The sequence below is a fragment of the Neoarius graeffei genome, chromosome 7, assembly GCF_027579695.1.
Source record: "Neoarius graeffei isolate fNeoGra1 chromosome 7, fNeoGra1.pri, whole genome shotgun sequence".
NCBI classification, from domain to species: domain Eukaryota; kingdom Metazoa; phylum Chordata; class Actinopteri; order Siluriformes; family Ariidae; genus Neoarius; species Neoarius graeffei.
Genome location: NC_083575.1, coordinates 63,509,434 through 64,662,866, shown reverse-complemented (window position 1 = coordinate 64,662,866; position 1,153,433 = coordinate 63,509,434). Strand labels below are relative to the sequence as shown.

At 41.5% G+C, this 1,153,433-nt stretch overlaps 7 protein-coding genes and 1 pseudogene across 7 annotated transcripts in view; 2 read left to right on the top strand and 6 right to left on the bottom strand.

Annotated features, from left to right (window-relative positions):
• Positions 1–17,843: 17,843 nt before the first annotated feature.
• On the top strand, positions 17,844–19,177 carry hs3st1l1 (heparan sulfate (glucosamine) 3-O-sulfotransferase 1-like1). The gene has a single exon (XM_060924814.1). It carries the CDS (start codon positions 17,933–17,935, stop codon positions 18,860–18,862), a length of 930 nt encoding a protein of 309 aa, XP_060780797.1. The 5' UTR covers positions 17,844–17,932; the 3' UTR covers positions 18,863–19,177.
• Positions 19,178–119,353: 100,176 nt separating this feature from the next.
• Positions 119,354–120,368, bottom strand: LOC132888726 (homeobox protein vent1-like). Its single transcript, XM_060924813.1, has 3 exons — positions 120,098–120,368; positions 119,783–120,009; positions 119,354–119,611 (listed from the first exon to the last, which is right to left on the bottom strand). The coding sequence occupies exons 1-3, from the start codon at positions 120,366–120,368 to the stop codon at positions 119,354–119,356; spliced, it is 756 nt and encodes a 251-aa protein (XP_060780796.1).
• Positions 120,369–127,891: 7,523 nt separating this feature from the next.
• Positions 127,892–253,715, bottom strand: LOC132888895 (kinase non-catalytic C-lobe domain-containing protein 1). The gene is made up of 30 exons (XM_060924989.1): positions 253,611–253,715; positions 242,369–242,567; positions 231,834–231,892; positions 224,921–225,067; positions 213,051–213,168; positions 212,251–212,966; positions 212,009–212,123; positions 206,628–206,699; positions 203,361–203,422; positions 203,095–203,253; positions 202,800–202,877; positions 198,957–199,038; positions 198,370–198,562; positions 197,496–198,124; positions 196,932–197,070; positions 189,639–189,958; positions 184,382–184,719; positions 181,765–181,858; positions 181,568–181,665; positions 175,851–176,047; positions 163,316–163,426; positions 163,064–163,211; positions 162,725–162,907; positions 160,541–160,756; positions 158,560–158,642; positions 151,911–152,064; positions 151,502–151,624; positions 149,413–149,472; positions 149,119–149,276; positions 127,892–128,819 (listed from the first exon to the last, which is right to left on the bottom strand). The coding sequence occupies exons 1-30, from the start codon at positions 253,713–253,715 to the stop codon at positions 128,588–128,590; spliced, it is 5,388 nt and encodes a 1,795-aa protein (XP_060780972.1). The 3' UTR covers positions 127,892–128,587.
• A 39,980-nt stretch (positions 253,716–293,695) lies between these two features.
• On the bottom strand, positions 293,696–787,307 carry LOC132889578 (adhesion G protein-coupled receptor A3). The gene is made up of 19 exons (XM_060926228.1): positions 787,078–787,307; positions 730,234–730,305; positions 681,135–681,206; positions 651,890–651,961; positions 651,628–651,699; positions 651,333–651,496; positions 637,693–637,906; positions 610,133–610,297; positions 608,108–608,285; positions 603,336–603,485; positions 571,221–571,382; positions 568,432–568,632; positions 437,070–437,277; positions 436,362–436,570; positions 332,012–332,139; positions 322,555–322,678; positions 309,102–309,250; positions 295,345–295,440; positions 293,696–295,084 (listed from the first exon to the last, which is right to left on the bottom strand). The coding sequence occupies exons 1-19, from the start codon at positions 787,299–787,301 to the stop codon at positions 293,752–293,754; spliced, it is 3,993 nt and encodes a 1,330-aa protein (XP_060782211.1). The 5' UTR covers positions 787,302–787,307; the 3' UTR covers positions 293,696–293,751.
• On the bottom strand, positions 738,477–738,947 carry LOC132888513 (NADH dehydrogenase [ubiquinone] 1 alpha subcomplex subunit 11-like). Its single transcript, XM_060924536.1, has one exon. The coding sequence runs from the start codon at positions 738,945–738,947 to the stop codon at positions 738,477–738,479; it is 471 nt and encodes a 156-aa protein (XP_060780519.1).
• An 11,394-nt stretch (positions 787,308–798,701) lies between the features above and the next one.
• Positions 798,702–800,523, bottom strand: LOC132888894 (general transcription factor II-I repeat domain-containing protein 2B-like; annotated as a pseudogene).
• A 56,174-nt stretch (positions 800,524–856,697) lies between these two features.
• On the bottom strand, positions 856,698–906,779 carry LOC132888893 (gamma-aminobutyric acid receptor subunit pi). Its single transcript, XM_060924988.1, has 9 exons — positions 906,710–906,779; positions 889,904–890,035; positions 889,180–889,247; positions 886,399–886,616; positions 883,403–883,485; positions 865,206–865,343; positions 860,108–860,260; positions 858,627–858,820; positions 856,698–857,054 (listed from the first exon to the last, which is right to left on the bottom strand). The coding sequence occupies exons 1-9, from the start codon at positions 906,777–906,779 to the stop codon at positions 856,698–856,700; spliced, it is 1,413 nt and encodes a 470-aa protein (XP_060780971.1).
• Positions 906,780–1,128,211: 221,432 nt separating this feature from the next.
• The window catches only part of LOC132888892 (cilia- and flagella-associated protein 46), a 251,873-nt gene continuing 226,651 nt past the window's right edge, over positions 1,128,212–1,153,433 (top strand). The window contains exons 1-2 of the mRNA XM_060924987.1: positions 1,128,212–1,128,221; positions 1,128,665–1,128,786. Coding sequence (XP_060780970.1) covers positions 1,128,212–1,128,221; positions 1,128,665–1,128,786 — 132 coding nt within the window. The remainder of the gene's footprint in view (positions 1,128,222–1,128,664; positions 1,128,787–1,153,433) is intronic.

Below are 1,153,433 nucleotides of genomic sequence, written 5' to 3'. Positions count from 1 at the left end.
GAAGAAGAAACCGCTGCACTGAAGCTCTGTGCACTTGGCCAGTGTTGCCAGATACTGCTAACGTTTTCCAGCCCAAAATATGTTCAAAACCTGCCAAAAAGCACTTAAAAGCGCACAATCTGGCAACGCTTGGCTTGCTTGCTTATTTAGGCGGAGTAATGAAACCTTACATGCGTTGGTTCGCCCCCTAATGGTTTGGCGGAGTACTGGTCAAAAAGTGCTTAGATATGCAGTAGAGCCCGCATTTTAAATGGAAATAAATCGCGATTTTCATTTAATTTAATCGTGGCAGCCAAAATCGTGATTTTAGATTAAATTCAATTAATTGTGCAGCCCTATTTAACAGGCAAACTTTTTTGTGACCTTGTACAGGAAGCTGGGCTTCCCTTGTAGTCTTGGAGCTGTCGCCTCTGCCTGACAGATAAGTGGTATTGATAATGGATGGATGGAATGTGAGATTTACAGATCCATCCATCCATTATACGTAACCGCTTATCCTGTGCAGGGCAAGCTGGAGCCTATCCCAGCTGACTACAGGCGAAAGGCAGGGTACGCCCTGGACAAGTTGCCAGATCATTGCAGGGCTGACACATATACCCTGTCCACACTAGGGATTTTGTACCGATACGAAACTACTTTCGTACCGCAACACCTGTCCACACTAGCAACTATACCGGTACTGTAGCAGTATAACTGTATCGGTACGAAACCCACAAATGTATGGGTTTCGTACCGGTACAGTATCGGTACTGTAGCGCTTCGCGTAGTGTGGACAGATGAAGCGGTTCTGTATCGATACAAATATAATGCGCATGCGCAAAGTCACACACCTCAATCGATGTCTTCGCTGAATAAAATAGTGAAGAACGGAGATTCGTTTGTGTCTTTCTCAACTGCCTCGCGCGTTTTATACGATTCGACTGAATAAATGACCACCAGAAATACAGACTGTACATTGACAACAAAAAGCACACACACGTTGCTTCATCCGCCATATATTCTCGGAAGGAAGTTACTCGGTAACCACGGAAACATTTCGCTCACGCGCATTTCAACTACCGTGAAAGAAAACCACAAACATTTCTCGCTAGTGTGGACAGATGCACTAAACTGTACCGGTATACTTTGTATCGATACAGTTGTACCACTTTCGTACCGGTATAAGTGTGAACACAGCAAACGACACAGACAACCATTCACACCTACGGTCAATTTAGAGCCAACAATTAGCCTAACCTGCATGTCTTTGGATTGTGAGAGAAACCAGAGCACCTGGAGGAAACCCACGCAGACACTGGGAGAACATGCAAACTCCACACAGAAAGGCCTCCGCCGGCCACTGGGCTCGACCCCAGAACCTTCTTGCTGTGAGGAGACAGTGCTAACCACTACACCACCGTGCCGCCCAATTTACAGTTCATTTAAATTTACTTAAAAAGTAACCTCACAAAAGGTTCCATTATTTCACTGTTAAAAATAAACCCAACCCATGCATCCTCCAGCATGAAAGTCAAATAGTGTGTCCAACATGACATTACTTGTTCTGGGTAATGGAAACACTGCTCTGAAGAAGTAATGAGTGCGATTAGTCTGTGTTCAGATGCAAATTTTGTCCCTTCCCACATTATGGGCTTTGTTTTGGAAATCAAGCAAGGAGGTAAATAATTTAATGCGGTTTGTTTGCTGTTTAGCATTTATATTTAATGCTGTCTGAAATATTGCATTAATAATACAGAATAAACTGTAGACATGTCAGAGTCTGTTAATCATAATGTACCTCGGTTTTCCACTTGGCTCAACAGCTGATTCAGGCTGCGTTCATGTGCTATGGGAAGATGATATTTTCCAGTTGGGAAGTGGTATTTACCAGTGTGTTGTGTTCACATGCTTTTGTTGTTGTTGACAAATTAAAGATGGTGGACCAGATTCAAGTTAGCAGTAGTTAGTTAGCTATCGTTAGCAATAGCGTCTGCTCTGGATAGGTAAAAACAAACCATAACAACACATTTTTAAAGGAAACGGATTTCTAACGTATTATATTACACTTGTTAATGACGCAACATTGCATAGACACAAAAAACTACCCACTAGTACTAGTAAAAAAAAACTTTAGTAGCGTACAATGCTTAACATTCAAGTGTCTTGTACCGCTCGCCGCCATGTTGAAAAGGTTAAAGTTCATCTCATCTCGGCAACTCGTGTATCAAAATTTTCTACGAGTTGCCCAGTGGAAAATACCACAAGATGGGGCGTTCATGTGTGCTTTCCATGTCGGCGTTTGGTATTTACCATAATTCCCATAGCACATGAACGCAGCATCAGTCTCCTTAGCCATATTAGGAAGTACGCTAAGCATTTTTATTATGATAATGACCCCTGCCCTTCCAAGAATTAAGAAATTAATACAGTCAATTAATGCCAGTGGTCATTGTTGTTTAATGTGTATAAGCAATTAAGTCTTTTCAATCACCATGCAGATGTATTCTGTCAGATGATGCAGTGGAAAGATTTATTTGCATAAAGTTGAGCTCTGCAGGATCTCTTGTATTATATATGGACACATTCCTCATTGGAAGTCTTCGTTCTCCGTGATGCACTTCCCTGATAGTAATAGCACCTCAGTACGCTTGCTGGTGCTGTTAGCCAAGTTAGCATTGGCACTGACAGTGATGAATTACAAGCAGCCAGTCATCCACAAGGTGTGTTTGCTGATGTGCAAGTTTTTACATCGAGGCCAAATGTCTTATGTATATAATGACAATATAAAATTTGTGTGCCGCCTTGTGCATGCGTCTGGAATTGAGCATCATTATTCTGAAAGACCAGAAAAGAAAAAAAACAACAACCCTGCTTTGAATCTCTCTCCCCCCACTCACACAAGCGTTTTTTATTTATCACGTTCTCTAAATAACTAATAGAAGTGGCCAGTCGTGCCTGTTTGCTGATATCTGGGTCACTGGATTCTGAACATATTCTGAGAACAATGGGATGCATGAACACGTCGTGCAGAGTGGGTGTGAATCAGGGCAGATACAATCACAGGTGTCCAAACACCTTTTCCATTGCTTTCTTACTCCCACACACGTCGTGCAACATTTAGCGTCAAAATCCTCTCCCAGAACCTCTTTGTTTTTGCGATGGGCCAAATCGCTGAAAGGAATAAGCCAGTTCAGATGGTGTCCATGGTAACCACAGCCCAGACTGGTGACTTTTATATTGGGTTTTGTTTCGTGCCAGTTACTTTAATGTTATTTTGAATGTTAAAAGGATAAACGTTGCAATGTTCTCTATCTTTCATTAAATATTTCTCCTTTGGGCACACTGGAGCACCGACTACTCTTGATTTTCTAATTGGCTTGCTTGCTTCCTAGGATGTGATTTATAATGATTTATATATAATGCAGACACAGGACTTTATCATGTACTGATTTGCACGTTTTACTACGCTTTTCAGCCTTGTACACAATCTACGGTAAATTTTCGCATTATCCCATCATTAAGGGACAACTAATTATGAGTTTAGATTATGCTTTTGCACTTTTTTTTTTTTTCATGGCATGCCCTTAATTATAACATGACCTGTGTCCACAGTAAGTGTCATCATAATGACGGTTTCAATAATCTGTAGCAGCAGTCAGATACGAGCGTAACAGTACTGTGCCGGTATTATAATTTTGTGTCCGTCTCTCTATATAAGGCCATTTAAAACACCATCGTGGTATCATGTAGGATCTCTCCTTCCTCACGCACTCCAGAAATGGCTTAATTTCAATTTTCTTCTCATTGCCACCAACTGTTTCATGCTTTTTGTCGCCAAAACAAAGAACTGGCTTTCTGCCTGGCTCAACATTTATTCCTAGTCATTTCTACTGTTTTCTTTTTGCCAGAAGCCATTAAACAGCATCAAGTTTTGTCAAGGCTAATGATTAGTGTGCAAACACACAGGAATAGAACTACAGTAATTCTCATTATAATCCAGTCTCTGCTCCACATACCTACAGTGTTGCACAGTTTTCCAGGAACCCATCATTGCCTCCATTAGGATTATTCAGTAGTGACATGAACGTTAAGGACCTGAGGTATTGCTTGAAGAGGATTATATGAGCATGGATGAGCAGCAGATTTTGCCTAGTGGAGCGATCAGAGGTGTCGAACTGGTTAGGATGGAAAAGGTTAAGCCAACACCCACCAGGTGGTGCTGCAGCTATAAACTTCCTCCCAAGGGAAAAAGCTGTGATTTTAAAACTAGTGTTTAAGCGCAGAATGTTTTCATACCTGCCTCAAAGGCCTTTTATACAATGTGCGCACCTTTTTGTCTGGCAGTGTTGAGTGTAATTCACATGGGGGTTTTATAGCCTTACTTGCACTTTCGGAAAAAGTTGGAAAAAGTAATTACCTGAGGTAAAGATGATGCATGCAAAGCGTAATCAGAAATGCAGATTCATTTGGGAGCAGTGGTATTTTTATGGTCTCCCTGTATGACTTCTTCGGGTGCTTCCAGAAGTATTCCCCTCCGTTCTAACCATGCCATTTCTCATCAAACATAAAGCAGCTTGAGTTTTGATCTCGGTATTGTTTCAGCCTGCTACATTTGGAGAATTGTTCTTTCTGTAGTTCTGCAACTTTGTAACGTGTGCGTGTGAGATTCGTGAGAATGTGTTTTACAAATGCCGTGAAGAAAAACATTTCATTTAGTTTTATTTAATTTAATTTGGGAACATACAAAGTGACTCCTAATACAAACTAAGCATAGAGTTGGTTAAGCTTGTGTGATCCATGGATTTAAATGTCAACGTGATCCTACATCGTTGTGATATCCAGAGGAATTGACTCTGATTACATTACCAGAACTGCCGACCTTTACTCATTTTGCACAGGAGCTCTGGAATTTAGCATTGGAGTATGCTCGGATGATTTATCACCAAAAAAATAAACCACACTAAAACAGGAAATAAGCCAATCAACATATGAATCTGGATTTACATTTATGGCACTTGGCAGACACCCTTGGCTAGAGAGACTTGTATTGAATTCATTTTATACAACCGAGCAGTTGGGAGTTAAGGGCTTTTGCTTAAGGGCCCAGCAGCGGGGCAGCTTGGCAAATTTTGAACTAATGACCTTCCGTCAGAAGTCTAAAGTCTTTACCACTGAGCTACCACACCCCAATAATCATATAAATGTTTTGAACTTGTAGATATTAATGCTCTGATGCACTCGACTAGACTCCCTTTTTCTGTCAAGGTACGTATATGGAGAATTATTCTATCCACATTCACTGGATATGAGTAATCGCGTGCTCTGATTGGCGACTCTACTACTAGGCTATCAGCTCATATACTGTGAGTAGAGAAAAACAAAATTGCAGAACGTTTTGCTGAATCAACCAAGGACGAAAAAAAAACCTCTACTTGCAAACAACGCCCCCCCCCCCCCCCCCAAAAAAAAAGCAACAAAATATGAAATTGAAAGTATTTGATGGTAAGAACGTATCTTTTTTTATTTTTCAAGAATTATTATTATGGCACTTCTCACAAATTGCTACTGTCATTTCACAGGTTTGTTTACATTCTTCATCTTTAAGCATTAAAACTACGCATGTATGAATTTATGACTTGTCTGCGAAGCGGAAATAATTGTCTGACGTTTTGTATAAAGTTTATATTTATCGAATTTGATAAAAATGCTCTGTTTCTCAAAATCCAGTGAATGTGGATAGAATAAAACAGTTATTCCACTCAATCTCGGTGTACATGGCTTATAGCCAACTTGGCGCTCCGCGCCTCATCAGCTATCAGCTCATGTGCCACTCGATTTTGTGGAATAACTGTTGTGGAATAACTGAATAACCTATCCTTGTAGGTCTGACATGGCTAACATGAGACATGTAAAGTTAACATAGGTTTACTATGTTTATTCGTGATAGCACCCAAAAATTCATATACCCTAATTGAACCCAATATTTTGATCTAAAATATAAAATGCACTGCCTGCCCAAAAAAAAAATAATCATCGAAAGTTGGATTTAAATAAGCAAACACTTCAGAGCCTTTGATTGGATAATTACTGTAGTGATTAATATGTTTCGGCTGGCAACAATACTAACCTTAACTGATGCAGTGAGTAGCTTCTCATTTCTTAAACAACCATGCCGGAAGATGTATCCTATGATCGTGGAAAAGACGTTACTTTCAGTAGTGTCACATTACTGGCCTGTATCAAGCAAAGAAAACAACTAAGGAGATTGCTGAGATTACTGGAACTGGGTTAAAAACTGTCCAACGCATTATTAAAACCTGGAAGGATAGTGGTGAACTGACAAATACACGGAAAAAAACGTGGTCGGGGGGAATCTTGACTGACCGTGATTAGGGGTGTGCAAAAATATCGATACGGCGATATATCGCGATACTTTGTTTTCCGATTCAATATCGATACTCAATTTGAATATCAATATTTTTTCAAATAATAAAATCATGTTTCAGACGGGTTGTAAATCCAGTACGACTTCCGCACCTCCGCTCCGCAAGGTGTCGCTGTGCCGCTACCTCACTGCAAGGCACTCTTCGTCTTCTCTTTTTTCCCCGGCGGTTGCAGTGAGGAAAAAAAAAACAGGCAAGCATGGCTGTTAACATAAACCTAGAGACGCCGCCGAACTTTAAGGCAGATGTTTGGAGGCACTTTGGATTCCAAAGGAAAGGAGAAAAAAAAAACAGTGAGCCGGACAAAGAGAATGCACTTTGCAAAACCTGTTTCGCTCCAATTAAATTAAGATGCCCACTGCACTTTTCAATGTGTTTCAGACAGTGTGTTGTTCCTGCAAAATAAGCACAAGTTAAATGTTCTCCGGTATATGTTCTCAAGTTTACAAAGAACAAATTGATATTAGTGTTAGCACTGAAATGTATGTGCAGTCTGCAGTGCAAGTTTTAAGTTTTCATAAAACAATTTGATTCTGCTTGTTAAGCAGCACTGATGTGTCCATGCTTACAGAAAAGTTGAGAATACTAGCACAGAAATGGGAATTTTCTGTATGTTGTAGTGAAGCAACTCTTGGTTTTGCCAGCAGTAGAATAGAGACAAATATATGTCTGGCAAGAGTGTGTAGTTATGTATGTGAAATGTAATTTTACAGTGGTCAATAAATTCTGATTTTCTTCAGTGACACAGACATTGTGATGTGGTTGAAATTTCTTGCAATATATCGATTATCGCAGAATCGCTGTACCGTAATATCGTTATCGTGGGCAAAATATCGCCATAGTATCGTATCGTGAGGTATCTGGTGATACCCAGCCCTAACCGTGATTGCCAATCACTTAAACACTTGAAGTCAAATCTTAAAAAATCTTCAGGAGAACTCACTACTATGTATAATAGTGAAAGTAAGAGCATTTGCACACTCACAATGTGATGAGAACTCACAGGATTGGGACTAAACAGCTGTTTGGCCAGAAGAAAACCACTTGTTAGTGAGACTAATCAGAAGAAATGGCTTCCAAATGCTAGGGGGCACAAAGATTTGACTCTGGAGCAATGGAAAAAGGTCATGTGGTCTGATAAGTCCAGATTTTCCCTATTCCTGGGTGATGTGTGTCGGAGTAAGAAGGGAAGCGCATAAATCGATGCATCCATCATGCACAGTGGCCACTGTACAAGCCTCTGGAGGCAGTGTTATGATCGGGGGGTGCTTCAGTTGGTCAGGTCGAGGCTCAGCCATGTTATGTGGCAATAAAATGAAGTCAGCTGACCACCTGAATGTACAGAATGACCAGGTTATTACATCAATGGATTTTATTCCTTCCCTGATGGCCCGGGCATAAAATTAGGGTTCAAATTGTGAAAGAGCGGTTCACGGAGCATGTGGAATCATTTTCACACATGAATTGGCCACCACGGAGTCCTGACTTTAACCCCTCTGAAAGTCTTTGGGATGTGCTGGAGAATACTTTACACAGTCATTGGACTCTCCCGTCATCAATGCAAGACCATGGCAAAAAGTTAATGCAGCTGTGGACAGAAGTAAATGTTGCAACATTGCATAAGTTTGTTGAAACAATGCCATAGTGAATGTGCTGTAATCAAAGGTAAAAGTGGTTCGATGAAATATTAGCGTGCGACTTTTTTTGCCCAGGGAGTGTACGTTTATATAGGCTTACAACAATATCTTAAATCAAACATTTTATCAACAGTAATGTTAATGGTGATGATGATAATTAGAAAGTGATTGGATGTGCTGTTTTAGTGGTTTGACTCGGTTAGCAGTAAGGATATTTTGAGGAGCAGATCAAGAGTAGAAAATGGTGGACATTAGACAACTGATTTCTAAATGGATTATATAAAAATGTACTATTATGGGTTTTGTTTTTTAATATAAACAGTTTACTGCACATCACTGCAGAATCACAAAAAAAAAAAAAACCTGTCGTCCATTTCAGTTTTTCATGAGTGGTGCTGCCAGCAAGCAGTTCCTGACTATACAGCTGGTGCTGCTATTATTATTATTATTATTATTATTATTAACCATCCATCCATTATCCATAACTGCTTATCCTGTGCAGGGTCACGGGGCAAGCTGGAGCCTATCCCAGCTGACTATGGGTGAGAGGCGGGGTTCACCTTGGACAAGTTGCCAGATCATCACAGGGCTGACACACAGACACAACCATTCACACCTACGGTCAATTTAGAGTCACCAGTTAACCTAACTTGCATGTCTTTGGATTGTGGGGGAAACCGGAGCACCCGGAGGAAACCCACGGGGAGAACATGCAAACTCCACACAGAAAGGCCCTTGCCAGCCACGGGGCTCGATCCCAGAACCTTCTTGCTGTGAGGCAACAGCGCTAACCACTATACTACCGTGCTTCCCATTTGTTTATTTATTATACTACATACATTTATACATGAGATAATTATACATTGTTTTTATTATCATCTTATGGCATTTTCAGTTCACTGTGACGGTTTACTGCAGGCGCTGCAGGCGAACAAAGAAATGCTTCTGTGCATGCACAGCAGGAAACTGTCTCATTGGATATTCACATCAGCTCCGATGTGTGATGTCATATTGTCTTGACCACCATGCAATATCCTAAACCATATTCAATGCTCATTCTCCATTGGGTAGAGTGACGTAATGCATGTAGGATAAGCGATATGCTAACAATATTGCGTGCTATCAAACCAGATGAATGAAACCCGCTAGAAGGGAACAGAATACTTGTTTTTATTCCATTGAAAAAGTGTCCTGTATGTGTGTTATCATTAGTAGTAGTAATCTCCTGTACTCTGTATAAACCCTAACTGGCTTAATGTTGCACGATTAAACCGTTTATTGTGATTGATATATAAAATGCAGTGGGTTTTTTTATAGTAAATCGTGAGCAGAGAAAAATGAGGATCGCACAAGACTAGAGCTGTTACAGTGGATATAAAAAGTGTGCACACCCCCATTAAATTGATGGCTTTTTCTGATGTAAAAAAAATTAGATCACAATAAATAATTTCAAAAATGTTCTCACCTTTTAATGTGACCTATAACCTCATCTCATCTCATTATCTCTAGCCGCTTTATCCTGTTCTACAGGGTCGCAGGCAAGCTGGAGCCTATCCCAGCTGACTACAGGCGAAAGGCGGGGTACACCCTGGACAAGTCGCCAGGTCATCACAGGGCTGACACATAGACACAGACAACCATTCACACTCACATTCACACCTACGCTCAATTTAGAGTCACCAGTTAACCTAACCTGCATGTCTTTGGACTGTGGGGGAAACCGGAGCACCCGGAGGAAACCCACGCGGACACGGGGAGAACATGCAAACTCCACACAGAAAGGCCCTCGCCGGCCACGGGGCTCGAACCCAGACCTTCTTGCTGTGAGGCAACAGCGCTAACCACTACACCACTGTGCCGCCCGACCTATAACCTGTAAAATTCAATTGAAAAACAAACAAATCTATTAGGGGTAAGTAGGCACATTTATGCAACCAGCTTATTGTACTTCCCCCCCAAACAGATGTTTCTTTTTCAATTGAATTGTACAGGTTATAGGTCACTTTAACCCCTTCAATGCCCTTGGATGAGTCACGTACATCATGAAATCTTTTACCGCTGTGCCTTATGACGGAAGAATGTTTTAGGCATTGACTGTAATTCATATGTGCCACTGTGAAGTAAAAGTAACGTGCCATGTAAGGTACATAAAAGGAGGTGTTTATGACAAGTAGCGTACGTCATAAGGCACAGCGGTAAAAGATTTTGTGACGTACATGACTCGTCCAAGGGCATTGAAGGGGTTAAAGGTGGGAAAAGGTTTGAAATTATTTATCGTGGTCTCATTTTTTTTATATCAGAAAAACCTATCATTTTAACGGGGTGTGTACACTTTTTATATCCACTGTAAGTACGCTGACTGTGATACAGAAACAAGTGCAAGGTGGGAAGAACAGGGATAAGCACAGAGAGAAGAGGCCACACACTTTATTCGCAAAACTACAAAAATGCAATTGATGCATAATAAGAGTGCAATGGTAATATGGAAGTAAAATGAGGAACTGTAACGAAAACGAGTAATTTGGAAAAAAGAGAATGCATTCACCTAGACACACACACCGATGACGAGCGCTAACTGTGTCTCTACATTGATATTCAAGTGCTTTAGGAAGAGCTTTATTTTGAGGTGTATACTGGAGGTTATGGGAAAGCTGCAAAAAGAAACGGGGAGTGAAAAGCGTGTTATCACTGAGTGGGTGGTGAAGCTTCATTGCTTGCATTGTAAGCTTTTGTCAAGGGCTTGAACTTGATGTGACCAGCTAGAGGGAGCAGTGAAGCGATATGGAGTGAGGCTTACATGTTCTGTTTAAGTGTGCACTGTATCATTACAGTGTGTGTGTGCGTGCGTGCGCGTGTGCATACACACACAGAAATGAAGGGCATGACATGGATGCATGTGACAGTCAGTGAGTATGTTTGCATATAGAATAAAAATGAATAATTTGATCAATATATTTAAATATGCTCCAAGTGGTAACAGGAAAATTCTTTTCATGCATGAGTCTGTCACGTAAAACACATAAAGGAGGATGTGACAAAATTTGAACATTCTGCTGTATTCTCAAAATACAGCCGTTTGGATGGGATTAGATTTTAATGGGGAGCAGTTGTACTTTATTTTTATTTCCATCCACATTAGCCATGTATTCGAGGGTTTTGTTTGTTTTGTTTGTTTGTTTTTCTCTGTCCCTTCTCTGAATAAATCAGACCAAACTTCCTACCTTCATCATCTAACATTTTAGATGCTGACCGGTAAATAATCTAGTATTATTCTATTCACTGGATATGAGCAATCACATGCTCTGATTGGCTACTCTACTACTAGGATATCAGCTGATATGCCATGAGTAGAGAAAAACAAAATAGCAGAGTGCATCAAGTCAGATATATCACTTTATCAAGTAATTTTATATAAATATATATAAGAAACGTGTATGTAATATATAAGAATATAGGTGCACACCCCCCCCCCCCCCCCAAATATCTCCTGTTCGTTGCAGTAATGCACCTTTTAAGTTGGTTTGCCAACCGCCAAAAAACCCTAAAGAAGAAGAAAATGGTGGAGTATTTTGCTGAAGGGCAATTCCATGTAAATGTCAACCTCACCATGCAAAAATAAAGCAACATGTAATACATCAAAACCACTCCCAGAGATATCACCTAGGCCTGTATTTTACAGATGTGAATAAGTTGAACCAATTTGTCACAAGAATTGTTCCCTTCGCCTTCACTACTTTAGCTAATGACACGAATAACTTTGATCATGTACAATTCTATATTATTGCCACAAGCCACAGAAATGTATGCTAAAATCCACAAAACAGCAAAACAATAGCCATCCTAAATATCATTTAAGAACTTTTGATAGTTTTAGCTGATATTTAGAGAGTTTTTCAAAGGGTTATGGTGGTTAAATTGCTGATTTTCTAAACATATGCCATGTCTATTTCAGACGCGTCACATCCATAACAGAATTTCGTCACATCCATAACGCTGACTTTTCCTTCCGAAACTCTGCATGAAATACAAAATATTTTAAACAAAGATTTTTTAATATTCACCTTGGACCCCTTTATCAAATGGATCTCTCCATTTCGACATTAGGTTTACAATTTCACAGAGTTTGATAAAAATGTACAGTCACCCAAGAAAAGTGATACTTTTTCTGTCACATCCATAACGCATCTTTTATTGGCATTTTCTGGCATGCCCTAGATGTACTATGGGAATTGTTCTTGTTCTATCACTTCTCCAGTATGGTACAGCCTTAAAATATGCAACACCTGTTTAAATACTGGGAGACAATAAAACATGCACTGGGTCATTTGTTGCCATTTTGAGTTCAAGTGTCACGTCCATAATGCTGGAATTGCTCTGAACCAGCTAAGGACGAAATAAAAACTCTACTCAAAAACAAAACCCCAAAAATACAACAAAAAAAAAAAAGGCAACAAAATATGGAATGAACGTATTTAATGGTAAGAACATCTCTTTTTTTTTCCAATAATTATAGCATTTTTCACAAATTGCTACTACCATTTCGACGGTTTGTTTACATTTTAAGTAGAAATGATTTTGTCGGACATTTTGTATAAAGTTTTTATTTATTGAATTTGCAAAAAACAAAAATGCTCCATTTCTTAAAATCCAGTAAATGTGGGTAGAATAAAACGTTATTCCACCCAATCTTGTCATGCATGGCTTATAGCCGACTCGGCGCTATGCACCTCATCGGCTATCAGCTCGTGTACGACTCGATTTTGTGGAATAACTGTTAACTATTCTCTGTATTCAAACTAATAATGCATATAAATCAACATGCAGTATGTGAACCAACATTGTAGAGATACTGTTTAAATGCCTAGCTCTTCTTTCAGTGTAGGACAACGAAAGCCGTCAGAGTAATCCTATATCGGTATCTTTATTCTGATAGAAGCTTGTAGTGTGCTGTTTCCTGGACAAATAAAGGGGAAAAAAAAACATTTGATTTATTCCATGAGGTGTATGAATGCTGAAAGCATTAAAAGAAAAGATGTTTGTGTAGCTGCCAAAATCTGAAGGAATGATGATTTGAGGAGTGGAGTTATTTTTGAAAATGATGGTAATAAGCATGTGAGTGCACTCTGAGTGCCCGGGTAAAATGAAGTGAAAAAGTAAATGTGCATGAGATTTCTCTAGAGTGAAGGGCACACGTCGAGCAGAGATGGAAAGGAAAACGGAGGTGAAGTGAGTCGAGACTCCATGAGAAAATATCAAAGGACGGCAAAGGACCAGCTGTTATGATGGAAGAAGAAAGGATTAAAGATGTGTTTGCTGTCTAGCTTAAATACACAATGTACTTTTTGTGTACCGAGTGCATTTCTGAGTTGAGTTCAGGAGATTTCAAGCCATCTGTGGTCCTGGCTCCATGAGCATACTGTTGACAGTGGCCTCAGTAGGTGGGAAGGATGGTTTAGTTCCTCTCTCCCTGTTCATACAGTGTGAGATAAACTACAGCCATCATTTAGAGAAAACAGGAGAGGGGGGGAAGAGAAGGGGGCCAAGAGAGTGTATTGTTATGAGCATAAGTGATGAGAGGCAGGGAAGGATCAGGGAGGCGCGAGCTCCCGAAGGTCTGTTTTAGTTGGCCTCGTTACTGGAGTTCTCGGCAGAAACAAAAGGACCTGGCGGTCACTGGGATATTTCTATATTGTATTTTATAGCGTGTGATATTTATGGTCACATGTTTACTTTTCTGTACATTGTTCAGCAGTGCATTATTACATTTCCTCTATGTTCTTTCGAACAGTGTTCCCGAAGTCGTAGTGCAGACATTAATTCAGTGAGTATGGCAGTGAACTTGCCCTAACAGCTAACTATAGAACAGAAGGCTTTATTGGAATATTAATGTTTTATGCTAGCAGCCTCTAAACGAGGCCTAATACGGCACTTCTCTACTAGAGGTGGAAATCTCTAAGGGTCTCACTATTAATTCCATCACAGTTTGATAATCAGCTTCTCCTTGCATGTTGTGTCTTGGGTTTCTTTTTTTTTTTTTTAATTATAGTCCACCTTATGACTTGTAGTATGACTGCTTGAAATTAATGAATTACTATTATATTTTCATTTTTAATTAAAAAAAAAAAACACTAGGCATGACACACTGTTTCCCCTAAGTTTACTGGTGGGGGGTGTTGCTGGATGAGGATGGTCACCTGCAGGATCCCTCCCCACGGCTCTTATGACTGCATTTAGACCTGAACAAACAGTTAAAGGAGTCATATTTAAGTCACACACATCACATCACATTATCTCTAGCCGCTTTATCCTTCTACAGGGTCGCAGGCAAGCTGGAGCCTATCCCAGCTGACTACGGGCGAAAGGTGGGGTACACCCTGGACAAGTCGCCAGGTCATCACAGGGCTGACACATAGACACAGACAACCATTCACACTCACATTCACACCTACGCTCAATTTAGAGTCACCAGTTAACCTAACCTGCATGTCTTTGGACTGTGGGGGAAACCGGAGCACCCGGAGGAAACCCACGCGGACACGGGGAGAACATGCAAACTCCGCACAGAAAGGCCCTCGCCGGCCCCGGGGCTCGAACCCGGACCTTCTTGCTGTGAGGCGACAGTGCTAACCACTACACCACCGTGCCGCCGTCATATTTAAGTCTTCATGTTTATTTTAGAACAATAATTAGAACAATTTTTACAATAGAACTGCACTCCTGTGTTGTGGGTCCCCACCTGGACCTTAAAGGGCACATCTTGGGTAAATTCAGGAGCGAGATCAATGTAATTCTCCTATTTTATATTAAACTTTGGTCAAATGTCTGTCACATTTTGCATTTTGTGCAGTTTTTTTACCTTGTGCAATACCAGAAAAATTCAGTTGAAATCAAGCCATTTGAGGCAAATTGGTCCGCTTCTGAAAAAACTTGCCATTTGAATTTCCCGGGAAACATTGATTTTCGTGACGTCATCTGCGGGACGCCTCCCTCTGAATCCTACGTCAGCGCTGGTTTGTTTATGAGAAAACGATCTGGTGGTTTTCTGCAAATTTCTTCAACATTATCGCGTAATTATTAAAATGGTTAACAGATGTATCGTAGGAGGGTGTAGCAACACCAATCTTGATGGGATTAGTACTCATCGTTTCCCAAAAGACCGGACAATGAGAGAGAAATGGGAGCGCTTGGTCTACACAGGCTGTGCACTGAAACCGCGCAAAGCTCGCGCAGCCTGCTGGCGCTTCTGCAGGTGACGTCACGAATCTGGCTCCAGACTCCCTTGGGACTTTTCCAGATGCGTTTTGTTATTTTATTTTTTTCTGCTGTAGACAGATGGCCTTGTGCAAAATTACCCTTCTGGATGAGTGTGTAAAGGGACATACTTTCATATAAAAAAAAACAAAATTGGTCCAGAATATGCACTTTAACCCATCTGAAGCAGTGAACACACACGTGAGCAATGAGTGCACACACACCCAGCTATGCTACAGCACCCGGGGAGCAGTTGGGGGTTAGTTGCCTTGCTCAAGGGCATTTCAGCTCAAGGCTGCTCCCATGTTAATCTAACCGCATGTCTTTGAACTGTGGGGGAAACCAGAGGAAAGCCACGCAGACACAGAGAGAACATGCAAACTCCACACAGAAAGGCCTCCATCAATCACTGGACTCAAACCCAGAACCTTCTTTCCGTGAGGCGACTGTACCAACCACGACACCGGCCCATATACGAGTTAAATACTAAAAGTTTAAATAATTGACATTTCTGAAACACATTTTTCCCACCTGGTCCTGTAAAATTAATTTTTAATCACAAATGTTTTACTGTTTACATCTTATTTTAAATTCAAATTCATGTATGAGTCAAAGTAAAGTCATAAGTAGAAGCCTAATTATGAACCTTTTGTGCATTGAAGAAGGATTAAAAGAAAATCACTACACTCTATCTCAAGCTAGGAGCCACTGCATGCAAATATTTTTTTATTTATTTATATTTTTAATTCACTGGTACCACTGAATATTAAAATCTGTTATTTCTCCGCTTTTCTCAATTTAGGGACTTTCACCTAACACACACACACACACACCTTTGCAAATTCATTACTCACTATTACACACCAGTTAGACCATCTGTAGTAGCAGATACCAGGATTTATTAAGCCTAATATCTTTAATTTGCTGGCCTGGTCCCTTTATGGAGAGAATGATTATCTAATTATGTTCTTTGGGAGCAGATGTGACATAAATATAGATTTAAGAGAGAATATTAACTGGTGGTTTGGCTCTAGTTCACATTGATATCTGCAAGACTAACCCTGCAATTAATCACCTGATTCACAACTCACTCCTGTGCCTCTGCAGGCACACTTATATTTCTAAAGTGACAAATAGTACAGCCTGAAATAAGTGCATGGACACAGATAAGTGTAAGAGCCATGGTGAACTGTTTTTTAAACCACTTCTGACGGTTCGTATTGGCACTGACAGCTCCTTTGCGGTTGTATCACCGACAGGCAGGCAGCCATGTCACTGTGCATCGTTCGAGCATCACAGTCGTCTTCTCACACATCTCTCCCAATCCTTCTCCTCAGACACCGCCGAGTACAACCCAGGCAGAGGCAGGTGTCAATAGCGGAGCACTGAAAGACACGCCGAAGGCGGGTGAAGAGTCTAACCTCTTCAAAAGAGCCGTGCGTGCCACTGAACAAATAATTCCCTTAATTGTTGGTTTATTTGAGTCAGGGTGTAATGATGCATTGTGCAGTAACTGATGAAAGTGAGAACGGAACATCTGGTACGTCTATGACGGAGGCAGCCTGCTGCTCTTACTCGGTTGAAATCAAGGCATTTCTCTGGGAAAAACAAAGATGCTCGGTGTTGGTGTGCACTGAAGCTGTGAGGTTTAATCGGCTTTGAGTGTGGAGTAAAAATACCCTGAAAGTGACCTTTAACTACAGGAATATTTTGACTTGGAGGTGCTGACTGTTTAGACTAAACACAATAACTGTTGCATTTTTCCACAGTCCGGGATTTGATGAAGCATAAAAAGCAGATGTGGTAAATCCATATATTTCATGCAAATGATGGATTGTTAAACCAGTGAGTAGGCATTTTCTTTGTGCTTGCTTTCTCTCCCACGCTTCTGTATTTTTCCCCCCTTCATTTGGCCACAGTTCAGGCTTTGATCCTGCCCTGTTTTGAACTGTAGTGAATAAAAAATAAAAATAAATAAAATCTCTTTAAGTCAGGGGAAAAATGGTTTTGCTCTGGTTGGAGCCCAGGATTGCATGGGTTGGTTTTTTTTCTTTCTTTTCATTTAAGTGTTTTTATAGATGTATTTCAGGACAAACAACGTGTATTGATTCGGGAGAAAATCACAACATGGTAATGTCATCTGGGGTGTTTTGGCCTTGATGCTCTGGAAGTACGCCATGTTTTGTCACTGGTATTTTCTATCAGGAACTGATTGTAACTGCTCCAGTAAATTTGAGCCAAATATTTTCTTTCAGTAAAAGCATGAAGGAAGGTTTTTGTATGCTTCCCATGGAATCTGTGCTTCTGTTATCTGCTGATAACTCTTAAAAACACTGGTCTGATGACCTTGTATACTAGATCAAAATGTATCTCTAATGTCTCTTTTCACTTCTTTTTTTCCCCTTATTTTGGCAGATTTCTTGCAGACCAGAGGTTACCCGTCCTCCTCTTTCTCCTGCCCACCCAAGATGGCTTGCCATGAGTGCCACTCCATGCTGCCAGCCTGACTGTGCCCTGGCTCTGTGATCTCCCTGAGACTTTTTTCACCAGTGCACTGCTACAACGCCGCCAATTACCATTCCCATCTGTTGGCTGCCCTTCTCCCTGCTGCTCTCCCTGTCCATGGCTGCCTTGCTGGGATCTGTGTTCCTCCTGGTCCTACAGACATATGCTGCCCCTCCAGAGTTTATCCAGATGTGGCCCAGTGTGCCAACCTCAGGCCCTGGATATCTGGCTAATGAGACGGTCACCCCCTCGCTGGTGCCCCCACCTGGCACCAGCAAGCACCTCCCTCACAGCATCATTATTGGTGTGCGTAAAGGTGGCACGCGTGCGCTTCTGGAGATGCTGGATATTCACCCTGAAGTAGCAGCAGCAGCTACTGAAGTTCACTTCTTTGACTGGGATGAAAACTACGCTAAGGGCCTAGAGTGGTACCGTGACCTTATGCCGTATTCATATCCTCACCAGATCACCATCGAAAAGACTCCAGGCTATTTCACCTCACCTTCAGCTCCAGCTCGTATCCGTGCCATGAACTCCTCAATCAAGCTCCTGCTCATCTTGAGAGACCCGGTGGAGAGAGTCATCTCGGATTACACGCAAGTGTACTTCAACCGGCTGGAGAACCACAAGCCTGTGCATGCCATAGAGGACATGCTGGTCAGGAACGGGGCTCTTAACACACGGTACAAGGCCATTCAGCGTAGTCTCTACGATGTGTATATGAGGAACTGGCTCCTGCACTTTCCGCTGGAACAGATCCACATTGTGGATGGGGACATGCTGATTCATAACCCCTTGTCAGAGCTGCAAAAGGTGGAGAATTTCCTGGAGCTGCAGCCACGGATAGTGGCCTCCAACTTCTACTTCAATCAGACCAAGGGCTTCTACTGCATCCGCAGCGATGGCAGAGAAAGGTGCCTGCACGAGTCCAAAGGGCGACCTCACCCTCCTGTGAACAGCACTGTTCTGGAGCAGCTCCGCTCCTACTTCCGCCAGCACAACCACAATTTCTACCAGCTGGTCAGACGCACGTTTAACTGGGGCTAGTGCAGGGGAATAGCTGAGCCTGTCCTAGCTTCCTTGCCAGTAGTAAAGGTTCTGTGCCATCTAATAAGGTTATTGGTTGATTATCAGTAATGTTGAACAAGGATGCAGATGGATGCCTTTGAACTCCTATTGTGACTGCGAAATAACTTTGCAATGAGAAAATTGTAATCATTTAAGAAAATAATTTAACAAATAATTTATAAATGAATATGTACAGTGGGAGCATCCCAGAGCTTTGATCCTCTATACTATCAGCAAGTTCCTGAAGGGAGACTGAAGCAAACATTTTTGTGAACTCATGGGCCTTTTTTTTTTTCCCCCCTCCCTGCTTTCCTTCATTTGATATTCTTGTACTTGATAATAAATGGTTCTGTTTCCAAAATTGGAAGTCCGATATCCAGTGTTCTCTCATTTTGCTTCTTTAGTTACTTTACACATGTGTGTGTGTTTAATATACTACTGAGGACCAAATGTCCCCACAAGGATAGTAAAATCTGACAATTTCGACCTTGTGGGGACATTTGGATGGTCCCCACAAGGAAATTGCTGTTATGGGTTTGTTTTTTTTTAACTAAGTAATTAATTAAATTAATTAACTGCAATAATAGTCAGTGGAAGGTCCTCACAAGGATAGTGAGACAAACACGTGTGTGTGTGTGTGTGTGTACTTGTATTTGCTACATGTTGAGGACCGGAATTTTTTTTTTTTTTTTTTTTATACCAACAGGGTTAGGACATTTTTGGAAAGTGAGGACATTTTGGTTGGTCCTCACTTTTTCAAAGGGCTGTTTGAGGGTTAAGACTTAGTTTTATGGTTCAGGTTAGAATAAGGTTTGGGTTAAGGTTAGGGTAAGAGGCTAGAGAATGCATTATCAATGAGTGTCCCTGAAAAGATAGGCGTGTGTGCGTGCGTTGGGTTGGTGGGTGTAAGACGGAGACACACAGTATGGTATGCTTTGAGAAGTACCAGGGGTAGGAGATGAAAATTATTCTGCAAAGCAGGTAGCCTGGAGCAATGCTTTAGAGAAACAGGAACCCTTAATAGGCTGAGACGTGAAAGTCAGCGCCTGCAGCCTCAAAATATGAATCATAAGCGTCAGCACAGCTGTGCTTGCTGCACACATGATAAGCAACAAAGCTAGCTGCTATATAATATTAAACAGCTCTTTCTGAACACCAGTAAGTAAAAGCATTATATGAAAAAGACCAGATTCATCCTTGCATGTGAAGGACTGTTTCATTGAATTGGCCATTTTTCTCTCAAAATCAGAGAAATTTTGATGTCAGGATTTGTGATTACTGTGAGTTTCAGTTCTTCAAGCATGCTCAATGGGTTAAAAAAAAAACAACTTGCTGTCATAAAAGGCTTCATGAAATGCAACAATCATGATTAAAGTGTGTGAATAGTACAAATTGCACAAGCTATTTCTAGCTCCGTGTGCTTGTGAACTTGTGAGTAGGCTGTCACGTGAAAGACATTTACTGCAGCGCCTTATGTCCCATGTCTTGGATCCTAGGAATATTTTATCACTATGCTATATGCCACTAAATTGTTATATTCTAATATACAGCATTTAATTGAGTGCAAAGTTCTACCCCACTGTGTACTTCACCATGTGCGTTACCTTTTATAGAGGCCTTTATCCACTGGTGGCAGAGTACACTGTAATAGTGATCACTTGACCTCTGTGATGGTCAGCACTCACCTAGAAAAGAACACACATTTATAGCAGTGATGCAGAGGGTCTGTGTTTCCCCAATGACCATATATATGAGTGGACAACGAACTGCTGGAGGGCTTTGGTGGAGGCCTCGTGCTCTATCATGGACGATGAGGATTAATGACGAGTGGACAACCGACAGTGCAGTATAGACCCCTTGCACTGACGTCACATTTATGTTTGCAACCATCGCTACCCTAGACCTGGGGGACAAGTGAACTTTGTTTACGTACTGAAGCCAAGTGAAGATGTCTGACGTGTTGCTGTTGTCTGAAGAAAACTACAGCTAAAAAACTCAACTACCGGATTACTTGGATAATCTTAGAAAGAAGCGAAGAATAGATGTACGCAGAAATTAGTTTATTAGCGGTTATGATCCATACAAAATTCCTCGAAATGACTGGAGTGACGATGCAGATTTGTGGCCTAGCATTAGCTACATGTTGGAATATACCTTCTTTTTCCCGAAGAGTCCCAACATCAAAGAATAGTTAAACTACAAAAGCAAGAAAACCACCTTTTGTGTAGAGACTTTTTCCTGACATCAGCTTTTGGGAACAGAATGCTGCAGAAGCCAAAGCATTTACTCTCAAAGGATTCCTACCTGAACTGTGGGCTGGATGGTATTCCCAGCCCTCCATGTCTCATCAACCCCAAGGACATCTAGTTACAGAACTATTTGCTTCTCGTTTATACAGTGATGTTTATTATTGTTAAAAAGTGTTATTTGTAAAATAACAAAATATCTTGCTCTGGACTTTCAAATTATATTGTAAGATTTTAATTTTACCTAATAGTGGATGGTACAATAATTACAAACGCTAACAGAATTGGCACATTCCAGATGTAGCTGTAGTCATATAGCAACTATAATCACCCTTGTAATAATTTCAATAAATGGTTAATGTTCAGTTCCCTCTTCATTTATTCTCCATTCAAAAGGCACAGCTGAGTCACACAGGCTGATCAGGGTGTAACGGGCAGTAACAATTTTATCCAAAATAGTTTTTCCTGTCTTAGTCGATTTATTTCCATTTCACATGCATGCAGCTGTTGTAAAGTTCAGTCTGTATGTGTTTTCAGGCTGAGCTCCTCCCATCGTATTCTCTTTAACCACTCATTTCTTCATTGTTCTTGAAGAGTTTTCTTCTCTTTGTTCCATTTTCCTTGATAGCGGGGAGATGGTAATACCTTTCATTGATTTGAACAACCAAAAACAGCGCACAAATGAACCATATTGGAAGACAGATTAAGTCTTGCTTACATGAAAGATGGTGTCTGTCTGACCCCCAGGTGAAATTGTCACATGATGTGTGATGTCATGCACAAGGGGCCTAGACCTTGGAACCAAAGCATGTGTAGTAGATTACTTTTAATCGAAGTAATGCAAGTAAAAGTAGCTAATGTAACTCGTATATAACTCAAAAAATAACTTGTATACCAACATAAACCACAGTCAACAATCAAAGTAATTTGCTTAAAAAAGGTAATGCCTGGCTAACCATACCAAAGTATTTCAAGTGTTTGTTTGCTAAGGTCATACAGTCAGTAAATTGAGATTTAGCTAGTGATGGCATGTGACTTTAGGGTGACTTCCACACTCAGTCTTGGTTCATGCCATCACTTTGTTCACTCCAAGGTTTGTGAGTTATATCAGCAGCATAACCAGCAAGCCAAGACATCACAGTGAACAACATACCTGGAAAAACTGTAAAGAACTCCCTGATGAGCGTCTGTTAGAACAGTTTACCACAGAACAAGACATGGCTTTGCTGCAGGACTGTCAAGAGCTTCAGCTGTATGTCTGGAGTGCGTGCACATTCATGAGGATCAACTGTCATGTCCAAAACGGTCACCTCGTCAACCATGGCCTCTTATTTATCGTCAAATAACTCGTATAAAATGCCTTCATTGTAAGGAAAAATATTGCAGTGATCAGGGTCAACTGAACTTGTAAAAATGTCAGAATACTATTGCTAAAAATTGTGAAACTTTAATTTAAAATGAAAGATTGCCCTCTGTCACAAACATGGGAATGGGTGGGGTTAAAAAATTATACTGCAGCCAGCCACTAGAGGGCCTTAGAGACACTTTGCCTTCACTTTTGAATCGCTGTGACCATGGTTGGCCATCGCACTGCCATCTTGGTTTTCTTCTCTCTACTGTTGGGTATATACACACACTTTTATTAATGTGCCTTTAGTGGTATCTTTTGCTGAGTGTGAGGTATAGTAGAGATTTGGGATTTGATTATTCAGTTGTAACAGGTTGAAATAACCACCCTGGACATAGATAAATAAATAAATCTCACCTGACATGGTGAACCGCTTTATTCAAAGTAGAGTTGGACTAGAATCAAGAAGGACCCAAGAAAATATCCCAGACTAGGCCACATATCAAGCTTCTGGGATAAAGAAAGACCACATCGATTAACACCGGAGCATATTGGAGACAGTGTGACTCATTTACTGCACTCGGTCATTAATCTTGAGTAAATGGTTTATTTTGGTCTGTGTTGCTGTGGGATACATTTATGTGGGATAAATTAATGTGTTTTGGGGAAAAACTAAGTTTATTAGAAAATCTCTCATGAATCGCCTCTTTGCATCACAGTTCCCATAGTGATGATTTACCATGTGCTTGTTTGTTTGCTTGGCATTCTCTCTCTCTGTTCCTCTTTGTTCCCAGAATTCATTCACGAGCAGATGAGATTAGCCAAAATTCCTTCAGTAGTGGGAGGGATTGATCAGAATTCTTTCAAGAGAAGATGGGGTTGGACAGAATTGCAGAATTGACAAGTGGGCTGGATTGGTCAGAATTCCTTCAGCAGTTGTTGGGATTGGTCAGAATTCCTTCAGGTACAGGTGGGATTGGTCAGAATTCCTTCAGCAGCTGTTGGGATTGGTCAGAATTCCAACAGTCACACACATACACCTCTAACTTTAAGCAAAAATCTATACACATCAAACTGTAGTATGACAGAAAATGGAATACAACCCTGATTCCAAAAAAGTTGGGACAAAGTACAAATTGTAAATAAAAACGGAATGCAATAATTTACAAATCTCAAAAACTAATATTGTATTCACAATAGAACATAGACAACATATCAAATGTCGAAAGTGAGACATTTTGTAATTTCATGCCAAATATTGGCTCATTTGAAATTTCATGACAGCAACACATCTCAAAAAAGTTGGGACAGGGGCAATAAGAGGCTGGAAAAGTTAAAGGTACAAAAAAAGGAACAGCTGGAGGACCAAATTGCAACTCATTAGGTCAATTGGCAATAGGTCATTAACATGACTGGGTATAAAAAGAGCATCTTGGAGTGGCAGTGGCTCTCAGAAGTAAAGATGGGAAGAGGATCACCAATCCCCCTAATTCTGTGCCGACAAATAGTGGAGCAATATCAGAAAGGAGTTCAACAGTGTAAAATTGCAAAGAGTTTGAACATATCATCATCTACAGTGCATAATATCATCAAAAGATTCAGAGAATCTGGAAGAATCTCTGTGCGTAAGGGTCAAGGCCTGAAAACCATACTGGGTGCCCGTGATCTTCGGGCCCTTAGATGGCACTGCATCACATACAGGCATGCTTCTGTATTGGAAATCACAAAATGGGCTCAGGAATATTTCCAGAGAACATTATCTGTGAACACAATTCACCGTGCCATCCGACATTGCCAGCTAAAACTCTATAGTTCAAAGAAGAAGCCGTATCTAAACATGATCCAGAAGCGCAGACGTCTTCTCTGGGCCAAGGCTCATTTAAAATGGACTGTGGCAAAGTGGAAAACTGTTCTGTGGTCAGACGAATCAAAATTTGAAGTTCTTTATGGAAATCAGGGACGCAGTGTCATTCGGACTAAAGAGGAGAAGGATGACCCGAGTTGTTATCAGCGCTCAGTTCAGAAGCCTGCATCTCTGATGGTATGGGGTTGCATTAGTGCGTGTGGCATGGGCAGCTTACACATCTGGAAAGACACCATCAATGTTGAAAGGTATATCCAGGTTCTAGAGCAACATATGCTCCCATCCAGACGACGTCTCTTTCAGGGAAGACCTTGCATTTTCCAACATGACAATGCCAAACCACATACTGCATCAATTACAGCATCATGGCTGCGTAGAAGAAGGGTCCGGGTACTGAACTGGCCAGCCTGCAGTCCAGATCTTTCACCCATAGAAAACATTTGGCGCATCATAAAACGGAAGATACGACAAAAAAGACCTAAGACAGTTGAGCAACTAGAATCCTACATTAGACAAGAATGAGTTAACATTCCTATCCCTAAACTTGAGCAACTTGTCTCCTCAGTCCCCAGACGTTTACAGACTGTTGTAAAGAGAAAAGGGGATGTCTCACAGTGGTAAATATGGCCTTGTCCCAACTTTTTTGAGATGTGTTGTTGTCATGAAATTTAAAATCACCTAATTTTTCTCTTTAAACGATACATTTTCTCAGTTTAAACATTTGATATGTCATCTATGTTCTATTCTGAATAAAATATGGAATTTTGAAACTTCCACATCATTGCATTCTGTTTTTATTTACAATTTGTACTTTGTCCCAACTTTTTTGGAATCGGGGTTGTACATGAACCAGTTTCATGATTAATTCATAAATGCAATTAATAATAGTGTTTTCATTCATTTTTGGATAGGCTGTTTTACATGCATAGTGTTCTTGTTCCAAAACTATATTTACAAAAATAAATAAATATTCAGGCAAAACGGTGTTATTACCAGGAAGCTACATGGTAAGGAGGTCTGTGAAACTGGTATCGATAAATTATTCATTTGTTGATTTATTTTTAATCGTGTAGCTCAGATGGCAGGCTTTGATCTGGGAGATGTGAGAGTTGGAGTGGGGCACACTCATTTAGGCCAGTTAAAGGAAAAATCATATGCACTGAAATACACCCAAATGCACATCTTTTTATATAACACCACTGTTTTATCAGCTAATGTATATCATGTTGCTGACAGGAAAAGAGGCAAAGAATGATCAGCTATTACAATACTATACCTGTGTACTCAAAGATAATGATGGAGCCATTATTGTATCAAAGATGACCATACTACATGTGTGTTTAAAATTTAGCTTTTCTGTTATTGGATTTCTGTAAGCCACTTGCAGCCTGCCACTGTCACTGACAGATAATACATCAGGTGGTATAGACCAAGTATAGCAAAACCATTAGAGCGAGGGATAAAAAAGTTCTACTCTCAGATACAAGTCTATGAGTTTAATCATTATGTTAAAAAGAAAACCAAACTAGGGGAAACAAATCATAACAGAATGATGGATGGAGTGCTACTTGCCACCCACAGCAGAATCTAAAATGCTTCGCTTCAGTGGCGATTTTCATCATCAATCCAAGTCTGTTTTAATAAATATCCCCCTCCATACCGGAGACAGAGACTGGCTTTATGTTCAGCTTCAGGTCTGTTTTCTGAAGTGTTACAACAACAGCTTCTCACATATTAAATATTATTACGTTCATTGTAGCTAATTTTTGCCTCTGGTTATTATTGAGAACTATAAATCAAAGTATATAAAGCTTGCTTTTATATACAACTCGTACAGGCTGATTTTTGATATTCTGAAAGAATGTAAGACTTGTCAGTTTATTTCAGGACTATTACTTGAACCTAACGTGGACTGGCATAACCATGCTTTAAACCCATCAAGTCATATGAGTTTCCCTAACCATTTGTGTTGAATAATTTACCGTTCTTGGTAATTGCCGTGACAGCTTGTCACATGCTAATTTTTTGCTAGGTGTCTAGTTAGCATATGTTTTGTGACAGATGTCATGATGCGTACTTTAGGGAAGCTGTCGTATTTTACATCATGGCCACAGAAGCTATTTCTTTCTAGTGGGCTTACAAATATCTGTTATATTCTTATATCTGGAAAACAAAAGCGTCATTATGAGAAATTACTAGAATGCCTTTTGCCTCTTATTAGCCCAATATATTCCATTTTCTGTCATTTTTAGGAAGTTTCTTTTCAGAAAGCATGGGAATAATATTTCATAATGTAGCACTTATTTTGTCAAACATCTCATCTCATCTCATCTCATTATCTGTAGCCGCTTTATCCTGTTCTACAGGGTTGCAGGCAAGCTGGAGTCTATCCCAGCTGACTACGGGCGAAAGGCGGGGTACACCCTGGACAAGTCGCCAGGTCATCACAGGGCTGACACATAGACACAGACAACCATTCACACTCACATTCACACCTACGGTCAATTTAGAGTCACCAGTTAACCTAACCTGCATGTCTTTGGACTGTGGGGGAAACCGGAGCACCCGGAGGAAACCCACGCGGACACAGGGAGAACATGCAAACTCCGCACAGAAAGGCCCTCGCCGGCCACGGGGCTCGAACCCGGACCTTCTTGCTGTGAGGCGACAGCGCTAACCACTACACCACCGTGCCGCCCTTTGTCAAACATTATTATAGTTATTATGAAGTATGTCATAATGCTATAATAAGACTTGTAATAGAACTTACTAACTACAATATATCTAGCAAAAAATTAGCTATGACATGTTATGTGAGCTGTGACAAGTAAATGGCCCAATTCTAAGAGGTGTTACTGTCACCACCATCCCAAAATGGATTAGTTTCAGTCTTATGATGCAGGGTTGGACAATATTTCATCCGTTTTGTTTTTGTCATTGGTTCTGTGCTTCAGTGTGGTGTTTGTTGAAGATGCAAAAGCCAACTCGATATGAAATTAGTACTCAGTACGTTTACATGATTACTAACATTCTACGAATACTCTAAACATTACAAAATTTTGAATTTGATACAGATTGTGGAAACGGCATGTTCTGTTGGATTATTCCGATTTTAGCATTTTCCTATTGAGACATGCCGATTTGCATTTTAGGAGCATTCTTTGGACATTTATAGGGGAAAGCAGGGAGACTTGGGACGGTTTGTAGTCCCATAAATTAATTTCAACCAATCAGGTTTTAGATTGCATCAGAAGTTAGATGTTGCCCCTTAGAGTAACCTACTTCCTTTGGAGCCATGAAGCTGGACACTGTAGAAAGGTTTGTGCAGTTAAATATTTTTGTCAACCAAAACTTGTATTTTCTACTTTATAATCCGCCTCCATTCTATGGTGTAATGTACTCTGGTGAATTTGGGATTTGTTAGGAATTAAAGTATGTAGTCTAGAGTTACCATATATAGTATTATTTATGTAGTGGTTAGCGCTGTCGCCTCACAGCAAGAAGGTCCGGGTTCGAGCCCCGTGGCCGGCGAGGGCCTTTCTGTGTGGAGTTTGCATGTTCTCCCCGTGTCCGTGTGGGTTTCCTCTGGGTGCTCCGGTTTCCCCCACAGTCCAAAGACATGCAGGTTAGGCTAACTGGTGACTCTAAATTGACCGTAGGTGTGAATGTGAGTGTGAATGGTTGTCTGTGTCTATGTGTCAGCCCTGTGATGACCTGGCGACTTGTCCAGGGTGTACCCCGCCTTTCGCCCGTAGTCAGCTGGGATAGGGTCCAGCTTGCCTGCGACCCTGTAGAACAGGATAAAGCGGCTAGAGATAATGAGATGAGATGAGATGAGATGAGATGAGTATTATTTATTAAACTTAAATTCGGCGGGGGGGGGATAAGGATTTTTTTTTCTTCAAAATGGCCAGATGGGAAGAGTTGGGACAGTTCATGTTACAGGCGTTTTCTTGTGGTTTATAAATATAAAATTGTATAAATAATTATTGTTAAAAATATAGCGGTGTACCTGCATGAAAATTAAGCTTATTTCATTCCTTCTTGAGAATGGATCTGTTTTGTCTACTCAGGCTTTGGGTAAACTGACATTTTTCTATCGCTGCACTGTATCATGTGTTCATACAGTTCATATGTTACAAGTTTTGATAATAAAAATTAAACACGTAGGCCTAGGTATTTTATTTTTGTCCCATGTCGCCCCACTATGCCCCATATCTCCCAGCATAATGTCTCATGTTTCCCCACAAAAAATAATGACAGAAAAAGTGAAGCCTGAAGGCCAGTATATGTGAGAAGCTGAGAAACTAATCTTGTGGTAAGTGGGTATAGTAAATACTCTCTAATGCAATATGAATGTGACACTACCTGCAAAGAATTTCACACAATCTACAAAAGCTGAAAACTCATCTCAAGTCTCTGTGCTCTCCTCTACCAGTGCATTCAGAATATGTGTCTCAACTGGGGTTTTAAGGCAGTTTGCAACACACGGTCTCTTGCCTGTTTAGTCAGCTCTGTGCGGTGTACAAAAACCAACTCGACAACAATTTGCAAGGTTGGGAGTCTGCACAGCTGCATGTAAACAGGAATCCTAACGGAGTACTCATTTTCATTAGCCATGTCAACGGCTTAGTAGGAATTGGGCCTGGGTGATAAAACGGTAGCGATATGTACTGTCGATTGACACTTTATCAGAAGCAATAAGAATATTGTTCAAAAGAATGTTCAGTAGTTTTATTTAAATCCTTTAAATGCAAACCACCAGAAACAACATGGAGTGAGAAAATAAGCAGCGTTTCTTGCAAACATACTTATGGTTTTAGCCAGTAGAAAGGGCCGACATTACCTGCCCCCACAAATGTGTTCTACTGTATGTGATTTTGGATCACATTACAGAGCATTTTTTAAGGATTGTCCACTAGGAGACTAACTGGTCTGTAGCCTAGTAAACTAGACCCACCCACCTAGCGGCCAAAAATATTTTTGCCTAGCGAATGGGTCTAGCCTCGTACCATATAAACAAAAACACCCCGGGCATCAAATCGTGCCCGCCAATCACAACGCAAGGTTTTTGTTTGGATTCTTTGGGCGGGCTTTTGCAGGAGTGACGACAAAGCTGCGCGACGCTGGAGAAAGCACAGCAGGAAAGATGGCTACCGCTAGTGAACAGCGTGCGTTTGACTCCGCTTTGGAATCAGTTTTAGAAGAATTAGACTTGGAGTTTTCGTTGAAACATGAGCAGGAAGAGGCTCTCCGCTCATTCCTTTTCAAGAAGAACGTTTTTGCTGTTTTGCTGACCGGCTATGGCAAAAGTCTGATCTACCAGCTGGCTCCGCTCGTAGCCAAAAGGATGGGGCTAGTTTGTGCAGTACGAAGAATTAATAAACAGCTTTGAAACATTACTTTTTGATTGTTTCTTATTTTCCCGTTATTTTAAATTTAAGGGAAATTATTTCACCAAACACCACTAAATAAAAACTCTCAAAAACAGTTTAACCTCCTAGGGCCTAGTGGTCACATACGTGGACAGCACTTTTTAGAAATTCAGAACAAGAATCCACATATGTGGACATACTTTTTCTCAAAAAGTACATCTTATCAAAGATGATGCTTAGTTTTTATTCTAATCAGGTTCTAATAAGCCCAAATAGCAAAAAGAAATAAAAAAATGCATGTAAAAAAACAGCTTGGGTCTTAGGAGGTTAAGCAAACCCTTGAAAAACACTTGAAAAAAATAAGAGTTTATGTTAAGTATGTGGTACAGACTCCAAACTTGTGGTCATTATCTCCAAACTTCTTATTATCTAGAACCTGTTTATTAATTAATACGCATTTTGAAAAATTATTTATTTCAAGGCCTCCCCCACTGCGCGCTCTGACTACGTCACAGTCACTGTTGCGCTGATTGGTCAGAGCGTTGGCCTATACGCACAGAGACAGTTTGAAAGACAGCGGTTTGTTCCACCCCCACCCTTCAGAAATGTCTACGGATCGAGGCCAGACTAAATATTCACATTTAGTCTGGCTTGCCAGGCTAACTGGTCTGGGCAATACAATCACAGGCCCCAGAGTCCATGCGGCTGCACCGCTGCGGCATATTCTGTGATGCAAATTGCCACATTACGAATCCTCGTTTCAGCCAGCATAATATCAACATAGTTAATGCAGTGCCAAGTTTTCCTTGTTAAATGTATACTTACATGGTACTTGGTTAATTAATTGCAACTGATTGAACCAAATGATAAGACATAACTTGGTTTAAAATTTGGTCTCCCAGTGAAGCTGGTTTGGCATTGACTAGGAGACCAAATCTGGCCACTGGGAGACCATTTGGTCTCCCAGTAACTATGTTAAAAAATGCTCTGCAATGGTATCTGCTTCTCTTGTGTGGTTTGGAATTTGCTCTGCTTGCACAGATTGTAATCTTCTCTGCTTGAGCTGTTCAGTAAATCACTCATACTGTCTATCAGCAACAGCCACAGGCCTCAGAAAAATACTCTCCTTTTCTTTTTATTTCATTTACAGTTATTTTCTAACTTACAAAGAAGGAAAAGAAACAAAACAAAAATGGCCTTTTAATTGGCCTATTACTGACAAGAAACTAGAATGATCAAATGTACATGACTGTTAATGTCCTTTTAATGATCGGTTTAAGAGGCTAGGAATAAAAAGTGCTATTACAAAACTGAATGCACTGACTGGACTCAAGTGCTCCATGTTGTCATGGTAACATATGTCTACATTGTGAAAGCTCACCGTTCATGTGGTCGGCTCTTTGGCCAATCATTCCAGCACAACACGGTTCCTTTTGGCAATGCAGTATGTTTATGTTCATTATTATTTATCTACCGCTTACAGAACATTCTTATGCTTCGTGCTTATTTGCTAAAACGGGTCACCAAATATACTTAAGGTGGCCATTAATATACCTGAGCAGCCTGCCCAAGTGAAGTCTATGCTATGTGTGGGGAAACACTGCAGACGATGAAGGAATTGCTTAAAAGTAAGGTGCTGAATTTCAAAAGAAAGTGGTTAAATTCAAGCCTTTTTTTTTCTCCTAGTAATGATTAAAAATAGGTGTTTAATTATTAATAATTAGTATAAATATGCAGGTAATTGGGCGGCACGGTGGTGTAGTGGTTAGCGCTGTTGCCTCACAGCAAGAAGGTCCGGGTTCGAGCCCCGTGGCCGGCGAGGGCCTTTCTGTGCAGAGTTTGCATGTTCTCCCCGTGTCCGCGTGGGTTTCCTCCGGGTGCTCCGGTTTCCCCCACAGTCCAAAGACATGCAGGTTAGGTTAACTGGTGACTCTAAATTGACCGTAGGTGTGAACGTGAGTGTGAATGGTTGTCTGTGTCTATGTGTCAGCCCTGTGATGACCTGGCGACTTGTCCAGGGTGTACCCCGCCTTTCGCCTGTAGTCAGCTGGGATAGGCTCCAGCTTGCCGGCGACCCTGTAGAACAGGATAAAGCGGCTAGAGATAATGAGATGAGATGAGATTTCAAAACAAAGTATTTTATGTGAGTTGGCATAGATAAGTGATACAAGTCTGCTTGGACCTTTATTACATTTGCATGCCGCTTTTGAAGTTTGAAATAAAATATTTTTAAATGCAATCAATCAATAGTGTATTTATACTAAAACAATTATCCGCCTCAGGCAAAGTGACTATCGGTGTATACCCTGACAGCAAATTTTGTTCGGCCTGCATCTGGCACGCACCATCCTTAAAATCCGGCCCGGATGCACATGCTGGATCTGGGCCAGCATAGGTATGCACAACAGCCCAAACCCGGGCCTCATGATTTGGCCCAGATGCGGCAGCCGGGTATGAAGCAGATGCAAAACGCATCCATGCCAGATCTGGGCCTATGCCAAATGCAAACCAGATTCTGGACCAAATGTTCCAGTTAAAGAAGGGGGAAAGTCAAGTCAAAGTCCCTCCCACGCCAGGGTCTGGTCTTCTGGTCTTCTCTTGTTCCAGTCCTACCCTGCTCTTTGAGGTGTATGGTTGCGGCGCCGCTCTCTGTTTCTCTAGCCCTCAGCCTTTCACCTATTCTATAGCTAGGGTTACATTGGGGGGCCAGTCCTCTGGTAACCGTGAGAGTTTGACTTGCTACTTGCATCTGTACTGCAGCGTGACTCATTAGATGGTACCATTTTTATGGTCTTTGGTATGACCTGACCGCGAGTTCTAGTCACGATCTCTCGGTCGAGACGTGGACACGCTAACCACTAGGCCAACTTGCAGTCTAAAGAAGGGGGCAACCTATGTTTGTTTATTTCCAGAATAAACACTGTCTACATTGCCGATAAATTTTGATGTATTATCGTATAGGCCGATAGTATAGCCATGCCATTACCATGATTACACTATAAAATATGTGTGCACTCAATCAGGCTTAACCTTTCAAAAAATAAACAATACATATTAATAATATGTATTGTTCAGCAGATCTGGGCCTTGCTGAAGATATATATAATATGATATTATATATCCCTTCAGTAAGGCCCAGATCTGGGCCGCATTTGGGCCGTTGTGTATACCTAAGCTGGCCCAGATCTGGCATGTGCATCCAGGCTGGATTTTAAGGATAGTCCATGCCAGATGCAGGCCAAACAAAATTTGCTGTCAGGATTAAGTGCAGTACTACAGATCGTTTTGAAAGTGCGGACCTCAGCCAGCGTGAGTGCGGAAAACGTAGTGCGGATTTGCCTTACTGAAAATGACGCTGGGCCAAATCCCCTTCCTATGGGGGTAATAACCTTAACTTCGTTTCAGTTATTATTCACCGATATTCACTTTACTTTTAGCGAATAATTGCTAATTGTCAATATCATCTGAAATAAAACATTTTATTCATATTATCATTTGAAATTTTCAGCTATGTCACCCAGCCTTTTATTTATTTATTTATTTGATGGTTTATTTGTCAGGGACAATGCAGTGCGCATTATTACAAATAAAGTCATGGCAAACCATGTCACAACCTGTATATGTGGTACATAAAAGGTTTCTAGTCAGAAGGCTAATTTGCAACCCCAGTCCCTGGTCAGGCTACTTATTATAAACAGGTGACATAAAACACTACATAAAACATAAAAATATACAATTGCATGTGACCTTGAGATATGCTTCACATAGCATTAAAATGTACAATGTGCAATGTTGTCTTTTTCGGAATAAGGGCAAAACCCGGAATATTTCATGCAAGTAAACATCATGATGATGTTGATTTGAGTATTATATTTATGCGAATATAGAACAAATAGCAGTCTGTGGTACATGCCTTGTCCCTGGCATGGGTTAAACTTCGATTCATCCTGAAACCCATCATCCCCACCACCACCACCACACGCACACCCCTCTTTCTGTTTGTGCACTGGTAGCCTAGAATGTTTGTCTACACTTGGGGCAGAAATGTGTGTGATTCCTCTTGCAGAGGATCGATGAGCCCTCTGTAAAGCCTGTTCTAGGGCTCTGATTATATTTATCCTTCCCAAGCTTCCTGTACATCCTGTACTCCCTTTGTTTCAGTGTGCATTTAAGTCTCTCCCTGCCTTTTCTTTTCTCCCCCTCCCACATAAACATACTCTCTCTCTCTTTCTCTCTCTCTCTCTCGGCTCATCCCCACATACACTGAACACATAGCAGGTTTAATGAACTGCTCTCTGTCGTCTGTTGCTTTCCCCCCACAAACACGGTGATAAAACACTGAAAACCTCCCTGGCTTTCCTTCTGTGATCTGGGCTGTGGCTACAATACTTTTGTTAAAAAGTCAGTTAAAAGGAAACAAAGACTGCATGCATATTGTTCCTTTCACCGCTTGCTTATTGGAGTGGAGCGAGACTAAATGAGCAGGTCCTAAGTCACAAATTGCACGTTGATTGTGAAAAATAAGTTTCAGGAAAGTCTCGCACAGTCACTGAGCTTCAAAGTAATTTTTAATGAAAGACGAAACAAAAGGGTTTGAAATGGGAGGTTTTTGTTCCACACGAAGATTTGCTGAAACTTCAGATAAGGAAAAAGTGCTATAGTGGTGCACAATGGGAGAAAATTTCAATTGAAATCAAAAGTGATGGGATGTTATAGCTGAGCTCTTTCTTGTCCTGTTCATATTTACAGTATTTAGAGCTTTTTGTTTAAATGTATTACTATTATTGAATACCACAGTAATGCCAGTACATCCATTACCAGCTTTTATGTCAGCATACACTACCGTTCAAAAGTTTGGGGTCACCCAGACACTTTTGTGTTTTCCATGAAAAGTCACACTTTTATTTCCCACCATAAGTTGTAAAATGAATAGAAAATATAGTCAAGACATTTTTCTGGCCATTTTGAGCATTTAATCGACCCCACAAATGTGATGCTCCAGAAACTCAATCTCAGGGCCGGCTCTAGGTCTTTGGCTGCCCTAGGCGAGATTGAGTTTTGTCCCCCCCCAAGAAAAAAAACCCTCTTATAACATCTAAATAACACTTTAATCTAATCACTCTATTCTATTACTATTAAACAATGTACGGTGCATGGACAATAAACAAGAAGTCATTTTTATCTTTTTCATTATTGTTATTATTGTTATCATTATTAACATAAAGTGTCACAAAGTAAAATGACCACACAAATTCAATACATATCTCCATATAATGGGCAAAAACTCTTCCGCACCCTGTTCAAAGTGTAGTGCATGGACAATAAACAAGAAATTATTTTTAGTTTCTTTTTTTCTATTAAAAGTTAAGTCATCTCTGAAGAATTAACAAATTAAATGAATAAAAAAATTCTACAATTCTAAATTGTGCAAACTTAAGCACCCTGTTAGGACATCAATGGGCTGTATTTTCAAACAAAAGTGCTATTATGGGTACTTTGTTATTGAAGTCTATTGCTGTTTGCATCTAGTTAGCTAGGCAGACATTGATTCAGGCGTCTAAAATATTAATTTGCCACTATAATGGTTGATATGAGAGATTAGATCAGACTTACGACTTCGCTCTATTTGTTTCTTCCTGTAGCCTTCATTTGCGCCCTTGCGCACCCGAGAGTTTGGATTTCTTCATTTAAGCACTTGTAGTCTGGGCTACTTTTTGCAGTGGATAGCCATTCTCATTCCCCGATGAACACCGCTCCCCCCGCCCCCCTTATAACCTATCATTGTGCATTTTTAGTAGGCATAAGGAAATCACCGACCACTACTGCGTAGGCTTCACTTGTTTTTCAACCTTTCATGAGCCAGGGCGTACTTTTTTCAATGAAAAAATCTCAAGGCACATCACCAATAGAAAATGTTGACTGAAACTAAAACGCTGTTGCCAATATTTACAATATACAGTCATTCTATAATTTTCCACGGTACGCTTGATGATCTCTCACGGCACACTAGTGTTCCGCGGTACTAGAGTTCGGCAGCACAGTGGTTGAAAACACTGTACACCACTGATGCACTTGGTAACATCTCCATTCAATAACTCTATCCCTCCTTTTTGGTGGGGTTTTGGTCGCCCTTGGCGCCCCTGGGCACACTTTGCACTTAGGCTATTACATGGCCAAAACAGAGAATAGCCGCGGATGCGCACTTGCGCGCCCGAAGACACACTATAGACAGGGCGAACCACTGTTGAGCGCTTATTGTTTCATGATTAACAACCACCACCACACTCCACCCCACTTTTTTTGACAAATCACACCCTGACTACATGCTTTGCTGTACAATTAAATTAGGCTAAGACATTATAATGCTGACTCGTTTTCAGAATAGTGGAAGTCATAATTTTTCTCCCCCCGTTTCTGCGCCCCTGGATGGGCGCAGCGCCCTTAGCATTTTCCTATATTGCCTATGCCACGGGCCGGCTCTGCTCAATCTGCTCAAAGGAAGGTCAGTTTTATAGCTTCTCTAAAGAGCTAAACTGTTTTCAGCTGTGCTAACATGATTGTACAAGGGTTTTCTAATCATCCATTAGCCTTCTGAGGCAATGAGCAAACACATTGTACCATTAGAACACTGGAGTGATAGTTGCTGGAAATGGGCTTCTATACACCTATGGAGATATTGCACCAAAAACCAGACATTTGCAGCTAGAATAGTCATTTACCACATTAGCAATGTATAGAGTGGATTTCTGATTAGTTTAAAGTGATCTTCATTGAAAAGAACAGTGCTTTTCTTTCAAAAATAAGGACATTTCAAAGTGACCCCAAACTTTTGAACGGTAGTGTACATCATCCCAGCTGTCTTCAGGCTTCTCTTATCTGTCATCCATGTTCAGTGTTTTTAAAGCAGAATAACCACCGGGCCCTTGGTGAGCATGACCCATCAGCGCAAAGACATTTGAGTGACAGTTCATTATCTTCACGTTAATATGGATAATGACCTTGAAAGTTCTCACAAATTTTGACTAGAGTTAGAACAAGGTTATGATACCTTAATACCTTGGATGTTTGTGTGTGCGTGTGTCACACTGGACACAATTAAGATTTGTACTATGAATTAAGCATCCAAATTTAGCATCGAAGCAGTAACATTGCTCCCTTCCCCATCATCACACACAAGCACACACTGTAAGACCTTGTGTAGGGCAGGGTCACTGTGCTCCATGTTTAGAGCACATGTTGATTGCAGAATAGTTTACACGAATATCCTGAGATGGCACTGTTGTCTTTGAGCAGATGTTGGAGCTCATTTGAATGTTTATTTATTCGCAGATGTCAGATGCTTGAATGATTTGCATGCCATTTTTTTGTAGAAATGAAATGTGCAAGGATGGACCTGGATAGCAGTCATTTGCTTTGATAGAAATGTGTGACTTTATTCAAATGCACTTATTTTCTTTGTTTATTTAAGCAGTGATCTGGACCATGATGCACTGCTTCTGTTACTTTACAGCTGTGTTAATAAAACACACCAACTTATTCTTAAACTACTGAGTCCAAAACATGAGTAGTCCGAGACCTTTCCTCATACATCTTTTCATTCCCTTTTGCATGGCACCAACCTCTCTGACCTTCATTCTCTCTTCACTCGAATATCTCAGGTCTCTCTGTTCTCTGTAGAAGGCCAAGGCAAATCTCTCTCTCTCTCTCTCTCTCTCTCTCTCTCTCTCTCTAAAACTCCCCCAGGCTTTTCCCAGTACTTTGATTAAAGCTGTTATCAGGAGGGAGGTAGGGAGCAGGGTGCAATGGGTGGGAGAGGAGGATGGGACTCTGTCCTACTATGCTGAGAGAAAGAGCGAGAAAAATGGAGATTGAATGGAAGATGTAAAAAAAATGTTCCCTAGATCATGTACAGTACTGTGCAAAAGAAATGCTGAAGAGCAAATGTGCTTTCAAAAATAATGCACTTCAAATGTTTTTGTTTAAAAAATGTGTGTGTATTACCCAACAAGGCGTGTAGTGCCGAGTTGGCTATACGCCATGTACGATATTGGGTGGAATAACTGTTTTATTCTATACACATTCACTGGATATGAGCAATCGTGCACTCGGATTGGCTACTCTACTACTAGGCTATCAGCTCATATACCATGAGTAGAGAAAACCAAAATGGCAGAGTGTTTTGCTGAACCAACAAAATAAAAACTCTACCCAAAAACAAAACCCCCCAAAAATTATCAAGTATTTAAACAAAACAGAAATAGCTGAAAGAATATAGTCCCCCCCCCCCATATCTCCTGTTCCACACTCCAGCCCAGTCGGTGGTGGTAACGCACCTTTAAGTTGGTTTGCCAACCACCAAAAAACCCTAAAGAAGAAGAAGAACCCCCAAAATACAAAAAAAGCAACAAAATATGAAATAAAAGTATTTGATGGTAAGAACAATCTTTTTATTTTTCAAGAATTATTATTATAGCATTTTTCACAAATTGCTACAGTCATTTCTCCAATTTGTTTACATTCTAAATGGAAATAATTTTGTCGGACATTTTGTATAAGGTTTTTATTTATCGGATTTGCAAAAAATGAAAATGCTCTGTTTCTCAAAATCCAGTGAATGTGGATAGAATAAAATAGTTATTCCACTCAATCTCATCATACATGGCTTATAGCCAACTCAGTGCTACGTGCCTCGTCGACTATGAGCTCATGTATGACTCGATTTTGTGGAATAGCTTATATATTCACTTTACCTGTCAGTCGTCATAATGTTATGGCTGTTTGGTCTATATTTGGACATCCCTACTCATTCATAGGTTTTTCTGTCCTGTGACTATTTTCTACACTGTAGAACAATACTGAATACATCAAAACTATGAAATAACAGATGGAACATGTGTGGAATTATGTGGTGAACAAAAAATTGTTAATGTTTCATAGTTTAGATTCTTCAAAGTAGCCACCATTTACCTTGATGACGCTTTGCACATTACTGGTATTATCTTAACCAGCTTCATGAGGTAGTCACCTGGAATGCTTTTCAATTAACAGATATGCCTCGTCAAAAGTTAATTAGTGCAATTTCTTGCATTCTTAATGTGTTTGAGACCAAACAGTAAATAGTAAATAATAAAAATACAGTAAATAGCCCTATTCCACAACTGTAGTAAATATGCTATTTACCAGCTGAGAGGTGGCGGCACGGTGGTGTAGTGGTTAGCGCTGTCGCCTCACAGCAAGAAGGTCCTGGGTTCGAGCCCCGGGGCCGGCGAGGGCCTTTCTGTGTGGAGTTTACATGTTCTCCCCGTGTCCGCATGGGTTTCCTCCGGGTGCTCCGGTTTCCCCCACAGTCCAAAGACATGCAGGTTAGGTTAACTGGTGGCTCTAAATTGACCGTAGGTGTGAATGTGAGTGTGAATGGTTGTCTGTGTCTATGTGTCGGCCCTGTGATGACCTGGCGACTTGTCCAGGGTGTGCCCCGCCTTTCGCCCATAGTCAGCTGGGATGGGCTCCAGCTTGCCTGCGACCCTGTAGAAGGATAAAGCGGCTAGAGATAATGAGATGAGATGAGACCAGCTGAGAGGTCAGTATCGTGAAATACCGTGACCGAGGTCTTGAAAGTACTGAGCGGGGCCCTCTGAGCCGAGGTCAGTATTTAAGGCTGAGGTCACGGTATTTCACCATACGGACCGACCTTAAACTGGTAAATAATATATTTATTTTTTTCTTTACCAAATTCTAACAGAAAACGAGAGCACCTGAAAGGGAAAACTGGGCCAAGCCGCCATTTTGAATCCTCATTCACAGCTGTAATGCAAATGGCTTCCTCCTCGGTATACAAGTGCACTTCCATGGCAGGAAAAAAACTACATTTTGCCGCCTATGTAGTCCCCTATTTATACAAAATTGAGTCATTCAGGATTCAGCCATGTTTTTGCTCGGCGTTAGCAACAGTTACAGGTTTTTAGCTTTCTCCTGAAATGTTTTCTTTTATTTCTTCTTCCTCAGGGTAGTAAAACTCGCTTTCGCTGTGAAGACTGTCGTTCTCACTATCCATGATGTAAAATTAATGCTATTTTACTGAGAAATGTGAAAATAAATGTTGACAAAAATTGCTACTATGTTTTTTGTTGTTGTGAACAAGCAAGTCACCAGAGGTCTGTAACTGGGGTCCGTATCGTAGGATACGGACCCATTCGCCAGCCAATCACAGCGCAGGATTTGATGGAAACCGGACCGCGAAAAAAATAATCCATATTATGTCACAAGCCACTCAACTAAGTAAAGAGAAACAACATCCATCATTACTTTCAGACATGAAGTGTCTTTTAATTGATAAAAAAAAATAAAATAAAGAAAACCAAATGAATTAGAAGGTGTGTTCAAACTTTTGACTGGTGCTGTAATTAAAATAAAACATATGGAGGTAATAACAGAACTTCGAGAGATAAATAATTTAAAGAAGTGTGAAGTGTAAGCAGAAAGTGATTAAGTGTTAAAAGAGAAGTGTTTTTAAGCCTAGACATAAAGATGGCTATGTTTGGGTAAATCAAAGAGCTTCCATAAGTAGTTTTGAAGCATGAAAGGGCTTGAGAATGAAAAGAGAATGTGATCTATTGCATCTAAAATAGGAATGCCTTCATTCCTCAAATCCACAGGATAACGCAAAGTGTGTTGATTGGTTTACTGAAGCAATATCTGATATTCCAGTCAAACGAATTCTGCCAGGTGCTAATATTGAATGTTCATAACTGTTACTTTAAGAAGAAGAAACCTTTATTTGTCACATGCACACTTCAAGCACAGTGAAATTCATCCTCTGCATTTAACCCATCTGAAGCAGTGAACATATGTGCACAGAGCAGTGGGCAGCCACACTAGAGCGCCTGGGGACCAGTCAGGGATTAGGTACCTTGCTCAAGGGCACTTCAGCCCAAGGCCACGCCACATTAACCTAACTGCATGTCTCTGGACTGTGGGGGAAACCGGAGCACCTGGAGGAAACCCACGCAGACACGGGGAGAACATACAAACTCCACACAGAAAGGCCCTCGCTGGCCGCTGGGTTTGAACCCAAAACCTTCTTGCTGTGAGGCAACCGTGCTAACCACTACACCACCGTGCTGCCCTTTACAATTAACCAGGAAATTTTGAAATTACAGGGTTATGAAATGTCATCATTATACATTAATACAAGATGTTCGAGAAGAAAAAATAAAGTGGACTTTAGCTTAAAAAAAAGTTACAAATTTAACATCACTCCATTGGGCCATTTCCCCCAGGTGCGGCCATACTGGATTAGCCAGATACATGGATGTATTAGGAGACGAAATTGAGGGTGGCGCTGTGTGATGTAGAATTCCACTCGTCTTCATTCTGTCCTGGATCCAAGACGTTTGGCTGAGTGGCTTCATGAAGTAAAGCAAGAGAACTTTACTCCTGGAAAAAGAAGTAAATTGTGCAGTAAGCATTTTACAGAAGATCGTTTTGTGGAGGAGTTGTATGAAAAAAATCACTAGGAAGAAGCAGTGTTGTAGTCGAGTCCCAGTCCTCGAGTCCCAGTCCAGTCTCGAGTCCCCAGTGTTCAAGTCGGAGTCAAGTCCAAATCATTAAACAAAATTTCAAGTCGAGTCCACTATTGATCTGACCTGAGTCCAAGAACAAGACTCCAACCACACCATTTGACGGTGGCTGTTTTAGCACCATTAACATTAGTTTGTTCCTGAACATGACATATGAACGGGTGAATGTGCATTCTCTTTGTCAGGGAGTGCGAAGTATTCTGTCAGAGATGGTTGGGAGACAAATGTAAGTGCAGAAGGTGTGTTTATTAATACAAGTGAAGACAAGTAAACAATCCAGAACAGCAGGCAAAATCGTAAAACGGTGAAATCGGCAATAGGCCAAGCAAGGCACAAACAGGCCATCATAGACTCAAAGACGAGAAACATGAAATCAGGGCTCAGGAAACCAAACAAGGAAATAAGGCTCGGTAATGTGTCAGCAACACAACTCAATACTTCGCAAAGTAAGTGTGCTTTCACAGTATTTATATAGGTGCACTGATTGTGCCTTAATCCTGTGCAGGTGTGAGTAATTTACGGTGCGCATGCGAGAGTCCGCTTGGCACACGTGCTGTCTGGAGCGTGCCCGAGAGCCTATCTGATGCATGTGCCAAGGCACGCAGATGTGACACTCTTGCACGAAATTAGTACAAAAATTAACATAGATATAAATATCTTATGCCAAATTATTATACCGTGTTACAAAAAGTAAGGAAAAAATCCAAGTCCTCGTGTCCATTTTACAAGTCTGAATGCAGTTAATGCATGAGTCCGAGTCATCACTGCTCAAGTCCAAGTCAAGTCACAAGTCCTTAAAATTAGGGCATGAGTTGGACTCAAGTCAGAGTCCTGGATTCGAGTACTACAAGCCTGGGAAGATGCAAGACACAAGGCAGAAATGACAACTAAAGCCAGACGAGAACCTAACTATTTCACGACAAAACACCAACACTGGCAGCACAACAGCATCCCATGTCACGCATCAAACGGATGACAGATAAGCAGGTAATTTTTTTAAATAAACAGGCAATAAACTAGGCAGTACTTTATTTTGATTCCTTTCCTAATACTGCATTACCATACTTTTTGTGGAGAAATGCAAACAAATTGACCAAGAAGTCACCCTAGACCATAATATTATACTATTGAGGTATTTCACCTGACGTCACAGGGTCACGTGACGCCCCGGTGTCCGCCATTTTGAAGGTCAAGCTAGCTAATGTCAACAACATAGTAGCTAGTATGTTACTGTAGCAATGTTTACGTTCAGTCATTTGGATGACTGTTAAAACCTTTCAGTCTCAAGTTTTTCCTTTACTGTATTTACTAGTTTACTGTAATCAGGGCCGTCGACAGGGGGGGACAACCGGGTATTTTGTCCCGGGCCCAGGCATGAGGGGGGGCCCAGAACTGGTCCCTCATGAAGATGCCATTAATCATTCTGTTTCATTTCAAAATGTGTTGATTTGGGGGAGAAAAATGTGCTATATTTGCATTCAATGAATGATTTCTGGTTCTTTTGCCTTTATTGTCTTCAAAAATAGATTCAAGAACCCACCTACCACCCCAATGCAGAAATGGTTTGGTCTTTGATTAAGGCGCCAAATAACACGGCACTATTCCATCATAACGCTTCGACAATAAGCGTGCGAGCCCGTTTGCCAACATGCACAAGTCAGGAGCAAAGAAAAGAAAAGAGAAAAAGAGATGAAGAAGCCAAGAGCCTCAGGGGCTCACTGCATAGATATTTTAGAAAAGATTCAGATGATGCAGCAGGTGGTGAAGGCAGTGGGGCAGCTGAGCCAGGTAAGACACAGATAACTTTTTTCCAGCCCCGTAATGTAACCCCAGCACGCGCAACGCGCCATTCATCATTATAAAGTAGGGGATAGCAGGGTACACTGAGTGAACACTGAAATGCACAGGGCATTGAATTATTTCATAAACATATCGGTTTAATAACACTGTGTTGCATATATCTCAATGAAGCAAAGAATAGCACATTGGCCCGCAATCATATCCAAATGTTTTAGGCACACTTGCTGAGCTGCGCTGAGCTGGACTCCGGTTAGCTGAAAGCCCGTGGAATGCTGCCTCTTGTTAATTAAACCTTATTTTGTTGGAAATCATCCCGTGTAGATACGACGGCATGTGAAATTGCCAGCTAGATAGAGTTTAATGTAACTAATGGGCTATAAATGGGGTGTTTTGAGGTTAGTCTGTTGCAAAACATTAAACTTTCGCTTAGACTGGATACTCTTCAAACAATTCCCTTGCTCAAGTGAAAAATGATAGGCCTGTATGAAAAGCGCAATTAATGAAAGTAGCCTAATAAGCCCTAAATGAATAAAACGACCTCTGTTTTATTGTTGTTGCTTACACGTTAAGATTTTGAAATCTTCTCGGTCCAGTTCTATATCCAGGGAACGTTGTAATCCTTTTGGTTTATCCGTAATAAACGTGTCAGCCCCCAGGTCAGATAGGCTAATGTTACGTGGTTGGGAGGGTGTCAATTTTTTTTGTAACATTCTAAATCGAGTACGGAAAGGACGTTTATGAAAAACAAGACAAAAAAATACACTGAAAAACTCATTGTACACATCACTAGTGGTGATGCTTCTATGTTCAGATTTTGGGAAAGCCATAACTCCGTTCTCACTGAGGCCCAGTTCCATCCCGTAAACAATCATTTTGGTTTATCAACTACCTGCGCTCAAACATGTCACAGGAGAGGCTCAATGGGCTGGCTATGCTCTCTATAGAGCGCAAACTTGCAAAGAAGCTGGACTTCAATGACCTTATTGACGACTTTGCCACAGCAAAAGTCCGGCGCATTGCATTTCACACCTGAATAGTTGCAGACTAAGGAAATGTTCAAACTGTAAATATGTTGAAATGTTGAAATAAAATGGTTGACTGTTATAATGGGCTTGGAATACCTGTTATTTAAGGGTTGGAGTGAATGGAGACTGTGAAAAGAGGGGTTGGGTGTGGGTGGTTGCTGTGTGGCGATGTGCGTGCGCGCGTATGTGTGTGTGTGTGTGTGTGGGGGGGGGGGGGGGGGCACTCAGATTATTTGGGGGGGGGGCCCACTCAGATTATTTTGTCCCAGGCCCAGCCAAAGCTGTCAACGGCCCTGACTGTAATTATGATCCGGCAGCTATTTACACCGGATCCAGTGTAAATAGCTGCCGGAGAGCGCTCCGGCTTGCTCCCCCTCAAATTAAGCAGCACGCTCCGGCTTGCTCCCGGAGTGCTCCAGCAGAGGTTCCGGAGCGCGCTCCGGCTTGCTCCCCCTCAAATTAAGCAGCGCGCTCCGGCAGCTATTTACACTGGATCCGGTGTAAATAGCTGCCGGATCATAATTACAGTAAACTAGTAAATCCAGTAAAGGAAAAACTTGAGACTGAAAGGTTTTAACAGTCATCCAAATGACTGAACGTAAACATTGCTACAGTAACATACTAGCTACTATGTTGTTGACATTAGCTAGTGCTAACAGCTAGCTGCTAGTACACTGCTACAACACAGCCACTGACCCTAATAATACAGTTCTTGGTCATTGCCTGGTAACAGCAAATTTATAACGGGCCATGTCTCAACAGACTAAGAAGTTATTTCAATGACATTTAATAACATTTTGTTTATCCTGAGGACCGAAAGTAAATGAAAATGTGAACAAACCTTAGCTGTAATAAGATGGCGACCACCGGCTCCAGGGACGACCCGCTGATGTAGGCATGTTACCCAGCCTGACACAAAATATTTGTAGGCATCCAAACTCTTATACGCTTTCAGATCAATACCTGTGTATGGCGATGGGTTTTTAACGACATAGGTATACAGATCATGTGGGCCGAAGTCAGGTAAAGACGAGGGCTTCGTGTACTTCCGTACATCAGTGAACAATCCTGGTGGAAGCAGGTAAACGTCATTCTATAAGCCTGCTAACCTCAATTTTTGCAAATACCTCTCCCTCTGCTCGCCCTGTAAATGCCCTACGTCGCTGGATAGTGAAGGTGTTTTCTGCATCTCGCTCCTTTTTCTTTTATGTTTTTCGTTTGTCGCCTTCCTCGCATTCAAACTGATTCGAGCAGTGACGTCCAAAATGGCAGCCTAACGATGCATCACATGACTTGGTCACGTGGGTGAAAAACCTCAATAGTCTATAACATGCACTTGTACACCTCCGCTGTGCTCACGGAAAATGACAACATCACGCACGATGGAGTTATGGTGGCCTCCCTGACAAAAAATAGTCCCGTCTATTTTCACCACTTTAGTGGTTATATCGTTAAGAACAAATTCAAGATGCAGCTTTTTTTTTATAAAGAACAATGACCGACTTTCAGCTCAATTTGTTTATTTGCGAGATATTTCCTTTAAAAAGAACATTTCAGGGTTTTATATATCAAATAATTTTCTTGTACAGGTTAATAAATTTTTCATTTTGTATCAAAGTTGTAAAGATACAGTGGTGCTTGAAAGTTTGTGAACCCTTTAGAATTTTCTATATCTCTGCATAAATATGACCTAAAACATCATCAGATTTTCACACAAGTCCTAAAAGTAGATAAAGAGAACCCAGTTAAACAAATGAGACAAAAATATTATACTTGGTCATTTATTTACTGAGGAAAATGATCCAATATTACATATCTGTGAGTGGCAAAAGTATGTGAACCTCTAGGATTAGCAGTTAATTTGAAGGTGAAATTAGAGTCAGATGTTTTCAATCAATGGGATGACAATCAGGTGTGAGTGGGCACCCTGTTTTATTTAAAGAACAGGGATCTATCAAAGTCTGATCTTCACAACACATTTGTGGAAGTGTATCATGGCACGAACAGAGGAAATTTCTGAGGACCTCAGAAAAAGCGTTGTTGATGCTCATCAGGCTGGAAAAGGTGACAAAACCATCTCTAAAGAGTTTGGACTCCACCAATCCACAGTCAGACAGATTGTGTACAAATGGAGGAAATTCAAGACCATTGTTACCCTCCCCAGGAGTGGTCGACCAGCAAAGACCACTCCTAGAGCAAGGCGTGTAACAGTCGGCGAGGTCACAAAGGACCCCAGGGTAACTTCTAAGCAACTGAAGGCCTATCTCACATTGGCTAATGTTAATGTTCATGAGTCCACCATCAGGAGAACACTGAACAACAATGGTGTGCATCGCAGGGCTACAAGGAGAAAGCCACTGCTCTCCAAAAAGAACATTGCTACTCGTCTACAGTTTGCTAAAGATCACGTGGACAAGCCAGAAGGCTATTGGAAAAATGTTTTGTGGACGGATGAGACCAAAATAAAACTTTTTGGTTTAAATGAGAAGCGTTATGTTTGGAGAAAGGAAAACATTGCATTCCAACATAAGAACCTTATCCCATCTGTGAAACATGGTGGTGGTAGTATCATGGTTTGGGCTTGTTTTGCTGCATCTGGGCCAGGACAGCTTGCTATCATTGATGGAACAATGAATTCTGAATTACACCAGAGAATTCTAAAGGAAAATGTCAGGACATCTGTCCATGAACTGAATCTCAAGAGAAGGTGGGTCATGCAGTAAGACGACGACCCGAAGCACACAAGTCGTTCTACCAAAGAATGGTTAAAGAAGAATAAAGTTAATGTTTTGGAATGGCCAAGTCAAAGTCCTGACCTTAATCCAATTGAAATGTTGTGGAAGGACCTGAAGCGAGCAGTTCATGTGAGGAAACCCACCAACATCCCAGAGTTGAAGCTGTTCTGTACGGAGGAATGGGCTAAAATTCCTCCAAGCTGGTGTGCAGGACTGATCAACAGTTACCGGAAATGTTTAGTTGCAGTTATTGCTGCACAAGGGGGTCACACCACATATTGAAAGCAAAGGTTCACACACTTTTGCCACTCACAGATATGTAATATTGGATCATTTTCCTCAATAAATAAATGACCAAGTATAATATTTTTGTCTCATTTGTTTAACTGGGTTCTCTTTATCTACTTTTAGGACTTGTGTGAAAATCTGATGATGTTTTAGGTCATATTTAGCCCACTCACACCTGATTATCATCCCATTGATTGAAAACACCTGACTCTAATTTCACTTTCAAATTAACTGCTAATCCTAGAGGTTCACATACTTTTACCGATCACAGATATGTAATATTGGATAATTTTCCTCAATAAATAAATGACCAAGTATAATAATTTTTGTCTCGTATGTTTAACTGGATTCTCTTTATCTACTTTAGGACTTGTGTGAAAATCTGATGAGGTTTTAGGTCATATTTATGCAGAAATATAGAAAATTCTAAAGGGTTCACAAACTTTCAAGCACCACTGTAATTCTCAGACACTTTATTCAGGTATTACTGCAGCCCTTATACCAACATACTGGTCACAAATAAGATCTTCAAATACATGGAAAGCAAAAAACAAACCAATGAAGGGACATGTGTGTTTGCTATGTAAAGGGGAAAAGCTCGTTTCAACCCAGAAGTGAGCTGAAAAATGGTCAACCAGCTTCAAATCTGTGCTTAAATTGCAGGTCAAACAAACAAAAGAAGCAGGTTGTACTGTGTCGATGGGGAAACAAACCTATCTGGAGGCTCCTTAAATATTTCATTCATTAGCCTTTGATCTCTAATTGCTGAATTATGTGCCATTAGCTGAGATCAAGGCTGCATGTTGTTGTATTAAATACAAGATGAGCTATGCGTTGTGTGGGATTTGAGGTGCAGATGCACACAGAGGTGCAGTAGAGGGTTTACAGTTCTCTCTGCACTTTCATTAACAGTACACTTCACCTAAAAATGTAAGCAGGCGACAGGCCTAATGCTCATACGTGGATCAAGACTATGCAAATTAGATCATGCTGAACAGAAGCTTTCTGATGAGATTTGTGATGATTTGATACATTATCGCTCTATTTTGTTGTACCTCTTAAATGTTTCAAACAACTCTAATTCTCCTATTTCACCTACTGCATGGTACGTTTGAGCAGACCATTCAAATTATGTTCACCGAAATTTAGAGATGTTAACACAGCATAACATCTGGGTTGCCATTAGAACCCAGCATTTGGGTCAGTTTTTTGCTGCCAAATCATAAAACCGCTGAGATGTTGCAACTGACCAGCAAGGAGCAAAGCGCCAGCTTGAGGGAAAATCTGCTAAGTAGGCTAGGTTATTTCTCACTTGATCTTTTGTGTATTTAGATTTAACATGCGGCATTAGTTGACCCAGAAATGTATACAGGATTGTGCAAAAGTCTTCGGTGCCCTATTTTTTTTTTCATACAAACTTTGTTATAAATTTCTATTTTATGACTTCTACATTATTGAGTCGGTACAAAAACATTTTAAAGTTCCAAACGTTCATTTTCCGGCACAAAATTAAATGCTACAGAGAAAAAAAAGCTTGTATCTGAGCAGCATATTACCGTACATAAGAGACCACTTTTCAGATTAAAAAAGAAAACATAATGAAAGCTACTGGGTTTTGGTGCAAAATTAAGAAGTAAATGTGACAAAGTGTCCAGAAGAACTGTGGCTGGTTCTGTAAGACACTCAGTAAAACCTACAGCTCATTTCCTGATAAAACTGCACTCACTGTACCTGAGACTACTATTTTATTTTATTTTTTAAGCAAAGGGTCGCCTCACACTAAATATTGACTTTGTTTCATTTATTACGGCTTACTGCTGTTTATAGTATTTTTTTTATGTTGAAACATTCAATTTCATTATTTTAAGCCATTTTGGTCGACAGCATTTACATGTGCCTGAGATTAATGTTAGCTTGCTAATGGTGTTCGCTCACATTTACCCTCCATCTTATTTTCCTTTCACATAATGCTAGCTATCCACATACAAGTACTTAGAAGAAGAAACCTTTATTTGTCACATGCACACTTCGAGCATTTAACCCATCTGAAACAGTGAAAACACACACACAGCAGTGGGCAGCCACACTAGAGCACCTGGGGAGCAGTCAGGGGTTAAGTACCTTGTTCAAGGGCACTTCAGCCCAAGGCCGCCCCACATTAACCTAACTGCATGTCTCTGGACTGTGCGGGAAACCGGAGTACCTGGAGGAAACCCACGCAGACACGGAGAACATGCAAACTCCACACAGAAAGGCCCTCACCGGCTGCTGGGTTCGAACCCAGAACCTTCTTGGTGTGAGGCGACCGTGCTAACCACTACACCACTGTGCCACCCCTTTGCACAGTACTGTATGTGGATAGCTAGCATTATGTGAAAGGAAAATAATATGTAGGGTAAATGTGAGCTAACACTATTAGCAAGCTAACATCAGTCTGATTAGCTAGTCAGGTTTGCTTGTTTTCTGACTCCTTATATAAAAGTGTTGATTGATGTAAATTTATTGTTAGCTAGCAACATCACCTGAATTTACTTGTTTGGTATTCATCCTTAGCTATAACTTGCATCAGATTTTAGATAGCCTTCGATAGTCTTTCACTACCAAAGCTATCTATAGCAGGTTATTTTAGGAATTAAAATGGAAGCTTGCTCATCAGGCATCCCAAAGCCTACTGCTAAGAGTTTGAGAAGACAATGTTAGCTGTCAAATGTGTTCTCGGGTCAGGACCTAGGTGTTGATCTACAACTAAAGAACAAGGGAGGACAGCAGGGTGGCCGCGGGTCCAAAGTCTTAAATTTAATTTCCTAAAATAAGGCCATTAAAAAGTCTTAAATTCTCTTAAATTTCAAACCCCGTGGTCTTAAATTTTCAATCTTAAATTTATGGAGATTTTACTCAGTCATATCGTTAAAATGTGGTACACTTTGGATGGGGAAAAAGTTTAATCGTTTTTGATGCTCACAATTATACCACGCAGGCTCCGAATCCACCGGTTGCTAGACACACGCGTGCTTGACAACCACTCAGTGCCTGATCTGTTGATGGAGGGTAGTCCGAGCCACAATGGGTAAATGTAAATTTAATGATAACTGGCTGCAAGATGCAAAATACTCATGGTGGCTGTAAGACTTTTAAGTTGGGCACAATGGGGATAAGAGCAGTGGACTCTCATATGAAGAGTGCCAAGCACGGTGCTTTTGCTAAAGGCCGCGAGCATCTAGGCTGGCTAACGCAACTTCAAAGCTCTGCGAGCATTTGGTCTGGCAAAGATATTAAGCCCAACCGTTTCCCAAAGCGTGTGGTTGACCCGCCTCCCTGAAATGCCTCAGTTTGCTACTGGTCGAAGCCAGAAAAGGCTGTGACGAAGCTTAAACCAATCACATCACTCTTTCCTCTGACGTATGTGACGCGACGGAAACTACTTGAGTAACAGGAAGAAGATAAATACCTCCAGGGCTGCTCTTTGCTCTGTTTTCAATGAGAACTTCCCGTTGAATGCTTTCAATACAGCATCTACCGCTGTGTCAAAGGCTTGCCGCTGCTCCATGTTCGTAATGTTTCTAGTGAATGAAGCGCTTCCGGCATAGATTCTGTAAACAATCTATGGCTTCCGGTCGCAGTTCTACTATGTCACTGCCTTGAACACGCCTCTACCCAGGGCCGTTGGAGAAGCTCAAAGTTGATTGGCTCCCGATTTTTTGGGAGCTTGGAAGAGCTGGAGATAGCTTGCCTTGCCAGACTAAGTTCGCAACAGCCCCCCGTGTTGCATCACACTTAGGATGGGCGGGCCCAGGCTAGCAAGCATCAGCCTCAAATATCCGACTTCAGCGCTGCCACCACTAACGGTCGTGGAGAAGAGGATAGATCTGCGAGATGTAAGAGAATATTGTGTGTGTGTGAGAGAGAGAATATATTCTATTGCGTGCATGTGAGAGAATAGTATTGTTTGTGTGTGGGTATCGTTCCAAGTGTTTTAAGAAGTGCAAGTGAGCAGACCTTTCAAGTGAGTGAGCTGAGGTTTCAGGTGTATGTGCATTCAGGCCATTATTAAAAAATGTTCTGTTTCCGGTCCACCGGCCGGGTGAGTGCCGTTTGTGCGGTTGAAATTTTTTTTTTAACGCTGGATTTTCAACATTTTTTTTTCGGGTTCGTAAATCTAAAATCGAATTTGACATTTACGCATTCCCAGGGCTTTCCACTAAGGCTCATACTAGCCAGCCATGACAAATAAGGAGCCGCCGGGGGGAGTGTGTGTGTGTGTGTGTGTGTTTGAGAGAGTGAGCAGCCCCTCCCCTCTCTGCTCCCTGAGTGGAGCTCGTCGCCTTGGTAACGGTGCTCAGGTGCAGGGAAGAGACACAATATGACAAGCAAAGAGCACTTTTTCTCAGAGTTCCCTCTCCTCGAACAACGGGGATTTACACGGAAACAAAAGGAGCTATTCACAAAATTCTTGCACATTGAGTGCTACAAGGCTCTCATGAACACATTGATGTAATTTTTTTGTCCCTAGTGTAAGAAATGAGGACACTAGAGTGAGTTAAAAACGAGTGACTTTTCTGATTTTGCAGTCACAGCGCAGCCAGGTTTATAATAGGAGTCTATGGGGCAGCGCCTGTCCTCTCCTTACTTTCAGGCTTCTCATTCAAGTAGACACATTCAGGTAGACACATTGTGTGAATCAGGACAAGTGTGACTACAACTTTTGAGAAAATTATGTGTGTAGAGTGAAAATTGTGGCTGAAAACACAGTTTAAATGAGAAAGTTAGAGCCTTTTTTTCAAGCTGCCTAAATTCCTGAGCCCCACTGGTGTGTAACGCAATAGACACCCATTATAAAGTCTGAATTTCTCCAGGTTTGCTCATGGTGTTTGATCTGTGACTGAACCAAAAGTATAGAACCTAGCAAAAAAGTTGAATGCCAGATCCACACAGGAGAAGTTTGTCTCCGTTTTAAAGTTTGAATCATGTCTCTAGGTGAAAGCATGCCAGAGCAGCAGATGTTTGAAAAACATTGAAAATGTGCGATTTTTTTCAATTAATTCCATAGAAAATGAATGGGAAATTGTGTGTGATAGAATGCTGAACAAAGTAATAGCATAGCGAGTCCGATCGAGCTGCACGTTTTGATGTATTGTTTGTCTGTGTGCGATGTACGATTATTGGGTTATTCAAAATTGAAATTTGTACGGAAGATGAAAAACGGAAGAACAAGAGTTTGCTGTGCTTTGCACTGCACTCCCTATATGGGAGTCAATAGTTTGCAATGCATAGCACTGCATCACTAATAATAAACTCCTGTGCACGCAGTTCCCAGGATTAAATGTATTTTCCACAGACCATTTATTTATTCACTTTACTCAAATACAAAGTAAAATGGCAGTAAATCATCTTTCTTTTCTTGCGTATTGCATCATGAGGCGTTCCTGGCTTGTAAATCTCTTATTTTCGGTGCATGACACATTCACGCAGCTGAGCATGCTATGAATTAATGACAACGGTCTGCAGTGGTGGCTACACAATTAAACACTCAGTGAACATTTCTCCATTTGTGTATGAAAATACACTCCAACGACTCAGTTTGGTTTCATTTACAACCAACGGTGTCTTTTGATGCCAGCACGTAATTGAACAAGAGAAGACTGGTTTACCGGAGACAAAATAAGCGTTATCTCTGCTTCTGTTCCCTCCGATGTTGCCTCCGACGGCCCCGACACACTACTGCCTCCGCCGAGTGCGCGCGCACACACCGCATGTCGGGGCCGCGGATGAGTTACTCTCAACGATCAACGAAGTCGGCGGGGAATTTGTGGTTATTATCGGTACAAACAACGCGAATCACAACTTAAATGAGTGCGGTTCAGTTTGACATTATTGTCAGTCCGTTAGATAAACATATTTAATTTTATTAAAATCGAAAATTAATATTTAGAGCCTGTGGGCTACAAAAATAATAGTCATTAAAGTAGCCAGCTGGACTTAATTGTGTAGTCGGCTGTATGGCCGGCAGCCAGCGCTTGTGGAAAGCCCTGTCGAATCAGCTCTGCGCATGCGCCATGCGGCACAAAAAAATGGCAGTCACCATGAAGGAAGGAGATCCAAAGTTTTCAAACATTTGCTTAAGTGTGAAATCGCAAAATGGTATTCTAGCGAACAACAAAATAGTAAAGATTCAGAAAAACAAATCATTCAGTGATCATTTTAATAGTGTAATTTCATCCGAACTAGGCCTAACGGTCGATTTAGAACTACAAAAAGTCCGTGTGTCGGACATTTTAAGTACCTTTGTAAAAGTTTTGCAAATGTTGCAGTCAGCATTTAAAATGCTAACTTAAAGTTTTTGTACAAGTTTCAGTTGATTAAACTGTCATTTTATTAAATGTGTCTGCTTTTGTAATAAAGTACTGAAAGAAAAAGCAAACACAGCATTGCGATTTCTTATCCATGCACATTAAAAAAAAAAATCCTCCCTCCCTACTGAAAATTTTTTTGCTCACCCGGTAGACAGGAAACGGATTTTTTTTTTTTTAAGGATGGCCTCACATTGTTTAACTGTTGTTTTCTGCATTGTTGTTTGACCAAAGATGGAATTGAACAATTCTGCTTACAATGTGACTCCCCAAGCAGAGAAAATAATAATTTAAAAAAACTGTTGCATTGGATTCTGTGTGTGTGACTTCATTCACATTTTCACATTGTTACACTGGATTCAAACATTGTGACTGCATTCTGATTGTCACATTACAAGTTTATCCGATCCTTATGTTGTGTTCTGAGTGTGTGAATGCCTGTCAAGGAAAAGAAATGAAGTACTTCTACTAGAATAGTGTTTTCTGGTGAATGTTTACAAGAACAATAAGTTACATTAAATTATATAGTTTTGTTTTTTTTTTCAAAAGAGTACGTTTTTGCGTGACTTTAGATTTGGTCTTAATTTTTTTTGGAACATGGTATGAAAAAGTCTTAAAGTCTTAAATTTAACTTGGACAAACCTGTAGACACCCTGGGACAGTGAAGCATGTACACTATATTGCCAAAAGTATGTGGACATCTGACCAATCATATCCATATGTCTCTGTTGCTCACCTACTTCAGAATTAACGGACCCAACCCCATCATGCATTAGCCACTTTAACCATCAACCACCCCGTCTCCTTGTTTCCTCTCATTACTGCATAGCAATGAGTATATCAGTTACAGCACTGTCACTTTATTTCTATAACTCAGGGACTCCTATGCTGGTAGTGGTAATTATGCTCTACTCAAAACACACCACCCACCTCCACCATATTGTGTGCTGTATTTAATGTCCTGTGTTGTGTTTATTGTAATTGTCCCATTGTATGCATTTATTGCTGTCCTCTTTGTCCTCTTTATGTATTGCATTGTCAACTGTGCAGTGCCAAATTAGATCCCTCAGTCTTTTGCATGACATGATGTTGATTGCATACACTGGGCCTTTTGTAATGTCACACCAAGGTCTTGGAGAAAGCCATATCATTCTACTATATACTTGTATAGCTAGAATGACAATAAAAACTCTCTCTAAACTTTTTAATCTCTAATGTGCTTGTTAAATGACATATTCCAAATTTCGTCCCACTGTGCCAGGGAGGCTTTCCACTAGATTTTGGAACATGGTTGTGCGGATTTGTGCTCATTCAGCTACAAGTACATTAGGGAGGTCGGCTGAGGAGACCTGGGGTGCAGTGAGTGTTCCAGTTCATCTCAAAGCCATTCAGGGTTGAAGTCAGTGTTCAACTTGAGTTCTTAAACACCAACCTTGGTAAAGCACATCTTCATGGATATCACTTTGTGCATGTGAGCATTGTGGTACTGGAACAGGTTTGCGCCCTTTAGTTCTAGTGAAGGGGAATGCGAAATGCTCCAGCATCCAAAGACATTCTAAACAGCTGTGTGGTTCAAACTTTGTGGCAACAGTTTTGGGAAGAATCATAGAGTACAGTGCCTTGCAAAAGTATTCATACCCCTTGAACTTTTTCACATTTTTCCACCTTACAACCACGAAGTTTTTTTATTGAGATTTTATGTGATAGACCAACACAGAGTAGCACATAATTGTGAAGTGAAATGAAAATGATAAATGGTCTTCAAAATTTTAAAGAAATAAAAATCTAAAAAATGTGGTGTGCATTAGTATTCAGCCCCCTGTACTCTGATACCTCTAAATACAATCCAGTGCAATCAATTGCCTTCAGAAGTCATCTAATTAGTTAATAGAGTCCTACTGTCGTTCAAGACAGTCGTTCAAATTCTGTAAAGCTGCTTTGCGACAATGTTTATTGTTAAAAGCGCTGTACAAATAAACTTGATTTGATTTGATTACTGTGTGTAATTTACTCTCAGCATAAATACACTTGTTCTGTGAAGGCCTCAGTGGTTTGTTAGAGAACACTGAAGAACAAACAGCATCATGAAGACCAAAGAACTCACCAGACAGGTCAGGGATAAAGTTCTGGAGAAGTTTAAAGCAGGATTAGGTTATAAAAAAATATCCCAAGCTCTGAACATCTCAAGAAGCACTGTTCAATCCATCATTCAAAAATGGAAAAAGTATGGCACAACTGCAAACCTACCAAGACATGGCCGTCCACCTAAACTGACAGAGCGAGCAAGGAGAGCACTGGTCAGAGAAGCAGCCAAGAGGCCCATGATCACTCTGGAGGAGCTGCAGAAATCCACAGCTCAGGTGGGAGAATCTGTGCACAGGACAACTATAAGTCGTACACTCCACAAATCTGGCCTTTTTGGAAGAGTGGCAAGAAGAAAGCCATTGTTGAAAGACAGGCATAAGAAGTCCCGTTTGCAGTTTGCCAGAAGCCATGTAGGGGACACAGCAAACATGTGGAAGAAGGTGCTTTGGTCAGATGAGACCAAAGTTGAACTTTTTGGCCTAAATGCAAAGCGCTATGTGTGGCGGAAAACTAACATTGCTCATCACCCTGCACACACCATCCCCACTGTGAAACATGGTGGTGGCAGCATCATGCTATGGGGATGCTTTTCTTCAGCAGGGACAGGGAAGCTGGTCAGAGTTGATGGGAAGATGGATGGAGCTAAATACAGGGCAATCCTGGAAGAAAACCTGTTGGAGGCTGTAAAAGACTTGAGACTGGGAAGGAGATTCACCTTCCAGCAAGACAATGACCCTAAACATACAGCCAGAGCTACAATGGAATGGTTTAGATCAAAGAATATTCATGTGTTAGAATGGCCCAGTCAAAGTCCAGACCTAAATCCCATTGAGCATCTGTGGCAAGACTTGAAAATTGCTGTTCACAGACGCTCTCCATCCAATCTGGCTGAGCTTGAGCTATTGAGCAAAGAAGAATGGGCAAAAATTTCAGTCAGTGCGTTTACTACTGTCGGTAATCGAGCAAAGGGTCCCAGCAGGGGTGCCAGAGAAATCCAATCCTACATGCACACAAGGAAATCGAGCTATTGTGTAAGGTACACTGTGCACCCAAGCCACAGGTGGCGCTACACGCCCCATCATGTTGGTACACTTCCGGTTGTCATCATGAAGAAGAGCTATTCAAGAGTATAAACAAAGTTATCAGTTCCGTGTTCACAAAGTTATCAGTTCCGTGTTCTCTTCTGCTGCTCGCTACTACTACTGTTGTCATGCTGACCGAGGCTGTTGTGTTTCCTGCTTGTGGTCTCATCACTCGTCACTTCCAGAAGGGGCAGTGCTGAAGTAAGTAGCTCGACTACATAGCTCGATAGGGTTTACATGCACTAAGTAGCTCGGCTACAATCGCATAATCTAGGTCGCGTAGCTCGATTACGAGAAATCCAGTTCGGTTCGATTTCAGCTGACCTAAGGTGTTTCCATGGCATTTAGAACTTCGATTTCAGTCAAGCTACGGCAGAAATTCGATTTTCTCTATGTGCAAGTAAACGCACTGAGTGTCTAGATGTGCAAAGCTGGTTGAGACATACCACAAAAGACTTGCAGCTGTAATTGCAGCAAAAGGTGGCTCTACAAAGTATTGATGCAGGGGGGCTGAATACTAATGCACACCACATTTTTCAGATTTTTATTTGTTTAAAATTTTGAAGACCATTTATCATTTTCATTTCACTTCACAATTATGTGCTACTCTGTGTTGGTCTATCACATAAAATCTCAATAAAAAACTTTTAAGTTCGTGGTTGTAAGGTGGAAAAATGTGAAAAAGTTCAAGGGGTATGAATACTTTTGCAAGGCACTGTATATGGGTATAATGGTCAGATGTCCATATACTTCCATCCATCTATCCAGTATCCGTAACTGCTTATCCTGTGCAGGGTCACGGGCAAGCTGGAGCCTATCCCAGCTGATTGTGGGTGAAAGGCGGGGTACACCCTGGACAAGTCACCAAATCATCACAGGGCTGACACATAGAGACAAACAACAATTCACATTCACACCTACAGTCAATTTAGAGCTACCAATTAGCCTAACCTGCATGTCTTTAGACTGTGGGGGATACCGGAGCACCCGGAGGAAACCCATGCAGACACAGGGAGAACATGCAAACTCCACACAGAAAGGCCCCTGTCAGCCACTGGGCTCGAACCCAGAACCTTCTTGCTGTGAGGTGACAGTGCTGACCTCTACACCACCATGCTGCCCTGTCCATATACTTTTAGCAATATAATGTATTCTGGAAAGTAAAATAATCTCTGAAGAGAGGGGAAGGTTTGCAGTAGCCAATATCACCTACCTACAATGTTGTCCTGACATTTTCACTCTACAGATGCGAGCCTCACACAGTGATCGAATGGTGGGAATTTTTTCATCAGGTAGAACTGAGTTATGTAGTCATCAGTGTCAGAACATCTTTATGACTGAATAAGTCTAGTCAGCACTCTCTACAAAGAAAAAAAATTGCTTAGATGTTTGTCATTATCACTACTTTAATTTTGCAGTGTATAGATGCTAATTAAATATGTATTTGTAACGCGTTGCAATGTAAAAAAAATGCGTTTAATTATCTAAGCATGCATATTTTAACATGGCGGCATGGTGGTGTAGTGGTTAGCGCTGTTGCCTCACAGCAAGAAGGTCTGGGTTTGAGCCCCGTGGCCGGCGAGGGCCTTTCTGTGCGGAGTTTGCATGTTCTCCCCGTGTCCGCGTGGGTTTCCTCCGGGTGCTCCAGTTTCCCCCACAGTCCAAAGACATGCAGGTTAGGTTAACTGGTGACTCTAAATTGACCGTAGGTGTGAATGTGAGTGTGAATGGTTGTCTGTGTCTATGTGTCAGCCCTGTGATGACCTGGCGACTTGTCCAGGGTGTACCCCGCCTTTCGCCCGTAGTCAGCTGGGATAGGCTCCAGCTTGCCTGCGACCCTGTAGAACAGGATAAAGCGGCTAGAGATAATGAGATGAGATGAGATATTTTAACATGCTTGGTACACAATTACATAGTATATAAGTATACCCTGGTTTATATAATGCAACATAAATTCTATTAATTTTAAAGAAAGTCATTTGTAAGGGAGGGCGGCACAGTGGTGTAGTGGTTAGCGCTGTCGCCTCACAGCAAGAAGGTCCGGGTTTGAGCCCCGTGGCCGGCGAGGGCCTTTCTGTGTGGAGTTTGCATGTTCTCCCGTGTCCGCGTGGGTTTCCTCCGGGTGCTCCGGTTTCCCCCACAGTCCAAAGACATGCAGGTTAGGTTAACTGGTGACTCTAAATTGACCGTAGGTGTGAACGTGAGTGTGAATGGTTGTCTGTGTCTATGTGTCAGCCCTGTGATGACCTGGCAACTTGTCCAGGGTGTACCCCGCCTTTCGCCCATAGTCAGCTGGGATAGGCTCCAGCTTGCCTGCGACCCTGTAGAACAGGATAAAGTGGCTAGAGATAATGAGACGAGATGAGATTTGTAAGGGAAATGTAGTGGATTGGTTTTAAAATTAAATTCATTATTTAACACAGGCCTTGGAGCAAGCTAAAGTGTAAACTTTGCAAAAGTACTTACTAAATAAGATTCCAGATTTTTTTTTTAAATGAAAAGTCTGAACAGCCCGTAAACATGAGAACGGATGACCTTATGACCTTTTGGCTGCAGTTTTTGGGTAGTTAAACCAAATCTTAATTTTGGAGTTGACACATAACCTAACACTGTGTGGGCAAATGAACCCAATGTGTTCTCTATTCACCCAGCACTGTGTTACAGAACTGATGCAAATTAAGTTAGTATTTTTAGAGTGCATGGTCTTTGTACTGACCCCATTAGCTCAAACACAATCTCCTTTTTTTCCCCCCACAAAGCTCCGTCAAAGGCATTTTTCATGCTTCACACATGTATTATCCAGCAGTCACTGTAATACCACTAGCAGTAGGTGTCCATTCAACACTAATTGTCCAAAATTATGTAAGATTTAGTGGATACAAGGATAAGCAGTACTTCACTGTGCCTTCAGTCATTCTCACAGTGGCATATCGTCTTTTCTACATTCACGCCGCCGTCTTTCAACCCACACAAAAAATCCCACTCTGCATTCCCACATCATACCTGTACACTCTAAAAAGTGTTTTCAGCAGTAGTTGAAGTAACGTAAAGTTCTGAGTGAGTTTCATTCAGATTTCTGCTTTAGTGAAGGCAGTTTACATTTGTGGAGTATATCAACTTGGAATTACACGTTGTTCCCTCAGTACACATGTAACCTGCTATTCTCATTTGAGTGAACCTGCATCAGTTAGGTTTCTCGTGATGCTGTGCTTCTGACGTCATGACGTCTCTGCCTTCTCCATGTTTGTTTACCCCTGTGCGCCACTGTATTTCTTTATTCAACACATTTAAATAATCGATTTTTGGACGTTTGTGAATCGATTCAGAATCGTTCACGTCCGAATCGCGATTAACCTAAAAATCGGAAATTTCCCCCACCCCTAGTTGAGATTGTTAGGCATATTTGTATAATACATTGTTGCACTATTTTGCACTTTGCTGGCAAAGTAAGTTTGTGGTCTTACCAACAGTTACTTATGCATTTTGTGCATATGTGTTTTAAAAAGGACAAATGTGTAATGTGATGGCACAAAAGCTGTGTTGGTGGCCATAAAGTTAATGGTTCTTTACATTTATACAATAAAGTATGAAAAAACATCAGTGTTCAGAATTGCGGTGCCAGGTCTTAATTATTTTGACCTTTAAAAGTAGTAAACAGGCACCCTTGTCAGACATAGTGGCTCCCAACTCGTTAGTTGTCAGGGCATGTTACAACATGCCAACTTCAGACACCCTGGCGCCACTGTCCATCACACGCCAACTTCAGACACCCTGGCGCCACTGTCCATCACACTGTGCTGCGTGGACTATATAAGATGCGCACAAACATCGAGGAAAACACAGCACACATCAGACGGGGACTCCATGCAACACCTGCTTCTCATCAGTGAATATTTGGATCCGTTTCTCTCTTTCTTTCTCGGTTTCATTTCTTTCTTGCTTTCTGTCTTTCTATCGCGGACGTGTCAGGATCCAACGTCCATCATTTGTGCCGTGTGAGCATTCCGTGCGTCCTTGAATGTAAGTTGTTTATTGTTGCGTAGCTACTGTGTTATGTGTGTACTCGTTATCTGTAACTGTTACATGTAGCGGTAAGGCTAGCGAGTATTTCTTCTCCTTTTCTCTCATCCTGTGTCTGTCTATTTTCTTACGTGTTTGTTCTGTTCTGTTCAGTAGCCATGTAATGATAGCGCTTGTTTTCTCGACCACGGTTTGTTAAGGGAGCACATTTCATTATTAGCCATTGCCGTGTTGGGAGTGTAGTGGTGGTATGTACAGTTCATAATCGCGCCACATATTCTAACCTTCTATGCGCAATACAGCGCGGGGCAGCGCTTAAAGGAGCCACGCTCCCCTTCATTCAGCCGACACACTCTGTGTCTTCATGCGGGTGTGACTCGCTGTAAGCAGTTGCACCACGCACCTTGGTAATGATAGCTGCTGTAGGCAGCTATCCTCATCCTCCGTGTACGTTGTACACATTGTACATATTGTGTACCTATCGTGTAGATAGTCAGTATCTAGTGTGTTGTGTTATTTATTATGGGGTGTAAATAGCATTCATTGGGCTTTACATTGTTTTACTTATATAGTATTCATTTGTGTGTTTTATATTTGTATTACATTGTATATAATTATTATTCATTTGCGTTAATATATATTTAATGCGATGTGTATTTGTATTTATATCATTGTTATTATTTACATTATTGCTTGTGTGTATATTATTGCTCATGTCTTGTTGTATTTGTATTTTATTCTGTTTTCTAGTAAAACCACGGTTTACACGGTTTCTCGTGAGTGGACATCCATTAATTCCTGTTCTAACCGGACAGCCTGTGTAGCTTGCTGTATACCCGATCCAGTGTCCCCCTTATACAGTCCTTTACCCTGTCCATCACCGGACACCCATTTTTATATGGTCCTTCGAGCCGGATACAGCATTCTACACAGTCAGGATGTCCACTCATGATGGCAGTGCCCATCCTCGCCGTGAGCACCACCACCCCAGGCACCTGGATGACTACGTGGTGACCCAGGCTCAGCGACGGCTGCCACAGGACGGCGTACACACCCAGGATGATTCTTCCCATGTGGGAGACAGCAGGCCCCGGGAGCCATCACACACTCCCCCTGCTGGGCAGACTCCCCTGGACACGTCAGCAGCTATCCTCCTCGCCCTTCAGCAGATACGGGAGGACAATCGGCAGCTGCAGCGGGATGTGCAGTACCTTTTGCAACAACAACACTATGCATCACCTCCACGCACTCCAGCGAGGGACATCCAGGTTCCAGCCGTCACGCCTGGAACCCACCCAGCAGTCCTATCATCACCACTGCAGCATGACAGAACATACAGCCCTGCTGACTCAACCAGTGGACATCGCCGCGCCCCGGTGGCGGAGCAGTCGTCACCTCTACCTCGGCCACACATCGCAGGAGCTGAGGCAGCGACGTCCACACCGCCACACGGAGGAGCTCCCCATCTGCCAACACTACTGACGGCAGAGCTGACAGAGCACCTGAGGAGCATGAATCTGCCACGGGGTCATTCATTCACGTCATCCTCACCCTTTCCTGCCACCCCACAGTACTCAGCGCCATTCAGCCCACGGCGCCCTTCGTCTGCTCAGAGACAGCGGACGTCATCACCGGTGTCGGCCGGTCAGAGGGCAGTGGCACCAGATCATCACAGGCTGTCACCTGTCCCACAGCGACTGACATCTCTTCCCCCTCAGGAGCTGACCTACCGCGGGCCCAAGATGCGAATCCCAGCGTTCACCGAGGACGACCCACGGCAGTTCAACAGGATGCAGCTGGCGCTCGACAACGTCCTACCACCCGACGCGACAGAGCGCTTCAAATATCAGATCCTGCTGGACCACCTGAAGCTAGAGGATGCTGTCCTGGTAGCGGATGCTTACTGCCACAGTAGCTACCCCTACAGTGATACGATGGCAGCCCTCACGAAGCTCTTTGGGCAGCCCCGCAAACTGGCACTCAGGCAGATCAACCAGGTCTTGGCTGAGCCCCCTGTCAGGAGCGGTGACCAGAGAGGCTTCAGGAACTTCGCCCTGAAGGTGCAGTCCTTGGTGGGGATGCTGGATAAGATGGGGACCCAGGAACAGCTTGAGCTACGGTGTGGTTCGCATGTGTCTCGGTTGCTGCCCAAGCTGCCTCACGAGCTGCGTACTGCCTTCAGGCGGTACATCGACCCAGACCGTGTGCCTGTCCCCACACTCCTGGACTTCGCCACATGGTTACAGCACGAGGTTGGTGTGCAGCTGGACGAGACCAACGACCCGCCAAAGGCAACAGCGAGCCAGGCAGAGCGGCAGCGGAGCACCAGAGGCAAGCAGCCGTCAGCCACACGCTCCACCACGGTCCTGCTGGTAGACCCCCCAGCCAAGTCAGCTCAGCAGCCATCAAAGTCAGCTCCACGTACACCCGCCAAGGTGGAGCCTCCAAAGAAGTACTGCCCCTTCTGCAACAGCACGGAGCACTACTTCAACCAGTGCACTGCGTTCAAGAGTATGTCACTGGAACCAAGGCTCCAGTGGATCAAGACCGGGAAGAAGTGCTGGAGGTGTGGACGCGACCATCAAGCAGCTCAGTGCTACCTCAAGGCACGGTGCCCGAAGTGCAATCGCCTGCACCTCGAGGTACTGCATGAGGTGAATGCACAAAGCAGGCCGGAGACTGCGACACTGTCTTCACCCAGCCAGCCATCCACCTACTACCTCGACCCAGCACGGAGAGGTAGTTGTGTGCTGCTGAAGATGGTGAAGGTGCTCCTTCATTACGGGGGCAAGAAGATGGAGACCTACGCCATCCTCGATGACGGGTCAGAGCGCACCATGCTCCTCCCCCAAGCAGCGCAGCAGCTTGGCCTCAAAGGACAGAGTGAGAACCTGGCCCTCCGCACCATCCGTCATGACATCAGAACGGTGCCGGGGAGGTCAGTGTCCTTCTCTGTGTCATCCCTCAGTCAACCGCAGCAGCGGTACAAGATACAGCGGGCTTTCACATCACCCGAACTGGGACTGTCCCCTCATTCACACCCAGTTGAGGCTCTCCAAAAGACCTACCGCCACCTCAGAGGGCTGCCTCTTCACTCCGTTACTCAGGCCCGTCCGCTGCTCCTCATTGGGTCTGACTACCCAGACCTCCTCATCCCCATCGAGCCTGTGCACATAGGCCCACCAGGTGGACCCATTGCCCTGAAGACACGCCTTGGGTGGACACTTCAAGGCCCCGCCAAGGCTGTCAAGCATCGGTCTTCCACCTCAGCGTGCCTGTTCATCAGTGCACCGTCACCATCAGTGGAGTTGCTGCAGAACGTCACCAGGCTGTGGCAGATGGATGTGGTGCCGTACCGAAACGAGAAGATCATCACCCGGTCCAAGCAGGATGCTGCAGCTGTCAAGTTGCTGGAGGAGAAGACCGTCAGAGTGACAGTCGACGGCGTTCAGCGATATGCCACTCCTCTGCTGTGGAAAGCAGGGAGCCCACAGCTCAACGCACCGCTTGAGGCTGTACTGGGCCATCTACGCGGCACAGAGAAGCGGCTGTCACAAGACCCCCTCAAGGCCAAGTCGTACAGCCGTGAGGTGAAGAAGCTGGTGGACGCCGGCTATGTGAGCAGAATCACTCCTGAGGTGGTCCAGGCGGGAGACAGTGCGTGGTACATCCCTCACCACATGGTCACGCACAACGAGAAGGACCGCATCGTGTTCAACTGCTCTTACACATACCAGGGTGGCAACCTGAATGAGCAGCTCCATCCTGGGCCCACACTCGGATCCTCTCTGCTGGGTGTGCTACTCCGCTTCAGGCAACACCCGGTAGCAGTGTCAAGTGACATAAAGGGGATGTTCCACCAAGTCCGTCTCCTACCTGAGGACAAGCCCTTCCTCCGCTTCATCTGGAGAGACCTGGACCGTAGCAGTGCCCCGACTGTCTACGAATGGCAAGTGCTGCCGTTCGGCACAACGTGCAGTCCCTGCTGCGCCACGTTCGCCCTCCAGAAACACGTCCTGGATCACAGCAGCACAGAAGACACCCGATACTCCATCGAGCACTGCTTCTATGTGGACAATCTGCTGCAAAGTTTCCCCTCCACATTAGAAGCCAGGCAGCTGATCAGTAACTTGCAGCATCTTCTCCCCTCTGGCGGGTTCGAGCTACGCCAGTGGGCCACCAACGTGCCACCACTCATTCGGCACATGCCACCTGACATGCGGTCCGAGAGCTGTGAACTCTGGCTCTCCCATGACACAGCTGACCCCCAGGAACGGGCTCTTGGCCTGTTGTGGCACTGCATGTCAGACAGTCTCAGCTACCGTCTTCGCTCCACAGACCATGCTGAGCCCACCATGCGGAGCATCTACCGGGTCCTTGCACGTCAGTATGACCCTCTAGGATTGCTCATCCCATACACCACTCGGGCCAAGATTCTTGTCCAGCGCCTGTGGGACAAGAAGAGGGACTGGGATGATCCACAGCTTCCAGAGGACGTTCTACGGTCCTGGCGTGCCTGGGAGAGTGAACTCCAGCACCTCCCCTTCATCACCCTGCCACGATGCTACACCAGACCAGGGACACGGCCCACAACACAGACCATTCACGTGTTCTCAGACGCATCAGAGAGCGCGTATGGATCTGTAGCCTACCTGCGAACAGTGGACGAGTCTGGCGACATCCAAGTGGCCTTCTTGGCAGCCAGATCCCGGGTGGCCCCTGTCAGACAGCAGTCCATCCCCCGACTGGAACTCTGCGCCGCTCATACAGGTGCCCAGTTGGGCTCTGTCCTGCAAAGGGAACTGTCCCTGCCCATCACCAGCATCATCTACTGGACTGATTCATCCACAGTCCTAGATTGGCTTCAGTCCCAGTCCTGCTGCTACAAGGTGTTCGTCGGGACCAGGATCGCGGACATCCAGGAGCTGACGGAGGACAGCACTTGGCGATACGTCCACTCATCAGACAACCCAGCTGATGATATCACCAGGGGGCTGACTCTGTCACAGCTCATCCAGGAGCATCGCTGGAGTCGCGGACCTCCCTTCCTGTGGCAGGACGAGACAGCATGGCCGACTGGTCCAGGCCCCTCACCCACTATCGCTGCTGACGCCACCGAGCTGCGGAAGTCCCAGTTCTGTGGCCACATCACCGTGACCTCTGACCCTGCGTTGCCTGATGCAGGGAACTTCAGTCAATATCCAGAGCTGCTGGAGGCCACAGTCAGAAAGCGTCACGGGGCGGCCACATCCGCCATCACAGCTGAGGACTACAGGCAAGCGGAACTGGCACTCCTCAGGAAGGCACAGAGTGACTCCTTCCCCGAAGACCTCACCCTGCTCTCAGCGGGGAAGCCAGTCTCCACTGACAGCAGGATCCTCACATTGTCCCCGGAGTATGACGCTGAGACACAGCTGATCCGGGTCGGAGGTCGTCTGCGCAGGTGTGACACGGTTGAGGAGGAGACTCTGCACCCCATCCTGCTTGACCCTCAGCACCCCATCACACAGCTCATCATCCGAGACTTCGACAGCCACCTGGCGCACCCAGGACCAGAGCGAGTGTTTGCTGAGCTGCGCCGGCGGTACTGGATCGTGCGTGGGAGAGCGGCTGTCAAGAAACATCAGCACAGCTGTCCAGAGTGTCAGAAGTGGCGAGGCACACCAGTGATCCCCAGAATGGCTGACTTGCCACCATCAAGTCTGCGCTTGCACAAGCCAGCCTTCTATTCCACTGGAATGGATTGTTTCGGGCCGTACCTCATCAAGATCGGCCGACGCACTGAGAAACGGTGGGGCATCGTTTTCAAGTGCCTGACAACCCATGCAGTGCATCTAGACCTCCTCACCAGCATGGACACTGATGCTTTCTTGATGGCCCTGCGGCGCTTCATCGCACGCCGAGGGAAGCCACATGAGCTGCTCTCCGACCAAGGCACCAATTTCAGAGGGGGTCAGTCTGAACTGCAGGAGACGTTCAAAGCCCTCAGCCCAGAGCTACAGTCCCACTTAGCCAGTCAACAGATTGACTTCAAGTTCAATCCTCCACATGCTCCGCACTTCAGTGGTTTCTGGGAACGGGAGATCCGTTCCATCAAAGCTGCCCTACACACTACACTCGATGCACAGACAGTCACTGAGGAGGTGTTGAGGACAGTGCTGATCGAGGTGGAAAGCATCATCAACTCCAAGCCCTTGGGTTACACCTCGTCAGACATCGCAGATCCAGATCCCATCACTCCAAACATGCTGCTGATGGGGCGGCACGACCCCTCCATACCACAAGTGGTCTACACCGACTCCGACATCCTGAGCAGGCGCAGGTGGAGACAGTGCCAGGCCCTTGCGGACCAATTCTGGGCTAAGTTCATCAGGAACTACCTGCCCTCTCTTCAAACCCGCTCCAAGTGGCAACGAGACCGGGAGGACCTCATCATTGACAGCATCGTGATGATTGTCGACCCTCAACTCCCACGTGCCCTGTGGCCTGTGGGCAAGGTCACTGCTGTCATCCCTGGAGCAGATGGCAGGGTACGTACTGCACAGGTGCAGGTCAAGGACCGGACCTACACACGCCCAGTCTCACGCCTGGTGAGACTCCCTTCACTCCCTCAGGACACCTCTGCCTGACATCATGGACACAACTTTGTTCCACAAAGTTGGGGGCGGCTGTTCAGAATTGCGGTGCCAGGTCTTAATTATTTTGACCTTTAAAAGTAGTAAACAGGCACCCTTGTCAGACATAGTGGCTCCCAACTCGTTAGTTGTCAGGGCATGTTACAACATGCCAACTTCAGACACCCTGGCGCCACTGTCCATCACACGCCAACTTCAGACACCCTGGCGCCACTGTCCATCACACTGTGCTGCGTGGACTATATAAGATGCGCACAAACATCGAAGAAAACACAGCACACATCAGACGGGGACTCCATGCAACACCTGCTTCTCATCAGTGAATATTTGGATCCGTTTCTCTCTTTCTTTCTCGGTTTCATTTCTTTCTTGCTTTCTGTCTTTCTATCGCGGACGTGTCAGGATCTAACGTCCATCATTTGTGCCGTGTGAGCATTCCGTGCGTCCTTGAATGTAAGTTGTTTATTGTTGCGTAGCTACTGTGTTATGTGTGTACTCGTTATCTGTAACTGTTACATGTAGCGGTAAGGCTAGCGAGTATTTCTTCTCCTTTTCTCTCATCCTGTGTCTGTCTATTTTCTTACGTGTTTGTTCTGTTCTGTTCAGTAGCCATGTAATGATAGCGCTTGTTTTCTCGACCACGGTTTGTTAAGGGAGCACATTTCATTATTAGCCATTGCCGTGTTGGGAGTGTAGTGGTGGTATGTACAGTTCATAATCGCGCCACATATTCTAACCTTCTATGCGCAATACAGCGCGGGGCAGCGCTTAAAGGAGCCACGCTCCCCTTCATTCAGCCGACACACTCTGTGTCTTCATGCGGGTGTGACTCGCTGTAAGCAGTTGCACCACGCACCTTGGTAATGATAGCTGCTGTAGGCAGCTATCCTCATCCTCCGTGTACGTTGTACACATTGTACATATTGTGTACATATCGTGTATATAGTCAGTATCTAGTGTGTTGTGTTATTTATTATGGGGTGTAAATAGCATTCATTGGGCTTTACATTGTTTTACTTATATAGTATTCATTTGTGTGTTTTATATTTGTATTACATTGTATATAATTATTATTCATTTGCGTTAATATATATTTAATGCGATGTGTATTTGTATTTATATCATTGTTATTATTTACATTATTGCTTGTGTGTATATTATTGCTCATGTCTTGTTGTATTTGTATTTTATTCTGTTTTCTAGTAAAACCACGGTTTACACGGTTTCTCGTGAGTGGACATCCATTAATTCCTGTTCTAACCGGACAGCCTGTGTAGCTTGCTGTATACCCGATCCAGTGTCCCCCTTATACAGTCCTTTACCCTGTCCATCACCGGACACCCATTTTTATAATCAGATAATGAGGGTTTTTTAAAATATTTTCAGCCAACTTAAAAATGTAATTTTAGTTATATTTAACAAACTAAAATTTCATTTTAAGGTTACTACAAAAAGTAATTTTAATGAAACCATGGTATTAGGTTAGGAAGGAGCACTATTTTACTTTTGGGTTATGCAAATTATGGAGTTGGAAAAATGGAAAACTTTAAGTTGCCTTTTAACTTTAAGCCTTAATTTTAAGTTGGATTAATGCAAAACGTTGATTTGAGAACAACTGAATTATTAAGTACATGTGACTTAAATCAATTGTGTTAATCTAACTCATTAACTTAATTTCAAAGGACTTAATTCATTTAGGTGTTACCAATTGAAACAATTCAATTAAGTTGGTCCAACTATTTTCTTTTTTCAGTGTAATACAACAATAACAACATAATTGTTATGCTAAATATGCAACTCATTGGCAGGTTTATTGTGTGGCGTTGAAGAGAGTGGGACAGAAATTGAGAGTGAGGATATGTGAGAGAGAGAGAGAGAGAGAGAGAGAGAACTGGAAGTGTGTATTATGATAGTGCGTGCAGAGGGAGTCCTAAGGCTTGGGCTCTGGGGGAACGCCTGAATTGAATCCTTCTGCTGCTGAAGTGTTAATTCAGCTGAGCCCTAGAGGGAAGAGGCCCAAATTGAAACATCTTTGACAGGACATGATGAGTCTAGTCATTGTGTTGTATGAGTAAGCGAGAGTTACATCTATAGAGCTAATCTTATCTCGCAAGTTCAAGTGAATTATACGAAAGAAGAAAAAGGAAAACTAGTTTTAAATCACATTATTGACAGCTCCCAAATTAGCACATAAAACTGGAAAGCCAGTGCTTTATTATAACCAATAACACTGGTTAATGCTATAACAGCAGGATAGCAAAGGCGAGAATTTCCAACAGGAATGGTGCTCGAAAAGCAACAGCAGTGTTATTTCAGACACAATGAGAATGCAAAGATAGAAATGTGTCTTTAGGTAAGAAGATTGGACAAGGTCGTAATGATGTTATTTCCAGAAGGGACGAGGCAATTTCATACGGGTAAGGCAGAAAATGTTGAATAAATGAAAAAGGATTGAAAAGCACCTAACCACAAAACAGACTTCAATAAAACACCTCAGTTATTGAGTGCTTAAAGCGCTGTGTCTGTACATAAGATAAATAAATATGAGTTTTTTCTGAAATGTTACTGCCTGATAGGACAGATAGGAGGACTGATGTTTCAATTGTCCCTTTATAGCCATACCCTCAGCACTCTGCGTTATCACAGTTTGTCCTAAAACATTTTGTAGATTGGGGATATAAAACACTTGAGAAGAAAGTCATTACACCGGCTCATGAAGCTTGACTTCTACTTTTAGATCTCTTTTTTTTTTTGCTAGAGCCATTGCTCATCGTTTCTGAAGATAAATGGGATGCCTTTATTATATTTATATTATATTATATTTAAATAATATTGGCTGACATTGAGTGGTATATCAGATATATTCCATTCAGCTAGCATGATATTGAACTCATCTTCGACTCGTTCAATATCATGCTAACTGAATGGAATATATCTGATAGACCATAAAAAAGCCATTATTATTATTATTATTATTATTATTATTATAATACATACCAGTGTTGTAGTCGAGTCACTAAACCTCAAGTCCGAGTCTAGTCTTGAGTCCCCAGTGTTCAAGTCTGAGTCAAGTCCAAGTCATTAAAAAAAAAATTGAGTCGAGTCTGAGTTGAGTTCAAAGCTCCAACCACACCATTTGATGGTGGCTGTTTTAGTGCCATTAACCATTGGTTTGTTCCTGAACATGACGTCTGAACAGGTGAATGTGCATTCTCTTTGTCAGGGAGTGCAAAGTATTCTGTCAGAGATGGTTGGGAGACGGATGTAAGTGCAGAAGATGTGTTTATTAATGCAAGTGACGACAGGTCAACAATCCAGAATGGTAAGCAAAATCATAAAACGGTGAAACAGGCAATAGGATAAGTGATATGCTAACAGTATTGCATGCTAATCAAACCAAATGAATGAAACCTGCTAGAAGGGAATAGAATACATGTTTTTATTCCATGGAAAAAGTGTCCTGTATGTATATTGATTAGTGCTGTCAAAAATGTCGCGTTATTAATGCGTTAACTTGACTCAATTTTAACGGCGATAATTTTTTTATCGCGAGATTAACGCTCTGTGGCATGATGTAGGTTTTTCATAAGCTTTTGAAACTGCCAGGAACTTGGAACAGAGACTTTGGTTAGAAAACCGATAGCAGCGAGACTGTAATGCCGCGCCCCACACAACCAGAGTCCCCCCCCCCCCCCCCCCCCCCCCCCCCCCCCCAAGAACCAGCATGGGCAGGGCACGCTAGTAGAGAGGGGATTTATGGCTCTTTGATGGGATCCGCATCTTTGTGATCCGTTCTTTGAAAAGAGCCGTTCAAAAGACTGGCTAATTTGGCTCTTTTTAAATATTTATTCAGTTTTAAGAAGACAGCGTCTAAAGAAGCCAGATCCCTCTGTAAACTGTAAACTCAATGCTATCCCAGAAATCCTTCCTATAATATGCAAATTTGGCCGCCTCTGATTGGACAGCGCGACGCATCAACAGGCAGAAAGTGTAAAAGTACAAAATGTGTTAAGTGAGCTGAAACAGTAAAGATCAGATTCAATGCAATATTTATCAACGAACAACTTAAACTTAATATAATAGTGTACTTTATATTATAATCAAGCATGTCAAGCCTACCGTCACTGTGTAACCTATCTCTCTTTAGTTGTAGACTAACTCGAACAGTAGATCATTTCACTCATGGTTCTCTTGCTAGCCCCGCGCCGGTGCTTGGCTTAGGTTTCACTTTGCAGTGGCTGTGTCAAGACGTGTTATGCTTTGCAATAAAAAAAAAACATTGGTACAAAGCAAGCCCATTCACTTTTTTATGCTGATAAGAGAATTACAATGTTTTTTTATGTGACAAAAATGTGCGATTAAATTGCGATTAATCGCGAGTTAACTATGACTGTCGCGACATTAATCGTGATTAAATATTTTAATCGCTTGACAGCACTAATATTGATATAATATATTACAGAATTATTGGCAAAATAATTGTATAATATAAACACTACACACAGTGATTCCTTCAAACAATTAGATAAACAACTTGGTTCATGTAATACATACAGAAAAATACATAACTATTTTAAAATACTCTTAGGCACAATTAGGGAAAAAAATTGAGAAGCTGGATGCATGTACACATTGCCTCCATCACTGCCAAGTGACACAAAAACAACGTTTTCAGGTTCTGTTTCATATTTTCCCCTATTTTCCTCTCAGTTGCCACCCTGTAATCAGCTCTCCCTTATTATACAAAAGCTACCAACTAGGGAAGGTGAAGGTTAACCCAATTTTTCCTCCAAGACAAGTGCAGCTAGCCAACCATTTTTTTCTAGAAATACTGTTCCTGCTGCATCAGAGGGCAGCGTGACGTACTCAGAGGAACGTGCTATCTACCCTCTTCTGCATATATGAAGTCACAGATGCCTATGACTGGTTAATGTCGCTGTGATTGACAGGGGAGAGAAAGTATGCCATCCCTCCCACCTGAGCTACTTTTCAACCAACAAGGAAAGGGTTCTTGAATCGGTTCCATTCAGCATTCTTTGAAACTTGGTGCCAGTTAGTGAACCAGCCTGCGTTTTCACCAGTTTTGAACAGAACCATTGTAATCAAGAATGCGTTATGAGTGGAGGGCGTTGCACAATGCACAGTGGAAGTAAACAGTAGTAGCAAGATGATGGAGCACATTGATTGATTGATTACCTGTGAGCTTTTGTTCTGTCATTGCAGATGTTTCTTTTCATTCTATTTTTTTTGGAAGATGTATCCTTTTCCGTTGCATTCTCCATTGCTGCGCTCTGATTCCTCTCCAAAACTAGTGACACACCCACTGATGATGTCATGGCTCACCTTAAAAAACCCAGCTGTATTTTGGCTCCAGCTAGGAACCAAATTTTCAGGTTCCGAACCATTTTTTTTTTTTAAATGCTCTGAAGGGTACAAAATTTGCTCCAGGTAATGGATATCTGTGGCATCGTCAGGATTCAGAGTTGAGAATTTTTAAAAATCCACTATTCGATGTCGTATCCTTAATCACCAAGCTGTTTGCATGAAAGAAGCCTAACAGCAATCCACAAAATGCAGCGCCTGCATTTTGCTAAACCTAATTAGAACTACAACTGGACTCGTCTTGTGAACAGATGATACTAAAACCAAACATTTTGTCTAGCAGCATGTTTAATGAAAAAGGGGACTGCAAACAAAGCAAAGCCACCATACATACTGTGAAATATGTTGGTGGATTGTTGAATATTGGGGTTGTTTTGTGCCTACTGGTCCAAGGAGTCTTGTGCAGACTGTCAGTTTCTAAGTCACAAATACAAGAATAAATGCACAAAAAAAATACCTACAAACTCAGTCACAACAAATTCCACAAATATATGCACAGTAAAATATACAAATATACATACAGTCACGACTCAATAAATGCAAAGTAATTCAGTTTAGTAAAAACATTGGAAAATGCATTGAATAAACCAAATATAAACACATTTTCCAAATATAATGCAATGCTCAAAATACATTATACTGTGTTATTTTATGCAGTACAATTGAGGCACATAGCCTGAAGAAGTTTTGTATTTATTTGTGGGATGTGTTGTGATCATTTGCGACTCAATGTACAGCATGTTCAGACATTTTGTGAATTCATTTCTGGAATTTGCTGTCACTGTTCGAGTCTGTATGTATGTTTCTATGCGTTACCTTCGTAAATTGCATGAATTCATACATACCAGGAGGTGACTTATCTTTACCAGAAGGTTCAGATTTAGCCATTGATAGATCATTCAAAAAGGTAATGATGCCAACTCAGATTTGCATAATTATTTTATCTGAGCACAAAATAAATGTTTTGCAATTGGTCAGTCTCATGATTTGAAATATATTAAAACCTGTGGGCTGAATGAAAGACAGCAACCATATGGGCATACATAGAAATGTAAAGGACCTTGAAAAGTGCATAAAGGAGTGATTCAGGATTCGATACAAAGGTCTCCAACCAGCCATGCGTGGGAGTGTTTTTTTTTAATCCCACTCCTGCAAACTTGAACAACCACTCCTGATCAGTTCTACAGAACTTCTGACCAATCCTTTGGTATGGTATAAACAATCTAAAAGGTATAAAGCACAGAGTCTCACAGGGATAAAACAGTTACTGAATATGAGTTAGTTAGTTAGTTAGTTAGTTAGTTAGTTAGTTAGTTAGTTAGTTAGTTAGTTAGTTAGTTAGTTAGTTAGTTAGTATAGCTTTTCGCAAGCTGCTGGATTGATGTTAACAATGTACTCTGTTTTTACTGGAAAAGACACAAGATAGCGATGGGCTATTTAACATGTCAACCAAAACAAGATTAAATTCATTCAATCATCTTCAGTAGCAGCTTTATCATGATCAGGGTTGATGTGGATCTGGAGCCTATCCTGGGAACTCTAGACACAAAGCATACACACGTTCACACACTCATTCACACCTTGGGCAAATTTTGCTTAACTAATCTGCTTACTTGCATGGTTATTAACTCATCTGGCCGACAGGTGATGAGTTTATGCCCTCGTGTGTTGTCGATGCCAACTGGCATCATCCACATTTCACGAAAATCGCTTCTTCTCTCTCAATTCTTCACTGTTTTTTATTATTTTTGGCAGGAAGGTAGGTCTACCTGGGGTGCATATAGCTTCTACCCAAATTTGCATAATTACAATTAATAATGAAGATATGGAGTAATTGAGCCCTAACGAGCAGTTTCCACACAAATCGCTTCTTCTCCCTCAATTCTTCACCGATTTTGATTCTTTATGGCATGAAGGTAGGGGTATCTAGGGTGCATATAACTTCTACTCAGATTTGCTTAATTACAATTATTCATGAAGTTCTGGACTAATTAAGCCTTAATGAGCAGTTCAACAAAAATAGCTTCTTTTCGGTCAATTCCTCACCGTTTTGGATTCTTTCTGGCAAATAAGTAGGTATTCCTAGGGTGTATATAGCTTCTATATATAGCTTGTATATAGCTTGCCACATTTATTGCGTAAGGTGGCCCATTGTAGATCGTTCCTTCTCGACTAGACGGGGTCGGAGTAAGCTATGCCTTCACTGACACTCTTGTATGTATTCTTGAGGTCTTTAAATTGTCCTTTGAATTAAATGGATTTAATCCGAACCTTACTTACTTAATGGATTTAAACCAAACTCTGTAAATAATGGCTTACAAATAAGGTCAATTTGGACTTAATGGGTTTTGTGAGTAGAAATTTCAAGAATCGAAAGGTCTATGGTTCTAATAACATACAGAGTGTTAGAATGAAGTACTAGCATAACTTGGATCAGACATTTACTCCTGCTGGGTCCACCAGGCAAGGCAGAGATTGTGCCTGACAATCACTACTGGCATCTCTCTCACATACAATGTGCTTTTCTTTTCAATCCATATATCTTTGAAGACAGAGTGAGGGTGAATATAGCTTCTGTATATAGCTTACAACATTTATTGTGCAAAGTGGTCCTCTTTAGATCGTTCCTTCTGGACTAGACAAGGCCAGAGTGAGCTACGCCATCATTAACGGTCTCATTCATATCATATATTCATTTTAATACTTTTTTCATGCTCCAGTAATTCTGCAGGCCACTGTGGACTAAGGCCCTGTCCACACGGCAATGGATTCAGGTGAATCCGATAAAATTTTTTATCGTTTCGGCCTGGCGTCCACACGGCACCGGCGTTTTGGGTGCCCCAAAACGATATTTTTTGAGAACGGTTTCCAGAGTGGAAAAATCTGGCAACGGCGCCGTTGCGAAGTCATCTGGATGAGTAGAACAGATTTGTTTACGATGACGTCACAACCACATGACTAGAACAAGCAGCACTCGCTCATTCACGCCGGGTAGAAGAAGGGGTTTATGCGCATGCGTCCTACTTCTTCTATTGTTCTGGTGTCTCCGATGGGACCGTCTTACAGCGCACGTAGAGGTGTGGCATGTGTATTGCATCATTTTCAGCAAGCGTTGCGTTGCCATATGTACCTGATATTTTACTGATCCGTTGCCCATGTGGACGCGATATTTTTTTTACCCGCTAAAAAAAAATCTCGTTGCCGTTGTCATGTGGATGTAGCCTAAAAACAACAGCAGTGCACAGGTTTCCCAAAACTACATTGTCTGTCTTGTTTTGGGATTGGACACACCATAAATCCTGACAATGAGTGACACTTGCAAAATTCTAATTGAGCTGAGGATTTACTGCAATATGCCAAAATCTAGTTCTTGAAAATGTATTCTTAGTGCTATAATATTTCTTGCCCTTGTTGTCAATTTTTTTCAGACCTGTGTCACTCCAACTACTTGCCCTGTATATGACACGCACACACAGCGCGCACACACACCCCAGCCATCCCTTTGGCCCCATTCTGTCAGACCTCCCATGGCTAATACCATTTTGCTGTCATGAGTAGAGAAAAGAGATCCCTCACCTCCATCTGTGTGACTTCTGCACACACCACAGATATATGATGTCACCACCACACACAATCTGGGTCAAAAAGAAAAGTGTATGAGGCAGCTAGACCTGTGCTGAAGCAACATGAGTATAACACATCAACGACCGGGTGGTGTGATGTGACCCAATTCAAATTGAAGCTACATTTACCATTCAAAATGTACAACCCCGATTCCAAAAAAGTTGGGACAAAGTACAAATTGTAAATAAAAACGGAATGCAATGATGTGGAAGTTTCCAAATTCCATATTTTATTCAGAATAGAACATAGATGACATATCAAATGTTTAAACTGAGAAAATGTATCATTTAAAGAGAAAAATTAGGTGATTTTAAATTTCATGACAACAACACATCTCAAAAAAGTTGGGACAAGGCCATGTTTCCCACTGTGAGACATCCCCTTTTCTCTTTACAACAGTCTGTAAACGTCTGGGGACTGAGGAGACAAGTTGCTCAAGTTTAGGGATAGGAATGTTAACCCATTCTTGTCTAATGTAGGATTCTAGTTGCTCAACTGTCTTGGGTCTTTTTTGTCGTATCTTCCGTTTTATGATGCGCCAAATGTTTTCTATGGGTGAAAGATCTGGACTGCAGGCTGGCCAGTTCAGGACCTGGACCCTTCTTCTACGAAGCCATGATGCTGTAATTGATGCAGTATGTGGTTTGGCATTGTCATGTTGGAAAATGCAAGGTCTTCCCTGAAAGAGACGTCGTCTGGATGGGAGCATATGTTGCTCTAGAACCTGGATATACCTTTCAGCATTGATGGTGTCTTTCCAGATGTGTAAGCTGCCCATGCCACATGCACTAATGCAACCCCATACCATCAGAGATGCAGGCTTCTGAACTGAGCGCTGATAACAACTTGGGTCGTCCTTCTCCTCTTTAGTCCGAATGACGGCGTCCCTGATTTCCATAAAGAACTTCAAATTTTGATTCGTCTGACCACAGAACAGTTTTCCACTTTGCCACAGTCCATTTTAAATGAGCCTTGGCCCAGAGAAGACGTCTGCGCTTCTGGATCATGTTTAGATACGGCTTCTTCTTTGAACTATAGAGTTTTAGCTGGCAACGGCGGATGGCACGGTGAATTGTGTTCACAGATAATGTTCTCTGGAAATATTCCTGAGCCCATTTTGTGATTTCCAATACAGAAGCATGCCTGTATGTGATGCAGTGCCGTCTAAGGGGCCAAAGATCACGCGCACCCTGTATGGTTTTCCAGCCTTGACCCTTACGTACAGAGATTCTTCCAGATTCTCTGAATCTTTTGATGGTATTATGCACTGTAGATGATGATATGTTCAAACTCTTTGCAATTTTACACTGTCGAACTCCTTTCTGATATTGCTCCACTATTTGTCAGCGCAGAATTAGGGGGATTGGTGATCCTCTTCCCATCTTTACTTCTGAGAGCCGCTGCCACTCCAAGATGCTCTTTTTATACCCTGTCATGTTAATGACCTATTGCCAATTGACCTAATGAGTTGCAATTTGGTCCTCCAGCTGCTCCTTTTTTGTACCTTTACCTTTTTCAGCCTCTTATTGCCCCTGTCCCAACTTTTTTGAGATGTGTTGCTGTCATGAAATTTCAAATGAGCCAATATTTGGCATGAAATTTCAAAATGTCTCACTTTCGACATTTGATATGTTGTCTATGGTCTATTGTGAATACAATATCAGTTTTTGAGAATTGTAAATTATTGCATTCCGTTTTTATTTACAATTTGTACTTTGTCCCAACTTTTTTGGAATCAGGGTTGTATTATTTTCCAATAACAGCATGTCCTAAGTGTTTTATTCCTCTTATACTACATCAGTTTGGCAACACTTACAATTTTTACTTATTAAAGAACATGTAGTACTTATTGATTTGCTTAATGTTGTGGAACATCCATAAAACAAGTTCCTATTACATTATTAATGTTTCTTCACCAACCTTTTATTATTTTCTATTTTGACAAAAAAATTGTCATGTTACAGAGAAACTACAAAGCCCTCTCCTCACAGAAAACCTCACCCTATCATGAATTGCACATATTTTTAATCAGATTATGTGGAGTTTCTGACATGTGTGTGTGTATATATATATATATATATATATATATATATATATATATATGTATATATATATAAGTCCTTGTGTAAGTTGTTATTTTAGAAATGATAATCTCTTCTAAACATACACATTAAAGGTGCACTGTGAAGTATTTAGGGCGATCTATTCGCAGAAATGTAATATAGTATTCATAAAATTTTTTCATTAGTGTGTAGTCACCTGTAACTACGAATCATTCAGCCCTTCGTATCTACATAGCATTGCATGTGCTGCTGCTGAGATAAAACTGAGGAAAAACTGCTGAGATCTGCAGATAAAAATATTGTACACGACGGACACTGTACAATCCAATATGTGCTTGGAAATAGTGGATTATGCACTTGTAATCTGCAACGTCACCACTACAGTGTCTTGCAAAAGTATTCATCCCCCTTGGTGTTTGTCTTGTTTTGTCGCATTACAAGCTGGAATTAAAATGGATTTTTGGGCTGTTAGCACCATTTGATTTGCACAACATGCCTACAACTTTAAAGGTGCAAATTGGAGTGGGGTGTTTTGGTTTTGTTTTTTGTTGTGAGACAAATAATAATTAAGATGAAAAAACAGAAATTTGGAGTGTGCATAGATATTCACCCTCCAAAGTCAATATTTTGTAGACCCACCTTTTGCTGCAAATACAGCTGCAAGTCTCTCTCTATTAGCTTAGTACATCCAGCCACTGGGATTTTTGCCCATTCCTCAAGGCAAAACTGCTCCAACTCCTTCAAGTTAGATGGATTGCGTTGGTGTACAGCAATCTTCTAGTTATGCCACAGATTCTCAATTGGATTGAGGTCTGGGCTTTCATTAGGCCATTCTAAGACCTTTAAATGTTACCACTCTAGTGTAGCTTTAGCAGTATGTTTAGGTCATTGTGGTCATGTTTAGGTCATTGGAACATGAACCTTCATCCCAGTCTCAAACCTATGGCTGACTCAAACAGGTTTTCCTCCAGAATTACCCTCTATTTAGTGCCATCCATCTTTCCTTCAGTCCTGACCAGTTTTCCTGTCCCTGCAGATGAAAAATATCCCCACAGCATGATGCTTCCACCACCATACTTCACTGTAGGAATGGTGTTCTCAGGGTACTGGGTTTGCGCCACAGATGGCATTTCCCACGATGGTCAAAAACTTCAATTTTTGTCTCATTTGACCAGAGAATCTTCTTCCATGTGTTTGCGGAGTCTGCCACATGCTGTTGGGCAAACTCCTAATGTGTTTTCTTATTTTTACTTAACCAATGGCTTTTTTCCTGGCCACTCTTCCATAAAGCCCCACTCTGTGGAATGTACAGCTTAAAGTGGTCATATGGACAGATACTCCCATCTCCGCTGTGGATCTTTGCAGCTCCTTCAGTGTTATCTTTTGTGTTTTTGTTGCATCTCCGATTAATGCCTTCCTTGCCCGGTCTGTGAGTTTTGGTGGGTGGCATTCTCTTGTCAGGTTTGTAATGGTGATGTATTCTTTCCATTTTGCTATAATGGATTTAATGATACTCTGTGGGATATTCAAAATTTGGGATTTTTTTTATAACCCAACCCTGATCTATACTTCTCCACAACTTTGTCTCTGACCTGTTCGGAGGCTCCTTGGTTTTCGTGTTGTTTGCTTAGTAATGTTGCAGAATCAGGGTCCTTCCAGAACAGGTTGCTTTATACAGACATCATGTGACAGATCATGTGACACTTTGATTGCACACAGGTAGATCTTAATCAACTAATGATGTGACTTATGAAGTGAATTGGTTGGACCAGCTCTTATTTAAAGGTTTCATACGAAAGGGGGTGAATACCTATGCACACTCCAGATTTCTGGGTTTTTTTTTATCCTAATTATTGTTCGTGCCACAATAAAAAAAATATATTTTGCACCTTTAAAGTTGTAGGCATGCTGTGTAAATCAAATGGTGCTAACCCTCTAAAAATACATTTTAATTCCAGCTTGTAATGCAACAAAACAGGACAAACACCAAGGGGGATGAATACTTTTGCAAGACACTGTATATGCCACTAAATCCTACATAGTGCACCTTTAATATAAACCTGTGCTTTGTTTTGCAGTCAGAACTACTGTCAGAGCTGCTGTTGGGGTGGGGGGAGACAACTAATCACTTTCTGACCAATCAGATTTGAGTATTCAATAGTTCTGGTATAACTATAATGAATCCCATACTAGAACATTTCACATATCTGTATGAGTCTACCATGCTAGAATATGTCTCTTACTGAAATAATAATAATAATTTATTATTATTATTATTATTATTATTATTATTATTATTATTATTATTATTATTATTATTGTTGTTGTTGTTGTGAAAGATTCATCTTATTTCTACCTAAAATGTTGCTCATGACATGTCACTGTGTACACTGGGGTAAAATCATTCATTTCTCACTCATTTCAGTCCAAACAGATGTATAGTAGTGACAGCTATAAAACTGATGACTAATATCCAGGCCTGTGCACAGACATCTGGGGATCAGGATCTCAAAGTAATGCTATCATGGTGATTATAGATCATATCTTGTCAAGTATATTCACTACTTTAATGTTCACACTCTACAGATTGTATCGATTTTACTTCACACAGATATCACCTCGATCTTAATGCTTATCTTTATTCCAGGAAGAGGAATAAAATAGCATAACACACTGTCACAATCTGTTGGTGACAACGTGTTATGTTCTTTATTCCATTTTCTGTGACAAAAATGCTAAATTTGTTACATCTATGCACATGGCTGCCAAACTAATCTAGTGAGATGAGGCGTAGCCTACCTTCCCAGCTATTTTGCCTTTCACTGTGGTGGATTTGCATATTATAATAGTGTTTATATTGTCTTGTTATTTCCCAATGCCCAAAACAATACATGTAAAAAAAAAAAGTTGCTTTCTGCTTTTAAACTTCAGCTGCAGATTAAAAAAAAAATGAGAAAGTGCCACAGTTATTTGAGAAAACATCTTATTACCAATGAACTAAAGCAAGCAGATCTGAAATCTGACTTAGTCTGATTAATTGAAACTAATTCTTTTATTAATAACTTGATAGTAACATAAATGCTAGTTTAAGTAATTTTTGTAATTGAATTATCACAAAAAGACATGTAATCCTTAATGTTGACGTGGTGTGTGGATTTGTGAATTGACTGAGGAAGTAGCCATACATTGCGTTAATAACCCTGAAGGAATGACCACACAATGATCAATCCAAGTCGAGCTAATCCATTACCTATACTCCTGAGATGAAGCTAAGCAAAGTTTGCCTTACCTAAGTGGAGCATATACTATGTCATTGTCAGTGAGCAAGAGCAGTTTCAGGAATATACTCATGTTCACGCCCATCAATAAGGCACTTGTGTAATCTCAGTGGACTTCCTCTGAAGGCAAATTGTGTGTGCCTTTGAGTATGGAATCGTTTGATAGCTCTAAAATGGGCATTTCAAGCAAAATGTTCTGTTTAATCATTGATTGGTCAGCATTTTTGCCAGCAGCCAGGATGCTTATTATATTCCTATAAATAGGCCTACATCAGCATTAAAAGTACACAACTCTATACTGTAGAACTATTCATATTATTGACTTCCATGCCCATTATCTCAGATACACTCCTTGTTATGGTTTAAAGATCCGATTTTGTCAGAAAGTGTGTGGTGTTAAGGCCATGGTAGATAAGCTTTGGGATGTTGTTTTTCCTTCTCCAAAATCACAGAAATAGCTTGATAGACACAAGCTCATGCACAGGAACACGCAGCAATTTCCTCTCTCAAAAGCTGCAGTAAGATGCACTAGACACAATACAGTAATGGCCCTCAGGGTCAATAATGCCTCAAGACTGAATCATGTTTCAAATCTACTACACCAATAACGCTGATAAATAACTGCAGTGGAAAGAAATACAGCTTTCCATTAGTGCCAGTGGTGTTGAGGGTTGTTAAAGAGGGTTATGTTTACTTACATCATTTATGTGTCTATTGAAAGTCTTAATGCTTTGTTCTAATTTCATTTTGGCAAATAAAAATGTCTTGTCTGATATTTTAAATTGTTTTAATATTTTAGCACATTCATATATTTGTTTCTACCATATTAACCTCGGTACTTTTTCAGGATATGTGTGAGTGTGTGTTTTGTCTGTTGTCCTCGACAAGTAGACAGGCTTTGTCGTGTTTTCTGCTTTACTCTGCAAATTTCTTGGCCTGAAACTCTATGCCAGAAATGCTGCACGTTAAAATTTTGCCCCAATTAAAGTCCCCACTGAGCCCCTAGACTCTGATTAGACTGGGAATTTCATTACAGAGCTCTCGCAGAGGCAGTCAGCTGAGAGACAGAGAGTTTGGAGAGTAATGAGAAAACTTGCTCTATTCTCAGTCACGTTATATGCTCGACATTAAAAAAATACATTATAGGTCAAAGACGCACTGCTTAACAAAAGCTTGTGGACAGCTAGACATTCAAAATGGGAACATTTTCTTTGTCAGTTTATGAAAACATGTTGATCTAGATTAAGTAGATATAGTTGAAAGAAAATGAGATTCCACATGTAAACTTGGTACCATAACTAAAAAACAATTACACTACTCCAAAAAAAAAAATTCTTATAAGCTCTAAATGTTCTGCACCCTTCTCCATCTTTCTCTTCAGAGTTTGTGAAGCTGGGTGGACACCTTTCTCAAATCTTTCAGTCCAGCTCCTCCCAGAGCAACAAGATTACGTTAAGGTTGGGTGACTGGGCAGGCCATTTCATTACAGCAATTCCTCCTTCCTCTCCAGATATCTCTTTCCCAGCTTTGAGGTGCATTTGGGGTCATTGAAAATCGAACATTACTCTGAACATTAAAAAAAAGAAGAAGAAGATGATTAATGAAGGCTTGACTGCAACAGATCTCTTATGAATTGTTAAATATTAAGGCTAATAAGAGCTAGTACTTTGAGTGTAAAATAGAGTTATATGTGTTCTCAGTTAGTAAGGTCAGCATTTTCTACTTAAGATGAGATGGTACACATAAAAATGATGATTCTGGTCAATTTTCCGCCCAACAGAACTCAACAGAAACGTGTTTCTTACAGCAATCAAAATAGCCTATTTTTGCATAGAAATGAGTGCAGCTTTGCATGCATAAAATAATGTATGATTCAAGAAGCTACCTTACAATATCAAAATGAACACTGATTTGAGCACAATTAATTCATCAGCTTTTATGGGTATAAACTCCCACCCACTCGTCCCTGATGTACATGTCATATGCATACTGCACACTCTAATTTGAAACACATAGGTGATTATATAGAAGCCAATAAAAGGAAATCATTCAGCAGGCTATCAGGATATGAGGAAAGAAATTAACAGAAGCAGAGAGGGAATAAAAAATTCAGTGAAAATGAGTTTGAGGTATTTTTGTCCAAGGTTGTTGCAAATAAAAAGAGCTATGGAAGTGTTTTTCTTTCTTTGTTTAAAATTATGCTGTCTAAGGTCATAATCAGATAGAAAAGTGAAACATTTTCCAAAATCAGATTTTATTCATTTTAAAACTATAACATTTCAGATTTTGACTAATTATAGATACAATTGAAGCCAGAGGTTGATGTACACATCATGGACGTACACACACACACACACCATGACATGGAAGTCATGGCAGTATTGGGCTTTCAATGATTTCTTTGAACTGTTCCTTTTCTGTGGCAAAATGATTGTACAACATATAGCTGTAATAGAAAAAAAAAGAATTTGGTGCTTAAGTTTTTATTTTATACTGGGTTTTTTGAAATCAGCACAGGCTCAAAATTATACATACAGGGTCAAAGATATACATATACCCACTTAGATTATTAATTCAGTGCTGCTGAATATTGCAAAGTGTCTTAACTTGCCAAGACCTCTTAACTTCCTGTTAGTGATCATAGTTGAGTACAGCTGGTAGCTTCCCTGTGGCAACATAAAAAGGGTTTGCTTGACAGCACTCTTTGGATTGGCCAATACACAGTACAGTAGGAAAGTCCAAGGAGCTCAGTGCAGATCTGAGAAAAGAATCATAGATTTACACAAGTCAGGAATGTCTCTTGGAGCCATTTCTAAACAACTGCAGATTCCAAGATCATAAGTTCAAATAATTTTTCATAAGTACAATTTATTGGAAGGTCTATCCACTTTGCCAAACTGCTCTGCTTGAAGAACACCCAAACAAAACAAATTTCAGCTGAGAGGAAATTGGTTCAGATGGTCAGGAACAACCCAGAAACCACCAAGACACAGACCTGCCATGAACTGCAAGCTACTGGAACACCAATGTCTACAGTCAAGTGAGTGCTACATCACCATAGACTGAGAAGCTGCCTCAGCACCTTCAAGCTTGATTAAAGATTATAGCTGACCACATTGACAAAAAAAGTTTTCTGGAAGAAAGATCAGCCATAATGACCAGAGGAATGTTTGGAGGAGTAAAGGTGAGGCATTCAACCCCAAGAACACTGTGCCACCTGTTATGCATGGGGGTGGTAACATCATATTCTGGGGCTGTTTTTCTGGAACTGGTGCACTACAGAAAGTGGATGGAATCATGAAGAAGGAGCACTACCTCAGAATCCTTCAGCATAACCTCAAATTATCAGAATCTTGGACACAACTGGGTGTTCCAACAGGACAGTGACCCCCAAACACACATCAAAGCTGGTTGTGGAATGGATAAAGCAAGCTAACATTTGGAATAGCCTGACCTCAATCTTATCAAAAAGTCAGGTCCATACCATGAAGCACACAAATTGAATTGAATTCTGCCAAGAAGAGTGATCAAATATCCAACCAGTGTTCTGCCAGAAGCTTGTTGATTGATACCAAAAGCATCTGGTCAAGGTGAAACTTGCTAGAGGACATTTAATCTAATATTAGGTGTGTTATATGTATAGTTTTGACCTTGTATGTGTAATTTTGGCTGTGTTGATTTCAGAAAACCCAAAATAAATTAAAACTTGTGCATCAAATTCTTGTTTTTGTCCATTAAAGATGTATATGGTACAATAATTTTGCCATAAAAAAAGAACAGTTAAAAGAAATAATTGAAAACCCAATATTACCATTAATCTGTAAGTGCTGTATCCTGGTCAGGGTTGCAGTGGATTTGGAGGTTATCCTAGTTTGGAATCTCCCCTTTTAGGAACATCTCTGATGCTGGTGTTGTAAGCAATATCAGGAAGTAACCTGTCTCTCTGACTTGCACTACAATAAATCTAATTATTCCAAGACTGTTGAATACCTGATACTGATACAATTATGGCATTCTACACTACAGTCTGTTATTTTGCTATAGCAGACCGTTGCTATGGATTACATCATTAGCATAAGAAATAAAATAATTTTTAAATCAATATTTTGTGTTAAATTATTGATTGATATAGTAAATAGATGTGTAATAAATGGGAGCATGTACAGCGAGCCGGTCATTGTTGTGAAATAAACCTCTTCAGACTGATTCAAGACCTGTGTCACCCTGTTGGGGTTTATTTCACAATAATGAACAACTACATTACAATACATTATCCCTTACCTACCAGTATAACACATTAAAATGTGCAATGTGTCATCCCTTAATATATTGTTAAAAAAATTGGCTAATCGTTGTGTTATAAGTAGAATAACACACTTCAGACCATGCTGTTCTATGAAAATAATCTAATTGGCTTTGTTTTGTATATCCACGCAATATTATTTAACAATTATTACACGAAATCAAGTCATACATGAGCTGATGGCTGACGAGGCACATAGCACCGAGTTGGCTATAAGCCATGTACAATGAGATTGAGTAGAATAACTGTTTTATTCTATCCACATTCACTGGATTTTGAATAACAGAGTATTTTTATTTTTTGCAAATTTGATAAATAAAAATTGTATACAAAACATCCGACAAAATAATTTCTGCTTAGAATGTAAACAAACCGGCGAAATGACAGTAGCAATTTGTGAAAAATGCGATAATAATAATTCTTGAAAAATAAAAAAGATACATTCTTACCATCAAATACTTTTCATTCCATATTTTGTTGCTTTTTTTTTGTATTTTTTGGCATTTTGTTTTCAAGTAGTTTTGATTTCGTCCTTTTTATTTGGTTCAGCAAAATGCTCCACTGTTTTGTTTTTCTCTACTCATGGTATTGACCCTTCCCACTCACGTGACCTTCGTAAACGCGACCGCCATTTTGGACATGAAGAAATAACGGTTTATGGCACAGACCCTTTCGGTTCTCGCTCATCTAGCTGCTACAATGACTGCTTAGACTGCAACAATAATACCTAACAGACATTTAAGTATCCGTCGTAAAGATGTGAAACTCGTCGAGTGACGAGTGTGTTCATTGATAAGCTAACACAATCTAAAAGTAGACATACCATCACACTGCCCTGGCGCTGTGTACAGTTTACCTTCTATGGTTTGTGCACTCACTATTTGCCATTACTTTCTCCAACCCAGTGTTCGAACTATGCCGATATTTTCGGGGGGTCCCTTTTTTTCCCTTGGGGGGGGGGGGGGGGGTGTGTGTGCTTGCGCTTGTCTCAGAGCGCGGATCTCCAAACACATGAGAAGCCTATCTTACGCACATATCACGTGGACTCCACACCTCCACACACGCATCGCGTCTGAAGTCATAACTCATCAGGGGAAATCGTGTCCGCATTGGCATGTTCAAAAAACAACCTCGCGCCAACAATGATACCACACGCAAGAAAAAAAAAACAGTCAGGCTACTCAACACATCTGATCCACAGCAGCACCAAAGCATCACTGGAAATCATGTCAACAACCAATCTTCCATTTCAACACGCATCAACAAACAAATGGCACCACAAACATGAACGAATCGGTCAGGCTTCCAATTCCAAACCCACAGCAGACGAATAATTAAATGCATCTTACCTTAAAGCAGAATCGACCACAAAGGAAGTCTGTTGGCACACTTCCTTTCTACTAGTTTGTGTCCCCAACCTGGCAGCAGCAGTCGTTGTCATATCGGTTTATTTTATCTTTGATGTAAACACAACACTTCGGATATGCAAATGCTTCCCATTACACACGATTGCTATGTCAATAAACATCATTTTGCCAATATTTTAGAGACCATCCATCTTTTCCGTCGGTCAGCATCTGTCGGGATCCGATAAAATGATAAATCTTGCCTTGTGTGTTGATGGTTACTACATCCAGGTGCACAACAATATAATGGCATGATGGAAGTCTTGCTGAAAGTAAAAACTTTCTTTGATGGCTATATTCCTTTCGATGCTTCGCCGTCGTTCCTCGTTGTTGGCTGTGGGAGACTACTGGTAGTTCATGTCCAAAATGGCAGCCGCATTTGTCGTGACGTCACGTGGGATGGGTCAATATGAGCTGATAGCCTAGTAGTAGTAGAGTAGCCAATCAGAGCATGTGATTGCTCATGTCCAGTGACTGTGGATAGAATAATGTGTGTTATTCCTTTCATATTAAAGGATAATAAATGGTTGAATACAGTATTTGAGCAGTGAATGTTTTACACTCTGTATTTCTGTAGGTTTTGCAGGTTCTGTTTTTAAAATCCAAGTTGATTGGAAAGGGGACCAGTAAGATGGAAAATAAAAACATAACACAGAAAATGAGCTTTATGTTGACTTCTCAGATTGGCACCTTAGCTTTCACTGAAGAGACATGTAAGTGGAAACTAGGGTGCCACAATACTACACTCAAAAATATGTTGGCAATGAAATTATTTCAATTTGGATGTCATCCAAGGCTCACAGTCGTAAATGTGGAAAAAAACAGCAAAAAAAAAATCCTTGGTGGCAAATGCTTAATACTGTATGATGACTGAACTCAATTCAAAGCAAACCATGCAAGTGAAAAGCAACATTTTTTAAGCACTCAGTTGAAGGTGAGCTCATAAAAACCAAAACTACAGTAATAGTGTACTTACTTCCCTGAGTAATTTATGGCTTTCCATTTTCTCTCATTCCTGTGGATTTAAATAGGTTTCCCCTCCACAAATTCTTTTCAAATCAGGTGTACATGTTCCATGAATGAAGTAAGAAGCTAGATGTTATTCAGTGGTGTGTGTGTGTGTGTGTGTGTGTGTGTGTGTGTGTGTGTGTGTGTGTGTGTGTAAAATCAAGTGGCTTCACAGAAAAGTCATTTTAATGTAGCTATTTAAATGCACATGGTATCTTTTACTATATGTGTAGTGGAAAATATGAGATGAAGTATCTTTCCTGATGGTTTGAAAGAATAAAAATTAGGCACCGCCTTTCACACCACCTTTCATGTGGACACCTGTCGTCGGCTGTCCATCGCTAGAGATGGTGACTGCTTTATTAGGATACGCAGAAACGGAGATGGGCCATGAGGCCCGCACCAGAGCTCCTTTCCTAATGAAGTGCCTTGCACAGTAAGGTAAGACAAACAATGTCGTGCCCCCATCATTTTGTCTCTCTGGACCTCCAGACTTGATGCCAAGTGGTACACAAAAGTGCCACAGACCTGACAGGTATGGAAGTTGCCCCACAGTGACAACTGACTTGCCAAGTGATGCCGTCCATTGGCCATTTGAGTGGTTCTTCTACATGTCATCAGGTGGTGTGCCATTGACCCTGTTGGGTTCATCTGCCACATTGCACTGAAAAGCACCCTGATGCCAGCACCTTATTGGTGATGTATTATTTAGCCCATAGCTGGAACCCAGGCAGGTGCTACCGCTCCGGGTCAGAGCAGACCTGGGAGCAATGGTGATTAAGGGGTAACTCCACTTTCCCCAATACTCAAGTCCTCCTGGACCTGAGACTCATCACCGGTTGCAGTTTAAAGTCATACCCAGGACTAGGTACCAGGATGGTCAGGTGGACACCTGACCATCACCTATATAAGCTTGTTGGACATTCTATCCAAAACCATGTGCATTAATATGGAGTTGCCCCACCAACCCTCGGTTTTTCAGCTTTAACAGCCTCCAGTCTTTTAGGAAGGATTTCCACTAACTTTCGGAGTGTGCCTGTGGGACTTTGTACCCATTCAACCTAAAGAGCATTTTTGAGGTTGGGCATTGTTTCTAGATGAGAAGGCATTGGATTTGATGTTCCAATTAATCCCGAAGGTGTGGGATTGAGGTCCAGGTTTTGTGGAAGCCTCTCTCTAGTTCCATTACATCAAACTTGTCAAAAACCATGTCTTTATGGATCTCGCTTTATGCACAGGGGCACAGTCATGGTGGTGTAGTGGTTAGCACTGTTGCCTCACAGCAAGAAGGTCCTGGGTTCGAGCCCAGCAGCCGACAGAGGCCTTTCTGTGTGGAGTTTGCATGTTCTCTCCCTGTCTGTGTGAGTTACCTCTGGGTGCTCCGGTTTCCCTCACAGTCCAAAGACATGTGTTGAGGTTAACATTGGGTTAAAGTTAGCAAGGCACCTAACCCCCAACTGCTCCCCGGGTGCTGTAGTATTGAGGTATTTCACTCACGTGACCAAGTCACGTGATGCCGCCATTTTGGACGGCACGCTTAAGTCCTTCAGTGCAAGGCGGTATGAGATGGTGGAGACCTTTGCGCGTTTTAACAAGAAAGTAAGCTGTGATTCGTGTTAAATTGGATCTGTCTTTTATCATAAACACTGTACCCAGCCTTGGTATGGAGCCAAGGTTGTCGACAGAAGTCAACAATTTGATGAAGGATGACCCCAGCAGTTTGAAACGGTACAAGGTAGGCTATGTTCACAACACTGTCTTGTTACTCGGGGGATCCGAGATCCCCTGAAACAGACATGAGATCCTTTGAAAACATGATTTGGGAAATGTTGGGGGGTCTCTAAAATATTGGCAAAATGATGTTTATTGACATAGCAATCGTGTGTAACGGGAAGCATTTGCATATCCGAAGTGTTGTGTTTACTTGACAACGACTGCTGCTGCCAGGTTGGTTGTTGAGTAGCCTGACTTTTTTTTCTTGCGTGTGGTATCATTGTTGACGCGAGGTTGTTTTTTTAACATGCCAATGCGGACACGATTTCCCCTGATGAATTATGACTTCAGACGCGATGCGTGTGTGGAGTCCGCGTGATATGTGCGTAAGATAGGCTTCTCATGTGTTTGGAGATCCGTGTTCTTTTTATTTTCTTTTTTTTCTCTTTCTTTCTTTCTTTCTTTCTTTCTTTCTTTCTTTCTTTCTTTCTTTTTACGTAATTTCCCTGTTTATTTCTGTCCCGTTTCTTTCTAGCCTCTGTTATTGCGTTTTATGTCTGTCACTTTATCTACTTGTTTTGTAATGACTTGATACTTTCAATATAAAAAAAAAAAGATCCGCGCTCTGAGACAAGCGCAAGTTGGCTCCCAATCCTGTCTCTTCATAGCTGCAATCCATTTGGCCCTCTTGTCTGGGTCAGTAGGAAACCGGTAAAAGGAGCGTCCTGCACGCTGTCCCTGTCTGTTGTGGCAGCCCACAGCACAACAAGCAAACACCATAGTTATTTATAGACCGCTTACTGACAAATTAATCTATTCTAGGTGTCTGTAACACGTTTTTTTTCAAGCTGGTTCTCCCTCTCTGTCTGCAGCGTTAGTATGTAGCTTGCCATCCAAAATAGCGGACACCGGGGCGTCACGTGACCCTGTGACGTCAGGTGAAATACCTCAATAGCTGCCCACTGCTCTGGGTATGTGTATGTGCTCATTGCTCACAAGAGTGTGCATATGTATGTTCACTGCTTCAGATGGGTTAAATGCAGAGGAGGAATTTCACTGTGCTTAAGTTTACTTGTGATAAATAAAGTGTGTTCTGTGTTCCTGTGAACATGAAAGGGCCTTCCCTAAATTGTTATCACACAGTTGTAAGCCTACAATTGACTAAATAGTCTTTGTATGCTGTAGCATTAACAATACCCTTCACTGGAAATAAGGGGCCCAAATCCTGAAAATCAGCCCCAGACCATTATCCTTCCTCCACCAAACTTTACTATTGTCACCAAACCCAGATTCATAAACTATCATACTGCCAGATAGTGAAGCGTGATTCATCACTCTACAAAACATTTCCACTGCTCTGGAGTCCAGTGGTGCTGTGCTTTACATCACTCCAGATGCCACTTGGCATTATGCACAGTGATCGTAGGCTTGTGTTGAGCTGCTCAGGGATGGAAACCCATTTCATGAAGCTCCCAATGCACAGTTCTTGTGCTGATGTTGCTACCAGAGACAGAACATAGGAAACTTTTATGTGCGGTACACTTCAGTACTCAACGGCCCCTCACTATGAGTTTGTCTGGCCTACTGCTTCATAGCTGAGCTGTTGTTAGTCCTGGATGCTTCTGTTTCACAATAACAATCACGTGTAGGTGATTGGGGCAGAGGTTTCACAAACTGACTTGTGGTACAGGTGGCAGCTTGGCATAACAGTGCCATGTTTAAAGTCACTGAGCTCATCAGTATGACCCATTCTTCTGCCAGTACTTTTCTACAGTGAATACCTGACTATGTGCTTGATTTTGTGCTCCTGTTACAATGGGTGTGACCGAAGCACCTGAACTTAACAATTCATAGGGGTGTCCACGTACTTTTGGCCATGTAGTGCAGTAGATAACATTCATTCGAGCACATTTTAATTAAACCAGCTATGCTTTACGACTTGATCTGTCCTTGACCTACACTCCTTAAGACCTATAGCACTTCAAGAGCGGCTTAAGTCTTAATTCTTTGAAAACTATTTATTAGCATACCTATAAACATATAGAACCTGTGACTTAAAAAAAAAAAAACAGATGAAAGGGCTAAGTTGAGTTATTTCTCTCTAGGTCTCACTGATAACCTTGACATGCCTGAACATTTGGTGTGTGTGTGTGTGTGTGTGTGTGTGTGTGTGTGTGTGTGTGTGTGTGTGTTCATCCTGATCTAAGAGGCCTTGCCTGAGACCTTGAGCTTGCTGAAGCATGGGGGCATGGATTGTCTCTTGTCTGGGAGAGTGCGAGACCCTGAGAGATAACATACTTTACAAGGAACAGAGAACACGGCGTCCCAAACCCTCAGTCTCCTATCTCCCATTCTCTGTCCCTCTGACGTCCACACCTTAGATAGCACATCATCTGTTCAGGGAATGAGCCTTCAGCATGCCCAGGAGTTGGCACCAGCACCAGCCAATGCACTATGGCATCGGTGTGCCTGCAACAGACGTTGTTTACAGCGAGTTGTTTTCAGTGGAGTGTGTATCCTGCTCTAGTGAGTGCAGGTGCTTGAGGAGGCCCAGAAGGAGGAGGAGGAGGAGGAGGAGGAGGAGGAGGAGAGCCAGTGAATAAAAGTTACTCTGTCTTCCTTAAACATCTTCAAGGTCTCTGGGAAGGAATAAATTCCCAAGGGAGAGAGTTTTCTGGGAGGAGACCGCCCTGGCGCTGGACTGGGTAAGCTCTGCTTGTCTTTCTGACTTTTTAATGTTTTTTACTAATAACTTGTGTGAGATTAAAAAGGTGCTCCTGTACTGTGTAGAATTAATGATACTAGGTTTACAAAAAAAAAAAAGTAATGAATAAGAAGGATTTAATATTAATCTCTGTGTAACTGCCATCTCAAATAAGTGATTGAATTTTTGTTTGTTAAATTAGCAATGTGGAACTTAGGCATGTCTCTGCGAATAAATCATTTTCTGAGTTAATCACAAAGATTAAAGTCCTCTCCATGGTGTTAATTCTATATGGATTTGATCTTGTGCTTATGAATAACTTGAAGTTTATCTTTTCCTTTGTATCTCTGACTCTTCAGGGTGACGTCTGCTGAGTTGATGCCTTGTTTCCATGCTCGTTGTTCCTTTTTCCTATGCATATACCTCTTTGAGACGTAGCATTAAAGAGGCATAGGGCATGGGAAAATGGGGCTGCAGAGGTGTTCCACTGGAACTTTCAACAAAACCTCATCTACAGAGAAAGGGTTAGGTAAACATTCTTGCTTAAATGTTTTCATGATCCGCCATTCTACCCAAAAGAAATATATATAGTCCTTAGCTGCATTATTGTTTTTATTTGCTCCATGGCATGCTGTGAAGAAACGGTGATGGTGTGATCTTGTGAAGTGCACAGTGAGAATTGAAACCCAGTGCTACCTGCCTGTAATTTAATAAACAGATTTGATGAGCATTCCTAAATGTGTCCGTGTTAAAGATTTCATGCCTTGGCTCACCCTTGCGAGAAAGAAAGATCTCCCTTTTTCCCCCCTGTTTCATTAAATAAAACAGAATCCTTTTGGGGTTTTTTTTCCTTCTGTTAACAGTTCCATTATTTATATACACTACAATTTCAGTACCGGGTTTAACAGGTTATTTGATGAGATATTCTGAAAAGCTTAAATAGTTTTATTAATCACAATTCATCACAAAATTAAATGTATAAAAAATACAATAAATGTACTTTTTTATAATGTACTTTTTTTAAGACAAGAGCATTACACAATAGATATTTCACACTAAGATGTGTTCTAATATGGTTAACACATTATAAATAAAACGTCATATACACAACTAGTCTTTTATATATAAATATCATTTTCTCTCTCTCTCTCTCTCTCTCTCTCTCTCTCTCTCTCTGTGTAATAAAGACTTAAAATAGAGCTGTAAATACAAACAATAAATGCATAATATGGTGCATGTACTGAGGGATACAGGCCTGGAGTATCATTAGATTGAATCAAACCCAACGAATGCCCACTCACTGCTCTACTGTCCCTGAAGTGCTCATTACTGAGAAAAGAGAAATATTTACACCACGGCTGTGCTCATCAAACATGGAGCAGGTTGCCATGATCGATGACGTGTGTAGAGTGGCATGAGTAGAGCAGTGGAAAAGCAAGAGTGTGAACAAGGTTTCTTTTCCAATTGTTTCAAAAGACTAAGCAGGAAAAAAAAAAGCTCGAGTGATTCATCTGTAGATGAGATGAAAGTGCAAACTTAATAAAATTTGTGAAAACATAATGAACTCAATACCTGTAAATAGATATAATATATTGGTATATTGTAATATCACAGTCAAATCTACACAACGTGATTAAATAAAGACTTTTTGTGTGCATAAGATGAAGTAAAATGATTCAGTAAGACTTTACTCATTAAAGCAAACACCTTATTAGCAAACAAGAGTACTGTATATAACAATGTACACTTATAGTGTAGAACAGTGTGTCTGTCTTCAGCGCTCAACACATCATTAGCACGTCCTCCTGTAAACTTCTAGCTTCTCGGATCAACAGTAATCATCCAGAGGTTTGGTGGATGTTATTTTCTCCATTATGTAAAACTGATGCCTTGAGTGGCCATGCTTCACACCCCATATACTGTGGACACCAGCCTTGTGAACGTGACGGTTATAAATCCATTAATGTGTGTTTTAAAAGCACACAGTGCCTCCCTGTGGTGGCACACACATGCAAGGCAAAGATTTGTATCCGCTGAGTAGTAGTACTGTATACAAAAAAAGGAAAAGCAAATGGCTTGATTAGTAATTCAGCATGCACTAAAGCTCAGAGGTAGAGCAAATGTGACACTGTGTTTTCTCATGCCTTTCAATTGGTGCTAGACCTTTTTGTAAATCTATATGGTTGGTTAAGCAGAATGAATGCCCGGACAGTCATTAAATGATGCACAAGCCAAGATGAAAGCTTCATTATTGCCTATTAGCTTAGCCTTCCTTACTTAATTATACACTGACACATTTGGTTAAGTGTTTGCATGTTTGTAGTTCGTTCTCTCTGTTTTATATATAGACTAAGAGAAGAAGACGTGCATTGACTGCTAGGTGAACTGGTCAGGAATAATATAAAGGTGGGTTTCCAACCATCTCCATGATAAACATTACAATTAAATGGTTTTTTAAGCACAATTTCTGGCTTTGGTATTGATTGCACTTTCAGACATATAATATTTATGCTTACAGATTTTCCCAATTGTTTTGACACATTTCTCACTCTAGAGAGGCCATTATTAGGACTGTGAAAGTCTTAAAACAGAACCACAGCTGTGCAGAAGGCTCAAAAACACCCCAAATACTTACCACCAGTGGCGGCTGGTAGTCTTTCAAACAGGGGAGGCTGGTCGGTTACGATATTTCCAGATTTTAAAAGAAAAAAACATCAATTTTGCCCATACTCTTGCCTCTGATCTGGCTGATTGTTGGCAGCGTCACAAACTGTGAAATAACAGGTTCTTTTGGCCCATTAGCCTACTGTCCAATATACATGATGGTGGTGTTGGGGGGGGGGGGTATATTTTAACATTTTATATTTTAAAATTGTGGCATGTTGTTTAAAAATTGATCATTATTAAAAGCAGCTCTTTGTCAGGAACCTCAGCAGTAACGGTGCCACACATTTCATTCAATGACACTTTCCCTATATTTTACTTATTTTGACTGAGAAATGTTTTATTGACAATTTTGATAACCCTTCACTTTTAATCCAGGCCTGTAGTGTGAAATGTTCTCAGCTGTGTTTTTGTTTAAAAATGTTTTCCAAATTGTAGCGGTGTTTAATTCATATCCAGAAAAATATATATTCCAATATAATATATTCAGCATAAACATTTTAAATAGATTCTATATTTTTGGTCCATCCATGACATATTACTAAAGTAGCCTATTTACTGTTGTTGATGTGGGTCACTTGCTGTTAGCCAATTTACTTTCTCGTACCAGGAGAGCTGAAAGGAACGAGTATTATTCCCTACCTTTTTCACCAAGTCAATTTGAGGCGTTGGTCTACCCTGCTCTTTAATTTTAATTTTTTCCTCGAAAGGAAGACTGGCAAATGGCTTCGCCAAAATTAAATCAACAATGCTTGGCCTCCGTGTGCAGCTTTCTTGCTAGCTGACTAGCCCCCTCAAGTTCAGTCACTCAAATAAACGAAATTTCTGGAACTAAGATAGCAAACTGGACAATATTTACACTTTATCTCATCTCATCTCATCTCAACTCATCTCATCTCATTATCTCTAGCCGTTTTATCCTGTTCTACAGGGTCGCAGGCAAGCTGGAGCCTATCCCAGCTGACTACGGGCGAAAGGCGGGGTACACCCTGGACAAACCACCAGGTCATCACAGGGCTGACACATAGACGCAGACAACCATTCACACTCACATTCACACCTACGGTCAATTTAGAGTCACCAGTTAACCTAACCTGCATGTCTTTGGACTGTGGGGGAAACCGGAGCACCCGGAGGAAACCCACGCGGACACGGGGAGAACATGCAAACTCCACACAGAAAGGCCCTTGCCGGCCACGGGGCTCGAACCCGGACCTTCTTGCTGTGAGGCGACAGTGCTAACCACTACACCACCGTGCCACCCCCATTTACACTTTATTTACAATGAAAATATATACAAACTAAAAAAGCTGGTAGAAACCGTATGTAATGAATGAAATCAAAATGTAAGCTGATCTCTTACAGTACACCACAGCACTTGCGAATCCGCATGGGACTGAACTGAAATTCACCGCTGCCTGTCTATATTTGAAACAAGCTGTCAATCAAAGAAAATATCTGGCCGCTTTCACCAGTCACCAGTCTCCTCACGGAAACCGCCATGCCCCTCCCACTGTGAGGCTGGGAGTCCGTAGGCGGGCATTTTCGCAGTATTTGTCCAATAACCGTCTTGCATTTTGATATTGAAAAGCGCATAGCTCCCAAATGCCATTGAAGTCCATTGAGGCTGGGAGTCCGGTGGGCGGGCGTTTTCACAGTATTTGTCCAATAATCGTCTTGCATTTTGATATTGAAAACGCATAGCTCCCAAATGCCATTGAAGTGCACTGAGGCTGGGCTGCGTTGCGCTGTCACGAGGGGGAAATCTCACGCGCACATTAGGCGAACTGGGGAAAGTTATAACAGAATGATTTCACACTGTAGTTGGGTTGAGCACATATATTTCTATGATTCTGGATCTGAAATAGCAATGTTATAAGGTCGGCTATAACATAAGCCTAGCGCAATTCATCCTACACGATGTTCATCATTTTTAGAGGAGGCTGAGCCTCCCTCGTTGTCTTAGAGCAATCGCCCGTGCTTACCATATGCACCAAAATGCACAAAGTCAATCAGCCAACACAACACTGTGACCAAATATAATGACACATCACTGTATGAGAACACATTTACTAATAGGTAAGCTATTCATAATTAGTTGTAGTATCATCCATCCATCCATCCATCCATTCATTATCTGTAGCCGCTTATCCTGTACAGGGTTGTGGGCAAGCTGGAGCTTATCCCAGCTGACTATGGGCGAGAGGCGGGGTACACCCTGGACAAGTCGCCAGGTCATCGCAAGGCTGACACACAGAGACAAACAGCCATTCACATTCATACCTACGGTCAATTTAGAGCCACCTAACCTGCGTGTCTTTGGACTGTGGGGGAAACCGGAGCACCCGGAGGAAACCCACGCAGACATGGGGAGAACATGCAAACTCCACACAAAAAGGCCCCTGTCAGCCACTGGGCTCAAACCCAGAACCTTCTTGCTGTGAAGTGACAGTGCTAACCACTACACCACCGTGCCCTTGTAGTATCATTTGGCATGTAATTAAAATGTAACTTAATCTATCCACCATGGATTCCATAGTATTTAGGGTTGCAGCCCCCAAACTGTGGAATTCTCTCCCTCAGTGTCTTTGGGATTGCGCATCTCTTCCCAAGTTCAAAAGTAATTTCAAATTGTACCTCTTCTCTCTCTGCTATTTCTCCTCCTGATATTTTCACTTCTAATCACTGACTGTTCTATCTTTTTCAATGCTTTGAGCTTTTCTGTTTTCATTATGCTCATGTATATTGTTGTTTTGTTTTCTGTGTCTCCTATTCTTTTGGTTGATTTGCTTCTCTTTCTGTGTTGTACCATTGTTCTGTAAAGTGTCCTTGGGTTGGCGAAAGGCACTATATAAATTAAACTTGTTGTTGTTGATCAAAAATATGATTGCCCAGCATAAGACTCGAGTTAGTTGGATGGTTGATGGATACATTTTACAATGCTCTTATACACTCACTGGCCACTTTAATAGGAACTTGTTCTAAAATTCCTGCTTGGCTTTCAGGAGTGGAACCCAATGTGGTTTTCTGTTGTTGCATGCTGAGATGCTTTTCTGCTCACCATGGCTGTAAAGAGTTACTATGAGTTGCTATATCCTTCCTGGCAGCTCAAACCAATCTGGCCATTTTCCACTAACCTCTCTTATCAACAAGGTGTTTCCACCCACAGAACTGTCACTCACTCAATGTTTTTTTGTTTTTCACACCATTCTGTGTCAACTCCAGAGAATTGTGTGTGAAAACCCCAGGAGATCAGCAGTTTGTGAAATACGTACAGGGTGTTTCAAAAAATTTGATATTATTTGAGATGTAAATATCCCAGAAACTACATAGTCTAGGCAAATGAAACTGAACAGGCTTAATATTAAGCAATATAATATTCATTCATCAAAATTTGAATGAGAAATTCAAAGGTATGTGGATTCCATGAACGATTTCACAAATTTTCAATGTTTACGAACCCGCTTTACCGTCTCTTCCAATGCTGGTGGTCGTCCAGATCCTTTTGCCCTGCACAGACAGTCTTCCTCTTTGAACTTTTTTGTGCCGTGTCCAAATCTGCATTGCAGTCGGTGCATTTTTAGAGAATTCTCTCATAAATGCATGCTGCAGTGTTGTTCGACTGTGTTCGAGTGTACGCTAACACACAAAACGCCTTTTCTTTTCCAGTGAATGGCATTTCTATACCTCATCTCATCTCATTGTCTCTAGCCGCTTTATCCTGTTCTACAGGGTTGCAGGCAAGCTGGAGCCTATCCCAGCTGACTACGGGCGAAAGGCGGGGTACACCCTGGACAAGTCGCCAGGTCATCACAGGGCTGAGACACAGACAACCATTCACACTCACATTCACACCTACGGTCAATTTAGAGTCACCAGTTAACCTAACCTGCATGTCTTTGGACTGTGGGGGAAAACGGAACACCCGGAGGAAACCCACGCGGACACGGGGAGAACATGCAAACTCCGCACAGAAAGGCCCTTGCCGGCCACGGGGCTCAAACCTGGACCTTCTTGCTGTGAGGCGACAGCACTAACCACTACACCGCCGTGCCGCCCCATTTCTATACCTAAAAAGATTTTTTTTAAAAACACATTAAACATAAAATTTTGACCTGTTTCCACACACGCTGTTAAAATTTGAGGTCAATTGAACGAGAATTGGCAAAGTTATTAGATTGTGAAATGATGTCAAATTTTTTGAAACACCCTGTACTCAAACCAGTCCATCTGGCACCAACACCCATACCACAGTGAAAGTCACACTTTGAGATCGCAATTTTTCCCATTCTGATGTTTGAAGTGAACATTAACTGAAGCTCTTGATTTGTATCTGCAGGATTTTATGCATTGTGCTGCTGTCAAGGGATTGGCTGATTAGAGAACTGCATAAAACAGCAGGTGGATGGGTGTGCCTAATAAAGTGGTCAGTGTGTGTGTGTGGATATATATATATATATATATATATATATATATATATATATATATATATATATATACGAGGGTAAGTCAAAAAGTTCTAAGACAGATGTTATAATTTCAGAAGGTGTGAAAGACATCTCCCAGAATTCTACAAAGAAGGAATTCTCCAATGGAAACATCGCTTGCAGAAGTGTTTAGACTTAAATGGAGGATATGTAGAGAAATAGCTTTGTTATTTTCATCAATGAAAGATTTTTTTCAATTTGTCTTAGAACTTTTTGACTTACCCTTGTGTGTATATATAGTATATATAATCAGCCATGGCTTTTTGTGCTCTGTAAATGCCAGGCTGCTATTTTTAGTGCATGCGTCATGCACTGTGTAACAAACTGTATTTTGGGAAAGTGATCTCCGTCACTGACACATGCTGTGTCCCAGACCTGAGACGTTTGACTTCCTTCCATGCTACTAGTCATTGGTGCAGCGGGAGCGTGTGCTCTGGTTGGCACTCAGTGTCACGAATGCAGGTGAGCGCTAATACGCGGCCGGCAGACTTTATGGCACCACAGTTTAGCGCCTGTCCAGCAGGTGTGAATCTCAGCAACTGATACATAGTGGAGCTCAATGAATCGCAGTGTTGCTGTTACAGCTGCTTTGTGTTTTCCAGCATGCAACCGGCGCACGGTCGGTGTCATGCTGCTGGATGTCCGGCTGGGTTTATTTACCCACAGGAGCACAGAAACAGAGGTGCACGGACAGGCAGGCAGGCCAGCTCCTACACTGTTCAACACCAAAAAGGAACCGAGACTAGGGGAACTGATCACAGCTGGAGGATCGAAACTCTAAATCACGCCCATTTTTTGACCTTGAGGGCAAAAAAAACTGTAGCAAAGTATGTCAGGCCTATCCACTGAAAAGCATCCTGTCACAAAAGTACACACTGTGCAAAAGTCTTAGACACCCTATTGTTAGTTGAAGGTTTGTTATAATTTCTTATTTCATGACATTTTCGAGTCAGTACAAAACATTTTAGATTTCCAAATGTTAGTTTTCCAGCATAAAATTAAATGTGACAGAAAAATGTTTGTATGTCAGTAAAGAAAGCAGTATATTACAAAACAGATACGTTTCAGACAAAGAACATAATGAAGGCTGCTGGGTTTTGATGCAAAACTAAGAAGCAAGTGTGACAGATCTGTTCTGCAAGATGCTCAGTAAAACTTGCCAGATAAAATTACTTTCCTTATAAAATTGCACAAATGATTGCACAGTTGTACCTGAGACTACTTTTTTCAAGCGAAGGGTTGCCACACCAAATATTGACTGTTTCATTTATTACTGTTTATTGCTCTTTATAGATGTTTTAATGTACAATCATTTCATTTCATTATTTTTGAAGGCATCTTTGCTCTACAGAATTCCTTTGTAAATTGTAAATGCTCACGCAAGACAGAAATTTGATGATGCGCACCTCTGAGTCTGTAATATGAAAGACAGTAAAGAGAGTTGGAGCAGGATACTATCTACTGTCTCCATCCATTTCTGCCGACGCCTCAAACAGAGTAATCGCCAGTAATCAATGACAGTGTGTGATGTTTTGACAAAATATTTTATTTAGTATAGTGTAGTAAATCCAAGATGAGTAAAGCCTTTGTAGCGGCCATGGATCATGATGTTCCTGTTGACATATTCATATGTTATTCAGCACTTATTCCAGAGTCTTTTATGTAAATTGTATGATTTATATCTCACAATCTTGATGCCCACAACTGTTAAATTGCCTTGACTTGGTCTTTGTCAAATATTGTAAGTTCAGGATTAACTCACAAACAACAAACAAAACTTGTTTAAAAAAAAAAAAAAAACTTGTAAAACAATTTGTGAAAAATTTTGTAAATTTGTAAAAAAAAAAAAAAGTAAAAAAAAGGAAATAAATTTGTGGCGGCAAGGCGGTGTAGTGGTTAGCACTGTCGCCTCACAGCAAGAAGGTCCGGGTTCGAGCCCTGTGGCCGGCAAGGGCTTTCTGTGCGGAGTTTGCATGTTCTCCCCGTGTCCGCGTGGGTTTCCTCCGGGTGCTCCGGTTTCCCCCACAGTCCAAAGACATGCAGGTTAGGTTAACTGGTGACTCTAAATTGACCGTAGGTGTGAATGTGAGTGTGAATGGTTGTCTGTGTCTATGTGTCAGCCCTGTGGTGACCTAGCGACTTGTCCAGGGTATACCCCGCCTTTCGCCCGTAGTCAGCTGGGATAGGCTCCAGCTTGCCTGCCACCCTGTAGAACAGGACAAAGCGGCTACAGATAATGAGATGAGATGAGATAAATTTGTAAAAAAAAAAGTTTTACAAAAATTTGTCAAAAGTGGCTCTTCTCAAATATAAGTTTAGGATTAACTCAGAGACAAACAAAACTTGTAAAAAAAAAAAAAAACTTGTACAAAATTAATCATGACTTTTTCATTTTTCATAACCTTTTCTTTTTCATTGAAAGAAAGAAAAGAAAAAGAAAGCACAACTTTATTCATCACACACTTGTGAAATTTCCTCTCTGCATTTAACCCATCTGAAGCAGTGAACACACACATGAGCAATGAGCACACACACATACCCAGAGCAGTGAGCAGCCATGCTAACAGCGCCCAGGGAGCAGTTGGGAGTTAGGTGCACCTCAGCCCAAGGCCGTCCCATATTAACCTAACCGCATGTCTTTGGACTGTGGGGGAAACCAGAGCACCCAGAGGAAACCCACGCAGACACGGGGAGAACATGCAAACTCCACACAGAAAGGCCCTCGCTGGCCACTGGGTTCAAACCCAGAACCTTCTCGCTGTGAGGCGACCGTGCTATCCACTACACCACCATGCCGCCCAGAGAATAAGATGCTTCTTTCACAGAAAGAAGCGTCTTATTCACTTACATATGCAGTGGTCAGCCCATTTATGTACATAATTATCTTTAAGGACCCAAACATTGAGACAATTCAAAATATTCGTATCTACACTCTAATGATCATAGAAAGTTGAAAGGCAAGTTAATGTATGTAATATAAAGCAGACTGTACTTCAGTAGGTTCCAGGTTCGAGGCTGACGGGGGCCTTTCTGTGTGGAGTTTGCATGTTTTCCCCATGTCTGCCTGGGTTTCCTCTGGGTGCTCTGGTTTCCCCCACAGTCCAAAGACATGCAGGTTAGGTAAAATACCCAGCCACTAGGTTTGTACAAGATAGTGCATCCTTAGTGCTGGTCCCAAGCCAGGACAGATGGAACGCCCAGTGTAAGACAGTTTGTCACACTGGGTATACATAAGTCCTCCATGTCCCCTATTACTTATGGTGTCCCCCAGGGGTCTGTTCTTGGGCCCCTCCTTTTCCTTATATACATCCTGCCCCTTGGCCAAATTATTCGTAACCATGGTCTTAACTTCCATTGCTACGCTGATGACATCCAATTATATCTCACTACATCCTCCCCCACTGACTCCCCCCCCCCCCCCATTCCCTCAGTGACTGTCTATCAGACTTAAAGTTGTGGATGCAGAATAATTTTCTAAAACTTAACACAGATAAAACAGAAATCATGCTTATCGGCTCCAAATCTTCATTGTCCAAATCCTCCAGTTTCAGTCTTAACATTGACCGTGCACTTGTTAAATCTTCACCTGTTGTTAAAAACCTTGGAATATTGCTTGACCCCTCACTCAACTTTGATCCCCACATTAAATCCCTCACCAAGACTGCTTTCTTCCACCTCCAGAACATTGCCCACCTTCGCCCCTTTCTTTCCACTACTGATGTTCAAATGTTGGTCCACTCCTTCATTATGTCCCACCTAGATTATTGTAACTTCCTTCTCATTGGCCTCCCTACTAAATCCCTTCAAAGATTACAATACATTTAGAAGTCTGCAGCGAGACTCATCACCCATACCAAACCATCTGCTCATATCACCCCCATTCTTTCTCAGCTTCACTGGCTACCTGTTCTGTCCAGAATTAAATATAAAATCATACTACTCACCTTCAAAGCTCTCCATAACCTTGCTCCTTCTTACATCTGTGATCTCCTGACCCCTTATACTCCATCCCGCTCTCTCAGATCCTCTAGCTATAATCTCCTTGCTGTTCCTCACACGAGACTCTCAGTGGCAGGTCTTTCAGTGCCATGGCCCCCAAGCTCTGGAATTCCCTTCCTCAACCCTTCCGTGACTACTCTTCTCTTCCTTTCTTCAAATCTCATCTCAAAACCTTTCTGTTTCATGAACATTTTTCCAGCAGTGCATAAATTCACCACTCTTTAGCAATTCTTTGTTTTTTGGTGTTTTCTCTGACCTATGTAAAGCGACCTTGAGTTTGAGAAAGGCGCTATATAAATGTAACTTATTATTATTATTATTATTATTATTATTATTATTATTATTATTATTTGTGTGAGTTAAACTGGTTATTAACCTTCTGAAAATAAAGTCTCATATCAAAGCTACACTGTATCTACTATAAGGAAAACATCGACCTCATGTTAACAGTGTCAGAGCTCTGAAGTCCCTTCAGTGAGTGTGTGGTGAGTAGTAACAGGAGAGGAGTGTTGGGTGAATTGTGACTTGGTGTGCTGTGTGCTGGTGCAGAGACAGTGTTTGGGTGAGTTGCGGTGTGTTCTGCAGGGTGGCAGGCGGGCACGCAAGTTGCTGTCCAGACAGCACGTCATGCTGAAATGGCAGCGGCGGCAAAGCCAGAGGAGGAAGCAGTAGTGTCAGGGCGTAATATTCCACCCGGGTGTCCTGTCCCTCACACTTCAGCTTCATCATTCTGTTCTGAAACCACGTTTTCACCTTACGTTTGAGACGGCGACAGAGAATTAATGTTAAAATGAATTAATGTCTGAACAGAGAATCAATGTCAAAACACTGCCTGGCTATTATATCAAGAGCACCTACAATATGACAAATACAATTTGTCAGTGACCCGCTTTCTCCTAGATTAATAGAAAGTGAAAAAAATTACCATAGGATAACAGCTGCCCAGATGTTATTTGGATAGTGTACCATTCTCGGCACAGCACTGACCTTGGCTGAAATTCATTAAACACCTCAATATAACTGCTCGGTTGAGAACAGTCCTCCAACCAAGGATATCCAGCCTAGAAACTAACCACTGATTAAGAAAGTATAAAAAGACCAATGAGTGTATCTACGAAGTACATGCACTACACAATAAACTGCCATCTGGATGTAACTAGGCCTTACCTGGGTTTAGAAAGATGCAGTTTTTCTGCTATTTTCCTCCTTTGGCTTACCCCGAGGTATTTGTGCTTGTGGAAGGTTTTCTCCAGTCATGCAATCTGATAGAGCGTGAATTTTGTTCTAACCCAACGGTTTGGTCCCAATTCTGCCTCGCTGTCATGACCTCAGTCTCTGAACCAGAAGTGTAACCACAGCTATCTGAAACAGGAAAAAACCCAACAACTTAATGACAAAACAAAAACACGCATACCCTTATCAAAAAGAAGTATACTTCAGGTTCATTTTATGAAGTATACTTAAGTAAAGTATATTTCCTTAAGTATACTTTTGTGTACCAAGTATACTGATCTCAATGTACTTACAGTATACTTGTAAGTAAACTAATCTAATACTTCTTGGGACTAAATTGGCCCACTTTTAGTGTATAAAAAGTATACTTTAAGTCTAAGAGAAGTAAACTCTGAGTATACAACTAGTATTTTTATTTTGTACTGCAAGTAGACCACAAGTAAACTTATATACTAATAGTTTACTAGTTCTATACTTGTAGTCCACTCTTTAGTTTACAAAAGCATACGTCATAGTATACTGGAAATATACTATGAGTTTACTTGTTTTATACTTCTAGTCCACTTTTTAGTTTATAAAAGTATACTTTATAGCATATTGGAAATATACTATTAGTTACTGGTTATATACATCTAGTCCACTTTTTAGTTTTGAAGTGTACTGCAATTACCCTTCTAGATATACTATTAGTTTTCTAGCACAAACCCTTACCTCATACACACTACCAGTAGACAACTTAAGTGTTTTGTACCTTAAAGGAGATACGCAGAACCTTTATTTTTAAATACATTTCTGAGTGGATAGCATCTCCATCCTTGACTCTTGTATGCTGCATAAATGGGAATAATTTTTTTTTTGAGAGTTCAAATTGATCGCAAAGTTGGCATTCGAGCTGCCCCACTGAGCCAGCCAGCCCTAAATGCGTGATGTCACAACCAGTTTCAAGGCTGAGACCTTTTACAGCTATAGACCAAAGTCATATACAACCCCAATTCCAAAAAAGTTGGGACCAAGTACAAATTGTAAATAAAAACGGAATGCAATAATTTACAAATCTCAAAAACTGATATTGTATTCACAATAGAACATAGCCAACATATCAAATGTCGAAAGTGAGACATTTTGAAATTTCATGCCAAATATTGATTCATTTGAAATTTCATGACAGCAACACATCTCAAAAAAGTTGGGACAGGGGCAACTGGAAAAGTTAAAGGTACAAAGAAGGAACAGCTGGATGACCAAATTGCAACTCATTAGGTCAACTGGCAGTAGGTCATTAACATGACTGGGTATAAAAAGAGCATCTTGGAGTGGCAGCGGCTCTCAGAAGTAAAAATGGGAAGAGGATCACCAATCCCCCTAATTCTGTGCCGACAAATAGTGGACCAATATCAGAAAGGAGTTCGACAGTGTAAAATTGCAAAGAGTTTGAACATATCATCATCTACAGTGCATAATATCATCAAAAGATTCAGAGAATCTGGAAGAATCTCTGTGCGTAAGGGTCAAGGCCGGAAAACCATACTGGATGCCTGTGATCTTCGGGCCCTTAGACGGCACTGCATCACATACAGGCATGCTTCTGTATTGGAAATCTCAAAATGGGCTCAGGAATATTTCCAGAGAACATTATCTGTGAACACAATTCACTGTGCCATCCGCCGTTGCCAGCTAAAACTCTATAGTTCAAAGAAGCCGTATCTAAACATGATCCAGAAGCACAGACGTCTTCTCTGGGCCAAGGCTCATTTAAAATGGACTGTGGCAAAGTCAAAAACTGTTCTGTGGTCAGACAAATCAAAATTTGAAGTTCTTTATGGAAATCAGGGACACCGTGTCATTCGAACGAAAGAGGAGAAGGATGACCCAAGTTGTTATCGGCGCTCAGTTCAGAAGCCTGCATCTCTGATGGTATGGGGTTGCATTAGTGGGTGTGGCATGGGCAGCTTACACATCTGGAAAGACACCATCAATGCTGAAAGGTATTTCCAGGTTCTAGAGCAACATATGCTCCCATCCAAGACGACGTCTCTTTCAGGGAAGACCTTGCATTTTCCAACATACTGCATCAATTACAGCATCATGGCTGCATAGAAGAAGGGTCCGGGTACTGAACTGGCCAGCCTGCAGTCCAGATCTTTCACCCATAGAAAACATTTGGCGCATCATAAAACGGAAGATACAACAAAAAAGACCTAAGACAGTTGAGCAACTAGAATCCTACATTAGACAAGAATGGGTTAACATTCCTATCCCTAAACTTGAGCAACTTGTCTCCTCAGTCCCCAGATGTTTACAGACTGTTGTAAAGAGAAAAGGGGATGTCTCAACTTTGTCCTAACTTTTTTGAGATGTGTTGTTGTCATAAAATTTAAAATCACCTAATTTTTCTCTTTAAATGATACATTTTCTCAAGTTTAAACATTTGATATGTCATCTATGTTCTATTCTGAATAAAATATGGAATTTTGAAACTTCCACATCATTGCATTCCGTTTTTATTTACAATTTGTACTTTGTCCCAACTTTTTTGGAATCGGGGTTGTAAATAAAAATTCATAGTGAAAGTAAGAAATACTGTTACCGACTTGCTCAACTAAGACTGATTTGACTTCATTGATTGTGGGTTGACTCTCATTAAAACAGGATAGGTGTTATAACTTGTGCAATGTACATGCATGCATTTTCACTGATAAACCGTAAAAGGCTAATTAAATAATCAGATGAACTGAGATGATCACATTCTGAAGCAAATTAAATAATCTTATACCGGTAACTTAAACACACAATACAAGTTACATGTATTAATCTAAATGCAGGTAAACAACGAGTGTTGTTGTTTTTGTTGTTTTGTATCCAAATGAGAGTCGCGTCTTACCCATCTGTGTTCTTGCTTCTTGAAAGCCGATCTTGTGGCTGATTGTTTTAAAACAATCTGACTTTCAGTTGTTTGTTCAGTTTTCCATTTATTCGCTTCTTCCACATAAGGACGAGATATTGCTGCTGAGGCAAGAGAAATCAGACGGCTGGTCCACTCATTCTCCATTTTCTCCATACTGAGTACTCCGTCATTACTGCTCGGCTCAGGCAATTACTAAAACCCAGGATGGGACGGGACGTCACTGGTTTTAGCAACAACCACAGGGAGGTCACAGCCCGAGCGATAATATGTCCCGTTCCGTCCTGGGTTTTAACAACAACCCTCGGCTCACACTCCGGGAGAACTGGTGCAACTGAACTTACTTTCCTTTTCTTATAGTATTCTTTTCCTTTAATTGTTGGTACTGCACCCTCTTTCAATACAAGCTTATAGCCAATGCTCCTCAACAGATCAGAGGTCTCGTATGAGTCTTCAGTAAAATGTGCAGAGCAGAGGAGAAACCACTTTGTAGGTGCCCAATGTGCCCATGAACTTCTCGCAAAACGCATCCAAATCTTTGCAGTTTGAACATTCTTGGGCCATGAATGCAACTTAAATCCACCTTCTGTCATGTTGCTGCACCGGCCAGCAACACATCTACGTGTCATGGCGATAAATTAGCTCAAAATGGAGGATCGAAGTTGCAGTCAGCTCTGTGTTTTAGTATAGCGCAAATGGCAATGAGACCGATAGCCTTCCTACTGTGATGTTACGGATGTCAAGGTCATTCACTCAGACTGCTACCTCCTATGAATCACTTTGATTGTAAAAATTACTATATTAGATTTATTGTTAACGCTTAAAACTATTCCTGTGCCATTCTTGAGGTCTCAAGGCATTTATAAACGAAAGTGAAGCCATGGTTCTGCGTATCTCCTTTAAGTTACAATGAAGTTATAAAGGTAAGAATTCACAAAATAACAACAGATACTCAGGATTAAGAACATATTCATTTTCTTTAAAAATCTAAATTTAAAGCAAGATTGTATTAAATGCCAAAGTATAAAAACATGGCAATGACAACTGACATTGACATCCAAGCTCTAAAGAAAAATAAATAAATTTAAAAAAATTAATTATCCCACCCAGGAGAAATTAAAAAACAAACAAAAAAAACCTTATATGGAACCACAGACGTACCTAAGAGTCAACAATGCTGAAGCACAACTACAGGGTAAGTACACTTAAACATAAGGCACAAATATTTAATACTTTATTACACTTTTGTTATGTATATCTTGATCAAAAAAATTAAGCATAAGCGTAATATACTTAGACTTTTCTGTATACTTTTCAGTATAAGCCAAGTATACTTATGTATAACTTTATTAAGTATATCTCATAAAAAGTAAACTGAAAGCATACTCTCTTATTTTTAGTTTAAAAGAAGTATACTAGAAGCACACTTGAATAAACTTCTTTTTTAGAAGGGGAGGCATATTGATGGCCAGTGACTTTCGTATTATTATTACTATTCTTACTGGTTGGTGAGAATGGGATCTTGGTGACATCCTCGACATTGTCATGAGAAAGTAGCCCCCTGTGTGAGAAGTGTGTTTGGTTTGGAGCACGGGTGCTGCCAGTTTGTGCAGCAGAGCAGGCTCTAGACCGCAGCCCCAGTTGGGCTGAGAGCTCTGCAGTAGCCATGCCACCGAAAAGTTCTTGGTTATATTGTAGTTCCTCTTTACAGACAGTGGGTAAATAATTGATTATCTTTGGTCAGCAGCAGTGGCCAGGACTAGGACTATATGTCTGAGGTGCTACACCTGTATTTGCATAAGCAAAGGGATCTTGGCGAAATGATGTGTTTAATGGGCGTTGTAATGGAAGTTAATAGATGTCGAAGTTGCTGTTTTTCACACGCTGGGTATTGTGGTTGTTATATCCAGGTGCCACTGAGTCTGAGTACTGACGCACTTATCGACAATTGGTTCCTGTGTTCCCAGAAAACTGGAGTGAATAATCAGCACAGTTGAGAGCAAATTGATATAATCATTAGCCCAATTGAAGAAATAAGCCAGTTCTTCAGAAAGCTTGCTGATTTGGCTGTTTAAAGGCACTAAAGTGAAGTAACGATTTTTTTTAACTTTATCTTGTTTATTTGTAAACATTAGTACAGGATAGAGAAGGCGTAAAATTCAGAATGGAATGTAAATGAAAGTTGAGTCTCCGATGAGTATCACACTGCACTTACACAGCCTGCTTAGCTGATTATGGCAGGACCTTTGTTTAATAATAACAACATCTGAAACCAAGTGGGTGGCATGGTGGTGTAGCGGTTAGCACTGTCGCCTCACAGCAAGAAGGTTCTGGGTTCAAGCCCAGCAGCCGGCGAGGGCCTTTCTGTGTGGATGTGCATATTCTCCCTGTATCTGCATAGATTTCCTCCAGGTGCTCCGGTTTCCCCCAAAGACATGGAGGTTAGGCTAATTGATGGCTCTAATGAATGTAAATGTGAGTTTGTGTCTATGTGTCAGCCCTGCGATAACCTGGCAACTTGTCCAGGGTGTACCACGCCTCTCACCCACAGTCAGCTGGGATGGGCTCCAGCTTGCCTGCGACCCTGTAGAACAGGATAAGTGGCTACAGATAATGGACGGACGGATGGATGGAATGTAAATAAAAGTTGAGTCTCCATTGAGTATCTGCATTTACACAGCCTGCTTAGCTGATTATGACAGGACCTTTGTTTAATAATAACATCTGACGCCAAGTGGGTGGCATGGTGGTGTAGTGGTTAGCACTGTCGCCTCACAGCAAGAAGGTTCCAGGTTCAAACTTTGCGGCCAACAGGGGCCTTTCTCTGTGGAGTTTGCATGTTCTCCGGGTGCTCCGGTTTCCTCCACAGTTCAAAGATATGCAGGTTCGGTACAATGGAGCCACTGTAATTGGTTTCCCATTTCCCAGCCATAATATATGTACATATATAGATCTTGCTATGGCAAAGCTAAGAAATCAAATCACACAAAGAGCAGTGTATTAATCAATGAATGTCCACTGATGTATGTATTTTTAATATCCCCACAACATGTAATAAGAAACACAAGTGGGGAAGTGTTTCAGAAGTATTGACTGTATATCATGACAGTGTCACAACATCAGTGTCAAACTGCCATAACCACCATATATCAACAACAAAAAAACAAGCAAACAAACTCGCCTGGACATACACAATCATAAATGAAGCTAAAAACAGTAGTTTGCTTTATCTTTTGTACTTTTTTTTTGTACTATTATACCCGGAAAAGTGCATGTGGTGTACTTAACTTGCAGAGCAAAACTTTAAATCAGTAGTCCTTAATGTCCAATTATGTAGCTTAAATTATTTTGAAAGGTGAAAGATGCATACAAAAAAGTTACCCTTTGTGGTACCAGCAGTTTATGAAAATTTTGAGTGTGTAAGCTATATGGCTGTATGTATATGTATTTACAGTATATTTGCATACATATGTATGGTTAGCGCTGTCGCTTCACAGCAAGAAGGTCCGGGTTTGAGCCCCATGGCCGGCGAGGGCCTTTCTATGTGGAGTTTGCACATTCTCCCCGTGTCCACGTGGGTTTCCTCCGGGTGCTCCGGTTTCCCCCACAGTCCAAAGACATGCAAGTTAGGTTAACTGGTGACTCTAAATTGACTGTAGGTGTGAATGTGAGTGTGAATGGTTGTCTGTGTCTATGGCCCTGTCCACACGGCAACGGAGTCAGGTGAATCCGATACAATTGTTTATCATTTCGGCCTGGCGTCCACACGGCACCGGCGTTTTGGGTGCCCCAAAACGCAATCTTTTGAGAACGGGTTCCAGAGTGGAAAGATCTGGCAACGTTGCCATTGCAAAGTCGTCTGGATGAGTAAAACGGATTTGTTTATGATGACGTCACAACCACATGACTGTGAGTGCTTCACGCCGGGTAGAAGTCTAACGAACTCGATGCGAGTTGTCAACAAATCCTATAACTTGGTTCATGAAACGCGCTTACAAAATATTTTCACTGTGAATATTTATTGTGTAATGGTGCAAAGTGAGAGAGAGAGAGAGAGAGAGAGAGAGAGAGAGAGAGAGAATAGCCCTTAGGGCAGAGTCAATCCCGCCAGCAAAAATAGGGAAAAAAAGGAGCAACCTCTTCAGATGTTGGTTTAAGTCCTACAATACATTCCTCAAAAAGGGCGTAGAAGAACAAATTAATCCATCAACGTGTAGCATTCAATTTATTCTGGACCATTAAAGACGCCGCCTTCCGCGTAGAATCATACGTCATCCTCGCCGCCATATTGGATGGGTCAAAGCGGAGAATAAAGATGCCTCATTCATGTGCTGCTTTTAACTGTACCAACAGGTTTGCCGTCCAAACGAGATCACATGGGATTACCTTTCACAGGTGAGACTGGAAAAATACTTTTCATTGTATTTGGTCATTATAATGTAATTTTACGAACAGATTTTTCTGACTTTGTGGCTAATATAAAGTCTCGCGCATAATAGTTTATGCGCATGCGTCCTTACTTCTTCTATTGTTCTGGTGTCTCCGAAGGGACCGTCTTACAGTGCCCCTAGAGGTGTGGCATGTGTATTGCATCATTTTCAGCAAGCGTTGCGTTGCCATATGGACCTGATATTTTACTGATCGTTGCCCATTTGGACGTGATATTTTTTTAAATAACATCTCGTTGCCGTTGTCGTGTGGATGTAGCCTATGTGTCAGCCCTGTGATGACCTGGCGACTTGTCCAGGGTGTACCCCGCCTTTCGCCCGTAGTCAGCTGGGATAGGCTCCAGCTTGCCTGCGACCCTGTAGAACAGGATAAAGCGGCTAGAGATAATGAGATGAGATGTATGCATGCATATATTTGTTTAAGTATGTTATTATTGTATTTATGCATGCTTTTACACTCAAAAAGGTATCTCGGTGATGACAAAAGCATGTCTAATGTTATCGCTTGTATACAGACTATTGTATTGCTGAAGAGCCCAGTTGTCTCTCTCAGGTTTATTGTCCTTCTCCTAATGCGGACATGATAGTGAAACACCAAAGTAAAGGTGAGAAAGCGAGAGAGAGAGAGAGAGAGAGAGAGAGAGAGAGAGAGGTTTAATTTCTGCTGACAGGAAAATCCGAATTAGTCTCTGGTGCTTAATAAGTCCACACTGTTCCCCCAGTTCCCCAAGGCCTACTCTGAAATGTGGAAACCTCGGAACATATATCTTGATTTCCTTCACTTAAAACACATTAGGAGATTTATTTTTTTTTTACTGGTGAGACTAGGCTATATCATTAGTGTATCTTGTTCCAGTTTCAGTGAGATTAATATAGATCAGGCCTACATTTGGTGTATTCTGAAAGCACTATTGATTCAAATCAATGGAGTTTACTGTTGATATAAACCTGGCTTCTCTCTCTGCAGTTCTCGAATAAATGAACATCCAGTGATTTTGGTAATCACTTTAGGCAGGTCAGTGTGTTAACCTGTTTTTTTCCCCAACCAGCTATATCCACCACTTTTTATTCATTTACAGGTAATTACATTAGGGAGTGATCAAATGCTGAATAGTAATCAAATATCTTCTAGGAATTGGGCCTTGAATAGCACACACACACTCCAGACTGCATGGAGCCAGTCCCTAAGGCTTTTGTCAAGAATGTAAACTCATCAATGGTTGGTTTAATTAGGACTACTTGTAGGCCATGATCTACTCGTTAGGTCACTTTTGAAGTGCAACTGCAGAGACAAACAGAATTAGTTGAGCTGCATATGAAAGAAGCGCAACAGCATGGGTTTGCTCTCTCTCTCTCTCTCTCTCTCTCACACACACACACACACACACACACACACACACACACACACACACAGAGTGCACTCATTTAAATAAAACCTAATAACTGTATACGACACAAACGTGTGAGAGTTTAAAGCCTGCCATGCCAATTGCTAGCCAAACTGAAAGAAACTTTGCGATATAAGAGTTAAAAGATGCACCTAGTTTATTATTTATCACTAGTTTATTATTCATCACGTCTGACACTGTGATTAGCAGCACCGGAGCACCCCAGAGCACGGTGCTGGCCCCTCTTCTCTTCACCCTGTACACCGCGGACTTCTGCTCCAACTCGGAGCTGTGTCACATTAAAGTTTGCCGATGACACAGCCATCGTTGGGTGTATCAGTGATGACAGAGAGGAGTAGTATAGGAGCCTGGTGAGGGACCTTGCTGTGTGGTGCAACAGGAACCATCTGCAGCTCAAGACCTCGAAGACCAAGGAGCTGGTCATTGACTTTGGGAGTTCCAGACCAAGGTCATGACCAGTTCTGATCGAGGGAGTCGAGGTAGAGGCTGTGGATTCCTACAAGTACCTCGGGCTGTGGCTGGACAGCAAGCTGGACTGGACTTGCAACACCAAACACTTATACAGGAAGGGACAGAGCAGGCTATACTTCCTTAGGAGGCTGCGGTCCTTTAACATCTGCAGGAAACTCCTGTGGATGTTCTATCAGTCCGTGGTCGCCAGTGTCCTGTTTTACACCGTGGTGTGCTGGGGGGGCAGTACATCCAAGAAGGACACATCCAGGCTGGACAAACTGATCAGGCGGGCCGGCTCTGTGGTCGGCATGAAGCTGGGCTCTCTGGTGACGGTGGCAGAGAAGAGGTCTATGGACAAACTATTGAACATCATGGATGATGCCAGTCAGCCTCTGCACACCGTCATCAGCAACCAGAGGAGCCTGTTCAGTGACAGAATGCTCCTTCCCAAGTGCAAGACTAACAGACTTAAAAACTCCTTTGTCCGTCACGCCATCAGACTGTACAACTCCTCTCTGGGGGGGGGGGGGGGGGGGGGGGGGGGGGATAACAGGAGGACAGAGGACGGGAAGGAGCAGTAGCCTAGCCTAACAATAAGCAATACTGGACAATGTGCAATATAATGTGCAATATCTCTCCTGCCCCCCCTTCTCCCCACCTCTTTTTTCCCCCTCCCCCCTTCCTCTCTTCCCCATATCTTTTTCTTTTTATATTTGTATATGTAAATAATTTATTTTAATTTATCTAGAAGTTTTCCTCTATTTCTTTTCTCTGTTTATCTGTAATGCTGCTGCTGGAATCTTAATTTCCCTGAGGGAACCCTCCCAAAGGGATCAATAAAGTTTTATCTAATCTAATCTAATCTAATCTAATCTAATCTAATCTAATCTATACAATGTTTATAGTCGTGTTGTTTTTTTTCCACACCACATCTCACCATTTCTACCTCATTAATTAGTGTTCGTTGCATTTTATTTATTATACTTTTATCCATGCTCTTGTGTTATTTTGTGTTTCGTATTGCATATATATATAGCCATTTCAATCTCTTGACAAATTGTAAGTAAACACTGATTTTTTTCTTCGGACATAGACAATGTAATATGAAAATGTATATCACAATCACTCAAGCATATATTACTGGCTTTAGTTTAGTTAAAAAATTAGACAATCAGCGTGTGAGTTTCTAATCAAGTGTTGTGCTCTTTGAAGTGCTTGTGATAGGTGAGATTATCACATCACAAAGATCCTCTTTCGAGGCCCCAAAGCCCAGAAGCAATATAATTAACCCAAAGGAGAAGGATTGCTGCTGATAAGGGCCTGAGAATGATATGACTGACATCATCATTTATAGTAATGTACAAAGCTGAACACTGCTTAAATCATTACACTGTTATGTATTATATTGCCTCTGGTGGGATACTTTTAACCTTTAACCTTTTAGCCACAGTCTGCTTTTTAAAACTTTTTGGTGTTCAACCGACATGTCATTTTATTCCAGGTGGATATATTCAACCTGATGATTTACATAATACATCGTACATTATTGGACCAAAATAGCTTAGAATAAAGTTAAAGCCTTTTTAGGGTAACACACCACCTTTTCAGCTAAACCATACATACATACAGGTACCCCTTCCTGAGTATCTTCTACATTGTATCAGTTTATCAATAAATAACCTTTTTTTTTCGTGGTCCAAATCCTGCGCTCTGATTGGCTGGCGAACGGGTCTGTATCCTACGGTACGGACCCCGGTTACTGACCTCTGGTGACTCGCTCGTTCACAACAACAACAAACATAGTAGCATTTTTTTTGTCAACGTTTATCTATCTTATAAGATTTATTTATAAGATTATCAAAAATCTTATAAATTTTTGCCAGCATTTCTCAGAATAGCATTAATTTTACAGCATGGATAGCGATAATGACAGTGTTCACAGCGAAAGCGAGTTTTACTACCCTGAGGAAGAAGAAATAAAAGAAGACATTTCAGGAGAAAGCTAAAAACCTCTAACTTGCTAACACCGAGCAAAAACATGGCTGAATCCTGAATGACTCCTATTTGTATAAATGGGGGACTACATAGGCGGCAAAATGTAGTTTTTTTTCCTGCCATGGAAGTGCACTTGTATACCGAGGAGGAAGCAATTTGCATTACAGCCGTGAATGAGGATTCAAAATGGCGGCTCGGCTCAGTTTTCCCTTTCGGGCGCTCTCGTTTTCTGTTAGAATTTGGTAAAGAAAAAAATAAATATATTATTTCTCAGGAGAATAGCAGTAATTTTACAGCGCGATAATGACAGCGTTCACGGCGAAAGCGAGTTTTACTACCCTGAGGAAGAAGAAATAAAAGAACACATTTCAGGAGAAAGCTAAAAACCTCTAACTTGCTAACAGCTTGTTCTCATTAGTTAATGAGGCCCATTTTGGACCATGTTATCCTAATACATAATATTACATTTGGTAAAAACTTTAAACCAGTACAATCTCTTCTTCAAAGTTTCACCAAATGGCTTTATTTATGCAATATAAAGGTCATAATACTGTATAACTTTGGTCGAGCAAAAACATGGCTGAATCCTGAATGACTCCTATCTATATAAATAGGGGACTACATAGGCAGCAAAATGTAGTTTGTTTTTTTTCCTGCATGGAAGTGCACTTGTATACCGAGGAGGAAGCAATTTGCATTACAGCCGTGAATGAGGATTCAAAATGGTGGCTCAGCTCGGTTTTCCCTTTCGGGGGCTCTCGTTTTCTGTTAGAATTTGGTAAAGAAAAAAATAAATATATTATTTACCAGCTTAAGGTCGGTCCGTATGGTGAAATACTGTGACCTTGGTTGGTACTTTCAAGACCTCGGTCACGGTATTTCACGATACGGACCTCCCAGCTGGTCAGGGGCATCAGAAGTATTTTTAATGTGGGGGGGAACACACTGGTGGGGGGTCTGGGGGTCCTCCCCCAGAAAATTTGTAATTAATTAGATGCCATTTCCTGCATTCTGGTGTACTTTTAACAGGTTGTTAAACACCTAATTTTATCTACAAAAGTCACTTAATTCAATGACTATTTTAGAGACTCAACAATATGTCCTCATTCAACTAGTCCATATATTCATCAGCCTGTTTTTAAACCCACCGCTATGCCTAAGATAATGAGATGAATGTGACACAATTTATCACCAACAATGACTTTTTATGGGTGCATTTTACTTTTTATTTTGTGTTTCCTTTTTTATTTAGTTTTAGATGTAACACAACATGCCACTGAGCCAAGCGATAGTGACACTCAACTGGATGTTTAAAAATAAGAATATTCATAATTTCACACAATGAACAGGCATGACATGGCATCATGCAAACTTCAGAACACAAAATCACACTGTCAAGCAACAGTGACACATAAAAAATAACTTCACACAATGAACAGGTGCAATTTTGTCAACCTACATGCAATGGTGGTACTACAGTAACATTTACAGATTAGTATAACAAATAGATTTATAGATATAACTCCTTCTTACATTGGTGCCACCACAATTTCTACCACTTCATAACTTTTATCCCCCTTTCCTTCACAATCCACCTGGAATAACATCCAGTGAGGTAGTAGAAAGCTTTCCTTTCTACTATTCCTTCCCCATACACTGATTTCCCATGTTACTTTCCAGAAAACTGGCAAAGACCAGACAAAATGAGTTCTTCAGATCACAACAAGGAATCAGTATATCATCAGAGCAGACTTGACCTCATTCTTGGCATTACAGTAAGGTCGGCCTACTGGGTTTGAATTAAATGATGGCTAACATTAAGCTAGCTGATACATCTCCTAACATTGACTAGCCAGCTAACTGCACTGACATTTCCATTGGGACAAAAAAAACCCTGTCCTGTGGGGAAATTCTGACTGACTTTCTGCTTCTTTGTCCTTATGTCCATTGTGTCTGGGGAGGGAGCAAATACTGCAAACAATTCATCATCAACCAAGAATACCCCATTAGGCTAAGCTTATTTCATTGTTTAGTTGAACATTAATTTAACGTGTCCTAGGGTTAATTTTGAGGGCAGATAACAAAAGAATAAGGTTTTAGCAAAAGCTAGACATTGTGAGGTGGCAATGGGGCTGACGTCACTTCCTCCACTTTCGAGCAGCTGCACCAAAATGTCTGTGCTCGCGCTGAGATTCACTTCACTCGCGCGCGGTGAGTTGTTGTAGGGAGCGCCCGGAAAACCCGGAGTGGATTTTCAGTGCTCTGTGTTTTCTCTTATCGATCAAGTGGAATGGATTCTTTCACGAAGCAATAGAAACGGCGCTGGGTGAACTCATATTTTATGTTAAATGTGGGCGGGTCCAAACGAAGAATTATGAAATGTGAGGGGGACACGCCCTTCACATTATATATATATATATATATATATATAATTTATGTATATAATATATATATATATATGTGTGTGTATATATATATATATATATATATATATATATATATATATATATATATATACAGAGTCTACCTGTAATGTGCAATTTTTCCGAGCCTCTCAATAAGGCAATTTTTCTATACTTTTTTCACGGTAGATAATGCAAATAGCCCTCTGTATTTAATCCTTCGTTTGTCTAATTTTTCAGTTTTATTTGTTATCTGTGACATTTTTCTTGTTACTGTAACACGTGAATTTCCCCGATGTGGGATGAATAAAGTGAATCTAATCTATCTAATATATATAATATATTTCACATTATTAGCTTTAATTAGTTATTGTACTTGATGCAACAAATGACAACAGCCATTTTGAAACAAATAAATTTAATTCTTCCCAATAAATAAATCTTTTTTATCCCATAAAACTCTAGACAAATGTGGTGATAAATCTCTATACAAAACTGTACATGTATATTGCACATACAAACAAGAAAGGAAAGAAAGAATACATATTTTGCATGGTATTTTTGAAGTCTAGTAGTAATGGTGCACGGGGATCATGTGGCAGGGCTGAGGAATGAGCGGCTGATGAACAGGCACGGCTGCGATCACATGCGGGGTTGACACGTGACAAGCTGCGGGGAAAGTCCCACGCTGTCCGCTGCAGTGGAAGGGGAGCGAAGGGAGTGCTGGGAAGAGGATGTGGGACAGGGCGGGGAGGGTGTACTCAGCTCTCAAGTCCTGAACCTCACGCTTCAGTTTCATCCTGCGATTCTGAAACCAGGTCCGAACCTCCATGACAGAAAGAAAGAAAGAAAGAAAGAAAGAAAGAAAGAAAGAAAGAAAGAAAGAAAGAATGTGATTAGAGACAGCCATGGCCTATAGTTTCAGCAATCATGGAGGATCAGTGAGGAAGAACATAAGTGATGATGACGATGAAGCAACTGAAGATTTGTGTCCTACCTGAGTTTCGGATAGATTGAGACTCTGTGCGGTTTGAACCCTCTCACTCGCATCCAGGTATTTGTGCTTGTTGAAGATTTTCTCCAACTTCTCGATTTGCTTTGGAGTGAATTTGGTCCTGATTCTGCGCTGAGCGCCTCCATCTCTCTCCCCCTCACTTCCGTCTTCGATGGAGGAAGCAGCTGCTTCGCTCTCATAGCCAGAAGAGTAACCACTGTTGTCAGAAGCTGAACAAACAAACAAACAAAACCATAACTGCTTATTGATTTGTACCTCAGAATCAGTTTTCAGTCGCTAACTTGTGCAGATACTTACAGCTCGGAGAGGTGCAGTTCCTTGGAGCTGAGTGCGTCAACACAAGACCTTCCTTCTCATTCTGATCCACTGCACATGTGTTCTCATCAATCTGGCTACATTTCAATTTGAGCTGAATGCAAACCTTGTCATAAAAGGTAGGAGGCCTCGGCTGGACCACACAAGGCACATGTCTTCTCACAGGAGCCTGAGAAGTCTCCATTGGTTCTGGATCCTGTTTGGAGTCATGACAGCTCTGGGCAAGCCAGTCCACGGAAAAGTTTGTCACCATGTTTCAGCTCGAAGTGGTCCAAGTGTATCCAGTCCCAAGAATGTTGTCAGAGCCAAGAAGGGAATCTCACTGTATATATATATGTATGTATATACCCCCCGGACACCAGTCAGCATTTGCATGTGTGTGTGTGTGTGTGTGTGTTAACGCCTACTTGACTCGCAATCATTAGGACTAATGGGTCGTTATTGATGTCTTTACGTATCCTGTGATTGTGTGAAAACCTGGCGCCTCTGAGTCTGTGGGAACATCTCTGGAGGCATCAGCTGTCTGCTTGTCTTTTATACTAATCCAACAGCTGGCTGAGAGCCTTTATAACTCATAGGAGTACATTTCTGTTTAACACTATTATCTATCAATAAAAGCCTGTAACTCGTTTATGAATACAAACTTCTCATTCTTTCAAGAATGCTGGACCACATATAAATCAGGCCCCTGAGTGTTTACAAAAGTCCCATTAATACCAACCATTTTGGATATAGTGGCCTATATTTGATTTTAAATTAAAGTTATAGGTCTTTGCTATAGATTTTGCAGCCTATTATTATTATTATTATTATTATTATTATTATTACATTTTATTTATTTTTATTAAATTAATTATATAAAACATGTGCATGTTGCTATGAAAGATTTTATGTTTAAGATTTTACATTACATACTGTAGATATCTGTAAATCTCCTGTATCATGTTGTTAGCTATAATATAGACTGCAAAGAGTGGGCTTACAGAGCTAATTATATAGAGCGCAAGTTCTATCCCAGGATTGTCAGAGAAGCAATGCTGGGTCTTTAATCCTGATGTGTTGCAGTTTATAGCTGGATGCTTCTGCCTCAGTTGTAAAGTCGGCTTGAATGAAAGTGTGACTGCAAAGAATAAATGTAAATGCAGGCTAAATGACAGTCGGGTATCTATCTAATCTTGCAGGCATTCTTGGCATTGAGTTTCTCTTTTTCCTGAGCACACCTTCCTTTTGTGAAGGAGACAATGGAAATGACAATAGAGCTCAAATGGCTTTGCTGTAACCCGTCTGCGCTTCCCTGCAGAGCCGCTGGCGCCGCTGCCGTTTGCACTGAGAACATCAAACAGATTGCAGCAGCAGAACAGAACAGAACAGTCCGAGCTGATCAAGCTGCTCTTCACATGCAAACTGCCCAAACACTTCACATACACTAGCAGGAACACACCAAACCTAAAGCTATCCAGAAACCTCGGGATAGTCACTTTGTACCATTAGATTATTTCTTCTATCTATCTATCTATCTATCTATCTATCTATCTATCTATCTATCTATCTATCTATCTATCTATCTATCTATCTATCTATCTATCCTCCATTCAATACTGCCACATTTGCAGTTTTTAATTAGCTTATTTCTATCTATCTATCTATCTATCTATCTATCTATCTATCTATCTATCTATCTATCTATCTATCTATCTATCTATCTATCTATCTATCTATCTATCTTCCATTCAATACTGCCAGATTTGGAGTTTTTAAATTAGCTTATTTCTATCTATCTATCTATCTATCTATCTATCTATCTATCTATCTATCTATCTATCTATCTATCTATCTATCTATACTGCCAGATTTGCAGTTTTTAATTAGCTTATTTCTATCTATCTATCTATCTATCTATCTATCTATCTATCTATCTATCTATCTATCTATCTATCTTCCTTTTTAATTAGCTTATTTCTATCTATCTATCTATCTATCTATCTATCTATCTATCTATCTATCTTCCATTCAATACTGCCAGATTTGCAGTTTTTAATTAGCTTATTTCTATCTATCTATCTATCTATCTATCTATCTATCTATCTATCTATCTATCTTCCTTTTTAATTAGCTTATTTCTATCTATCTATCTATCTATCTATCTATCTATCTATCTATCTATCTATCTTCCTTTTTAATTAGCTTATTTCTATCTATCTATCTATCTATCTATCTATCTATCTATCTATCTATCTATCTATCTATCTTCCATTCAATACTGCCAGATTTGCAGTTTTTAATTAGCTTATTTCTATCTATCTATCTATCTATCTATCTATCTATCTATCTATCTATCTATCTATCTATCTATCTATCTTCCTTTTTAATTAGCTTATTTCTATCTATCTATCTATCTATCTATCTATCTATCTATCTATCTATCTATCTATCTATCTATCTATCTTCCATTCAATACTGCCAGATTTGCAGTTTTTAATTAGCTTATTTCTATCTATCTATCTATCTATCTATCTATCTATCTATCTATCTATCTATCTATCTATCTATCTTCCTTTTTAATTAGCTTATTTCTATCTATCTATCTATCTATCTATCTATCTATCTATCTATCTATCTATCTATCTATCTATCTTCCTTTTTAATTAGCTTATTTCTATCTATCTATCTATCTATCTATCTATCTATCTATCTATCTATCTATCTATCTATCTATCTTCCATTCAATACTGCCAGATTTGCAGTTTTTAATTAGCTTATTTCTATCTATCTATCTATCTATCTATCTATCTATCTATCTATCTATCTATCTATCTATCTATCTATCTATCTATCTTCCTTTTTAATTAGCTTATTTCTATCTATCTATCTATCTATCTATCTATCTATCTATCTATCTATCTATCTATCTATCTATCTATCTATCTTCCATTCAATACTGCCAGATTTGCAGTTTTTAATTAGCTTATTTCTATCTATCTATCTATCTATCTATCTATCTATCTATCTATCTATCTATCTATCTATCTATCTATCTATCTATCCTGCCAGATTTGCAGTTTTTAATTAGCTTATTTCTATCTATCTATCTATCTATCTATCTATCTATCTATCTATCTATCTATCTATCTATCTATCCTCCATTCAATACTGCCACATTTGCAGTTTTTAATTAGCTTATTTCTATCTATCTATCTATCTATCTATCTATCTATACTGGCAGATTTGCAGTTTTTAATTAGCTTATTTCTATCTATCTATCTATCTATCTATCTATCTATCTATCTATCTATCTATCTATCTATCTATGAATACTGCCACATTTGCACAGTTTTTAATCTCCATTTATCACAATTTTTAGCACTATTAATGCACATTCACGTGTACAAAGCACATTTATATTTATACACAGGGTGTTTTTTGATATTATTTGAGATGTAAATATCCCAGAAACTATATAGTCTACACAGATGAAACTGAACAGACTTAATGTTGAGTAATATATGATTTATTCCTCAGTATTTGAATGAGAAATTCAAAAGGTATATGGTTGCAGTTGGTGCGTTTTTAAAGAATTCTCTTATAAATGCACACTGCAGTCTTGTTCGACTGCGTAACACACAAAACACCTTTTCTCTTCCAGTGAATGGCATTTCTTTACCTAAAAACAAACAAACAAAAAAAAACATTCACCATAAAATTTTGACCTGTTTCCAGACATGCTGTTAAAATTTGAGGTCATTTGAACGAGAATTGGCAAAGTTATTAGGATTTTTTGAAACACCCTGTATATTCTTATCGTTTTATCTGTATCTTGTAATAAGTAATAGTCTTTATTCACTAGATAAAAAATACTTATCAGTATAAATAACAGAAATGCATAAATGTCAACCTAATCTAAAAATCTACACCAACTTGTACTTAAAAATTAATCTATTTAAAAAAAAAAACACCTGTTCCTAAAACTCTCTGTGCTTATTCTAGGCACAACACTGGATCTGTTGCTTATTAAGTGCACAGGGAAAGTGTTGAACAACAAGCTAAGTTTGGATGATCTGTGACATGAAACTTACTGTATTAAACAGTCGATGGTCACATTTTTCAAGAAGACTGAAAGAGCTGTCGTTTAAAACATCTAGTTAAAAATTGTTGTATGACAGTGAGATCAGACTGACTAGCAGCAGTCACCGCTAAACTGTAAAGTAATTTAGAAAGAACAATGGAATTAAAAAGGTGATCTATTTCCAACTGCGAGTGTCCTTCCTTATGAAGGCTTCTAATCATTAATAGACACTTCTTGGCTTCATAGTGCAAACTAAATTTGCAGTTAGTCTGCAAAGTTACCCCTAATAAAGTTATATCATCATATTGGTTTATATTATATATCGCAGGATACACGTTATTATCGCCCCTCTTACGCATAATCAGCTCTTTACATTTCTGTTTACTACAGTTCATGCCATTTTCTATTGTCCAGTCCATTAATTGCTGAAGCGCATCCGAAGACTGATGGAGCAAATCTCTAGAAACAGTCATTAGAATCATCCGCATGTATAGTCGGCTTGTTCTTGGGATCCCTTTTTTTATTCTATTTTACCAGACCCTCCAGGATTTCGCGATGTTGCGATTTGCAACTTCAACGCAAATTTAACCAATCCCTGCGAATTCAGGGCGGTGCTGCAATTATATCCAATCACCGCAACTTTCCCGCAAATTTGACCAATCGTTGGCGTCGTCTTGAGGTGACGTCGACAAACTACCTTCCGCCTTACCAGTGTTGCCAGATTGGGCGGTTTACCGCCTAGTTGGGCGGTTTCAAGTGCATTTTGGCGGGTTTTGAACATATTTTGGACTTGAAAACGTCAGCAGTATCTGGCAACGCTGCTTACTTCCGTGTATACGTTCAAGAGAAGCAGCATGTGCGAGTCAGTGTTTATATAGGCTTAAATTCTGTTACTGAAAGTGTGTTATGTTTACAGTGAAGGACTGTGTGTACTTTACATTATTATTTTTTTACTTAATACAAGAAATTAATGGATGCCAACATTTTTGCCAAAATAGTATTTTATTTTGGATTGTTTAGGCAGCTTCAGCATCATACTGTGAGATTCTGCTCAAATTGTTTTTTTTTCTTCTATGAAGCCTGAGCCATTTATTTGATTAGTTTATAATTATTGTTTAATTTAGTCTTCAGGAGAGACTGCCTGCACACAGGACTAGTATTAATAGTTTTTTTTTCTTACATGAAAGCTGAGGCATTTATATTATATTTGAAGGTAACTTCATGTTGTGCTGTGAGGTTCTCCGCACTTTAACTTTTGAACCAACAGGTGCATTTGGATAAGTAAAGCCTATTTTTCTGCATTTTTGTAGTCCTGGTAATCTTTTATATTGGTAAAGTTGTTTATAGGACCATTTCTCAGTGTTTTTTTTTTAATCAATAGTTTTTCAGTAATAACGTAATATTTAACATATCACTCAATTTTAATCACAAAAAGAGAAAATCGCAACAATTTCTCGCAACTTTCACTTCCTCCCGCAATGTAATCGCAACAAAAACCTAAAAAACACCGCAACTTTCATCGCAATTTTTTGGAAAACCCCCCGCAACATCAGACATTTTAGCCCGCAACAATCACAAAAAAGGCCCGCGGAATCCTGGGGGACTGATTTATGTTGTACAGTGTGTCTTTTTATTTTCGCATGTCTGATAACTTCCTGCTGCAACAAAACAATTTCCCAGTTTATGACCAATCAATCAATCAGCTGTGCTGATCTCTTCATAATTATGAAAAGTGAAGCAAAGAAACACACGGATCTCTCCATACCCTTACTGCAAGTTGATTTATTTATACTTATATCTATATTTATAGCATTACATTTGATTAAACACCACTCCAACAGTAAGACCTATTAGTAAGAGTCGGAAGGTGAACTGCACTGGCACACACAATGTGACTGCCATGTTAATCCCACTCATCAGGTTATATCTTAGCTGGATGTGTTGGCTCGCAGTAGTTTAATCCCATTAAGCGCTCAATCCGCCACCGGCTAACAATCTGCCCCTAAAGGGATCGTTTAACTCCAGTGAGGATGATAACAACCTGCTGGTTGCTTCCTTTATCTCAGATCTGTGCTGAGAGGTCGAAGCTCTTCGCCTCTCAGTTAAGTGTGTTTATCTGAAACTCTTTGAAGTAGCGACAACAGAGAACCTTCGACCTCCAGGAGCGCCTGTTTCCCCACCCTGGGAAGAGGGGTGGACACACACACACACGGCCAGCCAGCCAGCCTAATAATAATAATAATAATAATAATAATAAATGGATAAATACATTTTGGAGGATAAACAAAAGAAAATATGGATGTGTGACAAGACATGCCTCCAGGAATAGAATACTGAAAAAGAAAGAAACAAACAAAAAAACTATCACAGAAAAGAACACAATATTGAGAGCTAGCATTTGAAATCTGAGAAAGAAGGCAGGGATACACGGTACATGTGGTTCCATTGGTGACTGGCTGTTTAGGTGGTGGTATCCCTGGTGTCGCCAAGGAATTAAGGAGAACCTTCGGTGTAGAGGAGAAAGCTCGCTCTGTGGTTGGAATAATGCGGAAAACGGTTCCAATGGATGGAGAAACAACAATCCGGAAGGTTCTATCAGGTCTCATCGAAAGTACGGTTGATGAGTAAGGTGTTGCGAGTTCTCAAGTGGGTTAACAAACTTTGGTGACCCTTTTTATTGGCTGCAGGCTTATGTTAATAGCTATCATTTTCATAATAATAATAATAATAATGGATAAATACATTTTGGAGGATAAACAAAAGAAAATAATATGGATGTGTGACAAGACATGCCTCCAGGAATAGAATACTGAAAAAGAAAGAAAGAAACAAACAAACTATCACAGAAAAGAACACAATATTGAGAGCTAGCATTTGAAATCTGAGAAAGAAGGCAGGGATACACAGTACATGTGGTTCCATTGGTGACTGGCTGTTTAGGTGGTCAGGGGTGCAGATCCGATGTCAGGATTGGGGGGGACACAAAAGAGATTTTTTTTTTTTTTGCCCGTATGCAACTCATACCATGCAACGATAAATCACAACTTCGTAGAGGCTCGCCACATCATTCAAAAAGTACTGCACAGGGAATCATTTGTCTGAAAATACATTTGTTTGGACAATTTTGAATAATTTGGGGGATTTTTATTGGGGGGGAGAATTCATGTTTTTCAGAAATTGGGGGGGGGGGGGGGGGGGGTGTCATGTCCCCCCTGGGATCTGCACCCATGTAGGTGTCATTGGTTCCATTGGTGACTGGCTGTTTAGGTGGTGGTATCCCTGGTGTCGCCAAGGAATTAAGGAGAACCTTCGGTGTAGAGGAGAAAGCTCGCTCTGTGGTTGGAATAATGCAGAAAACGGTTCCAATGGACGGAGAAACAACAATCCGGAAGGTTCTATCAGGTCTCATCGAAAGTACGGTTGATGAGTAAGGTGTTGCGAGTTCTCAAGTGGGTTAACAAACTTTGGTGACCCTTTTTATTGGCTGTAGGCTTATGTTAATAGCTATCATTTTCATAATAATAATAATAATAATAATAGCCACATACGCTGATTTATAAAGATTAATTGTGTGATTGCTCGACAGATATAGAAAATACACACGACAATCTGCAGAAAAATAGAACCAGTACAAATACTTTAGCTCTGTACCACTAAATGAGAATAATCCTACTTGAAATATACCTCATCATTTTTACAGTTTTACACCTGAGCACAGCTATCATGCTTTAACTGAGCTACTTTTGTATGTTTGCAGTCTTTATTAATATTTAATTTGATGGAATTACGCCATGGCTGTTCACTAGATATTTCAATTCATGGTACTGCAGTAGTATGAATGATTAGTACATGTTTCACTGGGATTTTTTTTTCCAGATATAAAAAATATGTAAGTGTTTTTCAAACCTTATCCATCCACTACATCTGTAGAATGAAGGCCCTGTTTCCACAAAATGCATTTATAATAAGTCATGTCGACCGCTCCAAAAACCTTTCGCTTCACAGTACAGGGACGCGTGTGAAAATTACTGGTTGTGCTGAGAGCAAAAATATACTTTAGAAGTGGTGGGTAATAATAAGTTTGGAAAAAACACTGATCTTTCTTTAAGAAAACATCGAATTGCTTGACTAGCATCTTGCACAGAATATACGTAAAAGATGGAATAATTTGACTGTATTAAAAAAAAAAAATCAAAAGATGGATGCTCCCTTGTGCTGTAGACAGTGCAGCACCTGAGTGAAGAGTCTCCGAGTTCCCATCCCGCTCACATCCACAGCCTTGCACTTGATTCCAGAGTTTTCCTCCAGTGTCTACAAACCATGTGTATTAACGTCTTCTGCACAGAGAATGTGAGAGATGGCTCATCTTCTCTGCCCTTTTGTGCATCTATGTCTGGTCTCCCTCTGAATCACTGGAAGGAGGCTTTGACCCTGCGCAGTGTGTCCTGAATGCGGCGTGTTTGCCGTTCTGCAGCAGGCTGGTTAAAGTTGGCGTCATTATCAGCGGCAAGTAGTGACACATCACAAGCACCCATGCGGCTGATCCGGGCCTGAAGATACGACTGTAGTTCTAGATCAGGAGTGTATGCATACGTGTGCTTCTGGAAAGCATGGACCTGACTTACCACACGTGCTATAGTCCTGCACAGACAGAGATGGAAAAGGGATAGAGAGAATGAGTTAAATCAATTCAATTTTAATTGTATAGCTTTTAAAGACATTAACAAAGCAGTTTTACAAAAAAATCTGAACGTTGATTTAAATCCCTAAGGAGCAAGCCAGAGGTGACAGTGAGACGACTGAGGAAGAAACCTCGAGACGAATCAGACTCGAAAGGGAAGCCGTCCTCTTCTGGATGAGAAGGATTCTGAGACTGGGATTCTAAATCATTATCGTATACAAGTGTAAACGTGTGTGCAAGTGTTAGGCATGTACAGAAATAAATGCTATTTTTTTAAACCGATGTAACACTTGCTCAATGAACATAATTACTGGGTTGCAATATAAACTGAGAAAAATGTGGGATTACTTATGTTACAGCCATATGCTGTTTTCAAATGGATAATGAGAGCATGACAACAATTTGAAGCTCCCACAGAAATGATATCTTGTGTGCTGAATATATTTTACAATATATTGCATCACTGGGGTGGCACGGTGGTGTAGTGGTTAGTGCTGTCGCCTCACAGCAAGAAGGTCCGGGTTCGAGCCCCGTGGCCAACAAGGGCCTTTCTGTGCGGAGTTTGCATGTTCTCCCCGTGTCCGCGTGGGTTTCCTCCGGGTGCTCCGGTTTCCCCCACAGTCCAAAGACATGCAGGTTAGGTTAACTGGTGACTCTAAATTGACCGTAGGCATGAATGTGAGTGTGAATGGGTGTCTGTGTCTATGTGTCAGCCCTGTGATGACCTGGCGACTTGTCCAGGGTGTACCCCGCCTTTCGCCCGTAGTCAGCTGGGATAGGCTCCAGCTTGCCTGCGACCCTGTAGAACAGGATAAAGTGGCTAGAGATAATGAGATGAGATATTATATGAAGTAAGACGATATGTCACAATCCTTGCCTTGCAAGTGATGTCAAAGCAAGATAGAAATCCAGATGTCGGCCATGTTGGTGGATATACAAATACGGGGTCAAGCGACATTCCATACAAAACAGTCACGTGTGCGCAACTCTCTTTGTTTTTCCACTGCTTTAAGCGTTCTTTTAGCTCTGCCATATCTTTGTGCTGTATATGGTTGTGGTTACAACAGTACTCATGACCGTGGCACGTTCTGATTTTTTAGAATTCCGTCCGTGATTCAGAAAGAGGGCGGGGAAACTCTGAGGCTTAGTACGGAAGGAGACGAGCACGGCTGAACAACACCGGCAGGGCTGATCTAACAGAGGCTAAAACCAAAACAGCTCGTGTTTGCAGTGATCAGTTTATCTCAGGTGAGATTCAAAATCTTTCTCGATAATATCATGGAAGAATATTTCGTGTTGCTAGAATTTTGCGATAAAATGAGCACTCTTGTCGTGGTTCACTCGGTCATTGTTATAATTTTAACACGTGTATTAGCATTTCGCTTCTAGGAGCGCCAGCAAAATTATACGACAGAAACAATCCAGACTGAGCACCCACTCAGAAAACGGGCTGGGTTTCATCCAAGGTCAGACTTGATTCTTCGGCAGCCGTACCAGATAGAACGCGATATCTGGGTGCTCGATGGTCGGTAGAAGCAGCTCATCTTCAGAAAAGTCAGACTTTTTAAAATAATATGGGTCAAAACCACACATATCTATCTTCTCTTTGTATCGAATCTTCGCTTGATCGTTCAAATCATGGCAATACTGAGAAAATTCAGCATTGTTTACAGACACGCTTTCAGCGGCTGCCATCCTAGTTGCTTTGTATATCCACCATCATGGCGAATGCTCATGATGTAGCACATTTTGATCATGTGGTTGCAAGTCATCTATTCAGACTTCTTCTGGGTTTACTGGTTTTCTCCCAGCTCCCACAAGGAAAGTGGATTGGCTACATTAGTGTGAATGATTATGTGAATGTGTGTGTACATGGCGTCCTTTGATAGACTGGTATCCCATCCAGGGTGTATTTTCTGCCTCATGCTTGGTGTTTCGAGTATAGGATCACCCATAACCCTGACCAAGATAGGGCTTATTAAAGATGAATGAATGAAAATAGGAAATAATTTTGTATGTATATTGTAAATTATTCTATCCACATTCACTGGATATGAGCAATCGCATGTTCTGATTGGCTACTCTACTACTAGGCTAGCAGCTCATATACCGTGAGTAGAGAAAAACAAAATGGCGGAGCGTGTTGCTGAACCAACCGAGGATGAAATAGAAACTCTAGTCAAAAACAAAATCCCCCCACAAAAAAAGCAACAAAATATGGAATGAGAGTATTTGATGGTGGAAGCGTATCTTTTTTATTTTCCAAGAATTACTATTATAGCGATTTTCACAAATTGCCCCTGTCATTTCACCGGTTTGTTTACATTCTAAGCGGAAATGATTTTGTCGGACATTTTGTATAAAGTTTTTATTTATCGAATTTGAAAAAAATAAAAATGCTCCATTTCTCAAAATCCACTAAATGTAAATAGAATCAAACAGTTATTCCACTCAATCTTGGTGTACATGGCTTATAGCCGACTCAGCACTACATGCCTCGTTGACTATCAGCTCATGTACGACTTGATTTTGTGGAATAACTTAAATATTTGTAATGTCGTCTATGTAATCTACAATCCAGTACACTGGATCGTAATATATTGTCAAAAATTCTTTCTGTAAGAGGAATTGCTTTGACATAGGATTCTATCCAGATATATTATAAGCCCGATTCAATAATTGTGTTTGACTTATTAAAGGTCTATATTATTTTTAACTCCAACTACAGGTAGTTGTCGACTTACAACTGTGTTTGGTTACGACTGACCGGTCGTAAACCGATCTGGTTGTAAGTCGGCCTATGTTAAATGAACGCAAGTATATTGTGATGTGTAATGATATTGTAATCATCTTAAAGTCTTATTTTATCAACATTTTCTTATTTCATTACCGTGGCTCATTATTTGGTTTAAGTCAAACACTGTGCCTCGCTACCTGTGTTGAATTTGCTTATGCTTCATGCCCAGGTACCATGCACGCCATGGACATACAGTATACAGGTAGTCGTCGACTTACGACCTATGCGACTTACGACCGATCGACTTTACGACCGTCTGGTTATGACTGGCAAGTGTTTCCCAGCTGAGTGTATGACAGTTTCCGCCCCAGCTCCCAGCAGCACCTCTTGCCACGTACAACAGTTTCCGCTCCAGGCACATGTGCAGTCTCTCTCGCGCTCCCTCGCGCACTCCGCCATACAGTTTCCGTACAGTACAATTCGTTTAATATGTGCAAAACAAAAAATACGGAATACAGGTATGAAAAATAGAAAACATTTTAGTTTGAAACATACCAAAATACAAATGTAAAGCATAGCAAAATACAAAATTTAGTGACCGCTGGCATCACTGGTGCTTGGCTGTGGGTTGTCTACATCATCATCAGCTGTTGCAGCGCTCGGGCTGGCGGGAGCATTTGCTCGTTTCATAAACCAGGAGCTTGGGCCGGAAACTGTATGACGGAGTGCGCGAGGGCGCGAGAGAGACTGCGCATGTGCCTGGAGCTGGGGCGGAAACTGTATGGCGGAGTGCGCGAGAGAGAGACTGCGCATGTGCCTGGAGAGGAAACTGTTGTACGTGGCGAGAGGTGCTGCTGGGAACTGGGGCGGAAACCGTCGTACACTCAGCTGGGAAACACTTGCCAGTCATAACCAGACGGTCGTAAAGTCGATCGGTCGTAAGTCGCATAGGTCGCAAGTCGACGACTACCTGTATACTGTATGTCCATGGCGTGCATGGTACCTGGGCATGAAGCATAAGCAAATTCAACACAGGTAGCGAGGCACAGCATTGTTAAAACTGGCAGTTATAGTTATACAAGTGAGCAAGCTGTGCCATGAAGGAATAAGTGCAAACCTTACACCATACACAAACAAGTAAGATTGCAACAACACACAGTCAGTTGAGGCCAGTTCAGCAGGCTTTTAGCCGAACTTCCCCTTGGCTTGGGAAAAGTGTGTGTCCTGATTCCATCAGACAGCTCTGGGTGTATAACAACTCTTAGTGCAGCCGCTCAGACCCTGGCATCTGCCAACAACACCCAACCCCTCAGGTACCTGGCACAATCCCATCACCTCAAGCAGGCCATCACCACTGATGCACCATCTGGCTGCACACACACTTCACGTGGTGTACACAATCTTGTGAACACTCAGGACGTGTGAACCCGACTGGACACAGCAACATGTGCAGTCACCAGCTGTGTCATTACCGCTCACTCAGAATCTCCGTGACCTCTGATCTCCACAGATGTCTACCAATGGATGTGTGTGTGTGTGTGTGTGTGTGTTATGGTTTAATTTGGGAATATTTTGGGATGTGTGTAGTGACAGTGACAAGTGCAGCTTCAGTTGCATTTCACTTGCACTGCTACAGGAACGTGTATCACTAAAGATTCTTTTTTTTTCAATTGTGCTGTAATTGTGCTATTTACAGTAACTTAAATATATTAAAATGTTCATAGTCATGAATATGCACACATCTAGCAAATGTCTAAGGCTTGGAAATTTGAGCTTGGCATGTTTGAGCTACAAAGCTGGAAGAAACATGGACACATTTTTTGTTAGCAACAATCTACCCAGCCAATATTAGGTGATCATGCGTTTATGACGTACACCACAACCTCACTATGACAACCTCCTTGAGGGACGTTCAAATAGTTTGTTATACTGAAATGAAACATTTCACACCAAACACTCATGTGATATAGGAAATTTTAGGCACATTCTCCTTATCACGAACTTCTCCTTCCATGTCACTATCACACTTCACTGACTGAGTTAAAGGATCACTAATGGAGGTGATGATTTCTTCGTCTGTTATGGAAATGATGGAGGTTATTGGTGTATTGTTGTCAGTGTCCACCCACTGACTCGCTCTGTTTTCTAAATCTTCACCATTCAGTTCATTCATGTGTTGCAAATCACCAATGATGTCACTTAAGTCGTGCCACGGGGCTGGGCGGGGGGGGTATAAAATACCGCTGGTGTGCTTTAACTAGGTATTAAGTTTAGCAGTATCAGCAGTCGTTTTGTCCTTTTATCAATCCTTTGTTCACCATTCTCAATAATTGCTAGTGATGAACACTTAAAGGTAGACTGCCTTTCAGATTTTTCATATTTAGGTCATAAAAATAATTTTCTCTGACACCCAATTATTTTTTTTAGTGGAACGAAAGCTACTGAATTCGAATCACAGACTTCTGATTTTATTAATTTTTTCCCCTAAAAGAACTAATTAATGAATTTAGAGCCACGTGGCCCTAAATTCTCTGCCATTTTTTCCTGCTTCACCATGACCTCATTCAAGATACTATGTCATGCATTACGTGGTGGGCTTTCCCTGTTCGTGCAAGACACTGTGGGATACAAATTTGAAACAGGAGAGAACAATAAAGGATGCAAATGAAACTTGGAAGACCGACTACAGTAACGGAAAGCGAGAAGAAAAGACGTTATGTTGTGAAGGAAAGGAAACGCAAGATCAAACTAATAAATATCGGCGATCAGTGAGCACCTCGGTGTGATCAGCTGTTCGTTTAGCGACAGAATGATGTCACTGTCAGTGCACGGTCAAGGTAAACCAGTAGATGGCAGTAATGCAACGCTGGATGCCAGCTGCCATAAAACCCAAAAGATGAAGACAACGATGACTCAGGTAAGCGTGCGCATGTGCACACGGACTTCCTCTGTCTGTTTGACTGCGCGAAGCGAGCGATTTCATGCACATTATTTGCTCGGGAATCCCCTCAAATTAAATAACTTCCCAGCCACAGAATGGCCTTTTTTTTTTAAGACATTACAGAAATAAATATATATCACAATGACCAAGTTTCAGAGGGAACTAAATTTCACCGATTTTATGAAATCGAAAGGCCGTCTACTTTTAAGTGAGGCTTGTTAAGCCTTTGTTTTATGGCACTGATATGTATTGTTAACTTGACTGTGGACTTGATTACTTATTGTTTGTCTCTGGTACGAAGAGGAACATATGGTTCAGTGCATCATGTAAGCGGATGCATACGTCACACTATTTTGTCACATGGTTGCACAGGAAGAATTCAAAAACATAAGATGAAGGCAGGGTCGTGAAATGGGCAATGAATACGTGAGACACAAACAGAATGGCGGAGGTAAAGACGAAAGGCAGAGTCCAAATATACAAAAAGTCAAAACCAGAAAGGCAATACACAGATACAAGTCTGTGTGTTTAGACAGTCCTTATAAGCGTGCGCTGTGATTGCACTCTAATCTGGAACAGGTGCATAGTACTGTAATTAGCCCTAATGGCGCCCGAAGCACGCAGCGAGCAGCGCCAAGGAGCATGGACGTACAGGGTTTCCCATACATAGACCATTGTGTGGCGCAGCGCCACACAATGAATTCCTATCACCACACAATCAGACTCGCGATTTTGGGAAAAAAAAAAAGTTCCGTTTATCCCGCTTCAGCATTCATGCAAGTTATTAATAATGGCTTGACATTCACAATAAATAAGGATTTCCCACTAGCCTAAATAAAATGTTATACTCGTGGGGATGCCTAGTTGATGCTATCTGAAGCATAAAATCTGAATCAGAGATGCATCGTTTGACCGGCTGCCGATCGGAATCGGCCGATTTTCACGTGATCGGCCATGACCGGTGACCGGCCGGTCAAAATTAAAATATGCCGATTTTCTGCCGATCAAAACTTGTGTATCACATAGAGATGAAAGTGGAAATATTCGTAATTCGCGACCAAAAAGACTGCAGCTACACTGGCAGCTTGAACATGCTTTCTAGTGCGATGGTGTTGCGCTTGCGCAGAACAGTGTCAGTCCTGCGCGCCTAACGAGCTCCGGCGCGCGCGCCGTTAACAAAAAAAAAAAAAAATCACTATATTTGGATATATTATATATCCAAATATAGTGATTTTTTTTGTGCCAGATATTGGATGTGAAAAGAAGAAAATGTTTGTGGTTGTGTGAATTTCCCATTATGGAATTAATACGTTAGCCTATTACCAAACATCTAGTTAGATTTGTACAAAGAGAGCCAGAAAAAAATGTCTTTTTGTTTGTTTTACAACCTTGGTTGCACTTGATTCCATTGGAAATTACTCTACAAATACACATTTGACAAAGATGATAGAATGGCTATGGTATAAGTATGATTGGAAATTATTTTTGTATTTTGATACTGAATGGAGAAATGGGTTGTTCCATAAGGCATAAGTTTTCAGATCTAAATAGGCTTATGAAAGTGTGTTCCATAGCAGTAGGCAAATAATATATGAGGGGGAAGTTGTTTTTGTGCCAGATATTGGATGGGAAAAGAAAAAAATGTTTGTGTGAATTTCCTATTTCAGGAATTAATATGTTAATACCAAACATGAAGAAAGATTTTACAAAGAACAATGTCTTTTTGTTTGTTTTCAACCTTTGAGGTGTTGAAAATGTATTCCTGAAAATCTGGCAGAATGTTCTATTAAAGAAAAGATAAAAAGAAAATAGTCTTTGTGTGTGCTGTGAAGTGGTTTGAAAAAATGAAATCGGAATCGGCCGAAATCGGTATCGGCAGGTCACACTCCATGAAAAATCGGAATCGGCCCAAAAAATTGCAATCGGTGCATCTCTAATCTGAATGTTTTAAGAAACATCTTTATTAGCTTTATTGGCGAAGTAGATAAACCATCGCTGCATCACTGATACGCACACACACTGGCAGCTGAATTAAATGTTCTGATAGGGCATGCAGGCTTTGCACCAATTAGGGTAATGCTTTTTCATGATTGTTAGTTGCCTTGGTGTTACCTTAAGTGGTTTCTTACATCTAAATTATGATATTTTATTTTATTATTATTTTGTTGTTACATTATACTATTTATTTCATTTTAGTATTGGTTGAGGTAAGTGTTGAGTTCAATATTTAAAATAAAAACCTCCAGCTTGTTTTTTGCAATTTATTCCTTGAATGTCAACTAAAGAATGACTGAAAGATTGCCACCAAAAAGGCAAAAAACTAAGGTAAAAACTAAACTTTAACTTCAATTTTGGTGAGTAATTTTCATAAATTTAAAAGACAGGTTTTCCACCAACATCAAGCCCAGCAAACTAATGGCCTGCCCTGTAATGTAAAGTTGGGTCGAGGAATGAAACCAGGCAGGGTTCTGGGAAAAATTGTTTTAGCTGTCTTCTCTTAAAGAACTTAAGACTTTATATTGAGCTGAATAATCTCAAATGTTTCTTGTAGCTTTAAAATAGTCCCAGCAGGTGACTCTGAAGAAAAATACTGTGTTTGAACACCACCCGCTGTAAACACTTTGCATACACCCCAATGACCGACTCCACTGACCGCCACAACACCACTGCGCACGATTCCCTCATCGGCACAGTGGAGCACCACAAATTGCTACCTGGTCTGTGGGAAACACTGACATAACAGTGATTTTTTTTTGAAGACTCTGGCTTATTGTCATTAAAGGCGGGGACACGAACTTGGCTTGTTATATGCGAAAGTTCGTAGTAAAAGTGTATTTATTTTCTTAAAATACCAAATTACAATATATGGTCATTTGTTAAGTGACATTTTATTTACTGTTACAGTTTGAGCAATGATGTTGGCATGATGTCATATGCTGAACTCAGTGTTTGAGGACACTTTTCCAAGTAGGAGGGGGCATTTTCTTTTGTTTCTCCTAGAGACCGGACATTCCATGTTGTGAATTTTCAGCATTATTAAGTCTGAAAGTCCAGTGTTGGTGACTGTGTGAAATTTAGTGCAATGCATCTGGAACTTCTGGAAATCTGTAATGAGAAACATCTCAACAGGTTAACAGAACACCGACAGGGTAACAAGAACAGGAAGGTTTTTGGGGGAAGCCATGGCCTAGACGTTCACTGCAAAAAATTGATATCTTAGCAAGTTAGAATATCTTGAATATACACTACCGTTCAAAAGTTTGGGGTCACTTTGAAATGTCCTTATTTTTGAAAGAAAAGCACTGTTCTTTTCAATGAAGATCACTTTAAACTAATCAGAAATCCACTTTATACATTGCTAATGTGGTAAATGACTATTCTAGCTGCAAATGTCTGGTTTTTGGTGCAATATCTCCATAGGTGTATAGAGGCCCATTTCCAGCAACTCTCACTCCAGTGTTCTAATGGTACAATGTGTTTGCTCATTGCCTCAGAAGGCTAATGGATGATTAGAAAACCCTTGTACAATCATGTTAGCACAGCTGAAAACAGTTGAGCTCTTTAGAGAAGCTATAAAACTGACCTTCCTTTGAGCAGATTGAGTTTCTGGAGCATCACATTTGTGGGGTCGATTAAATGCTCAAAATGGCCAGAAAAATGTCTTGACTATATTTTCTATTCATTTTACAACTTATGGTGGTAAATAAAAGTGTGACTTTTCATGGAAAACACAAAACTGTCTGGGTGACCCCAAACTTTTGAATGGTAGTGTACTTGAAATGATCTAGCATTTCCTCTTAGAAGAATACAAGGCACCAACTCTGAGATTATTAAAACTAGTTCCAGATTGTAACCAACTTATTCCAAGATGTCTTGTCAAGTAAAATTCTGTCCATGCAGCAAGATAATTTCACTAGTATTAAGTAATTTTCTCCTCAAATTCAGTTTTCAATTTTTTGCAGTGTTTGATAAGTAGCTTTGGGACCAAAAGGTTGCTGGCTCAATTCCCTAGACCAGCAGGAATGGATGAAGTACCCTTGAGCAAGGCAACCTAACCCTTAATTGCTCGCTGGGTGGGGTGTGTCAGGGTCCTGTTGTACGTTGCTGTGGATAAGAGCGCCTGTTAAATGCCTGTAATGTAACTAAAAAGCTTGTATTATGCATGCATACAATTTTTTAGCAATTTCAAGTGAAAAGAAAGTTTCTTTAAAATATGAAATATTACTGAGGAAAAGATGGATTCTGTGGCAGCGGGGGCGTGGTCAAGCGCCGGTCTGTGACAGGAGGGTGGAGTCAGGGAAGGTAAGTGGCAGAATCACGTCACCTGAGAGCAATTAACCTGTTTGTGTGTCTTCCCAGTGACTGCGCCCTATATCAGGAGGGAGAGCGAGAGCAGAGGGGGCAACCCTGAACCAGACGCCGGTTGTGTGTGTGTCTCTGTAAAAAGTATTGTTAGACTGAAAAGTGTGGCAATAAAGCCAGTTGATAAAACCTGATCTCTGTCCTGCCGTCCTCTGTGCTCCACCCACACGTAGGGTCGTTACAGTGGTGCCGAAACCCGGGAACAGTGGAGCACCAAACCCGCAGCCCCATGGAATCCTCCCCGTTCGCCGATCTGATCCACGCCCTCGCCACGGCTCAGCAAAGCCAGCACCAGGCACTCGTCACGCTCCGAAAGGAGCAGGAGCAGCGCTTCGAAGCCCTGGTGCTGGCCCAGCAGGAAGATCGCGAGGCGTTCCGGCATCTCCTCGCGTCGGCGGGGTCCACCAGCGCTCCGGCCGCGGGCCCGTCTCCCCTCATTGTCACCAAGATGGGCCCGCAGGACGACCCCGAGGCGTTCATCACGTTGTTTGAACAGGTCGCCGAAGCCTCGGGGTGGCCGATGGAGCAGCGCGCGGCGCGCCTCCTCCCCCTGCTCACGGGAGAGGCACAGCTGGCCGCGCTACAGCTCCCCGCCGACCGCCGGCTGGCCTACGCGGACCTTCGCCGGGCCGTCCTCCAGCGCGTGGGGCGCACACCGGAGCAACAGCGCCAGCGCTTCCGCGCGCTGCGACTGGGGGAAGTCGGCCGGCCGTTCGCGTTCGGCCAGCAGCTCCGGGACGCCTGCTGGCGGTGGCTGAGGGCCAACGATCGCGACGCCGAGGGAATCGTCGACCAGGTGGTACTGGAACAGTTCATCGCCCGCTTACCAGCCGGAACCGCGGAGTGGGTCCAGTGCCACCGCCCGGCATCGCTGGATCAGGCAGTCGAGCTGGCGGAGGATCATCTGGCGGCTGTCCCGGCGGCAGGACAGCAGATGGCATCTTCTCTTCTCTCCTCTTCTCTCTCTCTCTCTCCCCCTCCTCCTGTGTCCTGTCCTCGCCCCATTCCCCCTCCGCGGAGGCGGGGGCCGGCACCCCCCCAGCCGGCCCGCCGCACTCGCGGTGCCCTCCCGTTTCTCCCTTCTGTGTCTGTCTCTCCCCCACCTCAGGTGAGTGAGCCCCAGATCACCGGTGCAGAGGGAAAGCCCGGGCCGGTTTGCTGGCGCTGCGGGGAGCCGGGCCACCTTCAACAGCAGTGCACGGCAACGGAAGTGGGCGCGGTGGTTCGGATCCCCGACGCGCCAGAGGCCGCCCTCGATCGGGCCGGAGCGTATCGCATACCGGTGAGTATCCAAGGGGCTACATATCAGGCGTTGGTGGATTCTGGTTGTAATCAGACCTCAATTCGCCAAAGCCTGGTGCAAAACGAGGCATTGGGGGGAGCACAAGGGGTGAAGGTGTTATGTGTGCACGGGGATGTTCACAGCTACCCTTTGGTGTCGGTCCACATTATTTTCAGAGGGGAAAAATTTATAGTGAAGGCGGCGGTTAATCCTCGCCTTACCCACTCTCTAATTTTGGGGACTGATTGGCCGGGATTTCGGGGTTTAATGACACGCCTAGTCGAGAGTGGGTCCTGCCATTTGACAGGGGGAGGTCCTGGTGTCGCTTTTGCGGGAGCAGCTGTCACAGAGCCGTCTACGTCATCTCCGCGTCAGAGTGAGGAGCCGCCGGCTCCTCCTCTCTCTCTTGGGGAATCCCTCGCGGATTTCCCATTAGAGCAGTCGCGAGACGAGACTCTGCGGCATGCGTTTGACCAAGTGAGAGTAATCGATGGTCAAACGCTCCCGCCGAACGCCACCCCGTCCTTCCCCTACTTCGCGATTATGAAGGATAGATTATACCGAGTGACGCAGGACACTCAAACTAAAGAGCGTGTCACGCAGCTGTTAATTCCGAAGAGCCGCCGGGAATTGGTATTCCAGGCGGCTCACTTTAATCCCATGGCCGGACACTTGGGGCAGGATAAAACACTAGCCCGAATAATGGCCCGTTTCTATTGGCCGGGGATTCGCGGCGATGTCCGTAGGTGGTGTACGGCATGCCGCGAATGCCAGTTAGTAAACCCAGCGGCCATTCCAAAAGCGCCTTTGCGCCCTCTACCGTTAATCGAGACCCCGTTTGAGAGAATTGGGATGGATCTCGTCGGGCCATTAGATCGGTCAGCACGAGGGTACCGCTTTATATTAGTTCTGGTGGACTATGCAACGCGATACCCGGAAGCAGTGCCTCTGCGCAATATCTCAGCACGCAGTATTGCCGAGGCACTCTTCCGCGTCATCTCCCGAGTTGGAATCCCGAAAGAGATTCTGACTGATCAAGGCACTACGTTTATGTCACGAACACTGCGCGAACTGTATGGGTTATTGGGGATTAAGCCGATCCGCACCAGCGTGTATCACCCACAAACGGACGGTTTAGTGGAACGATTCAACCGCACCCTCAAAAATATTATTAAAAAATTCGTAAGTGAGGACGGACGTAACTGGGATAAGTGGCTCGAACCCTTGCTGTTCTCAGTGCGAGAGGTCCCCCAAGCCTCCACGGGGTTCTCCCCGTTTGAATTATTATATGGGCGTAAGCCGCGCGGCATCCTGGACGTGCTGCGGGAAAATTGGGAGGAGGGACCTTCACAAAGTAAGAACGAAATTCAGTACGTTATGGACCTGCGCGCAAAACTCCACACACTCACACACCTAACTCAGGAGAATTTGCGGCAGGCCCAGGAACGGCAAGCCCGCCTGTACAACAAGGGTACGCGCCTTAGAGAGTTCACTCCGGGAGATAAGGTACTCGTACTGTTGCCCACGTCGAGCTCCAAATTGATCGCCAAGTGGCAAGGACCCTTTGAGGTCACACGGCGAGTCGGGGACGTCGACTATGAGGTGAGGCGAACGGACAGGGGTGGGGCGCTACAGATTTACCACCTCAACCTGCTTAAACTCTGGAACGAGGAGGTCCCCGTGGCGTTGGTGTCGGTAGTTCCAGAGAAGGCGGAGCTGGGGCCGGAGGTTCAAAAAGGGACATTGGCATCGCGTACCTCTCCGGTCCCCTGTGGAGACCACCTCTCCCCGACCCAACTCACGGAGGTCGCCCAGTTGCAGACCGAGTTTTCGGATGTGTTCTCGCCCCTGCCCGGTCGCACTAACCTCATAGAGCACCACATAGAGACGCCCCCGGGGGTGGTAGTGCGTAGCCGCCCTTACAGGCTACCCGAACACAAAAAAAAGGTGGTTCGGGAAGAACTTCAGACCATGCTCGAAATGGGCATCGTCGAGGAGTCCTACAGTGACTGGAGCAGCCCGGTGGTCTTGGTACCCAAGGCCGACGGGTCGGTCCGGTTCTGTGTGGACTATAGGAAAGTCAACGCGGTGTCTAAATTCGACGCGTACCCAATGCCTCGTATTGATGAGTTGCTCGATCGACTCGGCACTGCTCGCTTTTATTCGACACTGGATTTGACGAAGGGATATTGGCAGATCCCCTTGACTCCACTATCCCGAGAAAAAACGGCCTTTTCCACACCGTTTGGTTTACACCAATTCGTCACCCTTCCGTTTGGGCTGTTTGGGGCGCCCGCGACGTTTCAGCGGCTGATGGACAGAGTCCTCCGCCCTCACGCCATGTATGCAGCAGCATATTTAGATGACATATCTATAGTAATGACTGGCAGCGGCACCTCGAACATCTGAGGGCTGTCCTTAGGTCACTGAGGCGAGCGGGGCTCACAGCCAACCCAAAGAAGTGTGCGATTGGGCGGGTGGAAGTACGGTATCTGGGCTTCCACTTGGGCAACGGGCAGGTGCGTCCCCAAATTAATAAGACGGCAGCAATTGCGGCCTGCCCGAGGCCCAAGACCAAAAAGGGGGTGAGACAGTTCCTGGGGCTGGCTGGCTATTATCGCAGGTTTATACCTAATTATTCGGACGTCACCAGCCCGCTGACTGATCTCACTAAAAAGGGGGCACCAGATCCGGTCCAGTGGACGGAGCAGTGCCAGCGGGCTTTCTCAGAGGTAAAGGCTGCACTGTGTGGGGGGCCACTTCTACACTCCCCTGACTTTTCTCTCCCTTTTATGTTGCAGACCGATGCGTCGGACAGAGGGCTGGGGGCGGTTTTGTCCCAGGAGGTGGAGGGGGAGGACCGCCCTGTCCTGTATATCAGCAGGAAGCTGTCGGTGCGTGAGGGGCGCTACAGCACCATAGAGAAAGAATGTCTGGCCATCAAGTGGGCGGTTCTCGCCCTCCGGTACTACCTGCTGGGGCGCCCTTTCACCCTCTGTTCGGACCACGCGCCCCTCCAGTGGCTCCACCGCATGAAGGATGCCAACGCGCGGATCACCCGTTGGTATCTGGCGCTCCAACCCTTTAATTTCAAGGTGGTCCACAGGCCGGGGGCGCAGATGGTCGTGGCGGACTTCCTCTCCCGTCAAGGGGGGGGGGGGGGGGAGTCGGCTGCAGGCCGGACGGCCGCCCGGCCTGAGTCGGGCGGTGGGGGTATGTGGCAGCGGGGGCGTGGTCAAGCGCCGGTCTGTGACATGAGGGTGGAGTCAGGGAAGGTAAGTGGCAGAATCACGTCACCTGAGAGCAATTAACCTGTTTGTGTGTCTTCCCAGTGACTGCGCCCTATATCAGGAGGGAGAGCGAGAGCAGAGGGGGCAACCCTGAACCAGACGCCAGTTGTGTGTGTGTCTCTGTAAAAAGTATTGTTAGACTGAAAAGTGTGGCAATAAAGCCAGTTGATAAAACCTGATCTCTGTCCTGCCGTCCTCTGTGCTCCACCCACACGTAGGGTCGTTACAGATTCATACTGAATTTCCACGGCACGTCCACACCTCAGGCACTGATAATATTTAAGTAGAGCATGTGAAAATTTCAAATAGATCCAATAAAAAGATAAATGTACTCTTTTAGCTTGCACATTTGAGGTCTCTCACCACCTTTAATCGCTGTTCAGTTTCAATCTTCCTGGGGCCTCTTATGCTGGGCATACACTGTGCGATTTTTGGCCCGATTTTGACACGATTTTCACTCGTGCGACTATTTTGGAGATCGGGCCGAGTTTTGGCTCAATCGTGCGTCTCGGATCGTGTAGTATACATGGGGTAACGACAAGCGATTAACACCTCACGACCTCCTCCCGATCGATCGGATGAAAATCAAACCTGTTTGAAATCCTGGTTGCCCATCGTGAGGCTATCGCACTGTTGAAGCAGCGTCACGAGCCGATTTACCTCAACCTGTCACACTACACATGCGCGAACACAGATACGGAAGAGAAAACAGAGACTTCCGGTCTCCTCTTCTTCATGTTACAGTTCCGGATACAAGAATCCGACGAGTCGTGTATGGAAGTACAGTGTGAGCAGTCAGATCGCATCTGAGCGTCGGATCGTATAGTGTGAGAACAGGAATCGTAAGCTGCGTGCTGTTTACCCCTGCAATTCACTCGTACAGTGTGAGCAGCAGCTGAATACTGCGATTGAAAAAAATCGCAACAGTGTATGCCCAGCTTTAGAGATCTGATCTCAGCACAGCTATCAAGAACAAACAGGAAATGTAAAAACCTAATTGTATATACTCTTTCCCCCCTTAATATGGAAAATAGGTGTGGAAATGTGTTCTCACAGAAGAAAGTAAGTATCATGATCAGGGGGTGGGTTTCCAAAAAGCCTCTTAGGTGGGGTTTACATTAGACCGTATCAGCGGATCATCAGATTAACGTTTTTAAAACGATTCGCGTGCACACAGCAACACCAATACACGATTCGCGTGCACACAGCAACGCCAATACACGGATACGCTCGGCTCCGCAGGCATCCTGCGCTCCAAATCACTCCGCCCTGAACAGCGAGTGCCCTCTGGAGGGTGCGCACTCCGGCCCTGTGCAGCTCACAGAGCGCGCGAGTGAAGCGCACGAGCAGTGATTCGGGACTGAGCCGCTGTGTGTGTGATCTCAGTGCATATCGGGCATGCGCAAGTCACTCACCACTTGCAAGTGGAAGGATGGCAAGCCTAAAGACAATCATAACTACACAATGGGCAGTATTTGCATCTTACCATGAACAACATTAAGAATGACAAAGCAAAGCATTATATTCATACTTTTATACTCTTTAATGAAGTGAAGTCCGCGCCGTTTTTCAGCAGTCGCGTCACATGACCAACGTGGCATGACCAACGCCAGCGAATCAGGAAGGTGGATGTCACAGTGACGTTGTCCAATGACGACGTCAGCTAGAGCTCAGCACAGCGTATCCTCGTATCTCAATGTTTACACAGCACCGGCTCAGATATGAACTGGGTTGAATACGTGGGCCCTGGCGGATTCAAGTTGTTCTGCCTGTGGAGTCGTTTCCCGGCGTTTTAATGTGAACGGACAGTGCATCCGCGACGAAAATGAGACAGATACGGTCTAATGTAAACACCACCTTAATGTTAAGAGCATCTTAACTAGGAGAGAGAGTGTTCATCGTGCTGCTCGCTCTACCATTTATAGGGGAACTGAAGTCATTTTTAAACTTGCTTTATTTCTTAAATTAACGTGTTATTCCGTTTTCGGTTTTATTAACCTTATACCGTGACTCGTATTGGCATATTATCTTACACTTATCAGTTTTTTAGCCATGTTGAATGTAGTTCGTATGGTCCACGGCAGGCGTCGCTTATCTGCACGATCTTCACGAGACTTGTGCGAGACTTCAAACGTGAAGTGTCAGCACCGCCATTTTGAAAACTGTTTACACAGCGGCCAGATCGTCATATCATTCCAATTTAGATTAACTTAGGTTGTATTCAGACCAGGATAGTTCGATAGTTCACTTGCTTTGGTCCGAACCAAATGTTTTTTTTATTTTTTCATTTTGGTGCAGTTCGCTTTCACACTGTACATTTTAGTAAGCGGACCAAAATCTGTCAACAAAGCCACGCGCCCTGAGGTCGTTCAGCTATTGGTCAGAGACGACACGCGCACAAAGCGTTAAGTTCAAAAGTAGTCATGGAGGCTTTCCGTGCTGTTATTCTTTTTAAATGTCATCAAAGCTATATGTTTTTTCCAGTTTTTACTGTTTTCACAATTGTGCGATTACTATGCTGTTGTACAAGTAATTTATCAGCGACGACGACAAAGGGCAAGGCGGCTACGGAGGATAGCGCTGATGAGCGCACATCATGTTGTGACAGTTCTGGCTCTTCACGCAATAGATGAATTTCTTTTTTGCGTCGCTAGTACCACCACTTTTTGAAAGAATGTCCCTGATTTTAATGTAGGTCTGACGGAGTTTCTTCACTTTTAGCCGACATTGTTCTGGGGAGCGCGTGAACCCCTTCTTCATTTTCTCACTGAATACAGCAAACACGTCGGCATTTTTGTGTGTTCTCTCCAAAAGCTCAGATATGTGGACATCTGCCCATATATCCACAAGGGTATGCGTTTCTTCCTCGGCCCATGTTTGCCCCCTACTCATTTTTTGTACTCTGTAGTCTAGCCTACCACTGGTCTGAATGACTGAACGACTGTTGTAAGGTTCCCTTGACAACCGAAACAGTGTTTGCACTTTGCGGTGGAGTGTCAAGACTCTGTTTCCCATAATGCTCGACAAACGACGGAAGCTCCCGAGGTACAAAAAAGCAAAACTGTCGGATTAGGTCTGGTCTGCTTTCACACCTCCAAAAGATCCGCACCAGGGTTCCTTTGGTCCGGACCGAGTCCGACCTTGCAGCTCGGTCTCGGTCCGCTTGTTTGGTCCGGACCAGAGTTCGGTGGTTTGTGTTCAGACCAACCCAAAAGGTCCGGACCAAGGGAAATTTGGTTCGTTTGGTCCGGACCAAACAACGTAGGTGTGAATACGCCATTAGAGATTTGTGAGCTTCATCAGTGATGGAGTGTCAGTCCTGCGCGCTGTGGCGCGTGCACCTGAAGGCGCGCCGAGTGGACTCCAGCACATGCGCTGTGAACAAGGCGTGCCTGAGCTCAATTAAGGAACTATGTGTTTGCCTATTTAAGGACTGTGCTGATGCATTTGCATCGCGAAGTATTACAATATGCATGTACGCATTACCGAGCCTTTCTACCCATTGTCTTGATTTCCTGTTTCACGATCCTTATGCCGGTTTCTCGTTCTTGTCCTCGCTTAGCCTTTGATATACTGTTTGCGCCTCGACCGATGCGTTTGCCTGCATTCTCGTTTTTGATCTAGCCTGTCGTTTTGGATTGCCTGTATATATATTGTCTCACTGTATATATATATATATATATATATATATATATATATATATATATATATATTCTGCACTTTATTAAACTGTATACTTCTGCACATACATCTGCCTCCCTCACGTACGTGACATGGAGATTATTCCATACGACTTCAAACCAACGTGGAGTACAGAAGAGTTGGAAAGACGACAGGATAAGGACTAGTCCGTCGCGCTGGTATTTACGTCATTACTGTTGCACAATTAAAACGTGTCAGATCAGGCAGCTGGTGGGTTTTCAAAATAATAAATACATGCATGTATTTTTGTGATAAATACATATTATACTGAGCATATTTCCCACATAATCCTCACTAAGGTTTCGGACAGCACTACAAAATGGCGTCCCCACTATATAGTGCCCTATATTGAGGTATTTCACCCACGTGACCAAGTCATGTGATGCTGCCATTTTGGACGGCACGGCTCGAATCAGTTTGAATGCGAGGAAGGCGACAAGCGAAAAACATAAAAGAAAAAGGAGCGAGATGCAGAAAACACCTTCACTATCCAGCGACGTAGGGCATTTACAGGGCGAGCAGAGGGAGAGGTATTTGCAAAAATTGAGGTTAGCAGGCTTAGAGAACGACGTTTACCTGCTTCCACCAGGATTGTTCACTGACGTACGGAAGTACACGAAGCCCTCGTCTTTACCTGACTTCGGCCCACATGATCTGTATACCTATGTCGTTAAAAACCCATCGCCATACACAGGTATTGATCTGAAAGCGTATAAGAGTTTGGATGCCTACAAATATTTTGTGTCAGGCTGGGTAACATGCCTACATCAGCGGGTCGTCCCTGGAGCCGGTGGTCGCCATCTTATTACAGCTAAGGTTTGTTCACATTTTCATTTACTTTCGGTCCTCAGGATAAACAAAATGTTATTAAATGTCATTGAAATAACTTCTTAGTCTGTTGAGACATGGCCCGTTATAAATTTGCTGTTACCAGGCAATGACCAAGAACTGTATTATTAGGGTCGGTGTAGTTGTAGCAGTGCACTAGCAGCTAGCTGTTAGCACTAGCTAATGTCAACAACAGTAGCTAGTATGTTACTGTAGCAATGTTTACGTTCAGTCATTTGGATGACTGTTAAAACCTTTCAGTCTCAAGTTTTTCCTTTACTGTATTTACTAGTTTACTGGGAGCTAGCGCGCGCTAGCTCCCCGGCGGCCGGTGCGCGCTAGCTCAGTAAACTAGTAAATACAGTAAAGGAAAAACTTGAGACTGAAAGGTTTTAACAGTCATCCAAATGACTGAACGTAAACATTGCTACAGTAACATACTAGCTACTGTTGTTGACATTAGCTAGCTTGACGTTCAAAATGGCGGACACCGGGACGTCACGTGACCCTGTGACGTCAGGTGAAATACCTCAATAGTGAGTAGGGAGCGATTTTGGACACGGGGAAAACTTCCGGCTTGATTACGTCAGCATTCGAAAGAGGGCGCGCGCGTCTTTTGACAACGTTGGCAGATGTTGGTCACTTTGATTTCCGCCGTACGTTTTACTTCTGTCCTACGATGTCTCGCACAGGTCTCAGCGAATCTCGTTTACGGCCATTGCTTTGACATAAGGACTGATATATTACAGAGCGTATTTCAAACACTCATAACTTGCTATAGCAGTGAGAAATGCATTCCTATATTTAATAAAATGAGAGAAATAGAATTTTGATAATAAAAAAAAAACTGCCTTCAGTTCTCCTTTAACGATGATCTTTGTGCTACGTTGCTTTTGGGAAACTCAGGCCGGTTTAGTATCATGTATCAGGAACACTTCAAAAACTAAAATGTGCCTACACTGCATATGATGTAATTGTAAAGCACCTACAATACGCCCACTTTTTGTACAGGGAGTTGATCCCATTGCGCACATACATTAGGACACGTTACTTGGGATCTAGATCAATGTGTCTCTATAAAACATCTGTACAACTGAATAATGCCACAGTTTCTGACCGTAACTTGGGCCACTTGTACGCTTTGTTAGTCAGAGTGAAGGCACCGATTTCCAGCTGTTGTATGTGCATAGCCAGGATGTGTGCATCTGGTAGTGTGGGCTGCCTCCTTCCCCTCTCTCCGTCCATCAGACACAGACTGTCACTCTTCAAAAACACCTGCAACAAAGACACAAAGCAGATCGGCCTTGATCATCACAGAAAGTTAGCCTGATCCAGTTAATCCCTATCTTGCTGTTTCAGCGTACGTGCTTAGTCTTACTACGCTATGGATCAAAGTTCAAAGCTCTCTTACCTGAACTGCCCTGATCTCCTCAAGAACATCCGACATCTTTGCTGACAGCTGCTTCCAAGCCTGCAAGTGCAAGCAGGATCCAAACAATAATACAGTTCAATAAAAAAATAACCAGGTTGAACCAAGCTGAGAAAAACCATTCGGTGATGCCACGGAGAATATAAATTCCCTTACTGTGCAGTCTTTGAGTGAGTGAGTGAGTGTGTTTACACGTGGACTAATAATCCAATCATTATCAGATTCCAGCAGTTACTAGATTTTTTTTTTTAAAGATATTTTTTTGGGCTTTTTGCACCTTTATTGGATAGGACAGTGTAGAGACAGGAAATGAGCGGGAGAGAGACGGGAAGGGATCGGGAAATGACCTCGGGCCGGAATCGAACCCGGGTCGCCCGCATTCATGGTATGGCGCCTTAACCACCTGAGCCACGACGCCCCCCAGTTACTAGATTTTTGATAAGTCAACAGTATGTTGCGGTATCTTAAATTAGATTACGGCCGTTACTGGATTTTAAGGAATCCAAAAAAAAAAAAAAAAAAAAAAAAAAAAAAGACATCAGAAGTTTAACCCAATAATAAGATTATTAATCATGTTGAAGATTTCATCTATACAGCGATCAATTCCATAGAAAGGTTTTAAAACTTTTTACTGCACAAAAATTTTTGGACATACCCAAGCTTTCAACGAGTTGAAAGCTTGGGTATGTCCAAAAATTTTTGTGCAGTAAAAAGTTTTAAAACCTTTCTATGGAAGATTATTAACGTTTTTCATCTTTATATAAAACCAGAGACAGCTTGAAGAAAGAATTATGTGCAACTGTGCTAACTCATTAGCAGCTCATAATCTTCAGTCAACCCTGCTTCTGGCTAACTGACAAGAAATAATATGACAGATTACAAATAAACAATGTGGTATAATTATACAAGCTGCTTTACGATTTGGTCAATAAACACTTTACCTCCAAGCCACAAACGAACCAATTTGCTACTTGTATTGACACACTTAAACAAAACAAATATAAAATACTGAGTCACTTATTTAGATCGAGAGTTTTTTCTTCCGGGGGCGGCACGGTGGTGTAGTGGTTAGCGCTGTCGCCTCACAGCAAGAAGGTCCGGGTTCAAGCCCCGTGGCCGGCGAGGGCCTTTCTGTGCGGAGTTTGCATGTTCTCCCCGTGTCCGCGTGGGTTTCCTCCGGGTGCTCCGGTTTCCCCCACAGTCCAAAGACATGCAGGTTAGGTTAACTGGTGACTCTAAATTGACCGTAGGTGTGAATGTGAGTGTGAATGGTTGTCTGTGTCTATGTGTCAGCCCTGTGATGACCTGGCGACTTGTCCAGGGTGTACCCCGCCTTTCGCCCGTAGTCAGCTGGGATAGGCTCCAGCTTGCCTGCAACCCTGTAGAAGGATAAAGCGGCTACAGATAATGAGATGAGTTTTTTCTTCCTGTTACAGAATTACTAAGTGCAGGTGAACAAATTGTTTCCGAAACCTGAAAGTATTTATTTTTTTGCTGTTATGAGATCATTTTGGGGCGGCACGGTGGTGTAGTGGTTAGCGCTGTTGCCTCACAGCAAGAAGGTCCGGGTTCGAGCCCCGGGGCCGGCGAGGGCCTTTCTGTGCGGAGTTTGCATGTTCTCCCCGTGTCCGCGTGGGTTTCCTCCGGGTGCTCCGGTTTCCCCCACAGTCCAAAAACATGCAGGTTAGGTTAACTGGTGACTCTAAATTGACCGTAGGTGTGAATGTGAGTGTGAATGGTTGTCTGTGTCTATGTGTCAGCCCTGTGATGACCTGGCGACTTGTCCAGGGTGTACCCCGCCTTTCGCCTGTAGTCAGCTGGGATAGGCTCCAGCTTGCCTGCGACCCTGTAGAAGGATAAAGCGGCTACAGATAATGAATGAGATGAGATGAGATCATTTTGTACATGTTAATAGCATGTTTAGAAAACGTAAAAATAATGAAATATATGGAATTTACAGTTAGACCTTTTGGAATATGAAGATGAACTAGTGTATTCATATTGCAAACAATGTTATAACCTGAAAATGAGAGAACGTGAAAACAAAATTGTTATTTTTGTCCAATTTTACCGGTAATTGTCGGACAATCACGTTCTCCAGTCCTCCAAGAATCTGCATGGCTGTAGCAAAGTTTCTTGCCTCGTAACAGTGCTTAGCAATAGACAGAAACTTGCCAAGCAAGGCTGTCTGAACCTAAAAGAAGACAGAGCACAGCAGGTGATGGCTAAAAAATTAATTCAGCTCTGTTCCAAAGGAAAGATAAACAACAGGGTTGAGATGGAGACTTCATGAGGAGGAAGAAAAACAACTTCCTTTTTGATCACAGCATCTGGGTCAAACCTTTCTAAAGAAGCACACGAGCACAACCTGGTGTGTTAGGAAACCGGAGTAATAAATGTGAATATCCGATTTAATTTTTAGATCTAAAACACAGACGCACAAACTAAGCATACTCATTAACAGATCATGAGAGCATTACCTTCACTGAGTCTGTGATGACAATCTCAGCTGAGACCCAGTTACTGATGCTTTCTGCATATTTCAAGAGGTGCTGTAGAGGCCCATCACGCCCGGGCTCATCACCCACAAACAAACTACTGCTCTCTAGTGGTGGGGTATCAGATGATAAACATCTAGACAATGCAGATGATCAAACAGTATTTTAGTTATACGTCTTTTACATTCAAATACGTGTTAGCAAATAACTTCATATTCTAACTGTTATTATTCTATCCACATTCACTGGATATGAGCAATCGTGCACTCCGACTGCCACCTCTATTAAGCCTAGGTCACAACCGGACGTACGATTTTTTGGCCGTGCGATTTTTGGCGTTTCCCAAATCGCTGCGATTTTTTTTGTTCATGGAGAAAGACATGCGTTGGCCGTAAGTTTGTCTTGCAACCTGAAAAAAACATAAGCGCCCGTAGAGTTTTTTTGACATGACAAAGAACCTCTGCGGCCAGTCTACGGCTTGAAAATCAGCACATTTCACGCGCGCCCTCTGTGCGTTTCTTGCGTTTTTTGCACGTAGACCGGCCGTAGGAGCACGTACGGCCGGTTGTGACCAAGGCTTTACTAGGATATCAGCTCATATACCGTGAGTAGACAAAAACAAAATGGTGCCGCGCGCATCAAGTCAGATATATCACTTTATCAAGTATTTAAAAGAAACAGAAATAGCTAAGTAAAAGAATATAGTTAGCCCCCCCCGCCCCCCATATTTGCTATTCCGCACTCCAGCCCAGTCGGTGGCAGAAATACACCTTAAAGTTGGTTTGCCAACTGCCAAAAAAGAAAAGAAAATGGCAGAGTGTGTTGCTGAACTAACCGAGGACAAAATAAAAACTCTACTTGAAAACACCCCCCCAAACACACAAAAAAGCCACAAAATATGGAATGAAAGTATCTTTATTTTTCAAGAATTATTATTATCGCATTTTTCACAAATTACTACTGTCATTTCATCAGTTTCTTTACATTCTAAGTGGAAATGATTTTGTCGGGGGGTTTGTATAAAGTTTTTATTTATTGAATTTGCAAAAAATAAAAATGTTCTGTTTCTCAAAGTCCAGTGAATGTGGATAGAATAACACAGTTATTCCACTCAATCTTGTCGTACATGGCGTAGAGCCAACTCGGCGCTACACGCCTCGTCAGCTATCAGCTCATGTATGACTTGATTTCGTGGAATAACTTAAATGTGCTCTAAAAAATTTTAACCATAAAGTAGAGGAGATAATTAGTTTACTTAAACTTTCTTTTCAGGAATGATACAATAAAATGTTATTCATAACAAATAGGGTTGTGAGTGTTATGTGCATGCATTATATTATTTTCAAACTTATTCTTTGATGACAAATTCCATTCTTTTTTTAATATAAGAATTTTTTAAGCATAAAAATGGTTTCCAGATTTTTCACAATTTAAAATGTTTAATCGAGTGCTGGAAACATCAACAAACCATGAACTTCAGTTTTAGTAGATCATAAGGAATAGTAATCAAGTTACAAAGTTAACACATGAACAGAGGTTACTGATCTTTGTTTAAAGCTTAGAGAAATACAAAATACGTACATTCACTAATATCAATTCAAACCATGACGAAAATCCAAATAAATTAGCAACTTTAGTCTCCAGGTTTAATATTGGAACTCCTGATTCAGCCTAATTTTGTCAACTATGAACTGACATGCATGTTCATGAAGGTGATCATATTCCTCAATTTGGACTTCATTTTCTATATGATAAAAACACTGATTAATACAGATGTTGCTTATTTGTCTTTTTAGTAAAAGTTAATTACAACCCCGATTCCAAAAAAGTTGGGACAAAGTACAAATTGTAAATAAAAACGGAATGCAATAATTTACAAATCTCAAAAACTGATATTGTATTCACAATAGAACATAGACAACATATCAAATGTTGAAAGTGAGACATTTTGAAATTTCATGCCAAATATTGGCTCATTTGAAATTTCATGACAGCAACACATCTCAAAAAAGTTGGGACAGGGGCAATAAGAGGCTGGAAAAGTTAAAGGTACAAAAAAAAAAAGGAACAGCTGGAGGACCAAATTGCAACTCATTAGGTCAATTGGCAATAGGTCATTAACATGACTGGGTATAAAAAGAGCATCTTGGAGTGGCAGCGGCTCTCAGAAGTAAAGATGGGAAGAGGATCACCTATCCCCCTAATTCTGCGCCGACAAATAGTGGAGCAATATCAGAAAGGAGTTCGACAGTGTAAAATTGCAAAGAGTTTGAACATATCATCATCTACAGTGCATAATATCATCAAAAGATTCAGAGAATCTGGAAGAATCTCTGTGCGTAAGGGTCAAGGCCGGAAAACCATACTGGGTGCCCGTGATCTTCAGGCCCTTAGACGGCACTGCATCACATACAGGCATGCTTCTGTATTGGAAATCACAAAATGGGCTCAGGAATATTTCCAGAGAACATTATCTGTGAACACAATTCATCGTGCCATCCGCCGTTGCCAGCTAAAACTCTATAGTTCAAAGAAGAAGCCGTATCTAAACATGATCCAGAAGCGCAGACGTCTTCTCTGGGCCAAGGCTCATTTAAAATGGACTGTGACAAAGTGGAAAACTGTTCTGTGGTCAGACGAATCAAAATTTGAAGTTCTTTATGGAAATCAGGGACGCCGTGTCATTCGGACTAAAGAGGAGAAGGACGACCCAAGTTGTTATCAGCGCTCAGTTCAGAAGCCTGCATCTCTGATGGTATGGGGTTGCATTAGTGCGTGTGGCATGGGCAGCTTACACATCTGGAAAGACACCATCAATGCTGAAAGGTATATCCAGGTTCTAGAGCAACATATGCTCCCATCCAGACGACGTCTCTTTCAGGGAAGACCTTGCATTTTCCAACATGACAATGCCAAACCACATACTGCACCAATTACAGCATCATGGCTGCGTAGAAGAAGGGTCCGGGTACTGAACTGGCCAGCCTGCAGTCCAGATCTTTCACCCATAGAAAACATTTGGCGCATCATAAAACGGAAGATACGACAAAAAAGACCTAAGACAGTTGAGCAACTAGAATCCTACATTAGACAAGAATGGGTTAACATTCCTATCCGTAAACTTGAGCAACTTGTCTCCTCAGTCCCCAGACGTTTACAGACTGTTGTAAAGAGAAAAGGGGATGTCTCACAGTGGGAAACATGGCCTTGTCCCAACTTTTTTGAGATGTGGTGTTGTCATGAAATTTAAAAAAAAAATCACCTAATTTTTCTCTTTAAATGATACATTTTTTCAGTTTAAACATTTGATATGTCATCTATGTTCTATTCTGAATAAAATATGGAATTTTGAAACTTCCACATCATTGCATTCCGTTTTTATTTACAATTTGTACTTTGTCCCAACTTTTTTGGAATCGGGATTGTATACAATTCATAAGTCAGTAAGTAAATCAAACAGTGTAATTTTAATTTCCATCTGGGATGAATAAAGAAAATTAAGAAATCTATCTATCATTTTGTTAATGTTATGGTGTATTAAGGCTCTTTGTTAACCAATATATTAAATAATGCCAGTTAAGAGAATCTTAAAGTAAAGCATTAACTAACTTCAAATGTAATATCGGAAATGAACAGCTGCGGCTCCAATACACAGCTATGCAGCCAAAATAGGAACAGACAGATCAGGATTTTTCCATCACACTTCACCGCATGTCCATATGTCACAACTGGCTCTTATCCAGATCTCACACGTTTCTCCACATACAGTACGACTGCCAGTAACAGTCCTTTTTTCTTTACCTTCTTGCCCTAACCATGAACAACTCGTTCAAACCCCAGAGCAAACCTTCCCCTCATTAATCTCATCAAGGCTCATGAAGCCAGATTGTCATGCTGTGATTTTTTTTATTCCTAGTTACAGTTGTAGAGCCGTAATTTGACACTGATTTTGAAAAGGTACAAATAAGGGTCACTGTACAACAGAGGTCTGAGATATACAAGTCTTGCAAAAAGTATTCATCCCCCTTGGTGTTTGTCCTGTTTTGTCTCATTACAAGCTGGAATTAAAATGGATTTTTGGGGGTTAGCACCATTTGATTTACACAACATGCCTACAACTTTAAAGGTGCAATTAAAAAAAATATTGTGACACAAACAATAAGATGAAAAAACAGAAATCTGGAGTGTGAATAGGTTTTCAACCCCCCCCCAAAGTCAATACTTTGTAGAGCCACCTTTTGCTGCAATTACAGCTGCAAGTCTCTTGGGGTATGTCCCTAATGTCCCTAGCCACTGGGATTTTTGCCCATTCCTCAAGGCAAAACTGCTCCAACTCCTTCAAGTTAGATGGGCTGCATTTGTGTTCAGCAAACTTCAAGTTATGCCACAGATTCTCAATTGGATTGAGGTCTGGGCTTTGATTAGGCCATTCCAAGACATTTAAATGTTTCCCTTTAAACCACTCCAGTGTAGCTTTAGCAGTATGTTTAGGGTCATTGTCCTGCTGGAACGTGAACCTTTGTCCCAGTCTCAAACCTCTGGCTGACTCAAACAGGTTTTCCTCCAGAATTGCCCTGTATTTAGTGCTATCCATCTTTCCTTCAGTCCTGACCAGCTTTCCTGTCCCTGCAGATGAAAAATATCCCCACAGCATGATGCTGCCACCACCATGCACAATGCCACATACTGTTGGGCAAACTCCAAACGTGTTTTCTTATTTTTCTTTAAGCAATGGCCTTTTTCTGGTCACTCTTCCATAAAGCCCTGCTCTGTGGAGTGTACAGCTTAAAGTGGTCCTATGGACAGATACTCCCATCTCCGCTGTGGATCTTTGCAGCTCCTTCAGTGTTATCTTTGTTGCATCTCTGATTAATGCCCTCCTTGCCAGGTCTGTGGGTTTCGGTGGGTGGCCTTCTCTTATGAGGCTTGTAGTGGTGACATATTCTTTCCATTTTGCCATAATGGATTTAATGGTGCTCCGTGGGATATTCAAAGTTTGATGAATACTTTTGTGCCCTTGCACGCACGCGCACGCACACACACACACACACACACACACACACAGGTGCTTGAAAGTTTATCGAGCTTTCTACATTTCTGCATAAATATGACCTAAAACATCATCAGATTTTCACACAAGTCCTAAAAGTAGATAAAGAGAATCCAGTTAAACAAATGAGACAAAAATATTATACTTGGTCATTCATTTATTGAGGAAAATGATCCAATATTACATATCTGTGAGTGGCAAAAGTATGTGAACCTCTAGGATTAGCAGTTAATTTGAAGGTGAAATTAGAGTTAGATGTTTTCAATCAATGGGATGACAATCAGGTGTGAGTGGGCACCCTGTTTTATTTAAAGAACAGGGATCTATCAAAGTCTGATCTTCACAACACATGTTTGTGGAAGTGTATCATGGCACGAACAAAGGAGAGTTCTGAAGACCTAAAAAAAAAGCGTTGTTGATGCTCATCAGGCTGGAAAAGGTTACAAAACCATCTCTAAAGAGTTTGGACTCCACCAATCCACAGTCAGACAGATTGTGTACAAATGGAGGAAATGGAGGAAAAATGTTTTGTGGATGGATGAGGCCAAAATAGAATTTTTTGGTTTAAATGAGAAGTGTTATGTTTGGAGAAAGGAAAACACTGCATTCCAGCATAAGAACCTTATCCCATCTGTGAAACTGTTGGGCCTGTTTTGCTGCATCTGGGTCAGGACGGCTTGTCATCATTGATGGAACAATGAATTCTGAATTATACCAGTGAATTCTAAAGGAAAATGTCAGGACATCTGTCCATGAACTGAATCTCAAGAGAAGGTGGGTCATGCAGCAAGACAACGACCCTAAGCACACAAGTCGTTCTACCAAAGAATGGTTAAAGAAGAATAAAGTTAATGTTTTGGAATGGCCAAGTCAAAGTCCTGACCTTAATCTAATCGAAATGTTGTGGAAGGATCTGAAGCGAGTAGTTCATGTGAGGAAACCCACCAACATCCCAGAGTTGAAGCTGTTCTGTACGGAGGAACGGGCTAAAATTCCTCCAAGCCGGTGTGCAGGACTGATCAACAGTTACCGGAAACGTTTACTTGCAGTTATTGCTGCACAAGGGGGTCACACCAGATACTGAAAGCAAAGGTTCACATACTTTTGCCACTCACAGATATGTAATATTGGATCATTTTCCTCAATAAATAAATGACCAAGTATAATAACTTTTTGTCTCATTTGTTTAACTGGGTTCTCTTTATCTACTTTAGGACTTGTGTGAAAATCTGATGATGTTTTGGGTCATATTTATGCAGAAATATAGAAAATTCTAAAGGGTTCACAAACTTTCAAGCACCACTGTACATATGTATCAGCTTTATTTTAATAAAGCTGAAGGACATGTTTGTTTTCATGTCGCCGCTATCGTATTTCTCTAAAAGCAACAGGCTTGGCCTGTAATTGTTTTTGTAGCAAACCTAAACGTGTTACAGGACAGGAATTTCCTCAGGGTTAAGCATTTACAGAACAGGTCAAATCAGTATTTTATGAAGTATTTTGCAAAGCACATTTGGCCCTTCACTTTGAAAAATTAAACTATAAAACCTTCTGTGTGAAACACAGGCTGTACAGACTCACTTGGAGATGCTGACTGCCTTTTCTTTCACTCCCTGTGCTCTGGAGTTGAGGAAATGCACAGGGTGACAGCCTTGGAAGATTTCCTAAATAGACAAAACAGATGGAGGAAATGAGTAGAGAGAACTCTTGTCTCCATCTAGTGGCTCAGATTGGCAAGTGCATCATCAATAGCCAGGGGAAAAGAAAGAAAGCAATGTCCTCCATGGAAAAGGCTGTATTCATTTTGTTTTTACGTCCATAACTACAGTGGAGAAAATCTAGTGCACTTATAAATTCCCAAAATGCTCTTCAATACCTAGTGTCCAAATTATGTACTTTGTCAGGTACAAATTACCCATACTGCCCTCCAAAGGCAAACCACAGCATCTGAACTTACACAGAAACTGAGAAATACGACTCCCAAATGTGTAGCCAAATGTTGTGGGAAGTAAAGTTTGTAAAAGGTTTAACAGAAGTTCAAAAGTATTTTCAGTCCTTAGTTACTGTGTCGGCGGCACGGTGGTGTAGTGGTTAGCGCTGTCGCCTCACAGCAAGAAGGTCCGGGTTCGATCCCTGTGGCCGGCGAGGGCCTTTCTGTGCGGAGTTTGTATGTTCTCCCCATGTCCACGTGGGTTTCCTCCGGGTGCTCCGGTTTCCCCCACAGTCCAAAGACATGCAGGTTAGGTTAACTGGTGACTCTAAATTGACCGTAGGTGTGAATGTGAGTGTGAATGGTTGTCTGTGTCTATGTGTCAGCCCTGTGATGACCTGGCGACTTGTCCAGGGTGTACCCCGCCTTTCGCCCGTAGTCAGCTGGGATAGGCTCCAGCTTGCCTGCGACCCTGTAGAGCAGGATAAAGCGGCTAGAGATAATGAGATGAGATGAGTTACTGTGTCTGAAGATGATGAATGGCCTATATACTGGGTCGGGTTTGGTTTCACTGATGCATGATTTTTATTCACGGCTACTTACGTTAGAAATTCAATTGCCTGCATTACTGTGCTACTTTATTTTATTGACCATTTGTAACATGGAGAGATGTGTGAGACAGACACCAGAGGAACTGAATTCATCCTGAATAATCCTTTTTGTTTCTCAAGGCAGATGATTTCTTAGTGGACTGACCATCATTGTCGAAGAGCAGAAAAATATAAATGCATAAACGCTTTACAGCATAAACAATGTGGCTACAATGCTACTTGTACAGTCACTTTTCACTGCACATTCAAAAACATGAATTGGCCACAAACTAACCCATAGTCCTTCGAGCTCTGGTTCTATTTCCAATCAACTTCAGAGAAAATGGGACAGGTTATTGTAACGAAAGATTCTGGGCTAGACATCCTGGGCCTTAAGGCAGCAATGCTGGATAGAAAGCTGTGGCAACAGATCTGTTATGATAACTGACGATGTTCGACCTGGTGACGTGAGGTGAGATTGTAACGAAAAAAAAAAAATCATGTTGGTGCACAATGATGCCATTATAAAGTTCAGTATGGTATGGAAGAATTTCTTGCATTGCTTTTTTTCTGTTTCTGTTCGGTTAACCAACCTATATCAGATGCAATGAAATTAATGATTAATGTTCATTTGTGAAGTTTTCACCCTGTATGATCAGAAAAAGGAGGGTATTTCTATTTGATCATACTGCATATTTGGATAAATGATGTACGGTATGTTGAGAAATAAAATAGCACAAATATACCTTTGATGACAGACTAAGTGACCATTCTGTGTTTTTATAGATACGTGTTTATCGATGTAAATACGGTTGCACTGCATAGAAAAAAAAAAAAAAAGTGTTGCCAGTTTTGCCCCAATGCACCATTATTCCCTGTTGGAGTCATTGGTACTGGTTCTATGAAAAAAAAAATTCAATTTCCAGTTTTCTGATACCAAAAGTTCTCTTTACTTGTGCAGAATTAAAAAGCCCCCTAAGGCTGCTCTAACTCAGAGAGCCAAGTGAGTGAAAAAGAAGAGAGCTCCCTGCTGTGTTGGTACCTGTTGAAGCAGTGTGAGCTGATGTGCTGTGTTTAGAGGACTGTGCTCTGTCTGACTGAATGCCACTTTTTCCTCATTCCTCAGAGACACGTTGGTCAGCTGGCTCAGCAGGGAACTGTAGCAGGGCCGGGGCAGTGCTGAAGCGATTGAGTACACTTTCTCCTTTGGTTGGCTCACCTGGGGCTCCACCACACGGGATACACGCCACTGAAAACTCTGTGTATAACACACAAACACAGCAGTGGTAATAATTAGCAACAGTCACAAGTAGAAATAATACAGATCTCGTGCTAGTAATACAAAGACAAATACTGGGAGTAAAGCCATTGCACATAATATACATTAAACATATGCATGAAGAGGAAATGGGGGAAAAAAAGCAAATGGGGAATCATAAGAAAAAAAAACTAATTATCACTGGAACTAATTAGATTAACATTTAACAGTTATTCCATGAAATCGAGTCGTACATGAGCTGACAGCTGACGAGGCACGTAGCACTGAACTGGCTATAAGCCATGTATGACGGGATTGAGTGGAATAACTTATTCTATTCACATTCACTGGATTTTGAGAAACAGAACATTTTTAGCAAATTTGATAAAGAAAAACTTTATACAGACTGTGTGTAACACACAAACACAGCAACAGTAATAACTAGCAATAGTCACAAGAAGAAATAACACAAATCTAGTGCTAGTAATACAAAGAAAAACCGGCTAGTGGCCTAGTGGTAGCGTGTCCGCCTCTCGATCGGGAGATCGTGAGTTCTATTCACAGTTGGGTCATACCAAAGACCATCATAAAAATGGTACCTACTACCATCTGGCAAGGCACGCTGCAATACAGATGCGAGTGGGGAGTCAAACTCTCGTGGTTACCAGAGGACTAGCCCCCCTCTGTAACCCTAGCTATGTAATAGGCGAGAGGCCGAGGGCTGTGAAACGGAGATCGGCACTGCCCCCGATGCACCACTTGGCGTGGAAAAGGGAAGGACAATACAAAGAAAAATATTGGGAGTAAAGCCTAAGGGTGGCATTGCGGGGTAGGGTCACAATACGATACATATCGCGATACGGTGATCACGATACGATACATATCGCGAGACACTGTACATTATCTGACATTTTGGTAAAATAAAAAAAAAAAGACAAAAACAAGAAAATTATGGTTGAAAATGCTAATTTCCTTTATTAGCTGGTTTGACAGAGACAAATTACATGTTCTTTTTTAAAAGCAGCAGGATGTTCACATTTTCTGGGCTGAGTGATGCCCTTTGAACCGTAACTATATGACCAGCAGTTGAGAAAACACGTTCGCTATGGGCATTTTATCCTCCTTCACTTTTCTAGCAAATATGATAGGATTTGTGAAATATGTCAAATAACTACTGATTAACTAGCCACAAACGAGTTATCACCACACTACCTTAAAACCGTAAAGCAGAAATGATAGATGGTGCCGGCTTAGAAATGAAATCTTGCATATTCACGTCCGCTTCCAACAGATCCTTGTTTAAGCGAGCGTGATTTTGCGAGATCCAAAATGGCGGCCCCCATTGCAAGACGCTTCGGAGCTGAACAGAAGTAAAAAATGTGAGTTTCTTCAACGAAAATCATTTTAAAACAAACATGAACGAAATGACCAGTTAGGGTAAGGTATCGCAATACTTGTGGACGATACAATACACGAATCATGCCGCAGAAATCGTGATATATCGATGCATCGGTGAATCGTGGCAGCCTTAGTAAAGCCATTGCATAGAATCTACAGATCTAGTGCTCTAGTAACACATCTGATAAAATCATTTCCTCTTAGAATGTAAACAAACTGGTGAAATGACAGTTGCAATTTCTGAAAAATGCTACAATAATAATTCTTGAAAAATAAAAAGAGATACATTCTTACCATCAAATACTTTTATTCCATATTTTGTTGCTTTTTTTGTATTTTTTGGGGTTTTGTTTTTGAGTAGAGTTTTTATTTCGTCCTCGGTTGGTTCGGCAACACGCTCCGCCATTTAGTTTTTCTCTACTCACGGGATATGAGCCGATAGCCTAATAGTAGAGTAGCCAATCAGAGCATGTGGTTGCTCATATCCAGTGAATGTGGATAGAATAGTTCGATTTACAGGACAGCACTATTCTGAGCTTTTCAAAATGAGGCCAGATCCATTATGCTGACCTTCCTTGCTGCATCATCAGCAGACGTTTTCCTGCAAAAGGACTGAACTGATTGGACATCAAGATCCTCCGAACCATCGATTGGACTCTCCCCACAAATCGACACCCCATAGCCCCGCCTCTTTTTCGGACTGTTTTGTAGCATTGTGAGTAGATGTTCTCCACGACTGTCCACTGGCGCCACCTGGAGCCACAACACAACAGCAGGTGCATTGGTACTGTAATCCTCACACAACTTTGTGTTTATTATAGGCTACAGACAGAAGACTAGCAAACATCATGAAATACATGAAAGGTTGTTGAGATTCAGCAACAGATGATTAATACAGTCTTGAATTACCTCAGACGTGAGGAAGGTGTCAAGGGTCAACTGAAGGCGGGAGTTGGAGGTAAAATCCACTGATCGGCTGTCTTCTAGCCAACACTCTAACAGGTCCAGAGTGCGATGATACACCTTAGCACTGTCAGTAGAGAAGTCCTTGTTTGCTCTGTATGGATATTTTATAACACAAAGCAGGACAGCGAATGTTAGTAATTAACTATTAGAAAACAGCTCTCAAAATAAATGGTACTGATAAGTCATCATGCTTACGCTACACAGCTGTTAAATTTGTCCATTAGAAACTGGAGGAATTCCTCAGGAGTACAGAAATAGCGGAAGGTATAAAGAAAGTGCTGGATGTATCCTTCCACAAGAGCATTTCTGTCAAAGGAGGAAAGAAAAGGTATCATTCATCACCTGGTACCACTTATGCTGCGCGTGACTAAAGGACGTAACTTGTAATTTCAAACCTCTGACTAGGAAAAACCAAAGAAAATGCCCCTTAACTCGGAATTCCTACTTAGGAACTCAGGCCTCCCAGTATGAACCGTAAACAAAGTAGCACCTCTTATCTTTAAACGAGTTATGCAGCACGTGCAAGTATTTACTTTAGATCAGGCAACATTCAGACATATTAACTTATTAAATCTATAGTAAGGACTACACGTTTTGCTGTTTTGAGGAGGTAAATATATATTTAACAGTTATTCCACGAAATCGAGTCGTACAAGAGCTGACAGCCAACGAGGCGTGTAGTGCCGAGTTGGCTATAAGCCATGTACGACTCGATTTCGTGGAATAACTGTTTTATTCTATCCACGTTCACTAGATTTTGAGAAACAGAGCATTTTTATTTTTTGCAAATTCGATAAATAAAAACTTTATACAAAATATCCGACAAAATCATTTGTGCTTAGAATGTAAACAAACTGGCAAAATGACAGTAGCAATTTGTGAAAAATTATATAATAATAATTCTTGAAAAAGATACATTCTTACCATCAAATACATTTATTCCATATTTTGTTGCTTTTTTTATTTTTTGGGGTTTTGTTTTCGAGTAGAGTTTTTATTCCATCCTCGGTTGGTTCACCAGCAATGTTCTTTTTGGAGAGCAGTGGCTTTCTCCTTGCAACCCTGCCATACACACCATTGTCGTTCAGTGTTCTCCTGATGGTGGACGCATGAACATTAACATTAGCCAATGTGAGAGAGGTCTTCAGTTGCTTAGAAGTTATCCTGGGGTCCTTTGTGACCTTGCCAACTATTACACGCCTTGCTCTTGGAGTGATCTTTGTTGGTCGACCACTCCTGGGGAGGGTAACAATGGTCTTGAATTTCCTCCATTTGTACACAATCTGTCTGACTGTGGATTGGTGAGTCCAAACTCTTTAGAGATGGTTTTGTAACCTTTTCCAGCCTGATGAGCATCAACAACACTTTTTCTGATGTCCTCAGAAATCTCCTTTGTTCGTGCCATGATACACTTCCACAAACATGTGTTGTGAAGATCAGACTTTGATAGATCCCTGTTCTTTAAATAAAACAGGGTGCCCACTCACACCTGATTGTCATCCCATTGACTGAAAACACCTGACTCTAATTTCACCTTCAAATTAACTGCTAATCCTAGAGGTTCACATACTTTTGCCACTCACAGATATGTAATATTGGATCATTTTCCTCAATAAATAAATGACCAAGTATAATATTTTTGTCTCATTTGTTTAACTGGGTTCTCTTTATCTACTTTTAGGACTTGTGTGAAAATCTGATGTTGTTTTAGGTCATATATTTTAAGTTCGTTTCTTAGACAAGTATATTTTTTAAGTTTGTTACCTTGTTAACAGTTTCGGCGAGAATCTCCCGCCTTCTTCAGAAACAGTCACCAGATGTCGAGTGGTGACGTGCCTTATCAGCTGATGTTGCGTGCAGGAGGCGTGAACGTCCCGCCCAATTTGACAGGTAGTCCACGCCTCCTGCTGTGAGGTCGCTCCTCCAGGACGGCGCTCCAGGTGTGCGACAGTGCATACGCTCCCTCGTCCCGGTTCATCGTCCTCTGCGCCCGCTTGCGTATCTCCACTGCCTCTAAAATCCAACGCTGGAATCTATTTTCTTCAGCGCGAATGACTCTGGCCTCTTCCCAATTCATTATGTGATTTTGCCGTTTGCAGTGGTCTGAAATGGCTGATTTTAGGTTTTCTTGGTGTGCTTTTTCTTTTTCGGATCTTGTGAGTCTTCTTGTTGTTTCTTTTTCACATTCTAATTGGTGTTCTTTCCTTCGAGTATGGAAGCATCTGCCCGTTTCACCAATATAGACTTTATTACATGAACGGCAAGGGATTTCATAGATGACGTTGCATTTATTGTCCAGTTGTATTTTGTCTTTGGGGTGAACTAGCAGCTGTCGGAGGTTCTTGTATGGTTTGACCGGGGTGTTGATGTGGTATTTCCTCATGGATCGTTGGATGCGTTCTGTGACTCCTTTTATGTATGGTAGTGTGACAAAGCCTCGGTTTGTTTTTTCGGTGTTTTTTCTTGTTTGTTTATTTTCTTTTATTTGTGTCTGTAATTTCCCTTTCCGAATTGCCCACGGTGGATATTGGCAGTTTTTTAATGCCTGTTGGATGTGTTGTTCCTCCTCCTGTCTGTCTTTCTCCTCCGTGATGTTCTGTGTTCGGTCGTATAGTGTTCTGATTACTGACATTTTGTGTGCGATGGGATGTTCAGATGTCCAGAGAAGATATTGGTCGGTGTGTGTAGGTTTTCTGTATGTTGTAATTCTAATGTTCCCTTCTTCTGTGTGGTGTATTTTTAAGTCCAAAAAAGCTATTGTCTTGTCCGTTTCCTCTTCGTGTGTGAATTTGATGTTGCCTGTCTTGTCTATGGAGTTTAAATGATCCGTGAGTTGTTGTGTGTGGCCTGTTTTGGTTATTTCAAGAATGTCATCAACGTATCTTTTCCAGAAGATAGGTTTGCAGTCATCCGGTGCTGTTTCTATGGCTCGGGTTTCCAGATCCTCCATAAAAAAGTTACATAGAGTGGCAGATAGCGGGTCCCCCATTGCAAATCCCTCTTTTTGTCTATAGATTATGCCTCTAAATTGGAAAAATGTGGAAGTGGAAATGAAATGTAATAGTTTTGTTATATCCTGTACTGTAAGTTTTGTGCGTTTTTTCAGGGTTCTGTCTGCTTTTAACCGGTTTTCTACTATGTTGAGAGTGTTTGTGACCAGTGTTTTTGTAAAGAGGGATATGACGTCATGCGATACAAACATTTCATCCTTTTTTATCTTGATTTCCTTTAATTCTTTCGCCAGTTGTTTTGAGTTTTTGCAGTGGTATTCCGTGAGTCCGAGGAGTGGTTTGATTATGTCTGCCAACGTCTTGGAAAGGTTGTAAGTAACTGATCCTATACTGTCTACTATGGGTCTTAGTGGTGCTCCGGGTTTATGAATTTTCGGTGTGCCGTATATCCGGGGGGTGATGTTTGCTGTGGGGATGAGGTGGTTGTATGTTTGTTTATCGATTTTGTTGTCATCCAGTAACGGTTTGAGTAATAGCTTTAGTCTTCTTTTCTTTTCCTCCGTCGGGTCTTTTTTTAATACTTCATATGTGTTTGGGTCCGTGAGCATTTCATTCATTTGTTTTTCATATTGATTAGTGTCCAGGATAACCGTGGTCCTCCCTTTATCAGCCGGTAATATTGTTATTTTCTTGTTCTTTGTGAGTGTTCTGATGGCTTCCATTTCCTGTTTGGTTATGTTTCTGGGTGGCGGTTTAGCTGAGGTGAGGATGCCTGCTATTTCATTCCTTAATGCGGCCTTCTGTCCTTGGTCCTGTATCATGTTGCACGCTAGTTCCGTGGCTAATACGAATTCTTCATGCGGGATTTTATTTGGTGTGATGGCATAGTTTAGTCCCCGTGAGAGTATAGTGCGTTCTGCTGTTGTTAGTGTGTGTTTAGACAGGTTGCAAATCCAGTTTTCGTTTGTTTGCTTGTCCTTGCATTTATTTTGTTTCTTATTGATAAGTCTGTTCAGTTTTTTAATATGGCGTGTTTTTGTTTTTGAAAACTCTTGTTCTTGTATTGCATTCAGATGTTCTTCCATATTTTTTTCCATGTCACTGCTGAATTTGAACCGGCGTTTGAATTCTTGTTTTCTTTGTGCTATTTCTGTGTTTAAATTGTTGATTTTGTTAGTCGTGCATCTGATTCTTTCTCTTACCAGAGTCATTCGCGCTCTTTCGATGGTCCTTTCCGCGTTTCTTGTTGGTATCGGATTTTTTATGTAGAGGCTTGCTGGAATGACGCCTTCGTCTCGGCAGCGGAGATTGAAGCGGAGATGGTTTCTTTGTCGCGCCAATTTTTTTCCTAGCTTTTCCAGGTAGCGTACCTCTTTGGCACAATCTTCTCCATAACTTATTTTTAATACGTAGTGGATGTTCATTATGTCTAACTATTACAAATATTTTAAGTTCGTTTCTTAGACAAGTATATTTTTTAAGTTTGTTACCTTGTTAACAGTTTCGGCGAGAATCTCCCGCCTTCTTCAGAAACAGTCACCAGATGTCGAGTGGTGACGTGCCTTATCAGCTGATGTTGCGTGCAGGAGGCGTGAACGTCCCGCCCAATTTGACAGGTAGTCCACGCCTCCTGCTGTCAGGTCGCTGACAGCAAGCGGGCGCAGAGGACGATGAACCGGGACGAGGGAGCGTATGCACTGTCGCACACCTGGAGCGCCGTCCTGGAGGAGCGACCTGACAGCAGGAGGCGTGGACTACCTGTCAAATTGGGCGGGACGTTCACGCCTCCTGCACGCAACATCAGCTGATAAGGCACGTCACCACTCGACATCTGGTGACTGTTTCTGAAGAAGGCGGGAGATTCTCGCCGAAACTGTTAACAAGGTAACAAACTTAAAAAAATATACTTGTCTAAGAAACGAACTTAAAATATTTGTAATAGTTAGACATAATGAACATCCACTACGTGTTTTAGGTCATATTTATGCAGAAATATAGAAAACTCTAAAGGGTTCACAAACTTTCAAGCAGCACTATACAGGCTATTTAGGAACCTGACAGCCTGCAGGTAGAAACTATCCATGACTGGATACTACTATACCATTATTCAGATGTCAATCTGGGGAAAAAAAAAGTTGATTTTGTGAGCTTTCTTCAGGCACTGTGTCTCGTTGATGTCCCGTATAACTAGGAGTCTGTTGCCTATGATGAGTTCTGCTGTTCTCACTGCTTTCTGGAGAGCCTTGTGGTTTCTGGGTGGAGCAACCGCCATACCATATAGTGATGCAACCAGTCAGGATGCTCTCTATGGTAAAGTGGCAGAAGTTGGTGAAGATGTTAAGGAAACAGTCCAAACTTGTTGAGCTTCCACAGGAAATCGAGTCTCTCTGACAGGCAGGCCTAATGATCGTCTCAGTGTGATGTGTACACTGAGGAACCTGAAGTTACTGACTCTTTCCATGACAGCTATGTTGATGTGTATGGGGGCGTGTACTCCACCCTGCAAATACCTGTAGTCCAGTATCAGTGTACAGCGCAACATTAGGAGACAGATGACTGAAGAAGTGCAATGCTATGAGTTTCCATATCAAGGAAATACCATTCATATAAACACATAAATACAACATATAAGAGAACATATAAAGCCTAGGTCACAACTGGCCGTACGTGCTCCTATGGCCGGTCTACGTGCAAAAAACGCAAGAAACGCATGGAGGGCGCGCGTGAAACGCACGGAGGGCGTGCGTGTGACGTGCTGATTTTCGAGCTGTAGACTGGCCGCAGACCCGCCGCAGAGGTTCTTTGTCATGTCAAACAAACTCTACGGGCGCTTACATTTTTTTCAGGTTGCAAGACAAACTTACGGCCAACGTGCGTCTTTCTCCACGAACAAAAAAAAAATGCAGCGATTTGGGAAACACCAAAAATCGCACGGCCAAAAAATCGTACGTCCGGTTGTGACCTAGGCTTTAGGTATATAAAGCAGGCAATATTTTGCCCTCCAATAATCAACAATGATTGATATCCTAGGATCAATCATTATAGCTCCCTGCAAAAATGTACATAATAGGGATTTCCTTGACTGGACTTGCTTTATTATAATCACAAAAGTGTCGCAGTGTCTGGACGTCCAGGACAGATTGACCTGTTCTGTTTCAAGAGCTGCAGATGAAGACAATGAAATTCTATTTGAGTTTTTTTTTAACAGTCATTTTCACATTGTCTCAATATCATGTCCACTTTTTCAAAATTCTTCACACAGTGTGCTTTACAAACATGCACCTGAGCATGTCAGTTAACAAAATGCACTGAAACCACCAAAACACTTCATACTTCACCCAAAAGTGACTCATGCTGCCATAACTATAGTACATGCTCTCTCCTATAAGACTACTTTTCCCTCAAAGTACAATGAATGAAAAACCACAAACAACCTGAAGCACTGCAAAATGCATATATACTGTGTGTTGCTGTATCCTACATTTTTACATAATTGTTGCACTGCAAAATAAAATAAAAAAAAAAGTATGACACCTCTTACAATAAGTATTGTAACACCAAATACAGTAAATCTGAAACTGAGCTACAGTGTCTTGCAAAAGTATTCATCCCCCTTGGTGTCTGTCCTGTTTTGTTGCATTACAAGCTGGAATTAAAATGGATTTTTGGAGGGTTAGCACCATTCGATTTACACAACATGCCTACAACTTTAAAGGTGTAAATTGTTGTTTTATTGTGACAGAAACAATAATTAAGATGAAAAAACAGAAATCTGGAGTGTGCATAGGTATTCACCCCCTTTCCTATGAAACCCCTAAATAAGAGCTGGTCCAACCAATTCACTTCATAACTCACATAATTACTTGATTAAGATCCATCTGTGTGCAATCAAAGTGTCACATGATCTGTCACATGATGTCTGTATAAATCAACCTGTTCTGGAAGGACCCGGACTCTGTTACACTGCTAATCAAGCAACATGAGAACCAAGGAGCCTCCAAACAGGTCAGAGGCAAAGATGTGAAGAAGTATGCATCAGAGTTGGGTCATAAAAAATATCCCAAACTTTGAATATCCCAGGGAGCACCGTTAAATCCATTACAGCAAAATGGAAAGAATATGGCACCACTACAAACCTGACAAGAGAAGGCCGCCCACCAAAACTCACAGACCAGGCAAGGAGGGCATTAATCAGAGATGCAACAAAGACACCAAAGATAACACTGAAGGAGCTGCAAAGATCCACAGTGGAGATGGGAGTATCCGTCCATAGGACCACTTTAAGCCGTACACTCCACAGAGTGGGGGTTTATGGAAGAGTGGCTAGAAAAAAAGGCATTGCTTAAGAAAACACATTTGGAGTTTGCCCAACAGCATGTGGCAGACTCCCCAAACACATGGAAGAAGATTCTCTGGTCAAGTGAGGCTAAAATTGATTTTTTTGGCCATCATGGGAAATGCCATGTGTGGCACAAACCCAACACCCTGAGAAACCCAATCCTACAGTGAAGTATGGTGGTGGCAGCATCATGTTGTGGGGATATTTTTCATCTGCAGGGACAGAAAAGCTGTTCAGGACTGAAGGAAAGATGGATGGCACTAAATGCAGGACAAGTCTGGAGGAAAACCTGTTTGAGTCAGCCAGAGGTTTGAGACTGGGACGGAGGTTCATGTTTCAGCAGGACAATGACCCTAAACACACTGCTAAAGCTACACTGGAGTGGTTTAAAGGGAAACATTTAAATGTCTTGGAATGGCCTAATCAAAGCCCAGACCTCAATCCAATTGAGAATCTGTGGCATAACTTGAAAATTGCTGTACAACGCAACCCATCTAACTTGAAGGAGTTGGAGCATTTTTACCTTGAGGAATGGGCAAAAAAAATCCCAGTGGCTAGATGTGCTAAGCTAATAGAGCCATACCCCAACAGACTTGTAGCTGTAATTGCAGCAAAAGGTGGCCCTTCAAAGTATTGACTTTGGGGGGTGAATACCTATGCACACTCCAGATTTCTGTTTTTTCATCTTAATTATTGTTTGTGTCACAATAAAACAACAATTTTAACCTTTAAACTTTAAACAATCATTTGTTGTGTAAATCAAATGGTGCTAACCCCCAAAAAATCCATTTTAATTCCATCTTATGTGACAAAACAGGACAAACAAAAAGGGGGATGAGTACATTTGCAAGACACTGTATATGTGCAATACTGTAAAAGAAAAATACATTACCATCAATTACTGAAAATACATTACATTCAATACCAAAAATGCCAAATAGCAAGCTTTCACTGTGCACGGTAATTTGCATGTATATTGTCCATCAGTGTCTCAGAAGTATACTGTTGGCCTGGTCTAAATCAATCCTGTCCTCTGCATTTGGCCATACATTTTAATCAACATCACATCGAATGCTCTCTCCTGCCATACACTGAGGAAAAAAAAAATCTCTTAAGAGTGCCTTATCCAGCCCTGGATGTTCTCCACGGTTACAGTTAGGTCCATATATATTTGGACAGTGACAGAAATTTAGTTTTTTTGCCTGTTTACTGAAACATATTCAAGTTATAGTTATATAATGGACATGGACATAAAGTCCAGACTTTCAGCTTTCATTTGAGGGTATCCACATTAAAATTGGATGAAGGGTTTAGGAGTTTCAGCTCCTTAACATGTGCCACCCTGTTTTTAAAGGGACCAAAAGTAATTGGACAATTGACTCAAAGGCTATTTCATGGGCAGGTGTGGGCAATTCCTTCGTTATGTCATTCTCAATTAAGCAGATAAAAGGCCTGGAGTTGATTTGAGGTGTGGTGCTTGCATTTGGAAGATTTTGCTGTGAAGAAAACATGCGGTCAAAGGAGCTCTCCATGCAGGTGAAACAAGCCATCCTTAAGCTGCGAAAACAGAAAAAACCCATCCGAGAAATTGCTACAATATTAGGAGTGGCAAAATCTACAGTTTAGTACATCCTGAGAAAGAAAGAAAGCACTGGTGAACTCATCAATGCAAAAAGACCTGGACGCCCACAGAAGACAACAGTGGTGGATGATCGCAGAATAATTTCTATGGTGAAGAGAAACCCCTTCACAACATCCAACCAAGTGAACAACACTCTCCAGGAGGTAGGCGTATCAATATCCAAATCTACCATAAAGAGAAGACTGCATGAAAGTAAATACAGAGGGTTCACTGCACGGTGCAAGCCACTCATAAGCCTCAAGAATAAAAAGGCTAGATTGGACTTTGCTAAAAAACATCTAAAAAAGCCAGCACAGTTCTGGAAGAACATTCTTTGGACAGATGAAACCAAGATCAACCTCTACCAGAATGATGGAAAGAAAAAAGTATGGCGAAGGCGTGGTACAGCTCATGATCCAAAGCATACCACATCATCTGTAAAACACGGCGGAGGCAGTGTGATGGCTTGGGCATGCATGGCTGCCAGTGGCACTGGGTCACTCGTGTTTATTGATGATGTGACACAGGACAGAAGCAGCCGGATGAATTCTGAGGTATTCAGAGACGTACTGTGTGCTCAAATCCAGCCAAACTGATTGGTCGGCATTTCATAATACAGATGGACAATGACCCAAAACATAAAGCCAAAGCAACCCAGGAGTTTATTAAAGCAAAGAAGTGGAATATTCTTGAATGGCCAAGTCAGTCACCTGATCTCAACCCAATTGAGTATGCATTTCACTTGTTAAAGACTAAACTTCAGACAGAAAGGCCGACAAACAAACAGCAACTGAAAACTGCTGCAGTAAAGGCCTGGCAGAGCATTAAAAAGGAAGAAAAACAGCGTCTGGTGATGTCCAGGAGTTCAAGACTTCAGGCAGTCATTGCCAACACAGGGTTTTCAACCAAGTATTAGAAATGAACATCTCATCTCATCATCTCTAAACGCTTTATCCTTTTCTACAGGGTCGCAGGCAAGCTGAAGCCTATCCCAGCTGACTACGGGTGAAAGGCGGGGTACACCCTGGACAAGTCGCCAGGTCATCACAGGGCTGACACATAGACACAGACAACCATTCACACCTACGGTCAATTTAGAGTCACCAGTTAACCTAACCTGCATGTCTTTGGACTGTGGGGGAAACCGGAGCACCCGGAGGAAACCCACGCGGACATGGGGAGAACATGCAAACTCCGCACAGAAAGGCCCTCGCCGGCCACGGGGCTCGAACCCGGACCTTCTTGCTGTGAGGCGACAGCGCTAACCACTACACCACCGTGCCGCCCCCAGAAATGAACATTTTATTTACAATTATTTAATTTGTCCAATTACTTTTGAGCCCCTAAAATGAAGGGATTGTGTTTAAAAAATGCTTTAGTTCCTCACATTTTTATGCAATCATTTTGTTCAACCCACTGAATTAAAGCTGAAAGTCTGAACTTCAACTGCATCTGAATTGTTTTGTTCAAAATTCATTGTGGTAATGTACAGAACCAAAATTAGAAAAATGTTGTCTCTGTCCAAATATTTATGGACCTAACTGTATGTCCATACAACCAGCAGCCACTGGACCTAAAAGGGACATCTGGTCATGTGGGCAGTGGTCATAAACCTTCCATCTGTATGCAGAAAAAAAATTCAGTGGCTTTGAGGAAAGGAGAGTATGGTGGCAGGAATAATGACATCATCCTGGGATGAGCTGTAAACCAGCCTGTGACTTGGCAGGAGTGATGAAAGGCCACATTGTCCCATACAATCATAAATACTGGTAAATTCTGCCTCTCTGCTGAAAGTCTTTCATATAGTTCATCAACTATTGCATCCTCCTATTGAGGCGTAAATATTCCTCCCCTTCCCCCTGTGGGAGGTAACCGCTGTGTCCTACAGTAGTGAGCCAAGACACTATGTCAAATTACAGTACTACTACTGGATATGCATATACATATCAATCAGATATCTTGAGTCAGAATACTCTATAGTACCTGTTGGTTTGCCTAAAAATCCTCACTATTGCTGGGTTTCACGTGACGTCACATCCGCCTCATTAGTTATTCAAAACTTTACTTGGTGGTCTACCAAAGCTCAGCTGACAAAGTGTTTGTACGGAGAAGGTGCATTGCTCGCATGAAAAATGCCTTACGCTTGCATTGTTTTAGGTCGTTCGAATCGATCAAACCGTGAAACTGATAAAAGTTTCTTCAGGGTTCCCTGTGAACTAATAAAAAAAAAAAAAAAAGGTGAACGAACATGGGATTTCACAAAAAGACGTTGAGAAAGGTGGCTTTTGAACCTCTCACTGAAATCGAAGGGAGCAGAGTCGAAGCATGCTCGAGTTTGCAGTGATCACTTCGTGAAAGGTTCGTATAGCTACGTCCTTAGTGTTTTCCAAGTACTTTTCTTGCTACGTGCCACTATTTTATGGTACTTTTTTTTGCGTCATGAAGGTTGTGACAGAATTCTTACCCAGCCATACAGTTACAATGCGCCGTGATCACTTCTCCAGTGATTGCAGTGATTTAAATTTTGTTAACTTTTGAACTGAAACCAGTTCAACAGGGTACTTTTGAACAGGGTATCTATCACTACGTTTACACTGCAAGGCTTAATGCTCAATTCCGATTTTTTTGTGAAATCCGATTTTTTTTGTGAGGTCGTTCACATTAACAAATATATGCGACTTGGATGTGATCCTCAGTATGAACGAAAAGCGACCTAAAAGTGTTCCGCATGCGCATTGCAGGATACGACGACGTCACACGCAGTGAGCATGGCCAGTGTTTACGGAAGTAACCTAAAGTTTCCTGTGTATGACAGTAGCCAGCATGGAGTACCTGGCGATGATGCAGTTGTTGTTGCGACGGAGCCAGAACATGCACAATAGCCTGATGTTAAGGAGGAGGTTGAGAAGGAAGAGGGCAAGGGTTTTGGCTCAGGCGTTCTGCGGGGTAGTGACTGCAACCTCCGTTCAAAGGAACATCAAAGCCATGTTGTTGTAACTTTTTTTGAGAGACCTGCCGCCTACTTCAGCGCAGAATAGTGACATTTGTGGCTGGTTGATGACGTGTAAGTCGGATGAATGCGACCTGGCGGTTCAGACTGAAGTCGCATATGAAAAGATCGGATAGGAATCGGAATTAGGACCACATATCCAAACGGCCTGGGTCGGATTTGATCTGTGTCGTTCATATTGTCAATAAAAGATCGGATACAGGTCACATACGGGCGAAAAAATCGGATTTGAGTCACTTCAGCCTGCAGTGTGAACGTAGTGTAAATGTCTGCAAAAACTGCCGTAATTGTACAGAATTTTACTGGTGGTGAATAATTACTGAGAGGGGGATTTATGAATTTTGGAAGAAGTTGCCACTGAATGCATTTTGTATGAAAGCAATGCAAAAGTATTCTCAGTTTTGCTCACAGTCTACGAATATGGTGAATATGCTAAGTGTTTTGAAACAGTGAACATGGTATTGAGACAAGTATGAAAATGATTGTAAAAAACTGTAACATGAAGCAAATTTGGTTGAGGAAACTACCATAATCCATATTTTTGCCTCGAGCTCTAATGTGATATTGTTTTAGGGTGATATATAATCTGTTAAGACAAGATACAATGACCATAACAGGTGATGCAGACAGTGTAATAAAAAATAAAGAAATGCATACAGGAAAAGGGAAATAATATAGTGAATGTTGATACAGTTATCCTTAATACATGAAACATTTGTGGGAAAAGGTTTTGAACTTGGGAATAAAGCAATAGAAAAACAGTATAACACTAGAATCTCATTGTCTATCTCAATTCATTTCTTCCCTACCTGGCATATAAATAAGCCATCAGGCCTTTGGGTGTTCCAGCCAGTAGGGGAGAGCAACCTCTTGTTCTGTGCTGCTCAGGCACCAGGCTCAATATGGCTGGATCTTCACTGGCTTTGAGGTCTACTGTAGAAGATCCGGAAGAAGCCAGAGAGGGCAGTAGAGAGAGGGGCAAACCCCACTGTTCTACATACAACACCTGACAACACAAGGACATCAGTCATCAGTGCAGAGTTTCCCAAAAGCATCGCAGCACAAAGATAATCGCTGAATGGTAGAGCGAGCAACACAATGAACGCTCTCTCTCCTAGTTAATACACTCTCAGCATTAAGATGCTTTTGGGAAACCCACCGCAGAATGGTAAAATGTCTGAGCTGGACTACACTGCGTTGTCTGGGGACATACATTCATAAATAAATCAGTTAAGTGGACTTAGGGCTTGGTTATTCCCCATTATACAAGTAATTCAACTCCTGAACTTGCAAAATAATTAATTCAAAATGTTCTGGTGGGAATAGACTTAAATGTCAGAGTGCCTCAGCACCACTTTTGTCAGTAATCTCATCTCATTATCTCTAGCCGCTTTATCCTTCTACAGGGTCGCAGGCAAGCTGGAGCCTATCCCAGCTGACTACGGGCGAAAGGCGGGGTACACCCTGGACAAGTCGCCAGGTCATCACAGGGCTGACACATAGACACAGACAACCATTCACACTCACATTCACACCTACGGTCAATTTAGAGTCACCAGTTAACCTAACCTGCATGTCTTTGGACTGTGGGGGAAACCGGAGCACCCGGAGGAAACCCACGCGGACACGGGGAGAACATGCAAACTCCGCACAGAAAGGCCCTCGCCGGCCACGGGGCTCGAACCCAGACCTTCTTGCTGTGAGGCAACAGCGCTAACCACTACACCACCGTGCCGCCCTACAGTATATTTATTCTTGAAAAAAAAAAAAAAGACAAGTTCCTTACCAGAATCTTACATTTTTGTAACAAAACTGGTAGCTATTAGTTGTGTCAAAATTGAATTTGACTCACACCAACAATTTCTCAGTGAGTACATTAAAGTTGTAAAACAGAGTAAATCAAGGTTGTTGATGCAATATAGTGATACTGATTAATGGAAATTAAGGCTACATAACTTGCCAGATGTTATACAAGGTCTCACTCTTTCAAAAACAAAAAGAATGTTTAGAAAATATTTACTAGTAGATGTTGAGATAATCTGGGTTTCATATTATTTTGCCCTATTTATTAAACTGTAAAGTGTTTATAATATGCCACATTGCTGCTGAATTCTCAAATCTGATTGGTCAGAAGATGTTGATTAATTTTGCTGTAACAGCATCGCTGTCAATCAAGTCACAGGTTTATATTAATGTGTTTGTTCTAATACTTTAATAGTTTCTATAGTAACAATTCATTGAAAGAGACTTAATCTAAGATTAATAAATAGATTAAAAACATGTTATTTAACATGTTAAATTACATAGAACATAATATGCATAGAACCACTGATATGGTAACGTTTTCTTTGAAGAGATTTTTATTTAACACTAACAGGTTACCCCAGGCATTGCCTGGGTTTTTCAAAATTCTGGGTTGCCCCCAGACTTCCATGTCAAATTTGGTGAAGATCCATCGAAAAATGATGTTAACTCAAGACAAACAAAAATCCAAACATCCACTGCCCAGAGGCCCACTGGGGACCAAATATGGAATTTGAGTTCTGCCAAATTGTGCCAAATCTCCTGTACCTATGTGCCAAGTTTAGTGAAGATCTGTCGAGAGTTTGTGTTGATAAATGTAATGTGAAAGGCATTGAAGGAGGTGGTAGGTGGATGTTGTGGCCCCCCCAGGACCTCCCTGGGGCCCGTACCTGAATTTTGTTTATATCCGCAAAATTCTGGGTCATCAGCGGACCTACTTACCAAATTTGGTGAAAATCCATCAAGAAATGGTGACGTTAGCTCAAGACAAACAAACAAACAAACAAACTTTACCGCTTATTATATAGATTCATGGAAGGAGTTTCCAAATCCAGCCACTGGGGGTGCATAAGTGTACTCTTGGTGCTGGTCCCAAGCCCGGATAAATTGGAGAGGGTTGCGTCAGGAAGGGCATCCGGTGTAAAACTGTGCCAAATCTAACATGCGGATTGAAAAGAGAAATACCATACCGGATCGGTCGGGGCCCGGGTTAACAACAGCTGCCTCCGGTACTGTTGGTCAACAGTGTGCCGGTGGAAAGTGTGCTACTGTTGCGCCAAAACGGAGAAGGAAAAAGAGAGGGGGGAGGCGTGTTAGGAGACAGCATGAAAGATGGAAGGGAAGGAGCTTAGAATTGAGGGTAGGAACACTGAATGTGGGAACACTGACTGGCAGAGCGAGAGAGTTAGCAGGTATGATGGAAAGAAGGAAGTTGGACATTTTGTGTGTGCAGGAGACGAGGTGGAAAGGAAGCACGGCCAAGAACATTGGAGGTGGATGCAAATTGTTTTATTATGGAGTTGATGGAAAGAGAAATGGTGTTGGTATTGTTTTGAGGGGAGAGTTGGTCAACAGTGTGATTAATGTGAAGAGGGTGTCAGATAGTGATAGGCATGAAGTTGGAGATTCAAGGAGTGGTAATCAATGTTGTGTGCGCCTACGCCCCACAGGTTGGATGTGAGAATGAAGAGAAAGAGTCTTTCTGGGAAAAGATGGATGAAGTGGTAGAAAGTATACCGAGGGAGGAGCGTGTGCTGATAGGAGCAGGTTTCAATGGACATGCTGGCAAGGGAAACAGAGGAGATGAGGTTGTGATGGGCAGATATGGTGTAAGAGAGATAAATGTGGAGAATGTGTTTGCCATAGTGATGGATAGCTTGACGGACGAAGTGAGGCAAGAGTCACCATGGAACATGATGTTTGCGGATGATATTGTGATATGTGGTGAAAGTAGAAAGGAGGTTGAGTTGGGTTTGGAGAGATGGAGGTATGCATTGGAACGAAGAGGAATGAAGGTGAGCAGTAGCAAAACAGAATACATGTGCATCGGTGAGAATAGGGATGAGAGTGTAGTAAAGATGCAAGGAGTAGACATAAAGAAAGTTGGTGAATTTAAGTACCTGGGGTCAACTGTGCAGGAAAATGGGGGCTGTGATAGTGAGGTGAGAAAGAGAGTGCAGGCAGGGTGGAGCAGTTGGAGAAGGATTTCGGGAGTCATTTGTGATAGGAAAGTTCCAGCAAAAGTGAAAGGTAAGATGTATAAGACAGTAGTGAGACCAGCTGTGATGTATGGATTGGAGACCGTACCCTTAACGAAGAGACAGGAGGCAAAGTTGGAGGTGGCGGAGTTGAGAACGTTACGGTTTGCAATGGGAGGTTGGACAGGATAAGGAACGAGCACATCAGAGGGACAGCACATGTGGAGAGCTTGGGAATTAAGGTAAGAGAGACGAGACTGAGATGGTGTGGCAGCGGGGGCGTGGTCAAGCACCGGTCTGTGACAGGAGGGCGGAGTCAGGGAAGGTAAGTGGCAGATTCATTTCACCTGAGAGCAATTAACCTGTGTTTGTGTGTCTTCCCAGGGACCGCGCCCTATTTAGGGAGGGAGAGCGAGAGCAGAGGAGATCTCTCCCGAACCAGACATCGGATGTGTGTGTGTGTGTGTGTCTGGTTTAGACCGATTGTGTTCCCTGAAAAGTGGAAGCAATAAAACGATTTGTTGAACCTGATCTCTGTCCTGCCGTCCTTAGGTCGCTGAGACGGGCGGGACTAACAGCCAACCCAAAGAAGTGTGCGATTGGGCGGGTGGAAGTACGGTATCTGGGCTTCCACTTGGGCAACGGGCAGGTGCGTCCCCAAATTAATAAGACAGCAGCGATTGCGGCCTGCCCGAGGCCCAAGACCAAAAAGGGGGTGAGACAGTTCCTGGGGCTGGCTGGCTACTATCGTAGGTTTATACCTAATTATTCGGACGTCACCAGCCCGCTGACTGACCTCACTAAAAAGGGGGCGCCAGATCCGGTCCAGTGGACGGAGCAGTGCCAGCGGGCTTTCTCTGAGGTAAAGGCTGCACTGTGTGGGGGGCCACTTTTACACTCCCCTGACTTCTCTCTCCCTTTTATGTTACAGACGGATGCGTCGGACAGAGGGCTGGGGGCCGTTTTGTCCCAGCAGGTGGAGGGGGAGGATCGCCCAGTCCTATACATCAGCCGCAAGCTGTCAGTGCGTGAGGGGCGCTACAGCACGATCGAAAAGGAGTGCCTGGCGATCAAATGGGCGGTCCTCGCCCTCCGGTACTACCTGCTGGGGCGCTCTTTCACCCTCTGTTCGGACCACGCGCCCCTCCAATGGCTCCACCGCATGAAAGATGCCAACGCGCGGATCACCCGTTGGTATCTGGCACTCCAACCCTTTAATTTCAAGGTGGTCCACAGGCCGGGGGCGCAGATGGTCGTGGCGGACTTCCTCTCCCGTCAAGGGGGGGGGGAGTCGGCTGCGGGCCGGACGGCTGCCCGGCCTGAGTCGGGCGGTGGGGGTATGTGGCAGCGGGGGCGTGGTCAAGCACCGGTCTGTGACAGGAGGGCGGAGTCAGGGAAGGTAAGTGGCAGATTCATTTCACCTGAGAGCAATTAACCTGTGTTTGTGTGTCTTCCCAGGGACCGCGCCCTATTTAGGGAGGGAGAGCGAGAGCAGAGGAGATCTCTCCCGAACCAGACATCGGATGTGTGTGTGTGTGTGTGTCTGGTTTAGACCGATTGTGTTCCCTGAAAAGTGGAAGCAATAAAACGATTTGTTGAACCTGATCTCTGTCCTGCCGTCCTCTGTGCTCCACCCACACCTAGGGAAAGCTACAGATGGTATGGGCACATCCTGAGAAGAGGTGCAGAGCATGTTGGAAGGAGAATGTTGAGGATGGAGCTGCCAGGCAAACGAAAACGACAAAGGCCAAAGAGGAGATACATGGATGTGGTGATAGAGGACATGAAAGTGGCAGGTGTGGTAAAGAAGGATGGCGGAAGACAGGGAGCAATGGAGACGAAAGATCCGCTGTGGCGACCCCTAATCAGGAGCAGCCAAAAGAAGAAGAAAATGGAAGGAGTTTCCAGTGTCAGTGTTTTGTAATGGGCAATAAGTTTTCCACCACAAGTGAGTCTTTAGGACAGAAGTCCTTTTTACACGTTCTGGTTTCTCAGTAACATGACGACAAGTAGAGATTTTTTTGTCTTATTCACTTCAACAGAGAGATAAGAGGGTGGTGAAGGAATAACTGATAGTAAGTGCTACAGTGCAATAACAGGAACTAATTAACGTTCCACAAACTTAAATATAACTGTGTAACATAAAAGTGTGGCTCTTTAACAAATTACAAATTGCAACTGGAGGCAAACTGATGTGGTACAAGAGGAATAAAACACTTCAGAACATGGAAAATAATCTTTTGGGTGGTAACGACCCTCCGTTATAGAAGAACTTTATAACTAAAGTTAACATTTTATGACTTCCAGAGTTATGAAATATCCTAAAGAAAAAAAAAAACCCACCACATCTTTTTCCACGTATATAAGAAATGTAAAGCAGCATCTGATCCCCCTCTAGTACTGGGGGTTTTGTCATAATTGTTCTTTCAAAACTATTCCAATACTCTATCTATTCTTGATTATTCACTGGATTGCTTTGTGTTTTATCAGTGGAAACATGTGAGAAGGAATCTGTCGAGACCTACCTGGAGATATTGCCTTACAGAGTTAAGGAACTCTACTTTAGTTCTTAGTTCATCAAACTGGGCCCTCAGTTTGGACAGCATCACCTTTGCTTCAGAAGCTGCAACAAAAAATTCACAAACGTCATGTTTAAAAAAAAAAAAAAAAAATAGATGAACAAAAGCATCATTGTGCTTTTCAATGATACAATTTGCCACACCTTTATTTTTCCTCTCTTGTTGAATTAGTTTGTGGTAGTAATTTCTGGTCTTCTTTAAATTTTTGCTCTCAATCATCAGCTGTTGCTGAAGTTCCTGAAGGAAAGAACACAAAGATTATAGGTAGGTCCATAAGGCTGAGCAGAAACCTGAGAATACAGAGTTAGGTAAGAAACAGTGCTGGCATTAAACAAGCCACAGTGATCCTAAAAGACAGGACATGGAGCATGATATTCATAGGTACTGGTATGTTACTGGTTCAGGAGTTCGAATTCAGTGTTTAATATTTTGGTGTGTCTGTGTGCTTCACTATGGTAACATCATTGATGGCTAGTGCTTTGATGCAGGAGGTGTGTGTGGAGCACAGCTGTAGCTTCTGTCCTCCCGTAGAGTTCTTACTGTCTGACTGTTGAGCCATTCAAAGCTCTCTTCATAATAATCAAAGCACTCAGCTCTCTTAGTAACAGTTGAAACACACACACACACACCATATTACGTATATTAAGAATATACTATATGTCCACAGCAATGGCTGCATGTAAATTTCTGGTAACCTTGATTTCAATTTGAGCGTTTGATATCATTTCGGCGGCACGGTGGTGTAGTGGTTACTGCTGTCGCCTCACAGCAAGAAGGTCTGGGTTCGAGCCCTGTGGCTGGCGAGGGCCTTTCTGTGTGGAGTTTGCATGTTCTCCCCAGGGCTTTGAACCAGAATTTTTTTCCTATTGGTTCGTTCCGAACAGAAACGGAATTTTAACGTTTCCGGTTTTGGGTTCCACCATTAAATTGACGTTCCCGAACCGGTTAGAACAAAAAAACTTCGTTCCCGGAACGGTTAATTACGTTCCCTGTCAGCTGTTTAACAAATGGCTATAAAATTATGTCTCTGTCTCATCCAGCTTAAGCCAAATGTAGGCTAATTCTATTACAACCTTCATTAAATAAGACAAGAAATCATTCAAAACAATTATTATTTCAAATGTTGGCGATTTGGATTCTCAGTATGTCTTCCCATCTACACAAACAGAAAAAGTGCCAAAAATGAAAGCTAATTCGTTTAGCGTGTTACCAAAGGCTAGTCAGGCCCTATGCATTGATAGGCTAACAGAGGTTAACGTCATTTAATGTTCGCGAGCCTCTCATTAACGTGGACAAACATATTGATATCGTGTTTGAAATTGACGTTTTTGAATAACGATAGACTGCAATATTTACCTCTTATTTAAGATGTGGAGACGTGATAGTAGTCCACCCTCCCGCTCTCTCCATTCAGTCAGCGAACGTCACACAGGAAGTGAACCCCAGCGGGTCATAGAAACTTGCGCAGGAGAAGAATGACTTTTTTTTTAATTTGTAGGCTACGGAAACTTTGAGGAACGAAATAAAAACCGGTATTAACCGGTTACCATTATTTTTAATAAGCGTTTCTGTTCCGGAACATAAAAAATAATAAAGTTTTTGGTTTCGTTTCTGTTTCATGTGAAATAGAAAAAGTTCCCTGTTTTCGTTTTCGTTCCTTGAACCGGTTCAAAGCCCTGGTTCTCCCCATGTCTGCGTGGGTTTCCTCCGGGTGCTCCGGTTTCCCCCACAGTCCAAAGACATGCAGGTTAGGTTAACTGGTGACTCTAAATTGACCGTAGGTGTGAATGTGAGTGTGAATGGTTGTCTGTGTCTATGTGTCAGCCCTGTGATGACCTGGCGACTTGTCCAGGGTGTACCCCGCCTTTCGCCCGTAGTCAGCTGGGATAGGCTCCAGCTTGCCTGCGACCCTGTAGAACAGGATAAAGCGGCTACAGATAATGAGATGAGATGATATAATTTCACAATCTAATAACTTTGCCAATTCTCGTTTGATTGACCTCAAAGTTTAAGAGCATGTGTGGAAACAGGTCAAAATTTTATGTTTCATGTTTTTTGTTTTTATCTTTTTAGGTATAGAAATGCCATTCACTGGAAAAGAAAATGTGTTTTGTGTGTTCGAGTATGCTCGAACACAGTCGAACAAGACTGCGCAGCGTGTATTTATGAGAGAATTCTCTAAAAATGCACCAACTGCAATGCAGATTTGGACACGGCACAAAAAGTTCAAAGAGGAAGGCTGGGTTAGGCGTGCATATTGAAAATTTGTGAACTCGTTCGTGGAATCCACATACCTTTTGAATTTCTCATTCAAATTTTGAGGAATAAATCTTTTACTGCTGTTCAGTTTCATTTGCCTAGACTATGTAGTTTCTGGGATATTTACATCTCAAATAATATCAAATGTTTTGAAACACCCTGTATATTGTGGCCTTAGTATTAAAAGAATGATATATGAATGGCAGAACCTTATAATACTAATGTCATGATATGTGTAAAGGAAGGGATACATTTTATTGGAGCAAACCATTTTTTCCATTTAAAAAAAAAAAAAAACATACCTGGTAAAATTCTTGGTATAAGAATGGTGGCTCCTTTTAGTATAGTTAGCATTAAGCAAACATTGAAAATAAAGATTAAGGCACATTCAGGACAGAAAACAAAGCCAGCAGGCTGAACTTTACATTCAACCGCAACATGGTATTCAGTTAGAGTTTCATATTCCCCTCAAACACATACATGTACAGCTGTGGCTCTTACCTGTGATTTATCTTCCAAGCTTGGTGAGTCAGTGTGGCTGCTCAGTTTGTAAGCATACGCCACCACTTCTTGGCTGAAAAAGACTTCTCCGTACAGAGCCAGGGCCCAGGTTGGGCGGGACAGAGGGCCCTGAAAGCCTGAGTAGGAGGACATTGCCCTGTCTGAGATCAATGAGTCAGAATCATCCATTTCTGCAGAGCAGTCCAGGGAAAGCTGGGTCTCGGTACTCTCCTCCAGTTCAGAATATTGGCACAGAGAATCATCACTACACACGCGCACTTCAGCTCCATCTACTGGAGAGCTGCTGCTCTTCATGTCCATACTGAGCCCACTCAACACTAGAACAAAGAGCCAAAATAACCTGGATAAGTGTGCTGATGTGTGTGTGACAGAATAGAAACAATAGAAATCATGCACATTTTAAAGTGAGAGATAAAACATCACAGGGTTGTGTGATGCCTTGAAAGTGATCATTTCCCAAACCTGGAACAAGTGTTTTGCTGCTCTAATTCCCCTGCAATTTCCAATGAATAACATTTTTATCTATTAACCCTTTGATGCAAAACATATGCGCACCCCTTCTAATGCACAACATGGGTCAAAAATGACCCGCATTCATTTTCAAGGTTATTTCATGCTGACTGAGTTTTTCTTTGCTCTATCGTTTGAAATCAATTTATTTTATGATTGAATATTCCAAGTATTCTTTAAATATCTTGTTTTTAATTACCACAAATCATTAATTTAATTTTTTCTTTCCTATTTTATGAACAAAAATACTTTTTATATTACTACACATGGGTCATCCAAGTGTGATTTAAAATTCATCTCATCTCATTATCTGTAGCCGCTTTATCCTGTTCTACAGGGTCGCAGGCAAGCTGGAGCCTATCCCAGCTGACTACGGGCGAAAGGCGGGGTACACCCTGGACAAGTCGCCAGGTCATCACAGGGCCGACACATAGACACAGACAACCATTCACACTCACATTCACACCTACGGTCAATTTAGAGTCACCAGTTAACCTAACCTGCATGTCTTTGGACTGTGGGGGAAACCGGAGCGCCCGGAGGAAACCCACGCGGACACGGGGAGAACATGCAAACTCTGCACAGAAAGGCCCTCGCCGGCCACAGGGCTCAAACCCGGACCTTCTTGCTGTGAGGCGACAGCGCTAACCACTACACCACCGTGCCACCCTGATTTAAAATTAAATGTCTTAATACTATAATAATAATTTGTTTCAAGTAATTACTTTAGCAGTGAATGGGGCCAGTTATTTATTCATTAACTATGTAGTTAGCTAAGCCAACTACAATAAAATTAGCTAACTAAAGTAGAATATGTCGACAGCTCGGTAGCTAATAGTAATTACTTGTAACTTTCTGACAAGTAATCTACTCACTCTCAAGGTAACCTAAACATCATCAATTTTTTTCTAAGGTAATGTTAGAACAATTGAAAAACATTACTTGCATGTATTAGATGGGCAAAGGGCGCTGTGCTGAGCTGTGAAATGTCTGACACAAGCACAATTCACAGTTCCCACCAAATGCTGTAGTAAATGCATGCAGGTCGGTTCTGACCCATGTGTGTAAACTTGATGTAGAATTACAAAAGCTGTGCTTGTTCATAACTTAAGAAAGGAAAAATAAAAATGATGATTTGTGCTAAACAAAAACAAGATATTTACTGCATATTTGGAAAAGTAAATGACAAAATGAATTTATTTCAAAAGTATATCATAGAAACACTCAGCCATACATGAAATAACCTGGAAAATGAATGCAGGTCGTTTTTGACCCATGTTGTGCATTAGAAGGGTAGTGATACAAAAAGGGTTTTTATTCAAAAAGTAAGAAAGGAAAAAATGAAATAAGGATGTATGATGATCAAAAACAAGTTAATTGAGGAATACCTTGAATACTGAATGATGGAATTAATTTATTGCAAAGATATAGAAGATAAAAACTCAGCCGGGTCACTTTTGACCCATGTTTTGCATCAAAGGTTTTGTATCATGACACTTTATTCTGTTTGTAGCTGGGTTGTTTTACAATCAGGGTACAAAGTTTGTGTCACAGGGGTCCAAAATTCAAATTGATTCAAACTGGTTCAAGGACAAGTTAAAGAACAGATTTCAGGTAATTTTTCGACATGTGCATGGTAGTTTTGTGTAATCTGCTATAAGATAAAGAAGATTAAGTGTAGCTTTAAGCAGGGCTGGGAGAAACAAATGAAGTGATTCTCGGAGAGGACTTTTTTTTTTTTGACAATTCAGAATCCACTACTTCCATAGTGCTTTTAAATATAAGGCTGTAAGCTTTGTGTTAGTTGTCTCTAATATTTATGTCCCAATATCTTGACCACATTTTAGGATGAAAATAATCATTTTAGATATGTTATTTTATATTGAAAAATTAGCTGTCTCGGAGAGGACATTTTTTTGACACAATTACATACTAATTTGATCAAAATAGTCTGAAAACTTACTGGCATTCAACATTAAAACTTAACTATGTTTCCAATTATATGGAACCAAATATTTGTTTTATGGTATAAAGAATGATTTAAGTGCATCCCTTTTGGAGCTACCTATGGTCAAAAAAGCACTTTTTCTAAATGACACGAGTAATTTTGCTAAATATGACATATATTGCCATACATTCACCAAAAATAATGTTATCACCAAAATTTTTTTTTGCACGGTAAATAGAGCGATCACAGGGCTACAATAAACAACCAAGTTTATTTAGTCAAGCCTTTTGATATTGAAGATAATAAGTGTTAAATGTGATTTTTAGCTTGCGAACCCTGATTGTAAAATAACCCAGCTGCATCTACTGTTGTGGAACACGCATGCGACAAGTTAGCTTCTGTTATCACTTACCTTATAAAATAACCTGAGTTTGTCATATTAGAGAGAAATGGCAAAATGCAACACTCTATCCTTAGACTTTCCCGTGGCTGAAGAGGAACGGTTTTACCTATTACTGTTACAAAGCGCTGACACTAGAGATTCCTTGAGACGTTAAATAAACATATCCTTGCAGAAAACTCTGCCAAGCATGTCAACAATGATATATTTTCCTTTGTTAAAAAGCAGCATGTTTTTAATTGTGTTTATTACCACACTTGGATTACGTGGCGCGTTATCTGCTGTACTAGTTCCCCTGAATGAGCTGTTAGAATAGAAATGATAACGTATTCAACAGAGTGCATTAATATAAACCTGTGAGTTGCATTGGAGATTCTACTGTCAGAAATGCTGTCAAATAAAATTAATCAACACCTTCTGATCAATCAGATTTGCGAATTCAACTGTACCCTGGTATGATGTACAGTAATACAGTATTTGGGTTGTTATCCAGTTATTTTGTTATCTAGCTCATACTACTAATGATAAGCAAACAGAAAAAGAATACCATTGTGTTTACTATTGCTAAATATTGCTAAGATAAGAAATATAAATGTCACTATATAATGCAGAAAAACTAGTTCATGCTTTTGTTACCTCTAGGTTGGATTATTGTAATGCCTTACTGTCTGGATGTTCCAATAAGTACGTAAACAAGCTCCAGTTAGTTCATAATGCAGCAGCAAGAGTCCTTACTCGAACTAGAAGATATGACCACATCACGCCTGTCTTATCCACACTGCTCTGGCTCCCAATCAAATTTCGTATTGATTATAAAATACTACTATTGACCTTTAACACACTGAATGGTCTCGCACCACAGTACCTAAGCGAACTTCTGCTCCTCTATGACCTGCCATGCCTACTTAGATCAAAAGGTGCAGGCTATCTGCTGGTACCTCGTATAGTGAAGGCTACATCAAAGGGCAGAGCTTTTTCTTACAAATCCCCACAGTTATGGAACAGCCTTCCAAGTAGTGTTTGGGAATCAGACACAGTCTCAGTGTTTAAGTCTAGGCTGAAAACATATCTATTTAGTCAAGCCTTTTGTTAATGGTGTTTATTAGGTAAAGGAGGAGATCTGGAGGGTCCTCAGGCATAGAGTATTTTGGTAAACTGGGATGTACCATATGGGTGCTGTCCCCGCCACTCGGGTTTGTTGACGGTGTAGTGGCTGGCTGCTTTATGTTCTAGGGCTTTGTATCATTTATGTCCCAGGGCTCCCTCATGACTATGTTACCTTCTGGTTCTCCCTTTTTAGTTATGCGGTCATAGTTAGTTTTGCCAGAGTCCTTGCTTGCACTCAGTGCAAAATGTACACTGTTCTTACTCTTTAGGTGACATTGGGCATACCTAACAACCTGCGTTCCCCCGTCTCTCCCTCTGTCTGTCCCTCTCTGTTGAGTTACATATCGATCCAGAGACACCAGTGGTGCTGACCTCTTCTGCTCCTTGGACCTGCCTGATCCATCCTGATGCCCTACATCTAGCTGGAGTCTCATCACATTGCTCCTGTGGAGGACGGCCCCATATGGACAGTCAAAAGTCGCACTTGGAAGATGGCTCTGGACACTTATGTCTGAGGACCACAGTTGACTTGCTAACTTTAGGACTGCAGTTGTCATGAACTGTTTTGCACTCAAGTTTCCATCAATGAACAGTTTATAACTTCAACACAACAGACTTCATGTTAAAACTATAGTGAATTTCGTGGTTACACAGTTATACTTTGTGACTGTATAGGACACTGTTATAGAAGCGAGTTATTTATAATCATGCTATCTGTTATCAACCAAATGAGGATGGGTTCCCTTTTGAGTCTGGTTCCTTTCAAGGTTTCTTCCTCATGTCGTCTGAGGGAGATTTTCCTTTCCACCATCGCCACAGACTTGCTCATCAGGGATAAATTAAGGATAAAATTAACTCATGTTTAAAAAGTCTATAATTTTCTGTAAAGCTGCTTTGCGACGTCTGTTGTTAAAAGCGCTATACAAATAAACTTGACTTGAAACTTGACTTGTTTACAAAAACATGAGAAAAAAAGAAAGGGAAGGAAGAGAAAGAGGAGGAAAGTTCACGTTCCAAGTGTTTCCAGAGCAAAGCTGAATAAGAGAGAAGCATTGAGGCTTCTCTGTGTGTGTGTGTCTGGCAGTGGTGAATACATTTCACCCATTATAAGTTCATCCAACAAGACATTGCTGCATTCATAGTTTCATGCAACAGCCAATCCAAATTACAATGATACAAATACATCCTCTCTTTTAAAAAAAAAAACCCAAAACTCAGTTGACATATGGAAGTTTTAAGTCCTGACAGATGTCACTGTTGGCCACACCTACCTGTGCTGTCATTAAGATGATGCTTCTTAAATGGGACTGGTTGAGTCTCTTTCTGCATGTTCCTGATCTCATCGGCCGTTTTTCCTTCTCCTCTTCCGTCTTCTGTTCTTATACGTCCTTGTTTGTCCTTAGTCTCTCCTTGGTTTTGTTGTCTAGTTGCTTTATGTTGTCTCTCTTCTGGAGCATGGTACTTGTTTGCATTGTGGTCAAGCTGACCGTGTTCTGTGTTCCCTCCCTCCTCTCCCTCACACCTCTTGGCACCCGTGAGTGATGTCAGTGCCCTTTCCTCGAGCTCCGATGAAGGATCTTCAGCCGACGCACTGAGAGAAAGAAAAACAAGCAGAGAGAAAGGAGAATGAAATACAACATAGTTTCCTTTCACATTTCCTGCAGGACACATGCCCCAGACCAGTCATGAAAGTCAAACTGCCCACTAAATTCAAGCAGGCTAATATAAATATTCACTCGAGAAACCACCAATCAACCTCTCACAGTAGAGAAGTAAAGCATTCCTTCTTCTTATTTCCTCAAACAGATTAGCCTGGTGATGTTTTGCAAAACTTCAAAGCTGCCTCTTTGGTCAAGGGGGGCAGGTGACACGTCTAGATACCCAACGATCTGCAAGAGCTTCTGTCAGGTCTTCAGTTCTTTTACCAGGACTATTTCTCAAGAAGGTCTTACAGAGAGCTCAATCAAGCAAAACTGGCAAACCCTAAATATCTGTTCTTGGCCATGCACACCTCATTAGAATCAGACATGCAGTCTTGCAACTGCTCAAACCAATGCCATATCTGTTTTTTTTTCCCCTGAAAAGAATACCTCTGTCTTACACACATGCTGTATATAGATTTAGATCCCTAATGAGCAACCCAGGCACAATAATGGGAAGGAAAAGATCCTGAGATCTCATCTCATCTCATTATCTCGAAGATCCTGAGATGACATAAGGAAAAATCCCTGAGAGGAACCACACTCTTCTGGGTGACACTGGATAATTAGGACTATACAGTACATCTACCTGTTAAAACATGTGGCACAGGATTATTGTAATGTGTGTACAGAGGCAGCACAATAAGTAGCCTATATATGCTCAGCATAAAGTTTATTCAGGATAATCCAAGAATAATCCCCAAAGTCCTTAGTAGGGTTTAGAGAACAGGTAGACTAGGGCAATTCTTCAGCAGAGAGGCCAAAATTATGAAATTTTTAAGAATGCGTTAACTTGTCAGCTCAGTGATATTGCTAGAGTATGGAATCCAAGGCAAAATGTACTGAAGACCATATGTAAAAATCATCAGCCCAATTATAGCAATGTCGCTTCAAAGAAATCGTGATTTGAATTTTAAGAAATGAAAGTTTAATTTTTTTCTGACATAATTCCGTTACTGACTTTTCTTTCCTCATAAAAGGTTTTGCATTCAGAGTTGAACACAGAATTTTTCTATGCTTTTTTTTTTTAGTGTTAAAAGATACCCCATGCAGTGTGAAATTTTTATTTAATCCCATTATCTTGAGTACTGCAATGAAAAAGTTACCACATTTTGCTGTGAAGGTCGTTCCATTACTGAAGAACTACCCACTAAAACAAACAGTGACCAGAAAAAAATGACAAGAGAGGGACAGAGACAAGAGCAGAATGACAACAAAAGCCCTTTTTAAAACAAAACCATATGACTTGATCTCAAAACAAGACGTGCAGTGATTTGAACAGCACTGTGTGCCACGAAGAATAACTTGTGACATTATCGCTATATACAGTGGTGCTTGAAAGTTTGTGAACCCTTTAGAATTTTCTATATTTCTGCATAAATATGACCTAAAACATCATCAGATTTTCACACAAGTCCTAAAAGCAGATAAAGAGAACCCAGTTAAACAAACGAGACCAAAATTATTATACTTGGTCATTCATTTACTGAGGAAAATGATCCAATATTACAAATCTGTGAGTGGCAAAAGTATGTGAACCTCGAGGATTAGCAGTTAATTTGAAGGTGAAATTAGAGTCAGGTGTTTTCAATCAATGGGATGACAATCAGGTGTGAGTGGGCACCCCGTTTTATTTAAAGAACAGGGATCTATCAAAGTCTGATCTTCACAACACGTTTGTGGAAGTATATTATGGCACGAACAAAGGAGATTTCTGAGGACCTCAGAAAAAGAGCTGTTGATGCTCATCAGACTGGAAAAGGTTACAAAACCATCTCTAAAGAATTTGGACTCCACCAATCCACAGTCAGACAGATTGTGTACAAATGGAGGAAATTCAAAACCATTGTTACCCTCCCCAGGAGTGGTCGACCAACAAAGATCACTCCAAGAGCAAGGTGTGTAATAGTCGGTGAGGTCACAAAGGACCCCAGGGTAACTTCTAAGCGACTGAAGGCCTCTCTCACATTGGCTAATGTTAATGTTCATGCGTCCACCATCAGGAGAACACTGAACAACAATGGTGTGCATGGCAGGGTTGCAAGGAGAAAGCCACTGCTCTCCAAAAAGAACACTGCTGCTCGTCTGCAGTTTGCTAAAGATCATGTGGACAAGCCAGAAGACTATTGGAAAATGTTTTGTGGATGGATGAGACAAGAATAGGACTTTTTGGTTTAAATGAGAAGCGTTATGTTTGGAGAAAGGAAAACACTGCATTCCAGCATAAGAACCTTATCCCATCTGTGAAACATGGTGGTGGTAGTATCATGGTTTGGGCCTGTTTTGCTGCATCTGGGTCAGGACGGCTTGCCATCATTGATGGAACAATGAATTCTGAATTATACCAGTGAATTCTAAAGGAAAGTGTCAGGACATCTGTCCATGAACTGAATCTCAAGAGAAGGTGGGTCATGCAGCAAGACAACGACCCTAAGCACACAAGTCGTTCTATCAAAGAATGGTTAAAGAAGAATAAAGTTAATGTTTTGGAATGGCCAAGTCAAAGTCCTGACCTTAATTCAATCGAAATGTTGTGGAAGGACCTGAAGCGAGCAGTTCATGTGAGGAAACTCATCAACATCCCAGAGTTGAAGCTGTTCTGTACGGAGGAATGGGCTAAAATTCCTCCAAGCCGGTGTGCAGGACTGATCAACAGTTACCGGAAATGTTTAGTTGCAGTTATTGCTGCACAAGGGGGTCACACCACATACTGAAAGCAAAGGTTCACATACTTTTGCCACTCACAGATATGTAATATTGGATCATTTTCCTCAATCAATAAATAAATGAGCAAGTATAATATGTTTGTCTCATTTGTTAAACTGTGTTCTCTTTATCTACTTTTAGGACTTGTGTGAAAATCTGATGTCTTAGGTCATATTTATGCAGAAATATAGAAAATTCTAAAGGGTTCACAAACTTTCAAGCACCACTGTAGACAAAAACATACAGTTTTCAGTGGGAAGAACAATGTCTAAGTGCTTTAAGTAAAGCTGAGTTTTAAGGTATTTACTGAATGTTGTCAATGCCCTTGTTCAATAGCAGACCTCCAAGACAGAGTAAGTTTATATAGGATGTTCAATTTCCTTTAATTACTCTTTAGGCTGGTTTTAACTTGTTGTTACTATTTTCTCTCAAGATCTGCTAAAAAGCTTAAGCTGATAGCCAATGATCATGTTAAAACATCAGTAAGATCAAAACATTGTACAGATCTAAAATGGCAAAACATTTCTGTAACCCTCATTAACCCTTCACAATTTTCACAGGTTCTATACAGGTTCTATCACATCAAGTTGGAGCTAAGCTAAAATTAATTAATGGAACTTTTATGGAGTCACTTAATTTAGATTGCTAAATTGTATTTAAATAATATTGGCTGGCTTTTTTTCATGGTATATCAGATATATTCCATTCAGCTAGTATGATACTGAACTTGTCTTCGACTCGTTCAATATCATGCTAGCTGAATGGAATATATCTGATAGACCATGAAAAAAAGCTAGCCAATATTCTTATTATTATTATTATTATCATACATACATACATACATACATACATACATACATACATTTCCTTTCAGGTGTTCAACATGTCTTTCTCTTTCAAAATTGTCTCAAAATCTTCCGTATTTAACAAAGTAAACCTGGCGGCCATGTTTGTTTACAAATTGTCACAGTTGCTTTCTAGCGCAGATGTCATGTTGTCTTGACAACTATGCAATATCGTAAACCATATTCAACGCTCATTCTCCATTGGGTAGAGTGATGTAATACACGTAGGGTAAGCGATATGCTAACAATATTGCATGCTATCAAACCAAATGAATGAAACCTGCTAGAAGGGAACAGAATGTGTTTTTATTCCATCAAAAAAAGTGTCCTGTATGTATAATAATATTGAATAGTGCATGGCTACAGATTTTCTGACAATGTTAAAGGTCCCATGGCATGGTGGTTTGTTGATGCTTTAAACGGGCTTGTGGAGGCTTCCGGATGTTATATCCGCAGCCTTTCTCGAAATGAACCCTCGGCACGTAAATATAGCCTCCTGGGAGAAAGCCCCATTTCAGCGCTTTTCCCAGTGCTTCGTTTTGCTAATGAGAAGCAGGAGGCAGGGAAGGGTAGAGGGTGGGGGCGGGCCATGGGGGGAGGGGGAGGGGCTTGACCAAGCTGAGCGCACACATACTCGCTGCTATCAGTGCCTGTAGCCACGCTGCTAAGACAAAATCCCGTTCTCCCTCGGACTCCTTTCGTAAACTCAACGTGACACAGAGAACAGAGAGTGAGAGTGTTCGGAGTGGTAGTTTACGAATGTATAATACCCTAGGCTTGAACACGCACTCCATAACCAAAGAGGATAGAAGCAGCAACTACAGCAACATATCGCTTATCCAACAGAAGACATGCATTGCGGCGCAACAGTCAAACATAAGCTCATAAGTTAAGTCAATTTCCAGACTAAACTCAGTTTAACAGAGCATGCTGCATGCCCTTTAGTTTTGTAGCGCAGATTACCTGGCTAACTGCAGGAAGCAGTTAGCTGCACAGCTAATGTAGCCATTGCTAGGCTAACGCACAGATTTTAAAACACGGCAAAACGACCAGTTATACACTTACTTGTTCGGTGTTTGTGGCTGATGCGGCAGGGATGCTTGGTACGGACCCAGGCTTCAGTGACAGTTGATGTGCAAAACCTGCCCTGTACTGTCCCAAGTTGTGGAAACATTCCTCAGGAAAATGCTTCCGACAAACATACACCGTCTTAGGTAGACTCGACGGCGTATTATTGAAGTAAATAAAATTAAGCCAGTGCGTCTTCAGGGGCTCTCCCGTCGGCAGTAAAAACAGACTCTTTTCTGTGTTGTCACATCCATGTACAGCGCAATTTCCATGTTTCGCTCGCTTAGGTGATGCCATGTTGTTGTGTCCTCTATGGTCTCCTCACTACAACTGGGCGGGGCAATCCATACAGTGGGTGGGAATCCAGAGGGGGGGCGTGGGGATCATCTCCCTTGCTGACGTAGTAAAGGGAAGAGCTTATAAACGCGCCGTTTTGACGCGCCATTCTCAAATGTTGGGCATAGTTTGGTTTACACATTATGAAATTTCTAGCCACTGGGGTGACTTAAGAAGGTCAGAGGAACTCATTTTAACATTAAAAAACCTCAGAAAGTGAAAATTTCATGCCATGGGACCTTTAAAGAAATACCTTAACTGTTCTTAGAGCACTTAAATACTGATGTTGCAATAATTTCAGCCCTCTCCATCTGAACGTGTAAGTGTACTGTATTTCTCAATAGCTACATTCTCCAATGCTATATCTTTTTAACTGTCTCCCTAACAATATTACTATTGTGTTACCAAATATCAAGATAGTATCAGTCAGATTTTGATGTGTGTACAGTATTCTTTACTTTCACCATTTTGTTCTTAATGTTCTGGATCATTAGAAACACTCAAGTCTTTCAATAATTAGATCATTCTTACTGCATACAGAAAAGCACAGTATGGCAAACTGGAGCTATTAAACCTGCAAATAATTTTACAGGACCTTGACCTTCTAGGTGCTTGGAATATACTTCTACCTTACTTGTATGTAGATTTGGATACATTTGTCTGCCAAATAAAAAAAAATATACAGTCCTAGTCAAAGGTTTGGACACACTCACTCATTGTGTGTCCAAACTTTTAACTGGTCCTGTAATTCTAAATGCTAAAAAAAAAAACCCTCAGAAAAATACACCTGGCACATATCAAAAGAACAGTTTAATAAGTTATGTAAAGCAGATTAAAAAAATCCTTCGTCATGAAACCAGCAAACTACTAAATGACAAACCTAAGCACTTTTATCACAAATAACAATGTAAATATATATATGGCTATGTGACTATTATTGCAATTGTGGTTACAAATTAGGATTCTTCATTTTAAATTAAGCAGAAAAGAACAATGATTGATTGAAGACAGCTGACCAGAAGTCACAACAGCAACACATACCAGTTGGATAGTAGTCAGTTGGAAAGCAAGTAACTTGCCATTCAAGAATTCTCCTGGCATCCTTCCTAAATCCATAGAAAACACTTTACAACAGTTTGCATTTTCAGCAAGAAATGGAACTATGGCATTCTCTCTCTCTCTCTCTCTCTCTCTCTCTCCATCATCTCCTCATCCCAGCCCTCCAAGCCTACACCGAGTAGGATCTGAGTGTCATGTGATTCATCCATAAAAAAGGACCTATTGTGTTTGACTGTGCTCCATCCTCCATGCTACACACCCTCCTTGAACTCTTCTTCCTCATGTGACCCATCCAGAAACAAATTCTACAAAGGAGTGGCATTAGCTGCATGGCTTTCTCTCCTCTGTTTACACATCTGGCTTCCTCTATGTATACATCTGGCTCCTGCAGACCCCTCCTAGACTTGAAAGAAGCTCAAGTGTCTTCTTGTCAGTCCCAAGCCCAGGCTTTTCTGTTACCATAGGGATCCATCAGCCTGGAGATGGACTGGGTGAAGGGCTTTTTGAAATGCTTCTAGTATGAATGCTAATGATGGATAGAATGGGGGTAGTGGAGAGTTTGGATCATAAGTGGATATTGTGAAAGTCTCATTGGAAGTAAATTAAAATTCAACGAGCATCACGAAGCTCACTGATTTAGGGTAGACTTCCAGAAAAAAAGGGTGTGCTGCTGGTTGCTGACCTAAATAGGTTGTTAATAATAAAATAATAGTTCTTTCATAGTTATCAGAGTCATATATGACATTCCAGTACTGTCCTTAAAGGCTCAGTGTGCACATGGATGAATTAATATTAAAAAAAAAGTGGTTTCCTGAAACCTGGCACAGGCAATAGGTTGCATGCTACTTACAGAAAAGAGCGGTCATGATTGACAAGACAGTGCAGCAATCCTAGTAGGTCTTTATCCCAGTGGAGATCACTGAACTTCTCCACTATTGCTCTACAGAAGGTCTCGAAGTGCAGGCTTGTTAAAGAAAGAATGTACTCTCCTACAAATAGATAACATAAAAATACTGATATATACAGCAGGAGTTACAAGGGAATAATTTAATGTATAAAGTCCCATTTTAAATAAATAAATAAATAAACCAACAAGAAAATATGCTATAACGCCAATGAACTGCACTCACCCCTTTTTGGTCATAGTGTGGTTATAGTGTAATTAATGATCTAATTCCAGCTTAATTAAATAGATGCTTAATCAGCATAATATGCTTGAGAAAGGTTAGCCAATTTTCCTTTAAAGCAATAAAAAGGTATTATGCTTCAGAATCTAATGCCCTAATCTAATTTCCACAGCAATGCACAAGGGAACACTATGTCCTGAAATATTAGGTCTATTAGCAAACGAGAAAGGTCTCAGCATTTGTATGCAGAAATGGCTGACTTAATCAAAATACCATAATTCAATTACCCATTACCAGCTCCTCTGCTCCATTTTCCAGATAAGAGTCAAAGGCAAACTCCTCTCTGATAAGACCTATGACCTGCTGCAGGATGTGGTGTCTCTGTCGTCTAGTGCGCAGTAACTTGGTATTTTGGGGAGGCTCAGTGATATTCAGGTGAGCTCTATTATTTGAAATGCTGTCTTTGCTGTTCTTGTGGTAAGAGGGCGTGAAACGGTGCTCAGATTCTCCATTCTTGGTAACATGACGCACATCATGCTCAGTGTTTTGGGTTCCTGAATCAGTCTCTGGATCTGCCCTCAATGGCAGGCTAAGATCTAGGCCTGTGATTGGCTGAGAAACAGCTATGTGAACAGGAACCAGTGTGAGCCGGCCATTCTGAGGGTCCTGCTGTAAGAGGAAGTTGTTGCAAACACCGGTAGAGCATGAGACATTGGGATAGGTTGGCAGAGACTGGCTATTTAACTCTGAACAGGCTGTTTGGAGGTTGGTGTGAGGGGAAGAGGTAAGAACAGTTGTGCTACTGGACAAGGATGAACAATAGTCTTCCTCTTGCTCTTCCTGCATCCAGTTTTGTTGAAGTAGTGGTGTTTCAGCACTCAGGTCTTCATTTCCGATTTCAATTTCACTGGGGATGCTTTAACACAATGAACAGAACAGAGATAATAGTCAGATCGCTTAGAAAACCACTGTTTATAAACATTAACAAGTTTTAAAAAGGCAAAAATTATACTATGGATGACAAACACTTTTCCTGTCAAGGTGTGATCGACAGGATTGGAAGTGGTTACTCTTTAAGCTTTTGAGAACTAATTAGTTTGAAGTCACTAAATCAAGTTTATTCATTTCCTTCACACAATAGAGTAATAAGCAATGGCTTACCTGCCTATCCTTGGCTGATGGTTAGGCTTTTCCTCTTCCTTGACATCCTCCTGAGTCACTACTATAGGAGTAAAGTGGGTCGCTAAAGAAGTGAAAGCTTCAGGCAGCCTTGATGTCACAGAGAGAGAGTTGCTCTGGGGAAGAGGACCAGATACAGGGGCCAACCTGACATCATGGCCCAGAGGGATGAAACCTGCAAACAGCATCGCAAAAAAATGGCACACATTAATAATAAATAAATAAATAAATAAATAAATAAAAGCCTAACACTTTATTTTAAACATTATGGTTAAAATGTTTTATTAAACATACAAATAATGTACAGTTAAAGATTTATACAACCAAGGATATAATGCATACAATCTCCATTCCTGCAGGGTTCCAAACTCAAAATAATAAAACTCGATCAAAGTAATTTGGGTCTTCAGAAGCATTCGAACCGTTTTTGAATTTAATCAATTAGAGGTAGGAACTATGCACAGCAGACGGATTTAAATCTCTTGGAGTAGGATTAGGCACTCTTGATGTACTAATCCAGAATGTAATGAGCTGTAATCAGTAAAGAAAGATTCAGATTATAAATATACCAGTTTTCCCCTCAGGTGTAGCTGTGTTTTTGAATGAGCCCACATCTGGGAAACTTTCTTCTTCATTAATCCTGTTGGATGCCTAAAATTACAGAGGAATGCAAGTTTAAATACTAGTTTACATACTGATTAAATCATGTGAAAATTAGGAACATTTCCTAAGATGAAAATATTTGTTATATTACTATATGTATGATACTTTATGGTTCTGTGATAATCTATGATTGTTCATACTATGTTAACATTAAATTATACACACCCAGAGGCCACTCATTGGAATGGAAAAACAACACATAGCATGAACAAGTGGCTTATGATAACACTTATTCCAAGTGTCAACATTTTTAACAAGCTGCCTGAAGGGGGTCCAACTTGCCATATATATGGAGTATTGCCATAAAAGCTGCAATCAATGCTCTTTAGGGATGTATTTTTACACCACTCTGGTTTCTGGATGGTAGTTTGTGTTCATTTAAGTCAAATCTCCAGGTACATATTTACCGGTATATACAATAGTTTACTTGTCATCCATTTGTACTTAATTTATTAATAAATGATTTCGGGAATAATGCAGGTTTAAAATGCACTGACTACGGCTTTAAAGAGGAATCTTATAAGAGTACGTGTTTCCCTTAATCTCATTTCTTAAAGTCAAACAAAACCCAAAAATAAACACCGTTTGTCAATCATGGAAAGTGCCCTGATGTTCTGTCTGCACATTTAAATTAAAAATAAAACTTTATAACAAAAATTTATCCATTTTAAAAGTTATGATATTGATTAAAAAATAGGCTTACCTGGATGCAACCATTTGCACTGAAACCGGATATCCGCCTGTGACATAACTGGCACACTAGTACGCTGTTTGCCGTAGTAATACAGAGCCATCAAATAAAGGCTTCTAATTCATTATCTCATTATCTCTAGCCGCTTTATCCTGTTCTACAGGGTCGCAGGCGAGCTGGAGAGTCACCAGTTAACCTAACCTGCATGTCTTTGGACTGTGGGGGAAACCGGAGCACCCGGAGGAAACCCACGCGGACACGGGGAGAACATGCAAACTCCACACAGAAAGGCCCTCGCCGGCCACGGGGCTCGAACCCGGACCTTCTTGCTGTGAGGCGACAGCGCTAACCACTACACCACCGTGCCGCCCGGCTTCTAATTCTATTAAACAAATAAATAAATTCCCGGGCAACACTGCGCTCGCTCTCTCTCTGTGTGCATGCGTGCGTGCTTTCACTGCTTCAGATAGATTGACTGCAGAGAAAGCACTTTACTGTGTTGTAATGTATATGTGACAAATAAAGGCTTCCAATTCTAAAAATCTAATCAGAAATTTTCTGTAACCATGTGACAAAATCCGTGAATCAACAGACTTCACTTTTATGATGTTTAAATCTCACTCGGCTAGATAATGCATACACAGTACTGACACAGATACTAGTAAACAATCCTGTTGTCATAGCAACGTGATTCATGCCATCTAAAAAGATCACTTTTCTCAGTGCATAAAAACAAACAAAAGCATGTCACATAATACAAGGAAAAATTAATTTTTTGAAACGAACAGACAAACACCGCCTAGCCAATGACGGAGTATTTATAAGCAGCAAAAGGCTCACAAAATCTGGGTACGAGTCTGCTCACTGTTTACTTGTGTGTGTGTGTGTGTGTGTGTGTGTGTGTGTGTGTGTGTGTGTGTGGTTTTATATACTACTGAGGACCAAATGTCCTCACAAGGATAGTAAAATCTGACAATTTTGACCTTGTGGGGACATTTGGATAGTCCCCACAAGGACACTGCTGCTGTTGTGTTTTCGGACAGACAGACAGACAGATAGATGAGCCAAAAAGTTTCCTTTTCATTACTGAGGTTAGGGTTAGGTTGAGGTGCAGGCACATCATTAATTCACTGCAATAATAATGTCAGTGGAAGGTCTTCACAAGGATACCAAGACAAAAGTGTGTGTGTGTGTGTGTGTGTGTGTGTGTGTGTGTGTGTGTGTGTGTGTGTGTGTTCACTGCTTCAATGATCAGGCTTATTTTTACGCCGAAACGCTTGACACATGGGCATCTTCAAAATTGTTTACAACAATTTAAACAATTGTTTACAACAATTTAGAAGTGATGTATCCACTAGATCCATTAGCCTTGGTAAGTCATGTGGTAAGTTACGTCACAATCTCGGATTCTCTTGTGTAATTTGTACTCCGTGCGTGATATCTGAGCCTTGGAGAGAGTGAGAATGCAGTGCCCAAGGACATTGTTTATCTTTTAAAATAAAATCTGTACACAGTATACAGGTACAAATATGAACAAGTGAACACTCAAACATGTTTTGTATGGATATTATTTGTCAGTTTAAAGGAATTTATTTTTGGGTTTTGTTAATATTAAAAGGGCTGATGACATGAACATGACTCTATGCAATTTCTTAAATAAACTATACAACATGGCAAACATGTTAGATTTCTGGTATAATTACATGAAAAGAAGCTGTTGTTATGCAAAAATCCAACTTTTAATTGCACAGCGCAAGAAAACTGGGTCCGTGGCTCGCGGCCATGTTGTGACGTCAGCGGGAGAACACGCTGCGGTTCACTGGCTGTTCTACTCATAGACATCCTATGGTTCTACTCTGGTTCTACTCAATGGAAATGGCGCATGAAAACGCCGGTGAACTCTCTAGTACTAGCTCTTCCTCTTCTGGGAGTCTAGAATTGTGTTGATCTCTTCCGAATAGAATCTATGATAGCCTACCCTCTTTACCCTTTGCCTCTCGTTGCTAGGCGGCAGTTACATGAAAGCCGCAAGCTTTCACAAGCAAATACATGACTGATATCACGCCGACTTTATGATTACATTTATGATTATCATGTAGAATCTATAGCTCTACGTACCTTTATCTTATGTCATTTCAGAACACATGTTCTGACAGGAGGACTGTCTTTGGATCCGGCATAGCTACTAGTAGACCCCCTCCGGAATACTGGCAGTGTTGCCAGATTGGGAGGAATCCCGCCCAGTTGGGCGGTTTCAAGTGCATTTTGGTGGGTTTTGAACATATTTTGGGCTGGAAAACGTCAGCAGTATCTGTTGCCAGATACTGCTGACGTTTTCCAGCCCAAAATATGTTCAAAACCCACCAAAATTCACTTGAAACCGCTCAACTGGGCGGGAAACCTCCCAATCTGGCAACACTGTGTAGGCACTGCTGATGGTAACACACGTTTGTGCTTAACTGCACACCCAAGAGATTCTTTTAAGCTGGGAAGGGTGTCAAAACAATCCAAATCGAAGTGTTCAGAGCACAGGACGGATGTTGGTGAGGGCTCCCACTTGTCACGAGTGCGCCTGACTTGCTTCACCCACTTCGCATGCAGCTCGGGATCTCTGGGAAACTTGAATAAACTTACCCCATCCTTGTAGGTTTTGGAGCAAAAGCCGGCAACACAACGCGAAGGCATAATAACTAATATTATATATATATATATATATATATATATATATATATATATATATATAAAATGTATAATAATAATACTAATAATGACAAACTGAACACCTGTCGCATCAACAACAAACTGGTAAGTTAGGAGGAAGGTTCTTTCGCTGACGTCATATAGCCCCTCCTCCTCCTTCGTCTCCTGGGTGCTGCAGCCCTGTCAAATTTGCCCAAATAGCCGCGTTTTTTATCATAACTTGTAAAATAGGCGCCTTCGTGAATTAATATATGGATCATCGGGAATTACTTTTTATGTTATAAAACATCGCCAAAGATGTCAAAAACGTGTTATCAGCACTTTAAGGAATCTTGTAACCCTACATGCTAATGCATACCTTATGAAGTCTGCTGATTAGCTGTGCCCACACAGTCTCAGCGTCAGTCCCCTGACGGGACAGATAATCATGGCAACTCTGATGCAGCAAGAGAGAAATTTGAATCTTTACACCATTGTACCTATTATTTTCTTACTGTAAAGTCAGGCTGCTTCAATTATCTATGAGGATACAATTATATAAAACTCTTTCAATGAATAGAATATAACACCGAGGTTTACATATAAACATATGAACAAATATATTCAACACATGCAAGTAATTTTGCTCTGAAATTTCTCTTTATGTTTATTACCTTTTTTGCCATAACAATCGATGGCCTTTCAATAGGAGTTTTTTTGGCCATCTCAAGCAGGAGCCTCTTGAGTTTTCTCGGCATAGCTAGCTTCTGATTAGGGGACAAATTAAATTTAGCTGTGGCCCACAAAATAGCTGCCACCCCATATATGCAGGCCTAGGAAGGAACAAAACACATTTTCCTTGCATGCTCAAGCATTTAAATGTTTAAAAAAAACACTAGCTGACAATTCACTATAAAAATAGAGTTACTACTCAGCTTACCTTTTCTGTTAAAATACCATGTTCCTGGAATTCAGGAGCTACATAAAAGACATCACTGGATCCTACAAATAATGACAAAATAGACAGTAGTCCTGGAGCACTGAACATATGCCTTGAAAAAAAAACACTGTCCTAGTACTCAAAGCTCTTTGTTCATTTTCAAGACGTTCTCAGACATTATACCTAGTAATAGAGCTAATTTAACAATAAAGCTGAACTATTATCAGCTAACTAATAAAGTGTCATCAGATTTTGCAAGTGTAACTTCTTTCTGTCATACACACTGGTTTTCCAAAACACTTCATGACAAGAAACATAAAAAATAAAAATAAAAGGAAAAATAATTAAATGGTAGAGCTTTTCCTGGATGGAGAAATGCATTACTGGTGAAGTAGATGAAGCTAGACATAGAATAAGCAATGTTCCTCTTGGAACTGTATGAAAGACCAGCTTTACATACTGAATCAAGCAGATACATGTTTAATAATTTACAAAGCCAAGTGACATAATGCTTTGGATGACCCACCTTCATAGAAATGCATGCAGTGCTAGAGAATTGAAAACTCAGTTGACAATTACAAAGAAACACAGGACAACAAGGATACTTGATCATTCTGCCTGCTGTAAATCAGTATAAGCCAAATTTTATACTGTTACATATAGTGTTGGCTACCAAGCAGTTGAGTAGCTTAGTGAACAAAAATACAGGTTAGGGTAAAAATGCTAATATCACCCAGCCTACACATGAGAAACAGCGATTAGTCACTCAGGATTAGTAAAATGCAGTGGTACGTATGGTAAAGTTAGGTAAGGCATGGTATGGTGTGGTGCGGCATGGTGTTGTGTGGTATGGTGTGGTATAGTATGGGAAGGTGTGGTATATTATGGTGTAGGAAGGTGCAATGTGGTACGGTGTGGGAAGGTGTGGTATGGTGTGGTAAGGTGTGGTGTGGTATGGTGTGGGAAGGTGTTGTGTGGTATAGTATGGGAAGGTGTGGTATATTATGGTGTGGGAAGGTGTGGTATGGTGTAGGAAGGTGTGGTGCGGTATGGTGTGGTATGGTATGGGAAGGTGTGGTATGGTACGGGAAGGTGTGGTATGGTATGGTGTGGGAAGGTGTAGTGAGGTATGGTGTGGTGCGGTATGGTGTGGTGCGGTTTGGTATGGTATGTGAAAGTGTGGTGTGGGAAGGTGTGGTGTGGGAAGGTGTGGTATGGTTGGTGTGGGAAAGTGTAGTATGGTATGGCGTGGGATGGTGTGGTGTGGGAAGCTGTGGTGTGGGAAGGTACAGTGTGGTGTAGTATGGTATGGTACAGTGTATTATGGTAAGGTGTAATATGCTATGGTACGGTGTGGTGTGGTATGGTTAGGTATGGTATGCTATAGTACGGTGTGGTGTGGTATGGTACAGTGTGGTGTGGTATAGTATAGTGTGGTATGGTATGCTATAGTACAGTATGGTGTGGTATGGTACAGTGTGGTGTAGTATGGTATGGTACAGTGTGTTATGGTAAGGTGTAATATGCTATGGTATGGTGTGGTATGGTATGGTTATGGTGTGGTATGGTATGCTATAGTACAGTGTGGTGTGGTATGGTACAGTGTGGTGTGGTATGGTATAGTATGGTGTGGTGTGGTATGGTACAGTGTGGTGTGGTATATGGTATGGTGTGGTATGGCATGGTATGGTATGATGTGGTATGGTATGCTATGGTGTGGTATGCTATGGTATGATATGGTATGGTATGGTATGATATGGTATGGTATGCTATGGTGTGGTATGGTATGCTATGGTATGGTGTGGTATAGTATGATATGGTTTGGTATGGTGTGGTATGGTATGCTATGGTATGCTATGATATGGTGTGCTATGGTATGGTATGGTGTGGTATGGTATGCTATGGTGTGGTATGCTATGGTATGATATGGTATGGTATGCTATGGTGTGGTATGGTATGCTATGGTATGCTATGATATGGTGTGCTATGGTATGGTATGGTGTGGTATAGTATGATATGGTTTGGTATGGTGTGGTATGGTATGCTATGGTATGCTATGATATGGTGTGCTATGGTATGGTATGGTGTGGTATGGTATGGTATGGTATGCTATGATATGGTGTGGTATGGTATGCTATGGTATGGTATGATATGGTATGGTATGGTGTGGTATGCTATGATATGGTGTGGTATGGTATGCTATGGTATGGTATGATATGGTATGGTGTGGTATGGTATGCTATGGTATACTATGGTATGGTGTGGTATGGTATGCTATGGTATGGTGTGGTATGATATGGTGTGGTATGCTATGATATGGTGTGGTATGGTATGCTATGGTATGGTACGATATGGTATGGTGTGGTATGGTACAGTGTGGTGTGGTATGGTATGATATGGTATGGTGTGGTATGGTATGGTACAGTGTGGTGTGGTATGGTATGGTGGGAGTCGGGGGGGGGGGGGTGGAGTTCAATGAGAATAATGGCTCCAATGTTGTAATTAACCAACCAACCACTAGAGCTCTAACTTTGAATAAGTTTAACTAATACACATTTCTGAGTATTCATAATGTATTAAAGGCACTGATTTCACCCTTGCAACTTATTGGAATGTGGTGACATCATGAGTGAAAGATTAGTTGGACCTGTTGAGCATCTGATCTTCACCACTCCTTTTTTACCTGGACATTGCATTATCAAGTAAAGCAATTATCATTAACATAAGTATCTACCCATATCAATAAGAAACCATTAGTATGTTTGGTAGTTGGCAGCAGTCACTTTGATTATTTCCCCAAATGCAAAACACCCTCTTTTTAGGTTGATATTGGAGAACCATGGTGCTGATTCAGTGATGTGTATGTTTTTTTGTTCCCATAGTTTTGTGTTTTGGAAACCCTCTTTTTTATGGATATAGCTATACATTTTGATGAACCTTGTACTTGACATAGATAATTACTTTCAAGATCCTTTTCAGCTTTTGTGAGCAATTCTCCAGAAATTTGTCATTGTCTTGCTTTGAAAACACACATGATATATCAAAGTGCTGATCACATGATCCTGTCTAAAGTGAACACATATTACTAATCATTCAATTTACAAAAGAAACAATGAATTTAATGACTGGAATAGCCTTTGTAATTGTACAGTAATTGTGATTCTCTTATCAAATTTAAATATAAATGTAATTATCTTTTCATTATTTCATCCCTGTCCAATGTATTTACATGTTTTATGTTTATCAGTGTGTTGTGAATAGCAGTACCTGCGTTTTTAGGCATGAGGAACAGCAACTCTCCATCACAGCCCACATACACAGAGTCCAGGCACAGGTAAGCTTTCAAAACAAATAAAAAAAAACGCATATGCATTTCATTGAAACTCAAAGTTGGCGACTTTCAGGTGTTCTTTTCAGTTCTGTCAGAAACCCTGCAAAAATCTGCCACAGTATAACGTGATGCTACAATAATTCATCCTAAACCTTAATGAACTCTTCCACATAAAGAAATGCTTAATAGCTTGTCACCTCTTGAACAGACTGACCTAGTTAGACAGTATTTGTCATAGCTTCAACAAATTAGCTCTGTTACTCTACTATAAATAGCATAAGCCCGCTATGGAATAATGCTGAATCAGAATTAAGGAATGTAATAATTCTTAATGTATTAATTAATACATATTTGTGGGTTGCACTGAAACAAGTTGATATTTGGTCTAACAGTGAGATGATTCGAGCAGTTATTCTGAGACACTTCACACCTTGGGCTTAGAGCACCCAGTCCACCCACTTGTATTTTTTGCAGAGTGTCCTGGAGAAAACAGAAGAACCCGGAGGAAACCCAGACAGACATGGGAAGAAGTGCATCACCATGTCATGCTTTATTAGAAATTGCTCAAAGTATTTCAATAATCAAGCTCCTAGCAATAATTGATACACATATGTATAAAAACATAATTTTTAAGCAAATTTTTAAAGGCCGAGAGAAATGTACCCCTTTCCCCCTTGGATAATAATAGCACAAGTCCCGACAATGAAAACTTATCATTGAAACCCAAGTCGTAAATGGCGGGAACATTCAGAATTTGTCAAGTTTAAATTTCCCGCCAAGGGAATCCCGGTACCAACGTCGCCATTATTAGCTGGCTTTTGCGTGGCATCAGGAGTGTGAGTAGTTTTACCTGCAGTGAGTGGTTTTACCTGCGGTGATGTCCACACAGTATAGTTTCTGTCCAACTCTCTGCTAGATTACATTCATTTTGACAGAAACTTGCAACAGAATACAACCCTGATTCCAAAAAAGTTGGGACAAAGTACAAATTGTAAATAAAAACGGAATGCAATAATTTACAAATCTCAAAAACTGATATTGTATTCACAATAGAACATAGACAACACATCAAATGTCGAAAGTGAGACATTTTGAAATTTCATGCCAAATATTGGCTCATTTGAAATTTCATGACAGCAACACATCTCAAAAAAGTTGGGACAGGGGCAATAAGAGGCTGGAAAGTTAAAGGTACAAAAAAGGAACAGCTAGAGGACCAAATTGCAACTCATTAGGTCAGTTGGCAATAGGTCATTAACATGACTGGGTATAAAAAGAGCATCTTGGAGTGGCAGCGGCTCTCAGAAGTAAAGATGGGAAGAGGATCACCTATCCCCCTAATTCTGCGCCGACAAATAGTGGAGCAATATCAGAAAGGAGTTCGACGGTGTAAAATTGCAAAGAGTTTGAACATATCATCATCTACAGTGCATAATATCATCAAAAGATTCAGAGAATCTGGAAGAATCTCTGTGCGTAAGGGTCAAGGCCGGAAAACCATACTGGGTGCCCGTGATCTTCGGGCCCTTAGATGGCACTACATCACATACAGGCATGCTTCTGTACTGGAAATCACAAAATGGGCTCAGGAATATTTCCAGAGAACATTATCTGTGAACACAATTCACCGTGCCATCCGCCGTTGCCAGCTAAAACTCTATAGTTCAAAGAAGAAGCCGTATCTAAACATGATCCAGAAGCGCAGATGTCTTCTCTGGGCCAAGGCTCATTTAAAATGGACTGTGGCAAAGTGGAAAACTGTTCTGTGGTCAGACGAATCAAAATTTGAAGTTCTTTATGGAAATCAGGGACGCCGTGTCATTCGGACTAAAGAGGAGAAGGACGACCCAAGTTGTTATCAGCGCTCAGTTCAGAAGCCTGCATCTCTGATGGTATGGGGTTGCATTAGTGCGTGTGGCATGGGCAGCTTACACATCTGGAAAGACACCATCAATGCTGAAAGGTATATCCAGGTTCTAGAGCAACATATGCTCCCATCCAGACGACGTCTCTTTCAGGAAAGACCTTGCATTTTCCAACATGACAATGCCAAACCACATACTGCATCAATTACAGCATCATGGCTGCGTAGAAGAAGGGTCCGGGTACTGAACTGGCCAGCCTGCAGTCCAGATCTTTCACCCATAGAAAACATTTGGCGCATCATAAAACGGAAGATACGACAAAAAAGACCTAAGACAGTTGAGCAACTAGAATCCTACATTAGACAAGAATGGGTTAACATTCCTATCCCTAAACTTGAGCAACTTGTCTCCTCAGTCCCCAGACGTTTACAGACTGTTGTAAAGAGAAAAGGGGATGTCTCACAGTGGGAAACATGGCCTTGTCCCAACTTTTTTGAGATGTGGTGTTGTCATGAAATTTAAAATCACCTAATTTTTCTCTTTAAATGATACATTTTCTCAGTTTAAACATTTGATATGTCATCTATGTTCTATTCTGAATAAAATATGGAATTTTTAAACTTCCACATCATTGCATTCCGTTTTTATTTACAATTTGTACTTTGTCCCAACTTTTTTGGAATCGGGGTTGTACGACGTAGAAAGAGAGACAAATCGTTAAACAATCTACAACTGTTATGGAGAAGAAGGGGGAGAGGAAAAAAAAGGGAAAGTGCCCGGAAAGTGATGTATCGCTGCCAGGTGCAGCAACACAAATGCCGTGGAGGGAGTGGCCTTGTTCCTTTTCCCGAAAGACAAAGGTAATCACTAATTAGTCAAGACTTTGCTACAATGAACTGCAAAGCATTTTGTTTACAATATACTGTAATACTACTAACTTGAAGACTGCATCTTCAACTCGGAAAGCTTACCATTCCATATTTGCAAGTCGGTTTTCATGATCGTCCTCGGGTTCATCATTGTCACTGTCACTGACCCCACTCTCATCGGACAATTCTAGCTCGAATCGGTACGGTTCGATACTTCTCTCTTCTTCCTTATCGTTGGCAATTTCTTCTTCTTCTGTCAGTATGTCGTCATCAACTTGAACTGACGAAAAACTACTAAAACTTGAGGTTTCTCCCTCACTAAATTCCTGCTCACTTTGGTCGCTCATGTTGTTCGTGGCCAACACACACCTGTGACGTCACACGGCTCCCATCTGCTACTTCCGGTTGCTTGGGGGTGGTTCTAAAAGGGCTAAATTTACTCGGCTTTTGTCTGTGAATATATCCGCTACTGTGCAGTTTAGAGAATAGTTGCCTCTGTCCAGGGACTCAATAAACCTCGCTGAATTTAACTGCTATTCTGTTTTAGCGCAAAAAAAAACAAACAAAACGTATTTCTCTCGACCTTTAAAGGTGTTAAACATAATAGTACACAATATACATGCCTATTGGGGGAAGCCATGGCCTAATGGTTAAAGAACAGTTTTGGAGCCAAAAGGTCACTGGTTTGATTCCCTAGACCAGCAAAAATGGCTGAAGTGCCTTTGAACAAGACACCTAACCCCAGACTGCTTTGGGTGTGCTGTATGTCACTCTGGATAAGAGCATCTGCTAAATTGTGTTAATGTAAGATATATTTTTTGATGCTGAGGACGCATTGTGGTGCAGTGGTTTGCGTTGCCACCTTAGAAGTCCAGGGCCCCAGGTTCTACCCTGAGCTTTGTTTACTAGAATTTCTGTGTATGTTCCAGGGCTTTGAACCAGAATTTTTTTCCTATTGGTTCGTTCTGAACAGAAACAGAATTTTAACGTTTCCAGTTTTGGGTTCCACCATTAAATAGACGTTCCCGAACCAGTTAGAACAAAAAAATTTCGTTCCCGGAACGGTTAATTACGTTCCCTGTCAGCTGTTTAACAAATGGCTATAAAATTATATCTCTGTCTCATCCAGCTTAAGCCAAATGTAGGCTAATTCTATTACAACCTTCATTAAATAAGACAAGAAATAATTCAAAACAATTATTATTTCAAATGTTGGCGATTTGGATTCTCAGTATGTCTTCCCATCTACACAAACAGAAAAAGTGCCAAAAATGAAAGATAATTCGTTTAGTGTGTTACCAAAGGCTAGTCAGAGGGCTACCGCATGACGTCACCGCGCCGCGAGATTTTGTTAGGCGCCATATTGGAAGACCAAGTACACATCTATGCAAGTACATACATACATAAAACAAACTACACCTGAAATGTAGCCAGAGCCGGTTCTGCCCTAATCTGGACCCGGGTGCAACATCGCGCAACACCCCCCCCCCCAAAAAAAAAAAACAGTCTAAAATCAGGACAACCATCACATAACTATAACTATAAACATTTTATATCAACTATTTTAACTAAATGGGCAATAATAAATGAGCCTGCAGGCAGCCACGGCGGGCTGCCTCAGAAAAGTAACCATTCAATGACAACTGAAAGCCTGCAGCCACGGCGGGCTGCCTCAGAAAAGTAACCATTTGTCCTACCTTAAAACTTGTTTTGCATTTTCTGCCTCCTTTTTTGTATTTTCGACCCTCCGTTTATTTTCTTTCCTTTTCTGAAAACCCGATTTGTGTCCAGACATTTTGTTCTGCTACCTAACTCGTCAGGTCTCGTCTCTCGAGCCCGCGATGATTCCCGTGGGAAGGGCAACAATTGATACATTATTACAAACAGCCAATAGGGAGGTTGCAACGTTCAGGCTCTTCTTTGCTCAGACACTCAGTAATGCACTTACTCACTTATCATCATGTGGAGACGTGATAGTAGTCCACCTTCCCGCTCTCTCCATTCGGTCAGCGAACGTCACACAGGAAGTGAACCCCAGCGGGTCATAGAAACTTGCGCAGGAGAAGAATGACTTTTTTATTTGTAGGCTACGGAAACTTTGAGGAACGAAATAAAAACCGGTATTAACCGGTTACCATTATTTTTAATAAGCGTTTCTGTTCCGGAACATAAAAAATAATAAAGTTTCTGGTTTCATTTCTGTTCTATGTGAAATAGAAAAAGTTCCCGGTTTTCGTTTTCGTTCCTTGAACCGGTTCAAAGCCCTGGTATGTTCTCATGTCCACATGGGTTTTGTCAGTTTCTCTGATTTTTTTCAACCTCCCAAAAGATAAATTCCCACTAGGATGCTATGATTACGTGTCAGTGTTGTCCTGCAATGAACTAGTGTCTCATCGAGGGTGTAGCTATGCTTCATTACGCATGTTCCTGGCGTAGGCTCTGGATCCACCAGGGCCTTGCCAAAGATTATTGTGCTTATTGAAAGCGAGTAAGTGTGAGTGAGATTTTTTTATGCTCAACGTTACCTGGGTGGGCTTTTAATTCCAGGAGGCACTGTACATCTTTTCCCTGTATAGAACTGACCTGGGAAATCAGTGTAGGTTTGCAGTGTGGACAGGCATTTGTAACACAGGGCCCACAACTCATTCACAGACAGTGGCTGTGTACAGTGCGATAGAAGCTCCCGCAGAGAGACCCACTGCAAATAAAAGCCAAAACAGCATTTATCAACATGTGCAATAACAAAATGCTCAGCACTAAATCAGAACAAGCACAAAGGACAGGAAATAATAAACTCGTTATAAAACACAGACTCTGAATCTTACCTCATCCTGAAATTCCTCACTGAGGCACAGCATGCTTTTGGTCATATGATTAGAACAGCACAGATTGCTATTCTTGATCTCCTCATCTACATGTGTGGAGAGCACAGGGGTTTCCTCCCTTACAACATCACTTTGATCTGCGTAATCTGGATCTGCATCGATGCTGACATGATTTATTCTATTTACAGATTCTATAGAGTGGCTGAGAACCTCCTCTGTTCCACCTGAACCTTCATCCTGTGCAGACTTCTTGTGTGTTTCCTTCAGCATATGGTCCTCCCATTGCAACATCATGCTCTCCTCTCCTCCAATCTCGGACAAGTCTGCTACCATCATGCTCAGGTTTGTGTGTGATGGAGATGAGAACACAGGGGGGTTATTGGAGTCAGGAATGGAGCAAGAGCGGTTGAGGGCACTCCGTGATCTCCTCCACCTCACCTCTTGGTTTATCTTAAGAACAGGGGAGCTATTCTGAGAAGGATAGAAGGAGTTCACATCTCGGAGTGACACTGGAACACCGTGATATCCATCCACACTCCCAGAGCGGAATGAACCATTGCAGACTCTTTGCCTTGGTTTAACCAGATGCTCCTCATCTTCATGAGAATCTGAAGAATAATGTCTGGCCATGCGCTGGTCATATGTATGATTCTCAACCGAGCTTGACCGTGAGCCTTTATGGTCCATAAAGTGATGATATGATTTGTCCCATTCATCTATGAAGGAGATTAAAATTCGATTTCACTGTTAAGACAATAACAACAGTAGAAGCTTTACAGTCTGACAGAAGACAGTAAAACCTTGGAAAGGTGCGACTGATTCTATGGACAACACTCTTCTTCCGATGGCTGAGAGCTTTCGACACACCGCTGTGGATGTAGTGTCTGTGAGTTTGGCTTCTGCTAGAGATAGAATGACCTGTGAAGAAATACAAGTTAACACTAAAATGAATGGCATTTTGGTGTGTACCATATTATCTCATCTCATTATCTCGAGCCGCTTTATCCTGTTCTTCAGGGTCGCAGGCAAGCTGGAGCCTATCCCAGCTGACTATGGGCGAAAGGCAGGGTACACCCTGGACAAGTCGCCAGGTCATCGCAGGGCTGACACATAGACACAGACAACCATTCACACTCACATTCACACCTACGGTCAATTTAGAGTCACCAGTTAACCTAACCTGCATGTCTTTGGACTGTGGGGGAAACCGGAGCACCCGGAGGAAACCCACGCGGACACGGGGAGAACATGCAAACTCCGCACAGAAAGGCCCTCGTCGGCCACGGGGCTCGAACCCGGACCTTCTTGCTGTGAGGCAACAGCGCTAACCACTACACCACCGTGCCGCCCATTATTATTAAATTAATTAATAAATTAAAGCCATTAGTGCTGAGAGAGAGAGAGAGAGAGAGAGAGAGAGAGAGAGAGAATTTTACACAATGCGAAAATTCATTTGAGATCCATTTGCACAAGAGATAATGACAATAGATTTTGAGGTACAGAATTGCCCAGGTTCTTATCAAACAGGGAGAAAAATTAGAAAAAGATTTTGAAAGGTTTGCTAGTCTTTACAAAAATTGGCTTTTTGTTGCTTTTCTATGTACAGTTTCTAACTGCATTTATATAATTTATAACTGCAGGTCTTTTCAGTAACCAGTTTTAACACACTGTCACATCCACCCGGATACTGTCCCAATTTATCCCTCATCCTCTGTACTCCCTTTTTCCACTCCACTTTCTTTATATGGCTAATGTTTCCTGTTCTTGTTAACCCTTTGTCATGGCCATTATTTCGTCTGATCTGTTGTTCTCTAGTTTATTTACTTACGCTTGTCTGGTTTGTCTGCATTTCCACCATCCCTTTCTGTTCTATTCCTCTAGTTCTCTTGTGTTCTGCTAGTTCCTTTCTGGTTTTGATCCTTGCCTAGAAAGAATCCTTATATACAACTTTAAAATATGCACTTGTGTCTTATAAATTTCTCCTCTAGAATTCTGCTCGACTTTGTCTTTCATTGCTTCATGGGAAATGGAATGTAAGATATAATTATATTCAAGAGGCTTTGTTCTTGTTTGAAAGAAATCTGAATAGACAATATCTGGCTATATGATATATACTCAGGGTAACAATTACACATCATTAAGACAGAAAGCGTCACAGTTAAGCTATAAAGTGTGTGATTTGGGCTGAAAAATGCTTGATTTGTGCTGAAAAACACAGCTGTCTTTCAGCACACCATTGACAAAATATTCCCTGTTCTCAGGAAAGCTCTCTCACTTAAGAGCACTGCAGCTGAAACATCAGCAAGTGCTTGAACAGGCAAATGTGCTTGGAAACAGTCTATTTTTTTAAGTGCATATAACACAAGAGACAGTGATTTCCTGTTTGTTTTGCATTCATCAAAGGATTATTCTCCTGTTTACACTCAATCTTCTGCTTAAACCAGCTTCACCATCTGAAACTTGAAGCATATACGCAGAACCATGGCCTCACTTTCGTTTATAAATGCCTTGAGACCTCAAGAATGGTACACGGCAAGGCAAGGCAAAGCAAGTTTATTTATATAGCACATTTCATACACAATGGCAGTTCAATGTGCTTTACAGAAGTAAAAACAAAAACAGTAAACAATAGAGAAATAAAATTACATAAAATAATTTTATTTTTATTCTAAAACAATTAATTAAAAGAATTAAAAGAATTAAAAGAAAATAATAAGAATTAAACAATAGTAGAAATAAAATAATAAAATGAAGTAGAAATAGGAGGAGAAAAAAAAAGAAACCAGCAGAATAGAATAAAGAATAAAATAGAATAAAGTTAAAATTAAAGTAAATTTAAAACATGCAGAGAAAGTAAAAATTATTTTTAAAAAAAGAAGACAATATTAATTATTTAACAGAAAGCATCTGAAAACAGCTTGGTCTTTAACCTAGATTTAAAACTGCCAACAGCAGGAGCATTTTTAATGTCCTCTGGCAGTTGGTTCCATAGCTGTACTGCATAGTAGCTAAAAGCTGCTTCACCATACTTTGTTTTAACAACTGGTTTTAATAGTAAACTTTTCTGTTTTGATCTGGTAGATCTGATTGGGTTAGGCCGCTGCAACATATCAGAGAGGTAATTGGGCCCTGTACCATTTAGAGATTTACAGGAATCTCTAACAGGTACAGGAATAGTTTTAAGCGTTAACAATAAATCTAATATAGTAATTTTTACGATCAAAGTGATTCATATAGGTAGCGGTCTGAGTGAATGGCCTTGATGTCCGTAACGTCACAGCAGGAAGTCTATCGTCTCATCACCATTTCCGCTATACTAAAACACAGAGCTGACTGCAACTCCGATCCTCCATTTTGAGCTAATTTATCGCCATGCCACATACTGTAGATGTGTTTTTGGCCGGTTCAGCAACACGACAGAAGGTGGATTTATGTTAAATTCATGGCCCAAGAATGTTCAAACTGCAAAGATTTGGACGCATTTTGCGAGAAGTTCATGGGCACATTGGGCGCCTACGAAGTGGTCTCTCCTCTGCTCTGCACATTTTACTAAAGACTCGTACGAAACCTCTGACCTGTTGAAGAGCATTGGCTATAAGCCTGTATTGAAAGAGGGTGCAGTATCAACAATTAAATAAAACTACAAGAAAAGGAAAGTATTTATTTTATTTATTTATTTTTTAAAGGAAAATTAGTTTAGTTACACCAGTTCTACCGGAGTGAGCCGAGGGTTGTTGGTAAAACCCGGGACGGAACATATCGCTTGGGCAGTGACCTCCCCGCGGTTGTTGCTAAAACTGGTGGCATTCCATTCCGTCCCGGGTTTTAGTAATTGCCTGAGCCGAGCAGTAATGGCAGAATACACAGTAATGGAGAGAATGGAGAATGAATGGACCAGCCGCCTGACCTAAACTGGATATTGCTGCCATCTTGCCCTTACGTGGAAGAAGCGAATGAACGGAGAACTTAACGAACAACTGAAAGTCAGATTGTTTCAAAATAATCGGCCACAAGATCGGCCTTCAAGAAGCGAGAACACAGACAGGTAAGCGCCGATTCTTATTTGGATTAAAAAAACAACAACAAAAACAACACGTTGTTTACCTGCATTTAGATTAATACATGTAACTTGCATTGTGTGTTTAAGTTACTGGTATAAGATTATTTAATTTGCTTCAGAATGTGATTGTCTCAGTTCATCTGATTATTTAATTAGCCTTTTACGTTTTATCAGTGAAAATGCATGCAAGTACATGTATGTTGCAAGTTATAACACCTATCCTGTTTTAATGAGAGTCAACCCACAATCAATGAAGTCAAATCAGTCTTAGTTGAGCAAGTCTGTTACGGTATTTCTTACTTTCACCAAAAATTTTTATTGATATGACTTTAGTCTATAGCTGTAAAAGGCCTCGGCCTTAAAACCGTTTACTGCAGTGACATCACACACTCAGGACTGGCTGGCTCAGTGGGGCAACTCGAATGCCAACATTGCGGTCGATTTTAACTCTCAAAAATATATATAATTTTTATTCCCCATTTATGCAGCATACAAGAGTCAAGGATGGAGATACTATCCACTCAGAAATTTATTTAAAAATAAAGGTTCTGCGTATCTCCTTTAAGGCACAGTGTGAAGCCTATACCAAACCATAGGGGCTCATTTCACTGAGTACGATCTGGAAAAATTGCACGCGACTATGATCGCACCTATGTTTTCCCATAGTCGCGGGCAAAATCCGTGTGACCTAAACCCATTATTTTCTGTGTACGCTCTATGTTCGATGTTATCTCGTTCGACCTTCGATGTGTACGCTCTACCTGCGTCCTATACGCTCTGTAGACGCTTTACATACGCTCTACTTGCGTCTATCCACTCGATCTGATGCGATCTTAACACGACCAAGGCTCGTTCTGTTCGACCAATCTGCGACATAGCGTCGATCTCTCGGCGATCTATCCTCACAAGTGCGCGACCTCGGCTGATCAAGGCTCAATCTTGGCCGATCTAGCTACGTACGAGTTGCAACGTATCCTCGATCAATACGATTTAGCCTGCGATATAAACATTCTAGCCTCGCTCTGTACGCTCAATTCTCGATCTTTTCTAGACAGATTCTCGCCTGAGCTACGCGCAAATTTGTCACGGTCGCCCGGATTTGCGTGCGACCCACTGCGACCGTATAAAAAGGCCCGGCGATCGGTGGCCGACCATCAGTTTTTGACCAGCCTCCGAAGGGACAACATGGACCCAATCGCTCTGCATCATTCTATGTTATTACAGCACCGTCAGGGGTGAAAGTAACTTTTATTTCTTGCTGTTACTATTATTTTGAGTCATAGTGCGCGCGCACAGTGCGCACTGGAAAATACACCTAATTATTTATTATTGTCTACTTATCAAGCATTCACTAGGACTTCTTATCACTCAGTAGTACTAGTATAATACTTTTTTATCACACTATCACTCTTTCATCCACCTGTATCAGTTTTTGATTATAAATAAATTGCAAACACATCATTTCAACAACACAATTTAATAACTTTTTTTTTAGCTGAACAGTTGAAAACTAACTTTTCATTTTGGACATTGGACACAGAACAGTGTGGCAGAACAGAAAAGTGAAAGTTTTTAGGTAAAACACTTAAAATAAATTCCAAAGAGGCTTGAACGTTTGAGAAAGTGCGTGCGTTCTACAGTAAGTGCGTGTGTTCTCAGTGCGCGTGCCATGCATTGGTAGCCTAGTTACTCTGCTCGCTCCAACCAGACAGTAATCTAGAATCTTTGCCCCAACTTCCACTAGATTTACGAATTCTGATCAAAGTAATTTTTAAATAGTCTATCATGAAACATTAACATGTTTCTTTATATGCATTTTTATTTGGGAGACTTTGCAACTAACATCTGTCTGCTAAAAACACTTTGATTACCAGCTATTACCACGTTATAGCACAAGATCTGCGTACGGCTTAATTTTTTTTTTAGTTTTTAAATTTTTTTTTATCAGAGACAGTATATTTTTCTTTCCGGTACAGCCAAATCTTTTAGTGGTACGCCGGACCGGCCAGGACTGGCTTACTTTCACTCCTGAGCACCGTGCCCTGCAACTGCAGCAAGACTCTCTGGTTATGCTTAATGCGCCCTATTTATGCGCCCTATTTATATGATATTCAGTACGCGTAGCTTTAATAGGATTAGGCGAAGGTAGGTCGCAACTTAAGCGATGGTCAATCTTTATTGGTTGAAGAAGGTCGCACCTTAATCCTCTTTAGAATCCAGTCGTGCCCATGGGAAGAATAGGGAGCGTACGGGTCTAGGGAAGGTCTGGGACAGGTTGTGCGGAGCGAGGCTTGATCGCAAAAGAGTGAAGCTAGATCGCACGGATCGAGTGAGTGTCGAGGACGGGCCGAGCAGCACAACCATGCGCGCAATCAGTTCTCGCTCGAGAAGACTGAGCACCGCTCATCCCCGTTCTAGCCTCGATTGTCTCTCGACCAATGCGTCCTTTCCTCGACCTTGTTCGCTCTTTCGACGCTCTCTGTGCGACTTTTAGGTTGAGGCTCCGTTTTTTGACATGTCAAAAAACCGAGCTACGATCTCTTTGTCAGGGAGACCATTCCTCGACCACGTACAACCACGGAAGACCAAGACGTGACCAACCCTCGGTCAACTGTCGACTGCGTACGACCTGCGGCGACCAAGCCACGCTCTGAGATCGCAGCTCGGTCTTCCGAGAAGATTTCTCGGTGAAATGACCCCCATACACTGAGATTAGCCAATTAAAAACTAGTGCTGCAAGACTACTACTTCCACTAGGTGGAAGAGGGCAGTTATTGCTTTACTCCCTGTGTTACACTGAATGAATAGCAGTTCAAAAAGATGTGGAGGTCAGCTTCACATGTCTGTGAAGCATATGTTTGTCCCACCCTCCCTGGTTAGTATCTATTGTATTTAAACATTGAGAGTAAGCCAGTAGATGGGACTTGGCAATATAGTGGGTGGAGGGGATAATACTGTAGATGTTATTAAACATTTTTATAATTAAATATGTGCCAGTGAAACACAATTCATAGCCATCCTGCTCCTACTCAATGAGTTATCTGTAATGTCAGGATGGGGGTAGTTGCAGAGGGCCACGGTGACATTTTTGATCCACAAAGAGAGCCTTAGTATAAAAAGGTTTGAAAACAAACAGAAAAGGGAAAATTAAATGAGTTAACAGATTTTTATGGTGGATGCTGCACTACTGGCCCCAAATAAGGAAGTTTAGAGTTACGGTTAGGATCATCCATGGTGAAACTATGTTGTCTGGTGCAATTATGTATGTTTTAGTCATTCATAGCCTCCAACATATTCATAATACACAGCTGTTATCAGAAGTTTACATACACTCATTATAGACATACAGTGGTGCTTGAAAGTTTGTGAACCCTTTAGAATTTTCTATATTTCTGTATAAATATGACCTAAAGCATCATCAGATTTTCACACAAGTCCTAAAAGTAGATAAAGAGAACCCAGTTAAACAAATGAGACAAAATTATTATACTTGGTCATTTATTTATGGAGGAAAATGATCCAAAATTACATGACTGTGAGTGGCAAAAGTATGTGAACCTCGAGGATTAGCAGTTAATTTGAAGGTGAAATTAGTCAGGTGTTTATCAATGGGATGACAATCAGGTGTGAGTGGGCACCCTGTTTTATTTAAAGAACAGGGATCTATCAAAGTCTGATCTTCACAACACATGTTTGTGGAAGTGTATCATGGCACGAACAAAGGAGATTTCTGAGGACCTCAGAAAAAGTGTTGTTGATGCTCATCAGGCTGGAAAAGGTTACAAAACCATCTCTAAAGAGTTTGGACTCCACCAATCCACAGTCAGACAGATTGTGTACAAATGGAGGAAATTCAAGACCATTGTTACCCTCCCCAGGAGTGGTCAACCAACAAAGATCACTCCAAGAGCAAGGCGTGTAATAGTCGACAAGGTCACAAAGGACCTCAGGGTAACTTCTAAGCAACTGAAGGTCTCTCTCACATTGGTTAATGTTAATGTTCATGAGTCCATCATCAGGAGAACACTGAACAACAATGGCAAGCATGGCAGGGTTGCAAGGAGAAAGCCACTGCTCTCCAAAAACACAATTGCTGCTCCTCTGCAGTTTGCTAAAGATCACGTGGACAAGCCAGAAGGCTATTGGAAAAATGTTTTGTGGATGGATGAGAGCAAAACAGAACTTTTTGGTTTAAATGAGAAGCGTTATGTTTGGAGAAAGGAAAACACTGCATTCCAGCATAAGAACCTTATCCCATCTGTGAAACATGGTGGTGATAGTATCATGGTTTGGGGCTGTTTTGCTGCATCTGGGCCAGGATGGCTTGCCATCATTGATGGAGCAATGAATTCTGAATTATACCAGTGAATTCTAAAGGAAAATATCAGGACATCTGTCCATGAACTGAATCTCAAGAGAAGGTGGGTCATGCAGCAAGACAACAACCCTAAGCACACAAGTTGTTCTACCAAAGAATGGTTAAAGAAGAATAAAGTTAATGTTTTGGAATGGCCAAGTCAAAGTCCTGACCTTAATCTAATCGAAATGTTGTGGAAGAACCTGCACTGTAAAAAATGTCCGTAGAATTAACAGTGAATTTATGTAAAATCATGACATAAAAAAAACCAGTAAATACAAAAACAATGAAGCAGTGTGTAATTTACATCAATATACTGTAAACTCCTAACCAAATACCACTGTTAATTTAACAGAATATGTTGAATTTACCATATTTTTTTTGTAGAATTTACAAATTGTTGTAGTTTAAACACAGACAAACTGTAATACTAAAACAGAATGTGATAGTTAAAATTACATCATTGCCCTGTTAAAAAAATTACAAAATGTCAGTAGAGGCTCTCCGGCACATTTCGTAAAACTCTAAATCAAATAAAATATCTGTCTAGTAGATTATTGCTTGTAACCATCATTTTGGAGCCACAAAAACCAATAATCGAGAACACTCGCAATTCATTCCTAGATGCTTTCAGCGAAACTTTAGGTCTTAACACGGGGTGGTTTGCTGGCCATTATGAGACTTGAATGGAAACGTCGCAGCTGAATCCAGTCAAACCTTGGCCATCTGGAAGAGAAATTACTACAGAGAAATTTTAAATGGGCTACTTATTAGCTGCTCTGCACATATTGGAATTTCTCATGGATTTGCAAACCAGGGGCGGCACAGTGGTGTAGTGGTTAGCGCTGTCGCCTCACAGCAAGAAGGTCTGGGTTCGAGCCCCGTGGCAGGCGAGGGCCTTTCTGTGCGGAGTTTGCATGTTCTCCCCGTGTCCGCGTGGGTTTCCTCCGGGTGCTCCGGTTTCCCCCACAGTCCAAAGACATGCAGGTTAGGTTAACTGGTGACTCTAAATTGACCGTAGGTGTGAATGTGAGTGTGAATGGTTGTCTGTGTCTATGTGTCAGCCCTGTGATGACCTAGCGACTTGTCCAGGGTGTACCCCGCCTTTCGCCCGTAGTCAGCTGGGATAGGCTCCAGCTTGCCTGCAACCCTGTAGAACAGGATAAAGCGGCTAGAGATAATGAGATGAGATTTGCAAACCAACGATAATCTCAAGGTAAGTAGGCCTAAACAATGCTATTTTTTGTTGATTCCTGCTATGTAGGGTAATTTATTTTACAAAGCCTAGTGTGTAGGCCTACTTGTTATTTGGATGCAGACGAATATACACTGTAAAAAAAAATCCGTTGTTTTTACGGAAAAATACTGGCAGCTGTGGTTGCCAGAATAATCCCGTTAAAAATACAGTACATATGTAAACAGTACGGAACAACTTGTAAATTTTACATGCCGAAACTGCGAATTTTACATTGAATCCCGGTGAAATGTTCATACAATCATTGTTTATTGTACAATGAATATCCGTAAAATTTACATTTATTCATCATTTAAATTTACATTTAGTTATCATTAATTGTACATGGAATCCCAGTGAAATGTACAAGCTACTCTGTAATGTTGTTTACATTTCACTGTATTTTTAACAGGATTATTCTGGCAACCACAGCTGCCAGTATTTTTCCGTAAAAACAACGTTGGTTTTTTTTTTACAGTGTGAAGGGAGCAGTTCATGTGAGGAAAACCACCAACATCCCAGAGTTGAAGCTGTTCTGTACGGAGGAATAGGCTAAAATTCCTCCAAGCCGGTGTGCAGGACTGATCAACAGTTACCGGAAATGTTTAGTTGCAGTTATTGCTGCACAAGGGGGTCACACCAGATACTGAAAGCAAAGGTTCACATACTTTTGCCATTCACAGATATGTAATATTGGATCATTTTCCTCAGTAAATAAATGACCAAGCATAATATTTTTGTCTCATTTGTTTAACTGGGTTCTCTTGATCTACTTTTAGGACTTGTGTGAAAATCTGATGATGTTTTCGGTCATATTTATGCAGAAATATAGAAAATTCTAAAGGATTCACAAACTTTCAAGCACCACTGTACATGTTATGGCAGTATTGGGCTTTCAGTGATTTCTTTTCACTGTTTTTTTTTCTTTGACAAATGATTGTTCAACATGTATCTTGAATAGAAACAAGAGTGGTCTGAGAGCTTAATAACACCCCCCCGCTGGCAACTATGCCATAACTCTGGTAAAATGCAACTGAATTTAACAAAATTACAATATGCGTATTAACGACATAAAAAAGAATCCTGTCAAGTGTGTGAAATTCCTCCAAAATTGTGAGAGGAGGTGATTTCAGAAGGTGAGTACCCTTCCCGGGATGGACAGACGGACATAGCCACAACATAATCACCCTTCGGGCCTTTCGGCCAGCAGGGGATAAAAATTGTGTGGGAAGTTGATTTCAGAAAGCAAGCACACCTTGATAAAGTACAAATTTGTTAATAATCAAGGGCAAAACTCTGGTAAAATTTGCCCAAATTAAATTACATTTCAATATGCGTATAACGGTCATATAACAAAGCCTTTTGCCAAGTTTGGTGAAATTCCTCCACAAGTTGTGAGAGGAGTTGATTTCAGAAGAACTTACACCCTCATGAAATTGTCAAAGTACAAGTTATTTCATGAAGGATCAAAACTCTGGTAAAATTTTCACAAACGAAATTCTGGTTGAATATTTGACCACTCTTCTTAGCAGAATTAGTAGAGATCAGTTCAATTTGTTGGTTTCCTGACATGGACCCAACTTTTAAGCCAAGTACACATATTTTCAATTGGGTTGAGTTCAGGACTTTGGGAAGGTGTGACAGAGTGCCCGCCACTAGAGTTGAGTAGGTGCTCTGACTGCCCTACCAACGAGCCTGGCTTTTTGGTGTTGTGGTCAGGGTGTATGTAGGTTTAGCACCCTGTAGATATGGATTCAAGGCAGGATAAGTTCTCTTGCTTTTATATGTCAGAAGTGGGATGACTTGCTGGGAGGCCATTGTAGGTGTGAGCTGTATGAGGGACCCCAGAGATAGGTGAAGCATGAGTCTGTGGGCACCCTGGTATGGGAGAAGAGAGAGAGAGTGTGTGTGTGTGTGTGTGTGTGTGTGTGTGTGTGTGAAGCACATGGTTGCACCTCCTGAAGGGGAGGGCAGTGTGATGGAATGCCTGTCACTACAGTTGAGTATGTGCTCTGACTGCCATACCAATGAGCCTGGCTCTTTGGTGTTGTGGTCAGGGTTCAGGTTTGGCACCCTGTAGACCTGGGTTCAACGCAGGATAAGGTGACTGTTCTCTCACTTTGCTACAGATTCATTCAACAGCTTTGCCATTCCAAAACCTTAATATGAGCCTGCTTTATACAGTTCACATCCAGCATTGATGTGTTTGGGGTCATTGTCCTGTTGGAACATCCAACTGTGTCCAAGTTTCAACTGTCAAGCTGATGATTTAAGGTTATGCTGAAGAATTCTGAGGTAGTCCTCCTTCTTGATTGTCCATCCACATTGTTTAACCATGCTTACAGTTACTTAACAGTTGGTACACTGTTCTTGGGGCTGAATGCCTCACCTTTACTCCTCCAAACATACCGCTGGTCACTGTGGCTAAACAACTCGATCTTTGTCTTATCGGAGCATCAAACTTTCCTGCAAAAGGCTTTGTCTTTTTCCATGTGGTCAGCTGCAAACTTTAATTGAGCTTGGTGTCGATTTTACTGTAGTTAATCATGATCTCTAACAGGAAGTTAAAAGACATTCTGGACCTTTCAGCACCGCTGTATTAATAATCTAAGTGGGTGCATGTATATTTTTGACCCTGCATATATAATTTTGACCCTGTGTTGATTTCAGAAAATGCAAAATAAATTCAAACTTATGCACTAAATTCTTTTTTTTAATTAAAGATTATGTTGTACAATCATCCTTCCCTAGAAAAAGAACAGTTCAAAGACATCAGTGAAAGCCCAATATTGCCATGACAATGATGTCCAATATGAGTGCATGTAAACTTCTGACCACAACTGTACACCTGTTTTAGAATATGCTCAAAAGGTTCAACTTATGGGTTCAGCATTATATCTGATGTATTTTATGATGACCTTAACAACAAACAATTTATTTCCAACACAATAACAACATACTTAAAAGAATGAATGGCAAAATACAATGTGAAATATGAACTGTTGTGAATTTTCCAAACCTTTGAGCAAGGCCTGTTTCCTGGCTTTTCATCTTGCATTTGTTCAAGCAACCTGCGTGTATCGACACCCAACTCCGCCTTTGTCTCAGGTTCTATATCGTAACCCAGAGCAGCTGAAAGTGTGGAGCCGAGCGAGAACATGTGACCCTAAAACAGAGGAAAAGTAAAAGAGGATAAAGAAAAAAATGTCCGCAACACAATCTTAGTAGAAAAAGGCACTGTACAGAGCACTTTGTCCAAGTGTTGTCATCAGTTACAGAAAAGCAGGTAGTGACAAGTAATAACGAGACCATTAATGACGGCGTAGCTCACCCCAGCCCCGTCTAGTCTAGAAGGAACGATCTAAAGTGGGCCACCTTGCGCAATAAATGTTGCAAGCTACAGTATATACAAGCTACAGTGGTGCTTGAAAGTTTGTGAACCCTTTAGAATTTTCTATATTTCTGCATAAATATTAGGGATCAACCGATATGTTTTTTTTCAGGGCCGATACCAATACCAATTATTATGGAATTGGGATGCCGATAACCCATATGTGCAACCGATAAATGTAAACATTATAATTCACATGAAATTAAACATAGCACACACTGACACAGACCTTCATATCCATGAAATGTATGTTTAATTGCAAAATTGAACATGAAATTTTGTGCAGGGAGATGCCAGCAGCATTTGTACAATAAAGTCAAACATTAGTTAGAATAAAATGAGAAATAAAATAATAAAATAAATATTCACCAATAAAAAAATAAATCACTCCCTACTATATTACAGCTCACCATTTTCAGTGGAAAATAAATGAAAATACACTCTGGATTCTTTTACACAAAGAACTAAGTAAGACTTACCAACTTCAAGTAGTTTTTAAATAACAAATCAATTGTAGGGAGCTGCCTGCAGCATTTTTTAAAAAGTAAAATCAAACAAAGTAGGCTATCATTCCCTATTATGTAACAACTTAACAAGTAACCATCTACATTCTAATGCTTTTAATGCCCAAGCCTAATATTCCCAATTTAGGAGGATTATACTGTAGTGAAGGAAGCACAGTTGCTCTGCATGTTAAAAGCTCTGGTTAAAAGGAGCGGCTGCTCCTGTAAGAGTATATCGCTTTCCGAATCAGAAGCGCTAGCGAGGAGAATCACTTGCGCAAGAATTATAAATACTAGTGGAGTACATAAGTCAAGAGTTTAATTGATGTATTTCGTTCATTACCGTTTATCCAAGCAAGTGTGCATCCACGACACAATTAATTACTGAGCCCACAACAAGCGTCCTGACAAACATAGCCTACTAGCACCATATCACACCTGGCTTGTTTAAATGTTCAAATAGCGCTTTATAAAGTTACCTAACATATACAAGTGCAATGCGCTTTTTGAGCACGAGTCACGTCATGAAGTTTACTCATCACCATAACAAATAGCCAGTAGGCTTGCGCTAGCCTACAGAACACAAACACTAAATTTTATTTCGTCTTCCCTTGACCACCTCTCTGTATGGCTGTCATTCTACTGTTCGAGTAGAACTACTGACACATTCACAACGTTTCCAGACGGGGATTTAAAAATGACTGCAGCCTACGTTATGCTGGGGACTGCTTACTATGGACAACATTACATGTAGTTTCAGCGAGACTAGTTGGTTGTAGGCTAATTCAAGTGCTTCCTTCTGTAAGTTAAGTTTGCCTGGCTACACAGATGCAAATGGACAATTTTAACGAGTAGTAGATGAAGAATGTAAACATATAATGATGTTGTGCTTTTGCAACTTGTGTGTTTGTGACTTATTGTGGCAAAAGCAGTGTGTCCTTACCTTGAAGTGGGATCTGCTTCTGCCCGAGTGCCCATACGGCCACCTTGAAACAGTTCACAGCGTTTAGCTATGCGTGTTGATTGGCTGTATCCCTTGTGCCGCTTCTGCCCGAGTGCCCGTACGGCCGCCTTGAAACAGTTCACAGCGTTTAGCTACACGTGTCGATTGGCTATATCTCTTGTGCCAAACAAATCAGATGTTATGGTGGGCGGGACCGTGTTCTTGAACTCAGAGAGGCGAATGCAGGAAAGGACGTGCAGTGACAGTCGCGTTAGGAACGAAATGGCTGCAAAAAGGCATGTTATCGGCATATCGGTGGAAATTATGGCCGATACCAATAACCCTAAAAATGCAGAATATCAGCCCGATATATCGGCCAGGCCGATTATCGGTCGACCCCTAATAAATATGACCTAAAACTTCATCAGATTTTCACACAAGTCCTAAAAGTAGATAAAGAGAACCCAGTTAAACAAATGAGACAAAAATATTTTTCTTGGTCATTTATTTATTGATTGAGGAAAATGATCCAATATTACATATCTGTGAGTGGCAAAAGTATGTGAACCTTTGCTTTCAGTATCTGGTGTGACCCCCTTGTGCAGCAAGAACTGCAACTAAACATTTCCGGTAACTGTTGATCAGTCCTGCACACCAGCTTGGAGAAATTTTAGCCCATTCCTCTATACAGAACAGCTCAACTCTGGGATGTTGGTGGGTTTCCTCACATGAACTACTCGCTTCAGGTCCTTCCATTACATTTCGATTAGATTAAGGTCAGGACTTTGACTTGGCCATTCCAAAACATTAACTTTATTCTTCTTTAACCATTCTTTGGTAGAACGACTTGTGTGCTTAGGGTCGTTGTCTTGCTGCATGACCCACCTTCTCTTGAGATTCAGTTCATGGACAGATGTCCTGACATTTTCCTTTAGAATTCACTGGTATAATTCAGAATTTATTGTTCCATCAATGATGGCAAGCCATCCTGGCCCAGATGCAGCAAAACAGGCCCAAACCACGATACTACCACCACCATGTTTCACAGATGGGATAAGGTTCTTATGCTGGAATGCAGTGTTTTCCTTTCTCCAAACATAATGCTTCTCATTTAAACCAAAAAGTTCTATTTTGGCCTCATCCATCCACAAAACATTTTTCCAATAGCCTTCTGGCTTGTCCACGTCATCTTTAGCAAACTGCAGATGAGCAGCAATGTTCTTTTTGGAGAGCAGTGGCTTTCTCCTTGCAACCCTGCCATGCACACCATTGTTGTTCAGTGTTCTCCTGATGGTGGACTCATGAACATTAACATTAGTCCATGTGAGAGAGAGGCCTTCAGTTGCTTAGAAGTTACCCTGGGGTCCTTTGTCAACTTGCCGACTATTACGCTCCTTGCTCTTGGAGTGATCTTTGTTGGTTGACCACTCCTGGGGAGGGGAACAATGGTCTTGAATTTCCTCCATTTGTACACAATCTGTCTGACTGTGGATTGGTGGAGTCCAAACTCTTTTGAGATGGTTTTGTAACCTTTTCCAGCCTGATGAGCATCAACAACACTTTTTCGGAGGTCCTCAGAAATCTCCTTTGTTCGTGCCATGATACACTTCCACAAACATGTGTTGTGAAGATCATACTTTGATAGATCCCTGTTCTTGAAATAAAACAGGGTGCCCACTCACACCTGATTGTCATCCCATTGATTGAAAACACCTGACTCTAATTTCACCTTCAAATTAACTGCTAATCCTAGAGGTTCACATACTTTTGCCACTCACAGATATGTAATATTGAATCATTTTCCTCAATAAATAAATGACCAAGTATAATATTTTTGTCTCATTTGTTTAACTGGGTTCTCTTTATCTACTTTTACGACTTGCGTGAAAATCTGATGACGTTTTAGGTCATATTTATGCAGAAATATAGAAAATTCTAAAGGGTTCACAAACTTTCAAGCACCACTGTGTGTGTATATATATATATATATATATATATATATATATATATATATATATATATATAAAAGCTATATACACCCTAGGAATACTTACCGATTTGCCAGAAAGAATCCAAAAAGGTGAGGAATCGACCGAGAAGAAGCTATTTTTGTTGAACTGCTCATTAGGGCTTAATAACTTCATTAATTATTGTAATTAAGCAAATCTGGGTAGAAGTTATATGCACCCTAAGTACCCCTACCTTCCTGCCAGAAAGAATCAAAATCAGTGAAGAATTGAGGGAGAAGAAGCGATTTGTGTGGAAACTGCTTGTTAGGGCTTAATTACTCCATATCTTCATTATTAATTGCAATTATGCAAATCTGGGTAGAAGCTACAGTATATGCTTCCCAGGCAGACCTACCTTCCTGCCAAAAAGAATAAAAATCAGTGAAGAACTGAGAGAGAAGAAGCAATTTTCATGAAATGTGGTCAACACTAGACGGACATGATGGCATAAGGTCATCACCTGTCGGCCAGATGAGCTAATAATAACAGTGCTACTGAGCTCTTACTGTTATCTGCAGAATCAGGTTTCTTCTGTAAAAAAGTTATCATGAAATAATTATTGTTTTTGTCTAATTAATTTCTCTCACTGTCCAGATCCTTATGTTAATGCCAAATTCAAAAGTGTGAAACTTAGTCATTCCTGCACGAAACTGGACCACCTACACATGATTCTGTTTTGGTTATGTCATTCTGCTATTTCTAAAGCCATTAAGTAGTGAGCACAGAAAAATACAGATGAAAGTGAACAGTGTCATCCATTTTTCTGCCTGCAGCCAGGCCAGGCAGTATCTATCATTTGTGGCAGGTCATGCACTCTCATGTAGGCCAACAAACGAGTCCTTATCTACACCCTCGACTCAACCAGAACATCATACACGATCGCCTGTATCCATGTCAAGAGGACCAGGAATAAAACAGGTATTTGCATTGTTGTATTAAGGAGGGCAGGCTACATTTACAGTCCATAACAAACATCATAAATTAGTTCCTAGAGTGGGGTCCAAAAGTCTGAGACCACTTGTGAAAATGCTTTCTTAAGTTAACACAAAGGTTTTCATTACAAATGATATCTCATTAACAACTCAAGTGAAAAGCAGAATCTTAAACATTTTTATATGGATTTCTTAGTATTTGATGCATCCCCTTTTTTGCTTTAATGACAGTGTGCACTGACGCTGACACAGACTCCACATGTTGGTGTAAAACCTGATGATCAATGTTAGGTCATCGGCATGTCCTATGAACACGTACTTCAATGGAAGGGATAAGGATCATGGAAAATCTGGCCTTCTGTACGAAGAAGGTCAATATCACAAATTTGCTTAAATTGAAAAAGTGATCTAGAAATTGTGCAAAATGCTGAATAGCACTGGTCAACAATTTTTCAGAAGTTGTCTGCTTCAGAGATGAAATTGGCTGTTTGTTATGAAATTTGGTGTGTTGAATTAAAATATGACAATTAAAACAGCTGATTGGCTATGGCTTCCAAGATATTTAAGATTTTACATTTTATACTTATGTACATTGTGTAGATAGTAACAGTTTAAGTATAAATTGTAAACCTAGGTCTCTTCATGTGTTTATGGTTTGGTTTACACAATATTTCACCTGTTCTCTTTATGTAACACTAGAAAATCTGAAAAAAGTTTATATAAATAAAATGTATTATGAGCCAAATGGCAAAAAATAATTAAGTATTGAATAGGTTTAGTCCTTATTCAGTGTGTACTCAGTGCTTTTTGGCTTGTCTCTTGTGTTCATGAAACGGAGCATCTCTTGTCAAGCTTGTCAAGCAAAGACTTAATCTCGAGTGCATAGCACTATATGACTTATTTTTGAGCTGATATACGGCAATTTGTTCAGCAGAGTGATGCAAGTTGACTTATGATTGCATCATCAGTGACTTCTAGGAATAACATGATATCAGGTATGATGCAATACCAGCTTCAGATTGCATCATTCATTGTTTTGCCAAAAAAGTAAGTAGTATCCAACCCCAATCATAGATTTATTCATAGAGGCAATCTTGAAAACGAGAGCCAATAAACAATTTTGAGTTTCATTTTCGTTCTCAGAAACCCAGAATTAGTAAAGTTTGACTATATGTATTTCGGAAGCATTTTGGCTGTAGACCAGTGTAGTCAATATGCTGCACATTTCCTTTTTGTTTTAGAATTGTTTTGTGTATTTCCAGTTTTATTTCTTGTTTTCTTCAAAGTGGTCTCAGATTTTTGGCTCCCACTGTATATAGTTTACCCAACAATATCCTGTGTGCGGTTCTTGTCTTTTTGTTACACCAATAAGTTGCTGTATACAGCATTGGTTTCATGGCAAACACCAAATGCCATGCATCCATAGTCAAACATCAAATGTAGTGCAATTTATAAAGTATGTATAAGGTAATGACAATGCAGAGATACCTAAACAGCTTGTGAGATAATCCTGGCCAATTCCCCTCGTCAACTCTTGTTAAACAAGAGTGCAAACCCACAACAGTGTAACTTAACAGTTTAGTGTCAATATCAGGATTTATTCTATCCACATTCACTGGATATGAACAATTGCACGCTCCGATTGGCTACTCTACTACTAGGCTATCAGCTCATATACCGTGAGTAGAAAAAAACAAAATGGCAGAGCGTGTTGCTGAACCAACCGAGGACGAAATAAAAAAAAAAAACTCTATTCAAAAACAAAACCCCCAAAAAAAGCAACAAAATATGGAATAAAAGTATTTGATGATAAAAACATCTTTTTTTTATTTTTCAAGGATTATTATAGCAGCATTTTTCACAAATTGCTACTGTCATTTCACCGGTTTGTTTACATTCTAAGTGGAAAATATTTTGTCGGATGTTTGTATAAAGTCTTTATTCATTGAATTTGCAAAAAATAAAAATAATAAATGCTCTGTTTCTCAAAATCCAGTGAATGTGTATAGAATAAAACAGTTATTCCACTCAATTTCGTCATACATGGCTTGTAGCCAACTCAGCACTATGTGCCTCGTCAATTATCAGCTCATGTACAACTCGATTTTGTGAAATAACTGTTAAATAGTTAGAACAATATATAGATTAGTTCACCTCGAATGTGTTCCCAGTGTTGTCAAACTCTGGCGGTACAAAGGAGCCTTCAGGGTCATCTGGGGGAAAAAAAAAATCAAATATCAACTAAAATAATGATTGCAATTTAAATAACCTAAAAGGCTCAGAATCAAAAGGTTTAACTTTAAAGTTCTGCTTGTTTCAAAATCCACCATTTTGAATTTTCGCTAAAACTAGCAACAACTCCAGAATTAAAATAGATTCTCCAGAATAAAACCTACCTTACTTTATCTAATAAACATGAATAGCCAGGTGCAAAAAAATGTATATGAAAATACTATAACAGAAATCATCAAGCAGTTTTCACATGAAAGGAATACAGTGAAATAATAATAAAAAAAAACGTTTTAAGTCCACGTCACATTTCAAACGACTTTCTTTTTTTGCTCTGCCATCTATAGACAATCCTTAGTATGTTCAAAAAAAGTCCATAAACACTGTATACAGGTGCTGGTCATATAATTAGAATATCATGAAAAAGTTGATTTATTTCAGTAATTCCATTCAAAAAGCGAAACTTGTATATTATATTCATTCATTACACACAGACTGATGTATTTCAGGTGTTTATTTCTTTTAATATTGATGATTATAACTGACAACTAATGAAAATCCCAAATTCAGTATCTCAGAGAATTAGAATATTGTGAAAAGGTTCAATATTGAAGACACCTGGTGCCGCGCTCTAATCAGCTAATTAACTCAAAACACCTGCAAAGGCCTTTAAATGGTCTCTCAGTCTAGTTCTGTAGGCGACACAATAATGGGGAAGACTGCTGACTTGACAGTTGTCCAAAAGACGACCATTGACACCTTGCACAAGGAGGGCAAGACACAAAAGGTCATTGCTAAAGAGGCTGGCTGTTCACAGAGCTCTGTGTCCAAGCACATTAATAGAGAGGCGAAGGGAAGGAAAAGATGTCGTAGAAAAAAGTGTACAAGCAATAGGGATAACCGCACCCTGGAGAGGATTGTGAAACAAAACCCATTCAAAAATGTGGGGGAGATTCACAAAGAGTGGACTGCAGCTGGAGTCAGTGCTTCAAGAACCACCACGCACAGACGTATGCAAGACATGGGTTTCAGCTGTCGCATTCCTTGTGTCAAGCCACTCTTGAACAAGAGACAGCGTCAGAAGCGTCTCGCCTGGGCTAAAGACAAAAAGGACTGGACTGCTGCTGAGTGGTCCAAAGTTATGTTCTCTGATGAAAGTAAATTTTGCATTTCCTTTGGAAATCAAGGTCCCAGAGTCTGGAGGAAGAGAGGAGAGGCACAGAATCCATGTTGCTTGAGGTCCAGTGTAAAGTTTCCACAGTCAGTGATGGTTTGGGGTGCCATGTCATCTGCTGGTGTTGGTCCACTGTGTTTTCTGAGGTCCAAGGTCAACGCAGCCGTCTACCAGGAAGTTTTAGAGCACTTCATGCTTCCTGCTGCTGACCAACTTTATGGAGATGCAGATTTCATTTTCCAACAGGACTTGGCACCTGCACCCAGTGCCAAAGCTACCAGTACCTGGTTTAAGGACCATGGTATCCCTGTTCTTAATTGGCCAGCGAACTCGCCTGACCTTAACCCCATAGAAAATCTATGGGGTATTGTGAAGAGGAAGATGCGATACGCCAGACCCAACAATGCAGAAGAGCTGAAGGCCACTATCAGAGCAACCTGGGCTCTCATAACACCTGAGCAGTGCCACAGACTGATCAACTCCATGCCACGCCGCATTGCTGCAGTAATTCAGGCAAAAGGAGCCCCAACTAAGTATTGAGTGCTGTACATGCTCATACTTTTCATGTTCATACTTTTCAGTTGGCCAGCATTTCTCATCTCTCATCTCATTATCTCTAGCCACTTTATCCTGTTCTACAGGGTCGCAGGCAAGCTGGAGCCTATCCCAGCTGACTACGGGCAAAAGGCGGGGTACACCCTGGACAAGTCGCCAGGTCATCACAGGGCTGACACATAGACACAGACAACCATTCACACTCACACCTACGGTCAATTTAGAGTCACCAGTTAACCTAACCTGTATGTCTTTGGACTGTGGGGGAAACCGGAGCACCCGGAGGAAACCCACGTGGACACGGGAAGAACATGCAAACTCCACACAGAAAGGCCCTCGCCAGCCACGGGGCTTGAACCCGGACCTTCTTGCTGTGAGGCGACAGCGCTAACCACTACACCACTGTGCCGCCCGCCAACATTTCTAAAAATCCTTTTTTTGTATTGGTCTTAAGTAATATTCTAATTTTCTGAGATACTGAATTTGAGATTTTCATTAGTTGTCAGTTATAATCATCAACATTAAAAGAAATAAACATTTGAAATATATCAGTCTGTGTGTAATGAATGAATATAATATACAAGTTTCACTTTTTGAATGGAATTACTGAAATAAATCAACTTTTTCATGATATTCTAATTATATGACCAGCACCTGTATAGTGAAAACATGTATACATGCAATTTCAAGTCAAGTGCTTTCAAAAGACATTTGATAATTCTACTGCTAGGGTTGATGTGACCTCTCGAACAGTACACCACTAAGTAGTTTAAAGTAGAACAGGAGGTTTAATTTCCTTCAAGTAGCAATCCAGGCACACAGTATTACTCTCTAAGACGCAAGCGGAGGCTGCTGTGGAGCTTGCCGCAGCATCTCCTCTTCTAAGTAGGCCAAAGATGCTGAGGATCCCCAGCCGTCTCCAGACTGTTCTGCAAAGTTGGAGGAGTTTTATAGGTCACATTCCTTTCTTCTCACGATCCTTGATGCAGCTATGAAAGATAAGGCAAACTGCAGGGAGTCTTCACTGGCCACAGAGTACAATTACATCAGAGGAGCCTTGAAAAAAATATATTACTAATCCAGCACTCTCAAAAAGTGCGTGAAGGAAAATGGAGGGTTGGAGTTATAGTCAAGGGAGGTTGCAGGAGTATATCCTGTGTCCAACACCAAACTGACTAATTGGAAGAACTGGTTATAATATAAATACAAATTACCTTCAGACACGTCACAGTTGATACTCTACTGCTTTAAATCATAAGGAGCATACAGGTAGACAGGCTACGATTTCTAGGTAACCAGGTAATCTTTCCTTCATCTTCAAACTACTTTCAGTTTAATGCTTAGTAATATTAGCATCGAGGGATATTTATGAAAGATAGCCTTGAACAAATCAGTCAAAGTATGAAATATATTTGATATTTCTGTCTCTGAGAAGCCCTGTTCATATTTCCATTACCAATGGCCTACTGTGTACATTTTATGCATAAACAAAGTAGGCCACTGGTAATGCAAATAATGAATGTCAAAACAGTTCAGTTGAAAGATAATTGGGTGGAAATAAAGTCAGAGTGCTTGCATAAGCATAACAATTAAACTCAGAATTGTCTTAATAAAAAATAATAATTTGGATAATGTGTCCATTTGAAATTAGTTAAAGCCTTTTACAGATATTTTTGGCCTGTTAAGTTTTTTGCATATATTTGTGTTGTAGTTGGGGCCTACTAGATAGATTAGATTAGATAGAACTTTATTGATCCCTTTGGGAGGGTTCCCTCAGGGAAATTAAAATTCCAGCAGCATCATTACAGATAAACAGAGAATAGAAAATAGAGAAAACTTCTAGATAAATTAAATTAAGTTTTTACATATACAAATATAAAAAAGAATAAGATATGGGAAAAGAAGAAAGAAAAGTCCAGCAGGAGAGGTATTGCACATTTATATTGCACATTGCCCAGTACTGCGTTTTGTCAGGCTAGACTAGGCTACTGCTCCTTCCCTTCCCGTCCTCTGTCCTCTGTCCAGAGAGGAGTTGTACAGTCTGATGGCGTGAGGGACAAAGGAGTTGAAGTCTGTTAGTCCTGCACTTGGGAAGGAGCATTCTGTCACTGAACAGGCTCCTCTGGTTGCTGATGACGGTGTGCAGAGGCTGACTGGCATCGTCCATGATGTTCAGTAGTTTGTCCATAGTCCTCTTCTCTGCCACAGTCACCAGAGAGTCCAGCTTCATGCCGACCACAGAGCCGGCCCGCCTGATCAGTTTGTCCAGCCTGGATGTGTCCTTCTTGGATGTGCTGCCCCCCAAGCACACCATGGTGTAAAACAGGACACTGGCGACCACGGACTGATAGAACACCCACAGGAGTTTCCTGCAGATGTTAAAGGACCGCAGCCTCCTCAGGAAGTATAGCCTGCTCTGTCCCTTCCTGTACAAGTGGTTGGTGTTGCAAGTCCAGTCCAGCTTGCTGTCCAGCCACAGCCCGAGGTACTTGTAGGAATCCACAGCCTCCACCTCGACTCCCTCGATCAGAACTGGTCGTGACCTTGGTCTGGACCTCCCAAAGTCAATGACCAGCTCCTTGGCCTTTGAGGTGTTGAGCTGTAGATGGTTCCTGTTGCACCAAATGGCAAAGTCCCTCACCAGGCTCCTATACTACTCCTCTCTGTCGTCTCTGATACACCCCATGATGGCTGTGTCATCAGCAAACTTCTGAATGTGACACAGCTCCGAGTTGTAGCAGAAGTCTGCGGTTTACAGGGTGAAGAGAAGAGGGGCCAGCACCATGCTCTGGGGTGCTCCGGTGCTGCTAATCACAGTGTCAGACGTGATGTCCTTCAGTCTGATGTACTGCAGCCTGTCGGTGAGGTAGCTGGAGATCCAGGTGACCAGGCAGGGGTCCACTTGCATCCTGTTCAGTTTGTCCTGAAGCAATAGGGGCTGGATAGTGTTGAAGGCAATCAAGAAGTCCAAGAAGAGGATCCTCACTGTGACATTTCCCTTATCCAGATGCGAGTGGGCTCGGTGTAGCAAGTAGAAAATGGCGTCTTCCACACCAACACCTGCCCGGTACGCAAACTGCAGACAGTCCTGGGCATGTTGCACCTGGACTATGTTGACCTGGCGACTTGTCCAAGGTGTACCCTGCCTTTCGCCCGTAGTCAGCTGGGATAGGCTTCAGCTTGCCTGCGACCCTGTAGAACAGGATAAAGCAGCTAGAGATAATGAGATGAGATGAGATGAATCCAAAACGGTGAGGAATTGACCGAGAAGTGATTTTTTTTTTTTTTGCTGAACTGCTCATTAAGGCTTAATTAGTCCATAACTTCATTAATAATTGTAATTAAGCAAATCTGAGTAGAAGTTATGTGCACCCTAGGTACCCCTACCTTCATGCCAGAAAGAATCAAAATCGGTGAAGAATTGAGGGAGAAGAAGCGATTTGCGTGGAAACTGCTCGTTAAGGCTTAATTACTCCATATCTTCATTATTAATTGCAATTATGCAACTTTGGGTAGAAGCCATATGCACCCCAGGTAGACCTACCTTCCTGCCAAAAAGAATAAAAAAGTCGGTGAAGAATTGAGGGAGAAGAAGCAATTTTCATGAAATGTGGATGATGGACGACGGACAGCACATGATGGCATAAGCTATCAGCCAGATGAGCTAATAATCATAATGTATTTGGGGACATACAGTGCAGTAGTGGCTGAATGGTTAAGGGTTACTGATCAGAAAGCTGGGGGTTCAAGCCCCAGCACTGCCAAGCTATTGGGCCCTTGAGCAAGGCCCTTAACCCTTTCCGCTCCAGGGGCACTGTATCATGGCAGACCCAGTGCTCTGACCCCAACATCGTAACAAGCTGGGATATGCAAAAAATGAATTTCACTGTGCTGTAATGTATGTGTGACAAATTCTTCTTTTAAAGTTGTAGTATTTTTTTATTTATTTAATGTAAACCATTACAGCCTCTAAAACCTTTTGAATTTAGGAAATAATTCTTCTCTTACATGGTTCTAGAAAATGAGTCATGTAAAACAAGGTTTTGCTTCTAATATAGTTCAGCCAATATAGAATAACATTCTGTACTGTAAAATTATTGTATGTGTTGCATTTAATATCCAGCATGATATAGTAATAAAACAACAGTATCACTGTCCGATGTGACTAATAATTAGGGGATATATTGGGATGTGAATTAGGAAGTCAGACATCTGTGTCTCTGCTCACTCTTTGAGTCCTTTGTCCTTTCACTGCATGATTTGTTCATTCATGAGCCATGTTTCCACTACAGGATCATTTTCAGCGAAAGAAACTGAACTGAATTTCTACTCATGGCCAATTTTAGTTCCTGGTCTTGTTTATCTGTAAAATAGAATAAGTGTCACAAAACGTGAGTTTAACTAACAAGGAATTAATACAAGAAGACAGAGTCATCTATATCCCCCGCCCTATATACCAACTATATACCAAGTTTCAAGATATAATTTGTCACATTTTTCAAGTTGTGCTGCAGAAAACCAACCCTACCTCTTTACACTGACCTCAGCAGCCCATGGCATAAACCCACCGGACCTTTGGTCCAGGTGAGCTAAAAATTAAAATTTCTCACATTTCTTAGGATCAAAAGGCACATACAGTTAGGTTCATATATATTTGGACACTGACACACATTTTGGTTTTTTACCTGTTTACTGAAACATATTCAAGTTATAATTATATAATGAACATGGACATAAAGTCCAGACTTTCAGCTTTCATTTGAGGGTATCCACATTAAATTTCGATGAAGGGTTTAGGAGTTTCAGCTCCTTAACATGTGCCACCCTGTTTTTAAAGGGACCAAAAGTAATTGGACAGTTGACTCAAAGGCTATTTCATGGGCAGGTGTGGGCAATTCCTTCATTATGTCATTCTCAATTAAGCAGATAAAAGGCCTGGAGTTGATTTGAGGTGTGGTGCTTGAATTTGGAAGATTTTGCTATGAAGAAAACATGCGGTCAAAGGAGCTCTCCATGCAGGTGAAACAAGCCATCCTTAAGCTGCGAAAACAGAAAAAAAAAAACATCCGAGAAATTGCTACAATATTAGGAGTGGCAAAATCTACAGTTTGGTACATCCTGAGAAAGAAAGAAAGCACTGGTGAACTCATCAATACAAAAAGACCTGGACACCCACAGAAGACAACAGTGGTGGATGATCGCAGAATAATCTCCATGGTGAAGAGAAACCCCTTCACAACAGCCAACCAAGTGAACAACACTCTCCAGGAGGTAGGTGTATCAGTATCCAAATCTACCATAAAGAGAAGACTGCATGAAAGTAAATACAGAGGGTTCACTGCACGGTGCAAGCCACTCATAAGCCTCAAGAATAAAAAGGCTGGATTGGACTTTGCTAAAAAACATCTAAAAAAGCCAGCACAGTTCTGGAAGAACATTCTTTGGACAGATGAAACCAAGATCAACCTCTACCAGAATGATGGAAAGAAAAAAAGGATGGTGAAGGCGTGGTACAGCTCATGATCCAAAGCATACCACATCATCTGTCAAACACAGCGGAGGCAGTGTGATGGCTTGGGCATGCATGGCTGCCAGTGGCACTGGGTCACTAGTGTTTATTGATGATGTGACACAGGACAGAAGCAGCCGGATGAATTCTGAGGTATTCAGAGACATACTGTGTGCTCAAATCCAGCCAAATGCAGCCAAACTGATTGGTCGGCATTTCATAATACAGATGGACAATGACCCAAAACATAAAGCCAAAGCAACCCAGGAGTTTATTAAAGCAAAGTAGTGGAATGTTCTTGAATGGCCAAGTCAGTCACCTGATCTCAACCCAATTGAGCATGCATTTCACTTGTTAAAGACTAAATTTCAGACAGAAAGGCCCACAAACAAACAGCAACTGAAAACCGCTGCAGTAAAAGGCCTGGCAGAGCATTAAAAAGGAGGAAAAACAGCGTCTGGTGATGTCCATGCAGGGGCGATTTCTCAGAGACAACAAGGGAAGCCGAGCTTCCCCTAAAATTCTCTCCCCAAACTCCGGCGTCTACGACGTTGAATTCTCATTAAAACAATAACTTGCATAACATAATATATGCCCAAGATTGTATTTATGTTCATAACTATCCTGTAACTTATTTGAGTGATGTCTGACGAACTTGCAGTTCGCTACGAGTCACCTTTGCTGCCAGGCTGTAACCTTTCTTATTTCAATGGGCTCTATGGACTGGCAGCAGTGTTGCCAGATTGGGTGGTTTTAAGCGCATTTTGGCGGGTTTTGAACATATTTTGGGATGGAAAACGTCAGCAGTATCTGGCAACACTGCCTGGCAGCCGGGTATCCGTTGCAGTCTATGAGACAGCTCTGAACAGCCAATTTCGGCTAGTTGTTATTGGTTAAAATCAACAAAATCGTCACTTCCAGGGAAGCCGGGCTTCTCTGGGACTAAACGAGACAGTGGGAGGGACAAGAAGCCGGGCTGATGAAGGATTATTGGAGGTAGTGTTTGAAAGACATGAGGAGGGCGGTACTTCGGCAAGGAACACGGAAGTATGATCAGTCAGTCCCTAGCGGATGTCGAGAAAGCGTAGTCGTGTGCCAAAGTGCTGTCCGAATTTCTTTTCATATAAACGGTTCTTCTCATTGATGTCTCTGTACATTACTCTGTAAATAAATGTAAATATTACTCATTGTGCTCCGTTAACTTTCATCCATTCTATCAGTTTGATCATTCGTGAATTCACTCGTTTATTTCATTTGTAGTTCAATCTGGTTGTAGGCTAGCTTGAGCCTTATTGGGATCTGCAGTGCTAGCTGCTAACAGAAATTGGTGAAGTCTCTGGAAAGCACAACCAGCTGGTATGACAGGGTCACAGACCATTTTCTGGAAAAGGAGCGGAGGGCAGAATTTGTGTATAAATAGTGTTCATATTCATGAATCTGAAGTGTGTATATTGTTCAGTAATGTTAAGAGAATGGTGGGCTCTGTGTTATAGGTTATACCTGGGTATAATATTCAAGGTTCTGTGTGTTGCATAGCCCACCTGGTTATGAATTTCCAGACTGTGTTGCAGAAGATGTTCAAGGATGTGTTGCACAGCTGGGTGTTGTGTTAAAGACTCTGTGTTGCATATCAGGGTATGATGTTCAAGGCTCTTCGTTGAATAGCCAGTGATTTTTGGATGTTTGATATTTTTGATTAAGGATATGAGGCACTAGCCTGGCAAGCCAGACTATAACATGAAATGTACAAGCAAAAATACTTTCTGCCACTAGGTAGGGTTGTCTAGTTCACTGTGCTAATGGGGCACACTTTTCTATGCTTTGATATCCGGCCTACAGGTTTTACGATGAATGCGTAAAATGGGCTTCCCCTGTTTTAAAAACCAGCAGCCGCCACTGTGTCCATGAGTTCAAGACTTCAGGCAGTCATTGCCAACAAAGGGTTTTCAACCAAGTATTAGAAATGAACATTTTATTTACAATTATTTAATTTGTCCAATTACTTTTGAGCCCCTGAAATGAAGGGATTGTGTTTAAAAAAATGCTTTAGTTCCTCACATTTTTATCCAATCATTTTTGTTCAACCCACTGAATTAAAGCTGAAAGTCTGAACTTCAACTGCATCTGAAATGTTTTGTTAAAAATTCATTGTGGTAATGTACAGAACCAAAATTAGAAAAATGTTGTCTCTGTCCAAATATTTATGGACCTAACTGTACATTACTTAATCAACATGTATATCAACTTTCAAGACCATACCACTCATAGTTTTCAACTTCTGCTCTGGAAACAAAACCTACCCCTAAGACTAGCCTGAGAGATTAAGTCTGAAATTGTTTCCATGGAAACATGAAAAATGAAACTCTCAAATTTCTTAGTATGAAAAGGCACATCTACATCACCCTGTTAACATGTATACCAAGTTTCAAACCTGTATCATGAATAGTTTTGGATATATGCTCCAGAAACGAACATTGCTCTTAGAAACCAAGTCAAAATCTATTTATGTAAAAATTTGAAAAATGTTTTTTTTCAAAAATACAAAATAGCAAAAGGCACCAGTTCACATGTTGCTTGATATGTATACAAAGTTTCATGAAGATATCTTCAGTAGTTTTAAAGATATGGCCCGGAAACGAAAACGTGACCGGACGGACGGAACCCGTTTCTGATATAAAATAAGTTTTATATCAGAGGTAGTGTATGCGATGGCTGTAAATGTAGAATATATTCCATGACCATTTTATTTTTATATAAGTGGCAACTTCAATACTCAATATTCCATGAATAATCCTGAGGCTACAGATCCAGATTTAGCTTTAAACCTAGCACCTGGGTTCTGATATGTATTCAGACCTTCCTGAAGTCCCTATTTATCTAGACTGAATGCACACTCTTGCAAATCTCATCACAAACACACAGTTAATGCCAGCTGAAGCTCAAGCAGCAGATTAAGACAGAATGATTTATATATAACCTTTAATAGTGTACACTTTAAAAGCGCAACTCATGTAAATTTTACTGTTCTTCCAAACATTATACACCAGCTTTTAGGCTGTGTAGAGAATAATTTGCAAAGACAACAGTTTAGAAGACACCTTTTAAGTCCAGATCATCAAATCTAGGCCTTTTGCAACCAATCGAAACTGCTGACAGTGAAAGTGATGACAGTGTTACATACATACACACACACACACGGAGGTGAAGGTGAAAATTACTGACCACTGAGCTGTTCCATGAAGCACACGTTGCCGTGAGCGTTGAAGGCCAGAGTGTCTGGTGTAATGCAGAGAGTGTAAAAAAGTGGAGAGCAGGAAATGCTCTGTAAAGAGCATACACATTCTGCACACACTGCCCACACCTCCTGTTCAGACAGACAGCTGTCTCTCAGACACAGGATATCTGCCAAAGACACGTTCTCCTGAGAAGAGAGAATTACATTATTATGAAAGATGTTAGATGATAAGAGTTTACATTTACATCCAGTACATGATTTATTGTTGGACAATTTAAGCTTCATGAGAGTTTCACATTGCCGCTCATATTTTATAAGCAGGATTCTTAAAGACCAGATATTTTTGAAAGTTGCACGAACGTTTCATAACTTATTACTGACGTGAGCCACCCTGTTTAACCACTTTCTTTGTTGACAATGGTTCTAAGACATTGTGCCTGCTCATCTCAAGCATTCACTTTACCGTCAGTGTGGTTGCTGATTCTAGGACCTAAATGGACTATTATTCAGATTCCCACCCTTAGTGATGAGAGTTCAGCTGGATTATTTCGAGATGAGAAAGACAGCATTCAAGACCATAAAACTCTTGATGTCATCTCTAAATTTAATCTCGTTGTGTAACTCATACAGTGCATTGAGTATTCATCCCTCTCAACCTTTTCATTTTGTTACCAGTACCTCCATTTTCAATTTTTTTTCTCAGAGATCAAAGCACTACATAATGAAAAAGCAACAGTTTTACCACTATTTTGTGTATTAATGAAAACAGAAACTAAGTTATATATATTTTTTTAAAGTATTCAAACCCTTTAGTCAAGTTTATTTTTTATAGCGCTTTTAACAGACATTGTCGCAAAGCAGCTTTACAGAATTTTAAGGACTTTAAACATGAGCTAATTTTATCCCTAATCTCTCCCCAATGAGCAAGCCTGTGGCGACAGTGGCAAGGAAAAACTCCCTCAGACGACATGAGGAAGAAACCTCGAGAGGAACCAGACTCAAAAGGGAACCCATCCTCATTTGGGTGATAACAGACATGATTATAACGGTTTTAACATGAAGTCTGATTCATGAAGTCTGGGTGATTTCATTGATGTTATAACTCTTCATTGATGGAAAATTGAGTGCAAAACTGTTCATGACAACTTTAATCAGTACAGTGGTGCAGTGTCATCTCACAGCAAGAAGGTTCTGGGTTCTAAATTCATGGTTCACGGGAACCTTTCTGTGTGGAGATTGCATGTTCTCCCTGTCCCCACGTGGGTTTCCTCCAGGTGCTCTGGTTTCCCCCACAGTCCAAAGACATGCAGATTAGGTAAAATACCCAGCCACTGGGGTTGCATAAGCCAGTGCATACTTAGTCCCAAGCCTGGATAGATTGGGGAGGGTTGTGTCTGGTGTAAAACCTATGTCAAATCAAATACAGTTCATGATGATCTGCTGTGGTGACTCCTAATGGGAGCAGGCAAAATTAGAAGATTCAAACCATTTAGTCAGCACTATTTTCGGGGCTGTCGATAGACCAGCTTCAAATCCGGTCTCGGGCTGTGTCATTCAACAGCATTAACTGACTTGTCCTGAAGCCATTCCTTTATTATCTGTGCTGTGTGTTCTTTGTCTCCTTGGCCCAATCTGAGATCCTTAACACCCTTGAGATGTCTGTATTTTGATTTGTTCATCTTCATATTGTTCCTGCTGCTAAAAACATCCCCACATCATGCTGCCACCACCAGGCTTCACCACAGGGATGGAATTCACAGGTCATCAGTGGTGCTTAGTTTCCTTCAGATGTAGCGCTTGGCTTTCAGGCCAGAATGTTCCATTTTGGTGTAATTAGACTAAACCATTTTGTTTCTCATGGCCTGAGAGTTATTTAGGCGCCTTTTGGCAAACTCCAAGTAAACTGTCATTTGCCTTTTACTCAGGATAGCTTCCATCTGGCCACTATGGGTTTGACTGGTGGAGTGCCGTAGAGCAGGTTTTTCCTTTGGGCAGGTTCTCCCATCTTAAAAGAAGACTTCTGGAGTGCCATTAGAGTGATCTTCAGATTCTTCAACATCTCCTTGACTAAAGCCCTTGTCTCCATTTGTTCAGTTTGATTGGGTGGCCAGCTCTTGGAAGACCCTTGGTAGTTATGAACGTCTTCCATTTTAGAATGGTAAAAATCAGCCTGTTTTTCCCCCAATCCTATCTCGAACGATTTCTTTGACTCCATGGTTTGTTTCTGCTCTGACATGCACTGTTAGTTGTGGGGCTTTCCATGGACAAGTTTATCTTTCCAAATTGTGTCTAATCAACTGAATGTATCATAGGTGAACTTAACCCCTTGGCTGCCACCCATAATTAATTGTAATGTGCCGGGCATACAGGACAAAAATAGGTCAAAATTGGGATATTTTGATAATCTTTCTCTAACTTGTTCAGAACTTTATATTTTTAATATTTGTATAAAAAAAAAAATCACAAAAAACACTGTTGTCGAGTAAAAATAACTTTAGTAATCAAAAACAACTTCAAAAACATAAAAAAACAAGATAACGGGTCTTGTCAATGAGAACCTGTCCATAAACATAAATTAATAGTACTTGAAAACACAATGTACGCCAAGTAACTGGGTACCATTTTTATGATGGCCTTTGGTATGACCTAACTGTGAACAGAACTCACGATCTCCTGATCAGGAGGCAGACACACTAATCACTAGGCCAACTCGCCATAATGTGCCACTGAAGTAAAAGTAACGTTCCATGTAAGGTACATGAAAGGAGGTGTTTATGACGAGTAGCGTACGTCAAAGCACAGCGGTAAAAGATTTCATGATGTACGTGACTCGTCCAAGGGCACTGAAGGGGTTAAATCAATTTGAATGACCAATCTCAAGGATTACCAATGGAAATTGGATGAAAATGTGACCTTTCATTTCTTAATATATTTACAAAACTTTGTGAAACCTGCGTATGCTTTGCAGGGGAAGGAACAGAAATATTTTATAGTAAGGCACTAGAAATATGCTGTTGGGTATTTATTGTTGAACACATGGTATTTGTTGCCTCTTGAAAATCTGTAATGGATCTATGGAATTCAACATAAAAGGGCATGAGGAGGCGGCACGGTGGTGTAGTGGTTAGCGCTGTCGCCTCACAGCAAGAAGGTCCTGGGTTCGAGCCCCGGGGCCGGCGAGGGCCTTTCTGTGTGGAGTTTGCATGTTCTCCCCGTGTCCGCGTGGGTTTCCTCCGGGTGCTCCGGTTTCCCCCACAGTCCAAAGACATGCAGGTTAGGTTAACTGGTGACTCTAAATTGACCGTAGGTGTGAATGTGAGTATGAATGGTTGTCTGTGTCTATGTGTCAGCCCTGTGATGACCTGGCGACTTGTCCAGGGTGTACCCCGCCTTTCGCCCGTAGTCAGCTGGGATAGGCTCCAGCTTGCCTACGACCCTGTAGAAGGATAAAGTGGCTAGAGATAATGAGATGAGATGATGAGGGCATGAGGAAACAGGTATTGTCTCTATAGTTAGTTTTTTTCTTTTTTATCAGACATCTAGTTTTTAGGTTTGTTTACCTGACATGTTTCGACGTACGACTGTCGTCTTCCTCAGAGTGTCCTCGCTCTGAGGACACCCTGAGGAAGATGACAGTCGTACGTCGAAACATGTCAGGTAAACAAACCTAAAAACTAGATGTCTGATAAAAAAGAAAAAACTAACTATATTTAATATATGACATAATGAACGTAACTGAAAGGTATTGTCTCTACATACAGCAAAAAGCAGAACTAAACTGAGAAACACTTACTTTGATTGAAAGCCTTGCTTCTGTTGAGTCTCACGTCACACGACTTAAAATGAGTAGAAACTTTTGTTCTACATCTTTAGCTCCCCAAATAGACTTTTTTCCAAATATACAAAATGTCTTGCTTTGATGATGTAATGTACTGTGAAAGAGCGGTTGTCGGGGTTTTTTTTTCCACAGACATTCATTGTTCCATCAAGTTTGACTGGAAACTACTGTTCATTACAAACTACAGAAGTCTCAAGACTTGTTTTGTGTGATTACATTCAAAAACAGCAACATTCTCCCAAATTAAAAAAAAAAAAAAAATCCAGAAAGCTCTTCCAAAGGACATGCATCCACTGGAGCATCTTCAAGGTGAAAAACACACTCACGCAGTCAGCACTGGGAGCGAACAGGCCAGACCCAGAAAGCTGCAGTATAAGACACAGAGCAGGAAAGTGCTACAGCAAAAGTGCGCCCCATAAATAGGCAAACTCCCACGAGAACAGTGCAGAGAAACACAGCCCCCCCTGCAGATCACAGACTTCGGCCTAGATAAGTTTCCCTTTCCTTCTAGCTTTGCGTACTTATGTTTTGTACACTGATCTCAGATCTGAGATAAGATCGCTCCATTCATAGCCATCACCCCACTACGAGTATACCTGCTTAAAAAAAAAAAAAACGGGCATTTTCCTCATAGCACCAGTCAAAAAACTAAAAAAGAGATAAAGTCATATATCTAACATGTTGTAGTGATTTATTTTTTCGATAAAGTAGATAATTGTCAATGTTTTATATATTTTTGGCTGTTCATTAATTATTCCTTTTAAAGAGATGCTCATCATATAAATTCTTCATGTACAATACCAGCTTTGTGTTTTCTGTAGGACTTATGAAGCAAACTGTCCTTAGGTGGACGGGTTATTATCATATGCTTACATTGAACAGTTATTCCACGAAACCGAGTTGTACATGAGCTGAGAGCCGACGAGGCGTGTAGCACTGAGTTGGCTATAAGCCATGTACGACAAGACTGAGTGGAATAACTGTTTTATTCTGTCCACATTCACTGGATTTTGAGAAAGAGAGCATTTTTATTTTTTGCAAATTCGATAGATAAAATCTTTATACAAAACTAGCCTGGGCCCGCCCATCCTAAGTGTGACGCAACACGAGGGCCTGTTGCGAGCTTAGTCTGGCCAGGCAAGCTATCTTCCAAGCTCCTGAAAAAATCAGGAACCAATCAACTTTGAGCATCTCCAACGGCCCTGGGTAGAGGCGTGTTCAAGGCACTGACGTAGTAGAACTGCGACCGGAAGCCATAGATTGTTTACAGAATCTATGCCGGAAGCGCTTCATTCACGCTTCCGCATCTATTACGCATAGATGCTGTATTGAAAGCATTCAACGGGAAGTTCTCATTGAAAACGGAGCAAAGAGCAGCCCTGGAGGTATTTATTGAAAGGAAGGACGTTTTCGCCTTGCTCCCGACCGGCTTCGGTAAGAGTTTAATCTACCAGTTAGCCCCATCGCGTCGCATACGTCAGAGGAAAGAGTGATGTGATTGGTTTAAGCTTCGTCACAGCCTTTTCTGGCTTCGACCAGTAGCAAACTGAGGCTTTTCAGGGAGGCGGGTCAACCACGGGCTCTAGGAAACGGTTGGGCTTAATATCTTGGCCAGACCAATAGCTCGTAGAGCTTTGAAGTCACGTTAGCCAGACTAATACAAAACATCCAGCAAAATCATGTCCGCTTAGAATGTAAACAAACCGGCGAAATGACAGTAATTTATGAAAAATGCTATAATAATAATTCTTGAAAAATTAAAAAAAAAGATATGTTCTTACCATCAAATACTTTCATTCCATATTTTGTTGCTTTTTTGCATTTTTTGGGGGGGTTGTTTTCGAGTGGAGTTTTTATTTCGTCCTCAGTTCGTTCAGCAAAACATTCTGCCATTTTGTTTTTCTCTACTCATGGTATATGAGCTGATATCCTAGTAGTAGAGTAGCCAATCAGAGCGTGCGATTGCTCATATCCAGTGAATATGGATAGAACAAAACTGGATACTTGTCTTGGATACTTGGCTTATTATCTTCTCCAGACAGTATTTATGTGCCTGACATTTCTGCTTGAATTGCCAGAACTTGAGAAGGAATGAGACTGAAAGCTTCATCTACATTTTACTGTATGATGGATTTTTACTCACTACCAGTCTTTATATTATTAAAAAAAAAAAAGTGCCGTAAGTAAATGATTAAAAAACAAACAAACATGTTAAAATGAGGTTTATGTATACTAGTTTAAATGACAATACTGTATTTGGGATATCTTCCACTCATCCCCTGTAAACTCATTTGCCGAACAAATAGTGAGTGAGAGCCTCACACCAAAAACGAAGATATCTGTGAGCTGACAGATTCTTGGTTCAACCCAGTCACTGGTATCAGAGATGTTGATCCATTCCTGGAGTGCTCGATAGAATAAGATCCGAGTCATTTTGCACATTGCTGATAATGAGTCATGCTTAGAGATATGGCAGCCTATATTAACACCACAAACACAGCGCAGACGCTTCTGCATTAGAAGATAAGCTCTTTCCGCTCATGCTTCTTGATATAAATAACAATCTAATGCAGATCCACAACCCAAAATGTCAGTTATTTGCATTTAATTTATTTAGATGTCTTTTCAATGTGTGTTTACAGTGTTAACAGTAGTTACGTCCTATATACAGTATAAACACGGCAAGAGGTCAGTCACAACATGTTAATTCAAGACTGCAGGTCTTAAGACCTACTTCTTCTTGCCTGTAGATTAGTCTATAATTTTCATCATGTTTCTGACATTTGCACATCATACTTTCTCAAGTTAACACACAGATCATTCAGGGCTACAAGGATAATGCCATGTAGGGTTTTTATAAACCAAATTTAGTGAGTATTAGGAATTATAGCCCACACCGTTTAAGGAAATGCCAATACAACAAGAAGAAATCATGCAGTATGTTCTACCACTGATCGAAGATGTAATTAAGTGGTGATGGCCTTTAGAGTGGCTCTCAAGATCTCAAGCCTCCACTTCTGACAGAAGAATAAATGGTTGAGGGTTCTTTGCACACATAAGTGGCTCTCTCCGCTAAAGAAATGGAGTGCTACCTTTAATACGATGTTATACGGTGGTGCTTGAAAGTTTGTGAACCCTTTAGAATTTTCCATATTTCTGCATAAATATGAGCTAAAACATCATCAGATTTTCACACAAGTCCTAAAAGTAGATAAAGAGAACCCAGTTAAACAAATGAAACAAAAACATTACACTTGGTCATTTATTTATTGAGGAAAATGATCCAATATTACATATCTGTGAGTGGCAAAAGTATGTGAATCTCTAGGATTAGCAGTTAATTTGAAGGTGAAATTAGAGTCAGGTGTTTTCAATCAATGGGATGACAATCAGGTGTGAGTGGGCACCCTGTTTTATTTAAAGAACAGGGATCTATCAAAGTCTGATCTTCACAACACGTTTGTGGAAGTGTATCAGGGCACAAACAAAGGAGATTTCCGAGGACCTCAGAAAAAGCGTAGTTGATGCTCATCAGGCTGGAATAGGTTACAAAACCATCTCTAAAGTGCTGGGACTCCACCAATCCACAGTCAGACAGATTGTGTACAAATGGAGGAAATTCAAGACCATGGTTACCCTCCCCAGGAGTGGTTGACCAACAAAGATCACTCCAAGAGCAAGGCGTGTAATAGTCAACAAGGTCACAAAGGACCTCAGTGTAACTTCTAAGCAACTGAAGGCCTCTCTCACATTGGCTAATGTTAAATGTTCATGAGTCCACCATCAGGAGAACACTGAACAACAATGGTGTGCATGGCAGGGTTGCAAGGAGAAAGCCACTGCTCTCCAAAAAGAATATTGCTGCTCCTCTGCAGTTTGCTAAAGATCACGTGGACAAGCCAGAAGGCTATTGGAAAAATGTTTTGTGGATGGATGAGACCAAAATAGAACTTTTTGGTTTCAATGAGAAGCATTATGTTTGGAGAAAGGAAAACACTGCATTCCAGCATAAGAACCTTATCCCATCTGTGAAACATGGTGGTGGTAGTATTGTGGTTTGGGCCTTTTTTGCTGCATCTGCGCCAGGACAGCTTGCCATCATTGATGGAACAATGAATTCTGAATTATACCAGCGAATTCTAAAGGAAAATGTCAGGACATCTGTCCATGAAGTGAATCTCAAGAGAAGGTGGGTCATGCAGCAAGACAACGACCCTAAGCACACAAGTCGTTCTACCAAAGAATGGTTAAAGAAGAATAAAGTTAGTTTTGGAATGGCCAAGTCAAAGTCCTGACCTTAATCCAATCAAAATGTTGTGGAAGGACCTGAAGCGAGCAGTTCATGTGAGGAAACCCACCAACATCCCAGAGTTGAAGCTGTTCTGTACGGAGGAATGGGCTAAAATTCCTCCAAGCCGGTGTGCAGGACTGATCAACAGTTACCGAAAACGTTTAGTTGCAGTTATTGCTGCACAAGGGGGTCACACCAGATACTGAAAGCAAAGGTTCACATACTTTTGCCACTCACAGATATGTAATATTGGATCATTTTCCTCAATAAATAAATGACCAAGTATAATATTTTTGTCTCATTTGTTTAACTGGGTTCTCTTTATCTACTTTTAGGACTTGTGTGAAAATCTGATGTTTTAGGTCATATTTATGCAGAAATATAGAAAATTCTAAAGGGTTCACAAACTTTCAAGCACCACTGTACATATATATGAATGTTTTACTGGGAAATATGCCACTTGTATTTTTCATACAAGCTACATCCCAAACATATTTCTCTTTATGTCACTCATGAGGAAACCAATAAATATTTTGATAAATTTGGGTACTTTGTTTGTGGATGTTTTGATACAATAAACAGTACATCACATGTTGAATTGAAGATATGAAGTTTATCTTCTCGTGTTGAAAAACTCGCATTTTTCATATGAAATACATCGGGGATCTGAGTGACATATTTAAATAATATTGGCTGGCTTTTTTTGTGGTCTGTCAGAATATCCAGTGAAGTTTTGGTAGTTTTTTGGGTGTTCAACTCGTCTTTCAAAATTCTCTTTCAAAATATAATCTTCCACTTTTAATCCTCCGCTTTTAATGAAGTAAACCTCGTGGCCATGTTTGTGTACAAATTGTCAGTCACTCCCTAGTGCAGAAATTTTACGTCTCCGACGTGTCTCTTTTCCAGCTTTTCCGTATATTTAATGCGGAAGATTAAATACATGAAGAATATCCAGGGAAGTTTTGGTAGCCTTTCAGGTGTTCAGCACATCTTTCTCTTTCAAAATTCTCTCTAAATCTTCTGCTTTTAATGAAGCAAACCTCACAGCCATGTTTGTGTACGAACTATCAGTCACTCGCTAGTGCAGAAATTTTACATCTCCGACGTGTCTCTTTTCCAGTTTTTCGATGTCCGTAGCTTTCCGGGTGTTCAGTACTTCTTTAGTTTCAGTTAATTGATTTAGTGCTTAAAACGAGCACTGGATCTTCTCTTTTTTCCAGCCAACAAAGAAATGACTGCACGCATGCACAGCAGAAAAGTTGTCATTGGATTTTCGCATCAGCTCCAATGTGTGATGTCTTGTTGTCCTGGCAATATGCAACATTATAAAAATATTGCACGTTCATTTTCCATTGGGGAGAGCGGCGTAATACATAGATAGGATAGGATAACCGATATGATAACAATACTGTATGCCATCAATAAACCCACTAGAAGGGAACAGAACACGTTTTTATTCCATGGAAAAAGTGGCCCGTACGTGTAATAATTCCCGATATTTCATGCCGATGACATCACTCCCAGTGTTTTCTTGCTGATTTGGCATGCGTTTTCAAAATGGTGAACCGGTTCAAATTTAAAATTCTTTTGATTAACTTGCGTGTTTTTTTTTTTTGTGGCTGTGTCCATATAATATAAAGAATGTTACACGGTGGCGCAAAGATATGAAGTTTATCTTCTTGTGTTGAAAAATCCATCCGTCCGTCCATTATCTGTAGCCGCTTTATCCTGTCCTACAGGGTCACAGGCGAGCTGGAGTCTATCCCAGCTGTCTACGGGCGAAAGGCGGGGTACACCCTGGACAAGTCGCCAGGTCATCACAGGGCTGACACATAGACACAGACAACCATTCACACTCACATTCACACCTACGGTCAATTTAGAGTCACCAGTTAACCTAACCTGGATGTCTTTGGACTGTGGGGGAAACCGGAGCACCCGGAGGAAACCCACGCGGACACGGGGAGAACATGTAAACTCCGCACAGAAGTCAAGTCAACTTTATTGTCAAATATGCTATACATGCTCGACATACAGCACAGATGAAATTTCAGTCCTCTCTGACCTACGGTGCAAACAGGCAATGCAGTAAATAAAAATAGAATAATTGAAATAAACAATATAAACAGTATAAACACTCTAGATAAGAACTAGACACATACACACACACACACATATAAATTGGAGGAAATAAACAGTCAAGGGCACTTGAGGTATGGCAGGTAAACATGAAATAAGCAGTATAAACAATAAACTAATAGCTGTTAAGGTGAGGTAGTGCGGAATAGTGCAAATGAGCGAGGTAAAGTGAAATGTGCAGTCCCTGAGTTCAGTGTGTGAATGAATGTTGAGAGTGTGTGCTGGGGGGGGAACTGTGAGGGTGACATGTCAAGAAAGGCCCTTGCCGGGCTTGAACCCAGGACTTTCTTGCTGTGAGGCGACAGCGCTAACCACTACACCGCCCCTCCTATATATATATATATATATATATATATATATATATATATAGGAGGGGCGGTGTAGTGGTTAGCGCTGTCGCCTCACAGCAAGAAGGTCCGGGTTCGAGCCCCGTGGCCGGCGAGGGCCTTTCTGTGTGGAGTTTACATGTTCTCCCCGTTTCCGCGTGGGTTTCCTCCGGGTGCTCCGGTTTTCCCCACAGTCCAAAGACATGCAGGTTAGGTTAACTGGTGACTCTAAATTGACCGTAGGTGTGAATGTGAGTGTGAATGGTTGTCTGTGTCTATGTGTCAGCCCTGTGATGACCTGGCGACTTGTCCAGGGTGTACCCCGCCTTTCGCCCGTAGTCAGCTGGGATAGGCTCCAGCTTGCCTGCGACCCTGTAGAACAGGATAAAGCGGCTACAGATAATGAGATGATATATAGGAAAATACTATATTAAAGGATTCACTATAAAACCCTGAGCTTGCCACAGAAAGACGAACCATGGTTCTAGATTGGACTGTTTTCTTTTTTCTAATAGTGCATCACATTTCCCAGTACAGATGAAACTGTTATTCTCTTCAGCCCATTAAATAAGACCATTAAGAAGGTATGGACTTCATGTGGGCTATTTTACTGAATGCTCCTGCAGATTTCTCACCTCATCCTCGAGCAGTGGGGGCAAAGCCTCAACTTTAGTCCTCTCTTCCTCCTCTGTGTCTCCTTCACCTCCCAGAGCAGCACCACCGCCTCCAAACGGCTCCATCTCCGCTTCGCTTTTATTACCACTTAAATCATGCTGGACATTAAAACGGTCCTCCCAGGAACACGAGCTTACTGCTGCTGCTACTGCTGCGTGACTCTCTCTCTCTCTCTCTCTCTCTCCAGCAACACTCCGCCGAACGGAACAGAAACAGGACGCAGCTACAGCACTGTGGAGTCTGAAAGAGTGCCTCTGGATGCGTTTTTATGCCAAAAACTGAGTAAATGACAGGAGTAACTCCAGCTCTCTGTCCCGACCCGCTGCGGCTCTTAATGAGCTCACGGCAACAGGGCAGTTTGCTAACTCTGCTGTCATGGCAACGAGCGGCGCCGCGCGCCTCCACACAGCCATGGCTGCGGAAAGCCGGATTGCCAGATTGATAATTATCACACATCCATGCAATGCCATTTATAGCAATATGATGGTGATGATAGTTTATTTCAAACATGTTTAAACAAACAAGGAATAAATAAGCAGATAACAAGAAAAGCAAAACAGCATTTGCAACAAGAACGCGTAAGAAGCCACTAAATTAGAAAATAAACCTTAAATAATATAGGTCATAATCTCATCTCATTATCTCTAGCCGCTTTATCCTGTTCTACAGGGTCGCAGGCAAGCTGGAGCCTATCCCAGCTGACTATGGGCGAAAGGCGGGGTACACCCTGGACAAGTCACCAGGTCATCACAGGGCTGACACATAGACACAGACAACCATTCACACTCACATTCACACCTACGCTCAATTTAGAGTCACCAGTTAACCTAACCTGCATGTCTTTGGACTGTGGGGGGAAACCGGAGCACCCGGAGGAAACCCACGCGGACACGGGGAGAACATGCAAACTCCGCACAGAAAGGCCCTCGCCGGCCACGGGGCTCGAACCCAGGACCTTCTTGCTGTGAGGCAACAGCGCTAACCACACCACCGTGCTGCCCCTCAAAACAAAATAAGACAAAATTACAAACAAGGACGCACTAAGCAGTTTTGAGCTTACATGTCCGAAAAGGAGTGGGCTGAAGTAAAAACTTATTAAATTATTATTAAATATTAAATAAATAAACACATAAATAAATAAGCCTATGAAGTAAATAATTCTGGCTATGAATAAATCCTGAAATAAAGACACGAGACAATAAATATATAAATGAATGTAAATATAAATAGACTGCACAAGTCAAGGCAATATAAGTGAGTAAGTTTTTAATTTCCTATAAAATAGACTCTCAGGTCCGAATATGCAAATACAGGGGGCGTGGTTATCTCACAGATCCAGACCAAAGCCACAGCAGAAGAACAGCAATGAATCACTGAAATGTTGCCAAAAATTTTTCCACCAGAAGTCAATACTGGCTCTCTGAAATGTCGCTAAAAGTCACTAAATTGGCAACACTGACTCAGTGCTGTTCTGCTGTTGTTGTTTTGGTCTCAATCTGGGAGATAACCACGCCCCATTCGTTTGAATATCCATCCATTATCTCTAGCCGCTTTATCCTTCTACAGGGTCGCAGGCAAGCTGGAGTCTATCCCAGCTGACCACGGGCGAAAGGCGGGGTACACCCTGGACAAGTCGCCAGGTCATCACAGGGCTGACACATAGACACAGACAACCATTCACACAGAGCACCCGGAGGAAACCCACGCAGACACGGGAAGAACATGCAAACTCCACACAGAAAGGCCCTCATCGGCTACTGGGCTTGAACCCAGAACCTTCTTGCTGTGAGGTGACAGTGCTAACCACTACACCACCATGCCGCCCCATTTGAATATAACAAAGGGAAATAAAAAGAACTGGGAAATAAATGTGGCATTAGGAAGCAAATAAAAGTAATCCTTTAAAAACATAATTTTGGGGGGAAAATATTTATTTATTTATTTATTTAACTATATTCTCATACGGGCGGCACGGTGGTGTAGTGGTTAGCGCTGTTGCCTCACAGCAAGAAGGTCCGGGTTCGAGCCCCGGGGCCGGCGAGGGCCTTTCTGTGTGGAGTTTGCATGTTCTCCCTGTGTCCGCGTGGGTTTCCTCCGGGTGCTCTGGTTTCCCCCACAGTCCAAAGACATGCAGGTTAGGTTAACTCACACATCACACATCACATTATCTCTAGCCGCTTTATCCTTCTACAGGGTCGCAGGCAAGCTGGAGCCTATCCCAGCTGACTACGGGCGAAAGGCGGGGTACACCCTGGACAAGTCGCCAGGTCATCACAGGGCTGACACATAGACACAGACAACCATTCACACTCACATTCACACCTACGGTCAATTTAGAGTCACCAGTTAACCTAACCTGCATGTCTTTGGACTGTGGGGGAAACCGGAGCACCCGGAGGAAACCCACGCGGACACGGGGAGAACATGCAAACTCCGCACAGAAAGGCCCTCGCCGGCCCCGGGGCTCGAACCCAGGACCTTCTTGCTGTGAGGCGACAGCGCTAACCACTACACCACCGTGCCGCCCCGGTTAGGTTAACTGGTGACTCTAAATTGACCGTAGGTGTGAATGTGAGTGTGAATGGTTGTCTGTGTCTACGTGTCAGCTCTGTGATGACCTGGCGACTTGTCCAGGGTGTACCCCGCCTTTCACCCGTAGTCAGCTGGGATAGGCTCCAGCTTGCCTGCAACCCTGTAGGACAGGATAAAGCGGCTAGAGATAATGAGATGAGATGAGACATTCTCACACACACGTTTGTTTCACTATCCCTGTGAGGACCTTCCACTGACATAATTATTATTGCAGTTAATTAATGCTGTGCCTGCACCTCAACATAACCTTAACATCAGTAAGAAAAGGAAACTTTTTGGCTCTCTTATTTTAATTACTTAATTAATTATTTTTTTGTTAAAAAAAAAAACACACACACAACAGCAATTTCCTCATGGGGACCATCCAAATGTCCCCACAAGGTTGAAATTGTCAGATTTTACTGTCCTTGTGAGGACATTTGGTCCTCAGTAGTACACACACACACACACACACACACACACACACACACACACACACACATTTGTTTCAGGATTTATTTCATAGCCATATTTATTTGTTTGTTTGTTTATTTATTTATTTAATATTGATTAGTAGCTCCATATTCCACATTATGCACCAAAGATCTGAAACACATTCCCATTAAACATTCACCAAGGTCCATCTATCTCTGATTAAAAAAAAAAAAAAAATCACATTAGCATTTAACTAGCTTTTATTACATGCTATTTTGCTACTTGACCTTTAAATTACTTTTAGCCTATATAAATTATTATACTTTTATTCCCTTTTCACACCTTTTTAAGTATTTATATTCTACAACCCCAAATTGACATTAAAACTGAAAACAATGATTTGTAAATAAACTTTGACCTGTATTGCACTCAAAATAGTACAACAGCACATTATTAGATGTTTTATCTCATGAATTTTATTGCTTTTTTCAACACATTTCAATTTTGATTCTTGCAAAAATAATTAACAAAAGGTACCACTTTGAAATGTTGCCATTCCTTCTCACAACACTTAAAAGAATTTTAGGTCTTAAGGTGTGCAACAGTATGGAGTCGTCATTGTCATATTTTTCATTTCAAAATTTGGCACACATTCTCTATTGGGGACAGAAGGGACAGGCACCCTCTTCTTCCACAGCCACACCTTTGTAATGTGTACAGAATGTGGTTTTTGCATTGTCTTGTTGAAATATCCCGGGAAAAGATGTCATCTTGAAGGCAGCATATGTTGCTCCAAAATCTCAGTGTACTTTTCTGCATTAATGCTGCCATCACAGAAGTGAAAGTTACCTTTGCTAAGGGCATTGACACAACCCCATATAGACCCCGACATTTGGACTTGTAGCTGGTAACAGTCTGACTGGTCATTCTTACCTTTGGTATGGAGGACACGGCGTCCATTTCTTACAAAAAAAAAACAGGAATACTGATGGGCGGCACGGTGGTGTAGTGGTTAGCGCTGTCGCCTCACAGCAAGAAGGTCCGGGTTCGAGCCCCGGGGCCGGCGAGGGCCTTTCTGTGTGGAGTTTGCATGTTCTCCCCGTGTCCGCGTGGGTTTCCTCCGGGTGCTCCGGTTTCCCCCACAGTCCAAAGACATGCAGGTTAGGTTAACTGGTGACTCTAAATTGTCCGTAGGTGTGAATGTGAGTGTGAATGGTTGTCTGTGTCTATGTGTCGGCCCTGTGATGACCTGGCGACTTGTCCAGGGTGTACCCCGCCTTTCGCCCGTAGTCAGCTGGGATAGGCTCCAGCTTGCCTGTGACCCTGTAGAAGGATAAAGCGGCTAGAGATAATGAGATGAGATGAGGAATACTGATTCGTCTGACCCCAATACACGTTTCCACTGTGTGATGGTCCATCCCAGATTTAACTGCCATTTGTGGCTGTAACTCTGTAGCTTGACAAAGGTTTGACAAAGTAATCCCAAGCCCATGTGGTTATATCAGCTTTAGATGAATGATGGTTCTTGATGCAGTGCCATCTCAGGAATTGGAGATTACAGGTGTTCGACTTAGGCTTGCACCCTTGCACGTTGTGCACTGAAATTCTTCCAGATTCCTTGAATTGTTTTGGGGTTTTTTTTACATTATGCATCATAGAAGGTGAAATATCCAAAACCCTTCCTATCTTGTTTTTTTGAGAAACATTGTTTTAAACATTTCAACAATTTTCTTATTTGTTGATAAACTGTAGATTTTCAGCCCATCTTTGCTCCTCAAACACTAGGCCTTTCTTGTTGACATCACCCGTTTCAAATCACACAATTATTTAACTATTTTATCTCATTACTAGCCTTAAATTGCCCCAGTCACAACTTTCTTTAGAATGTGTTGCAGACCTGAAACACAGGAATTGATGTATATGAACAAATGAAATGAAGTTGACCAGACAAAACATGAAATATCTTGGGTTCATACTGTCTGCAATGAAATACAAGTCAAAGTAAATTTAGAAATCACTGCTTTCTTTTGTATTTGTATTTTTCATACTATCCCAACTTTTTCTGACTTGGGGTTGTATACGCTGTTAGGTTCTTTCTGTCATTTTATTAGCATTCACTAACACTATTGATGAACGATACACCTACTGGAAGGTGACTTCACTGCCGTGCTAATGCCGCTGACTCATGGTTAAGCTAGCATTGGCCTTCAAGAAGGCCTAGGGTGATAAAGTTTTGGTCCCGCCCACTATAAATCAAACTCTGATTGGCTAATTCATCTGTCACTCCCTACATAAACATACAGTGCCATGGCCTTCTGTCCCGGCAATGAAGTCCTAACCAATGAGTGAGCAGTTCTGAACCCTTCTCTGTCTAGAGACAACAAACAAAAAAATCTCATTGGATAACTCTGTTTTAATGTTTTCATGACAGTATCCCTTCCATTTCTGAAGCAAATCTGATAGAAAATGAGGCCAAATTAGAATTAGAAGAGAATTATAATGAAATTATGAAAGAATGAAAGCAATTAAAGAATGAAAGAAATTAAATATAACATTTGAAATGCTGATATGTTTGAGCCTTCTCTGAAGGCCTAGAAGGCCCTGATGGTTCCCCTCTGCTGTTAAGTGAACATTGGAAAGAAACTTGCATACTATTTTAAATTGTAGCCAGTGATGTTACTTTTGGGTTATAATTTTATCAAAACGTTTCCATGAAAATCTATTTTCAACATCTGAATTGTCCATTAGCATGAAGAAGGAGATGTGCATATGAAGCAGTATGTCAGACAGGGTACACCTGTACTATTCCTTGTTGAAGGTATAGTGTGTGTAGTCACTGTGCATTAGGGCATTCAATCAGTTAAAAAACAAAACAAGGAAATGCTCAGCACTTCAGGGGCAGTACCTTCTACACGACTGACAAGAGGTTCAAATACCGCCTCATGGCATCGCTATTTCTTCACCCTCTCATGTTGAACTGAGGGCAGACTGGATGCTACAGTGACTCACTATCACCTCTTCAGGTACAAAGCGGTATTACAAGACAGGACAGACAAGGGCTAGCTGATTCGCAAGCTAACCTCAGATTATTTTTCTGCAACACAATACATAGATATTTTTGACATGACATCAAAACTGTTATTTGTCCACATTTGGTCAATAATTTTAGTTAAATTGTGACATATTACATTTAAATTGTATCTTCACTACTAGTTCTGATCATAACTCCATTCACTGCATAATTTTGAAAAATGCTATAGATAGATAGATAGATAGATAGATAGATAGATAGATAGATTACTGAATGAATGAATAAATAGGTCAAGGGCGGGGGGTAATTAACTCCTATGAATGATGAGTATTCATTTGCATATATTTGAAAATGGGTGGGGGTGGCATGGTGGTGTAGTGGTTAGCGCTGTCGCCTCACAGCAAGAAGGTCCGGGTTCGAGCCCCGTGGCCGGCGAGGGCCTTTCTGTGCGGAGTTTGCATGTTCTCCCCGTGTCCGCGTGGGTTTCCTCCGGGTGCTCCGGTTTCCCCCACAGTCCAAAGACATGCAGGTTAGGTTAACTGGTGACTCTAAATTGACCGTAGGTGTGAATGTGAGTGTGAATGGTTGTCTGTGTCTATGTGTCAGCCCTGTGATGACCTGGCGACTTGTCCAGGGTGTACCCCGCCTTTCGCCCGTAGTCAGCTGGGATAGGCTCCAGCTTGCCTGCAGAATAGGATAGAGTGGCTAGAGATAATGAGATGAGATGAAAATGGGTGTGGTTTCACAGACACACTCAAGGGTGGGGCTGAGGGGGGTGGGGTGCCCACCTCTGATTAGAGGGTGTTAACATTCTTTGTTTTAATAAAAATTTCATGATGTAGAGAAGTACCAAATAGTCGATTATGTCAACATTGGCCTTACAAAGTTCAACATGATTTAAATCAGTAGATCATCTCATTCTCTCATCTCATTATCTCTAGCCGCTTTATCCTGTTCTACAGGGTCGCAGGCAAGCTATCCCAGCTGAATACGGGCGAAAGCCGGGGTACACCCTGGACAAGTCGCCAGGTCATCACAGGGCTGACACATAGACACAGACAACCATTCACGCTCACATTCACACCTACGGTCAATTTAGAGTCACCAGTTAACCTAACCTGCATGTCTTTGGACTGCAGGGGAAACCAGAGCACCCGGAGGAAACCCACGCGGACACGTGGAGAACATGCAAACTCCGCACAGAAAGGCCCTCGCCGGCCACGGGGCTCGAACCCGGACCTTCTTGCTGTGAGGTGACAGTGCTAACCACTACACCACCGTGCCGCCCACCAGTAGATCATGTTTTGCATAATTCTCAACCAATAAAATGCTGATTTTTTAAAACGAATTTGGTAATTTTGTCAATATTAACACCAGCATTGATGTGTTTCATCACAGTAAAGTTTAGTTTGTCACTAAAAAAAAAAAAAATTAAGTGTGCAGTACTTCTTTAATGAAGCACAGACACAGCACGCAATAACAACACCAATGCAATATCTTTATCAGGGAACATTTTAGTTTCCCTGCTAAAAATCTTCTATAGGAATCCTATAGGGCGGCACGGTGGTGTATTGGTTAGCGCTGTCGCCTCACAGCAAGAAGGTCCTGGGTTCGAGCCCCGGGGCCGGCGAGGGCCTTTCTGTGTGGAGTTTGCATGTTCTCCCCGTGTCCGCGTGGGTTTCCTCCGGGTGCTCCGGTTTCCCCCACAATCCAAAGACATGCAGGTTAGGTTAACTGGTGACTCTAAATTGACCGTAGGTGTGAATGGTTGTCTGTGTCTATGTGTCAGCCCTGTGATGACCTGGTGACTTGTCCAGGGTGTACCCCGCCTTTCGCCCGTAGTCAGCTGGGATAGGCTCCAGCTTGCCTGCGACCCTGTAGAAGGATAAAGCGGCTAGAGATAATGAGATGAGATGAGGAATCCTATAGAAAACTTAATTGAAATCCTGTAGAACTCTAGTACTCAAGTTCTATAGGAAAAAAGTTCTATAGGCACATTCTATAGAAACAATTCCTATAGAGCAGATCCTATAGACCAGTTCCATAGACGCAGCAATTCTGCAGCTACTATTGCTACAGGTTCTTTTGGCATTCATCCATGCAAGCTGCACTGTTGATCAATCCCTAAAATTTATCACCTCGATATACACATACCAGTAAATACTGCAGTATATTTTGGAGTGAAAATTATTAAATATTTTAAGCTCAGTCATTGGGCATCCTGCTAATGGATTTATACTCAAGATAGATGCAGTGGTTTATTTTCACTGAAATGCAGTTACTGCAGGTGGTGTGAAGTTTCAACTAGTACAAAATGTATAAGTTTAATAAGCGGCCATATTTCCCCAACGAAAAATAAACCTACTTATTTTTTTTTCGCGGTGCGGTTTCCATCAAATCCTGCGCTCTGATTGGCTGGCGAGCGGGTCCATATCCTGTACGGACCCCTGGCGACTCGCTCGTTCACAACAACAACAAACACAGTAGCAATTTTTGTCAACATTTATCTTTTTTATAAGATTTATTTATAAGATTTTTATCAAAAATTTTATAAATTTTTGCCAGCATTTCTCAGCATAATAGCATTAATTTTACAGCATGGATAGCGATAACGACAGTCTTCACAGTGAAAGCGAGTTTTACTACCCTGAGGAAGAAGAAATAAAATACAACATTTCAGGAGAAAGCTAAAAACCTCTAACTGTTGCTAACGCTGAGCAAAAACATGGTTGAATCCTGAATGACTCAATTTTGTATAAATAGGGGACTACATAGGCGGCAAAATGTAGTTTTTTTCCTGCCATGGAAGTGTACTTGTATACAGAGGAGGAAGCCATTTGCATTACAGCCGTGAATGAGGATTCAAAATAGCATTAATTTTACAGCATGGATAGCGATAACGACAGTGTTCACAGCAAAAGCGAGTTTTACTACCCTGAGGAAGACAAAATAAAAGAAAACATTTCAGGAGAAAGCTAAAAACCTCTAACTTGCTAACGCTGAGCAAAAACATGGCTGAATCCTGAATGACTCAATTTTGTATAAATAGGGGACTAGCAAAATGTAGTTTTTTCCTGCCATGGAAGTGCACTTGTGTACCGAGGAGGAAGCAATTTGCATTAGGATTCAATGAGGATTCAAAATGGCGGCTCACCTCGGCTCCCTTACGGGCGCTCTCGTTTTCTGTTAGAATTTGGTAAAGAAAAAAATGTATATTATTTACCAGCTTAAGGTCGGTCTGTATGGTGAAATACCATGACCTCGGCCTTGAATACTGACCTCGGCCCAGAGGGCCTCGCTCAGTACTTTCAAGACCTCAGTCGCGGTATTTCACGATACGGACCTCCCAGCTGGTAAATAACATATATATCTGTAACTCATTTTAATTGTGTTTTTGTTGTTTTGTTTATTTTGATTTAATAACATATTTCATGATTTGTGCATCTCTTACATGTAAGCTCCTGTTTGTTAATAAATCCATATTGTATTTAAAAATAATTCCTACTTCCGCCTCCAAATAATTCTGGTGATTAGGTGAGTTAAGTTGAAACCAGTTGGCTGAGGCACTGAAATTTCATGACATGGTCATGATATTTTAGCCATACTTACAACCTAAAGTTCAAAAAGACAAATCATATTGCATGCCAGCAAGTTGTATATGGTCTGGGGTCCTCTGGGTTCTCTCCAGTTCCTTTAGTATGGTTTACCCAACAGTGGTGCCACCACCGTCATACAGTATAAAGGAAATATTCTTGAGTAGACACAAAAACACCAAGCCAGTAAATAATGTTCAAATATAGATTTTCTATAGAACTTGAGTTTTAATAGAAATTTTCTGTCCTAAAGAAAACACTTGCGGCATTCTATAGAACACTGAGAAAAGCCTATAGAAACTTCTTGGACACAATTCACAGTCTCCTAGAGAACCATGCTGAAATCCTATAAAACACCGGAGTTCTAGAGAAAGTCCTATAGAGTTCCACCCAGCCCTATAGAACTTCTATAGGACATTTTTTGCATTTAATGATTAATTATATAGTTTTTTAATACATTGCAAAGTAACGGTGTTTTGTTAATTACAGAGAATACAGTTTGAAACATTTTCAGACATAGAAAGATGAAGAACAACAATCAATGGTCATAAGATCACCTTTTTTTTGTGCTGTATAGAAAAAATAGCACTGAGTTGGCTCTAATCGGTGAGCTGAGCCATATTATATGACTCACTGAAGAGAGTTGGAGTCCCACCACTCACAGCTCCGACAAATACACTACCGTTCAAAAGTTTGGGGTCACTTTGAAATTTCCTTATTTTTGAAAGAAAAGCACTGTTCTTTTCAATGAAGATCACTTTAAACTAATCAGAAATCCACTCTATACATTGCTAATGTGGTAAATGACTATTCTAGCTAAATTCTACTAAATGTCTGGTTTTTGGTGCAATATTTTCCGCACTACCTCATCTTAACAGCTGCTAGTTTGTTTATACTGCTTATTTCATGTTTCATGTTTAACTGCTATACCTCAAGTGCCCTTGACTGTTTGGTTATTTGAACCAATTTATGTGTGTGTGTATGTATGTATATATATGAGTGTTTAGTCTACATCTAGTTCATATCTAGAGTGTTTATACTGTTTATATTGTCTGTTTGAGTTTTTAGTCTGTGTGTAGTTCTTATCTAGTGTTTACACTGTTTATATTGTCTGAGTGTTTAGTCTGTGTGTAGTTCTTATCTAGTGTTTACACTGTTTATATTGTCTGAGTGTTTAGTCTGTGTGTAGTTCTTATCTAGTGTTTACACTGTTTATATTGTCTGAGTTTTTAGTCTGTGTGTAGTTCTTATCTAGTGTTTATACTGTTTATATTGTCTGAGTTTTTAGTCTGTGTCTAGTTCTTATCTAGTGTTTACACTGTTTATATTGTCTGAGTGTTTAGTCTGTGTGTAGTTCTTATCTAGTGTTTACACTGTTTATATTGTCTGAGTTTTTAGTCTGTGTCTAGTTCTTATCTAGTGTTTACACTGTTTATATTGTCTGAGTTTTTAGTCTGTGTCTAGTTCTTATCTAGTGTTTACACTGTTTATATTGTCTGAGTGTTTAGTCTGTGTGTAGTTCTTATCTAGTGTTTACACTGTTTATATTGTCTGAGTTTTTAGTCTGTGTCTAGTTCTTATCTAGTGTTTACACTGTTTATATTGTCTGAGTGTTTAGTCTGTGTGTAGTTCTTATCTAGTGTTTACACTGTTTATATTGTCTGAGTTTTTAGTCTGTGTGTAGTTCTTATCTAGTGTTTATACTGTTTATATTGTCTGAGTTTTTAGTCTGTGTCTGGTTCTTATCTAGTGTTTACACTGTTTATATTGTCTGAGTTTTTAGTCTGTGTGTAGTTCTTATCTAGTGTTTACACTGTTTATATTGTCTGAGTTTTTAGTCTGTGTCTAGTTCTTATCTAGTGTTTATACTGTTTATATTGTCTGAGTGTTTAGTCTGTGTGTAGTTCTTATCTAGTGTTTACACTGTTTATATTGTCTGAGTTTTTAGTCTGTGTCTAGTTCTTATCTAGTGTTTACACTGTTTATATTGTCTGAGTTTTTAGTCTGTGTCTGGTTCTTATCTAGTGTTTACACTGTTTATATTGTCTGAGTTTTTAGTCTGTGTGTAGTTCTTATCTAGTGTTTACACTGTTTATATTGTCTGAGTGTTTAGTCTGTGTGTAGTTCTTATCTAGTGTTTACACTGTTTATATTGTCTGAGTGTTTAGTCTGTGTGTAGTTCTTATCTAGTGTTTATACTGTTTATATTGTCTGAGTGTTTAGTCTGTGTGTAGTTCTTATCTAGTGTTTACACTGTTTATATTGTCTGAGTGTTTAGTCTGTGTGTAGTTCTTATCTAGTGTTTATACTGTTTATATTGTCTGAGTGTTTAGTCTGTGTGTAGTTCTTATCTAGTGTTTACACTGTTTATATTGTCTGAGTTTTTAGTCTGTGTGTAGTTCTTATCTAGTGTTTACACTGTTTATATTGTCTGAGTGTTTAGTCTGTGTGTAGTTCTTATCTAGTGTTTACACTGTTTATATTGTCTGAGTTTTTAGTCTGTGTCTAGTTCTTATCTAGTGTTTATACTGTTTATATTGTCTGTTTGAGTTTTTAGTCTGTGTAGTTCTTATCTAGTGTTTACACTGTTTATATTGTCTGAGTTTTTAGTCTGTGTGTAGTTCTTATCTAGTGTTTACACTGTTTATATTGTCTGAGTTTTTAGTCTGTGTCTAGTTCTTATCTAGTGTTTATACTGTTTATATTGTCTGAGTGTTTAGTCTGTGTGTAGTTCTCATCTAGTGTTTACACTGTTTATATTGTCTGAGTGTTTAGTCTATGTCTAGTTCTTATCTAGTGTTTACACTGTTTATATTGTCTGAGTTTTTAGTCTGTGTGTAGTTCTTATCTAGTGTTTACACTGTTTATATTGTCTGAGTGTTTAGTCTGTGTGTAGTTCTTATCTAGTGTTTACACTGTTTATATTGTCTGAGTTTTTAGTCTGTGTCTAGTTCTTATCTAGTGTTTATACTGTTTATATTGTCTGTTTGAGTTTTTAGTCTGTGTAGTTCTTATCTAGTGTTTACACTGTTTATATTGTCTGAGTGTTTAGTCTGTGTGTAGTTCTTATCTAGTGTTTACACTGTTTATATTGTCTGAGTTTTTAGTCTGTGTGTAGTTCTTATCTAGTGTTTACACTGTTTATATTGTCTGAGTGTTTAGTCTGTGTGTAGTTCTTATCTAGTGTTTACACTGTTTATATTGTCTGAGTGTTTAGTCTATGTCTAGTTCTTATCTAGTGTTTATACTGTTTATATTGTCTGAGTGTTTAGTCTGTGTCTAGTTCTTATCTAGTGTTTACACTGTTTATATTGTCTGAGTGTTTAGTCTGTGTGTAGTTCTTATCTAGTGTTTACACTGTTTATATTGTCTGAGTTTTTAGTCTGTGTAGTTCTTATCTAGTGTTTACACTGTTTATATTGTCTGAGTGTTTAGTCTGTGTGTAGTTCTTATCTAGTGTTTACACTGTTTATATTGTCTGAGTTTTTAGTCTGTGTGTAGTTCTTATCTAGTGTTTACACTGTTTATATTGTCTGAGTGTTTAGTCTATGTCTAGTTCTTATCTAGTGTTTATACTGTTTATATTGTCTGAGTTTTTAGTCTGTGTGTAGTTCTTATCTAGTGTTTACACTGTTTATATTGTCTTAGTGTTTAGTCTACTGTATGTCTTGTTCTTATCTAGTGTTTATACTGTTTATTTATACTGTTTATATTGTTTGAGTGTTTAGTCTATGTCTAGTTCCTATCTAGAGTGTTTATACTGTTTATATTGTTTGTTTTTTTCAATTATTCTATTTTTATTTATTCCATTGCCTGTTTGCACCGTGGGTCAGAGAGGACTGAAATTTCATCTGTGCTGTATGTCGAGCATTTATAGCATATTTGACAATAAAGTTGACTTGACTTGACTTGATATCTCCATAGGTGTATAGAGGCCCATTTCCAGCAACTCTCACTCCAGTGTTCTAATGGTACAATGTGTTTGCTCATTGCCTTAGAAGGCTAATGGATGATTAGAAAACCCTTGTACAATCATGTTAGCACAGCTGAAAACAGTTGAGCTCTTTAGAGAAGCTATAAAACTGACCTTCCTTTGAGCAGATTGAGTTTCTGGAGCATCACATTTGTGGGGTCGATTAAATGCTCAAAATGGCCAGAAAAATGTCTCGACTATATTTTCTATTCATTTTACAACTTATGGTGGGAAATAAAAGTGTGACTTTTCATGGAAAACACAAAATTGTCTGGGTGACCCCAAACTTTTGAACGGTAGTGTAGTTTAACCCAAACTGGCAACCCCGTGTGAGAACGCGCAGGCGCAGTTCAGCTCATCGTGAGCAGCGCAGACTTTGGAAACGACCAATAAATTATTGATGTTCCACAGACGCGAAACACGCAGCTGACGTCATGGCCTGCAAGCCATTGTGTTTGCTACACATGTTTAAAAAAAACACACACACACTTATGTAAGTATGGCCTAGTTTATGGTTTGTGTGCTGTGAAATTTGTTTTGAAGCACATTAGTAGAAAGTGGCACAAAGGCACAGGAGAGCTGTAATTAAATGAGCTTAAGGACTGCGTCACCTCCAACTAAAGTGTCATTATTTCTACAGTAATAGTTTCTGTGTAAATAGTGTCCAAGGTTTGTCTGTAAACAGAAATGTCAGAGATTTGGTGCATGACACATTTCCCTTGAATTATAACTCCATTCTCAAATAGGATTTTTTTTGAAAACAGCAATTTAAGGTTTCTGTGTCCAAAGCCAGGATTGGAGTAATTGATGTCTTGCTCATGCAGTTAATGCTGCAGGTTGTAATTTTATATAATACCCATATAATTTTAAACATAGGCTAAGGAATGATGATGCATCATGTAGCGTTACTGCCTCACAGCTGCAGGGAACCTGAATTTTGTGTTACTGGAATTTCTGCACACTTTCTCCCTGTGTGCATGTTGGTTTCCTCAGGGTTCCCTGCTTTCCTCCTACCTCCCAAAACATGCTGGTGGATTGGATATGATGAATTGCCCCGAGGTGTGAGTGGGTGTGTGAATGTCTCATCTCATCTCATTATCTCTAGCCGCTTTATCCTGTTCTACAGGGTCGCAGGCAAGCTGGAGCCTATCCCAGCTGACTACGGGCGAAAGGCGGGGTACACCCTGGACAAGTCGCCAGGTCATCACAGGGCTGACACATAGACACAGACAACCATTCACACTCACATTCACACCTACGGTCAATTTAGAGTCACCAGTTAACCTAACCTGCATGTCTTTGGACTGTGGGGGAAACCAGAGCACCCGAAGGAAACCCACGCGGACACAGGGAGAACGTGCAAACTCCGCGCAGAAAGGCCCTCGCCGGCCACGGGGCTCGAACCCGGACCTTCTTGCTGTGAGGCAACAGCGCTAACCACTACACCACCGTGCCGCCCGGTGTGTGAATGTATGCATTAATAATTTTAAACATAGGCTATGGACTGATGATGCATCATGTACAGTAGCGTCACTGCCTCATAGCTGCAGGGAACCTGAATTTTGTGTTACCGGAATTTCTGCACGCTTTTTCCCTGTGTGCATGTTGGTTGTATTATGCATTAATGTATTAATGCAACCCATTTATTATGCTTTCAAAACAAATACAGTGATTAGCATCATCCTTTTGCTCATAACTGTGACATGTGTGTGATTGAGCCACTACAGAAAGAGGCCTTACCACATGGCATGTACTTTTTTGTTTAAAGGGCTGACATTTGCCTTCCATCAGAACACGGTTACCTGAGAGTAAAATTAATAATAATAATAATAATAAAAAAAAGGGGGAAATTGAACATCTCGGTAAAGAAGATACCCAGTGTTCCCTGGGTGGGCTCCGGATCTTCCGCAACCCTCACCAGAATAAAGCAGTTACTGAAAGTGAGTGAACAATATCTTAGAAATGCTGATTACAAATCTAAATTTCAGTCTGGAAATCAGCCCTTCCACCAGCTTGAACTGGCATTCCCAGCTCTTTTTGCTGTTAACAGCAACCCACAGGGTGTAAGTAGAAGTAATAATGGAAGTAGGGTCAGTTATATGGAGAGGAAAACTTGTCAGTATTTTTATTGCAATTTGCCTCACAGGCAACAGGGGACTATAAAAATGACAGGCTGCTCTTTAACAGAGCTCGAGTGTGGTATGGAAAACGATCCAGGTAATGAATATGTTCCTTGTTAGCATGGAAAAAAAGAACTGTATTAATACTCATGGTAGTTATCTCATGCTGATATCCATCCATCCATCCATCCATCTATTATCTGTAGCCGCTTATCCTGTTCTACAGGGTCGCAGGCAAGCTGGAGCCTATCCCAGCTGACTATGGGCGAGAGGCGGGGTACACCCTGGACAAGTCGCCAGGTTATCGCAGGGCTGACACAGAGACAAACAACCATTCACACTCACATTCACACCTACGGTCAATTTAGGCCCTGTTTACATTATTTCGAATCAGCGGATCATCAGATTAACGTTTTTAAAACGATTTGCGTGCACACAGCAACGCCAATACACGATTCGCGTGCACACAGCAACGCCAATACACGGATATGCTAATCACATGACTAATTAGACAGCACGTCACATGATCCCAGTGCATATCGGGCATGCGCAAGTCACTCACCACTTGCAAGTGGAAGGATGGCAAGCACACACCTGGCTGTGATGTTCATGTTCTCACTGAGTTTAAGCGCCTGAAGGAGGTAAATAAGTTGAAATGTGTAAATAAACCTCAGTGCGGCTCAGCGCTTCCTCCTGCGCTCCAAATCACTCCGCCCTGAACAGCGAGTGCCCTCTGGAGGGTGCGCACTCTGGCCCTGCGCAGCTCACAGAGCGCGCGAGTGAAGCGCACGAGCAGTGATTCGGGACTGAGCCGCTGTGTGTGTGATCCCAACGCCAGCGAATCAGGAAGGTGGATGTCACAGTGACGTTGTCCAATGACGACGTCAGCTAGAGCTCAGCACAGCGTATCCGCGTATCCTCAATCTTTACACAGCACCGGACCAGACACGAACTGGATTGAATACGTGGGCTCTGGCGGATTCCCGTTTCCCGGCGTTTCCCGGTGTTTTAATGTGAACGGACAGTCCATCCGCGAAGAAAACGAGACAGATACGGTCTAATGTAAACTTGGCCTTAGAGTCACCAATTAACCTAACCTGCATGTCTTTGGGGGAAACCGGAGCACCCGGAGGAAACCCACACAGACACGGGGAGAACATGCAAACTCCACATAGAAAGGCCCTCGCCGGCTGCTGGGCTTGAACTCGGGACCTTCTTGCTGTGAGGCGAGAGTGCTAACCACTACACTCATGCTGATATATTCTTTGGAATTAACATTTGCCTTTAGTCAATGATTTATTGGAATAAATCAGATGTAGCATTAGATGTAAACATGGTTGCAAGCAGGATATGACAGGTATAGGAATGGGATCTAATTAGCAGTCTGGTGAGGGCTGACCATGAGATGTCCTTTTATGACACCCACAAGTGACTAATTATGCAAATTATCCTTGTGCATTAAAATAAGAAAAAATATTATACTGAAACATATAAAATCACATAGCTGATCTTACAACTGGGGTCAAATATCCAGACAAAATGCTGTTTTTTTTTTTTCTTTTTACAACATTGGCAGACAATTCTAGACTGATCCAAAGACAAGATTTTTTTTTTGTATTAAGCTGTGTAATTCTCTCTACAGTATCACTTCTTCTGACATTGAGTCAATTTGACAGCATACTTTTTTTTTCTTAGTAAGCAGTGTCAAGTAGGTGGTATGCTACAGGACACAGTGGATGATGACAGGAAGCTGACGGGACGGTCTGAGGACATGACTGCTGTAGTGATGCTTAGTTAGCTTGTCTTTCTCCTACACTCCCTTTGGGACTGTACTGTAGTGGGGCTCAATGTAGAACATGCCAACTGAACAGTCTTGCAATATGATGAACATCTGTCTAGTAGCATTTTTTTAGACAGAGAGAGAGAAAGACAAGGGTCACTAAGACATATGAAAGAGAAACAATAATAATAATAATAATGGGCGGCACAGTGGTGTAGTGGTTAGCGCTGTCACCTCACAGCAAGAAGGTCCGTGTTCGAGCCCCGTGGCCGGCGAGGGCCTTTCTGTGTGGAGTTTGCATGTTCTCCCCGTGTCCGCGTGGGTTTCCTCCGGGTGCTCCGGTTTCCCCCACAGTCCAAAGACATGCAGGTTAGGTTAACTGGTGACTAAATTGACCGTAGGTGTGAATGTGAGTGTGAATGGTTGTCTGTGTCTATGTGTCAGCCCTATGATGACCTGGCGACTTGTCCAGGGTGTACCCTGCCTTTCGCCCGTAGTCAGCTGGGATAGGCTCCAGCTTGCCTGTGACCCTGCAGAACAGGATAAAGCGGCTAGAGATAATGAGATGAGATAATAATAATAATAACGAGACTGTCATTGACAGTGTAGCTCACTCTGGCCCCTTGAAAAATCAAACCTGGGTAGAAGTTATATGCACCCGAGGTACCCCTACCTTCATGCCAGAAAGACTCAAAATCAATGAACTGAGGGAGAAGAAGCAATTTGTGTGGAAACTGCTCATTAAGGCTTAATTACTCCATATCTTCATTATTAATTGCAATTATGCAAATTTGGGTAGAAGCTATATGCACCCCAAACAGACCTACCTTCCTGCCAAAAATAATAAAAATCAGTGAAGAATCAGGAGAGAAGAAGTGATTTTCATGAAATGTGGATGACGCCAGACGGATGACAGACAACATATGATGGCATAAACTCATCACCTGTTGGCTGGATGAGTGAATAATAATAAACACCAGGCCATGTTACCAGACCATTTACTGATAATCTTATTAAACATGAATACAAATACTTTCAGGCAGCACGGTGGTGTAGTGGTTAGCACTCTTGCCTCACAGCAAGAAGGTCTGGCTTCAATCCCCGTGGCCACCAAGGGCCTTTCTGTGCGGAGTTTGCATGTCCTCCCCGTGTCTGCGTGGGTTTCCTCCGGGTGCTCCGGTTTCCCCCACAGTCCAAAGACATGCAGGTTAGGTTAACTGGTGGCTCTAAATTGACCGTAGTTGTGAATGGTTGTTTGTCTCTATGTGTCAGCCCTGTGATGACCTGGCGACTTGTCCAGGGTGTACCCCACCTCTCGCCCATAGTCAGCTGGGATAGGCTCCAGCTTGCCCGCACCCTGCACAGGATATGTGGCTACGGATGGATGGACAAATACTTTCAATACAAAAAAGAATAAAAAACTGTATCTGAAAGACATTAATTTTTCTTAAAAGTCATATTTAGCTAAGTAATCCTGATCAAGCTTTATATCCAATTCTATTCTTTGCGAAACTGGTTGCTGTTCTTTGTAACACTGCATCTCATGACTTTCACACTGTCAGTTTTAAATCCATTCATTCCTGATTGTCCCTGCTGGGTTGAGTTCTCCCTAAGCATTATCTGCTCAAGGGTTTCTACATTCATTGCTGTCTAACTGGAGCTACTCTCTGTTATATGCCTGAGTGTGTGTCACTCTCTATACCATACACAATGTTAATTACTGAGCCTGTTAGATTACTCAGATTCTCTGGAACTGGACCTTCTTTCTCTCTGCTCACTCCTGATTCTCACTGCTGTGTTCGCTTTCAGTGTTTTTCCACATCCTTAATGTCTCACTGAATAGTGGGTCAGTGGCTACATACTGCTACCCTGTTTGGGTGACTTTCCCTTACTATAACACACACACATACACTGTTCTAAGTTTAGTCTGATAAGTGAGTTGGGTTTGCACTAATATGCAACTTTGAGGCTGGAGTTGTTTTTTTCCTCAATATAAAGAACCTCCTATAACACCCAATGATACACTTTCACTCCTGCAGCCAGTGTCTGAATCCCTTGGAAGCTGAATGTGGTCACCAACTATGTGCCTTTTGCCTCGCCATGGACTATCTGAAAGATGCAGTGTCTGGTTTGGACACCTGTGCTGACTGTGCAACGATGCCAGTGCCATCATGGCACAACCTGCCAAGTGGAATTGGACTGGACCCTGATTCAGAGTTGAATCCAGTGCAAATGCAACAACATAAACAGTTTGCTAGTCATAAATGCCCACGTACGTCAACAACTGATACATACATAAGCAGAGTGTCTGAGTCCATTTCCAGGCATATGGATGACCTGAAGGCACCTGTGGCTCATTTGAAATTCATGATACAGGAACTCATGTAGAAGCTCATGTCTTTCATGTCCTTCATCCACTCTTCCTCCCCTTCCCTAGGCTGACAATGACCCAGCAATTGAACTGTCATATTCAACTCTGGCCTCAGTAACATCTGAAAACAAGTCTGGCTTTGTCTCTGCCAGCTTACATGTGTAATTGGCAAGTTCTAAACTAACTGTAATAGCCACCCTCAAAAAGTGTGGTTGGACAGTGATGTATTGTCTCATACTGAATTCATACTGTTGTAAAGGTTTGGACTGGCACCTCAACCTTGTCCTGGCTCCTTGACGCACACTCTAGGTAGTACAATAGATCACAAGCAGGTTGACCTGGACCACATGCCTGTCATTGATACCTGTATTATGTGGCTAGTTGTCTCACCAGACACACAGATGACCTACTAGTTAGAACTTGCAGTTTAACAGTGCATGTGGCATTCACTTAAAATAGGTTCCCTTCAATCCTCAGATGTTGATTGCTCTGTTTGGGAGCTAATCAACACCTCATTTCTAACAGTGGAACCCCTAAGCCAGGATATAGGGCTGCTTTCCCCAACCTGGGTTATATATGGCACCAAGTGTAGTTAGCACAGTTGCCTTTGCCAAACATATGTAAGTCAACCTTGCAAAATCTGCCTTATTTGGCAAGGGTCACTCTTTGGCCCTGCCAAAAATGAGTCCCTGAAAACAAGAGTGCAGCTTTTAGAATCACAAACCATCCATCCATTATCTCTAGCCGCTTTTCCTGTTTAGGGTCGCAGGCAAGCTGGAGCCTATCCCAGCTGACTATGGGCGAGAGGCGGGGTACACCCTGGACAAGTCGCCAGGTCATCGCAGGGCTGACACATAGAGACAAACAACCATTCACATTCACACTTATGGTCAATTTAGAGCCACCAGTTAGGCTAATCTGCATGTCTTTGGACTGTGGGGGAAACCGGAGCACCTGGAGGAAACCCACGCAGACACGGGGAGAACATGCAAACTCCACACAGAAAGGCCCTCTTCAGCCGCTGGGCTTGAACCCAGGACCTTCTTGCTGTGAGGCGACAGTGCTAATCACTACACCACCATGCTGCCAGAGTCACAAACCATCATGCCCAAGCAGATGGGCCATGTGACACACGTAGGTCACTGTAACCTGGTTTCACATTCCAAAATCCATAAAGGTTCTCTCAGCCTTGTATGAGCCCTAGACAGTGAGACTCATGCATGCAGGCCTCTAGCAGGCACCTGTACATCCCCCACCCTAAACAGTTCCTCCACAATTAAAGGGTCCCATGGAGCTTGGTCATGAAGGGCAAGGGTTGATAGCTAGGCATTTTAAAACCTAAAACATTGCTCATTGGAGACTATATCAAATTCAGTGGGGATAACAATGGGACAGGGTTGTACAAACAGTAGTGTTGCAGTCAAGACCACCTAAACTAAGACCAAGTCATGACCAAGATCAAAATGTATCGAGACCAAGATAAGATCAAGACTTTGAGGTTTTGAGATCAAGTCAAGACCAGGACCAGACCAGTATGTGTGAAGGGAGGGGAGGGGTGACCGCTGTTAATAGGAACAAAATTTTCAAATTAGCAGTGAGTCGCGTTATTGGTCACATTTGAAGCAGGAAATTTTACATCCAGCCACAATAACGATGTTAACAAATACATGTACATCACACAATGCATATGCAATTTAGTGAAATCCCCACAGTTGTGGTCTTGAAATAAAATCCCGAGTCCTCTATGTCTGAGACTGAGATAAAACTGAGTAAAAATGTGGTCCATTCTGAGACGAGACCAAGACTTTCAAAAAGTGGTCTTGAGACTGGTCTCGAGGCCAAGACCGTTCTCACAATACTAACAAACAGTTCCAGTTTTACTCTTGGTCCCAATTTTTTTAGGGTCTCAGGGCCTCATTACTATCAGACCCCAGCAAGGCTGTTGTTCTGATCCAAGAAAATTGTTCCCGCTTTGTCAAAGGGATGATCAAAAAGGTAGACCCCATTGTTCCAAGCATAGTGCATCTCAGTGTGTGTCACTGTTTTAAGTGGATTAATATTTCTGGAACTTTTTTTTCATTCACAGATAGAGGATAGAGGATGAGGATGATGAAAACACAATGCTCCATGGGAATATACACTGACAAACTATAATGACAACTTTGACTGTGATGACAGAGTTATCAAAAGGAACACCAACAGATTCACACAAATCGCATCCAGTCAGAGGTGGTCCTAAGGCAGTGCCTTACCATAAATGGATAGTGTAGAGGGGGTGACACATTGTGCTTAGGTGATAGGGTTTTTAAGTTTTCATGTTCTTGTCAGGACAGTCAGTGAAAATTATTTTTTATCCCACTGTGAATATCATTTGCTTTTGAAAGTCTTCTTCTTCCTCCTTGTCCAGCACTATTGCCAGGTCAGGGTCCATGTGGACCCTACTGATCTACATGTCATATTAATTGGAGCATAGTTTTACACCAGATGCTCTTCCTGTGGCAACCCTCCCATTTCTGGGCTTTGGAAACAACCATTCACACCTATGAACAATTTAAAGTAGCCAATTAGCCTAATTGCATGTCTTTTGATTGTGGAGGAAACCAAAGCACCCGGAGGAAACCCAAGCAGACACGAGAAGAGCATACAAACATGGAAAAAGGCCCCTGTTGGCCCACTGGGCTTGAACTCAGAACCTTCTTGCTGTGAAGCAACACTGCTAACCACTACACCACCATGCCACCCGAGCATTTACTTTTGAAAATCTTCCATTATGACCTTTCTGTGTGGAGTTTGCATGTTCTCCCCGTGTCTGCGTGGGTTTCCTCCGGGTGCTCCGGTTTCCCCCACAGTCCAAAGACATGCATGTTAGGCTAATTGGTGGCTCTAAATTGACCGTAGGTGTGAATGAGAGTGTGAATTTTGTCTCTATATTTGTCTCCATGTGTCAGCCCTGTGATAAACTGGCGACTTGTCCAGGGTGTACCCCGCCTCTCGCCCACAGTCAGCTGGGATAGGCTCCAGCTTGCCCGCGATCCTGCACAGGATAAGTGGTTACAGGTAATGGATGGATGGATGGAAGTTTTCCATTATAATTGTCACTATGGCATAGCTGACCCAGAGTGACATATAATAGCAGGAATTGTATGTGGAAAATTAGACCTATATTCGGCATTAAATGTTCACTCCTACAGTAGACTAAAGACTAGGTAATTATATGAACTATTTCCACTATGATGATGACTATGTGCACTACAGAGATGCTGTAATCCATCCATCCATCCATTATCCGTAACCGCTTATCGTGTGCAGGGTCGTGGGCAAGCTGGAGCCTATCCCAGCTGACTATGGACGAGAGGCGGGATACACCCTGGACAAGTCGCCAGGTCATCGCAGGGCTGACATATAGAGACAAGCAACCATTCACACTCACATTCACACCTACGGTCAATTTAGAGCCACCAATTAGCCTAACCTGTATGTCTTTGGAGGAAACCAGAGCACCTGGAGGAAACCCACGCAGACATGGGGAGAACATGCAAACTCCACACAGAAAAGCCCCCGTCAGCCACTGAGCTCGAACCCAGAACCTTCTTGCTGTGAGATGACAGTGCTAACCACTACTGTACACCACCATGCTGCCCCCCGCTGTAATCTAACATGGGATTATTGATTTAATCTTCCTAACACTCCAGCCATCTAAAGCCTAATACCACTAAGAAATGACACGTAATCTTAGTCACTGTTGTCTACTGTTAACAATTAATCAAATATAATAATACGATTGTCTTACTTGACATATGCTTATTATTTAGAATGTAAATTACTTTAGTGCATTGTACAAGTTATTCTGATTAATTACATTTTCTTCAGTTTGTATTATGAGGGGGGAAAAGAGCAAATGTGCTGGTTGTTCAGATTCTGAAACGAATCAAGGCTTCAGGCAGTCAAGCTACAAACAACAGTACCAGTGAACTAAATTAAATTGCAGCTAAATACATGGGTTAGAAACCCATCTGGAAATTAAAAAACAAAACAAAACAATAACAAACTAATTGTAGCATCTGTAAGCCCTGAGAAGTCCTCCATGTGTGAGCACTGAAGTATGCCAGACAGCTAATCCTATAAAGAATTAAAGCAATAAAGTTAAGCCTGGTCATACAGAGGTGACAATATGACATGCTGGCCTTGGGTAAGCCAGGGTGCCATGTTCATGTTCTGCTCACTTTGTAGAGCATCAGCTATGGAGAACATCAGCAGAAACAAGCACTGAATCCATTATGTTATTCAAGCATTGCAAAATTTATTGGTTGACATTGCTCCAATTTGCTCATAGTTAATCGCAGTGCATTTAAACAATCCTTGCACTGACAAACAGTTTATGGATCATTTTACGACATTCTGGTGCCTGCCATAGTGCTGCTTGTGATTTATTTGCTTGAATAAATAAAACCAAATTGCTCCATCCTGAAAAAGGTCAAAGAGGTCAAAGAATTTGGCCGTGAGCCCTTAAAGTCATGGAGCCGATTCGAGCCCATAACATCCCTCTACAATCAGTGTGTCACCTGTTCTGTGATTGTGGAAGGCGTATTTTAAAAAAGTGTCTTTGAGTAACACATCAGCTACATCATATTCATGATATTCTACATAACAATCATAAGGAGAATGCCATTTGTCATTAATGCACGTACATGTCATTTTATTTTATATATCACCCAAATGCAAGCAAAGAGTGTGTAGAATATTACCACTTGGTGGCAGCACGACACCAAAACATAAAAAGGACATTGGAGTGTAGTGGGAAGAGTAAATAACCATAAAATACAAGAGTGAAATAAACAGCCAAGAAATTCACTGATCTGGAGCTCTATTTCCTTTTATAACAGTCACATAGTTAAAGGGAAACGTGAATTGATTCGGAGGACCTAATCATAGCCATGATCACTTTAGAGTATAAACGTGTTTCCACATCATCAAAGCATGAGAGAAACAGTAGCCCAATTAAAGGTGGCTTGTATGAGAAATATGTCGTGCTATGTCTGAGCTGTCTATTTAACAATTATTCCACGAAATCAAGTTGTACATGAGGTGATATAAGCCATGTATGACAAGATTGAGTTGAACAATTCTTTTATTATATCCACTTTCACGAGACTTTGAGAAGGGTGGCATGGTGGTGTAGTGGTTAGCACTGTCGCCTCACAGCAAGAAGGTCCTGGGTTCGAGTCTGGTGGCCAGCGAGGGCCTTTCTGTGTGGAGTTTGCATGTTTTCCCCGTGTCTGTGTGGGGGTGCTCCGGTTTCCCCCCACAGTCCAAAGACATGCAGGTTAGATTAATTGGTGACTCTAAATTGACCGTAGGTGTGAATGGTTGTATGTCTCTATGTGTCAGCCCTGTGATGGCCTGGTGACTTGTCCAGGGTGTACATCACCCATAGTCAGCTGGGATAGGCTCCAGCTTGCCCGTGACCCTGCACAGGATAAGCGGTTACGGATAATGGATGAATGGATTTTGAGAAACAGAACATCCATCCATTATCTGTAGCCGCTTATCCTGTCCTACAGGGTCGCAGGCGAGCTGGAGCCTATCCCAGCTGACTATGGGCGAGAGGCGGGGTACACCCTGGACAAGTCGCCAGATCATCGCAGGGCTGACACATAGAGACAGACAACCATTCACACCTACGGTCAATTTAGAGCCACCAATTAGCCTAACCTGCATGCCTTTGGACTGTGGGGGAAACCAGAGCACGCGGAGGAAATCCACGCAGACACAGGGAGAACATGCAAACTCCACACAGAAAAGCCCTCATCGGCCGTTGGGCTCAAACCCAGGACCTTCTTGCTGTGAGGCAACAGTGCTAACCACTACACCACCGTGCCACCCAGAAACAGAACATTTTTGTTTTTATTTTTTGCAAATTCGATAAATAAAAATTTTATACAAAATGTCCGACAAAATCATTTCCGCTGAGGCGGACTTCTTAAAAACCTTTCGATGGCTGCATGAATTGACTTTAGTGGTGTTGTTTGTTTTTTGTAGAAAGTCCATTTTGCTGTCGTGCCAAGGTATAGAATAGCTTTAGACATTTATTTAATTCTTCCTTGGACATTTCAGTTCTGTAATTTTCAAACTTATTTGAGCTTTTAAACCAGTCTAAAAAAATTTAAAAAATTTTAATGCTTAAAGATGAAGAATGTGAACAAACCAGCAAAATGACTAGCAATTTGTGAAAAATGCTATAATCATAATTCTTGCAGCAATAACTGCTACTAAACGTTTCCGGTAACTGTTGATCAGTCCTGCACACTGGCTTGGAGGAATTTTATCCCGTTCCTCCGTACAGAACAGCTTCAACTCTGGGATGTTGGTGGGTTTCCTCACATGAACTGCTCGCTTCAGGTCCTTCCACAACATTTCAATTGGATTAAGGTCAGGACTTTGACTTGGCCATTCCAAAACATTAACTTTATTTTTGGAGAGCAGTGACTTTCTCCTTGCAACCCTGCCATGCACACCATTGTTGTTCAGTGTTCTCCTGATGGTGGACGCATGAACATTAACATTAGCCAATGTGAGGGAGGCCTTCATTTGCTTAGAAGTTACCCTGGGGTCCTTTGTGACCTCGCCGACTATTACACGCCTTGCTCTTGGAGTGATCTTTGTTGGTCGACCACTGCTGGGGAGGGTAACAATGGTCTTGAATTTCCTCCTTTCGTACATGTGGCAGCGGGGGTGTGGTCAAGCATCAGTCTGTGAATGGAGGGCAGAGTCAGGGAAGGTAAGTGGTAGAATCACTGCACCTGATGGGAATTAACCTGTGTTTGTGTGTCTTCCCCAGTGACCGCGCCCTATAAGAGGAGAGGGAGAGCAGAGGAGGGGAGCTCTCCCCCAACTAGAACACTTGTGTGTGTGTGCGCGCGCGTGTGTGCATGCATGCCTGGGAGAGTAGATGTAAAGCTGAAAAGCTAAAATTAAAGGGTTTTTGAGAAATCAGTTCTGGCCTGCCGTGCTTCTGTGCTCCACCCACCTGGTCTGATTCCACAGTACACAATCTGTGTGACTGTGGATTGGTGGAGTCCAAACTCTTTAGAGATGGTTTTGTAACCTTTTCCAGCCTGATGAGCATCAACAACACTTTTTCTGAAGTCCTCAGAAATCTCCTTTGTTCGTGCCATGATACACTTCCACAAACATGTGTTGTGAAGATCAGACTTTGATAGATCCCTGTTCTTTAAATAAAACAGGGTGCCCACTCACACCTGATTGTCATCCCATTGACTGAAAACACCTGACTCTAATTTCACCTTCAAATTAACTGCTAATCCTCGAGGTTCACATACTTTTGCCACTCACAGATATGTAATATTGGATCATTTTCCTCAATAAATAAATGACCAAGTATAATATTTTTGTCTCATTTGTTTAACTGGGTTCTCTTTATCTACTTTTAGCACTTGTGTGAAAATCTGATGATGTTTTGGGTCCTATTTATGCAGAAATATAGAAAATTCTAAAGGGTTCACAAACTTTCAAGCACCACTGTATGTCATATATAGTATATCACATTGGATGGAACAGTGGTGTAGTGGTTAGCACTGTGGCCTCACAGCAAGAAGGTCCTGGGTTTGAGTCCAGTGGCCAGCGAGGGCCTTTCTGTGTGGAGTTTGCATGTTCTCCCCGTGTCCGCGTGGGTTTCCTCCTGGTGCTCCGGTTTCCCCCACAGTCCAAAGACATGCAGGTTAGGTTAACTGGTGACTCTAAATTGACCGTAGGTGTGAATGTGAGTGTGAATGGTTGTCTGTGTCCATGTGTCAGCCCTGTGATGACCTGGCGACTTGTCCAGGGTGTACCCCGCCTTTCGCCCGTAGTCAGCTGGGATAGGCTCCAGCTTGCCTGCGACCCTGCACAGGATAAGTGACTACGGATAATGGATGGATATATATCACATCACCATATATCTCATACATGATATCACAGACTATTCTACTATTGGGAAAAAAACCCAGACAAACAAACAAAAAAGAAATTCAGTTATTAGAGTTTGTAATCAACAGGTTTCTAATCACCTTTTCTCTGTCGAGAATCTTGTTTGTGGAAATTGCAGCTACACTACAGCTGTGGTAGATAGAGCCTAGGTTTGAAAAACGGAATATTGATTTAAAATCATTGCATCACTCATTGCATTTTTTAAAATTTTGTTTGTTCAATTTTGCCCCTTTTCATTAATGGTAGTCACTCTTTGATGCTGTTAGGTGCTGTTTTGCAGCTCGTAGTCCAGGGGCTCTGTGAAGATCGATACTATCAGGAATTCTGATGAGTAACAGCATATATTACCCCAAAACTATTTGCCTTTGCCAGAAGGTTAAGAATTAATACACATTTAGATGCAATCTGAAATGAATAAACTATGTACAACCCCGATTCCAAAAAAGTTGGGACAAAGTACAAATTGTAAATAAAAACGGGATGCAATAATTTACAAATCTCAAAAACTGATATTGTATTCACAATAGAACATAGACAACATATCAAATGTCGAAAGTGAGACATTTTGAAATTTCATGCCAAATATTGGCTCATTTGAAATTTCATGACAGCAACACATTTCAAAAAAGTTGGGACAGGGGCAATAAGAGGCTGGAAAAGTTAAAGGTACAAAAAAGGAACAGCTGGAGGACCAAATTGCAACTCATTAGGTCAGTTGGCAATAGGTCATTAACATGACTGGGCATAAAAAGAGCATCTTGGAGTGGCAGCGGCTCTCAGAAGTAAAGATGGGAAGAGGATCACCAATCCCCCTAATTCTGCGCCGACAAATAGTGGAGCAATATCAGAAAGGAGTTCGAAAATGTAAAATTGCAAAGAGTTTGAACATATCATCATCTACAGTGCATAATATCATCAAAAGATTCAGAGAATCTGGAAGAATCTCTGTGCGTAAGGGTCAAGGCTGGAAAACCATACTGGGTGCCCGTGATCTTTGGGCCCTTAGATGGCACTGCATCACATACAGGCATGCTTCTGTATTGGAAATCACAAAATGGGCTCAGGAATATTTCCAGAGAACATTATCTGTGAACACAATTCACCGTGCCATCCGCCGTCGCCAGCTAAAACTCTATAGTTCAAAGAAGAAGCCGTATCTAAACACGATCCAGAAGCGCAGACGTCTTCTCTGGGCCAAGGCTCATTTAAAATGGACTGTGGCAAAGTGGAAAACTGTTCTGTGGTCAGACGAATCAAAATTTGAAGTTCTTTATGGAAATCAGGGACGCCGTGTCATTCGGACTAAAGAGGAGAAGGACGACCCAAGTTGTTATCGGCGCTCAGTTCAGAAGCCTGCATCTCTGATGGTATGGGGTTGCATTAGTGCGTGTGGCATGGGCAGCTTACACATCTGGAAAGACACCATCAATGCTGAAAGGTATATCCAGGTTCTAGAGCAACATATGCTCCCATCCAGACGATGTCTCTTTCAGGGAAGACCTTGCATTTTCCAACATGACAATGCCAAACCACATACTGCATCAATTACAGCATCATGGCTGCGTAGAAGAAGGGTCCGGGTACTGAACTGGCCAGCCTGCAGTCCAGATCTTTCATCCATAGAAAACATTTGGCGCATCATAAAACGGAAGATACGACAAAATAGACCTAAGACAGTTGAGCAACTAGAATCCTACATTAGACAAGAATGGGTTAACATTCCTATCCCTAAACTTGACCAACTTGTCTCCTCAGTCCCCAGACGTTTACAGACTGTTGTAAAGAGAAAAGGGAATGTCTCACAGTGGTAAACATGCCCTTGTCCCAACTTTTTTGAGATGTGTTGTTGTCATGAAATTTAAAATCACCTAATTTTTCTCTTTAAATGATACATTTTCTCAGTTTAAACATTTGATGTGTCATCTATGTTCTATTCTGAATAAAATATGGAATTTTGAAACTTCCACATCACCGTTTTTATTTACAATTTGTACTTTGTCCCAACTTTTTTGGAATCGGGGTTGTAAATAGTTCATTAAAGAAACTTAGTGTTTTTAAAAACTATTTAAGAGGTTGCATTAAACACCACATGACACCAGTGATTATCTTTTAAAACCCTCAGCATTTAAACATTTCCTCTGTCACATCCTGCTTCTCTCTATTTCCATGGGGCAGCCATGGCCTGAAGGTTAGAGAAGCAGCCTTGGGCCCAAAGGGTTCCTGGTTTGATTCCTGGGACCAGCAGGAAAAATGTGAGGGGAGTTGAGTGAATGAACAGCACTTTCCCCTCCCTCTGTATCATGGCTGAAGTGCCCTTGAGCAAGGCACCTAACCCCTAACTGCTCCCTGGGCACTGTAGCATAGCTGCCCACTGCTGTGTGTGTGTGTGTGTGTGTGTATACGCTTGTTGCTCACTTGTGTATGCATGCATCTGAACACACACATGCATGTGTGTGTTCACTGCTTCAGATGGGTTAAATGCAGAGAGGAATTTCACTGTACATGTGACAAATAAAGGCTTCTTCTTCTTCTTCTTCTTCTTCCCCTTTGTGTTTAATGTCTGTCACCTGCTGAATAGTCATGAATGGCCTGATATCCTGCCTTTATCCTTCACATTTCTTTGCAGTGTAGTCAGATCACACTGTATAGTTTTAGCTTTCATATTCATCTTACTTCACGATGCTCACTGCACGTTTTCACCTGTGTGTGTAGGAGGAATGTGCTCATGTTAAGGGCATAATTACGATGTTAATCACAACTAAATCACCATTTGCGTAGTCCTGCTCGAACACCTGCTTAGATCAAGGCTGAATTAATGTCCTTTATCCACATGTTGCAATGTTAAAACATCAGCGTCTGTCAATTACATTCAGCCTTTATACATAATGCAACATCATCTGCTCTGAATGCAAAGCAGTTTTAAGTAACATGACTGCTTACATAAAAGACTGTGTAAACACTGAATACCAGATTCTGTTTGAATTATTTTCTATTTCAACAAATGGTATGTGAAAGTCAATAATCCACATTTGAACATAGAAGAGACCATGTTCCACATGGCCAAATCTTCCAAGTCTTTTGGAAAACTCATTCTTATCACACTTAAAGAGGCCAGAAATGATTCTTTAGAGTGATTAGAGTGATGGCCGTTTTTGTAGGCGAAAGAATATTTTTACCATCATAAATGTTATCATTCTGTGGAAGAAATTTTGTGGTAGAAAATGACTATTTACTTTAATGATGGGAAGGTGAGTGATTCTTTAGGGACACAGAATAGTTCTACTATGCCATTTTTCAAAATAACGAGTTTTCAGACTTTGAAGTGACCCCTTCTGACCCCCTCTGTACAGTTTGCTTTCTTTTCTTTCTTTTATTAATGTGACTCATTATGTGTGCAGTAATATTCTGGCTGTTTATTGGACCCATGGAGCTTTTTATTTCTGAACCAGTTCAACTTGATATTATTTACATTATTTATGAACTATTGAGGGCAGCACGAGGGTGTAGTGATTAGCACTGTGGCCTCACAGCAAGAAGGTCTTGGGTTTGAGCCCAGTGGCTGATGTAGGCCTTTCTGTGTGGAGTTTGCATGTTCTCCCCGTGTCCGCGTGGGTTTCCTCCGGGTGCTCCGGTTTCCCCCACAGTCCAAAGACATGCAGGTTAGGTTAACTGGTGACTCTAAATTGACCGTAGGTGTGAATGTGAGTGTGAATGGTTGTCTGTGTCTATGTGTCAGCCTTGTGATGACCTGGCGACTTGTCTAGGGTGTACCCCGCCTTTCGCCCGTAGTCAGCTGGGATAGGCTCCAGCTTGCCTGCGACCCTGCACAGGTTAAGCGGCTACAGATAATGGATGGATGAACTATTGAGGTTTACAGTGTCTTGCAAAAGTATTCATCCCCCTTGGTGTTTGTCCTGTTTTTTTTTTTTGCATTACAAGCTGGAATTAAAATGGATTTTTGGAGGGTTAGCGCCATTTGATTTACACAACATGCTTAACACTTTAAAGGTGCAAATTGTTGTTTTATTGTGACACAAACAATATTTAAGATGAAAAAACAGAAATCTGGAGTGTGCATAGGTATGAAACCCCTAAATAAGAGCTGGTCCAACCAATTCACTTCATAAGTCACATAATTAGTTGATTAAAATTCACCTGTGTGCAAAGTGTCACATGATCTGTCACATGATGTCTGTAGAAATCAACCTGTTCTGGAAGGACCCTGGCTCTGCAACACTACTAAGTAAGCAACATAATTAAATAATTGCATGAGGGCGGCTGGGTTCAAACCCAGTGGCTGACAGGGATCTTTCTGTGCGGAGTTTGCATGTCCTCCCCGTGTCCGCGTGGGTTTCCTCCGGGTGCTCCGATTTCCCCCACAGTCCAAAAACATGCAGGTTAGGCTAATTGGTGGCTCTAAATTGACCGTAGGTGTGAATGTGAGTGCAATTGGTTGTCTGTGTCTATGTGTCAGCCCTGCGATGACCTGGCGACTTGTCCAGGGTGTACCCCACCTTTCGCCCATAGCCAGCTGGGATAGGCTCCAGCTTGCCCGCGACCCTGTACAGGATAAGCGGTTATGGATAATGGATGGATAATTACATGAATGAATAGGTGTACAGGCGATCTTCATAAACTGTTCAGTGAGTAACCAGGTTTCCATTGCAGTTTTGCACACAATAGAAGCAATATTTTTAAAATTTTCAACAAAACACACCTGCAAATGGTCTGTGTTTCCATTAAGTGATGTTATGTGATTAAAGTTGGGTTTTCTCTTCTTGTAATAGTTTCTCCTTTCATGATAGCTCTTGCAGAGCACTCTTGTTTCAGAACGGATAGTATTTCTGTTTACTCCTTATGTCATGCATGTGACATATATATATATATATATATATATATATATATATATATATATATATATGAAAAGTAATAATGTTTTCTTTGATGAAAATGTGATGCAAATGTGAAGTTCAATTTATCAGGAGAGTCCTTTTAAAAAGTAAAACATTCATATTTATTTTTAATACTTTACATAGCAAAAAAATAATAGCAAGTAAAAACATTTTGAATATCAGGAAATTCAACTAATATTTCTCTTTTATTCGATTATGTAAGCTTTTAAGTCTATTTGTACATAATTGGACTTTTTTTTTAAAAAAAAGCAGCAAAAAGACCATATTCAGCTTTAAATGAATAAATATGTGTAGAAATAGGTGTAATGGTTTTGCATTTGTTATATAAACATCTCAAAAGAGAAACATCAGATCATTTTTCCATTATTCAAAATATCCTCACTTGCTAAGATATCATTTTTGCAATATATGCAGCATATGAGTGTAAACCTGCCAGAAACCTCCACAACACATTCATACTCTCTCTCTCTCTCTCTCTCTCTCTCTCTCTCTCACACACACACACACACGACACCCATAACTACATCTAAGCATGCACACAGGTGCACATATAACCTCACTACTGTGACCGTTCTCCATCAGCATGATATTTATGATATTTACAGGCGAATTTCCAGACCTAATTCTTATCAGTCTGAACAGCTTCTTTGCCACAATGCTATTTAAATACCATAGAGGTTAGTATACATTAGTAAATACTGATGCTAGATTTGAGGTAAACCTACTTTGTAGCCACAATGGTGGGCCACTTTACTAGGTACCCCTCCCTTATCGGTGTACAGTTACTGACAGTATCCTGTATGTTGTGATAAACAAATTGTGGCGCAGATTTTATTTGGGTGGTGGTCCACAGAAAATCAGCTCTTATATCTGTAAGGATCTGTCTGATCCTTTTCTTTGTGTTCCAGGATTTTTAAGACAGTTTCAACTTGCATATCCCGAGTAGTCAGGCTGTTTAGCTGGTTTAATTAAGTATGAGCTAATTACACAGCTCACTGCTTCAGAAACACAGTGTGATGATATCCAGTCTGGCTTTGAGAGTTGGCGTTATCATTGTGCTTTCTTTGGCAGAAATGGCTGTACTATCTGATTTGGTATGAGATGAACTTTGGTTCTTGGCATACGTCGGGATCTGGATGTACAGTTTTTAAATTCAATCTATTCGTTTGGCATTTCATGCTATATGCGATTTGTTAAACTTCATGAGTTTACGAAAGACATTTCCATCTTCTGTGCTGTCAGAGGACATAATATTCAGTGGAACACACTATGCAGTATGACCACACACAGAGCCACACGCTCACTCATATGCACATAACCTTGGTACACAAAGCAAATGGGCCACATGAATTCAGTGGTGAAAAAATACATTTATTGAAGTTCATGGCGAATGTAGAAAAAAAGGTGATGAAAGTTGTTGGCTTTGCTTACAGTATCACTGGCATATTCTGAAACACACACACACACACACAATCCCAAATACACACATGCTTGTGCACATATGTACATCTCCAGCAGTCTTAGCAATGCGCTCCAAAATGATACATATACCGTAGTTCAACACAGATGCACATAGACAGCAGGTCAGCTTGTCTCCGAGCAGCAAAGCTCTCCACAGTAATCAGGATTTGGGTAAAGACATCTTAGTGAGTCTTTTTTTTTAATGCCAGATTTCCTCTTTGACACACTGATGGGAAATTGACACACATTGTGTTCAGATGTCCAACTACCACTACTGTTCCACTACTAACATTAGAAGCGGTCTGAAATGAATAGGAGGGAGGTTACTAAAGATGGTCACGGCTGTAACGTATTGTTCACCCTGTTTTATTTAGGAGCTGAGAAAATACAAAGGTGCAGTAAGACAAACAGGAGACAACAGATTTAGCATCCAGATTTCCACAGGATGGGCAAAACTGTTTTCTCTTTTTCAGTTAGTGTGATGTGAACAAGTTGCATTGCACGTGACTGATCCATACACCACACCAAGTTGGCTACTTGTTGAACCATTTTTCTGTTGAAAGATGAAGGGAAGTCATAGTTTGTAAAGCATAGTCTGATCAAGAGGACATTTATTTTTATAAATGATATGCAAAGATGTGTAAAATCAAATGAAGTAGCTTACACTGAACATTTCCTTGAACACAGCTGATAATTTTCTGCGTCTCAAACCCATCTTCCTCCAGAGGAGCAGTTTAGACTCCTGCTGTGAGCAAGTTTTGTTTTTGAACCATCTGGATAAATTGAGAAATTTGTCTTGGATTGTCTCTTTGTTTCGGGTTTTCTATATAAAAGGCAAAATGAGTTGAACAAGTATTCCAACTTGCTTGACCATGAATTTAACATAGAAGAAAAGAGTGAAAAGTAGTTTCACAAACACACTGTCACTTATTCATACCACAACAACCTTCTCTCTCATATCACAGTGTATTTGTACATTCACAAACCTTCTGTGACAGAGATGCATTTAAACAACCCTAATCGATAACACACCGAAACTCAGATACTGAGCAATTGCCAAAATACAGATAATAAAATAAAAGGGATACCTCAGTTATTGAAAATGTCTTACTTATTTCATACATATTTGTTTGTTGAATAGGTCCAAATTTTGAACTACTGGTGATTAGCATACAGGAGTGACGGCCAGCAATAGGCGGAATGATTTTGCTAGTAATTACCACCCAGTCCAAATATTACACTTTTATGCATATGGTAAAGAAATAAGGTTCATATCAGAAATTAAGTGCTGATTTTGAAATTAAGATTTTAATTCCATGTGAAATGTTGAGCGAATTTAGTGTGGGAGCACACTAAGCACCACTGGAACACTGCCATGTACGACATGGCAGTCTAGAATGGGCAAAAAATAAATCAGTTTGAAAACTCACCAGTGTTCTTAATCAATACTGGAATGGTTTATCATATATTTGCTGATTACTGCATAAGAAACACCTGTAAATCTGCTCATTCATGCAATTATCCAATTAGCGAATCATGTGGCAGCAGCACAATACATAAAATCATGCAGATACAAGTCAAGAGAGAAAGTTACAGATCACAGCAAACATCAGGGTGCGGGAAAATGTGATCTCAGTGACTGTGACCATAGCATAGTTGTGTTTTTATGGCTGGTTTAAATGTTTCAAAACCTGTTGGGATTTTCATGCAGTCTCTAGAGTTTGCACAGAATGGCACAAAAAAACCCAAACCAATATCCAGTGAGTGGCAAATCTCCAGGTAACCACTCTGTACAACTGTGATGAGCAGGAAAGCATCTCGAAATGTACAACACACTGAACCTTGAGGCAGGCTTGTAGTACTCGAGTCCAGGACTCGGACTCCAGTCCGACTCGTGCCCTAATTTTAAGGACTCATGACTTGACTTGGACTTGAGCACTGATGACTCAGACTCAGATTTGGACTCGTGCATTAACTGCATTTGGACTCATAAACTGGAAACGAGGACTGATTTTTTTTCTTAATTTTTTTGTAACATGCCATAATAATTTGGCATAAGGTATTTATATCTACATGCATTTTTATACTAATTTCATGCAAGAGAATGACTGAACCACTGAATCATCAATGCACATTCACCTGTTCATACCGGTATGTCAGTTTGTTCCTGAACATAACGTTAATGGCGCTAAAATGTCTGGAGAGAAGCCCCTAGGGTTGTCCACTTGGCTTACACAGACTTCTCGTGAAGTGGGAAAAAATGCACTGCTATGTGTTCCATATGTAGAAGAACTATCGAGGAGACGATGGGGACAACCTCGAACTTCAATCGTCACTTGGCAAGACTCCACACATACCCCTTTTCCACCAAATCAGTTCCAGGGCTGGTTCGGGGCCAGTGCTGGTGCTGGTTCACAACTCGTTCAACTTGCGAGCCAGCTGAGAACCAGTTTGCTTTTCCATAGCTCGCGGTGCTAAGGGAAGCCACGTCATTACATCACTGTATACGTCAGTTACGTCGCTACGTTTGCATAAACCTTGGCGCGAATATCGAAGCAAAAACAACACGGAAGAAGCAGCAGCAACAACAACAACAATAATAATAATGGATGACTTCGCGTTTGTACAGCTGCTGCTTCTCGTCGCTTAAAAATGGCGATCTTTTGCGGTCTTGTTATTGTTGTTGGTCTTAACAACTCCGCCCCCCCACTGACGTAAGCGGTTCTTTCCTCTGGCCCAGCAGAGAGTTGGTGCTAGCCTGGAACCGGTTTTTCTGGCCCCAGAGCCAGTTCTTTGTCAGTGGAAACAGAAAACCCGGTTCCAAACTAAGCACTGGCCCCGAACCAGCCCTGGAACTGCTTTGGTGGAAAAGGGGCACCAGAGAAGTAAGTCAGTGCGTTTACATGCACATCCAAATCGAGCTGCTGTTGGTAATCGAGCAAAGGGTCCCAGCAGGGGTGCCAGAGAAATCCAATCCTACATGCACACAAGGAAATCGAGCTATTGTGTGAGGTACATTGTGCACCCGAGCCACAGGTGGCGCTACACGCCCCATCGTGTTGGTACACTTCCGGTTGTCATCATGAAGAAGAGCTATTCAAGAGTGTAAACAAAGTTATCAGTTCCGTGTTCTCCATTGCACGTTTTTCTCCCGTCCATGAATTTTAATATATTCAACTCCTTAAGCTGAATGAGCATGAACTCTGTCTCCTCATTGCTCCAGAAGTGCACGTTTCTGCTCACCATTTTCTCTTCTTCGTTTGTTCCTCCTGACCTCTTCTGCTGCTTGCTACTACTGTTGTCATGCCGACCGAGGCTGTCGTGTTTCCCGCTTGTGGTCTCGTCACTCGTCACTTCCGGAAGGGGCAGTGCTGAAGTAAGTAGCTCGACTACGTAGCTCGATAGGGTATACATGCACTAAGTAGCTCGGCAAAAATCGCATAATCTAGGTCGTGTAGCTCAATTACGAGAAATCAAGTTCGGTTCAATTTCAGCCTAGCTAAGGTGTTTCCATGGCATTTAGAACTTCGATTTCAGTCGAGCAACGGCAGAAATTCGATTTTCTCTATGTGCATGTAAACGCACTGAGTGACGTGCTATGTTCATTGCCCTGTTGATAGCGGGGCTTGCTGAGCAATGAACAAGCTTTTTATCTGTAGCCTGTTAACTAAAATGGGGCAATCAAGCAGCAACATTAGTCCAACACAGTAGTAGAGATGGTTTCACATAAAGGCAGCAACAGCCACCATCAAATGGTGCAGTTAGAGTCTTGTTCTCGGGCTCAATTCGGACTCGACTCGGATCAATAGTGGACTTGACTCAGCCTCGACTCTAAATTTTCTTTAATGACTTGGACTTGACCACTGGGCACTCGAGACTGGACTCGAACTTGAGGTTTAGTGACTCGACTACAACACTGCCTTGAGGTGGATCAACTACAGCAGCAGGAGACCCCATCAAGTTCCACTCCTTTCAGACAAAAACAAGAATCTGAGTTGACAGTGGCTACAGGTTCGCTGAAAATACACAGCTGAAGATTGGAAAAAGGTCAGCATTCTGAAACCAGTTTGAGACGTATTTTGCTTTGTGACATGGTGCATTATAATGCTATAATTAGTGGCAATGTAAATTGTGGCCATGAAGAGATGCACATAGTCAGCAACAATACTCAAATAGTCTGTGGCTTTCAAGTGATGATTGATTGGTATTAAAGGGCACAAAGTGTGCCAAGGGAACATTCCCTACACCATCACACCACCTCCACCAGCGTGGACTGCTGACACAAGGCAGGTTGGGTTCATGGATTCGTGCTGTTGGTACCAGATTCAAGATTCATCAGACCAGGCTACATTTTTCCAGTCTTCACCTGTCCAGTTTTGGTGAGTCTGTGCCCACTGCAGCCTCAGCTTTCTGTTTTTGGCTGACAGAAGTGAAACCTGATGTGGTCTTCACTGAGGTGCTGTAGCCCATACACCTCAAGGTTCAATGTGTTGTGTATTCTGAGATACTTTTCAGCTCACTACAGTTGTACGAAATGGTTATCTCAGGTACTGTAGCTTTTCTGTCAGTTCAAACCAGTCTGGCTATTCTCCATTGACCTGTCTCATCAAAAAGACATTTCTGTCCACAGCACTACTGCAAAACGGATGTTTTCATTTCGCTCTTCATTCTGTGTAAAGTCTATAGACTGTGCATGAAAAAAACCCAGGAAATCAACAAATTCCTTCAATACTCAAGTTCGTCTGTCTGGCATGGCCAAAGGCACAGAGGTCACATTCTGATTTTTGATGTGAAATTAAACTGCTCTTGATCTGTATCTGCATGATTATATCTATCACTTTTGCTGCAACATGATTGACTGAATTGGATAATTGAATAAATGTGCTAGTGTATAGATGTTCCAAGAAAGTGGATGGTGAGTGTACATAAGTGAACTTTTCTGCGTTTTATTTCTCAGCAGTGGTTAGTTTGGTTGTTCCAGCTGATTGATGGCCCACAGTTATGTGATTGTTTTAGTTGGTCTTCTAGCACCAGAGAGTAACACGACAGGATTGTTGTACATACACCTCAATGATTGGAAATTCACCATAGAAATGGTATAATCAATACAGATCTGCAGTAAAAGAGTTTTTTTTGTATGTTTTTTGTTTATAATTTGCACATTATAGAGGCCGAAAAGAACTCAGACAGAACTAGGTCTATTTTTGTCTGTTTTGTATAGTACTAAGTTTCTGCTGTTGTTCACAGTATACAGTAAGCATGACTGTTAAAGTGACATGAAAACACAGATGAGTTAAAATTGCTGGTGATGTATTCATGTTGTACTTGGACACTTGGAACTTATTCTAAGTGCTTTTCATTTCACTTGTGTTGCACAGTTTGGGCACTGTCAGTAACATTTTATTTAATAACTTAGCTCTCGTTCGACTATAATTCGGTATCTTATGAAAGAATTCTTTTCACCAAACACAAACTCGATTGCATTTGCAGAAGGACATACGTAAAGTACATTCAAGTGCACTCACACATACGCAAAACCCACTCACACAAAGTCACACTCAGACAGTGTTTCTTATCCTGTAGTGATAAAATTAACTTTGTGGTAAAAGGTAAAATCTGGATATAGAACATGACCCCAATCTGGCAGCAAGTGTCAAACAATGTTTTCTTTTTTCTGAACAAGTCAGGTCTGTGTATCCATTCTGGAGTGACGTTTTTGTCGAATAAACAATAAAAGTCAAAACAAACCTGAAAGGAAGGCTTGTGGTAATATTAAAACCAAAACAAATATGAATCTTTAGAACATCTGCTTCGTTTTTAAATCCTAGAGAAGGTGGTTAACTCAGAATCCTCATCGAGCCCTTGAACTACACAGTAGTTTCATTCTTCCAGGGTCCAGTGCGTATATTCCCCGTGCTGTCAGATGGGTACATGTGCCCCTCATGTCCACTTCCTTTGAGAAGCCCGTTCTGGTTGGGTACACACTGTGGGAAGGACTGTCTGCGAGGGTGCATCTCAACATGGCCGTGACACGGCACTGTGAGCTCATCCTCAGCCATCTTCCCACAGCCACAGAGGAGGGTTCCCGGATCCCTGCTCTCAGTGTGGCACAGGGGCGAAGGCAGGATCTCTGCCTTGGTACAGCATGTGTGCCGGTGGCAAAGTGCAGCGTGGCACATTGGAGTGTCATGGTGAGAGCATGCATGGTGCCACTCCTGGTGTTCATCTTGGGCCAGGTGGCAGATGTGACCCTGGCGTTGGCAGGTGCTGTGCGGGCTGTCGGTGGGTGAGCTGTGTCCGCTGCCTGCATCTGCACTGGCTGGAAGATGGAAAGCCAGCTCTCTCTCTCCAATTGGTGATGCCCGCTGCCTTCCTTTAGTCCTGCCTGGTTTCAGACAGCTGTGAAGGTGAACAGGCCGCTCTTCCAGCAGCTTCTCTGTGTGGATTGCTGAGCAGCAAGGGGTCACAGGGCTCACAGGGGTCAGGCAGGTTACATGGTTTTGTGCCTGCAGGTTACTGAGCTTACACAAGCCATGTGAGTGTGTATGACTGAGGACGGATTTTTCTGGGCAGGGTGAGTCCAAGTGGCAGTGATCGTGCCCGTGCCCATGCCCATGCCTGTGTACATCCCCATTAACATTGACCTTAGGGCGCCCATGGGCATACCCATGCCCTTCACAGGTATTAGCTTGGTGACCAGGGCAACAGGCACACCAGCAATGCCAGACATCGTCACGCTTAGCGCAGTGGTGAATCAGCACAAAAAGACCCAGTGTGACCGAGAACGCGCCATACAGACAGCTGAATATCATGTCCAGGAAATGAGCCTGAGACACAGCCAGAGCCCCAAATGTCCACGTGGCTAAGAACAAAAATAGTGTGAATGCAGCACTCCTTAGTTGGGCTTTGAATGAGTGCTCATTGGCAAGTAAAGATGGGTTGATCAAGCCTGGGCAGCCAGCATGACAGCGGGTCCCATCACCTCCTGGCATGCCAGGTTCACCTTGATGATGGCAGTGGGGCACATCAGCAACAGAGAGTCTCTGCTGCTCCTCAGACAGTACCTTTAGCTCATATTTCCTCTCTGGATGTTTACGCAGCTGGATGAAAGTGCACAGGAAGTAGACACATGTCACTAAAACGATGAATGCCACAGGTCCATAGAAAGCCCCGAGACTAGGCTCCCAAGCCATCCAGCAGCTGCAACACAAAAGTAATACAATTAGTCACTATATTACTTCACATTTCGCACAAAAAAACCCTCCAAAGAACATCAGTAATTGCATTTTTTCAGGCAAAATGAAGAGAAAAAGAGCAATTCCAGCTATTTATAGAGCAAAATATATGGTAAATAGCTTCAGTATTAGCTTCAGCATAGATATTTCTTCGGCAAAATTTCTAATGCACTCATATGCACTACACGGGTTTGAAACTCACTGCTAAAGAAATAATTTACTTACTATGGATTTTGCTCTCCACTGCCATAATTTTCTATGTTGATGGCAGCTGTGACGCCACAGATAATGAAGGGAATTCCTCCGCCAATTAAATAAAACCTGCAGAGACACAAATGCAAAGTCACAGGTCACAGGATGAGATGGTACTCTGCAGGTTGACATACCAGGAAGCAATAAAGCAACAGCTGAAACAAATAGCGGTGCAGTAATGAAAGGGGAAAAATTATACAACAGAATATGACTTCCATGACTTGCTATTACTGTGTGTTAGCACAGCTCTGGAACTCGCTTGCTACGCTTTTAGTGACGGTGAATATACAGCGTCTTGCTCCTTGTGGGTGGCAAATAAAACTTACAAAGAACCAGTTTTATTATCATAATTGACAAAGAATACAGTTCACTACAGCTGGGATTTGTATTCAACTTCCATTCAAATATTTTTATAAGGTGAATAAAGTGAATGGGTATTTTTTTATCACATTAGTCTGCATTAAATAACCAAAATATTTTCCTTGAGCATTTTTTTCTGTGAAGAAGCCTTTTCATGCTTTGCCAGCTCAGTCTTCTCTCTCTCTCTCTCTCTCTCTCTCTCTCTCTCTCTCTCATGTGAAATTCAATTAAGGTGAGTACTTGAGGGCTCTCATTAACAGTCCTGTCATACTTGACAGAGACTCTTTCTTCAGAAGCTTTTACCTCATCATAAACACTCATCACTCACATACTTTTACACATACATGAAAAAAAAATTTGTGAGGGTCTTCCCCAGTCCTCAAGTTTACAAGCATTCATTTTCAGTCATATTTTAATGCAAGAAAAAAAGAAAGAAAACACCACACAGACATGTTAATATCTCAAATATCCATTATGTCTGAAGAAATGAATGCGCGCACACACACACACACACACACACAATGTTTATTACAATAGACATAGATAGATATCAGTAATATATAGGAAACACACAAATACACGGTTAGCACTGCTGCCTCACAGCAAGAAGGTTCTGGGTTCGAGCCCAGTGGCCGACGGGGGTCTTTCTGTGTGGAGTTTGCATGTTCTCCTCGTGTCTCCCCGTGTTTTCTCTGGGTGCTCCAGTTTCCCCCACAGTCCAAAGACATGCAGGTTAGGCTAATTGGTGGCTCTAAATTGACCGTAGGTGTGAACATGAGTGTGAATGGTTGTTTGTCTCGGTGTGTCAGCCCTGCAATGATCTGGTGACTTGTCCAGGGTGTACCCCGCCTCTCGCCCACAGTCAGCTGGGATAGGCTCCAGCTTGCCTGCAACCCTGCACAGGACAAGCGGTTATGGATAATGGATGGATGGATGGATGGATGGATGAACAAATGCACGGCCATGTACAACAGACACAGTCCATTAAAAGACAGTATGCTTCAGGCTAATCTCTCATTAACATACAGCAGCAGTCAAAATTTGTCACACCTACTCACTTGAAGATACAATCAAAGTTCTTGCAATTTTCCAGATTGACTGACCTTCATGTCTTAATGATGGATGTTGTTTCTCTTTACTTAGTTGAGCGGTTCATGACATAATATGGATTACTACAGTTGTGGAATAGGTATTTTTATTATTTACTATTTACTGTTTGATCTCAAACATATTAAGAAGGCAAGAAATTGCACTAATTAACTTTTGACGAGGCAAACCTGTTAATTGAAAAGTATTCCAGGTGACTACCTCATGAAGCTGGTTAAGATAATGCCAATAGTGTGTAAAGCATCATCAAGGTAAACGTTGGCTACTTTGAATAATCTAAAATATGAAACATTTTGCTTTGTTTACACTTTTTATCTTACTACATAATTCTTTATGTGTTATTTCATAGTTTTGATGCCTTCAGCATTATTCTACAATATAGAAAATAATAAAAATAAAGAAAAAACATTGAATTAGAAGGTGTGTCCAAATGTTTAACTGGTACTGTGCATCTGCTGTAGGGGTGTAACATGATGACACTGTCTATATCTGTAACTGTTTAGTGTACCAAATATTAGTCTCTGTATCTGTATTTGGATTTAACCCCAAAATTGGCATGGTCTAAACCAGAATGATTTATTTATTTTTTATTAAATATGAACAATACTACACTATACTCCAGGTCACACAGGATAACCAGGGGTTGAATTTCTAGCACTTTCAGCATGGCTTGTGAATTCTGGTGCAAACTCAGCTATGTTCCTCGTTCATAACTGGTCTCTATTCATGTCAGGCTGGCCCCACACTAGAGGATAATTGGGCCAATTTTAGGTCCAATTTGCTGAGGCTCGAAAAGGTGAACACACAATATATAACAAGTAAATCATAATGAGTAAAAGCTAAAAATCAGGACGTCTGAATTCCAAAATGATGACTATCTTTCTGATGTGCCATGCTGATGCTATTTTTTTTTCTTTTTTACCACAGATAGTTACATAAAGAACAGTGTACTACCACAGGAACACTATGACATTGGAATAGTGTGCTCTGTTAAGGCTGATATTGTGGGCTGACCAATAAGCTACTCTGTGAAAAGGTTTCTATTTAAGAGTATGTGTGTGAGTGGTTTCTGAGTGGCGTGTGTGTGTGTGTGTGTGTGTGTGTGTGTGTGTGTGTGTGTGTGTGTGTGTGTTTGCACGTGCAAGTGCAATAGAGGTGAAGGAAATTGATTTGTCTCCAGCTGCTGGGCCTCAGTGGCTGGGTCTTGTGACAGCTTGTATTAAAGTCAATCACAGAGGATAAGCCCAGCGCCACAATCAGAACATTATCTGCTTTTAGATACGTCCCTGTACACATACACACATGTACATGCAGGCATGTATTACTATACTTGTGAGGTGTTACATAGACATTAATGAACACAGCAAAAGCAAAACAAGTGTGAGGCTCATATACATGACAATGTCTCCATATGTATATTCCGATACATGACTATATCTGTAAACTTAAATATAATCTTAAATGCAAAAATAACTGTTTTATTGTCTTCACTGAGTGTTAAATAGAATTGGAGGAGAGCATGTTAAACTCATTACTACAAGCAATAAGTTAAAAAATGGAACTATGACCAAATAGTGCAATGTTTCTGGAGCTTGGATCCCTTACAGTTATATTAGGTGATCTTCCACAAAGGTCAATTGGGTTCCAGACCTTTTTGGCTGACTGAAGTCTGAATCACATGCTTTTCTAAGAAGAAGCCAAGCCAACAAGCCTTTATTTGTCACATATATACTTTTACACGTACACTCAAGCACAGACTTAACCCATCTGAAGCAGTGAACACACACAAGCACACACAAGTGAGCAGTGAGCACACACATACCCAAAGCAATGGGCAGCTATGCTACAGCGCCCGGGAAGCAGTTGGGGGTTAGGTGCCTTGCTTAAGGGCACTTCAGCCTAAGGCCGCCCCATGTTAACTTAACCTGCATGTCTTTGGACTGTGGGGGAAACCGGAGCACCCCGAGGAAACCCATGCAGACACAGGGAGAACATGCAAACTCCACACAGAAAGGCCCCCGTCAGCCGCTGGGCTCGAACCCAGAACCTTCTTGCTGTGAGGTGGCAATGCTAACCACTACACCACTGGTGACTTTTCCTGCTTGAGCAGGAAAATATGAATTGTGAGATTCAGTCTGTATTAAAGAAGTAACAGGAGGCAACTATAAATAGAGAGAAATGTGGTTTAAATGTCTTGTGATTTTAGATGGGCAAATTAAACTATTTTTATTCAAGGTGTAAAATGAAAGTTACATCTAGATAAACAGACACCTCAACCTAGTGAGTATTTTGGCACAGGTCAACTTTCTTAAGCCACATTTTGTTCTAGCTGACAGACTTTGGCTGAAGATGTGCAGTTTGCAACAACATTTGTCTGTCATCAGTTACTGGTACAGTATATCCAAAGGCTCACTGGGCCATGGAAACAAGAAATATTTATACGCTATTGCACATGGTAAAGAGATTAGGTCTGATGATGTCTAATAATGAATTTAATAGTGACTATTGTACACAACAGGGGGAGGGTGTATGGTGGTGCAGTGGTTCTGGGTTCAAACCTTGCAACCAATTGAGGCCTTTCTGTGTGGAGTCTGCATGTTCTCCTCATGCCTGTGTGGGTTTCTCCTGGGTGCTCCAGTCTCTTCCCACAGTCCAAAGACATACGGATTAGGTCAACTGGCTACTCAAAATTTCCCATAAGTGTGAATGTGTGTGTGAATGGTCATTTGTCTCTGTGTTAGCCCTGTAATAGATTGGTGACCTGCCCAGGGCGTACCCTACCTCTTGCCCAAAGTCAGTTGGGATTGGCTCTAGCTTCCCCTGTGACCCTGATGGATGAGCAGTATAGATAATGGATGGATGGACAACCGAGCAGAATAATTTATACCAATCATGTTAATTTGCACTTAAAGAGAATGAAGTGCAGACCCATTTCCCCAATTCAAAAGTTTCTTTTGTCTATTAAATTGAGTGTTGTATCCAGAAGTGTCCCAAAGATAAGTTTAGATTCACATTATGCTGAAAAAGCTTGGCCAGACATGACAAATGGACCATTTTCCCATTTCCTCTGGGATACTGTTGTTATAAAACATATGGTGCAGTAAGAGATTCACAATCTCTTGAGCTATTTGGAGTCCTTTGAGAATCTACTGCCACATAGGGATTAAGAAGATCAGTAACAAAGTATATTGCAGTGTGAGACCAAAGCCTGAATGGTTTTGTCTCACAAGAGATGGATGGTGTAACTTAGACTGGGTACAGATAGAACCAGAATGAGATCAGTTACCATCAAAATTTGTGTTGTGGCATATGCCAGAATAGCCACAACTGGGGTCAAGATGTTTTCACTTAAGAAAGTGTGGGTAGACACAGTATGTCTTATTAGGCATACACTATGTTGGTATAGGATCTGTGTAGAGAGCTTGCTGAATTAGGTTAATGTCCAATGCACTGGGAGCCCAATGCACAGAAAGAGTGGAATAGCTACAGGATTCTGGATGAAGCATCTAGCGTTTAGTGTTCTGAGTATGTTGTAGTAAAAAATAAAGAACAAAGAACATATGGCCAACTGTCAACACTTAAAATTACTGTTTAGTCCTCTCGAAGGAGTCTCTATTCAAAGTCTAGCTTGATGAAAGATAGGTATCATACAATTGCCTTTATCCTATATCACACAAAGACAACTTTAATAAATAGACGCGCAAAGAAGGCAAGCCTCTTCAGGAATATTCAGACGAATTAATCAGTATATCATCAATATAAACTATCACAAGTGTGTCACCATAGACAACAAAGGCAAGCATGATAGACAAGTAAACACTCACTAAATCCTGGACGAGAGATGGGACATTATTTAACCCATACATCATCATCTAGTACTCATAATGTTCGTTGCTGGAATGAAAACTGTTTTTCCCCCTTCATTCTCCTCATAGCCCATGTCTGTATTAAATTATAGGTAATATACTAAGCCACCTTGGTAAAATAACATGCTTCTCTGGATTGCTCTAGGGTTGTGAACAAGTAGAGGTAGCAGTTATCATGGTAATGCTTTTTTACTAATGGCTTCTACAATAGTAGTTTTGAATAGAGCTATTGCAGCATGAAAAACTTACAGTAATATAACAGAGGCCCATATCATGGTTTTCAGTATATCATGATATAAGCACTCCTGATTACAATACAAATAAATCTAGTGTATTAGATGGGACAGTACTGCTGGGATTTTTAAATGCCTCAGTGGCACTGAGTTGAAAATAATTTGCCAGCCAAAAAATATTAAAAGAACTGTAGTCCTGTGGATGGTAATGTATATTTGATAAAGAGATCAAAAATGATTTGTCAATTGTGCATAGAACAAGAGAGTTAATCATTAACTGTACACCTAGACACTGATCAGCCACAAAATTAAAAACACTGACAGGTAAAGTGAATTGCATTGATTATGTTGTTACAATTGCACCTGTCAAAGGGTGGGATACATTAGGCAGCAAGAGAACAGTCAGTTCTCGAAGTTGATGTGTTGAAAGCAGGAAAAATGGGCAAGCGTAAAGATCTGAGTGACTCTGACAAGGACCAAATTGTGATGGCCAGATGACTGGGTCTGAGCATCTTCAAAATGGCACATCATGTGGGGTGTTCCCAGTATGCAGTGGTTAGTACCTACTGTACTAAAAGTGGTCCAAGGAAGGACAACCGGTGACAGGGTCATGGGTGTCGAAGGCTCATTGATTGGCATGGGGTACGAAGGCTAGCCCATATGGTCCAATCCCACAGAAGAGCTACTGTAGCACAAACTACTGAAAAAGTTAATGCTGACACCTTTCTGTTTTAGCCAGCATTACCTTTTTCAGCAGTTTGTGCTACAGTAGCTCTTCTGTGGGATTGGACCATATTGGCTAGCTTTTCTACTCCATGTGAATCAATGAGCCTTCAATACCCATGACCCTGTCGCCAGTTCACCGGTTGTCCTTTCTTGGATCACTTTTGGTAGGTACTCACCACTGCACACCCGGAACACCCCACAAGATGTGCCATTTTGGAGATGCTCAGACTCTGTCATCTAGCCATCACAATTTGGCCCTTGTCAAAGTCACTCAGATCCTTACGATTGGTTATTTTTCATGCTTCCAACACATCTACTTCAAGAACTGATTGTTGTTTTTCTGCTTTATATGTCCCACCCTTTGACAGATGCCACTGTAATTAGATAATCAATGTAATTCACTTCACCTGTCAGTGTTTTTAATTTTATGGCTGATAATTGTAAAGTGGACTAACAAGATATGTGTTAATAATAAAGAAATCCCAGCAAAGCTGTTGTGCCTGATGTACCAGTGAAAGGCTGTGTGTTTTAAAATCCTCTAGCATATGTGAAGGGAGACATACTGTACACCAGAATTCATTTCTGACATCATCCAAACCTTTATATTACATTATAATGACATAGGATTATTTCTAATCTCTTTATCATACTATACAATCTTAATGGTACACTGTCACACCCCTAATTATGTCATTATGGGGAAATCCTAGACATATAGGTCCTTTCAATACTGGTGGCTCTTACTGTTTTTCTCAAGAAAATGAGTTTAAATTACATCTGTCAAAGTAATCCTGAAACTATACCCAAACCGAATGATTCAGGTACCTTCAGTAATGGAACTGACCCAGGTGAGAGTGATGCTCCAAGATATCAGAGGAAGGCAGAAAGTTCAAATCCAGTTACCACAGATTATCAGTGATGAAGAGAATCTAATTCTCTTGATTTCTAAAGGTGAACTTGACTTTAATTTCTTCTTTGGTTGAGCCACAGAAGCAACAGCTGGGGTTGTTTCTCTCTTAGTCCACAGGAGAATTCCATTCATCCATTATCTGTAGCCACTTATCCTGTGCAGGGTCACGGGCAAGCTGGCGCCTATCCCAGCTGACTATGGCCGAGAGGCGGGGTACACCCTGGACAAGTTGCCAGATCATCGCAGCCACAGGAGAATGTCCATTCAAATGCCAAGCTGAATTATTTCCTTTAGACTGGTGTAAAACTATGATCCAGCATGAGCACAAGCAAACCTGATACCACTGTTTCAGTACCGACACCAAATGATTATGCAAGTAGAATCAGGTGCATTTCTGCTTAGTTTGAATGAAAAGCCTGCTGTCACTCTGGTCCTTTGTGGAAAACATTGCCTAGCCTTGCTCTAGACCCATTGAGTCTTCTTTGCATATCAGCCCAGATTGCAGAGTGGGGTTGTGTCCATGTCTGAAAGGACAGAAGTGTTTGATTGTTCAACCAGACTGCTGAAATCAGGGTATTCAATTCCAGTTTGAACACTGCTGACAGTCTGATCTCCTTTTTTAGGGTCAGTTGTTCCTCTTCAGTATTTGTATGGTTAAAAGCATCTGAAGTTAGCTTCCTATCATCAGTCTGTGAAGTCAGCACCTGCCATGTGCCAAATAGATATGAAGATACATCAACAAAGATACAAAGCAGGCTACCTTAGCAGACTGATTTGGGAAGGCTGTGGGTTGGCTGCCTGAAGAGAGATCAACTCTGCTGGATCCTGTTTATAGGATGCTACACACAAGGGTGGGAATCTGAAGGGTCTATTTAAAAAAGTTAAATCAAATTGAATAATCATCTCAGTCACAAAGTCAAATGAGGGCAATGTGGTAATCCAATATCAAACACCAGAGAAACAAAGCAGGAACAGAACAGAAGATACCAAGCAAAAACCAAACATATGGCCCAGTCTGTAAACAGGATTTTGCAAAGAACAAGACTGAAACAGGTGTTTAAGTACACAAAATCCAGAATCTAGGAACAGGTTTTGTGATAACTAATTTGCATAATCAGTAAACATAAAACTGGAACTTTACAGTTCTTTCCACCAATTGTGGAAGACGCCAGTAGATTTTTGGCAAAGTGAAGTGCTTTGACAATATGGGACAAAATGATCTCAGAAGTAATAGAGGTTCATGAAGTCATAGAATTAATATCCTATAATAACTCCATGCACGGACATGATTTTGAGTTAATTAGTTAGTTTGTTTGTTAGTTATGAGAATTCTAGGAATGTGGCTACACTGTAGAATAATACATTGAATAAACTATGCTATAATCAGATATTGAAATTAAGCATCCAATGGCTCCAGCAGATTCTCTAAATAAAAGCAGGGATAATTTAAAGGCCCGGAGTATATGAAGCCCAAGGGGACCCGAGGGAACAACAACTGCCCAGGAGAATGAAAATTGTCCAGGACATTAACCCAAAATTCATACATGCTTCCCTGGCTGAAGGAGCGTTAGCATAAATTTCTCATTTACTATACACACCATATTACTGTCCTTGCACTGCTTTCAAAATTTCTGTGTGTACACAAATCTTTTGTTTGCCAACATAAATCTGCATGTGTTTTTCCTCAGGCGATGAACATGCGCGTGCGTGCGTGCGTGTACACACACACACACACACACACACACACACACACACACACACACAGAGTCTCTTTCTCTTTCGTAAACATTAGCATAGACAAACGTCAATTTGCTGAGCCAGCTGCAGATACTGACATGAAGGAAGTCAGTCAATATAGGTTTTTGCTGAACATGTAGAAGCAGTGATTACTTTTTTAATAAATACCAATATAATTAAATAAGGTAGGAAGAAAAATGTACTTCCATTATGCCAAGCCTTAAACATAGATTGAAGTATGATTGGCATTCATCATTGTCATCATCATCTGACATCCAGCAGTCTGGTGACTTGCAGAGATATCTTTGCCCAGGTCTGCCTGTCAGCCATAGCTGCCTTAAGGTGGTCACTTGGTAGGCCTGTGTCCCTTTCAAATACCATCTTCAGAGTCATACGTGGCTGGCCAACCTTGCGCTTTGTGTCAGGCTCCCAGAGCAACGCTTGCGCCACAGGTTGGTTGTGCCACATAATGTGACTGCAAAGAGCAAAGCGTCATTTCCTGATGATACACAAGAGGTGGAGTAAGTTGCCATAGAGCTGATTGTTAGATCAGTGATCACGCCAGGATATGTTTAGGACTCTTCGCAGCATATGTGTATAGGTACCATCTTAGGACTTTTCCTGAAATTTGGCCAAGGACCAAAATTCTGAGCCATATAACAGTATGAAACAGGTGGCACAGTGGTGTAGTGGTTAGCACTGTCGCTTCACAGCAAGAAGGTCCTGGGTTTGAGCCCAGCGGCCAACGAGGGCCTTTCTGTGTGGAGTTTGCATGTTCTCCCTGTGTCTGCATGGGTTTCCTCCAGGTGCTCCGGTTTCCCCCACAGTCCAAAGACATGCAGGTTAGGCTAATTGGTGGCTCTAAATTGACTGTAGGTGTGAATGGTTGTTTGTGTCTATGTGTCAGCCCTGCAATGACCTGGCGACTTGTCCAGGGTGTACCCTGCCCATAGTCAGATGGGATAGGCTCCAGCTTGCCTGCGACCCTGCACAGGCTAAGCAGCTACAGATAATGGATGGATGGATGGATGGATGGATGGATGGATAATAGTATGAGCTCGACTGATGCTTTAAAAGCCCTGATCTTTGTTTCCCTCGTCAGAGGTGCGACCAAGATTTTGTTTAGGGCATTGAGGGAACCCCATGCTTTGGCTTTTCGATTTTCGATATTATGGGGTGTACTTGTTCAACTGCCTCGATACTTAAAGTCATCGACTTTCTCTATACTCGAGTTGTCAAGAGCATGAAGGGGGTCGTTAGTTGAGGGGTTCAGGTGCATCGCTTTGGTTTTCTTCACATTTATCTGGAGTCCAACAGCCTGAAAAACCAACTTGACGTGATGAAGAGCCTCAGTTGGTGTCTTTGAGTAGTACAATGTCATTGCACTCCTCGAAGGAGGAGGTATTAGTATTCATAAAAGACCGCAATTATCCACATATTCCTAATATCCTCAGCAGGAGCTTGAAAGGTCACCAGGTACCTCTCAGCAAAGTAAAATTTCATCTCTAACATCCAAGCCCTTTCATCTGCAGGCTTTTCTATTAACTGCCAGCTGCTTCCTTTTAAAAATGATCCTTGTACTTAGACAAATGCAGAAGGACAAGGACAAAGACTACAAAGTCTTTCAAACTGACAAAACTGGAGAAACAGAGCTGAATGTACAACACACATGTTAATGATGCTGCCACATTAACTAGAACAAAAAGACAACACACCAAGAAAATACAGCACAAGGCTTTGACTTGTGATGAATTCATGTGCAAAATAGCAGAAGTGAGAAATAGGTCTTAGGTCAACCCTACCTACATTTCAACACACACAGCTTTGGGGGCAACACCAAAGCACCTATTCTGAGCACCTATTCCCACACACACACAAAGATACAAACTAATTAACAACTAAATGCTGTTCAGTCCTCTACACCGCACTGACTATGGTACCACACTAGGCTGCTAATACTGCACTATTCCATTGTACTATACCATCCTGATGCCATGCCACAAAATACAGTGTCTTGAAAAAGTATTCAACCCTCTTGGTTTTGGCTCTGTTTTGTCGCATTACAAGCTGGAATTAAAATGGATTTTTGAGGGGTTAGCACCATTTGATTTACACAGCATGCCTACCACTTTAAAGGTGCAATTATTTTTAAAATTGTGACATGAACAGTAATTAATGAAAAAAAAACAGAAATTTGGAGTGTGCATAGGTATTTGCCCCCAAAGTCAACACTTTGTAGAGCCACGTTTTTGCTGCGATTACAACTGCAAGTCTCTTGGGGTATGTCTCTATTTGCTCAGCACATCTAGCCACTGGGATTTTTCCCCATTCCTCAAGACAAAACTGCTCCAACTCCTTCAACTTACGTAGATGAGTTGCATTGGTGTACCCAGCGCTCGAAACTAACGGTGTCCCGATGTCCCGGGGACCATAAAAAATGTCATCGGGACACAAAATTATCATATCTGGGACAATCCCGGGACAATGGAAAAAAATAGATCTAGAAAAAAAGTTCGACATTAATATTATTTACAAAGCCGTAACACATACGTAGACATTCACCTAATTTGTTAATTTTAAAACGTTAACAGCGAAAAATACACAGTAGCTACACTTCCGATGCACCTGCATCCGTAGGCTACAGAGCAGCGCATTCTGTTCTAGAATCTTCGGCCGGAGTCCGCATTATATGGACTTGGAATGGAATTGCTACCGCACACGCTGCGCCGACTCTTGCCAGAACAAAAATGCTGAAGTGGTTGAAGCGGACCGACCGCGGGGAAGAAACTGAAAGCCCAGACATAACGTCTCCGGGACCTTCAGGATCCAAAGTGTCCTCGCCTGGTCTGCAGGCAACGCTAGCAACTGAATGAACTTAATGAACACTGTTAGACACGTTATAAAATACAACAGGAATGATGTGGATGATATTGACGGAAGATACCGTTCAACAGAATAAGTGAGTTTTCTTGGTGTCTTTCTAGTTCAGAAAGTTTAGTCAGTCAGCAGCACAACTAGGCTCGGACCTGGCACTATGCTGATGTTGCTAACATTTGCACCCACGTTTCGGCAGCGAAAGTTCATAAAATGGATAACGGAAAGTTCATAAAAATGGATAACGGAAAGTTCATAAAATGGATAACGGAAAGTTCATAAAAATGGATAACGGAAAGTTCATAAAATGGATAACGGAAAGTTCATAAAAATGGATAACGATCTCATCTCATTATCTCTAGCCGCTTTATCCTGTTCTACAGGGTCACAGGCAAGCTGGAGCCTATCCCAGCTGACTACGGGCGAAAGGCGGGGTACACCCTGGACAAGTCGCCAGGTCATCACAGGGCTATGGATAACGGTAATGGTGAAAATTATAAGTTGGCCTTATAAGTGCCCACAGATATTCAAGGTATAAGTAGATGAAATTAACATAAAAGGGGTCTTATTTTCAACTAAAGTGTACTGCAGATGTAGGGAGTTGAAACATTTTCTGAATGAGCTAGTTGGCCCCTTTAAATAAACGGGTATCTATTATCAGTATCAGTGAGATCGCCAAAGTTTAATAAACTGAAAATGCAATAACTGTAATTTTGAAGTAGATGATGTATAGGACATGTGTCGCTTGTGTCTTGTGACTTATTGTAAAAATGATATAAAGGGTTCAAAATCGCATAGTTACAAATATAATAGTAACTTAATATGATAATATTAACCACTGGTTATTTCAGAGAGGAAAAAAATGGGGACACTATTGCTTCCATTCGGGACAATACAACACAGAATTCGGGACCACTGGGGGACACAAAGAAAAAAAGTTAATTTCGAGCCCTGGGTGTACCGCACTCTAAGTTATGCCACAAATTCTTAACTGGACTGAGGTCTGAGCTTTGACTAGGCCATTCCAAGACATTTAAATGTTTCCCTTTAAATCACTCCAGTGTAGCTTTAACAATATATTTAGGGTCATTGTCTTGCTGGAATGTGAACCTTTGTCCCAGTCTCAAACCTCTGGCCGACTCAAACAGGTTTTCCTCTAGAATTGCCCTGTATTTAGTGCCATCCAGCTTTCCTTCAGTACTGACCAGCCTTCCTGTCCCTGCAGATTGCAGATAAAAAACATCCCCACAGCATGATGCTGCCACCACCATGCTTCACTGTAGGAATGGTGTTCTCAGGGTGATGGGAAGTGTTGGGTTTGTGCCACACATGGCGTTTTCATTAAGGGGGGTGTATACTTTTGCAAGACACTGTATATTTGCATTACTACTGTTACATTTGTACTGTATACTGTATAAAGATCATAAAAAATATTTAATGCATTTAATATAGCCTGATGTGGAACTGCACACTGAATTTTGTTGGTATTCATATTTGTATTTGTAATGCTGACTGAAACCTCAGTTTTATCTCTAGTTCCACACATTTTCTTCATGACCAATATGCAAGCAAAAAAAAATCTCTCCCAATGTGAATGCAAAAGTATTTCCTTGTACCATATTAACATAACATCAATAGCAGGCCAGTGGTAAGGTTAAAAACAACATCCCTGGTACATAACATTAAAGAGACACACACTTCTATTGCTTTTCAATGCAGCTGAACCAGCCTGATTCGGAATGAATTTCAATCATAATCCAATCGTGCTTTTTAATCTTCAAAGCAGAGCTTCATTCATTGAACATGCATCAGCCTGAACATAATCACATAAACCTGCACAAAAGACTTGAACACAGAATAATGAAGAGAGACAGAGACTCAATGAATGTGCATGTGTGTGAGAGTGTGTGTCTTCACCTCAGCATGGGTGATCTGGGGGGTTGAGGAGGCACATCTCCGACCTGAGGCTTGGGTGGTTTCTTGATCACCTGTTTGTAGATGTTCCGAGCTGTGAAGCCCAGCCATAGCATAGTGGACAGAGACGAGTAATGAAGTATTAGTCCAACCTATGAAACAACACACAGAGAACCCAGTTACACATAGATCAGTCATATGGCTCCTTTTAGCATGCCATATATATATATATATATATATATATATATATATATATATCTGGGCGGCACGGTGGTGTAGTGGTTAGCGCTGTCGCCTCACAGCAAGAAGGTCCGGGTTCGAGCCCCGTGGCCAGCGAGGGCCTTTCTGTGTGGAGTTTGCATGTTCTCCCCGTGTCCGCATGGGTTTCCTCCGGGTGCTCCGGTTTCCCCCACAGTCCAAAGACATGCAGGTTAGGTTAACTGGTGGCTCTAAATTGACCGTAGGTGTGAATGGTTGTCTGTGTCTATGTGTCAGCCCTGTGATGACCTGGCGACTTGTCCAGGGTGCACCCCGCCTTTCACCCGTCGTCAGCTGGGATAGGCTCCAGCTTGCCTGCAACCCTGTAGAAGGATAAAGCGGCTAGAGATGAGATGAGATGCCAAAATCTTTCATCCTTAAAAAAGTAATCATCTAAAGTCAGGATAATCTGCAATATCTTACTCCTCCCAGTAAATAAATAAGAGGATATTTTTCATTCCACTCATACTGTTATTATCAGGACAATTTGTCACAGAATGGATACATAGTTAAATGAGTGCTTTTGTTCCATATTAACACTAATAAAGCTAATCACATTAGTTTATTCATGAATTGTGATGTGAATGAGAAAAAAGAGACTTTGGATTTAATATATTTAATGAGGGCGGCACGGTGGTGCAGTGGTTAGCACTGTCGCCTCACAGCAGGAAGGTTCTGGGTTCAGTGACTGACAGGGGCCTTTCTGTGCGGAGTTTGCATGTTCTCCCCGTGTCTATGTGGGTTTCCTCCGGGTGCTCCAGTTTCCCCCACAGTCCAAAGACATGCAGGTTAGGTTAACTGGGTACTCTAAATTGCCCGTAGGTATGAATGTGTGTGTGTGTGTGTGTGTGTGTGTGTGTGTGTGTGTGTGTGTGTGTGTGCAGAAAGGAACCGGCCACCCAGATACTGCAATTCTGGCCAAGTCAACCAAAACATGGTTCGCCTCAAGCCTGGATCAGGTTGGTCAGAGATGACGATGATATTTAATGAATCAATTAACCAAAGTCATGTTCAAACATTTATAAACAAATCGCTAAATATCTCACCCGGTAGCTCCCATGATCAGCTCTCTTAAACATCACATTTTTTAAATTGACAGATACATTTATTCAAAATGACATATGAGTATATAAGTGAAGCAGAATCCAATCTTACTTAAGGGCAAAGAACCTTGCTCCAGAAGCAATGTGGTAGTTGTAAGATTTGAACTCACAACTCACATTTTAGTGAATAGGCCAGAACTTTAACCACTGATGTACAAATGTCCTGAAAAATCTTGAAGCAACTGGTCAGGGTCATATGAAAATTCTATTACAACCAATAATACATACTGTCACAGCACGGCACTAAAAATACTATTCCTGAGAATGCGCCTTCCCAAAAGATTTGTTCAACCATCTGTAATTTGAAACAAATAACTCTGCCTCCTGTCACTCCTGAGTCAATGTGAGATCTGTTACTTACACCTACACTGCTAATTCTTTGATATTTCTGACACTGGTAATGCATTCAGTACTCCTGATAAAATCCCGGCTGGATTGTAAAGTTCTCACACACCTGCTGAAAGTGCTTGTTTGTGTAAAATTATTTTTTTAACCTTCTTCTTTACCTTAAAGAGGGGGAAAGTTGGAATGGTATCCCCACCCGTTCCCCACCACACCATATTTAATGCAAATAATAGAGTAAAAAGCATACCGTGATGCTCATGGTAACCAACCATGAAAGGTTATAACTAAAATGACGCATGAAGAACAACTGAACTGCCTTACAAATCATATCTGTGTGAGATCTAACACACAAACCCAATCAGTCATGAAGCCTCATCAATTTTTCTTTTTTGAATCATTTGAGTTTATCATCTTTATTATTGCTATGCAGTAGCTATTACTATCATAAGCTACACTATATGGCAAAAAGTACGTGGACATGTGACCATCACACCCTTACATGGTTCTTCCCCAATCTATAGTCAAAGTTGAAAGCATACAATTGTAGAGGAAGTCTTTATATTCTACAGCATTACAATTTCCCTTCACTTGGAACTAAAGGGCTTGAACCTATTCCAGCATGACAATGACCCTAAGCACAAATCCAGGTCCATGAAGACATGATTTGCCAACACTGGAGTGAAAGAACTTGAGTTGCCTACACAGAGACCTGACCTCAACTCCACTGAACACCTTTGGGATGAACTGGAACACTGAGTGCACCCGTCCCCAGTGCCGGACCTCACTAAAGCTCTTGTGGCTGAATGAGCAAATCCCCACAGCTACACTCTGAAATCTACTGGAAAGCCTTCCCAGATGTGTGGAGGTTACTATAAAAGCAAAGAGAGGACTAAATCTGAAACAGGATGTTCAAAAAAGGGTATCACACGTATGGGTGTGATGATCAGGTGTTCAAAAACTTTTGGTTATCTAGTGCATTACATATTATTCTACCCATATTCACTGATTATGAGCAATCGCACACTCTGATTGGCTACTCTACTACTAGGCTATCAGCTTATATACTGTGAGAAGAGAAAAACAAAATAGTGGAGTGTGCTGCTGAACCAACAGAGGATGAAATAAAAACTGTACTCGAAAACAAAGCCCCCCAAAAATACAAAAAAACCCAACAAAATCTAGAATAAAAGTGCTTGATGGTAAGAATCCATCCATCCATTATCTGTAGCCGCTTATCCTGTTCTACAGGGTCGCAGGCAAGCTGGAGCCTATCCCAGCTGACTATGGGTGAGAGGCGGGGTACACCCTGGACAAGTCACCAGGTTATTGCAGGGATGGTAAGAATGTAAATTTTTTATTTTTCAAGAATTATTATTATAGCATTTTTCAGAAATTGCTCCTGTCAATTCGTCGGTTTGTTTACATTCTAAGCAGAAATTTTTTTGTCAGACGTTTTGTACAAACGTTTTATTTATCAAATTTGCAAAAAAATTAAAATAAAAATTATCTGTTTCTCAAAATCCATTGAATGTGGATAGAATAAAACAGTTATTCAACTCAATCTCGTCATACATGGTTTATAGCCAATTCAGTGCTACGTGCTTATCCCCTCATGTACGACTTGATTTTGTGGATTAATGGTTAAATAGTTAACTGGTTTAAACCCACCTCCTTTAACTTTTTCATCAATGTATTTACTTTAATAACTTTTTAGCAACTTAATAAGAAGACAGTAAAGCAGAAGGCTGGCCCTTCAGAGAGCTCCACAGCACGAAGACAACACACAGACGAGCCACAAAAAAGTAATCAAAGAAAGCTAAAATTGGTGGGGAAATTCAGGCTCCAATTGAAATCCAGACACTTCATCTCATCATCTCTAGCCGCTTTATCCTGTTCTACAGGGTCGCAGGCAAGCTGGAGCCTATCCCAGCTGACTACAGGCGAAAGGCGGGGTACACCCTGGACAAGTCGCCATGTCATCACAGGGCCGACACATAGACACAGACAACCATTCACACCTACGGTCAATTTAGAGTCACCAGTTAACCTAACCTGCATGTCTTTGGGGGAAACCGGAGGAAACCCACGCGGACACGGGGAGAACATGCAAACTCCACACAGAAAGGCCCTCGCCGGCCACAGGGCTCGAACCTGGACCTTCTTGCTGTGAGGCGACAGCGCTAACCACTACACCACCATGCCGCCCATCCAGACACTTATTAACTATTATAACTATGCAATTTGAAGTGTGGGAGAGAGAGAGAGAGAGAGAGAGAGAGAGAGAGAGAGAGATTGATTTGTGAAAAGCATCTTAGGCCTCCACAGAAATAGCGTTAACATGCCTGCGGGGCAAAACTGGAACTCTGCCCTTACATATTCAAATACAAAGCAGATCAATAAAACTCTGGCTGCATCTCAATCAGGCCAACTGCAATTCTGTAAAATATGCACAGAGGTGCAGATTTAAAGTTCAGTCCCTTGATTCTTGACTATTATTTTGCATGAGTTCAAATGTTTAACAAAAGTCTATGTAGGTCATAAACTTGAATCAGTAACAAAAAATATTCTGCAAGTTCACTCACATTCAAAGGGGATTCAAATGGAGTGTGTCTGCTGGTTTGGAGAAGTTCTTATGCTGTCAGTACAGCAGAGTTGCCATGTGCGTGCAAAGTTCATCTGTATCTCTGTGTGTGTGTGTGTGTGTGTGTGTGTGTGTGTGTGTGTGTGTGTGTGTGTAAAGACAAAGCATCGGTGAGGACGTCGAGCAAGTCAAATTGTTGCATATTAGCACACTAAACCAGGGGTTTGATGTTATTTGTACTTTCTTTTGTGATTCAAATGTATAATTCAATCATTAAGATCCATTCTGGTTCGTATGAGTTCAATAAGAGTGTTAAGTTCATTCAGATAAGCCTATGCGACATACTTTTGCATTTGCATTTCCATTTATGTATCTAATGCAGACGTCTGAACTTTGTTCATCTCTAAATTGCCATAGCTTCAGATTTTGTAATACCTTTCATGCTGACTGTTCTGCTGTTTCTGCGTTTCCTTCTTATCTTGACCTTGGGTTTTATTATGGGTAGGCAAGGATGTCTCAGGATTAGACCCACACACTGAGCTGTTGTGAATTCAGTTTCTCCTTCATGCAATAAAATTATCTTTAACCTTAACTATCTATAAATGAGTCATCTTTAAATTATAATATTAAATTATTAATTTTTCAGCAACTTTATATTCAACAGATGTCCTGAGTGCATATTTATTTTAGAAAAACAATACAAACGTTTTACAAACATAATTAAAGGAGAACTGAAGGCAAATTTTTTATTATCAATGCATTTTTGAGCGCTATTTTGTCACTGCTATAGCAAGTTATGAGTGTTTGAAATGTTTGAAATCTCCTCCTAGAACTGCCACCTTATTGTGGTGGAGGGGTTTGTGTGCTTGAATGATCCTAGGAGCTATGTTGTCGGGGGCATTACGCCCCTGTTAGGGTCTCCCAAGGCAGACAGGTCCTAGGTGACAGGCCAGACCAAGAGCAGTTCACCAAAACCCTTATGGAGAATAATCAATCAAGGACCGTGACGTCGCCCGGTATGGCACAGCCGGGGCCCCACCCTGGAGCCAGGCCTGGGGTTGGGGCTCGTATGCGAGCGCTTGGTGGCCGGGCCTTTGCCCATGGGGCCCGGCCGGGCTCAGCCCGAAGCGGTGACATGGGCCTGACCTCCTGTGGGTTCACCACCCACAGAGGTAGCCGCAGGGGGCCGGTGCAGTGTGGATTGGGTGGCAGTCGAAGGCAGGGGCCTTGACGACCTGATCCCCGAACACAGCGGCTGGCTGTTGGGACATGGAATGTCACTTTGCTGGGGGGGAAGAGCCTGAGCTTGTGCGGGAGGTTGAGAGGTACCGGCTAGAGATAGTCGGGCTCACCTCCACGCACAGCTTGGGCTCCGGAACCCAGCTCCTCGAGAGGGGCTGGACTCTCCACTTCTCTGGAGTTACCCATGGTGAATGGCAGCGGGCTGGTGTGGGCTTGCTTATAGCTCCCCAGCTCAGCCGCCATGTGTTGGAATTTACCCCAGTGAACGAGAGGGTCGCCTCTCTGCGCCTTCAGACTGGGGAGAGGGCTCTTGCTGTTGTTTGTGCCTACGGGCCGAATAGCAGTATAGCGTATCTGGCCTTCTTGGTGTCCCTGGGAGAGGTACTGAGAGGTGCTCAGACTGGGGACTCCATTGTTCTACTGGGGGACTTCAATGCTCATGTGGGCGATGACAGTGACACCTGGAGGGGTGTGGTTGGGAGGAACGGCCTCCCCAATCTGAACCCGAGTGGTGTTTTGTTATTGGACTTCTGTGCTAGTCACGGTTTGTCCATAACGAACACCATGTTCGAGCATAGGGGTGTCCATAAGTGCACGTGGCACCAGGACACCTTAGGTCGGAGGTCGATGATCGACTTTGTTGTCGTTTCATGTGATCTCCGGCCCTATGTCTTGGACACTCGGGTGAAGAGAGGGGCTGAGCTGTCAACTGATCACCACCTGGTGGTGAGTTGGATCCGCTGGCGGAGGAGGAAGTCGGACAGACCTGGCAGGCCCAAACGTATGGAGAGGGTCTACTGGGAACATCTGGCCGAGCACTCTGTCGGGGAGGTCTTTAACTCCCACCTCTGGGAGAGCTTCTCCCAGCTTCCGAGGGAGGCGGGGGACATTGAGTCTGAGTGGACCATGTTCTCTACCTCCATTGTAGACGCAGCTGTTTGGAGCTGTGGCCGCAAGGTCTCCGGTGCCTGTCGTGGCGGCAATCCCCGAACCCGGTGGTGGACACCGGAAGTAAGGGATGTCGTCAAGCTGAAGAAGGAGTCCTATCGGGCCATGTTGACCTCCGGGACTCCTGAGGCAGCTGATGGGTATCGGCAGGCCAGGCGTGCCGCAGCTCGGGCAGTGGCGGAGGCAAAAACTCAGAACTGGGAGGAGTTCGGGGAGTCCATGGAGAAGGACTATCGGTCGGCCTCGAAGAAATTCTGGCAAACCGTCCAGCGCCTCAGGAGGGGGAAGCAGTACTCTGCCAACACTGTTTACAGTGCAGGTGGGGAGCTGTTGACCTCGACTGGGGACATTGTCGGGCAGTGGAAGGAATATTTTGAGGATCTCCTCAATCCCACCGTCATGTCTTCCATTGAGGAGGCGGAGGCTGAGGACTCAGAGGTGGACTCATCCATTACCCAAGCCAAAGTCACTGAGGTGGTTTGCAAGCTCCTCGGTGGCAAGGCACCGGGGGTGGATGAGATCCGCCCTGAGTATCTCAAGTCTCTGGATGTTGTGGGGCTGTATTGGCTGACACGCCTCTGCAACATTGCATGGCGGTCGGGGACAGTGCCTCTGGAGTAGCAGACTGGGGTGGTGGTCCCTCTTTTTAAGAAAGGGGACTGGAGAGTGTGCTCCAATTATAGGGGAATCACACTTCTCAGCCTCCCAGGGAAGGTTTACTCCAGGGTACTGGAGAAGAGAATTCGGCCGATAGTCGAACCTCGGATCCAGGAGGAACAATGCGGTTTTTGTCCTGGTCACGGAACACTGGACCAGCTCTATACCCTTCATAGGGTGCTCGAGGGTTCATGGGAGTTTGCCCAACCAGTCCACATGTACTTTGTGGATCTGGAGAAGGCATTCGACCGTGTCCCTCGTGGTATTCTGTGGGGGGTGCTTCGGGAGTATGGGGTTCGGGGCTCTTTGCTAAGGGCTGTCCGGTCCCTGTACGAACGGAGCAGGAGTCTGGTTCGCATTGCCGGCAGTAAGTCAGACATGTTCCCAGTGCATGTTGGACTCTGGCAGGGCTGCCCTTTGTCACCGGTTCTGTTCATAATTTTTATGGACAGAATTTCTAGGCGCAGCCAGGGGCCGGAAGGAATCCTGTTTGGGAACCACAGGATTTCATCTCTGCTTTTTGGGGATGATGTTGTCCTGTTGGCTTCTTCAAACCAGGACCTTCAGCATGCACTGGGGCGGTCTGCAGCCGAATGTGAAGCGGCTGGGATGAGAATCAGCACCTCCAAATCCGAGGCCATGGTTCTCGACCGGAAAAGGGTGGCTTGCCCTCTCCAGGTTGGTGGAGAAGTCCTGCCTCAAGTGGAAGAGTTTAAGTATCTCGGGATCTTGTTCACGAGTGAGGGAAGGATAGAGCGTGAGGTCGACAGGCGGATCGGTGCAGCCTCCGCAGTGATGCAGTCGCTTTACCGGTCCATTGTGGTGAAGAAGGAGCTGAGCCAAAAGGTGAAGCTCTCAATTTACCGGTCGATCTACGTTCCGACTCTCACCTATGGTCATGAGCTTTGGGTAATGACCGAAAGAACAAGATCGCGGATACAAGCAGCCAAAATGAGTTTCCTTTGCAGGGTGGCTGGGCACTCCCTTAGAGATAGGGTGAGAAGCAAAGTCACTCGGGAGGAGCTTGGAGTAGAGCCACTGCTCCTCCACATCGAGAGGAATCAGCTGAGGTGGCTCGGGCATCTCTTTCGGATGCCTCCTGGACGCCTCCCTGGGGAGGTGTTCCAGGCATGTCCCCCCGGGAGGAGGCCCCAGGGAAGACCCAGAACACGCTGGAGGGACTATGTCTCTCGGCTGGCCTGGGAATGCCTCGGTGTTCTTCCCGAGGAGCTGGCCGAGGTATCTGGGGAAAGGGAAGTTTGGGCTTCCATGCTCAGACTGCTGCCTCCGCGACCCAGCCCCAGATAAGCGGATGAAGACGAGACGAGATGAGTGTTTGATATATGCTCTGTAATATATCAGTTCATATGTCAAAGCAATGGCTGTAAACGAGATTCGTTGAGACCTGTGCGAGACATCGTAGGATGGAAGTAAAACGTACAGCGGAAATCAAAGTGACCAACATCTGCCAACGTTGTCAAAAGATGCGTGCGCCCTCTTTCGAATGCTGACGTAATCAAGCCGGAAGTTTTGTTTGTTTTGATAGCAATCAGGAAAGTTTGAAAAAAGTAGGCAGTAATCGTCATTTAAACTCGTTTTTGTGCAATATTTCGTTTGGAAAACAGTTCATTTGGTGGAATAAATGTGACATAAGTTGCCGAGTACGTGTTTTGCACCCAGTTGTGGTCTGGCTGACACTTCACATTTCGAAGTCTCGCACAAGTCTTGTGAAGATCGTGCAGATAAGTCACGCCTGCCGTGGACCAAATGAACTAAATTCAACATGGCTAAAAACCGAATAGGTCGATAAGTATAATATTTAATTGCAATTAGTTGCCAATACGAGTCATGATATAAGGTTACTAAAACCGAAAACATAATAGAATAACACGTTAATTAAGAAATAAAGCAAATTTAAAAATGACTTCAGTTCTCCTTTAAGCTAATTCTGTAAAATATGTACTGTAAAATACTATTCTGGCTATAATATATCATGTGGTAGATCTCAGTTCATATTCTTTTAAAGTTCTAAACATGGACTTCTAAAGTGATCTTGTGCTAAAAAAAAAAGGCTAAAGACCACTGATTACATTACATTACATGGCACTTAGCAGATGCTCTTATCCAGAGCAACGTACAACGAGTGCAAAATCAGGTATTTTTCCCCCCATATCTTATTCTTTTTTATATTTGTATATGTAAATACTTAATTTAATTTTATTTAATTTATCTAGAAGTTTTCTCTATTTTCTATTCTCTGTTTATTCTGTAATGATGCTGCTGGAATTTTAATTTCCCTGAGGGAACCCTCCCAAAGGGATCAATAAAGTTCTATCTAATCTAATCTAATCTAATCTAATCTAATCTAATCTAATCTAATCTAATCTAATCTACATGAAGTGCTGAACTTCTAGACAAGAAAGTTCTAGTGCCAACTGAACAAGTGACAGAATAACACTTAGTATAATATTCTGATGAAGTATCAATACTCTACAAACAACCAATGAAACAAACCAACCATACAAAGTACAACTAAACAGAGAACTCAAACAGCTAACCCCAGGCTAGACAGTATGCAGCCTGGGTTGGTCTAGACCGATATGCAGACACACATCCCACTGATATAAAGGATTGTGGATATTGATTCTGGTGTTCAATATTCTTTGATTCTGATGTTTTTCCCCCCTCTAATTTTTCATTTGAAGAAGCACCATGTCAATCAGGTAGTATGAAATGTTGAAGAAACTTGGTCTGGAAAACATGCTTTGGGTGATTTTTTTTTTTACGTATGTAAGATCGGACATTACGAGCAGGTGCTAAATTTGTGTGTGGCTAAATTGGGAGTGTGGAACAAAATGTTTCAATGAGCGAGAGCTGAAAACAAATCTGTATTTCAAATAAACATTGAGCTATATACAGTTGTGGTCAGAAGTCTACATACAGGGACATGTATGTCATCTTGGATATGAATGTCATGGCAATATTTGGGCTTTCAGTAATTTCTTTGAACTGTTCTTTTTCTATGGCAGAATGTACAGCATGCATCTTTAATTTAAAAAAAAAACCCACTAGAATTTGGTGCACAAGTTTTAATTTTCTTTGGCTTTTCTGAAATCAACACAGGGTCAAAATTATACATGCATGGTCAAAAATTTACAGACGCTCACTTAGATTATTAATTTAGAGGTGCTGAAACTTCCAAAATGTCTCTTATCTTGCCAAGGCCGAGGTCTCTTAACTTCCTGTTAGTGATCATGATTGACAACAGCTGGTAGCTTCTCTGTGCCTTCATAAAAAGGGTTTGTTTACAGCACTCATTGGCTTGACCAACACACAGTAAAATGGGAAAGTCCAAGGAGCTCGGTGCAGATCTGAGAAAAAGGATTGCAGATATACACAACTCCGGAATGTCTCTTGGAGCCATTTCTAAACAACTGCAAATTCCAAGATCAGTTCAAACAATTGTATCCAATTTATTGTGAGGTGTAGTCACTTTGCCAAGCCACTTTGCTTCAAGAAAACCCAAACTGTCACCCTCAGCTGAAAGGAAATTGGTTTGGATGGTCAGGAACAACCTGGGAACCACCATGGCACAGCTCTGCCATGAACTGGAAGCTGACAGATCATTGTCTACAGTTCAGATCACCATGGACTAAGAGGCTGCTATCCAAGAAATAACCCCCTGCTCCAAAATTGACAGCGTCAAGCTTAACTAAAGTTTGAAACTGACCACACAGACAAAGAAAAAGCCTTCTGGAGGAAGGCTGTATGGTCAGATGAGACAAAGATTGAGTTGTTTGGCAACGATAACCACCATGTACAGAGGGACACTGTACCAGCTGGTGGTGGTGGTGGTAGGGATCATGATGCTCTGGGGCTGTTTTGCTGCCAGTGGAACTGGTTCATTGCACAAAGTGGATGGAATAATGAAGAAGGAGGACTACCTCAGAATTCTTCAGCATAAACCATCAGAAACTTGAACATGACTTGGGACTTACAACAGGACAATGACCCCAAACACGCATCAGAGCTGGTTGTGGAGGATAAAGCAGGCTAACATTAAACTTAAAACAAGTCCTCACTTCAACCCTATTGAAAATATATGGACCGTGCTTATAAGTCGAGTCCATGCAAAGGAAAACAAAAAACAACAACAAAAAAAACAAATTTAATTGAACCCTACCAATTCTACCATGAAGAGTTGTGAAATATCCAACCAGAATTCTGCCAGAAGCTTGTTCATGGTAAACAAAAATGTTTGGTCAAGGTGAATTTTGCGAAGAGACACTTTACCCAAATATTAGGTGTGCTGTATATAATTTTTGACCCTGCATGTATAATTTTGACCCTGTGTTGATTTCAGAAAGCCCAAAGAAAATTAAAACTTGTGCACCAAATTCTAGTGTTTTTTTCCATTAAAGATGTATGCTGTACATTCTGCCATAGAAAAAGAACAGTTCAAAGAAATTACTGAAAGCCCAAATATTGCCATGACATTCATGCCGCTGTATGTAAACTTCTGACCACAACTGTATTTAACAGATTTCTGGTACTTGCTTTTAAACGGTATTGTCAAGAGGCATTTATAGCTGTAATGAGTAGCATGACTGTGGTTTCTTCTAAAAGCTACTTAACAAGTCAGATAGCCTTCAGACTTTTATAGCTTCAATTTGCACTTCTTTGACACAGTTTGTATTAGTTCTCATGCTTTCCTCTTCATCCCTGAAAAATCATTCAGCGAGCCTGAAAGAATGCTGCATGAGTCACCATATTCGGTACATTGTACACTCCATTCCAGCTGTTTCTGAGTTTACCAGTGCCCATCTAGGCATTGTTTCAACTTGATTACATTTGCAGGAGTCTTACAAGAGAAAAGATTTTAGTGACTGAATTGTGCCGAGGTGTTTTTGTGGCCCGTGCATCTGACTTAATATAACAACACATTTGTCTTTGAACAACCATGTCTCTAGGGTCTAGAAGGCAGGCCTATAGTTGTCTTGTATATTATAGGTCACTATTTACTATTACAGAATGGATTACTCTTTAAATGTGTATGTGTAATATTAATACAGGAGAATACAGCCAGCATACATACAAACACATGGGTCATTCTAGAATTCGGGGTACATTTCGCATCTCCAAGATAAACCTTTTGTTATTTTCCACAAAATAAATCTTTATTTAATCAATTTTGAACAATAATGCAAATTATGACAAACTTTCATCAATAGCAATGCTTGATGTACATTTTAGACCCAATTTATCCATAAAACATTACCTAAATGACTCCCTCCCCCCACATTATTGGCTGTCTTCGACTACTGATTCATACATTCAACTTGAATAAACATGAAGTGATTCAGTCTAGCAATCTGTTTTTGTAGCTTATTCTATTAACTGTGATAAAATCAATTGCACAGAAAGTCTATTTTCTTTATTACGTGCAATTTCAGTCATAAAATAAATATTTATTTTTTTATCCACCCCAATGTTCTTGTCAACTCTGTTAACTCTGTTGTAAAACTGCATAAAATCCACAAAGACTTAATAATACACATGACACCTGCACCGAGAGATATCACTTCCTCTGGCAGGAAACTTCAGAAAGGCAGTGAGGTATGTTATGTTTCTTCTCTCATTAATTTAAACATAATGTTCAGGATGCATCAACAGTAAATTAATTATTCGTCACATCTGTTACTGTGATATTGGAGTGAATCTCTCACTCATTTTTTTTTAAAAACAAGAATATGGTTAAAATCCATAAAATTCTGTTTTTATACATGCCATGTGGTAGCTAGTTTGAGGTTAGCGTGTGGAGTTAAAACACAAAATGGTGGGAAATGTCAACTCTGTTATCATCAAATCTGTTAATGGATTGCCCGGTTTAACGATAACGGAGTTGACAATGACTAACAGAGTCAGCACTTGAAATGCACCCGCAATTACAGTATAGAATGGGATGGACACACACACACACACACATACACACACATAGTACTTTGCAATACATGTCTGCATAGATGAAATGGTGCCCTGGAGGTAGGATATATGATCACAAAACAGTCTTTAAAAAGCTCCAGTGGGATGGCAATAAATAATGCTAACCAATAGCAAAGATCCATTAAGGAGGAGGTCATTGTTCGTAACACTGGCAACACACACAGTTGAAAAGCGCTGTATATTTTAGGAAGTCAGTGCAAATCAGTATGCACAAAAATAACATTTCAGTAGGCAGTGCTGCTTGAGAGAGAGAGAGAAAGAGAGAGAGAGCATGAAAGTGTTTAAAGAGTGTGTGATTATGAAAAGGCCGAGGACTCACCGCTTGGCAGAAAATTGGGTATTTGATGCGGTTGATGCCTCCGGCGAACACAGCGAACGTCAGAGCTGTGTGGAAACAGAAGTTCAGGAGCATGTGCCATCCTTTTCGGCTGATCCGGATTGTACTGTTACAGAAAGAACATATAACCCAGTTGTGTGGGGGCTGCGCTTTACACTTTAAAGCTTTTATCAAGAACTTCTCTAGCTGGAAAGCCCAATCAAATGGAGTGCTGTGTATGGGCTGGGGATTATCCTTTAAGACCCTGCTGCAGTTAGTTCAAAATCTTTTTGCTGTTTTTAGCACTGCAACAACAGAGCCCATGAAGTGTATCTTTCTAATGCTTACTATGTTTAGATCTAATTACAGGGAAGCTGTGCTGCTGTTTTTGACTGTTGGAATTCATGATTAATGGTAAACATCTATGTTAGTAGAGCAGCATCACTGACTATTTCTCATGAATCAGACATGTACATGTGTCTATTATTACGGATTTGTATATTATTATTGAATCTTGCAAAATTAAATCCAGTCGGGGTAATTCTACAGGCAGAAATGTATCACAGAGGTTAGAGGAGAATAGGCAGACTAATTTGAGTTGACAGGAAGTCTAGAACAACTCAAGTAACCACTCTTTACAACCAATGTGAGCAGAAAATCATCCCCTGGTCTTTTTCCAGTTTCAGGGAAAAGTTTCCTGTGCCTGCTATAGCATCATATTCCTGTTCTTAGCTGACAGTAATGGAACCCAGTGTGGTTTTCTGCTATTGGAACCCATCTGCCTCACATTTTGGCATGTCGTGCGGTCTGACATGCTTTTCTGCTCACCATGATTAGATAAAGAGTGGTTATTTTAATTCTCTACAGACTTCCTGGTCATTCTCTTCTGACCTTTCTCTCTCTCCCCCCCTTCACATCTAAACTCGAGAGAATGTTGTGCATGAAAATCCCAGGAGATCAGCAGTTTCTGAAATACCCACAACCCATCTGGCACCAACAAGTATGCCAAGGTGAAGGTCACTGTGATCCCCCCTCCCCCATTCTGATGTTTGAAGTGAACAACTGAAGCTCTTGACCTGTATCCACTTTGAATGCAGAGGCACAAACGTGTTCCTATTTAAAAAGTGTTTGGTGAACGTATATCAAAATAACAAAGACAGCTACAATACCAATTATTGCAGAAAAACCATGTGGCATTGATGTACAACGTGTTAATTGGCATGCTATTCACTCACTTAAATATTGTTAATATTGAAAAGAATGTAAAAGAGAGAGAGAGAGAGAGAGAGAGAGAGAGAGAGAGAGAGAGAAAGACATAGAGAGTTGGGATGCTCTCTGCTATGCTTCTCTACATGACAACAAACCTCCCAAAATAGTGCTTATCCACACTATATATAGTCTCTCTTTGGCTATAAACCTGCAATGCTGAGGCAGGCGAGAGCAGTCGAGACTGTAGCAGCTTCAGTGGGTCACTCAGTATTAACCTGGCATCCCCAACAGAACTCTATTTGTATGTGGGTAGGACTGTGTGTGTCTGGGTGGTTACGGTAACGGAGAGGACAGCAATCAGGACTGCAGGATTAAGTACATCCATTATGATCATCCAAACAGCAGCAGAGAATTGCTCTAAGAAAAGAAAGAAGGTGACATCGGGGCGTAGAATAATATTATCTAATCTGAGTTAAAGAAAGCCTGAGTGAGAAGTAAAAGTGTATGGATCAGTATCTACACTTCAGAAGTCTGTGGGTGTTGATGAGTGTGTAGACACAGGGACACAGCTCCCATCTCAATGACTAAGGCAGTCTGTTAGACAGGCCTGACTCATAGCAAACGGCCCAGCACCAGTTTAAAGAAAACAACTGAAGAGAAAGGTTGAGGGAAAAGATGAAAGCTGAGGCAACAGGAGTACTGCGATGTTGAGATCAACAAATCAAGACTGTTCACTTCAGTTTAAATGTGTTTTTCCAGATGATAAAAAAAAGCCTTGCTGGGTAGTCAGAAGTGTGAATGAGCCTTACAATGCTGTTGGATGTGGAAACAGATACACACCCACGTGAACATGTGTCAGCACATGAAAAATGTGACTAAACCTTAGTGTTGTAGTACTTGAGAACGGGCTTGGTCCTGAAACTGGTCTCAAGACCACTTTTGAAGGTCTTAGTCTCGTCTTGGAATGAACTGCATTTTTACTCGGTCTTGTCTCAGTCTCAGACATAGAGATTCAGGATTTTATTTCAAGCCTGGTCGAGATCACAGCTGCAGGGATTTCACTAAATTGCCTTTGCATTGTCTGATTTATTTAACATTGTTACTGTGATTGGATGTACAAATTTCCTGCTTCAAATGCGACCAATAATGTTGCTAATTTGAAAATTTTCTTTCTGTTAACAGCTGTCCCCCCACCCCACCTCCCCACCCCCTTCACACACTGGTCTAGTCCTGGTCTTGACTCGGTCTCGCTCTGCCTTGGTCTTGGTCTTGACTTGATCTCAAACCGTCAAAGTTTTGGTCTTGATACACTTTGGTCTTGGTCATAACTTGGTCATGGTTTAGGTGGCCTTGACTACAACACTACTAAACATACAATTACATATACCAGCAGCAAAAGCTTTGAGATTACTTACATCAAAGTAACAGGATAACTAATCCAGCCACTGGGGGTGCATAAGTGTACTCTTGGTGCTGGTCCCAAGCCCGGATAAATCAGAGAGGGTTGCGTCAGGAAGGGCATCCGGCATAAAACTGTGCCAAATCTAACATGCAGAATGAAAAGAGAAATACCATACTGGCTCGGTCGGGGCCCGGGTTAACAACGACTGCCTCCAGTACTGTTGGTCAACAGGGTGCCGGTGGAAAGTGTGCTACTGTTGCGCCAAAATGGAGAAGGAGAGGGGGGAGGCGTGTTAGGAGAGAGCGTGAAAGATGGAAGGGAAGGAGCTTAGAATTGAGGGTAGGAACACTGAATGTGGGAACATTGACTGGCAGAGCGAGAGAGTTAGCAGGTATGATGGAAAGAAGGAAATTGGACATTTTGTGTGTGCAGGAGACGAAGTGGAAAGGAAGCATAGCCAAGAACATTGGAGATGGATGCAAGTTGTTTTATTATGGTGTCGATGGAAAGAGAAATGGTGTTGGTATTGTTTTGAGCGGAGAGTTGGTCAACAGTGTGATTAATGTGAAGAGGGTGTCAGAGTGATAGGCATGAAGTTGGAGATTCAAGAAGTGGTAATCAATGTTGTGTGTGCGTACGCCCCACAGGTTGGATGTGAGAATGAAGAGAAAGAGTCTTTCTGGGAAAAGATGGATGAAGTGGTAGAAAGTATACCGAGAGAGGAACGCATGCTGATAGGAGCAGATTACAATAGACATGTTGGCGAGGGAAACAGAGGAGATGAGGATGTGATGGGCAGATATGGTGTAAGAGAGAGAAATGCGGAAGGGCAAATGGTGGTTGATTTTTCAAAGAGGATGAATTTGGCAATAGTCAGTACATACTTCGAGAAGAAAGAGCAGCACAGGGTGACGTTTAAGAGTGGAGGAAGATCTACACAGGTGGACTACATACTCTGCAGAAGGGGTAACCTGAAGGAGATTGGAGACTGTAAAGTGATGGTAGGGGAGAGTGTAGCTAGACAACATCAAGTGGTCATGTGCAGGATGAGACTGAAAGCGAAAAAGAGGAAGCGTGAAATAGTGGAGCTGAAGATTAAGTGGTGGAAACTAAAAGAGGTTGAACATCAGAAGGAGTTTAGGGAAGAAATGAGACAAGCATTGAGTGGTCATGGAAGTCTGCCAGAAGATTGGAATACTACTGCTGTACTAGTAAGAGAGGCAGCAAGGAAGGTGCTAGGGTGGTCATCGGGAAGGAGGAAAGAAGACAAGGAGACATGGTGGTGGAACAAAGAAGTGCAGGAAATTATAAAAGAGAAGAGGCTAGCAAAGAAGAATTGGGACGATCAGAGAGACGAGGAAAACAGGCGGTTATACAGAGAGACAAGACAGAAGGCAAAAAGAGCAGTAGCGAAGGTGAAAGCAGATGCATACCAAGAGTTGTACGAAAGACTGGAGACCAAAGAAGGAGAGAAAGACCTGTACAGACTAGCTGGGCAGAGAAACAGGGAAGCGAGGGATGTACAACAGGTAAGAGTGATGAAAGATGTAAATGAAAATGTGCTGACAAACAAAGAGAGTCTATTACGAAGGTGGAAAGAGTACTTTGAGGATTTATTAAATGAGGAGAATCCAAGAGAGAAAAAGTCAGATTCATTGGAGACAGCAAATCAGGAAGCAGAGTTGGTTAGTAAGGATGAGGTGAGGGCAGCCATGAAAAGAATGAAGACTGGGAAAGCAGTTGGACCAGATGGTATCCCGATTGAGGCTTGGAGATGTTTGGGTGAGACGGCTGTGGAGTTCCTAACGAGATTGTTTAATAAGATCCTAGAGAATGAGAAAATGCCAAATGAATGGAGAAAGTGTGTGCTAGTCCCAATATACAAGAATAAGGGAGATGTACAGAGCTGCAGTAATTACAGAGGAATAAAATTGATGAGCCACACCATGAAGCTATGGGAAAGGGTATTGGAGGCGAGATTGAGAAGAGAGGTAGCAATCTGTGAACAGCAGTACGGGTTTATGCCAAGGAAGAGCACGTCGGATGCAATTTTTGCTTTAAGAATGTTAATGGAGAAGTACAGAGAAGGCCAGAGAAAGCTACATTGTGTGTTTGTAGACCTGGAGAAGGCATACGATAGAGTGCCGAGAGATGAGTTATGGTATTGTATGAGAAAGAGTGGAGTGAATGAGAAGTATATTAGAGTGGTGCAAGACATGTATGAGAACAGTGAAACAGCAGTGAGGTGTGCAGTTGGAACAACTGAATGGTTCAAGGTGAAGGTGGGACTTCATCAAGGATCTGCTTTGAGTCCTTTTTTGTTTGCCATAGTGATGGATAGCTTGACGGATGAAGTGAGGCAAGAGTCACCATGGAACATGATGTTTGCGGATGATATTGTGATATGTGGTGAAAGTAGAAAGGAGGTTGAGTTGGGTTTGGAGAGATGGAGGTATGCATTGGAACGAAGAGGAATGAAGGCGAGCAGTAGCAAAACAGAATACATGTGCATCAATGAGAATGGGGATGAGAGTGTAGTGAAGATGCAAGGAGTAGACGTAAAGAAAGTTGGTGAATTCAAGTACCTGGGGTCAACTGTGCAGGAAAATGGGGGCTGCGATAGTGAGGTGAGAAAGAGAGTGCAGGCAGGTTGGAGCAGTTGGAGAAGGATTTCGGGAGTCATTTGTGATAGGAAAGTCCCAGCAAAAGTGAAAGGTAAGATGTATAAGACAGTAGTGAGACCAGCTGTGATGTATGGATTGGAGACCGTACCCTTAACGAAGAGACAGGAGGCAAAGTTGGAGGTGGCGGAGTTGAGGATGTTAAGGTTTGCGATGGGAGGGACAAGGTTGGACAGGATAAGGAACTAGCACATCAGAGGGACAGCACATGTGGAGAGCTTGGGAATTAAGCTAAGAGAGATGAGACTGAGATGGTATGGGCACATCCTGAGAAGAGATACAGAGCATGTGGGAAGGAGAATGTTGAGGATGGAGCTGCCAGGCACACGAAAATGAGGAAGGCCAAAGAGGAGATACATGGATGTGGTGAGAGAGGACATGAAAGTGGCAGGTGTGGTAGAGAAGGATGCGGAAGACAGGGAGCAATGGAGACGAAAGATCCGCTGTGGCGATCCCTAATCGGGAGCAGCCAAAAGAAGAAGAAGAAGAAAGTAACAGGATAACTGGTGCACAATACAGTGCATGCAGAGACAAAGTGCAAAACATGCTGTGTCACATAATGTACTCACAATGAGTCTGAAATGAATGTTCAGTACTTAAATGCACTAAATGAATGCTGTGTGAGGAACATGCATCACCAAGCTCGGGACTAAGGAAGAAATGCAAGTTCAATAACAAAAATAATGTGTTATTAACTTAAGGTCTTATTATGCAAAGAACGAGTGAATAGTGTGAGGATTAAAATGGCTGTTATGATTTATTTGCTAATTGATTTTAATGACAGGATGGCTGAGTACAGAGCATTTACTTCGCATAAATATGTTAATTAAACTGAATTAGTCTTTTTGACTGTGGCTTCTGTAACATTTGGAAAATTGGCAATGCCAAAAAAGATCTTGGTTATTGTGTTGTGAAAGCAGAAAGACACAAATTCCCTGAATAGTTCTTTATCCCGGGGCGGCACGGTGGTGTAGTGGTTAGCGCTGTCGCCTCACAGCAAGAAGGTCCGGGTTCGAGCCCCGTGGCCGGCGAGGGCCTTTCTGTGTGGAGTTTGCATGTTCTCCCCGTGTCCGCGTGGGTTTCCTCCGGGTGCTCCGGTTTCCCCCACAGTTCAAAGACATGCAGGCTAGGTTAACTGGTGACTCTAAATTGACCGTAGGTGTGAATGTGAGTGTGAATGGTTGTCTGTGTCCATGTGTCAGCCCTGTGATGACCTGGCGACTTGTCCAGGGTGTACCCCGCCTTTCGCCCGTAGCCAGCTGGGATAGGCTCCAGCTTGCCTGCGACCCTGTAGAACAGGATAAAGCGGCTAGAGATAATGAGATGAGAGATGAGTTCTTTATCCCAGGTTCAAATGGCTTCATAATATTACACATGTTGTCATAAATAAAATAAAAATATCTATGAATAAAAACAAGTCGTAGAACTCAAGTAGATTCCTCAGCTGCCAACAAGTCTAGTCCTTCTTGTTACCAATTTGTATGCCTGAAATTCCCATTCAAGCTACAGTCAAAAGTTTGGACACACCTGCTCATTCATACGTTTTCCTGGATTTTGACCATTTTCTACTCTGTAGAACGATACTGATGACTTAAAGAAAGAAAAAAAGGTGTTATAAAAACCCAAGATGTTTCATATTTTAGATTCTTCAAAGTAGCCAGCATTTACCTTTATGACTCTTTGCACACTATTGGCATTATCTTAACCAGCTTCATGAGGGAGTCACCTGGAATGCTTTTCAGTTAACAGATGTGTCTCGTCAAAAGTTAATTAGAGCAATTTCTTGCCTTCTTAATGAATTTGAGATAAAACAGTAAATACTAAATAATAAAAATACAGTAAATAGCCCTATTCCACAACTGTAGTAATCCATATTATGTCAAGAACCGCTCAACTAAGTAAAGAGAAATGATATCCGTCATTATTTTAAGACATGAAGTGACTTTTAGTTAATAAAAATAAAGAAAAACATTGAATTAGAAGGTGTGTCCAAACTTTATGGGAAAAAAATCAGACATTTGTCCTTGCTCTGGTTTTGACCCTGTTTGGATGAAATCCAAAATCTAATCAGTTAATCTGCTGGTTACAATGATAATTCCATATAAATCCTACAAACATTCAACCACTCGTTGCTGAGATATCACACGAATAAGAGTCTTAGCTGGATGAATGGACAGATGGACAGACCCACGTACAAGCCAAAAATATAACAATGCCGAGTGATTTTGTCTGCCTCTCAAAACCACGCACAAAACTGGCTGCCATTAAAGGTAGACTGCCTTTCAGATTTTTCAAGTGTAGGTCCTAAAAAGAATTTTCCCTGACACCCAATTATTTTTGTTTAATGGACTGCAAGCTACTGAATTCAAATCACAGACTTCCAATTTTATAAGAAGTTTATTTTTAAATAGAACAATTAATTAAATTAAGGCCCACGTGGCCCTAAATTCTCTGCTATTTTTTTCCTGCTTCACCATGACCCAATTCAAGATACTACGTCATGCATCACATGGTGGGCTTTCCTCATTCATGCAAGGCATTGTTGGATACAAATTTGAAACAGAAGAGAACAATGGTGGACGTGAGTGTGCTAATGAAACTGGAAAGACCGACTACAGTAACGGAAAGCGAGAAGAAAAGATGCTATGTTGTGAAGGAAAGGAAACGCAGGACCAAGCTAATAAATATCAGCGGTCAGTGAGCACCTCGGTGTGATCAGCTGTTCATTTAGCGACAGAATGATGTAACTGTCAGTGCACGGTCAAAGGTAAACCTGTAGATGGCAGTAATGCAACACTGAATGCCAACTGCCATAAAACCTTAAAGATGAAGAAGATGACGACGACTAAGGTAAACCTGTGCATGCGGACACGGACTTCCTCTGTCTGCTTGACTGCGTGAAGCGAGCGATTTCATACACATTATTTGCTCAGGAATCCCCTCAAATTAAATAACTTCCCAGCCACAGAATGGCCTGGGGTTTTTATTTATTTATTTATTTATTTATTTATTAGCTATTACAGAAATAAACATATATCACAATGACCAAATTTCAGAGGGAACTAAATTTCACCGATTTTATGAAATCGAAAGGCTGTCTACTTTTAATTACAAATTTTAGCAAATTGAACAGAATATGTAATCAGCCACAATTTCTATTTTCCCAACCTTTTCCTCCACTTTTTGGGTGATCTGCCCTTAAATGTGTATGCATTAAAAAGAGAAGTGGGCACTGCTACAGCATTCATGGTGCTTAATTTAGGGTTGTACACCATTTTTGTTTCATGCACAACATGGCCTAATTAAACCAATCAAGCTTCACAGGCTTGAAGTACTCACATGTGCATGATCCAAAAATTTGATGCAATGTCTGTCAGCCAATCAGTTATTTCTACTAAATTATTTACATAAACTCATTTCTCTGGGCCACTGGGCACCACAGTGGTGTAGTGGTTAGCACCGTCGCCTCACAGCAAGAAGGTCCTGGGTTTGAGCCCAGTGGCCAACGGGGGCCTTTCTGTGTGAAGTTTGCATGTTCTCCCCGTGTCTGCATGGGTTTCCTCCAGGTCCTCCAGTTTCCCCCCCCACAGTCCAAAGACCTGCAGTTAGGTTAACTGGCTACTCTAAACTGTCCATAGGTGTGAATGGTTGTTTCTCAAGCCCAGAAATGGGAGGGTTGCGGCAGGAAGGGCATCTGGCATAAAACTATGCTCCAATTAATATGACATGTGGATCAATAGCGTCCACAGGGACCCCGACTTGGCAACAGTGCTGGACAAGCAAGATGATGAGTTCTCTGATTATACGGTACGCACAATCAGAATAGGAGTTAATGTGATTGGATTTCATCTAAGCACATCTTCTGATATTTTCTTAATCCCATTCCATTTAACAGTTACACATTTCTTTGCCACTGAGTATATGAAAATACTGAGCATATATAATTCTCTGACAGTCTGCCTTATTTTTATATTGGCTTATCATTAGACATGTTCAGAAATTATATACAGTATAAAACTCCATATGTTTTGTGGAAATTGCCTTAACTAATGTGGTCTGGAACTGAACTGGACTGACGCTGAGAAGAAAAGAGGACCATGTGCATCTCTATAGCGCCCCAATGACTTGGAAAATTAGACTCTAATGAGAGCGGATGGAACTGACCTACCTGTGGTGCACTATGTAAGTGATGATGGAAGCAAAAAGGCAGAGCAGCATGACAGCAGTGCAGGCATATACGACTGGGTGCAGGAAGTCCCCTGGGTATGAAGGGAACGACAGCATCTTCGTCATATCCTGCAAGGAAACAGAACGAGACAGTCAGTAACAGTATTGAACTGTTTTGGCAGTGACATCATCAAGGACAGCTGGGAATCAGGCAGCAGGCAGAGAGAAGCTGAGTAACCATGACAGCAAAGCAAATCAGCGCCAATAAGAACAGAACATATGAGCAATGGCACACGCTCAATCCTGTTTATCAGATAACAGCAATGAAAACACTTGCAGCACCATGGAAAGGACATGTGAGACTGGTTCCTCATATGCATATTGTCTGTTAAGGGACACAATATGATGACGACTGAAAGGTAATGGAATGGAGAGGTTTCGAGTCTTAACATAATTCATTTGCAGTGTCCTTACAGTAACTGTAATAGCGTATAATGTGTTATTAATCATAAAAAATTGCAAATTAATTCCCATATTTTTTTTCTTAAACCTTCCAGCTATCTTTTAATAAACCAGTTGGTTGTCACTGCAACAATAAGTATGAAAGTGTGAATGAACAAATCTTTATTCAGCTTTAATAACTTCTTTATCTTGGTCAGGGTAGCAGCAGATCCGGAGTCTATCCCTGGAACACTAGAGGCGGTAGCACATCCTGAACGGGACAAAAGTTAATCACAGGACATGATATACACACAAGTACACACTCATTCATACCGAATGGCAATTTAGAATGGCCAGTCCAACGAGCAGCATGTTTTGGGAGGGAGGTCGGAGGAAAATCAGAAAACCTGAAGGAAACCCACATGGACACAGAGAGAACATGCAAAACTCTACACAAACGGTAACCTGAGCTCAGATGGCAGGCTTGTAGTACTCAAGTCCAAGACTCGGACTCGAGTGCAACTCGTGCCCTAATTTAAGGACTCGTGACTTGACTTGGACTTGAGCACTGATGACTCGGACTTGGACTCGTACACTGTAAACCATTTCAAATTGGTTTAACTTGGAAATGCTAGTTCACCTGCTGCCTTGAAAATGCAAGTTAACTCAATTTGACGATTATTTTTGTTTCAACTCAGAAAGTCTCAATTAGTCAAGACAACTAAGTAATTCAAGTCTAATCTTTGAAAACTTGCACAGATTAGTTCAAATGAGAACACTTTTCAGAGTTCATTGAGTTAAAGAGAAAAAGTAAGTGGACATAACTAAACAAGGCTGAAATGTTTTACAGTGTACATTAACTTCATTCGGACTCGTAAATTGGAGATGAGGACTCAGATTTTTTTCTTTATTTTTTTGTAACATGCCATAATAATTTGGCATAAGATATTTATGTCAGGCGGCATGGTGGTGTAGTGGTTAGCGCTGTCGCCTCACAGCAAGAAGGTTCTGGGTTCGAGCCCCGTGGCCGGCGAGGGCCTTTCTGTGTGGAGTTTGCATGTTCTCCCAGTGTCCGCATGGGTTTCCTCCGGGTGCTCCGTTTTCCCCCACAGTCCAAAGACATGCAGGTCAGGTTAACTGGTGACTTTAAATTGACCGTAGGTGTGAATGTGAGTGTGAATGGTTGTCTGTGTCTATGTGTCAGCCCTGTGATGACCTGGCGACTTGTCCAGGGTGTACCCTGCCTTTCGCCCATAGTCAGTTGGGGTAGGCTCCAGCTTGCCTGCGACCCTGTAGAAGGATAAAGCGGCTAGAGATAATGAGATGAGATATTTATATCTACATTATTTTTTATACGAATTTCATGCAAGAGTGTCACACCTGCGCACCTTGGTGCATGCATCAGATAGACTCTCGGGCGTGCTCCGGACAGTGCACGCACCGTACACGGTTTCACATAAAGGCAGCAACAGCCACCATCAAATGGTGCGGTTGGAATTTTGTTCTCGGACTTGACTCGGACTCGACTCGGATCAGTCGTGGACTTGACTCGAAATTTTTTTTAATGACTTGAACTTGACTCGGACTTGAACACTGGGGACTCGAGACTGCACTCGGACTTGAGGTTTAGTGGCTCAATTACAACACTGTCAGATGGGCATAGGTTTACCAAAACTGGACAGAGGAAGATTGGGAAAAGACAATGTAATGTTTTCCACTTTTCAACTCTTCATGAGTTTCAGTGAGCTTGTGCCCGCTATAGTCTCAGATTCCTGTTTTTGGCTGACAGGAGTGGAACCCAGTATGCTCTCCTGCTGTCGTAGCCCATCCACCTCAAGGTTAGATTATGTTGAGGATTCTGAGTTGCTTTTCCACTCACCACGGTTGTAAAGAGTGCTTATTTGAGTTACCTGTCAGCTCAAACCAGTCTGGCCATTCTCCTCAGTTTCTTACACGAGCTGACAAATCAGCCTTGCTGGCATTTCATGAACTGGCTTCCAGACAGAGCAGATCACAGAACAAAGGAGACTTTTAAAAATAGCCAGGCCACAGTCTGGACAAGCAAAGTGACATGCTGGAGAAGAATGCTCAATGCAACACTGCCACAAAATCTGTCTATATGACTTCTGAGCACGTCCAAGGCCAGCAAAGTGCATACTTTGGACTGACACCCATCCAGACAAGTCATTCACAGCTCAGAAAAGCAAGAATTGAATAAGACTTGACAGATTCAGTGTATAATAACCCAGAACACTGTGTTTTATTGTATTCACATTTTCCACAAACAAACAAACAAACAAACAAACAAACAAACAAACAAACAAACAAACAAACCCACCTGCAAGCTCAGTCAAATGTTGCACAGTTTTATTTAGTGTGAAGCTGTTTATGGTTCTCAGTGTGTATTCATTGCTTTAACAGTGTCAAAAACAAACAGCTGTTCACTTCAAGCACAGTGTAGTGGTACAGTGGACCACGTGACTCAAAAGTACTCCATCTTGAAGGGGGTCAGGATCCATACCATGGCATAGAATGAGGCAGAAACATCAAGGAATGTTTTGGTTGACAGCAGACTGATGGGATTTTTTGAATTTTTTTTTTTTCCATTTCCTCAATTTCAGATGAAGATCCTATTGCATACAATATTACTATGGTACCATATTATGTATCAGCACAGGCCAATTTCCTTAAAACCCTACCCTCAGGGTAGGAAAAAAAATGCAATTTCTATTAGAGAAGTAAGGAATAAAACACACAGGGTGTAGTAATTGTTAAAAAAAAAACACTGGGTTTTAAAAACATATCACACAACATGGTGGGGTTGTGTGATGCACATCCTGAAGTGTTACCCTCTTGTATGACAGTATTTTGCCAACAAATACTTTTCAATTCATTAATGATTGGCAAGTCATGATTTTTAACCATTTATAGTTACATTTAATGTTGTGGAACGTCCATAAGACAAGTTGTTTGCTGTTATTATGCTTTCAATATGTTGTGGGAGTTATAACAGTTGTTCCTTTCCTATCCTATCTTTTTTAATGAAACTTTATTTTCAGAAGATTAATAACCAGTTTAGGCCATGCTAATCTTACATTGGGCCTTCAATCTATCCGGGCTTAGGACTGGCACTACTGTAAGTATGCACTGTCTTTTACAACCCTAATGGCTAGGTATTTTTTACCTAATCTACATGTCTTTGAACTTTTAATCGCTCTCTTGAAATTAATAAGACAAAGTTAACAAATATGCAGCTTGTCATGTTACTGAGAAACCAGAAAGTGTAAAGTCCTCTGTCTTGAAGACTTTCTTGTGATGTAAAACTTACTGAATGTTACAGAGCTCTGACACTGTAGACTCCTTCCATAAATGTTAAATAAATGTCGACTTACAGAAAGCTTGACCACGTTAATAATTATGTTTTTTTATTTGTTAAATAACATGTTTTTTGTTTAATCTGTCTATGTAGCTTGTTAATAAGATTTGCTATTAAGTACTACTACACACTATTAAGTACATTATGTAAACTTATAATTTGAATTATAGCAGCAACACAGAGATATAGAACAAGAGTGCTCTGAAAGCACAATATCCCCCACTGGCAACTATGCCATAACTCTGGTAAAATGCGATTGAATTGAACAAAATTGCAATATGCCTATTACCAACATATAACAAAGAATTCTGACAAGTTTCGTGAAATTCCTCCAAAAATTGTGAGAGGAGTTGATTTCAGAAGGTGAGTACCCTTCCTGGGACAGACAGACAGATGGACGGATGGACATCGCCGCAACAGACTCCCCCTTCGGGCTTTTCGGTCAACAGGGGATAAAAACTTTTTGCCAAATTACATGAAATTCCTCCAAAAATTGTGAGGGAAGTTAATTTCATAAAGCAAGAACACCTTGATGAAATTGCAAAGGTACAAGTTTTTTAATAATCAAGGGCATAACTCTGGTAAAATTTGCCCAAATTAAATGAAATTTCAATATGTGTATAATTGTCATATAACAAAACCTTTTGCCAAGTTTGGTGAAATTCCTCCACAGATTGTGAGAGGAGTTGATTTCAGAAGAATGTACACCCTCATGAAATTGTCAAAGTGCAAGTTATTTAATCAAGGGTCAAAACTCTGGTAAAATTTTCACAAATGAAATTAAATCGCAATATGCGTATTACTGTCATATAACAAGGCCTTTTGCCAAGCTTCGAGCAATTCGTCCAAAAATTGTGAGAGAAGTTGATGTCAGAAGGCAAGCACACCTTCATGAAATTGCCAAAGTACAAGGTTGTTAATCAAGGGCCACAACTCTGGTAAAATGCGACCAAATTGAACAAAATAACAATGTGTACTAATGAAATATTACAATGCCTTCTGCCAAGTTTCATGAAATTCCTCCACAAATTGTGAGAGGAGTTGATTTCAGAAGGAAAACACACTCTCATGAAATTGCCAAATTATAATTTTGTTAATCAGGAGTTACAGAACTCTGGTAATATGTGGCTGAATTTAACAAAATTGCAATATGTGTATTAACGACATATAACAAAGAATCCTCTCAAGTTTTGTGAAATTCCTCCAAAAATTGTGAGAGGAGTTGATTTCAGCAGGTGAACACCCTTCCTGGGATGGACGGGCGGATGGACAGATGGAAATCGCCACGACATAATCCCTCTTTGGGCCTTTCGGCCAGCGGGGGATAAAAATGACTCGACACCTTCTAAACAGTTATATTCATGAATTCAACTGTGTTGTACTCTAAGTCTTCTATGCTATTCTATATTCTATATAGGCATTTACTTTCTACAAATATGCTGTGTTGTTTTTATTATTCAGAATTTCCGAAGGGCATTTTTCTAAAACTGGTATGAAGCTGACTGACTGTTTATAAGGCAAAAGTAGCTGACTGGGCCAATACTGAAATAAACCACAGTCTTCTTTTAAATGCTAATAAATCTATTATAGTAAGAAATGGCCTCCATTTACCATGTCAGACCCACAGACGATTGTGAAATGCAGTATTGTGCTTTAGATGTTTCTTTCCTAATATGATTGGCAGCCCCTGCAGAATAATTGTAAATTCTAGTCAAAAGAATCCAGCAAAAGACTGTTCTATGATTATTTATCGACATGTCTAGGTGGGTGGACAGCATGGTGGTGCAGTGGTTAGCACTATAGCCTCATAGCAAGAAGGTTCAGGGTTTGAACCTCATGGCCAACTGGGGCCTTTCTGTGTGGAGTTTGCATGTTCTCCCCATGGGTTTCCTCCCACAGTCCAAAGACATGAAGATTAGGTCAACTGGTGACGATAAATTGCCCACAGGTGTGAATGTGAGTGTAAATGGTGTACCCCACCTCTCGCCTGAAATCACTGAGATTGGTTCCAGCTTCCCTCATGACCCGCACTGGATAAGTGACATAAATAATGGATGGATATCTAGGTGAAACTTGAGCTTATAGTATCATATTTCCTGTGAGAAGTGGTACTCACAAGAACTTAGAGAGGTCTATGTATGGTGTCCAATATCTGTGTCATTCTAAGCCATAGTGACTAGACTGGTTAATTTTAAAGTTACTTTTAAAGTTATAATATATGGCCAAAAGCCTGTGGTCACCTGGTATGTGGTTCTTTCCCAAACTGTTGTCATGAAGCTGGAGGCTCAGAGTTGTATACAATGTCTTTGTATGCTGTAGCATTACAATTTCCCTTCACTGGAACTAAGAGGCCCAAACATGTTCCTGCATGACAGTGCCACTGGGCACAAGACGTGGTTTGCCAAGGTTAGTGGGGAAGAACTCGAGTGGCCTGCACAGAGCCTTGACCTCAACCTCATTGAATACCTTTAGGATGAATTGTAATGCCGACTGTGCCCTTGGCCTTTAAGCCCAACATCAGAACCCGACCTCACAAATGTTCTTGTGACTGAATGAGCACAAATCCTCACAACCATATGAGGTTGTGAGGATTTGTGAGTGAAAAGCCTTCTCAGAAGGCATCACAGAGGTTATTATAACAGCAAAGGGAGAACTAAATCTGGAATGGGATGTTGAAAAAGCACATATGGGTGTGATGGACAGGCATCCATAAACTTTTGGTAATATAGTGCATTTTGTCCCGTGTTTGCAGGGTTTTTATAATTTGTATCAAATTGTGATAAAGTCATCTGTATATAAGCAAAGAGTGTGAAAACACCTCCATTAAACCCAACAGTTCCAAACATCTTTACAATTACAACACAAATCCAGTCATATTGACCTCCTATTGGGCTTTTAAAAAAAAGGTTCTTCACAAGTTCTTATGGCTTCTTTGGAAGTTCTCATTGCTTGTCCAAATGGTTAGAGAAACTGCTTTGGGACCAAAAGGTTGCTGGTTCGATTCTCTGAACCAGCAGGATTGGCTCAAGTGCCCTTGAGCAAGGCACCTAACCCCCAACTGCTCTGGCAAGTGTGGTGGCGTACCTTGTGTCTGATTAGCCAAAGAAAAACTGATGATGCGATTATCAGTTTGGGCAAGAACCTGTCCATAAAAATAAACAAGTTCTTTAAGGATATTTTGGAATGATAAAAGGTTGTTGGCTTCCAAAAGGGGTAATGCATAGAACCTTTAAGGTTTCCCCTGGAGGGGCAAGCAAACGAACTTTAAGGGTTCTTCACTCATCTCTAAAACAACTAAAATGTATAGTTTAAGGTTTTGAGAAAGCAATGTAAATGTAGTTTCATGTTTCTGGTTGACACAAGATATTTGGTTAGATAAGCCAGCTAGTTTACACTGTACAATTTTTGGTATGATTTTGCTGTCACAGATGAAAAATATGCACATTGTAAAAAGAATCCTTGGCTGTCTAAGAATGTATAATGTGGCATGTTCAGCCACAGCCAATTTAGTGTCATTGCGACCAAAGATAGTCAGTGACAATGTTCTGGTAGTGAGAACTTTTCATTTATTCATTAAACTCGCAGAGCACTATGATGCTCTTCTAAAAGCCACCAATAGAGGGGCAGTAAATAGTAGGACATAGCAATTTCTTTTAGCAATCATCGTTCTATCACTGCAGGATCTTCATTGTATAATCTGACATGGAGAAAACATTACTGTAGAATTTGTTATGGAATTCAGCCAAGATATTACTGGCATCATCTTGCACAGTGTGACAAGTAATAATTTTAAAAGAAATCGCATGGCAAAAAACAAACCTGAGACGATTATAGCTCAGATCAATGCAGATATTTCAATATCTAACTTTTTTTTTAAACCATCCTTTTTATATCTCTTTAGTGATGGGTAACTGATCCAGCTGATTAGAAATCATACTAATTATTACTTGGTATCATGGTATAAGCCCAGGCTTCATTACCCTGCTCGCAGTTAACCTGCTCATTCCAGCTGAGCTCTCAATAAGCTGTTAAAGCCTATCACTATATTAGCCTAGCCATGCGGCTAAAGCCTTTTGCCATTCTAACCTATAACCAAGCAGCTAGAACCTCTCAGCTTTAGATTAGCTGTAAATCTAAATCCTTTAAACCTGGGTACACAAGCTTGGGAATGGCTACTAGACCCTGCCAGCACATTAACAATGCAATGCTGCAAAAGCATTAGCCTATAGCTGCTTCAATAATCGCCACAATCCATGCTAATACAAGCAGGTCGCATGCTGAAATCAAGGCTGCTAGTGCTGCTGTTGAGGTTCTACAGGCTCATTATTCACACTGATTGATCCAACCACAATCATCGCTAATCCTCTGCAGCCTTAGACTCTTCGAGCAAAACCTGAAGGGAGTTGACCAGAAAAAATGAAAGTGAGAGTTAGAAATAAAGGAGTTTGGTGGCAGGAGAGAGGGAGGGAGTTGGAGAGGAAGGGCAAGGGCAGACAAAATAATGGAATACTGAGAGTTGTAAATATTTATCCCCACAAACGAGGCAGGGGATTTCATCAGAACTGTGACATTCACACCAAAAAGACACTGAGAAATGGATTTACTTACACACACACACACACACACACACACACACACACACACACACACACACACACACACACACAGGTGGCACTAGCTGGCCAAGAGATGAAAATCTTTTGGCTGGTAGCCCAAGCACTCACAAGCTTTATCACCCTTATTGAGCAGTGACTTATCTGGGATTGAAGTTAGCAAATCAAACCTCAAATAATAAAAAAAATATATATATATATGACACAGCTGCACATATATCTCTTCAAAAAGCAGACATCTCTCTCTCACACACATACTTAACACACACAATTTTATTACAGCAACATTAACACAAGCTATTTGCCCTTACTTTTAAAAAAAATTAATTTTCTATTGAATATTAGAAGACTACATGTATTGGAATGCGATCCAAGTGCATCCATTATCTGTAGTCACTTATCAGGGTCACAGGCAAGTGGGAGCCTATCCCAGCTGACTATAGGCGAGAGGTCGGGTACACCCTGGACAAGTCGCCAGGTCATCGCAGGGCTGACACATAGATACAAACAACCATTCACACCTACGGTCAATTTAGAGCCACCAGTGGTCTCTGGACTGTGGGGGAAATCCACACAGACACAGGGAGAACATGCAAACTCCACACAGGAAGGCCCTCATCGGCCACTGGGCTCGAACCAGGTATCATCATCATCATCATCATCAGATTTTCCCACTTGACACATGAACGGTCATGGGGCTTGCAACTTAAATAAGTTGCATGATGTCCTTTTTGTCCATGCATGTTTTTATCAATTGTCTTTTTTCAATGTTCCATATTTTCTCCATTTTACCCCAATTTCGCCTTTTATCGAATAGGACCTGTTTAAGGAGGGAAGTATTGTCCATTCTACATAGATGACCAATATAGTGGAGATGTTGAATATGGCAAAATTCATCAATTCGTTGGCTCTGGGTCATCTCATGGAGATGGGAGTTAGAGATTTTAAAGGCCCAGTCCACTTCTCCTATAGTAGGATCTGTGTTTTTCCTGGCAAACCCGCCAGGAACCATTTTCCTAAGAAAGAAGAAATCTTCTTGCTTGAGACAACAGTGCTAACCACTACACCACCGTGCTACTGTGTTCACAGCTATATAAAACAATTTCATTTGTATAGAGTTTGTAACAATAGACATCGTCACAACATTTTTTTTTTCAGAAATCCAGATGTACAGTAGATGAAGATTCTGGAAGGGATCCCACAGTATAACCTACCATACAGTATTATGCATCAGTCAAAACTGATTCTTTTAAAATGTTCTCCGAAGCAGAAAAAAGTTTGTGAAACACCACACACACACCGTACCCCATAGGAATTAACTATTACCTACCACTGCAGAGACATTCAACATCTAACAACCAACGTACAGGGACGAAGCAAAAAACCCACAAATAAGCAGAAATAATAATCGATGACAGACACTTACAGCTAGGATGTTCTAAACATTGCTCTCAGGTTTATCAGTAACCTCTATAACATAAGGATGGGACATTTAACTTGCTCATATAATGATGAGATGATCAAAAGCATGTGGAATGACCTTGAAAAACAGCATCATAGCAACAAAACTTCAAAAATGACCTGAACTGTAATTAAGGAGTTAAGGTACACAAAGATCTTTCATTATCTGGGACTTTCGGTTCTCGCTAGGGACTTTAATTCTCTGCAGGGAATAATGCCTCAGTTACAGTAATCACTAACTATTAATCTGTGATCAAACTGTACTAAATTTGACAGAAGCACATTGTACAGTATTGGATTATGTTTTGCATAATTCTGCCCACACAGACACACAAAATTATTCTACTTCATCCAGAAACTCAGACTCACATCCTCAACAAAGAGGCAAAATGATCACTGAAGAACAAAGGTATTCGATCTACATTACCTGTCTGTAACTTGATCAGAAACAACCCTTCCTTAGATACACAGCTGATACATAACTGTAAACAAACAAATGCTATATTATTTCATACTACAGCACTGTTGACAAGTGGTCTCCAAAGTAGGAGTCTTGGTTGTCAGCGCTTTGTGCCAGTCATGGTTTTATCACTACCACAGGAAAGTCTCCAAGACACCGCTTGCTTGGGTGCATGCTATGGGTGTGCTGTCATGCTGAAATATGAATCTTCACCCGAGTCTCAGTGGTCAATCAATCAATCAATCAATCAATCAATGGTCTTTAATTAAATAAGACAAATATACATCCTATTTTACATAAAGCAGAAGAAAAATATATACAATAATAAACACTAAAAATTCATAGATGCCAACAATCAAAAAAATGCAAAGCAAATTCTATACACGAGTAATCAAACAGCTAATTCATATTTAAATATGATTCTATTAAAAAAAGTTCTTATCTCTAACTGTATTAATGTTAGGGCATTGTGACTGGTGATTTCTTAAATTGTATGTAGTCTTCTTAATTCATGGCTGCAGAGGGTTACAATGGGTGATTGTTCATCACTTTCAGTTTATTGAAGATGTTCCTATCTTGTTTTCCTAACAACACATGTGTATCGATTCTCTCACTGATGTACTTTCGCTTGTAGCATCTGTCCAAAAAATTTTGAACAATGGTGAGTTTTGGTTCTGCAGCCCCATAAACTGGAAGACCATAAGATATAGATATATAGAGAATGTATCTGAGAACATATGAGAGTCTGAAGCTGTGTGCACTCTAGAGCAGGTTTTTTTTCAAGACCTCTCTGTATTTGGCTGCATTTCTTCTTCCCTCTGACCCGGTTCCCTGTCATAGAGAAGCAACCTGGAGCACAATGCTAGCACTACCATGCTTCACCACAGGGATAGTATAAAGGCCAATTTATGCTGACAACGCAGTCCTCGCAGATGGCGTCGCAGATGGCGTCTGCGTAGACCCCCCACCTTCGCAGACGCTCTGCGCGCACCTCCCAAAAATTGTGATCACCGCAGAAGCCTTGCAGACAGCGTCGCAGACAAGAGGGCTCTGATTGGTCCACTCTACATCCGCTGTACACGTACTTCCACTTCCCTACTTTCCCGGTTTATTTTGTTTTCACGACCGCCATTTTTAAAAACACGAGCGAAGATAGAGCAGCACGAAGAGCGGTTGATCGAGGAAGTGAGGAAGTACGTACATCTATACGACTCCAGTTCTAGTCATTATAAGTAACCGGAGGATAAACACTCCACTAACCACACCCACCAACTACTCCTAGCGATTTCGCAACTTCGCGCCCCCTTGCGTTGTGGCGGTGAATAACATCGCGCACGCCTATTACTCCCCGCTCAACGATAAATTACAACTGTCTGCGAAAAGCTATCTGCGAAAGCCTTGTCGCAAGAGCATGGAGAAGCCCTAAGCCATCTGATGAGCAGCATCTGGTTTTGCCAGACATACATATATACATACACACACACATATATATATATATATATATATATATATATATACACACACACACACACACACACACACGTGGTGCTTGAAAGTTTGTGAACCCTTTAGAATCTTCTATATTTCTGCATAAATATGACCTAAAACATCATCAGATTTTCACACAAGTCCTAAAAGTAGATAAAGAGAACCCAGTTAAACAAATGAGACAAAAATATTATACTTGGTCATTTATTTACTGAGGAAAATGATCCAATATTACATGTCTATGAGTGGCAAAAGTATGTGAACCTTTGCTTTCAGTATCTGGTGTGACCCCCTTGTGCAGCAATAACTGTAACGAAACGTTTCTGGTAACTGTTGATCAGTCCTGCACACTGGCTTGGAGGAATTTTAGCCCATTCCTCCGTACAGAACAGCTTCAACTCTGGGATGTTGGTGGGTTTCCTCACATGAACTGCTCGCTTCAGGTCCTTCCACAACATTTCGATTGGATTAAGGTCAGGACTTTGACTTGGCCATTCCAAAACATGAACTTTATTCTTCTTTAACCATTCTTTGGTAGAACGACTTGTGTGCTTAGGGTCGTTACCCACCTTCTCTTGAGATTCAGTTAATGGACAGATATCCTGACATTTTCCTTTAGAATTCACTGGTATAATTCAGAATTCATTGTTCCATCAATGATGGCAAGCCGTCCTGGCCCAGATGCAGCAAAACAGGCCCAAACCATGATACTACCACCACCATGTTTCACAGATGGGATAAGGTCCTTATGCTGGAATGCAGTGTTTTCCTTTCTCCAAACATAACAATTCTCATTTAAACCAAAAAGTTCTATTTTGCTCTCATCCGTCCAAAAAAGATTTTTCCAATAGCCTTCTGGTTTGTCCATGTGATGTTTAGCAAACTGCAGACGAGCAGCAATGTTCTTTTTGGAGAGCAGTGGCTTTCTACTTGCAACCCTGCCATGCACACCATTGTTGTTCAGTGTTCTCCTGATGGTGGACTCATGAACATTAACATTAGCCAATGTGAGAGAGGCCTTCAGTTGCTTAGAAGTTACCCTGGGATCCTTTGTGACCTCGCCGACTATTATGCCTTGCTCTTGGAGTGATCTTTACTGGTTGACCACTCCTGGGGAGGGTAACAATGGTCTTCAATTTCCTCCATTTGTACACAATCTGTCTGACTGTGGATTGGTGGAGTCCAAACTCTTTAGAAACGGTTTCGTAACCTTTTCCAGCCTGATGAGCATCAACAACGCTTTTTCTGAAATCCTCAGAAATCTCCTTTGTTCGTGCCATGATACACTTCCACAAACATGTGTTGTGAAGATCAGACTTTGATAGATCCCTGTTCTTTAAATAAAACAGGGTGCCCACTCACACCTGATTGTCATCCCATTGATTGAAAACCCCTGACTCTAATTTCACTTTCAAATTAACTGCAAATCCTAGAGGTTCACATACTTTTGCCACTCACAGATATGTAATATTGGCTCATTTTCCTCAGTAAATAAATGACCAAGTATAATATTTTTGTCTCATTTGTTTAACTGGGTTCTCTTTATCTACTTTTAGGGCTTGTGTGAAAATCTGATGATGTTTTAGGTCATATTTATGCAGAAATATAGAAGATTCTAAAGGGTTCACAAACACCACATATATATATATATATATATATATATATATATATATATATATATATATATATATATATGTGTGTGTGTGTGTGTGTGTGTGTGTGTGTGTGTGTGTGTTTAATCTTAAATATTTTTTCCTCATGCTCTCAGACTCTTTTAAGTGCCTGACATACATCTTTTACTCAGGAGTGCCTTCTGTCTTGTTTCTGCTGAGGAAATCTGAAGCTCTGTTGGAGTGGTTATTGGGTTCTTGGTCACCTCCCTGACCAAGAACTTCTAACCCAGTTACTGAGTTTGGCTGGATGCAGTACTATTCCAGCTCTAGGAAGAGTTCTGGTCATTCCGAAACATCTTCCACTTCATGAAGATGGAGCCCACTATGCTCCTGGGAACATTCAAAGGGTTAGATACCACTGACCATATCTATTTCTTGATTGCAGAGGTCTACAGAGAGTTCCTTAAACTGCATGGCCTGGTTTTTGGTTTGATATAGACTTGTCAGACCTTGTGCACATGGAAGGTTTGTGCCTTTTATATCATGTCCAATCAACTGGATTTGCCACAGGGGTTCTCCAGGCATGTTCTAGACGCATCTCAAGATGACGATAATAATAATTATAATAATAATAATAGGGGTGACACAGTGGTGTAGCGGTTGGCACTGTTGCCTCACAGCAAGAAGGTCCTAGGTTCAAGCCCAGCGGCTGACGAGGGTCTTTCTGTGTGGAGTTCGCATGTTCCCCCCGTGTCTGTATGGGTTTCCTCCGGGTGCTCTGGTTTCCCCCACAGTTCAAGGATATGCAGGTTAGGCTAATTGGTGGCTCTAAATTGACCGTAGGTGTGAATGTGAGTGTGAATGGTTGTTTGTCTATGGCCAAGTTTACATTAGACCGTATCTGTCTCGTTTTCTTCGCGGATGCACTGTCCGTTTACATTAAAACGCCTGGAAACGCCGGGAAACGGGAATCCGCCAGCGTCCACGTATTCAATCCAGATCGTGTCTGGTCCGGTGCTGTGTAAACATTGAGAATACGCGGATACGCTGTGCTGAGCTCTAGCTGGCGTCGTCATTGGACAACGTCACTGTGACATCCACCTTCCTGATTCGCTGGCGTTGGTCATGTGACGCGACTGCTGAAAAACGGCGCGAACTTCTGCCTTGTATCACCTTTCATTAAAGAGTATAAAAGTATGAAAATACTGCAAATACTGATGCAAATACTGCCCATTGTGTAGTTATGATTGTCTTTAGGCTTGCCATCCTTCCACTTGCAAGTGGTAAGTGATATGCGCTGGGATCACACACACAGTGGCTCAGTCCCGAATCACTGCTTGTGCACTTTACTCGCGCGCTCTGTGAGCTGCGCAGGGCTGGAGTGCGCACCCTCCAGAGGGCACTCGCTGTTCAGGTTGGAGTGATTTGGAGCGCAGGATGCCTGCGGAGCCGAGCGTATCCGTGTATTGGCATTGCTGTGTGCACGGGAATCGTGTCTTGGCGTTGCTGTGTGCACGCTAATCGTTTTAAAAATGTTAATCTGATGATCCGCTGATACGGTCTAATGTAAACCCCACCTATGTGTCAGCCCTGCAATGATCTGGCGACTTGTCCAGGGTGTACCCCACCTCTTGCCCATAGTCAGCTGGGGGATAGGCTCCAGCTTGCCTGTGACCCTGTACAGGATAAGCAGCTACAGATAATGGATGGATGAATAATAATAATAATTATAATAATAATAATAATGAAAAGATGGGGGCGGCACGGTGGTGTAGTGGTTAGCGCTGTCACCTCACAGCAAGAAGGTCCGGGTTCGAGCCCCGTGGCCGGCGAGGGCCTTTCTGTGCGGAGTTTGTATGTTCTCCCCGTGTCCGTGTGGGTTTCCTCCGGGTGCTCCGGTTTCCCCCACAGTCCAAAGACATGCAGGTTAGGTTAACTGGTGTCTCTAAATTGACCGTAGGTGTGAATGTGAGTGTGAGTGATTGTCTGTGTCTATGTGTCAGCCCTGTGATGACCTGGCGACTTGTCCAGGGTGTACCCCGCCTTTCGCCCATAGTCAGCTGGGATAGGCTCCAGCTTGCCTGCAACCCTGTAGAACAGGATAAAGCGGCTACAGATAATGAGATGAGATGAGATTATTATGATGCATACACGTTCCTTTCGGGTGTTCAACACATCTTCCTCTTTCAAAATTCTCTTAACATCTTCCATATTTAATGAAGCGAATCTGGTGGCCATGTTTGTTTACAAATTGTCACAGTCGCTCGCTAGCGCAGAAGTTTTACGTCCCCAACGTGTGACATCATGTTGTATTGACAACCATGCAGTATTGTAAACTATATTCAATGCTCATTCTCCATTGGGCAGATTGACATAATACATGTTGGATAAGTGATATGCTAACAATATTGCATGCTATTACACCGAATGAATGAAACCCACTAGAAGGGAATAGAATACATGTTTTTATTTCATTGACAAAGTGTCCTGTATGTATAATAATTTATTATACTGCATGTTTTTAAAGCATTATAATTTGAGATATGACTTCTAAACATCATAATGCAGATTATGATGGTAGTTGTCTATATTATGAAACATCTTTACTACTCATTTGCACAGTTTTCATTATAATAGGCTTTTGTTGATGTGCCTCCTATGGAACAGTTTCATTGCACCTATCAAGCAAAGGTCCACATTTGATCACATTTATCACAGCACTATTAGAAGTAAAGAAGAGTTAGTGGTTCTACCATAGTAAATAATCAACATTATATTCTCAATTTCACTACACAGGACATATATTGTTCACCCCTGCAATTAGTTATTTAGTCTGCAATTAAAAAGTGTGTTTGGACAAATCACACTCCAACAAATCAGCAGCAAAGGTGAATCAACCCTGACAGAATTGATGAGGGTTATGGGAACATTTGGTTCAGCCAAATAGGAGGAGAGGATATGTGTGTCGAAAGAACCACATTTCACATTATTGTGCCAAATCATTTCCACCTTCCTGCCCTCTACATTTTATCTCCATACACACGTCCTTCAAAAGCTATTATCCTTCAAAAGCTAAATGGACCGCGTCAGAGTAGAAAGCAATGAAGGGGAGAGGTGTCCATTGGAAAATGCACTAATTTCAGTACTGATGTATTAAATGGGATCAGGAAGCTTTTTTAAATGGCATATTTAATTCCTTGTGTTATCACAAATAATTTGAAATGAATAAAATGATTCAGTGAAATATTTTAAGAACTGTTATGAAGAGTCTACAAATGATTCCTCCCACAACAATTAATATACCGTTATTCAGATTTGTATGTAAAATCATTTAATATAAACGCTTGGGACATTCCTAAAAAGGGTTATTTGGTTTGTCATATTTGGGGAACCGGCAGCACGGTGGTGTAGTGGTTTGCACCGTTGCCTCACAGCAAGAAGGTTCTGGGTTTGAGCCCAGTGGCTGATGAAGGCCTTTCTGTGTGGAGTTTGCATGTTCTCCCTGTGTCCGCGTGGGTTTCCTCTGGGTGCTCCGGTTTCCCCCACAGTCCAAAGACACGCAGGTTAAGCTAATTAGTGGCTCTAAATTGACCGTGAATGTGAGTGTGAATAGTTGTGTGTCTCTGTGTGTCAGCCCTGCGATGACCTGGTAACTTGTCCAGGGTGTTCCTTGCCTCTCGCCCATAGTCAGCTGGGATAGGCTCCAGCTTACCTGCGACCCTGCACAGGATAAGTGGTTATGGATAATGGATAGATGGATGGATATTTGGGGAACCCTTATAAACAACTAGTTTAGCAAGATGGAACCCTTAACTATCTAAAGAACCATAAGGAATCAGTGGTGCAGTCTCAGAAATTGTGTCTCTCACTAAAGTATGAAGATGCAGGAAAGAAAGGTAGAAGGCTATTCATCAAACTCAGCGAAGCCATTCAGAACATTAAAGGTACAATATAACTGACAACAATAAAAGTCTTGATTATAACATTAGAAAATAGGTAAAAAGCCAGTTATCATATCTGAAACCCTCTGCTCTTTGCTAAACATACTTTCATGATGGATCCCCAATTGAGATTTCAATAGAAATATGGAATTCTAAATTCAAGTCTGTAGTCTCACAAGGTCGAGGACGAAGGATGAAAGTGTGAGCTGTTTACTAACAATCCAAATATCCATCCATCCATCCATCCATCCATCCATCCATCCATCCATTATCTGTAGCTGCTTATCCTGTCCTACAGGGTCGCAGGCAAGCTGGAGCCTATCCCAGCTGACTATGGGCGAGAGGCGGGGTACACCCTGGACTAGTCGCCAGGTCATCACAGGGCTGACACATAGGCTATGTTTACATTAGACCGTATCTGTCTCGTTTTCTTCGCGGATGCACTGTCCGTTTACATTAAAACGCCTGGAAACGCCGGGAAACGGGAATCCGCCAGTGTCCACGTATTCAATCCAGATCGTGTCAGCTCCGGTGCTGTGTAAACATTCAGAATACGCGGATACGCTGTGCTGAGCTCTAGCTGGCGTCTCATTGGACAACGTCACTGTGACATCCACCTTCCTGATTCGCTGGCGTTGGTCATGTGACGCGACTGCTGAAAAACGGCGCGGACTTCCGCCTTGTATCACCTTTCATTAAAGAGTATAAAAGTATGAAAATACTGCAAATACTGATGCAAATACTGCCCATTGTGTAGTTATGATTGTCTTTAGGCTTGCCATCCTTCCACTTGCAAGTGGTAAGTGATATGCGCTGGGATCACACACACAGCGGCTCAGTCCCGAATCACAGCTTGTTCACTTCACTCGCGTGCTCTGTGAGCTGCGCAGGGCCGGAGTGCGCACCCTCCAGAGGGCACTCGCTGTTCAGGGCGGAGTGATTTGGAGCGCAGGATGCCTGCGGAGCCGAGCGTATCCGTGTATTGGTATTGCTGTGTGCACGCGAATCGTGTATTGGTGTTGCTGTGTGCACACTAATCGTTTTAAAAACGTTAATCTGATGATCCACTGATACGGTCTAATGTAAACATGGGCATAGAGACAAACAACCATTCACACCTACGGTCAATTTAGAGCCACCAATTAGCCTAACCTGCATGCCTTTGGACTGTAGGGGAAACCAGAGCACCCGGAGGAAACCCATGCAGACACAGGGAGAGCATGCAAACTCCACACAGAAAGGCCCTCGCCGACTGCCGGGCTCGAACCCAGGACCTTCTTGCTGTGAGGCGACAGTGCTAACCACTACACCACCATGCCGCCCAACAATCCAACTAAGCAGATAAATAAAAGCTGGAGTAAAGAACAGAAAATACACTCAGAAATGCATGCTGGAATGGCAAAACCTTGCAAATATACCGTGCCTTCTACAATTAAAGAAAAATACAATACTAGTAACAAAACAATGCTAACTGCATAGATTAAAAAAGTGGCTATGAGCAGACAACAGCACATATCACGTATCATATTACGGCAGGAACAAGCAGTAGTAACATCCATGACCTTACGCTTAAAGCTCGACAAAGGAAAAGCTTGACAGCAAGCTAATTAGCATTTGTTACCGGCTACAGTTGGTATTCGGCACGTTAAAAGTGGGTCAACGTTGTAACGACATAACGTTACTGTACAAGCAATGCTTATTTAATGGTAACAAACTTAAGCCCTATATGTTGAAATTCCTATCTTATTCATTCGTTAATTTATCACACAGTCTTACCTCAGTCAACTTCTTCCCTCCTTCTGTGAAAATTCAACCTCTCAGACGCGGACACAAGTGGGCGGGGGATGCGTTTGATTAAGTCTCCTGGTTGACTAGTGACATTATAGCACGTCGGAGCGGTTCATGCCAGGCTTGAGTCCGATCCACCACTGATGAGTTGCCCAATAAGAATCCAGAATGTCATCAAAAGACGTATTTTTTTCTCAATAGACACAGGTGATGTTAAAGCCTATTGGCAGTCACGAGGCAGACTACAAAACCGCAAAAACGCAGGGCATCAAGGCCACTGTGACCTTACGGCAGATATTTTTTTCCAAGGGCACAAGGCCAAATTGAGAGGGCACGAGGGCCATGGCCCTCGTGAAATTCCTGCCCTGGCTCTAACAGTAGAAATGAACATTTTCAGATAAGTTGCTTTTTTATAACCATTCCTTGACTTATGAAGTTCAACACACTTCTCCCTCATTTGGTTTGTATGCTCTCTTATCTTTCCCATGTTGATAGATGACTAAGGAAATTTGGTCTCTTTGTCACTTCATATTTGTCCCCCAGTTAATCAGGAAGTCATGGATTACAGCTTGAAAGTTCCTGTCCATCCAATCAACTCAAAAATGTCCAAAAAAATGGGAAACATGCTTCAGTTCCATTGTATTCACTATCATTTCCAGGGTTGCCAATAATTATGGCACATTTTTGTGATGATTATTTTTGTGATAAGATGATTATTTCTTGATGAGGTATTTGTTTTTCATCTCATCTCATCTCATTATCTCTAGCCGCTTTATCCTGTTCTACAGGGTCGCAGGCAAGCTGGAGCCTATCCCAGCTGACTACAGGCGAAAGGCGGGGTACACCCTGGACAAGTCGCCAGGTCATCACAGGGCTGACACATAGGTGGGGTTTACATTAGACTGTATCAGCGGATCATCAGATTAACGTTTTTAAAACGATTAGCGTGCAAACAGCAACACCAATACACGATTCGCGCGCACACAGCAACGCCAATACACGGATACGCTCGGCTCCGCAGGCATCCTGCGCTCCAAATCACTCCGCCCTGAACAGCGAGTGCCCTCTGGAGGGTGCGCACTCCGGCCCTGCGCAGCTCACAGAGCACGCGAGTATAGCGCACGAGCAGTGATTCGGGACTGAGCCGCTGTGTGTGTGATCCCAGCGCATATCACTTACCACTTGCAAGTGGAAGGATGGCAAGCCTAAAGACAATCATAACTACACAATGGGCAGTATTTGCATCAGTATTTGCAGTATGTTCATACTTTTATACTCTTTAATGAAAGGTGATACAAGGCGGAAGTCCGCGCCGTTTTTCAGCAGTCGCGTCACATGACCAACGCCAGCGAATCAGGAAGGTGGATGTCACAGTGACGTTGTCCAATGACGACGCCAGCTAGAGCTCAGCACAGCGTATCCGCGTATTCTCAATGTTTACACAGCACCGGACCAGACACGATCTGGATTGAATACGTGGACGCTGGCGGATTCCCGTTTCCCGGCGTTTCCAGGCGTTTTAATGTAAACGGACAGTGCATCCGCGAAGAAAACGAGACAGATACGGTCTAATGTAAACTTGGCCATAGACAACCATTCACACCTACGGTCGATTTAGAGTCACCAGTTAACCTAACCTGCATGTCTTTGGGGGAAACCGGAGCACCTGGAGGAAACCCACGCGGAGAACATGCAAACTCCGCACAGAAAGGCCCTCGCCGGCCACGGGGCTCGAACCCGGACCTTCTTGCTGTGAGGCGACAGCGCTAACCACTACACCACCGTGCCGCCCGTATTTGTTTTTCCCTGAATAAATTTATTTAAATTAGAGGTCGGAGTTTTCTCTTTTTTTCAGTGTGAGATGAAGCTACTTCACCAAAAGATGGATGTTTTTTCTCACCCTTTTTACTAATCTTGACAAGGGGTGTCAATAAAAGCCATCACAGAATAAATATTCTAAAAAACCAACCAACCAAACAAACAAAAAAAACCTGTTTTCTAATTTCCAACACTACTCCTCCAAATAGAGTCTTATCAGTGTGGCTCTGTGTTAGACTTTGTCATGGCATGGCAATTGCTTACAACAATTAAGACTTAAGGTGTCTTACTTATATTAATTTTATTAATATAATTTTATTAATTTAATATTATTTTCAGAAAAACAGCAAAAATTGGTAAAAAATAAATAAATAAGTAAATAAAGTTGGAATTGGAAAAAAAAAATTTGTGCTTCCACTCACATAACAATGGATAATAATGCTATAATCACAAAACCTTTTTCATATTTAAAAATACATTTTAAAATAACATGTTCCATCAGTTTTCCACTCAACATGGTCTGGCTGAATGGTACATCAGTCGATGGGCCATGAACAGAACAAAAAGGTTAAACACGCCTGATGTGTCTAATGACTGTCTTTGTGGCACATTTCTTCTATCTTTTATTTATGGCTGTACATTAAAAGGTGAGTGTGTGTGTGCGCTCATCAGACATTGGGTTTAGATCACTGATCTGTCTCTTTCTGTCTTTTTTTCTGTCTGTCACCCTCCAGGCGAGGCAATGCAATCTCCTCTTCCCTCTTTAATTATGGAGTACATGACACGATCTCAGCCGGTCCCATCTCGCACACTGACAGCTCTACTAGCTGTGCCATTTACCTCTAAGTGGCCTCTTCTTGCCGTTCTACAGCTATTTCCATGGCTAACTCTTATTACGCAGATTTGGGTGGTTCCACTGTCGGAATGCTAATCTCAGCACCCGGATTAAATTTCAGGTTTGATCGTCCAGCACATTGCTCATTCAGCCAGGAGGGATTATTGGCTGAAACGAGCAGGATTTCTGCTAAAACATCACACAGCATCAACTCTGCAGAGATTAAAACATAGAAGGTAAGTCATAGCTGTCACTGGAAGTCGAGGCATTTACTATGTAACACGATGGCTGTGGTCCTGACCTATGTGGCACCCTAGGGGACATAAGGCGATGAGAGGGGCATTTGATTGCCTGTTGTTAGGACTATTTGCACTCTTGCACTGTGTTTTATTGGAACATTGACTGTTAGGGGGTTGGGGCAGAGCAGGGTGAGGGTAGCAAGCAGGGGGTTAATGGGGCAGTACAGTACACAGAATAATTCAGGAACACTCTTAAGCCAGTATCTCACTGGGCTGCGACAGCCTGCAGCTAGTTGCAGACACAACAACTGCAATTAAATATGCGAATTAGTGACAATTTTCACTTGGAATCACACTGAATTGATATTCGCATATTTTACTGCAATTGTTGTGTCTCCAACTAGTCGCAGGCTGTCGCAGCCCAGTGAGATACTGGCTCACACTTCCTGTCTCAACTCGCACTTCCTGTCTCACGGAAACTAACTTGAGAAGGGTTCGTGAAGACTTTGCGACACCAGCAACGCATTTGCAGCTATTTTGAGAGAAATTTTGTCGCACAAATTTTTTGAATATGTTCAAAATTTCAGCGACGAAGGAGCAACACTTTGCGACTCATGAGAGGAAATTGAGAAGCCCCGCGAATGTTTCAAGACACTTTTGAAACTCTCTCGCGAATGACGTTCGCAATTTGTCACAAGCTGTCGCAGCCCAATGAGATACTGACCTTATAGAAGAAAAGCTGACAGTGGCAGTTCTAGTTTGTATGGAACCCTGGGCGAATCCCCCCTTCAGCCCCCCCCCATACATGCATATACAGGTAGTCGTCGACTTACAACCTATGCAACTTATGACCGATCAACTTTACGACCGTCTGGTTATGACTGGCAAGTGTTTCCCAGCTGAGCGTACAACAGTTTCCGCCCCAGCTCCTGGCAGCACCCAGCATCCAGCCTCTCGCCGCGTACAACAGTTTCCGCCCCAGCTCCTGGTTTATGAAACGAGCAAATCCTCCCGCCAGCCCGAGCGCTGCAACAGCTGATGATGACATAGACGACCCACAGCCAAGCACCAGTGATGCCAGCGGTCACTAAATTTTGTATTTTGCTGTGTTTTACATTTGTATTTTGGTATGTTTCAAACTAAAATGTTTTCTATTTTTCACACCTGTATTTCGTATTTTTTGTTTTGCACATATTAAACGAATTGTACTGTACGCAGTGTAGTATGCAGTGTTTGACTTAAACCAAATAATGAGCCAAGGTAATGAAATAAGAAAATGTTGATAAAATAAGACTTTAAAGGAACAGTCCACCGTACTTCCATAATGAAATATGCTCTTATCTGAATTGAGACAAGCTGCTCCGTACCTCTCCGAGCTTTGCGCGACCTCCCAGTCAGTCAGACGCAGTCAGACGCGCTGTCACTCCTGTTAGCAATGTAGCTAGGCTCAGCATGGCCAATGGTATTTTTTGGGGCTGTAGTTAGATGCGACCAAACTCTTCCGCGTTTTTCCTGTTTACATAGGTTTATATGACCAGTGATATGAAACAAGTTCAGTTACACAAATTGAAACGTAGCGATTTTCTATGCTATGGAAAGTCCGCACTATAATGACAGGCGTACTAACACCTTCTGCGCGCTTCGGCAGCGCATTGATACGGAGCTCAGATATCAGGAAAACAGGAAAAACGCTGAAGAGTTTGGTTGCATCTAACTACAGCCCCAAAAAATACCATTGGCCATACTGAGCCTAGCTACATTGCTAACAGGAGTGACAGCGCGTCTGACTGCGTCTGACTGACTGGGAGGTCACGCAAAGCTCGGAGAGGTACGGAGCAGCTCGTCTCAATTCAGATAAGAGCATATTTCATTATGGAAGTACGGTGGACTGTTCCTTTAAGATGATTACAATATCATTACACATCACAATATACTTACGTTCATTTAACATAGGCCGACTTACGACCAGATTGGTTTACGACTGGTCAGTCGTAACCAAACGCAGTCGTAAGTCAACGACTACCTGTACATATTTTGTGTGGGTGTGGGTGTAGTAGTCGAGTCACTAAACCTCGAGTCCGAGTCCAGTCTCGAGTCCCCAGTGTTCAAGTCCAAGTCAAGTCCAAGTCATTAAAAAAAACATTTGAGTCGAGTCCGAGTCAAGTCCACTACTGATCCAATTCGAGTCCGAGTCGAGTCCAACACTCCAACTGCACCATTTGATGGGGGCTGTTTTAGTGCCATTAACATTAATTTGTTCCTGAACATGATGTATGAACAGGTGAATGTGCACTCTATTTGTCAGGGAGTGTGAAGTATTCTGTCAGAGATGGTTGGGAGATGGATGTAAGTGCAGAAGCTGTGTTTATTAATACAAGTGAAGACAAGTAAACAATCCAGAACGGCAGGCAAAATCATAATACAGTGAAATAGCCAATAGGTTGTCCGAGGCACAAACAGGCTATCATAGACTTGGCAGAATCAAAGACAAGAAACAGGAAATCAGGGATCAAGAACCCAAACAAGGAAATAAGGCTGGGTAATGTGTCAGCAACGCAACTCAATACTTTGCAAACTAAGTGTGTTTTCACAGTTTTTATATCGGCATGCTGTTTGCACTTTAATCCTGTGCAGGTGCGAGTCATTTACAGCGTGCGGGAGAGAGTCCGCTTGGCGCCCGCGCTATCTAGAGTGCGCCTGAGAGTCTATCTGATGCATGCACCAAAGTGTGCAGGTGTGACACTCTTACACAAAATTTATACAAAATTAATCTCATCTCATCTCATTATCTGTAGCCGCTTTATCCTGTTCTACAGGATCGCAGGCAAGCTGGAGCCTATCCCAGCTGACTACGGGCGAAAGGCGGGGTACACCCTGGACAAGTCGCCAGGTCATCACAGGGCTGACACATAGACACAGACAACCATTCATACTCACACCTACGGTCAATTTAGAGTCACCAGTTAACCTAACCTGCATGTCTTTGAACTGTGGGGGAAACTGGAGCACCCGGAGGAAACCCACGCGGACACGGGGAGAACATGCAAACTCCACACAGAAAGGCCCTCGCCGGCCATGGGGCTCGAACCCAGAACCTTCTTGCTGTGAGGCGACAGCGCTAACCACTACACCACCGTGCCGCCAGATATAAATATCTTATGCCAAATTATTATGGCATGTTACAAAAAATAAAGAAAAAATCCGAGTCCTCGTCTCCATTTTCCGAGTCCTAATGCAGTTAATGCACGAGTCCGAGTCAAAGTCCAAGTCATCAGTGCTCAAGTCCGAGTCGAGTCACGAGTCCTTAAAATTAGGGCACGAGTCAGACTTGAGTCCAAGTCCTAGACTCAAGTACTACAAACCTGATATAAAGCATAAATTAAAAAAAGACATTAGTGTTTTACTGGGAAATACGCCACTCATATTTTTCATATGAACAAACTACATCTGGGGCATCAAGAACCACAACCTTTACATATTTTTCAATAGTCTCACTCGTGAGGAAATCAATGAATTGCTCTGATAAATTTGGGTACTTTTTGTTTGTGAATGTGTCTATATAATGAAAGAAAATCATACTTTGGCTTGAAGATATGAAGTTTATCTTGTCATGTTGAAAAACTTGCATTTTTCATACGAAATACACTGCGGATCTGAGTGACACATTTAAATAATATTGGCTGGCGTTGAGTGGTACCATGAAAAAAGCCAGCCAATATTATTATTATTATTATTATTATACATACACATTCCTTTTCAACGCATCTTTCTCTTTCAAAATTCTCTCAAAATCTTCCATAGTTAACAAAATAAACCTGGTGGCCATGCTTGTTTGCAAATTGTCACAGTCGCTCGCTAGCACGGAAGTTTTCCATCTTCGAAGTGTGACATCATGTTGTCTTGACAAGCATGCAATATTGTTAACCATATTCAACACTCATTCTCCATTGGGCAGAGTGATGTAATACACGTAGGATAAGCAATATACTAACAATATTGCATGCTATCAAATCAAATGAATGAAACTGCTAGAAGGGAACAGAATGCATGTTTTTATTCCATCGAGAAAGTGTCCTGTATGTATAATAATTCCTGATATTTCACTCTGATGATGTCACTCCCAGTTTTTTCCTGCTGACTTGATGCGTGTTGGCAAAATGGTGAACCAGTTCAAAATTAAAATTCTTTTGATTAGCTAGTATATTTTTTGTGGATGTGTCCATATAATATAAAGAACATTACATGGTGGTGCGAAGATATGAAGTTTATCTTCGAGTGGTAAAGGGAGAGAAGCGAATAAGTGATACGTGTTGAAAATGTATCACTTATTCGCTTCTCTCCCTTTACCACTCGAAGATAAACTTCATATCTTCACGCCACCGTGTAATATCCTCTATACACACACACATCCATCCATTATGGGTAGCCGCTTATCCTGTGCAGTGTCGCGAGCAAGCTGGAGCCTATCCCAGCTGACTATGGGTGAGAGGTGGGCAGAGGTGGAAAGAGTACTAAAATATTATACTCAAGTACAAGTACTGTTACTCTGATGAAATTTTACTTAAGTACAAGTAAAGTTACCAGACAAAAAATCTACTCAAGTAAAACTAAAAAGTAGATCATTTAAAATGTACTTTGAGTAAAAGTAAAACGTTACTTTTAACAATGGGTGTTTTCTGCCTCCATTGTGTTGTGCAAAAATGAAAAAGAAGAGGAAACAAGGATATACTGTATGTACATCTCAACCCAGATGTTTTATTTAAAGGAAGTGTATCAAATTGAATGCTTAGGATAATGCTGCATTAAAACTGAGACAAACAAAAAAGGTCAATACACACAGTCATGTCGTTTACATCGCCCTGACCACACACAAAGCATTGTACACGAAATATGAAAGTGAAATGTTGCACCGAAATCTCGTAGCTTGCCTGTGTGCACTGTGTGTTATTGAACAATTCAATTCAAACATTATTTGTTTTGCTTAGTATTCCTTTCTGGCCTGTTGGATGTAGAATGGTAGGAGGACTGATCACGTCAGGTTGGCGAGCTAACTTGCTTGCATGATTAGCCAACCGAATAACAGACTAGTTACCGTTATGTTACAGTACCAACAGGTTGCTACTTCAACATTAGCAATGCCATCCACTATTTTTGGAATATAACCAGCCTATTGTCGGTTTTACTATGGAAAGGAAACATTATGATCAGGGGCGCAGATACGTTTCTTGAACTGGGGGGGACAAAAAACTGGGGGGGACAAAAAACTGGGGGGGACAAAGCTGCCAGCAAACCGACCCCAATCCCGATATGCCTGTCAAACTTGTTGTGGGTAACCATAGCAGCCAAGCTCGAGCTCGCAACCTGTGCAGTCTGCGCAGCTCAACCAACCGAATATCAGTCTTTGTTTTGTTTTATGTGAGTTGTTGCAACTATGTATACACTGCTGTGCACCTCAATAAACCGAATGGTAATTAGTCTTTTGATTTTTCCGTGAGGTTTGCCTTATGCAAAGAAAGACAGCATAGACGTTTTTTCCTCCCTATAAGTGGGGGGGGACTGAACGAGGTGAATTTAAATCTGGGTGGGACGAATCCCACCCATCCCACCCTCTATCTGCGCCCATGATTATGATGCCAATGACAATACTTACCTCAACATGCTTGCGCAGATTAGACGTCGAATTTTTGTATGCCGCAATGGTTGTCTTCTTGGGCACACATAATCTGCATTGCATAATGAAACTGTCACCCCTTTTCTCTACGAAGCTGAAGTGATCACGTATGTAGGGCCAGGGGTGCACTTCATTACTGGAAGAAATTGCGTTTTCTGCAGGGTCGTCCACCACAGGTTCCTCGGTCTCCTCCATGTCCGCAGGGGCGCTTTATCAACACCCGTGGCCCAGGGGCTAGGCCCCTCATAGGCTACCTGTCAACCCTACCCTTACCGTTGGCCAGGAAAACACTCTTATTTTATTTGCAATACGTGTCAAGCATTTACAGTGTAAGCGTGTAATTAGCCTAGAAGCCTACGATAGGTTATGTTTGGCTCAGCGTAGCTGCGCAAGGCCCACGCTCACATCGCTCAACACATCCGACCACAGAGGGAGAGAAGAACGCGCGCATTATCATTACAGAGCCGGTTCTGATTATTACCACGGACAGGACAGTGATACTGCGTAACTTTCACGCAGGGGCATGGCCAGAGATAACCACACAAGCGCGCGTGCGCTAATGTAGACCTATGTGTTGTAAACATAAAACACACACACCTACAGACAAGTCCTTTTAAAAAATAAAATACATAAAAATAGCTCGGCGGCATGAAAACAAACATTCACTGCAAGACAAGGTGCCCTAGAATCGCCATCAGTTTTTAATATCTATATGGACTTTGTTGTCAGGATTGCACAGCATGAGATATCAAAACTGTACCCAGATACAGGCTTCAAGTTCAGATATTGCATTCCAAATGAAGTATCCACAAGAGAAATGCGTACGAAAGCATGAGCATCAGGAGAGGGTTGCATAACAGAGATTCTATACGCAGATGATCAGGCCATACTCGCTGGATCCATCGAGGAGCTTCAGAATATTCTTCAGTTGTATGATAAGACCTACACCCGCTTTGGTTTACAAATATCATATGTCAAAACAGAAACAATGGCTTTTAACGTCAATGAGGATATCAAATGTAAACCAAGTATCATTTCCCTTGGCGGCACTAATATTAAAACCGTCCGCACCTTTAAATATCTTGGTTATAATGTCAGCAACTGTGATGAATCCTCACACTTCCTGCATGCTAGGATAAGTGCTGCATTCATGAAACGGAATGAACTGAAACACGTTCTAACCGACCACCGAATACTACTAAAAACCCGTATAAAGTTCCTAGTGGCATGCGTTCGATCTCGTCTCCTGTACAGCACACAGGCATGGCAACTATCATCCAGTGAAATTCACAAAATTGAGGTAGTGTGGCACGTCTTCCTAAGGAAAATGATTAAAGGTGGATATAAACGAAAGAATGCCCCTGACCAAAAGAACACTACAAATGAAGATATAGACTGGAGCTACAAGATGTCCAATGCTGACCTCCGGAAACTGACAGGAAGCCAGGATATAAAACTATCCTGCTACGTACAACAACTAAAATATATTGCTCACGTTTGCCGGATGGGCAATAACCAAGTGCAAAAGCAGCTCCTGTTTGACAAAAATGGTTACAAATGGACGAAATGGGAAAATCTGTTGGGCATAGACACCCAACAGATAAGACGTATGATGATGGACAAATCAAACTTTGAGCAACTGCTGCAACTGCTACAGCAGAAGCACCCCTAGAGAGTTTAACTTTTGACAGGGGAACATGATGATGATGATGATGAAGGTACTTGGCTCGGCGGCCACATGAAACGTAAACACCATGGACAGCGGCCAAACTCATAACTCTACAGACCGAAATACACGAAACCAAGTCCTACTAGGGTCTATTTTACCGATCTATGTTCAAGCATCATGCAAGTCTTCCTTCTCCTTGAATAAGACCGTGCATTCAACTGCCTTTTTGACATGACTGCATAGAAATACCACTTGCAACAATATTTCACGCACTCCATCAAGAAAAAAGTTAAACATGATGAACACGGGCATACTGTTTTGAGCATACAATTTTTTAAAAAGAAACTAGCTACATCAAAGTCCTTCAATAAACCCATCCTTTAGCGCAAATGAGCTTAACCTAGTTCAAAGCATGACGCTAGCAGTAGCTGCATAAGGCAAAATCATGTGGGCCTTTCGTCAACAACAAGCCACAGCGGGCAAACAATAATCAAGTGTCCTTACCTTAAAACGTTGTCTTGACCACAGAACTTCTCAAGTATTTCACTTAAATCCACACGGGTTAACAACACACCCAACACAGCTAGCGAGAAATGTGGATATGCGCTAGCTTTGTATTGCTATTCCCCTCAGTATGCTTACTCTGTCTGCTGCTCGAACTGTGAACATTATAGGCTACAATCTTTTCATCAATTTCTTCAGTAGATGCCGTTTTAGACAGGGGCGTCAGAAGCATTTTTAATGTGGGGGGGACACACTGGCGGGGGGTCCTCCGCCAGAAAATTTTTAATTAATTTTCAACAATAAGTCCTCATTCAGCTAGTCCATATATTCATCAGCCTGTTTTTAAACCCACCGCTACGCCTAAGATAATGAGATGAATGTGACACAATTTATCACCAACAATGACTTTATGGGTGCATTTTACTTTTTATTTTGTGTTTTCTATTTAGTTAGGATGCAGTGCTGCAGCACAGCAACCTATGGGCTCCCCTAGGGGAGCCCATAGGTTGCAGTGCAAAGCACTGCAACTATTGTTCTTCTACGTATTTCTTCTTCTTCTTCTTCTTTTTTTCTTCTTCTTCTTATTCCTAAGCAAATTTCGATTTCGAATAACTCAATAACCGTACGTTGCACACAGACAAACAATATATCAAAACGTGTGGCTCGATCGGACTCGCTATGCTATTACTTTTCTCTACAGAATACGATTTTTTCGCGACTACGTCGCGAAAAAATCGCCCAAAAAAACCCCATTCATTTCTATGGAATTAATTGAAAAAAAAGCACTTTTTCAAACATCCGCTGCTCTGGCATGCTTTCACCTAGAGACGTGATTCAAACTCTAAAACGTAGGAAAACTTCTCCTCTGTGGATCTGGCATTCAACTTTTCTGCTAGGTTCTACACTTTCGGATCAGTCCCAGCTCAAACGCCATGTGGGTTCTGGGAGAAAATCCGGCTTTTGAATGGGTGTCTATTGCGTTACACACCAGTGAAGCTCGTTAGCTTAGAGTGGAGAGAGGCTGAAAAAAAGCTCAAACTTTCTCGCTTAAACTGTGTTTTCAGCCACAAATTTCACTCTACAGACATGATTTTCTCAAAAGTAGTAGTAAAACTTGTCCTGATTCACACAATGTGTCTACCTAAACGATAGGATTTACAGTTTTTGAATGACAAGCCTCCAACTGAGAAGAGGGCAGCCGAGACGCCTCATTGACACCCATTATAAACGTGACAGAAAAGTCACTCATTTTTAACTTGCTCTAGTGTCCTCATTTTTAACACTACAGACAAAAGAATTACATCAGTCTATTCAGGAGACCCTTCTAGCACTCACTGTGAAAGAATTTTGTGAATAGCTGCTTTCGTTGTCGAGTTATTTGTCATTGTTCGAGGCCTGGTCCTTAGTAAAACACAGCAGAAAACTCAAGACCTTGTGTGTCTTAGCTCATTGACACCCATTATAAACGGGACAGAAAAGTCACTCATTTTTAACTCGCTCTAGTGTCCTCATTTTTAACACTACAGACAAAAAATTACATCAGTTTATTCAGGAGACCCTTCTAGCACTCACTGTGAAAGAATTTTGTGAATTTCTTTTTTTTGTGAAAAAAAAACCAGCCTCGGTCGGCATGACACGTCACCTTAGCCGCCCACTTTATTAGGAACACTTCTGTTCGTACATAAAAACTATAAACACTCTTCTTAGAGTTTAGAGTTTATTTTATTTTTAAAAGGGACAGTGCACAAATTAAACATTATCCTTGTGGTAAGGACAGATGGCTGTCCCAGGTTATAGCAGTACATGCTGATTTCCGCCTGTAGTCACTTTGTTTATACTCTTGAATAGCTCTTCTTCATGACTTCATGAGGGGGACATGTCCCCTTCACATTCAATGGTGGCGACGCCCATGGTTTTAGACATTTTATTATCCCCATCGAAATATGCTATTATACTAACAGAATTATAACTCAAATCACACGACACGTATTCAAATCACAACTGATTTATTTTACTGTTGGACAGATCATAGCATATCTAGCCTAGCTGCACATAGCCTAGCTGCTGGTAGGCTGATAACTGATAAGTAGCTGATATTCTGAACAGATTGGTGATCCTTACCTTAAAAAAGTCTGTGACTTTAGGCAGCGATTCTATCATTACCTGCATCTCTCTCTTTTTTTCCTTTTATGCGCCCCGCTAACATGTGAACGCTTCATCTTTCAAAGCCTCTAAATTTGTGTCTCAGTAGTCTGCAGTCTTTGGCGCGCTTTCGTGCGTGACGTTACATTTTGTTCCATTTTATTCTGGTCCAGTTGTGGGTGTTCGTTTCGCGAACCACATCCACCATGTCTCTTACAGCAGGCTACTGTGCGCTCATTTATTTCTAACCTTATTTCTATCCGTACATTAATGTAGGCCCACGATTCCGACAGTTTATTATTTTATTAATATTACAAGGCCCCTGATTGGCTGTGGCCCAGGGGCTTGAGCCCCCCGAAGCCCCCCCAAAGCGCCGGTGCATGTCCGCCATCGTCTGTGTGAGACTCGCGCGCGCGACAACTGTCCTTCCCGTGATTCATTTCCAGAACGCATTTCCCCTTCTCCGTTTTAGCATTTATTTATTTATTTATTTATTTTTTACTCAGTAACGGTTGTGATGTAAAATGTACCGAAGTACACTACTTAAAAGAAAACATACTTAAGTAAAAGTAAAAGTACACTCTTTAAAAATTACTTGAAAAAGTATAAGTACACAAAAAAGCTACTCAAGTACAGTAACGCGAGTAATGTAATTCGTTACTTTCCACCTCTGGAGGTGGGGTACACCCTGGACAAGTCGCCAGATCATCACAGGGCTGACACAGAGACAAACAACCATTCACACTCACACCTACGGTCAATTTAGAGCCACCAATTAACCTAACCTGCACGTATTTGAACTGTGGAGGAAACCGGAGCACCCGGAGGAAACCCACGCGGACATGGGGAGAACATGCAAACTCCACACAGAAAGGCCCTCGTCAGCCACTGGGCTCGAACCCAGAACCTTCTTGCTGTGAGGCAACAATGCTAACCACTACACCACCGTGCCGCCCTCCTAAATAAATTTTTTTGCACAATTAAATACATGCCATTATGCACAATTTATCAAACATTCCGGATAGGAACCAAATAAATCATACATCCTCCTTGGCTAATTCTTGGGAAAAAAGAGTCAATATATCACAAAAGAAACAAAACATCAGCACAATATAGATGCCCTTTATGTTTGTGTACAGCTTTAGGAATTCACCTTACTGAGCTCAGGACCTAGACAATCCAATCCCAGAAAACTTCTCACGTCCTCTCAATGAAATTAATAATCATTCATGTGCTAGTTAGGTTGTAGTCATTTTGCTGCAGATTGCACACATTATCATGATGAAACTTTGTGAAATTATATCCAATATTATGTAAGCTAGCTGAACAGAAAACAGAATTTTAGTACATGCATAATATTCGACTCAGAAAGAGATGACAGCTGCATGCCTTTATCTTTTGTGTGTTTGTCCTCTGATTTTACTAATTGCACTAGTCCTGTACAGTGTTAGAGGTAATAGATTCCCCCACTCGCTCTTCCTCAGGCTTCCAGTGGGGTCAGCCTGAGCCTCCCCCCCTCATCTCGTACATCTGAGTGGGAGACCAGGAAGTAACCTGCCTGACTCACAAACTAGAATCATGGGAGTACTCTGACGAGGTTAAATGACCCACATGGTGACATGATATCATTGACGTGACATGCAAACAAGGAAGAGAAAACCAGTCACGCAAATGTCACTTTTTTTTGTGTGTGTGTGTGTGTGTGTGTGTGTGTGTGCATGCCCTGTGCCGCCCCCATCAAGCTGCCACCCTGGTAGGCTGCCCATGTCACCCATACCTAAATCCGTCACTGCAATGTGGCAGTTTCACACTGCAACAAAGGCTATCTTAGCAAGTGAAACCATCTTTAATGGAAACCAACCTCATGGAATATACAGAGAGTCTTGTATGATGTGCTGTGGGTCCCTGCATTGGGTGTAGTTTTGAAAACAAGCTGGGACCCAGTATGCCTATGCCATTCTCTATTCCTGTGTTGATAAGAAATAGAAAACATAGAGCATATTTAACCCAGGGGGTAAACCAGTCTAGTCTCCTTCCTGTTTCAAAACAACATCAGAGTGCCCAAGCGGATATTACTTCTAGACTTTCTGTAAAGCTAGCTCTTCTGAACGTTAGATCACTTTCAAACAAGTCATTTTTAATTAATGATCTTATTTGCAAACACAATCTTGATTTTTTGCTTCTAACTGAAACATGGCTGGATCAAGCAAAGAGTGCTACTACCCTTATTGAAGCAGCTCCCCCAAATTTTAATTTCATGAGTGCTACCCGACATGGGAAAGGTGGAGGGATCCCAAATATATTTAAAGCCTCTTTTCAATGTAAACAATCCTCACTTGGTGATTTTACATCCTTTGAACACTTACCGTATGTGCACTTGTTACATGCTCTCCTAACATATTGTTATTAACTATTTACAGGCCTCCAAGACATTCAGCCAAAGTTTTTCTGGAAGAGTTCGGTGAACTGTTGTCAGTCATTTGCTTAGAGTTTGACTGTCTTATTATATCTGGGGATTTTAACTTGCATGTAGATAATCCTGAAAACACTTATCCCAGAGAACTACTTGCACTTATTGACAACTTCAACCTAGTACAACATGTACAGGGGCCGACCCACTCTCGTGGTCATACCCTTGACCTTGTTATCACAAAGGGTCTTACTGTTTCTACTACTGTTGTTGACCTGGCCTTATCTGATCATTTCTGTGTTTTCTCTGATGTTTCTATCTCCCCTCACATTCAGAACAGCTCAACAACTATGGGTAGGAGAGTCATAAACGACAACACGTGTTCTCTTTGAGCAAGCTCTCTCACGGATCTCAACTAAAATGTCAGACTCTGTAGACGACTTACTGGAAATTTTTAATTTAAATATGACCCAAATTATGGATGATATTGCTCCATTCAGAATCAAAAGAGTCAATGACAAGCAGAAAGCACCATGGAAGCAATACCCAGCTGTTAAATTGCTAAAGAGAGAATGTAGGAAGACTGAAAGAAAATGGAGCAAATCTAAACTTCACATCCATTATCAAATCCATAAAGAGATGCTTTGTAAATATAATTATGAAATTGGTAAAGCAAGACAGTCTTTCTTCTCCAAAATCATCAACAGGAATATGAACAATGCCCGTGTGCTATTTTCAACAGTAGAGAAGCTAACTAATCTCCCACCACAATTAGCACCTGAACTTCTCTCAGTTAATAAATGCAATGAGTTTGCATCCTTCTTCAAAGGTAAAATTGATAAAATACGGCAGAATATTGCTCATAGTCAGGGTTAGTTTTACAAAAAAGTGAACCCTGGAGGCAAATCGTGTTAATTTTTGGTATACAACTGTTTTAGGGGTATTCAAGGGTGCTGAATCCAAATCCACTGTATACCAGGCTCAAAAATGTCCCATAATGCCTCAAACCTGAAAAATCCAAGATGGCCGCCGCAACCAGGTCAAAACCTCATAAACAAGGTATAAAATTGAATCTGACATCATTTTTTATGTTTTCATACATGAGGAACCCAATGCTGTCATCAGATTTAAGATTAAATTAGAGGAAAATGCTTATCTCATTGGCTAGTAGCCATTTTCAAACTAGAAAGCTTCATATCGTCAACTTTTTCTAGCATTTTGACTGCCTTTTTAAGATGTACAGAAAATAAGGTTCTATGCCTATGTCAACACTAATATTACCAAAATTAACCTTGCACAGTCTTCATTTACCCCAAAAAAGAAGTTTGTTTATACCTTTTTCCATTCTTGAGTTATCAGCTGTAGAACATAGGTTGGCGTCACAGGTTTTTGACCAAATAACTGGCTTTATGTGAAAGGCTACATTTCTCTTTGTTGATATTTGTTTACTTGTTATTTGTTCACTTAATGTTTTACTTTAATATCTCTCTTTGCACCATATTAGAAGTTTTTGCTCTTTGTTGAATTAGAGTAATTTAGTGTTGATTTAGTGTAATTTAGTGTAATGTTGATCTAGTGTAATTTCTTCCCTCTCTGTATCTTAATATGTTTTTTGTATTTTTGTATAAGCTACTTGACACTTTAATTTCCCTCTAGGGATCAATAAAGTTACTCTACTCTACTCTACTATTTTTGTTGTAATGTCAAGCGACATTTGGGTGTGGTGATTATTGGTATACACCACTTTTAAAGGTATTGAAGGGTGCTGAATTTAATTTCACTGTATGCCAGGGTCACTAATTTCCCATTAGGCCTCAAAAGGAAGAAATCCAAGATGGCCGCCGTCACCAGACAAAAAGCCATTTATGTGCATGCCTCTTTGATTAAACATGGTGAACTCAGAGATATATGATGTATTTATATGTTTTCATACATAGAGAATTCATTGCTATGATTACATTTAAGATTAGAAACCATGTAAACCTTCTGTGCATTAATAAATAGAGTAAAAAGGAGCAAGAGACAGATTAATATTATGGTGAAGAATTTACTCAATATACTATATGTTATCTTAAGCCTATTTCTAGTCATCCTCCTCCTCCTCTCCAGTGTTTTGGCAGGAGCTTAGCTTGTGGCCGCTGCATGATTCCATGCACTGCATGCCGCTTCTCCTGCAGCTACATCTTTGGCTCAGGCACCCCTTGAGGCAAGCACAAGTCGTTATGTTTTTGCACGCTTTAGGAATAGGTGGGAGAGATAGAAGACGTGGAACTAAAGTCCCATTCAATTCCACCCATCCCATTTCAGTCACTGGTGGGAGAACAGGATGGGGCCTGTGGGCCTGATTCCATATGCTGGCTTGATGATGTGCACGCATAATGTGGAATCGCGCTGCATCTGAAGTAGGTGGCAAAGACTCCTGAGCCCGACCACTGCAAAACAATTTCACCCTTGCTTTGTCAAGGGTATGAACTTCAGGAACCCCATATATCCTACAGATTAAAGTCTCAGTCAATCTGATTATATTGTCTGTTAAAGGTCCTTTTCCAAGGCCAAGAAGATCCTTATGATGATCAAGGAACACTTTCCAGGCTGTTTTCTTGCTGTGGCCACTAAACTGAGATACACTATCACACCCTGTGACAGCATGGAAAGCCAGTAATGCATGTAATTGGTCCGCGGATAGCAACTTATGAATTTCATGCACTGGAAAATACTTTGGCGCTTTGGACGTACCAGCCTTCATATAAAGATATGTACAAGTCATTTTGTCAAAGTGTGCTAGAAGTAGAAGAAGCACATCTGTATCTCATGCTGACACAACTATTGTTTTCACCTTTGCATGTATGCAATGAAGAATAATTCTTGTATCAGCTTCTTCATGTTCAGCTTGTAAAGAAGAAATTTCAAAACTCGGATTGGATGACATAGCAGTGGTTGCCTCGGCAAACCCCCCTGACACTACAATTACAGGTTCATCTTTTGGGCTGTGGTATAAACAAACTTCTTTTTTTGGGTAAATGAAGACTGTGCAAGGTTAATTTTGGTAATATTAGTGTTGACATAGGCATAGAACCTTATTTTCTGTACATCTTAAAAAGGCAGTCAAAATGCTAGAACATGTTGACAATATGAAGCTTTCTAGTTTGAAAATGGCTACTAGCCAATGAGATAAGCATTTTCCTCTAATTTAATCTTAAATCTGATGACAGCATTGGGTTCCTCATGTATGAAAACATACAAATTGATGTCAGATTCAATTTTATACCTTGTTTAGTCAAAAAGATAAGTGATTATGAGGTTTTGACCTGGTTGCGGCAGCCATCTTGGATTTTTCAGGTTTGAGGCATTATGGGACATTTTTGAGCCTGGTATACAGCGGATTTGGATTCAGCACCCTTGAATACCCCCAAAACAGTTGTATACCAAAAATTAACACGATTTGCCTCCAGGACCTTAAATAAGCACTTTTTTAGAAATCCTGCCTAGACTATCATAACATATCTCAGTTGCAAATAACTGAAAAGCTGCAATCACCAGTGACACAGACAGACAATTTCAACACAATGTCAGAATTTTGTTTCATTGATTACGAGACTCTTGAAAAAACTGTACAAAATCTCAGTTCCTCAACATGTGAATAGGACATTCTGCCCACCAACTTTTTAAAGTCTGTTCTTCACCTTATAATTACAGATGTGCTTCAGATCATAAATACACCCCTAGAGACTGGCATTGTTCCTGTGTCCCTGAAAAAAGCCGTTGTAAAGCCCCTACTTAAAAAGAATAATCTGGATGCTTCAGTATTGAACAACTACAGGCCAATATCAAATCTACCATTCATCGGGAAAATCCTTGAAAAAAATTGTCTTCAATCAGTTAACTGCCTTCTTGCTATCAAACAGCTGTTTTGATAACTTTCAGTCAGGATTTTGTGCCAATCATAGCACTGAAACAGCGCTGATTAAAGTTATAAATGACATATGTCTTAATACTGATACAGGCAAAACATCGGTCCTGGTGTTACTGGACCTCAGTGCAGCTTTTGATACTGTTGATCACAACATACTGATATATCGACTTGAACACTGGGTTGGGTTGACTGGTAAAGTTATCAATTGGTTAAAATCATACTTAAAAGATAGAAGCTTCTTTGTTACCATGGGAAATTGTACCTCAATATCAATGTCCTTGACCTGTGGTGTCCCCCAGGGGTCGATCCTTGGACCATTACTATTCAACCTTTATATGCTCCCACTTGGACAAATTATCAAGAACAACTCAATTTTGTATCACTGCTATGCAGATGACACCCAAATTTATTTTGCTCTATCACCTAATGATTATGTCCCCCTTGAATGTCTCTACCAGTGTATCGACCAAATCAACAACTGGATGTCACAAAATTTTCTTCAGCTGAACACAGATAAAACAGAAGTAATTCTATTTGGGAAAAAAGATGAAAGACTCAGGATTACCACTATTCTCGACACAAAGGGGATTAAAACAAAAGATATGGTTAAAAATCTTGGTGTTTTCATTGACAGCGAGCTAAACTTTGACAGTCACATGAAAGCAATCACTAAATCGGCATTTTATCACCTAAAAAACATTTCCAAACTAAGAGGACTTGCGTCAAAAAATGATCTGGAAAAACTTATACATGTCTTCATCTCTAGTAGGGTTGACTACTACAATGGCCTTTTCACAGGCCTGCCAAAAAAGACCATCAAACGACTTCAGGTGATTCAAAATGCAGCGGCTAGGGTTCTCACACGAACAAAAAGAACAGAGCACATTACTCCAATTCTAAGGTCCCTTCACTGGCTTCCAGTAAGCTACAGAATTGACTTTAAAGCATTGCTGCTGGTGTACAAATCTCTAAATGGTACAGGGCCCAATTACCTCTCTGATATGTTGCAGCGGCCTAACCCAATCAGATCTACCAGATCGCAGCAGCACAATTTACTGGTAAAACCTGTTGTTAAAACAAAGTGTGGTGAAGCAGCTTTTAGCTACTATGTAGTACAGCTATGGAACCAACTCCCAGAGGACATCAAAAATGCTCCTGCTGTTGGCAGCTTTAAATCTAGACTAAAGACCAAGCTGTTTTCAGATGCTTTCTGCTGCTAACTGATAAATATCATCATCTTTACATGTTTTAAACTTTACTTAACTTTTACAGTCTCTGCATGTTTTAAACTTTACTTAACTTTTATTCTATTTTATTCTGCTGTTTTTTACTGAACTTTTACTTCATTTTATTATTTTATTTCTACTATTGTTTAATTCTTATTATTTTTTCTCTCTTCTTCCCCCTTTATTTTATGTAATTTTATTTTCTATTGTTTACTGTTTTGCTTTTACCTCTGTAAAGCACATTGAACTGCCACTGTGTATGAAATGCGCTATATAAATAAACTTGCCTTGCCTTGAATACAGATAAATTTATGTAATATTTAATATAACAAGATTGAAAGCTTATACAATGTATAAGCTTATTCAGCCTGTTTTTGGCAGATAATTTGGCTTCTTTCTTGCTTTTATTTTTGCTTCTTTTCATTTTTTAAAATGAGGAAAATGATCTTCCAATAGACCAAGGCTATTCTAAGCTTGAAATTAGTAAAGACAAATGTCTAGAAATAGGTTTAATAATTATATATTTAGATGATTGTAATTTTAAAACAGGAAATACTCGACTTCTGCTCCTCAGACCTGCCTGATCCATCTTGATGCCCTACATCTGGCTGGAGTCTCATCACATCGCTCCTGTGGAGGATGGCCCCATATGGACAGTTGAAAGTCACACTTGGAGGACGCTCTGGACGCTTACAGTAATGCTTTTATGTCTGAGGACTTCAGTTGACTTACTAACTTTAGGACTGCAGTTGTCATGAACAGTTTTGCACTCAAGTTTCCATCAATTAAGAGTTATGACATCAATGAAACAGACTTCATGTTCAAACTGTTAAAAATGTTATAATCACATTGTCTGTTATCACCCAAATGAGGATGGGTTCCCTTTTGAGTCTGGTTCCTCTCGAGGTTTCTTCCTCATGTCATCTGAGGGAGTTTTTCTTTGCCACTGTCACCACAGGCTTGCTCATTGGGGATAGATTAGGGATAAAATTAGCTCATATTTAAAGTTATTAAAATTCTGTAAAGCTGCTTTGTGACAATGTGTTGTTAAAGGAGAACAGAAGTCATTTTTAAACTTGCTTTATTTCTTAATTAATGTGTTATTCAATTATGTTTTTGGTTTTAGTAACCTTATATCGTGACTCGTATTGGCAACTAATTGCAATTAAATATCACAATCTCATCTCATTATCTATAGCCGCTTTATCCTGTTCTACAGGGTCGCAGGCAAGCTGGAGCCTATCCCAGCTGACTACGGGCGAAAGGCGGGGTACACCCTGGACAAGTCGCCAGGTCATCACAGGGCTGACACATAGACACAGACAACCATTCACACTCACATTTACACCTACGGTCAATTTAGAGTCACCAGTTAACCTAACCTGCATGTCTTTGGACTGCGGGGGAAACCGGAGCACCTGGAGGAAACCCACGTGGACACGGGGAGAACATGCAAACTCCGCACAGAAAGGCCCTCGCCGGCCACGGGGCTCGAACCCGGACCTTCTTGCTGTGAGGCGACAGTGCTAACCACTACACCACCATGCCGCCCCGCAATTAAATATTATAAAATAAATATTTATTTTATACTTATCGAATCCAGCCACTGGGGGTGCATAAGCGTACTCTTGGTGCTGGTCCCAAGCCCGGATAAATTGGAGAGGGTTGTGTCAGGAAGGGCATCCGGCGTAAAACTGTGCCAAATCTAACATGCGGAATGAAAAGAGAAATACCATACCGGATCGGTCGGGGCCCGGATTAACAACGACCGCCTCTGGTACTGTTGGTCAACAGGGTGCTGGTGGAAAGTGTGCTACTGTTGCGCCAAAACGAAGAAGGAGAAAGAGAGGGGGGAGGCGTGTTAGGAGAGAGCGTGAAAGATGGAAGGAAAGGAGCTTAGAATTGAGGGTAGGAACACTGAATGTGGGAACACTGACTGGCAGAGCGAGAGAGTTAGCAGGTATGATGGAAAGAAAGAAGTTGGACAGTTTGTGTGTGCAGGAGACGAAGTGGAAAGGAAGCAAGGCCAAGAACATTGGAGATGGATGCAAGTTGTTTTATTATGGTGTCGATGGAAAGAGAAATGGTGTTGGTATTGCTTTGAGGGGAGAGCTGGTCAATTGATTGATTGATGTGAAGAGGGTGTCAGATAGAGTGATAGGCATGAAGTTGGAGATTCAAGGAGTGGTAATCAATGTTGTGTGTGCATACGCTCCACAGGTTGGATGTGAGAATGAAGAGAAAGAGTCTTTCTGGGAAAAGATGGATGAAGTGATAGAAAGTATACCGAGGGAGGAGCGCGTGCTGATAGGAGCAGACTGCAACGGACATGTTGGCGAGGGAAACAGGAGATGAGGACATGATGGGCAGATATGGTGTAAGAGAGAGAAATGTGGAAGGGCAAATGGTGGTTGATTTTTCAAAGAGAATTAATTTGGCAATAGTCAATACATACTTCGAGAAGAAAGAGCAGCACAGGGTGACGTTTAAGAGTGGAGGAAGATCTACACAGGTGGACTACATACTCTGCAGAAGGGGTAACCTGAAGGAGATTGGAGACTGTAAAGCAATGGCAGGGGAGAGTGTAGCTAGACAACATCAAGTGATCGTGTGCAGAATGAGCTTGAAAGCGAAAAAGAGGAAGCGTGAAATAGCAGAGCCGAAGATTAAGTGGTGGAAACTAAAAGAGGTTGAACATCAGAAGGAGTTTAGGGAAGAAATGAGACGAGCATTGAGTGGTCATGGAGATGTTTGGGTGAGACGGCTGTGGCGTTCCTAACGAGATTGTTTAATAAGATCCTAGAGAATGAGAAAATGCCAAATGAATGGAGAAAGAGTGTGCTAGTCCCAATATATAAGAATAAGGGAGATGTACAGAGCTGCAGTAATTACAGAGGAATAAAATTGATGAGCCACACCATGAAGCTATGGGAAAGGGTATTGGAGGCGAGATTGAGAAGAGAGGTAGCAATCTGTGAACAGCAGTATGGGTTTATGCCAAAGAAGAGCACGTCGGATGCAATTTTTGCTTTAAGAATGTTAATGGAGAAGTACAGAGAAGGCCAGAGAAAGCTACATTGTGTGTTTGTAGACCTGGAGAAGGCATACGATAGAGTGCCGAGAGATGAGTTATTGTATGAGAAAGAGTGAAATGAATGAGAAGTATATTAGAGTGGTGCAAGCCATGTATGAGAACAGTGCAACAGCAGTGAGGTGTGCAGTTGGAACAACTGAATGGTTCAAGGTGAAGGTGGGACTCCATCAAGGATCTGCTTTGAGTCCTTTTTTGCTTGCCATAGTAATGATAGCTTGACGGACGAAGTGAGGCAAGAGTCTCCATGGAACATGATGTTTGCGGATGATATTGTGATACGTGGCGGTACGATGGTGTAGTGGTTAGCACTGTTGCCTCACAGCTTGAATGTCCGGGTTCGAGCCCCATTGCCAGCGAGGGCCTTTCTGTGCGGAGTTTGCATGTTCTCCCCGTGTCCACATGGGTTTCCTCTGGGTGCTCCGGTTTCCCCCACAGTCCAAAGACATGCAGGTTAGGTTAACTGGTGACTCTAAATTGACCGTAGGTGTGAATGTGAGTGTGAATGGTTGTCTGTGTCTATGTGTCAACCCTGTGGTGACCTGGTGACTTGTCCAGGGTGTACCCCGCCTTTCGCCCGTAGTCAGCTGGTTTAGGCTCCAGCTTGCCTGCGACCCTGTAGAACAGGATAAAGTGGCTAGAGATAATGAGATGAGATTTTGATATGTGGTGAAAGTAGAAAGGAGGTTGAGCTGGGTTTGGAGAGATGGAGGTATGCATTGGAACAAAGAGGAATGAAGGTGAGCAGTAGCAAAACAGAATACATGTGCATCAATGAGAATGGGGATGAGAGTGTAGTGAAGATGCAAGGAGTAGACGTAAAGAAAGTTGGTGAATTCAAGTACCTGGGATCAACTGTGCAGGAAAATGGAGGCTGCAATAGTGAGGTGAGAAAGAGAGTGCAGGCAGGGTGGAGCAGTTGGAGAAGGAGTTCGGGAGTCATTTGTGATACGAAAGTCCCAGCAAAAGTGAAAGGTAAGATGTATAAGACAGTAGTGAGACCAGCTGTGATGTATGGATTGGAGACCGTACCCTTAACAAAGAGACAGGAGGCAAAGTTGGAGGTGGCGGAGTTGAGGATGTTAAGGTTTGCGATGGGAGTGACAAGGTTGGACAGGATAAGGAACGAGCACATCAGAGGGACAGCACATGTGGAGAGCTTGGGAATTAAGCTAAGAGAGATGAGACTGAGATGGTACGGGCACATCCTGAGAAGAGATACAGAGCATGTGGGAAGGAGAATGTTGAGGATGGAGCTACCAGGCAAACGAAAATGAGGAAGGCCAAAGAGGAGATACATGGATGTGGTGAGAGAGGACATGAAAGTGGCAGGTGTGGCTGAAGACAGGGAGCAATGGAGACGAAAAATCCGCTGTGGCGACCCCTAATTGGGAGCAGCCAAAAGAAGAAGACGACGATTTATTTTATACTTATCGGCCTATTCGGTTTTTAGCCATGTTGAATGTAGTTTGTTTGGTCCATGGCAGGCATCACTTATCCGCGTGATCTTCACAAGACTTGTGCGAGACTTCGAAATGTCAGGTGTCAGTGCCGCCATTTTGAAAACTGTTTTCCAAATGAAATATTGCACAAAAACGAGTTTAAATGACGAATACTGCCTACTTTTTTCAAACTTTCCTGATTGCCATCAAAATAAACAAAACTTCCGGCTTGATTACATCAGCATTCGAAAGAGGGCGCGCACGTCTTTTGACAACGTTGGCAGATGTTGGTCACTTTGATTTCCGCTGTACGTTTTACTTCCATCCTATGATCTCTCGCACAGGTCTCAACAAATCTCGTTTACGGCCATTGCTTTGGCATATGGACTGATATATTACAGAGCATATTTCAAACACTCATTGCTTGCTTTAGCAGTGACAAAATAGCTATCAAAAATGCTTTCTTGTATTTAGTAAAATGAGATAAATATAATTTTGATAATAAAAAAATTGCCTACAGTTCTCCTTTAAAAGCGCTATAAAAATAAACTTTACTTGACTAGACAAATTTGATTCTGTTCAAGATATTTTCACTTGCTAACATTTCCTTTTTGGCAGATCACCGTACAGTGCTGCCTATGTTACAAATAACAGATATGGGTGTTGTATTAGTTCATGTTATTTCATCTGTCTTACACTGTGTGAAATACCATGACACTTTAAGAGATGAAAAGAGATGAGGGAGATGAGAGAATACTGTGTCAGTGTGTTTCTGTGATTTATACACCAGATGGATTTATTTACATATCTTTACAGACATTGTTTAACTCGGCTTGACATTAAAAAGGCATTGAGTCAAATTTGCATAAGTATGTTTATCTGTGTAAGTTTGTGAAAATGTTTGTGTTACTGCAGAATTACCATATTTTTCTCTTTGCCCTGAAACCTTCTAAGGCATACAACGCTTCGACTGAATATAAAACTTTAACCAGGAAAAAGTGTGAATAACTCTAAACCCAAGACATTTTCTGCTAGATTACCACACTTTATTTTATTTCTACACTTTTATGGATTTACATAATCCCCAAACCAAGCTTGATATTTAAATATGCAAAGGTAATTCAACCTGTTTTGAATGTTTTACTCCCCTGAAAGAAACTGAATTACTTTCATTAATCTCGGCATCAGAAGCCTCAACTTGTGTACTAGATCCCTTACCTACACATCTATTCAAACAGATAATACCTGAAGTAATTGAACCGCTTGTAAAAATAATAAATTATTCTCTTACGATTGGCTATATACCCAAATCCTTTAAACTAGCAGTTATCAAACCCCTGATTAAAAAAAACCTGACCTTGATCCCTGTCAGCTGTCCAATTATAGGCCAATATCAAACCTCCCCTTTATCTCCAAGATCCTTGAAAAAGCTGTGGCACAGCAGTTATGCTCATATTTACATAGGAATAACATCCATGAAATGTATCAGTCAGGATTTAGACCTAATCACAGCACAGAAACAGCTCTGGTTAAAGTAGTGAATGACCTACTGTTGGCGTCTGATCAGGGCTGTGTCTCGCTGATTGTGTTGCTTGACCTTAGTGCAGCATTTGATACCATTGATCATTCCATTCTTCTGGATAGACTAGAAAATGTTGTGGGAGTTAAGGGAACGACCCTCTCCTGGCTCAGCTCTTATTTAACTGATCGTTATCAGTATGTTGATATAAATGGTGATATTTCTAGACATACTGAGGTAAAGTTTGGTGTTCCACAAGGTTCTGTCTTGGGTCCACTGCTTTTTTCTCTATATATGTTACCTCTGGGTGATATTATTCGTAAACATTGTATTAGTTTCCACTGTTATGCTGATGACACACAGTTGTATGTTTCTGCAAAACCTGATGAGAGACACCAGCTTAATAGAATTGAGGAATGTGTAAAGGACATTAGACGCTGGATGCTTATTAATTTCCTTCTGCTTAACTCTGACAAGACTGAAGTACTTGTACTAGGACCACATGCAGGTAGAAGTAAGTTTTCTGATTACACAGTAACTCTGGATGGCCTTTCTGTTTCTTCACGTGCAGCAGTAAAAGACCTCGGAGTGATTATTGACCCCAGTCTTTCATTCGAAACTCACACTGATAACATTACCCGGATAGCTTTCTTTCATCTCAGAAATATTGCTAAGATAAGAAATTTAATGTCATTACATGACGTGGAAAAATTATCCCAATCAAATTTCGTATTGATTATAAAATACTACTATTGACCTTTAAAGCACTAAATGGTCTCGCACCACAGTACCTGAGTGAACTTCTGCTCCTCTATGACCCGCCACGCCTACTTAGATCAAAAGGTGCAGGCTATTTGCTGGTACCTCGTATAGTGAAGGCTACATCAGGGAGCAGAGCCTTTTCTTACAAAACCCCACAGTTATGGAACAGCCTTCCAAGTAGTGTTCGGGAATCAGAAGCAGTCTCAGTGTTTAAGTCTAGGCTGAAAACATATCTGTTTAGTCAAGCCTTTTGTTACTGGTGTTTATGGGGTAAAGGTGTAGATCTACAGGGTCCTCAGACATAGAGTGTTTTGGTAAACTGGGATGTATGGATGCTGTCAGTCCCCACTCGCTTGCTCACTCGAATTTGTTGACGGTGTAGTGGCTGGCTGCTTTATGTCCCGGCGCTCCCTCATGCCTGTGTTACCTTCTGGCTCTCCCCTTTTAGTTATGCTGTCATAGTTAGTTGCCGGAGTCCCTGATTGTACTCAGTGCAATATGTATGCTGTTCCTACTTATTCAGGTGACACTGGGCATACCCAACAACCTGTGTTTTCTCCCCCCCCCCCCAAATCTGTCCCTCTGAGTTACATGGAGTCAACAGGAAATCTTTTGGTGGAGAGGGTGGAGACCTCGACTGGCTATCATAGCCTGCAGGGAATCGGCCGTCAGACATTCTGTCGCATGTCCCTGGCCTGGTGAAATGTAACTGAATTGTCTTGGCCAGCCCTAAGGGTCCCATCTGCATCCCATCATTGCTGAGGAGTGTGCTCCCATCACCCAATCAAGCATCCAGCCAGAGCAGGTCATGATAATTTTTAACCATATTAACATGCCATTGTTGTGTATTATGCCTTTTGTCAAGACTCTCGTCTCTGTGAGCCTACCACACAGACTTAATACTTGTGTCATTTTTAGGGCATACCTAACAACCTGTGTTTTCTCCCCCCCACCCCAATCTGTCCTGGTCCTGAGATTGAGATGCTGACCTCTTCTGCCCCTCGGACCTGCTTGATCCATCCTGGTGCCCTGCGTCTGGTTGGAGTTTTATCGCATCGTTCCCGTGGAGGACGGCCCCATGAGGACAGTTGAAAGTTACACCTGGAGGACGCTCTGGACTCTTACAGTAATGCTTTTATGGCTGAGGACTACAGTTGACTCGCTAACTTTAGGACTGCAGTTGTCATGAACAGTTTTGCACTCAAGTTTCCATCAATGAAGAGTTACAACATCAACGAAACTGTTTTCATGTTAAAACTGTTAATGTTATAGTCATGCTGTCTGTTGTTGCCCAAATGAGGATGGGTTCCCTTTTGAGTCTGGTTCCTCTCGAGGTTTCTTCCTCATGTCGTCTGAGGGAGTTTTTCCTTGCCACCGTTGCCACAGGCTTGCTCATTGGGGAGAGATTAGGGACAAAATTAGCTCATGTTTTAAGTCGTTCAAATTCTGTAAAGCTGCTTTGCGACAATGTTTATTGTTAAAAGCGCTATACAAATAAACTTGACTTGACTTGACTTAAACCATCTCATTTTTAAATCCTAGTAAACAGTATATCTTCCAACTGCTGGAAACAGACTTCCGCAAATATACCTGCTTTTCAGTTGCATTAAATTACACATGCGGTTGCTGTTCCTGAGCTGACTTTCAGGTTTAGTAAATCACCTTCCAGGGGATAAATGAATTTATTTTGCACTTTCAGGGAGATCTCAGACATTGTATAGCTTGCTGCATGTTTTCTTTTTATTGTCTCACAATCACCACACACATAAATTAGGATGTTTTATCTAAACTAGATATATTCATTCATTCATTCATTCATTCATCAGTAATTGCGTTATCAGTGGCTTTACTGATGGTTACTGAGGGTCATCAGGAACCAACCACGGCAACACTAGGAGTGAAGCAGGGACAAATTTTCAATGAGATCAGAGCATTTTTTAACATAGTTACTGGGAGACCAAATGGTCTCCCAGTGGCCAGATTTGGTCTCCTAGTCAATGCCAAACCAGCTTCACTGGGAGACCAAATTTTAAACCAAGTTATGTCTTATCATTTGGTTCAATCAGTTGCAATTAATTAACCAAGTACCATGTAAGTATACATTTAACAAGGAAAACGAAGATCTATGTTGTAAGATATACACACAAGATCATGTTGGTTAAGAAAAACAAAACTAAAATTTGGTTACTGAGATGGCTGATGTCAGAATCCGATGTCATTACTGTGTAACTTTGAGTGTCTTTGACATAACATTTGTGCTTGGTAATTGCTCTTGATAGCTGTGTAGTCACTGTAGTGTGTCTGTCTGGATGGTGATTGGTGAACCATTTTGCATCACAGAATATGCCGCAGCGGTGCAGGCGCATGGACTCTGGGGCCTGTGATTGTATTGCCCAGACCAGTTGGCCTCCTAGTGGAAAATCCTTAACAAATGCTCTGAATGAGATACAAGTCCATTGCAGCGTGCCACACACACACGACTACTTTTATTTGGATCCAAGAGACAAACAAGGGGTACAAGATCCAAATATTCTGGAAAAGGTCTTTGATAGGATGACAGATCTTAAAGGCTACACACTTATACCAGTACTCTTATTAATGTAATACTCAACATTCAAGGATAAACAAAACATCTCCGTCTCCATATGTGCATACTACCAATAATAGCTGAGACAGAGCAGAACTTTGCCAAATTTTTTGCTCCTCTTTTTTGCATTCCCCCAACTGCAGCCCTCTGACTACATTCTTATGTACATGGCCTAAGCTTCCAAAAACCAGTACTACAAGCCTGCATTCATATCCCAATTGCAAAATACGTTCTAATAAGGGTTGATATTTCAGTAATTTGGAATAATAACAAGTGTCTATATACAAATCGAAACAGCACCCAACCTCAATAATGCATACAGAATTCGCAGATGAATTTACAATTACAATATCCGGTGTGTTTGGAATGTCTTTAAAATAGTCAGGATCAGATATGTTATGTTGAAACCAGTTCGTTTTCACAGTACTATGTAGAAAAAACTTGCAATCATGTCCTTGGTTTATTTTTTGTAAGTCCTTTGCAACCAGATCGACCAAACGGTCGTGCCTGGCCACATACTGTCCTTTATAGTAACTGCATCCATTCAGTATATGGGACACTGTTTCGTTTTGTTGATGGTTTATGTGTAATATACAAAAGGGGTCATGCTTTGATGGATACCAAGTTGCCAAGTTGTATCTCGTTGGAAGGCACTGCAGTCGTGCTTTAATGGCAAAGACAATGATTTCTTCTGGAATGGAGTGATTTTTGAAAATTGAATGGGACACCGATTTGTCAGCAGACTGTAGGAGCGCTAGTTTCCCTTGTAATTTTAGGCTTTTCCAGCGCTGTGCACCCTGTGTTTTTTTATAGTGTAGAAGTGATGCTCTGATGTCCTTTATTTGCAACTGGCGCGATGTGTTGTTTTCTTTCAGAACCACTAATTTAACATTGTCAGTGTATTTTGGGCGATATGGACATTGGGAAAAGGTGCTGTATTTTAGCTACTGCTATAGCACTAATGGCCTCGATTTTCATCATAATAGGGAGGGGAGAAGAATCTATCAGTGCCAGTCTTCGAGTGTACTCCTGGCACAGTTCCGCAACTTGTTCCTCCCAGTCACCAGCTACATTAAATTTATGCCCTAGATAGGGATATGTTTCATGACGTTCATACAGGCGGATAGGATTGTTCATTATTGAGAAGACAGGGGGCTTATCAGACTTGGATTTGTACCACCTATTTCCGCCACTTCGTCTCTCATAAAAGGCAGCACATTTTGTGTGTTTGATGTCCAGATTTGACCACTGTATGAACTGTTCAGTGCGCATGAGCATGTTGTTAATCACACGTTCATCCCTTGATGACATTTCTACATCATCCGCGTAGCCTTGCACGGGGTTCGGGGAGCGCGCACCTGCTGGCGCGCACTGACACATCCATTTTAGCCAGGAGTTGATTGCAAGAATAAAGTTAATGGCACTCCACGGGCACCCAGTCTTGATGCCAATTTTAAGCGGCACTGGATCAGTCAGTGCTTTTCCACATATGACTTGAATAAAGGAGTTAGCATATACATCTATGGATGTTATCTAGGAGTTAGACACACACACACACACACACACACACACACACACACACACACACACACACAGAGGGGGGGTCTGTCTTACTGTCCTTCTAAGCGCTTTCAATTGACATAATTATTAATGCAGTTAATTAACTAACCCTAAAACTAACCATAACCTTTACCTCAGCAATGAAAAATAAACTTTTTGGCTGTTTTTCTATCTATCTATCTATCTATCTATCTATCTATCTATCTATCTATCTATCTATCTATCTATCTATCTATCTATCTATCTATCGTACACACACACACACACACACACACACACACACACACACACAAGTTTTGGTTAGAAAATAACAACTCTTTACTTGACAAATTCAAAAGTGAAAATGAGTATCCTTAAGGACAATTTGGTCCTCAGTAGTATATAAAAATACATTCTCTCTCTCTCTCTCTCTCTCTCTCTCTCTCTCTCTCTCGCACTCACTCTCTCTCATTCATATTCATACCTAGAAGCACTCCAACATAGCAAATCCACCTACTGCCATATTTTTGGGAGGAAACTAGAGAACTTGGAGGAAACCCAACAGGGAAAACATTCAAAACTCCACACCCCACATAAACAGTAACTCAAGCCCAGGATTGAATGGGATCCTGGAGCTACCAAAAGCACCACCATGCCACCCATACGTATACACACACACACACACACACACACACACACACACATTTGTATAACAATATACTGTAGATGTATATATAATGGATTAGGTGACAGGATCTTGTGTCCATGCAGCTGAAGCTGCTTCATCATTCAAAATCACCATACATTTCATTGGCCTATGACAGTTTCAGATGTTTTTATATGTCATACTGTGAGCTCAAATCTGCTTTTGTTTCGATGCAAGTTTGATGAATATGTGCCAATGTTTTTAGAGAGGAGTTCTGCCTCTATAACATATAACTGTGCATTTCTAATGGTTAACAGCAGTGAGCGATTATGTACAGTATTAATTGTGTTTTATACCACAGCACAATTGAATTCCCAAATCTGGGGTGGGTTTCCCAATAACGTTGCCCTTTAGAGCTAAAGAGTGAGTTGAGAGACTCTCTTAAGCAACGAACGTTGTCTCTGTACCGTATGTGGTTTTCCCTAACTCACTCGTAAGAAGGAGTCTAAAGAGCCACAGGACGAACAACGTCTTTGCAGTACACGTCCCCAATATAGACATTAGTAGTTGCTAAAGGTAATTGTACTGTCATTGCTGAAGGCATTATCTCATCATCTCTAGCCGCTTTATCCTGTTCTACAGGGTCGCAGGCAAGCTGGAGCCTATCCCAGCTGACTACAGGCGAAAGGCAGGGTACACCCTGGACAAGTCGCCAGGTCATCACAGGGCTGAGACATACAACCATTCACACTCACATTCACACCTACGGTCAATTTAGAGTCACCAGTTAACCTAACCTGCATGTCTTTGGACTGTGGGGGAAACCGGAGCATCCGGAGGAAACCCACGCGGACACGGGGAGAACATGCAAACTCCACACAGAAAGGCCCTTGCCAGCCACGGGGCTCGAACCCGGACCTTCTTGCTGTGAGGCGACAGCGCTAACCACTACACCACTGTGGCGGCTGAAGGCATTAGTAGTTGCTAAATCCAGTCGATGAGGTCACATGGCATTCGTTTTTAACCAAAATGTGATGAAATATAAAGTGTTTAAAATAAGATAATATATAGTATCATCTGGAAGCATTACATATATAATGTGGTAATTAATGAAACTATTTTACATTTTTGGGCAAGTTTTTAAAATTCCAAGTGTGCTTTTAATTAAATGAACAAACATTCACATGAAAGAATAAGCAAATAATAAGCTAAATAATTAAGTAAATGTTTTCCCCGTGCTCGTTCATTTCACTGTTACTCCCCGATCATGCAGTCAGGATTATTTCAACTGTTATCCACCATGCCAAGTGGGCAATGTTCTCCCTGATATGTGTGCATGTGCAGAGAGAGAGAGAGAAAGAGAGAGAGGTTTTGATCTGTGTACCTACCGTAAGGAGGTTGAATTGACCTCCTTTATACACAGTGCTCAGCGTAAATGAGTACACCCCCTTTGAAAAGTAGCATTTTAAACAATATCTCAATGAACACAAACAATTTCCAAAATGTTGAAAAGACAAAGTTTAATATAACATCTGTTTAACTTATAATGTGAAAGTAAAGTTAATAATATAAACTTAGATTACACATTTTTCAGTTGTACTCAAATTAGGGTGGTGCAAAAATGAGTACACCCCACAACAAAAACTACTACATCTAGTACTTTGTATGGCCTCCATGATTTTTAATGACAGCACCAAGTCTTCTAGGCATGGAATGAACAAGTTGGCGACATTTTGCAACATCAATCTTTCCATTCTTCAACAATGACCTCTTTTAGTGACTGGAAGTCACTAAAATGTTTAAACTCCACATTTAATGGAGTTAAATGTGATTAAAATTTTGTGATATCAATGTGACATTCTGATATCCATAAGTAATCCCAATATATTGAAATATATTCATAATGTTTTGCATACATTTATTTAACAATTAACTCAGTGTCCTTGCAATGTACAAGAAAAATAATTTAACACCGGCAGCAGATTCAACACCAGTTTCCCGCACTGACTGATGCCCCTTTTCCACCAAATCAGTTCCAGGGCTGGTTCGGGGCCAGTGCTTAGTTTGGAACCGGGTTTTCTGTTTCCACTGACAAAGAACTGGCTCTGGGGCCAGAAAAAACGGTTCCAGGCTAGCACCAACTCTTTGTTGGGCCAGAGAAAAGAACCGCTTACGTCAGCGGGGGGGCGGAGTTGTTAAGACCAACAACAATAGCAAGACCGCGAAAGGTTGCCATTTTTAAATAAGTGACGAGATATCATGGATGCAGTAAAGCAGCAGTCATCCATTATTGTTGTTGTTGCTGCTTCTTCTTCTTCTTCTCCGTGTTGCTGTTGCTTCGATGTTCGCGCCAAGGTTTATGCAAACGCAGCAACGTAACTGACGTATACAGTGACGTAATGACGTGGCTCCCCTTAGCGCCCCGAGCTATGGAAAAGCAAACTGGTTCTCAGCTGGCTCGCAAGTTGAACGAGTTGTGAACCAACACCAGCACTGGCTCCGAACCAGCCCTGGAACTGATTTGGTGGAAAAGGGGTATGTGAGAGTCCCTCGGCGGCTCATGCACAGTCTGTGTATTTGGCTGTGAGCGAGTCTTTCTTTGTTTTGAACGAGTGGTCCAGGTCTCTCATAAATTCAGGGCAAACTAAAGGACTATTTGGGCTACAATGTTGTTCAGGAAAACCACATTAGCTTGACGATGGATCTTAGGAGGTAATTTAAGACTCTCTTGGCCTTAAGAGGCTTTCGGAGAAACCCACTCTTGAATGGTCTAGAGGTATGCATTAGTTTTGTATAACAGCACGGCTCGGATAGTAGTTCTGTTGCTTGTGGAGATGGTGAATGGCAGCGTTGTTGTTTGACAAAGAAAAACATATCTTTAATGTAGTGTCATTTTTTGGTAGGGGACATTTATTTAACATTTATGAAAGGAATCTTGGATGTCACTACTTTGCATTGGTCACAGTACTTTGCGAAGTTTCCAAGCATGGGGAAGTCTTCAGGACAGGAGAGTTTTATGGTTTCTTGGTAAAATGACAAGCTGAATTTTTAAGAGAGAGAGAGAGAGAGAGAGAGAGATACTGATGAGGGAACGGTTGTTTATCTCAAGGAAGATCCACATCTTTCCCAGTGTGGATTATTTTCATATACTGTAACCTCACAATCTGTCGTGTTCTTCCTTATATAACTATAACAATGATATACAATAAACAAAATATGGCCTAAATGCATGGGCCTATCATTCTCGACTCACATCCTGGGCAACTGTGCTTTCTGACTATAATCTTCCATAGGAAAACACAGTTGCTGTGGCCTGTGGCACGGTCAACATTTGCTCAGAGCTCTGTCTAAAGCAGAGAAACCCGCCTAACCCAAATATTTTCTCCCAGCTTATTGTCTGTCCTCTTCACTCACTGAGCACGCCACATTACTCGCTCTGAGACGCAGAGATTGCAGATTCACATGCAATGCACAGACACAGAAACAATTCACACTGCACAAAACATCCCAACTTTCATCCATCTTTCAAGAAACACACAAATATACACAAATATAGTCAGGATCAGGGCCGTCGACAGGGGGGGACAACCGGGTATTTTGTCCCGGGCCCAGGCATGAGGGGGGGCCCAGAACTGGTCCCTCATGAAAATGCCATTAATCATTCTGTTTCATTTCAAAATGTGTTGATTTGGGGGAGAAAAATGTGCTATATTTGCATTCAATGAATGATTTCTGGTTCTTTTGCCTTTATTGTCTTCGAAAATAGATTCAAGAACCCACCTACCACCCCTAATGCAGAAATGGTTTGGTCTTTGATTAAGGCGCCAAATAACACGGCACTATTCCATCATAACACTTCGACAATAAGCGTGTGAGCCCGTTTGCCAACATGCACAAGTCAGGAGCAAAGAAAAGAAAAGAGAAAAAGAGATGAAGAAGCCAAGAGCTTCAGGGGTTCACTGCATAGATATTTTAGAAAAGATTCAGAAGATGCAGCAGGTGGTGAAGGCAGTGGGGCAGCTGAGCCAGGTAAGACACAGATAACTTTTTTCCAGCCCCGTAATGTAACCCCAGCACGCGCAACGCACCATTCATCATTATAAAGTAGGGGATAGCAGGGTACACTGAGTGAACACCGAAATGCACAGGGCATTGAATTATTTCATAAACATATCGGTTTAATAACACTGTGTTGCATATATCTCAATGAAGCAAAGAATAGCATATTGGCCCGCAATCATATCCAAATGTTTTAGGCACGCTTGCTGAGCTGCGCTGAGCTGGACTCCGGTTAGCTGAAAGCCCGTGGAACGCTGCCTCTTGTTAATTAAACCTTATTTTGTTGGAAATCATCCCGTGTAGATACGACGGCATGTGAAATTGCCAGCTAGATAGAGTTTAATGTAACGAATGGGCTATAAATGGGGTGTTTTGAGGTTAGGCTGTTGCAAAACATTAAACTTTCGCTTAGAATGGATACTCTTCAAACAATTCCCTTGCTCAAGTGAAAAATGATAGGCCTGTATGAAAAGCGCAATTAATGAAAGTAACCTAATAAGCCCTAAATGAATAAAACAACCTCTGTTTTATTGTTGTTGCTTACACGTTAAGATTTTGAAATCTTCTCGGTCCAGTTCTATATCCAAGGAACGTTGTAATCCTTTTGGTTTATCCGTAATAAACGTGTCAGCCCCCAGGTCAGATAGGCTAATGTTACGTGGTTGGGAGGGTGTCAATTTTTTTTGTAACATTCTAAATCGAGTACGGAAAGGACGTTTATGAAAAACAAGACAAAAAAATACACTGAAAAACTCACTGTACACATCACTAGCGGTGATGCTTCTATGTTCAGATTTTGGGAAAGCCATAACTCCGTTCTCACTGAGGCCCAGTTCCATCCCGTAAACAATCATTTTGGTTTATCAACTACCTGCGCTTAAACATGTCACAGGAGAGGCTCAATGGGCTGGCTATGCTCTCTATAGAGCGCGGACTTGCAAAGAAGCTGGACTTCAATGACCTTATTGACAACTTTGCCACAGCAAAAGTCCGGCGCATTGCATTTCGCACCTGAATAGTTGCAGACTAAGGAAATGTTCAAACTGTAAATATGTTGAAATGTTGAAATAAAATGGTTGACTGTTATAATGGGCTTGGAATACCTGTTATTTAAGGGTTGGAGTGAATGGAGACTGTGAAAAGAGGGGTTGGGTGTGGGTGGTTGCTGTGTGGCGATGTGCGTGCGCGCGTATGTGTGTGTGTGTGTGGGGGGGGCACTCAGATTATTTGGGGGGGGGGCCCACTCAGATTATTTTGTCCCGGGCCCAGCCAAAGCTGTCAACGGCCCTGGTCAGGATAATGAGGGTTGCTGTATTCAGGTGCAAAGCACACAAGTTTTCCACCCTGAGGCAATGTTATAGTTCAGACTAAAAGAAAAAAAAAAGCTTTGTAAAACAGAAGAACAAAGGGACAAGCCCAGCAAGGACAACTGATCATGATGCTACTAAATCAAGCAAGGTCAAGCATAAACAAGCAAACAAACAAAAAAGGTCAATAAATAAATACAAAAACTAAAATTAAGTTGAAATATTGAAACTCTACAGGACGATAAAATTCGGCCCGGAAGCTCATTACTGATGTATTGTTGGCGGCAGCCACCGTTCATCTCCCCTTATCACTCCCTTTCCGAAATGACAAGAGACTCGCTTTCCCAGAATGCTTATCTGCCAGTGGAGAAGGTGAAGGGCAAAGTCACCTCGATATTACTGCTGTAATTACAAGCTAAGTATCTGCACATACAATTTTAAGATCCCTTGTATAAACTCTCTCTCTCTCTCTCTCTCTCTCTCTCTCTCTCACACACACACACACACACACACACACACACTGATAAAAAGAAACCCAAAAGGGCACAGACAAGAGAAAAGTCTGAGCATCTAAAAGCTAGTGATCTACAAGAGTTCCTTTTAAGTCAGCAGTCAGCAATCTAAGGGGCAAAGCTCAAATCTATTTCTGACTTGAAGCATTAAGTGACAGCCTTCCTTTAACCTACTGCAGTGTGTTTAATATGGGAGTCGGAGTCAGGTTCCCAGAGCAAAGAACAAGGTGTAGCCTACAAGTAATAGATATGCACTTTATTAGGAACACTATATTAATATTGGGTAGGGCCTCCCTTTGCTTTCAAAACAGCCTCAGTTATTCCTGGCATGGATTCTATTGGATGTTGGAAACATGCCTTTGAGATTCTGGTTCATTTGTGGCTATGAAGGGATACACATGGTCGGAACAATACTCAAATAGGCTGTGGAGTTCAAACTATGATTGATTGGTATTAATGGGCCCAAAGTGTGCCAAGAAAACTTTCCCCACACCATTATACCATCTCCACCAGGCTGGACTGTTGACACTAGGCAGGTTGAGTCCATGGATTTATGCTGTTGGTGCCAAAAAACCCTGTGTGCTTCAGCAGAAATCGAGATTCATCAGACCAGGCTATGTTGTTCCAGTCATCAACTGTCCAGTTTTGGTGAGCCTGTGCCCACTGCAGCCTCAGCTTTCTGTCGTTGGCTGACAAAACTGAGACTTGACGTGATCTTCTACTGTTGTAGCCCATACACCTCAAGGTTTGATGTGTTGTGTTTTCTGAGATGCTTTTCTGTTCACCACAATTGCCCAGAGTGTTTATCTGAGTTCCTGTAGCTATTCTGTTAGCTCGAACCAGTCAGCCAATCACCTTCTGCAGAATTGTCATTCACTGGATGTTTTTTCTTTATTACAGCATTCTAAGTCTTCTCTAAAGACTTCTGTGTCCAACTGCTTTCTATAACTGCTGATTCCAGGAGATCAGCAGTTATAGAAAGCAGTTGCCCAAAGCTGCTGGCCCATATCTCATCTCATCTCATCTCATTATCTCTAGACACTTTAATCTTCTACAGGGTCGCAGGCAAGCTGGAGCCTATCCCAGCTGACTATGGGCGAAAGGCGGGGTACACCCTGGACAAGTCGCCAGGTCATCACAGGGCTGACACATAGACACAGACAACCATTCACACTCACACCTACGGTCAATTTAGAGTCACCAGTTAACCTAACCTGCATGTCTGAACATGCAAACTCCACACAGAAAGGCCCTCACCGGCCCCAGGGCTCGAACCCAGGACCTTCTTGCTGTGAGGCGACAGCGCTAACCACTACACCACCGTGCCGCCTGGCCCATATCTGCATGATTTTATACACTGCACTGCAGCAAGGTGATTGGCTGATTAGATAATTCAGGGTTTCCCATACATAGACCATTGTGTGGCGCAGCGCCACACAATGGATTCCTATTACCACACAATCAGACTCGCGATTTTGAAAAAAAAAAATTCCGTTGCATATCGTTCCGTTCATTCATAGTGCTCTTTCTTCTCATTCACGCGCGCGCGCACACCCCCACACAGAGAGAGAGGAGAGAGAGAGAGGCGTGTACACAGGCCTGCCGTTGCGCATATACCTGGACTGCAAGTAGGCCTGTTAGGCGAATTAAAAATAACGCAGCCTTCCCGAGTCGCCTTCCGACCCCTTATTTTAAAAGGTAGCCTACATCGTGCTCATGATGAGCTTTATCATAGCCTTCTTGGCTTACAGGAAACAGACATCCCTGAGTCAGGCTATAAACCAATTTTGATGCATACAGTAGCAGCTTGACGCAAGGAACCGGCCTTATTGCATTATCCCGTTCATCCCGCGTCAGCATTCATGCAAGTTATTAATAATGGCTTGACATTCACAATAAATAAGGATTTCCCACTAGCCTAAATAAAATGTTGTTATACTCGCGGGGATGCCTAGTTGATGCTATCTGAAGCATAAAATCTGAATATTTTAAGAAACATCTTTATTAGCTTTATTGGCGAAGTAGATAAACCATCACTGCACTGGATTTCTCAGCTATGAATAGGGTAAGCACATAGAAATTCAGTATTCCTTTGTATATTTTTTTGGTGTAATGGAAATTTTTAGTGCTTTGATGATGAAGAAAATGTACTTTTTTTATCCATAGATTAAAACAGACCTCAGGAATAGGCTCCAAGGGGAACACCTGGCAGCCTGCTTACAAATCTCCATAAATGGTCCCGAACCCAGTGACTTCCCTTACGATAGGGCACTTGAGTTTTTTTTTTTTTTCAGGAAGCCACGCAGAATTAAATGTTCTAATAGGGCATGCAAGCTTTGCACCAATTAGGGTAATGCTTTTTCATTATTGTTAGTTGCTTTGGTGTTACCTTATGCCTCGGTCACAACCGGCTGTATGTGCTCCTACGGCCGGTCAACGTGCAAAAAACGCAAGAAACGCACGGAGGGCGCGCATGTGACGTGCTGATTTTCGAGCCGCAGACCGGCCGCAGAGGTTCTTTGTCGTGTCAAACAAACAATACGGGCGCTTATGTTTTTTTCAGGTTGCAAGACAAACTTACGGCCAACGTGCGTCTTTCTCCACGAACAAAAAAAAAAGCAGTGATTTGGGAAACGCCAAAAATCGCACGGCCAAAAAATCGTACGTCCGGTTGTGACCTAGGCTTTAAGTGGTTTCTTACATCTAATTATGATATTTTATTTTATTATTATTTTGTTGTTACATTATACTATTTATTTCATTTTAGTATTGGTTGAGGTAAGTGTTGAGTTCAATATTTAAAATAAAAACCTCCAGCTTGTTTTTTGCAATTTATTCCTTGAATGTCAACTAAAGAATGATTGAAAGATTGCCACCAAAAGGCAAAAAACTAAGGGAAAAACTAAACTTTAACTTCAATTTTGGTGAGTAATTTTCAGAAATTTAAAAAGACAGGTTTTCCACCAACATCAAGCCCAGCAAACTAATGGCCTGCCCTGTAATGTAAAGTTGGGTCGAGGAATGAAACCAGGCAGGGTTCTGGGAAAAATTGTTTTAGCTGTCTTCTCTTAAAGAAGTTAAAATAATTTAGATAGAACTGAATAATCTCAAATGCTTCTTGTAGCTTTAAAATAGTCCCAGCAGGTGACTCTGAAGAAAAATACTGTGTGTTTGAACACCACCCGCTGTAAACACTTTGCATACACCCCAATGACCGACTCCACCGACTGCCACGACACCACCGCGCATGATTCCCTCATCGGCACAGTGGAGCACCACAAATTGCTACCTGGTCTGTGGGAAACACTGTAATTGCATGAATGAGTAGGGGTGCAGGTGTTCCTAATAAAGTGTTCAGTGAGTGTACGTTAAAGGAGAACTGAAGTCATTTTTAAACTTGCTTTATTTCTTAAGTAACGTGTTCTTCAAGTACGTTTTCAGTTTCATGGCTCGTATTGGCAATTAATTGCAATTAAATATTATACTTATCGGTCTATTTGGTTTTTAGCCATGTTGAATTTCTTTAGTTTGGTCCACAGCAGGCATCACTTTCCTGCGCGATCTTCACAAGACTTGTGTGAGACTTCGAAACGTGAAGTGTCAGCCAGGCTTCAGTGCCGCCATTTTGAAAACTGTTTTCCAAACGAAATATTGCACAAAAATGAGTTTAAATGACGATTACTGCCTACTTTTTTCAAACTTTCCTAATTGCCATCAAAATAAACAAAACTTCTGGCTTGATTACATCAGCATTCGAAAGAGGGCGCGTGCGTCTTTTGACAACGTTGGCAGATGTTGGTCACTTTGATTTCCGCTGTACGTTTTACTTCCGTCCTATGATGTCTTGCACAGGTCTCAGCGAATCTCGTTTACGGCCATTGCTTTGACATAAGGACTGATATATTACAGAGCATATTTCAAACACTCATAACTTGCTATAGCAGTGACAAAATAGCTATCAAAAATGCCTTCCGATATTTAATAAAATGAGAGAAACAGAATTTTGATAATAAAAAATTTGCCTTCAGTTCTCCTTTAAGAAAACAACAGACTCGTGCTCCTTCATAGCACCTGGTGACGACTTCTCCAGGGCTTCTACAAACACACACAGATGCACAGAGTGTGTTCCAAACATAACGGATGCTGTTTTCTGAAGCTGCAAAGTTAGGACTCACAAAAAAATTACTGTAAATGTTTGCACATAATGCTTCCTTCTGAAGTAACTTCATATCTATCCTCAGTCTACTCATTCACATATACAACCCCGATTCCAAAAAAGTTGGGACAAAGTACAAATTGTAAATAAAAACGGAATGCAATAATTTACAAAATCTCAAAAACTGATATTGTTTTCACAATAGAACACAGACAACATATCAAATGTCGAAAGTGAGACATTTTGAAATTTCATGCCAAATATTGGCTCATTTGAAATTTCATGACAGCAACAGATCCCAAAAAAGCTGGGACAGGGGCAATAAGAGGCTGGAAAAGTTAAAGGTACAAAAAAGGAACAGCTGGAGGACCAAATTGCAACTCATTAGGTCAATTGGAAATAGGTCATTAACATGACTGGGTATAAAAAGAGCATCTTGGAGTGGCAGTAGCTCTCAGAAGTAAAGATGGGAAGAGGATCACCAATCCCCCTAATTCTGCACCGACAAATAGTGGAGCAATATCAGAAAGGAGTTCGACAGTGTAAAATTGCAAAGAGTTTGAACATATCATCATCTACAGTGCATAATATCATCAAAAGATTCAGAGAATCTGGAAGAATCTCTGTGCGTAAGGGTCAAGGCCAGAAAGCCATACTGGGTGCCCGTGATCTTCGGGCCCTTAGACGGCACTGCATCACATAGGCATGCTTCTGTATTGGAAATCACAAAATGGGCTCAGGAATATTTCCAGAGAACATTATCTGTGAACACAATTCACTGTGCCATCCGCCTTTGCCAGCTAAAACTCTATAGTTCAAAGAAGAAGCCGTATCTAAACATGATCCAGAAGCACAGATGTCTTCTCTGGACCAAGGCACATTTAAAATGGACTGTGGCAAAGTGGAAAACTGTTCTGTGGTCAGACGAATCAAAATTTGAAGTTCTTTATGGAAATCAGGGACGCCATGTCATTCGGACTAAAGAGGAGAAGGACGACCCAAGTTGTTATCAGCACTCAGTTCAGCAGCCTGCATCTCTGATGGTATGGGGTTGCATTAGTGTGTGTGGCATGGACAGCTTACACATCTGGAAAGACACCATCAATACTGAAAGGTATATCCAGGTTCTAGAGCAACATATGCTCCCATCCAGACAACGTCTCTTTCAGGGAAGACCTTGCATTTTCCAACATGACAATGCCAAACCACATACTGCATCAATTACAGCATCATGGCTGCATAGAAGAAGGGTCCGGGTACTGAACTGGCCAGCCTGCAGTCCAGATCTTTCACCCATAGAAAACATTTGGCGCATCATAAAACGGAAGATACGACAAAAAAGACCTGAGACAGTTGAGCAGCTAGAATCCTACATTAGACAAGAATGGGTTAACATTCCTATCCCTAAACTTGAGCAACTTGTCTCCTCAGTCCCCAGACGTTTACAGACTGTTGTAAAGAGAAAAGGGGATGTCTCACAGTGGTAAACATGACCTTGTCCCAACTTTTTTGAGATGTGTTGTTGTCATGAAATTTAAAATCACCTAATTTTTCTCTTTAAATGATACATTTTCTCTGGTTAAACATTTGATATGTCATCTATGTTCTATTCTGAATAAGATATGGAATTTTGAAACTTCCACATCATTGCATTCCTTTTTTATTTACAACTTGTTCTTTGTCCCAACTGTTTTGGAATGGGGGTTGTATACAAATGATCTGTGTTATATCAGTGCCGGATTCACCTATTAACTCCATAGCTGTCAACTTCAAAATGGAAAAAGAAGTGAGAAAGCCAGGGTCCAAGGGCTGCAGGCCCCAGTCAGGTCCAGGGCTAAGCCTTGGTGGGGGTGGGGGGGGTTAGGGGGGCAAAGCCCCCCAGCCAAAAATGATTTTGCCAACTTTAAGAGGGGATTGGTGGCCTTAGGATGAATATTTAGTTTTCACCTTCTTGTAACGAAAAAAAAAAGGCTTCATGAGGACACCACATGTATTAACAAAACAATGCCAGGTAAACAATAACACATTTCAACATGATCATGAAATGAAAGATGTACAATGATCACATTTCAATAAGCTTTCACCACAAAACTACATATGCATGTCACTTCATCGGAAAACAGGAAACACAATTTGTGTTGCCACCAAGTCATTTCTAAATCAAGGTTTCAACTCAGGAAAAGAGCATGTGTTTGCAATTTATTGCAGCATAATTTGGGGTTTATTTTGCCCTTTATTAAATGAAAGTGTAAATAAATAATTATATCATTACAAAAAAATGATCTGAATATAACACTACACTGGAGGTGTCAGATAAGACCCTGGAATTACGTGACCAGAGAGACAAAGCAAAGAGAAAATTCCTGCTTGCAAGGACCCGTCGGTCAAAAGAGACATGGAGACAACTAAATACGAGCTTAAATGAGTCCTACAGGTGTGATGAACTTGCCTTTACACAACAAATAGAAGACCTTGAAGAAGCAGACAAAAAAGGTGACCACATCTCCATGTGGAAAATTATCAACTTAATCTCCAGCCAGAACAGAAGAGCCAACCAAAAGGTAAAGAAGCGAGATGGAACAGCCCCATCTAGCGACAACGAGCTTCTCGCTGAATGGAGACAGTACTTTTCAGACCTACTGAACAATGACAGCGGACCAAAAACATCTGTTCTCCCACCACCAGCCGACCAGGACCTACCCATCTGTGTCGACCCACCCACACTAGAGGAAACAGTCAAGGCCATCAAAAGCATGAAGAACAACAAAGCTGCTGACCTGGACTGTGCAATCACTGCAGAAGCCCTTCGAGGGGGTGGAGATGTAATGGCAAGCATGATACATACATTCTGCACCGAAGTTTTTGTAACACTTACCCCACCTGAGCAATGGACCACAAATGTCATAGTTCCTTTGCCAAAGAAAGGGGATCTCAGCCTCATGACCAATTACAGAGGGATTTCCCTCATGTCCATAGCTGCCAAGGTCTACAACAAGATACTGTTAATGAGGATAAGAGACCATGTTGACCCAATTCTGAGGAATAACCAGGCCGGCTTCCGTCAAGGCAGAAGCTGTACCCAGCAAATACATATCCTACGGAGGATCATTGAAGCCTTTCAAACCCACCAACTGTCACTTGTCATCACATTTCTAGACTTCAAGAAAGCTTTTGACTCCATCGATAGGAATGTCATGTTTGCTGTTCTACGTCACTATGGTATCCCGGTTGTCATTGTCAATGCCATCAGTGTACTTTACAACAATTCTAAAAGTGTTGTCATGGTGGATGGTAACATCCCTGATCCACTCCAAGTCACCACAGGGGTACTGCAAGGGGATGTTCTTGCCCCCTTCTTGTTCACCGTGCTCATTGACTTCCTAATGAAAAAATCAACTGAAGACACTGACTCCGGCATAGTTACTCATCCTCGTCAGTCTAGAAGATCTCATCTCATCTCATTATCTCTAGCCGCTTTATCCTTCTATAGGGTCGCAGGCAAGCTGGAGCCTATCCCAGCTGACTACAGGCGAAAGGCGGGGTACACCCTGGACAAGTCGCCAGGTCATCACAGGGCTGACACATAGACACAGACAACCATTCACACTCACATTCACACCTACGGTCAATTTAGAGTCACCAGTTAACCTAACCTGCATGTCTTTGGACTGTGGGGGAAACCGGAGCACCCGGAGGAAACCCACGCAGACACGGGGAGAACATGCAAACTCCACACAGAAAGGCCCTCGCCGGCCCCAGGGCTCGAACCCAGGACCTTCTTGCTGTGAGGCGACAGCGCTAACCACCACACCACCGTGCCGCCCCAGTCTAGAAGATATCCAGCCAAAATCTTAAACGATCTGGATTTTACCGACAACATCGCCTTGCTGGAGTCTTCTATACCTAAAGCACAGGCACAACTTACCAGAACTGCCACCTGCAGGAAAACAACTAGGCCTCACCATCAACTGCAACCCACAGCCACCACTGGAAGTGTATGGTCAGCCTATTAAACATGCATCAAACTTTAAATATCTAGGATCCATGATGGCATCCAGTAAGAACGATTTTACCAGGCGAAGGGCACTTGCATGGACCGCTTTTTGGAAACTTCAAAAGATCTGGAGAAGCCCATCATTCCCCATCGCTACAAAAATCAAGCTCTTTAATGTCACTTGTGTGTCAGTGCTCTTATATGGATGTGAATCCTGGGTACTGTTGCTTGACATGGAGAACAATGCATTCGCCACATCCTGCTTCAGAGTTATGCTGAACATTAAGCGCCTTGATCATGTAAGCAACACTCAGATATACAAGGCGACAAACACCCAGCCTCTCATCAACAAAGTCAGACAGCGACAATTGCGTTTTATTGGACACGCCCTCAGGATGTCCGTAGAGGAGCCAATCAGGACACATGCCCTCTACTTCCCAACCCATGGCAAAAGATGCCCAGGACGTCAGAAGACAAGCTACCTGACCTAGGTTCAGAACCTGCTGGGGGATGCGGAGGGTGACCTGACCCCCGATACTATTGCTGCGCTGGCTGCTGACCGTCAGTCGTGGACGAAACTTGTGATCAACTGCTCTGCAGCCGACTGATGATGATGATAACACTACAAGCTGAATTAATTTAAGATTCTGTCCTATGAATTCAATATCATTTATAAAAGATTTATTCATTCAAGTTTATAACATTAAATTAATTATTACAAAGATAATATTAAAGGAATCTAAAATTAATGAATTACTCAAAGTAATGCCATCAACAAAAATCCCAAAACCATTATGACCATGATATATTAACAACTTCCAATTATATAGTTATAGATTTATACATTTATGTGCTTATTTTTTATTTCCCGCCACCACCACAGACTAGCTAGGCTACTACTGTAACAATAAATAAACACACCAAACACAGCATGCAAAGTTCCTGTTGAAAAAAATATTTGGCTGTACATTTATGATAACATATCTGTGGGACAGTTCAAAATAAGATATTATTTTACTTTAACTTAGCAACTTTGCAAATAGATCTACCATAGTTGAGCTTAGATGAACTGAAACAAGGCACGTTTAACTTTTTTCAAACGCGATAAAATATAAAAAATATACCTTCTCGCTGACAGAAGTCTGTGCTGCAAACGCGGTCAAAAGTGATCCTGATGATGATTTCGCTTTTTCAAGATCTTTGTGAGACTTTCTTTGTATGTAAAGTTCAACATCTCGAAGCTCTTGGTGTTTACAACTGATACTTCTGTTGCAAACAGTGCATCGGAAATGGTGCTTGCTCGCTGAGTCAGTGGTAATGCATGGCTAGATCTTGGTCCTGTTGGAATTAAACTTCGTATTATACTTAGCTGCACCTTGATACTTGGAAATTTTCTGTTTTTTAGAACTTGGAAGGCCCTCTGATCCAGAATCGCGGTCACTCATTTTTGCCACGTGCGTCTCTCATTACGTGCGGTAATGTGGAAATGATGAAGACAAAGTAAGATGCGATTTCGTTGGTCGACTTCCTGCAGTCAACCAATCATGAATGTCCTTTCAAAAGCTCTTTCACTTGCCTTCTGGAAACACGATATCGTGTACATAGCGGACATTGCATGCACCGGTGCATCGATAATGCTTTGTTTTCCATGAATATATGTATATATTTTCTGAAAAATCGTGAGAATTTGATAGTGGAAGCATGAGAGTGCAAAAAATCATGAGTCTCATGGCAAAGTCGTGAGAGTTGACAGGGCAGTAACTCTGATTAGCAGAATCCAAAACAGCATCGCAGCACTGCTGAACCTGACTCCATTTCCCATCACCTACAGTATTTATCACGTTCACATTCACCTGACTGCTGATTACACACACCTGGACAACGCAAAGTCTCTCCCTGAAGTTACCTCAAGACAATTCCAAGCCTTTGTATTTTGTGCACACTATTTGGTTTTGATCTCGTTCTGGTTTTCAGGTTCTTGTTTTGCCCCTATCGTTTTGGTGATCGTCTGACCCAAGCCTGTTTTTTTTTTTGATTGTCGATTTAATTTGCCTATAGAGATGTCCACAAGCGCTAGTGACCAGCGGTTTTCTTTGTCTATACAGATGGTCTGCGCTGGCTATTCAATCCCAGAAAAAATAAAAACTTGCCTTTCAACGTTCAAGCAATTTTATATCGTCTCTGCTGCCCATAATTTGCTGCAAATCCAATTAAGCACCACAAAATTGTCTTCAATTTGGGTCTAACATGACTGGAAGCAATGGCATATTTGTTGATTCTCATGCTCTGATTGGCTGAACCGGACCATGTGACCATGCTGTAGCATATGTTACACCATGTAGTTATGTTACAGAGCTAGGCAGCATACTGCAGAGGATAACTGAAAAACCAAGCACACATCCATCTGGAGAGAAATTCATACATATTTTGTGAGTATTTTACAGGGAAATGGTTCGTAATTTATTAGCTGAGAAGCCACCAGAAGGCATGTAAATTTCAACATTTTCTGAGTGGGGTGTGTGTGCCCCCAGACTCCCCTAGCATTAGCGTGCCTTTGGTGTTAGCATTAGGTGCACTTTGGAAATTCCAGAGCCACCTAATAATTTTAATAATTCTAATAATTTTTTTAGCCAGCTACTTCAGATTTTCTGGAGAAACCCTGGTCTCCCGGTTGCATTCAAGCCTACCATCACTGCAACCATCTCTGCTTTCGATACAATAAATATCAAATATTCTGTCACAAGAATTTGTTGCATACCAGCATATCAAACATTCACTCACATGCTCAGTATGTGACATTCTGATGGAATTTAATCACACCCACCTCTATCACTATAGTATTTGAATAACATTGATATGTAATAAATTGACCTCTTTTTAAACATATTGATCATTGCCCACTTTACAGTGGTGCTTGAAAGTTTGTGAACCCTTTAGAATTTTCTATATTTCTGCATAAATATGACCTAAATCAGATTTTCACACAAGTCCTAAAAGTAGATAAAGAGAACCCAGTTAAACAAATGAAACAAAAATATTATACTTGGTCATTTATTTATTGAGGAAAATGATCCAATATTACATATCTGTGAGTGGCAAAAGTATGTGAACCTCTAGGATTAGCAGTTAATTTGAAGGTGAAATTAGAGTCAGGGATTTTCAATCAATGGGATGACAATCAGGTGTGAGTGGGCACCCTGTTTTATTTAAAGAACAGGGATCTATCAAAGTCTGATCTTCACAACACATGTTTGTGGAAGTGTATCATGACACAAACAAAGGAGATTTCTGAGGACCTCAGAAAAAGCATTGTTGATGCTCATCAGGCTGGAAAAGGTTACAAAACCATCTCTAAAGAGTTTGGACTCCACCAATCCACAGTCAGACAGATTGTGTACAAATGGAGTAAATTCAAGACCACTGTTACCCTCCCCAGGAGTGGTCAACCAACAAAGACCACTCCAAGAGTAAGGCGTGTAATAGTCGGCGAGGTCACAAAGGACCATAGGGTAACTTCTAAGCAACTGAAGGCCTGTCTCACATTACCTAATGTTAATGTTCATGAGTCCACCATCAGGAGAACACTGAACAACAATGGTGTGCATGGCAGGGTTGCAAGGAGAAAGCCACTTCTCTCCAAAAAGAACATTGCTGCTTGTCTGCAGTTTGCTAAAGATCATGTGGACAAGCCAGAAGGCTACTGGAAAAATGGTTTGTGGACGGATGAGACCAAAATAGAACTGTTTCGTTTAAATGAGAAGTGTTATGTTTGGAGAAAGGAAAACACTGCATTCCAGCATAAGAACCTTATCCCATCTGTGAAACATGGTCGTGGTAGTATCATGTTTTGGGCCTGTTTTGCTGCATCTGGGCCAGGACGGCTTGCCATCATTGATGGAACAATGAATTCTGAATTATACCAGTGAATTCTAAAGGAAAATGTCAGGACATGTGTCCATGAACTGAATCTCAAGAGAAGGTGGGTCATGCAGCAAGACAACGACCTTAAGCACACAAGTCATTCTACCAAAGAATGGTTAAAGAAGAATAAAGTTAATGTTTTGGAATGGCCAAGTCAAAGTCCTGACCTTAATCCAATTGAAATGTTTTGGAAGGACCTGAAGCGAGCACTTCATGTGAGGAAACCCACCAACATCCCAGAGTTGAAGCTGTTCTGTACGGGGGAACGGGCTAAAATTCCTCCAAGCCAGTGTGCAGGACTGATCAACAGTTACCAAAAATGTTTAGTTGCAGTTATTGCTGCACAGGGGGGTCACACCAGATACTGAAAGCAAAGGTTCACATACTTTTGCCACTCACAGATATGTAATATTGGATCATTTTCCTCAATAAATAAATGATCAAGTATAATATTTTTGTCTCATTTGTTTAACTAGGTTCTCTATATCTGCTTTTAGGACTTATGTGAAAATCTGATGATGTTTTAGGTCATATTTATGCAGAATTATAGAAAATTCTAAAGGGTTCACAAACTTTCAAGCACCACTGTATGTATCAAATTTGTGCTTTTCATGACTTATGATTATGCCCAGGTCAAACGGCAGAAAGACGCATGCTGCGATCTGCGATCGGTCGCGTGGCGACCGATCGCAGGTGGACACAGGTGTTTTGCGTCAAATCTTTTGCTGTGGTCAGACGTATTGTAAGACTCAGAGTTTTTAAGCTGAATCTGTGCCGATCGCAGGATGTTGCAGAGAGAACCGTGCAAGGGTTGCACGATCAGACACACGATTGGCTGCTTATATCTGTGTCTACCTGTGAGTGTTATAGAGTAGAGGCAGAAGTCCCTTGCAAATCGTCTACGATTCGATAAGATTTGACGCAGTGTAGCTCTGCATCCCAATATTTCCATTATTTATCCTGCCTAGTACTACTTGTGTTTACTTGCCTCTACATGAGATGAGTAGCAAGTAATTGTATGAGTAATCGCACCACCACTTGCAAATCCATCATCTATTTATACCCCGTGTTCAGACCTGGCATCTAGCTGCATCTAGCTGCGTCTGGTTACAACCGGTTGAGTTTAGTCTTGCAACTAATTATGACAGGATGCAACTAGTTGGAAGCAGATGCAGCTAGACGCAGGTTGACGCAGCGCACAGAAAACATTTAAAAAATATAAGGCCATAAGACTGCTTGCACTCTAAATTGACCGTAGGTGTGAATGTGAGTGTGAATGGTTGTCTGTGTCTATGTGTCAGCCCTGTGATGACCTGGCGACTTGTCCAGGGTGTACCCCGCCTTTCGCCTGTAGTCAGCTGGGATAGGCTCCAGCTTGCCTGCGACCCTGTAGAACAGGATAAAGCAGCTACAGATAATGAGATGAGATGAGATGAAGACTGCTTGCAGGTTGTTGTAAACTATTTGCAGGTGCAGTCTGTGTCTACCTGTGATGCATCACAGTCATCTCTAAAGACTTGTCTTCCCCTGCGTCAGCCTGCATCTAGCTGCCACTACCTGCTTCAACCTGCGATTGGTCGCTCAAGCGTTGCATGACCACCTGCCTCTACATGCGTCAACCTGCTATTTGCACCGATTGGAAGTGAATCACAGCTGAAAAGCGAACAGATCGTGATCCACTTGCGTCAACCTGCCTCTACTAAAGACCCTCTGCAACACTCTGTCATTATCTGCGTCATCGTGCGTTGATGCAAGACCAGTCTTGCGTCTACCTGTGATTTTGTTATCGCAGGTAGACACAAGTAGTTGAAAACTAGTTGCAGCCTGCCGTCTGACCTGGGCATTAAGCTTACTAGGCTCATGAGAAAAAGTGGACATTCTCCTCTTCTCTGCAAACACAATCCCGCTTGCAAGTCACATGGTAATGTGGTACAGCAATGCAGGTGCTTTTTAGACATGGAACGTCTTAGTGCTCGCTAAATGTGGTATTTGAGTCAAAGATAACATGCTGACATGCATTGTATGCTTGTGAGAGAACGCACTAGTCATCATATTGAAGGTGCTGCAAATAAGCTGCATGCGAAAGTTTATTTTTTTCTGTGAGAGTTGGTATTGTTCACTGTAAAAAAAAAAAGGCAGTGAAAAACACTGGGGGAAAGGGAGCAATTTGTGGACAAATAAGTCATCTGTAATTTTTTTGTCATTTTTATTTTCTTGATTAAGAAATAGCTAATATCAGATTTAACTGTTTGACAACTTCATCTACACACAGCCATCTGAACTCAGTTTTCATAGGTTTTCAAATGACTATACATTCTGTATCCTCCAGTGATTCTTTACTGCATCTTATGTACGGTACATCACAGCATGGTTGAATCCTCAAATCTGATTGGTCAGAAGGTGTGCACGGTGTGGCTTGGACAGTAGTTCAAGCTGTAATGTGAACAATACGTTTACATTTATGCATGTGTTTGCTCAGCCTTTGGCTGAAGCCTCTAGAGGCACCTGTCTGTATGTGTATGTTTAACCGAGTTCGAGCGTGTTTAAGAATGCAATTGGCGTGCCAACCTCAGATAGCGATTCTACAGTTGTGGTGTGGCACCACTGTGTACTGACTATGTAAGTCCCATGTTACATAACCTCAGCTCATAATATACCGTACTCCTCTGTAGCTGAGCAGTCTAGTGTGCTATCCAAAATAAGGCCTAGATTTTGCAACATCAGTTCAAATCCTGGTGTTGACGTATTTCTAAGCAGGCTATTTTTTCTATTTATGCACCATAGCTTCTATCTCCCAATCAGACAAAGGCTGAGCTCAGACCTGGACAGGTCTATAGTTCTAATATGTTATTGGTTCTATAGTAATGACTCATACACAGGGACTTGTATGTTGGACACTCCACATAATCTCAAATGGACTTTAAAAAAACATGCTGTTGTTTAACAAAGAAAATTTTTAATCATTGATGTGGTAAGGTTTTTTTTTCCTTAGGAGGAATATTTAACATTTATGGAAGGAGTCCTGCGATGACCTGGTGATTCGTCCAGGGTGTACTCCGCCTCTCGCCCATAGTCAGCTGGGATAGGCTCCAGCTTACCTGTGACCCTGCACAGGATAAGCGGTTACAGATAATGGATGGATGGATGGAACGAGTCTTGTGTGTTGGCACTTTATAAATTTTCCTGGTAGAGAGGAGTTTACACTTTCTGTTTCTTGGTAAAATGACAAGGTGTGTTTTGTTTTTGAGAGACAGAGAGACTGGTAAAGGAATAACTGTTTATCTCTGTTATAATGGAAGTAATAACAGGAACAAACTTGTCTCTCAGATGTTTGAGAATATTAAATGTACCTATAAACCTTTAAAATGGATGATGTGTTGTTCATTAATAAATAAAACATTGTAGTCGTTGCAACAATAGCCCTTATTTATCAACATTACCATAATTCAGTAAAATATCCAAGGCGGATCAGAATGCTCATTCATATATCTTAATATTGTGTTCATATTTTCCCTCCTGTGATGATTTCCATTGTGTAAAACCAAGTAGGGTAAAAATCTTTTAAGTCTGTGAGTTTTTTCAATAAATATTGCATTATTTAAAGGCATTTCAAACTATTATCTAATCTATCCTGTTCTTGAACTATCCATCCATCTATCCATCATCTGTAGCCGCTTATCCTGTGCAGGGTCGCATGCAAGCTGGAGCCTCTCCCAGCTGACTACGGGCGAGAGGCAGGGTAGAGCCTGGACAAGTCGCCAGATCATCGCAGGGCTGACACATAGAGACACACAACCATTCACACTCACATCTACGGTCAATTTAGAGCCACCAATTAGCCTAACCTGCATGTCTTTGGACTGTGGGGGAAAAACAGAGCACCCGGAGGAAACCCACACAGACACAGGGAGAACATGCAAACTCCACACAGAAAGTCCCTCGTCAGCCACTGGACTTGAACCCAGAACCCTCTTGCTGTGAGGCAACAGTCAGTGCGTTTACATGCACATAGAGAGAATAGAATTTCTGCCATTGCTCGACTGAAATCGAAGTTCAAAATGCCATGTATACACCTTAATTCGGCTGAAATTGAACTGAACTTGATTTCTCGGAATCAAGCTACACGACCTAGATTATGCGATTTCTGCCGAGCTACTTAGTGCATGTAAACCCTATTGAGCTACGCATTCGAGCTACTTACTTCAGCACTGCCCCTTCCGGAAGTGACGAGTGACGAGACCACAAGCGGGAAACACAACAGCCTCGGTCGGCATGACAACGAATCATGACAACAGCATGAATCTTTTCTTTTTGTGGCATTGTTTGCACTGTTAAAATTTAGCTCACCTACTGTATCACCAAATACATCTGTACAGCTGTTGCATAGCTGTAAATTGTGTACATAAACAAGTCATTGTATTTGTGTGTGTGTGTGTGTGTATATATATGTCCAACATCTGAAGAATGTCAATAAAAACAAAACAACTGAACTTTCTGTGTGTTTATTAAGACATAAGTTAAATTGTAAGCAAAAAAATATATTTTTTGTAAGCAAAAAATGGACTTTAGAAAAATATACAATTGAGCAAAATAAGTTGTCTTACAAAACAGTGGTCTGCGCAGGACAGTTTGTAGCCATACAGTCTGTTAGAGCAAGCCTAACAGCTTGAGCACGGAACTTGTGAACACGGAACTGCCAGTGTTGCCAGACTGGGTGGTTTTAAGTGCATTTTGGTGGATTTGAACATGTTTTGGGCTGGAAAACGTCAGCAGTATCTGGCAACACTGCTGATAACTTTGTTTACACTCTTGAATAGCTCTTCTTCATGACGACAACCGGAAGTGTACCAACACAATGGGGCGTGTAGTGCCACCTGTGGCTCGGGTGCACAATGTACCTCACACAATAGCTCGATTTCCTTGTGTGCATGTAGGATTGGATTTCTCTGGCACCCCTGCTGGGACCCTTAGCTCGATTACCGACAGTAGCTCGATTTGGATGTGCATGTAAACGCACTGACTGCTAACCACTACACCACCATAGGAAAGGACAGCAACACTTGTACTTCCTTAGGAAGTTAAACTTGTTTAATGTGGCTAGGGAAATGTCCCTGTTTTACAAATCTTTTATACAATCTGTTCTTACTTTTTCTTTGATTGCCTGGTATGGAAGTATCAGTGTTAAGGACAAAAATCATCTGAGCCATATTGTAAAAGTGGCTGGCAAGTTGATACCCCACTGGCAACCCACAGTCATCTTTGATGGCCATTTATGAGAAACAGGTTCCCCAAAAGGTGAGGTCTATGTTAGATTGTAAAAATCATCCCCTTCACTGTAAATCTTAAGCTCATCCTTCAGGTCGGAGACTAACCCTGTGTCCGATATCGCTCCCTACTCACTATATAGTGAGGACGCCATTTTGTAGTGCTGCCCGAAACCTTAGTGAGGATTATTTACACCCTATATTGTGCACTCAAAGTATCCCACAATGCAACACGAAAAATAGCGTACAACGATGGTCACTAACCAAAGCAATATATCCCATCATGCATTGCGGTCGCGCTGAAAGAAATCAAATTAAATGTCTCAAATTTGATTTAATAAAAGGCAGCGGCAAAGAAGAAAGTATTCAGCCTTTATAAAAAAAAACTGAAAGACGCAAGTACTTTGTATTGATTAATATGGAAAATACGCTCAGTATAATATGTATTTATCACAAAAACACATGCACGTATTTATTATTTTGAAAACCCACCAGCCGACTGATCTGGTACGTTTTAATTGTGTGACAGTAATGAGTCCCATTTTATAAATGCAACAGGACTAAAAATTATTTTATTCCTGGAGCAATACGCTTGCTTAATTTGCACAATGTTGGTTTTACAGTATATGAATAATTTTGAAAGCCATCTAGTAGAAAGCTAGACTGGTGTGATGGAATTACTTTTTGTATTGTATATTGTCCATTGTTGTTGTTGTCATTTTTCCTTCTTGTGATTGTTGTGTGTTTTTGTTATCCTGTGTACCTGACTGCAAGATAAGTCTCCCTTTGGGATAATCAAGTGAAGTGGTGAGTGAAGTGAAGACCGTGCCACCCTGTTCTTGAACTATTCTAATATTATTCAGTTATATTGATTGATTGATTTTATTTGGCAATAAAACAGAGATGCCTACCCAAAATTTTGAATTTCAGTATTCTTGAAAATATTTTTCAGTATTTTTTAAAGAATTTCATTAACACTAATTCATGCACATTTCCATTATATAAAGATGCATATACCAACATATTAACACATTAATTATCAAGATAAATTAAGAAGAGATGCATATCAACACAACACCTTATTTATCAACAAAAATTGTTTTGTAATTAATTGAAAAAAATAAAACCAAATCAAAACACTAGCAGCTGTATCCACTGTATTTTCACTCAACTCAGTTCCAGAGCAGACAATACCATAGTCAATATTAAGATAAATGTTGTTTGCAGACATTATGATTAACCACCAGTGTTACCCATCAAGTTATCATGTGTTCCATCCATCCATTATCTCTAGCCGCTTTATCCTGTTCTACAGGGTCGTGGGCAAGCTGGAGCCTATCCCAGCTGACTATGGGCGAGAGGCAGGGTACAACCTGGACAAGTCGCCAGGTCATCACAGGGCTGACACATAGACGCAGACAACCATTCACACTCACATTCACACCTACGGTCAATTTATACCCTGTCCACACTAGGGATTTTGTACCGATACGAAACTACTTTCGTACCCCAACACCTGTCCACACTAGCAACTATACCAGTACTGTAGTGGTATAACTGTATCGGTACGAAACCCACAAATGTATGGGTTTCGTACTGGTACAGTATCGGTACTGTAGCGCTTCACTGTAGTGTGGACAGATGAAGCGGCTCTGTATCGATACAAATATAATGCGCATGCGAAAACGAAATGACCATGGAGCTACATGGAGCAAAGAAAGGGGGGAGGGAGGGAGGGAGGGAGGGGGGGAGGGGGGGAGGAAGAAAGGAGGAAGAGGGGAAAAGGGAGAGAAAGGGAGGGGAAGAGAAGGAAAGAGGGAGAAAGGGAGGGGAAGAGAAGGGAAGAGGGAGAAAGTGAGGGGGAGAAAGGGAGATTCGTTTTCTTTGTTTCTTTCTCAACTGCCTCGCGCGTTTTATACGAGTCAACTGAATAAATGACCACCAGAAATACAGACTGTACATTGACAACAAAAAGCACACACACGTTGTGTCATCCGCCATATTCTCGGAAGGAAGTTACTCGGTAACCACGGAAACATTTCGCGTATGCACATTTTAACTACCGTGAAAGAAAACCGCAAACATTTCTCGCTAGTGTGGACAGATGCACTAAACTGTACCGGTATACTTTGTATCGATACAGTATACCACTTTCGTACCGGTATAAGTGTGAACACAGCATTAGAGTCACCAGTTAACCTAACCTGTATGTCTTTGGACTGTGGGGGAAACTGGAGCACCCGGAGGAAACCCACGTGGACACGGGGAGAACATGCAAACTCCACACAGAAAGGCCCTCGTCGGCTGCTGGGCTCAAACCCAGAACCTTCTTGCTGTGAGGCAACAGTGCTAACCACTACACCACTGTGCCACTCGTTATCATGTGTTATTTTACATAATTTGGCAAAATGCTCTTTGTTACCGTTAACTGATTCTAGTAAAAAAAATACTCTTACAAAAATGCCAAATTACCACAAACACAGTAAAATGATAATTTAATCAACAGAATGATAATTAAATCTTTTGCCAAACACCAAACTATGTTAATCATAAAATAAGGCACTGATTTGTGATCATATCACTACACATGCACACACAAAACTGAAAAGACACTGAATCAAGAAGTGAATCTAGTGCTGGCCATTCCTCTCAGCGAATAAAAAATCAGTTATGTTCAAACAAGTCAAAATGTGTTCAACTAATTTTGACCAGCTTCTAGATTATCTGCATGTGATCACTGATTCTGCACAAAAAAACTTTTTGGTACATTCTACATAAAATGTCTGAAAATTTCTGACAAGCTAGAATACATGTACCTTCAGCACGAGTCACGTTCCGTGTCTTTTCATCATCAGACTTTTTAAAGAATTGCTTAATTCCACTACTTGTTGACTGACTCGCCATTTCAGCATTCTCAGAATGTTTTTTAGAGCTGACATGTCATCTGCAGTCATCATGACCACCATGCGCGATATTTATGTCTGTTCTACACAGTTTGCAGTGCACGTATTCATTACCCTTCTTACTGGATAGTATACACGGCCATTCAGCTGTATACCGCGGGAGAAACACTTGGGATCTTTGTTTTACTTGTTCCGACACTGAGCGTTTCATGTTTTCAAATGTGCTCTATTGTTAAATCACGCTGGCAACACATGTGGTGTCGAGCGAAAATAGTGCGAACAAAAACACGGTATCTACGCGTGCACACAACACATGCGTGGTTGTTGTAAGCATGCTGAACAACAGTGAATCACAGGCAGCACTCGATTGTGTATGACGCAACGTACACTCGAGTCACTCAGTGATCTGCACACACAGCTGTTCTGCTAGCATCTTAACTACATTTATGTAGCTGCGGTGGACTGGCACATATATCTACTCGAGTCCACACAGATTGTCATACTAGTCGGAGAGGCATGTCACATGGATTGAAAACGTCTTGTAGACGTAACAACTCGTTGGAAAAAAAATTTAGAGATTTCTCAACCATTCCGTACAGAATAACACCCTTTGCGGTAACATCGTACTTACATAACTTTTCCATACAAAATACAGCCAATCCGTACTAGTAAGCATCTCTGATGAAAGTACATATACATAAAATACATAAAACAGACATTGCCGAGGATAGCAAGATAAAGCATAAAACTTATTTCCATTGTGGTCCATCCATCCATTATCTCATCTCATCTCATCTCATCTCATCATCTCTAGCCGCTTTATCCTGTTCTACAGGGTCGCAGGCAAGCTGGAGCCTATCCCAACTGACTATGGGCGAGAGGCGGGGTACACCCTGGACAGGTCACCAGATTATTGCAGGGCTGACACATAGAGACAAACAACCATTCAGACCTACGGTCAATTTAGAGCCACCAATTTGCCTAACCTGCATGTCTTTGGACTGTGGAGGAAACCAGAGCACCCGGAGGAAACCCACACAGACTCGAGGAGAACATGCAAACTCCACACAGAAAGGCCCTCGCTGGCTGCTGGGCTCAAACCTAGAACCTTCTTGCTGTGAGGCGACAGTGCTAACCACTACACCACCGTGCCGCCCCCACTGTGGTCCTTAAATAATAAATAATTAGCTGTTATAAATAGCTGGCTGTAAATTTGAATTCATATATAGTGAATAAAAATATGAGATGAGTGATGTAGATCTGTTATGTAGCAGTTGTGTATAAAAGACGCCTGCTCCTGCTGGTTTCTGCTATCGTGATCGGTAATGTGCTTTTTTTCTGAGGCAGGTAATTGTTGTTGGCACATTTTTTGTCACCGCAACATAACAGTTTCCTTCAGTATTTGGTTCTTTTACAGCATACAGTATAACAAGCCATACAACACATCATTTTGACAGAGGATTTCATTTTGAAATCTGATTCTTTTGTCATGTCTGAGTCAACTTCCAACATCATTTTCTCAAAGGAGGCATTTTATAGGAACAAGGAACATTCGGCAAACGGCTATTCATCTGAGTCATCCTGCATAATGCAAATGATCACCGAGTCCTAGCATGCGGATTGCAGATTTAACCAGTTATCAGCACATAAATACAATACTGTCAACAACACATCATAAACTCTACTGACTTCCATCAACATTTTCACATAGTAAACACACCATCACATTCAGTAATCACCTTAACTCACATAAACTGTCATCTCTAGGCATCACCCAGAAAGAACCTTATAGTAATCAAGTAGCCTGATTTAATGAGAAATCCATATGAATTTGAACTCATGAATGCGATGAAACTGAATTTTATTTGATTCATGTATAAGTCATAAGAAAAGGTACAAGCTTAGGGTGTAATACAATTCCTATATCTGTATCTAGGGCTGAATGATGTCATAAAAATATCAAATGATGGCAGACATTGAAGACAATTCTATGATATACGACATACATAACAACATGTAGGTTTGCTAATCAACTTATAAAATCTGCAAAAAGCTCTGAGTTCTATTATACTTTTATTTAATGTCTACAAAAAATTATAGAACACTGAAAAGGTGTAAAAAGAAAATTCTGTTAAAAAATGAACATTTTGCAAGATTCAGGACAAAATTCAGTTCAACAAAATACTTCAAATCAGTTGCTTCGAATCAGAGTGTATAATTATTTTTTAAAAGTTATAAAAATCTCATCTCATCTCATTATCTCTAGCCGCTTTATCCTTCTACAGGGTCGCAGGCAAGCTGGAGCCTATCCCAGCTGACTACGGGCGAAAGGCGGGGTACACCCTGGACAAGTCGCCAGGTCATCACAGGGCTGACACATAGACACAGACAACCATTCACACTCACATTCACACCTACGGTCAATTTAGAGTCACCAGTTAACCTAACCTGCATGTCTTTGGACTGTGGGGGAAACCGGAGCACCCGGAGGAAACCCACGCGGACACGGGGAGAACATGCAAACTCCACACAGAAAGGCCCTCGCCGGCCACGGGGCTCGAACCCAGGACCTTCTTGCTGTGAGGCGACAGCGCTAACCACTACACCACCGTGCCGCCCAGTTATAAAAATATATCATAGTATTTACAGAAAAGTGCACCATGACATAATTTATCACAATATTGATATTATATTGCCTCATTGCCCAGCCATATTTGTATGTGGATCTGGGGTGGGTTTCCCGATAACGTTGCCCTTTAGGGCTAAAGAGCGAATTGAGAGATGCTCTGAAGCAATGCACGTTGTCTCTGTTTGTGGTTTTCCCGAACTCCGGTGGGTTTCCCAAAAGCATCGCAGCACAAAGATCATCGTTAAATGGTAGAACGAGCAGCACATTGAACACTCTCTCTCCTAGTTAAGACGCTCTAAGTGTTAAGAGGCTTTTGGGAAACCCACCGCTCACTCATCAGAAGGAGTCTGAAGAGCAACTTTACAGAGAGCGTCTTTGCAATGTGTGTCCCCAGTATAGGCATTTGTAGTTGCTAAATCCAGTTGATGAGGTCACACGGCGTTCATATTTTACCAAAACACAAAGAAATATAAAGTATTTAAAATCTGTTAATATGTTGTATTATCATTAAGCATTACATATATAATGTGCTAATTAATAATTGAAACTATTTTACATTTTTGGGCAATATTTTTTATTCCAAGCGTGTTTTTTTTAATTAAATGAATAAACGTTCACACAAAAGAATGAGCAAATAATAAACTAAATAATTAAGTAAATGTTTTCCCGTGCCCGCTCGTTTCACTGTTACCCAAACATGCAGTCAGGATGATTTAAACTCTTATCTAAAATGCCAAGTTAGCAGTGTTCTTCCTTATATGTGTGTGTGGAGAGAGAGAGAGAGAGGTTTTGATCTGTCTTTACCTAAGGAGATTGAATTGACCTCTTATCATCTCATCTCCTCTAGCTGCTTTATCCTGTTCTACAGGGTCGCAGGCAAGCTGGAGCCTATCCCAGCTGACTACGGGCGAAAGGCGGGGTACACCCTGGACAAGTCGCCAGGTCATCACAGGGCTGACACATAGACACAGACAACCATTCACACTCACATTCACACCTACGCTCAATTTAGGCCAAGTTTACATTAGACCGTATCTGTCTCGTTTTCTTCGCGGATGCACTGTCCGTTTACATTAAAACGCCGGGAAACGCTGGGAAACGGGAATCCGCCAGGGCCCACGTATTCAATCCAGTTCGTGTCCGGTCCGGTGCTGTGTAAACATTGAGGATACGCGGATACGCTGTGCTGAGCTCTAGCTGACGTCGTCATTGGACAACGTCACTGTGACATCCACCTTCCTGATTCGCTGGCGTTGGGATCACACACACAGCGGCTCAGTCCCGAATCACTGCTCGTGCGCTCTGTGAGCTGCGCAGGGCCGGAGTGCGCACCCTCCAGAGGGCACTCGCTGTTCAGGGCGGAGTGATTTGGAGCGCAGGAGGAAGCGCTGAGCCGCACTGAGGTTTATTTACACATTTCAACCTCCTTCAGGCGCTTAAACTCAGTGAGAACATGAACATCACAGCCAGGTGTGTTTATCTGCTGGAGAAGGTGTTCGCTTGCCATCCTTCCACTTGCAAGTGGTGAGTGACTTGCGCATGCCCGATATGCACTGGGATCATGTGACGTGCCGTCTAATTAGTCATGTGACTAGCGTATCCGTGTATTGGCGTTGCTGTGTGCACGCGAATCGTTTTAAAAACGTTAATCTGATGATCCGCTGATTCGAAATAATGTAAACAGGACCTTAGAGTCACCAGTTAACCTAACCTGCATGTCTTTGGACTGTGGGGGAAACCAGAGCACCCGGAGGAAACCCACGCGGACACGGGGAGAACATGCAAACTCCGCACAGAAAGGCCCTCGCCGGCCATGGGGCTCGAACCCGGACCTTCTTGCTGTGAGGCAACAGCGCTAACCACTACACCACCATGCTGCCCACATATTGAAATATATTCATAATAATGTTTTGCGTATATTTATTTAATAATTAACTCAGCGTACAAGAAAAATAGCTGAACACCGGCAGCAGATTCAACACCAGTTTTCCCCGTTGACTGTGAGAGTCCCTCGGAAGTGCATACGCATTCTGTGTATCCAGCTGTGAGCAAGTCGCTCATTGTTGTGAAAGAGTGGTCTGGATCCCTCGTAAATTCAGAGCAAACTAAAGGACTACTTTGGCTATGATGTTGTTCGGGAAAACCACGTTAGCTTGACAAGGGATCTTAGGAGGTAATTTAAGACACTCTTGGTCTTAAGAGGCTTTCGGGAAACCCATGCCTGTTTAGTGCTCAAATATTTGCATCTGTATTCAGATTTAAATCTAAGTGGGAGGGGTTGAAACTGGAAAGGTTTATCTTTTTTTTTTTTTAAATACATATGAGCCCTATGACTATGCCTCGGGAAACACTGAAACACACTGGGGGAAAAAAATGGAACTGAGGTAGGGATTCCAACATTGTCAGTGTGTTATGATGTAAAAAACAAATGCCGTGAAAGCTTTATACATTGTGGTCTTTGTCTAAATCATTGTCATATCTATCTACAAAGCTCCTAAATCTTGTGTCTCGTGGAACCCACTCCCAGTGCACACCTTTAGTCTCAACAAGATGCCTTGTGAAATAAATAATAACATGCATCCTATTCATGTCTACATTTGTATCTGTTTCGAACACATTATCAGTTCCTAACCCTGCCCTTAACCATCAGAAGTCTTCATATAACCTGAATATTGTGAATTGTTATGAATTTACAAACAGTAAGTGTATGAAATACAGGTAGGGTGGCACGGATGTGCCATTTGAGCCAGAATCAGCAAGGTAAGGGCTTCATTCACCCAACTGAAGGACATTTGGAGTTCCAAAGAAATCAGCCAATGGACAAAGCTCAAATTCTTCAGGTCAAACCTATACTACCCTACAAATCAGAGACATGGAGGACAACCAAGACCACAGTGAAGAAACTACAAACATTCATCAACAGCTGCCTGAGGCAGATCTTGAACATCCACTGGCCAGATACAATCAGCAACAATGATCTCTGGCAGAGAATAGGCCAACAACCTGTGGAAGATGAGAGCAAGAGGAGAAAACGGGGATGGATCAGCCATAGACTCTGGAAACCCAATGCCAGCACCACCAGGCAGGTCCTCAGGTGGAACGTCCAAGGCACAATAAAGAGAAGCCGGCCCAAGGACACCTGGCTCAGGGACCTCAAGATAGACATCAAGTAGAGCGGGCTGACATAGAAACAGCTGGAAAGGAAAACTCAGGACAGAAGACTCTGGTAAACTGTGTCAACAGCCTGTGTTCCATGAAAAGAGGTGATTGTAAGTAAGGGTATGATATGCAGATATTGGATTTTATGATAACTTTTTAACACACTATATTATTCATTTATTCATCTTCAGGAAGCATATGTTTCTGGTCAGAGTTGTGGTGGATCAGGAGTCTATCCCAGGAATAAGGGTGTGTGATCTGACAATCTTATACCATCGACTTTCTTAATTTGGCATATGATCTGCTTTTCAGAGGAATTGTACAGACCATGGCATTAAATAAATCAATAAATTATAGGACTGTCCACACTTTCTTGCTCCACATGAACTAAGCAAATGCGTGATTGGTTGTGAAACAATTAGGATGACGCTCAGTAGACACTCTTTGTATCTTGGAGGTGTAACATATTTTGCAAACTGAAGACAGCGTGGCAGATGAAGAATAGTGACTAACAGGCCAACATCCTGAAAGAAGTGTCAAAGCGGTGGAGATACACTGCTTCTGATGAAAACATTCAGAATAAAATGAAAGCAAAAATGCAGAGATTTGTGAGTTTGGACCTTTGGCCTTGAGTTAAAGTGACGGGCTTTGTATCCAGGCAACCATATGCACAGCTAATCATGTGATAAATGAAATCTGAGGAGAGAATTGTGATTCAGACCATGGCTCGTGATTCTACTCCAAAAGAGAGTCATATGAGCTTTTGGCGAGATTGCCCACCTCCACCTGGGAACACTTGGCGTGAGGACGGAATACATCCTGGATGGCCACCAGTCCATCACAGGGCACCATAAACACACATTCACACACACCTAAGGGGATTTGTAGTCACCAGTCAATCTACTGCATGTTTTTGACAGGTGGGAGGAAACTGGAGAACCTTCAGGAAACTGATACGGGCATGGAGAGAACGGCCTAAACACCAACATGAGCTGTGAGGTGGCAACACTACTCACTTCATGGGAGTGCTACCCAAATATGTGGTCGGACTGTGTTGTAGATATTTCATATGAATTAAGTGGTTTGGAAAAAAAAGAAAAAAAAAAGAGCTGTAGCCCCACCCACAACCTAAACATTACAGGTTTTTATACAAATTCAAGTAAATTGTTAGAAAATCCCAAATGTGTAACCAAGTTACTACAAATATCAACGTGTATAGCCATAAACCTAACCTGCAAACACCCACACAGTAAAAAATAAATAAATAAATAAATAAATAATAATAATAATAATAATAATAATAATAATAATAAAATTTACTGTACTGTGAAAGTCGGTTCACATTCAGTCAACAATGCACCATGATATACAATCCTCTAAAACGTACTATACAAGTACACTGTACTATAACTGCTTGAACAGATGGGAACATTTGATTTCCACTTTAGCAAGAAAACCTATACAAGGCAAGGAAGGAAAACAGAATTTCCTTTCTTACATGGGTTTGTGCCTGCTGGAAAATCTGTCATTAGCTTTCTAATACAGGGTTTATAATTGCATCCCCCTGATGGATGACACCTATTAAAAGATAAGAGTAGCTGCAGAAATATACCCACAAAGCTTCTTTCTCCTCTCTGTCTCACACACACACACACACACACACACACACACACACACACACACACACACACACACACACACACACACTTTAGAAAGAGGCATCAGTATGTTAATATGTAAGCCATTTACCAAAAAAGCATTATTCATTTAAATAATAATAATAGGTTAAAGCAATGCAATTTTAAGCAAAAATAGGAAGAGCATATCAGTTCGAATACATTATATGAAGAAAAACACATCTAATAACATATATGTGCTAAATAAAGCAAAGTTAAGGGAAGGGTTGCAGGGATGTATGTGGGTGTGTTTGTATATGCGTACACTTGAGCACTGCTTAAACAAAACCAAGCAAAGGAGTAAGAACTCATTTTAAAAATGATATTAAATTGTAAAAATATCTGCATCACAAGACAAAGTACCGGCTCGCTTCCATGTCTTGTGAGCAGGTCCCGAATATGCAAAGTACACCCTAAATTTGTTCACTGAGCTAGAAATCCGTGCATGCCAATGATTTGACCTGTCCTCCAAACAGTCCAGGGGGAACCAAGTTAAACTAATTAGGTCCTGTTATTGCATGCAAAATATTCAGAAGCATTAAAACAGACGGAAGCATGTCTTCGGGCCACATGCTGCTCTTTGATTATTTTTAACCAGATAAATCGTAACACTTTACGCTAATGTTCCTGAACTAACACTATTTAGGGCATGAAGTAAAAATGAACAAACCAGGACAAGCAGCATTGATATCCCATCAGTAAGCAACAGTATTATTCCAGTCATGACTACCAACAACTTCACAATGATAAATAGAAACAAATTCCTTAATTATTGTGTTCTGACTACTTATTAGATGACATTAATTCAAGGATTTGACTTAAGGTTCCATTAACTAACATTATTCATGCTCATTTAGTGCCTTATAACACCACAAGTCAATACGCTTGCTGTTTCAAACACTTGACTTGATTAAATAAGGGGAAAACAACAACAACAACAAAAACACTACAGGGCATGCTTTGACAGGAAATTTATCAATGTTTGGGCAAAGCCCGAGATGGAGTGGAGCAGGTTGCACATTCCAAAGTGATTTGCTTGTCTTATAGCACAAGTTTTCCAAACACTGCAACTTTTATTCATTAAGAAATGACACATCTTACTTTTTATTTGTTTATAGTTAAGTTCAATGTCATGTGACACCTACAAAACAAGTCAGTTAGCCATGAAGTGTTGCTCGATCACCAGTCTCTATTGTTTTTCTCTCTCTCTCTCCCCCTCAAAGTTCCATCCATCCATTATCTGTAGCCGCTTATCCTGTCCTACAGGGTCGCAGGCAAACTGGAGCGATGGGCGAGAGGTGGGGTACACCCTGGACAAGTCATCAGGTTATCGCAGGGCTGACACATAGAGACAAACAACCATTCACACTCACACCTACGGTCAATTTAGAGACACCAATTAACCTAACCTGCATGACTGTGGGGGAAACCGGAGCACCCAGAGGAAACCCACGCAGACACAGGGAGAACATGCAAACTCCACACAGAAAGGCCCTCGCCAGCTGCTGGGCTCAAACCCAGGACCTTCTTGCTGTAAGGCGACAGTGCTAACCACTACACCACCGTGCTGCCCCCCTCCCCTCTCTCTCTCAAAGTTAATCAGAGAAATAATCACAGCTTTTCATGTTACCAGGAAACTGCAAATGTCTCAACGACTCGGAAAAATTAATGTTACAGCTTTACCTCTGATTGTGACAAAACACTGACCCTGGAGACCAGAGTTAGGAGTAAGTCATCCATGTGCTATCTATATCACTTATCCATTGAGGGTTATGAGGGAAACTGGAGCCAATCCCAGCTGACTTTGGGCAAGATGCAGGGTACACCCTGGGCAGGTCACCAATCTATCAAATCAGAGCACCCAGAGGACACCACACAGGCATGGGGAAAACACAAACTCTACAGCTCAGTCAGCTGCAAGGTTTGAACCAGGAACCTTCTTGCTGTGATACGACAGTACTAATCATTGTGCCACACAGCAAGCAAAGCTCAAACATGTCCCAAGTCACTGTGGTTAGAACAATGGAAGTCGCGTCAAGTCGAGTGCCTACTATCAGTCAAGCAAGACAAGTCACAAATCAGTTCATCATGAAATTCTGAGGATCTACGCCAGTTTCCACCGTTAAATCAGTCAAAAGACCATGATCATGAAAAGCTGAGTTTTGTTTTCCAGTTCAGATTGTTTCTAACATGACCAGTATTTTGCACAGCTGTAACAACACTTACAGTAAAGTGACTGTAACAGAGTGGGCATACGATTCACATTAAAGGTGGAATAAATATGAGCTTAAAACAGCAGAAAAAGGGGTACAATGGTGTGGCAGCGGGGGCGTGGCCAAGCGTCAGTCTGTGAATGGAGGGTGGAGTCAGGGAAGGTAAGTGGTGGAATCATTGCACCTGATGGGGATTAACCTGTGTTTGTGTGTCTTCCCCAGTAACCGCGCCCTTTAAAAGGAGAGGAGAACAGGGAAAGGGAGCTCTCCCCAACCAGAACACGTGTGTGTGTGTGTGTGTGTGTGTGTGTGTGTGTGTGTGTGTGGCTGGGAAGTGATAAAAGGCTGAAAAGCTAGCAATAAATAGTTCATTGAGAACTCAGTTCTGGCCTGCCATGCTTCTGTGCTCCACCCACCTGGTCCAATACAACAAATGGCATGTCATGAGAGGAGTAATGTTTCACCTGTAACCATTTAGCACACAGCTGTATTAGCTAGTAACATACCAAAATAGTTTAACTGGTCCTATGGCCTTGAATCGGTTCCTTGATTTTCTTTTACATTAACTATACACTGACCGGCCATTTTAATAGGAACTTGTTCTTGATTCTAAGATTCCTGTTCTTGGCTTGTAGGAGTGGAACCCAATGTGGTCTTCTGCTGTTGCATGCTGAGATGCTTTTCTGCTCAACACGGTTGGAAAGAGTTACTATTGCCGCTTTTCCACTACCAATGCGGCTGAGTCGGGCTGAGCCGTGCCGTGCTGAGTTGGGCTGAGTCGAGCTGAGTGGGACTGTTGGAGTTGCATTTCGACTACAACCGCGCTGAACCGTGCTGGCTGGAAGTGGGTGGACACATTGGGTGGAGTTAGCGAAAGTGGGTGGACGTCACGTGATGTCGTTAGGCGGCGCAAACAGTGGCATCAGTGACCTTTTAAGCGGTAGTCTCACGACCCGGATAGTAAACAATAAACATGGAGGACATGGAGTCGTTAGTGTTGCTGGTCTTGGTGCTGTGGCTTGTTGTCACCGACAACGCCAACAGATACTGGCAAGAGCGTATAGATGAGGCAAGGCACATAAGGCTTCAGAAATTCTCGTAATTCGTAATTCTTCTTCTTCCGGGTTTACGGTGTTTACAGATCCCAGCGTGCTCGCGGGGCGTGTGTGGGCATGTGAGGACACTCCTCCTCACCAATCAGTGCACAGGGGAGTGTCTCCTCACGCCCCTAGCCCCACTCAGCTCGGTTTGGCTCGCTTCAGCCCCATTCCAAAACCGTGCGAGTTTTGGGTGCTGAGTAAGGCTGAAGCGAGCCCAGTCGCGCCGCTCTGAGGTAGTCGAGACGCGAGCCGTGTTGGGCTGAAGTGAGCTGAAAAAGGGTAGTGGAAAAGGGCCATATGCGTTACTATATCCTTCCTGGTAGCTCGAACCAATCTGGCCATTTTCCTCTGACCTCTCTTATCAACAAGGCATTTCCACCCATAGAACCACTCACTGTTTTTTTTTTTCACACTATTCTGTGTAAACTCTAGAGACTGTTGTGTGTGAAAACCCCAGGAGATCAGCAGTTTCTGAAATACTCAAACCAGTCCATCTGGTTAACACCAACACCCATGCCGCAGTGAAAGTCACACTTTGAGACCACAATTTTTCCCATTCTGATGTTTGAAGAAGTGAACATTAGCTGAAGCTCTTGATTTATATCCGCATGATTTTATGCATTGTGCTGCTGTCAAGGGATTGGCTGATTAGATAACTGCATAAAACAGCAGGTGGATGGGTGTGCCTAATAAATAAATGCAATAAAATGCATCATAGAGTCGAAGCCAAGTCTAACATAGCTTAAACTTGATCACAGCTTCCTAGCTAACATTTGACCAATGAGTGAGTTAGCGAAAAAGACACATTCACATACCTTTCTTTGAGGGTTTTCTAGTGACGACTGAAGTTGGATGTTGTGGTGGTCATGTCACTGGTTTTTGAGCTGCAAACCTTGCATAGCACTGTTCTTGTCTTCCTACCATCATCGACAACATAACCCTTGAATCCAAATGTTATTACTTTTGGACTCGCTTTCTCCATGATAGCTGACCTCTGCTTGCCTGCCATGTCAGGAATTGGCAGGTTTGTGTGCACTGCACTAGAAATCACTCAATCGTGATTCACAAACAACAAGTAACTTGCAAATTAAATCCTTTTTGAATCATCTGTCTCAAGTCTAAGTCAAGTCTTAAGGCATGAATACCAAATCAAGTAGAGTCTTTTATCAAGCAAGTCTCAAATCCTCAAATTTGCGACTCTAGTCATGTGACTCGAGGCCCCCTCCTCTGCTGGAGACTCCTTCTAAGAATGCTAAATAAAAATCTTCTCATTGAAAGCTGCACCATGTCAACTATTACTCGCATATATAATTTGTTTGAGAGTACACATTACTGTATATAAGTCTCAGTATAAAAAACGACAACATATAAGAACAAGCGCATTAATAAAAACCCTCACAGCCAGAACTAATATCAGAGCTGCTGTTATCAAAGGTCACCTTCTGACCAGTCAGAATTGAGAATTCAGCAGCGCTGGGGTATAATAATAGCACCTGCATTGGCCAGTGGTTATTTCATCTATGACTAAAAATAAGTTCAAAGCAATTAGCACGTATTAAACTACATCATGTTACTAAATGATGATAATCAGCTAGGTTCCTCAGATAATCAGCTCAGGTTAGCAGGACTCCACATGTTGGAATGTACAATTCAGCCTCACTAATGAATTCAGAACATTAAGACATTACTTTATATTGATCATTATGCAACCATTAATTCCGGTCTGCTAATTTGATCAGGACAAGTAGCATTTGAAGAATGCTGACATTTAGTAGAACGTGATTGGTAAATTTCAATGTTCGTATCACCCTGCTTTTCTGTGTTCGCTAAATAAAATCACCTGCAGCCTTATCAGCCATGCTGATATTAAAGCTAGACTGCCTTTCAGATTTTTCAAGTTTAGGTCATAAAAAGAATTTTTCCTAACACCCAATTATTTTTGTTTAGTGGGCCGAAAGCTACCAAATTTGAATCACAGACTTCCAATTTTATTAGTTTTTTTTTAAATAGAACAATTAATGAATTTAGGGCCACGTGGCCTTAAATTCTCTGCTATTTTTTCCTGCTTCACCATGACCCAATTCAAGATACTACGTCATGCATGATGTGGTGGGCTTTCCCTGTTCCCTGTAAAACCCAAAAGAAGAAGGAAAAGAAGAAGACAAAGGTAAGCATGCATATGCGCACACGGACTTCCTCTGTCTGCTTGACTGCATGAAGCAAGCAATTTCATGCATATTATTTGCTTGGGAATCCCCTCAAATGAAATAACTTCCCAGCCACAGAATGGCCTGATATTTTTTTTTAGATATTACAAAAATAAACATATATCACAATGACCAAATTTCTGAGGAAACTAAATTTGACTGATATTATGAAATCAATATCACAAAATCAGCGTTCCCCCTGGATTCTGAAAAAATACTCTCCACTTTTTTTGTTGAAAAATCAAGTCAAAGAAGTATTCTTCACTTTTTCTTATTTTTCCTTCACTTAGTCTGTATTTTTTCTTAGTTACTGAATTATCAAAGTGGACTTAATGCAGGTTTACACCAACCAAACTGGCACAATTTAAATATTTGTACTGACACGGACCTCAGTATTACATATAAAATTTTGGGCTCTATTCCAGCCTTTTATAAGAAAGACTTGATTTTGGATGCCCTGTGCACCATCAAGCTAAAATAAACCTCTTTAGTTTGAGCTTACTTAACACTATTTTAACATGGAATTATTCAAAAAAGGTATTAGGACCCCCTTTAGCCTTTACTTCAACACAAAACTTGATTTACAATTGAACAGAGTCAAGAAGAGTCTTGGAACAACCAAGAGTGAAAGAATTTGAATTTCCCATCAATTTACAAACCAAACACAGAATGACACCGCGTTTTTCATCATGTGTTAGCTGTAGGGACTCAACACGCCACGCCTCCTGAAACATAGCTCCCTTCAGTTACTTGCCAGCTGACATCACGTTCACTTTGGTGGTTTTTTTTTAACCGACCCCTGTATTATGAATGTGCTTGGGGACAGTAGGGGCTCTGAGTGTGCCTCCCCCGTGGCTGTTTCAGCCCTTAAATCATCTTCAGTGCTTGAAGAAGCTTGCCCAAAAAACCTTCTTCAGCTTAGACTGCACCATTGTTTGGTTCTCACAGAGATAATTACATCACCACACAAGGATGATTAAGACGCACTGCGATTGGTCAAAAGCTTGGCGCTCATTTGGTAATGTGTAGTCGATTTTTATTGGTCACAAGCACGTGCTCATTGTTTACACTCTGGCTTCCCGACGTCTTTTCACTGCAGTTGGATTTCAGCAAATGTGGGGATTTGTGGAGGGATTTCTGTAAAAGATGACTTCTGATAAAGATGGCAAATACATTTGTCACTGTGACGACTGCAAGTAATTTTCTCTTCGCCACTGATGGATTATATTCATCAATGATGAGTGTGACAAGCACCAGCGGGAACCCTGCTTAATCGTACGCTATTTTATCCACGGATATGACAAATATTAGTTCATCCAGGTTTTCACTTAATTGGCTTTTGAATACATGGAAATTGATGCAAGTCGGTACTTTGTGATTATTCTATTTGACACTAGGTTTATTTTACAATTCTGTGTTATTTTTCAAGTATTTTTAAGCGATAGTTTGGGGTAAAACTTCATACACACAGTACACTTGGGCAGTGTCATTTTTTTTCATACTGTCCTAACATTTACTGTCCTGAAAAAACAACAACAACAACAACAACAAAACGTTGTAATCGTTAGTCATCATGCACGGTAAACTCTGGAATCATTCGAGACTAAACAGGTTCACTGGTGTGGAAGTTGAGCGCAAGGGAAATGCAGAAACAACTCCTTGTTGAAAAGTTATAAAGATTAACATTCATTTATTTCAACACCACCACTCCACTTCCTCATCGTCGCAGAACCCACAATGTGATCACCTCCTTTCTCACCAGTAGACTGACCTCTGGTGCCACGTGCTGTGCACTACAATATGTCATTTCAATACAGCGTCTCCATATCAGTTTAATACAGTAGAAAGTGGAGATCTGTATTTTTGACTGCATTGAAAATCCTACCGTCGGGATTTCTAAATACCCTGGTATATGGTAATACCACTCAAGCCTAACACACCACTACTAAATGGCATGTAAATAATATTTAAAGCCCGAACTCATTTTTGCCAAAAAGCCAGATAGACTCTTACAATTACAAGCTCTTGAAATGTTATTTACCTTCTTAACATTAGACAGGATGTCTCATAAGTCCAGCATCACAGGGTTAATGTATATTTTTATATTTTTTACAAGCCATGATGTATCTGAAAAAGGAAGAACGAATCCAAATAATTCTCCTCATAGGAATCTGTGTACTGAGAAATATGGTGGACATATTGTACAGGTTCTGTCAATAAAAGCTTATGTTTTGCTGTTGTTGTTTTTGTATTGTTCTCCTATGATCCTGGAGCCATGGGGCATCTTGTATATTAGAACAAAGGTCAAATGTAGAAATATCAAGAGTCCTCCAGATGGTCCTATGAGGAAACGCTTAACGGTTTGATGTACGTAGCAATGCGCAACAGAAGGTTTCTAAACATGCACTTTTAGTACCAGTTAAAAGTTTGGACGCCCTTACTCATTCATAGGTTTTTCTGTATTTTGACTAGTTTCTACACGGTAGAACAATAACGAAGACACCAAAACTATGAAATAATATATGGAACATATGTTTCATATTTTAGATTCTTCAAAGTAGCCAGCGTTTACCTTGATGATGCTTTGTACACTATTGGCATTATCTTAACCAGCTTCATGAGGTAGTCACCTCGAACGCTTTTCAATTAACAGGTGTGTGTCGTCAAAAGTTAATTAGTGGATGAGTTTCTTGCCTTCTTAAAGTGTTTGAGATCAAACAGTAAACAGTAAATAATAAAAATACAGTAAATAGCCCTATTCCACAATTGTAGTGATCCCTTAGCACTCATAATAACGGACAATAAAGGTCAACAACGGACAACCACAAGGTATCGTCACCACTTCACCCTCATCACCCCCATCTCTTACACCTCTTTGTGTAATTTCATCTAAGTACAATATATACAATGGTGCTTGAAAGTTTGTGAACCCTTTAGAATTTTCTATAGTTCTGCATAAATATGACCTAAAACATCATCAGATTTTCACACAAGTCCTAAAAGTAGATAAAGAGAACTCAGTTAAACAAATGAGACAAAAATATTATACTTAGTCATTTACTTATTGAGGAAAATTATTCAATATTACATATCTGTGAGTGGCAAAAGTATGTGAACCATTGCTTTCAGTATCTGGTGTGACCCCCTTGTGCAGCAAGAACTGCAAATAAACGTTTCCAGTAACTGTTGATCAGTCCTGCACATCAGCTTGGAGGAATTTTAGCCCGTTCCTCTGTACAGAACAGCTTCAACTCTGGGATGTTGGTGGGTTTCCTCACATGAACTGCTCGCTTCAGGTCCTTCCACAACATTTCAATTAGATTAAGGTCAGGACTTTGACTTGGCCATTCCAAAACATTAACTTTATTCTTCTTTAACCATTCTTTGGTAGAACGACTTGTGTGCTTAGGGTTGTTGTCTTGCTGCATGACCCACCTTCTCTTGAGATTCAGTTCATGGACAGATGTCCTGACATTTTCCTTTAGAATTCACTGGTATAATTCAGAACTCATTGTTCCATCAATGATGACAAGCCGTCCTGGCCCAGATGCAGCAAAACAGGCCCAAACCATGATACTACCACCACCATGTTTCACAGATGGGATAAGGTTCTTATGCTGGAATGCAGTGTTTTCCTTTCTCCAAACATAACGCTTCTCATTTAAACCAAAAAGTTATATTTCAGTCTCATCCGTCCACAAAACATTTTTCCAATAGCTTTCTGGCTTGTCCATGTGATCTTTAGCAAACTGCAGATAAGCTTTTGGAGAGCAGTGGCTTTCTCCTTGCAACCTTGCCATGCAACCATTGTTGTTCAGTGTTCTCCTGATGGTGGACTCATGAACATTAGCCAATGTGAGAGAAGCCTTCAGTTGCTTAGAAGTTACCCTGGGGTCCTTTGTGACCTCGCCAACTATTACACGCCTTGCTCTTGGAGTGATCTTTGTTGGTTGACCACTCCTGGGGAGGGTAACAATGGTCTTGTACACAAACTGTATGACTGTGGATTGGTGGAGTCCAAACTCTTTAGAGATGGTTTTGTAACCTTTTCCAGCCTGATGAGCATCAACAACGCTTTTTTTTAGGTCTTCAGAACTCTCCTTTGTTCGTGCCATGATACACTTCCACAAACATGTGTTGTGAAGATCAGACATTGATAGATCCCTGTTCTTTAAATAAAACAGGGTGCCCATTCACACCTGATTGTCATCCCATTGATTGAAAACACCTGACTCTAATTTCACCTTCAAATTAACTGCTAATCCTAGAGGTTCACATACTTTTGCCACTCACAGATATGTAATATTGGATCATTTTCTTCAATAAATAAATGACCAAGTATAATATTTTTGTCTCATTTGTTTAACTGGGTTCTCTTTATCTACTTTTAGGACTTGTGTGAAAATCTGATGATGTTTTAGGTCATATTTATGCAGAACTATAGAAAATTCTAAAGGGTTCACAAACTTTCAAGCACCACTGTACAGTACTTTTCCATAGCAATTATATCTCTTTGTGCAACCTAATTATAGTGCAATATACATTAACACCTTCATTACAATGCAATATATTTCTTATGTGCAATATAATTATACATATTTTGTATATTGTATATTCTACAGTGTATATTGCATACGTTGCATGTGTGTATCTACACACACACACACATATATATATATATATATATATATATATAAAGCAGGGCGGCACGGTGGTGTAGTGGTTAGCGCTGTCGCCTCACAGCAAGAAGGTCCTGGGTTCGAGCCCCGGGGCCGGCAAGGGCCTTTCTGTGTGGAGTTTGCATGTTCTCCCCGTGTCCGCGTGGGTTTCCTCCGGGTGCTCCGGTTTCCCCCACAGTCCAAAGACATGCAGGTTAGGTTAACTGGTGACTCTAAATTGACCGTAGGTGTGAATGTGAGTGTGAATGGTTGTCTGTGTCTATGTGTCAGCCCTGTGATGACCTGGCGACTTGTCCAGGGTGTACCCCGCCTTTCGCCCGTAGTCAGCTGGGATAGGCTCCAGCTTGCCTGCGACCCTGTAGAAGGATAAAGCGGCTAGAGATAATGAGATGAGATATATAAAGCAGCAAAGTTTGTTTGTTTGTCTTGAGCTAACGTCAGTATTTCTCGACAGATTTTCACCAAATTTGGCAAGACGGTCTGGAGATGACCCGGAATTTTGCAGATAGAAACAAAATTCATGTACGGGCCCCAGGGAGGTCCCTGGGGGGCACAACATCCACCCACCCCCCTCCCTCAATGCCTTTCACATTACATTTATCAACACAAACTCTCAACAGATCTTCACTAAACTTGGCACGTAGGTACAGGTATAGCCACAATTTGGCAGAACTCAGAAATTCCATATTTGGGCCCCAGGGGGTCCCCGGTGGGCTCCTGGGTGGTGGATGTTTGGATTTTTGTTTGTCTTGGGTTAACATCACCATTTCTCGACGGATCTTCACCAAATTTGACATGGAAGTCAAATTTGCAAAACCTGGGCAACGCCTGGGTAACCTGCTAGTGATGATGGAGTGCTCTGCAGAATATACACAATATACAGAATACATATCCATACATATCACTCCATCATCACATTCTTATTTTCTTTTTATTCTGTTTATTACATTCTATTTTACTCCTGCTCTCTTTTTTTTTACCACTAAACCCCTCCACCCACCCATCCCACTATCCTCACAACCTATGGAGCATTGCATTAAGCATTTCACTGCATGTTGTAATCTGTATGATTGTGTACGTGACAAATACATTTGAATTTGAATTGAATATTGTGGTGTATTGATTTACCACATATATGTTGTAGGGTAAAGTAACAACTGCATGTCAGTGTCACTCTCGTTAATATATCACAAATATTATGTCAAGAACCGCTCAACTAAGTAAAGAGAACCAACAGTCCATCATTACCTTAAGGTCTTTTAATTAATACAAATAAAAAAAAAAACCCAAAACGCTGAATGAGACGGTGTGTCCAAACTTTTGATTGGTACTGTATATATTAATGCATAGGTTTATGGTTTAGTGTTGGGAGCAATAATAAGGAGCAATGGCAGTGATTAATGCCTATGAAATAAATAAATATGATTTGACCTTTAACAAGTTTAGCTGAGAGAGAGAGAGAAAGAGAGAGACAGAGAGAGGAGGAAAGTACTGTATGTGGGCCAGAGGCGACAAGTGTTAAACTATTCAGGAATCCTCCCTGCAAGCTCTGAGATTTCATAGCCTTTTATCCTCTTCATTATCCCTGAGGCCAACACAAACAAGCTAACACACTAACACACACTGCAGTATAGCAGCTTCTGGAGCATGACTGCAAAAGATCATTGACAATCAGTACCGCATTAACTATATAGAGTGCTAAATTTCCTTTATACATCTTCATACGACGTTGCAGAGTTTGATAGGTGAGATCAAATCCTCAAAAAGACACTGTCATGTCTCCATGAAGAGTGGAACAGTCTGAAAATTTCACATTATAACACAACCCAAGTATTACACAACACGTTCTGCTTACAACTTCTTTTCAGAGAGAATTAAATTAATACATCACTGCAGCAGCAGTGCAAGCATTCCGTTATTCGGTTAGGGAAACGGTGAGATATTTTTTTTTGAGACAGGCATGCTACTGGATTGCTCTAAGCCTTTAGTTTATAGGGGAAATGTAATAATTGCAAATTCTGTCTACCAATTTGTGCCTGGTATGTTGAAAATGATGTTGCCATGTTTTTAAAACTGCATGGCACCAATATCTTTTTGCGATGTGTTTACCATTGGGTTGGGTATAGCTGCTTCAGATTCTACATATTATTGCAGTGTACTATTATATCATCATATTGATTATTGATTATGTCTGTACACTGTCAGAAATAAGGGTCCAGGAGGAGTCCATTTCTGTCCCCCAGGGTACAGAAATCTATACTAATGTACCCTCTAGGGATCATTAATGGACCTCAATGTAACTATGTGTACTTTTGTAGGGTCAAAAAGGTACATATATGTTCCCAAGCAGCATATAAAGTATAAAAATAAGTACCTTAGAAGGTACTGCCCCAGTGACAAGCCATTGTACCCCTAAAGGTACAATAACGTACTTTGTTTTCTGAGAGTGTAATAAACAGTTGGAACAAGTACAAAAAAATCTGAAGATAACAACGACCTTGAATTTTCCATATATGTAAGATAGGGGAAAACAGATTACAATTTGACCTATAATTATAAAAATGTCAAAACCAGAAACCACAAAACTATGTAACCAGGCACTAAGGAAACAAGGCTTGGAAATGTACAATAACGTTTGATGAGACATCACAAGGAGACAAAGAACCAGCCAGGTATACATCGACAAACAGGTTTCACTGTTCGCATCACTTCGCTTGTCTGTGTTTGCCATGTGAAATTCCAATTCCAGTAACAGTCCCACTGAAATCATTATTACAGTAGTGAGTAGTGTTAAAGTGCATATCACTGGGAAATTCAGGAGCAAGATCAATATAATTCTCCTATTTTATATGAAACTTTGGTCAAATATCTGTAACATTCTGCATTCTCTGCAAGTTGAAATCAAGCCATTTCCCAGGAAACATTGATTTTCGTGATGTCATCTGTGGGACGCCTCCCTCTGAATCCTACGTCAGTGCTGGTTTGTTTATGAGAAAACGACCTGGTGGTTTTCTGCAAATTTCTTCAACATTATCACGTAATTATTAAAATGGTTAACAGATGTATCGTAGGAGGGTGTAGCAACACCAATCTTGATGGGATTAGTACTCATCGTTTTCCAAAAGACCGGATAATGAGAGAGAAATGGGAGCGCTTGGTCTACACAGGCTGTGCACTGAAACCGTGCAAAGCTCGCGCAGCCTGCTGGCGCTTCCGCAGATAACGTCAGGATTCTGACTCCAGACTCCCTTGGGACTTTTCCAGACGCGTTTTGTTATTTTATTTTTTTCTGCCGTAGACAGATGGCCTTGTGCAAAATTACCCTTCTGGATGAGTGTGTAAAGGGACATACTTTCATATAAAAAAACCCGAAATTGGTCCGGAATATGCACTTTAACGACATCATCAGCAGACATCACAAACGATACGTTTTTCATGAATAAAACTTCTGTATTTTAAAATACAGAAACTTGTCAGATGAAGATGAAAAGTAAGAACGGAAGACAATTTAACCGGAAGCATCGTTATTAGCAATGCACAAACCATTCTGAACTAGCTGACAGGCTAGCTGCTATGCTATAAAGTGGGTGTGGCTTCTTTGTGATCTGTTTCTGCTTGCGGAGCACAAACAAATAAATAAATAATTTGGCTATGTTGTGTCCGAAATGTCAGTTATTCTATATTCATTTCATAATAAAATAACTGTTATATAAAAGCAATAACACACTCACAATTGTGTGGTTATATTGAATCCCGGTACAGCTGAATCATGGCACCTTGAATCCCGGCACCTAGAGCTGAATCACAGCAGTAGTGATATTCAATGCAACCACACTCTTGCTCATGCGATATTGCTTAATTATCTAACACAGAACAGGTGCAGACTTAGAAACCCATGCCAGGTAGCAGAGATAGGAATAAAACAGAAATCAAAACATGAGTGAAGGTGAAATCTGTGACTATGTCTCTTGATATATCATAATAGGATCCACCTGTTGACTCCATGCTGTCTCTCCTTGCTTAAAGAGACAATGGTCTTAATTCTTTAAGGCTGACTAACAGTTAGTTCTGATTATAAAACAAGCAAATTCCACTAATATTTTCCTTATTTTCTTATTGGGCGGCACAGTGGTGTAGTGGTTAGCACGGTCGCCTCACAGCAAGAAGGTTCTGGGTTCGAACTCAGCGGCCGGCAAGGGCCTTTCTGTGTGGAGTTTGCATGCTCTCCCCATGTCTGCGTGGGTTTCATCCGGGTGCTCCAGTTTCCCCCACCATCCAAAGATATGCAGGTTAGGTTAATATGAGACGGCCTTGGGCTGAGGTGCCCTTGAGCAAGGCACCTAACTCCCAACTGCTCCCTGGGTGCTGTTGGCATGGCTGCCCACTGCTCTGGGTATGTGTGTGTGCTCATTGCTCACATGTGTGTCACTGCTTCAGATGGGTTAAATGCAGAGGGGAAATTTCACAAGTGTGTGATGAATAAAGTTGTGCTTTCTTTCTTTTCTTATTTGTCAATTTAAGCTATCCTTTATCTGTAGCTGCTTATCCTGTGCAGGGTCGCAGGCAAGCTGGAGCCTATCCCAACTGACTATGGGTGAGAGGCGGGGTACACCCTGGACATGTCACCAGATCATCACAGGGCTGACACATAGAAACACACAACCACTCACCTTCACAACTACAGTCAATTTAGAGCCACGAATTAACCTAACCTGCATGTCTTTGGACTGTGGGGGAAACTGGAACACCATGAGGAAGCCCACGCAGACATGGGGAGAACATGCAAACTTCACACAGAAAGGCCCCCGTCAGCCACTGGGCTCAAACCCAGGACCTTCTTGCTATGAGGTGACAGTGTCACATTTGGTCAGAGAGTGGGTAAATTTGAGAGTACTATTACTGACAACCTGAAAAATATGTTATATTTATAGTTACAGCATTAAAATCATTATCTGTATCATGATGAATTTTAGATTGTAGGAGAATGATCTAAATATAAATAAGTGCAAATTGATACTCAGGATTGTGCATATGCTAACCGAGCACTAAAATATACTGTAGGTAATGTGGTTTAGTGGCAACATCCATCCATCCATCAATTATCCATAACCGCTTATCCTGTGCAGGATCGTGGGCAAGCTGGGCCCAAGCTGACTATGGGCGAGAGGCAGGGTACACCCTGGGCAAGTCGCCAGGTCATCGCAGGGCTGACACATAGAGACACACAACCATTCACACTCACATTCACACCTACGGCCAGTTTAGACCCACCAGTTAACCTAACCTGCATGTCTTTGGACTGTGGGGGAAACCAGAGCACCCGGAGGAAACCCACGCAGACACGGAGAGAACATGCAAACTCCACACAGAAAGGCCCTCATCAGCCACTGGGCTCGAACCCAGAACTTTCTTGCTGTGAGACAACAGTGCTAACCTTAGTGGCAACATGTAGTTCTTTAATTGAATAATAAGTTAATTTGCATACTAATGGCATCATACAGTGCTGACCGTGATGTGGCATCTCAGAGAGAAAATCCACATGCCTGGAATAGTCAAAAACACTTGGACATGATCTAGTATTTTATATAATTTCATATCAATGCTGAAACACATTCCATATATATATATATATATATATATATATATATATATATATATATATATATATATATATATATATATATTTATTTATTTTTTTATTTTTTTTTTTTTGCTATTTTGCTTTTCAGTGCTGGAATTTTTGGAATAATTCTATTTATTTATTTATGATCAACACCCAGACCTCACTCAGGGCCACTTTCAAATTCCATGTAGGCTACCTAATTATATAATTCTGGTCTGGAAGAGCCAGGGTCCAGCAGTTTGATCATTTTCCTGGATAAACACACATACTTTCATTTACTAGTTAATTACCAGGTGTCTTTGAAGAAGGAAATTACAAAACTGCTGGAACTGAGCCCTCTAAGAGTAGAGTTGATCGCTGCTGCTTTAAAAGCACAGCTCTTGTACCGCTTCCGGAAGACAAGATGCTGAAACAAATAAGCAGGAGTGAGACTGAGGGCTTGTCATGGTGATAGAGAGAGACAATTCTCAAGAAGAGTGACTCAGCCTTTTGCTCCATCTCAGCATTACTGCTGCATTGCTAGGAAAACACATTCAAGCCAACGTGCTCTCATCATTATAAACTGGCGTAAGCAAACTCATCTGAAAAGTTAAATGTGGTTAAGTTTCGAGTGATGGGGGGAATAGTCAGAGTCCTTGCCAACAAAAAAATGTTCTTGCTCGTTTAGATTGCTGTCGTTGTCCGTGGTGCTGAATAAGTACCTAAATGATGGTCTGACAGAGTGCCATAAAGCATAAACCCTCCCTCTCTTTAGCTAAATCATATCCTGGTGAAAATATATACTTAAGACAGTGATTATGCCATAGAAATGAAAGTCAATTTGATTATATACTTAAGGTAATACTTTATTTTTTTAAATCAGCTTTAACATTTCAATCTTGATGAAATAACACTCAAGCAAAAGCAGAGTGAAAATCATTACAGACACCCTCAAACACAATAGTGTGTGACTCATCAAACAAACAACAACCCAAAAAAAAAGCCTTGAGAATAGCACAAACTCCTTAGTAACCTGAGCTCAAGCAAAAATAATGGCCAAATGCAAAATTCAGCTAACTCTCGCCCACAGATATCTACATCCTCCATCAGATTACACTTGCCAATATTGCTTGCTGCTACTAGAATTTCGAAATCAATAAGCAATTTCCTATCAGCTGTGATCAGCAGATGGGGGCTGGATGGCTAGCACGTGGATTTTGTGGCCTGTGTGTGAGAGGAGGAGGTAGTCAAGGTGAAGGACACAGCCAATTGTCCAACAGACGGAACAAGATCAGCCTCTGCTCTTGACCATCGGCAAAACCAAGGCATGCTGTCCTCATCCACCTCCACACATGCCCCCATTGAGGACTGGAGTTTGACAGACCTTCTATTTAACCGTCTCTCTCACAGTGTGTGGAACTCTTGTGTTTTAAATTAGACTAAATTGTAAGGTGCTGCTTTTATCACATGATAATATTTAGATAGTACAGCGATGAAAAAAAATATTTAAGAGACCACTTTTAAACCTCTCTTCTCTGAGAGAGAGAGAGAGAGGTTTAAAAGTGGTCTCTTAAAAAATATTATATATATATATATATATATATATATATATATATATATATATATATATATATATATATATATATATATATATATATTTTCCATAGCTGTATGACATGCATATTTAAGGCTAAACATTAGGACAAATTACCAGACAGAAGTCTGATTACTTAAAAATAATAACTTTCAGTCAGGAAACTGACATTTCTTTTATCATCATACATCCAGGAATGACTGTTCATTGTTTTAAAAAAAAAAGTCCTTCTCAACGAGACAGAACTTACATAAAGTAATATCTGCTTGGATCTGCAAGAATAATGGATGTTGGTTATAGTGGATTATGGTTTCTAAAAAGGCAGTGCAGAGTAAAAAAATTATCGGATTTTAAAAAAATAATAATAAATCGTTGCTCAGGTCTAATTATTAACTAAATATGTAGGGTTTGATTTCTGGTCCAAGCATATTTAAATAGCTCATCTTCAGCGTCTGAGATTAAGGCTAAACATTATTCACACAAAGCACTGGGATATGAGAGGGAACACTTTCAGCGAGCTAAAGAGCAGAATCCTACATCTAATCACTGATCATCCGAACACGAAGGGAAGAAATCGCCCTTGAACGGACGATATGATGCTGAGCTGAGCTGAGCTGAGCAACAGGTTCAGTAGTTCATTGCAGAGACAAAAAAAAAATTAAAAACCTCTCCACATTTAGCACAGTACTAAATAAAAAAAAAAACCGGCGTGATGTCGCAAATCCGTTTAAAGGGGTCTTTTTTTTTTCTCGGGCACTGCGCAGAGGAAGGACTGCGGGTGTGGTGACTGCATTAGCAAGCGCACTATCTTGCGTGCACACACACACGCGCGCGCGGGCGCGCACACACACGCGCGCACACACACGAAAAAAAACCCCCAACAACGTTAGGTTATAGAGAGAAAGAGAGGCGCGCTATATTATAAATAAATAAATAAATAAATAAATAATCGTTCCCTTTATCCAAGGAGTCCCCAAAATCACCACTGCTTCACTTCCATTTGGTAAATCGCCTCACGGGATCACTTTTGTTCAGGTGATGACAGCCGTATGACAGGACCTCGCATCTCTCTCTCTCTCTCTCTCTCTCTGTGTGTGTGTGTGTGTGTGTGTGTGTATTAAATATACAAACACACACTCCTGGAGTCCAGAGCAGCAACTAAACCAAACTCACATCTGCCAACAGCTTTGTATGCCACACACATGCACATGCACACGATCAACGCTTTATCCCTCCACATCAATCAGGTTTTTTTTCCCAAAGCAACAGTCACAGAAAAGACACTCAAGTGCTCACGATATTCCCTGGTACGTTTATCACGAATCGCAGCAGTGACCGACCTCCCAGTTTATCGAATCCCAGTCGTCGGTGAACATCCGGCGGGCTTGTGCTCGTCCCAGAGCGGACGAGGCGCGACGGCACTACGGAGCAACCGGGAAACGCGGTGATGGTGAGGATGATGATGATGATGAAGAAGAAGAAGAAGAAGAAGATGACGGTGATGATGATGCCATTGCGCCGCCGTTGGTATTATAGTCATGAAAGCGATTGTATATGGAACGTCCGCATCTGCAGTCCGGTAGAACTGAGTGAGAGCGCAAGTGCAGCCGGAGAGCGGCATGGAGGCGACGCTGCTACAGCTGCTGCTCTGCTCTTCACGGACAGCAGCGTTTTCACGGGGCGGCGCGGAGCGGCTGCAGCCAATTAGCGCTCCGCGTTGCGCACGCGGCAGGCGGAACACCGAGCCACGGAGCGCTCCAGCTTTTTTTTCTTTTTTTCCTTTCTGTGCAGCCGCTTCGATCTGGAAAGAGAAAAGTGGGCGGCGGGGAAGTTTGTCACACTTCCATGACCAGACGCGAGGGCGTCAATCTTTAAAGGGATGCGCTATTGGGTGACTTTTGTCCCCCCACATCTGGAATATCTTCATCTATGAATTTCACTGAGGGGTTTGAAGAACAGTGACGTGGCTATGAGGTCGACGTGACGTGGCTGTTATTTATTTATTTATTTATTTATTTATTAGTATTTATTATTCTAGAAGACGCATTCAAAAGAGCATGCATGATTTCAACATCCATGTATTTAACCAGACTTATTTATTTCTAAAACTATCCCGAGCCTACAGAACCACAGGACACTTGTAATCAGCACAGGCACAAACAGGCGAGATGCAACGGCTTACCATGAGCACAGCGAAGTTTTGATGCTGTGTGCAGTGTATAGTAGTGGTGTTGCCCGCTGAGCCCGTTATGTAGCAGCCCTCCGCCCGCCAGCCTCCGTGGCCATCCAGCAGGTCGAAATCCCAGTAGGCTGCGGTGGGATCTGTGCCTACAGCCAAGTGCCTCAGGGTGATAATCACGGGCTGAATGGAGCTATCGAGACTGCAGCCATCTACAAAATAAAATTAAATAAATAAATAAATAAATAAATAGTAAAGCAACAGAGACCTTAGGTGCTACATTATTGTATTCTGAGCGCGCGCAAATGCGCACTCTCTGTCTCTCTCTCTCTCTGTCTCTCTCTCTGACACCTGTTTATGGGACAGCAAAGAGTAAAAAAAAAAAAAGGTCAAATTGTCTTGTCTTGAGCTTTCATCTTACCAGTTTTCTTGTACTTTGCTTAATTAAACAGCTATAAGAGAGTGTGTTAATTGAAACGGCCCAACATTTACGTGCTGCATCGTTTAAAGCATCCATGTGAGACAACTGATTACTATTTTCATTTCATTTCTGTTCCTAAACATAACACGGCCGGAATGAGATTTAAATGAGCTGTAAAATCAGCCCAGACTGGTGGTGTATTTCCAGCTTATTAACCAATTAGGTCCTGCATGCGCACATGAACTAAAGGCGCTGCGCGCAACAGCTCGGACCGGAGATTTGCCTCTTACCTAATTTGACGAAAGCGACCGGAGTCGCCACGCTCCTCCGCTTGCCGTCGTCTGCCAAGCTTGACGAGTTCCCCGTGCATGGGAAGAGTTTTCCATTGCGAAACACAATCAGCTGCAGCCTGCAGGTCGAGTTATCAACAGATCGGGAGGCGGAGGCGCGCGCAGAGCCAGCCAGCGGTAAATGAATGGAGGCGACAGCCACTGCGTTCTGTGAACGACATGACACGGGGGGAAACGGATATTAGCCTACACAGCGGCATGCGCCAAAACAGCATGCACAGGACTTAAAAGACCATTCCGGCCAAACTGGGTGGCATGTGAATGACAGAGAGCCTAAGTTTTAAGGTGAGGATACCCAGCTTGGCCGGGTTCTCCTGATGAGCAATTTAAGGATGACTCGGTTCCTTTTCGAATGACTTTCTTAAATGACTCGCGCGAGTCGATTCGCAAACTTGGATGAATTTGGATGAAAGTATGTTAAAGTGAGCTGCTGTTTGTTTTAACCGCATTGTCATGATGGGAGAACGGATATTATCCTGTACAGCCCTTTGAGCACCAAATCAGGCGAATCCAATCGGAATCATAATTGGATTCGATTCAAGTTCAAAAGAATCGAGTCAGTCTATTGAGTCCACACAGAGCTCCCCGCCGCAGCTGCGGAAATGGTTCTTACCGTCATTGTTAGGCTACACACATCCAAAAAGCCAAGTCTTCTTAAAATAGTCTCTTGTCTCCACAACTCCTCTAATACTTTTAATTAATTGTGTCTTGGGTGTCAAAGGGATATTTACTGATAAGGAATTTTAACTGACTGCTACTAGAAACTGAATGTCAATAAAAAACGCACAAATGCAGTAGCTTATGGAAAGTAATTCAGTATTATGATATTTCAACCTCGTCGAAGGCCTTTCTGTGCAGAGTTTGCATGTTCTCTCCGTGTCTGCGTGGGTTTCCCCCACAGTCCAAAGACATGCAGGTTAGGTTAACTGGTGGTTCTGAATGGACTGTAGGTGTGAATTGTTGTTTTTCTCCACAGTGGTGCTTGAAAGTTTGTGAACCCTTTAGAATTTTCTATATTTCTGCATAAATATGACCTAAAACATCATCAGATTTTCACACAAGTCCTAACAGTAGATAAAGAGAACCCAGTTAAACAAATGAGACAAAAATATTACGCTTGGTCATTTATTTATTGAGGAAAATGCTCCAATATTACATATCCGTGAGTGACAAAAGTATGTGAACCTTTAGGATTAGCAGTTCATTTTAAGGTGAAATTAGAGTCAGGGGTTTTCACTCCATGGGATGACAATCAGGTGTGAGTGGGCACCCTGTTTTATAAAGAACAGGGATCTATCTTCACAACACGTTTGTGGAAGTGTATCGTGCACTGTAAAAAAAAAAAAAAAAATCTGTCATTTTAACAGGAAAACCCTGGCAGCTGGGGTGACCAGAAAATCCCTGTAAAAAATACAGCACCCCAGTAGATCACTTTACTGGCAAACATGTAAAGTGATTTACAGTGAATGAAATCACGGCTGAAATCACACTAAAACACTGCACTTGCTGCAGTTAATAACACTGTTGGGTGGTTGTTTACATTTTAATAACTTTGCCAAAATGTTGTTAGAAATCGTTAGAATTCAGTTAGAAATGGTTGGGACTTGGAACTGAATAGTGTTTCTAGTTTCATGCAGGCTGGCATAAGCAATGAATTTATATGCATAGCCCAGAAGGCTATGTGCTTTTACTAAGAAAAACCCTTCATTCTGCAGTAAGTGCATGTCAAATTGACACAAGTTTTCTGTTATGAGTGTTACAGTATTTCTCTGTTTTTGTTACCAGTACTTGTAGCTTTAACAAATAAATTTGCTTTAAATCACATATTGATGTTGTAAATATAACAAAAACGTTCTGTTTACTGGTTTACAAAATTTAACAGTGATTTGAACAACAAATATGTTTCGGGGTTTACAGTGCTGTTCTGTATGCATTTCACATAGTTTTACTGTAAATTTCACAGTCATTTTTTACAGTGTGGCACGAACAAAGGAGATTTCTGAGGACCTCAGAAAAAGCGTTGTTGATGCTCATCAGGCTGGAAAAGGTTACAAAACCATCTCTAAAGAGTTTGGACTCCACCAATCCACAGTCAGACAGATTGTGTACAAATGGAGGAAATTCAAGACCATTGTTGCCCTCCCCAGGAGTGGTCGACCAACAAAGATCACTCCAAGAGCAAGGCGTGTAATAGTCGGCAAGGTCACAAAGGACCCCAGGGTAACTTCTAAGCAACTGAAGGCTTCTCTCACATTGCCTAATGTTCATGAGTCCACCATCAGGAGAACACTGAACAACAATGGTGTGCATGGCAGGGTTGCAAGGAGAAAGCCACTGCTCTCCAAAAAGAACATTGTTGCTCGTCTGCAGTTTGTTAATGATCATGTGGACAAGCCAGAAGGCTATTGGAAAAATGTTTTGTGGACGGATGAGACCAAAATAGAACTTTTTGGTTTAAATGAGAAGCATTATGTTTGCAGAAAGGAAAACACTGCATTCCAGTATAAGAACCTTATCCCATCTGTGAAACATGGTGGTGGTAGTATCATGGTTTGGGCCTGTTTTGCTGCATCTGGGCCAGGACGGCTTGCCATCATTGATGGAACAATGAATTATGAATTATACCAGCGAATTCTAAAGGAAAATGTCAGGACATCTGTCCATGAACTGAATCTCAAGAGAAGGGGGGTCATGCAGCAAGACAACGACCCTAAGCACACAAGTCGTTCTACCAAAGAATGGTTAAAGAAGAATAAAGTTAATGTTTTGGAATGGCCAAGTCAAAGTCCTGACCTTAATCCAATCAAAATGTTGTGGACGGACCTGAAGCGAGCAGTTCATGTGAGGAGACCCACCAACATCCCAGAGTTGAAGCTGTTCTGTACGGAGGAATGGGCTAAAATTCCTCCACGCCGGTGTGCAGGACTGATCAACAGTTACCGGAAATGTTTAGTTGCAGTTATTGCTGCACAAGGGGGTCACACCAGATACTGAAAGCAAAGGTTCACATACTTTTGCCACTCACAGATATGTAAATATTGGATCATTTTCCTCAATAAATAAATAACCAAGTATAATATTTTTGTCTCATTTGTTTAACTGGGTTCTCTTTATCTACTTTTCGGACTTGTGTGAAAATATGATGTTGTTTGATGCTGTTTATTTATGCAGAATTATAGAAAATTCTAAAGGGTTCACAAACTTTCAAGCACCACTGTATGTGTCAGCCCTGCGATGATCTTTTGACTTGTCCAGGGCGTACCCCACCTCTCGCCCATAGTCAGCTGGGATAGGGTCCAGCTTGTCTGCGACCCTGCACAGGATAAGCGACTACAGATAATGGATGGATAAATGTAAATCTTGTGTATGTGAGAGACATTGTCACATTATCAACAATAGTGCATTATTGTCCACTCCATCCATCCATCTTGGCATATCACTACAGTGACGTGACTGCTCTGACGGCTTCAGCCATCAAAGTGTCTAGGGAACATTCCAGTAGTGGTTTCCTGTTGCCTTCTACTGGATTATTATAGAGGTCTTCTCCTCGCAACAATTCACACTCACACCTATGGACAATTTAGAGCCACCAATTAACCTAACCTGCATGTCTTTGGACTGTGGAGGAAACCAGAGCACCCGGAGGAAACCCATGCAGACACAGGAAGAACATGCAAACTCCACACAGAAAGGTCCCCACTGGCCACTGGGCTCAAACCCAGAACCTTCTTGCTGTGAAGTGACAGTGCTAACCACTACACCACCGTGCCACCCCTTATTGTCCACTGAACACATGAATGTACAAAATCTTTGACTTGATTTTGTCTAGCAAGCAGTTATATTAACACATTGAGTGCATAACTCCTTTCCTCTTCAATATTGTGCATATTTCCAAGATAAAACTTTGTCAGACGAAATCAGCATAGTAGCATTTACCTGACCTTTACATCTGACAGTGCAACTCCACTGCTGTGGTTGTCTTCCAGTCTACATTTTTATTATGAGCAGCATTATATAGTCTCTAGAAAGAACTGTTTGCTATACCACTGTTTGCTGTTCTTCCTTTTCTCTTTCTGTTAATTAAAAAGTATGTATGGAGTGCTGTTTGTGTAATTTAAACTCCCACAAGAGCAAAACAAATATGTGTTTATACTCACATATGCTACACTCAGGCATAGCATATAGTAAATTCAATATCAAACTACTTACTGTATACCTAGACACCATGAAGCACCTATTTTTAGATTAGACGTATTTTACATTTTTAAAACATTTCTTCAAATAAGACACAAGTCCTCGTGTCTACAAATATTGGCACGTGCAGAAGTTCAAACATTGCCAAGAAGAAAATCCTAAGAAAACAAAACCTGAATATTACCACAAAATGCATATACAGTATCTTGCAAAAGTATTCATCCCCCTTGGTGTTTGTCCTGTTTTGTCGCATTACAAGCTGGAATTAAAATGGCTTTTTGGAGGGTTAGCACCATTTGATTTACACAACATGCCTACCACTTTAAAGGCGCACACTGTTTTTTTTTATTGTGGTACAAACAATAATTAAGATGAAAAAACAGAAATCTGGAGTGTGCATAAGTATTCATCCCCCCAAAGTCAATACTTTGTAGAGCCACCTTTTGCTGCAATTACAGCTGCAAGTCCCTTGGGGTATGTCTCTATAAGCTTAGCACATCTAGCCACTGGGATTTTTGCCCATTCTTCAAGGCAAAACTGCTCCAACTCCTTCAAGATAGATGGGTTGCGTTGGTGCACAGCAATCTTCAAATTATGCTCCAGATTCTCAATTGGTTTGAGGTCTGGGCTTTGATTAGGCCATTTCAAGACATTTAAATGTTTCCCTTTAAACCAATCCAATGTAGCTTTAGAAGTATGTTTAGGGTCATTGTCCTGCTTGACCGTGAACCTTCGTCCCAGTCTCAAACCTCTGGCTGACTCGAACAGTTTTTCTTCCAGAATTGCCCTGTATTTAGCGCCATCCATCTTCCCTTCAGTCCTGACAAGCTTTTCTGTCCCTGCAGATGAAAAATATCCCCACCGCATGATGCTGCCACCACCATGCTTCACTGTAGGAATGGTGTTCTCAGGGTTTTGGGTTTGTGCCACACATGGCATTTCCTATGAGGGCCAAAAAGATCAATTTTAGTCACATTTGACCAGAGAGTCATCTTCTATGTGTTTGGGGAGTCTGCCACATGCTGTTGGGCAAACTCCAAATGTAATTTTTTTCAGCAATGACTTTTTTCTGGCCACTCTTCCATAAAGCCCCACAATGTGGAGTGTACAGCTTAAAGTGGCCCTATGGACAGATACTCCCATCTCCACTGTGAATCTTTGCAGCTCCCTCAGTGTTAACTTTGGTGTTTTTGTTGCATCTCTGATTAATGCCCTCCTTGCCTGGTCTGTGAGTTTTGGTGGGCGGCCTTCTCTTGTCAGGTTTGTAGTGGTGCCATATTCTTTCCATTTTGCTATAATGGATTTAATGGTGCTCCTTGGGATATTCAAAGTTTGGGATATTTTTTTATAACCCAACCCTGATCCATACTTCTCCACAACTTTGTCTCTGACCTGTTTGGAGGCTCCTTGGTTTTCATGTTGCTTGCTTAGTAGTGTTGCGGAGTCAGGGTCCTTCCAGAACAGGTTGATTTATAGAGACATCATGTGACAGATCATGTGACACTTTGATTGCACACAGGTGGATCTTAAATCAACTAATTATGTGACTTATGAAGTGAATCGGCTGGACCAGCTCTTATTTAGGGGTTTCATACGAAAAGGGGTGAATACTTACGCACACTCCAGATTTCTGTTTTTTTCATCTTAATGATTGTTTGTGTCACAATATAAAACAACAGTGTGCGCCTTTAAAGTGGTAGGCATGTTGTGCAAATCAACTGGTGCTAACCCTCCAAAAATCCATTTTAATTCCAGCTTGTAATGCAACAAAACAGGACAAACACCAAGGGGGATGAATACTTTTGAAAGGCACTGTATGTCAGTAGATGCATAAATGACAAGATAAAACTGGTTGAACTAATATTTAAATGCAGTCTGCCTGAATTTTTGGATTCATAAGCAACCAGTGACAGTACCAGTCAAACGTTTGGACACACCTTCGAAGTCAATGTTTTTTCTTTATTTTTATTTATTAAAAGTCACTTAATGTCTTAAAGTCATGATGCATGTTGTTTCTCTTTACTTAGTTGAGCGGTTCTTGACATAATATGGATTACTGGAGTTGTGGAATAGGGCTATTTATTGTATTTTTATTATTTACTATTTACCATTTGATCTCAAACACATTAAGAAGGCAAGAAAGTGTACTAATTAACTTTTAATGAGGCACATCTGTTAATTGAAAAGCGTTCCAGGTGACTACCTCATGAAGCTGGTTAAGATAATGACAATAGTGTGAAAAGCGTAATCAAGATAAACAGTGGATACTTTAAATAATCTAAAATATGAAGCATATTGTTTAACACTTTTTTTTGCTTACCACATAATTCCACACATGCTCCATCTGTTATTTCAGAGTTTTGATGTCTTCAGTATTGTTCTACAATGTACAAATTAGTAAAAAATACAGAAAAACCTATGAATGAGTACACTCTCAGAAAATAAAGTCCCTTATTGTACCTTTAGGGGTATACTGGCTTGTCACGGGGGCAGTACCCTCTAAGATACTTATTTGTACCCTTTATATACTGCTTGGGAACATGTATGTACCTTTTTGGACCTAAAAAGGTACACATACTGTAGTTACCTTGAGGTCCAATAATGAGCCGTAGGGGGTACATTAGTGTAGATTGTACCCTGGGGGACAGAAATGGATTCCAATTGTAGCTCTATTTCTAACAGTATAGGTGCGTCCAAACTTTTGAATGGTACTGTAATGCCGCTTTTCCACTACAAACGCGGCTGAGCCGGGCTGAGCCGTGCCGTGCTGAGTCGGGCTGAGCGGGGCTGTTGGAGTTGCATTTCAACTACAACCGCGCTGAACCGTGCTGGCTGGAAGTGGGTGGACACACTGGGTGGAGTTAGCGAAAGTGGGTGGACGTCACGTGATGTCGTTAAACAGCGCAAACAGTGACATCAGTGAGCTTTTAAGCGGTAGTCTCACGACCCGAATAGTAAACAATAAACATGGAGGACATGGAGTCGTTAGTGTTGCTGGTCTTGGTGCTGTGGCTTGTTGTCACCGACAACGCAGACAGATACTGGCAAGAGCGTATAGATGAGGTGAGGCGCATAAGGCTTCAGAAATTCTCGTAATTCGTAATTCTCCTTCTTCCGGGTTTGCGGTGTTTACAGATCCCAGCGTGCTCGCGGGGCGTGTGTGAGCATGTGAGGACACGCCTCCTCACCAATCAGCGCGCAGGGGAGTGTCTGCTCACGCCCCCAGCCTCACTAGGCACGGTTTGGCTCGCTTCAGCCCCACTCCAAAACGGTGCGAGTTTTAGGGGCTAAGCAGGGCTGAAGCGAGCCGAGTCGTGCTGGTTTTTGGTAGTCGAAACGCGAGCCGTGTCGGGCTGAAGTGAGCTGAAAAAGGGTAGTGGAAAAGGGCCATAAGTGTATAAGCTTCTACATTTGTTCCAATTAAAATTAACCTACATTAAAGTGCATGTCCGGTATGCAGTCTGGTCCATACATCTACACATTTTTGTAGAACAAATAATAATCTGTCTATTGTAGTCAAATGAATTTACTGTTGATTAAATGCCATTCTGGGATCTGAGCATCAGTATTTAGAAAATGGTCTTTACATGTACATTACTGACAATCAAACAACTTGCCTGCTCAAATACGAACACAAAATACTCTATCCATCCATTATCTCTAGCCACTTATCCTGTTCTACAGGGTCGCAGGCAAGCTGGAGCCTATCCCAGCTGACTATGGGCGAGAGGCGGGGTTCACCCTGGACAAGTCGCCAGGTTATCGCAGGGCTGACACATGGAGACAAACAACCATTCACACTCACACTTAGGGTCAATTTAGAGTCACCAATTAGCCTAATCTGCATGTCTTTGGACTGTGGGGGAAACCGGAGCACCCGGAGGAAACCCACGCAGATACGGGGAGAACATGCAAACTCCACACAGAAAGGCCCTCGTCGGTCAGTGGGCTCAAACCCAGGACCTTCTTGCTGTGAGGCAACAGTGCTAACCACTACACCACCACACCACCCACAAATTACTCATTATGTTTAAAAAAAAAAAAGTGGATGATAGCTTGTATACTGAAAGAAAAATTAAATTGTGATGCACAGCACAATTTTCTTTGCACTTTTATTATTGATTGGCCTGTCTATTGTATAAAAAGAAGGAATTTTTTTTTGCATGTTTTTAATTAGTTTTTAAATTCTCCCACTCAAATCCAGGCAGACTTTTTTGGAGGACATAGACTAACTGGTCACATGATCCCATAGACATGCAGATAGATTAGGTCACTTGGCTACTCTAAATTATCCACAGTTGTGTATGTGAGCGTAAATGGCTGTCTGTTTCTCTGTGCTAGCACAGCGATAGACTGGTGACTTGTCCAGGGTGCACCTCACCTCTTGACCGACGGATGGAGTCAGCTGGGATTGGCTCCAGCTCATTCTTGACCGACAATGTATAAGCAGTGTGGAGAAAGAAAGAATGAATTCCAGCTACTTATCAATAAGCAACTCCTTCATTTTTTTAATCACACTAACAGACCACAGTCCCGTCTTCCTATTTTCGACTGGCTCACAAGACCCAAGTTTGTGAATTGAGGTCAAAATTAACATATGAAAGTTGGCACAAAGGAAACGAAACCGCTACCAGAAGCAAACAAGCGTCTTTCATGTCCTGCATCCTTTCCCCTTCAGTGAACAGGCGAATGTTCCTTGTGTATGGTCTGAGAAAACTTGTGTTACTTGTGTTTTAGCTGAGAAAGCTGAAAGTGTAGTTTTGAAATGGCTTCTACACTGCCATAGCAAGGGGCCAAAAATTATTAATACCATGACTAAACCACAGATGTTGGCACTTCTGTATGCTTCAATTGGCCGAGATAGAATGATCAGTTCATTTATATCAGTAATGCCAAAGTTTTGTTTATGTATATGGAGTGTCTGAATTTCTCATAATGAGCTGATTCCCTGCTTCTACTTACAGGGACATGAACTAATAAGCTGACTCAGATGTGTTTCAACAAGCAAAACAATACACTGTGCTACTTTCCCTCCAGAAACATAACAGGGCTCACCTTATTTCGAACATCTGGTGGCAACAGAAATACTTTAAGCATCAACATGATGAGGTCAGCACTCTAAAGACTCAGAGGAAAGTGTGTGTGTGTGTGTGTGTGTGTGTGTGTGTGTGTGTGTGTGTGTGTGTGTTTGTGTGCGCGCGCGCTGGAGGGTAGCAAAATACTTCATTCACAGAATTGGTCAATGCTCAAGTCAGTATATTTCCATATCTGTGAGAGAAAGAATGAGCGAGAGAGAGCGAGAGACAGAGATACCTGACTCATAGCTAAAGCACAGTGCTGACTCACTACAGGGTCCCTGAAAAACGTGGTCCCAAAAATAAAGGCTCCCTTGATAGAGAACCCTCTATAAAGTCAAAGCACTCTGTTGTCAAGTTCTCGAGTTCCAAAGAACCCTTAAAAAAGGAAATTTTTTTTTCAAAGGAAATACTACTGCCTGTCAACACATTTCACAGTTCCTCACGTTAAAAACAAAGCACAATTCAAGGGAGCTGTAATAACTGAATTGTGCTGCATTAATGAAACTCCAGACTTCTGATGATTCTACTTGTCTCACTGACTGCATCCTTACACACTGTTTGCTCTGAATGCTTATACACAAGTGCACCACAAAACCTCTTTATGACCTTCGTGACTGATAGTTGTAATTTTGCTGTAGGAAATCCACAGCCGTTTGCAGCCATGCACCAATAAATACTGTATTAAACATATTAAATATTAATTGGCGAGACAGAGTAGCATCTTTCCTGGGTGGGACAGTAAATGGAGCCTGAATGCAGTTATGTTACATTAAGGCCTCTACAGTACACCTGCCCACTGGATTACACTAAAATGACTAAGAAGATCAAGGTGCTTAGGTTTCACCTCATTTTTCAAAAGAACTTTTCCGGAAATGAGAGCAGTCCATTATTAGCAGCATTTGTTAGCTATTTCATTGTATGAAATAGTTGTCTGAGACTTTAGAAGTCATTAAAGGAGAACTGAAGTAATTTTTAAACTTGCTTTATTTCTTAATTAACGTGTTATTCAATTACATTTCCAGTTTTAGTAACCTTATATCATGACTCGTATTGGCAACTATCCATCCATCCATTATCTGTAGCCACTTATCCTGTTCTACAGGGTTGCAGGCAAGCTGGAGCCTATCCCAGCTGACTATGGGCGAGAGGCGGGGTACACCCTGGACAAGTCGCCAGGTCATCACAGGGCTGATACAGAGACAAACAACCATTCACACCTATGGTCAATTTAGAGCCACCAATTAACCTAACCTACATGTCTTTGGACTGTGGGGGAAACCGGAGCACCCGGAGGAAACCCACACAGACACGGGGAGAACATGCAAACTCTACACAGAAAGACCCTTGCCGGCCACTGGGCTCGAACCCAGGACCTTCTTGCTGTGAGGTGACAGTGCTAACCACCGTGCCACCGTATTGGCAACTAATTGCAATTAAATATTATACTTATCAGCCTATTCGGTTTTGAGCCATGTTGAATTTAGCTTGTTTGGTCCACGGCAGGCGTCACTTATCCGCGCAATCTTCACGAGACTTGTGCAAGACTTAGAAATGTGAAGTGTCAGCCAGGTGTCAGTGGCGCCATTTTGAAAACTGTTTTCCAAATGAAACATTGCACAAAAATTAGTTTAAATGACGATTGCTGCCTACTTTTTTCAAACTTTCCTGATTGCTATCAAAACAAACAAAACTTCTGGCTTGATTACATCAGCATTTGAAAGAGGGTGCATGCGTCTTTTGACTACACTGGCAGATGTTGGTCACTTTTATTTCCGCTGTATGTTTTATTTATGTCCTACGATGTCTCACACAGGTCTCAATGAATCTCGTTTACGGCCATTGCTTTGACATATGGACTGATATATTACAGAGCATATTTCAAACACTCATAACTTGCTATAGCAGTGACAAAATAGCTATCAAAAATGCATTCCTATATTTAATAAAATGAGATAAATAGAATTTTGATAATAAAAAATTTGCCTTTAGTTCTCCTTTAATTTCCACCCATGGCAGTAACATTGTATGTGTATGTACTGTATGTGTGTATGAAGAGAGAATGATGAGGAAGAGAATGGGTTAAAGTCAACGCATACACCAGTGTTCCATTCACAATGTGCTTAAAGCATATACGCAGAACCATGGCCTCACTTTCGTTTATAAATGCCTTGAGACCTCAAGAATGGCACAGGAATAGTTTTAAGCGCTAACAATAAATCTGAAATAGTAATTTTTACAATTAAAGTGATTCATATAGGTAGCGGTCTGAGTGAATGACCTTGACATCCGTAACGTCACAGCAGGAAGTCTATCGGTCTCATCGCCATTTCTGCTATACTAAAACACAGAGCTGACTGCAACTCCGATCCTCCATTTTGAGCTAATTTATCGCCATGCCACGCAGATGTGTTTTTGGCCGGTTCAGCAACACGACAGAAGGTGGATTTATGTTACATTCATGGCCCAAGAATGTTCAAACTGCAAGGATTTGGACGCGTTTTGCGAGAAATTCACGGGCACATTGGGCGCCTATGAAGTGGTCTCTCCTCTGCTCTGCACATTTTACTGAAGACTCATACAAGACCTCTGATCTGTTGAAGAGCATTGGCTATAAGCCTGTATTGAAAGAGGGTGCAGTATCAACAATTAAAGAAAAATAAAACAAGAAAAGGAAAGTATTTATTTTATTTTTTTAAGCGAGTTCAGTTGCACCAGTCCTCCTGGAACATGAGCCGAGGGTTGTTGGTAAAACCCGGGACGGAACAGAACGGGACATATCACTTGGGCAATGACCTCCCTGTGGTTGATGCTAAAACCGGTGACATCCTGTTCTGTCCCAGGTTTTAGTAATTGCCTGAGCCAAGCAGTAATGGCGGAGTACACAGTATGGAGAGAATGAGTGCAGCAGCCGTCTGATTTCTAAACTGGATATCGCTGCCATCTCGCCCTTACGTGGAAGAAGTGAATGAACAGAGAACTGAACAAACAACTGAAAGTCAGATTGTTTCAAAACAATCGGCCACAAGATCGGCCTTCAAGAAGCGAGAACACAGACGGGTAAGCTCCAACTCTCATTTGAATATAAAACAACAAAAACATGTTGTTTACCTGCATTTAGATTAATACATGTAACTTGTATTGTGTGTTTAAGTTACCGGTACAAGATTATTTAATTTGCTTCAGAATGTGATTGTCTCAGTTCATCTGATTATTTAATAAGCCTTTTCCGTTTTATCAGTCAAAATGCATGCATGCACATGTATGTTGCATAAGTTATAACACCTATCCTGTTTTAATGAGAGTCAACCCACAATCAATGAAGTCAAATCAGTCTTAGTTGAGCAAGTCGGTAACGGTATTTCTTACTTTCACCATAAATTTTGATTTATATGACTTTGGTCTATAGCTGTAAAAGGCCTCGGCCTTAAAACCGGTTACTGCAGTGACATCACACACTCAGGCATGGCTAGCTCAGTGGGGCAGCTCGAATGCCAACTTTGCGGTTGAGTTTAACTCTCAAAAATATATATTTTATTCCCATTTATGCAGCATATAAGAGTCAAGGATGGAGATACTATCCACTCAAATTTATTTAAAAATAAAGGTTCTGTGTATCTGCTTTAAGCAGGGCTTTGAACCGGTTCAAGGAACGAAAACGAAAACCGGGAACTTTTTCTATTTCACATGGAACAGAAACGAAACCAGAAACTTTATTATTTTTTATGTTCCGGAACAGAAACGCTTATTAAAAATAATGGTAACCGGTTAATACCGGTTTTTATTTCGTTCCTCAAAGTTTCTGTAGCCTACAAATAGTCATTCTTCTCCTGCGCAAGTTTCTATGACCCGCTGGGGTTCACTTCCTGTGTGACGTTCGCTGATTGAATGGAGAGAGCGGGAAGGTGGACTGCTAGTGAGTAAGTGCATTACTGAATGTCTGAGCAAAGAAGAGCCTGAATGTTGCAACCTCCCTATTGGCTGTTTGTAAAAATGTATCAGTTGTTGCCCCTCCCACGGGAATCATCGCGGGCTCGAGAGACGAGACCTGACGAGTTAGTTCGTTGGTAGCAGAACAAAATGTCTGGACACAAATCGGGTTTTCAGAAAAGGAAAGAAAATAAACGGAGGGTCGAAAATACAAAAAAGGAGGCAGAAAATGCAAAACGAGTTTTAAGGTAGGACAAATGGTTACTTTTCTGAGGCAGCCCGCCGTGGCTGCCTGCAGGCTGATTTATTATAGCCCATTTAGTTAAAATAGTTGATATAAAATGTTTATAGTTATAGTTATGTGATGGTTGTCCTGATTTAGACTGTTTTTTTGGGGGGGTTGGGGTTGCGCGATGTTGCACCCGGGTCCAGATTAGGGCAGAACCGGCCCTGGCTACATTTCAGCTGTAGTTTATGAATGTATGTACTTGCATAGATGTGTACTTCCAATATGGCGCCTAACAAAATCTCGCGGCGCGGTGACGTCATGCGGTAGCCCTCTATAGGGCCTGACTAGCCTTTGGTAACACACTAAACGAATTCTCTTTCATTTTTGGCACTTTTTCTGTTTGTGTAGATGGGAAGACATACTGAGAATCCAAATCGCCAACATTTGAAATAATAATTGTTTTGAATTATTTCTTGTCTTATTTAATGATGGTTGTAATAGAATTAGCCTACATTTGGCTTAAGCTGGATGAGACAGAAACATAATTTTATAGCCATTTGTTAAACAGCTGAGAGGGAACGTAATTAACCGTTCCGGGAACGAAATTTTTTTGTTCTAACCGGTTCGGGAACGGCTATTTAATGGTGGAACCCAAAACCGGAAACGTTAAAATTCCGTTTCTGTTCGGAACGAACCAATAGGAAAAAAATTCCGGTTCAAAGCCCTGGCTTTAAGGCATGGGGCAGCCATGGCCTGAAGGTTGGGCTGAAGTGCCCTTGAGCAAGGCACCTAACCCCCAGCTGCTCTCAGGGCACTGTAGCACCGCTGCCCACTGCTCTGTGTGTGTGTGTGTGTGTGTGTGTGTGTGCTCATTGCTCACTTGTGTGTGCATGTATGTGTGTTCACTGCTTCAGATGGGTTAAATACAGAGGAGACATTTCACTTTGCTTAAGTCTGTGCTTGAGTGTACATGTGATAAATAAAAGCTTCTTCTTCTTCTTCTTAAGGGCTTGAAGACACTTTGGCTGCACAAGTGTAACATCTGCTTTTCCCATACCGAACCTCAGCAAGAAATTATTTATTTATAGCTTCTCATACAGGCCATACATGATATGTTTTATTAATCCAAGTGGTGATGACTCAATAGTTTGCAGCCTGAGGTGAAACTGGGCAGAAGATTAACTCTACTTCTGACTATTAGGTGTGAGTACATGAGGTTTCATTTAAAAAATGCAGACTGGTCATTTTTATATTCTGATTACAGTATGGCTTAGAGGGCGGCACGGTGGTGTAGTGGTTAGCGCTGTTGCCTCACAGCAAGAAGGTCCGGGTTCGAGCCCCGTGGCCGGCGAGGGCCTTTCTGTGCGGAGTTTGCATGTTCTCCCCGTGTCCGCGTGGGTTTCCTCCTGGTGCTCCGGTTTCCCCCACAGTCCAAAGACATGCAGGTTAGGTTGACTGGTGACTCTAAATTGACCGTAGGTGTGAGTGTGAATGGTTGTCTGTGTCTATGTGTCAGCCCTGTGATGACCTGGCGACTTGTCCAGGGTGTACCCTGCCTTTCGCCCGTAGTCAGTTGGGATAGGTTCCAGCTTGCCTGCAACCCTGTAGAAGGATAAAGCGGCTAGAGATAATGAGATGAGATGAGTATGGCTTAGACAGTAGAGATGGGTGCCAAAAGCTCCACATAATCAGATTTGCTTTTTAAAGAAGTGTGTAATTATTGATATGGTGAAGTATTCTGTGATGACTAGCAGTTTTGGAAGGAGCCTCCGGTGTCAGCACTTTGTCAGGTATTTCCCCTTCACGCCACACCTCTTGGTGCTCGCAGAGCGATGGTATGCACTTCCTCAATGATCAGTTTGTTTGTTATTATGTGTTCTTGTCTTGGTTTCTGTCTTTGCACTTATCTTGTCATTGGTTGTCTTGCCTCATGTGTCATTATCACCTGTACTTGTTTCCTGTTTACCCACGTGTTTCATTTGTTCAGTGCAAAGTATTATGTTCTGTGTCCAGTACCAATCATTACTGAGCCATTTGTTTTCCTTGTACGTTTATCTGTTTGTTTGTTTTTTACTTTTTTTCTGTTTTTCTTGTTTTTGCTCTCTGCCTGTTCTTGTGTTTGCTGTTTGTAGATGGCCTGACCTATGTTTCTTTAATGACCATGTATCTGCCTGCCGATTTGGATGTTTGCTTGTCCTTTTAAATAAACTCTTCTTGCTCATGCATCCTGCCTACTGCCCCCTATTTGTAACAGAATACTTTGCTTTATTACATGAATGCAACAGGGAAACAAGAGAAACTCAAAGCCAGGGTCACTGTACCAGCACTTGGCTCCATATGGCTCCTCCACAACAGGTTGTCGATTCCCCCGGCCCTCTATGATGGTGTAAATTACCACCCTAATGGTGTTCCTTCTCCAGTGCTTGTTCTTTTATGAGAGTCTAGTGGAGCTCAAGCCCATAGAAAGTATCTAGGTAGGTAGCATGGTGTACTGGCTCACTGGCACACAAGTAGGAGTATCTGATCACCGTTGAGCACCTTTCCCTCATAGACTCCACAAAATGTGGGCACATGTGTAGCTCTTCCAAGCCTTAGAGAAGGAGAAAACCATACAAATTTTTATTTTTTATTTATTAATTTTAATTTTTTTTTTGGAGGGTGGGGTCCGGAAGCCTGCACATGTGCTCCAGAGGCTGACAGGGTGGCCTGCACCCAAGAGCTCCCTCCAGAGGCAAACATGGCAGCCTCCATTGAAGAGCTCTGACCTGAGGCTGACAGGGCAGCCCCCATCCCAGAGTTCACACCAGGGGCTGACTGGACAGCTTCCTCTCCAGAGCTCTCACTGCCGCTTGGCTTTGCAGACATGGTCTTCTCTCCACCTCCAGGCTTTGAGGACTTCATGATCTCTCCCCTTCTCTGGTCTGTGGAAGACATGTCTCCACCTCCTGACTTCACTGGGGACTTTGTTGTGCCATCTCTTGACTTTGGAGATTATGTCATCACTCCACCTCCTGGCTTTCAGGATGGCATAGTCAGGCTTTGGGGATGATGTCATGGCTCCACCGCCTGGCTTCTAGAATGATGTTGAATGCCTCCTGACAGCAGTGAGGACATCACTCAGCCTCTCTGCTCAGCTGAGGACTTTGCTCGACATGCCTGTTCTGGTCAGGAAGTCACTCTCTGTTACATCTCTGCTCCACTTAAGACATTGCCCTGCAAGCCTGCTCCACTGAGAATATCATTTTGCATGTCTGCTCCACTGAGGACATCACTCTGCCTCTTGGCCCGGCCAAGGTCATCGCCTTGCCACCAGACTTTAGAGAGGAAGTCAATCAGCCTCTTACTTTCTGCAGATCTGTCCTCTATCTGTTCCTCTGCTCTTCTGATGAGAGTGCACGCCTGGGACAATGCCTGCCTCAAAGCCCAGGGAACCAAATAAACATTACACCTAGGGGTCCAAGACCTCCTGATTTTATGTTTGGAAGACAATCCAGGAGTAGCGCCTTTTGGGGGGGGGGGGGGGGGGCTGTCATGTATTTCCCCCTTGCATCATGGCTCTTGGTGCACACAACTCACAGTGCGATGGTGTGCACTTCCTCATGGATCACTGTTTGTTTACATTACCATGTGCTTTTGATTTGGTTTCTGTCTCCTCCCTCATCTTGTCATTGGTTGTCTTGCCTCATGTGTCATTATTCCCTGCATCTGTTTCCTGTTTGCCCTTGGGAAGCCATTGCCTAATGGCTAGAAATGCAGCTTTGGGAGCAAAAGGTCACCGGTTTGATTCCCTGGACTAGCAGGAATGGTTGAAGTGCCCTTGAGCTAGGCACCTAACCCCCAACTGCTCCCCAGACTGCTCTGGGTATGTTGTATGTCACTCTGGATAAAAGCGTCTGTTAAATGCCTGTAATGTAATGTTGATTGCTCTGTCTATCTAAACCCTTATGGTTGGTTTGTTCAGTGTGGAATATTATGTTCTGTGTCAAGTACCAGCCATTTGGTTTCCATGTTTGTTTATCTGTTTTTTTTTCTTTTTCTTACTTTCTTTTTTTTTTTACTTTGTTTCTGGGTTCCTTGTTTTTCCTCCAAATATTGTGGCCTCCAGGTAAACAAAAAAATTCAGCATCATCTGTGTCCTTGGAAAAATTCTCCACAACAAGAATATGATCTCAGTTACATTTCAGTTGTTACAGCTTTCCCTCATTTGCCTACTGGAAGTACTTAAACTAACAAACTACAAAACAGATCCAGTTTATCTAATTAAATCCACATCTCCAGTAGACATTAAACCTAAAATATAGAATAACTGGAACGTTCATATCAGGCATTAAAATATCTTAACACTTCAACATATTATTTTAATATTTAACTGTACTATGTTTAGAAAATAGGGCGGCACGGTGGTGTAGTGGTTAGCACTGTCGCCTCACAGCAAGAAGGTCCTGGGTTTGAGCCCAGCGGCCAACAAGGGCCTTTCTGTGTGGAGTTTGCATGTTCTCCCCGTGTCCGCGTGGGTTTCCTCCGGGTGCTCCGGTTTCCCCCACAGTCCAAAGACATGCAGGTTAGGTTAACTGGTGACTCTAAATTGACCGTAGGTGTGAATGTGAGTGTGAATGGTTGTCTGTGTCTATGTGTCAGCCCTGCGATGACCTGGCGACTTGTCCAGGGTGTACCCCGCCTTTCGCCCGTAGTCAGCTGGGATAGGCTCCAGCTTGCCTGCGACCCTGTAGGACAGGATAAGCGGCTACAGATAATGGATGGGTGGATGTTTAGAAAATTGTACAGCTTAACAGTTTTGTTTTATGTAATACACTTTACTTACATTATTTAAAAAAAATGTTTATTTGCTTAAAAGCAACTTGCCCCGAGTGCAAGCTTATTTAATACTATTATCTAAAGAAAAACAGGAAAAAAGCAAGAGAAAAAGACAAACAGAGACAGAGGAGACTCTGAGGCAATTCACGGAGAGAGCGTATTATTGCAGACCCACTGCGCTCTTTATTGGCAGGAATAATTGAGAACAGCATTGACCATTTTGTATGTCTTTTTGAGCCAGCTGTCAGGTTCAATAGCCATTCCCCAGATAATTAATTGGGTTTAGATGTTCTGAATACCTGATTCAAACAGTATAATATTGGAAATAAAGGCATCACACTGGTGTAATGAAACAATGAGCTAGCACTGTCATTTGAGATTTGCTGCCTACAAAAACAAAAGAAAAATGAGTGCAGGTATAACCCTGTTGAAATTTGTTCATGAGAATATAAATGAATAAGTTCATAGTTGAATAAATAGAATTTAAGGTTAAAATGTTAAGATTCATTGACCAGCAATGAAGTAATGATGCTGCGCAATGAGAGAAATGCATATTGTATTGGGTAATGTTAATGTTTTAGTGAATACAGCATTTAATATGTTAAATATTTGTTGTGCAATAATATAGGTGAAAATGCTTTAAATATGCCTGTAAGAATAGGAAGAAGGATTTAAACAAATGTTTTTGGGGTTTTTTTTGGGTTTTTTTTTCTAACGAAGCGGGTTTTTTCAGTTATTTATTTGAGGTGAACTTTATTTTTCTTTCCCCAAAAAACCCTTATTTTATAGTTAAAATGTTTGAGTTTTATATGGTGGTTTGTGTTCATCAGAATTGTGAATTAACGTGTGTTGGAAGCGGCGCGTGTGTGTGTACTGTGTGTATTTTTCTCCTGAGGTATTTTCGGTTGTCATGACAACAGTTTGCCTGAAGTAGCTGTTAGCTAATGGTTTTGCTGACTTACTTCACAATTCGTTTTATTTCTGGAACTTTGGTGAATGAGCCAATCACATTCGAGGTCAGAGGACAAGGAAGTGAGTGGAGAAAAGTGAGAAAAATGGATGGGGAAGAGCGAGATGAGGAGTTGAAAGAGAGTGACGACCGAGCAAGACATGAGAAGCGTGTTGTCTGATATGGAGTGAAACACGAAGTTTTAAGTGATATCCACACCATTTATAGTGAAAGTGTTCAAGCAGGACTCTTAGAGAAACTTTAATGGTAGTAGTTCTGTCAGTTTGAGTGAAATGCTCATCACAAGAAGACAGAAAGAAGTTTAAGTTAGCTGCTGACTTAGTGGCTAGTATTTTTGCCCGGACTTTGCTAACAAGCTAGCGACCAGCGACCTCGACTAGTAAAGCCGGTGTGGAACGACTGCGAACACAAAGACCTTGACGGAGCCGGCTAGCGTTGCCAAATGGCGGGCTTTGCCAAGATTGTCAACTGCGTGAGTCTTCTCTTCAGCACTGTGAATATTCTCTTCATCTACGTGTTTCTTCTCGCCATCTCTCCTCCTACTCCTGCTGCCTTGGAACCTGCATGTATAAGGCTATATTCCAGTTGAGTAAAGGTACCATTTTTTTGTTTTTGCCTGCATGGTGAAGCAGCCTGTGGCAGTGGGGGTGTGGTCAAGTGTCGGTCTGTGACCGGAGGGCGGAGTCAGGGAAGGTAAGTGGCAGAATCACTGCACCTGAGGTTGATTAATGTGTTTGTGTGTCTTCCCCAGTGACCGCGCCCTATTTAAGGAGGAGAGCGAGAGCAGAGCGGGCTCTCTCCCGACCAGAACACATGTGTGTGGCGTGTGTGTGTGTGTGTGTGTATATAGTCATATATGAATAAACATGTAGAAGCTGAAAAGCTGTCAATAAAAGAGTGATTGAGAACTCAGTACTGGCCTGCCGTACTTCTGTGCTCCACCCACCTAGAACGCTTGTTACAGTGGTGCCGAAACCCGGGACGGAGCGCAGGAGAGAACAGCCCCAGGGAGTCCTCCCCCTTCAAGGACCTGGTCCATGCCCTCGCCACGGCCCAACAGAGCCAGCACCAGGCGCTGGTCGCCCTCCGGGAAGAACAGGAGCGAAGGTTCGAGGCCCTGTTGCTGGCGCAGCAGGAAGATCGCTGGGCGTTCCGGCACCTACTCGTGTCGGCGGGGTCCACCACCTCCACCGCCACTGGCCCTTCCCACCTCACCCTGACGAAGATGGGCCCACACGACGACCCCGAGGCCTTCCTCGTTCTCTTTGAGCAGGCAGCAGAGGCGTGGGGTTGGAACAGTGCATGGCGCGCCTCCTCCCCCTCCTCACAGGCGAGGCGCAGCTGGCCGCGCTACAGCTCCAGCCGACAGCCGGTTGGTCTACGCGGACCTCCGCAGGGCCGTCCTCCAGCGCGTGGGTCGCACTCCGGAGCAGCAGCGGCAGCGCTTCCGCGTGCTGCGCCTGGAGGAGGTCATCCGGCCATTCGTGTTTGGCCAGCAACTCCGGGACGCCTGCCGCCGGTGGCTGAGGGCCGACAACCGCGACGCTGAGGAGATCATCAATCTGGTGGCGCTGGAGCAGTTCGTCGCTCGACTTCCAGAGGGAACTGCGGAGTGGGTCCAGTGCCATTGCCCGGCGTCGCTGGATCAGGCCATTGAGCTGGCGGAGGACCATATGGCGGCTGTTCCAACGGCAGGACAGCGTGTCTCCCCTTCTCCCCTCCCCTCTCTCTCTCTCTCTCCTTCTGTTCCTCTCCCTCGCCCCATTCCCCCACCGCGGAGGTGGGGGCCGGCTCCACCCCAGCCGGCCCGCCGCACCCGCGGTGTCCTATCTTCTCCTACTTCCGTGTCTGTGTCTCCCCCCCTCAGGTGAGTAATATCCGGAACACCGGTGCAGAGAGAGAGCCTGGGCCGGTGTCCTGGTGCTGCAGGGAGCCGGAGCACCTCCAGCATCAGTACTCGGTGATGGAGGTCAGCGCGGTGGTCCGGATCCCCGACGTGCCAGGAGCCGCCTTCGATCGGGCTGGAGCGTATCGCATACCGGTGAGTATCCAAGGGGATACATATCAGGCTTTGGTGGATTCCGGCTGTAATCAGACCTCAATCCACCAAAGCCTGGTGCAAGACGAGGCATTGGGGGGAGCACAATTGGTGAAGGTGTTGTGTGTGCACGGGGATGTTCACAGCTACCCTTTAGTGTCAGTTCACATTCTGTTTCGAGGGGAGAAATTTATAGTAAAGGCGGCGGTTAATCCTCGCCTCACCCACTCTATAATTTTGGGGACTGATTGGCCGGGATTTCGGGATTTAATGAGTCATCTAGTAAAGAGTGGGTCCTGCCATAGTTTAATAAGGGGAGGTCCCGGTGTTGCGTTGGCGGGAGCAGCTGTCACAGAGCCGTCTACGTCAGCTCCGCGTCAGAGTGAGGAGCTGTCGGCCCCTCCTCTCTCTCTTGGGGAATCCCTCGCGGATTTTCCATTAGAGCAGTCGCGAGACGAGACTCTGCGGCATGCATTTGACCAAGTGAGAGTAATCGATGGTCAAATGCTCCAGCCAAACGCCACCCCGTCCTTCCCCTACTTTGCGATTATGAAGGATAGATTATACCAAGTGACGCAGGACACTCAAACTAAAGAGCAAATCATGCAGCTTTTGATTCCGAAGAGCCGCCGGGAATTGGTATTCCCGGCGGCTCACTTTAATCCCATAGCTGGACACTTAGGGCAGGATAAAACACTAGCCCGATTAATGGCCCGGTTCTATTGGCCAGGGATTCGCGGCGATGTCCGTAGGTGGTGTATGGTGTGCCGCGAATGCCAGTTAGTAAATCCAGCGGCCGTTCCAAAAGCGCCTTTGCGCCCTCTACCATTAATCGAGACCCCGTTCGAAAGAATTGGGATGGATCTCATCAGGCCATTAGATCGGTCAACACGAGGGTACCGCTTTATATTAGTTCAAGTGGACTATGCAACGCGATACCCGGAAGCAGTGCCTCTTCGCAATATCTCAGCACGCAGTATTGCAGAGGCACTCTTCCGCGTTATCTCCCGAGTTGGAATCCCGAAAGAGATTCTGACTGACCAAGGCACAGCGTTTATGTCATGTACACTAAAGGAACTGTATAAGTTGTTGGGGATTAAGCCGATCCGCACCAGCGTTTATCACCCACAAACGGACGGTTTAGTTGAACGGTTCAATCGCACCCTCAAAAATATAATTAAAAAATTTGTATGTGAGGACGCACGTAATTGGGATAAGTGGCTCGAACCCTTGTTGTTTTCAGTGCGAGAGGTTCCACAAGCCTCCAAGGGGTTCTCCCTGTTTGAATTGTTATATGAGCGTAAGCCGCGCGGCATTCTAGATGTGCTGCGGGAAAATTGGGAGGAGGGACCTTCACAAAGTAAAAATGAAATCCAATACGTTATTGACCTGCGCGCAAAACTCCACACACTCGCCCACCTAACCAAGGAGAATTTGCGGCAGGCCCAAGAACGACAAACCCGCCTGTACAACAAGTGTACGTGCCTCAGGGAGTTCGCACCGGGAGATAAAGTACTCGTACTGTTGCCCACATCGAGCTCTAAATTAATCGGCAGGTGGCAAGGACCCTTTGAGGTCACACGGCGAGTCGGGGACGTCGACTATGAGGTGAGGCGAACGGACAGGGGTGGGGCGTTACAGGTATACCACCTCAATCTGTTAAAATGTTGGAGCGAGGAGGTCCCCGTGGCACTGGTGTTGGTGGTTCCTGAGAAGGTGGAGCTGGGGCCGGAGGTTCAAAAGGGAAAATTGGCATTGCCCACCGCTCCGGTCCCCTGTGGAGCCCACCTCTCACCGACCCAGCTCGCGGAGGTCGCCCGGTTGCAAACAGAATTTTCTGACATGTTCTTGCCCCTGCCTGGCCGCACCCACCTCATAGAACACCACATTGAGACGCCCCCGGGGGTGGTAGTGCGTAGCCGCCCTTACAGACTGCCCGAACACAAGAAAAAGGTGGTTCGGGAAGAACTCGAGACCATGTTCGAAATGGGCATTGTCGAGGAGTCCCACAGTGACTGGAGCAGTCCGGTGGTCTTGGTACCCAAGGCCGACGGGTCGGTCCGGTTCTGTGTAGACTATAGAAAAGTCAATGCGGTGTCTAAATTCGACGCGTACCCAATGCTTCGTATTGATGAGTTGCTTGATCGACTAGGCACGGCTCACTTTTACTCGACACTGGATTTGACAAAGGGTTATTGGCAGATCCCCTTGATTCCATTATCCCAAGAAAAAACGGCCTTTTCCACACCGTTCAGCTTACACCAGTTTGTCACACTTCCTTTTGGGCTGTTTGGGGCGCCCGCTACGTTTCAGCAGCTGATGGATAGGGTCCTCCGCCCCCACGCCACCTATGCTGCCGCGTACCTTGACGACATCATTATTTATAGTAATGACTGGCTGCGGCACCTACAACACCTGAGGGCCGTCCTTAGGTCGCTGAAGCAGGCGGGTCTCACAGCCAACCCGAAGAAGTGTGCGATTGGGCAGGTGGAAGTACGGTATCTGGGCTTCCACTTGGGCAATGGGTAGGTGCGTCCCCAAATTAACAAGACTGCAGTGATTGCGGCCTGCCCGAGGCCCAAGACCAAAAAGGGGGTGAGACAGTTCCTGGGGCTGGCTGGCTATTATCGTAGGTTTATACCTAATTATTCGGACATCGCCAGCCCGCTGACTGATCTCACTAAAAAGGGGGCACCAGATCCGGTCCAATGGACGGAGCAATGCCAGCGGGCTTTTTCTGAGGTAAAGGCTGCACTGTGTGGGGGGCCACTGTTACACTCCCCTGACTTTTCTCTCCCTTTTATATTGCAGACAGATGCATCGGACAGAGGGCTGGGGGCTGTTTTGTCCCAGGAGGTGGAGGGGGAGGATCGCCCAGTGCTGTACGTACATAAGTCGTAAGCTGTCAGTGCATGAGGGGCGCTACAGCACCATAGAGAAGGAGTGCCTGGCCATCAAGTGGGTGGTCCTCACCCTCCGTTACTACCTGCTGGGATGCCCTTTCACCCTCTGTTCGGACCACGTGCCCCTCCAGTGGCTCCACCGCATGAAGGATGCCAACATGCGGATCACCCGTTGGTATCTGGCACTCCAACCCTTTAACTTCAAGGTGGTCCACAGGCCGGGGGCGCAGATGGTCGTGGCAGACTTCCTCTCCCGTCAAGGGGGGGGGAGTCGGCTGCAGGCCAGACGGCTGCCCGACCTGAGTCGGGCAGTGGGGGTATGTGGCAGTGGGGGCATGGTCAAGCGTCGGTCTGTGACCGGAGGGTGGAGTCAGGGAAGGTAAGTGGCAGAATCACTGCACCTGAGGTTGATTAATGTGTTTGTGTGTCTTCCCCAGTGACTGCGCCCTATTTAAGGAGGAGAGCGAGAGCAGAGCGGGCTCTCTCCTGACCAGAACACGTGTGTGGCACGTGTGTGTGTGTGTATATAGTCATATATGAATAAACGTGTAGAAGCTGAAAAGCTGTCAATAAAAGAGTGATTGAGAACTCAGTACTGGCCTGCCGTGCTTCTGTGCTCCACCCACCTAGAACGCTTGTTACACAGCCATTTTGTTTAAGGTTACAACGTACACGAGCTACATTCAAGCCTGCACCAATTGAACTAAGTATTCGAAATTAGGCTGTCCTGTTTTTTTCCTTTCTTTTTCAATGTGTATGTGAATGCCAATTGAAAAGAGATTTGAAAAGCCTTTAAATGCTGAACTATTTTCTAAGTAAATCTTTCATACTTTGTTTTAAAACAGTTGCACTTACTGATCTACTCAGTTGATATTTTAAGTTAAGTAAGACAAGTAGTAATTTTGTTTAAGCTAAAAAGAGTATTTAAAGGGTAAAAGTGTTAAGAAGTGAAGTAATTACAAATACATTTTAGTTAATGGTAACATTAGAACTGATGCTTAAATGGTGATTTAAGTGAAAGACATTTAAATGCATGGTTTAGATTAATAATTCCTGTTAATACTGGTTAAGAGTATTTCATTTAAAAAGAGAGTAGTCATACACGCATTAGGTTGACACTAATAAGTTGATAAGTGAAACCCCAAGATATATATATATATATATATATATATATATATATATATATATATATATATATATATATATTAAAGAACACAGGTTAGCCACCTCTCACATTAGTCAGTACACGCTAGAGAGGCGCTACACGAAGCTTCAGGTCTAAAGGTATAACCACTTAATTACTCAGCAGCTACAGAATAATAAAGCTTGGGGATTCAAAAAAAGGTTAAAAATAGAATAAAACATGCTATTAAACAAGAGAGACAGACAGCCATTCATACTCACATTAACACCATGGGGAATTTAGAGTCACCAGTTGACCTAATTCACATATCTTTGGATTGTGGGAGGATTTCTGCTGAGGCCGTTTTTAAACAGATCATCAGTGAAGTACAACGGCAACGAAAAAGGTACAAAAGGAGAGAACAAACACCCATGGGACACTAAAAAATGCAACAGTGTGAAAAGTGTAAATATCTATGAAAAAATATAAATATGTCTGTAGACATGCATGATGTTGCAATTTAAGATTTGTTCATGTCATTTGTTATGAGTCTGATATCTATTTATTACATGGCACGAGCTACTTCCAATAAAATCATGCACTCTGATTGGTTCCTTGGCAGGCAGAATTTTCCCGTAATGCCCATGGGCGATTATGGACTTTCTTTCCAAGGTGCTGGCTTTCAAGGTTGCAAAAAGCAAACAAAAACAAAACGACAAAAAAAGATAAATTGGAAATCAAAACGGAATCAAAACTGACCAAAATACAAAAGATAAACAAGAGTCACTGCGTTATTCAAGAAACGAGCAACGAAGAGCATTCAGAAACCGCTAACTGCTAACAGAAATTCAGTTTTGAAGCCACTACCCGTTCACTCTGCATGCGTGACGCAACTACGTTACAAATACGACGTGACTGAAAGCAGCATCACGCCTCATTATAATGACCGTATATTTTAATCTTAGAAATTAAAAAAGCCATGTAATAAACTCCTTATTAACGTTGCTTGCTCTGTCTTCACGAGAAAATATCAGACCTTGGTCACGGCACTGTCAAGACCTTGGTCTGATATTTTCCCGTAAAGACCTTGCATTCATTTAATAAGTAGTTAGTCATAAAATTTTGAAATGATTCAATAAAGCTTGATTAGAAAAAGAAACCAGGTCAACCCCACGCAGGCATGATGAGAACATGCAAACTCTACACAGAAAGGCCCCAGGTGACTGGTAGGTTCAAACCTAGAACCTTGCTTGCTGTGAGGTAGCAGTGCGAACCGCTACACCCCCGTACCACCCACGTCATCTCAGTTTTAACACGTTTGTTTTAAATACTAGTTCTTCTAGTATTTTCTTTTTCCATGAAATCACTATAAGGTACTTTAGAAATACATCTGCACACGTGCGTCAAAAAAGTGCGTGCACACACACACACACACACACACACACACACACACACACACACACACACACACACACACACACACGACCTCCTATAGCTCTATAACAGTGCATTAGATCATGGTAATCTTCAAGCAGCCCATTTTTCTCCTTATGCCTTTGTAAGTTTACGATGCGGCACTGAAGAAGGCATGGCATCTCCATCTATACTTCCAACATCTCCATGGCAACAGAGCTATATGACTTGACAATTTTCTTTTATCTGTAAAAGGGCCTCAGAAGACTGAATGGAGCAGAGCAATCTCCCGGCTGAAAACTGAGACAAAGTACAGTTTGTTCAGCAAATATTCACAGCACAACCTGTGGCAGTTTAGTGCATTTGAAGAGCTCAGAGATTCACAGAGCTGGGATTGGAGTTGACAAAGAGGTAGTAGTATACGTAGCCATTGTGACATTGTTTAGTTTTCTTTTTTTACTAACTAATTAACCATTATTCTTTAACTATTTGTGTCTCGAAATAAAAAAAGAGCTTACAGATTCCTGCAGTACGCACTGCAAAGGTAGAGCAATAGCATTATGCCATGAGACTACTGCTACTCGAAGCTGTTTTAAAACTAAAACGGTTAATAACATTGGTATTTCTTGTACCATCTACTTCATATGTTTAATTGTATTCTTGTATCATTAGGTTAAGATTGGGTGGTCCAAGAAGTTAACTGCTTCTTTCTGAGTCGACTACAGTACAAAACATCTGGATCCTATTAGGGGAAAAAAAGAAAAAAGAAAACTTTTCCACATTTAAATATTGAATTCAATATTATCCATCCATCCATTATCCGTAACTGCTTATTCTGTGCAGGGTCACGGGCAAGCTGGAGCCTATCCCAGCTGACTATGGGCGAGAGGTGGGGTACACCCTGGACAAGTCGCCAGGTCATCACAGGGCTGACACGTAGAGACAAACAACCATTCACACTTATGGTCAATTTAGAGCCACCAATTAGCCTAACCTGCATGTCTTTGGACTGTGGGGGAAACCAGAGCAAACCCACACAGACACGGGGAGAACATGCAAACTCCGCACAGAAAGGCCTTCACCGGCCGCTGGGCTCGAACCCAGAACCTTCTTGCTGTGAGGCGACAGTGCTAACCACTACACCACCATGCCGCCTAAAGTCAATATTATTCAAGAGTGAAAATCAATCAAGTTTACAAAATTATGCATTCTTGTCTGGATTGAATTCTCCCGCATTGAGCTCAGTGCTCAGCCACAGAGTCACCTGATGGTTTTTCCCAGACTAACACTCAAATACGTAAGACTAAGTACGAGTAGAAAGAGACACATTTTAATCTCTAGTTCTTCGTATTAGTCCATATTAAAAAAAATAAATAGACAGTTGGTGACAGTGGAGGCAGCATGGTGGTGTAGTGGTCAGCACTGTTGCTTCACAGTGAGAAGGTTCCAAGTTTGAACCTCATGGCTGACTCGGGCCTTTCTGTGTGGAGTTTACATGTTCTCCCCGTGTCTGTGTGGGTTTCCTCCAGGTGCGCCGGTTTCCCCCAAAGTCCAAAGACTTGCAGTTAGGCTAACTGGCTACTCTAAGTGTTCCATTGACCAAGCTTGGAGAGGGATGGGTTCTGCCAAGTTTAAATGCACTAGACAGTTAAAATATCATCAGTGGTGCCCTTGCTGACTACAGAAAAGAGAAGCAGGAGGGTTAAACACTATGTCAGGCTGCAGCTCTCCTGCTGAAATGTAGCTGGGTTTCTATAGAGGTTATTGTTACGCTGTGTATAGCCTCAAAATACTGTAAAAGCCCAGTATAACTGGTCATAACTGCAGATTTTAAGTGCAAGATCATGAAGTACATCTACGTGGCAGTTAAAGGTACTGACTGCAAAGTCATCTGAAATGTAAATTTTTTTTTAAATTGTGCATGACATTTTCCTATGTCTCGCAAGAACAATATCATGCGAATGAGATGTGATCATTTTGATGTGCTGAGGGTCACTTTTCTCCATTTTGGGACTGAATAGCTTACCTCTTGGAGTCAAAAACAGTATGGCCCCATGGAAACAGCTGAACACGAGGAGCTTTAACTAATTAGCATAATTATGGAACTGGGTCACACCAAGATGGTGACATGCTGAAAACATTGTGACTCTGCATCGACCTCGGAGAGTTTTGAGTCACAAGGATGTAATTTGTGGTTGACATTTACGAATAGATCCGTGAAACAAAAGAGGAATATATCTTTTCTCTGTTACTGCTTTTGCGTTATCGTTTCTTTCTCTGTAAGATCAAAACATTAGGTGTATAACTCCATACTTGCTACTGTGGAGTTGAGTCCATGCATTCTAAGGTAAACATAGCTTAGCACTTGCTAGAATTTAGTTATCTGTCCAGAAATATGATGTCATCTAGCCTTGGTCTATCTTGCAGTTGCACTCACTAGGCAGGCTTTCCTTTTCTTTTCCGCTGGCTTTTAGCTGGTGGGAGAGTGGAGTCTGCCATGTTTCCCCACGCCGACTTGTTCTGATTAAAAGTAGGTCAAATACTTCCCACGGTGGTCACATGATATTGTTGCTCACTTGCTTCTGCAATCTCGAGAAGGATAAAATGCGAGACGCATTTTTATCTCGGCAAAACATTTACACATAGGATACACGATGTGTGCAGCATTGCAACTCCTCAATTTCAACTTCAAATCAATGCAAAATGTCTTGAAACTCCAACAGCAATAGAAATAGAACATTTTTGCCCAGATTTCAACTTTGCAATCACAACCTTTAAAGTTAAGATGGGAATATCTTCAGGGCTGTGGATGGAGGACCTTGTAATTTCTCTGTAACATGCTAAATTGCATTTTTCTTTTATCTTCATAAATTCAACAGATAGGAGAAGAGTGGCTGGTGAAGGAATCACTGTTTATACCTGTTATAATGTAAAGGTTAAAAGGAATTAATTTGTGTTGTGGACATTCCACAACATTAAACTAAACTAAACTATAATTGAATAATAAGAATTTTTAATCAGTAAAAACTTTTTATCATTAGCAAACTGATGTAGTATAAGAAATAATCCACTCTGGGGTGATTATTAATTCTGCTTCATGTTATTTATTTTCCTATAATATCACACAATCGTAGTGGTTAGCACTGTCGCCTTACAGCAAGAAGGTCCTGGGTTCGAGCCCTGTGGCCGGCGAGGGCCTTTCTGTGTGGAGTTTGCATGTTCTCCCTGTGTCTGCGTGGGTTTCCTCCGGGTGCTCCGGTTTCCCCCACATTCCAAAAACATGCAGGTTAGGTTAACTGGTGGCTCTAAATTGACCGTAGGTGTGAATGTGAGTGTGAATGGTTGTTTGTCTCTATGTGTCAGCCCAGCAATAACCTGGTGACTTGTCCAGGGTGTACCCCGTCTCTCACCCATAGTCAGCTGGGATAGGCTCCAGCTTGCCTGCGACCCTGTAGAACAGGATAAGCAGCTACAGATAATGGATGGATGGATGAATGGATGGATGGGTCACAATCTTCATACACACCCCACAGTGGTCACATGATATTGTTGCTCACAATCTCCGGAATCATAAAATGTGGGACACATTTTATCTCAGCAAAACATTTACACACAAGATACATGGTGTGTGCAGCAGCAAAACATCTTGAAATTCCAACAGCAATAGAAATAGAACATTTTTGCCCAGAATTCAACTTTGCAATCAGAACCTTTAACTAAATCAGACTTCGGTCAGATTGTGATCAAGTGTTAAAAAAATATCCTGAAAAGTACTGTATATTCCAGCATGATGTTATAGAAAAGTAACAGGATTCCATATTTGTTCCACTGTATCTGTAATACTGTGTGGTATTGTTGGTGTTGTAGTCTACACCTTATCTCCTCTCTCCATAAATATACACAGTGTGAATGTAAACATGTTAGCTGTCATATTGATATGCAGATAGCACTTTAAGTAATACAGCACAGAGCAGACACATGATCCCAGATGAGCTCTGAACGGGAACTGGGCTTTTTCATCACAGTGTTTGATGATCCAGGACACTGACAGATTCCAGCTGCAGCCTCACAGCAGCCAGCATGCAGGAGAAATGAGACTGTACACTCTCACACACAGATACACAGCCACACATACTATTCACACACACAACCATGATACAGGTCTAATGGGGCTTGACAGGACATTTTGCAATAGTATGATGAAAATAAAAAGATACATAGAAAAAAAAATCAATACCCCTGTCACTTTTGAGCATTAACATTGTCCTTGATGAGTACTGAAGCACAGGGGTCCATGAGGCATAGCAAGAAGATCTGTGATTTTTTTTTCATTTGTTTGCTTCACCCACCATTACTAAGGCTATTATATTTGTGCGGCAGTCTGCACAATGCTACAAAAAGAGCTGAATTCAGGAAAACAACCAAAAATGACCAAAATTGAGTCTTTTTTTTTTTTTTTAGAGCCAGTAATAGACTCTGACACATCTACTTTTATGTTTTATGTTTTATTTAGGCTACTTTCTCATCTTGCCTTGGCTTTCTGCCTCCAAATGTCATCTTATGTAAGGAACCTGTTTCACAACCACATCAGTAAAAAGTCAGTCTGCCTAAAGATGTCTAAAACATTGCTAAGTGTCCTTTCCTTACAGTTTGATCAGGGTTTTTTGGATAGTTATATGTTGTAGTGAAACAGATATATTTGAATTTTGTGATCAGATTGAGGGTATCAAAGTGTCCAGCATATTGATAATGTCGGACAAAGTTTTAAAATGACCTAAAAAAGACATTAATAACAAGACATTTAGTCACCAGAACAGACTGAATGAAACAGTAATAATACCTCCATCAAGGAACTTATGTTTTTGGTGTGGTTTGTTTTGTCTGCCTGTAAACAGGATTATGCAAAACCTACGAACTTGATTTTCATGAAACTTGGTGGAAGGGTGTAGCATGAGCCAAAGAAGAACCCATTACATTTTGGAGCGGAGCTGAGCTACATGGAAGATCCACAAATTTAATTTCACTTTTGCTAATGCTGCAAGATATGGCATTTGGCCTTGACAGAAGTCTATACTTAACAATGGCATACATTTCAAAATCCAGTAGACAGCAATAAAGTTCAGGTGTGACAAAACATAGCCAATATAGAAATACGATGACTCCCTATCACAATCAACATTCACAGGTACCAGTAATCCTCTGGGATACACATGTAGGCACATACTGTAATTTAAATAGCATTAGAAATACAGTATATCCAGTAGACTTGTAACTGTATATTGTATGATGATAAATCGCAAAACCAATTTATGATGATTTGATTTGATAAAATATAACATGAATCGTGATTATTATCAGGCTGCATAATTTCTTAGTTTTTCCTCACTGTAACTGCATTGTTTAGACAGCAAAGGTTGCAATAATATACAGTAGCGGGAATGCACACTTGGTGGCTGAAGTAACGTGACTGAGATAACCCTAAGCAAAAGTAACACATCTATAATGCCTCAAAAACACACAAAAACATGGATCTAAAATGGGAAAATGCTGTTCTGCAATTGACTGTAGAAACAGATTTAACAAGAACCTGAGCTCTCTTTTTACAGACTGCTGAAAGCTAAAGAAAAGAGAAGCAAATGGAGGTAGTACAAATGCTCATAAAGGTTTATTAAGAAAAAGCCTATTTGTCATAACCTTTTTCATTTTTAATAAAATGAAGATTGTATTTAATAAGCTATCATATTTTACTCCAACCTTTACAAATGTGGGTAAAAAAGTATTATTGGTTAGTAAGAACATGAAAGAAAAGTCTTTTTTTATTTAACAAAAGTAATATTTAAGTTGATAAAGAATAGGAAAATAAGCATTGCATATATATATATATATATATATATATATATATATATATATATATATATATATATTAGGGTGCATCAGTTGCCCTCACTTTCATAAAATCTGATGCATTTTTGTTTGGGTGTTCCTTTTCACCAATAAAGACATCCTGTAAAATTTTTTGACCATATTCAAAAGTCTAATGGCGGCACCATGAGGTTCATTTTTTGCCAAAAAACACTTATTTTATGTTTTCGCGTAAGGTTTGAATCACAATGTTGGACTCCATTTATTGATTTCTTGTGAGCCAGAGATCATGTTAAGAACCTTTGCAAGGGATTGAGAAGCATTAATGTGATTCATAATACATTTGTATTGTTTAAAAGTAGTTGAACAATGATTCAATGAACAGCTAAAACTCAACCTGTGCTTGATAATATATTTAGAATATGTACTAAAAATGTGTATCTAAGATATTTGGTATACTCTATAAGGTGCCATAATGTTTCATGAAAAGTGATCAAAATTTTGTCATAAAAGTCATAAAATAGCATCTTTTTCCATAACTTTGAGCTCCTGGTGCCACCATTAAACTTTTGAATTTTGTCAAAATATTTCACCCAGTGTATTTTCTTACCAAAAGGAACATAAAAACACAAATGCATCATGATCGGAGGAACTTTTCATTTTTAGGGGGCAACTGATGCACCCTAATATAAATATATATATATATATATATATATATATATATATATATATATATATATATATATATATATAATATTGTGGGGAAACTCAAGTTGTGAACCCAATATCATGAATTGAATCAAATTCTGAATTGGGTGAACCATTACACGCCTAATATCCAGACATATAAAGTGGCTACAGTTGCAGATCTGCAAATCATAGAAGAGTCAACTATCGTCCTTGCTGGAGGTCTGCATTCTCCAAATGCCCTTCTAGTTCATTATTAGTATTAATAATAATCCATCCATCCATTATCCATAACCACTTATCCTGTACAGGGTTGCGGGCAAGCTGGAGCCTATCCCAACTGACTATGGACAAGAGGCGGGGTACACCCTGGACAAGTCGCCAGGTCATCACAGGGCTAACACATAAAGACAAACAACCATTCATGAATTAGTGCACTTCTACAGTCAATTACGATCAATTAACACTGTGGGGGAAACTGAAGCACCCAGAGGAAACCCACACAGACACGGGGAGAACATGCAAACTCCACACAGAAAGGTCCTATTGGCCAGTGACTCGAACCCAGGACCTTCTTGATGTGAGGTGACAGTGCTAACCACTACACCACCGTGCCGCCCCAAGTGATAAAGTGATCATCAATTTTCATCATAAATTCAGACTTCTTAAAAAAATGGCAGTAAGGTTTTTCCTTAAGCAACTACAGGTTATAAATGCAGAGCTATGTAAGGTGTTTTACAGTAGAACTAGAATGAAATTGGCAATGTGTTCTGTCAGTGGAAAGTTCAGGAATAAAAAGCTTTAAGAAATAACCAGCATATTTTTGTACACATTTAAACACTAATAGTTTAATAGCCTACACTAAGCACTAATAGCCTGTGTAATTGAACAGTAATAGCCTAACAACGTACACTAAACACTAAAAGCCTAATGTTTGAATGTTCAGATTATGTTCTTGAAACACATCCAGGAGTTTGTTGAATTTATTTTACAGTTAAAGGGGTCCCTGACTGCAAATTGTTTGAGAACGATTGGTCTTAGAGGATACAACTGCACGTTAAAGATTATATAAACTGGAGTTCTGGAATCTAAGTATATGTTGACCTACTACTTTTATTTCTCATGCACTACAGGCTTTATTAGCATTTATATCCAGGCAACAATATTAAGTGGACTAGCAGGGTCACAACAATGGCATTATACATCCCATCTGGGGGAAAAGGAGTGTGCTTTAAATATAAGCCAGTCATTTCTTCCTAATGACCTGATTAACCCCAGGTGTGATTAACTATTGTTTATATATGGTATACACCACCAGCACAGCCAAGCAGACATTACTGTAAAACCTATAACAACTGTCACTGCTTTATTAAAGCAGCAATACATTTACTCAAGAATTATTTTTCAATATTAACATTGGTAGACTCTGGTTGCCAGTATGTGAACTCTCCACAGATGCACCAGGGAAGCCATGTCCTAATGGTTAGAGAAGCAGCTTTAAGACCGAAAGGTTGCTGGTTCGATTCCCTGGACCAGCAGGAAGAGCCCTTGAGCAAGGCACCTAACCCCCACCTGCTGCCAAGAATGTGCTGGGGTATGCTGTACATCGCTCTGGGTAAGAGTGTCTACTAAATACCTATAATGTAATGCAATACTTGGGGTGGCACGGTGGTGTAGTGGTTAGCGCTGTCGCCTCACAGCAAGAAGGTTCTGGGATTTCGAGCCCAGTGGCTGATGAGGGCCTTTCTGTGTGGAGTTTGCATGTTCTCCCCGTGTCTGCGTGGGTTTCCTCCAGGTGCTCCGGTTTCCCCCACAGTCCAAAGACATGCAGGTTAGGCTAATTGGTGGCTCTAAATTAACCGTGAGTGTGAATGGTTGTTTGTCTCTATGTGTCAGCCCTGCGATGACCTGGCAACTTGTCCAGGGTGTACCCTGCCTCTCGTGCATAGTCAGCTGGGATAGGTTCTAGCTTGCCTGCGACCCTGAACAGGATAAGCAGTCACAGATAATGGATGGATGAATGGATTTTAAAAATGTCTTTGAAATATTATACTTCCAATATAAGGTCTGTGGTTTTAATTTAAACCACAGTCATAACAACTTCCTTTTACATTAGAGTGTGGTTTTGATATACAGCATGATGTCATATCACTATATTACCATCATATGACTTTGACATACCAACCAACCCTTAAGTAAAGATGTCAGGTGGGAAAACCATTGTTAGCCCAGGCAATGTCATAACACAATCTTATGTTACATTACGTTACAGGCATTTAGCAGACACTCTTATCCAGAGCGATGTACAACATACCCAGAGCAGCCTGGGGAGCAGTTGGGGGTTAGGTGCCTTGCTCAAGGGCACGTCAGCCATTCCTGCTGGTCCACCAAATCAAACCGGCAACCTGATAGTCCCAAAGCTGCTTCTCTAACCATTAGGCAATGGCTTCCCCATGAGGAATCCATCATTTTAATTGATGAAAGCAATCTGTCATCCATTTGATCAAGCATTTAAAATATTCATGTAGTTTTATGTCAGTTGTCAGATGTGTGATAAGTGCATCTTAGAGTCTATGTCATAGTTATACATCCTTGTGACCAAGAAAAGTTGAACCCATTCACACATCCTGTGAAAAACTAATAACAGTCAAATTCATTTGACAAACACATCCATTCATAAGTAAGAGTGAAAGGATGAGTAATAAATGAAGAAGAAATACTGCAAAAGTTTCTCACAACCTGTTGATAGATAGATAGATAGATAGATAGATAGATAGATAGATAGATAGATAGATAGATAGATAGATAGATAGATAGATAGATAGATAGATCTTTACTGTCATTGTACAGTACAGGTACTCAACAGTGTAAACAAGTGTTGCCAGGCAAAACAAACCTCACCCGGTAGCACTTATGATGAATATGAAGGAAGATATCACGAAAAAAATAGGTACCCTATGGGTACATGTGGCTACTGCTTATAAATAAAATTGTTTTCTGATACCATATCCGGCGGCACAGTGGTGTAGTGGTTAGCGCTGTCGCCTCACAGCAAGAAGGTCCGAGTTCGAGCCCCGTGGCCGGCGAGGGCCTTTCTGTGCGGAGTTTGCATGTTCTCCCCGTGTCCTCGTGGGTTTCCTCCGGGTGCTCCGGTTTCCCCCACAGTCCAAAGACATGCAGGTTAGGTTAACTGGTGGCTCTAAATTGACCGTAGGTGTGAATGTGAGTGTGAATGGTTGTCTGTGTCTATGTGTCAGCCCTGTGATGACCTGGCGACTTGTCCAGGGTGTACCCCGCCTTTCGCCCGTAGTCAGCTGGGATAGGCTCCAGCTTGCCTGCGATCCTGTAGAACAGGATAAAGCGGCTACAGATAATGAGATGAGATGAGATACCATATCCATACAGTAAATATAGCATATATATTTACTTTATGAGGCAGTAGCCACAAAAATGAAGCGTAATCCACAAATGAACAATTTAAAAATCACAGTAGTAAAATATACTAAGTGTCTGTACTTTATATTATTCTACTCTTACCTCTTACAGTTTTCGAAACTGAAACCTCCGAACTGAGGCTGACATACACATGCTGTCGCCATGACCAAAACTCTTATTTCCCAGAAATGGCCCGGTGCTAGAGCTCAGAGAGACGCATGTTCCCTCTGTAATAAGCATAAACATGTCTGAAAGCGACTTCTTTAGTCCATTTATTTCGAATGGTGAACTGAATTGTATACACTCACCGGCCATTTTAATCGGAACACGTGTATGCGCAGTGCACGACTGTTACACTCTTACATTCTTACAGCACAATGACATAGTGGCTAACGCCTCTATATGAGGCAGTAGCCACAACAAAAATGATTTTGACCTTTTTGGTGACCTTCACCGGATGACCCTCAAAATGTTGGAGTTTCTATTTCAGACCAGTGCGCATCTATCCTGAAAGTTTCATGAAGATTGATCCAGCTGTTTTCCCGTAATATCGTTAACAAAAAAAAACAAACCCAACCGAGAACAATACCTCGTCCCGCCTACTCCGTAGCGGGTGAGGTAATAAATAAACAAGTCTATGGACAGTGAATATGTGCAGAAGTTATTGAGCAGATAACAATATGAATGGTAATGTGGTAATTACACTAGGTTATAATAGAAAACTATAAAAAATATAATATATGCAAGAATTAGTCATAAATATATGTAAGAGATACTGTGTATACAACAGTACCCAAATTATCCATGGATAATATACGTACAATGTATATGCAAATATATAAAGATAACCTAGGATATACTACATACTGTGAATCTTTCCATTGTATTGAGATAATAGAGAATGACCTGCCCAGGTTGTACCCTGCATCTCACCCAAAGTCAGCTGGGATTGGCACCAGCTCACACATGACCCTGATGAATAAGTGGTATAGATAATGGATGGATGGATAGATGGATGGATAATACAGAATATAGAGTGCCATGTTCCTTTTTTGTCACTAGTCTGGGCATCATTCAATTCCCACCTACTAGCCAGCTCTCCTCTATCATATGCGACATGTGAAGCCAGCCAACCTTATCTTTCCAAACTGGTTCATAACACACTTGGAGGAAAGCCCTATCTGCCCTCTTCAGCATACATGAGCTCACAGATGTTCATGATCGGCTAATGTCACTATGATTAAGAGGGGACATAGAGTATGCCATCCCTCCCACCCACAGAGCACAGCCAATTCTGTTCTCTTGACACCTGGCCAATAGATGACTGTGGCATCTTTGGAATTTGACCTTGCAAGCTGCCAACCACAAGGCTTTATTACTGTGTCACTCAGGACCTGACAAGCCATGTTCTTCTAAAATTGAGTTTCACATGGACAGACCTGGGCGGCACGGTGGTGTAGTGGTTAGCACTGTCGCCTCACAGCAAGAAGGTTCCGGGTTCAAGACCAGTGGCCAAAGGGGGCCTTTCTGGGTAGAGTTTGCATGTTCTCCCTATGTCTGTGTGGGTTTCCGCCGGTGCTCCGGTTTCCCCCAAAGACATGTAGGTTAGGCTAATTGGTGGCTCTAAATTGACCGTGAGTGTGAATGGTTGTTTGTCTCTATGTGTCAGCCCTGTGATGACCTGGCGACTTGTCCAGGGTGTACCCCGCCTCTCGCCCATAGTCAGCTGGGATAGGCTCCAGCTTGCCCGCGACCCTGCACAGAATAAGCGGCTATGGATAATGGAAATGGTCAGAACTTCATCTGATTCAGCATATGTGCCAGAAAGGAGCCTCTCACTCTGCTTATTCACACCGGCAAATCTGAAGTTAACTTAAATCCATTTAGAGAGTTAAGTTTTAAAAAGATAAGGTAAATATTCAAACTCAAATAAAGGACAAATGTTACTCAACTACAAACAATTAATTATGTATTATGTAGGGACAGCGGCCATGCCCATAACCATGGTAACCCTTTCACAACCAGTTTGAAACACACCCATCTCTGTACTCGATGCCATGCTTTATCTCCTCCCCTTCCTTTGACTTCCTGTAACGGTATTGGACAGGGAGGATACCTGATACCAGGTACAGTGACGTCACGACTGCTTTAAATCAGCGAGGGAAACGAAATCTCCCTCTCTCTGGCTGTGGATCCACTCTCTGGTGAATTCTACACGTGAAAGAGAGAAGCCGATGCATTGGCGCTACAGAAGGGCAGAGAACAAAGAACCAGCTATTGATACCGGACTTTAGCCAAAGTTCAATGTATTTGACCTTCGCAGAGTCATAATAATAACCGAACCGGTTAGTTACTACAGCCCACGCAGTATTCCAAAGAGAAAAGGCGACCGGATCCCTTTTCCCTTTTTCAACGTCGACGAATTATAAACAAGATTCCTTCTATCATCGGACGACCGAGGGTCTCCAGCTGACGAGCTGAAGGAACAAAACCGTCTTCTTCCTGAATCGGAGAAGGCACACTTCCAATTACTAATGAGTAAGGCTGGCATCTGGGCAAAGTTTGTTAGTTTTACTTGTAGCTAGTTAACGTGAACAGTGTTGTTTATTTGAATTCATTTATGATTTAAATGCACGCATTTTGATTCACATGAAAGTCGGTCTTAGACCATGTGTTGTTGGTTTACTTTGTTTACTATCTGTTTAGCTAGACTGTGCATGTGCTCTGTCTCTCTTTCTCGCTTTTTAACTGAGGCTAGTTCAAACTCCACATTCCTTTGTCTTAATTTTCGCGCACCAGTGTTGAATTAACACCCAGAGTGTTGATTTAACAACCTACTGTGTTTATATAGGTCCAATTGGACACAAATTAACTCTGAAAGTGTTAATTCAACACTGAGGAATTTGCTGTATAGGCGCAGCCTGGCACAGCTCGTGCATTCCATTTGCATTACACACACACACACACACACACACAGAGCCATGTGATTTTCCCCATCACATTTTAACATCCACTTGCCCTATTACTCCTGATCACCATTAGTGCCTCAATTATCATACACACTACTGATTCTTTTGTATATATTTTGTATATATTGTATCATTATCATTTATATTGAATTATTCCTTGGCTGCTATTGTTGCTATATCTGATCAGTATTAGTTTGCTAATTCCTGTCGGCTATTTCAATAAATGTCTTTGTAATAAACTGTCCTGTTTGTCGTTACAAGATTCACTGAAGTGCCAACCTCTATCAAGAAAAGAACTCTAATTGCCTTCACCCATTTTGTTAATGAATTTATGAGACTGATTAATGAATTTATGAGACTGATACCTTTTTACATGAGACTGATTGGATTGATTTTAATAGTTTAGCTATAAACTATTAGATATATTATCTCATCATCTCTAGCCGCTTTATCCTTCTACAGGGTTGCAGGCAAGCTGGAGCCTATCCCAGCTGACTACGGGCGAAAGGCGGGGTACACCCTGGACAAGTCGCCAGGTCATCACAGGGCTGACACATAGACACAGACAACCACTCACATTCACACCTACGGTCAATTTAGATTCACCAGTTAACCTAACGTGCATGTCTTTGGACTGTGGGGGAAACCGGAGCACCCAGAGGAAACCCACGCGGACACGGGGAGAACATGCAAACTCTGCACAGAAAGGCCCTCGCCGGCCACGGGGCTCGAACCCGGACCTTCTTGCTGTGAAGCGACAGCGCTAACCACTACACCACCGTGCCGCCCTATTAGATATATTAATTAATGATTAATTAATTTATGAGACTGATTAATGAATTTATGAGACTGATTTGATAAGCCTATTGCACCTACAATTATAATATTTAACCTCTGGGCAAATGTAACCAGAATTACGTTTTACTTCATTGCTCCAGTGTTGGGAAGTTATATAACTACACAAGAAAAGTGTTGGAAAGTCTTCCTCTTATGTTTATCTCATTCCAACACCTTTATACTTCAAGTATAACTTAAGAATCGACTTAAATTGAAATAATCACATCAACTGCTCTTTAACTTTGATTATTAGTGAGTTTAAGGAAATAGGTTTTCTGGATAGAGATGAGGTTGGAAATGCTAAGGGAATTTCTTTAAGGCTGTGCCTGTTCAGTGGTGCCCACAGGACTATATTTTGAATGAATATGGTTTGTATAAAAGCATTTACCCTAGATGAGAACTCTACAAAAAGATCAATACATATATTATAGGACCGATTGATGTATTTGTAACTATCAAGGCAAGCATGTCTGATATGCATGCTGATATTCTTAGTATTCCTGCTGAATCAAATGTCTGTTCAAAATGCCTTAACTCTTTGAATTTTCAATAAAAACACATATTGATTGTACTATATCCCCAGGCAGGTCTAAAGATACAGATCTTTTTTTTTTTTTTAATGAGTAAATGAACTGGCTATTGAGCAAGTCTTTTAGTAAATAGGGTAGCTTGGCTTGTATTTATGGACAGCCATTGCCATGTTCATTTTGACTCATTTCTTTCTCCAGTGCAAAATAAAACTCTAATCACTTTGTGGTCTTTCCTGCCACAGGACCAGCTGATGAACACCCTGAGTGAGAATCAAAAACTCAGTCTCCGACAGTGGTGTATGCATCATGTGGTAGCACAATCCACCTGCTTGTTTATTATATACATGCTGAGATCTGTGCAGCTGCTCCACCATTTCAACCAAGCTTTAGCATTTCCTTCAGGTACCTCTTCAGGAAATCAACAAGAACCGGACAGGGCTGAAAATACTGCAGCTTTCCTTTATTTTCTTTCTCCCAGGAGTATTGAGATGAAAAGTCAATTGTTTTTATAATGGTGACCAAAATGTAGTGTGTGTAAATTTCAGATTTTTTTTAAGCCACAGATGGGCAGGCTACAGAAATCAGCTACTGAAACACAACGCCCTATAAGAGACCTAAAATCTATGGTCTTGAAATTGGTGTAACATATACTGCCTTCGGGGGCGGCACGGTGGTGTAGTGGTTAGCGCTGTCGCCTCACAGCAAGAAGGTCCGGGTTCGAGCCCCGTGGCCGGCGAGGGCCTTTCTGTGCGGAGTTTGCATGTTCTCCCCGTGTCCGCGTGGGTTTCCTCCGGGTGCTCCGGTTTCCCCCACAGTTCAAAGACATGCAGGTTAGGTTAACTGGTTACTCTAAATTGACCGTAGGTGTGAATGTGAGTGTGAATGGTTGTCTGTGTCTAAGTGTCAGCCCTGTGATGACCTGGCGACTTGTCCAGGGTGTACCCCGCCTTTCGCCCGTAGTCAGCTGGGATAGGCTCCAGCTTGCCTGCGACCCAGTAGAACAGGATAAAGAGGCTAGAGATGATGAGATGAGATGAGATATACTGCCTTCACAAATAGATTCAGAACCGCTTTATCCTTGTCTGGGTCATGGTGGATCTATAGCTAATCCCAGGAGCACTTGGCATAAGGCAAGAATACACCCTGGACAGGGCAACATGCACACACACACACACACACACACACATTTCTACCTAAGGGAAATTTAGCGTAGGTGGCTTTTTTTTTTTAGTTTTTGGGATGTGAGAGGAAACCAGAGACCCTGGAGGAAACCCAAGATCACTATCGAACTAGAGACTATGGACCCTCAACCAAGGCAACTCTAACTGCTGTGCCAGACCACAGAAAAAATTTAACTTTGCTTAGTTCACCTCTATAGTCCTTTTCCTTGCCACAGAATATCTTGAGCACAGCAAGAAGGTCCTGGGTTCGAGCCCAGCGGCCGGTGAGGGCCTTTCTGTGTGGAGTTTGCACGTTCTCCCCGTGTCCGCGTGGGTTTCCTCTGGGTGCTCCGGTTTCCCCCACAGTCCAAAGACATGCAGGTTAGGTTAACTGGTGACTCTAAATTGACCGTAGGTGTGAATGTGAGTGTGAATGGTTGTTTGTCTCTGTGCCAGCCCTGTGATGACCTGGCGACTTGTCCAGGGTGTACCCCACCTTTCGCCCATAGTCAGCTGGGATAGGCTCCAGCTTGCCTGCGACCCTGTAGAACAGGATAAGCGGCTACAGATAATGGATGGATGGAGAATATCTTGAGAGTCGGTGTCTGATTCATCTGAATCTCCTGTACATCAAGGATTTTACTCATCCCAGATCCTTGCAAACTCCAGCTGAACCAGGGAAACCAGATAGAGCATCTAAATGACTAAAAGGATGCAATTCTACTGGAACATTACTTATGACTATGACTCCACTAACCCACACACACATCCTTTTAATGGAGCCAATGAGATACTGCCACATGCTCCCATACACCTAGCCAATAAATCAACAGTGTGTTCTCTTTAAGTTAGGAAACAGCTTCCATCACACATGAAACCTATAACGAAGCTGAGCTGGTCCATCCAAAACATTTATTAAATAAAAATATAGTATACTTAAAGAGCTTCTTTATCAGTGTATTTTTCTGGACAGTAAAACTATTTTCTAATGTCGGTATCAGGCTTTAGAATTGAAACCAACTGACACATACAGTACTGTGCAAAAGTCTTAGGCACCCTTTTTTCCTATAAAGATTCTTATAGATTTCTATTTTATGACTTCTACATTGGGCGGCACGGTGGTGTAGTGGGTAGCGCTGTCGCCTCACAGCAAGGTCTGGGTTCGAGCCCCGTGGCCGGCGAGGGCCTTTCTGTGTGGAGTTTGCATGTTCTCCCCGTGTCCACGTGGGTTTCCTCCGGGTGCTCCAGTTTCCCCCACAGTCCAAAGACATGCAGGTTAGGTTAACTGGTGACTCTAAATTGACCGTAGGTGTGAGTGTGAATGGTTGTCTGTGTCTGTGTGTCAGCCCTGTGATGACCTGGTGACTTGTCCACGGTGTACCCCGCCTTTCAACCGTAGTCAGCTGGGATAGGCTCCAGCTTGCCTGCGACCCTGTAGAACAGGATAAAGCGGCTAGAGATAATGAGATGAGATGAGACTTCTACATTATCGAGTCGGTCCAAAAACATTTTAGAGTTCCAAACATTCATTTCCCAGCACAAAATTAAATATACGAAAAAAAAATGTTTGTATCTGAGCATCATATGATATAAGAGACCACTTTTCAGATTAAAAAAGAAAACAAAATTAAGGCTACTGGGTTTTGGTGCAAAATTAAGAAGCGAGTGTGACAAAGTGTCCAGAAGAACTGTGGCTGGTTCTGTAAGATGCTCAGTAAAACCTACAGCTCATTTTCGTATAAAACTGCACTCATTGTACCTGAGACTACTATTTTTTTTTTAAAGCAAAGGGTCGTCTCACACCAAATATTGACTTTGTTTCATTTATTATGGCTTACTGCTGTTTATAGTATTTTTTTAATGATGAAACATTTCATTTCATTATTTTTAAGCCATTTTTGGTCTACAGCATTTCTTTATATCTGCCTAAGTCTTTTGTACAGTATTGTCAGTCCCAATTAATATGTGGCATATCATATGTGTGACTTTTAGTTAAAATAATATGAATAACACTTGAAATACTATAAATATATAAATACCAACATATATTAATGCTATACCTTATACCACACATAACAAGCCAGAGCTCTCTCTGTGTGTGTGTGTGTGTGTGTGTGTGTGTGTGTGTGTGTGTGTGTGTGTGTGTGTGTGTGTGTGTGTTGCTTTTACCTTCACATCTGGTTTGTGAACAATTTGCTCTGATATTGTAATGATGTCTGTATATTTATGAGGTTTGTATGGTAATGAAACCCACAGTGGTCTTTGTTCTAAGCAGTTGGAGACTCTCTCTCTCTCTGCACGTGTGTGTGTGTGTGTGTGTGTGTGTGTGTGTGTGTGTGTGTGTGTGTGTGTGTGTGTGTGTGTGTGTGTGCGTGCAAGTGTATGTGTGCGAAAAGGACAAATGACACGGAGTTGTAAATTAGACTCAGCACTTGGTGTTTGCAATAAATGCTACTCCGATCTGACGTTCTAATACTAATTTAAACCTGAATTTACGTTGAAATGCTTGAATGCTGAGGCTAGTAAAAAGGAGCTCTTGCTAAGATGAAAAATCTTATTTCTGCTGCACAGGCTTCAAAGTCAATTAATTAAATCACCTTCAAAATGATTTAACTGCAACAACTTCGAATGCTTTTTAGCTAAAATGATATAATGACCAAGGTTTCTGTGAGGAACTGGATGGGAAAATCTGCTCAGTCTTACAAGGCACAGGTGAATGAATACTGACATCTATCTAGCTCAGAGATTCTCAAACTGTGGTACGCGTACCACTAGTGGTACGCGGGCTCCATTCTAGTGGTACGCCAAAGAATCACTTAATTAAATATAAATTTACAACCCTGATTCCAAAAAAGTTGGGACAAAGTACAAATTGTAAATAAAAACGGAATGCAATGATGTGGAAGTTTCAAAATTCCATATTTTATTCAGAATAGAACATAGATGACACATCAAATGTTTAAACTGAGAAAATGTATCATTTAAAGAGAAAAATTAGGTGATTTTAAATTTCATGACAACAACACATCTCGAAAAAGTTGGGACAAGGCCATGTTTACCACTGTGAGACATCCCCTTTTCTCTTTACAACAGTCTGTAAATGTCTGGGGACTGAGGAGACAAGTTGCTCAAGTTTAGGGATAGGAATGTTAACCCATTCTTGTCTAATGTAGGATTCTAGTTGCTCAACTGTCTTAGGTCTTTTTTGTCGTATCTTCCGTTTTATGATGTGCCAAATGTTTTCTATGGGTGAAAGATCTGGACTGCAGGCTGGCCAGTTCAGTACCCGGACCCTTCTTCTACGCAGCCATGATGCTGTAATTGATGCAGCATGTGGTTTGGCATTGTCATGTTGGAAAATGCAAGGTCTTCCCTGAAAGAGACATCGTCTGGATGGGAGCACATGTTGCTCTAGAACCTGGATATACCTTTCAGCATTGATGGTGTCTTTCCAGATGTGTAAGCTGCCCATGCCACATGCACTAATGCAACCCCATACCATCAGAGATGCAGGCTTCTGAACTGAGCGCTGATAACAACTTGGGTCGTCCTTCTCCTCTTTAGTCCGAATGACACGGCGTCCCTGATTTCCATAAAGAACTTCACATTTTGATTGGTCTGACCACAGAACAGTTTTCCACTTTGCCACAGTCCATTTTAAATGAGCCTTGGCCCAGAGAAGACGTCTGCGCTTCTGGATCATGTTTAGATACGGCTTCTTCTTTGAACTATAGAGTTTTAGCTGGCAACGGCGGATGGCACGGTGAATTGTGTTCACAGATAATGTTCTCTGGAAATATTCCTGAGTCCATTTTGTGATTTCCAATACAGAAGCATGCCTGTATGTGATGCAGTGCCGTCTAAGGGCCCAAAGATCACGGGCACCCAGTATGGTTTTCCAGCCTTGACCCTTACGCACAGAGATTCTTCCAGATTCTCTGAATCTTTTGATGATATTATGCACTGTAGATGATGATATGTTCAAACTCTTTGCAATTTTACACCGTCAAACTCCTTTCTGATATTGCTCCACTATTTGTCGGCGCAGAATTAGGGGGATTGGTGATCCTCTTCCCATCTTTACTTCTGAGAGCCGCTGCAACTCCAAGATGCTCTTTTTATACCCAGTCATGTTAATGACCTATTGCCAATTGACCTAATGAGTTGCAATTTGGTCCTCCAGCTGTTCCTTTTTTGTACCTTTAACTTTTCCAGCCTCTTATTGCCCCTGTCCCAACTTTTTTGAGATGTGTTGCTGTCATGAAATTTCAAATGAGCCAATATTTGGCATGAAATTTCAAAATGTCTCACTTTTGACATTTGATATGTTGTCTATGTTCTATTGTGAATACAATATCAGTTTTTGAGATTTGTAAATTATTGCATTCCGTTTTTATTTACAATTTGTACTTTGTCCCAACTTTTTTGGAATCGGGGTTGTAAAAAAAAAAGTGAAATACTATCCATAATATCCGAATGGATGAAAATATCTTATCAACCGATTACAAGAAAATGAAAGGAAATACAAATTAAGTTAATAATTTTAAAAAGTTTGCAAGTGCTTCTGGGTAGCCATACGTAGCGTACGTACACATTCCCGCCGGTTCCGCTGACAGACGGTTATCCGCCATTGGTAGACTAGGCTGTGATGGGAAAAGGTGGAGGTGGCTTTGCTAATTATGACGAGTACGACAAAATTACTGTTGTGGCTTAAATCCGCGAATGGTAGCGTGGATCAGGAGAGAGGGAGAACTGAAGAGGACGTGTGTGAGCCGAGCGCGGATGCTAACGACAGTGGCAAAACCAGCCCCAGAACTGCTAGCAAACGGCAGAAACCAGTAAGGAGGAAGTATGACGAAAAATACATAAAACTGGGATTCATTTGGAGCGGGACAGAGGAGCTGCCCAGGCCGCAGTGTGTTGTATACGGCGACGTTCTGAGCAATGAGTCCATGAAACCGTCGCATCTCAAACAGCATCTTACAACCAAACACACAGCACTAAAGGACAAACCAATGGATTTTTTTTTACGAAAACGTGATGAACTGAAGCAGTCCAAGTCCACCATTCTGTCCTTTGGTACACCTGTAGCCAAAGCACAGGAAGCTTCATATCGTGCCAGCCTCCTGCTCGCCAGAGCCGGTAAGCCGCACACAATCGGGGAACTGCTGTGTTTGCCATTAGCCAAAGAGATGACACGTATCATGTGTGGAGAGAAAGCTGCCAGAGAGTTAAACTTGGTGCCGCTTTCAAATGACACCGTGTCAAGGAGAATAAACGACATGGCTGACGATGTTAAAAAGACACTGATTGAGCGCATTAAGAACACTAGATATTTTGCCATACAGCTTGATTTATTTTAGTACAATGTTTATTTCACTTTTATGTGCAATTAATTTTATTTGATTCATTATTTAAGTACAGTGTTTTATTTTCCTATATTTAAACACAGTGTTACTGTTCAAAGTACTGTGTGTAATGTTACAGTGGCCAACAATATTAAATATACTTGTCAAATAAAACCTCCGCCTTGTTTTTAATGAATACTTAGACCTACTACGCTACTGTATTTTAATGTTGGTCATTATGGTGGTACTTGGAGAGCCAAGTATTTTCTGAGGTGGTACTTGGTGAAAAAAGTTTGAGAACCACTGATCTAGCTGATAAAAAGGAAATATTGAAAATCTGCTTTTTCCTGCTGGTTGAAATTGCACAATGCTGGTACTGATGTCAGGTATGTGGCTCGAGAAGATGTATTGAGTTTCTAGTTGTTTTGCCATTGTAGACATACACAGGCAGTGTCGGCCGTCGTACAGTGCCTTGAAAAAGTATTCATACCCCTTGAACTTTTTCATATTTTTCCACCTTACAACCACGAACTTAAAAGTTTTTTATTGAGATTTTATGTGATAGACCAACACAGAGTAGCACATAATTGTGAAGTGAAACGAAAATGATAAATGGTCTTCAAAATTTTAAACAAATAAAAATCTGAAAAATGTGGTGTGCATTAGTATTCAGCCCCCCTGCGTCAATACTTTGTAGAGCCACCTTTTGCTGCAATTACAGCTGTAAGTCTTTTGTGGTACGTCTCTACCAGCTTTGCACATCTAGACACTGAAATTTTTGCCCATTCTTCTTTGCAAAATAGCTCAAGCTCAGCCAGATTGGATGGAGAGCGTCTGTGAACAGCAATTTTCAAGTCTTGCCACAGATGCTCAATGGGATTTAGGTCTGGACTTTGACTGGGCCATTCTAACACATGAATATTCTTTGAGCTAAACCATTCCATTGTAGCTCTGGCTGTATGTTTAGGGTCATTGTCTTGCTGGAAGGTGAATCTCCTTCTCAGTCTCAAGTCTTTTGCAGCCTCCAACAGGTTTTCTTCCAGGATTGCCCTGTATTTAGCTCCATCCATCTTCCCATCAACTCTGACCAGCTTCCCTGTCCCTGCTGAAGAAAAGCATCCCCATAGCATGATGCTGCCACCACCATGCTTCACAGTGGGGATAGTGTGTGCAGGGTGATGAGCAGTGTTAGTATTCCGCCACACATAGCACTTTGCATTTAGGCCAAAAAGTTCAACTTTGGTCTCATCTGACCAAAGCACCTTCTTCCACATGTTTGCTGTGTCCCCTACATGGCTTCTGGAAAACTGCAAACGGGACTTCTTATGCCTGTCTTTCAACAATGGCTTTCTTCTTGCCACTCTTCCAAAAAGGCCAGATTTGTGAAATGTACGACTTATAGTTGTCCTGTGCACAGATTCTCCCACCTGAGCTGTGGATTTCTGCAGCTCCTCCAGAGTGATCATGGGCCTCTTGGCTGCTTCTCTGATCAGTGCTCCCCTTGCTCGCTCTGTCGGTTTAGGTGGACGGCCATGTCTTGGTACGGTAGGTTTGCAGTTGTGCCATACTTTTTCCATTTTTGAATGATGGATTGAACAGTGCTTCTTGAGATGTTCAGAGCTTGGGATATTTTTTTATAACCTAACCCTGCTTTAAACTTCTCCAGAACTTTATCCCTGACCTGTCTGGTGAGTTCTTTGGTCTTCATGATGCTGTTTGTTCTTCAGTGTTCTCTAACAAACCACTGAGGCCTTCACAGAACAAGTGTATTTACAGTATGCTGAGAGTAAATTACACACAGTAGGACTCTATTAACTAATTAGATGACTTCTGAAGGCAATTGATTGCACTGGATTGTATTTAGAGGTATCAGAGTACAGGGGGCTGAATACTAATGCACACCACATTTTTCATATTTTTATTTGTTTAAAATTTTGAAGACCATTTATCATTTTCGTTTCACTTCACAATTACGTGCTACTCTGTGTTGGTCTATCACATAAAATCTCAATAAAAAACTTTTAAGTTCATGGTTGTAAGGTGGAAAAATGTGAAAAAGTTCAAGGGGTATGAATACTTTTTCAAGGCACTGTACTTACCACTGAGAACTCTGTCCTCTCCGTGAGCATTTTATTTTCTGTGTCTGCGCCATGATTTACTACTTTTATTACATTCTAGAGGATGGTTCTGACTGGGATGTCTATATAGAGAGTGACCCCTGACAGTAAACCATTTTTAGTGCTTTAGATATTTTATTAGAGAGCCTTATCTGACCAGAATGTTTCTCGGTTGTATGAGAACATTGCTGTCCTGCCTCTATTTTCTGCATTCGCTATTTTTGCAACTGGGGTGTTGTGATACGTGTATTTGATGCATGTCAAGTTGCGGATTCAAATCTGAGAAAATGTATTAGTGCAGTGGGAGTTCCGTGGTTAAGGTTCTGTGGTCATGAGTTTAAATATCAAACGTGAAACACTGTTTGCACTTTAAGCAAACCTGACCCTTAACTGCCCAGCTCTAAGCTTGGCTCATAAAGAAATAATATTCTTTAGACAGAAGATATGAAGGATACAGATATGAAGTACTGTATACCACATCAATTGTATACCACAAGAACTACATACTAATTTCAATAATGCACTGTTATTCAAGTACTTTCACAAAAGAGGAAATAATATTTATGTTACAAGTCAAAAAATTTTAACCTAGGTGATTTTTTTTAACCTAGTCCATAATTTCCAACCGAGGTAAAATAATGCATTATCTAAGATTCTTAAAAGGGATTTTCCATCACTTCTTTTGTCTCTTTCTTCCATCCATTTTCTCTCTGTCTATACCTACCTAGTACTTCTTATCTGTCCATTTACCTAATTAGCATTTTTTAAACATCTTTTTTCATACTTAACCAGGATGCAAACTCAGAACCTTGTGACACTTAACCCAACACCTTAACCACTAGACCAGTGAGTATTGTGATGGAAAGCATGATGTATATTTTGAATTTATTAATGAGTCCAGTCTTATTATGTCATCAAGTAATTTAAAAGACAAAGTCTTCCCAAATCCTAACCCTAACCCTAGATATAGTAAGTCTCCCTAATACAAGGAGCAAATATTGAACTGGGTTAAAAATTCTAATCTAGGTCGAAAAATTCCACCTAACCCATAATTCTGACCTGTAACATTTACGTTTCCATCCATCCATTATCCGTAACCACTTATCCTATGCAGGGTCACAAGCAAGCTGGAGCCTAGCCCAACTGACTATGGGTGAGAGGTGGGGTACACCCTGGACAAGTTACCAGATCATCACAGGGCTGACACATAGAGACAACCAACCATTCACACCTACGGTCAATTTAGAACCATCAATTAGCCTAACCGCATGTCTTTGGACTGTGGGGAAAACCAGAGTACCTGGAGGAAACCCATGCAGACACAGGGAAAACATGCAAACTCCACACAGAAAGGCCCCTGTCAGCCACTGGGCTCGAACCCAGAACCTTCTTGCTGTGAGGCGACATTGCTAACCACTTACACCACCGTGCCATCCATGTTTTTGTTTCTTAAAGGAATATCCCAGGATTTTTTAAACTCGTAGCTATTTCCCAATCTCTTTTGGGTCCAAATATTTACAAGCAACAAGAATGATTAAAATCAATACAGTAACTGGCAACCACAAAATGGCTATACAATATAATTCTACGGGGCAATCATCTGCGTCAAAGTAAACCACTTGTTTTCACCACTGACAGGCTCATGATGTTATTATAAGTGTCTGACGCAATGGAAAGGATCCCTACAGAGATACAGCTGCATCTGTTTACCTCAATGACTGTAAAGAAACTGTAAAAAAAAGGCTCATTCTGCACTCATTGTTTTACTCTTCTCTTCTTCCGGTCTCTGACGCAGTGCCCCATTCAGTGCCTGTAGTTGATTATTGCACAGGGACTGTTTTCTGGTGTTTACAAAAGGAATCCTTTCCCTGCTGTCAGCCACTCATTCATATTGTCATAATAAGCTAAACATTCAGGGATTACGATGGAACATTAGAAAACAGTCCCCATGCAATAAGCGACTACAGGCACTGAATAAGGTATTGCGTCAGAGAAGGCGTAGAAAGGCAAGAAGAGAAAGGTAAAACAATGAGTGTAGAATCAGTCATTTTCTACAGTTTCTTTACAGTTATTGAGGTAAACAGACACAGCTGTATCTCTGTAGATACCGTTCCATGTTTTCAGACACTTATATTAATATTCTGAGCCTGTCAGTGGTGAAAACAAGTGGTTTAATTTAACACGGATGATTTCCCTGTAGAATTATATTGTATACCCATTGTGCAGTTGCCAGTTATAGTGTTCTAACTAAATCCTGGACCGATTTCAATCGTTTTTATCCCGAGTAAATATTTGGACTCAAAGAGATGGGAAAATGGTGCTCAGGTTAAACAATCCCAGAGTTTTCCTTTAAGTTGTTGTATGATTCTATGGATGCTCATCAGCATTAAATGTCAAATTACACATTGCAAGAACACGTCAGCCGCAGAAGCCCGGGCATCAGAAATCCCAGTTCCACTAATTTTGAAATCCCAGTTCCACTGAATTTGAAATCCCAGTTCCACTGATCTATGATAAGTTTTCAAAGCAACCACAGCCTAGCACAATATCACCAAGCCACATGAGCTCAAAAGGTTTAAATTTAAATTGAAACCTGTGAGAAGAGTCTATGCTATTTTTAAATTGAAAAGGAATCTCAACAAAATATCCCCAGTTTTAGTAAAGAACTATTTATAAGAATTATATTAGAATTATCTGGGAATCAGGACATGTAAACTACACTTTAAACACAACACATACACCTCAGGACTGTGCACCTTACACACAGCACATACACCTCAGGACTGTGCACCTTACCTTACCTTGCAATACTTCATAATGTGTAATATTTTATCTTATAATGTGACTCTCTCGTGCAATAATTTATAATGTGACTGTCTCTGTGCAATACTTTATATGTGCAATACCTCACTCCATAATGTGTAACACAACACATACACCTCAGACTGTGCACCTTACCCCCCTTACACCCCCCCTTTTTTTTCTTTCCCCCCCCACGCTGTTTGCACTGTTATTGGAGATGCTTTAATCTCATTGTACATGTGTATAGTGACAATAAAAGCATTCTATTCTATTCTATTCTATTCTATTCTAAAAGGATAAGGATCCTACCAGCAGTGCTCAACTAGTCCTTATTTTACCTACTGTATGATTACATCCCATGCAGTACCCCTTATAGGCACTTCGTTCTCACTGAGAAAGATAAATGCAAGCATTTTCTGCCTGAAATGAGGCTATGCCAAAATAGGCTGACACAATTAAGACAAGTTGTTCTTGAGCCAGACTGGTAGATGAGGCAGTGGGAGCCATCAGAGACAAATTAAAGAGAGCGGGAAGGACAGAAAGAGGAAAAGAGACACACACTACTACGACAATGATGACTACCACTATTATTATTATTATTATTATTATTAGTAGTAGTAGTAGTAGCCCTGTGATAGATTGGCAACCTGCCCATGGTGTACCCTGCCTCTCGGCATAAGACAGATGGCTCCAGCTTCCCCCATGACCCTGATGGAGAAGTGGTATAACTAACTAATGGATGGATGGATGGATAGTACAAAGTCAAAGTCAAATTTTGTAGTAGTCAAAGTCAAATTCTCTCCTATGCCAGGACCCAATCTTCCCAGGAAGTCTCCCGTCCCAGTACTAACCTTAAGGTGCATTGAGCGGTGCCGATCTCCATTTCTATAGCCCTCGGCCCCTCTCCTATTACATAACTCGGATTACATTGGGTGGCTGATCCTCTGGAAACTGTGAGAGTTTGACTCCCTACTGGCATCTGTATTGCGGCAGGCCTCATTAGATGGCTTTAGGTACCATTTTTATGATGGTCTTTCGTATAACCCGACCATGAGTAAAACGTTACTGCTATTACTGTCATTTATTTTCTTAAATAGGCTAGAGGGCTAAATGGTAGCATGATGGTGCAACAGGTAGCATTGCGGCTGCATATCTCTAAGGTCCCAGGTTCAATCCTAACCTTGCATATTTTCTCTGTGTCCATGCACGTCTCCTCCAGGTTTTCTGGCTTCCTTTCACATTCCCAAAACATTCCAGTATGTGGATTGGTTCAGATAAATCACCCCTAGGTGTAAATATTTGTACATGGTGGCCTGTGATGAACTAATGTTCCATTCAGGGAACAGTATACTGTATACCCACCTCACTCCAGTGTTCCCTGGATAAACTTGCTTAAATACTTAGCCTATAAAATGTTTTTTGGCACTGCTGTGCTTGACTTAATTATAAAATAGAGCCAGTAAAATACTTAAAGGTTCTTGGAGAGAGAGAGAGAGAGAGAGAGAGAGAGAGAGAGAGAATGAATAAAATGAACTTCAAACAAGTCACAAAGTAGCCATTAAACCATAAACAGAGTGGGATGTAATGATATGGTGGAAAATGTTCCACCTTTATTTACTGTCAAACTGTCAAAAAGCTCAGTTTCGTTCTAGCTGAGTGGAACTTGCATTCCCTACATCTCATACGAAAGTCACAAAATATCACATGCTTTGGGCAGACTGCAGATCTGGGTGTTCCTGTGTCACATACAGAATCATGCATCTGTGAACACGGTATGTGGAGAAAGCAGCTCAATGTCAAGGACAAGGGCAGCTTAGCACAGACAGGGAATATACTGAGTTATAACACCATGAACCCATTGACCTATTACAGTTCAATATCCTTATAATTGATTTTTTTTTCTTCCGAACAGGTTCCAAGCCCTCATTTCAACAGTGTTGGGTAGTAGCAACTTGACTGAAAATCCTTTCTTCATAGCAAGGTAGAAGCGTTGTTCCTTTAAATCAAATGGCTTGAAAAGATGCAAACTATTTTATCTGACATGTAGCGTAAGTTAACACTACATATTTTCATTGTGTAGTCTTCACTGTTTTTATCTCTGAACCATTAAAATCATTGTGTAGTTAAATTAAACAATAAAATTGTTAAAGAAGTTATGGATTGCCTGTCCACCAAAGAAGTGGTTATTGCCACTTTTCTCTTTTAAGTCAGTGCCAATGGATCTGTTTCTTATTAAATCAGTGTTTAAGGAATTATTATTATTATTATTATCCATCCATCCATCCATTATCTGTAGCCGCTTATCCTGTTCTACAGGGTCGCAGGCAAGCTGGAGCCTATCCCAGCTGACTATGGGCCTCTCGCCCATAGTACACCCTGGATAAATCGCCAGGTCATCACAGGGCTGACACAGAGACAAACAACCATTCACACTCACATTCACACCTACGGTCAATTTAGAGCCACCAATTAACCTAACCTGCATGTCTTTGGACTTTGGGGGAAACCGGAGCACCCGGAGGAAACCCACGCGGACACGGGGAGAACATGCAAACTCCATGCAGAAAGGCCCTCACCAGCTCCCGGGCTCGAACCCAGGACCTTCTTGCTTTGAGGCAACAGTGCTAACCACTACACCACCGTACCGCCTATTATTATTATATTAATTTTTTTTTGTAGTGAAGTGCTTCTCAAAATGGGTTCTGGAGAAAGCCAGGGGTAACTGCCAGGGGTACAGTGGTGCTTGAAAGTTTGTGAACCCTTTAGAATTTTCTATATTTCTGCATAAATATGACCTAAAACATCATCAGATTTTCACACAAGTCCTAAAAGTAGATAAAGAGAACCCAGTTAAACAAATGAGACAAAAATATTATACTTGGTCATTTATTTATTGAGGAAAATGATCCAATATTACATATCTGTGAGTGGCAAAAGTATGTGAACCTCTAGGATTAGCAGTTAATTTGAAGGTGGAATTAGAGTCAGGTGTTTTCAATCAATGGGATGACAATCAGGTGTGAGTGGGCACCCTGTTTTATTTAAAGAACAGGGATCTATCAAAGTCTGATCTTCACAACACATGTTTGTGGAAGTGTATCATGGCACGAACAAAGGAGATTTCTGAGGACCTCAGAAAAAGCGTTGTTGATGCTCATCAGGCTGAAAAAGGTTACAAAACCATCTCTAAAGAGTTTGGACTCCACCAATCTACAGTCAGACAGATTGTGTACAAATGGAGGAAATTCAAGACCATTGTTACCCTCCCAGGAGTGGTTGACCAACAAAGATTACTCAGAGAGCAAGGCATGTAATAGTTGGCGAGGTCACAAAGGACCCCAGGGTAACTTCTAAGCAACTGAAGGCCTCTCTCACATTGGCTAATGTTAATGTTCATGAGTCCACCATCAGGAGAACACTGAACAACAATGGTGTGCATGGCAGGGTTGGAAGGAGAAAGCCACTGCTCTCTAAAAAGAACATTGCTGCTCATCTGCAGTTTGCTAAAGATCACGTGAACAAGCCAGAAGGCTATTGGAAAAATGTTTTGTGGACGGATGAGACCAAAATAGAACTTTTTGGTTTAAATGAGAAGCGTTATGTTTGGGGAAAGGAAAACACTGCATTCCAGCATAAGAACCTTATCCCATCTGGGAAACATAGTGGTGGTATCATCATGGTTTGGGCCTGTTTTGCTGCATCTGGGCCAGGACAGCTTGCCATCATTGATGGAACAATGAATTCTGAATTATACCAGCGAATTCTAAAGGAAAATGGTCAGGACATCTGTCCATGAACTGAATCTCAAGAGAAGGTGGGTCATGCAGCAAGACAACGACCCTAAGCACACAAGTCGTTCTACCAAAGAATGGTTAAAGAAGAATAAAGTTCATGTTTTGGAGTGGCCAATTCAAAGTCCTGACCTTAATCCAATCGAAATGTTGTGGAAGGACCTGAAGCGAGCAGTTCATGTGAGGAAACCCACCAACATCCCAGAGTTGAAGCTGTTCTGTATGGAGGAATGGACTAAAATTCCTCCAAGCCGGTGTGCAGGACTGATCAACAGTTACCAGAAACATTTATTTGCAGTTATTGCTGCACAAGGGGATCACACCAGATACTGAAAGCAAAGGTTCACATACTTTTGCCACTCACAGATATGTAATATTGGATCATTTTCTTCAATAAGTAAATGACCAAGTATAATATTTTTGTCTCATTTGTTTAACTGGGTTCTCTTTATCTACTTTTAGGACTTGTGTGAAAATCTGATGATGTTTTAGGTCATATTTATGCAGAAATATAGAAAATTCTAAAGGGTTCACAAACTTTCAAGCACCACTGTAGATGAGCCAGGGATGGCAATCACAACCCACCACTATCCAAGTTATTGTACATACTAATAAGTTTGCCAGTTTAACTCATCCCTTTATGGTGGCACGGTGGTGTAGTGGTTAACACTGTCACGTCACAACAAGAAGGTCCTGGGTTCGAGCCCAGTGGCTGACGGGGGCTTTTCTGTGTGGAGTTTGCATGTTCTCCTCGTGTCTGTGTGGGTTTCCTACGGGTGGTCTGGTTTCCCCCACAGTCCAAAGAGATGTGGTTAGGTTAGTGTGTGTATGACTGTATGAGGACCCCAATTGAAAAGATGTTCATGGTGGCACTTTATGAGATTGTGAACTGTGCACATAATTGTGCGAAATACATATATCTCATCTCATTATCTCTAGCCGCTTTATCCTTCTACAGGGTCGCAGGCAAGCTGGAGCCTATCCCAGCTGACTACGGGCGAAAGGCGGGGTACACCCTGGACAAGTCGCCAGGTCATGACAGGGCTGACACATAGACACAGACAACCATTCACACTCACATTCACACCTACGGTCAATGTAGAGTCACCAGTTAACCTAACCTGCATGTCTTTGGACTGTGGGGGAAACCGGAGCACCCGGAGGAAACCCACACGGACACAGGGAGAACATGCAAACTCTGCACAGAAAGGCCCTCGCCGGCCACAGGGCTCGAACCCGGACCTTCTTGCTGTGAGGCAACAGCGCTAACCACTACACCACCGTGCCGCCCCGGGTGAACTATAAGAACTATAAATAATCTCAACTTGAAAGTGTGTTCTGTGAATGGAAAGTTCAGGAATAAAAAGCTTGATGGCTTCAGTGAATATTCTCCTGGCATGTTATTGTTTCATGTTTCTTATTTTTTGCAATCTGAGTTATTTCACAAATGTAATTCTCATTCTATATTATTATTACATTCATTCATTAAATGCTTTGTGCTTTTTGTATCTGGTATTTTGAACCCTGACACCACTCTATGGTTGATTGCCAATAGAGCCACTCTGAATACACTTTTCACCTCATGCTTTTGATGCTACTTAAAAAAAAAACGCAACAAAGATTAAGTGAAGGAAAGGGGCATTATGGACAGAATGATACCCACATATCAGAAATACAGGCAAAACACTTGTTTCCCACTCACAGGTCAAGAAAAAGAAGAACTGGTTTAATTGTCCGATGCCCAAAATTTTGCTGAAACCTGTCATTGTGGGGTAATGACATGATATAATGATAGTCCAGTGTGACAGTCTCTTGAATTCAATTTGTTTGAGGCTATGTCATTATTAATGTCTGTGGTCACAAGCTGCTCCTCCTCACACGACAGCACTAATGGAATGCAACTGAGAAATGAGCAACAACAGAAAAATTCCATTTAACAATCCCAGTCCTTCCAGAGAGACTTCAGTCTGCTGAATGCTTTTGCTCAATGTAACCTCCAGAGCGAGAAGCTTTGATATGTAGCTTCTGGAGCTGCTCTCATTCATTATTACTGAAGACAATGGAGCACATTAGTACTTGTTCCTAACTGTGTTATTAGCATATGGGGTAAGAAAAGGATGAACAGAAAAAAGACACCCAGAAAAAAAAGACAGAGAGAGAGAGAGAGAGAGAGAGAGCTCTCCCAGTGGAATAAGCATGTGCTCAGTAGAATATGTGCTTTAGCAGATAAGAAAAAAATTACAAGAGTGGGGGTGTGGAGTGTGGATAGTCCTTGCTATAAGCACCCTTTGCTAAGTATGTGAAGATCAACTAAACAGAAATGTTTTCATTTTTCAAATAGAATGTTCTGGATATGCTTCACTGCCCATTTCTCTCTGTGGGCAGGGACTGACTTTAAAATTCTTATGTTATCATGGAAAATGTCACAGAAGTATCTCATCTCATTATCTCTAGCCGATTTATCCTGTTCTACAGGGTCGCAGGCAAGCTGGAGCCTATCCCAGCTGACTACGGGCGAAAGGCGGGGTACACCCTGGACAAGTCGCCAGGTCATCACAGGGCTGACACATAGACACAGACAACCATTCACACTCACATTCACACCTACGGTCAATTTAGAGTCACCAGTTAACCTAACCTGCATGTCTTTGGACTGTGAGGGAAACCGGAGCACCCGGAGGAAACCCACATGGGCACAACATGTAAACTCTGCACAGAAAGGCCCCCGCCGGCCACGGGGCTTGAACCCGGACCTTCTTGCTGTGAGGCGATAGCGCTAACCACTACACCAACGTGCCGCCCCCACAGAAGTATTATGAAAATATTATAATGCCATTTGTTGCAGAGCCAAAGTAATTAACGTACCTTGCTCATCAAGACCTTTCTTCCTTAACAGAGATCACTGGAAAGCCAGTTGAACTAACATATCTTTATTAATAGGTCAACACTGGAGGCATCAACCAAGAAATTAAAGCACTGAGCATCTCCAGACAAAAATCATGGCAGAGGTGATATGCAGTTACCAAAGCAGCATATCAAAAGTTTTCATAAGCCATTTCCATGACAGCAAAAGGGACAAAAACTTGGCTCGAGGAGATGGATCACATGATCAGTAGACAAGCTAATGCAAATACAAGGAAATATGTTAGCGATAGCTTTTAAGCAGTGAATGTGGTAACCTAGTCTGGGAAATTGCATCAACAAGAAATTTCAGAACGAAACATCATGCACCAAGAACAAATCAGCAGTTGCTGTCAGTATAAATGGAAATTCCATCCTGCTTGGGACATGTGCTTCCCTTGGGCCTTAAACTATGTGTATGTGTGTAGACAGAATAGAATGGCACACTCAGTTCACAGTCAGGTGTTTTATCAATACAAAGTCATAAATAATAGAAGGAGCAGAATAACAGTATAAGCCAGTGTTCACAGGTATGAATCCTGGTGACACTGAGCCATCCATGACCAGGATGCAGAAGAGGAAAAACTGACCCTGTTCTCTTGGTGGGAGAGATGACTTTTTTAATCTTATCTGTCAATCAGAGCAACATGCAATAATTGCAAGCATACATAACAGAAAGGGTTAACATTTTCTTCAAAGTTCATTCAGTTTGAAAATATATGGTGCCTTTTCATGTGTCAGAGGACGCGTGTGTTAGATTTCATGTCCGTGATTGGTAGCAGCCATGTGACAGGGGAAAAGGAGGTAGTGGATGAAAACTGGCAAAAGATTAAATTAACATAAAAGCAATACAGTACATTTAAATAATATTGGCTGGCATTGAGTGGTATCTCATCTCATTATCTCTATGCTTTATCCTGTTCTACAGGGTCGGAGGCAAGCTGGAGCCTATCCCAGCTGACTACGGGCGAAAGGCGGGGTACACCCTGGACAAGTCGCCAGGTCATCACAGGGCTGACACATAGACACAGACAACCATTCACACCTACAGTCAATTTAGAGTCACCAGTTAACCTAACCTGCATGTCGTTGGACTGTGGGGGAAACCGGAGCACCCGGAGGAAACCCATGCGGACACGGGGAGAACATGCAAACTCCGCACAGAAAGGCCCTCGCCGGCCACGGGGCTCGAACCCGGACCTTCTTGCTGTGAGGTGACAGCGCTAACCACTACACCACTGTGTCGCCCCGCGTTGAGTGGTATATCAGATATATTCCATTCAGCTAGCATGATACTGAACAAGTTGAAGACAAGTTCAATATCATGCTAGCTGAATGGAATATATCTGATATACCAGGGAAAAAAAACCCAGCCAATATTATTATTATTATACATGCACATTCCTTTCGGGTGTTCAATGCATCTTTCTTTTTCAAAATTCTCTCAAAATCTTCTGTATTTAACAAAGCAAACCTGGTGGTCATGTTTGTTTACAAATTGTCACAGTCGCTCACTAGCGTGGAAGTTTTACGTCTCTGGCGTGTGATGTCATGTTGTCTTGACAACCATGCAATATTGTAAACCATATTCAACACTCATTCTCCAATGGGTAGAGTGATGTAATACACGTAAGATAAGCGATATGCTAACAATATTGCATGCTATCAAACCAAATGAATGAAACCCGCTAGAAGGGAACAGAATATATGTTTTTATTCCATCAAAAAGTGTCCTGTATGTATAATAATTTTTTATATTACTATTGTGTTAACATTATTACACCCTCCCCTGCTCTTCTGAAACCTGAACTTTTGGAAACGCTCATTTCCCTGTCTTTTTTAGGTAGTTCTGGAAGATAATACATGTTTTTATCCCATGAAAAAGTGTCCTGTTTGTATAATAATTATTATTCTATCCACATTCACTGGATATGAGCAATTGTGCACTCTGATTGGCTACTCTACTACTAGGCTATCAGCTCATATACTGTGAGGAGAGAAAAACAAAATGGCGGAGCATGTTCATTTTATTCATTTTATTATTTTATTTCTACTATTGTTTAATTCTTATTATATTTTTTCCCATTTATTTTATGTAATTTTATTCTCTATTGTTTACTGTTTTGCTTTTACTTCTGTAAAGCACATTGAACTGCCACTGTGTATGAAATGTGCTATATAAATAAACTTGCCTTGCCTTGCATGTTGCTGAACCAACTGAGGATGAAATAAAAATTACTTGAAAACAAAAGACCAAAAAATACAAAAAAGCAACAAAATATGGAAAAAAAGGATTTGGTGGCAAGAACGTCATCTCATCTCATCTCATCTCATCTCATTATCTGTAGCCGCTTTATCCTGTCCTACAGGGTCGCAGGCAAGCTGGAGCCTATCCCAGCTGACTACGGGCGAAAGGCGGGGTACACCCTGGACAAGTCGCCAGGTCATGACAGGGCTGACACATAGACACAGACAACCATTCACACTCACATTCACACCTACGGTCAATTTAGAGTCACCAGTTAACCTAACCTGCATGTCTTTGGACTGTGGGGGAAACCGGAGCACCCGGAGGAAACCCACGCGGACACGGGGAGAACATGCAAACTCCGCACAGAAAGGCCCTCGCCGGCCACAGGGCTCGAACCCAGGACCTTCTTGCTGTGAGGCAACAGCGCTAATCACTACACCACCGTGCCGCCCTTTCACAAATTGATACTGTCATTTCGCCGGTTTGTTTACATTCTAAGTGGAAATTATTTTGTTGGACGTTTTGTATAAAGTTTTTATTTATTGAATTTGCAAAAAATTAAAATACTCTGTTTCTCAAAATCCAGTGAATGTGGATATTAAAAAAAAAACAGTTTTTCCACTCAATCTTGTTGTATATGGCTTATAGCTGACTTGGTGCTATGTGCCTCGTCGGCTATTAGCTCATGTACGACTCAATTTCGTGGAATAACTGTTTAATATTATTTAACATCCTTTAACGTCACCTCATCCTAAATGCCTTAGCCCTTTGTCTGATACAGTATATAAGCATTAAGATTTATTTTCTCTGCTTGACAGTTATAACAAAACACATATTCCAGTTTGCCCTAAACTGTAAACAAGCCATAAACTCTAAAACTACATATGGATGAAACAAATAGCTTTGGCTGCAGCAACAGAGCTGATGAACTGCCAACTCAAAAGAAATGCCATAACGTACTGGCCAAATGAAAGAAATCCTATCATTCACTCATTTTACTGTCAGTAATTGGTTTATGTTTGTTAGCGTTGTGGTGGATTTATCCAAGGAACACTGGGTGCAAGACTGATTGGGATCCTAGTCCATTACAGGCCACTATGCACACACACTTTCACACACTCTTTCATATCTAGGGGCAATTTAGTGTAGCCAATCCACCTAAGTGCATGCTTTTCAACATTAGGGGGAACTGGAGAACTGGGAAGTAACCCACCCGAACACAGGGGGAAACATGCCAGAATCTACACAGAGAGTAACACAAACTCAGTATTGAACCCCTGGAGCTTTGAGTTGGCAATCTTACCTGCTGCTCCAACAAGTTACCCCTGGAATTCCATCATGCAACTATTCATGCAAATTTTACTGTATGTGGTTTTTTTTTTTTTTTGCATCTTTCTAAACTCAAAGTTTCAACACTCTAGAGACTATTGTTTTTTTTTGTTTTTTTTTTCGTTTCCGGTTCCGGTTGAGTGTTTTGTCCGCCGGTTGTGGTGTAGCTCCGAACCCAGTTTTGGGCGTCGGTTCCCTCCAGGCTTTGGTTCGCTGTGGGTGATGCCTGCGCTCCCAGCTGTGGACTGCAGCGAGCTTGTTGCTCATTTAACATTCGTGGTTGTCCAGCGCTTTGCGCTTTAACGCTTGGCGTGATGTTCCGAGCGATGTTGCTCGGTGGCGTCGCGGCGGCTGTGCGGGCGGTTTGGGACACACCAGCGCTCTGCGTGGCGGAGCTTCTCTGCTCGCTTTGTGGATCCACAGCGTGGTGTTCGGGCGATGTGGTTGGCGGCGTCGCGGCAGCGGTGCTGGAGGAGATGTGGGACTCGTTTTCATGCGCCTTTCGGTGGGACTGTGGCTGCTACACCACGGGAATTACATCCTGACCCCTACTTGGTGGACTTTTTACTTTTTATTATTTATTCATTTATTTATTATTTTTCCCCTTTATTTATTTATTTATTTATTTATTTGTCTATTATTGTAAAGTGTCCTTGGGTTTCTTGAAAGGTGCTATATAAATTAAACTTATTATTATTATTATTGTATGTGAAAATACCAACAGATAATCACTTTCTAAAATACTCAAACCAGCCCATCTGACACCAACAGCTACGCCACGGTTAACATCACAGAGATCATATTTCCCCCATTCTGACATTTGATGTGAAAATTACCTGATGTTCTCAATTTGGATCACATGATTTTCTGCACTGCACTGCTGTCACATGATTGGCTGGTCTACAGGTGTTCCTAATAAAATGTCCAGTAAGTGTATGTGCGTCATGTCAAAGTATGTATGTATCCCAGAAGCAGTGGACATAAGGGCTTTTCATTCATGTGACAGCAACTGCATTGCATCAGCATCATATCTACTGAGCATCACACTACTGCAGCTTATCTCAATGACCTTATTTTCTTTATCCTTCTATCCCCAAGATCATGGTGTAGCTTCACACCTTTCTCGACACACAAACAAAACACGTCTTGAGTGCTTCTAAAACTCATGCTGTGTTCTGGTCCCCATATGATGTAGATGATGGGAAGAGCGCTTCACTCGACTCATTTTTCATTTTTGTGTAATCAGTACATATGCATAAACCTGGGGATTCTACTTCTTCTCCGTGGCAATATAGCTCATCTGCTATCCAGTTAAACTCATGAAGTAACAAGTGATGACAGCGGCTGCAAAACTCTGTCATTCATTTAAACATGAGACACCCTGTCTGATACTTTCCTCACACACACATTGCACCAGACACCATTTCTGCATCGGTTCTGTTGGACGTGTTTCATGAAAGTCTTTGCAGATATTAGCTTTTAATCTGTCCCTGGATTGAATTAAAATTTAAAAGCATTTATAATCAGGAAAGTCAGCATTTCTTCCCATCAGGATTCTTAAGCAGTATAGTCCACCACATTCCCTTCATCTGATAACAATCTCATTAGCACTTTTACATTAAAATGTTCCTCCACCGTTGGCCTCAATGCCACACCAAATCTCTCTCTCTCTCTCTCTGTTCCAAGTTCAGAGCAAACAAGGTCTGGGTAAGTGCACCTGACCCCAGAGCTTGTAAAATAGCCAGAGATGATCGATCTCCCTGGAGGGAATGTGTGTGATTGATACAAGGGAGCTACATAAGTATCTCCATCCTCCCATTGACAGATTCATTAAAGCTCAATTTTAGTGTAGAGATCATTCGTGTAAACCATGCATTCTTACAATGTCTTTGTCACACAGCCAGCTGGCCACAGAAAAACAAACAGGATGTACACAAATGCATTTAAAAAAAATAAAAAATTTTACACACACAACTTGGCTTGCTGTCTTTAACAGAATCCTCCACCGTGAAACACATTAAATATATCCATCCATTATCTGTAGCCGCTTATCCTGTGCAGGGTTGCAGGCAAGCTGGAGCCTATCCCAGCTGACTATGGGTGAGAGGCGGGGTACACCCTGGATCATCGCAGGGCTGACACATACACTACGTTTACATTAGACCGTATCTGTCTCGTTTTCTTCGTGGATGCACTGTCCGTTTACATTAAACCGCCTGGAAACGCCGGGAAACGGGAATCCGCCAGCGTCCACGTATTCAATCCAGATCGTGTCAGCTCCGGTGCTGTGTAAACATTGAGAATACGCGGATACGCTGTGCTGAGCTCTAGCTGGCGTCTCATTGGACAACGTCACTGTGACATCCACCTTCCTGATTCGCTGGCGTTGGTCATGTGACGCGACTGCTGAAAAACGGCGCGGACTTCCGCCTTGTATCACCTTTCATTAAAGAGTATAAAAGTATGAAAATACTGCAAATACTGATGCAAATACTGCCCATTGTGTAGTTATGATTGTCTTTAGGCTTGCCATCCTTCCACTTGCAAGTGTTAAATGATATGCGCTGGGATCACACACACAGCGGCTCAGTCCCGAAAACACTGCTAGTGTGCTTCACTCGCACGCTCTGTGAGCTGTGCAGGGCCGGAGTGCGCACCCTCCAGAGGGCACTCGCTGTTCAGGGCGGAGTGATTTGGAGCACAGGATGCCTGCGGAGCCGAGCGTATCCGTGTATTGGTATTGTTGTGTGCACGCAAATCATGTATTGGTGTTGCTGTGTGCACACTAATCGTTTTAAAAATGTTAATCTGATGATCCGCTGATACGGTCTAATGTAAACATGGGCATAGAGACAAACAACTATTCACACTCACATTCACACCTATGGTCAATTTAGAGCCACCAATTAGCCTAACCTGCATGTCTTTGGACTGTGGGGGAAACCGGAGCACCCGGAGGAAACCCATGCAGACACGGGGAGAACATGCAAACTCCACACAGAAAGGCCCCTGTTGGCCACTGGGCTTGAACACAGAACCTTCTTGCTGTGAGGTGACAGTGCTAACCACTACACCACTGTGCTGCCCACATTAAATATATTTATATTGAAATAGTTGTGATGTGCTCTGAGTGCTGTCTCTCTGAAAGGAGGAATATGGCAGTAGCCCCATCTCAGTGTGTATCATGGTTATTTGACTCAACAATAGAAAATGACTCACATGCAAACAGCTGTGGCAATGCTAAAAAGTGCAAGCATAAAAAACACAACCAACCAAACAACCAACCACCAACCAAAACTGTAAAATGTGTGTGTGAGTGTGTGTGTGTGAGAGAGATCTCTGTCCAAATATAACCCTGATACTCAAGGTGCACTAAACCAGTATTTCTCAACCACTGGGCCGCAAAGCGCCATCTAGTGGGCCACAATTTTTTTTTTCAAGTTGAGGCTCATTTTTAGTAGGGTACAATTTCTGGGTTGCATCCGACGTCACATCCGCCTCATTAGATATGCAAGACATGAAGTGGTGGTCAAATAAGCTCATTGCTCACAAAGCATTACTATCACTGCAACGCCTTGCTAATCGTTAAAATGCCCTATGCTTGTGTTGTTTTGGACTGCTTGAATCAAACAAACCATCAAACTGATAAAAGTTTCTTCCTGGTTCCCCATGAAGTGATAAAAAAGGGTGAAAGAGCAAAGGGTTTTACCAAAAGACGACAAGAAAGGTGGCTCTTGAACCTTTCGCTGCAATCAAAGGGAGCCGAGTCGAACAGTTGTTTATTGTTTGATTGTGGTCACCATATCGTAAATTAATGTGTATGTAATACACGTAATACCCAGGCCTTTAAAAGCATTTCTGTGGATCTTTGTGAATGACTTATCTGGAAGAGAAGAGCAGGGGGCTTGCAATTGAGCAGCTGTGGTTTGTTTATACCTGATACTAAAACTTGTAGCATCCTCACAACCATCACAAAGACGCGTACAAAAAGCCCCAAAATGCCTCTTTACTCGGGCATAAACGATACAGGATAGTATCGTAGTATGTAGTATCCTGATCACCAGATCTTTAACCCAGCCACACCTCCATGCACTTCCAGGTTTTCATCTGTCTGTCCGTGTACCGTAGAACGATGTCTGCAGCACCACGTAGTTTGAGATGTTGGGGAACTCAACGGATGGATAATTTTCCAACTCATAGGAAAAATCCTTCTTTGTTAGCGTGTAAGGATCTATCCCACTGAGTGGTTTCTATATCCACTTCTTTTGAGTGTACTTCTTGGTTTTAATAACTTGCTTGTTTTCTGTACATAAACATGACAATAAGTTCTTGTGTTAATGGACCAGACTCCACTTTTGGATCATTAATCCCTTTTGACTGAGAATGACCTGCATGGTTTTATGTTGGCTTCTGGCACATCCATGCAGTTTTTAATACAATTAAAACCAATTTGTTTTTATTGCACTTATTTAATTCCTGAGCTCCCATCTGTAACAGGGAGTGATGTTGCATCCCATTAATACACTTCACTATAGATTATTAGATTCTAATAGAATAGATAAACCAAAATAATTGGGGATCTTTTTTAATGGGCCCCGACTCATTACAAGTATGAATAGGTGGGCCTTGAAGCAGAAAAGGTTGAGAACCCCTGCTCTAAACCAAAAATGTTTTGAACAGAGTCTTAAAACTCATTTTGACTCAGAGGAGGTTTGCATTTGGCATTTCCTACTGAAGAGTATGAGACGTTTGTATGACTATATTGATTTAATGAGACAAATCTCCATCCTGCTGAGCGATTCCCAGCTGCTTCCTGTGTTCTTAAGGAAATGGTTCTCAGAAAGTAACATAAAGTAGCAACTAAAGTAGAAAGCAGTAAACTAAACCATCCCTAATTATACATAGATATATCTAATTTATTTACACACACACACACACACACACACACACACACACACACACACACACACACACACACACACACACACACACGCACGCAGAACTCTTTTTTGCTTCTTAAGATGAGTGACTTGCATCATCTGAAACACTTCATTTCAGTTCAGTTAATTAAAGCAGACACATATTTGCAAGCCTTTTCAGTTCATGCTTTTCACTCAGTGGTGGCAAAAATAATAATTACTGTCACTTAGCAGATGCTACAATTTCAAAAGAAGCCTAAACAGCTTTAATTTTAGAAAAAAAAAGGGTTTATATGGCAAATTGCCATAATCTTTATATTTATACAATCGCTATACTGTTGTTCTGTGTGATTTTTTTGTTGACAGTGCATCACATGCCTGCTTGAGTATATCATCCTAGTATGGGATTTATAGGTTAGGAATACTGCTCTGTTTCGAAAGTGTGCTACTTTCCTTGCTTTAATACGTAATGCATATTTCTCCCTGATTTGGTGTCTGAGTGGTTTACTATGCACACCCTTCTTACTACAGTCGCTTATAATCTCTCAGCCTCAAAACCTCTTTTCTAGGCTGTATAGTTTGTAAATAGTGATAGCTGATCGTATGTGGTGTGTAGATTATATACCAACCATCACCAACCACAAATTGCTGGCATGTTGTTAAAAGGTGATAAAATGGTCTGGACACCTATAAATGGCTTGTTGAGTATTTGTAAAATGTTTACAGTGGATTACTAAAGTAAAGTGTCCTCATATAGCAGTTAATATGGGATGTTTCAATGACATTATCTAATTTTGGTTGGCTGGATAATAGTATGTGGAAAAAATGTTTGGTATAGTAATAATGAGACGAGATAATCATAATAATAATCTATAATAAAATACTCGACAATGTTACAGACAGGTCTTTTTCGGTTTTGAAATGATGTTAAAGTTACCATATTGACACAGTATGACATTTAACAGTGTACTAAGTATAAAACCAAATACAAATTAATTATTTATATTGAACAAATAATGTGTTCGAAACAAATATAAATACAAATACGAACAGTAGGTTAACTATACAATGCATGTTTTATTTTAGAATGTTTCCCAGACAAGACATCTGACTAAGACGAGAGACGTGCATTGGGATTGAGATCCTACGTAATGCAACAAAAGCCATATAAGTGGGAGGTTTTGAAGTAGGATGGCAGATATGAAGCTGAAATAAAGACCTTAACATGAAGGTTCAGCATTTCTTAGGAACTTCCTGGGCTGGATTAAGCTACTATTTCTTTTTATATATATCATCTCATCTGGGGCGGCACGGTGGTGTAGTGGTTAGCGCTGTCGCCTCACAGCAAGAAGGTCCGGGTTCGAGCCCAGTGGCCTGTGAGGGCCTTTCTGTGCAGAGTTTGCATGTTCTCCCCGTGTCCGCGTGGGTTTCCTCCGGGTGCTCCGGTTTCCCCCACAGTTCAAAGACATGCAGGTTAGGTTAACTGGTGACTCTAAATTGACCGTAGGTGTGAATGTGAATGTGAATGGTTGTCTGTGTCTATGTGTCAGCCCTGTGATGACCTGGCGACTTGTCCAGGGTGTACCCCGCCTTTCGCCCGTAGTCAGCTGGGATAGGCTCCAGCTTGCCTGTGACCCTGTAGAACAGGATAAAGCGGCTAGAGATAATGAGATGAGATGAGATAGAACCGATTAAATTTGTTAAAAAATATCATAGGGAGGTAAAAACAAAAATAACAGCTGTGTAATCAGGATTTTAAAAATGCTCTTGTGCACATTTCTCGAGTGATATATATGGTTGAGGTACTGACTAGGTTTATCCAGAGTTTCCAAGAGCATCGTGACAGAGATATTGAATATTTGCCCCAGTAAACGGATACAGACAGCACTGTACTATACAGCACATAATGCACATAGTGTATAAGGTGTTGTTCCCCCTTTATACTCAATCTCTTGGTGAGGTGGTGATAATAATAATAATAGTGGCGGCATGGAGGTGTAGTGGTTAGCACTGTCGCCTCACAGCAAGAAGGTCCTGGGTTTGAGCCAGGAAACGTTCTGTGCGGAGTCTGCATGTTCTCCCCGTGTCTGTGTGGGTTTCTTCTGGGTGCTCCGGTTTCCCCCACAGTCCAAAAACATGCAGGCTAGGTTAATTGGTGGCTCTAAATTGACCGTAGGTGTGAACGTGAGTGTGAATGGTTGTTTGTCTCTGTGTCAGCCCTGCAATGACCTGGTGACTTGTCCAGGGTGTACCCCGACTTTCACCCATAGTCAGCTGGGATAGGCTCCAGCTTGCCTGCGACCCTTTAGAACAGGATAAGTGGCTCCAGATAATAGATTCATGGATAATAATAATAATAATAATTTCTATAGTGCCTTTCACAATCCCAAGGTCACTTTACAGGAGGGAGGAAAAAAAGACTACGCAGTAAAACAAGAGGAGGAGAAATGTTCCTGGAAGAGTATAGTAGCTATTCCAATTCAAAGTTTTCCTTAAAGCCACATGAGGTTAGTGGTGAGTCTCCGGACACACATTCCTGATGAAGCACTCACGGAGATTCAAAAGTTCAAATAACAAAAATGTAATTTATTAAACTTCAGACTCCGGTTCACTTTCCAGAAATAAAGAACAAAGGGTAGAAAATAAAGCTGTACTAAACAATGGATGTGGATGAGAATGAGGTCAAAAAACTATTGCCTCTCTGCCATCTAACCTGCAGCAAACAATTCCAATGAACCCATTAAGGCCTGCACATTCAATCCCAAGTGATGCGTTAAGGAGGAATGGCTAAACTCATGTAGGTAGGTATCAGGTAAGTAAGGTGCAGTATCAGTAGGGCTCTGTGATACATTGGATCATATTAATACACAACTTAAAGGCATAAATTCTTATTAAAATTTCATAAATTCAAAGTATAACAGTTTAAATAAGTGTTCTTGCAAGTTCTTATAAACTATATTCAAAATACCCAAATATGGCTCCAACAAAGAGATAAGTCTTCAATAGACCCCAAGCATAACTATGTCATCACTTGTTTACCGCAATGCATTGTGGGGGATAGCCAGGGTCGGTCGTTGAGCGATATGATGGATGTCAGATTAATTTTACGTGAGAGCGATGTGAGAGGAGCGATTTTGCCGTGCTCTGTCATGGAAGACAATGAAATTGGTGTTTTAAAGAGATGGATAACATATTGAGGGTTTACAGCAGGAAAATCGGAATCCAAATCAAGCTTGGTGAGAAGGTAAGAGTCTAGACCGAGTCTACCACACTGTACAACAACATCAAATCTCAGAATGTCTTATTTCTGAGGACGTATATTACACTAGCTGAACTTTATTGAGAAAACAAATCTATCTGAATATCGGGAATTGCCACGGAGCAGCGCTCTCGCAGGGGATTCATGGGCGAATAACCGTCCGAGTGATAAATGAGTGATTAGTTAAATAAAACTTGATATCAGGAAACATTACAAAAAAAAAAAAAACACACTTTGGAAACCCACTGATCTGCCATGTCATGTTCCGCATCGATGCATTTTCTTCAATAAATGCCACTTGTGAGGTACACTGAACATTATACATACCCGAAAGAGAATCCTTTGTGGTTTGGGAGTTTTATCGGTCCAACAGGCTCGTTCGGCTGCTGAGTGCTTCGGTACATTAAGAGGCAAAGGCTGAAGAATGCTTCTTTGTTTTACAGGCTTTGGAATATCGCTAGTTTCAGACGATGAACAGTGTCAACTGTTATAATCTTCTATAACCGAAGGCCATTCCGCAGAACATGGAAAAATCGCTGGGTCACAGTTTACGTACGTCTTTTTCCCACCAGAGAAATGTAAGCTACAAACACTTGTCCATTTTGATTCAGTTCGAAGGTTTTCGTTGCAGATTAAACTTATCCATTTCTTTCTTCTTGACTGGCAGTTGATAAAAGCTCAAATTAGGTGTTCCCTTTGTTGTGGAGACACAGTTAGACACACAGCAATTCACTTTAGGCATGGTTAAAACCGGTCGGCCAGAACAATGCAGTGTTTAACAAAGGTGAAAGTAAACAATATGGTGGAGCTGACCCCAGATATCGCCCATAATGCATTGCAGTAAACAAGTGATGACATAGTTGGGTGTTTCTTCAACTAGGGGCACTTTTACCATTGTGAAGTTGATGAAAAAAAACTTTTTCAAAATTTACCTAATTCAGTATCATACATTTAAATAACATACAGTTTTAAGATATGTAAGAGTTCAAACTTAGATTACAAGACAAATTGTTATTTTTGACATTTTATCTGACCCACAGTGAAGAAACGTCATTTCCACCACATCTCAATCTACAACTGTAAAGTAAAAGTAGAATAAATTACACCATTTAATAATTGTTTAGGATCATGTTTGTAAGTAACTTTACCCATTTGTCCATGATATAAAACAACCATGCATTTTTAAATGAGATAAATTAACTGTCCTATGGACCAAATGCTGTATTGAACACCTGTCACAGTGGGAAACTTAACGTTGGTTTGGGTAGGACCTTGTTAGAAAATAAATAGCATTATTTTTTATGTTAAATAACACAAGATCTCAGAAACTGTGCATATAGTTTTAATGTGTGATGAGAACTGTTTGAATATTTTCAAAAAATGTGTGGTGATGGAAATGACATGTGGTGGTGGAAATGACCAGGTGTTGTGGAAATGACAATGAACTGACATAAAAGTATATTTATTAGAAAAATAAAACTCATTTCACAGTTCACAAAATAATTAAACACACCTGTTTTTAGTTTAGTGCCAAGCCAATATCTGAATTTCATCAAAGAGTTTGACTTGATGTCTCAAACATGAATGAGTACAGTTCATAGGCTGCAAATAACTCATTAAACCTATGGCTTAAGGCAGAAATATTAAAAAGTGGATTCTGAAAATTTCTAATTGGTCTCTTAAATGAACACTCTGTACTTGAAACTGTATCTAACTCCTGAAATTGTATGATTTGTATCATGGAACATCATGGAACTGCCTACTAATAGAAAGATGACCTAACAGAGGGTCTTAAAAACAGGGTATCAACGCCCACAATGCTGAACCTGAAGGGGGCTTAGATGGGTGTAACAGTCTAGGCCTATAAGTGTGTGTGTGAGAGTGTATATTAATATTAATTATACTATTATTATATTATATTACTATTAATTAATATATTAATATTGTATAATGGGCGGCACGGTGGTGTAGTGGTTAGCGCTGTCGCCTCACAGCAAGAAGGTCCTGGGTTCGAGCCCCGGGGCCGGCGAGGGCCTTTCTGTGTGGAGTTTGCATGTTCTCCCCGTGTCTGCGTGGGTTTCCTCCGGGTGCTCCGGTTTCCCCCACAGTCCAAAGACATGCAGGTTAGGTTAACTGGTGACTCTAAATTGACCGTAGGTGTGAATGTGAGTGTGAATGGTTGTCTGTGTCTATGTGTCAGCCCTGTGATGACCTGGCGACTTGTCCAGGGTGTACCCCGCCTTTCGCCCGTAGTCAGCTGGGATAGGCTCCAGCTTGCCTGCGACCCTGTAGAAGGATAAAGCGGCTAGAGATAATGAGATGAGATGTTCTATTATATTAAGTATTACATATATCTTCTTTCGCAATCCATGTCACCTGAACGTTATCATCCTAAATGTCATTTCCACCACATACTGTCTTTTCCACCACAGAGAGCAGTGTGGTGGAAATGACCGTGGTGGAAATGACATTTCTACACTTTTTTGTGAAAAAATGGAAGATGGCTTCACTGATTAGCTTTGAATTAATACTTAGCATTTCATGTATGCAAGATACTCTTATTTAACTTAAAACTTTCATCTCTTTAAAAACACCCATGACAGTACAGCATGTTTGGAAATGACGTACAATAAATGTATTTACTGATCAAGCAATATTTACCTTGATTTTTCTTCAGTAGTTTTTAATGAAAATTTAAATGCACTCCATGTTCGACATGTGCTCTGATGTCAGTGTAGATTTCCATGATAACCATACAAACAATCTTTCTCACAAACTTTTTAAAGGGACATTACAGTGTTGTGGTGGAAATGACGCCAATACTGTGCGACAGGTATATTTTGTATAAAAAAATATATTAATGATGGACTCAAATGAAATATTATATGACATTGTATTTATGTGACTATTATTTAATACAGGTACATTAATAATTACCAGCTAAGTCATATTCTTAAACTTTATTTTCAGTCTTTTAGTTTAAATGTCTGGGTGTGCGACAAGGAGAAAACAGTGATTTTGACACCTTCCAGGAGGTTGAAAAGTATGAAAAAATCATAATAGAAAGCTAGTAAAAAAAATTTAAGTGGGTTTCATTGGTAGTGTGACAAAGAAAGTGGAATTTGTCCAAAATTATAAGTATTTTTTAAAATATGACCAAATAACATAAAAGTACCTGTAGTCTAAGAATCACCCAGTTATGGGTTAGGGTCATTGAGATCTGAAAGTAGAGAAAGAAGAGCAGTCATGGAGAGATTGAGGAAGAGAAATTCCAGAGTTTGGGGGCAATAGCACTGAAGGACCGGCCTCCATGGTGGAAAGTCTGGTGCACGGGACAGCACGTAAGTTGTTGCTAGAAGACCTGAGTGAGCAATAGGGGGTGTAGGGGATCAGTAATATCCTGTAGGGTGTAGTCATATCCTCACATGGGTTATCATTCCACTGCTAAGTGGATGACACTCAAATCATCCTTTCTTTCCCTCCTTCAGACACTCATGTTTCTGCTCTCATCTCAGCATGCCTGGCAGATATCTCAGCATGGATAGCAGCTCATCAGCTGAAACTTAATCCCAGCAAAACTGAACTGCTGTTCATCTGAGGTGACTCATCCCCCCGTCAGGATCTTGTGATCTCCCTGGACAACTCTCTGATCTTACCTTCAATGACTGCACATAACTTTGTGGTAACCATGGACAATTAACTGTCCTTTTACTCTTACATGATACAAGCTAGAACTGCCACTGCGGATGAGTAAGGAATCGTGGAGAGTGAGCAGATAAAGAGTGAGTGGCTACATCTGTGTGTGATTAATGTGACACTCATATATCTTGTGTGTCTTGCAGTGATCAGCTGAACACCAGACAGAGAGAGCTGGTGCATAGCAGCATGATAATGCAGAGCCATGTGTTAAGTGTGTCTTGTTTTTTAATTGTCTTATGTCTTAGTTTTAATTTTCTGTGAAACAATTACCTGTGCTGGTAATAGAACTGAGGAAGAATTACTGCTGCTGGTACTACTTCTTCTTCTTCTTTCTCTCCACCTTTTCCCACTTCTATGTGGGGTCAGCGTTTCTGACAAGTCTCCTCCACTCGCTCCTATGCTGCACTTCTTCCCGTGAGTCCTTTTCTTCTCAGATCTTCCCTCACACTGTCCATACATCTTCTTTTCGGTCTTCCACGATTTCGTGTTCCCTGCACTTCCATCTCCATCACCCTCCTTCCAACATGCCCCTCCTCCCTTCTCATTACATGACCATACCACTGGAGTCTCTTCTCTTGCACTTTCTTGGAAACTTCTGTCACCTTAATAGTTCCTCTTATTCTTTCACATTCCTGAGCTTATCCATCTTCGTTACTCCATAGACCCATCTTAACATTCTCATCTCAGCCACATCCAATCTTCTCTCTTGCGTCTTCTTTGTAGCCCATGTTTCTGCTCCATATAGCAGTGCTGGTCTTACCACTGTCTTATAAACCTTGCCCTTGGTCCCTATATTTATTTTTCTGTCACATAATACTGATGTCTTTTTCCAATTCCTCCAACCTGCCTGGATTCTATGTGTTATTTCGGTGTCTAAATCTCCATCACTTGCCACAGTGGATCCCAGGTATTTAAAGCTCTTTTCAAGGACTCCCCTTGCATACTAACCTCACCCCCACTTCTATCACCAAAACTCAGGTATTCGGGTTTCTTCCGGCTGATCTTTAACCCTCTCTGGTGGTACTACTACTACTACTACTACTACTAATTATTATTATTATTATTATTATTATAAAACCCATCATCCCACTCTTTCTCCTAAAACCTGCCTCCAGTGTCCTCAATTTCTATCATCAGGGCATCACAGTCATCCTATGATCTGGTATCTGAAACATACTAAGAAATTTCAGACAAGATGAATGCTTTCTGGGGCGGCACGGTGGTGTAGTGGTTAGCGCTGTCGCCTCACAGCAAGAAGGTCTGGGTTCGAGCCCCGTGGCCGGCGAGGGCCTTTCTGTGTGGAGTTTGCATGTTCTCCCCGTGTCCGCGTGGGTTTCCTCCGGGTGCTCCGGTTTCCCCCACAGTCCAAAGACATGCAGGTTAGGTTAACTGGTGACTCTAAATTGACCGTAGGTGTGAATGTGAGTGTGAATGGTTGTCTATGTGTCAGCCCTGTGATGACCTAGCGACTTGTCCAGGGTGTACCCCGCCTTTCGCCCGTAGTCAGCTGGGATAGGCTCCAGCTTGCCTGCGACCCTGTAGGACAGGATAAAGCGGCTAGAGATAATGAGATGAGATGAATGCTTTCTTATTTTTGACTGCTTTCTCCAATTAATCCCTATCTCCATCCCACACAGATCTGATTACAGGTTGCAGGCTAATTATGAAACACAGAATGCATGGGAAACAAACCCCATTCAGATATATTCATGGCCAGCTAATCAATGCTCAACAAGTTAGTCTGTGATCATCCATAGCTAAGCCTCTTAACTGAAAAGCCACCCTGTTCTGAGCAAAGCCGTGATTCTTTAAAAAAAAAAAATCCATAGATTGATCATGATGAGAATGGCTGTGGCAGATTGGGAGGACTAGTGATTGTGGCGCAGCAGGAGAAAACAAATTTGCACTGGATCATTGGAGCATGCTGCCAAGCTGCATTTATTGCGTTTGTTTATCTGCCACCATTAACCGCTAACGGCATGAGCGCCATGGGGCAGCCATAACTGACAGCATAATGATGACAGGGAATTACAGCGCATTCGTACACACAGCCCAGCCTTATACCCGCATCCTCTATCTCTGCACCAACTCCAACAGCCTATCATGTCATGCAAAAGGAAAGTGTTAGGAAATACCCTTGAAAAGAATTCAAAATCCAATGGTGGTTATATGAAAAAGAATTAAAACTCAACCTGCTTAAACTCAACCCGTCAAGGTCACAAGGGAAGCTGGAGCCAATTCCAGCTGTCTTTGGGTGAAATGATGGGTACACCCTGGGCAGGTCATCAGTCTAATCACAGGACCCTGAGACAAACAAACATTCACACTCACATTCTTACCCACAGGCAATTTAGAGTAGCCAGTTGACCTAATCTGCATGTCTTTGGACTGTGGGAGGAAACCAGAACACCTGGAGGAAACCCACACAGGCACGAGGACAACATGCAAACTCCATACAGAAAGGTCCCAGTCGACTGCAAGGTTCAAACCTAGAACCTTCTTGCTGTGATGACAGTGCAAACCACTGTACCGCCAGCAATGTTTTACAGTAAATGTTAATTAAAGCCCAACATGCTCTTGAATTAAGCAAAGTGTTTTTAACAGTCAAATAAAGACTAGCTATAGCATCAGAATTTCAGTAGAAACACCAACCTTCCAAACCTTTTTCAACTGCTATAAACTGAACACAGAATAACACAGTGGTGCTTGAAAGTTTGTGAACCCTTTAGAATTACCGATATTTCTGCATAAATATGACCTAAAACCATCCATCCATCCACCCATTATCTGTAGCCGCTTGTCCCATTCTACAGGGTCACAGGCAAGCTGGAGCCTATCCCAGCTGACTATGGGCAAGAGGCAGGGTATACCCTGGACAAGTCGCCAGGTCATCGCAGTATGACCTAAAACATCATCAGATTTTCACACAAGTCCTAAAAGTAGATAAAGAGAACCCAGTTAAACAAATCAGACAGAAATATTATACTTGGTCATTTATTTATTGAGGAAAATGATCCAATATTACATATCTGTGAGTGGCAAAAGTATGTGAACCTTTGCTTTCAGTATCTGGTGTAGAGCTGTAATCGGGCCTGAAAAGTCAAGTCCGACCCGGCCCGAGCCCGACAGAATTCGACCGAGCCCGACCTGAGCCTGACAAGTACACCGTTTTAAAAGCCCGAACCCGTTTACAGCCTGGCATTAGGCTATTCAAATGTGTGCAGGCACGCAGCTCTTTTGCCTTTTGTCAAGAATGAGTCATTTATACATTTTTTAACATCATTTATTCATGACTGATGTACAGTAGGTTATAGGCCACTTGGAACTTGGAAAAAATAAATAAAATGTCCCCTTTTATCATCGTAATATCTCAGGCCTACGCATAGTCTATAAATAGGCCAAAGCCTATTAAGGCCTAAAAAAACGATTAGCGACAAAAAAAAAAGACAATTCTAAACTAACATAGGTAGGCCTATTTGGAACTAACAAAATAGGCCTGACACGAAAAGTTACATAAAATTGAGATTAGGCCCAAGATGAATGAAAACTGGGCTTGCTTGCGGTCGCCTCTCTCCACAATCATCACGAATGTGAATAGGCCAATGCACCAACAAAAATGTGTTTTTCTTAACAACTTTAATTAAGATAAATTTTAAATTAAGATGTGTATTTGGCAATAACAAAATTAAGATAAAGGCTCCGCAGGCTTTGTTTCCCCACATCTCTCCACAATCCGGCCTCAATGCGACGATGAACAGCAGCTGAAATTTAATAAAAGAATAATACCTACATTAGCCTATATGCTCTGTCTACACTGTGTGTTTAAGACTCAATTAATGTTTAGTTATAATTTGAAAAACCTTTACTCACCAAGATTAGGCTACATGTTTTTGTGGAGGAAAATTATTGAATCCACTGTAGATGGCTTCATCGCGGTTCTGCACTCACTGATGGTGCGTCCAGCAGCACTGAACACCCTTTCACTGCTGCTGGCCAGGATGCATAGTACTGATCTGGCTAATTTTGCAAGTTTTGGGTAGGATGGTTTGTTTATCTTCCACCAGCCAAGAACATCCATTTCATTTTCCATGACAGCCGTTTCAATGTAGCGAGTGACCTCGTCATCTTCCCAGTCAGCCTGCTGTACATTTTCCCACTCCGCAAAATTCGCTCTTTTTGCTGGAGGAGTGGTTTCGACTGTGGAGAGCTCTGGGTCCACATCTTGTGCGCCTGCAGCCATGGCTTGCAGAAGAGTGCAGGGGTTGGGCATGTACGGCATTCCTGTCTGAGTGTGACAACATTCTAAGTTGGTTAAACTTTGGCCAGAGGAATGTTGCGATCTTGTGGAGGTCCTGCATTATCACTTTACGCGCGAGCCAGTCTTCATGCCGTTTACGCACGACAGCTTGCTGAGGGGAGTCCAGGGCATTGGGTTGACAGTGGCGTTTCAGTTTCTCACACCAGAGACACACACAATTAAGTGTTGGATAGTTGTCTCCCTCAAGTTCCCGCTGTGCATCATAGAACAGCCTCAGAAAGTTAATCAAAAAGCCCAGTGTGTCTGGTGCTATTTTTTCAATGCATGCGCTCTCCCCTCGTGCCTCCAGCTTTTCATGGAGCTCATGATATATGGCCTAAAGTTTGGGGTCACTTTGAAATTTCCTTATTTTTGAAAGAAAAGCACTGTTCTTTTCAATGAAGATCACTTTAAACTAATCAGAAATACACTCTATACATTGCTAATGTGGTAAATGACTATTCTAGCTGCAAATGTCTGGTTTTTGGTGCAATATCTACATAGGTGTATAGAGGCCCATTTCCAGCAACTATCACTCCAGTGTTCTAATGGTACAATGTGTTTGCTCATTGCCTCAGAAGGCTAATGGATGATTAGAAAACCCTTGTACAATCATGTTAGCACAGCTGAAAACAGTTGAGCTCTTTAGAGAAGCTATAAAACTGACCTTCCTTTGAGCAGATTGAGTTTCTGGAGCATCACATTTGTGGGGTCGATTAAATGCTCAACATGGCCAGAAAAATGTCTTGACTATATTTTCTATTCATTTTACAACTTATGGTGGTAAATAAAAGTGTGACTTTTCATGTAAAACACAAAATTGTCTGGGTGACCCCAAACTTTTGAACGGTAGTGTACACTGTACTGAACCGAGTGTCTCCCATTTGCAGCAATGTTGTTGACAGTTGCTCAGCCAACCCAGACTGTTTAACGTACCTCACTAATGATTTAGCAGCAGAAATGGTATCTCCTATGTCCGGAGCACCGTCGGCTTTGGATAACTCGGCAATGTCAAGTCCATGGCGCAGTACCGTGTTAATGACATGGTCAATGCAGTCCAAACTCTGGTATGGTCGCAGAGCTAATTTAATGTTTGCCCCCTCGTCGGTCACCCATACAATTTTGCTGAGAGATGAAGCATCAAGGCCAAACTTTGTCACCAGTAATTTCAATATCTCCCGTCTGATATTTTCTCCCGTTTTTGCCTCTTCCAAAGGGAACATTGCAGTTGTCGGGTTTTATTCACCAGTTCCATATCCTCACTTATGAAATGGCATGTGATTGTCAAATAACTAATTTTCCGATAATCCTCTGTCCACATGTCTGTGGTCATTGCGACTTTGCCATCCTTCAACAAATTCTTAAGTTTCTGCACTAAAGCTTCTCTCTTTTCTTCTGCCATGTCAGTGCACATCTTCACAATTGTCACATGGCGGGGAATAACAGATTTTACGGGAACCCTCCCATATGCAGCCCCGACATTAATTAGTTCTTGCGCCAGCTCTTCAAACCCCTCGCCATTTACGACATTAAAAGGCCTAATGTCTTTACAGCAAAAGCTGACACACTTCTCCGTCACCGAATGTTTCAACGTGGCAGGGATGGGTTTAAATGCTGTAACAAACGATTTGACTGTAGGTTGATCACTGGCAGGTGTTGAACAGCTTCGATCAACATGTCTTATCAGCGATGAATTCCCTGTTGTTTTGCTATCATACTTAAACAGAACGTCGCATCTTTTGCATTTCACATAACCCACTGGCTCATCATTATCATCATGGACATGGTCAAAACTTTTCCACACCTCAGACTTTACTTTCGCTGACGGTGCAACCAAAACATAATCGCCAGAGGCCAGCCTCTGTTTCACCTCCTCGGCATCCATTTTTGCATGTTTCTGGCGCTAATCGAAACGCATCACCTGACCGCTCATTTACCACACAAACCCGAGTAAAATGACAAATTAAGCCCAAACCCGACCGAACCCGTCGGGTCCTGTCGGGTTCGGGCAAAGATCTTCAGCTCTAATCTGGTGTGACCCCCTTGTGCATTAATAACTGCAACTAAATGTTTCCGGTAACTGTTGATCAGTCCTGCACACCGGCTTGGAGGAATTTTAGCCCATTCCTCTGTACAGAACAGCTTCAACTCTGGGATGTTGGTGGGTTTCCTCACATGAACTGCTTGCTTCAGGCCCTTCTACAACATTTCAATCGGATTAAGGTCAGGACTTTGACTTGGCCATTCCAAAACATTAACTTTATTCTTCTTTAACCATTCTTTGGGTGAACGACTTGTGTGCTTAGGGTCGTCGTCTTGCTGCATGACCCACCTTCTCTTGAGATTCAGTTCATGGACAGGTGTCCTGACATTTTCCTTTAGAATTCGCTGGTATAATTCAGAATTCATTGTTCCATCAACGATGGCAAGCCATCCTGGCCCAGATGCAGCAAAACAGGCCCAAACCATGATACTACCACCACCATGTTTCACAGATGGGAGTGCAGTGTTTTCCTTTCTCCAAACATAACGCTTCTCATTTAAACCAAAAAGTTCCATTTTGGTCTTATCCATCCACTAAACAGTTTTCCAATAGCTTCTGGTTTGTCCACATGATCTTTGCTGCTTGTCTGCAGTTTGCTAATGTTCTTTTTGGAGAGCAGTGGCTTTCTCCTTGCAACCCTACCATGCACACCACTGTTGTTCAGTGTTCTCCTGATGGTGGACTCATGAACATTAGCCAATGTGAGAGAGGCCTTCAGTTGCTTAGAAGTTACCCTGGGGTCCTTTGTGACCTCGCCAACTATTACACACCTAGCTTTTGGAGTGATCTTTGTTGGTCGACCACTCCTGGGGAGGGCAACAATGGTCTTGAATTTCCTCCATTTGTACACAATCTGTCTGACTGTGGATTGGTGGAGTCCAAACTCTTTAGAGATGGTTTTGTAACCTTTTCCAGCCTGATGAACATCAACAACGCTTTTTCTGAGGTCCTCAGAAATCTCCTTTGTTCGTGCCATGATACACTTCCACAAACATGTGTTGTGAAGATCAGACTTTGATAGAGCCCTATTCTTTAAATAAAGCAGGGTGCCCACTCACACCTGATTGTCATCCCATGGCTTGAAAACACCTGACTCTAATTTCACCTTCAAATTAACTGCTAATCCTAGAGGTTCACATACTTTTGCCACTCACGGATATGATCATTTTCAATGATCAATTGGATCATTTTCCTCAATAAATAAATGACCAAGTATAATATTTTTGTCTCGTTTGTTTAACTGGGTTCTCTTTATCTTCTTTTAGCACTTGTGTGAAAATCTGATGTTTTAGGTCATATTTATGCAGAAATATAGAAAATTCTAAAGGGTTCACAAACTTTCAAGCACCACTGTATTTTACTCCACTTGAATTAATTCAAAATATTCTTGGTTTACTTTTCCTCACTAAAGTGGAGTGTAGATAACCAAAATAATAAAAGCAGACTGTTAGGGGGGGCGGAGGTGTGGTGAGATAAGGATCCACAAGCAGAACACAGACAGTAATCCAATAAATAAGGTGACTTAATTCAGGGAAAAGGGCGTGGCAAAAAGGTAAACAAACGGGACAAAAACAAATGGCAAAAAAAAAATAGCCCAGGTAAAAAGAGACAAAATAACTTGACAAAAACACGAGACAGACAAGGACAAAAACGCTAGAGCAAAAAAAAAAAAACACAAACAAGAAAAAACCCTAAGTGCAAAAAACATGAACTAGAAAAAAACCTTAGTGCAAAAATCATGAACTAGAAAAATAGCTTGAGCAAAAACAATGAAACACAATAAAGGCACAGAAACGGCTAGAATAGCAAAACGAGACATTCTGGCAAAGTCAGGGTCTGACAGGCTTATGTATACACAGCAGAGAGAACCAGGAAGTGAAATGCAGGCTAGATGGAATTCCCGTCCCGGGTCCGGATTAGTGCTGACCTGGGAGATAAGTAATCTCCGGAGTGCAAGTCTGGGGCGGAGCATGACACAGGAATCATATTGAAGGTGAATAATTTCACTGACAAAACTAAGGATGCACCAAAATGTTTGCTTTTCAACCAAATGTGTAAAATTGCCAAACAAAATTGCTAGAAAAGTTCCAGCCATAGCAGTTTATCTTGTGTAGTAACACATTTAGTTACAGTTCATGCTGTTTAAGCCGAGGTAACAACCATTACAAATTTCTTTGACAATTATGTATGGAAAATATCATCATCATCATCTCCCTTGTCCAGCACTGTTGCCAGGTCAGGGACCACATGAACCTTACTGATCCACCCAACATATTAATTAGAGCATACTTTTACACCAGATGCCCTTCCTGCCACAAACCACCCATTTCTGGAATCAACCCTTCACACCTATGGACAATTTAGAGTAGCCAGTTAACCTAACTGCATGTCTTTGGACTGTGGGGGAAACCAGAGCACCTGGAGGAAACTCACACAGACACGAGGAGAACATGCAAACTCCACACAGAAAGGCCCCCATTGGCCACTGGGCTCAAACCCAGTTTCTGACATTATTGCTGTGGTCTTTATTTGAAATCACTGACTCAGGGCTGTGTCTTCACTTTCAGGGAACAGGAGCGAAGCTTCAGGTGGTCTTACCGCTTCAGCTGTTTCCCACTGGCATGGTGCAAGCTCTTCATTCTCACTCTAAACCTTTCTTTGCTTTTTTTTTCTTCTTTCATTCTCCTTCTCTTTCATTTTTTTTGCTTATGAATAATGCTGTCAGAGCTTTGAGTCCTCTTCAGAAACGATCAGATCACCGGGAGCTGTGATTCCTTGAAAAGAAATTGGCTGCTTTTGGTTTCAGTCCTCTAAAGGATGGGAAGGATGGACATGTTAAGGCAGGACCATTTCTCTTGAACTCATCAGCAGGGACGGATCCAAGCCGAGTGCTCACAAATCACTGGCTCTGTTGTGCTGACTAAAGTCTAACCACCTCTGCTGATTATAGTGAGAGTAAAGGTTAAATACAACAGCTGCAGATTTGAATGGAAGATGGGGACTGACAACTTGCTCCTAATTGACTAATTATATTAATTCAAAAGCTTTTATTAAATGTTGTAAAATATAAATGTTGGACTGCATGTTACTCCACCATGTCTTGAGAGAATTTTGTCTCTAGCTTGCGATTTAGAGCTTCAGAATGTGTTGGGATTCCCATAGACTTTCTGTCTCTGGAAGCACCAAAATGTGTAAAGATTTCCGTCTCTGTAGCCACAGTTATCTTCTTTTGATCCATTATTGACTAGTTTAGAAAGACTGCTCTCCCATTTCAATATTTTATGGGCCTTACACACACACGCACGCACACACACACACACACACACACACGTTTTAGCTTGCTACAATTATTTTTAAGATCATGGTGAAACTGTTGTATCATTTAGCATGAATATATGTTTAGTGCCCTGCTGCAAATGATGTTTTGTTTCTTTGGACATGTGTTTGGTTGGCAAATGTGCAGTGTACCGTATCTTGAAATGTTTGTTGAATTGCTGCTGTTGTGAGGTGGGTTTGCATTGATGTGGAGAGGTCTGTGTTTGGTGCTTTATTTGGGAGGGTGCTGAAATGTCCCATGTCTTCATGGTCTGTGAATGTCTCATGTTGTTTCCTCTGTTTATTTGAGTAATCAGGTGTCAGTCTGTTATTAGCCAATTAATGCCAGTCAGAGATGAGTGTCAACTACCTACCGGATTCAGAGAGGGGGTGGGACTAAAAAGGAAAGAGACGAGGCTCAGATGATTAACGGGAGAAAAAAAAAACGATGGAAAAGAATAGCGACACAATGTATAGAGCTAGTTGTAAGCCATTTGAAACTGTTTAAAGTTGCTGTTGTTATTGAAACTAAAATCTGGAGGTTTTATATGTGTGTTACCTGGTACAAAATGTAAGAGTGAGCCGTGTTTGAAGCTGTTTCAGCTGGAAATTATACTAAACTTTGGCAATGCCATTTTCTGTTGTGTATTAGTGCTAGTTAGCCTCGTTTTCGCTAGCTGGGAGAAGAAGGAGACTGTGTGTGTGTGTGGGAGACAGATTCTGCACCAGGTTTTCTGATGTGCCTCAAAGCTTACATGCCTGCCTGCCATCCCGCTGCCGCGGAGGCCGCTGCTGCTGCTGTAGAGGGTGCTCGGGACTTCGTGCTGCCGCTAGGGAACCTACTGTTGCACATGGACCTGTCTTCAGGACAGGAAGCGACCATCTCATCTCACCTGTCTTCGCTGAACAGAGGGTTTGAGGAAAACTGTTGCTAACTATTTCTGAATTTCCAAGGATCAGTGAGTACTAAGAAAATACTTTTCATGAGGATTCAAATGAGCTCCAACATGTGCGCCAATGACATGGTACCATAACTGAGTTTTACAAAACCCCGGGTATTATTTTATTTTATTGATTTCAAGGGTCACCAGGACATTTTAAAGGGGTGATTGCCTGTTTGTGTGTTTAATAAACATTTCATGTTGTTGCAATGTATATCTGCAGTTGCAGTGTTTTATTTATGTCTGATATGTGGTTAGGGTTGGGCTATGGTGTGTTGAAAGGTATGCATGGGAGGTTGTAAGCTCACAGTGACAGTATAGCTATAAAATCAGCTAACTAGGCCTCTCAGCACCCTAGTCAGAGTCATATGCTCTAGTTAAAGTAGATACATCCCAAATTTAATATTTTAGTAGACTCCCTCCAATTCGCCTCCCATGCTTAAGGGGTTATCAGGTGTAAAGGGGTAGGCCATGACAATTCTGTAACACATTAGAGTTGAGTGGGAGGGCTACATATGTGTGGCAGTGGGGGCATGGCCAAGCAGCAGTCTGTGAATGGAGGGCGGGGTCAGGGAAGGTAAGTGGCTAAGTCATTCCACCCCATACGAAAAAGAACAGTAAAGAACTTAAGAGTTTACCACTGTCTTAGTAGTAAATCCTTATAAATATAAGGATAAATCCTTATAAGGATTTATAAATAAATATATATGCCATGTATGATTTACTCCTGAAAGTGGCCCATTTTGCATTTTCCTCATACAAATTTTTTATGAAAATCTAGTATGTATGAAGTGAACATTGTGCATGGTTTTTACAGATAATGTGTATGATGAATTACACCGTCTTTGTATGCTTCATGTAATGTTTGTAGTTTTAAATTATATTTTACAGTTTAAAATGTATATGCCTTTTATATGTAAATCCACATATGTTTGTGTTGGATTTACATATAAAAGGCATGTACATTTTAAACTGTAAAATATAATTTAAAACTACAAACATTACATGAAGCATACAAAGACAGTGTAATTCATCATACACATTATCTGTAAAAACCATGCACAATGTTCACTTCATGCATACTAGATTTTCATAAAAAATTTGTATGAGGAAAATGCAAAATGGGCCACTTTCAGGAGTAAATCATACATGGCATATATATTTATTTATAAATCCTTGTAAGGATTTATCCTTATATTTATAAGGACTTACTACTAAGACAGTGGTAAATTCTTATAAGTTCTTTACTGTTCTTTTTCATATGGGACCTGCTGTCAATTAATGTGTGTGTGTTTGTTTGTTACAGGGATGGAGCATAAAAGGAGAGAGCAGAGAAAGGGAGCTCTCTCCCTGACCACAATGCATGTGTGAGTGAGTGAGTGAGTGAGTGAGTGAGTGAGTGAGTGAGTGAAAGAAAGAAAGAGTGAAAGAGTGAATGAAAGAAGGCTGAAAAGCCAAAATAAAAGTGTTTGTGTAAACATCAACTCTGGCCTGCCATGCTTCTGTGCTCCACCCACATCAGGAAGTGCTACAGTGGTGCTGAAACCTGGGCGCACAGAAGGGAACCACCCCATGGAGTCCTCGCCATTCGAAGAGCTCATCTTTGCCCTCGCTACGGCCTAGCAGAACCAGCATCAAGTGCTGATCACCCTCTGAAAGGAGCAGGAGCAACGCTTCGAAGCCTTGATGCTGGCCCAGCAGGAAGATCACCAGGCATTCCGGCACCTGTTCACGTCAGCAGGGGCGTCGACCACCGCTGCTGCCACCCTCACGAACATGGGACCACAGGACGATCCAGAAGCGTTCCTCGCGCTCTTCGACCAAGCAGCCGAGGCATGTGGGTGGCCGCTGGAGCAGCGCACGGCGTGCCTCCTCCTGCTCCTGACTGGCGAGGCACAGCTCGCAGCGCAGCAGCTTCCTGCTGAAAGCTGGCTGGTCTACGCGGACCTAAGGAAAGCCATCTTGCAGCGGCTCGGCCGCTCCCTGGAGCAACATCGCCAGTGCTTCCGGGTGCTGGCATTGGAGGAGGTCGGCCGGCCGTTTGCATTTGGCTAGCAACTCCGGGACGCCTGCCGGCGGTGGCTGAGGGCGGAAGACTGCGACACCGATGAGATCATCGATCTGGTGGCACTGGAGCAGTTTGTCTCTCAACTTCTGGAAGGAATGGTGGAATGGGTCCAGTGTCATCACCCAGCATCGCTGGAGCGAGCCATCGAGCTGGCAGAGGACTATCTGGAGGCGGCTCTGACGGCAGGCAGACAAGGCGTCTCCCCTCGCTTCTCTTCTCTCTTTTCTCCCCCGTCTCTCGTCCCCCTCTCCACCCCGTTCCCCTGCCACGGAGGCGGCAGCTGGCTCCTCCCCAGCCGGTCCATTGCACCCATGGTATCCTCCCCTCTCCCTCTCCTGTGTCTGTGTTGTCTCCCCCTCAGGTGAGTGACACCCATAACACCAGTGCAGAGGGAAAGCCTGGGCCGGTGTGCTGGCATGTCAGGGAATCGGAGCATCTCCAGGGTCAGAACACCACAAGGGAGGTGGGTGCTGTAATCCAGATCCCCGATGCACCAGAAACCGCCCCCAATCAGACCAGAACGTATCGCATACCGGTGAGTATTCAAGGGGCTACATATCATGCTTTGGTGGATTCCGGTTGTAATCAGCCCTCAATTCACCAACGCCTGGTGCAAGGTGAGGCATTGTGGGGAGCACAAGCGGTGAAAGTGTTGTGTGTGCACAGGGATGTTCACCATTACCCTCTAGTGTCTGTCCAAATTCTATTCCGGGGCCAAATGCATAGAATAAAGGCGGCGGTTAGTCCCCGTCTCACCCATTCATTGATTTTGGGTACTGATTGGCTGGGATTTAAAAACCTAATGGAATATTTAACACACAGTGGGTCCTGCACTAGTAGGTCATGGGAAGATCCCGGTGTGACGTTGACTGGAGAAGCTGTCGCAGAGCCGTCTACGTCAACACCGCGTCAGAGTGAGGAGCAGCCCGCTCCTCCTCCCTCTCTCGGGGATTCCCTTGGGGATTTCCCATAAGAGCAGTCGCGAGACGAGACTCTGCAGCATGCTTTTGATCAAGTGAGAGTAATCGATGGTCAAACTCTTCAGCCAAGCGCAGCACCGACCTTCCCCTATTTTGCCATTATTAAAGATAGATTGTACCGAGTGATGCAGGACACACAAACTAAGGAACAAATAACCCAGTTGCTAATCCCAAAGAGCCATAGGGAACTCGTATTCCATGTAGCTCACTTTAATCCCACGGCTAGACACTTGGGGCAAGATAAAACACTAGCCCGCATAATGGCCCGGTTCTACTGGCCAGGGATTCGCGGGGATGTCTGTCGGTGGTGTGCGGCATGCCGTGAATGCCAATTAGTAAATCCCGCGGCCACTCCAAAAGCGCCTTTGCCCTCTCTTCCTCTAATTGAGACCCTGTTTGAGCGAATTGGGATGGATCTCGTTGGGCCATTAGATCGGTCAGCATGGGGATATTGCTTTATTTTAGTTATAGTGGACTACGCAACACGATATCCAGAAGCAGTGCCTCTCCACAATATCTCAGTACGCAGTATTGCAGAAGCGCTCTTCTGCTTTATCTCCCGGGTCGGGATTCCGAAAGAAATCCTGACAGACCAAGGCACTTTGTTTATGTCACACGCACTGCGCGAACTGTATGGGTTACTGGGGATTAAGTCTGTCTGCACCAGTGTCTATCACCCACAAACGGATGGCTTAGTAGAGTGATTTAACCAAACACTCAAAAACATAATCTGTAAATTCGTAAGTGAAGATGTGCATAATTAGGATAAGTGGCTCGAGCCCGTTATTCACAGTACAAGGGGTCCCGCAAGCCTCCACGGGGTTTTCTCCCTTTGAATTATTATATGGGCATAAGCCGCATGGCATTCTGGATGTGCTACGGAAAAATTGGGAGGAGGGACCTTCACCGAGTAAAAATGAAATCCAGTATGTTCTTGACCTGCGCGCAAAACTCCACACCCTCACGCACCTAACCTAGGAGAATTTATGGCAGGCACAAGAACGTCAAAGCCGGCTGTATGACAGGGACATGCACCTTAGAGAGTTCACGCCGGGAGACAAAGTGCTCGTATTATTGCCCACGTCGAGTACTAAATTAGTTGCCAAGTGGCAAGGGCCCTTTGAGGTCACATGGCGAGTCGGGGACGTCGACTATGAGGTGAAGTGAATGGATAGGGGTGGGGCACTGCAAATCTACCACCTCAACCTTTTAGAACACTGGAATGAGGGGGTCCCTGTGGCGTTGACGTCGGTAGTCCCAGAGAAGGCAGAGCTGGGGCCGGAGGTAAAAAAAGATAACATCTCGGACCACTCCAGTCCCTTGTGGAGATAACCTCTCACCGGCCCAGCTCATGGAGGTAGCCAAGTTGCAGAAGGAATTTTCTGATGTGTTCTCGCCCCTTCCTGGTCGTACCCACCTCATAGAGCACCACATCGAAATGACCCCAGGGGTGGTAGTGCGTAGCCGCCCTTACCGATTGCCCAAACACAAGAAAAAGGTGGTTCGGGATGAACTCAAGGCCATGCTCGAAATGGGCATAGTCAAGGAGTCCCACAGTGACTGGAGCAGCCCAGTAGTCCTGGTTCCCAAGACCGACAGGTTGGTCCGGTTCTGTGTGGACTATAGAAAGGTCAACGCGGTGTCTAAATTTGACGCATACCCAATGCCTCGCATTGATGAGTTGCTTGATCAGTTAGGTGCTGCTCACTTTTATTCGACACTGGATCTAACAAAGGGATATTGGCAGATCCCCTTGATTCCTCTATCCCGAGAGAAAACGGCCTTTTCCACACTGTTTAGATTTCACCAATTTGTCACTCTCCCTTTTGGGTTGTTTGGAGCGCCTGCTACGTTCCAGCGGCTTATGGACAGGGTCCTCCGCCCTCATGCTGCCTACGCAACCGCCTATCTAGACACCATCGTAATTTACTGTAATGATTAGCTGCGGCACTTGGAACACCTGAGGGCCATTCTAAAGTCGCTGAGGCGAGCGGGCCTCACAGCTAACCCAAAAAAGTGTGTGATTGGGTGGGTGGAAGTATGGTATCTGGGGTTCCACTTGGGCCATGAGCAGGTGCATCCCCAAATTAACAAGACTGCAGCGATTGTGGCCTGCCCGAGGCCCAAGACCAAAAAGGAGATGAGACGGTTCTTGGGGCTGGCTGGCTATTATCGTAGGTTTCTACCTAATTATTCGGACATCACCAGCCCACTAACCGATCTCACTAAAAAGGGGGCTCCAGATCCGGTCCAGTGGACGGAGCAGTGCCAACAGGCCTTCTCTGAGGTAAAAGCTGCACTGTGTGGGGGGCCACTTTTACACTCCCCTGACTTCTCTCTCCCCTTTATTTTGCAGACTGATGCATTGGACAGAGGGCTGGGGGTCGTTTTGTCCCAGGAGGTGGAGGGCGAGGAGCACCCCGTGCTGTACATCAGCCAGAAACTCTCAATGTGTGAAAGCAGGTACAGCACAATCGAGAAGGAGTATCTCGCCATCAAGTGGGCGGTCCTCACCCTCCAATACTATCTGCTGGGGCGCCCTTTCACTCTCTGTTTGGACCATGTGCCCCTCCAGTGGCTCCACTGCATGAAGGATGCCAATGTGCGGATCACCCATTGGTATCTCGCCCTCCAGCCATTTAAGTTCGAGGTGATCCACAGGCCGGGGGCACAGATGGTGGTGGCGGACTTCCTGTCCCATCGGGGGGGAGTCAGCTTCAGGCCGGATGACTACCCGGCCTGAGTCGGGTGGTGGGGGTATGTGGCAGCGGGGGCGTGGCCAAGCTGTGGCCAAGTCTGTGAATGGAGGGCGGGGTTGGGGAAGGTAAGTGGCTAAGTCATTCCACCTGCTGTCAATTAATACGTGTGTGTGTGTGTGTGTGTGTGTGTGTGTGTGTGTGTGTGTGTGTGTGTGTGTGTTAAAGGGGTGGAGCATAAAAGGAGAGAGAGAGCAGAGAAAGGGAGCTCTCTCCCTGACCACAATGCATGTGTAAGTGAGTGAAAGGGTGAATGAAAGAAAGCTGAAAAGCCAAAATAAAAGTGTTTTGTGTAAACATCAACTCTCGCCTGCTGTGCTTCTGTGCTCCACCCACATCAGGAAGTGCTACAATATGATTGTCATACTTGGGAGGTATTTTAACATTAAGCTCCTTTAAGCTGAGCCGATGTACACTGTGAGTTTACATGTTTACAGGACCTCATGTGTATGTGATCATCTTGTGTTCTCCACCACTGATTATCACTGTAAAGGCATTTTGCATGACAAACACAGACTCGCAGTGTTAAGTAGCAAAACACTTAAAATGCCATATGGTAAATGCTAGTATGTCTGTTTTCTTTTGAAAAATGGTGGGAAATATGCTTTAGCCACTGAGAAGTCCCATATTGGGCAGCCAGTCAGAAGTTTGTGTTTCAAATAAAGAAAGTCCTTTTACGATTATTTTAACAGGAGCCATCATTTTGTTTTGGGGTGGTCCTGGGGTGGGTCTCCCAAAAAGGGACCCGACTTAAAAACTGTTAACAGAAGTTCAGAGGTCAGTGTTTTTCCGGGAATCACTCACACTTGCATTGTTTTTGTGCAATAAAAGCGTTTAAGGCAACTTCTTTCATGTAAGTATATGTTTTGGCTACTTTTGAGGTACAGACTTCCATGACAGTCTCTTGTCCACAGTGATGGTGAGGACCTTTAACATCTTGACCTCACAATCCAGCATATCTAAAATACTTGAACATTTTCCAGTTAGAATTCAGTAAGAGTCATTCATATTTGTAAGCATTAGAGTTAGCTGCAGTGTTTAACAGTTGCTTTTGTTTTCCTTAAAATGTCTCTGAAGAGGCTGATGGTGCAGTTCAGGTGGATAAAATAAGAATGCGATGATCATAAACTGCATAAGAAAGGGCTTAACTTGTTTATATCTCATGAGCTCCATAATGGTTAGCTGCCATGTGTAGAGCAAAAATCCTGCTGGGTTTATTTTCACATGTTTATTGCTCGCTAATGAGCACCTCATGCCGCTGTACCTAGGAGTCTTTACTCTTGACTTCTAATTTAAAAAAAGATCCATTTTAATGCTTCTATTCATTGTACAGCATCCAAGCAATATTTGTCATTTTTTCATCTACTTTAAAGATTTTTATCTCTCCACTTATCACACATTTTTCTTCTCAGTGTGTATCAAGGTTCCCAGGGTGATGAGCATTGTTTTCATGTTGTGTTTTGTTTTTGGTTCTCCACATGCTTTTAATATTGTTGATTGTTTTTTTTTCTCAACCTAGTTCTTTGTTTTTCATGTGTTCAGTCTGCTATGACACTTGTGTCTTGTTTTGAATTACAGTGCCCTCCACATTTATTGGCACCCCTTGTAAAGATTAGTAAAAGGGGTTCGAGAAAATCCACCTTTTGGTGAAGTAGCTTCATCTTACACTGAAAAAAAAGAGAAACCCACCCTTTAATTGAAGTAAATTTATTCAGAGAAAAACAAATCCCTCATCACGAAATAATTATTTTCAACAAAAACATGTCATTATTATTGGCACCCCTGCATTTAATACTTTATACAACCTCCCTTTGACAGTCAAACAGCACTGTGTCTTCTCCTAGAACATTTTATAAGGTTGGAGATACAGAGCAGGGCATCTGAAACCATTCTTCTTTACACAATCTCTTTAGATCAACCAGGGTCCTAGGCCCTCTCTTGTGCACTCACCTCTTCAGCTCACCCCACAGGTTATCAATGGGGTTCAGGTCAGGGGACTGAGATGGTCAGCTAAACATTTTTCTGTTGACTTGGACATGTGCTTCAGATCATTGTCCTGCTGGAAGAGCCAATGATGACTCAGTTTTAGTTTCCTGACAGAGGCAGCCAGATTTTGATTTAAACTGTCTTGGTATTTCATGGAGTCCATGATGCCATGTACACTAACAAGGTTTCCAGGGCCTTTGGAGGAAAAACAGCCCCAAAACATCACAGAAAGTCCACCATATTTTACAGTTGGGATTGGGTTATTTTCATTATAGCCATCCTTCTTTTTACACCAAACCCACCTTGAGTGTTTATTACAAAAAAAAGCTCCATTTTTGTTCCATCTGACCATAGAACATGATTCCAGTCAAAAGTTGTAGCAGTGTTTACAAACTTCAGGCACTTATGTTTGTGGTTAACTGATAGAAAAGGCTTTTTTTTTCCTGGAATACCTTCCAAATAATCTGTTGGCATGAAGGCGGCATCTGATAGTGGTTTTGGAGACTTGGAAACTCCAAGACTTTACTTTTTCTCATAATTCACCAACAGAGATCCTTGGGGATTGTTTTTGCCTCTCATACTATCATACATGGGGGCAAAATAAACTTGGGTCCTTTTCCAGACAAGTTTGTAACAGTTCCAGTTGGTGTTCAATGTTTTATTATTGTCCTAACAGTAGAAATGAACATTTTCAGGCAAGTAGCTATTTTTTAATAACCATTCCTTGACTTATGAAGGTCAACACACTTCTCCCTCATTTGGTTTGTGTGTTGTTATTTTTCCCATATTGACGGATGACTAAGGGAATTTGGACTCTGTGTCACCTCATATTTGTCCCCCAGTTAATCAGGAAGTCATGGATTACAACTTAAGTTCCTACACACTCCAATCAACTCAAAAATGTACAATTTAAATCGGAAACATGCTTCAGTTCCATTGTGTTCACTATACTTTCCAGGGGTGCCAATAATAGTGGCACATGCCCTTTTGTTGAAAATAATTATTTCTTGATGAGGGATTTGTTTTTCTATGAATAAATTTATTTCAATTAAAGGTTGGATTTTTCTCATTTTTTTTTTCAGTGTGAGGTGAAGCTACTTCACCAAAAGGTGGATTTTTTCCTAACCCTTTTTACTAATCTTTGCAAGGGTGCCAATAATTGTGGAGGGCACTCTATATACACTCACCATTCACATTATTAGGAACACCTGTACACTTACACAAGTTCCACTCCTGTCAGCCAAGAAAAGGAATCTGATGCTATCATGGGCACAGACTCAGAGAAACTGGACAGTTGAACAATAGTTATTATTAAAAAAAAAAAAAAAACATAAAAAAAAAACACCTGGTCTTTTTTCTAGTCTTCAACTGTCTAGTTTGGGTCAGTCTGTGCTCATCATGGCCTCAGATTCTTGTTCTTGGCTGACAGGAGTGGAACCTGATGTGGTCTTCAGCTGTTGTAACCCACCTACCTCAAGGATTGATGTGTTGTGCATGCTGAGATACTTTTCTGCTCAGCATGCTTGTCAAGAGTGATTACTTGAGATACTATAGACTTCCTGTCAGCTCAAACCGGTCTAGTCATTCTCCTCTGAAAATAAATAATGTTATTGGCCAAAGAAATATCACCTAGCCTTCACATATTTTTCCAAAATGCTGTCTTTTTTTTTTCTTTCTGGAAATTGTGCACATGTCCAGGACAAAGCACTGTGGGACTCAGTAGTAATAGTTAAAATAAGCATGTTTTTGTGATCAAATGCAGACTGGGGTGTTCATTTATTTGTTTTTAGAGTGCTTTGAAATTTCTGTAACTAAGAACAACACAAAACCAGCGATGATTCACAGACATGCACCTTCACACTTTAGCCTTCCTTTATTTCTCTCTGTACAGCAGATATAGTCTGCTCTATTTGAGGAAAGCCTTAAAGCTTAGGAAATACTATTAGAAGTTTTAATGGAAAGTGAACTGTTATTTCAGCTGAAGGGGACAGGAAAAAGCACAGATTCAAAAATGGAAGAGTGCTGGGATTTCTTTAAAGGGAAAGAGAAACAGAAAACAAATTAATGGTCAAAGAGAGGTTATCCTAACATCACTGATACTGTAGAGTATTATGGAAATGAATTGGTTGTTTTAATGGGTTTGGCATGATTTATGGACATGTTAAGTCCACATCATCTCAGAGCTGGTTGAAATAGAAACGCTTGTGGAACTAAAGATGCCCAATAAGAGCTTTTGATGAGAAATTAGCTTATTCATTCATTTTCTGTGCATGCTCTATAATGATCAGGACTGCGTTGGATCTGTAGTCTAGCTTGGAAACATTGGGTGTGAAGCAGGTACACATGCCAAGGCATCACACACACACACACACACACACACATGCATGCATGTACGTGCACACACACACTCATTCACACCAAGGGATAATTGAGAGTTGCCACTCCACCTACTTAATTATTTCTGAGAAATGGGAGGTGAAAGAAACCCCACATAGACACAAAGAACATGTAAAACTCCACACAGACAGTAAACCAAGCTCATAATTGAATTCAATGAGTTTGTTTGTTCCTATTTGTTATAGGAAAAAAATCCAGTTGAATTTACTTAGTATTTTAGACAAATAGCCTCTATGTTGAAGTGTAGCAATATACAGTAAATAGTGAAGAGGTCAGTACCAGAGTGTTAGCGATGCAGTATAGCTCACACGGCTGTACCATGAGAAACCAGACTCGTTTATAATTAGCCAAGTTTCTCTTCATGAGAACAATTAGAACAATTTGATCTTCCAAACAAAACAATCAGAATCAAAATCCAATGAAAACTCAGGGAGGAGTAGCGATTTTCCCAAAAGTTCGTTAATCAGCCTAATTGGCAACTTGTTAATGAGAAATCACAAAATCAGGGAGGAACTTTTGTGCAGACTGATTAGATCTTCCAAACAAAACAATCAGAATCAAAATCCATTGAAAACTCAGTAGAGAGTAGCAATTTTTGTGAATTGTGGACGGACTGATGAATGGACGATGGACGCTGCGTAATGGCAATAGCTCATCAGCCTATGGCCGTGTGAGCTAAAAAAACAAAAACAACAACAACAAAAAACCCATCAGCCTATGGCCGTGTGAGCTAAAAAAAAAAAAAATACAACCTTATTCCTACATTTGCACTCAGAGAGGCTTCAGGAGGCAGTAACGTGTTTGTTTGTTTTTAATCAAAATGGATTCTAAAGTCTGTGTTTGTTGCCAGATTTCAAACGTCATAAAAAAAAGTTGCTTTGTGCCCGATCAAACACAGACACTGGTGTTAATTAGCAAATTACATTTGTCCTGAGATGAAGATAAAACCATGTGGCATAGACTGGCCAATCACTTTACACTAAAGGCTTGAAATCAACATGTTAAATCATGTAACTGAATATCAGCATGTGATCAGCTCAGAGGTCACCATGCAGTTTAACACCGAACCTTAAGGGAGAAATCACACTGTTCTGTCCATATGGACTAATAAAGAGGGAGACTGTGCGTGAATGTGTGTATGTGTGAGTGTGTAATGAGCCTGTTTGTGTGCTACATTATAAAAACATGGAGGTCATGTCCCTAGTGTCTCTGGCAACTTGATATCCAGCTGGAGCCTACTGTGTGTGTGTGTGTGTGTGTGTGTGCGCACATGCAGCATGTGTATGCATATGTGCAGAATGTGGGAGAATTCCAGGGAGAGTGGAGAAAATATAAATCCATCACAAGCCACAGTCCAAGCTGCAAAGAACAGGCTGCAGGCCAGGCCATATGGATGACTTGTACATGTAACACGCTGTTTCTCCAAATGGAATCTGACAGAAGCTTCCTTATAGTATTTATATACAGATTATTCATGCATACTGGTTAATACATTAATCAGTATTGCTTGGTAGTAATTTATTTGATCGCAAATGAGTGTTAATTTACATGTGCAATGAGATAAACTGCCCGTGCCAAAAGGAGATGTGTTGTGGATTATTTACAAAGAATAATTGCATGAATTAGGTCACATACAAAGTATTGGCAGGAAACAATATGTAAATGAGTTTTCAGTGTGTGTGTGTGTGTGTGTGTGTGTGTTCTTGGTAGGCGAGTTCTCTAAAGTTTCTCTAAGTGTTCTCTACAATACTGCCAGAAGAATCAGATTGTAATAATAAAAAAAAGCTAATTAATGGCTGTGAGATGCATCAAAAAATCTGTTCAGGATACAGTATAAAGGCAAAATAAAAGAATGCATGTTTTGTTCATGAGGCACCAGTAAATGAAAACCTTTTCACAGGTTCTTTTTAAATGCTGTCAACACTAGAGGTGTGAACATCTCATCTCATTATCTCTAGCCGCTTTATCCTGTTCTACAGGGTCGCAGGCAAGCTGGAGCCTATCCCAGCTGACTATGGGCGAAAGGCGGGTACACCCTGGACAAGTCGCCAGGTCATCACAGGGCTGACACATAGACACAGACAACCATTCACACTCACATTCACACCTACGGTCAATTTAGAGTCACCAGTTAACCTAACCTGCATGTCTTTGGACTGTGGGGGAAACCGGAGCACCCGGAGGAAACCCACGCGGACAAGGGGAGAACATGCAAACTCCACACAGAAAGGCCCTCGCCGGCCCCGGGGCTCGAACCCGGACCTTCTTGCTGTGAGGCGACAGCGCTAACCACTACACCACCGTGCCGCCCAGGTGTGAACATGTTGTGAATATCTAATATAAAAGAAACTACACTGCAGTAATATTTAGTCAAGATTTTAAAGAGGATGTGCCATGGAAAAAAAAAATTTGCTGTTGTTTTTGGAATAATAATAATAATAATAATAATAATAATAATAATAATATATGCCGATCTGACTTGGGGATGTACTGGGCTTTTTCAATGTGGATATTTTCTCTTATTTTTGCCAGTCTGTAATGGCCATAGAAAGAAAATACAGTAGGTGAAGAGAATAGGCCAGCTAGAAAAGTGTCTGTTTCCGACAGTGTCTTGCAAAAGTATTCATCCCCCTTGGTGTTTGTCCTGTTTTGTGGCATTACAAGCTGAAATTAAAATGGATGTTGGGGGGTAGCTCCATTTGATTTACACAACATGCCTACAACTGTAAAGGTGATTTTTTTTCATTGTGACAGATGAAAATACTTTTGTATAGCCATCTTTTGCTGCAATTACAACTGCAGATCTCTTGGGGTATGTCTCTCAGCTTAACACATCTAGCAACTGGGATTTTTGCCCATTCCTCAAGGCAAAACTGCTCCAACGCCTTTAAGTTAGATGGGTTGAGTTGGTATACAGCAATCTTCAAGTTATGCCACAGATTCTCAATTGGATTGAGGTCTGGCCTTTGACTAGGCCATTTTAAGACATTTAAATGTTTCCCTTTAAACCACTCCAGTGTAGCTTTAGCAGTATGTTTAGGGTTATTGTCCTGCTGGAACATGAACATTCGTCCCAGTCTCAAACCTCTGGCCGACTCAAACAGGTTTTCCTCCAGAGTTGCCCTGTATTTAGTGCCATCCATCTTTCCTTCAGTCCTGACCAGCTTTCCTGTTCCTGCAGATTAAAAATATCCCTACAGCATGATGCTGCCACCACCATGCTTCACTATAGGAATCGTGTTTTCAAGGTGTTGGGTTTGCACCACAAATGGCATTTTCCATGATGGCCAAAAAGTTTAATTTCAGTCTCATTTGACCAGAGAATCTTCTTCCATGTGTTTGGGGAGTCTGACACATGCTGTTGGACAAAGTCCAAATGTGTTTTCTTAAGCAATGACTTTTTTTCTGGCCACTCTTCCATAAAGCCCCACTCTGTGCAGTGTACAGCTTAAAGTGGTCCTATGGACAGATACTCCCATCTCCGTTGTGGATCTTTGCAGCTCCTTTAGTGTTTTCTTTGGTGTTTTTGTTGCATCTCTGATTAATGCCTTCCTTGCCCAGTCTGTGAGTTTTGGTGGGTGGCCTTCTCTTGACAGGTTTGTAGTGGTGACATATTCTTTCCATTTTGCTGTAATGGATTTAATGGTGCGCCGTGGGATATTCAAAGTTTGGGATATTTTTTTGTAACCCAACTCTGATGCATACTTCTCCACAACTTTGTCTCTGACCTGTTTGGAGTGCTCCTTGGTTTTCATGTTGCTTGCTTAGTAGTGTTGCAGAGTCAGGGTCCTTCCAGAACAGGGTGATTTATACAGACATCATGTGACAGATCATGTGACACTTTGATTGCACACAGGTGGATCTCAATCAACTAATTATGTGACTTATGAATTGAATTGGTTGGACCAGCTCTTATTTAGGGGTTTCATATGAAAAGGGGTGAATACCTATGCACACTCCAGATTTCTGTTTTTTTCATCTTAATTGTTTGTGTCACAGTAAAAAAAAAAATCACCTTTAAAGTTGTAGGCATGTTGTGTAAATCAAATAGTGCTAACCCCCAAAATCCATTTTAATTCCAGCTTGGAATGCAACAAAACAGGATAAACACCAAGGGGGATGAATACTTTTGCAAGACACTGTATGTAGAAACTTCCCTCATTAACATTGTGTTACAACACCTCGCAAACTGAATCAAGAAGATAGGGATGACACATCTATCTAGAAGGAACAGTATCAGATAACTTTGCTTCAAAACTGGTATTGAAAAATGGAGCTGTGCCAACTCTGTTGGAATTGACCAGCAATTCACAAAGCATAGGTAAAATGTTCAAAATTTCCAAAAAATCAAATGTACAGGCACTTCAGGCAGTTAGATCTTGCTAGTTTGGGTTAGTTTGGCAAGTTAGCTTACCCAATGTTTGGGATGTGATACAGCACACAAGCTATGGGTCATTCTAGAATTCGGGGTACATTTCGTGTCTCAGAGAGAAACCTTTTGTTATTTTCCACAAAATAAATCTTTATTGAATAATAATGCAAATCATGACAAACTTTCATCAATAGCAATGGTTGATGTACATTTTAGACCAAATTTATCCATAAAGCATTAACTAAATGACTCCCTCACCCCACATTACTGGCTGTCTTCGACTACTGATTCGTACATTCAACTTGAATAAACATGAAGTGATTCAGTCTAACAATCTGTTTTTTGGGGGCTTATTCTATTAACTGTGATAAAATCAATTGCATCGAAAGTCTATTTTCTGTATTATGTGAAATTTCAGTAATAAAAAAAGATATTTTTTAATCTGTCCCAATGTTCCTGTCAACTCTGTTATAAAACTGCATAAAATCCACAAAGACTTTAAATAATATGCATGACACCTGCACCGAGTGATGTCACTTCCTCTGGCAGGAAACTTCAGAAAGGCAGTGAGGTATGTTATGTTTCTTCTCTCATTAATTTGAACAAAGTGTTCAGGGTGCATCAACAGTAGATTAATTATTCGTCACATCTGTTATTGTGATATTGGAGTGAATCTCTCACTCATTTTTTAAAAAACAATAATATGATTAAAATTCATAAAATTCTGTTTTTATACATGCCATGTGGTAGCTAGTTTGAGGTTAACATGTGGAGTCAAGGCACAAAATGGTGGAAAATGTCAATTCTGTCATCGTCAAGTTTGTTAATCGTTAGTTTAACGATAACAGAGTTGACAATGCCTAAAGAGTTTTTTTTCTTTCAACACTTGAAATGTACCTGCAATTATAGAATGGGCTGTATATACTGTAGTTTAGGGAATATTTGTTTCATATGTAGGCACGCATCTGAATGTCATCATAAAAACAGCAACATGAAAACCAGAGCAAAACAATTCCATGTAATGGTGGGCAGTTCAATTCATTTCAGAGAACCAATTCTTTCAAACAATTTGAGAAACTGAACTGGGCATTTTTTAAATGGCCCTAATTAGTCCACACTTTCTTGCTGTTTGTTGATTGTTGGTAGTTTATCGTTGTGCACACTGCGTAGTCATACCAAAGGTTTCTGACTGATTGCATGCAGTTGACTGGGAGCAGCTGAATTAGGAAAAAGAAAATTCAGTTGCGGCGGCACGGTGGTGTAGTGGTTAGCGCTATCACCTCACAGCAAGAAGGTCCGGGTTCGAGCCCCGTGGCCGGCGAGGGCCTTTCTGTGTGGAGTTTGCATGTTCTCCCCGTGTCCGCGTGGGTTTCCTCCGGGTGCTCCGGTTTCCCCCACAGTCCAAAGACATGCAGGTTAGAATAAATATAATTAGTTTTCTTTTGTTTCAGACATGTAAAAGCTTTTTATCTTTACCTGACATGTTTCGACGGTGTAACTTCCGTCTTCATCAGAGGGTCCCTCTGATGAAGACGGAAGTTACACTGTCGAAACATGTCAGGTAAAGGTAAAAAGCTTTTACATGTCTGAAACAAAAGAAAACTAATTATTTTTGATTTAAGAAGAAGACATAATGAACGTAATATATTTACATGCAGGTTAGGTTAACTGGTGACTCTAAATTGACCGTAGGTGTGAATGTGAGTGTGAATGGTTGTCTGTGTCTATGTGTCAGCCCTGTGATGACCTGGCGACTTGTCCAGGGTGTACCCCGCCTTTCGCCCGTAGTCAGCTGGGATAGGCTCCAGCTTGCCTGCGACCCTGTAGTACAGGATAAAGCGGCTAGAGATAATGAGATGAGATGAGAAAATTCAGTTGCGCTGGTGAACCAGTACAAATGACTCACTAAAATGATTCGTTCAAAAAGAACGACTCATTCGTAAACTACACACCACTAATTTTGTGGGTGTGGCTGACTTAGTTCTTGTTTAAAGGTGTTAGCCAATCAGTGCAAAGCTATTTACATACTTAATATTTAAAAGTACAGCCACAAAATCAGCCTCTGTTATCTTATCCTAAAAGGTTTTCATAGCATGCAAAAATGGCATGAGAAAAAAGAACCAAGGCATTAAAAAAACTAACAAGCTTTACAAAAGCATCTCAGGGAATAATATAAAATAATTGAAAAGTGTATGGGTATGGCGTGTCCGCTTTTTTAAAAAAAAACAACTTTCTGATCATTCTGAGACACTGAGGTATAATCCTAATAAACATTTTTTTTCCTTATTAAAATCTTGTAACTTGTGTAACTTTGTCTGCAACTGGTGGAAATAAGGTGGCATGACGGCACAGTGGGTCACATTGCTCGGGTTACTGTCTGTGTTTAGTGTTGTAAGTTATCCCCATGTTTGCATAGGTTTCATCTTGGTTCTCTGGTTTCCTCCAACTGTTCAAAAAGATGCAAAGGCAGATCAACTATGCTAAATTACCTTTAGTTGTGAATGGTATCCTGCAGTGGACTGGCCTTCCATCTGGTGAGAATTTTTCTGCCCTGTGTCGTGTTACTTGGACTGGTTCTGGATCCACTGTATCTCTCTCTCTATGTACTGCAGTGACATGGCTGTTCTAACAATCAGCAAAGTTTCTTGGGAAGAATTTCAGTAGTGGTTCCCCATTGCTTCTACTGGATTATTATAGAGGTTTTTTCCTCTCAAACATTCACACCTATGGACAATTTACAGTAGACAGTTAACCTAACCACGTCTTTGGACAGAGCACCCTGAGGAAACCCACACAGACACGGGTAGAACATGCAAACTGGCCGTGAGGCTGAAACCCAGAACCTTCTTGCCATGAGGCGACAGTGCTAACCACTGCACCACCGTGCCGGCCTAGATAAAGCTGTTACTGAAGATGAATGAACGGCTAAAATCAGCTTTCCAAAAAGGACTTTTGGATTTATTAAATCCCACTGAAGGAGCTAAATTAATAAATTTGCATAAATACCATCATGCATTATGTAATGTAAGGTAGAAATAATGCCAAGCTGCTTATTCATTAAGGCAAACACAAAAACAAAAGCTCATGTATGACTCAATTTCATGGAATAATGTAAAGGGTTAAAACTGTATACAGGAATAAAGAATGGTATTAAGAGACATTACATATGGGTGTCTGTTTTTTAAACACATTTAACTTATTTTAGTCATGAACTGTGCCCTAGTCCCATAATGAACTGTAATGTCTCTTAATACCATTCTTTATTCCTGTATACAGTTTTAACCCTTTACATTATTCCATGAAATTGAGTCATACATGAGCTGATAGCCAATGAGGCGTGTGGCACCGAGTTGGCTGTAAGCCATGTACGGTGAGACTGAGTAGAATAACTGTTTTATTCTATCCACATTCACTGGATTTTGAGAAACAGAGTATTTTTATTTTTTGCAAATTAGATAAATAAAAACTTTATACAAAACATCTGACAAAATCATTTCCGCTTAGAATGTAAACAAACCAGTGAAATGACAGTAGCAATTTGTGAAAAATGCGATAATAATTATTGAAAAATAAAAATGATACGTTCTTATCATCAAATACTTTTATTCCATATTTTGTTGCCTTTTTGTATTTTTCGGGGTTTTGTTTTCAAGTTGAGCTTTTATTTCATCCTCGGTTGGTTCAGCAACACTAGCCACCATTTTCTTCTTTGGCTTTTTTTGGCAGTTGGCCAAAAAAAAGTAAAGGTGCATTACTGCCACCGACTGGGCTGGAGTGTGGAGCAGGCGATATGGGGGGGGGGGGGGGGGGGGACTATGTTCTTTTAGCTATCTCGGTTTCTTTTAAATACTTGATAAGAAAGTGCTATATCTGACTTGATGCACTCTGCCATTTTGTTTTTCTCTACTCACGGTATATAAGCTGATAGTCTAGTAGTAGAGTAGCCAATCAGAGTGCACGATTGCTCATATCCAGTGAATGTGGATAGAACAATATCAAATATAACAGAAGCACATACCAATCAATTGCCATGAGATCCCAAGACATAAAACAACCCACAAGGTGTCATAACACAACCTTATGTCAAACAATCTGTCATCAGTTGTTACGTTAACTCCACATAAAAATAAACAGAAGCAATCTGAAAACTGATGTCTGTTGGAATAAGCGTTTATAAATGTTTAGGTACATGTACCCCAGCTGTCATGAAGAGCTAATGTAGGTGTCATTCTAAACTCCTCCTACAGTGCTGCTGTCTTTTCTGTCACTCATATCCAAGTGAGAATCTTCTCACATCTGCCTATTTGGCACACTCACATATGGAGCCATAAAAGATAAGCTCATAAAATCATTAAGACAAACGGGTGTGGGTTAATGGATTATACACATCTGCCTTAGAGTCACATGCCACCGGTTTCATCATATTCTGACACAATGATTAACAATCAAATCATACACCAAACACTTGCCGCCATGAATTAAAGGCAGTAACAGGAAATTATCATTTTCAGCTCCCAAAAAAAAAAGGCTGTTAAAAAGAAATGAAGTGTTACTGAAATCACAGCTGAGAAAGCCCAGGTTTGTATTGGGGAGACGGAGAGCTGTGACATTTCGACCGAGTTTATATGATCATTTTAATTGCAGATTGCAGATGGCCCACATTCATACACATGGCAGAGGAATTAGGAAATGCCCTTTCCTCATCTTAGGAACTGCATGGCTTCCCCTTTTTCTCTCCACTTCTCTTCCTGTGAGTGATAGCAGAGATGAGTAAGGAAAGACAGATGTCAAGGAATTTTAATTTACTGATTTTGAAGAAAAATGGAGCAAGCGGATGCTGTAATTGGGTTACTTGCCCAAAGTAATTAACGATTAAAGCCCAGTTGGTGTGGGGGTGGAGAGGGGCAGGTGCGTTCATTAGCAGCACTGGGAGACAGCAGGTCATTATGGGAGTACTTAAATTAGGTTTACTGCACCTATGAGAATCATATCCATGAAATTCAGCATTTGTTTAGGCAAAGAAACCAGTAAGAACGTTTATTGTGTCTGCACGCAGGTAAATGGCACTATTAAAGGAGTGGATGGATGGATGGATGGATGGATAAAATACAGGTACCCTAAAATACCACAGTAAAACCACCATAGCAGGGTTTGAAATTAACATACAGTGTCATCCACAATTATTGGCACCCCTTGTAAAGATTAGTAAAAAGGGTTAGAAAAAATTTCCACCCTTGGTGAAGTAACTTCATCTTACACTGAAAAAAAAAGCAAAAACTCTAAACTTTAATTGAAATAAATTTATTCAGAGAAAAACAAATCCATCATCAATAAATAATTATTTTCATTATTATTAATATAATATAATTAGTAATTAATAGTATTATTATGGTTGAGGGTATAATAATAATAATAATAATAATAATCTCATCTCATCCATCTCATCTCATTATCTGTAGCCGCTTTATCCTGTTCTACAGGGTCGCAGGCAAGCTGGAGCCTATCCCAGCTGACTACGGGCGAAAGGCGGGGTACACCCTGGACAAGTCGCCAGGTCATCACAGGGCTGACACATAGACACAGACAACCATTCACACTCACATTCACACCTACGCTCAATTTAGAGTCACCAGTTAACCTAACCTGCATGTCTTTGGACTGTGGGGGAAACCGGAGCACCCGGAGGAAACCCACGCGGACACGGGGAGAACATGCAAACTCCACACAGAAAGGCCCTCGCCGGCCACTGGGCTCGAACCCAGAACCTTCTTGCTGTGAGGCGACAGCGCTAACCACTACACCACCGTGCCGCCCCAATAATAATAATATTAATAATAATAATAAATCAAAGGAAAAACTACAGTGAATCACAAAAAATTTTGATTTCAAATAGAATTATTATACCAAGTGACAACTCTTTTTAATTACCAACGTTTTTCCATCCATCTGTAGCCACTTATCCTGTTCTACAGGGTCTCAAGCAAGCTGGAGCCTATCCCAGCTGACTATGGGCGAGAGGCAGGGTACACCCTGGACAAGTCACCAGGTTATCGCAGGGCTGACACAGAGACATAAACAACCATTCACACTCACAGTCAATTTAGAACCACCAATTAACATAACCTGCATGTCTTTGGAGGAAACCGGAGCACCTGGAGGAAACCCACACAGACACAGGGAGAACATGCAAACTCCACACAGAAAGGCCCTCGCCAGCCGCTGGCTCGAACTCAGGAGCTTCTTGCCGTGAGGCGACAGTGCTAACCACTACACCACCGTGCCACCATGCTGCCCCAATGTTTTTCTTTTTAGATAATAGGTAAATGGTGATAGTTAATAGACAGATATATGAAATAAGTGTAGTTTGGTGCAAGGAAAAGGTAAAAGAGTGAGAGAGAAGCAGTAAAACAGGAGAGAGTGAGAGATATAGACAGGAAGGAGGTTAATAAAGTTGTGATTTTTGTGATGTATATGAGCAAGGCAAAAGTTTGATGATAAAAGCAGACAGCACTGATAAAGTGGCACAGAGCACTGAGATACAGCAGTAGACTGGGATACAGATACATTTAAAAACAAAAGAATCTGTTACTTCAGACAGGATAAAGGAGTTCGACAAGGATATGGTCTCAGCCCACTGCTATTGAACATAATATATGAACAAATAGGTAGCAACCATTGAGAAATCTAAATTTCCAGGATTCACACTACAGAGGAGGGAAATTAAATGTATCCTATATGCTGATGATTTGTTATTAATGTTATTAGTGTCCCCAAGTGATGAGGGATTCCATGAAAGTCTTCTGATTCTTGAAAATTATTGTAAAACGTGGAACTGCCCAGTAAATTTAGGAAAATTCAAGATTATGATTTATTTTTTGTGGTGGGGGCAATTATTCAAAAGGATACAAATACAATTTCACGCTTGGAGATTGTTATTATTGTCATTATTATCCATTATGTGGAGCCACTTATCCTGTACAGGTTCGCGGGCAAGCTGGAGCCTATCCCAGCTGACTATGGGCGAGAAGCGGTGTACACCCTGGACAAGTCGCCAGATCATCGCAGGGCTGACACATAGAGACACATTCACACCTACGATCAATTTAGAGCCACCAATTAGCCTAACCTGCATGTCTTTGGACTGTGGGGGAAACTGGAGCACCCGGAGGAAACCCATGCAGACACGGGAAGAACATGAAAACTCCACACAGAAAGGCCCTCGTTGGCCGCTGGACTTGAACCCAGGACCTTCTTGTTGTGAGGCAAAAGTGTGAACCACTACACCACTGTGCCGCCTATTATTATTATTATTATTATTATTATTATTATTATGTGGCATGGTGGTGTAGTGGTTAGCACTGTTGCCTCACAGCAAGAAGGTCTTGGGTTCAAGCCCAGTGGCCAATGAGGGCCTTTCTGTGTGGAGTTTGCATGTTCTCCCCGTGTCTGCGTGGGTTTCCTCCGGGTGCTCTGGTTTCTCCCACAGTCCAAAGACATGCAGGTTAGGATAATTGGTGGCTCTAAATTGACCGTAGGTGTGAATGTGAGTGTGAATGGCTGTTTGTGTCTATGTGTCAGCCCTGTGATGACCTGGCGACTTGTCCAGGATGTACCCCACCTCTCGCCCATAGTCAGCTGGGATAGGCTCCAGCTTGCCTGTGACCCTGTAGAACAGGATAAGCGGCTACAGATAATGGATTATTATTATTATTATTATTATTATTATTATTATTACCACCTTGCCCAGGACGGAGTCCACCAGGGGGTGAGATATTGTTTTCGGTGGGGTTTCTTTGTTTCTTTGTTAGCAACATTACAGGAAAACAGCTGGACCAATCTTCATGAAACTTTCAGGATAGATAGGCATTGGTCTCAAATAGAACGTCCAACATTTTGAGGGTCATCTGGTCAAGGTCACCAAAAAGGTCAAAATCATTTTTGGTGCAAATGGTGTCCCAATGTCCCGAATATGTCCCAAATCACTCCTTACTCACGACATAGTGGACTATATAGTGAGGTCACCATTTTGTAGTGCTGTCCGAATGTATAGTGAGCATTATTACACCCTATATAGTGGACTCAAAGTAGAAAAGAAGAAAAAAAAAGGCTGAGGCAAAGAAGTTTTATCATTTAATCAATAAGCACACTATATAGTCCTCTATATAGTAATTCCCTATATAGTGAGTAGGGCGTAGTGAACGAGTGAGTGATTTAGGACACAGTGTTTGTAACCAATCAGCACTTATCCTGATCAAGTTCGATTACTCGTTCTATTTCTTGATAAACTTTGGAACTAATCGGAACTAGAAACGAAATAAGAGAAACCTTGTTATAACTTTGTAGTATCGGAAGATAATCAGCAGATAAAAAGATAAACGAAATTCACCTCGTGGTTCGCCAAGGCTACTGATTCGATATCAAGTAAGTAGTGTTTATTTTAAGAAAATTTACCTTTTGATTATCACAGCTATTGTTTGGTCCTTCTTGAAAAGTCAAATAAAAAGTTTTGTAAGGTTTATTTTTTAGCTTCTTGGCAGATCTTTAGAGTCTTTACACTACACTTATGAAACAAAATGTTCTCATTTGTATTAGTGACCTTGAAAGAACAGAGACCACACTTGTGAGATTGAATCAGTTGTTATAACACTAAAATAAGTGCTACTGGGCGAGGCTTGTTTTGCCAGGCAACACATTATTATTATTATTATTATTATTATTATTATTATTATTATTATAGACTGTGGCTGAAAATCTTCAGTTCTGTCATTAAGCCCATACTGTTATATGGGAGTGAACTTTGGGGTACCACATACCACACAAATTATGAATTATGGGACAAAGGCCAATCAAGATATTCCATCTTGAGTTTTGTAAGCGCGTTCCGAGATTGCACAGGAATGCCTGTAATCAATCTCACAGGGCAGATTTCCTCTCTTAACAAAAATGCAGAAAAGGCACCCAAACTTTCATATCACTTATTTTCAAACCCAGATGAATACCATTACAGTGCTCTTTTACAAAGAAAAAAAAAAACACCCAGAGAGAGACCCTTTGGAATATTCGATCAAAAAACAATAATCTAAATTTATTACAGACAAAATTCAAACAAATTAAGAAAACAGCACAAAATAAATAGCATCAATACTGGCAAAACAAAACTGAACAAACAAACAAATTAAACTGTTTAAAAAAAACAACAACAATGAAATATGAATTGGCATCATATCTGATAGAAACCAACAAAGAAAATGATTAACGTCATACAGGCTAAGTGAACACACCCTGGCCATAGACAGTGGGAGATGCAGGCAAACATGGCTTCCTAAGGAGGACAGGTTGTACTTACAATTCCGTGGTGGGGATGAGAGACACTTCCTCACTGAATGCAATAACTGTACCTCAATTAGAAACATACAGTACTGTGCAAAAGTCTTAGATACATGTAAAGAAATGTTGTAGACAAAAAATGGCTTAAAAATAATTAAATTAAATGTTTCACCAATTAAAAAAAAAATAATATAAACAGCAGTAAGCCACAATAAATGAAACAAAGTCCATATTTAGTGTGAGACGACCCTTTGCTTTAAAAAAATATATATAGTAGTCTCAGGTACAGTGAGTGCAGTTTGCTAAGGAAATGAGCTGTAGGTTTTACTGAGCATCTTACAGAACCAGCCACAGTTCTTCTGGACACTTTGTCACACTTGCTTCTTAATTTTGCACCAAAACCCAGTAGCTTTCATTATATCTTCTTTTTCAATTTGAAAAGTGGTCTCTTATGTAATATGCTGCTCAGATACATACTTTTTTTCTGTAACATTTACCTTTGTGCTGGAAAATGAATGTTTGGAACTCTAAAATATTTTTGTACCAACTCGATAATGTAGAAGTCATAAAATAGAAATCTCTAACAAAGTTCGGATGGGGGCGGCACGGTGGTGTAGTGGTTAGCGCTGTCGCCTCACAGCAAGAAGGTCCTGGGTTCGAGCCCCGGGGCCGGCGAGGGCCTTTCTGTGTGGAGTTTGCATGTTGTCCACGTGGGTTTCCTCCGGGTGCTCCGGTTTCCCCCACAGTCCAAAGACATTTAGGTTAACTGGTGACTCTAAAGTGAGTGTGAATGGTTGTCTGTGTCTATGTGTCAGCCCTGTGATGACCTGGCGACTTGTCCAGGGTGTACCCCGCCTTTTGCCCGTAGTCAGCTGGGATAGGCTCCAGCTTGCCTGCGACCCTGTAGAAGGATAAAGTGGCTAGAGATAATGAGATGAGATGAGAAGTTCGGATGAAAAAAAATACGGTGCCTAAGACTTTTGCACAGTACTGTATATATTTCCAAAATGTCAGCCAAGTTATACCTATGTTCCATTCCATGTTCTATGAAAGAGAAAGAGACATATCTATTGGGAGAGCACACACTCGACTAGCTGTGCTATACCTGTTGTCACGTCTCAAATTGAGGATGTGAGTGACCCTTTACACTGTAGTATACTACTTTCCTCTTCTTCTTATTATTATTATTATTTTATTTGTTTGTTTCTTTGTTTACAGATGTTGTATTCAAAGATACTGCATTATTGTGTTGAGAGAGGGGGGTGTCAGAATGAAGGAGGAGAGTGAAACAAAACAGCTGGCAAAATGAATGAAAGGATAAAGAGCACTTTAGGACTGGAAGAGATAAATGATAAAAACAGAGACCCTCCAGTGTAACCAATAATCATGTTGGGAGTCTGCCTCGATTTTAGAGTTTACAACACACTTATTCATTCTGTGCCCTCAAATAAAACGCTACTGACTGACAAAAGAGCAGCTATAGTTCTGTGATTGTATTACTCATTTCATCTCATCTCCTCTAGCTGCTTTATCCTGTTCTACAGGGTCGCAGGCAAGCTGGAGCCTATCCCAGCTGACTACGGGTGAAAGGCGGGGTACACCCTGGACAAGTCGCCAGGTCATCACAGGGCTGACACATAGACACAGACAACCATTCACACTCACACCTACAGTCAATTTAGAGTCACCAGTTAACCTAACCTGCATGTCTTTGGACTGTGGGGGAAACCGGAGCACCCGGAGGAAACCCACGCGGACACGGGGAGAACATGCAAACTCCACACAGAAAGGCCCTCGCTGGCCACGGGGCTCAAACCCGGACCATCTTGCTGTGAGGTGACAGTGCTAACCACTACACCACCGTGCCGCCCCTGATTGTATTACTGATCAGTTGAAATTTTAAGATGTGCTCTCTGCCTGCCAGGATGTTCATAAATACACAGGACAAAATAAACATGGTGGGAGACATATCCTCTGCTAATACAAAAAAAAAAAAAAAGGATGCAACCAAAAATGTGTCACATATCTCTATTACACACCTCCAGAGATGTAATGGCTGTAGATAATTATGCAACTCGTGTATTATTCTGACTACACGGCCTGTAATCTTAAACAAATTGTAAAAATGAAACAACAACAACAACAACAACAAAAAAAACAGAAATCAAATTCAACATGTCTGTCAATGCTGGTAATGATTTAAAAAGACATTAACTTCTGTTACTGACGATCAAGATATAAGGCCTTGAAAGTAAACAAAGAACAATAAACCAGATCAGTAAGTGTCTTTAGAATCCAAACTAACAAATATAATTCTGGATATCAGGAGGGCTAAAGGATTGACCCAGACTAAATTCTGAATAAGATTAAAAGTTGATGTTTTGCTCATGATGTCAGGGTGAGAACTGATTTCATGACAATGTGAAAGGAAGTAAAAAAAAAAAAAATCCAGCAATGTTTTTTATCTCTGCATTTAAAATGGATTAACACTTTTAAATGATTATTTTTAATTATATATCAGTGCTACAATATTTAAATATTTGCATTTGTAATATTATCTATTATCAGTGCTACCAGCTCAAAAAGTCATGTCACAGCTAAAGATAAAGAGGATATAATTTTGAAAACAACAACAACAACAACAACAACAACAACAACAACAATTTAGAACTAAATAAATAACCATGCCCTGGTTCTCAAACCCATGGTGACGTCAGTACCATCTTAATAAAACAGTTTTCAGTGTGTTGCCTGCTTTACAGCGATGCCCTGTGATGTTTGATCATTACAGATTTCAAAAGATGGGCTTATAAGAGCATCATTAACTGGCAGACGAAGAATGTTCAGTGTGATGCTTAAGCTATCATAACATCCATTTCACTGATGTTTCTGGTCTAGAAAAAAATAATAAGTCATTTCAAGTATATTAGTACGACCCTTTATCTGGCCAAGCTGATTTCCTCCTGAGCACCGAACATATCACCACCTTTTACTCCATTTAAAAAATATTTCTCTTTTCCAAATGAGAATTATTGCTTAAGAAACACCCATATCGATGTTAATAGGTAAAGCTGTATTATATTTGCTCTAGAGCAGGGTTGTCAAACACAAATTCTGCCTGGGACAAATCAGGATGTTTGTGAAGCCCCATAATTGAATCTAAAGACCATAATCTAAGACTATTCATTAAAATAAAAAGAAAAAAATCTTTATTTTAAACCTAACTCTATTTGAACTTTATTTATTCTATTAAGACAAATAACCAGCCCTGAAATTATAATCAGATATTTCTATGAAAAAGAAGGGCAAACAGAAACTTATTAAGTGTATGCACCATTAGGTGATAACATTTATTATATGGATTAATATTGTTTTAATGAAATCATTTGCTTTGTTTAAATACATTTTACTTCTACCAGTTCTTCTGATGAGAAACAGGATTATCCAGTTGCTGATTTCTGTTTGAAAGCTACTAGCCTATATCTATAATATAGGGGAGATCGGGGTGATTTGGTATGGGGGAGACTTGGGAAAGTTTATATTTGCATAAATTAATTTCAACCAATCAGGTTTTAGATTACATCAGAAGTTAGATATTGCCCCTTAGAGTAACCTACTTCCTTTGGGGTCACGATGCTGGACACCACAGTAAGGATAGTATCTCTCTGGGCTGCGACAGCTTGCGACAAATTGCGAACATCATTCGTGAGAGAGTTTCAAAAGTGTCTTGAAACATTCGCGGGGCTTCTCAATTTCCTCCCATGAGTCGCAAATTGTTGCCCCTTCGTCACTGAAATTTTGAACATGTTCAAAAAATTAGTGCGACAAAATTTCTCTCAAAATAGCCGCAAATGCGTCGCTGGTGTTGCAAAGCCATCACGAACCCTTCTCAAGTCAGTTTCCGTGAGACAGGAAGTGCAAGTTGAGACAGGAAGTGCGAGCCAGTATCTCACTGGGCTGCGACAGCTTGCGACTAGTTGGAGACGCAACAACTGTGGTAAAATATGCGAATATCAATTCAGTGTGATTCTAAGTGAAAATTGTCACTAATTCGCATATTTTATCGCAATTGTTGTGTCTCCAACTAGTCACAGGCTGTCGCAGCCCAGTGGGATACTGGCTTAAGGTTTGTGCAGTTAAATATTTTTGTCAACCAAAACTTGTATTTTCTACTTTGCAATCCGCCTCCATTCTATAGTGTAATGTACGCTGGTGAATTTGGGATTTGAAGTTAAAGTATGTAGCATAGAGTTGCCATATATAGTATTATTCATTAAACTTAAATTCTGGGGGAGATAGATTTTTTCAAAATGGCCAGATGGGGAGAGTTGGGACAGTTCATGTTACACGATGTTTTCTTGTGGTTTACAAATATAAAATTGTATAAATAATTGTTGTTAAAAATATAGCCGTGTACCTGCATGAGGATTAAGCTTATTTCATTCCTTCTTGAGAATTGAGGTTTTGGGTAAACTGACATTTTTCTATCGCTGTACCAGTATTGTGTGTTCATACCGTACAGTTCATATGTTACAAGTTTTTATAATAAATAAAATGAATCATGTAGGCCTAGGTATTTTATTTTAGTCTCATGTCTCCCCCACAATGTCCCAAGTCTCCCAGCATATTGTCCCATGTCTCCCCTCAATGTCTCACGTCTCCTCGCAAAAAAATAATGACAGAAAAAGTGAAGCCTGAAGGCCAGTATATGTGACAAGCTGAGAAATAATGTTGTGGTAAGTGAGTCGAGTAAATACTCCCTAATGCAATATGAATGTGACACTACCTGCAAAGAATTTCACACAATCTACAAAAGCTGAAAACTCGTTCCAAGTCTCCCCACTCTCCCCCATACATAGAGATATCACAATGAAACTTGATGAAGTAGTCTACTGGAGATTTACTGCAGTAAGATGAGAAGAAGCACGGAACGGTAATTATAAGACAAGGTGTAATCTTGCACTGCAATTAACATGTAATTAACTGCACTTTAATCATTTTCAGTCAGTGGAACTGTCATAAAAGTATTTTATGGCAACATTATTAATATGGCAAGACTGGTTGGTGGTAAATTGTGCCTTAAATTAATAAATAACACCAGCTCTATCACTGTCCTGTGAACACCCCACACTTATCAATTTAATTGTACAGATCAAAACAACCAACATTTATTTTGCACATTTCCTCATCTCACAAAATTAATTCTTGGTTACTTCACTGCCAATCTCCAATGTGTTTCTGAATCACTGCTCATGCAAACGTGACACTGATATTAACAAGTGTATCAGCACTGTGAGATGTGAACATCTGCATGCTGTATAGTAGCAGTCGGTACTTTACAGATGTGCTGTGAATTCTATACAGTGCGGAAAGTTTGGGTTTGACACCTGCTCTAGACTTTCTGAGGAGCTGTGGTGTATCCTACCAGAGCCAAAAGACTGAAACACATTTAAAGCTTCACTCTGTATTTCACCAGTAATAAATAAAAAGTATATTTGTATACAAATCCATAGAGAGAGCAATGCACCAGACATCAGGACAAATTACTGGTTTGTTCCACAAACTGACCCAGTAAATTGCTGACTGAGGCAAACAGCAATAATCTATAAACAAAAGGAGTTTTTTTTTTTATCCCACTGAATGCAGTTCATATAGTTAAAATGCTACGACAGAAAACTTTACAATACATAAATAATGAAATGAATGTAGACTGTTGATGAATATGTACTATAATTATATTACCTGAAGTAAACACTGCAGCATGGCTATCTTTAAATCAGAGCGTGTGTATGAAACAGCTGTGACAGCAGTTTTCGCTACACCATACTGCTGCCTCGTGACGGGCTATCAGCGGCATCAGCTCGCATCCTCACAGAAACACGCTGCATATCCACAATCAGCTCATCAGCTGCTATGGCAATGACGATAGCCACAGGCCTGAGGGCCAGAGAAAAAGAGTTGGAGAGAAAGAGAGGAATGGAAAAGGGACAGACAGAGAGAGAGAGAGAGAGAGAGAGAGAGAGAGAGAGAGAGAGAGAAATCTTCAGAATTATGTAGCACATAGTCAGTGCCAGTTTAGGTGTAATGGAGAAAACTGGATCAAAAACACAATGGCAGAAGAGAAAAGAGGAAAAGGTAAAGAAAGTGACAGATGAAACAAAGCAGGGGAAAGCGGAAGGCTGGAAAAAGTGGAATTTTTAGAAAGTGAAATGATAGTGTGTCTAAATCAGACAACACACACACACACACACACACACACACACACACACACACACACACACACACACACATCTTTTTTCAGTCTGACACAAATGAAGAGAACACCCAGGGGGTTCTATCAGTCTACAGACTAGTGGCCTTTGTTTTGCCCCTCTCTATCTTTTTCAGTTTTTTTCCTTCTCTCCATTCTCTCTCTCTATCTCTCTCGCTCCCATACACAAGGCACGCGCACATGCACGCACGCACACACACACACACACCATCTGAGAGAAACAGTCTGCTTTCCTAGCCTTCAGCATCCTGACGTTCTCTCTGTACACTCATAGCCCTGTTTCCTCTCAGCACTAAAGTGAGTGCAAAAGAGAGAGGGAGGGAGATGTATTTTTAATATCCCTCTGCAGAACACAAATATCCGGTGCATGGATGCATATGCACACACAAACACACACAATCAAGATGGCATATGCAAACAGCCAGTGTGACAAACAGATAAGTGAAAGTGCCTTCTCTCTCACTTTTGTCATCCTGTCTGAGCTGAAACGCTCTCTCTCTCTCTCTCTCTCTCTCTCTCTCTCTTTCTCATACACACACACACACCAAACCCATGCAAGAATACACAGCATGCACAGAACTCATCATGAATTTATTCTGTATTTAACAGGAGCTCCAGCATGCATTACTGTGGATTTAAGCTTCCAGCAATCTTACACATAACCGATATAACAGCAATGGTTCATATGCTTCAATCAGAATTAACACTGAAGCAAAGAGTACTTCTGATTTTGCTGATGCAGACTAAAGGGTTCCTTATTTATGCATTTCAGTCTGAGATGCATACAAAGCCCATCATCAGTGCAGCACTGCCACTCGTCCTCTCCTGAGAGTCTGCGGCGTGGATGTGACCAGACACAAAAGTCAGCAGGGACCTGTTTTAACCATATCATTTTGTGATGCCTTGAGGAGTTGTCATCTTTTAAAGTCCCAGCCAGTGGCAAAGTACACTTTTTGAACATTTTTCAAATATCATCGTGGGAAATAGGAAATCTGTACTAGCAGTGTGCCGCAGAACATAAATAATGAAACAGCCATTTATGGCATGCTTTTGAGAGGTGGAAGGAAACCAGATACCCCAGAGGAAACCTGCTGCGTAACATAAATTATTCAATCCACATTCGCTGGATATGAGCAATCACGCACTCTGATTGGCTATTCTACTACTAGGCTATCAGCTCATATGCCATGAGTAGAGAAAAACAAAATGGCAGAGCGTGTTGCTGAACCAACCGAGGATGAAATAAAAACTCTACTCGAAAACAAAACCCCAAAAATACAAAAAATAAAAAAGCAACAAAATATGGAATAAAAGTATTTGATGGTAAGAACGTATCCTTTTTTATTTTCCAAGAATTAATATTATTATCGCATTTTTCACAAATTGCTAGTTGTTTCGCTGGTTTGTTTATATTCTAAGCGGAAATGATTTTGTTGGACATTTTGTATAAAGTTTTTATTTATCAAATTTGAAAAAAATACAAATGCTCTGTTTCTCAAAATCCAGTGAATGTTGATAGAATAAAACAGTTATTCTACTCAATCTCATAGTACAAGGTTTATAGCCAACTTGGCGCTTTGCACCTTGTCGGCTATCAGCTCATATACAACTCGATTTCATGGAATAACTGTTAATTATATAACAGCTGTTTATGGCATGATTTTGAGAGGTGGGAGGAAACCAGATACCCCAGAGGAAATCCACACATGAGTGGGCTGTGAGGTGATAATTCACTTGAAATTGGTCAGTCCACCTTAATCAAAATTTCCACCCAACTGAATAAAACATTCAAAAAATGAACTAAAATTATCAACAGAATGGGAAGAAATAACAGTTTTGACATGTCAAAAACATCTATGTATTGTGTTGCAGAGATATCTACTGAAATTAGCATCTTAACCAGCTAGCCCTGAGATACCACTATCTAGAAGATACTAGCTGTCTCGTAATACAACTTTGTACCTCAAGAGGCAATAATACGTCACTGTAGCGTCCAGTCTTCCCTCAATGTTCCCAAAACGAGAAGAGACATCACATATGCAGAAGTCGCTGCCAGGTACATACATGTTAAAGGAACAGTCCACCGTACTTCCATAATGAAATATGCTCTTATCTGAATTGAGACGAGCTGCTCCGTACCTCTCCGAGCTTTGCGCGACCTCCCAGTCAGTCAGACGCGCTGTCACTCCTGTTAGCAATGTAGCTAGGCTCAGCATGGCCAATGGTATTTTTTGGGGCTGTGGTTAGATGCGACCAAACTCTTCCGCGTTTTTCCTGTTTACATAGGTTTATATGACCAGTGACATGAAACAAGTTCAGTTACATAAATTGAAACGTAGCGATTTTCTATGCTATGGAAAGTCCGCACTATAATGACAGGCGTACTAACACCTTCTGCGCGCTTCGACAGCACATTGATACTGAGCTCCGTATCAATGCGCTGTCGAAGCGCGCAGAAGGTGTTAGTATGCCTGTCATTATAGTGCGGACTTTCCATAGCATAGAAAATCGCTACGTTTCAATTTGTGTAACTGAACTTGTTTCATGTCACTGGTCATATAAACCTATGTAAACAGGAAAAACGCGGAAGAGTTTGGTCGCATCTAACTACAGCCCCAAAAAATACCACTGGCCATGCTGAGCCTAGCTACATTGCTAACAAGAGTGACAGCGCGTCTGACTGACTGGGAGGCCGCGCAAAGCTCGGAGAGGTACGGAGCAGCTCGTCTCAATTCAGATAAGAGCATATTTCATTATGGAAGTACGGTGGACTGTTCCTTTAATCTCTGAGCTATCTTTTTACAGGCTGCCAAAAAACTAAGGAAACAAGAAGACAGTGTCATCTATATCCCCCGCCCTATGTACCAACAATATACCAAGTTTCAAGATATCATTTGTCACATTTTTCAAGTTCTGCTCCAGGAAACCAACCCTACCTCTTTACACTGACCTCAGCAGCCCATAAGCTCACCGGACCTTTGGTCCAGGTGAGCTAAAAATTAAAATTTCTCACATTTCTTAGTATCAAAAGGCATATACAGTATACATTACTTAATCAAAACATATACCAACTTTCAAGACCATACCACTCATAGTTTTCAAGTTCTGCTCCGGAAACAAAACCTACCCCTAAGACTAACCTGAGAGACTAAGTCTGAAATTGTTTCCATGGAAACATGAAAAATTAAAATTTCTCAAATTTCTTAGTATGAAAAGGCACATCTACATCACCTTGTTAAGATGTATACCAAGTTTCAAATCTGTATCATGAATAGTTTTGGATATATGCTACGGAAACGAACATTGCTCTTAGAAACTATGTCAATCTATTTTTATGTAAAAATTTGAAAAACACATTTTTTTTCAAAAATCCAAAATAACAAAAGGCACCAGTCCACATGTTGCTTGATATGTATACAAAGTTTCATGAAGATATCTTCAGTAGTTTTAAAAGATATGGCCCGGAAATGAAAACGTGACCAGACGGACAGACGGAACCCGTTTCTATATCCCCTGCCAAACTTCGTTTGGGCGGGGGATAAATAGTAGCAAATGAATCACTGAGATTTGCAGAAACAACTGGAATCCAGGCACTGAAACATGGATTTGTGTTCACCATTTTTGTGTCGGTATGTTGTATTTTTGGAGAAGGAAAAAGAGAAAGAAAAGGGACCCATCCAGAAGAGACTGAATCACAATGCCAGGCAATGGTATTTGGACAAATCAAACACAAACCAACAACGAAATACTGAATTACAGACCCTCCAATCACCTGGACATTACAAACCATCTTGTTTTTGGATTGAGTGCACAGTTTGTGTGAATTTAAACATTACAAATCCCTATAAGCTCATGAACTGTTTTTCAGTCACTGGGTAGAAGATCTGCTAATGCTAATGACAAGTGACCTATGGGCTCATGGCACACGTGAAGATTAAGACAGCAGTATTATCTTGATAGCATTCAGAATTTCAGCAGTTTGGCTGAATTTTGCATATTCTTGTTAGTTCGTAGCTAGAATGTGGAGCATGAATTCACCGGGTGGCCACTTCTTACACGTTGCACCTTTAAATATTTGCTTAATTAGATGAGTAATTAACATGTGAATCTGATTAATGCCATGTAAATCAATATTAACAATCCTGCTCAAGGACCCATCAGTGGTTCTCTGGCAGCACTGGGATTTGAACTCACAGCATTCCAGTTCACTACAGAGTTACCACTACTTTAGGGTGGAAGTTGTTATTTTGAAAAAGGAATTATTCAAGACACAAATGCTCATCATTACCTTCTGTTTAATAAAGACATCTGTAGTATCTTTTATTAAAGCTTATAAAATGTCACACTTGTTAAAAACATAATCATGGAAACTGAAAGCTTGGGTGAAATACTAAACTAGATTGAGCACATTATTACACCCCCAAGCTCTTTGCTCTTGATGGAAACATTAAATTCTGCTTCTTGCCTGCACACACACAATTGCTTTGGCTTGTATGCATCATGCTTGTTATCGGTGGTTTTTTTAATCACTAATGAGTGCTGACTTTGGAGTACATATAAACAGTTCACTCTGAATCTGCAATTGTAATGAACTCATTTGGAACGTGTCTTTGCATATAAATATATGTAGCCAGTGCTACAAAGTTTATAGAGGAAACTCTGACTAGTTGCATAATCACATCACATTACATCATAGATTGACTCATATCTTCCCAGCTACACTTCTGTACAGTCCAATCAGTTTAAGCATCAGTTATGGGCAGAAGTTAGCGGACTTGAAACTCAAATTCCAAATAAATACACCTCTCTCTTCCTTCCAAAGCCACCATCACAAAACTCATGTATGCATTCTTGGCTCCTTCTTTCAGCTGTTCCCGTTAGGGGTCACCACAGCAGATTACTGTATGCCCCTCCATCTCCTCCTGTCCTACGCATCTTCACCACATCCATAAATCTCATCTTTGGTCTTCTTCTTTTCCTTCTACCTGGCAACTCCATCTCCAGCATTCTTTTCCCAATATACCCTGGACCTCTCCTCTGTACGTGTGCAGGCCATCTTAATCTCACCTCTCTCACTTTGTCTCCAAGCTGTCCTACATATGCTGTCCCTCTAATATTCTCGTTTCTAATCCTGTCCAACTTTGTCACTCCCAATAAAAATATCAGCATCTTCAACTCCACTACCACCAGTCTTTTTTGGGGGGGGGGCTTTTTTCACCTTTATTGGATAGGACAGTGTAGAGACAGGAAATGAGCGGGAAAGAGACAGGTAAGGGATCAGGAAATGACCTCAGGTCAGAATCAAACCCGGGTCCCCGGATTTATGGTATGGCGCCTTATCTACCAGAGCCATGACGCCCCCAGCCTCCTGTCTTTTTGTCAGTGCCACTGTCTCCAAAACATGCCATATGGTGTATTAGCCTTGTATGCATGCTAGGCTAAAACACTTTAAATCACAGAATTGTCAGAACCTTATAATTACAAGGTTTCAAGGAATTTAATATATTATACTGAAAAAAAAGCTTAGCAAGTGATATCTTAACTATAGACAAATGTATCTAGTATTTAACAGTTATTCCACAAAATCGAGTTGTACATGAGCTGGTAGCCAATGAGGTGTGTGTATGACGAGATTGAGTGGAATAACGGTTTTATTCTATCCACATTCACTAGATTTTGAGAAACAGCATCTCATCTCATCTCATTATCTCTAGCCGCTTTATCCTTCTACAGGGTCGCAGGCAAGCTGGAGCCTATCCCAGCTGACTACGGGCGAAAGGCGGGTTACACCCTGGACAAGTCGCCAGGTCATCACAGGGCTGACACATAGACACAGACAACCATTCACACTCACACCTACGGTCAATTTAGAGTCACCAGTTAGCCTAACCTGCATGTCTTTGGACTGTGGGGGAAACCGGAGCACCCGGAGGAAACCCACGCGGACACGGGGAGAACATGCAAACTCCGCACAGAAAGGCCCTCGCCGGCCACGGGGCTCGAACCCGGACCTTCTTGCTGTGAGGCGACAGTGCTAACCACTACACCACCGTGCTGCCCGAGAAACAGCATTTTTATTTTTTGCAAATTTGATAAATAAAAACTTTATACAAAACGTCCGACAAAATCATTTCCGCTTAGAATATAAACAAACCAGCGAAATGACAGTAGTAATCTGTGAAAAATACTATAATAATTCTTGAAAAATAAAAAAGATATGTTCCTACCATCAAATACTTTTATTCCATATTTTGTTGCTTTTTTTTTATTTTTGGGGTTTTGTTTTCGAGTAAAGTTTTATTTCGTCCTTGGTTGGTTCAGCAACAAGCTCTGACATTTTGTTTTTCTCTACTCATGGTATATGAGCTGATATCCTAGTAGTAGAGTAGCCTTTCAGAGTGCATGATTGCTCATATCCAGTGAATGTGGATAGAATAATTCCTTTTAGAATATTACAATATACCAATTATAAGATTGTTAGACATATTTTAAGATATTTCTACTAATTTCAAGCATCTAAGTGTTGCCTTATTGGCAGATCATTTTTCTAATTTTAAGCAAAATTACTCACCAATAAAAAATGCAAATAAGAAAAAAAATGAGTCAAAGCATCCAAAACTTGCTGAATTATCACATACCTGATTTATAATAATCTGATAATAAGAAATACTGAATCAATTTAACTATATTCAAGATATTTGCTCTTGCTAAGATGTAATTGTTCCAAATGTAAGGTCCAATATTTTTTTTTCTGCTTTATAGGTTTGAGTAATATTTTTAGAACATTACATAATTTTCACGAGGAAAAACACAAAGAGGTGGTGGTTAGCAAAATATATAGTGCATAAACAGTGGAGTGATTAGCAGTATCACCTTTAAGCAGGTTTTGAGTTCAAACCTGGCGGTTGACAAGGGTTTCATGTTTTTCTTGTGCCTGTGTGGGTTTCTTCCGGGTGCTCTGGTTTCCTCCCACAGTCCAAAATCATGCAAATTAGGTCAACTGGCTACGCTAAATAGGTGGGTTGCGTCCAACGTCACATCCACCTCATTAGATATGCAAGACATGAAGTGGTGGTCAGCTGAGCTCACTGTTCACAAAGCGTTACTATCACTGTAGCACCTTCCTAGTCATTAAAATGTCCTACGCTTGTGGTGTTTTGGGATGCTCGAATCAAACAAACCGTGAAACTGATAAGTTTCTTCCAGGTTCCCTGTGAAGTGATAAAAAAGGGTGAAAGAGCAAAGGATTTTACCAAAAGATTACAAGAAAGGTGGCTCTTGAAGCTTTCGCTGCTATGGAAGGGAACGGAGTCGAAGAATGCTCGAGTTTGCAGTGATCACTTCATGAAAGGTTTGTAAATTCCTCTCATTTATTTCCTTTGGATTCACTTTTCTCACCATTTTCCGTTATTTTGTGATGTTTTGAAATTCAGGAGACGCTTAAGTTTTGACGTGTTTTTGTTTACTGTTTGATCGTGGTTGCCATATTGTAAACTAACACGCATGCTTTCAATTTATTTATCAGGATGTCCTAGCAATCTTTACAAGGATGATGTACGGTAGATTGGGCGTCTACACTGAACTACATAGATAAGATAATCGAGACGATCCACGTAAACACAAAAGCAGAGCTCATGAGTTATCAGCACGAAACTGCTTCTCTGACCATGTACAGTAGTGTGATAACCTCTCCGTCCTGTTTCACTAATACCCAGGTCTTTAAAGGGGTTTCTGTGGATCTTTGTGAATGATTTACCCAGAAGAGAAGAGCAGGGAGGATTGAGAATCGAGTAGCTATGATTTGTTTACACCCGATACTAAAACTTGTAGCGTCCTAGCAATCATCGCAAAGACGCATACAATAAGCCCTAAAATTCCTACTTATCCAGGCAAAAATGATACAGGATTTATCTTATAGTGGCCTGATCCCCAGATCTTTAACCCAGCCACATATAAAAAGTTGTACGCCTCCATGCTCTTCCAGGTTTTCATCTGTTTGTCTGTGTAGAACGATGTCTGCAGCACCACGTAGTTTGAGATGCTAGGGAACTCAACAGATGGCTAATTTTCCAATACATAGGAAAAACCCTTCTTTGTTAGCATGCAAGGATCTATCCCATCACAACCAGCAACTTTCTGAAGGTATCTTGACTGTGCATTGGCCTCTAAACTGTGAAAATATTTGAAGACGGTTTCACTAGCTCTCTGCAGCCAAATTGGTTTGCCTGACCACCACTTCATTCACTGGAAGTAAACTTGCAAGTGAAAGTCGCGTGACTGAATACAAGCTATTGCCCATAAGTGTGAATGTGAGTGTGAATGGCTGTCTGTCTCTCTGTGTTAACCTTGTGATAGACTAGTGACCTGTCCAAGGTGTACCCCTTCCTCTCGCCCAATGTCAGCTGGGATTGGCTCCAGCTTCCCCCGTGACCCACAAATGATAAGCAATACAATTCCAAAGTCTCAACATGTGTGAAAGAGAAACTTTCTGAACTGACAGCAAGGCAAGCAGAAATGTTTCCTTGTGTTATCCTAAAATCCAGACCCACACAAAGCGGAGGTTTCCTTCTCAGCAGACTTTTCCAGTGCGATACAGAAAAGGTGGGTTCCATTTTGAGTCTGGTTCCTCTCAAGGTGTCTTCTTCATGAGATTTTTCCTTGCCACTGTCACCTCTGGCTTGCTCATTAGTGATCGAAATCTACATCTGGATTTCTATAATGCTGCTTTGTGACAATGTCGAAAGTTGTATGCTTTAACTTTCATTTTATTGACAGCTGACGCAAAAAAAGGACACCAAATATTACAAGTATCGCGATACTGTGCAAATGTGCAGCCTGGAACTGCTGACTGATTACTACTGTATAAAAGGCACCTCAAAAATGCTGCCATGTTGTTGCAGAGACTAGTCCATGTGCCAGATTGGTGGGAACTGGAAAGGTCATTATTAGTTCAGCTTTCCTCTGCATTCCTGTTGCTGTTCTTTGTGTTTCTCTGTAAACCTTTTCCTGTCTTGTTCATTCCGTCTCTCCCTGCTGTTTGACTGGGCAACTGATCAGACGGCGAGTCGGGGGGAGGACATGGAGGTTTGGAGCTAGTTGTTTCCTCACCTTAACCTTCCAAAGCTTCCAAATCGGTGCGCTCAGACTGCATGTTAAATTACAGCATTAATTCCCTCATCTCACTCTGTATTCCCCACCTGCCTTGCTTAACGCAGCTACAAGTCATTAGCCGCTAGCTCCCTTCTGGCTTGTCTAAAACACTAGCCTCTTATTTATCCTCGTCTTGCTGTAAAATTCTGCTGCATCACAGTGCCACCTGGTTTGTTCCCTCTGCAGAAAAGTCTTGCTTGCCCCTGGCAGACTGTTAGCTGTGTGAGAATTGTTTTTATCTCTGACTCAATGAGTGTGTGAATTCAAAAGCACTGCACCAATGCCACCTGCGTAGTTAATTATATAGCATTGCATGAGTACATACTACTAAAGGAGGTAAACAACACACACACACACACACACACACACACAGGCCTGGTTTAAATATTAAAGCGTCACACCAGGCGTCTAGCTGTCTCGCTGTAGTGTGCACGTGTAGGGGTAGTGAAAAGGAGGATTTGTCATTTGAGACAGGCCCCCAAGAGGGCAGGTAGGAATGTACTGATTGAAAGTGACAGGGACACAAGCATGCAACATCCATCAGGGGGAATGGTCAACATTTCCTGACTACAGATTAAGACCAGAAACAGGCAAAAATGTGCACATAGATTTACACTTACTTGTACACAACACACAAGATTGCCAATTTTAAAGGCTTGGATATATTTGGTACCAACATAAAAGAACAGAAGTTGTCGATAAAACCTTCAGCACAACTAAAATAAAATCCATAACCACAGTTATATGTATTTAGTTCTCATGGATGCGAGGACTTTTTGACGTTTAATCCTTTCACGTCAATCATTTTTGACATGTGGAAAATGTGATTATTCTGTTGTGCTTGTTTCTTGATTTTGCAAAAGCATTGTTGTTTGAGGGCGGCACGGTGGTGTAGTGGTTAGCGCTGTCGCCTCACAGCAAGAAGGTCCTGGGTTCGAGCCCCGGGGCTGGCGAGGGCCTTTCTGTGTGGAGTTTGCATGTTCTCCCCGTGTCCGCGTGGGTTTCCTCCGGGTGCTCCGGTTTCCCCCACAGTCCAAAGACATGCAGGTTAGGTTAACTGGTGACTCTAAATTGACCGTAGGTGTGAATGGGAGTGTGAATGGTTGTCTGTGTCTATGTGTCAGCCCTGTGATGACCTGGCGACTTGTCCAGGGTGTACCCCGCCTTTCACCCATAGTCAGCTGGGATAGGCTCCAGCTTGCCTGCGACCCTGTAGAAGGATAAAGCGGCTAGAGATAATGAGATGAGATGAGATTGTTGTTTGAAATATACATGCAATGAGCACTTTATTAGGAACACCACACTAATACTGGGTAGAGCCTCCTTTTGCTCACAAAACAGCCTCAAGTCTTCATGGCATGGGTTCTACAACATGTTGAAAACATTCCTTTGAGATTCTGATTCATGACCGCATCACACAGCACTGGCCCCGAACCAGCCCTGGAACTGATTTGGTGGAAAAGGGGTAACAGTTCCTGTAGATTTTTCAGGTGCACTTTCATGCTGTGAATCCCGTTCTACCACATCCCTAAGGTGTTGTACTGGATTCAGATCTGGTGACTGGGAAGGCCACTGAAGAACAATGAACTAATTGTCATGTAACCAGTTTGAGATGACTTTTGCTTTGTGACATGATGCATTATCATGCTGGAGGTAGTCATTAGAAGACGGGGAACTTGTGTCGATGAAGAGATGCACATGGTCAGATATTGGTCAATGGTCAGTGCTCAAATATTCAAATGTGGCTTTCAAGTGATCTCATCTCATCTCATTATCTCTAGCCGCTTTATCCTTCTACAGGGTCGCAGGCAAGCTGGAGCCTATCCCAGCTGACTACGGGCGAAAGGCGGGGTACACCCTGGACAAGTCGCCAGGTCATCACAGGGCTGACACATAGACACAGACAACCATTCACACTCCCATTCACACCTACGGTCAATTTAGAGTCACCAGTTAACCTAACCTGCATGTCTTTGGACTGTGGGGGAAACCGGAGCACCCGGAGGAAACCCACGCAGACACGGGGAGAACATGCAAACTCCACACAGAAAGGCCCTCGCTGGCCCCGGGGCTCAAACCCAGGACCTTCTTGCTGTGAGGCGACAGCGCTAACCACTACACCACCGTGCCGCTGCTTTCAAGTGATGATGATTAATATTAACAAGCCCAAAGTGTGCCAAGAAAACATTCCCCACACTATTACACCACCCCCACCAGCCTGAACTGTTGACACAAGGCAGGTTGAGTTCATGGATTCATGCTGTAAGTGCCAAATTTTGACCCTACCATCTGTGTGCCTCAGCAGAAATTGGGCTTCATCAGACTAGGCTACATATTTCCAGTCTTCACCTGTCCAGTTTTGGTGAGTCTGTGCCCACTGCAGCCTCCGTGTTTTGTTGTTGGCTGACAGAAGTGGAACCTGACATAGTCTTCTGCTGTTGAAGCCCATACACCTCACAGTTTGATATGTTGTGCCTTCTGAGATGATTTTCTGCTCACGACAATTGTACAGAGTGGTTATCTGAGTCCCAAACTGGTTTCAATGAGTTTGATGTTCTTCACTGGTCTTCCCAGTCACCAGACCTGATTCCAGTAGAATACCTTTGGGATGTGGTAGAACGAGAGATTCACAGCATGAAAGTGCACCTGAAAAATCTACAGGAACTGCATGATGCAATCATGTCAACATGAACCAGAGTCTTGTAGAATCCATACCATGAAGAATTGAGGCTTTTTTTGAGAGTAAAGGGAGGTCCTACCCAGTATTAGTATAGAGTTCCTAAGCGCTCAGTGTATACTGCATATAATTTTAGTCCTGAAGGTATATAATACCATGGTATGAGCAAATACTATTTAGCCCTTACAAATGGTGTGTTGCATTGATGTTCTACAAACTTTTGAGCCATTTATGATCAAGAAGAGCCTTAATTGTGTCTGATCTGTGAGATTCTCCGTTTTCTGATGCAAGTTGAATGGTGCTTTTACGATAACCAGGGCCAATTTACAGTGCATACAATCACGTGATATGGGAACAAAAGCTTACTGGAGGGGGCACTGGTAGGAGAGTACAGCAATTCCACTCAATAACACAAGGAAAAGTGCCACCTGGTGTCAAAATTGAGAAGTCAATGAGCTATAACACTGAGGAAGAAGTGTATTTGTGCCAAATGTTACATTACAGGCATTTAGCAGATACTCTTATCCAGAGCAATGTACAACAGCACCCTGACATATCCATAGCAGTGGGCAGCCCAGAGAGCAGTTAAGGGTTAGGTGCCTTCCTCAAGGGCACTTCAGCCATTCCTGCTGGTCCAGGGAATCAAACTGGCAACTTTTTGGTCTCAAAGCTGCTTCACTAACCTTTAGGTCATGGCTCCAAATGTCACATGGAGCTCCAAAACACCTAAATACAACTTTTCACATTGAAAAAAAATTCCCTGTTTGACTATGGAGTTATTCAACAAAACACAGGCTTTTTTCACTGGGTGTTTTTTTTTTTTTTGTCCAATGTGGAATGTTCACACAAAGCTAATGCATGATTGTGACTTTACACTGCACTAGAAAGTAAGCGTAGGTTCCCCTGAATTATATGATGTATAACACTTGATACTGACTGAAAGAACAAGCTCAGAATTGGCAAAACCATGTCCAGGCATTTCTTTGTCTATGTAAGCTTTAGAAGATTAATTACACATGTTGTACAGGCAGCTGCTTAAAAATCTGTGCATTTTTTTTTTTTTTTAGTTTTTTTTTAATACTGTTTTCTTACGCGTGGCACGGTGGTGTAGTGGTTAGCGCTGTCGCCTCACAGCAAGAAGGTCTGGGTTCAAGCCCAGTGGCCGGCGAGGGCCTTTCTGTGTGGAGTTTGCATGTTCTCCCCGTGTCTGCATGGGTTTCCTCCGGGTGCTCCAGTTTACCCCACAGTCCAAAGACATGCAGGTTAGGTTAACTGGTGACTTTAAATTGACTGTGAGTGTGAATGGTTGTCTGTGTGTCAGCCCTGTGATGACCTGGCGACTTGTCCAGGGTGTACCCCACCTTTTGCCCATAGTCAGCTGGGATAGGCTCCAGCTTGCCTGCGACCCTGTAGAACAGGATAAAGCGGCTAGAGATAATGAGACGAGACTGTTTTCTTACATCGACAAAGAGATCATTAAAGATTTTAAATAACAGATGAAGTCCAAATCTTTAGTCAAGTATGTGACTTATGTCACTCAAAAGTGTATTCCAGGAGCCCATACCATCTGTAGTTGATTTACGTTAGTCAGAGTTGTGTTGGATTTGGAGCCTATCCCAGGAACACTGGGCATGAGGCAGGAATAGCAGGAATATATTACTTCTAATAAAGTTGTTTCTAAAACTGTATGCGGGTGTTCTTTGGCCTAACGAGAGAGAAAGAGAGAGAAAGAGAGAGAGACATTTATTCATGTTTCTTCAGTAACTACTTGTTCAGGGTCACAGTGGACCAAAAGCCTATCTAGCCCAGGAGCTCTGAGTAGGAAGTGAGACACTTCACCCCGGATGGAACTCCAGACACATTTGCTATTCATTCTATTTTTATTTTTACACACCAGGTGGCCAAGTAGAGTAAACCTGATAAAGCATTGGTATTATTACACCACCAGCTATTCTGTAGATGATTATTTATTTATTTTCTTTCGGTCAAAAACCTTCCCAGTGAACACTGTAGCCTACATACCAAGCCTAATAAAGCTTCATTGTTTAAGACAAAATCTCAACAGTAGTTACTGAGCACCATGACAAAAACAGGAAACATTGATAAATCAGTTACTATTCAAAATATACCTTGGTGGCAACATGTCAGACGATGCAACTCTCGACCCCAAGAACCAACGTTGAGTCTCTCGTGCCACAGCAGCTTTCAGTGCTTTGGGTACTAAGTGTTGGAACAGGAGAGGCCTTAGTCTGTCAACTAAGTTGACCATTTACAAGGCAATAGTCCTACCATCTCTCCTCTACAGTTCCGAAACGTGGCTGAACTTAGTCCACTACATCCGCCGTCTGGAAGTTTTTCACCAAAGATCGTGCCGACAGATAATGAACATCAAGTGGTGGCAGCGTAAGACCAATGCTGAGGTCCTCCACTGCACCGATTCTACTACCATTGAGACCAAGCTTTGAAACAACAGACTTCGCTGGCTCGGCCATGTGGCACAAATGGATGACTCTAGAACACCAAAGCAACTGCTGTTCAGTGAACTTAAGCAGGGCAAGTGCGATAAGGGTCATCAATGTAAGCGTTGGAAAGACTGTGCCAAGGAGGACCTGCGGCTCTTCGGCATAAATGCCGACTAGTACCAGATTGCGCTGAACCGCAGTGCCTGGTGGGCCACTCTCTCATCGGGAAAGGAGCTCTGCGAGGCCTGCCTCCAGACGAAGGCAACCGAAAGAAGCGAGCATCAATGACTGAGGGCGTCCAAGGGTCCCCCATCATCATAATATGATGGGGACCATAAGTAAGTAAAGTAAGTATTTAAAATATGCAAGTTATGAGAGAGACAGAAATATCAACAGTGTCGAAGGGTGACAGCTGAGCTTTCAGTTAGCACAATATATATCAACCATCCTCATACTTTTAGTTCCATATTGATTCATTCATTCAATTCAGAGCAACTGATTCATTTTGCTCAGTAGAGTTATCATCACTGCTATTACACCACTACCAGGCAAATGGGGTCAAAACTGGACTTTTTTTCAAAGGAAAAACTTCATTGAACCTTTAAGGGTTTCCCAGAGGGGAAGCAAAAAAACCCTCTTTCTGCTAACCATACATGAGAAGTTTTTGAAAAGACTCTGAAAAGACTTTTAAAAGACTAAAGTCTGACACCTTTTCACATCTAAAAGACAATGTGCTATGACTCAGAGTTTTTAGTCACGAACTATGATTTTACAAAGACTGGGCATCTTATAAAATCACTATTTGCAAGACTGCAACCAGATTCCTTTTGAGAGATATTCCTGTACTTGCTTTGCTGCTTCCTGTTTGGTGCTGGAGAGAGCTCATCTATTGGTTGTAGACAATGTTGACGTCACGATTTGCATGTGCCAAGAATAAAAACTTATGATTATGGTTGATTTTATTGGAACATCAAGATGAGAAAAAGTCTGACTTAAGATAGCTATCCTGACCACGTTACACCAAACGATCGAGATGATGAGAAAGTGCCACAACTTTAGCAAAACTCTGATTATTTTATTCCAACATTGGAAATGAACTATGGCAGTGAAATTGCTTGAAGTGTTGTTTGGTGTAAGGCTGGCATTTGGCTGCAAGATATAATCATTTTAGAATGTAAGTTTAAAAATAAAAATAAAAAATAATAATAAAGCAGCAAAAATGGGCCTTGAGGTACTGAACATGCACATGTAAGCAATTTCTTCATATGACAAATAGAAAGGAAGCTATAGAAGAAAAACTATTTCAGACCTTTGACCTTACTATGACCTTGACCTTGTCTGGCTCAATTCCAAAATCTAATCAGCTCATCTGCTGGTTTTAATAATCATTCCATATAAATTCTACAAACATTCAACCACATGTTCTCGAGAATCTCGAACAAACACACAACTTGAAAGAAAAAAAAAACTCAGTGGTGGAGGCATAAAAATGAAAGAAGAATCTATTCAATGAATAAAGTGGAACTAAGTCCATGTGAAACAAACAGCATGTTCAGTGAACTTGACTAGAGCAGGAAGTGACTTGGGTCAAATGGCTTTAAGTGGCAACAGTGACATTCACCAGCTGGCTCTATTTTTATGCAGAACAGTTAGCTATGGCTGTTAACTCTTACCTGACTGAGCTGGCCTCTGGGTGATCCTGTGGCATTAGCTGTATGACATCTGAAATTGAGGAGAGTTTCCTCCAGTGATCCCGAAGCCCTAGAAACCCCAGCACCAGTGTTCTGACCTGGATTAGCCACCACCGTACACAACAAACCCATTATGCTCGAAGGCCTGAGCACGAAGGCCTCCAGAGCTATGTTCGGCGAGACCTGCATAAACAAAGAAAGAGAGAGAGAGAGAGAGAGAGAGAGAGAGAGTATGAAAGACAGAGACCAAGAGAAAAGGAGGGTGGATGATGACCTAGTTTCCTCCTAGTCGTTTGTCACTCATTTGTGCTGAATGAGGCAAGGACTTCTCTGATTAGAGAAAAACGCAATGAGTAAACAACACATTAGACACTGGACAAACTGTAACCTACATAAACAACGTGCAAATTGATGAGGGTGGATAGCTAAGGCACAAAACATGCAAGCAAGTATGAAAGTAGGTTGAATGAAGGACAGTGTCCATACTCCATGATTTATAAATATTTATACCATAGTGCTGTTGAATTCTCAGATCTCATTGTTCAGAAGGTGTTGATTAATTATACCAGCAGTTATGATAGTAGTGCTCGCTGGTTGTAATTCAAATCACATGTTCATATTAATGCTCATGGAGAGTCTTCAGGGCAAGTATTGCTTTGGAGTTTTTTTTTTTTTTTACTTCAAGAGAGAGGAAATACAGAGAGGGAGGTGAAGGAACGAATATTTAGGGCTATTTATAGCTGCTATAACATAAGTGATGCAAGAAAACCAGTGAAGTTCAGTTCTTTAAAGGAGAACTGAAGTCATTTTTAAACTTGCTTTATTTCTTAATTAACGTGTTATTCAATTACATTTTCGGTTTTAGTAACCTTATATCGTGACTCGTATTGGCAACTAATTGCAATTAAATATTGTAAAGTTATAAGAATTAAGTAAGGTAAAAAGATGAATGGGTCAAAGGTGACATAAAAATACAAGCTTTACATAAAAATATCAATTTTATGTTTCATGAACAGTGCATAAGCTTTTCTCTGATTTTTCTCCATTCCGTATGGTCACTTTAATTTCCTATGCACTATTTGTCTTATGGCAGCATCCGTAGTTTAGAAATTGTAGACACATTAAGCAAGACTCAAGTGTGTGTACCTCCTCCTGTTTAAGCTATTCTCCCGCTGTATTGTTCATTTCTTATGCCCAAGGCAGTATCGTAGGTATGTATTTACTGTTCTAATCTTTATCTACCGTCATGCATTCTTAGTTTGACTTTAGTGTCATTTTACACGGAGTTTGATATCTTGAATACGGATTTGCTAATGTTAAGTATACGCCGCTACGTCACGGGTTAAATGAGGATACGCAATGCGTGAACTTACTAGCACAGTTGATGTACTTAGAAGCTTAAGTTTAAGTGGAATCAATATAAGACACTTTATGCTTTTTGTAAACGTAATGTTTATTCATGAATGAGATTCAAGTTTATGAGGTTACTGTCACATAACCAGACTTAGCATAGCACTGATTAGGCTATGTTTTGTATGTTTCAGTTTCACACTTTCCTTGCACGTCAATAAACCTGTGGACGTCAGAAAACGGTCTTCAGAGTCTTGATGTTTTGGAGAGAGTTTAGCTGGCTGTCAGTGTATAGAGACGTTATACCGAAGACGGCACAAATATTATACTCATCGGTCTATTTGGTTTTTAGCCATGTTGAATTTAGTTCGTTTGGTCCACGGCAGGCGTCACTTATCTGCACGATCTTCACGAGACTTGTGCGAGACTTCGAAATGTGAAGTGTCAGCCAGGTGTCAGCGCCGCCATTTTGAAAATTGTTTACATACATTTATTCCACCAAATGAACTGTTTTCCAAATAAAATATTGCACAAAAACGAGTTTAAATGATGATTACTGCCTACTTTTTCAAACTTTCCTGGTTGCTATCAAAACAAACAAAACTTCCGGCTTGATTACATCAGCATTCGAAAGAGGGCGCGTGCGTCTTTTGACAATGTTGGCAGATGTGGTCACTTTGATTTCCGCTGTACGTTTTACTTCTGTCCTACGATGTCTTGCACAGGTCTCAATGAATCTCGTTTACAGCCATTACTTTGACATATGGACTGATATATTACATAGCATATGTCAAACACTCATAACTTGCTATAGCAGTGACAAAATAGCTATCAAAAATGCATTCCTATATTTAATAAAATGAGATAAATAGAATTTTGATAATAAAAAAATTTGCCTTCAGTTCTCCTTTAATAAATAAATGAATGAATGAATGAATGAATGAATGTCACATTGCTGTAGTATAAGAGGGAAAATAATCAGTACATGCTGGTACTGGAAAATAATCAACTTCTAGTGGGAACAGTCAAGACCACATTCTGTTGTTGATTATTTTCCCATAAGAGCATATCCCAGTGTGTTTTATTCTTTATTCATTTCCTATACAAACTCAAGTTAATTGTATACATTGCATTACTTTTTACACCCATCAGCAAGTGTATAAGATGTAGGCAAATTTCACACGTTTCTGTTTATTAGGATGTATTTTATATGCCAATGTTTATGTGTATGGATTACTCTTGAGCTGTCCTTGCTGTGAATGACTAGGAAATTGAGTGAACATCATTGCATTGCCTATGAGATGCCCTGTCTGTGAGTGAGCGTGAAAATGTATAAAGGCGTAATGTATTCTTGTATTACCCTTGAGAAGTTCTGCGAGAGTAAATCAGATTTTGTACAAGAAGCTGCATTACTGCATTACCTTTGAGATATTCTGGGTGTGTGTGTTGAAGGTGAGGTCTGCAATGCGCTCAACACACTGTACAATGCGTGTGCAGGCTCGAGCTTCGTTCTGAGCCATCCACAGGATGTGCTCCTCCACCTGCATCATGTTGCTTGCAATGTCAGACACGTAGTCCCCTAGCTGGAGGGAAGAGCAAGGTAAACAATACATCCCTGATTAATAATAAACTAGATTAAATATAATACAGGGGTAAGACCTCATATAATAGATAAGATTAAGTTTGCTGTGATATTTTTAGTCATGCTGATCTTATATAAATTATTGACTGACTGAATGATTTAATTAACAAATAAATCCTAGGTTGATGATATAAAACATCCATCCATCCATTCTTCAGTAACCGCTTTATCCTGGTCAAGGTTGTGGTGGAGCTGTAGCCTACTCCAAGAAACCGTAGGTGCTGAAGAAGGCAACTGGACTTGCTTGAAATCCTTGAAGATGTTTCACCTCTCATCCAAAAGGCTTCTTCCGTTCAGAACTGAAGAAACCTTTTGGATGAGAGGTGAAACATCTTCAAGGATTTCAAGCAAGTCCAGTTGCCTTCTTCAGCACCTACGTTTTTTATGATGACCTGGATGACTGAGAACCTTCAGAGATCTATTCCAAGGACATTGGGCAAGAGGAGAGAATACACCCTAAATGGGACGTGAGTCCATCACAACACATCACACACACACACACACACACACACACACACACACACACACACAATCATTGACACTGAGGTGTAATTTAGAGTAGCCAATCTCCATACCTGTGAGTTTTTGAGAGGTAGTGTTAGACCAAAAGTGTCTTTACCCAGATTGATTTAAGAGTTTTATTCATGATAAGTGTCTTATTAGCTTCTACACGAGAACAACTTTTAACATGAGAAGATAAACTTCATACAGTGTCTTGCAAAAGTATTCATCCCCCTTGGTGTTTGTCTTGTTTTGTCGCATTACAAGCTGGAATTAAAATGGATTTTTGGGGGGTTAGCATCATTTGATTTACACAACATTCCTACAACTTTAAAGGTGAAAATTGGTGTTTTATTATGACACAAACAATAATAAAGATGAAAAATAGTTAATACTTTGTAGAGCCACCTTTTGCTGCAATTATAGCTGCAAGTCTCTTGGGGTATGTCTCTATTAGTTTAGCACATCTAGCCACTGGAATTTTTGCCCATTCCTCAAGGCAAAACTTCTCCAACTCCTTCAAGTTAGATGAGTTGCGTTGGTGTACAGCAATCTTCAAGTTATGCCACAGATTCTCAATTGGATTGAGGTCTGGGCTTTGATTAGGCCATTCCAAGATATTTAAATGTCTCCCTTTAAAGGGCTGATGACACGTTTTTGACATCTTTGGCGATGTTTTATGACATAAAAAGTAATTCCCGATGATCCATATATTAATTCACGAAGGCGCCTATTTTACAAGTTATGATAAAAAACGTGGCTATTTGGGCAAATTTGACAGAGCTGCAGCACCCAGGAGACGAAAGAGGAGGAGGGGCTATATGACGTCAGCGAAAGAACCTTCCTCCTAACTTACCAGTTCGTTGTTGATGCGACAGGTGTTCAGTTTGTCATTATTAGTATTATTATTATACATTATTTTATATATATATATATATATATATATATATATATATATATATATAGTATATATATATATATATATATTGTGTATATATATATATATATATATATATATATATATATATATATATATATATATATATAGTTATTATGCCTTCACGTTGTGTTGCCGGCTTTTGCTCCAAAACCCACAAGGATGGGGTAAGTTTATTCAAGTTTCCCAGAGATCCCGAGCTGCATGCGAAGTGGGTGAAGCAAGTCAGGTGCACTCGTGACAAGTGGGAGCCCTCACCAACATCCGTCCTGTGCTCTGAACACTTTGATTTGGATTGTTTTGACACCCTTCCCAGCTTAAAAGAATCTCTTGGGTGTTCAGTTCAGCACAAACGTGTGTTGCTACCATCAGCAGTGCCTACAGTATTCCGGAGGGGGTCTACTAGTAGCTATGCCGGATCCAGCAGTCGCCTGGGACAAGGCGACTCCTCCAAAGTCAGTCCAACTGTCAGAACATGTGTTGAGAAACGAAGGTACGTAGAGCTATTGATGCTAAAAATAGTAACCATGCGGTCTGCGTGGCCATCTTGGAAGTGACTCGCTCCAGAGCGCTCATAGAGTACACATCATAGAGTACACATTCATGATAATCATAAATGTAATCATAAAGTCGGCGTGATATCAGTCATGTATTTGCTTGTGAAAGCTTGCGGCTTTCATGTAACTGCCGCCTAGCAACGAGAGGCAAAGGGTAAAGAGGGTAGGCTATCATAGATTCTATTCGGAAGAGATCAACACATGATTGCTTAACAATTAGGTATTTTAACAATTTGCATCTGTTTTGTGATTATCGTGACACTTGTGTGTTATATAGAACTGTATGTCTTATCAGCACATCGAGGATCTTCCACCGGAGGCTTTAGCAAGTACTCGTAGCAACACTACACTTTACCCTTTGCCATGCGTTGTTAGGGAACGGTAGCAAGTACCCCGATGACCGACTTCAAGAATATGTAGAAAAATTTAGAAATTATACTTTCCAAAAGTCATTTGAGCTTAGTGTATTGCATTTCCATTTATATTGTAGGTTCTTGCTGATGTTTTTGCAGAGAATGACGCAGCTGCTGAATCAGAAGCTGCAGAGTTTGTACGTACTAGTTGTGAACATTCACATTATTATCACTCTCATTTATTTAAAATCAGATAAAATCATGCCATCATGATCACTGCTTAAAGTACCAGTATTTAGTTGTTCTTTTGTTCAGAGGAAGAGCTAGCACTAGAGAGTTCACCGGCGTTTTCATGCGCCATTTCCATTGAGTAGAACAGCCAGTGAACCGCAGCGTGTTCTTCCGCTGACGTCACAGCATGGCCGCGAGCCATGGACCCAGTTTTCTTGCGCTGTGCAATTAAAAGTTGGATATTCGCGTAACAACAGCTTCTTTTCACGTAATTATAACAGAAATCTAACGTTTGCCATGTTGTATAGTTCTCATCTCATCTCATTATCTCTAGCCGCTTTATCCTTCTACAGGGTCGCAGGCAAGCTGGAGCCTATCCCAGCTGACTACGGGCGAAAGGCGGGGTACACCCTGGACAAGTCGCCAGGTCATCACAGGGCTGACACATAGACACAGACAACCATTCACACTCACATTCACACCTACGGTCAATTTAGAGTCACCAGTTAACCTAACCTGCATGTCTTTGGACTGTGGGGGAAACCGGAGCACCCGGAGGAAACCCACACGGACATGGGGAGAACATGCAAACTCCACACAGAAAGGCCCTCGCCGGCCCCGGGGCTCAAACCCAGGACCTTCTTGCTGTGAGGCAACAGCGCTAACCACTACACCACCCTGCCGCCCCATGTTGTATAGTTTATTTAAGAAATTGCATAGAGTCATGTTCGTGTCATCAGCACTTTAAACCACTCTAGTGTAGTTTTAGCAGTATATTTAGGGTCATTGATGGCACCAATTGGTGGCATTGGTGCAATAGCCTGTATATCTTGTAATTTGCACATTTTTTGTATTTTTGTACTTTTTTTATATTATTTATACTGTGTGATGTGTTATATGGACCTGTGTCTGCAATAAAGCTTAGAAAAAAAATTGTCCTGCTGGAACATGAACCTTCATCCCAGTCTCAAACCTCTGGCTGACTCAAAAAGGTTTTCCTCCAGAATTGCCCTGTATTTAATGCCATCCATCTTTCCTTCACTCCTGACCAGCCATCCTGTCCCTGCAGATGAAAAACATGCCCACAGCATGATCCTGCCACCACCATGCTTCAGTGTAGGAATGGTGTTCTCAGGGTGTTGGGTTTGTGCCACACATGGCATTTCCCATAATGGCCAAAAAGTTCAATTTTAGTCTCATCTGACCAGAGAATCTTCTTCCATGTGTTTGGGGAGTCTGCTACATGCTGTTGGGCAAACTCCAAACATGTTTTCTTAAGCAATGACTTTTCTGGCCACTCTTCTATAAAGTCCCACTCTGTGAAGTGTACAGCTTAAAGTGGTCCTATGGACAGATACTCCCATCTCCACTGTGGACCTCTGCAGCTCCTTCGGTGTTATCTTTGGTGTCTTTGTTGCATCTCTGATTAATGCCCTCCTTGCCTGGTCTGTGAGTTTTGGTGGGCGGCCTTCTCTTGGCAGATTTGTAGTGGTGCCAAATTCTTTCCATTTTGCTATAATGGATTTAATGGTGCTCCTTGGGATATTCAACGTTTGGGATTTTTTTTTGTAACCTAACCCTGATCCATACTTCTTCACAACTTTGATTCTGACCTGTTTGGAGTGCTCCTTGGTTCTCATGTTGCTTGCTTAGTAGTGTTGCAGAGTCAGGGTCCTTCCAGAACAGGTTGATTTATATGGAGATCATGTGACACTTTGATTGCACACAGGTGGATCTTAATCAAGAAATTATGTGACTTATGAAATGAAGTGGTTGGACCAGCTCTTATTTAGGGGTTTCATACGAAAGGGAGTGAATAACTATGCATACTCCAGATTTCTGTTTTTTCATCTTAATTATTGGTGTGTCACAATAAAACAACAATTTTCACCTTTAAAATGGTAGGCATGTTGTGTAAATTAAATGGTTCTAACCCTTCAAAAATCCATTTTAATTCCATCTTGTATTGTAACAAAACAGGACAAATACCAAGGGGGATGAATACTTTTGCAATACACTGTATCTTCAAGCCAACGTGTAATATTATTTTTATTATATAGACACATCCTATCACAGTCCGGTCCAGTCCATCCATGCCTTAGATTGTGGGACTTCCATGCCGGATCCAGGACAGGAATTCAGTCCTGCCTTGCTGAAGGCCATTTCCTGAAGCGGCACTCCCACACCTGCTACTACTCCTCTCCTATCAGCCAGGGCTTTTCAAGAACTGTTTGGAGCTACTCCATTTGCCAGACTGTCTCTTGTAGACTTTCCTTGCCTCGCTACAGCTCATTGGTATTGTGTCTTCTTGATTCCCCCTGCCTGAATTTTTCCTTGTTTTTTTGTCAAGTTTTTCTGTCCAGTTTTTGTCCCTGTTTTTGCCTGCCTGTTCTTTTGAATTGTGTCCTTTGCTACTTCTGCCTGGATTTCCCTTGTCCCTGTGTTCACCAGTTTTTGTGAAGATTTCTGTCCTGTTTTTTTTGTCCCTGATCGTGTCTACCTGCTCCTGTGTTTTTGACCTCCTGGCCTGTTTTTTGACTACTGATTTTTGCCTGAGCCCTACTGTACCTTTTGCCTTTCTGCCATCTACTTCATTAAAGAAGTTTTCTCTTTACACTGCTTGTTTTCTCAGTCTGCTCTTGGGTCCTCACTTCACCTCAGCTCGCCATTCCTGACAGCACAGTCTGGCCAACATGGACCCAGCAGAATTCGCCTAGCTAAGAGCAGTGGTGCAGAAACAGGGCGCTCTCCTTGGGACACACCAACAGGACATCCAACAGGTGAATCAAAACCTCGTTGTCATCTCTGACACCTCTCAATCTTCTTGCCACTCAGCTACAACAGCTTCAAGCAACGTCTGCTCCCACACAACTCCCTCCACCTACTGCTCCTCCAACCCCTGCTCCAGCCCTCTTCAGAGATCCAAGACTCCCCGCCCCACAGCCATACGATGGAGAACCAGGTACCTGCAGGTCATTTTTATCTCAATGCTCGCTAACCCTTGAGCTTCCACCACTGGCCTTCCCTACAGAGTGTTCCCGAGTGGCCTACACCATCACTCTCCTCATTGGCAAAGCTAGGGAGTGGGGAACAACTATGTGGGATGCCAATGCACCATGCTGCACCAGCTTCAAGGATTTCACAGAGAAGATGAGGCGAACCTTTGATCGCTCTCTGTCTGGCAGAGAGGCAGCAAGAGAAATCATGGGGCTGCGGCAGGGTGCCCGGGGCCGCTTTTGACTGTGATTGAGTTTTGCACTTTGGCAGCATCTTGTGGCTGGAATGAGAGTGCCTTGTTTGACGCATTTTTGAACAGGCTGTCAGACTCCATCAAGGATGAGCTGGTCTCACGAGAATTGCCACCTGATCTCCCCGGTCTCATGGACCTCGCCAGTCGTATTGACTCCCGGATCAGACAGCAGGTGAATGAGAGAACTCTGACTAGTCTTGCTCCCCCTCAGCCTCCCATTCCAGATAGACCAAGTCTGCATCTCATCTGAGGAACGACAGTGCCATCGGGATATGAGGGCATGCTTTTATTGCAGACAGCTGGGGCATTTCTGCCAATCTTGCTCTTTAAAAGGAAGAGCCCACCAGTGAGTTTAGGGGCCCTGGTGGGCAATGTCCAGAATCAGCCCCTTACCAACTGACTGCTACTCCCAGTGGTCATTATCCATGGCAATCAGCCCCACAACCTCCAGGCACTCATTGATTCAGGGGCTGACAGAAACCTGATCTGCTCAACCACCGCCAAGTGCCTAGGGATTCCACTACTGGCTCTGAACCTGTCCCTCACTGTCCTGACCCTTAACGGTACTGGTCTGACCACCATCACCCATAGAACAGCCCCGGTCACCTTAAGAATTTCTGGCAACCACTCTGAATCCATCCAGTTTTTTGTCATGAGTAATCCCCATGTGCCCATAGTTCTTGGTCTGCCCTGGCTAACTCTACATAACCCCCATGTCAACTGGACTAACAACACCATTTTAGGATTGAGTCAATTCTGTTTATCGTCATGCCTGAGATCTGCCCTCCCTCACGCCGAGCTGCTCCAGCCCACCATTGGTGAATATCCTGACCTCTCGAATGTGCCTCATGAGTATAATGACTTAACCTGTGTTCAACAAGTCTCAAGCCATTTCCCTTCCTCCCCATAGGCCCTATGACTGTGGAATTGACCTTCTTCCTGGGACTGCACCACCTAAGGGGTGACTTTACTCTCTCTCCTTCTGAAAGGCAAGCCATGGATAAATACATCACCAAGTCCTTAGCAGCTGGAATTATTCGTCCCTCCTCTTCTCCTGCAGGGGCAGGATTCTTTTTTGTGGAGAAGGACAAGTCCTTGTGCCCTTGCATTGCTTACCATGGGCTAAATGACATCACCATCAAGAACCGTTACCCCCTACCTCTCATGACTACAGCATTTGAGTTACTCCAGGGAGCCCAGATTTTCACCAAGCTAGACCTGCATAATGCTTACCACCTTGTAAGGATCAGGGAAGGGAACAAATGGAAGACGGCGTTTAACGGGCCACTACGAATATCTTGTGGTTCCGTTCGGCCTGACTAACGCTCCCACGGTTTTCCAGGCCCTCGTTAATGTCCTGAGGGACTACCTTAATGTTTTTGTTTATCTGGATGATATATTGATTTTTTTCCCCTTGCTCCCTTGATGAACACCGCATCCACATCAGGTAGGTCCTTCAGCGACTTCTGGAAAATAAACTCTTTGTTAAGGCCGAGAAATGCAAGTTCCATAGAAGTTCTGTCTCCTTTCTGGGTTTCATTATCTCCCCTGCACAGATTCAGATGGACCCCTGAAACTCAAGGCAGTTGCTGACTGGCCCACCCTGTCTTCTCGGTGAGAACTCCAGCGGTTTCTTGGGTTTGCGAATTTCTACAGGTGATTCATCAGGAACTTTAGTACAGTGGCTGGGCCCCTCATGGCTCTAACTTCCACTGAGATCTCTTTCAGCTGGGAGGAAGGGGCCGAGAAGGTGTTCTCCGAGCTCAAATGAAGGTTCACGTCAGCACCTATACTCACCATTCCAGATCCGTCCCAGCAGTTTGTGGTTGAGGTCGATGCTTCGGAGTCAGGAGTGGGGGCCATATTGTCCCAAAGATTGGCTAGTGACAACAAGCTTTATCCTTGCTCCTTCTTCTCTCGTCGGCTTTCCCCCTCTGAGAGAAACTATGATGTTGGCAATAGGGAACTGTTGGCCGTTAAACTGGCCTTGGAAGAATGGAGACATTGGTTGGAGGGGTCAGACCTTCCCTTCATCATATGGACAGATCACAAGAACATCAAATATCTCAGGACTGCCAAGCGTCTCAATTCTTATCAAGCCTGATGGTCTCTTCTTTTCTTGCTTCAAGTTCACACTTTCCTTCCGCCCAGGCTCTAAGAATGGTAAGCCCGATGCCTTGTCCAGAATGTTTTCTCCCCTCCAGGAGGAATCAACCTCCCCTGAGACCATCCTTCCTCCATGGTGCCTGGTGGGGGCTGCTCTGTTAGAAGTGGAAACCCTGGTCCAGAAGGCCCATGAGCAGGACCCAGGGCCCAGTAATGCACCTCCTAACCATCTTTTTGTTCCTGTTTCTGTGCAGGCACAGGTGTTGCAGTGGGGTCATGGTTCCAGAATGGCGTGCCACCCAGGAGCAGCCCGGACTCTGGCACTCATCCGACAACATTTTTGGTGGCCATCCATCAAGGAGGATGTCCAGAGGTTTGTGGCAGCTTGCGACATATGCGCTAGGAACAAGACTGGCAACAGACCCCCTGCCGGCCTGCTGAGACCCCTTCCTGTTCCCCACTGGCCCTGGTCACGCATAGCCCTGGATTTCATCACAGGACTCCCTAATTCAGGTGGTAGTACTTGTATCCTCACTGTTGTCGACCGTTTTTCTAAAGCTGTTTATTTTATCCCTCTGCCCAAGCTTCCCACTGCCAAGAAGACCACTGAATTGCTGATACGCCACGTTTTCTGTCTACACGGACTCCCCTCAGACATCGTATCAGACTGTGGACCCCAGTTCTCTGCCCAATTCTGGAAGGCTTTCTGTAAACTCATTGGTGCCTCTCGCAGTCTGTCTTCAGGTTTTCACCCTCAGACCAATGGACAGACAGAACGGGCCAACCAGGAGCTGGAAGTGGCTGTCAGGTGCATGGTGTCTAAGGATGCTGCCTCCTGGAGCAAGACCCTTCCGTTGATGGAGTATGCTTACAACTCCTTACCCACCTCTGCTACAGGTCTTTCCCCCTTCCAGTGTTCTCTGGGCTACCAGCCACCACTCTTCTCTGTCCAAGAAGTCGTCACCGTGCTCTCTGCCCAGATGTTTGTGCACCGCTGCAAGAGAACATGGGCATTGACCAGGAAAAAGCTCCTACGTTCTGTCAAGATGTTTAAAGAGCAAGCCGACAAACACTGCTCGGCAGCTCCCATCTATCGGGTGGGGCAGCAGGTAATGCTCTCCACTCGCCCCTCAAGACAGTCTCCTGAAAATTGGCTCCCAGGTTCGTAGGACCTTTCCCCGTCTCCAAGGTAATTAATCCCTGCTCTGTAAGACTGTCTCTGCCCGTAACCATGCACCGTATTCACCCAACTTTCCATGTCTCCCAAGTCAAACGCCTTGTCTCCAGTTCCCTGTCCCCACCCTCCAAACCCCCTCCTCCTCCCAGGTTTATAGATGGTGGTGAGGTCTTCACTGTCAGGAGGTTGCTGAAGTTATGATGCTGAGGCAGAGGATGCCAGTACCTGGTTGATTGGGAGGGGTATGGTCCTGAGGAGAGGAGCTGAGTTCCTGCCAGGTTCATCATGGATCCCACCCTCATCATGGATTTCCACCAACACCCTGAGGCACTTTCTAAGGTGCCTGGAGGCACCCATTGGGGGGGGTACTGTCACAGTCCGGTCCAGTCCATCCATGCCTTAGATTGTGGGACCTCCATGCCGGCTCCAGGACAGGAATTCAGTCCTGCCTTGCTGAAGGCCATTTCCTGAAGCAGCACTCCCACACCTGCTACCACTCCTCTCCCATCAGCCAGGGCTTTTTAAGAACTGTTAGGAGCTACTCCATTTGCCAGACTGTCTCTTGTAGATTTTCCTTGCCTTGCGACAGCTTATTGGTATTGTGTCTTCTTGATTCCCCCTGACTGAATTTTTCCTTGTTTTTTTGTCAAGTTTTTCTGTCCAGTTTTTGTCCCTGTTTTTGCCTGCCTGTTCTTTTGAATTGTGTCCTTTGCTACTTCTGCCTGGATTTCCCTTGTCCCTGTGTTCACCAGTTTTTGTGAAGATTTTTCTGTCCTGTTTTTTTGTCCCTGATCATGTTTTTGACCTCCTGGCCTGTTTTTTGACGACTGATTTTTGCTTGAGCCCTACTGTACCTTTGCCTTTCTGCCATCTACTTCATTAAAGAAGTTTTCTCTTTACACTGCCTGTTTTCTGAGTCTGCTCTTGGGTCCTCACTTCACCTCAGCTCGCCATTCCTGACACATCCACACACATACACGCAAAAAAACCACAAGTTAATCAAAGGAATTTTTATTTTGAACCAGTTCACCATTTTGACAACATGCATCAAGTCAGTGGAAAAACACTAGACGTGACGTCACTGATATCCTTACAAGTGAAAATATTGGAAAATATGTTACTCAGGTGCGGGATGTATTTCATATGAAAAATACAAGTTTTTCAACATGAGAAGAAACTTCATTTCTTCAAGCCAACATGTAATTTTCTTTTTATTACAACCCCGATTCCAAAAAAGTTGGGGCAAAGTACAAATTGTAAATAAAAACGGAATGCAATGATGTGGAAGTTTCAAAATTCCATATTTTATTCAGAATAGAACATAGATGAAATATCAAATGTTTAAACTGAGAAAATGTATCATTTAAAGAGAAAAATTAGGTGATTTTAAATTTCATCTCAAAACACATCTCAAAAAAGTTGGGACAAGGCCATCTTTACCACTGTGAGACATCCCCTTTTCTCTTTACAACAGTCTGTAAACGTCTGGGGACTGAGGAGACAAGTTGCTCAAGTTTAGGGATAGGAATGTTAACCCATTCTTGTCTAATGTAGGATTCTAGTTGCTCAACTGTCTTAGGTCTTTTTTGTTGTATCTTCTGTTTTATGATGCGCCAAATGTTTTCTATGGGTGAAAGATCTGGACTGCAGGCTGGCCAGTTCAGTACCTGGACCCTTCTTCTCTGCTGCCATGATGCTGTAATTGATGCAGTATGTGGTTTGGCATTGTCATGTTGGAAAATGCAAGGTCTTCCCTGAAAGAGACGTCATCTGGATGGGCGCATATGTTGCTCTAGAACCTGGATATACCTTTCAGCATTGATGGTGTCTTTCCAGATGTGTAAGCGGTCCATGCCACACGCACTAATGCAACCCCATATCATCAGAGATGCAGGCTTCTAAACTGAGCGCTGATAACAACTTGGGTCGTCCTTCTCCTCTTTAGTCCGAATGACACGGTGTCCCTGATTTCCCTAAAGAACTTCAAATTTTGATTCGTCTGACCACAGAACAGTTTTCCACTTTGCCACAGTCCATTTTAAATGAGCCTCGGCCCAGAGAAGATGTCTGCGCTTCTGGATCGTGTTTAGATACGGCTTCTTCTTTGAACTATAGAGTTTTAGCTGGCAACGGTGGATGGCACGGTGAATTGTGTTCACAGATAATGTTCTCTGGAAATATTCCTGAGCCCATTTTGTGATTTCCAATACAGAAGCATGCCTGTATGTGATGCAGTGCCATCTAAGGGCCCGAAGATCACGGGCACCCAGTATGGTTTTCCGGCCTTGACCCTTACACACAGAGATTCTTCCAGATTCTCTGAATCTTTTGATGATATTATGCACTGTAGATGATGATATGTTCAAACTCTTTGCAATTTTACACTGTCGAACTCCTTTCTGATATTGCTCCACTATTTGTCGGCGCAGAATTAGGGGGATTGGTGATCCTCTTCCCATCGTTACTTCTGAGAGCTGCTGCCACTCCAAGATGCTCTTTTTATACCCAGTCATGTTAATGACCTATTGCCAATTGACCTAATGAGTTGCAATTTGGTCCTCCAGCTGTTCCTTTTTTGTACCTTTAACTTTTCCAGCCTCTTATTGCCCCTGTCCCAACTTTTTTGAGATGTGTTGCGGTCATAAAATTTCAAATGAGCCAATATTTGGCATGAAATTTCAAAATGTCTCACTTTCGACATTTGATATGCGGTCTATGTTCTATTGTGAATACAATATCAGTTTTTGAGATTTGTAAATTATTACATTCTGTTTTTATTTACAATTTGTACTTTGTCCCAACTTTTTTGGAATCGGGGTTGTATATAGACACATTCACAAAGAAACTACCCAAGTTAATCAAAACAATTTAATTGACATGCTGACTCATGAAGATATAGTAAAATGTTACTCAATGTCCTGGATGAAGTTCGTATGAAAAATATGAGCGGCCTATTTCCCAGTAAAGCACTCATGTCCACATAATGAATATACATTTACCAGGACTAATAGCCATTAATGGGATTTAACCAGCCTATTGCCTATTTCCCACCATATATGAATGATTGGTATCTCTAGGTGGAGTCTCTACACTTCATGCCACATCTGGGTTGATTTTATGATATTTTTTTTCCATGCATACTATTTTTTTTATCAAATTATTCTGTGCATGTATTTATAAGTTAATCCCCATTTCCAACAAACAGAAGAAAGCTCTTGGTTTATTATAGGACAATAACATGTCATTATCTCTATCTGTACCTGTTCAGTGCTCAAAATATATTTGTTTTCATATTTGGATTTAAACCGAAAGTGGATATGGTGTATACAGGAAATTTCACTCTGAAATTAGAAATAAAACATTTTATTTTATACAATAGTATTATTTTATTTGTCCTATAGGAAGGCTCTGGCAAGGTTTCTATTATCCAATGTGACTAATGTGATTGAGGAAGTGAGCTAACTATGTTTCAAAGCAATGATGCTTTTCTAAAATCAAGAAACTGTTATTTTGAGTTGACAATGAAAGACATATCCATATACCTAGTCTGAAGTTTATGATGGTGTATTAAGGCAACTGTAAGACATTTTGGGATCATACGTACATCCTGTACGCTGTCGTCTGCTGGGGCAGTGGCTTGAAGGTGAAGGACACTAACAGACTCAATAAGATCATCAGGAAGGCCGGCCATGTTGTAGGCGTGAAACTGGACTCTCTGACAGTGGTGTTGGAGAAGAGGACACTGTCCAAAATAAAAACAATCTTAAGGCCAATTTATGCTGACAACCCAGTCCTCGCAGATAGCGTCGCAGACAGTGTCTGCGTAGCCCCCCCCCCACCTTTGCAGGCGCTCTGCGCGCACCTCCCAAAAATTGTGACCACCCCAGAAGCCTCACAGACAGCGTCGCAGACAAGAGGGCTCTGATTGTTCCACTCTACATCCGCTGTACACGCACTTCCGCTTCCCTACTTTCCCGGTTTGTTTTGTTTTCACGACCGCCATTTTTAAAAACACGAGCGAAGATGGAGCAGCACGAAGAGCGGTTGATCGAGGAAGTGAGGAAGTACAGACATCTATACGACTCCAGTTCTAGTCATTATAAGTAACCAGAGGATAAACACTCCACTAACCACACCCACCAACTACTCCTAGCGATTTCGCGACTTCGCGCCCCCTTGCGTTGTGGCAGTGAATAACATCGCGCACGCCTATTACTCCCCACTCAACGATAAATTACAACTGTCTGCGAAAAGCTATCTGCGAAAGCCTTGTCGCAAGAGCATGCAGAGGCCTTTAGACTGTCCTTCCCACCCTCTACATGAGGAGCTGATCAGCCACAGGAGCACATTCAGTAAACAGCTGATTCTTCCACGCTGCACAACTGAGAGACACAGGAAATCATTCCTACCTGCTGCAGTCAAGCTGTACAATGCCACTGTATAACTGTGGTACACTGTCTTACCATGTATCCTTAACTCAGGTGCAATACTGTACATGTATATAGGAATCATTGTCTATAAAATCACTTAATTTTGCTTTTACTTAAGTTATTGAACTTATTTAAATGTATTTTATTTTTATTTATTCTTTTTTTAAAGACTATTTTATCTTCTATTTTTAGACATGTTTACTTCTTCTTTGATTCAGGAGCTTGGTTGCAAATTTGAATTTCCGTCCGGGGATTAATAAAGTAATTCTGATTCTGAAATGTCGCTGAAAATCTCTGAGCAGTTTGTTATTTTAAACTGCATGACTGAGGAGAAAAAGTGCATTTCATATAACTCTCAGCTTAGCTATGTCATCGGTGGCTTGATGTTGATCCAACCTTGCAAAGTGAAGCAAGGTTCAGTTTGCAAGGATGTGAATTTTTGGGGGCTTTTTCTCACAAATCTGTGACTTTTGATCTCTGAATTTCTGATTTTTTTCCCCTTGGAAATTTATGACTTTATAATCTCTGACAATATCCAAGTTTTTTTCTCATAAATTTACTCCTATAATTTCAGAGTATTACCCCTCCCTCAGCTCTATATTTTTTTTTACCTAATACACCACCATAGAATTTGTCAAGTTTCTTAAAAAACAAAACAAACAAAAAAAATCACCTATTTTTCATGTCTGTAATCATATTCTTTTAGAACACATTACCTGTTCAATCTAAATAATGTATGAATATTTACACTACCGTTCAAAAGTTTGGGGTCACCCAGACAATTTTGTGTTTTCCATGAAAAGTCACACTTTTATTTCCCACCATAAGTTGTAAAATGAATAGAAAATATAGTCAAGACATTTTTCTGGCCATTTTGAGCATTTAATCGACCCCACAAATGTGATGCTCCAGAAACTCAATCTGCTCAAAGGAAGGTCAGTTTTATAGCTTCTCTAAAGAGCTAAACTGTTTTCAGTTGTGCTAACATGATTGTACAAGAGTTTTCTAATCATCCATTAGCCTTCTGAGGCAATGAGCAAACACATTGTACCATTAGAACACTGGAGTGAGAGTTGCTGGAAATGGGCCTCTATACACCTATGTAGATATTGCACCAAAAAACAGACATTTAGTAGAATTTAGCTAGAATAGTCATTTACTACATTAGCAATGTATAGAGTGTATTTCTGATTAGTTTAAAGTGATCTTCATTGAAAAGAACAGTGCATTTCTTTCAAAAATAAGGAAATTTCAAAGTGACCCCAAACTTTTGAACGGTAGTGTAGTTAAATCCCTAGTATACAAATAGCTATCTATATTTATAACTATATTTACAGCTATCTTTATCTCTTAAACCATCTGCTTTCTGACACACATTTCATGTTAGTAGTTCTCATTATATCACTTAATAAAATAATGATAAGGAGCTGATAATTACATGATTCAGAAGAACGATCTATGGGTGGGGTATGAGAACTTCATGCTGTGAAGAAACACTCAACCCACTCAGCAGCATACCATCTGTCAATTTATTTATCTATGTTCATTTCACATGCCAAAATCTAACAAACGTTACAGCATGTTTAACTCAAAATGCACTAACGAACACAGACACTGAGAGATAGAAGACTACAATAAATGTTGGATTTGATAAACTATTCCAATAAGGCAAATTCAATCACTTCACCTGTCAAGTTTTTTTTTTTTTAACTAGAACTCAGGTGCTATAAATCATCCACCATTAAAAGAATGATCCTTCTGTGATAAATATGATCAACAACTCGCCGAATATTACAAGTAAAACAGAGGCTGCTTATAATCATTACATTACAGGCATTTAGCAGACACTCTTATTCAGAGAGAGACACACAACATACCCAGAGCAGCCTGGGTAGCAGTTGGGACTTAGATGCCTTACTCAAGGGCACTTCAGCCATTGCTGCTGGTCCAGGGAATCAAACCAGCAACCCTTTGATCCCAAAGCTGCTTCTCTAACCATTAGGCCATGGCTTCCAGCCTTAAACAGTACACTTATTTTATACAAATATTGTATGTAATGAATATCAGCCTTCTGAACTCAGCTGCATTGTGTCCAACAAGACTGCTAACAAAATCTACATAACTTGAATTAATTCATGCTTTTTCTTGCCTAAAAAAAAAACCAAAAACCCTCTGGCAGGAGCATAATGAGTGCTGTTTCTGCATTATGAAAGGCTATGAATGGAAATATTTTACTGCCTTTTAATATGAATTGCCTTCTAGAAAATAAGATCTAAATCTACACTCATCTGAAATATACTGCATGCCTATAAAGCACGGATAGCTGTTTATTTTGAGTTTGAGAATGTTTTCATAAAAGATCTCTAGTGAGATGTAGTTCTACGTGCTCCAAACTGACGCATATAAAAACAGAAATGCTCAAGTAGCAAATACCTACTGGTATGTCTGAAAATCAGTTTAATAATTAATGCCACATTGGTATAATTATATACAAACACATTCTTCCACAGAGCACATGAAGCATATGCCAATATGTTGCTCTGATACATGTAATCTATATATAGTACCAGTCAGAAGTTTGTACATCCCTACTCATTCATAGGGTTTTTCTGTATTTTGACTATTTTCTACACTGTAGAACAATGCTGAAGACATCAAAACTATGAAATAACAGATGGAACATATATGGAATTATATGGTAAACAAAAAAGGGTTAAAAAGATGTTGCATATTTTAGATTCTTCAAAGTAGCCGCCATTTACCTTGATGATGCTTTGCACACTATTGGCATTATCTTAACCAGCTTCATGAGGTAGTCACCTGGAATGCTTTTCAGTTAACAGGTGCCTCTTCAAAAGTTAATTAGTGCAATTTCTTGCCTTCTTAATGTGCTTGAGCTCAAACAGTAAGTAATAAATAATAAAAAATACAGTAAATAGCCCTATTCCACAACTCTAGTAATCCATATTATGTCAAGAACCGCTCAACTAAGTAAGAAGAAACAACATGCATCATGACTTTAAGACATTAAGTGCTTTTTATTAATAAAAATAAACAGAAACCACTGAATTAGGTGTGTCCAAACTTTTGACTTGTACATACATATATATATATATATATATATATATATATATATATATATATATATATATATATATATGCGAGAGAGAGAGAGAGCACGAGAGAGAGAGGAATGAATACTTGGAAAAGTAATCATCCCCCTCGGTGTTTTTCCTGTTTTATCGTATTACAAGCTGGAATTAAAATGGAATTCGGGGGGGTTAGCAACATTTGATTTACACAACATGCCTACCACTTTAAAGGTGAAAATTGTTTTATTGTGACACAAACAATAATTAAGATGGAAAAAACAGAAATCTGGAGTGTGCATAGGTATTCACCCCCTTTCATATGAAACCCCTAAATAAGGCAAAACTGCTCCAACTCCTTCAAGTTAGATGGGTTGAGTTGGTGTACAGCAATCTTCAAGTTATGCCACAGTTTCTCAATTGAATTGAGGTCTGGGCTTTGATTAGGCCATTCCAAGACATTTTAATGTTTCCCTTTAAACCACTCCAGTGTAGCTTTAGCAGTGTGTTTAAGGTCATTGTCCTGCTGGAATGTGAGCCTTCATCCCAGTCTCAAACCTCTGGCTGACTCAAACAGGTTTTCCTCCAGAATTGCCCTGTATTTAGTGCCATCCATCTTTCCTTTGGTCCTGACCAGCTTTCCTGTCCCTACAGATGAAAAATATCCCCACAGCATGATGCTGCCACTACCAAGCTTCACTATAGGAATGGTGTTCTGAGGGTGTTGGGTTTGCACCACAAATGGCATTTCCTATGATGGCCAAAAAGATCAATTTTCGTCTCATTTGACCAGAGAATCTTCTTCCATGTGTTTGGGGAGTCTGCCACATGCTGCTGAGCAAACTCCAAATGTGTTTTCTTAAGCAATGACTTTTTTTCTGGCCACTCTTCCATAAAGTCCCACTCTGTGGAGTGTACGGCTTAAAGTGGTCCTATGGACAGATACTCCCATCTCTGCTGTGGATCTCTGCAGCTCCTTCAGTGTTTTCTTTGGTGTTTTTGTTGCATCTCTGATTAATGCCCTCCTTGCCCAGTCTGTGAGTTTTGATGGGTGGCCTTCTCCTGTCAAGTTTGTAGTGGTGCCATATTCTTTCCATTTTGCTATAATGGATTTAATGGTGCTCCCTGGGATATTCAATGTTTGGGATATTTTTATTACCCAACCCTGATCTATACTTCTTTACAACTTTATCTCAGATCTGTTTGGAGTGCCCCGTGGTAGTGTAGCAGAGTCAGGGTTCTTCCAGAAAAGGTTGATTGATGCAGATGTAACCGGGTGTATATGGGGAAATCGCCTGCTGTCTGCTCCACCCCAGCAGAAGGAGTCGTAGGTCTCAGCCCTTTGGAGGCAGGCTGGCTGGCTAGGAGAGGAAGCCACTTGAACAATGCACTATAAGAGTGCCAGCTAAAGCACCGGTAAAGCAGAGGCCATTCCTTGAGGTTGGTTGTTCGGCCTGCTAGCTCGGAACAGATGGGAGACGCAGTGTTTCACTGGGGTTAAGCCTCAACTGCGAACATGGGAAAGAATGGTAGCAGAGCGTCTGCGTCGTGGAACTGTTGGGCTGGTTTTGCTGTGGTGTACACATGGCTGGCATTAGGCCAGAATTATATTGGTAAGGTGGTTTTTCTTATTTTAATTTATTTAGTATGTATTTTAATTTATTTAGTATGTATGATGAAAAAGGATAATCATACTATGTTTTGTTAGTTTATTGAGTGAGTGATTTATTGTATGTTGTGTTCTTTCTAGCTACAGTACTACACCAATTAACAATGGGCAGATAATTGCCGCTTTTCCCCTGTGGTAATTTTAGTATTGTAAGGTCACACCTCCAAGGACCAAATTATTGTTTTTTTTCTTATTTCTTTTTTTTATTTTGTATTGAGAGCCCAGCCTTACTCACTACCCCGTACAGAGCCCAGAGGCCCAGTCTTGATTTGGAGTCTCACACTTATGTATTTTGGTTTGGCCATATAGTGTGTGTAGTGCATACAGGTTGTTGTGTTGCCCTTCTTGAGGGGTGTGTAGCCATTTGCCAGTTGCTGTGCTTCCTTTTTGATGTATGCAATTTACTAGTTGCTGTGTTGCCTCTCTTATGAAGTTTTTTTGCATGAAGATGTGTTGTGTCATTGGCTAAGGCCGACCTGGGTATGTTTCGGGAGACTTTGTATTGCTGGTCCTCAATATTTTAATTATATGTTTGTACACAATAAAGAAATCATTTGTATTTTTGATAAAATCAGCCTCAGTCCCTCTTTAGTGAACTCTGCGGCAGGGAGGTAGAAGGAGGAGGTAACACTCATCTTGTTACACAGACATCATGTGACAGATCATGTGACACTTTGATTGCACACAGGTGGATCTTAATCAACTAATTATGTGACTGTGGCAGCAGGGGGCGTGGCCAAGCAGCAGTCTGTGAATGGAGGGTGGGGTCGGGGAAGGTAAGTGGCTAAGTCATTACACCTGGTGTCAATTAATGTGTGTGTGTTTGTTTGTTTGTTGCAGGGATGGAGTATAAAAGGAGGGGGAGAGCAGAGAAAAATCTCTCCCCTGACCAGAACACGTGTGTGTTGCGTGTGTGACTGTGTGAGTGAGAAAAGCTGAAGAGCTAATGAAAACAGCAAAATAAAGTGTCTGTGTGAACACTAACTCTCACCTGCCATGCTTCTGTGCCCCACCCACATCAGGGATTACTACAGTGGTGCTAAAACCCGGAACACAGAAGAGAACCACCCCATGGAGTCCTCCCCGTTCGAAGAGCTCATCCTTGCCGTCGCTATCACCCAGCAGAACCAGCATCAAGCGCTGATCACCCTCTGGAAGGAGCAGCAGCAGTGCTTCGAAGCCTTGATTCTAGCCCAGCAGGAAGATTGCCAAGCGTTCCGGCACCTGCTCACGCCTGCCGGGCTGTTGGCCACCGCTGCCGCCACCCTCATGAAGATAGACGATCCGGAAGCGTTCCTCGCTCTCTTTGAGCAAGTAGCCGAGGCGTGGGGGTAGCCGCAGGAGCAGCGCGCTTCCTCCCGCTCCTGACTGGCGAGGCGCAGCTCGCAGCACAGCAGCTCCTTGCTGACAGCCGGCTGGTCTATGCAGGCCTAAAGAAAGCCATCCTGCAGCGGCTCGGTCACTCCCCGGAGCAACATCGTCAGCGCTTCTGGATGCTGACACTGGAGGAGGTCGGCCTGCCGTTTGCATTCGGCCAGCAACTCCAGGACGCCTGCCGGCGGTGGCTGAGGGCGGAAGACCGCGGACGCCGAGGAGATCATCGATCTGGTGGCACTGGAGCAGTTTATCTCTCAACTTCTGGAAGGAACGGCGGAATGGGTCCAGTGTCACCGCCCGGCGTCACTGGAACGAGCCATCGAGCTGGCAGAGGACCATCTGGAGGCGGCTCTGACGGCAGGCAGACGAGGCATCTCCCCTTGCTTCTCTTCCCTCTCTCTCTCTCTCTCCCTCTCTCCCTCCTGTATCTTGTCCCTCTCTCCACCCCGTTCCCCTGCCACTAAGGCAGCGGCTGGCTCCTCCCCAGCCAGCCCGTCACACCCGTGGTGTCCTCCCATCTCCCTCTTCTGTGTCTGTGTTGTCTCCCCCTCAGGTGATTGACACCCATAACACCAGTGCAGAGGGAAAGCCTGAGCTGGTGTGCTGGCGCGGCGGGGAATCGGAGCGTCTCCAGAGTCAGAGGTCCGCAAGGGAGGTGGGTGCTGTAATCCGGATCCCCGACGCGCCAGAAACCGCCCCTGATCGGGCCGGAACGTATCGCATACCGGTGAGTATTCAAGGGGATACATATCACGATTTGGTGGATTCCGGTTGTAATCAGACCTCAATTCACCAACACCTGGTGCAAGGTGAGGCATTGTGGGGAGCACAAGCGGTGAAAGTGTTGTGTGTGCACGGGGATGTTCACCATTACCCACTAGTGTTTGTCCATATTCTATTCTGGGGCCAAACACATAGAATAAAGGCGGTGGTTAGTCCTCGTCTTACCCACTCATTGATTTTGGGTACTGATTGGCCGGGATTTAAAGAATTAATGGAGTATTTAACACGTAGTGGGTCCTGCCCTAGTAGGTCACGGGAAGATCCCGGTGTGGCATTGGCTGGAGAAGCTGTCACAGAGCCGTCTACATCGATACCGTGTCAGAGTGAGGAGCAGCCCGCTCCTCCTCCCTCTCTCGGGGAGTCCCTTGGGGATTTCCCGTTACAGCAGTCGCAGGACGAGACTCTGCGGCATGCGTTTGACCAAGTGAGAGTAATCGATGGTCAAACTCTTCAGCCGAGCGCGGCACCGACCTTCCCCTATTTTGCCATTATTAAAGATAGATTGTACCGAGTGACACAGGACACTCAAACTAAGGAACAAGTAACCCAGTTGTTAATCCCAAAGAGCCGTAGGGAACTCGTATTCCATGTGGCTCACTTTAATCCCATGGCTGGACACTTGGGGCAAGACAAAACACTAGCCCAAATAATGGCCCGGTTCTATTGGCCAGGGATTCGTGGGGATGTCCGTCAGTGGTGTGCGGCATGCCGTGAATGCCAATTAGTCAATCCTGTGGCCACTCCAAAAGCGCCGTTGCGCCCTCTTCCTCTAATCGAGACCCTGTTTGAGCGAATTGCGATGGATCTCGTCGGGCCATTAGATCGGTTAGCACGGTGATATCGCTTTATTTTAGTTCTAGTGGACTATGCAACGTGATATCTGGAAGCAGTGCCTCTCCGCAATATCTCAGTACGCAGTATTGCAGAGGCACTCTTCCGCTTTATCTCCCGATTCCGAAAGAAATCCTGACAGACCAAGGCACCTCGTTTATGTCACGCACATTGCGCAAGCTGTATGGGTTACTGGGGATTAAGTCTATCCGCACCAGTGTCTATCACCCACAAACGGATGGATTAGTAGAGCAATTTAACCAGACACTCAAAAACATAATCTGGAAATTCGTAAGTGAAGACACGCGTAATTGGGATAAGTGGCTCGAGCCCCTGTTATTCACAGTACGAGAGGTCCCACAAGCCTCCATAGGGTTTTCTCCCTTTGAATTATTATATGGGCATAAGCTGCGTGGCATTCTGGATGTGCTGCGGGAAAATTGGGAGGAGGAACCTTCACCGAGTAAAAATGAAATCCAGTACGTTCTTGACCTGCGCGCAAAACTCCACACTCTCACTCACCTAACCCAGGAGAATTTACGGCAGGCACAAGAACGTCAAAGCCGGCTGTATGACCGGGGCACGCGCTTTAGAGAGTTCACGCTGGGAGACAAAGTACTCGTATCATTGCTCACGTCGAGTTCTAAATTAGTCGCCAAGTGGCAAGGGCCCTTCAAGGTCACACGGCGAGTCAGGGACGTCGACTATGAGGTGAAGCGAAAGGATGGGGTGGGGCACTGCAAGTCTACCACCTCAACCTTTTAAAGTGCTGGAATGAGGGGGTCCCCGTGGCATTGGCGTCGGTAGTCCCAGAGAAGGTGGAGCTGGGGCCGGAGATAAAAAAAGATAACATCTCGGACCACTCCAGTCCCTTGTGGAGACCACCTCTCGCCGACCCAACTCACAGAGGTAGCCAAGTTGCAGAAGGAATTTTCCGACGTGTTCTTGCCCCTTCCGGGTCGTACCCACCTCATAGAACACCACATCGAAACACCCCCGGGGGTGGTAGTGCATAGCCGCCCTTACTGCTTGCCCGAACACAAGAAAAAGGTGGTTTGGGACGAACTCAAGGCCATGCTCGAAATGGGCATAATCGAGGAGTCCCACAGTGACTGGAGCAGCCCAGTGGTCCTGATTCCCAAGACCGATGGGTCGGTCTGGTTCTGCGTGGACTATAGAAAGGTCAATGCGGTGTCTAAATTTGATGCGTACCCAATGCCTCGCATTGATGAGTTGCTTGATCGGTTAGGCGCTGCTCGCTTTTATTCGACACTGGATCTAACCAAGGGATATTGGCAGATCCCCTTGACTCCTCTATCCCAAGAGAAAATGGCCTTTTCCACACCGTTTGGTTTACACCAATTTGTCACGCTCTCTTTTGGGTTGTTTGGGGCGCCCGCTATGTTCCAGCAGCTTATGGACAGGGTCCTCCGCCCTCATGCTGCCTACGCAGCTGCCTATCTAGATGACATAATAATCTACAGTCATGATTGGCCGCAGCACTTGGAACACCTGAGGGCTGTTCTAAAGTCACTGAGGCGAGCGGGCCTCACAGCTAACCCAAAAAAGAATGCAATTGGGTGGGTGGAAGTACGGTATCTGGGGTTCCACTTGGGTCATGGGCAGGTGCGTCCCCAAATTAACAAGACTGCAGCGATTGCGGCCTGCCCGAGGCCCAAGACCAAAAAGGAGGTGAGGCGGTTCTTGGGGCTGGCTGGCTCTTATCGTAGGGTTCTACCTAACTATTTGGATGTCACCAGCCCGCTAACCGACCTCACTAAAATGGGGGCTCCAGATCTGGTCTAGTGGATGGAGCAGTGCCAACAGGCCTTCTCTGAGGTAAAAGCTGCACTGTGTGGGGGGCCACTTTTACACTCCCCTGACTTCTCTCTCCCCTTTATTTTGCAGACTGATGCATCGGACAGGGGGCTGGGGGCCGTTTTGTCCCAGGAGGTGGAGGGTGGGGAACGCCCAGTGCTGTACATCAACCGAAAGCTGATCCTCACCCTCCGATACTACCTGCTGGGGTGCCCTTTCGCTCTCTGTTTGGACCATGCGCCCCTCCAGTGGCTCCACCGCATGAAGGATGCCAATGCGCGGATCACCCATTGGTATCTCACTCTCCAGCCATTTAAGTTCGAGGTGATCCACAGGCCAGGGGCACAGATGGTGGTGGCGGACTTCCTGTCCCATCGGGGGGGGAGTCAGCTTCAGGCCGGACGGCTGCCTGGCCTGAGTCGGGCGGTGGGGGTATGTAGCAGCAGGGGCGTGGCCAAGCAGCAGTCTGTGAATGGAGGGCGGGGTCGGGGAAGGTAAGTGGCTAAGTCATTACACCTGGTGTCAATTAATGTGTGTGTGTTTGTTTGTTTGTTGCAGGGATGGAGTATAAAAGGAGGGGGAGAGCAGAGAAGAATCTCTCCCCTGACCAGAACACATGTGTGTTGCATGTATGACTGTGTGAGTGAGAAAAGCTGAAAAGCTAATGAAAACAGCAAAATAAAGTGTCTGTTTGAACACTAACTCTCGCCTGCTGTGCTTCTGTGCCCCACCCACATCAGGGATTACTACAGTGACTTGTGAAGTGAATTGGTTGGACCAGCTCTTATTCAAGGATTCAAGGAGCTTTATTGTCATACCAGCTCACATTCACATGTTTATGGTACGAAATTAGGACTCAGGTCCCGAGAGCAGTAAATGGACTATAAAATATAAAAATATAAAGTATGAAGTAAAACTAACAGAAAATAAAATAAAATAATATAAAACTAAACATTTAAATAAGCTAAACAAACTTAAATAAGAAGCCGGTTTTAACATATAACAGCCTAAGTATGCATGTGCAAATGTGTGCAAGTATGAAGTAATCCAAAAAGTAGTCCTTAGTATTGCACTTGTGGGTCCTTACTATTGCACTTGTGAGTCCTTAATATTGCAATCGCACTTATAGGATAAAGTGTTTGTAGTGCACGGGAGTGAGGGGTGGGGAGGGGGGGTCAAGGGTGTGTGTGTGTGTGTGTGTGTGTATATGGATATAGGGGGGTGGGGAACTACAGGACATGGCTGGAGTTCAGCAGTCTGACAGCTTTGGGGAAGAAGCTGTTCCAGAGCCTGGTGGTCTTGCTCCGGATGCTCCTCAGCCGCCTGCCTGAGGGGAGGGGTTGGAAGAGTCCATGTGCTGGATGGGTGGAGTCCTTCATGATGCGGAGGGCCCTCCCCCTGCATCGTGCTGTGTAGAGGTCTGAGGTGGTGGGGAGGCAGCCCCCCATGGTCCTCTGTGCAGCCTTTACCACCCTCTGCAGAACCTTCCTCTCAGCAGCAGTGCATCTGCCGTGCCACACAGTAATGCAGGTGCAGAGGACGCTCTCCACCATGCAGTGGTAGAAACTCCTCAGGACTGAGCTCCCAAGCCCAGCTTGCCGCAGCTTCCTGAGGAAGTAGAGACGCTGGTGGGCCTTCCTAACCAGACGGGAAGTGTTGGTGTTCCAGGTAAGGTCCTTGGTTAGGTGCACACCAAGGTACCTGTAGCTGGAGACCACTTCCACAGCTACTCCTCCGATGTACAGGGGAGGGATGGGGCGCCTGTCCTTTCTGAAGTCCACCACCATCTCTTTGGTCTTCGTCACATTGATGCAGAGGTTGTTTTCTCTGCACCACTGCACCAGGTGTTCCACCTCCTCTCTGTATCCCAACTCATCGTTGTTGTTGATGCATCCCACCACTGCTGTGTCGTCTGCAAACTTCACTATGTGACAGCTGGGATGCCTCGCCCAGCAGTCGTACATCAGCAGAGTGAACAGGAGGGGGCTCAGCACACAGCCCTGGGGGGAGCCAGTGCTGAGGGTGATGGAGGAGGAGGTGAAGTTGTGGATCCTGACAGTCTGAGGTCTATTGGTCAGGAAGTCCAGGACCCAGTTCCCAAGTGTGTGACTCAGACCAAGGGTGGAGAGTTTCTGTACCAGGGTCTGTGGGACGATGGTATTAAAAGCAGAGGAGAAGTCCAGGAAGAGCAAGCAGACATAGGAGTTTCTGCTCTCCAGGTGGGTGAGGGCTGTGTGGACCACTGATGAGATGGCGTCATCCGTAGAGCGGTTTTTCCTATAGGCGTACTGGTGGTTTTTCCTATAGGTGTACTGGTACACAGTGACGTCGATAGAGTCTCTGATATGTACCATGACCAGCCTCTCAAAGCACTTCATGACTACCGGGGTCAGAGCTATGGGTCGGTAGTCATTCAGGCCTGTCACTGTGGAACACTTTGGAATGGAGACAATAGTGGCAGTCTTTAGGCAAGTGGGGACGGATGCCAGTGACAGTGAGGTGTTGAAGATGTCTGTCAGCACCTCAGACAATTGGTGTGCGCAGTCCCTCAGTACACGCCCTGGGATGTTGTCTGGGCCAGCAGCTTTGGGGGGGTTGATACCTTTGAGGGTCTTCCTCACATCCTGCTGTGGACACACAGAGGGGCGTGTCACCAGGTAGTGGTGTAAGTCTAGTGCGGGGGGGGGTCAGGATCCTCGAAGCAAGCGTAGAACCTGTTGAGTTTGTCCGGCAGGGAGGGGTCCCTTGGGCATTGTGCATCTCTGATGCTATAGTCCTTGATGCACTTTATGCCCATCCACATGCTCTGGGGGTCGTTGGAGGTGAGGTGCCCCTGTATTTTATGAGCATATGTGGCTTTGGCCCTGTTGATGCCTGCCGTCAGTTCTTTTCTCGCCACTCTCAGTGCTGATGCCTCACCTGCCCTAAACGCAGCATCCCTAGCTTTCAGGAGAGCTCTCACCTCAGCATTCAGCCAGGGTTTCTGGTTGGGAAAGCAGGTTACTGTCCTGGTGGTGGCGACATCATCAGCACACTTGGAGATAAAGCCGAGGACGGAGGAGGTGTATTCCTCCAGGTCCACCTCTCCCTCATATGTAGCTGCTTCTCTGAAGACCTGCCAGTCTGTGCACTGGAAGCAGTCCTGAAGCACAGAGGCTGCATCACTAGGCCACACAGTGACAGTCTTCTTTGTTGGCCTGATCCGTCTCAGCAAGGGGCAATAAACTGGCGCCAGCAGGATGGAGATGTGGTCGGAGAGGCCAAGGTGGGGGCGAGGAAGAGCTCTATATGCATCGCGGATGTTGGTGTACACACAGTCCAGAATGTTGTTTCCCCGTGTGGGTACGGTGACATGCTGATAAAACCTGGGCAAAGTGTCCGTCAGTTTCACGTGATTAAAGTCCCCTGCAACCACATAAAACGCCTCCGGATGCCTAGTCTGCGGCGAGCTAATAGTTTCATATAGCTCCTGTAGTGCTTCATTAGCATTAGCACCCGGTGGGATGTAAACAATGGTGACGAACACCGCGGTGAACTCCCGAGGCAGATAGTGCGGCCGACATTTCACTGTCATAAGTTCTATCGCCTCAGAGCAGTAGGCTTTTATCAGTCCACAATTTGTACACCAACCTTCATTCACATACACACACAGAGCCCTCCTCCTCATAACTTCCCCGACCGGTGGTCGCGATCCGCCCGGAAGAGCTGCAGGCCGTCAATCTGGAACGCTGAGTCCGACATGTTGTGATTTAGCCAGGTTTCCGTGAGGCAAAGGATAGCACAGTTCCTCATCTCTGTGGAAACACTCAGCCTCAGACGTAACAAGTCCACCTTGTTGTCCAGGGAGTGGACGTTGGCCAGGAAGAGAGTTGGAATTGGTGGTCTGCTAGCTTTCAGCTGGGCAAGCGCGCCTGCCCGTTTTCCTCGCTTTTGTTTTTGGGCACATCGTTTCCTCTTGCCGGCTGCTCCCGTACTCTGCTGCGCCACTCCGTTGTCCTCAGGAGCCCCTGTCTTCCAAGTGAGGATTTCAGCTTCGGTGAGATCGTAGTAACCGAACTATCTCTGATGAGCATAAGTCCGGTTGGGCTGTACTTCACACGCTGACTTAGCTCTAAACTAGCGCTAAAAACGGCCTCTGAGTAGCTAAAAAAGGGCTTAGTCCCGGGAGCTCGAGAAGCCGCTGCTCTACTGTGCGCCACCATCTTTTGAGGGGTTTCATGTGAAAGGGGGTGAATACCGATGCATACTCCAGATTTCTGTTTTTTCATCTTAATTATTGTTTGTGTCACAAAAAAAAATCACCTTCAAAGTGATAGGCATGTTGTGTAAATCAAATGGTGATCACCCCCCAAAAATCCATTTTAATTCCAGCTTGTAATGCGACAAAATGGGATAAACACCAAGGGGGATGAATACTTTTGCAAGACACTGTACATGGTTGAAGTGGTTGAAGATTATCCCCTTAAGCTGTAGTAGCACTGTGAAAGGTAAGAACTTTATCTTGTGTGCCTCAAGTAAACCTCCATAAAGCTAGCCAACTAAGTTTCTGAAGTCATTCAGACAGCCACAACCCTATGGTTTCTTCCAGGAAAGCCAAAGCCTAACCAGACTTCCCCTCTTTAGAATCCTACCATTTGCTTCTTTTGAAATGCTAAAAACACCACAAGCATACGTTTGCAATATAAGTAACTCTAAAGACTATACACAAAATTTAATAAGATGTCATATGTCTGTAAATTGCACGTTAGCTATAGATTTCTGAACCAGACGCTACAGGAGCTCCCAGGGTACATGCTTTCGTATTGAAACCAAGGTGGTTATTTCTTCTTTTCATAAAACAAAATGTAATTTTGGCTTTTTAAGGAAATTCAAATTACTGAACCATACCCGTGTCAGAAGAATTTAACATGATTTCATTACAGAACTAATGTTTTAAAATATTATAACTTAATTGAGTGAGCAAGCTCAAGTTTCATTGCACTGAAGTGAACAACAAATTAGAAGGCTTTTAACAATCTGCTTAATGAAGCCACTGAACATACACACTACAAAGCATTAAAACAGTAGAGTCTTTGATAAGAGAGCCAATTTTCAAGGAATGAACACGTTCACATGCAGCTTTGTTAAAAATCTAGTTTCAGTGAGGCTTTAATGTTGTATAACTGACAAAAGTAGTCCATAGACAAACAGTATTAAAACATGTTTCCCTGAATAGTTATTTTGCCCTGGTCACAGAATGGTCTTGTACTAATACATTTTATAACAAGTGTTGCCAGGCAAAACAAACCTCACCCGACAGCACTTATTTTATACCTATATGTTGATAATGGTAATATATCTCAATCATCAGTTGTCAGGTTATAGTTCTATGAAAATCCATGACCTTGAGTTTGACCTTTCAAAGTCATTCAAGGTCAAAGGTCATGGCAGCAAGTGAAAGCCCATATGGGACTTCTTATCTGCTGATAATGGTAAACACCTGGCTATCATGAACCATTTTAAAGTTATAGCCCTTTGAAAACCCAGGACCCTCAGTTTGACCTTTCAAAGTCACTCAAGGTCAAAAGATCATGGCGCCAAATGAAAGGCGATATGGAAGTTCCTATATGGTCATAATAGCAAACATCTGTCTATCGGCAACCGTTTTTGAGTTATAATGGGAAATGTTATTTTGACCAAAAGGTTGACCTTTCCGGTGACCTTGACCTTCACCTTGACCCGATTACCCCCAAAATTTAATCAGGTAATCTACGGACCATTGCTCACCTACCCTGAAAATTTGAAGTCAATCGGTGCAACTGTCGAGACGTTAGATTGTTAACAGACACACAAACAAACAGCACTGATTACAATACCTCGCCCCACTTACTCCGTCACAGGCGAAGTAATAAAGAATATCTGTGTGAACAAAAGGTTCATAAGATGGCAACAACTATACTACATGTATAGAGAACAGATGCTAAAGAAAAAAACTATGCTGCATCTAAGAGGTATGATCAAAAACTTCTGAGACTGTTCCTGCTGCGAAGGAACGTGGCACAACACGGTCATGTGGGTGGAGCAGGAGCACGAACTTTTGTGAGCCATGTAACATCGCACCATCAACATCAGGACCTCTGTTACACATGTTTTTGTGACAATGTGCACGTACGCATTTGCAGTGGCGAACTGTTACTATTAGAACTGGGACTTCAGCCAAAACTTAGCCAGACACACCAAAAAAGCAACAGGGCAAAGGATTTTGCAAGGGATTAGCGGCAGGCTGCCAGGTAGCACCACTGTGTGTAGTTGTCAATGTTGATTTTAAAAGTAACTAAGTAAATTACATAGGGAAATGAATACTTAAGACTGAGTGAAAAATACTGGGGCAAGCTAGCATGCATGGAAGAAGAGTCTGGAGACAAAAATCTTAGTTTCTCGGTTGTTAGCCTGTGCTACTTGCTCTCGATAGCACTAGCTTGACTGCTTTATTAGCATTCACTAACACTACTGATGAACGCTACACCGGCTGGAAGGTTATTTCACTGCCGTGCTAACGGTGCTGACTCATGGTTAAGCTCACGTTGGCCTGGGGCGATACATTTTTGGTCCCTCCCACTCTAAATCAAAATCTGATTTGGTTAATTCGTCTGCCACTCCCTACATAAACGTACACTGCCATGACCTTCTGTCCCAGCAATGAAGTCCTAACCAATGAGTGAGCCAGCTCTGAACCCTTCTCTGCCTAGAGATAACAAACCAAAAATCTCATTGGATAACTCTATTTTAATGTTTTTATGACAGTAACCCTTTCATTTCTGAAGCAAATGTGATCGAAAATGAGGCCAAATTAGAATAAAATAATTATAATGAAACTATGAAAGAATGAAAGCAATTAAAAGAATGAAAGAAAAATACAACATTTGAAATGCTGATATGTTTGGGCCTTCTCTGAAGGCCTAGAAGGCCCAAAGGGTTCCCCTCTGTGCATTTGCAATTTTACTTTGTGATTTTACCTCGTATACAGCTCAGACCAACTGAGATTCAACTACATCTACTGTAGTTTTAGAAATATTTGGACAAATTAACGTGCAAAACTGGCTATGCCTAATTGCCCAAAGTTTAATACAGTGAATGGAATATGTAATAAGCTGGACCTCCCATTTCCCTGTTTTCGCCTTATTATTTCTTACTTTTTGCTCAGCCATCCCAGAAATACATACAAATGAAAGAGAGAAATGAGAAAACAGATGCAAACAGCTTATTACATCACTCTTTAAGACAAAGAAACTAAAGAAAAAAACACTCTTGCACTGGTCTATGTGTACTGCTGTAATTCTGACTACAACAGTGGAAATAACCGTTATTATCTCTAAAGCAGGCGGCACGGTGGTGTAGTGGTTACCGGTAGCACTGTCGCCTCACAGCAAGAAGGTCCTGGGTTTGAGCCCAGTGGCCGATGAGAGCCTTTCTGTGTGGCGTTTGCATGTTTTCCCCGTGTCTGTGTGGTTTTCCTCTGGGTGCTCTGGTTTCCCCCACAGTCCAAAGACATGCAGGTTAGATTAATTGGTGGCTCTAAATTGACCGTAGGTGTGAATGGTTGTTTGTCTCTATGTGTCAGCCCTGCGATGGCCTGGCAACTTGTCAAGGATGTACCTCACCCATAGTCAGCTGGGATAGGCTCCAGCTTGCCTGCACAGGATAAGCAGCTACAGATAATGGATGGATGGATCTCTAAAGCACTGACTTTGTGTTTTCCCAACTAAACAGGCAAGAAATACAGAAATGTGTACATATTTATAATTATGTTTTTAAATGATTATTTACTTCAGATCATTATATTGGAATGCAGATTAAAATACATTTTTTCTGCTTTGTCATCAGCAAATAAAAATTGAAATGTTAACCAATAAGGTAACTTCTCTACAAAGTTGATTATTCCATGCCAAATATTTTGCATGTTCATGGGAATCTCATACAAGGTGTAGCTGTGAATGAACATTTACAGGAAGGAGATAGTCCAAGGAATACACAAACCTAAAAGAAAAAATAATCCAGAAAGGAATGGAATAAAGAGAAAGGAGCAACAAGTGCAAACATCAATGTGGCTTTTCGCTGCAGGAGAAACTTGAGAGATTTAAAAAGCCTGACAACAGATGTTTCTACTCACTAGCTTGTAATTTTGCTAAATAGCCTCTGGTGCGATTTGTTATCAGCCGAAACTCTAACATTATAATGTACACGACATAATTAGCTGTACAGTTATACTCAGGCCAGGCATATTTGCTTTCCTCCAGTCAGTTATATAACGTGTGAATGCTGTTTGCTTGGAAAGAGCTTACAAAAGCACCTTTGTGGGTGCATGTTTTTGATCCAACTGTGCAGAGGCATACAAGGTTATAGCTATAAATTTAATTAGTGTAAGCAGTGCAGATTTCTGGATCTGAAATCAGGTGTGTAACTGCCTGCATGAATCAAAAAGCACTGCTGGTCTCTTGTTACACTTTTTTTCATGCGATTGTACTGTGTGCATGTTTATCGTTTTTAAGGCGAGGCTTTGGGGAGCGGTTTGGTGGAATGCCTGGGACTTTAAGTCTGGAGAAAGTTTGCAAAGACCATTAAAACAGTGGCTTTAAGCCTGGGTCTTAGAAAAGTAGAAATAGTTCCATTCCCCCCCCCCATTGTACTGTATACTTAACCTTTCAGCAATTGAACTGAATCTAAATAAGCTAAAATGGTGAAATGGTCCAGATGAATCACGGTAAATGGAATCGATTGTCTAAAGCAGGCTTGGGAAAATCCTTACTTCTCGGACGCGATCCACAAGACGTGTGATTCTCTCAACAAGATGTGTGACAAAGATGACATCCATCATGTCTCCAAACATTGCTGCACTGCTGGTGATGGTGGAGAGCTGTTGGGCCAGGAGCAGAGCATTGGAGGTGTTCACTGGTATCTGTGTATGTGGAATAGAGACAGAGAAAACACTTAATCTCTCAATTGTACCTACCGGTAATTAGAAAAGGATAATTTCTATACATGTAAGATCACTCGAATTAGTTCATACTGTTCATTTGTTCATTATCATTTATACAAGTAGACAAATTGACTCATTTTCGAGGGACATCTAAAGTTCTAATGCCTGCGAATACTAACGCATCTCTTCTCATTTATCACCAGTTCATAATGTGACAAAGTAACTCTTTTGAGAGCTTTGAACTAAAATTAAGCATTTTTGTGATAACACAAAAAACAGTGTGGAAAAGGGCCATTATTCTATCCACATCCACTGGATATGAGCAATCACACGCTCTGATTGGCTACTCTACTACTAGGCTATCAGCTCATATCCTGTGAGTAGAGAAAAACAAAATGGCGGAGCGTGTTGCTGAACCAACAGAAGACGAAATAAAAACTGTACTCGAAAACAAAACCCCAATAATTACAAAAAAGCAACAAAATATGGAATGAAAGTATGATGGTAAGAATGTATCTTTTTTCTTTTTTAATTTTTCAAGAATTATTATTATTATAGCATTTTTCACAAATTGCTACTGTCATTTCGTCAGTTTGTTTACATTCTAAGCGGAAATTATTTTGTCGGTCATTTTATATAAAATTTGTATTGACTGAATTTGCAAAAAATAAAAATGCTCCATTTCTCAAAATCCAGTGAATGTGAATATAATAAAACAATTATTCCACTCCATCTGGTCGTACATGGCTTATAGCCAACTCGGTGCTATCTACCTCGTTGGCTATCAGCTCATGTATGATTTGATTTCGTGGAATAACTTAATTTTACTGATCCTACATTAGTAAGTAAATCATTCATGTTGAAGGTAGGTTATCTGTGTGGACAGTTTTAGTGCGCTAACAGCATTGTTAAATCTAACAATTTAAATTAAACTACATGGGCAGTCCCGTAGAGTGCATACCTTGGTCAAGCCACATATTATCCACATCAAAATCAAATCGGTTGAACCTCGGATAATACTAAAGCTGTACACCAAATTTCATCAAAATCCGTTCACTACTTTTTGAGTTACGCTGGGAACAGGCAAAAAAATCCTGGCTCCACATACATGTCCAGATCTGCATCTAAATCTAATAAATTGTTCGTTGGCCCATGGCCCACCTTTCCTCAAAATTTCATCAAAATCTGTTCACTACTTTTTGAGTTACATTGGGAACAGGCAAACAAACAAACAAGAGTTGAATATATAACCTCCTCCAATAAACCTGGCAGAGATAATAACATATAATGCCATTTTCCAGGCCCTGTCAATGATTATAAATGATCTTGATAAAGATGTTTATTAGACACATAGAAAACACTTGCTGCAAATCTAAGCTTTGGTAACAGGGTATTTATTTAAAGCAACATTATGTAAAAATTGGTATTTTTGTGCTCCTGGGCTCCCCCTACAGTTGCAAAGTGTAATTCACTTTTACGTCACTGTCATAATACAAATCGCGCTTTGACCTCCCTTCATGGGCAGCTGCACACGTGCGTTTTTTTTTACAAGCTGAAAGATGCAGAACCGGCAAAGACAATGTCAGAAGCCAAAGAACCATGTCGACTGACATACAAGTGCATAGTTTTATTTATTGTAGCATCAGAGATTAGCACTAGCATAAAACAAAGAACAAAAAAGATAAGGTTTTAGTTTTTCTCTAATTTTGTGCTTGCATTTCCATGTCATTTACATTGTTAAGTGTTTAGATGTGGAGTATGTGTGTAATCGAATAAAATGTTGTTGGCAACATAATATATTGCATATAATATACAATGGGCAGTGTAATGAGATAGGGTTGCAAGCTTTCAAGGCTTATTTGGTATGAGACTGACAAAGACTGACCACACTTTTTGGTGTGAAATTAATTTATTTATTTGCATGCTAGTCTGAGACGGGACTGAGTTGACGGGACTTTAATCATCCAGAAAAACTATAAATCTCCGTGAGACAGGGATAACACCGATAAGGTTACAGTCTACAATGCAATCATTCATAAATAACATTGGTACAAATGTACACTTTACAGTCAGATTGTCATTTTTTTCCTGTTAGCCATGAGACCGATTACTACTTATGTCTTGAAGTAAACATGCATGCTCCCCCCCGCACATCAGTTAAAGTTATTTTAGTATTGCATGCAACTTGGAATAGTAGCATGCTAAGCTAATATAAGCAGAACTATACTAATACTGGGGAATGCTAACAGACAAAGAACAACCAGTAAACTAAATCAACCTTACTAAACTTGGATGCCCCGACACAAAGTGATGCAAACTTGGGTGGCAAGCTCACCAACAAAGCTAGACAGCCATTCTCGTGGTGTCGTAAATTGTGATGCAGTTCTCACAAGAGGTCTCCAGGATGCGCCAAACCAGGTGTAGACTTGGAATGGAAGACAAGCCATTTTACATTTTTTCCTATTACAAGTCAATCTACCATCAAAATGATTTTGAAGCGGATACTTTAAGGTAAAATTCCTCCATAATGTTGCTTTAATTAGTGACATGGAGCAAAAAGACCCATTCAAAATGCAACTATATTGTCTATGTATAGAATGAAATCTGCTTGTTCAACTGCCAATTAGACAGGCTACATGACCTGAAACATACACCAGTGTAGCTATTTATAATATGTAATGAGAGGCAGGATGCAAGTGTGTAAACAAGTATATGCTTTGCTGGGACCAATACAAAAACCATAATCCAAGTTCATAGTGAGGGTCAAAACACAGGCTGGTAAACAGGGATAATCCATAATTAGAAACGAGGAATGAGAACTAGGGTCAAAACCAGGAAGTGAAAAAAAAAGAAAATCCAGAATGAGAGAATAATTAGTTACATAGAAAAAAGAAGGCTTAATGATCATGATGCATGGCAAGGCTTTGCGATGATACACTGACACAACAGGGTATGAATAGACAAACTAATTAAAACTAAACACAGAGCAGGTGAACACAACTAGGAAACATGCCCATGACAGGATATGGGTGAAGATAAGACTAGAAAAGAGACCAAAACAAACAGTATGGCATTTGTTGAAGAGAGAAACCACGACACAATCAGAATGCATTGCAGAAGGAAATAACATGGGATAAGCGTAGTGTCAGTAAAACTACCGACTCTTTCAGAGTGTGCAGCACGCTTTCTGGGCAGGTTGTCTTTGAAAAGGAGAGATGAAAATTAAATTTTTTTTTTTTTTAAACTTTCAATTGTTTTGTGGTTAATATCTCATTAATATCTCATTTGGAGACATCATCCATGCTACCCTGGTGGCTTCATGCACTCCTTGCACTTTAGTTCTATTAATAATAATAATAATAATAATAATAATCTCATCTCATCTCATTATCTCTAGCCGCTTTATCCTTCTACAGGGTCGCAGGCAAGCTGGAGCCTATCCCAGCTGACTATGGGCGAAAGGCGGGGTACACCCTGGACAAGTCGCCAGGTCATCACAGGGCTGACACATAGACACAGACAACCATTCACACTCACATTCACACCTACGGTCAATTTAGAGTCACCAGTTAACCTAACCTGCATGTCTTTGGACTGTGGGGGAAACCGGAGCACCCGGAGGAAACCCACGCGGACACGGGGAGAACATGCAAACTCAGCACAGAAAGGCCCTCGCCGGCCATGGGGCTCGAACCCAGGACCTTCTTGCTGTGAGGCGACAGCGCTAACCACTACACCACCGTGCCGCCGTAATAATAATAATAATAATAATAATAATAATTAGTTCAACTTATATAGTGCCTTTCTCACACCCGAGGTTGCTTTACAATCCCCCCCCCCAAAAAAAAGTCCAACAAAAGAGGGTCAGGATGTTATTCCAATGGCATAGCTACCTACAGTCCCACCAAAAGGCGCACAAAATCATGTTCCACACTGCCTGCACAGCCACCACACTGCCTGCACAGCCGCCACAATTCCACCAGGCAACATCACTTAGAATACCCCACCAAGCACAGAAGCACCGCCACAAAGAGTGCTGGACAACCCTGATGTGAAAAGAGCAGCAAGTTCACTGCAGTCCATAGCGAGGAGCACAGGCACCACCCATGGCGGACCAAGGCCTGAAGGGAACTGATACCCAAAACTGGGTCTGAAGCTACGGCACAACTGGCAGACAAAACATTCAAACAAAGAACAAACATCACATGATACAAACACAAAAATAAAAACAAAGGGGAATAAAAAAGAAAAAGAAAAAGCTCCGGTAAGAAGTGGCAACCAAAATGCGCACAGCGTACTCTCAACCAGAAACGGAAAATAAAAGAGTTTATTTCTATTAAATAAACTCTTGCATACATACATACATACATACATACATACATACATACACCACATCACATTCTCTGCATGATAGATCTAATAGAAACTGATCCCAGCTAAATTTAATCTTTCATCCGTGGGAACATTTAGGCAAGTCTTAGCAGGACTCAACAGGTGTTCTGGCCTATTATCATAATAAATGCATTCTCTTCTCACCTGCTGTTTTCCCCAGCATGAACAGATGAACAAACAAATAAATGATGTTTATCATTTTAGCCCACCTGTGTAAGTTCATGCAGCACACGGGTGAACTTGCTGGAGTAAGGGCACTGATTGTAGTCGTCCTCTGCCCATCGGCCCTGCTTATCACACCTACGCCACGCCCTCTTCTCGTGAGAGCTGTAGGAGGCTGTGGCACAGGGCAGAAAGGCCATTAAACCAGCCTGGGTTTTAGGCCACCTGTAGGGCGCAAGAGCAGCGTCAGATCTGCAACACCAAATCCACTGAAAATAAAATACTTTCGCTCACGAGTGTACGGATTTAGAGCTACAGAAGAGGCTAAAATGGCAACAAAATATAATAAATGTTTCTCTACTAATGTTTACTCACTTGATAATTATTCTGATGAGAAAGTGTTTTCATCATATAAAGGCTCAATTAGTACATGCATTAGTGTGTGTACTTTACTTATAATACCGGGAAATCTCTCTTGAGAACGACCTCAAATCAGCCATAACATTAAAACCACTGACAGGTGAAGTGAATAACATTGATTATCTTATTACAGTGGGATCTGGAAGTGGGTGGGATATATTCAGCAACAAGAGAACATCAAGTTCTTGAAGTTGATGTGCTGGAATCAGGAAAAATGAGCAGGCGTAAGGATCTGAGCGACTTTGACAGGGACCAAATTGTGATGGCTAGATGACTGGGTCTGAGCATCTCTAAAATGGCACATCTTGTGGGGTGTTCCCTGTATTCAGTGTTTAGTACCTACCAAAAGTGGTTCAACCAGCAACAGGGTCATGAGTGTCAAAGGCTCACTGATTCGCATGGGGCACGAAGGCTCGCCCATATAGTCCATTCACACAGAAGAGCACAAACTGCTGAAAAAACTAATGCTGACACCTTTCTGTTTTAGCCAGCATTAATCTTTTCAGCAGTTTGTGCTATAGTAGCTCTGCTGTGGGATTGGACCATATGGGCTAGCCTTCGTGCCCCGTGTGAATCAGTGAGCCTTCAACACCCATGACCCTGTAATTGGCTCACCGGTTGTCCTTCCTTGAACCACTTTTGGCAGTTATTAACCACTGCATACTGGGAAAACCCCACAAGATGTGCCATTTTGGAGATGCTCAGACCCAGTCATCCAGCCATCACAATTTGGCCCTCGTCAAAGTTACTTAGATCCTTACATCTGCCCATTTTTCCTGCTTCCAACACATCAACTTCAGGAACTGACTTCTCTTGCTGCCTAACATATCCCACCCCTTGACAGGTCCCTTTGTAATGAGATAACCAATGTTATTCACTTCACCAGTCAGTGGTTTTAATGTTATGGCTGATTGGTGTATAACTGGATCATTGCATAGGTGCCAGTATAATACAAATACTACTTTGATTTTGATCTTGTACTATACAAAAGTATTAAATCCAATAGGAGTTCAAGATATCATTCTAAAGTCCCTTCTATACATACTAATAAACATACAAAAATATTAACTGATGTTCCAAATCGGGCTTTTGGAAAAAATTAATAATTTTATTAATAATTAATACTAAAGGGTTATTTTTTCACATTAAAAAAAAAACAATTTCTTGGCTTGTCATTGCTTGTCATAAATATATAGTGCTATTTTTTTCTCCACAACGAGCTAATTTTCCTTTACAGTTGCGTGTCCATGTTGTACAGAAACTATGACAGCAGACTGCAGCTAAATGGAAGGTTTAGGAAACTATAGCACAGAAAATACCATTAAAAAAGAGCACACAGCAATGCTGAAACATTCAGCCAGCGCGAGGCAGTCGGCTTCGTCTCATTAACTACTGAGTGGTGCCCTGCCAGCCATAGACATGGTTAATGATCATAAAAAATGAGAAGTGTGTATAATTTGCAGGTTTCTGCAGAATTTGGATTGTGATGCCACAGAAGATTTGTTGCTTGCTAAGAATGCCATTGTATATGTTTTTGATTATCCTTATTGGATATACTGCATCTTGAGCTGGAAAAAAAATGCAGATGCATGAATATTGTGCATGTTGTGGATTGTGAAACGATGGGTATGTGTTTCTTATCCTTCGCACACCTGAAGTCACCTTTGTTGCCGGTCACCCTTTCTGCAGAACAGTACAGCGCAGATGTCTCCAAAACCACAATCTCCATGCCAATGGAGCTGTTGCCACGGGAACTGGTCACGTGGCACTGCCAATTACCGGAAACATCAGCATCCACATTGGAGAGGATTAGTTCACTGAGAAAATGGAAAGGGAGAAGAAGAGGGAGAGGAAGGAGGCTTTTGTAAGTCCACAAATGCATTCAATCTAATTCAGCTTCATCACGCTAAATTGTCGATTACATGCATGAGGGTTCAATATATTAACACTGATCGTGCCCAATAGTTTCACTTTCACTGAATAAAAGTATGACATTATTCTGAAAACACCAACAACAAAACATTGTAGAATAGTCATGTGTATTTGTTGTAAAGTGCAGTTGACTCATGAGTCATTGTGGTGATGTAGTGTGGTGAAGGCACACAAGAAAACCTGAATGGAAATTTAGGGGGGAAAAAAGAAAGAAAATATGACAATTTTTAATATACACTTGATAGAGATGGAAAATTCGGAGTATTAAAAATACAAAATGAACTAAATTCAGAACAACTTATTTTTCAAACAAAGCAAGCTCTTGGTCAAATCACTCCATTGCAGTATTTGATTGATGTTTTTTTTTTAACCATTTTCTTGCAGAATCCTTAGAATATATGCACACAGCACTTTACAGAAATAGAGCATATTCATATTCTGTTCTGTAGACCTTTTGGAAATTCACATAGGCCTCTTTCATAACTACTGGTCAATTTGCCAGATCTGAATCAGACTTTAATTGATCGTTTTGGATTTGTTTGCTATTTTGTTTAGTTAATTAAGCAAATAAAATAAAAGAAAAACTTTTCTGTACACACACCACTGAAAATATATTCAAAAATGCTTTCATTCATTAATCAGAAAAATAAATCACAAAAAAAAAATCAAGTTTGGAGTACATGGAGCTGGTGCTAAATAAATGATTAATAATTACTGTTTATAAATAACTAGATTAAAACTATTCTTTTCCCTCTTGTTTCATTGGTCCAAATGTCCAGAGCACATGGCATTTCAGCTCTGTCCCAGCTTGTATATCTCAGATCAGTTTAGCAACTCACAAAATCACAAAAAAAGGTGGCAATTCAGAATACATGGCATGTTTTGTTCAATTTCTGTAATTGAGTTGATGTAGAGTCTAATCACTTTCTCACTGTAAATGCTCATATGGATCATTTACAGGAAAATGATCCAATATTACATATCTGTGAGTGGCAAAAGTATGTGAACCTTTGCTTTCAGTATGTGGTGTGACCCCCCTGTGCAGCAATAACTGCAACTAAACATTTCCGGTAACTGATCACGGTCCTGCACACTGGCTTGGAGGAATTTTAGCCCATTCCTCCATACAGAACAGCTTCAACTCTGGGATGTTGGTGGGTTTCCTCACATGAACTGCTCGCTTCAGGTCCTTCCACAACATTTCGATTGGATTAAGGTCAGGAATTTGACTTGGCCATTCCAAAACATTAACTTTATTCTTTAACCATTCTTTGTTAGAACAACTTGTGTGCTTAGGGTCATTGTCTTGCTGAATGACCCACCTTCTCTTGAGATTCAGTTCATGGACAGATGTCCTGACATTTTCCTTTAGAATTCACTGGTATAATTCAGAATTCATTGTTCCATCAATGATGGCAAGCCATCCTGGCCCAGATGCAGCAAAACAGGCCCAAACCATGATACTACCACCACCATGTTTCACAGATGGGATAAGGTTCTTATGCTGGAATGCACTGTTTTCCTTTCTCCAAACATAACGCTTCTCATTTAAACCAAAAAGTTCTATTTTGGTCTCATCCATCCACAAAACATTTTTCCAGTAGTCTTCTGGGTTGTCCATGTGATCTTTAGCAAACTACAGACGAGCAGCAATGTTCTTTTTGGAGAGCAGTGGCTTTCTCCTTGCAACCCTGCCATGCACACCATTGTTGTTCAGTGTTCTCCTGATGGTGGACTCATGAACACTAACATTAGCCAATGTGAGAGAGGCCTTCAGTTGCTTAGAAGTTACCCTGGGGTCCTTTGTGACCTCGCCAACTATTACACACCTTGCTCTTGGAGTGATCTTTGTTGGTTGACCACTCCTGGGGAGGGTAACAATGGTCTTGAATTTCCTCCATTTGTACACAATCTGTCTGACTGTGGATTGGTGGAGTCCAAACTCTCTAGAGATGGTTTTGTAACCTTTTCCAGCCTGATGAGCATCAACAACGCTTTTTCTGAGGTCCTCAGAAATCTCCTTTGTTCATGCCATGATACACTTCTACAAACACGTGTTCTGAAGATCAGACTTTGATAGATCCCTGTTCTTTAAATAAAACAGGGTGCCCATTCACACCTGATTGTCATCCCATTGATTGAAACCCCCTGACTCTAATTTCACCTTCAAATTAACTGCTAATCCTAGAGGTTCACATACTTTTGCCACTCACAGATATGTAATATTGGATCATTTTCCTCAATAAATAAATGACCAAGTATAATATTTTTGTCTCATTTGTTTAACTGGGTTCTCTTTATCTACTTTTAGGACTTGTGTGAAAATCTGATAATGTTTTAGGTCATATTTATGCAGAAATATAGAAAATTCTAAAGGGTTCACAAACTTTCAAACATCACTGTATTTGGAACTGATCTGAGATTAAGACACTCTCAGACTTTTTTTTTTGGTCTGCGCTGCTTTGAATGTTGCGTTCTCAACATTCAAAACACTCAAAACACACCAGTACACTTAAAATTTGCAACACATTTGGAACCATTTGGCTGTTTATGGTTGAGATGCTAAGTAAAGCAGATTTTTTGGGCAACACTCTTGGCAGGACTACTGACACAACCAACCTGGGATGGGGCTTTCTGGTTTGGAAAGTAAAGAGCCTTTCTTATAATACAAGTCTTCTGGAGATATTAGCAAACATCTTGAGATCTTAGACCTATTTTAGATCAGCAGGGTAATTAATATTATCCTGGAAATCACAAATAGCTTTATTCTATCCATCCATTATCCGTAACCGCTTATCCTGTACAAGGTCACAGGCAAGCTGGAGCCTATCCCAGCTGACTATGGGCAAAAGGCGGGGTACACCCTGGACAAGTCATCAGGTCATCGCAGGGCTGACACAGAGACAAACAACCATTCACACTCATGGTCAAATTAGAGCCACCAATTAACCTAACCCGCATGTCTTTGGACTGTGGGGGAAACCGGAGCACCTGGAGGAAACCCATGCAGACACGGGGAGAACATGCAAACTCCACACAGAAAGGCTCCTGTTGGCCACTGGCCTCGAACCCAGAACCTTCTTGCTGTGAAGCGACAGTGCTAACCACTACGCCACCATATCTTTATTCCCTAAGGCAAAAATATAATATCTCCTCAAGAACACTTCAGCTGAGCACATTATTAGACAAAGGGTTCAATTATAAGGCCAGAATTTACCTGCATGTAACCAAGGTACAGACATCCTTACAAGGGAAGCCATGGCCTAATGGTTAGAGAAGCAGCTTTGGGACCAAAAGGTTGCCAGTTCATTTACCTGGACCAGCAGGAATGGCTGAAGTGTCCTTGAGCAAAGCACCTAACCCCCAACTGCTCTCCAGGCTGCTCTGGGTATGTTGTATGTTGCTCTGGATAAGAGCATCTGCTAAATACCAGTAATGTACAAAACAAATTAACACTAAATAATCCATTATAAAGAACTCTAAACTTCTACTTATAACTTGAACATTCCAAATTCCACAGGTCACTTTATACTATTGCACTTTATAATATTTTTGCTGCTGCATAATTTAATTTAATACACTTCATATTTATTTCTGTGCTGAGCCAAATTGCAACGAAATTTCGTTCGGTGTACACTTGTTGCATACTGAATGACAATAAAGGTTGTCTAAGTCTAACTTAACAGGCAAAAAGCTATTAATCCATAATTGTCTCAATGAAACTCTGTTAATGGACTGTAATTCATAAATTCTGTATGCTTTGACGCATATAGAATTTGAAGGAAACGCAGTCAGTAAGAGTTGTTTTCTCTTTTTATTAAATGCTAATACAAAAAAACACTGTCGCGTGCTTGGGACAGTTGACATTCAAACAGTAAGCCAAATAGCAAGCGAGGGAATTCAAATCTTGAAAGAGAAAAAAATGATTAAAGCCTCTCGGCAAGCTTCTGTTCCATCCAATAATCCTAAACACACACACACATAAGTGCACACACACTGTTCAGCAAGAGTGCTCTGCGTACAATAATGAATGCATTATTGCTTTCCGTGGAAATGTTTTGTAAAATAGCAGCATGAATTAGTGAGTCAGCTGTGTGTAGGTTCTTCAGTAGCTATTCACTTACATGTTCTTAACATCAGCAAAAGCTGTATGCATCCTGTAAGCTAAATCAGATCAAGATTTATGAATATTTTAAAGCTGCTTGTCTCCCTCTTACAAAAATGTGCTCAAAAGGGGAATAGGGTTTATGGAAATATCAAAACCATGCTCATGAATCATCCTGAGATCTACTGACACTGCTTAATCATGGCACATGATTGTACTTTCCTGCCGTCCTCTACCACAATACACATCGCTGGACATTGATTTATAATGCTGAGAAGTATCACTGATCAACCAAGAGAAGCAACAGCTGTTAGGAGGTTAGGAGAGATTTCTCTGTACTGTATGAGCCAGCAAGGTCCTGGTGCTTCAGGAGCACATGGTGACGTTGTGCAGCATGAAAACGATGCTACTGCACTCACAGCTCCAGCTGCTTCCAAACCACATGCCAAAAATAACAGGCACTTTCTCTCCAGCTGCCATAACCATGGTGCACTGTATCCGCTCCGGCCTCTCCGCACCACGCCGAGCCGCGTTAGAACAGCCCCGGAGCCAAAAATCTTTCAACTGCTTTCTATTTACTTCAGATTGTTCATTCATTCTTCACTTATTGAAGATGTGCCTGGATGTCAGAGATAGGATTAAAAACTGGGTGAAATAAAAATGAAGATGGAAAGTTTTGAAGCCAGAGAATGCAGCGAAAGTGCTTCTCACCTCACCTGATTTTTTTTCCCCCAAGGCAGATGGGAATAAAGAGAGAGACATCATTGTTAAGTGCGCATCCAAATAAGCCTCTGAATAACGACCTCTTTTGTCATTCCATCTCTCTAGTTCTCTTTCACAAGCATAGAGGTAGGGTGGGACATGATCTGGCTTTGGACAAGCAGGACACAGACCAAAATATTCCGAGACTATCCAGCTTTAAATATTAAACACACTGCATTTATGCATGGGTCAGCATGGTAAATTTTAACACAATATATTTTACCCTGTAAGGAAAAGGAAACATTAATGAGAGTAAAATATGGATTCAGCTCAAGCTCACACACACACACACACACACACACACACACACACACACACACACACAGACCTACCGGTAAACTCTCGCCATTGCTTCTATTGTGGAGCTGCCTGCAAACAACGCCTCCCCAAGGCCTTATTAGGAGCATTTATGCACTTGCACTGATATTTAAAGATTTGTTTATATAACCGCACTCATGAGGCTGTTAACGATTAAATAAACCTGGGCAGTTATAAAGCAGCATTCCAACATCCTGGCCATAGACCAGCATGCACTTCCTTTTTAGACAGACAGAGAGAAAAGGAAAGAGATAAAGATAAAGAGAGGCAGAGTGAGAAATGGCTAAACAGGTTGGATGTTTTACAAAGCTTTGTAAATATGAGAGATATTTTTATACTCATGACACTGACATGGATCAGGATTACTGAAAGATAAATGCATCCATAATAAGCTTCTATACAGACACATGGATACCAGAATACAAATTACACAGACACGATGCACAGAGATACACATCAACATCATACTCTTGTACTGCAATGGTTTAATGGAGGAGCAAAAAGATGATCAAAGGAATGTGTTACAGAGAACAAAGACTGCAGACTTCAGAGTTGAGTTACACTATCGGTCAAAAGTTTGGACACAGCTTCGAATTCAATTCAATGTGTTTTCTTTATTTTTATTACTTAAAAGTCACTTCATGTCTTAAAGTCGTGAGGGATGTCATTTCTCTTTACTTAGTTAAGGCCCGGTCACACAGCGCTTTACGGCTTTATCACGGCCAAAACCCGTCAAAAAGTGCTCTCCCGTGAAGCCGACGATGTTGTTCGTGTTGATGTCGAACTTAAGACGTGTTACAGTCGATATACAGACGTGACAGGACGCAGGGGAAAATCGGAACGGCGTCGGACGCGGCAAAAAGTTTTGGACTGCTCAAAACTTTAGACCGCGGACAACCACGGCCGGCACACGTGGTAAAGACGTGCAACACACGTGAAAAACACGTGATAATCAGTGTCCCGGCCGTTATTAAAACTTGGGGAGACGTGGTAAGACGCGAAAGTTTGGCGGTCTATCACGGGCAGAGCACGGTCATCGGACGGGTGTTACGCGTTGGTATCACGGGATATAGCGTGTGTTTAGCGGCTTATCACTGAGAAATGGATTTTTCCGCGTACATACCACTGTCTAAGCCCGTTAAACGACGTCTCAAACAAGTTCTAAATTCGATTGATCACTGTCTAATCACTTCTGCATCACTTCTGATTTGCGGCATGTAAATACCGTAATTTTCTGAGACCTCGGCACTTGCAGTCTAGATGTCAAGGGGTGAACATGAACCCTCAACGCTGTGATGTCCTCATCTTAATGCTCCAGCACCAACAGAACCAACTGATACAGGCTCAACATATCCTACCGCTTTTATATGCGCAGCAAGCCGCTCTTCCAACGATGCTGAGCCGCGGTTACCCGTGATTTGACAGTGCTGCAGCAGTGAAACAGCCGCCGACGGCCATACCCCGTACAAAGCACGGCAAAGCCAAAAATTGACCAAAAATTACCACTTACGACCACGTCCACCAGATTTTTGTATCTTTTTGTACGTGATATAGACGCGGAGTGCTGTGTGACCGGGCCTTTAAGCGGTTCTTGACATAATATGGATTACTACAGTTGTGGAATAGGGCTATTTACGGTATCTTTATTATTTACTATTTACTGTTTGATCTCAAATGCATTAAAAAGGCAAGAAATTGCACTAATTAACTTTTGACGAGGCACATCTCATCTCATCTCATTATCTCTAGCTGCTTTATCCTTCTACAGGGTCGCAGGCAAGCTGGAGCCTATCCCAGCTGACTACGGGCGAAAGGCGGGGTACACCCTGGACAAGTCGCCAGGTCATCACAGGGCTGACACATAGACACAGACAACCATTCACACTCACACCTACGGTCAATTTAGAGTCGCCAGTCAACCTAACCTGCATGTCTTTGGACTGTGGGGGAAACCGGAGCACCCGGAGGAAACCCACGCGGACACGGGGAGAACATGCAAACTCCACACAGAAAGGCCCTCGCCGGCCCCGGGGCTCGAACCCAGGACCTTCTTGCTGTGAGGCGACAGTGCTAACCACTACACCACCGTACGAGGCACATCTGTTAATTGAAAAGCATTCCAGGTGACTACCTCATGACACTGGTTAAGATAATGCCAATAGTGTGCAAAGCGTCATCAAGGTAAACGCTGGATACTTTGAAGAATCTAAAATATGAAACATATTTAGGTTTTTTTAAACACTTTTTTGTTTACCAGTCAAGTCAAGTTTATTTTTATAGCGCTTTTAACAACAGATATTGTCGCAAAGCAGCTTTACAGAAAATTAAAGACTTTAAACATGAGCTAATTTTATCCCTAATCTATCCCCAATGAGCAAGCCTGTGGCAACGGTGGCAAGGAAAAACTCCCTCAGACGACATGAGGAAGAAACCTCGAGAGGAACCAGACTCAAAAGGGAACCCATCCTCATTTGGGTGATAACAGACAACGTGATTATAAATAACTTGCTTCTACAACAGTGTCCTATATAGTCACAAAGTATAACTGTGAAACCAGGAAATTCATTATAGCTTTAACATGAAATCTGTTTTACTGAAGTTATCAAATGTCCATTGACGTGAACTTGAGTGCAAAACTGTTCATGACAACTGCAGTCCTAAAGTTAGCAAGTTAACGGTAGTCCTTAGACATAAAAGCATTACTGTAAGTGTCCAGAACCATCTTCCAAGTGCGACTTTCGACTGTCCATATGGGGCCATCCTCCACAGGACCGATGTGATGAGACTCCAGCCAAACGTAGGGCATCAGGATGGATCAGGCAGGTCCGAGGAGCAGAAGAGGCCAGCATCTCAGTCTCAGGATCGCCATGTAACTCACCACATGATTCCATATATATGTTCACGATGTTATTTCATAATTTTTATGTTTTCAGTATTATTCTACAATGTAGAAAATAGTCAAAAGCCAGAAAAACCTATGAATGAGTAGCTGTGTCCAAACTTTTGACTTGTACTATAAGTGTGTGTAGTGAGATATTAATCCTGACATTGTGCACGTCGCTATTCAGACCTCAGATATAACTACAAACTTAAGAACTACTCAGACAGTTGTGCACAGGGTGGAGTTTGCCAAAAACAGAGGCATGTCTCAGTGATAGTCCACCTACTGTAGACATTGTTTTACATAGAATGCTGCGGAAAACAAAAAACATCCAGTGAGTGGCAGTTCTGTGGGCAGAAACACTGTTGATGTGAGCAGTCAGATGAGAACGGCCACACTGGTTCGAGTTGACAGGAAGGCTACGGTAACTCCCATAACCACTTTTTTATAACCAGGGTGAGCAAAAAAGCATCTCAGAGCAGACAACATGTCAAACCTTACCGTACATTGTAGATTAAGTAGAAGAAGAAGAAGCCTTTATTTGTCACATGTACATTCAAGCACAAACAAGCATACAGTGAAATGTTTCCTCTGCATTTAACCCATCTGAAACAGTGAACACACACAAATGAGCAATGAGCACACACACATACCCAGAGCAGTGGGCAGCTATGCTACAGTGCCCAGGGAGCAGTCGTGGGTTAGGTGCCTTGCTCAAGGGCACTTCAGCCCAACCTCAGGCCATGGCTGCCCCATGTTAACTGAACTGCATGTCTTTGAACCATGCAGACACGGGGAGAACATACAAACTCCACACAGAAAGGCCCCTTCGACTGCTGGGCTCGAACCCAGAACCTTCTTGCTCTGAGGCAACAATGCTAACCACTGCACCACTGTACCGTACAATACTGGGTTCCTCAATACTGTTTGGTCTCATCAAACAAGTGTTTCAGCCTGCAGAACTTCCACTCCCATCTGACACTAACAACTCCGCCATGGTCAAAGTCACTGAGCTCAAAGTTATTCCCCTAAAGGTGGATATGAACATTAAGTGAAGCTCTTGACTTGTATCTGCATGGATTTTTGCCTGGTGCAGCTGCACATGCTTGTTTCATGAATGCGCAGGGGTACAGGTATTCCTAATATAATGAATGGTGAATATGTGACAATTTTTTTCTGTACACTGACGTTATTTGCTTGACAGTTCTGTTCAGTACGCCAGCACCTTATCCACTGAGCCAGCAATCCTCTTAAACTACGATTATACCATGATGTAGACATGCTGTCACTAACACTTTTTTTTTTTTTGAATCAATGCTAAATTGTATGTGAATCAGATGGTAAATGTGACTTGTCCAGCATCAGAGGGTAAACAACCCTCTCATGGATAAATTCATTCCACCAAGCTGCTGGAGTTTTTGAAATGTCAGAAAAATTAACTGGATGTCATATAATGTGAGCGGCGTCCCAATCTGAAGACTAGTTAACACGGTCAGTTAAAGTGCACTTTTCATCAGCATGATAGGTTTGCTTGGTCACCATATACACATACCATAGAGTGTTGCGTGGAACAGGCTAGGTAATCACGAAGAGAAAAAAAATGTCACGAAAAAAATACACAGAGCACAAATTGAACAGTAATTGAAAATGAAAGCCTGCCATTTCTGCCTGTGGAAATAACTTAACTGTACGCTACGGATCCGGATGATGTAGGTAGATATTAGGTTGGGGGGAAAAAAAAAGTCTTGTCGAAATCCTACACCAAACCTTCTGTGCTTTGGCGGTGTGAAAGAATTGAAATAATATTGTAATTATGCCACACACCATGGGGAACCTTAGCGGTGTTGTACTGCTGAAAAGATAGCAGGAGAAACAATTCAGCCTTAGCCTGAAGATCTGCACTTAATTAGTATGGGGCCGAGGTGAATACTGCTCCAACTCACAGCTGCATATGACTTTCTATCACCCCAGGTACCTGCTCACTTATAATAAAGCATGAAAGAAGAAAGCAGATGGACTCCTGATCAGCAGAACAAACTGTACAAAAGATGTGAGACACATTTTTATTCTTTATGCATACATAACCCTTTCTGTTTTTCTGTGTATTTACCTATCTCTCTCTCTCGCTCTCTCTCACACACACACGCTTCTAATTCTTTTCCTCTATTTTTTCATTACTGTCTCATTCACGGACACCCTCTCCCGCTTTAGTTAGGCGCGAGAGATGGACAGTACAAACCACAATATGCCAAACACCACTCTAACAAGCCAATTAAGACCTCAGTCTCCATGGCAACCTACATAGACAAAGAATCAGGCAAGAATCTGAGGGAAAGTGATTGAGTGAGGAGAAGAGAAAAGGAGACAAAACAGGAGATAAAACCTTTACAAGTCCCGTCTTTCTATCATGCGTTTTTCTTCTGCTCTATTCTTGTATTCCATGTCAAGTTAGAATGATTGAAAATGGAGAGATTAGTGGCAATGCGGTCTGCAACTCTACAGGCTTTCAGGGCTTTGAGTAATGAGGTATGATTCACACTCCGTGCCTGCTCTTTTGGCTATCGCTTACCGGCTCTTTAGCCTCACGCCATTACTCAGCATGGGCGCCAGGCTACACAACGCACCAGCCATTAGTTATTCGCTCACGCTGGACGGCACGTCGGTCTGGGTCTCTAGAGCTTAAGCAGGGATAAAGAATAGACATATAGGAAGAGAACATTAATTTTTCTGTGTGTGGTGGGTACTAATTAATGCCATGAGCTGCTTCAGTATATATGCCTGAAAGAAAGAGTTGGGAGTATAAAACATTCCTAATGTACTGAAGGTAAACTATCTGTAGCTACTGCTTGATGAAACTGAAATTATTATCAGTGCTCTCTCTCTCTCTCTCTCTCTGTCTCACCACACACACACACAAATGATCTGTCTCATCAACAATACCTCAAATAAGCCCAAGTCTAAATTGGCCCTTTTAAAATGCTGCTTTTACATAAACTAAAAATATCTGTGTAACACAGTGTGAAATTTACAATGACATATTAATAGGTACAGTCACTAAAGTCATGCTTTTTTGCATTTACAGTACAGTGCAGAAGCGGTGAGTCAGTTTCATACAGTGCAATTTCAAAAGTCTTTTAAGATTATAACTTGACATTCCTTCTGAGATGATCCCAATAAAATCCCAGCCAAATTTCTAAAAAAGATTGTATGATAACAGACTTTATTTTTTTCGCGGTCAAAAACCTGCGCTCTGATTGGCTGGTGAGCGGGTCCGTATCCTACGGCACGGACCCCAGTTACGGACCCCGGTTACGGACCTCTGGCGACTCGCTCGTTCACAACAACAACAAACACAGTAGCATTTTTTGTCAACATTTATCTTTTTTTATAAGATTTATTTATAAGATTATCAAAAATCTTATAAATTTTTGCCAGCATTTCTCAGGAGAATAGCATTAATTTTACAGCATGGATAGCAATAACGACAGTCTTCACAGCGAAAGCGAGTTTTACTACCCTGAGGAAGAAGAAATAAAAGAAAACATTTCAGGAGAAAGCTAAAACCTGTAATTTGCTAACGCCGAGCAAAAACATGGCTGAATCCTGAATGACTCAGTTTTGTATAAATAGGGGACTACATAGGCGGCAAAATGTAGTTTTTTTTCCCTGCCATGGAAGTGCACTTGTATACTGAGGAGAAAGCAATTTACATTACAGCCGTGAATGAGGATTCAAAATGGCAGCTCGGCTCGGTTTTCCCTTTCGGGCGCTCTTGTTTTCTGTTAAAATTTGGTAAAGAAAAAAATAAATATATTATTTACAAGCTTAAGGTCGGTCCGTATCGTGAAATACCGTGACCTCAGCCTTGAATACTGACCTCAGCCCAGAGGGCCTCGCTCAGTACTTTCAAGACCTCAGTCACGGTATTTCACGATACGGACCTCATCTCATTATCTGTAGCTGCTTTATCCTGTTCTACAGGGTCGCAGGCAAGCTGGAGCCTATCCCAGCTGACTACGGGCGAAAGGCGGGGTACACCCTGGACAAGTCGCCAGGTCATCACAGGGCTGACACATAGACACAGACAACCACGATACGGACCTCCCAGCTGCTAAATAACATATATGTATTCAACATATCAGATATTTAACAATTATTCCACAAAACTGAGTCGTACATGAGCTGATAGCTGACGAGGCACATAGTGTCAAGTAGGCTATAAGCCGTGTACGATGAGATTGAGTGGAATAACTGTTTTATTATATCCACATTCACTGGATTTTGAGAAATAGAGCATTTTTATTTTTAGCCAATTTGATAAATAAAAACTTTATATAAAACATCTGACAAATCATTTCCGCTTGGGCGGACTTCTTAAACACCCATCAGTGGCTGCACAAATTGACTTTCGTGTTTTTTGTTTGTTTGGTTGTTTTTTTGTAGAAGATGCCATCTTGCTGTTGTGCCGAGGTATAGAATAGCTTTAGACATTTATTTAATTCTTCCTTGGACACTTCAGTTATGTAATTTTCAAACTTCTTTGAGCTTTTGAACCAGTCTAAAAAAAATTCGACAAATTTTAATGCTTAAAGATGAAGAACGTGAACAAATTGGCGAAATAACAGTAGCAAATTGTGAAAAATGTAATAATAATAATAATTGAAAAATAAAAAAAGATATGCTCTTCCCATCAAATACTTTCATTCCATTTTTTCTTTTTTTTGTATTTTGTTTTCGAGCAGTTTTTATTTCGTCCTTGGTTGGTTCAGCAACACGCCCCGCCATTTGGTTTTTCTCTACTCACAGTATTTGAGCTGATATCCGAGTAATAGAGTAGCCAATCAGAGCATGCGATTGGTCATATCCAGTGAATGTGGATAGAATAAACAGTATTATGAAGATCAGAACAATAACAGTCAGACTGTGCTTAAAGAAACTTTCTATTTTCTGCTTGTAATAAATCCTCACCATCAAACTCGTGTAAAAACAGCGTTGCATGAACAGAAACATTTGCTCTTGAGGTAATAAGGATTTTTTTTCTCTATGTTCATTAACATGTCCTATTTACCTTTTATTATTGCTATGAGCATATTTGTAGTCGTCCTGTGAGTTTTGCACCATTCTGTTCTGGTCTCCTATTGGTCTCCTTAGACGAGTGTCACAGCAGCGATCACACACTGAGATTTTAACCCAAAAATTCAGACATTGTCAGTTCTTTTGTCACCAGCTTTCTTTGGTCCCAGTGGGACAAAACTTATTTCTTTTATATGAATCAAATATAAATTCAGGGCGGCACGGTGGTGTAGTGGTTAGCACTGTCGCCTCACAACAAGAAGGTCCGGGTTCGAGCCCCGGGGCCGGCGAGAGCCTTTCTGTGTGGAGTTTGCATGTTCTCCCCGTGTCCGCGTGGGTTTCCTCTGGGCGCTCCGGTTTCCCTCACAGTCCAAAGACATGCAGGTTAGGTTAACTGGTGACTCTAAATTGACCGTAGGTGTGAATGTGAGTGTGAATGGTTGTCTGTGTCTATGTGTCAGCCCTGTAATGACCTGGCGACTTGTCCAGGATGTACCCTGCCTTTCGCCCGTAGTCAGCTGAGATAGGCTCCAGCTTGCCTGCGACCCTGTAGAACAGGATAAAGCGGCTAGAGATGAGCAGATGAGAAATATAAATTCAGACTCAGCACCCTTTGCCTTTAAAATGCATCAGTTCTCCCAGGTGCACTGTCATGTAGTTTTACAAGAAACTCAGCATGCAAGTTGTACCAAGCACTTTGGAGAAAATGGCACAGCCCACTTTGACTCTCACCTGCTTCTGTCCTTGCAGGAAATGTCCCAGATAGCATTAATGTTTTATCTGAAGAGAAGTCTTTTACTGAACATGTAACTTTCTTTAAGGGTGCTCTAACTTTCTGCCACACAAATGCATAAGGCAGAAAAACACCTACAACAAAATAATGATTTAAAAAAAAAATGGGGCACATAAACACAAACATGTTATTGTATTTTTATAGTAGGCACAGTGTAGTAGGAAATGCCTTCACTCTTTCAGTGTTTACATGCATCCTAAAACACTGCTAAACAGGCTTATAGTACTCGAGTCCAGGACTTGGCCTCAAGTCCAACTCGTGCCCTGATTTTAATGACTCATGACTTGACTTGGACTTGAGCACTGAAGATTCGGACTTGTGCATTAACTGCATTCGAACTTGTAAATTGGAGACGAGGACTCTGATTTTTTTCTTTATTTTTTTGTAACATGCCATAATAATTTGGCATAAGGTATTTATATCTACATAAATTTTTATACTAATTTCATGCAAGAGAATGCACATTCACCTGTTCATACGTCATGTTCAGGAATGTTGGTTAATGGCGCTAAAATGCCTGGAGAGAAGCCCCTAGGATTGTCGGCTTTGCTTATACAGACTTCTCATGTAGTGGGAAAAAAATGCACTGCTGTGTGTTCTATATGTAGAAGAACTATCGAGGAGACAATGAGGACAACCTCGAACTTCAAGTTATCAATGTATTTTAGAGAGTGTGTGTGTGTGACAGCTGTGTCATTTGTGTCGGACTTGACTCGGATCAGTAGTGGACTCGACTCGGACTTGACTTGAAATTTTCTTTAATGACTCGGATTTGAACACTGGGAACTCGAGACTGGATTCAGACTCGAGGTTTAGTGACTCGACAACACTGCTGTTAAGAATCTGTCTGACAAGTATACATGTAAACTGAAATAAAGTACAGTAAAGCAACCGAGGCAAAACTGATTAAATTTCTCATCAATACACTAAATGATGTGTTATATAGGGAAAGAAGTGCCATGAATCTGATTCCTTCATTACTTTCTCAGTCATAAGCTTTGCGTCACACTGCATGCTACCCAGCATGGCAAGTGCTAAAAACAGTCCTGTAGAAAGGCAAAGTTTAGTCTGCAGATTAAAAAAAAGGATAATAATAATTGTTGTGCGGTTGGGAGAGGGTTATGATGGGCATTCAAATAATGTATCAAAGCAATTCGACATCCTGCTGTCACTTCTTGTGGCCATTTTGGTCCTGATATCCCACCCATTATCTGTAACCGCTTATCCTGTGCGGGGTCACAGGCAAGCTAGAACCTATCCCAGTTGACTATGGGTGAGAGGCAGGGTAAACCCTGGACAAGTCACCAGATCATCGCAGGGCTGACACACAGAGGCAACCAACCATTCACACTCACACCTACGGTCAATTTAGAGCCACCACTTAACCTAACCTGCATGTCTTTGGGGGAAACCGGAGCACCCAGAGGAAATCTACACAGACAGACATGCAAACTCCACACAGAAAGGCCCCTGTCAGTCACTGGGCTCGAACCCAGAACCTTCTTGCTGTGAGGCAACAGTGCTAACCACTACACCACCATGCTGCCTGGTCCTAATGTACTGTGTAAAAACATATGGAAACTCAATCCATATCTGCCAAAAAAGAAAAAGTGCAAGCTCATTTAATAACAGGATCCACAGAGGATTGTGTCTTTCAAATGAAAGAAATACCACTTGTCCTTTCTGCATGTCTGCTTTAATGAAAATGCCATTTGGGGCGTTTCTCCCTCAAGCTTAAAATGCAAGCTAGTTTTTCTATGCAAATGCCTTCATTTAGATCTGCACTGTGATTTACTGTCTGAACATCACTTCAGGAATGGTGATTGCATGTGCAAATTAGTACAACCGAAAAGAACATATTCGAGGTAGCCTGTATGAAATAGTTGAAGACAAAATTACATAATTAACTAAGTCTTAATAATAACGAGGAAATTTATCAAGATCATGCTGTCATCAGAAAGTTTTTTCAAAGGATTTCTTAATTTTACTGTGGTGAAGTTGAGTAAAGTTGGTTTCATGTTAGATAACCACCCCACGTTCACACCTCTGATGCCAACAGCATTTAAACAGAGCCTTTCAAAAGGGTTATTTGGGGAAAACAAGGCTTAATGGTTAGAGAAGCAGCTTTGGGACCAAAAGATTCCCTGGACCAGCAGAAATGACTGAAGTGTCCTTGAGGAATGGAACATAACTCCCAACTGCTCCCCAGGCTGCTCTGGGTATGTTATATGTTGCTCTGTATAAGAGCGTCTGCTAAATGCCTGTAATGTAATGTTCTTATTCACATGTACCCTATTAACATAATGTATGCTCATGTCTACACACTTATTTGATTTTATATGACAGCACTGTTGAATTCTAAACTTGTCAGAAGACGTTGATTATTTTTCTAAAATAACAGGTCTCTGCCAAGAGTTTAGCTGTAATTCAATTTATACAGTAGGTTTATATTAATGTTACATTATCGCTTCTTTAGGAACAGCTTGGGGCATCACAGTGGTACAGTTGTCAGCACTGTCGCCTTACAGCAAGCAGGTTCTGGGTTCGAACCTCATGGCTGACTGGATCCTTTCTGTGTGGAGTTTGCATGTTCTCTTCATGCATGGGTGGGTCTCCTCGTACATGTGGATTAGGTCAGCTGGCTACTCTAAATTACCCATAGGTGTCAAGTTTATTTTTATAGCACTTTTAACAATAGACATTGTTGCAAAGCAGCGTTACAGAAAATTAAAGACTTTAAACATGAGCTAATTTTATCCCTAATCTCTCCCCAATGAGCAACCCTGTGGTGACGGTGGCAAGGAAAAACTCCCTCAGACGACATGAGGAAGAAACTTTGAGAGGAACCAGACTCAAAAGGGAACCCATCCTCATTTGGGTGATAATAGATAGCATGATTATAAATAATTTGCTTCTATAACAGTGTATAACAGTGAAACCAGGGAATTCATTATAGTTTTAACATGAAGTATGTTTTGTTGAAGCTATGGAAACTTGAGTGCAAAACTGTTCATGACAACTGCAGTCCTAAAGTTAGCAAGTTGACTGTAGTCTTCAGACATAAAAGTATTACTGTAAGTGTCCAGAGCCATCTTCCAAGTGTGACTTTCGACTGTCTGTATGGGGCCGTCCTCCACAGGAATGATGTGACGAGACTCCAGCCAGATGTAGGGCATCAGGATGGATCAGGCAGGTCCGAGGAGCAGAAGAGGTCAGCATCTCAGTCTCATGTGAGTGTGTGAATGTGAGTGTGAATGGTCGTTTGTCTCTGTATTAGCCCTGTGATAGATTGGTGACCTGCCCAGGGTGTACTCCACCTCTTGCCTGAAATCAGTTGCGATTGGCTCCAGCTTCCCCACAACTCTGATGGATAAGCATTATCGATGATAGATGGATAGGAACAGCTTATTCACTGGGATTTGTATGACAGACAAGCTACCAAACTTAAGTTTTGATGAGATAACATCCTTTTGATTTGCTTTGTGCTGTATTACAGCGATTATTTTCCTATAACAGCATGTTGTTGTGTTTTGTTTTTTTCACAACTGGTTCCAAACATGTCTCAATAGCATGTCCACGTTTTCAAAAACTCTTCACACAGTGTGCTTTACAAACACCCACCTGAGCACATCAGTTAACCTTTGGTGCAAAATGCACTTCAACCACCAAGACACTTCATACTTCATCCAAAAGTGACTGATGCTGCCATAACTATAGCATATGCTCTCTAACATAAGACTACTTTTTCACTCAATGTGCAATGAACTAAAAAGCATCAAAAACCTGAAGCATTGCAAAATACGTATATTGTGTGTTTCTGTAGCTTCTATTTTTACATAATTTAGTGCAGCGTTGCAAAATAAAAGAAAAAAGTATGACATCTCTTACAGTAGATGACATACTGCAATGCCATACAAATCAGTAAATGTGAAATTCAGCTCTGTGCTAAATTTTCAATGGTATACGATCTCATCTCATCTCATTATCTCTAGCCGCTTTATCCTTCTACAGAGTCGCAGGCAAGCTGGAGCCTATCCCAGCTGACTACGGGCGAAAGGCAGGGTACACCCTGGACAAGTCGCCAGGTCATCACAGGGCTGACACATAGACACAGACAACCATTCACACTCACATTCACACCTACGGTCAATTTAGAGTCACCAGTTAACCTAACCTGCATGTCTTTGGACTGTGGGGGAAACCGGAGCACCCGGAGGAAACCCACGCGGACACGGGGAGAACATGCAAACTCCACACAGAAAGGCCCTCGCCGGCCACAGGGCTCGAACCCAGGACCTTCTTGCTGTGAGGCGACAGCGCTAACCACTACACCACCGTGCCGCCTATGGTATATGATAGTACAACAAAAAGTGCACAGACACCTTTCATCTTCCGGTTCAGTAAGAGAAACAAGAACACCACAAGGGACTACCACTTGATGTGTACTGTAGCCCTAATGCTGATCCATTCTTTCTTTTGGATTTGTTGTGAAACTTTTTCACATATAACGTTGTATGAACTTCGCATTTACGGCAACATTCTCCTTTGCCTTGAATCTTGGAAATATGTAAATCTTAAGCATGTCTTACTGTATCCACCCAGACAATCTCATCTCATTATCTCTAGCCGCTTTATCCTTCTACAGGGTCGCAGGCAAGCTGGAGCCTATCCCAGCTGACTACGGGCGAAAGGTGGGGTACACCCTGGACAAGTCGCCAGGTCATCACAGGGCTACCCCGACAATCATCCACAAATATTTCAAGTCAAGTACTTAAGGAAACTTTTGGTCTGTTGGTTTGCCGGTCACAATAATGTAGATCGCACTACTGAGTGTGGTAATTTGATGGTAGTTGCATGATCTCACCGATAGCCCATGACTTACAGATACGGTACAGCAATAATAGTGGAAAAATCTCTTCACTGACAACTACATGTATATCCAAATTTTGCCTAATATATGTGCATACACATTTCAAAGCAAATGATCACTTTTGTATAGATAGTAACAAGGCTGCAAACAAAAAACTGAATAAACGTTCTGCTAAAATCAGGATAATTAACAGTTATTCCACGAAATCAAGTTGTACTTAAGCTGATAAGCCATGTACGACGAGATTGAGTGGAATAATTGTTTTATTCTATCCACATTCACTGGATTTTGAGAAACAGAACATTTTTATTTTTATTTTTAGCAAATTCAATAAATAAAAACTTTGTACAAAATGTCCAACAAAATCATTTCCGCTTAGAATGTTAACAAACCGGCGAAATGACAGTAGCAATTTGTGAAAAATGCTATAATAATTCTTGAAAAACAAATGTTCTTCACATCAAATATTTTCATTCCACATTTTCTTGCTTTTCTTTTGTATTTTTAGGGGTTTTGTTTTCGACTAGAGTTTTTATTTCGTCCTAGGTTGGTTCTGCAACATGCTCCGCCATTTTGTTTTTCTCTACTCACGGTATATGAGCTGATATCCTAGTAGTAGCGTAGCCAATCAGAGCACGTGATTGCTCATATCCAGTGAATGTGGATAGAATAATGTGTCTTATTTCAAGCATATATTTTCATTTGTCTATCAAAATGCAGCATATTTCCATCTACAGTGATCAAAATTTTGTTAGGTTTTGAAATGAAGGTTAACTATTTTGAACAGAGTATCTAAATGTCTGCAAAATTTGCTGTAGTTGTACAGAATTTTGCTGGTGGTAAACACTGACTGAGAGATGTATTCATGAAGTGGTGCTTGAATGCATTTTGCATCAGAGCGATGCAAAATTACACACAGTTTAATGCACATAGCCTACTGATATGGTGAATGTGCTTTGGAAAAGCGGACATGGTATTGAGGCAAGTGTGAAAACAAGAAGAAGAAGAAGCCTTTGTCACACATATTCTGAACATTTTTGACATGTTTTAAAGGCAATGAGACATGAGTTTCAGTTTCAGTTCACTCTTCCCAGCGTGTCTTCGAGATCCACTTTGCACCTTGTGATGTCATTTACACAACTGGTCATTATGAATCATCCACATGTTGCTCACTAATCATGCTCAATTCGTATTTTTAGCATTTAGGATTGTATTAAATTAGAGCCTTGGAAGATGATTTGCTAAGACTGACATAATTTATGGCTTGTTAAAAAGCACAAGCAATGCGACTGAAACCTCTGCTAAGACACTGAACGAACTTTGAACACTTGTTACACTGACAGGACTCAGACGCTTGAACTTGTCATGATCATTTTGTCAAAAACCATCACTCCTTGCATGGGCATGTTTTTTTTTTGTGTGTGTATTACACGTAATGTAGAGATTACCTGAGATTTTGAACACAAGGCTGAGTTTCGGACACCTATAAACAGTTCATTCAGAATTTACAATGTGGCAACAGGAATCAGCTTGCATGTACATGTGTGCATATACTTGGCTCTGGCTTGTGATTAAGTGGGCCAGTGTTTTGGTTGGCAGCTTGGGCAGACTGGCTAGTCTGTGGTGGAAAGGAGAGCAGTTCCTGACACCCCACCTCCTCATCTAGTGGGATCTCACTGCTGCCAAGAGCAACATTACAGCATGAACTCCATGTGGGAAAAACGCCTGCAGAGTTTATGTGTAGAAAGGCAGTGCGAGGATTTAATTGCACATCTTAATCAGAAGCAGAGTGACAAGAAATCCATCACATGCCTGCTGAAACAGGTCTCACCATTCACTGGAAGAGGAAATACATAGAACAGGACAAAAGTAACTCCTGCAAAGGTGGTCATGCATTACAAAATACAAAGTCAGACAATTACTACATGGCTTATACACATAAAAATAAAAAGCAGGCTCTGTGGCAATAAACGATGTTCATTTCTGACCCTTGTATTTGTTTTAGGTCATTTTTCACACTGGAGTTATTTTCCTGACCTGAGGCCATGTGCCTGGAGAGTTCAGTATATTTTGTAGAGTGTGGAAACTGTTTTTGAGCCCAGGAGCAGTCCAGAGAACCACTCTCCAGTTCTCTTGAAAATGGTGGTCTGGGGGCTCGCTTCAATCGAATTATTAGTACGGCCTGCATTATGGGTGGAAGCTACCCGCTTTCTACAGATGAAAGAGAATGCCTTATTGATATTTGGAGCGACAAAGGCTTTCAGTAATATTAAAACAAAAAAGAAACTCTGCCAGAAGGATGAATGTACACGACTCATTGAGAATGTCAGGAAGCCCAACAGAAGAAATCATACATTAGTGTGTTGATATGGGTGGTACAGTGGTTTGAACCTTTCTCTGTGAATTTTGATTGTTCTCCCTGTGCTTGTGTGGGTTTCTTCTGACTGCTCCGGATTCCTCCCACAGTCCAAAGACATGAGGATAAGGTCAACTGACTACTCTAAATTGCCCACAGGTGTGAATGTGAGTGTGAATAGCTGTCTGTCTCTGTGTTAGTCCTGTGATAGATGCCCAGGGTGTAACCCACCTCTCACCCAATGCCAGCTGGGATTGGCTCTAGCTTTCCCATGACCCGCAAGGGATAAGTGGCACAAAAAAATGAGTGAACCAATGAATGAATGAATGAATGAATGAATGTGTAGGTATAGGCCTATTCATAGGATTTGAGCAAGGCGACTATAATTCCATTATCTCCGTGGTTTAAGCGAGTGCACTGGGAATGTCAGAAAGATCCATGTCTCGTGACATCCTGTATAGCTAAAAACCTTCTTTTACAAGTTGGCAGGGGACATGCCATGCATCCGAAGACCAGTATTTGATAGTTGGTACCAAAGGAAAATTCCATCCATTATCTGCAACCGCTTATCCTGTGCAGGGTCAACGGCAAGCTGGAGCCTATCCCATCTAACTATGGGCGAGAGGCAGGGTACACCCTGGACAAGTCACCAGATCATCGCATGGCCGACACATAGAGACAAACAACCATTCACACTCACACCTATGGTCAATTTAGAGCCACCAATTAACCTAACCTGCATGTCTTTGGGGGAAACCAGAGCATCCGGAGGGGACCCACGCAGACACGGGGAGAACATGCAAACTCCACACAGAAAGGCCCCTGTTGGCCACTGGGCTCGAACCCAGGACTTTCGTGCTGTGAGGCAACAATGCTAACCACTACACCACCATGCTGCCCATCAAAAGGATTTTTTTAAATCAAATAAATAGATAAACTTAGTGCTTACCATTATGCAAACCTATGTGCACAACAGTGATGTATGGAAATGAACAATTGATCCATAGTTCATAAGGAATTCTTCTACATGAAAGCAAACCTGCAAAAAATGAGCCCCTCCCCCAAACAAGCCCAGAATCGATCCTGGGTGTGGACTGAATTCTTCTTGCCAAGTGTGAAAATTTCTTTCTGCAGGTTATTTTGATCAGTGCTGTTAGAATATGCACTCCACTACTTAACTGGCATAGCTAACAAACAATACTGCCTTTCACAACACTAAAAAGAGGATCCAAGTGGACAGACTGGATGAGAAAAAGCTGTAACAAACACAGAAAAACAGAGTGAAGAAGTGCAAGAATCAGGATGTTCATATTCTCTGGAGATCACACTGAGTCAGTCACTGTGTCCTGTTTGACACTGAGATTTCCCATTGCCATACAACCATCATCACTCACAGTAAAGGGACCACAAGGCTCACAGTGACGAGGGCAAACAACGACAGCATAAAAGCGAGCATCCTCCTGGGTGGTTTATGAAGGCTGCAGCTTTCAGCACGCTCTATGAAAACTGCGAGCAAAGCGTTCCAGCCGTGTTGACACAGGAAACATATTTCTGTCAGCACTCCATCAATATTTATAGGCCAGCTCACACCAAAGGGAGAGGCAGTTAAACTAATCAACAGCGCTGCACTATTTTCTCACACACTAACAAGCACGCACACACACAGAGCTGAGCAGATGTGCATTGTGTGGGTGTGTTTTAATACATGTTGCACTGGTCAGTGAAGCAAAATGAAAGCATAAGGAAGAGCTGATTATTAGCAAAACATGTAGCAGATGCTAGCCACATTATCACCAAAGATAGCATGAGAACCACGTCTAACGTGCCTCAGAAAGGACATACGCAAGTGGAACTTTGCCCATTTATTTCTATCCTGTCCTTCCTGATCATTATCAAGGGTGATGATAATTCAAAAATAAAGCACAGCTGGGATAAGGTCATGTAAACATACTAACACGGACATAAATAAATCAGACTACTTCAAAATATATAATGCTACTACTGTGTTGGCATAAACATAACTGAATGCATAAATTAATGTCAGCCTTTAATAATTTAATAGATGTTAAATTATTATTATTATTTTGTTTGGGTGTAAGCCTGGATGTACTGACCTTCTCTCAGCCAGGTATTTTCATGTCTAGATTTAAATGGAACTGCTCATCATAAAGTCCTGTCATAAACTTTACAAATTTCTTTTTGTAGGTACAGTTGGCACAAGAAATAGACTCGCTCTCATATACATATATATAAATAATGTCCAGTTAAATAAAATTTCTTGCTTACAAAGATCAGGATAAGCAACTAACATGACTCAATGGGGATGACAGTTACCTTTTAACGTTCAACCATTAATGATTAGTTTATAAAACATCTCATCTCATCTCATTATCTCTAGCCGCTTTATCCTTCTACAGGGTCGCAGGCAAGCTGGAGCCTATCCCAGCTGACTATGGGCGAAAGGCGGGGTACACCCTGGACAAGTCGCCAGGTCATCACAGGGCTGACACATAGACACAGACAACCATTCACACTCACATTCACACCTACGGTCAATTTAGAGTCACCAGTTTAACCTAACCTGCATGTCTTTGGACTGTGGGGGAAACCGGAGCACCCGGAGGAAACCCACGCGGACACGGGGAGAACATGCAAACTCCACACAGAAAGGCCCTCGCCGGCCCCGGGGCTCGAACCCAGGACCTTCTTGCTGTGAGGCGACAGCGCTAACTACTACACCACAGTGCCGCCTTTTATAAAACATACTAATGATTATAAATACAAGACAAAGTGGTTTCATAGTGGCACTTCATGTTACCATGTGACATGCCTGTTTAAATTTGACTTCTCTGTCCATTTCTCTTTAAACAATTATCTTTTTCTGACTCTTTGTTTGCTTGTTTGTTTGTTTAATTATAAATGATAATAATTAGTTCAATTTAGATAGCACCTTTCGCACACCCAAGGTTGCTTTACAATTAGGGGAAAAAAAGGCAAGTCCACCAAAAAAGCATCAAGATGTAATTCCAATGGCGTAGCTACCCACAGTCCCACCAAAAGGCACACAAAGATAAATCCCACACCGCCTGCATAGCCATCGTGACGCCGCCAGGCAACATCGCTCAGAACACCGTGCCATGTTTGCTCGTTTTGTCATGTAGCAAACTCAGACAAAAGCACTATCTGTTCTCTTCTGTATACACAATTGTTGAGTGTCGCTGTGATTGACAGGTGCGAGAGAGTATGCCACCCCTCCCACACAGAGAGCACAGCTAATTTTGATCTCTTGGACTTCCAGGCAAGGATGGCCCCGTTGGCTCTTTTTAAACAAGCCATGTCACCAGTTCACTGCTCAGACTCGAGAGGGCAAATAAAAAGAAAAATCTGTTGAAGTATTTGAAAACTCTCCTCTTTGTAAACTAATGTCTCTCGGCCTGTAGATAGTCTCTGGTGCAGTGAACTGTGAACCAGAACTATGGTCAGGTTCTTATATATATATATATATATATATATATATATATATATATATATATATATATATATATATATATATGGGTCCGTCTCAGAAACTGGTCTCTCATTTGGGACATTATGGTCAAAAAATAAATTTTCTAATTTTACTATTTTTTTTGGATTTACCTAACGCTCAATGTTTCTTTTGTCATGTTTAATAAGAATAAAGACAGTATCTTGCTTTATCTGGCCTCCACTGTGGAAAATATTTTTGATTACAATTCAAATTATTTTGTAAAATTGATTTACATATAAAATAACTACATCATGAAGAATTAAAGCCCCTCCTTCACAGATGAGTGAAAATATTGAATAAATTTCCTCTTTTTGATTGCTTGGGTTCAAAATGCCAAGTTATGATGACTGAATTGATTATTCACTTAAATATGAATGATATGATACATTTTGGGTATTTGATATGGCGAAATGGGACACAATGGAAAAATCAACACCACACCGGAAAGATGAGAATAACGGCGGTGGTAAAAGAACAGCAACTGTACTGGCTGAAGGTCACGCGGGTCTCTGCTGCGGCGCGTGAGCATTGGGACATCACTACCGCACCGGACAGAGCGCGAGGCGGGGGTGGGGCAAAATGACTGGCCGTAGATTCTATCAAAAGTTCTATCTAAATTGACCATGGTTGCAAAATATTGGCCAAAAATACGCAAACACTACGAAATATGAAAGTAAGATGAAAAAGAAACATTCTATTGCCTTATACTGCAAGACTAAAACAAAATAAAACTGTCAAAACTCACCTTTTCAGTGATAAAGTCCGAACAGATCACCCGCGTAACAGAAAGACCGCAAATGGAAGCACGATCAACTTCTAACTGTTGGACTAGAAAATTCCATTCTACACATGCAAATTGTTAATGTGTGTCCTTCCCCGCACACAAATAACACGCTACAGTAACAAATAGACCACAACTCATTTTATAGCTCAGAAATTCATACAAGACCAGCTACCATCGTAACATATTCTGTAAGAAACATATTCTATACCTCACTTTCAGCTTTCGTTTTAAAAAACAAAATCACAGATTTATAACTAAATTTTTATATGGCATAGTGATTTTAAGTTACTGCTTTTGGTGAGGTAGTGACCTTGACCCTGAGGCTTTCCGTTTAGATCAAAACACACGATCGTATTGGTTTTGGGTCTGCGGAAAATGGAGTTACAACGGTGATTAAATATTTTGCATGATGTTTTATTACGGTTATGATTATTCTGTGAGCGCACCAATCCTTAGGTGTATAAAGTTACAACTTAAAATACAATCAGTGATAACTGTAGACTTTTCAGTGGACTACAACCTTTTTAAGGGAATGCGATGTAGTCAACCATTTATCATGTCCCAGATCAAGCCGCCATTTTTCCACAAATTTGCAGAATTTTTGCCAAATTCTGAATAGAGTATTCACATCAATGATTTAGTTTTATCTGTATTATTTCTTTCATCATTTTATTTCAAATTAAAACCAACATCACCATTCAACATCACAAGTCAAATTCAAATAGTTTATTGACTGAGTATATTTAGTGGGGTACCCCCACAGTACCCAGTTTCTGAGACACACACACACACATTTTATATATATATATATATATATATATATATATATATATATATATATATATATACACACACACACACACACACAAACACACAATCCACATTCACTGGATATGAGCAATCACGCACTCTGATGAGCTACTCTACTACTGGGATATCAGCTCATATACTGTGAATAGAACAAAACAAAATGGTGGAGCTTGTTGCTGAACCAACCGAGGACAAAATAAAAACTCTGCTCGAAAACAAAACCCCCAAAAATACAAAAAGTAAAAAATATGGAATAAAAATATTCAATGGTAAGAATGAGTCTTTTTTTTTTCAAGAATTATTATTATAGCATTTTTCACAAATTGCTACTGTCATTTTGCCGGTTTGTTTACATTCTAAGTGGAAAGATTTTGTTGGACATTTTGTATAAAGTTTTTATTTATCAAATTTGCAAATAATAAAAATAAAAATGCTCTGTTTCTCAAAATCCAGTGAATGTGGATAGAATAAAACAGTTATTCCACTCAATCTCATTGTACATGGCTTATAGCCAACTCGGCGCTACGCGCCTCATCGGCTATCAGCTCATGTATGACTCGATTTTGTGGAATAATTGTTAAATATATTTACTATCTCTGATAGATTAGATAGATTGGGTTTTCTCAGAGTGCTACATTCAGGTCATTAAATTAGTTGGCTCTGCATGCTGAATGCATTCCAACCGTATTCCTAGAGGCTCACACATGTAAGTGAACACCCTTTAAAGTGCACAAGAGGACAGACAGCACATTAGTTGTAGGTTCTGTCCATTAGACAATTATTTCTACCACAATAATATTAATTATATATCATATAGTTTACACATGAAGTCATAACATACAGGAACTCTGATGACACCACAATGCACAGAATAAATGCTACCCCAAAACAAGCTGCCTTATTTTTGTGGCTGTGTTACAATCATGCAAATATGGCAAAAAAAAAAAAAACCCACAGTACTCACTCTGATTCCTTCTTTCTCTAATCTCTCACTCTTACCTGGTGATGAGGCAGCAGTCATGGATAATGCTGTCCTCCACATAGACTCCTCTCTCTTCATGTGTGTGTACAGGCCAGTGGTTCTGGCTCCAGCTCAGAGTAATGGAGGGGTCCAGGTAGGAGGCGGTGCACTGCAGCGGGAGTCGGTCACCCCGGAATACGAGCTGCCTCTGAGACGGGATCAACTGAAGCAGAGGAAGCTCCAAAGGAGGGTCTGTAACACAGGACAGTCTGTAATTTGTGTGGTCCTACACTAGACATAACAAATGACCTATGGGGCCTCATACACAGACATGCAAATGACAAATGCACACAAGCATAATTTAACTAAATATTAGACAATATTAGGCCACATTCATAAGGAGAAGGTATCGTAATACTGAAATCACTTCAGATATAATAGCAGACTTAGGCTAGTACATTTGTGTGCATGGGGTGTAGTTGGCCAAAAACCCAGATGTGTCTCAATTACACACCCTTCTGACCTCAAACATAGAGCATTTTTTCTTGTACAAGCAGTAAGTTTTGCATCACTGTTTGACAAGTTATCAATTTGACTTTTCTAAACAGCAAACTAAGAGTATAAAAAATATGGAAAGTACATAAACTACAACCCCAATTCCAAAAAAAGTTGGGACACTGTGTAAAACATAAATAAATAAAAACAGAATGTGAAAATTTGCAAATCATGGAAACCCTATATTTCACTGAAAATAGTACAAAGACATATCAAACATTGAAACTGATAAATTTTATTGTTTTTTGAAAAACATATGCTCATTTTGAATTTGATGTCAAAACTGACATTGGATGCCGGTAATCTTCAGGCCCTCAGGTGGCACTGCATTAAAAGCAGACACGTGTCTTTAGTGGAAATCACTGAAGTGTTCCTGAGCCCATGCAGAAAACCATTGTCTGTAAAAACAGTTCATTACTGCATCCACAAATGTAAGTTAAAACCAAATATAAACAATATCCAGAAACACCGCCACCTTCTCTGGGCCTGAGTTCTTTTACGATGGACTGAGGCGAAGTGGAAAATTGTCCCGAGGTCTGATGAATCAAAAGTAGAAATTCTTTTTAGAAATCATGGACACCACATCCTCCAGGCTAAAGAGGAAAGGGACCATCCGGCTTGTTATTAGTGCACAGTTCAAAAGCCAGCATCTGTGATGGTATGAGGGTGCATTAGTGCACATGACATGGGTAGCTTGTACATCTGGAAAGGCATCGTTAATGCTGAATGATATAAACACGTTTCAGAATAATATGCTGCCATCCAGACAAAATCTTTTTCAGGGTTGGCCTTCCTTCTTTCAGCAAAACAATGCCAAACCACTTTCTGCACATATTAAAACTGCATGGCTCTGTAGCAAATGAGTCCGGGTGCTAAACTTGTCTCCCATTTAAAACATTTGGCGCACTATGAAGCGCAAAATACGACAAAGGAAACCCCAAAATGCTTAGCAACTAAAATTGTATATCTGGCAAGAATGGGACAACATTTCTCTTTCAAAACTATAGCAACTGGTCTCATCAGTTTCCAAACGTTTACAGAGTGTTGTTAAAAGTAGAGGTGATGCACCACAGTGGTAAACATGACCCTGTCCCAACATTTTTGAAACATTTTGCTGACATCAAATTCAAAATGAGCATATATTAAAAGAAAACAATAAAATTTCTCAGTTTCAACATTGGGCGGCACGGTGGTGTAGTGGTTAGCGCTGTCGCCTCACAGCAAGAAGGTCCTGGGTTCGAGCCCCGGGGCCGGCGAGGGCCTTTCTGTGCGGAGTTTGCATGTTCTCCCCGTGTCCGCGTGGGTTTCCTCCGGGTGCTCCGGTTTCCCCCACAGTCCAAAGACATGCAGGTTAGGTTAACTGGTGACTCTAAATTGACCGTAGGTGTGAATGTGAGTGTGAATGGTTGTCTGTGTCTATGTGTCAGCCCTGTGATGACCTGGCGACTTGTCCAGGGTGTACCCCGCCTTTCGCCCGTAGTCAACTGGGATAGGCTCCAGCTTGCCTGCGACCCTGTAGAACAGGATAAAGCGGCTAGAGATAATGAGATGAGATGAGTTTCAACATTTGATATGTTGTCTTTGTACTATTTTCAATGAAATATAGGGTTTCCATGATTTGCAAATTAGCACATTCTGTTTTTATTTACAGTTTACACCGCGTCCCAACTTTTTTGGAATTGGGGCTGTATATTGGGCACACATTATGATATCATGACCTCACTGTCGTGTTTTGTAGCTACATCAATTTCTGCACCCATTCAATTATTCAGGATAGGATAGGATAGGATAGGATAGGATAGGATAGGATAGGATAGGATAGGATAGGATAGGATAGGATAGGATAGATGGATGGATGGATGGATGGATGGATGGATGGATGTAGCCTGTCCAATCAATTCTGTTATTACTCTTGAAAATAGATGCAGCAGTTTTCTCATCTGCCTAAGTTTTTTGCTTACTGCCACCATCAGTAGAAAATAGTAGGCTTCTTCTAGTTCATCCTGTAAAAAGTAGGATCTGCAGGATACAGTGCTCTTTTATAAGCTTCCAACCACTCCAACCATATTTCACTGTGCAGGGATCACAAACTAACATGCTAACTAGGATTCATGCAGCCTCAATATAGTATTATCGATATAGAATTTTATTCATTGTTTATTTGAACATCATCATCATCATGCTTTCCCTCTTGGCACAGTAATGGTCTTGGAGCACTCCTGCCTGGATCAGGTTGGAAATCTCCTTTCCAGCAGCTGCACATAGCCTGATTTGTCTATCATCAGACGTCTCGCCTGGTGGATATCGATACCCAGCAGAGACGGAATCTTAATCCAAACTCTCTTAGACATTTTGACATCAAACAGAACCTGTTTCTGAAGTGTACCATTTTCTAATCTACAAATGAGTCCAATGTATTTCAAGTGTTGAATGTAACAGTAATCATGGATTGGGAGTGTGTTAGTTATCTCTTGCAGTAGGGCACTGGAGATCTTAAAACCCCAGTTTAGTTCACCATCAACCTGGGGTTTTGGGTCGAAGTTTTTGTTGTGTTCTCTCTTGGATGGTGCATTTCTTCATACATATCCCCCTCAGACCATTTTCCACAAAAATCCATGCCATATGATCTCAATTTTGTTGAGTTCATTTTCAGACAGCACCCAGCATACTGTACAGAAGTCATGAGCAGACACATGTAGTGAGAAACTTCACTCTTGTTGATAGTCGTATTCTATGGTCTGTTAAGACATGCTTCAGCTTGTTCCATTTTTGAAATGCAGCCCCCATCCTGGCATAAAGGAAGCCAACATCATCGGCGCTGTCATCCGTTACCCCTTTTCCACCAAATCAGTTCCAGGGCTGGTTTGCAACTCATTCAACTTGCGAGCCAGCTGAGAACCAGTTTGCTTTTCCATAGCTCGCGGTGCTAAGGGAAGCCACGTCATTACGTCGTTGCATACGTCATTACGTCGTTGTATACGTTAGTTACGTCGCTACGTTTGCATAAACCTTGGAGCGAATATCGAAGCAAAAACAACATGGAAGAAGCAGCAGCAACAACAACAACAACAATAATAATAATAATGGATGACTTCGCGTTTGTACAGCTGCTGCTTCTCGTCGCTTAAAAATGGCGATCTTTTGCGGTCTTGTTATTGTTGTTGATCTTAACAACTCCGCCCCCCCGCTGACGTAAGCGGTTCTTTCCTCTGGCCCAGCAGAGAGTTGGTGCTAGCCTGGAACCGGTTTTTCTGGCCCCAGAGCCAGTTCTTTGTCAGTGGAAACAGAAAACCCGGTTCCAAACTAAGCACTGGCCCCGAACCAGCCCTGGAACTGCTTTGGTGGAAAAGGGGCATGTAATGGTCTATCCAAGGTATTCATCACTACGTACATTCTTTAATTTGTTCTTTCTAACAATTATCAAGCTTTCCTGACCCTTTATCTCTTCATCAACATTGAAAGCCATCGTTTTGGTTTTGTCCTACAACATCTGGTAAAGGTGTCATATATTTGAAGAATATTCTTAAGTTCCTTGACAGAACTGACAAAGAAAGCCTCATCACCTCATCATCGTATAGAAGTTCAGTAACTTGATAAATACCAATTGCTGGTGCATTCTCTTGGCGATACTTCATTGGGAATGCAGTAGTCAACTTTGAGGCCGGTCTGTGGATATTTTGTCAGTGGCGTGGCATGCAATTAGTATCACAAAATCCATATAGATATTGAAGATGAGGGGTGATTCCATTGTGCCTTGCTGGCATCCCACTAGTGTTTCAAAGAAATGAGTGCTGCCTTTGATGCAGGCTTTTGTGCCAGTGTATAATGCACATGGGGTGGTATGGTGGTGCAGTGGTTAGCACTGCCACCTCATAGCAAGAAGGTTCTGGGTTCAAAGCTCATGGCTGGCAGGGGCCTTTCTGTGTGGAGTTTGCATGTTCTCCCCGTGTCTGTGTGGGTTTCCTCCAGGCACTCCAGTTTTCCCCACAGTCCAAAGACATGTAGCCTAACCGGCTACTCTAAATTGTCCATTGATCAAGCTTGGAGAGGGATTGGCTCCACCAAGTTTAAATGCCCTAGACACACCAATGATGGACTGTTAAAGTGTCATCAGTGGTGCCCTTGTAGGCTATGGGAAGAAGGTGTGGCATTTCAGCCAGATCTCTAAGCATTTGAATAGAGCATCCCGCAGGATCCAATCGTATGCTGCCTTTAGGTCTACAAAGGCTATAAAAACTGGGCTTTTTGATTGTTTTGAGTTTTCAAGCAACTGACAAAGAATACGAGTATATATGGTATGGTATGTTGATCTGTTAGCTCAGAATCTGAATTGTGATGGCAGTAGGATATGTTTGTCAGTAAATCGGCTGAGAATGCCCTGACTACAAACATGGACACCTCAAACTACAACTCCCAAGTCTCACAGCGCCCTCTGACTCATGATTATTGAACTCAGCTGACACTCATTTCCCTAATCACCGCTCTCCCCATTTAAGCCTCTCACACATGCCACTTCAGTGCAAAGTATTGTTCTGCTCATTTCAGTACATACCAAGCCTTATTTCTCTGACTGCCTATTGGTTTCTGACTCTTTTCTTGCCCTTTGTCTCATCTCTACCATGTTGTTCATTGGTTGCCCGACCCTCGCTAGTCCCTGACCATGATTTCGGTCTTTTGTTTTGGCTTCATTTACAGTTTGTTTCTCGTCTTCTTCTGCACATACATCCGTAAGTGCCTGCACTCTGACAGTGTTCATAGGCTTCCTGAAACCTGGCAATGATAATCCCAGATAGCACTTTAGATATGGTTGCAATGATACTCAGCTTTTTGTAGTTTTCTGCAACCGATTTGATTTCTTCTTTTGAATGTTTGCCTTCTTGTTGTTTGTATTTCATCACATTAATCATTCATACTTGACTAAACATTCAACTTTCTCTCTTGTTTGTCTCTTATCCTAAGACATCTTTTACATGATAATAATGTAGATGGTTTGAGATGGTTGTGATTTTCTCTCTCCCCCCCCCCCCGGCATGTCACTGCAGTGACGTGGCCACTCTGACAGTTTTTCTTCCAGCCATCAAAGTCTCTAGGAAAGAATTACAGTAGTGGTTTCCTATTGCCTTCTACTGGATTATTAAAGAGGTTTTCTGGTTGTAATATTGAGTTTGCATATTTGAAATAGTTTTATTGCCTCCACCCACTTTATTGGAGGAGGTTATGTTTTTGCTTCCATTTGTTTACCTGTTCCCAACGTAACTCAAAAAGTAGCAAACATATTTTGATAAAATTTTGAAGAAAGGTGGGCCATGGGTTGAGGAACAATCAGTTAGATTTTGATGTAAATCTGGATATGTATGTGGATACAGGATTTTTTTTTTGTCTTTTCCCAACATAACTCAAAGTAGTGAATAGATTGGAATGAAATTTGATGTACAGCTTTTGTATTATCCTAGGTTCAAATGATTTGGTTTTGATATTGATAATATGTGGCTTGGCAGATGTATGCACTCTACAGGGTACCCTTCTAGTGACATGTGTTTTTCAACAGTTTTCCTGAAACTTTCATTATAAGTTCTGAGTCAGGTTTTTTCAATACAGGTAAATGTATTGAAACTATGGCCTTTTATGGTGGCGTGTGCACACGCTGCGGCTTCTTTCTCTCCCAACAAAATGATGTTTTCCTGTTTTTTGTCCTGTGAGTCGCAGTGTTTTTGTACATCTTTGTCTTGTCTGCACATTTTGAAGCACACATACAGCCATGAGTTCCTGCTCGACATCGGAAGAACCACATTTTTAAAGCTAAACTCTGAACACAGAGAAGAGTTATGAGTCTGTGGTCTGCTCAGGAGGCCAGCACCATCACAGACCCTCACTCCTTCATCTCGCCCACAGTGAAAGCGCCACAAGAGGCGCGAGAGGAAGCAGAAGAGGGGTAAGCGTGGCGGTATCCGAGCTAGGCTAGTGGCTAGCCCACACAAGCCAGCCATTCCCACCATGGTACTGGCTAACGTATGCTCTTTGGACAATAAGCTGGACTACATACATCTACTATGATCAACTCAGAAGATTGTGAGAGACTGTTGTGTTTTTGTGTTTACTGAAACATGGCTCAACAACAACGTCCCAGACCATGCCATTCAGCTCGAGCGGCTAACATGCTATCGAGCGGACAGAGCTCTCATTGAAGGAGGTAAGACCCACGGCAGGGGGCTCTGTGTTTACATCAATGATGCTTGGTGTCGTGATGCTGTTGTGATCTGCAAACACTGCTCACTGTTAGTGGAGTTTATGGTTAAGTGCCAACCATTCTATCTACCGAGAGAATTTACAGCCATTATAATTGTTGCTGTTTATATCCCTCCGAGCTCCAATAACAACAGTAGGAGTGAAGCACTGAATGAACTGTATCAGCACATCAGTGAGCAGCAGACAGCCCACCCAGATGCTTTTCTCATCTTGGCTGGCGATTTCAATCATGCAGATCTAAAGAGTGTTTTTCCCAAGACATATCAACACACAGACTTTCCAACATGGGGAAACAACACACTGGACCAAGTTTACACCACCCTGAGAGGAGCTTACAAGGCCCTTCCCCTCCCCCACATCAGCGCCTCTGACCACATCACTGTTATGCTAATGCCAGCATACAGACTACTGGTCAAAGTCATCAAACCAGTTTGCAAGCAGGTATGAGTGTGGCCAGAAGGGTCTTCAGAGGCACTTTAGGACTGTTTTAACACCATAGATTGGACTGTGTTAAAAAAAGCTGCTACCTACAACACCACCACAGATCTCCAAGAGTACACAGATACTGTCTCTGCCTACATCAAGTGTATTGATGATGTAACTGACCTCAAGACCATCATTGTTCAGGTCAATCAGAAGCCATGGCTGACAGGAGAGGTCTATAGGCTCCTGAAGGCTAGGAATGCTGCCTTCACAGCAGGAGATCAGGTGGGCCTGAGGACAGCTACTGTAGAAACAACCTGTCCCGGGGCATCAGAAAGGCTAAGAGGCAGTACTCCAGGAGAATAGCTCATCGCTTCAGCGACAGCAGAGATGTACAGAGCCTGTGGCAGGGGATATAGACCATCACAGATTAGAAGGCCCCCCACAGACCTACGATAGCACCACCTCTATGCTGAATGAGCTGAACGACTTCTTCGCTTGGTTTGAGGCATACAACAGCACACCCACACACAAATCCTTTCCCCCTCCTGGCAACCAGGTGCTGACACCGTCCCTGGTCAGTGTGAGGAGATCATTCAGCAGGATCAATGCTCTGAAAGCTCCTGGTCCTGACAACATACCTGGTCATGTGCTGAGGGACTGTGCGGGGGAACTAACAGTTGTCTTCGCAGACATCTTTAACATCTTGCTGAGTCAGGCCATTGTCCCTACATGCTTCAAAGCCACCACTATCATCCCTGTCCCAAAGATGATGTCGCCCTCCTGTTTCAATGACTACCGTCTGGTGGCACTCACCTCCATCCTTATGAAGTGCTTTGAACAGCTAGTCATGCAACACATTAAGTCTATCCTCCCCCCCCCCCCCCTCCCTGGATCCCTTCCAATTTGCATATTGGTCCAATTGTTCGATCAATGATGCCATCTCCACTGCCCTCTACACAGCCCTCACACATTTAGACACAAAATATTCTTATGTTAGAATGCTGTTCATTGATTTCAGCTCGGCATTTAACACCATCATCCCCCAATGGCTCATTTTCAAACTGGATAGGCTGAGGCTGAACACCTCACTGTGCAACTGGCTGTTAGACTTTCTTACCAGGAGACCACAGGCAGTACGGGTCGGCAGTAACAACACATCCAGCGACATCACACTGACCACGGGGGCCCCCCAAGGATGTGTATTAAGCCCCCTTCTATTTACTCTGCTGACACACGACTGCACACTGTCACACAGTTCTAAACTCTTCATCAAGTTTGCAGATGACACGACTGTGGTGGCTCTCATCAGCAACAATGATGAGAAACTACAGAAGCGAGGTGAGCCACCTGGCATTGTGGTGCAGACACAATCTCTCTCTGAACATTGATAAGATGGAGATTGTTGTGGACTTCAGGAAAATGTGCACCCAGCATGCTCCTCTGACCATCAACGGTACTGCTGTGGAGAGGGTGAGCAGCACCAAGTTCCTGGGAGTACATGTCTCAGAGGACCTGTCCTGGAGCAACAACACAGCATCATTGGCCAGGAAGGCTCACCAGCGCCTCTACTTCCTCCACAAGCTCAGAAGAGCTAGAGCCCAAACCATGTGCACCTTTTACAGTGGTGCCATCAAGAGCATCCTGACCAGCTGTATCAATCTGCGGTACGGCGCCTGCACCGCGTCCTGCCGCAAGACCCTCCAGCACATCGTGAGAGCAGCTGAGAAGATCGTTGGCACCTCTTTCCCCTCCCTCCAAGACATGCACAGCACCCACCTCACTCGGAAAGCCCTTTGCATGGCAGATGATCCTACCCACCCACTACACAGCTTTTTCAGCCTGCTGCCATCAGGGAGGAGACTGCGGAGTCTCCAGGCTAGAATCAGCAGACTGAAGGACAGCTCTGTCCACCAGGCTATCAGGATGCTCAACTCTCTCCTCTGCCCCCCTCCCCCTTTTGTCCCCTGCACACACACACTTTGGATCCTGCATCCCTCCCCATCAATACACACACTCAGGATCCTGACTCCCCCCCAATCAATACTGGACTTTGCCATCATCAAGAACTGGTTACGCACACATCACTTTAGGCAGTCTATAAGCTCATCCAATTTGCACTACTGTTTATAATTGCACTAGCTATACCCACAGACTTTTATCTGTTAGGTGCCTATGTCACTTTATTGTTCTGATGTCAATATCTCTCATCTCATTATCTGTAGCCGCTTTATCCTGTTCTACAGGGTCGCAGGCAAGCTGGAGCCTATCCCAGCTGACTACGGGCGAAAGGCGGGGTACACCCTGGACATGTCGCCAGGTCATCACAGGGCTGACACATAGACACAGACAACCATTCACACTCACATTCACACCTACGGTCAATTTAGAGTCACCAGTTAACCTAACCTGCATGTCTTTGGACTGTGGGGGAAACCGGAGCACCCAGAGGAAACCCACGCAGACACGGGGAGAACATGTAAACTCCGCACAGAAAGGCCCTCGCCGGCCACGGGGCTCGAACCCGGACCTTCTTGCTGTGAGGCGACAGCGCTAACCACTACACCACCGTGCCGCCCGATGTCAATATCATGGACTCTTATTTTTATATATATTAGTGTGTATTAGTCCTATATTTTACACTTAGTGTTTGTTTAATGTTTATTGCTGCATCATGGGTTTGAGAGTAACGTAATTTCAATCTTTTGTATGTCCTGTACATATTGCAGTATTGACAATAAAGTAGACTGACTTGATAATCTCACCCACTACTGACATGGTGCATTGTGATTAGGATAAAAAAAGCTGCAGTACTGCTTTAATTTCCACCTGTCGCAGTGAAGAGAAGATACAAAAGTGTGTGTGTGTGTGTGTGTGTGAGTGTGTCAGTTCTGTGGGGTCTTTAGACACCTATAACATATTAAATAAACTGATCTGCCAAACTGGTACGCTGGTAAGAGAGAATGTGAAAATGTGAATGCAAAGAGATGGAAAGACAGGGAGAAAGGTTGAGAGAGATCATCTGACCTTGATGTGAGTGTCTATTCTGCCCTTGCTGAGAGGACAGGAAGATTATACCACTGTTCCTTGTGTGCTCACTATCCTATTTGGAGCCTCATATGCTACTAGCAGACACAAAGATGAAGATTCTGCTAATGCCAGAAACCCCACACACTGGATATAACCTGCTCACTCTGAGACACTTGGCCCCTGTGCGAAGCTCCATCTTTTTTTTTTATTATGCTCATGTAATGCTTGGACGACACTCCATGTCTCGGCAAATGATACAATGGTTTTGGATTTGACTGGTTTCCGTTCAAGTGTTTGGGGTTTCACAAACACATTGTGAATGTGTAGTTAAGTGGGGTTTTATTTATTTATTTATTTATTTATTTTGCACTGGGCCAAGGTTACACTTTGACTCTCCAACATTGCCTCCAATTAGTACATGTACACTTGTTTTTGACAGTGTTTGCCTTAATATAATACAAAGTCCTACTCCATTGCAAACACAAAATGCATAGAACAGAGAATGATCTGTAGCTTTTGTTGGTTGTTGCTCATTACAAGAAAAAAAGGCTATCTTTAATTCTTGTCAGATGCTACCTGTGTATTGTGCAATGACCATATATTTGGGAACTAGGATGTCATGGTTAAATGTTGCTCGATGTAACAAGGCATTTTGAAAAGCAGCAAGTTTCCCACCAGTACATGGCATTAAGAAATTAAATGGTTGTGGAGCTGTGATCCACACACGGTTCATCCCAGTCGACTACAGCAAGCCCACATGATTATAATGACCTTGGAAATGCTATTACAATAGGACTTGGACTGAATAGTTTGGCAGGAGCATAAATACTGGTTTACACGAAGCTGCTGCAGCAGATCTGGTCCAGCAGCCAGGCAGTGTGCAGGCCAAGAGGCTGAACATTACTGCTCTAATCCTGTAATGGATGGAGTGAGCTGGAAAAGAGACAGAATGGATTTGTGCTGCTAATTCCAGCTACGCTAGCATACAAACACCCTGCCGTACAGGTTGGAATACAGTACTCTAAAGCATTTACAGAAGCTACAGCATATTTGAAGAAAAGCAAGAAAATCCTGAACAGTGCTCGTCTGTTCACACTTGATTTACTTCAAGTGAATTATTGTCATGCTTGTGTTTGGGTGAGTGTGCTGCCGTTAAGATCAAACCTGATGTGTCTCATGCTCACTGGTTCACTTGAGAAAGAAATTCAGTATCAGGCAGCTTATAGACACCTGGATTTAATTCAAAATGGATTTTATTTGTTGTTATTTTGGATAGTATTTCTCTACTCATGTCCATCAAGTCCCTACCCGATTACCTCAGAAACTAAAGATTAAAAAATAAACTCATCCTACTTTCACACATAGAGAAGGCTTGGCTTATATCTGATACATAACTTGTGTGTGAGTGCAGAAACAGCGACAATATGTGCATTGTTCACATACTTGCCTAGGTATCTTATGTACGTACATCTGAGGGATTAAAAACGAAATCCATTAGATGGCATATTAAAGACAAAATATTGCTGTTCAACTGGTTTCCAAGTCAAACTGTAAACTGTTTAGTAATCACACACACACACAAACACCTTTTTGTGTCTCAAATCAAAAACTATGGCCTTGGATTCAGTAGACTTTACTAATGTATGAAGAGTTTGAGGGCAAAAGCAGACTGCTCCAATTTTCTTCATCTCATCTCATCTCATTATCTCTAGCCGCTTTATCCTTCTACAGGGTCGCAGGCAAGCTGGAGCCCATCCCAGCTGACTACGGGCGAAAGGCGGGGTACACCCTGGACAAGTCGCCAGGTCATCACAGTCCAATTTTCTTGTTTTCACTAAATAATATTTTTGTGGGGGCGGCCACTATTTTGTGAAATAAATGGCAACTTAGTGATCGAATCGAGAAAGGCCAGCAAATCATAAGCACGTGACTAGCTTTGGAGAGCCAACTTGCTGAAATGGATTTGTCAGCATCTGCGAAAAATGGGAAATGGCCAGAGGGGAACCATCAGGGCCTTCTTGGCCTTCAGAGAAGGCCCAATAATTTCTCTCGTTCTTTAATTGCTTTCATCCTTTCATAATTTCATTCTAATTATTCTCTTCTAATTTGGCCCCATTTTCTATCATATTTGGTTCAGAAATGAAAGGGTCACTCTCCTGAAAACATTAAAATAGAGTTATCCAATGAGATTTTTTTGTTTGTTGTCTCTAGGCTGAGAAGAGCTGGCTCACTCGTTGGTTAGGACTTCATTGCCGGGACAGAAGACCATGTCGGTGTATGTTTATGTCGGAAGTGACAGATGAATTAACCAATCAGATTTTGATTTATAGTGGGAGGGACCAAAAATTAATCACCCTAGGCCTTCTCATAGGCCAGTGCGAGCTTATGTAGCCATGAGCTGACACCATCAGCGCAGCAGTGAAGTAACCTTCCAACCGGTGTAGCGTTCATCAGTAGTGTTAGCGAATGCTAATAAAGCAGTCAAGCCACTGCTATCAAGAGCAAGTAGCACAGGCTAATGACTGAAAAAGTAAGATTTCTGTCTCCAGACTCAACATGCTTGCAACAGTATTTTCACTTAAGCATTCCTTTACCCATGTAATTTACTTAGTTACTTTTAAAATCAACACTGACAACTATACACAGCGGAGCGACCTGGCAGCCTGCCGCTAATCCCTTGCAAAATCCTTTGCCCTGTTGCTTTCTTGGTGTGTCTGGCTAAGTTTTGGCTGAGCTCAACTCCCAGCTTTAATAGTAACGGTTTGCTGCTGGAAATGGCATATGTTGGTTTCTGAAACAAAACCACAAATATCGTGGGATTTTACAACGGAGATGTCTGGTTTCGCAAAAAAAAAAAAAAGACCTGCTGAACAGAAAGAGGACACCACCATCGATGGCACTGGCTCAATTTTTTTCCAGGTTGGTGCTTGTTGGCTTTTGCACTTGAACATTTCATATATACAGAATAAAAATTCACAAAGATAATAAGAAAACCAGTTCATGTTTTTGTAATGTAACTGTCCAGAATCATACAAAAGGATGTGATCTGAGCTGCAGGCTAGTTAGTGTCTTCATTTGTGTACACTATGGTGCCACACTGCCCCAATGATTTACTTTGGTACTGCACTATGCAGATGTGTAGAACTCATTTGTGAGGATGTGAACTAGTGTCAGTCCAAACAACTACAGGATATGTGTGGAAACTATTTTGTGCACATGTCTGATAGATAAAAGCATATCAAGTATAATCCAGGCCTTATGTAAAGAGAAAACAACATTAAATGCACTCATCCAGGACAGGGATCTACTGCTAAACTGAGCTGTTTGTGAGTAAACTGTTATATGTCCCTATTTGTTGCCTTATTGAAATTGAGACCCATCAAACACAGACCCATACTGAATATCAATGCATGTTCTGGATTACCGCAGGTGAGCTGGTGTTCTTGGAGACCACGGACTGGGAAGCCATGGAGGTGTGAAGGATACGCACATACTGTTTCGTTTCCCACTCGTACAAATCTGGCTCTGGCCCACAGCAGCAACCACGCCAACTGGCAGTCACAATACAGGTAATCTGTGCTGAAGTGTCTGATCACACACACACACACACACACACACACACACACACACAGGTAAATGAGTAACAAATCAGTTTATCTCTTTGAAATAGTGTTATCAAGATGTTTCTCGTGTGCACAAGTACCACTTGGTAATCTTACAGAACTCGCAGGGAGCTCAAGTGCATGAACAGCCCTTCAGGCAGCATGGAGAAGATGTTCCCAGATAAATTTCTGAAAAAACAAACAAACCAAAAACCACATACAAAGAACTGTATTGGACAATTTATGTTAAGCCTAATCAAGGCCAAATATAATTCACTAACACAATATTGTCAGGGAATCTGGTTTCTTATATAAAGCTCAAGCAGGTCATGGCAGGAGCAGAAAGCCCACTGTGTGTTTCAGTCAGCACATTACTCACAGCTTCGAAAGATTGCCAAGGTCAAGAAATATCTCGGCAGAAAGGCAGCCAATGCGGTTGTTTGATAGATCCCTGCAGATATACACACACAAAGAGAGGTCTTAAATTGACATAAATTGCCTGACGCGAAACATTTAAAAACATCACAGTGGATAAGCCCTGGGTTGTGGCTTATAAACATGGCCTATTTAGTCCAGATACTCCTGTAAAACAACAGGGATGTCTGAATGTGGCTTGTAATTCACTGATGCAGGCTGAAGATTGTGCACCAGGGGGCGCTCTTACTAAAGTAGCTTTTGTGTGCATAATTGTTCGACAGAGGAGATTAGGTCCCGCAGCAGCAGGATTTTACAAATGTATTTATGCCTGGGCTTACAAATTTCCTGCCTATCCAGAAAAAAGATCGGTTGCTTCCATTACACCATGACAACGATTACATGCACAAGTACAAAACATATGCCATCCCATTGACAGCAATGATTTACTGCATTCATTAACTGTAAGCTGACTGCCAAGATACTTTCAGCCACACAAAACACACAACCTTTTTTTTAACATTGGGTGCTAAAGATTGCACTTAAGCATCTCTGTACTTTCAAAAACATGCCATTAAGTGGATCCTATGTTAAATAGCCACGAGGTGTGAAGGAGTGTTTGTGCATGCTGTCCAGGGGGTATTCCCACCTTCCCAAGTTGATGAATGAAAGTATTGGCATACTTGGGCAGCCAACAATTGAAAGTTTGCTTATATGTATGCTCTATTTATGAGACTCACACAAATCTTACACTGGGCCTTCAATCTATCCAGGCTTGGCACTGTCTTGTACAACCCTAGCTGCTGGGTATTTTACCAAACTGCACGTCTTTGAACTGTGGGGGAAACCAGAGCACCCGGAGGAAACCCACCCAGACACAGGGAGAACATGCAAACTCCACACAGAAAGGCCCTCGTCAGCCAAGGGGTTCAAACCTGGAACTTTCTTGCTGTGAGGCAACAGTGCTAACCACTACATCACCGCACTGCCCACTCTAACAATATAGTTTCTCACAGTATATATGGTGAATGGGATTTCTTCTAGCAGGACATATCCATAAATCAATAACTCTGTGTCATCTAATGCCATCAATGTGTGTCTGTGGCTTCCTCAACTCCTCATTTTCAGTTACTTTAAAATTCTCTCCAGAAAACTCTTCTCAGTGTCAAAGTGCTGGCTTTCAGTTCATTAAAAAGTAGTCGTAGTAGTTTGTCTAAAAAGCTAGCTAACAATTGGTTATCTCAGGACCGAGCTACCTGTATGACTATGAATAATAATAATAATCACACATCACACATCACATTATCTCTAGCCGCTTTATCCTTCTACAGGGTCGCAGGCAAGCTGGAGCCTATCCCAGCTGACTACGGGCGAAAGGCAGGGTACACCCTGGACAAGTCGCCAGGTCATCACAGGGCTGACACACAGACACAGACAACCATTCACACTCACATTCACACCTACGGTCAATTTAGAGTCACCAGTTAACCTAACCTGCATGTCTTTGGACTGTGGGGGAAACCGGAGCACCCGGAGGAAACCCACACGGACACGGGGAGAACATGCAAACTCCACACAGAAAGGCCCTCGCCGGCCCCGGGGCTCGAACCCAGGACCTTCTTGCTGTGAGGCGACAGCGCTAACCACTACACCACCGTGCCGCCTAATAATAATAATAATAATAATAATAATAATAATAAATTAACTAACCAAATATGTAGCTGCACAAAAGCTTTCTCTGGAAGTCAGCTGGGGTGTTTGGAAGGATATACAGGGTGTTTCAAAAAATTGATATTATTTGAGATGTAAATATCCCAGAAACTACATAGTCTAGGCAAATGAAACTGAACAGGCTTAATGTTGAGCAATATAAGATTTATTCCTCAAAATTTGAATGAGAAATTCAAAAAGCTATGTAGATTCCGTGAATGATTTCACAAATTTTCAATATGCGCACCGCCAGAGTCACAGACACACAGACAGCCTTCCTCTTTGAACTTTTTGTGTTATGTCCAAATCTGCATTGCAGTTGGTGCATTTTTAGAGAATTCTCTCATAAATACACGCTCCACAGTCTTGTTCGACTGTGTTCGAGCATACTCTAACACACAAAATGCCTTTTCTTTTCCAGTGAATGGCATTTCTATACCTAAAAAGATAAAAACAAAATACATTAAATATAAAATTTTGACCTGTTTCTACACATGCTGTTAAAAACTGAGGTCAACTGAACGAGAATTGGCAAAGTTATTAGACTGTGAAATGATGTCAAATTTTTTTAAACACCCTGTACATAAGGCATTCATTACACATTAATGATTGGTTAAAAGAAAACTGGTTCCAGGTACAATACAGTTTTTAATAATTTCTACAGAATTTTACACTGTCATGATATTCAGTTTACTCTGGAAATGTTAACCTATATTACCAGACCAGCTGATTTTTGCCCATTTTGCATCAGAGTTCTGCATTTTAACATCGGAGCATGCTAATAAGAATTACCACACAATAATATGTGCAGTAGTCCAGAAGTGCAGTCCTTTTCTCCCCAGTAAAATAGGAGAAGAACCAATTGTAATATTGATCTGGAATGACTAACTGGAATGATTCCCCCCCCCCCCAAAAAAAAAATATTAATTAATTACTTAATTAATTAATTAATTGCCTGGAATCCCCACCCTCTTCTCCCTCATCTCACATGCTCTTGACTGAACTTGTGAGGCACCTTTTTTCAGTTGAGGTAAATGGAGATTGCTGGCCATAATGGCACTAATAATCAATCCAGCATTTGCAAGTTTGCACATTCAATATACTTAAAGGTCCCATGGCATGAAATTTTCACTTTCTGAGGTTTTTTAACGTTAAAATGAGTTCCTCTGACCTTCTTAAGTCACCCCAGTGGCTAGAAATTTCATAATGTGTAAACCAAACTATGCCCAACATTTGAGAATGGCGCGTCAAAACGGCGCGTTGATAAGCTCTTCCCTTTACTACGTCAACAAGGGAGATGATCCCCACGCCCCCCCTCTGGATTCCCACCCACTGTATGGATTGCCCCGCCCAGTTGTAGTGAGGAGACCATAGAGGACACAACAACACGGCATCACCTAAGCGAGCGAAACATGGAAATTGCGCTGTACATGGATGTGACAACACAGAAAAGAGTCTGTTTTTACTGCCGACGGGAGAGCCCCTGAAGACGCAGTGGCTTAATTTTATTTACTTCAATAATACGCCGTCGAGTCTACCTAAGACGGTGTATGTTTGTCGGAAGCATTTTCCTGAGGAATGTTTCCACAACTTGGGACAGTACAGGGCAGGTTTTGCACATCAACTGTCACTGAAGCCTGGGTCCGTACGAAGCATCCCTGCCGCATCAGCAACAAACACCGAACAAGTAAGTGTATAACTGGTCGTTTTGCCGTGTTTTAAAATCTGTGCGTTAGCCTAGCAATGGCTACATTAGCTGTGCAGCTAACCGCTTCCTGCAGTTAGCCAGGTAATCTGCACTACAAAACTAAAGAGCATGCAGCATGCTCTGTTAAACTGAGTTTAGTCTGGAAATTGACTGTAACTTATGAGCTTATGTTTGACTATTGCTCTGCAATGCATGTCTTCTGTTGGATAAGCGATATGTTGCTGTAGTTGCTGCTTCTATCCTCTTTGGTTATGAAGTGCGTGTTCAAGCCTAGGGTATTATATGTTCGTAAACTACCACTCCGAACACTCTCACTCTCTGTTCTCTGTGTCATGTTGAGTTTACGAAAGGAGTCCGAGGGAGAACGGGGTTTTGTCTTAGCAGCATGGCTACAGGCGCTGATAGCAGTGAGTATGTGTGCGCGCAGCTTGGTCAAGCCCCTCCCCCTCCCCCCATGGCCCGCCCCCACCCTCTACCCTTCCCCGCCTCCTGCTTCTCATTAGCAAAATGACGCACTGGGAAAAGCGCTGAAATGGGGCTTTCTCCCAGGAGGCTATATTTATGTGCCGAGGGTTCATTTCGAGAAAGGCTGCGGATATAACATCCGGAAGCCTCCACGAGCCCGTTTAAAGCATCAACAAACCACCATGCCATGGGGCCTTTAATATATATATTGTTTTTACCAGTTAATAATAATACCTTCATTTATAGGTTACATTTGCAAGACTAGGTAATCCATCCATTATCCGTAAGTGCTTATCCTGTACAGGGTCGCGGGCAAGCTGGAGCCTATCCCAGCTGACTATGGGTGAGATGCAGGATACACCCTGGACAAGTCGCCAAATCATCGCAGGGCTGACACATAGAGACAAACAACCATTCACACATTCGGTCAATTTAGAGCCACCAATTAGCCTAACCTGCATGTCTTTGGACTGTGGGGGAAACCGGAGCACCCAGAGGAAACCCATGCAGACACAGGGAGAACATGCAAACTCCACACAGAAAGGCCCTTCTCAGCCACTGGACTTGAACCCAGAACCTTCTTGCTGCGAGGTGACAGTGCTGACCTCTACACCACTGTGCTGCTCATAGTGGTAATCCAAGTCTGTTAAACCCCATCAGAACCAGATTAGTGATACCCAAGGAAGCACCATAATTTACCCCCGTGTTCTCTTCAGAACTTCTCAATAAAAACTAAAGTTAATGGACTCCGATACAAAAACTCCTTTGCATGCTGCTTGGGAATCCTCCTGCTTAGTATGTGAAGACTTGAAAAATGAGCACGAATAAATGATGAGTAAACTAATGAACTCTCCCTGATTTATAGCACGTGTTTATTACCCCAAGACATCTCCTTGGAGGAATAGGGGAAAAGAAAATCATTGCAACTTTGTGGAGGAAGACTGATGGTGTTGCTCATTTGTGACTCATCCCTGATGTTGATGTTTGTAGAAGGATATCGAAATAACTTAGAGAAATTACAAAGATTCCTTTTCTTGGACAAACCAGTCATGAAGCAGTCAAAGCACATCAGAGATAATATTCGTGGATGTTTTCAGGTAAAGACGATCCAGTTCAAATATGGCTCAAAAGACATTTTTACAATATTGTTTTCTGACACTGAGGTTATTTGCACTGAGAATTCAGTACGTTTGGTGGTGAGTAAAAGCTGTTTTTCAAGTCTGTGTACTGTCCAGGGAAACCATTTCTAGACAGCTTTAAAATGGTCTGGGGTTTGCTTCAACTGAATTATGAAAGCAATGTGCTTCCAGGACCAGATGACAAATAACATAATTGGTTGAAAATTGGTTGACCTTGTCACATTACTTTCTCTTTGAAGTTACAATTGTGGAGGAAGACATTATACGGTAAGTCGTAAACTGTAGAAGAAAATGGCTTTCATACACTATATGGCCAAAAATATATGAACCATCACACCTATATGTGCTTTTTGAACATTCCATTCCAGATGTAGTCCCTCTTTGCTGTTATGATAACCTCCATCCTTCTGGGAAGACCTTCCACAAGGATTTGGAACATGTCTGTGGGGATTTGTGCTCATTCAGCCACAAGAACATTTGTGAGGTCAGGCACTGATGTTGGGCAGGAGGTCTGGGGTGCAGTTTGTATTTTAGTTCTATCCCAAAGGTGTTCTGTGGGGTGGAGGTCTGTGCAGGCCAATTTGGTTCTTAAACACCAACACTGCGTAAACCATGTCTTCATGAAGCTCACTTTTTGCACAGTGAAACTGTCATGACGGGACAGGTTTAGGGCTCCTAGTTCCTATGAAGGGAAATTGTAATCCTACAGTATACAAAGACATCTCATACAATTGTGTGCTTCTGGCTTGGAGAAAACAGTTTGAGGAAGAACTTCACATGGGTGTGATGGTCAGACAAACTTTTATCAATATAGTGTATGTGATGGTCTGAGAAAACCTGTTCCTGTGGCAGTATTCTACCAAACGGCCAAGAAATCAGGATTTGACCAAAACTGATTTTTTGGCTTATGTCATTCTTTGGCACCTCAACTTGAAGAGACAGTAAATAGATTTCAATTATACACAAACGCTTTTATTTACTTTGTCTTGGCTTTCTTACTGATCATGGTGGATAAGGTGCCATGATCAATGTCCCACTTTACTGAAGTTGTTGTTCCATGCCTTAAAAAAAAAATCCATCCATCCATTATCCATAACCCCTTAATCCTGTACAGGGTCACAGGCAAGCTGGAGCTTATCCCAGCTGACTATGGGTGAGATGCAAGGTACACCCTGGACAAGTCGCCAAATCATCGCAGGGCTGTCACATAGAGACAAACAACCATTCACACCTACGGTCAATTTAGAGCCACCAATTAGCCTAACCTGCATGTCTTTGGACAGTGGGGGGGAAACCGGAGCACCCGGTGGAAACCCACACAGACACAGGAAGAACATGCAAACTCCACACAGAAAGGCCCCCGTAGGCCACTGGGCTCAAACCCAGAACCTTCTTGCTGTGAGGCGACAGTGCTAACCACTACACCACCGTGCCGCCCCCTTAACAAAACATATATATGCAAAAGCTTTTCCATCTGTGATCAGATACCAGCTCTCAAAATGTCCCCAATGCTCATGGATTTGGGATGAAATCTTTAAATGCAGTTTTCTCCTTTTTCACTCTGGGAGAAACCAGATTTAGAATCCTGACCTTTACTCATGGTTGTGATACACGCAAAAGAGAAACAAGCTTCAGTTAAAAAAAATAATTAAAAAAGTACTTATTAGAACTATGTATCGTAGAAAATGTCTGAATTGTTTTGGGTTTGACCAGGCTGCCACACATTTATTGTACAAAGAAGCCATTTCAGTAACTACTATGGAGAAAAATGCTAAATTATATTTGTCTGTAAGTGGGCAGCTTTGAAACGTTGAAATGTAAACAAATACCAATTTCATAAATAAAGGTAGACTGCCTTTCAGATTTTTCAAGTGTAGGTCATAAAAAGAATTTTCCCTGACACCCAATTATTTTTGTGTAGTGGACTGAAAGCGACTGAATTCGAATCACAGACTTCCAGTTTTATTTAATTTTTTTTCCTAATAGAACAATTAATGAATTTAGGGCCATGTGGCCCTAAATTCTCCACTATTTTTTCCTGCTTCACCGTGATTCAATTCAAGATACTACGTCATGCATCATGTGGTGGGCTTTCCCCATTCACGCAAGGCATTGTGGGATACAAATTTGAAACCAGAGACAAAAATGGAGGATGTGAGTGTGGGAATGAAACATGGAAGACTGACTACAGTAATGGAAAGCAAAAAGAAAAGATGCTGTATTGTGAAGGAAAAAAATGCAGGACCAAACTTAAAAATAAATATCGGCAATCGGCGGAGACGGTGGGATGATCAAAGGTAAACTTATGCACACGCACAAGCACTTCTTCTGGTTGCTTGACTGCACAAACCGGGCAATCTCACACACATTATTTGCTACGGAATCTCCTCAAATTAGATATATTCCCAGTCACAGAACTGCCTGATATTTTGTGAGATATTAGAGAAATAACCATACATCATTATGGCCAAGCTTCAGAGAGAACTAAATTTTATTCATTTATTAAACTGAAAGGCAGTCTTCTTTTAATCATTCACTGATTAACTTGAGGCGGCACGGTGGTGTAGTGGTTAGCGCTGTCGCCTCACAGCAAGAAGGTCCTGGGTTCGAGCCCCGGGGCTGGCGAGGGCCTTTCTGTGCGGAGTTTGCATGTTCTCCCCGTGTCCGCGTGGGTTTCCTCCGGGTGCTCCGGTTTCCCCCACAGTCCAAAGACATGCAGGTTAGGTTAACTGGTGACTCTAAATTGACCGTAGGTGTGAATGTGAGTGTGAATGGTTGTCTGTGTCTATGTGTCAGCCCTGTGATGACCTGGCGACTTGTCCAGGGTGTACCCCGCCTTTCGCCCGTAGTCAGCTGGGATAGGCTCCAGCTTGCCTGCGACCCTGTAGAAGGATAAAGCGGCTAGAGATAATGTGATGTGTGATGTGATTAACTTGAGGCTAATAAAAGCTAGGCACAGTGGTGTATTGGTCAGCACTGTCGCCTCACAGCAAGAAGGTCCGGGTTCGAGCCCCGTGGCCAGCGAGGGCCTTTCTGTGTGGAGTTTGCATGTTCTCCCCGTGTCTGCGTGGGTTTCCTCCGGGTGCTCCGGTTTCCCCCACAGTCCAAAGACATGCAGGTTAGGTTAATTGGTGGCTCTAAATTGACCGTAGGTGTGAATGTGAGCGTGAATGGTTGTTTGTCTCTATGTGTCAGCCCTGTGATGACCTGGCGACTTGTCCAGGGTGTACCCCTCCTCTCGCCATAGTCAGCTGGGATAGGCTCCAGCTTGCCTGCAACCCTGTACAGGATAAGCAGCTACAGATAACGGATGGATGGATAATAAAAGCTAAAGTGACGTGCAGAATTAGGCAATCTACCCATGGTTAAAAGGTATTCATCATTGTTTGAACAAATCTGCAATTATAATGCACTCTGCAATCCAGAATCAATGATGCACTTTGAATCAATCCTGGAGAAGACTTGTACATTCGAGCCAAGTATGAAAAATGTCATATTGGAGTGTACTGTGATTTTATCAGTGCCTAAGAACAGAATATGATATCGTCACTTCAACACCCTAGTCTTTTCATCTGTGGCTCAATAAGGATGCTGACCAAAGCACAAAACACAGACAGATCATCCCACTCATCCATATCAGCACAAACCTACACATTATTATGCAATCCAGCAGAAATTACTCAGATAAAACAGACCTCCCAGGAAAAAAAAAACCTACATTGTGTGTTGACTGTTGGACTGGCCAGCTGTTTTAGAGCTTAAGAGCAGTGACCTTTTTTGTTGATGACTAAGTGTATGCACTGTGGCTGTGGTGCTGAGGCTGAGCTGTATGTAATTAAACATATGTGCAGAAGCTGAGCTGAGGGAGTGGCTCAGCCCTCAACTGTAATCACCAGTTGGGAGAGCTTAAATTAGCTCTACACACTATTATGGCTCACACTGGCTCACATATTAGTGCAGCACAGCAGCCAGGACCTGGCACACGCTTCTACAATTAGCAGCCTAAAAGTAATCATGACTGCATTAAAAGAAGCACACACACACTTTCTATTATTCACTGCTATCTGTGTGTGTGTATATATATGCGTGTGCGCAGGAGTGAGAAAGTGAGAGTGTGAAAGATAATGAGAGAAAGTCTTTCAATAGGGTGATTTTTTGTTTTTCAGGACACTGGGCATGATGGAGGCATGAGGCAGATGGATACCTGCAGTGGCTGGAAGGCTGTGGATGGGGGGGTGTTTGTGGGTGGAAACTGTTTCTCTGTCTCTTGTCTGTTGCAATGGTGCTGGGGGTAAAGACTGAGGTGCAGTGTGACCAGTGTTTGCGTGAAAGGTGTGTACGTGGCTGACCAATGGTGTCATGTGAGAAGCCAGAACCTAAAGTAGGCATATCAAGTGAAAATTCAAATTCAATCTAAATTGCTTGAAACTGCCCTCATTGAATGCAGAACAACATACTTTTTACAGAATTAAAATATGTTTATCTGTTCTTGAGATATTACAAATCAAATACTGAAAAAAAAACGGCTTAATTTTTAGAAAGCTGATGTAATATTATCTATACATGTCAAGTGATACGGTTTCCCCGTGTTTTGTACAGGAAAATGCAATTTTTTTGGCTAATACGGCGTACACTGATTTTCATACGGGAAAATGACGTTTTGTATCAGGGATTTTTTTTTCCGTTACTCTGAGAATTTTCTTTGCATCCACCATTTATTTTTTCAAACATGCATGCCCAATGAAACGGAACTATTTTCGATTTATGTGGTTTTATAGTTGCATGTGGTTTTATAGTTGCACATGGTTTTCTCAGTCATTTAAGTCCATCGGCTCAGACTGCCCAGACTTCTGCGACGGCTGCAGAAGTTATGTTCTGCCAATTTCTCGTGGAACACAACATCCCCCCGACTGTGGCAGACCATTTTTCGCAACTAGCGAAAAAAAAGCTTCCCCATCCATAGATTGCACAGGTAAGCATTTTTTTTTTTAAGTTTTTACTGTTTGCATGTAGGAAAGCTTCCTCCATTATGATGATAATTTAGGGAGGCGATACTGGGAGTTACCGTTTATACAACAGCAACTGGTTTGGCAAACTGGCGATTTCTGGTTTCGCTTCTCTAAACATTTTAATTGCTGATAGACATTATATGTAGACATAGATGACCAACACTCGTTACTACCATCAGTCGTCAGTAAACTGGAACAGTATTGAATGAAGAGTAATGGTGGTAATGACCGTTGGTAACCTGTCTCTAAAATGTGTAGTAGGGGATGGAAGCAATTTAACACCATCTACATGTTTGCCGTGCTCTGATTTTCTTTTATTGACCAGGAAAATAATAGCTGTATATTTGGGAAAGGTCTTCGATGTAAAAACTGCTCTGGGTGTTGCCAGGTTTCCAATGCTGAAACAACTTTTTACTGCTTTGCTGTGCATCCCATTGAGAGCCATATGTATTTTATCACATTTTGATATTCTATGCAACTCTCATTAAATAAAGTTATTCTATTCTTCCCACATAGCAATGCAGATAGTGAGAGGGTTTTTTCATTGGTTAGGAAAATTCATCCTGAGTACAGAAAAAATGTGGCTGCAGACATATTAACTGCATATCTGCAAATCAAAATGAACTGTGATGAAGAGCTGCAACTGCTACCCAAGCAGGGATATTATAGCTAGTGCCAAATCTGCAACATCTTTGTACAACAAAGAACACTCCAAAAAGGAATAAGATTTAAATTATTGTTATAAATTACTGGGAAGATTTTCAATTTAACTTCATAATTTATTAATATTTTCACTTATCCTTGTTTACATAATATACTTAATGTGGTTCAGTCATCTTTAGTTGGATCGAACACTGCTTGCGGTGTCAACACTTTTTTCTCAAATGGAACTTTTACTAACCTTAATTTACTGTTTGACATGATTATATATAATTTATTACATGTAACCTACTATTTTAATTAACATACCTACTTAGTACTGCTGTTATATTTCAAGTAATTTTCTTTGGTGGAATGTAATATTGTAGGTGATGTCAACACTTGTCAAATAGAACTTTGTGTGATTTTTATGAACGATTTAATATTAATACATTTCATTTGCAAAATTTACATCAATAATTCTGGTATTACAGATACAATGTATATTATATAATTAAGTTTATAGTTCAGTCATTCTCTTTAGTAGATAATTGTTTACTTGACTGTACATAGTCCTTTTTAATTCAGTTGTTTTCTCTGGGATCTAAAATTTCTTTTTATTCAGTACATGCTTATTTGATCCCTTTAACTTGATGCAGTGTGATAAATTGCTGATTACAATAGGACATGTATAATGTGGGATAAAACAATCGGTGCTTTGGATTATATAATGGAATTTTTTCTCATGTACATATAAGGGCTCATGGGTGTATGTAAGGGAAAAGTACAGATTTTGTAAGGGCATGGGTAACTAAAGGTTGACATGTATGATTATCTAATGGGATCACATGGTCCAAAATGGGCCTCATTAACAAATGAGATTAAATGTTTTTTTCTTAATAACTTTTTTTTATTTTTCAAGATATTTACATGGAAATTTGCAGGCACATAGGTGGTTGTATACTGAATACAAAGTTTGAAAAATTTGTGAAAAAAAATTGCGCAAATTAATATTTAATTAGTATTAATGATGCTAATTAGGTAAAACGTTAAAATCGGTACACTCTCTTCTTCAAAGTTTCAACAAACGGCAATTAGTGCAATATAAAGCTGATCTTAACTCTCATTTATACATCACAAAGAAGGAGAAATCAATGTTAATCATAAAATACACATAAATAAGCACTGAATGTCATTCACATCTACCATTCTCTATCAAAATAAAAAAAGGAATAAAAGAATATTTCTAATCCCCTCTTTGTGCTCTGTAGGTCTTTGTATTTCTAAGAATATAAATGATTATTTTGATTAATATTCCCAGCTTTCAAGGCTAACCTCGAAAAAAGTGTGTTCTACATCCAATAAACAATCCCAATAAATTAAATTGAAACTTGCGTTTCTGACTTCTGGTTTTTAAAAATATCATTCTGACCACTAAGATCTCAATATTTTCCATCAAAATGACGACAGTATTATTCTAAAATAGTTATTTATTTACATGAATCAGTTTGATTTGAAAATATAAGTCGATAAAGCTATGAAAACTCACTTCAAAGTCTCCCATGAATCATAACATCAAAACTAATTGACAGAAAATTTTGCTGACTACTTCATCAGAAACAGTGAGAGAACATCCCAATAAAAGTTATCTGACTGATATTCATGAGTAATCCAGTCAGAAACCGATCAGAAGAGAGAGAGCCTGACAACTTTCCCGTGACTCAAAAAGCACCGGCAGTTTCCCAATGCCATGCAAGCAGAGTTTTTACTCTGTTGTACCAAATTCAACCTGCCGTTACTCCCAAAGTACTGAACAGATCTTAATGAGATAAATTTCTTTGGAAAACAGAAATAAGGTTTTTAATAATAGTATTCATGATAGAAAATATTCAAGAGATAAGCAATGACCAATTTGGAAACTTAGATGAGGGTCTGCATGCGCAATTTTCACATCACGGCCAGCGAGCATCTGATATACCTACAGTGGTGCTTGAAAGTTTGTGAACCCTTTAGAATTTTCTAGATTTCTGCATAAATATGACCTAAAACATCATCAGATTTTCACACAAGTCCTAAAAGTAGATCAAGAGAACCCAGTTAAACAAATAAGACAAAATTATAATACTTGGTCATTTATTTACTGAGGAAAATGATCCAATATTACATATATGTGAGTGGCAAAAGTATGTGAACCTTTGCTTTCAGTATCTGGTGTGACCCCCGTGTGCAGCAATAACTGTAACTAAATGTTTCCGGTAACTGTTGATCAGTCCTGCACACCGGCTTGGAGGAATTTTAGCCCATTCCTCCGTACAGAACAGCTTCAACTCTGGGATGTTGGTGAGTTTCCTCACATGAACTGCTCGCTTCAGGTCCTTCCACAACATTTCAATTGGATTAAGGTCAGGACTTTGACTTGGCCATTCCAAAACATTAACTTTATTCTTCTTTAACCATTCTTTGGTAGAACAACTTGTGTGCTTAGGGTCGTTGTCTTGCTGCATGACCCACCTTCTCTTGAGATTCAGTTCATGGACAGATGTCCTGACATTTTCCTTTAGAATTCACTGGTATAATTCAGAATTCATTGTTCCATCAATGATGGCAAGCTGTCCTGGCCCAGATGCAGCAAAACAGGCCCAAACCATGATACTACCACCACCATGTTTCACAGATGCGTTCTTATGCTGGAATGCAGTGTTTTCCTTTCTCCAAACAGAACGCTTCTCATTTAAACCAAAAAGTTCTATTTTGGTCTCATCCGTCCACAAAACATTTTTCCAATAGCCTTCTGGCTTGTCCATGTGATCTTTAGCCAATTGCAGATGAGCAGCAATGTTCTTTTTGGAGAGCAGTGGCATTCTCCTTGCAACCCTGCCATACACACCATTGTTGTTCAGTGTTCTCCTGATGGTGGACTCATGAACATTAGCCAATGTGAGAGAGGCCTTCAGTTGCTTAGAAGTTACCCTGGGGTCCTTTGTGACCTCGCCGACTATTACATGCCTTGCTCTTGGAGTGATCTTTGTTGGTCGACCACTCCTGGGAAGGGCAACACTGGTCTTGAATTTCCTCCATTTGTACACAGTCTGTCTGACTGTGGATTGGTGGAGTCCAAACTCTTTAGAGATGGTTTTGTAGCCTTTTCCAGCCTGATGAGCATCAGCAACGCTTTTTCTGAGGTCCTCAGAAATCTCCTTTGTTCGTGCCATGATACACTTCCACAAACATGTGTTGTGAAGATCAGACTTTGATAGATCCCTGTTCTTTAAATAAAATTTAATTTAATTGTCATCTCATTGATTGAAAACCCCTGACTCTAATTTCACCTTCAAATTAACTGCTAATCCTAGAGCTTCACATACTTTTGCCACTCACAGATATGTAATATTGGATTATTTTCCTCAATAAATAAATGACCAAGTATGATAATTTTGTCTCATTTGTTTAACTGGGTTCTCTTTATCTACTTTTAGGACTTGTGTGAAAATCTGATGATTTTTTACGCCATATTTATGCAGAAATACAGACAATTCTAAACGGTTCACAAACTTTCAAGCACCACTGTACCTAAAGAGAAAGGTCAAAGCAATGCACAAATGCACACAATGCATGGAAACTGTAGAAAGCAACTGCCAAATCCTGGACATGTTTAGCGATATTTTTTTTTTTTTAGGTCCCAAAAACAGGACATGTCTTGGAAAAGAGGATGTATGGTCACCCTAGTTTAGAAGAGGCAGAGGCATTGTGGCAAAGGTGCACCTTCTCTTTCATTCTGTCTGAAAAGTTGTAAAATAAAAGCAAAACAAAACTTCCTGTAGTCACAATACAATAAACTATAGTTGCGCAGACTTTTCAGTGATTTTTTTTCATTAATTAATTTATTTATTTATTTTTGAATGTTTGTCTCAAGGATAGTGAACAACCAACAAAGGCTTTCAAAGGCAATTCTGGGCTTATTTTATGAAAGGTGGGTTGTTTCTCTTCATAATCACAAAATGAAGAAAATAATAGAGCGGCAGCTACAATTATCGACACCTTAACGATCTTTTGGCCATTGCAAAAGTAGAAAAGACTTTCAATATGTAAATTGTGCATGAATAGTTACTCAAACTTCCACTGGAAGAAAAATGAGTTGATTTGTGATTTACTTAGCGTATCAGATCACATGACACGATTCCACAGTTATTGACGCCCGGATGATTATTTTTTTTAAAAAATCAGTATGCGCTATTAAGTTAACAAAACATAGTTTTTATTAAAAATTCGTTTGACAGACTTGTATTTAGTACAAAATATATTTTATATAAAATATATTGATGCCGGTGCTTACGTAAATGAGGAGGTAATTCTAATGTTTGTAAACAAATGAACTGATAATGCTTAAAGGATATGGGACATGGATTTTTACCTGGGCATAATTATGTATAAAGGACATAAGAAATGCCATCTAAATCACTGCAGGGCGTCAAAAATGTGAAAATCATCACATTATTCAAGTTTTTTTATACATCAGCGTAAAACAAGGATTCGTTAATGAGCTAAGTGGTCACGTGACCCGTGACGTCACAAAAACTTTCCAAGGAGCCAGCGCTTGGGAATCTAATGTAAACAGGTTACCGAAATGGACACCATCGACAGTGATATTCCCGATGTTTCACAGAGATGTGAAGTTAGACCCTATCAATTCGAACCGATAGCTGGAAATTCACATGAACATGGATCTTGTCTTTACTCTGACGGGTCAGATGATTCTGAGAGTGAGAGTTCATTCAGCCCTCATGAAACTGAAAGCGGTCGGCTCGATAACACTTCCTGGTAAGTTAAAAACAATTCTGCTCAGAGGCTAATGATCTGTTGAAAGAAGTATTATTTTTGTATCATACATTGAAAGTTCATCATAGATCTAGCTAAAGTCCGTTGCAAGCTAGTTTTTTTTTTTTCTGATATTTTTCGAGATTGATTGAGATACAATGCTTCCAGAGTCTGAGATGAAAACATTCAAAATGGCGAAACGAGTCAGAATTATGATAATCAATAATTGATACACCCAAAATGATAATACTAATCCTTACCTCGGCTTTCAGTCGCTTAGCGCAGAGGTCTTCAACAGGGGGGTCGCGAAATCGCACCGGATCACTCATATCAACAAAAATATTCCTGCCCTGTCCCCTGGCCTCCGTGCAGGGATGCAAACAGCGCGCCTTTCGGCGGATGCCGCCTTTTTCACGGCTGAATCGCGCAGATCCGATTTTAAAAAAAAAATAGCGATGTTGGTTCATGGAGCATGAGGCATGAAGTGTAAGGATGAGAGAGAGGCGGTTTGGGTCGGGAAGCTGCGTGCATTTGTGCAGCCTGGTGCAGGTGTGCGCGGCTTCCCGATTTGAACTGTTTTTTTTTTTTCTCATCCTTATGCTTCCTGTTTCATGAATTAATATCGCTCAGTACCTGAGTATTAATGTTGAAAGAATCCTCAGTGAAATGGTCCGAATACAGTTTGTGGGAAACAGTAGGTGCAAAGTTTTTTTTCAACAGGTGTTCTGTAAAGTTGTCCTACCAAGCCTACTGCGCATGCGCAGGTGAGCCCACACTTTCCTCAGCTTCGGGTCCTTGGGGAATGCAAAAAAACTTACTCCAGGGCATTTCCCATTGGAATTATTGCAACCATAAGCAGCACAATACACCATGATGTTCAATGTATGATGTCCAATGTACTTTAAAGACTATAAAAACAATTTTCTTGTCATCCACTTCTCCATTCATCTACCCACTTGTGCTGTGCCCGAAAGTTTTTGTGACGTATGATCACGTGACAGCGGCTCTTCCGGTTGCAAAAAATGCATATCGGAAGTCGAGCAGAAATGCCATATAATCATCACGAATATAACGATTTTGCTGAATTTAATAGATGATTTTGTATTTGTTGATGCAATTAATTCATATTTTTAATGGAAAGAAACTGATATAGCGTGCTTTTATGTTTCATGTCCCATATCCTTTAACCTGTGTCAGAAAATCTTTTTGTTCCACTTTCTAAGTATTTTTGTAGATCACATTTTGTTTTGTAATAATTTCTAGTTTTGTAGTTTACCAATAAATATTGACAGGCAACTGACATTGTAACCACATGAAAATCCAGGTCAAAAGGTCAATTTTTTAAATTGAGATTTTAAATTTACATCTAAAAATGTAAAATGTTGACTGATATTGTAATATGTGGTAGATATTTACAACAAACTGCAAAAAAAATATTTTCTGAATGGAATATCAAAATCTGAATATTTCAAGCATGTAATTTTTTTATACACTATGAATGTAATTGTGGTCTACTGTAATTATATTTATTGCAGTAGGATTCCAAATACTCTATAAGCATTCCATTCCGTTATGAATCAGAAAAAAAATATTATAAAATCACTTCACTTTAAAAAATAAAAAGTACTTCATCTGCTTCAACAATGTTACACAAAGATCAATACATAACAGTTGTAAATATCACTTAATTCCACAGGGTGTCGTATATGGTGGACGCCGGTAAAAATTACCATTATCATCGACACCTCACGTGACTTCTCAAATGTGCGTTTAGATACAAAATGGCAACTGTCAAATGAAAGAGTAGGAAACAAAGTAGGTTTCAACAAGGATATCATGAAATTTCAGTGAATTTGATAAGTAAAAACATGTCCATGATCTTTCCACCATGCTTATCTGCGATAATAATGTCTGGGTTTTCCTCAAATTGCTGATCGTGCTAAAAAAATTCCATCTCAGGTAACGAGCTGTGTCATCAGACGACAAGATCAAAGGGAGAAGGGGGTCTTCTGGTTGATTAATTAACCAATAATAACTGTTGTAACTGAAACCTTTGTAAAATTGTTTTTAATTGGTAAATCTGAAAAGGTGTCAATAATTATGGACTGCCGATAATTGTAGCCACTGCTCTACTCTCACAAAAAAATAATAAAAATAAAAAAAAACACACAAAAATGGGTCAATTTTGGAATTTAGCAGTCAAGTTAGGTATTTTGTTTGCCTATTTGCACTTGGCAAACAAAATTAAAGGCTTATTTTAATATCTGCCAAACTGATTACTCTCTCCTGTAGTTATAGCATATGGGTGATTACCACAGACATTTTTACACAAGGACAAAAAGCTGCTAGGGCATTAAGTTTATTTTCACACGTGCATTTGTATCTAGACTCAGGATGTTTGCCCAGAGAGCTCAGTGTGCTTGGTAAAGTGTGAAAGCTGTTTCGGTGCCCAGGAGTGATCCAGAGAAACAGTCCCTGGTTATCTCGAAAATGGTGGTCTGGGGCTCGCTTCAACTGCGGTGCAGTCCACATTGGAAGCTATCAGTGCCGCATGCTGAGTGAGCGATGTGATTGGTTCAGCTTGTTATTTCCTGTTTCAAATTTCATGATGGCAGGACAAGGGTTGTTATGATCAGTAGAGGAGACTGAATGCCTTACTGATACATAAAACCACACTTTCTTAGGACTGTAGTATTGTAATTATCAAACCTTACTGGTGCTAGTGGGTGCATAAAAGCATCATGAAAAATGCACATCTCATGCCCGCCTGCATGACTAAAAGTAATCTCGTATGAAAACAGCTCCTTGTTGGCAAGTATTCCTGCTATAGATCTAAAAACCACTGTTCAGCATTTTGGTATCACAGTAAAATATGAAAAACAGAATGGATGTGCCCCTCCCATTTGCAAGCCCAGAATTAGTCCGAAGTGCAAACTCTAGTATTTGGGCCAAATTTTAAAGTACCCTTACGCTGCATTCACATATGCAGCATTTAGTCAATCGGAATTGAATTCTCATGCATTTTCCTCCTCACTGTGCCTGAGAGCCTATAAGTGAGGAGGTCTCACTCCAGTGACGAGTAGATTCTATCAGCTCATCTGTAGCGAGAAAGAAATTTGATGCTAAATTGACCCAACTGTAGGAAGTGAACCAAACATACAGTGTGTTTTTGTTTGCAGAAACAAAAAGAGCTGGATGTGTGACAAAACATTTTAGTTATTTCTACAAAATTGTTAATTTAGCACAGGCTCAGTTCTCCATGCTCTCATGATGTTTTGTGATTTCTATGGGTAAAGCTTTGTTTACCTTTTTCCATCACTGACCCATGAATGAAACATTTTTACAAGGAGTTTTTCAGCACTAAACACCTTTGGCTTTTGTTGTTGTTGTTGTTTCTATTACTTTTTGGCTTAATTATGCTCACTGTAAAAGTGAACCAAATCAAATTGCAAACATACCAACAGAATAATTTCAATGAATTTTGTATGAACTGCAAACAGATGAATATACATAAAAAACAGCCTTCGACTTCCACTACAAATTTTGAGCAAATAGATTTCTAGCTCTTTGCTCGATTAAGTAAAAGTAGAATTAAATCAATGGAATATTCCTGTAAGAAAACAGGGTTGATTGTTACAATACAATGAGACCATCAATGACATCATAGCTCACTCTGGCCCCGTCTAGTCTAGAAGGAACAATCTAAATTGGGCCACCTTGCACAATAAATGTTGCAAGCTATACACACTATATACAAGATATATATAGAAGCTATATACACACTAGAAATACCTACCTATTTGCCAGAAAGAATCCAAAACAGCAAGGAATTGACTGAGAAGCGATTTTTGTTGAACTGCTCATTAAGGATTAATTAGTCCATAACTTCATTAATAATTATAATTAAGCAAATCTGGGTAGAAGTTATATGCACCCTAGATACCCCTACCTTCCTGCCAGAAAGAATCAAAAATCAGTGAAGAATTGAGGGAGAAGAAGCGATTTGTGTGGAAACTCCTTGTTAGGGCTTAATTACTCCATATCTTCATTATTAATTGCAATTATGCAAATTTGGGTAGAAACTATATGCACCCCAGGCAGACCTATCTTCCTGCCAAAAAGAATAAAAATCGGTTAAGAATTGAGAGAGAAGAAGCGATTTTCATGAAATGTAGACGATGTCGGATGGGCGACGAACACATGATGGCATAAGCTCATTGCCTATTGGCCGGATGAACTAATAAGCAGTTCCACCATTTTTCTTTTTTTGCAGAACAAACCATAGCATGTCCTTGTTTGTTTTGATTCAGTAAGTAAATAAATGTGTTCATTTCTAGGACAGTAAATTTACTTATTTGGCAGGTGACTATTTATGTTTGGTCTGATAGCTCAATTTTTCCATCTGTACACATGATAAACAAATTTTGTTCTTTGTACACTCGTTGTTATGACACACCTGTACTCCTGCTCATTCATCAAATTATCCAATCATTCATGTGGCCTGAATGCAATGCGTAAAGTTACAGGTCAAAACCTTTAGTTAATGTTTACATCAAACATCAGGACAAGGAGAAAAATGCTAAACCTATGACTTTGTGTGGCATGGTTGCTGCTGTCAGCTGTTCTGGTTAAAAGTATTTCAGAAACTGCTGATCTCCCGGGATTTTCATGCACAACAGTCTATAGCACTTACACAGAAAGGTGTGGGGGGGTGGACCATCCAGTGAGTGCCAGTCAGGAAATGCCTTATTATTGTGAGAGGTCAGAGGAAAACAAGACTCTTAGAAGCTTACAGGAAGTCTATGGTAACTCAAATAACCACTCTTTACAATCATGCTGTGCAGAAAAGCATCTCGGAGCACACAACACTTCAAACCATGAGGCAGATGGACTACTACAGCGGAAGATCACACTGCGTTCCAAGTCAAGGACAGGAATCTGACACACCAGCAGGCACAGGCTCACCAGAAAATGTTGCCTGATGTGATTAATCTAGATTATTGCTGTAAGACGCAGATGGTAACATCAGAATTTGGTAGGGTCGGGCAAATCTGCAGCAATCACGTGATGAAAATCATGTCAACATGCATCAGAATCTCAAAGGAGCCATGAAGGATTAACGCTGTTCTGACAGCAAGGTGGGTCCTAACCAGTATTAGTATGGTGGTCCTAATAAAGTGGATGGTATATTCTAATAGATTGTTATATGATTCATATCTGTGGCAGTGGGGGCGTGGTCAAGCGCCCGTTTTTTGAATGGAGAGGGAGGCCGGGGAAGGTGAGTGGCAAAGTGGAAGCACCTGCTGTTTGTGTGTGTGTGTTTGTGTGCAGTGAGAAGGAGCAGATAAAAGGAGAGAGCAGAAGAGAGTGAGGTTCTCTTCCCCGGGCTGAAGTCACGCATTACTTCCCAATAATTTAGTTACGCCAGCTGAAAAGCGGGTTTTGTTTGGTTTGTGGTTTTGAAATAAAACCGAAAGTGAACTTGATCCCGCCTGCCTGTGATTCAGCATCCACTGTAATCAGGGAAGCGTTACAATATTATAGCAGTCATTCCAATCAAATACATTGCAACTGGAAAAAATGCATGAAAGAGAAAGCGTATGATCATGCTTCTAATTATGTGTCAGTGAGCTGTGGGTCTTTTCAATAAGCTTATTTCTAAACATCAAGTGGCATGAATGCTCCCTCTTTACATTTCAATAAGACTAGATCTGTGTGTGAGTATGTGAATGTGCTTTGAACACACAGATCTTAAGCAGCAGTGATTGCTTCAAAGGGTGTCTCATTTCTGACTGCAGACACTGGTGTGGCATCACAGACACATCAGACAGTGAGTGTTTCACTTTTCTTCATGCACTGCATCCACGAAAGCACGGGCTTGTGCCTTTCACCTACAGCAATAGTCAAAAAGTTTTTGGAGAGGAAAAAAAAGAGCCAATTTGGCAATTTGATTCCAGACGCTGGTCCAAATTGACCCTACAATACATTACTTCCCTTTTCCATTTCACGCACACTCACCTCCACTCTTCTTTTTTCTCTTCCCACACTTCTGTTCAATAACCGATATAAAGGTTCACTGTGTGTGTGTGTGTATATATACAGTGGTGCTTGAAAGTTTGTGAGCCCTTTAGAATTTTCTATATTTTTGCATAAATATGACCTAAAACATCATCAGATTTTCACACAAGTCCTAAAAGTAGATCAAGAGAACCCAGTTAAACAAATGAGACAAAAATATTATACTTGGTCATTTATTTATTGAGGAAAATGATCCAATATTACATATCTGTGAGTGGCAAAAGTATGTGAACCTTTGCTTTCAGTATCTGGTGTGACTCTCTTGTGCAGCAAAAACTGCAACTAAACGTTTCCGGTAACTGTTGATCAGTCCTGCACACTGGCTTGGAGGAATTTTAGCCCATTCCTCCGTACAGAACAGCTTCAACTCTGGGATGTTGGTGGGTTTCCTCACATGAACTGCTCGCTTCAGGTCCTTCCACAACATTTCGATTGGATTAAGGCCAGGACTTTGACTTGGCCATTCCAAAACATTAACTTTATTCTTCTTTAACCATTCTTTGGTAGAACGACTTGTGTGCTTAGGGTCATTGTCTTGCTACATGACCCACCTTCTCTTGAGATTCAGTTCATGGACAGATGTCCTGACATTTTCCTTTAGAATTCGCTGGTATAATGCAGAATTCATTGTTCCATCAATGATGGCAAGCTGTCCTGGCCCAGATGCAACAAAACAGGCCCAAACCATGATACTACCACCACCATGTTTCACAGATGGAATAAGGTTCATATGCTAGAATGCAGTGCTTTCCTTTCTCCAAACATAATACTTCTCATTTAAACCAAAAATTTCTATTTTGGTCTCATCCATCCACAAAATGTTTTTCCAATAGCCTTCTGGCTTGCCCTTGTGATCTTTAGCAAACTGCAGATGAGCAGCAATGTTCTTTTTGGAGAGCAGTGGCATTCTCCTTGCAACCTTGCCATGCAGACCATTGTTGTTCAGTGTTCTCCTGATGGTGGACTCATGAACATTAGCCAATGTGAGAGAGGCCTTCAGTTGCTTAGAAGTTACCCTGGGGTCCTTTGTGACCTCGCCGACTATGACACGCCTTGCTCTTGGAGTGATCTTTGTTGGTTGACCACTCCTGGGGAGGGTAACAATGGTCTTGAATTTCTTCCATTTGTACACAATCTGTCTGATTGTGGATTGCTGGAGTCCAAACTCTTTGGAGATGGTTTTGTAACCTTTTCCAGCCTGATGAGCATCAACAACACTTTTTCTGAGGTCCTCAGAAATCTCCTTTGTTCGTGCCATGATACACTTCCACAAACATGTGTTGTGAAGATCAGACTTTGATAGATCCCTGTTCTTTAAATAAAACAGGGTGCCCACTCACACCTGATTGTCATCCCATTGATTGAAAACACCTGACTCTAATTTCACCTTCAAATTAACTGCTAATCCTAGAGGTTCACATACTTTTGCCACTCACATATATATGTAATATTGGATAATTTTCCTCAATAAATAAATGACCAAGTATAATATTTTTGTCTCATTTGTTTAACTGGGTTCTCTTTATCTACTTTTAGGACTTGTGTGAAAATCTGATGTTTTAGGTCATTATTTATGCAGAAATATAGGAAATTCTAAAGGGTTCACAAACTTTCAAGCACCACTGTGTGTGTGTGTGTGTGTGTGTGTGTATATATATATATATATATATATATATATATATATATATATATAAATATTACACATACATACATACATAAAGGATCCCCTGCTGATTTTGTAAGTGTCAGAATGCAGGCACTAACGGATGTATGTGCAGGGGAGAGCGGGGATTCAAACAGGAAACATAGCCAAATTGGAAAGCGAACTCATAATCAGGAAACAGGCAGGGGTCAATCGATCAGCAGACAGTGTAGTAGACAGCAGGCAGAAGAATAACACAGGCAAAGGTTCGATAACAAAAGGAATGCAGACAAGAAAGGCTTGGTATGACTGGTAGAAACACAGAGCAGTACTTCGCACTGTGTGTGAGGGAGAAGCTTACGTAAGTAGTGTAGTCAATTAACAGAGTGAACAAGAGTCAGCTAAATCTAATAGGAGGGAGACGGGGCGTTGTGAACTTTGAGCGTTGTACTGTAGTCTTTGGAAGGCATGTTTGTAGCTTGTTCAGCTCACAACGCCTTTGTGACATTACTGGCAGTAAGTTTGCCTGGTTACAAAGAAATGAGTGGTCTATAATTTTTATGATACTTTTATTTTAACAAATAGACAGAATATCAACAAAAAAGTCCAGAAAAAAAACATATAAAGGTTATAAGTTCATTTCTATTTGATCGAGTGAAATAAGTATTTGGTCCTGAAGCAAAACATGACTTAGTACTTGGTGGAGAAACCCTTGTTAGCAAGCACAGAAGTCAGACGTTTCTTGTAGTTGGTCACCAGATTTGCACACATCTCAGGAGGGATTTTGGTCCACTCCTCTTTACAGATCCTCTCCAAATTCTGAAGGTTTTGAGGCTGTCGCTTTGCAACTCGATGTTTCAGCTCCCTCCACAAATTTGATCTAGGATTAAGGTCTGGAGACTGGCGAGGCCACTCCATGGCCTTCATGTGCTTCTTCTTGAGCCACTCCTTTGTTGCCTTGGCCATATGTTTTGGGTCGTTGTCATGCTGGAAGACCCATCTTCAGTGCTCTGACTGAAGGAAGGAGGTTCTCTTCCAAGATCTTGTGGTACATGGCCCCGTCCATCGGCCCCTCAATACAGTGAAGTCGTCCTGTACCCTTAGCAGAGAAACAGCCCCAAAGCATAATGTTTCCACCTCCATGCTTGATGGTGGGGATAGTGTTCTTGGGATTGTATTCAGCATTTCTCTCTCTCCAAACACAATGAGTTGAGTTGATACCAAAGAGTTCAATTTTGGTTTCATCTGACCACATTACCTTCTCCCAAGCCTTCTCTGAATCATTTAGGTGCTCACTGAAAAACTTCAGATGGGCCTGTACATGTGCTTTCTTGAGCAGGGGGACCTTGCAGGCACTGCAGGATTTCAATCCATTAGAGCGTAGTATGTTACCAATGGTTTTCTTAGTGACTATGGTCCCAGCTGCCTTGAGATCACTAACAAGCTCCTCCCATGTAGTTCTGGGTTGATCCCTCACCCTTCTCATGATCATTCTTACCCCACGAGGTGAGATCTTGCATGGAGCTCCAGGCTGAGGGCAATTGATGGTCATTTTGTATTTCTTCCATTTTCTAATAATCACACCAACAGTTGTCTCCTTCTCACCAACGTACTTGTTGATGGTCTTGTAGCCCATTCCAGCCTTGTGCAGGTCTACAATCTTGTCCCTGATGTCCTTTGAAAGTTCTTTGGTCTTACCCTTGGTGGTGGAGAGATTGGAAGAGGTTGATTCTGTTGAAAGGTGTCTTTTATAACCATAATGAGTAGAAATTAGGATTACTTTCTTAAAGTGACAGACTAATCTGTGTGCCTCATGGGCACATACAGTAACCGGTCTGTGGAAGCCAAAATTCTTGCTGGTTTGTAGGGGATCAAATACTTATTTCCATCCATCCATTATCTGTAGTCACTTATCCTGTACAGGGTCACAGGCAAGCTGGAGCCTATCCCAGCTGACCATGGGCGAGAGGCAGGGTACACCCTGGACAAGTCACCAGGTCATTGCAGGGTTAACACACAGAGACAAACAACCATTCACACTCACATTCACACCTACACTCAATTTTGAGCCACCAATTAGCCTAACCTGCATGTCTTTGGACTGTGGGAGCACCCAGAGAAAACCCACACAGACACAGGGAGAACATGCAAACTCCACACAGAAAGGCCCCTGTCAGCCACTGGGCTCCAACCCAGGACCTTCTTGCTGGGAGGCGATAGTGCTAACCACTACACCATTATGTTGCCCTAAATAAGTACAAATTTGCTAACATTAACTGGCTGCCAACTAGCAAAAAGCCCATACTTAATCAGCTAGCACATGTTTTATTTTAAAAGAGTGGACATCCTATTTATCATTAACAAATATATGTAAGCTGCCACCCTTCCCATCTCTGGTCTTTGGTGATGAAGTCATTGCTCCATCAATCTCAGTGAGGACTATTGAAGCCATCTTGGATAGAACTATGTCAGTGTCATTACAGATCAATGCTGTGTGCAAGGGTACTTTCTTCTATCTATGAAATATTGCAAGTATCAGGACGTTTTTGTTGTTAAACACAACAAAGATCCTTATTCAGGCTTTCATGCCATCGAAGATTGACTCGTACAATGAGCTTTTCTTTGGCTTGCCGAAGGATGAACTTCTGAAGCTTCAACATGTTCTTAATGCTGCTGCGCAGCTTCTGACGTACAGTTAGGTCCATAAATATTTGGACAGAGACAACATTTTCTAATTTTGGTTCTGTACATAACCACAATGAATTTTGAACAAAACAATTCAGATGCAGTTGAAGTTCAGACTTTCAGCTTTAATTCAGTGGGTTGAACAAAATAATTGCATAAAAATGTAAGGAACTAAAGCATTTTTTAAAACACAATCCCTTCATTTCAGGGGCTCAAAAGTAATTGGACAAATTAAATAATTGTAAATAAAATGTTCATTTCTAATACTTGGTTGAAAACCCTTTGTTGGCAATGACTGCCTGAAGTCTTGAACTCATGGACATCACCAGACGCTGTGTTTCCTCCTTTTTAATGCTCTGCCAGGCCTTTACTGCAGCGGTTTTCAGTTGCTGTTTGTTTGTGGGCCTTTCTGTCTGAAGTTTAGTCTTTAACAAGTCAAATGCATGCTCAATTGGGTTGAGATCAGGTGACTGACTTGGCCATTCAAGAATATTCCACTTCTTTGCTTTAATAAACTCCTGGGTTGCTTTGGCTTTATGTTTTGGGTCATTGTCCATCTGTATTATGAAACGCCGACCAATCAGTTTGGCTGCATTTGAGCACACAGTATGTCTCTGAATACCTCAGAATTCATCCGGCTGCTTCTGTCCTGTGTCACATCATCAATAAACACTAGTGACCCAGTGCCACTGGCAGCCATGCATGCCCAAGCCATCACACTGCCTCCGCCGTGTTTTACAGATGATGTGGTATGCTTTGGATCATGAGCTGTACCACACCTTTGCCATACTTTTTTCTTTCCATCATTCTGGTAGAGGTTGATCTTGGGTTCATCTGTCCAAAGAATGTTCTTCCAGAACTGTGCTGGCTTTTTTAGATGTTTTTTAGCAAAGTCCAATCTAGCCTTTTTATTCTTGAGGCTTATGAGTGGCTTGCACCGTGCAGTGAACCCTCTGTATTTACTTTCATACAGTCTTCTGTTTATGGTAGATTTGGATATTGATACGCCTACCTCCTGGAGAGTGTTGTTCACTTGGTTGGCTGTTGTGAAGGGGTTTCTCTTCACCATGGAAATTATTCTGCGATCATCCACCACTGTTGTCTTCTGTGGGCGTCCAGGTCTTTTTGCACTGATGAGTTCACCAGTGCTTTCTTTCTTTCTTTCTTTCTTTCTTTCTTTCTTTCTTTCTTTCTTTCTTTCTCAGGATGTACCAAACTGTAGATTTTGCCACTCCTAATATTGTAGCAATTTCTCGGATGGGTTTTTTTTTCTGTTTTCGCAGCTTAAGGATGGCTTGTTTCACCTGCATGGAGAGCTCCTTTGACCACATGTTTTCTTCACAGCAAAATCTTCCAAATACAAGCACCACACCTCACATCAACTCCAGGCCTTTTATCTGCTTAATTGAGAATGACATAACGAAGGAATTGCCCACACCTGCCCATGAAATAGCCTTTGAGTCAACTGTCCAATTACTTTTGGTCCCTTTAAAAACAGGGTGGCACATGTTAAGGAGCTGAAACTCCTAAACCCTTCATCCAATTTTAATGTGGATACCCTCAAATGAAAGCTGAAAGTCTGGACTTTATGTCCATTATATAACTATAACTTGAATATGTTTCGGTAAACAGGTAAAAAAACAAAATTTGTGTCAGTGTCCAAATATATAGACCTAACTGTATACACGTAAATTTGACCATATCAGTCCAGTACTTCAGCAGCTTCATTGGTTACCAATAGACAAACGTATCCACTTCAAGATTTTACTTCTGGCCTTCAAAGGGTTGCATGGTCTTGCACCTGGTTATATCAGTGATGCTGTACAGCTCGATGATCTTCAAATACCACTCTTTTAAAGCCGGTAGATTACCATCTCAAGACATATGGCTATTGTTCTTTTGCCGTAGCTGTGCTTCACCTCTGGAACATGTTACCCATAGACATTAGATCTTGTGACTCTGTCTCTCTCTCTCGCTCTCTCTCTCTCCAAGTCAAAACTTAAGATTCATCTATTTAAAACTTCATATTAGTGTCTCTTATTGTCCATTCATGTATTTACATATTGTATATTTAGCGCTCAGAACTCTCTCTATGAGTGCTTTACAAGTATTTTTGTTGTTTGTTGTATACACATAAATAGTGCATTGAATCCTCCTTTGTAACATAACATTTTACTTTGAGTTCGTGATGCGTGACACATAGCTGGTTCCAGCATGTTCGCTAGCTAGAAAACGACAAAATATTAGCTAGCTAGACAACAAAGTTATGTATAATACAACAAGCTGCAAAAAGCTGTTGCGTGTTCATGTAGCATTACTCTACCAGTCACTGTGATAACACATCCAGTCCACATTCACTGTACAGGTAGTCGTCGACTTACGACCTATGCGACTTGCGACCGATCGACTTTACGACCGTCTGGTTATGACTGGCAAGTGTTTCCCAGCTGAGCTAGCTGAGCGTACGACAGTTTCCGCCCCAGCTCCCGGCAGTGCCTCTCGCCGCATACAACAGTTTCCGCCCCAGCTCCAGGCACATGTGCAGTCTCTCTCACGCTCCCTCGCGCACTCCGTCATACAGTTTCCGCCCCAGCTCCAGGCACATGCGCAGTCTCTCTCGCGCTCCCTCGTGCACTCCGTCATACAGTTTCCGCCCCAGCTCCAGGCACATGCGCAGTCTCTCTCGCGCTCCCTCGTGCACTCTGTCATACAGTTTCCGCCCCAGCTCCTGGTTTATGAAATGAGCAAATGCTCCCGCCAGCCCGAGCGCTGCAACAGCTGATGATGACGTCGACGACCCACAGCCAAGCACCAGTGATGCCAGCAGTCACTAAATTTTGTATTTTGCTATGTTTTACATTTGTATTTTGGTACGTTTCAAACTAAAATGTCTTCTATTTTTCACACCTGTATTTCGTATTTTTTGTTTTGCACATATTAAACGAATTGTACTGTACGCAGTGTAGTATGCAGTGTTTGACTTAAACCAAACAATGAGCCAAGGTAATGAAATAAGAAAATGTTGATAAAATAAGACTTTAAGATGATTACAATATCATTACACATCACAATATACTTACGTTCATTTAACATAGGCCGACTTACGACCAGATCGGTTTACGACCGGTCAGTCGTAACCAAACGCAGTCGTAAGTCGACGACTACCTGTACTTGAAAAGATGTATACTAGGTGTCAAGTAAACTATTATTTTAGATTTAGATGTAGAATTACAGGTATGAATACATATGCCAAAGGGAAGTGGGGCCTGTTTTCTACTCAAGTTGTCTAATCAAAGATTATCATGCATTATCATACTCACAGCCTCTTCAGCATAGCCAATCCACGAAATGCTCCAGGCTCCACTGTACTAATCAAATTACTCCTCAGGTCCCTACAGAGAGAAAGAGACACAAATGATTTAATATTAATTAACAAATGACTGTGTCCCTCAAACCCCCTAGGATCATTTTCACATTTTGTAGTTTTATAACCTGAAAATGAAGTGGACGTAATTAGGATTGTGTATCATGAATGTACACTTTTTTTTCTGCATATCTGATAACTTGCTGCTGTAACATAAGTTCCCAGCTTGGGATCAATAAAATAAATCCATCCGTCTATCTGTCTATCTATCTAAAATGACCCATCATGTTGAAGTGGAGTGAAATATGGATTTTATTGTACTCAATATAGTTATTCTTAAACCCTAAATTAGTTCTTGGTGTGGGTGACATGGTGGTGCAGTGGTTAGCACTGTCGCCTCACAGCAAGGGCCATGCTTGCATGGTTTTCCTCTGCATGCTCCAATTTCCTCCCACAGTCCAAAGAAATGTGGATTAGATCAACTTGCTCCTCTAATTTGCCCATAGCCTGTCTCTGTGTTAGACCAGCGATAGACTGGTGACCCTTCCAGGGTGTACCCTGCCCCTTGCCCCAAAATCAGCTGGGACTGGCTTCCCCTGTAGCCCTGACAGATAAGTGGTATAGATAATGGACGGATGGATAGTTTCCATGCAACCAGTCTGAATCAAAAGTCATATAATTAGTTGAATGAATCCAGCAATTACTGTAATGCCAGTATACTGTAATATATACCAGTTTCTGGAACATCCCAGAGGTTATCAGAGAACATATTTAAACAAATGGCATAATATGTTATCATGTAAAATTATCCAAAAAGGTTTGTTTATTTAAAAAAAAAAATCAAACTTTGAACATCCCATGGAGCATCATTAAATTATTCATTCTTTCATGTTCAATAACAGCCGGTCCATCAAAGGGCAGTATGCACATAAGCAGGGTCAGATCCCGGAAAATGGGAAGGGGGTGTGGGGGGGTGTCAACCCAGTAAGGCCAGGGGTCCGGGGGCCTCTGGCGGTCCCCGGAAGCTCTGCAGTTTTTAAATGCCAGGAGATGCATTTTGAGCTGTCAGAGACATGTTGTAAATGAAATCTCTTAAAGAAAATTACCATATCAAAAAAATATGTTTTAAAAGTAGGAACTTTCAAAACAATTTTATTAGTCACTGAAAATTGTATTGTCAGAGTTGCAGGTATATGCGTAGAACATAATTACAACTGATATATGACCACAAAACACTTTATATCAATAAATTATTACTATTTTAGCAACTGCAATCTGAGCTCCTGCTCAGGACATTCAATGTACATATAAGACAGTGAATATAACCAGGTAAACTGAGGGAATGTAAGTGACCACTTAAGATAGAGTTTAATACTGAGATAACTATAAACAAAGACTGCAAGAGTTGCATGTCTATAATACAAAGTCAGTAACTGCAATCTGAGCTCCCAAAACAGCACGTGTACCATGTACATACACAGGGTATAGTGAGTACAGAGATACCTATTAATGAACATGAGCAGTAGCCAGACAGCCGACACGTGTGTGGACATGCAGTAAGCCTGCTGCAGCATCTCATCATTTTGGCTTGTGAACATGCACGTTAACAATACCATAAACATAAAAGGATGGCGCCCACCCTTTACATGTAGTCTACAGTGCAGTCTGGAAATACAGTATGTTATGTTGATGCACGAAGTTCCCGCACCCTGTTAAAATCCAACAGGACTCACCCAGCTTGCTTTTCACTGCATTCGTGTCACAAGCAAAAAAAAAAAAAAAAAACCTAAGCAAGGACCTACTATTAAATATAAATTAATACCATAAACTCTTCAGCTCAATCCCACATAACGATTTGTTTATTTTTAAGCCTTATTAATTTTAAAAAAACAGCGGGCATATCTCTGTATTTGCAATACATTCAAGTCACAATTCCAAATAGCCATGTACTATTTTTTTTCTTTTTGGATGGGGGTGTGTGCGTCCCCCCTTAAATCTGTACCAGGATTCACTCACATGCAGACAAGTTTTAGTGTAGCCAATCCACCTACCTTTATAATTTTGGACGGTGGAGGGAAACCAGTGTGAACATATGGAGAACATGTGAATTTCTATACAGACAGTAACCAGAGTTCAGTATCAAACCCTGGAGCTGTGATGCAGCAATGCTACCCACTGCACCACCCAACCTTTAAATCCATTATTAACAGTGTAAAGTATAAAGCACAGGCATGACTCTGCCTAGAGGAGGCCGTCCACCAAAAATCAGTGATTGGGTAAGGAGGTCATTAGTCAGAGAAGCAACCAAGTTCAAGGGGAGCAAATACTTATGCAAGTCATTGGATGCTGAAGCTCTTTGCAGAGGGAAATACACATATTCATTCACTTTAATGTCTGTGTGGACTTTAATCCTCACATCACTGTGGGTTTTAGAGCTGCACGAGGGGACCAATTACTTCTCTACATAATGATTTGCCCTTCAAAGCAGATGGTCAGTAATCCCAGACACACACACACGCGCGCGCGCTCGTTAAACTAATGCAAGCCGCAGAGGATATTCTCATCCTCATTACACTCCCATTCTCTTTATGCACACTGTGTTTAGAGGCACAGAATCGAATCTAACGGAATCAGCCCTCCATTGGGCTTTTTGAGTGTTATCTCTGTGGCCACAGTCCATAAATAGGGCCTTCACTTTCAGCTAAAGTGCTGGGTTAAAGAAGTAGAATGCTACCCAGTGATCAGATGAGAGTCTCACCATCTCAGTGTTAGCAATCAGCCCCTCCCTTTGGCCTGCCCTCTCAGTCTCCACACACCCAGTGTGCTAAAAATACACTCAATGATTTCAGAACTCCATGTGTTCCTCCAGGGCCAAAGCAAACTTCCTAAAATTGTGTCCTCATATTTCCTGCGTCTGTCTGAGGGGAGTGACAGGATTCTGAAGGAGCTCTGGAAGCAGCAGCAATGTGTGGAGACATAACTAAACATACATGTGCTCAATCAATCTGATACCTGCTGACTGGCTCAAATAGGGCCATCAAAGCTAAATCACAATCATGCACAATACCTTAAGTGGAAAATGAATTCTAAATAATTTTAATTACCTTTGTTTGTACATTTTGTTTGTTTAATTTGCACAATTCATTTGAGTTATGCATATTTTCTCAACTTCCACTTGTGTTTTTTTTTTCCTCCCTATAGCAGTTCATTACATTGCTAATCCATGGGAAGCCATGGCCTAATGATTAAAGAAGCAACTTTGGGACCAAAAGGTCACCAGTTTGATTCCCTGGACCAGCAGGAATGGCTGAAGTGCCCTTGAGCAAGGCCCCTAATCCCCAACTGCTCCCCAGGTTGGTCTGGGTATGTCATATGTCGCTCTGGATAAGAGCGTCTGCTAAAATGTCATTACTGTAAAGAAATGTAATCCACTTCCCTTTGATATTATCTGAGTGTGTGAAGCGTTTCAGGACAGGTCAGTCTTTTTTAGAGGACAAAGATGTTTCTGATTGAAAATCCACAGCAGGTTTTTTTTCCTTAATTCAGCATTTAACACCTGACTGATGGGATCATTAAATACTGAAAAATGGCTGCTGTCTGCCATAATGGGGTGTGTCGACAATTAAGAAACATACCCATTCAGAACCATTTCATCCCTCCATCCAACATGCTCTTTCACTGCTTATCTTTGTATGGCATATATTCAGCAGTAAACACCTAACCTGTCTATATGTAATTCTATAATACCTTAATATTATATGGTTATGTCTACCATTCATTCTTAACCCAGATAGAACCTTAGAATATCAAGATTCTGATATATCAACTCGGAAACTTATGGTTAACGGTCAATGGTTAGTCCATCGCAGGGCACCGTACACAAGAATATTCATACACTCATTCACACCTAGGGCAACTAACAATATTTCAGCCAATCCACTAATCGGTATGCAAATCTAGAGGAAACGGAAATGGACTACACGTAAAAAACATGGAATTCCTCACAGACAATAACCCAAGCTCAGGATCAAAATAGAGACCCTGGAGCTGTGAATTGGCAACACTACCCATTGTACCACAGTGTAACATTTATTTTAAAGGGACATTATGAAAAACTAATTTTTTTCAGTGCTTGTACACATACATTTGGAGTGCCAGCCAATGCACAAACTGAAATAAGCCACCCAGTCAGTTTCTTTTGAGCTGCTTATTTCAGAAAACATTTGCTTCAACAAGCTGTTCAGATTTGGCTCCACTTTCTATGTCACAAGGGGAGCGCATTAGAATTATGTCATCCCTCATCTGAGTATCTCCACTCATGGCTTGAGAACTACATTTATGAATGAATATTCATGAAGAAAGTGTTACCTGATTGCTGGGTTTCACATGACGTCACATCCGCCTCATTAGTTATTCAAAACTTTACCTGGTAGTCTACCAAAGCTCAGTTGACAGAGCGTTTGTAAGGAGAATGCCTGATGCTTGCGTTGCTTTAGGTCATTTGAATCGATCAAACCCTGAAACTGATAAAAGTTTCTTCAGGGTTCCCTGTGAACTAATAAAAAAGGGTGAACGAACACAGGATTTCACAAAAAGACGTTGAGAAAGGCGGCTTTTGAACCTCTCACTGACATCGAAGGGAGCCGAGTTGAAGCATGCTCGAGTTTGCAGTGATCACTTCATGAAGTGTTTGTATATCCCTCTCAGCTATATCCTTTTTGTTTTCCAAGTACTTTTCTTGCTGTGTCGTTATTTTATGGTACTTTTTTCGTCATGAAGCGCTAAAGTCCCCAGCTGTTTCTTTGTTTACTCCTCACTCCTCACAAAGTCCATATGCATGAAGGTCGCGACAAAATTTTTACCCAGCCATACAGTTACAATGCACTGTGATCACTTCTCCGTATTGTTTAACTAAGATCCAGGTCTTTAAAGGGGTTTCTGATTATCTTTGTGAATGATTTACCTGAGAGATAAGAGCCAACACAAGTGAGAATCAAGCGAACTGTTGTTTGCTTACACTTCAACTTGCAGCGCTTCGTTGTAAAGACGCGAACGAAAAGCTTAAAAAAAATACTTACACCGGCAAAAACAATACAGGATTCATTCAGCAGTGACTTGATACCAAGGTCCTTTACCCAGGCACATACAAAAAGCTGTAAGCCTCCATACTCTTCCAAGCTTTCATCTGTTTTGCGGTGTAGAAGGACGTCTGCAACACCAGATAGTTTGAGATGTCGGGGAACTCAACTGAAGGGTAGTTTTCGAGATTGTATGACAAATCCTTCTTTCCCAGACTGTAGGGGTCGATTCCACTGCACGTAGCAATCTTCTGAATATATCTAAAGCGAGCAGTGGCTTCTAGATTATGAGCATACTCTGATAAGTTATCGCTAGTTGTTTGCACTACGGCAGCCATTTAGACCACCAGCTATTTCACTTCCGGTAAAACCGCTAAGAAAAGTCATGTGACTGAAACCCAGCAATTGCCAACTGGAGAGGGAGTGAACAGTGTCTGATTATCATTTAAAGGAATAGGCACTCAAATCAGCCGTTTTGAACAGAGCTACTTATACCCTTTTTCCACCAAATCAGTTCCAGGGCTGGTTCGGGGCCAGTGCTGGTGCTGGTTCACAACTCGTTCAACTTGCGAGCCAGCTGAGAACCAGTTTGCTTTTCCATAGCTTGCGGTGCTAAGGGAAGCCACATCATTACGTCGCTGTATACGTCAGTAACGTCGCTACGTTTGCATAAACCTTGGTGCGAATATCGAAGCAAAAACAACATGGAAGAAGCAGCAGCAGCAACAACAATAATATTAATAATAATGGATGACTTCGCGTTTGTACAGCTGCTGCTTCTCGTCGCTTAAAAATGGTGATCTTTCGTGGTCTTGTTATTGTTGTTGGTCTTAACAACTCCGCCCCCCCGCTGACGTAAGCAGTTCTTTCCTCTGGCCCAGCAGAGAGTTGGTGCTAGCCTGGAACTGGGTTTTCTGGCCCCAGAGCCAGTTCTTTGTCAGTGGAAACAGAAAACCCGGTTCCAAACTAAGCACTGGCCCCGAACCAGCCCTGGAACTGCTTTGGTGGAAAAGGGGCAACAGACAGGATGAGAAGGGAGCTGTGGTGCTTTCTCCTTGTGGTATTTTGACCAAAGCATGTCACAGACATTTCATTAAGACCTCAGGGAACTGTATCAACTTGTGGAAAAGGGGTACAATATGTCACCTTTAAAACACCCAGGATATTGCACAGTCATCTCATTTATTAGCAATATAGAAACAGAAAGGCAAAATTACATGATCACACACTTGCTGATCCTTCTGATAGTGGGGGGGGGGGGGGGTGCACTTGTGGGAATATGTGAGAGATTAAAGCCACATCTTTGCTTAATTTTGACCCTATTTTCACTGTATTATCTACCTGGAACTTTATTTATTCCCTAAGGATGTTAAAGCATATAAAGCTGTCGTATTGATCTAATTTTAGAAATAATAATAAAAATAATTAGTTAATTTTGACCCACACAGAACATGGGGTTAATGTACATTTTGACTTACTCATAGTTCCTCTTATATTAGGTTTATTGGAGTAAATGAAAACACTCTATTTTCATTTTAGTTAACAAAAAAAGTGAAAAATTGTAACCTACAGATGTTTAAGTTTCAAGTGATGGACTTTTATTTAACTGTAGGCATTTTATTACACATAATTAAAACACTGTAATTGTATTTATAATGAAAACAAACACTGCTGTACACATTGTACAGGGTACACCAGTATATCCCTATTAAATATCAGAAATTATTCTATCCACATTCACTGGAATGAGCAATCGCATTTTCTGATTGGCTACACTACTACTAGGATATCAGCTCATATACTGTACCATGAGCAGAGAAAACCAAAATGACGGCGCGTGTTGCCGAACCAACCGAGGACGAAATAAAAACTCTACTCAAAAACAAAAGCCCAAAAATACAAAAACAAAAAATATATGGAATGAAAGTATTTGATGGTAAGAATGTATCTTTTTTCTTTTTCAAGAATTATTATTATTATTATTATTATTATTATTATAGCATTTTTCACAAATTGCTACTGTCATTTCGCCGATTTGTTTACATTCTATGCGGAAAGATTTTTATCAGAAGTTTTGTATAAAGTTTTTGTTTATCGAATTTGCAAAAAAAAAAAAAAATGCTCTGTTTCTCAAAATCCAGTGGATGTGGTTAGAATAAAACAGTTATTCCATTCAATCTTGGCATACATGGCTTATGTACGACTCGATTTCGTGGAATAACTGTTAACTACACACGCTAAGAATATAACCAGTGTTTCCAGATTGGGCGGTTTCAAGTGCATTTTGGCGGGTTTTGAACATATTTTGGGCTGGAAAACGTCAGCAGTATCTGGCAACACTGAATATAACACTTATTTGCCCACATGTATTGCAAGCAATTTAAAAAAATCATATAATAATTTAACTTCTTAGCTAGACAGATAACACCCTTGTTATCCAAACTAACCAATATATCTGGGTGTCTTTGAAATGTGTCTTATAAAGTTTGCTGAAGTTTTCTATTCTGATGGTGCATTTATTACACATAGCTCTTCAGTCTTCACGCTGAAAATTTTCTTGAATATGAACTATATATGAAGGTTAGATTTGAAGAAGTGTGGGCATATATAGGATAAAAAGTCTTTTCATTAACAATTTGAAATTTTATTTGGGACAAATCTAAGTTTTTAAACAAAATATTCCATACCAGAGGCGGCACGGTGGTGTAGTAGTTAGCGCTGTCGCCTCACAGCAAGAAGGTCCGGGTTCGAGCCCTGTGGCCTGCGAGGGCCTTTCTGTGTGGAGTTTGCATGTTCTCCCCATGTCCACGTGGGTTTCCTCCGGGTGCTCCAGTTTCCCCCACAGTCCAAAGACATGCAGGTTAGGTTAACTGGTGACTCTAAATTGACCGTAGGTGTGAATGTGAGTGTGAATGGTTGTCTGTGTCTATGTGTCAGCCCTGTGATGACCTGGCGACTTGTCCAGGGTGTACCCCGCCTTTCGCCCGTAGTCAGCTGGGATAGGCTCCAGCTTGCCTGCGACCCTGTAGAACAGCGGCTAGAGATAATGAGATGAGATATTCCATACCTGGGTCTAACCAACATCCTTGATGTTCAGCAAGGTTGAATGTAATCATTAAAACAATATACCTCACCTAATGAAAACACATATTGTGCATGTTGGCTCCCATTAAATGTCCTGACTTCATTCAACAAAGTTATAAATCAGTTATTTTCTACTGTTCATTACTGAGTGCATATTGTTAATGTAAGCAATCTCAAGTCTTACTGCAATACTAAACAACCACTCAAACAAGACCGAAACCACCTGGACTATATTCTGAAACATTTCAGTCAGGTATGTAGTGCAGGCTTTTGTATTGGTCATGTTTTATGTTTGGAGATAATAATCTTATTGCATACCACACTGACTTGGCAAGAGAGTTAACAATATTTACTTATTTAATATTACTTTTAATTAAATATTTTAATAATGGTGTAAAACATAGTGAACATAAACATAGGTCCTTCTCGAAAAACCTATGATGCGACAATGACAATAACAAAATAATGACAATAACCAACACTTCAATAATTGCATTAATGTTTGTTTCCTAAAAGATTTTTGCCTTGTAAATTTATTTAATGGGGTAGAAAAGTGATGCGTTTCTAGAGAAGTAGAGGTTCAATGAAAAGCTAACTTTAGCCAGCTAGCTAGTCTGTTATTTGTGAGTGATATGAGATTGTATTTTGATAGAACAGGGTTCAAGAGTGAAATGTTCTCTCATTTGCCTCTTCAGCAGAACATAATATCCTTATGAGTACATATGCAAGACCAGATTTTGCCTCGTATAGCATACCTCTGTGGTTTCATATTATTCTATTTGATAAAGTCTATATTTATTACAAAGCTTCTCACACAGCAGACTGTTCTCTGCGTCACCTCTCTCTCTGTGTCACAGATGAAAGGTCAGAATTGCTGCTCTGCACAAACGTTCATGTAGCAGGTCAAAAAAGAACACACTCATGCTAGGTATAGTACATTCCTGATGGTGGTTTCAAGACTTATCTGAGAAAGGTTATACATCATATCATCACACACATCGTACACTTATCTTTTTGACAGTAGCAACCAAGTTTGCTGTCCAAAGTTAGCAAATTATTAGAAATGTTGGCCAAAGCTGTTGTGCCTGCCCTAAAACATTTTCAGAGGTGGATGTGTTTTTGTGTTTACTTGTGTCATGCACACTAAGAATGATTTCTCAGTGATTGTTGGTTCTCAACACTTGTAGACTATGAATATCTCTTAACATAGGAGCATATACGGTAGCAAGCGGTGATGGTAGAACCTCAATGATAATGTTACTGTACTAGTAAGGGCACTATCAGCTCATCACCTCACCTACACACCGGTAAGGAAAAACGAAGATGCTTTCCAAACAACACAGGTTAAAAAAAGAAAAGAAAAAAAAAACTTCTCATGGGTGCAAAAGCTTTTGAAAGTTATTGAGAGCTTCTCTCTGGACAGTAGATTTTTTTTTCAGCTTATTTTGTATCAGGGCTCTTTGTAACGTTACAATAAACAGGCCAAGCTGGTAAAAGCTAGGAGACAAAGAATGTCCTAATTTAATCATTTTTTACTCTTTTCATCCAAGCTGGAATTTCCCAAATCCGTGAGTCAGAAATGTTCAATCCAAAGCCAGTCATTCAGTTCAAGTGAGAGCGAGTCCAAGTCTCTGATTTGACTTTGTAAACTGAAACACGATCGTGTTATAATCTGAAATGTAATAAAAGGGTATCATTGTTAGTAAAGCAAACTGGAACATTATAAAATAGTGAAAAACAATTGTAGTTTTCACAGAAAATGAGCATTAAACCAAATGTGTATTCCTTACTAATGAACAATTTGATTATTTTCACAGACTGGAAAACTGTTTCAGCTGCAAACACTGAAACAGCTCATACAGTAGAAGAACAAGCTCTCCAGCTGGTCAAAATCAAAATAAGATTTAAACAGAAACAATGCTTCTTCTCTTAAACTCTGTTTGACATTTATACTTTCTCCACAGCGGTCTATACAGTATCTGTGGTGCTAAACTCCTGACAAACTTTAACAGTTGCAGTTAATATTTCACCAGCAGTTGCACCCAATTAGCTTCCGCCCGCACAGTGTGTGTGTGTGTGTGTGTGTGTGTGTGTGTGTGTGTGTGTTTGTGCTCCCCACGTGTGCTCACTCAGCCAAGCTGCTACACCACCCGCTCCCACTGTGACATTAATGTGGAGATTTATAGCCTAATGGTCACACTCACACACTGAGAGGCTTTGGTGAAAAATGTTAGAAAGACAGAGTATGTGTGTAAGTGGAGAAAGTAAAAGACAGCGTGTGTGCGTGCGTGTGTGTTGCTACTGAAGAAACATTTTGGAAGACCCTACCAGAGGAGATCACTAGGAAGACATCTTCACTGTAGGAGGCTGAACATCTTAGGGAGGATGATCGAGAGCAGGAGAAGAGTTCCCTAATTAGTGGCTAACTAATACTCTTTCCCCTAAACCCACGATAGCTATGCATCAACAGGAAGCCATGCGGGAAAGGTTCTACAGATGGATATAGAAACAAATTGTCTATTAGGGAGTTTTTGGAGGTTGGTTGAGGATTAATCTGATTATTGTCTAAAAACTGTGGGACTGTCACACTGTGGGAAGGACATTTCTCTGACAGTCAAATCCAAGAACAAAGTAATGTGAAGAGTCTCTTCAGACCGGCAGCTTAATTAATAGTTAGATACAGTAGCTCCGACAACTGCACCAAAAAATATAAATTACAAGTGAGTTGTTGGAAACCAGAAAAAGAAAAACCCTATAATTCTTCTTTTACCTCTGAATACGTTTTGTTCAGTTCAGGTTCAAAACAAACAGAGCTTTCATTGTGTAGTGTTTCTGGCATACTGGTAATGATGCTCATTCCGGGCAACCAACTTATCTGAGGTGACAATCAAATAAGCTTAGATCCCCCACACACAATCAGGAAGAATTTTCATGGCACTAATGAAGAAAATGAGAGATGAACCACTGTTCAGAACAGTTTGGAGAAGTGACAGTGGAACGTATCCACAAACGGAGTCATTGCTTCAGCCATCATTCTGAGCTCAGAGGAAACCTGCCTGTGTAACAATGTTACTTAGGTGTCTGTGATGACATCACTGTCTGAAATACTGCTTCCCCTTCCTGTTTCCTTCCTAGACATGAGCCAGACATTACAAAGAGCTCTCAATCAGACATACGGAGTCTAAAGGTTTGAACCTCATTCCAGACACACTATAATTTATGATCACATACAACAGCCACTGACCCATAAAAGCACTATTCAACATGCCAAAATGTTCTAATTCAGAGCTAAGAGCAACATCACTGGCAGCTAGAACGCTCCATTCATCCCAGACGCAGTTGACGCATAATCATGTTCCTGACAATTGCAATTCAGAGCACATCTCTAATGTGAGAAGTTTTTTTTTTTTTTTAAATATAGAGCATAAGACATGAAAATACCCAAGACATGTCATTTATGCTTTTTGAGAATTAATGCAGACAGGCAGCCACAAATATAGAAAATCAGCCAGCTGAAACCACAAGCAGAAGAAATGCCAAGATTACAAAATCTCACTGCAGCTTTTATTTAAAGAGATCTGATTCTGATGAAAGGCCACATCTGTGAGGTTTGGGGTGAAGACAAGAAATTGAACATTGGAGTTGTTAAATGAGAAAGTCTGTTCAACTTCATTCAGCACATTAATATTCATGGTAAAATGTGTTAAGGGTATTTCTTCAGTATGTTGGGGTGGTTAAACCCTGTGTATTCCTTCTAGCCACTTTATTAGACATATTTATTTTGATCCTTGATGCAAGTATACAGTAAGGGCCTACAAAATTTGGAAAGGTTCTTAGCTTCCAAAAATGGGTTCTATTTGAAACTTCCATCCATCTATTATCCATAATGACTTATCCTGTGCAGGGTCACGGGCAAGCTGGAACCTATTCCAGCTGACTATGGGTGAGAGGTAGGGTACACCTTGGACAAGTCGCCAGATCATCGCAGGGCTGACACAGAGACAAGCAACCATTTATATTCACACCTACAGTCAATTTAGAGCCACCAATTAGCCTAACCTGCATGTCTTTGGACTGTGGGGGAAACCGGAGTAAACCCAAGCAGACATGGGGAGAACATGCAAACTCCACAGCCTCAGCATTTAAGTCTAGGCTGAAAACTTCTGTTTAGTCAAGCCTTTTGTTAATAGTGTTTATGAGGTAAAGGAGTAGATCTGGAGGGTCCTCAGACATAGTGTGTTTGGTAAACTGGGATGTATGGATGCTGTCAGTCCCCCACTCACTTGCTCACTTGAGTTTGTTGACAGTGTAGTGGCTGGCTGCTTTATGTCTCGGGGCTCCCTCATGACTGTGTTACCTTCTGGCTCTCCCCTTTTAGTTATGCTGTCATAATTTTGCCGTTGTCCCTGCTTGCACTCAGCACAAAATGTATACTGTTCCTACTCATCAGGTAACATTGGGCATACCGAACAACCTGTGTTTTCTCTCTCTCTTTCTCTTCCCCCCAGTCTGTCCCTCTGAGTTACATGTCGATCCTGAAATCAAGATGCTGACCTCTTCTGCTCCTCAGACCTGCCTGTTCCATCTTGATGCCCTACATCTGGCTGGAGTCTCATCACATCGCTCCTGTGGAGGACGGCCCCATATGGACAGTTGAAAGTCACACTTGGAAGGATGTTCTGGACACTTGCAGTAATGCTTTTATGTCTGAGGACTTCAGTTGACTTGCTAACTTTAGGACTGCAGTGGTCATGAACAGTTTTGCACTCAGGTTTCCATCAATGAAGAGTTATAACATCAGCAAAACAGATGTCATGTTAAAACTGTTAAAAATGTTATAAATCACGTTGTCTGTTATCACCCAAATGAGGATGGGTTCCCTTTTGAGTCTGGTTCCTTTCGAGGTTTCTTCCTCATGTCGTCTGAGGGAGTTTTTACTTGCCACTGTCGCCACAGGCTTGCTCATTGGGGAGAGATTAGGGATAAAATTAGCTCATGTTTAAAGTCATTAAAATTCTGTCAAGCTGCTTTGCGATAATGTCTGTTGTTAAAAGCGCTATAAAAATAAACTTGACACACAGAAAGGCCCCTGTCAGCCACTGGGCTTGAACCTAGAACCTTCTTGCTGTGAGGTGACAGTGCTAACCACTACACCACCCCTATTTGAAGCTTTCTCATAGGAAAATAATTTGTTGTCGGGTTCTACATACAGCCTTTAAGGCAGGGGTCATCAGCCGATGGACTGAGGCCTGAATGCAGACCCAGCAAAGTATTTCACTGGAACTCAGTACTTGAAAAAAACTCAGTAGCTGGGCAGATAAATGTGTATAAAACTTGGCAATGTTTCAGCAAATTTAGTTTTCTAAAAATGAACAAGCATGACCTCTGTAGCAGCTCCTCTGCTGTGGCTTATTAAATCATACGCAGTACATTTCTTTAAGTTATTTAGCTGAAGGTTGGACCAGAGATTAATCAGAGGACTCGAGACATTAGGTCAGAAAGACGAGAGTTTTCACAGACTTACATGGATTTTTCATTTTATTAGTCTCTCTAGTCTGATTAGTGGACTGATTAGATGACTTGAAGCGTTCAAGCCCATAAGCCGAGAAGCACCAACCTGGAAAATATTGAAAATATTGTATCTATGATCTCATGTGGGCAAATAACGCTTTCTTCTGAGCATGTTACACTGCCCCCTGACATCTGGCTGGCTTAGTGTGCCTCGGAGGAAACATGTCATAGCCTTCGCCCTAGCTGATTGGAAGTTGTCATGTGATTTGGCCATGACTAAATTAGGGAGAAAGTTTTTTTTTTTTTTTTTTTTTTGGGGGGGGGGGGGGTATTCTCTTCTGCGCCAAATGGCTCCATATATGGACAACCAAAAAACAAAAACAAACAACAAAAACACATTATACATCTCATTGCTTTCCAGCAATTTGTGCTAATCATCCTCTAGCCATCAGTCACTGTTAGTTTTTGACCACAACACTGGTGCTGGATAGATATTTTTAGTTTCTCAACATTAAGGGTTTTTTTCTTTTTTTTTTTTGTAAAATCCCAGCTGCATCTAAAATACTCTTATGAGCTCCACACACACTATTATGTTAGCGTCACTGCTGCATTGAAAATGGCCCATCTGGTTAGCGCTAGTCTGATGCTTCTTTTCTGTTTCCTTTAGCATAGTAGCATATTTGATTAAATAATAACATGTTCAGGTTAGTAAAAGCTGCAACCTAATAGAAAATAAATGGAGGAAACAAATTTGTATGCTGTGCATTTCGAACTCTAATTATGTAGATTAGTTGATATTATGTCTGATTCAGAAAGTAAATATCTAGTTTTTATAATTTTACTCAAGGATTACAATGCTGCAGTCAGTATTGGACAGTCATTTTCTCAGTACCTTCTGCTAATGCATTATATCTTGTCCAGCTCTATACTGAGAATGTGACCTCCGCCTCTGATGGCAGGAACTCACATTCTGTTTCAGATTTGCTGTTGCTTATTAGAAAAACAAGCATGATGTTTTGAATTCAAAGACGACTAGTCTTTGAGTTCAAAACATCATGCTTGTTTTTCTAATAAGCAACAGCAAATCTGAAACAGAATGTGAGTTCCTCAGTAAAGGCTCCAAGAACACAAGGTTAGATCGGCATTCAAAGATGGCCGCTCTGAACTACAACGCCCAAGAACCACAGCGCTCTCTGTCACCTGACTATTAATCACACCACCTGCAAGTCATGTCACAATCAACCACTCACCCATATAAGCTGCACTCTCCAACCAGCCTGTTGCAAAGTAGGGCTTGGTGGTCTTTCCCACTCATACTGAGCCGGGTTTTTCCCTGATAGCCTTTCCGGTTTATTGACCTCGTTTCCATTTCTTCTCGTCCTTTCATTCATTTGACGCTGCCCTGTTTGTTGATCGCCCAACCCTCGCTAGTTTACGGTCATTGCTTCCTGAACACCGATTCGGATACCTCCGACAGTTTGCACGACCCCGGTCTCCCCTGCGCCTGCATCTGTAAATGCCTGCACTCTGACACTAGTCATCTCCAAGAGTGATAAGGGACAAGTCCTTATTCGTGGGCTTCTGTTTACTGTTGCCTATTGATAAATAAGAAAAAAAAATCAAATAATTTTATATGCAAAGTTACATTATGACAACCTTACAGTTAAAGTAATATAGTTGTTTTGTTATTAGCATTAAGGTCCTCTAATGTTTTGTTTAGCATTCTTTTACATTTTTGTGAAGACACTGTTTTTATAATAGGTAGATACACTTTTGCCAGTTATTGATCTTTTGATTTAAACTCTGGTAACTGCAAGAGTTTGACTCTCCACTCACATCTGTATTGCAGCGTGCCTTGCCAGACAGCAGTAGGTACCATTTTTATGATGGTCCTTGGTATGACTCGACTGCAAGGAGAATTCGCAAGCTCCCGATCGAGAGGCAGACATACTAACCACTAGGCCAGCTCGCGGTGGACAACAATCGGATGAACCAGATTAAATGGTGAAAAAATGTGATTTTGACTGTGGCATGGTTGTTGCTGCCAGACAGGCTGGTTTGAGTATTTCAGAAATTGCTGATCTCCACAATAGACTCTGGAGTTTACATAGAATTGACTGGGGGGGGGATCAGTGAGCAACAGTTCAGTGGATGGAAACATCTTGTTCATGAGAGAAGTCAGAGGAGAATGGCCAGATAGTTCAAGCTGTCAGGGTGGCTATGATCACTCAAATAACAAGGCAATCAGAGATAGCAGACCTCACCCCCGCAGCGTAACGATGATTTCCTCTTGGCTAGAAGGGGGGTCATTCAGATTATATTCATGTGCTATTTTCTTATTTGTTTCTTCCATTATTCCAATTGAATAAAATTTTTTGTAGGGTTACAATACATTGCTTTATCAATTTTCAAGGGCATCATTAAAGACAGGTAGTGCAGCGCTAGTATTATTATTAAACAGATCTATACAAATTGTGGTTCATTCTTTTCTCATAAAGCATAATTGTTCAGAAAATATATATGTGAAAGTACTCTTTTTCTTTCTCTTCTTTTTTCTTCGCACCACAACATAATTAATTGAATGAGTTCCTATGGTCATGATACATCAACCCAACAAATTTCATGTCAATCCGTCCAGTCGTTGCTGAGTTACAAGCAAAAATCTGGGGTGGGACACACATACACACACACACAGGGTGATCACAATACCTCGCCATCCCACTAGGTGGGGGCGAGGTGACCACTCTATACAACTGTGGTATGCAGAAAAGCATCTCAGAATGCATGGCATATTGAACCTTGCATACTTGCCAACCCTCCCGATTTCAGGGGCAGGCTCCTGATTTTAGCCTCCATCTCCCGCCTCCCGATCGTATCCCGACTGTTAAAAACTGGATAATCTCCCGGTTTTGGGAAATCCCTACCGCCAAGTTAAAAATACTCCTGATTATGTCCAATCAGAATCGTATGAGAAACACTGCTGACATCAACAGATTTTTAACCAATCAATGAACAGAACGGCAGTCACTTCCGTAATGTAGGATTCACCCAGGCTGTCCAACATTTTTTACAAGCAGTCATTCATCATAGCCACTAAACCCAATACCACACGGCAAAAATATTAATGCAAATACCAGGTTGTATGGGAGAATGAATTTCCATGGATAAGCAAATGCTCGACCAGCCAGTTACACATTTTAAGGTAAAGATACCTTAAATCAGAATATAATGGACATTTGAGCGTAAAATTAAACTAGTCTTCCGTACCATTTCAGAAACAAACTGTACAACTTCTAAAGTGTTTAGTGAAATTTTGCACAACAGAGAATTTGTTTGGTGAGCATATTTGAATAGTGTGGGAGTGTCTTAGTGCTATTTTGAATTTATGTTTGAAAGTTTTAAGTGAAAGTTTACAAGTGAATTATCTGGAAAGTGACTGATTTTGATCGAGTTTTGAGGTTTTAAGTGAAAGATTACTAGTGAGTGTATTTTGGTCGTACTAAAATTTTGCATTCAAGTGAATTTCTTTGTGGAGTATATTTTGATAGTATGGTAGTATTTATAGTGCCAATTTAAAATTTTGTTTGAAAACTTTCAGTCAAAGTTTGCAAATGAGCAAATTCCTTTGATGCATTCCGATAGGATTTTGATAGGATTTCTAGTGCTTTTTAAAAATTCTGTTGGAAAGTGTTTAGTGAGAGAGATGCATTTTAGTAGGACTAAGACAGTGCAGTATTTATTTAATTGAGTTGTTACTATTTTGGTTAAATCTTATTAAAATTTAATGTATATATATTATAGTTCTCTGTATTTTTACATGAGCTTACAGAAGGAAAACACATTTGATGCAATCCAATAATACTTTCATTCACTGTGACTATTTTAAGAAATGATAAACATTCTTCTAAAGCATCACTTGTGTTATTTTCTGTGGGTCTCTGTACAGTGGTGCTTGAAAGTTTGTGAACCCTTTAGAATTTTCTATATTTCTGCATAAATATGATCAAAAACATCAGATTTTCACACAAGTCCTAAAAGTAGATAAAGAGAACCCAGTTAAACAAATGAGACAAAAATATTATACTTGGTCATTTATTTATTAAGGAAAATGATCCAATATTGCATATCTGTGAGTGGCAAAAATATGTGAACCTTTGCTTTCAGTATCTGGTGTGACCCCCATGTGCAGCAATAACTGCAGCTAAACGTTTGCAGTAACTGTTGATCAGTCCTGCACACCGGCTTGGAGGAATTTTAGCCCATTCCTCCGTACAGAACAGCTTCAACTCTGGGATCTTGGTGGGTTTCCTCACATGAACTGCTCGCTTCAGGTCCTTCCACAACATTTCCATTGGATTAAGGTCAGGACTTTGACTTGGCCATTCCAAAACATTAACTTTATTCTTCTTGAACCATTCTTTGGTAGAATGACTTGTGTGCTTAGGGTCGTTGTCTTGCTGCATGACCCACCTTCTCTTGAGATTCAGTTCATGGATAGATGTCCTGACATTTTCCTTTAGAATTCGCTGGTATAATTCAGAATTCATTGCTCCATCAATGACAGCAAACCGTCCTGGCCCAGATGCAGCAAAACAGGCCCAAACCATGATACTACCACCACCATGTTTCACAGATGGGATAAGGTTCTTATGCTGGAGTGCAGTGTTTTCCTTTCTCCAAACATAACGCTTCTCATTTAAACCAAAAAGTTCTATTTTGGTCTCATCCATCCACAAAAGATTTTTCCAGTAACCTTCTGGCTTGTCCACATGATCTTTAGCAAACTGTAGATGAGCAGCAATGTTCTTTTTGGAGAGCAGTGGCTTTCTCCTTGGAACCTTGCCATGCAGACCATTGTTGTTCAGTGTTCTCCTGATGGTGGACTCATGAACATTAACATTAGCCAATGTGAGAGAGGCCTTCAGTTGCTTAGAAGTTACCCTGGGGTCCTTTGTGACCTCGCCGACTATTACATGCCTTGCTTTTGGAGTGATCTTTGTTGGTCGACCACTCCTGGGGAGGGTAACAATGGTCTTGAATTTCCTCCATTTGTACACAATCTGTCTGACTGTGGATTGGTGGAGTCCAAACTCTTTAAAGATGGTTTTGTAATCTTTTCCAGCCTGATGAGCATCAACAACGCTTTTTCTGAGGTCCTCAGAAATCTCCTTTGTTCGTGCCATGATACACTTCCACAAACATGTGTTATGAAGATCAGACTTTGATAGATCCCTGTTCTTTAAATAAAACAGGGTGCCCACTCACACCTGATTGTCATCCCATTGATTGAAAACACCTGACTCTAATTTCACCTTTAAATTAACTGCTAATCCTAGAGGTTCACATACTTTTGCCACTCACAGATATGTAATATTGGATCATTTTCCTCAAATAAATGACCAAGTACAATATTTTTGTCTCATTTGTTTAACTGGGTTCTCTTTATCTACTTTTAGGACTTGTGTGAAAATCTGATGATGTTTTAGGTCATACTTATGCAGAAATATAGAAAATTCTAAAGGGTTCACAAACTTTCAAGCACCACTGTATGTATACAATATTCAGGCATGAGATTTTTCAGCTAAAAATCTGATTTAAGACTTCCCTTTCATTGTTGTTATATTAAAATTCAAGACGAGTATTATTTCAGATTTTTTGCTCTGAGCTCTCTCATGCCTGATACATGAATCCCATAACCTATAGTAATTGATAGAACAATATCAGCAATTCAAAACCTCTTTAATTGTATAAATTTCAAATGGTTTGCAATTAATTGGGATTCACTGTTTTTATTGTTTCAACTGCGCATCATACCCTCGTCCAATTGAAAATGTCGTTCACACACTTTTCTCCCCCACGAGAATTTTGAAAAGTTGGCAAGTATGACCTTGAGATAGATTAGCTACAACAGCAGAATACCACACTGAGTCCTACTTCTGTCAACCAAGAACAGAAATCTGAGTCCACAGTGGGCTAACTGGACAAGTTCAAGTAAGTTTCGGAAAAAGCCTGGCAAAGGTTTTTTTGCTTGTTTTTCCCCACAATTCTGGGAAAGTTTGATTAACTTTTTCTGAGTTATCTGATTAACTGAAGCTCTCGATCTGGATCTGAATAATTTTATGCATGTCACTGCTGCCACATGAATGGCTGATTGGATAATTGATCTTATTAGGGTGGTTGGCGAGTGCAGTATTAATTCATATACAATTAAGCAGAACTTGTGTTCTATATGAACCATATTCACATCACAGTTGAAAACGTCTCCCAGGTAAAACATCTGTGTAGATATAATTTTTTTAGTCTGTAGGGATCCGCTTACCACTGGCTGATTTACTGTGTGCTTTTTATAATAAAGCTGGAATCCTTTTGTCTGCATGCAGTTAAAATGATTGGAAATCTGCACAAAAGCATTTTACAAGAATGAGGTCATGCAGGTCATAAACAAGTATAAATGCCATGATTTAAGATCTGAAAGTGAAGGGAAAGACTTGTTTTTATTTTTTCCTTTTTCTTTGTCTTGGTCAGGGGAGAGGAGAGATGAATTTGTCCTGAGAGACATGTGCAGAGAGCTGCAGTGTGAGAAGTAGGGATGGCCGCTCCTTACTTTTTCCAGTCATTCACCATCCTATGAAATCACATCTTTAACCTTGTCATGTCAGTGAAATATTACCAATGATTCCATGGAAAACTGTCCCCATCTTTTAACCTTAGTGGAGACATTTCTAAGCAAAGACAATCTTATATTTAACTATAGGTAGAGAACAATAAGCTAAACATTAGAGAAACAAAGAAAACATAACTTCTTACTGACTTTTGCAAAACAAAAGTTCTCCATTGTATAGATCTAATGAACTTTACTTAACCGTGAGTGATACTAGCTATAGCTCATGCTAATCCCGACGGCTGTACCACTACAGGTAGTCGTCGACTTACGACTGCGTTTGATTATGACTGACCGGTCGTAAACCGATCTGGTCGTAAGTCGGCCAATGTTAAATGAACGCAAGTATATTGTGATGTGTAATGATATTGTAATCATCTTAAAGTCTTATTTTATCAACATTTTCTTATTTCATTACCTTGGCTCATTATTTGGTTTAAGTCAAACACTGCATACTACACTGCGTACAGTACAATTCGTTTGTGCAAAACAAAAAAATACGAAATACAGGTGTGAAAAATAGAAAACATTTTAGTTTGAAACATACCAAAATACAAATGTAAAGCGTAGCAAAATACAAAACTTAGTGACTGCTGGCATCACTGGTGCTTGGCTGTGGGTCGTCTACATCATCATCAGCTGTTGCAGCGCTCGGGCTGGCGGGAGCATTTGCTCATTTCATAAACCAGGAGCTGAGGCGGAAACTGTATGACGGAGTGCGCGAGGGAGCGCGAGAGAGACTGCGCATGTGCCTGGAGCTGGGGCGGAAACTGTATGACGGAGTGCGCGAGAGAGCGCGAGAGAGACTGCGCATGTGCCTGGAGCTGGGGCGGAAACTGTATGACGGAGTGCACGAGGGAGCGCGAGAGAGACTGCAAATGTGCCTGGAGCTGGGGCGGAAACTGTTGTACGCGGCGAGAGGTGCTGCCGGGAGCTGGGGCGGAAACTGTCATACGCTCAGCTAGCTCAGCTGGGAAACACTTGCCAGTCATAACCAGACAGTCATAAAGTCGATCGGTTGTAAGTCGCATAGGTCGTAAGTCGACGACTACCTTTACTTGCTTCCTTGATGATGCGATCAGGCTAACAGTAAAAAATTTTTATTAGAAGGATTAATTACCATACACGGATGGCAGATGATCTTTTCAGAATCAGGGACATGTTGGTAATTGGAAATACTAATGAAACTAAGCAAAATAGAATAGAAGAAGAATGCCTTTATTGTCCGTGCACAAATGTACAATGAAACTTAGCTTATCATAGGAGATGAAAGCTGCTGTGTACGTGTGTGCCGCCACTCTTGGGCACTTCAGCCCAAGGCTGTTCCATGTTAACCTAAGTGCATGTCTTTGAACTTTAGGAGAAACTGGAGCACCCGGAGGAAACCCACACAGACACGGGGAAAACATGCAACCTCCACACAGAAAGGCCCCCATCAGCCGCTGGGCTCAAACCTAGAACCTTCTTGCTGTGAGGCGACAATGCTAACCACTTACTCTACCGTGCCGCCCAAAATAAAGTTTGATATATTGAGAGAAAATAAAGACACAACAAATAACACAGCAGCTCATAGCTAAACCATTTGCAAACTATTTGCAGACTTTTTGCTGAGGGCCCACACAGATGAATGTGCTCCATCAAACCTTTATCAGGAGAAGAAAAAGACTATGGCTACCGGTACACAGTCATTCCCTCCCTGAGAATTCATGTACTACTTTTTCTGTATTAATGCACTTAATTACATTATTTGGCCAAAAGTTTGTTGACACTTGACCAATCACACCCACTTGTGCTTATTGAACAGATTCAAATCACCCCTTTGCTGTTATAATAACCTTAACTCTTCTGGAAAGGCTTTCTACTAGCTTTTGGAGTGATGCTATGGAGATTTATGCTCATTCAGCTACAAGACCATCGGTGAAGTCAGGCATTGACGTTGGGTGAGAAAGCCTGGGGTGCTGTCAGTGTTCCAGTTCAGAGGTCAGGGCTCTGTGCAGGCCATTCAAGTTATTTCATTCTAACATTGGTTAATCATGTATTCCTGGAACTCACTTTGTGTACAGGGCCATTGTCATGCTGGAACATGTTTGGGCCTCTTAGTTCCAGTGAAGGAAATTTGTAATGCGACTGCATACAAAAACATCCAATACAATTGTGTGCTTCCAACTTTGTGGCAACACTTTGGGGAAGAACCACATATGGGTGTGAGGGTCAGGTGTCCACATATTTTTGGACATAGTGTAGCTAATTAACTTGGTACATATTGTTACATTCGTTCAGCTAGCACTGTTAAAATTTTCATTTCATTTCTGGGTAATTAAAACATGGGACTGGGCAGCACACTGGAGCTTCTTCTTGCCCATTGGACTAGCTAATGGATTTATGATTTGTTCTGTGGTACACCAGGCGGCACAGTGGTGTAGTGGTTAGCACTGTTGCCTCACAGGAAGAAGGTTCTGGGTTCAAGCCCAGTGGCCTACGGGGGCCTTTCTGTGTGGAGTTTGCATGTCCTCCCTGTGTCTGTGTGGGTTTCCTCCCGGTGCTCCGGTTTCCCCCACAGTCCAAAGACATGCAAGTTAGGCTAATTGGTGGCTCTAAATTGACTGAATGTGAATTGTTGTTTGACCCTGCGATGACCTGGCAACTTGTCCAGGGTGTACCCCGCCTCTCACTCATAGTCAGCTGGGATAGGCTCCAGCTTGCCTGCGAGCCAGCACAGGAAAAGCGGTTATGGATAATGGATGGATGTGGAACTACAAGACATTTTGGACAATTTAAGAACTAACCAGGTGAGTGCTGCTGTCTTTAGGTCATACTTTTTTCATACAAGTTGCTTTGGAAAATAAAATACCGCCAAATACTATAATACCTTTCATGTGAAAGATATTATTCCATGATGTTTTGGTCATATAATTTAGCCTATGACCCACATAACAGCTTAAGTGGTATTTTACGTGGCACAAACTCTGAGTAATATTTCAGTCACACATCAGATAGACCCAGAACTTCCAGACAAACCATTTTTCATGTGTATTTTTGTCACCCACATAAAGAGCACTGAAATCTCTCCAGACAATTCGCCAAACTATTCATCAATTGCTTTTCAAGGAGACGGAGTCCATAAGAGGGAGAGATAAATGGCACCACTCCAGCCAAAACAACAAGGGAACTCTTCAGGAGGAAGGCTCATTGACTGACTCCCAAAAACGGTGAAGAATGGCTGATGCAGAACAAAGAATCCTGATACAGTCCCAGAGCGATGCCCACTCAGTCAGGATGGCACTTCACTTATCATGAGCGGGAAAATTTACATGCAAGGTCCTGAATGGTCAAAATACATCAGTGTTCCGAATGATGAAATATTATTCATATGTTCTGAAGGTGTGCAAACGTTCCTGTCGTATCAGAGAGAAGACTGATAAATTACAGGAAGTAAAATGCTGAAAGGTGGACAACACAAAGGCAGGATGCAGAAATGTGAAATTTGGGATGATATTAGTCTGTTATGCTAAATATTTGTTCATTGTAACAACAGCCTTTCAGTCCAACAGACATCTTTAAGCCCTTCGCTGTGGCTCTTTCAGCATAAATACAACTAATATAGATATACAACCTCAGTTCCAAAACAAGTTGAGACACTGTGTAAAACAAAAATAAAAACAGAATGTGAAGATTTGCAAATCATGGAAACCCTATATTTCATTGCAAATAGTACAAAGATAACATATCAAATGTTGAAACTGAGAAATTTTATTGATTTTTGAAAACTATATGCTCATTTTGGGCGGCACGGTGGTGTAGTGGTTAGCGCTGTCGCCTCACAGCAAGAAGGTCCGGGTTCGAGCCCCGTGGCCGGCGAGGGCCTTTCTGTGCGAGGTTTTAGTATTCAGATTTACCCAAAAATGACCCAATAATGTACATTAGTGTTGTTTGGAAACTCAGTTTAACAGAGCACTGGACATTCAGAAACTCGTGTCATCATTGCAGCGCTGCCTTTGACCTCCAGACTGGTAGCCTTCCATGTTCAAGTCTCTGGATGTATGCTTGGTAAACATCCCCTTTATCAGACTCAGAGCTGAAGCCAAATCCAAGTGGAGATCTCTCGGCTTTCTCTCAGTCACAGGCCAAGCTGTGAAAGCTCAAAGCTGCGACCTATTTGTCCTTACGTGCAACTGTTTCCTTCAGAAGCAATCTCAGCCAGCAGCAGGCTGTGCCTTTTCTAAGGATAGAATACTATATCTACTACATCATGACAATATTTGAGATGTGGTTTGAAATAAGGCATTCAGCATACTAAGGCAGTGATTACCCATAATTGATATAGTACTAAACTACTGATTAAGCATTACTTACTACCAAGATAATGTATTTAAAGATGAGTCACTGAGTACACTACCAAGTTTAGCACTCGCCAACCACTTTATTAGGAACATCTGTACATCTGCTCATTCCTGCAAATATTATCCAAATAGCCAATTATGTGGCAGCAGAGCACTGCAGAAAGTCATGCAAATCCAGGTCATGACCTTCACTTGAAGTTTACATCAAACATCAGAATGGGGAAAGTGTGATCGCAAACTATTACTTTGACCATGGCCTTGTTGTTGATGTCAGATAGACTGGTTTGAGTATTTCAGAAACTGCTGGTGTCCTGGGATTTTCACATGCAACAGTCAATAGATTATACACAGAATGGTTCCAAAAAAAAAAAATCCAAAAAGCGCCTTGCTCACGCAAGAGCTCAGAAAGGATTCGCCACATTGATTCAAACAGACAGGAAGACTGTGGCCAAGAGCTGCATCTGCAGGATTTTTTTGCACTGGGCTGTCATTACATGATCGCATGACTGGATAAATGCAGGTGTACAGATGTTACATTATATTACATTAGCAGATGCTCTTATCCAGAGTGACATACAACATACCCAGAGCAGCCTGGGGAGCAGTTGGGGGGTTTTCTTGCTCAAGGGCACTTCAACCATTCCTGCTGGTCCAGGGAATCAAACCAGCAACCTTTCGGTCCTAAAGCTGTTTCTCTAACCATTAGGCCATGTTCCTAATAAAGTGGATGATAAGTGTATGAGTCATTCTATAATTAGGGGTACATCTCAAGTCCATGTGCTGTATTTGTCAATTTCACTAACTATTAACTTCAGCCAATGATCTTTTGTACATTAGCACACATTTCTCTTTTATATAATACAAAAAGTCAACAAATTACATCATTTTACTCTGCAAAAATGCATATATAATACTGGAATTTGGTGTTTTTATGCTGTCCGATTTTCCAAATGTCAGGTTTGGTCTTCATATTTACATTTTAAAAAAAGGTTTTTGTTTAAAATTTTTACAAATATTTATTCATGGTAATTATTATAATATGGCAAAAGTGTCATATTATAATAATATGTCATTATAATATGACAAAAGTGCCCCTCCTAGAACTACCACCTTATTGTGGTGGAGGGGTTTGTGTGCTTGAATGATCTTAGGAGCTATGTTGTCGGGGGCATTATGCCCCTGTCAGGGTTTCCCAAGGCAGACAGGTCCTAGGTGACAGGCCAGACCAAGAGCAGTTCACCAAAAACCCCTATGGAGAAAAAAATCAAGGACCGTGACGTCGCCCGGTATGACGCAGCCGGGGCCCCACCCTGGAGCCAGGCCCAGGGTTGGGGCTCGTATGCGAGCATTTGGTGGCCGGGCCTTTGCCCATGGGGCCCGGCCAGGCTCAGCCCGAAGAGGTGACATGGGCCCGACCTCCTGTGGGTTCACCACCCACAGAGGTAGCAGTAGGGGATTGGTGCAGTGTGGATTGGGTGGCAGTCGAAGGCAGGGGCCTCGATGACCTGATTCCCGGACACAGCGGCTGGCTGTTGGGACATGGAATGTCACTTCGCTGGGGGAAAGAGCCTGAGCTTGTGCGGGAGGTTGAGAGGTACCGGCTAGAGATAGTCGGGCTCACCTCCACGCACAGCTTGAGCTCTGGAACCCAGCTCCTCAAGAGGGGCTGGACTTTCCACTTCTCTGGAGTCGCCTGTGGTGAGCGGCGGCGGGCTGGTGTGGGCTTGCTTATAGCTCCCCAGCTCAGCCGCCATGTGTTGGAGTTTACCCCAGTGAACGAGAGGGTCGCCTCTCTGCGCCTTCGGATTGGGGAGAGGGCTCTTGCTGTTGTTTGTGCCTACGGGCCAAATAGCAGTATAGAGTATCCGGCCTTCTTGGAGTCCCTGGGAGAGGTACTGAGGGGTGCTCAGACTGGGGACTCCATTGTGCTACTGGGGGACTTCAATGCTCACGTGGGCGACGACAGTGACACCTGGAGGGGCGTGGTTGGGACGAACGGCCTCCCCGATCCGAACCTGAGTGGTGTTTTGTTATTGGACTTCTGTGCTAGTCATGGTTTGTCCATAATGAACACCATGTTCGAGCATAGGGGTGTCCATAAGTGCACGTGGCACCAGGACACCTTAGGTCGGAGGTCGATGATCGACTTTGTAGTCGTTTCATCTGATCTCCGGCCCTATGTCTTGGACACTCGGGTGAAGAGAGGGGCTGAGCTGTCAACTGATCACCACCTGGTGGTGAGTTGGATCCGCTGGCGGAGGAGGAAGCTGGACAGACCTGGCAGGCCCAAACGTATGGTGAGGGTCTGCTGGGAACCTCTGGCCGAACACTCTGTTGGGGAGGTCTTTAACTCCCACCTCCGGGAGAGCTTTTCCCAGCTTCCGAGGGAGGCGGGGGACATTGAGTCTGAGTGGACCATGTTCTCTACCTCCATTGTGGACGCAGCTGTTCGGAGCTGTGGCCGCAAGGTCTCCGGTGCCTGTCGTGGTGGCAATCCCCGAACCCGGTGGTGGACACCAGAAGTAAGGGATGCCATCAAGCTGAAGAAGGAGTCCTATTGGGCCATGTTGACCTCCGGGACTCCTGAGGCAGCTGACAGGTATCGGCAGGCCAGGTGTGCTGCAGCTCGGGCAGTTGCGGAGGCAAAAACTCGGAACTGGGAGGAGTTCGGGGAGGCCATGGAGAAGGACTATCGGTCGGCCTTGAAGAAATTCTGGCAAACCGTCCGGCGCCTCAGGAGGGGGAAGCAGTACTCTGCCAACACTGTTTACAGTGCGGGTGGGGAGCTGTTGACCTCGACAGGGGACATTGTCGGGCGGTGGAAGGAATACTTTGAGGATCTCCTCAATCCCACCGTCATGTCTTCCACTGAGGAGACTGAGGCTGATGACTCAGAGGTGGACTCGTCCATTACCCAAGCCGAAGTCACTGAGGTGGTTTGCAAGCTCCTCGGTGGCAAGGCACCGGGGGTGGATGAGATCTGCCCTGAGTATCTCAAGTCTCTGGATGTTGTGGGGCTGTCTTGGTTGACACGCCTCTGCAACATCGCGTGCCGGTCGGGGACAGTGTCTCTAGAGTGGCAGACTGGGGTGGTGGTCCCTCTTTTTAAGAAAGGGGACCGGAGAGTGTGCTCCAATTATAGGGGAATCACACTTCTCAGCCTCCCAGGGAAGGTTTACTCCAGGGTACTGGAGAGGAGAATTCAACCAATAGTCGAACCTCGGATCCAGGAGGAACAATGCAGTTTTCGTCCTGGTCGTGGAACACTGGACCAGCTCTATACCCTTCATAGGGTGCTCGAGGGTTCATGGGAGTTTGCCCAACCAGTCCACATGTGCTTTGTGGATCTGGAGAAGGCATTCGACCGTGTCCCCTGTGGTATTTTGTGGGGGGTGCTTCGGGAGTATGGGGTTCGGGGCTGTTTGCTAAGGGTTGTCCGGTCCCTGTACGAACAGAGCAGGAGTCTAGTTCGCATTGCCGGCAGTAAGTCAGACCTGTTCCCAGTGCATGTTGGACTCCGACAGGGCTGCCCTTTGTCACCGGTTCTGTTCATAATTTTTATGGACAGAATTTCTAGGCGCAGCCAGGGACCGGAAGGAATCCTGTTTGGGAACCACAGGATTTCATCTCTGCTTTTTGCGGATGATGTTGTCCTGTTGGCTTCTTCAAACCAGGACCTTCAGCATGCACTGGGGCGGTTTGCAGTCGAGTGTGAAGCGGCTGGGATGAGAATCAGCACCTCCAAGTCCGAGGCCATGGTTCTCGACCAGAAAAGGGTGGCTTGCCCTCTCCAGGTTGGTGGAGAAGTCCTGCCTCAAGTGGAGGAGTTTAAGTTTCTCAGGATCTTGTTCACGAGTGAGGGAAGGATGGAGCGTGAGATCGACAGGCGGATCGGTGCAGCCTCCGCAGTGATGCGGTCGCTTTACCGGTCCGTCGTGGTGAAGGAGCTGAGCCAAAAGGCGAAGCTCTCAATTTACCGGTCGATCTACGTTCCGACTCTCACCTATGGTCATGAGCTTTGGGTAATGACCGAAAGAACAAGATCGCGGATACAAGCGGCCGAAATGAGTTTCCTTTGCAGGGTGGCTGGGCACTCCCTTAGAGATAGGGTGAGAAGCACAGTCACTCGGGAGGAGCTCGGAGTAGAGCCGCTGCTCCTCCACATCGAGAGGAATCAGCTGAGGTGGCTCGGGCATCTTTTTCGGGAGGTGTTCCAGGCATGTCCCCCCGGGAAGAGGCCCCGGGGAAGACCCAGGACATGCTGGAGGGAGTATGTCTCTCGGCTGGCCTGGGAACGCCTCGGTGTTCTTCCCGAGGAGCTGGCCGAGGTGTCTGGGGAAAAGGAAGTTTGGGCTTCCATGCTTAGACTGCTGCCTCCGCGACCCGGTCCCAGATAATCGGAAGAAGACGAGACGAGATGACAAAAGTGTTTAAAAGCCTAAAATGCTTTATATTAGAAATTAAATGAAGAATTTTGTGTGCATCCGAGAAACTTATGTCAACTGTGTTACCCACTGAAACCCCCCCCCAAATCGGCAAATGGTTTGGTCCTAAGTCATGTGACCAACATCATGTGATGTCATATCCTCTTTGGTGGGAAATTTGAAGACCGTGTGGTAAGTTTAGAGTTCACCTCTTCAATATTTTCATCACTACTGTTGTATAGTCCTAGAGAGGGTTAATTGTCTGTCAACTGTGTTGTCAACATATTCATATAAACCTGATTTAGAAATTGTATTTACAAAGTATACAGCTAAAGATAATAAAAATATGAATTGATTAAGGTCTTGTCGTGAAAGCTCTGAGGTCTGCAGTTAGCACAACACTCTAAAAATGGCTGAAATGTCAACTGTGTTACCGTCAACTGTGTTACCCATCAGCTATGACACAGTTGAGGAGGAGTATGTTTTTGTCACTTAATCTTCATATTGACAGACAAACAAACAGAATGATTTAATATGTTCAATTTGTTAAATAAGCTACGTTTCTCTGAAATTGTGTCTAAATGTTGTTTTAACAGTTCACCTGAATTCATCAGCTTATTTGTAGTTAAATTTAAAACAATAAAAAGCTCTTTTTATCCTAAAAAGTGTCCTCTTGTTCTTCTGCCCTGTCAACTGTGTTACTCCCGTCAATTGTGTTACATTGCCTGTCAACTGTGTTGCAAGTGTTTTTTGTGCTATAAATCTCTTATGTGTTTGATGAACTGTAAAATAAAAGATTGGGGATTATCTCTGGATAGGGAAGTCTTGTATAAGGAGGGAGAACAACTCTAAATTCGACGTAACAAGGATTTATGTTGAAAAAAGTGTCATTCTGCATCACAGTGAACCATAAAATCCTATTTATGAAGATCAAAATTCATACTTTCCATAACAGTTGTACAGATTAATTAAAAACATCTTGTTAATGGACTTAAGCACTTTCAAACAAATGTGTTTTCAAATGTGTAGTATTTTTATATATGTTTAAGATGACATAACATTTGTCCGTAACACGGTTGACAAAATAAACAATCAAATGTTCATTTTCATTAAAATATTTTAAAAGTAATTTAAGATTAAGCTTGGCAATTAATTTGTTTAGGAACTTGAGGGTATATACCATGGAAACATATAGGTTATTTATTGAAAAAGAATACTGATATTTTGAGATTTTGCTTTACATGAAATGTACCCCTAATTATAGAATGACTCGTATATACTCTATAAACTCACTAAATATTTGAGGCTTTTAATTTCAGTGAATTTCAGTAAAGTAGGTTCATTTGAAGTCACAAGAGAACTTTGCATTAATATTGTTCTCTTTAATTGCACTAAATATCTGTTAACTAATTATCTGGGGGACTGCATTTCGAAAGCAAAAAAGCTTTTTGAGCATAATAAGAAAATGTATGGAATATGCACAGAGGTGATGCCAGGCTCCAGAGTGGAGCAAAAATGTAGCTAAAATTAGCAGATCATTAACTTAATTAATGTGACTAAAGCAAACGCACTGGAGAGTTCCCAAGTTGTTTTTCAGGTGATCAGTTACTTAACAGTTCATCAGCACTGTAAGAATCAGCAATTAGTATACAGAGTATAATGGAAACTTAATTCTATGAACTATAAACATCATATAACTGTTTGATTAGCAGTAATGCATCTTTTAAATGACAGTTACATTGATTGTTTGGGGAACTCATTCACATTTTATATACATTTTGGATCATGTGTTAATGTTCAAGTGCCACAAAAATGTGAGGGGAGCTGAGTGAATGAACAGCACTTTCCTCTCCCTCTGTATCATGGTTGAAGTGCTCTTGAGCAAGGCACCTAACCCTCAACTGCTCCCCTGGCGCTGTAGCATAGCTGCCCACTGCTGTGGGTATGTGTGTGCGCTCATTGCTCAGTTGTGTATGCATGTGTGTGTTCACTGCTTCAGATGGGTTAAATGCAGAGGAGGAATTTCGCTGTGCTTGTGTATCCATGCAACAAATAAAGGCTTCTTCTTCATCATCATCTTTTTCAAAGCAAACCTAATGCAATGATATACTGCTCTGTGACATTTTATTTCTGTCAAGACCCCAATGTAAACCATACAGTCCAAGTCTTAATAATACTGTATTCATATTCTCCACACAAATGCATGTCTTATTCACAGTGATGCACCATCTGCTGACAGATGCAGCAGCAGCTAGCAGTGGCGTTATCCCTACAACAAGCAGCTGATGGTGGTGCAGTTACAGACTCTTATAGCTAAGGCATCAACATTGTAGCCTGGGCCAGGAAGGCCATGTTACAGTGTTTTAAATGGACTTCGTTCTGGCTGCACATCAAATGTTGGATTATGAGAGGTGTGATGGTAAAGGTGTAGAGAACTCTGTCACTGCCAGATGCTAAAATGAAATTGCAGAATCAGAATGTGGAAAAAATGGGCCATGTCAGAGGTGAGAATATAATATTGTGAAAGTGTAATTTTATGAGACAATATCAAGACAATGTGATAATATTAACCTTATATGAAAACCTGCCAATTTGAGATTTTATATATTGCACTGTTTTGGCACTGACGCACATGGCACATTCTGGGTCTTTAATGCAGTTTCTTTGTGAACAAATTCTACAAGAGTACTATCCATGTTGTAGCCTATAGCCTTAATGAGCTTTTTTTTTTAAAACATTTAAACTGAAAATCAAAATGAATAGATAGGAGTTGGGGCGTGCTACAAAATCTACTGTAGAACCTTTTTACTTTATTTACTGTTCCAGGAACATCATATTGGACATGTTCAAGAGAAAACCCTGTTATTTGAAATTCATTTATAATAGAAGCCTAATGGGCTGTATTAGTGGTTCTGTTACCAATATTTCTTGTTTTTATCTCAGTACAGAGAAACATGAGAAAAATATTGCCCATGGTAATCACAAACACCCTACAGACATAAAGCAGGCAGAATAGTTCATGCCTGCATGAACTAATTCATGGACTTTGACTTGGCCATTCCAAAACATTAACTTTATTCTTCTTTAACCATTTTTTGGTAGAACGACTTGTGTGCTTAGAGTCGTTGTCTTGCTGCATGACCCACCTTCTCTTGAGATTCAGTTCATGGACAGATGTCCTGACATTTTCCTTTAGAATTCGCTGGTATAATTCAGAATTCATTGTTCCGTCAATGATGGCAAGCCGTCCTGGCCCAGATGCAGCAAAACAGGCCCAAACCATGATACTACCACCACCATGTTTCACAGATGGGATAAGGTTCTTATGCTGGAATGCAGTGTTTTCCTTTCTCTAAACATAACGCTTATCATTTAAACCAAAATGTTCTATTTTGGTCTTATCAAGACCAAAATAGAACTTTTTTTGTATAATGTGGTGTGTGTGTGTGTATATATATATATATATATATATATATATATAAAACTTTATATATAACGTTATATAACTTTTTTTTGCTAATGTGGTAAATGACTATTCTAGCTGCAAATGTCTGGTTTTTGGTGCAATATCTCCATAGGTGTATAGAGGCCCATTTCCAGCAACTCTCACTCCAGTGTTCTAATGGTACAATGTGTTTGCTCATTGCCTCAGAAGGCTAATGGATGATTAGAAAACCCTTGTACAATCATGTTAGCACAGCTGAAAACAGTTTAGCTCTTTAGAGAAGCTATAAAACTGACCTTCCTTTGAGCAGATTGAGTTTCTGGAGCATCACATTTGTGGGGTTGATTAAATGCTCAAAATGGCCAGAAAAATGTCTTGACTATATTTTCTATTAATTTTACAACTTATGGTGGTAAATAAAAGTGTGACTTTTCGTGGAAAACACAAAATTGTCTGGGTGACCCCAAACTTTTGAGCGGTAGTGTATGTTTTTTTTTGTTTGTTTGTTTGTTTTTAAAATACATATATTTTATTTTGCTTATACTACATAATTTCTGGTATTAGTACACACTGTGGATATACGGCGGGAAATTTTGGAAAGGTGGTGAGGTGAGGAAAGGACTTTCCAAACATTTTACCGAATTGGATGGCTTTATTGGTGAATTATGCCACCAAAAAAGAACTTTACAGCCGAGGAAGGCGAGGACATTAAAAAGTCACTCGACTTTCTGGCAGAAGAGGTTTCTGTTATTAAACAGCAACAGAAAACCATCATGGATCTGGTGACGGAAGTAAAGTCGCTCAGGCTGCAGAACGCTGAGAATGACCGGTGTCTCGCCCACTTGGAGAGCAGAGTTGCTGATTTAGAACAGTACACCAGGATGAACGACGTCATCGTCACTGGGATTCAGATTAAACCCCGGTCATATGCAAAAGCAGTGACAAGGGAGGGGGAATCTGATGAACTGGGCAGCAACTCCGTGGAGCAACAAGTGTCGGCATTCCTACACTCAAAGGGAATCGACATTGATTGCAACAACGTCGAGGCCTGCCGCATTCTACCCAGGAGAGACAAGGAGAACACCGCCGTCATCATGAGATTCATCAGCCGGAAACATAAAGCTACACTGCTGAAACAAGGAAGGAAACTGAAAAGGACAAACGCCTACCTCAACGAGCACCTGACAAAACGCAATGCTGACATCGCCAGAAAAGCACGACAACTGAAGAAAGAAAACAAAATTCAATCTACATGGATCACCAACTGCAAAGTTTTCATCAAGTTGAACGGTACACCGGAGGAGGCGAGAGTTCTGGTCGTACGGAACATCGAGGACTTGGACAAATGCCAGTGATGCTATCAGGACTGTACGGTAATCAATACCGACGTGACACTACACCAAACTCAACCACGACACACACCGAAATAACTCTTTTATCCATTACCCGGAACACTACTCGGCTCACGCAAATGCTTGTTGATTATGAAAACCTGGAACTGAAACCACATGAATTCACTGACCATAAATTACTGGATACAGAAAATGACACAGACCCGGACAATAAGTTTTTTTCAACCATTAAGGACAATTGCCACTATTACACAGAGGAACAGTACAATCAGTCCACTCAGGCTGTGGGAAAATTATCAGTAATACACTTCAACAGCAGAAGCATGTACGCTAACTTCAAGCACATCAAGAAATACTTAAGTCAGTTTACTCATCCATTCAACATAATTGCCATATCAGAGACCTGGATTGACCTGGAGAAAGGAGTGGATTTCGAACTGGCTGCATATGAATTTAATTATATAAACAGGAAAAATAAAGGTGGAGGAGGAGTGGCGGTGTATGTGGACTGTAATTTGAATTATAAGTTAATAGATGGCATGACAACTGTGATTGATAACTTATTAGAATGTTTAACAATCAAAATTAATATTGAAAAAAGTAGAAATGTATTAATTAGCTGTATATATAGAGCGCCAGAAACTAGTATAGAGGCGTTTAAGGACTGGGTAGAAAAGACATTTACAGTAGATAATAAAAAAAAGTTATCTTCATTTGTGGGGATACTAATATTGATCTGTTGAACTCTAATAAGTACAGTATGACTGAGGAATTTATTAATACCATGTACAGTATGAGTCTCCACCCAAAAATTACCAGACCCACCAGAATTACTGACCATAGTGCTACCTTAATAGATAATATATTTACCAATGATATAGATAATAACACTATAAGTGGAATATTAATCAATGATGTTCGTGATCATCTACCAGTTTTTACAATTTATGACTGTAATCATAAGAGAAATGTGACAGACCATAAACTTAAGTATAAAAGAGTTAGGACTGAGGAGGCCATGTTTGCATTAAATAATGATTTATTAATGCAAGACTGGGAATCAGTTTATATAGAGAATAGCATTGATAGAGCATATGATAACTTTTTAAGTAAATTCAAATTATTATATGATAAAAATTGCCCAATGAAGCAATATAGTACAAAACAAAACTATAATGACCAACCTTGGATTACTAAGGGATTACAAAATGCCTGTAAGAAGAAAAACACTCTATATAGAGAATTTATTAAATTAAGAACCAAAGAGGCAGAAAATAAATATAAAAAATATAAAAACAAGTTAACAAGTATCATAAGGAGATGTAGGAAGGATTATTATGGTAAATTAATATATAATAACAAAATAATATTAAAGGAATATGGAATATATTAAATAGTATTATTAAAGATCGTTCTGGACAAATACATTACCCTAAATACTTTAATGACAAAGGTATCGAAAATTATAACATGGATGTAGTTGCTAATAGTTTTTTTTGTTAATGTTGGACCGATTAGCTCAAAATATCTCTGATCCAGTAACAAATGATGATTGTATAGATAATATTATAAAGAGGAATTCTTGTTCTGTTTCTTACACCAGTAGATGAGAAGGAAATTATTTATATAGTTAATAAATGTAGTAATAAAATATCCACAGATTGTAATGATATTGATATGAAACTAGTGAAAACTATTATTGGGGGGATTTCTAAACCATTAACATATATCTGTAACTTGTCATTTCAAACCGGTACATTTCCAAGCAATATGAAAATAGCAAAAGTAATTCCATTGTATAAATCTGGGGACAAACATAACTTCACAAATTACAGACCTGTTTCTTTACTTCCTCAATTCTCCAAAATTCTTGAAAAACTATTCAATAACAGATTAGATAAATGTATTGAAAAATACAAACTACTCAGTGATAGTCAATATGGATTTAGAGTAAATAGATCAACAGAGATGGCACTAATGGAATCAATTGAAGAAATCAGTAACTCTATAGATAAGAAATATGTCGCTGGGATATTTATTGATCTTCAAAAAGCTTTTGATACTATTAATCATGATATATTAATTAATAAGATGGAACAATATGGGATAAGGGGAGTTGTATTAAATTGGATAAAAAGTTATTTGAGCAACAGGACACAATTTGTGAAGTTGGGTGACTCTGTCTCAACTCGTTTGAATATTGATTGTGGAGTCCCTCAGGGGTCAGTATTGGGTCCTAAACTGTTTATTCTTTATATAAATGATATGTGCAATGTATCAAAGATATTTAAGATGGTATTATTTGCAGATGACACAAATATGTTTTGTTCTGGAACAAATTTACACGAGTTAGAAAACAATCTCTTCAGAATTGTGCAGGTTAAAAAGTTGGTTTGATCGAAATAAATTATCATTAAATCTGTCTAAAACAAAAATCATGTTATTTAATAATTATAAAATAAATAGGGCAATAAATGGTGTTGATATTGAAAGAGTTTCTAATAATAAATTTCTTGGGGTAATAATAGATGATAGAATTAATTGGAAATCACATATAAAATACATACTAATGAAACTATCAAGAAGCATGTCTGTGTTGAGTAAAGCTAAGCATGTCCTGGACTATAATTCACTCCGCATTCTTTACTGTTCCCTGGTTTTACCGTACTTAAATTACTGCTCAGTGGTGTGGGGAAATACGTATAAAATGTTCACTTCATGCAATAACTATACTTCAAAAATGAGCTACAAGAATAATTCATAGTGCTGGTTACCGAGATCATACTAATTCACTATTCTTAAATTCAAAATGTTTAAAATTCAGGGATATTATAGAATATAAAACTGCTTTAGTAATGTACAATGTAAGGAATTATAAAGTACCAAGGAATATCCAAATAATGTTCTCGGATAGAGAGGGGGGCTATAATTTTAGGGGGAAATTGAAATTTAAAATTCGCAGTGCTAGGACAACGTTAAAAATGTTCAGTATTTCTATTTGTGGAGTAAAGCTATGGAACGGTTTGAATGTGGAGCTCATGAAATGTACAACTATAAAGCAGTTCAAAAAAAGGTATAAGGAACAGATCTTTATGAGGTATAGGGAGGAGGAATTACAATAACATTCTATTGATAATATAAGTGTATATATGTGGGTATGGGTACATATGGATATATTATATAGGGAGTATGTATATATATATATATATATATATATATATATATATACACACACACACACACATATATATATATATATATATATATATATACACACACACACACACATACTGTGTGTATATTTTATATATCTATATAATATATACTGTGTGTATATTATATATATATATATATATATATATATATATATATATATATATATATATATATGCATAATTGTATATACTGTAATATATAAGCATAATATGCATAATTATGATATGGGTGTACGTATGGATGTGTATAGTTATAGGTATGTGTGTATATGCATTGTATGTGTGTATATATGCATAGCATAAGTATTTGTATATACATGATTTGATTTGGGCGATATTATACCATGTTGGTATGTTTTGTTTTGTTTTTATTTTGCTTTCTTTTGTATATATAGTTTATTATGGTGGAAAGTGACGTTTGATTAACGGTGGTATAGAGGGTGAGGATTTGATAAGTTATTTACTTCTTCCTAATCCTTTCTGAACATTATTATGTTATTGCCTTGTGACTATGCTATTCTGTTTATGACGATGTTTTGATAATTGCATTTTTTATTTTTATTTTTTGTTTGTTTTTATATCTTCCTTACTGTTCGGAATCAATCAATCAATCAATCAATCTAAATATTCTCCTCGCCCATGCATTTTGTGGCTGAACACAGACGTGGTTGGACTGCCACTTGCAATGCAGAACATCTGACGGTAGCAGTTAGTTGTAATCCATTATTTCATCTAGATTAACATTTTGTGACACACTGTAGATATATTTGAGGATGAGTTGAAATGTTTGAATATTTTAAATCTTTTAGGCATTTCACTATCGGGGCGTCGGTTTTGCATTTTAAGGCCTCAGTACATGTACAATGTATTTATTATCAACGTAAAGGTTCTTAATATAATACTTTTATGCAGTATTTGTATTAATGTTCATGTTATTTGCAGTTACATGTCAAATACATAAATGGAGCTGGAGTTCCATGAAGGCATTCAAACTCAGCGCTGCTGACTCTTATGGCAACTCCTGCATCCCCAGTGAATCTCAGACATACTGGCCCTGCCTTTCCTCTGGCTAAGATGAGCTGGGGACAAGAGAAGCTCTCGATAAGTGGTAAGGACCATGCGAGGTAGCTTAAACTGTTCTGGCTTGAAGATCATCAACTAAACCACAGAAGAATGACGATCTTCACTTGGCACAGTCGGAAACGACTGAAGCTGGCCCGAACCAATGTCAGATACATGCAGTGTTTATGTATGTACATTGCTGAATTTTGCAAGTAAATCTTATTTAGTCATGCCTGGTGGTATTTTTGTATTTCACTGTGCAGAAATATATTTTGTTTATATTATTTGTTCAGTGACCAATTGAGAACAGAGGACAGCGATATGGCAACAGAGAGCGAGCAAGATATGTGTATTTGGGAAGTCATTGAGATTTTGTAAGTCAGTGTGTTTTATTAGTAATGTCATTTCCTTTAAAGCCTGTGAAGTTATGTTTATGGTGTCTATGTTAATACAGTAGTTTCTCATCAGTATGATTACCAGTATGCATGGATGGAATATCGGTAAAAGTATATCAGTAAAATGGCAGAAAAAATGAGATCAGTTAGCAATCATATCTGTATACATATCAGAAAATATCCCAATTTATGTCAGTAAGACATATTCAATGTGAATATTGTGTTTATTTGTTTATCAATTATTTTGCGGCAATGTCAAATATGCAGCATAGAGGAGTGTTTTGTGATGTTAAAATAAAGGAATGACTTGTGTATGTGTGTACCTACAAGTATGTGCGAATTTGTTTATGTATGCTTTGTGTGTATTGTTGAAATGTATTATTAATATTCATGATTTTTTTTTTTACTGACCCCCCCCCCCCCCCTTTTTTTGATTGTAGTGAACACCATCTTGATGTCGTACAGTACAATAAATACGACATCTTCCAAGTTGGCATTTGTGCTATTTCTGTCCTCAGTCATGGTAGCAATCACAATATGTGTTGTGTGTTTTTTGTTTGTTTGTTTGGTTTTTTAAATGATCCTATCTGCCTGTAGTGTCTTGAAAAAGTATTCATCCCCCTTGGTGTTTGTCCTGTTTTGTCACATTGCAACATGGAATTAAAATGGATGTTTGGGTGGTTAACACCATTTGATTAACACAACATGCCTACCATTTTAAAGGTGCAAATTGTAGGGTTTTTTTTGTTTTGTTTTGTTTTTTTACTGTGACACAAACAATAATTAAGATGAGAGGAAAAAAAAAACAGAAATCTGGAGTGTGCATAGATATTCATCCCCCAAAGTCAATACTTTGTAGAGCCACATTTTGCTGCAATTACAGCTGCAAGTCTCTTGGGGTATGTCTCTATTAGCTTAGCACATCTAACCACTGGGATTTTTGCCCATTCCTCAAGGCAAAACTGCTCCAACTCCTTCAAGTTAGATGGGTTGCGTTTGTGTTCAGCAATCTTCAAGTTATGCCACAGAGTCTCAGTTGGACTGAGGTCTGGGCTTTGATTAGGCCATTCCAAGACATTTAAATGTTTCCTTTTAAACCACTCCAGTGTGGCTTTAGCAGTATGTTTAGGGTCATTGTCCTGCTGGAACGTGAACCTTCGTCCCAGTCTCAAACCTCTGGCTGACTCAAACAGTTTTTCCTCCAGAATTGCTCTGTATTTAGTGCCATCCATCTTTCCTTCAGTCCTGACCAGCTTTCCTGTCCCTGCAGATGAAAAACATCCCCACAGCGTGATGCTGCCACCACCATGCTTCACTGTAGAAACGGTGGTCTCAGGGTGTTGGGTTTGCGCCACACATGGCATTTCCCACGATGGTCAAAAGGTTCAATTTTAGTCTCATCTGACAAGAGAATCTTCTTCCATGTGTTTGGGGAGTCTGCCACATGCTGTTGGGCAAACTTCAAATGTGTTTTCTTGTTTTTCTTTAAGCAATGACTTTTTTTTCTGGCCACTCTTCCATAAAGCCCCGCTTTGTGGAGTGTACAACTTAAAGTGGTCCTATGGACAGATACGCCCATCTCCACTGTGGATCTTTGCAGCTCCTTCAGTGTTATCGTTGGTGTCTTTGTTGCATCTCTGATTAATGCCCTCCTTGCCTGGTCTGAGAGTTTTGGTGGATGGCCTTCTCTTGTCAGGTTTGTAGTGGTGCCATATTCTTTCATTTTGCTATAATGGATTTAATGGTGCTCCCTGGGATATTCAAAGTTTGGGATATTTTTTTATAACCCAACCCTGATCTATACTTCTCCACAACTATCTCTGACCTGTTTGGAGTGCCCTTTGGTTTTCATGTTGCTTGCTTAGCCGTGTTGCAGAGTCAGGGTCCTTCCAGAACACGTTAATTTATACAGACATCACGTGACAGATCATGTGACACTTCGATTGCACACAGGTGGATCTTAAATCAACTAATTATGTGACTTATGAAGTGAATTGGTTGGACCAGCTCTTATTTAGGGGTTTCATACGAAAGGGGGTTAATACCTATGCACACTCCAAATTTCTGTTTTTTCATCTTAATTACTGTTTGTATCACAAAAAAAAATACACCTTTAAAGTGGTAGGCATGTTGTGAAATCAAAATGGTGCTAACCCCCAAAAATCCATTTTAACTCCAGCTTGTAATGTGACAAAACAGGACAAACACCAAGGGGGATGAATACTTTTGCAAGAGACACTGTATTAATGTGGCAGCGGGGGCGTGGTCAAGCGCCGGTCTGTGACAGGAGGGCGGAGTCAGGGAAGGTAAGTGGCAGAATCACTACACCTGACGGCAATTAACCTGTGTTTGTGTGTGTCTTCCCAGTGACTGCGCCCTATTTAAGGAGGGAGAGTGAGAGCGGAAGGAGGCTTCCCCAGAGGAGACTACAGTGTGTGTGTCTCTGTCTCTCTGATTGCTTATTTAATTGTCAGACTGAAAAGTGCGGCAATAAAGCCTCCTGTTCACCCTGATCTCTGTCCTGCCGTCCTCTGTGCTCCACCCACACGCAGGGAACATTTACAATTAACTTTATTGGCATTGCACAAAATGCAACTAAATGGTAGTACAGCTAAATGTAGGTTAGGATCTAGCTCAATAGTGCATTAGTAGTAGTAGTACAACCCCAATTCCAAAAAATTTGGGACAAAGTACAAATTGTAAATAAAAACGGAATGCAATGATGTGGAAGTTTCAAAATTCCATATTTTATTCAGAATAGAACATAGATGACATATCAAATGTTTAAACTGAGAAAAGGTATCATTTAAAGAGAAAAATTAGGTGATTTTAAATTTCATGACAACAACACGTCTCAAAAAAGTTGGGACAAGGCCATGTTTACCACTGTGAGACATCCCCTTTTCTCTTTACAACAGTCTGTAAACGTCTGGGGACTGAGGAGACAAGTTGCTCAAGTTTAGGGATAGGAATGTTAACCCATTCTTGTCTAATGTAGGATTCTAGTTGCTCAACTGTCTTAGGTCTTTTTTGTCGTATCTTCCGTTTCATGATGCACCAAATGTTTTCTATGGGTGAAAGATCTGGACTGCAGGCTGGCCAGTTCAGTACCTGGACCCTTCTTCTACGCAACCATGATGCTGTAATTGGTGCAGTATGTGGTTTGGCATTGTCATGTTGGAAAATGCAAGGTCTTCCCTGAAAGAGACGTCATCTGGATGGGAGCATATGTTGCTCTAGAACCTAGATATACCTTTCAGCATTGATGGTGTTTTTCCAGATGTGTAAGCTGCCCATGCCACACGCACTAATGCAACCCCATACCATCAGAGATGCAGGCTTCTGAACTGAGCGCTGATAACAACTTGGGTCGTCCTTCTCCTCTTTAGTCCGAATGACACGGCGTCCCTGATTTCCATAAAGAACTTCAAATTTTGATTCGTCTGACCACAGAACAGTTTTCCACTTTGCCACAGTCCATTTTAAATGAGCCTTGGCCCAGAGAAGACGTCCGCGCTTCTGGATCATGTTTAGATACGGCTTCTTCTTTGAACTATAGAGTTTTAGCTGGTAACGGCAGATGGCACGGTGAATTGTGTTCACAGATAATGTTCTCTAGAAATATTCCTGAGCCCATTTTGTGATTTCCAATACAGAAGCATGCCTGTATGTGATACAGTGCCGTCTAAGGGCCCGAAGATCACGGGCACCCAGTATGGTTTTCTGGCCTTGACCCTTATGCACAGAGATTCTTCCAGATTCTCTGAATCTTTTGATGATATTATGCACTGTAGATGATGATATGTTCAAACTCTTTGCAATTTTACACTGTCAAACTCCTTTCTGATATTGCTCCACTATTTGTCAGCGCAGAATTAGGGGGATTGGTGATCCTCTTCCCATCTTTACTTCTGAGAGCCGCTGCCACTCCAAGATGCTCTTTTTATACCCAGTCATGTTAATGACCAATTGCCAATTGACCTAATGAGTTGCAATTTGGTCCTCCAGCTGTTCCTTTTTTGTACCTTTAACTTTTCCAGCCTCTTATTGCCCCTGTCCCAACTTTTTTGAGATGTGTTGCTGTCATGAAATTTCAAATGAGCCAATATTTGGCATGAAATTTCAAAATGTCTCACTTTCGACATTTGATATGTTGTCTATGTTCTATTGTGAATACGATATCAGTTTTTGAGATTTGTAAATTATTGCATTCCATTTTTATTTACAATTTGTACTTTGTCCCAACTTTTTTGGAATCGGGGTTGTAGTAATAAAGTGCAGAATTGTTAGGGTTTTGCTGGGATTCGAACCTGGTTCGTTGGTGTGATAATCCAGCAAACCCCCACTAGGCCACCAGGGGGATGACTCAAATGCAGAGGCGTGAGGCGGAAGTAGAAAAAGAATCAAAAGGTTTTTTTAAACTATATACACTATATACAGGGCAAAACAAAAGACAAAAAAAAAACCAAAGAGTAAAATCCAAAAGAAAAGCAAAGTGCAAAAATACAAAAGCTAAGAAGATCAAAAAACACAGTACAAAGGAAACTGGAGATAAACATAACAGCACAAAGACTCCGTGACAAGAGGACTGAACTCAGGGGTATAAATAGACAAACTAATTAAGGACACAGGTGAAGATAATTAGGCAATTAACACAAACACAAAACACAGGAACAGTGGCGGCCTCTAGAGGCCAAAATAAACACGACATGAAAAGGAAATAACAGCGGCCTCTAGAGGCCAAAACAGTCCTAGTCCTAACAGGACCCCCCCCTCTAGGAGCGTCTCCTGACGTTCCCAGGGCGATCCGGATGGGCCGAATGGAAGTCCCGACATAGTTCTTTATCAAGGACATCCCGAGCAGGAACCCAGCAGCGCTCCTCAGGACCATAGCCCTCCCAGTCCACCAGATATTGCAACCCGCCGCGGACCCGGCGGGAGTCAAGCAGGCGATTCACAGTGAACACAGTCTGCCCCTGGAAGATGCGGGGGGGGTGGGGGGTTCCTAGGGGCAGGGGCATACGTAGACGTCAGTACGGGCCGTAACAGGGAAACATGGAAAGTGGGGTTGATCCTCAGAGTCCGGGGCAACTGGAGCCGGTAGGAGACAGGGTTCACCCTGCGCACCACCTTGAAGGGGCCAATGTAGCGAGGAGCAAGCTTGCGGTTCTCCACCCGCAGTGGAAGGTCCTTAGTGGACAGCCAAACACGCTGCCCAGGGCGGAAAGCGTGTGCAGGTCTTCTATGGCGGTTGGCCTGAGTCTGGTTGGTTCTGGAGGTCTGTATGAGGGTCTTCCTGACCTTGCTCCAGGTCTTGCGACACCGTCTCACATATTGGTTGACCGAGGGCACCCCCGCGTCCTCCTCCTGGTCCGGGAACAGAGGTGGCTGGAACCCGAATTGGCACTGGAATGGCGACAGCTTGGTGGCCGATGACTGCAGGGTGTTGTGGGCGTACTCCGCCCATGGCAGCCAGGTGCTCCACGATGTCGGGTTATCCATAGCCAGGCCTCGCAGGGTGGTTTCCAGGTCCTGGTTGAGCCTCTCCGTCTGACCATTGGACTGTGGGTGAAACCCAGAGGAGAGGCTGGCAGTGGCTCCGATGACCTTGCAGAACCCGTGCCACACTCGGGAGGAGAACTGGGGCCCTCGGTCTGAGACGATGTCCTGTGGAAGACCAAAGACTCGGAAGACATGATTAAACAAAAGTTTCGCAGTTTCAAGAGCAGAGGGGAGTTTGCACAGTGGTATGAAGCGGCAGGCCTTGGAGAATCTGTCAACTAAGACCAAAATGACCGTGTTACCTTGTGACTCAGGGAGACCCGTGATAAAGTCGACTGCCACGTGGGACCAGGGACGCCGGGGAATGGTCAGAGGATGCAGGAGACCCTGGGGACGCTGTCGTGGGTTCTTGGTTCTGGTGCAAACCTCACAGGACAGGACAAATGACCTTACTTCCTTCTCCATGTTAGGCCACCAGAAGCGTCTTTTCAGGAAGTCCAGGGTCCTCCGAGCTCCCGGGTGGGCGGTGAGAGGGGAAGAGTGACCCCACTGGAGAACCTTGGCCCGGGCTTGATGTGGGACGTACAAGAGGCCCGGTGGCCCCGTCCCAGGACCGGGGTCCTGGCGTTGGGCTCGTCGAACAGCCTCCTCAATACCCCAGCGGACAGGGGCCACAATCCGGGACACCGGGATAATAGGCCCGACTTCATTCTCCCTGTTAGTGGCAGAGAACAGCCTGGACAGTGCGTCAGGTTTGGTGTTCTTGGAGCCGGGACGGTACGAGAGGGTGAAGTCAAACCGACTGAAAAACAGGGCCCACCTAGCCTGTCGAGGGTTCAGTCTCTTGGCTTGCTGGAGGTACTCCAGGTTCTTGTGGTCAGTCCAAACCAGGAATGGATGTTGTGCTCCCTCCAGCCAGTGCCTCCACTCCTCAAGGGCCAGTTTGACCGCTAGCAGTTCTCGATCCCCCACATCGTACCGGGACTCAGCAGGACTCAGGCGGTGGGAGAAGTAAGCGCAGGGGTGCAGCTTTCCTTCCGAACGTTGAGAGAGCACCGCGCCGACACCACTGTCCGAGGCGTCCACCTCCACGATGAATGGTTGGGAGGTGTCCGGGAGAACCAGAATGGGTGCCGTGCAGAAGCGGTCCTTGAGGTCTTTGAACGCCTTTTCTGCCTGAGGAGACCAGCCATAAGATCCACCTGTCCCTTTGGTGAGGTCTGACATGGGTGCTGCCACAGAACTGAAGTTCCTGATGAACTTGCGGTAGAAGTTAGCGAATCCTAAGAACCGCTGAACCTCCTTAACGGACTTGGGAGTAGGCCAATCCCGGACGGCCAGGGTCTTGGCAGGGTCCATTTGGAGTTGGCCTGTCCGTACAATAAATCCCAGAAAGGAGACCTCGGGAACATGAAATTCACATTTCTGGGCCTTGGCGAACAGATTGTTCTGTAGCAGCCTCTGGAGAACCTGGCGGACATGGTGGCGGTGCTCCTGCACGGTCTTGGAAAAGATAAGGATGTCGTCGAGGTAGACAAAAACGTATAGGTTAATCATGTCCCTTAAGACGTCGTTGATTAGGGCCTGAAAAACAGCTGGTGCGTTGGTGAGTCCGAAGGGCATCACCTGGTATTCGTAGTGCCCAGACGGGGTGTTAAAGGCAGTCTTCCACTCGTCTCCCTGTCGGATACGGATGAGGTGGTATGCGTTCCGTAGGTCCAACTTGGTGAAGACGGTGGCGCCTTGGAGCAGGTCGAAAGCTGTGGACATCAGCGGAAGGGGATATCGGTTGCGCACAGTGATCTTATTCAGGCCCCTGTAATCAATACATGGTCGGAGCCCCCCATCCTTCTTGCCGACAAAGAAGAAGCCGGCTCCAGCAGGTGAAGTGGAGGGTCGAATAAACCCAGAGACCAGGGCATCTTTGAGGTATTCCTCCATGGCCTTGCGTTCTGGCTGAGAGAGTGAAAACAGTCTGCCACGAGGAGGGGTAGTCCCAGGGAGCAAGTCGATGGCACAGTCGTAGGCCCGGTGCGGAGGAAGAACGGCGGCCCTGCTCTTGCTGAATACCTCCTTGAGATCCCAGTACTCTGTGGGAACTTGAGATAACTCGGTGAGATCAGGGGGCTCGGCAGGAGACACAGGAGAGCTAGAGAGCAGACAAGAGGCATGGCATGCAGGGCCCCATTCCACAACCTGGCTTGTTACCCAGTCTATGCGAGGGTTGTGGCGAGTAAGCCAAGGAAGGCCTAGAATAACTGGGAACTCAGGTGAAGGAATCAGGTGCAGGGATATTTCTTCCTTGTGACCTTGAGACTGGAGGAAAACTGGAGAAGTAACTTGGGTGACTCTTCCATCACCTAACGCTTGGCCATCGAGGGCAGACACAGACAGTGGGACTTCAAGAGGTGCAGTAGGAATATTGATGCTTTGGGCGAAGTGAATATCCATAAAGTTCCCAGCCGCCCCTGAGTCTATCAAAGCTTGACAAGAGTGGACAGACTCACCCCAGGAGATGGAGACCGGGATGTATATTCCTTGGCCAGGGAGTCCGGGAGAGAGGGTAGGCCCCGTCACAACCCTCCCTCGGCTGGACGGGGCGGTCCTTTTCCCAAGAGTTCGGGACATGATGCTCGGAAGTGACCAGGCTTGCCACAGTAGATGCAGCACTTGTCCCTCCTTCTGCGCTCCCTCTCAGATGCGGAGAGGCGAGTACGACCCACTTGCATGGGTTCTGGACAGTCACTGAAGGAGGTAGACGGTCTCCAGGTAGAGGTAGGGAGGCTGGGGGGGCTCAAGGCTTGGTGGCGTTCTCTCATCCTGTTGTCCAGACGAATAGCATGTGAGATGAGGGTTTCGAGGTCACTTGGGCATCCAATAGAGGCCAGACCGTCCTTGATGGGGTCAGACAGACCATGGTGGAAGGCTGACACCAGGGCAGTCTCGTTCCATCCACTTACTGCTGCGAGTGTTCGGAACGAGATGGCGTAATCTGCGACGCTTCCTCCTTGCCGGATGGACATGAGCTTTCGGGCTGCGTCGGTACTGATGTCTGCCTGATCGAAGACCCGAAGCATCTCTTCAGAAAACAGCTGGAAATCAAAGCACTCAGGTCCCTGTCTTTGCCAGATAGCAGTAGCCCAGGCTCGCGCCTTACCAGCTAATAAGGTGATCACAAAGGCAATCTTGCGGCGATCCGTAGTGTAGGTGGTAGGCTGAAGCTCAAAGGTGAGTTGACACTGGGTAAGGAACTCTCGGCACTCACTGTGCTTGCCGTCATACCTCTGTGGTGCAGGAAGGCTGGGTTCGCGAGGTGAAGAAGGCAGCATTGCAGGAGGCACTGGAGCAGGAGTGGGAGCTGGATCAGGAGCAGGAACTGGATCAGGAGCAGGAGATGCAGGCAGAGATGTCAGCTGTGCCAGGGTTTTCCCAATTTGCTGAAGCAGTTCCTCGTGGCGAGCGAGGGCCTCACGTTGGCTGGTGAGCGTACGTCCATGAGCGTCCATGGTCGCTCCGAAGCGTGTCAAAGCTGCCATAATTCCCTGAAGGTTGGCCGGGTAGACAGTTGAAGCAGCCTCTGCTGAGTCGGTCATGACGGAGTCTTTCTGTTAGGGTTTTGCTGGGATTCGAACCTGGTTCGTTGGTGTGATAATCCAGCAAACCCCCACTAGGCCACCAGGGGGATGACTCAAATGCAGAGGCATGAGGCGGAAGTAGAAAAAGAATCAAAAGGTTTTTTTAAACTATATACACTATATACAGGGCAAAACAAAAGACAAAAAAAAAACCAAAGAGTAAAATCCAAAAGAAAAGCAAAGTGCAAAAATACAAAAGCTAAGAAGATCAAAAAACACAGTACAAAGGAAACTGGAGATAAACATAACAGCACAAAGACTCCGTGACAAGAGGACTGAACTCAGGGGTATAAATAGACAAACTAATTAAGGACACAGGTGAAGATAATTAGGCAATTAACACAAACACAAAACACAGGAACAGTGGCGGCCTCTAGAGGCCAAAATAAACACGACATGAAAAGGAAATAACAGCGGCCTCTAGAGGCCAAAACAGTCCTAGTCCTAACAAGAATAAGCAGATACTAACTAAGATCTTTGATTTCCAGTTTCTCAGGATGGTTTTTCTTAATAATGGTTCATGCTATCAGAAGTACTATGCTGCTTGGCTAAAACTATGTCTATAAATAAATTGAAGATTTCTGTGTGAAAAATAATGGAGCCAAGTATTTCACTAAATATGAAGCATTAATGTGCTATCACACATTACTGCCCACTCTGCAACACACTCTTGCTAGCATCGTGCTAGTCTCCCACATTTCCTCATGTTTGTGTTTGGCATTCAAACCAGAGCAAAATATTATACGATGCCCTTTGCATGTGCAGTTCTCATTATTTCTGTTGGGTTTCACAGTTGGTGGCAATCTGCACCAAAGTGGCCGGTCAGTAAAATTTGAATAGCTGCTGTGTAAGGCCCTTTAGAATGTCAGTGCGGCCGTCTGTGTAATGGAGTTTAGTTAAAATCAAGGTAGGGGGAATAATCAATAGGACCACATGTGCTCCTGGTCTGTTAGCTACTCATTACTTGGTCTTTTGTTTAAAAAAAAAAATCATCCATGGCCTGCTGGCAAACATTACATGGCTTGTGGAGCAGGCAACCTAATCACATTGACACACAGATCAAATAAATATTGTTTTGGAATCATCAATACTGAGTGCGTTGCTCAGACGGACTTCAATACAGAGATTGAAACACATACAGTTTAATCCTGGGACAAAGATTTAAATATGGAGCTGAAACGTTTGGATCCAAAAGAATAATAAACCAGATATTGGAACCAAACATGTTTTACAAATGGGACTCATTTGAGCCATCAACAAGCAATTCAGTGCAGACTTTTTGCCAACACTCCTATGCTAAAATTATTTGTAGCACATTATTAATGCTCATGGAAAGGTTAAATGTACTCACAGTCTCTCCAGCGAGCGTAAGCCGAAGAAAGACCCATTTCTCACAGTTGAGATTTTGTTATTGCTGAGGATCCTGAAGGGGAAGAGAAAATGAGCATCAGCAAAATCATACAAACTCGTAAATAAAACATGACCATGTCGTTTTTCACCCACACTGTGATAAATCCCCCAGACTACAATTTTTGCTACTAGAACAGATATTTATATGGATTCCTGGGCATGTTATAAATGTCCAAGACACTGCTTATTGGAGAATTTATTGCTGTTTTTGGTAATATAAATGTAAGCCACTTCAGATAAGAACACCGTAAACAAAAAAAACACCTTTTTAAATACTATCCCAATCATAAAGAAAAAAAAAAGTTTTAAATTCAAACATTGTACACTTTATTGTACAAATTGATTCAAAGTAAATAGTACAGTATAACAAATAATGACAAAAATAAAATTTTAAAAATATATAAATACTAATATACGAAGCTTAACGTGTTTAAAAATGAATTCGCACACACACACAATAAATATCCTTCAATCATTTTAAAGAGTACAAGATCTATAATCTGTGATGGAGATTCCAAATTGCCAAATTTTGGATTTAAACTTGAATGACCATGCTATTTTCAAAACAGAGTTAAAGGTTTTGGAATACTTTTTCAAGGCTCAGTTACACTGTATATCGGCTTCATAGAAAAAAGTAGTTTCAAAAACCAAAAAAATTAAGAAAAATTAACAAACGTTTCATTTTCTGTGATCATGTATCAGGTCAAAATGTGATATTCATTACGTTAAGAAAAAAAAACTGAGCACAGTTTGTGTGTGTTACTCAGCTCATAAAATACTTTTACCTTTTACAAGCTCCTTGATTTAAAAGTAGCAACTACCTCATTATGGGAAATGTAGTTACGCTGATGGATTTGTTCTGGACTCCCACATTGTTAAAATTTGGGAAAAGTTCACTGAATCGGTGCTGGGTCACAGTGGTGAGCCAATTAGTGGACTACAGACACAGCTGTAGTTTACTTTTGGCCAGTGTTTGCTGTCTTGAGTTAGCCCTAAATATACCTTTACCCTTTTCCGATGGGATTAAATTTACATTTGGACCAGGAGTAATTCCATCACTTGTAGGTGCGACTGTGATTTTACTTCCATTTGGATTGGGCAGTTGTTTTCTCCCTCTGAGAAAATAACAGACTCAATCACCGTTTGACTGTTTTTGTTAAAGTTACACTCTCTAGATGTAGCTGATGGTATTCCTTTGAATCTGTGCCTGGGAGATAAAGCATCAGCAAGATGTGAATGAGAGTGAATAATGCACTGCAGTGGACTCGTATCCCATCCAGTGTGTGTTCCCTTTTCATTTATTTGTTTGACATAATTTTCATACTCATTGTTAAATCAGTACACCAGAAGGATACTGAAAAATTGTGTGATAAAATGATGAGAAAATATGGCAGATGTTTGGAGCATCTACAGTAGGAGTGTTTGCTATTTTTGCTCCATCATAGCATGATACATCGATTATACATGACTTGTATCCAAATATACAGTCACTATCCACTTTAATAGGAACACCTGCTCCTTTATGCAGTTATTCAATCAGCCAGTCATGTAGCAGTAGCACAATGCATAAAATGATCAAGATATACAGTGGATATAAAAAGTGCACACACCCCTTTAAAATGGTAGTTTTTTCTGATGTAAAAAAAAAATAGACCACGATAAATAATTTAAAAACTTTCCCACCTTTAATGTGAACAAACCTGTTTGGCGGAAAAGCATAAAATAATAATAATAATAATAATAATAATAATAATAATAATAATAATAATAATAATAATAATTTTTTAAACGTACAATAAGCTGGCTGCATAAGTGTGCACACCCTTAAACTAATACTTTGTTGAAGCACCTTTTGATTTAATTACAGCATTCAGTCTTTTTGGGGGGCGGCACGGTGGTGTAGTGGTTAGCGCTGTCGCCTCACAGCAAGAAGGTCCGGGTTCGAGCCCCGTGGCCGGCGAGGGCCTTTCTGTGCAGAGTTTGCATGTTCTCCCCGTGTCCGCGTGGGTTTCCTCCGGGTGCTCCGGTTTCCCCCACAGTCCAAAGACATGCAGGTTAGGTTAACTGGTGACTCTAAATTGACCGTAGGTGTGAATGTGAGTGTGAATGGTTGTCTGTGTCTATGTGTCAGCCCTGTGATGACCTGGCGACTTGTCCAGGGTGTACCCCGCCTTTCGCCCGTAGTCAGCTGGGATAGGCTCCAGCTTGCCTGCAACCCTGTAGAACAGGATAAAGTGGCTAGAGATAATGAGATGAGATGAGATGAGATGAGATGAGTCTTTTTGGGTCGGAGTCTATCAGCCTGCCACATCTAGACTTGGCAATATTTGCCCACTCTTCCTTGCAAAAGCGCTCCAAATCTGTCAGATTGCAAGGGCATCTCTTGTGCACAGCCCTCTTCAGGTCACCCCACAGATTTTCAAATAGATTTAGGTCTGGGCTCTGGCTGGGCTGTTCCAAAACTTTTTTGGGGTCACTGTCATGCTGAAAGATGAAATTCTTCTTCATCTTTCTAGCAGACACCTGAAGGTTTTGAGCCAAAATTGACTGGTATTTAGAACTGTTCATAATTCCCTCCACCCTGTTCCAGCTGAAGAAAAACAACCCCAAAACATGATGCTGCAACCACCATGCTTCACCGTGGGTATGGTGTTCTTTTGGTGATGCACAGTGTTGTTTTTGTGCCAAACATACCTTTTGGAATTGTGGCCAAAAAGTTCAACCTTGGTTTCATCAGGTTTCTAATTTTTTTTTTTTTTTACAAAAAATTTAGCTGGGCCTGGATGTTTTTCTTTGGCCCTACCCCATAGTCCAAACACATGGAGAATACAGGATATTGTTGTTACATGCAGTACACAACCAGTACTTGCCAGAAATTCCTGCAGCTCCTTCAGTGTTGCTGTCGGCCTCTCGGCAGCCTCCCTGACCAGTTTTCATCTTGTCTTTTCATCAATTTTGAAGGGAAATCCAGTTCTCGGTAATGTCACTGTTGTCCCATATTTTCTCCACTTCTTGATGACTCTTCACTGTTCTCCATGGTATATTTAATGCTGTGGAAATGTTTTTGTACCCTTTTGACTGATACCTTTCAACAATGAGATCCCTTTGATGCTTTGTAAGCTCTCTGTGAATGCTGGCTTTTGCTGGAGGATGAAATGGAGTAAATGTCTGAACTTTATTTGGGGTTAATGAGAGTCATTTTAATTCATGGCAGGTGTGAACCCAAAAAGACTGAATGCTGTAATTAAATCAAAAGGTGCTTCAACAAAGTATTAGTTTAAGGGTGTGCACACTTATGCAACGAGCTTATTGTACATTTTTTTTATTTTTTGTTTTTCCACACTAACAGATTTGTTTGTTTTTCAATTGAATTGTACAGGTTATAGGTCACATCAAAGGTGGGAAAAGTTTTGAAATTATTTATCGTGGTATTTTTTTTTTTACATCCGAAAAACCTATCATTTTAACGGGGTGTGCACACTTTTTATATCCACTGTAGGTCAAGAGCTTCAGTTATTGTTCACTTTAAACATCAGAATGAAAAAAAAAGTGATTTCTTTGACATTACGCTGAAAAAGGTCATGCTGGCTAAAACAGAAAGGTGTCAGCATTAACTTTTTCAGCAGTTTGTGCTACAGTAGCTCTTATGTGGGATTGGACCATATGGGCTAGCCTTCATACCCCATCTGAATCAGTGAGCCATTTTTCCTGCTTTCAACACATCAACTTCAAGAACTGACTGTTCTCTTGCTGCCTAATATATCCCACCCCTTGACAGGTGCCACTGTAATGAGATAGTGAATGTTATTCACTTCACCTGTCAATGCTTCAGTGGCCATAATGTTACGGCTGATCAGTGTATTTCTCAAGAAAGATTTCCCAGTATCTCATCTCATCTCATTATCTCTAGCCGCTTTATCCTGTTCTACAGGGTCGCAGGCAAGCTGGAGCCTATCCCAGCTGACTACGGGCGAAAGGCGGGGTACACCCTGGACAAGTCGCCAGGTCAACACAGGGCTGACACATAGACACAGACAACCATTCACACTCATATTCACACCTACGGTCAATTTAGAGTCACCAGTTAACCTAACCTGCATGTCTTTGGACTGTGGGGGAAACCGGAGCACCCGGAGGAAACCCACGCGGACACGGGGAGGACATGCAAACTCCACACAGAAAGGCCCTCGCCGGCCCCGGGGCTCGAACCCAGGACCTTCTTGCTGTGACGCGACAGCGCTAACCACTACACCACCGTGCCGCCCATTCCCAGTATTATAAGTAAAATACAGATACATACACTAATGCAGTGTCGCCTGAAGATCACAGACATTCAATCTAAGTTTTCATCCTTGTCCCCTGTGTACAGAGATTTATCTGGCTTCTCTGAATCTTTTAATGATATTATGTACCAAAGATGATGTCATCCCAAATTCTTTGTAATTTTACATTGAAGAATGTTATTCTTAAATTGTTTCACTATTTTCCCACGCAGTCTTTGGCAGTGTGATGAACCCCTCCCCATCTTTACTTCTGAGAGACTCAGTCTCTCTGGGATGTTCATTTCATCCCTAGTCATGTTACTGACCTGTTCCCAATTAACCTAATTTGTCTATTTTTCGCATTACACAACTTTTTCAGTCTTTTGTTGCCCCATCCCAACTTTTCTGAAATGTGTTGCTGACATCAAATTCAAAATGAGCATATATTTTTTCAAAAAGCATAAACTTTCTCAGTTTCAATATTTGATACGGTGTCTTCGTACTATTTTCAATGAAATATAGCGTTTCCATGATTTGCAAATCTTCACAATCTGTTTTTATTTTATATTTTACACAGTGTTTCAACTTTTTTTTTTGGAATTGGGGTTGTGTGTGTGTGTGTGTGTGTGTGTGTGTGTATGGGGGGGCTAAGACTTGACAGTACTTTATGACTCAGCTAAGACAAGTGAAGTCACACAAATAGATATTTTCTTACTGCTGCTAATGCAATACTTCAGAGGAAAGCACTAGGTACCCTGTTCTGCACACAAGCTCTTAGATGACCAAAAAATTTCCTGTAGATTGTTGAGTAATTTAATGGCAAAATGGATTGCAAAAAAAAATAGATAGACAGATAAATATCTGTAAAACATATTTCCAGGAAAGTACTATAATATCTTGCTAAGTATCAAATAACAATCTTGGAACACATGATCAGCTCATTGGGCTGATTTGAGTTCTTCCACCACTGAATTAACGCCACTAAAAGATTGCATTGAATCAATGCAAGGTAGTTGAACTAGCTGTGGCTTATTTCCTCAGAAAACTTTACTGCAACATAATTTGTAAAAAGATCAATGCTATATAATCATACTGTCCAACTCTAGTCCACAATGTCTTGTTTACAGCTAAATGGCCTTTCGATTTTATAAAATCGGTGAAATTTAGTTCCCTCTGAAATTTGGTCATTGTGATATATGTTTATTTCTGCAATATCTCAAAACCAGGCCATTCTGTGGCTGGGAAGTTATTTAATTGGAGGGGATTCCCTCGCAAGTAGTGTGCATGAAATCGCTTGCTTCTCACAGTCAAGCAGACAGAGGAAGTCCGTGTGCACATGCACAGGTTTACCTGCTGCTTCTTTTTTCCTTCTTCTTTTGGGTTTTAAGGCAGCTGGCATCCAGTGTTGCATTACTGCCATCTACAGGTTTACCTTGACCGTGCACTGACAGTTATAACATTCTGTCGCTAAACGAACAGCTGATCACACTGAGGTGCTCACTGACCGCCGATATTTATTCGTTTGCTCCTGTGTTTCCTTTCCTTTGCAACATAACATCTTTTCATCTCGCTTTCCGTTACTATAGTCAGTCTTCCACGTTTCATTCGTGTCCTCCATTTTCCTCTCCTGTTTCAAATTTGTATCCCGCAATGCCTTGAGCGTGATGCATAACGTAGTATTTTGAATTGGGTCATGGTTAAGCAAGAAAAAATAGTGGAGAATTTAGGGCCACGTGGCCCTAAATTCATTAATTGTTCTATTAAAAAATAAAATAAAATTGGAAGTCTGTGATTCGAATTCAGTAGCTTTTGGTCCACCAAACAAATATAATTGGGTGTCAGGGAAAATTCTTTTTATGACCTAAACTTGAAAAATCTGAAAGGCAGTCTAGCTTTAAAGGACAGCACACATGATTTGCTATAGTGTTAAGTGCTGCAAGACATCAGCTCCAAACTCTGCTCCATGTTCACCCACACACAAGTCTGTCTGCAGGAGCACAAAACAAAGACCAGATATCGATTTATGCTGTTCACCAAGGCAATTACCATAACTTCCTGTAAATTTTGGCTCTGAACAACAAACCTAATACCTCCATCCGTTAGTACACTGCTGCCTGAAATACTAACATAACATCAACAGAAAGAGAGGCAAATAAAAAGATGTTCAGAAAGTCCAGAAGTTCTTGTTAAACCTGAGACAGGCTGTTACCTGCTGAGACCCAGAGAGGACGATAGACAGAAAAACTGAAGGACAGACAGAAATAAGGCATTGGGAGTGTGTTAAATGTCATGTTTAGCTTCTTGCCCTTGTGTTCATTATTTCAGCAATATGGCGAACAACTGCATTCTTTGGACATTGCATCTACAGGGATATTGATCACAGAGGTGAGACATTATATCATCCTGTCACCTGATGTGCTGCTTACTCAGGCATGCCAGTATGCATTGCCGTGTGTGTGTGTGTGTGTGTGTGTGTGAGAGAGTGTGTGAAAGAGAGGGAGCCTGCTTTACATGCACTATGTGAACAAGAATGCCAACTCTACCCTAAACACTGACATCAGAGCTAGCTCCTTCATTCTCCTACCTCTCCCAAGGTGAGGAGTGGCTCTAGGGAAGCAGCTAACCATGCATTGTGAATGTGTAGTTGAATAAAGATTTTCAGTTCCCACGTGACACCGCTTACAAAACACATTTGTAAGCCATCGATAGAGCAAATATACAGATCAGTTCCACATGTGGTCTATTAGCAACATGGGAGTGAACAAGGGCAAATCTGTTCAAGGTAGTTCACCTCCCCTCCTGAGCTCCTCAGAGAGAATAAATAAATAAATAAATAAATAAAAACATACAGAAGAAAAAGCAGTAAACAATAAACTCTCCAGATGTGCTTCAAGGTGTATGTTTGACTTGGTACTTGGTAAATAAAGTGTTGGGTTTGTGCCACACATAGCGTTTCCCATGATGGCCAAAAAGTTCAGTTTTAGTCTCATTTGACCAGAGAAACTTCTTCAGTGTGTTTGGGGAGTCTACCACATGCTGTTGGGCAAACTCCAAACGTGTTTTCTTAAGCAATTACTTTTTTTTTTGGGCCACTCTTCCATAAAGCCCCACCCTGTGGAGTGTACGGCTTAAAGTGGCCCTATGGACAGATACTCCCATCTCCATTGTGGATCTTTGCAGCTCCTTCAGTGTTATCTTTGGTGTTTTTGTTGCATCTCTGAGTAATGCCCTTCTTGCCCGGTCTGTGAGTTTTGGTGGGCGGCCTTCTCTTGTCAGGTTTGTAGTGGGGACATATTCTTTCCATTTTGCTATAATGGATTTAATGGTGCTCTGTGGGATACTCAAAGTTTGGGATATTTTTTATAACCCAACCCTGATCTATACTTCTCCACAACTTTGTCTCTGACCTGTTTGGAGGCTCTTTGGTTTTCATGTTGCTTGTTTAGTAGTGTTACAGAGTCAGGGTCCTTCCAGAACAGGTTGATTTATACAGACATCATGTGACAGATCATGTGACACTTTGATTACACACAGGTGGATCTTAATCAACTAATTATGTGACTTATGAAGTGAATTGGTTGGACCAGCTCTTATTTAGGGGTTTCATATGAAAGGGGGTAAATACCTATGCACACTCCAGATTTCTGTTTTTTCATCTTAAAGTGGTAGGCATGTTGTGTAAATCAAATGGTACTAACCCCCCAAATTCCATTTTAATTCCGTCTTGTAATGCGACAAAACAGGACAAACACCAAGGGGTTTTACAAGACACTGTATGTTCTATGTTCACAGATGATGGTTTTCAGAAGTGTTCCTGAACCCATGCAGCAATTTCCACAACAGAATCATGTCTGTTTTTTCCCCTTATTAATAAAGATTTATTCAGCAATATACAATATGAACACAACAATAGTTAAGGTTTTTACAGTCTGGGTCCACCATTTAACCTCCAGCCCTCCTTCTTCCCAACTTTAGTGAGCGTGGCGACGATCCCCAGCCTTACACAAGCAGTTGTGCCCATCATACCACTGTGAGTTTGAGCCCCAAGAAAGGCTCCTGATGCACATCCACTGAGGAAGTAGTTGATGGGATCATCAGGAGCGTCCCTAACATACGCTCTCAGGCAGGTGGTGATTCCAAATATTGCTCCCAGAGATGCCATTGTGACTGAGCCATTTGCTGCCCTTGTCAATGCTTCCAGTGAGGTTTCAGGCCAGATTAACACAATATGATATGCTAAACCAACCAGCCCAAGGGCAGTGCCCAGCTTAGTGGTAATCCATGTTTTCCCATCATGATTTTTCCCCTCTTTGAGGTCCCAGTAACCCACTATGGATGAAACAATGTCTATTTTTAATGCAGTGTCACCTGAGGGCCCAAAGATCACAGCCATCTAGTGTTGTTTTTTGGCCTTTTCCCTTACAGAGATTTCTCCAGATTCTCTGAATCTTTTAAATGATTTTATCTACCGTAGATGATATGATCCCCAAATTCTTCGCAACTTTACATTGAGGACCGTTATTCTTAAATTGTTGCACTGTACACAGTCTTTCACAGAGCAGTGAACCCCTCCCCATCTTTACTTCTGAGAGACTCAACCTCTCTGGGATGCTCATTTTATACCCAATCATGTTACTGGCATGTTGCCAATTAACCTAATTAGGTTTTTGTTTCTTTTTTATTTTAACATTACACAGCTTTTCTAGCCTTTTGTTGCCCTGTCCAATTTTTTAAACGTGTTGCTGGAACTAAATTCAATATGAGTATATAGTTTTCAAAAACGCAATAAGATTTATCAGTTTCAACATTTGATATGTTGTCTTTGGACTATTTTCAATGAAATATAGAGTTTCCACGATTTGCAAATCATCACATTCTGTTTTATTTACGTTTTACACAGTGTCCCAACTTTTTTGCAATTGGGATTGGACCATTATATTTATTTACATGTAATATAGGGCAGAACGTTGGTGCAGCCGATAGAGCCACCTCAGAGCTCCAGGGTCTTGAGTTTGATCCTGAATTCTGGTTATTCGTGGATTTTTGAATGTACCAGGGTTCTCCAGTCTCTTCCCACTTCCAAAAAAAAAAAAAAATGCAAAGAGGTGGATTGGCTATGATACATTGCCCTTGACCATGAATGGGTGCACACGGTGCACTGTAGTGTGCATTCCCATTTTTTTTAAGTTGTAGTTAGATTTAATTTGTCATCATTTTCATACCTGTTCTCAAGTTCTTGAGCTTTAGAGTGAAAAATAACTTAGAAACAGAACTTGATAGAAAAGACAGGAGTCCCCAGACCCTACTTGCCAGAGTCATGGCATTAGTAAAAATTCACACAAAAACATGGACATGCGTTCAGGCAGTGGTATCTTGTAACACATCCTGGCCCAAGAATGGTTCTGCTTCACTCACATTTTCCTGCATCACTTCATCATGAGCTCTATGTGGTCATAACTAATGATTCAGAGCCTCCTCAGGTAACACAATCCTAATCCAACGCACTGTTTGCCCATTTACAGCTAACAAGCCCAGATCAGCTTTTTATGAAGAAAATTTTCAAACACAGTTTAGACATGAGTTAAAAACTAAGTAAGGGCACATATTGAGTATTAAGTCCATTTGAAATGTATTTAACCTCTTACTGCTGTTCATTTTGGCATAGTCTTTGGCTGCATGAGAGAAGAAAATGTTTTCAAGACTTCTAACGAGTACTTTGAAGGCCTAAAAAAGTTTTGGATATGCATTTAAATTTGACTACAAGGTTTTTTTTTTCTGTTTTTTATAATAGTCCAGGTAAAGTATAAATACCCCAATGTAATACTTACATATAGTAACAGAGTACAATTACTCAAGCATTTCCCACCCATGCCTGGAAATGCTGACTGTGAAGCAGGAAATCACCCTGGACAGGACACTAGTCCACTGTAGGGTACCATGTACACACACATTAACAGACTCATGAACATCTAGGAGCAATTTAGTGATGTAATGCTGTGATCAAGTCAAGGTTGCAACTTTAAATTCCTGGTCTCTAACCAGTAAAAGCCACAGAAAATGCCTGCTCAACTTGAAATTTCAATTCATCAGCTTAAGGTAGTTTTCTCAGCTACCAGTTCATTCCCTATTTATATAGTGACATCAAATTAGCATGGCTGCACACACTGAACAGTGTAAAGTGTCCCTTCTCAACTTCGAATTTTATAAGATTTGCAGCAGTACTGGCTTTAGATCAGTTAATAAACAGACACTACCTGGTTAAATCTATAAGATTGGCCATACTAATTGCTGCTTTGAGATGGTAATCGTCAATGCTAGAGTTATCACTCATATAACTAACTGGCTAGCCTGTTGCCCACGCTACTTGCTATTGTCCACTGTTGTGGTTGTACTGCAAGTTCAGTCCAAAATGCTGCATAAATATTATTAAAAATGCAGTTAAGGTAGCTTTTTATGAGTGTACCAAAAAACACGGCATGTAACAATATATTGTGCAACAGTAAATCATGGCACAAATTTATGATGATTTGAATCAATGATATAAAAAACCAAAAGGGTTCACTAAAACCCTTATGGATAATACTAGATCAAGGACTGTGACGTTGCCCGGTATGGCACAAACAGGGCCCCACCCTGGAGCCAGGCATGGGGTTGGGGCTCGTATGTGAGCGCTTGGTGGCCAGGCCTTTGCCCACAGGGCCCGGCTGGGCTCAGCCCAAAGCGGTGATGTGGGCCCGACCTCCTGTGGGTTCACCACCCACAGAGGTAGCCATAGGGGGCTGGTGCAGTGTGGATTGGGCAGCAGTCGAAGGCAGGGGCCTCGACAACCTGATCCCCAAACACAGCTGCTAGCTGTTGGGACATGGAATGTCACTTCGCTGGGGGGGAGAGCCTGAGCTTGTGCGAGAGGTTGAGAGGTACCGGCTAGAGATAGTCGGGCTCACCTCCACGCACAGCTTGGGCTCCGGAACCCAGCTCCTCGAGAGGGGCTGGACTCTCCACTTCTCTGGAGTCGCCCATGGTGAACAGCAGCGGGCTGGTGTGGGCTTGCTTATAGCTCCCCAGCTCAGCCACCATGTGTTGGAGTTTACCCCAGTGAATGAGAGGGTCGCCTCCCTGTGCCTTCGGATTGGGGAGAGGGCCCTTGCTGTTGTTTGTGCCTATGGGCCGAATAGCAGTATAGAGTATCCGGCCTTCTTGGAGTCCCTGGGAGAGGTACTGAGAGGTGCTCAGACTGGGGACTCCATTGTTCTACTGGGGGACTTCAACACTCACGTGGGCGACGACAGTGACACCTGGAGGGGCGTGATTGGGAGGAACGGCCTCCCTGATCTGAACCCGAGTGGTGTTTTGTTATTGGACTTCTGTGCTAGTCACGTTTTGTCCATAATGAACACCATGTTCGAGCATAGGGGTGTCCATAAGTGCACGTGGCACCAGGACACCTTAGGTCGGAGGTCGATGATCGACTTTGTTGTTGTTTCATCTGATCTCCGGCCCTATGTCTTGGACACTCGGGTGAAGAGAGGGGCTGAGCTGTCAACTGATCACCACCTGGTGGTGAGTTGGATCCGCTGGCGGAGGAGGAAGCCGGACAGACCTGGCAGGCCCAAACGCATGGTGAGGCTCTGCTGGGAACATCTGGCCGAGCACTCTGTTGGGGAGGTCTTTAACTCCCACCTCCAGGAGAGCTTCTCCCAGCTTCCAAGGGAGGCGGGGGACATTGAGTCTGAGTGGACCATGTTCTCTACCTCCATTGTAGACGCAGCTGTTTGGAGCTGTGGCCACAAGGTCTCCAGTGCCTGCCGTGGCGGCAATCCCTGAACCCGGTGGTGGACACCGGAAGTAAGGGATACCGTCAAGCTGAAGAAGGAGTCCTATTGGCCAATGTTGGCCTCCGGGACTCCTGAGGCAGCTGATGGCTATCGGCAGGCCAGGCGTGCCGCAGCTCGGGCAGTTGCAGAGGCAAAAACTCGGAACTGGGAGGAGTTCGGTGAGGCCATGGAGGAGGACTATCGGTTGGCCTCAAAGAAATTCTGGCAAACTGTTTGGCGCCTCAGGAGGGGGAAGCAGTACTCCGCTAACACTGTTTACTGTGCGGGTGGGGAGCTGTTGACCTCGACTGGGGACATTGTCGGGCGGTGGAAGGAATACTTCGAGCATCTCCTCAATCCCACCATCACATCTTCCATTGAGGAAGCGGAGGCTGATGACTCAGAGGTGGACTCATCCATTGCCCAAGCTGAAGTCACTGAGGTGGTTTGCAAGCTCCTCGGTGGCAAGGCACCGGGGGTGGATGAGATCCGCCCTGAGTATCTCAAGTCTCTGGATGTTGTGGGGCTGTCTTGGCTGACATGCCTCTGCAACATCGCGTGGTGGTCTGGGACAGTGCCTCTGGAGTGGCAGACGGGGGTGGTGGTCCTTCTTTTTAAGAAAGGGGACCGGAGAGTGTGCTCAAATTATAGGGAATCACACTTCTCAGCCTCCCAGGGAAGGTTTACTCCAGGGTACTGGAGAGGAGAATTCGGCCGATCGTCGAACCTCGGATCCAGGAGGAACAATGTGGTTTTCATCCTGGTCGCAGAACACTGGACCAGCTCTATACCCTTCATAGGGTGCTCGAGGGTTCATGGGAGTATGCCCAACCAGTCCACATGTGCTTTGTGGATCTGGAGAAGGCATTCGACTGTGTCCCTTGTGGTATTCTGTGGGGGGTGCTTCGGGAGTATGGGGTTCGGGGCTCTTTGCTAAGGGCTGTCCGGTCCCTATACGAACGGAGCAGGAGTCTGGTTCGCATTGCCAGCAGTAAGTCAGACTTGTTCCCAGTGCATGTTGGACTCCGGCAGGGCTGCCCTTTGTCACCGGTTCTGTTCATAATTTTTATGGACAGAATTTCTAGGCGCAGACAGGGGCCAGAGGGAATCCTGTTTGGGAACCACAGGATTTCATCTCTGCTTTTTGCGGATGATGCTGTCCTGTTGGCTTCTTCAAACCAGGACCTTCAGCATGCACTGGGGCGGTTTGCAGTCGAGTGTGAAGTGGCTGGGATGAGAATCAGCACCTCCAAGTCCGAGGCCATGGTTCTTGACCAGAAAAGGGTGGCTTGCCCTCTCCAGGTTGGTGGAGAAGTCCTGCCTCAAGTGGAGGAGTTTAAGTATATCGGGATCTTGTTCACGAGTGAGGGAAGGATAGAGAGTGAGATTGACAGGCGGATCGGTGCAGCCTCCGCAGCGATGCGGTCGCTTTACCGGTCCATTGTGGTGATGAAGGAGCTGAGCCAAAAGGCGAAGCTCTCAATTTACCAGTTGATCTACGTTCCAACTCTCACCTATGGTCATGAGCTTTGGGTAATGACCGAAAGAACAAGGTCGTGGATACAAGCAGCCGAAATGAGTTTCCTTCACAGGGTGGCTGGGCGCTCCCTTAGAGAGAGGGTGAAAAGCACAGTCACTCGGGAGGAGCTCGGAGGAGAGCCGCTGCTCCTCCACATCGAGAGGAATCAGCTGAGGTGACTCGGGCATCTCTTTCGGGTGCCTCCTGGACGCCTCCCTGGGGAGGTGTTCCAGGCATGTCCCCCCGGGAGGAGGCCCCGGGGAAGACCCAGGACACGCTGGAGGGACTATGTCTCTCGGCTGGCCTGGGAACACCTCGGTGTTCTTCCTGAGGAGCTGCTCAAGGTGTCTGGGGAAAGGGAAGTTTGGGCTTCCATGCTCAGACTGCTGCCTCCACGACCCGGCCCCGGATAAGCGGACGAAGACGAGAGACGAGACGAGATATAAAAAACAAATTGCGATTATTATCATTGTACATCATTTATGTATAATTGAGGGAATGCATGTGACTTCAGCATAGGTGGAAGTAACACAGCTCTAAACACACACACACACACACACACACACACACACCAGATCTAAAATGGAGGAGAGCTGAGGTGTGACTGACTGTAAAAATATATTTGACAAGAAATCTCGGTATATTTAGAGAATGCTGAAAGCCAAAGAAAGGAGAAGCAAATGGAGGTAGTATAAATGTTTATAAATGGTTATTAAGAAAATGCCTATTTGTTATTAACTTTTTTTATTTTTAATAAAGGGCGGCACGGTGGTGTAGTGGTTAGCGCTGTCGCCTCACAGCAAGAAGGTCCGGGTTCGAGCCCCGTGGCCGGCGAGGGCCTTTCTGTGTGGAATTTGCATGTTCTCCCTGTGTCCGCTTGGGTTTCCTCCGGGTGCTCCGGTTTCCCCCACAGTCCAAAGACATGCAGGTTAGGTTAACTGGTGACTCTAAATTGACCGTAGGTGTGAATGTGAGTGTGAATGGTTGTCTGTGTCTATGTGTCAGCCCTGTGATGACCTGGCGACTTGTCCAGGGTGTACCCCGCCTTTCGCCTGTAGTCAGCTAGGATAGGCTCCAGCTTGCCTGCGACCCTGTAGGACAGGATAAAGCGGCTAGAGATAATGAGATGAGATTTTTAATTAAAGGAATATTTTAGTCAGTAGGCGATTATCTTTTACTCCAACATTTACAACTGTGGTTAAATAATTATTGTTGGTAATAAAGAAAATGAAACAAAAGTATTTGCAAAAGAAATTCATTACACACACACACACACACACACAAATTATATATATATATTAGTGGATACATCAAATCGTGAACCAGATATCATGAATCAAATCGAACTGTGATTTGGTGAATCATTACATGCCTAAATGACATGCTTTAATGAAGGCAACCATGTTTGTTTGTTTTTTTTCCACTTCACACATCAACTGTGCCAAGTTGGGAAATGACATCATTACAACTTGCATATTTCCACTTAAAATACACCAGGAATGCACAAAAATCATGTACTGTACAGTGCAACAAAATGATTTCCTTTTCAAAATCCAGAGATCAACTGTGGGTTACAGTTCACTACTCAACAGTAGTAGTTTGGCAGTGCTGGGATCTGAAGATTCTGGACCTCGAACTAGCACTCTTGGGCATGAACAAGACTCTTTTTAAGCATCAGCATGTCGAAGGGCAGTGTATTTAGCATTAGCTCTGTTCTCAGTGCTCGGTTGATTTCTGTGACTGCTGTGTATTTCAGACCAAGAAATGAAAGACCTTTGAAACTATGTTTTCCATGCCCTGCCTCTTCCCACAACATCCTTAGCAATTTATTCGGTTATTTTCTGCCCTGCTTAAATCACATAAATGTGTGATTTCTAAGCCTAAATAATATCTGTCTGTCTGTTCAAGGTCTTATCAGTCTTTGTGTATCTTGAATATATTCATAATATGAAGGCAGACTGTATCACTTGAATCTTCATTTATACAATGTGAAATTGAACACAAATCTAAAAACAAACTGAAAGTCTCAATTTTGCTTCAATCCAGACTGGGGTAAGAGAGTGAGAAGAGTTTGCAGTTGCTTATCATACATGTGCAATGTACATATTAGTACATATTAGATTCCATAATTTTTGTGGGTATATATTATATTATGCAATGTACTAAAGATGTATTGCTTGCAACTCCAACTAAGCATTGAAACAATATTATATACCAATCAAAAGGATGACTGGATTAGTTTGTGTAAAGTTGGGTTAGTAACCTCTCTCTCTCTCTCAAACTAGAGAGCATGGCAAGAACAGAGGCTTTGTGTTTGTGCAAACTCAAGCGTGTGACTGCATGCAGCACCATGTCCATGGCTCCGTTTGGCCAGAGGAAGCTCAGCTGCTCCTCGACCCCTCATGCCTTTTCCAGGCCTCTGCACAACGTCCAGGAAATCACAAGCAAAACATAATTGTACATTATGTAAACAGCACATGCCGAACATCCAGAGTGTCCTTCCAACTTTCTATTTACAATATCAATTATGCTCTCCCAGGATAAGCAGCTTTCAGAGACAGAGAGGCAGAGGACAAATCAAATATTGTCTCTCCGGGGCTGCCGGAGCAAATGGTCTATGTCATTGCACTCTGTGCTTCTCTGATCGCTTCCATCAGGAAGGGGTGTGCAACACACACACACACACACACACACACACACACACACACACACACACACACACACACACACACACAAAACTCTCTCTCATAGACATTCCCATATACAGTATGTAGCTCACAGTACAAAGAGGCCCCCTTTTAAGTGTGTGTGTGTGTGTGTGTGTGTGTGTGTGTGTGTGTGTGTGTGTGTGTGTGTGTGTAGTTATGCACCAGCCTCTGTACAGCCTTTGTAGGTTTCCCTGGTGTTGGTCTTCATGGGTAAAAGTCAGAGTCGAAGCTTAGACATAATTCACACACTCTCTATTTCGTATCTCCACTTTCAGTTCTCAGAGGCCCACAGCTGGCCAAACCCTGAGAGAAGCACTCTCAAAACAGCTTCGGGACTTTCAGCCGTCCTACTGCATTATTATAGGGGTGGAAGAAATGAAAATAACCCAAACTTCAGCCCTTGGTGGGCACAAGTCACGTGGACCAAGTAGGGCAGAAATCAAGATCTGAACTATTACAAACATGCCGAGCGGACAGCCCAGTTCTTTCCAGCCTCAGCTCCAAACCCTGTGTTATTCTGTAATATCAGGTTTCTTGGAACAGCTAACCAGAATAACATATTTCAAATAGGCTAACATTGATGTTGGATGTGAATCAGACATAGTTCAGATGGATATTAAGGAGGCTAGAGGCTTGCAGGAGGAAAGAGTGTGGCACATCTGGTTGGACAATGCAGAGAGGCAATTCTGGCTATTTTAGCCACCAGCCTGTCCACATTGTGGATTGGTTACATCTTGTTGCAATTGGCTTGAAACTTTGTGACAAGATAACATTGTGCTCTGTGAGAATAAAGCCATCCTGCAGTCAAGCTATCCTGTAGTTAAAGACAAACAATAACTGTGAATACAGTGGCTCAGATTGAAAAAAAAAAGCATGTCACCACTACAAGGTCATCAATTTGCATTATAGCTGCCTGTAAACACAAGGCAATGCCTTTCAGCACATTATCAGTTGATGGCCTGTATGAATCCTATCTCTGGAGAGCGGATAACATTCCTCCTCTCATAAGCTCACCCCCACAGACAGAAGCCGCGCTCTCAGGATGTTAACCCGGTTGCTTTATGATGTTTAGGAAAGCTGGAGCACACAACACACTTCTGAGAGCCTGGACTGCCAGGGGTCCAACAGATTTATGAGTGTTTAAATAACTTAACTATTTATTATGTCCAGACAAAGGGAGGCAGAGACAACAGCACAGTAACGGATGCTTGGCAGGCTCCCTATTTTCCTTTCCTTATATTCTCAAATAGTGAATAGTCTGAACACTATCAGACACATTCTTAACTTGTCTGAAGTATACAATGGGATTTATGAACTTTTGTTGCATGCGTGTGTGAGAGTATACACGTTTAATAGACAGTGGGGATGGCTCAAAGAAACGTTTGTGTTTGGTCTACACATCATACAATGTGTTTTTTTGGATAATACTCTTTGACGTATCTCTCAGAGACAGCTTAGTAGCAATAATTCAGTAGTCTGTGAACTTTCTTTCCTGAGAGTGAGAGTTCATGGATTTGATACAACACCAGTTGTCTGCCTGAGGTTATTCACTTTGGAAAATAGATAAGACAACATATATCAACATATACTGCAGAGGCATCAAATGTTCCATTTGTTTCAATGGCACCATGTGGGAAATGGTTTGGGTTTTATAATTTCAACACTTTCGATGCTGCATTTAAATTGAAACTAATCTGACAGTCCTTGCCTACTGGCGAATCAATTTGCGTGTGGTAATGTGACTCGGATGGGTGCACAGTTTTTTAAACACGGCATTTCAAAAGTATTTCAATTCATGGAAATACATTTAAGGTTGGGCGGCACGGTGGTGTAGTGTTTAGCGCTGTCGTCTCACAGCAAGAAGGTCCGGGTTCGAGCCCCGTGGCCGGCGAGGGCCTTTCTGTGCGGAGTTTGCATGTTCTCCCTGTGTCCGCGTGGGTTTCCTCCGGGTGCTCCGGTTTCCCCCACAGTCCAAAGACATGCAGGTTAGGTTAACTGGTGACTCTAAATTGACCGTAGGTGTGAATGTGAGTGTGAATGGTTGTCTGCGTCTATGTGTCAGCCCTGTGATGACCTGGCGACTTGTCCAGGGTGATGACCTGGCAACTTCTCCATAAGCTGGAGCCTATCCCAGCTGACTACGGGCGAAAGGCACCCTGCCTTTCACCCGTAGTCAGCTGGGATAGGCTCCAGCTTGCCTGAGACCCTGTAGAACAGGATAAAGTGGCTAGAGATAATGAGATGAGATGAGACATTTAAGGTTAAGGTTTCTTAGCCTTGCTGAAGATGTGCAACATACAGACTAAAAAACTGGAAACAAAATGTGTAATAAATCCCTTGACTGCAAAGGAGCAAACATAAGCAACTTGGGTAAGCATCTGACCAACAAGCTTCATGACCTCTAGACATCTCAGCAGGTTTGATGGTTAAATCCTAGGAATTTACGTGCTATGAATGTAAATATAAAATATTCTTAGGCATATGATTAACTTGTATGTGTGTGTGTGTGTGTGTGTGTGTGTGTGTGTGTTTCAGGATTGCCATTACAAATTTCTAGGCTAATATTTTAATGTAGACTAATTTTAAAAGAAAATGATAAAAAAATATTGGCATTCAAACCAGAGACAGGTGTTAGACTCACAGAACACTGTACCTTCACTTTAATAATTGATGTCACTTCACAGAGTATGCACACTGCATGCAGTGCAAATATCTCACTACACTCCCTGGGCCTTTACTCTCCATACGTGGAATACTCTTTTTACCTTTACAACAGAGATCTTTGGTGATTCACAGCATTGTGCTATAACTACTCTACCTAACATTTTGTGTGTTCTTTTGAGAAGAATGAATAGCATTGGCATACAGGCAATATAACCTTGGCTCAAGAATCTTTACTGGTCAATCCTTATTGGTTGACAGTGTATATCACTCTAACGTGAAATTATTAAATGAAACCATGTTTGAACTAGAGAATGCAGACTTGGAGAATACAGACTTCCACCAATTACAATAATTGACTCTTCTATGATATGCAAATCTGCAACCACAACCACTTTATATGTCTGGATATATTTCCAAAATTATTTTAATTATTTGCCTACATGTGTAACCCAGAGGATTACTGGTATCTGTGAATGTGGATTGTGACATGACATTATATTTCTACACTGGCTATGTTTTATCACGATTGAACTTTACTGCTATCTACTGGATACATTTACTAAGATGTATGGCAAGTGCCATATCTCGCAACATTAATGAAAGTGAAAATAAATTTGTGGATCCATTCAAAAATTTTCTAAGCTCTTCCTTGGCCCATGCTACACCCTTCCACCAAATTTCATGGAAATCAGGTTGGTAGAGTTTGCACAATACTGTTTAAAGTCAGTCAAACAGAAAGACAAGCCACACCAAAAACATAACCTCCTTGGCGGAGGTAATTATTTTGTTACTTATTTTATGCTTTATTTAACATACAAATAGCTTTATATTCATAAAAACAATGAAATTGTAATTCAGAGTGTTGAGTGGCAAAGTCATCATCAAGAATCACAACACTACACTGAGCACTGGTATTGAAATCAAACTTTTGGTACAGTGAGATTGGCATGACATACATTGAGAATGATTTTTGATATGCCTGGTTGTCCTTGTCACTTTGTAAGAAATATTTTATAGAGCTGGTTGCAGAAAGTGATCCAAATAGTACAAAAAAAAAATCACTATAGCCATATTCATGAGGGAGCATATATACAAACTCCATTTGCAGAAAAAGTTGGGATATTTTCCAAAATACAATAAAAACTAAAATGTGTGATTATTTTTTTAATTCACTTGAACATTTATTTAATTGCCAAAAGTACAAAGAAAAGATTTTCAGTAGTTTTACTGATCAGCTTAATTGTAGTTTGTAAATATAAACAAAGTTAGAATTTGATGCCTGCAACACACCCAAAAAAAAGTTGGGAAAGAGGCATTATTGCTATTGTTTGACATTACCTTTTCTTTTAATAACACTTTCTAATCACATGGGAAATTAGGATACTAATTGTTGCAGTTTTGCTATTGGAATTTTTGTTCATTCTTGCCTGATACAAGAGTTCAGCTGCACCATACATTCTCAGTAGGAGACAGATTTGGACTGGCAGCAGGCCAGTCAAGCACACACATATGTCCATGAAACCATGCTATTGTAGCCCATGCAGAATGAGGCCTGGCATTGTCCTGCTGAAATAAGCATGGACTTCCCAAGAAGAGGCATTGCCTTGATGGCAACATATGTCTTTCTAAAATCCCAACATACGCCTCAGCGTCAATGGTACGTTCACACATATGCAACTCACCCATGCCATGGGCACTGATACACCCCATAACATCACAGATGCTGGCTTTTACACCTTTCTTTGATAACAAACTGGATGGTTGCATTCACCTTTGGCACTGAGAACTCGATGTCCATTTTTCCCGAAAACAAGCTAAAATGTGGACTAATCTGACCACAGCACAAATTTCCACTGTCTTTCAGTCTATCCTAGATGAGTTTGGGCCCAGAGAAATCGGCACCTTTTCTGTATTGAATTGATGAATGGTTTCATCCTCACGTAATACAGTTTCAGGTTACATTTCTAGATGGAAAAAGTTAAGTGACGACAGTTTTCTGAAGTACTCCTGAGCCCATGTGACTATACTTGTCACACTGGCATGACGGTTTCTCAGGCAGTGCCGCCCGAGGGCTTGAAGGTCACACACATTCAACAGTGGTTTCCGACCTTGCCCTTTACGCATTGAGACGTCTCCGAATTCCCTGTATATTTTCACAATATTATTTACTGTAGATTTTGAAAGACCTAAATTCTCTACAGTCTTGTATTGAGAAATGTTCTTTCTTAAATTGACTAAGAATTCTCTCATGAATTTTGGCACAAAGGGGTGAGCCACGACACATCCTTGCTTGCAAAGATTGAGCTTTTGGTGCTTGCTCCTTTTATATCCAATCACAATACCCTCACCTGTTACCAATTAACCTGCTTATCTTCCAAAATGTTGTTACTTGAATTTCCTATAAACTTTTCAGTCTTATTTTGCCTCTGTCCCAATTTTTTTACGTGTGTTGCAGGCATCAAATTCTAACTCGGTTTATATTTAAAAAATAAAATTAAGTTGGTCAGTAAACCTATTGAAATTCTTTTGCTTGTACTTTTGTCAAATAAATAAAAATTTACGTGAATTAATAAATCACAGATTTTTGTTTTTACTGCATTTTGGAAAATATCCCAGCAAATCTGGAAATGGGTTATGTAATAAAATGTCTCCTCTGTAATAAAAATCGTGGCTCTGGAACACTGCATAAGTGAGTAGCAGGTGTCTTTTCCTGTGTTTCACATCACAAACAGTGAAATGATCATGATACAATACAATCATGATACTACGACTTACTGTATGTGAATATAAAGTGTGAGGCTTTGAAAACAGCAGGGCTTATCAATAATGCCCAATTTATTTAGTCTGCAAGATCACACTCTTCTAACAGACTCCTAGTAAAAACACAATGTAGGTAAACCATAGCAACGAAATTTTATAAGACCTCCAAAGCAACCATCATATCAAGAGTTTAAAATCTGTTGTGAATTTAAATGTTGAATAAGTGCATCTTATTCTGCCAAAATGCTTTTGAACTGCCTTCTGTGAAAATTGGCCTGGTTTATAAGTGATCCTGCAAAGGGTTTATTGCCCCATTATTGTCTCCAGGACTTTTAAAAACAAAAGTTATGCCCATGCATCATGACAATCCGAAAACAAAACCCCTTTTCCAAAAAAGTTGGGACACTTTGTAAAATGCAAATAAAAACAGAATGTGATGATTTGCAAATCATAGAAACCCTATATGTCATTGAAAATATTACAAAGACAACATACCAAATGCTCAAACTGAGATATTTTTTTTTAAATATATTCTCATTTTGAATTTGGTGCCAGCAACAAGTTTTAAAAAAGTTGGGACAGGGGCAACAAAAGACTGGAAAATTTGTGTTACATAACTGAGTATAAAAAGAGCATCCCAGAGAGGCTGAGTGTCTCAGAATTAAAGATGGGGAGGGGTTCACCATGCTGTGAAAGACTGCGTAGGCACATAGTACAACAATTCAAGAATAATGTTCCTCAATGTAAAATGGCAAATAATTTGGGGATCACATCATCTATGGTACATATCATTAAAAATTTCAGAGAATTTGGGGAAATCTCTGTACACAAGGAACAAGGCCAAAAGCCAATACTGAACAGCCATGATCTTCAGGCCGTCACGCGACACTGCATTAAAAACAGACAGGTGTCTGTAGTGGAAATCACTGTATGGGCTCAGGAACACTTCAGAAAACCATCGCCTGTGAAAAAAGTTCATTACTGCATCCGCAAATGGAAGTTAAAACCAGATATAAACAAATTTCCAGAAACACCACTGCCTTTTCTGGGTCCGAGCTCTTTTACAATGGACTGAGATGAAATGGAAAATTGTCCTGAGGTCTGATGAATCAAAAGTAGAAATTCTTTTTCTAAAAGCTAAAGAGGAGAGGGACCATCTGGCTTGTTATCAGTGCACAGTTCAAAAGCCAGCATCGGTGGTGGTATGAGGGTGCATTAGTGCACATGACATGGGTAGTTTTTACATCTGGGAAGGCATCATTAAAGCTGAATTATATATACATGTTTCAGAGCAATATGCTGCCATCCAGACAAAATCTTTTTCAGGGAAGGCCTTCCTTCTTTCAGCAAGACAATGCCAAATTGCTTTCTGCACATATAAAAACTGCATGGCTCCATAGTAAAAGAGTCCATGTGCTAAACTGGCCTGACTGCAGTTCAGACCTGTCTCCTGTTTAAAACATTTGGTGCATTATGATGTGCAAAATTCAACAAAGATAACTCTGAACTGTTGAGCAGCTGAAATTATATGTCAGGCAAGAATGGGACAGCATTTCTCTTTCAAAACTACATCATCTGGTCTCTTCAGTTCCCAAACATTTACAGAGTGTTGTTAAAAGTTGAGGTGATGCAACACAGTGGTAAACATGCCCCTGTCCCAACTTTTTTTTAAAATGTTTTGCTGGCATCAAATTCAAATGAGCATATATTTTTTTCAAAGAAAGTTGCAGTTTCAACATTCATTATGTTGACTTTGTACTATTTTTAATGAAATATAAGATGTCCATGATTTGCAAATCATTGCAGTCTGTTTTTATTTGTATTTTACACAGCATCCCAACTTTTTGGGAATTGGGATGGTACATCCTCATCATCATCTGCCTTGAATTAAATATGTAAAACAAACACAATGTATAATGGATTTGATCATTCAGATATCAAATGGATGTGATTAGTCTAGCATATATTCTACTCTGAGTGGGCAGAGATGGGACAGGGGAAACTTGGGACAGTGTGTCCCAATATAATAATTTCAACCAATTAGGTTTTAGATCACATCAGAAGTTAGATGTTGCCCCTTAGAGTAACTTGCTTCATTTGGAGCCACAAAGCTGGACATTGCAGCAAGTTAAATATATCTGTCAACCAAAACTTGTATTTTCTACTTCGCAGTCCGCCTCCATTCTATGGTGTAATGTATGCTGGTGAATTTGGGGTTTGTTAGAAATTAAAGCTCTAGAGTTACCAAATATAGTATTATTTATTTAACTTAAATTCTGGGGGAAAACATTTAAGGCTTTTTTTCAAAATGGCCAGATGGGGAGAGTTGGGACAGTTCATGCTACAGGTGTTTTTTTTTTTTTTTACTGTGGTTTACAAATATAAAATTTTATTAAACATTGTTGTTAAAAATGTGGGAGTGTACCTGCATGAGAAGTAAGTTTATTTAATTCCTTCTTGAGAATGGATCTGTTTTATCTAGTCAGGTTTTGGGTAAACTGACATTTTACTGTAGCTGTACTGTATTGTGTGTTCATACAGTTCATATGTTACAAGTTTTGATAATAAATAAAAATGAAACATGCAGGCCTGGGTATTTTATTTTTGTCCCATGTCTCCTTACTATGGCCCAAGTCTCCCAGCATATTGTCCCATATCTCTCCTCAATGTCTCATATCTCTCCACAAAAAATAATGACAGAAAAAGTGAAGCCTGAAGGCCAGTATATGTGACAAGCTGAGACACTAATGTTGTGGCAAGCAGATATAGGAAATACAATATGAATGTGACGCGACCTGGAAAGAATTTCACACAGTCTACAAAAGCTCAAAACTTGTCCCAAGTCTCCCTGCTCTCCCCTATGTACTGTATATGTTGTCATAGTTAGTTGACAAATAATCCACGAGAGGCATGTCCAGAGTTTTAGAGATGTGGGTGGAATATGGGAACAAAAGCACAGTAAGGTGCAACAGCACCAAACTTCTGAGTTGTTCCCTGCTGTACGTAAATGAATAACCACACATTGACATTATTATGTTTTTGGCATGATTTGTTTGTCTGTTTGTCTGCGTATAAGCTGGATTGCGCAGAACCCACCAATCCAATTTCCATGAAACTTGGTAGAAGGGTATAGCATGGGCCAAGGAAGAGCCCATAAAATTTTGGAGCACATCTCAGTCACAAGGTGCATCCACAAATTTAGTGTTACTTTCACTTCTTGTTATATCCTGCATTGGCTCTCTTGTTTGTTCATGTTCAATAACTGCTTTATCCTGGTCAGGGTAGTGGTGGATCTGAAGCCAATCCTGGGAAGACTGGCATGAGGTGTGGTAGAAACACACCCAAGATGTGATGCCAGCCCATAACAGGACACCATGCACACACAAATTCACACCTGGGGCGCCAATTCAACTACCAGCATGTTTTGGGAGGTGGATGAAAACCAGAGGACCCAGAGGAAAACCATTCAGATACATGGAGTACATGCAAAACACCACACTGAGAGTAACTAAAGCTCAGGATCAAACCAGGGACCCTGGATCCGTAAGTCACCAATGCTGCCCACTGCATCACCATGTCACCTTTGTAATGACTGTTCTATAGTTTCTAATAGTCAGGGGATTTGGTCAAAATACTTACAACTCTACATTAATAATTTAAATCTTAGCTAGATAAAAATAATTCTGCATTAATTCTTTATGAATTGCATGGAAGTAATAAAAACTCTCAGATGTGACTTGAGGTCAAAGTTGGGGTAGCAACTGGGATGGGCTTGAAATTAGGCTATCATTTGCCTCCAAGTATGCCTTTCCCCCGAATACAACAATTGTAACTGTTATAATCTGAACTCCAGGCACAGGGCTACAGTAATTCATTTGTAATTTATCAAATTAAACTTAAACTAGATACATTAGAAGTAGATAGATGTTCAAGGCAGTGCAGTATGGTGGAGCAGCAAGTAGCATAAAGTGGTGATAAAACAATGACTGTGAAGCTAAATGAATGTCTGAGGCAAGGAAAATGCTAACTGTGTCCAGGTTTTGACTTTGAAAACAGGTTACTGTTAAAACCCGTCCTAGACTAAATGCTCAGAGAAAGCCCATAGCTATTATTGTTCAACAGCATTCTAGAGAGCACTGGATAACACTGTCTGCTAGCCTCAGGTGATCTCCACACAGAGAGATAAGGCAGTGCTGATTACCATGACTTGAGTGCATGAGACCTTGCCCTGGGCTGGCGTATCATCTCTGGAACTGAAGGCATAACACTCTGAGATTATGTCACTACACTTCATATCATTCCATGATGTCTACTTTTACTGTCATTTTGGATTATATAAAGAGGGGAAGATAGATAGAGAGAATATGGAGAGAGAGAGAGAGAGAGAGAGAGAGAGAGAGAGAGAGAGAGAGAGATTTAGTGATTTTGCTGATAAGATGGAATAGTTAACTCAGAGCATCTCTGGACCTGTCATTTCCTATTAGCAGCTGCAGAGCTGAGGTGCATGTTAACCCTCAGCCTTTATGCACTGCAGCTCACTGCCTGTAAAAAAAAAATTATTCCACAGCAGTGTGCGATTCAGGATATATGAGGAGAAACAAGACAAAAATGTGCATGAGAGTGATGGAAAGATAATATAGTGGAGAAGAAATAATGGGCTAGGATTGACTGGTTCAGAATGGTAGCATCTAAGGTGGCATGGTGGTGCAGTGCATAGTATTGCCACCTCACAGGACCAGCAGCCCAAGTTTGATCCTGAGCTCAGTGGAGTATGTGTGGAGTTTCCCCAATGTCTCCTTCAGGTTCTTCTGTTTCCTCCCACCTCCTAAAACCATGTGGATTAGTGGAATGGCTACTCTAAATTGACCTTAGGTGTGAATGTATGTGCGCATGGTGACCTGTGATGGTCTGGCACCCCAATGCTCCTGGGATAGGCTCCAGACCCACTACAACCTTAAAAGAGATACGCAGAACCATGGCCTCACTTTCTGTTTATAAATGCCTTGGGACCTCAAGAATGGCATATGAATAGTTTTAAGCATTAACAATAAATCTAATATAGTAATTTTTACAATTAAAATGATTCATATAGGTAGCGGTCTGAGTGAATGACCTTGACATCTGTGACATCACAGCAGGAAGTCTATTGGTCTCATCGCCATTTTCGCTATATTAAAACACAGATCTAACTGCAACTTCGATCCTCCATTTTGAGCTAATTTATCACCATACCACGTAGATGTGTTGCTGGCGGGTGCAGCAGTATGACAGAAGGTGGATTTATGTTGCATTCATGGCCCAAGAATGTTCAAACTGCAAAGATTTGGATGCATTTTGCAAGAAATTCACAGGCACATTTTACTGATGACTCGTATGAAACCTCTGATCTGTTGAGGAGTGTTGGCTATAAACCCATATTGAAAGAGGGTGCATACCAACAATTAAAGGAAAAGAAAACTACAAGAAAAGGAAAGTAAGTTCAGTTGCACCAGTTCTCCCGGAGCGTGAGCCGAGCAGTAATGGCGGAGTACTTAGTATGGAGAAAATGGAGAATGAGTGGACCAGTTGTCAGATTTCTCCGCTGGATATGCTTCCCCACCACCGGATATGCTTGCCTCAGCAGCAATATCTCGCACTAACGTGGAAGAAGTGAATGAACGAAGAACTGAATGAAGAACTGAAAGTCAGATTGTTTCAAAACAATTGGCCACAAGATTGGCCTTCAAGAAGCGAGAACACAGACGGGTAAGATGCAACTCTCATTTGGTTACATAACAACAACAACAACAACAACAACACTTGCTGTTTACCTGCATTTAGATTAATACATCTAACTTGTATTGTGTATTTAAGTTACCGGTATAAGATTATTTAATTTGCTTCAGAATGTGATCGTCTCAGTTCATCTGATTATTTAATTAGCGTTTTATGTTTTATCAGTGAAAATGCATGCATGTATATGTATGTTGCGTAAGTTATAACGCCTGTCCTGTTTTAATGAGAGTCACATGAGACTGTCAGTTCAATTCCATCCAGTTCTCTACACGGCTTTGTTCTCTGGCTTTATTTCATAAGGTGGGGGCCTCCGTGGCTGACGTGTTACGATCGGATTCACTTTCTGATGGTTCGAACTGATACGGTTCTACGTGTGTAGCGGTAGCACGTACACACACTCCAATTTCAGGACTATCACAGTCAGATGTATTACTGTCTGAGGAATCCGAAGACTCTCCAGTAAATCTGAACGAAGAAGCCATTGCAACCACTCTCGCCTGCCGAGTCTGGCTTTGGTCTATAGCTGTCAAAGGCCTTGGCCTTAAAACCAGTTACCGCTGTGACGTCACACACTCAGGGCTGGCTGGCTCAGTGGGGCAGCTCGAATGCCAACTTTGCGGTAGATTTTAACCCTCAAAAATATACAGTATATATTTTTTATTCCCATTTATGCAGCATATAAGAGTCAAGTATGGAGATACTATCCACTCAGAGATGTATTTAAAAATAAAGGTTCTGCGTATCTCCTTTAAGCAGGATGTAATGGAATGGAGGATTGGGAATAGAAGGTTCATTCTTATTCAAATTCCAAATCAACAGGTAGGAGGAAAACATGGAAAAATAACACACATATTTGCACACAGAAAAGATGGTAAAAGCTGGTAGCGTGTGAATGAGTAGTTTATTAAATAGGAAACAGGAAGCAGGTGTGCTTGAAGTCAGGTGAGTGTGAGCATAATGTCTGGGCTGGATTTGGATTAGGACAAAACATGGTGGCTCCTGGACAGGAAATGGAACCAGATGTTCGACAGAAACAGATAAAGTGGTTACTGAGATGAATGAATGAATGAATGAATGAATGAATAATCCTAGATGCTTTTTTACAATAAGACCAATGATTAGCTTTCAATAATCAGATCCTTTCATCAAATGTTCTCGTAATCAGAACTGTAAGAGGATAAGGACAAATGCTGATTGGCAGGAATACGGCTGTAGCTTGAGTGCAGTGATTAGTGTCAATAAATGAATGGTCAAAGAAGTGCCAGGTTAAATTGACCATGTTCATGTCAGAATCATATTTGGTTCAATATTTAAATGTTCAAGTAGTGAAAATTGATTGAATGCATCAACACCTCCAAGAAAATCAGGGATTTGCAACTGAAACATAATTTTTCTTTTGAAAACCACTGGCTAAGGAAAATGTTGGAGCTCTGGTGAACTCTGTGGTTCTCAGGCTCTTTTATCTTACTAATATGGTTGAGGAAAAGAGGCCGAATGATCCTGTTTAAGGTTTAACAGCTTTACTGGTGGCATGTTTATTGTGCCATTAGAAAACCACAGATACATTCTGTCTGTGAGCTAATTCAACACAAATCAGTACTAATAAAAAGCAGTAAATTCCCCAAGTAAGTCATATTCGATTAAACTGTACATCATTTCTAGATATGTGACTGCCATATTCTGGAAAAAAAAAAAAGTTTCAGGAATCCAAAAGGCAGCTGCTCAGTCTCAAACCCAAGGAAACTAAAACACAACCTCACTCACATTGTCAGTTATGGAAGTGAGGTGTGGGGCTAGGCATGGAAAATACCAGAGCATGGACAGATCCTTTCCACAAGAAGTCTGTCCTCATCTGTGTGCCAAGCAGTAGCTCTCTCTCTCTCTCTCTCTCTCTCTCTCACTCACTGTAACTGATCCTTGTGCCAGAGCAGCTGTCAGTAAGCATTCACACTCTTCCTGTCCTTCGCAGTAGCAATGCTGCACTACATTTGCCCTCATGTCTCACACAGTTAAGACTAATTCAGAGCTCAGCCTTTGACCACTGCTCAGATGAGGCACCACAGCATCAGCACTACAGTCCCCTAGGCAAGCAAAGAAAACGGATGGACCCTGTTGACTTGAATCAAGTCGTGATAATTAAAAACTACATAGATAATGTTACCTTTTACTTGCATTACTTTTATCAGCACACCACTACTGTGAGAATGTTTAATGAGCAGGTGATAGCGTTGCATCCTTACAGCTCCAGGGTCTCTGGTTCAACTCTGAGCTCGGATTACTGCCTCTGTAGAGTTTTGAATCTTCTCTCTGTGTCTGTATGGCTTTCTTCTGGGCTTTCAAGGGTTTCTTCAATCTCCCAAAAACATGCCAGTACGTGGACTGGCTATATTAAATTGCCTCTAGGTGCAAATGACTGTGCGAATATGTGTGCATTGTGCTTTGCGATGGGCTGGCATCCCATTCAGGTTGTATTCCCACCTCATACCAGTGTGTTCCCCCAGGGCTCTATCTCTACCACAGCTGTGAGCAGGATAAAGCAGTGACTGAAAAGTAATGAATGAACGAATGAATATTTCCTTTATTTAACCATTTTCAGTTTAATTATACAAACTGAATGTTTCCATATCATCTGTGTCCATCTAGGTTTCCTCTGGGTTCTCTGGTTTCCTCCTACGTCAAAAAAAAAAAAATGGATTGGTGATAGGTGGATTGGTAAATTTCCCAAGGTGTGAATGTGTGTGCGTATGGTGTTGTGCAGTGGACTGGTGTCCCGTCTAGGGTGTATTACAGCCTCATGGACAGTGGTCCTGGGACAGACTCCAAATCTATTGTCACCCTGATCAGGAAAAAGAGTTACTGAAGTTAAATTAATCAGGCCTGTAGTACTCGAGTACAGGAATTGGACTCCAGTCCGACTTGTGCCCCAATTTTAAGGACTCGTGACTTGACTTGGACTTGAGCACTGATGACTCGGACTTGTGCATTAACTGCATTCGGACTCGTAAACTGGAGATGAGGACTCTGATTTTTTCTTTATTTTTTGTAACATGCTATAATAATTTGGCATAAGATATTTATATCTACGTTAATTTTTATACTAATTTCATGCAAGAGAATGCACATTCACCTGCTCATACATCATGTTCAGGAACAAACTAACGTTAATGGCACTAAAATGCCTGGAGAGAAGCCCCTAGGATTGTCCGCTTTGCTTATACAGACTTTTCGTGCAGTCCTGCTGTGTGTTCCATATGTAGACCTATTGAGGAGACGACGGGGACAACCTCGAATTTCAATCGTCATTTGGCAAGACTCCACCCAGAGAAGTAAGTGATGCGTTATGTTCATTGACCTGTTGATAGTGGGGCTTGCTTGCTGACCGATGAACTAGCTAGTGTTAACCCTCTCTCATGTTATATGCCCTGTTGATAGCGGGGCTTCTTGAGCAATGAACAAGCTTTTTATCTGTAGCCTATTAACTAAAATGGGACAGTCAAGCAGTAACATTAGTTCAATACAGTAGCAGAGACGGTTTCACATAAAGGCAGCAACAGCCACCATCAGATGGGGCAGTTGGAGTCTTGTTCTTGGACTCAACTCAGGCTACATCCACACGACAATGGCAACGAGATGTTATTTAAAAATATATCGCCTCCAAATGGGCAACGATCAGTAAAATATTAGGTCCATATGGCAACGCAACGCTTGCTGAAAACGATGCAATACACATGCCACACCTCTAGGGGCGCTGTAAGACGGTCCCTTCGGAGACACCAGAACAATAGAAGAAGTAAGGACGCATGCGCATAATCTATTATGCGCGAGACTTCATATTAGCCACAAAGTCAGGAAAATCTGTTCATAAAATTACATTATAATGACCAAATACAATGAAAAGTATTTTTCCAGTCTCACCTGTGAAAGGTAATCCCATGTGATCTCGTTTGGACGGTAAACCTGTTGGTACAGTTAAACGCAGCACATGAATGAGGCATCTTTATTCTCCGCTTTGACCTATCCAATATGGCGGCGAGGATGACATATGATTCTACGCGGAAGGCGGCGTCTTTAATGGTCCAGAATAAATTGAATGCTAAATGTTGATGGATTAATTTGTTGTTCGACGCCCTTTTTGAGGAATGTTTTGTAGGACTTAAACCAACATCTAAAGAGGTGAGATCGCTCCTTTTTTCCCTGTTTTTGCTGGCGGGATTGACTCTGCCCTAAGGGCTATTTTCTCTCTCTCTCTCTCACTTTGCACCATTACACAATAAATATTCACAGTGAAAATATTTTGTAAGTGCGTTTCATGAACCAAGTTATAGGATTTGTTGACAACTCGCATCAAGTTTGTTACACTTCTACCCGGCGTGAAGCACTCACAGTCATGTGGTTGTGACGTCATCGTAAACAAATCCGTTCTACTCATCCAGACGACTTCGCAACGGCAACGTTGCCAGATCTTTCCACTCTGGAACCCGTTCTCAAAAAGATTGCGTTTTGGGCACCCAAAACGCCGGTGCCGTGTGGACGCCAGGCCTAAACGATAAGCAATTGTATCGGAGTCACCTGAATCCGTTGCCGTGTGGACAGGGCCTCAGATCAATAGTGGGCTCGATTTGGACTTCACTCGAAATGTTCTTTAATGACTTGGACTTGACTCAGACTTGAACACTGGGAACTTGAGACTAGACTCGGACTCGAGGTTTAGTGACTCAACTAGAACACTGAAATTAATTAAATGAAATGATTTAATGAACGAATGAATGTCAACAAAAACAGAATATCACCAACAAATGAACTGCATAAATCTACTTCATGTGTGACTGCAATAACTTACAATCACTGGTGCATAATTGTAACATACATACAGTGGTGCTTGAAAGTTTGTGAACCCTTTAGAATTGTCTATATTTCTGCATAAATATGACCTAAAACATCAGATTTTCACACAAGTCCTGTAAGTAGATAAAGAGAATCCAGTTAAACAAATGAGACAAAAATAATATACTTGGTCATTTATTAATTGAGGAAAATGATCCAATATTACATATCCGTGAGTGGCAAAAGTATGTGAACCTCTAGGATTAGCAGTTAATTTGAAGGTGAAATTAGAATCAGGTGTTTTCAATCAATGGGATGACAATCAGGTGTGAGTGGGCACCCTGTTTTATTTAAAGAACAGGGATCTATCAAAATCTGATCTTCACAACGCATGTTTGTGGAAGTGTATCATGGCATGAACAAAGGAGATTTCTGAGAACCTCAGAAAAAGCATTGTTGATGTTCATCAGGTTGGAAAAGGTTACAAAACCATCTCTAAAGAGTTTGGACTCCACCAATCCACAGTCAGACAGATTGTGTACAAATGGAGGAAATTCAAGACCATTGTTCCCCTCTCGGCGGCACGGTGGTGTAGTGGTTAGCGCTGTCGCCTCACAGCAAGAAGGTCCTGGGTTCGAGCCCCGGGGCCGGCGAGGGCCTTTCTGTGTGGAGTTTGCATGTTCTCCCCGTGTCCGCGTGGGTTTCCTCCGGGTGCTCCGGTTTCCCCCACAGTCCAAAGACATGCAGGTTAGGTTAACTGGTGACTCTAAATTGACCGTAGGTGTGAATGTGAGTGTGAATGGTTGTCTGTGTCTATGTGTCAGCCCTGTGATGACCTGGCGACTTGTCCAGGGTGTACCCCGCCTTTCGCCCGTAGTCAGCTGGGATAGGCTCCAGCTTGCCTGCGACCCTGTAGAAGGATAAAGCGGCTAGAGATAATGTGATGTGTGATGTGTGTGTGTTCCCCTCTCCAGGAGTGGTCGACCAACAAAGATCACTCCAAGAGCAAGGTGTGTAATAGTTGACGAGGTCACAAAGGACCCCAGGGCAACTTCTAAGCAACTGAAGGCCTCTCTCACATTGGCTAATGTTCATGAGTCCACCATCAGGACAACACTGAACAACAATGGTGTGCATGGCAGGGTTGCAAGGAGAAAGCCACTGCTCTCCAAAAACAAAATTGCTGCTCATCTGCAGTTTGCTAAAGACCACATGGACAAGCCAGAAGGCTATTGGAAAAATGTTTTGTGGGCGGATGAGACCAAAATAGAACTTTTTGGTTTAAATGAGAAGCGTTATGTTTGGAGAAAGGAAAACACTGCATTCCAGCATAAGAACTTTATCCCATCTATGAAACATGGTGGTGGTAGTATCATGGTTTGGGCCTGTTTTGCTGCATCTGGGCCAGGACGGCTTGCCATCGTTGATGGAACAATGAATTCTGAATTATACCAGTGAATTCTAAAGGAAAATGTCAGGATATCTGTCCATGAACTGAATCTCAAGAGAAGGTGGGTCATGCAGCAAGACAACAACCCTAAGCACACAAGTCATTCTACCAAAGAATGGTTAAAGAAGAATAAAGTTAATGTTTTGGAATGGCCAAGTCAAAGTCCTGACCTTAATCCAATCGAAATGTTGTGGAAGGACCTGAAGCGAGCAGTTCATGTGAGGAAACCCACCAACATCCCAGAGTTGAAGCTGTTCTGTACAGAGGAATGGGCTAAAATTCCTCCAAGCCGGTGTGCAGGACTGATCAACAGTTACTGGAAACGTTTAGTTGCAGTTATTGCTGCACAAGGGGGTCACACCAGATACTGAAAGCAAAGGTTCACATACTTTTGCCACTCACAGATATGTAATATTGGATCACTTTCCTCAATAAATAAATGACCAAGTATAATATTTTTTCTCATTTGTTTAACTGGGTTCTCTTTATCTACTTTTAGGACTTGCATGAAAATCTGATGATGTTTTAGGTCATATTCATGCAGAAATATAGAAAATTCTAAAGGGTTCACAAACTTTCAAGCACCACTGTAGATCTTCAGCTTGGCACAGAATGTTGAGTAATATACTACGTAAATGAAAAGAAAGCCTGAACATCTGTCTCAACTTGAATAATAAATCAATAGTACTCCAGCAGTGTGTATCAATAAGACAAGAACATCCACCAAAGCAAACATTAATAATCAGGCAACTATTTGTCCAAAGCAGAACCAACACGTCTCTGCCAGCAAAGTACTACAAGCTTCTTCTGAAGTAAATGTGTGAACAAGAGCCACTTAAGAAGTCACCCATAACATTTCCACATGCATTCTTAGATGTGTCTGCTGCCAGATGAACATTCACAACTGGCAGCATTGTTATGCATTCATGTCACATCACAGCCTCAGATCAAGAAGGGGCAAAATTAGCATACTTGTCTTTCTCTGGAAGAATGCACAAGGACACTGGCAATGAAAGATTGTTGTTAATGTTGAACTTGAAAATGTATCATGTATCAGGGATTTTCCAAATTTCGATGAATGTCCATTGATAGAATATTTCCAAACTCTTCACTGCAGTCTGTACATTGATTCACACCCTGCCAGAAAAAAGTAAACAAGTGGGGAGAACTGTTCTGTCGTTTCATAATGATGGTCAACAGAAAGCCAAATTTAAAGTTGCTTCTATAATATAATTACAACCCCGATTCCAAAAAAGTTGGGACAAAGTACAAATTGTAAATAAAAATGGAATGCAATAATTTACAAATCTCAAAAACTGATATCGTATTCACAATAGAACATAGACAACATATCAAATGTCGAAAGTGAGACATTTTGAAATTTCATGCCAAATATTGGCTCATTTGAAATTTCATGACAGCAACACATCTCAAAAAAGTTGGGACAGGGCAATAAGAGGCTGGAAAAGTTAAAGGTACAAAAAAGGAACAGCTGGAGGACCAAATTGCAACTCATTAAGTCAACTGGCAATAGGTCATTAACATGACTGGGTATAAAAAGAGCATCTTGGAGTGGCAGCGGCTCTCAGAAGTAAAGATGGGAAGAGGATCACCAATCCCCCTAATTCTGTGCCGACAAATAGTGGAGCAATATCAGAAAGGAGTTTGACGGTGTAAAATTGCAAAGAGTTTGAACACATCATCATCTACAGTGCATAATATCATCAAAAGATTCAGAGAATCTGGAAGAATCTCTGTGCGTAAGGGTCAAGGCCTGAAAACCATACTGGGTGCCCGTGATCTTCGGGCCCTTAGACGGCACTGCATCACATACAGGCATGCTTCTGTATTGGAAATCACAAAATGGGCTCAGGAATATTTCCAGAGAACATTATCTCTGAACACAATTCACCATGCCATCCGCCGTTGCCAGCTAAAACTCTATAGTTCAAAGAAGGAGCCGTATCTAAACACGATCCAGAAGCGCAGACGTCTTCTCTGGGCCAAGCTCATTTAAAATGGACTGTGGCAAAGTGGAAAACTGTTCTGTGGTCAGACGTATCAAAATTTGAAGTTCTTTATGGAAATCAGGGACGCCGTGTCATTCGGACTAAAGAGGAGAAGGACGACCCAAGTTGTTATCAGCGCTCAGTTCAGAAGCCTGCATTTCTGATGGTATGGGGTTGCATTAGTGCATGTGGCATGGGCAGCTTACACATCTGGAAAGACACCATCAGTGCTGAAAGGTATATCCAGGTTCTAGAGCAACATATGCTCCCATCCAGACGACGTCTCTTTCAGGGAAGACCTTGCATTTTCCAACATGACAATGCCAAACCACATACTGCATCAATTACAGCATCATGGCTGCATAGAAGAAGGGTTCGGGTACTGAACTGGCCAGCCTACAGTCCAGATCTTTCACCCATAGAAAACATTTGGCGCATCATAAAACAGAAGATACGACAAAAAAGACCTAAGACAGTTGACATCCCTACAACTAGAATCCTACATTAGACAAGAATGAGTTAACATTCCTATCCCTAAACTTGAGCAACTTGTCTCCTCAGTCCCCAGACGTTTACAGACTGTTGTAAAGAGAAAAGGGGATGTCTCACAGTGGTAAACATGGCCTTGTCCCAACTTTTTTGAGATGTGCTGTTGTCATGAAATTTAAAATGACCTAATTTTTCTCTTTAAATGATACATTTTCTCAGTTTAAACATTTGATATGTCATCTATGTTCTATTCTGAATAAAATATGGAATTTTGAAACTTCCACATAATTGCATTCTGTTTTTATTTTCAATTTGTACTTTGTCCCACCTTTTTTGGAATTGGGGTTGTACCATAATTACTGATTATAGCTTATAGTGATTTCAATAAATATGGCTATCATTGTAAATCATTAGCTAATATTAGAAGCCAGTTCAGAATGTAATTATGTCAGTTTCAGAGAAAATACAGGCTGTAGTATAAACATTGCACAATGCTCAGAAACAATACATATTAATTGACTTTGCCTGAAGAATACTGTTTACTGTGAAAATTCCACAGATGACAGTTTTATTACAATCACACTCCTCTGAAGTAGACGCGAAAGTGCTGTTAAATGTGTAAAATCAACATAGACCTGAAACCATACACTGAAACCAACAAATGAGTAAATATCCCTGTGACTCTGCAATGTACCAAATGCAAGCATGAGCCAACAACATCCACTGAAACCCAGCAAGTCTTCATTTTAATAATCATCCCATTAATTCAATCTTCACCAATAAATCAAATGAGATTGCCTCTTCAGTCTGTTGCTCTTACAAAAGGGGGGCATCCTGCTTCAAGCACTCAGAGGAGCAATAATGCCAGCATGCTAACGAGGATAAAGCAGCACCCCAGGGTCTAAGGGCAATAAATGTGAAAATGAAGGAGACCAAAGGGAGGCATTACTACACAGTCAGAGGAGTGAACAGTCCAGTCAGCTTACCTCTGGCCATATGCACACTTCCCTCTCTAAGCTGTTTATTTTTTCAGTGTGGGGAAACAAAAGTGAGACGAGGGTGGCCACTTCAGTTTGATAAAAGGTCACACTTCCTAGTGCAGGAACAAGACTTCCTGGCCAGCTAAGACCAAAACACAAGATCAGGTTTCCAGCCAGAATTCAAGTACATACGCATTAGTATGAAAAATATACATAAAGATTACATATTTACAACAGGACAGTTTAAAAGAGGTGAGGTAGCTTTAAATGACATCTGGTAATACAGTGGTGCTTGAAAGTTTGTGAACCCTTTAGAATTTTCTATATTTCTGCATAAATATGACCTAAAACATCATCAGATTTTCACACAAGTCCTAAAAGTAGATAAAGAGAACCCAGTTAAACAAATGAGACAAAAATATTATACTTGGTCATTTATTTATTGAGGAAAATGATCCAATATTACATATCTGTGAGTGGCAAAAGTATGTGAACCTCTAGGATTAGCAGTTAATTTGAAGGTGAAATTAGAGTCAGGTGCTTTCAGTCAATGGGATGACAATCAGGTGTGAGTGGGCACCCTGTTTTATTTAAAGAACAGGGATCTATCAAAGTCTGATCTTCACAACACATGTTTGTGGAAGTATATCATGGCATGAACAAAGGAGATTTCTGAGGACCTCAGAAAAAGCGTTGTTGATGCTCATCAGGTTGGAAAAGGTTACAAAACCATCTCTAAAGAGTTTGGACTTCACCAATCCACAGTCAGACAGATTGTGTACAAATGGAGGAGATTCAAGACCATTGTTACCCTCCCCAGGAGTGGGTGACCAACAAAGATCACTCCAAGAGCAAGCCGTGTAATAGTCGGCGAGGTCACAAAGGACCCCAGGGTAACTTCTAAGCAACTGAAGGCCTCTCTCACATTGGCTAATGTTAATATTTGTGAGTCCACCATCAGGAGAACACTGAACAACAATGGTGGTGTGCATGGCAGGGTTGCAAGGAGAAAGCCACTGCTCTCCAAAAAGAACATTGCTGCTCATCTGCAGTTTGCTAAAGATCACATGGACAAGCCAGAAGGCTATTGGAAAAATTTTGTGGACGGATGAGAACAAAATAGAACTTTTTGGTTTAAATGAGAAGCGTTATGTTTGGAGAAAGGAAAACACTGCATTCCAGCATAAGAACCTTATCCCATCTATGAAACATGGTGGTGGTAGTATCATAGTTTGGGCCTGTTTTGCTGCATCTGGGCCAGGACGGCTTGCCATCATTGATGGAACAATGAATTCTGAATTATACCACCGAATTCTAAAGGAAAATGTCAGGACATCTGTCCATGAACTGAATCTCAAGAGAAGGTGGGTCATGCAGCAAGACAACGACCCTAAGCACACAAGTCGTTCTACCAAAGAATGGTTAAAGAAGAATAAAGTTAATGTTTTGGAATGGCCAAGTCAAAGTCCTGACCTTAATCCAATGGAAATGTTGTGGAAGGACCTGAAGCAAGCAGTTCATGTGAGGAAACCCACTAACATCCCGGAGTTGAAGCTGTTCTGAGAGAAACGGGCTAAAATTCCTCCAAGCCGGTGTGCAGGACTGATCAACAGTTACCGCAAACGTTTAGTTGCAGTTATTGCTGCACAAGGGGGTCACACCAGATACTGAAAGCAAAGGTTCACATACTTTTGCCACTCACAGATATGTAATATTGGATCATTATCCTCAATAAATAAATGACCAAGTATAATATTTTTGTCTCATTTGTTTAACTGGGTTCTCTTTATCTACTTTTAGGACTTGTGTGAAAATCTGATGATGTTTTAGGTCATATTTATGCAGAAATATAGAAAATTCTAAAGGGTTCACAAACTTTCAAGCACCACTGTACTTGGTTAAAAATAAATTCTAGGACTGGTAAAATGAATAAAAAATATATAAAAATAAAGGTTAATCTTTTGGCACTGATATTGTCTTATTTACCACTAACAAATGTTTAAAGTGGATTCTTTTTCATTTTATGGAACTAAGAACAACAGCACCACCAATGGTCATAAGTAAAAATGCACAAAATGGTCTGCAGCAGAAGCTGGGGCTGATTTCTTTCCAGCCCAGACACTAGTTTTACATAGTCTAGCTTTGACAATGGCGGCACAGTGGTGCCGTGGTTAGCACTGTCACCTCACAGCAAGAAGGTTCTGGGTTTGAGCGGGGGCCTTTCTGTGTGGAGTTTGCATTTTCTCCTCATGTCGGAGTGGGTTTCCTCCGGGTGCTCTGGTTTCCCTCACAGTCCAGAGACATGCACTCGTCTTCTTCCGCTTATCCGGGACCGGGTCGCGGAGGCAGCAGTCTAAGCATGGAAGCCCAAACTTCCCTTTCCCCAGACACCTCAGCCAGCTCCTCGGGAAGAACACCGAGGCGTTCCCAGGCCAGCTGAGAGACATGCACGTTAGGTTAATTGGTGGCTCTAAATTGACCATAGGTGTGAATGGTTGTTTGTCTCTATGTGTCAGCCCTGCGATGACCTGGCGACTTGTCCAGGGTGTACCCCGCCTCTCGCCCATAGTCAGCTGGGATAGGCTCCAGCTTGCCTACGACTCTGTAGAACAGGATATGTGGCTACAGATAATGGATGGAACTAAGAAAACAACACCACCAATGGTCATAAGTAAAAATGCACAAAATGATCTGCAGCAGAAGCTGGGACTGATTTCTTTCCAGCCCAGACACTAGTTTTACATAGTCTAGCTTTGACAATGGCGGCACAGTGGTGCAGTGGTTAGCACTGTCACCTCACAGCAAGAAGGTTCTGGGTTTGAGCGGGGACCTGTCTGTGTGGAGTTTGCATGTTCTCCTCATGTCTGAGTGGGTTTCCTCCGGGTGCTCTGGTTTCCCTCACAGTCCAGAGACATGCAGTTAAGCTAACTGGCTACTCTAAATTGTTCATGACCAAAAGTAGTGCAGCAGAGGAGTGCTAGCCAGCTGTATGTACTTAGGAAAGGGACCCAACTCAGAACACACTGGATTGTGTGAGGCTGCAGCTTTCTCGTGCTGGGTTCGTCACTAGCCTTCTTGGTCTGCCAGTGTTTTGGCTTCTGTTTTGTGTTTGTCTCTTGGCTAGCAGGGGGAGCTCTAGGGCTCTGATGACTTGACTAATTGGTGGCGTAATTAGGAGCCGGATAAAATCTGGACCTCCCAGTCTGTGAGAGGGCGCTTGCTTGCTCGACATCACGCTTGCTGCGGCGCTGGCTGCACTCCCCATTTACTTTTATTTACCTTTTCGCACTACATTCCATTATGGTGATATATACTACAGTTTTGCTTTGTTTTACATTCACTGACTTCTGTACATATTTTTTTTAATAAACTTATTTTTGTGTTTGATATACATCGGTCTGGTCTCCTCCCTCTTTATGTTGTGGCGGCCTTGAGCCAGGAAGTCATGACATTTGGGGGCTCATCCGGGACCAATTACCTGGAAAATTTTTTGGTACGCTTCGGACTTTGGTATGTAGGCTACGATTCCCACTATTGGCTAATGCAGAATATAGTGTGGGTATGAGTTACGTAATTGATGCTGATTTGTGAAGGAAACGTACAGGCGTACATCTGGCCTATCTGTTTAGGGGAACCACACAGGTTGTATTTTGTTTCGGCTTGTGTTGAGGTAAACTGGGGTGGCGCATAGTCGCAGTCGAGTTAATTATTTCATTTTCAACCTTATTTTTTGCGCGATGTATTTTGCAGCTTATGTAGCAAGATGAAAACATTTTGGAGCTATCGTTTATCCTTGGCATAGAGTGCCGTTGCACTGGGGCTTTAGGCTGGAGTCCCACTGTGTCTGGGCCGAGGACATCGCTGTGGAGATTCGGGCTGAATTGGCTTCGGTCAGAGCAGCACGACTCCAGCTGTATCAGTGAGTAAAGAACTTGGCTCTCGGGCACAGTGTGAAGCTAGGTTAGTATATGGTGGGTAAATGTTTTAGATATGGGGAAGCTCTGTAGTTGGTTTGTCCTGTTTCGTGAGCTGCTTGTACTTCGCGTTGTAGTTGTTATTTGGGTTGGTTAGTCTGGAAGATCCATTTGTAGTTTATTTTGTATGAGCATTGGTTGTTTAATTGTTGAGTGAATAGCGTTACATTTAAACTTTGGGATCAGTGCAGTGGACGAGTCTTTGGAGGCTCCATCGGAGAGGTTGTTAGTAACATTGACGAAAGATCAGCTGCTCAGTATAGCAGATCATTACCAACTGGAACTAACTATTCCTAAGTCTTCTAAAAAAGACCAGTTGTTTGACTTCATTCATAGCAGTTTAAAAGAAAGGCAGGTGCTGCTGGGGGGCACTCTAATTGAGATTAGTAATCCGGCAACACAACTTTTAGACACATCAATTGAGATTAATCCGATGGCAACACAATTTTTAGACACGTCCTCGATTTCCAGCATGCGGTCTTTTAAATCTAGCCAGCTGACGTTTGAACAACAAAAAGAGCTGTTGAAAATACAGCTGGAACAAAAGAAATTGGAAGCACAAGAAAGAGAAAAAGATAATTTATTGGAGATAGAAAAGCTTAAACATAATGAGCTGTTGGAGTTGGAAAAGCTTAAACACCAAGAGCTGGAAAGGGAAATTCAGCGTACGAGGCTTAGGCTACGTTTACATTAGACCGTATCTGTCTCGTTTTCTTCGCGGATGCACTGTCCGTTTACATTAAAACGCCTGGAAACGCCGGGAAACGGGAATCCGCCAGCGTCCACGTATTCAATCCAGATCGTGTCAGCTCCGGTGCTGTGTAAACATTCAGAATACGCGGATACGCTGTGCTGAGCTCTAGCTGGCGTCTCATTGGACAACGTCACTGTGACATCCACCTTCCTGATTCGCTGGCGTTGGTCATGTGACGTGACTGCTGAAAAACGGCGCGGACTTCCGCCTTGTATCACCTTTCATTAAAGAGTATAAAAGTATGAAAATACTGCAAATACTGATGCAAATACTGCCCATTGTGTAGTTATGATTGTCTTTAGGCTTGCCATCCTTCCACTTGCAAGTGGTAAGTGATATGCGCTGGGATCACACACACAGCGGCTCAGTCCCGAATCACAGCTTGTTCACTTCACTCGCGTGCTCTGTGAGCTGCGCAAGGCCGGAGTGCGCACCCTCCAGAGGGCACTCGCTGTTCAGGGCGGAGTGATTTGGAGCGCAGGATGCCTGGGGAGCCGAGCGTATCCGTGTATTGGTATTGCTGTGTGCATGCAAATCGTGTATTGGTGTTGCTGTGTGCACACTAATCGTTTTAAAAACGTTAATCTGATGATCCGCTGATACGGTCTAATGTAAACATGGGCTTAATCTGATTGCAGAGGGTAAAATATCCACTAGTGGCAGTGGTGGAGGTTTATCCCAGCAGTCGGGATTGTCTGGTATGATTAAGTTTCTTCCCAAATTTAATGAACGTGATCCAGACGTGTTTTTCTCTTTGTTTGAAAACGTTGCTTCCAATAGAAATTGGAGTGACGAGGATAAAACTCTGCTTCTACAAACTGTTAGCTGGTAAAGCTCAGGAGGCCTTTGTTGCGTTGCCTCCAGCTGAGAGAAAAGTTTATTGGTGTGTTAAAGATGCTGTCTTAAAATGTTATGAATTAGTTCCTGAAGCATATTGTCAACGCTTCGGCAACTGGAAAAAGACAGACAAACAAACTCATGCTGAGGTGGCCAGGGAATTAACAAGTTTATTTCACCGCTGGCTCTTGGCAGAAGGGGTTGATACATTTGAGGCATTGTGTGATCTTGTTGTTGTTGAACAGTTTAAGAACATTCTGCCTGAACGCGTAGTTGTTTATGTAAATGAACATCAGGTAAAGACAGTTGTAGAGGCAGCTGCGCTTGCTGATGGGTATGTTTTAACGTACAAAAATCAGGTGCGTGAATTTGCTCCGCGTAATGAATACAATCATGATCCCCCTCGTCGTTTTAATTTGGGTCCTCCAGTGAGGTCCGAACTTGTCAATTATAATAGAGCAAAGGGAAGAGTTAAAGTCTTTGATTTTTGAGTTTTCATCTTTATTTTCAGATACGCCAACTTGCACCAGTCTGATCGAGCATGACATAGATGTGGGAGACGCTCTGCCTATTCGGCAGAGGTTCTATCGTGTCGCCCCAGACAAACAGAAGAGTTTGGAGGCGAGTGTGCAGTACCTTGTGGATAATGGGTTAGCTAAGCCATCTTATTCAAGTTGGGCTTCACCATGCTTGCTTGTTAAGAAACCAGATAACACCTATAGTTTTTGCACAGATTACAGGAAAGTGAACATGGTCACAAAACCAGACTGTTTTCCTTTACCCCGAATAGAAGATTGTGTGGATCAGGTTGGTGCTGCCTGTTTTGTGAGTACATTTGATTTACTGAAGGGCTATTACCAAGTGCCACTAACGCCAAGAGCTCAAGAGATTTCTGCATTTATAACTCCTTCAGGTCTCTACTCTTACAACAGAATGAGCTTTGGATTATGTAACGCCCCCTCAACCTTTCAACGGCTTATGAATAGAGTCATTGCGGGGTTGGAGGGGTGCGCAGTGTACATCGACGATGTGGTTTCTTATGCTGACACCTGGGAGCAACATCTTGCTTGCATTCGCGCATTGTTTGAAAATTTGGTGGCAGGAAATTTAACAGTGAATTTAGCGAAGTACGAGTTTGCTCAGGCCACTGTAGTCTATTTAGGCAAAGTGGTCGGTCAAGGTCAGGTTTGGCCGGTAAGAGCCAAAGTTTTGGCCATAGACGCATTTCCTCCTCCATCTACTAAGAAGGAACTGATGCGGTTTTTAGGAATGATTGGTTATTACAGGAATTTTTGTTGTAATTTTTCTACAGTTGTTGCTCCTTTGACCAATTTACTTAAGGGTTCTGCAAAGTTTGTGTGGTCTGCTCAATGCCAGCAGGCATTTGAAAATGCAAAACTGCTGTTGAGTTCTACACCAGTCCTGGCTGCGCCCCGGTTAAATCAGCCTTTCAAGTTACAGGTGGACGCAAGCCAGGTGGGGGTCGGTGCAATTCTCCTTCAGGGTGATGAAAGCGGCGTGGATCGGCCTGTTGGGTATTTTTCACGCAAGTTCAATAAACATCAGATGAACTACTCAACAATTGAGAAGGAGGCCTTGGCGTTGATCTGGGCTCTCCAGCACTTTGACGTCTATGTGGGGGGTGGTTTACATCCTGTGGTGGTCTTTTCTGACCACAACCCCCTCACATTTTTCCAGTCATTGCAGAATTCTAACCAACGCCTTACGTGGTGGGCACTCTTTTTGCAACCCTACAGACTGTCTATTCGTCACATCCGGGGCGTTGAGAACGTGATGGTGGATGCGCTGTCTCGGGCTCCGGATGGGACAATGTGATTATGTGCATTTCTCTACTACCTTTGTCTTCTCTCTGTTTCTGTCTGTCCTTAATTTGCTGTCCAGGCGCCAGGATCTGCTGGAGGGTAAAACATGGGGGAGGCTGAGGGGGGGGAGAAGAGGGGTTTAATGGTGTTGCCACCATGAGTGACTGATCACGGACGAGTGTGTGTGTGTGTGTGTGTGTGTGTGTGTATCTTCCAGAGTGAATGAGTTATCTGTTATAGTTTTTAATTTGTTGTTATTTATTGAGTTTATTCTTTATTATTGGTGATGGGAGCTATAGTTAATCAGAGTCCCAGGAATATGGGCCTCTGTTCTTTCAGGGGGGAGGTGCGATGCTGCAGCTTTTTCGTGCTGGGTTCGTCACTAGCCCTCTTGGCCTGCCAGTGTTTTGGCTTCTGTTTTGTGTTTGTCTCTCGGCTAGCAGGGGGAGCTCTAGGGCTCTGATGACGTGACTAACTGGTGGTGTTAGTAGGAGCCGAATAAAATCTGGACCTCCCAGTCCGTGAGAGGGCGCTTGCTTGCTCGACCATCGCGCTTGCTGCGGCACTGGCTGCGGCACTGGCTGCGCTCCCCACTTACTTTTATTTACCTTTTCGCACTACATTCCATTATGCTGATATACACTACAGTTTTGCTTTGTTTTACATTCACTGACTTCTGTACATCTCATCTCATCTCATTATCTCTAGCCGCTTTATCCTTCTACAGGGTCGCAGGCAAGCTGGAGCCTATCCCAGCTGACTACGGGCGAAAGGTGGGGTACACCCTGGACAAGTCGCCAGGTCATCACAGAGCTGACACATAGACACAGACAACCATTCACACTCACATTCACACCTACGGTCAATTTAGAGTCACCAGTTAACCTAACCTGCATGTCTTTGGACTGTGGGGGAAACCGGAGCACCCGGAGGAAACCCACGCGGACACGGGGAGAACATGCAAACTCCACACAGAAAGGCCCTCGCCGGCCATGGGGCTCGAACCCGGACCTTCTTGCTGTGAGGCGACAGCGCTAACCACTACACCACCGTGCCGCCACTTCTGTACATATTTTTTTAAATAAACTTATTTTTGTGTTTGATATACATCGGTGTGGTATCCCCCCTCTTTATGTTGTGGCAGCCTTGAGCCAGGAAGTCATGACATTGGGCAAAAAAGAAGAAAATCTTTGACAATTGCTGAAACACCCCTAGATTTCATGTGCATTGAAGCTAATGTATTTAATCTGCTACCCTCAACAGTAACTCATCAGTAGTGATGGAGAAGGTGTGAAGCAGTAAAGTACAATAAGGGCTGTAAAAAAATAAAATAAAATAATTAATGAAAAAAAACATGAACAAGGTGGATTACTTTCTTGATCATTAATGCCTTTGAAGAAGACAACACTAAGCATACTGTCTAAACAAAGTACATATTACATGAAGGAACAAGAGCGAACCATAATGGCTAATAACAAGTGCAGCTTTTAATGTCTCATGCTGCTTAATAATTTATCTATAGCAGAGAATTATGTAAAATATGATACAAAAACGATCTTCAAGTTGGTCATTATAAACATCACATCTGGTGAAATATGAGTGTTATTACACTAAACTGGTCTGAAAAGCTGCAGGCATTCATATCCAGTAGATTTGGTTTCATTCTCCTGAGGAAAATAATGCCTGTCACCTCATACTAATGCCTTCTTTTACACTCATGCTAAATTTGCAAACCACATGAGAATGTGGTAATTAGATAAATGAGCAGCTTTTAGTAATACACATCTGCTACTAAAATGAGTGCACCCTGGACATTAGTGAGCAAGCCCTCGGCATGGGGCATGAAAACAGTAAAGACCACTACAGTCAGCATTTATAGGTGAAGCGCTAATGATATCTGGCTCCCTGCTGAATGTGCTTAGTCAGGTACCAGGCAGTGTGTTTGCAACAAACTGTCATCCAACCAATATTCAAGTGTCCTCAATTACATCAGGAATATATCACTAACTTCACCATATCAGTAAATTCACATCATCAATCATTCATTCACCTTCAGTAACTGTTTTATCCTGGTCAGGGTCACAGTGGATCTGGAGTATATCCCAGGAACACTGGGCGGAGGAAGCCAAACCATCGCCAGGCACCATGAACACATAATTCACATACCTTTCATACCCTGGGGCAATTTAATGTAGCAGATCCTCCTAGTCACATGTTTCTTGGAATTGGGAGGAACCCACAGAACTCTGAAGAAACCCACAAGGACACATGTGAACATATGAAACTCCACACAGAGAGTGACCAAAGTTCAGGATTCAACGCAAGACCCTGGAGCTGTGAGTCAGCAATGCTACCCATTGCACCACCTTCACTCCATCATGTGCTGTTATTTATGGAAACTTAATGTCTATAATTTCCTATGTAGGGTGTGCTCCTGCCTTGCACCCAGTCTTCCAGGCTCCAGATTCACCCTGACCAAGATAAAGTTATTGCTGCAGATGAATGAATTTAGACTATAATTACACTATTTATTTAAGTACATGGTTCACTTTCATTTAATGGACCTTATAACATATGTCAGATTTTCTTAAGTCTTCAGGAGGAAACTAAAAATGATCATTTAACCAAATATCTGCTCACTATTGCACAGGTTGCTATTAATATACATCAATACAAATGTACAGTACATTATATACACTATCCCAGGGGCCCAGAATGAGGAGATTGGGCTCCTGGGTTGTCAGGTTTTTTTTTTTTAATTCATCAGTGTCCAACAAACAGATAACAAGTGTCAGGGGAATGTTGATATGACAGTCACCTGCTGTTGATATCATATTTACCAGAATTTTTTCTCCCTTTCAAAAGTGTGTGTGTGTGTGGGGGGGGCCCTCTGCTCCCTGTTTGCTTTTTATGCCTCCGCCACCTTAAGGTGCAGGAGGCATTATGTTTTCAGGTTGTCTGTCTGTCCGTCCGCCTGTCTGTCCGTCCGTGCATGCGTGCGTCCGTGCGTGCATCCGTCCCGAAACCTTGTGAACACGATATCTCAAAGGCTAATGAAAGGAATTTCACCAAACTTTCACCATTTGTGCGCTTTGGGACAAACATGGACTGATTAGATTTTGAGGTTAAAAGGTCACAGGTCAAGATTACTGTGAGGTCAAATGTCCATCCCCAAACCTTGTGAACGCCATATCTCAAAGACTAATGAAAGGAATTTCACCAAACTTTCACCATTTGTGCACTTTGGGACAAAGATGAAATGATTAGATTTTGAGATCAAAAGGTCTAAGGTCAAGGTCACTGTGAGGTCAAATGTCTGTCCGAAAACCTTGTGAACACAATATCTCCAAGGCAAATGAAAGGAATTTCACCAAACCTTCACCATTTGTGCATTTGGGGACAAAGATAAACTGATTGGATTTTGAGGTTAAAAGGTCACAGGTCAAGATTACTGTGAGGTCAAATGTCCATCCCCAAATCACAGCTTAATAAGGCATGTAGTCTACCAGGCAGAGGCATCCCCATCGACGCCGTTGGCGTCGAGTTCTATCTAGTTTCCTTCTTTTCTCTTTTATACCTTCGGGGAAATGCCTTGCATGGGTCGCCCGTTCGTGTTCTCCCCTTTGGGCTGACTTACTTTATTATGTTTATTTTTATGTTTATTTCTTTTTTTATGTTTATTTTGTAACAGTCCAATAAAGTTGGTAAAATAAATTTAAAAAAAAAGTTTTTTTTTTTTTTATTTGTTGTGTCTTTGAATGTAACACTTTCTATGTAGTTCTTAGATACCGTGCATATATACATACCATACATACATAAATACATGTGTGTGTGTGTGTGTGTGTGTGTGTGTGTGTGTGTGTGTGTGTGTGTGGACAGACAGACAGACAGACAGACATAGATAGACAGACAGACAGACAGACACAAGTGTTTTAGTGGGAAATACACCACTCATAATTTTCATCTGAGCTACATCCGGGACATGGAGAACCAAAACTGTGACATAAATCTCTATATGTCGCTCATGAGGAAATTGTTTTGATAAATTTGGGTACTTTTTGTTTGTGAATGTGTCAATATAATAAAAATGAAATCACACGTTGGCTTAGAGATATGAAGTTTATCTTCTCGTGTTGAAAAACTCATATTTTTCATACGAAATACATTGTGGATCTGAGTGGCATATTTCCCGGTATTTCACTCTGATGATGTCACTACCAGTGTTTTCCTGCTGACTAGATGTGTGTTGTCAAAATGGTGAACCGGTTCAAAATTAAAATTCTTTTGATTAAGTTGCATATTTTCTGTGGATGTGTCTATATAATGTAAAGAACATGACACAGTGGCGCAAAAATATGAAGTTTATCTTCTTGTGTTGAAAAATATATCACTCATTTGCTTTGCTCACTCATGATATATACATTGATGACTCGAAGACAAACTTCATATCTTCACACCACCATGTAATATCCTCCCTCCCGCTCTCCATATATATATATATATATATATATATATATATATATATATATATATATATCCCTGCAATGATCTGGCGACTTGTTCAGGGTGTGCCCCGCCTCTTGCCCATAGTCACCTGGGATAGGCTCCAGTTTGCCCGCGATCCTGCACAGGATAAGCGGTTATGGAGAATATATATTATATATATATATTTTTTTTTTTCCCCTGGCACTTTTTTTTACCTATTTAGTTTTACTACATTTACTACTTTTATTCCCTTTTTGGGCACCTTTTGTCATGTGTTTGTTGAGTGTATGTGTTATTGTTGTGTGTAAAGAGAGCAGCAAAGTAAGAATTTCATTGCATTGTCTGAACCTCCGTGTTTTTACTATGCATATGACAATAAGCTTCTTATATATATATATATATATATATATATATATATATATATACACAGTGGGGCAAAAAAGTATTTAGTCAGCTACCAATTGTGCAAGTTCTCCCACTTAAAAAGATGAGAGAGGCTTGTAATTTTCATCATAGGTACACTTCAACTATGAGAGACAGAATGGGGGGAAAGAATCCAGGAAATCACATTGTAGGATTTTTAATGAATTAATTGGTAAATTCCTCGGTAAAATAAGTATTTGGTCACCTACAAACAAACAAGATTTCTGGCTCTCACAGACCTGTAACAACTTCTTTAAGAGGCTCCTCTGTCCTCCACTCGTTACCTGTATTAATGGCACCTGTTTGAACTCGTTATCAGTATAAAAGACACCTGTCCACAACCTCAAACAGTCACACTCCAAACTCCACTATGGCCAAGACCAAAGAGCTGTCAAAGGACACCAGAAACAAAATTGTAGACCTGCACCAGGCTGGGAAGACTGAATCTGCAATAGGTAAGCAGCTTGGTGTGAAGAAATCAACTGTGGGAGCAATTATTAGAAAATGGAAGCCATATAAGACCACTGATAATCTCCCTCGATCTGGGGCTCCACGCAAGATCTCACCTCGTGGGGTCAAAATGATCACAAGAACGGTGAGCAAAAATCCCAGAACCACACGGGGGGACCTAGTGAATTACCTGCAGAGAGCTGGGACCAAAGTAACAAAGGCTACCATCAGTAACACACTATGCCGCCAGGGACTCAAATCCTGCAGTGCCAGACGTGTCCCCCTGCTTAAGCCAGTACATGTCCAGGCCCATCTGAAGTTTGCTAGAGAGCATTCGGATGATCCAGAAGAGGATTGGAAGAATGTCATATGGTCAGATGAAACCAAAATAGAACTTTTTGGTAAAAACTCAACTTGTCGTGTTTGGAGGAGAAAGAATGCTGAGTTGCATCCAAAGAACACCATACCTACTGTGAAGCATGGGGGTGGAAACATCATGCTTTGGGGCTGTTTTTCTGCAAAGGGACCAGGACGACTGGTCCGTGTAAAGGAAAGAATGAATGGGGCCATGTATCGTGAGATTTTGAGTGAAAACCTCCTTCCATCAGCAAGGGCATTGAAGATGAAACGTGGCTGGGTCTTTCAGCATGACAATGATCCCAAACACACCGCCCGGGCAACAAAGGAGTGGTTTCGTAAGAAGCATTTCAAGGTCCTGGAGTGGCCTAGCCAGTCTCCAGATCTCAACCCCATAGAAAATCTTTGGAGGGAGTTGAAAGTCCGTGTTACCCAGCGACAGCCCCAAAACATCACTGCTCTAGAGGAGATCTGCATGGAGGAATGGGCCAAAATACCAGCAACAGTGTGTGAAAACCTTGTGAAGACTTACAGAAAACGTTTGACCTCTGTCATTGCCAACAAAGGGTATATAACAAAGTATTGAGATGAACTTTTGTTATTGACCAAATACTTATTTTCCACCATAATTTGCAAATAAATTCTTTAAAAATAAGTGGGAGAACTTGCACAATTGGTGACTGACTAAATACTTTTTTGCCCCACTGTGTGTGTGTGTGTGTATATATATATATATATATATATATATATATATATATATATATGGGTGGCACAGTGGTGTAGTGGTTAGCGCTGTTGCCTCACAGCAAGAAGGTCCGGGTTCGAGCCCCGTGGCCAGCGAGGGCCTTTCTGTGCGGAGTTTGCATGTTCTCCCCGTGTCCACGTGGGTTTCCTCCGGGTGCTCCGGTTTCCCCCACAGTCCAAAGACATGCAGGTTAGGTTAACTGGTGACTCTAAATTGACCGTAGGTGTGAATGTGAGTGTGAATGGTTGTCTGTGTCTATGTGTCAGCCCTGTGATGACCTGGTGACTTGTCCAGGGTGTACCCCGCCTTTCGCCCGTAGTCAGCTGGGATAGGCTCCAGCTTGCCTGCGACCCTGTAGAACAGGATAAAGCGGCTAGAGATAATGAGATGAGATGATATATATATATATATATATATATATATATATATATATATATTTTTTTTTTCCCCCTGGCACTTTTTTTTACCTATTTAGTTTTACCACATTTACTACTTTTATTACTTTTATTCCCTTTTTGGGCACTTTTTGTCATGTGTTTGTTGAGTGTATGTGTTATTGTTGTGTGTAAAGAGAGCAGCAAAGTAAGAATTTCATTGCATTGTCTGAACCTCCATTCAGATAATGCAATGAAATATTGTCATTTTAATTTTATCCACGCGTCATTTTATTTATTTGCCATATTTTAACTGCTGCCTTTTTTTTTTTTTACTTTGTTACTGGCAACAGGCCTGCCATTGTACATAATATGCTGTTTTTTGGGGGGTTTTTTTGCCCACCCAGTTTTGTGATTTTATTCTTTTTGTGATTTTATTTTCTTGCTCTTTTAATGTACCACTCTTCGCCCTTCTAATTGCCCTTCGGGGATAAATAAAGTTTTGTCTAAGTCATATATATATATATATATATATATATATATATATATATATATATATATATATGAGAGAGAAATTATTGTTGGTATGATTCTGTGGTAATGATAATGCTGTATAGCTTGCTACTTGTTTCCAAACACAGCCGCCTGCTCTACTCCAGACCTCAACCAAGACATCAAGCACAATTAAACGTTCACACAGCTGATGGGCGAGCTAATTCATTTCGGATTTGTTTCACCATGACGTATTAATATTGATTCTGAATGAACATTAGCATCAGAAAAAAGGGGCTGCTAAATGTCACAATTACATTCCATTTTTCCAGATAAACTTATCAACTAATCTGAGTTGTGTTACAGCAAAAAAGATCAGATAACCCATACACAATACAGTCCAAAAATTACAATATAGATACCCTGAGGAAAATCACTTCTGCAAATGAAAATTTCACAATAAGCCACTCTGCAGGAAATCTACTGACTAAACAGGAGATCCGTAATAAGGCAGATGTAATACTGTACCCAAGGAGGAATAGATTTTATGTTTATGTTGTTCAGAGTCCATTTAAAGGTGTTATTTTAGCATGTCATGTAATGTTCTCACAAGATTCCTTTCTGCAGTGTCACACCAGTACAGCAAACACTGAAGTAGCTTTGGTTAAACTCTTGTGCAGTCAACAGAAAAAAAGGAATTAATTGCTAATTAATGAGCCTTTTAATAATTCATTGCTAGATTTATTTGACAGAGAAATTGGATGAATGATTTTTCTGTCCCCACAATATCTATGCACTAAATTCCACCATGATTTAAAGGTGTAATGTACATTAAAACATAAATAGCTGGGTTTCATGTGACGTCACATCCGCCTCATTAGTTATTCAAAACTTTAGCTGGTGGTCTACCAAAGCTCAGTTGACAAAGCGTTTGTATGGAGAAGGTGCATTGCTGGCATGAAAAATGCCTGACGCTTGTATTGTTTTAGGTTGTTCAAATCGATCAACCCATGAAACTGATAAAAGTTTCTTCAGGGTTCCCCGTGAATTAATAAAAAAGGGTGAACAAACACAGGATTTCACAAAAAGACATTGAGAAAGGCGGCTTTTGAACCTCTCACTGAAATCGAAGGGAGCCGAGTCGAAGCATGCTCGAGTTTGCAGTGATCACTTCGTGAAAGGTTTGTATATCCCTCTCAGCTATGTCCTTAGTGTTTTCCAAGTACTTTTCTTGCTATGTGTTGTTATTTTACATCCCTTTTTTTTAGTCACGAAGCGCTAAAGTCCCCAGCTGTTTCTTTGTTTACTCCTCACAAAGTCCATATGCATGAAGGTCGCGACAAAATTCTTACTCAGCCGTACAGTTACAATGCACCGTGATCACTTTTCCATCTTGTTTAACTAAGATCCAGGTCTTTAAAGGGGTTTCTGATGATCTTTGTGAATGATTTACCTGAGAGATGAGAGTGAACACAAGTGAGAATCAAGCGAACTGTTGTTTGTTTTCACTTCAACTTGCAGCGCTTCGTTGTAAAGACGCGAACGAAAAGCTTAAAAAAATACTTACACGGGCAAAACCAATACAGGATTCATTCGGCAACGACTTGATACCGAGGTCCTTTACCCAGCCACATACAAAAAAGCTGTAAGCCTCCATACTTTTCCACACTTTCATCTGTTTTGTGGTGTAGAAGGATGTCTGCAATACCAGATAGTTCAAGATGTCGGGGAACTTGACTGAAGGGTAGTTTTCGAGATTGTATGACAAATCCTTCTTTCCCAGACTGTAGGGGTCGATTCCATTGCACATAGCAATCTCCTGAATATATCTAAAGCAAGCAGTGGCTTCTAGATTATGAGCATACTCTGATAAGTTATCGCTAGTTGTTTGCACTACGGCAGCCGTTTGGACCACCAGCTATTTCACTTCCGGTAAAACCGCTAAGAAAAGTTACGTAACTGAAACCCAGCAATAGTACAAAAGGTAGAATATCAGACTGAAGCGAAAGTGAAACAGCTACAGTGAGGAAACCTCTTTCTAACCAATAACCACGAAAGAAAGAAAGACCCATGACATTTTCTACTGCAATAAGTTTCCAATCATCTTATCAGTCAGGAGATCTTGTTTGTTTGTTTGTTTGTTTGTTTGTTTGTTTGTTTGTTTGTTTGTTTGTTTGTTGATGCTGCTTACTGCCTGTAATGATTTCACTAACCATAACTGACAGCATCTGTATGTCCACTGGAGTGGGCAATTTTACAATATTATATTGATTAGAGAATGGTATAGCATTATAGAATGATAAATTACATCAAATTGTATTTTTCAAACATATACACAGGTATTACAAGTAGTTTTGTAATATTGACCAACTCCATTGTTACTCAGAGAAACAACAAATTGTCTGGCGGTTTGTTAAAAAAATTATTTTAGTTTATGTTTTCATTTTACCTCCATTTCTGAAATTAATGTATTCCTGTAGTTATTATTATTATTATTAGTAGTAGTAGTAGTAGTAGTAATAGTATATCTATTTATTTATTTATTTACTTACTTATTCGTCTATTTATTCATTTATTTGCCTTACAATTATTATCTGCTGGTGCCTTGTTAGCAAACCTAAATATTGAGGTCATTGCCATGCATTATTTAAATTGTCCAGAGCATTGCTTCTCAAAGTGGGGGCCGTGAAACATAGCCTGGGGTCAATTATTAATTTTATTCAATTTCACTTTTTGTTTTGTTACAGTGGTGGAAATTACAACCCACCATTATCAAAGCTATTCCATTTATTGCCGTGTTCTTATAGTTACTCGCCTTTTCACAGTGAGACGAAAGAAGAGAATTTTTTTGCAGCATTTATATCTTGCGCTTGATTTATTTTTATGCAATCTTTATATATACATATTTTTACATAATGTCTGAATGTTTTCCTTTTTTTTGTAAACCATGTCTTTTATATATGTTTATTAATACATACATTTTGTTCATATTTATAACTACAAAGTCAAAAGATGTTGTGTATTAATGTGAAGAAGTGGAAGTAAATTCAGTAACAAAAACACAAGGGTCTGAATACTTATTTCCCCTCACTGTAACTGGCACCTTGAAATGAATAAGTTTAATCCAAACCTCAGTAACAGGTCGGGATATCCATCCAACATCTGTAGCTGCTTATCCTGTTCTACAGTTCACAGGCGAGCTGGAGCCTATCCCAGTTGACTAATGGCGAGGTACACCCTGGACAAGTCACCAGGTTATCGAAGGGCTGACACAGAGACAAACAACCCTTCACACTCACGGTCAATTTAGAGCCACCACTTAACCTAACCTGCATGTCTTTGGACTGTGGGGGAAACCAGAGCACCCGGAAGAAACCCATGCGGACACGGGGAGAACATGCAAACTCCACACAGAAAGGCCCTCGTCAGCTCGAACCCAGGACCTTCTTGCTGTGAGGCGACAGTGCTAACCACCACCGTGCCGCCCAGGTGGGGATATAAATAATGTCAAATTGAACCTCAAGTTTCCTGTGAATATAAATTTCAGGAATAAAACGCTTTATGGTTCCAGTAAGGAGAACCAGAAAATGATTGTAGTCTACATTTGAATAATGAGACTAATGTTTGGATAAATAGATTATGTTCATGACGTAAATTTGGATTGAGGGGTGTGTGGAACTCATTTTCCAGTTAAACCCGGTTCTTTAACATCTGCAGGAAATTCCTGTGGATGTTCTATCAGTCTGTGGTCGCCAGTGTCCTGTTTTACACCATGGTATGCTGGGGGGGGCAGCACATCCAAGAAGGACACATCCAGGCTGGACAAACTGATCAGGCGGGCCGGCTCTGTGGTCGGCATGAAGCTGGACTCTCTGGTGACGGTGGCAGAGAAGAGGACTATGGACAAACTACTGAACATCATGGACGATGCCAGTCACCCTCTGCACACCGTCATCAGCAACCAGAGGAGCCTGTTCAGTGACAGAATCCTTCTTCGCAAGTGCAGACTTAAAACAGACTTAAAAACTCCTTTGTCCGTCACGCCATCAGACTGTACAACTCCTGTCGGGGGGTAACAGGATGACAGAGGACGGGAAGGGAAAGGAAGGGAAGGAGCAGTAGCCTAGCCTGACAAAAAGCAATACTGGACAATGTGCAATATAAATGTGCAATACCTCTCCTGCTGGACTCCCCCGCTATATCTTATTCTTTTTTATATTTGTATATGTAAATATTTAATTTAATTTATCTAGAAGTTTTTCTCTATTTTCTGTTTATCCTGTAATGATGATGCTGGAATTTTAATTTCCCTGAGGGAACCCTCCCGAAGGGATCAATAAAGTTCTAATCTAATCTAATCTAAAGGAGTTTCGTAAAAGTTTAAGAAGCCCTGAGTATGATGATATTCCTGCCACTTTTACACAAACCCACCCATCCATCCATTCATCCATCCATCCATCCATCCATCCATCCAGGGGTGCAGATCCGATGTCAGGATTGGGGGGGACACAAAAGTGATTTTTTTTTTTTTTTGCCTGTATACAACTCATACCATGCAACCATAAATCACAACTTCGTAGAGGCTCGCCACATCATTCAAAAAGTACTGCACAGGGAATCATTTGTCTGAAAATACATTTGTTTGTACAATTTTGAATAATTTAGGGGATTTTTATTGGGGGGGACAATTCATGTTTTTCAGAAATTGGGGGGGGGGGGGGGGGGGGTCCATGTCCCCCCTGGGATCTGCACCCATGCATCCATCCAATGTGCCATTCATGCCCCCAACCCTCCGGTGTTGCTCTCAGGGGACTCACAGTGAGGTGGTGGTGCTGAGCAGCGCGCGAGGTTCGAGCGTGTCCGTCAGATCCGCATCATCACAAGCCACGGTGACGCGCGCGCTGCGCCGGTTCAGCGTCCCGGAGCGCTCTGCTGCGCACTCACAGCTCTCCACGGTGAGGTCGGGACAGTGTCTCCTGCTCGCCAAACTTATCCTCCACAAAGCGACCAGCGCAAAAACCACACTCACTACTTTCATCATGGGGCGAAGACGCGCGTCACGGTGTTTTTAAGTTATTTCTCCCCAACCTGGGAGGTTGTAACGGACCATCTCACGCGTAAATCACATAAAATGCAGTTAGGCGACCGTCCACGGATATCACAACACTTGGCTTTCCAACTCCTAAACATCTCCAAAACCCAGTGCGCATAAACTGTCAATGACGCGCATGTCCTCGAGATGTCACGACTTGGCAAAAGTTTCTTCTTCTTCTTCTCTTTCTTTCAAACGCGTCTCTCGGAGAATAAACTGGCGCAAAAACTTTGCTCCATGTCTCAGAGTTCAGTGTGCAGATGTAGCTCCAATGCACATCTGTATAAGAGCCAATCCTTGTGTGATCCGTTAACTTTACGCTCCAGTCAACAGGTGGTCCGAGTGAAAGATGCGGCGGCTTCACGCGCGCTCTGTCCCGAGTGAGCACTCGGCATGACAACAAGCCCCGCCCACAAAGACCATAAACGGAAGTGCCGTTCATTCCTATTGGCTCCAAACAGACCACGGGATTTAAATCCGCCCTGGCCGCCAAAAGGAGGCGTGTGGATCCATCCAAAGTCGCTCAGAAATGGATAAACATCATGTCAGACAAGCTAATGCATGACCAAAACAGCAAGAGAGATTAATTATACTTAAATGACATGTGTAATGGACTGTTTTTAGGACTATTTTACTAAATTTGATTGTAGTATATATATATATATATATATATATATATATATATATATATATATATATATATATATATATATATATATATACTCACCGGCCACTTTAATAGAAATCTGTTCTTGATTCTAAGATTCCTGTTCTTGGCTGCAGGAGTGGAACCCAATGTGGTCTTCTGCTGTTGCATGCTGAGATGCTTTTCTGCTCACCACGGTTGTAAAGAGTTGCTATATCCTTCCTGGCAGCTCGAACCAATCTGGCCATTTTCCTCTGACCTCTCTTATCAACAAGGCGTTTGTTTCCATCCACAGAACTGTCGTTCACTCGATGGTTTTTGTTTTTCGCGCCATTCTGTGTAAACTCTACAGACTGTTGTGTGTGAAAAACCCAGAAGATCAGTAGCTTCTGAAATACTCCATCTGGCATAGTCCAGCTTCTGAAATAGTGCATCTGGCACCAACACCCATGCAACAGTGAAAGTCACACTTTGAGATCACACTTTTTCCCATGCTGATGTTTGAAGTGAACATTAACTGAAGCTCTTGATTTGTAGCTGCATGATTTTATGCACTGTGCTGCTGTCAAGGGATTGGGTGATGATATAACTGCATAAAACAGCAGGTGTATGAGTGTTCCTAATAAATTGGCGAGTTATATATATACTTAAACTAGGGCGGCACGGTGGTGTAGTGGTTAGCGCTGTCGCCTCACAGCAAGAAGGTCCAGGTTCGAGCCCCGTGGCCAGCGAGGGCCTTTCTGTGTGGAGTTTGCATGTTCTCCCCGTGTCCGCGTGGGTTTCCTCCGGGTGCTCCGGTTTCCCCCCACAGTCCAAAGACATGCAGATTAGGTTAACTGGTGACTCTAAATTGACCGTAGGTGTGAGTGTGAATGGTTGTCTGTGTCTATGTGTCAGCCCTGTGATGACCTGGCGACTTGTCCAGGGTGTACCCCGCCTTTCGCCCGTAGTCAGCTGGGATAGGCTCCAGCTTGCCTGCGACCCTGTAGAAGGATAAAGCGGCTAGAGATAATGAGATGAGATGAGATATACTGTACTTAAACTGATTTGCAATGATTTATGGTACATAACTGATCATAATTGAGCTCAATTGATTTTAATGATTTGCAATACCACTGTTGCATCTTTTGCATCTCCCCCCCATCCCCACCCCTGGGAAAATCTCATCTCATCTCATTATCTCTAGCCGCTTTATCCTGTTCTACAGGGTCGCAGGCAAGCTGGAGCCTATCCCAGCTGACTACGGGCAAAAGGCGGGGTACACCCTGGACAAGTCGCCAGGTCATCACAGGGCTGACACATATGGCCCTTTTCCACTACCCTTTTTCAGCTCACTTCAGCTCGCTTCAGCTCACTTCAGCCCGACACGGCTCGCGTTTCGACTACCAAAAACCAGCGCGACTCAGCTCACTTCAGCCCTGCTTAGCCCCTAAAACTCGCACCGTTTTGGAGTGGGGCTGAAGCGAGCCAAAGCGAGCCGAGTGAGGCTGTGGGCGTGAGCAGACACTCCCCTGTGCACTGATTGGTGAGGAGGAGTGTCCTCACATGCCCACACATGCCCCGCGAGCACACTGGGATCTGTAAACACCGCAAACCCGGAAGAAGAATAATTACGAATTACGAGAATTTCTGAAGCCTTATGCGCCTCGCCTCATCTATACGCTCTTGCCAGTATCTGTTGGCGTTGTCGGTGACAACAAGCCACAGCACCAAGACCAGCAACACTAACGACTCCATGTCCTCCATGTTTATTGTTTACTATTCGGGTCGTGAGACTACCGCTTAAAAGCTCACTGATGTCACTGTTTGCGCTGCTTAACGACATCACGTGACGTCCACCCAATTTCGCTAACTCCACCCAATGTGTCCACCCACTTCCAGCCAGCACGGTTCAGCGCGGTTGTAGTCGAAATGCAACTCCAACAGCCCCACTCAGCTCGACTCAGCTCGACTCAGCACGGCACGGCTCAGCCGCGTTTGTAGTGGAAAAGCGGCAATAGACACAGACAGCCATTCACACTCACATTCACACCTACGGTCAATTTAGAGTCACCAGTTAACCTAACCTGCATGTCTTTGGACTGTGGGGAAAACCGGAGCACCCGGAGGAAACCCACACAGACATGGGGAGAATGTGCAAACTCCGCACAGAAAGGCCCTCGCCGGCCATGGGGCTCAAACCCGGACCTTCTTACTGTGAGGTGACAGTGCTAACCACTACACCACCATGCAGCCCCCCTGGGAAAATGTACCTTAAAAATAGATTTTTTTTCAACAATTTTGAAATCAAACATGAAAGGAAGCTTCATTCATTCATTCAGTTTCAGCAACTGCTTTATCATGTCATGGTTGGGGTGGATCCTGAGCCTACCCCAGGAACACTGACCAGAGGCATGGACACACACTGAATGGGACACCAAACCATCAAAGGGCCATTCACACACACATTCACACACTCCTTCATACCCAGCACCAATTTAGAGTAGCCAATTCACTTGGGCTACGTTTACATTACGTCGAATCAGCGGATCATCAGATTAACGTTCTTAAAACGATTCGCGTTTACACTAAAACCGTTAGCCGTGCACACAGCAACGCCAATACGTGGATACGCTAATCACATGACTTTAGACGGCGCGTAACATGATCCCAGTGCATTTAGGGCATGCGCAAGGCTCACCACTTGCAAGTAGAAGGATGGCAAGCCTAATACACGGATATGCTCAGCTCCGCAGGCATCCTGCGCTCCAAATCACTCCACCCTGAACAGCGAGTGCCCTCTGGAGGGTGCGCACTCCGGCCCTACGCAGCTCACAGAGCGCACGAGTGAAGTGAGCAAGCCATGATTTGGGACTGAGCCGCTGTGTGTGAGATCCCAGCGCATATCACTTACTACTTGCAAGTGGAAGGATGGCAAGCCTAAAGACAATCATAACTACACAATGGGCAGTATTTGCATCAGTATTTGCAGTATTTTCATGCTTTTATACTCCTTAATGAAAGGTGATACAAGGCGGAAGTCCGCGCCGTTTTTCAGCAGTCGCGTCACATGACCAACGCCAGCGAATCAGGAAGGTGGATGTCACAGTGACGTTGTCCAATGAGACGCCAGCTAGAGCTCAGCACAGCGTATCCGCGTATTCTGAATGTTTACACAGCACCGGAGCTGACACGATCTGGATTGAATACGTGGACGCTGGCGGATTCCCGTTTCCTGGCGTTTCCAGGGGGTTTAATGTAAACGGACAGTGCATCCGCGAAGAAAACGAGACAGATACGGTCTAATGTAAACGTAGCCTTACTGGCATATTTATCATGCTAGATGTGAGGAAACCCGACCACCCAGAGGAAACCCAAAGGAAAAAAGCAAAACTCCACACAGACAGTAACCCAAGCTCAGGATCAACTTAGGGAACCTAGAGCTGTGAGACAGCAATGCAACATTACACCACTATGACACATCTCCTTTTTCTTATCTTTTTTATTTTCCTTTTTATACATTTATGTTCTTCTTATTCTTTTTTGGGACACAGTAAATAACGTACATCATTAATATATAATTTCAAAGTTTATAGAAACTTTTGGCATTTGAATCTACAACAGAAAAGTTGTAATCCTTTTGTTCCAACTAAAACAATAAACTTAAAGTTTTATCTTCTCTCCTTTTGTGTAATTCGTACTTTAGTTAGACAATGTGTGCTCAGAGGGTGGCATGGTGGTGTAGTAGTTAGCACTGTCGCCTCACAGCAAGAAGGTTCTGGGTTCAAGCCCAGTGGCCGACAGGGACCTTTCTGTGTCGGGTCTGCATGGGTTTCCTCCAGGTGCTCTGGTTTCCCCCACAGTCCAAAGACATGCAGGTTAGGCTAATTGGTGGCTCTAAACTGACCATGAATGTGAATGGTTGTGATGACCTGGCGACTTGTCCAGGGTGTACCCTGCCTCTCACCCACAGTCAGCTGGGATAGGCTCCCGTTTGTCTGCAACCCTGCACAGGGTAAGAGATAATGGATGTGTGCTCAGTCTATCAACTTCCAGTTTCTCCTCTAAAAATACTGTGTATTAATTGGAAAATAAAAGTAGAGTAAATAATCCGCTTCATTCATGTTCAGTACACACACCTGCAATTCAGTCCATAACACACCTACTAATGATTTATTACAGAAAACATCACCAAAATGAGCCAGATTATACCAGTCCATCCATCCATTATCTGTAGCCGCTTATCCTGTGCAGGGTCATGGACAAGCTGGAGCCTATCCCAGCTGACTATGGGCGAGAGGTGGGGTACACCCTGGACAAGTCACCAGGTCATCACAGGGCTGACACATAGACACAAACAACCATTCACACTCACATTCACACCTACAGTCAATTTAGAGCCACCTGCATGTTTTTGGACTGTGGGGGAAACCGGAGCACCCGGAGGAAACCTATGCAGACTCGGTTAAAAAAATATCACACATAATCCTTTTTAAAACATTTGTTAACCATGGATAATTTGATGTGGATGTCCAAATTAGGAAACCTTATATTGATTTTGCTTTTACAGTTGAAAGACAGGGGAGGCTTAGCCATCTTAGCGCATTTATATGAGCCACTCCTGAGTCAATCTCATCTTACTTTGGTGAGAGATGGGGTACAGCCTGAACAGGTCACCAGTCAGGGCTAACACAAAGAAACAGCCAGCCATTCACACTCACATTCACACCTACCATATGGGCAATTTAGAGTAGGTAGTTGAACTAATGTCTTTGGACTGTGGGAGGAAACCAGAGCACCTGGAGGAAACCCACGCAGGCACAGGGAGAACATGCAAACTCCACACAACCTCTTTTTGTATGTTACCCCTTTCTGACCAACAGAGAACGGGTTCCATTCTGGTTTCTTCACCAAATCTTGAATCGTTCAGAGCATTTTGATGAAGATAATTTGGTTCAGAAGCAGAAATGTTGGTTCTCAGCTGGAACCAAAATATAGCTGGTTTTTCCAGCATGAACTGTGACAACCTCAGTGGGTGTGTCTTTAGTTTGGAGAGGAAATGGAGTGCAGAAATGGAGAAAGCAACAGAAAAGGATACATCTTCAGAGAAAAATAAATGAAAACAAATATCAGCAGTAATACAATGAAAGCTTACAGGTAAACAATCCAGAATGGCAGGCAAAATCGTAAAACAATGAAACAGGCAATAGGTTGAGCGAGGCACAAACAGGCTATCATAGAGATTGGCAGAAACAAAGACGAGAAACAGGAGATCAGGGATCAGGAACCCAAACAAGGAAATAAGGCTCGGTAATGTGTCAGCAACACAACTCAATACTTCGCAAAGTGAGTATGTTTTCACAGTTTTTATATGGGCGCACTGTTTGTGCCTTAATCCTGTGCAGGTGTGAGTCTTTTACGGTGCACATAAGAGTCCGCTTGGCACACGCGCTGTCCGGAGCGTGCCCGAGAGTCTATGTGATGCCAAGGCTCGCAGATGTGACAATCTTACACAAAATTAGTACAAAATTAATGTAGAAATAAATATCTTATGTCAAATTGTTATGGCATGTTACAAAAAAAAGAAAAAATCAGAGTCCTTGTCTCCATTTTCTGAGTCCTAATGAAGTTAATGCACGAGTCTGAGTCCAAGTCCGAGTCATCAGTGCTCAAGTCCAAGTTGAGTCATGAGTCCTTAAAATTAGGGCATGAGCCGGACTTGAGTCCGAGTCCTGGACAAGAGTCCAAGTCCTGGACTCGAGTACTACAAGCCTGATATACAGTACTGTGCACCCTATTTTTCATACATACTTTGTAATAGATTTCTGTCTTATGACTTCTGCATTATTGAGTCAGTACAAAAACATTTTAGAGTTCCAAACATTTGTTTTGCAGCACAAAATTAAATGTTACAGGGAAAAAAATTGTATCTGAGCAGCATCTATTTACAGTGGTGCTTGAAAGTTTGTGAACCCTTTAGAATTTTCTAGATTTCTGCATAAATATGACCTAAAACATCATCAGATTTTCACATGAGTCCAAAAAGTAGATAAAGAGAACCCAGTTAAACAAATGAGACAAAAATATTTTACTTGACCATTTATTTATTGAGGAAAATGATCCAATATTACATATCTGTGAGTGGCAAAAGTATGAGAACCTTTGCTTTCAGTATCTGGTGTGACCCGCTTGTGCAGCAATAACTGCAACTAAACGTTTCCGGTAACTGTTGATCAGTCCTGCACACCGGCTTGGAGGAATTTTAGCCCATTCCTCCGTACAGAACAGCTTCAACTCTGGGATGTTGGTGGGTTTCCTCGCATGAACTGCTCGCTTCAGGTCCTTCCACAACATTTCGATTGGATTAAGGTCAGAACTTTGACTTGGCCATTCCAAAACATTAACTTTATTCTTCTTTAACCATTCTTTGGTAAAACGACTTGTGTGCTTAGGGTCGTTGTCTTGCTGCATGACCCACCTTCTCTTGAGATTCAGTTCATGGACAGATGTCCTGACATTTTCCTTTAGAATTTGCTGGTATAATTCAGAATTCATTGTTCCATCAAGGATGGCAAGCCGTCCTGGCCCAGATGCAGCAAAACAGGCCCAAACCATGATACCACCACCATGTTTCACAGATGGGATAAGGTTCTTATGCTGGAATGCAGTGTTTTCCTTTCTCCAAACATAACGTTTCTCATTTAAAGAAAAAGTTCTATTTTGGTCTCATCAGTCCACAAAACATTTTTCCAATAGCCTTCTGGGTTGTCCACGTGGTCTTTAGCAAACTGCAGACGAGCAGCAATGTTCTTTTTGGAGAGCAGTGGCTTTCTCCTTGCAACCCTGCCATGCACACCATTGTTGTTCAGTGTTCTCCTGATGGTAGACTCATGAACGTTAACATTAGCCAATGTGAGAGAGGCCTTCAGTTGCTTAGAAGTTACCCTGGGGTCCTTTGTGACCTCACCAACTATTACACACCTTCCTCTTGGAGTGATCTTTGTTGGTCAACCACTCCTGGGGAGGGTAACAATGGTCTTGAATTTCCTCCATTTGTACACAATCTGACTGACTGTGGATTGGTGGAGTCCAAATTCTTTAGAGATAGTTTTGTAACCTTTTCCAGCCTGATGAGCATCAACAATGCTTTTTCTGAGGTCCTCAGAAATCTCCTTTGTTCATGCCATGATACACTTCCACAAACATGTGTTGTGAAGATCAGACTTTGATAGATCCCTGTTCGTTAAATAAAACAGGGTGCCCACTCACACCTGATTGTCATCCCATTGATTGAAAACTGACTCTAATTTCACCTTCAAATTAACTGCTAATCCTAGAGGTTCACATACTTTTGCCACTCACAGATATGTAATATTGGATCATTTTCCTCAATAAATAAATGACCGAGTATAATATTTTTGTCTCATTTGTTTACCTGGGTTCTCTTTATCTCCTTTTAGGACTTGTGTGAAAATCTGATGATGTTTTAGGTCATAGTTATGCAGAAATATAGAAAATTCTAAAGGGTTCACAAACTTTCAAGCACCACTGTAATAAGTGGCAAAGTTTGCTTGTCTTGAGCTAACGTTACCATTTCTCTACGGATTTTCACCAAATTTGGCAAGTAGGTCGGGGGATGACCCGGAATTTTGCAGATATAAACAAAATTCATGTACGGGAACATCCACCCACCCCCTCTCTCAATGCCTTTCACATTACATTTATCAAAACAAACTCCGGACAGATCTTCACTAAACTTGGCACGTCCATGCTCCCCCCTCCAGAACCTGGGCAATGCCTGGGTAACCTGCTAGTATTACATAAGAGAGGAGCACTTTTCAGATTAAAAAAGAAAACAAAATGAAGGCTCCTGGGTTTTGGTGCAAAATTAAGAAGCAAGTGTAACAGTCAAAGTGTCCAGAAGAACTGTGGCTGGTTCTGTAAGATGCTCAGTAAAACCTACAGCTCATTTCCTTATAAAACTGCACTCATTGTACCTGAGACTACTTTTTTTTTTAAAGCAAAAGGTCATCTCACAGGGAGGCACGGTGGTGTAGTGGTTAGTGCTGTCGCCTCACAGCAAGAAGGTCCGGGTTCGAGCCCCGTTGCCAACGAGGGCCTTTCTGTGCGGAGTTTGCATGTTCTCCCCGTGTCCGCGTGGGTTTCCTCCGGGTGCTCCGGTTTCCCCCACAGTCCAAAGACATGCAGGTTAGGTTAACTGGTGACTCTAAATTGACCGTAGGTGTGAATGTGAGTGTGAATGGTTGTCTGTGTCTATGTGTCAGCCCTGTGATGACCTGGCGACTTGTCCAGGGTGTACCCTGCCTTTCGCCCGTAGTCAGCTGGGATAGGCTCCAGCTTGCCTGCGACCCTGTAGAAGGATAAAGCGGCTAGAGATAATGAGATGAGGTCGTCTCATACCAAATATTGACTTTGTTTCATTTATTATGGCTTACTGCTGTTTATAGTATTTTTTTATGTTGAAACCTTTAATTTCATTATTTTTAAGCCATTTTTGGTCTACAGCATTTCTTTACATGTGCCTAAGACTTTTGTACAGCACTGTATATCAGTTCTTACATATATTAATGAATTGTATGGCAGCTGAATCATTCAAAAAGTTTAGATGATATTCTTTCTTTCTTTCTTTCTTTCTTTCTTTCTTTCTTTCTTAGGTTTAATAAAATTTATTCTTAATGTCTACTACCAATAGGAATTGCAATATGTTGAATCAGCTGGTGTGTTAATGAAAAGAGCTTTTAATAATTTAAGGTATACTGTGATGAATTATGCAACCGAGAATATAAATAGATAAATAATATGTATTATTTAAGATAATAGGGTGGCACGGTGGTGTAGTGGTTAGCGCTGTGGAGTTTGCATGTTCTCCCCGTGTCCGTGTGGGTTTCCTCCGGGTGTTCCGGTTTCCCGTAGGTGTGAATGTGAGTGTGAATGGTTGTCTGTGTCTGTGTGTCAGCCCTGTGATGACCTGGTGACTTGTCCAGGGTGTACCCCGCCTTTTGCCCGTAGTCAGCTGGGATAGGCTCCAGCTTGCCTGCAACCCTGTAGAATAGGATAAAGCGGCTAGAGATAATGAGAGATAAGAGACAATGCCTCAGTGATTGGAACTTAGACTTTGTCTCAGTGTTTCTACAAAGGCATACAACTTTAAGGCTACATCCACACGACAACGGCAACGAGATGTTATTTAAAAATATATCGCGTCCAAATGGGCAACGATCAGTAAAATATCAGGTCCATCTGGCAACGCAACGCTTGCTGAAAACGATGCAATACACATGCCACACCTCTAGGGGCGCTGTAAGACGGTCCCTTTGGAGACACCAGAACAATAGAAGAAGTAAGGACGCATGCGCATAAACTATTATGCGCGAGACTTCATATTAGCCAGAAAGTCAGGAAAATCTGTTCGTAAAATTACATTATAATGACCAAATACAATGAAAAGTATTTTTCCAGTTTCACCTGTGAAAGGTAATCCCATGTGATCTCGTTTGGACGGCAAACCTGTTGGTACAGTTAAACGCAGCTAATCTTTATTCTCCACTTTGACCTATCCAATATGGCGGCGAGGATGACGTATGATTCTATGCAGAAGGCGGGGTCTTTAATGGTCTGGAATAAATTTAATGCTACATGTTGATGGATTAATTTGTTGTTTCTCACCTGTGAAAGGTAATCCCATGTGATCTCGTTTGGACGGTAAACCTGTTGGTACAGTTAAACGCAGCACATGAATCTTTATTCTCTGCTTTGACCTATCCAATATGGCGGCGAGGATGACGTATGATTCTCCGCGGAAGGCGGCGTCTTTAATGGTCCGGAATAAATTGAATGCTACACGTTGATGGATTAATTTGCTCTTCTATGCCCTTTTTGAGGAATGTATTGTAGGACTTAAACTAACATCTGAAGAGGTGAGATCGCTCCTTTTTTTCCCTATTTTTGCTGGCGGGATTGACTCTGCCCTAAGGGCAGAGTCTCTCTCTCTCTCTCTCTCTCTCTCTCTCTCTCTCACTTTGCACCATTACACAATAAATATTCACAGTGAAAATATTTTGTAAGCACGTTTCATGAACCAAGTTATAGGATTTGTTGACAACTCGCATCGAGTTCGTTACACTTCTACCCAGCGTGAAGCACTCACAGTCATGTGGTTGTGACGTCATCGTAAACAAATCCGTTCTACTCATCCAGACGACTTCACAACGGCAACGTTGCCAGTTCTTTCCACTCTGGAACCCGTTCTCAAAAAGATTGTGTTTTGGGCACCCAAAACGCCGGTGCCGTGTGGACGCCAGCCTTAAATGATAAGCAATTGTATCGGAGTCACCTGAATCCGTTGCCGTGTGGACAGGGCCTAAGTCACAGACTATCTGGGATTGAACAAAAACAAACAACTCTTCTAGGTATCAAATACCTCATTTGTCATTTCCACATCTTAATTCCGAGCTAAATCACCACGCCATACAAACTGAAACTATTCAAGAGGGTTGAGTTACTCCCTGCCTTGTAGGCTACACTATTTATTGATAGAAAAATAAAAGCTGTGCAATGCATAAACAATTTCAATAAAACAAACTTATGAACTATGAATTATTACAGTAAATCACACACTGTTCACTTTCTTTAAATCTCCACAGAAGATATTCATTTTCACAGAACTATATCAGGGTGTTTCTCATGCAGCATTTTAAGTGCATTCAACCCACTGTATATTTTACTCCTGAAACTTGGCATCTTTTAGCTTTCACAAGTGCATCAATATCAGGTGTCACATCCTGAGTGACAGCCAATTTCAGGATGTCATTCAAGTGCTTGTGCGTAAGCCTTGAACGCAGCTTTGTTTTATTGATGCTCATTACGGAGAAAACTTGCTCACAAAGATATGTGGTTCCAAACATGCATAACACTTTTGCAGCAAGGGCTGTCAAGTTGGGGTAACCTGGCAAGAGATACTGATAAAATGTGTCCAAGCCAGCTGCGGCAAATTTGCCCTTCAAATCTGAGTCACACTGCAAGTCTATTATTTCAAGTTGGATGTTGACGGGCAGATCAGAGGCATTCACGGTGAATGGAGAGCAAAAAACTTTGAAGTCTTTCTCCAGTTCACCAAAAATCTGAAAGCGTTGCTCAAACTCCCGCAATAGTCCCATTATCTTATCTTTGAACCGCTTCATGTCTGTGGCATGTCGGGTCACGCACACGTCTTTCAGACAAGGAAAGTGCGCAGCATCACCACCCTCGAGTTGTCTCTCCCACAATGACAGCTTCAACTTGAACGCACATATGCTGTCATAATACTGCGTGATAACTTTGTTGCGCCCTTGCAGCATTTTGTTCAAGTTATTCAGGTGCTCTGTACCATCCACCATAAATGCAAGGTCCTGTATCCATTCTGTGGACTGAAATTCTAACACTGGTTTGCCCTTTTTTTCCATGAACTGTTCAATTTCCACTCGTAAATTAAAGAACCTCCTCAGCACAGCACCTTGGCTTAACCATCTTACCTCGGTGTGGTATGGCAGGCCATAGTTGTGGTCTTTCTCTCTGAGAAGGCTGTCAAACTGATGGTGATTCAGGCCTCTGGATCGGATGAAATTAACAGTTCGGACGACTACCTCCATGACGTTTTCCATCTTTAATGACTTGCAACACAATGCCTCCTGATGCAAAATACAGTGAAAAGTCCAAAAATCACGTCCTCCATTTGCCGTCTGAACTTTCTCTCTGAATCTTGTCACAACACCTGCTTTTTTTCCCAATCATTGATGGCGCACCATATGTAGCCAGGCTGACAGCGCGGGACCAGTCCACTCCGACCTTGTCCAGAGCTCCAACGAGGACGGTGAAAATATCTCCTGCTGTTGTGGTATCCGTCATTGGCACCAGCTCCAAGAACTCCTCGGTGACGGTCAAAGTGTCATCAACTCCGCGGATGAATATGACCAGTTGCACAACATCTGTAATGTCCGTGCTTTCATCAATTGCAACTGAAAAAGCAATAAATGACTTTACTTTGCGTTTCATTTGGCTGTCCATATCCACCGAAAGATCAGAAATCCTGTCTGAAACTGTATTTCTTGTCAGACCGATATTTACAAAAGCCTGATGCTTTTCAGGGCACACAATCTCTGCAGCCTTCAGCATGCACGTCTTCACAAATTCACCCTCACTGAATGGTTTTGAAGCCAGTGCAATTTCGTTAGCAATAAGGTAGCTAGCTTTCACCGCAGCATCACCGATCTCTCGGCTGTGAGTAAACACAGACTGCTCTTTCTTCAGACCCACCAACAATTCATTCACCTTCTCTCTTCTCTGTTGTCCTTGCAAGTGGTTGTATTTTTCGGCATGAAGAGTCTCATAGTGTCGCCGAAGGTTATATTCTTTCAGCACTGAAACGTGCTGTGAACACACCAAACACACAGGTTTCCCATTCACCTCCGTAAATAAATAGGACGATGACCATTTGTCTTGGAAAACTCTGCACTCTGTGTCGACTTTTCTCTTTTTTGATAAAGACATTTTGGGACAACGAGGGTGCCAAATCACGTAATGTTCAAAGTAGAAGACTTATTAGGCAGAATGAAAAGGTAGCTCCAGGCTAGCTGTCCTTGCTATACTTCTGCGCTATACCGCTCAGCGCGGCAAACAGTTTGCTTGCTTAACAGAATTGCTATTGTGACACCCAGTGGACACATTTAGAACAGCAGTTTCTTTTATTGTAAAATTGTAGCTCATTTTTATACTTTGTAAAATCATCTCGCGGGCCGGGTTAAACCTGTTCGCAGGCCGTAAGTTTGACACCCCTGGGCTAGAGATAATGAGATGAGATTTAAGATAATCATGATTTAAGACTTATAATTGAGATGAAGCAGTTAAGGAAACTCTTTTTGGGAGGTGGGGGTGCAATGCAGTGTATGTACATTGTTTTGCAATGTGTTGTCTGTATGATTTCTGGTTTTGAAGGACTTGTAATCTCACTCTGCACTATTTTTCTCTTGAAATGAAAGAGCTATCATTAAGTCTATTTATTTCCCCAAAATGGTATTTACTGTGCATTACTTATTTCGGTTGCATTTTAATGCAGCCCTCAGCATTTCCGTTGGACCTAGTGCAGTATAGCTGTAGCTGTGCATGTTAACTACAGCTGTTGAATGTATGTGATTATGAATGCTAATATAATATGATAGATAGAGACAGAAGCTTTAACAGCTGGTTCATCTCCAAAAGCCATAGGGAGAAGAGCGTCCCCTTAGTGTACTGAGTGTGCATGGTGTACATTCACAGAGCAAAGAGAGAGGGAGAGATCATGAAGGTCAGAGTGAGCTCTGACCTGCAAGACTACCCTGAATTTTCCATCCTTCTTTGCATGACAACCAACAAACGAAATGACCTATTTGTGGAAAAAAAAAATTCCTAAAAATCCTCACTCCATTTTTCCTTTCTCTTCTTTTCACACTAGCGTTCTTTTTAGGCGCAAAGACCAAAAACATACATTAGGCTTTGCGTTCCTTTCACATTTTGTCGTTCCCCTGGCTGTCCAGGGTGGTTGTTTACACAGATGTATGTTCACCTCTCCAACTTTGGAAGTCCACCGAGGGAATCATCCCACCTTCCCGTCTGAGGCAGAGTTGGAAAGATGCGTACAGTTCACATCATCGTCTGGAATGATGAATCACTACACCGAGAGGAGACAGGGAGAAGTTCTTGGATCTGGGCCACCAGTGTTCACTCGGCTATCAGCTCTTCACTAATGGGAACCAGAATCTTCATCGCTTCATAATGTGTTGCAAGTATTGGGTTTTGTTTCAGTGTTTTTGTAAGTTTGATTCACCACATCAACAAATAGCTATGCAATCCAAAAGTCACAAAAACATTCTCAGACTTTAAGAAGAAAATCAAATGATGCATTTGAGCTTTTCAGATATAAAATATGTTCACAAACATACAAGACAGCCAAGCAATGCAAATTGCATACAGTTTTTCATCTGAGCATAAAATGCTAGGGAAGGTAATGGTTTTGAAAGAAAAAAAAACAATGAAATATAGAACTTTTTTAATCACTTATCTGAAGGCATAGACTTTTGGAAAAATAACTTACATTTCATGTTATGTTATTAAGTGAATATGTGATCATGTGAAAGTGCCTTTTAGAATGTTATGCCTTGAAATTGCACATGTGAACTCAAGTAAATACAGTAGCATCATGTGAACAATACATGATCACATGTGAAAGAGAAATATTAGTGTGAGAAAATCACATGTAAAAATAAAACCTTACACATGAAAAAGTAATGTAAATAAATAAGTTATGTGAAAAATAAAACAACATGCCCCAGATTTTAAAATGTAATATTTTTTTAATCATGTGAAAGTAAAACTACATGCACTAGAAAGTAAGAAAGTAAAGCTTTATTTATCTGGTGCTTTTCTAAAGCAAGGTTGCAAAGTGCTTTACAAGGTGAAAAAAAGTCTATCCATCCATCCATCCATCCATCCATCCATCCATCCATCCATCCATTATCAGTAACTGCTTATCCTGTGCAGGGTCACAGGCAAGCTGGAGCCTATCCCAGCTGACTATGGGCGAAAGGCGGGGTACACCCTGGACAAGTCGCCAGGTCATCACAGGGCTGACACATAGACACAGACAACCATTCACACTCACATTCACACCTACGGTCAATTTAGAGTCACCAGTTAACCTAACCTGCATGTCTTTGGACTGTGGGGGAAACCAGAGCACCCAGAGGAAACCCACGCAGACACGGGGAGAACATGCAAACTCCGCACAGAAACGCCCTCGTCGGCTGCTGGGCTCGAACCCAGAACGTTCTTGCTGTGAGGCGACAGTGCTAACCACTACACCACCATAAAAAAAGTGAACAATAAAATTTATGAACAGAGGATAATATATAAATAAGAGAGGATTAAAAAAAATAACACTAAAACCAAAATTAAGTAATCATAAAATTTATGAGAAAAATTATTCATCATAAAGCACTATCGCATAAAAGTGGGTTTTAGGATGGTTCTTGAAAAACTTCTACTCATTACGACAATTCCCAAAATATGCACAAACGTGTAGCCTAATTCAAATCAACATGACCCTGACCGGGCGGTTACTAAGGATGAATTAAGAAACAATATAAATGCACTCCATCCATCCATCATCTGTAGCCACTTATCCTGTTCTACAGGGTCGCAGGCAAGCTGGAGCCTATCCCAGCTGACTATGGGCAAGAGGTGGGGTACATCCTGGACAAGTCACCAGGTCATCGCAGGGCTTACAAATGCAGTCATGCAATGTAAACGTTCATGCATGCTCATGCTCTATATCCTGTGAGTTTCATATCTGACCACTTGCTCTCAAAAAAAAAATTTACTTTAGTCATAATTAGATGCCCTGTGAACCTTTATGGCAAACTTTCTAAAAAAGTACTGCTCTATTCTTGTCTGTATTTGAAAATAAAACTACATGCACTATAGGTAAAAAGTTCTATACATATGAAAAATGTTTGAAACATAAGTATTTTTGTAAGAAAGTAAAGCTTTATTTATATAGTGCTTTTCTAAACCAAGGTTTCAAAGTGCTTTACAAGGTGAAAAAAGTGAACAATAAAACTTATGAGCACAAAACAGAGGATAATACATCAATAAGAGGGAACCAAAAAATAAAAATAACACTCAAACCAAAATTAAGCAATCATAAAATTTGATAAAAATTGTTTATCATAAAACACTATTGTATAAAAGTGTGTTTGAAGATGACTCACAAAATTTCTACTGATTATGACAGTCTAATGTACAAAGGAGGAGCATTTCATAGTGTAGGAGCATGAACTGCAAAGGCACAGTCCCCTTTTAGTTTCAGTTTAGTCCTCGGTATGGCTCATAAATGTTGATTGATAAACCCAATCTGTCTGCTCACATATAGGGTGATAGCAAGTCAAAGATGTATTCTGGGGCTTTTCATGCAAAGCTTTGTATGTCAGTCATAAAATTGTAAAATTAATTCTATATTTCACGGGTAGCCAGTGAAGAGCAGCAAGAATTGGAGTAACATGCTCCCAACATTTTGTCTTTGTTATGAGATGAGCAGCCACATTTTGAACTAGTCGAAGGTGTGCTATACAGCTCCTTGAATGAGGCTGCTATATAGTGCATTGGAATAATCAAGACGGGAGGACACGAAAGTGATAATCATTAATTTAGCATCCCTAAAAGACAATATACATCTAACTGGCAATTTTATTTTTCAGACCGAAAAAGCATGATTGAATACGTTTTTAAATGTATACAGAAAAGTTCAAAGATCACAAGATCTAAAGTTTCTATAAGAGTATTTAACGTTAAAAGCCAGTGGGCCTAGAGAAAGCTGTTTGCTCCTCGACACCTTATCAGCCAGAATTATTTTTGACAAATAAATGCACTAGGGGTGTAATGCATTGTCAATAATTGTATCTCTATCTGTGTCTGTTTATTGCTCCAAATATTCACATCTGTATCTGTAGTTGGAAGTGGGTATGGCCTGAGTTGGAGAATCCAGATGAAACATGGACATAGAAAGAACATACACAGAAACACCACACAGTCAGTAACCCAAGCTCAGGATTGAACCAGGAACCCTGAAGCTTTTTTATTATTATTATTTTTTTAATTTTTATAATTTTTTAATGCATCATACTACTACCAGTTCATAATTGGTCTCAATTAGAGATGCGCATGGGGATGTTTTTGTAAAATCCTGCTCAAATCTATTTTTGTTAGTACTTGCCAGCATTTCTTTTTTATTATTATTAGACAGATTAAAGTAAAAAGTGCAGCAGAGAGGGGTCAGGTGATCCTGGCAAATCAGGCTGGTAAGGCGCATCATCAGCTCAGGGACCCTTGCCTCCTCTACACGCAGCCCAGACAGCAAATGGGACTAGCTCCCAGGAAGCGCTGCCTAGTCAAACCCACCAAGAACTTTCCTAAGGATATGGAGACTCCCCAACACGGCAGCCTTCTGCATTGTCCACAGAGTGAGAAGAGCTGTGCTCCCGGTGGAAAACCCAGACACACTCCTTATCTGCGTCAAGAGATCAGGAGGTACCAAACCCAGGGCACTGAGAACATTGGGGAGTCTGACAACTTTGTACCTGGGATACAAGCGAGATATTGCATATGAGAGGTCCGCATACTTTGAGTGCTTCTCCTGAATCTTGTCAATCACACTGGTGTCAAAAGGGACAGAGAATTCTATGATGAAAATAATTTCATTGGTTTTGTCAGATAAGACAAGATCAGGTTTGTTGACTTGTAAATGTTGTAAGCTGTACAGTATATGGGTCTATTCCAGTATAGTTTAAAGCACTCATTTTCCATGACACCCTGTACATGTTCCGGGTCATACCATGGATGGACCTCAGAGTCAAAGCCACAGGCATGCCAAAGATAGTAATAGAAAACACGGGCCATGCCATTGTGCCTCTTGAGGTAGAAAGTTTGAGCCAAAGCAGGACATCCACTGACAAGATGCTGGACAGTCTCACTAAATTCATTGCACAATCTACATTTACTATTTACAATTTCCTTTAAAATCACAGTTTGGCGATTTTGGGTGGGAAGTGACTAGTCCCGAGCAGCAAAAAGAAAGCCTTCAGTTTCACTTTTCAGGCCAGCCGACTTCATCCAAGCAAAGGAGTCAGAAGGATTACTATTCTGTTCAACACACTGCACATAAACACATAAACATCCATCCATTATCTGTAGCCACTTATCCTGTACAGGGTTGCAGGCAAGCTGGAACCTATCCCAGCTGACTATGGGCAAGAGGCGGGGTACATCCTGGACAAGTCGCCAGGTCATCGCAGGGCTGACACATAGACACAGACAACCATTCACACTCACACCTACGGTCAATTTAGAGCCACCAATTAGCCAAACCTGCATGCCTTTGGACTGTGGGGGAAACCAGAGCACCCAGAGGAAACTCAAGTGGACACGGGGAGAACATGCAAACTCCACACAGAAAGGCCTTTGTCAGCCACTGGGCTTGAACCCAGAACCTTCTTGCTGTGAGGCAAAAGTGCTAACCACTGTGCTGCCCTCACATAAACATAATAATAATAATTATTATTATTATTATGGATTTAGTCATGAAGTCACTTTTATTTGTATAGCACTTTTAACAATAGACATTTTACTGATGGAGGCCTGATGGACACATTTAGCTGATTCTATTTCCCAAAATAGACACAAATGTGTAGCCTAATTTAAATCACCATGACCCTGACCAGGCAGTTACTAAGGATGAATAAATGAACAATACAAATGCAATCATGCAATGTAAAGGTTCATGCATGTTCATGTTCTTTATCCTGTGAGTTTCATATCTGACCACTTGCTCTCAAAAAACATTCACATTATTCGTAATTAGATGCCTTGTGAACCTTTCTGGCAAACTTTCTAAAAAAGTACTGCTTTATTCTTATCTGTATTTGTATCTGTTTAGAACACATTTTGAATAATTAGATTGGTTGCTTCCATACTACTGCACCATACTGGAGTTTTGAGCACTGAAAATGATCAGTGACAAAACCACCAATCCTGCTCCCATCTATTATTTTTGTTATTACATGCCAACATTTTTTTTAAACATTGAATTTAATCAAGTCAAGTCAATTTTATCTGTATAGCACATTTAACAATAGACATAGTCACAAAGCAGCTTTATGGAAATATATAAATTCCAGATGTAAATTTTAAAATATGAATTTATAAATGTATCCCTAATGAGCAAGCCTGAGGTAATTATATATAACTCACTTCTATAACTGTCTCCTATATGGTCAAAAAGTGCAATTGTGTAACGGAATTTCATTATGGTTTTAATATGAAGTCTATTTTGATGAAATTATCCGACCTGATGGACAGATTTATCATTCAGATATGATTTCTAGGTTGTCCACATAGACAGCTGTTCACCAAATAATGCCCTACAAATGACAGTAAAGATGAGCAGATTCTCACTTCGTGCAGGCAGAGGTCTTTGTGTGATAAAAAGGACTTTTGATAGGTTTGGTCCCACACATAATGACTGTCCAATCTTCCTCCAGCAGGAGGAACTCTGATAGCATAAAACACTGGGGATTAGACAGTTGTACAGCAGAGAGACACTGGCTCACACCTTGACAAGTAGACGCACACGAGTACATGCACATGGATGCAAATCTGTCAGTTCCTAGTACATCAGCAAAATATCTAAGAATGGTAAATAAAAGATTAGACAAAATACAAAAGCTCCATTAGCTTACAGTCTTATAATAAGCATAGACTTGCAATAGTGAAAAAAAAAAACATTTTGCAGACTTTTACAGTGTTGTTTTGACTAACATAATTAGACCCAGAAAAGTTTTTTTTTTTTTTATTATTCATGGACAGCAGGTAGCCCACTCTTACCCTCTTTCAAATTAAGTGAGCGAGAACAGAAAAAGTACTCTGTTCATGTGATTACCTTACAGGCTGCTAAAGTTAGAGCATTAATCAATGCCCCACAGCACTGCTGATTTCTCAAATTTGATTGGTCAGAAGGTGATGATTAATTTTCCATAACATCACTGGTTTATACAAATGCACTCATACGGTTATTGTTTCTATAGTAACAGCTCATTCACAGGGACTTGTATGGCAGACATTCCACACAATACTGCATAAGTCTAATAATAACAACCAAATATTGTTATTTAACAAATAAAACAGATAATGATCGACATGGGGAAACTTTCTGTAAGTAGACTTTATAGAAGTTTCATGGAAAGAATCTTCCATGAAAGAATGAATGAGCTTTAGTAAAGCTGTATATTTAGTTTTTCCACCACAGTAAAGTCTTCACAACAAAAAGAACACTTTTTGTATTGAGTATTGAGATGAACTTTTGTTATTGACCAAATACTTATTTTCCACCATAATTTGCAAATAAATTCTTTAAAAATCAGACAATGTGATTTTCTGGATTTTTTTTCTCATTTTGTCTCTCGTAGTTGAGGTATACCTATGATGAAAATTACAGGCCTCTCTCATCTTTTTAAGTGGGAGAACTTGCACAATTGGTGACTGACTAAATACTTTTTTGCCCCACTGTATGTTTATCCATTCTTGAGATATTACCAATCAAAGATTGAAAAAAATGGTTTAATTTTTAGAAAACTGCCGTAATATTATGTATGAGGATCACATGGTCCAAAATGGGCCTCATTAATGAGTGAGATCAAATGTTTTTCTTAATAACTTTTTTATTTTTTAAGATATTTACATAGAAATTGGCAGGCACATAGATGGTTGCTGTATACTGAACACAAAGTTTGAAAAATCAGTAAAAACAAATTATGCATATTAGTATTTAATTAGCATCAATTATGCTAATTAGGTAAAATGTTAAATCGGTACATTCTCTTTTTCAAAGTTTTGCCAAATGGCTTTATTTGTGCAATATAAAGTTGATCTTAACTCTCATTTATTCATCACAAAGAAGGAGAAATCAATGTTAATTATAAAATATGCATAAATAAGCATTGAATGTCATTCACATCTACCATTCTCTATCAAAACTGAAAAAGTAATAAAAGATTATTTCTAATACCCTCTTTGTGCTCTGTAGGCCTTTGTATTTCTAAGTAGGGCCTACTCATGTTTATATGAAAAAATATAAATTATTTTAATTAATATTCACAGCTTTCAAGGCTAACCTCAACAAAACTGTGTGATCCACATCCAATAAACAATCCCAATCCATTGAATTTAAATTGACACTCACATTTCTGACTTCTGGGTTTTTTTTTAATATCATTCCAACCACAAAGATCTCAATATTTTTCCATCTCAAGATTTGAAAAAATAAGTAGGTAAAGCTATGAAAACTCACTTCAAAGTCTCCCATGAATCATAACATCAAAACTAGCTGATGGAAAATTTTGCTGAATACTTCATCGGAAACAGTGAGAGCGAGAGAACATCCCTATAAAAGTTATCTGATTGATATTCACTAGTAATCCAGTCAGAAACTGATCAGAAGAGAGAGAGCCTGACCGCTTTCCCATGACTTAAAAAGCACCAGCAGTTTCCCGACATCACGCAAGCAGCTTTTACTCTGTTGTACCAATTTCAATCTACTGTTACTCTCAAAGTACTCAACATATCTTAATGAGATACATTTCTTTGGAAAGCAGAAATGATAAGCTTTTCACAATAGAAAATATTCAAGAGATAAGCAGTGACAGATTTGGAAACTTAGAGGAGCGTCTGCATGCACAATTTTCACAGCACGGCCAGCGAGAGTCTGATATGCCTATTTATAGCTGCTATAATGTGTGATAACAAGAACTAACTTGTCTCATGGACATGGCATAACTTTAAATGTAACACATTTTTAAAAATGGTTATTGTTCATGGGGTGGCATGTGATGCAGTGGTTAGCACTGTGGCATCACAGTAAGAAGGTTCTGGGTTTTGAACCTCACAGCTAACTGGGGCTTTTCTGCATGGAGTTTGCATGTTCTCCCCATGTGCGTGGGTTATTGTTGATAAGCTGCTCTGGTATAAGAGGAATAAAACATTTAAGGATGTGCTGTTATTGAAAAAATAATCAACTTCAAGCTGGTAACTCCATATCCTGTCCTGGATCATTTTTCCGATAACAGTACACCCTCCATCCCTTATCTGTAGCCGCTTATCCTGTTCTACAGGATTGCAGGCGAGCTGGAGCCTATCCAAGCTGACTATGGGCGAGAGGCAGGGTACACCCTGGACAAGTTGCCAGGTCATCGCAGGGCTGACACACATACTGTAGACACAGACAACCATTCACACCCACGGTCAATTTAGAGCCACCAATTAACCTAACCTGCATGCCTTTGGACTGTGGGGGAAACCAGAGCACCCAGAGGAAACCCACGCAGACATAGGGAGAACATGCAAACTCCACACAGAAAGGCCCTCATCGGCCACTGGGCTCGAACCCAGGACCTTCTTGCTGTAAGGTGACAGTGCTAACCAATACACCACCGTGCCGCTCTCTGTTGTGTTTTAGTCCTTCCATAATTAAAGTTTTTGATAGAAGGCTTTCTGTTTTTACATATATTATGTATTGAATATCAGTCCAAAATAGTGTGTATGAACATGAAACATTGTGATTATGAGTGTGCAGTGTTTCAGGACAATTATCTAATAACCAGCAGCTTACCCATATGTAGCATGTCCTCTCTGCACTGTTGTCCTCCAAAATGTGTTCTCATTGAAGTTTACATAATTGTGTAAGTTTACAAAAATGCGTGCTAGAAGAATTGTGTGAAGAAGAAAAGATCAATTGACATTTGTGCATTCTTAGTATGACAATACAGTTATGGCACATCTGATTTGAAGCTGTCCTGATCCAAGTGTGAACCTGAGAACTGCTTTGGATTTCTTAAAGGGCACATCTTGGGTATATTCAGGAGCAAGATCAATGTAATTCTCTTATTTTATATTAAACTTTGGTAAAATATCTGTCACATTTTGCATTTTGTGCAATTTCTTTTACCTTGCGCAATACCAGAAAAATTCAGTTGAAATCAAGCCATTTAAGGCGAATTGGTCCACCTCTGAAAAAACTTGGCATTTGGATTTCCCGGCAAACATTGATTTTCGTGACGTCACTTGTGGGACGCCTCCTTCTGAATCCTATGTCAGCACTGGTTTGTTTATGAGAAAACGACCTGGTGGTTTTCTGCAAATTTCTTCAACGTTATCACGTAATTATTAAAATGGTTAACAGATGTATCGTATGAGGGTGTAGCAACACCAATCATGATGGGATTAGTACTCATCGTTTTCCAAAAGACCAGACAATGAGAGAGAAATGGGAGCGCTTCATGCGAGGCACCCGGAAAAACTGGCAACATGCAGCAGACCACAGCATCATATGCAGGGCTCACTTCATAAAGCCCAATGGCTTTGAGAGCTATCTGCAGTGGGAAATGGGCTTCAAGAAGCAACTTGATCTGAAAAAAGACGCAGTTCCATCTGTTAGAACAGTATTTCTCAACCTTTTTTCAGTCATGGCACCCTTCAGAAGTATGCAAATTCTCAAGGCACTCCCATATAAAATATATGCAGTCATGCTGACCATACACTGACCCCGGCAGTGACGTTGTGACATGGGAAAGGGGGCCGTGAGACAAATTTTGATGATGCATGAGGCGGCGATGATCTGCATTAGTGTAACTATAGTTTTTTGGAATTTTAATTCATTTTATTTATTTCAATGTTAGAATATATAATTTTTTGACGGCACCCCTAACGAAGCCAGACGGCACCCCAGGGTGCCGCGGCACCCCAGTTGAGAAAGGCTGTGTTAGAATGCCCAAAGCAACACCGTCTCCATTTGTGTCAGTGTCACCAAAGGAGCCAGCTGTGTCCGTCTCCCCTGACAGAAGGCGAAGTGCCGCATCCACTGAGGCCCTCGAAGCCGAGGACCAAACAGAGCTGAGACCAAGAAAATCGGCAATTCACAAGCTGACTGTTACCAGGGTAAGAAATAAGAGAGACTATACTCTAAATTGGGTGTTCCTGTGTTTGTGTGGTACAGGGATAATGTTATTTATTGACACACACAAAAGTAAACAACACAAAAGCGCTGGGCGATAATACACTTACTTCACATGTATCAAGGGATATGCGTGTCAGGGCTTGAGATCTTGGGACCTGTCAAACACATTAAATGTATATACAACCCTGCTTAGCCAATTCCATGTGTGTAGCTTATGAAATCTTTCTCCTACAGTAGCCAGTACTCTTCTAAATGAAGAAATATATAAATACATAATAGTAATTAGAAAAAATATGATTTATGTAACAATAGATAGATGAGCAAAATCGCTAGCTGCTAAACTTGGTCTACACAGACTGTGCACTGAATCCATGCAGGATCTCTCTGCCTACTGGCGGATCCGCACATGACGTCACGAATCTGGATCAATATGGCTCCAGACTCCCCTGGGATTTTTCCAGATGCGTTTTGTTATTTTATTTTTTTCTGCTGTAGACAGATGGCCTTGTGCAAAATTACCCTTCTGGATGAGTGTGTAAAGGGACATACTTTCATATAAAAAAAACACGAAATTGGTCCAGGATATGCACTTTAATGTATAATGCAGACAAAGGTCTCATTAAGGCTTGTCTTTATTTACAAGAGGTCAGTGAATGCATGCTGTAGTGGAGCCAAATGAAAAGTGATCGATCTCTGCTGTCTGGTGAATAATGTTATATCATGAGGTTATACTGTACATACTTTAAGACCAAAGTTACATTACGTACATTACATTAATGGCATTTAGCAGACGTTCTTATCCAGAGTGACATACAATATACCCAGAGCAGCCTGGGGAGCAGTTGGGCGTTAGATGCCTTGCTCAAGGGCACTTCAGCCATTCTTGCTGGTCCAGGGTATCAAACCAGTGACCTTTTGGTCCCAAAGCTGCTTCTCTAACCATTCATCTGAGGCTTCCCTTGGTTAAAAGAAAGCAATACATTATACAAATGGCCCCCATGTCAGTCAGAATGACACTAGTCAAGTATAGACATCTGTTAATAGAAGTCAGCATTTGCATTTGTCCTATCATCACAGCTAGAATTCTGAAAGAATACAATTAGCCTGTTTTGCCTGCTGAAATGTTAGAATCACTATGCGTACGGTAAGAAGATGAATAATGCTCTTCTCCACACTTATTCATCTGCCCTGTGATGCTGAAGTTTTTGATGTTTTAACGTTTTGTAAAACCTGGTGGCGGCACAGTGGTGTAGTGGTTAGCGCTGTCGCCTCACAGCAAGAAGGTCCGGGTTCGAGCCCCATGGCCGGCGAGGGCCTTTCTGTGCGGAGTTTGCATGTTCTCCCTGTGTCTGCGTGGGTTTCCTCCAGGTGCTCCGGTTTCCCCCACAGTCCAAAGACATGCAGGTTAGGTTAACTGGTGACTCTAAATTGACCGTAGGTGTGAATGTGAGTCTGAATGGTTGTCTGTGTCTATGTGTCAGCCCTGTGATGACCTGGTGACTTGTCCAGGGTGTACCCCGCCTTTCGCCCGTAGTCAGCTGGGATAGGCTCCAGCTTGCCTGCGACCCTGTAGAACAGGATAAAGCGGCTAGAGATAATGAGATGAGATGAGTAAAACCTGGTAATGTCTTACTGTCAGATCTGTTAATTATTGCGTCGAGTAGGGGAAACCCAAGTCCAGTGTGTCCCATAAGAGCCCCAGTAATATTCCAGTCTGCAAGAGGACGCTCCAAATAGGAGAACAGAGTTTAGGAATGCTTTAAAATTTTGTTTTCCTGTCTATAACAATTTGTTTCCTGACTTATCATTAGAGACACTCACACTCATATATTTTCCTTATCGTGACAAGCTGTCTCATACGTTCAGATTCTTTCAAGATATGATTGAATCATCTAATTCTTTCACTCCCACTTTTTCCCCCTGCTTGTACACAACCTTTATTGTTTTTCTCATGTGAAAATGCTAGTGTGTACTTCACACACATACACACAGCTGTGTAGCTGCTACTCCTGTGACCTGGAATTATGATGATAGGAACACTGCACTACTGTTGTCTCTTATGAGTTGAGAAGAGTGTATTATCAAGATTCTTTAACTGCAGCAGATGGAATCAGACTATCCATATCCAATAAGCTACATATTAATGTCCATGGAATACATTTGGGATGAATTATGTTCCTTAATTATTTGACAGATATAAAGTATGTTGCAGTGAACTGAATGATAAGTTATTGTCAAAGGATTTACTACTGTATCAAACAGTGAGATCATTGTCCTAATATAGCTTACAGCAGGATAAAATATCCCCTTAGGACCTCTGATCTGAGAGGCTCCAGAGCTTCAGCAGTGGCATTCTCATCAGCCCCTGTACAGCAATGTCGCATCTGAGCAATATAATTGGTGGTTGTTCTCTGGGGTGAATCAGGCTGGCCCAGGATGGGGAACCCTCTGGGAATGAGACTACATGCCGTGTCAGACAGTTACAGGCTGGGACAGGAACAGCGGACCTTTAGTCTGTATCTCTATTAAAAGGTCAGGCTCAGAGATGACATGGTGAGAACCAGTTATCACACAGATTCATGGCTTTCATGCAAACATCCTTCACCCCATTCTCATTACTCATTTCTGTCTTCACCTACAGACAAAAGCATTATTGATACAATAATTTTGTTCAGTGTATTATTCAGCATGTTTCCTGTCTTCCTGTCCTCAAATATCATATCACATCATCTGTACTTTGAGGAGTGAATTTTAGAGTATTTTTTTTCTTGAAAGACATGAGAGTTGCTCAGAAAGTCCTTTCTCTGGTGAAGGAAGTCTGATTTGATTCATGTCACTTATCCTCAATATGGAACAATGCCAGAGGATGGAGTTTTATATTTTAGAATTGGTGTCATGCAGTGTTTTTTTCCCGCGTTATTTTCCACTATCTTTTTATTCCCTGTATCTGTTTAATCCTCCACATATGCATACCTGTATAAGGGTTTAGACTGCTAGGGGGTTTGGCCTAAGTTAAAGATGGTCACTGAACACTGGAAAACACAAGAGGTGGCATGATCTGTGAATTCTGGCCTATATCAGCTACATCTTTTGTTTTATATACGTATAACAAAAGTGTGTGTATAATTGGCCTGTGTATGTATAATTGGCCTGAGCAGAAGCTACACTAACAAATTCAGTTGGTCTTCTGCTCCCAAATAACAAAAACAAAACTAACCCAACCCCTATAAATAAATAAAAAGCCCACCAAACTAGTAGCCTAATTTAAACCACAGCAACCCTGACCAGGCAGGGACTGAGGATGTTCCATCTATAGCTGCTTATCCTGTTCTACAGGGTTACAGGCAAGCTGGAGCCAATCCCAGCTGACTATGGGCAAGAGGCTGGATACACCCTGGACAAGTCGCCAGGCTGACACAGAGACAAACCATTCACACCTACGATCAATTTAGAGCCACCAATTAACCTAACCTGCATGTCTTTGGGGGAAACCAGAGCACCCAGAGGAAACCCATGCAGACACGGGGAGAACATGCAAACTCCACACAGAAAGGCCCTCGCTGGCCGTGAACCCAGGACTTTCTTGCTGTGAGGCGACAGTGCTAACCACTACACCACCATGCCACCCCAAACTGAGGATGAATGAATGAATATTGGAAATAGATTGTACAGTAACTCACTTTAACAAATGTGCTTGTCCTGCAAGCTTCATATCAGCCTTCCTGCCTGCATTAAGTTAAAGACCTTCTCACACAGATTTCTGGCAAGCTTTCACAAAAAAGGAAGAAAAAACAGAATACTACACCTCCCATTAATTTCTGGAATTATATCTGTTTAGAACACATTGTCTGTTCATTCTATATAATGCATTCATATTCAGTTACATCCCTACTTATAATATCTCGATAGGCTCATAATCTTTTCTGCCAAATGCTTCCAAACTCAGCTGTATGTCCCACTGCTTCCCTTCCTCCTGTTCCTCCTGCTTTGCACCACCACACACACAGCTGCTACTGGTGGTGTTTCCAGAACTTTTTAATTGGTTGTAAACCACAGCACCGGCTTGTGTTGAAGCAGAGACCTTCAAAATGTTCCACTGTATTGCCACAGTAAAAGAGAATGAGCTGGCCACGGAGCGAGAACACAGGATCCCACAATGCTGCCACAGCTACAGTAACCTCAGAGCTCCTGAGGTCACTCACACACAAAAACACACACACAGCTGTTTTTGCTGGGAGAAAAAGGCTTGGAGGCAGAAGAGAGGAACACTATAATCTTTTAAATGAAGGGGAAAAAAGAGAAAAAGAAAATAAAAATCAAGTCAGGGTGTGGAAAGGATTGGAAAATAGACTTGAGTGTGTGCAGTAACAAAGCCAAACACAATGAGACAGCAATGAGGACTTACTCCCTCTGACTATTCAGAATCAATGTGTACATAAAACCCTCTGTTTGTGTGTTTTTTTCTGGAGGACCTTGACATTGAAGAATCACGTGCTATCACAAAAGAGAACAGAAACCAGCAGAGAGATCAGTACAAAGGTGTTATGGTATGTTTGAGGGTGCATACATGATATACACACTCAGGTCGAGGACAGGACCACCTATGCGATGCACCTGTGCTAACACAACCTGATTCCCTCGAGCACCCCATGGCCTCTTACTGGGCTGCTTTTTGTGCTAATACACCAACATTCCTAGCATTCTTTACCAAATGTGAAATCCTATAGATTGCTCAATAAATAGTGAATTCTAAGTTCATAAGTTAATGACGCCATCATGGTAATGCATAGGCTACTGTTTAAGTAGATCATAGCATTGTTGAATTCTCCATTCTAATTGGTCAAAAGGTGTTGATTAATTTTCTATAACAACAGCTCTGGCAATAGTTTGGCTACAAAGCTAATCACAGGTTTGTATTAATATACTCATTCTAATACTTTATCATTTCTATAGTGACAACTAACACAGGAACTTGTATGGCATACGTTTCGCATAAACTGGCTAAAAAGCAAGTGGAGCAAGACAAAAGTGTTTGTCCTGTCATTAGGAGATTGAAGGTTTGAATCCTGACAATATCATAGCCATCTGGGGGTCTGGACAGCAAAACTTCACCTTGATCTCTGGGTGGGAGATATGGAATACTCTCAGTCCACTGTCAATCACAGTGATACTAGCCAATCATGGGCCTCTGTAAGCTCATGTATGTGGTAGAGGGTGGATAGCGCTGTGCTTTCATTGCTCTGTGACACAGCATTTTGAAAAAATGCAATGACTGGCTTTATGTGTGTCAGAGGAAGCAGTGTCCGCCTTCACATTCTTCAGTTAATAGCTGTGGTATTACAGGAAAGAGCTGCCTGGTGGGTGGGAATGGCAGATGACCAAATTAAGGAGAAAATGAGGGGTGGGGTGGGGTGGAGGCTGTAAATAGTTACATTGAGCATATACTGTAATAAGCATTGAGGCGTGCTTAACTTCAATGTAGAAAACTTGTCACTTGAGTAGAACATAAAGTTTAGATGCCCTTACCGCTTTCTGGTTCATCTTCATTTTTTTCCACTCCACAGCTCTTCTCTTCTCTATTATGGTGTGAGTGTGGCAGAAAACTATGATTGGCTAAATGCTGAGTTCTACCACAAGCGTTTACTTTTCTCTGATAATGATAATAATAATAGTAATAATAATAATAATGTATTAACTTATAGTGTGCTTTTTTTTACATAAAATAATCAGAAGCGCATTACAGTATATGCTAACCTTCCCTGGGAATCCAGGTTGTTTCACCTTTGACTTAATTTACATAAAATCTGTATTTTTGAGAGTTTAATTTTCGCAATTTATATTTTATTTATATTTTGCAAGTTATATTTAATTTTTGCAATTTATATTTAGAATTTTTAAAATCTGAACTCTTATCTCTCAGAAGACTAAAGAAAAATGAAAATGTAAATTCATTAAATACGCCACAGGTAAAAATGCATTATATTTAATGTGATGTGTGTATAATTCAAATATATTAAAATATGTCTGTTAGCTTCAAAGCTCCATAAGTGTCCCCCCTCCCCCACGTGTTTTATTCCTCACATATTTGTTAATGTCTTTGCTAAATAGAAATGAAGAGCTGGTTGTCAATTTGTTCCCCAAACTATCAAGAGCAGCACATATTTTTCCTTATCTTGACAAGCTGTCTTATATCTATAATTTCTTTCAGAAGATCATAAAGATATTTGATCCTTTCAGTTCCATTGAATTAGCATCAGTGATTGTTCCATTGGGCGATCCATTGAAGGAGAAGAGAATCTATAATAAGTAAGGCAAGAAAAAGACTCTTTATTTTATTTCTTCTGCATGGCTCATTATTTATTATAGTTTCTGCATATCTGCTTTAGCAAGTTGTAGTTTTGTACTGCAGTGGTTGAGCAGTCAATTTATATTCTGAGTAAGCCATTTATACATACAGTGTTCACAGCAGTAGCTTGCTGTTTGTTTGGCCTTATCTCAGTCTTAACATTATGTTAAAATAGTATGCCACACTGTAAAAAAATGTCCGTAGAATTAACAGTGAATTTATGTAAAATCATGACATAAAAAAACTGTAAATACAAAAACAATGAAGCAGTGTGTAATTTACATCAATATACTGTAAAACTCCTAACCAAATACCACTGTTAATTTAACAGTAAGAATATGTTGAATTGATCATATTTTTTTGTAGAATTTACAAATTGTTGTAGTTTAAACACAGACAAACTGTAATACTAAAACAGAATGTGATAGTTAAAATTACATCATTGCCCTGTTAAAAAAATAAATAAAAAAATGTCAGTAGAGGCTCTCCGGCACATTTCGTAAAACTCTAAATCAAATAAAATATCTGTCTAGTAGATCATTGCTTGTAACCATCATTTTGGAGCCACAAAAACCAATAATCGAGAACACTCGCAATTCATTCCTAGATGCTTTTTTATTGTACAATGAATATCCGTAAAATTAACAGTTATGTATTGATTATTGTACATTGAATACCTGTAAAATTTACATTTAGTTATCATTAATTGTACATGGAATCCCAGTGAAATGTACAAGTTATTCTGTAATGTTGTTTTCATTTCACTGTATTTTTAACAAGATTATTCTGGCAACCACAGCTGCCAGTATTTTTCTGTAAAAACAATGGATTTTTTTTTACAGTGCATTAGAGCTACAAATACTGGTAACCAGAGTAATATTTTAGAATATTGATTAGTACAGTCATGCAATCTGACTTTTTTTTACAAGCTTTTTTTCTGCAATAGTGGGTTTTACACTTTTCTTTCTTTTTCTTTTTTACTATGTTTGAGTTTACATGATTGTCTTGTGTCTTCATGCTGAGAAATGTGGACAAATGTAATCTAGTAACTGCGGAACAAACTGCACATACACCATTAAAACACCAGCGTATTTGGCCTGGGAAAACCCTTCACATGGTTAATGTTTTACATTTTCTACTGTACAGTTCTAAAACCTACAAGCTTTCCTAAAATGCCATATGTTTGAATAAAAAAACTCTCTAATTTGGATATTATGTTCTTATGTTTACTTAGAGATGTTAAAATATATTCCTGACTGAAAAAAAAAATGGTCTGGATATTTCATCACTTTTGACTGTTTTCTAGAATTAGTCATTTTCATATTTTCAGGCCACAGTACATTAACAATCGCTCTCCCTGCACTAACTTGCACTTCCCAGATTCATGCACCACAGACAGAGGGAAAGTCTTGTTAACAAACAACAGGCAAACAGACACAACAACAGTACATCCACAGTGCTGCTTCTATTTCAACACTGTAATGATTCATGTCCAATATATTAAAATCAAACATACATCAGGGAGCTGTGGATGCAATCTGACACTGTTGTTTACATCATGAACATTTTAATGCATTACATACAAAAAGTTTAGTATTTGAATAGTAACTGTCAGGTAATGTTCACACTGAACATCAGAATGGGGGAAAATGTCCATCCATTATCTGTAGCCACTTATCCTGTACAGGGTCGCAGGCAAGCAGGAGCCTATCCCAGCTGACTATGGGCAAGAGGCGGGGTACACCCTGGACAAGTCACCAGGTCATCACCAGGCTAACACATAGAGACAAACAACCATTCACATTCACACCTACAGTCAATTTAGAGCCACCAATTAGCCTAACTTGCAGTATTTGGACTGGGGGAAACTGGAGAACCCAGAGGAAACCCACGCAGACACAGGGAGAACATGCAAACTCCACACAGAAAGGCCCTCGCCAGCTGCTGGGCTTGAACCCAGGACCATTTTGCTGTGTAGTGCTAACCACTGTACCACCATGCTGTGGGGGAAAATGTCATCTCAGTGAATTGAACCGTTGCATAGCTGTTGGTGCCAGATGGGCTGGTTTGAGTATTTCAGAAACTACTGATCTCTTGGGTTTTACACACACACACACACACACACACAAATAAATAAAAATCTCTAGAGTTTACACAGAATGGTAAAAAAAAATCAAACAAAGAAACAAACAGAAAAAAATTCAGTGAGTAGTGGTTCTGTATGTAGAAACACCATGTTGATAAGACAGGTCAGAGGTCAGAGGAGAATTGCCAGACTAATAGGCTATGTTCACACTGCAGGCTGAAGTGACTCAAATCCGATCTTTTCGCCCATATGTGACCTGTATCCGATCTTTTATTGACAATATGAACGACACAGATCCGATTTTTTCAAATCCGACCCAGGCCGTTTGGATATGTGGTGCTAATTCCGATTCCTATCCGCTCTTTTCATATGCGACTTCAGTCTGAACCGCCAGGTCGCATTCATCCGACTTACACGTCATCAACAAGCCACAAACGTCACTATTCTGCGCTGAAGTAGGCGGCGGGCCTCTCAAAAAAGTTACAACAACATGGCGCATAATCACGGGCGCAGATAGAGGGTGGGACGAGTCATATTTAAATTCACCTCGTTCGGTCCCCCCCACTTATAGGGAGGAAAAAACGTCTATGCTGTCTTTCTTTGCATAAGGCAAACCTCACGGAAAAATCAAAAGACTAATTACCATTCGGTTTATTGAGGTGCACGGCAGTGTATACATATAGTTGCAACAACTCACATAAAACAAAAAGACTGATATTCGGTTGGTTGAGCTGCGCAGACTGCACAGGTTGCGAGCTCGAGCTTGGTTGCTATGGTTACTAACAACAAGTTTGACAGGCATATCGGGGTTGGGGTTGGTTTGCTGGCAGCTTTGTCCCCCCCAGTTCAAAAAACGTATCTGCGCCCCTGCGCATGACATCAATGCGAGGGACGCTTCGGGCTGTGAAGGTTCTGAATCTTCTCAATGGAAGGACGCAGAGGTTAGGGAGCTGATTTCCATTTGGGGGGATGCAGCTATTCAAGCTACATTGGATGAGTCATACCGCAACCGGGCGGTTTTACTTCCGTAAACACTGGCCATGCTCACTGCGTGTGACGTCGTCGTATCCTGCAGTGCGCATGCGGAACACTTTTAGGTCGCTTTTCGTTCATACTGAGGATCACATACAAGTCGCATATATTTGTTAATGTGAACGACCTCACAAAAAAATCGGATTTCACAAAAAAATCGGAATTGAGCATTAAGCCTTGCAGTGTGAACGTAGCTTAAGATGACAGGAAGGCGATAGGACGATCAGACATTTACCCGCTTTGGCCTGCAAATGTCATACTCAAAAACTGAAACGATGGCTTTCAATGTCAAAGAAGATAATCAGAACAGATATACCCTTCTACAAGTAAATGACACCAACATAAAAAACATGAGAAGCTTTCAATATCTAGGCTATACAGTCACGAATACAAACAAGAACACAAAGTATCTTGGTCTGAGAATTGGCTCGGTGTTTGAGAAGTGGAACGAACTTAAGCATGTTCTCACAGATCGCCATATAAAGATGCCCATCAGAGTGAAATTCCTGAATGCATGTGTGAGATCTCGACTGCTCTATAGCGTGCAGACATGGCCATTGATAGAGAAAGAACAAGCAAAGATCGAGAGTGTATGGCATGGGTTCTTGAGAAGGATGGTGAAGGGAGGTTACAAGAGAGTGAAGGACGATAGGAATGAGGAAGAACTGGCTGATGACGATAAGGGATGGCATTTTATACTATCTAATGCGGACCTACGGTGCATCACTGGCACATGGCCAATAAGGAAGTATTGCGTCCAACAACACTTGAAGTACTTAGGTCACATATGTAGAATGGACAATGATGATGTACAAAAACAAATCCTTTTTGATGAACGTGCCCCCAAGTGGACTGCACTAGAGAAATACCTAGGAATGGAAGCTCAGCAGATTAGAAGGACAATGATGGACAGAACAAATTTCCAGTGTCTGTTAGACCATATGGACACACCCTAGTGGGGTTAAATCCCCAGAAAAAGGGAAATAAAAGAAGAAGAAGAAGAAGAAGAAGAAGAGACTCAAATAACTACTTTTTACAACTATGATGAGCAGAAAAGCGACTCAGAGAGCATAACACATACAACCTTCAGGTGGATGGGCTACAACAGCAAAAGATCACTTCAAGTGTCACTCCTGCCAGCCAAGTACAGGAATCTAAGGTTACAGTGAGCAAACTGGACAACTGAAGTTTGAAAAAGGTCAGGTAGCACTTTTTGTTTTTCATACAAATTTGTGTAAGCTCTAGAGACTGTATGAACATGTCAGTAGCTTCTGAAAATCCCAAATCAAATCCTCCTGGCACCAATAACCGTAACTGCATGAATGTACAGGTGGACAGTGTGTGTAAATTGTACAGTAAGAAGTGAAGGGTATTACTGTACATTTTTTTAGAATATCTTTAAAATATGCTAAATTACTTATAATGTACTTATATGAGTAGTTTTTGCTTTTAACTGTTTTGATATAGTCCATGGCAAATGAGGCATTCAGGCAAATAGCTTAAAGAGCAGCAGTGGTTGCAGCTGGATAGCTCTGGACTCTAGTGGCCTCTAACTCATTCTGTCAATAAACTTGGGTTAGCACTGTCGTTCACTCTGGGTTATCTGAGTCATAATTGCAGAGTGAAGTTACGGCGAGGCAATGGTGTAAGAACCTGCCATTTCATTGGCAATGAGGAGGAAGGCTGCAGCTGAATCAACACTCGGGAGTAACCTTAGTCCACACACACACATGGTCTGACGCAAATGAAAACCCAAGCTAACTGTAGCATTTATATATATATATATATATATATATATATATATATATATATATATATAGAGAGAGAGAGAGAGAGAGAGAGAGAGAGAGAGAGAGAAGTAGTAATATGTCCAGTGAATGCATTCCTCATACTGGGTGTTCCAGGGCTTTTGCAATACTTTTGATCATACCCAAAATCAAACCTGGTTCAGGCCTTTAACACTGTGTTTACTAAAGCAAAAATATTATTTTTGCGCTAACTATATTTTTATCTGTTCCACAAATTGAAGGTTGAAAGCTTTTCTGTACCAGCAGATGAGTAAAGTGTATCTATCTCTCTACTCTTCCTCTCTGTTAATGGCCCAAATCACATTTTGTGCACTGTTTCTGATTCTTATGATGTGCCACTAGAGTTGAAAATAATGCCTCCTTCTCCTAGTTCTGTTTCTTCTTCTTCTTCTTCTTCTTCTTCTTTTTTTTAACCCTCCTTCCATTTCTCCTTCCTTTCCCGTTATGGCTGAAATGGCCTGGCAAGCTGCCAAACAAAGCACAGTGCCTCATTCTGCAGACTTTTACACATCCCCTGAGGCCTATATCCAGAGCCATGGTACCATATTTCCTGTAGGGAAAACACTGTTGATCAGGTAAAGTAGTAGTCCTCCATTCCAAACCCTGGGACCCCACGTACTGGACATTTTTGTGCTTTCTCCTTTAGAAGGCATGAGATGAGATGACTGAAGTGTTAGATCAGTAAAAAGAGTTGTGGGACATTTTGCAGTACACACAGTCCCAAGGTTATGAGAAATACCGAGACGACATGGAAGTATGGCATTGTAAAAGTAGGCAATGGTGTCATGAATGAGTTCTGCAATATGCCTAAAATGATGATAAATCTCAGATGAAAATATAATCTCATATAATATGTTTTAAAAAAAGGTTATATGCACTGGATGTGATGTTTTTATACTGTTTGTAAGTGACATTCTGAGCCTATGTCCAACTGTTGTACAGTTAAAGGCTTATAAGGCTTGTTGCCCTTTTTACACAGTTTTCCAGTGAGAAAGAATGTGAAATTATGATGGGATTCATGAGCGAGGATAAAGATCTGTAGCAAGTCGTTACAAAAGTTTTAAACTTGTGATTTTATTGGATTATGGCCAACTGACTTATCTATTGTCAAGATAGACTGAAGCAGGGGTGACACACTTCCCCATCTGCAATGGTATTTCTCTGAATTTGGGATTAATCTGGAACAGAAGCGCAAAGAAGGATTTCTTGCCAACAGACTGAACTATAATTTCAACACAGTGCAATCAATATAATGGCCATGAATTCCTCAGGCTGTAACATATTAGGCTAAATTTGAAAAGATGATTGTTTCAGCTGGGTTGATAATAAAGTCTTTGCAGTAGATAAGGGTGCTTTATCTTTCTCACACTGAACGGATCTTGGCTGTAAATTAAACCCTTTCTTTGCAAACCCATTCTGTAACTTCTCTTTCTCAGTGTTTCAGTCTTCATGTTTTTCTTCACCTTCATCTGATGACCTGTTGAAATAAACTCAAAAAGATTAACTCGATGGTAAAAAAGCTTTCATGAATGTCCGCTCATTCAAGTGTGTAAGTTATTATCCAGTTGTATCCCTGTTGACTTCTTATGTATAGACTTAAATTCCTGGTGATATGATATTGTCTAGATCCACAGAACTACCATTGTGAAATGAAGGTCAACTGCCATTTTTTTTCTTGCAAATCTCAGCAAGCTTGGTCAAGCTTAAAAATATGGGAATTTAAGCTAATATTTAATCCAGAGTATACAACTGCGAACAACCACATTGGTTAACATAAGTGCTAGATAATGTCGAGTAAATATTGTTGCTTTACCATAGTACTATTTGCTTTAATGCTGAACCTCTTTTTAGATGTAAATCACATTGAACTGGCTTCTAATGCACATACTCTCACTCATTCATGTTTAGCAGGCTCAAGATTTTTCACAAGGGGGAGCTATTGGCACTTTAGTACAGAGTACTGCATTAATACCATGGATTTTTGCATATAGGGAGGGAAAGTGCGGGATTTTTGCATATAGGGAGGGAAACACAGCGATCCTAGTGGTAGCGTTCCTAAACCGAGAGCCATACTATTGAAAATCCCATAGACCCGATTTTTAAAAAAATCCCACGAAGTTATGACGTGGAACTTGTACACGCCCCAAAAAATATGTTGTATATGTTGGGATTATTTACTAACTGTGAAAGTATCAGGTGAAATTTCGCTGTCTTTAAAAAGATCGAAATTGCGCCTAACCTGTCAGAAATGGACTACAACCAAACTGTCTACTCAGAGTCGCTCATATTACGTCAGCAGTAGGCTTAGCTATCCCACGACCGGGAAGATCTGTGTATTTTGATCATGCTACGTTTTGCGCCAGACTGCAACCACCGGTCAGAAACAAATGGTTGCAAATTTTTTACTTGATGCATTTCTTATTGGTACAGAAATACTCCGCCAACCATGCTATACAAATCGGCATGTTGATGTAGGCTACTCGCCGGCCGCTACCTGCTACAGATTTGGAAAGGCGCTAGACTTGCGGTGACGTCACATATGCGACATCGGGTCCATGTAGTCTTTAATCAGCTTATTAAAAAACATTCAAAACAATTCAAATCGGTGGAAAAAATAAAGTATGATCACCAGGATCGATAGAGCTGCCTGACATGCACAACATATGGAAGCCATTGTCTTAACTTTGAAGTGTAACCCGAAATGTAATTTTTTTGAAAAGATATTCCCATTCATTTTGCCATAGTGGTTGGAACGTACGGACGGCACAGTGGTGTAGTGGTTAGCACTGTTGCCTCACAGCAAGAAGGTCTGGGTTCAAGCCCCGTGGCTGGCGAGGGCCTTTCTGTGTGGAGTTTGCATGTTCTCCCCGTGTCCGCGTGGGTTTCCTCCGGGTGCTCCGGTTTCCCCCACAGTCCAAAGACATGCAGGTTAGGTTAACTGGTGACTCTAAATTGACCGTAGGTGTGAATGTGAGTGTGAATGGTTGTCTGTGTCTATGTGTCAGCCCTGTGATGACCTGGCGACTTGTCTAGGGGGTACCCCGCCTTTCGCCCGTAGTCAGCTGGGATAGGGTCCAGCTTGCCTGCAACCCTGTAGAACAGGATAAAGCGGCTAGAGATAATGAGATGAGATGAGGTTGGAACGCATCCAGTAGGGGGCGATGAGATTACTTTCCCTCCCTATATCCATTGGAATGGGGGCCCAATATTTGGAGACACAGGGATAAAGTTCTACAGTAGTCACATGGAGATGGTAATGAAATGAAAGCGAACACTGCTGTAATGGTAGAAATGATGTGCATGTGGCAGTGAGTAAGTGTTGGAGCATGCAGGGATGAAATGGGTGAGATGGTGTTGGGGAACTAGAGGTTTGGACTAGGGATATTCAGGGGTCACAAATGTTCCATGGTGCTTGGCATCAATGACACTGTATCCTTTTTAATTTTACTGTCAATTTAATGAGTCTGCACCTAAACTGAACAGGTTTGGCTAAATTCTTAAGCTAGCCAGAACACATTCCACAGGGTTATGTTTTTTGAATGAGTAGTTCTTGAAAGAGAATTTTAAGCAGTAGGTCCAGGTATAAATCAAAATCTTGTTTTGATTACATTTTCATTCATATTTTATATGATTGACATATAAAACTCTTGCAGTCAGTGTGTTTACATTGTAAATATAATTGGCAGGTACATGACAGTGCTGTTAAATTCTTTCAATGTGTTTGTTCAGAAGGTATTGATTAATTTTCTAGAACAGTACTGTAGTTCTTTGTGCAAGGCAAATCACAGGTTTCTATTAATATGCTTGCTGTAATAGATTAGCTGTTCCTGTAGAAACAACAATAATCTGCACACATAACCTAAGACAAAAAAATAAGTAGATTTATAAAATGTGATGTAACTAATATATATATATCTCATCTCATTATCTCTAGCCGCTTTATCCTTCTACAGGGTCGCAGGCAAGCTGGAGCCTATCCCAGCTGACTACGGGCGAAAGGTGGGGTACCCCCTGGACAAGTCGCCAGGTCATCACAGGGCTGACACATAGACACAGACAACCATTCACACTCACATTCACACCTACGGTCAATTTAGAGTCACCAGTTAACCTAACCTGCATGTCTTTGGACTGTGGGGGAAACCGGAGCACCCGGAGGAAACCCACGCGGACACGGGAAGAACATGCAAACTCCACACAGAAAGGCCCTTGCTGGCCACGGGGCTTGAACCCGGACCTTCTTGCTGTGAGGCAACAGCGCTAACCACTACACCACCGTGCCACCTAATATATATATATATATATATATATATATATATATATAGGCGTCGCCACCATTGAATGTGATAATTCTTTGTTTGGACCCCCACCCACATTTAACATAAAATATGAGTTCACCCAGCGCCGTTTCTATTGCTTCGTGGAAGAATCCATTCCACTTGATCGATAAGAGAAAACACAGAGCACTGAAAATCCACTCCGGGTTTTCCGGGCGTTACCTACAACAACCCACTGCACGCGAGTGAATCTCAGCGCGAGCACAGACATTTTGGTGCAGCTGCTCGAAAGTGGAGGAAGTGACGTCAGCCCCATTGCCACCTCACAATGTCTAGCTTTTGCTAAAACCTTATTCTTTTGTTATCTGCCCTCAAAATGAACCCTAGGCCATGTTAAATTAATGTTCAACTAAACAATGAAATAAGCTTAACCTAATGGGGTATTCTTGGTTGATGATGAATTGTTTGCAGTATTTGCTCCCTCCCCAGACACAATGGACATAAGGACATTCATTACAAAGAAGCGGAAAGTCAGTCAAAATTTCCCCACAGGACAGGGTTTTTTGTCCCAATGGAAATGTCAGTGCAGTTAGCTGGCTAGTCAATGTTGGGAGATGTATCAGCTAGCTTAATATTAGCCATCATTTAATTCAAACCCAGTAGGCCGACCTTACTGTAATGCCAAGAATGAGGTCAAGTCTGCTCTGATGATATACTGATTCCTTGTTGTGATCTGAAGAACTCATTTTGTCTGGTCTTTGCCAGTTTTCTGGAAAGTAACATGGGAAATCAGTGTATGGGGAAGGAATAGTAGAAAGGAATAGTAGAAAGGAAAGCAATGGAGAGAGATGGATGGTATTCCAGGTGGATTGTGAAGGAAAGGGGGATAAAAGTTATGAAGTGGTAGAAATTGTGGTGGCACCAATGTAAGGAGGAGTTATATCTATAAATCTATTTGTTATACTAATCTGTAAATGTTACTGTAGTACCACCATTGCATGTAGGTTGACAAAACTGCACTTGTTCATTGTGTGAAGTTCTCTTTTATGTGTCATTGCTTGACACAGTGCCATTTTGTGTTATGAAGACTGCATGATGCCATGCCATTTTTGTTATATCACTAAATCGGAAAAAAGTAAAATGCACCCACTAAAGTCACTGTTGGTGGTGAACAAAATTGCACCTGTTCATTGTGTGAAGTTATTTTTTATGTGTCACCATTGCTTGACACAGTGTGATTTTGTGTTATGAAGTTTGCATGATGCCATGTCATGCCTGTTCAATGAAATTATGAATATTCTTATTTTTAAACATCCAGTTGAGTGTCACTATTGCTTGGCCCAGTGGCATGTTGTGTTACATCTAAAACTAAATAAAAAAGGAAACATAAAATAAAAAGTAAAATGCACCCATAAAGTCATTGTTGGTGATAAATTGTGTCACATTCATCTCATTATCTTAGGCAGAGCAGTGGAGGCTGATGAATATATGGACTAGTTGAATGAGGACTTACGGTTGAGTCTCTAAAATAGTCATTGAATTAAGTGACTTTTGTAGGTAAAATTAGGTGATTAGCAACCTGTTAAAAATACACCAGAATGCAGGAAATGGCATCTAATTAATTACAAATTTTATGGGGGAGGACCCCCAGACCCCCCACCAATGTGTCTCCCCCCCCCCCCCCCATTAAAAATGCTTCTGACACCCCTGTGTATATGAGAGAGAGAGTGAGAGTGTCTTTAGGTGATAGACTATTGGGATCGATGCTCCTAATGAAACACAAGTGATCAAAAACAGTACAAGCAACAACACATACTAAAATAACTTTTTTCCTGGTAACCAGATGTCCTTGTGGAATAAGGCACCTGCTTGACTCACTAGCAAATACCTGAATAGCACTGGTGTGTTTGTCTCCTGAAATGCATTTGTGATTTTTTTTTTCTTTCGGTTCATGAATTTGATGGAGCTCTATGCTATTAGTACATTGTCATTATGTCCGAGATGAGAGCCACTAAATGCAGACAATTCAGGTACTTTCACAGCTAAATGAAACTCAGTCAAAATGGTTTCCAGGCAAATTGAAGAGGAAATGTGCCTTGATCTATCTATTTACTAAAAGTAGCTAAAATATTGCCCAACATAAAATACTATCAAAGCGCTAAAAGGCTTAAGAAAGGATAAAAAGGGACAGAAGCCAAGCAATAAAAGGAACAAAAGGGATGTGTGGACTGTTATTACAAAATAATGAGAAGATACAATCATTTTATGGTTGTAATGTGAAATCACTGCAAACCCAAGACAATGTGCGTACCTGCTCCTGTGCCTGATATGGCTTCCTGGTAATGAAAACCTAACAAAGACAAGACAGTGAAGCAGTGTTTTTACCCACATAAAATACATTAATAGAAATCTAAATAAGCAGTTAGACAATGTTCCATGACCTGCATTAGACTTTGGTCTATTATAGCGCTATCTACCTAGAATAGTATCAAAGTAAGCTGATCATGAACATAAAATCATCATGAGGATTCCAGAAACTCACTGTCTTCCATATAATGCACAACATTCATTCAACACAGGACTCATTTTCATTTCATCCCAAAACAAATTAGTGTTATAAATACATACATGGTGTATACTAGTAACATGCTATCAACATGATCTTCCATGCATAATATCCAGCCAGCTTGATACATGCTGTAAGAGATAATGCACTATTGTGTTTCAAATTAGAACCAACTATTAAAACTTCAGTGTGAATTATTGAATAATAATAATAAGGCAAAAAAATTAATCACAATCTGGATACATCTCTCAGTGTAGCATGCTCTCTAGTGATGTGACAGTCATCTATAACCTGTAATTCAAAAGAACAGAACCAGTTCTGCTTTCTAGGTGAGAAACTTGGTATTGCTTCATGTTTTGGACCAGAGGAAGCACATGTTAGCCTTTACCCTCCGAGTTTGATCGTGTGTGTAACGACTTTCTGACTTTGGGGGAACAGAGGAACTGGGAGCAGGCTTCAGAGCAGGTGTGTTCTTTTTATTTTCACACTTTTCAGTGACGGGTAATCAACACACAAATACACTACACACACACACACACACACATACATGCACATGACAGGGCGTCACATCTCTCTCTCTCTCTCTCTCTCTCTCTCTCTCTCTCTCTCGTTCCTGGCTGTCTGAAAGATGCCCAGAGACACAGGTTAATAGACAGTCAGTAATTAGACAAAGGTGCACCTCATCACATGTTGCCTACTGGTTCAACCTGCCTCCTTGCCGTTCACAGCTGACGCTTGACCACACCCTCGCTGCCACAGTGTGATAGAATGGACTGAGATCGGTATCAGCAGCAACTAAATTTGTCGGAAGTGGAAATTTAAAAAGTCAATTAAAAAAAAGACAAATTGAAATATAACATTCTACATCAATGTCCTACCTATGAAGTGTACTATGATGCATGGTTATGTCATTATGTACATTAAATAAACATTGTCACTAATTATCTGGCATCTGCCACTTGCTACATCACAAATCACTATATTCAGCTTCTGTGTAATAAGATGTTATTGTTGTGTGTGTGTGTGTGTGTGTGTGTGATCCTCTGCAATGGATTAGCATCCTATCTAGAGTGTATTCCCACTTTGTGACCAGTGTTCTTGGGATTGGCTCCTGAGCAGTGTTGTAATCGAGTCACTAAACCTCAAGTCTGAGTCCAGTCTTGAGTCCCCAGTGTTCGAGTCTGAGTCAAGTCCGAGTCATTAAAGCAAATTTCGAGTCAAGTCTGAGTCGAGTCCGCTACTGATCCATGTCGAGTCTGACACAAATGACACAGCTGTCACACACGCACACACGCTCTCTAAAATACATTGATAGCTTTGAGTAGTGTGAAGATGTATATCCCATACCATAGCCTAAAATAAATTCACAAAAAAAGATGTCTTCTATCAGGAATATGTAGGAAAAGGCTGGTGGCACTAATGTTAAGCATCCATGTCAAAAACATGACACTTTCACAAACATAACACTCTAATGTGCTTTACTGTAACAAATGCACTTGTGTGCATTTCAAAAACATAACCATGTTACACAAACATGATGCATCTCAAAAACAAAAGCTTTGATTCTGACACCATGGAACTACACGGCAGGGAACTTGGATTTGGTTTGTTGTGCTGTTGGCACTTGTGTGCATTTCAAAATATAGATATAAATATCTTATGCCAAATTATTATGGCATGTTGCAAAAAATAAAGAAAAAATCGAAGTCCTCATCTCCAATTTTCGAGTCCGAATGCAATTAATGCATGAGTCTGAGTCCAAGTCCGATTCATCAGTGCTCAAGTCCAAGTCAAGTCACGAGTCCTTAAAATTAGGGCATGAGTTGGACTCGAGTGTCTACAAGTCTGCTCCTGATCCTGATCCATATGAATGAATTAATTAATTAATTAATTAATGAACACCTTGTTGAGAAGATAAACATGCTCATTCACACCTTGAGGCACTTCAGAGTAGCCTGTCCACCTACTATGGTGGTTTTGGAGATGGGAGGAACTACAATTTTTGCAATACAAGAAATGTATGTGTGTGTGTGTGTGTGTGTGTGTGTGTGTGTGTGTGTGTGTGTGTGTGTGTGTGAGAGAGAGAGAGAGAGAGAGAGAGAGAGAGAGAGAGAGAGAGAGATTTAGGCAACAGCAGCATCTTCCCATTAACTATTAAACAATGCTCTTAACATCATTTTATCTCAATATATAAATGTTTAATTTTTGCAATATGGTTTGTCAGTTGAGTTCTGAATATTAGAACATACACATCAAATATTTATACAAGGACTAGCAGGATAAGAACACTATATTTTAGAAGTGATAGTAAAATGAACATCCTCTCAGCATTTGGAGACTAAATCTGTTTTTAGCTTCAGCCATCTGACTCAGTGATTCAGCCTTCTCTGAGTACTGATGATACATGTCTTCATGATAGATGCTTGCATATAATTCATAATAAGAATAAAGAGGGCTAAATGTGTTAAATGTGTTGAAATTTACCAGCTTGCCAGACAGCAGAGAAATAAAATGGGCATAAGTGGTTGAGTTTAGGCATTGAAGGGCCAGTCATGGCAACAGCATGTGTATTGTAGGCCAAAAGTGGCCCATAATTAAAATTGTAACCTCATTTAGAATTTGGGCCAAAAGTGGACCAAGTGAGACAAACGCTTGTGTTGCATTTCAGTTTTGAATTGAAAATGGCCGAGCTCTAAACATATTGTCAGACTGAGGTGGAGTTGTGGCTGTGTTCAGGCTAGTATGGCAAATGCTTAGTTGCATTTCAGATTTGGATTGAGAACAGCCCAGCTTTAAACATACAGTCCAACTGAGCTGGAGTTGTGGTTGTGTTCAGGCTAGTGAGTGTGAGGTTGTTTGCTGTCCTTCCACTATGATTTGTAGGCCAGATGAAGTGGTAAGTATGAGCCATCATTGGGTCATTACTCATACGGTATATCATGAGGGTTTGTCACTCACAAACATTTAGTCAGTCATTCTTGGACATTAAAGCAACATGACTCTAAATACTGGCTGACCAATGCTTAGAAACAACGAAAGACACAACAAAAAACAGAAAAATCTCTAGCAAACACTATAACTCACATCAACCCCAATCTAGAAATGTTTATATTAGCTGTGGAAAATCTCACTTAGTTTAGTTCAATGTGCTTGCCAAGCTCCACAGTGTCCGAGTCATTTAAAGTTTTGATACTTCTGATAAGCCCACAGCTGACAGCTGGACTTGAAATCAATATAAAGATACCAAAGTTTCCTCAGTTTCTTATCTGCCCTTATAGGCAATCCAAAGGCACTCTAACTATATCTAATCCTCCAGACGGAATCTAGATGGATGGAAGAGAGGACAGCAGAAAATTTTAACTTGATATTTTATTTATGCATTTTTCTATTATTTATTAATTGATCACCTGGAAATTCTCATCTCATCTCATTATCTCTAGCCGCTTTATCCTGTTCTACAGGGTTGCAGGCAAGCTGGAGCCTATCCCGGCTGACTACGGGCGAAAGGTAGGGTACACCCTGGACAAGTCGCCAGGTCATCACAGGGCTGACACATAGACACAGACAACCATTCACACTCATTCACATCTACGGTCAATTTAGAGTCACCAGTTAACCTAACCTGCATGTCTTTGGACTGTGGGGGAAACCGGAGCACCCGGAGGAAACCCACGCGGACATGGGGAGAACATGCAAACTCCACACAGAAAGGCCCTCGCCAGCCACGGGGCTCGAACCCGGACCTTCTTGCTGTGAGGCGACAGCGCTTACCACTACACCACCGTGCCACCCAACTGGAAATTACAATTAAAAATTGGACTTCATTATCACATGAAGGCCTGATAATACTTATGTGAAGTGTAAGTATTGAGGAAACAGCCACATGCAAATATATAACATCACAGGTGTAGTCATTTTGTTATTCTTTGAATGAAATGGTGACCTTTAGATAAGGCAGTGCTCAATGCCATTATCTGGAGGCTACATGACATGAGAGTAAACATGAACAAAATCAATACTGTGGATAAAATAGAAATGAAAGAAGAATGATTTGGCTCCAGGGTCCCTGGGTTGATCTTCAGTTTGGGTTGTGTGGGATTTCTGGGCATGTCCTGGGTCCCTCTTACATCCCCAAAACATGCTATTTGGCATTAGGTTTGAATGTGTATATGTGTGTGAGTGGATTGTGCCTACCCAGGGTGTAGTCCCTCTTCATGCCCAGTGTTATCAGGGTAGGCTCCGGATCCATCTTGACCCTGATCAGGATAAAACGGTTGCTGAAGGTGAATGAGTGAATAATGAAATGCAAACAAACAAATAAAAAAGGGGGGTTACTAATGAACAGTCTGGCTATGAGTGTAGGAGAAAATTGGTAGCATCATAGAGATGACAAACGTGTTATCTGAAAAACATTTAAAAAAAAACATTTCTAGAAGAATTGGATGCTACCTGCATTTGTAGGGTGTTTATTGAGTTTTGTTTTTACTTATTATGCATGCAATGTCTGAATGTGACAATATCAGGGTTGTCAGATCCTGTTTGTAGAACTTAATAAAAAAATTTCTCTAATTTTCTCTCATAGCAATGAAGCACACAAAAGCTACTTTAATAAGAGCCCCCTCTTGTGGACAACCTTCAGCCTGTTAAACCTGAAGGAATTACCAGCAGGATCTATTTTCCCAAAAGCATCAGAAGGTTTATCATAAAGATCATCTTAAATAATAGAGATAACGTTCATGTGAAGCTTGCCCTGTCCTTTATTAATGTATTTTTGGGGGAAACTTAGATCCATTAGCTGCTTCACATTTGTAAAAATCTGGTTTTAGATTTAAAAAAAAATATTAAAGTGTGCTGTGGAAGATGAAAGTGAGCTTTTCAGAGAGTCAAACTGAACCAGTGAGCCCTCATCATGGTCAAAGTTGCAGAGGCACTGAATTTTAACATTGAGATGGCAGAATGTGCAGCTGAAATATACATCAGAGCTGAGCTCAGGGATTAGAGCAGAGGGATGAAGCTAGCAGCATAGAGAATGGACCCATGGGTGAAAGAACTTTCTATTAGATGCCTAGTACATCACCCTTCTGTTACTTCAGTTACTCATACCACTATAAAGTTGATTATATTCCTATAACAGCATGTCCCAAAGTGTTTTGTTTCAATAATACAACAGGAATTTGCTAACGAATACTATTTAATAAAAATTGGTAGAAAGAATGAGGCATACTACATGTTATTTAAAAATCCACAAAATACGTTTCTTTTTTATCACATGCATTATAACAGGTATAAACACTCCTCACCAGTGTCTCTTTTATCCTCTTTCTTGAAGTTGTCTTCTTTCCTGAAATTTGGCAGAAAATGTACTGAATGTTACGGTGTTACAAAACTCATGGATGTTAAAATGAATGTTAAATAGCATCCATTCATCCATCCATTATCTGTAGCCACTTATCCTGTGCAGGATCGCAGGCAAGCTGGAGACTATCCCAGTTGACTATGGGCGAGAGGCGGGGTACACCCTGGACAAGTCGCCAGGTCATCGCAGGGCGGACACATAGAGACAAACAACCATTCACACCTACAGTCAACTTAGAGCCACCAGTTAGCCTAACCTGAATGTCTTTGGACTGTGGGGGAAACTGGAGCACCCGGAGGAAACCCACGCAGACACGGGGAGAACATGCAAACTCCGCACAGAAAGGCCCTTGTCGACTGCTGGGCTCGAACCCAGGACCTTCTTGCTGTGAGGCGACAGTGCTAACCACTACACCACTGTGCCACCCTGTTAAATAATATGTATTTTTAAATGTGTTTATTAGGCTAAGATTATGTGGAGCATCCACCACACTAGTCCATGCAAATGAAAAGTTGCTATAGAAATGATAACATATTGACTGTGTGTGTGTGCGTGTGCGCCTGCCTGCCTGCATTGGATGCAATTTTTTCCTTAAACTGAGTTTAAGTAAATAAATATGGATCTAAAAATCATTTTGCCACTAGAAGAGATTATGGTGAGATGATGACTATAATATCTGAAGTGAAAGCCGGATAAATTCAAATCAGTTTACAGGATTATAAGACAGAGATTATGGTCACCAAGGTCTGAATTGCTGGGCCTAGTAATGACTGAAAATGCACCAAGAATGCCAACAACACAAATTTGACTCTTTATATTCGAAATATTATTAACCATTTTCATTGACCATCATGATTTAGCATGTTGATTAGTTAGAGTGGCTACCAGTGTTGTTTGATCTCATTGTGATTGACAAATTGAATAATAAGGGAAACCCAACTACAACTACAAGAAGCGGAATGTCCCCAGGGTTGCCAGGGTCATAGTTTTCACACCACATTAGTTTTGGACTAAGGTTGTTGGCAGAAAAAGCAAGTCAACAGGTGCTGTTTCTTGAGATAGTTAGAAAATAGTCCATGGCTAACAAGATTTCCTTTTAAAGCAAATAATCCGAATTAAATCTAAGGACAATTTGTTCAAACATAGGCTATGACAAAAAGGAACGTGTAAATGCAGACAGTATATCTATGATGTACAGAACCATTTCATTGGAAGATTGGGAGAGGGAAATGGGGGTTAGGGAGTGGAAAATGTCTGTACCAAGTGATGACAAAAAAAGAGCATTGCACATATTGTAAATCAAATGTTCATTGCCACCACAGTGAGTGTCTGAGAAAATGAGTAGTTTCAAGTATGTTTTGCTGTTTAACTCCGCCAACTTTGTTGGAGGCAGTTATGCTTTTGCCTTGGTTTGTTTGTCTGTTCCCAACATAACCCAAAAAGTAGTGAACGGATTTTGATGAAATTTTGAGGAAAGGTGGACCATGGGCCAAGAAACAATTTATTATATTTTGATCCAAATCCAGATTTGTATGCGGATCCAGGATTTTTTGTGGATATTATGATAATATGTGGCTTGGCAGAGGTATACACTCTAACGAGTGCACTTCTAGTTTTATAATGTAATTGGGCTATAAAATTTTCTGAGACCTGGCAACCCTTATCGTCCTGCAGAATGAAGCAAGTTTAGCTAGCTAACATAGAAATCAAATACATAATAATATTGGATTTCTTCAGTTCAATATTAGCTACTGTTAGCTAATGATATTGAATTTGTAACGTTAAGAAAGATGTCACTCAATGTCACATCACCTATGGGGTTTTGTTGTTGTTGTTGTTGTTTACCTTCCTACACAACAAACTAATGTTGCTCTGTCTTTTATGTCTGATGGGGAGCCTACTATGTGTCAATTCATACGTGTCTATTCTGTGTATGCAGATGAGTATTTTCCTACATTTCCATCCAGTAAAAACACTAATTTGGCCGCCCCATTGTGAAAGGTCCGACTATGTCCCTGCATGGATGAAAAAAATACTGATGAATGTAGGTGATGATTTTTGGTTTATTATTAAAAAAAAAAAATCACTTATGTGTGGAGTTTGCATGTTCTCCCCGTGTCTGTGTGGGTTTCCTCCGGGTGCTCTGGTTTCCCCCACAGTCCAAAGGCATGCAGGTTAGGTTAACTGGTGGCTAATTGGTACAGATAATTAGCCTGGCAAGCCAGACTAAATGTGAATATTTAGTCTGGCCTCGATCCGTAGACATTTCCGAAGCGGGTGGGAGGAACAAACCGCTGTCTTTCAAACTGTCTCTGTGCGTATAGGCCAACGCTCTGACCAATCAGCGCAACAGTGACTGTGACGTAGTCAGAGCGACAGAAAGCAGTGGGGGAGGCCTTGAAATAAATAATTTTTCAAAATGCGTATTAATTAATAAACAGGTTCTAGATATTAAGAAGTTTGGAGATAATGACCACAAGTTTGGAGTCTGTACCACATACACATTTTTTTCCAAGTGTTTTTCAAGGGTTTGCTTAAACTGTTTTTGAGAGTTTTTATTTAGTGGTGTTTGGTGAAATAATTTCCCTTAAATTTAAAATAACGGGAAAATAAGAAACAATCAAAAAGTAATGTTTCAAAGCTGTTTATTAATTCTTCGTACTGCACAAACTAGCCCATCCTTTTGGCTACCAGCGGAGCCAGCTAGTAGATCAGACTTTTGCCATAGCCGGTCGGCAAAACAGCGAAAACGTCCTTCTTGAAAAGGAATGAGTGGAGAGCCTCTTCCTGCTCATGTTTCAACGAAAACTCCAAGTCTAATTCTTCTAAAACTGATTCCAAAGCGGAGTCAAACGCGCGCTGTTCACTAGCCCGTAGCCATCTTCCCTGTTGCACTTTCTCCAGCGTCACGCAGCTTTGTCGTCACTCCTGCAAAAGCCCGCCCAAAGAATCCAAACAAAAACCTTGCGTTGTGATTGGCGGGCACGATTTGATGCCCGGGGTGTTTTTGTTTATATGGTGCGAGGCTAGACCCATTCGCTAGGCAAAAAATATTTTTGGCCGCTAGGCGGGTGGGTCTAGTTTACTAGGCTAACAGATGATGGATGGATGGACTTTGTTAATGTTACCTATAGTGTATTAATGCCGAAGTTCATTAATTGTTTATGTTAACTAATGTGTTAAGTAACAAGTTGCACTGCATACTATACTTAAAATATTGTAGTTACCAATAATCATACTGTTTCCTGTGTGTAGATGTCTTCTCATCATACTTCTGAGATCTGCCTTGAAATAAAATCTGATTAAATAGTGCCTTCTAGTGGTTATAGCTAATGTCTAGAGAGAGAGAGAGAGAGAGATTGAGAGAGAGAGAGAGAGAGAGAGATCATATTATAGGGGTTAATTGGTTTACTGAATTAATTTTCCACTATGGCTGTGTCAGGGCATTTGTCTTGTAGAAACACGACATGCATTTTAGTGTTCATTTTCAGTGGTATTTTGTGGATATCAGGAATAATTAACATTGTTTAACATCCAGAAACATGGTCAGTGATTTGCATGGCCAGGTATGAATTTAAATTTTGAATTTGCACTAACTAAAAATACTCACATTTAGTGTGATTTTATTTATTTCTTTTTTTCTACAGAATTATTCTACCATTAATAATTATCTGTAAAAAAAAAAAAAGAATATTCTACCATGTTGTGAATGAGAAAAATTAGTCTTTCATTTTTTTCTGCATTGTTGACTGAACTGAGGTGTGTAAATAGTGTTTATGAGGAATCATGTCCCTGACACATTTGTGTATTCAAATGCACAAATACACATAGAAATTCATCTTCAGATTGCATTACAGCACACAAAGATGAAAAGGAAAAATGATTACTGTAGTCATGTATTATGAATGTCAAATTATCCATCCATCCATCCATTATCTGTAGCCGCTTATCCTGTCCTACAGGGTCGCAGGCAAGCTGGAGCCTATCCCAGCTGACTATGGACAAGAGGCGGGGTACACCCTGGACAAGTCGCCAGGTTATTGCAGGGCTGGAATGTCAAATTATTTGAGCATTATTTAATAGCAAAAATACAAATGTTAATCAGATTCAGTAATGATTATTTCTCTCTTGCTGCCTTTCCTGTGTAATTATAAAATCCATACACATTCACAACAAAGAACATAAGCTCTTTTGTACACCCCATATGAACTGACGTTCAGTCTCTCTGTATTTAATTACACATTGCCGTAAGCATTGTGGTTGTGTACATTTCAGCTGTTGTACTGCATAGTGTGTATGATACACTATAATTACAATTTTTCAAACCCCTTGAATAATGTAGCACATAGAGGCTTAGCTTTATTGTACATAAACACACAAATAAGATAATGAGACTGAAGCATTCATATGCACAGATATGGTCTCTGGGTCTATATACCAGTGTAGTGTGGAGTGTACAGGCATGAGCTGGGCTGTAACCCTCATGATCTTGTTGTGATCTGCATCTGCAAAAGAAAAAAAACCCTCCACACATACAGTATATAATGTGCTTATATCACTGATGACTGAGTTGGCCTAGTGGTTAGCGTGTCTGCCTCTTGACCGGGAGATTGCGAGTTCCACTCGTGGCCGGGTCATACCAAAGACCATCATAAAAATGGTACCTACTACTGTCTGGTAAGGCATGCTGCAATACAGGTGCAAGTGGGGAAGTCAAACTCTCGCGGTTACCAGAGGACTAGCCCCCCACTGTAACCCTAGCTGTAGAGGCGAGAGGCCGAGAGCTATCAAAACAGAGATCGGTGCTGCACCCATATGCCTTAAAGAGCTGGTTAGTACTGGAACAGGAGACTGCCTGGGAAGACCAGCTTCTGGTGTAAGAGGGACTTTGACTTTTTTGACATCATTGACCTTCCAGACTGAAGGAAAATATACATCTGTTTCAGAACAATAGCAGCCAGAGGCAATTTTACGTAATTTGCAGATACACGTTGCAGTTTTCAGTCTTGATGAACAATAACAAGATAGATAAGAGCAGAATTATTGCACCATTAGTGGATCAAAAATCAACCAACCATAATTGTCACTTATTCATCTTAAGTAACTGCTTTATACTAGCCAGGGTTTTAGCCTATCCCTGGAACAGCTGAGGTGTGAGGTGAGAATACATGATAGACAGTGACACTAGTCCGTTGCATATTTTCTATTATATCACAAACAAATATTATTATATCCACAGTCACTGAATATGAGCATACTCTACTACTAGGCTATCAGTTCATATACTGTGAGTGGAGAAAAACAAAATGGCGGAGCGTTTTACTGAACTAACCGAGGGTGAAATAAAAACTACTCAAAAACACCCCCCCCCAACACACACACACACACACACACACACACACACACACACACACACACACACACACACACAAAGCAACAAAATATGGAATGAAAGTAGTTGATGGTAATAATGCATCTTTTTTTATTTTTCAGGAATTATTCTAGCATTTTTCACAAATTGCTACTGTCATTTTGCTGATTTGTTTACATTCTTCATCTTTCAGCATTAAAATTTGTTGAATTTTTTTAGACTGCTTCAAAAGCTCAAAGAAGTTGGAAAATTACTTAACTGAAATGTCCAAGAATTAAATAAATGTCTAATGCTATTCTATACCTCAGCACAAAGGCACTTTCTACAAAAACAAAACAAAAACCCACTAAAGTCAATTCTTACAGCCGTTGATAGCAGAGGCGTTGCCAGGATGTCATGCTTGGGTGGGCATTTGGTTTATTTGGGGGGGCAACAAATTACATTTCTTATTGTAGTGTGTGTATAAGTCCCCCATGTGTGTATAAGTCCCCCATGTGTGTATAAATCCCCCATGTGTGTATAAGTCCCCCATTTTCGTGATCAGACGTGTTTCCCATGATTAATAGCGCATTCAGATGGGTATGAGCAAATTAATAGGACAAAGATTTCCTAAATGATAGTTGCTGGTGATTGGTTGAAGCAAAGTGGATAAAATAACATAATGGTGGGAAATCTGGACTGCTTGGAAGAGGTTTTGTTTATTGCTCTTGTGACATTTGCTACTTTTTATCATCATCGTCCTCACCATCATCATCTGCTTGACCCCAGGGAGTTGGGTAGCCCCACTGGGCTCTGAATCTGCTACAAATCCAGTAATGCAATTTGAACTATAAGATGTTTTGATTGAACTAGGTTTTGATTCCAGTAATTATCACCTACTAATGCTTCCAATTTCACAAATGGCCATTTTTCGTTCTTTACAAGAACAAATCTTTTGAAACTCTATTTTGCATAATAATTTGGAACAGTCCATTTTTAGTTTTTTTTTTATTTAAAAAAATACAGTTAGCATTGGAAGGTTTGTTCAAAAACAGTTGATTTGTACACTGACGGTTGATGACTTGAAAATTAGGGCGATTGTCATTTCTATTGACTCTTCAGGAAAACCAGTGAAAAAAGTCATTTGCATAATAATTTGGAATGTAGTGTAAGTTGAGATCCATACTCACACAAACATTCAGAGGGTCAAACATGAAAAAAACAGACACATGAAAAAAAGGTTGGGCTTCATTATGCACCATATCTGCATCTAGTGATAAAAGGAAAGGACCTGTCATTACATGGACTTGTGTGATTAATAGAAGCAATGGAACATTTTTATATCAATATTTTTTCCCTTTTTTATGAATACAAACAGAACTTATAGGCTGCAATATAGGTGTATTAAAGAACTATACCTACTAGAGAACAAGAATAGTGGAAAATTGCTCTCAGTCTAGTTAGATAAGTGATCAGTTTCTAGTGTATAACCTAGAATATCTACAGTATTAGTCTGCGGTTAGATTTGGAAAATTCTAAAACAAATTCATTCATATCCAAATTCTTTGTTATTTGTTTTTCATGTGCCAGAATGACTAAATGTGTCTTCCTTGAATGCAGCATTGTTCTTCGGAGAGGTGTGAGAATGCGAGTCAGAGTAGAAAAAGAGCTTTCACATGCAGCTGATGACACACCAATGATGAGTATCGGAGGAAGTGCTGGGCACGGGGGGTGAGGGTGTCTGCTTTTTAATGAGAAACCTATGCATGACTATCAGAAGGGAAAGTAAGCAATGTATTACTGTTAACTATTAACTCGGAATCTACAGTACTGCCGTACACACTGACTTTGCTACTACCGCATGTGCGTAGAGCGAGCACGCACGCAGCTTTTTTATATATAGGGTGGGCAGGGCACCCCCCCCTCCCCTTCCCTTTTGAAATGGCCAATGAGAAAGCAGTAGAGTGCAAAATGGATTTAAAGGAGAACACAAGACGCCACCTCCGAGCAAAATCGCGCATATTGTGATGATATTCACAGGCGTTTTTTATAGGATGGGCAACCAATTTATCAGGGTGGGCAAGGCTTATCTCAGGGTGGGCACTGCCCCCCCCCCCCCCCCCCCCCGTAGACACGCCCCCGGTTGATAGGTTTTTAAGAAGTCCGCCTGAGTGGAAATGATTGTCAGACATTTTGTATAAAATTTTTATTTACTGAATTTGCAAAAAATAAAAATACTCCATTTCTCAAAATCCAGTAAATGTGGATAGAATAAAACAGTTTATATTTAACAGTTATTCCACTCAATCTTGTTGTACATGGCTTATAGCCAACTCAGTACTACATGCCTCATCATCTATCAGCTCATGTATGACTCGATTTTGTGGAATAACTGTTAAATATAGTGCCTGGCCAAAAAAACCAACAGTTGCACACTAATATTTCATTGGGCCGTATTTAGCTTTGCTTATGGTGCACATTCTCCGTGGCATAGTTTCGACAACTTTATGCAATGTTACAATGTATATTTCCATCCAGCATTGCATTAATTTTTTGTTGAGATCTTGACTTGACGATGGAAGAGTTAAACCAGTCTGTAAAGTCTTCTCCAACACATCCCAAAGATTTTCAGTGGGGTTAAGGTCAGGACTCTGTGGTGGCCAATTCATGTGTGAAAATGATTCCTCCTTCCTTGAACATCTCTTTCACAATCTGAGCCCTAATTTTATGCCCAGGCCATCAGGGAAGAAAAAAATCCATTGATATGATAAGCTGGTTCTTCAATACATTCAGGTTGTCAGATGACTTCTGTTGATTAACCTCAACATGACCAACTGAAGCGACCCCAGAGCAAAGTAGTGCCTCCAGAAACTTGTACAGTGACCACTATGCACGATGGGTGCAAAGCTTCATTTGTGTCCCTTCTTATCCTGATGCACTCATCATTCAGGAATACAGTAAATCTGGACTCATCAGACCACAAGACCTTTTTCCATTACTCCAGAGTCAAATCTTTATGCTCCCTAGCAAATTGAAACCTCATTAACAAGTGGTTTTATTCTGGCCCAACCCTGTGAGTTCTCATCACTATGACATAAAAATGTTTACTGTATATTTCATGATAGGATAAAGGTGATAAATGAGAATAACTTTTCTCAATTTAACACCATTGTAATGCTGTTGTCTGTTAGCTACCTGTCTGATGTTTGTGTGTTAGACTGCATGGCTTTCATGTGCACTTAATACAGTGCCTTGCAAAAGTATTTATCCCCCTTGGTGTTTGTTCTGTTTTGTCGCATTACAAGCAGGAATTAAAATGGATTTTTAGGGGTTTAGCACCATTTGATTTACACAGCATGCCTACAACTTTAAAGGTGCACATTGTTGTTTTACTGTGACACAAACAATAATTAAGATGAAAAAACAGAAATCTGGAGTGTGCAAAGGTATTCACCCCCTTTCGTATGAAACCCCTAAATAAGAGCTAGTCCCACCAATTCACGTCATAAGTCATAATTAGTTGATTAAGATCCACCTGTGTGCAATCAAAGTGTCACATGATCTGTCACATGATGTCTGTATAAATTAACCTGTTCTGTAAGGACCCTGACTCTGCAACACTACTAAGCAAGCAACATGAAAACCAAGAAGCACTCCAAACAGGTCAGAGACAAAGTTGTGGAGAAGTATAGATCAGGGTTGGGTTATAAAAAATATCCCAAACTTTGATCCCACAAAGCACCATTAAATCCATTATAGCAAAATGGAAAGAGTATGCCACCACTACAAACCTGACAAGAGAAGGCCACCCACCAAAACTCACAGATAGGGCAAAGAGGGCATTAATCAGAGATGCAACAAAGACACCAACATTAACGCTGAGGGAGTTGCAAAGATCCACAGTGGAGATGGGAGCATCTGTCCATAGGACCACTTTAAGCCATACACTCCACAGAGTTGAGCTTTATGGAAGAGTGTCCAGAAAAAAAGTAATTGCTTAAAAAAATCACATTTGGAGTTTGCCCAAATGGCATGTGGCAGACTCCCCAAACACATGGAAGAAGATTCTCTGGTCAAATGAGACAAAAACTGAACTTTTTGGCCATCATGGGAAATGCCATGTGTGGTGCAAACCCAACACCCTGAGAACACCATTCCTATAGTGAAGCATGATGGTGGCACATGCTGTGGGGATGTTTTTCATCTGCAGGGACAGGAAAGCTGGTCAAGACTGAAGGAAAGATGGATGGTACTAAATACAGGGCAATTCTGGAGGAAAACCTGTTTGAGTCGGCCAGAGGTTTGAGACTGGGACGAAGGTTCACATTCCAGCAGGACAATGACCCTAAAGACACTGCTAAAGCTACACTGGAGTGGTTTAAATGAAAACATTTAAATGTCTTGGAATGGCCTAGTCAAAGCCCAGACCCCAATCCAATTGAGAATCTATGGCATAACTTGAAGCAGTTTTGCCTTGAGGAATGGGCAAAAATCCCAGTGGCTAGATGTGCTAAGCTAGTACAGACATACCCCAAGAGACTTGCAGCTGTAATTGTAACAAAAGCTGGCTCTATAAAGTATTGACTTGTTTTTGTTTGTTTGTTTGTTTGTTTGTTTGTTGATACCTATGCACACTCCAGATTTCTGTTTTTTTATCTTAATTATTGTTTATGTCAAAATAAAAAAAAAAACATGCACCTTTAAAGTTGTAGGCATGTTGTGTGAATCAAATGGTGCTAACCCTCCAAAAATCCATTTTAATTCCAGTTTGTAATGCGACAAAACAGGACAAACACCAAGGGGGATGAATATTTTTGCAAGGCACTGTAGTTAGTAACTGGGCTGCCTTAAAATTTTGAGTTCATTGAAACTAATATAGTAAGTTAAATTGATTTCCTCATTGCGCTAACTTACTGTATGTGTTTCAATGAACTCCAAATTTTAAGGCAGTCCAGTTGCTAACTATTTTATGTTAAAACAACAAATCATTTTTACAGTGTGCTTATTATCATGTTATGCTTTGTTGTGATTGTATGTTAGCAGTGGGTCTGTTCAATTATTATTTTTTTGGATGTGTGCATAAAAATATGTTCTTAATGGCTTGCCTGGTTAAATAAAGGTTAAATAAAATAAAACCACCCCATTGCTACACATCCTCCACTGGCTTCCTGTAGCTGTAGATTTAAAACACTGATAATTGCCTATGGCAAAAAAAAAAAAAGACCAGCACTTAATTACTTTAAAGCATTTTCCACACCCCACACTGCAACACACTCCCTCCAGTCCTCTAGCACTGCTCAGTTGAACCTACCGTCTCTCAGACTACAGGGAAGGCATGCGTCAAAGCTCTTTGTTCTGGCTAGAGGAACTTGTTGGAGGAATGAAATTCTCCTAGATGTTCAACAGCAGAGTCGCTGCCCTTCCAAAGAAGAAATTTATTCAAGTTTGCTTTTAGTATGCTTCTTTTAAACTAAAAATAAGAGAGTGTGCTTTCAGTTTACTTTTTATTTACTTATCAGAGATATACTTAATAAAGTTATACATAAGTATGCTTGGCTTATACTGAAAAGTATATCAAAAAGTCTAAGTATATTAAGCTTATACTTAAACTTTTGATCAAGATATACTTAACAAAAGTGTAATAAAGTATTAAAATATTTGTGCCTTATGTTTAAGTGTGGGGCGGCACGGTGGTGTAGTGGTTAGCGCTGTCGCCTCACAGCAAGAAGGTCCGGGTTCAAGCCCCGTGGCCGGCGAGGGCCTTTCTGTGCGGAGTTTGCATGTTCTCCCCGTGTCCGCGTGGGTTTCCTCCGGGTGCTCCGGTTTCCCCCACAGTCCAAAGACATGCAGGTTAGGTTAACTGGTGACTCTAAATTGACCGTAGGTGTGAATGTGAGTGTGAATGGTTGTCTGTGTCTATGTGTCAGCCCTGTGATGACCTGGCGACCTGTCCAGGGTGTACCCCGCCTTTCGCCCGTAGTCAGCTGGGATAGGCTCCAGCTTGCCTGCGACCCTGTAGAACAGGATAAAGCGGCTAGAGATAATGAGATGAGAGATGAGATGTTTAAGTGTACTTACCCTGTAGTTGTGCTCCAGCATTATTGACTCTTAGGGACGTCTGTGGTTCCATATAAGTTTTTTTTTTTTTTATTTCTCCTGAGTGGGATAATTAATTTTTTTTAATTTATTTATTTTTCTTTAGAGCTTGGATGTCAATTTCAGTTGTCATTGCCATATTTTTATACTTTGGCATTTAATCCAATCTCATCTCATCTCATTATCTGTAGCCACTTTATCCTGTTCTACAGGGTCGCAGGCAAGCTGGAGCCTATCCTAGCTGACTACGGGCGAAAGGCGGGGTACACCCTGGACAAGTCGCCAGGTCATCACAGGGCTGACACATAGACACAGACAACCATTCACACTCACATTCACACCTACGGTCAATTTAGAGTCACCAGTTAGCCTAACCTGCATGTCTTTGGACTGTGGGGGAAACCGGAGCACCTGGAGGAAACCCACGCAGACACGGGGAGAACATGCAAACTCCGCACAGAAAGGCCCTCGCCGGCCACAGGGCTCGAACCCGGACCTTCTTGCTGTGAGGCAACAGCGCTAACCACCACCGTGTCACGCCATTTAATCCAATGTTACTTTAAATTTTGATTTTTAAAGAAAATGAATATGTTCTTAATCCTGAGTATCTGTTGTTATTTTGTGAATTCTTACCTTTATAACTTCATTGTAACTTAAGGTACAAAACACTTAAGTTACCTTCTAGGTAATTGCAGTACACTTCAAAACTAAAAAGTGGACTAGATGTATATAACCAGTAACTAATAGTATATTTACAATATGCTATAAAGTATACTTTAGTAAACTAAAAAGTGGACTAGAAGTATAAAACAAGTAAACTCATAGTATATTTCCAGTACACTACACTCTAAAAAATAAAGGCGCTTCAGTGGTTCTTCAAATCTCTGGATGGTTCCACGGAGAGTCAAAACTCTGTGATGAACCATTACATTATGCGAAAGGTTCTTCACATTGGAAATGGTTCTTCAGAGCCTGGCATTCTCTTACCATTTGCTGGTCAATGCACATAGGCTATGTTTACACAAATCTGTCTTCACTGCTCAAACAAATGGTTTAAATGGTTCTTTAAAGAACTGTTGCATGAACGGTTCTTTGAAGCCCTGAAAAAAGGTTCTTCTATGGCATCACCCTGAAGAACCGGTACTGGCCCCATTATTTTTTAGAGTGTATGAAGTATGTTTTTGTAAACTAAAGAGTGGACTACAAGTATAGAACTAGTAAACTATTAGTATATAAGTTTACTTGTGGTATACTTGCAATACAAAATAAAAAGTACTAGTTGTTTACTCAGAATTTACTTCTCTGAGACTTAAAGTATACTTTTTATAAACTAAAAGTGGGCCAATTTAGTCCCAAGAAGTATTAGATTAGTTTGCTTACAAGTATACTGTACAGTAAGTACATTAAGATCAGTATACTTGGTACACAAAAGTATACTTAAGGAAATATACTTTAACTTAAGTATACTTCATAAAATGAACTTGAAGTATACTTCTTTTTGATAAGGGTGGCTATCTTCAAACAATGACTAAAACTTGACCTCTACACAAAGTGCTTACATTAACACTGTTATTTAAAAAAAACAAACACATATCTTGTCAGTTTTTTCTCATATTATACAAACCTCCCCAACAGGGTTAGAAGACTGGTTAACTAGTACTCAGTTCATCCCTGACCCCGTGAACCACTATGAGGAAAAGCACTTCTGTAACTCACTCTAGATGAGCATGTTTGCCAAATGCCATAAATGGAAATGTAACTGTAAATCAACAGTCACTTTTTCCAAATGGACTAATCCATGCCATCAAAATGGCTCCTACAGCATAAGAGAGCCATTATTTTTCTCCCCTTTAATGTGTCGCCAAAGTTTCTGTATTATTCCAGAAAAGTCATGCAATTTATGCTCATATAGTTTGCATTTTTACGCATTGTTCTCTTTATACCTGGATCACATGCTCGCAATTGTGCTGCTACAGCATGAGACTGTCATATTTGTTTTTATAACACAGCACTGTTGAATTTTTTTTTTTTTTTAATTCTGACCAGAAAGTGTTCGATTTTTAAATCATATCATGGCTCTGGAAGTAGTTGTGGTTGCAAGTAAAACACAGGTTTATATTAATGTCTGTTATTGTTATGCCAGGACTTTTATGGTGGGCGCTCATCATAAACAGATTTTTTAAAGTGTGTAATTGTTGATATGATCAAGTTTAGGAGATGTTACGAGATGTTTATTTGGTAGTTTTAGAAGCAGTCTCCAGTATCAGCACTTTGTAACTGCAATTTTGCACATTTCATTTCAAAGTCATGTCATACATCTCCATTCTGTGAACCTTTTATTGCACAGTCTGGCACACACTGTACAGTTTGGTTATTGATTTAGCCCATTACACATATTCTCTTCCTCTCACACATTCTTACCATGTCTCGTCTCCATCTTCATCATGTGACCTATTTTTTGCACATTCCGGGACATACTGTACAGCTTGGACTTAAAGAACTCGTGCACATACCCTTTAAATTTGTCCACTTTTCAAAGTTGTATATTTCAGATTCTTCTATTTTTTATTCTATGAACAGAGCTACTTTTGTCTTTGCTAAATTCTTCTAGTTTAACTGTTCAAGCACCAGTCACCAAGCAAATTCCTTGTATGTGAGAGCGTACTCTGCAATAAACTTGATTCTGATAACAGTCAGAGATAAAGCTATTATTTTAAGTTTACAATACAGGAAATTCTTGAGGACAGGGAATATTGCATTTTTCTTAACAACATAACAAACTGACTTTTTTGTTTGTTTGTTTCTTTGTTTGTTCGTTCATATAAGTTTACTTCAAGAGAGAAAAACAGTCTGGTGAGACAACTATTAAATGTAACTATAAACAGATAAAAGTTATTCACACCACCCCGCTGTTGATTCTTTCCCTATAACAGCATGCCCCATCATGTTTTATTCTATATGTAAATTAGTCAGTTTAACGGTTTAACATTTGCCTTTTAATTGATGTTCTGAACCATGAAACTTTTATCAAAAAATAAAGAGGACATTATACTTGTATTGTTTATTATGATTACAACTTACAAGAGACATCAAGAAAACATGCAGAGTGTAACAATGTATTTACATCCTTTTTTAAGCTATCTAACATCATATATGCTTTAATGTTACAGTATACACTTTACAGTAATTTAACAAAAGGAAGTCAGTGGAATCTCCAGATGTTAACACACTCCATCCATACTGTAAGCGCAGCTGGCATGTCATGCTGAAAAAACATGAAATATTTCAAAGCAGTAGATTGTGCAAAAGGCTGGAGCCCTGCCTACAGACGTGAATCGCCTGGTCTACAAACATGCTGGATGAGTGTTATGTCCAAAACTGTAATTGATTTGAGGACACTATCCATACAACCTTTCAAAAAAAAAAAAAATCCAAATCAGCAGCTTTAATAGACAGAAAGAATTTTAGTGAGACTCATTTGTGCTCTTTTATGATCTGATTGCTTTTTTTTTATTAAACTATGCACATGCTATTATGTTGAATAATCTGACGCTGATATGCATTTTATTCTTTCGATATACGGTAAACCACTCAAATGTTTTATCAAATGACTCCTATATACGGTAAGTGACTGTTTTGCTTTGCTGAAGGTAATACAACGTTTTAACAAGAAAATCTGAATGGCTTTTAACTTCTATTATGATTCTAGTAGCTATTATATATAAATTACATCCTGGATGCTCCATTTAGTATTTGCTGCAACCACCCAGCTAAAAGTCACTACTGTAATAGCAAAGGATTTATAATAACAGCTCTCCTATTAGAACAAACACCATGTGCACCATGTTCTCTTTTAATAAAAAGACCAATTCTCACAACCAACTGTCTGTAACTGTGGCACAGTTTTAACTTTTCAGCACTAGAGCTTTAAAATCTCAAAAGCTTAAGGCACATCCACTGTAATATACACTATGATGACCACACATGCAGCTGCAGCTGTACAATATGAGCTAGAGATGGAATAATGGACAGTTGACATGGTGTCTTAAAGATAAATTATACCTAAGTAAAATGAAAGGGACTGAAGTTTTACCACAAATCAAAATGCCTTTTAAAAAGTCTCATTACTCCATCTTCACTAGTAAATTTCCCAATATTTACTGGAGAGGTTTTGTTGAAAGTTGATTAAAGTTGTCTTATCCACAAGGATAAATAAATAAATAAATAAATAGAACATTCAACTTTGAATTCTTCATGAAATTGTCTTTCAGGTAAGTCAGGCTTATACATTTCAACCTAAACATCCATCCATCCATTATCTGTAGCCGCTTATCCTGTTCTACAGGGTCGCAGGCGAGCTGGAGCCTATCCCAGCTGACTATGGGCGAGAGCCGGGGTACACCCTGGACAAGTCGCCAGGCTATCGCAGGGCTGATACAGAGACAAACAACCATTCACACTCACATTCACACCTACGGTCAATTTAGAGCCACCAATTAGCCTAATCTGCATGTCTTTGGGGGAAACCAGAGCACCTGGAGGAAACCCACATGGGGAGAACATGCAAACTCCACACAGAAAGGCCCTCGCCAGCCGCTGGGCTTGAACCCAGGACCTTCTTGCTGTGAGGCGACAGTGCTAACCACAACACCACCGTGCCGCCCTTCAACCTAAACAAGTCCTAAATAATTCTATGGAAGCCCATTTCCGTCAGGTAGAAGAGGGGTGGAAAAGCACAACTTTTTATTTTCATCCATTAACATTTTTGGCACTGGCAGTATGTGGAAAAAAAATTCTCAAAATTTTGACATGTTCTCTGAGAGTTCTGATTTATTATCTGTATATTCTGACTTTTAATCTCAAAATGTTCATATGTTGCTAGAGCTACATGAATAGCAGAAATAATGTGTCACTTTTAATCTTATCTAATCTTATCTTACTATCAGTGTCTGAACATGGGATAAAAGGTCAGGGTTTTGCTCCTATTAACCAACAAGAAATGCTCTTTTTAAAAAAAAATGACATTCAACATATATATATAGTCTATAAAGTAAAATGAATTGAGCTAATTTGGGATTAGGGCGGCATGGTGGTGTAGTGGTTAGTGCTGTCGCCTCACAGCAAGAAAGTCAGGGTTCGAGCCCCGTGGCCAGCGAGGGCCTTTCTGTGTGGAGTTTGCATGTTCTCCCCGTGTCCACGTGGGTTTCCTCCGGGTGCTCCGGTTTCCCCCACAGTCCAAAGACATGCAGGTTAGGTTAACTGGTGACTCTAAATTGACCGTAGGTGTGAATGTGAGTGTGAATGGTTGTCTGTGTCTATGTGTCAGCCCTGTGATGACCTGGGGACTTGTCCAGGGTGTACCCCGCCTTTCGCCCGTAGTCAGCTGGGATAGGCTCCAGCTTGCCTGCGACCCTGTAGAACAGGATAAAGCGGCTACAGATAATGAGATGAGTTCAACCTCTGACATATATGAAAACACACTGTAAGTCAAACTTTTGATAAGTTAGAATTTTAAAGATCATATATGACAATTTTTCAGCTAATAAGTCAAGGCTTTGAGATAAGTCCAATTTTTTTTTATAACAAAGTCAGACTTTTAAAGAAATAAGTAGGATCTTGGACATAATAATAATAAGACAGACAGACAGACAGACAGACAGACAGTCATCAGCATACTGCTGCTGCTAAAAATCTTTTTAAATGAGCTTCCATACAATTCTTTTCATCTTGTAAAAGATTAATGTTAAAATGTGCCGATGAATCCATATTGTAGACATGAATTTCAAATATAATACATTATAAAAGCATAGAGGGCCAACAATGGATGCCATTTTTTTTCCTTTGAACCGTTATTCATATATACATTTATAATTACTTATCATACTAATAAATTACATGATATAAGACTATATATTGGCATGTTTTGTGTATAGCCAGGAAAGGTAAAAACACATGTCGATTACAAATACAAAATATAACACATCTAGGAAGGAGAATATGGGGTAAATGAATGCCAAACGAAAGCTTCTACCTCAATGTTGAGCTCTTTCAAAGTTGATTGAAGGTTTAGTATGGCTGCCATGCTGACATTTAATCTTAAATGGATGAACAGCTGCCACATCTTTAGTCGGCCATCCTTTTTTATCTGTTTCATATTTCATATATATGTATAAACATTCTGCAGGTAAGGCTTCATGTTGGACTAAAAGAGTCTCTCAGTGGGGTGCCACATTTGAGAGTCAATCTCAGCCTTGGACAGAAAGATTAATCTGTGCTGGGAGATTCAACTGTAAAAGAAGATTAATGCCATTCAAAAAATCAAACACTTCTTTGCTTGTCTGCTAAAAAGAGAGCTTGTTGCAGTGTGCTGTTGTTTTTCTGTTCCAACTCCACCCTTATGAGGCAGCATGTATTAATGAGGTATATCTGATTGTTTAGATAACATGATACAAGGCTTGTCTCAGGGTCATATATCACACCGTGCCACAAATCCATTATTATTTCCCAAAACTACACAGCTTGCTGAAGAAGTGATTTACTAACACAAAGTGTCCTTAACTGTCCAAGTAATCCAGTCACCTCTCAAGTGTACAGAAGATACAGTATGGTGGTCCCAAAGCTCCTGTCTGGACCATTTCTCTGTAACCAGACATGATCTTGGCACTGTTCCTGCTTGTAAAATGGACTACATAATGAACAACTTCATACCAAATCATTTACACTGGCTTGTGCTAAGAGTTGATCCACATAACGTGTGAGAGACGGAGAGAGCCGAGGCTGGAAAATTTACTGAAGCAATAAAAAAAGAGCAATAGCTTCGCTTTGCCCCCTGCAGCACGGACCAGCAATTCAGCCAGTTCACTAACTCAGGGAGCAAAGCCCTCCGCTGGCAGAACCAATATCTGGAAGCACAGTAATGCATGGACATGAAGGTCCGCAGCACATGAGAACAATACTATAAAATGCTGATGCTCAAATACATAATGATAAATCCTTAGCAGGGGCACCAATATCTATGGTTTAGCCGTAGAAGTTAAGATTTTTTGACCACTTGCTAAAGCAAAACAAGAAAACTATGCATTCCTGCTTTCTCAGAGGTCAGCCCAAATGCAAATACGATTGCCCTCTCTCAAGGAGAAAAGACATGGGGTTTGCTCCCAGTTGGCTAACGTTAATGGTATTTAGCAGACGCTCTTATCCAGAGTGACATATAACATACCCAGAGCATCCTGGGGAGCAGTCAGAGGTTTGGTGCTTTGCTCAAGAGCACTTCAGCCATTCTTTCTGGTCCAGAGAATCTAACCAGTGACCTTTTGGTTCCAAAGCTGCTTAACCATTAGACCATGGCTTCTCTCATGGGATTTGACAAACATGTTTGCTTCTGGTAGCAGTAGGCTGAATTTACCTGATTTTGAAAGGCAAGTGAAGAATATAGAGAGGTGAATATACTGTGTGGCAGAGCTAACACATTGTAGATATGTGCAATATAACAGTACCATCTGGTTGAATTTGACGGAGAAATTAAAATCAGTTCAATTTGATGGAAAATGTGCTTTGTGGAATGTGCTTTCAGAAATTAAAAAGTTGTTTTTGCATTTCTGGGTTGACAGAAAAATAATTTCCTAACAAGTGTTGCCAGTCAAAACAAGCCTCGCCCAGTAGCACTTATTTTAGTGTTATAACAACTGATTCAATCTCACAAGTGTGGTCTCCGTTCTTTCAAGGTCACTAATACTAATGAGAACATTTTGTTTCATAAGTGTAGTGTAAAGACTCTAAATATCTGACAAGAAGCTAAAAAAAAAACCTTACAAAACTTTTTATTTGACTTTTAAAGAAGGACCAAACAATAGCTGTGATAATCAAAAGGTAAATTTTCTTAAAATAAACACCACTTACTTGATATCGAATCAGTAGCCTTGGCGAACCACGAAGTGAATTTTGTTTATCTTTTTATCTGCTGATTATTTTCCGATACTACGAAGTTATAACAAGGTTTCTCTTATTTCATTTCTAGTTCCGATTAGTTCCAAAGTTTATCAAGAAATAGAACGGGTAATCGAACTTGATCAGGATAAGTGCTGATTGGTTACAAACGCTGTATCCTAAATCACTCACTCGTTCACTATGCCCTACTCACTATATAGTGAATTACTATATAGAGGACTATATAGTGTGCTCATTGATTAAATGATAAAACTTCTTCTTTGCCGCGACCTTTTTTCTTCTTCTTTGCCGCAGCACTACTTTTCGTGATGCATTGTGAGATACTTTGAGTGCACTATATAGGGTGTAATAATGCTCACTATACATTCGGACAGCACTACAAAATGGCAACCTGGCTATATAGTCCACTATGGTCAAATATAAACAACACATCCAGGAATTTAGGCCACCAGCTGATCAACCTTAAAATAATCAACAGATGTTATGCCACACTTTACAGATTATACAGAATGGGTTTACGTTCTAGTCCTGATTGTACTTTATGTTCAAACTCTACTGTGGGAACAGTATTGCACATGTTCTGGGAATGTGATAAAGTTAAAACTTTATGGACTCGTGTGTGATATCATGAGTAAAATACTTTGGTTTACGATAAACCCAGATCCATGCCTATGTCTGTTAAACGATGACACTGTATTGAGTTTCAAAGTAATTTATAGGAGATTCCTTTTTTGTGCATTTACAACAGCTAAAAAATTTATTCTAGAATACTGGTATAATCAAAACATAAATCTAGTTAAAACCTGGTTGATCAATGCAAAATATATGGCTAACTTGGAGTACTCTACAGCTCGGCTTAACCGGACAAAACCCGAAACTGTGTCTGAGTGGTCATATTTTGTGTTTGAATTGAATGAGCACCTTAGAGGCCAGTAATGTAATCTGTAATTTTCTTTCACCATTCTCCGGTTTTATTTTCTCACTCAATTATTGGTGTCCCTCCTCTTTTTTTTTCTACTTTTAGTCAATGTAGTGTGCAGTTGTTTTTCCCTGGTTTTGACTTTTGTTTGTTAATGTGATGACGGATATGTTTTTTTTGTTTGTTTGTTGTTGTTGTTGTTTTGTTTTTTCTCAAAACTCAATAAAAATGTGAATCACAAATATAGTCCACTATGTAGTGAGTAAGGAGTGATTTGGGACACATTCGGGACATTGGGACACCGTTTGCACCAAAAACGATTTTGACCTTTTTGGTGACCTTGACCTCGACCGGATGACCCTCAAAACGTTGGAGGTTCTATTTGAGACCAATGCCTATCTATCCTGAAAGTTTCATGAAGATTGGTCCAGCCGTTTTCCCGTAATGTTGCTAACAAAGAAACCCCACCGAAAGCAATACCTCACCCCCTGGTGGACTCCGTCCCGGGCGAGGTATTAAATGTGATTGGTGTATTGTTTTGTGGGTTTAAAGCCCTCCTACAGCACAGAAAGAGTATATTATGTTCTTCTTTGAGCAGACAAAGTGTTTGATTTGTATGATGTGTTCCTTTTAAGTCAGTAATGAAAGTGTAAAGATCATCTGGTCACGGACTTCTAGATCTACAAAAAAAAAATTAGTTAACCAACAGTAAATAGTTTTCACTAGAGTTTTCGACAGTTTGTTGTTATGTGCAACATGTGGCAATTGTTTGGACTGAATACCGGACATGCATGTTAATTTTGTTAACAATTGCATTTGCTCTGACCCGGTTGCTTATAAATCCAAACCTTTCTGCAAATTGAAGTTAAATATCAGTTCAACCAGTGCATGTTTTATCATTAATCCATAAAGCCACCTTGTCCACTTGTTGTTGTTTCCTTTCTGCCTGCTAGGATACTGATATTGATTCCTGTTAGTAATGTTGGCACCTCTGAAGTTAGATGACATACCAAAGTCTTAATCTTAATCACCCCCTTTCTCTAGCATCTTATTGCATCACTGTAGCATGTCACACCTCCATCAGTGCCCGTAAAAGAATAGCGAGCCTGATCCACAAAATGGTTAATTTGTGAGAATGACTTGTACACTCACTCAGGCATGTAAAATATGCAAAGTAAAAAAACACTCGCACTCACACCATCATGCATATTCTGTTACTTCCACTCTGATTTTCATACAACTAAAAGAAACTCCCATACATGGACAGAAAATAAGATCTCTTCATGCTCAGTCAGACACGAGGTGCACCCTCCTTCATAACAACTTCCATCATCACTCTGAGGCGTATTAAAAGTACAGATAGTAAGTCCAGTAGAGAAGGTTGACTACGACAAAGGAGAGGGGAAACGTTACACGAGAGTAGTTGTCTATGTAATGTGGATTCTCCACATGACAGCAGTTCACAGAGCGGAGCGTCTGTCGTATGAGGGACAGGTTTCTGATACAGCGGTTAAGAGGATCCTCCAGGGCCTCCGGGGTCCTAGGCTCTGGGTGAGAAGGGGTTTGGGCCATGAGATCAGGCTCTCTGCTAGGGGATGATAAAGGAGCAGGGGTTGGAACGTCCTTACGGCGCTTTGCTCGGTTGGAATCACTGGCAATGGTGGTGACAATCCCATTGATCTCCTCTTCGCAGTCCTGCATGTGCTGAAATGCAGAGAGAGAGAGAAAGATGACCAGATTTTTTTTTTTAAATATCAGGTTGTCTGCAAATTATAGTGCTATCAAAGTTAACGGCAATCTCATTAAAAAAAAAAAATCCTACATTGAATAAAAATAGCTTGAAATGGTTTGACCAAAAATGTGAAAGAAAATGGGCCCACACTTTTTTTTTCGATCACAATAAAATTAAATTTCTATAAATATGGAAATCAGAAACACCACCAATCTGACATACTCCAGTCCCTCTCCTGATAAGTTAGTGCCTGCATATTGAAATATGATTGTCCTTTATATTTTATGATACAATTACATGTGACTCTTTCCGTGGTCCATACTAGCTTCGACCATTAGCTTGCAATATTCCTTAAAGTCATGATTCTCAAATGGGGTTCGCAATGTATATCCAGGGTCCCTGAGTCTTTTGCTTTATTTAAAATCACTAGATAGTGGTGGAGCTTACTATCAAGTAGTATCAAGGTTGTTATGGTTATGACTTAGTTATCCGTTTCCGGTTGAGAGTACGCCATGTGCATTTTGGCTGCCACTTCTCACCGGAGCTTTTCATTTTTCTTTTTTTGTATTTGTGTAGTTTGATGTTTGTTTTTTGTTTGAGTGTTTTGTCCGCCGGTTGTGGCACAGCTTCAGACCCAGTTTTGGCGTTGGTTCCCTTCAGGCCTTGGTCTGCCATGGGTGGTGCCTGTGTGCCTCGCTATGGACTGCAGTGAGCTCGTTGCTCTTTTTAACATCGTGGTTGTCCAGCGCTCTGTGCGGCGGTACTTTTGTGCTTGGTACAGTGCTCCGAGCGATGTTGCCCGGTGGCATCGCAGTGGCTGTGCAGGTGATTTGGGACATACCAGCGCTCTGTGTGGTGGTTCTTCGGTGCTCGCTTTGTGGATCCATGGCGCGGTGTTTCGAGTGATGTTGCCCAGCGGCTGCACAGCAGCTGTGCAGGCGGTGTGGGATTTATCTTTGTGTGCCTGGTGGGACTGTATTAGTTACGCCATTGGAATTACATCCTGACCCTCTTTTGGTAGACTTTTTTTTCCTTCCCTCAACTGAAAAGTGAACTTGGGTGTGAGAAAGGTGCTATATAAATTGAACTGATTATTATTTATTATTATCATAGCTGTAAGGCATATTGACTGGTCACTTGGTTAATCTAGATTAATCTAGGTAACTCAATCGAGCAATAATTTAACATGTATAAATAACTTTACATTTAATCAAACTGTGCTGTTAATATGATACAGTAAAACTGAATGAGTGGAAAGTTCAGGAATACAAAAGCTTTAATGACCAAAATAAAATAATATGATGGTAGACATTTATCTTTTTTTTCTTAAGATTAAATTATTCTGGACAGTGGCCCTGGATGCAAAATTTTGAGAACATCAGGCTTTAAGATTTGGCCAGATTGCTGCCATGGCAAATTTAACACTCAAATTAACTCCCACAGAAAAGGGTTTTAATCATAAAAAATAATTTTCATAAAATAATGATGATTAAAAAAATTGTTAATAACAGGCAATGTAAAAAAAAAAGTTCCTGTGGTCTCACCGTAAGCGCACTGTTGTACTCTGGATGGTGTAGTGTGCAGAAGTGAGCAACAGCGTACTCTATCAATGCTCCAAAGATGAAACTGAAACAAATTCCCAAATACACGTCTATTGCCTTGATGAAGCAGTTAGCATTAGGCAGAGACGTCCTTGCACCCATCATCAGAGTGGTCATCGTTAACACCGTCGTAACTCCTTTAAAGGTAAAACATAAATGCAAAAAAACAACAACAACAAAAAAAAACATGACAGGCAAGGAAGTGACAAAACAGCTCTGACTGTTTGATAAGGAAGTGGTTCATCAACCGAACAAAGGAATCAGAGCCGCCCGATTTAAAGTTTGAGGTGGAGCAGTTTTCCTAAAATCCCTGAATAGCTTTTTTTTGCAAAATATTAAAGGTAATTAGAGTTCAATCTGAAACAATCCCTGCCATGAGGAAAGAAGCACTGACAAACAGATTTTTTACTGAAATGGTAGTGGAGTTTTGTTACTAATTTATAAGAGCTCCTACTGAGTTTAATTAATGGACTGTTATCACATGAATACCATGTTACCATGTGAACAGTCACATGGGGATTTCTTTTATGATCATTTGTTATTTGATCTAGTACTGCTTTGTACATGGATTTATGATATCAATGTTGATTTTGACAATAATTTTAAATTTAGTTTTAGTCTTAAAAAATTGTAGCTACATTTTAGTCACATTTTAGTCTTGTGTTTTTTTTTCTGGGTTTTTTTGTTTTGTTTTTTTGTCAAGATTTAGTGGAACTCAGTTTTAATTTTAGTCTAATTTTAGTCAATGTTTTAGTCATAATTTTCTCAGATAATTTCATGATAATTTTTGTAAAATGTGCCCTGTTGCTTTAAGATTTATTATGGGAGGCATATTGTGGGGTGTTTGTTTGTTTGGTATGCAACTGGGATTGTTGCTGCTAAGTTATGTGGATTTAGCCACAATTCTGTGACTATTTTGCTAGTTATTAAGTGAAGACAGCATTTACTACACTGTGATGGTGTGAACCACTATTTTTTTTTTTTTTTTTATCACCGTGCGATTGGCTAAGTGGGCGAGCCTAGCAATCCAGATTTCCTTGCTTCCCAACTATGGTCAGGAATGTGAAACAGAGAAGGTAACATACTGTAATAGCTTTTGCTGAAATATATTTCTCCTGGCTGTAAAAATTCCCTTGAGAAGTAAGCTGGATTGTCTGCCTGAACAGAGCCAGCTATTTCTGCTCGTCTATATTTGTCAGGGCATAATGTTAAGTCTGATCTCCATTAGATTCCTGTGTCCTCTGACCTCTGTTTCTCATATGTCCTGATTTTGATACTACTTGTGTTTTTGTATTATGGATTATCCTGTTTTACTGTTACCCACTGCATATGTGTTCTTTTCTTTTTTCACCTCTCCAGTAAATACTTCAGTTTGACTGCACAGACACAATCAGTAAAGCATGTGATTGATGTTGATGATATACCTATACATATGCGAGCAGGCACAGATGACTGACTGATCCAGAAGGACACCCAGGAGAGCACGACGAGCAGACTGGAGGGGACGTAGGTTTCCAGGATGAAGTACAGAATGCTTCTCTTCAGCTCAAAGTGGAAAATGAGTTTAGGATAATTACCTGGGAGGAAAGATATTGTATCATTAATTTAAAATAAATCTCACTGATTGGTCTTATTTGTCTCAAGTACTTACTTTCAGACAGGAAAAAACCTTGTCTGATGAACTGTGCCAACTTTGAAGTTCTCATATTAATACTGACAGAACTAATATTTTTCTTAAAGTTCATAAACACAATAAATCACAAACCTTTCAAATAACAAAAGCTTAACAATAGGCATCAAAGTCTTGTATATTGGAGTACACACATTGACTTTCATTGCATTTTGTTAAAGGCCTAGAGAAATGCGTTTTTTTGGGTTAAAATAGAATAGCAGTTAAATTCGGCGAGGTTTATTGAGTCCCTGGACAGAGGCAACTATTCTCTAAACCACATGGTAGCTGATACATTTGCAGATAAAAGCCGAGTAAATTTAGCCCTTTTAGAACCGCCCAGAAGTAGCAGACCGGAGCCACGCAGGGGCGTCACTAGGCCTTTTTTACTGTGGCATGTGCCCCAGTAAAAATCAGCTGTGCCCCAGTAAGAAAATGTTGAAAGATTTTAGTAACAAACTAGTTTCTTTGGCAGATCATTTATCTACTGTAAGTTGTAGGACAGAGTGTGTTTCAAACTTCTATCGCCTCTTCTTTCTAACTAATTTTCTGATTGGTCAGGGAGATTCTCACTGTAAACATAGCGTGCGTGCGGCGTGCCATGAGTCCATTTAGCCTACTGGAGAGATGAGTTTACTCTTTGTATGAGTCAGAGAACGGGCTATGGATGAGTTAAAGTAGCGCAAAGTTTTTGCAACAAAACTAAGCAAACCATATTCTAACAAACCCATTAAACTACATCAAATTAAACGATATTAAATTACTTTTCCAGATGGATATCAGACAATTCTTCTCACGAAGCAGAGACAGGGGCAGGGAAACAGTGACAGATGAGGAGGAGGGTGAGAGAGGTAAGATTAAGGTTGTAGGCTATGTGCTAGTCAGTCATATCTAACCAGCTAAGTTCGTGAATCGTGAGAGTTGAGGTGACACATTTAGCATCAGCATGCATTAAAAACCCAAATGCCAACAATTAATTTTTTGGGGACTGGGATGTGTTTTCCGTCTCGTTGACCTATTCCTCGCATAACTTCATCCACGAGAGCATGAGAATTATCCACTTTGCATAGGTTGGGGACAGGAACGTTAAGGTGCATTGTGCAGGGGGCAGGGGGGCATTTTGTGTGTGTCGGGGGGCAGTGCCCCAGTAAAGCTTAATTCCTAGTGACGCCCCTGGAGCTACGTGATATCACGGGTGTGTGTTGGCCACGAACAACAACATGAGCAAGCAAAGCGAGCAGGAATTTAGCGAGGGAGAAGTTTTAGTAGTGTAGGTACAGTCCCTTTTAAGAAACTACATTTCCCATCAGCCAACTTCCGCGTTGACCTACGTCACGCCTGGGCAGGATCACCTACGTCACGTCCTCCATGACGTCACTTCCTCCCTGAAGGCATAAGTAACGGAACAACGCTTCCGTCTCTCTCTCTCTCGTCTTGGATTTCAAGCGTCCAGACACAAAGAGATACCCTGCACCAGAAAACCAGATAAAGACGTCTTTTCTTTCTTTTCCTCAAGAATCAGAGTTTCGCGCTTATCTTTCACCTTTGGCCATGGTTGATTCTAGGATCGTGCGATTTTTAAACTCAGCTTGAGTTACAACCGGTTTTCAGTTATTCATTATACGTACGTACGGACTGCAGCCAAGCAGTTAATTAATGTTAAAAGCGACCGGCTCCTTCTAATAAAGCGCTGTGCACATTATTTTAAAAAGAGATTTTCTTCCCACGAGCTACGAAGCGTCGGACCAAGAATTCTCTGTTTCCTACAGAAGTCTCCACGGGCTCCTGTGAAACTCAGCCTCTCCAAGAATTCTCTGCTTTCTACAAAAGGGTGAGATACTGAAGTAAGACTTGGCATTTTGGGCATAAAAACTAGTCTTAGGAATTAGTTTTATTGAAGTAATGTGAATTTAAATTCAGGAACGGTTTAATTGTTTACAATGTGGACACGCAGCGTGTTGAATTGATGATTGTTCTATTTTGTTTTAATCTCTCAATTGTTTAATAGATAGGCTTTGCATGCTCTCTCTCTATTCCTGTCTAACACTTTAATTTCATTATTACATGTATTTTGACCGCATCAAGATTTCAGTGGATTTAGTACTGTTATAAGCTAGTGAAATTAGCCTACGGCTAATTCTTTTGTCCCATTAGCATCCAGGGCTAAGAGTCTCAAGGGAACATGTGGCAGCCCTCCTCCACACTCACATACACACCTTTTGTCTTAACTCCACGAGGTAGGATCCTTGGGCCTTAGCGAGCCACATACGGCTAATTCTTTTGTCTCATTAGCAATACGTGCTAATTCTTTGTTTTACTTAGAAACACGTGGTCAACTCCCCCACGCACAAACACACCCTAGCTAGCATTCCTTTGTCTTAGCAACCAAAGCTAACTCTCTTGTATTACTTAGAAACACATGGTCACCAGGCCTCACACACACAAACACATCTTAATTAGCACACAAAGCTAATCTTTTGTCTTCACCACAACACACACACACACCTCACTGTTTGCTGAAGATTTCAACTGTTATTATTCATTTTTATCTTTGTTATAATAAATTAAATTATTATTGAAACTGCATGTTTTATTTGTTGTTCCAATACTTTTGAAGTTGCCCAAATCTCAAAAGAATTCCAAGGTGCATATGAGTTATGTAATACGGTAAGTGATCATAATAATTTGGAATATACTATAATTTAGCTGTTTGGTAATTTATTATTAAGCACCAAAATTAATGGTATCAATTAATGAGACTGATCCAATGAGACTGATTTAATGAGATTAATTAATGAGACTGATTTAATGAGATTGATCACTTAATTACCAATTGCACCTATAGTAGTTTTTCGTCAGTTCAATTTGATGACGACGTACTGACAAAAGAAGAAGTGGCCAACGATAAGAAGAGAGAGGTATCGAACCATACCAATTTGAGCCAGAATTGTCCAATGACAGCAAGGTCAGTGACAGTGGCAATGATGAACCGTAAGTTCCGATTTAATCCACGGCTTCAGCCGGCCTTTAAATGCTCATAACTTGGCCACCAGAGGTCCCAGCAAAGCCAAATTTTGCAGGCACCTCCCTCTACACAAACCAGCATGGGCATGGCCTGGTAGGACTGCGCCTCGGGACATTATTCGCCCCGGCGTGAGCTCACCTCCGCACCTTAAGGGGTTTGGATGACTGGAAGTTGAAGATGCAGTCCTCAAGTTAGTAGTATTACAGCATGTTGGAAACAGAATGCTTTGCAGTTCATTGTAGCAAAGTCTTGACTAATTAGTGATTACCTTTATCTTTCGGGAAAAGGAACAAGGCCACTCCCTCCACGGCATTTGTGTTGCTGCACCCGGCAGTGATACATCGCTTTCTGGGCGCTTTCCCTTTTTTCTCTCCCCCTTTTCTCCATAACAGTCGTAGATTGTAGTTTAACGATTTGTCTCTCAGGCGGCATGGTGGTGTAGTGGTTAGCGCTGTCGCCTCACAGCAAGAAGGTCCGGGTTCGAGCCCCGTGGCCGGCGAGGGCCTTTCTGTGCGGAGTTTGCATGTTGTCCGTGTGGGTTTCCTCCGGGTGCTCCGGTTTCCCCCACAGTCCAAAGACATGCAGGTTAGGTTAACTGGTGACTCTAAATTGACCGTGAGTGTGAATGGTTGTCTGTGTCTATGTGTCAGTCCTGTGATGACCTGGCGACTTGTCCAGGGTGTACCCCTCCTTTCGCCCGTAGTCAGCTGGGATAGGCTCCAGCTTGCCTGCGACCCTGTAGAACAGGATAAAGTGGCTAGAGATAATGACATGAGATTTGTCTCTCTTTCTACGTTGTGTTTTGTCGCATGTTTTCGTCAAAATGAAAGTAATCTAACAGAGTCGGACAGAAACTACACTGCGTGGACATCAGTGTAAAAAACGCAGGTAAAACCACTCAATTATTACTCTGGGGGTAAAATTTTGCGTACATGGGTGGGAATGGGGGGTGGGCTTAAGGAGTAAACAAATCTTTCAAATCTGACTCAACGCCACCTTTTTAACCATTAGACAAATCTTACCCAATGCACCTTAAATTCCTACCATGCTGTTTCCTCTTGGACCTTTGATTATTATGATTATTTCTTAAGATTAGTGTCATTAAAGAGCTTTTTCTCAAATAATAGAGCATTTCTTGCTGAAACTCAGGCAAAGTTTAAGTCATTAACCACTAAGATATACAACATAAATAATTATTATACATACTGTACAAGGCACTTTTTCAGTGGAATAAAAACATGTATTCTATTCCCTTCCAGCATGTTTCATTCATTTGGTTTGATAGCATGCAATATTGTTAGCATATCACTTATCCTATGTGTATTACGTCACTCTACCCAATGGAGAATGAGCGTTGAATATGGTTTATGATATTACATGGTTGTCAAGAAAACATGACATCACACATGTGAATATTCAAGTGATGCGAATATTCAATGAGAAAGTTTTCTGCTGCGCATGTGCAGAAGCATTTCTTTGTTTGCCGGGAAAGAGAAAGACGTGTTGAACACCTGAAAGGCTACCAAAACTTCAGTAGATATTCTTCACACATCTTTACAAGAGAAAAACATACCAATGGACAACGAAAAACTGGAAAAGAGACAGTGTGTATGTATAATAATAACATTGGCTGGCTTTTTTTCATGGTATATCAGGTATATTCCATTCAGCTAGCATGCTATTGAACGGTTTGAAGACGAGAATGAAATATATCTGATAGACCACTCAACGCCAGCCAACATTGTTTAAATATACAGAACTCACATTTCCTGACAGCTTTATTGTAAATGGAAAGAGACAAACACAAATGTGTTGTGTTTGTGGGTACCTGTCTCATAGACAGCCTCTGAAGCAGAAGTGTAATGATCCTCTACTGTGTACTGGGCCAAACGCAGAGTGTCCAACCCACTGACTGAATCATTACCTCTTGCCCAGTAAAACATCACATCGTTGACATTATAACCCCCTGATGGAGAGAGAGAAAGCAAGTTTACACAGGCTCACTGAAGAGATTTATGATGTATCAGAAGTGGGTCCCACAACATAATAACTGCCAACATGTATTAAGTTACATTTGGTGCAGAATTATCAAAATTATAATAAAGTTGTAGAATATGTGTTAAATTAATAGCATGTCTGGTATATTTTCCCATAAACATTTATAGTATTCATAACTGAAGAATTCAAGCTGAAGCATTATTATTAAATTCTTGTGCTATATTGAGTTGCAGCACACCACTGAAAGTGATATCAATGTATTTCCTCAAGAGGGAGCTCTGTAATAAAAAGTGATCAAACACAGTGATCTGACTTCTTACTGCAGCTTCTAACAGGCACATTTCATACAACACTGACTAATGTGTGCATTCTCACACAAATGCCCTCAAAGGAAAAAGGGGGTGATGAAATGTAGAACTGGATAGCTACTATATGTGCTGCTTTCAGACTTTATCTCTTTATGGGTCTATGATACAGACACATCAGTTTTCTAGACCCTGTGATATTAAGGAAATTTCACACAACAACATGAAAGTAACCTGTACTGAATAAGACTCAATGTTAGTCACTTGTCAAAGGAAGTAAACTAGCTATCAGTAGCTCAGTGCAGTGAAGTAACTAGAGAGAGTAAAGTTTACAATGAAAAATACATCATGTTCTACATAGGAATATCTTAGTACCATACATTTACATAACACAACATAACTCTAAACTAAATCTGAATGACTTTCAACACATCTGTGATAAAAAAAAAAAAAAAAAAAACTTTCACAGTGCTGTGTTTTCATTATAGGACAAAATGGTGCCGCAACAGTGACTTTTTTTTTAATGTAACCATCAGTAATAAATAAATATTTCAGCATGACCTGAATCCAAAAGCCTGCTTCTGTTTCTGTGCTGACTTTCTGTACTGGATTCACTGATACATAATAATAATAATAATAATAATAATAATAATAATAATAATAATAATAAAGCCCAATAGCAGCAGGTATTTTCGAATTAAACCACAGCACTGTTGAAGTCTCAATTCTGATTGGCCAGAAGTTGTTGGTAAGTTTTATATAACACCAGTTCTGACAGTAGCTCCAGCTCCAAGACAGGTTTATACTAATATGCAAGCTCTACTACATTACTGTTTCTTACATGGTGAAGTTGTCTGTGATGAGATGTTTATTTAGCATTTATGAAAGGAGTCTCTGGTGTCAGCACTTTGCAACCATCAGAGGTCTTTACAGTGGAAGGCTGAGCACTATGGGGTTTTTGAGTAACGTGCTGCATTATTATTTTGTGTTATTAACCTCAAGAGAGTGAGAGAAAAGAGAGATTGGTAAGGAAACAATTATTTTTATTATAATATGAATAATATTCATAATACTGTATAAAGTGATTACAAGAACTTGTTTTGGGGACGTTCCAGAGCATTAAATGCACCTTATATACTGATAAAGGTTTGATGTGTCATTAAAAAATTTTAATTGTTGGCAAATTTCTATGGTATAAGAGAAATAAAACCTGTCAGTGCAGTACAGACTCCTAGAAAAAAAAGGTCCTTAACATTAGGTAAAGTCCATTTTTAAGTGAAAAACTTTTGAAATGGGGTTGATAATTAATCCTGTCATGTAATTCAAGGATGTATAAGCAACCCATTGTATCACTGTCATTAACATGTAGCCTCTCCTCAAAAGCAACTTTAAATGAAAATCATGCATTGTTCTCCTGTGTCAGGAACTATTTTCAAGTGAAAGAGTTCAGTGTTGAAAAACTGTTTGCTGGATGATAGCTGATGGTGGGGGAAGGGGAGATAAATTGTGACATGATATTATTATTAAGTAAAAATCAGAAGTTTAGCGTCGAGATGTCCCGATACCACTCTTTCATTCCCAATACCAATTTGGCTATCAGTCCAATACTTTGTTTTACTCTTGAAAAAATAATAGTACTGTAATGATAAAATATGGAAGTACTTTGCTCATGATGGCCAATTAGCCACCTAAAAACATTTCACTCAAATGGAGAACAAACAAATATGTCCCCAGTATATAGTCCATAACAACACTTGGTTATGAAAGAGTGCAACCCTTTATGCAAACATTGCAAGAAAATAAAAACTGTGTGTGTGTAGTGGTTAGCACTGTCACCTCATAGCAAGAAGATTCTGGGTTCGAGCCCAGCGGCTGACAGGGGCCTTTCTGTGTGGAGTTTGCATGTTCTCCCCATGTCCGTGTGGGTTTCCTCCGGGTGCTCCAGTTTCCCCCACAGTCCAAAAACATGCAGGTTAGGTTAACTGGTGACTCTAAATTGACCGCAGGTGTGAATGGCTGTTTGTCACTCTATGTGTCAGCCCTGTAATGATCTGGCAACTTGTCTAGGGTGTACCCCGCCTCTCACCCATAGACAGCTGGGATAGGCTCCAGCTTGCCTGTGACCTTGCACAGGATAAGCGGTTACAGATAATGGATGGTATACACACACGCACAGTGGTGCTTGAAAGTTTGTGAACCCTTTAGAATTTTCTATATTTCTGCATAAATATGACCTAAAACATCATCAGATTTTCACACAAGTAGATAAAGAGAACCCAGTTAAACAAATGAGACAAAAATAGTATACTTGGTCATTTATTTATTGAGGAAAATGATCCAATATTACATATCTGTGAGTGGCAAAAGTATGTGAGCCTCTAGGATTAGCAGCTAATTTGAAGGTGAAATTAGAGTCAGGTGTTTTCGATCAATGGGATGACGATCAGGTGTGAGTGGGCACCCTGTTTTATTTAAAGAACAGGGATCTATCAAAGTCGGATCTTCACAACACATGTTTGTGGAAATGTATCATGGCACTGTGGCAGCGGGGGCGTGGTCAAGTGCCGGTCTGTGACAGGAGGGCGGAGTCAGGGAAGGTGAGTGGCAGAATCACTACACCTGAGAGCAATTAACCTGTTTGTGTGTCTTCCCAGTGACCGCGCCCTATATAAGGAGGGAGAGCAGAGAGAAGAGGAGCTCTTCCTGGAACCGACACCCGTTGTGTGTGTGTGTGTCTGTCTGAGTAAAGGTTATACTGAAAAGTGTGACAATAAATACTAAATTGGAACCTGATCTCTGTCCTGCCATCCTCTGTGCTCCACCCACCTGCTCCGAACTGCCACAGTGGTGCCGAAACCCGGGATCCGGAACACAGCAGCCTCACAACCCCATGGAGTCCTCCCCGTTTGCTGAACTGGTCCACGCCCTCGCCACGGCCCAGCAAAGCCAGCACCAGGCGCTACTCACCCTCCGAAAGGAGCAAGAAGAGCGGTTCGAGGCCCTGATGTTGGCCCAACAAGAAGATCGACAGGCGTTCCGGCACCTCCTCGTGTCGGCGGGGCCCACCAGCGCTCCTACCGCGGGCCCGTCTCCCCTCACTGTCACCAAGATGGGCCCGCAGGATGACCCCGAGGCGTTCATCACGCTCTTTGAGCAAGTCGCCGAAGCCTCGGGGTGGCCGATGGAGCAGCGCGCGGCGCGCCTCCTCCCCCTGCTCACGGGAGAAGCACAGCTGGCCGCGCTACAGCTCCCCGCCGACCACCGGCTGGCCTACACGGACCTCCGCCGGGCCGTCCTCCAGCGCGTGGGGCACACTCCAGAACAGCAGCGCCAGCGCTTCCGCGCGCTGCGCTTGGAGGAAGTCGGCCGGCCGTTCGCGTTTGGCCAGCAGCTCCGGGACGCCTGCTGGCGGTGGCTGAGGGCCAACAACCGCGACGCCGAAGGAATCCTCGACCAGGTGGCGCTGGAACAGTTCGTCACTTGCTTGCCAGCAGGAACTGTGGAGTGGGTCCGGTGCCACCACCTGGCGTCGCTGGATCAGGCAGTCGAGCTGGCAGAGGACCATTTGGCGGCTGTCCCGGTGGCAGGACAGCAGATGGCATCTTCTCTTCTCTCCTCTTCTCTCTCTCTCTCCCCCTCCTCCTGTGTCCCGTCCTCGCCCCATTCCCCCTCCGGGGAGGCGGGGGCCGGCACCACCCCAGCTGGCCCGCCGCACCCGTGGTGCCCTCCCGTTTCTCCCTTCTGTGTCTGTCTCTCCCCCACCTCAGGTGAGTGAGCCCCAGATCACCGGTGCAGAGGGAAAGCCCGGGCCGGTTTGCTGGTGCTGCGGGGAGCCGGGCCACCTTCAACAGCAGTGCACAACAATGGAAGTGGGCACGGTGGTTCGGATCCCCGACGCGCCAGAGACCGCCCTCGATCGGGCCGGAGCGTATGGCATACCGGTGAGTATCCAAGGGGATACATATCAGGCGTTGGTGGATTCTGGTTGTAATCAGACCTCAATTCACCAAAGCCTGGTTCAAAATGAGGCATTGGGGGGAGCACAAGGGGTGAAGGTGTTCTGTGTGCACGGGGATGTTCACCGCTACCCTTTGGTGTCGGTCCACATTATTTTCAGAGGGGAAAAATTTATAGTGAAGGCGGCGGTTAATCCCCGCCTTACCCACTCTCTAATTTTGGGGACTGATTGGCCAGGATTTCAGGGTTTAATGACACGCCTAATAAAGAGTGGGTCCTGCCATTTAACAGGGGGAGGTCCCGGTGTCGCTTTGGCGGGAGCAGCTGTCTCAGAGCCGTCTACGTCATCTCCGCGTCAGAGTGAGGAGCCGCCGGCTCCTCCTCTCTCTATTGGGGAATCCCTCGCGGATTTCCCATTAGAGCAATCGCGAGACGAGACTCTGCGACATGCGTTTGACCAAGTGAGAGTAATCGATGGTCAAACACTCCAGCCGAACGCCACCCCGTCCTTCCCCTACTTCGCAATTATGAAGGATAGATTATACCGAGTGACGCAAGACACTCAAACTAAAGAGCGTGTCACGCAGCTTTTAATTCCGAAGAGCCGCCGGGAATTGGTATTCCAGGCGGCTCACTTTAATCCCATGGCTGGACACTTAGGGCAGGATAAAACACTAGCCCGAATAATGGCCCGATTCTATTGGCCGGGGATTCGCGGCGATGTTCGTAGGTGGTGTACGGTATGCCGTGAATGCCAGTTAGTAAATCCAGCGGCCATTCCAAAAGCGCCTTTGCGCCCTCTTCCATTAATCGAGACCCCGTTTGAGAGAATTGGGATGGATCTCGTCGGGCCATTAGATCGGTCAGCACGAGGGTACCGCTTTATATTAGTTCTGGTGGACTATGCAACGCGATACCCGGAAGCAGTGCCTCTGCGCAATATCTCAGCACGCAGTATTGCAGAGGCGCTCTTCCGCGTCATCTCCCGAGTTGGAATCCCGAAAGAGATTCTGACTGATCAAGGCACTACGTTTATGTCACGGACACTGAGCAAACTGTATGGGTTATTGGGGATTAAGCCGATCCGCACCAGCGTGTATCACCCACAAACGGACGGTTTAGTGGAACGTTTCAACCGCACCCTCAAAAATATTATTAAAAAATTCGTAAGTGAGGACGCACGTAATTGGGATAAGTGGCTCGAGCCCTTGCTGTTCTCAGTGCGAGAGGTCCCCCAAGCCTCCACGGGGTTCTCCCCATTCGAATTATTATATGGGCGTAAGCCGCGCGGCATCCTAGATGTGCTGCGGGAAAATTGGGAGGAGGGACCTTCACAAAGCAAAAACGAAATTCAGTACGTTATGGACCTACGCGCAAAACTCCACACGCTCACCCACCTAACTCAGGAGAATTTGCGGCAGGCCCAGGAATGGCAAGCCCGCCTGTACAACAAGGGTACGCACCTTAGAGAGTTCACTCCGGGAGATAAAGTACTCGTACTGTTGCCCACGTCGAGCTCCAAATTGATCGCCAAGTGGCAAGGACCCTTTGAGGTCACACGGCGAGTCGGGGACGTCGACTATGAGGTGAGGCGAACGGACAGGGGTGGGGCGCTACAGATTTACCACCTCAATCTGCTTAAACTCTGGAACGAGGAGGTCCCCATGGCGTTGGTGTCGGTGGTTCCGGAGAAGGCGGAGCTGGGGCCAGAGGTTCAAAAAGGGACACTGGCATCACGTACCTCTCCGGTCCCCTGTGGAGGCCACCTCTCCCCAACCCAACTCACGGAGGTCGCCCAGTTGCAGGCCGAGTTTTCGGATGTGTTCTCGCCCCTGCCCGGTCGCACTAACCTCATAGATCACCACATCGAGACGCCCCCGGGGGTGGTAGTGCGTAGCCGCCCTTACAGGCTACCCGAACACAAAAAAAAGGTGGTTCGGAAAGAACTTCAGACCATGCTCGAAATGGGCATTGTCGAGGAGTCCCACAGTGACTGGAGCAGCCCGGTGGTCTTGGTACCCAAGGCTGATGGGTCGGTCTGGTTCTGTGTGGACTATAGAAAAGTCAACGCGGTGTCTAAATTTGACGCATACCCAATGCCTCGTATTGACGAGCTGCTCGATCGACTAGGCATGGCTCGCTTTTACTCGACACTGGATTTGACGAAGGGATATTGGCAGATCCCCTTGACTCCACTATCCCAAGAAAAAACGGCCTTTTCCACACCGTTTGGGTTACACCAATTCGTCACACTTCCGTTTGGGCTGTTTGGGGCGCCTGCTACGTTTCAGCGGCTGATGGACCGGGTCCTCCGCCCCCACGCCACCTATGCGGCTGCCTATCTTGATGACATCATCATATATAGTAATGACTGGCCGAGGCACTTGGAACACCTAAGGGCCGTCCTTAGGTCGCTGAGGTGAGCGGGTCTCACAGCCAACCCAAAGAAGTGTGCGATTGGGCAGGTGGAAGTACGGTATCTGGGCTTCCACTTGGGCAACGGGCAGGTGCGTCCCCAAATTAATAAGACCGCAGCAATTGTGGCCTACCCGAGGCCCAAGACCAAAAAGGGGGTGAGACAGTTCCTGGGGCTGGCTGGCTATTATCGTAGGTTTATACCTAATTATTCGGACGTCACCATCCCGCTGACTGATCTCACTAAAAAGGGGGCACCAGATCCGGTCCAGTGGACGGAGCAATGCCAGCAGGCTTTTTCAGATGTAAAGGCTGCACTGTGTGGGGGGCCACTTCTACACTCCCCTGACTTTTCTCTCCCCGTTACGTTGCAGACCGATGCGTCGGACAGAGGCCTGGGGGCGGTTTTGTCCCAGGAGGTGGAGGGGGAGGACCGCCCCGTCCTGTATATCAGCAGGAAGCTGTCGGTGTGTGAGGGGTGCTACAGCACCATAGAGAAAGAGTGTCTGGCCATCAAGTGGGCAGTCCTCGCCCTCCGGTACTACCTGCTGGGGCGCCCTTTCACCCTCTGTTCGGACCACGCGCCCCTCCAGTGGCTCCACTGCATGAAAGATGCCAACGTGCGGATCACCCGTTAGTATCTGGCACTCCAACCCTTTAATTTCAAGGTGGTCCACAGGCCGGGGGCGCAGATGGTCGTGGTGGACTTCCTCTCCCGTCAAGGGGGGGGGAGTCGGCTGCAGGCCGGACGGCCACCCGGCCTGAGTCAGGCGGTGGGGGTATGTGGCAGCGGGGGCGTGGTCAAGCGCCGGTCTGTGACAGGAGGGCGGAGTCAGGGAAGGTGAGTGACAGAATCACTACACCTGAGAGCAATTAACCTGTTTGTGTGTCTTCCCAGTGACCGCGCCCTATATAAGGAGGGAGAGCAGAGAGCAGAGGAGCTCTTCCTGGAACCGACACCCGTTGTGTGTGTGTGTGTGTGTGTGTCTGTCTGAGTAAAGGTTATACTGAAAAGTGTGACAATAAATACTAAATTGGAACCTGATCTCTGTCCTGCCGTCCTCTGTGCTCCACCCACCTGCTCCGAACTGCCACAGGCACAAACAAAGGAGATTTCTGAGGACCTCAGTAAAAGCGTTGTTGATGCTCATCAGACTGGAAAAGGTTACAAAACCATCTGTAAAGAGTTTGGACTCCACCAATCCACAGTCAGACAGACTGTGTACAAATGGAGGAAATTCAAGACCATTGTTACCCTCCCCAAGAGTGATCGACCAACAAAGATCACTCCAAGAGCAAGGTGTGTAATAGTTGGCGAGGTCACAAAGAACCCCAGGGTAACTTCTCAGTAACTGAAGGCCTCTCTCACATTGGCTAATGTTAATGTTCATGAGTCCACCATCAGGAGAACACTGAACAACAATGGTGTGCATGGCAGGGTTGCAAGGAGAAAGCCACTGCTCTCCAAAAACAAAATTGCTGCTCATCTGCAAAAGATCAAGTGGACAAGCCAGAAGGCTATTGGAAAAATGTTTTGTGGATGGATGAGATCAAAATAGAACTTTTTGGTTTAAATGAGAAGCGTTATGTTTGGAGAAAAGAAAACACTGCATTCCAGCATAAGAACCTTATCCCATCTGTGAAACATGGTGGTGGTAGTATCATGGTTTGGGCCTGTTTTGCTGCATCTGGGCCAGGACAGTTTGCCATCATTGACAGAACAATGAATTCTGAATGATACCAGCGAATTCTAAAGGAAAATGTCAGGACATCTGTCCATGAAATGAATCTCAAGAGAAGGTGGGTCATGCAGCAAGACAACGACCCTAAGCACACAAGTCATTCTACCAAAGAATGGTTAAAGAAGAATAAAGTTAATGTTTTGGAATGGCCAAGTCAAAGTCCTGACCTTAATCCAATCTAGATGTTGTGGAAGGACCCGAAGCGAGCAGTTCATGTGAGGAAACTCACCAACATCCCAGAGTTGAAGCTGTTCTGTACGGAGGAATGGGCTAAAATTCCTCCAAGCCGGTGTGCAGGACTGATCAACAGTTACCGGAAACGTTTAGTTGCAGTTGTTGCTGCACAAGGGGGTCGCACCAGATACTGAAAGAAAAAGTTCACATACTTTTGCCACTCACAGGTATGTAATATTGTATCATTTTCCTCAATAAATAAATGACCAAGTATAATATTTTGCTCCTTTGTTTAACTGGGTTCTCTTTATCTACTTTTTGGACTTGTGTGAAAATCTGATGATGTTTTAGGTCAAATTTATGCAGAAATATAGAAATTTTAAAGGTTTGACAAACTTTCAAGCACTACTGTACACACACACACACACACACACACACACACACACACACACACACATATATAGCGACTTTGACAAGGGCCAAATTGTGATGGCTAGATGACTGGGTCTGAGCATCTCCACAATGGCACATCTTGTGGGGTGTTCCCGGTATGCATTGGTTAGTACCTACCAAAAGTGGTCCAAGGAAGGACAACGAGTGAACTGGTGAACACAGAAGTGCTACTGTAGCACAAAATGCTGAAAAAGTTAATAATGTCTAAAACAGAAAGGTGTGGATATATAGATACATCCATAAAAAAAAAAAACAACCCCACAAGTTAATCAAAATAATTTTAATTTTGAACCGGTTCGCCATGTTGACAACACGCATCGAGTCAATGGGAAAACATTAGGAGTGATGTCATCATCGTAAAATATCAGGAAATATATCACACAGGTCTGGGATGTATTTTGTCTGAAAAACACGAGCTTTTCAACACGAGAAGATGAACTTCATATCTTCAAGCCAACATGTGATTATATGGACACATTCACAAACAAAAAGCATGGAAATTTATCAAAACAATTCATTAATTTCCTCGCAAGTGAGATGTAGAGAATTATGTTATGGTTTTGGATCTCTGTGTCCTGAATGTAGCTTGTTTGAAAAATACGAGTGGAATATTTCCCAGTAACACACTCATGTCCATATATATATATTGGAAGTTTGTATATATATATATATTCTGAAGTTTGTGTGTGTTTATATATATATATATATATATATATAAAAACACACACAAACTTCAGAACTAATCCCAAATTCGTCTTTAGGAAGATTAGCTTTTCAGTGGTTTCTGCCATCAGCTTGCTCCTTCTTTCATCAATAATATTTGAGGCTGTGCTAAAGAGCCTCTCACTCTCTACACTTGTGCAGGGAGCACAGATAAATTTAGTCGCCGTGCCTACCAGAGAGAGCATTCAAGGTTGGCTGACTTTCTAGTAAAGCAAGGGACTGTCCAACTGTGGAACAGTTGCCTCCGTGAGGTAGGTCTACACTTGATTTTGTTCACTTGTGGATATCTCAGGACCAGGTAATACTGTGCTTTCCTCTAGGATTTCATCAAAGACACTGTGAAGGCTGCTGGTACTTGTGCATGCAAGCCTACATCCATGGAGTCTTGTCTGCTGGCTCAGAGGCTGTAGTTTCAGATGTAGACTTTAATACTTCCTACATTTTCCCTCCCCCTGCCATTAATGCTTCCTTTCCAAGTCTCAAAGTGTCTGCATTTTGAAGTACCTGGCATGATAAAATACAACCCCGATTCCAAAAAAGTTGGGACAAAGTACAAATTGTAAATAAAAACAGAATGCAATAATTTACAAATCTCAAAAACTGATATTGTATTCACAATAGAACATAGACAACATATCAAATGTCGAAAGTGAGACATTTTGAAATTTCATGCCAAATATTGGCTCATTTGAAATTTCATGACAGCAACACATCTCAAAAAAGTTGGGACAGGGGCAATAAGAGGCTGGAAGAGTTAAAGGTACAAAAAAGGAACAGCTGGAGGACCAAATTGCAACTCATTAGGTCAATTGGCAATAGGTCATTAACATGACTGGGTATAAAAAGAGCATCTTGGGTCTCGTTTTCTTCGTGGATGCACTGTCCGTTTACATTAAAACGCCTGGAAACGCCGGGAAACGGGAATCCGCCAGGGTCCACGTATTCAATCCAGATCGTGTCTGGTCCGGTGCTGTGTAAACATTGAGAATACGCGGATACGCTGTGCTGAGCTCTAGCTGGCGTCGTCATTGGACAACGTCACTGTAACATCCACCTTCCTGATTCGCTGGTGTTGGTCATGTGACGCGACTGCTGAAAAAAGGCACGGACTTCCGCCTTGTATCACCTTTCATTAAAGAGTATAAAAGTATGAAAATACTGCAAATACTGATGCAAATACTGCCCATTGTGTAGTTATGATTGTCTTTAGGCTTGCCATCCTTCCACTTGCAAGTGGTAAGTGATATGCACTGGGATCACACACACAGCGGCTCAGTCCCGAATCACTGCTCGTGCGCTATACTCGCGCGCTCTGTGAGCTGTGCAGGGCCGGAGTGCGCACCCTCCAGAGGGCACTCGCTGTTCAGGGCAGAGTGATTTGGAGCGCAGGATGCCTGCGGAGCCGAGCGTATCCGTGTATTGGTGTTGCTGTTTGCACGCGAATTGTGTATTGGTGTTGCTGTGTGCACGCTAATCATTTTAAAAATGTTAATCTGATTATCCGCTGATACAGTCTAATGTAAACCCCACCTTGGAGTGGCAGCAGCTCTCAGAAGTAAAGATGGGAAGAGGATCACCAATCCCCCTAATTTTGCGCCGACAAATAGTGGAGCAATATCAGAAAGGAGTTCGACAGTGTAAAATTGCAAAGAGTTTGAACATATTATCATCTACAGTGCATAATATCATCAAAAGATTCAGAGAATCTGGAAGAATCTCTGTGCGTAAGGGTCAAGGCTGGAAAACCATACTGGGTGCCCGTGATCTTCGGGCCCTTAGACGGCACTGCATCACATACAGGCATGCTTCTGTATTGGAAATCACAAAATGGGCTCAGGAATATTTCCAGAGAACATTATCTCTGAACACAATTCACCGTGCCATCCGCCGTTGCCAGCTAAAACTCTATAGTTCAAAGAAGAAGCCGTATCTAAACATGATCCAGAAGCGCAGACGTCTTCTCTGGGCCAAGGCTCATTTAAAATGGACTGTGGCAAAGTGGAAAACTATTCTGTGGTCAGACGAATCAAAATTTGAAGTTCTTTATGGAAATCAGGGACGCTGTGTCATTCGGACTAAAGAGGAGAAGGACGACCCAAGTTGTTATCAGCGCTCAGTTCAGAAGCCTGCATTTCTGATGGCATGGGGTTGCATTAGTGCGTGTGGCATGGGCAGCTTATACATCTGGAAAGACATTAGGTATATCCAGGTTCTAGAGCAACACATGCTCCCATGGTCCGGGTACTGAACTGGCCAGCCTGCAGTCCAGATCTTTCACCCATAGAAAACATTTGGCACATCATAAAACAGAAGATACGACAAAAAAGACCTAAGACAGTTGAGCAACTAGAATCCTACATTAGACAAGAATGGGTTAACATTCCTATCCCTAAACTTGAGCAGCTTGTCTCCTCAGTCCCCAGACGTTTACAGACTGTTGTAAAGAGAAAAGGGGATGTCTCACAGTGGTAAACATGGCCTTGTCCCAACTTTTTTGAGATGTGTTTTTGTCATGAAATTTAAAATCACCTATTTTTTCTCTTTAAATGATACATTTTCTCAGTTTAAACATTTGATATGTCATCTATATTCTATTCTGAATAAAATATGGAATTTTGAAACTTCCACATCATTGCATTCCATTTTTATTTACAATTTGTACTTTGTCCCAACTTTTTTGGAATCGGGGTTGTATATCAAATATTAATAGTGAAATAATTTCCTTAATATTAAATTATTTGTCTGCTCTGAAGACTTATACTTGACATGATTTGGGGAAATAATTAAGTGGTAGTGGAAATTCCTTGTTGAATCAGCCATCCATTATCTATACCGCTTATCCATTATCTAGAGTACACCCTGGGCAGGTTGCCAATCTATTGCAGGGCTAACACAGAGACAAAATACACACTCACATTCACATCTATGGGCAGTTTAAAGGAGTCATTTGACTTAATCTACATGTCTTTGGACTGTGGGAGTAAAACAGATCACCCAGAGGAAACCTACGCAGGCACGAGGAGAACATGCAAACTCCACACAGAAAGGTCCTTCAGCTGCAACAGTGCTGACCACTGCACCACTATGCCACCCACCTCTGAATCAGATTAGGCTAAATAAAGTCAACAGAAATGTCCTTGTAATGTGAATCCAGCAAAGTTGCAACTGAGTATAATGGCCAGTGTTCCATGGTGTTAAAACATCTGTACTTTTCATTGTCTTAATCCCCTGGTCAACCTCATTTTCCCAACTGAGACCATATTTTAGGACACACACAATAGGGATGACATCAGCTACACCTGCAGAGGAGGCACGCACCTCCCTTGTCATCTCCTCAAAAAGGGGCCAGAACCATAGAAGCCTTCTCCAACAGCTCCCACTGTTTTGCTGTTAGTGTGGCTGGCTGGCAGGTCGTATTCAGCCATATTTCTAGACAGTGCTCATTTCTGTGCAATAAGGCTTTCAGTCATGTACTGGGTGCTGTTCCACTTACAGCGCCCTCCACAATTATTGGCACCTCTCGTTAAGATACGTTCTTAGGCCTCTAATAAATTTTTTTTTTTAATAATATAGGACAACAATGCAAAAAAAGAGAAAAATCCAATCTTTAATTCAAGTGCTTTTATTCAGTGGGAAAAAAAATCCCACATTAAGAAATAATTCTTTTACATGAAATCATGTGTGCCACAATTATTGGCACCCCTGATGTTAATACTTTGTATAACTCCCTTTTGCCAACAAGACAGCACTTAATATTCTCCTATAACATTTCACAAGATGGGAGAATACAGAGAGAGGGATATTCTACCATTCCTCTTTGCACAATCTCTCTAAATCGTCCAGAGTCCTGGGTCCTCTCCTATGTACTCTCCTCTTCAGCTCACCCCACAGGTTTTCAATTGGGTTGAGGTCTGGGGACTGAGATGGCCATGGGAGGAGCTTGATTTTGTGTCTGGTGAACCATTTTTTGTAGATTTGGCCACATGTTTAGGGTCATTATCTTGCTAAAAGACCCAGTGATAACCCATATTCAGCTTTCAGGCATAGGCCACCAGATTTTGATTTAAAATGTCCTGGTATTTCAAAGAGTTCATGATGCCATGCACCCTAACAAGGTTCCCGGGGCCTTTGGAAGAGAAAGGCCCACAGCATCACCGATCCTCCCCCACAGGGGCGCAGATACGTTTTTTGAACTGGGGGGGGACAAAGCTGCCAGCAAACCAACCCCAACCCCACCCCCAACATGTGTTGTGTGAGGAATATACTCTGATGCCCTCAGGGCGGCGACATTACTCAGCTAAGACAAAAAAAACATCAAAATTGTAAACCAGTGCATCCTGACTTTCTAACTATGCCTGTGTGTTGCGTGAGTGGCAGTCAGTCAACAACTCTTCGCAAAGTTTCCTTATGAAATAATATGCTCGCTGAAATTATGGCAGGGAACGCCAGATTAAACATTAAAACTGCCTTCTGAGCACTGTATCTACAGGCTACCATCGAAAGAAGGAGGCTACCAGAAAGGCATCTCTACTCCGTACGATTTTACTTTCACTACGACATTACTTTGAACAGACTATCAAAAAATTGCAAGGTGATATGATAAAGTAAGGCACAGTTTACTTACAGTCATTGTTTTTTGAAAAAATGATGCAATCGTTTTCTGCCTTTTCGGTTTGGCACCCTTCATCATGCCGTGTTGGGGTCCTGAACTAGGAGCTGTCCCCGATATGCCTGTCAAACTTGTTGTGGGTAACCATAGCAACCAAGCTTGAGCTCGCAACCTGTGCAGTCTGCGCAGCTCAACCAACCGAATATCAGTCTTTGTTTTGTTTTATGTGAGTTGTTGCAACTATGTATGTACTGCTGTGCACCTCAATAAACCGAATGGTAATTAGTCTTTTGATTTTTCTGTGAGGTTTGCCTTATGCAAAGAAAGACAGCATAGACGTTTTTTCCTCCCTATCAGCGGGGGGGACCGAACAAGGTGAATTTAAATCTGGGTGGGACGAATCCCACCGGTCCCACCCTCTATCTGCGCCCGTGCTCCCCCATACTTCACAGTGGGCATGAGGTGCTTTTCTGCATACTCATCTTTTGTGATGTATTAGGGTGTTTGTTGCCAAAAAGCTCTATCTTGGTCTCATCTCACCAAAGCACACAGTCCCAGTTGAAGTCCCAGTACCGCTTAGCGAACTCCAGACATTTACATTTATGCTTGTAAGTGAGAAAAGGCTTTTTCCGTGCATGCCTCCCAAACAGCTTGTTGGCATGTAGATAGTGCCTGATGGCTGTTATGGAGACTTTGTGACCCTAAGATGCTACTCTTTGATGCAATTCTCTAACAGTGAGCTTTGGAGAACTTTTTACTTCTCTTACCATCCTCCTCACTGTGCATATTGGCAAGATAAACTTGCATCCTCGTCCAGGCTTGTTTGCCACTGTTCCAGTTGTTTTAAACTTCTTGATGATTCCTCTGACTGTAAATATGGGCAGGTGTAGGCGAATGGCTATTTTCTTGCAGCCATTGCCTGACTTATGAAGGTCACACATCTGCCTTACTTGAATGGTGTGTTCTCTTGTCTTTCCCATGTTGAGGAGTGGATAAGAGAAATTTATACCCCAGGGAAACAGGATGTGATGAATTACTAATTAAAGGTTCCTAGATACTCTGATCAACTCTATAAACTACAGTAGAAATGACAGAAATGCTTCAGTTACATTTATTTTCTAGGAATTGTTATGGGAATTGTGGAACAGGTGATTTTATGAAAAATAATTATTTCTTAGTCAGAGATATTTTTTAAATTCACTTGAGTTAAGGGTTACATTTTTCTACAATTTTCAGTGTGAGATTATGCTTCTGCAATAAAAATTGAATTTATTTTAAGGCTTTTAACACATCTTAACCAGGGGTGCCAATAATTGTGGAGGGCGCTGTAGTTTGGATGTCCTGCTGCAGATACTTAGGCTGCATATTTAGCTCTACTTGGATGTCTTCTAACCATCAAGAGGTGAGTGTTTAAAGTGGCCTAGAATTTTTCTTGCATTAACCAGTGCGTCATTTACACTGCTCTGTGACAGCAGTCCCTCATGCACAATTAGCTGCAGTGTGTGCACAGAGCATCCTAAACTCACCACGCAAATTTATCCGTGGCCTTCTTCAGATTCTTTACATTATCTCTACATGGACTTTGTTTTTATTAATCTTCCATTCATGTTCTTCAATGGCTGATGTAACAGAATCCCATGTGTGTAAGCCATGAAACTCTTGGGCATGCAACACTGCTTTCTTCAAGGTAAAATCCAAGTCTATCCAATCCATGTTCAGACTCAAAGACATTGTACTCACATTTGAGCTCAAGATGTCTGTTGTGAGACAAACTGTGCCTACATTCTGCAAGAGTCTGGAGAGGTAATTGTGCATTGTGCATATGAGAGATGGTCTTTTCCATTACATGACAACTGAGCAAAGTGTAGTGAGGCTTGATGTGCTCAATTAAGCGTCAAAACCCCACATTTTCTAGCACTGAAAGAGGCTGGTTCTCCAGGACAATAAACAAAACTAGTTTCTCCAATATTGATTTCGCCTTGTTGCTGTCTAGACAGAGTTTCTCTCGCTTTTTTATTGATTCCAGCAATGTCTGCTGTTGAGGCATTTTGCTCTTCTTTGTCGCATTTGCTTGCAGAAATCCCTGGTGTTGTTGTGTGTGGTGTTTATGCAAATGCTTAATTAAGTTTGTGGTGTTAAAATGACCAGCAGCATTGGCACCTCTCAAAACATTTGCTTTGCATTTGGCTGTTGGATTTTTTCCACTTTAAGGTTGAACTACTTCCACACTACTTACATGATTATTCTACAGGCAGCTAACTCATGATCTTGCATGAGATAATTGCCTACTACTGTTATTATCATGTGAAACACTGTGTGTATCGGTTCATACTTTTTTTCTCCCTTTCGATATCCAATCCAGCGTTCTGAGCTAGAATTAGCCCAATACTGATGCCGTGGATTGGACTGGGACATTGCCAGTCCCAGTGCATTCTGATGCAAGACCATGGACAGACAAGATTTCCATATTTAAAGTGACTGATACTGATGGGTTGTGAAAAAAACAAACTAGCATGGTAAGAACTATGTTTTGGAAATATGGTTGCGTTTAAAAGGTGATTTGTGCACAACTAATAATCCTTGTCTTTCTACATTTGGAAATATTCCAAATTATGAGTTCACACTTGATGACATTATTATTATTATTATTATTATTATTATTATTATTATTATTATTATTAATCACCATGAAGTATACAAAATATTTTATGCAATCATAATATATACAGAGTAATTTCAGTAAAACATTGTACATTTTTGTGCACTTGTATTTTGTGTATGTGTGTTTCGGGGGGGTGGAGGGATTGTTGTTGTGGGTGGGAGATATAGTATGTTGGAAGAACTAAATATGCAGGACGATTTGATTTGCCTCTCTCTCTCTCTCTCTCTCTCTCTCACACACACACACACACACACACACACACACACACACTCCTTCGTTCTTTCACTCTCATTGCACGTTACATAACGGTTAACAGAAACCATGACAGAAGCACAGTCCCAAATGCACAGGCATATACTGTGGTAGAGAGAGAGAGAGAGAGAGAGAGAGAGAGAGAGAGAGACACACACACACACACACACACACACACACACAAAAGGGCTTACAAGCTTAGAGGATTTAAAGGATAAACTTTGCAATCTGGTTTCAGGAGTAACCATATTGACCCAAATAAACTGACTGTCACCACATATCACACACTCTGACAACTACAACTGCTGTCATTACACTCTGTATCTCTTGCACAGATTGGAGAAAGCTAAGACAGCCTCATACTAATCCACACAGGCTAATATTATAGTTTCCTAATTTATGTGTATGTGTGTCGGGTTGGAGTTCATCATGAGTGTTTGGTCATGGAGATGTTTTAAGTAAAAAGACGCACATGTATATTTATCAGGCAATACTCACTCTCCTTTGATGTATAACCACATCATGCATTATGAAATATGAAACAGATTATATAGCTGTACATTGCTGATGTGACAAGCAAGAGCTGAGGAATAAAAAAGAGCCTATAGCTTGTTGCCACAGCAACACTCTCATTAATGCCTTGGAAAAGAGAGAGAGAGAGAGAGAGAGAGAGAGAGAGAGAGAGAGAGAGAGAGAGAGAGAGAGAGAAAGTGAAAAAGAAAGTGTTGCTCTTACAGCTTTCCAGTTGTAGGGTGCATGTCTGTTTATCCATGGGGTATTTGGTCAGATCCATGTTGCAGGCCACAGTGGTGGTGATCCTGGAGAAATACACAAACACACATGAAATATTAATCCCTCATTGATGCTGAAATATTCAACAACTTGTCAGAGTAAGACATCTTAGCTTTGGAACAATTTCTGCTCTCATATCAATCTGTAACACCAGTACCACATTATTTGGATGGAGACTCTCATTGATCCTCTTTTTTCTAAACACACACACATACACCCTAGTTCTCAATTTAAAAAGTCACGTTCTTTTTCGATAGATAAATAGGTAACACTTCTTTTAGATGCAGTCTTAGCTCCAAAATGTGGCAAAATGAACCACACTAAATGTACCGTACCGAATGTACCAGCTGAACACGTCACACTTTCACACACGCACGCGTGCATGCACTCATAATGTTACCTTTTGCATGCACTTATCCAATCATCTCACTGCTTTGCATTTCTCTCTCTTATACACAGAGAGAGAGAGAGAGAGAGAGAGAGAGAGAGAGAGAGAGAGAGATGACAGAAAAAGAACAAAATGTAATGCAGATGTACTGTATATACTTTCACTGGCCAGTTCATTAGGAATGCCTCTACACCTACACATTCATGCAATTTTCAAATCAGCTAATCATGTAGCCAAAGCACAATGTTCACCTTACAACAGTCCCTAGAATAGTACAAAAATATTATTATATATATATATATATATATATATATATATATATATATATATATATATATATATATATATATATATATATCCAGTGAGTAGTATTTCTGTAGGCAGAAATGCTTTGTTGATGAGAGAGGTCAGAGGAGAATGGCCAGACTGGTTTGCAATAACAGAAAGGCTACACCAACTCAAATAACCATTCTTTACAACCCTGGTAAGCAGAAAAGCATTTCAGAATGTACAACATGCCAAACCTTGCAGATAGACCACACAGCAGAAGAGCACATCGGTTTTCTCTCCCGTCAGTCAAAAACAGGAATCTGGGGCTATACAGGATACAGACTAGAAACTGTGCAATTGAAGACTGGAAAAAGACTAGGGGGATGTTTTGGCAGTCTTGAACTGTCCAGTTTAAAGGTAGGCTGCCTTTCAGATTTTTCAAGTTCAGGTCATAAAAAGAATTTTCCCTGACACCCAATTATTTTTCTTTAGTAGACCAAAAGCTACTGAATTCGAATCATAGACTTCCAATTTTATTATTTTTTTAATAGAACAATTAATGAATTTAGGGCTATGTAGCCCTAAATTCTCCGCTATTTTTTCCAGCTTCACCATGACCCAGTACTATGTCATGCATCATGTGGTGGGCTTTCCCTGTTCACACAAGGCATTGTGGGATACAAATTTGAAACACGAGAGAAAAATGGATGACATGAGTGTGTGAATGAAACATGAAAGACTGACTACAGTAACGGAAAGCGAGAAGAAAAGAAATTATGTTGTGAAGGAAAGGAAACGCAGGACCAAACTAATAGATATCGGCGGTCAGCGAGCACCTTGGTGTTATCAGCTGTTTGTTTAGTGACAGAATGATGTAACTGTCAGTGCACAGTCAAGGTAAACATGTAGATGGCAGTAATGCAACACTGTGGATGCCGTAAAACCCAAAAGAAGAAGAAGGTAAACCTGCACATGTGCACACGGACTTCCTTTGTCTGCATGACTGCATGAAGCAAGTGATTTCATGTACATTATTTGCTAGGGAATCCCCTCAAATTAAATAACTTCCCAGCCACAGAATGGCCTGATATTTTGTGAGATATTACAGAAATAAACATATATCACAATGACCAAATTTCAGAGGGAACTAAATTTCACCGATTTCATGAAATCGAAAGGCCGTCTTGCTTTAAGTGAGCTTGTGCCAACTGTAGACTCAAATTTCTCTTCTTGCTTGATAATAGTGAAACTCGGTGTGGTCTTCTGCTGGTCTGAGTTGGTAAAAGTGAAGTGCCAATGGAGGCATGCCTCCTCTTTTCAGTATCAGTTCATGCTCTGAGTATACACTGGCATCCTGATGAAGATACAGTTTTTCCTCAAACCAATTAACATGTTCATTTTCATTTCATGGCAGCATACTTATACATTTGTGTGGTTTTCATTGGTAAATTTTTGCATATGAGTGATTCCACGCTTATGGGTACTGAAATGGGGACATGAACTTATTCACCTAAAACCATTTCTTTTTTTACCATCAGGTCACAAAACATGTAATCTTTAATGAATGATATGTTAAAAGATAACTTTAATTTTCTGAGATGTAATAAAAACATATTTATATGCCAAAGTCAAGCCTATGAGTTCCAAAATGATGTCTGTTACATTACTTCTGTTACGATTGTCCATCTCGCATCTGTTACAAATTAATTACAATCTAGCTATATACCATGTTAATCTTATTGAAAGAATGTGTATGTTTATTCTACTACACATGTTTATTAATTATATTTGCTAAAACATCACCTTCCTATGTTTCAAAAAGTAATTCTACATTGTTAAAATTGAGACTCTATATGTCCACAACACTTCTGTTACGTTCTGACTTTGGCATATAAATATGTTTTTATTACATCTCAGAAAATTAAAGTTATCTTTTAACATATCATTCATTAAAGATTACATGTTTTGTGACCTGATGGTAAAAAAATAAATGGTTTTAGGTGAATTTTTAAAAATAAGTTCATGTCCCCATTTCAGTACCCATAAGCGTGGACTCACTCATATAAAAAAAAAACCCTACCAGTATGAGACTTGTTACTTTAACCTGCATTTTAGGGTCTCTGAGTTAAAGCCTGACTGTTACCTGTGCCTGTATATAGACGATGACTGATTGTTGAGAAAGCCAAGGCATTTTCATAAATAACAATTGACATTTAGATACTCATTTGAAGATTTGGTTCAATGCCATCCTTTAGTACTGAGTGGAAATAGGTCACCTCACCGGAGAGCGTAAAGCACAGTCCCATTGGGGAAGATTCGGATTAGCCGGTTCTCCACGGTGATATCATGCAGGAAGGACTTCTTGGAATCCACAATGAAGGTGTCAGGAACCCAGAGCAGCTCCACCAGACGCCCATCCAGACTCAAGCTCTTATTGCCTTCAAAGACCAGCCTCTCATCTGTCCAACGCTGCCGCAGGAAGATGGTGGCTGTGTAGTCCTACACAAGAGAATCAGTAATTTAATTTTACTGGAATTAACTACATAACAGATTAAAATAATTGAGCATTTCAGTGAATTTGACAATGGAAAACTGCATAAACAATCAGGTCAATAACTTCAAGATGCATACTAGAAGACATGCATCAAGACTCTTCCCTGTACCAGCATCACAGAAGTCAAATGAAGCTCCCTTGGCTGTGTTCAAACAAAGACTGAAGACTTACCTCTTCACCAAGCACTAAGACTGAAGATCTGACCCTTCACCAAGCACAAAGACTGAAGACCTACCTCTTCACCAAGCACAAAGACTGAAGATATGACCCTTAACCAAGCACAAAGACTGAAGATCTGACCCTTCAAGCACAAAGACTGAAGATCTGACCCTTCAAGCACAAAGACTGAAGACCTGACCCTTCACCAAGCACAAAGACTGAAGACCTGACCCTTCACCAAGCACAAAGACTGAAGATCTGACCCTTCACCAAGCACAAAGACTGAAGACCTACCTCTTCACCAAGCCCAAAGACTGAAGGCCTACCTCTTCACCACGCACAAAGACTGAAGATTTACCTCTTCACCAAGCACTAAGACTGAAGATCTGACCCTTCAAGCACAAAGACTGAAGATCTGACCCTTCACCAAGCACAAAGACTGAAGATCTGACCCTTCACCAAGGACAAAGACTGAAGATCTGACCCTTCACCAAAGAGAGAGACTGAAGATCTGACCTTTCACCAAAGAGAGAGACTGAAGATCTGACCCTTCACCAAGCACAAAGACTGAAGACCTACCTATTCACCAAGCACAAAGACTGAAGATCTGAACCTTCACCAAAGAGAGAGACTGAAGATCTGACCCTTCACCAAGCACAAAGACTGAAGACCTACCTCTTCACCAAGCCCAAAGACTGAAGGCCTACCTCTTCACCAAGCACAATGACTGAAGATTTACCTCTTCACCAAGCACTAAGACTGAAGACCTACCTCTTCACCAAGCACAAAGACTGAAGATCTGACCCTTCATCAAGCACAAAGACTGAAGATCTGACCCTTCACCAAGCACAAAGACTGAAGATTTGACCCTTCAAGCACAAAGACTGAAGATCTGACCCTTCACCAAGCACAAAGACTGGAGATTTGACCCTTCAAGCACAAAGACTGAAGATCTGACCCTTCACCAAGGACAAAGACTGAAGATCTGACCCTTCAGCAAAGAGAAAGATTAAAGATCTGACCCTTCACCAAGCACAAAGACTAAAAATGTACCTCTTCACCAAGCACAAAGACTGAAGATCTGACCCTTCACCAAGCACAAAGACTGAAGACCTTCCTATTCATCAAGCACTTTAGCACTAATCAAAGAAACCTCAGCTTGTATTGTTTTCTTTAAACAGTGTTTTAGCTTGACAGTGTTCTTAGACCCTGGCCTATTCCTAGCATGAGGATGTTTTGATAGAGACTGCATAGTGCTTCTGTAAGTTATTTGGATAAGAGCATCTGCCAAATGTTGTACATAATTGTAAATACATGCAACTCTTAAAGGCAGGTGTCCATTCTGAACTGATCAAGTGATCATGACTGTAACCTACTCCCTTCAAAGATGGCATCCTTTAACCTCAGTAGTGGTTAAAATTAATGGCCATTTGGAACACACTTGAATGCCATTTTATAAAACTGAAAAACTGGTGGAAAGTTTTTGTCTCATTATCACAGACACTTATGCAAACTTGAACAAGTTTCTCAGTTTAATAATGAAAAAAATAGACAAAGGTACATCCCCTCTCTCACTTCTTTCAGCTTATCCCACTTAAGTGTGTGGGGTCACTGCCATGTGCACTCTACTAATCCACATATTCTATTCATTGGAGCATAGTTTTATGCCGAATGCCCTTCCTGCCGCAACCATCCCATTTCCAGGCTTGGGAAACAACCATTCACGCCTATGGACAATTTAGAGTAGCCAGTTACCCTAACTGCATGTCTTTGGACAGTGGGGGAAACCAGACCACCCAAAGGAAGCCCACACAGACATGGGAAGAACATGCAAACTGTGCACAGAAAGGCCCCTGCCAGCCACTGGGCTTGAAACCAGAACCTTCTTGCTGTGAGGCAACAATGCTAGCCACTACACCACCATGCTGCCCTGAGGTACAGTGCCTCACTACCTCTGCTTAATTTTGGAGCTGACATTCAATTAGTCAGATTTTCTACATTTAAAGAGGGAAACAAATAAGAATGTCAAAAGCTATTGGCTTTTCACCTGAGGTAGTCATACGTAAAACATGAATCAAACACTACTGCTGCAATACCATGCTGCAATAGCTGTTTTATTCATTTGTGTTACAATTTTATATTACTAAATATAATATTTCTAAACTAGGTTTAAGCCTTTCTGTTGCCACTGCCATTTTATCCAATCAGCATAAAAAATATCAGGATGAAAAAATCTCAGGAGCAAAGTGTTCATCTGGTTCCCTTGTTCAAAACATTATCACATAATAAAAGCAACCAGGTTTAGTTTTGAAGGTGTTCTTTTTAAAAATTCTTTCATTTTTTTCTCACCATGTTGATCTCTGATATTGTGTCAATACTGGCAATGTCCAAACTCATCCCTACAGTGACAGGGCCATCTGTAAAAGAAATGTGGAACAAAAAGGAAAGACAAAGCAATATGTTGCATGTTTACGGCTCCCAACAAATATAATTTTGATGACGAATGGGCATTTATAAGTATTCTTGGCAGAATAAACAATATTACAACTCACTGTGAAACTTGCACAAAAACTCAGAAGTACATAAAGCAAAAAAAAAAAAAGTAATTTGGTGCTAATAGAACAGATGAAACAAAATTACTTTTCAAATAATCAGAGCTGTGTTATTCAGTTTCTCACATTAAATAAAGATACACTATCTAATCTTGCCGTCTTCTCTGTTACAGTTCATCTCATGATGCAGCTGCAGAATTCATCAGGATAGAAAGTGTTACAGTCAGATGTTATTTTGATGGGTAGAAGAAGACTGGCTGGAAGAGCAGGCATGGGGTGGTTCCATGGTGAAGGGATAATGAAAGACTGATTTTGAAGAGACACACAAAAAGATAGCTGACTGATAAATGATAGTTGAGGTTGAGAAATGGACGCAATATGGAATTCATTGTACCAAATTCAGTTGAAGTTTGGGTGTGACATGAATGTGGAGTTTCTCATGTCTCAATTGAGATGAAAATATTTGAAAGGTTTTGTTGATTTTGTTTCTCTCTCTCTCTGTGTTTGCAGAATTTGCTTACTGTCAAAGAAAGGCCTCAGGTATTTGTTGTATCCTTTCATCAGCTTTTGAATGGTGGGAGGCAAAATCTCTCCCTCCTTCACCTCAGCACTCAGCAGTGGCTCCTCCAGGATGCTGCTGGCACATAGACAGACTAAATGAAGGGAAAGCAAGAAGGAAACCAAATCTTTCTGTCTCTTTTTTTTTCTGATGTGATAGCTGGGGGCTCCAGCTCCTGCTGAACTACGCCACATTAGTGGAGCAGTGGAGTGATGATGAGAGCACTGTTACTAACAGAGAACAGAATCACATATCGCATACTAACAGAGAACAGAAGATTAAAGCTTCCAAAGCAACTTTAAATGAGAAGCGTGTGTGAGAGTGGCAACATTCTTGTGTAAGGGAAAGAGAAATGTCTATTTAATAATTGGACAGGTTAGTGCACAGGACTTGGATATTCCCATCAGTGTGTTGACCTACTCCTTTTTTGATTCACTAACAGAATTCCAGCAACGTTTCAGAATTTTACATCTCGGCTCATTATTTCCCAAGTTTGGTAATGGGGATTTTGCAAAGCCCAGAATAATGCGCATCTGTAGTACGATAGCGTATTTATAGAATATAGTGCTTGGCACTGACTGATCTTTACTGCATGAGAAACCTTCAAGTGCAAGGTTATAGTATAAAATACAATGGGTGAGAAGATTGTTTAACCAAATAAAGCAAGTACAGTGCTTTAATACCCACCCACGCTTGTTATTTAAGCCAACTACTGCAATATAGCTCTGACAAAGTGAAAATAATGTTCATACTTTAATCTTTTTTTTTCAAATTCTTCTGCATAATGATTATTATTATTATCCTCTTGATAGCCGAACCCCTTCAACCTATTTGCCTGTAGTACCCCCTGAGATTTCAGGCAGGCAAACGTGAAGTGAAGCATTTACCTGCTCAAAATTTTTTTGTAAAAAATAAATAAATAAAAAACCTAGAAGGGCACTCAGTAGAGCGCATACCTCCGCCAAGCCACCAAAATCAATACCAAAATCACTTGAACCTAGGATAATATGAAAGCTGTACACCAAATTTCACCAAAATCCGTTCACTACTTTTTGAGTTATATTGAGAACAGACAAAAAAATAAATAAATAAATCCTGGATCCACATACATATCTGGATTTACATCAAAATCTAATTAACTGTTTCTTGGTCCCTGACTTAGGCCCATGACCACAATAGACCAAGGTTCTATATGAAGTGTTGTCTCCAAAAAGATACGACGAAAAATCTCAGACCAATTTCCTTCTTTAATACTAGTTTACTGAAGTTCTCTCAAGATCATATAAATAGCAAACCACTTCCTCAAAATACAAAACAGAATACTCTTAGTTCACAAAACAAAACAGAACAGAGGCATCTGGGAAGAGCTTGGAGATGATCGCTGAATTGTTCTTTCGCAGGACCTTTATAGACCGATCCAGTCCAGCTATAACCAACCCAATTCTTTAGATCCAACTTTTTACCTTTTTTAGGAAAAGGTCAAGACCTCAGCTGGTGTCATAATTTACTGGCTCAATGATTGAGTGTTTACATATATAAGTGTGTATGCAGTGGGCCTCCAGGAACCCAAGGCATCAGGCCCTATCCAAGACAAAGTCCCTGCTTGCCCATGTGTATGTGTGTAAAGTAGCCCTAGCCACATAGGTTTATAATTAACTTCTTTCAAACCAACCAGCAAAAGGGGAAAGACCAGCGTACTACATCTCACATTAACAATTAACTTCATATTCCATATCCAATAATCAGTTAATTACACAAAAGAAAAGCAGCATCCTTTCAATGAAACCTCTTCACTAAGCAACATTCTGTGACACATTCAATTGGTTTTGTGTCCTTGCAAGCAAGAATCAGACAACAATAGTTCCAGTGTAGGAGCAATTTGAAAGTACAGTAAGGAGTATTTAAATATTTTTGGTGCAAGGCATGAAGCCAGCTTTGTCTAGGCAACGTGATGCATTTGTTTTTTTGAGTTCTCTTTACCTAAATAAGCCAAAGGTTGACACAACACAAATTTGCGAATTCTGCCAACCTCTTCACTTAAATAAGTCAAAGGTTGACACAACACAGATTTGTGAATTCTGCCAACCTTTTGTTTTTAATAATACAAACTCATTATACTAAGTTTGAGCAACAAAGACTTTCAGTTTCATATGTAAAATCTAACTTCTACCAATTTTGTTTTTTGAGTTCTAACAATTTTCACCACACCCCATCATTCAACACAACACAAAGTGTAGTTAAAAAAAAACCTTTTATTCACCATTTTGAAAATTTCACATTACAATTGTGAATTCACAGACTCGTGCCCTATGAACAGGGCTTCTTGAGAACTAGTCTTATACTGTGTATGAATGTGTGAGTATTGGGTCTGAGAATGAATGCAAGATGTGCATTTCTAATTGTGTGCAAGAATACACACATTACACTTTGAATACACACATTGAAATTAACTTATGAACTTATGAACTGATCTTCTTAAGAACCGGTCTTTACTCACATTAGAATTGGGCCCAATGAACTGAGCTGCTCAAGAACTTAGTGTGTATGAGAGTATGGTCTGAGAATGAAGCTTGTTGGGCTTGTGGAGAAAGGAAGGAAACCCCGTAGTAGGCGTGTCAATGAACATAAAGTAAGAAAACTTAAAACTTCTTGTTAGAGAGTAGGACAGTCTTTAGAAATTTGAGGGAAACTAAGAAAAACTTGTTTTGCTTAATCAAGTATCTTTGTTAGTTATTTTCTAAGAAAAATGAGTTGTACAAACGTGAGTTTGTTTGTTAGATGTCAAAATTGTTTTTCTGAGTCAGTTTACAATAAAATTGTGAACTTGAACAACAACTGTCTGACAACTTATCTGTCCATTTTCATCCATCCATCCATCATCTGTAGCCGCTTATCCTGTTCTACAGGGTTGCAGGCAAGCTGGAGCCTATCCCAGCTGACTATGGGTGAGAGGCGGGGTACACCTGGACAAGTCGCCAGTTTATCGCAGGGCTGACACATAGACACAAACAACCATTCACACTCACATTCACACCTACAGTCAATTTAGAGCCACCAGTTAGCCTAACCTGCATGTCTTTGGACTGTGGGGGAAACAAGAGCACCCAGAGGAAACCCACGTGGACATGGGGAGAACATGCAAACTCCACACAAAAAGGCCCTCACAGGCCGCTGGGCTCGAACCCAGAACCTTCTTGCTGTGAGGCGACAGTGCTAACCACTACACCACCATGCTGCCCCCATTTTCATACATTTTAAGGTATTAATTAATATTACATAATAATATTATATAATTACAGTAAAAATTACCTTAAAGCACATACACAGAGTCATGGCCTCACTTTCGTTTATAAATGCCTTGAGACCTCAAGAATGGCACAGGAATAGTTTTAAGCACTAACAATAAATTTAATATAGTAATTTTTACAATTAAAGTGATTTATATAGGTAGCAGTCTGAGTGAATGACCTTGACGTCCGTAACGTCACAGCAGGAAGTCTATCGGTCTCATCACCATTTCCGCGATACTAAAACACAGAGCTGACTGCAACTCCGATCCTCCATTTTGAGCTAATTTATCGCCATGCCACATAGATGTGTTTTTGGCTGGTGCAGCAACATGATAGAAGGTGGATTTATGTTGCATTCATGGCCCAAGAATGTTCAAACTGCAAAGATTTGGACGTGTTTTGCGAGAAGTTCACGGGCACATTGGGCGCCTATGCAGTGGTCTCTCCTCTGCTCTGCACATTTTACTGAAGACTCGTACGAGACTTCTGATCTGTTGAAGAGGATTGGCTATAAGCCCGTATTGAAAGAGGGTGCAGTATCAACAATTAAAGGAAAAGAAAACTACAAGAAAAGGAAAGTATTTATTTATTTTATTTATTTATTTTTTAAAAGGAAAGTGAGTTCAGTTGCACCAGTCCTCCCGGAGTTAGCCGAGGGTTGTTGCTAAAACCTGGAACAGAAGGGGATGGACATATCGCTCGGGCAGTGACCTCCCTGCAGTTGTTGCTAAAACCGGTGACATCCCGTTCTGTCCCGGGTTTTAGTAATTGCCTGAGTCCAGCAGTAATGGCGGACTACACAGTATGAAGAAAAGTGAATGAGTGGAGCAGCCGTCTTATTTCTAAATTGGATATTGCTGCTACTGTATCTCACCCTTACTGTACGTGGAAGAAGTGAATGAACAGAGAACTGAACAAACAACTGAAAGTCAGATTGTTTCAAAAACAATCGGCCTTCAAGAAGCGAGAACACAGACGGGTAAACTCCAACTCACATTTGAATACAGAACAACAAAAACACGTTGTTTACCTGCATTTAGATTAAGGGCGCTTTCACACTGCTAGTTCGATTATTTGGTCCGCACCAGGCAGTAAAATTGTTACATTGTAGCATACAGACTGCGTGTGGTCCGCGTTCACACATGCAAACGAACCGAATTGGTCTGAATGACGTTTTGTCATCTTCCGGTGGAAATAAGCGCCAATTTGGACTTTCACAATGGAGCGACACATTCACACACTGTTTCTTGCGCTGGTCCTTGCTTTTTATATCGTCAACATTACCCATTTCTGGCAAAATATCCAGTTCCGGAATGAGTCCTGGCTGCAGCTGGAGAACAATTTTTGGATATACTGGATTCGCCGAAGGTGTATAGTGCGTCATTTCAGGCAGAGGAGACGCACTATTTTCACCAATGCTGTCCTGCTGCTGATGAGACAAGCACCTTTCCAAAGACCCACAAGGTAGGCTATAGTCTGTTAGCCTGACAAGCCGGCTTTTACTGTAGAATCTGTTATGCTGTAGGTTAATACAGGGCAATCTGAATTTCCCACTGACAGAATGCTGACAGAGCTGGAGCACGCATGTGTGCCTGATGCCGCTGTTTACAGAACGTTATAATGATCACATTGTGTAGCTGCTCACATCATTACCTCTGCCAAGGAGGTTATGTTTTCGGTAGCATTGGTTTTTGTTTGTTTGTTGGTTTGTCTGTTAGCAACATTACGGAAAAAGTTATAAACGGATTGCTCTGAATTTTTTTCCAGAGGTGTGACTGGGCACAAGTAACAATCCATTAAATTTTGGCGGTGATCCGGATCACCGTCTGGATCCCGGAATTTTTTAAAGGATTCTTGGCGGAGGTCTGCGCTCTCCGAGTGCTTTTCTAGTTATCTTTATAGTTATAGTTATTAAAATAGTTACTATTCTTAGTGTGAGCAGCCTTTTACATTATATCCAGGGTAGACACACCCCACTATTCAATGAAAAAAATGTGCATATTATGCGTAATTAGACCTGAGTTGGTCCAGGTTCGCGTTCTCACCAGAGGGACCGCACCAGAGGTTGACATTTGGTGCGGAATCAAGCGGACCGAGACCACCCCTTTTTGGAGGTCTCGGTCCACTTGATTTAGGGTGCTTTCACACCAACAGCAGTTGGTGCGCACTAAACAGTCCATTCGAACCAAAAGCTCTTAGTTCGGTTTGTTTTTGTCGGTGTGAAAGCATCAATCGCACTCAGGTGCGCACTAAATCAAGCGAACCGAGACCTCCAAAAAGGGGTGGTCTCGGTCCGCTTGATTCTGCACCAAATGTCAACCTCTGGTGCGGTCCCTCTGGTGAGAACGCGAACCTGGACCAACTCAGGTCTAAACGAGCTATTCGTTCGTTATAACATATCGAATTACAGCCTCTGCATTTGATTATTGTTATTTATTATTTATTGTATGTTATTTATTATTATTATTATTATTATTTAACAACAAAACGTTTAAACCCATTCCTGTGTTATTACAACATAGGCTACTGTTAAAACCAGTGTATAATATGCACATTTTTTCATTGAAAAGTGGGGTGTGTCTACACTGGATATAATGTAATAGGCTGCCCACACTAAGAATAGTAACTATTTTAATAACTATAACTATAAAGATAATGATGTGAGCATCTACACAATGTGATCATTATAATGTCCTGTAAACAGCGGCATCAGGCACACACGCGTGCTCCAGCTCTGTCAGCATTCTGTCAGTGGGAAATTCAGATTGCCCTGTATTAACCTACAGCATAACAGATTCTACAGTAAAAGCCGGCTGACTTGTCAGGATAACAGACTATAGCCTACCTTGTGGGTCTTTGGAAAGGTATTTGTCTCATCATCAGCAGGACAGCATTGGTAAAAATAGCGCGTCTCCTCTGCCTGAAATTATGCGCTATACGCCTTCGGCGAATCCAGTATATCCGAAGATTGTTCTCCAGCTGCAGCCGCGACTCATTCTGGAACTGGATATTTTGCCAGAAATGGGTAATGTTGACGATATAAAAAGCAAGGACCAGCGCAAGAAACAGTGTGCAAACGTGTCATTCCATTGTGAAAGTCCAAATTGGCGCTTATTTCCACCAGAAGATGACAAAACGTCATTCAGACCAATTCGGTTCATTTGCATGTGTGAACGCGGACCACACGCAGTCTGTATGCTACAATGTAACAATTTTACTGCCTGGTGTGGACCAAATAATCGAACTAGTGGTGTGAAAGCGCCCTTAATGTGCACCCGAGTGCGATTGATGTTTTCACACCGATGAAAACGAACCGAACTAAGAGCTTTTGGTTCGAATGGACTGTTTAGTGCGCACCAACTGCTGTTGGTGTGAAAGCACCCTAATACATGTAACTTGTATTGTGTGTTTAAGGTACCAGTTTTCTTCAGAATGTGATTGTCTCAGTTCATCTGATTATTTAATGAGCCTTTTACGTTTTATCAGTGAAAATGCATGCATGTATATGTATGTTGCATAAGTTATAATACCTATCCTGTTTTAATGAGAGTCAACCCACAATCAATGAAGTCAAATCAGTCTTAGTTGAGCAAGTTGGTAATGGGATTTCTTACTTTCACCATAAATTTTTATTTATATGACTTTGGTCTATAGCTGTCAAAGGCCTCGGCCTTAAAACCGGTTACTGCTGTGACGTCACACACTCAGGGCTGGCTGGCTCAGTGGGGCAGCTCGAATGCCAACTTTGCGGTTGATTTTAACTCACAAAAAATGTATATTTTTATTCCCATTTATGCAGCATATAAGAGTCAAGGATGCAGATACTATCCACTCAGAAATATATTTAAAAATAAAGGTTCTGCGTATCTCCTTTAATGTGACTGACATTTCCATCCTGGTTTGGGAACCCTGTTATAAACTATTGTACATATTCATTGTTAAATGGATGTTTGTACGTATTCATAAAACTAACGAACATAAACCTATATACACATAAGGAAGTATTAAACTGGTTGGCTGGCTAGAAATATAATGTATGGAAGAGTCCAAAATAATTTAATTACACATACAAACCTCACAAGCCTTTCAGAGCAAAAACTCTGGCAGTCTTGTGTTAGGTTTAATTCACATATCTCTGGATCCTCTAATACATTTGATATGTTATTAACTTAAACAATATTGGCTGGCTTTATGTGGTATATCAGATATATTCCATTCAGCTAGCATGATATTGAAAAAGTCGAAGATGTGTTCAATGGCATGCTAGCTGAATGGAATATATCTGATATACCACAAAAGAAAGCCAGCCAATATTATTATTATTATTATTATACATACACATTCCTTACGGGTGTTCAATGCATCTTTCTCTTTCAAAATTCTGTCAAAATCTTCTGTAGTTAACGAAGTAAACCTGGCGGCCATATTTGTTTACAAATTGTCACAGTCGCTCGCTAGTGTGGAAAGCGCATGTCTCTGACGTGCGACGTCATGTCTTGACAACCATGCAGTATTGTAAACCATATTCAACACTCATTCTCCATTGGGTAGAGTGATGTAATACACATAGGATAAGCGATGTGATAACAATACTGCATGCTATCAAGCCAAATGAATGAAACTTGCTAGAAAGGAATAGAATACATGTTTTTATTCCATCAAAACATGCATAATACATATTGTTCCACTGTCTAAATTTTTTTTGCAAAATTATTGCATGACGCTATTACAAATAAATAAAAATAATAATATAATGAGCCTATGCATAACCTTCTACACTTGCCCAAATGTTTAGGCTGAAGAAAACTCAGGGTTCTGCAGTATCCATAGTGTAGGGACCCTGCTGTAAGGACTTTAGTATTCTATGAGTTGAGCACTGAAGCATGTAGAGATAGTGCTTAAGAATTAGCCATTATTATCTGCTGAGAGAGGAGATGGCTGTCAAAGTCTTGGTCTAGTTTTTCCCTTACTTTTCCTCCATCTCTCTCTCTCTCTCTCTCTCTCTCTCACACACACACACACACACACACACACAAATATACTGTATGTGTCACTGTAGTTTTACAGTATGTCAGAGGTTTTGTGCAGGCTGACAAGGGAGCTCTCCTGCTCTGCATGTGACTTTTTTATTGTTGCAGGAAGGCTGTTACTCAATATAACACACACACACACACACACACACACACACACACACACACTGAAAGCATCCAGACTTACAATACATACAACTTGGGATTGTCATTACTATTTTATTTGTCACCGGTGTGGCAAGCCCTAATTTTCAAGATATTGAAATAAAACAATAAAAAGGCATATATCAAATAAACAAATAAGGTAAAGCCATTGCAAATTCAAATATAAATTAGTCTCATGGTTAAATATTTTAAAACAGCCTAGCATAAAAATAAAGGTGTCCAATTTCAAGGTCCTGTGAGTCATATCCCAGGCGTGTGTAGCGACTCTGTTTAGCATTGCATCACTTTCTCTCATATACAACAGATCAAAAGACGGATGCTCCAGTCTGAATTGATTTCATGCAAGCAGAGCAGATGAAAAAGACAGAAGAAGAGAGAGAGAGAGAGAGAGCACATATAAACAGAAATGTGTCCGTCTGAATAAAAGACATGGAATAATAATGATGCAATCATTTCCCTACAAATATATTACACTCCTGTCTGGCAGCATCACAATGCTCTTCATCACTCTGGGCTTGGAGTTGCTCAAAGATGAAACCCAGGCATAGATGCATGGAGGTCAATTCAAAGACATCATAATCAAATTGGCAGAAGTGGAAGAGCTGATGGCTGTTGAGGAAACTTGTTTTGGAAAAACAGGAAGGATATCCACATGGTTAATGGATTTGACCGTCAACCCGCAAGCAGTACAAACCTTTCTTTCTTGTTTGGTATGGGTTTCTACTCTCTTCTGCTCTCTGTCTCTCTCACTCAACTCCCTTGTGATTGAAGCGAAGCTAGAGAGCTTATGACATTGATCATAATGGCAACAGTGCCATAATGACAGCTTCTGCATAGCACAGTCAATCTTCTCCATCATCAATATTATAACAATATTATATTGACAAAATGTCATATGTTCCTTCAAAAAGAATGGGAAAGGAACAACTTTATACCTACTTATTTATGTAGCTATCCAATCAGACAATAATGTGGTAGTACAACCCCTATTCCAAAAAAGTTGGGACAAAGTACAAATTGTAAATAAAAACGGAATGCAATAATTTACAAATCTCAAAAACTGATATTGTATTCACAATAGAACATAGACAACATATCAAAGGTCGAAAGTGAGACATTTTGAAATTTCATGCCAAATATTGGCTCATTTGAAATTTCATGACAGCAACACATCTCAAAACAGTTGGGATAGGGGCAATAAGAGGCTGGAAAAATTAAAGGTACAAAAAAGGAACAGCTGGAGGACCAAATTGCAACTCATTAGGTCAATTGGCAATAGGTCATTAACATGACTGGGTATAAAAAGAGCATCTTGGAGTGGCAGCGGCTCTCAGAAGTAAAGATGGGAAGAGGATCACCAATCCCCCTAATTCTGCGCTGACAAATAGTGGAGCAATATCAGAAAGGAGTTCGACAGTGTAAAATTGCAAAGAGTTTGAACATATCATCTACAGTGCATAATATCATCAAAAGATTCAGAGAATCTGGAAGAATCTCTGTGCGTAAGGGTCAAGGCTGGAAAACCATACTGGGTGCCCGTGATCTTCGGGCCCTTAGACGGCACTGCATCACATACAGGCATACTTCTGTATTGGAAATCACAAAATGGGCTCAGGAATATTTCCAGAGAACATTATCTCTGAACACAATTCACCGTGCCATCCGCTGTTGCCAGCTAAAACTCGATAGTTCAAAGAAGCAGCCGTATCTAAACATGATCCAGAAGCGCAGACGTCTTCTCTGGGCCAAGGCTCATTTAAAATGGACTGTGGCAAAGTGGAAAACTGTTCTGTGGTCAGACAAATCAAAATTTGAAGTTCTTTATGGAAATCAGGGACGCCGTGTCATTCGGACTAAAAAGGAGAAGGACGACCCAAGTTGTTATCAGCACTCAGTTCAGAAGCCTGCATCTCTGATGGTATGGGGTTGCATTAATGCGTGTGGCATGGGCAGCTTACACATCTGAAAAGACACCATCAATGCTGAAAGGTATAATCCAGGTTCTAGAGCAACATATGCTCCCATCCAGACGACATCTCTTTCAGGGAAGACCTTGCATTTTCCAACATGACAATGCCAAACCACATACTGCATCAATTACAGCATCATGGCTGCATAGAAGAAGGGTTCGGGTACTGGACTGGCCTGCCTGCAGTCCAGACCTTTCACCCATAGAAAACATTTGGCACATCATAAAACAGAAGATACGACAAAAAAGACCTAAGACAGTTGAGCAACTAGAATCCTACATTAGACAAGAATGGGTTAACATTCCTATCCCTAAACTTGAGCAACTTGTCTCCTCAGTCCCCAGACGTTTACAGACTGTTGTAAAGAGAAAAGGGGATGTCTCACAGTGGTAAACATGGGCTTGTCCCAACTTTTTTGAGATGTGTTGTTGTCATGAAATTTAAAATCACCTAATTTTTCTCTTTAAATGATACATTTTCTCAGTTTAAACATTTGATATGTCATCTGTGTTCTATTCTGAATAAAATATAGAATTTTGAAACTTCCACATCATTGCATTCCGTTTTTATTTACAATTTGTACTTTGTCCCAATTTTTTTGGAATTGGGGTTGTACTCATGTTATATACATACATTCACCACTTGAAGATAAACTTCATATCTTTGTGCCACTGTGTAATATTCTATGTATGTACCTGTATACAATATAAATACAGTATACAGATAGTATTACACCCCTAATAGTTTGGTGTATATATAGTACTGTAGAGCTCTCGGAGGTGTGGGGGGAGCACAGAGGACAGCAGGACAAAGCTTCAGGTACGAATCGGCTTTTATTGCCAGACTTTTCAGTATAACAACACCGTTTTATTCTGGTAAATACACACACACACGCTGTGTTCTTGTCCCGGGAAGAGCTCCCCTCTGCCTCCTTAAATAGGGTGCGGTTACTGGGAAGACACACAAACACAGGTTAATTACCGTCAGGTGTAGTGATTCTGCCACTCACCTTCCCTGGCTCCGCCCTCCTGTCACAGACCGGCGCTTGACCACGCCCCCGCTGCCACATACCCCCACCGCCCGACTCAGGCCGGGCGCCCGTCCGGCCCGCAGCCGACTCCCCCCCCCCCCTTGACGGGAGAGGAAGTCCGCCACGACCATCTGCGCCCCCGGCCTGTGGACCACCTTGAAATTGAAGGGTTGGAGTGCCAGATACCAACGGGTGATCCGCGCGTTGGCATCTTTCATGCGGTGGAGCCACTGGAGGGGCGCGTGGTCCGAACAGAGGGTGAAAGGGCACCCCAGCAGGTAGTAAAGGAGGGTGAGGACTGCCCACTTGATCGCCAGGCATTCCTTCTCAATAGTGCTGTAGCGCCCCTCACGCACCGACAGCTTCCTGCTTATGTACAGGATGGGGCGGTCCTCCCCCTCCACCTCCTGGGACAACACCGCCCCCAGCCCTCCGTCCGACGCGTCGGTCTGCAACACAAAAGGGAGAGAAAAGTCAGGGGAGTGTAATAGTGGCCCCCCACACAGTGCAGCCTTTACCTCAGAGAAAGCCCGCTGGCACTGCTCCGTCCACTGGACCGGATCTGGCGCCCCCTTTTTAGTGATGTCAGTCAGCGGGCTGGTGACGTCCGAATAATTAGGTATAAACCTATGATAGTAGCCAGCCAGCCCCAGGAACTGTCTCACCACCTTTTTGGTCTTGGGCCTCGGGCCGGCCGCAATCGCTGCTGTCTTATTAATTTGGGGACGCACCTGCCCGTTGCCCAAGTGGAAGCCCAGATACCATACTTCCACCCGCCCAATCGCACACTTCTTCGGGTTGGCAGTGAGACCCGCCCGCCTCAGCGACCTAAGGACGGCCCTCAGGTGTTGCAGGTGCCGCTGCCAGTCGTTACTATAAATGATAATGTCATCAAGATATGCGGCCGCATAGGTGGCGTGGGGCCGGAGGACCCTGTCCATCAGCCGCTGAAACGTAGTGGGCACCCCAAACAGCCCAAAAGGAAGTGTGACAAATTGGTGTAAGCCGAACGGTGTGGAAAAGGCCGTTTTCTCCCAGGATAATGGACTCAAGGGGATCTGCCAATATCCCTTCGTCAAATCCAGTGTCGAGTAAAAGCGAGCCGTGCCTAGTCAATCGAGCAGCTCGTCAATATGAGGCATTGGGTACGCGTCGAATTTAGACACCGCGTTGACTTTTCTATAGTCTACACAGAACCGGACCGACCCGTCGGCCTTGGGTACCAAGACCACCGGGCTGCTCCAGTCACTGTGGGACTCCTCGACGATGCCCATTTCGAGTATGGTCTGAAGTTCTTCCCGAACCACCTTTTTTTTGTGTTCGGGTAGCCTGTAAGGGCGGCTACGCACTACCACCCCCGGGGGCGTCTCTATGTGGTGTTCTATGAGGTTAGTGCGACCGGGCAGGGGCGAGAACACATCCGAAAACTCAGCCTGCAACTGGGCGACCTCCGTGAGTTGGGTCGGGGAGAGGTGGTCTCCACAGGGGACCGGAGAGGTACGTGATGCCAATGTCCCTTTTTGAACCTCCGGCCCCAGCTCCGCCTTCTCCGGAACTACCGACACCAACGCCACGGGGACCTCCTCATTCCAGAGTTTAAGCAGATTGAGGTGGTAGATCTGTAGCGCCCCCTCCCTGTCCGTTTGCCTTACCTCATATTCGACGTCCCCGACTCGCCGTGTGACCTCAAAGGGTCCTTGCCACTTGGCGATTAATTTGGAGCTCGACGTGGGCAACAGTACGAGTACCTTCTCTCCCGGAGTGAACTCTCTAAGGCGCGTACCCTTGTTGTACAGGCGGGCTTGCCGTTCCTGGGCCTGCCGCAAATTCTCCTGAGTTAGGTGGGTGAGCGTGTGGAGTTTTGCGCGCAGGTCCATAACGTACTGAATTTCGTTTTTACTCTGTGAAGGTCCCTCCTCCCAAATTTCTCGCAGCACATCTAAAATGCCGCGCGGCTTACGCCCGTATAACAATTCAAACGGGGAGAACCCCGTGGAGGCTTGGGGGACCTCTCGCACTGCAAATAACAAGGGTTCGAGCCATTTATCCCAGTTACGTGCGTCCTCACTTACGAATTTTTTAATTATATTCTTGAGGGTGCGATTGAACCGTTCAACTAAACCGTCCGTTTGTGGGTGATAAACGCTGGTGTGAATCGGCTTAATACCTAATAGCCCATACAGTTCGCTCAGTGTTCGTGACATAAACGAGGTGCCTTGGTCAGTCAGAATCTCTTTTGGGATTCCAACCCGGGAGATGACATGGAAGAGGGCCTCCGCAATACTGCGTGCTGAGATATTGCGAAGAGGCACTGCTTCTGGGTATCGCGTTGCATAGTCCACCAGAACCAATATAAAGCGGTACCCTCGTGTTGAGCGATCTAATGGCCCGACGAGATCCATCCCAATTCTTTCAAACGGGGTCTCGATTAATGGTAGGGGCGCAAAGGCGCTTTTGGAATGGCCGCTGGATTTACTAACTGGCATTCGCGGCACGCCGTACACCACTTACGGACATCGCCGCGAATCCCCGGCCAATAGAATCGGGCCATTATCCGGGCTAGTGTCTTATCCTGCCCTAGGTGTCCAGCCATGGGATTAAAGTGAGCCGCCTGAAATACCAATTCCCGGCGGCTCTTTGGAATTAACAGCTGTGTGACTTGCTCTTTCGTCTGAGTGTCCTGCGTCACTCGGTATAATCTATCCTTCATAATAGAAAAATAGGGGAAGGACGGGGTGGCGCTCGGCTGGAGCGTTTGACCATCGATTACTCTCACTTGGTCAAACGCATGTCGCAGAGTCTCGTCTCGTGATTGTTCTAATGGGAAATCCACGAGGGATTCCCCAACAGAAAGAGGAGGAGCCGGCGGCTCCTCACTCTGTCGCGGAGATGACATAGACGGCTCTGCGACAGCAGCTCCAGCCAAAGCAACACCGGGACCTCTCCCTGTCAAATGGCAGGACCCACTCTTTACTAGGCACGTCATTAAACCCTGAAATCCCGGCCAATCAGTCCCCAAAATTAAAGAGTGGGTAAGGCGAGGATTAACCGCCGCCTTCACTATAGATTTTTCCCCTCTGAAAAATATATGGACCGACACCAAAGGGTAGCTGTGAACATCCCCATGCACACACAACACCTTCACCCCCTGTGCTCCCCCCAATGCCTCGTCTTGCACCAGGCTTTGGCGGATCGAGGTCTGATTGCAACCAGAATCCACCAACACCTGATATGTAGCCCCTTGGACACTCACCGGTATGCGATACGCTCCGGCCCGATCGAGGGCAGCTTCTGGCGCGTCGGGGATCCGTACCACCGTGCCCACCTCCATTGCTGTGCACTGTTGTTGCAGGTAGCCCGGCTCCCCGCAGCGCCAGCAAACCGGCCCGGGCTTTCCCTCTGCACCTGTGCTCTGGGGCTCACTCACCTGGGGGGGGGGGGAGACAGACACAGAAGGGAGAAACGGGAGGGCACCACGGGTGCGGCAGGCCGGCTGGGGTGGAGCCGGCCCCCGCCTTCGTGGTGGGGGAATGGGGCGAGGACGGGACACAGAAGGGAGGGGAGAGAGAGAGAAGAGGAGAGAAGAGAAGACGTCGTCGGCTGTCCTGCCGCCGGAACAGCCGCCAAATGATCCTCCGCCAGTCCTACTGCCTGATCCAGCGACGCCGGGCGGTGGCACTGGACCCACTCCGCGGTTCCGGCTGGTAAGCGGGCGATGAACTGCTCCAGCACCACCTGATCGATGATTCCCTCGGCGTTGCGATCGTCGGCCCTCAGCCACCGCCAGCAGGCATCCCGGAGCTGCTGGCCGAATGCGAACGGCTGGCCGACTTCCTCCAACCGCAGCGCACGGAAGCACTGGCACTGTTGTTCTGGTGTGCGCCCCACGCGCTGGAGGACGGCCCGGCGAAGGTCCGCATAGGCCAGCCGGCGGTCGGCAGGGAGCTGTAGCGCGGCCAGCTGCGCCTCTCCCGTCAGGACGGGGAGGAGGCGCGCTGCTCCATCGGCCACCCCGAGGCTTCGGCGACCTGTTCGAACAATGTGAGGAACGCCTCGGGGTCGTCCTGCGGGCCCATCTTGGTCACGGTGAGGGGAGACGGGCCCGCGGCCGGGGCGCTGGTGGACCCCGCCGACGCAAGGAGATGCCAGAACGCCTCGCGATCTTCCTGCTGGGCCAGCACCAGGGCTTCGAAGCGCCGCTCTTGCTCCTTTTGGAGCGTGACGAGCGCCTGGTGCTGGCTTTGCTGAGCCGTGGCGAGGGCGTGGACCAGGTCCGCGAACGGGGAGGATTCCATGGGGCTGTGGGGTTGGTGCTCCACCTTTTTCCCGGGTTTTGGCACCACTGTAGAGCTCTCGGAGGTGTGGGTGGAGCACAGAGGACGGCAGGACAAAGCTTCAGGTACGAATCGGCTTTTATTGCCAGACTTTTCAGTATAACAACACCGTTTTATTCTGGCAAATACACACACACACACATGCTGTGTTCTTGTCCCGGGAAGAGCTCCCCTCTGCTCTCCCTCTGCCTCCTTAAATAGGGCGCGGTTACTGGGAAGACACACAAACACAGGTTAATTACCGTCAGGTGTAGTGATTCTGCCACTCACCTTCCCTGGCTCCGCCCTCCTGTCACAGACCGGCGCTTGACCACGCCCCCGCTGCCACAAGTACATACATGCTATAATCTCACTAAATATAGTGCTCTCTCTCTCACACACACATTCCCTATATATAAGTGCTGTCAAAGTTAACACGTTAATTTTGGCGATTAATTCTAAACATTTAATGCATTAAAAAAATTAACGCAATTAACATGGTTTTGTTTACTTCCGGTGGCGGCTGACCCATAATCTTTGGTTACGTGTGCGGGAAAACCGGGCAGAAACAGCTATCCTAACTAAAGGAGAGTCTATGGCGGAAAGATGGATAAGGGTGAACTTTTAGGGGGAAAGTTTCATTTTAAAACGTTGCCCAATGGCTCGTTGGACAAAACTAAGGCAATTTGCACAGTTTGCAAAGCCGAATTTAATCACCACAGAAGTAACACGTCTTTAGCGTATCACCTAAAAGCAAAACACCCTGCTGAAATTACCTCCACTGGACCTCGCCAGTCTACACTACAGGAGTGTGGCACTCGTGGGCGAATAACAAAACCTGTAAGTGAAAAGTTAACCAATTCCTTGGTTACTTGGATAGTTAAAAACTGCTGCCCAGTTAGCACAGTAGAGGATGATTGACTGAGAGAAGTAATTCGTGTTGCATCGGGAGATACCTCTTATAATTTACCCTCAAGAGGAACCACCGTGTCAAGAATACACACTTTGTATGAGGATGAGAGGGCACAGCGGATGAACATGCTTGCGCAAGCAAAGCACATCGCTCTCACGGGTGACCATTGGTACCCCGTGAGACCATTAGTTGGACCACTGTACAATGCATAAAATCATCCTGATATAAGTGGTCATGAGCTTCAGTTAGTGCTCACATGAAATTATGAGAATGAGGGAAAAATGTAATCTCTGCGACTTTTACCATGGTGTTCTTTTTGGAGCCAGATGAGCATGTTTGAGTGTTTCATAAACTGTTGATCTCCTGGGATTTTCACACATTACATTACTGGCATTTAGCAGACACTCCTATCCAGAGTGACATATAACATACCTAGAGTAGCCTGGGGAGCAGTTGGGGGTTAGGTACCTTACTCAAGGGCACTTCAGCCATTCCTGCTGGTCCAGGGAATCAAACCAGCAACCTTTTGGTCCCAAAGCTGCTTCTCTAACCATTAGGCTATGGCTTCCCCCAACAGTCTACAGAGTTTACACAGATGGTATGAAAAACAAAACACATTGCGTGAGCGACAGTTCTGTGTGTGGAAACATTTTACTGATAAGAGAGATCGAAGGAGAATGGCCAGATTGGTTCAGGATGACAGGAAGTCTTTAGTATCTCAAATATTCAATCTTTACAACTGTGGTGAGTAGAAAAGCATCAGTGCACATCAAACCTTGAGGTGGATGGGCTACAACAACAGATGATCACATTGTGTTCCACATCCTGTCAGCCAAGAACAAAAATCGGAGGCATTTATGGGCATAGACTCACCCAAGCCAGACAGTCGAAGGCTGGAAAAAGACCACATGCTTTTTTTTTCTTCTAATCTTCAACTATTCAGTTTTGGTGAGCCTATGCCCATGATAACCTCACATTCCTGTTCTTGGCTGACAGGAATGGAACTCAGTTCGAGTTAATTTTGGATCTAATAATAATTTAACGTGCATTTATATTATTTAAAACTCATATAATTTAAGACTTAACTTTCCAAACACTTCTCCTCCATGTGACCTCTTCAGATTTATTAATGCAGCCTTAGATGTCCAAAGTATCAATTTAACATAGTAGACATGAGGACTAAAACTTGCCCAAAAGGCATTGTGAATAATTGCATCTTTCATATTCAAAACAAGGAGAATTGTGGATTGAATTGTTGATACCTGTAAACAATAGGAATAACATTCAAATTGTGGATGGTATCACATTCACATAATTCAACAAATTAAGTCAATAACCTAACTGTGATGTAACTTCATTGCTTGATTACACTATCTACTTAGCTCTCTCACTCTCATTCACTTTCAGTAACTGCTTTATCCTGGTCAAGGTGAATCCAGAGCCATTTCCAAAAACACTAGATGTGAGGTGTTAATACACACTGGGTGAGATGCCAGTCCACCACACAGCATCAGGTACTGACAATATATTGGACAATTTATCATACCCAAACTACCAATGTACACCTAGTGGAAGGTTTTGGGAGGTAGGAGGAAACCAGAGAACCCAGAGGAAATCCATATGGACATGGGAATAGCATGCAAAACTCCAAACAGACAGTAACCCAAGCTCAGGATCGAACTGGGGACCCTGGAGCTGTGAGGCAGCAAGCCTACCTAATTAATACACAAGGTAGTTAGCAATCCTTTATTACTCTGTGCATGTTTCAAAAGAACTTCATGTACAATTCATCAAGAGTGTCTCATAATCACATTGTTCTTGGTGCCACAGGCTTTCCTACTGAAACTCTACAGGAAATTAATAGTCAAATGCAGTTATAAGAGTCAGGAATGTAAATCTAGACCTGCTGGCAAGTCCTGATGGTTTAAGGTGTTACAGTTGATATTGTGTTCATCAAATATTCTCATCTCATTATCTCTAGCTGCTTTATCCTGTTCTACAGGGTTGCAGGCAAGCTGGAGCCTATCCCAGCTGACTACGGGCGAAAGGCGGGGTACACCCTGGACAAGTCGCCAGGTCATCACAGGGCTGACATATAGACACAGACAACGATTCACACTCACACCTACGGTCAATTTAGAGTCACCAGTTAACCTAACCTGCATGTCTTTGGACTGTGGGGGAAACCGGAGCACCCGGAGGAAAACCACGCGGGCACGGGGAGAACATGCAAACTCTGCACAGAAAGGCCCTTGCCAGCCACAGGGATCGAACCCGGACCTTCTTGCTGTGAGGCGACAGCGCTAGCCACTACACCACCGTGCCGCCTCAGCAAATGTTATTTTTCTTAAATAATTATTATTATGAACGAAAAACTTCCTACAGTATATGATTGTACAGTGGTGCTTGAAAGTTTGAGAACCCTTTAGAATTTTCTATATTTCTGCATAAATATGACCTAAAACATCATCAGATTTTCACACAAGTCCTAAAAGTAGATAAAGAGAACCTAGTTAAACAAATGAGACAAAAATATTATACTTGGTCATTTATTTATTGAGGAAAATGATTAAATATTACACATCTGTGACTGGGGCGGCACGGTGGTGTAGTGGTTAGCGCTGTCGCCTCACAGCAAGAAGGTCCTGGGTTTGAGCCCAGTGGCTGGCGAGGGCCTTTCTGTGCGGAGTTTGCATGTTCTCGTCGTGTCCGCGTGGGTTTCCTCCGGGTGCTCCGGTTTCCCCCACAGTCCAAAGACATGCAGGTTAGGTTAACTGGTGACTCTAAATTGACCGTAGGTGTGAATGTGAGTGTGAATGGTTGTCTGTGTCTATGTGTCAGCCCTGTGATGACCTGGCGACTTGTCCAGGGTGTACCCCGCCTTTCGCCCGTAGTCAGCTGGGATAGGCTCCAGCTTGCCTGCGACCCTGTAGAACAGGATAAAGCAGCTAGAGATAATGAGAGAGAGAGAGACATCTGTGACTGGCAAAAGTATGTGAACCTTTGCTTTCAGGATCTGGTGTGACCCCCTTGTGCAGCAATAACTGCAACTAAACATTTCTGGTAACTGTTGATCAGTCCAGCACACCGGCTTGGAGGAATTTTAGCCCACTCCTCCATACAGAACAGCTTCAACTCTGGGATGTCGGTGGGTTTCCTCACTTCAGGTGAGTGAACTGCTCACTTCAGGTCCTTCCACAACATTTCGATTGGATTAAGGTCAGGACTTTTACTTGGCCATTCCAAAACATTAACTTTATTCTTCTTTAACTATTCTTTGGTAGAACGACTTGTGTGCTTAGGGTCGTTGTCTTGCTGCATGATCCACCTTCTCTTGAGATTCAGTTCATGAACAGATGTCCCGATATTTTCCTTTAGAATTTGCTGGTATAATTCAGAATTCATTGTTCCATCAATGACGGCAAGCTGTCCTGGCCCAGATGCAGCAAAACAGGCCCAACCCATGATACTACATGCACCATGTTTGACATATGGGATAAGGTTCTTATGCTGGAATGTAGTGTTTTCCTTTCTTCAAACATAACACTTCTCATTTAAACCAAAAAGTTCTATTTTGGTCTCATCCATCCATAAAACATTTTTCCAATAGCCTTCTGGCTTGTCCACATGATCTTTAGCAAACTGCAGATGAGCAGCAATGTTCTTTTTGGGGAGCAGTGGCTTTCTCCTTGCAACCCTGCCATGCACACCATTGTTGTTCAGTGTTCTCCAGATGGTGGACTCATGAACTTTAACATTAGTCCATGTGAGAGAGGCCTTCAGTTGCTTAGAAGTTACCCTGGGGTCCTTTGTCACCTTGCCGACTATTACGCGCCTTGCTCTTAGAGTGATCTTTGTTGGTCGACCACTCCTGGGGAGGGGAACAATGGTCTTGAATTTCCTCCATTTGTACACAATCTGTCTGACTGTGGATTGGTGGAGTCCAAACTCTTTTGAGATGGTTTTGTAACCTTTTCCAGCCTAATGAGCATCAACAACACTTTTTCTGAGGTCCTCAGAAATCTCCTTTGTTCATGCCATGATACACTTCCACAAACATGTGTTGTGAAGATCAGACTTTGATAGATCCCTGTTCTTTAAATAAAACAGGGTGCCCACTCACACCTGATTGTCATCCCATTGATTGAAAACCCCTGACTCTAATTTCACTTTCAAATTAACTGCTAATCATAGAGGTTCACATACTTTTGCCACTCACAGATATGTAATATTGAATCATTTTCCTCAATAAATAAATGACCACCTATAATGTTTTTGTCTCATTTGTTTAACTGGGTTCTCTTTATCTACTTTTAGGACTTGTGTGAAAATCTGATGATGCTTTAGGTCATATTTATGCAGAAATATAGAAAAGTCTAAAGGGTTCACAAACTCTCAAGCACCACTGTATGTTGTGGCCTTGGGATGACCTTTGCATTTACAATCACTTTTACAAGTGATTTCTTCCACTGTTTATCGATACAGGATCAAGTCTGTCCTTCCTTTTTTAGACACTGATAAGGATGTGAGCTCTAATTTGTATTTAGCTTTCTGATAGTCATCTTCTGATGCTCACAGTATGAGGCTTTAACCATGAAATATTTCACTGCAAAAGCTCAATATCTGAAGCACAACTCCATCAGGGTGTATTTTATAGCATATTGTTCTCGAATAACAAAACACTTTTACAGTGGTGTTGGTAAGAGCATTCCTCTGGACTGGACCTAAGAAAACCAAACATTGTCCATTTTTCACAAACATGCTGTATGGTAAGCCCACTCAGCTAGCAGCCCACTGGCCAAATCCGGCCCACTTTAATATTTAAGTGACCAGTGGGAGTTATATAACAGTGATCTTATATCTACAGTATTGTTCAAGCAAATCAGTAAATATTGGTCATACTATTTGTGGGTGAAACTGAAATCAACCACACTGGTGAAAATCTGCTATTTTTCATCCAATATAAATCATTCGACTAAATTGTTATTCAACAATTTATTCAAATTATTTGACTGAACTGTCATTTATTTGGTCTTAACCATGCTGTGCAACAGTGTCAATATATCCCAGATCTGACAGCACAAGATTCAGCCAATTTTAGCTTAAGAGAAAAAAAAAAAAAACTCAGGACCCCCCTCCAATCCAAGAAGATGGAACATTGACTCAATACTCATCAATTCCAGGTTGGACAGACAATTATTTTTCACCTGCCATGAGTGTTAAAGCCTCTTTATTGTGGAAAAGGTGTGGACACACACACACACACACACACACACACACACTGATCAACCATAACATTAAAACCACTGACAGGTGAAATTAACAACATTGATTATCTCGTTACAATGGCACCTGTCAAGGGATGGGATGCATTAGGCAGCAAGAGAACAGTCAGTTCTTGAAGTTGATGTGTTGGAAGTGGGAAAAATGGGCAAGTGTAAGGATGTGACCGACTTTGACAAGGGCCAAATTGTGATGGCTAGATGACTGGGTCTGAGCATGTCCACAATGGCACATCTTGTGAGGTGTTCCCAGTATGCATTGATTAGTACCTACCAAAAGCGGTCCAAGGAAGGACAATTGGTGAACTGGCGACAGGGTCATGGGTGTTGAAGGTTCACTGATTCACATGGGGCACGAAGGCTAGCCTATATGGTCCAGTCTCACAGAAGAGCTACTATAGCACAAATTGCTGACAAAGTTAATGCTGACACCTTTCTGTTTTAGCCATATATATATAAAATGATCAGAATAAGCTGGGTTCTGGAGTACAGTAGTAGAGCTGAGAGCATGCGTGTCTGGATACAGGAATTACTTTTTGCCGAGCTCATCTCTTAGTAATTAATTTTGCTGCTTCTTCTGAATGACAAATAAGAAGTATCAAAATCAATTTCAAAGAATGCATTCATATTCAATGTTTGAGTATAAATAACCTCCTCTGACAATGGTCATGTTTTCATGCAAATAGGAATTGACTATTTAAAGTGTAAAATGACATTTTTAAATTGATCTCTAAGAAAAAAAACTATGGCCCAAAGCATGTGGACACATGACCATCACACCCATATATGGTTCTTCCCCAAACTTTTGCCACAAAGTTGAGAACACATAATTGTGTCAGATATCTCTGTATGCTGTAGCATTAAGATTTACCTTCCCTGGAACAGAAAGTCCTAACCCAAAACTGTTCCAGCATGACAGTGCCCTTGTGCACAAATTGAGGTCCATGAACATGTTTTGCCAAGTTTGGAGTGGAAGAGCTTAAGTGTCCTGCACAGATCCCGGACATCAACCCCACTGAACAGCTTTGGGATGAACTGTAATGCTGACTGCCCCTCAGGCCTCCTCACAGGCATCAATGCCTGACTTCACTAATGCTTTTGTGGCTGAATAAACACAAATCCCCACAGCCACACTCCAAAATCTAGTGGAAAGCCTTCTCAGAATAGTGGAGGTTATTCTAACATGAAAGGGGGAAGACATCTGGAATTGGATGTTCAAAAAGCACATAATGGGTGTGATTGGTAAGGTGTCCACATACTTTTAGCCATATAGTGTACATCAGGGTGTGCGCATATGTTTCTGGTTCAATAAATGGACACATTGGTGGGAAAAATTACTGACCAAATTATATTTCATTTCTTTACACATATAGTTTTACCCAGGGGCACCGCTAGAAATCTTGGACCCTATGGAAGATTACAATTTAGGCCCCCCCCCCGGTAACATTTTCAAGCGCAAGCAATTGAATTTGAAGTCTGTTTTTGGCTGGCACTTCTACTTTACTATGCATGTGACCAGCTGCCGAGCAAGTTTAGGTGATACAGTTATTTGGTATATGAACATTTTAAATGCAGAACTGTCAGAATTAGACTGAATAGACTGTTGCCGGTTTAACAGCATCAATTCTTGCACTCCAGCGAGTGTCAGACAAGCTGTGAAGAGAGCAGCCGGTAGTTTCTTTGTATATGGTCCATCGTTCTGGACTGGCACTTACAAATTTGTAAAGACAATTGATGAAGCCAAAAAAAGCTGACACTTCCTCACTTGATCCTGCAGCGTGTACCCCAGCGAGATTTAACACATGAACATTTTGAATGAATGAACTCCATACTAAGTTACCTAAGAATAGTTGCTCACAAAAAAAAGAAATGTCTTTTCATTTTATTGCAAGTCTTAATAGCCTAATGCTGCTTACTGTAGCCTAGCAATTAAAATAGTTTTTAACCCTAAATCCTTTATTCATGGATTGTATTGCTCACCTCCTTCTCCTAGGATTTGGGTTGAGGGCTGGGGTCCTATTCCTGAGGCTGAATTTGTGGATGTTGAGGGCACCTCATTAGTTTTGAAACCAGTTATTAGCCCCAGTATCGTGTAGGCTAGCCGAATATTTTACCTCACGTGTTAGCCCAGTAGGCTAGTTTACTGCACAAGTTTAGCTAGTTCTGTGCAGACCTTCTACATTACATTCATCTGCTCTTCCATGGCAATAAACGTGAAGTATTTAAATAAAATGACACTGCACTGCTTATTGAAAAGTGTTGTCTTGATATTCCAACTCGGTTAAAATGAAATCTGCTAGTCTATCATTAGCTAACATGCTGTAATGGAGCAATTCCAGCGTTATGGACGTGACACTTGAACTCAAAATGGCAACAAATGACCCAGTGCATGTTTTATTGTCTCCCAGTATTTAAACAGGTGTTGCATATTTTAAGGCTGTACCATACTGGAGAAGTGATAGAACAAGAACAATTCCCATAGTACATCTAGGGCATGCCAGAAAGTGCCAATAAAAGATGCGTTATGGATGTGACAGAAAAAGTATCACTTTTCTTGGGTGACTGTACATTTTTATCAAACTCTGTGAAATTGTAAACCTAATGTCGAAATGGAGATATCCATTTGATAGAGGGGTCCAAGGTGAATATTAAAAAAATCTTTGTTTAAAATATTTTGTATTTCATGCAGAGTTTCGGAAGGAAAAGTCAGCGTTATGGATGTGACGAAATTCCGTTATGGATGTGACGCGTCTGAAATAGACATGGCATATGTTTAGAAAATCAGCAATTTAACCACCATAACCCTTTGAAAAACTCTCTAAATATCAGCTAAAACTATCAAAGTTCTTAAATAACATTTAGAATGGCTATTGTTTTGCTGTTTTGTGGATTTTAGCATACATTTCTGTGGCTTGTGGCAATAATATAGAATTGTACATGATCAAAGTTGATTTTAGCTTGGGTTTTACATTATAAGAAAGAAAGACTGACAGTGACATATTAGGTTGGTTACAAATTGGTTCAACTTATTCACATCTGTAAAATACAGGCCTAGGTGATATCTCTGGGAGTGGTTTTGATGTATTACATGTTGCTTTAATTTTGCATGGTGAGGTTGACATTTACATGGAATTGCCCAATGGCATCGAGTGTCAGTGAATAATAGGCTAGCTTTCTCTGGGAAAAACCGAGTCGCCAATTGTCGACCCTTTTTCTCCCTTTCAGCTTTCTGCTGCTTCTCCTTCCGTTTTTGATATCCAGACTTCATAATTTATCTCACCACCAGCACTCCTGCTCCTGCTTAGCAACTTCTAGAATGTTCACCTCTGTTGCGCGCGAAGAGAAACTGCCAGCTGCTGTGAGCTGCGCTAATAGCGGCGCTGTGCGCACACGGAGCTACACAGTTCACTGTCCCCGCCCACAATCAGACTGTACCATTACTAAAAAGGGAGGAGGGGTGAAATGACAATATCATAAATAATTCAAGGAAAATGTGATAGCAAATCATAACCATGTATAATTTGCATATTTTAACAGATGAAATGAAATATTTTATTTCAAAAACTTACACAAGGCAATACTATTAAAATAATAATATCCCTCACAGGGCCCCCTGTCAGTGCCAGGCCCTTAGAATCATCCTAACTTCCCCCCCTAGCGGCGCCCCTGGTTTTACCTCACAGGCAATAACGTAAATATACTGAGTTACCAGGTATATTTGTAAGTACACCTGTTCAGTAACTTAAGTTTGTCTATCAAATTATATATTCAACAGACTGAATAAATAAGTTGGGTATTCGTCATGATACACCACATATATAAAACATGAGGCATAATTAACAGCTTCTAAGCTTAATAATTAGCTTTAATCAAGCCCACACTTCCTGAAAAAGTAACACACTTATTCTAAGTATGCGGTTTCATAAGCTAATAAGCTAACACACTAGTGTACTAGCATTTAGCCAATACCATTGCATAGATGTAATCTACACACCATATTGCCAAAAGTATTTGCTCACCTGCCTTGACTCACATATGAGCTTAAGTGACATCCCATTCCTAATCCATAGGGTTCAATATGACGTCGGCCCACCCTTTCCAGCTAGAACAGCTTCAACTCTTCTGGGAAGGCTGTCCACAAGGTTTAGGAGTGTGTTTATGGGAATTTTTGACCATTCTTCCAGAAGCGCATTTGTGAGGTCACACACTGATGTTGGACGAGAAGGCCTGGCTCTCCGCTCTAATTCATCCCAAAGGTGTTCTATTGGGTTGAGGTCAGGACTCTGTGCAGGTCAGTCAAGTTCATCCACACCAGACTCTGTCATCCATGTCTTTATGGACCTTGCTTTGTGCACTGGTGCACAGTCATGTTGGAAGAGGAAGGGGCCAGCTCCAAACTGTAAAAACAGTCTGCATGCCGAGGTGCTTGATTTTATACACCTGTGGCCATGGAAGTGATTGGAACACCTGATTCCGATAATTTGGATGGGTGAGCAAATACTTTTGGCAATATACCGGTAATCTATCTATCTATCTATCTATCTATCTATCTATCTATCTATCTATCTATCTATCTATCTATCTATCTATAAGCAGAAAAATGTCTCTTTTGCAATGCCCAAATTATTTCTGGGCTAGTTTTATTCTATATTTTTCCTTCCCTCACCCCTTTTTTTGTGGTTTTTGAGATGTAGTGGGTTGGAAATTTTGTTGTGATCTGGCAACCCTGCTCACCAGTGAATATTTGGTCCTAGAGCCAATGTCAGCCATGTTTAATTCATTTGCATTCTAATGCACAGCATTTGTTTCATAATATGCTTCAAAGAGTCTGAATGGATCAACATTATAAAGTTTCAATTAGGGGTGGGCGATATATATCGTCTGCGATAATATCGTCATTGTTGTTTTAACGATGTGCAAATTTACATTATTGAGTATTTAAATGACTTCACCAAAAACAATGAAATGCACAGGGAAACTGTTCACATGTTAATATATGGCGCAGCAGCGCTCCCCACAGCACGGCAGTATTCAGTCACACGACTAGTGGGCCTACACGATCACATGACCTCTCGCCTCCACTTTGCAACAGGTCAGCAGCACATGGTGATGAGAAAATGCAGGCATCTCCAGTCCCTGAAGCTACTTCAGATGATTTAGTGCCGAGGCGCGGGTCTACCTCTCTGGCATGGAAATGGTTTGGTTTCGAAAAGACAGACGTAGATCAAAAGACCGTCATATGCAAGATTTGTCGAAAATCAATCAACATGTAACAGAGCTCCACAACGAACATGTTTCACCACCTCTGAACCAATCATAGGAAGGAGTACGAAGAATTTGCACGTAATTCACCCCGAGGCGAGCCACGGCGCTCCGCTTCGGTTTCGTTTCTATCAGCGGCTCCAGCCCGACTTTGAACGCTCGTAACTCGGGCAGGGGAGGTCCCAGCCTCCCCAGACGTGGCACCCTGACCCCCATGCCCTCCCACGAACGAAAGAACGCTGCCAGGGCGGGCCACCTCTGAACCAATCATAGGAAGGAGTACGAAGAATATGAGAAACTTCGAGACTCTGCTGCTCAAGAAAAACCAAGCACAAGCAGGCCACCTAGTCAGCATACCCAACAGACGCTTGCTGAATCATTCAGCAGAAAAGTGCTGTATGAGGAAAAAAAGTCAACGATGGCAAGACATAACAAATGCCATCACCAAGTTCATAGCCAAAGAGATGTTACCGATGCAGTTGGTGGAGGGACAAGGCTTTATAGAACTTGTGAATGTCTTAGATGCGCGATACAGTGTGCCTAGTCGTAAATATTTCAGCGAAACTGCTCTCCCCACCCTGTATGATTCAACTCGCAAAGCTGTGATGAACGAAGTGCAAAAGGTGACACACTTCGCAACAACAACCGATTTATGGTCGAGCAGAACATCGGAGCCATACCTCTCTCTGACCATGCATTTAATTGATGAATCTTGGCTACTTTGGAGCTACTGTTTGCAGACGTCCTATTTCCCAGACAACCACACAGGAGCCCTTGGTCTGAAAGATGCCCTCATATCATGGTCGTTGAGTGAAGAGGGCATGGTTTGCATAACCACTGACAGTGGTGCAAACGTTGTCAGTGTACTCAGAACTAACAACTGGAAAAGGTTACCGTGCTTTGGTCACCAGCTTCATATCGCAATTGGTGAGTTATCATTTCAATATTCTTATCTATTGCAGTTAATATGAAATAGCAATGTGTCATCAATGTCAAGAAAAGAAAAGTGAAAATATGTATATAACATTTTCTTATGTATATACATTATAAGAAAAAAGGTATATTTTTTATAGGCCTAGGTTTTTTGTTATTGGACACTCACTAAGCCTATATGAAATTAACTGCCATTTTAAACTGCAATGCATGGTATTTTAAGGTCAACATGCATGGCACTGAATGTTACATCATTACACTGTTAATTGGCTAATAATGATGTTCCATTTCAAATATTTTCCAGAGAGGAGCATGCATGATACTAGGATAGACCGAGCCATTGGTGTCTGCAAGAAGGTGGTTGGAACCTTTTCCAACAGCTTTAAATTGAGGAAAGCTCTGGATGTTGCTCAAAATCAGCTGAAGCTCCCAGAGCATAAACTCATCACAGAATCACCAACAAGATGGGGCTCAAGACAGCGTATGATCGAGAGATTTATTGAGCAAGAAAAGGCCATTCGTCATGTGCTAAATGCAGACAAGACACACAGACATCTTATTCCATCATGGCAAGATGCTGATGTGCTAGAATCAGTGAGCAAAGCACTTAGTCCGCTGCTTGAGTTTACAGATGCCCTTTCAGGTGAGCAAGTAGTAACAATCTCCTACCTGAAACCCGTCCTGTCATTATTTAACTCTGAGGTCCTGGCAGTGAAGTCTGATGATACAGATCTCACAAAAAAAAAAATCAAGGAATCATTCTGAATTACCTAAATACAAAATACAGAGATGACGATGTGGATGGCATTTTAAGTGTGGCATCCACACTTGATCCACGGTTTAAAAAACGTTACAATGATGATGATCAGATGATAATGTCAACAATTTCCTCTGAACTTATGGCTATGGCAACTCAGGAAGAGAGTGATTCTCCAGGCACCTCAACTACCACAGCTCAAGGTGCCGCCGCTGAAGGTGGAGCAGATGGTGGTGACACCAGTGAACCAGCCAAAAAGATAAAGAAGTCTTTTGGCAGTTACTTCAAAAAACAAGTGAGAGGGGAGTCACAGGTTACTGCCATAGAAAAGGAGCTCAAGAGCTACCTTATGATACCGGAGGTGGACAGTGATGTCAATCCACTTGAATGGTGGAAAACACAAGAGATAAATTTCCCCAGACTGGGAAAGTTAGCTAAAAAGTATCTGTGCATCCCTGCCTCAAGCAGCCCTTCAGAGAGGGCATTCAGCACAGGAGGAAATATTGTGACATGTCACCGGGCTTCACTCAAGCTTGACAATGTGGACAGACTGCTGTTTTTGGCACATAATTTGAAGTAAAAAACCTGTTGGCCTAGAATGTTCAAATGTTCAAAGTTCTGCAAAATTCTGGCATCTGTCCTTAACTGTGATAATACTGGGTATTTTTACTATTTGAGAATTGTGGATTTTTTTTTCTCAACATTTGTATTTTGTTTACAAATCTCTTTCTATTTATTTGAGAAAACCTTTTTAGTAAAGTTTTTTTTTAATGTTATTTTTGTACAATCCTGGACAGAACTTTAAGTTTAATAAGGCCATAAGCACTTGCTGCTGTTGATGTGCAATAATTTTCATGGATGCATGGAGCACTTTATTACAAGAGTTCAATATTTCTGCATTGTAGTTCAATTAAGTTCTTTTTGTTTAAAGACAATAAATGTTTTCCTTAAACATTGTGCCCATTATTGTAGTCTCCAAGTAGGTATAACTCTGAGAATTCCAATCACATTTTTAAAAATATCGACTAATTATCGTTATCGTCAAAATCCAAAAAAAATCAAGATGTTATTTTTTGCCCATATTGCCCACCCCTAGTTTCAATTAATAAATGTCTCATCTCTAGCCGCTTTATCCTGTTCCACAGGGTCGCAGGCAAGCTGGAGCCTATCCCAGCTGACTATGGGCGAAAGGCGGGGTACACCCTGGACAAGTCGCCAGGTCATCACAGGGCTGACACATTGACACAGACAACCATTCACACTGACATTCACATCTACAGTCAATTTAGTCACCAGTTAACCTAACCTGCATGTCTTTGGACTGTGGGGGAAACTGGAGCACCCGGAGGAAACCCACGTGGACACGGGGAGAACATGCAAACTCCGCACAGAAAGGCCCTCGCCAGCCACGGGGCTCGAACCCGGACCTTCTTGCTGTGAGGCGACAGCGCTAACCACTACACCACCGTGCCGCCCTTAATAAATGTTATCATGTTTAATATTTTTTATTATTATAAAATAAAACACTAAAGTCATACTTTTTGCTGCATCAAAAATGTAACCAGTAGTATTTTGTACCTCCTTTTGATTTCAGAACAGCATGAATTTTGTATGGCTTGGATTCTTGCGTTATAAGGGAACATTTTACTACTCTTAAAGACAAATGGAGACTCTTGTCATTAACAACCCACTGCACCTCGATCCAAAGTGACTCATTATCCTTGACATGCAAAAACATATTCCCTGTTCACAGAGCCATGTAGTGCAGTGGTGCTTGAAAGTTTGTGAACCCTTTAGAATTTTCTATATTTCTGCATAAATATGACCTAAAACATCATCAGATTTTCACACAAGTCCTAAAAGTAGATAAAAAAGAAGCTAGTTAAACAAATGAGACAAAAATATTATACTTGGTCATTTATTTATTGAGGAAAATGATCCAATATTACATATCTGTGAGTGGCAAAAGTATGTGAACCTCTAGGATTAGCAGTTAATTTGAAAGTGAAATTAGAGTCAGGTGTTTTCAATCAATGGGATGACAATCAGGTGTGAGTGGGCACCCTGTTTTATTTAAAGAACAGGGATCTATCAAAGTCTGATCTTCACAACACATGTTTGTGGAAGTGTATCATGGCACGAACAAAGGAGATTTCTGAGGACCTCAGAAAAAGCGTTGTTGATGCTCATCAGGATGGAAAAGGTGACAAAACCATCTCTAAAGAGTTTGGACTCCACCAATCCACAGTCAGACAGATTGTGTATAAATGGAGGAAATTCAAGACCATTGTTACCCTCCCCAGAAGTGGTCGACCAACAAAGATCACTCCAAGAGCAAGGTGTGTAATAGTCGGCGAGGTCACAAAGGACCCCAGGGTAACTTCTAAGCAACTGAAGGCCTCTCTCGCATTGGCTAATGTTAATGTTCATGAGTCTACCATCAGGAGAACACTGAACAACAATGGTGTGCATGGCAGGGTTGCAAGGAGAAAGCCACTGCTCTCCAAAAAGAACATTGCTGCTTGTCTGCAGTTTGCTAAGGGTATAGTCACACTAGAGGTGGAATGAGCCTGAATGCCGTCAGAATGAAAATTCTTCGTATATTCCGGGATATTTGAAGTGCATTCTAAAAATTCTGACTGCATTCTGAGTGCATTCCAAACATTCGGGCCTATTGTTGTGGCCGGCCCGAATGTTTTGCTTATGTTCAAAACATTCGAGGTGTGTTCGAAGAGGAGAAATATCAAACGGCATTTGAAGTGTATTCTAACTGCATTCTAAACATTCTTACGGCATTCCAACAGCATTTGAAACATTATGATCGTGTTCGAGGGAAAAATCGAAATGGCAAGCCACTTCAAATCCTGCCAGAATGTCCCAAATGTGCCTCGAATGAGCCGGAATGCCGTCGGAATGAAAATTCTTCGTATATTCCAGGATATTCAAAGTACATTCTAAGTATTGGAGCTGCATTCTCTTTGAATTCTTAGATGTTCGAAACATATTCGGCAGCTATTCCGGGAGTGTTCTGACTGCATTTGAGGTGAATTCGTACAGCATTCGAGGCACCTTCCGACCAGACTTCGGGTGGTATTCAGGCAGCAATTGAACCACACTCGTACGGCATTCGAAGTGCATTCTTAATATTCTTACAGCATTCTAACAGCATTCTAGGTATTCCTACTGTGTTCCAACTACATTTGAACTGCATTCGAAAGCTAATACACCCGGAATGTGCAAGAATCATTCGAGGCGGGTTCAAAGCACATTCTAAGTATTTGAATGGCATTCTTACAAAGCTGTAAGAATGTTGGTCAATTTGAAATTCCCGCCTGAATGTGGCACGAATTTAGAAAAAATTTTCATTCCAGCTGGTTCTGCTTGATTCCTGCTAATTCCGAATAAGTGTGACGGGGCCTTAAAGATCATGTGGACAAGCCAGAAGGCTATTGGAAAAATGTTTTGTGGATGGATGAGACCAAAATATAACTTTTTGGTTTAAATGAGAAGCGTTATGTTTAGAGAAAGGAAAACACTGCATTCCAGCATAAGAACCTTATCCCGTCTGTGAAACACGGTGGTGGTAGTATCATGGTTTGGGCCTGTTTTGCTGCATCTGGGCCAGGACGGATTGCCATCATTGATGGAACAATGAATTCTGAATTATACCAGCGAATTCTAAAGGAAAATGTCAGGATATCTGTCCGTGAACTGAATCTCAAGAGAAGGTGGGTCATGCAGCAAGACAATGACCCTAGACATACGAGTCGTTCTACCAAAGAGTAATTAAAGAAGAATAAAGTTAATGTTTTGGAATGGCCCAGTCAAAGTCCTGACCTTAATCCAAGTGAAATGTTGTGGAAGGACCTGAAGCGAGCAGTTCATGTGAGGAAACCCACCAACATCCCAGAGTTGAAGCTGTTCTGTACGGAGGAATGGGCTAAAATTCCTCCAAGCCGGTGTGCAGGACTGATCAACAGTTACAACAAACGTTTAGTTGCAGTTATTGCTGCACAAGGGGGTCACATCAGATCCTGAAAGCAAAGGTTCACATAATTTTGCCATTCACAGATATGTAATATTGGATCATTTTCCTCAATAAATAAATGACCAAGTATAATATTTTTTTCTCATTTGTTTAACTGGGTTCTCTTTATCTACTTTTAGGACTTGTGCGAAAATCTGATGATGTTTTAGGTCATATTTATGCAGAAATATAGAAAATTCTAATGGGTTCACAAACTTTCAAGCACCACTATAATAGCACCTGCTTTGTATGGTGGCTAGAAAAGTGATTCTGGCTCATAAACATAGTTACTAAGTGGTTAAAAAAACAGCGTTGAGATGCATTTTCAGTTTCAGGTCCTAATGTGTGTCTGTATAAAAATAAATAAATAAAATTTCACCAAAACACTACCCCCACCAACCTGTGGTGTAGCTCCATGCATGTAAAGCACAACTTTATTCATCACACACTTGTGAAATTCCTCTCTCTGCATTTAACCCATCTGAAGCAGTGAACACACACATACAGAGCAGTGGGCAGCCATGCTAACAGTACCTGGGGAGCAGTTGGGAGTTAGGTGCCTTCCTCAAGGGCACCTCAGCCCAAGGCTGTCCCATATTAACCTAACCACATGTCTTTGAACTGTGGGGGAAACCAGAACACCCAGAGGAAACCCACGCAGACACAGGGAGAATATGCAAACTCCATACAGAAAGGCCACCGCCAGCCGCTGGGTTCGAACCCAGAACCTTCCTGCCGTGAGGCGACCATGCTAACCACTACACCACCATGCCGCCCAACTACTACAGATCCTGATCCTTTTTTTCAGTATGACACAAAAGAAAATGGATTTGTCTTGCAAGGCAACTCCTCCCCCCACTCATATACAAGTATCCTGAATATTCAGGATTGATTCATTTTTCATTATTTTTGTATTCTTGTAAGCACCAGAGCAAAACCAGATTCATTTTGTACCATACGAACTGAACACTACAGCAGAGAATGTGTACCTTCTCCCTCCACATCCTGTCTAAAGTGCAACATGACACCCAGTAAGCATCTAATCTTCCTGTGTCTTTTTCTGGTGCAGAACATGTCATCAAAAGCTGATCCCTGCATTATATATTCCTCCTCCTTTTTTCGTGCCTTTTTCTTCCTTTCCTTACCATGTCCTTATCTCCTCTGCTGCTCCTCTCTCTGTATCCCTGTGCTTTAGCTCTGTGCAGTGGCTAAACATGAGATTTAGGCGCACTGAGCGTTGTGAGGATGAATGGTTTTCTTTCTCATCTTCTTTATTGTACAGCATTTGAGAAAGAGATTTCATGTTATTATAAAGCTCATTTAAGATATCATTCATACATCCACTAAGCCAAATACAATCACAGCCACACTACCAGTCGAATCTAAACAATGTGTCAAGAAAATTTTGTAAATTACAATTTATAATAAACAACATATTGTACAATGCCATTGGATAAACACAGCTACCACATGGTTAAAATCCAGTGTGTCTGGGAAACAACTGGTGCTAAAAAAAACAATAAATGTGTTAATATACTCATGAATCACATACACAGGCATGCAAATGAATAACTAAACTAAAGCCTTTACTATAGCTCACCAAAATACATATCGCCTAAATATAGCAAGCATGTGCTTATTGAGCAGGGTTGGTGCCAGCTATGACAGTTATGAAACTGAATTTGTCAACAGTGATATTATGTGAAGTCAAATGCAATCTACACCTTGTAATAAGCATACTTTTCTGCTGAATAGGCAGTGATGAAGACATTTCCTAGCCATTACTGCTGTGCAGCTACATTCATGCCTGCATCTGTCAAAGCCTGGGATTGTATTAAATCAGAATACAGTTTAAAAAGAAAGTGTTATTTATGCAAAAACCTACAAATGTATTGCAGAAGATTTCACCATGGACAAACCTCTGCAAAGTCCCAACGTCTAAGACCACACTGAAAATCTTTTTTTTTTTCATTTAAATTGAAAATAGAAGAAGAAGAAACCGTTATTTGTCACATGCACACTCAAGCACAGTGAGATTCATCCTCTGCATTTAACCCATCTGAAGCAGTGAACACACACACACCCAGAGCAGTGGGCAGCACCCGGGGAGCGGTTAGGGGTTAGGTACCTTTCTCAAGGGCACTTCAGCCCAAGGCCGCCCCATGTTAACCTACAGTAAATGCATGTCTTTGGACTGTGGGGAAAACTGGAGCACGCGAAGGAAACCCACGCAGACACGGGGAGAACATGCAAACTCCACAGAGAAAGGCCCTCGTCGGCTGCTGGGCTCAAACCCAGGACCTTCTTGCTGTGAGGTGACAGTGCTAACCACTACACCACCATGCATCTTTGGTTTATTGAAAATAAACCAAAGATGTTAGAATTTTACATTGTATGTATGTATGTAGCTGCAAGTAAGTTTGCATTGTACTTCTCTCAGTTCAACAGGCTATCTAAACAGGAACAAGACTGACAATTGCATTAATGGATTAATCTTGATATGAGCTAACACTGAGCACTTCAGCTAATAAATATCAGAATAGGGAAAATATGTGATCTCAATGATTTTGCAGGGTTCCCCCTGAGTTCTGAAAATATTCTCCACTTTTTTCCTTGAAAAATAAAGTCAAATAAATGTTCTCCACTTTTTCTTAGGGTTTTAAATTTTTTTCTTTTTCTTTTTTTAGTTACTGACTTATCAAAGTGGACTTAATACAGGTTTATACCAACCAAACTGGCACAATTCAAATATTTGTGCAGATACAGCTAGGCCTCTCCATTACATATAAAATTTTAGGCTCCACTCCAGCCTCTAATAAGAATGATTTGATTTTGGGCACCCTGTGCACCATCAAGCTAAAATAAACCTCTTAAGCAAGCTCAAACTAAAGGTTATTTTAGCAGGGAATTATTCAAAAGAGGTATTTGGACTCCCTTTACCCTTTTACTTCAACGCAAAACTTGATTTACAATTGAACAGAGTCAAGAAGAGTCTTGGACCAACCAACAGTGAAGAAATCCGAATTTCCCATCAATTTATAAACCAAACATAGAATGATACCGCTGTTTACATCCAGGGCTCTACAGTGCGCACATTTCACTCACATTTGCGAGCGAATTTTTTGGCATCCGAACGACGAAAAAAAACCACGCGCATTCGTGCAAGGGCTTCTTGCGGCCGACAATTTAGGAAAGCACTGAGCACAGACGCGACGAGTTTAACATTCTAAAATGGATCAAACATTAAACTGCAAAGTATGTACCGTATTTTCTGGACTATAGAGCGCACCTGTATATAAGCCGCATCCGCTCTATTTTTTTAAAAAAATTAAAAAAAAGATATACAAGCCGCACCGGGCTATAAGCCGCAGATATCTATGTTGATATTTACTGCATGTACAGAATGATTTTGTACTGTAAATGTACATGTATGTACCTGAACAGATTCTTTCCGAACAGTGCCTTTTAACACGGCAGCAACTTTGCTGATTAAAACGGAACAGAACCAAGAGAAAATAACCGGTATTTATTTACCTTCATTTCTCGTGTTTGAAACCACAAGTCACTTTAATCATCTTCGCTGGATTTGAAAATAATTACCAGTTAGTAATTTGTCGTGCGTGTTCTATCTGCTAAAGATCTGCTAATTCTTCTTTGCATTGATTTTCCGTCTATCTTATTTTTGATTCTACTTCCGGTTAGAGCGCCCCTAGCGGTGGAAGAAAAATCCACAGAATAGCCGCACCTTTGTATAAGCCACATGGTTCAAAACCTAGGAAAAAAGTAGCGGCTTATAGTCCAGAAAATACGGTAAATCCAGCGCTGGATAGCCTACCTAATATCATTTTTTACACTAGAGACAAGAAAATTACATCAATGTGTTCAGGAGAGCCTTGTGGCGCTCAATGTGAAAGAATTTTGTGAATATCTCCTTCTGGTTTTGTGTAAATCCCCGTTGTTTGGAGGGAGCACTCTGAGAGAATCCTGCACTTTCTGTGCAACACTCTGCGCTCAGCGCGCCGGTGGGGGAGGGGCTGCTCACTCTCACACACAGGAGGGAGGGGCTGCTCGCTCTCTCACACACACACACACAGGAGGGAGGGGCTGCTCGCTCTCACACACACACACAGGAGGGAGGGGCTGCTCGCTCTCACACACACACAGGAGGGAGGGGCTGCTCGCTCTCACGCACACACACAGGAGGGAGGGGCTTCTCGCTCTCACACACACACACACAGGAGGGAGGGGCTGCTCGCTCTCACACACACACACACAGGAGGGAGGGGCTGCTCGCTCTCACACACACACACAGGAGGGAGGGGCTGCTCGCCCTCACACACACACACAGGAGGGAGGGGCTGCTCGCTCTCACACACACACACACAGGAGGGAGGGGCTGCTCGCTCTCACACACACACACAGGAGGGAGGGGCTGCTCGCTCTCACACACACACACAGGAGGGAGGGGCTGCTTGCTCTCACACACACACACACACACACACACACACACAGGAGGGAGGGGCTGCTCCCTCTCAGAGAGACACAGGCTTGTAGCATCATGGCAAGTCACACATTCACACAGTTCAGTGTAGCTCCTGCAATAGCGACTGCTACGCACACTGCATCACTCTCACAATTTCCCACAGGGGAATTGTCTCTAGTTAGTTATAGAAACTCAGTTCAGCTACAAAACTCAGGATATTGCACTGTATTTAGTATTGCATTGTATTGGGTATGGATGTAAAAGTGTAGAAATATAAATATTAAATATACAAAAGCTATAAAAACTAAAAAGTTGCTCTGAGAGGTTTCACTGTAATAAGTATTGCACTGTATCAGGTAAGTGTGAGAATATTGTCCTTTTAGGTCCTTGTTGGTGCATTTTTGCACCTGCCAGAAGTGGCATCAGTCAGTGCATGTAATTAGCCTTTTTCACATTACGTCACTTGCAGAAGAACCTCACATCCATTTTCAGCCTTTTGAATGGAAGAAGAGGCAGCATGCTAATCTGCTGGCTAACAAGTAGCAACCATAGAAAGTCAGTAAACTGCCTTTCCAAAACAAGGCAGATAGGTGACTGGAATGGTCGCTAACAATACGTAATGATAAACAACAATGCGCAATATTATTATCAATCTTATCTGTGAATGACACAGCTTTGTTAACATATGTTGCCTCCGTATACCTCTTCTTCCATTCCAAAGGCTGAAAACGGATATGAGTTCCCCTGCAAGTGACGTAATGTGAAAAAGGCTAATTGTTCAAGGTGGTTATAGCCTGTGGGAAAAAAATGTTTTTGAGTCTGTTGGTCCTTGCTTTGATGCACCTGTAATGCCTGCCTGAGGGCAGCAAGTCAAAGAACTCGGAGCTAGGGTGGGAGCTGTCCTTGATGATGTTGTTAGCTCTGCTGAGCTCTGCTCTCTGTTTAGCTACTGTTTGTTCATTCATTCAGTTGTTCGTTATTCATTCATTCTCAATTGAATTTTGCGTTTTATGTGTTGGTGTGTCTAAGGTTGGGCGGCACGGTGGTGTAGTGGTTAGCGCTGTCACCTCACAGCAAGAAGGTCCGGGTTCGAGCCCCGTGGCCGGCGAGGGCCTTTCTGTGCGGAGTTTGCATGTTCTCCCCGTATCCGCATGGGTTTCCTCCGGGCGCTCCGGTTTCCCCCACAGTCCAAAGACATGCAGGTTAGGTTAACTGGTGACTCTAAATTGACCGTAGGTGTGAATGTGAGTGTGAATGGTTGTCTGTGTCTATGTGTCAGCCCTGTGATGACCTGGTGACTTGTCCAGGGTGTACCCCGCCTTTCACCCGTAGTCAGCTGGGATAGGCTTCAGCTTGCCTGAGACCCTGTAGAACAGGATAAAGCGGCTAGAGATAACGAGATGAGATGAGGTGTCTAAGGTTTGCACTGCAATAAACCTTTAAAATGAAAACCTGCTTGTGCCCCCATTTTTTCCCCTGTGCCCCTAAAATTATTAACTTAGGAGCACGTGTGCTCCTGAAAAAAAAAGTTAGTGTAGAGCCCTGTTTACATCATACATCTGCCGCGGGGACTCAACACAACACGTCCCTGAAATGGAGCTCCCTTCCTTCAGTCACTTGCTGGCTGACAGCACTTTCACTTTGGTGTTTTTATTATTATTATTATTATTATTATTATTATTATTATTATTAACTGACCCCTGTATTACTGACACTAGGGATGGGCTAGGGAACAGTTGGGACTCTGAGTGTGCCTCCCCCGTGACTGTTTCGTCCCTTAAGTCATCTTCAGTGCTTGAAGAAGCTCCATCCCCCCATCCCCACCCCCTGGGGCGGGAGGGGCTTTGTCAGTTTAGACTGCACCACTGTTTGATTCACGCTGAGATAATTACACCACCACACCAGGCTGATTAAGATGCACTGTGATTGGTCAAAAGTTTGGCACCCATTGGGTCATTGTGTGGAGTCGATTTTTATTGGTCACAAGCATGTGCCCATTGTTTACACTCTGGCTTCCCACTGTCTAGTGACTAGGGTTGGATTTCAGCAAAAGGAAGGATTTGTGGAGAGATTTCTATAAAATATGACTTGTGATAATGATAAAGATGACAAATACATTTGTCACTGTGACGAATGCCTCTTCGTCACGGATGGATTATGTTCATCAGTGATGACTGTGACGAGTGCCAGCAGGAACCCTGATTTTGGCTCATGGAAACTAGGCAGTTGAAGACCAGACCATGTTTTTCTAATCTTAACTGGTTTTGCTGACCCTGCGCCCACTGTAGCCTCAGATTCTTGCTCTTGGCTGACAGAAGTGGAACCAGATGTGGTCCTCAGCTGTTACAGCACATCCACCTCAAGGTTCAGCATATTGTGTATTCTGAGATGCCTTTCTGCTTACCAAAGTTGTAAAGAGAGTTTATTTGAATTACTCTTTGACTTCCTGTCAGCTCAAATCTGTCTGGCCATTCTCCTCTGACCTTTCTCAACAAGGCATTTCCATCCACAAACTGCTGCTCACTGGATGATTTTGTTTGTTTGTTTTTCACACCAGGCTGTGTAAACTCTAGAGAATGTTGTGTATGAAAATCCCTGTTGATTAGCAGTTTCTGAAATACTAAAACCAGGCAGTCTGGCATCAACAGGCACTCCACAATCAAAGTCACTTGGATCGCATTTTTTCCCATCCTGATATTTGATGTGAATGTTAATTGAAGCTCTTGACCTGTATCTGCCTCATTTAACATTGCACTCCTGCCAAATAACTGCATGAATGATCAGGGGCACAGGTTTTCCTATTAAAGTGCCTGGTATATGTATGTACAGGTATGTGTATTTAAGTCAAAAAGTTCTAAGACAGATGTTATAATTTCAAAAGGAATTCAAAAGAATTAAAAAAAGGAATACAAACAAGGAATTCTCAGATGGAAACATCACTTGCAGAAGTGTTTTGACTTAAATGGAGGATATGTAGAGAAATAGCTTTGTTATTTTCATAAATAAAGATTTTTTTCAATTTGTCCGAGAACTTTTTGACTTACCCTCATAAATGTGTGTGTGTGTGTGTCACTCTAGAATTCAGGGTACAATTAATGTCCCCAAGATAAACCTTTGTTATTTTCCACAAAAGCAATCTTTATTAAATCAGTTTTGAATAATAATGCAAATTATGGCAAACTTTCACCAATAGCAATGATTGATGTACATTTTAGACCAAATTTATCCATAAAACATTAACTAAATGACTCCCTCCCCCCACATTATTGGCTGTCTTCGACTACTGATTCATACATTGAACTTGAATAAACAAAGTGATTCAGTCTAACAATCTGCTTTTGGGGGCTTATTCTATTAACTGCGATAAAATCAATTGCATGGAAAGTCTATTTTCTGTATTATGTGAAATTCAGTAATAAAAAATATATATATATTTTTTTAATTCATCCCAATGTTCTTGTCAACTCTGTTAAAAAACCGCATAAAATCCACAAAGACTTTTAATAATACGCATGACACCTGCACCGAGAGATTTTACTTCCTCTGGTGGGAAACTTCAGAAAGGCAGTGAGGTATGTTATGTTTCTTCTCTCATTAATTTGAACAAAATCTTCAGGATGCATCAACAGCAGATTAATTATTCGTCACATCTGTTACTGTGATATTGGAGTGAATCTCTCACTCATTTTTTAAAAACAATAATATGATTAAAATCCATAAAATTCTGTTTTTATACATGCCACCTGTTAGCTAGTTTGAGGTTAGCATGTGGAGTTAAGACACAAAATTGTGAGAAATGTCAACTCTGTTGTCATCAATTCTGTTAATGGATTGCCCAGTTTAACGATAACAGAGTTGACGATGACTAACAGAGTCAACACTTGAAATGTACCCGCAATTATCTATCTATCTATCTATCTATCTATCTATCTATCTATCTATCTATCTACACACACACACACACACACATATGTATGTGAAATTCAGTAATAAAAAATATATATTTTTTATTCATCCCAATGTTCTTGTCAACTCTGTTAACTCTGTTATAAAACCACATAAACTTCACAAAGACTTTTAATAATAAGCATGACACCTGCACCGACAGATGTCACTTCCTCTGGCAGGTAACTTCAGAAAGGCAGTGAGGTATGTTATGTTTCTTCTCTCATTAATTTGAACAAAATCTTCAGGATACATCAACAGTAGATTAATTATTTGTCAGATAGATAGATAGATAGATAGATAGATAGATAGATAGATAGATAGATAGATAGATAGATAGATAGATAGATAGAATTATGCACAATGCAAACTAGAAGCAGATATGAATAGGGCAACTGTGCATGTCTCGGAATCTTCCACTCCACTATGACTTGCCTGATCGCTCTAAAACAATGCCTCATAATGCCTTATTTTCTTGTGTGAATATAATTTATTGATCCCAATTCCCTGCAGCCTGTTTTCTTGCTGCCTATATCACATCTCCAGGTCTAGCATCCTCTTAGCTCTAATAATGTTTTATGTGAATCAGGAGAATCCATTTTCATCTATTTTTTGTTTGTTTGTTTTGTTTTGTTTTGTTTTGTTTTATGCATCTGCCTGTGCTAAAATCCACCGCTGGCACTCTGACGCCTTCTATGGATTACGACAACGGCTCTTAGACAAGCCTGAATAAATCCACTCTGCAATTATATGGCACTGTCTCTGCAGTTTGTGTGTCACTGAATAGAAGCAAAAGCCTCAAACTACAGAAAATACCTAACTGTTAGTATATCTTTATCACGCTGTATAAATAGCATGAATACTATAGTAAAGGCTAGCAACAGAACAAATTGAAAACTCTTTTTGTTTTTATGAGAAGGACATATTTCTTTCTGCTTTGGGCTCAGCATGTGGGCACAGATTTAACATCAGTGGCACAGCTTGTATGGGACAGCAAAGACTCAGACACGGTCTACTTAGTCCGTCAAAGATAGCCAGCTAGATACCTGCAGAAGGAGAAGTCACAAGAGATCAACTCCTCCAGAGGATTTCTACTTACCGTATGAAAAATTCATACCTGCAGAATCAAGATGCTAACAAACGTGCATGAAGAATTTATGTCACATCTCAGCTATGGATTTCTCTCCCAAAGTACAAGTGGCCAAGAAAAGTGTCCAACACTGAAACATTCATTCATAACCACTGACCATTGACATGACCAATTCAAGTCACCAAATGTAACAGCTATAAATGTTTCACAGAGATGGACCAAGCCTGGGTCTGATCCATAATCTACTTTAATAAGTAATGTATTATGAAGATTGTGTGTGTGATATTATAGGAAAACAAATGACATGAAACAGAATTAATAATCACCCCAGAGTGGATTATTTCTTATACTACATCAGTTTGCTAATGATAAAAAGTTTTTATTGATTAAAAATGCTTATTATTCAATTATAGTTTAGTTTAATGTTGTGGAACGTCCACAACACAAATTAATTCCTTTTAACCTTTACATTATAACAGCTATAAACAGTGATTCCTTCACCAGCCACTCTTCTCCTATCTGTTGAATTTATGAAGATAAAAGAAAAATGCAATTTAGCATGTTACAGAGAAATCACAAGGTCCTCCATCCACAGCCCTGAAGCTATTCCCATCTTAACTTTAAAGGTTGTGACTGCAAAGTTGAAATCTGGGCAAAAATGTTCTATGTCTATTGCTGTTGGAGTTTCAAGATGTTTTGCGCTGATTTGAAGTTGATTTGAAGTTGAAATTGAGCAGTTGCACTGCTGCACACACCGTGTATCCTATGTGTAAATGTTTTGCCGAGATAAAATGCGTCCCACATTTTACCATTCCAGAAATCACCAAAGCAAGTGAGCAACAATATCATGTGACCACCATGGGAAGTATTTGACCAACTTTTAACCAAAACAAGTCGGCGTGGGCAAACATGGCGGATTCCACTCTCCCAGTAGCTAAAAGCCAGCGGAAAAGAAAAGGAAAATATGAAAGTGAATCAGCAGGAAAGTGTGCCAGAAAAGCAACAGAAACCAAAAGGTTGTTGTGAAGGGACAGAGCGACTGCTGGAATTGACTGAAGGATAAAACAGGCATGAAATCTGATGAAGAATTTGCAGCACTTGTATTGGATTGGTGAGTCTGAGCATGGAGTTAAACACCTAATGTTTTGATCTTACAGAGAGAAACAATAACACAAAAGCAGTAACAGAGAAAAGATATATTTGTCTTTTGTTTCACGGATCTACAACCCCGATTCCAAAAAAGTTGGGACAAAGTACAAATTGTAAATAAAAATGGAATGCAATGATGTGGAAGTTTCAAAATTCCATATTTTATTCAGAATAGAACATAGGTGACATATCAAATGTTTAAACTGAGAAAATGTATCATTTAAAGAGAAAAATTAGGTGATATTAAATTTCATGACAACAACACATCTCAAAAAAGTTGGGACAAGGCCATGTTTACCACTGTGAGACATCCCCTTTTCTCTTTACAACAGTCTGTAAACGTCTGGGGACTGAGGAGACAAGTTGCTCAAGTTTAGGGATAGGAATGTTAACCCATTCTTGTCTAATGTAGGATTCTAGTTGCTCAACTGTCTTAGGTCTTTTTTGTCGTATCTTCCGTTTTATGATGCGCCAAATGTTTTCTATGGGTGAAAGATCTGGACTGCAGGCTGGCCAGTTCAGTACCCGGACCCTTCTTCTACGCAGCCATGATGCTGTAGTTGATGCAGTATGTGGTTTGGCATTGTCATGTTGGAAAATGCAAGGTCTTCCCTGAAAGAGACGTCGTCTGGATGGGAGCATATGTTGCTCTAGAACCTGGATATACCTTTCAGCATTGATGGTGTCTTTCCAGATGTGTAAGCTGCCCATGCCACACGCACTAATGCAACCCCATACCATCAGAGATGCAGGCTTCTGAACTGAGCGCTGATAACAACTTGGGTCGTCCTTCTCCTCTTTGGTCCGAATGACACGGCATCCCTGATTTCCATAAATAACTTCAAATTTTGATTCGTCTGACCCCAGAACAGTTTTCCACTTTGCCACAGTCCATTTGAAATGAGCCTTGGCCCAGAGAAGACGTCTGCGTTTCTGGATCATGTTTAGATACGGCTTCTTCTTTGAACTATAGAGTTTTAGCTGGCAACGGCGGATGGCACGGTGAATTGTGTTCAGAGATAATGTTCTCTGGAAATATTCCTGAGCCCATTTTGTGATTTCCAATACAGAAGCATGCCTGTATGTGATGCAGTGCCGTCTAAGGGCCCGAAGATCACGGGCACCCAGTATGGTTTTCTGGCCTTGACCCTTACGCACAGAGATTCTTCCAGATTCTCTGAATCTTTTGATGATATTATGCACTGTAGATGATGATATGTTCAAACTCTTTGCAATTTTACACTGTTGAACTCCTTTCTGATATTGCTCCACTATTTGTCAGTGCAGAATAGTTACATACATTTTTTTTATATGCATGTTCGAAATAAATAAATTCAAAATAAATTCAAAATTCATATTCAAATTCAAAGAATTAGGGGGATTGGTGATCCTCTTCCTATCTTTACTTCTGAGAGCCGCTGCCACTTCAAGATGCTCTTTTTATACCCAGTCATGTTAATGACCTATTGCCAATTGACCTAATGAGTTGCAATTTGGTCCTCCAGCTGTTCCTTTTTTGTACCTTTAACTTTTCCAGCCTCTTATTGCCCCTGTCCCAACTTTTTTGAGATGTGTTGCTGTCATGAAATTTCAAATGAGCCAATATTTGGCATGAAATTTCAAAATGTCTCACTTTCGACATTTGATATGTTGTCTATGTTCTATTGTGAATGCAGTGTCAGTTTTTGAGATTTGTAAATTATTGCATTCTGTTTTTATTTACAATTTGTGCTTTGTCCCAACTTTTTTGGAATCGGGGTTGTATTCGCGAATGTCAGCCACAAATTACATACCTGCGACTCAAAACTGTCCAAGATCGATGCAGAGTCACAATGTTTTCCACATGTCACCATCTTGGTGTGATGTAGTTCCATAATTACGCTAATTAGTTAAAGCTCCTTGCGTTTGGCTTTTTCCATAGGGCCGTACTGTTTGGCTCCAAGAGGTAGGATATTTGGTCCCAAAACGGAAGAAACTGACCCTCAGCACATCAAAATGATCACATCTTGTTCTCATGATATTGTTCTTGCGAGACATAGGAAAATGCCATGCGCGATTAAAAAAAATGCAAAAATTTCAAATGACTTTGCAGTCAGCACCTTTAAGAAAACGTAAAGTTACAGATGTACCTCTGACACTCACAAAGTGCTGACACTAATATGAAATAAACATCTCACAGAAAACTTTACCATATCAACAGTTACAAATGTGTATGTTGTTACTATAGAAACAATAATGTAGAAGAATCAACACACTGATATCAACTTTGCAGCCAGAATTGGCGTAATGAAAAATTAGTGGACACCTTCTGACCAGTCAGATTTGAGATTTCAGTGAGATTACCTCATGCCTCATCTCTGGATTTCTCTCTCAAAGTACAACCCTAGATGTGATTGAAAATAGTACAACGACAAATGATGAAATTTTATTGTTGTTTGAAAAATATATGATCATTTTGAATTTGATGTCACCAACATGGTTCAAAAGAGTTGGGACAGGGACATGTTTACCACTGTGTTGCATCACCTCAACTTTTAACAACACTCTAAACGTTTGGCAACTGAGGAGACCAGTTGATGTAGTGTTGAAAGAGAAATGTTGTCTCATTCTTGCCTGATATACAGCTTCAGCTGCTCAACAGTTCAAGGTCTCCTTTGTTGTATTTTGCACTTCATCCATCCATCCATCCATCCATCCATTATCTGTCGCCGCTTATCCTGTTCTACAGGGTCGCAGGCAAGCTGGAGCCTATCCCAGCTGACTATGGGCAAGAGGTGGGGTACACCCTGGACAAGTCGCCAGGTCATCGCAGTTTTGCATTTCACAATTCATCAAATGTTTTCAATAGGAGACAGCTCTATACTGCAGGCAGGCCAGTTGAGCACCTGGACTCTTCTACTACAGAGCCATGCAGTTGTAATATGTGCAGAATGCAGTTTGGCATTGTCTTGATGAAATAAGAAAGGCCTTCCCTGAAAAAAGATGTTGTCTGGATGGCAGCATCCATCCATTATTCGTAACCGCTTATTTCTGTGCAGGGTCACAGGCAAGCTGGAGCTTATACCAGCTGACTATGGGCAAGAGGCAGGGTACACCCTGGATAAGTCACCAGATCATCACAGGGCTGACACATATACCCCTTTTCCACCAAATCAGTTCCAGGGCTGGTTTGGTCCAGTTTGGTTCACAACTCGTTCAACTTGCGAGCCAGCTGAGAACCAGTTTGCTTTTTCATAGCTCGCGGTGCTAAGGGAAGACACGTCATTATGTCGCTGTATACGTCAGTTACGTCGTTGTATACGTCATTACATCGCTGTATACGTCAGTTACGTCGCTACGTTTGCATAAACCTTGGCGTGAATATCGAAGCAAAAACAACACGGAAGAAGCAGCAGCAGCAACAACAATAATAATAATAATGGATGACTTCGCGTTTGGGCGGCATGGTGGTGTAGTGGTTAGCGCTGTCGCCTCACAGCAAGAAGGTCCTGGGTTCAAGCCCCGGGGCCGGCGAGGGCCTTTCTGTGTGGAGTTTGCATGTTCTCCCCGTGTCCGCGTGGGTTTCCTCCGGGTGCTCCGGTTTCCCCCACAGTCCAAAGACATGCAGGTTAGGTTAACTGGTGACTCTAAATTGACCGTAGGTGTGAATGTGAGTGTGAATGGTTGTCTGTGTCTATGTGTCAGCCCTGTGATGACCTGGCGACTTGTCCAGGGTGTACCCCGCCTCTCACCCAGAGGAAACCCACACAGACCCGGGGAGAACATGCAAACTCCACACAGAAAGGCCCCTGTCAGCCACTGGGCTCAAACTCAGAACCTGCTTGTTGTGAGGCGACAGTACTAACCACTACATCACCATGCCATGTTGCTCCAAAACCTGTATATGTCACTCAGCATTAATGATGCGTTCCCAGATGTACAAGCTACCCATATCATGTGCACATGTCAGTTTACATTGAAGAATGTTATTCTTAAAATGTTGCACTGTTTGCCCACACAGTCTTTCACAGAGCGGTGAACCCCTCCTCATCTTTATTTCTGAGAGACTCCGCCTCTCTGGGATGTTCTTTTTATCGCCAGTCATGTTACTCACCTGTTGCCAATTAACGACGTGAGTTTTTTTTAGAATTCCACAACTTTTCCAGTCTTTTTTTTTTTTCCCCTGTCCCACTTTTTTGAAGCATGGTGCTGGTATTAAATTCAAAATGAGCATATATTTTTCAAAAAACAATGAAATTTCTCAGATTTAATATTTGATATGTTGTCTTTGTAATATTTTCAGTGAAATATAGGGTTTCCATGATTTGCAAATCATCACATGCTATTTTTTTTATTACAGTTTACACAGCACCCCAACTTTTTTGGAAATGGTATTGTATTGGTCATTAATTGGTCGCTAAAATATTCACTCATAACAAAATCATGCCAGCAGCTGTAACCGTGAGAAACAGATGGAATGACAAACAGAGCCAGGTTCACACAGCCTGGGTTTGCCCGTTCTGATCCTTAAACAAATAATCACAGTTAAGACGTATGGTATATATTTACATTATAGAGCTGGTTGTTGTACTTATAAAAGACATGTACAGGATATGTATTTGAGGTGATATGACCAGGTCTTTTGATGAAAAACAATTTCCAAACCAACCCACTGCTTACCCCTAGTGCCTGCTAATGTACACAACAATAAAACCTTGCATGCCTTACTGGACAAGGGGAATATGGAAATATGCTGGCTCAACCACACACTGTTCACACTGCTCATTTTAGTCTGAGGTTAAAATGAGCACATGCATGTAGAGGGCAAACGTTAATTTGCCATAGTTTAGCATGGAATCAAAGTGGAAGAAAATAAAATGTGCAAGAGAGAGAGAAAGAGAGAGATTGTTAATTGCCTGACAAAATGTCTTAATCATTAAATCCATTGAATATCATTGCAACATCAGCCAAAGATGGAGAAAGAGAGCATATTAAAAAAGATGAGAGGTAAGAACTATTATTCACCACATAGCAAAGTGTCATCATGAGTACACTAAAATCTAATTACAATCATAGTCAAAGCATAATTCACCTTCTATTACAAGCCTTTCGTTAACGTCTCTTACATGTTATGTCAGATTGTGGTTAGCCGTGCAGAAAATCAACTCGGTGTAAAATTGCCTTGTTTTTGGAGTGCTTCACAGGATGAGGTTCATAAACAAGCTCATTAATCAGTGTGACATGGCACCAAAAGCACAACAGTATCACTTCTGGCCCCTGAGCAACACAAGCAGGGGGAGGACACAGGAAACTTAGTTAGGGGCTGAGTTTCCTCGCTGAGCTGGGTATCAGCTGGAGAAACAGCATCGCTTTATTGGAAAAAGTTTTCATGAAGGTTGGAGCTGGCCCTCTCGAACAGTAGCAGAAATAAACTGTAGTCAGATTTATGAAGCATTGCATAGATTGGTTGCTTTTTAACAATATCTTGTTTGGTAAGCTTTTAGGTATTGTGACCTAATGCATAAATACAAATTTTAATATAATATAATAATAAAGACTCAGAATTGATATGTGACTTTATCTAACACTGAACAACATCTATCTATCTATCTATCTATCTATCTATCTATCTATCTATCTATCTATCTATCTATCTATCTATCTATCTATCAAAAGTGTTGATACCCCCAAAAATTTCTGACAGATAATGACAGAGCTCTTCAAAAAATGAACACTAATATAATTTCACATTGTTTGTATCATGGAATTTAGAGAAACACAAATTTGGCTTTTACTGAATGAATGTGTTCAATCACTTAATAGTGCTAGTACACTGAAATAGTTCCACTGACCTAAATTTTTTTCGCTGTTGATTTTCACGTGTTGGAGCACCTGATGCTTCTCACTGAAGTACAAAACAATAATTTGCCAACATTTTTGGATTCCGGTTGCACTGCTAATGTTTTTCCATTGTAAGGTCTTGAGACCTCGCATTAAGTTCATCACTTATTGCACCAAGCTTTGCACAGAAGTTGTTTAATGTGGGTGTAGAAAATGAATCTTTAATGTTGAACCCTAAGGTACAAAGTAGGCAATTTCAGAAAAACGGTATTTGACAAGAAAATTTCAAGATTATTTTTAAGCTCAACAGCCCAAAATCCATAAAATACCTGTACACCCACACATTTTCAGGGCGCAAAATATTTTTTGTCCAATTTAATTGCTCTGCTTTCCAGAAGCTAGAATGTAAGATAAGTTTTCATGAGAAAAAATAAATTCTGATCGATGGAAAATGTCTGAATCTTTAATATACTCTATGGGATATAAGATGGAGAACTGCAGTGGAGGTTCAAAAACAGCAGCCAGGAACACAGAATCACAGAAACTATGTGTGTGTGTGTGTGTGTGTGTGTGTGTGTGTGTGTGTGTGTGTGTGTGTGTGTTTCTGTGGGATATTCCGATTAATTTTCTGCCAAAATGTTAACGTCATATTTACTTATATTTTTGTGCATTACAATTCTTAAAGCTGTAAAATATGCCTGGCTACAGAGATGGTTAAATAAGTAACCATAACTGTCTTTAATGACTGGAAAACTTGATGATCACCAGTTTAAAATTCAGTTATTTTCATTTAAAGATTTATTTCCTGCAAATCATTGCAAAACACTAGTATTCGCACACAAGAAAATCTTCTTCTAGTATGCTATCGTTGACTGTTTACTGCACATTTGTTAGTTAGCTCAGGACAGCTACCCAGAGTGGACGTCGAGGACGTAGAGCAATTCTCACCCAACCATTCACACACATTCACACCTACAGTGGTATGCAAAAGTTTGGGCACCCCTGGTCAAAATTGCTGTTACTGTGAACAGTTAAACAAGTTGAAGATGAAATGATCTCCAAAAGGCATAAAGTTAAAGATGACTCATTCCCTTTATATTTTAAGCAAAAACAATTTTTTATTTTCATCTTTTACATTTCCAAAATGACAGAAAAAGGAAAAGGGCCCAAAGCAAAAGTTTGGGCACCCTGCATGGTTAGTACCTAGTAACACCCCCTTTGGCAAGTATCACAGCTTGTAAACACTTTTTGTAGCTAGATAATAATCTTTCACTTCTTACCTGGGGGATTTTCACACATTCGTCCTTGCAAAAGGCTTCCAGTTCTACAAGTTTCTTGGGCTGTCTTGCATGCACTGCTCTTTGGAAATCTAGCCACAGATTTTCAATGATGTTTAGGTCAGGGGACTGTGAGGGCCAGAGCAAAACCTTCAGCTTGTGCCTCTTGAGGTATTCCATTGTAGATTTTGAGGTGTGTTTTGGATCATCATCTTATTGTAGAACCCATCCTCTTTTTAATTTCAACTTCTTTACAGATGGTGTGATGTTTGCTTCCAGAATTTGCTGGTATTTATTCAAATCCATGCTTCCCTTGACCAATGAAATGTGTCCTGTGCCACTGGCTACAACACAACCCCAAAGCATGATCGATCCACACCCATGCTTCAGAGTTGGAGAGGTGTTCTTTTCCTGGAATTTGGCACCCTTTTTTCTCTAAACATACCTTTGCACATTGTGGCCAAAAAGTTCTATTTTGATTTCATCAGTCCACAGGACTTGTTTCCAAAATGCATCAGGCTTATTTAGATGTTCATTTGCAAACTTCAGACGCTGAATTTTGTGGCTTGGACGCAGGAAAGGTTTTCTTCTGATGACTCTCCCATGAAGGTCATATTTGTTCAGGTGTCACTGCATAGTAGAACAGTGCACCACCACTCCAGGGTCTGCTAAATCTTTCTGAAGGCCTTTTGCAGTCTCATCTCATTATCTCTAGCCACTTTATCCTGTTCTACAGGGTCACAGGCAAGCTGGAGCCTATCCCAGCTGACTATGGGCGAAAGGCGGGGTACACCCTGGACAAGTTGCCAGGTCATCACAGGGCTGACACATAGACACAGACAACCATTCACACTCACACCTATGGTCAATTTAGAGTCACAAGTTAACCTAACCTGCATGCCTTTGGACTGTGGGGGAAAACGGAGCACCCAGAGGAAACCCACGCGGACACGGGGAGAACATGCAAACTCCGCACAGAAAGGCCCTCGTCGGCCATGGGGCTTGAGCCCGGACCTTCTTGCTGTGAGGCGACAGCGCTAACCACTACACCACTGTGCCGCCGTCTTTTGCAGTCAAACAGGGTTTTTATTTGCCTTTCTAGCAATCCAAGACCTCACCTTGATCTCCACTGTTTCTGTTAACTGCCATTTCTTAATAGCATTACAATCTGAGGAAACGGCTACCTGAAAACACTTGGCTATGTTCTTGTAGCCTTCTCCTGTTTTGTGAGCATCAATTATTTTATTATTCAGAATGCGAGGGAGTTGCTTAGAGGAGCCCATGGCTGTTGATTTTAGGGACAAGTTTGAGGAGTCAGAGAATTTATACAGCTTTGAAATCTGCATCATCTGACCTTTCCTAATGAAGAATTTGAAGAAGCCACAGCTCAATAAGCTAATTAAGGTGTGGAACCTTGGTAAAAGTTACCTGAGAACTCAAATATATTGGTGTGCCCAAACTTTTGCATGGTGTTCCTTTTCTTTTTTCACTCTCCAATTGTACAAAACAAAAATAATACAAAAATCTTGCAGAAAATGCTGAAAAGAAATGTGTCATTTTTACCTTTATGCCTTTTGGTGATCAGTTCATCTTCTGCTCACTTAACTATTCACAGTAATCCCACTTAACCTAACCACATGTCTTTGGATGGTGGGGGCAACCGGAGCACCAGAAGGAAACCCACACAGACACAGGGAGAACACGCAAACTCCACACAGAAAGGCCCTCATTGTGTTAGGACTTGGGACTATCTTGGCCTCTAGAGGCCACTATTTCATCTTTGTCTTGTTATGTTTGTTTTGACAGCTAGGGGGGTTGTGTTTTGTTTTGAAAGCCATGTGCTTCTTTGTTTTTCATGTGCCTTGTGCCCCACCTAGTCTTAATTACCTATTTTCACCTGGGTTCAATTATTTTTGGGTATTTATACTTCCTCAGTTGGGTTTCTAGTCATTGAGTCTTTGTGCTGTTCATGGCTAGTAACTTCTGTTCCGTGTACCTTGCCTATGTCCTTGTGTTTTTGGTATTTTGCTTTCTTGGGACTTTTTGGACTGTTTTTGTTAACTAGAGACTTGCTGCTTTTGTATCTTCTGAGTGTTTGGGTTTTTGCCTCTTCTTCTTGGGCTTTGCATTTTTGGACTTTGAACTTTTGGATGTTTTGTTTTCCCTTGTATCTTCTGTGCGTTTGGATTTTACTTTTGTGGATTTTTTGCGTTTGGATTTTCCTGATCTTCTGAGCTTTGGCAATAAACTGTTTTGAACTCTACTTTTGTCCCACTCCTCTGTACTTGAGTCATTCCCCTGGTGGCCTAGTGGAGGTTTGCTGAGTTACTACATCAGCGACCTGGGTTTGATTCCCAGCAAAACCTAACACATTGGCTGTGAAGTTTGAACCCAGAACCTTCTTAGTACAAGGTGACAGTGCTACACAAAAAAATAATTGAACTTTTAAACATGTTGTGATGTAATAGCCTACATTATCACATTTATTGTACTTGGCATACAACCCTGTTTCCAAAAATGTTGGGATACAGTGTAAAATATAAATAAAAACAGAATGCAATGATTTGCATATCATGGAAAACGTATTTTATTTCAAATAATACAAAGACAACATATCAAATGTTGAAACTCAGCAACTTTTATTGTTGTCTGAAAAAATATATGCTTATTTTGAATTTGATGCCAGTAACACACTTCAAAAAAAGTTGGGACAGGGGCATGTTTACCACTGTGTTGCATCACCTCTTTTTCCAACACTCTGTAAACATTTGGGAACTGAGGAGACCAACTGCTGTAGTTTTGAAAGAGGAATGTTGTCTCATTCTTGCCTGATATACAATTTCAGTTGCTCAACAGTTCAGGATCTCCTTTGTTGCATTTTGCACTTCATAATGCATCAAATGATTTGAATGGGAGACAGATCTGGACTCTTTTACTATGGAGCCATGCAATTATAATACATGCAGAATGCAGTTTGCATTGTCCTGCCCTCTCTTCTTTCGCATGGACGATGCAGCGTCCAAAAGAATTTCAAATTTCGATTTGTCAGACCACAGAACAGTTTTCCACTTCACTTCGGTCCATCGTAAATGAGCTTGGGCCCAGAAAAGACAGCGGTGTTTCTGGATATTGTTTATATGTGGTTTCTTCTTCGCATGATAGAAATTTTAAGTCACATTTGTGAATGCACTGACAAACTGTCTTCACTGACGATGGTTTTTGGAAGTGTTCCTGAGCCCACACAGTGATTTCCACTACAGAATCATGTCTGTTTTTAATTCAGTATCGCCTGAGGACCTGAAGATCACGGGCATCCAATGTTAGTTTTTGCCTTGTTCTTTGCATACAGCGATTTGTTTTTTTGGGATTCTCTTAATCTTTTAATGATATGTACTGTAGATGATATGATCCCTAAATTCTTTGCAACTTTACACTGAGGAACGTTATTCTTAAATTCTTGCACTATTTGCCCATACAGTCTTTCACAGAGTGATGAACCCCTCCCCATCTTTACTTCTAAGAGACTCTTTTTAGAAAGAGTGCTCTTTTTATACCCAATCATGTTACTGACCTGGCGGCACGGTGGTGCAGTGGTTAGCGCTGTCGCCTCACAGCAAGAAGGTCCTGGGTTCGAGCCCCGGGGCCGGCGAGGGCCTTTCTGTGTGGAGTTTGCATGTTCTCCCCGTGCCCGCGTGGGTTTCCTCTGGGTGTTCCGGTTTCCCCCACAGTCCAAAGACATGCAGGTTAGGTTAACTGGTGACTCTAAATTGACCGTAGGTGTGAATGTGAGTGTGAATGGTTGTCTGTGTCTATGTGTCAGCCCTGTGATGACCTGGCGACTTGTCCAGGGTGTACCCCGCCTTTCGCCCGTAGTCAGCTGGGATAGGCTCCAGCTTGCCTGCGACCCTGTAGAAGGATAAAGCAGCTAGAGATAATGAGATGAGATGAGATGTTACTGACCTGTTGTCTTTCTACCAAACTTCGGTGATTTCCTAACTCTATTTAACAACTTATCAGTATAGCGTCCAATTCAATGAAACAGAATAATGAGTATATGCTTTTAAACTTGATAGTTTATTCATCAATCTATCATTAGCTTAGTTTTGCAATTTAGAAAGATTAAACTGGAGTTGTGACCACGGGCATGATTTGGAAAGAATGGGGAAACGTCCTGCAAATGTGAAAGTAGCAGAAATATCACTTAATAAACATTACATACATAATGCTGTCACGCTGCTGCTCTGTAGAGAGCTCTCTGTAAAGAGAGTACTAATTTGAATATCCATAAGTCCCCAAGGCTGCCTTCTTATGGTGTTGTTCAATGTCTTTGCTTTATTAGAACAAGTGTTTACTGGTGTAAGGGAAATGTGTTGTTCTAGCCAGTAGGTGTTATTGCAGCATGTTGGTTTCTGTTTGTCAGTTGTATTTGCCATTCTGATGTCACCCTACTGGTATTTCTCTCTTTGAGCCAGTTTCATGGCTATCCACCAATATTTGTTATATATAAGCGAGGAAGTGCGTTGTTTTTTCCAATGCTTCCTAGTCGAGCTTTTTCCTTGCCAACCCCCAAATGCATAATAATGTAGAATAAAGTGTAAAATTGTCTAGCTAATTCCAGTTAAGCTTAAGCCCTCTCAAAAGCCATACAGGCTGATAAAATGACTTCCTGCTGACAAAACTCCATAGCAGAACATCTGATGATATTACTATTGTAAAAAATGGCTAATCTAACATTCCCACTGTGGTAGCTACATGAATTTTTTTTTTTGTGTGTGTGTGTGTGTGTGTGTGTAATACAGAGAACATGACAGTGAGAAGCTTTGCAGAACGTGGTTCCTTCAACTGAACCTCTTCATTCATAGCGTGTTTGTCTTGCTCTGTTTCTGGCCTAAGGAGGCATGCTGCTATTTTCTTTCTGACATCTCCTGCAGATTTCCACCTCACAGCATTTATATTTGATTTAATTCTGGTATAGCGGTGCAAGCTTTCTGTGAGTATGAAATTACACAATAGTATGACTGATTTTTGGTCGAGGAAGCAGACTGGAACTCTGTACTGTATATCAAGAAATAAATAGTCACCCTCAAACCTTAAACAAACCCCTTGCATTTCAGACAAAAAAGTGTGCTGGGCTGAGTATTTATTCAGAGTAATAATGTACATACATCAAGGATCTGCTTTGAGTCCTTTCTTGTTTGCCATAGTGATGGATAGCTTGATGGACGAAGTGAGGCAAGAGTCACCATGGAACATGATGTTTGCGGATGATGTGATATGTGGTGAAAGTAGAAAGGAGGTTGAGCTAGGTTTGGAGAGATGGAGGTATGCATTGGAACGAAGAGGAATGAAGGTGAGCAGTAGCAAAACAGAATACATGTGCATCAATGAGAATGGGGATGAGAGTGTAGTGAAGATGCAAGGAGTAGATGTAAAGAAAGTTGGTGAATTCAAGTACCTGGGGTCAACTGTGCAGGAAAATGGGGGCTGTGATAGTGAGGTGAGAAAGAGAGTGCAGACAGGGTGGAGCAGTTGGAGAAGGATTTCGGGAGTCATTTGTGATAGGAAAGTCCCAGCAAAAGTGAAAGGTAAGATGTATAAGACAGTAGTGAGACCAGCTGTGATGTATGGATTGGAGACCGTACCCTTAAAGAAGAGACAGGAGGCAAAGTTGGAGGTGGCGGAGTTGAGGATGTTAAGGTTTGCGATGGGAGGGACAAGGTTGAACAGGATAAGGAACAAGCACATCAGAGGGACAGCACATGTGGAGAGCTTGGGAATTAAGCTAAGAGAGATGAGACTGAGATGGTATGGGCACATCCTGATAAGAGATGCAGAGCATGTTGGAAGGAGAATGTTGAGGATGGAGCTGCCAGGCACATGAAAACGAGGAAGGCCAAAGAGGAAATACATGGATGTGGTGAGAGAGGACATGAAAGTGGCAGGTGTGGTAGAGAAGGATGTGGAAGACAGGGAGCAATGGAGGTGAAAGGTCCGCTGTGGTGACCCCTAATCGGGAGCAGCCAGAAGAAGAAGAAGAAGAATGTACATACATCATTATCAAGAGACGTCCCCTTCAATGTCCCTCCACCACCTTCCCAGCTGGTTTGCTTTCCAGTATTTCAGCCACATGCTGCCTTTGCATAATTATGGATGGTAGCAAGGCCACAAAATAAACCATAACTAGACAGGGACACTCTAACGAGTGCAAACCCCGCCTTTTCCCTATTAAAATACATTGGGCGAAAATTTCGAAGTTCTGCCATGACCTTGACCTTTGACCTCCAAAATTTAATGGTTTCCTTCCTGGGTGATTGGCAACACGTACAAAATTTGGTCCAAATCGATCCATTGGTTCTTGAGATATCTTGCAGACACACAGACAGACAGACAGATACACACACACACACAGACTGACGCAGGTGAAAATAATAACCCCTCCGACTACTGTCGGCGGGGTTAATAAATGATAGCCTTGTTTAAATCCATAAAGTTCCAGCTTTGCATTCAGTTATTCATTCTAAAGCATATTAGCATGTATCTACTATAGCTGGCCCTACGCAAAAGTAAACTTAGTTGCTGTTTTGGGCCCTGAGGTCAGCAAGGGAGAAGTAAAAAGTAGCATCAGAAAACAGATTTTTTTTTTTCTTCCTTATATTTTTTTTTTATCAATATGACTCATTAATAAAAAATGCTATGATTGAGTAAGAATGTAGGGAATGGCAGCAATGTGCAGACAAGCAGTGTCAGGATGTCAAAAAAGATTTAGCCTTAAAATAAAACCAAGAAACATGAAGATAGAAAAAAAAACTTAAATGCATTGCAGTTTTTTTTGACATTTTGGTGAGTTAACAGCTGCGGGTGAGCCAGCTTGTCAGTTAGTTTGCTAACTCACTTGCAAGCCACAAAAATATTTCCTTTATAGTGTGCCAGCTCTCTGCCAAAACTAATTACATAACTAAATAATTAAAACCACCAGCACTGAGCAGTTCATATTGTATGATTCATCATCCCATTTTCTGCAACCAAGTTATACAGTAAGAGACTTAAGATTTGTTGATATCAATGCCAGAAACCAAAGATAAAGACTAGAAATTTAGATAGTTTACTGAATACATGAAAATAAACCCAAATGTTGAGGTCACATGTTACAGGAAAGAAGTAATAGTAGCCTGATTGTGTTCTTGTGTTACAATTTTGACAGTTAACTGAAGAAAAAAAAACAGTTTTATGTAATTATTTTGTAACTTCAAAATCACACATTATTTTGGTTAGGCCATTACACTAAAACATCTGGCCCCATGAGTGACCTTCAACAGTCACTTTATCCTGGTCTGGGTCACAATGGACTTGAAGCCTACCCTGGGAACAATATGAGCAAAGGAATACACCCTAAATGGTGGTCACATGATCATTCACATGATCATCTCATCTCATCATCTCTAGCCGCTTTATCCTTCTACAGGGTCGCAGGCAAGCTGGAGCCTATCCCAGCTGACTACGGGCGAAAGGCGGGGTACACCCTGGACAAGTCGCCAGGTCATCACAGGGCTGACACATAGACACAGACAACCATTCACACTCGCATTCACACCTACGGTCAATTTAGAGTCACCAGTTAACCTAACCTGCATGTCTTTGGACTGTGGGGGAAACCGGAGCACCCGGAGGAAACCCACGCGGACACGGGGAGAACATGCAAACTCCGCACAGAAAGGCCCTCGCCGGCCCCAGGGCTCAAACCCAGGACCTTCTTGCTGTGAGGCGACAGCGCTAACCACTACACCACCGTGCCGCCCCCACATGATCATTTTTTTTTTTTTTTTTTATGGTTTATTTGATAGGGATGGATACAATATACATAGACAAAACAGTACACATATAAGTGAACAGCCTATCCCATGCTTGTATCGTAGTGTTTATAGCAAATGCTAATTTTCAACACTTGTCCCTAGGAGGGCTTTTGAAATGGGGGGAAAAAAAATCTGGTAGCAATAATCCATTATAAAGTTTAAAAAAAGACTATATATGACTACATGATTGTTGTTGAATTAGCCAAGATTTTGTAATTTTTTTTTAAATTAATGAAGCTTGAAAGTGATTTCAGATGATCAGGTAGAGAATTCCAAAGTTTTGGACCTTTGACTGAAAAGGCTGACTGAGCAAAGGATGTTTTGCAGAATGAAATTCTACAGTTGCCACTTGACACTGCTCTAGTGGATTTGCTCTGTGATCTTGTTATGAGTCTAGCAAGGGGCAAAGGAGCAAGATTGTTTAGTCGTTTGAAAACTAATTTTACAGAGTGAAAAACAATAAAATTAGCAAAACTAAGGATCTTATGGTTGTTTAAAATTTTGCAATGATGGTACCTTATCTGTTTTTTGTCCAAAACTTTTAAGGCTTGATTATGAAGACTCTCTATTGCTTTAATGGTTGTTTGATTTGCTTGGAAACAAGTAGTAGCACCATATGACATGTGTGAAAGTAACGTAGAGTTCAAGAAGAGTAGAGCACAATTAAAGGTCAGACAGTTTCTGATCAGCGTAAAACAACCTAAATTGGCTTTAACGGTTTTACAGATTTTTTTAATGTGAGTTTTAAAATTTAGCTGACTGTCTAGAATTATTCCCAGGTATTTAACCTCTGGTACTTGTTCAATAAATTCATCTTTAATATGTACATTCAAAGATTTGGTTATAGCTTTTTTCTTAATTGAAAAGCAAATTGAATTGGTCTTTTTAGTGTTTAGTGTTAATAGGCCGTAAGGTGAACCCCGAAAAGTCTTTCAGAAACAAGATTCCGCTCCGACGTCTCCGAACTACATAATATCCAATTCTTAAAAATGGACGTATTATGAAATGATGTCATCAAAAAGTTCTCACCTTGTAATGCTGTCAATTTTTCGCACGAAGGCTTGAAAAAGTGAACTAATGTCATCGGCGCGGAATGATATTTTGGCACCGCGGAATAAGATTTCGCTACAGAACAGGTTCCAGGTTTTTTGTGTATATATAAATTTGCATTTGTAATGTGTATATATCACTGTTTTGTTGTTTACATTTTCTATTAAAGTTTGCAATTTGCCACATAGTTCTGTTGTGTGATGTATGATGACTCAGTCTTGCATCTTCTTTGTTGCCGCTGCTGCAGGTGCATAGTGCTGCCTAGTGCGTTTACCTACCTCTACTGTGCCGCTGCATAGGTAGTGAATACTTGAATCCCTGCCATTGTGCCTCTGAACTGAGCAATAGAACTGCAATATTATATATAGGTTGTATTATTATTATTATTATTATTATTGTGTATTATTATTCCTATGGACTCTTCTCCTTCCTGCACAATTTCTTAAATCTTGATCTGAAATCACACGCATTGCCTATATATTATATATGCCATTTTATGGCTAATCCATGGTGTGTATACACTCTTAAAATGAATGTGTTGGAAATCAACACATCTTTTGTGCAAGTTTAATTTCAACAAGAGTTGTGTTATATTTCAGAAATGTTTAACACCAAAATTGCACAAATAACAAATAATGTGTTAAAATGAACAAAAGTTCTGTTGTCCCAATCTGGACATAGAGATGTGTTAAAAAACAACGCAAGTTGTGTTATTTTCAACACGTGTTTTAAGAGTGTAGCCCACAATGACGAGTCAATACTCTATTCCATTACTGCCTGTGTAACATTGTAGGTCTGTTTTTCAAGCAAATTGTTTTATGGTTGATCAGTACTTTATAGTTAATAACCTAAGAGAATGAATACATGAAAGGTCCTAGTCATAGACCATTACACCATATTTTGTACTATAATAATGGTGATAATAAAAATTCTTTTTATTCTAATAATAATATAAACACTTCAATATACCACATATATGCAATATTGTCTTAGTGATGTATTTAAAGCACTATTTAGGACTTAGAAGACATTTCACCCACTTTGGAGGGTGTTTTGGAGACTTTTTCTACTAATGTGACTGTAATTACGCAAGCTGTCAGCTGATCTGTGGTCAAAAATCGGCAACGCGATTGGTCCAGACCGGTCACGTGATGTCCCGACACGTCATTTTTAGAGGAAAATACTTCGCCACGCGATCGCTCGGTGCGAGGAATTGACAGGATTATAAGGTGAGAACTTTTTTTGCCACACTTTCTAGTACTCATTCTTAGTTTTAAAATAAATATTTCGTAGTTCGGAGACATCGGAGCGAGATGAAACGAAAACGGGGTTCACCTTACGGCCTATAAACACGACGATTCAAGCCATGTTGATACTTTAGTTAAATTTGCATTTAGCTTGTCTGATACAGGGTCATGGGTGTTACCAGATGCATACACCACTGTATCATCAGCATACATTTGAAGGCCTATATCTGGACATATGTCTGGCAGGTCGTTGATGTACAGGCTAAAGAGTACAGGGCCTAAAACAGTCCCTTGTGGGATTCCTGTATCCATTTTGCAGGATAAAGATCTTATGTTATTAATTGTGCCACACTGTTCGCAGCCCTTCAAGTAGAACTCAAACCAAGACAATGTCCATTTGGACAAATTGAATTTTGAAAGTTTGGAGATCAAAATGTCGTGATTCACTGTATCAAATGCTTTTTTTTTCAAGTCAAGAAAAACAGCCCCAACTATATTCCCTTTATCAAGTGATTGTTTGATGTTTTCAGATAATAAGCAAATAGCTGTTTCTGTAGAGTGTTTGTGTCTAAAACCAAACTGTAAAGGGTGTAAAAAATTATTTACTTCCAGGTGATGTAGGAGTTGCTCTAGGACAACCTTCTCTAGAACTTTAGACAGGACTGGAAGAAGGCTGATTGGTCTGTAATTACTGATCGTTTCAGAATTTCCAGATTTAAAAAGTGGTGCAACAAGAGCTTTTTTCCATCCATCTGGGAATTGCCCAGTTTTAATGGAAACATTAATAAGATGTGTGAGGGGTTGGACTAAGATACTACTGTATTGCTTAAGAAATGCAGTGTCTAAATTGTATATATCCTTGGAGAAAGTGGTGTTCAAATCATTAATAGCTTTTTGGACAGTAGATGGACTAACTGCCCTGAACTGGAATAAGTTAGTATGCTCTTCAACAAGGTCTATATTAGTTTTATAATGATTATTTGGAAAGTTCAATGTCAGGTTTTTGACAGACTGAATAAAAAAAGTGTTAAATTCATTAGCAACTTGTCCATAATCAGTGACGACATTGTCCCCAATTTTAAGTTTATATTTATTTTGGGTGACTTTACCCTTTAGATTTATTAAGCTATGAAGTTGCTTCCAAATGATGTTACCATTTCCTTTAGACTCTGGTAATACTTGAAGATAGTAGCGGGATTTTGAAGTACGCAGTTCCTTTACAACTCTATTTCGCAGGCCTTTAAAGAGTTTCATATCCGTATCATTTTGAGTCTTAAGGAAAGTTTTCAGAGCAAAATCTCTTTCCTTCATCAGATGATGAATATCTTCATTAAGCCATGGAAGTTGTACTTTTCTTTGATGTTTCTTACATTTTGTAATAAACTTATTAACAATGCAACCAATGCTGGACATTAGCTTACTGCAGCAGTCATTTGCATTGTTGCATTGTTTAAGTTCATCCCAGTTAGCATTTTTTAATTCATTCTCAAATTCAATCATCTTCCTGCGAGGTATCTCAAGTCTCACAGATTTATGATCAGTATTTGCAAAACGAACTAACCGTCTCTTAGTGAGTTTTCTTGCAATTAATGTCATGTTGTGATCAGATAGGCCAGTGACTAAATTGTATGCCTTTATGACTCTGTCGGGTTTGTTTGAGAATATCAAATCTGTCAGGGTTTGTGTATGTCTGGTAATGAGTGTAGGGCTTTTAACCATCTGACGAAAATCATGTTTAAGGGTCAAGTCTTTGAGTTTTTTTCTACATTGTTTATCCAGCCAGTTTATGTTAAAATCCCCAAAACCAAGCATTTCGCGATTGTGTCTAAAGATTTTAAATATTGCATCCATGTTCTCACATAAGGTTGTAACACATCCTGTAGGAGGGTTGTATACAACCAGGATGTTCAACTCCATATTTGGGGATAATGAGACATTTATGCATAAACATTCAATTGCTATATCCACACAGAAATTAATTTCTGTACATTTGAACAAATCTTTGATATATATCAACACACCCCCTCCCCTTCCCACATTTTGGTCCTTTCTAAAACAATGATATCCTGGGACACTGATTAAACTGGTTGAAATGTTATTATGTAGCCATGATTCACCAAGACAGAGAAAGTCAATATTAGAGTCAATTAATAAAGTCCTAATTTCATCATGCTTGGGGAGCAGACTACGGATGTTTAAATTACCCACAAAGATGCCTTTGGGTTTTACTGTAGGGTCCCACACTACTTTTGCGTGGTTGACAGTTTGAAAAAATAGGGTCTGTCTTTGTTTAGAAAGTGTGTGTGCTTGGAATGATCTTACATTATGGAGAGTATTAGCCTTCTTTGTTGGCTTGTGGCCTGAGTTATCTGCAGCACAGTCTGCTTTGGCGTCCATCACCGGGTCGACCGCGGGATCGGCGGCGCAGGCTATGTTGACAACAGATGTCGAGTCGGTCTCCGTCGCCCCCTTTCCACAGCCAGCGTTGGTATATATCGTTGACCCGTTTTCCGCCACCTGTTTCACGCTGAGAACCTCTGTGTTCTGATCTCCGAGCCAGGCGCCGCATTCACACCAGTTTCCTCCTACCTCCCAAAAACATGCCCATCACTTAGAATTTGCTCCACTAAATTGCCACTAGGTGTGAATGATCATGTGACCACAATTAAGGGTGTATTCCTTTGCTCTTATTGTTCCCAGGATAGGCCTCAAGTCCATTGTGACCCAGACCAGGATAAAGTGACTACTGAAGGTCACTCTTGGGGCCAGATGTTTTAGTGTCATGGCCCTGAAACTCTGACACTCTTTACCTCAATCACATTGACTTTATTTTTCATTTTACACTTTCAAGGCCTAGCTTAAATTTTTTCTTTTTCCTCAACATTTTCAATCTTCTTTTCATGCCAGTTTATGCGTTTTTTCCCCCTCCTTCTGTCATTGCACTGCGTATTATGCATGTTTTCTAGTTGTACAGTGACCTTGGGTATCTGAAACATGCTCATCTCATCTCATTATCTCTAGCCGCTTTATCCTGTTCTACAGGGTCGCAGGCAAGCTGGAGCCTATCCCAGCTGACTACGGGCGAAAGGCGGGGTATACCCTGGACAAGTCACCAGGTCATCATAGGGCTGACACATAGACAACCATTCACACTCACATTCACACCTACGGTCAATTTAGAGTCACCAGTTAACCTAACCTGCATGTCTTTGGACTGTGGGGGAAAGCGGAGCACCCGGAGGAAACCCACGCGGACACGGGGAGAACATGCAAGCTCCGCACAGAAAGGCCTTCGTCGGACCTTCTTGCTGTGAGGTGACAGCGCTAACCACTACACCACCGTGCTGCCCTGTTATTATTAATAATAATAATGATAATAACACTGAACCTAATAATAATCAGAAATGAAGGGTTTGGGGTTTTTTTTTTTTGTTTTTTTTAATCCAAGAATGGTATGCTTTGGACACTTAAATGCAGTAACAGAAGCCAGTCAGCCCATTAGCTGCATTGAAACTGATATGAAGGGAATGTATGACTGAGGAAAGTCTGGACCTGCTGACAGTTTCGGGGAGCAATTTCTCCAAGTTTTGTTTCACCTGTTTGAACAGAAAAACTTGAATGACATATATTGCTCCACTTTTCTATGAATTTGTATTGCTACAAGGGAAAGAGGCATGTCTGTTACTGAACATTTTTTTCTCAGCATTGGTAAATGGTGTGGAAAAATAGCTTGTCCATAAGATTGCTTAATAATTCCACCTTGTGTGAGTTTGAATGCTGATGATGCCACAGCCATTCATGGCCGAGAGCTCAAAAGAGCAAAATTGGGCCGTGTTCTCAGAGAAGGAGGGGTGGCATACTCTCTTTCCCCTGTTAATTACAGTGACACTAGCCAATCATGGGTATCTGTGAGCTCATCTGTGCAGAAGTAGGTAGACAGCACTTTCCTCCAAGTGTGTTACGCCACCCCTGAAGTTGCATGAACAGCTTGAAAAGATGTTGGTGTCACATGTCTCAGAGGAAGCACGTGATGACCTTTGCCTTCCCTGGTTGGTAGTTGTCGTGTGATGAGGAGACCTGTCCAGTATATGGGAATTGGCTATGACTAAATAGCCACAGGCTTGCCACAGGCTTGCTCATTGGGGATAGATTAGGGATAAAATTAGCTCATGTTTTAAGTCGTTCAAATTCTGTAAAGCTGCTTTGCGACAATGTTTATTGTTAAAAGCGCTATACAAATAAACTTGACTTGACTAAATTAGAGAGAAAATCGTGGGAAAATAAAAAAGTTCCAGTTTGTACTTCACTACAATTCATAGCCTCCATGTTGCTAACTGTAACAGAAGAAGTCTGAGAACATTTTGATCAGACATGCATCTGCTACACCATTGTGGAAAAAAAAAACTTTTAAAACTTTTCAGGCACCTGTGAAAAATATCAAGCTGTATGACTAGATATCTGCTTTTGCTTTCACTCTCAATTTATTTCATGCTTTGTTCTTTTTTAGCAGATGACAGAAAAACAGAATAAAACATTGTACTTTCAGAGACTGTGAAAATTTTAGGGACAAGAAAATTGTCTAACCACACACATCAAACATTCCTTCTCTTATCCAACACCAGTGAATATGGCTTCATAGGATGTTTTCATTTATTAGACATTATAACCCAGAAGTTCATCACTGTTTCTGAGCAGAAGGCCAGAGATCAGCTGTCACACTTACTCACACATGCTGGTTTGTCTCTCTATACTCTCTGTGGTGACAGATGCCTTTTCTGTGGCTCGGAGCTCTAAACTATTGTTCCTTTGGTTCTGGATCAGGAGTGACGTATTATGCTTATAAACTATACACAGGCCTGGAGCTTCTTTCAAGATGAATTTATCATACACTAGATCAGTGATTCTCAAACTGTGGTACGCGGGCTCCATTCTAGTGGTACGCCAAAGAATTACTTAATTAAATATAAATAAAATTTAAAAAATAAAATAAAATAAAACGTGAAATACTATCCATAATATCCGAATGGATGAAAATATCTTATCAACCGATGACAAGAAAATGAAAGGAGATACAAATTAAGTTAATAATTTTAAAAAGTTTGCAAGTGCTTCTGGGTAGCCATACGTAGCGTACGTACGCATTCCTGCCGGTTCCACTGACAGACGGTTATCCGCCATTGGTAGACTAGGCTGTGATGGGAAAAGGTGGAGGTGGCTTTGCTAATTATGACGAGTACGACAAAATTACTGTCGTGGCTTAAATCCACGAATGGGAGCGTGGATCAGGGGAGAGGGAGAACTGAAGAGGACGTGTGTGAGCCGAGCGCAGATGCTAACGACAGTGGCAAAACCAGCCCCAGAACTGCTAGCAAACGGCAGAAACCAGTAAGGAGGAAGTATGACGAAAAATACATAAAACTGGGATTCATTTGGAGCGGGACAGAGGAGCTGCCCAGGCCGCAGTGTGTTGTATGCGGGGACGTTCTGAGCAATGAGTCCATGAAACCATCGCATCTCAAACGGCATCTTACAACCAAACACACAGCACTAAAGAACAAACCAATGGATTTTTTTTTACGAAAACGTGATGAACTGAAGCAGGCTGATGACTTTTGGATAAAGCAGTACAGTGAATACCCTGTGCTTTCTGACAAGGCTGTGCGATTTCTCCTTCCTTTTGTGACCACCTACCTGTGTGAGAAAGGCTTCTCTTCACTTGTTGTGATAAAAACAAAGTACAAAAGCAGGGTGGATGCTGAGCCAAACCTGAGACTGAAGCTGACCAGACGTTGCAGGACTGTGTTCACAGAGGCATGCACACCCATCACATTAAGCTCAGTAAGTTGTCAATCAATAGTCAATCAGTCAATAGTCTGTGTATATTTAACATTATAAGCTGTTATTCTTAATGCTTTTCCTCACTTTTGTTTTATTCTTAATCTTATTGTTCTTCCTCTGTTTGTGGGTGGGTGTTTCTGTTTCAGAAAGCAGTCACTGGAGTTAAGAAATGGCAAGAACTACAGCTATGCATAGCCTGTTTTGATTTTTTTCAAGTACATCAAGTACAGTACTTTTTTTTACTTAACATTTAAAGTGCCATTTCACCATTGGATGTATTCTTTGGCATAAAATACAATATATTTTATGACAACATGACTAGACAGAGAAATCTTTTAGCTTCAAAATGATATATCAAACATAATTTTTTGACAACGACAAGTATATTAATTTTGCGACCAAAGTCACCTACCCTTTTAATTTCCGCGCGGTAGTGAAACGTGATGTCATCGGCAGGTTCCCCTTCTTGTGTACCATGTGTCGGTCTATTTTTAGACCAGGAAACCCCCAAAGTGAGAGAGTCATTTCTCTTCGTATATGGGGGCCAAAAAAATTGTGAAAAATTTTGAGTTAATCTTTCAGTTAGCTAGATTTATTGGTATTAGCTAGATTTATTGGTATTATTTTTATCGCGTTCTATCCGCCATTGCTGATAACATGTGCCACGTCACACGTCACGTGGTACACAAGAAGGGGAACCTGCCGATGACATCACGCACGGAAATTAAAAGGGTTGGTGACTTTGGTCGCAAAATTAATATACTTGTCGTTGTCAAAAAATTATGTTTGATATATCATTTTGAAGCTAAAAGATTTCTCTATCTAGTGATACCATTTATATATGTTGTCAAAATATATTGTATTTTATGCCAAAGAATACATCCAATGGTGGAATGGCACTTTAAGTACAGTACAGTTATTTAACTTTTAAGTACATTTTCATTTAATCTTTAAGAACTGTCTTTAATATTTATTTTAGTAAAATGTTTATTTCACTTTTATGTGCAATTAATTTTATTTGATTCATTATTTAAGTACAGTGTTTTATTTTCCTATATTTAAACACAGTGTTACTGTTCAAAGTACTGTGTGTAATGTTACAGTGGCCAACAATATTAAATATACTTGTTAAATAAAACCTCTGCCTTGTTTTTAATGAATATTTAGGCCTACTACGCTACTGTATTTTAATGTTGGTCATTATGGTGGTACTTGGTGAAAAAAGTTTGAGAACCACTGCACTAGACAATATATACCTCCATATTGTTTCTCGACATACAAAACCATATTTCAAGTTCAACCAACATTGTATATTGTCAGTGATTAAAAAAAGAAATGAATAATTCCCAACATTATGGATACTTATATTTCAGCTACTGGGCGGCGCGGTGGTGTAGCGGTTAGCGCTGTCGTCTCACAGCAAGAAGGTCTGGATTCGAGCCCCGTGGCCGGCAAGGGCCTTTCTGTGCGGAGTTTGCATGTTCTCCCCGTGTCCGCGTGGGTTTCCTCCGGGTGCTCCGGTTTCCCCCACAGTCCAAATACATGCAGGTTAGGTTAACTGGTGACTCTAAATTGACCGTAGGTGTGAATGTGAGTGTGAATGGTTGTCTGTGTCTATGTGTCAGCCCTGTGATGACCTGGTGACTTGTCCAGGGTGTACCCCGCCTTTCACCCGTAGTCAGCTGGGATAGGCTCCAGCTTGCATGCGATCCTGTAGAACAGGATAAAGCGGCTAGAGATAATGAGATGAGATGAGATTTCAGCTACTCATTAGAAATGCAAAATATGCACGAACATAAATTCAGAATTGGATGATTTACAATTAGCTGGGAAAAGAAGATATATTATTAATTTGGCAAACACTTCTAGGCTTCTAGGGTTCTATACAGCTCTAACAAGTGCAAACTGCAATTTCACCAGTATTGCAGGATGGATGTAACATTATCATGTGGTGGTGCCTAAGGCAAGAGAAGAACATTAAAAACACATGCAAGAGAAAGCCAATCAAAATCAACCAAATTCACCACATGCTGATAGAACACTGAGAAGAATCCTGTTGAAGTACAGACGTTATAGTTTGCACCAGCTGACCAGCAATCTAAACACATCCAAACTGCTTCAGGGGAAGAAAATAAGCCAACAATGTGAACAAAATAGACGGAATTTGAAAAATCCAGTCAAATCCAGGAATAAAAATTACTTGCAGAATGATCACCCAAGATCCTAAAACATGAAAAAGCCTATAGACATGATGATGATGATGATGATGATGATGATGATCATTGTTATTATTGTTGCTGTTGTTGTTGTTGAAAGAATATGTATTAATCTGTTTTCTTCCTGTATTCTTATTAGAAGTAATTAGTACTGTTTGAATTTGTACACAGCGAAAATGTGATTTTGCAAATTGAATGAAGGTCAGTAGCTGGTTCCACCATCACAGAAACACGTGAGAAGATTTTGGGGTGAGACTTCAAACTAACTTAGGAAGCAGCTTCAGACGACTGAGTAATCAACCATAGTGGATGAAATTAAGTTTGGGTTGAATGCATGTGGATGCTCTTACAGTGACACTAGGTGTGGATTAAAGCTTTGAACTTAATGCGATCAGCTAGTACAGTGAGCTGATGAGAGGTGGAATGTGTATGTTTAGGCTGGATGCAGACCAGTTAAGAGGCTGCATTTGGAACCATCTGCAGTGGTTTTACAAATACGCAGACCAAAAACACACAGTGCACTGAACTAGTGTACACAACACTACACTCATAATTACAAGCTATACATCCTATCATTATACATTGGTGTATTTTAGTCAAAATCCATCTATTAATGATTGTTAAGCAGCTATGACTACCAACAGCTATGAGTCTCACAATTGTAAATATGTTTGAATTTGTGGAAACCCAACTCACATGAAATTACAAGAATGGTAACAGGATGCAGGACAAAATTTGCAACACTTATGACTTTTCTTATACTCATATCAAATCTAAAGAAATCAACTTTGCTTATTTAGACTGTAAATCAGGTTGTCATTACATCATCTTAAGAATGCAGCCTATCTGAAGCTATGTTTGCAAGACATATTTTGTGTGGCATCGTAAAGTATTTTGAACAATGATCTAATACTACAGTCTCTCAAAGTCTGCTAGATGCTAGTTACACTCATGTGTGTGTGTGTGTGTGTGTGTGTGTGTGTGTGTGTGTGTGTGTAGAGAGAGAGAGGGAGAGAGCTTGTACAGTAATTATGAGTGTAGTGTTGTGTACACTAATTCTGTGCACTGTGTGTATTTGGTCTGAGTATTTGTAAAATCAGTGCAGATGGTTCCAAATGCAGCCTCTTAACTAGTCTGCATCCAGCCTAAACATACACATTCCACCTTTCATCAGCTCACTGTACTAGCTGGCTGATCGCATTAAGTTCAAAGCTTTAATCCACACCTAGTGTCACTGTAAGAGCATCCATATGCATTCAACCCAAACTTAATATCATATATATGGTGTGTGTGTGTGTGTGTGTGTGTGTGTGTGTGTGTGTGTGTGTGTGTGAGAGAGAGAGAGCACTATATTTACTGAGATTATAGCATGTATGTACTATATAAAAAAAAAAAAAATCTCCTTCTCACCCCCGGCGGGGGGGTGGTATCCATGTCATCCTCAAGCTCGGGTCCTCTACCAGAGGCCTGGGAGTTTGAGGGTTCTGCGCAGTATCTTCGATGTTCCTAGGACTGCGCTCTTCTGGACTGAGGCTTCAGATGTTGTTCCTGGGATTTGCTGGAGCCACTCTCCCAGTTTGGGGGTTACTGCCCCAAGTGCCCCCACTACCACGGGGACCACGCAACCCTTGACCTTCCACATCCGTTCCAGCTGCTCTTTCAACCCTTGATACTTCTCAAGTTTCTCATGTTCCTTCTTCCTGATGTTGGCGTCAGCTGGGATCGCCACATCTATCACCACCACCTTCTTCTGCTCTTTGTCCACCACCACTATGTCCGGTTGGTTAGCCAGGATCTGTTTGTCAGTCTGGAAGCTGAAGTCCCACAGAATCTTGGCCCTGTTGTTCTCAGCCACCTTCTGTGGTATGGCCCATTGGGACTTGGGTATTTCTATTCCATACTGGTTGCAGATGTTCCTGTATACTATCCCAGCCACTTGGTTGTGCCTCTCCATGTACGCTGATCCAGCTAGCATCTTACACCCTGCTACTATGTGCTGGACTGTTTCAGGGGCTTCTTTGCACAGTCTGCATCTTGGGTCTGATCTACTCTGGTAGATCCTGGCCTCTATGGCTCTTGTGCTTATGGCCTGTTCTTGTGCTGCCATGATTAGTGCCTCTGTGCTGTCTGTCAGTCCTGCATTATCCAGCCACTGGTAGGATTTCTTGATATCAGCCACTTCCTCTATCTGACGGTGGTACATGCCATGTAGGGGTTTGTCTCTCCAGGTTGTCTGTTCCTCCTCCTCCTCTGCACTCTCATCAGGGTTCTGCTGCCTGAGACATTCACTTAGCAGTTCATCCTTTGGGGCCATCTTTCTGATGTATTCTCGGATTTTCGATGTTTCATCCTGGACCGTGGTCTTGACGCTCACTAGCCCTCGGCCTCCCTCTTTCCGCTTAGTGTATAGTCTCAGGGTGCTGGACTTGGGGTGGAACCCTCCATGCATGGTGAGGAGCTTTCTAGTCTTGATATCTGTGGCTTCTATCTCCTCCTTTGGCCAGTTTATGATACCAGCGGGGTATCTGATGACTGGTAGTGCGTACATGTTGATGGCTCGGACCTTGTTTTTACCATTCAGCTGGCTTTTCAGGACCTGCCTTACTCTCTGGAGGTATTTGGCTGTGGTTGACTTCCTTGTGGCCTCTTCATGGTTTCCATTAGCCTGTGGGATGCCAAGGTACTTGTAGCTGTCTTGGATATCACCTATGTTGCCCTCTGGTAGGTCAATCCCTTCAGTCCGGATCATCTTGCCTCTCTTTGAGACCATCCGGCCACACTTGTCCAATCCGAATGACATCCCTATGTCATCGCTGTAGATCCGGGTGGTGTGGATCAGCGAGTCTATTTCTCGCTCATTCCTGGCATACAGCTTGATGTCATCCATGTAGAGTAGGTGGCTGATTGTTGCCCCACTACGGAATCGGTACCCGTAGCCGCTCTTCGTGATGATCTGACTGAGGGGGTTCAGGCCTATGCAGAACAGCAGTGGTGATAGCGCATCTCCTTGGTATATGCCGCACTTGATGTTGACTTGGGCAATGGGTTTTGAGTTGGCCTCTAGGGTTGTCTTCCACATTTCCATTGAGTTCTGTATGAAGGTCCTTAGGTTCCTGTTGATCTTATACAGTTCCAGACATTCCAGTATCCATGTGTGTGGCATTGAGTCGTAGGCTTTCTTGTAGTCAATCCAGGCAGTGCACAGGTTGGTCTGTCTCTTCTTACAGTCTCGGGCGACTGTTCTATCGGCCAGTAGCTGGTGCTTGGCTCCTCTGGTGTTACTGCCAATTCCTTTCTGTGCCTCGCTCATGTATTGAGCCACATGCTTACTCATTTTTGCCGCAATGATGCCTGACAGGGCCTTCCATGTTGTGCAGAGACAGGTAATTGGCCGGTAGTTGGATGGGATGGGTCCCTTCTGGGGGTCCTTCATGATTAGGACTGTCCTGCCTTGGGTTAGCCATTCTGGGTGGGTTCCATCCCTCAGCAGCTGGTTCATCTGTGCTGCTAGGCGTTCATGGAGTGCAGTTAGCTTCTTCAGCCAGTACGTATGGATCATATCGGGGCCTGGTGCTGTCCAGCTCTTCATCTTTGACACTCTTTCTTGGACGTCTGCCATTGAGATGGTTACTGGTTCTTGTTCTGGGAGGTTGCTGTGGTCAGCTCTTAGGTCCACTAACCATTGGGCATCGGTGTTGTGTGATGCCTTTCTTTCCCATATGTCTTTCCAGTATTTTTCCACCTCAGCTCTTGGTGGGTCTGACCGGTTGTTGTTCCCCTGCCATTGAGAGTACACCTTGGCTGGTTCAGTGGAGAACAGCTTGTTTATTCTCCTGGCCTCTCCTTCCTTGGTGTATCTCCTCAACCGGGTGGCCAGAGCTGTTAGTCGCTGTTTGGCAGTTTCGAGTGCCTCTGGTATGGAGAGTGAGTTGTACTTCCTGGGCGCCCCTTTATTCACCATGTTCCCTTTCTGTAGTTCAGCTAGCTGGCTAACTTCTCTCCTTGCTGCCTTTATCTTGGCCTCTAATCGTCTCTTCCATGGTGGATACTGTTTGTTATGTCCCGAGCCCACCTTGTGTCCAAGCATCTCCATGATTACTGTTGCTGTACTGTGTATCAGCTTGTTGGTCTCAGTGATGGTTCTTGTGGAGATTGTCTTCAGAGCAGCATTCACATCTACTAGTAGATCTTCTGAAGGTACTTGGCAACTCAGCTTCGGTATTCGTCGGGGGCTCCAGGTTTCCAGTTGGGTCACGATCTTCCTTCTCAGGTCAGCAGCTCTTGTGTTGAGGCTGTTAGCTGTTGGGGCTTGGTACCCAATCTCTGGTTGTGGGGATGATGACATCTCCCCGCTGACCTGTCTTCCTGGCTCCCCCTTGCCGTAGCATCGTTGTTGTATTTCATTAATCTCTAGTTGTGATAGCAGATTTCGATTATGGATGTTGGAACACTGGGCTAATAGCTGTTTCTTTGTTAGCCTTGATTGTGGGTTTCGAAGTATCCAATGGTCCCACATTCTCTGCATGTATCCCCTCTCTCTGGGATTGCTTGTATAGTAGCATTCCAGCAAATCCGTATTTTCTGTCCTCGTCCATCGATGTCTTGTTCCAGTAGCCCATTTATATATATATATATATATATATATATATATATATATATATATATATATATATATATATATACCAAACTATTAGGGGTGTAATACTATCTGTACACTGTATTTATATTGTATACAGGTACATACATAGAATATTACACAGTGGCACAAAAATATGAAGTTTATCTTCAAGTGGTGAATGTATGTATATAACATGAGTATATAACAATACTGCATGCTCATTTTCCTTTGGGGAGAGTGGCGTAATGCATGTAGGATAAGTGATATGATAACAATATTGCATGCCATCAATAAACCCACTAGAAGGGAATAGAATTCATGTTTTTATTCCGTGGGAAAAGTGGCCCGTATGTATAATAATTCCCAGTAAAACACTTGTGTCCATATAATATACATAAATATCTCTGTTCATATTTAAATCTGAAGTGGGCATGGCCTAGACAGGACAATGTTTGTTTAATTAGATAGATAGATAGATAGATAGATAGATAGATAGATAGATAGATAGATAGATAGATATACAGTGGCATGCAAAAGTTTGGGCACCCTTACTGAAAATGTCTGTTACTGTGAATAGTTAAGTGAGCAGAAGACGAACTGATCACCAAAAGGCATAAAGGTAAAAATGACACATTTCTTTTCAGCGTTTCTGCAAGATTTGTATATTATTTTTGTTTTGTACAATTGGAGAGTGAAAAAAGAAAAGGAACACCATGCAAAAGTTTGGGCACCCCAATATATTTGAGTTCTCAGGTAACTTTTACCAAGGTTCTAGACCTTAATTAGCTTATTGAGCTGTGGCTTGTTCAAATTCTTTGTTAGGAAAGGTCAGATAATGCAGATTTCAAAGCTGTATAAATTCTCTGACTCCTCAAACTCGTCCCTAAAATCAACAGCCACGGGCTCCTCGAAGCAACTCCCTCGCATTCTGAATAATAAAATAATTGATGCTCACAAAGCAGGAGAAGGCTACAAGAACATAGCAAAGTGTTTTCAGGTAGCCGTATCCTCAGATTGTAATGTTATTAAGAAATGGCAGTTAACAGAAACAGTGGAGATCAAAGTGAGGTCTGGAAGATGAAGAAAACTTTCTGAAAGAACTGCTCGTTGGATTGCTAGAAAGGCAAATAAAAACCCTGTTTGACTGCAAAAGACCTTCAGAAAGATTTAGCAGACCCTGGAGTGGTGGTGCACTGTTCTACTATGCACCAACACCTGAACAAACATGACCTTCATGGGAGCGTCATCAGAAGAAAACCTTTCCTGCATCCTAGCCTCAAAATTCAGCATCTGAAGTTTGCAAATGAACATCTAAATAAGCCTGATGCATTTTGGAAACAAGTCGTGTGGACTGATGAAATCAAAATAGAACTTTTTGGCCACAATGTGCAAAGGTATGTTTGGAGAAAAAAGGTTGCCAAATTCCAGGAAAAGAACACCTCTCCGACTCTGAAGCATGGGTGTGGATCGATCATGCTTTGGGGTTGTGTTGCAGCCAGTGGCACAGGGCACATTTCATTGGTTGAAGGAAGCATGGATTCAAATAAATACCAGCAAATTATGGAAGCAAACATCACGCCATCTGTAAAAAAGTTGAAGTTAAAAAGAGGATGGGTCCTACAATAAGACGATGATCCAAAACACACCTCAAAATCTACAATGGAATACCTCAAGAGGCACAAGCTGAAGGTTTTGCTCTGGCCCTCACAGTCCCCTGACCTAAACATCATTGAAAATCTGTGGCTAGATTTCAAAAGAGCAGTGCATGCAAGACAGCCCAAGAAACTTGTAGAACTGGAAGCCTTTTGCAAGGACGAATGTGTGAAAATCCCCCAGGTAAGAAGTGAAAGATTATTAGCTGGCTACAGAAAGTGTTTACAAGCTGTGATACTTGCCAAAGGGGGTGTTACTAGGTACTAAGCATGCAGGGTGCCCAAACTTTTGCTTCAGGCCCTTTTCCTTTTCTTGTCATTTTGAAAATGTAAAAGATGAAAATAAAAAATTGTTTTTGCTTAAAATATAAGGGGAATGAGTCATCTTTAACTTTATGCCTTTTGGAGATCATTTCATCTTCAACTTGCTTAATTGTTCACAGTAAAACAATTTTGATCGGGGTGCCCAAACTTTTGCATACCACTGTATATAATTAAATATGAATCTTACCACTATGCTCCTGGAAACACAGAAAATGAACTGGAAAAAAAATCTCAAGGTACAAATAGCAGCACTCTCAGTATGGTTGGCAAATTCTGTCAGAGACAGGTTCCTCAACCTCAGCTACATCACATTAATTCATCATTGGTCTGGGCATGTGTATCGGACTTTTTTTTTTTAAATCTCTCTCTCATGCAATTATAATTTTTGTCTGTACCAACCCATGATATTTAAAGAATTTACTATACTAAATAATTTACTTGGTTCTATTTTGCAAAATGTAAACAAATTACTTTGAAGTAGCCTAATGAAAACCATAATCAGGCAGTTAATAAGGATGATTGAATGAAGACTGTAAATGCAAGTTTGATTGTTTCTGCTGCATCCTGTGGCATCCTAGGCCTGATGCATACCTCTATTCTCAACCAAATGTCTTTCTAGCAAGTTTTTAAAAAAAAAGTAAAACTAAGAAACAAAACAAATTAACACCCATCCATTCATCCATCTTCTACCACTTATCCGGATCCGGGTCATGGGGGTAGCAGCCTAAGCAGAGCAGCCCAGACTTCCCTCTCCCTGGCCACCTCCACCAGCTCTTCCAGGGGAATACTGAGGCGTTCCCAGGCCAGCTGAGAGATGTAATTTCTCCAACGTGTCCTGGGTCTGCCCTGGGGTCTCCTCCCGGTGGGGCATGCCCAGAAAACCTCCCTTGGGAGGCATCCAGGGGGCATCCTAACAAAGTGCCCAAACCACCTCAACTGACTCCTTTCAATGTGGAGGAGCAGCGGTTCTACTCCGAGTCTCTCCTGAATGACCAAGCTTCTCACCCTGTCTCTAAGGGAGAGCCCAGCCACCCTGCGGAGAAAAGTCATTTCTACCGCTTGTATCCACGATCTCATTCTTTCGGTAACTACCCATAGCTCGTGACCATAGGTGAGAGTGGGAACATAGATGGATCAGTAAACTGAGAGCTTTGCCTTTTGGCTCAGCTCACTCTTTACCACAACAGACCGGTTTAGCGTCACTGCTGACGCTGCCCCGATCCTTCTGTCCAACTCCCGCTCCCCCTTACCCTCACTCATGAACAAAACCCCGAGATACTTAAACTCCTCCACTTTAGGTAGCAACTCCCCCCTGACCTGGAGTAGGTACTCCACCTGTTTCTGGCTGAGCGCCATGGCCACGGACTTGGAGGTGCTGATCCTCATCCCAGCCGCTTCACACTCGGCTGCAAACCGTCCCAGCGCATGCTGTAAATCACAGATTGATGAAGCCAACAGGACCACATCATCCGCAAAAAGCAGAGACGTGATCCTGATGCCACCAAACCAGACACCCTCCGCCCCTTGGCTGTGCCTAGAAATTTTGTCCATAAAAGTTATGAACAGAACCGGTGACAAAGGACAGCCCTGGCAGAGTCCAACATGCACCGGGAACGAGTCCAACTTACTGCCGGCAACGCGAACCAAACTCCTGCTCTGGTCATACAGGGACCGAATTGCCTGCAGTAGTGGGCCCTGATCCCCATACTCCTGAAGCACACCCCCCCCCCCCCCCCCACAGGGCACCACAAGGGACACGGTCGTAAGCCTTCTCCAGGTCCACAAAACGCATGTAGACCGATTGGGCAAACTCCCATGCATCCTCCAGTACCCTTGCAAGGGTAAAGAGCTGGTCCAGTGTTCCATGACCAGGACAAAAACTGCATTGTTCCTCCTGAATCCGAGGTTCAACTATCGACCGGACTCTCCTCTCCAGCACCCCAGCATAGGCTTTCCCAGGGAGGCTGAGAAGTGTGATCCCCCAATAGTTGGAACACACTCTCCGGTTCCCCTTTTTAAAAAGCGGGACCACCACCCCAGTCTGCCAATCCAGAGGCACTATCCCCGACCTCCACGCAATGTTGAAGAGGCATGTCAGCCAAGACAGCCCAACAACATCCAGTGACTTCAGGAACTGAGGACGAATCTCATCCACCCCCGGAGGCCGGCCACCGAGGAGCTTTTTAACCACCTTGGTGACCTCAGCCCCTGTGATAGGCAAGTCCTCCCAAGCACCCTCAGACTCTGCATCCTCCTCGGACAGCATGAAAGTGGGATTGAGGAGATCCTCAAAGTATTCCCTCCACCATTGGATGATGTCCCCAGTTGAGGTCAACAAATTAACATATTATTATTATTATTATTATTATTATTATTGATTACCATACTCATCTCATTATATCTAGCCGCTTTATCCTGTTCTACAGGGTTGCCTATTACCATACTATTATAATCAATTATTGTATAAATGTACAGTACAAGGTGGTATTTATAATCTGTCACCACTCCTTTTATCTGGCTACAAAAACAACAGGAGGCAACATTAGTAACAGATCTAAATATTACAAAATACTATTAACTTACCCTTGATGATTTTTCCATAAATGAAAATAATAATGAACTCAATACTAATTATAATACCAACAAGATTTTACTGGCTCTTTTACTTCAGGAAAAACAATTAAAGATATAAATCATATTAAAATTGAGTCTTTTTAACTGCTAATGAGTTTTCAACTGCCATTTTCATTCACTCACATCAGGACTGATATAACTGTTATCAAAATGATCCCATCATGGTTTGGCAAAGTTCTTCCCATAACAACTGCATAAACTCATCCATAAGTCTAGAATTACAGATAATGACTTCATTTGCCTCTGTAGCCATGCAGTTGTAATTTATAGACATGTGTACACTACAAAAATAGTCACACTTTTAGTGTGTCATTACAGATGTTGACTCCTAATGCAACTCTCCAAGTGCAGGCAAGCAGCAACAGATTTAAAAAAAATTCTACTTTAGACTTTAGTTTTGGTAATCAGAGGATGAGTCAGACTATGCAGTCTTATCTCCCATATGCACGCACGCGCGTTTTATTAGGTCTGATGTTTGTACGGGATATGCCTCATAAGGTGTGTGTGTGTGTGTGTGTGTGTGTGTGTGTGTGAGAGAGAGAGAGAGAGAGAGACAGAAAGTGTGTGTGTGTGTGTGTGTGTGTGTGTGTGTGTGAGAGACAGAGAGAGAGAGAGAGTGTGGGTGGGTGGGTGTTATTGTATATGGATGTGTACTCATTTTGTGGATGTGTTTCTAAAAAGTCATCTAAGTTTAGCTACACAGTGTGTGCCATAAACATAGCGGAAAGGGGGTTTGGTCACAACTGAACCTTCTCTAAACTAGTCCATTATCCTCCTGCATATGTGCCACAGGGTTCTTGGCTGTGATTTGCTGGCTGCAAAGAGGCATGTGGTGATGAGGATTTCCCTGCACACTCACCCTGGCACAGTCAGTGACAATTTTCACACTCTTTGAACAGCTCATATAATGTGGGACGAACTGCACACAAGTCTCTGGACTGAGCCATACTGTGTAACATAGAAAGTGATACATTATCATCCTCCTGTCTCTTCAGGTATCTTTTCAACTGCCTGTGTTTTGCAATCTCAAAAATATGCAGGCAAAAAAGAAGAAACATTATGAATAAACGGGTCCTAAATACCTCATTGGTTCAGGATAGCCAGGAAGAGAGCACGGTGAATGCCAGTCGATTCATTACTAATGAATAATGATAATCTATTGTATAGGTCAGAATTTTTCAACCTTTTCACGATTAATGCACATTAAACAACATCAAGGCACACCACCTTAAAGTTGGTTATCTATTATGAAGGATGTGACACACATTATAAGAAGATATAATGTCATTAGTGAGATTTGACCCATATCACACTACAGCAGACCATCAAATAATTATCAAACAGTTAAATCAAATAGGCAATCTTATTATTTATTAAAAATGCACTGAAGTGCATTGGAGCAAGAACTTGTCCAGCATATGGCATCATCAACAGCAACATACTAAAATAAAATAAAAGAAATAAAAGAAAAGAAAACATTACTCCATTAATTGTCTGTTTTATTTTACTTCATGATGCATGCCTATCATGAACGCTGACTGCAGGAGTCTCGGCTATGATGGCTCATTGCTATTTAGCCCCTAACACCCTCAAAGTCTAAACATTAACTTGGAACTCAGGGGTGTCAGAAGCATTTTTAATGTGTGTGTGGGGGGGACACACTGGTGGGGGGTCTGGGGGTCCTCCCCCAGAAAATTTTTAATTAATTAGATGCCATTTCCTGCATTCTGGTGTATTTTAACAGGTTGTTAAACACATAATTTTACCTACAAAAGTCACTTAATTCAATGACTATTTTAGAGACTCAACAACAAGTCCTCATTCAACTAGTCCATATATTCATCAGCCTGTTTTTAAACCCACTGCTCTACCTAAGATAATGAGATGAATGTGACACAATTTATCACCAACAATGACTTTATGGGTGTATTTTACTTTTTATTTTGTGTTTCCTTTTTTATTTAGTTTTAGATGTAACACAACATGCCACTGCGCCAAGAAAAAGTGACACTCAACTGTATGTTTAAAAATAAGAATATTCATAATTTCACACAATGAACAGGCATGACATGGCATCATGCAAGCTTCATAACACAAAATCACACTGTGTCAAGCAACAGTGACACATAAAAAATCACTTCACACAATGAACAGGTGCAATTTTGTTCACCACCAACAGTGACTTTAGTGGGTGCATTTTACTTTTTTCCGATTTAATGATACTCATAACAAAAATGACATGGCATCATGCAGTCTTCATAACACAAAATTACGCTGTGTAATGACACATAAAAGAGAATTTCACACAATGAACAAGTGCAGTTTTGTCAACCTACATGCAATGGTGGTACTACAGTAACATTTACAGATGAGTATAACAAATAGATTTATAGATATAACTCCTCCTTACATTGGTGCCACCACAATTTCTACCACTTCATAACTTTTATCCCCCTTTCCTTCACAGTCCACCTGGAATAACATCCATCTCTCTCCATTGCTTTCCTTTCTACTATTCCTTCCCCATACACTGATTTCCCATGTTACTTTCCAGAAAACTGGCAAAGACCAGACAAAACAAGTTCTTCAGATCACAACAGGGAATCAATAAATATCATCAGAGCAGACTTGACCTCATTCTTGGCATTACAGTAAGGTAGGCCTACTGGGTTTGAATTAAATGATGGCTAACATTAAGCTAGCTGATACATCTCCTAACATTGACTAGCCAGCTAACTGCACCGACATTTCCATTGGGACAAAAAAAAACCTGTCCTGTGGGGAAATTTTGACTTACTTTCCACTTCTTTGTAAAGAATTTCCTTATGTCCATTGTGTCTGGGGAGGAGCAAATACTGCAAACAATTCATCATCAACCAAGAATACCCCATTAGGCTAAGCTTATTTCATTGTTTAGTTGAACATTAATTTAACGTGGCCTAGGGTTAATTTTGAGGGCATATAACAAAAGAATCAGGTTTTAGCAAAAGCTAGACATTGTGAGGTGGCAATGGGGCTGACGTCACTTCCTCCATTTTCGAGCAACTGCACCAGAATGTCTCTGCTTGCACTGAGATTCACTTCACTTGTGTGCGGTGAGTTGTTGTAGGTAACGCCCGGAAAACCCGGAGTGGATTTTCAGTGGTCTGTGTATTCTCTTATCGATCAAGTGGAATGGATTCTTTCACGAAGCAATAGGAACGGTGCTGGGTGAACTAATATTTTATGTTAAATGTGGGGGGGGTCCAAACAAAGAATTATCACATTCAATGGTGGCGACGCCCATGCTGGAACTGACAACAATTAGAAGTGACCACCTTCTCCAGTTGCTACAATAATAATCTTTTTAATGGGACTAAAGGCCATTTACCGTAGATTAAAAAATGGTAAGAGTTGTAAATAAGTGACTATCAACAAATGTTTTTAATTAAGAAACAGTGTAATTTATGTATTTAAACATACTATTTCATAAGCCTGTATAAAAATGCATTGGGTTCCACGTAATTCCATGGTACACTTCACTTTGCCTCATGGCATACCAGTTGAGATCCACTGATACAGGTCAATGCAAATACAAATACATTACAACGCTATTTTCACTGATCACGTATATTAAAAAAATTCTGTTCTGATCTCATACATGTCAACCTTTGGTCAATCAAACCTGTATAACCAACCTCCAAAATCCTTATTTCCCTTATAAAATCCTTATAAGATGCAAATTAAAATAATTTACCTAAAATTTGAATGATAATTAACAATGATATATCCCAGTTACTTTTTATTCAATATTAATAACAATAAACCTTCAGAATGAATACAAAGCTCCAATGTTTGACAAAAACATAAAGTGTCACTCTAATGTTATGAATTGTACTCCATGACAGCTTTTTTAGCACTCTGCACCAATACCTCACTAGGCTGCATGTCATAGCAAGTGTCTGTGTTGATCTTACACTGCAGTAGGCCAGGTCAGTGTGTCTGCATTCAGGTTCTTTCTGCTCTCTGTGTGTATCTTCCTGACTTGAGAGAAAACTCTCTCACAGTCAGGCTGACTGAGTCAGCATTACTGTGTGGTAAACAGAGCACTGTCTAACTTGAACTAAAACGCCCACTACCTTGTGTTTTCTGTCTTTTCCAGTTGTTGGCATATCAGTTTTTGAGCATGCAAATACTGTCATCAGTGGTTGATTTTGCCTTTGGCTTGCATTCCGCTGATGTAGTTTCGATTTGAAATGTTCTTTCACATCAGACACTCCCGATGCTGCAACTTTGATGTCACGCACACACAGTGTGCAGTGTGCGTATTCTTCGTTTTTGGAGGCTGCCGGTTGGATTATGCCATTGAAAAGGTCCTTCCATTCAGGGAGAAACCTACCGCTGTATTGTGTTTTGAATTTCTTTGCCGGAGTGCCCATTCAGAATCTTTTCAGTCGCTATTGAAAGTCGCTCAGGTGGCGGGATTCTCGCAATGCAGTGTGCGCATGATCAAAAGTGGAACGAAGTCTCGCTACCACAAGATAATGCGCGATTTCATAAGACTCTTTACTGGCTGTCTGTGCTTTCTGTGGTGTACAGTACGTTTGTAAATGTTATGCGCTCTTTTATCATCGTGGGAATTGATTATAGCTCTAAATAAATATTGAAGTTTTTTTAAAGAATCCGTATAACTTTATTTGTACGCCCGTATACTACGTTTATTGAATCAAATCCGTATAAAATACGGACATTCCGTATAGGTTGACATGTATGTGATCTTTTCCAGGATGACCCCACCCTCATTCACATGGCACAGTTTAGTTTGATGAGTATGAAAATGGCATAAATCATATGCGATGACTTACATGACTTTATGCTAAGTAAAACTGGCTGTCATGAATTACTAACATGAAGGCTAAGCAAAATTGATTTACTAGAAAAATTTGTACGAATGACTGGGATGAATGCTTAAGAAAATATTAAATACCATTATTTCACTCTGACTGAGAATGAGCTTTAAAAAATAAATGTTAACCTGACAGACAACACAGGGAGACTAAAAACACAACCTGCTGAGTAAAACTGTCTAGCATGAATAACTAGCACGAATGCTAAGTGATAGATTTTGATTTGTCTGTACTGAAGAAGATTGAGTTGATAAAGCATGAGTGATCTAGAAATATAAGTCCTCTGCCACCTAGGAGATTCTGCATCACGGATCGATCCGGGAGCGATGATCAGTGATATAGACAAGCAGTTCAGAGAAGTTTCTCAGTTTATTGAAGGGCAAGCATGAGTATATACACTACCATTCAAAAGTTTGGGGTCACCCAGACAATTTTTTGTTTTCCATGAAAAGTCATACTTTTATTTACCACCATAAGTTGTAAAATGAATAGAAAATATAGTCAAGACATTTTTCTGGCCATTTTGAGCATTTAATCGACCCCACAAATGTGATGCTCCAGAAACTCAATCTGCTCAAAGGAAGGTCAGTTTTATAGGTTCTCTAAAGAGCTAAACTGTTTTCAGCTGTGCTAACATGATTGTACAAGGGTTTTCTAATCATCCATTAGCCTTCTGAGGCAATGAGCAAACACATTGTACCATTAGAACACTGGAGTGAGAGTTGCTGGAAATGGGCCTCTATACACCTATGTAGATACTGCACCAAAAACCAGACATTTGCAGCTAGAATAGTCATTTACCACATTAGCAATGTATAGAGTGTATTTCTGATTAGTTTAAAGTGATCTTCATTGAAAAGAACAGTGCTTTTCTTTCAAAAATAAGGAAATTTCAAAGTGACCGCAAACTTTTGAATGGTAGTGTATCCACATTCAAGAGTGTGGTGTAGCAATATGATTGGTAAAATGTAATATCAGGAAGCAAAGTTGGCCAAGTGTGATAGGTGTATTGATAACAGTAGCTAGACAGCTTGGAGTTGACAGATTGTGGGCTATCATAAAGTTGTTGTCGTAACTTAAGCATGTGTGAGTAAAGCAACATTGATCGTATGAGACTCTTATTTAACTATTAAAATAACAATACAATAGGGTAGCTTCAACAGGTGATGGAAAATTACTCAGTGGGGTAGCCTTATGAAAAACAGAGAGCACATGTGTGAGCAAAGATAAGTTTCAAGAATTTAACTGAAACTAGCCAAAACAAGTTGCAAGCATGCCAAACAAATATCTCTATCAATAAGTAAAATTAGCTAGCATACCGTAAATGCTTAGTAAAACTGACTGTATGAATGAGTAGCATGAATGCTCAATAAAACTGGCTGTTGAACGTCTAGGATGAATGCTAAGTAAAATGAAGTGTAAAACTGGCTAGAATGAATGAATTAGAATGATAAGTTAAAACTGGATAGCATGACCGCTAGCAAGCATAGTTACCAGATCTCAATCCAACACCTATGGGAGATTTTGGAGCAGTGGGTTAGACAGTCCTCTTTCCCCACTATTACCAAAACACCAACTGACGCAATATCCTTTTGAAGTTCATGTTCATGTCTTCAGTAGAATTTGAGAGATTTGTAGTTTGTTTTGTAAGTGAACCTGAATGATTGCATCACACATGGTTATATAATCATGTTTATTGATTTTGCAATATCTAACTAGATGATTAAGGATAACAATAGAACTGCTTGTTCATTTATGTATAGAAAATTATGTAATATGAGAACATAAAGTGGCTTATATACCTGTAGCTGTCATTATACTAGCCCCTGTAATTGGCCTTCAGCATTGCGCTCTTCTGAATTTTTTTTTTTTACTCCTGTTGATGGCCTCCTATAATGTAGGCAATGTAGCGATGAAGTTACACAGCATGTACAAAAGTTGTTGAGAATCTAAATATGAATAACAGTGGGAGTAGCAGTAGTCAAAAAACATTTTTCATCATTCAATACCCACAAAATCGCCAAACATCTAGCCAAACAACTCTATCCAGACAGGGCTAAAATGATCAGATGACCCCAGAGTTGGTCAATTAAAAAAAATTGAGGAGAATTTGGTCTGTTAATTTCACAGGCAAGAAGAGAGAACAACTAAGACATGGTGGAAAGATGGAAATAAACTCACAGAAGAGCACCTGCGAATGATGGAAATACCCCAAGTCCCCATGAAAATCGACTCCCAATCCGAAGAGAGGCTTAGTGCTGTTATTACCTCCAGGGTATGTAATTTAAGCAGTGCCTTTCCACAAATTTGAAACCAGGTTTCCATAAAAACTTACTTTTTCAGGTAAATCTTTACTCAAGAAATAAGAAATTTCATAAAACTATATAAAATAAAACTATTCAGCATTATTATATGGTAATGCTAGAAACCTCACTAATTGCACGTTCATGTGTAATCTCACTAATTGCATGTGTATTGCATTTTCTATACTAATTTTCATGTAATCCATTAATCCAATAAGTCCATACTTGATTATATGTATACTGATTTAATAAATGATTATTTTGTAGCTCAGTGTAAAATGAACGCATTTGGAGCCGAAACAACAGCATGAAGCAGCTGAATGGAGATCACCAGCATGACTTACCTGCTGAAGATGATGAATGCAAACAGAGTGAAACAGGAAAGGTTCATGATCACGATTTCAGGAAGACAGCAAGTGTCTCCTAGATTTTATCTAGAAGAGAGAGCAAAGGTAATGTTATGTACATCATGTCTGTTAGCATTAAGATAAGTTTAAATTTACCTAATAGTATAGTTCTGACTCCAATGCACCACAGCACTTCAGAAAACTGGTAGTACTTGGATCCATCCATCATCTACACTGTTTATTTGTCAGGGTTGCAGAGGAAGCTGGAGTCAATCCCAGCTGACTTCAGGTGAGAGGCAGGGTTATACCCTAGGCAGCTTGAGCACTTGGATCAGGTGTGTTAAATAGAGAACTTATATAATGGCACTCTCTTTAAGGTATCACCCACTGGTGAAATTCCTGTCAGAAAGTTAGCCAGATGTTCTGTCATGTGCGCTGTGTCATGACTTGATATACAGTGCATAGAAACATAGTGTAGATAGTGCTGGCTATTTTGCCTATTTGTGACATGGTGAATGCATGATGTAGGTTACTAACCATACTCAAGTCCTGGAGGCTGGCCAACAAACCAGTAACATCTGTGTCATGTGAATGTTAACATTGTTGAATCTAACAGAAATTATGTTATGTTGTCACTGAGAGAAAATGTAAAGCTCTGTCTGAAAAAAAAACTGAGAAATTGTGTCCGCAATAATTGTGTCAACAATATTTCAGCCTGAGGGAACTAGAGACACTGACATTAAACTCTAGATTTGGTATAAGCACCTACTTCATGAGGTACTCATACATTGTGAGCACTTTGTCATGCAAGAGTTCTGCTGCTTTGAGATTAGGTAGTGCCGTGCGAGCAGTAGAAAGGTCAGTCTGAGGTCACAAACTTGCAAAATCGTACCAATCCATATAACTGTCCTGTTTCCATGCTAGTCAGATGAAGGGCACCGACAGTACAGATTTTGCGTGCTGCTTAGGCTAGCCCCACCCTAGAGGATAACTGGGCCAATTTTTGGTTTGATTTACCTCTTCCAATAATTACAGGGGTGTTCCTGGTTCAAAGCTGATGGGAACCAATTATCCGTTGCAATAATCCTGTAGTGTGAGGGGTTTATAAATATCTTAAGGTCATTGACTCGGTTTGACTGAAGCCTCCCCGATTTCAAATGATTTTGTTATGTCTGTGGTCTCCCACGTTTTCAAAATCGCTTAAGATTTGAAAATCCTCTAGTGCAGCAGTTCTCAACGTTTTCTGCTTCGAGGCCCACCTATTCATACTTGTAACGAGTCGGGGCCCATTAAAAACAGTTCCCCAATTACTTTGACTTATCTATTCTATTAGAATCTAATAATCTACTGTAAAGTGTATTAATGGGATGCAACATCATTCCCTGTTAAAGATGGTAGCCCAGGAATTAAATAAACGCAATAAGAACAAACTGTTTTTAATTGTAGGTATTGTATTTAAAACTGTATGGATGTGCCAGAAGCAAACATAAAACCATGCATGCAGGGCATTCTCACTCAAAAGGGATTAATGATCCAAAAGTGGAGTCTGGTCCATTAACACAAGAACTTATTGCCATGTTTCTGTACAGCAAACAAGCAAGATATTAAGACCAAGAAGTGGATACACAAGCTACTCAAAGGGATTAGATCCTTACACACTAACACAGAAGGATTTTTCCTATGAGTTGGAAAATTATCCATCCGTTGAGTTCCCCAACATCTCAAACTACCTGGTGCTGCAGATATCGTTCTACATGCACAAACAGATGAAAACCTTGAAGAGCATGGAGGCGAACAACTTTTTATGTGTGGCTGGGTTAAAGATCTGGGGCTCAAGACACTACAAGATAGATGGCGGTAGATGGATTGAAGTGCAGGAAGAGTGTTTATTAGCAGGCATGATATTTACAAAGACAAAAGCGAAACAGAAAGCAGAATATTTAAACAGCATTATAAACATGGCTAGAAACAAACGTGACCGTGATAATGATAATGCTTCGCAAAGCCTCTGTGAAAACAGCTTCCATATTTGTGCATGCTGGTTGTCCTCAAATCACTATCAGGTGTTCCCCATACCGACTGGGTCCCAAGCATTCGCAAAATGTGCTCCGTGAGCACATGCGGCCATTCGAGCTATGCCAGGCTCAAGTTTGCAAAGGCATGACAGTCAAATGTTCACCTGCTGTGTGACCATAACTTTTAGCTCACGGGTATATCGCCACCAAAATACCTCATTTTCATCAATAACCCATAGCAAAGCATTGTGAGCTGTAGTGTGCCCGTAGCTTAAAGGTCATAGGCAAAGGTTTTCAATTTATGCACATTTGAAACTTTATATGTTATAAAACCCTCTGTAATTTTCTTCTGGTCCCAAGAAGTATTGTTAATAAGTAATAATTAAAATAAGTTTGCACGGATCACGGCGAATTTCTGTTAGGCGATTTTCATGACCACTCGGCGTGTGACGTCATTCAAGACAAACAAACCACTTAAGTTGAGTCCACTTCCGTTTACTTGCATTGCCGTTCAGCTTGAGTGCAGACGTGCGTTCAGGAATTTCCAATGAAAAACCATGCCTTATTGTGTGCAGTGAACTGTAACAACGGGACCAGTTCAGGAAGAAGTTTCTACCTTTTACCAAGAGAAGAGAAGAGGCAGAGAGAGTGGATTGGCTTTTTCTGCAAGAGGAGAAGAGGCGGAGCGAGTGAGTTGGCTTTTTCTGAAAAAGGAGAAGAGGCAGAGCGAGTGGGTTGGCTTTTCCAAAAGAGAAGAAGAGGCGGAGTCAGAGGGTTGGCTTTTTCCAAAAAAGGAGAAGAGGCAGAGCGAGCGGGTTGGCTTTTTCCGAAAAAGGAGAAGAAGCGGAGCGAGTGGGTTGGCTTTTTCCGAAAGAGGAGATGAGGCAGAGAGGGTGGATTGGCTTTTTCCGGAAGAGGAGACAAGGCGGAGCGAGCGGGTTGGCTTTTTCTGGAAGAGGAGACAAGGCGGAGAGAGTGGATTGTGCGCATGAAGCCAGAGGGTTGGGTTTTTCTGAAAGAGGAGACAAGGCGGAGAGAGTGGATTGTGCGCATGAAGCCAGAGGGTTGGGTTTTTCTAGAAGAGGAGACAAGGCGGAGAGAGTGGATTGTGCGCATGAAGCCAGAGGGTTGGGTTTTTCTGAAAGAGGAGACAAGGCGGAGAGAGTGGATTGTGCGCGTGAAACAAAATCAAGCAGTCAAAGAAGAAACGGACCAGCAACGCTCAAGCAAAAAGGAGAAGATTGGAGGTAAGCATTTTTACTTTTACTTGCAATTGGCAAGTGTAGGTATCATGCCGCCATCTTGTGTCAGAACTACAATTCCCAGGCAACTTCTGTGTGACCTACGTCACACGTGGGCGGGATCATCTACGTCAGTCCGCCATGCGCATATAAGTCCAGGCGGAAGCTCCGCCATTTTGTCTCTCGCGTCCGGATTTCAACGAGTCTAGACGCACAAAAGAGATGCTCTCCAACCCGAAAACACTTCTTTCTTGCAAGATTCACCATCCAGCGTGTTCTGTGCCTAACCACTGGCCAAGGTAAAAGTCCAGAATAGCGCGATCTTTAAACTCAACCTGAGTTACAACCGGTGTCTTCGTATTAGAAGTGACGTCACGACTGCAGCCCAGGCAGTTAAAAGTTAAGAAGCAATTGAATCCTTTTTAACTCAAAAGCGCTGTGCATCTTATTCTGATCAGAGACTTTTCCTCACGAACGCTGAGGTTCAGACCAAGAATCCTCTGCTTTCTACGGGAACCACCCAAGTGCTCCGCTGGACCAAAAAGTTTCTACGCCTCCATCACAAGCGGCTCACGTGCTCCCACGGCGAGGCCCGAAACTACACCGGCGAATAGTTCTTCATATCTTGCTAAAGGCAGGATTAAGTAAGATTTTGGCATTTGGGCATAATTAGGATAATCTTAGGAATTTGCTTTTATTGAAATAGTGTGAATTTAAACCCAGGTTTATCTGTTACACTGTTAGACACGCAGCGTGTTGATTTATTTTGGTTCTATGTTCTCTCAATTGTTTAATGTGCATGCTTTTCTCTCTGACTAACACTTTAATTTCCTTATCATACATTTTGACCTTATCAAGGTTTCAGTGACTTTGGTAATGTTATGAGTGTGGAATCTTTTTGTTACTGAGAAAACACGTGCTCTTTAGATAGCTTCCCTTTGTCTTTAGCAACACGTGCTCAGTAGGCCTCACCAGGCCTAACAAACACACTTTAGCTAGGCCATAGGGCCTTTCACAAACACACACTAGCAACACAAGGCTAATCTAGGCCTCCACCACGTGTAGTTAGCTACACGAGTCTAAACACATGGTCAAGTCCTTCACACACACACACACACACACACACACAAGCACACATTAGCAACAGAGCTAATCCTTTGTTCTATTTAGATAACATTCTTTTGTTTTAGCTAGCAACAAGCTAGGCCATACACACACATACCACACATGTATATACACACCTCACTGCTTGTATATATTGATTTATTAATTTCTTTGTTATAATAAATTCATTTATTAAACAAACTGTGTTTATTTGTGTGAACGATATATGAAGTCCTCAATCTTCTCAAAGAATTCAAAAGGGTGCATATGAGTTATGTAATATGGTAAGTGATTGTAATAATTTGGAAATATACCATAATCTAGCTGTTTGGTAATTTATCCAGGATTAATGGTATGATTCACTAAATGATTCACTAAACGATTCATTGAATGATTCACTGAATGATTCACTTCAAATGAGACTGATTCTATGGTATGATTCAATTCAAATGAGTCAAAGTAAACAATTCAATGGGATTGATTCATTTTAATTATTAACCTTCAAATTTAATGAGACTGATTTAACGAGATTGATCACTTAATTTCAATAATTAACTGATTGCACCAACACAAGTCAAGAATCCTGAGGGATCCTGTACAGTCATTGTGGAAATGAGACAAAAGGGATATTTCCTCGCTTAGAGTAGGCTATAAATAGTATAATGCCGCGGATGGTAGGCTAATGTGGCCTACCGGCGTACTGTCCAGTAATCGTTACCTATATCCACTAGGGAGGGCAGTTTAATTATTCTTCAAAAGGTCTCTTATTTAGTATGACAATTAAAGTAGGAATTTATCATCATCATCATCAACTTTTATTCCAGACTCAAGGTCCAATTTCAAGAAGACACACAAGCACACATACCAATATAATAAAAAAAGAAAAATAATAATAATAAAAAAAAGAATAACACATGACATAGACAAACAAAAACACACTTATAAAAGACACTTGTACCAGTGTTTCCACATGAATGACTGGTATCGCACAGCACTAAGAGCAGGGTTTGATAGCAGCATAATAATTTGGTTACATGAACCATCCAATCTGCAGATAAATTTCTCATCTCATCTCATTATCTCTAGCCGCTTTATCCTTCTACAGGGTCGCAGGCAAGCTGGAGCCTATCCCAGCTGACTACGGGCGAAAGGCGGGGTACACCCTGGACAAGTCGCCAGGTCATCACAGGGCTGACACATAGACACAGACAACCATTCACACTCACACCTACGGTCAATTTAGAGTCACCAGTTAACCTAACCTGCATGTCTTTGGACTGTGGGGGAAACCGGAGCACCCGGAGGAAACCCACGCGGACACGGGGAGAACATGCAAACTCCACACAGAAAAGCCCTCGCCGGCCACGGGGCTCGAACCCAGGACCTTCTTACTGTGAGGCGACAGCACTAACCACTACACCACCGTGCCGCCTGGTCAGTAATTATATGTCCCAAATATTTTGTTTTGTTACTTACAGGTAAAGCCTGCCCTGCCAAATAAAAGGAAGGAAAAGTGAGATCCTTATCCCCCTTGCTTTTACATATTAGGACAACACTTTTTTTGCAGTTGTATTTAACATCAAAAATCAACCCATAATTAGAACATAAATTTAGCATTTCTTGAAACCCAGTGCTGCTGGGGGAGAAGATGGCTAAATCATCAGCATACATAAGATGGTTTACCAGTGTATTGCCAACCATGCATCCTGTCCTACAGGCCCTCAGTTGTTCAGACAGGTCATTCATATAAATATTGAATAGAGCAGGTGAGAGTAAAGGCCTCTGCATGCTCTTGCGACAAGGCTTTCGCAGACAGCTTTTTGCAGACAGTTGTAATTTATTGTTGAGCGGGGAGTAACAGGCGTGCGCGATGTTATTCACCGCCACAACGCGAGGGGGCGCGAAGTCGCGAAATCACTAGGAGTAGTTGGTGGGTGTGGTTAGTGGAGTGTTTATCCTCCGGTTACTTATAATGACTAGAACTGGAGTCGTATAGATGTACGTACTTCCTCACTTCCTCGATCAACCGCTCTTCGTGCTGCTCCATCTTCGCTCGTGTTTTTAAAAATGGCGGTAGTGAAAACAAAACAAACCGGGAGAGTAGGGAAGCGGAAGTGCGTGTACAGCGGATGTAGAGTGGACCAATCAGAGCCCTCTTGTCTGCGACGCTGTCTGCGAAGCTTCTGCGGTGGTCACAATTTTTGGGAGGTGCGCGCAGAGCGTCTGCGAAGGTGGGGGGGCTACGCAGACGCTATCCGCGGCGCCGTCTGCGAGGACTGGGTTGTCAACATAAATTGGCCTTAACCCACCCTGTCGAACCCCATTACCCATGCCAAACGGTGTAGAGAATACCTCCCCCCATTTGACCTGCATGGTCTGGTTAGCATACCAGTATGATAGAATCCTAATTATACTGTTGGGGACACCCCTCTGTCTGAGCTTTAAAAACAATTTAAAGTGATTGACTCTGTCAAATGCCTTAGAAGCATCAATAAAACAAATTAAAATGGAGGAATTCTGTGTTCTATACATCTCCACCATCTCCTTGAGAGCATAAATACATTGATCAGTGCCATGCATCGGCTTAAAGCCAAACTGATTATCTGTAGTGTCAATACAGCTACTAAGTCTGTCCAGCAAGATTCTTTTTTTTTATCATAACTACCAGGATAGGGGCGGCATGGTGGTGTAGTGGTTAGCGCTGTCGCCTCACAGCAAGAAGGTCCTGGGTTCGAGCCCCGGGGCTGGCGAGGGCCTTTCTGTGTGGAGTTTGCATGTTCTCCCCGTGTCCGCGTGGGTTTCCTCCGGGTGCTCCGGTTTCCCCCACAGTCCAAAGACATGCAGGTTAGGTTAACTGGTGACTCTAAATTGACCGTAGGTGTGAATGTGAGTGTGAATGGTTGTCTGTGTCTATGTGTCAGCCCTGTGATGACCTGGCGACTTGTCCAGGGTGTACCCCGCCTTTCGCCCATAGTCAGCTGGGATAGGCTCCAGCTTGCCTGCGACCCTGTAGAAGGATAAAGCGGCTAGAGATAATGAGATGAGATGAGACTACCAGGATAAATCGTTTGGGCGCGAGTCTTGTTGAGGTCCGGGGTCACCGTGATCAGAGTCGGCCGAATCGCTGTCCGATTCCGAGGCTGCACGGTCAAACCAGTAAGCCACAATCACCGATTGCTTCGCAACAGCCATACATACATACATATATATGGTTTCACCTCTCAATATTCAATTTGGGGAGTTCCTACTTCAAAATCGCTATCGCTTTCAGACATTTTACACAACCTCTCACGACCAAAGTCCGTGCATGTGTGCTCGGTTCACAAGTAAACACAGAACTGCTCCCAATCTGTTTGCCTTAAATGACGTCACAACGACTGTCCCCTGGCGGTGAAAGTGCGCATAAGTGAGATGTAAACAAACCTTCGGAAATTGGGCAAAACAGTATATTTTAACCGTTTTATTCAATTTTAAGGTGCAAATTAGACACTAGGAAGATTGAATTCACTTTTTGGGTCGTTCTTCTAGACAATAAAGTTGATATTCTACGTTTCACCTCCGACCATTGCCTATGACCTTTAATGAGGCGGATGTGACGTCGGATGCAACCCAGCAATTGTACCCTACTACGAGTAAAAAATAACTTCAACTTGAAAAAACTTCACAGCCCACTAGATGGCACTTCACAGCCCACTAATGGGCTGCAGCCCAGTGGTTGAGAAACACTGCTCTAGTGTGCCCCAGGCATTACAGGTTTAGCTAGCCCATTCTGCATGCTAGATTCTGGCTCTGGATGTCCTTTGAAGAAGATGGGAGAAAATGCCAAGAGCATGAGGCTTGGCAAGCTATTCCTATTTCTACTCTGACATTTCTCCATACTAACATTTTTATGAAAAGCATGGAAATGTCCCTCCATCCATCCATTATCTCTAGCCGCTTATCCTGTTCTACAGGGTCGCAGGCAAGTTGGAGCCTATCCCAGCTGACTATGGGCGAGAGGCGGGGTACACCCTGGACAAGTGCATGGTAATGTCTTTAAGGTCATATTAAAAAGCTCTGGATAATGAGAGACACAAATTAGTAGCAGCTCCTCTATTATAACTAGTGTGTCGTATCTTTGCTATGTCACATATAAGGACTCATTTTATTGGTTAGCTTTAACTGGGTGAAAGTTGATTGTTAGTGAACCATAAGCACTGTGCCAAGGTGTCAAATCCAAATAGTGTTCACCACCCAAGTGGAGGTACCTTTAGGCAAAGTAGCACTGCTCTCTTCACAGGGAAACTGTGGCGTCATGACACAAATTGGCTAAAGCTGATCTTAACACTTAAGCAAGTTTGTGGGTGATGACATCAATAATGTGGTTAAAAAGTATTCAGGTGCTTCTTTCGAACATTCAGTGCAAATACTTGCTGTATAAAATAAGAAGACTACATGCTCAGAAAAAAAAGGTTCATCTCTAGAATTCAAGGTATGAAAGCTTTTCACAAGATGTTATGTGAATGTTATGCTCTAGGGAAAATTTTTTGGACTTTTAGTATATATAGTACAGTGGTGCTTGAAAGTTTGTGAACCCTTTAGAATTTTCTATATTTCTGCATAAATATGACCTAAAACATCATCAGATTTTCACACAAGTCCTAAAAGTAGATAAAGAGAACCCAGTTAAACAAATGAGACAAAAATATTTTACTTGGTCATTTATTTATTGAGGAAAATGATCCAATATTACATATCTGTGAGTGGCAAAAGTATGTGAACCCCTAGGATTAGCAGTTAATTTGAAGGTGAAATTAGAGTCAGGTGTTTTCAATCAATGGGATGACAATCAGGTGTGAGTGGCCACCCTGTTTTATTTAAAGAACAGGGATCTGGGGTGTCGTGGCTCAGATGGCTAAGGCACCATACCATAAATCCGTGGACCCGGGTTCGATTCCGACCCGAGGTCATTTCCCGATCCCTCCCCGTCTCTCTCCTGCTCATTTCCTGTCTCTCTACACTGTCCTATCAAAAAAAATCTAAAAAAAAAAAAAAAAACAGGGATCTATCAAAGTCTGATCTTCACAACACATGTTTGTGGAAGTGTATCATGGCACGAACAAAGGAGATTTCTGAGGACCTCAGAAAAAGCATTGTTGATGCTCATCAGGCTGGAAAAGGTTACAAAACCTTCTCTAAAGAGTTTGGACTCCACCAATCCACAGTCAGACAGATTGTGTACAAATGGAGGAAATTCAAGACCATTGTTACCCACCCCAGGAGTGATCGACCAACAAAGATCACTCCAAGAGCAAGGCGTGTAATAGTCAGCGAGGTCACAAAGGACCCCAGGGTAACTTCTAAGTAACTGAAGACCTCTCTCACATTGGCTAATCTTAATGTTCATGAGTCCACCATCAGGAGAACACTGAACAACAATGGTGTGCATGGCAGGGTTGCAAGGAGAAAGCTACTGCTCTCCAAAAAGAACATTGCTGCTCATCTGCAGTTTGCTAAAGATCACGACAAGCCAGAAAGACTATTGGAAAAATGTTTTGTGGACAGATGAGACCAAAATAGAATTTTTTGGTTTAAATGAGAAGCGTTATGTTTGTAGAAAGGAAAACACTGCATTCCAGCATAAGAACCTTATCTCATCTGTGAAACATGGTGGTGGTAGTATCATGGTTTGGGCCTGTTTTGCTGCATCTGGGCCAGGACGGTTTGCCATCATTGATGGAACAATGAATTCTGAATTTTACCAGCAAATTCTAAAGGAAAATGTCAGGACATCTGTCCATGAACTGAATTTCAAGAGAAGGTGGGTCATGCAGCAAGACAACGACCCTAAGCACACAAGTCGTTCTACCAAAGAATGGTTAAAGAAGAATAAAGTTCATGTTTTGGAATGACCAAGTTAAAGTCCTGACTTTAATCCAATCGAAATGTTGTGGAAGGACCTGAAGCGAGCAGTTCATGTGAGGAAACCCACCAACATCCCAGAGTTGAAGCTGTTCTGTATGGAGGAATGGGCTAAAATTCCTCCAAGCCGGTGTGCAGGACTGATCAACAGTTACCGGAAACGTTTAGTTGCAGTTATTGCTGCACAAGGGGGTCCCACCAGATACTGAAAGCAAAGGTTCACATACTTTTGCCACTCACAAGTATGTAATATTGGATCATTTTCCTGGATAAATAAATGACCATGTATAATATTTTTGTCTCATTTGTTTAACTGGGTTCTCTTTATCTACTTTTAGGACTTGTGTGAAAATCTGATGATGTTTTAGGTCATATTTATGCAGAAATATAGAAAATTCTAAAGGGTTCACAAACTTTCAAGCACCACTGTATATGGCCAAAAGTATGTGGACACCTGGCCATCACAACCAGATGTGATTGTTGAACATCCCATTCCAGAACCATGGGCAATAATGTGGAGTTGGTCTCCGATCTGCTGCTACAGTATAACAGCCTCCACTCTTCTGGGAAGATTTTTGAGCATGGATCGAGAGATTTGTGTTCATTCAACCACAAAAGCATTAGTGAGGTCTGGGATTGATTTGGACAGGAAGGCATTTTATCCATCCATCCATTACCCGCAACCGCTTATCCTGTGCAGGGTTGCGGGCAAGCTGGAGCCTATCCCAGCTGATTATGGGCGAGAGGTGGGGTACACCCTAGACAAGTCACCAGATCATCACAGGGCTGACACATAGAGACAATCAACCATTCACACTCACACCTACGGTCAATTTAGAGCCACCAATTAACCTGCATGTCTTTGGACTGTGGGGCAAACTGGAGCACCCAGAGGAAACCCACGCAGACAATATGCAAACTCCACACAGAAAGACCCCCATCGGCCATTGGGCTCGAACCCAGGACCTTCTTGCTGTGAGGCGACAGTGCTAACCACTACACCACCGTGCCGCCCAGAAGGCATTTCAATTCATCCCAAAGGTTTTCAGTGGGGTTGAGGTCAGGACTCTGTGCAGGTCACTCAAATTCTTCCACACCAACCTTGCCAAACCCTGTCTTTATGGAATTCACTTTGTGCAAAGATGCACTGTCATTCCTGAACCTGTTTGGGGCCGTTTGTTTCAGTGAAGAGAAATCGTAATGCTACAGCACAGAAAGACATTCAAGACAAGTGCATGCTCCCAACTTTGTGGCAATAGTTTGGGAAAGACTGGCATATGGATGTGTTGTTTAGGTGTCCACGAACATTAAGCCATATAGTGTATCTCTCACCAGGATAAGCGAATTTGTTGTGCATAATAATAAAAGCCAAAATTAAGTTTAACAATTGGGTCTTTACGATAGCTGTTGTACCTGTGAGGGTATGTTTACACTGCACTTCACACAGCGCATATGGTGTTCTGCCTAAATGATGCATAAACCGGTGTAAAAACCCAGAGCTTCTCAAGTTTCTAAGCTAACTCTCCCCAGTGTGCATCACAGCTGTCTCAGGCCTTCTGGGTGTGCTTTCTCTCTCAGAACCATCTTTTCTGTTCTAGCACACAAACCTTCTTGCTATCACACTGCCCTGCCACTCAAATGCCAGGGAAGTAGTTTCTGCAGTGCACTCTGTGTTTATCCAATGTTTTTAGATAGATAGATAGATAGATAGATAGATAGATAGATAGATAGATAGATAGATAGATAGATAGATAGAGTGGTGCTTGAACGTTTGTGAACCCTTTAGAATTTTCTAGATTTCTGCATAAATGTGACCTAAAACTTTGTCATATTTTCACACAAGTCCTAAAAGTAGATAAAGAGAACCCAATTAAACAAATGAGACAAAAATATTATACTTGGTCATTTATTTATTGAGGAAAATACTCCAATATTACATATCTGTGAGTGGCAAAAGTATGTGAACTTTTGCTTTCAGTATCTGGTCTGACCCCCTTGTGCAGCAATAACTGCAACTAACGCTACGTTCACACTGCAAGGCTTAATGCTCAATTCCGATTTTTTTGTGAAATCCGATTTTTTTGTGAAATCCGATTTTTTTTGTGAGGTCGTTCACATTAACAAATATATGCGACTTGTATGTGATCCTCAGTATGAACGAAAAGCGACCTAAAAGTGTTCCGCATGCGCATTGCAGGATACGACGACGTCACACGCAGTGAGCATGGCCAGTGTTTACGGAAGTAAAACCGCCCGGTTGCGGTATGACCCATCCAATCTAGCTTGAATAGCTGTATCCTCCCAAATGGAAATCAGCTCCCTAACCTCTGCGTCCTTCCATTGAGAAGATTCAGAACCTTCACAGCCCGAAGCGTCCCTCGCATTGATGTCATGCGCAGGGGCGCAGATACGTTTTTTGAACTGGGGGGGACAAAGCTGCCAGCAAACCAACCCCAACCCCGATATGCCTGTCAAACTTGTTGTGGGTTACCATAGCAACCAAGCTCGAGCTCGCAACCTGTGCAGTCTGCGCAGCTCAACCAACCGAATATCAGTATTTGTTTTGTTTTATGTGAGTTGTTGCAACTATGTATACACTGCCGTGCACCTCAATAAACCGAATGGTAATTAGTCTTTTGATTTTCCCGTGAGGTTTGCCTTATGCAAAGAAAGACAGCATAGACGTTTTTTCCTCCCTATAAGTGGGGGGGACCGAACGAAGTGAATTTAAATCTGGGTTGGATGAATCCCACCCGTCCCACCCTCTATCTGCGCCCGTGATTATGCGCCATGTTGTTGTAACTTTTTTTGAGAGACCCGCCGCCTACTTCAGTGCAGAATAGTGACGTTTGTGGCTTGTTGATGACGTGTAAGTCGGATGAATGCGACCTGGCGGTTCAGACTGAAGTTGCATATGAAAAGAGCGGATAGGAATCGGAATTAGGACCACATATCCAAACTGCCTGGGTCGGATTTGAAAAAATCGGATCTGTGTCGTTCATATTGTCAATAAAAGATCGGATACAGGTCACATATGGGCTAAAAGATCGGATTTGAGTCACTTCAGCCTGCAGTGTGAACGTAGCCTATACATTTCCAATAACTGTTGATCAGTCCTGCACACCGGCTTAGAGGAATTTTAGCCCATTCCTCCGTACAGAACAGCGTTAACTCTGGGATGTTGGTGGGTTTCCTCACATGAACTGCTCGCTCCAGGTCCTTCCACAACATTTCGATTGGATTAAGGTCAGGACTTTGACTTGGCCATTCCAAAACATTAACTTTATTCTTCTTTAACCATTCTTTGGTAGAACAACTTGCGTGCTTAGGGTCATTGTCTTGCTGCATGACCCACCTTCTCTTGAGATTCATTTCATGGACAGATGTCCTGACATTTTCCTTTAGAATTCACTGGTGTAATTCAGAATTCATTGTTCCATCAACGATGGCAAGCCGTCCTGGCCCAGATGCAGCAAAACAGGCCCAAACCATGATACTACCACCACCATGTTTCATAGATGGGATAAGGTTCTTATGCTGGAGAATGCAGTGTTTTCCTTTCTCCAAACATAACGCTTCTCATTTAAACCAAAAAGTTCTATTTTGGTCTCATCCATCCACAGAACATTTTTCCAATAGCCTTCTGGCTTGTCCACGTGATCTTTAGCAAACTACAGACGAGCAGCAATGTTCTTTTTGGAGAGCAGTGGCTTTCTCCTTGCAACCCTGCCATGCACACCATTGTTGTTCAGTGTTCTCCTGATGGTGGACACATGAACATTAACATTAGCCAATGTGAGAGAGGCCTTCAGTTGTTTAGAAATATAGAAACTTCTAAAGGGTTCTCAAATTTTCAAGCACCACTGTAGATAGATAGATAGATAGATAGATAGATAGATAGATAGATAGATAGATAGATAGATAGATAGATAGATAGATAGATAGATAGATAGATAGATAGATTTTTAAAAGATAAACTTCATAGATAAACTTGATAGAATAGATAGATTTTTAAAAGATAAACTTCATAGATAAACTTGATAGAATAGAATGTTCTTATTTAGCATTTACCTATATTGAGTTAATATGAAACAAAATACCATTATTCACTTTATCATACACTTATACTACAGTGCTCTTGAATACTACTGATAATCTAAGGCTAATAATAAACAGTGTCTATAAGTTTTCCACCATAGCAATGTCTTCAGGACATCGCTTTCTGGCTGTTGAGGAAAAGACTGTTTATAGCTACTATAATGTAGGTGATAACAGGAACTAGCTTTTTTTTTTCCTGGACATTCCATAACATTAAATTCAACTATCAATGTTAAAAGCATTAAAATATAAACATTAAAAAGCATGACATGCAAATCATTAATGAATTAAAAACTGCAATTTTTGGCAAATTGCTAACTAAAACACTTGCAGTTACTGGAAAAATAATCAACTTTGCAGTAGTGCATGTAACTATTTTTTCACATCACCCGGATCATGCCACCATGTCACTGATTACTTTCCTGTAACAGCACACCTCTGTTTTCTTCGTTACACATATTTAAGCCTGTAGTATAGTGCATTTCTTCTATGTCCATCTACATTTTCCCCAGCAAAATACCCTTTCACCCCGAACAAGTAAGACAGAACATGGCAACTCAGTGTGCACGTGGGTTGTGAGAAAGAAGCTACCTATCACCGGGCAATTCCATGTAAATGTCAACCTCACCATGCAAAAATAAAGCAACATGTAATACATCAAAACCACTCCCAGAGATATCACCTAGGCCTGTATTTTACAGATGTGAATAAGTTGAACCAATTTGTCACAATAATTGTTCCCTTCACCTTAATATGTCAGTCTTTCTTTCTTATAATGTAAAACCCAAGCTAAAATCAACTTTGATCATGTACAATTCTATATTATTGCCACAAGCCACAGAAATGTATGCAAAAATCCACAAAACAGCAAAACAATAGCCATCCTAAATATTATTTAAGAACTTTGATAGTTTTAGCTGATATTTAGAGAGTTTTTCAAAGGGTTATGGTGGTTAAATTGCTGATTTTCTAAACATATGCCATGTCTATTTCAGACGCGTCACATCCATAACGGAATTTCGTCACATCCATAACGCTGACTTTTCCTTCCGAAACTCTGCATGAAATACAAAATATTTTAAACAAAGATTTTTTAATATTCACCTTGGACCCCTCTATCAAATGGATATCTCCATTTCGACATTAGGTTTACAATTTCACAGAGTTTGATAAAAATGTACAGTCACCCAAGAAAAGTGATACTTTTTCTGTCACATCCATAACGCATCTTTTATTGGCATTTTCTGGCATGCCCTAGATGTACTATGGGAATTGTTCTTGTTCTATCACTTCTCCAGTATGGTACAGCCTTAAAATATGCAACACCTGTTTAAATACTGGGAGACAATAAAACATGCACTGGGTCATTTGTTGCCATTTTGAGTTCAAGTGTCACGTCCATAACGCTGGAATTGCTCCACCACATACATGTTTACATTAAATAAGTGAAGACCCTGAACCAAATGAAGCTATATACTCTGGGTAATGGTTTAGGTTAATGGTTGCCTTTAATGGTTTTACCAGTGGAAGTCACAAAGGGTTACTTTTTGGCCATAACAAGATGCACATTATAATCTTTTAGCAAAAAAAAAAATTATTAAAATAGAGAAGTTAAACCTGTAATATGCTTGACTTCCAAGACATTGTATCATTCTGCATACAGTTGCATCCTGTATATCACTGGTGATAACATGCTGCATGTTGTAATTGTATACAAACTGTTTCTCTTTTATTGGCTCATAGAAAGAAACAGAGAAATCTGGCCAAAATGTGGATTCTAAGCCTTTAATCCATTCCAAATTCATGTTTGACAGAACAGAGTTTTATGTCTGTTTATTGGAAAGACACAAGTACTTCAAACTACCGATAATGGTAAGAAACATTTAAATTATGTATTTGTCAGAATGGTAGGGCGGCACAGTGGTGTAGTGGTTAGCGCTGTTGCCTCACAGCAAGAAGGTCCGGGTTCGAGCCCCGTGGCCGGCGAGGGCCTTTCTGTGCGGAGTTTGCATGTTGTCCGCGTGGGTTTCCTCCTGGTGCTCCGGTTTCCCCCACAGTCCAAAGACATGCAGGTTAGGTTAACTGGTGACTCTAAATTGACCGTAGGTGTGAATGTGAGTGTGAATGGTTGTCTGTGTCTATGTGTCAGCCCTGTGATGACCTGGCGACTTGTCCAGGGTGTACCCTGCCTTTCACCCGTAGTCAGCTGGGATAGGCTCCAGCTTGCCTGCGACCCTGTAGAACAGGATAAAGCGGCTAGAGATAATGAGATGAGATGAGATTTGTCAGAATAGCAACCCTGGGAACATCCACAACTATCTGTTGCTATTAATGTTTATTCATGAAATGTCCACTGAAACATTTGCAAAATAAGAAATATGGTAATAACAAAATGTAGTGCTGTTTTAAAGCATTATGAATGATTATACCTGACATACTTGTTCCATCTTTAGAGACTGTGGATTCTGGAAGCTGAGTGACATGAAACATGACAGTTATCACTAAAGTGATGCTGATTCAAACAGGGTCATTCATTAGAGGGTTTTATTGCTGTGTAATACTGTGTAATAGCTGCCTGCCTGCCTGCCTCATCTACAAGTACCCAGCTACAAACTCTTAAACTTATACACAGATAAGGACAGCTTTGTTGTTGTTGTTGTTGTTGTTTTGCAATAGAGGTGGGCTTGGTGGTACAGTGAGTAGTGCTCAGGTTACTGTTTGTATAGAGTTTGACATGTTCTTCCAATGTCTGTGTGGGTTTCCTTTTGGTTCTCTGGTTTGCTCCCAACTCCCTAGGTGGACTGCTTACTCCAAATTGTCCCTAGGCATGAAAGAGTGTGTGAATGTGTGTTCATGGTGCTGTGTGATTCCTTTTGATTGCTGTGTGCTGGCTTTCCTTACAGATTGTATTCCTGTATCACAGCCAGTGTTCTAGTGATAGGCTCCGGATCTGCCGCGATCCTGGCCAGGGTAAAATGGTTACGTGAGTGGCCAGGATAAAATGGTGAAAGTGAGTGAGCAAGTATGTGACTACCGAGTACCACAGCAACTTAAAGTTTTAATTCCTTTTAAGACAACATGCAAACCTTTTGACACAGGAAGTCATGGCTTGGCGCAAAAGTCTCCTGCAATAAATATCATTATAATACATACAGGATACTTTTTCATCTCATCTCATTATCTCTAGCCACTTTAACCAGTTCTACAGGGTCGCAGGCAAGCTGGAGCCTATCCCAGCTGACTACGGGTGAAAGGCGGGGTACACCCTGGACAAGTCGCCAGGTCATCACAGGGCTGACACATACCCCTTTTCCACCAAATCAGTTCCAGGGCTGGTTCGGGGCCAGTGCTGGTGCTGGTTCACAACTCGTTCAACTTGCGAGCCAGCTGAGAACCAGTTTGCTTTTCCATCGCTCGCGGTGCTAAGGGAAGCCACATCATTACGTCGCTGTATACGTCAGTTACGTCATTGTATACGTCATCACGTCGCTGTATACGTCAGTTACGTCAGTACGTTTGCATAAACCTTGGCGCGAATATCGAAGCAAAAACAACACGGAAGAAGCAGCACCAACAACAATAATAATAATGGATGACTTCGCATTTGTACAGCTGCGGCTTCTCGTCACTTAAAAATGGCGATCTTTCGCGGTCTTGTTATTGTTGTTGGTCTTAACAACTCCCCCCCCCCGCTGACGTAAGCGGTTCTTTCCTCTGGCCCAGCAGAGAGTTGGTGCTAGCCTGGAACCAGTTTTTCTGGCCCCAGGGCCAGTTCTTTGTCAGTGGAAACAGAAAACCCGGTTCCAAACTAAGCACTGGCCCCAAACCAGCCCTGGAACTGCTTTGGTGGAAAAGGGGCAACATAGACACACAACCATTCACACTCACATTCACACCTACGGTCAATTTAGAGGCACCAGTTAACCTAACCTGCATGTCTTTGGACTGTGGGGGAAACCGGAGCACCCGGAGGAAACCCACGTGGACACGGGGAGAACATGCAAACTCCACACAGAAAGGCCCTCGCTGGCCACGGGGCTCGAACCCGGACCTTCTTGCTGTGAAGCGACAGCGCTAACCACTACATCACCGTGCCGCCCCAGGATACTTTTTTAATGGAATAAAAACATGTATTCTTTTCCCTTCTAACAGGTTTCATTCATTTGGTTTGATAGCATGCAATATTGTGAGCATATCGCTTATCCTACGTGTATTACATCACTTTACCCAAAGGAGACTAAGCATTGAATACGATACTGCATGGTTGTCAAGACAACACGATGTCGAGTGTCAGAGCTGATGTGAATATTCAATGAGAGAGTTTTCTGCTGCGCATGCACAGAAGAATTTCTGTGTTTGTCGGGAAAGAGAAAGACGCATTGCACACCCAAAAGGCCACCAAAACTTCATTAGATATTCTTCACGCATATTTACAAGAGAAAAACATACCAACGGACATCGAAAAGCTGGAAAAGAGACACATCAGAGACGTAAAACTTCCATGCTAGCGAATAACTGTGACAATTTGTCAACAAACATGGCCGCCAGGTTTGCTTCATTAAATATGGAAGATTTTGAGAGAATTTTGAAAGACAAAGACACGTTGAACACCCAAAAGAAATGTATATGTATAATGATCATAATATTGGCTGACTTTTTTTGTGGTATATCAGATAGATTCCATTCAGCTAGCATGATATTCAACTCGTCTTTGACTCATTCAATATCATGCTAGGTGAATGGAATATATCTGATATACCACTCAACGCCAGCCAATATTATTTAACTATTTGAAACATAGGGCTGCAATATATCTTGTCCATGACATACCTCCAGATGTAGAATTGAGTCCCAGTACTGTCAAGTCAAGTCAAGTTTATTTGTATAGCGCTTTTAACAATAAACATTGTCACAAAGCAGCTTTACAGAATTTGAACGACTTAAAATATGAGCTAATTTTATCCCTAATCTATCCCCAATGAGCACGCCTGTGGTGACGGTGGCAAGGAAAAACTCCCTCAGACGACATGAGGAAGAAACCTCGAGAGGAACCAAACCCAAAAGGGAACCCATCCCCATCTGGGCAACAACAGACAACATGACTATAACATTAACAGTCCTAACATAAAGTCAGCTTCGTTGATGCTATAAACCCCCCACCGACGGAAAACCGTTCACGACAACCACAGTCCCAAAGTCAGCAAGTCAACTGCAGTCCTAAAGTCAGCAAGTCAACTGCAGTCCTAAAGTCTGGAGGGTGTACTGGAGGGTGTCATGGAGATTTCAGCTATTAGACTTCCATATATATATAAGTGGAAAACACACACGGCACGTAAAATCAATAGCGGTTAAGCTTCAACCTGGGTAGTTGTTCAATACTACTGACAATGATGTGTGCAAACAACTCATGTGCAAGTGCACATGAAGCAGAATCAATACAAGATGATCAAAACAATTCACAGCGGCTCAGTGTAACCTAGAGTATCTGATAGAGCAGATTATTAAGACCCAGCATGGCAACCCAGTAGCCTTAATTTAACCACAAACTGGGATTATTGGCAACAAACTGACAACATTTATAAAGCTAAACTACAATGTAAACAAAAAACTTTTAGGTTCAAATGTACTCTCACTGACCTTAGGACTGCAAAATCATCAATAATTTATATCCAAGTTTCTCCTTTATGTGTTTATGTTGTTCAGCAGTTTGTATTTTAAATGCTAAAATATTGAGTTTATCTTGTGTCTCCATGTTGTCCTTGACACATAAGCCAGGTTCATTAACATATGTTTCTCACAATTCCCTCTGTGGTTTGCGGAAAATAGACACTTCGGCTAAAAACCAGGTCCAAAATACCAGAGTGTTTTCCCCGTAGCAAATTTGACAGAAGTCACACACCTAGAGGGACTAAATCAGCACTAATATAAACTAACAAATGTTCAGTCACAAACACACACACACACTGATGAATAAATGCAAAATAAATTACACCATCTGCCTAAATGGAGTAAGCAGTCTTGCATTTTGTTAAGATAGTAAGCCAGGACACATAATCCTTCAAAGAAAGAGTGAATTGTATGTTGATGACGGTGTATACCACCATCAACACTAATTGAGAGAATATTTTTTGGAAGAACATGGCTCATCGCTCTAGTACAGTTCCAGAGATTCTTTGCCAACAGAATCGATGCCAAAGCACATGGAAGCTGTTCTGGCATTATGGCTCATGATGGCCAGCACCATGCCAGCAAAATACAATATAATAGAGCCACCATTTTTTTCTTTCATTTTTTTCTCCCTTCTATATATTGGTCCATGATGTTGTCTGAATCTTGACATTTTTCTGCCTACTATCACATGGACAGCACTATGGCTGGTATAGGCTAATTAACCACAGACCTGCATTCTACACCTGGCTTAGATGTCTCAGTTGAACACTGATTATATCATCACAGTTCAGCCACTGTACAAATTCTAGCTCCTTTAATCCAGCTTTAAATAATAAGGTGTATCTCGAGCTATACAAAAGGCTAAAATGTCTTACTGTAAATCATATACGATGGCTTTCACAGTCAGCAGATCTCTTCCCAAATGAACACCTATAGAAGATTTTGGAGAAATGTGTTTGATAATAAGCAGTTTTCCATTGCATTTTTGCACATAATAGAAGGGTTTAATTGTTTTGGGTTTTTTTTAATAAAGCTGGGTTTTCTCCTCTTGCAATAGTCATTCCAATTGAACATGGCTATGGATCTCCAAGACCTGATATGCATTGGCACGGTGAAATTCGTTGGTTTTGTTCCTCTTCGTATCATGTCATGTGACTTAAATGCAAAAAATGTGTTTCCATTTCAATTTTGCTAAATATTGCTTTGTGGGCTCGTTGGAAAAACCACATCATACAAGCATATAAATGTTTTTGGGATATTTGAGCATTTTTCAAAATTTGTGTTTCCATTGCTCGTTATTCAGTTCGCAATTTCCAAATTGCATATTAAGCAGATTAATGGAAACCTGGCGGTCTCCAACACCATCATTAAAACACCAACTGAGGGAATATCATTTGGAAGAATGGTGTTCCTTCAGTTCAGTTTCAGAGACCTGTAGAAACTATGTAAAGGTATACCAAAGCTGGTCTGGAAGCTTGTGATGACATGTTGCTTTTTCCTTTAATCTGTCACCTGCCTGTCTATACGGTATGTGTATGGGATGTAGGCTAGTCTCAGCAGATTTCACTGTCTGGTGAGGAAGACTGTAGCATCTGTTTTCTGTCTGCCCAAACCAGCAATAATAAAGGCAAATATCATATACTTAACGTGCATCCTTCTTAGATAATGCATACTCAAACAACATATAATTCTATTGTATCAACTCAGTTACCTTCTGCCTAATCTCATAATTATACTTTATTTTCATCCATCTGGTTATAAACTAGTGCTATATTTGTACTCCTGATAATAGTCTTCCTCTGATTGCCCTCTATAAGGAGAGAGATAAATTTAGAAAAATAAGCATTCATCTTCTACCTTGTACTCTTGTTTAGCTTTTGCTTAATTTCGCTTCTTGGTATTCTTAGACCTTGACTGAGTACAAGAATTTTTCATGGAGATGACAAAGCAGCTCTGTAAGTCACACTGGATACGAGGGGCTGCTGCGGGATAAATTAATTCACTGATCATCATGAACTTTTTAATCATGGTGGAGTCACAGCAGATCCAGAACCTATCCTGGGAACAGTTGGTATGAGGTGGAATTACATCCTGGATGGGACACCAGTCCATGAAACCTGACAGAAACACATACACATTCAAACACTCATTCACACCTAGGGGCAATTTGTAGTCAATGTTTTTGGCCAGTGGGAGGAATCCAGAGAACCATGAAGAAACTCATATGGACACAGTGAGAACACCATGTGAAACACTACCTTTGATGCAGGCGTTGCTAGTATCCTAACAGTACAGACATCTAGCTTTCTATTTAGCCAAAATGAACAAGCTAATGTAAATAATCTTAGAGAAGTTATGTAGAGGTGTTATATATCCTCTTCATGGATTGATCATCAGTGTTTCCCCTACCATTATATTGCCCATACATGCATTATACTACTGTAGTCGGGTTTTCATATTTCATTTGCACGCTCACATCCTCCGTTTTTCTCACCTGTTTCAAATTTGTATCCCACAATGCCTTGCACGAATGGGGAAAGCCCACCACATGACGCATGACATAGTATCTTGAATTGGGTCATGGAGAAGCAGGAAAAAATAGCAGAGAATTAATTGTTATATTTAAAAAAAACTAATAAAATTGGAAGTCTGTGATTCAAATTCAGTAGCTTTCAGTCCACTAAACAAAAATAATTGGGTGTCAGGGAAAATTATTTTTATAACCTACACTTTAAAAATTCTGAAAGGCAGTCTACCTTTAAAAAGAAGAATGTACCATGTGCATTCTGAAGTCCCATACAGTATTTTTTTCTTCCTCTTTCCTGTCTCTCTTACATTTTCTGTCCAGGCTGAGATTTACTGTGTTTGCTGATGACACAGCCATCATGGGATGTATCAGGGACGACAGAGAGGAGGAGTATAGGAGCCTGGTGAGGGACTTTGCCGTTTGGTGCAACAGGAACCATCTGCAGCTCAACACCTCGAAGGCCAAGGAGCTGGTCATTGACTTTGGGAGGTCCAGACCAAGGTCACGACCAGTTCTGATCAAGGGAGTCGAGGTGGAGGCTGTGGATTCCTACAGGTACCTCGGGCTGTGGCTGGACAGCAAGCTGGACTGGAGTTGCAACACCAACCACTTGTATAGGAAGGGACAGAGCAGGCTATACTTCCTGTGGAGGCTGCGGTCCTTTAACATCTGCAGGAAACTCCTGTGGATGTTCTATCAGTCCGTGGTTGCCAGTGTTCTGTTTTACACCATGGTGTGCTTGGGGGGCAGCACATCCAAGAAGGACACATCCAGGCTGGACAAACTGATCAGGCGGGCCGGCTCTGTGGTCGGCATGAAACTGGACTCTCTGGTGATGGTGGCAGAGAAGAGGACTATGGACAAACTACTGAACATCATGGACAATGCCAGTCACCCTCTGCACACCGTCATCAGCAACCAGAGGAGCCTGTTCAGTGACAGAATGCTCTTTCCCAAGTGCAAGACTAACAGACTTAAAAACTCCTTTGTCCCTCACACCATCAGACTGTGTGTGTGTGTGGGGGGGGGGGGGGGGGACAGGAGGACAGAGGACGGGAAGGGAAGGAGCAGTAGCCTAGCCTAGCCTGACATTAAGCAATACTGGACAATGTGCAATATAAATGTGTGATATAATGTGCAATATCTCTCCTGCTGGATTTTTTTTCTTTTTTCTCCATATCTTATTCTTTTTTTATATTCGTATAAGTAAATACTTAATTTAATTTAATTTTATTTAATTAGTGTGCTTGCAAAAGCACACTATTGTTCTTCTGAAGTTTTATTTTTATTACTCCGTTTCACCCATTTTTTGGATCCACTACTCCTCCTAGGGCTTTCGAGATAGAGACACTGTTCCAATGCCGAAACGTAGGGCCCGATCTGGAATGGCGTGCTTGTTAAAATGGTTGCACTACCCCTTGTCGTTCGTTCGTTATTCCCATTTTTCGGCAAAATTCTATGCCATTGAAATGAATGGGTAGAACTTTGGAGTGATGTCATAAGGAGCTCCTCCACTCTAGTATGCTAACTGTTAGCATTAGCATGTTGGCATGCTAGCTTTTAGCATGCTAGCATGATAGCTGTTGTGCTACAGCTCAGCAAGCACACTTTGCATTTTCTCTGTGGAAATGCAGTCTAGTTTATCTAGAAGTTTTTCTCTATTTTCTATTCTCTGTTTATCCTGTAATGATGATGCTGGAATTTTAATTTCCCTGAGGGAACCCTCCCAAAGGGATCAATAAAGTCCTATCTAATCTAATCTTCAAATTCTAACCTACTTATTTATAATGCTTTGGGCCAAACAATATTTTAACACAATACACTAGAATAGCCAGCTATGACCTCTGACCACTTGCCTAGTACAGAATTGCTGCAGTGCTGCTGCATATTCTGATAGAGAAATCTAGAGGTCAGTAGGTCTCTCTCAGGTCTATTCCACCAAGCCTGAGGAATAATGAAATGTTCAGCAGCCAAGTCTATAATCCTGACAGCAAAACTAAGTGTACATACACAACCACATATGAACACACATACTCACTCACTCACTCACTCACTCACTCACTCACTCACTCACTCACCCACCAATAGTCAGAGGCATAAATGAGTTATGCACATGTTATATTACAAAGCTCAAATGATTACAATGCAAATTTCATTCATTTTAATTATTCATTCAGGCACATATTTGTATACAAGCCCTGCAGGCCCATGTAAATGATTTGTATCCATTTTTAATGGCCGTGCTCAAGCTGAACACAACACAACACAATAAGTTATAACATGCCACCAATAGCGCTACTGTATTACCTAATTTTGCAGTGTAAAGCTAATTATTGTGTCATGCTGCTTAAATGCACAATTTACACTAATTTTGCCATCTGTTGTGGCACACAGTGTTGCTGGCTGATGCTTGCTTCTTGCTATTAGTGTTCACTAAATACTATGTCTTTATACAATATAACACACACACACACACACACATATATATTTCGAGCCCCGTGGCCAGCGAGGGCCTTTCTGTGCGGAGTTTGCATGTTCTCCCCGTGTCCGCGTGGGTTTCCTCCGGGTGCTCCGGTTTCCCCCACAGTCCAAAGACATGCAGGTTAGGTTAACTGGTGACTCTAAATTGAGCGTAGGTGTGAATGTGAGTGTGAATGGTTGTCTGTGTCTATGTGTCAGCCCTGTGATGACCTGGCGACTTGTCCAGGGTGTACCCCGCCTCTCGCCCGTAGTCAGCTGGGATAGGCTCCAGCTTGCCTGCGACCCTGTAGAAGGATAAAGCGGCTAGAGATAATGAGATGAGATGATATATATATATATATATATATATATATATATATATATATATATATATATATATGATGATCTCAGTTCATTTATATCAGACTGTGAGTCTGGGAACTGCAGAGCATCACAACGGCTCGGGGGAAATCCACTGTGGAAAAGCGCCTGTGCCAAAGACTCCACCGGTGTTCATACAGCCTCAGCCTCACATCCTCCATCAATGCGACAGCACATCTAATTTCTTTTGTACACTATTCTGGTCACAAGCTTCTGGATCTTAAAGTTTGCAATCTGTCTTGCTTTTTGCCCTTCCTTGTGTATGCACTTCCATGTGTCAAATTGTGAACACCAAGACAGAATGAGTTTTTTTGGATCATGGTATAGTCACTGGATTAAAAAACGTAGCAACAGAAAATATAAAAGGGTTTTGTTGAAAATAGTTGCTGAATAAATGAGATATAGTTGTGTATTTGTTTTTATTCGCCAGAAAAGTTAGTCTGTAGTTAGTCATTTTCACTGTCAGTCAAATGGCAAGTCTTGGCCTTGTTTTACAATTAATTCATATTCAGATTCATATCAGTCTGAACCTTGAAATCTTCACTGTCAGGGACGCAGGAGGAGGCAGCTGTATGTGTAGAAGCAGTTTTATTTAAAGCAGTGAAAACACACACAGGCAAACAGTCCAAATCGGCAGGCAATATCAAAACTGTAAAATGAGCAATGGGTCGGGCGAGGCACAAACAGAATATCACAGGCAGAGAGAAACACGTAAACAAGGAACAGGCACAGGAATCAGGAAATCAGACACGGGAAATAGGGCTCGGTAATACGTACTGACGTCACATAATACTTCGCACAGAGTGTGCATTTTCTCAGTTCTTATATACAGTAGGTGCGCTGATGCATCTTAAAGGAGATGCACAGAACCTTTATTTTTAAATTTCTGAGTGGATAGTATCTCCATCCTTGACTCTTATATGCCGCATAAATGGGAATAAAAAAAATTTATATTTGAGAGTTAAAATCGACCGCAAAGTTCGAGCTGGCCCGCTGAGCCAGCCAGCCCTGAGTGCGTGACGTCACTGCAGTAACCGGTTTTAAGGCCAAGGCCTTTTACAGCAACAGACTAAAGTCATATAAATAAAAATTTATGGTGAAAGTAAGAAATCCCGTTACCGACTTGCTCAACTAAGACTGATTTGACTTCATTGATTGTGGGTTGACTCTCATTAAAACAGGATAGGTGTTGTAACTTATCCAACATACATGTACATGCATGCATTTTCACTGATAAAACGTAAAAGGCTAATTAAATAATCAGATGAACTGAGACAATCACATTCTGAAGCAAATTAAATAATCTTATACCGGTAACTTAAACACACAATACAAGTTACATGTATTAATCTAAATGCAGGTAAACAGCGTGTTGTTTTTTATCCAAATGAGAGTCGGAGTTTACCCGTCTGTGTTCTCACTTCTCAAAGGCCAATCTTGTGGCCGATTGTTTTGAAACAATCTGACTTTCAGTTGTTCGTTCAGTTCTCCTTTCATTCGCTTCTTCCACGTAAGGGCAAGATGGCAGCAATATCCAGTGAAGAAATAAGACGGCTGCTCCACTCATTCACTGTTTTCTTCATACTGTGTATTCCACTATTACTGCTCGGCTCAGGCAATTACTAAAACCCGGGACAGAACAGGATGTCACCGGTTTTAGCAACAACCGGAGGGAGATCACTGCCCGAGCGATATGTCCCGTCCCGTTCCGTCCCGGGTTTTAGCAGCAACCCTCAGCTCACTCCAGGAGGACTGGTGCAACTGGACTCACTTTCCTTTTTTTAAAATAAATAAATAAATAAATAAATAAAAATACTTTCCTTTTCTTGTAGTTTTCTTTTCCTTTAATTGTTGGTACTGCACCCTCTTTCAATACGGGCTTATAGCCAACACTTCTCAACAGATCAGAGGTTTCGTACGAGTCTTCAGTAAAATGTGCAGAGCAGAGGAGAGACCACTTCATAGGCGCCCAATGTGCCCATGAACTTCTCACAAAATGCGTCCAAATCTTTGCAGTTTGAACAGTCTTGGACCATGAATGCAACGTAAATCCACCTTCTGTCATGTTGCTGCACCGACCAGCAACACATCTACGTGTCATGGCGATAAATTAGCTCAAAATGGAGGATCGGAGTTGCAGTTAGCTCTGTGTTTTAGTATAGCGGAAATGGCAATGAGACTGATAGACTTCCTGCTGTGACGTTACGGACGTCAATGTCATTCACTCAGACCGCTACCTATATAAATCACTTTAATCGTGAAAATTACTATATTAGATTTATTGTTAACGCTTAAAACTATTCTTGTGCCTTTCTTGAGGTCTCAAGGCATTTATAAATGAAAGTGAGGCCATGGCTCTGCGTATATGCTTTAACCATGTGCAGGTGAGCCTCCTTAACAGCACATGTGCGAGAGTCCACTCGGCGTGCGCGCAGTCCAGAGCGCGCCTGAGAGTCCTGTAGGTGCACGTGCCAAAGCGCACAGGACTGACATTCATATTAAACATAGTTAGAAGTCTTTATATGAAGTGTCATCTAGTTGTTATATGAAGTGGAAGCTAGATGTCTTACGTGAAACAAAACCGAAAAGTCTTCATATGCAGTAGAAGCTAGGATTGTTCAGAACAAGTGGAAGCTAGATGTCTTCATATGCAGTAGAAGCTAGGCTCAAGCTAGCAGATGAAGCTTAAGCTAGAGGTCTTTATATGAAGCAGAAGCTGAAGGTTTTCATAAGAACTGGAAGCAAGGCTCTCATATGCCCTAGAAGGCACCCCAGTCTATTGCAGGGCACCATGTACACACACACACCCATGCATACCTAGGGCAGCACGGTGGTGTTGTGGTTAGCACTTTTGCCTCACAGCAAGAAGGTTCTGGGTTCAAGTCCAGCAGCCGACAGGGGCCTTTCTGTGTGGAGTTTGCATGTTCTCCCCGTGTCTGCATGGGTTTCCTCCGGGTGCTCCGGTTTCCCCCACAGTCCAAAGACATGCAGGTTAGGCTAATTGGTGGCTCTAAATTGACCGTAGGTATGAATGTGAGTGCGAATGGTTGTTTGTCTCTATGTGTCAGCCCTGCAATAACCTGGCGACTTGTCCAGGATGTACCCTGCCTTTTGCCCATAGTCAGCTGGGATAGGCTCCAGCTTGCCTGTGACCCTGCACAGGATAAGCGGTTATGGATAATGGATGGATGGATTCATACCTAGGGGCAATTTATAGTTGCTAATCCACTAGAAACCTACATTAGAACCCAGAACAAACCTACATGGACACAGAGAAAACATGAAACTCAATTCAAACTCCCTGGAGCTGTGAGGTGGCAATGCTACCTGTTTCACCACCTCCCACATGCTGAAGTTGTTGCAAAGAGTTTCATAATGCCACATTGACGAAATATATCAGCACATTAAAAATAGATGAGCACATCAGAAACCAGAATTACTGGACTAAATCTTGTCCAGGACATCTGACCTTCGTCTGACTCTGCCACTGTCCTTTTGATCAAAGTATTCAATGCTAAGTTGAACCAAAGTGCAAGCCCCTCAAACAGACAAGCCTGTTCAGTGACCCACTGATAAATAATTAAAACGACACCTCTTCCACACTGTCTGCAGAGGAACCAAGTGGCACCATAATTGGCAAACTATGTCAAACATCAAAGACTTCAAACAATAGCATCCTGTATTCTTTCTTCAACTGGACAGACAGCTGAGGTTATGCAGATAATTGAGAAAAGGGAATTCAAAGGACCCCAGAAGAATGGAGTTCAGTCAGTCTGGAGAAAGAGATGTGAAAGAGAAATGGATGCCTGAACCAGATAATAATCCAAAATACATTTAAAGCATCAGTCAAGCTTCAAGTCCCAAAGCATCATGCCTGCCAGCTGTTCTCAAACTGTGGAATATACCAGAGTCATATGAATTACAGAGAAAAAAAACTCCTACCAAACACTAAATATTTAATTGCATGTTTCGGCTCACCATGATTGTAAAGAGTTGTTCTTTGAACACTCTTGTCAGCTCGAACCAGTCAGGTCATTCTTCTCTGACCTCTCTCTTCAACAACATGTTTCTACCTGCAGAATGGCTGCTTAGGAAATGTTTTTTTTTTCCAAACCATTCTGTGTAAACTCTAGAGCAGGGGTCTTCAATCCTATCCACAAAGGGCCAGTGTGGCTGCAGGCTTTCATTCCAACCAAGCAGGAGCTACACCTGATTTCACTTGTTTAATCATTTCACCCTCGTCTCCAGTCAACAATCAAGTAAGCCTCCAATTTGGCTGTAATGAAAGCCTGCAGCTACACCGGCCCTTTGCGGATAGGATTGAAGACCCCTGCTCTAGAGGCTGTTGAATGTGAAAATCTCAGGAGCTCGGCAGTTTCTGAATTACTCAAAAAAAAAAAAACACCTCATCTGGGTTGAAATGCAATGGTCAAAACAAGAAGACAGAGTCATCTATATCCCCCACCCTATATACCAAATATATACCAAGTTTCAAGATATTATTTGTCACATTTTTCAAGTTCTGCTGCAGGAAACCAACCCTAACTCTTTACACTGACCTCAGCAGCCCATGGCATAAAGGCCAATTTATGCTGACAACCCAGTCCTCGCAGATAACGTCACAGATGGCGTCTGCGAAGCCCCCCCCCTTCGCAGACGCTCTGTGCGCACCTCCCAAAAATTGTGACCACCGCAGACAGCCTCGCAGACAGCGTCGCAGACAAGAGGGCTCCGATTGGTCCACTCTACATCCGCTGTACACGCACTTCCGCTTCCCTACTTTCCCGGTTTGGTTTGTTTTCACGACCGCCATTTTTAAAAACACGAGCGAAGATGGAGCAGCACAAAGAGCAGTTGATCGAGGAAGTGAGGAAGTGCGTACATCTATACGACTCCAGTTCTAGTCATTATAAGTAACCGGAGGATAAACACTCCACTAACCACACCCACCAACTACTCCTAGCGATTTCGCGACTTCGCGCCCCCTTGCGTTGTGGCGGTAAATAACATCGCGCATGCCTATTACTCCCCGCTCAATGATAAATTACAACTGTCTCTGAAAAGCTATCTGCGAAAGCCTTGTCGCAAGAGCATGCAGAGGCCCTAAGCCCACCAGACCTTTGGTCCAGGTGAGCTAAAAATTAAAATTTCTCACATTTCTTAGTATCAAAAGGCACATATGCATTACTTAATCACCACATATATCAACTTTCAAGACCATACCACTCATAGTTTTCAAGTTCTGCTCTGGAAACAAAACCTACCCCTAAGACTACCCTGAGAGACTAAGTCAGAAATTGTTTCCATGGAAACATGAAAAATTAAAAATTTGCAAATTTCTTCGTATAAAAAGGCCTACATCACCTTGTTAATATGTACACCAAGTTTCAAATCTGTATCATGAATAATTTTGGATATATGCTCCGGAAACGAACATTGCTCTTAGAAATTAAGTCAAAATCTATTTTAATGTAAAAATTTGAAAAATATTTTTTTTCAAAAATCCAAAAAAGCAAAAGGCACCAGTTCACATGCTGCTTGAGATGTACAGTGGTGCTTGAAAGTTTGTGAACCCTTGAGAATTTTCTATATTTCTGTAAACATCATCAGATTTTCACACAAGTCCTAAAAGTAGATAAAGAGAACCCAGTTAAACAAATGAGACAAAAATATTATACTTGATCATTTATTTATTGAGGACAATGATCCAGTATTACACATCTGTGAGTGGCAAAAGTATGTGAACCTTTGCTTTCAGTATCTGGTGTGACCCCCTTGTGCAGCAATAACTACAACCAAATGTTTCCAGTAACTGTTGATCAGTCCTGCACACCAGCTTGGAGGAATTTTAGCCCATTCCTCCATACAGAACAGCTTCAACTCTGGGATGTTGGTGGGTTTCCTCACATGAACTGCTCGCTTCAGGTCCTTCCACAACATTTCGATTGGATCAAGGTCAGGACTTTGACTTGGCCATTCCAAAACATTAACTTTATTCTTCTTTAACCATTATTTGGTAGAACAACTTGTGTGCTTAGGGTCGTTGCCTTGCTGCATGACCCACCTTCTCTTGAGATTCAGTTCATGGACAGATGTCCTGACATTTTCCTTTAGAATTCGCTGGTATAATTCAGAATTCATTGTTCCATCAATGATGGCAAGCCGCCCTGGCCCAGATGCAGCAAAACAGGCCCAAACCATGATACTACCACCACCATGTTTCACAGATGGGATAAGGTTCTTATGCTGGAATGCAGTGTATTCCTTTCTCCAAACAGAACGCTTCTCATTTAAACAAAAATTTTCTATTTTGGTCTCATCCATCCACAAAACATTTTTCCAGTAGTTTTCTGGCTTGTCCACATGATCTTTAGCAAACTGCAGATGAGCAGCAATGTTCTTTTTGGAGAGCAGTGGCTTTCTCCTTGCAATCCTGCCATGCACACCATTGTTGTTCAGTGTTCTCCTGATGGTGGACTCATGAACATTAACATTAGCCAATGTGAGAGAGGCCTTCAGTTGCTTAGAAGTTACCCTGAGGTCCTTTGTGACCTCGCTGACTATTACACGCCTTGCTCTTGGAGTGATCTTTGTTGGTCAACCACACCTGGGGAGGGTAACAATGGTCTTGAATTTCTTCCATTTGTACACAATCTGTCTGACTGTGGATTGGTGGAGTCCAAACTCTTTAGAGATGGTTTTGTAACCTTTTCCAGTCTGATGAGCATCAACAACGCTTTTTCTGAGGTCCTCAGAAATCTCCTTTGTTCGTGCCATGATACACTTCCACAAACATGTGTTGTGAAGATCAGACTTTGATAGATCCCTGTTCTTTAAATAAAACAGGGTGCCCACTCACACCTGATTGTCATCCCATTGATTGAAAACACCTGACTCTAATTTCACCTTCAAATTAACTGCTAATCCTAGAGGTTAACATACTTTTGCCACTCACAGATATGTAATATTGGATCATTTTCCTCAATAAATAAATGACCAAGTATAATATTTTTTGTCTCATTTGTTTAACTGGGTTTTTTTTTTTGTCTACATTTAGGTCTTGTGTGAAAACCTGATGATGTTTTAGGTCATATTTATGCAGAAATATAGAAAATTCTAAAGGGGTCACAAACTTTCAAGCACCGCTCTCTCTCTCTCTCTCTCTCTCTCTCTCTCTCTCTCTCTATATATATATATATATATATATATATATATATATATATATATATATATGCGCACACACTCACTGGCCACTTTATAAGGTACACCTATTCAACTGCTTGTTGCCGCAAATATCTAATCAGCCAATCACATGGCAACAACTCAATGCATTTAGGCATGTAGACATGGCCAAGACGACCTGCTGAAGTTCAAACCGAGCATCAGAATGGGGAAGAAAGGTGATTTAATTTAGTGACTTTGAACATGGCATGGTTGCTGGGCTGAATATTTCAGAAACAGCTGATCTACTGGGATTTTCACACAGAACCATCTCTAGGGTTTACAGAGACTCGTCCAAAAAAGAGAAATATCCAGTGAGTGGCAATTATTTGGGTGAAAATGCCTTGTTAACCCCACAGATCAGAGGAGAATGGCCAGACTGGTTCAAGATGATAGAAAGGCAACAGTAACTCAAATAGCCACTCGTTCCAACCAAGGTATGCAGAAGACCATCTCTGAATGCACAATACATCGAACCTTGAAGCAGATGGGCTACAGCAGCAGAAGACCACACCAGGTGCCACTACTATCAGCTAAGAACAGGAAACAGAGGCTACAATTCACACGGGCTCACCACAATTGGACAAAACAAGATTGGAAAAACGTTGCCTGGTCTGATGAGTTTCAATTTCAGCTGCAACATTCAGATGGCAGGGTCAGAATTTGGTGTAAACAACATGAAAGCATGGCTCCATCCTGCCTTGTATCGATGGTTCAGACTGCTGGTGGTGGTGTAATGGTATGGGGGATATTTTCTTGGCAAACTTTGGGCCTCTTCGTACTAATTGTGAAAATCTGTCTGAAAATCTGATGATGTTTTAGGTCATATTTATGCAGAAATATAGAAAATTTGAAAGGGTTCACAAACTTTCAAGCACCACTGTATACAAAGTTTCATGAAGGTACCTTCAGTAGTTTTAAAGATATGGCCCGGAAATGAAAACGTGACTGGATGGACAGCCGGATGGACGGACAGAACCCGTTTCTAAAAGGGACATCTACATCATCTTGTTAACATGTATACCAAGTTTCAAATCCATATCATGAATAGTTTGGGATATATGCTCCGGAAATGAACATTGCTCTTCGAAACCAAGTCAAAATCTATTTTTTATGTAAATATTTGAAAAATACTTTTTTTTTCAAAAATCCAAAATAGCAAAAGGCACCAGTTTACGTGTTGATACAAAGTTTCATGAAGATCTCTTCAGTAGTTTTAAAGATATGACCTGGAAACGAAAACGTGACCGGACGGACAGATGAACAGACGGACGGAACCCGTTTCTATATCCTATGCCAAACTTCGTTTGGGCGGGGGATAATAACTGAGGTCACATGTTTTCCCATTATGATGTGAACATTAACTGAAGCTCTTGTCTTGTTTCTGTATGATTTTATACACTGTGCTGCTGCCACATGATCGGCTGATTAGATAATTGCATGTGTACAGTTGTCCTTAATAAAGTAGAAGGTTAGTATATAGAGTGTATTTTAGACATAAATTGCATGTAAATAGATATGACATTTTTCATAACTGTAACTATTTCCTTATAATTGACTGAAGTGTGTAGAGTGACTGGATGAATTTGGAGGACAAAGTTAACCCCTCAAGGGCAATGTGATTAAGTATGAATCTAAATTGAATGAGCAGATGAGCTTCTGATTATTTTTGTTCCAGTGACAAGTAGCATGGCTACTTTGTTCTAATTGTACTGTCAGGCACAGCTTCATCTAATTTTTAATTCTTGGACTATTTGGGTAGCCACTTGTGCTTTGTCTGAGTGTTTATGGCATAAATAATTATAATTAATAGCTAATCTCAAGCTGCTTGTGGATTTAATCATTGCTTCATGATGGGTTGCCATGTGCACAGCATTCTGATTGCTGAAATTCCTTCAGTCAAGTATAGGAGTAATTAGAGCCTGCCTCAGAAGTCAAGGCTGCATGAGCAATGGGATGGAATAAATAGCAATATAACTATAAAATAGAGCCATCTTTCTCTTTCTATGTTATTTTATCCAAACTATATTACATTCCGTGGGGCAGCACGGTGGTGTAGTGGTTAGCGCTGTCGCCTCACAGCAAGAAGGTCCGGGTTCGAGCCCCGTGGCCAGCGAGGGCCTTTCTGTGTGGAGTTTGCATGTTCTCCCCGTGTCCGCGTGGGTTTCCTCCGGGTGCTCCGGTTTCCCCCACAGTCCAAAGACATGCAGGTTAGGTTAACTGGTGACTCTAAATTGACCGTAGGTGTGAATGTGAGTGTGAATGGTTGTCTGTGTCTATGTGTCAGCCCTGTGATGACCTGGCGACTTGTCCAGGGTGTACCCCGCCTTTCGCCCGTAGTCAGCTGGGATAGGCTCCAGCTTGCCTGCGACCCTGTAGAACAGGATAAAGTGGCTAGAGATGATGAGATGAGATGAGATGAGATGAGATGAGATATGAGATGAGATGAGATGAGATGAGATGAGATATTACATTCCTCCTCCCAACTTTAACTTCAGCTGCATGCCAAAAAAAACCCCTCAAAAATTCAAGGTAAAAAATTGTAACAAATGGGCCTCATTTATCAATCTTTTATCATTTATTAATCTTAATGTATAGGTTTATGTTGGTTTGCTTTCTTTGTTGTTTATATGACTGAATCAATAGTAATAATATAAATGACTGGTTTTCACACAAAAAAATTCTCAATAGTTTTCTTACTCTCTGACCTGGTGAGCTCTGCTCTGGATAAGAGCATCTGATAAATGCTGCAAATGTAATAGAAGTTGACAATAGGTTGGCACGGTGGTGCAATGGTTAGCATTGTCACCTCACAGCAAACAAGTTCTGGGTTCAAACCTGCTGGTCGATCGGGGCATTTCTGTTTGGAGTTTGCATGTTCTCCTCATGCCTGTGTGGGTTTCCTCTGGGTGCTCTGGTTTCCTCCCACAGCCCAAAGACATGTGGATTAGGTCAACTGGCTACTCTAAATTGCCCACAGATGTGAATGTAATTGTAAATGGTTGGTCATCTCTGTGTTAGCCCTGCAATAGATTGGCGACCTGTCGAGGGTGTACCCTGCCTCTCGTCCAGTGTCAACTGGGATTGGCTCCAACTCTACTCAAGACCCGCAATGGATAAGTGATATAGACAATGACTGAATGAAAAGTAGACAATATATTCCATATAGGGCTGTACAATATGGACAAAATCTTATATTACAATATAGATAATTGCACATCTTTAAAATATATACAGTACCAGTCAAAAGTTTGGACACACCTTCTAGTTCAAAGGTTTTTTCTTTATTTTTATTAATTAAAAGACACTTCATGTCTTAAAGTAATGATGGATGTCGTTTCTCTTTACTTAGTTGAGTGGTTCTTCACATAATATGGATTACTACAGTTGTGGAATAGGGCTATTTACTATATTTTTATTATATACTGTATATTTAGGCACTGCCTAAAAGCGGAGCTCCCAATAAGTATATGAGCAAATATTTGCAAGTGCCCAAAATCAACCTGAATAGAATAATAATATTATAGCATACAGTGTCTTGCAAAAGTGTTCATCCCCCTTGGTGTTTGTCCTGTTTTGTCATATTACAAGATGGAATACAAATGGCTTTATGGAGGGTTAGCACCATTTGATTTACACAACATGCCTAGCTGATTAAGATCCACCTGTGTGCAAAGTGTCACATGATCTGTCACATGATGTCTGTATAAAGCAACCTGTTCTGGAAGGACCCTGACTCTGCAACACTACTAAGCAAGCAACATGAGACCCAAGGAGCCTCCAAACAGGTCAGAGACAAAGTTGTGGAGAATTATGGATCAGGGTTGGGTTATAAAAAATATCCCAAACTTTGAATATCCCAGGGAGCACCATTAAATCCATTACAGCAAAATGGAAAGAATATGTCACCACTACAAACCTAATAAGAGAAGGCCACCCACCAAAACCCACAGACCAGGCAAGGAGGGCATTAATCAAAGATGCAATAAAAACAACAAAGATAACACTGAAGGACCTGCAAAGATCCACAGTGGAGATGGGAGTATCTGTCCATAGGACCACTTTAAGCTGTACACTTCACAGAGTGGGGCTTTATGGAAGAGTGGCCAGAAAAAAAGTCATTGCTGAAGAAAACACGCTTGGAGTTTGCCCAACAGCATGTGGCAGACTCCCCAAACACATGGAAGAAGATTCTCTGGTCAGATGAGACTAAAATTGTATGGTGGTGTAGTGGTTATCACTGTCGCCTCACAGCAAGAAGGTTCCGGGTTCGAACCTTGCAGCCGACAGGAGCCTTTCTGTGTGGAGTTTGCATGTTGTCTGCGTGGGTTTTCTCCGGGTGCTCCGGTTTCCCCCACAGTTCAAAGACATGCAGATTCGGTACAATGGGGCCACTGTAATTGGCACAAACTGTAGTGGTTTCCCAGCCATAATGTATGTACATATATAGATCTTGCTATGGCAAAGCTATCAAATTTCTCTTTTTGGCTATCATGGGAAATGCAATGTGTGGTGCAAACCCAACACCCTGAGAGCACCATTCCTACAGTGAAGCATGGTGGTGGCAGCATCATGCTGTGGGGATATTTTTCATCTGCAGGGACAGGAAAGCTGGTCAGGACTGAAGGAAAGATGGATGGCACTAAATACAGGGCAATTCTGGAGGAAAACCTGTTTGAGTCGGCCAGAGGTTTGAGACTGGAATGAAGGTTCACATTCCAGCAGGACAATGACCCTAAACATACTGCTAAAGCTACACTGGAGTGGTTTAAAGGGAAACATTTAAATGTCTTGGAATGGCCTAATCAAAGCCCAGACCTCAATCCAACTGAGAATCTGTGGCATAACTTGAAGATTGCTGTACACCAATGCAATTCATCTAATTTTTTTTTAAATGTTATCTTCATTTTTCATTCTACTTTTATATTTTGCATTCCAGATGCACTTTATATTTTATACTTCATATATATATATATATATATATATATATATATATAATATATATATATATATATTTTTTTTTTTATTTTTTTTTTTTAATATTGGTAAGCATAGTTTGGTCGGGCAGTTGCAAAATAAGAATTTCATTACCCAATAACAAACCATTGTGTCTGTTATTGTGTATATGACAAATAAACATCTTGAATCTTGAATCTAACTTGGAGAAGTTTTGCCTTGAGGAATGGGCAAAAATCCCAGTGGCTAGATGTGCTAAGCTAATAGAGACATACCCCATGAGACTTGCAGCTGTAATTGCAGCAAAAGGTGGCTCTACAAAGTATTGACTTTGGGAGGGTGAATACCTGTGCACACTCAGGCTTTCTGGGGTTTTTTTTTTGGGGAGGGGTTGGGTTCATCTTAATTAACCCTTGTATGGTGTTCGGGTCTGTGGGACTTGTTTTCATTTTTTTTTCAAAGGAACAATTATACAATTAATTATTTTTTCAAACCCAGACTCATCTGTTAAGCATTGAATGTAAAATTGTTTGATTGCGTTGAACTTAAAACACCAAAATGCAGCAGGTCAACCAGACCCACCAACACTGGCTGAGTAACAAAAATATGAACACCACACAAGGGTGAATTATTGTTTGTGTCACAATAAAACAACAGTTTTCACCTTTAAAGTTGTAGGCATGTTGTGTAAATCAAATGGTGCTAACCCTCCAAAAATCTATTTTAATTCCAGCTTATAATGTGACAAAACAGGACAAACACAAAGGGGGATGAATACTTTTGCAAGACACTGTATGAACCATCCATTCATGTAGTGTAGTGTATTTCAGGTCAGTAAATTGCTGCATTGTCTTGTGACAGTGATACCAATAATGAGATATGTATCACAGTTACGAACACGTATTTATTCCTTTCTTTGACACCACATGCCACACCAGAAACAACACCATGACATTTATTATGGTGTGACTCTGCCGGACAGCAGTGAAACAGCACTTTCACTTTACATCATTACTGTATAGTTACAATCGAATATTATCAGACATAAGAACTGATCGATATCGATCTGCGGTCATTTTAGATTATCGAAAACTCAGGAAAGATACTCACAATTGCTATTGAACTGTACAATAATTATGTTTACATGAGTGTGCAGAGTAAGAAATCATTCAGGTAAAAAAGCATACAATGCAAAGATACGTTGATTATTCTGAAAAAAAAAATTTTTTTTCATCAATATATTCCATAAAATGTGTTAGGAAATAATCCCATGTTATTTTTTAAAAAGCAAATTAAAAATAAGCTCTGGATAAAAACTCATCTATCTGATGTAAATAAAGATACAATTTTGCTGTCCGGTGGTCAAGTGTTTATGAGATACATTGCCTAGCACTTGAGATTGGGTTCCCTGTGGTGGTACACATGCATCTTTCATACGTACATACATACAAACGTCATACAGTCACAAAAGCCATCAAGAATCGTGTCGATGCATTACCATATTCTCTTCAGTATGGAACGCCGCTATCATTTACTATTGACTGTTTGATGATCTCAAACACTTACGAAGGCAAGAAATGTCACTAATTATCTTTTGACGAGGCACAGCTGTTAACTGAAAAGCATTCCAGGTGACTACCTCATGAAGCTGGTTAAGATAATGGCAATAGTGTGCAAAGCGTCATCAACGTAAATAGTGGCTACTTTGAAGACTCTAAAACATGAAACGTATTTTGTTTGTTTTTTTAACACTTTTTTTTGTTTACCACATAATTCCATATGTGTTCCATGTGTTATTTCATAGTTTTGATGTCTTCATCATGAGTAGGTGTGTCCAAACTTTTGACTGTTACTGCATATCATAATATATATTGCATTCTCTCTACGATAGATGAAATAATTATCTTTACAAAATAACTGCATGCATTCTTGAATACAAAATATAAAAAGTAAATATTAAAACATTCAATTCAACTTCAAGATTCAGGAATCTAACAAAAGAAGTACGGTACTTCCCTTTTTAGGTACAGTGGTGCTGGAAAGGTTGTGAACCCTTTAGAATTTTCTATATTTCTGCATAAATATGACCTAAAACTTCAGATTTTCACACAAGTCCTAAAAGTAGATAAAAAGAACCCAGTTAAACAAATGAGACAAAAATATTATACTTGGTCATTTATTTATTGAGGAAAATGATCCAATATTACATATCTGTGAGTGGCAAAAGTGTGTGAACCTCTAGGATTAACAGTTAATTTGAAGGTGAAATTAGAGTCAGGTGTTTTCAATCAATGGGATGACAATCAGGTGTGAGTGGGCACCCTGTTTTATTTAAAGAACAGGGATCTATCAAAGTCTGATCTTCACAACACATGTTTGTGGAAGTGTATCATGGCACGAACAAAGGAGATTTCTGAGGACCTCAGAAACAGCATTGTTGATGCTCATCAGGATGGAAAAGGTTACAAAACCATCTCTAAAGAGTTTTGACTCCACCAATCCACAGTCAGACAGATTGTGTACAAATGGAGGAAATTGAAGACCATTGTTGCCCTCCCCAGGAGTGGTCGACCAACAAAGATCACTCCAAGAGCAAGGCGTGTAATAGTCGGTGAGGTCACAAAGGACCCCAGGGTAACTTCTAAGCGACTGAAGGCCTCTCTCACATTGGCTAATGTTAATATTCATGAGTCCACCATCAGGAGAACACTGAACAACAATGGTATGCATGGCAGGATTGCACGGAGAACGCCACTGCTCTCCAAAAAGAACATTGCTGCTCATCTGCAGTTTGCTAATGATCACATGGACAAGCCAGAAGGCTATTGGTAAAAATGTTTTGTGGACAGATGAGACCAAAATAGAACTTTTTGGGTTAAATAAGAAGCCTTATGTTTGGAGAAAGGAAAACACTGCATTCCAGTATAAGAACCTTATCCCATCTGTGAAACATGGTGGTGGTAGTATCATGGTTTGGGCCTGTTTTGCTGCATCTGGGTCAGGACGGCTTGCCATCATTGATGGAACAATGAATTCTGAATTATACCAGCGAATTCTAAAGGAAAATGTCAGGACATCTGTGCATGAACTGAATCTCAAGGGAAGGTGGGTCATGCAGCAAGACAACAACCCTAAGCATACAAGTCATTCTATCAAAGAATGGTTAAAGAAGAATAAAGTTAATGTTTTGGAATGGCCAAGTCAAAGTCCTGACCTTAATCCAATCGAAATGTTGTGGAAGGACCTGAAGCGAGCAGTTCATGTGAGGAAACCCACCACCATCCCAGAGTTGAAGCTGTTCTGTACGGAGGAATGGGCTAAAATTCCTCCAAGCCAGTGTGCAGGACTGATCAACAGTTACTGGAAACATTTAGTTGCAGTTGTTGCTGCACAAGGGGGTCACACCAGATACTGAAAGCAAAGGTTCACATACTTTTGCCACTCACAGATATGTAATATTGGATCATTTTCCTCAATCAATAAATGACCAAGTATTATAATTTTGTCTTATTTGTTTAACTGGGTTCTCTTTATCTACTTTTAGGACTTGTGTGAAAATCTGATGTTTTAGGTCATGTTTATGCAGAAATATAGAAAATTCTAAAGGGTTCACAAACTTTCAAGCACCACTGTACACCTTTGTCATCTTTCAGTCGGGCTGATGTATGTTTTGTGTCAGAGTTTTACAATACTTGTAACTCCTAGTCTTGACCTTAGTTATATAAATTGGCTGCCAAAAAGTGGCCAATGCAACTTTGGCAATATAGGAAAATATCTATCAGTAAACAGTTTTCTATCATCCTGCGCTAAATATCATCATATAGCACAGCCCTAATTCCATATTTAAAAGTGCAGCAAGCCATGCAAATTATATGATTTGAACTTGATCATGTCGAGATTTACATTAGTCTTCTAAACTGTGAAGTTACACTCAGGAGACTGAGCAGTTTTTTTCAAATTTAAAGGATTTCATTAATACCCAAATTCTTGAGTAAATGTTTGTACAAATGATTTACAAAGAAATGTGTTCATATCCAGCTTAATAAATGAGGCTCAGAGATTGTTATCCTAAGACTAGCTATTTTCCACTTTTCAACCATGGGTCGTGTTGTTGTTGTTGTTGTTGTTGTTGTTGTTTTTGTTGTTGTTGTGTGTAATTGCAGAGGTGGTAAAAGTACTCAGATTCTGTACTTAAGTAGAAGTACAGATACTTGCATGAAAAAAATACTCTGGTAAAAGTAGAAGGACTGATTCAACTCCTTTACTTAAGTAAAAGTAAGAAAGTACAGGCTTTCAAATGTACTTAAAGGAGATACACAGAACCATGGCCTCACTTCTTGTTTATAAATGCCTTGAGACCTCAAGAATGGCATAGGAATAGTTTTAAGCGTTAACAATAAATCTAATATAGTAATTTTTACGATTAAAATGATTCATATTGGTAGCAGTCTGAGTGAATGACCTTGACATCTGTGACGTCACCGCGGTAAGGCTATCGGTCTCATCGCCATTTTTGCTATACTAAAACACAGAGCTGACTGCAACTTCGATCCTCCATTTTGAGCTAATTTATCGCCATGCCATGAAGATGTGTTGCTGGCGGGTGCAGCAACACGACAGAAGGTGGATTTGTGTTGCATTAATGGCCCAAGAATGTTCAAACTGCAAAGATTTGGACACGTTTTGTGAGAAATTCACGGGCACATTTTACTGATGACTCGTATGAAACCTCTGATCTGTTGAGGAGCATTGGCTATAAGCTCGTATTGAAAGAGGGTGCAGTACCAACAATTAAAAGAAAACTACGAGAAAAGGAAAGTAAGTTCAGTTGCACCAATTCTCCTGGAGTGTGAGACGAGCAGTAATGGCAGAGTACTCAGTATGGAGAAAATGGAGAATGAGTGGACCAGCCGTCTGATTTCTCTGCTGGATATGCTTGCCTCAGCAGGAATATCTTGCCCTTACATAGAAGAAGTGAATGAGCGAAGAACTGAATGTCAGATTGTTTCAAAACAATCAGCCACAAGCTCGGCCTTCAAGAAGCGAGAACACAGACGGGTAAGATGCGACTCTCATTTGGTTACATAACAACAAAAACAACAACACTCGTTCTTTACCTGCATTTAGATTAATACATCTAACTTGTATTGTGTATTTAAGTTACCGGTGTAAGATTATTTAATTTGCTTCACAATGTGATTGTCTCAGTTCATCTGATTATTTAATTAGCCTTTTACGTTTTATCAGTGAAAATGCATGCATGTATATGTATGTTCCATAAGTTATAACACCTATCCTGTTTTAATGAGAGTCACGTGAGACTGTCAGTTCAATTCCATCCAATTCTCAACACGGCTTTGTTCTCTGGCTTTATTTCATAAGGTGGGGGCCTCCGTGGCCGACGTGTTACTATCGGATTCACTTTCCGATGGTTCGAACTGATACGGGTCTACGTGTACAGCAGTACCATGTATACACACTCCAATTTCAGGACTATCACAGTCAGATGTATTACTGTCTGAGGAATCCGAAGAATCTCCAATAAATCTGAATGAAGAGGCCATTGCAACCACTCTCGCCTGCTGAGTCTGGCTTTGGTCTATAGCTGTCAAAGGTCTCAGCCTTAAAACCAGTTACCGCTGTGACATCACTCACTCAGGGCTGGCTGGCTCAGCGGGGCCGCTCGAATGCCAACTTTGCAGTTGATTTTAACTCTCAAATATACAGTATATATATTTTGTATTGGCGGCACGGTGGTGTAGTGGTTAGCGCTGTCGCCTCACAGCAAGAAGGTCCGGGTTCGAGCCCCGTGGCCGGCGAGGGCCTTTCTGTGTGGAGTTTGCATGTTCTCCCCGTGTCCGCGTGGGTTTCCTCTGGGTGCTCCAGTTTCCCCCACAGTCCAAAGACATGCAGGTTAGGTTAACTGGTGACTCTAAATTGACCGTAGGTGTGAATGTGAGTGTGAATGGTTGTCTGTGTCTATGTGTCAGCCCTGTGATGACCTGGCGACTTGTCCAGGGTGTACCCCGCCTTTCGCCCGTAGTCAGCTGGGATAGGCTCCAGCTTGCCTGAGACCCTGTAGAACAGGATAAAGCGGCTAGAGATAATGAGATGAGATGAGATATTTTGTATTCCCATTTATGCAGCATACAAGAGTCAAGGATGGAGATACTATCCACTCAGATGTATTTAAAAATAAAAGTTCTGCGTATCTCCTTTAAGTACAAAAGTGAATTCATGAAGTACTCATGAATTTTATGAATTCAATGATATACAATACTTCTTTTGATAACTCTGCAAAACAAAAAAAGTTCTAGGCACAGAAAATAGGATAGTTTTTCTCTTTGGTTCACAACTTGCATGGTGCTGGTACAGAGAAAAAAATTACTGGACACAGTCTAGTTTTGCCACAAGCCAAATTTCAGACAGAATAATCAAGACTGAACTGACCAGAGGTCCTGCATGAGTACCTGGATAATTTTTAACAGCTTTGGTACTCCCAATACAATACTTAATGTATATTACTTTTAACAGAATTAGTATCGTTTGAAGCACTATATTGAAAAACTAGCAAAGTTTTGACAACCTTACTACACTCCAATAGGCAAATCAGTTTTCAGCAACAGAACTTGAAACGTTATGATCAACATGGAAACTCTAAGTCTAATCGAGTCTTTTTTCCTTTTGTGCGAAATTCACTCATCTCTACCACACTACCAAAATCCTTTATTCAGCCTCAGCAGAAGCTGGTTCTCAAAGTTCTTTGAGTTAAGGCGTACCCTTTTGGGTCTGAAAATCAGTCCTGCAGTGCTGAAAAGCCTCTCACAGGCAGCCGAGGCAGGTAGGGGTGTGTTGAGCTTCAATGACAAATTGCACACAGCTGGGAAAGAGTTCAGGACATCCATGGTATCAGCTGGGCAGGTCAGGTAGGACTCCAACTGCTTGGAGTTTTCTTGAGCATTTCCCTGCTTGATGGGGGAAAAGTCGTCCTCCTCCTCCTGATGAATGGGAAGTGTCACTTGGATGCACCACAGGTTGCTCCTTCAGAGGGCCTATGGAATACAACACCAAAGAAGGTTTTTTTTTTCCCCATAAACATCACCTTTGTAATATCTAGATTAAAAAAAACAGATCATGGAATTAGATTACAATATTTGACAATATTTTGCAATAAGGGTGCATACAAATCATATACTGAAGTAATTCAGGATGTATCATAAATTACTGCTGCAAATGATCATGTCACTATATTTTTATGTGATTAGCTTACATTTAATATGATCAGCAGCTAAGGAATATTAATTGACAGTTACTTCATATATTATATGCTATCAATTAGCTGGATTCCAGTTGCATAGATGTTTATTTCAGACATTTATTTGCTCAGCCTCAGTGCCGCTTCTCATAGAAATATAAAGCTATCTTTTAATCAAACTGGTCGTTAGATGCAAATGTTTACATAGAACAAGATTACATAAATAAAAGTTACATAAATAAACTTTTATGTAACTGGAATCCTATATAAAGATACACTTTTATAAAGATATACTTATATAAAGCAGTCTACGTCAGTTCCTGAGTTCAAAAAACTACTTTGCAGCCATTATAATTCAAGATTGTACTCATACCGGGCACCATGACCTATATTTATTTAACTTGGATATTTTTGTTACTTAGTCAATTGATAATTATTTTTTATATTTATTGTTTTTCTTGTTTTTAATCATCTAAATATGTTTTGTAATGTTTTGTATTTTGTTAAGGGGTTGAATGTTAATTGGGGCTTTGCCCTGTATTCTTCTCCTGCCACTTTTGCTATTTATGTATTTATTGTGGCAAACCTCAATAAAAGAAAAGAATCCAGCTAACTTGTTGCATATCAAGTGATGTATGAAGTAACTGAGTTTACATTCATTGATTGATGATCTATTAAGTGCCAGCTAATCACATGAAGTCATAGTGACTTGATCATTTAATTACATTTCATTAACTTCATGATACACCTTATATTACTTCAGGCATTATAACTGAAAATACACCTTACCTGAATGTGTGGGGTTTTTTTTTTCAGATTAGATGGAGAATTCTTTTACGCCAGAAGCTCGTGGTTTTTAGGTTGGCACAAGACACAACATATTCGCCATGAAACACTCTTGGAGCCAACAACATTGAACAGTTCTCTTAAATAAGGCCATGGGTGGGAATGTCTTGCTTCTCCGAATCTGTTCTGCCATTGTTGGCAGACTCGGCAACGTTCCTTGGGTTACTTTCTCCCTCCATGTTGCTTCTGCTACTTTTCTCTGTCTCACAAACTGTACTCTCACTCAGCACCTTCTCTCCGCAGTTGACATTCCCTCTCTGTGTAGTTGCGCCTTTTATGTCATGTCGTTATCCGCGTAGGTTGAAACAAGTAATGAGCTTGTTTTGACAATGTAAGGAGTAGAAAGTTAAAATATTTGTGTTCAAATGTAGGGAGTAAAAGTAAAAAGTCATCAGAAAAATAGTGAAGTACAGATACCTGAAAAATCTACTTAAGTACAGTAACGAAGTATTTGTATTCCGTTACTGCCCACCTCTGTGTAATTGTATGAAATCTGATTTTTTTTTTTTTTTCTGGTGTATTGGCTAGCTAGCAGCACCAATTTAAAGGCTATAACTGTGTGTCAGGTTTATATACTACAAAGATAATCACTTCATTTTTAGTAATTTTCAAGAACCTGTCAACAGGTACAAGGAGAATAATACTCTAGTTAATTTATGTTTGTCTCTTTGATGGGTTTCACAATGCGTGAGTATCTGATGAACAGAATGTAGGGCTTTTTTTCATGCTAAAATATTATAACTCACCCAACTCAAACTTTGCCTGTCACTGACTAGCTGTAAATTGTGCATTAAAAGAAAAAAAATAGAAAAAAAGACGTTTTCCAAACTCACTATTTAAAATGAGTGATAAATGTACAAACTTATGGTAATGCTTCATTTGCAAATTGTAATTTTTCACATTTTTTAAAGGTATTCACATATTTTTATTTTAAAAAACTATAGAAACATTTATATTCCCCAGCCAATGGTCCACATGCTGTCAACATTCGTGTATTTGTAACAGTTTGCATGATTCAAGTCGCAAACCTTAAGCCTAAGTTTAGGTTGGGGAGCACGTTCATACCTTTCCTTCTGATTCATATGAAATCAAACAAAATCCAAACACATCACTCTTGCTTTTGTCGTTTCACATTAATTTTCCATCAAGCTACATTAGGTTTAGATTCATATCCTCATCACTGCCAAAACTGATTCAGGCTTGAGGCGAACCATGTTTTGGTTGGCTTGGCCAGAATTGCAGCAGTAGGGTGGCTGGTTCCTTTCTGCACACTCACACACACACATTTATGGGCAACGTAGAGTAGCCAGTTAACCTAACCACATGTCTTTGGACTGTGGGGGAAACCGGAGCACCTGGAGGAAACCAATGCAGATAAAGTGAGAACATGCAAACTCCACACAGAAAGGCCCCTGTCAGCCATTGGGCTCAAACCCAGAACCTTCTTGCTGTGAGATGACAGTGCTAACCACTGCACCACCATGCTGCCCTTAGATTCATAGAATTATGGGTAAATTGCATCCTTCCAAAAGGATAAAGGCATGTGCACACACACACAGAGGCGGATTGATCTGGGTAAGTCTGATGAATTTTGGGACTACATAAAAACATGCCGACTTCTGCAGGTTTGATAAAAGTGGGTTCACTCCTCTTCAGCAGTTTATTCCTAAAACCTCATTTATGGTAATCCTGTTCACTTCCACTCCTGCTCTAATGTCATGCTCGGCTGAGAGCGTTCTGCAAATTTGCAAAACCATGTACTTAAGAGCTGATACAGATATATGTGTAGGAGAAAAGTTGTACTATAAACAGTATATAATCCCACATTCTTTTAAATAAAATGATTTCATTATGTGCAAGAAGGAATAGTCTGAGCAAAAATAGCTAGATAAAGATGTTCAGTGATTAGTTTGGGGAGTACTTTGTTTTTGTGCATGTGTCTTGCTGAAAACAATTAAGACAAGAATCTACGGACAGGTTCATGCAATAAATCCTTTTTCCTCAGTGCATGGACATGTCCACACACACACACACACACACACACACACACACACACAAGGCTCATGCATTTGCCTGCTAAACCCCATTTCCCTTTCCTGTCAGTGATATTAATCCCCCAGAGTGTTCAGTCTGTCCATTTGAACAATTCATGAATCAGTGAATCAGACAGTCATGAATCAGATAAAAACATCTCAGTCTTTCACAACACAATTCACAAAAATCACATTTATATTCCAGGAGAATATTACTGACATTGCCATGTTTATATAAGCCTTAACTGTGGGAATAAGTCAGACTGACATGTCTAAAATAACATAACGATATATTCTCATGTTATTTTAGACATTTCAGTCTGGTTTATTCCCACAATTAGAAATAAAACTGTGTCTCTGATTTGTGTTTTACACTGAGTGGGTAAATTGTGAGCAGAGTCTGAACTCCGCAGATGATCTGAGCGCACAGAGCGCGAGCGCGCGCGCTCATCACCACCCGCTCCAAGTTACTTCCAGCGCCAACCCGCGCGCGCACTCACCGCCTCAAACTGTTACACATAAATGCGAGATAATAATAATAATAATAATAATAATAATAATAATAATAATAATAATATAAGACGAGCAAAGTGAAGCCACGGGTAATCAGCGATCTCCAACTTACCCGTGATGACGTACTGAAGCGGGCATTTCTCTGAGAATGAAGCGGATCCTCCGGCGGAGCGGCGCCGGGTTCCGGTTTCCCCCTCACGCGGACTGAAAGCGGGAAATGGCGGCGCGCGCCTCCGCCTCGCTGAGCTGCCCTTCAACTGAGCGCGAAAACTCACGCGCTCATCCGCGCGCCTGCACCTGCACGCGCTCACTGAGCTCACTGCGCTCCGCACGCGCACACTTTCACCCGCGCTGACTGCTCTACTTCCTCCAGATCAGAGCAAACTTCACCTCAGCCACACACACACACACACACACACACACAATTCAGAAAATACTTCTCTCTCTCATTCCCTCTCTCTCTCATTCCGCCTCTCTCCCCCTTTCTCTCATTCCCCCCCTCTCTCCCCCTCTCTCTCTCATTCCCTCTCTTTCCCCCCTCTCTCTCATTCCCCCTCTCTCCCCCTCTCATTCCCCCTCTCTCCCCCCCTCATTCCCCCTCTCTCCCCCCTCATTCCCCCTCTCTCCCCCCCTCATTCCCCCTCTCTCCCCCCTCATTCCCCCTCTCTCCCCCCCTCATTCCCCCTCTCTCCCCCCCTCATTCCCCCTCTCTCTCTCATTCCCCCTCTCTCCCCTCCTCTCTCATTCCCCCTCTCTCCCCCCCTCTCTCTCATTCCCCCTCTCTTCCCCCCTCTCTCTCCCCCCTCTCTCATTCCCCCTCTCTCTCCCCCCTCTCTCATTCCCCCTCTCTCCCCCTTTCTCTCTCATTCCCCCTCTCTCTCCCCCTCTCTCTCATTCCCCCTCTCTCTCATTCCCCCTCTCCCCCTCTCATTCCCCCTCTCTCCCCCCCTCATTCCCCTTCTCTCCCCCCTCATTCCCCCTCTCTCTCTCCCCCTCATTCCCCCTCTCTCTCCCTCTCTCTCTCTCATTCCCCCTCTCTCTCCCATTCCCCCTCTCTCTCTCATTCCCCCTCTCTCTCTCCCCTCTCTCTCGCATTCCCCCTCTCCTCCCCTCATTCCCCCTCTTTCTCCCTCCTCTCTCATTCCCTCTCTCTCTCCCATTCCCCCTCTCTCCCATCCCCCTCTCTCCCCCCATTCCCCCCCTCTCTCTCTCTCTTATTCTCTCTCTCTCATTCTCCCTCTCTCTCTCATTCTCTCTGTCTCCCTCTCTCTCTCATTCTCTATCTCTCCCTCTCATTCTCTCTCTCTCATTCTCTAACTATCCCTCTCCCTCTCTCATTCTCTCTCTCTCTCGCTCATTCTCTAACTATATCTCTCTCATTCTCTCTCCCCCTCTCTCTTTCATTCTCTCTCTCCCCCCTCTCTCATTCTCCCTCTCTCTCTCATTCTCTCTCTCTCATTCTCTCTCCCCCCTCTCATTCTCTCTCCCCCCCTCTCATTCTCTCTCCCCCTCTCTCTCATTCTCTCTCTCCCCCTCTCTCTCTCTCTCTCATTCTCTCTCCCTCTCTCTCTCTGCCTCAGGTGCACTTTGTAGGTATAAAATAACTGATGGTAGCCCATCTGTTGGTACAAACAGCTTGCACACTTCTAACATCTGCAGTATAAGAAAAGACCACCACAGGATCAGGGGCATCATGTCTCGGGTGTACGAAGGTCAGGGGCTTAGCCCACATGTCAACTTGCCCACCCCACTATCCTCCATACATGTTCTTTCTTAGAACCCTTTCCTTTGCGACCTCATTGAGAAGAGAAAGGCAGTCAGGTACTTTTCTAAATATTCAATATTAGTACAGGAGTTCATCTGCAAAGCTACAAAGACATCTATAGAGTTGACTGACAGCATCACATTTTAGTTGTGAGAAAATGGCTCACTGACAAATTTTTGTCAACATTTTGGTTGGCTTCATTTTAAATGCAACCGACAAAACATGAGAAAATAGCTATTTTTTTCCATTTCATCATTTCAACCTTGAAACATAAAATGGGATTACTGTTCTCCCTGTAGTCTACTACTAACCTTTTCCTGTTGAACTGCACCCTCAGTCGTGCTCCAGCACTCCAATGAGCAGCAAAAAAACCACACTGATGTCCATCAACATCTAGCACAGGGGTTCTCAACCTTTTCTGCTTTGAGGCCCACCTATTCATACTTGTAACGAGTCGGGGCCCATTAAAAAAGATCCCCAATTATTTTGGCTCATCTATTCTATTAGACTCTAATAATCTATTGTAAAGTATTTTAATGGGATGCAACATCACTCCCTGTTACAGATGGGAGCCCAGGAATTAAATAAGTGCAGTAAAAACAAATTGTTTTTAATTGTATTAAAAACTGCATGGATGTGCCAGAAGCCAACATAAAACCATGCAGGTCATTCTCAGTCAAAAGGGATTAATGATCCAAAAGTGGAGTCTGGTCAATTAACACAAGAACTTATTGCCATGTTTGTGTACAGCAAACAAGCAAGTTATTAAAACCAAGAAGTACATTTGATCCTTACACGTTAACAAAGAAAGATTTTTCCTATGAGTTGGAAAATTATCCATCCGTTGAGTTCCCTGACATCTCAAACTATGGTGCTGCAAATATCATTCTACATGGACAAACCAATGAAAACCTGGAAGAGCATGGAGGAGTACAACTTTTTATATGTCGCTGGGTTAAGCATCTGGGGACTAGGACACTACAAGATAGACGGCAGTAGATGGATCTAAGTGCAGGAAGAGTGTTTATTAGCAGGCGTGATATTTAAGTCAAGTTTATTTTTAAAGTGCTTTTAACAATAGACATTGTCACAAAGCAGCTTTACAGATAATTAAAGACTTTAAACATGAGCTAATTTTATCCCTAATCTATCCCCAATGAGCAAGCCTGTGGCAACGGTGGCAAGGAAAAACTCCCTCAGACGACATGAGGAAGAAACCTTGAGAGGAACCAGACTCAAAAGGGAACCCATCCTCATTTGGGTGATAACAGACAACGTGATTATAAATAACTAGCTTCTATAACAGTGTCCTATACAGTCACAAAGTACAACTGTGTAACCAGGAACTTCATTATAGTTTTAACATGAAGTCTGTTTTGTTGAAGTTATAAACTGTTCATTGATGTAAACTTGAGTGCAAAACTGTTCATGACAACTGCAGTCCTAAAGTTAGCAAGTTGACTGTAGTCCTCAGACATAAATGTTCCATAAATGTTCCATTACTGTAATTGTCCAGAGCCATCTTCCAAGTGTTTTTTTTTTACAAAAACAAAACAGAAAGCAGAGTATTTAAACAGCATTATAAACATGGCTAGAAACAAACAGGACAGTGATAATGATGATACTTCGCAAAGCCTCTGTGAAAACAGCTTTTGTATCTGCACGTGCTGATTGCGTTCAAATCAGCATCAGGTGTTTCCCATAACGGCTTGATCCCAAGTGTGCACACAACGCACTCCATGAGCGTGCGCAGCCGCTTGAGCTGCAGCAGACTCAAGCGCGCAAAGGCGCGACAGTCAAGTGTTCACCTGCTGTGTGACCACAACTTTTAGCTCACGTGTATATCGCCATCAAAATGCCTCATTTTCATCGATAACCGCTCACAAAGCATCGCAAGCTGTCGTGTGACCATAGCTTAATGAGGCGGATGTGACATCGGATACAACCCTGTTACAAGTAAAAATTAGCTTCAACTTGAAAAGATGGCGCTTCACGGCCCATTAATGGGCCGCAGCCTAGTGGTTGAGAGACACTGATCTAGCATAAGACATAAGACAGAATTTAAGTAAATACACAAAACAACAAATGTTACAGGAAATATATAGTATGGGGTTTTTTGTTTGTTTGGTTTTTAAATTATATAAATCATGGGATTTTAAGGAGCAGAAAAGTTGTCTCTAACATAAGCCAGCTAACACAGTTTGCTATCTCTCAGTAGGCTAATCTGCTTGATAGCAAATTATGATCCTAACTTTAGAAGAAGAAGAAACCTTTATTTGTCACATGCACACTTCAAGCACAGTGAAATTCATCCTCTGCATTTAACCCATCTGAAGCAGTGAATACACGCACACACACCCGGGGAGCAGTCAGGGGTTAGGTACTTTGCTCAAGGGCACTTCAGCCCAAGGCCACCCCACGTTAACCTAACTGCATGTCTTTGGACTATGGGGGAAACCGGAGCACCCGGAGGAAACCCATGCAGACACAGGGAGAACAAAACTCCACACAGAAAGGCCTTCGCCGGCCGCTGGGTTCGAACCCAGAACCTTCTTGCTGTGTGGCTACACCACCGTGCCACCCACTTTACACAGATTAACTACAACCCCGATTCCAAAAAAGTTAGGACAAAGTACAAATTGTAAATAAAAACGGAATGCAATGATGTGGAAGTTTCAAAATTCCATATTTTATTCAGAATAGAACATAGATGACATATCAAATGTTTAAACTGAGAAAATGTATCATTTAAAGAGAAAAATTAGGTGATTTTAAATTTCATGACAACACATCTCAAAAAAGTTGGGACAAGGCCATGTTTACCACTGTGAGACATCCCCTTTTCTCTTTACAACAGTCTGTAAACGTCTGGGGACTGAGGAGACAAGCTGCTCAAGTTTAGGGATAGGAATGTTAACCCATTCTTGTCTAATGTAGGATTCTAGTTGCTCAACTGTCTGAGGTCTTTTTTTTTTTTGTCGTATCTTCCACTTTATGATGCGCCAAATGTTTTCTATGGGTGAAAGATTTGGACTGCAGGCTGGCCAGTTCAGTACCCGGACCCTTCTTCTACGCAGCCATTATGCTGTAATTGATGCAGTATGTGGTTTGGCATTGTCATGTTGGAAAATGCAAGGTCTTCCCTGAAAGAGACGTCGTCTGGATGGGAGCATATGTTGCTCTAGAACCTGGATATACCTTTCAGCATTGATGGTGTCTTTCTAGATGTGTAAGCTGCCCATGCCACATGCACTAATGCAACCCCATACCATCAGAGATGCAGGCTTCTGAACTGAGCGCTGATAACAACTTGGGTCGTCCTTCTCCTCTTTAGTCCGAATGACACGGCGTCCCTGATTTCCATAAAGAACTTCAAATTTTGATTCGTCTGACCCCAGAATAGTTTTCCACTTTGCCACAGTCCATTTTAAATGAGCCTTGGCCCAGAGAAGATGTCTGCGTTTCTGGATTGTGTTTAGATACGGCTTCTTCTTTGAACTATAGAGTTTTAGCTGGCAACGGCGGATGGTATGGTGAATTGTGTTCTCTGGAAATATTCCTGAGCCCATTTTGTGATTTCCAATACAGAAGCATGCCTGTATGTGATGCAGTGCCGTCTAAGGGCCCGAAGATCACGGGCACCCAGTATGGTTTTCCAGCCTTGAACCTTACGCACAGAGATTCTTCCAGATTCTCTGAATCTTTTGATGATATTATGCACTGTAGATAATGATATGTTCAAACTCTTTGCAATTTTATACTGTCAAACTCCTTTCTGATATTGCTCCACTATTTGTCGGCGCAGAATTAGGGGGATTGGTGATCCTCTTCCCATCTTTACTTCTGAGAGCCGCTGCCACACCAAGATGCTCTTTTTATACCCAGTCATGTTAATGACCTATTGCCAATTGACCTAATGAGTTGCAATTTGGTCCTCCAGCTGTTCCTTTTTTGTACCTTTAACTTTTCCAGCCTTTTATTGCCCTGTCCCAACTTTTTTTTTCCTAACCCTTGCTGTCATGAAATTTCAAATGAGCCAATATTTGGCATGAAATTCCAAATGGGTGGTACGGCGGTGTAGTGGTTAGCACTGTCGCCTCACAGCAAGAAGGTCCAGGTTCGAGCCCCGTGGCCGACGAGAGCCTTTCTGTGTGGAGTTTGCATGTTCTCCCCATGTCCACGTGGGTTTCCTCCGGGTGCTCCGGTTTCCCCCACAGTCCAAAGACATGCAGGTTAGGTTAACTGGTGACTCTAAATTGACCGTAGGTGTGAATGTGAGTGTGAATGGTTGTCTGTGTCTATGTGTCAGCCCTGTGATGGCCTGGCGACTTGTCCAGGGTGTACCCCGCCTTTCGCCCGTAGTCAGCTGGGATAGGCTCCAGCTTGCCTGTGACCCTGTAGAACAGGATAAAGCGGCTAGAGATAATGAGATGAGATGAGATGAAATTTCAAAATGTCTCACTTTCGACATTTGATATGTTGTCTATGTTCTATTGTGAATACAATATCAGTTTTTGAGATTTGTAAATTATTGCATTCCATTTTTATTTACAATTTGTACTTTGTCCCAACTTTTTTGGAATCGGGGTTGTAGAATGTAGTTAAATATCATGATACTTAGGTTAACCAGGGTAACTATGATATCAAAAAAAAAAAAACTCTCATGTCCTAATAAATATTTGAAAAACCAAGAGAGATCAGGGAACATCATCAGGGGGTGTGTGTGTGTGTACTTTTGGTGAGAATCAGTTGAACAGACAGTAGCCCTGCAGAGGTAAGAGAATGGTGGCAGGAGAGGCCAGGGAACTGCCGAGGATTGGATTCAAATATCCAAATGTTAAAACTTATCAAAATTATATGTTAACCTATGCCATGGCTCCACCATTCAAAAGGGAATGTAACCTGTGGTAGGCAGGACAGGTTTGGGGCTATTGAAAAAAATATCTGGGGCTTCAGCCTAATTGCCTGGTCCGAGGCATGCCCCTGCACAGGACCACCACAGAACTGATATTCCAAACGTGATAGATCATTCTTATCACATCAGTGACATCTGACATAGTACTGTGTGTTGGAGCATTGTTGCAGGGATTTTGTCTTTAATAACTAACCTACATCAGCTTTTGTGTCAGAGACAGTTACTGATGAAGGGCTACATTATAATCCTGTCCATGAATGAAAAGCACCTACCAAGTGAACTAACAGTGTAGGGGTGTGTAAAAAAGTAAATATACACAATGGGTCATGTTCAGAGTTGAGTTGAGTGCCTGTCGTGAGGATTAAATAGCGAAATTGCAAAATTGTTCTTGTGTGATATTGGCTTGAGCAGGGAGCAGTATTAAGTTCACAAGTGCCTGACTGTTTGATGTCACAACAATATGTCACATGGAAATGTATACTTTTGGCTGTGAATAGAATCTTCAAGTTACATTTTCTATGCCTGATTTTTTTTTCAATCTTAAAAGGAAGTGTTTGTGCTTGAAAGCACTGGTAAAACCCCGTCTCTGACTCTACTCAAGAAAATTCTGCCAACCTCTGAAACATGTGATGACCCCTGCCCCTTTCTTGTCACAATCTTGTGGGCCAAGTTGTTACACATGAAATATACACAAGAACCCAAATACCCACCCAGAAATTGACTTAAGCAGCTGCCCAGTGTTTAATATCTTCCTATCACAACACATTCCACCATGTCAGCATCATTGCTGTTCTGAACATGGTCCACCACTCAAAAAATATCTGATTAGCAATAATCCTGATTGTCACTTTCCACTGATGGAAATGGTAAGCTAGATGACAAATGTTACAAAGAAACAAATGGGATATATTCAATAATTGTACACCTAGAAAGTTACCATCACCAGGTGGACCAGGTTGAGTGTATGCATTCATCCTAATTCTTTAAGAAGCTATCATTGCAGATACCTTCTTCATCCTTCCAGCAACCCATCATCTGATTCTAAACAGCTCTAATGTGTCAAGTTTATTTGTATAGCACTTTTAACAATAAACATTGCTGCAAAGCAGCTTTACAGAATTTGAATGACTTAAAACATGAGCTAATTTTATCCCTAATCTCTCCCCAATGAGCACGCCTGTGGCAACGGTGGCAAGGAAAAACTCCCTCAGATGACATGAGGAAGAAACCTTGAGAGGAACCAGACTCAAAAGGGAACCCATCCTCATTTGGGTGATAACAGACAACATGACTATAACATTAGCAGTTTTAACATGAAGTCAGTTTTGCTGATGTTATACACTCAAAAAAACCAACATGGGTGTCTGTTACATGAACCTAAGTCTAACATGTAACGGTTGACATTTAGGTCACTCAACAAAATTGTTTCTGACTAAGTTAACGCATTTTACCTGGGTGGAAATACTTTCCATAATTTTATTATGTTCACTGAGCAAGTTATTTGCAAGTTATTTTTTTGAGTGTAATTCTTCATTAATGGAAACTTGAGTGCAAAACTGTTCATCACAACTACAGTCCTAAAATGTGTCATGAATCTCATCTCATCTCATCTCATTATCTCTAGCCGCTTTATCCTGTTCTACAGGGTCGCAGGTAAGCTGGAGCCTATCCCAGCTGACTACGGGCAAAAGGCGGGGTACACCCTGGACAAGTCGCCAGGTCATCACAGCGCTGACACATGGACACAGACAACCATTCACACTCACATTCACACCTACGGTCAATTTAGAGTCACCAGTTAACCTAACCTGCATGTCTTTGGACTGTGGGGGAAACCGGAGCACCTGGAGGAAACCCACGCGGACACGGGGAGAACATGCAAATTCCGCACAGAAAGGCCCTCGCCGGCCACGGGGCTCGAACCCAGGACCTTCTTGCTGTGAGGTGACAGCGCTAACCACTACACCACCGTGCCACCCTGTCATGAATCAATTACTCCAAATAAATTGATTACACAGTGACAGTTTCACCATTTGTTTCATTCAGCATTATGTTTTCTGCTACACCACAGAAATCATGTCAATCATCCATGCTGTTATTTTACAAGGCTGGTTCTCAGGTGCATCAAATCACTTTATTCCTGAATCAACTATTCAGTAATTCATGAATGGGTCACTTTTATAAGAATGTGTTAGTCACAGTCCGGTCCAGTCCATCCATGCCTTAGATTGTAAGACTTCCATGCTGGATCCAGGACAGGAATTCAGTCCTGCCTTGCTGAAGGCCATTTCCTGAAGCGGCACTCCCACACCTGCTACCACTCCTCTCCCATCAGCCAGGGCTTTTTAAGAACTGTTTGGAGCTACTCCATTTGCCAGACTGTCCCTTGTAGACTTTCCTCGCCTCGCTACAGCTCATTGGTATTGTGTCTTCTTGATTCCCCCTGCCTGAATTTTTCCTTGTTTTTGGTCAAGGTTTTTTAAGTTGGTGCCAAATGATGATAAAAGTTCTTTCTTTTTATGTTAAATTTGACGAGTAAGAGGAATTCAAAACCTATGATATACAGTATGGTTTAGAAAAGCTTGTTTGTTTGTTTTGTAAGCTTCGCACCTTATACATTGAAATCCTGCATATTTATTTTGAGTACTAACAATGGCTCGATTTGAGTATAATTTCTTATTATAGTAAATGCATTTAGTAAAATGAACATTCCACAACAGTAGAAATTAACTGCATGGACAAGACTGGCAGCAATGTGGTATTTATCTTTCAGCACCACAGATTGGGACACACCTCTCATTAATAATCTTGGCATCACGCACAGCTCTGTAGAACCAAGTGCAACGCATAATTAAGTAGTGCTGTTTTTCATAGTGATGTAATCATTTTCCATACATGAGAACAGAAAGGAACATTTAATAGATACATAGTTGTTGTATGTGTCAATGTTGAGCAGTTTACTGTTCTTTGCAACACTTTTAAATAACGATTTTGTAAATTTACAGTAGCTTACTAGCAGTATATAATTGCTGTAATTAACATTTCTGGCATTATTACTGCATTATTAATGGTTATTTACAGTGCAGTGATGTCATGTCACATGTCAATTTTAAGAAAGCCTTTGACAGTGTGCACCGGGGTCTTTTGATGAAGATTCTCTCGGTATACAGGATTCCAGAAAAAAATCGTGGGCTTGATTGAGGGAATGTATAAGAACACAATTGCAAGAGTCATAACAGATGGCAGATTGACAGAAGCATTCTCCATTCTTGCCGGGGTGATGCAGAGAGACACCCTTGTTCCCTATTTGTTCATAATAGCCATATACTACATTATGATACAAGCAGTGGATAGAAAGAACATTGGCTTCACCCTTCACCCTTGACACAGTTCCCAGTATCCTGCTGAAAAGGTCACAGATGCAGACTTCGATGACGATCTGACTCTATTGACAGACACAGTGCAGGAGGTGGAAACTCTGTTTAGTCTAGAAGAGGCAGCTAACTCCATCAGGCTGCACCTCAACCAGTCAAAGACCAAGTACATGGGAGTCAACACCCACTCAAATGATCTACAAACTCTAAGAGCACGGAGTGGTCAAGAGCTGGAGAGAGTGCAGGGCTTTGTCTACCTTGGATCCTGGATTAACAGTTCTGAACATGACTTTGAAGTCTGGAAAGCCAAGGCCTGGCTGGCATGCCATCAGATGAAAAAGATATGGAAGTCATCAATAAGAAGAGAGTTCAAAAGCAGACTTTTCCAGGCCACAGTAGAATCCATTCTCCTGTATGGGTCGGAAACAGGGCGGCACAGTGGTGTAGTGGTTAGCGCTGTCACCTTACAGCAAGAAGGTTCGGGGTCGAGCCCCATGGCCGGCGAGGGCCTTTCTGTGCGGAGTTTGTATGTTCTCCCCATGTCTGCGTGGGTTTCCTCCGGGTGCTCCGGTTTCCCCCACAGTCCAAAGACATGCAGGTTAGGTTAACTGGTGACTCTAAATTGACCGTAGGTGTGAATGTGAGTGTGAATGGTTGTCTGTGTCTATGTGTCAGCCCTGTGATGACCTGGTGACTTGTCCAGGGTGTACCCCGCCTTTCGCCCATAGTCAGCTGGGATAGGCTCCAGCTTGCCTGCGACCCTGTAGAACAGGATAAAGCAGCTAGAGATAATGAGATGAGATGGGTCGGAAATATGGACCATACCTAAGCGTATTGATGGCTGTTACACAAACATGCTACGAATAGCACTCAACATCAGCTGGTTTGTCAAGATCAACAACAAAATAGTCCATGGAAACCTACCCAGAGCTACCACCAAAATCCAGGCCACATAAAATGACATGATGACCTACTGGCGCACAAGCTGCTGTTCTGGGACCCAAAGCATGGAAAGCGAGGATGAGGGTGTCCCCACCTTGCATTCCTTGACATGCTTTACATGGACACCAAACTTGACAGTGTTATTGAGATACAGAGCCTGATGCTAGACAGATGTGTGGTGATGTACCATAGCATCTTGGATGATGAAGCCGCCCTAAGTAAGTAAGTAAGTGTTTACAGTAATAGCAGATTGTACTTTATTCTTAAATAGAGTGCAATACTTTATGGTAACTGAGGTGTTTACAGGATTCACTTAGTTTTATTATCCTGATCAGGGTCATGGTGGATCCAGAACCTATCCTGGTAACACTGGGTGAAAGGTAAAAAAATTCAGCTCAGATGGGACACCAGTCCGCTGCAGGGCACCATACACACACATTCACACCTAGAGGCAATTCAGCATAGCCAATTTGCCTACCTGCTTGATTCTGAGAAGTGAGAGGAAACTGAAGAACCCAAAGGAAACCCATGTGAACATGGAGACTACATGGAAAACTCCACACAGACAGTAACCCAAGCTCAGAATCGAACCAATGAAGCTGAAGCTATGAGGAGGCAATGCTACTCAGGAATACATATTACAAATACAGGACAACAGCATATTGCTGTCAATTATCGCATATCTTTATTCATACGAAAAACAATCTGATCCTTAAAAATGTTTGTAATACATCTAAAAAATCTAAAAAAAATGGAAAGTTAACAACAAAAATAATGACGTACAAGTGAAGATTACAGTATGTGTAGAACATGAATATATTCTGTAGACATACAGAATCGAATTACACAATGAGAATTTAATAAGAGCTAAAATAGGAACACAAAAAAGCTATAATGAATAATCAAGTTACAATAAACTGCTGGGATTTAAAAAAAAAAAAACAGTAAAAAGAAACCAAAATGGATTATCTATTAAACTATCAGGCTTGCTAGTAAGCATTAGCTACCTAGCCTGACTAACATTACCTATTGTTTATTCATGGTTTAAACTTGTTGCCCTTATTCTTTGTATAATCTGCCAGTAATGTAAATATTTCACCAGACAAACTGCTATATAAAAAAAAAAAACACTTTTTAAAATATTGTACTGCTTGTATTTTACTGAGCAATGTAACAGAAATCCTTTACAGTGTATGGAACATAAAAATGACGATGTCACGGTGTCACATCATCCAAGATCCAAGAGCCAATCTCCTCAGCGAAACCATTCACCTTATACTCATTACATTACCTGTATCCTTGTTCTCAGTGTCCAGTAGGATTGTAATCAAAAACGAATACGTTACTGGGAATGAACATCATGCATCCTTAACAAATCCAAGAACAGATTTGAAAATATAGGTTTCTGGCTTTTCTTTCTTTTTTCAGTGTGTGCATCAGGATCCCACAGGACAAAACAAGACCATTCCTACTTCCAGTTTTTATCTGAATATGAAAACAGATATGAATATTTTGACCACTTAAAAAATACAGATAATAGTACTGTGTTACACACCTAGTGCCCAGATTACTGATCCAACCTACCTGTTGTCAATCTTCAATAAGCTGTGAAACAGCCGACACAGCACGGTGGTGTAGTGGTTAGCGCTCTCGCCTCACAGCAAGAAGGTCCGGGTTCGAGCCCCGTGGCCAGCGAGGGCCTTTCTGTGTGGAGTTTGCATGTTCTCCCCGTGTCCGCGTGGGTTTCCTCCGGGTGCTCCAGTTTCCCCCACAGTCCAAAGACATGCAGGTTAGGTTAACTGGTGACTCTAAATTGACCGTAGGTGTGAATGTGAGTGTGAATGGTTGTCTGTGTCTATGTGTCAGCCCTGTGATGACCTGGCGACTTGTCCAGGGTGTACCCCGCCTTTCGCCCGTAGTCAGCTGGGATAGGCTCCAGCTTGCCTGCGACCCTGTAGAACAGGATAAAGCGGCTACAGATAATGAGATGAGAGATGAGAACAGCCGACACACCACAAGCTTCACTTCATTGTGTGGTTTTGCTCCTAGTTCACCACTAGTGAAATTACTAAAGAAGAATATTTACAGTAATTATATTTTATACTATATCAAAGAATCGGGTGGCACAGTGGTGTAGTGGTTAGCACTGTCGCCTTACAGCAAGAGGGTCCTGAGTTCGAGCCCAGCGGCTGACAAGGGCCTTTCTGTGTGGAGTTGGCATGTTCTTCCCAGCTTTACTCTAGGTGCTCTGGTTTCCCCCACAGTTTAAAGACATACAGATTAGGTAAAATACCTGGCCACTGGGGTTGTACAAGCCAGTGCATGCTTAGTGCCGGTCTCAAGCCTGGACAGACTGGGGAGGATTGTGTCCCAAAGGGCATCCGGCGTAAAATGTATGCCAAATCAAATATATGAAACAGATCCACTGTGGCGACCCCTAACAGGAGTAGCCAAAACAAGAAGAGAGTACTTGAATAAGCAGATTTTATGTTGTGCTTATTAGGCATCCATCCATCCATCCATCCATCCATCCATTATCTGTAGCCGCTTATCCTGTTCTACAGGGTCGCAGGCAAGCTGGAGCCTATCCCAGCTGACTATGGGCGAGAGGCGGGGTACACCCTGGACAAGTTGCCAGATCATTGCAGGGCTTGCTTCTTAGGCAATCGCTTTAATTTTTTTATTTTTGGCAGAACTGATATTCTAATGCATTCTTTTTTATTTATACTCAAGTCATTATTTTGATGAGTACTTTTACTTCTACTTGAGTCATTATTATTATAAAGGAACAATACTTTTACTTGAGTACAGCTTTTGTTTATTCTGCCCACCTGTGATGTTAGCCTAGGTAGCTGATGTTCACAGGGTAGTCTAAAACTTTAAGAAGATAACCTAACAAATGCAATTTTTTTTATCAAGTTCTTTTGTTGAAGTTTTTTGTTGAAATTATCTCATGGTTTGACCTTATTAGTTTAGTTTCTCCATTCGGTCCTTGCCTAGTTTAGTCTGTTCACTGATTATTTGAACTATCTTTTAATTCTGATTCTGTTTGTGTCTTTTTTAAATTTGTCTTGCTGAATTTCTAACAAAATCCTGCATTTGCATCCAAAACTTTCTCTTGCTTGACAGTAACGTACATGTTTGAAATAACATCCTTTACCAGAGACATTAAGTTAATGTTCCTGAAACATATGCACAGATGCTGAATAGACTATAATGCCTAAATGCTTATACAAGAAGGGGGGCTTTGTAAATTGACAGGCAGTGGGATTTTTTTTCTCCTCAACAGAACCTGCAGCACCACAAAGACTGGAGTTTCTCCTCCGAGTATACATTTTATTGACAGCTGCCAGAATGTTCGAGGAACTTCGCTAAATATTACAGAACAAGTTCACTGACTTTGCTTTTAAAGCAGAAACACATGAAATAGTCCATGATTGAAAATCTCTTCTCAGAATGAAGTTAACTTTTAAGTGTTTACTGAATTTCTTATCTGAGTTCACTTTCAGCTTCAGAAGACACCTGTGAGAATTTACACCTTCTCTGTGTACACACTGTGCACCATATCATCTGAACCTACTACCACTGAGAAGCTTAGACTGTCTCCACAAAATCAATTCTCCCAGCCTCCAACATATTATGCTCGAACCTCATCAATCTTTCTCTCTGTTCTGCTATTCCTCTATTGATGATTTTCTTCACCTGTCTCATATCTACATTTTTAACACCGCCTCCTCCTCCCAGAGCCACTCAGTCTCCTCTATTATGCCGTTTCCACCAGTCTTCAATCTCCTCTGTCCCTGTTTTTGACACTTCTCCCATATTCTCTGCTGACTTCCCATCTGGCCTTTTGTTTGTCTCATTCTCTCTCTTATTTACCATCCTGCTTGTTTCCTCATTTCTGTTCATACTCTTGATGTGTGTATTAATTTTCTCAGGAACATGTGCCTGAGGTATTAACTGTTCCCCTATCTATCTAACCTTGCCCTAAAAAAAAAAATGAAGAGGAAAAAAAAAACAACTGAACTCACAAAAGCTGCAGAAAAAAATGTGATGCAGATTTTTATCATTACCGTATGCATATAATGAGGACAGAACTGCATTTTTACAAGACTATATTTTCATAACATTGTATTGCTGCAAAAAAAAAACCCTGCAATTTTGCACTTATAGCTAGATTTTTAGATACATCTTTTCAAATCATTTTGATTGCTTTAATAAACATATATATAGATATATTTTTTAATCAAATATGTATTGCTTTTATGTTGCCAAATAAGATGACGACAACAACAACAAAAGCACATAATTTAATTTTATTTTAAAAAATGCTCATTAAAGCAATCAAAATGATTTGAAAAGGTGTATCTAAAAATCTCAAAGCTTATTAAATGAGCAAACTATATTTAAGAACAGGCATAAGATTTGCATGATTAAAAAAAGAGCTAACATTTAAAAAAATAGTAAGGACTAATATGAAAAATAACAGTTGATAACTTGATCTCTGGTTTAAATTTGTTGCATGTATCCTGCCTTGCTAAAATAATATATAACACAAAAACTTTTATAGTTGCAGTTCTTTAAGGACACACACACACACACACACACACACACAAGTAACACTGATAAGGAATATGACACAGGAAAAGCTTATTGCCTCAGTAATGCTCATAAGAATTAACCACAGTCAGTTAAACCCACAATCTTTATAAATTATGCAACTGCTACTCTGCACTTTATAATAAATATGTACAGACTACTGAGATTATTGTGATAATTATAGACAGGAAAAAAAAATCTGTTTGTTGCTGTTGTTCATGAAGAAGTGAGCAAGCAAAAGGTTCACCAAATTTTAAGCTGTATTCCACAATATTCCGACAATGTTACTGTTTGTTCTGCTTTCATTTCTCTCTCAATTTCCTTTAGCCAAAGACACAGCATTATCTATTTTCCATATGGCTTTCCCAGCAGCAGTTTTGGGAACACAAGGCAGACATGCTGATGCATGCTTGAAATAAGCCACAACATTTTGAAGTCCGTTTCGCTTCAATAAACGCAAAACTTCAAACATGGCGTTCATCTTATTTAATGTTCGAACATCTTGCATGACTAAGGTTACACTTTTCACTTTTTTTCTCTTTTTTTCTCTCGGCTTGCTGAGGATATTAAGCACTTGGATGTTTCCAGTATGCTTGAGCTTCCTTCATTTTGCATTGTACATTACAGGCACAATTTTAATATGTATGAAAAAAGCATGGAAGTTGTTATCACGTCACCATGAGTGTTATATGAATCAGTACCGGAGCTGTCCTTTGCCTGTCAGCAAGAGATTCAACTAACAAGACTGTCTTATTTGGTTTGGGAATAGTTTACCAGTCACATAGCACATGCTGGATAGCATTGTGGTCTTTGGGGGATAGAAGATGGACAGGTGGAAGAGAAGAGGCCCAGTGACTCTGAGAGGAAAAGCAAAAAAACAAAGAAGACAATAGGTTTTTATATCACTATGATTTGCCATGGTATCAGCCATTCGCTATTTTATTAGGTATACCTACCATACAGGTGCACAGTGTTGGTCTACAGTTACACATGGTAGATCATTTGATGCTCTGTAACCATTTGCGAGCATTCCTCTGCTCCTTTACTCAGTGGAAAGGACCACCATAGGAGCCAGATATTCCAGAAATGCTGGAGTATTCTCAGTGCAAAACTGACATAATACTAACATCTTATTGTGTCATCAACACTTTAAACCATAGGTGCTAAAGAAGGCAACTGGACTTGCTTGGAATTCTTGAAGACGTTTCACCTCTCATCTGAAAGGCTTCTTCAGTTCTGTCTGACTAGTGGGGAGTTCAAGGTATTTATCCTCTAGTGGACCAAAAGTAACCCTAAGGAGAGTCATTGAAGTCACTTGGGTCATTGACCCTCTCATTTATCCTGTAGGTGTTAAGGCCAATTTATACTGACAACCCAGTCCTCGCAGATAGCGTTGCAGACAGTGTCTGCGTAGCCCCCCCACCTTCGCAGACGCTCTGCGCGCACCTCCCAAAAATTGTGACCACCGCAGAAGCCTCGCAGACAGCGCCGCAGACAAGAGGGCTCTGATTGGTCCACTCTACATCCGCTGTACACGCACTTCCGCTTCCCTACTTTCCCGGTTTGGTTTGTTTTCACGACCGGCATTTTTAAAAACACGAGCGAAGATGGAGCAGCATGAAGAGCGGTTGATTGAGGAAGTACGGACATCTATACGACTCCAGTTCTAGTCATTATAAAAAAAAAGTTCTAGTCATTATAAGTAACCGGAGGATAAACACTCCACTAACCACACCCACCAACTACTCCTAGCGACTTCGCGCCCCCTTGCGTTGTGCCGGTGAATAATATCGCACACGCCTATTACTCCCGCTCAACAATAAATTACAACTGTCTGCGAAAAGCTATCTGCGAAAGCCTTGTCGCAAGAGCATGCAGAGGCCTTTAGGGTCACTGAAGGCCAGGTGTGAACAGTGTTAGCAGCCTAGAGGGTCGTTAGGGTGATCTGTGGGTTGTTGGCTTTCTCTGCCATCATGTGAGTCTTTGAAGTCAGCTGAATCTTGGTGTGGATGTGTCTTCAGTTTTCTGGGAAGTGTGCCAAGGACTGTATTGTAGGTGGCTGATAAGTGGTGTCTCAGACCACCTCCTCTGTTCAGTGATGATGATTCCAGGTTGACAAAGATTACTTCTTTTACTCCTCTTTCAAACCACCAGTCTTCTCAGGCTAAAATGCGTACCATACATTGAAGTCCTGAAACGAGTGTCCTTTGTTATTGAGATGAAGATGGACTGCAGAGTCCTGGCCTGAGGGACTGGCTATCCTCTGTTGAGCCATGTGCCTGTGAAGCAGTTTACTATGACCTGGATGACTGAGAACCTTCATAGACATATGTCATCAACATTTGTGATTTATATTCAGTTATTCATCCTGAAGCATACAACTCCATAGCTTCTATGAACTACAGTTAAACTCCAGGAACAGGAAAGGTATGTAGTTTCAAGGACAGCATGGTGGTGTAATGGTTAGCACTATCACCTCACAGTAAGAGGGTTCTGAGTTCGAGCCCAGTGGCCAACGGGGGCCTTTCTGCATGGAGTTTGCATGTTCTCCCCATGTCTGCATGGGTTTCCTCCAGGTGCTCCGGTTTCCCCCACAGTCCAAAGACATGCAGGTTAGGCTAATTGGTGACTCTAAATTGACTGTAGGTGTGAATGTGAGTGTGAATGGTTGTTTGTCTCTATTACCCCTTTTCCACCAAATCAGTTCCAGGGCTGGTTCGAGGCCAGTGCTGGTGCTGGTTCACAACTCGTTCAACTTGCAAGCCAGCTGAGAACCAGTTTGCTTTTCCATAGCTCGGGGTGCTAAGGGGAGCCACGTCATTACGTCACTGTATACGTCAGTTACGTCGCTGCGTTTGCAGAAACCTTGGCGCGAACATCGAAGCAACAACAACATGGAGAAGAAGAAGAAGCAGCAACAACAACAACAATAATGGATGACTTCGTGTTTGTACAGCTGCTGCTTCTGGCTTTACGGTGCTTCATTGGCATCAGAAAATGGCAAATCCAATATGTTTGTGTTGATCGACAGATTTTGAGTAGACGGCGATTACGTTCTAGGAGACAGGTAATAACCTAATAACGTTTTGACTCTTACTTACACTGAATGTGAGATGGTTATGTTAGCCTTTGTTATGAGCTAACGTTAGCTGGTGTTATGTCGGCTTTGGCAGTCTTGCTATTGTTGTTGGTCTTAACAACTCCGTCCCCCCGCTGACGTAAGCGGTTCTTTCCTCTGGCCCAGCAAAGAGCTGGTGCTAGCCTGGAACTGTTTTTTCTTGCCCCAGAGCCAGTTCTTTGTCAGTGGAAACAGAAAACCCGGTTCCAAACTAAGCACTGGCCCCAAACCAGCCCTGGAGCTGATTTGATGGAAAAGGGGCATAAGTGTCAGCCCTGCGATAATCTAGCAACTTGTCCAGGGTGTACCCTGCCTCTCGCCCATGGTCAGCTGGGATAGGCTCCAGCTTGCCTGCGACCCTGCACAGGATAACCGGTTACAGATAATGGATGGATGTAGTTTCAAGTGCAGGGAATGTACTGTGCATCTGAAACGATCACTGTGCACATGATTTACTTACTGTAGTTACAGACTATATCTCATCCTTTTCCATGTACAGTGTATGGCAATGCTATCCCATTATTAATTGCAGTTTATCACCTCATGACTCTTTTGGCTGAATAATTTTGGTTCATGGACTATTTTTTGATGCAACACAGACATTGTGGTGTTTAAAAATCCTGGTAATCCTGATCCACGACACAATCCAACCACTGCAACACATATTCATGTGCTACTACCATGTCTGTGTCAATGTCAGATAGCGGAGTGCAGAGATTTCTGATTATCTGAAGTAGATGTTCTTGAGAACTTTAATAAAAGGTCATAGTGCCTTGTTTCAATGATTCAAAAGTCAAGTTACATGAAAAAAAAATCCAGAAATCTCTCCAATATGTGACAGAACGTTAGTACCTCAGTTTTGGACATGCTCACAACTTCATACATTTTGAAAATTTCCTCTTTAGTGTTTTTGTTTTTCTGTGTTCAACAAAGTTTACTTTCCAGATCTGTTAGCAACTATATTCAGATCAGAATATCCTAATCACAAAGTGAAACAACAGTGTAACTGTCATATTAGTGACATTATGTCAATAAACATCAGAAACAAGCTGTCTTTTGATAGTGAGAGATCAATATATTGAGCCATAGAAAATAAAGTACATTATTGTACCTTTAGCGGTACAATGGCTCGTCACTGGGGCAGTACCCTCTAAGGTAATGACTTTATTTTTTTTATAATAGTGACTTTATTTTCAGAAGGTTGAAAATAACCAGTTTAGCTCACACTGGGCCTTCAAATTTGACATAGGTTTTACACCAGATGCCCTTCCTAATGCAACCCTCCCCAACCTATCCAGGCTTGAAACCGGCACATATGCCGCTTTTCCACTACCAACACGGCTGAGTTGGGCTGAGCCGTGCCGTGCTGAGTTGGGCTGAGTCGAGCTGAGTGGGGCTGTTGGAGTTGCATTTCGACTACAACCGCGCTGAACCGTGCTGGCTGGAAGTGGGTGGACACATTGGGTGGAGTTAGCGAAAGTGGGTGGACGTCACGTGATGTCATTAGGCGGCGCAAACAGTGACATCAGTGACCTTTTAAGCGGTAGTCTCACGACCCAGATAGTAAACAATAAACGTGGAATAGTGTTGCTGGTCTTGGTGCTGTGGCTTGTTGTCACCGACAACGCCAACAGATACTGGCAAGAGCGTATAGATGAGGCGAGGCGCATAAGGCTTCAGAAATTCTCGTAATTCGTAATTCTTCTTCTTCCGGGTTTACGGTGTTTACAGATCCCAGCGGGCTCGCGGGGCGTGTGTGGGCATGTGAGGACTCGCCTCCTCACCAATCAGTGCACAGGGGAGTGTCTGCTCACGCCCCCAGCCTCACTCGGCTCACTTTGGCTCGCTTCAGCCCCACTCCAAAACCGTGCGAGTTTTGGGGGCTGAGCAGGGCTGAAGTGAGCTGAGTCGTGCTGTTCTGAGGTAGTCGAAACGCGAGCCGTGTCAGGCTGAAATGAGCTGAAGCGAGCTGAAAAAGGGTAGTGGAAAAGGGCCATAAGTATGCATTGTCTTGTACAAACCCAGTGGCTGGGTATTTTACCTAATCTGCATGTCTTTGAACTGTGGGGGAAACTGGAGCACCTGGAGGAGACCCACGCAGACCCAGGGAGAACATGCAAACTCCCCACAGAAAGGCCCCTGCCAGCTGTGAGACTCAAATCCAGAACCTTCTTGCTGTGAGGCAACAGTGCTAACCACAACACCACCATGCCACCCAATATAACACATAGTTACCTTGTAGTCCAACAATAAACCCTAGGGGGTACATTAGTGTAGCTTGTATCTTGGGGGACAGAAATGGACTCTGACTGTATCCTTATATATTTCTGACAGTGTAGGAAAACTGTGCTGCTCATGCTGCTTGTTTTCCTTAAACTATAATGTAAGCTTTGTACTTCCTGTACTTTTAATCACTGTATTTTAGCCTCCTCTATTGTCTTAAGCTAAGGACCTGTTTGTTTAGTTTGTTGACTTGTGTGATTCTTTTTTCTACTTTTTTTCTTGGCTCATCATTTCGAGTTTAATTTTCTTTAGTTTGTAATCATATTCTACCAACATTGAGTAATTTTTTTTTTTTTTTAATAAAATAGTTATTTGTGACGGCAGCACGGTGGTGTAGTGGTTAGTGCTGTCGCCTCACAGCAAGAAGGTCCGGGTTTGAGCCCCGGGGCTGGCGAGGGCCTTTCTGTGTGGAGTTTGCATGTTCTCCCCGTGTCCGCGTGGGTTTCCTCCGGGTGCTCCGGTTTCCCCCACAGTCCAAAGACATGCAGGTTAGGTTAACTGGTGACTCTAAATTGACCGTAGGTGTGAATGTGAGTGTGAATGGTTGTCTGTGTCCATGTGTCAGCCCTGTGATGACCTGGCGACTTGTCCAGGGTGTACCCTGCCTTTCGCCCGTAGTCAGCTGGGATAGGCTCCAGCTTGCCTGTGACCCTGTAGAACAGGATAAAGTGGCTAGAGATAATGAGATGAATGAGATGAGTTATTTGTGATAAAACAATTAGGTATGTGGGTGCTTGCGTATGCTGGTAAATATGCACTTTATTGTGGAGCCTGTAATATCTGTTTAATTTTCAGCCCATGACTGCAGTATTCATTGTCTCCTGTGTGAGGAAACAAAATGTCACCAGCACCTTGTCACTACTGCAAATCCACCACTGTTAGCTTGAGTGTCACATTTCTGCTCCTTTTTTGCATAATGGTTGTCACTATTTTCCTTAAATTATTGGAGGAAATTGGAGCTGTCTAAAATGAAAAGATATTTCTGTCTTAAGTGTTGATGACAGAAGCTCAGATGAATATGTTTGTGAAGATAAACTTCTTGCATTTTATGGCACCAGTGGCCAGTAAGAGATAACAAAATTATGCATAATGTTTTTTTTTTCTCTACTTCCTTTTACTCCATCATAATCTCGCACTTACAGCAGTATCTTAGAGCATAGCATGGCAAACACAGCAGGACTATTTTTCCAGTGGCAAATTAGATTATGTCTCTTTCACCCAATAAATCGTGCACAAGATTGCATTGATGTTCAGGACACATTCTGTTGCAGATGGTCAGACCTCAGTCAGATTAAATCAACTTCCTTTCAGACTGACTCTTCACTCTGATTTATTTACTGTGCTCAAAGCAATGTCACGCAAAACTATTAAAGAAAAGTAAAGTAACTAAGTTTATAGAAATGTAGAAAATACAGAAAAATTTGCCAGCATTACCATGTTTGGATGTGAATTGTCTTAAATTTCTACAAAACTTTACCAGGAGAGTTTTATCTCAGTTTGAAATGCTGACTCACTGCTGTGCATGAAAATCTCAGCAAATCAGCAGTTTCTGAAATAATCTAACCAGCCCAACTGAGACCAACAACCATGCCATGAGCAAAGTTCACATCAAACACCATTTTGATGTTTGATGTGAACATTAACTGATGCTCTTGACCTGCATCTGTATGGCTTTATGCACTGTGCTGCTGTCACAATGTTGGATAATTGCATGAATAAGCAGGTGTACCCAGTGTTATGCCCACTTGGCTCAAAGCGGAGATAACATAGAGGAGACCACACCGAACGTAACGTTATACTATGATCATTTATTAAAAGAGATTCAAACCCAGTCAGTAAATGTAAGCTACTCAAATGTGTAGTGAAAGTCAGCTTCATGCAGTGTAGTGCGTAAAAAGATAAAGGGAGAGGGAGAGAGTCAAAGAAGAGGCTGCAGCCAGCCCTCGTAGCCACAGGGCCAGAGCAGCCAAGCCAGAGCAAGAATGAGAGCCCAGACAGACCTGGAGGAGGTGCTTTTAAACCCCTCCACCCAACTACCAATCAGCTGGCCTATTGGCCACCATGGCCAGCCAGCCAAGTTGATCAGCTCCCCCTGCAGCCTGGGAGCTGGAAGACCGGGCCACTCATAACTAATATGTAGGAGGAATGAGGCAGCCATAGCACAGCAGAGCCGGGCGCAACACCAGTGACCATTAAATAGATAACACAGCCTAATGCACTAGCTGAACAAGTATTGCAATACTAAGAAATGATAATCATTATTTTTATTGATACAAATATTTTTATTTATCTATTTCAAAAAATGTGTACAAATAAAATACAATTAAAAATATGTACAAGTAAAAATAAAACTGAAATTGCAGAGGCACTGAGTTGTGAACACTGAGTAAAAGATAATCAGGCTGTAAAATATATATCATATTACACAGTTGTGCAAAGATATGAAGTTTATCTTCAAGCGGTGAACCAGTGGCGGCTGCTGGTTTTTAAAACAGGGGAAGCCCATTTTACGCATTCATCGTAAAACCTGTTGGCCGGATATCAAAGCATAGAAAAGTGTGCCCCATTAGCATAGTGAACTAGACAACCCTACCTAGTGGCAGAAAGTATTTTTGCTTGTACATTTCATGTTATAGTCTGGCTTGCCAGGCTAGTGCCTCATATCCTTAATCAAAAATATCAAACATCCAAAAATCACTGGCTATTCAACAAAGAGCCTTGAACATCATACCCTGATATGCAATACAGAGACTTTAACACAACACCCAGCTGTGCAACACATCCTTGAACATCTTCTGCAACACAGTCTGGAAATTCATAACCAGGTAGGCTATGCAACACACAGAACCTTGAATATTATACCCAGGTATAACCTATAACCAGAGGTGGAAAAACCCGGGTGCAGAAAGTAAACACCCTGCCACATTTTTGCTCCAGTCAATTCAATGAACCAGCTGATCCTAATTACCACATCCCCTAAGCCAGGTTGATGAGCTAATTGGTGAAATCACCTGTGTTGAGAGCACAGGCAGAAGGAAAACCTAAGCAGGACTTTTACTTTGTCAATCCAGTTTTTCCACCTCTGCCTATAACACAGAGCCCACCATTCTCTTAACATTACTGAACAATATACATACACACTTCAGATTCATGAACATGAACACTATTTATACACAAATTCTGCCCTCCGCTCCTTTTCCAGAAAATGGTCTGTGACCCTGTCATACCAGCTGGTTGTGCTTTCCAGAGACTTCACCAATTTCTGTTAGCAGCTAGCACTGCAGATCCCAATAAGGCTCAAGCTAGCCTACAACCAGATTGAACTACAAATGAAATAAACAAGTGAATTCACGAATGATCAAACTGATAGAATGGATGAAAGTTAACAGAGCACAACGAGTAATATTTACATTTATTTACAGAGTAATGTACAGAGACATCAATGAGAAGAACCGTTTATATGAGAAGAAATTCGGACAGCACTTTGGCACATGACTACACTTTCTCGACATATGCTAGGGACTGACTGATCATACTTTCGTGTTCCTCGCCGAAGTACCGCCCTCCTCATGTCTTTCAAACACTACCTCCAATAATCCTTTATCAGCCCGGCTTCTTGTCCCTCCCACTGTCTCGTTTAGTCCCAGAGAAGCCCGGCTTCCCTGGAAGTGACGATTTTGTTGATTTTAACCAATAACAACTAGCCGAAATTGGCTGTTCAGAGCCGTCTCGTAGACTGCAACGGATACCCGGCTGCCAGTCAGTGTTGCCAGATACTGCTGACATTTTCCATCCCAAAATATATTCAAAACCCGCCAAAATGCACTTAAAACCGCCCAATTTGGCAACACTGCTGCCAGTCCATAGAGCCCATTGAAATAAGAAAGGTTACAGCCTGGCAGCAAAGGTGATTCTCGTAGCGAACTGCAAGTTCGTCAGACATCACTCAAATAAGTTACAGGATAGTTATGAACATAAATACAATCTTGGGCATATATTATGTTATGCAAGTTATTGTTTTAATGAGAATTCAACGTCGTAGACACCGCAGTTTGGGGAGAGAATTTTAGGGGAAGCTCGGCTTCCCTTGTTGTCTCTGAGAAATCGCCCCTGTGGTGAACATATATTCATGAGTGATCGAAGCAAACAAGTGACAATATTTTCAAAACAAGAAGATAAACTTCATATCCTCATGCTACCATGCAATGTTCTTTATATTATATGGACACACACACACACACAAAGAAAAAACAAACACAAGTTAATCAAAAGAATTTTAATTTTGAACCGGTTCACCATTTTGACAGCATGCGTCTAGTCAGCTGGAAAACACTGGGAGTGACATAATCGGAGTGACATATCAGGAATTATTATACATACAGGACATGTTTTCCATGGAATAAAAACATTTTTTTCACCGGTTCAGTTTCCATCAAATCCTGCACTCTGACTGGCTGGCGAGCGGGTCCGTATCCTACAATACGGACCCCAGTTACAGACCCCAGATACAGACCTCTGGCGACTCGCTCGTTCACAACAACAAACATAGTAGCAATTTTTGTCAACATTTATCATTTTTTAAAATAAGATTTATTTATAAGATTTTTATCAAAAATCTTATAAATTTTTGCCAGCATTTCTCAAGAGAATAGCATTAATTTTACATCATGGATAGTGATAACGACAGTCTTCACAGTGAAAGCAAGTTTTACTACCCTGAGGAAGAAGAAATAAAAGAAAACATTTCAGGATAAAGCTAAAAACCTATAACTGCTGCCAACGCCGAGCAAAAACATGGCTGAATCCTGAATGACTCAATTTTGTATAAATAGGGGACTACATAGGCGGCAAAATGTATTTTTTTTCCTGCCATGGAAGTGCACTTGTATACCGAGGAGGAAGCAATTTGCATGACAGCCGTGAATGAGGATTCAAAATGGTGGCTCGCCTCGGCTCGGTTTTCCCTTTTGGGCACTCTCGTTTTCTGTTAGAATTTGGTAACGAAAAAAATATTATTTACCAGCTTAAGGTCGGTCCGTATGGTGAAATACCATGACCTCAGCCTTGAATACTGACCTCGGCCCAGAAGGCCTCGGTCAGTACTTTCAAGACCTCGGTCATGGTATTTCACGATATGGACCTCCCAGCTGGTAAATAACATATATGTATTCTATTACTTTCTAGCAGGTTTATTGATCACATGCAATCTTATCATATCGCTTATCCTACATGTATTACGCCACTCTCCCCAATGGAGAATGAGCATGCAATATTGTTATAATATCGCATGTTGTCGACAAAACGACATCACAGGTCAGAGACATAAAACTTCCGCGTTAGTGAGCAACAGTGACAATTTGTAAACAAACATGGCCACTAGGTTTGCTTCGTTAAAAACAGAAGATTTTGAGAGAATTTTGGCAGCCAGGTAGCTCTGTTGTGTGTAGCTGTTGATGTTGATTTTAAAAGTAACTAAATAAATTACACAGAGAAAATAAGAACAATAATATCTGGCTTGACTGCACTAGTATTAGCCTTCGCTAGCACTACACCGGCTGGAAGATAACTGGACTGCTGCGCTAACAGCACTGAGTTGCGGGTAAGCTAGTGTTGGCCTTCGAGAATGCTGATATGACAAGAATGTGTATGTATAAGAATAATAATATTGGCTGACTTTTTTAATGGTTTATCAGATATATTCCATTCAGCTAGCATGATATTGAACTCATCTTTGACTTGTTCAATATCATGCTAGTTGAATGGAATATACAGTACCTGATAGACCACTCAACACCAGCCAATGTTATTTAAATATGCCACTCAGATCACACAATGTATGTTGTATGAAAAATACGAGTTTTTCAACAGGAGAAGATAAAATTCATATCTTATATATGTATATATACACACACTTTGCTGTGATCTCCTCATCTGACTCCCTTATGTCTTTATTTTAAATGCTTTCTTTCAGGGCTCCATTTATATTTCTGTTTACAGAAACTGTTAAATATAATTTAAGTAGATTTAGTTAAGTATTTTCTTTTTCTCTCTCAGCAACCTGCACATCTACTTTCTCAGCTCCTCTCGACAGTATGTGAGTATCATATGACATATGACCATATGAACTATTGCTATTAAACTGTATTTTCATGATTGTGTTCTTGTCTTCAATTTTCATTGGTCCTCTTAACATGTCTACTCTCATCTAATACAGAGGGTGAAAATTACATTTACGAACAACATGACACGCTATCACTAATAATATGGCTTTACATTCAAATGACTACCATTAGTATGACTCAAAAAATGATATAATTAATCTGGGATGGCACGGTGGTGTAGTGGTTAGCGCTGTCGCCTCACAGCAAGAAGGTCCTGGGTTCGAGCCCCGGGGCCGGCGAGGGCCTTTCTGTGCGGAGTTTGCATGTTCTCCCCGTGTCCGCGTGGGTTTCCTCCGGGTGCTCCGGTTTCCCCCACAGTCTAAAGACATGCAGGTTAGGTTAACTGGTGACTCTAAATTGACCGTAGGTGTGAATGTGAGTGTGAATGGTTGTCTGTGTCTATGTGTCAGCCCTGTGATGACCTGGCGACTTGTCCAGGGTGTACCCCGCCTTTCACCTGTAGTCAGCTGGGATAGGCTCCAGCTTGCCTGCGACCCTGTAGAACAGGATAAAGCGGCTAAAGATAATGAGATGAGATAATTAATCTGGGTGCAGGTCCATGTCGATGTATGCTCTGAGTCTGCTGCTGCAGCTCTAAGTTCCAAGACATCAATGAGTGTACAGTATGTGCTAATTCATTAGACCTGTGAGAAAAATGCATATCTTTATTTTTTTATATGCAGTTAGAGAGAATTCTGTGACAGAATTCAAGCTGCATGCAGAAGTGGGTGTCAAAGAAAGCAGTAGCAGTTCTGTGTGGGAAGATAATAATGAAGAGACATTTGTCTATGTGCTCGGAGAAGGGTGCAGGGGTAAATGCAGCCTTTTTTGCATCTGTCATAACAGATTTGAGTAAGTGCTCTCAGTGAGTAACACCATTAGATATGATTGCCTCATTCACTCTTGTATCTTTTCTGAACAAACCTAGAACTTCTACTCGCAAAAACAACAAAAAATATACTTTATAGTGTATTTATAGAGGCACAGAGGCTAAAATCTTTCTGAGGCTACAATACAACCATCCTTTACACAAAACACAGACAAATGCCACACGTGAATAATCAAACAACTCAGATGTGGATTTCACACATTTGATTTTTAAATACTTCACATGTAATGTTTCAGGTCTTTTTCACCTGACTTATTTTTTATGCAGTTCATCTACAGTGGCGCTTGAAAGTTTGTGAACCCTTTAGAATTCTCTATATTTCTGCATAAATATGACCTAAAACATCATCAGATTTTCACACAAGTCCTAAAAGTAGATAAAGAGAACCCAGTTAAACAAATGAGACAAAAATATTATACTTGGTCATATATTTATTGAGGAAAATGATCCAATATTACATATCTGTGAGTGGCAAAAGTATGTGAACCTTTGCTTTCTGTATCTGGTGTGACCCCCTTGTGCAGCAATAACTGCAATTAAATGTTTCCGGTAACTGTTGATCAGTCCTGCACACCGGCTTGGAGGAATTTTAGCCCATTCCTCCATACAGAACAACTTCAACTCAGGGATGTTGGTGGGTTTCCTCACATGAACTGCTCACTTCAGGTCCTTCCACAACATTTTGAATGGATTAAGGTCAGGACATTGACTTGGCCATTCTAAAACATTAACTTTATTCTTCTTTAACCATTCTTTGGTAGAACGACTTGTGTGCTGTAGGTTGCTGTCTTGCTACATGACCCACCTTCTCTTGAGATTCAGTTCATGGACAGATGTCCTGACATTTTCCTTTAGAATTCGCTGGTATAATTCAGAATTCATTGTTCCATCAATGATGGCAAGCAGTCCTGGCCCAGATGCAGCAAAACAAGCCCAAACCATGATACTACCACCACCATGTTTCACAGATGGGATGAGGTTCTTTTGCTGGAATGCAGTGTTTTCCTTTCTCCAAATATAACGCTTCTCATTTAAACCATAAAGTTCTATTTTGGTCTCATCCGTCCACAAAACATTTTTCCAATAGCCTTCTGGCTTGTCCACATGATCTTTAGCAAACTGCCTACAAGCAACAATGTTCTTCTTGGAGAGCAGTGGCTTTCTGCTTGTAACCCTGCCAACAACACCATTGTTGTTCAGTGTTCTCCTGATGGTGGACTCATGAACATTAGCATTAGCCAATGTGAGAGAGGCTTTCAGTTGCTTAGAAGTTACCCTGGGGTCCTTTGTGACCTCGCCGACTATTACATGCCTTGCTCCTGGAGTGATCTTTGTTGGTCGACCACTCCTGGGGAGGGTAACAATGGTCTTGAATTTCCTCCATTTGTACACAATCTGTCTGACTGTGGATTGGTGGAGTCCAAACTCTTTAGAGATGGTTTTGTGACCTTTTCCAGGCTGATGAGCATCAACAACGCTTTTTCTGAGGTCCTCAGAAATCTCCTTTGTTCGTGCCATGACACACTTCCACAAACATGTATTGTGAAGATCAGACTTTGATAGATCCCTGTTCCTTAAATAAAACAGGGTGCCCACTCACACCTGATAGTCATCCCATTGATTGAAAACACCTGACTCTAATTTCACCTTCAAATTAACTGCTAATCCTAGAGGTTCACATACTTTTGCCATTCACAGATATGTAATATTGGATCATTTTGCTCAATAAATAAATGACCAAGTATAATATTTTTGTCTCATTTGTTTAATTGGGTTCTCTTTATCTACTTTTAGGACTTGTGTGAAAATCTGATGATGTTTTAGGTCATATTTATGCAGAAATATAGAAAATTCTAAAGGGTTTCACAAACTTTTAAGCACCACTGTATTTTCAAATATGATTTTTTTTAACACATTATTATACAATATACATTTTACCCATCTGTAGTGAATCGCTGATGTGGGTGGAGTACAGAAGCACGGCAGGCGGGAACTGAAGTTCATGCAAACTTTATTTCTATAGATATAGCATTTCAGCCTCACTCACTCTCACACACGCACACACATGCATTCTGGTCGGGAGTCAGCTCTTCTCTGCTTTGCCCCTCCTTTTATGCTCCATCTCTGCAACACACACACACACACACACACACACACACACACACTAATTGACACCAGGTGTAATGACTTAAGGCCAATTTATGCTGACAACCCAGTCCTCGCAGATAGCGTCGCAGACAGTGTCTGCGTAGCCCCCCCACATTCGCAGACGTTCTGCGCGCACCTCCCAAAAATTGTGACCACCGCAGAAGCCTCGCAGACAGCGTCGCAGACAAGAGGGCTCTGATTGGTCCACTCTACATCCGCTGTACACGCACTTCCGCTTCCCTACTTTCCCGGTTTGGTTTGGTTTCACGACCGGCATTTTTAAAAACACGAGCGAAGATGGAGCAGCATGAAGAGCGGTTGATTGAGGAAGTACGTACATCTATATGACTCCAGTTCTAGTCATTATAAAAAAAAAAGTTCTAGTCATTATAAGTAACCGGAGGATAAACACTCCACTAACCACACCCACCAACTACTCCTAGCGACTTCGTGCCCCCTTGCATTATGCCGGTGAATAACATCACGCACGCCTATTACTCCCCGCTCAACGATAAATTACAACTGTCTGGGAAAAGCTATCTGCGAAAGCCTTGTCGCAAGAGCATGCAGAGGCCTTTAGCCACTTACCTTCCCTGACCCCGCCCTCCATTTACAAACTGCTGCTTGGCCACGCCCCCATTGCCACATACCCCCACCGCCTGACTCAGGCTGGGGAGCTGTCCGGCATGAAGCAGACTCCCCACCCGATGGGACAGGAAGTCCGCCACCACCATCTGCGCCCCCGGCCTGTGGACCACCTCAAACTTAAATGGCTGGAGGGCGAGACACCAACGGGTGATCCGCGCATTGGCATCCTTCATGTGGTGGAGCCACTAGAGGGGGGCGTGGTCCGAACAGAGAGTGAAAGGGTGCCTCAGCAGGTAGTATCGGAGGGTGAGGACCACCCACTTGATGGGAAGACACTCTCTCGATGGTGCTGTACTTGCTTTCATGCATCGAGAGTTTACGGCCGATGTACAGCATGGGGCACTCCTCACCCTCCACCTTCTGGGACGAAATGGCCCCCAGCCCTCTGTCCTATGCATCAGTCTGCAAAATAAAGAGGAGAGAGAAATCAGGGGAGTGCAAAAGTGGCCCCCCCACACAGTGCAGCTTTTACCTCAGAGAAAGTCTGTTGGCACTGCTCTGTCCACTGGACCGGATCTGGAGCCCCCTTTTTAGTGAGATCAGTCAGTGGGCTGGTGACATCCAAATAATTAGGTATAACCCTATGATAATAGCCAGCCAGCCCCAGGAACCGTCTCACCCCCTTTTTGGTCTTGGGCCTCGGGCAGGCCACAATCGCTGCAGTCTTGTTAATTTGGGGATGCACCTGCCCATGACCCAAGTGGAATCCCAGATACCTTACTTCCACCCGCCCAATTGCACACTTTTTCGGGTTAGCTGTGAGGCCCGCACACCTCAGCAACTTTAGAACAGCCCTCAGATATTCCAAGTGCTGCGGCTAATTATGGCTGTAGATTATTATGTCATCTAGATATGCGGCCACGTAGGCAGTGTGAGGGCGGAGGACCCTGTCCATGAGCCACTGGAACGTAGCGGGCACCCCAAATAACCCAAAAGGGAGTGTGACAAATTGGTGTAATCCAAACAGTGTGGAAAAGGCCATTTTCTCTCGGGATAGAGGAGTCAAGGGGATCTGCCAATATCCCTTTGTTAGATCCAGTGTCGAATAAAAGCGAGCAGCGCCCAACTGATCAAGCAACTCATCAATGTGAGGCATTGGGTATGCGTCAAATTTAGACACCACGTTGACCTTCCTACAGTCCATACAGAACCGGACCGACCCATCAGTCTTGGGAACCAGGACCACTGGGCTGCTCAAGTCACTGTGGGACTCCTTGATTATGCCCATTTCAAGCATAGCCTTGAGTTTGTCCCGAACCACCTTTTTTTTGTGTTCGGCCAAGCGGTAAGGGTGGCTACGCACTACCACCCCCAGGGGTGTTTTGATGTGATGTTCTATGAGGTGGGTATGACCAGGAAGGGGTGAGAACACGTCGGAAAATTCCTTTTGCAACTTGGCCACCTCCGTGAGTTGGGCCAGTGAGAGGTGGTCTCCAGACCGGGGGCGCAGATGGTGGTGGCAGACTTTCTGTCCCATCCGGGGGGGGGGGAAGTCTGCGGACGGCTCCCCGGCCTGAGTCGGGCGGTGGGGGTATGTGGCAATGGGGGTGTGGCCAAGCTGCAGTTTGTAAATGGAGGGCGGGGTCAGGGAAGGTAAGTGGCTAAGTCATTACACCTGGCGTCAATGTGTGTGTTTTATCTTGCCCCAAGTGTCTAGCCATGGGATTAAAGTGAGCTGCATGGAATACGAGTTCCCTATGGCTCTTTGGGATTAATAACTGTTATTCGTTCACCAGTTTGAGTGTCCTGCATGACTCGGTACAATCTATCTTTGATAATAGCAAAATAAGGGAAGGCCAGTGTCACGCTTGGCTGAAGAGTTTGACCATTGATTACTCTCACTTGGTCAAATGCATGCTGCAGAGTCTCGTTTCGCGACTGCTCTAACGGGAAATCCTCAAGGGAATCCCTGAGAGAGGGAGGAGGGGCGGCCTTCTCCTCACTCTGTCGCAGTGCTGACGTAGACGGCTCTGTGACAGCTTCTCCAGTCAATGACACACCGGGATCTTCCCGTGGCCTACTAGTGCAGGACCCACTACGTGTTAAATATTCCATCAGCTTTTTAAACCCTGGCCAATCAGTACCCAAAATCAATGAGTGGATGAGACAAGGATTAACCGCTGCCTAATCATTAGACAATCATGTGGCAGCAGCACAATGCATGAAATCATACACACAGGTCAAGAGCTTCAGTTAATATTCACATCAAACATCAGAGTGAAAAAAAAGTGTGATCTCTGTGACTTTGATCATGACATGGGTGTTGGTACCAGATGGGCTGGTTTGAATATTTCAAAAACTGCTGATCTCCTAGGAATTTCACACACAAGTCCCTAGAGTACAACAACATACCAGGGCCATTTTAGGGGGGAAAAATGGAACTGGAGAGGGGTTAATTTTCATCGCATAAATTAACAAAAAAGAAAAAAATGCAGAAATTCCAAGATTAAGAAGTCACAAATTTGCACAAAAAAACCCTCATGCTTCCAGGGCTTCCTGGCTGTAGCACATTCTGGGAAATATAGGAGGAAATCTCTTAGCACTTTCTTCTTTTATATTGCGTGTTCAAGGAAAGACTGTTTCTTATAACTCTTGGCTCAGCTGTGGCGACTGTGGTGTAATGACATTGATCCAGTCTTGAAAAGTGAAGCTATCTGGTTCCTTGAGGGAAAAAAACCCCAGTATTTTTCCAATATTTTTCTCATAACTTTCTGACTTTTCAAACTTGGAATTTCTGAGGGGTTTTTTTTCTTGTAAATTTCTGACTTTAATGTCAGAAATTCCGAGTTGTGTTTCTCTGTATATTAAAACCTTCCTCGGTGCATTTGTTTTTAACCTAAAATGGCCCTATTACGCCATTGTACTAGAGTTTACACAGAATGGTGCAGAAAAAAAAAAAATTGAGCGAGCGGCAGTCCTGTGGGTGGAAATGCTTTGTTGATGAGCGGTCAGAGGAAAATGGCCAGATTGGTTTTGTGCTGGCAGGAAGGATATAGCAACTCATATAATCACTCTTTACAACCGTGGTGAACAGAAAAGCATCTCAGCATGCACAAAACATTGAACCTTGTGGTGGATGGGCTACAACAGCAGAAGACCACATTATCAGGTTCCAGTCCTGTCAGACAAGAACAGGAAAATGAGGCTATCATGGGCACAGACTCACCGAACCTGGACAGCTGAAGATGACAAAAGAAAAAAAAAAATCACTTGGTTGTTTTCCAGTCTCACACAAAAAAGGAGGAAATGTTAGTCTGTAATTGTGGTATCCGACATGATGTAATGGCTAATCTGCTCATGATGTGCTTAGGAAGCACCTTTCACCATTTAGTCATTATTTTGTCAATTTCTGATCGGTGAGCTTTACCTTTTATGGAGTTTCATGAGCATCACTAAATGTAAATTTGCTGTGCAATGTATTAAAGAAATCAGCATTACTGAAACTTGGTAAATCTAGTGTGAATTTTAATTTCAGTTTAGCTTCTGAAAACCTTTCCATACATTAAATATTCATAAATGACAGCCATTGTGTGAGAAACATTCCAGTAACATTGTGAAGGAAACCATTATTATACTATTTTTAGAATGTTACAAGTTGAATACTTACTGCAGGACTTTCTAATAGCACTCTGTATTACCTGGGTTATTGACAGAATAGGAAAGTACTATAGACAGATGAGAGAATGGGTCCTTGGAGAGCAGCAAAAGATTACCATGAATGGGTGTAGCTGCTGTGGTGTAATCAAAGCAGCCTGAAATACAGCTGTGACCAAATCCTCCTACAGCTCTCCTGAATAGTCTTTCGAAAGACGATGGATCAGGTATATTTAAGCAATATCACATGAGAGGTGCTGATATTCAGTACAACAGTACAACCTTGAGTGAGTGTGATATTGCTTTTATATAACCTATAAACAAGGTATTAATATCGAGTAACTGACATTTTGGACACAATATTGCCAAATGTTCTCTTTATTTTTGCTCTGTGAGAAGAAATAGGTCCCAAAGAAGCCACACTCACTTCATTGTACGTCGGCTAGCTGGCTAGCTCGCTCACATTGATTTGTACATTCCCATTAAAGGTGCTTCCGATAAAACTGCAGTCCCTTCTCCATTTTCATCTTCATATTTTATATTTCATATTTGAAAGTGTACCGGTACTAGTCATGCTTACAACATTAATCGTGCTATGTATTACTTATAGACAAAAGATGCGCACATACAATCAAAAAAACACCGAAAAAGCACTTTTCTGGACAATTTTATTCCGTGAATTACCCATGGAGGCAGAACCACGGGGAGCAGCCATTGCCGGCCGGAAGTGGTATGCAGTCGTTGATTCCGGGTTATCGGGTGCAGCTCATGGCATTATGTGCAAGTAGATTTGGTTGTACTTTGGGGTCGAGAGCTTCGTCGGCGAAGCTCAGCAGGTTTAGAATGAGTAGGTCATGTATTGAGATAAATATCTTCCTGAGTTTTTTTTTATCATACAAGCATGATAAACATATTGACAGAAACTTTATACTTTACACTTTCCTATGTGCCCACTGCCAAATAATATTATAGTTTTTAAATTACCTAAATTAGGTGAAACGTAAAATTTGTCACCTTACTCAGTCACACCGGAGTCGGAGCACTGAGCATGCACTTACACATTCATAAAAGACTATTCACATAGTAACAGCATGATAATCACTTTCACTCTTTCTGTTTCGCGATGAGAACACCCACCGTAAACAGGATAAAATCTGTCTGACATAGTTTGGGCTATTTGGAGGTAAAACTTGTTGTGAGATGGCATGCGGGTTTTATGCACTTCGGATGATTCAGGACAGTGATTCAATTTAATGACAGCGAATCAATTCATGATTCAATTCATGATTCAGTATAGCGATTCAGTTCAATCTTGAGAACTGTGACACTGATAATGAACGGTGCCTTTTTTTCTTTTTTACTGTGACTCGATCCAGCCAAAGATCAGCTCCAGTAAATGTAAATATTTCTTCTATTTCTTATGAGCAGATCGGTTGATAATGTGTTATCTTAGACTGGTGTTTGCAGCACGGGGTCAGTGACCAGTCCACTGCAGCCCAGCCAATCAGACAAATCAATGACTGTGCATCACTACCGGTGCTGGAACAGCCCATGAAGGAGGCAACATGTCTCTGACCATACCTGACAGGGGGAGCAGTGACTTAAAACTCACACGTATTTGAAAAGAGCTTATAATGAACGTTACATGATGGAGCCACTGGTATCATACGTGATCTTTTGAAATAGCTAGTAATTAAAATTCACTACAGGTACCTTTAAGTCAAAAGTGATATTCCTAAAAAGTGTCATTTCATGTCCTCTAATGATGTCACTAACACTAACGCAGTTAAATTAGGAAGTGGAATTTTATCTGCTGAACACAGACAAGTGGAGTGATACACACAGTGAAATGTCCTAAAGATGTTATATAAATGTCGACACTTTTGGAATGCTTCTAGACCAATTAACTGAAATTAACTGTTGTAAAATATATATATATATATATTAGAGAGAGAGAATAAAACTGAACAATCCAAAAGGGAAGACTACTAGGAAGCATATCTATTAATCAAAATCCCCGAAATTGAATTTCCATGGTGATGCTCCATCTCTATGCAGCTCAAAGTCATCTGGCTCACTGATAAAGATATCCAGTGAAGAAGATGGCTTGATTCTACTCATCATCAGTATGGACACATACACAATCAAGTCATTCAGATTGTCACCACATACCAAGTACAGTGGTGCTTGAAAGTTTGTGAACCTTTTAGAATTTTCTATATTTCTGCATGAATATGACCTTAAACATCATCAGATTTTCACACAAGTCCTAAAAGTAAATAAAGAGAACCCAGTTAAACAAATGAGACAAAAATATTATACTTGGTCATTTATTTATTGAGGAAAATGATCCAATATTACATATCTGTGAGTGCCAAAAGTATGTGAACCTTTGCTTTCAGTATCTGGTGTGACCCCCTTGTGCAGCAATAACTGCAACTAAATATTTCCGGTAACTGTTGATCAGTCCTGCACACTGGCTTGGAGGAATTTTAGCCCATTCCTCCGTACAGAACAGCTTCAGCTCTGGGATGTTGGTGGGTTTCCTCACATGAACTGCTCGCTTCAGGTCCTTCCACAACATTTCGATTGGATTAAGGTCAGGACTTTGACTTGGCCATTCCAAAATATTAACTTTATTCTTCTTTAACCATTCTTTGGTAGAACGACTTGTGTGCTTAGGGTCGTTGTCTTGCTGCATGACCCACCTTCTCTTGAGATTCAGTTCATGAACAGATGTCCTGACATTTTTCCTTTAGAATTCGCTGGTATAATTCAGAATTCATTGTTCCATCAATGATGGCAAGCCATCCTGGCCCAGATGCAGCAAAACAGCCCCAAACCATGATACTACCACCACCTGTCAGTCCTGCGTGCTGTGGCGTGTGCACCTAAAGGCACGCCTCAGGCTGCGCCCACACCAAGTGGACTCCAGCACACGCGCTGTGAACAAGGCGCACCTGTTCTCAATTAGAGAACTGTCTTTACCTTTATAAGGACTGTGCTAATGCAAGTGCATCATGAAGTATTACACTATGTTAAGTACGCATTACCGAGTCTTTCTACCCATGTTCTTGTTTTCCTGGTTTCTTGATTCTTGTGCCTGTTTCCCATTATTATTCTCACTAAGCCTTTGATGTACAGTACTGTTTGTGCCTCGACCGACCCTTTTGCCTGTTTTCACGTCTCTGATCAAGCCTGCTGATTTGAACTGTTTACCTTTCTGTGTATTTGTATGCACTTTATTAAACTGAACACTTCTGCAAATACATCCACCTCCCTCACGTACCCGACACCACCATGTTTCACAGACGGGATAAGGTTCTTATGTTGGAATGCAGTGTTTTCCTTTCTCCAAACATAACGCTTCTCATTTAAAACAAAAAGTTCTATTTTGGTCTCATCTGTCCACAAAACATTTTTCCAATAGCCTTCTGGCTTGTCCATGTCATCTTTAGCAAACTGCAGATGAGCAGAAATGTTCTTTTTGGAGAGCAGTGGCTTTCTCCTTGCAACTCTGCCATGCACACCATTGTTGTTCAGTGTTCTCCTGATGGTGGATTCATGAACATTAACATTAGCCAATGTGAGAGAGGCCTTCAGTTGCTTAGAAGTTACCCTGAGGTCCTTTGTGACCTCGCCGACTATTACACGCCTTGCTCTTGGAGTGATCTTTGTTGGTCGACCACTCCTGGGGAGGGTAACAATGGTCTTGAATTTCCTCCATTTGTACACAATCTGTCTGACTGTGGATTGGTGGAGTCCAAACTCTTTACAGATGGTTTTGTAATCTTTTCCAGCCTGATGAGCATCAACAATGCTTTTTCTGAGGTCCTCAGGAACCTCCTTTGTTCATGCCATGATACACTTCCACAAACATGTTTTGTGAAGATCAGACATTGATAGATCCCTGTTCTTTAAATAAAACAGGGTGCCCACTCACCCCTGATTGTCATCCCATTGACTGAAAACACCTGACTCTAATTTCACCTTCAAATTAACTGCTAATCCTCGAGGTTCACATACTTTTGCCACTCATGGATATGTAATATTGGATCATTTTCCTTAATACATAAATGAACGAGTATAATATTTTTGTCTCATTTGTTTAACTGGGTTCTCTTTATCTACTTTTAGGACTTGTGTGAAAATCTGATTATGTTTTAGGTCATATTTATGCAGAAATATAGAAAATTACAAAGGATTCACAAACTTTCAAGCACCACTGTAATTCAGCTGTTGACACTGAGAGCAATAGCTTGAAGTTATGCAGATCAGTAGCTACACGTCATAGAAAAAGTTCATTCTGGTTTTCACCTTCCCAGACTTGTGACTTCTGTGCAAAATTAGTCCTATACATTGCTTTACTAATAGACTCAAGGAAAATAAAAGTATATAAAACACCTTGAAAGAAACAATTGTGCTGAAGTCACAGTGAGTCAGTTCTTACATTTATCTTTTCACTGCCTGCACTGATGATCCTATCACGATCACTACCACTCCCCATAACAGAAAAGTGCACCTTTCTCCTCTCTCATGCTTCTTGACTGACCAGCTTCAGTGTATTTGTGTCCCACATGGAAAGTTTTCCCCAACTGATAGGCCCCATATTGTCCACTCACTTACATTCAGACTCATGTTCTCTAAATGAGTTAGGAAAGCGTGGCAGGGATGAGAAACGAAAAAGAGCCATGTCTCTGACCATTAATACATGATATGAGTGAAGAATTCAAAATAACACCAGATTAAAAATAGCTGGCTTATTCATAATGCACCAACACAGTTTTATTCATGTACGGTAGCAGGTTGCACAGTAATGTTATTGGAACTAAGCCGATTTGTACATGTACAAGTAGCCAACTATAATGCCTAGGGAGCTGCACCGCAAGCAGTAAACTCAACACACTCATTTAACTAAGTTTTCAAAATATGTAAAAAGGAATATTTGATGTGCATGTGCAGTACTGTGCAAAAGTCTTAGGCATCCTATTATTTCATACAAACTTTATATAGTGGTGCTTGAAAGTTTGTGAACCCTTTAGAATTGTCTATATTTCTGCATAAATATGACCTAAAACATCATCAGATTTTCATACAAGTTATAAAAGTAGATAAAGAGAACCCAGTTAAACAAATGAGACAAAAATAATATACTTGGTCATTTATTTATTGAGGAAAATGAATATTACATATCTGTGAGTGGCAAAAGTATGTGAACCTCTAGGATTAGCAGTTAATTTGAAGGTGAAATTGGAGTCAGGTGTTTTCAATCAATGGGATGACAATCAGGTGTGAGTGGGCACCCTGTTTTATTTAAAGAACAGGGATCTATCAATGTCTGATCTTCACAACACACGTTTGTGGAAGGGTATCATGGCATGAGCAAAGGATGTTTCTGAGGACCTCAGAAAAAGCGTTGTTGATGCTCATCAGGCTGGAAAAGGTTACAAAACCATCTGTAAAGAGTTTGGACTCCACCAATCCACAGTCAGACAGATTGTGTACAAATGGAGGAAATTCAAGACCATTGTTACCCTCCCCAGGAGTGGTTGACCAACAAAGATCACTCCAAGAGCAAGGCGTGTAATAGTCAGCGAGGTCACAAAGGACCCCAGGGTAACTTCTAAGCAACTGAAGGCCTCTCTCACATTGGCTAATGTTAACGTTCATGAGTCCACCATCAGGAGAACACTGAACAACAATGTCTGTGAAGAAGGCAGGGTTGCAAGGAGAAAGCCACTGCTCTCCAAAAAGAACATTGCTGCTCGTCTGCAGTTTGCTAAAGACCACGTGGACAACCCAGAAGGCTATTGGAAGAATGTTTTGTGGACGGATGAGACCAAAATAGAACTTTTTGTTTTAAATGAGAAGCGTTATGTTTGGAGAAAGGAAAACACTGCATTCCAGCATAAGAACCTTATCCCATCTGTGAAACATGGTGGGGGTAGTATCATGGTTTGGGCCTGTTTTGCTGCATCTGGGCCAGGACGGCTTGCCATCCTTGATGGAATAATGAATTCTGAATTATACCAGTGAATTCTAAAGGAAAATGTCAGGACATCTGTCCATGAACTGAATCTCAAGAGAAGGTGGGTCATGCAGCAAGACAACGACCCTAAGCACACAAGTCGTTCTACCAAAGAATGGTTAAAGAAGAATAAAGTTAATGTTTTGGAATGGCCAAGTCAAAGTCCTGACTTTAATCCAATCGAAATGTTGTGGAAGGACCTGAAGCGATTAGTTCATGCGAGGAAAACCACCAACATCCCAGAGTTGAAGCTGTTCTGTACAGAGGAATGGGCTAAAATTCCTCCAAGCCGGTGTGCAGGACTGATCAACAGTTACCGGAAACGTTTAGTTGCAGTTATTGCTGCACAAGGGGGTCACACCAGATACTGAAAGCAAAGGTTCACATACTTTTGCCACTCACAGATATGTAATATTGGATCATTTTCCTCAATAAATAAATGGTCAAGTATAATATTTTTGTCTCATTTGTTTAACTGGGTTCTCTTTATCTACTTTTTGGACTCGTGAAAATCTGATGATGTTTTAGGTCATATTTATGCAGAAATATAGAAAATTCTAAAGGGTTCACAAACTTTCAAGCACCACTGTACTTTTGCCACTCACAGATATGTAATATTGGATCATTTCCTCAATAAATAAATGACCAAGTATAATATTTTTGCCTCACTTGTTTAACTGGGTTCTCTTTATCTACTTTTAGGACTTGTGTGAAAATCTGATGATGTTTTAGGTCATATTCATGCAGAAATATAGAAAATTCTAAAAGGTTCACAAACTTTCAAGCACCACTGTATACTTCTATTTCATGACTTCTACATTATCGAGTCAGTACAAAAAACATTTTAGAGTTCCAAAGGTTTGTTTTCCAGCATAAATGTTACAGAAAAAAAAAGTTTGTATCTGAGGAGCATGTTACATAAGAGACCACTTTTCAAATTAAAAAAGAAAACATAATGAAAGCTACTGGGTTTTGGTGCAAAAGTAAGAAGCACTGTGACAGTCGAAGTGTCCAGAAGAACTGTGGCTGGTTCTGCAAGATGCTTAGTAAAACCTACAGCTAATTCCTTAAAAAAAAAATGCACTATTTGTCCCTGAGACTCTCATCTCATCTCATTATCTCTAGCTGCTTTATCGTGTCCTACAGGGGAGCAGGCAAGCTGGAGCCTATCCCAGCTGACTACGGGCGAAAGGCAGGGTACACTCTGGACAAGTCGCCAGGTCATCACAGGGCTGACACATAGACACAGACAACCATTCACACTCACGGTCAATTTAGAGTCACCAGTTAACCTAACCTACATGTCTTTGGACTGTGGGGGAAACCGGAGCACCCGGAGGAAACCCACGCGGAGAACATGCAAACTCCGCACAGAAAGGCCCTCACCGGCCACGGGGCTCGAACCCGGACCATCTTGCTGTGAGGCGACAGCGCTAACCACTACACCACCATGCCGCCCCATTCCTGAGACTATTTTTTTTTAAAGCAAAGGGTCGTCTCACACCAAATATTGACTTTGTTTCATTTATTATGGCTTACTGCTGTTTATAGTATTTTTTTTACGTTGAAACATTTCATTTCATATTTTTTTCAGCCATTTTTGGTCGACAGCATTTCTTTACATGTGCCTAAGACTTTTGCACAGCACTCTGTGTGTACACTACTGGAGTTGAACACAAGGAATCTTTTAGTCTCTTTTGTAAGACTGTGGGCATGTGAATAGGATGTATTGAAACTCAGTGAATAGTACTAATTCAGTGGGAGGAGGACGATCAAAAACCACAGGTCGAAAAAAATAGTCTACTGTACTGTATTTTGTAACAGATTGTTGCAATGTCATGCAGTCTCTAAAATAAATATCTGAGCATTACTAGTATCTTAAAAGTCTGATAAACTTTATTCCATTTTCTCAGATGTGTCAAAAGTTTATGAACAAAGAAAACCAGGCAAGTTTCTGTACATTTAAAGATTTTTTTTTTTAAGCAGTCAATTTGCTGATGTTTTGCTGAAATGCAGAAATAAAACTTGGGAATACAATTTAATACAGCAGTGATAAACCGTTATGAGGATTAAGTTAGCTAGATTTCGCATTTGTCAACTCTCATGACTTTGCTGTGAAACTCATGATTTTTTTGCACTGAATCACAATCTCACGCTTCCATTATCAAATTCTCACGATTTTTCAGAAAAAATATATATATTCATGGAAAACAAAGCATTATTGATGCACCAGTGCATGCAATGTCCACTATGTACACAATATCGTGTTTCCAGAAGGCCAGTAAAAGAGCTTTTGAAAGGACATTCATGACTCGTTAACTGCAGGAAGTCGACCAATGAAATTGCGTCTTACTTTGTCTTCATCATTTTTATGTTACCAGCGGGAAAGACGTACATGGCGAAAATGAGTGACAGCGATTTTGGATCAGAGGGCCCTCCAAGTTCTAACAAACAGAAAATTTCCAAGTATCAAGGTGCAGCTAAGTATGATACGAAGTTTAATTCCAACTGGACCAAGATCTACATGCATTATCACTGACTCAGCGAGCAAGCACCATTTCCAATGCACTGTTTGCAATCATATCATCATATCAGTATCAGTTGTAAAACACCAAGACCTTCAAGATGTTGAACTTCACATGCAAAGAAAGTCTCACAAAGATCTTGAAAAAGCGAGATTATCATCAGGTTCACTTTTGACCGCGTTTGCAGCACAGACTTCTGTCAGTGAGAAGGTATATTTTTTATATTTTATCATGTTTAAAAAAAAAGTTAAATGTGCTTTGTTTCAGTTAATCTAAGCTCAGTTAGATCTATTTGCAAAGTTGCTAAGTTAAAGTAAAATAATATCTTATTTTGAACTGTCCCACAGATATATCATCATAAATGTACAGCCAAATTTTTTTTCAACAGGAACTTTGCATGCTGTGTTTGGTGTGTTTATTATTGTTACAGTAGTAGCCTAGCTAGTCTGTGGTGGTGATGGGAAATAAAAAATAAGCACATAAATGTATAAATCTATAACTATATAATTGGAAGTTGTTAATATATCATGGTCATAATGGTTTTAGGATTTTTGTTGATGGCATTACTTTGAGTAATTCATTAATTTTAGATTCCTTTAATATTTCTAATAATTTATTTAACATTATAAACTCTTATGAATAAATATTTTATAAATGATATTGAAGACATAAGACAGAATATTAAATTTACTCAGCTTGTAGTATTATATTCAGATAATTTTTGTAATGATATAATTATTTATTTACTCTTTCATTTAATAAAGGGCAAAATAAACCCCAAACTATGCTGCAATAAATTGCAAACACATGCACTTTTACTACTACGCATAGTTTTTTTATGAAAACTGGAATACATTCATCTAACAGTAATCATGTTGAGCGTCTATATTTGATAAACTTTTTTTTCATTAATAGTAACAAGAAGGTGAAAACTAAATATTCATCCTAAGGCCACCAATCCCCTCTTAAAGTTGGCAAAATGATTTTCGGCTGGGGGGCTTTGCCCCTCTAGACCCCCTACTAGGGCTTAGCCCTGGACCTGACTGGGGCCTGCAGCCCCTGGACCCTGGCTTTCTCACTTCTTTTTTCATTTTGGGGTTGACAGCTATGAGATTTGCTCCTGGAATATATATTCTAGCAAGTTACATTCTAGACGTGTCCTTAAAGCAGATATGCAGAAACTTTATTTTTAAATAAATTTCTGAGTGGATAATATCTCCATCCTTGACTCTTGTGTGCTGCATAAATGGGAATAAAACATATATTTTGAGAGTTAAAATCGACCGCAAAGTTGGCATTCAAGCTGCCCCACTGAGCTAGCCAGCCCTGAGTGTGTGACGTCACTGTAGTAACCGGTTTTAAGGCCAAAGCCTTTTACAGCTATAGACCAAAGTCATATAAATAAAAATTTATGGTGAAAGTAAGAAATACCGTTACCGACTTGCTCAACTAAGACTGATTTGACTTCATTGATTGTGGGTTGACTCTCATTAAAACAGGATAGGTGTTATAATTTATGCAACAGACACGTACATGCATGCATTTTCACTGATAAACTGTAAAAGGCTAATTAAATAATCAGATGAACTGAGACAATCACATTCTGAAGCAAATTAAATAATCTTATGCTGCTAACTTAAACACACAATACAAGTTACATGTATTAATCTAAATGCAGGTAAACGTTTTTTTATCCAAACGAGAGTCAGAGTTTACCCGTCTATGTTCTCACTTCTTGAAAGCCGATCTGACTTTCAATTGTTCGTTCAGTTCTCCGTTCATTCACCAAGAGCAAACAAACCGTTTTATGCTCCGCGAGAGTTTTCCTCGTTTATTCTGGTTGGAGTTTATGAATAATGTTCATAAGCAGTTTATGAATAATGTCTCCAGATGAGGACCATACCTGTCAACTTTGAGGTTTGAAAAAAAGGGATTTTCCCAGATTTTTAACTCAAAATAAGGGAAAATTTCGGAAAGTCATACTCTTCACCAAAAGTGGGTGTGTAGTTGAATGGGGGGCAATTTTCTATCTAGTATTTGTGATTTCCTGTACTCTGGTGCATGTTGGTGATAGCCAAGACCCAAACTCAATATGCTTATGGTTTATAGAGTGCATTTGTGAATAAACTATACATTTATTTTTATTTGCTTTCAGTGGTACCAGTTATTTCCCAAATTAAGGGCTAAAATACGTATCTTATGTTAAAATAAGAAAGGTCATTATATAACCAGTCAATAAATTCAATTCCATTGCAATTTATTATGGTTTTACCATAGTCATGGCCTCGGAACACTAGATAGATAGATAGATAGATAGATAGATAGATAGATAGATAGATAGATAGAGTAATAAAGAGTAATATAAAATATTAAACCAAGAGTGATTTAAAATGGGTAAGTTTCAGATAGAAAATAAAATAGACAATGAGTCGATAAAACAGTTAATACACCAATTAGTTTACACTAGGCTATTTATGAGGTCTTAGCCAGGACATACTTAATGTAAACATGTGTAGCTTACCTTTGATTATTTGGGAGGCTTTCGTTTTCCCCATGGAAAATTTCTTTGCGAGGGAAGAGTCTGGGAACATTCCAGCCACGCACTTGTTGAAATCATCAAAGAAAGAGAGGCTAATGTTTTTCTTAGCTATTAGCATCGCCATCTTCACCTCAGACCTAATCAGTGTTGCCAGATACTGCTGACATTTTCCAGCCCAAAATATGTTCAAAACCTGCCAAAATGCACTTGAAACCGCCCAATCTGGCAACACTGGACCTAATCACAATGCGTCATTGGCTGCGACCAGCCGCTACAGTCAGAGCCAGAGGCAGAACCAGAAATCTCTGCTGGCAGGGTGTGATTTGTTAACTAACACCACTGAATGGGATATCTTTGGCGCTTCGTGCACCACATCCGACAGAATGAGGTGTCAGAACACTCATGTAAACAATAAAAGCGAGAATAACAGAACAAAACGTACGCAGTCAAGCAACCGAAAACAATACTCACTCCCAAAGCTTTTTAGCAGCAGCTTGGATTTCAGAAATCGCTGCTCATTCTCAGCTCGAAAGCGAATCAAGCGGCGTGTTTCCTCTGGATAACAACTTAAAACACGTAAATAATGGAGAAAATACATTTATGACAATCTTTCGCCGCGGGAACCGCCATCTTTCTGAAATCCGCATGAAATCTCGCTGAAATCCGCATGGCATTGTGGGAAATCACTCAAACCCCTTCGTTCGGAGTCAGCTCCAGGAAAATCTCCGTTTGGAGGGGTACAGAAGCCCTACCCCTTCCCCTACCCCTTCGCGTTAACTGGGATTGGGATACCCCTACCCCTTCACGTGAACGCGCAAAATGGAGGGGAAGGGCCAAGGGGTTGGTCCAAGGGGTGAAATGGGATTCGGCCTTGTTCAGCCTCGCCTCCGGACGGAGTTCTGTAATTACTGATGCCTGATAGGGTGGGGACATGAATTCATGGCCCGACTTCCTGCTGTAAACTCCTGTCAGAGGCGCGTCATGAATTCTGGACCTACCGACTTTTTTATATTGTGAAAATATGGGACTTTTATATAATGTCAAAATACGGGATATTTTCGGGGAAATAAAAAAAACAGGAAGACAGCGGGAAATAAGTCAAAATAAGGGATTTCCCGGGAAAAACGGGAGGGTTGACAGGTATGATGTGGACTGCATGATTTATTTAGAACTATGACATCAGTACACCAACCTTCGTTAATATAAAAGCAGACTCCGCCTCCCCTCGTTTTCCCCGCGAGCTCCATTTTGCGGTCCGCTCGGTGAAGGTGAAATCCAGGCAGATGGACAGAAGAGTCTGGAATGTGCTCACCGAGCCAGGTTTCAGTGAAGCACAAGGCAGCAGATCTGTTAAAATCTGTGTTGATTGTGTTGAGGAGCAGCAGTTCGTCCATCTTATTGGCCAGAGAGTGGACGTTAGCCAGGTGAATAGACGGGAGCGCAGTGCGAAACCCCCGCTGCCTCAGTCTGACGAGCGCGCCAGCTCGCTTCCCCCGGTGTCTCCGGCGTCATCCATAGAGAGCTGCTTCTCCCCCGACAAGTAACTCTGAAAAACTTTCCAGATTGATGAAAGCCGATGAAAGAACTTTACTGGTGGTTAATCCAATGTTTATGAGTTCTTCTCTAGAGTATGTGACCAGTGAAGAAACACAACAAATACACAAAAACATAGAACGTACGAGAGAGCGAAGTACTAAGGCAACCATCCGCGGCACCATCTTGGAACATTCATCAGATGTTTTGAAATATCAAGCCTTGTACTTGAAATATTGTTATTTCAGATGAATTGATGAAATGTATTAAACATTTGATGTGAATATGCAAATCGTATAACTATTAATATTATAAATGTTTGCATGAGATTGCATGAGAGACAACCATTTTAACTTGTAATTTACTTTTTTTTCTGAGCCCTAAAGGGGGCTCACTCCCCTTTGTAACCTCCCCGGCCGCATGGCTGCGCCATGCACGTCTTACTTTGTCAGACTTTTCAGGTTTTTGAAAATTTTATACTTGCACTCATGTGTTTGTAAGCTCATCAGTGAATGACAGCAAATACACCCAGGATCTGTACGAGCAATTCCCTGGCGCCTGAAACCTGAACTGGCAAATTTTCAACATCCACATGCTATAACCCACCTACTCAGGTTAAATCCCATCATGCACCTCGAAAAGCGTCACCTTCTTGGCCTTCTTCTTGGTAGCACATGGAACAAATAAAAATAGCAGCAAACAACCATCAAATTCCTCTAAGGTCATGAGCAAAGACTGTTAAAGTAAGTGAACAAAAACCTGCTGCTTCAGGAATTATCTTTGGGAGGCTTCAAGTCAGAAGATGAAGACAAGAAGGTGTGAAAATGTAGGCTGGATGTGGGATGTAGTGTGGACCAGACTGAGTGAGCAGTTAAAATCTACTAGAATCTGAGATAGAGTAAGTATAGCAACAACAACGTGGCAACACACAGAAAGCACCATCAACACAGAAACAAGCAAAACATAACATTTAAAACATGACTACAAATTCTTACTGTATCTTGAGCAAACTTGAAAAAAAAAAACATGCAAAATGAAACAAAGAAAACAGGAAATACCTCAGGCAAGATACTAATTTTACACAAAAGCACAGGGGGGAAATATAGGAAATACTTAATGATGTCTGGTTAAAGGACGCACAGAATAGTTATAATAAATCAGGACATTGTTTAAACTAGCAATGCTAAACTGTATGTTGCTGTATAAATATTGATTTTTAAAAATCACTATATAATAGATGGCACCAATATGCAATATTCTATGAAATAATATCTTAAATGTGCCAAGCAGACGACCACTGCTATTTAAGAGAACGAAAAAATAATGTCACAACTTCTTCTGATTTTCTAAATCCTTGTGTTCCATTTCATTGCCATGATTAAAATAACCGAGGTATTCAAGTATGAAACCTGTTTTTACAACTTTGGCTCTTGGGGGAACCTATGTAAAATCCCTTTTTTGTTGTTGATTTATTCAATATAAAAATGATCTTGTACATAATATATAAAATACAAGTACAAAAAACATTAAAATATTGGGATGACACAAGAAAGTGTAAACACATTTCCATTGTGGTCCCTAATATAATGATGATCCTACATCATTATATTTTCTTATTAGTGAGGGTTTCTGGTAAACCTCTTTAGGAACCTTGTACTTTTATCCAAAGAAACACAGAGGAACATTTTTTATTTTTTTGTATGTAGATTCAGTAATATTTAAATGTGACACCATATGTGCTTAATTATCACTAACTGGCTAATGAATCTGTAATTATCTCTACTGGCAGGAAACTGTGCCAGCAAGGGAGGTGTGACAGATTTAGCATCAATGGTACATGTATTATTGACCTTTTTTTTTGCTAGGTAAGGATACACTATATGACCAAACATATATGGAAACGTGACCAGCACACCCAAAGCTATGGGCAATAACATAGAGTTGGTCGCTTCTTTGCTGCTACAACAGCTTTCACTTTTCTGGGAAGGCTTTCCATGAGATTTTGGAAAGTGGCTGTGGAGATTTGTGTTCATTCAGCTACAAGATCATTAATGAGACCAGGTACTGATGTCAAGTGAGGAGGCCTGGCATACAGTCAACGTTCTAACTCATCTTAAAAGTGTTCAGTGGGGTTAAGCTGTTTTCCGTTTCTGGTTGAGAGTACGCTGTGTGCATTCTGGCTGCCGCTTCTCACTTGAGCTTTTTATTTTTATTTTATTTTCTCTTTTATTTTCTTTTTTGTATTTGTGTAGTTTGATGTTTGTTTTTTGTTTGAGTGCTTTGTCCGCCAGTTGTAGTGTAGCTCTGGACCCAGTTTTGGGCGTTTGTTCCCTCCAGACCTTGGTTCACCGTTGGTGATGCCTGTTCTCCTCGCTATGGACTGCAGTGAGCTCGTTGCTCTCTTTAACATCGTGATTGTCCAGCACTCTGTGCGGCAGTGCTTTTGTGCTTGGTGAGGTGTTCTGAGCGATGTTGCTTGGTGGAGTCGTGCTACCTGTGCAGGCAATATGGGACATACCAGCACTCTGTGTGGCGATGCTTCTGCGCTCACTTTATGGATCCATGGCGCGGTGTTGCCCGGGGGCGTCGTGCTGGCTGTGCAGGCGGTGTGGGATTTATCTTTGTGTGCCTTTTGGTGGGACTGTGGCAGCTACACCATTGGAATGACATCCTGACCTTTTTTTGGTGGACTTTTTTCCCCCCCAATTGTAAAGCGACCTTGGGTATGAGAAAGGCGCTATACAGGTTTAACTGATAATAATAATAATAAAAAATTATTATTATTATTATTATTAAGTTCAGGGCTGGGCGGCACGGTCGTGTAGTGGTTAGCGCTGTCGCCTCACAGCAAGAAGGTCCAGGTTCAAGCCCCGTGGCCGACGAGGGCCTTTCTGTGCGGAGTTTGCATGTTCTCCCCGTGTCCACGTGGGTGTGCTCCGGTTTCCCCCACAGTCCAAAGACATGCAGGTTAGGTTAACTGGTGACTCTAAATTGACCATAGGTGTGAATGTGAGTGTGAATGGTTGTCTGTGTCTATGTGTCAGCCCTGTGATGACCTGGTGACTTGTCCAGGGTGTACCCCGCCTTTCCCCCGTAGTCAGCTGGGATAGGCTCCAGCTTGCCTGCGACCCTGTAGAACAGGATAAAGCGGCTAGAGATAATGAGATGAGAAAAGTTCAGGGCTCAGGCCACTCAAATTCTTCCACATCAACTTTAGCAAACCATGTCTTTATTGACCTTGCTTTACACACAGGGGCATTGTCATGCTGGAACAGGTTTAGACCCTTTAGTTCTAGTGAAGGGAAATCTTAGTGCTACAGCATACAAAATCATTCTACACAATTGTATGCTAACAACTTTGTGGCGACAGTTTGGGGCAGACCCACATACAGATGTGATGGTCAGTTGTCCACATACTTTTGGCCATAGAGTGTATCTTCACTGACTAGATAAGGAGTCTTCAATGTTATGTGCAAAGGGCCTTTAGGGTAACAAGTTTTCATTCCAAACAAATATGAGCTTTAATTAAAAACCAAATCTGATTGAACTGGCTCCTGCTTGGTTGGGATGAAAACCTGGAGCCACATCAACCATTTGCAGATAGAGCTGAAGACTCTTTGAGAAGATATGTGCACAGGACTGTTTTTTTAAACCTCAGTTCCATAGAAACCTTCTCCCATAGAAAGTTTGACTTACACTACCATTATTATTGCCACTATCATTATCCATCCATCTATTATCTGTAGCCACTTATGTGCATATGGGCGCTGTGTGAGATGGCTGCCTCTCCAGTAGCTCTGTAGTCTTTTTTTCCACCTTTTTTTACTTTTCTGCTCTTCTTATGAAGACATAGTGTGTTTTACTATATAACATGGATATATTTAACTTTAACACACAACCAGGAGCCAGTTTTCTCACTTATTCGAGAGAGGAGCTGCTGGCCCTGAAAACAATGGGATGAGCCGGGATACGACACCCCATCCCGGCGGAGCTGAGGAGGAAACCCAGGGGCTGCAAGGCTGGAGCTAAGCTAAAGGCTAGGCTAGCAGACAACCGGCGGCGCTACAAACCATCCATTCCCTCCATTATCATGGGGAATGTGAACTCGCTGCTGAATAACGTCAACGAGCTTTCCGCTCTGAACAACCAGCGGATTTACCGGGAGAGCAGCTTATTTATCTTTACGGAGACATGACTAACACACCTTGTACCGGATGCTAACGTGGACCTGCGGGGATTCACTGCTGTGAGAGCCGACAGAGACACTAACACATGCGGGAAAAGCAAAGGTGGGGGACTCATCATTTATGTGAACAACTGCTGGTGTAACCCGGGACATATCTCCATAAAGACAGTTTTATGTTGCCCGGACTTGGAGCTGCTAGCCGTTAGCCTGCGGCCATATTATCTGCCGAGGGAGTTCAGTCACGTGATCACCATCTGTATTTACATCCCTCCGAGGGCTGACGCAGCCGCTGCATGTGAGAGGATTCACTCTGTCACAGCAAGGCTGCAGACACAGCACCCTGAGGCATTTATCATCATTTCTGGGGACTTTAATCATGCTACTTTGGACTCTACTTTGGCTGCTTTTTACCAGGCTGTGGATTGTCCAACAAGGAAGAACAGGACAATTGACTTGCTGTATGCTAATGTGAGGGATGCATACAGAGTCACACCCCTCCCCCCACTAGGGAAGTCTGACCACAACCTGGTTCTTCTACAGCCGAAGTACACCCCCCTGTTTCAAAGGCAGCCTGCAACAAATAGCTTCATCAGGAGGTGGTCCCCTGAAATGGAAGATGCCCTCAGGGACTGTTATGACATCACGGATTGGGATGTGCTGCTTAGCCCACACTGTGAGGACATAGAGGGGCTGACACACTGTCTGATGGATTACCTTAACTTCTGTGCAGATGTGGTCTCCCCCGCTAAGACTGTACGGTGTTACCCTAATAACAACCTATGGGTAACACAAGAAGTCAAAGCTGTCCTCAACAGGAAGAAGGCCGCCTGCAGGAGCAGGGATAGGGAGGCGATGAAAGCAGCACAGCAGGAGGTAAAACGCTGCATGAGGGAAGCTAAGGACAGCTACAGGAGAAAGGTGGAGCAGAAGCTGAAGGAGAACAGCATGAGGGAGGTCTGGGAAGGTGTGAAAACTATCACAGGCCACAATACAAAGACCAGAGTCGTTGAGGGGATAGTGGCGGGGGCGAATGAGTTGAATGACTTTTTCAATCGGTTCAACCAGCCCATGTCCCCCCCACCCTCTCCCTCACTGCAGCCATCTCTCCTTCTTCCCTCAACACACCTCCCCCCAGTCATCACAGCAGCCCCCTCCTCCCCCACCTCAACACAGACTCCTCCATGCATTACTGCAGACCAGGTCAGAGGTCAACTGAGGAAGCTTCACCCTAGGAAAGCAGCAGGCCCGGACAAGGTGTGTCCCCGACTACTGAAGACCTGTGCTGCTGAATTGGGTGAACCACTCCAACGCATCTTCAACCTCAGCCTGCAGCTGGGGAGAGTGCCAACCCTCTGGAAGGCATCATGTATCGTTCCAGTTCCCAAGAAGAATCGGCCCAGCGAGCTGAATGACTTCCGAGCGGTGGCACTCACTTCACATCTGATGAAGACATTGGAGCGGCTCTTCCTCAGCCTCCTCAGACCCCAGGTACAACATGCCCAGGAATGTCTGCAGTTTGTGTACTGGGCAGGTGTCAGTGTGGAAGACGCCATCCTCTACCTGCTACACCGAGCCCACTCGCATCTGGATAAGGGAACTGGCACAGTGAGGATCTTCTTCTTGGACTTCTTGAGTTCCTTCAACACCATCCAGCCCCTATTGCTTCAGGACAAACTGAACAGGATGCGAGTGGACCCCTGCCTGGTCACATAGATCTCCAGCTACCTCACTGACAGGCCACAGTACATCAGGCTGAAGGACATCACGTCTGACACTGTGATTAGCAGCACCAGAGCACCCCAGGGCACGGTGCTGGCCCCTCTTCTCTTCACCTTGTACACCGCGGACTTCTGCTACAACTCGGAGCTGTGTCACATTCAGAAGTTTGCCGATGACACAGCCATCGTTGGGTGTATCAGTGATGACAGAGAGGAGGAGTATAGGAGCCTGGTGAGGGACTTTGCTGTGTGGTGCAACAGGAACAATCTGCAGCTCAACACCTCAAAGACCAAGGAGCTGGTCATTGACTTTGGGAGGTCCAGACCAAGGTCACAACCAGTTCTGATCGAGGGAGTTGAGGTGGAGGCTGTGGATTCCTACAAGTACCTCGGGCTGTGGATGGACAGCAAGCTGGACTGGACTTGCAACACCAAACACTTACACAAGAAGGGACAGAACAGGCTATACTTCCTGTGGAGGCTGCGGTCCTTTAACATCTGCAGGAAACTCCTGTGGATGTTCTATCAGTCTGTGGTCGCCAGTGTCTTGTTTTACACCGTGGTGTGCTTGGGGGGGGGGACAGCACATCCAAGAAGGACACATTCAGGCTGGACAAATTGATCAGGTGGGCCAGCTCTGTGGTCAGCGTGAAGCTGGACTCTCTGGTGACGGTGGCAGAGAAGAGGTCTATGGACAAACTATTGAATATCATGGATGATGCCAGTCACCCTCTGCACACCGTCATCAGCAACCAGAGGAGCCTGTTCAGTGACAGAATGCTCTTTCCCAAGTGCAGGACGAACAGACTCAAAAACTCCTTTGTCCCTCACACCATCAGACTGTACAACTCCTTTCTGGGGGGGAGGAGGGGTAACAGGAGGACAGAGGATGGGAAGGAGCAGTAGCCTAGCCTAACAATAAGCAATACCGGACAATGTGCAATATAAAGTGCAATATCTCCCCTGCCGCCCCCCCTTTTTTCCCTCCTTCCCCCCTTCCCCATATCTTATTCTTTTTATATTTGTATATGTAAATAATTTATTTTAATTTATCTAGAAGTTTACTCTATTTATTTTCTCTGTTTATCTGTGATGCTGCTGCTGGAATCTTAATTTCCCTGAGGGAACCCGCCCAAAGGGATCAATAAAGTTTTATCTAATCTAATCTAATCCTGTGCAGGGTCACAGGCAAGCTGGAGCCTATCCCAGCTGACTATGGGTGAGAGGTGAGGGACACCCTGGACAAGTCACCAGGTCATCGCAGGCTGACACATAGAGACAAACAACCATTCACACTCACAGTCAATTTAGAGCCACCAGTTAACCTAACCTGCATGTCTTTGGACTGTGGGGGGAAACCGGAGGAAACCCACGCAGACATGGGGAGAACATGCAAAGCCCACACAGAAAGGCCCTCATCGGCCGCTGGGCTCGAACCCAGGACCTTCTTGCTGTGAGGTGACCGTGCTAACCACTACACCACCGTGCCACCCACCAATGAAATACAAGTCAAAATATATTTAGAAATCACTGCTTTCTTTTTTTATTTGCATTTTCCTTACAATCCCAACTTGTTCTGGTTTGGGGTTGTACGTATTACAATCCTGATTCCAAAAAAGTTGGGACAAAGTACAAATTGTAAATAAAAACGGAATGCAATGATGTGGAAGTTTCAAAATCCATATTTTATTCAGAATAGAACACAGATGACATATCAAATGTTTAAACTGAGAAAATGTATCATTTAAAGAGAAAAATTAGGTGATTTTAAATTTCATGACAACAACACATCTCAAAAAAGTTGGGACAAGGCCATGTTTACCACTGTGAGACATCCCCTTTTCTCTTTACAACAGTTTGTAAACGTCTGGGGACTGAGGAGACAAGTTGCTCAAGTTTAGGGATAGGAATGTTAACCCATTCTTGTCTAATGTAGAATTCTATTTGCTCAACTGTCTTAGGTCTTTTTTGTCGTATCTTCCATTTTATGATGCGCCAAATGTTTTCTATGGGTGAAAGATCTGGACTGCAGGCTGGCCAGTTCAGTCCCCAGACCCTTCTTCTGTGCAGCCATGATGCTGTAATTGATGCAGTATGTGGTTTGGCATTGTCATGTTGGAAAATGCAAGGCCTTCCCTGAAAGAGACGTTGTCTGGATGGGAGCATATGTTGCTCTAGAACCTGGATATACCTTTCAGCATTGATGGTGTCTTTCCAGATGTGTAAGCTGCCCATGCCACACGCACTAATGCAACCCTATACCATCAGAGATGCAGGCTTCTGAACTGAGTGCTGATAACAACTTGGGTCGTCCTTCTCCTCTTTAGTCCAAATGACACGGTGTCCCTGATTTCCATAAGAACTTCAAATTTTGATTCGTCTGACCACAGAACAGTTTTCCACTTTGCCACAGTCCATTTTAAATGAGCCTTGGCCCAGAGAAGATGTCTACGCTTCTGGATCATGTTTAGATACAGCTTCTTATTTGAACTATAGAGTTTTAGCTGGCAACGGCAGATGGCACAGTGAACTGTGTTCACAGATAATGTTCTCTGGAAATATTCCTGAGCCCATTTTGTGATTTCCAATACAGAAGCATGCCTGTATGTGATGCAGTGCCGTCTAAGGACCCGAAGATCACAGGCACCCAGTATGGTTTTCCGACCTTGACCCTTACGCACAGAGATTCTTCCAGATTCTCTGAATCTTTTGACGATATTATGCACTGTAGATGATGATATGTTCAAACTCTTTGCAATTTTACACTGTCGAACTCCTTTCTAATATTGCTCCACTATTTGTTGGCACAGAATTAGGGGGATTGGTGATCCTCATCCCATCTTTACTTCTGAGAGCCTCTGCCACTCCAAGATGCTCTTTTTATACCCAGTCATGTTAATGACCTACTGCCAATTGACCTAATGAGTTGCAATTTGGTCCTCCAGCTGTTCCTTTTTTGTACCTTTAACTTTTCCAGCCTCTTATTGCCCCGTCCCAACTTTTTTGAGATGTGTTGCTGTCATGAAATTTCAAATGAGCTAATATTTGGCATGAAATTTCAAAATGTCTCACTTTCGACATTTGATATGTTGTCTATGTTCTATTGTGAATACAATATCAGTTTTTGAGATTTGTAAATTATTGCATTCTGTTTTTATTTACAATTTGTACTTTGTCCCAACTTTTTTGGAATTGGGGTTATACTATCATTCTGAATGTTCAAAGAACTTGATGTTATGCTGACACTTTAACACAATACATTTTCCTATCTCTGTATTTTAGGAATGAATATGTTCTCAGAAGCAATGTTCTCTGTTTCATGAGAAAGTAGACCATTGTGGCAGCAGGGGCATGGCCAAGCGTCGGTCTGTGAATGGAGGGTGCAGTCAGGGAAGGTAAGTGGTGGAATCATTGCGCCTGATGGGGATTAACCTGTGTTTGTGTGTCTTCCCCAGTGACCACGCCCTTTAAAAGGAGAGGAGAGCAGAGAAAGGGAGCTCTCCCCAACCAGAACACTTGTGTGTGTGCGCGTGGCTGGGAAATGAGTGAATGAGCTGAAAAGCCACACATATTGTTAAAAATAAATAGTTCATTGAGAACTCAGTTCTGGCCTGCCGTGCTTCTGTGCTCCACCCACCTGGTCCAATACTATAGTGGTGCAGAAGGGAACGGCCACATGGAGTCCTCCCCCTTCCAAGACCTGGTCCATGCCCTCGCCACGGCCCAACAGAGCCAGCACCAGGCGCTGATTGCCTTCCAGAAGGAGCAAGAACAACGCTTCGAAGCCCTGGTGCTGGCGCAACAGGAAGATCACCAGGCGTTTCGGCACCTGCTCGCATCGGCAGGGGCCCCGATCACCACCACTGCGGACCCTCCCCACCTCACCCTAATGAAGATGGGTCCGCAGGATGACCCCGAAGCCTTCCTCGCTCTTTTTGAGTAGGCAGCAGAGGCGTGGGGTTGGCCAGTGGAACAGCACGCGGTGCGCCTCCTCCCCCTGCTCACGGGCGAGGCGCAGCTGGCTGCTCTACAGCTCCCTGCCGACAGCCAGCTGGTCTACGTGGACCTCCGCAGGGCCGTCCTCCAGTGCGTGGGTCACACCCTGGAGCAGCAGTGGCAGCGCTTCCGTGCGCTGCGCCTGGAGGAGGTCGGCCGGCCGTTCGCGTTTGGCCAGCAACTCCTGGATGCCTGCCTGCGGTGGCTGAGGGCCGACAACCGTGACGCCAAAGGAATCATCGATCTGGTGGCGCTGGAGCAATTCGTCGACCGACTTCCGGAAGGAACTGTGGAGTGGGTCCAGTGTCATCGCCCGGCGTCGCTGGATCAGGCCATCGAGCTGGCGGAGGACCATATGGCAGCCGTTCCAATGGCAGGACAGCGTGTCTCCCCTTCTCCCCTCTCCTCTCTCTCCCCCCTTCTGTTCCTCGCCCTCACCCCATTCCCCCACCGTGGAGGCGGGGGCCGGCTCCACCCCAGCCGGCCCGCCGCACCCGCGGTGTCCTACTGTTTCCTACTTCTGTGTCTGTGTCTTCCCCCCCTCAGGTGAGTGATCTCCGGAACACCGGTGCAGAGAGAGAGCCTGGGCCGGTATGCTGGCGCTGCGGGGAACCTGGGCACCTCCAGCATCAGTGCTCGGCGATGGAGGTGGGCGCGGTGGTCTGGATCCCCGATGCGCCAGAGACCGCCCTCGATCGGGCCAGAGCGTATCGCATACCGGTGAGTATCCAAAGAGATATGTATCAGGCTTTGGTGGACTCCGGCTGTAATCAGACCTCAATCCACCAAAGCCTGGTGCAAGACGAGGCACTGGGAAGAGCACAGTTGGTGAAGGTGTTATGTGTGCACGGGGATGTTCACAACTACCCTTTAGTGTTGGTCCACATTCTGTTTTGAGGGGAGAAATTTAGAGTACAGGCAGTGGTTAATCCTCGCCTTACCCACTTAATAATTTTGGGAACTGATTGGCCGGGATTTTGGGAATTAATGACGCACTTAGTGGGGCCTGCCATAGTTCAGTTGGGGAAGGTCCTGGAGTGACATTGGCGGGAGCAGCTGTCACAGAGCCGTCTGTGTCATCACCGCATCAGAGTGAGGAGCAGCAAGGTCCTCCTCCCTCTCTCGGGGATTCCCTCGCGGATTTCCTGTTAGAGCAGTCACGAGACGAGACTCTGTGGCATGCGTTTGACCAAGTGAGAGTAATCGATGGTCAAATGCTCCAGCCAAATGCCACCCTGTCCTTCCCCTATTTTTCCATTATTAAGGATAGATTATACCGAGTGACGCAGGACATTCAGACTAAGGAACAAATAACCCAACTTTTAATCCCAAAGAGCCGCCGGGAATTTATATTCCAGGTGTCTCAGTTTAATCCCATGGCTGGACACTTAGCCTGAACAGTGGCCCAGTTCTATTGGCCAGGGATTCGTGGCGATGTCCGTAGGTGGCGTACGGCGTGCCGCGAATGCCGGTTAGTAAATCCAGCAGCCATTCCAAAAGCGCCTTTGTGCCCTCTGCCATTAATCGAGACCCCGTTCGAAAGAATTGGGATGGCTCTCGTCGGGCCATTAGATCGGTCAACATGAGGATATCGCTTTATTTTAGTTCTGGTAGACTATGCAATGTGATATCCAGAAGCAGTGCCTCTTTGCAATATCTCAGCACGTAGTATTGCTGAAGCACTCTTCTGCGTCATCTCCCGGGTCAGAATCCCCAAAGAGATTCTGACTGATCAAGGCACTATGTTTATGTCACGTACACTGCGTGAACTGTATGGGTTACTGGGAGTTAAGGCTATCCGCACCAGCGTTTATCACCCACAAACGGATGGCTTAGTTGAATGGTTTAATCGCACCCTCAAAAACATAATTAGAAAATTCATAAGCGAGGACACACGCAACTGGGATAAATGGCTCAAGCCCCTGTTATTTGCAGTGAAAGAGGTCCCACAAGCCTCCACGGGGTTCTCCCCATTCGAATGACTATACAGGCATAAGCCGCGTGGCATTCTGGATGTGCTACGGGAAAATTGGGAGGAGGGACCTTAAACCAGTAAAAACAAAATTCAATACGTTATTGACGTGCGCGCCAAACTCCACACACTCATGCACCTAACCCTGGAGAATTTGCAGCAGACCCAAGAACGTCAAGTCCGTCTGTACGACAGGGGCACGCGCCTTAGGGAATTCACACTGGGAGATAAAGTACTCACGTTGTTGCCCACATCAAGCTCTAAATTGATCGCCAGGTGGCAAGGACCCTTTGAGGTCACATGGCGAGTTGGGGACGTCAACTATGAGGTGAGGCAAACAGACAGGGGTGGGGCATTACAGATATACCACCTCAACCTACTAAAACTTTGGAATGAGGAGGTCCCCGTGCCGTTGGTGTCGGTGGTTCTGGAGAAGGCAGAGCTGGGGCCGGAGGTTCAAAAAGGGAAATTGACATCGCCCATCGCTCCGGTCCCCTGTGGAGACCACCTCTCCCCAACCCAGCTCACGGAGGTCGCCCAGTTGCAAACAGAATTTTTTGACGTGTTCTCACCACTACCCGGCCGCACCCACCTCATAGAACACCACATTGAGACGCCCCCGGGGGTAGTAGTGCGCAGCCACCTTTACAGACTGCCCGAACACAAAAAAAAGGTGGTTCGGGAAGAGCTCGAGGCCATGCTCGAAATGGGCATCGTCGAGGAGTCCCACAGCGACTGGAGCAGCCCGGTGGTCTTGGTTCCCAAGGCCGACGGGTTGGTCCAGTTCTGCGTGGACTATAGGAAAGTCAACGCAGTGTCTAAGTTTGACGCGTACCCAATGCCTCGTATTGACGAGTTGCTCGATCAACTAGGCACGGCTTGTTTTTATTTGACACTGGATTTGACAAAGGGATATTGGCAGATCCCCTTGACTCTACTATCCCGAGAGAAAACGGCCTTTTCCACACTGTTTGGCTTACACCAGTTCGTCGCACTTCCTTTTGGGTTGTTTGGGGTGCTCGCTACGTTCCAGCGGCTTATGGATAGGGTACTCCGCCCCCATGCCACCTACACGGCCACCTACTTGGACAACATTTATTATTTATAGTAATGATTGGCCGCGGCATGTGGAACACCTCAGGGCTGTCCTTAGGTCGCTGAGGCGGGCGGGTCTCACAGCCAACCCGAAGAAGTGTGCAATTGGGCAGGTGGAAGTACAGTATCTGGGTTTCCACTTGGGCAATGGGCAGGTGCATCCCCAAATTAATAAGACTGCAGCGATTGCGGCCTGCCCGAGGCCCAAGACCAAAAAGGGGGTGAGACAGTTCCTGGGGCTGGCTGGCTACTATCGTAGGTTTATACCTAATTATTCGGACGTCACCAGCCCACTGACTGATCTCACTAAAAAGGGAGCACCAGATCCAGTCCAGTGGACGAAGCAATGCCAGCAGGCTTTCTCAGAGGTAAAGGCTGCACTGTGTGAGGGGCCACTGTTACACTCCCCTGACTTTTCTCTCCCCTTTATTTTGCAGACGGATGTGTCGGACAGAGGGCTGGGGGCTGTTCTGTCCCAGGAAGTGGGGGGGAGGACCACCCAGTGCTGTACATCAGCCGGAAGCTGTCGGTCTGCAAGGGCAGGTACAGCACGATCGAAAAGGAGTGCCTTGCCATCAAATGGGTGGTCCTCGCCCTCCACTACTACCTGCTGGGGCGCCCTTTCACCCTCTGTTCGGACCATGGGCCCCTGCAGTGGCTCCACCACATGAAGGATGCCAACGCGCGGATCACCCGTTGGTATCTGGCACTCCAGCCGTTTAAGTTCAAGGTGGTCCACAGGCCGGGGCCGCAGATGGTCATGGCGGATTTCCTCTCTTGTCATGGGGGGAGTCAGCTACAGGCCGGACAGCTCCCCGGCCTGAGTCGGGCGGTGGGGGTATGTGGCAGCGGGGGCGTGGCCAAGCATCGGTCTGTGAATGGAGGGCGGAGTCAGGGAAGGTAAGTGGTGGAATCATTGCACCTGATAGGGATTAACCTGTGTTTGTGTCTTCCCCAGTGACCGTGCCCTTTAAAAGGAAAGGAGAGCAGAGAAAGGGAGCTCTCCCCAACCAGAACACGTGTGTGTGTGCGTGCGTGGCTGGGAAATGAGTGAATGAGCTGAAAAGCCACACATATTGTTAAAAATAAATAGTTCATTGAGAACTCAGTTCTGGCCTGCTGTGCTTCTGTGCTCCACCCACCTGGTCCAATACTACAACCATGTATAGAACTGTCTCTACTATGTAAAAGGACTGTATGAGAGAGAGAGAGAGAGAGAGAGAGAAATCTATGTCAAACTTCCATGTCTCTTCCTGTTTGCTGAGAAATGCTTTGACTTCATACTTGAGTGGAATGGAGACTAGTCCCAGGTCCCAGTTAATGTGTTTATTAGATGAGACGGTAGGCTGATTTATGGGAGATAGAAAGCATCTCTGCTCTTTCCTTTCATCCACTATGCAAAAATTATCATTATGCATTCTAGATGCAACACAAAGAATGTAATTTGAATGTAAATTGTAATTTGTAAGAATGTTCTAAATAAACATGAAACACCTGTGTGTGTGTGTGTGTGTGTGTGTGTGTGTGTGTGTGAATAAAATAATTCACACACACACACACACACACACAAAAAAAAAAAAATCAATTTATATACTATACCAGTCAAAAGTTTGGACACACCTAATAATTCAATGTTTTTTCTTTATTTTTATAAATTAAAAGTCACTTCATGTCTTAAAGTCATGATGAATGTTGTTTATCTTTACTTAGTTGAGTGGTTCTTGACATAATATGGATTACTACAGTTGTGGAATAGGGTTATTTATTGTATTTTTATTATTTACTATTTACTGTTTGATCTGAAACACATTAAGAAGGCAAGAAATTGCACTAATTAATTTTTGATACTGTAAGGCACATCTGTTAATTGAAAAGTATTCCAGGTGATGACCTCATGAAGCTGGTTAAGATAATGCCAATAGTGTGCAAAGCATCATCAAGATAAACAGTGGCTACTTTGAAGAATCTCATCTCATTATCTGTAGCCACTTTATCCTGTTCTACAGGGTCACAGGCAAGCTGGAGCCTATCCCAGCTGACTACAGGCGAAAGGCAGGGTACACCCTGGACAAGTCACCAGGTCATCACAGGGCTGACACACAGACACAGGCAACCATTCACACTCAATTTAGAGTCACCAGTTAACCTAAGCTGCATGTCTTTGGGGGAAACCAGAGCACCCAGAGGAAACCCACATAGACAACATGCAAACTCTGCACAGAAAGGCCTTCGCTGGCCACGGGGCTCAAACCTGGACCTTCTTGCTGTGAGGCGACAGCACTAACCACTACACCACCATGCCGCCCACTTTGAAGAATCTAAAATACGAAACATATTTTAACACTTTTTTGTTTACCCCATATTTTCCATATGTTATTTCATAGAGTCGATGTCTTCAGTATTGTTCTACAGTGTAGAAAATAGTCAAAATACAGAAAAAAAACAATGAATGGAAAGGTGTATCCAAACACACTGGTACTGTACTTTAAAACCATTCTCATTTATAAACCTTAAACCGTTTCCATTTATTTCTAAACCATTTTATACTTGCACCAAGTGAGATAGTGCCTCACTACTTGCACCAAGAAAGAAACTGCGAGAGCATTAAAAAGTACAGTGCAAAGCAAATAACCGAGCCTTTTTTTTTTTAATCTGTCATCATTGCCAGACCAGCACTGAGCTGTGCTCTTGAATAAATCCATATGGGTTCCTGCTGAACGGGTGTAAACCAGGCAGCTGAGTTTGCACCTCTGTCCCACTCTTTCATTCTGATTTGCTTTTACATTCCATTTCAGCTGTTTGACCTTGTGGGATTTTTGTGTCATGTGCTATTTCAAGAGCACTAACAAAGTGCAGTGACAGCACTTAGACAAGAAAACCTGCCAAATTAGCCTTACATTTTCAGACAAGCAGTTAACAATTCATATCAATTATTGCTATTATTGACTCTTGAGCGGGCGGCACGGTGGTGTAGTGGTTAGCGCTGTCACCTCACAGCAAGAAGGTCCGGGTTCGAGCCCCGTGGCTGGCGAGGGCCTTTCTGTGCAGAGTTTGCATGTTGTCCGTGTGGGTTTCCTCCGGGTGCTCCGGTTTCCCCCACAGTCCAAAGACGTGCAGGTTAGGTTAACTGGTGACTCTAAATTGACCATGAGTGTGAATGGTTGTCTGTGTCTATGTGTCGGCCCTGTGATGACCTGGCGACTTGTCCGGGGTGTACCCCGCCTTTCACCCGTAGTCAGCTGGGATAGGCTCCAGTTTGCCTGCGACCCTGTAGAAGGATAAAGCGGCTAGAGATAATGAGATGAGATTGACTCTTGAGCAGAGAACACACAGATGTACGTTGTGAATATTATATTCATTGTAGTTTAAAAGCCATTATGCTCCAAATGCCCAGCCTAGAAGGTGAATTACAATTATAAAATGATCTTGTAGTAATAAATAAAGGTAACTGGACTTCTATATACATGTAGGTTTTATATAGAACGTGTCTGAGAGGTTGCAACACTTCTACTATACATGTCGACTGAGTTGTGAAACATCACCCAAACACTCATGCTGTCTCGCCGAAAAACCCTCCAGTTATAGCACGAAAGTTTGACTGGAACAGCTTATATACTGCCTACGGCTCAAGGACTGGAATCCAGGTTCTGATGAAATTTTGTGAAATATTATAAAATATGTAGACTTATAGTTCATTAAATTGCAAAACTGTAACAAACTTGTAACCTTGATATCAAAAAGAATCATGAGGGACTCCGTATCCAGTATATAAAAACCTTATGAACCTTAGAACCCTTATATGAGGATTAGCCATAATCCCAATCACAGTCTTACCATGATTGGCAAGTCTAATAGATTTTATAAATATCAGCATAGTTGTATTTAATGAGAATGAACAGTTCATTAAAAATTAATTGATTCATTCATCATTAGTAATCGATTTCTCATGGTCACAATCACAGTGGATTTGGAGCCTGTCTCGGATACTCTGGGTGTGAGAAAGTGATACACCTTGTTTTATTTATTCATTTATTTATTAGTTTATTTGTCAGGGACAATGCAGCGCACATTATTACATACATAATATCACAGTCAGTGTCACAACAATATGTGTAGATGTGTTGCATAAAAGGTTTCTAGCCAATTGGCTAATTTGCAACCACAGTCAGGCCTTTCTAAAAAAAATAGTCCAAATATAATTGGATGGGATGCCAGTCCATCACAGGGCACCATGCACACACACACACACACACACACACACACATTCACTCTCTCTCTCTCTCTCTCTCTCTCTCTCTCTCTCAACCTCATACTTGGAGTGCAAAACTGAAACCATCAAACCTAAAGGAAACCCAAATGTAAACAGGGAGACTGTAGCTTATGATTGAATCCCAGAGCTGCGAGGCAGCAGTGCTAGCTGCTGTACCACTGAGCCACCAACTTAAAGAAAATCCTTGATAATAATTTTTATGACCAGTGACGTCACTCTGATTAGGCCAAACAAAATAACATATGTGTTTCCTGTTTCCTGGGTTTTCAAAATAGGGTAGGTAGGTAGGGAAAAAAAATTGTTTATCCCAAAAGTTTACAACAAATTTTCTAGGGTAGGTAGGAAAAAGTGGGAAGTTTCCTTTGAAACCTTTTTTTGCAAAATACTCGTTAAACGTTTGCAACTGATCCCAGAATGTCAGAACTGTGTGATTTGTTGTAGGAAACAATGTTGTAGTTACTCTATAGTTCTTCATTTGGAAATATTTTTAATTGTTGTGAATATTTTTGCATTGCAATAGGCTGATTTGACAAGCAAACATTTCTGTACACTGTGTCACTTTTTGTTCCGAGGCGAACCTCCATTTTATAGGCACCCGGAAGAATCGATGAAATATACTGCACATGTGCAAGCAGTCATTTACATCTGACCCTTCGAGGCATGAACACAAGGGTGGCCAGTTTTTCTACTTAAAAATCTAAGATAATCATCATTGTAACACTAGCAAGAATATGCAGCATTGTTCAGCTATGTATTCGATTGCATCTAACGGTGACCCCTGTCTAGAAATGCCTACGAAATTTGGCTTTGCTGCGACCTTCGGTGTCCGAGTTATAAACGTTTAAAGGTGGGCTCGAGCCATGGATCAAATCAAAACTTAAGTCGCTGAGCAGCGCTTGCACAGTGGTGAATGACTGGCCGAGGCACCGTCCTACCAGGCCGTGCCCGTGCTGGTTTGAAAGGGCTGGGGTAGAGGGAGGTGCGTGTTGGTTGTCAATTTACTCCTGACGGGCCTCGTGTCTTTCGGCAAATACCGAGTGGTTTATATGACACGCCCTAGCGGTTCTCGTTTGACTCGCCAGGTGGCTGCCAAGCAGGTAGGGTCGGGCGTGAGAAATAGTTTGTTTATCCTGGTCATAAACAGTTGAAGGGTCGCAGTGTTTTTACAGGGTCGGTCGGGTAACTGGAAACACATATATTATTTTGTTTGGCCTTATGTTAAAGTGAGACGGCCTTTTGATTTCATAAAATCGGTGAAATTTAGTTCCCTCTGAAATTTGGACATTGTGATACATGTTTATTTCTGTAATATCTCACAAAATATCAGGCCATTCTGTGGCTGGGAAGTTATTTAATTTGAAGGGATTCCATACCAAATAATGTGCATGAAATCACTCACTTTGCACAGTCAAGCAGGCAGAGGAAGTCTGTGTGCACATGCACAGGTTTACTTTGACTGTGCACTGACAGTTACATCATTCTGTCACTAAACGAACAGCTAATCACACCAAGGTGCTCACTGACCGCCGATATTTGTTAGTTTGGTCCTGCGTTTCCCTTCCTTTGCAACATAACATCTTTTCTTCTCGCTTTCCGTTACTGTAGTTGGTCTTTCATGTTTCATTCGCACACTCACGTCCTCCATTTTTCTCTCCTGTTTCAAATTTGTATCCCACAATGCCTTGCATGAACAAGGAAAGCCCACCACGTGAGGGTCATGGTGAAGCGGGAAAACATAGCGGAGAATTTAGGGTCACATGGCTCTAAATTCATCAATTATTCTATTTTAAAAAACCTAATAAAATTGGAAGCCTGTGATTCAAATTCAGTAGCTTTCGGTCAACTAAACAAAAATAATTGGGTGTCAGGGAAAATTCTTATTATGACCTAAACTTGAAAAATCTGAAAGGCAGTCTAGCTTTAAGTACTTTTAATTTGATTATTTTCTGAAGAAACTTATGTTTCCTTGAGGGTTACTAGGAAAGTGAAAGTTTTACAGAAAACCCGAACCTGTTCTAAAGGTCCAGTAGCCACATAAAAGGTTCCTTGCATGGAGGATTCTTAAAACATTTTTCCATGTGCTGTATTTACAGCAAGTTTGACATGCACTGTTGCCAGGTTAATGGATTTTGCAGAAAATTACCACAACAGTGAAGTCTGCTGATATTAAATGTATGTCATGGCTTACTGCAAATATTATTGAATCAGTTTCATGCTTTACACCAAGTTGACCTCTAAAACATATTTCATTTCTGTTGAAAAATGTCAAACCTGGGTTTGGGAAAATTATTCATTGTGTCATTTTTTCTCTCTGAAGCAAGTAAAAAAAAATCTAAGAAAATAGTGTAGAATATAGGAAAAAATTCAGCAAGCATCACATCTGGCGCGAATGAAAAGTTAAAGGAGAAAATGTGACGAATTTAATGTGATCATATGTAAAAGCATATATCCACCCATTATCCGTAACCACTTATCCTGTGCAGGGTCATGGGCAAGCTGGAGCCTATCCCAGCTGACTATGGACGAGAGGCGGGGTACACCCTGGACAAGTCACCAGATCATCGCAGGGCTGACACATAGAGACAAACAACCATTCACACTCACATTCACACCTACGGTCAATTTAGAGCCACCAATTAACCTAACCTGCGTGTCTTTGGACTGTGGGGGAAACCGGAGCACCTGGAGGAAACCCACACAGACACGGGGAGAACATGCAAACTCTGCACAGAAAGGCCCCTGTTGTCTCAAACCCAGAACCTTTCTGCTGTGAGGCATCAGTGCTAACCCACTACACCAGTGTGCTGCCCTGTAAAAACATATAAATATAAATAAAAAATTAATAAATGATTATTTATTAGATAAAAAGATGTAAACACAAATTTTGATTCCGTAGATTAAACTTTCTGCCCTGTCAGAGACATTTAATAAAGAAGCCTGAGGGCAAGGGAAGCCTATAGCAGTAAGAAGGGCAACTAGGCGAACAGGAAGGAAAGGTACATTTAGAAGAGCAAAGGAAGCTAAATGCATGGGAAGCTTATGAAACTCAAGAGACTGGGGCTGAACTTCAGGGAGATTAGGTTCAAAATAGTGTACTTTAATCCAGGCAGAGACAAGGAACTGAGAATGAGAGGGCAGAGAAAAACAGAAAGAAAAATAGAAAGGAGAAGGAATGATTACAGAAGATGAGGAGGCAAGGGAGAAGGCGAAAGGAATAAAGAACACCTGCCAAAGGAGAGGGGATGGTCTCATGCTGACAATAACCTGAGAGAGACTGAATGATGAATGACAAAGAGTGATACAGTGCCCTCCGTGATTACTGGCACCCCTGGTAAAGATTAGTAAGAAAAAAAAATCCACCTTTTGGTGAAGTAGCTTCACCCACTGAAAAAAATGAGAAAAATCCAACCTTTAATTGAAATAAATTTATTCAGAGGAAAACAAGTACCTCATCAAGAAATAATTCTTTTCAACAAAAATACATGTGCTATGGTGGATAAGGCGCCATACCATAAATCCGGGGACCCGGGTTCGATTCCGGCCCAAGGTCATTTCCCAATCCCGTCTCTCTCCCGCTCATTTCCTGTCTCTACACTGTCCTATCCAATAAAGGTGCAAAAAGCCCCCAAAAAATCTTTTAAAAAAAAAGAAGGTTCTGGGTTCGAGCCCAGAGTTTGCATGTTCTCCCCGTGTCTGCGTGGGTTTCCTTCAGGTGCTCCGGTTTCCCCCACAATCCAAAGACATGTAGTTAGATTGACGTGGGGCGGCCTTGGTCTGAGGTGCCCTTGAGCAAGGTACCTAACCCCTGACTGCTCCCCGGGTGCTCTGGTGTGGCTGCCCACTGCTCTGAGTGTGTGTGTGTGTGTGTGTGTGTGTGTGTGTTCACTGCTTCAGATGGGTTAAATGCAGAGGATGAATTTCACTGTGCTTGATGTGTGCATGTGAGAAATAAAGGTTTCTTCTTCTCAAAACCACCATCGGACGCCACCTCCGTGCCAACAGATTATTTGGAAGGTGTGCCAGAAAAAAAGCTTTTTCTGTCAGTTAACCACAAATGTAAGCACCTGGAGTTTGCGAAACGCTCCTACAACTTTGACTGGAATCGTGTTCTATGGTCTAATGAAACAAAAATGAAGCTTTTTGGCAATAAACACTCAAGGTGTGTTTGGCGTAAAAAGAAGGACGGCTATAATGAAAAGATCCCGTTCCCAACTGTAAAATATGCTGGAATTTCTGTGATGTTTTGCTGCTGTTTTTTCTCCAAAGGCCTTGGAAACCTTGTTAGGGTACATGGTATCATGGACTCCATGAAATACCAAGACATTTTAAATCAGAATCTGGCTGCCTCTGTCAGGAAGTTAAAATTAGGTCATCACTGGATCTTCCAGCAGGACAATGATCCAAATCAACACAAAAATAATTAGCTGACCACAGAATTAAGCTTCTGCCATGGCCATCTCAGTCCCCTGACCTGAACCCCATTGAAAACCTGTGGGGTGAGCTGAAGAGGTGACTGCACAAGAGAGGGCCTCGGACCCTGGAGGATCTAAAGAAAGAAGAATGGTCTGAGATCCCCTGCTCTGTATCTCCAACCTTATAAAATGTTATAGGAAAAGACTCAGTGCTGTTTTACTGGCAAAGGGAGGTTGTACAAAATATTAAATATGGGGTGCCAATCATAGTGGCACATGTGTTTTGTTGAAAATAACTATTTCTTGAGGGATTGGTTTTTCAAGTCAAGTTTATTTGTATAGCGCTTTTAACAATAGACATTGTTGCAAAGGCAAGGCAAGGCAAGTTTATTTATATAGCACATTTCATACACAGTGGCAGTTCAATGTGCTTTACAGAAGTAAAAGCAGAACAGTAAACAATAGAAAATAAAATTACATAAAATAATTGGGGAAGAAAAATAATAAGAATTAAACAATAGTAGAAATTAAATTAATAAAATGAAATAAAGTTAATCAGCCTCGAGATTAATTATTATTATGGGTTTAACTCATAAAGCGCGCTCTTCCCGTGGCTCTTCCATGAGGATCACCAAAAATCGTCCCGCAGACACAATCTACGAGGATCACCAAATAAAATCGTCCCACAGACAAAATCTACGAGTCCACCAAAAATCATCCCGCAGACAAAATCTACGAGGATCACAGTAACAAAGAATTAAAGTAAAAGTAAAATCATTAAAATCCAAGATTAAAAAGAAATTAAAATAAATAAAGTAAAATCATTAAAATCAAAATTAAAAGAAATTATGTTAAAGGAAATTAATTACTTAGGTAAAAATTAATCAAGTGAAAGCATCTGAAAACAGCTTTGTCTTGAGCCTGGATTTAAAACTAACAACAGTAGGAGCATTTTTGATCTCATCTGGAAGTTGGTTCCAAAGCTTAGCAGCATAGCAACTAAAGGCTGCTTCACCACACTTCGTTTTGACAGCTGGTATTACTAGCAAGTTCTTCTCTTGTGATCTTAGAGACCTAGTTGGTGCATATAATTGAAACATATCCAGTAGGTAGCTGGGTCCCATCCCATTTAATGTTTTAAATAGAAGAAGTAGTGCTTTAAAGTCAATTCTATAGCTCACTGGAAGCCAGTGCAGAGACCTTAGGATTGGAGTGATATGGACTACCCTTTTTGTTCTTGTAAGAACCCTTGCTGCTGCATTTTGGATTAGTTGAAGCTCTTTGATGGTCTTTTTTGGAAGACCTGTGAAAAGGCTATTGCAGTAATCAACCCTACTGGAGATGAAAGCATGAATAAGTTTTTCTAGATCATGTTTTGACATGAGACCCCTGAGTTTAGAAATGTTTTTAGGTGATAGAATGCAGACTTTTTTACCACTTTCACATGACTGTTGAAGTTAAGTTTGCTGTCAATAAGGACACCAAGGTTTTTGACAGTATCCTTTGCTTTAAGCCCCTTAGTTTCAAGAACAGTGGCAATCCTAAGCCTTTCCTCCTTTTTGCCAAATATAATTGCTTCAGTTTTATCTGCGTTCAGCTGAAGAAAATTGTGAGACATCCATTTGTTAATTTGGTCAATGCATCTGTGAAGAGACTCAAGAGGGGCATAGTCATTAGGTGACATAGCTAAGTAAAGCTGAGTGTCATCTGCATAGCTATGGAAGTTTATTGAGTTATTCTTAATAATTTGTCCAAGTGGGAGCATATAAAGGTTGAATAGTAATGGTCCCAGGATTGAGCCCTGGGGAACCCCACAGTTCAAGTACACGGGTGATGAACTGTGGCCTCCAATGGCCACATAAAAAAATCTTTGTTGTAGGTAAGATTTTAACCAGTTGATTACTATACCAGTAAATCCAACCCAATGCTCCAGTCGATGTAACAGTATGGAATGATCTACCATGTCAAATGCAGCACTTAAGTCTAAAAGCACCACGACTGATGTTTTACCAGCATCAGAATTAAGACGTAGGTCATTCATGACTTTAGTAAGAGCTGTTTCAGTGCTATGATTGGCACAAAAACCTGACTGAAACTTATCAAAACATCCGTTTAATGTCAGGAAGGCAGTTAATTGATTAAAAACAATTTTTTCAATTATTTTACCAACGAATGGCAAATTGGATATGGGCCTGTAGTTGTTGAGTACTGAGACATCCAGGTTATTCTTTTTCAGTAGGGGTTTTACAACCGCTTTTTTCAGAGATGAGGGAAACATGCCAGTTCGTAAGGAGGTGTTGATAATCTGAAGTACCTCGTCTGATATTAGGTGAAGAACAGATTTGAAAAAGACTGTAGGTAAAATGTCCAGTTCAGATGTGGAGGAGCTGAGACTTTGTACTGTTTTTCTCAGAGTCTCAACATCAATTAAACTAAATGTTGACATTGTATTACGACCCCCTCTCTCGTTATCCAATGGTTCCAGATTTTGAAGTGTTTGCACCTGTGTGGCTATATTCATACGTATTTTATCAATCTTTCCTTTGAAAAAAGATGCAAAGTCATTGCATGTATTAACTGAGAGAAATTCAGAAGGCATTTGTTTTGATGGGTTTGTTAGCTTTTCAACTGTAGAAAATAGCACACGGGCATTGTTGATATTCCTATTAATAATGTCAGCAAAAAAAGACTGTCTTGCTTTAGAAATTTCTAAGTTGTATTTACATAACATCCCTTTGTAGATTTGATAATGAATCTGGAGTTTAGATTTACGCCATTTTCTTTCAGACTTTCTACATTCCCTCTTTAACATTTTAACTGTTGGATTTAGTTTCCAGGGTACTTTTCCTTTGTCTATGACTCTTTTGGTTTTAAAAGGAGCAATAGTATCCATAATATGATTCATTCTTGAATTAAAAATTTCCATTAGATCATCTGCACAATCTGAAGATTGACATGGGAGTTCTGAGAGTGCCTGCTCAAAAAGAGCTGCTGTGCCATTGGTAATTACCCTCTTTTTTACAGTCACAGACTTGTTTTGAAAGTGAGGGGAAATGGAAACATCAAAGAAAACACAGAAATGATCAGATATACCCAGGTCCATGACACTAGTAGATACATTAAGACCCTTAGTGATGACAAGGTCGAGGGTGTGGCCATGGGAGTGTGTTGGCCCTTGTACATGTTGTGTTAGGTTGAAGGCATCAATCAGTGTAAGAAATTCATTTGCATATGTGTTATCTGGATTATCAACATGGAAATTAAAATCCCCAGAAATAATAAGATTGTCAAACTCTAAACAAATATTTGACAACCGTTCCCCAAACTCCTCTAGGAACAGTGGTGCAGAAAGTCTTGGTGGTCTGTAAATAGTCAACACTAATATGTTAGAAGAACATTTTAGGATTGCACTTAGGTATTCAAAAGATGTAAAATCACCAAGAGTTGTCTGTTTGTACTGAAAACATGCCTTGTATATATTTGCTATTCCAAAGCAAATTCCAAAGCAGCTTTACAGAAATGTAAAGACTTTAAACATGAGCTAATTTGATCCCTAATCTATCCCCAATGAGCAAGCCTGTGGTGACGGTGGCAAGGAAAAACTCCCTCAGACGACATGAGAATGAAACCTCGAGCGGAACCAGACTCAAAAGGGAACCCATCCTCATTTAGGTGATAACAGACAACATGATTATAAATAACCTGCTTCTATAACAGTGTCTTATATAGTCACAAAGTATAACTGTGAAACCAGGAAATTTATTGTAGTTTTAACACGAAGTCTGTTTTGTTGAAGTTATAAATTGTTCATTGATGGAAACTTGAGTGCAAAACTATTCATGACAACTGCAGTCCTAAAGTTAGCAAGTTAGCTGTAGTCCTCAGCCATAAAAGCGTTACTGTAAGTGTCCAGAACTATCTTCCAAGTGCAACTTTCAACTGTCCATATGGGGTCGTCCTCCACAGGAGCGATGTAATGAGACTTCAGCCAGACATAGGACATCAGGATGGATCAGGCAGATGATCCATTGTTTTTCTCTGAATAAATTTATTTAGGCTGGATTTTTCTATTTTTTCAGCATGAGATGAAGCTACTTCATCAAAAAGTGGATTTTTTTCTAACCCCTTTTACTAATCTTTACAAGGGATGCCAATATATATGGAGGGCTCTGTATAGACCGAGTGTGCAGAGATATGACTCCGTACTGTGAAACTGACCCTTTTGTATGTGTGTGTGTGTGTATGTGTCTGTCAAGAGGGAACTTGTTGATATTAATCTAATCAAGCTTATGGTTTAAATAATCTAAAAATCACTTTCATGCATTACTTTAATGGAATTTAGCAGGCACTCTTATCCAGAGTGACATACAACATACCCAGAACAGCCTGGGGAGCAGGTATCTTGCTCGTCCAGGGAATCAAACCAGTGACCTTTTGGTCCCAAAGCTGCTTCTCCAACCACCAGGCCATGGCTTCCCTAAGGTTTTGTATGTGTTCAAACATGTTGGATGTCTTTTTCAACCTGTTTTATTGCATTAAATCAACCTGTTTCATTTCTGTTGACAAAATTTCAGAAACTGAGGTTTGGAATAAAACCATGTTATTTTTCACCCTCAAGCATTTACAAAAAGCAAAGGAAATAGTGAGGAATATAGCAAGCAAACCAGCAATGATATCCTTTGGTAATATGATCCTCAGATGAACTTCCATTTGACGAATGTTGGATGTTGTTGAGAGATGTTGTTTCTTCATCAATTAGTGTGGAAAGATAAGGCAGGGTTTTGCTTGTTTACATGCCTCCGTAAATAATTATGTGGGTTTTTCACACACCTCTTTCAGCTTTCAAGTCTGCACCAACACACCTGCCATGAAGATTCGGCTAATTATGGTCTCTCTTTTTACTCCCCATAGTGTTCCATTTATTTTTAGCCTAGTCTCTAAAACATGGTTTATTACCTATTTTGGTTGTACATACATATCAAAAATATTACTTATAGGACCAAAGGTTTTGCATGTGTTCAAACATACAGAATTGATCACACTAAAAAAATGTACAAACTGAATTACTAACAGGATTTACAGAGGATTGCATCTTTCACATGAACAAAATTGCTTTTTCATTTGCATGTTTGCCTTAATGAATATGCAATTAGAGAGGTTTTCACTTTAATATGCAAAATGCATGGTGGTGTTTATGCAAAGTAATTAATTTTGTACCCTCGATGGGATTTATTAACCTTTAAGGTCAGTTCAGGAATTTCAGGAGTGCAAATCAGGACAACTGAAAAGCATCTATTAAATTTGCAAAAGTGCATTTTCTTCAGCTGAAGACATAATTATATCATTCAAGTCTGAGTAAATGATTAAGTTTATTTAAAACATGTCTTAATGTCTCAAATCAGCCAGCAGGCCTGAGTTTCCCAAAAGCATCGTAGCACAACGATCATCATTAAATGGTAGATCGAGCAGCACAATGAACACTCTCTCTCCTAGTTAAGATGCTCTTAGCATTAGGAGGCTTTTTGGAAACCCACTCCAGAATGTTTCTCTAAATTATTACATACCACAGTTCAGCTGGCTTAGATATTACACTTTGTTAAGTTAACAATCCTGTCTGCACCATTACTTTCTCTGCTTGGTGGTACTTATGCGCTAGTGGATAAAACGTGTGCTCTTCAGATGTTCTCTCTGTCTGTGACAGATGTCTTACAGTGTTTATATGAAGGCTTTCATATTAGACTGTTGGTTCAAATAAAGATCACATCTCTGTGAATACTCTGAGTCATCCCACAAGTTGCATAATTAAATTATGAATACGCAGTCTCATGGGCATTACTCGGAAAATTGACTAGCCCAGGCCAGTCAAATCCAGTGTTAAGTCAGTGTAAAATTCCCATAGGAGTAAAGACTTCAGGCAAAATTTCACTTTTGAGAGACATATATATTTTTGTATCTAGTTTGCAAAGTTTTCCCCACATTTCTACTTCTTATAAAAAGTTTGTTCATGCAACAGGGACACTGTATTACACAGTTTATTTACATGCAGAGGATCTGAAGGCTGAAGGAGGCAAATAGACTGGAAAATAGCTGAGAAAGAGAAGAAACAGACAAGGGAAATTAAAAAAAAATCAGGATAAATGTGATGAAAATTTAACAAGGCGATCAATCAATGGCACTTATCATTAAAACTCCAAGCAACTAGCATAGCTTCACATGGTTCTGATTCATCCATCTTGACCACATCAAGTTGTATCACAAATGAACACACTCCACTGAGATTTGGTCCTTCAGCTGCAAATTATATTATGGTGCTATAATTACCGGACATGAAGTGATCAAGTGAACTCAAACCAGTGAAGCTGAGTAATGAGATTCAATGCTTTTTTTAATGTGTGATTTTAAAGGGCTGATTAGAGGATTTATTGCTGGTTAGCAAAGCACAGTGATGCAAGTAGTTTTGCTAACATACCTAAAGGTTCTCATATATTTTCCATTAAAAGAAGAATGATACCCAGCTTTATCATTAATTTGATTGTGATGTTATAATAGTTTGGATTTTTTAAAGTATGCACAGTAAAATATGTAAACACAGAGCGAAAAACAGAAAGATTACAGTAGGTTTGTGATGTGTATGTAAATATGCGACCATGACAGTGAAAAATGTTTAATCACTAGCAAAAGCTGATCAATAACTGAATTAATTTTACACACATTAATTAATTTTACACTAATTGATCTTTCTGCTACAGTACTGAACTGAGTTTTCATCATTATTTAATAGGAAGTGATTTGTGAATGTACTTGCAGTGAAAGCCCTCCATTCTGTCTTGTTCCATTAATAATCCATGAAAGAAAAAAGTTTGCAGTCACGAATCGTATACATGTAAAATGCTAATACAGATTCAGTGCTACAACCTTGCCCTTTCTATCTTTCAGAACCTTGAGCTTTTGCACTTATCCACAGGTAATGGCACTCCTGAACAGACCCCTATAAGAGGCAGTGATAGAGTGCGATGGAGTTCAGCAATCTAATTTGGAAGATATATTGTAGGTACCGTAAAATACGTATACATACGTAAAATTGTTATACGCCAAGGCTGCTAAGAATCTGGCACAGTGAGTCAATATCCATATTACTGCATGCATACTACTGGTTTCACACAGAATAGAATTAAATCAAAGGTGATCAGAACCAATCCAACATATGAATGCAGTTTATTAGTCCATGACTCATAGTTCACTTAATAACACCTTTATCAGACGCAAGGTCATTTTTCAAAAGTATTGCAAGGAGAGAGGTGAATGTGTAGAGAGAAAAGGGTATGTTTTCAGTTCAGTTTTAAAGGACTATGGACTGACAAGGTATATTGCATGTACTTTGGTCAAATAGCTATTCTACAGTAAGAAATACAATAAGAAAATTAATTACAGTGGTGCTTGAAAGTTTGTGAACCCTTTAGAATTTTCTATATTTCTGCATAAATATGACCTAAATCATCATCAGATTTTCTAACAAGTTCTAAAAGAAGATAAAGAGAACCCAGTTAAACAAATGAGACAAAAATATTATACTTGGTCATTTATTTATTGAAGAAAATGATCCAATATTACATATCTGTGACTGGCAAAAGTATGTGAACCTTTGCTTTCAGTATCTGGTGTGACCCCTTTGTGCAGCAATAACTGTAACTAAATGTTTCTGGTAACTGCTTGGAGGAATTTTAGCCAATTCTCCGTACAGAACAGCTTCAGCTCTGCACACCATTGTTTTTCAGTGTTCTCCTGATGGTGGACTCATGAACATTAACATTAGCCAATGTGAGAGAGGCCTTCAGTTGCTTAGAAGTTACCCTGGGGTCCTTTATGACCTCGCCGACTATTACACACCTTGCTCTTGGAGTGATCTTTGTTGGTCGACCACTCCTGGGGAGTCTAACACTGGTCTTGAATTTCCTCCATTTGTACACAATCTGTCTGACTGTGGATTGGTGGAGTCCAAACTCTTTAGAGATGGTTTTGTAACCTTTTCCAGCCTGATGAGCATCGACAATGCTTTTTCTGAGGTCCTCAGAAATCTCCTTTGTTCGTGCCATGATACACTAACACAAACGTGTTGTGAAGATCAGACTTTGATAATTTTCTGTTCTTTAAATAAAACAGGGTGCCCACTCACACCTGATTGTCATCCCATTGATTGAAAACACCTAACTCTAATTTCACCTTCAAATTATCTGCTAATCCTAGAGGTTCACATACTTTTCCTACTCACAGATATGTAATATTGGATCATTTTCCACAATAAATAAATAACCACGTATAACATTTTTGTCTCATTTATTTAACTGGGTTCGCTTTATCTACTTTTAGGACTTGTGTGAAAATCTGATGATGTTTTAAGTCATATTTACGCAGAAATATAGAAAATTCTAAAGGGTTCACAAACTTTCAAGCACTACTGTATTATAACAGCAGAGGTGGGACTGGACATCCCTCTGCATTTTCAGATAGTAATGTGATTAGTACAAGTTGCTTTAGTTACATTGTTCCCAATTGTTCAGTGCTTAGTTGAGTAAGAGATAGAAAGTAAGATAATGAAAGAGAAAGTTATGACTCAGGCTGAGATTCTGTGGTCTTGTTTGCTGAATCTTAGGCTGATGATGATGATGATGATGACAGCTTTCCATTTATCAGCTCTCCTTATCTTGGACAGTAAATGAGGGAAACCAGAGATGGCTAACATAATTTCATGGTAGGCTATGAAGTTTAATTGAGAAATAGAAGTAACAATCTGTAGGTTATTCTATCACAATATTACATAAGAAGGTGACCTAAACAACTTCAAGCTGTAACCATCATTCATTCCACTGATGGGCACAGAACGAGCCTGAGGCAAATTGATAGTCACAGGCTAAACAGCTTGTATAATCTCATCTCTGCTATTATAGGGATATATTATGTGGCTCTTGGAAGAGATGCTGCTTCCTTTCTAAGCACTGCAGTCCAATCTCTATATATAGTACAGAGCCTTTGCGTCTTTACACTCCAGCTTATACACTCATGTCTTCAGGTTTAGGTGTTCCCCAACATCAGACACGTCTCTATCAGGACTGCTAGAGTGCTGTAAACACAATCTGATTAAATCCCTCCTGCTATTACTCTTCATCCTCTTTCAAGACCCACCCAAAAAATGCATTTTCTTTCAAAGATTTCAGTTGCTCACTTTTACTCAACACCTTCCTCTTAACTGTATCTTTTTTATCTGAAGGTGACATCAAGTGTGAAAAATGTGCTACAAAATAAAAGGAACTACTATTATTACTCATTTACCCATGAAATGAAATATGAATTAACTAATGAACTGTATTGCTGTGCTGGGAGTTTTGCTTCCTTGATTAACACAAATTATAATGAGCAAAGTTGTTTTGATTTTGTGCTTAGTGCGATTAACTGAATATGAACTTTATGGCAAAGGGGCAAACTAAGCATTTTTGCAACTTTGAAAATGTAAACTTTTTTGAGGTGGCACAGTGATTGGTACTGTCACCTCACAGCAAGCAGGTTCTGGATTCGAACCTGCCAGTTGACTGGGGCCTTACTGTATAGCATTTGCATGTTCTCTCTGTGCCTGCATGAGTTTCCTCTGGGTTCTCCGGTTTCCTCCTACAGTCCATAGACATGAGGATTTGGTCAACTGGCTACTCTAAGTTGCCCATTGGTGTGAATGTGAGTGTGAATGGCTGTCTGTCTCTCTGTGTCAGCCCTGCAATAAACTGGCGACCTGTCCAGGGTGTACCTTGCCTCTTGCCCAATGTGAGTTGGGATTGGCTCCAGCTCACCTGTAACCCACAAAGGATAAGCAATATAGAAAATGAATGGTTAGCCAATTAGATATCTATCTATAGAAACATTTTACATTCTGTAAAGTTATGAAAGTGCTATTCTTTGCCTGTGGTGTCTGGCCTTAATTAAACATAAGGCCAGGGCGCTGTTACACTGCACAGGACCTTGAGTACCTGAAAAGTCATCTGTCTGTTGACAATATGTGTGAAATACAGTGCATGCACTGGCAATCATTTTCTGTGAATCACTTATCCCTACAGAGAGACCGCAAAATCAAGGTGAATGTGGGGAAGATTCATGTAGTTCATTTTAAAACTTAGCTTCAGGAGTGATCACCAGATTTCCTCAGGTGTGTCTTGTCAGACTGATGGAAGCAACATAGCAAAGTACCCTTTTACTGCTGTTTAGTTTGGAACACCAAAGTGAGAAGAAATTAGTATACTACAGTCAGATGGAGAGGTTATATAAATAATAATACATGACAGGGCATGATGTTTTGGGAAAATAATCAAAGATGGAGTTGACAAATCCCTCTGTCATTGTGTCACTGCACCAATGTCCTGTTCACATATTGCCCAATGAACCTGCCATTGTGTGCTTGCATAGCAATATTGCTGGCTATAGACCCTTTTCAGTCACGTGACCTTCGTAAACGCGACCACCATTTTGGACATGTAGCGGACTTCGGCTCGAATTGGTTTGAATGTGAGGAAGGCGACAAACGGAGAACATACAAGAAAAAGGAGCGAGATGCAGAAAACACCTTCGCTATCCAGCGACGTAGGGCATTTACAGGGCGAGCAGAGGGAGAAATAACAACAGTAACGACACATTAGCAACGCCGTACTGAAATAACAGTTTATGGCACAGACCCTTTCGGTTCTCGCTCATCTAGCTGCTACAATGACTGCTTAGACTGCAACAATAATACCTAACACACATTTAAGTATCCGTCGTAAAGACGTGAAACTCATCGAGTGACGAGTGTGTTCATTGATAAGCTAACACAATCTAAAAGTAGACATACCATCACACTGCCCTGGCACTGTGTACAGTTTACCTTCTATGGTTTGTGCACTCACTAGTTGCCATTACTTTCTCCAACCGTTGTTACAGATTACAGGGAACGGCCTGGATTTAAGAGACAAATACATGTTCCTCTTATTTTGAACACTTATTTGTAGGCAGTGTTTAATTTGTAAAGTGGGAGGTCCCGGAGCGCAGAGGATGAGCGGCTCCGGAGCGGAAAAAAAGAGGAGAGGAGAGGGGTGCGGCGCTGCGCTTCTGGGCATGTTTTGTAATAACACTGCAAATTAAGTTCATCTGCAGATATTTTGTGGATGTCGTTTCATGAGAGAAATCACCAACAAGACAGATATCAAAATCAAACATTAACACTAAATAAACTTGCATTTTTTTATTTAATTATTATTATTATTATTATTTTTTTGTTACATAGTCAAAAGAGGTGTCGGATCACCGGATCCAGTGTAAATAGCTGCCGGAGCCAACGCCCGAGGTTCCGGAGCGCGCTCCGGCTTGCTCCCCCTCAAATTAAGCGCTGTGTGTAGGACACTGCCTCTGATCTGTCCTACAGTCTACCAACAGCAAAGGAACACAACGCTAACTAATAGCTACTACAGAAGAACAAAGAGGTTACAATGGGTTATTTTAGCCTATTTGGTTACACACTCGCCGCCACAGAATGTTAACAGCAATGTAATGCCTTTTCTGGCTAATTTTATTCATCTTACCTCCAACAAAGTGGTCACTACACAAGCGCTGGTATGCCGCTATCCATCTTCTCCGTCGGTCAGCAACTACCGGGATCCGATAAAATGATAACCCTTGCCTTGTTTGTTGATGGTTACTACATCCAGGTGCACAACAATATAGTGGCATGATGGAAGTCTTGCTGAAAATAAACACTTTCTTTGCTGCCGTTCCTCAATGTTGGCTGTGGTAAACTACTGGTAGTACACGTCCAAAATGGCAGCTGCGTTTGTCGTGACGTCACGTGAAAAGGGTCCATATATCCAAAGCATTCACTTCCATCAGAAAACTTTTGCCCTCAATTTATGCAGTTCCTAAATGACACCCAGTGGTCCCATACTTCACACATCAAATATAAAGATTGTGGCTTTAAGTAGTTTTTGAAGGTGTCAAGGTCGTAATCAATTCCATAACCTTTATCAAATGGCATACTGAATTTTGTAGTACCCTCTCACAATTTTTTGTCTATTTGTCCGGGCGGCATGGTGGTGTAGTGGTTAGCACGGTTGCCTCATAGCAAGAAGGTTCTGGGTTTGAACCCAGTAGCTGGCAAGGGCCTTTCTGTGTGGAGTTTGTATGTTCTCTGCGGGGGTGTGCTCCGGTTTCCCCCACAATCCAAAGACATGTAGGTTAGGGTAATATGGGATGGGCTGAGGTGCCCTTGAGTGAGGCACCCAACTGCTCCCTGGGTGCAGTTAGCATGGCTGCACACTGCTCTGGGTATGTATGTGTTCACTGCTTCAGAGGAAATTTTACAAGTGTGTGATGAATAAAGTTGTGTTTTCTTTCTTTTTGCTTTTCTTTCTTTATTTGGATCCAGAGCCTATCCAGGAGAACACCAGGCATGAAACAGGATGACATTCATTACACAGGTGCAATTTAAAGAAGTCAATATACCTACCTGCACTTTTTTTTTTAGAACAGGATAACCCAGAGGAAACCCACACAGACAGAATATGGGGAAACATATGCTGCACCATTGTGCCACCCCAAAATGCTTAACAGTTTTCCTGAAAATGTTTATTGGAAAATAAACATGATACTGTAGGAATGTACCAAAACAAGTCAATTACAATGGAACAGTTGACGTGAGGGACATCTGGCAAAGTATTTCCTTTGACATAGACACTCCACTCACACACATACTAAGGTGCAGATTATGCCACTCACAGAGTTGTATGTATGCAATTCTGTAATTAGTTTTACTTGCTGTGTCTGTTTATAATTACCCACACAACTATAAGGATTCTTAGGTAATTAGAAAAAAATGCTCAGTGGTGACTTTCTTATAGAGAACAGACCTATAAGTATAAAATAACTGGTGAAGTAATGTGACGTGAAAAAAAAATGCTACGGTTACATGTCCCTGTTTGTCGTTGTTATGCTGCCTAATTAATTTTCTTATTGTATATCTTACTGCGGGGCGGCACAGTGGTGTAGTGGTTAGTGCTGTTACCTCACAGCAAGAAGGTCCGGGTTCGAGCCCCGTGGCCGGCGAGGGCCTTTCTGTGTGGAGTTTGCATGTTCTCCCCGTGTCCGCTTGGGTTTCCTCCGGGTGCTCCGATTTCCCCCACAGTCCAAAGACATGCAGGTTAGGTTAACTGGTGACTCTAAATTGACCGTAGGTGTGAATGGTTGTCTGTGTCTATGTGTCAGCCCTGTGATGACCTGGCACCTTGTCCAGGGTGTACCCTGCCTTTCGCCCGTAGTCAGCTGGGATAGGCTCCAGCTTGCCTGCGACCCTGTAGAACAGGATAAAGCGGCGAGAGATAATGAGATGAGATGAGATATCTAACTGCAGAATAGCTATTTGACCAAAATGCATACAATATACCTTGTCAGTCCATAGTCCTTTAAAACTGAACTGAAAACATACCCTTTTCTCTCTACACATTCACCTCTCTCCTAGCAATACTTTTGAAAAATGACCTTCAGTCTGATAAAGGTATTATTAAGTGAACTGTGAGTCATGGACTAATAAACTGCATTCATATGTTGGATTTGTTCTGGTTACCTTTGATTTAATTACATTCTGTGTGAAACCAGTAGTATGCATGCAATAATATGGATATTGACTCATTGTGCCAGATTCTTAGCAGCCTTGGCTATGTAATGAACATCGGTAGTATCTCCATTGGTGGGCATAGAGGTTCTTAAAAAAGACAAAGTGATTACCCGAAAACATGTCCTCCTGCTTTCAGTAGGGCCCAATACAACACTGTGCACACAAGAAACTCCAGCAGAGCAGAAAATCAAGTAAAAAGGACTGCAAAACAGACAGAGAAATAAAAGCCAAAGGAAGACTGCTGGGTAAACATTAACTACACTGGCTTTCAAAAATTTACAAAGGATATATGAGACAAATAATCAAAGGGACACAGAGCTAAATAAAATAATGTACTACCATTTTGAGTTCTTACAGTCTCAGAATGGAAATTATTTTTCACATTTGCCATAAACAGCCCTGTTTGAAATTTGCTTAAAAGTATCTAAAACTTGTAATGTGCCTGCAGTGCTTGAGTGTTCTCCCTCTTATTCTAGAAGGTAAACCAACAATATATTTTATTCAAAAACAAGTTATTTTTGTTGCCATAAATTAAATTTAAATAAAATCTGTGCACCATGGCATGAAAAATTTCATCATGACCTGCACTGTGTGAAGGAGCACATTTGGTGCAGCAGGTTGCACATCACTATCCAGTAACACTCAGCTAGTTTAGATGCACGTTTTAACTCATTTTTGGATGCTATTGAGGTTGGAGGTGAACATATTACACTTATTTACTTATTTAATAATTAGCAGCATGAATAAAACATGCTAAAGTAGCAATGTCCTGCACCACATTTCAAAAAAGTTGGGATGTGGCACATTTACCAGTCTATTACATCACCTCTACATTTCCCAACACTTTGTAAATGTTTGGGAACTGAGTCGAGAAATTGCTGTAGTTTTAAAAGTGAAATGTCCCATTCTTGCCTGAACAGTTCGGGGTCTCTGTTGTCGTATTTTACGCTTCATAATGTGCCAAATGTTTTCACTGGGATACAGGTCTGGACTGCAGACAGGCCAGTTTAGTACCCAGATTCTTATACTACAGAGCCATGCAGTTGTAATACATGCAGAATGCAGTTTGGCATTGTATATGCACATGTGATAAATAAAGGCTTGTTGTTGATGTTGGTGTGTGTGTGTGTATACTGTATATATATATATATATATATATATATATATATATATATATATATATATATATATATATATACAGACAGATAACCACAAGAATACTCATTCAGCAACAAGACCATTAGTGAGCTTGGGCATTGATGTTGGGCGAGGAGAAGGTCTGGCACATCCTCAACATTCTCATCCCAAAAGTGTTCAGTGGGGTTGAGGTCAGGGCTCAGTGCAGGACACTCCAGTTCTTCCTCACCAACCTTGGCAAAACATGTCTTCATGGACCTCGCTTTGTGCACAGGGGCACTGTCAGGCTGGAACATGTTTGAGCCACTTGGTTCCAGTGAAATACTGCTATGCTTCAGCATAAACAGACATCCTATATCCAACTGTGTACTTCCAACAGCAGATTGGGGAAAAACCTCATATGGGTGTGATGGTCAGGTGTCCACAAACAATTGGCCATATAGTGCATCAACAGATGAAATGACCACTGAGTAAAGATGCGAGGTAGGTTATGTGTACCTAATAAACACGTACACGTGTATGACATCACTTCTTGCCACCGCATCTCATTTGCGCTTGCGTCGACATAAAAATTAAATTAGTATGGAGCCCTGGTCATGACACACACACACACACACACACACAAAAAAAAATTATATAGTGGTGCTTGAAAGTCTGTGAACCCTTTAGAATTTTCTATATTTCTGCATAAGTATGACCTAAAACATCATCAGATTTTCACACAAGTCATAAAAGTAGATAAAGAGAACCCAGTGAAACAAATGAGACAAAAATATTACACTTGGTCATTTATTTATTTATTGAAGAAAATGATCCAATATTACATATCTGTGAGTTGTGAGTGGCAAAAGTATGTGAACCTCTAGGATTAGCAGTTACTTTGAAGGTGAAATTAGAGTCAGGTGTTTTCAATCAATGGGATGACAATCAGGTGTGAGTGGGCACCCTGTTTTATTTAAAGAACAGGGATCTATCAAAGTCTGATCTTCATAAGACATGTTTGTGGAAGTGTATCATGGCATGAACAAAGGAGATTTCTGAGGACCTCAGAAAAAAGCGTTGTTGATGCTCACAGTGGCGTAGCCAGGATTTTTTACACGGGGTGGCCAAAGGGGGGCCAAGGATATACAAGGGGTGGCCATGCTGTGACTAAATGGGGGGGGTCCTCCCCCAAGAAATTTTGAATTAGCTAGATTTGATTTCCTGTATTCTGATGTATCTGGTGGCATACTGTATCTGGTGCCTAACTCATGAACAAAACCCCTCTGAGCCAAGAGGTCAGAAATTAATGTATTAATTTATTTATGTAACATAAAGCATCTGCAAAACAAAGAAACCATCCAACTTGTTTACTCTAGTTAAGCATCAGGATTTTAACGATCACTACTAAAATGCAAAAGTAAAAATTAAAAGATCACCTGTCCCAGGCACCTGGGAAGTCTCATCTCATCTCATTATCTCTAGCCACTTTATCCTTCTACAGGGTCGCAGGCAAGCTGGAGCCTATCCCAGCTGACCACGGGCGAAAGGCGGGGTACACCCTGGACAAGTCGCCAGGTCATCACAGGGCTGACACATAGACACAGACAACCATTCACACCTACGGTCAATTTAGAGTCACCAGTTAACCTAACCTGCATGTCTTTGGACTGTGGGGGAAACCGGAGCACCCGGAGGAAACCCACGCGGACACGGGGAGAACATGCAAACTCCACACAGAAAGGCCCTCGCCGGCCACGGGGCTCGAACCCAGGACCTTCTTGCTGTGAGGCGACAGCGCTAACCACTACACCACCGTGCCGCCCCACCTGGGAAGTAGTAAGGATATTAGTCAGTCTTGAATAAAGAGTGCTTTGCTCAGGAAAAGGAAAATACTTGTATACTTAACTCATACATACAACATATGTAAACACAACATGTTGTGATATTGTCCATTGTAAGTACTGTACAAACTAAATGTGTTGAGTTCCAAAATATGTGTGTGTGTGTGTGTGTGTGTGTGTGTGAGAAAGTGTTACACTGATGTAACACATGACATAGATGAGGTGTAGTGCATGAGTGGTGTGTGTGTGAGAGAGAGAGGGGGAAAGTATGTGCACAGATGAGCTGTAGTATACAAATTGTGTGTGTGTGTATGTGTGTGTGTGTGTGTGTATGTGTGTGTGTGTGTGAAGATATGTTACATGTATATACAAAAATGAAGTGCATAAGTTGTGTGTGTGTGAGAGAGAGAGTGTATGTTCAGAGTGCATGAGTGTTGTGTGTGTTATATGTGAATATAGAAATGTAGTGCATGGGTGGTGTGTGGGTGAGTGTGTGTTCAGAGTGCATGAGTGGTGTGTGTGTGTTGAGAGTGCACGAGTGTTGTGTATACCAGTGAGTGTGTTACATGTAAATATAGAAATGTAGTGCATCATGCATGAGTGGTGTGTGTGTGTGTGTGTGTAAGAGAGGGTGTGTGTTGAAAGTGCATGAGTTGTATCTTATTGTGAGTGAGAGAAAGACATAGTGTATGTTAAGAGAGTGAAGTACGTGTTCATATATGAGTGAGAGAGAGAGAGAGAGAGAGAGAGAGTGTTAAGACAGTGCATGAGTGTTACATTTAAATATAAAAATTTAGTGCATGAGTTGTGTCTGTGTTGAGAGTGAATGAATGTTACATGTAAATATAGAAATGGAGTGCACAAATTGTGTGCAAGTGTGTGTGAGAGTGAGATAGACAGTGTGTTAAGACAGAGTGCATGAGTGTTGTGTATGAGTGAGTGTGTTACATGTAAATATAGAAATGTGGTGCATGAGAGGGGTAGGGGGAGAGTGTGTGTTGAGAGAATGCATGAGTGTTGTGTATGCATGAGTGTGACAATTATTAATCAATGTGTACTCCCACCAGTAACACACAACATCTCACATGCATTAATATAAACATCACACAACATCTCTATATTTTCTCTATATCTATCTAGTATCTATCTATCTATGTGTGCACACAGCACAAATCCCACTGTAGCCGGATATCTATAAAGATGCATATTTATCTATACAGTTGCATTTACATGTAAACGAAGGTTTCAGTCACTGAAAACGGATACTTTCGAAAACCCCGGGCAAAGTGAAGATTTCTGGAAACTCGGGAGATTTCTGGAAACTCTGAATTGTCTGAGGACAGAACTGTAACTGTATGTCTACAAAGTGAGAAAACTTGAAGAGAGTATAAGAGATGAATAACTTACATCCCAAATTAATCGCACGTTCACATAGTTTGGAGGTTGTTGTGTTGTTGGACGAGACCATGACTATCTGATACCACCTGCTGCTTGAACGCGCAAAATGTTTATGTGCTACGGTAATATGCATCCCTGCAGAAACCAAATAGGCGGAACAAAAATCCAGCAGGTGGAACTAACATTTCATGGGACATATCGGTTTTATAAATTTTATTGTCTGGCCCTGGGGTGGCCAGGGCGGGCCAAGACGTGCCCTGGGGTGGCCACCCCCCCCCCCCCCCCCCCCCCCCCCCCCGGCCACCCCTTAGCTCCGCCCCTGGATACTCATCAGGCTGGAAAAGGTTACAAAACCATCTCTAAAGAGTTTGGACTCCACCAATCCACAGTCAGACAGATTGTGTACAAATGGAAGAAATTCAAGACCATTGTTACTGTACCCTCCCCAGGAGTGGTTGACCAACAAAGATCACTCCAAGAGCAAGACGTGTAATAGTCGGCAAGGTCACAAAGGACCCCAGGGTAACTTCTAAGCAACTGAAGGCCTTTCTCACATTGGCTGATGTTAATGTTCATGAGTCCACCATCAGGAGAACACTGAACAACAATGGTGTGCATGGCAGGGTTGCAAGGAGAAAGCCACTGCTCTCCAAAAAGAACACTACTGCTCATCTGCAGTTTGCTAAAGATCACGTGGACAAGCCAGAAGGCTATTGGAAAAATGTTTTGTGGACAGATGAGAGCAAAATAGAACTTTTTGTTTTAAATGAGAAGCGTTATGTTTGGAGAAAGGAAAACACTGCATTCCAGCATAAGAACCTTATCCCATCTGTGAAACATGGTGGTGATAGTATCATGGTTTGGGCCTGTTTTGCTGCATCTGGGCCAGGACGGCTTGCCATCATTGATGGAACAATGAATTCTGAATTATACCAGCAAATTCTAAAGGAAAATATCAGGACATCTGTCCATGAACTGAATCTCAAGAGAAGGTGGGTCATGCAGCAAGACAACGACCCTAAGCACACAAGTCGTTCTACCAAAGAATGGTTAAAGAATAAAGTTAATGTTTTGGAACGGCGAAGTCAAAGTCCTGACCTTAATCCAATCGAAATATTGTGGAAGGACCTGAAGCGAGCAGTTCATGTGAGGAAACCCACCAACATCCCAGAGTTGAAGCTGTTCTGTACGGAGGAACGGGCTAAAATTCCTCCAAGCCGGTGTGCAGGACTGATCAACAGTTAGGCAGCTGGGCCATAGAAGGTTCACGCTGCACGCTGCACACTACACGCTACACGCGTGTAAAGAAAAGTGGACAAACGTAGCATGACTTGCTCTGGGCCATAGAACGGCGTTCACGTTGCACGCTGCACGCTGCACACTTCACGCGTGAAGCGAGAAATGAACATGCACACTTTTTTCTAGATGTGAAGATGGAAATTCCAGTCAATGCATGCGGTCACCGCCGCGCCAGCCAATCAGAACGGGTCTAGGGAGATAACTCTATGCTTTCAGGGGAAAACTTCAGAAAAAATATAATTGAATGGTATAATTGAAAAATAGTTCTTCATCGGGATTGTCAAGCAGATTATAGAATGTTCGGTGAAATTCACCACGGGTTTCTCTCAGAAGGAAGTGTTCTCGGCTCCAAATTCTGTTCCTTTTTCTCTTCCTCTGTCTCAGTAAAAGCAGAATGAGGCAATCGTCGTCATCCGAAGAGTCCATATTGTTGGTTACTCGGTCAAAGTAGAACAGACGCAACACGTGAACATCCAAGCATGAAGTTTAATGGCCCAGGGTCCGGTTCTTCACGTGAACGTGTAGCGTGCAGCATGCAGCGTGCAGCGTGAACCTTCTATGGCCCAGCTGCCTTACCGGAAATGTTTAGTTGCAGTTATTGCTGCACAAGGGGGTCACACCAGATACTGAAAGCAAAGGTTCACATACTTTTGCCACTCACAGATATGTAACATTGGATCATTTTCCTCAATAAATAAATGACCAAGTATAATATTTTTGTCTCATTTGTTTAAATGGGTTCTCTTTATCTACTTTTAGGACTTGGGTGAAAATCTGGCGATGTTTTAGGTCATGTTTATGCAGAAATATAGAAAATTCTAAAGGGTTCACAAACTTTCAAGCACCACTGTAAGTACACAAACCCGTTGCCATGGTGACTCACAGTGAGGCTCAGCGCTGAGGGAGAAATGGCTTGACGCTGCATTTCAGGAGCGCGCGCCCGCCCGCTGACTTCAGTGCCCTCGTTGCTAAGATACGGGTCTTAGTAACAGGCACGCGAACCTAAAGTGGCTGTTAGTTCGTCAGTTTGCTGTTTAACTTCACCTTCAATCTGATAATATTACGCTCGCTTCGATGAACTTCGTAGGTGACAACTACCAAATAAATTCCAGTTGTTTGTTTTACCTGTGTTTAATGTTCTTGTCCGTTCTGAAACCTGCTGAAACACGGACAGTAGAAGAGCTCATTATATCCAGTCAGTTAGTTTGAACGTCAGATAGCTGCGTTAGCTAACTGTAACTGGTCCTACACGGAAAATGGATCTCCAAATACGTCAATATTTGGCACAAGCGCAGGATAAAGACGGTAATAATGGCTCCAGGTTGTTTGTTTGTTTGTTTGTTTTGAACATAACTAGCTATATTTGCATTGTGTGTGTGTGTTTTAAATATAACCATATTTACCTCAGGTCAGGTGTGGTGGAAATGAAATTGAATCAAGGCGTAGTGTAACATATTTAGGCATAACTTTAGGCCAGGGGTCACCAAACTTTTTTCTCTGGGGGCCACATTGTCGTTCCTGACTGTGATGGGGGCCGGGGTCGGGTCAGCTATATCACATAGAATTGTATGACCCAGACAAATATGACCACCAGCAGGCCTCATTGTGTAGTAGAGATTACTAGCCTGGCACGGCCATCCCCACTACTATATCCATACTACTATATCAACACTTGATTCCTGGCACATATTTGTTTATCTTTACTAGTGGTTTGCAAAAGTAGTAATCGAGTCTTCACACTTTGTTTTAATTTGAAATACCACTGATATTCCATTTATTTATTTTCTAATAAAAATAACATCAAAGCTGTCAAGGTAAGAAACATCTGCCTAGTTGAGGTGATTGATACTGGCAAAGGTGAGTGGAAAATTATAAATTGTAGGTAGGCCTGTTGATATTAATAATATAAATAATAATTGTATGTAGCACTTAATAAAGGTCAAATAAATATGCCTATAAAATAAATACATTTTAAAAAACAGTGAAATTATAATAATATGAGCAATAGATCAATAGATCACAGCAGTTGTGCTGTGTCCTGCACGTCATTGCTCTCATCCATGGCCAAAGCAAAAAACTCGAATTCTGACGCTTTCTCATTCAGCTGGTCATACACGCTGTCCCCCAAATCTTCGGTTCGCCTGGTCATAGTAGGTGCGGAGAGACTCACCGCGTTGAGCGCATCCTTCTTGTCGGGACACACCTCCTCGGCCACAGCAAGCATGCATACTTTAACAAAGTCCCCATCAGTAAACGGCTTTCCATGGGTAGCTAGTAGGTGAGCTACCTTATAGCTAGCTCGGACAGCAGCCTGGTTGATCTGGGTTTGGGGAAGGAATACATTCTGTTGTGCAGCCAGTCTGCATTTCATCCTCCGAATCCTGTCTTCTCTTGTTTGCCCTCGCAAACTAATATACTCTTTGTGGCGGGTTTCATAGTGACGACGCAGATTATATTCTTTGAAAACCGGCACACTTTCTTTACATACAAGATAAACTGCACGGTCCTTACACTGAACGAAAAAATAATCGGTGGCCCACTGTTCTTTAAAAACTCTGCACTCTCCGTCAGCTTTTCACTGACCGCTCGCCATTTTGCTGTCCTGAACACTGACAGGTCTCTGCGCGTGCGCTGCCTGTCACTGCTTGATCGCGAGCATATGACGAAAATTTGGAAAATATGAATAGTTCATTTTATAACTAAATATCAATTTTAATTGATAAAATCAACAAAATACAAGATGCAGACATGTTATTATTTGCCAAAAAGCAATTAAAAAAAATAGGCCATGACCACTTTTGGGGATTGCCTCATAGGGCCGGTTCAAGTGATGGGGGGCAGAGGGGCTGGGGGGCCGGTCAAAGGGGGTTGGCGGGCCGGATCTGGCCCGCGGGCCGTAGTTTGGTGACCCCTGCTTTAGGCCAATCTCTTTCTGGCGATAGTATTGTAGATAAAATTGTTTCTAAATGTTCCAATAAAGTAAAGTTTCTGTATAGAAATGCCCAAAATTTTGACAAAGACATTAAAAAACTTTTAGTATCAGCTTTGATTCGGTGTCATTTCGACTACGCCTGTCGTACTGTAGTTGTTCAGTATTAAACAACTACAGGCCAATATCAAATCTACCATTCATTGGGAAAATCCTTGAAAAAATTGTCTTCAATCAATTAACTGCCTTCTTGATGTCAAACAGCTGTTTTGATAACTTTCAGTCAGGATTTCGTGCCAATCATAGCACTGAAACAGCACTGATTAAAGTTATAAATGACATACGTCTTAATACTGATGCAGGCAAAACATCGGTCCTGGTGTTACTGGACCTCAGTGCAGCTTTTGATACTGTTGATCACAACATACTGCTATGTCGACTTGAACACTGGGTTGGGTTGACTGGTAAAGTTATCAATTGGTTAAAATCATACTTAAAAGATAGAAGCTTCTTTGTTACCATGGGAAATTGTACCTCAACATCAATGTCCTTGACCTGTGGTGTCCCCCAGGGGTCGATTCTTGGACCATTACTATTCAACCTTTATATGCTCCCACTTGGGCAGATTATCAAGAACAACTCAATTTTGTATCACTGCTATGCAGATGACACCCAAATTTATTTTGCTCTATCACCTAATGATTATGCCCCCCTTGAATGTCTCTACCAGTGTATCGACCAAATCAACAACTGGATGTCACAAAATTTTCTTCAGCTGAACACAGATAAAACAGAAGTAATTCTATTTGGGAAAAAAGATGAAAGACTCAGGATTACCACTATTCTTGACACAAAGGAGATTAAAACAAAAGATATGGTTTAAAATATTGGTGTTTTCATTGATAGCGAGCTAAATTTTGACAGTCACATGAAAGCAATCACTAAAATGGCATTTTATCACCTAAAAAACATTTCCAAACTAAGAGGACTTATGTCAAAAAATGATCTGGAAAAACTTATGCATGCCTTCATCTCTAGTAGGGTTGATTACTGCAATGGCCTTTTCACAGGCCTGCCAAAAAAGACCATCAAACGACTTCAGCTGACTTCAGACGAATGCAGCGGCTAGGGTTCTCACACGAACAAAAAGAACAGAGCACATTACTCCAATTCTAAGGTCCCTTCACTGGCTTCCAGTAAGCTACAGAATTGACTTTAAAGCATTGCTGCTGGTGTACAAATCTCTAAATGGTACAGGGCCCAATTACCTCTCTATGTTGCAGCGGCCTAACCCAAACAGATCTACCAGATCGCAGCAGCAAAATTTACTGGTAAAACCTGTTGTTAAAACAAAGTGTAGTGAAGCAGCTTTTAGCTACTATGCAGTACAGCTATGGAACCAACTCCCAGAGGACATCAAAAATGCTCCTGCTGTTGGCAGCTTCAAATCTAGATTAAAGACCAAGCTGTTCTCAGATGCTTTCTGCTAAATTATTAATATTGTCATCTCTACATGTTTTAAACTCTTAACTTTTACAGTCTCTGCATGTTTTAAATTTTACTTAACTTTTATTCTATTTTATTCTGCTGTTTTTTTTTCTTTTACTGAACTTTTACTTCATTTTATTATTTTATTTCTACTATTGTTTAATTCTTATTATTTTTCTTCCCCATTTATTTTATGTAATTTTATTTTCTATTGTTTACTGTTTTGCTTTTACTTCTGTAAAGCACATTGAACTGCCACTGTGTATGAAATGTGCTATATAAATAAACTTGCCTTGCCTGTACCTCTTGGTACAGTGGACTGACAAAGAAATCCAAGTCCAGATTACAAGTGGTTCAAAATAAGGTCATCAGGTTCATGTTGAATCTCCCTCCTAGGTCTCATATTGGGGTGGAAGAGTTTAGAAATGTAGGATTGTTACCGGTGGATATGCGTGTAAATCAGTTAAAGTTAGGACATGTGTATAATATTTTTCATAATAATGCTCCTGTGTATTTGAAAGAAAATTTCCAACATAGTACAAATTCATGCACCAGAAATAGTATTCATACTTTTAATATTACCCATGTTGGGCCTTTTAGTAAAAATAGGTTTTATTTCACTGGTGCTTCATTGTGGAATGATCTACCTCTGTCTGCCCGATCTGCTCAAAATAAATGTATTTTTAAGAAAATGGTTAAAGATAATTTTATGTCACAACTTCTAGTCAACAGTCAGTCTGCTTTTATATATTATTGATGTTAAAATTGTGTAATATATTGAAATTTTCAGTATTATTATTTTTCTCTTTTTGGATATATTACTCTTACTTTATGTATTCAGTTTATTGTGATTTATTATTAGTATTATTATTGTATTTTATGTTATTTGGTGCTATTTTGTTTACCTATTCGAGGACCACAATGGAAATAAGTATTTTTACTTTTTGTGTTATCCTCCACAATATTTATATTTATATTATATGTTCACATGTGGGCGGCACGGTGGTGTAGTGGTTAGCGCTGTCGCCTCACAACAAGAAGGTCTGGGTTCGAGCCCCGTGGCCGGCGAGGGCCTTTCTGTGCAGAGTTTGCATTTTCTCCCCGTGTCCGCGTGGGTTTCCTCCGGGTGCTCCGGTTTCCCCCACAGTCCAAAGACATGCAGGTTAGGTTAACTGGTGACTCTAAATTGACCGTAGGTGTGAATGTGAGTGTGAATGGTTGTCTGTGTCTATTGCTGCTTTTCCACTACCAACGCGGCTGAGTTGGGCTGAGCCGTGCTGAGTCGGGCTGAGTCGAGCTGAGTGGGGCTGTTGGGGTTGCATTTCGATTACAACTGCGCTGAACCGTGCTGGCTGGAAGTGGGTGGACACATTGGGTGGAGTTAGCGAAAGTGGGTGGACGTCAGGTGATGTCGTTAGGCGGCGCAAACAGTGACATCAGTGATCTTTTAAGCGGTAGTCTCACAACCCGGATAGTAAACAATAAACATGGAGGACATGGAGTTGTTAGTGTTGCTGGTCTTGGTGCTGTGGCTTGTTGTCACCGACAACACCAACAGATACTGGCAAGAGCGTATAGATGAGGCGAGGCACATAAGGCTTCATAATTCTTGTAATTCGTAATTCTCCTTCTTCCGGGTTTACGGTGTTTACAGATCCCAGCGTGCTCGGGGGCGTGTGTGGGCATGTGAGGACACTCCTCCTCACCAATCAGTGCACAGGGGAGTGTCTGCTCACGCCCCTAGCCCCACTCAGCTCGGTTTGGCTCGCTTCAGCCCCACTCCAAAACCGTGCGAGTTTTGGGGGCTGAGCAGGGCTGAAGCGAGCTGAGTAGTGCTGTTCTTAGATAGTCAAAACGCGAGCCGTGTCGGGCTGAAGTGAGCTGAAGCGAGCTGAAGTGAGCTGAAAAAGGGTAGTGGAAAAGGGCCATATGTGTCAGCCCTGTGATGACCTGGCGACTTGTCCAGGGTGTACCCCGCCTTTCGCCCGTAGTCAGCTGGGATAGGCTCCAGCTTGCCTGCGACCCTGTAGAAGGAAAAAGCGGCTAGAGATATTGAGATGAGATGAGATGTTCACATGTTATGTATATGTTTTCTATTGCGAAATAAATCAATCAATCAAAATACGTCAATATTTGGCACAAGCGCAGGATAAAGATGGTAATAATGGCTCCAGGTTGTTTGTTTGTTTGTTTGTTTTGAACATGACTAGCTATATTTGCATTGTGTGTGTGTTTTAAATATAACCATATTTACCTCGCCCGGGACGGAGTCCACCAGGGGGCGAGGTATCGTTTTCGGTCGGGTTGGTTTGTTTCTTTGTAAACCATATTCCGGGACAGTGTTGCCAGATACTACTGACGTTTTCCAGCCCAAAATATGTTCAAAACCCGCCAAAATGCACTTAAAACCGCCCAGAATGTAAAATGTACCGTATTTTTCGGACTATAAGTCGCACTTTTTTTCATCGTTCGGCTGGCCATGCGACTTATACTCCGGTGCGACGTATATATGTTTTTTTTTCACCGCGAGAGGGCGATGTAGATTTGCATGCAAGTATGTGCCGTTTACTCTATTAATACCACTGAAAGAAAAAAAAACTGACAATAAAAAAAACAAATTAGCATTACAACAACGACTGAACAGAAATATGCCGCCAAAAAGAAACTCATATACTGCTGAATTCAAGCTGCAAGTAATTAAATATGCAGCCGAAAATGGTAATAGGGCAGCTGAACGAAAGTTTGGATGCAGTGAAAAACTTGTTAGGGACTGGAGAAAAGCGGAGGATAATTTGAAGGGAATGAAAAAAACAAAAAAAGCTAACCGAGGGCTAAAGGCTAGATGGCCACGTTTAGAAGAGGAGGTATACAAATGGGTCCTCGAACAACGCGCTGCCGGGAGAGGCCTGTCAACTGTGCAGTTACGGCTCCATGCTCAGGTAATTGCCAAGGCAATGGATATAGCGGACTTTGCAGGGGGTCCGTCTTGGTGTTACCGCTTTATTCAACGTAACCGCCTCTCTATCCGAGCACGGACAACCGTGTGTCAAAAACTGCCGGCCGACTTCCAAGTCAAAATCGATAACTTCCGCGAGTTTCTGACAAATGAAGTCGCTGAGCACAACGTGACACCAGACCATATCATCAACATGGATGAAGTCCCCCTTACATTTGACATCCCCATGGGCCGAAGTGTCGCAGAAAAGGGGGTAAAGACTGTGAACATAGTGACAACGGGTCATGAGAAGTCACAGTTCACAGTGGTGCTGGCATGCTGTGGAGACGGAACGAAGTTGCCTCCCATGGTCATCTTCAAACGCAAAACGATGCCGAAAATTGAATGCCCCCTCTCAGTTGTCCTGGCCGTGAATGAGAAGGGGTGGATGGACCAGGACATGATGAACATGTGGCTGACAAAGTGCTATGCCAAGCGTCCGGATGGGTTCTTCAAAACACGCAAGGCCCTGCTTGTGATGGACAGTATGCGGGCGCACATCACACCACAGTTTAAAGAAAAATTGAAGGCTTTAAACTCCATCCCTGCCATCATTCCTGGAGGCTTGACAAAAGTGCTCCAGCCACTGGACATCTCGGTGAACCGGAGCTTCAAGGCAGTTCTGCGACAACTGTGGGAGCAGTGGATGATTGATGGGGAACACAGCTTCACGGTAACCGGGAGGATGCGCCATGCAACTTTCCTTGATGTCATCGGGTGGATTGACAAAGCATGGGCTTCAGTGAAAACGGGAACCATCCTGTCGGGGTTTCGAAAGGCTGGAATAATAACTGGAGCTGATGCTGAGTCTGACGACAGCCACGCAGAAGAAGAGGAAACGGCGCTTCGTCTGCCGCTGGAGTTGGCAGAGTTGTTCATAAGCGACACTGAGGATGAGGAATTCAACGGATTTGCTGATTTGGAGTGAAATCGTCAACTTGATTGACCTGTGTTTTATTATAAATGATAGGCCTATAGTTATTTAAATAAGTTATGTAATGATTTTAGGCCTAAAAGTGAAACAAAGCTGTTGTTCATTTAATGTATTTGTTTTCATTCCAGTGAATAAAAAAATAGTTTGCTTCCATATTCAAAAGTTGTTTAAATGAATTTAAAGTATTCAAGTTTAACAAAGATTATTTACATTAAGTAATAAAACCAACGTATTTGGAGGCACTGTGGCTCAGTCGACGAAGGCGCCATACCATAAATCTGGGGAACCGGGTTCGATTCTGACCCGAGGTCATTTCCCGATCCCTCCCCGTCTCTCTCTCCTGCTCATTTCCTGTCTCTACACTGTCCTATCCAATAACGGTGAAAAAAGCCCAAAAAAATCTTTAAAATTTTTTTATTTATTTCAATTTAGGAAAATCTGAAATAATTGCTTTGGTTCAACCATCAGAAATTGGTTTACATGAAGTTAAATAGTTCAGGTCAAATCAAATGAATTATTTATATTGTATAACACTACAATATTAGGTGTGATCGATTACCTCAATTTTTTTAATTTGAGCCAATGTTTAATTTTTTTCAGTGTGTAGGCTATTGAATAACTTGATGTTACGGTACATATTCAGCCAGTTTTTCTCTGGGCTATTATAAATGATTTTGTTTTGCATTTTTAAAAATAACTCTCCTTCCAAGATGAACTTTATTCTTCGTCTCTGATGTTAATGGTCTGAATAACGTTTAATGTTTTTATCTGATATGACGTTAACTGGCAGGCGCACTTTCTGCCTGTTTTTTTCTCTGAGCGGTTGTTGTTTTTTTTTCACTAGACGGTTGTTTTTACTACCGTACCTGTCTTTAGAGATGATATACCTATAGCCTACTTGGCCTCTGATTTGATGAAATAAAATTCGACAAAAATGAAGAATGACACTCCTCGATGATGACTACAGCTTTAATAACAAAGATGAAAGAGCCATGGGGCGATAATAAGCCCTACCGGTAAAAATATTCTAAAAGCAAACTCATTAATGCATTAGTTATAATAATAATAATAATAATAATATAGGCTATTAGTAATAACGATAGTGATAGTATTAAAGATAGTAGTAGATATTTAAAATAATCAGACTAGGCTACTTACAGGGCAAAGGGCGCGTTATCACTGCTCAGCTGTTCGTTTATTAAATAAACAATGCAGTCGCGCAGTAACCACGCGCCGCTTATCAGATACAATCACAGATTCTATGGATAGAATAACCCTTCAAAAAAGTGCGACTTATAGTCCGGTGCGACGTATATATGTTTTTTTCGTCTTCATAATGCATTTTTTGGCTGATGCGACTTAAACTCCGGAGCGACGTATAGTCCGGAAAATACGGTACTTGATACCTATCTTGTAAAGTAAAAATATGCAGCTAAAGTCCAGTATACTATTTGTAAATCGAACAACAATGCAGGGGCGGCACGGTGGTGTAGTGGTTAGCACTGTTGCCTCACAGCAAGAAGGTCCGGGTTCGAGCCCCGTGGCCGGCGAGGGCCTTTCTGTGCGGAGTTTGCATGTTCTCCCCCTGTCCGCGTCGGTTTCCTCCGGGTGCTCCGGTTTCCCCCACAGTCCAAAGACATGCAGGTTAGGTTAACTGGTGACTCTAAATTGACCGTAGGTGTGAATGTGAGTGTGAATGGTTGTCTGTGTCTATGTGTCAGCCCTGTGATGACCTGGCGACTTGTCCAGGGTGTACCCCGCCTTTCGCCCGTAGTCAGCTGGGATAGGCTCCAGCTTGCCTGCAACCCTGTAGGACAGGATAAAGTGGCTAGAGATAATGAGATGAGAACAACAATGCAAACAACTTCTGAATGGCAACATGAGACCGTCAGTGCTGGAGGTGAAAAATCTGCTGTCTGGTACTCGGCTCCGTGTGGTTGAATCAGATTATAACTCTGCAATCATCTGCTGTGTTCTGAATCCTACATGCACCAGTAGGTGACGCACACGCATAATATTATGTAGGCTATGTTAGGCTACGATGCATCTCTAACATCTGCTGAGGTTATTTATTTTTTATTTGTCTTTTATTTTTTTATTTTTTTATTTATCCTGTTTGTTTTATTAATTTTTAGGCCTAGTTATTCTGCTTAATTTATTTTTGTCTACATCCATGTATTTTCTTCATCTGTTATCCAGATTTTTGTGGATTTGTTAGATTGTACGTGTTTTATATACTTCAATTAAAAAAAAGTTAGGCTACGATGCATGGCTGAATGTAACATGAGAAGAGAAAATGGAGAATGGATTGCGTCATTCTTATTTACTAGTTTATGAGTTCAATTTCTGCACTACATTACACACATTCATATTAGTCTTACAGTTACATCGACTTTTTTTGTTTAAATAATACTTAATGAGATTAATGTTTATTGTTAATGATTAATTTAGGCCAATGCTCGATTTTGGTTGTTTAATATACCTAAGGGGTACTGGGTAAACTAGGTCTATGACTTGCCTCAGTTGACCAAAGAGAGCTGTTTTTCCTGATTTCTCATCTCATCTCATTATCTCTAGCCGCTTTATCCTTCTACAGGGTCGCAGGCAAGCTGGAGCCTATCCCAGCTGACTACGGGCGAAAGGCGGGGTACACCCTGGACAAGTCGCCAGGTCATCACAGGGCTGACACATAGACACAGACAACCATTCACACTCACATTCACACCTACGGTCAATTTAGAGTCACCAGTTAACCTAACCTGCATGTCTTTGGACTGTGGGGGAAACCGGAGCACCCGGAGGAAACCCATGCGGACACGGGGAGAACATGCAAACTCCGCACAGAAAGGCCCTCGCCGGCCATGGGGCTCGAACCCGGAACTTCTTGCTGTGAGGCGACAGCGCTAACCACTACACCACCGTGCCGCCGTTTTTCCTGATTTCCTTCGCATATTCAAGAACATCATTTGGCTTAGGTGTTTACATTCTCTCCCATCTCTGCTTTCTAGTGGTAGTGAAACTATATAAACATTTGGTCAAACCCACCCAATTTTTGTCAACCAGCCCAAGCCATTTTTTGCCCGCAAAGTAGAATTCAAAACCGCCCAATCTGGCAACACTGTTCTGGGAAAATAGCTGGACCAATCTTCACGAAACTTACAGGATAGATGGACATTGGTCTTAAACAGAACCTCCGAAATTGGGGGGGTCATCCGGCCAAACTCAAGGTCACGGTGACCAAAAAGGTAAAAAAAAAAAAACCTCTGAGCTAAGACTGCAGGAGCGCTGCCTCGGAAAGACTCCTCCTACAAACACGCTGATTGGATCAGTACCTGCGTAATTTGCATACACTGCTGTCATTGGAGGGTTTCTTGGTTCATTTACAGACGCAAAGGAGGGGCGTTTGACCACGCCCACTTTAAAACCCCACTGATAAAAACTTCCCCACTCTGTCGATTTATTATTATAAATATAATTTATAAAGAAATGGACTCGACTAAAGAAATTGCTTTCAGACATGTTTATGCTTTTTTTAAAAGGTTATATATATTATATACAGTGCTGAGCGTAAATGAGTACACCCCCTTTGAAAAGTAACATTTTAAACAATATCTCAATGAACACAAACAATTTCCAAAATGTTGAAAAGACAAAGTTTAATATAACATCTGTTTAACTTATAACGTGAAAGTAAGGTTAATAATATAAACTTAGATTACACATTTTTTCAGTTTTACTCAAATTACGGTGGTGCAAAAATGAGTACACCCCACAACAAAAACTACTACATCTAGTACTTTGTGTGGCCTCCATGATTTTTAATGACAGCACCAAGTCTTCTAGGCATGGAATGAACAAGTTGGCGACATTTTGCAACATCAATCTTTTTCCATTCTTCAACAATGACCTCTTTTAGTGACTGGATGCTGGATGGAGAGTGATGCTCAACTTGTCTCTTCAGAATTCCCCATAGGTGTTCGATTGAGTTCAGATCAGGAGACATACTTGGCCACTGAATCACTTTCACCTTGTTCTTCTTCAGAAATCCAACAGTGGCCTTAGATGTGTGTTTAGGATCATTGTCTCTCGTCTTGTCTTCATCCGCTTATCCGGGGCCGGGTCGCGGAGGCAGCAGTCTGAGCATGGGAGCCCAAACTTCCCTCTCCCCAGACACCTCGGCCAGCTCCTTGGGAAGAACACCGAGGCATTCCCAGGCCAGCCGAGAGACATAGTTCCTCCAGCATGTCCTGGGTCTTCCCTGGGGCCTCCTCCCGGGGGGACATGCCTGGAACACCTCCCCAGGGAGGCGTCCAGGAGGCATCCAAAAGAGATGCCCGAGCCACCTCAGCTGATTCCTCTCGATGTGTGTTTAGGATCATTGCCATGTTGGAAAAGTGCATGATGATCAAGGGCACGGAGTGATGGTAGCATCTTCTCTTTCAGTATAGAGCAATACATCTGTGAATTCATGATGCCATCAATGAAATGCAGCTCCCCGACACCAGCAGCACTCATGCAGCCCCACATAAGGACACTGCCACCACCATGTTTCACTGTAGGCACCATGCATTTTTCTTTGTATTCCTCACCTTTGCGATGCCATACAGTTTTGAAGCCATCAGTTCCAAAAACATTTATCTTGGTCTCATCACTCCAGAGTATAGAGTCCCAGTAGTCTTCATCTTTGTCAGCACGGGCCCTGGCAAACTCTAGGCAGGCTTTTTTGTGCCTGGGCTTTAGGAGAGACTTCTTTCATGGACGGCATCCATGCATGCCATTCCTCTGCAGTGTACGCCGTATTGTGTCACGGGAAATAGTCACCCCAGTTTGGCTTTCTACTTCTTTAGATAACTGCAGTGAACTTGCATGCCGATTTTCTTCAGCCCTTCTCATCAGAAGATGCTCCTGTCGAGGTGTTAACTTCCGTGGACGACCTAGACGTCTCTGTGAGATGGTTGGAGTTCCATCTTTCTTCAATTTTTGTACCACTTTTGCGACAGTATTCTGACTGATAAGTAAAGCTTTGCTGATCTTCTTGTAGCCTTCACCTTTGTGGTGTAAAGAAATTTTCTTTGGGGAATTCTGAAGAGACAAGTTGAGCATCACTCTCCATCCAGCATCCAGTCACTAAAAGAGCTCATTGTTGAAGAATGGAAAAATATTGATGTTGCAAAATGTCGCCAATTTGTTCATTCCATGCCTAGAAGACTTGGTGCAGTCATTAAAAATCATGGAGGCCATACAAAGTACTAGATGTAGTAGTTTTTGTTGTGGGGTGTACTCATTTTTGCACCACCCTAATTTGAGTCCAACTAAAAAATGTATAATATAAGTTTATATTATTAACCTTACTTTCATGTTATAAGTTAAACAGATGTTATATTAAACTTTGTCTTTTCAACATTTTGGAAATTGTTTGTGTTCATTGAGATATTGTTTAAAATGCTACTTTTCAAAGAGGGTGTACTCATTTACGCTGAGCACTGTATATATAATTTATTTTATTTTATTTTTATTTTATTGATATGCTGCTGGGGCGGCACGGTGGTGTAGTGGTTAGCGCTGTCGCCTCACAGCAAGAAGGTCCGGGTTCGAGCCCCGGGGCCGGCGAGGGCCTTTCTGTGTGGAGTTTGCATGTTCTCCCCGTGTCCGCGTGGGTTTCCTCCGGGTGCTCCGGTTTCCCCCACAGTCCAAAGACATGCAGGTTAGGTTAACTGGTGACTCTAAATTGACCGTAGATGTGAGTGTGAATGGTTGTCTGTGTCTATGTGTCAGCCCTGTGATGATCTGGCGACTTGTCCAGGGTGTACCCCGCCTTTCGCCCGTAGTCAGCTGGGATAGGCTCCAGCTTGCCTGCGACCCTGTAGAAGGATAAAGCGGCTAGAGATAATGAGATGAGATGAGATATGCTGCTGTGATCTGAGCCCTCAAACAGTGTTTCGTTGTATAGTAATGTGCAATGACAATAAAGAATCTATCTATCTATTACAGAGGGAAAGTGCGTTCCACCAGGGCTCGACATTTAGAACTGCCCGATTGCCCGGGGCAAGTGAAACATGCATTCAGGCAAGTGGGATATGTCCCCGACAGGCCCGACTGGGCAAGTTCGAATGAGCATATATTACGAACTAGCACCACAAAAATTAGGCTTTTTGATCTTTTATTCCAGTTCCTAAAAGTGTCCCTCATTACATATCCACCATTATGTCTTGGCTGTTTTCTTAGTCTCTGTTTCATTTACTGCTTTGTACTGTAAGTTATTTTATCTACCCCTGCTGTTGTAGTATGGTACACGTACTGTTTATAGACTCCTTGTGCATGGCGTCACGCATCATGTGATAATTACAGATGGGGTCAGACAGACACAGTCTTTCATGCAAGCAAGACTTAATCTGTCTTCAAGATGGTTAATTTTTGTGCTGTTTTTGCTTGTTCAAACAGATAAGTAGATAAAAGGTATTACCGTCTCCCCGCTATCAAGAAAAATGTTAACGAATAGAAGCAAATGCTTCAAAAACAAGGAGGAAATGAGTGGTTAAAGAATACTATGAGAGGAGCTCAGCCTGAAAACTCCACAGAAATTTACGATTGAATTTAAAATGTATTTTACAAAAACAGAAAGTCGGAAGTGAGGATGGAAGAGTTTGCTTAAGAATCTTGTTTAATTTTATTCTGCTCACATTCGAGTTAGCTCCTTCATGAAAGTATTTGATTTTCTTACAGGTGAAGCCGCTTCCTTATTCGACACAGAAAACCCAGATTGGTTTCAAACAACTCGGGCATAAAAAACTCAACAAGGAGTGACATGCACGATAAATCCTGAAAGAACAGAACAGATTAAGAGCAAAGAGAGCTGGAGCTCTGTTTCTGTTATCAGAGGAACACAGTCCTGTGCAAAATATTTATATATTGGGTTTTCCACCTCTAGGTTTATTAAAAAAAAAGAAAGAAAAAAACCTTCAAGCTGCATCATGATAGACTGGCTACACTGATTCAGTTACAGGTTGCCAGGTCTGTATAAAACGCCCATAACCTACAAACTAAACAATTTTAAATTCAAACATTATCCTGTCTATCATGACGCAGTGCAGGTTTTTTTTTTTTTAAACCTAGAGGTGGATGATATAACAAAAAATATATATATAAATATTCTCAAACACAGTACTGTTCAAAAGTCTTGGCACCCTATTGTTTTCTTCCTACAAACTTTATCGATTTCTTTTTTATGATTTCTACATTATCGAGTACAGTCTGAGAGAGTTCTACACAAACACACTGAACTTTACAACAGCTGCATATATGAAATGGAAATAAATTGACTAAGGCAGGAAAAACTATTTTGGATAAAATTGTTATTGTCCGTTACAAGTAAAAAGTAACCAATAACCAAACTTAAACAATAGCAAACTTCAACTCAATGTGTGATCTTCATTTTATGTTGCAATTCACAACTATTCTATGGTTTTCCTAAAAAAAAAGTAGTACTCACAAAATAGGGGGAAAGTGATAATATTGGGGGGGCAAGTGGAAATTCACCCCCACTTCCCCCCCAGGGCAAGTGGGTTTAAAAGTTAATGTCAAGCCCTGTCCACTGAGCTCTAACACCGGGCCACTTTCAGGAAATAAGAGTTTCGGTCATGGTGACAAAGTGTGTATGTCAGCCTCGGTTCGGAGGTTTCAGTTTCAAAAACTGTAAGAGGTAAGAGGAGAATAATATAATGTACAGACACTTGGTATATTTTACTTCTGTGATTTTTACCTCGCCTGGGACAGAGTCCACTAGGGGGAGAGGTATTGTTTTTGATGGGGTTTGTTTGTTTATTTGTTACCTCGCCTAGGATGGAGTCCACCAGGGGGCGAGGTATTGTTTTCGGCGGGGTTCCTTTGTTTGTTTGTTTTTTGTTAATGATGCTCCAGGAAAACGTCTGGACCAATCTTCATGAAACTTTCAGGATAGATGGGCATTGGTCTCAAATAGAACTTCCAACATTTCTGGGGCCATCCGGTCAAGGTCAAGGTTTTTGTGGCTACTGCTTCATATAGAGGTAGTAGCCACTATGTCATCGTGCTGTAAGAATGTAAGAGTGTAACAATCGTGCAGTACGGTGTGTTCTGATTGGCTGAGAGCAGTAAGCAGTACAGTGTGCTCTGATTGGCTGAGAGCAGCAGAGAATCAGAATCAGAACCATGTTTACTGGCCAAGTATGTTTACACACAAGGTCAGAATCAAAGTCAAGGTGACCAAAAAGATCAAAATCGTTTTTTCACGATATCTTCCTTCATATTCATCATAAGTGCTACCGGGCAAGGTTTGTTTTGCCTGGCAACATTTGTTGCATTTGTAACTGACTGTGCTAATATGTTAGAATGTTCTGGAAGCCTTTTTAATTAATATCTCTCTGTCTTGCAGATCCTATAGTTCTGAGGAAAGCTTATGCCACAATTAAGGACGCTATCTCAGGAAAGGCAGCATCAGATCTTCGACGTTTCCTCCCTGAGTTGTATGTATTGTGTGCAGAGCAGGCTCTCAGGGTAAGCACTTTGGAACCTCCTCCTACCATCCTGCCAACATCCAAAACAAAATCATCAAACCAGTTTCACATTAGTCATTTGTACAATGTATAATATCCTTCAACTACCTACGGCACTCCCAGAGGAGTACTTACTGTCTTTTGGTTACCTTTAGTACCAAGATGCATGCTACTTTCAGTTACGAGAGGTGATCTCCTACACAGCCAAAGCAATGTGATATAAAAATTATGAATCATTTAAATATAATATCTATAACCACAGTTGTTCAAGTTTATTAGCTACATCTACCTTGTAGCTCCACTCACTGGACGTTTTATCAGGTACACCTACCATGTACACTACATCAGGGCTCTTTGACTACTTTCTTACTATGGCCAACTTATTCAGAGAGGGTATTCAGCATGGGGTGCAGGGGGTGTGAAATATTTCAAAATAATTATTGGATTTTGGCACTTAGATGTCAACATGAAAAGCAACACTGAATACCCTCAGTACTGTCTATCAAAAGTGTTTATTACATTATATTACATTGCATTACATTACATGGCATTTAGTAGATGCTCTTATCCAGAGCAACATAAAACAAATGCAAAAGTCAGGTACATGACATGCTGAAGTTCTAGGCAAGAAAGTTCTAGTGCCAACTGAACAAGTGACAATACCTCCTATAATATTCTGTTTGAAGTATCAATACTCAAAAACAAGTGACAATACCTCCTATAATATTCTGTTTGAAGTATCAATACTCAAAAAGCCAAGGAAAAAAACCAAGTACAACTAAATAGAGAACTCAAGCGACTAACCCCAGGCTAGACAGCACACAGCCTGGGTTGGTCGAGACTGAAACGCAGTTACACAGTGGGCAGGGAAGCAGGGGAAAGGTGCAGCCTGAAGAGGTGGGTCTTCAGTCTGTGCTTGAAGGTGTTCAGGGAGTTGGCAGTTCTGACTGTTATTAACTATGTGTTTCGGTATAATAGAGATATACAGTACACGTCAGATACGTTTGTCCATCTCAATTTCAGCTGAACAGAAATTACCTCATGTAGGAATCTGAGCAGGTGGGTGGAGCACAGAGGCACGGCAGGCCAGAACTGAGTTCCCAAAACTCTTTTATTTTTAAGGATATAGATAGCTTTTCAGCCAACTGCACCACCAGTGCACACTCAATCTCTCACACACACATTTATGGTCGGGAGAGAGCTCCCTTTCTCTGCTCTCTCTTTCCTTTTATAGGGCGCGGTCACTGGGGAAGACACACAAACACAGGTTAACTTATAACCCCGATTCCAAAAAAGTTGGGACAAAGTACAGATTGTAAATAAAAATGGAATGCCATAATTTACAAATCTCAAAAACTGATATTGTATTCACAATAGAACATAGACAACATATCAAATGTCGAAAGTGAGACATTTTGAAATTTCATGCCAAATATTGGCTTATTTCAAATTTCATGACAGCAACACATCTCAGAAAAGTTGGGACAGGGGCAATAAGAGGCTGGAAAAGTTAAAGGTACAAAAAAGGAACAGCTGGAGGACCAAATTACAACTCATTAGGTCAATTGGCAATAGGTCATTAACATGACTGGGTATAAAAAGAGCATCTTGGAGTGGCAGCGGCTCTCAGAAATAAAGATTGGAAGAGGATCACCAATCCCCCTAATTCTGCCCTAACAAATAGTGGAGCAATATCAGAAAGGAGTTCGACAGTGTAAAATTGCAAAGAGTTTGAACATCATCTACAGTGCATAATATCAAAACTCTATAGTTCAAAGAAGAAGCCGTATCTAAACATGATCCAGAAGCGCAGACGTCTTCTCTGGGCCAAGGCTCATTTAAAATGGACTGTGGCAAAGTGGAAAACTGTTCTGTGGTCAGACGAATCAAAATTTGAAGTTCTTTATGGAAATCAGGGATGCTGTGTTGTTCGGACTAAAAAGGAGGACAACCCAAGTTGTTATCAGCGCTCAGTTCAGAAGCCTGCATCTCTGATGGTATGGGGTTGCATTAGTGCGTGTGGCATGGGCAGCTTACACATCTGGAAAGACACCATCAATGCTGAAAGGTATATCCAGGTTCTAGAGCAATGTATGCTCCCATCCAGACGACGTCTCTTTCAGGGAAGACCTTGCATTTTCCAACATGACAATGCCAAACCACATACTGCATCAATTACAGCATCATGGCTGCGCAGAAGAAGGGTCCGGGTACTGAACTGGCCAGCCTGCAGTCCAGATCTTTCACCCATAGAAAACATTTGGCGCATCATAAAACGGAAGATACGACAAAAAAGACCTAAGACAGTTGAGCAACTAGAATCCTGCATTAGACAAGAATGGGTTAACATTCCTATCCCTAAACTTGAGCAACTTGTCTCCTCAGTCCCCAGACGTTTATAGACTGTTGTAAAGAGAAAAGGGGATGTCTCACAGTGGTAAACATGACCTTGCCCCAACTTTTTTGAGATGTGTTGTTGTCATGAAATTTAAAATCACCTAATTTTTCTCTTTAAATGATACATTTTCTCAGTTTAAACATTTGATGTGTCATCTATGTTCTATTCTGAATAAAATATGAAATTTTGAAACTTCCATATCATTGCATTCCGTTTTTATTTACAATTTGTACTTTGTCCCAACTTTTTTGGAATCGGGGTTGTACATCAGGTGCAGTGATTCTGCCACTTACCTTCCCAGACTCCGCCCTCCAGTCACAGACCGACGCTTGACCACGCCCCCGCTGCCACACCTCATAAATTAACAATTCTAATCAGTGCTGTGTAGGGGAGAGCGGGGAGACTTGGGGCAGGGGAAACTTGGGACAGTTTGTATTCCCATAAATTAATTTAAACCAATCGGGTTTTAGATTACATCAAAAGTTAGATGTTGCCCCTTAGAGTAACCTACTTCCTTTGGAGTCACAGAGTTGGAAACTGCAGCAAGGTCTGTGCAGTTATCAACCAAAGCTTGTATTTTCTGCTTCGCAGTCCACCTCCGTTCTAATGGCGTAATGTATGCTGGTGAATTCGGGATTTGTTAGGAATTAAAGTATGTAGCCTAGAATTAATATATATATATATATATATATATATATATATATATATATATATATATATATATATACAGGGGTGTAGTGGGCGTGGTAAGCGGGGGTACGCCGTCCACCCACTTCTCCCGAGGTGACAATTCCCCTGCTGGAAATTGTGAGAGGATGCAGTGCGCGAAGCAATTCGGTCACGCATGTTTGCTGGCCGTGAATGTGTGACCTGCTATGAAGCTACAATGATTATGTGTGTGCTTGAGACAGCAGCCCCTCCCCATCTGCTCCCTCACTGGCCCCAGTCGGCATGGCGACGGGCCTGAGCAGGAGCGCTGAGTCACACAAGATCTTGTCAGTTTTCTGCTGTTTTTTGCTCAGGAGCAGGCCTCGAACAATGACGAATAACTCGAAAACGAAAGCAGCTATTCACAAAATTCTTTCACAGTGAGCGCTACAAGGGTCTCCTGAATACACTGATGTAATTTTTTTGTCTGTAGTGTTAAAAGTGAGGACACTAGAGTGAGTTAAAAATGAGTGACTTTTCTGTCACGTTTATAATGGGTGTCAATGAGGCCTCTCGGCTGCACTCTCCTCAGTTTGAGGCTTCTCATTCAAAAACTGTAAATCCTATCGGTTAGGTAGACACATTGTGTGAATCAGGACAAGTGTGACTACTACTTTTGAGAAAATCATGTCTGTAGAGTGAAATTTGTGGCTGAAAACACAGTTTAAGCGAGAAAGTTTGAGCTATTTTTTCAAGCTCTCTACACTCTAACTAAACGAGCTCCACTGGTGTGTAACGCAATAGACACCCATTATAAAGCCGGATTTTCTCCCGGAACCCACATGGCGTTTGAGCCGGGACTGATCCGAAAGTGTAGAACCTAGCAGAAAAGTTGAATGCCAGATCCACAGAGGAGACGTTTTCCTACGTTTTAGAGTTTGAATCACGTCTCTAGGTGAAAGCATGCCAGAGCAGCGGATGTTTGAAAAAGTGCTTTTTTTTCAATTAATTCCATAGAAATGAATGGGGTGGAGCCGGCCCCCGCCTCCGCGGTGGGGGAATGGGGTGAGGGAGAGGAACAGAAGGAGAGAGAGAGAGGGGAGGGGAGAAGGGGAGACATCACGAATCGCGTACCCCCACTTTAAAAATCTCCACTACACCACTGCATATATATATATATATATATATATATATATATATATATATATATATATATATATATGTTATTTTGTTATTTACCAGCTGGGAGGTCCGTATCATGAAATGCCGTGACTGAGGTCTTGAAAGTACTGACCAAGGCCCTCTGGGCCGAGGTCAGTATTCAAGGCCGAGGTCACGGTATTTCACCATATGGACCGACCTTAAGCTGGTAAATAATATATTTATCTTTTTCTTTACCAAGTTCTAACAGAAAATGAGAGCGCTCGAAAGGGAAAACCGAGCCGAGCCTAGGCGAGCTGCCATTTTGAATCCTCATTCACGGCTGTCATGCAAATTGCCTCCTCCTCAGTATACAAGTGCACTTCCATGGCAGGAAAAAAAAAAACTACATTTTGCTGCCTATGTAGTCCCCTATTTATACAAAATTGAGTCATTCAGGATTCAGCCATGTTTTTGCTCGGCGTTAGCAAGTTACAGGTTTTTAGCTTTCTCCTGAAATGTTTTATTTTATTTCTTCTTCCTCAGGGTAGTAAAACTCGCTTTTGCTGTGAAGACTGTCGTTCTCACTATCCATGATGTAAAATTAATGCTATTATGCCTAGAAATGCTGGCAAAAATTTATAATATTTTTGATAAAAATCTTATAAATAAATCTTATAAAAAAGATAATGTTGACAAAAATTGCTACTATGTTTGTTGTTGTTGTGAACGTCGCCAGAGGTCCGTAACCGGGGTCCGTAACTGGGGTCCGTACGTAGGATACGGACCCGCTCGCCAGCCAATCAGAGCGCAGGATTTGATGAAAACCGCACCACGAAAAAAATAAATAGCATTATTTATTACATTTAAATTTGGGGTGGGGGGACTTCATCTCATTCATCTCATTATCTCAAGCCGCTTTATCCTTCTACAGGGTCGCAGGCAAGCTGGAGCCTATCCCAGCTGACTACGGGCGAAAGGCGGGGTACACCCTGGACAAGTCGCCAGGTCATCACAGGGCTGACACATAGACACAGACAACCATTCACACTCACATTCACACCTACGGTCAATTTAGAGTCACCAGTTAACCTAACCTGCATGTCTTTGGACTGTGGGGGAAACCGGAGCACCCGGAGGAAACCCACGCGGACACGGGGAGAACATGCAAACTCCACACAGAAAGGCCTTCGCCGGCCCCGGGGCTCGAACCCAGGACCTTCTTGCTGTGAGGCGACAGTGCTAACCACTACACCACCGTGCCGGGTGGGGGGACTTTTAAGGATTTTTTTCAAAATGGCCAGATGGAGAGAGTTGGGACAGTTCATGTTACACTTTTTTTTTTCTTGTGGTTTAAAAATATAAGCTTGTTTAAAAATTGTTGTTAAAAATGTGGGCGTGGTCCTGCATGAGGATTAAGCTTATTTCATTCCTTCTTGAGAATGGATCTGCTTTGTCTAGTCAGGTTTTTGGTAAACTGACATTTTTCTATTGCTGTACCAGCATTGTGTGTTCATACAGTTCATATGTTACAAGTTTTGATAATAAATAAAAATTAATCGTGTAGGCCTAGGTATTTTATTTTTGTTCCATGTCTCTCCACTATGTCCCACATCTCCCAGCATAATGTTACATATCACCCCTCAATGTCTCATATCTCCCCACAAAAAATAATGACAGAAAAAGTGAAGCCTGAAGGCCAGTATATGTGAGAAGCTGAGAAACTAATTCTGTGACAAGTGGGTATGGTAAATACTCCCTAATGCAATATGAATGTGACGCGACCTGCAAAGAATTTCACACAATCTACAAAAACTGAAAACTCATCCCAAGTCTCCCCGCTCTCCCCTATTTGTTTTCTAGTAACTGAAATTGCACTTTTTTGATTTGGGAAGAGCTGCAATGTCTGGCTCATAGGAAGTGACAGCAATCCACAGGCACTGATGGAGGTGGCTGCTTGTAAGGGAGGCATGGGTATTTGTTTTTGTTGCATTCATGTGTGAAAAGCTTGAATCACATGAATAGGTTGTACCAAACATAGTAGAAAAATAGCTAACCGTCTGGTGTTTGGAAACTGGACCTGGTAAAGTTTAATCCAAAACTGCTCACATCCCACAGATTTAAACATCTTTTTTAAATCAGATGCCTCTTGCATGTTTATCAGTTCTAATTGCCAGGGGCTTCGTCCAGTGATATGAGCACCTTTTTATCTTTAGCTGCAAATTCTCCTCCAGCATCAGCAGTAAAGGGATCCTTGGCAAACAGCATCACCACTGAGGGTATATGGAGGTTATCAAACATCGCAGCAAAGTTCATGATCAGTTTGTGAATGAATGCTACCATTACTGGATTAATGTGCATGACGTCGAGTTGTTAATTAAGTTGCGCAGTATTAGGAAGTGCAGCATTTTCATGGGAGTTAGATCAGCAGAAAATAATTCCAGCATTCTTTTAAAACCATTCAGTTTGTCCACAGTGTCACAAAACGTTTTGTCTTTTCCTTGTAATTGCAGATTAAGTTTGTTCAGGTGCTGGAAAATGTCACTCAGAAAACACGCCTCTGCCATGTACTCCTCATCTTGCAATTGTGATATAAAAGTTGTTTCTTTCTTGTGACTGCAACAACGATCTCCTGTCTGAGTTCACAAACCCCTTTTAGTGCATTACCCTTACTAAGCCATCTAATATTGTTATGTAAGTGCAAGTCACTGCGCTCTGCTGACATATCTGATAAACGTTCATAAAACAATGTAGACAGAAGCTGGGTTTTAATAAGTCGAGAAAACATAATTGTGAATGGTCTGTGTTTCTGCTGTCAGGATGTGGCTCTCTGAGACCTGATATTTATCATGGAATTTTGATTACATCCACCACCGCAATAGCTCTGATAGTGTTTAATCAAATGTGAGAAAAGTGTTTCCATTTCAATTTTGTGATATATTGCTTTGTTGAATCGTCTGAAAAACCACCTCTTGCAAGTGTATACACTTTTTTGTGATATTTGATGTTTGTTTTCTTTGAAATCTGAGTTTCCATTCCTCTTTTTTTTTTTAGTTTGCAATTACAAATTCCACATTAAGCAGGTTAATGGAAACCTGGCAAGTGACACTTTGTCAGCAAGAACGCATAGGTGAAAGTGAGAGTGCGAGAGAATGTAGGGAGTGCAAGGTTGGCTTTCCTGTTGGAGGAAATTGAATAGGGTGCATTTTTCGCTGGAAACATTTTTCATTGGGGAAATCCATCCATTATCTGTAACTGCTTATCCTGTGTAGGGACACGGGCAAGCTGGAGCCTATCCCAGCTGACTATGGGCGAGAGGCGGGGTACACCCTGGACAAGTCGCTAGATCATCACAGGGCTGACACAGAGAGACAAACAACCATTCACATTCACATTCACACCTACGGGTATGGCCAATTTAGAGCCACCAATTAACGTAACCTGCATGTCTTTGGACTGTGGGGGAAACCGGAGCACCCAGAGGAAACCCACGCAGACACGGGGAGAACATGCAAACTCCGCACAGAAAGGCCCCCGTCAGCCACTGGGCTCGAACCCAGAACCTTCTTGCTGTGAGGCAACAGTGCTAACCACTACACCACCATGCCACCCCATTGGGGAAATGCATTCTAATTTTTAACATTCGATCCGGGCCATAAAAAGGTGATATTCAACTGGTGGCCCGCTCACCAATTCCGGCCTGCAGCTTGCCAACTGAATAGGCCTGCACTATATGCACAAAAGTTTGTGAACACTTAACTGTCACACCCATATGCTTTTTGAACATTCCAGATGTAGTCTCCCTTTGCTGTTATAATAACCGCCAGTCCTCTGGGGAAGCTTTCCACTGGATTTTGGAGCATGTCTGTGAGGATTGTCTCATTCAGTCACAAGAGCATTAGTGAGGTTGGGCACTGATGTTGGGTGAGGAGGCTTGGGATGCAGCCAGCATTCTAGTTTATCCAAAAGGTGTTCAGGAATGTTGAGGTCAGGGCTCTGTGCAGAACACCTGTTCTTCCACGCCAACCTCGGCAAACCATGTCGATACAGACCTTGTGCACAAGGGCATTATTTTTCTGGAACATGTTTGGACCAGGGAAGGGAAATCTTAATGCTACAGTATATGGGGACATCTTATACAATTATGTACTACCAACCTTGTGGCAACAGTTCAGGGAAGAACCACATATGGATGTGGTAGTCAGGTGTCCATAAACATTTAGCCATTAGGATAGGTGCACTTTTTGGTAATTACTGATTGCAGTGCACAGTTTATGAGTCCCATGTACTTAAGAAATTAATGTACATGTTCCCAATTCTGATCATGGAATACCCCTAGTCTTTTCCCTGCTCCCAACACACCTGATTCAACTAAACAGCGAAGTAACAGCCCTTCTTAAACTGAAGTGGGTTTGTTCGAGCAGGGAAAAATCACTGAAGTGCGCAGGACACAGCACACTCTAAGACCAGAGTTGGGATGCTGTGAATTTGTGCAAAGGGTCCACAATAGGTCTACTGCTGCTGAGATATTACATGGACCATACTCAGCATAATAGTGACACTAGCGTGGTAGTGGCATGGTAGTATGTGTCATGAAAACATAAATGCATTACCGTAGGTGCACAGTGTTGCTGGAATTTTTTTTTAAATACCTCTGTGTCATTGCTGGGGGTGAGAAATAGTCCTTCAACCAAAATAATCCAGCCAACAGCCGCAATGTGGTCAGAAACTGACACTAACATAGGATTAGAGGATGATTAATTGTGACAAATTATTCATGGAAAAAAATTAGCTGAATAGTATGTGTAAATTGTGTGACTGTTGTGTTAGGTGTGGTCCACTACTGAACTAATAATGGTAAGCAGTGCTCTGGTGGTATTCCCTGTACTCTATGGATCAGTGGAAAGGGAATTTAACAAATTGCACATAGTAACACATGAACTACAGTCACTAACTGTATAACTACACAGTAGGGAATGAATGTATATGTCAGGATGTTCTATAACAATCTGTTGTTCCACTATCCATCCATCCATTATCTGTAGCCGCTTATCCTGTTCTACAGGGTCGCAGGCAAGCTGGAGCCTATCCCAGCTGACTATGGGCAGGTACACCCTGGACAAGTTGCCAGGCCATTGCAGGGCCAACAGTTGTTCCACTAACTATGGCTAAATATAACTGTTAAGTGAAGTATCGAATTGAGTTATCTGGATTTAGCAATTGATTAATTGGCTGACATGAAACCATGATAAAATGTTTCTGAAAACAATCAATATGAAAGATACAAGAATGAACAAATTGAGTACAGTATTACCATCCTTACTTCCCCATCCATACCTTGCATCACTTTTCCAGGACTTGACTTTAATGGTAGTCCAACTGTACTGGACAACCAAATGTTTGGTCTGAACAAATCAAATCCGCACCTGCCTGTCCAACGGGACAAGTTTAATTATTCCCAATTCTCCCAGAAGTTCCGGGAGTCTCTTGCGTATTGATAGCAGCTCCCTGATGTCTGCAAATTAGATAAAATATCCCGGAATCTAGAGCAAGCGAGAAAGAGAGAGAGAGAGAGAGCACATCCTGATTGCTCTGTCTTGTGAAGTAGACAAATTAGCTTTCTGTGTGGGCAGGCTTTATGTCTTCTCTCCCGGACTGAGAGTCCATCAGTTCAGTGTATCCAGGACAAAAATACAAAACCCACTTCATCCCAGGCTACACGAAAATGTACCCTTGCCTAATAAGGGTAAAAAAAAAATTACAGTGTTGTGCGATGTACTGTTTGCAGCACTGCAACAATGCTGTACTTCCGCATTGCCCATGGTGGGTTAAACGATTGTAAAAGACATGTTGAGGTGAGTTTAACAGTGCCATTTGTTCATGTGCATATTATTTGTACTAGCTGGCTCACTGATAAGGCTACATGAAAAGACCAAAATCTTTGAAGACTTGCTTAAAGTTGCAATAGAATAAAAAAAACATATGAGTTAAATAATAGTAATAAGCAGTTTACATAAATGGTAAAAGTAGTCTACATACTTTGTCACATTTTCTACATATAGGCCTATCTAATTTGGTTGACAGACTAGAGAAAATTAGTCAACAAAGTATTACATATACAGTGGCATGCAAAAGTTTGGGCACCCTTACTGAAAATGTCTGTTACTGTGAATAGTTAAGTGAGCAGAAGATGAACTGATCACCAAAAGGCATAAAGATAAAGACGACACATTTCTTTTCAGCGTTTTCTGCAAGATTTGTGTATTGTTTTTGTTTTGTACAATTGGAGAGTGAAAAAAGAAAAGGAACATCATGTGAAAGTTTGGGCACCCCAATACATTTGAGTTCTCAGGTAACTTTTACCAAGGTTCCAGACCTTAAAGGAACAGTCCACCGTACTTCCATAATGAAATATGCTCTTATCTGAATTGAGACGAGCTGCTCCATACCTCTCCGAGCTTTGCACAACCTCCCAGTCAGTCAGACGCAGTCAGACGCGCTGTCACTCCTGTTAGCAATGTAGCTAGGCTCAGCATGGCCAATGGTATTTTTTGGGGCTGTAGTTAGATGCGACCAAACTCTTCCACGTTTTTCCTGTTTACATAGGTTTATATGACCAGTGACATGAAACAAGTTCAGTTACACAAATTGAAACGTAGCGATTTTCTATGCTATGGAAAGTCCGCACTATAATGACAGGCGTACTAACACCTTCTGCGCGCTTCGACAGCGCATTGATACGGAGCTCAGATATCAATGCGCTGCCGAAGCGCGCAGAAGGTGTTAGTACGCCTGTCATTATAGTGCGGACTTTCCATAGCATAGAAAATCGCTACGTTTCAATTTGTGTAACTGAACTTTGTTTCATGTCACTGGTCATATAAACCTATGTAAACAGGAAAAACGTGGAAGAGTTTGGTCGCATCTAACTACAGCCCCAAAAAATACCATTGGCCATGCTGAGCCTAGCTACATTGCTAACAGGAGTGATAAGCGCATCTGACTGCGTCTGACTGACTGGGAGGTCGCGCAAAGCTCGGAGAGGTATGGAGCAGCTCGTCTCAATTCAGATAAGAGCATATTTCATTATGGAAGTACGGTGGACTGTTCCTTTAATTAGCTTATTGAGCTGTGGCTTGTTCAAATTCTTCATTAGGAAAGGTCAGATGATGCAGATTTCAAAGCTGTATAAATTGACTCCTCAAACTTGTCCCTAAAATCAACAGCCATGGGCTCCAAGCAACTCCCTCACATTCTGAATAATAAAATAATTGATGCTCACAAAGCAGGAGAAGGCTACAAGAATGTAGAAAAGTGTTTTCAGGCATCTGTTTCCTCAGATTGTAATGTTATTAAGAAATGGCAGTTAACAGAAACAGTGGAGATCAAGGTGAGGTCTGGAAGATGAAGAAAACTTTCTGAAAGAACTGCTCATTGGATTGCTAGAAAGGCAAATAAAAAACCCTGTTTGACTGCAAAAGACCTTCAGAAAGATTTAGCAGACCCTGGAGTGGTGGTGCACTGTTCTACTATGCAGTGACACCTGAACAAATATGACCTTCATGGGAGAGTCATCAGAAGAAAACCTTTCCTGCATCCTAGCCACAAAATTCAGCATCTGAAGTTTGCAAATGAACATCTAAATAAGCCTGATGCATTTTGGAAACAAGTCCTGTGGACTGATGAAATCAAAATAGAACTTTTTGGCCACAATGTGCAAAGGTATGTTTGGAGAAAAAAGGGTGCCAAATTCCAGGAAAAGAACACCTCTCCAACTCTGAAGCATGGGTGTGGCTCGATCATGCTTTGGGGTTGTGTTGCAGCCAGTGGCACAGGACACATTTCATTGGTTGAGGGAAGCATGGATTCGAATAAATACCAGCAAATTCCAGAAGCAAACATCACACCATCTGTAAAAAAGTTGAAGTTAAAAAGAGGATGGGTCCTACAATAAGACGATGATCCAAAACACACCTCAAAATCTACAATGGAATACCTCAAGAGGCACAAGCTGAAGGTTTTGCCCTGGCCCTCACAGTCCCCTGACCTAAACACCATTGAAAATCTATAGCTAGATCTCAAAAGAGCAGTGCATGCAAGACAGCCCAAGAAACTTGTAGAACTGGAAGCCTTTTGCAAGGACGAATGTGTGAAAATCCCCCAGGTAAGAAGTGAAAGATTATTAGCTGGCTACAAAAAGTGTTTACAAGCTGTGATACTTGCCAAAGGGGGTGTTAACTAGGTACTAACCATGCAGGGTGCCCAAACATTTGCTTCGGGCCCTTTTCCTTTTTTTGTCATTTTGAAAAAGGAAAAGATGAAAATAAAAAATTGTTTTTGCTTAAAATATAAAGGGATTGAGTCATCTTTAACTTTATGCCTTTTGGAGATCATTTCATCTTCAACTTGCTTAACTGTTCACACTAACAGCAATTTTGACCAGGGTGCCCAAACTTTTGCATACCACTGTAACCACCCAGACAATATAGTAATGATAGCTTATGCTTTGATATCATTTAGGGATTGTTGAAAATCACCATTTTTAATAGTAATTATTCCAGAGTTACATCAATAAAGTTCCAACAAAACTAGTTCAGTCCCCTCAGTGATCCGGCCATGTTATTGTTTACGAAATTCCAGGGAAGCCGAGTACAGCAGGTGCGTGTGTAAAAATAATCATGTTGTAATATCTAATTATAGTTTATTCGACTTTGAATTCATCAAAACTGGAGAAATGGTGATCAAATATCTCAATAAAATAAATATCTGTGGTGAATCTTCATTTCATTTGGACATTCATTGTATTTTTCTTTGTATGGTACACATTAACACATTATTGTAAAATATTTGGCAGGAATTTTACGACAGTGCCAAACTCACTTCCGGTTTGTTTTCATTCACAGCGTGATTATGTCACCCTTATCATGTCCAACTTGCTTGCTTTCAGTTTCATTTCTTTAAATTAATTTATACTCCAAGTTTTACTGGAATAATCAAGATTTAACTTTATTTCCTCCAGAAGCTTTGAATTTGGGTGAGTCTAACTCTTAAAACTGCAGATCAGGTAATGGGTTATAACATATGCACCATAATAGGGTATTGGATAGTTTTTATTTATTGTTACAGTTAAAGTTTGAGTTTTATTGAAAAATTAAAAATCATTAAAGCATAATTGTTATCATAATTATACTTCCTTTTCAGTAAACTTTGTTCATCACTTTCCTTTCACTGAACTAATAAATTCACAGTAATAAAAAGTTTATGGTCAGGACAAGTTAATACATGGTCAGGACAAGTGAAAAATCTTGCTGCTCGTCCAACTGGACAAGTGGATTAAAAAGTTAATGTCGAGCCTTGTTTCATATTTTTTATTAAATAAATAAAAGTATGAAATTATTCTTCAAGTATGCCGAACACAACAAATGTCATCCACTTAACAGGTCAAACTGAGCCAGCAAAATCAAATAAGCATATGTAGTTTTATCCAATAGTATCATTACACATATTTGATATAGCCAGTCAGAATGTTCATAACAGAAAGTAATGCTCTGGTATGTAATTTATGAAGCCTTTATGTGATGCGTACATTTTTTCCCTTGATGAGCTTTGAAAATGTTCACACTTCGTACATAGAAAACCATTTCATCTGTAAATCCTGTGTGATACAAACATGTTTCCTCTGAATATGTGTGGTGCAGCTCTCAGTTTGAAAGAGATTTGTTTGAAATAAATTTCATGCACCAAAGACTGGTACAGTGAGACACTGGAGCTCTTTATCTACAAAATGCATGAAACATCTTAATCTGCAGTGGAGAGGGATTGAATTAAATGCGGATCTCTGCTGCAATAATGCAGTACTCCCAACCAGGCAGGAAATGACAACAGGATCATGGTGTGCTTTGGAGTGATAACATAGGCAAAGGTAATTGGTTGCAAAGCTTTTTTAAATTGCTATTCTGATGTGTTGTGATTTTACTGTACCAATTATCCTACCATGGCACCAAGAATTTTATTATATACACAGAACCAATATGTGCCTCTTCGTGCCATAAATGAGAATAAAATTAAGTTGTAGCTCACAGACATCATACCTTTTCTGACATTTTAACACAACACCAAATCAGAAAAAGCTGGGACGGTATGGAAAATGCAAATAAAAAAAAAGAAAACAGTGATTTCTACATTTACTTTGACTTGTATTTCTTTGGAGACTTATTAACCCAAGATATTTCAGGTTTTGTTTGGTCAACTTCATTTCATTTGTTAATATACATCCATTCCTGCATTTCAAGCCTGCAACACATTCTAAAGAAAGTTAGGATGGGGGAAATTTAGGGCTGTTAATGAGGTAAAATAATTAAATAATGATGTGATTTGAAACAGATGTCAACAGGTGATTGTAATCATGATTTGGTACAAAATCAGTATCCAGAAAAGGCCTAGTCTTTGAGGAGAAAAGATGGGCCAAGATCTCCAGTTTGTCAATAAATGTGTGAGAAAATAAGCGAAATGTTTAAAAACAATGTTCCTCCAAGAAAAATATGAAGGGATTTGGATATTTCACCCTCTGCAGTGCATAATATCATTAAAAACTTAAAGGAATGTGGAGGAATTTTGGTGTGTTAAGGGCAAGGGCGCAAGCCTAAGTTGAACACCTGTAACCTCTAATCCCTCAGAGGGCATTCCATCAAAAACTGTCATTTATCTATAGCTGATATAACTACATGGGTGTAAGGAACACGGTAGAAGATGGATGCAAGCGCAGAAGAATGTTCATTAACAATTGTGAAAAAAACACACACAGGCAAACAATCCAGAATTGGCGGGTAAACTCATAAACACGAATCTAGCAAGTGGTCAGGCAAGGCACAAACAGAATATCACAGGCAGAGAGAAAAACAGGAACTAGGAACAGGCATAGGAATCAGAAAACCAGGAAATCAAACACCGAAACTAAGGCTCGGTAATGCGCACTGACGTGGCGTAATACTTCACACTGAGCGTGCGTCTGCTCAGTCTTTATATAGGCGCGCTAATGTGCCTTAATCCCATGTAGGTGTGCATGATTAACAGCGCACGTGCAAGAGTCTGCTCGGCATGTGTGCACAGTCCAGAGCACGCCTGAGAATTCAACTGGTGCATGCGCCAAAGTGCTCAGGATTGACAGACCCCCCCCCAAGAAAATCCATTCTTCCTGGCCCCGGAGATGAGGGCCTGATGTTGGGTGCCATGCCATTGGTATACAACTCTGAGCCGATGTGGCACAGGATACTTGGCTCAAGTGGGGGCTTGGGCTTAGGACAGGACTTGGACTCTGTGCTTGAAGTGGGCATGAGCTCTGGAGATGACTTGGACTCTGTGCTTGAAGTGGGCACGAGCTCTGGAGATGACTTGGACTCTGGACTGGATTTGGGCACGAGCTCTGGAGAAGACTCAGGCTCTGAACTGGATGTGGGCTCGAGCTTGGGACTTGACCTGGACTCTGGACTGGAAGTGGGCTAGAGCTCTGGAGATGACACAGAGTCTGGGCTGGAAGTGTGCTTGAGCTCTGGAGATGACTCAGGCTCTAGACTGGACTCGAGCTCTGGACTGGACACGAGCTTTGGACTGGACATGAGTTCTGGAGATGACCCGGGCTCTGGACTGGACTTGGGCTCGAGCTCTGGACTAGACTTCGGTTCTGGACTGGACATGAGCTTGGGCTTGGGACTTGACTCGGACTCTGAGCCAGACTCAGGCATGGGCTCGAGCTCTGTCTGTGCATTGCTTTGGTCCTGGTCAGGACCTGACGGCAGGACGACGACGTCTTCATAGTCGGGCAGCGGTGGGACAATGACATCTTCATAGCTAGCTGAGGCAGAGGTCACCTCATCATTCTCTGGCACTGGTTCTGGAACAGGCTCAGGTTCTGGCACTGACTCTTGTGCTGGAGCTGGCACTGGCTCTGACTCTGGCACTGGAGCTGACATTGGCTCTGACACTGGCACTGGCTCTGGAGCTGGCGCTGGCTCCAACTCTGGCACTGGCTCTGGCACTGTAGCTGACTCTGGCTCTGGCTTAGATGCTGGAGCTGACACAGGCACTGGCTCCGACTCAGGCACTGGAGTTGACTCTGGTGCTGGCTCCGACACTGGCGCTGGCTCTGGCACTGGAGCTGACTCTGGTGCTGGCTCTGGCTTAGATGCTGGAGCTGACACAGGCACTGGCTCCGACTCAGGCACTGGAGCTGATGCTGGTGCTGGCTCTGGAGCTGACTCCAACTCTGACACCAAGGCTGGCGCTGACTCTGGTGCTGGCACTGGTTCTGGAGCAGACACTGGCGCTGGAGCTGACACTGGCACAGACGCTGGCTCTAGCATTGGCTCAGGCTTAGGTTCGGGCACTGGCTCTTGCTCTGGTTCTGGCAGTGACTGGCTGGTGCTCTGGTTCAGATGCTGGCTCTGATACAGGCTGCGGAGCTGTTTCTGGTTCTGATTCAGGTGCTGGTTCTGATGCAGGCTCTGGTTCTGGCATTGGTGTTGTTTCTGGTGCTGGCAGTGACTCTGGCTGGTGCTCTGGTTCAGATGCTGGCTCTGGAATTGACTGTGGAACGGGCTGTGGGACTGGCTCTGGACTGACGGCCTTTAGGAGGAGCTCTAGAGCAACGGCCTCCTCTGCTGCTGCTGCATCAGCCTCAGACGGAATAACCCCCTCCCAAAAATGTTTATGGGGCTTCTCCTTCTTTAGGGACTCATAAATGAACCAGAGCATTACCTGAAACTCGTGAGTTCTGAAGGCATGGGTGCTCTATTCACATGAGGAACTCGGCCCATTGGCGTGCTTGTCCAGTCAGCCAGGAAATCATGCATGTAACCCAGATGGGTTCTGGAGGCTTGGGTTCCTCAAGGTCTGCATAAAAGGCACCACACTGTATACTGAAGCCACATCGGTGATATTCTCCATTGTAGGGTGTAGGAGTGTAAACACCAGTACACTACCGGAAAAATGAGGTGAGAGGCTGAGATACCAAATTCTGGAAGTGGCGTGGCATAGTGCACTGGAAGCCTTCTGCTGCATCCACTGTTTGGCGAAGTATTCTGTCAGGGACGTGATAGGAGGCAGATGCAAGTGCAGAAGAATGTTTATTAACAATTGTGAAAAAACACAGGCAAGCAATCCAAAATCAGCAGACAAACTCATAAATGTGAAACACCCTCAGCATGAAATGATTTGCTTAAAGATTCAGCAACCTGGTTAGCTAGTATTTATGTTTTCTATTTACCGACCACCATCTGCTGACGACTCCATCTATGATGTAATCTTGCAAATCAACACCATTCAGGGACTTCACCCTAGATCTGAAATCATTGTTCTTGGTGACATGAATGCCCATCATGAGGAATGGCTTGGTAGCAAAAAAATGGAGTCTGAGCATTTCAGTTTGCTGTACTTCACAATCTTTACCAACTTGTGGATGCTTCAACTATATTTGATCCAGATGGAGCCATTTCCAAACTTGATTTATTTCTCACCACCTCTCCAGACAACCACGTTGTTACAGTTGATGCTCTGTTTGGTAAATCTGACCATGGTGTTGTATCAACGATGGCAAACTACAGACTTCCTGTAGCTAGCATTGCTGGCAAGCGCAAGGTTTGGCTGTATGATAGAGCTGACTGGGATGGCATGCATTCCTTCCTGGCTGAAGTTAAATGGACCTCCTTCTCAAAGGGGCATTGTGCTGATGCAGCATGGGCTTGTGTGAAAGTCAGTATAACTGATGCCATGGATTTCTTGATCCCATCCAAAATGTCAAAACACTGTTATTCAGATAAACCATGGTTTAATGATCAGTGTCGTGGTGCAGTCCAGTCCAAGAAGAAAGCATTTAAAAGGTGGCAAATCAACATACAAAGGTCTTATGGACTTTGTACATGAAATCTAAATCTGACTGTCAGCGTACCCTACGCCACGCTCGTATACAATTCTCACAGCATCTAGAGCAACAGCTGAAGAGTTCAGACAACAAACAGTGGTGGAAACTTGTGAAATCCGTGACTGATAGCAACAAAACATCAGCTATTCCCCCTCTCAAACACAATGGTCAAATCTACAACAAGGCCAGTGACGAGGCAGAGTTGTTGAACAAGAAATTTACTTCGAATGCTCAGCTTGATGATGGTGAGAAAAATCCTCCCAATCTGCATTCAGAAACCAGTGCAGTCCTCTCCACTGTGATATTTTGGCCTAAGGACGTTCTTAAGAAACTTCGCAACCTGGATACATCAAAAGCTAATGGCCCTGATGGAATCTCTTCAACTGTGCTTAAGAATTGTGCACCTGAGCTTGCTCCAACTCTTGCTAAGCTATTCCAAAGGTCTTTTGACATCATGCATGTTCCATCTGATTGGAAATCTGCTCATGTGATTGCTGTATCAAAAAAGGGGAGTAAACAAGATCCATCTAACTACAGGCCAATATCCCTGCTGCCTATAATATCTAAAGTTATGGAAAGCCTCATTTGTGACAACATCCACAGTCACCTTAGCAAGCATCAGCTCCTATGCGATAGTCAATATGGATTTTGAGAGAAGAGATCAACCGTGGACATGCTTTCCTACATCACTCAATGTTGGAACAATGCACTTGACTCCCAGAAAGAAATCCGTGTTATAGCCCTTGACATCAAGAAGGCTTTTGACTGTGTATGGCACAAAGGTTTCATGACTAAACTTGCATCTTTTGGCATCCAAGATGACCTGTATGGCTGGATTTCATTATTGCTATCTGATAGAGAGCAGTCTGTTGTTCTGGATGGAGCTACTTCTTCACCAAGGCCTATATCTGCTGGAGTCCCCCAGGGGAGTATACTTGGCCCTGTGCTATTCTTGATGTTCATAGATGATCTGGCTTCTCACTTAGAGAATGATCTACATCTATTTGCTGATGACTCAATGCTTCTGTAAGAGTCCCTATGTGTGGGTGGAGCACAGAGGACGGCAGGACAGGGATCAGGTTCAGAATAGCGTTTATTGCTAGACTTTTCAGTTTTAACAATAATTCATTCACTCAAACAGACACACACACAACCGGTGTCTGGTTCAGGGATCAGCTCCCTCCGCTCTCGCTCTCCCTCCTCATATAGGGCGCGGTCACTGGGAAGACACACAAACACAGGTTAATTGCTCTCAGGTGTAGTGATTCTGCCACTTACCTTCCCTGACTCCGCCCTCCTGTCACAGACCGGCGCTTGACCACGCCCCCGCTGCCACAGCTTCACACTGTAATCAAGAACTCATGTGACAAAACTTTCTGTGCTGGAAGCCCCCAATGTGATCTGCATAAGATAGTTTCTTGGGCAGATAGCTGGTGCGTTACTTTTAATGCCAGCAAAACTGAGGAGATGATCACCAGCAGAAAGAGAACCCAGAATCACCCACGACTGTACTTCATGAACAACAAGTTGATTGCTACAAACAACATAACTCTCCTGGATATCACCATTACTAACACCCTGTCTTGGGCTCAGCACATCACTGGCATTGCAAAGAAGACAGCAAAGCACCTTTACATCCTGGGACGAACTAAGGACCTTCTCCCCCAGCAAGTATGCATTACCATGTATAAGACCTACATCTGCCCTCTCATGGAATATGCTTCTCCAATTTGGAGCGGGGCTGGTAATACATCCTTGGCATTACTGGTTAGACTTCAGAATAGAGCACTCTGTCTACTCAAGATAAACAAACCTTTGAAAGCTGGCATTGTACCACTAGCTCACAGAAGAAATGTCACCTCGCTCTGTGTTTTCTACCATCACCTGTTTCTGCAGCCATCCACTGAATTATCCAACATTCTTCCCAGGAAGGGACCTAGTATAAGAACTACTAGATTCTCCACAAGTGGTCATCCCTTTGCTGTGAGTATTCCAAGATCACATACAAATCTCCATCTCTCATCCTACATTGTCAGGACCAGCCATTTGTAGTATTCACTCCCAGCAACTGTATTCCCCACCACTCCAGATGTGGACGTATTCAAGTCAGCAGTAAACGCATACCTCCTGGATCAGGGTTTTTAAAACATCTTTTTTGTGTTCATACATGTCAACCCCTTTGGGCGTCCACCTGTAGTATCAGAGGAAGAAATCCATAAAATCAACATAAAATCCTTATAGCCTTCGAATCGCACCAAACTTAATAAATAAATAAGTAAATATAACTTGCCTGAGAACTTCATCCAGCATGTCGAAAATCGGCTCGCCCGTGCCGATATTGCACACGGGCATGTCTATGATTCTTGACTTCGCCCCTCTGTTTATGTCGAAGATCCGCACCAAAACGGCCAGTTGCTTGTCCGTCTTTTTGTCATTGGATTCGTCGATCATCAGGGAAAATGGCAACGTCCGGCAGGGCTGGATGATTGGTAGTGTAGCTTCGGGGGCCAAGCTCTTTTTGATTATTTGCGTTGTTTTGGTGCGCCTACAGCTGATAGATTTCGCAATCGCACTGTCCGTGGAAATTCGCGGCAACAATTCTGTCAGGTGGTCTGCAACAGCTAGCGACAAATTGTGCTGAGCAATAAAATTACAGATCGTAACTTCTGCTCTTATTACATTTGTTGGTTGATCATCGGTCTTGGGCTTTGCAAACATCGTCATTTGCGGCTGATTCTGTTTCTGGTGCAAATTTCGCTGATGTAGTTTGGACCTCACGTCGTAAACTCCAGACGCCGCAACTTTTATATCTCGCACACAAACTGTGCAGTGTGCGTACTCCTCATTTTTCACCTGAACAATGACACCATTAAATGTCTCCTTCCATTCAGGAAGATCCCGCCCGCCGTATCTCATTTTCTTTCTTGGTGTTCCCATTCTTTCACTCAGCAGACGCTATTCAAAATCTCTCAGGTGTAAACAATGTCGCTCTGCACAATGAGAAAATCGTTCGAACAATGACCGTTTGGCGCGTTTAAATGCAGATCGTGTGCATGACCGGAACGAGTGAAGTCTCGCATTCGTGATACTGCATGAGGCTTGAGGAATAAACATCCGGTTTCACATAGTCTGGGTTATCTACCCCTGCATACATGCTGTTCTTTGTCTATAAATCGAGCTTTTGTATGTTTTTGCGACGATCAGCTGACGATGTTCAAGTAAGATACACAAATTTAGGTCAGAAAATACTGAAAATCCGTAAGACTTTGTTTATACGCCCGTACGCCCTTGAAATGAGCTAAAATCCATATAATTTCCGGACAGTCTGTATAGGTTGACATGTATGTGTGTTCACATTTCTGTTTCATCTGGTGGTCATGATATTGATTGTAGTTCATACCTGGGTGGGACATAGTGACCTGCGAACCTTAGCCTACAGGGTTCAGACCCTTAAACTGTGGGCAAACAGCATACCCATCCAGGCACTGTTTTATTTTTTCCCAGTAGGGCTCAGTGTAGGTCTTCCGGCTTACCATGACCACCTTATGAACCATGCCTTGCTTGTTGTCTAACTGTCCCTGTGTATTTTTGTCTTTTTTTATGGGTTTTTTTTTGCATTTATCTTTTGCAACGTAACTGTATGCTTTTGCCTTGGGCTGCTTTTCATCTTTCTTGATGGTTCCACCAGGCCCGGATTGAATAAGGAGATAAAAAAACAACAACTAGCAAGTTGTCGGGTGAGGCACAAACAGAATATCACAGGCAACGAGAAAAACAGGAACTAGGAACAGGCACAGGAATCAGAAAACCAGGAAATCAAAACACGGAAACTAAGGCTCGGTAATGCGCACTGACGTGGCGTAATACTTTGCACCGAGTGTGTGTTTGCTCAGTCTTTATATAGGCGCGCTGATGCGCCTTAATCCCGTGCAAGTGTGCATGATTAACAGCGTGCGTGCGACAGTCCACTCAGTGCGCACACAGTCCAGAACACGCCCGAAAATTCAACTGGTGCGTGCGCCAAAGTGCGCAGGACTGACAATGGGCTCATGATTATTTTGGCAAACCTTTGTCAAGGAGTTACATCCACAAATTAAAATTAAAATGGTTCTCTTCTTATCTATCTGACAGACAACAATATGTAACAATTAACAACACTAAATCTACACTTAAAACAGTACAATGTGGAGTACCACAGGGATCAATTTTAGCACCTTTACTATTTCTAATTTACATCAATGACCTTGCACAAGCTTCCACAGTCATCTTCTTTATCTTATTTGCAGATGACTCCAATCTTTTCCTTTCACACTCAAACTTTAGTACTCTAATACAACTAGCTAATCAAAAATTAGAAAAAGTTGTTATCTGGTTGGAGGCCAACAAATTATCTGTCAATGCCAAAAAAATACTTCCTTATTTTCTGTAATAAAAATAAAACCTACAATAGAAATAACTCAAAAATCTTACTAAAAAGTATACCCCTTTCTCAAGAGTGTCAAACTAAATTCTTAGGCGTAATAATAGATGACAAACTGACCTGGAAACCACATATAGCCATGTTATGTAATAAAATATCTAAAACTGTTGGACTTATGGGAAAAATCAAACATCTTCTCACTCAACAAACCATTATCACCATATATAATAGCTTAATATACCCATATCTGACCTACGGAAATATTGTATGGGGATGTGCCTACAAAACTACACTACAGCCCCTAATACTACTCCAAAAAAGATTTGTTCGTATGGCCACCGGATCCAGTTTTTATGCCCATTCTTTACCTCTATTTACAAAGCTTAAGATTTTAAATATTATTGATATCAATAGACTTCAGCTAAATATCTTCACTTTCCAATTTCTTAGAAATTCTCTTCCAGACACGTTTGATAGTTTTTTAAATCTTAATTCCCAATTTCATGCTTACCAAACTCGACAAAGCGACCAACTACATATCCCCCAAGTGCGAACATCCCTAGGTCAAAAGAGTGTTCAATACAAATGTGTAATTGAATGGAATAACCTCCCCCTCCACCTTAAAAGTTTTACATCCATGATTAGTTTTAAACGTAATCTCAAAAACCACCTATTTTCATTCCCCAGCCACACTTGACCTTTATCTTTCAATATAGTTCAGTCTTGGATCAAATTGTAAAATATTACACTACACCATGCACCAGGCTTCTGTTATTAGTACAATACTTATTCACCATTCAAAATCAATCAATTATACTTTTTTTACTTTATGTATAGATCCTAGGTTACATTTTATTCGTTTCTTATTTTCACTCGTTAACTTATATTTTGTTATCTGCAATTGACATTGTTTATATTTATTTCACTTATGATACCAGTTACAGTTTAATGCATAATTTTGTTACCAATTATTATATTATTATTATCTTTGTTATTATTTGTTATGATTTACTATTGTTAATATAGTTATTCTCTAATTTGTTAAATTTATATTAATTACTTGTTAATTTAAATGGGGGAAGACTTAGAGCAAGCCATTGTGCTTTTTTCTTCCCCCAGCATGTTTTCTGTTTTGTTTTGTTTTTTGTTCCATTTATGTTTTCTTGTAAATCTCTTTTATCATCTCATCTCATCTCATTATCTCTAGCCACTTTATCCTTCTACAGGGTCGCAGGCAAGCTGGAGCCTATCCCAGCTGACTACGGGCGAAAGGCGGGGTACACCCTGGACAAGTCGCCAGGTCATCACAGGGCTGACACATAGACACAGACAACCATTCACACTCACATTCACACCTACGGTCAATTTAGAGTCACCAGTTAACCTAACCTGCATGTCTTTGGACTGTGGGGGAAACCGGAGCACCCGGAGGAAACCCACGCGGACACGGGGAGAACATGCAAACTCCGCACAGAAAGGCCCTCGCCGGTCACGGGGCTCGAACCTGGACCTTCTTGCTGTGAGGCAACAGCGCTAACCACTACACCACCGTGCCGCCCCCTCTTTTATCATGTGCAAATAAATAAATAAATAAATAAATAAAATAAATGGCAGTTAAAACTTTACTGTGCAAAAAGTAAGCCTTATATTAACTGTGTCTAGAAGCAGCATTGACTTCTCTGGGCTTGGAGGCATCTGGGATGGACCATCACACAGTGGAAACGTGTATTGTGGTCAGACAAATCAGTATTCCAAGGCTTTCTTTTTGTAAGAAATGGACATCATGTGCTCTGTACCAAAGATAAAAAGGACAATCCACACTGTTACCAGCAACAAGTCCAAAAGTCAGGGTCTGTCATAATTTGGGGTTGTGTCAATGCCCAATGGCAAAGGTAACTTACACTTCTGTAATGGCAGCATTAATGCATAAAATTACATTGAGATTTTAGAACAACATATGCTGCCTTCAAGGCGACATTCTTCACACATTACAAAGGCATAGCTGCGGAAGAATAGAGTGCCTGTCCCCTCTGTTCCGAATAAAGAATGTGTGGTGAATTTTGAAACGAGAAACACCTTAAGACTTGTTTGCAGGAAGAATGGGACAAAATAACACCTGAGATGCTT

Bases quoted from the DNA above. Each gene is read 5' to 3' on its own strand.
- LOC132888726 (XM_060924813.1), bottom strand. From the start codon at position 120,368: ATGGTGACAAACTTTTCCGTGGACTGGCTTGCCCAGAGCTGTCATGAC. The intron at 120,010-120,097 runs GTAAGTATCTGC...TTGTTTGTTCAG, and splicing joins GAACTGCACCTCTCCGAGCT to CTTCTGACAACAGTGGTTAC. The intron at 119,612-119,782 runs GTAGGACACAAA...TCTGTCATGGAG, and splicing joins TCAATCTATCCGAAACTCAG to GTTCGGACCTGGTTTCAGAA.
- LOC132889578 (XM_060926228.1), bottom strand. From the start codon at position 787,301: ATGATGAAAGTAGTGAGTGTGGTTTTTGCGCTGGTCGCTTTGTGGAGG. The intron at 651,700-651,889 runs GTGAGTAATGTG...TTGTTTTTTCAG, and splicing joins CTTGGCAATCTTTCGAAGCT to AAATTTATCTGGGAACATCT. The intron at 608,286-610,132 runs GTGTGCGAAGGA...TGCGCCCTACAG, and splicing joins GGCAACAAAGGTGACTTCAG to GTGGCCTAAAACCCAGGCTG.
- LOC132888513 (XM_060924536.1), bottom strand. From the start codon at position 738,947: ATGGCTGTGATCTTTGGGCCCTCAGGTGACACTGCATTAAAAATAGAC.
- LOC132888895 (XM_060924989.1), bottom strand. From the start codon at position 253,715: ATGGAGCCGTTTGGAGGCGGTGGTGCTGCTCTGGGAGGTGAAGGAGAC. The intron at 212,967-213,050 runs GTTTTACTGTCT...TCTCCTTCATAG, and splicing joins ATCAGTCGCACCTTTCCAAG to ATGAATGGGACAAATCATAT. The intron at 184,720-189,638 runs GTAGGTGTGGCC...TCTTTGTTCTAG, and splicing joins TCATCTTAATGACAGCACAG to TGTTGAGTGGGCTCAGTATG.
- LOC132888893 (XM_060924988.1), bottom strand. From the start codon at position 906,779: ATGTTCATCCGCTGTGCCCTCTCATCCTCATACAAAGTGTGTATTCTT. The intron at 889,248-889,903 runs GTAAGCAAATTC...TTTCTTTTACAG, and splicing joins CCTGAGGCCTTTCTTTGACA to ATGGCCCTGTCACTGTAGGG. The intron at 886,617-889,179 runs GTGAGAAAAAAA...TCTCTTGTGTAG, and splicing joins CAATATCAGAGATCAACATG to GACTACACAGCCACCATCTT.
- hs3st1l1 (XM_060924814.1), top strand. From the start codon at position 17,933: ATGGCTGCCTTGCTGGGATCTGTGTTCCTCCTGGTCCTACAGACATAT.